At 39.4% G+C, this 1,153,433-nt stretch overlaps 1 protein-coding gene and 2 long non-coding RNA genes across 14 annotated transcripts; 2 read left to right on the top strand and 1 right to left on the bottom strand.

Moving 5' to 3' along the window:
* Positions 1-531,308: 531,308 nt before the first annotated feature.
* On the top strand, positions 531,309-1,052,776 carry KLF12 (KLF transcription factor 12). 9 transcript variants are annotated; one of them, XM_060394530.1, is made up of 10 exons: positions 531,309-574,058; positions 574,678-611,366; positions 670,070-670,142; positions 697,409-697,472; positions 776,741-776,830; positions 882,492-883,038; positions 911,277-911,412; positions 966,771-966,833; positions 1,022,455-1,022,612; positions 1,043,164-1,052,776. In XM_060394530.1, exons 4-10 carry the CDS (start codon positions 697,440-697,442, stop codon positions 1,043,343-1,043,345), a joined length of 1,209 nt encoding a protein of 402 aa, XP_060250513.1. In that variant the 5' UTR covers positions 531,309-574,058; positions 574,678-611,366; positions 670,070-670,142; positions 697,409-697,439; the 3' UTR covers positions 1,043,346-1,052,776. The 9 variants fall into 9 exon arrangements, with proteins under 9 accessions (XP_060250513.1, XP_042110879.1, XP_060250510.1 ...); XM_042254945.1 differs by lacking the exon at positions 574,678-611,366 and having other exon boundaries at positions 531,309-531,753; XM_060394527.1 differs by lacking the exons at positions 574,678-611,366; positions 670,070-670,142 and adding an exon at positions 638,324-638,497 and having other exon boundaries at positions 531,309-531,753.
* LOC132657302 (uncharacterized) lies at positions 786,450-849,503 on the top strand. The gene is made up of 2 exons (XR_009595277.1): positions 786,450-813,910; positions 814,678-849,503. It is a non-coding gene; the product is annotated as an uncharacterized LOC132657302 (long non-coding RNA).
* Positions 1,052,777-1,112,940: 60,164 nt separating the features above from the next.
* On the bottom strand, positions 1,112,941-1,128,807 carry LOC121820452 (uncharacterized). 4 transcript variants are annotated; one of them, XR_009595275.1, is made up of 3 exons: positions 1,128,583-1,128,807; positions 1,122,618-1,125,960; positions 1,112,941-1,120,266 (listed from the first exon to the last, which is right to left on the bottom strand). It is a non-coding gene; the product is annotated as an uncharacterized LOC121820452 (long non-coding RNA). The 4 variants fall into 4 exon arrangements; XR_009595276.1 differs by having other exon boundaries at positions 1,112,941-1,116,758; XR_006060993.2 differs by lacking the exon at positions 1,112,941-1,120,266 and having other exon boundaries at positions 1,122,684-1,125,481; positions 1,125,826-1,125,960.
* Positions 1,128,808-1,153,433: the final 24,626 nt, after the last annotated feature.

Below are 1,153,433 nucleotides of genomic sequence, written 5' to 3'. Positions count from 1 at the left end.
CTTTCACTTTCATCAAGAGGCTTTTAGTCCCTCTTCACTTTCTACCATAAGGGTGGGTGTCATCTGCATATCTGAGGTTATTGATATTTCTCCCAGCAATCTTGATTCCAGCTTGTGCTTCTTCCAGCCCAGCGTTTCTCATGATGTACTCTGTACAGAAGTTAAATAAGCAGGGTGACAATATACAGCCTTGACGTACTCCTTTTCCTATTTGAAACCAGTCTGTTGTTCCATGTCCAGTTCTAACTGTTGCTTCCTGACCTGCATACAGGTTTCTCAAGAGGCAGGTCAGGTGGTCTGGTATTCCCATCTCTTTCAGAATTTTCCACAGTTTATTGTGATCCACACAGTCAAAGGCTTTGGCATATGTATACAACTGAATATTACTCAGCCATTACAAGGAAAGAAATTGGGTCATTTGTAGTGATGTGGTTGGACCCAGAGTCTGTCATAGAAAGTGAAGCATGTCAGAAAGAGAAAATCAGAAACCATATATTAAAGCATATGTATGGAATCTAGAAAAAATGGCACAGATGAACTTACTTTCAGGGCAGGAAGAGATACACATAGAGAACTGATGTGTGGACACGGGGAGGGCGTGGATTGAATCTGGAAAGCAGCATTGATTCATACACACTACCATATAAAGAATAGTAGGAAGCTGCTCTATAGCGCAGGGAGCTCAGCTCAGCACTCTGTGATGACCTAGAGGGTTGGGATGGAAGTGGGGAAGGAGAGAAGCTCGAGAGAGAGGGCATATATGTACACATAGAGCTGATTCACTTTGTTGTACAGAAGGATGTAACACAATTATATTCCAATTATAAGAAAAGCAATTATACCCCAATTATAAAAAAAGAATGATATACCCTTAGCAGTAGATGGGGTCACAAACGCACATGGCAACAGACCCTGATTAGATCTTAACTGCTTCTCTCCACCCTGCTCATGCCTGAGTTCTGGAAATGTCAATCATATCCTTCAACTCGGCACCTCAGTAATTACTGCACTTGCTCCCAACTTAACATCAGTCCATTTATTCAAATTAGTAAACATAGCCATGGTGATTATTAAGCTTTAATTCTAGTAGGGGAATTGAAATTCTTTTTCTTATTTTCCCAACTGATTTTTTTTTCTTTGGACTCAGAAAAACATAAAATTTTCCCCAAATTCTGGAAAAGAATCCCTTTGCAGAAACTCTGCACCACCCTCCATTCTCTCTATCTGAGGTCCATTTAATCATCTGGGCTCTCACAATTCCATGGAGTACATTGGCTCATTCCTTACCCCTCTGCAGATATTAGGTTAAATTTTATTTTCCTTTTGTTTCTCATCTCGCCACAATTCGTTGAATGTCTCACCTACTATTTTCTTTTTTCTAGTTACTTTTGTTCTTACGGATTAATATCTTTATACAGATATTGGTGATATTTGGGGGGAGTTGAAAAGAGACAAAAGTGAAATACGATTTTATGATTTTTACTCATGCTGTTTCTTATCTTTTTTGTGGTTAACTTACCTACCCACAGCTGACAAAGAGAAAACCTTATGTATCACATAACTCTACCCTATCCCCTACACATCACAGATTAGAGAAAAAATAGTGAACTCTAGCCCCAAGCTGTATCTGTCAGATTCTCTCATTCAGATCTTTTAAATTGTATTAGTGAAAAATACACAGCAAGAACAATCTCTAACATGGAAAGAACTGGCCCTTCATTTTTAGGTATCCTCACTTTCTTCATTAATTTATGTGTGCTCAGTCATGTCCAACTCTTTGTGACCCCATGGACTGTAGCCCTCCAGGCTTCTCTGTCCAAGGAATTTTACAGGTGAAAATACTGGAGTAGGTTTCCATTCTCTTCTGCAGGGGATCTTCCTGACCCAGGGATTGAACTCACAGCCCTTGTGTCTTCTGCATCTGCGGACAGATTCTTTAACACTAGCACCACCTGGGAAGCCCATTCATTTATTAGCAGCTAATTGATTGAACATCTATTATGCACCTAGTTACGGAAAGTCTGGCAGGCTACAGGACATGGTGTGGCAAAGAGTCAGACACAACTGAGCATCTAACACTTTCACTTTTTCACTTCGCTTTGTGTAAGTACTATGATTACAAAATGAATGATTCATACTCTCAGCCATCCAGTCTCATCTAAGGCATAAACAAGTCAACAGATAATTATCCCGTTATGCTTAACATGGATATATTTACCAAATGTTTATAAAACAGAGAAAGAAGTGCTTATTTTCCAGACTATCAAGAAAGGCTTCACAGGGGACCAGAACATTGAGCTGTGACATTGAGCAGATAAGATGGAGGTGGACAATAAAGGGACCAAAAAAATCTAGATGGAGCAAAGTGTATATGCAACATCCTAGAGGTAAGAGAGAAAAGGATGTGTTCAGGATGAGCACAAAATACCACAGGATGGAGAATAATGTGCTTGGGTGGAAGGTACCACATCTGGAGGCTACAGGTGCAGACTGGAAAGGATAATGAAGGAAAAGTTTGGCATTTATTCTGAAAACAGGAACTTTTAGACATGAGAGTGATATGACTTTATTTGCATTTTTATAAGATGATAGTGATATTGTGGGGGTTTTGTGAGTAGCTGAGAGAGGTGCCAGGTTGAAGTTTCTAAGGAAGTTCTCACATTAAGTCAGGAGAGCGGACAATGGTCCAAAAGTTGTGGGATTTTTTTTAAGTGGGGATATCAGAAAAGTGTATTTTTTACATTCTTCAAGAAGACTTTCCTGTCCATTCTACAATTCTGAGTAATATCTCACTCTCTAGTTTTATAGCATCCTTACAATTATCACACTATCAGAATTCCATATTTAGTTTTTGGTACATTGAAAGCAATGGTGATCTAGTCTTATTCATATCCATATATTTAAGACCTAGTAAGACTTATGGAGACTACATGGGTACCCAAAAAGTATTTATTGAGTAAATTAATAAATGCAAGATAACTTTCTGAAACACCTCAAGCAGTCACTACACTCTCTCAACTGCTAGGAAATAGGAAACAATATATTGATATCTATAATGTAAACACAAGAGCATCTCAAGAATGGTAGCCAGACCACCAGGAGCTATATCATCTGGGAATTGGTTGGAAATGCAAATTCATGAAACCCATCCTAGTCCTATTGAATCAAAAACTCCGGAGTCAGGGGACCAACAGTTTGTGTTAGCAAACTCTCCAGGTCATTCTGATGCAAGCTAAAGCTTGAAGATCACTGATATAGCCCATTCCAAAAGTAACCTAGGCTCCTGCAAAGAGATTATGTGGTATTTTACTGCACTTAAAATCCTATGTTCTGTAGCCACAAGTCTGTAGACAAGGTTCCACAGGACTAGAAGGGTATGAAATGAAGATTTTATTGCCACTATCCTGAGTAGAAAACTTAATAATCAATACCCATCTAGTTATAAAAGATCTACATGCTAATTTACTTCATGAACAAGAACTCGTTGCATGGGACCACCTCAATGACTCTCCTGGGAAGTACAATTGAACCGTTTCAGTCCTTAAGCAGACAGTTCTGACTTACATTGAACAGATGTGTAAAATCATACCACATTGCCACATTGACATTCTGTGGACTTCTTTGGTTCAATTCTCTAATAAATAGAAATGTGGCAATTGCTGTGTTGGAATCAGTAATATCTCATCAAAATGTGTACTTGATCGATTTTATTTTCATTTCTTTTGGTAACTGCCAGAATTCTAGCTGTCTCTGTCAGTCAGGACAGTGGGATGTCCTAATCTTAATCTGAGTGAAAGTCTTTAATGAAAACAATGCTAAGATGGCCATAATTTTTTGGTTAAGCCCAATGAAAGTGATAGTGCTAATAAAGACATGCTATTCTTATTCAAGCAAAGAGTGACAGTAACAGTCAGCCTAGCAGGGCTCATTCAAGAACAATTTCTTTTGCTCACTTTTTCATATCCTTAGTATTTTAATCATTTCTTGTTCTGCTATGTTCCACCTTCAAAGTGAATATACATTACATAGCTCAAGCATACTGATTTTCACTTCATGAATCTGTAAACCCTATAATTCTTACCCCAAACCTGGCAGTTTAACCTGTCTTTGGAGGAATGATTTAATAACAGAGACATGTAATGAGAGCTCTTATCGCTAAAATGTCACTGTATTTACAAAATATACTACAGGGCACTTACTAATATACTACAAAGTGCTGTCATAAATCATTTAGCCTAGGCTACACTTTAGAAAATACATTAATAAAGTAGAAATGGTTCAGTATCCTTGGCTTTACAACATCCATTTTTTTCTAATCTGAAATGTTTCAAGTGCTCTCAATTACCACTTTATGTCTTTTCTTTATTTAATACTCTCTTGTTGATAGTTTTTATCAAGCGCTAACTTGAAGATAGCCTACTGTACACTTTTACTATATTTATAGATAATACTAGATGTATCAGGAGTTAAGGAGAAAAAGAAAGGTAGAAAACAACTATTGAATAAATGCTAATTATAACATTTCCATTGATCTTTATCTACTATGTGACAAGAATAGCATATAACCTCACATGCCCAGTATGGATAGGGTGCTGAGTAGATACTTAATACTCACAAGAAACCTGTAAAGTAGTTATTAGGGGTTTCGTTTTGTAGGACAGGAAACTAAGGCACAGATAAGGTAAGCACCCTTCCCCAGGACTAAGGGCTGGTGGTGGTGGTGGTTTACTTGCTAACTTATGCCCAACTCTTGCAACCCCATGGACTGTAACCCACCCTCTATCCAGGCAGAAATACTGATGTGGATAGCCATTTCCTTTTCCAGGGGATCTTCCAAACCCAGGGATAGAACCCACATCTCTTGCATCTTCTGCATTGGTGGGTGGATTCTTTACCACTGGGCCACGTGGGAAATCTCCTAAGGGCTATCAGGGAAGTCTGAGATCTATAACCTCAGAAGAATCAGAAAGAATGTTATGAAAAGAAATTAGAATTTTGACTAAGAAAGAGAAAGTATTTGCTTTTCTATGACATCTTTGAAAATACTGAGAGAGACCTAAATGGTAAGGAAATACAAAAAACAGAGGATATATGTAAATATATAGCTGATTCACTTTGCCATACAGCAGAAACTAATATAACAGTGTAAAGCAATTATATTCCAATTAAAAAAGAAAGAAAGAAAGAGAATACTGAGAGAAACAATCACAAGCACAGGCACCATGAGCCTGTGTCCCTTTACCAAACACTCTCTGTCAGTATCCACACTTTTGGTCCTCAGTGAGGAAAACCTAATATTCCAGGGTTGTGGGTATACAATATACAAATCAGAGAATGTGATGAGAGCAGTTTGTTTTCTACCTCCATTATTATCCTGATTTTTCTTAACAATTATAGGAATTTAGATCACCTTAGGCCTTTGAGTTTCAAAATTACTGCAATCAAGCCCTAGTAAAATTTTCATTAAAATTTCTTTCCTCAAAAAATAAAGATAACCGGACATTAGCTGCTTCCCCATAAAAGGAAAAAAACTTCTGAAGCACTCTTGATGAAAATGAAATCAAGATTCTTATCAAATCTCTAGATTTACCTACCAATACTAAGATGTGTAAGAGATAAAGATACATATTAAGCAGTATATAGGATACAATCAGCAAAATGCAGAATGTGAGATATTTTGCAAAACAAAAGACCTAATTTCTTCAACAAATAAATTACAAGGAAAAAAGAAAAGAGATGATGGAGAAACTTTAATATTAAAAAGATAAATCAACTGGTTTCAATGTGTGGACCTTGTTTATATACTGATGGAAACTTTAAAAGAAATTATTAAAATATCAAAGTAATGTTTGATGATATTATGGGATTGTTAATTCTTTAAGATATGATCATGAAGTATTAAAAGTTATTTTTGAAGAGTTTTTAGATTTTAGACATATACTGAGATATTTATAGGTGAAGGTAATGCAACTTTCTGATATTTCCTACAAAAATCTCAAGTGATTTTATGAAAAAGTAAAAAATGTGGAAGTATAGGTAAAATATTACAGGTCATCTGAAGATGTTTGCTGCAGCTAAGCATGGGTAGTGTGTGAAGTATTCATTACTATTCATTATTCTCTACTTTTGTGCATACTTGAAATTCTCCAAAACAAAGTTTATAAACATTGATTTATCTACTATGAAATCAACTTACTATGTGTTTCCCTTGAAATAAACAGTGATCTGAAGGGGAAAAGATGTTACAATCTCACCAGGGGTAAGTTATACAAGTACATGCCATAATTTACAACTTAGTTTCCTGAGTGAAATCTATAATACTATTTTTAATATTTCAAGAAAACTAAGGAAATCACTACTCCAAAGTTATGCAGGCCTTCCACCATACAAAGTTACTTATGTTTTGACTGAAGTAATATCAACTCAGTCTTACTCATCTGGTTATCTTACTTTTTAAAATATATAAGTTAAAATTTGATAGAAAAAAATCTTTCACAATAGTGGTATTCCATGTGTGGTTGAGTGATTTAATGATTGGTTTCTTTAACTGATTGTTATAAAATCTTGGTGCTGTGGACAGAATTGTGGCACCTTGATCTTAGACTTTTCAGCCTCTACAATATCAGAAAATTCATTTGTGTTGTCTAAACCATCCAGTTGATATTACTTGTGATAGCAGCCTGAGCTGACTGAGATACGTAGTGTATGTAATCATCACTTCTAGAGATTGTTTAAAAGAAACAAAGACAAAATTAAAAATAACATATGGCCAAACCAATACAACATTGTAAAGTAATTAGCCTCCAATTAAAATAAAGTTATATTTTAAAAATACATATATACATATATATATAATTGTACTTTGAGACAACTAGACTCTGCCCAAGTTCCACCCAAGCATCTGGAGTTGTAAGTAGCTCACAGATGACACTGGTGGCTTCCCTGGTGGCTCAGAGGTTAAAGCGTCTGCCTGCAATGTGGGAGACCTGGGTTCAATCCCTGGGTCGGGAAGATCCCCTGGAGAAGGAAATGGCAACCCACTCCAGTACTTTTGCCTGGAGAATCCCATGGGCGGAGGAGCCTGGTGGGCTACAGTACACGGGGTTGCAAAGAATGGGACAAGACTGAGCGACTTCACTTTCTTTCACTTTCACAGGTGACACCGGTGCCCACTGGAAATCAGGTTCACGTCCATACTGTGTATGTGTGGGAAGCCTCCACAATCAAGGATGAAACTCTGGCACGTGTGCCATGTCCCTCACCTGGTTTATACAGCATTTCCAGAAAAGCAGCCGCAGTTGCACTCATTCTCTTTGCAAATCAGAGGATCAATTTAATAATGTTTAAAGAACCTCCCTAATCAAAGCAGTTGGAAAACCTAAAATGTTCTCTCCAGATGGAAATGTCAGCAAAGATTCAGTTAGCACTTTATATACACGGTTTTCTAGCTGCTATCCCTTCAATGGAGAAGAACTACATTCTTAATTCATGTACAATTAATTGATAAATTAACGTCCAGGAACTTAGAATTCCAGAATCTGAACAGAATAATTAAGGTTTTCAGACACTATAGGAAGGATAGGTCTTCTTTTCATTTTAGTAATTTTCACTAATAATTTTCACTACAGATTAGTTTCCCCACTGACTCAGTGGTTCATGAAAGAAACCAGATTTACATAGTTAGAATCAAAATAACAGTTTTTCCCCATATTTTAAAATTAAAACATAATTCAAACATACAAAAAATACAAAAGCCAATATAGCACTAATGTGTCTACTGATTTAAATAAAACAATAATGCTAAAATTGAATACTTTTAATCAAAACTTTTATCTAGTGACCTTATCAAAGTATAATTTGCATATAATTGAATCAACCAGCGTTGAGTATAAATTTAGATGTTTCAACAAATATTCATATACTGCCATGTAATCACCATCACAATCATGATATGAAATATTTCCAACAGTCTCCGGAATATTTTATCATTCCTCTTTGCAACCAATGCTCTCCCACCCTCCTAGATCCTAGCAACCATTCATATGCTTTAAATGAAAAAGCAAGCCATGGAAAAGCAAACATTTGTAAGATATATATCTGATAAAGCATTACTATAAAGAACTCTCACAACTCAATAAAACAACCCATGGTGGGAGGTGAGGGAGAATGAGCAAAAGATTTTAATAAAAACACTTTCCCAAAGAATACAAATAGAAAATTAAAGGATACTCAACATCACTATTATTAGACAAATGCCTATTAAAACCACCAGATACCACTACATATATTCTACTGGTAATAGATTTGCCAGAATCATGCTGATAACAAAACTAGATGAAGACATCACACACAAAACAGAAAATTCCAGGCCAATGTCCCTGAAAAACATAGATGCAGAAATCCTCAACAAAATGTTAGCAAGTCAAATTTTTACAATGAATTGAAAGAATCATACATTATGGTCAAGTGACATTTATTGCAGAGATGGAGGGATGGTCGACTACCTGCAAATCAATCGATATGACACACCACATTAACAAGTTGAAGAATAAAAATCTCAGTAGGTACGGAAAAAGCTTTTGACAAAATTCAATGTCCATTTATGATAAAACCTCCCAATGAAATGGGTATAAAAGGGACAAACCTCAACATATGAAAGGCCTTATAATGACAAACCCACAGCCAACATCATACTCAATGGTTAAAAGCAAAAAGCACTTCTAAAATCAAGAACAAAGCGTGTATGCCCACTCTCACTACTTTTATTCATCGTAGTATGAAACATTCTAGCCAGAGGTAACAGACCAGAAAAAGAGATAAAAGGAATACAAATTGGAAAGGAAGACATAAAACTCTTTCTTTTTGCAGTTGCCAAGATTCTATATATAGAAAATTCTAAGCATGCCACCAAAAATTATTACAACTAGTAAATGAATTTCAGTAAAGTTGCAAAATAAAAAATCAATATTCACAATTCTGATGAGTTTCTACACTAACAGTGAGCTTTCAGAAAAATAAATGAGGAAAAAAAAATCCCATTTACAATTGCATCAAAAAGAATAAAATACCTAGGAATAAATCTAACTAAGGAGGTAAAAGATATGTACTCAGGAAATTATGACATGTTCATAAAATAAGTAGAAGAAAGTAAACACAAATAAAAAATATACCATGCTTAGGGACTGAAACAATTTATATTATTAAAATGACCATACTACCCAGGGCAATATACAGTTCCAGTGCAATCCCTATCAAAATAACAATGGCATTTCTGACAGAACTAGAACAAATAATTCTAAAATTTGTATGCTAACTCAAAGACCCCAGAGAGCCAAAACAATCTTAAAAGGAAAACAAAGCTGGAGGTATCACAGTCCCTCATTCAAACTGTACTATAAAGTAACTGTAATGAAAACATTTTGTTATTGGCATAAAGATAAATTCATAGATCAATGCAGCAGGAAAAAAAAGAAATAAACTCATAATTACATGGGCAATCAATCTACAACAACAGAGATAAGACAATATAATGGAGAAAAGACAGCCTTTTCAGTTAACACTGTTGGGGAAACTGGACAGTTACATGCAAAAGAATAAAATGGGACTACTTTCTCACACCATATAGAAAAATAAACTACAAATGGAGTAAAGGGTTAAATGTAAGACTAAAACTATAAAACTCCTAGAAGAAAACTAGCTAGTAAGCTATTTGACATCAGTTTTAGCAATATTTTGGGGGTCTGTCTCTTCAGGGAAGGGAAACAAAAGCAAGAATAGACCATGAGACTATATCAGACTAAAAAGCTTTTGCATAGTGATGGAGCTATCAACAAGTCAAAAAGCACACCTACTGAATGGGAATTGATACTTGCAAAAGACGTGTCCAACAGGGGGTTAATATACAAAATATTATGAAGAAGGAATACAAGTCAACACACACACAAAAAAGAACCTGATTAAAAAATGGGCAGAGGACCTGAATAGACATTTTTTTAAAGAAGACATACAGATGACTGACAAACACATGGAAAGATTCTCAACATCACTAAACATCAGCTCAGTTCAGTTCAGTCACTCAGTCGTGTCCGACTCTTTGCGACCCCATGAATTGCAGCACGCCAGGCCTCCCTGTCCATCACCAACTCCCGGAGTTCACTCAGACTCACGTCCATTGAGTCAGTGATGCCATCTAGCCATCTCATCCTCGGTCGTCCCCTTCTCTTCCTGCCCCCAATCCCTCCCAGCATCAGACTCTTTTCCAATGAGTCAACTCTTCACATGAGGTGGCCAAAGTACTGGAGTTTCAGCTTCAGCATCCTTCCTTCCAAAGAAATCCCAGGGCTGACCTCCTTCAGAATGGACTGGTTGGATCTCCTTGCAGTCCAAGGGACTCTCAAGAGTCTTCTCCAACACCACAGTGCAAAAGCATCAATTCTTCAGCGCTCAGCTTTCTTCACAGTCCAACTCTCACATCCATACATGACTACTGGAAAAACCATAGCCTTGACTAGATGGACCTTAGTCAGCAAAGTAATGTCTCTGCTTTTGAATATACTATCTAGGTCGCTCATAACTTCAGGAAAATGCAAATCAAACCAGTGAGGTATCATCTTACACCTGTCACAATGGCTCTTATCAAAAAGACAACAAATAACGTATGTGCAAAGAATGTGAAGGAAAGGGAGTCCTCATGCACTGTTGATGGGAATGTAAATTGGTGCCTGTTCATGCTCAGTCCCTTCAGTTCAGTTCAGTTCAGTAGCTCAGATGTGTCTGACTCTTTGCGACCCCATGAACTGCAGCATGCCAGGCCTCCTTGTCCATCACCAACTCCCGGAGTTCACCCAAACTCGTGTCCTGTGAGTCGGTGATGCCATCCAGCCATCTCATCCTCTGTCGTTCCCTTCTCCTCCTGCCCTCAATCTTTCCCAGCATCAGGGTCTTTTCAAATGAGTCAGCTCTTCATATCAGGTGGCCAAAGCATTGGAGTCTCAGCTTCAACATCAGTCCTTCCAATGAACACCCAGGACTGATTCCTTTAGGATGGACTGGTTGGATCTCCTTACAGTCCAAGGGACTTTCAAGTGTTTTCTCCAACACCACATTTCAAAAGCATAAATTCTTTGGCACTCAGCTTTCTTTATAGTCCAACTCTCACATTCATACACGACTACTGGAAAAACCATAGCCTTGACTAGATGGACCTTCGTTGACAAATTAATGTCTCTGCCTTTTAATATGCTGTCTAGGTTGGTCATAGCTTTCCTTCCAAGGAGTAAGCATCTTTTAATTTCATCTGCAATCACAATTGGCAGTGGTTTTGGAACCTCCAAAAATAAAGTCTGACACTGTTTCCCCATCTATTTCCCATGAAGTAATGGGACCAGATGCCATGATCTTAGTATTCTGAATGTTAAACTTTAAGTCAACTTTTTCACTCTCCACTTTCACTTTCTTCAAGAGGCTCTTTAGTTCACTTTCTGCCATAAGGGTGGTATCATCTGCATATCTGAGGTTATTGATATTTCTCCTGGCAATCTCAATTCCAGCTTATGCTTCTTCCAGCCCAGCATTTCTCATGATGTACTCTGCATATAAGTTAAATAAGCAGGGTGACAATATACAGCCTTGACGTACTCCTTTTCCTATTTGGAACCAGTCTGTTGTTCCATGTCCAGTTCTAACTGTTGCTTCCTAACCTGCATATAGGTTTCTCAAGAGGCAGGTCAGGTGGTCTGGTAGTCCCATCTCTTTTAGAATTTTCCACAGTTTATTATGATCCACAGAGTCAAAGGCTCAGTCTCTTAGTTGTTTCCATTTCTTTGTGACCACATGGACTGTATGCAGCCCATCAGGCTCCTCTGCCCATGGAATTTTCCAGTCAAGAATACTGGAGTGAGTTGCCAGTTCCTTCTTCAAAGAAATTGGCGCAGCTACTATGAAAAACAGTATGACGTGCCTTCCATCACCACCCGAATGCAAATTAAACTAGAACTATCGTACAATGCAGAAGTTTCACTTCTGGGTATTTTTCTTTATAGAACAAAAACACAAATTTAAAAAGATATATATACCACTATATTCATTGCTTGGTGGCTCAGACAGTAAAGAATCTTCCTGCAATCCAGGAGACACATGTTTGATCCCTGGGTCAGGAAGATCCCAGGAGATTGCAGTGACTACCCAACACAGCATTCTTGGCTGGAGAACTCCATGGACAGAGGTGCTTGGCAGGCTACAGTCCATGGGATCGCAAAGAGTCAAACACAACTGAGTGACTAACAATTTCACTTCATATTTATTGGATTATTATTTACAATAGCCAAGATGTGGAAGCAACCTAAGTGCCCATCAATAAATGATTGGATCAACATATCACACACACACACACACACACACACACACACACACACACAATGCAATATTACTAAGCCATGAAAAAAAGAGAAATCTTAGCATTTGTGACAGTATGGATGGATATTATGCTTAGTAACAGCCTCCTATTGCTACTAACCCTAATAGTACTTGACCATTCTTTGTCAGTTTCTCTTTTATTATGTGATTTTGTGTGTGTGTGTTTCAGTGTCAGTTTCCCTTAATCCTTATTTTCAGCTCTGTAAACAGTTCCTTCATTAGGAAACTCTTTTCAGTTACTTCTTTTAAGTGTGTCATCTATTTCCTGCTGGGACCCTGACCAATAAAATGGTTTTTCAACTTATATACCCGCACTTGAGAATTCCTGTTTCCTCCTTGCCAATATTTGATATTAACAGTTCTTCATTTGTGCCAATTGGATGAGTGTGAAATGAAGACTCATGATTATCTTAATTTGAATTCCCGGATTAGAAGTAGAGCATCTTTTCATATTTATTTTTGTTATTTAGATTTCTTCTTTAGGGAATTATCTTTTCATCTTTATTGTCCATATCTTATTGAATTATCTCTTTCTAACTGATTTGTAGAAATAATATACATATATATATATATATCCTAAAATCTAACGCTGCATCAATTATGGGCATTGAAAATACCTTTTAGTATTTATAAACAATTTGTGGCTTAAAATAAAATTTTATTATGCTATCTTTTATAGTGCAGAATTTGTTTGAATGGTATCTAATTTATCAATATTTATGTTTTCATGATTTTGGCTTGCTTAGGAAGTTTTCCATGCTTTCATATCATTAAATCATCCTATTCTTTTTCTAAATTAAAAAAATGTAATCTTATATGTTTTGTTCTATGCATCTGGAGTTTATTTTTGTTTACAGTGTGTTGATATAGTGTTATTTTCCTCCATATGGATAGTCGATTGTCCCAACATCTTTCAATGAATAGGCTATTCATTTCTCATTGAATTGTAATGATACTTTGTCATTCAATAAGATTCTTACATGCATTAGTCTTTTTCTATGCTCCATATTTTGTCCTACTTTTATATTTGTCTGACTATACAATATCAATGTGCATAAATCATTCTAGCTGTATAGAGGCTTCGTAATAGGAGCTCTTCCATTTCATTTCTCCTTAAATTGTATTTTTAAAATTATTTTGGCCAATTGCTTTCCTATGTAAATATTACAATAAGCTGGCAAAATTCTCCAAAAATAAAAATTTACTAGAACTTTTACTGGTAGTGAATGAAGTTTATAGATTAAAACCAGTGGATCTGACTTTTTTATATTGATTCTTGTTATCTATCTGAGATTACTGTATCTCTATGTACATGTGTGTGCTCACCTGTGTGTGTCTATATATATATACACATATATGTGCATGTCCTTCATTTAGTTCTCAATTTTGAGAATACTTTCTGTAAAATTTTGCTTTTTATTTAAATTTATTCCTGAGAATCTTATATATTTTTGTTACTATTGAGGATGAGATCATTATATTATCTAATAGTACCTAGGAAAGCTGTGCACTGAAATTTCTATTTTGAGACTTAATTTAGAAAATTTTCTGAACACTTTTATTAGTACTGAGTCAAATACTTTCTTAGGTTAATTTTACTTATGCATAATTTTATCATTTGAAACAACTATGATCTTGTTTCATCCTTTTCAGTTCTTATACTTCCACTTTTTTCTTTATTGCCTTATTTTCTTGTTTCACTGCACTTTATTTTCTTGTCTCATTGCACTTTTGCATTCTCTAATACAATATTTAATGGTAGAAGTAAAAACAAGTGTCCTCATTCTAGCTCCAACTTTAAAGAAAGTGTTTCCTACCGCTCACTATTAAGTATGTTGTTTCTTTAATGTATTGGAAGATATATTTTATAAGATTAAGGAAAATAGGTTTTTTTCAGATAGCTAAGATTTTGTCTCATGAGCTGGAATTTAACTCTTCATGTATTTTTTCCTACGTTTTTTTAACTTAGCATTCTGCTTCTTTTTTTACTCAATGTTATCTCTCCAAAGATTTATATTAATAGAGATTAAACTATTCTTTAATTCATTGGGTAAAGCTTTCAGTGGTTACCTTTGATTGCTTATATATATATTTTTTAATCTATGATAATAAATGACATTTGTCCACAATTTTCCTTCCTTATATTTCCCTACTCATGTTTTGTAATGTATACTTTTAGATGAGGAGTAAGGAGTATAAGAGTTGCTTATAAGATTATTTTTGTTTGTTTGTTTGGAGTTTTTATTAATATGAATCTACATATACAATTGTTTTGTCAATCATATAAATTAAAAAAACTTCATCAACATTATTATTTATGTTTTTCATTAATTTTGCAAAATTACTTGCCATAGTTTAGAATACTCTTTACATTTTCTCTGCTCTCCTTTTGGAACTCCAGTTTTGGTTATTTAAATTCTAGCTCCCAAGTCATTTGACATCTCATATGTACCATTTCTTTATCTGCATACTGAAGTCTAGTTTTTGAGATCCATTTTCCAAATCACTAATTTTTCCACTCAGCTATGTAAAATACACTAATCAATACATTCCTTGATGTCATTTCAATGGCCTTTTTTCACTTCTTGAAGTTATTTTTTAAAATTTTGTCTCTCCATTTTTCATAATAATGTGTTCATTGTTTGTGACACCCTATATTCTCCTCCTTATGTTTTCTGAGTCTTCCAAATAGTTAACAAGGTCAATTCTTATTACACACAGTTGTGTTTTCCAAGGAAGGCCCATAGGAAAATCCATATCCATAGCATTCCTAAAGAGTTGTGTTGTTTTGTTTTTTACTATGTTAGGGGTATTATTCATCATGACTGATGTCTGTTAATTTCATAAATCTGGGTCTTACACCAAGTGCCTTATGAGTAATGTAAAATTGACCCTTGATATTTGTGTTGAGCAGCTTTATTGTTTCAACACCTCATACACCCCAGGTGCCTTTCTTGGTCCAGCAGGGATGATTTTTTTTATCCCCTTTCATGGAAAAGGCATATATTCCAAAGTCCTGACCTTATGAAAAGGCATTATTTCCATTCTTTTCCCTTGCACATGCCCATTGCCATCCCTTTGACCCTTCATGGCAGATAAAGTTTCATTCCCTGGCATTTGGTTCTTTAACTGAGCTTGATAGCCCCAAAACTGCCCCAGTGTAGGTTAGTTTCTTCTTTGCTTTTGGCATCTGAAGATTTCCACTGTTCTTTTAAAGATTAGACCAGTAGATAGATAAATGATAAATATAACATTTTGCAGCATATCTATGCAGTAGAGGTATGAGCAGTCTACTTTATCCCGTCTTACCAGAGTGCTGGAACCAGATGTATGGAGTGCTTCTGTCTTCAACTGTCTCCCTTAGCTCTCTCCACTTCTAACCTCTGTTAGGTAAACTTGGGCATTTTGATCCTTGTACACTATGTAGGCAATATTGTAACAGCCCTGGCTAATGATAAGGGTTAGAAAGACATGCTTCCATCCTTTTTCCAACAAGTTTAGAAGAGACAGACTCACAACAGAGTTCAACACAAAGTTGCTGCTCTTATTGAACCCTTTGGCACATCCTCATCTTCTCTTCTAAATTGATTAGAATCTGGTTATAGGAAGGACTATAGGATGGCATCACCAATGCAATGAGGACAAACTTGGGCAAACTCTGGGAGATGGTGAGGGATTGGAAGGCCTGGTGTGCTGCAGTCCATGGGGTTGCAAAAGAGTGATACGACTGAGCATCTGAACAACAACAACATAGGAAGGAAGAGCCTCCCACTCTCCCAGTGACAGAGAATCTGCCTGCCAATGCAAGAGATACAGAAGATATTGGTTCGATCCCTGGGATGGAAAGAGCCCCTGGAGTAAGAAAAGGCAACCCATTCCAGTATTCTTGCCTGGAGAATTCCGTGGACAGAGGAGCCTGGCATGGGGTTGCAGAGTCTGACATGACTGTGGAAACTAGGCACACACCCACCCTCATCCTCCATACTATAGTTAGCAACACACCAACATTTTGCAGTGTCACGTAGCTTTCTTTGGCTCTGTCCTAAGCAACCCAAAGCAGGAAGTCCTAGAGTGCTCCTAAAATGATCTGTATACTGCCAGCTATGCTCTGAATACCCATAGGACAAATGTTGTTTGGCTGAATTTCAAAATGTATTTTGGCTTTTAAAATACATTTCATAAGAAAATAAATACAGTTCAATAATATTTTAAATCTTGATTTATTTTTATCAAGTACACACCATTCCTCCTAACCTTCTGTTTTCACTGATTTGTATTAGAAACCCAACACAGCATAAACTGGCTTTGCTTCAGATGTCTTTGTGTGTCAGTGGGAAAACAGTCATCAGGATATTCAAAGGGCATCACGATTTTCAGAATCACTAAAAGGGACCTTTGTGGTGATTTTGTATTTTCCAAAGATTTTCCCTCAGTGGTTGTAAATATCCTTGAAAAGCCATGTGAGTGGTATCACAGTTTATTCAGGAGAAATGTTTGCTTAATTTGTCAGCTGAGATATTTCCATAAACAATAGGCCCCATGAAAAAGCCAGATTCCCAATGTGGTTGACTAACAGTTGCTATATTGGACAAATTGGAGAATTTGGCAATATTATATTCCTCTCTGTGGCAGGATGGGCTTTTCTGGTGGCCCAAAAGGTAAAGAATCTGTCTACAATGCAGGAGACCCAGGTTCAATCCCTGGGTGGGGAAGATCCCCTGGAGAAGGAAATGGCAACCCACTATAGTATTCTTGCCTGGGAGATCTCATGGACGGGAAGCCTGGTGGGCTACAATCCATTAGTTGCAAAGAGTTGGACACAACTGAGCAACTAACATGCTCTGGCAGGAATTATTTATTCTTTCTAACAAAATGAAATTATTTCAGAGTTATATGTAAAGACAACAGCAAGCTTCTCACATTGGGTCTCTCAGTTTACAGATCTCTGAGTCAGGTGTCTTTATGATGTCTCTTGGTCCTGTATTTAATACCTGCTGGGTTAAAGATCTGTGGCTAAACTTCTCCTGACATAACAGAATCGGATGAAAACAGGAGGAGGCGAAGGTTGTACTTTGAACGTTTTTGCCTGTGCATGACACTGTTGATTTTCTTATTTTCATTAAACAGTGCTAGTTGTATGTAAAAGTAAAAGTGTTAAATGCTCAATCATGTCTAACTCTCTGCAATGCCAAGGACTGTACCCCACCAGAGTCCTCTGTCCATGGGATTCCCCAGGTAAGAATATTGGAGTAGGCAACCATTTCCTTCTCCAGGGGATCTTCCCAACTCAGGCATCAAATCCAGGTCTCCTGCATTGTAGGTGGATTCTTATACCATCTGAGCCACTTGTATATTTCCTCGCAAAGGATGTTTAAGCATATTCATTTTGAAAGCATATACGATGGTATTTACTATGCAGTGTTTTTAAGAGTAAGCCACTAGTTTAGGCACTTCCACAAGCAATATGTTATTTAATCTGAACATACACCTTTTGCATGAAGGAGACATCAATCCTGGCTGTTATTTTTTACGGCCAATTCGATTATCTCCTCTCCTATAATTTGTCTGCATTTCTTCTTTGCCTCCCTTCCCTTAATGCTAAAGTCCTCATTCTTACCTTGGTTGGAACACACACATCAAGTGGCTTTGACACTCAGGTGCAATTACCAATGATGCATTTGCCTCGATGCAAATGTCAGAATGTAGCAGCAGAAAGGTTACCTCCCGCACTGCAGGAATAATCACCCTGCAAAGTGCCAGAGCTCTATTCACTCCATGTCTCTTTCGGTTCCAGTTTCAGAGAGGTTTCTCTCATCAGTCACCCAAACTGACCCCTAAATCTACGTCTCCCAGGACAGTCGCACTAATTGGCAATCCCAGGTTTTGTTTTCTCTGAATGCTCAGGAAAGGAAGTTCCCCTGTGGAAATACCAGGTGGGTTTGACTTCAGGGGACCCATTCTTGAAGGGTTTTTACCTCCCATCTGATAAAGAGCTTCGGTCTTTAGAGCCCGTGGGTCATCCCCTGTTGATGTCTTCGGGCTGAAAGTCAGGGGGAAGTGTCATCGGGCTTCATTATGAATGCCTGGCATCCCTGTCTCCTTCAGTCTCTGAAGATCTCATCTCTCTTTTTTCCCTGTTTTTAATGATCCCATTAAGGAGAAGAACAGGTGAGGCCAGAGGCACTTCCGGGGGCTCGGGGAGAGAGTGGGAGACAGGCAAACAGGGAACTGGCGTGGGGTAGATGGAGAAGTTCGTTTCAGCTCTGGTTGCGGCTGCTATTTTGCTCCTCTCTCTCTAGTTTGGAGAGGAGGTAGGGACACTCCTGCTGGCTTTCTCTCCAACGCAGCTGAGACCTTTATGAAATCACTGCAGAGGCAGGGGCGGCAGGGACTATTTTTATCTCCTAATTGATTCAGCTGCAGTGGCTGCTGTGCCTCTGACTTCATTGCTGCCCGGCCCTCCCCCTCGCAACACGCCCTCCCCCTCGCAACCCTCCCTCCCTGCTTCCGCCTGATTTGGAGACTTTTCTCCGCTCAGCCCCGCGGCCTGGCGGGCGGGGCGCCGTCCGGGCTCTGCTGGTTGCTGATAGCGGCGGGAGCCGACCCTCCGCAGGCTCTGACAGCCCTCGGAGGCGCGCAGCAGACAGCCGCTAGGGCCATGCCAGCCTCTAATTGTTCTCCCTCCAATTTCCCCTGCCCTTGGGAACCGGGTTCCACAAAGAAATTTCATCAATTGAAATGCTGAGCGCCTGAACATTTGCCCAATGCTCGCCATCCGAGGAAGGTCCGGGGCTTGCAGACGCAGTTGCTGGGAGGAAAGGACATTTACAAGCAAGCCTTTTCATCTCCTCTTCCTTCCCTGGTTGATGGGCTTCAAACTGAAGCTTTTGGAGAAGGCGGCTTGCCTGAGGGACTAGGGGAGATTTCCTTGTTCGAGGACCCAAGGCACATGGCTGCCTGTGCCACCTCCATTTTGCATGGGATGCTTGAGACTCTCTCCCTCTCTCTGAAATGCTGGGAGCTTTACCAGCACCAAGTGGTTCTATTCACATCTCCCTCCCCTGTGCCTAGTGAGTAGGGAGCTGGTCCTCAGAAACAGGTGTTACAGTGGGACCTCTGAGGGCAGGGAGGGGTGCTTATTTAAAGGATCACAGCTTCATGCGCTGTGATGACTTAGATGGATGGGATGAGGGTGGAACGGAGACCCAAGAGGGAGGGGATATATATATACATCTAGCTGATTTTCTTCATTATATACCAGAAACTAACATGACATTGCAAAGCAACTATACTCCCAATAAGTTTTAAAAAAAAAAGAAAGAAAGACAAAGTGTTCATTGGTTGTGGATCAGGCTGTCTCCAGGACTCCTTGGTCAAGTATTGAAACTCTCAGACTTGACATGGATCCTGCACTGAGCCTGGTGAAGAATCAGTGAAGGTGAGTGGGCAGGCTGGTGGATTAAGTGAGTGACTGAGTGACCCTCATTCAGGGCAAGTTGTGATAGTCTCAGCAAATGTTGGATATGGCAGTCAATGTTCGGGGAGGCAACACTGTTGATCTCACTAGAAGGAGCCTATCACCTAGTAGGGGATATGGAATATGAGCAAATCCAAAATGAAGCCTCGACGGAATTAGATACAAGGTGAAAAGGAAGGTGACCAGTAAGGGTTTAAATGCAGGCCTTAGTATACTGATTCCCTGGTGGCTCAGATAGTAAAGAATCTGCCTGCAATGGGGGAGACCTAGGTTCGATCCCTGAATTGGGAAGATCCCCTAGAGAAGGGAATGGCTACACAGAATGGTATTCTTGCCTGGAAAATTCCACGGACAAAGGAGCCTGGCAGGCTACAGTCCATTAGGTGGCAATGAGTCGGACAAGACTGAGCGACTCTCACTTTGACTTTCAACCTATGTTCTCAATACAGTTCAGTCATCTAACATGTCCAACTCTTTGCAACCCCGTGAACTGCAGCATGCCAGGATTCCCTGTCCATCACCAACTCCCAGATCTTGCTCATACTCATGTCCTTTGAGTTGGTGATGCCATTCAACCATCTCATCCTCTGTTGTCCCCTTCTCCTCCTGTCTCCAGTCTTTCCCAGCATCAGGGTCTTTTCCAATGAGTCAGTTCCACATCAGGCGGCCGAAGTATTGGAGTTTCACCTTCAGCATCAGCCCTTCCAATGAATATTCGGGACTGATTTCCTTTAGGATGGACTGGTTTGGTCTCCATGCAGTCCAAGGGACTCTCAAGAGTCTTCTCCAACACCACAGTTCAAAAGCATCAATTCTTTAGTGCCCAGCTTTCTTTATGGTCCAACTCTCATATCCATACATGAATACTGGAAAGATCACAGCTTTGACTCTATGGAGATTTGTCGGCAAAGTAATGTCTCTGCTTTTTAATATGCTGTCTAGTTTGATTATAGCTTTTCTTCCAAAGAGCAAGTGTCTTTTAATTTCATGGCTTCAGTCAAACAATCTTCAGTGATTTTGGAGCCCAAGAAAATAAAGTCTGTCAATGTTTCCACTGTTTCCCCATCTATTTGCCATGAAGTGATGAGACTGCATGCCATAATCTTGGTTTTTTGAATGTTGAGCTTTAAGACAACTTTTTCACTCTCCTCTTTCACTTTCATCAAGAGGCTCTTTAGTTTTTCTTTGCTTTCTGCCATAAGTTTGGTGTCATCTGCATATCTGAGGTTATTGATATTTCTCCTGGCAATCTTGATTCCAGTGTGTGCTTCATCCAGCCTGGCATTTCACATGATATACTCTGTGTATAAGTTAAATAAACAGGGTGAAAATATGCAGCCTTGATGTACTCCTTTCCCAGTTTGGAACCAGTCTGTTGTTCAATGTCCATTTCTAACTGTTCCTTCTTGACCTGCATACAGATTTCTCAGGAGGCAGGTAAGGTAGTCTGATATTCCCATCTCCTGAAAAATTTTCCACAGTTTGTTGTGATCCATGTAGTCAAATGCTTTGGCATAGTCAAAGTGGTAGATAGTCTCTAGTGGTAGATTTTTTCTGGAACTCTCTTGCTTTTTCAATGATCCAATGAATGTTGGCAATTTAATCTCTGGTTCCTCTGCCCTTTCTATATCCAGCTTGAACATCTGGAAGTTCTCAGTTCACATACTGTTGAGGTCTCGCTTGGAGAATTTTGAGCATTACTTTGCTAACATGTAAGATTAGTACAATGTGCGGTAGTTTGAGTATCATTTGGCATTGCCTTTCTTTGGGATTGGAATGAAAACTGACCTTTTCCAGTCCTGTGGCCACTGCTGAGTTTTCCAAATTGGCTGACATATTGAGTTCAGCACTTTCACAGCATCATCTTTTAGGATTTGAAATCGCACAGCTGGAATTCCATAACCTCCACTAACTTTGTTTATAGTGATGCTTCCTAAGGCCCACTTGACCTCGCACTCCAGGATATCTGGCTTTAGGTGACTGATCACATCATCATGGATATCTGGGTCATGAAGATCTTTTTTGTATAGTTCTTCTGTGTATTCTTGCCACCTCTTCTTAATATCTTCTGCTTCTGTTAGATCCATATGGTTTCTGTCTTTTATTGTGCCCATCTTTGCATGAAGTATTTCCTTGGTATCTCTAATTTTCTTGAAGAGATCTCTAGTGTTTCCCCTTCTATTGTTTTCCTCTATTTCTTTGCATTGACAACTGAGGAAAACTTTTTTTCCTCTCCTTTCTATTCTTTGGAACTCTGCATTCAGATGGGTATATCTTTCCTTTTCTCCTTTGCCTCTCATGTCTCTTCTTTTCTGAGCTATTTGTAAGGACTCCTCAGACAACCATTCATTTGCCTTTATGCATTTCTTTTTCTTGGGGATGGTTTTGATCAGTCTCATGTACAATGTTACGAACCTCCCTCCATAGTTCTTCAGGCACTCTTTCTATCCTATCTAATCCCTTAAATCTATTTGTCACTTCCACTGTATAATCTTAAGGGATTTGATTTAGGTTATACTTGAATAGTCTAGTGGTTTCCCCCACTTTCTTCAATTTAAGTCTGAATTTTTAGATAAGGAGTTTATGGTCTGAGCCACAGTCAGCTCCCAGTCTTGCTTTTGCTGACTTTGTAAAGCTTCTCCATCTTTTTTTTTTTTTTCTGACTATATAGAGCTTCTCCAACTTTGGCTGCAAAGAATATCATCAATCTGATTTGGGTATTGACCATCTGGTGATGTTTATGTGTAGAGTCGTCTCTTGTGTTGTTGGAAAAGGGTGTCTGCTATGACCAGTGCGTTCTCTTGGCAAAACTCTATTATTCTTTGCTTTTCCTCATTTTGTACTTCAAGGCCAAACTTGCCTGTCACTCCAGGTATCTCTTGACTGCCCATTTTTACATTCCAGCCACCTATGATGAAAAGGACATCTTTTTTGGGTGTTAGTTCTGTAGGTCTTGTAGGTCGTCATAGAAACATTCACATTCAGCTTATTCAGTATTACTGGTTGGGGCATAGATTTGGATTACTGTGATATTGACTGGTTTGCCTTGGAAACAAACAGAGATCATTTTGCCGTTTTTGAGATTGTACCGAAACACTGCATTTCAGACTCTTTTGTTGACGACGAGGGCTACTCCATTTCTTCTAAGGGATTCTTGCCGCAATAGTAGACGTAATGGTCATCTGAATTAAATTCACACATTCCAGTCCATTTTAGTTCACTGATTGCTAAAATGTTGACGTTCACTCTTGCCATCTTCTACTTGACCACTTCCAATTTGCACTGATTCATGTACCTAACATTCCAGGTTCCAATGCAATATTGTTCTTTACTTCCAGCGTCGGGCTTTACCATCATCTTTTACTGTCATGTCTTTTTGCCCCTGTACTAGGCAATGATAAATGGGTATTATTTGGACATGAAATGAAACAGAAGAACAATACTTAGGTCTGTTGCTGTCCAACAAGATAGCTACTCAGTAGCTTGGAGTGATTGGAGTGGTGGCTACATAAAAGGAAGCAAACAGAAATCTAGAGACCAAAGGATGCTTATACACTCAGTCGCTCAGTCATGTCTGACTCTTTTTGGCCCCGTGGACTGTAGTCTGCCAGGTTCCTCTGTGCGTGGAATTTTCAAAGCAAGAATTTAGAGTGGGTGTCATTTCCTACTCCAGGGGACCAAAGGGTACAGGCTGCTAAATATGAGGCTTAGACATTTAAACATATTTTGCTGGTAATGGATCATCCTTGAAGGTCCACAAGCAGGGAGGTGACTTGATCAGAACTATGTTTCTTAAAGATACATATACTGGCTGTGTCTAAGGTAGTTTTGAATGTTATGTTTTCTGATTTATCTGTTTATACATCTATTTTAGTATTTAATTCTTAAAACAAGCCTGTGAGTAAGGTAGAGCAAGTGATATAGATAGAAAATTTCCATCATCACCAGAGAGACAGAAGAACCATGAAATGAGCCACAGAGAAGTAAAACAAAACAAACTCATAGCTTTGAAAAGCAGTTTTCTTCCCCTGCCACACTGGCCCATAGGTGAATTTCTTCTTCTTGTGTCAGGAGCTGTTGATATATTATAGTCCCAGGAGTTGAACTACAGTGCTAGACACTGATAACCCTGAAGAGAAGGCAAAAGTCATGTTACAAAGTAGCTTCAAATTTGCCCTAAGAAAGACAACAATCACAACAACAACCATTTAGAGCCATTTAAAAGAAAACCATTTGGCTTCCTTTGGTTGCTGTGATGGTAAAGAATCTGTCTGCAATGAAGAAGACCCAGGTTTGATCCCCTAGAGAAGGGAATGGCAACCCAGTCCAGTATTTTGGCCTGGAGAATCCCATGGACAGAGGAGCCTGATGGCCTACAGTCCATGGGGTCACAAAGAGTCAGACACGACTGCAGAGACTGCACAGACATGAGCACGGCCTTGGATAAAGTAATTAACTACTCTGACCCTAAACTTTCTCATCTATAAATTTATAAAAAATTATAGCTATTACCATTTTTCAGGACCATTGAGAGGAGTCAGTGTGAGCTGTATAAATCATGTAGTGAGTGACCAGTGTACAGCTGAAGCTACCTGAAGATAGGTATATATGTATTAATGTGTACATAAAAGGCAAATAGGCTATTCTGGCTCCAGATCAGGAAACATTAAGAATGTTTATCAGACTGATGTAAAGTCTTCATTCCAAGTTCCTAAAAATTATCAGTCCTCTTTTGAAAAAATCCACAGGTGTTTCCAGCTCCCTGGTGAGAAACTGTAAATTCACAGACAGAATATTGCCTGTTTCCCTCCCATCAGTCTCGTCCAGGATGTGAAACACAAATAGAGCTTAGTCTTCTGAGAGAGAGTTTATATGGCTTTATTCAGGTGCAAATCCCAGTATAAAGGTAAAGTTTGATTTTTGTTACTGATATAAACCAGTTGCTTCAGGCCTAAGCTACTGTCCCCTTTCTACCCTTAATCCTGCATTCTTTCCAGACCCTCATAAACAGAGCAAATTTTACTGGCTGCTTCATTCACAATACGGTATTGCCTCTTTTGTTTGTGATATATTCCTGGCTTAAATAAGCTGCAGGTACTTATAAAGCCATTTCCTCTTCTGATTGTACCAGTAACAGTTGCAACATGAAATCGTCCTATTTTTTGCCTCTTAGCTTCTTCTATTTGGGGAAAAGGTTTTCCTCTAATTTTCATCAAAGCAGCTGCCTCTCCCAATCTCTTAGACAGCAAAGTAAATGGAAAAAGAACCTTCTTAAACAAGCTAAACCAAGAACACTGTTTAAAAGGTCTTTAAGAAATAAAGAGAGCATTTGAGTGAGAGAAACAAATGCCTTGTGAAGCTTAGAAACTAAATCCCCTGAGAGGTAGGGGTAAGCAGGTACCTTTTCTTCCCTCGAAGCACCTCCAGTGCCTCTAAGGAGCTCACTAGCCTAATCTTTTGCTGGCCCACTCTAGCTAAGAAATACAAAAGAGCCCAGTTAAAACTATATTCATCTTCTGGGAAAGGAACTGAGAGCTTTGAATGCTTTTTTTTTTTTTTATCATCCTTTTTCTTGCAGCCCCAATTATTCTAGGTTCTTCTGAGTTTCTGGCCATTTCTATTATTTTTTAATAGAGCTTGGGTGGTCACATGAGCAACCTTCTCACGAAGCCTGAGTTGTTCATGGATGAGCCAAATGTTTCTTTAGCATAATGTTTTGGAGAGGTAATGGCATTTTTTCAGATCCAAATAACAACTGTTTTTAACATTAAAGGTGAAAAGAAAGGGAAAGGAGAGAGAGGAAAAGAGAAGTTAGTTAACCTTCCCATACCCTGTTTCCAGTGTTTTCCTACCATTTCAGTGCACCTTCCTGTGCTCTCAGAGCTGCCCCTCAGTCTGTTAGTTGCCGAGGAACGGAGGCCACCTTGCCCAGGGCAAGAGAATCTGGCTCCAGTGGGATGAATGTTAGGAAAAGGAGGACCATCTCAGCCTAGATCTTTATGCTCACCCAGCAGGGAATGCCAGGGAGAACTGAATTAGACAATCTTTAATGGGGAGGCTCTTGGAGGCCTCCAAATGAGGACAGGTGTCACTGGGAGAGAAGCTTCTGTACTATGGGAAGGACCAGAGGGAAAATCAAGAAAAATAAACAAACAACAAAACAAAAAATATGTTCCTTGCCTGGATATCTTTACCTTGGGAACATTTGAGCCACACTAATGACTTTGTGAAAAAATGCAGAGGCTCAATTTTAAAACACTTTTGTAGTTGATTTTTGATTTGTTGATTTGACCAAATGAATACAGAATAAATTACCAAGGTTTCCTCTTATTTCTAAATATATTTTTCCATTGTCTATATGAAAGAAAATTTCAAAACAGCAAAAATTAGTGGCAACTTTGCGATTGTCAACTTAAAAAATAGTCACAACCTGAAAATTGAAACTTATGTTTTATTCATCAGAAATTTTTAGAACTTAAGCCCACGGGGCAGCATGTCAAGTAGCCCTGAGAGAGCTTCTCTGAGGAGGAGAGGGGAGAAGCCAAGTTATATAGAAGTTTTGCAACAAAAGGCAGGTAGTCTGAACATCAAAAGAAAACCAGTTGTCCCAAGTTAAGGAATTTAGTGCTTTGCTATATATGGGAAGATACAAGAGACTGAATTCACTGAAATCATTCATTCATATACATCTAAGCTATCTGGGCTTCCCTGGTGGCTCAGAAAATAAAGCGTCTACTTGCAATGTGGGAGACCCAGGTTTGATCCCTGGGTTGGGAAGATCCCCTGGAGAAGTAAATGGCAACCCACTCCAGTACTCTTGCCTGGAAAGTCCCATGGACAGAGGAGCCAGGTGGGATAGAGTCCATGGGGCTGCAAAGAGTCAGACATGACTGAACGATTTCACTTTTACTTTCAAGCTATCTGGGGCCAGTGTTCTGTGATTTTCACATCCTGAGATCCCTTGGGGCTCACCATAGGGAGTAGCTGCAGTCTGATGGCTGCTGATTGCAGGTGTTTTTCTCCTTCCTGAGTGCCCTGGAGGGCTGGAAACCCTGTTGACTGTGACATCCTTGTTTATTGATATGGCCGGAAGTATTCCAAGTCTTACTATCTTTCATAAAAAGAGAAGCCACAATCATCTCTGAGCTGGAATACTGCAGCCCAAGTTTGGTGGCTCAAATGCTGATACGAGTAAGCACTTGGTAGGTAATGCCCATAGTTCAAAGCCGTTATGAGTTTCAAGACACTCATGTTACACACACATCATGGCCTCAAAGTGTATTCTTTGCACAAGCAGGAATGTTTGTTACTGATATGCAATATTTTTCTGTAAGGGATACAAAATGTGCATGTTATAATTTCATATTTACTTGTGCTTCCCATGATATAGCACATTTTCAAGTTTTAACCATTAAAGACAATTGTCATTCAATTAAACAAAAAAATCATAAATTGATACAGTAGTCATAAAAGAGTTAAAAAGTAGCTGGACTTTCATGTTTCCTTCTGTAATAAATATTCTCAAAATACCTTTTTTCACCCAATTTTTTACTAGATTAGTTTAAATAATGAGATTAAAAACTACTTTAAATGTATATGAAAATGTATATCAGTGGTAGGGACAATGTAGGTGCTCAATAAATGTTTTTGCTTCCTTCCAAGAAGGTTAGTCTGACTCAGGTGGTAAAGAATCTGCATGCAATGCAGGAGACCTGAGTTCAGTCTCTGGATTGGGAAGATCCCCTGGAGAAGGGAATGGCTACCCACTCCAGTATTCCTCTGGAGAATTCCATGGGCAGAGGAGGCTGGTGGGCTATGGTCCATGGGGTGGCAAAGAGTCAGACACGACTGAGTAACACTTTCAGTTCACACAAGCAGGTTAAAAATATTTCAGTCTCATTAGTGAGATCATTTACTATACAAAACAGATATTTCCAAAGGGAAAGGCTTTGAATAATGGGAAAGGCTCTTCCAGATATCAGCCTTAGAATAGATCCTTACTTGGGAAGAGCATAAGACTCATTCTTTTTCAACAAGGAGAACATCATGTCCATTAGCCTTGGGAAGAATTACATAAAATACTCATGTCTTTGAATGAAAACTGAGTTTGTGTCGTGGAGATTAGGGCCAGAAAGAGGAAGAGCTATATAAACGATGAGTTCCATGTAACTGAGGCAGAAACACTGAACTTTGAAACTGGCACTTTGCCCAGTTGTAGACAGAGTTTCAGAGAAGGCAATGGCACCCCACTCCAGTACTCTTGCCTGGAAAATCCCGTGGACCGAGAAGCCTGGTGGGCTGCAGTCCATGGGGTTGCTAGGAGTCGGACACGACTGAGCGACTTCACTTTCCCTTTTCATTTTCATGCATTGGAGAAGGAAATGGCAACCCACTCCAGTGTTCTTGCCTGGAGAATCCCAGGGACGGGGGAGCCCAGTGGGCTGTCATCTATGGGATCACACAGAGTCGGAACTGACTTAGCAGCAGCAGCAGCAGCAGCAGACAGCGTTTGCCCAATACAAAAGATTCCTGATGTGAGCATATTAGCATTAACACCAGGAACTGGTACTGTCAGTGTGGCAGCCCGCCTAGCAGAGTGAATGATACGGATCATCAACACTGAACAACAGAACAGAAGCATGACCTAGCCATCTCTGCCCACAGATGAGAAAAGATGGCAGCTAATGAGAGGGTCAGTCTTGTGAGACAATTTAAATACCTCATTTAATCTCTGTAACTTCAAAAGGTAAATATCATTATTATTATTTCAAAGAAGAAGGAACTGAGGTTGTTTAATTTCCCCTTGGGCCATCTGTTAAGTAGTTGAACAAGAAACAGGACCTGGGTATGTTTAATTTTAAAGCTCAACCTCTTATACCATACCCTTTCCTATTTTATAATTTTATCTAGTTTTTATTTCTAAAACACTTAAAAATAACTGCAAGTGAATTCTGAAGTTTATAATATAAAATATTTTATTTTTTCCCAATGACTCTTTTAATTGCCTCTTGGAAGCCCCAAGTGAAAATATCACTTTCAGTTATTTCTAAAGATCTGGATCAAATTTAAGTGGTCCTAAGCTGATTGTTTTCATCAGTGTTGAAATGATGGGATAAAATGGAACATTTTTCTGTCACCAACTTATACAAGATAATAAAAATAAGTACCAAAAACTTCTTTAAATAAATAATAAAAAATAAAAACTTCATTAAAGGTGCATGGTGTTTTAAGGCAATGGGTTTTAATTATACCATTATCATTATCATAATTGCAATGGACTGAATGTTTGTGTCCCTCCCAAATTCATAGGTTGAAATCCTAACCTCCAATGTGATGGTATTAGGTGATGGAGGCTTAGGTCATGAGGGCGGAGCCTTCAAGAATGGGATGTGTGTGTGCTAAGTTGCTTCAGTCATGTCCAGCTCTTTGCAACTCTATGGACTGTAGCCTGCCAGGCTCCTCTGTCCATGGGATCTCTAGGCAGGAATAAGGGAGTGGGTTGCCATGCCCTACTCCAGGGGATCTTGCCTCACGAATGGGGTAAGTATCCTTGTAAAAGAGACCCCCAAAGAGGTAGCTCTTTTGCCCCTTCTGCCCTATGAAGAAACAAGGAGTCAACAGTCTGCAACCAAAAGAGAGCTCTCACCATAGCCTGACCACGCTGGCTCCTCATTCTCAGACTCCCAGCCTCCAAAACTGCAAGAAATAAATTTCTCTTTTTTTAAAAAAACCACCCTGTCTATGGCATTTGGTTATAGCAGCCCAAACAAAGCAATGATCATTATTTTTAGTTGTTTGAGTGTAAACTGATAAAACAGAGAAAAGTAGGGCTTCTGGGATTAAAACCAGGTGCAGGTTAGCAAAGCCTGCAGGACACCTTTCTCTCTCTCTCCTAAACTGCACTGAGGGGACTCTGAAGGATTTCTGTTGTGCAGGAAACCCAGCTGGAAAATTCCCAGTTTAGCCATTCATTAGTGTGTGTGTGTGTGTGTGCTTTATTTGTAAGAATTGCAGTAGCCTTGTATATGCTTTGAATGTAAAGGTAATTTGGATAGGACTCTTGACCCCCCAAAAGTGAACAATCTAGACATGAAGCTTAGTTTTCATAACAAGTAGTGGTCAGTCTCTGTCCATCATCACTCTCCCATGACGGCATCACCAGCTTTTCCTCATATGCACTGCTCCCTTCGGTGCTCACCTACACATCTACCCAGAAGACTCAGTACTGCAGTGCTTTTTGCATGGATCTCCTTTGTTCTCTTATGATTCAAAGGAGTTGGTGAGCGGGACCTAGCTCTCTCTTCTCCCTTCTTGTCATTTGTCTTTTGCTAATAAAAGTTTTTAAGAATATTTTCAGTGTTCAGAATATGGATGGAACCAAATTATCAATTCTTTAGAAATGTACTTAATATTTCTGTTTAGAAAACTACAGCCATTTCTTAAGTTCTGAATATATAACATGTGGTAACAAGACAGATCACCCTTCAGTGTCTGGGCAAAAGACCTATTCCCTAAGGCATCACACTCCCCACTCAGTGTGTGCTGTGAGAGGTTACTGCTTTCGCTCTTTTTTCTTTCCTTGAATCAGATCAACATCTAACATGGCTGTAGCAAGGAACTCGGGTCAGCTATGAGCTGCTATAATTCTGTCTGACTGTGCCACATGGAGTGGAATATTCTGTGGAAACTATTGTATCATACTAGACTGACCTACACTCTTCAACCTAGAACACACAAACGCATACACATGGTGGTTTTAATACTAGACTGACCCACACTTTTCAACCTAGAACACACATATACAGTGTGTGGAACAAGAAAACAGGAGCTTGTACCTCAAGAAATGGAAGGAGCAAGAAGTAAGGTCTCAGTAAGTAGATTTGTTATAACTGGCAAGAAACAATTAGTATCAAACATATTACTAATAAAAATAGCATTTATGACCTAACTGTAAAATCTTACCTTTTTTACTGGTATTTCTCTGGAATGTGCATATATATCTGAATTATTAGAGTATAATTGAGTTAACTTTCAGGTACTCTTCTGCATGGCTGAAATTTATAGATGATGCCATAATAGGCCCTAATGTGGGCATTTGGTGGTTTCCTGTATCATGGAAAGAGTCAATTTTTCTGGAGCTTTGTCTCAGATTCTCTTTCTCTAGGCTCTAGAGTCAGGCTCCTTAAGTTCTATCCTGCATCCTCTACCATTCAGCTGTAAGACTTTAAGCAACTTATGATCCTCTGAAAAATGTGGATTGTATCACATATTATTTGGGCTTCCCTGGTGGCTCAGTGGTAAAGAATCTGCCTGCAGTGCAAGAGACCTGGGTTTGATCCCTGGATTAGGAAAATACCCTGGAAGTCATAGCAATCCACTCCAGTATTCTTGCCTAGAGAATCCCGTGGACAGAGGAGGCAGGCCGGCTACAGCCCATAGGGTTGCACAGAGTTGGATATGATTGAAACAACTAAGCAGCAGCACGTACTGCTTACTTTGTAAGTTGCTGCTGCTGCTGCTGCTAAGTCGCTTTAGTCATGTCCGACTCTGTGCAACCCCATAGATGGCAGCCCACCAGACGCCCCCATCCCTGGGATTCTCCAGGCAAGAACACTGGAGTGGATTGCCATATTCTTCGCCAATGCATGAAAGTGAAAAGTGAAGTCGCTCAGTCATGTCCGACTCTTAGTGACCCCATGGACTGCAGGCTACCAGGCTCCTCCGTCCATGGGACTTTCCAGGCAAGAGTACTGGAGTGGGTTGCCATTGCCTTCTCCTGTAAGTTGCTATGAGGACGAAATGAGTTAATGCAAAGGGCATGCCAGAACAGCCCCTCCCAAATAGTCACTCTTCTGCAACCTTCTCCTTCTCATCTGTCTCCACCTCCTCCTCCTCTGTCATCATCACCATCAATTCTCATCGGCCAACACCTTCCCACCTCCGTGGTACACACCTCATCACTTTCTATCTCCTCTTCTCATTGCATTTAACTGTCAGAGTATCTCACATCAGCAACCTTCACCAAAGAAATTTTGTTTATTTTTTTTTTCCCTTTCTCTACTTTCTTTACAGTCTTTCTTTGGGTAATTCCAATCTTTCCTTAAATAACACATGTATGTAAATAATTTTTCTAATTATATTTCTAAATGTATCTTTCCCCCAATATCAAGTCCCACAAATCCAGCTCTACTATTAACTATTTCCTAGATTTAACACCCAGAGAAGGCAATGGCACCCCACTCCAGTATTCTTGCCTGGAGAATCCCAGGGAAGGGGGAGCCTGATGGGCTGCCGTCTATGGGGTTGCACAGAGTTGGACATGACTGATGCGACTTAGCAGCAGCAGCAGCAGCAGATGTAACACCACAATCTCAAACCAAATCAGCATCAGTTGAAGTAACACTTGATATTACCGTGTGCCCTATGAGATGCTGAGAAGCAGCTCTTTCTACTCAAACCCTCATAATGACACAAATAATCTCAGTGTTACACTGACTGCAATTCTCAAGAAAGCATTTAAGTTTCCTTCTCACCTCAGAGAACTAAGATACTTCAATTCATCCACACTAGAACTATAAATTTTCTCGGGATGATTGATCTCAAATAAGAAGTTTTCAAATTACATAATTAATTGAACTTTTTAGGAGTTTTTCAAAATCAGTTTTCCAGTAGAATTATGGATCTTTTTGCTCGAAGGAATTTGGGCCTCCTGCCGTCTCCCATGTATGTGATAAACACGTCACTGAGTTCAGTGTTTGGGATATGAAGAAACCCAAAACAGATCTTTCCTTCAACCACATGCTGATTTATTAGGATTGAAGATATGCAAGAGAGTTGAGTAGACTACTGTGTGCCAAGATCTGAAATGGCAAATCCTACAGAAACATTAAAAACAGCAAACAGGGAATGGTGGCCCAACACTTCAATGGTATATAATTATCTCTAATTTGGACAAATTACAAAGATTTGGGCTGATAACTCAGAGGAAGCATAGTTTCCTTATCTCTTCCCTCAGCTTTCAGTGTATCCACCAAGTCATTTGCACACACAGTTACTGAGGTCTCTAGTTCTTACCCCCCTGAAGTTAAAATTTTCTTTCTTGCTTGCTAAATGTGAATAGTTGCATAGTAGTTAATCTCTCCCTCCCAGTTTGAACCTTCTTTGAGTGTGCACAGTTATTCTCTGTGTTACAGGCTACTCAACTGGGCAGATTTGGGCTCCTTCACTAAAAACACTAACCACATACTTTGAGAGTGGGTCTGGATGCAAAAATAGTTGAAATCACCACATGGTAAAAATAGCTTCTGTATTCTTCAGATCCAAATCACTCATCACATTTGAGCATTTATTTTTTCCATCATCCAAACAGTACATTTTAAATATATTTAATTAACTCCTATGTCCCACAAACCAACTGTACCATATAGAGCCAAAGGTAATTTAGTGTGTGGGTAGTTCTTAATAAGAACCAGGTGCTTGGTTTTCTATGAACGGTACTCTGGCTTTCTTAGTGTTTTCACAAGGTTCTTGCCATTCACAATATATTTCTTTTGCATAATGGAAAGAAAAGAGTTAGACATATCATCATGCCTATTCCTTACATTTTGATCCTTTAGTGTGAAGTTGAAACACGCTATAAATTTCTTTCCTGTAAAGCACAGGGCTGGCTCCAATATGCATGGTGCCACTGTCCCCAGAAGTTTGCCCCCTGATATTCGAAAAATTCCACTTCAAAACCTCCACTTCACTGAAGTTTGGTGTTAAATGTTACCATTTTATTCCATTGAACGAAGCCTGTGGTCTTCATTCAAAATTCAGAATATCCTTAATATACATATATAGTATCTAGAGAAATAATACTGATGCACCTATTTGCAGGTCAGGAATAGAGACACAGATGTGGAGAATGGACTTGTGGACACGGTGGGGGAGGGGAGGGGAGGATGAACTGAGAATGGCATTGACATAGATACACCATCTTGTGTAGAATAGATAGTTAGCAGGAAGCTGCTATATAGCACAGAGAGCTCAGCTCAGTGCTCTGTGGTGACCTAGAGGAACAGGAATGACAGGGGTGCAGGAGGTTCAAGAGGGAGGGAGTATCTGAATACATATAGTAGATTCACACTGTTGTATGCTAGAAACGAGTACAACATTGTAAAGTAATTATCCTCCAATAAAAATAAATTTAAAAAAATCAAAATGTCCAAAATCACACAAAAAAAGGTCCTACTACATCAGAGTATTAAACTAGACAGCATGCATGCTAAGTCGCGTCAGTCATGTCTGACTCTGTGCGACCCCATAGATGGCAGCCCACCAGGCTCCTCTGTCCGTGGGATTCTCCAGGCAAGAATACTGCAGTGGGTTGCCATTTCCTTCTCCAGTGCATGCATGCATGCAAAATTGCTTCAGTCCTGTCAGAGTCTATGAGACCCCATGGACAGCAGCCCACCAGGCTCCTCTGTCCAGAGGATTCTCCAGGCAAGAATACTGTAGTGGGTTGCCATTTCCTTCTCCAAAACTAGATAGTATAATTACAATTTAAAAACCCATTGAGTTCTAAACTTCCATAAAACAATAAGCCTGTTTCACAGTTACTTGAGCATAGTTCTGTGCTCACAGAGAGATTCCTCTACCTTTAGCAAGAAAGGAAAAATGATATTCTCTTCCACTTCATATTCTTGCCTTGAGGACCCCATGAACAGCATGAAAAGGTGAAAAGATATGACACTGAAATAAGAACTCCCCAGGTCACTAGGTGCCCAATATGCTACTGGAGAAGAGTGGAGAAATAACACCAGAAAGAATGAAGAGACAGAGCCAAAGTGAAAACAATGCCGAGTTGTGGATGTGACTGGTGATGGAAATAGAGTCTGATGCTATGAAGTGCAATATTGCATAGGAACCTGGAGTGTTAGGTTCATGAATCAACGTAAATTGGAAGTGGTCACACAGGAGACGACAAGAGTGAACATTGATATTTTAGCAATCAGTGAACTAAAATGGACTGGAATGGGTGAATTTAAGTCAGATGACCATTACACCTACTACTGTGGGCAAGAATCCCCTAGAAGAAATTGAGTAGCCATCATCATCAACAAAAGAGTATGAAATGTAGTACTTGGGTGCAGTCTCAAAATGACAGAATGATCTCTGTTCGTTTCCAAGGCAAACCGTTCAGTATTACAATAATCCAAGTCTATGCCCCAACCAGTAATGCTGAAGAAGCTGAAGTTGAACAGATCTATGAAGACCTAAAAGACCTTCTAAAACTAACACCCAAAAAAGATATCCTTTTCATTATAGGGGACTGAAATGCAAAAAGTAGGAAGTCAAGGGATTCCTCGAGTAACAGGCAAATTTGGCCTTGGAGTACAAAATGAAGAAGGGCAAAGGCTAACAGAGTTTTGCCAAGACAATGCACTGGTCATAGCAAACATCCTCTTCCAACAACACAAGAGAAGACTCTACACATGGACATCACCAGATGGTCAACACTGAAATCAGATTGATTATATTCTTTGCAGCCAAAGATGGAGAAGCTCTATACAGTCAGCAAAAACAAGACCGGGAGCTGACTGTGGCTCAGATCATGAACTTCTCATGGCCAAATTCAGAATTAAATTGAAGAAAGTAGGGAAAACCACTAGACCATTCAGGTATGACCTAAATCAAATCCCTTATGATTATACAGTGAAAGTGAGACATAGATTCAAGGGATCAGATCTGATAGACAAAGTGCCTGATGAACTATGGACGGAAGTTCGTGACATTTTATAGTAGGCAGGGATCAAGACCATCCCGAAGAGAAAGAAATGCAAAAGGGCAAATGGTTGCCTAAGGAGGCCTTACAAATAGCTAGGAAAAGAAAGGAAGCCAAAGGTAAAGGAGAAAAGGAAAAATATACCCATTTGAATGCAAAGTTCCGAAAAATAGCATGGAGAGAAAAGAAAGTCTTCCTCAGTTGTCAATGCGAATAAATAGAGGAAAATAATAGAATATGGAAGACTAGAGATCTCTTCAAGAAAATTAGTGATACCAAGGGAACATTTCATGCAAAGATGGGCACAATAAAGGACAAAAACAGTATGGACCTAACAGAAGCAAAAGATATTAAGAAGAGGTGGCAAGAATACACAGAAGAAATATACAAAAAAAGATCTTCATGACCCAGATAACCACAAGAGTGTGATCACTCATCTAGAGCCAGACATCCTGGGATGTAAAGTCAAGTGGGCTTTAGGAAGCATCACTATGAACAAAGCTAGTGGAGGTGATGAAATTCCAGTAGAGCTATTTCAAATCCTAAGAGATGATGCTGCCAAAGTGCTGCACTCAATATGCCAGCCAATTTGGAGAACTCAGCAGTGGCCACAGGACTGGAAAAGGTCAGTTTTCATTCCAATCCCAAAGAAAGGAAATGCCAAAGAATGCTCAAACTACTGCACAATTACACTCATCTCACACGCTAGCAAAGTAATGCTCAAAATTCTCCAAGCCAGGCTTCAACAGTACATGAACCGTGAACTTCCAGATGTTCAAGCTGGATTTAGAAAAGGCAGAGAAACCAGAGATCAAATTGCCAACATCTACTGGAACATCTACTTCTGCTTTATTGACTACATCAAAACATCTGACTGTACATCACAACAAACTGCAGAAAATTCTGAAAGAGATGGGAATACCAGACCACCTTACCTGCCTCCTGAGAAATCTATATGCAGGTCAAGAAGTAACAGTTAGAACTAGACATGGAAAAACAGACTGATTCCAAACAGAGAAAGGAGTATGTCAAGTTTGTATATTGTCACCCCACGTATTTAACTTGTATGTAGAGTACATCATGAGAAATACTGGGCTGGATGAAGCACAAGGGGAAATCAAGATTGCCGGGAGAACTATCAATCACCTCAGATATGCAGATGACGCCACTCTTATGGCAGAAAGTGAAGAACTAAAGAGCCTCTTGATGAAAGGGAAAGAGGAGAGTGAAAAAGTTGGCTTAAAAAACAACATTCAGAAAACGAAGATCATGGCATCCAGCCCCATCACTTCATGGCAAATAGATGGGGAAACAATGGAAACAGTGGCTGACTTTATTTTCTTGGGCTCCAAACTCGCTGCAGTTGGTGAGTGCAGCCATGAAATTAAAAGATGCTTGCTCCTTGGAAGAAAAACTATGACCAATCTAGACAGCATATTAAAAAGCAGAGACATTACTTTGCCAACAAAGGTCCATCTAGTCTAAGCTATGGTTTTTCCAGTATTCATGTATGGATGAGAATTGGACTATAATGAAAGCTGAGCACCTAAGAATTGATGATTTTGAACTGTGGTGTTGAAGACTCTTGAGAGTCCCTTGGACTGCAAGGAGATCCAACCAGTCCATTCTAAAGGAAATCAGTCCTGAATATTCACTGGAATGACTGATTCTGAAGCCAAAACTCCAATACTTTGGCCACCTGATGTGAAGAATTGACTCATTGGAAAAGACCCTGATGCTGGGAAAGATTGAAGGTGGGAGGAGAAGGGGGCGACAGAGGATGTGATGGTTTTACGACAGAGGATGTGATGGTTTTACGGCATCACTGACTCTATGGACATGAGTTTGAGCAAGCTCCAGGAATTGGTGTTGGACAGGGAAGCCTGGTGTGCCACAGTTCATGGGGTCACAAAGAGTCAGACATGACTGATTGATTGAACTGACTGAACTGATTCCTTCCATATTTTAACTTACAATTCAGAGATTCTACTAATACCTAGCAGATAGAGAAATAGTGTTCACAATTGCCATAAGATCTGAAGTGTACAGCAGCGATGACAACTCCCACCAGCTGCCCCAGAAGAAGCAGTTTAGCTGGAGTGGCAACTCCATGCTAAGAACTATGCAACTAGCACCTCTGTTTTGCATAATGATTGAAGAGTTTGTCTCAAAAAGCATTTATACCATCAACCACCAGAAGAAATCTGTCCATGCCATTTAAGTGTGATACTATTTATAGATAATTCCAAAGTTCACATTAGAAGTGTTCACTCTCAGATCTCAAGTTTTGTTGCAATATATTGCTACTTCTAAATGTTTATAATCATCAGGAGCTGAGTTTCAGTATAATTCCAGGCAAGACCTTTTATAATGGAGTGCTAATATTTTTTAAAAGAATAATTCTGGGACATTTCCCATATCAGCATCTGGCTTTTTCATAGCTCCCTATGGAAAGGACTTACAAGGGAAAGCAGTGGAATAATTACATTTATTAACATTTTATTTTATGTGTGAAATTTTTTGCACATCTGTAAGCAGCCCACACTTTCAGGTACCAACTGGTTCTGTTTTCTTTTATTTGTCTCTGAGTACCTGACAGGAATGATAACATCTAGCAAGGCATCTCACCCAGTACACACACACACACACACACACACACACACACACACACACACACACGCACACACGTACACTTCAGTGAGTGCTCAATAAGATTCAGTTCCATAATGAATATCTGGAGTTTGTTGGATGGAACACATTATTCCAATACACAAATTTCTCTCTTGTAATCAAATTATTTTCAGGAAATGTCACTAGTCACACTAATTTCAAATTAAGGAACAATTAAATACACAAAATATGGAGGAGAGTTCAACAGCCCAGACATGTAAATAGAAATAACAAGAGAGCAGTAGTTCTTCAGCTCCACTGGGGTAGCAAAAGAAAGACAAGTGTAACCATGCAAAGATTTGCAAAACATGGGCAATATGCTACTTTTTTAGGAAGAGGATCTATAAAATTCACTGGCTTCTCAGTGAGACCTATTGTCCTACCTTTTATATTATTCTTTACTATAAGTCATTATTGAATTTCAGAAGACATCATGAGAATGCAGAAAATATTGGATTATTTAAATCTAGGTAATAATAAGCTGCCTTGTTTCAAAATAAGATTTATGAAGTCATTGGGTCACCTTAATGTGAATTAAACAAGGTCTCCCCTCAGGCAAAGTATACCCTAATAAAGGAGACGTATGTGTACATAGACAAATATAATAGCAGGCACGATGCCATAAATGACCTAAGTGGAACAGACATAAATTCTCTAGGAATTCTGAGAGGCCTAGATTGGCATTAGAACAGGGGAAATAATCCATGAAGATGGCATCTATGCAGAATTTTGAGTGGTGCTTGGAATTTCATTTGGTGGAAATGATGAGCAAGGTTCAATACCGTAGAAGTAAAAAGGAAAAACTTAAGTTGGCGTTGTCTCACTGGAATGTATGGTAATCTTGAAACGTAACATGGAGAAGATGGTTTGGAATAAACCTTATGTAAAAATAAATGAGGAAACTTGGATATTTGAGCAACTGGTTGCACGAAACATAGATAAGCCACTGAAGCATGGGCGAGAAACAAAAAGGAATATTTAAGTTATAAAATACAGCTTTTAAACTGTGAGGATAATGAGTCTGATTACCAGAAGATACCATTGTTTTCCTACATATGTGGGTAATACTGCAAATAGAAGTTTCAAGGTGAAAGTTGAGAAAGAATTATTCCGTATGAGGGGACAGATGAAAATATAAAGTTTCCATATTTTTATCTTAAAAAATCTAGGGAAAAGACTCAGAAGAGTCAGATTAGATACTGTTTGGGAAAACGGCCAAAGGAGAAAAAAAACTGTTAAAGAACAAGACATTTTTTTCTCTTTTTATTGATTTATTTTTAGGGAGCCTGGTGGGCTGCTGTCTCTGGGGTCGCACAGAGTTGGACACGACTGGAGCAACTTAGCAGTAGCAGCAGGAGGATAATTACTTTACAATATTGTGATGGTTTTTTGTCATACCTCAACATGAATTGGCCGCAGGTTTTTTTATTTTTAATTGGAGGATAATTGCTTTATAAGGTTGCATTGACTTCTGCTATACAACAATGTGAATCAGCCATAAGTATACATATGTCCTCTCCCTCTTGAACCTCCCTCCCATTCCCCACCCCAGCCTTGGGCTTGTTACAGAGCACAGTGTTGAGTTCCCTGTGTTATATAGCAACTTCCCCCTAGATATCTGTTCTACGTGTTGTAATGTGTATGTTTCAATGCTGCTCTCCTAATTCATAACAAGACATTTTTTAAGTTGTTCTCTGAAGTCCTTGGGTATCAGTCCTTTTGTCTGTCTCTCCCATGTATATGGTACATTCTGTAGCAGATACACTGGCGTGCTGAGTTCTGTACCCATATGGGAGAACTCCTAATAGGAGACCTAGAAGCAGAGACCATGAGAACTGATGATATTTGATATATCCATTATCCCAGGGGATAGGCATTGATCTTCAGAGCAAGGAGTCTGGATTTCACCACCCAGGTAATGAGGAGCCATTGAAATTTAGCTTCTCTTGCTTTTTTATTTTAATCAAATTTGTGCTTTAGAAATATGCCTTTGACAAAAATGTACAGAAAAGTAGAGGTTGGGAAGGAGAGAAACAGATGAGGAAACTATGAAATAATCTGGTTTAGTAGAGCTGTTCAACTGCATTGGGGCCATGGCAGTATGAAAGGCAATGGAGAGAGAGTTTTTGACAAGTGTTTGCCAATAAAGCCAAAAGAAATTGGCACACCATCAATTACAATTATGTTGAAAAAAGTGATCTCAAAGATCTCCTGGCAAAGAAAATGCAAGCTGCTTTCAGTAATCTGTTAGGAATATTATACTATTTCAAAACTAGCTTACAAATACCCATTTCATTGTTAAACTAAAATTAGTATTTTCAGCATGAGATGATAAATACAAAAATTCAACCAAGAAATTAAGTAAAACCATGTTATTTTATATTTTACTGTAAATATCACTATAACCTCACTATTCTTGACTATTGTCTCTCAGTATCATCTTCAGGTCAATAGGAAACAGAATCCAAATTGAAATGGCTTCCACTGGTCCAAAATGGGACCATTTGGCATTAAGCATCCAAATTCAGAATGTGGAATATTCTGCAAGACAAGTTACACATTTCCTCCAACAAATAATGGCATATGGGGAAAAGTTTCAAGATGCCATTGCAACATAAAAGACATTTAAGAAACATAATATTAAATGCAATATATGGTTTTTATGTAGAGCTCATTAGAACAACCCACCTGTTCAAAATTATCTCTGATATCATCACGAAAACATTGGGTGGCATTAAGAATGTGCTCTTCATCACACATGCAAGTGGCAAATAATTATGTAGTACATCTGAAACTAACATAATATTGTATATCAACTACATTTCAATTCAAAAATAAAATAAAAAGAATTGGCATTTTATTCTGTTAGGTGTACTTTTAGTAGGAAGAAGGAGAAAGAAAGATGTTCTTATAAATCAAAGGTGTAGTCTAAAGCTTGTTTATCCCTGTGAAATTATATGATATTCTATGTTTGCCTCAAAATTCAGATGGAAACTATTTGAAACAAAACTTGCAGAGATGGAGTTGTGTGGATTGAAATCAACTTGGCGGAATGTTGAGACAGTTGAAATAGGTGATACTACTACTATCACTAAGTCGCTTCAGAAGTGTCCGACTCTGCGACCCCATAGACAGCAGCCCACCAGGCTCCCCTGTCTCTGGAATTTTTTCAGGCAAGAACACTGGATTGGGTTGCCATTTCCTTCTCCAATGCATGAAAGAAAAAAGTGAAAGTGAAGTCGCTCAGTTGTGTCCAACTGTTAGCGACCCCATGGACTGCAGCCTTTCAGGCTCCTCCATCCACGGGATTTTCCAGGCAAGAGTACTGGAGTGGGGTGCCATGTATATACAATTCATTAAACTATTTTCTCTAAATTTTAGTATGGAAATTTCCACAAAATCATGTTTAAAGAAAAGATCACTCCTAGGCTTTACATTACAAAATAGAATACTCCAATAACCTCATAGCTGATCTCCCCACCTCATATATATCCCTGTTTGATTCAACTCCAAAACTGTCACCATATTCTGTTTTCTTGATCAGGTGTCTTCTGCATGTCCGTAGATTTCAATGGCCCCACATTGTTCACCAAATTAAGCAAAATCTCACATAGGGCCTGCCATTTAAGGTCCCTGACATTTAAGGTACTTTTCAAATTGAGATTCATGTAACGTAAAATTAATCATCTTATCATGAACGATTCAGTGACATTTAGTACATTCACAATGTTGTTCAAACAGCATCTCTATCTGGTTCCAAAATACTTTCATCACTCCAAAAGGAAATTCAAACCCATTAGGAAATTACTTTAGATCCTTGTTGTTGTTGTTGTTGATTTTAGAGGCTAAGTTGTGTCTAACTCTTTTGTGATAGCTATAGCTCACCAGGCTCCTCTGACTATGGAATTTCCCAGGTAAGAATACTGGAATAGGTTATCATGCCCTCCTACAGGGGATCTTCCTGACCCAAGCATTGAACCCACGTCTCCTGCATTGGCAGGCAGATTCTTTACCACTGAGCCACCAGGGAAGCCCCCTAGGTCATTTTTTAATCCAGCTTAAACTGGGGAATTAACCGATCATGGTATCCGGTCCCATCACTTCATGGCAAATAGATGGAGAAACAGTGGAAATAGTGTCTGACTTTATTCTGGGGGCTCCAAAATCACTGCAGATGGTGACTGCAGCCATGAAATTAAAAGACGCTTATTCCTTGGAAGGAAAGTAAAAGCAGAGATATTACTTTGTCAATAAAGGTCCATCTAGTCAATGCTATGGTTTTTCCAGTAGTCATGTATGGATGTGAAAGTTGGACTATAAAGAAAGTTGAGCGCTGAAGACTTGATGCTTTTGAACTGTGGTGTTGGAGAAGACTCTTGAGAGTCCCTTGGACTGCAAGGAGATCCAACCAGTCCATCCTAAAGGAGATCAGTCCTGGGTGTTCATTGGAAGGACTGATGTGGAAGCTGAAACTCCAATAATTTGGCCACCTGATGTGAAGAGATGACTCATTTGAAAAGACCCTGATGCTGGGAAAGATTGAAGGCGGGAGAAGGGGACAATAGAGGATGAGATGGCTGGATGGCATCACCAACTCAATCTACATTGGTCTGAGTAAACTCTAGGAGTTGGTGATGGACAGGGAGGCCTGATATGCTGCAGTTCATGGGGTCACAAAGAGTCAGACACTACTGACCGACTGAACTGAACTGAAACTGGGGAATTAGCCGTGTTTCTGAATATGGTCAATGTCTTTTTCATTCTCACATTTGCTTACATTTATGTTTCTCCAATAATGCCTTCCCTGATTACTGTCTTTAAATATAAAACTCATTTAAGACCCAGACCATACCCCAACCAGTGATGAAGTCTCAACAATGTGATCAATCAGGGCAGTTTTCCACCTGCTCTGAATTCCAGCTTTGACACATCTTATAATAACAAAAGATTTTGCTCTTCAATATATAGAATTATATTAAACATAGAGTTTATATTTCACAGTTTATTATTTCAATGATAACAGATGAAAAATAACCCTTAGAAGAAATTAAAATTTTTCCCCAACCAGCTTTTTTGCCCTGTTATATGTAAGGGCAAGAAAAACAGAAAAAACAGAGCCCACAGCTCTGCAATAGTTAGATGTTCTGAACAAGACTGACTCCACATTAAGTCACAGTGTGGGGAAGAAAGGTACCATGATTGCCAATACCGTCAATGTGTCTAGTAAGAGCGAGGCTTCCAAAATATTTCTCAGAAACAAAATGAAACAAAATGTGCGGTGAGGCTGAAAATAATGATGAGGAAAATCTCTGGGTATAAATGTTCAGCCTTTGAAAATTCTCCACAAGGTCATTGCTGGCAAACACATTGTGGTTGGTTTGGTCTGGCACTCCAACTGTGCAGGAAAAACGGAGCCTTCCAGATCCACCTGGTTCCACTCCATGGCACCATCTGAGCCTGGCACAGGTGAGGATGGATCACAGAATCACAGAAATATTGGAATTAGAAAAGCCTGTATGCTTTAGAGAGAACCAAGTCCAGTCTCCTCAAAGGATGAGGAAATGGGGCACTGAGGAGGGGATATCAATTTTTCTAAACTTACTTAATTAGTATCTGTTAAACCCATCTTTAAACTTAGATATTCCTGTCCTGATTCCAAATCTCTTTCTGTGTTAAGACCTAAGCCATTTTTTTACATATTCATTTATTTTATTAGATTTTAATGAACTTGCTTATTTCATTTTTTTAGACACAGTTTTTTTAAAGTCTAGTTGGTGGTTGTCTCTCTTTTCTTGGAAGAAAAGAGACTCATAAGCATCAAATTAATTTATTTGCTTTATTCGAAAGTAAAAGACACTTTAGAGCAATTTGCTATAATTTGCTAACTACTGTTAGGTCTCTAGACCACATTGCTAACAGTAAAGAAAGGGAAAAAATGAACAATTAGTTCAACAGAAATATATCTCTTCTTGGGAAATAAGTCCAACTCTCACTCCGTTTCTGGCTTTCCTGTGATGTACACCCAAATAGAGGCCCAGCTCAGCCAAGCTGTGGGCCACAGAGAGTGTCTAAGTTTGCATCCACTGAAATGATCTTTCAGTCCTGTGTCTTTTGAATTTGCTAGGGCTGTAACAAAGCACCACAAAGTAGGTGGCTCAAATAACAAAAAATTATTGTCTCCCAGCTCCAGAGACTAGAACTCTGAGTCAAAGTGCTAACAGGGTTAATACCTTCTGGGGGCTGTTCCCTCTGTACCAGGCCTCTGTCTCAGCTTCTGGTGGTTTTCTGACAATTTTAGGCATTCTTGGCTTTTAGACACATCACCCCTGTATTAGTATTTATTTCCCACAGTTCTGGAGGCTAGGAAGTCCAAGATCAAGGTGCTGGGTGATTTAGGGTCTTGTAAACACTCTCTTCCTTTCTTATAGAAAGGAATAAGATCACTGTGTCCTTACATTGTGGAGAAGGGTTTTGGAGAGAGACAGAGACAGGAGCATTCCGGTACCTCTTCTTATAAGGGCAGTAATTCAATCAGATTAGAGACCCACCCTGATGACCTTATTTGACTTTCATTATCTGCTTATGGACCTTATTTCCAAATATAGCCACACTGAGGGCTAGGACTTCAGATGATTTTGGGGAGGACAAATTCAGTCCATAGCAACCCCGATCTCTGCCTTCAGGATTACATGGGAATATCCCTGTGCAGATCTATTTCTGTCTCCAAATGTTCCTTTTTTCATAAGCACCCAGTTCTATTAGATTAGGGGTCTGCTTTAATCTTAACAAATTTTGTACACTACAACTCTATTTCCAAATAATGTCACATTCTGAGGTACTACCCTGATAGACTTCAACACCTGAATTTGGGAGGGGCTTCCCTGGTGGCTCAGAGGTTAAAGCATATGCCTCCAATGCTGGAGACCCAGATTCGATCCCTGGGTCAGGAAGATCGCCTGGAGAAGGAAATGGTAACCCACTCCAGTATCCTTGTCTGGAGAATCCCATGGACGGAGAAGCCTTGTAGGCTACAGTCCACTGGGTTGCAAAAAGTCAGACATGACTGAGCGACTTCACTACACTTCACTTCACTTCACTGTTCAACTTACAACATGTGTGTTGATCCTTTCCTTGGACCAGAATATCCAACAGTATAGATGGTGTCTTGGTTATCATTCTTCCATAAACAAATCTCAAGACAAGACTGAGTGAAAGTAGTTATTTGGGACGTACACAAACATGAGCAGAGAAGCGGGAAATGACTTGAGAAAGATGTGTAATTGAGACTGCTACCACAGTGGTGACAAGGGATACCCTATTAATCCCATAAAGAACATAAAGGAAACAGAGTTATCCCTCCAGAGAGATAAGGATGTAGGAGTGTTTCCACACCAATTTCCCTGTCATTTCCCTGTCAATTTCCTTGTTTCCTCCCCCTCCTCCTCCCCTTCCCCCCTCCATCTTCTTTTCTTCTTCTTCCCCTCCCCTTCCCTCTTCTTGTTCTTCTTCTTCTTGTTTTTCTCCTTCTCTTCCTCTTTCTTCCTCCTCTCCTTCTTCTCCCTCACTTGTTCTTTCTCATTTTTTGCTTTAGCTTAGACTAACTATCCCTGTGGAGAATGCATTTACACATCAAACACACACCACCACTGTGTCCCAAGTCTACTTCTGCTCTCTTTAAATACTAATCTGGATTTCTGCTAGTTTTCTTCTGTCATATCTGGGAATAACACTTTGAAGCATTCCAAATAAAAAAGATTTTCTCTCCTGTGTCTTATATCTGGCATCAAAAAATCTTCCATAGCCCAGCCCCACTAGGCACTGAGCTATGCTCCCAACTTAGAATCTTACTCTGGAAACTATGTACATGTATCTACATTCTTTATCTGCCACTATGACAGAAAAACAGACAAGCATAACAGATGTGAAAAAATTTAGAATCTGCTTGCTCATCCTATTTGACAATCTTAATGTGTACTTGTATCTTATCAGTGAAACTTTGCTAACAGAGATTCAGTCTTTGTTTAAAATTATTTTAGCCATAAATGGCGGCTTTTCAGACTATCTCTAAATGTTCCTCAGTTCCTAGAACATTTGGCCCATGTGCATAACTAGTGAAAATAAACAATATAATCAACCCTAAACCTCCTACCAAGTCTTAAAAAGACACACCCAAAAGCACAAAGAAAGACTACAAATTAAGAGCTACTTGCAAACATCATTTCCCCAAATTATTTCATTAGAAATGACGAAGGGGTTAAATTGACAAGTGCTTGATATTGGAAGTGGCAGATAGGAGAGAGTGGTAAACTGTGTGGACCACTGCAAGTTTGGGTGAAATGAAGATGGAGAATTAGCTGTTGGGTTTTGCAAAATGCAAGCTGAAGCTCCAATACTTTGCTCACCTGATATGAAAAGCCAACTCATTGGAAAAGACCCTGATGCTGGGAAAGATTGAAGGCAAAAGGAGAAGAGAGTGGAAGAGGATGAGATGGTTGGATGGCATCACCTACTTGATAGACATGAGTTTGAGCAAACTCTGGGAGTTAGTATAGAACATGGAAGCCTGGTGTGCTGCAGTCCATGAGGCTGCAAAGAGTCAGACACAACTGAGCAACTGAACAAGACATTAATGAGTTTGATAGGAGGTCTTTCAGTGGAATGGTGGAAAGAACATTTAAATTAAATTTAATTTAAAGTAAGTTCAGTTCAGTTCAGTCACTCAGTCATGTCCGACTCTGCGACCCCATGAATTGCAGCATGGCAGGCCTCCCTGTCCATCACCAACTCCCAGAGTTCACTCAAACTCATGTCCATTGAGTCGGTGATGCCATCCAGCCATCTCATCCTCTGTCGTCCCCTTCTCCTCCTGCCCCCAATCCCTCCCAGCATCAGACTCTTTTCCCATGAGTCAACTCTTCACATGAGGTGGCCAAAGTACTGGAGTTTCAGCTTTAGCATCATTCCTTCCAAAGAACACCCAGGACTGATCTCCTTTAGAATGGACTGGTTGGATCTCCTTGCAGTCCAAAGGACTCTCAAGAGTCTCTCCAACACCATAGTTCAAAAACATCGATTCTTCAGCACTCAGCTTTCTTCACAGTCCAGCTCTCACAGCCATACATGACCACTGGAAAAGCCATAGCCTTGACTAGACGGACCTTTGTTGGCAAAGTAATGTCTCTGCTTTTGAATATACTATCTAGGTTGGTCACAACTTTCCTTCCAAGGAGTAAGCGTCTTTTAATTTCATGGTGCAATCAACATCTGCAGTGATTTTGGAGCCAAAAAAAAAAAAAAAAGTCGGGCACAGTTTCCGCTGTTTCCCCATCCATTTGCCATGAAGTGATGGGACCAGATGCCATGAACTTAGTTTTCTGAATGTGGAGCTTTAAGCCAACTTTTTCACTCTCCACTTTCACTTTCAGCCAGAGGCTTTTTAGTTCCTCTTCACTTTCTGCCATATGGGTGGTGTCATCTGCATATCAGAGGTTATTGATATTTCTCCCGATAATCTTGATTCCAGCTTGTGCTTCTTCCAGCCCAGCGTTTCTCATGATGTACTCTGCATAGAAGTTAAATAAGCAGGATGACAATATACAGGCTTGATGTACTCCTTTTCCTATTTGGAACCAGTCTGTTGTTCCATGTCCAGTTCTAACTGTGGCTTCCTGACCTGCATACAGATTTCTCAAGAGGCAGGTCAGGTGGTCTGGTATTCCCATATCTTTCAGAATTTTCCACAGTTTATTGTGATCCACACAGTCAAAGCTTTGGCATAGTCGATAAAGCAGAAATAGATGCTTTTCTGGAACTCCCTTCCTTTCTCCATGATCCAGCAAATGTTGATAAATTGATCTCTGCAATACATGAACCATGAACTTCCAGATGTTCAAGCTGGTTTTAGAAAAGGCAGAAGAACCAGAGATCAAATTTAAAGTAAACTGGACAGAAAAAACAAATGAGAAAAGTGGAAAGGGTGAATATTGACAACTCTTCTGAGATTTATCTAATGGGGAGCAGAAAAGAAAAGCAGTATTTGGAGAGGGATGTGAGGTCAAGGGGAAAAAAAAATATATATATATATATATTTATAATTTTAGGATGGATAATATGGTCATGTTTTTAAATAAATGGAAATGATCCAGTAGAGACTGATGATATTACAGAATAGAAATGGGGATAATTGGGTGAGCAAATAGTAAGAAAGTATAGTGGAGATGGTTCACAGATTCGCCACTTGCCTCCACCTCTAGAGGTGAGCTTAATCCCCTCCCCTTGAGATGGGCTGGACTTAGTGACTTACTTCTATTGAATATCAAAAGGCAGAAGTGAAGGAATAACGCTTTAAGATACACTTATATGAAGACTTCAAGGGGGACAATGACTCACTGCCTCATAGCAGATAAGTGAGGTTGAAGTTCAGCTCTCCTTCATCCAGCTGACTACCTTCCAGTGGAAGGAGAGTACCACCTCACACAGAGGGCATCAGATCAGCTCCCCTCCTGCCCCCACTGCCACCACAGGGCAAACATGCCAATAACCCCCAAGCCCATCTCCTACCACCTCATCCAGCCTCTGTGAACCTGGAGCTTTCAGAAGTTTTTCTCTTGAATTTGGGCTGGAGTAGAGTGAATGAATATTCCCAAAACTTTTTTCCTTAAATAGACCACTGTTTTCCCCATCCTTTGGCAAAAGTAAACAGGATTTTTCTTAGAGCTTTTTATGTCTGTGCCTGATGCTGATGATGGGTTGGTAGCTTCTGAGGCACTCTCTGGGATGTATGGGAGGAATTATCTGGGGAGGCAACCACCACTATACTGTTCCTCAAGTCCTAAGGTCCAAGGCAATCAGTCTCCTTTCAGCTTTCAGAGACTTTCTCTGCTTGTAATATGTCAAGGGTATTTCGCTGTTGCTATTGTTAAAGGGAAGGAGCTGGGAGGAATGGGACAGCTGCATCTTGGAGGAACGGGAAGTGTAGTTTTAAATTTTGATCAATATCCCTCCATTTCCTAAGTTTTGAAAGAGGAAACACAAAGTTTCAGGTTTAAAACTGCAAAGGATGGGCTGCCAATGATGATTCATGTAAATGCCAATGAAGATTTGATAGCTTTCATTATGTTGGTGTACTGCTTACAGTACTTCATAGGTTTTGAGTCCCAACCCTATTTTGCCTATGAAAGTGAAAGTGTTAGTTGCTCAGTTGTGTCCAATTCTTTGCAACCCTATTAACTGTAGCCTGTCAGGCTCCTTTGTCCATGGAATTATCCAGGCAAGAAGACTGCCATATGTACCCATTCCCTTCTCCAGGGGATCTTCCTGACCCAAGGATTGAACCTGGGTGTCCCACATTGCAAGCAGATTCTTTACCATCTGAGCCACCAGGGAAGCGCCTATAAGTTCTGTTAATTTCTAAGCACTCTTCTGTAATTTACAAAGGTTTTTTTTTCTGGATCATTTATATGATGTTAGAACAGACATACCTATATTCTGTAATCTGAATTTCTAAAGTATCTTCAACAGGTAAACTCACCATCTCCCCTCTCTCTTAGCACACTTACTTTAATTATCTGTTATGTATTAGCTTGATTTCCTCTAACAAGATCTCTTTCAGGTAAGAATGTCACTATAAGGTCTGATCCTCTTTGTGGTCCATCTACTAGTTAGGATGTCACTTGAGAATGCTCCCTCACAAAGGACAATCTGTTGTCCTATTCCTGTCCATAAAGTACAATTGAGCACTTTAAATAGTTCATTTATTTTAAATACCTTCATGACAATAACCAGTTCAATGGACTCTGCAGATAAAATACTCCCAAAATGCAGTGTTTCTTTCCTTCTGCAAATGGCTATTTTTTTTCATATCACACTACATCTATGCTTGAGTCAATAAAGCAGAAGCCCATGCATATGTAATAATCACGTATTTCATTTCCTCCTTGGTTGAATGAAGTATTTAGTTGAGTCCAGGAGAGATGGTCTTGCTGCTGCTGCTGCTGCTGCTGCTGCTGCTGCTGCTGCTGCTGCTGCGTCGCTTCAGTCGTGTCCGACTCTGTGCAACCCCATAGACAGCAGCCCACCAGGCTCCTCCGTCCCTGGGATTCTCCAGGCAAGAATACTGGAGTGGATTGCCATCTCCTCCAATGCATGAAAGCGAAAAGTGAAAGTGAAGTCGCTCAGTCATTTCCGACTCTTTGCGACCCCATGGACTGCAGCCTACCAGGCTCCTCCATCCATGGGATTTTCCAGGCAAGAGTAATGGAGTGGGGTGCCATTGCCTTCTCCAAGACGGTCTTGAGGGCCCCCTAATTATTACATGTTCTCTTATTTTTAAGCACCTAATCTATTGTCCAGCTTTCTTAAAATAAAACTACCTCTTTTCAAGAGGTAGCACAGCTGATCTCCAGTAAGCACATTCATCAAATTCCTTTTATCGATACAGTCCTTAATATTTATAAATATTTTTTCATATCCTTTTATCTTGACCTCCTCAATAGAAATAAAAGTTAAATAGGTAGCAGACTTTTAATTAGCATTTTTCAAGTGAGGAAATGAAATCTCAGGTTAAATGACATGTCCAGACTCCACATGGAATGAATTATGGTATCAGGGATTAAGCAAGGACTTCTTGATATCCTTATATATTAAATCATCAGAAGGAAAGACTATCTTTTACACATGAGAAAACTCAGGTCTTATAGTTTGGATTATATGCTGAAACCATCTCAGGGATAGTACTCATACTTTATTTTATGCAAGAAAAGCAAAACCCCCTCCCCTACCTTTAACAATCTGTCTCTCATTATCTTCACTTGTGTTTCACATGACTGAGTTTGCTATTTCAGGAATCATCAGAGTATTATTCCAAACGGAGGAAAATCAGATAAAACCCAGTGTTCCTGGCTACGGTCTGTGTGATTATGAACACAATACTGTATTTACAGTAGGATGCTGGAGTGAATAGAGGCGGCAGCCTTTGAAAGGATGAGCATTCGTTCTGACCTAATAACTGTCTAACACTGGGTACAATTATCTTTCTGCAAGTGGCACATTATCATTTGACACATTAATTGTTGTGTCATTTCTTTCGGAAAGGCAGATTGGGAGTCTAATACAAACCAAAGGCTTTATGAATTATCCATGTCATATGCTTCAGCACTGATGTACCTTTCCCAAAATAAAATCAACCAAATCTCATCTTCTGTTCTCAATTACCATGGGCCAAACTGTGCCACCCTGTGACCCCGAGGGCCTTCTTCCTGTATCTTGGCATTTCTGATAAACATCAACCATGGTCCACTTATTCACTACAGCTATGAACGCGTTCCTCCTCATAGGCAAGCCACAGAGACATATCTTTAGTAGCAGGAACATTCTTTATGACACAGCTTTTGCCTTGGGATTATTGCACCAGAGTAATAGATCTCCTTTTACTATGTCCCTTTGACCTTAGTTCCACTCTTTTCCAGGAAGGGCTCTTTGGATGGAGAACCGTTTCCAGGGCAAAAAGATCCCAGCAGGCCCCAAACATTCAAGTCTGGATGACCTTCCATTGCTGCAGCTGCCGCTCGGCAGCCTTCGAAGCTGATGGGCTGGCGGCCCTGGGTTTGCCTCTGGGCCTGTCATCTGTCGTGTTGTTAGACCGCTGATGGGCTGTCGCTGCCTGCCCTTCCCCCTCCCCCAACCCTGAAGCTCGCACCTCCCTCCTCCAACGTGGGCTGCCGCTGGATGATAAAATCAGGCAACCTCACAGCCCTTCATCCTCCTCCAGATCCCAGTGGTTGATTCAGTCTCAAAGCAGAAAACACAACCTTCCCATTGTCCTCCCAAATACACTGGGTGTGTGCATATTCCACAACAAATTACCATTTAAAAAAAAATCAGAATTAGAATGCACGTGATGTTCTGTATTTTGCTGCTAGTGAATGCCACGCCCCCCGCAAGACCCATCTCCCCTTTTGGTTTTAATTGGGTTCTTTCTGTTGCTTTCATATCAGTTTGCACCTGACTGACATATACTGCTGCTGATTATCAAGTGAGTTGTTCGATGAGCGAGAGGTATGATAAATTAAACATGCTATGTATCACTCACTGCATCCATCTTTAGCTGCTTCATGGTACATTATAATTTGGGAAGGCACTATTAAAATAAAATATTAAAGAATAAGCAGAAACAGCCCACTGTTAACATGTCCAATGGCAAGAGAAAATTACAGGTTTCATTGTATATGCGGCACCATCTGCCTCTTCACCGAGGCTGAGCCTTCGGCTCTCCCGGGGGAAATCGCTGTGGCTAAGTTATTCAATTAGAACAGCATTATTGGCCAGCTCCCTTGGAGAATTGGGTTGATGATGTTGTGATTATCCTGCTCTGCATTCCTTCATGTGTCTGGCAGGCTGCAGTGCATGGCAACTTCCTTAAGTGTTTACCGAGCCCTACAGTAGAGGTGAACAATTGGAATGAAGAATACCAAGGATTCCTGAAAGAAAATCAATTTTGAATGAACTTTTCTTGCTTAGCTACAGCTTCAATATTCTGAATCATATTGTATTTTGGTGGACTTTCATTGAAGTAAGCGATAGAAAGGGCACTAGAGAGGAAAGTGAATTTCATGATATGCATTTAACCTGTGGCATTGCACAAAATAATCCTTCATGTGAGATTACAAGAGAAATACTCCTGTGTCCTCAAATAGGATATTAATCTTAGAGATGGGGAAATCTCATAGGAGTACAAATGCTTGTTTTAATAAAGACTTTAGCGATCCTTCAAAAACATTTGTTTTATAAAAAGTAATATTTATTTATAAGTCACTCTCTACCAAGAGGTCAGAGTCCTTCCTTTACAGATCAAGCCATTCAACCAACTTCCTAAATGGCAGGTTGTTGGAGTTGTTTATTGTTATCTGTAGATCCTGTGGTTTGCAACTGAAGATCTAACAGTATTCCTTTTGCCTCATACAAATAGACTATATATACATCACATGTATGTATAATGTATGTATATATATGTAATTTATATATTTTAAATTTTAAATTATAACTGCCCACTGCAGAAAGTTGAAAATACAGAAAGATATTTAAAAATGAAAATCTAAAATTGTTTGTTTTCACACTTCTCATTAACATGTATATAGACATACACTCTGCTATGGTAAATATTTCCAAAGTGCTTATTTGCATCCTGGGGTCAGTCGGGACCAGCTTTTATGATTCCTAATTGAGCAGGAACTCAAATGTTCCCCTCATTGCTGGTTTAGATGCTGATGGATCTGGAAGGTGGCTGTCTGTATTTCAGCTTTCATGAACTGTAAGAATTTATAAGCTCATTTTCTTTGCTCCCATTCTTTCTTGACATGCTGGTGTTAACAGTCCCTCATTTTTTAAGACCTCCTTATAAAATGAGAATATTAACCTTTTATTGTCAGTGCATGGTTAGAGTGTAAAGGAGAGGAACTTTTATTTCATTGAATTAACTTTCTACAACAATACACCCTTTTGTACCGGGAGCCAGACAGAGTTGATAACTCTCACAATCCTGTCCTTGGTAAACCACTGCCTGTCAGATTCTTGCCATGTAGTAGATTTCCCAATATAAGACACACTTCTATTGCTGGAACCAGAACTATTCGGAAAATTCTTTTGGATTCGGTTGGCCAAAAAATTCATCCAGGCTTTTCCATGGGATGCTATGGAAAACCTGAACAAGCTTTTTGGCCAATCCAATATATACACTATGCAAAATTTGGTTTATAGATCTTTTATTTAGAATTATTGCTTCTGTATTTATATTAAAAATTGGTGTATAATTTAGGGGCAGTGAGAAGACATCATATTACATCAACAATATAAAATAAATAGTTAATTATTCTTCCTTTAATATTTATTTAATTCAGAAATATGCATGCATTTATTTATTCTAAATTCCATGAACCTAGGAACAGTATACATAGAATGGGAATTATTGATTCCTTAAGAGTTGGAAAGAACTTACCCATTATGTTGTCTATTTCCTTAATCAACTTTTAATTGCATTTCATGTTTTTGGTAGGATTTTTGCTCCGTAATAATGAAGAAAACAAGCATTTTACTGATTTTTAAAAAAAATATTGACAAAGTTATATTTTGTTGTCTCTTGGTTGCCCTAATTTATCCCTGTTTTATATATCTCAGTGAATTCTAGTGCTCCAGGATTATATTTTTAAAATTTTGTCTGCATTTTTTTAAGCTATGAGAACTTTATCATTTTTTTCTGCTTTTATGTATTCTGATTCACTCATTTGTGTTATTATCTTGGTTTCTATTTTGATTTTTTTTGTTAACTTTCCTTCTTTAATTTATTTGCTTAATGAATGCATTTTTTCCTCCATTTCTCAAGTTTTAAGGCAATAGGGAATAAATTGGACTGTTAAAGGGTAATCTTTTTCTTTATGTTCTACATAATCCTTTTTTTTACATAATCCAATAATTCTAGATATTTCTTTGGTACAATAATTATTTAAGAACTTTAAAATTTCTATAGTTTTCTCTTGTTATTTCTTAAATTGTGTTATTACTAATTCTGTTATGGCCATTGAAGATAATCTCAATTTTTGTTTTTGGGTGAAGAAATTTTTGTGGCCTAGTAAATAGTCTTTTTATAATGTTCCATGTTCGATCATAAATTTTGTTGAAATACATATTTATTAAAATTGTGTTATCTACAGATCTTTGATGAAAACAAAAACTAAATTTGCAAATGAAAATCATCATTCTGAATCCCAGCATGGTTCACACAAAATATGCCTTTTTCAAGGACTTTCAATAGTAATTAAGTTGATGCCACATCCCTTTTTATATTTGTACTTGATATAGAGAGACCTGTGTTCACACCTCTGCTTTACTGCTTACACACTAGCTTATGACCCTGGAAAAGTCACTGACATTCTGACCCCGTAGTTTCCTCATCAGTAAAATGAAGACAACGATGGGACCTACTGGAAGAGGTCTTGTGAGAATCAGATGGGTAAATGGATGTCAAGCGCAATGTGTGCCAATAATGAACAGTAAAAATGTCAGCCCTTCCTATTTGAGGACTTCCAGGAAGGGTTTCTCTTGATGACTTGTGAGACCCAGATGATTCTTTGCTCTACCTGTTCCGAGGACACCTTTTCCTTCTGCTATCTTGGCTCCCAGTATACTCAGTTCTACCGTCTGTCCTGCACATTAGCAGTTAGGGGAATGCTATACCATCTTAGTTTTTGATAGAAAGAATAACTGCTGCTCTTAAAGCAGTTATGGCACCCCACTCCAGTACACTTGCCTGGAAAATCCCATGGATGGAGGAGCCTGGTAAGCTGCAGTCCATGGGGTCGCTAGGAGTTGGACACAACTGAGCGACTTCACTTTCACTTTTCACTTTCATGCATTGGAGAAGGAAATGGCAACCCACTCCAGTGTTCTTGCCTGGAGAACCCCAGGGACAGGGGAGCCTGGTGGGCTGCCGTCTCTGGGGTCGCAGAGTCGGACACGACTGAAGCAACTTAGCAGCAGCAGCAGCAGCAGCTTAGAGCAGTTATAAGCTGAAATTATATCTCTCAGTTCTCTGAAGCATGAATTCTATGACACTTCCTGAGTGAAAGAATAACAGCAGGCAGAGAATGCTTGGCCATTTCACGACTGGTCTCCATTGTATATATATAATATCTGATCAGTGAAACTTATAGATAACTTTAGTGATCATTTGATTCTGCTAGAAATTTTTCACACTAAAAAATGGACACAAAAGCAGCCAAAACTTCTGATTAACTTTCCCTTTGAGCTATGTTATAGAAATACAACTCGCTAGTTAATAAATAAATAGCTACATATTTCAAAACAACTAAACCATTATGGAATATTTTAATTTTTTAATTTGTAAAATGTGTATTTTAGCACAAATTTTGGCACATATTAAGCACTCAGCAATATTTCTTGATTTGTTTGTTTTAATTTGCTGAAGGTAAAACACAGAAAGTCTTCCCTATGAGCTTTGGAAAAAGGACAATAAATCATACCCTTTATTTTTATTCTGCTCAATGTGGAAAACCAGCATGACATTACCATCTTTTTACCAAAAGTGATTACAATGCCGTTGCCTTTGCAAAGTCCTAAATATTTTCCATAATCAGAAAGCATGCGTCTAACCATTAATGTAGTATCTACAGCATTCTCATTGCTGATCATTGTTTGAAAAGATGCTTCTGTTAATAACGTCACTATATAAATATGCTAATGAACAGAAAAGGTCAATATGTGATGTTTTTTGGCAAATAGCAGAGCCCAAATCTGAAAAGCAAATAATATGAGAATGTGTATGTGTGCTAAGTTGCTTCAGTCGTGTCTGACTCTTTGCAACCTATAGACTGTAGCCCTCCAGGCTCCTCTGTCCATGCAATTCTCCAGGCAAGAACACTGGAGTAGGTTGTCATGCCCTCCTCCAGGGGATCTTCCCCACCCAGGGATCAAACCCTTGTTCCTTATATCTTCTGTAGTGGCAGACAGGGTCTGTACCACGAGCTCCACCTGGAAACCCTAAATATGAAAGCACTTAAAGTCTTTTTGAGATTACAAAATATGAAGGAAGTTTGTTACTGCATAGACAGATTATCAGATCATCTTTAACTCAGTTAACTATATGATAAATTCTCATAAATACCATTTTAGATGTAGTATGAATTTTGAAGCATAACACAGGTATCATTGCACCTTCGTTAGTTACAGACTTCACAGAATGATACAAGGCCTTTTTAGTTCAGTTCAGTTCAGTTGCTCAGTCATGTCTGACTCCTTGCAACCCCATGATTCACAGCACACCAGGCCTCCTTGCCCATCACCAACTCCCAGAGTTCACTCAAACTCATGTTCATCGTGTAGGTGATGCCATCCAGCCATCTGATCCTCTGTCGTCCCCTTCTCCTCCTGCTCCCAATCCCTCCCAGCATCAGAGTCTTTTCCAATGAGTCAACTCTTCACATGATGTGGCCAAAGTACCGGAGTTTCAGCCTCAGCATCAGTCCTTCCAATGAACACCCAGGACTTATCTCCTTTAGGATGGACTGGTTGGATCTCCTTGCAGTTCAAGGGACTCACAAGAGTCTTCTCCAGCACCACAGTTCAAAAGCATCAATTCTTCAGCATTCAGCTTTCTTTATAATCCAACTCTCACATCAATACATGACCACTGGAAAAATCATAGCCTTGACTAGCTGGACCTTTGCTGGCAAAGCAATGTCTCTGCCTTTTAATATGCTGTCTAGACTGGTCACAACTTTCCTTCCAAGGAGTGTCTTTTAATTTCATGGCTGCAGTCACCATCTGCAGTGATTTTGGAGCCCAAAATAATAAAGTCTGACATTGTTTCCACTCTTTCCCCATCTATTTCCCATGAAGTGATGGGACCAGATGCCACGATCTTCGTTTTCTGAATGTTGAGCTTTAGGTCAACTTTTTTGCTCTCCTCTTTCACTTTCATCAGGAGGCTTTTTAGCTCCTCTTCACTTTCTGCCGTAAGGGTGGTGTCATCTGCATATCTGAGCTTATTGATATTTCTCCCAGCAATCTTGATTCCAGCTTATATTTCTTCCAATCCAGCGTTTCTCATGATGTACTCTACATAGAAGTTAAATAAGCAGGATGACAATATACAGCCTTGACGTACTCCTTTACCTATTTGGAACCAGTCTGTTGTTCCATGTCCAGTTCTAACTGTTGCTTCCTGACCTGCATACAGATTTCTCAAGAGGCAGGTCAGGTGGTCTGGTATTCCCATCTCTTTCAGAATTTTCCACAGTTTATTGTGATCCACACAGTCAAAGGCTTTGGCATAGTCAAGAAAGCAGAAATAGATGTTTTTCTGGAACTCTCTTGCTTTTTCCATGATCCAGCAGATGTTGGCAATTTGATCTCTGGTTCCTCTGCCTTTTCTAAAACCAGCTTGAATGTCAGGGAGTTCACGGTTCACATACTTCTGAAGCCTGGCTTGGAGAATTTTGAGCATTACTTTACTAGCATGTGAGGTGAGAGCAGTTGTGCTGTAGTTTGAGCGGGTGGAAGCCAAGGCAAGCTACCCCTCCCCCAAGGTTTGGGGCTGCGGCGGAAAGGAACTACAAGGCCTTTTGCTGCTGCTGCTGCTAAGTTGCTTCAGTCGTGTCTGACTCTGTGCGACCCCATAGAAGGCAGCCCACTAGACTCCCCCTTCCCTGGGATTCTCCAGGCAAGAATACTGGAGTGGTTTGCCATTTCCTTCTCCAATGCATGAAAGTGAAAAGTGAAAGTGAAGTTGCTCAGTAGTGCCGAACCCTTAGAGACCCCATGGACTGCAGCCTACCAGGCTCCTCCGTCCATGGGGTTTTCCAGGGAAGAGTACTGGAGTGGGTTGCCATTTAGACCTTTTACTAGACTCTAATAAACTCATCGGCTTCCCTGGTCGTTTGGTGGTTAAGCATCCCCCTGCCAGTGCAGGAGAAGCAGTTTCGATCCCTGGAGTCAGGAAGATCCCTGTGAAGAACGGGAATCCCCACAGATCCCCTGAGAAGAAAATGTCAACCTACTCCAGTTCTTGCCTGGGAAATCCCATGGACAGAGGAGGTGGTGGGCTACAGTCCATAGGGTCACAGAAAAGTCAGACATGACTCAGTGACTAATCAACAGCAACAGTAAACTAATCACAGTAATATCATGAGTTATAGTAATATCTTTATTGTAAAACTAAGAAAGATAAGTTCACAAAACCTGTGAATGTGGTAATTCATTTGAATCATGTGTGTGCATATTTATATATTAATATACATATTAATACACACAATATAATTAGACACATTCTATAATGTATACATATATAATGATATGTGTGTGCTCATACTTGTATTTTAATAAAAGCAAAAATATGAAAGAATAAACATTAACATTTAGGGGAAAAATGGAAATTTACATGGTGGAATATTGGAATAAAGTGAAGAGAATGGGAATAAAAGGTAGATTTTGGAGCATATGCTTTATCATCCCTATTAGGAAACCCATTTCTTTGTTCAGTCTAAATTGTTTTAATGCCTTGACAGCAGAGATTACATCCAAGTTGATCAATTATCCATAGGTTATAGCATGAACAGAATCCCCCAGAAATCTTTTTACCATGTCTCACTACAAAACTTACATTAGTAAGTTTCTGGAAAAGGAGGAAAAATCAACTACCTTCATACTTGTGTATTGTGGGGCTAAATACGGTAACAAAACTGGCTTGTTAGAAAAGAGGAAGGAAGAATGAATACTGTTATAGGCAACCCAATATGACTATTTCAGTGATTCAATGGAAAACGTCCTTGTTATTTATCTTTACTGAATCCCCAAGATATATTTTATATAATCATTTATCGTGCATCTTTGTTAGTGTGGGCTCATATGAAAGCACATGTCTGCTAAGGCTCCTGAGAATCAAATATGTAGCCTGACTTTCAACTTTATTCATGTGAGATTGAACTTAGAATTCCTAAATGAATGAATTGAAAGCACTTCCCTTTGACTTGAGTTTTCTAACCCCAATTGCACTTTATTAATTTTAAAATTATGTTAAGACTTTCCTGGTGGCCCATTGGTTAAGAATCCACCTGCCAATGCAGAGGATTGGGTTTGATTCCTGGTCCAGAAAGTTTCTACATGCTACAGGGCAACTTAAGCCTGCGTGCCGAAATGACTGAAGCACGTGTGTGGCAGCTAGTGAAGCCCATGTGCTCTCGAGTCAGTGCTCTGAAACAAGCCGCAAAATGAGGAGCCCATGCACCGCAATGAAGTATAGCCCATGCGCAGTAACAGAGACCCCGCACAGTCAAAAATAAATAGAATTTTAAAAAATAAAGTAGTTGTATCATTTGCAGAAATTATTTTAGGTTACTTCTATGACAAGAACAGGGTTTCTCAGTGGTAAAGAGTCCGCCTGCCATTGCAGGAAAAGTGGATTCAAAGCCTGGGCTGGAAAGATCCCCTGGGAGGAGGAAATGGCAGCCCACTTCAGTATTCTTGCCTGGGAAATCCCATGGACAGAGGATCCTGGTGGGCTGCAACCCATGGGATTATAAAGAGTGGGACATGAGTTAGTGAAATAAGCATGCTGCAAACATGACAAGAAACTAGGATGCTAGTATTTTCAAAAGCTATATCCATAAGCATAAGGTATATCCATAAGCATAAGAATGAAAACTGGTCAGAAAGAGGGAAGAGCTGTCCATCAATTATACTGTTTTCTCATCAGGGGGAAGACCATTTTACTTCTTCCTGTAGGAGTTCCTAGTGGAAACAACATTTATACTTGAGAATGTGACGTTGAACAGGCCCTAATCAAAGTCCTTAACAAAGACTACAATCTTCCACACTAGGGAACAGGACAGTGTATCTTTTCCTGAATCATTTTCAGAGGATGTGTTATCATAGTTGTGCCAGACATAGGGTAATCTTAGAAACATCCTTGTAGGGAAATGAAGCTAAGCATCATCACCAGTGAAGGCCAACATGGCTTCTTAGCCTATTATATCTATCATCTCTGGAGAAGGAACTGGCAACCCACTCCATTATTTTTGCCTGGAGAATACCATGGACAAAGGAGCCTGGAGGGCTAGAGTCCATGGGGTCACAAAGAATCAGACACCAGCACACGCACACACACACACACACACACACATCTACAACCTCAAATATATTTTCTAAATGTGTAGAATTATTTTAAAGAAGTCCATTCAACATTAGGGATTTTCTGTCACAAGATAAGCTTGTAGTTTTCTCACAGTTACATGGAGTACATCTTATTTAACAGCAGATTCCAGAATCATTTGTCTCTTAAGGCCACACTTGTTTCAAACTATTAAAGATGTCATTACTTATTAGAGGGGCCCATATATAAACTTTACTTTAAAAAGCAATCAGATCACTAAGGTGTAATTTTAAAGATAAAGGGGAACAACTGGATCAACACTAGAAACTATTTTAGAATAACTGGAAATCTGTGCTAACCTACTGTATCTTGGCCAGTAGCCATTTTCCTGTCCACAGAATTGATGACAAGTGAAAAGTTAGTGAAAGCTACTAGGAGACTTACATTGATAAATGGCTGAGAATTGTATGCAGCTGCATATTACAGAAATCTGACAAACAATGGCTCAGACAACTAAGGATTTTTTTTTTAATCTCACATAATAAGGAATAAAGTTGAAAGTCATGTGGGACCATACAAAAAGAGCCAGGCTACTGCTATCTCTGGTCACAGAAGACAGAGAAGCAGTTGTATTTCTAGGCACCGCATCTACATTCAGTGAAAGAAGGATATAGATGAAGTGGCAAAAATTTACACCAATTCACTGAGTCTATGTTTGTGTGTGTGTTTAATGCACTCATATTTATGTAAGTTGCCAGAAAGCTCCATTTTCCTTTGAATACTTCCACTTATATCACATTAGCTCCATCTGAAAAACAAGACCATCAAGGAAATCTAAGAAAAGAACTATTTTAAATTCAATACATCTCTTCTCTCCAAAAATTAGGGTTCTGCTGAAAAGCAAGGGAAAAATGAATATTGGGTGGACAGTTGGTAGTATCTGCCTCAATGATTTTTCAGAGAGTTCTCTATCATATTAAAAAAGGCACAACTGAAAATTTTTAAAAAGTTGGACCAATCTCTACTAGCTCTTCACATTACATGTGTGTGCTCAATTGTGTCTAACTCTTTGTGACCCCAGGAACTGTAGCTCACCAGGCTCCACTGTCTATGGAATTCTTGTCTATTTTCTAGGCAAGAATACTGGAGAGGGCCTACTCCAGCAGATCTTCCCAACCCAGGGATCAAACCCAGGTCTCTCACATTGCAGGCAGATTCTTTACCAGCTGAGCTATCAGGGAAGCCCCTTCACATTATACCTTTCAAATATCTTCACATTATACACTGGGCTAAAAAGATATCGGATGCTTTTGAACTGTAGTGCTGAAGAAGACTCTTGAAGAGTCCCCTGGACAACAAGGAGATCAAACCAGTCAATCACAAGGGAAATCAATCCTGAATATGTATTGGAAGGACTGATGCTGAAGCAGAAGCTCCAATATTTTTGTCACCTGATGCAAAGAGCCAACTCATTGGAAAAGATCCTGATGCTGGGAAGGTTGAAGGGAAAAGGAGAATAAGGCATCAGAGCATAAGATGGTTGGATAGCATAATGGACTCAATGGGCATAAACTTTAGCAAACTATGGGGAAGCCTGGTGTGCTGCAGTCCTTGGGGTCACAAAGAGTCAGACAGACTTAATGACTGAAAAAAAAACAACCACAACACGATATTTATCTGTTCACTCAAAAGTCATTATTATATGCAAATTCTGAGTAGGCATTCTCATGTAGATGTTGAGAAAAATGAGACACAAAATTACCCTCAAAGAGCTTACAATTTGGTAGATAAGAAAGACTATTTAAAATTTAAAAATGCATGGATTAAAGAAAACCAGAATACAGTACCCCCAAATATGCCTTGTGATGTAAAATTTCCTCTGACATGAAAGCAACTAAAAAAGCAGGAAAGAAAAATCTCCCTCTTTTCTGCCCAGACAGGATATAAATTCTCTTTTTACTGGAGAAAGACTCTTATCAATCTAGAGACCATTTGCAAATGAGCCTTCCTCCATTAGTGTTCCGCCTAAAACCACTGTCCTTTGACGTGTCATTTCTCGATCAACTAATTGTCCTTTGTTGAAGGTTCTAGATAAGCTGGAATTTTAAACCATCGTGTTGAGTTACCTACCTTTGGTTTAATGTTCTTCCGCCTGAAGTGTACTACATCAATAATAATCTGTGTTTTTCTCTTGGTAATCTGCCTTTTTGAGTTTCAGCTGCAAACCTAAAGTGAGTAGAGGTGGTTTTGCCTCCCTATAGGGAGTTTTGTCCAGGGACCAGGGATAACAACAGAAATAGTGATGCATTTTACCTGGGGAGAAGAGAAATGAGAATGTCGGAAATAACTTCATGCCGGAGTTAGTCATAATCAGTCTCTTGAAAGGAAGTAGGCTTCTGCTAAATAGATTGCCTGGGGTGATATGGAGGAAATAAGACATTTCCATAAGTTTAAGCAAAATCACATAAGATTCAGAGAGCTTAGTGTATTTACAGGAATCACGATTTTCTTCTGTGTCACAAAGCTGTGAGGGAATATAAAAATTAAACTCTAGTGCAAAGGAAAACACTTTGTGTAAATATAGCCAATTATCAAAGAAGCCATTTTCAAAGCAAAATATGATTCCCCAAGCTTTTTTCTTAGAGAGGAAGTTCCAATAAATCTTAGATTGAGTTAGTCTGAGAATTTAAAAATGGCGGTTCCATTTCCCTGTCCGAAGCCACACAATAGTGTCAAATTAGCTTGCAATAGTGGGGATCCACACGGCTGGCCTGGGGGTTAAAGCAGGATCTGTAATTTCATAGTTATCTCTCCCAGCTATATTGCAAAATCCATCACTTCCTCTAGCTCTACAGGAAGAAATGTCTCCACGGAGTATCTCACAGCATCTTTATTACTCACCATTTCCATTTTCTTGGTCCAACATCTTTTCAGTGGCTCTGAGGCAGGAGATAGATGGGCCCCAGGCCAAACAGCTGGAGTTCATTCCCTGTGGACAAAAACTCCATAACTGCAGGAGGCTAAGCCCTGCCCAGATAAGAGATGAGAGACCACATATTTCTCATTCTCAAAGACAAGGAGACCTTCCTGACTATAAATTGGAGGTCAAAAGAAGAATGATGTCAAGGCTACCCATAGGTCTCTTTGCCAGACTCTATCTTGACTAAGAGATGCTCACGCACATGGGGAAGGAGCCTAGGTTATACCAAATATGGACTCGAACTGGGAAAATCAAAATGATTGGCCAGAGGAAACCCAGAATAAATGTCCCAAAAAAGTGATTCAAACTACCAAAAGGGCAAGACGCTCTCTGAGTCTGCCCATGTGTCCATCCACATGTACTGTACTATTCGCCTCCTTGTAAATACTTGTTTCACTCTTTTGGCTTTGTGGGAATTCTTTTCTGCTAAGCCGAAAGGCCAGGACCTTGTCACTGCCCACCAGTCTAATGGCTAGAATGCAGTGCTCTCACTACTTCGGCCCAAACTCAATCTCTGGCTGAGAACCGAAACCCTGCTTCAATCTGTTGCAGGCCAAAGCTACCTGAGATCAGATAGATGCTGATCGACAGTTTCTAGTGAAATTGAAACTTCCATGAAACATGAACACCGGTAGGAAACAGAAGTCATTTTCGAAGGTTCATAGAAAGAGATTGTAATAAACAAATAATGTATAGAAGGAGTGAGCAGAATTAAAGATGGCTCAGTAGGTAAAAAGTCCACCTGCAATGCATGAGAAGCAGGAGATGTGGGTTCCATCCCTGGGTTGGAAAGATCCCCTGGAAGAGGAAATGGCAATCCGCTCCAGTATTCTTCCCTGGAGAATCCCATGGACAGAGGAGCCTGGTGGGCTACGTCCATAGGATTGTAGGGAGTTGGACATGACTGAAGCAACTTAGCATGCATACACAAGGAATTAAGAGGCCTCTAGAGATTAGCAATAGTCATAGCTTTTCCAAGCTAGAGTTGAAGAAGAGGCATTTTCAGAGACCAGTGGGAAAGGCAAGCTAGAGCAAACTACAAGGCAGTAGGTGCAACTGTGGAGAGACCTAGCTCCAAGGAAGGAGGTGGGGTACGCATGCTTTGATTTTCTTCTCCCCCCTCCTCCATCTTGTATGGATTCTTTTTCCTGGTCAACCCCAAGGGAAAACCAGTAGGGCAACTTTTAGGCACAGAGCAGAAAAGGGAGTAAAACAGATCTGTTACGAAACAAGAGAAAGCAGTAACCAAGGAATCATTCTATGCATCTGTTAGGTTGACAACACTTATTTTTCATATTCCAGAAAACTCCAAATACGAGATAGCAAGCTACACTAGGCTCTGGTTGGGATCGGATCTCTTGGCACTTGAACACTAAAATGATGAGAGGAATTTTACTACATTTTTTTTAAACTCATTTTTTTTTAAACCTGTGTTTGAATTGTGACTAATTAACTTGTTTAAGTTATTTTGTCTCTATCAACAGTTTTCCCATGTAACAAATGGGACAAGTTCACAGAATTATCAGGAGAAAGGTAAATATTAAAGAGATAATTTCTGTTAAGCAGTCATCACAATGACTATCCCATTGCAAGCAGTTTGTAAATATTAGCTATTATCATTAGAAATTATGAACTTGGCAATTTTAACCATGTAGATTTGGATATACAATAATACCTACATCATAAAATTGTGAGAACTAAATGAATAAATAAATAAATACATGGAAAGCACTTAAAGAAAAAAAGATCAAAAAAGCTAGCATTGTTGTTATTATTAAAATTCATACTTTAATAGTACATTCATTGAAATTTTTATAAGGTTAACAATACATTGTTATATTTTAAAAAGTGGGTGATAATAGAACACGTATTTTGGCCCCATTTTTGTAAAAATTTAATGTCCCATGATGCCCAGTGAAGAACTTTGAAGTATTGTAGCAAAATGAGCACACATCAAAATTACTGGCTGTTAGTAGCAGAAATAACACCCCACCACTGGGGAACACAACTCTGCTTTGGAAAGGACACCAGGATGGCCATGTAGCTTTACACACTATAGAAAATGACCCTCATCATTGACTAGTCCATAGATCAGGAAGTCTCTATGATGGACTGTGGTTACTGACTTCAGGAGCAATGATGTCTGATGCACATTTAATTATCCACTTTGGCATTATAATTCTCTTATGGTAAAAAATGTGTCTTATACCTTGGACAGTGAAAGGAGACATTGTATCCATCTTGTGAGATGAGATAGTTTCAAGAAAGGCAGTATAGGACTGAGAGCAATGATGAGAACTGTGTGACTGTGAACTACGAAGAACTCTAAAATGAATAAAGGAAGAGCCTTTTAATCATGAAAAAATTCAGTCCTTTATCTGCTTAAAATATTTATGATCTATGTCTGAATGTATACATTAAATTGAGAAAAATTGAAACTTCAATGTAAATCATTCAGCATCCAGTTGGTATGATATATAAAGATTTTATTAATGGAAAGATAAAGATTGACAGGCAGACCATAATGAAAGAACATCTAGATTAAACATCAGCATTTTGAAACACTGAAGATATTGATTTGATTTTCCCAACAAAATGAAGTTGAAAAAAAACAGAAATTATGAAACATGATGCAAATGAATGTTTTATGCTAGAAATGATATTCACCAATTATGTTTTAAACAGCTGCCCCTTTTTTCTTCATTGTAATCATGCTGCTGCTGCCACTGTTTAGTTACTAAGGCGTGTTGGATTCTTTGTGACCCCATGGACTGTGGTCTGCCAAGCTCCTCTGTCCATGGGATTTCCTGGGCAAGAATATTGGAGAAGGTTGCCATTTCCTTCTCCAGGGCATCTTCCCTACACAGGGGTCGAACGCATGTCTCTAGCATTATAGGCAGATTCTTTATAACTAAGCCTCCTGGAAAGCCCCTGCAATCAAACTACTTCAGATACAATCATGGCATGGTAGGATCTCTTGAAACCCTTCAATGGCTTCCATTTGCACTTGGAATAAAACTGGAGCTTTACGCTCTGATGTTGAAAACCCTATCAGGTCTTACTCCTGAATAGTTTGAAATCTCACCGACAAATCTATTTACCAACTGTGTTCCAACTGTTGGTTGGATATGGAACCATTGTTCTTCTCTCAGAGACTCATATTTGTCCTTCCTTCAGCCTAGAACACATTCCTCCAAGATATTCACATTGTTGACTTTTTATTTTGACTTCTTTTTAAACGTCACTCCTCTGAAAGGCTTTTGATGACTCTCATCATTTTTGATGACTTTAGAAAAAGCCTCTTAAAAGTTTACTTTCTCTGAGGGTCATCTTATTACATGAAATTTGAGTTTTCATTTATTTTTCTGTTCTTGTGTCTGTATAGACAGCCTGGGGAGAATCAGTGGAGGTTTACTATCTGGGTAGCTTGAAAGCTCCACTGGAATGTAGCATTGATTAAACCTGGTTGAGGCTGACCAGCCGCCCTCAAGTATTCACTGTCCCCTCCATGTTAACTGCAGCTCCACCTTCCCCACCACCTTTAATCCAGGTATAGTACAACACAACCTAAGGACGCTGCCTCTCCTATATCTGCTTATTTTTAAGAGGTATTGCTGCTGCTGCTGCTGTTAAGTCACTTCAGTCGTGTCCGACTCTGTGCGACCCCATAGACAGCAGCCCACCAGGCTTCTTCATCCCTGGGATTCTCCAGGCAAGAACAGTGGAGTGGGTTGCAGCCTACCAGGCTCCTCCATCCATGGGATTTTCCAGGCAAGAGTACTGGAACGGGGTGCCATTGTCTTCTCCGAACATTAAAGTATATCAAAGCACAAATCTTAGAGGTTGAAGGAGAAACATAGATTATCCAAAAAGAACAGCAAGAATCACTGCCATCATGCATTTCAGCATGAATTGAAGATTAGAAAGCCAAGGAGGTAATATTTTAGAGTAAAATAATTATGAAACTAGAAACAGATGTACAACCAAATTATCATTTAAAGGTGAGGGTATAATAAAATCTATTCTGGCAAGTAAGTCTTTAAAATTTTTTCACAAAGCAACTCATTTTTAAAAAGAGCATTGCTAATATTCTTGGGATTTGTTTAGGTCATACGTGAATGGTCTAGTGGCTTTCCCCACTTTCTACAATTTAAGTCTGAATTTGGCAATAAGGAGTTCATGATCTGAGCCATAGTCAGCTCCCGGTCTTGTTTTTGCTGACTGTACAGAGCTTCACCATCTTTGACTGCAAAGAATATAATCAATTTGGTTTCAGTGTTGGCCATCTGCTGATGTCCATGTGTAGAATCTTCTTTTGTATTGTTGGAAGAGGCTGTTTGCTATAACCAGCGCGTTCTCTTGGCAAAACTCTATTAGCCATTTGAATGCAGAGTTCCAAAGAATAGCAAGGAGAGATAAGAAAGCCTTCCTCAGCAATTAATGCAAAGAAAAAGAGGAAAACAATACAATGGGAAGACTAGAGATCTCTTCAAGAAAATTAGAGATACCAAGGAAACATTTCATGCAAAAATGAAATGGGCTCAATAAAGGAGAGAAATGGTATGGACCTATGAGAAGCAGAAGATAAGAATACAGGGCAAGAATACACCGAAGAACTGTACAAAAGAGATCTTCACAACCGAGATAATCATGACGATGTGATTGACCACTCACCTAGAGCCAGACATCCTGGAATGTGAAGTCAAATGGGCCTTAGGAAGCATCACTACGAACAAAGCTAGTGGAGGTGATGGAATTCCAGTTGAGCTATTTCAAATCCTAAAAGATGATGCTGTGAAAATGCTGCACTCAATATGCCAGCAAATTTGGAACACTCAGCAGTGGCCACAGGACTGGAAAAGGTCAGTTTTATTTCCAATCCCAAAGAAAGGCAATGCCAAAAAATGCTCTAACTATCACACAATTGCACTTATCTCACACGCTAGTAAAGTAATGCTCAAAATTCTCCAAGCCAGGCTTCAGCAATATGTGAACCGTGAACTTCCAAATGTTAAAGCTGGTTTTAGAAAAGGCAGAGGAGCCAGAGATCAAATTGACAACATCCGCTGGATCATCAAAAAAGCAAGAGAGTTCCGGAAAAACATCTATTTATGCTTTATTGACTATGCCAAAGCCTTTGACAGTGTGGATCACAATAAACTGTGGAAAATTCTGAAAGAGATGGGAATACCAGACCACTTGACCTGCCTCTTGATCAACCTATATGCAGGTCAGGAAGCCACAGTTAGAATTGGACATGGAACAACAGACTGGTTCCAAATAGGAAAAGGAGTACGTCAAAGCTGTATATTGTCACCCTGTTTATTTAACTTATCTGCAGAGTACATCATGAGAAACGCTGGGCTGGAGGAAGCACAAGCTGGAATCAAGATTGCCGGGAGAAATATCAATCACCTCAGATATGCAGATGACACCACCCTTATGGCAGAAAGTGAAGAGGAGCTAAAAAGCCTCTTGATGAAAGTGAAAGAGGAGAGTGAAAAAGTTGGCTTAAAGCTCAACATTCAGAAAATGAAAATCACAGCATCCGGTCCCATCACTTCATGGGAAATAGATGGGGAAACAGTGGAAACAGTGGCTGACTTTATTTTGGGGGGCACCAAAATCACTGCAGAGGGTTATTGCAGCCATGAAATTAAAAGGCGCTTACTCTTTGGAAGGAAAGTTGTGACCATCCAAGACATCATATTAAAAAGCAGAGACATTACGTTGTCAACAAATGTCCATCTAGCCAAGGCTATGGTTTTTCCTGTGGTCATATACGGATGTGAGAGTTGGACTGTGAAGAAAGCTGAGCGCTCAAGAATTGATGCTTTTAAACTGTAGTGTTGGAGAAGACTCTTGGGAGTCCCTTGGACTGCAAGGACATCCAACCAGTCCATCCTAAAGGAAATCAGTTCTGGTGTGCATTTGAAGGACTGATGTTGAAGCTGAAACTCCAATAATTTGGCCACGTGATGCAAAGAGCTGACTCATTTGAAAAGACCCTGGTGCTGGGAAAGATTGAGGGCCGGAGAAGGGGACGACAGAGGATGAAATGGTTGGATGGCATCACTGACTCGATGGACGTGAGTTTGGGTGAACTCCAGGAGTTGGTGATGGACAGGGAAGCCTGACGTGCTGTGGTTCATGGGGTTGCAAAGAGTCGGACGCAACTGAGTGACTGAACTGAACTGAACTGGATTACTCTTGGAAATAATGAAACAAGAAGAGCATTAAATTTTAGAAATTTTCATTAGAGATATAGGAAATAGGGGTAATAAAATATCATCAAGTTCCAATGTAAACACTGCTGTCAAAGACAGCTTAGATGAAAAAAGATAATAAAAATTTTAAGAGCTCAAAATTCTAGACATATCAGAATAGGTAGACAGAGATCAAGTGAATAAGAAAATATGCTGAAATATATATCTTATGGAAATGATATATAAGCAGTCATAAATTTAGAGAATTAACACAGGTAAATAAACATGATTGTTGGGCTTACTTTAAGGGTAATTGAAATAAAAGCAGAGTTTAATGTATAACTCTTAAGCCAACTTAGAAAACCTTGAATAACCCAAAAAGAGCAGGGAAAAAGAAAAATAAAATGCACAGTGGTAAAAAATATGGAAGATATGACAAAAGTAACTCTTAATTTGTTTAATGTAAAGTGTTCATAATAATCAATTAAAAGACAAAGAACTTGCTTTTCTTCTTTACAACTTTGCCATATGGTTTCTGCAAGAGACACACTGAATATAAAAAGGCCCCCCAAAATGTCAAAAATGCACATTTGTAGAAGACAGTTTCAGGTAAATTTGAGCCAAAGAGATCATGTGTAGCCACATTAATGAAAAAGAAAAGCATTTTATATTTTTTGAAAACAATTTTAAAATGCAAAATGGAGGTTATAAAAGACACAGCAAGAAGATATTTTTATGAGAAAAGATATACATAACAATAGAATTTGAAACTGTATAAAGAAACAACTTACAGAATTTTAGGGAAAAATTGATAAATCTCATTAATTAAAAATTTAGATTTAATATACCCCTTGAAATCCCAGTTCAAACAGAAAAAAATAAATAGTAATATCAAAGATTGAAACAAATCAGTTAATAAGTCAGGCTATTGGATAATATAAAACAGTACAACAAAAAACAGAGAATACATAGATTTTATGCACATACATAAAAAATTAAGCTTTCATATATTGAGCTCAAAGAAAGTTTTATTTTAATCCAAGTGCCAGTGTCATGAAAGCTGTGTTCTCTGACAATAATTCAATAACATTAAAAATAACAACAAAGCCATATGATTGAAAATTTTAAAAAACATTTCATATAATTACGATTGAATTAAAAAGAAATTATAAATAAAATTGAAAAATGCTAGAACTGAATATCAATGAAAACCATAAAGGGCAAAAGTGCAAGATAAAAATTATGCTAAATATTAATTAGAACAAAAGTTCAAATCTAAATACATTTATTAGTAAATAAGAGAAAAATAGAAATTGAGTAAGAAAGTTAAAGAATCCAGAAGAAAGGAAATAATAAAGATATAGTAAGATTAATAAAATATAAAACAAATAAAAAATATTAACAAAATCAATAACTGGTTCTTGGAAAGTTTAATGACATAAACTTACCAGACAAGTAACCAAAATATGGAAGAATATACAGGTAACAATATAAAATGAAAAGGATGAAATAACAACCAAATAACAAAGGTAGAAAATTACTGAGAGAAAAATATTAACAGCTATATTTTAAAAAGTTGATCAAGTGGATAAAAAATCCAAAATTAAAGAAGAAATAAACCTGAATAAACCAACAAACATTAAATAAATCAAATGATGAGAAAAAGTATGCTCCTCACCAACACCACCAAACTTTTATTGTTTTATAGATAACTCTGCCAACATTTTAAGGAATATTTAATTCTTACCATAACTAAGCTATTCCAAATTTAGAAAAAATAAAAATAATTAGACTTACCTGAGAATAGATTTAAGGACTAAATCTGATCGATAGAGTGCCTGATGAACTATGAACAGAGGTTCATGACATTGTACAGGAGAGAGGGATCAAGACCATCCCCATGGAAAAGAAATGCAAAAAAGCAAAATGGCTGCCTGGGGAGGCCTTACGAATAGCTGTGAAAAGAAGAGAAGTGAAAAGCAAAGGAGAAAAGGAAAGATAAAACATCTGAATGCAGAGTTCCAAAGAATAGCAAAAAGAGATAAGAAAGCCTTCTTCAGCGATCAATGCAAAGAAATAGAGGAAAACAACAGAATGGGAAAAACTATGGCACCCCACTCCAGTACTCTTGCCTGGAAAATCCCATGGACAGAGTAGCCTGGAAGGCTGCAGTCCATGGGATCACTAGGAGTCAGACACTACTGAGCAACTTCACTTTCACTTTTCACTTTCATACATTGGAGAAGGAAATGGCAACCCACTCCAGTGTTCTTGCCTGGAGAATCCCAGGGACAGGGGAGCCTGGTGGGCTGCCGTCTCTGGGGTTGCACAGTATTGGACACTACTGAAGCGACTTAACAGGAGAGATCTCTTCGAGAAAATTAGAGATACCAAGGGAACATTTCATGCAAAGGTGGGCTCGATAAAGGACAGAAATGGTATGGACCTAAGAGAAGCAGAAGATACTAAGAAGAGGTGGCAAGAATACACGGAAGAACTGTACAAAAAGATCTTCATGACAAAGATAATCACGATGGTGTGATCACTCACCTAGAGCCAGACATCCTGGAATGTGAGGTCAAGTGGCCCTTAGGAAGCATCACTATGAACAAAGCTAGCGGAGGTGATGGAATTCCAGTTGAGCTATTTCAAATCCTAAAAGATGAGACTGTGAAAGTGCTGAACTCAATATGTCAGCCAATTTGGAACACTCAGCAGTGGCCACAGGACTGGAAAAGGGCAGTTTTCATTCCAATCCCAAAGAAAGGCAATGCCAAAGAATGCTCAAACTACCACACAATTGCACTCATCTCACCTGCTAGTAAAGTAATGCTCAAAATTCTCCAAGCCAGGCTTCAGCAATATGTGAACCATGAACTCCCTGATGTTAAAGCTGGTTTTAGAAAAGGCAGATGAACCAGAGATTAAATTGCCAACATCCGCTGGATCATGGAAAAAGCAAGAGAGTTCCGGAAAAACATCTATTTCTACTTTATTGACTATGCCAAAGCCTTTGACTGTGTGGATCTCAACAAACTGTGGAAAATTCTGAAAGAGATGGGAATACAGACCACCTGACCTGCCTCTTGAGAAATCTGTATGCAGGTCAGGAAGCAATAGTTAGAACTGGACATGGAACAACAGACTGGTTCCAAATAGGTAAAGGAGTACGTCAAGGCTGTATATTGTCACCCTGCTTATTTGACTTCTATGCAGAGTACATCATGAGAAACGCTGGGCTGGAAGAAGCACAAGCTGGAATCAAGATTGCCAGCAGAAATATCAATCACCTCAGATATGCAGATGTCACCACCCTTATGGCAGAAAGTGAAGAGGAGCTAAAAAGCCTCTTGATGAAAGTGAAAGAGGAGAGTGAAAAAGTTGGCTTAAAGCTCAACATTCAGAAAAAGAAGATTGTGGCATCCGGTCCCATCACTTCATGGGAAATAGATGGGGAAACAGTGGAAACAGTGTCAGACTTGATTTGGGGGCTCCAAAATCACTGCAGATGATGATTGCAGCCATGAAATTAAAAGACGCTTACTCCTTGGAAAGAAAGTTATGACCAACCTAGACAGCATATTCAAAAGCAGAGACATAGCTGTCAACAAAGGTCCATCTAGTAAAGGCTATGGTTTTTCCAGTGGTCATGTATGGATGCGAGAGTTGGACTGTGAAGAAAGCTGAGCACCGAAGAATTGATGCTTTTGAACTGTGTTGTTGGAGAAGACTCTTGCGAGTCTCTTGGACTTCAAGGAGCTCCAACCAGTCCATTCTAAAGGAGATCAATCCTAGGTGTTCATTGGAAGGACTGATGCTAAAGCTGAAAATCCAATACTTTGGCCACCTCATGTGAAGAGTTGAGTCATTGGAAGAGACTCTGATGATGGAAGGGATTAGGGGCAAGAGGAAAAGGGGACGACAGAGGGTGAGATGGCTGGATGGCATCACCGACTTGATGGACGCGAGTTTGAGTGAATTCCAGGAGTTGATGATGGACAGGGAGGCCTGGCGTGCTGTGATTCATGGTGTCGCAAAGAGTCGGACAAGACTGAGTGACTGAACTGAACTGAATTGAACTGAACTGAACTGAACTGACTTTTTTTTTTAATCTGATGAAATCTTCATTCCAAAAACAAATAAAGAAAATCAAAGAAAATAAATTACAGCTCATTTTACTTACAGATCCAAATATGTTAAATAAAACAGTGATTTTATAAGAATTGTTTAAAATACATAAGGTCAAAATTAATTATTCCAAAAATGCAACGATAATTCAACAGCCGGAATGTCATTAATTTACAACAATTGCCATAGGGGAAAAACACATATTTACCACAATGGATGCAGGCCATGCATATGATAAAATTCAACATTAATTTATATAGCAAGAAAACATGGAAAATATGGAATAAAATGGAATATCCCTAAATTAGTGAAGATAATATAACAAAACCTATTACAAGTATTTTTAATATAGAAGCATTAAGACTGGGAAAAGACAAATATATCTCTTTCAATACTACTATTTGATATAATTTTGGACATTCTCCACGGCACTAAAAGGAAAAGAAAATAAGATGTAAGAAATTACATAAACTGGTAAAATAATCGTACTTTTAGATTTTAAATATACTCTTCAAGCTATTAGAAATAATGAGAACCTTACAAAGTAACTGACTTCAAGATAAATAAGTTCATTTGAACCCTGAAAATAGAGTACAAATGAACTTTTTTACAAAGCAGAAATAGAGATGTAGAAAACAAATTTATGGTTACCAGGGTGGAAAAGGGGTGGTAAATTGGGATATTAGGATTGACATATACACAGTACCGCTGCTGCTGCTGCTAAGTCACTTCACTCGTGTCCAACTCTGTGCAACCCCATAGATGGCAGCCCACCCAGCTCCCCTGTCCCTGGAATTCTCCAGGCAAGAAACCTGGAGTGGGTTGCCATTGCCTTCTCTGACATACACACTACTATATATAAAATAGATAACTAATAAGGACCCACTGTATAGCACAGCAAATTCTCAATACTCTCCAATGGCCTATAAGGGAAAAGAATCTAAAAATGATCGGATATATGTAAGTGAAATGAAAGTCACTCAGTTGTGTCTGACTCTTTGTGACCCTGTAGAAAGTAGCCTGCCAGGCTCCTTTGTCCATGGAATTCTTCAGGCAAGAATACTGGAGTGGGTTGCCATTCCCTTCTCTAAGGGATCTTCCTGACCCAGGGTTCGAACCCAGCTCTCCCTCATTGCAGGTAGATTCTTTACCATCTGAGCCATCACAGAAGCTCAGATATAACTGACTCACTTTGCTGTATACCTTAAACTAACATAACATTGTAAATAAACTGCACTTCAATAAAAATTTTTTTAAATGAGGCAAACTTTCAAAGAATCTATAGCATTTGTCTGTACCAGAAATAAGCTAGGAGAGCATCATTCACAATGGCAAAGAAACTAAAAAATGTCAAATAAATAGCTCAATTAAAATGCACAGCACCTTGGTAAATTACATAGATGCATGATCCAGCAGTCTCATTACAGGTAGTAAGGTACCCATCCTAACTATATCCTCATGCACAACAAGCTCCTAGAGCATATTTATTGCAGTATATGGTAAGTTGCCTGGATAGCATCACGGACTCGATGGACGTGAGTCTGAGTGAACTCCGGGAGATGGTGATGGACAGGGAGGCCTGGCGTGCTGCGATTCATGGGGTCGCAAAGAGTCGGACACGACTGAGCGACTGAACTGAAATGAACTGAACTGAACTGAACTGATGGTGAGTTGACAGGGAATTGGAGTCAAAGTATCCTTCAATGGCTATTAGATACCACCAGGTAAAATACACCTGGAGTAGGAAATGACAACTACTCCAGTATTCTTGCATGAAAAATCCTTTGGACAGAGGAGCTTGGTGGGCTACAGTCCATGGGGTCACAAAGAGTAGGACACTACTGAGCAAGCATGCATGTAAGTAGAATACAAAGTAATATTAGAAGCAAAGAGTAAACATACACACAGCAACCTGGGGAAATGTTCAAAGCATAATTCTCAGTGAAAAAATAGGCAACCAAATGAAATTTTTACTGCAATATCATTTATGTCAACTTACATTTTAGGTGCACAAAATAACAGTATAAGTTTTACAAGCACACATAAAAATATAAAGCTACAGGAGGTGTTTGAATGGTTGTCAATTGTTGTGTCTAGGGGTATGGAAGGGAAGAGTGTGAGGCATGGGGTCAAAAGGAAATAAATAAATTAAAATGTAACTGAAGTAATAACACGAAAGGAGTTTGGCAAGGACAAGTAAAGGTAGAGTGCCATAAACTGAGAAGTATAACTAACCCAATCTTTTGCACCTTATATCCAGAAAAATAAGATAAGCTCATCCTCTATTTTTAAGCACCTGTCTTCAGAGCTGTGGCAACAATGGCAACAAAGAGGAGGTGAAGTGGTTAAGGCCAGCTCCACTGGTAGCAGACCCACAAGATAAATGAGGCAAGGGAGCAGCACCATTGGTTCTGTGCTGTGTCCATCTTTCTTGCAGCAGAGCAAACAAGACAGCAGCACATTGATTTACAGTAAAAGGACCTATCTTTGCAACCAGAAGGATTGGAAACTTTATTTTTTTTCGATAAGAGCAAATCACTCTTTTAAGGAAGTCGCTGAACATCTAAACAGAGGCTTTGACAAATAAGTTGATAACATAGCTGGGTGCTTTATGTGTCTTCTCAAAGAGCATCATAATTTTCAGCTTTATAGGAGCCATTTTTCCTTCCTTACCTGGTTCAACTGCAACCCAGGTGATTACAGACGTTATTGGGGACCATCCTGAAATGGAGATTGCTAATGATAGCCTGTGTTGCTAATCTGGATTCATTAATCCTTATGGTATAATGAATAATATATGGCATCATTATTAAGCCCTAGAAAAAGAAAGGGGGAAGGGGTTTGTTCATGGAGTGATGAAACTAGAGACTTTAGACTGAATCTCAAGGGTGACTGGCATTTAGGGAAATGAGGGATGATATTTCCTGCAAATGATTCTTTTTTGCTGCCAAATGCCAATTTAGGATTCACATAATACAATGACTGCTTTGCCACTTGAACTCCAAAATGAAATAACCTCTCTGTCTGGGGCTTCTTCAACTGCTTTCAGCTAGTTTGTTTTGGCTGGCTACCTGAATTTTGTTTTATTCATACAAATCTATCTGGAGAGAAAAATTATTTTCTCTTTCACAGGAACCCAATTTTTAAGCTCAATGGGGGAAAAGAAAGAATGATGGATTTTGGCAAGCTTTTCAAAGTTATTTCTTTGGAATCTGAAATGATGTCATTAATCTCCTGATAAAGGCATTATATTTATTCCATTAAGGGAAAAATTGAATATTTTTCTGTTTATCTAAGAACCTCCTGGGAATTGAGAGCATAACTTCAAGGAATACAAAATATGCCAGCAATGTAGTCTCCAGGGTATAGAGACAGTGTACTAGGGATAATAAAATGCAACTATTTGACTTTTATTATCTCCAACATTTTTATTGTTCAATTCAGCTCATGGTCATTGAGGATCTGATATTTCTAGGTACTCTGTGTGATACAAAATATAAATATGTCTTAACTCCTAGCCTCAAAGAACTTGAATATCAGAACATAGAGAAGAGGATATATACACTACTAATTGTAATTCAATATGAAAAGTGAAAAAGTTAAAGTGTTAGTTGCTCAGTCGTGTCCAACTTTTTGCAACCCCATGGACTGTAGCCTGCCAGGCTTCTCTGTCTATGGAATTCTCCAGGCAAGAATACTGGAGTGTGTAGCCATTCCTTTCTCCAGGGGATCTTCCTGACCCAGGGATCGAACTCAGATCTCCTGCATTGCAGGTGGACTCTTTACCATCTGAGCCACTAATACAATACTACTGCTGCTAAGTCGCTTCAGTCGTGTCCGACTCTGTGTGACCCCATAGACGGCAGCCCACCAGGCTCCCCCGTCCCTGGGATTCTCCAAGCAAGAACACTGGAGTGGGTTGCCATTTCCTTCTGCAATGCATGAAAGGGAAAAGGGAAAGTGAAGTCACTCAGTTGTGTCTGACTCTTAGCGACCCCATGGACTGCAGCCCACCAGACTCCTCCGTCCGTGGGATTTTCTAGGCAAGAATACCATTGCGGGGTGCCATTGCCTTCTCTGAGTAATGCAATATATAATGCAAAAAGTAACACAAAAGACATCTAGAGAAAGTAACATAGGCAGGATGAAGAACAAGGAATTAGCTTCTGAGAAGGGAATCTGGAAATACTCAAAGGAGAAAGTGACATTTGAACAAATCTTTTAAGGATGTATAGAATTTCACTGGAAGACAGGGGAGTGCAGACTCCCTCTGTGTAACAATATCATTACATACAGGGGAAGGAGTTAGAAGTTGCACATCTATAGAATAATGAATAGTCTCTATCATTGAAAGTATAGAACAAATGCACTTCTCAGGACATAAGGCCTGTTTGTGGAAGGCTTGTCCTTGATGCAAAGGAGACTGGGTTTACTATAGTGATAACATTCAGGTGCCAAAACCTACTTGAGAAGAACATATATAAACACGCTTTCTCCTCAATTTCATTTTTCTATGACTTTTGCCCTCTTCAGCTAGTGGCAGACATTTGACTTAGGAATTATTAGACTGTAATAATAAAAGTGAAAGAGAAACTAAAAGGCGATATTGAGCCCTTAACCATTAAGGGAAAATTTTGACAATAACCTTTAAGACTAGTTCTGTCATATAAAGATCACTTATGAAAAAGAGAGAATGAAAGCTAGAAAGACATATCACTTTTACAAAGGAGACCATTGTGAACTTGAGGAACTACTTTAAATAGGAAGAGATGATATACCTCAAATTGGCAGTTTTAAGTACGCACAACACCCTATTACCCACCACCATCACCAGAATAAATGAGCCGTGAGCTCAAAAATGATATTAGAATTCTATAGACCGACTTCCTTGGTAGTCTAGTCGTTAAAACTTCACTTTCCAAGGCAAAGGGTGCAGGTTTGATCCCTAGGTGGGGAGCTAAGATCCCACAAGCATCGTGGCCAAAAAATCAAAACATAAAACAGAAGCAATATTATGACAAATTCAATAAAGACTTTTTTAAAAATTGTAAAAGATATAAAAGAATTATGTAGGATATGAACTTACATGTTCATTGTGCATTATCAGTACTCTACATAATCAACAGTGGTGGTGGTGTTAGTTGCTCAGTTGTGTCCAACTCTTTGCAAGCCCATGGACTGGAGTCCACCAGGCTCCTCTGTCCATGGCATTCTCCAGGCCAGAACACTGGAATTGGTTGCCATTCCCTTCTCCAGGGGAGCTTCCAAACCAGCAATTGAACCTGGGTCTCCCACATTGCAGGCAGATTATTTACCATCTGAGCCACCAGGGAAGCCCACATAATCAATAGAACTTGCTAACTGATTAAAAGGGTTCAGAGGAAACAGTAATGGGTCAGAAGAAAACAAATAGCATCCAGACTTTGGAATCTGAGTTAGAAGGAGGATAATGGTCTCAGTAATTGAAGTAGGAAAGAAGGTAGAAAGTTGGGATTAATATCATCTGTTTAGAGCTCTTGATGCTAAAGTACCAACATGGCTTAGCTGGCAACTGGAACTAGGTATCTGGATGGGCATCTATACTGGAGGGTCAGCCCATCAAATTGACTATAGAAGCCAGAAGTAAATACAATTTACTTCCTGTCTTAGCACAGGCTGCTCTTACCACAGAGTGGTGGTTTGAACAACAGACATTTATTTCTCACAGTTTTGGAGTCTATGAACTCCAATATCAAGGTGCCAGTAGACTGAGTTCCTACTGTTACCCACTTCTTCACTTGAAGCTGGCCACTATCTAACTGTGTGCTCACAGAACCTCTTCTTTTCACATGTGTGGAGAGAAATCTCTATGTCTTCCTTTTCAAATAAGGGCACTTATCCCATCATGGAAGGCCCCACCCACCTAACCTCATCTAAACCTAATCATTTCCCAATGGCCTCACTTCCAAATATGATAACACTGTGGGTTAGGGTTTCAACATATGAGTTTGGGGGGAGACACAAACATTCAGCCCATAGCAATCGCCTTGGAATAAAGTAGAAGGGGAAAGAAAAAATGGATGAGAAAATATCCATAAAAACAAACCTTCATGATGTGTGTGTATGGCGGGTGGCAGCAACAGTTATAAAATGGTTGTCTGGTGAGGCCTTACAAATAGCTGTGAAGAGAAGAGAGGTGAAAAGCAAAGGAGAAAAGGAAAGATGTAGGCATCTAAATGCAGAGTTCCAAAGAATAGCAAGAAGAGATAAGAAAGCTTTCTTCAGTGATCAATGCAAATAAGTAGAGGAAAACAACAGATTGGGAAAGATTGGATATCTCTTCAAGAAAATTAGAGATACCAAGGGAACACTTCATGCAAAGATGGGCTCGATAAAGGACAGAAATGGTATGGACCTAACAGAAGCAGAAGATATTAAGAAGCGGTGGCAAGAATACATGGAAGAACTGTACAAAAAAGATCTCCATGACCCAGATAGTCATGATGATGTGATCACTAATCTAGAACCGGACATCTTGGAATGTGAAGTCAAGTGGGCCTTAGAAACCATCACTATGAACAAAGCTAGTGGAGGTGATGGAATTCCAGTGGAGCTATTTCAAATCCTAAAAGATGAGGCTGTGAAAGTGCTACACTCAATATGCCAGCAAATTTGGAAAACTCAGCAGTGGCCACAGGACTGAAAAAGGTCAGTTTTCATTCCAATCCTAAAGAAAGGCAATGCCAAAGAATGTTCAAACTACTGCACAACTGCACTCTCTCATATGCTAGTAAAGTAATGCTCAAAATTCTCCAAGCCAGGCTTCAGCAATACGTGAACTGTTAACTCCCTGACATTCAAGCTGGTTTTAGAAAAGGCAGAGGAACCAGAGATCAAATTGACACATCCGCTGGATCATGGAAAAGCAAGAGAGTTCCAGAAAAACATCTATTTCTGCTTTATTGACTCAATGCCGAAGCCTTTGACTGTGTGGATCACAATAAACTGTGGAAAATTCTGGAAGAGATGGGAATACCAGACCACCTGACCTGCCTCTTGAGAAATCTGTATGCAGGTCAGGAAGCAACAGTTAGAACTGGACATGGAACAACAAACTGGTTCCAAATAGGTAAAGGAATACATCAAGGTTGTATATTGTCACCCTGCTTATTGAACTTATATGCAAAGTACATCATGAGAAACGCTGGACTGAAAGAAGCACAAGCTGGAATCAAGATTGCCGGGAGAAATATCAATAACCTCAGATATGCAGATGACACCACCCTTATGGCAGAAAGTGAAGAGGAGCTAAAAATCCTCTTGATGACAGTGAAAGTGGAGAGCAAAAATGTTGGCCTAAAGCTCAACATTCAGAAAACAAAGATCATGGCATCCGGTCCCATCACTTCATGGGAAATAGATGGGAAACAGTGGAAACAGTGTCAGATTTTATTTTTGGGGGCTCCAAAATCACTGCAGATGGTGACTGCAGCCATGAAATTAAAAGACGTTTACTCCTTAGAAGGAAAGTATGACCAACCTAGATAGCATATTTAAAAGCAGAGACATTACTTTGCCGACTAAGGTCCGTCTAGTCAAGGCTACGGTTTTTCCTGTGGTCATGTATGGATGGAAGAGTTGGACTGTGAAGAGAGCTGAGTGCCGAAGAATTGATGCTTTTGAACTGTGCTGTTGGAGAAGACTCTTGAGAATTCCTTGGACTACAAGGAGATCCAGCCAGTCCATGCTGAAGGAGATCAACCCTGGTATTTCTTCAGAAGGAATGATGCTAAAGCTGAAACTCCAGTACTTTGGCCACCTCATGAGAAGAGTTGACTCATTGGAAGAAACTCTGATGCTGGGAGGGATTGGGGGCAGGAGGAGAAGGGGACGACCGAGGATGAGATGGCTGGATGGCATCACGGACTCGATGGACGTGAGTCTGAGTGAAGTCCGGGAGATGGTGATGAACAGGGAGGCTTTGCATGCTGCGATTCACAGGGTCGCAAAGAGTGGGACATGACTGAGCGACTGAACTGAACTGAACTGAACTGGACTGAACTGAAGGATAGAGTAGAATCAGTCAGAGAAAGAGGAATGGAAGCAAGAGTAAGATATGAGAGTGTCAGAGGGAAAGAGAACATTGAGCAAGAGGATGTAATAACCAGGCAAAATATTTCAGAAAAGGTAGCTCTAAAAAGGACCAGAAACAGCCACAAGGTGTGGCCGCTAACAGTGATGATATTACTTGACATGATTTCTACCTCAACATTGCCAGATGCTGTCTTAATTGTTCTTGTTTTAATTATAATATTATACAGGCTCCATAAAGACATTTTATCTGAATCAGCTTTGCCCTCTGGTTCTTCATCTGAGGTATAAAAAATAATGCAGGTTGTCATTCAGCTAGCTTATGAGCATATTAGGAAATGTAATTAACGCTTTTTAGTCAGTGCTGCTCTAGTGACCAAAATAATGGTCTTGAGTCCTGTCCAAGTTAACAAAGCTTCCCAAGTGTTTAATTAATGGGCAAATTGAATAGCATTTGCAATAGGACATTTCCTTGTGCTCTAAGTTCCTCTCTGGCAATAAGTTTTCTGCAAAGTTATCAACTAGTGACCTGCAACGACTAAATGGATTTCTCATTCCAGTTTTTACCATATGACCCCTAAATTTACTATTGCTATAATCAGTCACTATGGTGTATTCATAGTGCTTAGAACTGACTTCATAAAATATTTGGACATTACTTTCCTACTACCATTATGAATTTGAATTCAGAATCTCCAATTAAGATTTCAAAAAGCATTACTTTAACCTTTTAAAAAGCCAAACAAACTAGTCAATGGTGGAAGACAATCCAACAAAAGAAACCCTAGGCTTGTAGCATCAAATAAAATACACTTTTTATTTTAGTTCTTAATGTGAGCATGAAAAAATTAAACATAAATGTGGTTATATTATCAGTCAAAGTAATAGGGAGGCTGGGCTTCTCTGGTGACTCAGTAGTAAAGAATCCGACTACCAATGCAGGAGATGCAAGAGATGGGGATTTGATCCCTGGGTGGGGAAAATCCCTTGGAGAAGGAAATGGCAAACCACTCCAATATTCTTACTGGGGAAATCCCACGGACAGAGTGGCCTGGTGGGCTACAGTCAATGGGCTCACAAGAGTCAGACATGACTTAGTGATCAAACAACAGAAAGGAGGTTATATAGTTAGTATCTTTTTGTCAGTTCTTATTGATTTAAAAGGACTGTGAACATGTCAGTTTATAACAAGAGGCTTAAAAGAGATTCCTAAAAATTTCACAGAATATCTATATAAATATTTTATGGAATCTTGGTTCCTTTCCACAAAAAAATAGCCCTAGAAATGACAACTAAATGGTTTGTTATTGTTTTGTTCTTTTAAAAGAAGCCAATTCTGAGAGAAAATATGGCTGACAAGAAATGATAAATCCAGTGAAGCATACTAGTACTTGGATTATTAGGCAGCAAATGGTCAAGCTATCATGTGCCTAATTGTAGCTTTTACTAAAGAATGATAAATAATCATGGTAAAAATAGTAAGTAACAGCAAGATTGATTTAACTCTTATTTTGTGCTAATATTCGAAATGTTTGTCATGCAATATTTAGTGAATCTTCACTATAACCCTCTGCAGTAAACACTATAATTGTCTATTCTAAATGATACTATACTTGGCACTATTTTACAGGTTGGGAAAATGAAACCCAAGAGGTTAAACAAGTTTCCCAAAGTTGTAACACTTTGGGTTTCTAAGTGATAGTTCCTACATTTCTCATCTCTTTGATATGGTCTGTCTCTTAATAGTCTGAAAAAGTTACATTGGAGAACTGACTTCTATGAACCCATGGAATATGGGGAAGACATCTCTTCTTCCCACCCTTAATGTGTAAGCCTTGTTTTCATTATTTTTGACTTAATTTGCATCTTTCTACCTTCACTTGCCGATTTCCTTTAGGCCCCAGATCAAAGCATGTTGGGTATTACATTTTAAAACAAGCCAATGGGCTCCTGGGTCCTCTGGGGAAAAATTAAAAAACATAAGAAGGTTTGCTATCTTGAAATAAGATAATAGTCAAGAGTTTGGAGTGAATTCTAGTTCAGTTGTGGAATGACTCAGTACTTGTGAACTCTTGATCTTTTTTTGTTAAATGAAGGCAAAGGAGAAATTAGCCCTGAAGTATTTTTTTTTAATATAAAACTTAGCTTCAGTACTATATCTTTCAAGAACTGTAAATTGAATTGGATAGTTCTGATATACAGTATAAATAAACCAAGATATGGTAACTATTGAGGACATTACAGCATTGCTGTTTTTAGACATTCTCATTTGCCCTTTTTCTCCATAAATGATCATTTTTACAATTATGAGGTTACCAATGCTGCATATTCTCCAGATGCTGCAGGAATTAAATGAGATGGTGGTTATGAAGGCATTCTATGAACCTTAGCACATCATAAAAAGATAAGCTGTTTTGATTATCATAACTGGGTTGAAACAATCCACTATGGTATTAATTCTCAGTTATGGAGATAGAGATTAGGTGCTGTGAAACTATTGCTCTTGTGAGAAACAGAGGTAGAAATTACAAGCTGCTCCACAGTCCACTGAACCATGACCTTGGTGTTCACTCATCACTCTTAGAAACTGCATTTCCCCTCCTCCTTTCCCATATCTCTTTTCTTCCCCTGCTTCCTTCTCTGTCTCTGATTGATTGTTAAGGCTCCAGTGACTTTAATTAGGCTCTCCCTCTGGCATATTCTCCAGCTCAAAAATCTAGAGGAGTTGTTAGCCTGTTTATTTATTTATTTATACACTGATTGTTTTTTCTCTCATAAAGGCTTAGGGGTCCTAAGAGGTTAAATTATTTTTAAGAGTATATTTCATTCCTCAAATTATATGCTTGATGCAGAGCTCAGAAAGGCACCACTGCACAGACTAACGCCTGCATTAGATTTCAATCCTTATTCTTTTAATAAAAAGAATGTGCTATGAATTATTGAGGTGGTGTTTTGTTTTGTTTTGTTTACCAATCAAACACCATACTAGGTTATACACTTAATTTTCCCTGTTGAAACTCTCAATAAACCTGCAAAGGAAATTTTACTTTCCCCACAATAGAGATGAAAAACTGAGGCTCGGTATAGCTAACGTAATTTGCCCCAAATGACACACAAGCTTATGTATGGAGTCAAGATTCAAACATAATTCTGGTTGACATCAAAAATATTACATTGCATTAGAGGAATTTATTTTTTTGTTTGAACTCATTCACTCAATTTAAACCCCATTGTGCTTATAAGCATAAAGCAACATAATAATCCCCTTAATGCTGTATAGAGCAGTGGTTCCCAATCTTTTTGGCACCAGGGAACAGTTTTGCAGAAGACAATTTTTCCAGAGATGGGGGTGGGAGGGGGACAGATGGTTCAGGCAGTAACATGGGCCATGGGGAGCAACAGATGAAGCTTTGCTCACTTGCTGGCCACTAACCTCCTACTGTATAGCCTGGTTTGCCCCAGGCACTGGGGACCCCAGGCATAGAGGATAATTTAGTCTAATTCTCTACATAATCTACTAGTATGTGTAATAATTTCCATCTACACTTAAACTGGTGATTTGCTTATTTACCAAGAACAAAACTGATTGCCAAAAAGATATCACTAGTCATGAACTTTGAAGTAGAGTATGCTGAGTCATGTTCACAACTTAGACACACCTCCCTGGAATGCTTGTTCTCCCACTAAAAGTCATTTTTTAAAAATTCAATGATTCATGAAGAGTAATGTCCTCATGGTCCACCCATGTTGTTGCAAATGCCAACATTTTATTTTTTATGGCTGAGTAGTATTCCACTGTATTTATGTACCACATCTTCTTTATCCTTGCCCCCACTGCTAAACAACATAGGTTATTTCTATATCTTACCTTTTGTAAATACTGCTATAATGAATATATGGGTACATGTATCTTTTTGAACTTGTATTTTTCATTTTTTAAAATAAATTCCCCAAAGTGGAAAAGGATTAAGAGGCTCAAACACCCAACTATAAAATAATAAATCACAAGGGTATAATATACACAGAGGTACTATAGTCAGTAATATTGTAACAACCTTGGGACCTCTCTGGAGATCCAGTGGTTAAGAATCTGCGTTCCAAAACAGGAGAAACAATTCACACCTGTTGGAATAGCTGTCATCAAAAAGACAAATAACAAAAATTGGTGATGATGAAGAGAAAAGAAAAATCTTGTACACTGTTAGTGAAAATGCAAATTGGTGTAACAACTATGGAAAACATTATGGAGGGTCCTCAAGAAAACTAAAATTAGAACCACCATGTGATCTAGCAATTCTACTCCTTGGTATATATCCAAAGAAAACAAATACATAAATTTGAAAAGATACATGTAGTCCAGTGATCATAACAGTGTCATTTTTAATAGTCAAGATATAAAGCAACCTAAATGTCCATTTAGGTTAAATGGGTAATGAAGACATGATATACACAATGGAATATTACTCAGCAGTAAAAAGACTGAAATTTTGCCATTTGCAACAACATGAATATACATGGAGGGTACTCTGCTTAATGAAGTAAGACTTCAGTGAAGTAAGAGAAAGACAAATAGACTGATATATGGAATCTAAAAAATAAAACAGTGTATATAACAAAATAAAAAGAAACTCCAAGATATAGAAAACAAACTAGTAGTTAATAGTGGAGAGAGGGAGGCAGAGAGAGGAAGATTGGGCTATGGGATTAAGAGATATAAGCTTCCATGTATAAAATAGGTAAGCAACATGGATATGTTGTTATAGCATAGAGAAATATGTGCAGTATTTTGTAATAACTTCAGATGGAATATAATCTATAAAAATATTGAAGCACTATGTTGTACAACTAAAGCTAACATAACATTGTAAAACAACTCTACTTCAATTGAGAAATATTTACTCAGCTTGGCATGAGGTGACTGAAGAATCCTTGAGTAGTTTGAGTGTGAAAGGCTTTACCACTTTGGGGAAACCTGAGCAGCCCATCAGAGTCTGTGCCTCAGTCCTACTCAAGAAGCCATGCAGTCAGCAACCTGGCAAAATGGAAAGGACATGGAACTCACAGGCTGAAAATGAATCTTGGCATTGTTATTTCCTATTTGCATGCCTATATTCACACTTCACAACATAAATTATAATATCTGTAAAATGGTGTTATGAACACCTACCTTATTTAAAGGTCAGGAATTTCATATATATATATAATACATATATAATATACATTTATATATTATATAATTATATTTATTATAATATTATATATTATATTATATATAATATTATATATTTTATTATATTATTATATATTATTTAATATATTATATTTTGTATATTTATAATTATAAATTATATTATAAAATATATGTGTTATATATATATTTGAAATTCCTGACCTTTTTGCAAAATTCAGACTTAAATTGAAGAAAGTAGGGAAAGTCGCTAGAGTGTCCAGGTATGAACTAAATCAAATCCCTTATGATTAAACAGTTGAAGTGACAAACAGATTCAAGGGATTGGATTTGATAGACAGAGTGCCTGAAGAACTATGGATGGAGGCTTATAACATTGTACAGGAGGCAGTGAAAAAAAAACATTTCCAAGAATAAGAAATGCAAAAAGAGAAAATGGCTGTCCGAGGAGGCCTTACAAATGGCTAAGAAAAGAAGAGAAGTGAAAGGCAAAGGAGAAAAAGAAATATATAAGCATCTGAATGCAGAGTTCCAAAGAATAGCAAGGAGTGGAGAAAGCCTTCCTCAGTGATCAATGCCAAGAACTAGAGAAAAATAACAGAATGGGAAAGACTAGAGATCTCTTCAAGAAAATTAGAGATAGCAATGAAATATTTCATGCAAAGATGGGCACAATAAAGGAGAGAAGTGGTATGGACCTAACAGAAGCAGAAGATATTAAGAAGAGGTGGCAAGAATACACAGAAGAACTATACAAAACAGATCTTCATGACCGAGATAACCAAGATAGTGATTCACCTAGAGCCAGATCATGGAATGTAAAGTCAAGTGGGCCTTAGGAAGCATCACTATGAACAAAGCGAGGTGACAGAATTCCAGCTGAGCTAATTCAACTCCTAAAAGATAATGCTGTGAAAGTGCTGCACTCAATATGCCAGCAAATTTGGGAAACATAGCAGTGGCCACAGGACTGGAAAAGGTCAATTTCATTTCAATCCCAAGGAAAGGCAATGCTAAAGAATGTTCAAACTACCGCACAATTGCATTCACCACACACGCTCATTTGGTAAAACGTCTGCCTGCAATATGGGAGACCCGGGTTTGATCCCTGGATTGGGAAGATCTCCTGGAGAAGGAAATGGCAACTCACTCCAGTATTCTTGCCTGGAGAATCCCACGGATGGAGGAGCCTGGTAGGCTACAGTCCATGGGGTCGCAGAGAGTTGGACATGACTGAGTGACTTCACTCACTTCACATGCTAGCAAAGTAATGCTCAAAATTCTCCAAGTTACTCTTCAGCAGTACGTGAACTGAGAACTTTCAGATATTTAAGCTGGATTTAGGAAAGGGAGAGGAACCAAAGACAAAATTGCCAACATCCATTGAATCATAGAAAAAGCAAGAGAATTCCAGAGAAAACATCTGCTTCATTGACTACGCTAAAGCCTTTGATTCTGTGGATCACAACAAACTGGAAAATTCTGAAAGAGATGGGAATACCAAACCACCTGACCTGCCTCCTGAGAAACCTCTATGCAGGTCAAGAAGCAATAGTTAGAACCAGACATGCAACAACAGACTTTTCCAAATTGGGAAAGGAGTATGTCAAGGCTGTATATTGTCACCCTGCTTATTTAACTTATATGCAGAGTGTATCATGTGAAATGCCAGGCTGGATGAAGTGCAAGCTGGAATCAACATTATCGGGAGAAATATCAATAACCTCAGAGGTGCAGATGACACCACCCTATGGCAGAAAGCAAAGAGGAACTAAAGAGCCTCTTCATGAAATTGAAAGAGGTGACCGAAATAGGTGGGTTAAAAGTCAACATTCAGAAAACCTAAGATCATGGCATCTGGTCCCATCACTTCATGGCAAATAAATGGGTAAAGAGTGGAAATAGTGACAGACTTTAATTTGGGGGGGCTCCAAAATCACTGCAGATAGTGACTCCAGCCATGAAATAAAAAGACACTTGCTCCTTGGAAGAAAAGCTATGACCAACCTAGACAGCATATTAAAAAGCAGAGACATTACTTTGCCAACAAAGGTCCATCTAGTCAAAGCAACGATTTTTCCAATATTCATGTATGGATGTGAGAGTTGGACTATAAAGAAAGCTGAGCACAGAAGAATTGATGCTTTTGAACTGTGGTATTGGAGAAGACTCTTGAGAGTCCCTTGGATCACAGGGAGACCAAACCAGTCAATCCTAAAGGAAATCAGTCTGAATATTCATTGGAAGGACTGATGCTGAAGCTGAAGCTCCAATATTTTGGCCACCTGATGCAAAGAACTGACTCATTTGAAAAGACCCTGATGCTGGGGAAAGATTGAAGGTGGGAGGAGAAGGGGATGACAGAGGATGAGATATTTGAATGGCATCACCAACTCAATGGACATGAGTTTGAGTAAACTTTGGGAGTTGGTGATGAACAAGGAGGTCTGGTGTGCTGCAGTCCATGGGGTCACAAAGAGTCAGACACGACTGAGCAACCAAACTGAACTGAATCACTGTAGATGGTGACTGCAGCCATGAAATTAAAAGATATTTGCTCCTTGGAAGAAGAATTGTGGTCTAGACAATTTGTCATTAAAAAGCAGAGACATTACTTTGCCAACACAGGTCCATATAGTGAAAGCTATGGTTTTTCCAGTAGTTGTGTATGGATATGAGAGTTGTATCATAAAGAAAGCTGAGTGCCAAATAATTGGTGCTTTTGAATTGTCGTGTTGGAGAAGGCTCTTGAGAGTCTCTTGGACTTCAAGGAGATCAACCCAGTCAGCCCTAAAGGAAATCAATCCTTAATTTTCATTGGAAAGACTGATCATAAAGTTGAAGCTGAATACTTTGGCCACCTGTTGTGAAGAACTGACCCATTTGAAAAGACCCTAATGCTGGGGAAAGATAGGAGACAGGAGGACAATGAGACAACAGAGAATGAGATGGTTGCATGGCATCACCAATTAATGGATGAGTGAGCAAGCTCTTGGAGTTGGTGAAGGACGAGAAGGCCTGGCTTGCCACAGTCCATGGGGTCACAAAGAGTCAGACACAACTGAGTGATTGAACTAAACTGAATATATTCGCGCAGTGTCTGACACATTAAATGGTAGCCCATTAACTGTTAGTAATATTATTATTATTATCATTAAATTGAGCATGTAACGGTAAGGTTTTGTTGCATAATTAAACATATCCAGATTAGTTGCAGGTTTTTTTTTTTTTAATGATTCCATGGATTGGCTTGGTGTTCTTCAAGCCTAGCTCATTTAAGATTATTTGTTCAAGACCACTTCAGTCACATGTCTGACAGTTGGTACCTTATTGGTCTAAGAGGACCTCAGCTTGGGCAATTCATTTTTGCTTCATATAGTATCTCCTGTTCTAGCTAGTCTATGCTTCTTCACATGGGAGTCTCATAGTTCCAAATAAGAACATGGAAGCAAGGCTCAAAATGCAAATGCTTTCTGAGTCTCTGCTCACATCATGTTTGCTAGTGCCTGAATGGCCAGGCAAATCATCAGATAGACCACTAGGATGTAGAGTCTATGTGGGACAGTGCTGCCAAAGAGATGGATAAAGGGTATGAAATGACTGGTAGACATTTTCACCAAGATCTACCAAAATCCCTAATTATATTAGGGATATAGTATCCCTCTTTGGAGCCCATGGCACAAAAGGAATTTGTAAGTTTCCCTCATAATTTAACACTTGTTTCATTTATTCCATTTCATTTGGCATGAATATGTCTATTTTCTCATTTCTAATTGTTTTCCAGCAAATGATGTTATCCTAGGCTTGTAATACTATATGTGTCCAGGGTACTCACAACTAATTTATTTTGAAAATGAAGACGATTTACTAGTGATTCTTCTGTCTGGATATGTGTGTGCGTGTGTGTGTTAGTCACTCGTTGTGTCTGACTCTTTGTCACCCCATGAACCATAGTCCACCAGGCTCCTTTGTCCATGGAATTCTCCATGCAAGAATATTGGTGTGGGTAGCCATTCCTTTCTCCAGGGGATTTTCCTGATCCAGAGATTGAAACCAGGTCTCCTGCAATGCAGGCACATTCTTTACCATCTGAGCCACTAGGGAAGCCCCATCTGGATATAGGAATCGCTAAATACATAATACTGTAAAGCCACATCACATTGTTAAAACTTAAAGGATTTTCCTAATATCTGTCACTTGTTACTACGCTGTGGGACTTGTTGCTATTTGAAGAATTGTGTCCTGGTGCAGTAGACAGCAATTTTGCTCAAACTAAGTCACCCTGTCCTTGGCTGTTGCATACTAGTACATTCTCTTGGCTTTAGTTGTTTCTCTTCTATCTGCTGTGATGTTACATTGCTTCAGGCTGTGATTCAGTGAATCCTTCAAAAGCATCCTTGGGCGCTCGTGCTCAACCAGTGTCCTCGAGCTTAATCTAAGCTACTTTTCAGTGTACTTTATTTTTCCATCACTCATAATCCTAACATGTTTGAGCTCAGCAAGGGTGAATTTCTGATATTTGAGTATCTGGCTACTAAGAGCTTTGTCTATCGCATGTTATGAAGAAAAATTTGTGAGAAATAAGAACAGAATTTATCCAAATAGCTAAATGGGGCATTTGTAAGTATCACAGTCACATAAACAGGAAAGGACATTTTCACATCGTATAAGCTAAAAAACTATAAGGTAACAAGTTCCAGACCAAAATCAGCTTTTCCATCTCCCGAGGGAGGCAGTGACATGAGAATTTCAGACAGTTTAAAAAATAAGATTACCAGCTTTCTGGACATGATGTAGTTTTCCACAGCTCAGCAAGCAAACATGGTCTTAAACGCAAAACTGGCTTCTTCCTGGAAGATTGCTGCATTATTTATAGTCTCTGAAACAAGGATGATTTTCTCTTTCATGTTGGTTTATTTTGAATTTTGAAGCACTTTACTCTGAGCATGACCCAAGCTTCCTCTGTTACACAAGTTGCTTTAACTCCTGGATTCTCCTGTGGCCATCATTGCCTGGTTTGGGAATTCTGAAGCTGTTTTGAATCACAAGAGGTTAATCAAAAGAACTGGTCACAATACAATAAAAGAGGAAATAGTCGAGTTTGTAAAACCCATTAAGAGAACTCTCAAGACAAGTGGAAAGTTCTCAGTTTAGGCACAAAAACTGAGCTTCCTCCACCCCTGTGGTCTTCGCTGTTGTACCCAGCCTGTCACTGAAACAAGATACTTGTCTTCACCTTCACTGTGGAATGGTCATGCATGTTCATTATACATGCTGTTGCCACCAAAAAAGCAGATATGGGTGCATTCTTCTTAAGAACATTTTAATTCTTTGGAGGGACTCCCAAAAGTTGCTTCATTTTGTTCTGTTGTTTAAAACAGCCCATTCCAAGTCTTAATCCCCTCACCTTGCTATCAAGTTAGCTTTGTCAAAACCCTTAATATCATTTATTCTAAGAGATCCACTAGATATCTAAGCTAATAATACTCTTATCAATGAGGACAGCTGTTCCTAACTTCAAAATATTACAACAATTAGCATCTCAAAACTTAAACCTTGCTATACCAATAAGAGCCAACTTTGTGAAAGAGTCACTTTTCACCTTTCTCACTTACTTTTCTATGACAGTCTCAAAGATTAAAATGCCTTTTGTTCCTTCAGTAATTATATTTCATTGAATGAGATTTCAAATGAACTCATTGCTGCTGCTGCTAAATCACATCAGTAGTGTCCCACTCTGTGCGACCCCATAGACTGCAGCCCACCAGGCTCCTCTGTCCCTGGGATTCTCCAGGCAAGAGTACTGGAGTGGGTTGCCATTTCCTTCTCCAGTGCATGAAAGTGAAAAGTGAAAGTGAAGTCACTCAGTCATGTCTGACTCTTCGCATCTGTAACCTACCAGGCTCCTCCTTCCATGGGATTTCCCAGGCAAGGGTACTGGAATGGGTTGCCATTGCCTTTTCCAATGAACTCATTACTTTGTAGCAAAGTGAGGCACACTTGAGGTTCCACTGGACCCCATCTCTGGATTCTGCTCTGACATCATTCCCATCTACATCATTCTCTCTTTCATATCCTCTTACAACTTTTCCCACTTGTCTAATTTTTTTCCCACCCCACTTATCTATCTCCTATTGTTCCTCTTTATTGTTGTTGTTGTTTAGTTGCTAAGTCACATCCAACTCTGCGACCCATGGACTGTAGCACACCAAGCTTTCATCTACCTCTACTAATTATGGGTTCTTCTCCCTCCAATCCTCTTATCAGTGATACAATACTGTTCTACTTCAGTGCATGCCATGCCATGCATGTGTGTGCTCAGTTATATCCCATTCTTTGAGACCCTATGGACTGTAGCCCACTAGGCTACTCTGTCCATGGGATTTTCCCAACAAGAATACTGGAATGGGTAGCCATTTTCTCCTCCAGGGGATCTTCCCAACCCAGGGACTGAATCCATGTCACCTTCATCAGCAGGAGGATTCTTTACCACTGTACCACCTAGGAAGCCTCTACTGTACAACAAGAAAGATTTCTGTACAGTATATCCTCACTTCCTATCTGTGAATCTGTGTGTATACACACATATGGGTGCATACTTTAGTTCATTCATCACAGACTGGATGCCTTAAACATTTGTTTATCAAGCTAGGAAGTTCACAATCAAGGCACCACCAGATTTGGTATCTGGTGAGTCTCTGCTTCCTGGTTCACATACAGATATTGTCTAGCCATATCTTCACATGCCAGAAGTGTCACGGGAGATCTCTTCAATTCCTTTTATAAGGGCAGTAATCCAATTCATGAAGACTCTGACCTGGTGACCTGGTCACCTCTCAATGCCCCACTTCCTAACAGAATCATGTTGAGGATTAGCATTTCAGCATATGAATTTGGAGTGTTACAGACATTAGGTCCAAAGCACAGTGTGCTTTTGTGGTGGGCATGGGTGAGAAGTAGAGACAGTGATGGTGGTGGTCACTGCAGCAGAAATCTACTGCATGGTTTTTTTAAGTGAGATTATTTAAATATTCTCACCCAAAGGAATCCAATGGATCTATGTTAACACATAATAATGAAGAGAGATTCTTTTCAGATTTAATTCAGGAACTTTAAACATTTAGTGAAATGTGCATTTGCCCTTTTGGGGCTTTTAAGTACAGAATATTTTGGATTATATAAAATACATAATTTATTCAAGTAATGATTACTTAATGTTTTTTCTAAGGTAAACTTCATATTATCTTGCTCTCATTTGCTATTTTCTGTTCATCTGGGCAACAGCATTTCCTACCTGATCTGTCATGTACATTTTCAATGAGGCTCCCTGAGGTCATTACTGTGATGAATAAAGGAATCTGTACGTTTGTACTACACAGTCCTCACTGAATTAATGAGAGCCATGCCAGTGGGGCTAAATCAAGCCTATCATTTCTGAAAGGCTTTGATTTTTGGACATTCATACCAATTACCATGTTGTTGTTGACAAGACAATGAGATATCCAGCATAATATTGGTCAAAATTACTTTTACTGAAGGGAGATGATGAATGTGAACCTAGATGTACTATGACTTTTTCAAAGGGTAAATTTTTTTATGAAGGAAAAAAAAATGAAGGGGAAAAAACCTTATACCTTCTGTTGGAAATGAAACATAGCTGTACTTTGATTTTTTTCATTTCATTCAAACTAGAGTTGGTGGAACTCAGCAGGGTAGTGTTGGGGACATTCTCTAATTTCCTGGTCTTGTTCTTCAGAAGCATATTAAGCTTTCTAAAACATCAATCGGGAGACAAAAACTTGATTTTTGAGGTAAAAACAGAAGGTATTGCCTTTTTTCCTTCATGTGTTTTCTCCTCTCCTCTCCTCTCCTCCCTACTACCTGCTGTTCTGTTTCTTCTTTCCTTTCTCTTCCAGACGCCATAATCACCACATTCTTTCTGCTTACTGCTCTCATTCCAAGTCTCACTTTTGAGGTCCCTGTATGGTTATTTGGTCATTCATTCATTTATTCTGTCAGTCAGCTGTTCATCAGAGATGTGAGTATATATGGGAAATGGAATATTTGTATTTGATTAATATATTTATGTTCTTTGTATATTTTTATGAAGTAAAAGCATAATGACTTTATGATTTGGTCAGCATATAGCAGACATCACTATGAAACAATTTCCTACCATAAAAGCTTGCCAAAGATGACAATTATGAAACTTAGAATTTAGGAGAAATTAAGTGGAGTTTGATAAATAAATGGGAATGTTTGTTGAGATTAATTGTCCTTCTTCTCCTAAAACAGATCTATAAGTTTGATTCCAGGATATTCAGTGGAGTCCACAAATTCCAGTCTTATTTAAACTCCAGGAGGCATTTTTCTGTCTTGAGCTTGGATGAGATGGAAGAGAAAAGAAAAAAAGCTTAGATGTCAGAGGTCTGAGTAGCCAATCAAGTGCTCACTTGCTCAGTCCTGTCCAACTCTTTGTGACCCCCCTGAACTGTAGCCCACCAGGTCCTCTGTCCATGGAATTTTCCAAGCAAGAATACTGGAGTGAATTGCCACTTCTTACTCCCTGGGATCTTCCTGACATAGAGATCAAATCTGCATCTCCTACATCTCCTGCCTTGGCAGGTGGACTCTTTACCACTAGCGCCACCTGGGAAGTCCAATCAAAGCACAAGTCAAAAATGAAAGAATAAGCATTTAACCACTTACTATGGATGTTATGAGTAGATGTTTAATACCCAAGGAAACACTGTTCCATTTTCCCCCATGAATGTCACTTTGGTCCAGGGTCAGGTAGAACAACACAGAGGTGGAGGTCATCTCCATGAACAAGCCTCTGGAGGTTTCATGGACTTTAGGATCATGGGGAAGATGTGAGAGAAGGACTAGGAGTAGAGCAGAAGTGGGTACTGAGTCAGAGTGGGGAAAATTATCTTCCAGTCTTCTCCTTCCTCTCCTCATAAGAAGGCCTTAGCAGAGGCATCTGAAGAAGACCTTGGCCCAAGATGTCAGATAAAGAGATCTAAGAATGAATGCCCTGGGACTGCATATAAAAATACATGACAGAACATGACTAGCAAGAAGGACCTGAGTTCTTGACCTCACCTCCCTTCTGAGACTATATTGCCCTGGCCAAGCAGCAAGTCTAATGTGGGGAGGGCACTTGTCCCATGGAGGCCGGCCAAGTAAAGCCATCGTTATTGCTTAGGATTCAGCCTAAAAAAAAAAATCTCACATAGATTTTTAACCAGGAGACAAACCCTTCATCCTTTATTTTCCATGTTGGCATAAAAAATGGAGAATGAACAACAGAAGCAAGATTAATAGGTAGGTTTCAGGAAGTCTCAGAAAACAAATGGACAACAGGTTTGAAAGGTTGTGGTATAACATCAGTACCCCAATACCACAGCCTCAAGAAAAATATGTTCATAAAAACATTTGGAAGTAGATTGCTTGTTTCAAATATCATAGATATTTTAACATAGAACAGACATACACACATGCTCAGTCACTCAGTTACCTCTGACTCTTTGCAACCCCATGGACTATAGCCCACCAGGTTCCTCTGTCCATGGGATTCCCCAGGCATGAATACTGGAATGTGTTACCATTTCCTCTTTCAGGGGATCTTCCCAACCCAGGGATCAAACCCAGGTTTCCTGTGTAGCAGGCAGGTTCTTTACCCCTGAGCCACCTGAGAAGCCCATAAAATAGACACAAAGACATAAAGGATTTCAGTCTCTTATTAAAATTCCTGCATTCTTCCCACTCCATTCTACTCCATGAGATCCTACTCTCTTGAATTATCTTTAGCCCTAAGTTACCTGTTTGTTTCTGTCTTCTCAAGTACAGGTGGCATGGATGGATAGACCCATGTGGCATTAGGAGACAACATGAGCTTTGGAATTAGTGCTGCAACTTTGGACAAGTTACTGAATCTCTGTCTCAGTTTCCTCACCTGTATGTTGAGAATAGTAATAGTGAACTAATACCTACAATACAGTGGGGAATAAAGGAGATAATCAATGTATCTTCACATTCTACTCAGTTACTTAATGGTAACTTTTGTTCCTCTTCCTTAGTTCTGAGAGTACCAAGTAAATTGCTATGTGAAAATTTCTAGTTGCATATCATGACTGTAGGTGATGAGAAAGATCAGAAGACGAAGAGGTAATGGTATTTGTGATCCAAAATTGATCCCAGCCTGAAGACTGTGTTCCAAAATTCAAGTTGTGAGGGTTCTCTGGTGAATCTGAAATGATGGTTAGAGACAGGATTAGCTGGAATTGCCTGATGATATCACTAGTGGCCTGACTTTAGGTGCTCTAAACACAGGATATAACAATGCCCCTATTTGTAAGCCAAAATAAAAATATACTAACTTAAAAATAAATTTAATGAAATAAAACAATATTCTGTCTATGCTTACTAGTTTGATGCTTAAAAAAGTATATTAAATTAAAAATCCTTTAGGAAAAAAGGAACTTCCCCTGTGACTCAGACAGTAAAGAATCTGCCTGCAATGCAGAAGACCCAAGTTTGATCCCTGGGTTAGGAAGATCCCCTGGAGAAGGGAATTGCTACCCACTCCAGTATTCTAACCTGGGAAATCCCATGGACAGAGGAGCCTGGCAGGCTACAATCCATGAGGTTGCCAAGAGTCAAATATAACTGAGTGATTAGACACTCTAGACATGTTTGGGAACGCATGTAAGAATTAAAGATTTTAAAATTTAAAAAAATAAAAAACTAAAATTGCAAAAAAAAAAAATAGCTTTGCTTTGATGGTATATGGCTATTTGCTTTGTCTTCTTAATTGGAATTTAAACTAAGGAAAGACCTAGATCCTTTCCATTGACTTTTATTTCCCCACACTTCATTATAGCTGCTATGCTTTAAAGTCCCCTTATTCAAAACACTTCAGTGAAATTCTGGTTCCAGACAAGACCAAGCAATTGATTCTTTTCCATTTATCCCACTGAATGCAAATATAAAATCCTGAAAGAAGTCAAGCAACCATCTTAGGACTCTGAAAAGTAGATGACAGCAGATATCCTCACATTCTGAATTAAAAAGCGGGAAAGGACACTCCTCTATTGATATCATGGAGGAAGATGGGACTTCAAAGAGGCATTTTGGGGATATGGAGGGAGATGAAACTGTTTTTCATCCTGATTGTGATGGTAGTTCCAGTAATCTATATGTGTTAAAACTCATAGACTCCACACACCAAAACATGTCCATTTCGCTTGGTGTTAACCATAAAAATTAAAGCAGGCTCAAGGTAAAAAATAAAATGGGCAAATTCTGTTTCCAAAGGCCATTATCTAATACTGATGTGCATATGTGAGTTGCCAAGTCACTTCAGTCATGTCTGATTCTATGACCCCTTGGACTGGAGCCCACCATTCTCCTCTGTCAAGGGGATTCTCCAGACAAGAATATTGGAATGGTTCATCATGCCCATCTTCCCAACCCGGGGATCAAACCTGGGTCTCTTCATCTCCTGCATTGGTAGATGAGTTCTTTACCACTAGTGCCACATGGGAAGCACTAATACAGTGATAGTGAATATTCAGTTCAGTTCACTTCAGTCGCTCAGTTGTGTCTGACTCTTTGGGACCCCATGAATCACAGCACGCCAGGCTTCCTCATCCATCACCATCTCCTGGAGCTCACTCAAACTCACATTCATCGAGTCAGTGATGCCATCCAGCCATCTCATCTTCTGTCGTCCCCTCTTCGTCCTGCCCTCAATGCTTCTGAGCATCAGCGTCTTTCCCAATGAGTCAACTCTTCGCATGAGGTGGCCAAAGTACTGGAGTTTCAGCTTTAGCATCATTCCTGCCAAAGAACACCCAGGGCTGATCTCCTTTAGAAGGGACTGGTTGGATCTCCTTGCAGTCCAAGGGACTCTCAAGAGTCTTTTCCAACAACACAGTTCAAAAGCATCAATTCTTTGGTACTCAGCTATCTTCACAGTCCAACTCTCACATCCATACATGACCACTGGAAAAACCATAGCCTTGACTAAAAGGACCTTTGTTGGCAAAGTAATGTCTCTGCTTTTCAATATGCTATCTAGGTTGGTCATAACTTTCCTTCCAAGGAGTAAGCGTCTTTTAATTTCATGGCTGCAGTCACCATCTGCAGTGATTTTGGAGCCCAAAAAATCAAGTCTGACACTGTTTCCACTGTTTCCCCATCTATTTCCCATGAAGTGATGGGACCAGATGCCACGATCTTCATTTTCTGAATGTTGAGCTTTACGCCAACTTTTTTGCTCTCCTCTTTCACTTTCATCAAGAGGCTTCCTAGTTCCTCTTCACTTTTTGCCATAAGGATGGTGTCATCTGCATATCTGAGGTTATCGATATTTCTCCCGGCAATCTTGATTCCAGCTTGTGCTTCTTCCAGTCCAGCGTTTCTCATGATGTACTCTGCATAGAGGTTAAATAATCAGAGTGACAAGATACAGCCTTGACGGACTCCTTTTCCTATTTGGAACCAGTCTGTTGTTCCATGTCCAGTTCTAACTGTGGCTTCCTGACTGGCATATAGGCTTCTCAAGAGGCCGGTCAGGTGGTCTGGTATTCCCATCTCTTTCAGAATTTTCCACAGTTTATTGGGATCCACACAGTCAAAGGCTTTGGCATAGTCAATAAAGCAGAAATAGATGTTTCTGGAACTCTCTTGCTTTTTCCATGATCCAGCAGATGTTGGCAATTTGATCTCTGGTTCCTCTGCCTTTTCTAAAACCAGCTTGAACATCTGGAAGTTCATGGTTCACGTATTGCTGAAGCCTGGCTTGGAGAATTTTGAGCATTACTTTACTAGCTTGTGAGATGAGAGCAATTGTGTCGTAGTTTGAGTATTCTTTGGCATTTCCTTTCTTTGGGATTGGAATGAAAACTGACCATTTCCAATCCTGTAGCCACTGCTGAGTTTTCCAAATTGGCTGGCATATTGAGTCAGCACTTTCACAGCATCATCTTTCAGGATTTGAAATAGCTCAACTGGAATTCCATCACCTCCACTAGCTTTGTTCGTAGTGATGCTTTCTAAGGCCCACTTGAATTCACATTCCAGGATGTCTGGTTTTAGTGAATATTAAGAGAGATAAAAGCAAAAATATATAGCAAGTCTACAAAAGAACAGCACTTGTCAAATCTGGAATTTGGAAATGACTGTAATCAAAATAGATTAACTAATAAGTTTTGTGGTATGTGTAATACAAAGAAGTTAAGGCCTGGAGCAAAACAAAACAAAATAAAGCAAAAATCTATGACTTCTTGAATATTTTAAACCACTCTTGGGATCTCTAACTTCCTTGAGCAGAAAGTGGACTGAAAAAGTTGCTCAGCCCCCAACATGGGCATATTACTGAATGCCAAATTCTGAGATGGCCAATAAGAATAAGGGCAAAAAGAAAAAGTGCCAAGAAGGCTGAACCAAAAAAAAAAAAGTTTATCCAAAAAAAAAGTTTCAGGAATTTGGTTTACCAGGGATTTTGGAAGATATAAAAGAAAATCACTGGATAAAAGTGTTTAACTTTTAGGTTAAATCCAAAAGAGAGTGGAGATATAAATATAAATATTACATATATATAAGTATATATTTTATTATATTTATATACATATATTTGTGTATATATATATACACACAGATAGATATAGATATATATGTATCTATATGTGTGTGTGTATATATATATGTAACTGATTCACTTTGCTATACACTTGAAATTAACACAACATTGTAAGTAAATTATACTCCAATTTTAAAATATGCTAATTTTTTTAAAAAGAAGGCAAAGTCAGAGTCCATAGGGTTCAGCTAATTAAGGAGTTTTCCCAAAGACTACAGTTTGTGTCAATCTTGGAACACTCCTATTTCTGGAAGTATCTGAGAGCAAAAATAAGTATTTGTTGTTCTGAGCAACTAAAATTTTGAGGTTTTTGGTTGTTTTTTTTTTTTACAATTTCCCTTTTCTGCTACTATATTGTGTGTGTGTGTTGAAGGACAATGGGAGTGTTGAGAAGCAGATAACTTGTATTTTTACAACGAAGTTTCCAGACCAAGACAGACTACATTCACATCTAATGTAAGGACTGTTGTGAATCCAGAAATTTGAAGACTTGAGTTCAATGCTATGTCTAAATGGGATTGAATTGTCTCAAAGGAGGAGAAAGAGGTCTCTTAGAGGAGGTCTTGAGGAAGGAAGAGATGTGTGCATTCCACAAGTAATAGGAAGAGTCGACTCTGTAATTTGTGACTAGAAGATAGGTTCTAGTAAACTTGTGACTCAGACTGAAGCACACAAGCATGGGTGTGAGATATTCTTGCACTCTTTCCTCTTGATGTGATGACAAAGGGGACTGTGTGTTCCAGGTGATATAATCACAGGATGGTGGATCCTTTGAGTCTGGATTCCTGAATGACCATATGGGGCAGAAACCTCCCACCACATTGGCCCCTATGAACACACTACAGACGTAGAGCAGGATTCATGTCCTGACCAATGTACTCTTCCACTTCATTTCTGGGTAATAATCTTTGTTAAACCGAGAATCATATTGGCCATTCATTCCACAATGACATCATGAAGAAGACAGCGCTGATGAAACTAGCACATTGGTGGAGGAGATAGAACCCAATTTGGTCACCTGAGGTTAACACACACACAAACAGCCTTTCAAAATAGAATTACAGTGCCCTCATGCCATAATATTAGCTGTTCTGCATATCCATCTATGTAAGAATATATGGCCTTGCATACATAGCTCATTTCTAAACCATTTCCACTACAAGTCAGCTACCTGTGAGATGCATGATCATAAATCCAGAGCTTACAGAGTAATTTTGCACTGCAAAGTAACATGGAGAGAGCAATTCATAGATGCATGCCTCTATTCACCAGTTCAGTTTATGTCCACATTTTAACTTTTAGGCAAAATCCAATATTTACCAGCAAATAAAAGAGGGCTAATAGTGCTAACTCTACTAATCGAAGAGTCCAGTTCTTTTGCTCTCTTATGTATGTTCATTATTCTTCAAATCAGTAGAGTTGGGTGTGTGGGGAGACTGACAATAAGCTCTCTTTCTGGTAAATACCAGTTTCTACTGGGTTGCATGGGGGAAATTTTTGTTCCATTTTCTACCACTGTATCTGGGACTGTTATTAGTTCCCTTTTGATAGATGGAGAGAAGATGAACAAATCACAAGATTTATTTTTCAGGGCACCTATGATAGAATCAGAGACCTTTCACCCTTCTATATACTGCCTGGAAGAGTCGAATCAGACCAGTGTAATATGATTGGGTCTCCTCAAGACTTTGTTAAAGAAGCTATCTTTGACAGACAAAACTGTACCAAGCTGCTTTTTTTTTTCCCTTTGATGAAACACAAGTCTAAGACAGAGTCATAGATCAAGGGCTACATGAAACATAACATAGCCAGTTTTTCTTCATAAAAGATTTTCTGTGATGGTATAGATAATGCATAAGTTCTGCATGAAATACATAACGCCTTGACAAGTTAACAAAGCAGTATCTCAATTTCTTAAATATATTCACTGAGAATAACTAACCCACTATTGAGAACTAAAAAAACAAGTAGCAAAGACATATGTGAAGAGTATATCCAAAAATTGCCCCATGGCTGTTCCAGAGTTTCCAAATCAAAGTTTGGGAATTAAAGACCTATAAGTCTCTACTGGTGGCCTAATGAGTTTTTATTTGAAAATCTAATAAAATTGATGGCTACCAGAGTGAGTAAAGTGGGTGTTTAGGGAAAAGAGTAGACAGATTTTTCCATGTTTGCAAATTTGACTTATGAATATAAGTAGGTATATTATCTAAACAAAATTAACATTTAAATAATTTTTAAATAAATGCAATAAAAGCCAATCAAAATGTATTTGATGCTACTCAGAAAGGCTTGAGTATTGACCAACATCAAGTATAGACCACTGGACTCTTTAATTCATCCCACATTGATTGACCCAATCCTCCTGGTTAAGACCTTCTTTGGATGAGCAATTCCAACCAAGTGGGAGTGTGAGGCCCATGGTCCACAGACTACTGGTCTTTCTTCAATCTATTACATCCTCTCTGTTTTCTGACTCCTCTCTCCTCCCCTAATTATTCTCTCATTCTCTCTTCTCATTTTGACATGTTCTGTAACACCAAGAGTATGTACTTACTTTCCTTTTTCAAACTTCAAAAAGAGGACAGAAAGGAAAGGGCTGGTGCAAACAGAGGAAGGATGGGCTTGAGAGTAGGCAGAGGAGTTTGGGAAATAAGTTCTCTTCTATTACTTGGCCGTGCTGACCCATTAGGGAGAAGCTTAGAAAGATTTCAAATCAATAAGGAAAACAAACCACTGACTGCCTCAGAATTGGTCTGTCCTCAGGGACATTGGTTTTCCTTTCATAAAAGACATGAACAGAGGCTGGACAAGTTGGCAGGGTGTTGTAAAGGGAACTGAATGGCATTCATATTGGAAATAATGTCCCTGGAACTGATTCCGCTTTGAAATATAAAGATAATTCTACAGCTCTTATGGTATACTTTGTCTTTGGGGATCCACTCAGTCCTTTCTCATTGTAACTCGTGTTTCTGATCTAATCTAAGATTAACATCTCTTTGTTGAACAGATGATTGATTAGGAATAAGAATCTCTGACAAGAATCTTAGCCTCATCACTTGTAATTCTCAAAATATGTGATACTATTCAAAGGTTGTCCATGATCTACACATTTATTGACATATTATAGCTAGATTCAATCATCTTTGTGTTTCAAAAAGACTACTCTAAAACAGCATTTATGGGTTTAAAAGAATTAATAGCTCCTCTTTATTTGGCCACCAAATACTTGTACAAGATCATATTTTAACCACAATTTTTGTACACAAATCAGATGACACTAGAAGAGAAATATTAGCTGATAGCTTCTGAAGTTTTAAACTGTATTAAGTTCTTAAAATGTATAAATAATAATGACAAAATTACACTACAAATCCTTAATTGAATGAAAACTTTGAAAACTTATCTTGTAACTACAGCTACCCATCAAATTACTTTTGCTGTTGTTGAATCAGTGAAGAAACCAACAAAGAAAATAATTTCTTCCATTTGCATAAAAAAGAAAATTTATACTGACAGTAGATTGCATTTTTAGGCATTTTAGTTATAGATTTATTTTGTTTTTATATTTGTTTTTCAATACCTAATATGCAGTTGTTGAGTCATATAATCAAAATTATTCCAAATGTATCTATAAATTCTGCCATGTAAATTATTAGAAATTAGTCTATAGCATACAATGAATGAATTAGGGTAGAATTGCTTTCAGTTTGCAGAAGAATTTTTGTAAAGCAAGATTCCTTAAGAATTAAAATCCTCTATTTCCCTTAAAGTAAAATTCCAGATGCTTCCATTTACATCCAAATTTCCTGGACACACTATCATATAAAATGAAGGATACTGACCATTTTCATGCTCAAGATTTTATAATTACCTGACAGATTTTCTTTCCTATTTTCACCTCCAAACTGAATCTTTTCATTTTGTCAAAAATGATAGTATCCTACACAGCATCTTAATTGCATGTTTGCTGCCAAAGTTGAAATTAAGTGAATAGCCCATAGTATCCAATGGGAAGATAAAACTCTGAGTGTGTGTGTGTGTGTGTGTGTGCGCGCGCACGCATGTGTGTGTGTTTACCTCTGTAATCCCCAACTCTAAATGGATTTGTGTTCATTTGGAACTGGAACACTTTTGGAAATGATGTCACCATGATGTTAACCAGCCCTTGGAGGCCTGAACTACATTTTTATTTCTTCAGAAGGGATGAAAGACCAGTAGCTGTTACATGAATATGACTTGAATACTGGAAACAGTTTTGGCAGAGATTTAACGGAGACTTTTTTCATGACAAATCATCACAAGAATTCCTGAGAAAACCAAATTTTTTACGCTTTTATCTATCCTTTCTTTAGGTAAAATATGAGGCAGGTTAACTTTTCAAAACAATTGTGCAAACTGTTGGAAAGCATATGTTTCAATTAAACACGACTCAAAGTAGGTTTTTACAACAGTGAACTGAGTACCAGGGCCATTAAGCATTTTATGTTTCCTTTGCTCATTATCCTATAATTCATTGTCCTATTTGTACGTGCAAATTACAGAATACTGGTTAAAATATTTACTTCTTTATTCACTGCTAATTCCACTTTCACTCTTTTGGCTGTCTGCATGTATAAAATATACTTTTGAGGAAAATTATTTGCTTTATGATCTTTCCCTAAAAGGAAAATATTTCCTTTACAAAATAAATATTTGTTTCCCATTTTTTATATTGCTGGTGGAAAGATATGCCATATACATAGTTATGCCAAAAAGGGAAGGAGACTTTAGAAAACAATCTACTCTAAATCAGGTTTTCAGTATCTCCATCTTCTGAGTATGAAAACTATTAACACTTACTTGAATAAGTTTCAATCTTATTTTAGATTTATTATTATAGCAGAGTTGTGTTGTTTTTTTTTGCACACAATGCAACATACAACACCATTTTAAGCCTCAGAGATCTAAAGACTACATGGCAGGAAAGGGAATCAGAAGAATCTTTCTGGTTTATAGATACCTGAAGTTAGTCTGTTAACCTTATCTTGAAGGAAAGCTTTCCTGAAATCATTAAGGACCCCTCTCCATACCTCACAATATTCCAACTGGATCACAAATTGTGTATATGACCTGACAGATTTTGAATAGAGGCGTGGCTTAAGGATCCACCACAATGTTAAATCCCAACTTCAGCAACAATTAGGCAATGACAGTTTCACTTTGTGGCATCTCACTTCTCACTTGTGAGTTTCTGTTCCCTTCATAGTAGTCCTTTCATACATACTTCTGTTTTAATATTGTGATTTCTCCATCATTTACTAGTTTGTTAGCTTATTTATCTATCTAATAAACATTTTGTGAACACCTGCTTTGTACTGAGTGTGAGGAAGGATGTGACTATGAGAATAAATGGCTGAAGAGGGGAGAAGTTCAAGGTCTAGTGACCAAAAAGCTTAAAATGCTGACCATGCATAACACAGACTAGCCTGTGAATGGGCCACTCTCAGTATGGACCACTAACTCATCTACAGAAGGTATATATAGAATTTGTAAGTCTTAGAAACTTTTATAGCAATCTGACACAGCTCTGATGTGATCAATGGACTCATCTTGTTGAACAGGATAACTCATTTGATGTGGTTGAATTCATGTGGTTAATTGCCTGTGACATGAACTTGGTAAGGCTGCGTATAAGTCCTCAGCAATTTTTCAATAGATAGTTTCAGGCACTGGACTAAAAGAAATAGATAACCTTCAGAGAGCAAAACTTTTCACTTTCTACTAATCTATGTTCTCTAATGACTTTTAACAATTCATCTGATGTGTGCAGATCAGAGGAAACAACATAGAAGGCAAGATACTAAAAACTTTTGCATTTTGCCAAATATTAATTTTAGACAAGTTGGCATAGTCTACTGGATCCACTTTTACCCCAACATTCCAGTAAAATTGATTAAATAGTTGTAGCCAAAAATAAAAATCTACTTTAGATTTGGCGTGTTTTAAACATGTTCTAGGTCCGTAGATGTGCTTATTTTAACATGTAGTAATCAGTTAGACAAACCCCTAATAAGGCCATACTTTTCCGTGCATTTGGTTTGAAATAAAAGGTTTTGTCAAAAAATTGTTATCAAGACATTCTTGATTCAAATGTTAACAGGAATCAACTATTTATAATGAGTATTTTTACTTTTCTTTTGGAAGGACAAAAAGTGAAAGTCACTCAGTTGTGTCCAACTCTTTGCAACCCCATGGACTATACAGTCCATGAAATTCTCCAGGCCAGAATACTGGAGTGGGTAGCCTTTCCCTTCTCTAAGGGGTCTTCCCAACCCAGGGATTGAACCCAGGTCTTCCACATTGCAGGTGGATTCTTTACCAGCTGAGCCACAAAGGAAGCCCACAGAGTTCAAAAATCTTTAGTCTTACTGAAAGGTAGCAGTTAATCCTTATGCTCTTCAGTGATGTTAAGTACAAGAACACACAAATGTGGATAGTATATATTGTTCAATATACTTTCCATGTAAAATCTTTGAGATTTAAGTAGAAGATATTCCTTTCATTTAATCAACAAAATTGTTGAGAGTCAACTATGTGCCAATTACTATAGACAATCTTGGAGGAAATGTACAAAAGATGATCCTATTCCACTGAAGCTCAATGGTCTCATGTGGAAATATAAATAATGACAACCCAACAAAAGGCAGTTCTTATTTTGCACAGTCCTATGAAACAGTAAAAATGATTGGATAAGCTGAAATTATGCAGATAAACCTTAATCAATAGGAAATGTTACAATTTTTCTGTGACCAGTCTATTTTTTTCTCAAAACAATAACGCTATCTTACTGTTGGTTATAAACATATAGGTAATTGAAAAAATATAAAATCAATATTTATTTAGTACACTGTCATCCTACATACCAGAAATTTTGAGACGTAAAGTCTTTCATCTCATTTTAAGAAATTGTTCAAGTAGTTTAAACAGTGCTTTCCTTCTTCTGATTGATATGGAGCAAGGATCTTTTTAATGTCATGGTCAGTTGCCATATTCCCTTCTAAGTGTGAATCAACTTCCAACATTTTATCCTTTTGCTTTCAATGTCATGAAACTTCTTCAAGAATTCCTTTCATGTAAAGTACTCTTTTGCCACTGTCACCCCTCTAGAACATATCCATCCTTTCCTCCTCACCACTTTCCTCATTCATGTTCATCAGTTCACCTTTACTGAATCTCTTGCCAGTACAAGTAACCACTGATGCCCTGTCTGCAAGGAAACTATTCCTAACTTCATCCCTATCTTACCTAGTTCCTTCCGTATTTTACCAAAGGTTGCCAAGACATCAAAACTGCTGACCCTACATCACACTTCATTTCATCATTTTAACCTGACCTTTCTGCTGAGTCTGAGAATTCTGGTGACCATTTTCTCCTCAGTGCCAGCATGTAGCTTCCTCTTCACAGCCAGATGGAAATGATAGCAGAATTCAATCTGGAGCTGTCTCAACTTTTTTGATACGGAAAATTCTTTTGCTTCTACCCCAGTGTAAAGGGGCTTTCCAGGTGGCACTAGGTGGAACCCACCTGTCAGTGTAAGAGACATAAAAGAGACACAGCATTGATCCCTGGGTTAGGAAGATCCCCTAGAGGAGAGCATGACAACCCACTCCAGTATTCTTGCTTGGAGAATCCCATGGACAGAGGAGCCTGGTGGGCTACAGTCCATAGCATCGCACAGAGTCTGACACTACTGAAGTGACTTAGCGTACAGCAACAATGTAATGAGAATCATGGACACTAACAATAAGTGTTGTCATCCCTATCTGACTCTGGCCATTGAGTGAAATAGCGAAAAGGCCAGAGGACTCAGTCAAGCTGTGTGTTTCAGTTCCTAGTCCACCAAATACTATTCTTGAGCAATGCATTTCACTTCCCTGAGTCTAAGTTGCCAAAAGATAAAAAAGATCTCAGACCTCTCAGACATACTTCTCAAAATGCTACGCCTATCTGTGGTTTATCATGTGTTTTCTCAAAGATTACATCTCATCTGTAAGCATGAAACAAGAGAGAAAAAGAAAAATGAAAAAGTTAAATAGAATACACATGCTCTTAAGAATTGATGAAGTCTCCTTAGACAGCTATGTTCAGAAGCAATGGCTCTTTCTCCAGAATAATTTTGTTGAAGAGTTCTGGTAGTTTTCCTTTCCCCAAACTTCCAAGCAGCTGAGTCTAATGTTCTGTACAGAAGTGAAGTTCTAACTTAGCTCTCAAATTGCCTCAAACAAAATGCAATTGCAGCTTCCTACTACAAACTCCAGTTCTTTCCACAGACTAGACCAAGATATTTTTCACCTAGTATTAAAAAGATTAATTATGAGGAAAATATATAAATGGCACCATCTAAGAGACAGAGGAAAAGAAACAATTTGAGATAAATAAAGATTGAGGTTTTCAGAAGAATGTGAGAGACTAAATTCATGTGGAACTGTAGTGAAAATGAGGAATAAGAATAAAGTTAATTTGGAGAATGTGTAGGTGCAGAAAATCGAAGGTGGAAGTGGTGATGTGTGAATAAGGACTAGAGATGGTTATTCAAAATCTCTCTGTCTTAAAAATCTCCTAGATCATTTTATGTGTGTGTGTGTGCACGTGTGTGCACACACAAGCCCATGTGTGCTCAGTTGTTCAGTTATGTCCAACTCTTTGTTACCCCATGGACTCTAGCTTGCCAGTCTCCTTTATCCATGGAATTTGTCATGGATAAGAATACTGGAGTGGGTTGCCATTTCCTTCTGCAGAGGATCTTCTCAACCAAGGGATCAAACCTGATTCTCCTGCATCTCCTACACTGCACATGAATTCTTTATGGAGGTCATTATATTACTACCTTTATATTAGGTACTGAGGTTAGAATCCAAGAAACAGAAAGCTCAAGGCATTACCCTTGGCTGTGTCTACATACATGTATAATGCACTTTGAAAATTCAAGGAAAAATAGGTATTTGAAACAAGCAACTCGAGTTGGACAGGTTCGGTAATCCCACATAATGAGCTAACCATAGCCACAGAACTAAAGAGATTTTTCTCTTCAAAAGCAAATCTTGATTTGAGGAACTTTCTCAAGACTACAGCAACAAACATGGAATATAAAATTTGCTCATTTCCTTTCATTGTATATTTTTCATACTTCAGCAGTATAAATGCTGCTTTTCAGTCCTTCACTGAGGAGGTACAGAACTTGAAAAATGAGATTGAGTCCCTGAGACAGCAAAAAGTGAAAGAACCACACCTCAAAATAGTGTTCCTCCACTGTTTTTTAAAAGAAGTTTCCATCTAACCTAATGTCACAGTCATTTTTTTGTCTTCACTTTTTTTAAAGTATGACTTGGCTACTGACATCTGAATTTCAGCAGATCTTACCCATTGAAGATTAGCTGTACAAAGCAGATAGAATAAACTGGAGCTCATTATTGTTCTATTGTTAGTCACTCAGTCATGTCTGACTCTTTGAGACCCCATGGATCAGAACCCCCCAGGCATCTCTGTACATGGAATTCTCCAGGCAAGAATATTGGAGTGGGTAGCCACTCCCTTCTCTAGAAGATCTTCCTGACCCAAGAATCAAACCTGAATCTCCTGCATTAAAGGCAGATTCTTTACCATCTGAGCTACTAGGGGAGCTGTTCTTACTTATCAATAAAACAGATAAGCCAAATAAATCAATAAAATAAGTCAACTGGAAATTTTGGCTAATTCACTGGTTAGTAGGGATATTTAGTTTGTTTTTCATTCAAGGATTTTCTAAAATTTCTCTCTTTATAATGACCTCTGGACATTAGCATAGAAAAAAGTAAAGGTAGAACTCTGGAAATCTATTAAAATAATGAAAATACTCTCATTGCAAAGTCTTTGGTGATGTGTATAAAATAAACATGTAACCTTACTCCTGAGCAACTATTTTACAGAACCTCTCAACTCATTAGAATTTCTCAGGTGGCCTGACGACCTACTAAGGGGCTCATTGATACCTCAGATCCTTCAAATATGATTTTTACAGGGATAGAATAAAGAGAGGATTTCAAATCTTTCAGTTCAGTTTAGTCATTCAGTCGTGTCTGACTCTTTGCGACCCCATGAATCGCAGCACGCCAGGCCTCCCTGTCCATCACCAACTCCCGGAGTTTACCCAAACTCACGTGCATCGAGTCAGTGATGCCATCCAGCCATCTCATCCTCTGTCATCCCCTTCTCCTCCTGCCCTCAGTCCCTGCTAGCATCAGAGTCTTTTCCAATGAGTCAAGTCTTCGCATGAGGTGGCCAAAGTATTGGAGTTTCAGCCTCAGCATCAGTCCTTCTAATGAACACCCAAGACTGGTCTCCATTAGGATGGCCTGGTTGGATCTCCTTATAGTCCAAGGGACTCTCAAGAGTCTTCTCCAACACCACAGTTCAAAAGCATCAATTCTTCAGTGTTCAACTTTCTTCAGAGTCCAACTCCCACATCCATACATGACCACTGGAAAACCATAGCCTTGACTAGATGGACCTTTGTTGGCAAAGTAATGTCTCTGCTTTTTAAAAAGGTATCTAGGTTGGTCATAACTTTCCTTCCAAGGAGTAAGCATCTTTTAATTTCATGGCTGCAATCACCATCTGCAGTGATTTTGGAGCCCAAAAATAGTCTAACACTGTTTCCACTGTTTCCATTGTTTCCCCAACTATTTCCCATGAAGTGATGAGACCAGATGCCAGGATCTTAGTTTTCTGAATGTTGAGCTTTTAGCCAACGTTTTTACCCTCCTCCTTCACTTTCATCAAGAGGCTCTTTAGTTTCTCTTCACTGTCTGCCATAAGGGTGGTGTCATCTGCATATCTGAGATTATTGATATTTCTCCTGGCAGTCTTGATTCCAGCTTGTGCTTCTTTTAGATCCTCCCAAAAGAGACTTATTTCTGTTTTGAGAAAAGATCTCATAAAAGTCCATGATGTAAACTGTCTTAGAGTATATCATACAAGTTATGGTGGAGTCTACGTTTTGTAACCGTAATGTTACTATGCAGTTAACATGTCAGGTCACTCAGAAGAGCTATAATTTGTTGTTGGATAAGGTGATGTTATTTGCATTTTGAGATCATTTCTTTCTAGGTTTCTGTTGAAGCCATGGAAGTTGTAATAATTGATCTGCATTTGGGATTGCAAAAAATTTCTTTTAATTCCACATATACATGCCTACTTGAGCAGGCACGGGGAAAAAAGAATGGAAAATTAGTAGACTGGAAAAAGTAATTAGTAGACTACTAAAAAATTAGTAGACTGGAAGGACAAATTTTATCCACGCATAGGTGATCAATGGCTACAAAAGTGCTATGAAATCATGGACGTTTTCTTTCTTCTTCACAAACTTTCACTTGATAGGGAGATCTTTTTAAACATTGTTATTGTTTGGTCATTGAAACTGCTTCAGAATTTCCTATAGCCTGTTTTATCTCCTTGGAATCTTTTATTATAAGTTTCTATTGGCATAAATCACATTTTAAAAATAAAACTAAAAGATATATGCAATTTAAAAATATAACATTGCATGTCTTTTCCTAACACTGTAGCCAAACTAAATCAAAATTGAAGAAAAGGCTTATCTTTGCAATTCTTTTATTCCTGTTTGTGTTTCCTCAGATTTAGCCTCCTCATTTAAATTGTGGCATATTATTTTTCTTGTAATTATTTCTTCTATGTCCCTTGAATCATATTACAGGATGGATTTCATTTTCCTTATTTGGATTTATGAAGTTCCTTAAGAGCTGAAATTGCACCTTGTAATTATTTTGTATGATATGTAACCGTAATATAATTGATGTTTTTAATTGTATTGAAGTAAATGGCAACCCATTCCAGTACTCTTGCCTGGAAAATTCCATGGATGGAGGAGCCTAATAGGCTATAGTCCATGGGGTCACAGAGAGTCGGACACGACTGAGCAACTTCACTTCACTTCATAACCTAAATGTAGAAGTATAAAAACATCCTAAGTGCACAGTTCACTGGATTATAAAACTAAATCAGTTCAGTTCAGTTCAGTTCAGTTGCTCAGTCGTGTCAGACTCTTTGTGACCCCATGAATCGCAGCACTCCAGGCCTCCCTGTCCATCACCAACTCCAGGAGTTCACTCAGACTCACGTCCATTGAGTCAGTGATGCCATCCAGCCATTTCATCCTCTGTTATCCCCTTCTCCTCCTGCCCCCAATCCCTCCCAGCATCAGAGTCTTTTCCAATGAGTCAACTCTTCGCACGAGGTGGCCGAACTACTGGAGTTTCAGATTTAGCATCATTCCTTCCAAAGAAATCCCAGGGTTGATCTCCATCAGAATGGACTGGTTGGATCTCCTTGCAGTCCAAGGGACTCTCAGGAGTCTTCTCCAACATCACAGTTCAAAAGCATCAATTCTTCCATGCTCAGACTTCTTCACAGTCCAAATCTCACATCCATACATGACTACTGGAAAAAACATACCCTTGACTAGACAGACCTTAGTCGGCAAAGTAATGTCTCTGCTTTTGAATATGCTATCTACGTTGGTCATAACTTTTCTTCCAAGGAGTAAGCGTCTTTTAATTTCATGGCAGCAGTCACTATCTGCAGTGATTTTGGAGCCCCAAAAAATAAAGTCTGACACTGTTTCCACTGTTTCCCATCTATTTCCCATGAAATAATGGGACCAGATGCCATGATCTTCGTTTTCTGAATGTTGAGCTTTAAGCAAACTTTTTCACTCTCCTCTTTCAATTTCATCAAGAGGCTTTTAGTTCCTCTTCACTTTCTGCCATAAGGGTGGTGTCATCTGCATATCTGAGGTTATGATATTTTTCCTGGAAATCTTGATTCCAGCTTGTGCTTCTTCCAGCCCAGCGTTTCTCATGATGTACTCTGCATAGAAGTTAAATAAGCAGGGTGACAATATACAGCCTTGATGGATTCCTTTTTCTATTTGGAACCAGTCTGTTGTTCCACGCACAGTTCTAACTGCTGCTTCCTGACCTGCATACAGATTTCTCAAGAGGCAGGTCAGGTGGTCTGTATTCCCATCTCTTTCAGAATTTTCCACAGTTTATTGGGATCCACACAGTCAAAGGCTTCAACATAGTCAATAAAGCAGAAATAGATGTTTTTCTGGAACTCTCTTGCTTTTCCCATGATCCAGCAGATGTTGGCAATTTGATCTCTGGTTCCTCTGCCTTTTCTAAAACCAGCTTGAACATCAGGGAGTTCATGGTTCACGTATTGCTGAAGTCTGGCTTGGAGAATTTTGAGCATTACTTTACTAGCATGTGAGATGAGTGCAATTGTGCAGTAGTTTGAGCATTCTTTGGCATTGCCTTTCTTTGGGATTGGAATGAAAACTGACCTTTTCCAGTCACCTCTACTAGCTTTGTTCATAGTGATGCTTTCCAAGGCCCACTTGACTTCACATTCCAGGATATCTGGCTCTAGATTAGTGATCACACCATCATGATTATTTGGGTCATGGAAATCTTTTTTGTACAGTTCTTCCATGTATTCTTGCCACCTCTTCTTAATATCTTCTGCTTCTGTTAGGTCCATGCCATTTCTGTCCTTTACAGAGCCCATCTTTGCGTGAAATGTTCCCTTGGTGTCTCTAATTTTCTTGAAGAGATCTCTAGTCTTTCCCATTCTGTTCTTTTCTTCTATTTCTTTGCATTGATCGCTGAAGAAGGCTTTCTTATCTCTTCTTGCTATTCTTTGGAACTCTGCATTCAGATGCTTATATCTTTCCTTTTCTCCTTTGTTTTTTACCTCTCTTCTTTTCACAGCTATATGTCCATGTAACCAGCTATCAAATCAGGAAACAGAACACTATCAGTATCCCCAGAAGTTCTCTTCATACTTCCCTTCATCACTTGACCTCAACTAAGGGTAACCACTCTCCTGACTTCCTAACATCACAGATTATTTTTGCCTGATTTTCAACACTGAAAAATAAAATCATCTATGTAATCTTTGTTTCTGGCCCTTTTTGTGTTTCTTATCATGTTTGTGAGATCCCTCCCCCTTGTCACAAATAGTTTCTGTTCATTAATTCTCATTTCTGTATAAGAATCTATTGACAGAATATACCACAATTAATTAACTCATCTTTCTACTCTTGACATTCTTGCATTTGACAAAGTCCAGCTCTTGATTAGTATAAATATTGCTGCCAAGAGAATCCTTATACACGTCTTTTAGTGAAAATATGTACCCATTTCAATAGAATACATATTTAGGAGTAGAATTTTTGAGTCATGGGTTATGTATATTTTCAGCTTATTAGATACTGTAATTGTTGTTCAGTCACTAAGTCATATCCGACTCTTTTTGACCTCATGAAGTGCACCATGTCAGGCTCCTCATCCTTCACGGTCTTCCAAAGTTTACTCAAATTCATGTCCACTGAGTTGGTAATCTTTCTAACCATCTCATTCTCTGTTGTCCCCTTCTCCTCTGCCCTCAGTCTTTCCTAGCATCAAGGTCTTTTCCAATGAGGCATCTCTTCACATCAGATGGCCAAAGTATTGGAGCTTCAGCTTCAACATCAGTCCTTCCAATGAAGATTCATGGTTAATTTCCTTTAGGATTGACTGTTTTGATCTCCTTGAGTCCAAAGGAGCCTCAGGAGTCTTCTTCAGTACCTCAATTCAAAAGCATCAATTCTTCAGTGCTTAGCCTTCTTTATGGTCCAACTCTCTTATCTGTGCATGACTGCTAGAAAAACCATAGATGCTACCAAGGAGTTTCCAAATGGTTTTACCAATTTCTACCCCCACATCAGTACTGGAAAGTTCAGATTATTTCAAATCCTTTTCAACACATGAATGTGTCTGACTTTTCCTTCTTAATCACTCATATGAGTATGGATTATAATAATACATAATGCTACAGCATTATGCTTTTAATTTACATTTCCCTCATGAGTTTCCCTCAAAGTTTGGTACTTTTTCATATGTTTGTTGCTATTTCATGTGTTATTATTATTTCATATGTTTATTGGCCATTTTGATATGTTCTTTGTGATATGCCCTCAAGGCTTTTGTCCAGTTTTCTTTTGAGGTGATTAACTCTTACTGGTTAGTAGGTATTCTTTGTGAGTTCTAGATACTGTCATTTTCCAGATATATGCAAATATTATATCCCCTGATGAGGCTTTTCTTCTCAGTTCAGTAAAGTGTCTTTTTAAAAAATGAAGTTCATAATGTAAACATAGTTCAATTTATCCATTTTTTTTCTTTTCTGTAAAGTTCTTTGCCAATTTCAAGGTAACATACTCAAGGTAACAAAGATACTATCCCATATTTCTTTCTGAAAGTCATTTTATCTTTTACCTTTTGAATTTAGATCTTCAATATACCTGGATTTGGTTTTTGTGTATGGTTTGAGATCAAGCTTACATTTTTCCAAGTGGATGTCAGTTGAACCAGCATCACTTAATGAAAAGACATTCCACTGTACTATCATATCACCTTTGACATCAATCTGGCATCTGGGTGTGTGGTTAATTTCTTAGAAGAAGATGGCAATTTTTCTCATTACTTGGTCCATCTAGTTATCTATCCTTGAGCTAATACCAACTGTCATTATTAGTTTTCAATAAGTCTTGAAATCTGGTATAGTAAATCCTCTTGCTTTGTTTTACTAATTGAAATTGACTTAACTCTTCTTGGTCTTCAATAGAAATGTTATTAAAGAATGTCATTTCCCATGAACAACTTCCTGATTTTAATTGACATTGTGATAAGTCTATAGAACAGTTCAAAGAGGTTTGACACTTGACATTTTTTCTTCCAATCAATGAGCATGCTGCATTTCTTATTTCAATACTTCTTAAAAACTTTAATAATGTTATTTTCAGTGTGGAAGTGCTAAATATCTTTCATAGATTTCTTGCTGGGCTATCTTTTAAAATTTTATTTTCATTTTGTTACTGGTATATAAAAATAAAATTGATTTTATATTCCCATTTTATTCAGCAATTCAGCTGCTAAGTGCTAGCAGTTTCCTTATAAACTTATTTTACATTTTCTACATACACAATTATGTGGTCAAACAACAACAAAAAAAACAACCTACAGTCCTATTTCTCAATTATTTTACATTTTAGGGAGAATAGAATATAATCATTTTCTTGCCTGATTGTATTGGCAACAGCCTACAATATATTGTAATAGTAATTATCTTTGGCTGTTCTCAAGCTGAGGGAAAACTTTGGATGTTTCACCATTAAGCGCTATATTTGTAATCAGTTCCATTCAGTCACTCAGTTGTCTCCTAATCTTTGTGACCCCATGGACTGAAGCACACCGGGTTTCCTTGTCCATCACCAAGTCCCAGAGATTGCTCAACTCATGTCTATCCAGTCAGTGATGCCATCCAACCATCTCACCCTCTATCAGCCCCTTCTCCTCCAGCCTTCAATCTTTTCCAGTATCAGGGTCTTTTCTAATGAGTCATAAGAGTTTCAGGTAGCCAAAGGAGTTTCAGCTTCAGAATCAATCCTTCCAATAAATATTCAGGACTGATTTTCTTTAGGATTGACTGGCTTGAACTCCCTGCATTCCAAGGGACTCTCAAGAGTCTTCTCTAACACTATAGTTTAAAAGCATCAATTCTTCAACACTCAGCTTTCTTTATGGTCCAACTATCACATCCATACATAACTACTGGAGAAACTATAGCCTTGACTAAATGAACCTTTGTCCGCAAAGTAATGTCTCTGCTTTTCAATGCTCTTTAAGTCGGTCATAGCTTTTCTTCCAAGGAGCAAGTGTCTTTTAATTTCATGGCTGTAGTCACCATCTGCAGTGATTTTGGAGCCCCCAAAAATAAAATCTGTCACTGTTCCCACTATTTCCCCATCTATTTTCCATGAAGTGATGGGACCAGATGCCATGATCTTCATTTTCTGAATGTTGAGTTTTAAGCCAGCTTTTACACTCTTCTCTTTCACTTTCATCAACAGGCTCTTTAGTTCATCTTCACTCTCTGACATAGGGTGGGTGTCATCTGCATATCTGAGGTTATTGATATTTCTCCTGGCAATCTTGATTCCAGCTTGTGCTTCATCCAGCCCAGCATTTTGTGTGATATACTCTGCATAAAAGTTAAATAAACATGGTGATAATATACAGTCTTGACGTACTCCTTTCCTCATTTACAACCAGTTCGTTGTTCCTTGTCCAGTTCTAACTGTTGCTTCTTGACCTGCATACGGGTTTCCCTGAAGATAGGTAAGGTGGTCTGATATTCCCATCTCTTGAAGAATTTTCCATAGTTTGTTGTGATCCACACAGTCAAAACCTTTCATGTAATCAATGAAGCAGAAATAAATGTTTTTCTGGAATTCTTTTGACAACAGATGTCAGCAATTCGATCTCTGGTTCCTCTGACTTTTCTAGCTCCAACTTGAAAGTCTGGGAGTTCTTAGTTCAAGTATTGTTGAAACCTGGCTTGGAGAATTTTGAGCATCCCTTTGCTAGTGTGTGAGATCAGTGTAATTGTGCAGTACTTAGAACATTCTTTGGCATCGCCTTTCTTTGGGACTGGAATGAAAACTAACCTCTTCTAGTCCCGTGATCAGTGCTGAGTTTTCCAAATTTTCTGGCATACTGAGTTCAGCACTTTCTCAGCCTCATCTTTTAGGATTTGAAATAGCTCAACTGGAATTCTATCTTCTCCACTTGTTTTGTTCGTAGTGATGCTTCCTAAGGTCCACTTAACTTCAGACTCCAGGATGTCTGGCTCTAGGTGAGTGATCACACTATCATGGTTATCTGGGTCATGAAGATCTTTTTTGTATAGATCTTCTGTGTATTTTTGCCACCTCTTCTTAATACCTTCTGCTTCTGTTAGGTCTGTACTGTTTCTGTCCTTTATTGTGCCCACCTTTGCATGAAATGTTCCCTTGGTGTCTCTAATTTTCTTGAAGAGATCTCTAGTATTTCCCATTGTATTGTTTTCCTCTAGTTCTTTGCATTGATCACTTAGAAAGGCTTTTATCTCTCCTTGATATTCTTTGGAACTCTGAGTTCAGATGGATGCATCTTCCTTTTCTCCTTTGCTTGTCTTCTTTTCTCAGCTATTTGTAAGACCTCCTCAGACAACAATTTTGCCTTTTTGCATTTATTTCTCTTGGGGATGGTTTTCTTGGGGATCACTGCCTCCTGTACAATGTCACAAACCTCCATCCATGGTTCTTCAGGCACTCTATCAGAGCTAATCCCTTGAATTTATTTGTCACGTCCACTGTATAATCATAAGGGATTTGATTTAGGTCATACCTGAATTGTCTAGTGGTTTTCCCTACTTTCTTCAATTCAAGTCTAAATTTGGCAATAAGGAATTCATGATCTGAACCACAGTCATCTCCTGGTCTTGTTTTTGTTAACTGTATGGAACTTATCCATCTTCAACTGCAAAGAATATAATCAATCTACTACAGTATTGACCATCTGGTGATGTCCATGTGTAAATTCATCTCTTATGTTGTTCGAAGAGGGTGTTTGCTATGACCAGCGTGTTCTCTTCACAAAACTCTGTTAGCCTTTGCCCTGCTTCATTTTTGTACTCCAAGGCCAAACTTGCTTGCTACTCCACGTATCTCTCAAATTCTTATTTTTGCATTCCAACCCCCTATGTTGAAAAGGACATTTGTGTGTGTGCGTGTGTTAGTTCTGGTAGATTTTCTTAAACTGTTTTTTAAACAAATGTTAAATTATTTATATATCCAAATGAATGTCTATTTCAAAACGGTTTAGGAAACAATATGTTAAGTTCATTACTCAGAAGATTTTCATCTCCTTATTGGGTCTTGCTACTAGAACTTTATAAGATACATATAATACTATAGGATGTATACATATATATACATCTATACACATCATATATATATACATATCATATATATATATAAATCAACATTATCGTTAGAAATTTAATGCCTTGCTGTAAATCTCAAGATAAAGATGATTTCATTTGCTTCTTTTCCTATCCCTTGTATTTCTCTATAACTTCTCTCCAAAATTCTTTACTTGCTTGTTTTCCAATAAATATGTGTTAATTGATTACAAATCAACTTTGAAGACTCTTCTCCTTTACTAAAGCCAAATGTATTACATTGCTTTACTGTAGTTTACTGCAGCTGCCTCTTTTTCACTTTTCTAGTGCTAATTCCAACATAAGCTCCCTCTTTCACTATATAAAATCTATTTACCAGCTATAGTCACTGCATGCTTTCAAAATTTAAAAAAGAAAACAAACAAACATTGATTAGGCCCTTGCCAAATGCTACACTTAGCTCCCCAATGTACACTTTTGACTGTTATGCTATCTTTTGAAAGTGCTGGGATCTATGAGAATTCCTGGGGTTTACCTTGGTTACTTCTAACAATTTCTTATTCTCAGTAAACTCTTGGTCTCACTCATGTTATTGTTATCCTTGGCAAAGATAGCTAATTGCTCCTCCATCCCAGTATCCATTCTCACTCATTTGACTTAGAATTCCCCTCCTACCAGGCTTCAGGAAGGCACAGCCTTGGTAAGATAGAGACTATATTTCCCAGGGTTTTTTTGCACCAAGATGGGACTATCTGACCTTGTTTTGGCCAGTGATATTTAAGAGAAGACAATGTTTGCACCTTCTGAATCATTGCCTTCTAAAAAGAAGCTGTCTGCCTTTTGTTCTATTTTTCACTTTATGCTGGTTAGAAGTTGGTAAATAATAACTTAGTCAACTTGGACCCATAAATGCTCACTAACTTGGGTCCCTTGTTGACCTGGTGGAGAGTTGCCTGTCTGACTTGGACCAATGACTGACCCTTGGACTGTGAGATGAGAGAGAATTGAACTTCTGTTTTATGTAAACCACTGCGTTTGTGTGTTCTTTGTTACAGAAACTTAGCTTGTATTCTATATTACTCAGCACTCAACTCTTCTCTCTTCTGTCCCATACTATCTGTTTCTTCTCTCTGTCCCATACTGGTTAAGGTTTGGAACAAAGATCTTTTACCTTAAGTTTGTAAACATGCTACTCAATCAGGAGGTGAGAGAAGTTTATTGAAGATTTGGGGATAACAGCACTAGTCACATTAGACAGAGAACAGCTCTGCTGATAACACAATACAGAATATTACATCTCATTCTCTGTAGAAAAGTATCTGAGTCCTACCTGGTGTTATGAGCTGAATTTTGTCCCCAATGAAATATTGAACTCTTAACCCTTGGTACCTGTGAACATGATCTTATTGGAAAATAAGACCTTTGCTGATTAATATATTTAAGATGAGGTCTTTGGAGTGGGCCCTAGTTCAACATGACTGGTGTTTATGTAGAAGAGGAGAGTGCCATGTGGAACTCCAGACACACAAGGAGAACATCATGTGACCATCAAGACTGAGTTTGCAGTGATACAGCAAAAAGCCAAGGAACACCAAGGATGGCCAAGGATCCCAGAAGTTGGAAAGAGGCAAAGAAAGATTCCTCCCTACAGGTTTCAGAGCAAGCCTAACCCTTTGGATTCTTTCGAATGAAAGTGATGCTTTCAAACTGTGGTGCTGGAGAAGACTTTTGAGAGTCCCTTGTATGGTAAGGAGATCAAACCAATCAATCCTAAAGGAAATCAACCCTGATTAGTCACTGGAAGAACTGATGCTGAAACTGAAGCTCCGATACTTTGGCCACCTGATGCAAAGAGCTGACTCGCTGAAAAAGACCCTGGTGCTGGAAAAGATTGAAAGCAGGAAAAGAGGGCAACAGAGGATGAGATGGCTGGATGGCATCACTGATTCAGTGGACATGAATTTGGGCAAACTCCAAGAGATGGTGAGGGACAGGATGGTCTGACATGCTGCAACCCATGAGGTAGCAAAGAATTGGACGTGACTTCACAACTAAACAGCAATAACAGGCCTCCAGAACTGTAAGACAACAAACCTGTTGTTTTAAGTCACTCAGTTTGTGATACTTAGCTATGGCAAGCCTGGAAAAGCGATACACAGCCATGAGGTGTTTCCCCTAGACCACCAGTTTCTTCCTAACATCCTTAAGCCTCTAGTTAAGGTACCAATCCTATCTTTCCCATCCCAACTCCCCAGTGTTCTTCTAGAGCAACAGAGAAAGCAGAGATTCCAGAACCCATTTCAACTTGCACAATTACAAGACAAAATTTCTAAAGTTTCATCTATATGAAGTTACCAACAACACTAAAAGGTATCAGTTATATGGTAGCTGTAATTATGAAAAATATCTATTTCTCCAGAATATCCCCAAACACACATTTGGCACATGCTTTTCTTTTTACTGGTGCCATTCCTATAATGAGCTCTCTTGCTAAAATTTCCAAGTTCCAAGAGGATGTTTTCATACCCTGGTAATGTAGCCCTCAGTTCAGTTCAGTCATTCAGTCATGTCCAACTGTTTGTGACCCCATGAATCGCAGTACACCAGACCTCCCTGTCCATCACCATTACTGGGGTTTACCCAAACTCATGTCCATTGAGTCGGTGATGCCATCCAATCAGCCCATCCTCTGTCATCCCCTTCTCCTCCTGCCCCAATCTTTCCCAGCATTAGGGTCTTTTCAAATAAGTCAGCTCTTCGCATAAGGTGGCCAAAGTATTGGAGTTTCAGCTTCAACATCAGACCTTCCAATGAACACCCAGGACTGATCTCCTTCAGTACAGACTGATTGACTCTCCTTGCAGTCCAAGGGACTCTCAAGAGTCTTCTCCAACACCACAGTTCAAAAGCATCAATTCTTCAGTGTTCAACTTTCTTTATAGTCCAACCTTCACATCCATACATGACTACTAGAAAAACCATAGCCTTGACTAGACGGACTTTTGTTGGCAAAGTAATGTCTCTGCTTTTGAATATGCTGTCTAGGTCGGTCATAACTTTCCTTCCAAGAAGTAAGCGTCTCTTAATTTCTGGCTGCAATCACCATCTTCAGTGATTTTGGAGCTCCCCAAAATAAAGTCAGCCACTGTTTCCCCTGTTTCCCCATCTATTTCCCATGAAGTGATGGGACTAGATTCCATGATCCTCATTTCCTGAATGTTGAGCTTATTTTAAGCCAACTTTTTCACTCTCCACTTTCACTTTCATCAAGAGGCTCTTTAGTTAATCTTCACTCTCTGACATAAGGGTAGTGTCATCTGCATTTCTGAGGTTATTGATATTTCTCCCGGCAATCTTGATTCAAGCTTGTGTTTCCTCCAGTCCAGTGTTTCTCATGATGTACTCTGAATAGAAGTTAAATAAGCAGGATGACAATATACAGCCTTGTTGGACTCCTTTTCCTATTTGGAACCAGTCGGTTGTTCCATGTCCAGTTCTAACTGTTGCTTCCTGACCTGCATATAGGTTTCTCAAGAGGCAAGTCAGGTGGTCTGATATTCCCTTCTGTTTCAGAATTTTCAACAGTTTATTGTGATCCACACAGACAAAGGCCTTGGCATAATCAATAAAACAGAAGTAGATGTTTTTCTGGAATTCTCTTGCTTTTTTGATGATTCAGCGAATGTTGGCAATTTGATCTCTGGTTCCTCTGCCTTTTCTAAAACCAACTTGAACATCTGGAATTTCATGGTTCACATATTGCTGAAGCCTGGCTTGGAGAATTTTGAGCATTATACATGTGTATATATATACAATATACGTATATATACAATACAATATTTTATAATGTTATGCATAACACTGTGCTCAGTTGCTAAGTTATGTCTGACTCTTGCAACCCCATGGACTCTAGCCCAGAAAGCTCTTCTGTCCACAGAATTTTCCAGGCAAGAATACTGGATTGAACTGCCATTTCGCCTTCTTTAATATATAACATTATATACATATAATCTTTTTATATAATTGCAAAATTTTTATTTTATTATTATTTTATTTTACTATTATTTATATTATTGCATAATATAGATTATATTATGTAATATTATTCTGTAATAATATTGGTATTTATATTTTATTATATAATATATAATAATTTATACTGTTACATGATATCATATTTATTTATATTATATATTTAATATAATAATATATTAAATATTTAAATTCTATATTATTGAATATTACTATTAATTAAATGTTAATTACTAATTTAAATAGTAATTAATAATGTTGGTTGTTAATATATTATGGTATATCATAAACAAATTTAATAAAATAAATTTAAATAAGTGTAATAATATATTTAATAAACACAATATAATATATTATATCCTTGAAAGGAAAGCTATGACCAACCTAGACAGTAAAATAAAAAGCAGAGTCATTACTTTGCCAACAAAAGTCCATCTAGTCAAAGCTATGGTTTTTCCAGTAATCATGTATGGATGTGAGAGTTGGACTGTGAAGAAAGCTGAGCACCAAAGAATGATGCTTTTGAACTGTGGTTTTGGAGAAGACTCTTGAGAGTCCCTTGGACTGCAAGGAGATCTAACCAGTCCATCCTAAAGGAGATCAGTCCTGAGTGTTCATTGGAAGGACTGATGAAGCTGAAACTCCAATACTTTGGTCACCTGATGTGAAGAGCTGACTCATTTGAAAAGACCCTGATGCTGGGAAAACTTGAAATCAAGAGGAGAAGGGGACAACAGAGGATGAGATGACAACATTGATCACCGACTCAATGGAGATGAGTCTGAGTAAACTCCAGGAGTTGGTGATGGACAGGAAGGCCTGGCGTGCTGTGCTCTATGGGGTCATGAAGAATCGGACACAACTGAGCAACTGAACTGAACTGAAAATAAATAATGTATTATTTATATTATTTATAAATGTGAAAAAATAAATTATTTTAAAGATCCAAGATTTGGCATGATTTTGGCTTCCTAGATAAATGCATATTTCTTGAGTTGACTAGGAGCTAAATTGGGTTGAATTGAATCAAGGTAAGTTGTGGGACTTGGATACGACATAATGACTAAACAACATTTCACTTATTTAGCTGTAGAATAGGATAAAAAGATAAGTTTTAATAAATATTCTGCTTTTATCATAGACACATATTATTAAATGATTTGTTCATTGCTGTCCTATTACTTCAAGATTGTTCTATATTAGAATCATTGCAGCTAAAGATAAATTTATTTTATTCCCTGATGATTCCTTTTTTTTGAGGTACAGACATCAGAGTGATGCATATTATATAGTCTGCTTGTCAGAATGAAAGTCAGTATCTTTCTGAATATTTTCTGATTCCATTTTTGTGTAGTTGAGCTAAAGTTACATAGCATTCTTGTGCTATAAAGTACTGACTTTGTCAATGTCTTGTGATTTTTAACAAGTAAGACCAGAACATCATTGACAATTGTGGTAGTAGCAATGGAATGCTCAGGTATGCAAAGAACAAACAAATGATATTTTTTTCACCTCATTCTATATTCTGACAAAGCTGGAGACCCACTTATATTTTCAACATTTCAGTTCCACTTCAATAGGCTTTTAACAGTGAACCTCTCTACTGTGTAAATAAATATATGTAAACATGTATATGTATAAATTTAAATGTTGCTACAATTCTCATCTCCCTCTTTCTCTCTCTGATCACTCAAAATAATGTTTCCTTATTTATGAGACTATGACTTTCTTAGAGGAAAAAATGCCACCAGGCTCATTTATAGGCATAATTATTTAGTAGAACAATTTGCTGCTAGCCCTCTTGATTTATATTTTCTATTTCTCCCCTTCGTTTCCATGTGTCTACTCTTTTGATCAGGACCATCTTCATTACATCGCCGTCAGCCTGAGTCTGTAAGTCTGCATGCATATCCATGCCTTGACAACCATTTCCTTCATCAGTTCCACTTTTCCATGAAGGCATTTATATTTTTGCTCTGTTTCTTTAGGCCTCTAATTTTCTTATCATTCACAAAATACTCAAGAAAGTTTTCTATATATAATTTCTTTCTTTTTTTTTTCCTGCATCTCCCACTAACTGTCTAACATATTTGCAGGATAACATCTTTCTGATCACTTCATCCAAATTGCTTTCATGGTGGTCACTGATGACCTGCATTGCCAAAGAGGAGAGACAGTTCTTCTGGGTCCTGACATCTCAGCCACACCCAAGATAATCAACTCTTCTCTTTTTCATTAAACAATCCCTTCCTTTGGCTTTTATGACTCAACACTGCCCTGGTTGATATGTCTTAGGATTCTTTTCTTCTTGTTCTGCACTCTTTATATGATCTTCCTACCCTTGTGCCTTCTGTTACATCTAAAAGTATACATTCATATGATGAGATTGCTCATGATGGAGGGAATAAGGTATAACCACAGACTAGTTGAGCAGAGGGAGTTAAGATTATAACCAACAGCAGTAATGAAGCTCTAGCATTGTGAGAAATAAGAATAAAATTTTTATGAAGTGATGACCTAAAGGAATAGCATCCAAGGAAGATAAAGAGTGAGGAGAGAAAGGGATAGATGAAGGAATGATTGGTAGAGTGGGCAGGAACAGGAATAGTGAGGCGGAGGTTTATGTTGCCTTTGCCCTCTCTCTTGCTGTCTCACACACCTTGCCACCAGTGATCTCTAAAACAAGACGATGGAGACAAGGAACCAGGATCAAGTAGTGAGCACAATGAAGTGGTAAGGAGCTAAAAGAGGGTGATATGATCTAGGATCTGTATTTAAAAAAAAAAAAAAAAAGGAGGGAAAGGAACCAAAATCAACTTGTGAAAGCAGCATCTGCAATAGTAAATGGGCATCTCTGGTGGAGTATCCAATTATATGTGAGAAATACATTGCATGTTAATTAAAGTAATGCCAACAATTGGAACAGATGAATTCCAAAATGTGTGATGGCTCATGCACAAGAGAAAATTGTTTCTCGTGTATGTAAAGACCACAGCAAGTGTTCCTAACTAGAGTACAGCTTCCTTTGAATAGGGACCCAGACTTCTTTATATTTTGGCTTCTGCATCTTCAAAACATGCCTTCCAAATTCACTGTGCCCAACTGCCTCAAACCAGCACAAGATGTAAGAGTGTAGAAGCTCGTGCCTCGGAAGATGTCATGGGCCAAGTGTGGAGGTGGAACACATTTTAGTAACCAAAACTCAGCTACATGGCCAGACCTAACTTAAAAGAAGACTAGAAAATATAGTCTGACTACTTGCCCTGGAGGGAAAGGAAGGCAGCTAATTGAATAGCTAGTAAGTTTCTGATACACACTGTAAAATAAGAATGCATATGCTTCTAGAAAGTGCACTTAAATATAATGTGTTCATCAGTGGCCAATGACTTATTGGCAACCCAAGCACAATTTAACTTGAAGGCCAATGGCATATTGAGATGCTATGATGAAAATGTGTCCATTGAGTGCATTTATATATTCTTGAAATTGAGATATTCAATGTAGTTCTGTCTTAAGTCTTGGTACAAAACAGCATGTCGGGTTTGATATGTTACTTATCCATCACACAACATCATCGTGCATGCAGGAATATTTGGTAGTGTGCCTTTCCTTGTGGGTTTTCCAATTTCTAGTCCTCCCAAGAGTCCTTTAACTTCTGAAACAATGGCTCCATACCCAAGATTTCAGACTTCTCTGTACCTCAGAGCCATGCCTGTCAGTGGATTAACTGAGAAACAAAGAAAGCACCAGGAATTCATTAGCTCCAGAATGAAATTACGTGGCCACTTCTGCAATTGCAAATGTCATCATTCTCACATAGTGATAGAAGATCATTTGAAACCAGTTTCTTACTAACTGAGATGACAATAAAAATAGGTTAGCCCTGCTGGCTAATTTTCTCTTTTATGTGGATTTTTGGCTATGAGGCATTAACCTTTCCCAATAAACATGACATTTTGGAATTATGTATGATGAAAGTAAACAGCTATAGGTATGCATTTATTGCAAACAACATTCATATATTTTTAGATGAGCAGTTGACCAGCATGCTCTGCAGAGAGAAACTGTTATTAGAGATATTAGTTGAGTGCATTAGGATTTAGAATAGCATGATATATCTTTCACTGGCTGGAAAGCAGATTTGGAGAATTTACTTGTATGTATCTCTGAATGTAGTATGAAGTGAAAGTGTCAGTCTCTCAGCCATGTTCAATTCTGCAACCCCATGGACTATAGCACACCAGACTCTTCTGTCCATGAAATTCTCCAAGCAAGAATACTGGAGTGGGTTGCCATTACTTCTCCAGGGAGTCTTCCCAACCCAAGAATTGAATCTGAGTCTCCCACATTGTAGGTAATTCTTTGCCATATGATACCATACGAGCCACCAGGGAAGCCTAAAAGTAGCATAAATCATATGCAAGGGTCTTTGGTGTTTTTTTATATATAAACTTCATTTACTAAAATGAAGTTGATCTTTCTCAATATTTAAACATAGAAATAATGAAAGGGATAAAGGTCCAGAAAGGAAGAGTAGAATGATAAAAAAGAGTCAATGCTTAAAAAATAGATATCCTTTCTGAAAGGATATATTCTAAAGGATACATTCTAAAATATATATATCCTTGCCTTTTAATTATTTATTTCTTCATTCAATAAATCTTTTAAGAGACTGTAGAACGTTGTTAATCAGAGCACAGTTTTCAGAGCAGCAACAGGGGCAAAACTTAGAGCTTGTTAAAAATGTACTACCTTAGGATTCAACTCAAATTTCCTGAATTTGACATCTAGTGGACAGAAGCCAAGGATACTGTGAAGCAACCTACAAGGCACAGAACAGCCCCCCACAACAAAGAATTATCCTGCCCAAAATGTCCATGGAGCTCTGGTAGGAAGCCAGAACTTAAGCATGTGTTAGAATGACCTAGAAGGCTTGTTAGAATGCAGGTTGCTGGGCTCATCCCCAATCTTTCTGATTAGGTCTAGGGTGAGGCCTGTGAATCTGTGTTTCTAGTAAGTCCCTAGATAATTCCAGTCCTAAAATTCCAGAGACAAGGAGTTCAGTGACAAAGCAAATCAGTGCTGAATTCCACTGCTGCCAGTCCTGAAGCCATACTCTTAGAAGCACTGGTAGAGAGAGATGGGAGAGGCTACTTGTCCCATTGGGGCCTTTTGCCTTAACCTCTTGAAGAATCTGGAAACTCCTGGCAAGTTAACTAGAGCCTGGGGTGCCTTGATAGTTATAGGTTGACAAGAGAAGCTGAGGATTGCTGGGGGTGGGAGTTGGGGGGAGGTGGTGCAGGCAGGGCTGAGTCAACAGAGAAGATACAGTGCCATTGTCATTTACAGATGATACCAGATGGCAGCTAAATTCAGAGTCCAGACTGCCTGAAGGGCTTGCTAATTACAAGAGACTTCAGCTGCAGGAAACACCCTAATCACCCCAATGGCAGCTGGGCAGCCCCAGGAAAGGCCCGATTGCCAGTAAAAATTTTTGTTTAGTATAAAGTAGGACTGCAAGGGTAAAAATGACAAGTTCAATTTGGACCATATTTAACAGAGACGAGAGGGAGAGAGAAATATATTTATGATGGGGGGTGGTAGGAAGGGAACAAGGGGGATATTTCTATTTGATAGGAATCAGCACAGAAGCTGATGAGCAGCTGGAGTGCAGGGTGGGCCTCTGAGAGAGGCCCAGCCCCAGCCCCACCCGACCCCAGGCCCCCACCTCACCCCCCTCACACACACAAATGTCCCAGGCATCCTTCCCCATCACACCCAAAAGGACGGCCATGGCAGGTTCTACAACAAAGACTCAAAGGTGGAATTTCTGGTTCTGACCATCCCTGCTGTATACCTTCTCCTTCTTGTTATTCCTTTCCAAAAAAAGCTATTGGTGTTAACACCTTTAGGGAAGAAGGAAGACATCTTCCGCTTTGTTTTAATCAGTTGACTGCCTTTCTTTGGTTGGCACCAAGCACTGAGATAATTTTGTTCTACCCGAGGCATTTAGCAAAACCCCAGGACTGTGAATGAGGAAGAAGCAGCAGGGAGGGAACTACCCAAGCAGCTGCTTCTGGGCTGCACCCCAAGTCGTGGGGTTTGCGCCAACTTCACAGTATTCTCCTCTCCTGAACATTTTAACAAAAGGTCCTTAAAGGGGGGCGTAAATTGGAGAAATGCACCTAAAATGAAATTGCTTACAATTTAATATGATGGGACGTAAGATTTTTTACAAGACTTTTTTTCTTTGAAGTTACACCAACCAAAAAAATTAAGAATAGAATTTCAAGTGTGTTCATATTTGAATGCCACTTAGGACTTTATTTGGCCACCTGATGGAAAGAACTGACTCATTTGAAGGAGGAGAAGGGGTCAACAGAGGATGAGATGGTTAGATGGCATCACGACTCAATGGACATAAGTTTGAGTAAGCTCCAGGAGTTGGAGATGGACAGGGAAGGCTGGTGTGATGCAGTCCATGGGGTTGCAAAGAGTCGGACACAACTGAGTGACTGAACTGAACTAGGACTTTATTTTGTGTCTCTCTGTTGTATCCTATAATTTTGCAAAATGGTTAGAGAGAGGTACATTATATTTCTGGAGAGAAAATATTAATTAATAGTCCTTCCCAGTCTTCCTTTCCTTTATTTTTCCTCTCTGGGCCCCTTTTCATGCATACGCAATATAGCATAGCCCCAACAGTATAGCTGGGGACCCCTTTCCTGTCTCTGCTCTGTTTTTCCCTCTCTCTGCAATACTGCCAAGATTCTGGTCACACCCTTTATACCACAAGAGTGGGGCCAAGATTCCTATGCAGCCATCTTGCTCTCAGGTTACCGTCTTTCAAATTCTTCATATATCTGATTCTACCACCAAATTAAGCTTTCTCTTTTTAACACGGGAGCTTCACGGGTATCTCAGTAGTAAAGAATTTGCCTGCCAATGCAGGAGACGTAGGAGACACAGGATGGATCCCTGGGTTAGGAAGATCCCCTGGACTAGGAAACAGCAACCCATTCCAGTCTTCTTGCCTGGAGAATCCCATGGACAGAGGAGCCTGGCAGGCTACAGTCCATGGTGGAGCAAAGAGTCAGACAGGACTGAGTGACTAAGCATGCAGGCACGCACTTGTTAATATGGCGTGGTGAACTCACAGCTCCTAGTAATGCTAGAACTCTCCTTTCCTATTAGTTGAAGAGCAGTTACTGGTCCAGAATGTGAAAGTTGCAATTCGGCCCTAATAAAAAGTAAAAAAAATGAACAGACTGAAAAAATGAACTCCTCTTAGATTCATAAAAGAAATGAGGTCTCAGGGCAAACTGCCGGCCCCCAAATTGAAGAGACCAATAGGAGATGACAGAATCATAGTTACAGAAATACAAGCACAGAAACTTCCCTGGGAACCAAATCAGGGGTATCAGTATGAAAAGATGAGTAAAGGAGAAGGGAGAGACCCCAATCTACCAGACTTTGACTCAGCCACACACACCCTTTTCTTCTTCCTGCCCACTTCCCCACCCCTAGTGCTGAACACTGAGTGTTTCGCTTTGGTTACTAAAACTCTATAATATAATTTATAATTATAATTATAATTTTCGGACTGATATTAAAGGGTATTCTTTATATGAAAATAGTACTTTGACTAGTACTTTTTTTTGTTCCCTATGGAAGTCATTCCTAAAAATATAATCATTTCTTTGGTGAGAACAAACAAACTTAGAGGTAAAAACCTGGTTCTTGTTTTGTTTAGTCACTAAACTGTGTCTAACTCTTTTGCAACCCCCTCGACTGGAGCCCATCAGGCTCCTCTGTCCATGGGATTTCCCAGGCAAGAATACTGGAGTGGGTTGCCATTGCCTTCTCCCACCTGGTCCTTGGCTGATGGACAAAACAACTTCTCCCATCAAGTCCTTACTGTAAAACTCCAGGAAGGGCTCTATTCAGTGCACAACCAAACCCTGTGTTCATACATTCTTTACCATGAAAATCACACCATAGGTTCAAAAACAGCTTCTGCCTCCTTTGTGGGCATGTGCTCATGGTGAGGATATTCAGACAACTGGAAAAAGAGCAAGTATTGAATTGCAGTAGCTACCAAACTCAAGTTACCTTGGAGTTTTAATATTTTGTTAAGAATAGCATAGCGCTCACAGTTATCCATAGGATTTTAATTATAAACACATCATACACATATCCGGAGAAGGCAATGGCAACCCACTCCAGTACTCTTGCCTGGAAAATCCCATGGACCGAGGAGCCTGGTAGGCTGCAGTCCATGGGGTCGCTAAGAGTCAGACACGACTGAGCGACTTCACTTTCACTTTTCACTTTCATGCATTGAAGAAGGAAATGGCAACTCACTCCAGTATTCTTGCCTGGAGAATCCAGGGACGGCAGAGCCTGGTGGGCTGCCGTCTGTGGGGTCGCACAGAATCAGACACGACTGAAGCAACTTAGCAGCAGCAGCAGCGTACACATATCAGTATAACAAACTTGAACCTAATTTTTAATAGACACACTATAATTTTATGATAATTATAAAAAGAATGTGTTGTTACATATCTACTGCCACTGAGCAAAAGTATTGGGCTAAGATGGAACCAGTAAAGCTTTACATTTTAGGCTATGTTTATTTTTCAATTAAGAGATCTAGAAGTGAAATCTTGCTCTATCCCAAAGGTATGGATATATTTTAAATTCTCCATTCTCTTTATTTTTTTAAGATTTTTTTTAATGTGGACCATTTTTAAAGTCTTTACTGAACTTGCTACAATATTTCTTCTGTTTTATGCTTTGGTTTTTTGGCCCCACAAAATGTAAGATCTTAGCTCTCTGACCAGGGGTCCAATTCGCACCCCCTGCATTGAAAGGCGAGACTTTACCACTGGACCACTGGGAAGTCCCTCCATTCTCATTATTAAAGATGTTCATCTACCTGCAGTAGGCTTAATGAGTCCTGGCTCTGGAACTTACGTATTTAAATGTTGTGTTATTAATTTATTTCCTTTGTCTCCCTAGCTAACTCCTTCATACACTTTCCCTCTAGTTAGGATATAACTAAACACATAAAGTTATGCTTCGTTCAAGAAACACATGGAAGGCAGAATAGTGACTCAGAAGAATCAAGGGTGGAGGGTAGCTGTAGTTAGGGAGTTCAGATAACCAACAAGGGCCTACTGTATAGCACAGGGAATCCTGCTCAATGTTGTGCGGCAGCCTGGATGGGAGGAGAGTTTGCGGGAGAATGGATGTATGTATGTGTATGACTGAGTCACTCTACTATACACCTGAAATTATCACAACATTGTTAATTGGCTACACTCCATTACAAAATAAGAAATTTGAGAGAAAAAAGAAGAAAAAGCAAAAGGAAGTCATTAATGGTGCCCAACTGACTTTGACGTTCTGAGAACTCATAGTATTTAAATAATGTTCAAGCACATGGGAATATTTCTTTAGAATAAAATGCATAAATCATTTTGTAGTGGGTTGGAAAGTTTTCTTCTAGTCATCCCCTTGAAATAGAACATTTTTAGCAAAATAACAACACTAAGTATTTCTGTGAAGGGAAACTTGCTCCAGAAACTAAGAAGGAAGAAGGAGGCGTTACTGGAAGCCCCAGTGTCTCAATATTAACCACTAAGCATTTGAAAGTATTTAAGAATTCTTAACAGTAGGCTGGGACATAACAGAGATGAAAAATACTTTCACAAGGCAAAGTGGGATAAAGCAGAGGCTGGGTATGCTAATTTTCCCCGGAGACTTAATTTTCTTACTCTTGTGAATCCAAAGCTTTGTTGCAGTCCATATCCCTGGGTGTATTTGATGTTCGAATCTTTATGGCTAAGGATAATTGACCTTAAAAAAATGGAATAATTTTGACCTCACACTGACATATGCACATGTACAATTTTGTAGCAAAAATGAAAACTTTTACCAGAGGTCCAAATAGTACCCATTAAAATGTTAAGGGGAAATGTTAAGAGAAGAAAATTTGTTTCAAATTCAAATCATCCAATAGTGATTCTACTTGGTTTTTTCCTAAGATTTCCCTGTAGTCCTGCAAAGGTCTTCTCTGACCTTCCTCCTCTTCCACCAGGGAGGTGTGACAGCTTCCTTCCTTCTTCTCTTGGTTTCTCTTAAACTACTTTTTCTCCCATTTAATGGCACTTTATTTTTCAATTAAATTATAGTTGCTGAACAATACTGTATAAATTATAAGTATACAATATAGTGACTCACAATTTTTAAGGTTATATTCCATTTGTAGTTATAAAATAGCAGCTATATTCTCCCATGTTTTACAGTGTATCTTTGTACCATGTCTTCTACCTAATAGCTTGTATCTTTTGCTCCCCTACCCTTATCTTACTCCTCCTCCCTCCCTGGCCCCACTGGTAAGCACTAGTTTATTCTCTACATCTGTGAGTCTGCTTCATTTTTTATTGTACTTACTAGTTTTCTGTATTTTTTTTTACAGTCCACACATTAGTGATAGCAAAGAGCATTTGTCTTTCTCTGACTTACTTCACTTTAGCATAATACCCTCCAAGTACATCCATGCTGTACAAAATGGCAAAATTCATTCTTTTCATGGCTGAGTAATATTCCTTTGTGTATGTGTGTGTGTGTGTGTGTGTGTGTGTGATATCTTCATCCATTCATCTGTTGATGCACACTTAGATTGTTCTCAGATCTTGACCATTGTAAATAATGCTGCTATGAATATTAAGATGTATGTATCTTTTCAAGTTGGTGGGTATTTTTTTTCAGCCATATGCCCAGGAATGGAATTGCTGGGTCATATGGTAATTCTATTTATAGTGTTTTGAAGGACCTCCATACGGTGTCTGTACCAATTTACATTCCCACCAACAGTGTAGAAGAGTTCCTTTTTCTCCACATCCTCGCCAACATTTGAGGTCTTTTTGATGTCAGCCATTCTGACAGGTGTAAGGTAATACCTTACCATGGTTTGGATTTGCATTTCTCTGATTACTAGCAATTCTTTATTCTTTGACGTTTTGCCTCAAGCACGGGTAACGTGTAATTTTCATTGACATAGGCAGGGGGCACCAAAATGGGAGAGGATAGAAAAGGAAGGCCTGCTTAAGTGCATTCCTGCCCTGGTGCCTCTCTGAAGAGTTCTGACCTTGAAGGTCAAGCCAACACTGTCTGAGCACTCAGTATGTGCTAAGCACTCTTTCAGGTGCTTTTTATTCATTCATTTAGCACTCATGAGCCTCAAGGAGGTAGATACTGCTGTTATTCCCATTTTACATATGAGCAAACTGAGGCAGAGAGAGCTTAAATAATGCTTTTAACTAAGATGATATGCCTAGGGATATCTAGAAGCCAGTGAGTCCTGAAGCTGAGAGTACAGTTGCATTTTACTTTTCTCTTTAACTGAGGGAAGAAAGAATGAGAATTCAATTATAGAAACAATTAAAAATTTTAAAAAGAGATATAACAAACAAACCTTACACCCCTAAACCTGGACAAGAGGGTTTCATGCACTGTAAGAAGCTCTACCAAATAAAAACAAAACTTGTGATTTTTTTTTCAGCATTCATTTTTCTTCAGGATATAGTTCAAACAAACTAGTTACCTGGATCCTGAAGAGCTATGGAGTCAAGTTAAACTTGGTCAGTTTCCACATTTATAGAATTAGTGTACTAAAAAATAATTCCTGCCTGATCTACCTCTTGGAGTTGCTAGAATCATATGAGATATGGTGTGTAGAGCTCTGTGATCACAGACAATTTGGTGTAAATTCCTCTTCCACATTATGAAACATTTTCCCATAGGAGGTGCCAGATTCTGTACTCAGACAGTGCACTGCTTAGATAAGATTTCTTAACTGTAATCATAACAGTAAATAATTGTGAAGTAATTCCACGTGCCAGACCATATCAATGTACATTTACGTTCCCCAATAATACTATGATGGAGAAAGAAATAGGAACCCACTCCAGTACTCCTGACTAGAGGATGCTGTGGACAGACGAGCCTGGTGAGCTGCGGTCCATGGGGTCGCACAGAGTCGGACACAACTGAAGCGACTTAGCATGTATGCATGCATTGGAGAAGGACATGGCAACCCACTCCAGTATTCTTGCCTGGAGAATCCCAGGGACAGAGGAGCCTGGTGGGCTGCTGTCCATGGGGTCGCACAGAGTCGGACATGACTGAAGCGACTTAGCAGCAGCAGCAGCAGCAATAATACTATGAGAAAGGTACTATTATCATCCCCACTTTACACATGGGAAAACGAAGGCATAGGTAGGTTGCCTAAGGTCACACTGCTAAGGAGAGTAAGAACTGGTATTGAACACAGGAAGTTAAAAATATGTATTATCTCTAAGGATATAATCAATTGAAGGCAAAAGGAGAAGGGGGCAGGAGAGGATGAGATGGTAACATAGCATCAGCAACTCAATGGACATGAATTTGAACAAAGTCTGGGAGATAGTGGAGGACAGTGGAGCCTGGTGGGTTTCAGTCCGCAGGATCACAAAGAGTCAGACACAGCTTAGTGACTGAACAATGAGGATATAATCATAAAAATATGATCAAAACTATGCACATCTCTTTTTCGTTAAGAAGGGATTTTATTACAAATAAATCATCTACATTCAAACTAATAGTCAAGATTTTGCCAGTGTGTTTAACTACCATGATTTCAGAATTATTGGAGTGTTTCTCATCAGCTTTGAAAACCCACAAATGTTGACTGAACACATACTACATATCCTATGAGGAGATAAAGAAATAGGGCACAGTTCCTCCCCTAAGTGTGTAGATTCTACCTAATAGAAAAGAAGTCTTTAGTACTTGGAAATTTTTTAAATGTTAAAAACACTTATAACCTTGATTATATGTATGTGTGTGCTATGCTCAGTCGTGTCTGATTTTCTGTGACTCTACGGAGTGTAACCCTATAGACTGTAGGCTCCTCTGTCCATGGAATTTTCCAGGCTAGAATACTGGAGTGGGTTGCCATATAAATGAAAATAAAATCGGAATCTAAGAAGTGAGTAACTAGGCTTTTAAGACTCTAGTGCCATCCTATAGGCATTTGTTGTGAAGTGAAATTGTTACTCACTCAGTCACTATAGCTGCCCAGGCCTCTCTCTCCATGGAATTTTCCAGGCAAGAATACTGGAGTGGTAGCCATTGCCTTCTCCAGGGGATCTTAGTATGGATTAATTGTCAGGAATAGAATAATATGTCCCTGACCTTGAAAAGTTTGAAGTCTAGTGAGAATAGTAGACTATTAAAGAAATCATATTGATAATAGATGACAATATTGTATTGTAAGTAAAAAGAACCATGGGCTTCCCTGGTGGCTCAGACCATAAAGAATCTGCTTGCAATGTAGGAGATCCAGGTTCAATACTTGGGTCAGGAAGATCCACTGGAGAAGGAAATGGCAACCCACTCCAGTATTCTTTCTTGGAGAATCCCATGGACAGAGGAGCCTGGTGGGCTACAGTCCATGGGGCCCCAAAGAGTCAGACACGACTGAATGATTAACACTTACACAAAGAACTATACACAAGGTGCTTATGGAACACACAGAAAGTGAGAGCTCATAAATTCATTCCTAAAGGAATTAGGAATTGGTTTGGTTAACTATGAGAAAGTTTTAGATGAAAGTCTGTAAATTCAATCAACTCCAGTATTCTTGCCTGGAGAATCCCATGGACAGACGAGCCTGGCAGGCTACAGTCTTTCTTTGAGTATTAACTCAATCACTTGTCGTAAGTCTGCTCAGATTTTCTATTTCTTCTTGAATCAGTTTCAGCAGTTATCTTTCTACGAGTTTGCCGGTTTCACTGTGGTCACATAATTTGTTGACATATAGCTGTTCACAGTATTCCCTTATAGTCCATTTTTTCTATAGCATTGATAATAATGTCTCCCCTTTTATTCATGATGTTAGTCATCTGAGTCATCTGTATTTTTTCTTTATTTTTTCTTGATTTGTCACATGTTTTTAAATCGCTAAATTTTTGTCTTATTTTCTACTCTCTATTTCAATTATGTCCTTCCTTCTGCTTATCTGAGTTCTGTTTTTTCTTATTTTTCTGGTTTCATAATATGGAAGGCGCCTCAATTCTAGAAAAATAAACGACCCAATCAAAAAATGGGCCAAAGAACTAAACAGACATTTCTCCAAAGAAGACATACGGATGGCTAACAAACACATGAAAAGATGCTCAACATCACTCATTATCAGAGAAATGCAAATCAAAACCACAATGAGGTACCACTTCACAGCAGTCAGAATGGCTGCGATCCAAAAATCTGCAAGCAATAAATGCTGGAGAGGGTGTGGAGAAAAGGGAACCCTCCTACACTGTTGGTGGGAATGCAAACTAGTACAGCCACTATGGAGAACAGTGTGGAGATTCCTTAAAAAATTGCAAATAGAACTACCTTATGACCCAGCAATCCCACTTCTGGGCATACACACAGAGGAAACCAGAATTGAAAGAGACACATGTACCCCAATGTTCATCGCAGCACTGTTTATAATAGCCAGGACATGGAAACAACCTAGATGTCCATCAGCAGATGAATGGATAAGAAAGCAGTGGTACATATACACAATGGAGTATTACTCAGCCGTTAAAAAGAATTCATTTGAATCAGTTCTGACGAGATGGATGAAACTGGAGCCAATGATACAGAGTGAAGTAAGCCAGAAAGAAAAAACACCAATACAGTATACTGACACATGTATATGGAATTTAGGAAGATGGCAATGACGACCCTGTATGCAAGACAGGAAAAAAGACACAGATGTGTATAACGGACTTTTGGACTCAGAGGGAGAGGGAGAGGGTGGGATGATTTGGGAGAATGGGAATTCTAACATGTATACTATCATGTAAGAATTGAATCGCCAGTCCATGTCTGACGTAGGGTGCAGCATGTTTGGGGCTGGTGCATGGGGATGACCCAGAGAGAGGTTGTGGGGAGGGAGGTGGGAGGGGGATCATGTTTGGGAACGCATGTAAGAATTAAAGATTTTAAAATAAAAAAAAATAGGTTATTAATTTATTACTACATAGTTCTTCTTTTCTAATACAGATACTTACATCTCTAGGCATTGTTTTTGCTACATTATATAAGTTCTTGGTGTGTTGTATTTTTGTTTTTATTCACGTTTTATAATTTCCCCCATGATTTATTCTCTGACCCATTGATTATTTAAGAGTGTGATGTTTAATTTCCACATATCAGTGATTTTCCTTGATTTATTTCTGTTATTGATTTCTAATTTTATTCCCTTCAGGTTGGTAACATACTTTATGTGATTTTAATAATTTTTTATTTATTGCATGAGTGTTCCATGTGCATGAGGTATTTTCTTCATGTTTGTGCTGAGAATTACAATTGACATTTTAATTTATAACAATCTCTTTTGGATTAAAAACAACTAATTCCAATGATATATGAATAAGTTATAAAACCAGATGTTCATTGCTGGTATATAAGAAAGCGATTGATTTTTTTTTGGCTGCACTGGCTCTTTGTTGCTGCACATTGGCTGTCTCTAGTTGTGGCAAGCCGGGGCTGCTCTTTGTTAAGGTATTCTGGCTTCTCATTGCAGTGGCTTCTCTTGTTGTGGAGCATGGGATCTAGGTGAGTGGGCTGCAGTAGTTGCAGAATATGGACTCAGCAGCTGTGGTGCATGTGGGCTTAGATGCTCTGTTACATGTGGAATCTTCCTAGACCAGTGATCAAACCTGTGTCCCCTGTGATAGCAGGTGGATTCTTACAACTAGGCCACCAGGGATTGATTTATATATCTATTAACCTTCTATCTTACAACCTTGCTGTAATTTATTAGTTCCAGGAGGTTTTTTTGTTAATCACGTGAGATTTTCTACATAGATGATTATGTCATCTGCAAACAAAGACAGTTACATTTCTTCTTTCCCACTCTATATACCTTTCATTTCTTTTCCTGCTGGAACTATTCAGTACAATGTTGAATAGGAGCAGAGAGAGGGGACATATAACCTTTTCCTCAGTCTTAGAGATAAAGCATTTACCTTGTCACCATTAAGTTTGGAGCTGGCTGCAAATTTTTTGTAGATGTTCTTTATCAAGCTGTTCATTTTTTCATTGTCCTTTTTTATTTCTATTCCTTAAATCAAGTAATCTCAATTGACCAGACGATCTTCAAGTTCACTGATTCCTTTTTCTGCCAACTCAATTCTGCTGTTGAACCTCTTTAGTAAATTGTACTTTTCAACTCAAGAATTTCTTCTCTATAGTTTGTATCTCTTTATTGATAGTCTCTACTTGGTGATAAAATCCTGCTCATAATTTCTTTTAATTCCTTAGACATTATTTCAATTCATTTTTTGAACATATTTATGATGGCTGATTTAAATTGTCTAGTGAGTTTGATTTCCAGTAGTCATGTATGCATGTGAGAGTTGGACCATAAAGAAAGCTGATCACCGAAGAACTGATGCTTTTGTACTGTGGTGTTGGAGAAGACTCTTTGAGAGTCCCTTGGACTGTGAGGAGATCAAACCAGTCACTCCTAAAGGCAATCAGTCCTGAATATTCATTGGAAGGAATGATGCTGAAGCTGAAAATCCAGTACTTTGGCCACCTGATGTGAAGAACTGACTCATTGGAAAAGACCCTGATGCTGGGAAAGACTGATGGCAGGAGGAGAAGGGGACGTCAGAGGATGAGATGGTTGGATGGCATCACCAACCCGATGGACATGAATTTGAGCAAGCTCTGGGAGTTGATGGACTGGGAAGCCTGGCATGCTGCAGGGGTGTCAAAGAGTCGGACACGACTGAGCAAATGAACTGAACTGAACTGAACTGAATTTGAACATCCAGCCTTTTTTAGGATGGTTGGTTCTTTTCTCTGTGTATGGCTCAGACCTTCCTGTTTCTTGAGATGTCTCATAATTTTCTCTTGAAAATTGGACATTTTAATTAATATAATGTGGCAACTCCAGAACCTGGAGAAACTCTTTTTTCCCAGGGTTTGTTGCTATTGTTGCTGCTGCTGATTGATTGTTTAGTGACTTTCCCAAGATAATTCTGTTAAATTTCTATTCTTTGACATCTGTAGCCACTGAAAACTCTGGTCAGTTAGCTTAGTGGTCAGCAAATATTTAGACAAAGATTTTCTTAAATGCCTTGATCCATGTTTCATAGCCTTTGTCAGTGTGTTTTGACTGAGTATTAGAGCATATATTCAATATGTATTAAACTTTCACATCTATATATGCTAAGCTTCAAGGTCAACCCTGTATTTGTAGATGATCTTCTAGCTTCCCAGGATTATATCAAAATATTTCAAGGCTCTCTTTGGATATTTCATGCCCAGATTCTGTTTTAAAGTGTTTTGGTCTGCCTCTTGTTTGCCCAAAATACTATTTCTGCCTCAGGCGCTATACTAAATGATTGCCATTGATTGTTTTCATCAATTGCCTCACAGTGAGTGAGTTGAGTCAAGTCAAATAAGGATGAGCATTGCAGGTAGGAAATTCCAGGGAAATGCCCGACAGGTCAAATGACAATTATCTAGGAATGAGGCTTTAAATGAAGCTCCAAACCTAGTCCGTATCCTCCAGTGATTCCTAATCTGTTGTTTTTCACAGGGAGATTAGTTGTGAGGATGCTGGTTTTCACAAATACTGCAGAGCTGGGTAGAGGGTGTGGGAATATGACACATAAAATACCGAAAGCTTCACTGCTCTTATAGATACTTCGTCATTTTTCCTGAATAAATACTCCTCATATTGTTGGAAATCTTTGGTTAATTTTCAGAGTTCTGAAAAAGCTGATTGTGACAATTTTGCCAGAGTCCTCATTGCTTTTACAGAGGAGTGGTTTCCAAAGGTTCTCTGTCATCATTTTGAAAAGTGCTTTTGCTACCACTGATTCTAACAGTCCAGTGAAGTGAATTGAAGTCGCTCAGTCGTGTCCGACTCTTTGCGACCCCATGGACTGTAGCCTACCAGGCTCGTCCGTCCATGGGATTCTCCAGGCAAGAATACTGGAGCGGGTTGCCATTTCCTTCTCCAAACAGTCCAGTAGCATAGCTTTATTTCCCCAGGAGTGTGAGATAAAAGAGTATGTCCCTGGGTAAGATGGGATAGAAGCTCCAGAAGTGTAGAAAAGGTATGGAATTGGGTCTAGGTACCCAGTGATCCAGGATTACTTATTCCATGTAAAAGCAACGTCTAGAAGCTACTTTTCACATATTTTCTTATTGTGTTTTGTTCATTTACTCTTAGTTTCTAATATAAGTTTATTGTTAAGTATTGGGTTTCTATTCCTGCCCTACAAATAGGTTTATCTGTACCATTTTTCTAGATTCCACATATATGCATTAACATACAATATTTGTTTTTCTCTTTCAGACTTACTCCACTCTCTATGACAGACTCTAGGTTCATCCACATCAACACAAATCACTACTAACACTACATTGTGAAACAACTATACTCCCACTTTCTTAAGTGATATTTTCTCCGCTAAATTAAGCAAAAAAGATATTTTCCCCTTTCCAGTTCGGTGATCATCAGCCCACAGTTGATTGCAGGAATAGAAAATTCCAGAAGCAAGGATAGACAGATGTGCTATGAACACCCAGGAAGAGCAGACAGACAGGGCAATTTTGGGAAGTTACTTCCTTCCTTTGCTGGCTAGTCCTTCATGGTATAATGAGAGAAATAGTAGCATTCCTAGAAATATACATTGAATCTTTTTTCACAGTGTATATAAATTTCTATTCTACAATAGTAATTTTTCTTTTTTCTTTTCTTTTTACAAATTTCAAATAAAACACTATGAGAGAAGTTCTGCTTTCAAATTTCCTTTAGAATTACCTATTATATGTAAAATTTAAATTTTTTACAATGAACATAGAACTTTGAAGAATTTACACATGAGAAAATAAAAATAACTGACAAGACAGTACAGAAAAGCAAGGGTAAATATGAGACCAGAGGTCAGAAGGCTATTTTTAATCTGTTTCTTAATCATCTTGTATAGGAGCCAATCTCAGCTAGGTGCTTTGGCTAGAATGTCAAAAATGCCACAGTTTGTGTCTCAGGAATTCACAGCTTAGCAGGGAAGAAAAATGCATAAACAAACAATCATAATACAACAAGAACAGTGCTGATAACAGTGAAGTAAGTCTCTAGGGAATGCATAGGAGAAGGTAGGTGGTGCTCAGCTTGTGGGTTTAGGGAAGAGAATATCTCACAGAGACAAGCTTCCCATCTCTGTCTGGGGAGTAGCTTTTCATGTGAATCTGCCCCTGGCACACAGGGCAGGATTTCAGTCAACTTAAGCACAATGTCTTGTTGGACTTCATCACTGCGAAAGCCCTCCTCAAAGTATCTAAGGTACTTTTTGTTCAAGGAGGGTGTTGGTATTATATGAGTTCAAATAAAGGTAGGATGTCCATTTAGTATAATAACACCATCTTATTCGCCCTACTTCTGAGCAATCCTGGCTATATTCACCCTAGAAATGTTCGGATAACTGGCCATACACATTCTTTTCAGAAGAGCAGGCATCTCACTCCTGAAAGAAGGTATACAATGGAGCTTGCCTCCACCCTTTTCATTTCTCATCCTCTAGACCAGCTATCAGAGTTTTCCAAAGTAATATTCATTTGGGAACATGAATATTACAGTAACTATTTCTTTACTTTGACCCCATCTTGACACGGTTTTCTCTCTTGGCCTTTGGAAAATATTTTGAAAATGATGTGAGCATAACATGTTTTTTCAATATTGAGTCATAAGATTATTTCATTTCATTTTGATATCTTTGTTTGGAGAATTCTAGTCTATGCATACTGCAGGAATCTGCAGAGTTCCAACCCACATATGTTTGCCTGTGTAAAGTTTGCCTTTTACTCTTGAACCTCATAATCCCCTCAAGATAATAGCAAGCCTTACACACTGTGTCTTTATCTCATGGTCATGCTATCACACTCTTGTTTGGTTTGCACGAGTAACATGTTATAAAGCCTTGTAAATTAGCCTAAACTTATCTTAAAAAGAGGTCCATTCTAGCCCAGAGAGCAAGTGGTTCAGTGTCAGAAGCAAGAAGAGATTCTTGGTTTACAGCATAAACCTCTTTCTCAGGGACGCACAGACAATTACTAAAGGAATCATGATTTTCTCCTGTCACTGCAGAATTTGTTAAGGATATCCCCTTTCTTCCACAGGTAGTAAAGATGGGAGAAAGTACTAAACTGGAGGCTTGTATTTTCCCTTCCATTCTCAGTGGAGAGTTTAAGGTTACAATTTGACAAACTGGGGTAATTAGAAAGTGGTATGGAGTTTCCAGGTGGGGAGCTGGATTGAGAGAAGCAGCAGAAACTGGTCTTGGCCAAGAGCATGGGCAGCTGAGAGGGGCAGAAGCAAGCCAAGCCCAAAGGGCACACAGAAGGGTTGGGAGCAGTGTGAGCGAAACCAGAAAACCAGAGCCAGGAGAGATGCACGTTGATCTTTCGATGGCTGAAGCACTGAAGCCTTCACTCTTTGTTTTCCCAAGTTTGCCATGTATAACAGCCCAGAACAGCTGTGCAAGGAAAGGTCAGCCCCCTGACCTTGCTGCCAATAGAGTTTCCATCAACAGAACACCTAGTATTTTCTTCTCTTGAAGTCTTTAACATCAGAAAGGTAATCATCTTTTCTATATTTCTCTTAGAAAAAGAATTAGTGAGTCTTCCCCTCGAATCTACAGAAAATGATTCTAGCTAAGGTATATGAAATGTATTTATCGAGAAAATCCATAAAACTCACAAATTCGAAAGGAGCTTGGACAACAAGTCTTTAAAAATAGGATGATCCAGAGAGATGATATGGGGTGGGAGGTGGGAGAGGGGTTCAGGATTGGGAACTCATGTACACCCATGGTGGATTCATGTCAATGTATGGCAAAACCAATACAGTATTGCAAAGTAAAATAAAGTAAAAATTTTAAAAACAGTAAGCCTTAAATTGAAAATAAATAAATAAAATGTAAACTTGAAAGAAAAAAAATAAAACAGTAAAGATTCAGATGCCTTGTTAACATGAATTAAGTGACAGTATCTCTAGGTCTCCACCATGGGGATCAATGTGTCCCAATTGCTTTTGTTCTCTGTCTCTGCTTCACCCTATTCAGAGTTTGGAGTCTTGGCAGAGGGAGTGTGGGCAACACCAGTTGAATGATGATGCCCATCCCTTAGGGAAGGCAGGTGACTTTTTCAAGGAACCCCACCTCACCAACAGTAGGAAAAAGTCACCCCTAATTGATTCATTACTAAAACAAGAAAGGATAAAAACAAGCAGATAAAATATTCAGAGTGAGAGTCATGGCAACATACTCTCCAGTTTCCTAAATTAAATAAGATTACTTTTCTAATAGTAGGAGGAATTTTTTGGTAAAAGTCAGGCTTAAATAAGAGCAATGGGTAGTCAAGAATGTAATGCTGAAAACCAGAACCAACACCAACAGAGTTAATGAAAGTTAAGAATTCAGTGTCAAGTTAAGTGAATTAGCCTGAAACCCAAGGCAATTACTCAGGTCAATCCATGAAGACACTACCCATGACAAAATAAAGTGGGAGAATGGAGTAACAATCTATGTTCATGACCAATGCTAGAGCCCCCAGTGAAGAAAAGATGACATTGTCTAAAGAAAGTAATCCTTTGGATGGGGAGAACTTCTGAGCTGAAATGAAAGAAAACTGATATGAATAAATAAATGAGAAAAAAGAATAGCTCTTCTCTATAATAGTATTTTAATTAATAAAAATAAATTAATAGTAGAGATAGAAAATCAGAATTTGTCCAAAACCATGGACAAATAACTGTTGCAGGTAAGAATCATCTATAGATGATAAAATTAGATGGCAAGAATATGATAATGTAGCATCTCAAATGATCTTCCCATGAGGTGCTTATCAATTACAAAGGGAAAATTGTAATTTACAATGGAGAACCCTGGCAGGTACCACTTTAACCAAGTGATTGAAGTTAACATCACCAATAATAACACATATAAAAATTATGTATCTTCTGGTGTGATATATTGGAAAGGGCACAGCATCTCTATTGTGATATTCTTGCCAATAATGCAGAACTTCTTTTCGGTAAAATTATACAAAATAACTAGCTGGTACACTTCAAATTTGTTGAGTTGATTAGACAGAGAGAAAGGTCATTGAAGTCACCATGCTGAAGAGAAAAGAGATGTGCCATCTAAATGCAACATGAGATCCTAAGTTGGATGGTAAAACATAAAAAGATACATGAGATGGTTGGCAAGTTTCAAAAAGTGTATGCAAATTAGCTAATAGTATTGGATCAATATTCCCCTTCATGGATCACAGCCTTGTCTTGGTAAAGGGTCTTGTACAATCCAGTGAAGCTATGAGCCATGTCATACAGGGCCAGCTAAGATGGATGGGTCATAGTAAAGAAGTTCTGACAAAATATGGTCTCCTGGAGGAGAGAATGGCAAACCATTCCAGTATTATTGCTACCAGAACCCCGTAAACAATATGAGAAGACAAAAATATGTGATACCAGAAGATAAGCCCCCCAAGTTGGAAACTATCCAATATGCTACTGTGGAAGAGTAGAGGGAAATTACTAACAGCTCCAGAAAATAATTGGAGAAGGAAATGGCAACCACTACTCTTGCCCGGAAAATCCCATGGACGAAGGAGCCTAGTATGCAACAGTCCATGGTGTCACAAAGAGTCAGACATGACTGAGTGACTTCACTTCCTTCCAGAAAGAATGAAGCAACTAGGCCTAAGCAGATATGACACTCAGCTGTGGATGTGTCTGGTGGTGAAAGTAAAGTCCAATGTTGTTAAGAACAATATTGTAGAGGAACTGGAATGTTAGGTCCATGAATCAAGGTAAACTGGACACTCAAGCAAGAGATGGCAAGAGGGAACATTGATATTTTAGGAATGAATGAACTAAAATGGATGGGAATGGAAAATTTAATCCAGATGACCAACTATATCTGCTATAGCAGGCAAGAATCCCTTAGAAGAAATGGAAAAGGGCTCACAGTCAACAAAAAAGTCCAAAATGCAGTAGTTGGGTAAAACTTCAGCTCACTTCCAAGGAAACCCATTCATCATTACAGTAATCCAGGTGTATTCCCCAACCACTGATGCTGAAGAAACTGAAGTTGGCTGGTTCTACAAAGACCTACAATACCTTCTAAAATTAATACCAAAAAAAGACATCCTTTTCATCATAGGGGATTAGAATGCAGACTTAGGAAGTTAAGGGATAGTCAGAATAGCAAGCAAGTTTGGATTTGGAGTGCAAAATGAATCAATGGCTAAAAGAGTTTTGTCAAGAGAACACACTAGTCATAGAAAACGCCATTTTCCAACAACACAAGAGATGACTCTTCACATGGACATCGAAAGACGGTCAACACCAAAATCAGATTGATTATACTCTCTGCAGCCAAAGATGGAGAGGCTTTCACAGTCAGCAAAAAGAAGACCTAGAGTTGGCTGTGGCTCAGATCATGAGCTCCTTATTGCAAATTTCAGGCTTAAATTGAAGAAAATAAGGAAAACCACTAGCCCATCCAGGTATGACCTAAATCAAATTCCTTATGATTACACAGTGGAGGTGATGAATAGATTCAAGGAATTAGATCCAGTAGAGAGAGTGCCTGAAGAACTATGGATCAAAACCACCCCCAAGAAGAAGGAATGCAAGAAAACAAAGTGGTTGTCTGAGGAGACTTTATAAACAGCTGAGGAGAGAAGAGGAGAGAAAGACAAGGGAGAAAGGGAAAGACACCACACTGATTGCAGAGTTCCTGAGAATACCAAGGAGAGATAAGAAACCATTATTAAATGAGCAGTGAAAAGTAACAGAGGAAAACAATAGAATGGAAAGACTAAAGATCTCTTCAAGAAAATTGGAGATATCAAAGGAACAATTCCTGCAAGGGTGGGCACAATAAAGGACAGAAATAGTATGGACCTATGAAATTTAAAGACACTTACTCCTTGGAAGAAAAGTTATGACCAACCTAGATAGCATATTCAAAAGCAGAGACATTACTTTGCCAGTAAAGGTCCATCTAGTCAAGGCTGTGGTTTTTCCAGTGGTCATGTATGGATGTGAGAGTAGGACTGTGAAGAAAGCTGAGCGCCGAAGAATTGATGCTTTTGAACTGTGGTGTTGGAGAAGACTCTTGAGAGTCCCTTGGACTGCAAGGAGATCCAACCAGTCCATTCTAAAGGAGATCAGTCCTGGGTGTTCTTTGGAAGGAATGATGCTAAAGCTGAAACTCCAGTACTTTGGCTACCTCATGCAAAGACTTGACTCATTGGAAAAGACTCTGATGCTGGGAGGGATTAGGGGCAGGAGGAGAAGGGGATGACCGAGGATGAGATGGCTGGATGGCATCACGGACTCGATGGACGTGAGTCTGAGTGAACTCCGGGAGTTGGTGATGGACTGGGAGGCCCGGAGTGCTGTGATTCATGGGGTTGCAAAGAGTCAGACATGACTGAGCGACTAAACTGAACTGAACTGAACAGAAGCAGAAGAGATTAAGAGGTGGCAAGAACACACAGAAGAACTATACAAGAAAGTCTTATGACCCAGATAACCATGATGGTTATCTAGGTCACTCACCTAGAGCCAGACGTCTTGGAGTGTGAAGCTAAGTGGGCCTTAGGAAGCAATACTATGAACAAAGCTGGTGCAGTTGACAGAATTCCAGCTGAGCTATTCAAAATCTTAAAAAATTATACTGTTAAAGTGCCTCACTCAGTATGTCAGAAAATTTGAAAAATTCAGCAATGTCTAGAGAACTGGAAAATGTCAGTTTTCTTTCCAATCCCGAAGAAGGGCAATGCCAAGGAATGTTCAGACTACCATATTATTGCTCATGTGAAAACATGTTAGCCAGGTAATGCTGAAAACTCTTCAAGCTATGCTTCAGCAGTATGTGACCTGAGAACTTCCAAAGTACAAGCTAGATTTAGAAAAGACAGAGGAACCACAGAGATCAAATTGTCAACATTCACTGGATCATAGAAAAAGCAATAGATTCCAGAAAAGCATCTACTTCTGCTTCACTTACTATACTAAATCCTTTGACTGGACCACAGCAAACTGTGGACAATTCTTAAGCAGATGGGGATACCACTTAACCTGTCTCCTGAGAAACTTATATTCAATTCAAGAAGCAACGGTTAGAACCAGACATCGAACAGCTGACAGCCTCCAAATTTGGAAAAGAGTTTGTCCAGGCTGTATATTGTCACCCTGCTTATTTAAGTTACATGCAGAGTACATTGTGTGAAATGCCAGGCTGGATGAAGCACAAGCTGAAATCAAGATTGCCTGGAGAAATATCAATAACCTCAGATACGCAGGTGACACCACCCTATGGCAGAAAGTAAAGAAAAAATAAAGAGCCTCTTGATGAAAGTGAAAGAGGAGAGTGAAAAAGTTGGCTTAAAACTCAGTGTTCAAAACACTAAGCTCCTAGTACTGGTCCCACCACTTCATGGCAAGTAGAAGGGGGAAAAGTGAAAGCAGTGACAGAATTTATTTTCATGGGCTCCAAAATCACTGCAGATGGTGACTGCAGCCATGAAATTAAAAGATGCTTGCTCTTTGGAAGAAAAGCTATGACAAACCTAGACAGCATATTTAAAAAGCGGAGACATCATTTTGCTGACAAAGGTCCATACAGTCAAAGCTCTGTTTTTTCCAATAGTCATGTACGGATGTGAGAGTTGGATCATAAAGAAGGCTGAGCACCAAAGAACTGATACTTCAAATTGTGGTCTTGAAGAAGACTCTTGAGAGTTCCTAGGACAGTAAGGAGATCAAATCGGTCAACCCTAAAGGAAATAAACCCCGAACATTCATTGGAAGGACTGATGCTGACACTGAAGTTCCAATACTTTGGCCACCTGATGCCAAGAGCTGGTTCACTGGAGAAGACCTGGATGCTGGGAAAGATTGAGGGCAAAAGAAGAGAGTGGCAGAAGTTGAGATTGTTAGGTAGTTTCACTGACTTAGTGGATATGAATTTAAGCAAACTACCAGAGATAATGAAAGACAGAGGAGCATAGTGTACTATAGCCCATGGAATTGCAAAAGTTGGACATGACTTAGTGACTGAACAACAATCATTATTAACTTACTGGTTTGGATAGCTGTGCCCTAATTTTTGAAGATGTTGACATTTTGGAAAAGTATATGAGAACTCCAAGTATTATTTTTACAACTCTTTGTGAAAGTCTAAAATATTTCAAAATAAAAAGTTTAAAAATATTCAGAATAGAAAGAAAAAAGGGAGAGAGAGAAGAGAGGGCTCTTGCTTCTCTAAGTGATACTGCCAACATAATTACTCTCCATTTCTAAATACCTTCACTGACCCTACTGAGATGGACAGGGAGGCCCGGGGTGCTGCAATTCATGGGGTCGCAAAGAGTCGGACACGACTGAGTGACTGAACTGAACTGAACTGAGCTCCATTCACAGCTAAGCCTGCTGTTATGGACTGAATGTTTATTTCTCCCAAAACTCATGAGCTGAAATTCTTTCCTCTGTAGTAAAGGTATTAAAAGGTAGGAGCTTTGGGGGTGCTTATGTTATGAAGGTGGAGCCTTCATGAATGAGATTAGTGCATTATAAAAAAGACCCCAGAGAAATCTCACCTCTTCCACAGATGAGTATACACAGAAGATAGCTGTCTATGAACCAGGAGGCAGGTCCTCACAGACACCAAATCTGGAGACATCTTAATCTTGGACTTCTCAGCCTCCAGAACTATAAGAAATGTATCATTGTTTAAGCCATTCCATTCATGGTATTTTTGATACAGTAGCACTGAACAGACTGACATCTGCTAAGACAAACAGCCATTAATTCTATGCCTCAGTTTCTAGTTGAAACAGCAGTTAGCTAAATAAATGATATTTTCAAATACACAACTATTTGTTAATTTTATATTTATCTTGTAAAAAAATTAATTTCTTTTTTTAAGTTAGGAAATTATTTTTCATTCTTCATCTTATGATTAAGAGTAATATGATTTTCTTCCTACATTGTTCTCTTGTGTATCTCTATTCTTTCCTGAATAAATGCTCAATTATAATATTTTTACATATACAGAATCAAAGTATGTAAATATGTGCTGTGAAAAATGAATTTCTGCACATGAGATCATCTGTTTTAATTGATTTTTACTGTCTATATTGTGTCTGTGTTCCCATAGAATAAAATTTAGCCTTCAAATGATATGAGCAATTAGAGAAAGATTTGACCAACCATATGACCGTGGATCAACACAATAACTTGATTTGGTTTCTGATACCTTTCCAGTGGAGAGATAGAGTCATAATCAATAACCTACATAGCAGTCTATATCTCAAGAACTTTTACTTATGGATTGTCCCCACACAGTTTGAATGTGTTCTATATTTCTTTATGAAATCTTTCTAAATACCACCTTCGGAGCCTTTGTCAAAATATTATCGTTTATATAATACTCCAAAGTCAAGAGAAATGGTTTCTAAGAGCCCAAGAATGCAATGAGTCTTTACTTAATATGTGTGGAAAATGTGGATGGAATCTTTTCAATAGTATTTTGAATTTATTTTAGGACTTTGTGAATGTGTTGTTTCTCAGTGATTTAATGTAAAACCATTGACTTGCAGGCCAAATGGGAGCAGAGGCTAGTGACAAGTGTAGACTGGTTAGATTTGATGATAATCTAAGATTTAAAAACTAATTCCCAAAGCAATAGAATATCTTTGTTAAAATAAGTGATGTTTGCACGTTAGGACCTTTCAAGCAGCAAGTGCAAAGCCACCTTCAGATACCTCACATAATAGAGTTTTATTTTAAAGGATGCACAAGGGAGTAAGACAGACAAGAAACAGCTGCATAGCCAGGTTTTCAAGAGACTAGGATAACTTTCAGAATCCTTCCACAATAACAAAGCTGGGGCTCATGGAGAAAAGAAATGCTGTTCAGAATATAACATGGCTGGAAAGACCTTGCTGTCATTTTATGCCACTGGTAGTAGGCTCCCTTTATGCACTGCTCAGCGTGGTTATTCAGCTCCCCTCTGCCACTGCTTCCTGTGCTCCAACTGCTCCTGATGAAATATTCTCTGCTCTGCAATCTGCTGCACAATTCTTTCTTGTTCACAACATCTGCTACCTTGTAATTTCTACTGGATTATCATATCTTCTTACTACTTCTCTCTCATCAAGCTCCATTTCTGCATCACTTATGTGTTTGTGTCCCTCTCTGCGTCTTTGATTCTAAAACCCCCTAAAAAAGAAGATTTGATCAGTTTTACTACTTAATTTTGGGGTCTAGCTCTCATGGCAGGCCCCTTCATTAAGGCCACTGACTAGTCTACAGATGGTTGCGTTTTAGTTGACATTCATTTCAAGTCTAGTTCAAGAATGCTAGTATTTCAGGTCAAATGAACCAACGTATAGTTACTATATATACTTTGTGTAGAAATCGCTAAGAGGACAATGTGGGCATGATAAGTTACACGCAGATTCTCAAAAACAGGCTATAAGCGCTTTGCCTGGTTACCCATTCAACTTTTCACACCTCTCGGAATCCAGAAAGAAAATACAGCTTTAAGTTTTTATTCATAAAGTTGGTTCTATTATTGGGATCATCAGCCAGATATGAGACTGCCATGTAGGATCTGAATCACCATCAATCATCACTAAACAAAGCAGAGTTAACTGTCTTATGGAGCTATAGTGCTTTTTCCTGCTGTGCCCATTAGCACAGCTAACCAGCTCAAATAACCAGCCCACTGGTTATAACACATAAACACACCCTCACACCTAAACACAGCCATCACTAGCAAAGTGCCATCAGTGATGAATGAGATTCAATCAGCCTTCTGGCCTTCCAGGCTCAAGATAACATTCCTGCTATTGATAGTATCAATTTATAATTTAATTTCAGGTCCTAGCTCTTAAGAGATAAGACTGTTTGCAGAGCTAAAATCTAATCCAGTGGAAGGTTTTGGACAGAGTTCCATAAATTCTGATGACCACAAGATAGCCTGATTTCCTTAAACCTCTGCTAGAATACATTTTATAAACTTGAATTTCTAAACAAGGAATAATGAAAACGATGATGCCAAATTTAATCTTTGCTTATCCATTTACCCAAATGCATGAACTGGATGATCAGCCTCAATGTACTCGTATAAAGAAAAAGGAAAAAAAGGAAGAAATCTGCTTGCGACCTTCACAAAAGTGCAGGCAAATTACAGCTTCCTCTGAGTAGTCAGTGACAATTGAGTCCATATTTTTATTAATTTATTATTGGCTTTTCTTTAAGAAAACAACACTTGCTTATGGTGAAAGTCGCAAACCATACAGAATGATAAACAGAGGTCATTACTAATCATTCCATATCTCGCTTCTTCGTTGAGGGTCTGCCTTCTGTGTATTTATTTCAGGAGATCTGCCACTGTAAACCTGCCACCTTCGGCTCTCCTTGAGGATGGACGCTCCTTCCTGCTCTGGGATTGATGTAGGCGTAGACTAAGTTATCAGGCGGCTCCTGACCCCATCCAAGGAGGATAATTTTATTGTGTGTCTGTTTAGCCTCTGTCTTGTGCTCTCTTGAAGGCATCAATTCTCTCAGGTGAAGAACACAAATAAAATTTAAAACTGCTCCCTCAGGCTAAAGGTTAGGAATCATGCCAAGATTTCGCTGAATGAAGTCACTGTCTGCATAATCTCCCCTGCTCTGGCCAGCTCTCTCTACCGCATGCTGCCCTTTGATTAGAGAAGTATTAAAGGCAATGGAAAGTCACTCAGGGGTTTGATTGCCAGTCGTTTTCTTCTCTTATCCAGTTTCTGTTTCATAGGATAATCCCAAGATGATCACTTGTTCTGCCCTCTCTTTTGCCATTTTTCTTACACACATATGCGTGGCAAGTGTGTGCCTGAAACCTATGAAATAACCAGCAACAATAAGCATCTCGTCTGTCATTTTCTTTGCCTACACCACACCCTCCGCCTCTCCTAACAAAGAACTTTGGAGAAATCGCCTTTCTCCTAGTGTGGAGCAAAGTCATTAAATAAAAATTATAGGGTGGTTTAGCCAATTTCTCCACTCTACTGTGAATTCTTCAAAGCCGTTATCCAAGGAAGCTGCCTGCATATTTCTCCCTATTCTAAGCATCTTCCACTAAAGTATAAAAAATAATGAGTCAGTTCATCAAAATGGTCATAGACGTAGAGTTTAGCTCTTGATTATCAGCCTTCATTCTTCCTCCTTGGGCCAAGTTTCATCTTTACTCATCTTAGGGCACTGGATTCTGAAATAATGCAAATGTAAGCTCCTTGTAAAATAAACTTATTCTTTCAAAATCTGAATAAGGATGAAATACATTCTTCACACTTTGCATGTAAATACTTTAAATCTAAATTGTGTAAAAATATTCATTATTAACAACAGCAAAACAACCACCTGAGTATTTGGAAAATTGAAAAAGCAAAAAATTTTGCTAAGCCTGAATGTTGACTAATTTTTTAAAATGTAAACTCATTTTATCCCGGATTGACAAACATGTTCTGGAATATCATTGTACTGACATCCATGGAAATTGGCATCTAATCCTAGTTTTATCTCTTCTTCATTGTGAGTTCTGGGCAATTTATTCTCCCTCTTTCTCTATGCCATTAAATGAGATGATTGGTTTCATAGAACTCTAGCATCTTTCCTTGTTTTCTTATCCCTTGGACATCAGGTACAACACTAAATTCCCTCCTCTCACCTATCCATAGGGAAAGACTTCCAAAAATGATAATTCCAGGTCTCACTCTCACATCTCTCCTAGTTAAGGAATTTGGAAGTCCATTCCTGTGGAGGCATCAGCCTGACCCCACAAAGCATACTTCCCCCATTCTTCTAAGGCTCAAGTTTTCTAGTGCAGACCTCTGGTGGAAAAACCTAGTGTTTTCTAACTCAGAATATGACTGGATGAGTAAATTTAATTCCGAGGTAAAGTGTAAGTGTATCTTCACATTCTGTAGAGGACAGGTAATAACGGGTACCTTGATGTTTATTTTTTGCCTGACTCGTACGGTTATCTCTCCATTGGCTTTAAACTTGAGGGAATAGGAAAGAACTGTTATGTATTCTCTGTAAAATCTCAGTCAAAGAAACAAAGTTCTGGAGATAAAAACTAGAATCAAGGAAGAGAGCGAGGGAGAAAGGAGGAAGCAAGGAAAGGAGAATTGAAACAATATATGTTGGATGGGTAAACTGATAGGCAAAAAAACAAATGCCTCTTATTACTTGTTTTCAGAACAATTTTACATAGATGCTTATTTAAATGAAGCAGTCTGACATTTGCTGGATTGTTGCAAATGAGTGTACATGTTTTGTGTACATGTGAGTATACATCTTTTGTCTGTGAGGTCCAACCAGTCCATCCTAAAGGAGATCAGTACTGGATGTTCATTGGAAGGACTGATGGTAAAGCTGAAACTCCAATACTTTGGCCACCTCATGCGAAGAGTTGACTCATTGGAAAAGACCCTGATGCTGGGAGGGATTGGGGGCAGGAGGAGAAGGGGACGACAGAGGATGAGATGGCTGGATGGCATCACTGACTCGATGGACATGAGTTTGAGTGAACTCTGGGAGTTGGTGATGGACAGGGAGGCCTGGCGTGCTGCGATTCACGGGGTCACAAAGAGTCGGATACGACTGAGTGACTGAACTGAATTGAATTGAAATGTACTCTATTCTGAGTAAATTCCATACTCAAAGTATATTGTCAGATTACATGATGTAGTACCACATCAAAGTTTATTTGGAGCTTCTTTGATGCCCAATAAACCCTAGATTGCTAGCTCTTACAGAGTAGGAAGGGCTTCCTCAGTGGCTCAGTGGTAAAAAAGAAAAAAAAATGTGCTTGCAATGCAGGAGACACAGGTTCAATCCTTGAGTTGGGAAGATCCCCTGGAGGGCATGGCAACCCACTCTAGTATTCTTGCCTGGAGAATCCCATGGACAGAGGAACTTGGCCAGCTATAGTCCACAGGGTCGAAAAGAGTGGGACACAACTGAAGCAACTGAGCACACATGCAGAGTAGGAAACCTATTCCTTTTGGTTTTCTTGTGCTTACTATCTAGCTTCAGTTCAGTTTAGTTCAGTCACTCAGTCGTGTCTGACTCTTTGCAACTTCATGAATCACAGCAGGCCAGGCCTCCCTGTCTATCACCAACTCCCGGAGTTCACTCATACTCGCATCCATTGAGCCAGTGATGTCATCCAGCCATCTCATCCTCTGTCGTCCCCTTCTCCTCCTGCCCGCAATCCCTCCCAACATCAGAGTCTTTTCCAGTGAGTCAACTCTTTGCATGAGGTGGCCAAAGTACTGGAGTTTCAGCTTAACATCATTCCTTCCAAAGAAATCCCAGGATTGATCTCCTTCAGAATGGACTGGTTGGGTCTCCTTGCAGTCCAAGGGACTCTCAAGAGTCTTCTCCAACACCACAGTTCAGAAGCATCAATTCTTCGGTGCTCAGACTTCTTCACAGTCCAACTCTCACATCCATACATGACTACTGGAAAAACCATAGCCTTGACTAGACGGACCTTAGTCGGCAAAGTAATGTCTCTGCTTTTGAATATACTATCTAGGTTGGTCATCACTTTTCTTCCAAGGAGTAAGAGTCTTTTAATTTCATGGCTGCAATCACCATCTGCAGTGATTTTGGAGCCCCAAAAAATCAAGTCTGACACTGTTTCCACTGGTTCCCCATTTATTTCCCATGAAGTGATGGGACCGGATGCCATGATCTTCATTTTCTAAATGTTGAGTTTTAGCCAATTTTCCACTCTCCTCTTTCACTTTCATCAAGAGGCTTTTTAGTTCCTCTTCACTTTCTGTCATAAGGGTGGTGTCATCTGCATATCTGAGGTTATTGACTATCTAGCTTAGCATTTACATTTATTTGCTAAAATAAACAGGATGATAATTTGGAGGTGCTTCCCAGCCCTCTCTCAACTGAGAGCTTGCTGGATGCAGATGGCAATGATCAATGATCCTGAATTCTGAACCAATTCAAAACGAACCTTGGCAGGATGCTTTGAAAAGGAAGGAAGCTAGTATTCAATTCCATTGTGACTCAGCTGTAAAGAATCCGCCTGCAATACAGGAGACCTGGGTTTGATCCCTGGGTTGGGAAGATTCCCTGGAGAAGGGAAATATTACCCACTCCAGTATTCTGATCTGGAGAATTCCATGGACTCTATAGTCCATGTGGTCGCAAAGAGTCAGACACAACTAATTGACTTTCACTTTCATGAATATATATAATTTATTTAATGATGGAAATCACAACTACTACCAGAATATTAGCTTTAGTTTTCAAATTAAAATGTCTTCTTAAAAATAGAAATCCCTTTATACACTGTTGGCGGGAGTGTAAATTGATACATACTTTTTGTAGAATAATTTGGCAAGATTTATCAAAAGCTTCAAAAATAACCACTAACTTTCACCCAGAAACATCTCTTTTGGAATTTACACTAAGAAAACCATTATGCCTGTGCACAAAATTTTTTCAGTAGATAATTCTTATAATAGTAAAACTTTAGAAACATTGAAAATGTCCCAAATTAGAAATCTTTTTTGAACAGTAAATTTATATTTAGAAACACAGCATCTTATAAAATTATGGAGCAAAAAACATAAAATACTATCAAGTTAAGTTTATGACATAATATTACTATGGGTAACTAACTTTTTAAAGTAAATATATGTTAGTCTATACATATCCACCCTCCCCACAAGATGCCATGTCATTCTTTTTACTACATATTTTAGTTGTAATTCGTTTATATATTTGGGGATCTCTTTTTATGGGTCTCTTGCATTTCTGTTTATTTTGCAAGTAGAGGTATTGACTACTCTTTTTTTAGACTGTCTTTCTAAGAATGTTTGTATTGTGAACAGCCTTGGAAGATACAGATAGTGTCTCCTTGGAAGATACAGGTAGTACTATTCAGTTTAATGCAGATAGTGCCTCCTCTGAGACCAAGTTCTCACAGGCTATTGCCCGTAAGAAATGATTCAGTTTCCCTAAGCTCAGTGTCCATCTTCTGTAGTACAGTCCACTGTTCATAAGGGTGCTCTGGGGCCCTCTTTGTGTGGCCCAGTGGCAATTGAGGCTCAGGAACTAGATCAGGACATGCTGATACTCTATTGTTGTAATAAACTGTCCTTTATCTCTAACATAGAAGACTCATGTCTTCTACCAGCATCCATAAAACTATGACAGACTAAGTTTGCAGCTTGCGGTTGTTAATAGTGTAGGTTGTGAAATTTGTGATCCTTTATATGCTGCAATCTTACTATAACAAATACAGCTAACTTTAGAACCAGATGTTTAATGCTGCTTTTTAAAAGAATCATAAAGCCAGGTGCAATGTCTCAATAATGTGCCAATAATAGCATCAGAGGATCTACACAGCAGGACTCGGGGTGAGGCAGCTAAAGAGACTTTGTCTGTTGGTAAAGCTGGATCTTCTGGTGATGCTTTTCACATGTCAAAATCCTTGAGGGTTCTGTTTTCAACTTAGAGCCTATTGAAGTCTCAGGCAATCCACTGATTATTCTTTATGCAGTTCATAGGGCAAGGAACTGTCCCAACAAAATAATTCAGTCTCTTGGAAAAAATGTCAGCTGCAACATCTGATAGGGAACAGGTGTTTAGTGCATAGGATTCAGAGTCAAGAACCTTCTGCCTCTAAGTGTAACTGTCAAGTGATAAGCGTCCACCGGCAAATGGCACTGGGAACAGTGCCTTTCTTTATGGAACAGATGAGACTTTATAGTTGCTGGAGGTTATAAATGTTTGTGAATATGGCTGTGCATACATATGTTCTCTCATCAACATCCTTTGGAACACAGAAGTAAAATGGTTATGAAAATGTCTTTCTCCGGTGGTAGTTTCATTTCTATAATTTGAAGTAAGGTGAAATGAATAGACTGTAACTATCTACAGATTTCTTTGGCATATATTTCCACTGTACCTTGGAACTCAGCAATGGTTGTTTGAGGCAGATAAAATAAAGAAAAGGAAGAAAGGTTCTTTACTTGCCTCTTAAGCCATTGTGTTATATTCTCAGGAACAGAAAGGGGAGGGCTGAGTTCATGTCTGATTGATTTCAGGGAAGGCAGGCTTAGAATAATTAAATTGGGGCTTTCTTTCATTCCTAAAAGAATTTTAAAGTTTTAAAGTAACTATTGTTACATAAATTCAACCTATAAGAAGCCCCTTTAGGTAGAAGTTGACTCTCAACAATTAAAATTTTAATCCATTATAAATGAGTACAAATAAACCTAATCCAGTTTCCTAGCACAGAGTTGCCTCCCATTTACTCTCAGGTTTAAGGTGGATTTCTGAATTGGGCTTTGATTCCCAGTCCCCTTTCTCATAGACCTCTAGAGTCACATCAGTTTCTTTACTTTACAACACATTGCTAGTTTCTTTCACCAACATCCATCATCACTGTCCACCTTAGTAACAGAACTCAAGTTTTATTCAGGAGGACAGTGTGTTCAGCTCAAAGACTACAATTCCCAGGTTTTTTGTTTTGTATTGTTTTCTATGATCAGATGTAGCCAATGACTAATTTTTGATCAAATACAAGCATGCTGCTGAATTTTTAGGAAGCTTTTTAGAAGGGAAATAATGCTTTCTCCTCTTCTTTTTTATTTTTTAAATTATGAAAGTATGATAACACATTTACAGAGACTTGGAAAATATGGAACAAAGTTATTAATACATATTGTTACACCAGGTATTACAATTATTTTTAAGTAGATAAAGCAAGATTTTTAGTTGAAATTTCAATATCAAACTCTCAAAAATTAGCAGAATGAATACATAGAAAAGTAGAAAGATATAGCAGATCTGAAAGAAAGATAGCATTAAGTCATGTGTAACTCTTGCAATCCCATGAATTGTAACCTGCCAGGCTCCTCTGTCCATGGGTTTCTCCAGGCAAGCATACTGGAGTGGGCTACCATTTCCTTCTCCAGGGAAACTTCCTGACCCAGGAATTGAACCCAGGTCTCTCCGGCATTGCAGGCAGATGGTTTACCAACTGAACTACCGGAAATCCCTTGGTAGATCTGAAAAGCACCATAAACCAATTCAACATAATTAAGATTTATACAATTTTCAGACAACAGTAGGATAAAAATTCTATTCAGGTTCCCATAGACTATAAGCTAGGAGACACTGGAACATATCCAAGGAATTTCTCCTCTTCTTCTTACCCTTCTCTCTCTCTCTCCTTTTTGCTATCTCATTGTTGCAGATGAAATCGCCACCGTTATCTTGCTGATGCAAATCAAGGAGCACAGAAAGACGGCAGTATCTTGGGCTCTAGGAATTTTGTGCTTTCTCCAGACAGTCTCCTCTGAACTTTTTGTCATTGTGGTTGTTTACATAAAAGAATACACCTTGGGAGTACAGCTAATTCAATAAATCTAACTGAATCAGGTGATTCTAGCTTACACAGATTGGCAGCCCTAAGATTAGACATTTATCACAAACTCACTGGTCAATGTTTAAAATGAATTAGAAAATTTCTCTCTCTTAAAAGAGATAAAGAAATGGTGTAAGGTAGAAGAAAAAAATCTATGCATTGAATTAGCAGGCAGGATTATCTTGGTGATGGAATTCCAGTAGATCTATTTCAATCCTAAAAAATAATGCTGTGAAAATGCTGCACTCAATATGCCAGCAAATTTGGAACACTCAGCAGTGGCCGCAGGACTGGAAAAGGTCAGTTTGCATTCCAATCCCAAAGAAAGGCAAGCCAAAGAATGCTCAAACTGCCACACAATTACACTCATCTCACACGCTAGTAAAGTAATGCTCAAAATTCTCCAAGACAGGCTTCAGCAATATGTGAACTGTCAACTTACAGATGTTCAAGGTGGTTTTAGAAAAGGCAGAGGAACCAGAGATCAAATTGCCAACATCCACTGGATCATGGAAAAGCAAGAGAGTTCCAGAAAAACATATATTTCTGCTTTATTGACTATGCCAATGCTTTGATGGTGTGGATCACAATAAACTGTGGAAAATTCTGAAAGAGATAGGAATACAGACCACCTGACCTGCCTCTTGAGAAATCTGGATGCAGGTCAGGAAGCAACAGTTAGAACTGGACATGGAACAACAGACTGGTTCCAAATAGGAAAAGGAGTACGTCAAGGCTGTATATTTGTCACCCTGCTTATTTAACTTCTATGCAGAGTACATCATGAGAAACGCTCGACTGGAAAAATCACAAGCTGGAATCAAGATCGCCGGGAGAAATATTAATAACCTCAGATATGCAGATGACACCACCCTTATGGCAGAAAGTGAAGAGGAACTAAAAGCCTCTTGATGAAAGTGAAAGTGGAGAGTGAAAAAGTTGGTTTAAAGCTCAGCATTCAGAAAACGAAGATCACGGCATCCGGTCCCATCACTTCATGTGAAATAGATGGGGAAACAGTGGAAACAGTGGCTGACTTTATTTTTGGGGGCTCCAAAACCACTGCAGATGGTGATTGCAGCTATAAAATTAAAATACTCCTTGGAAGAAAAGTTATGACCAACCTAGATAGCATATTCAGAAGCAGAGATATTGCTTTGTCAGCAAAGGTCCATCTAGTCAAGGCTATGGTTTTTCCAGTGGTCATATACGGATGTGAAAGTTGGACTATAAAGAAAGCTGAGTGCTGAAGAATTGATGCTTTTGAACTGTGGTTTTTGAGAAGACTCTTGAGAGTCCTTGGACTGCAAGGAGATCCAACCAGTCCATCCTAAAGGAGATCAGTCTGGGGTGTTCATTGGAAGGACTGATGTTGAAGCTGAAACTCCAATCCTTTGGCCACTTGATGTGAAGAGCTGACTCGTTTGAAAAGACCCTCATGCTGGGAAAGATTGAGGGCAGGAGGAGAAGAGGATGACAGAGGATGAGATGGTTGGATGGCATCACCAACTCAATGGACATGAGTTTGGGTAAACTCTGGGAGTTGGTGATGAGCAGGGAGGCCTGGCATGCTGTGGTTCATGGGGTTGCAAAGAGTCAGACACAACTGAGCAATTGCACTGACTGAACTACATTGTTCTATATTTGAAACTGTTACTGAGTCCAAGCTTGCTCTGCTCACCATATGACAGGCCAATTAATCCAAGAGACAAGATGTTTATTTGTTTTTCCTTTGAACATGTGTTCCCCATCATGAACCCCCCTCCCACCTCCCTCCCCATCCAATCCCTCAGTGCACCAGCCCTGAGCACCCTGTCTCATGTATCAGTCCTGGACTGGCAATCTGTTTCATATATGATAATATACATCTTACAATGGTATTCTCTCAAATCATCCCACCCTCACCTTCTCCCACAGAGTCCAAAAGACTGTTCTATACATCTGTGTTTCTTTTGCTGTCTCGCATATAGTGTCATCATTACCATCTTTCTAAATTCCATATATATGCGTTAGTATACTGTATTGGTATTTTTCTTTCTGACTTACTTCACTCTGTATAGTAGGCTCCAGTTTCATCTACCTCATTAGAACTGATTCAAATGTATTCTCTTTGATGACTGAGTAGTATTCCATTGTGTATATGTACCACAGCTTTCTTATCCAAACATCTAAACAAGATGTTTAGGCAAGGAATACGACTTTATTTGGAAAGCTAGCTGACCAAGTAGATGGCAGACTAATGTCTCAGAGTAACCGTCTTGCTGGGGCCTGGATGCCAGGTTCTTTTATAGAGTCAGAGAGAGAGACAGACAATGTGGAATTAAAGTCAAAAGGAAGAATAGAGACGGAGATAGCAGTGAGGAAATAAAGTTAAAATGGTCTTCAGTCTCACAAAACATCTCCAAGAAGGGTCAGCCTTTGGAGAGGGTGTGTTAATATCTTCTATTCATATGTGGGCAGGGTCAGATTATCTTTCTATTAGCTGAACAAAAGCACTTTAATTTACAGTCAGGCAGAGGGACAGGGCGGAGAAGGCAATGGCAACCCACTCCAGTACTCTTGCCTGGAAAATCCCATGGACAGAGGAGGCTGGTGGACTGCAGTCCACAGGGTCATGAAGAGTCTGACACAACTGAGTAACTTTACTTTCACTTTTCACTTTCATGCCTTGGAGAAGGAAATGGCAACCCACTCCATTGTTTTTGCCCGGAGAATCCCAGGGATGGGGGAGCCTGGTGGGCTGCCACCTACGGGGTTGCACAGAGTCGGACACTACTGAAGCAACTTAGCAGCAGCAGCAGTAGCAGAGGGGCAGGGTTCTTTAAAAGGCAGGAGATTATGTTATTATAATAACAAAAGCAACAGAAAACAAGTCAAAGAAACAGTTTCCAACATGGAGTCAGAAGTGGCTTCTTTTCGGAAACAAAACTAATGGATAAATACATGTAAAAAGATTTTCAATAGTTCATTCTGTTTTTACTCACATCAGAGAGGCATTATAGTGACATGATCGGAAATCAGATAGCTTGGATTTGTACCTGGCCCCACGTTGGGCCAGCATGTGATAGTAGACAAGTTTCTCTCTCTTTCTTTCTCTCTCTCTCTCTGTTACAAAATGAAATATATAACTTGTTTGTGTCTATGGGTATTGGAGGAGGGTCAACATCAGAGGTGATCAGACTGTCAACAACATGGAAAACATGCTTCTCTCTTTCCCTCTGAACTCCTTCCCCATCCATCGCCAATGATGCCACAAAGTAAATGGCAAAGTTGTTCAAGTATGTAAGAAGTAGGCCTCCTAAACAGACAACTAAATTTTATTTCTTATGTCTGCATTCCCAGTTCAAAATAATAGGATTTGAGGGTATGTGAAAAATTTAATCTCACTTATCTTCTGCTATCTTGCTTTGGTTTATGATCAATTCAAGGATTAAATCTGCATCCTAAATCTTTGCATGTGTATAAACAATTTACATCAATTTTTAAATTTTTTTTTAGGGCAAGTCTTACTTATTGCTAGTCATCTGTAGTTACATCAATTGACACTTTTTTTAATGCATAATACATTCATTATATTTCTGAATAACTGGCTGTGTACAGGGCATAAAATATTCTCCAATATCTCCCGGTGTTCACGTTGTCTTTATTGCTGACTTTATTCATTTCTATTGTACATAATGGGAGCATAAGACAGATCTGAGTGCCCTTATTTGCCTTTACTTAGATTTACTTATCCCTCCCTTTCCTCCCTTTATGATGCTGCATTTCTAATTCTTTTATTTTATTTATTTATTTATTTATTTATTTATTTATTTATTGGCTGCATCAGTTGTGGCTTGCAGGATCCTCACTGCAGCACACACACTCTCTAGTTTTGGTATGTGGAATCTTAGTTCCCAGACTAGGGATTGAACTCACATCCCCTGCATTACAAGGCAGATTCTTCCTCACTGGATCATAAGAGATGTTCCAAATTCTTTTCTGTTTTTATTCTCAATTACTCTCTGGTATTTCTTAATCATCTACATGAAGGTTGCCCATCATCAACCTTGATTATTCTGTGAAATTCATCCATGGAAAGGAATTATCTGTTCATCACTGAATTATGCCCTTATAACCATGGATTCACAAACAGTCAGACAAGACTAAGCAACTTTCACTTTCAACTGAGTACTACACAATAATTCCCTTCTGGTTTTCGTTCTTGCAAATGAAGATAATTACAATGATTCACCTTTTTCTTATTTCTTAACCTGCTGGAAAGATATTTTATGCACTATCTTTAAGAACAGTGAACCAGTCTCGTGTATTAGTCAAAATTACATTTTAATAAAATAATTTCTTATATACATGCTTTCTGCCACCACTGTATAACCTTCTTGGAAGGCACTTCTTTTTCATTTCCGAATCCACACCTATCAACCATCTTTGCCTTATCATGTCACTGTTGGCCATTGGTCATGTTGTAGATATTTCCAAATATTCCACTCAAGATGCTTCGTTTCAGTGTATAATATTTTCTGAATGGAAAATGTTTTGTGAGCTCTCAAACCAAGCTGTTTAGAATCCAGCTTTCTTATTCATTATGTCTCAAAGCAAAGAAACCAGAGTCACACTTGCAAAGTGAAGAATCTCTCAGAGAAGACGTTTCAAGTGAGTTCAAAAAGTTGCCATCTCCCAATTGTCCTCAGTTAGGACGGACAAAAAGTTTTGACTGGCAACCCCTCCAGTACTCTTGCCTGGAAAATCCCATGGATGGAGGAGCCTGGGGTCGCTAAGAGTTGTACACAACTGAGCGACTTCACTTTCCCTTTTCCCTTTCATGCATTGGAGAAAGAAATGGCAATCCACTCCAGTGTTCTTGCCTGGAGAATCCCAGGGATGGGGGAGCCTGGTGGGCTGCCGTCTATGGGGTCGCACAGAGTCGGACACGACTGAAGCGACTTAGCACCAGCAGCAGCAGACTTCAAAAATGATCCTTAAGCCATTGGTTTCACTTGTACCCCCTATAAACACTTTTAACAGCATTGCTTATTAACAGCAGATCTGACTGTACCAAGTTTTCTAAATTTTGTTTTCCTTGCCTCTCTAACATTCTAGTTCTGCTGACCTAATTCTTTTAATAATTTGCTATAATCACCTCTGTTTCTCTCTCTAAGCTATGATTATATCATGTAGACTGTAATAGAATTTCAATAAATAGCTGTTTGAGGTAAGGAAGGACTGAATGATGATGATACAGAAACTAATGAAGAGACTATTAAATCTTTAAGTAGATAAGTAGAAGGAAGAAAAGGAGGGGTGATGATCATGGTCAGGAACAATCATCTGCATATGTCAGGCTGTTATATAGACACCGAATGCATTCATTTACAATTAAAATCAGGCACTGACATTTGACTCCTGATACCTTTTATAAGACACTCTACCATTCCCCATGTTGAGTTCTTCCCATCTCTCGCTCTCTCTCTCTCTCTTTTTTTTTTTTTTTTTGGATTAACATGTAAATTTTCCTTTCTGCCAAAGCAGTCATTTGAGATAGGAACATTAGTTCATTGGAGCAGAAGTATGTCAATAACACTCGAGAAGGAAAAAAAAAAAAAAGCTATAGCCCATACAGAGCTGAAAAAAACAGGCACAATTTTCATCTTTTTTAAAACCTGTGTCACATGGAGCATTTATTAGAATAAGAGCAAGGCTGCCAGGTTTTTCTAGGACTGATAGAAGTTCAGGCCCATTTTTAATACGTATTATTGTACATAATCCTCACAATGGTTGGAACTGTGGAGAAAGGTTAAGAGTGACGTCAATATGAGCACAACAGTATCTCTAATAGAAAATATTCTTAATTAGGAATAAGTAGATTTGAGCTCTGGTTCCAATTCTGCCAGTAACTACCTTGAGGAATTAACTTGAGTTACTTGGCTCCTCTGGGATTTAATTTTCTCATCTATAAAATGAAGGGCTTAGACAGCAAGCTCTAGCTCTAAAATTCAGTGTGCATTTTCATCAAAGAAAATACATTTCAGCCATTCATTTCAAAGCAAGAATTCTTATTACTAAAGATAGAAATAACACAGGTGGCTTAAGCATCATTGCAGAGGATGAACAACCTTCTTTTTACGCATCAGAAGGTCACTCCCTTCTGCCCAGAAAAGCCCATGGAGTTCTCTGATCATATTCTACATGGGAAATTGTTTCCTGCTACCTCCCTATCTTCTCTTTCCTATTGCTAACGGTCAGTATTTGGCTTCCAGATAAGACACTGGAAAGGTAATGCCATGGGACCAACCTACAAGATGTAAATTTCACAGGAAGGTGGTAGAAATGTACAATAGTACATGATACTAGGAAGAATGCCATCTGTATGCCAGAAATTTTGAGGTGCTTGGAATGACTGGACAGAGTAACCATTAGCTAACTAACACGCCTTGAAAGTTAACAGAGGAGACAAAGCAGAATATCCTTACAACCTCTAAACCAGAGGGAGAGGGGAAGCTGCTTCAGGTACAAATAATATGGAAGCAGTAGGAACTCTCTGAGCCAGTGGCCAGACATGCTGACACTGGGGAGGGGCCTCCTCCAGAAAGGAGTGCTATCTAGTTGAAGGTACAGGGAGCACATTTAAACCTTGGAGCAGAGCACTTTTTTACACCCTCTCATCTATGCAATAAAATTATTTTCAGTAATAAGCATGAAAAGAAGCAAATTACAATAATGACCAAGAAAAAAGCCATGGGTATAGAAAATTCCTTTTCAGTTACTTTTTCATAATTATCCCCATAAAATAAACTTATTAATTAAAGAAAAATCAATATTAGAATAATAGTGTAACTAGAAATAAAACATAAATCTACATTCAGGTCTGTTGCAGTAAGTAATAATAACAGACCTTAACTTAAACGGATTAGAAAATGATGTCTAAAAAACTCTTTTTCCTTCACATATTCACATTCATAGACAGTGCAGCCTTGTTGCTATAGTTATTCTTAATTGAGCAAAAACTATTTGTATTAATTTTCATTTCAAAAATTTTTTTAATAAAGCAATGATATACATACAAGAAAAGCTTTAAATATAATTTTTGCAAATAGCTATAAAAATTTCATTTAACGATAAATTCCATAACCTGCAAACTGCCTATGTCATTGCTTCTTCAAAATTGATTAAAGCAGACTTCAAATTTCTCTACAGTAAAAAAATTTCCACCAAAATTGCTTCACCAGAAAATATATTATGTCCTGATTCTTCTCATTTAAAAACCACTATGCTCTTTTGAGGGGCTTACCTGGTGGCTCAGAAGGTAAAGAATCTGCCTACAATACAGGAGACCTGGCTTCAACCCCTGGGTTGGAAAGATACCCTGGAGAGGGAAATGGCAACCACTTCAGTACTCTTGCTTGCGAAGTCTCATGGAGAGAAGAGCCTCACAGGCTACAGCTCACGGGGTCAGAAAGAGTTGGACACCACTGAGCAACTAACACGCACACGTGCTCCTTTGTTCATTTTGTATCTACTATTTAAATGCTGGAATATCCACTTCCTCAGGAGCTGGGAAATGACTCCCCAAGCAAGTTTAAATTATCATGAAGTTTTAAAATTTACTCTTCAAACAAGTGTTTGTAGCTAATCTCTGTGTTAGGAGCTGACTATATAATTTGGAATTCTCTGAATTACCTCCCATAGAGAATACGATGTTTATCCAGTGATAAGTAATTTTAAAATGTACTAATTTGTAGCCCTGTTCAGTTCAGTTCAGTTCAGTGACTGAGTCGTGTCTGACTCTTTGCAACCCCATGAATTGCAGCACGCCAGGCCTCCCTGTCCATCACCAACTCCCGGAGTTCACTCAGACTCACGTTCATTGAGTCTGTGATGCCATCCAGCCACCTCATCCTCAGTCATCCCCTTGTCCTCCTGCCCCTAATCCCTCCCAGCATCAGAGTCATTTCCAAATAGTCAACACTTTGCATGAGGTGGCCAAAGTACTGGAGTTTCAGCTTTAGCATCATTCCTTCCAAAGAAATCCCAGGGTTGATCTCCTTCAGAATGGACTGGTTGGATCTCCTTGCCGTCCAAGGGACTCTCAAGAGTCTTCTCCAACACCACAGTTCAAAAGCATCGATTCTTCGGCGTTCAACCTTCTTCGCAGTCCAACTCTCACATCCATACGTGACCACAGGAAAACCATAGCCTTGACTAGATGGACCTTAGTTGGCAAAGTAATGTCTCTGCTTTTGAATATGCTATCTAGGTTGGTCATAACTTTTCTTCCAAGGAGTAGGCGTCTTTTAATTTCATGGCTGCAGTCACCATCTGCAGTGATTTTGGAGCCCAAAAAATCAAGTCTGACACTGTTTCCACTGTTTCCCCATCTATCTCCCATGAAGTAATGGGACCGGATGCCATGATCTTCGTTTTCTGAATGTTGAGATTTAAGCCAACTTTTTCACTCTCCTCTCTCACTTTCATCAAGAGGCTTTTTAGTTCCTCTTCATTAAATTGCTTGACTTTGCTGGTACCTAGAAATAATAAAAAGCAGATTAACATTCGTCAGTTATTTTGTTGTTTGTGTGGGTTCTCTGCAGTCAATGCACACCCTTATTGTCTACACCCAAGCTGACCACTCCCATTACCTAAACTTTGGTCCACATCAAACGTCCAAAAGCTAAAAGGCAGCCAGTACCAAGGCTGTCCCAGAAAGAAGGGAACACTAGAGAACTGAGTCTAAGTTACCACAGTACGAAAGACTATTTTTTGACTATTTTTTGTATTTATCAACGTAAATACTTGAACTATTTCTTAAAGTATTTATGTCTATACTAAGATATAACAATAAAATACAAAATAGGAGACCTTGAAGATCAATCCATGGAATAGAATGCAAAACACAACTCTAGTCAATTAAAAATTTAGTCTATGACAAAAATCACATTTCAAGTTGGGAAATGAACTATGTGTTAGGGTAGCTGTATGCATAGGTGCATGTGAGTTCAGTCACTCAGTAGTGCCCAAATCTTTTGGGACCCACTGGACTGTAGCCAGCGAGGCTCCTCTGTCTATGGGATTATCCCAGAAAGAATACTAGAGTTTGGTGCCATTTTCTCCTCCAAGGGATCTTCCTGATCCAGGGATTGAACCAGCATTTCCTACATTGGCAGCTGGGTTCTTTACCACTGTACCACCTACAAAGCCCAGACAACTGTATAAAACATGTAAAAGATATAAATGTGCTTCATTTCTCATTTCACACACACAAAATGATTTCCAGATAGTCCAAAGAGTCAAATGAAGTAAAAAAAAAAAAAGAGAGAGAGAGAGAGAGAGAGAAAATCTACAAAATACAAAACAGGAGGGAAATATATATGAGTTTTTATGTGCTATTGGGTTGAGAAAGCAGTCTCAAGGCATAAAATCAAAGATAGACACCATAGGGAAAAGACTGACATCATCAGTGGCATAAAAATTAAATTTGTATACTTTAAACAAACCATAAACATAATGAAAAGACAAGGGGCTTCCTGGGGGGAAAAAAAATGTGTCACATATGACAGAAAAACAGCTTTCATAAATCAGTAAAAAAAAAATAATTATTAATAATACTGGCTATTATTATTATTATAGTAATAATCTTGAATGAAAAATGAACAAAGAACACAGAAAATCAATTCACAAAATCAGGAATGTGGATAAAAGAAAAAAGTTCAACAGCATTATAAAAAGGAAAATAAGCAAACATAGCAACAATGATGTAAGCAAACTCAAGTTCAGCAACTTGCTGCTCGAAAGTCAATACTTCAGAGTTGAAAGTGGTCAAACAGGAGATGGCAAGAGTGAACATCGACATTCTAGGAATCAGCAAACTAAAATGGACTGGAATGGGTGAATTTAACTCAGATGACCATTATATCTACTACTGTGGGCAAGAATCCCTTAGAAGAAATGGAGTAGCCATCATGGTCAACAAAAGAGTCCAAAATGCAGTACTTGGATGCAATCTCAAAAACGACAGAATGATCTCTGTTCGTTTCCAAGGAAAACCATTCAATATCACAGTAATCCAAGCCTATGCCCCAACCAGTAATGCTGAAGAAGCTGAAGTTGAATGGTTCTATGAAGACCTAAAAGACCTTTTAGAACTAACACCCAAAAAAGATATCCTTTTCATTATATGGGACTGGACTGCAAAAGTAGAAAGTCAAGAAACACCTGGGGTAATGGGCAAATTTGGCCCTGGAATATGGAATGAAGCAGGGCAAGTGTAATAGAGTTTTGCCAAGAGAACGCACTGGTCATAGCAAACACCCTCTTCCAACAAAACAAGAGAAGACTCTACACATGGAAATCACCAGATAGTCAACACCAAAATCAGATTGATTATATTCTTTGCAGCTAAAGATGGAGAAGCTCTATATAGGCAGCAAAAACAAGACTGGGAGCTCACTGCGGCTCAGCACTTGAACCCCTTATTGCCAAATTCAGACTTAAATTGAAGAAAGTAGGGGAAACCACTAGATCATTCAGGTATGACCTAAATATAATCCCTTATGATCATATAGTAGAAGTGAGAAATAGGTTTAAGGGACTAGATCTGATAGATAAGTGCCTGATGAACTATGGAATGAGGTTCATGACATTGTACAGGAGACAGGGATCAAGAACATCCCCGAGAAAAAGGAATGCAAAAAAGCAAAATGGCTATCTGGCTACTTTCACAAATAGTTGTGAAGAGAACAGAAGTGAAAAGCAAAGGAGTAAAGGAAAGATATAAGCATCTGAATGCAGAGTTCCAAAGAACAGCAAGGAGAGATAAGAAAGCCTTCCTCAGTGATCAATGCAAAATGTATGACAAAACGAATACAGTATTGTAAAGTAAAATAACATAAAAATTAAAATTAAAAAAAAAGAAATAGAGGAAAACAACAGAATGGCAAATCTCTTCAAGAAGATTAGATATACCAAGGGAACATTTCATGCAAAGATGGGCTCGATAAAGGACAGAAATGGTCTGGACCTAACAGAAGCAGAAGATATTAAGAAGAGGTGGCAAGAATACACAGAACTTTTCAAAAAAAATCTTCACGACCAAGATAATCATGATGGTGTGATCACTCACCTAAAGCCAGACATCCTGGAATGTGAGGTCAAGTGGGCCTTAGGAAGCACCACTACAAACAAAGCTAGTGGAGGTGATGGAATTCCAGTTGAGCTGTTTCAAATACTGAAAGATGATGCTGTGATAGTGCTACACTCAATATGGCAGCCAATTTGGAAACTCAGCAGTGGCCACAGGACTGGAAAAGGTCAGTTTTCATTCCAATCCCAAAGAAAAGCAATGCCAAAAAATGCTCAAACTACCACACAATTGCACTCATCTCACACTCTAGCTCAACATTCAGAAAATGAAGATCATGGCATCCGGTCCCATCACTTCATGGCAAATAGATGGGGAAACAGTGGAAACAGTGTCAGACTTGATTTTGGGGGGCTCCAAAATCACTGCAGGTGGTGATTGCAGCCATGAAATTAAAAGACGCTTACTCCTTGGAAGAAAAGTGATGACCAACCTAGATAGTATATTCAAAAGCAGAGACATTACTTTGCCAGTAAAGGTCCATCTAGTCAAGGCTATAGTTTTTCCTGTGGTCATGTATGGATGTGAGAGTTGGACTGTGAAGAAGGCTGAGCGCAGAAGAATCGATGCTTTTGAACTGTGGTGTTGGAGAAGACTCTTGAGAGTCCCTTGGACTGCAAGGAGATCCAACCAGTCCATTCTGAAGGAGATCAATCCTGGGATTTCTTTGGAAGGACTGATGTTAAAGCTGAAACTCCAGTACTTTGACTACCTCATGCTAAGAGTTGACTCATTGGAAAAGACTCTGATGCTGGGAAGGATTGGGGGCAGGAGGAGAAGGGGACGACAGAGGGTGAGATGGCTGGATGGCATCATGGACTTGATGGATGTGAGTCTGAGTGAACTCCGAGAGATGGTGATGGACAGGGAGGCCTGGCGTGCTGCGATTCATGGGGTCGCAAAGAGTCGGACACAACTGAGCGACTGAACTGAACTGAACTGAAGTTCTCTTTTGCATTGTTCTTCTGTTTATTGTTGCCACCTCTTCTTAATATCTTCTGCTTGTGTTAGGTCCATACCATTTCTGTCCTTTATTGTGTCCATCTTTGCATGAAATGTTCCTATTTCTAATTTTCTTCAAGAGATCTCTAGTCTTTCCCATTCTATTGTTTTCCTCTATTTCTTTGCACTGTTCACTTAAGGCTTTCTTACTTCTCTTTGCTATCCTTTGGAATTCTGCATTCAGATGGGTATATCTTACTTTTTCAAAGTTATTATTAGACATATTCCTTGAGAGGGAACCAGGAATTTGCTTTATCTCTTCTTTATATCTTGACTGTTCCTCCTTTGTTTCTGCATTCCTTAGCAAAAACAATACCCAGCTGTGGATGTGACTGGTGATAGAAGCAAGATCCGATGCTGTAAAGAGCAATATTGCATAGGAACCTAGAATGTCAGGTCCATGATTCAAGGCAAATTGGAAGTGGTCAAACAGGAGATGGCAAGGGTGAACGTCTACATTCTAGGAATCAGCGAACTAAAATGGACTGGAATGGGTGAATTTAACTCAGATGACCATTACATCTACTACTGTGGGCAGGAATCCCTCAGAAGAAGTGGAGTAGCCATCATGGTCAACAAAAGAGTCCAAAATGCAGTACTTGGATGCAATCTCAAAAATGACAGAATGATCTCTGTTCATCTCCAAGGCAAACCATTCAATATCACAGTTATCCAAGTCTGTTCCCCAACCAGCAACACTGAAGAAACTGAAGTTGAACAGTTTTATGAAGACCTACAAGATCTTTTAGAACTAACACCCAAAAAAGATGTCCTTTTCATTATACGGGACTGGAACACTAAGTAGGAAGTCAAGAAACACCTGGAGTAACAGGCAAATTTGGTCTTGGAATGCAGAATGAAGCAGGGCAAAGACTAATAGTGTTTTGCCAAGAAAATGCACTGGTCATAGCAAACACCCTCTTCCAACAACACAAGAGAAGACTCTACACATGGACATCACCAGATGGTCAACACAGAAATCAGATTGATTATATTTTTTGCAGCCAAAGATGGAGAAGCTCTATACAGCCAACAAAAACAAGACCGGGAGCTGACTGTGGCTCAGATCATGAACTCCTTATTGCCAAATTCAGACTTAAATTGAAAAAGTAGGGAAAACAGCTAGACCATTCAGGTATGACCTATCAAATCCCTTATGATTATACAGTGGAAGTGAAAAATAGATTTAAGGGTCTATATCTGATAGATAGAGTGCCTGATGAACTATGGAATGAGGTTCGTGACTTTGTACAGGAGACAGGGATCAAGACCATCCCCATGGAAAAGAAATGCAAAAAAGCAAAATGGCTGTCTGGGGAGGCCTTACAAATAGCTATAAAAAGAAGAGAGGTGAAAAGCAAAGGAGAAAAGGAAAGATATGAGCATCTGAATGCAGAGTTCCAAAGAATAGCAAGAAGAGATAAGAAAGCCTTCTTCAGCGATCAATGCAAAGAAATAGAGGAAAACAACAGAATGGGAAAGACTAGAGATCTCTTCAAGAAAATTAGAGACACCAAGGGAACATTTCATGCAAAGATGGGCTCGATAAAGGACAGAAATGGTATGGACCTAACAGAAGCAGAAGATATTAAGAAGAGGTGGCAAGAATACACAGAAGAACTGTACAAAAAAGACCTTCACGACCCAGATAATCATGATGATGTGATCACTAATCTAGAGCCAGACATCTTGGAATGTGAAGTCAAGTGGGCCTTAGAAAGCATCACTACGAACAAAGCTAGTGTAGGTGATGGAATTCCAGTTGAACTGTTTCAAATCCTAAAAGATAATGCTGTGAAAGTGCTGCACTCAATACTCCAGCCAATTTGGAACACTCAGCAGTGGCCACAGGACTGGAAAACGTCAGTTTTCATTCCAATACCAAAGAAAAGCAATGCCAAAGAATGCTCAAACTACTGCAAAATTGCACTCATCTCACATGCTAGTGAAGTAATGCTCAAAATTCTCCAAGCCAGGCTTCAGCAGTACATGAACCATGAAATCCCTGATGTTCAAGCTGGTTTTAGAAAAGGCAGAGGAACCAGAGATCAAATTGCCAACATCTGCTGGGTCATGGAAAAGCAAGAGAGTTCCAGAAAAACATCTATTTCTGCTTTCTTGACTATGCCAAAGCCTTTGACTGTGTGGATCACAATAAACTGTGGAAAATTCTGAAAGAGATGGGAATACCAAACCACCTAACCTGCCTCTTGAGAAATCTGTATGCAGGTCAGGAAGCAACAGTTAGGACTGGACATGGAACAACAGACTGGTTCCAAATAGGAAAAGGAGTACATCAAGGCTGTATATTGTCACCCTGCTTATTTAACTTAAATGCAGAGTACATCATGAAAAACGCTGGACTGGAAGAAACACAATCTGGAATCAAGATTTCTGGGAGAAATATCAATAACCTCAGATATGCAGATGACACCACCCTTATGGCAGAAAGTGAAGAGGAACTAAAAAGCCTCTTGATGAAAGCAAAAGAGGAGAGTGAAAAAGTTGGCTTAAAGCTCAACATTCAAAAAACGAAGATCATGGCATCCAGTCCCATCACTTCATGGGGGATAGATGGGGAAACAGTGGAAACAGTGTCAGACTTGATTTTTTGGGCTCCAAAATCACTGCAGATGGTGATTGCAGCCATGAAATTAAAAGACGCTTACTCCTTGGAAGAAAAGTTATGACCAACCCAGATAGCATATTCAAAAGCAGAGACATTACTTTGCCGACTCAGGTCCGCCTAGTCAAGGCTATGGTTTTTCCTGTGGCCATGTATGGATGTGAGAGTTGGACTGTGAAGATGGCTGAGCACTGAAGAATTGATGCTTTTGAACTGTGGTGTTGGAGAAGACTCTTGAGAATCCCTTGGACTGGAAGGAGATCCAACCAGTCCATTCTGAAGGAGATCAACCCGGCTATTCTTTGGAAGGAATGATGCTAAAGCTGAAGCTCCAGTACTTTGGCCACCTCATGCGAAGAGTTGACTCATTGGAAAAGACTCTGATGCTGGGAGAGTTTGGGGGCAGGAGGAGAAGGGGACGACCCAGGATGAGATGGCTGGATGGCATCACCAATCGATGGATGTGAGTAAGTGAACTCCGGGAGACGGTGATGGACAGGGAGGCCTGGCATGCTGCAATTCATGGGGTCGAAAGAGTCGGACACCACTGAGCGACTGAACTGAACTGAACTGAACTTCCTTTTCTGATTAGCAACTCTTTGAATCTGCCCTTTTGTACTCAGGGAAGGCCAAGGAAGCTGAAGGAAGCCTATTTCCTACAAACAAGAGATGGGGAACAGGGAAAGGTTTTGCACCCTGACCCCAGAGGTCTTGCTCCATTTCTATGAGGTTATTTTTCTTTTCAGTTTGGGATTTGTGTTATTCTTGTCCAATGTTAACAAAAGATCAGCAAAATGAGTGTTATTTGATATAATGCAACATTTGAATCACTCTTTGGGGTGTTATATCACAGTACAAAGCTTTAAAAATGTGACGTGAGACTCCACTTCTAGGAATGTACACAGAGAAATAATCAGAGATGCTCCCAAGATTTATGCACAAAAATTTTCATGGCCCTGCTACATTTAATATGAATCCAGAAAACATCTAAATAACCAACTGAAGAAGAATGGTTAAATAAATTACAATGTATCCAGTAACAAAATACCATGACTCATTTTGTTTAAAGAATCATAGTATTGAAGCATATTACTGTATTTTTAAATGTCCATGATATAATGTAAAGTGGAAAAGGCAGGATGTAGAACTGTTTATACAAGGCAATTTCAATTTTTAATAAATAAGATTCCATTTTTAAATAATGGCTATTGGAATTATTCATCCTGTACAATTATCTATTGTTTTTCTCTTCTAAAATTACCTTTGGGTTTCCAGGTGTTGCTGTGGTAAATGCAGGAGACTCAGTTCATTACCTGGGTCAGGAAGATCCCCTGGAGAAGGAAATGGCAACCCCGTCCAGTATTTTTGCCTGGAGAATCCCATGGACAGAGGAGCCTGGTGGGCTGCAGTCCATGGAGTCACAAAGAGTCAGACACAACTTAGCAACTAAACAAAAACAACAAAATCACCTATATTTTCTACATCTTCTACAATGATCATGAAACCAAACAGGATTCTGAAGAGCCCTCCCAAGTTCAGAAGCTTTTTTGTATCCCCTATTTCTTGTTTGCAGGAAAAAGATTTTATCCTCTATCCCTGGGTTCCAAAGAGCAACTTCAAACTGCTACTAATTAGGGAAGTGAGAACTGTTATTGTTTAGTCACTAAGCTGTGTCTGGCTCTTTGCAATCCCATGTACTCCAGCAAGGCAGGCTTCCTTGTCCTTCACCATCTCCTGGAGTTTGCTCAAGCTCATGTCATTGAGTCGATGATGCCATCCAACCATCTCATCCTCTGTCATCCCCTTCTCCTCCTGCCCTCAATCTTTCCCAGCATCAGGGCCTTTCCCAATGAGTCAGGTCTTCACATCAGGTGGCCAGAGTATTGGAGCTTTAGCATCGGTGTGAGAATACCAAAAGGGAAAAAAAAGTACGGCAATTGGGCAGGTCCTGGTTACCCCTTGGGTAATGTGCATAACCACCTGATAGAAATCTCTGAGCTCTTCTGTCCAAGCTGGGGCCCCCACCAAAAGGGCTGATGATTGAGATTCCTAGAACACCACCCTATTACCACCCCACCAATCAATCAGAGGATGGTCACACACCCTGCAGCCCTCCCCTGAAAGCTTTGTCTATAAAAACTCCTCCCTAAAAACCATCAGGGAGTTCATGCCTTTTTTTGAGCCTCAGCCATCCTGTTCTCTTTGCTGAGTCCTGCCATAAACCTTTCTCCAGTCCAAACTCCAATGTTTCAGGTTATTTGGCCTCACAGTGCATCAGACATGTGAACTTGGGTTTGGTAACAATCATATAATGCTTTCATAATCTAAAAGAAAACAATGAGATTATAAGAAGAGCAAAAATGGACTAAACTTGGTATAACTCCACTGACTCTGGTGGCCACCACAGTCTCTGTGCTGAAAGGATTCCATGCTGATTTCTTTTATAGGAAGAGGAAGGCAGTTTTCTCCAGGGTTCCCCCTTTCCTCCAGGCCAAAGATTTGTTCAGCAAATCATTGTGTAAAGTGACATGACTTGTAATATCTCCTCACCAACGTCCTCCAAATAGTTCCTCCCCAGAGATAAGAATTTGTTATGAGTCAAGTCGTGTCCCCCCCAAAAATTCTATTTTGAAGTCTTAACTCTAGTTAGTACCTCAGAATGTGACCTTGTTTGAAACTAGGAAGGTCACAGATGTATTTGGCTAACTTGGATGAGGCTATACTGAATTAGGATAGTTGGAATGGGGTGCCTCTAATCCACTATGGGCTTCCCAGGTGGCTCAGTGGTTAAAAATCCACCTACCAATTCAGGAGCCTCAAGAGACGTGGGTTCAATCCCTGGGTCAAGAAGATCCCCTGGAGTAGGAAATGGCAACCCATTCCAGTATTCTTGCCAGGATAATCCCACGGACAGGAGTCTGGCAGGGTTGCAAAGAGTCAGACCCAACTGAGTGACTGAGCATGTATACACACACACACACACACACACACACACACACACACACACATGCACACAATCCACTATGACTGTATCCTTATAAAAAGAAAGATTTGGATGCAGAGATATGCAGAGAAGGAAGATGAATGGAAGACCTGGGAAGAACATCACATGGAGATGAAGGCAGAGATTGAGGTGATGCCTCTACCAGGCAAGGAAAGCCAGAGAAGGGAGGGCAGAGCATCCTGCTTACCACCATCCAGAAGAACCAACTTCACCAACACGTCAATTGTGGACTTCTAGAATTTTTATTTATTGTCTCCAGAATTGTAAGCAATAAATGTTGTGCTTTAAGCTACCCAATTTGTGGTACTTTGTTTTAGTAGCCCTAGGAATCTAATATAGACTCAAGCATTTTTGGCACATGGTCAGGTGTCTATTTTTCTAAAGGTTGAATCCAAACTGAAGGGAATTTGTGATTTTTGTCCAGAAGGTAATCATTTTACAATTTTTCTGCCTTGGCAAATGTGAAACATAAATCTCACCCTGCAGTGGTGAGACACAAAGTGGCACCAATGGTAAAGAACCCACCTGCAAATGCAGATGTAACAGACACAGGTTCTATCCCTGTGTGGGAAAGACCCCCTGGCGGAGGGCGTGGCAACCCACTCCAGGATTCTTGCCTGGGCAATCCCATGGACAGAGGAGACTGGGGGGCTCTCTGGATCCATAGGGCCCCAAAGAGTTGGACACGACTTATGTGACTTAGCCTAGCACAAGATTAACAGGTTTAAGCACTCTGTAAAATAACATTGAGATGCCCTTCACCAGGGATGGAATTGTGCACTTGCTGACACTTTTCACTGAGAAACATGCATTTCTCTCTGGTCGTGGCAGTCCAGGAGAGGGGATAGACCTACCGTGGGGAAGGAAAAAGTGGAAGACAGTCACTTTGGAAGCAAGAAGTACCTGCAGGTATTCAGGCTACAGACTACAGGCTGAAGAGAAAAAGTGGTCCTGCTGGGAGAGCCTGGGTTATGAACTGGGAAAAGTTATTTATAGTTTCCAGCTTTGTTCCCTCTGAATTGCAAATCTTGTCTGCTATCACCAAACCTTCAGAAAATCTTCTCAAGGATTATAGACTCACTTATCACTGTGGGGAATCAGAGGCCAGGGAATGTAACCCATGGGGGGTAGATGGGAAAGGATTGATAGCCTGTTGAGAGAATCCAGCCTCAGGACCACAGGTGGTGACTCACAGAAAAGTCATGCTGGATCTAGAGACCCTTGGTTTGCTCAGGTGGCAGATGGCTGCCAGGACAGATTTGGGAAACAAGTTCATTTTCCCTGATGAATAAAACTGGTAAAAGACTAAACTTCCTGAACACTGCCAGGGTGGTACTTACACTACTGGTTTTCTAGGTACTTAGTTTTTGTGAGATCTCAACACTGAGCAAATCTGGGACATCTTTTTTTTTTGTTTTAATGAAAGTACTAGTTGACTTACAATATTATAGGATGACACAATTCTCTACAACACTATGCCAGATACACAGTTTTTCCAAAAAGTTGATGCATTCAGCATTTTCTTTTCAACTGCTCTCCATATATATGACATCAGATCCACAAAGTTATAGGGACAATACTATCCCATTAATATTTCAGACCATAGATTTCATTTGAAAGTGTTGCTACATATTCAGTTCAGTTCAGTCGCTCAGTCATGTCTGACTCTTTGCAACTCCATGAATCAATCATAGCACGCTAGACCTCCCTGTCTATCACCAACTCCAGGAGTTCACTCAGATTTACGTCCATCAAGTCAGTGATGCCATCCAGCCATCTCATCCTCTGTCGTCCCCTTCTCCTCCTGCCCCCAATCCCTCCCAGCATCAGAGTCTTTTCCAATGAGTCAACTCTTCGCATGAGGTGGCCAAAGTATTGGAGTTTCGGCCTCAGTCTCAGTCCAGAAAAAATATGAATTTAACCAAATGATAATAATCAGTATCGCACTTCCCAGGTGGCTCAGTGGTAACAAATCCACCTGCCTCTGCAGGAGATGCAGGAGACACAGGTTCAATCCCTGGGTCAGGAAGATCCCCTGGATGAGGGCATGGTTGCCCATTCCAGTGTTCTTGTCTGGAGAATTTTATGAACAGAGGAGCCTGGCAGGCTGCAATCTATGGTGTCACAAAGAGTCAGACATGTCTGAGAGACTGAAGACTCACACACACACACATTTGTCTATGCAGTGCTCTCTTTTTTCTTTTTTGATGAAATAGATAAATCACAAATAGGTTAATGTCTCTATCTTCCCATGGCTCTAGTCCAACCCACCAAAACCTCTGATTTAGGCCTCCTGCATCTTCTTTTATTTTCCTTCAATCCACTTTCTCTCCAGGAGTTAAATTAACTAAAAATGCTAGTTTAACTCTGTAATCTTCAATTTAAAAGTCTACAATATTTTACCAAGAAAAAAGAATTAAATTTGTCAGGGACATGGAGCAGGCTTTATCTCCACCCTCATCCCCTGCTCTATCTGGAGATTCTTGCTCCTCACTTAGCCTAATTCCTAATTTTCCTTCGGGTTTTAAATTTAATAGCACTTTCTCAAAGGAGTCTTTACAATCTCAGATCTAAGTCACCTGCCTGAATCACCCTACTCTTTAAAATGTCTTCAATTAAAACTATATCTTCTAATTACGTATTTGTTAATGTATTTGTATGCTATTCATCTTCCCCATTTTTAAATTCTTTTCAGTTCAGTTCAGTTCAGTTCAGTTGCTCAGTTGTGTCCAACTCTTTGCGACCCCATGAATCGCAGCATGCCAGGCCTCTCTGTCCATCATCAACTCCCGGAGTTCACTCAGACTCATGTCCATTGAGCCATCTCATCTTCTGTCGTCCCCTTCTCCTCCTGCCCCCAATCCCTCCCAGCATCAAAGTCTTTTCCAATGAGTCAACTCTTCGCATGAGGTGGCCAAAGTACTGGAGTTTCTGCTTTAGCATCATTCCCTCCAAAGAAATCCCAGGGCTGATCTCCTTTAGAATGGACTGGTTGGATCTCCTTGCAGTCCAAGGGACTCTCAAGAGTCTTCTCCAACACCACAGTTCAAAAGCATCAATTCTTCGGTGCTCAGCTTTCTACACAGTCCAACTCTCACATCCATACATGACCACTGGAAAACCATAGCCTTGACCAGATGGACCTTTGTTGGCAAAGTAAATTCTTTTAAGGCATAGATTGTTTTCCCATTGAGTTGTTCTCCATCCCAAGGTTCTAACAGAATTTCTCATCTATCGCAGGTGTATTATAGATGCTTAATAAATACTTGATGAATAAGTAAGTATATGCCCTTGTAATATTACTTAAATTGTGTCTTAAAGAAAACAATCAAGTATACTAAATTTTTTTTTCAAGGCCAAGATTTTTTTTTAAGCAAGGGGTGAAATCGTCACACATGCTTAAAGATGAAAAATTTCATATTCTTGAGAAGATTCTTGAGTCTTGAATTTTTCAGTTTCTCAGAAGCAAATCTGGTAAATCTTCTCAGTCTATCCACCATTTTGATGAAGTAAGAGTATCTGGGAATCAGTTTTAATGATATACTCATCTGAAAGTCCCTCAGAATAATTTTTCTCTTCCACTCCAAGACCTTGCTTGGACATGGTTTGGTATTTTGTTCTTCAGCTTTAAGCAAGCATTAGTCTGTCCCTTCAATTTCTTTTCTTTCATTCTTTTTTTTTGTTTTGTTTTATTTATTTATTTTACTTTGCAATATTGTATTGGTTTTGCCATACATTGACTTGAATCCTCCATGGGTGTACCCAGCAATCCCACTGCTGGGCATACACACCAAGGAAACCACGATTGAAAGAGACACGTGTACCCCAATGTTCATCGCAGCACTGTTTATAATAGCCAGGACATGGAAGCAACCTATCCTGAACCCCCCTCACACCTCCCTCCCCATCCCATCCCTCTGGGTCATCCCAGTGCACCAGCCCTGAGCACCCTGTATCATGCATTGAACCTGGACTGGCAATTCATTTCACATGTGATAATTTAAATGTTTCAATGCCATTCTCCCATATCATCCCACCCTCGCCCTCTCCCACAGAGTCCAAAAGACTTCTATACATCCGTGTCTTTTTTGCTGTCTCACATCCAGGGTTATCATTACCATCTTTCTAAATTCCATATATATGCGTTAGTATACTGTATCGGTCCATTCTAAAGGAGATCAGCCCTGGGTGTTCGTTGGAAGGAATGATGCTAAAGCTGAAACTCCAGTACTTGGCCACCTCATGAGAAGAGTTGACTCATTGGAAAAGACTCTGATGCTGGAAGGGATTGTGGGCAGGAGGAGAAAGGGACAACAGAGGATGAGATGGCTAGATGGCATCACTGACTCGATGGACGTGAGTCTGAGTGAACTCCAGGAGTTGGTGATGGACAGGGAGGCCTGGCGTGCTGCCATTCATTGGGTCAGAAAGAGTCGGACACGACTGAGCGACCGAACTGAATTGAACTGAACTGAACTGATACTGTATTGGTGTTTTTCTTTCTGGCTTACTTCACTCTGTAAAATAGGCTCCAGTTTCATCCACCTCATTAGAACTGATTCAAATGTATTCTTTTTAATGGCTGAGTAATATTCCATTGTGTATATGTACCACAGCTTTCTTATCTATTCATCTGTGGGTGGACATCTAGGTTGCTTCCATGTCCTGGCTATTATAAACAGTGCTGCGATGAACATTGGGGTACACGTGTCTCTGTCAATCGTGGTTTCCTTGGTGTGTATGCCCAGCAGTGGGATTGCTGGGTCATATGGCAGTTCTATTTCCAGTTTTTTAAGGAATCTCCACACTGTTCTCTATAGTGGCTGTACTAGTTTACATTCCCACCAACAGTGTAAGAGGGTTCCCTTTTCTCCGCACCCTCTCTAGCATTTATTGCTTGTAGACATTTGGATAGCAGCCATTCTGACTGGCGTGAAATGGTACCTCATTGCTGTTTTGATTTGCATTTCTCTGATCAATTTCTTTTCTCCATGAAAGAAAATATAATCCCTTGCCTTAAGTATATAACTCTGACCTCAATTTCTTCATCTATCAAATGGGAATAACAACCAAGTCCCTAACTAACAGAGCTATTTTAAGGATCAAGTGATTAATGACTGAAAATGTAAAATTCCTTATTTTATAATAGCAAAGTATTAGACACGGAACTGTCTCATAAGTACTATTGATGCTAGCATGCTAAATCACTTCAGTAGTGTCAAACTCTTTGCAACCCTATGGACTGTAGCCCACCAGGCTTCTCTGTCCATAGGATTTTCCAGGCAAGAATAATGGAGTGAGTTGCCATGCCCTCCTCCAGGGGATCTTCCAGACCTAGGGATCCAACACACAACTCTTATGTCTCCTGCATTGGCAGCCAGGTACTTTACCACTATCCCCATTGGGGAAGCCCAAATACTATTGATATGCATAGCTAATTGTTGCATTTCCAAAGAGTTTCTCTAATGGGGTGTCACTGGTGTTTTTATTTGTAAGCATACACCTATCAGTAAGTGTCAACCTATACATATATTTTTGTATATATTTATATTTATATATATCTAATCAAATAAAAAGTCTAGTAATATATGGAAAATGAAAAGAAAAAAAATACCAAGTTTGATTAATAAAATAGAGCAATGAATTTAAGGTAGAAATAAATTACCCACTCCAGTTTTATGCATTTTATTTCTAAAGTTTATGCAAGTTGTCTTATATATGGTCTTAGTTTTCAATTTTGACAATTTTATTAGCAATACTGAAAGATTTTAAACTGTCATTACATTTAATCTTCTTCCTAAAGCTCCTTGTTTCTTTGGCAGTAAAGACATAAATTGTCATTGCCTATTCCTATTCAACTTTGAAGTATAATATTCTTTTTGTTTAGCTAACCTAAATCAGCCATGTAATGTCGCCCCTTTGGGTAATAATTATACCTGAAATATGCACCTGAGTAGAAGAAAGGAAAACATCTCAATTCCAGCTTCTTTTCATTTTGTTTTATGATTACTGATTTATGTGTTTCTTGGGTCTCCTATTATTCAACAGAAATAAACCTCTCCACCTCCCAGGATATTTGCAAATATATATCAATGAATTATGTAGTCCCCTCTCCCTGCCACCACCACCCCTACATGCAAACACAGACACATAATTTTAATTTTTTGTAAATTAGCATAAAGCACATGTTGCATGTCATTATTTGACACTAAATCATTTTAACAACTTTATTTTAAATCAACTTAAAAATAGCAAAATGAAATTTTAGTAAACTGCACTTCGTGGTGCCAAAAAAACTTATGTCATCAAAAATATTTCTACATTGTAATAATAAATTTTTCCCATCATCATCAACAACCTATAAAATTAATGTTGATAAAGGCATTATACACTTCTTTGGAAAAAACGTTCCCTATTGAGTCACAAAAAGGAAACTCTAGGTCAGTTTCAAGGTTGTTCTCATTTTATAGTGAGGATATTAAAGGTATGAGTCTTCTGCAAAAATGCTAAAGCAAGATTTTGCTTTTGTTTATAATTGGTTTTGACACTAAAAAGACAAGCAATGTGAAGATTGGTCAGGGCAGTGTATTTGGTGTTTAAGGTATCCTCTGGTCACAGCAGCAGCAGCACTGGGTAGGGTGTCCTTTACTATCAGGCTCATTGTCATTGAGTCACCCTCCCCTAACTCCTCTCTCTCTCTCTCCCCCTACCTTCTCTCTCTCTTTCTCATTAATCAGCTTGCATGACCAAATAAATAGTCACCACAAGGAACACTCTTTTATAATATCGTCCCCATTCCCTCGGGTTGCCAGATTGTGAATTGTGCATACTTCCCCATTATTTGCCTTGATTGAAAGAGACCTTCATAAGTGTTCCTTCAGAGAATGAGAGGTTGAGTTCCTTTTCCAGATTATAGCCATTAGTGAGAGTCATGGTCTCTGTGAAGAGATAATGAGAGAGTCAATTCCTAGGCAAGTTGATAAGGAGTCTGGGTACCCAAGGAGGAGATAGGGATCTGGAATTCTCAAGGAGAAGCAAAGGACAAACAAATTTTCTTAATTTTTTTCTTTACATTCTTTGTCTTGGTCACATAAAATGTTTTTTTCTTTAGGTCTGAAACTGATGATTACACAACAAACTCAGTTTAAACACTGTTCAGTTCAGTCACTCAGTAGTGTTTGACTCTTTACGACCCCATGGACTGCAGCACCGCAGGCCTCCCTGCCCATCACCAACTCCCAAAGTTTACTCAAACTCATGTCCATTGAGTCGGTGATATCATCCAACCATCTCATCCTCTGTTGCCCTCTTCTCCCGCCTTCAATCTTTCCCAGTATCAGGGTCTTTTCTAGTGAGTCAGTTCTTCACAATCAGGTGGCCAAAGTATTGGAGTTTCAGCTTTAGCATCAGTCCTTCCAATGAATATTCAGGACTGATCTCCTTTAGGATGAACTGGTTGGATGTCCTTGCAGTCCAAGGGACACTCAAGAGTCCGCCAATACCACAGTTCAAGAGCATCAGTTCTTCAGCACTCAACTTTCTTTATAGTCCAACTCTCTCATCCATACGTGACTCCTGGAAAAATCATAGCCTTGACTAGACAGACTTTTCTTGGCAAAACTATATCTCTGCTTTTTAATATGCTGTCTAGGTTGGTCATAACTTTTCTTGCAAGGAGTAAGCGTCTTTTAATTTCATGGCTGCAGTCACCATCTGCAGTGATTTTGGAGCCCCCAAAAATAAAGTCTGCCGCTGTTTCCCCATCTATTTGCCATGCAGTCATGGGACCAGATGCCATGATCTTAGTTTTCTGAATGTTGAACTTTAAGCCAACTTTTTCACTCTCCTCTTTCACTTTCATCAAGAGGCTCTTTAGTTCTTCAATTTCTGCCATAAATGTGGTATCATCTGCATATCTGAGGTTATTGATATTTCTGCCCCCAATCTTGATTCCAGCTTGTGTTTCATCCAGCCCAGCATTTCTCATGATATACTCTGCATATAAGTTAAATAAGCAGGGTGACAATATGCAGCCTTGACATACTCCTTTCATCATTTGGGACCAGTCTGTTGTTCCATGTACACTTCTAACTGTTACTTCTTGACCTGTACACAGATTTCTCAAGAGGCAGTTCAGATGGCCTGGTATTCTCATCTCTTAAAGAATTTTCCATAGTTTGTGGTGATCCACACAGCCAAAGGCTTTGGCATAGTCAATAAAGCAGAAATAGATGTTTTATCTGGAACTGACTTGCTATTTAAATGATCCATCAGATGTTGGCAATTTGATCTCTGGTTCCTTTGCCTTTACTAAAACCAGCTTGAACATCTGGAAGTTCATGGTTCACATATTGCTGAAGCCTGGCTTGGAGAATTTTGAGCATTACTTTACTAGCGTGTGAGATCAGTGCAATTGTGCAGTAGTTTGAGCATTCTTTGGCATTGCCTTTCTTTGGGATTGGAATGAAAACTGACCTTTTCCAGTCCTGTGGCCACTGTTGAGTTGCCCAAATTTGCTTGCATATTGAGTGCAGCACTTTCACAGCATCATCTTTTAGGATTTGAAATAGCTCAACTGGAATTCCATCACCTCCACTAGCTTTGTTTGTAGTGATGCTTCCTAAGACCCACTTGACTTTGCATTTCAAAATGTCTGGCTCTAGGTGAATGATCACACCATCATGATTATCTGGAAGATTAATTGTGATTATCTAGGTGAGTGATCACACCATCATGATTATCATGAAGATCTTTTTAGTATAGTTCTTCTGTGTATTCTTGCCACCTCTTCTTAATATCTTTTGCTTCTGTTAGGTCCAGACCATTTCTGTCCTTTATCGAGCCCATCTTTGCATGAAATGTTCCCTTGGTATCTCTAATTTTCTTGAAGAGATCTCTAGTCTTTCCCATTCTGTTGTTTTCCTCTATTTCTTTGCACTGATCACTGAGGCTTTCTTATCTGCTCTCCTTGCTATTCTTTGGAACTCTGCATTCAAATGGGCATATCTTTTCTTTTCTCCTTTGCTTTTCACTTCTCTTCTTTTCACAGCTATTTGTAAGGTCTCCTCAGACAGCCATTTTGCCTTTTTGCCTTTCTTTTTCTTGGGGATGGTCTTGCTCCTTGTCTCCTGTACAATGTCACAAACCTCTATCCATAGTTCATCAGGCACTCTGTCTATCAGATCTAATCTCTTAAATCTATATCTCACTTTCTGTGTAATCCCATAAGGGATTTGATTTAGGTCATATCTGAATGGTTTAGTGATTTTCCCTACTTTCTTCAATTTAAGGCCGAATTGAAGTGTGAATTCTGCATTTTAAACTCTGTACTAAGGATTATACAACAACAATGTATCCAACTTAAGGACAGTTTCTCCTTCCTGAAAGCCTTCTGACTAATCCTGATATTTTAGAATGGGAGTGGGTCTGGTAAAATCTTTCTGTTGTTAAATTTTAACCCTGTTATCTTAAAATGTAAACTGTGGGAGTGGATCTAGTAAGATCTTTACAACCTTGAGACATTCTTTTGATTTACTGTAATAACCAATTTGAAAAATATGTAACTCCCTTGCTAAGACTAGTGAGGGGGGCACTCTCCATCCCCTTTCTGATGTCTGTGTCAGAAGCTTTCTCTGTCCCTTTTTCACTTCAATAAAACTGTTACAAACAAAAGCTCTTGAGTGATCAAGCCCAGTCCCTGGTCCCTGGTCCTGATGCTAAATCTTCTTCAGAGACCATGAATTAGACATCATTCACCATAGGCTATCAATAGGACCAAAATTATCTTTGTACAATCTCTGTACACTTAAAAAAAAAAAAAAAACTTTGAAGCCAACTCAGTACTTCTGGAACAGATCAGTGTTCATATTTACTAAAATAATACATGCCCGTGGTAAAACCTTAAGCATAATACAAAACATTCAAAATAGTCATAATCTTAAGCATATTACAAAACATGCCCCCCAAATGGTCATTATCTTACTTCCAAAAGGCAAACAATTTTGAAAATTCTCTTGATAAACAGTGAGTGCAAATATTTAGAATATAAAATCCCTACTATATATTTTTTAAATAGTTATTCTCACCTTCAGGTAAACATTCCATCTACTCGCCAAAACCTTATCTTATTTAATTCAGTGTTAATTCATTCCCACCAGAGTTTGAGAAGTCAATGAGGTATTTTCACAGAAACAATAGAATTTTTTCAGTCAGTTAGGTTTTCCCACTATCCTTATCTCTAGAATTGTATCCGGTTTTTTTATTTAGTTCACAATACCACGCAGGGGTAGAGGAGTAGATGCGGATCCTCTCCCATGTCATCTGTTCACACATTTGTTTGTTCACATTTACTCTTGTAGGTCTTTAATGAGATCTCCTACATACCGTCTAGTCTTCCTTCCCAAGGTCAAGCCTTCTATATCTTCTTTCCACAACAAACCTTTTTGATTCTCAGTTCTCAGCTACATCCAGACCCTATTTGAAGGATACAGAAGCAAGTATTAGTAACTGACTATCCTCCTCAAATTCTGTGGAGCTGCCTGAAACCCATCAGCCTGGTGACTTCTGCAGCCATTGCTACTCCATAGTTTAGGGATTATGCAGGACACAGGGTATGCCGACATACAAGGTTTGCCTGCTCTCCAGTCACCCTCTGAAATACAAGTCACAGGCACTTTCTGTATTCCACACCACCCTGCCCCAAGCGCAGTAAGAGGTGGTAGAGCACTCTACCCACTAGCAGTTCAGTTCTAGCTTATCTTAGGGAAGTCACAGGTCTCAATACAAGCTTCTAAAGCAGAGTGGTGGCATCCTCTTCAGTTCTCCTCCCTCCCCCAGTTTCGACAATCTTTAACTAAAGTCCAAGGATAGGCTTCTGTTCTGGCTTAGCCTTTTAGAAATACAATATGCTGACCCTTATAGGTCAAAAGCTCTAGCTTTCGAGACTATGTCTCTACTATGAGTCTCAAGAGTGTATTTTGGAACTCAGAAGCCAAGGTATTGACATTTTGTTCACTATATTCAATGTAATTTATCCCCTGAGACATTGCGTGTTAATGAATTAATAGGGGAAAGGTCACTGGAAAAAAAGGGAAATATATCATATCACATAGAGAAGAATTTCAGTTAACATAATAGGATTCTATGCATCTCTCTAGCCAACTGCATATTCATATATTTATCTTTCTAGAGAACTAATTTTATTTCTCTAGAGAATTCAGACATGTCCATTGCTTATTTCTCAGAGTTTTACCATTTTCCCACTTTGTCTGAAGCTGCGCCTTAGCAAATACACCATGCATTTCTTCTGCCTTCACTATCATTCCATTTTATTTATGATTGAGTTTGTTATACCCCAAATCATAGGGTTCCAGAGGAAAACAGGCATTGTTTCATAGGTAATACATTACTATTTTCTGACAAGCTAGAATGTCAGAATAGACTCTTCTTTTCCTTTTTGTCTACTCTTTTCCTTTTTCCTTTTTTTTTTTTTTTGTGGGGGGTGGTATTTTGGGGATGGGGAGTGGGTGAAGTGCCTATAACTCACACTGAGAAAACTACCCGAAAAGTTGAAATGTAATATCTGAAGTAGACTTATAAAAACCTCTTAGGCATTTCAATAAAATTGCAATAAAAATTCTTCAATGTTCTTCATAACTATGTTTTTCATTCTTACTGCTAACCCTGTAATTAGTCTAAGTCTCTATGATTGTCATGTAAACCAAGAGTTTGAAAACTTTTTTCTGTTAATGACCAGATAGTAAATATTTTGGTCTTTGCATAGGTCTCTGTCACAACTGCTCAACTCTTCTGCTGCTGCTGCTAAGTCTCTTCAGTCATGTCCAACTCTGTGCAACCCCAAAGATGGCAGCCCACCAGGTTTCCCCATCCCTGGGATTCTCCAGGCAAGAACACTGGAGTGGGTTGCCATTTCCTTCTCCAATGCATGAACGTGAAAAGGGAAAGTGAAGTCACTCAGTCGTGTCCAACTCTTAGAGACCCCATGGACTGCAGCCTACCAGGCTCCTCCATCCATGGGATTTGCCAGGCAAGAGTACTGGAGTGGGCTGCCGTTGCCTTCTCCAACTCAGCTCTTCTGGAGCAGAGCAAAAGCTACCATACAAAATACACACATGAATGAGTATGAAAGAAAGTGAAAATGAAGTCACTCAGTCATGTCCAACTCTTTGCAACCCTGTGGACTGTAGCCCGCCAGGCTCCTCCTCTGTCCATGGGATTTTCCAGGCAAAGATAAAGGAGTGGGTTGCCATTTTCTTCTCCAGGGGATCTTCCTGACTCAGGAATCAAACTCAGGTCTCCCACATTGCTGGTAGACTCTTTACCCTCTGAGCCACCAGGGAATCCCAAATGAAGACAGCTACATTCTATTAAACATTATTTACACACACACACACAGAGCAGATGTCAGACCCCTATTTAGACTGTCTAGATGCTATCTAAAAGCATCCTCCTTTTTTAATCCATTCTGCATTTTCTGTCCTATGAGTCTGTGGAGGGTACAACTTCCCCTGATGAGATGATATGACTTACGTATGGATCTATTAATATTTCTCATACTGTTATTTAAGATCCTCTACAAGATGACCATTAGTAATGGAAAGAAAATTGGAACCAAGCAGAAGAAAGTGTTGGGAAAACTGATCTGCCCATAGGTTCTAGTTTGGTAAGGACAGTTCAAGGAGACTTTTCGAAAGATATAGAAACTTCAGACATAAACCAGGTCACTATGCCTGCTCCCCTCTCTTGGAACGTTGGACACCAGAGGGGAGGATCCAGATGGTCATCAAACACTCAGTGGCCAAGATGTATCATTTTCAGTTTTTTCTCTATATGAAAGGCCCTCAGCCAGGAATCCATAGAGACAGGGACGAGCTATAGCACAGATCTTGAGCCAGGCACTCGGCAAGTTTATCATCAATTCACAGTCAAGCCAAATCTTTGTCTCTAGGCCTCTGGATACCATCCAAATGGCTAGAGTTCATGGCAAAGCCAGGGGCTAGATACATAATAAGCCAAAGAATTAGATTGACCAAAGAGTTGGGAGCAAAGATAAACATGATACTAACTTAGAGCAAACACTGTAAAAATCTATTCAGAAGGATAAAATTTGTTCTGGTACCATAAAGGGAAAGCTACCTGGTTCTGGATGGGGTCTCCCTAGGAACTGCCTCAATTAGTTAAGTCACTTAAGGGATCTGCCTTCTGCAATGAATGTACAACCTCCCCTTCTTGATGGTGGTCAGAAAAATGAGTGATAAGAGACTGAATGATTGTAATCAAATGCATCTAAGACTATAGAAGTCACATAAATACTGACTTGCAATTACTCAATGAGAAATCTAACTGACACACAGCAGATTTCTGGCCTCAGCAAGTGTTCAGCCACAGTCTGGTTTTCAGAGAAATCAAATAATATTCAAAGACCACTTTATTAAGTTGTCTTGAAAAATCGTTGTCATAGATAACAAAGATATTTATCATCTGTATGAGCAATTAATGTTTGCCTGCAGAAAAAACTAATTAAAAAAGCAAATCATAATTAGATAGTAACTAAGTAAGCAGGGGTGATATGATGTATAAATTGCTTAATGCCATTAGGCTAAGATAACATAAAACACATCTACTTTATTATAAAATTTTCTTGTTGTGAATGGATACAGAACCCACTGCGTCCATAACCTTCAGTTTCTTGCTTCTCTCTTCATAAGAGGGATGTCTTTCTTGGGAAGGAAGTTTTTGAGTCTCAAAGTGGGTATTTAGAAGGCAACCATTCCCTTGACTATTCTTGCATTAATACTGCCAAGCTTTACCTTCTGTAACTCTTCATATTCTCTATTTCTATGACTGGCAAAGCTTGATTTTATAAGAGATAGTCTTTATTTAAATAAATCTATTTTGATAACCACATCACAATCAGATCTGTTAGCATGAAACCTGTCTTTGTTTTTCCCATAATTTAACTTATCTGTGCTTTGGTGTTATTACCTAACATTTTAACTCTCCAGGAATATTCTTTTATTTAATTTGCAAGAGAGTAAAAGTCTTCACAAGCTGTCAAAGGGAATACCTTGAACTGGAAACTACAGAGGCACCTAAAGCATAAACAAGACACATTGGATTCCTATCTGGTTGGCAGACATGGACACGTACAGGCCCAGCTGTTGGAGTTTAGATCAATGGATCTTGTTAAAGTAATTTAATTCCAAGACTCACTAAGCCAAGATCTACTTCCTGCCTCAGTTAGCATTGGCTTAGGAACGGATGTGGAACTAAACCTGGAGGGGTTTTTGGTGGGGGGAGGGTACATGAGGGTATGGGGCTTATATATCAGAAGATTTAGATGCTGGGCAGCTGGTGAAATTAGAGACAGTGTGACACAGAAGGCCAGTCATAAAGCAGAGTAGGAGCTTGCAGTGGGGAAATGAGTAAATATTGGCCTGGGTGAAAGCAAGGGGACACAAAGTGATATTCTAGGGATCTGAGAGCCAGGAATCTGTCCTGAACACAATTTGAAATATTAGCTACACAGGATAGAAAACAGAGAAAAGAGAGTGAGAAAATGTAGCAGTAAGTACCAATGAAGAGACTAGTATTCTGAAGTCCTCAGTGATCGGTTGCTTAACTACAAACAAGTCTCTGATGCTCATCAGCTTATTTTAAAAATTTTTAACTTGCTCCTTGGAAGGAAAGCTATGACAAACCGAGACAGCATATTACAAAGCAGGAACATCATTTTGCCAACAAAGGTCTGTATTGTTAAAGCCATGGTTTTTCCAGTAGTCATGTACAGATGTGAGACTTGGACCATAAAGAAGACTGAGTGTAGAAGAACTGATGCTTTTGAACTGTGGTGCTAGAGCCCCTTGGATAGGAAGATCATACCAGGCAGTCTTAAAGGAAATCAACCTTGAGTATTCATTAGAAGGACTGATGCTGAAGCTAGAGCTCCAATACTCTGGACACCTGATGCAAAGAGCCAACCCATTGGAAAAGACCCTGATGCTGGGAAAGATTGAGGGCAGGAGGAGCAGGGGGTGATAGAGAATGAGATGGCTGGATGGCATCACCCACTCTATGGATCTGAGTTTGAGCAAACTCTAGGAGATAGTGAAGGACAGAGAAGCCTGGCATGCTGTAGTCCATGGGGTTGCAAAGAGTCATACATAGCAAATTAACAACAAAAAATTATTATTATATCTGATACATGGAATACTGTTAAAAACTACTTCCCTCATCTCTAATATAGAAGATCCCTAACCTGAAATCTATGGCCCAAGGAAGAATCATAATTGGGTATTTGGAAACAAGTGAATCACTTCAAATTGTTTACAGAAATTTGTGCATGTGTGTGCACTTTTCTGAGAAGAGGGTTTAAATATTTTATCTGATTTTATCTCAAGAATCCCCATGACCAGAACCAAGGTTGAGAAGCACTGACCTGGTACACAGTAGTGAAGATTTTCATATCTCACTCACTAGTAGGCAAAAATGTGATCCTATTATATCAACAGGCCAATTTCCCATGGATTCAGCCTGGATAGGACAATACATTAGGAAATAGTCCTTTCATTCTGACAGCTGGATGTGGCAACTGTGCTTGGGAGTGAAGAGTAATTGTACAGCGAAAAACACTTTGGTTGGTGACTCAATTCCCCACTTAGATCTGCTCACACATTGGAACTTTTCTCTCCTTTCTGCTTTTTCTTCCATCATTAACTGAATCATCCTCATGATTGGTGCCAGACCGTCTATTCAAGGATGACAAATGCTTCCGTACTTCCTCTGGTTCTTCCTGGTCTGAAAGCAAAAAGATAGTCATTGTAACAGAAATAAAAAGATTCCAGAAGCATTCTCCTCCTTTTATTCAGATGATCCCTTTTGCCAATATTTATCAACTAGAACATATTTAGCACCAGAGTGTTGATAGAGGATTATGCTAATAAAATGGATGCTTTCATTCATAATGAAAACAACGATGACAGATAATATTCTGTATAAGGACAATTATAACATCTGGATCTACTTGACAAAGTAAAAGTAACATTTAGAAGTATTGAAGAGGAGATTTTGCATTAATATAAAATAAAGGTCAGGTCTGAATATAATCCATATACCATGTATTGGAATGATAAAATTATTAATTATTCTGTATACACTGTGAAGATATTAAAATGAGACATAAAATATGGTTTTTCATAAATTAAAAATAAATCAAGTCAATATAAGTTCTTTGTCAAAGTTCATATTACTAGATAAATAGGAAAACATAGGATTAATAAATATGCAGAGTCATAACTCTAGTCCTTTAACATATTCATGAGCCAATTAAGAAAATATGATTGGCATTCCATTACTGGTGGTGGTAACTTTGGTTCAAAGAATAATTGGTCTTCTAGTGCGTGAGATTATATGCTGAATTCTTTTTCATATATAACCTGCAGAAAATTAAGGTTTTAAATTATTAAAAAATAATTTTGGTGACTATCAATAAAGCAACAACAAAATATTTCTAAGGACAAAATGATATTTTTTGCAGGTGATTCTCAATATATGAATAAGTACTTAGTGAGTATTGTATTTACAGAGCCATCAGTTCCCTTCTAAAGGGGCTGCCCTATTACAGATTGAGACATTTGCATTTACATTGCTTTACTTGTCAATCAGTTTTACTCACTGAGCTTTAATGAAGCAAGCTTAGGAATGTGAACCAGAGCAGAGAAAATGGTAAAACTTTCAGTACATCTGTTTTAACACCTCAGAATCATGCAGGTTTTAGCTGAAATGTTTTACAGGTAAACTATACCACTAACTCAAATTTTCACCTTCAAAACGCCTTAAAAATCAGATTTCATGTAAAGATCAGTGTATAGATCAGTAAACAAAAGAAGGCCTAGTTAAGTTTTCAGATGATAGGAGCAAAAGGTAGATATGATGAAAACTGATAACAAAAGATAGCTGCAGAGATATAAGATCTGACATAATGAAAAAAAGAGAAAAAAATAGTTTATATATTCCACACAGACAGGGATTGTGTTTGCTTCAATGTGGTATCTCCATTTCTTAGGACTATGTTTGTGTCATATAGTAGGCACTCAAAAATCTGAGTGGATTTGTGACTGATACAACTTTAAAGCTCAGTCAGACAACATGTTGCCGAAACACTCCAGTAAAGACAGAGTAACAAGAGGCTAGAGATGTTGAATGGAGGGCTCAAGTTTCACTAAACCGTTTAGACTTAAGTGCCATTATTTATGGTTCTACTTAATTATGTACTTCCATGTCTTAGCATAAGAGAAATATGGTGAGTACAATGAGTTCTCTACATGTGAACCTTCACATTTTGAACTTTCAAAGATGTAAACATGGAGCTTACTGATGAAGTACTGTTGGAAATGGAGTCCCAGAGAAAGAGCCAAGAGAATCAAGAGAAAGTAGAAGAAATTGAAGAAACAAAGAGACTCATGATGCAGGAAACGGCAAGGGGATTTTCTTCATCTGGGAGGCACTGTTAATTTTTGAGGTAAAGCACCCCAATATAGACTGGTACATGAAGGTTGCAGCAGGCATTCAGAATGCAGTCCAGTGTTATCATGTCATCTGTGATGAGAAAGCTTCCCTGATAGCTCAGTTGGTAAAGAATCTGCCTGCAATGCAGGAGATCCTAATTTGATTCCTGGGTTGGAAAGATCCGCTGGAGAAGGAATAGGCTACTCACTCCAGTATTCTTGGGCTTCCCTTGTGGATCAGCTGGTAAAGAATTCACATGCAATGCGGAAGATATGGGTTCAATCCCTGGGTTGGGAAGTTCCCCCGGAGAAGGGAAAGGCTATCCACTCCAGTATCCTACGCTGGAGAATTCCACAGACTGTATAGTCCATGGAGTCGCAAAGAGTTGGACACAACTGAGTGACTTTCATTTTCATGATAAAAAAAATGAGCTACTACCCAGACATCACTGGACTGTTTTTTCAAGCAGGTAGATAGAATTAAATCCAGCAAGAAACCAGAATCTGTGCCATCAGTGTCTGGCATGAGTAAAATTTCAGCTTGCCCTCCATCTCCTATTGCTGACGATCTTTCAGCTCTGCAATCTCCCACCTCCTCTCCCTCCTATAGTCAGTAATTCTTCTTGCCTGTCACTTGATGCCAGCCCTGGTATGCCAGCTGTGGTACCATACTATTTTACTTTTCAAGGTACTGTACAGTATGATTCAAAATATTTTATTTTTGTGTGTTTGTGTTTGCTTTTTATGTATTTGTGTGAAAAGTATCATAAACCCATTAAAGTACAGCACTATATAACCTATGCTGAGAAAGATTGAAGGCAGGAAGAGAAGGGGATGACAGAGGATGAGATGATTGGCTGGCTCACCAACTCGATGGACATGAGTTTGAGCAAGCTCTGGGAGTTGGTGATGGACAGGGAAGCCTGGCATGTTGCAGTCCATGAGGTCACAAAGAGTTGGACACAACCAAGAGACTGAACTGAATTGAACTATATAACCAATTGTGTTTGTTGGGTACCGAGGCTAACTTTGTTGGACTTATGAACAAATTGGACTTTTGAACAAATTAGACTTACGAATATGCTCCCAGAATGGAACTTGTTCTTATACAGGAGCCTTACTGTAATTGTGTGTGCATGCTGTCGCTTCAGTCGTTTCTGACTCTTTGCAACCCTATGGACTGCAGCCCACCAAGCTCCTCTGTCCATGGGATTCTCCAGGCAAGAGCACTGGAGTGGGTACTGTAATTGTATCCCTCATCTAAAATAAAAAGGGAAAATTATGTGTTTGTCTACAAAAAAATAGTTTCTCAAGTTTCTTTCTGAGCCCTTCTCTAAAAAGCCAGAATGAACTGGAAACACTTCCAAGACCAACTAATAAATGAGATGTTCATCAAACATGCTTTTTATATCAAATTTAATCACTAAAGTTAATTTGATTGAGCACTTAAATTAGCAGAAACCAAATTGAGAGTAATTTTTTCAACTTTCAGGTAAATTGGAGTGTTTAGCACAATCTAAGAGATATCTAAGCTAGTTGTTATGGGTCACTTGTTACTACTAATCAGAAACTCTTGAATGTATTTTGTAGAGTTTTTCTACCTCAGTCTTGTATTGACTTTCTTTCCTTTCCATAAGATTAAAAATCTGAGTTTTTTTTTTAATTGGTTTGTTTGAAAAGCAAACTTTTAAACATCTTTCTAATGAAATTGCTTATTTAGACAGGCAAATAATTTGTGACAAATTGTCAGTTTCGGTGATTGGCTTGAAACAAGACCATAAATATTCAGCTTGACATCACAAAACATCTGCTCTTTGATTGCAATATGCTACTTTTATGTTTTGGTTTCAGGAACCCCGAGTTTTATTTACATGTACCAGATTACATCCTACAAAACTTGAAGTGATGGTTAGCATTAAGACTTGCAAATAATAACAAGTTATATGCAGACACATATAAGTAGACACATTGGCCTTCATATTCTTCCTTCATGGTACAGTACTTCATAGTCTGCCAGTAATTCCATGGAAGAGAGGCAAGGATCCAGAGATCTGGAGTTCATTTCATTCCTGACTAATTTCACACATATGTAAAAGACATTAATTGTAGTAGAGTTCACTGCTAAGGCTAAAAAGCAAGATAGATGAGGGGGCAGAGGAGGGTGGGGGAGAGGTGGAAATCTACCTCATGAATATTGAGTTTCTCAATTCAAGAAAAAAATCATATTTTGGACTGATTTGAGTCCTCTTTATAGAATGAGAATTCTCTTGCTTTCCATTTTCTGTCTCTCTACCAAAAAGCTTATAGTTCCCTCACTACAAACTGATTCTAAGGTTTGACTTCTAAAGTGCTCTTTTCAAAGCTCTCAATTACCTGAAAATCCCTGAATTTTCTAAAATCCCCCAGGTGCTGTATTTATTTTAAAGGAATTGTGTGTACATGCTTTGTTCATTAATCACAAATTGGGAGGTGTATTAGCAGTTGAAAAGATGCTTCAGGAACTTTACAACTGAGAATACTGAATAATATATTTGGAAGTATTGGTCAAATAATGACAAGAGAAAAAGCTTGGCTACCATTTTGCTTAATCCATCACTGAAATTGGCTGTTCTGTTTAGAAAATATTTCTTGGAAATCTCATTTTTTATTTAGCCTGTTTGGTGATGTTTTTCATTGGCAGGCATAATAAAACAGAACAGTGATGTTTGAAAGCCTTTGCTTGTGTGTGTGTGCTCAGTCAGGTCTGACTCTTTGCAAACCTATGGACTGTAGCCCACCAGGGTTCTCTCTCCATGGAATTTCCCAGGCAAGAATACTGGAGTGGATTGCCATTTTCTACTCCAGGGGATCTTCCCCGCCTAGGGATTGAACATATGTCTCTTAGCAGGAGTATTCTTTACCACTGTGTCACTGGGAAAGTCCACCTTTTCTTGAGGGTTGGGCTAAAAACAGGAAGTGATGCCCAGCATCAGAGTCAAGATTCATTCAGGCACTGAGATTCACCAACACTTCCCAAGTCAGCCAGGAAATGCTGCATTAGAAGCTAATCAATGAGGCTAACTGGGCAGCTTTGCAGATTTACATTCAGTTAGGAATATTTTTCTGAAGATCTTGAAGGTGGCTTTTGCAAGAATTTTTCTTAATTTCTTTGAATACCTGACCTGAAAAATAGATTTGCATACAGGTCTATATAGGAACTGTTTAAATAATGCAGGGCTATTTCTCTAATTAAGGTCTTCAAAGTTGTACTCATGGTCAAGCTTAAACCTTTAGGAAGGATTTCCCCCAAATGATTTGATTCGTATTAGGATATATATTACTTGTACCTTAACAAGAAAGAGACTTTCCTAGGAATTAATGAAACGTTCAAAACTTCTTTCATAATACGTAGTTTAAATGAGCAGAATTTTGAGTGGATATCCAGAAGCTAACCACTTTAACTGGTAAAACATTCCGTTCTCCAGTTACTCAAGTATGGAACACCTTATTTGTTATTAATCTGTGTCTTGTGTTTGTGATGCTAAAAATGAATTAAAGTGATTAGCTCCTCAATACCCCTCAAAATTCTGCTCATTTAAACTATATAAAACTATATATAAAACAAGGTTTGAATGTTTCTTCAATTGATTTCATAATGTTAAAGAGAATGAAGACTAGCCCACTCATTTATATCATCTAACACTGTTTTCCTGGTAGCTCAGCTGGTAAAGAATCCACCTGCAATGCAGGACACCCGAGTTCAATTCCTAGGTCGGGAAGATCCCCTGGAGGAGGAAATGGCAACCCACTCCGGTACTCTTGCCTGGAAAATCCCATCTATGGAGAAGCCTGTAGGCTACAGTCTATGGGGTTGCAAACAGTCAGACATGACTAAGGAACTTCACTTTTCACTGGTGGTTCAGACGGTAGAGAATCCACCCTCAATGTGGGAGACCTAGGTTCGATCCCGGAGGAGGGCATGGAGAATCCCCCTGGACAGAGGAGACTGGTGGGGTCGCACATGGAGTCGTCCATGGGGTCACAGAGTCAGACATGACTGAGTGACTAAGCACAGCCCAACACTGTTTCACCGAGAAAAATTTTTTCTTCAGTAGTGTGAGACCACATGAGACTATAGCCCACCAGGTTCCTCTGTCGGGCTTCTCCAGGCAAGAATACTGGAGTGGGTTGCCATACCTTCCTCCCAGGTATCCTCCCAACCCAGGGATCGAACCTGCACTTCTTATGTCCCCTGCATTGGCAGGCGACATATTTACCACTAGTGCAACCTGGAAAGCCCCTACTTAGAATCTAATAACTGCAAAATGTTTAAGGAATTAAACCTGCAATAATGCTGTAGTGATTGTCATAGTTTATCTGCTTTGAAAATGAATGCCTAGAAATTTTTCTAGCAATCTTAGGTAATGTTTAACTCCTATGCTTATTGGATAACTTAGTTCAGAAGCTCTGGATGGATTATTCCTGTTTAATCATGACAAAGGCCCTGGGGGATAAGTAGAACTTCTGTTTACTGTTCTTCATGTGATCAAATGAGTATACTGATATGTGTTTATTTTCTAAATTATCTCCAAAAATGCAGTTGGTAGAAATAGCATCCCACATGATATATTTCAACTTAGAGTTCTTAGGTGCTGAAAATATACACACACTATTATAATGGCACTGTGAGCTCTTCCACTTTTCACTCCTTTGATATAAATTTAAATTTAAAAAAAAGAATGTGGTTATATTCACATTCTTGGTTCTCCTCTATTTTTAATGTGCTGGTAATCAGTCCAAATTTATTAATTTTTTTGCCCATTCAATAAATTTTCATTAAGACCCATAATTTCCATGGGTTAAATCATTCACCAAAATATTCTTGCAAGTACTCTAGGCTTATAAGAACTAAGGATGAAAAATATTCATTGATGAAGAATATTTAATACACACAGTACATTAATTTTGTGTGGACACATGATATGAAATGTAACACTTCAAAAATCAAGATTTGTTATCAGATTTATTATGAGAAAAAAATGAGTGACCTTGGAAATACCAAAATATTGGATAGTATAAGTTTCAAAATGGGGCATATTGAGAAAGAAATTAAAGATAGCATCTATAACACAGTGATTTCAAAATAGTAAGCACTTGAGAAAAAGTCTTTGTTATACATTACTTGAGTGTTCTATAAAATAAGTCAAAACATAAGTATTATATAAACTTTTCCTCAAGGACAGTATATTACTAAAATGTTTCAGGAAAAAAACTAACAAAGTTCATTATGAACTGACTTATGAAAAAACAGCATTACAATATCTTTAGGCCAAAATTATGATCTTATGACTATTCCCCCAAGGCTTTAAAGTATCTGGGCCAGATTCAGCCTAACCAATGGCTTAATTTCCAGAGTCTTCCCACTGGTCCAACAAAATCTTGGTTCTGAATCTTGGTTCCCATTTAAACTTGAGGAAGCCAACTGCAGCAAATGCTAGGAATACCCTTCTCAAAACCTACAAACCTAGGTTAAAATAAGCAGTAGCATTCCCTGTAGTCAACATAAACAGTTAACCCCTCTTTCTGACCTCCAGAAAACATTAAGCAAAGAGAGTCAAAGACTGATATTTAAAATCTGAAGTTGTATAAACTTTTAAGATATTTAAAGTGAGATATATCTTTTATTGTCTTGAAAGTGTTACTCAACCAAACTTGGATCCCCTCTCCCACATGCAGCAAAGTCAACATAATGACATGAGTTGGTGGTGAAGGAAAATACAGTGTTTATTGCAGGGCATCAAGCAGAGTCCAGAGCAGCTAGTACACAAGACACCTGAACTCCACAAAGGGTTTCAGCAAGGCATTTGTTTAAAATTTTTATTGGAGTATAATTGCTGTACAATGTTGTATTAGTTTCTGCTGTACAGCAAAGTGAATCAGTTATATATACATACATCCCCTCTTTTATTTTTTTAGATTCCCTTCCCATTTTGATTATCACAAAGCACTTATTAGAGTTCCATGTGCCATCCAGTAGGTTCTCATTAGTTATCTGTTATACATAGCAGTGTATATATGTCAGTCTCAATCTCCCAATTCATGCCACCCCCCACTTCCCACCTTGGTGTCCATAAGTTTGTTCTCTATATCTGTTCTCTACAACTTATGGACACCAAGCTTTATAAATAAAGTTTACCCGTACCATTTTTTAGATTCTATTTGTAAGCCATATTGTGCAATATTTGTTTTTCTCTTTATTATTTCACTCTACATGACAGTCTGTAAGATCTATTCACATTTCTGCAAATTGCACTGTTTTGTATCAACAGAGGAATGGATAAAGATGTGGTACATGTATACCATTGGATATCACTCAACCACAAAAAGGGATGAAATAGTCCCGTTTTCAGCAGAGCATTTTTAGAGATAAGGTGAGGGAGGGTCATTTCAGGGTTATGACCAACCTAGATAGCATATTGAAAAGCAGAGACATTTACTTTGCCAACAAAGGTCTGTTTAGTCAAGGCTATGGTTTTTCCAGTAGTCATGTATGGATGTGAGAGTTGGACTGTGAGGAAAGCTGAGCACCGAAGAATTGATGCTTTTGAACTGTGGTGTTGGAGAAGACTCTTGAGAGTCCCTTGGACTGCAGGGAGATCCAACCAGTCCATTCTGAAGGAGATCAGCCCTGGGATTTCTTTGGAGGGAATGATGCTGAAGCTGAAACTCCAGTACTTTGGCCACCTCATGCGAAGAGTTGACTCATTGGAAAAGACTCTGATGCTGGGAGGGATTGGGGGCAGGAGGAGAAAGGAACGACAGAGGATGAGATGTCTGGATGGCATCACTGACTCAATGGACGTGAGTCTGAGTGAACTCCGGGAGTTGGTGATGGACAGGGAGGCCTGGCGTGCTGCGATTCATGGGATCGCCAAGAGTCGGACACGACTGAGCGACTGAACTGAACTGAACTGAACTGAATATGTGACCATGGTCATCAAGTAGTTAATTTCTTGCATTTGATGGGGGTTTTAGCATCTGTAAAACAGCTCAGGGAATGTGCACCAGATACTATTACCTAGGTACTTCAGTGAGGAGCTGAAGCAGAGGAAATGAGTGGGTGTCTGCCCCACCAAGGCCCCATAAGGTCCTGCTGTCTTACATAAATAGAGACACTGCATTGGCTATAATCATAGGGACAAAGGCAGCTCACTTCATCAAGTGACAAGGTAGATTAAATCAAAGTCTAGCCACATGCCAAATTAAAATATCTTCAGTACCAGTTGAACTTGATGTTGGAAAACCCTCATTAGAGAATTTGCACATGTCCTTGGCATCTCAAGTACGAATGCTTCACCACCCACTCAGTCCCTGGAGTGCCTTTCATACCATCTTCCCTTCCTCTTCCCTTCAGAGGAAATCATCCCCTAATTCCACTGCCGGGAACTAACTCACAAAAAGTCTTGAGCTGCTTTACTTCAGTTTTTATCTCAGTCACTTTCTAGTCTTCCTGTTCCTCCCTTCTGCTTGTGACCCATGAGATTCTTAGCTGGGCTCCTCTCTTGCATTCCTTCCAGAAAACATTTTTCCCTCTGACTTCCTGGGGGCATTTCCCTTTGTGTTCATTCAACAGACTCAGGTTCCTTCTCTAGTTTCTTCTCCATGCATTCAGTGTCTTTAAATACCAAGCTACCAGGCATTCACTCCACCCCAAGGCTTTTTTTCCTTCTTGTTGTTTCATTTGTTTGTTTGAGAAGGAGGTGAGGGGGTTTCTGCTTTTTAGTTTTGATAGGTTAGAAACCAGTCTTTTTTAAATTATTTGTATGTGAACAGGAGATTGGAAAGTAAAAAAACCAGACTATAGTGTGACAGTGTGCAATAAGGGATGCACCTTACCAAACTCCACTGTCCTAGGCTGTCTGCAGGCAGCAGTTTGGAACTTGGTGTGACTGGAGCCTCCAAACAGGTCTCCTGAAATCCAGCTCTTCCAGTTAGGCTTCTGTTGACCAGAGCTACCCATGTCCTTTACTCCATTGGAGGATGGAGAGGGCCACCGGGTTAGTTGAATGGGGAGGTTTGCTTTGATATTCATAATGATATCTTATCAAAGAATTCAGTTCTTGTACAACCTCATATCTTCCCAATGACTGTCTAAGCAGTCAGGAGGCAGTGGTCTACCAGAAACTGAGTTTTACTAGTCCTCCACTGAGTTTTGTCCCTGAAATCAAAAGTCTTTTCCTGGAACAGCCAAATTCACAGGGGAAAAAAATCACATTTCAGGTCCATATTGGCTCATGCAACACATGGATGGATGGATGTGTGGACGGAACACACACAGACATACACATTCATACACATTCACACCCATATTGACACACACACACACACACACCTCTGCCATGCAGATATGGGGAAAGGAGGTAGGGTCCCATCAAGTAGGAACAGGCTTTCCATGACACTCAGTTAGATGCAGTGGTCTTCATGCCACCCCTCACACAGCAACAAGTCTACCATCCAGACCACCCCCAGAACACAGTGATGATTCTTGAAGCCAGTGCTCCTCATGTTGCCAGAGCCTTCCAGTAGCCTCTGTATGTGGGACTCTTGGGAAAAGGTGTTGAGGTCGGCAGAGAGGAAGATGGGCTGGACACAGGTGCTGGTGTGGGCCTTGTCTAGGAGGCTGCTTCAGAGTAGCAATGTCAGCATTGAGCAGGATGAGGTTGTAGTTGGGCTGCAGAATGACAGCAGAAATCTGCAGTTTCTGGATAACTTTTTCATCCCAGTTGTCATCCTGGTCATATTTCCCCAAAAGGACTTTGGAGACTGCTGTCTTAATCACAATGACTTTCCCCAGGTGGATTAGCACTGGCCAGTCACCACCGCAGTGCTCTGGTTCACGCGTGCGCCACTGTAGACTTAAACCGGGCATCCTTGCGCAGGCTGCCACCATGCACTCCTCTGACCCTCCAGTAGAGGGCCACCTGCAGCAGCCAGCACACTCCAGGGGTTTGGGGAACTACTTTCTCAATTTTCCTAGACTATGGAGAAAGCCCCAGCTTAGTAAGATAAACTCAGATATCCCCTTCCAAAAGGTAATGTCGCAATCCCTCAACCAGGAAAGTACAAATCTGGAAAGGTGGTCTCCATGGTTGTGATGACCGCTAAGCCACCTGGCCTCTTTTTCTTTTTCTTTTCAAGAGTAATCAACCACCTTGACATGGCTAGCAACAAAGATCAAGGTTAAAATTAAAGGTTTGGAAAGCAAATGAAATCTGGGTTCCAGCCCCAGGCACTTAATGGCAATAAAGTGAAAGTTGCTCAGTACTGTCCAACTCTTTGCAACCCCATGGACCACACAGTTCATGAAATTATCCAGGGGATAATTCCCTTCTCCAGGGGATCTTCCCAACCCAGGGATCAAACCTAGGTTTCCCACACTGCAGGCGGATTCTTTACCATCTGAGCCACCAGGGAAGCCCTAATGACAATAAAACCTTGAACAAATGGCCAAATCTCTAAGACTCTTCTCTGGCCTGTAAGATGAATATAGTAGTGCTGTGCTTAGTCACTCAGTCTGTCCTATGCGAACCCATGGACTACAGCCCGCCAGGCTCTTCTGTCCATGGCCATTCACCGGGCAAGAATACTGGAATGGGTTGCAATGCCATTGTTTCATTCTTCAGGAGATGGGATGATATGATGCAGATAAATAGACTCAAAACATCATTATAAACATTTCCACCATGAACTAAGTCATACTATTCTCTTTTGACAAAAATAATGGTGAAGGCGGCTTAGTGTGTGCGAGACTCCACTCAAGGGTTTTTTTAAGCTTTCTTCTTCTCACTATAAAGAGAAAAAAGGAAAACAAATATCATCTGCAGTTTGATTTGAAGCATATAAAATTTATGAAGCATAAGGAAAAACTGAAAGAAAATATTGGAAATGTCAATAGTTGCTCTGGTGGGCTTTTTTCCTACTTTCCTGCCTCCTTGTATTTTCTATTAGTGGGCCTGTCTGATTTTCACAATGAAATATTACCATCATTTTAAGATATACAGAATTTCTTTTAAAAGTTCCATCTTCTTGTTTTCTTTTTGATACATACATAATGTTTTTAAATTTAAAAAATCAAGCAGATGATTACAAAACATTGTATGATATATGAGATTATTACATATTTTGGTTAAGATACAAATTGGAATCTATAATAAACCAAACAGCAAAAAAGAGACTTATGATAGACATTTTTCTTTTAAAATCTTAAGTTTAAATAGTATCATAAAATCAATATACTTTCAAAGGAAAGCAAAAGTGTTCCTGATTCTTTTTTAAAAACATAGATCTAGAAACACAGATTATAATTCTGGTATATACACATGTTACTTTGAGGAAAATGAACAATAAGATTGTATTTTCTACATGTATAGATGTGAGAGTTAGACTATAAAGAAAGCTGAGTGCAGAAGAATTGATGCTTTTGAACTGTGGTGTTGGAGAAGACTCTTGAGAGTTCCTTGGAAACAGCAAGGAGATCCAACCAATCCATCTTAAAGGAAATCAGTGAATATTCATTGGAAGGACTGATGCTGAAGCTGAAACTCCAATATCAGAAGAATCAACTCATTGTAAAGGACCCTGATGCTGGGAAAGATTGAAGGTGGGAGGAGAAGGGGGGTGACAGAGGATGAGATGGTTGGATGGCATCACCAACTCAATGGACATGAGTTTGAGTAAACTCCGGGAGTTGGTGATGGACAGGGAGGCCTGGCATGCTGTAGTCCATGGGTCACAAAAAGTCAAATACTACTGTGCAACTGAACTGACTGACTGATTGATGTATTCAGTTACCTTCCTAAAGATTTATTTATCAAATTTTTTCTTTCTACTTTTCTTTTTTTCTTTTTACTTTTAATATAAAATGCATATTGATTTGCTTATTATTTAATAATGAGTATCCTCCATAAGCAATAGCTATGCAAAGAAACAGGATGTTCTGCTATTTTGAAAGAGCATCCATCAGTTCAGTCTCTCTCAGCATGAATGTTATGTCTCTCTGTCCAAGAAAACAGGGCTCTGGAAATGCTTAAAAGTGGAATTCAGTAAGCTTGCGAGTTTCTATACTTAAGCATATACTTGAACTTGTTATCTTTATCTAAGTATCCATTCTGTGAGTGCTTTGTATTCTGAGGTTGCATACAGAAACAAACGTCATCTTAATCTGAAAGTTTGCCTAATAAACCGGCACCATTCCATAGATGACTCGTGTCTGCTGATACATGGGAGCGCAGGTCTCTCGATGACTTTGGGATATCTGATAATACTATACATTTCCTTTGCAAATGGAAATTGAAGTTGAAAGATTACCTAAAATGTACAAAGTTACTGAGAAATTAATGTCCAGCAAAATTAGACTGGTCAACAATCAGTCTAGAGAAAAAGGAAAGAATGATAGGAAGAGACAAGAATGATGACTAAAAAAGGATTAAAAGAGACATTTAAGACAACTGATCTTCAGGACAAATGACTCTTCATGATTATAATGCATAAGGATGAAGTGAAGATTATCTGTTTTCATATTATTTTGTCTGGAAAATTATACCCATTAAAATCATACCTTGAATCATTCTTGGTAATACACATATAACATACATAACATTGTATAATATATAATTTCATTTTAAAATGATCAAACCTTTTTTTCTTTCTTGGCTGTTTACCATGATATCTTGGTCTCTTTTAAGTGGTCTTTTTACTTAAAATGTCAACTTTTCTTATGTTAAGGAGACCATGAATATATTATTTTACAACATAAATCTTAACAAAAATTAAATTTCTTTCAGGAAAGGGAGAGGGATGTTGTTGTTCAGTCACCAAGTCGTGTCCGACTCTTTGAGATCTCATGGACTGCAGCAAGCCATGCTTTCCAATCCATCACCAACCCCCGGAGCTGGCTCAAATTCATGTCCATCAAACTGGTGATGCCATTCAACCATCTCAACCTCTGTCATCCACTTCTCCTCCCTTCAGTCTTTCCCAGCATCAAGGTCTTCTCCAATGAAAGAGTCAGTTCTTCACATCAGGTGGCTAAAGTATTGGAGCTTCAGCTTCAGCATCTGTCCTTCAAAAGAATATTCAGGATAATTTCCTTTAGGAGGGACTGGAGATTGAGTTAAACACCAATGACCAATAATTTAATCAGTATAACCTACATAATAAAACCTCCAAATAAATCCCAAACAAAAGTGTTCAGAATGCATCTGAATCAGTGAACACACTGAGGAGCTGGGGAGAGTGGCTTACCCAGCGAGGGCACAGGAGCCCTATCTAATAAACTGTTCCTGAGTTCTGTCAGCTCCTCTGGAAAGTGATCCACCTGAGGAGAGGATCAGGGAATCCCCAGTTTGTAGCTGGTCTGTTGAATAAGTATGTGAGGCCTGGGGCTTATGACAGTGTCTGAAGTGGAGGCAGTCTTGTGGCAATGAGCTCTTAACATGTGGGATCTCAGCCTAGGTAGTTAATGTCAGCATTGAACTGAATCACTGAATACCAATTGATGTCCAGGGAGTCAGAGAAGTAGTCAACAGTGTGGAAAAAAAATCCACGTTTGATGTCAGAAGTCTTATGAATAGAGAATGTTTTCTTTTAATTATGAAGATAGTTTTGACTTTCTAGATTTCTAAATGGGTTCTAGGGACCCCCAGGCTTCCATGAACCACACGTTGAGAGCCTCTACTCTATCATAATAGCAAAATGTGTCGTTCTACAACATATCGGGTTGGCCAAAAAGTTCTTATAAGATCTTAGAGAAAAACCCAAATTTTTTGGTCAACCCAATAATACTAGACAATGTTTACACGAGAAAGATATGGAATTTTTTTAAATTTGTTTCATTGAAATGCAGTTGATTTATGATGCTATGTTAATTTTGACTGTACAGCAAAGTGATTCATTTATATATATATATATAATTTTTATAATGGTTTATCACAGGACATTGAATATAGCTCCGTGTGCCATAAGTAAGTAGGTCCTTGTTTAGAATCTTTTCTAAAGAGGATAAACAGTGTTTGTAGAAGTTCTCTGACTGAAAGTCATATTTTTTCTGAGTTTATAAATAAGTAAAGAGAACCGTATGCCTTTGCAAAGCCCATTCAGAATGAGTTGGCTCTAAAAGAGCATTTTCTAAAAGACCATTTACTCAAGAAAATAGAATTCTTAGGTAAAGCAGCAATGGGAAAGAACAATGGCAGCAGGAGGGAAAAATTAATGCGTGTGATCATTATTTGTAATCAATAGAAGGACTATGTTCTCCACTAAATTTTGTGTCCTGCTCACTATACTGTTACACGTACTTCTTGCAAGCAGGAAATTCTTAAAAATTATTTTTTAATTCCTAGGCCAAATACAGTGGTTAGTATACAGTTGCGATTCAATAGATGCTGAATGAGTGAATTTGCAAACAACAAGCTAAATATATGTTTGACTTCAGGATATGGAAAACAAGAATTGATAGTAAAACTGCCCAACAGAGTTGAGATCTTAAAAGAGACCAAAGAAAAAGGTACAAGTAGAAAAATTAAAAGCACTTGGGAATTCTTTTCTCCCTTGATTTTTCTTTGTATTTCTTCTCAATCCATCCAATACAGCTTTTCTTCCTTTTCTAAAATGCTCCACTTTTAGTCATTTTGTTAATATACATGCACACACATATATACATACATATGTATATATGTGTGTACATATACATATATACATATATGTATGTACATATACATATGTGCACATATGTGTATACACACATGTATATATAAGAGCAGAATACATAGATGTCAGTACTAGGCTCCCCTAGAAATTCAAACCTGCAATTACCCAAGTAAATGAATTGCTGGTTGCAAAGTGGAAAAGCAGCTCTATCTATTAATAATAGAAGAGTTCAAAGTCTGCACCCTTGGTTTTACATGTGCTTCTGCCATTTGCACACTGTGTAAACTTGCTTAATAATCCTTTCAGCTCTGTCACCTCATAGGTAAAGTTGAACTAACAGTCTGGGTTCTGCTTACTTTATAAATTTATTAAGAGTAAATTGTAAAAATAATAAAATAAATGATAAAGTCCTAAGCAAACTGAAAGCATTTTTATCATCCACTCTACCTATTTGTCAATGGGAAGTTAAGTGCACTTCTAGAGCCACTCAACCTATGATGGTGATGGAAGATGGAAGTCACAGACTACATCTCCCTTTCCAGCTAGTCCAGGTAGAATTAAGCTTTAAAAATTCAAGGCTCAGGACAGAGTTTGCTGGTTTAATCCTGTATCTTCTCTCTATTTCACTGGTTTCCATCCAGCAATTCTGTAATAGAAAGGGTGATAGAGAAGGCAGGTAAATCCCCGCAATGAGGGAAGGGTTCAGGAAAGGAAGAGATAAGGAAGATAATTTCTCACTCTGCACACCTCATCCTACCTCTGCCAACCACACCTTCCTCAAAGGCCAAAGTGTTGGCAGTTCATGACTATTCTTTCTATTGGCATAGGTAGGAATGGGGAAAGGAAGCAACTTTCTCCCTTATGTACCTCATTCCACTTCATTTCAAGCAATGAGTAAGAAATAAACATGGGGAAAGTATGCCTTGGACAGAAGACACATCTCATACAAACACTGCCCAAACATAAAAATATTCAACATGATTTATAAACACCAGGAGAGTAGAATACTCAGATGCTTTTCTAAGTTAGTTATGAATGTGCTGAATTCCTCAGTCACGTCCAACTCTTTGCAACCCTTTGAACTGCAGCCCACCAGGTGCCTCTGTCCATGGAATTTTCCAGGCAAGAATACTGGAGTGGGTTATAAATAGACTTATACTATCAAATAATTGAACCCTAAATAAAAACTAATAATTTTATTTAGGGACTAATTATTTATTTATTTAGTTTATTTAGTTTTGTTTAGTTTCCTAGAATATCCACCTAGGAAAGAGTAATAAAAAGATATTGAGATTATAGTACACTAATATTTTTGAAACAATAAAAATATGTACTTATTCCAAAATCAGCTGTGATGTAATTGAATGTAAAGGCATTTCATTACACCTCCTACTATCTGACATTTATTTAAATGAAAAGTAACATAACCCTCTTGAATTGCTGCTCTTTCAGAAAGCAAAAGAAGTGTTAGAGACTTTGTTCACTCCTAGAAATGAAATAGTTAACCTATTTGTGCAAATAATTGCATCTTGAATCCAAATGTAATAACATAACATACATTATCTAATACAAGTTGAAAGTATGGTCTAAACTTTTCTTAGCCATTAAAATTGTTGTGGAGGTTACATAATCTTGGTGGTGAAACTGAGGAAACCTCATGCATATAATGCAAGAGAAAAGCGAAATTGAGACAAAGTAGAAATCTGTACCTATTCCCCAAAATTCCACTTTCTAGTAGAGACGTGCATTTGAGTTTGCTAGACGTCTGTGCAAGTGGAGTGTCAGCTCAACAGAAAAGCAAAAGAAAAACAGAACTTCAAATCCTTTGATGATATAAAGTTTTGAACACAAAAGTCAATCACTCCTCAGTTAACAGTGGAAGAATATATATGAATTATTTCTAGGTTTAACAATTATACTTTACATCATTTTGCTAAAATCCACATTTTCTATAATAAAAGATGGTCACATTTCAATAGAACGCCTTAATGAAAAGTAAGCAAACATTATGCACAAGTGAGCTAAATTGACTAACAGCAAACACTCTCATTGGAATCCGTGAACTTCTGCTCTATTAGATCCAGATCACATGACCAAAACATTATTGCTTCCATACTAATAAGCTGGGAAAAGTACAAAGTCATAGCCTCTTTTTTATTTTTTTAAACTTGTCACAAAGTTGAGTACACAAAGAGACTTCAATGAACAAAATCCCAGAAAGTGATAAACTTTTCATGTGAAAGACCTGAGTCTACTCTCCTCCTTAGAAAATTAGAATAAGGTAACTAGCTAAACCATTAATAGGTGTTTAATGGTAAAGTGTGAGCAAGCATGACAGATAAAAATTCTAAGGTGGTACAGACACAATAGAAGACTGAACAAACCTGAAAACTCTTTCCCAGAGATGCTCACTAGGCGCTCAGGGGTTGTGCACTACCACCTGGAGGCAGGCAAAGGGAACAAGAAAAGAATCACAGCAGACTTCTTGTCAGAGAAGGGGTAAGCCCAAAGACAACAGAACAACATAGAGGCCTGGAAGAAAAGAGCTGGCAACCTCGATTTCTATATCTAGCAAAAATATCTGTCAAAACATGACGGTAAAGAGAAGACCTTTTTTAGAAAAGCAAAAGATGAAAAAGTGTGTTACCAGCAGACCTGTAATAAGAAACATGATAAGAATAGTTTTTCAAACTGATAGAAAATGCTGCCAAATGAAAACTTGCATCCATAGAAAGTAAATGTTGCTAGAAATGCTAAGTATGTAATAAATAGGAAAGGCGTTTTTGTCATTCATTACCTCTTTAAAATTTAATTAAGGGATGAACAGAAAACTCACTAAAAAGATTTGAAAAGGAAGATTTTAAAAATAAAGATTTATTTTATTTTATTTTTATTATCTATTGCTAGACCAGGTGTCAACAAACTTTCTCTGTTAAGGGCCAAATAATAAATATTTGAGGCTTGTGGGCCAACAAGCAAACTCAAGCATATTGTGTATATGCTTATATTAACAACAGAGGAAACAAAGTTCCATAAATTTTTCACTAATGAAATTCAAAGTGTAGTAATAATAGAATACATTTCTTTGTAATACAGACTTACTAAGGAGACAGAGGGGCTTCCCAGGTGGTGCTAGTGGTAAAACATCCACCTGCCAATGCAGGAGACTTAAAGAGATGCAGGTTTGATCCCTGGGTCAGGAAGATCACCTAGCAGAGGGCATGGCAACCTACTCCAGTATTTTTTTTTTTAGATTTTTATTTTTTTAATTTTAAAATCTTTAATTCTTACATGCGTTCCCAAACATGAACCCCCCTCCCACCTCCCTCCCCATAACATCTCTGTGGGTCATCCCCATGTACCAGCCCCAAGCATGCTGTATCCTGCGTCAGACATAGACTGGCGATTCAATTCTTACATGATAGTATACATGTTAGAATGCCATTCTCCCAAATCATCCCACCCTCTCCCTCTCCCTCTGAGTCAAAAAATCCATTATACACATCTGTGTCTTTTTTCCTGTCTTGCATACAGGGTCGTCATTACCATCTTTCTAAATTCCATATATATGTGTTAGTATACTGTATTGCTGTTTTTCTTTCTGGCTTACTTCACTCTGTATAATTGGCTCCAGTTTCATCCATCTCATCAGAACTGATTCAAATGAATTCTTTTTAATGGCTGAGTAATACTCCATTGTGTATATGTACCACAGCTTGCTTATCCATTCATCTGCTGATGGACATCTAGGTTGTTTCCATGTCCTGGCTATTATAAACAGTGCTGCGATGAACATTGGGTACATGTATCTCTTTCAATTCTGGTTTCCTCGGTGTGTATGCCCAGAAGTGGGACTGCTTGGTCATAAGGTAGTTCTATTCGCAATTTTTTAAGGAATCTCCACACTGTTCTCCATAGTGGCTGTACTAGTTTGCATTCCCACCAACAGTGTAGGAGGGTTCCCTTTTCTCCACACCCTCTCCAGCATTTATTGCTTGCAGATTTTTGGATCGCAGCCATTCTGACTGGTGTGAAGTGGTACCTCATTGTGGTTTTGATTTGCATTTCTCTAATAATGAGTGATGTTGAGCATCTTTTCATGTGTTTGTTAGCCATCCATATGTCTTCTTTGGAGAAATGTCCATTTAGTTCTTTGGCCCATTTTTGATTGGGTCATTTATTTTTCTGGAATTGAGCTGCATAAGTTGCTTGTATATTTTTGAGATTAGTTGTTTGTCAGTTGCTTCATTTGCTATTATTTTCTCCCATTCAGAAGGCTGTCTTTTCACCTTGCTTATATTTTCCTTTGTTGTGCAGAAGCTTTTAATTTTAATTAGATCCCATTTGTTTATTTTTGCTTTTATTTCCAGAATTCTGGCAGGTGGATCATAGAGGATCCTGCTGTGATTTATGTCAGAGAGTGTTTTGCCTATGTTCTCCTCTAGGAGTTTTATAGTTTCTGGTCTTACATTTAGATCTTTAATCCATTTTGAGTTTATTTTTGTGTGGGGTGTTAGAAAGTGATCTAGTTTCATTCTTTTATAAGTGGTTGACCAGTTTTCCCAGCACCACTTGTTAAAGAGATTGTCTTTACTCCATTGTATATTCTTGCCTCCTTTGTCAAAGATAAGGTGTCCATATGTGTGTGGATTTATCTCTGGGCTTTCTATTTTGTTCCATTGATCTATATGTCTGTCTTTGTGCCAGTACCATACTGTTTTGATGACTGTGGCTTTGTAGTAGAGCCTGAAGTCAGGCAACTTGATTCCTCCAGTTCCATTCTTCTTTCTCAAGATTGCTTTGGCAATTCGAGGTTTTTGTATTTCCATACAAATCTTGAGATTATTTGTTCTAGTTCTGTGAAAAATATGGCTGGTAGCTTGATAGGGATTGCATTGAATTTGTAAATTGCTTTGGGTAGTATACTCATTTTCACTATATTGATCCTTCCAATCCATGAACATGGTATATTTCTCCATCTATTAGTGTCCTCTTTGATTTCTTTCATCAGTGTTTTATAGTTTTCTATATATAGGTCTTTAGTTTCTTTAGGTAGATATATTCCTAAGTATTTGATTCTTTTTGTTGCAATGGTGAATGGAATTGTTTCCTTAATTTCTCTTTCTACTTTCTCATTATTAGTGTATAGGAATGCAAGGGATTTCTGTGTGTTGATTTTATATCCTGCAACTTTACTATATTCATTGATTAGCTCTAGTAATTTTCTGGTGGAGTCTTTAGGGTTTTCCATGTAGAGGATCATGTCATCTGCAAACAGTGAGAGTTTTATTTCTTCTTCTTCTCCAATTTGGATTCCTTTTATTTCTTTTTCTGCTCTGATTGCTATGGCCAAAACTTCCAGAACTATGTTGAATAGTAGCAGTGAAAGTGGACACCCTTGTCTTGTTCCTGACTTTAGGGGAAATGCTTTCAATTTTTCACCATTGAGGATAATGTTTGCTGTGGGTTTGTCATAGATAGCTTTTATTATGTTGAGGTATGTTCCTTCTATTCCTGCTTTCTGGAGAGTTTTTATCATAAATGGATGTTGAATTTTGTCAAAGGCCTTCTCTGCATCTATTGAGATAATCATATGGCTTTTATTTTTCAATTTGTTAATGTGGTGAATTACATTGATTGATTTGCGGATATTGAAGAATCCTTGCATCCCTGGGATAAAGCCCACTTGGTCATGGTGTATGATCTTTTTAATGTGTTGTTGGATTCTGATTGCTAGAATTTTGTTGAGGATTTTTGCATCTATGTTCATCAGTGATATTGGCCTGTAGTTTTCTTTTTTTGTGACATCTTTGTCAGGTTTTGGTATTAGGGTGATGGTGGCCTCATAGAATGAGTTTGGACGTTTACCTTCCTCTGCAATTTTCTGGAAGATTTTGAGTAGGATAGGTGTTAGCTCTTCTCGAAATTTTTGGTAGAATTCAGCTGTGAAGCCGTCTGGACCTGGGCTTTTGTTTGCTGGAAGATTTCTGATTACAGTTTCAATTTCTGTGCTTGTGATGGGTCTGTTAAGATTTTCTATTTCTTCCTGGTTCAGTTTTGGGAAATTGTACTTTTCTAAGAATTTGTCCATTTCTTCCACGTTGTCCATTTTATTGGCATACAACTGCTGATAGTAGTCTCTTATGATCCTTTGTATTTCTGTGTTGTCTGTTGTGATCTCTCCATTTTCATTTCTAATTTTATTGATTTGATTTTTCTCTCTTTGCTTCTTGATGAGTCTGGCTAATGGTTTGTCAATTTTATTTATCCTTTCAAAGAACCAGCTTTTGGCTTTGTTGATTTTTGCTATGGTCTCTTTTGTCTCTTTTGCATTTATTTCTGCCCTAATTTTTAAAATTTCTTTCCTTCTACTAACTCTGGGGTTCTCCAATTCTTCCTTTTCTAGTTGCTTTAGTTGTAGAGTTAGCTTATTTATTTGACTTTTTTCTTGTTTCTTGAGGTATGCCTGTATTGCTATGAACTTTCCTCTTAGCACTGCTTTTATAGTGTCCCACAGGTTTTGGGTTGTTGTGTTTTCATTTTCATTAGTTTCTATGCATATTTTGATTTCTTTTTTGATTTCTTCTGTGATTTGTTGGTTATTCAGAAGTGTGTTGTTCAACCTCCATATGTTGGAATTTTTAATAGTTTTTCTCCTGTAATTGAGATCTAATCTTAATGCATTATGGTCAGAAAAGATGCTTGGAATGATTTTGATTTTTTTGAATTTATCAAGTTTAGATTTATGGCCCAGGATGTGATCTATCCTGGAGAAGGTTCCGTGAGCACTTGAAAAAAAGGTGAAATTCATTGTTTGGGGGTGAATTGTCCTGTAGATATCAATTAGGTCTAAGCGATCTAATGTATCATTTAAAGTTTGCATTTCTTTGTTAATTTTCTGTTTAGTTGATCTGTCCATAGATGTGAGTGGGGTATTAAAGTCTCCCACTATTATTGTGTTGTTGTTGATTTCCCCTTTCATACCTGTTAGCATTTGTCTTACATATTGCGGTGCTCCTATATTGGGTGCATATATATTTATAATTGTTATATCTTCTTCTTGGATTGATCCTTTGATCATTATGTAGTGGCCTTCTTTGTCTCTTTTCACAGCCTTTGTTTTAAAGTCTATTTTATTGGATGTGAGTATTGCCACTCCTGCTTTCTTTTGGTCTCTATTTGCGTGGTATATCTTTTTCCAGCCCTTCACTTTCAGTCTGTATGTGTGTCCCTTGTTTTGAGGTGGGTCTCTTGTAAGCAGCATATAGAGGGGTCTTGTTTTTGTATCCATTCGGCCAGTCTTTGCCTTTTGGTTGGGGCGTTCAACCCATTTACGTTTAAGGTAATTATTGATAAGTATGATCCCATTACCATTTACTTTATTGTTTTGGGTTCGGGTTTATACACCCTTTTGTGTTTCCTGTCTAGAGAATATCCTTTAGAATTTGTTGGAGAGCTGGTTTGGTGGTGCTGAGTTCTCTCAGCTTTTGCTTGTCTGTCAAGCTTTTGATTTCTCCTTCGTATTTGAATGAGATCCTTGCTGGGTACAGTACTCTGGGCTGTAGGTTATGGTCTTTCATCACTTTAAGTATGTCTTGCCATTCCCTCCTGGCCTGAAGAGTTTCTATTGAAAGATCTGCAGTTGTCCTTATGGGAATCCCCCTGTGTGTTATTTGTTGTTTTTCCCTTGCTGCTTTTAATATTTTTTCTTTGTGTTTGATCTTTGTTAATTTGATTAATATGTGTCTTGGGGTGTTTCACCTTGGGTTTATCCTATTTGGAACTCTCTGTGTTTTTTGGACTTGTGTGATTATTTCCTTCCCCATTTTAGGGAAGTTTTCAACTATTATCTCCTCAAGGATTTTCTCATGATCTTTCTTTCTGTCTTCTTCTTCTGGGACTCCTATAATTCGAATGTTGGAGCGTTTCATATTGTCCTGGAGGTCTCTGAGATTGTCCTCATTTCTTTTAATTAGTTTTTCTTGTTTCCTCTCTGATTCATTTATTTCTACCATTCTATCTTCTATTTCACTAATCCTATCTTCTGCCTCCGTTATTCTACTATTTGTTGCCTCCAGAGTGTTTCTGATCTCATTTATTGCGTTATTCATTATATTTTGACTCTTTTTTATTTCTTCTAGGTCCTTGTTAAACCTTTCTTGCATCTTCTCAATCCTTGTCTCTAGGCTATTTATCTGTGATTCCATTTTGATTTCAAGATTTTGGATCATTTTCACTATCAATATTCGGAATTCCTTCTCAGGTAGATTCCCTACTTCTTCCTCTTTTGTTTGGTTTGGTGGGCAACTCTCCTGTTCCTTTACCTGCTGAGTATTCCTCTGTCTCTTCATCTTGGTTATATTGCTGTGTTTGGGGTGGCCTTTTTATATTCTGGTAATTTGTGGAGTTCTCTTTATTATGGAGCTTCCTCACTGTGGGTGGGGTTCTATCAATGGCTTGTCAAGGTTTCCTGGTTAGGGAGGCTTGTGTTGGAGTTCTGGTGGGTGGAGCTGGGTTTCTTCTCTCTGGAGTGCAGTGGAGTGACCAGTAATGGGTTATGAGACATCAAAGGTTTTGGAATAATTTTGAGCTGCCTGTATATTGAAGCTCAGGGGAGTGTTCCTGTGTTGCTGGAGAATTTGAGTGGTATGTCTTGTTTTGGAACTTGTTGGCCCTCGGGTGGTGCTTGGTTTCGGTGTAGGTATGAAGGCATTTGATGAGCTCCTATTGCTTAATGTTCCCTGAATTCAAGAGTTCTCTAACGTTTTCAGGCTTTGGATTTAAGCCTCCTGCTTCTGGTTTTCAGTTTTATTTTTACAGTAGCCTCTAGACTTCCCCATCTATACAGCACCAATGATAAAACATCTAGGTTAAAGATGAAAAGTTTCTCCACATTGAGGGACACTCAGAGAGGTTCACTGGGTTATAAGGAGAAGAGAAGATGGAGGGGGTAGTTAGAGGTAACTGGAATGAGATGCAGTGAGATCAAAAGAGGAGAGAGCAAGCTAGCCAGTAGTCACTTCCTTATGTGCACTCTATAGTCTGGACCGCTCAGAGGTATTTACGAAGTTATACGGGGAAGAGGAGAGGGAGGAAGTAGACAGAGGTGACCAGGAGGATAAGAGAGAGGAATGAGAAGGAGAGAGACAAATCCTGCCAGTAACCAGTTCCTTAGGTGTTCTCCACCGTCTGGAACACACAGAGATTCACAGAGTTGGATAGAGAAGAGATGGGGGAGAAAAGAGACAGAGGCCACCTGGTGGAGAAAAAGGAGAGTCCAAAGGAGGAGAGAGTGGTCAAGCCAGTAATTTCGCTCTCAGGTAAACTTGGGTAGTGAAGTTTGGGTTTTTAAATGTACAAAATTGACAACAAAAACCTAAGAGCAAAGATTAAAAATCTAGAGTAGAGGTTGGATTTTCAAAAATACAATATTAAAGAAAAGAAGCAGAAGGAAAAAGGAAGAGAGAGGGAAAAAAAAACAAGAATTATTTTAAAAAACAAACAAAAACAACAACAACAACAAACCACCAATAACCATCCAAAGACTATATATGGTGTTTGCCTTAAAAACAAAAAAAGAAAAAGTCTTTTTTTTTTAATTAGTAATAGTAGGTTATAGAAATAAAAATTAGAGGAGACATAGAAGACAACAATTTTAAAAAGTTAGAAAAAAAAGAAAAAGGAAAAAAAAAAACAAACAACAACAAGAACAACAAAGGAATGATTTTTAAAATAGTAAAAATATATCTGGCCCTTCTCTGATGTTGTGGGCCATGTGGGATCACTTCCAAGGTGGTTCCCTCTGTTTAACTTCTTCTGTTTGCTGGTTTTTAGGTTCACTAGTTCAGTCGCGCTGTGGGGAGGGGGGATGCTGCAAACAAATAGCACTGTCGTGTGCACACAGTGTCTCAGCCCCGCTTGACCTGTTCCTTCTCGCGGCACACAAACCGCTCTGGCTCTACGATGTTCAGCCGGGAACCGTCTGGGGCCGGCCCTAGGCTGCGTGCACTTCCCTGGTCCAAGCCGCTCAGGTTCGGCGCTCAGGCAGCCCTCAGAGGCACAAATGCGGCTAGGACTGCGCTTTGTGCCCTTCCCAGGTCCGAGTAGCTCAGGAGTTTGGCAAGCCCGATCACCGCGGCTTGTCACCTTTTCTGCCGCTGCTGCTCAGCTTTCTGGGTGGACCGCTGGCGCCCCCCGTGAGGCAGATTGTGACTGTCCAGCACCCCCAGAAGTCTTAGCAAAGGAGCCTGCTTGCAGTTAAGTAAGTAAAGTCTCTCCAGGTCTGCAATTGCCCCTTTCCAGTCCTTACGGCTCTGGCTGCCTGTCCCCGGCGGGGGATGGTCTGCAGCCGGCTTATTCCGTTCCGTCCTTTGTTCTGTGCTCGGTCCTGGCGGTGTCTTATGTTTGAGCTTTTCGAGTGGTAGCTATCCCACAGTCTGGTTTGCTAGCCCAAGTGGTTGCGCGTGGGGCGTTCCTGCCCGATTCTTACAAAGCACTGCAGCCCGCGCCTCCCGCGCGTCCCTGCCCTGCCCCCACTTCCCAATGGCAGATGCAGGCGTCTGTGCTGCTTTTCCGCTGGGGGAGTTACTGTTGGGCTTGTAATCTCTTGGTTTTAATTATTTATTTATTTTTCCTTCCTGTTATGTTGCCCTCTGTGTTTCCAAGGCTCTCCACAGACTCGGCAGGAGAGTGTTTCCTGGTGTTTGGAACCTCTCTTCTTAATTCCCTTCCCAGGACGGGCTTCCCTTCCCGGGACAGAGCTCCCTCCCCACCTCCTTTGTCTCCTTTTTGGTCTTTTATATTTTTTCCTACCTGTTTTTGAAGACAATGGTCTGCTTTTCTGGTTGCCTGATGTCCTCTGCCAGCCTACAGAAGTTGTTTTGTGGAGTTTGCTCAGCGTTGAAATGTTCTTTTGAGGAATTTGTGAGGGAGAAAGTGGTCTTCCCGTCCTATTCCTCCACCATCTTTACAGTTCCCTCAAAAATAAAGATTTAAAATTGAAATGTTTTCAACCTCACTCAAATTAGAGAAATTAAAATATAAACAATGTGTGTGTTTGTGTGTGTTGGTCACTCAGTTGTGTCTGACTCTTTGCAACGCTGTGGACCATAGCCCTCTAGGCTCCTCTGTCCATGAATTCTCCAGGCAAGAATACTGAAGTAGGTTGCCATTCCCTTCTCCAGAGGATTTTCCTGGGATGGAACCCAGGTCTACTGCATTGCAGGCAGATACTTTACCATCTGAGCCACCAGGAAAGCCCAATATAAACAGTAAGTATTATTCTCATATATCAGACTGGAAAAAGTTTAAAAAACAAAATGCATTCTTTTGACAAGATATGGGGAAACGGACACTCTCATATGTTGTTCTTGGGAAATTATTATATCCCTTCTGGAGGAAAATGTGGCAATCTTCAACAAAGCTACTTGTGCACTTACCTTCTGCCTCAGCAATCCCACTTCTAGGAATCTCCCCTGGAGATACTCTTCTAGCAATATAAAAATATATATACATGAGGCTATTCATTGCAGTGTGGTTTGTACAGACAACCCTCAAACAGTATACAAGTACCTATGTATGAGATTATTTATTACAGTATTGTTTGCACAGTTGGCCCTTGGATAAGGGTCCCAGGGATCCTCTGTGCACTTGAAAATTTGAAGGACTTTACAGTTAGCCCTCCACATCCACAGTTCTGCATCTGTAGATTCAACCAACCACAAATTATGTAATACTACAGTGTTTATACAAAAAAAAAAAAAAAAAAAACCCAACATAGAAGTAGACCCAGGCAATTCAAATCCATGTTCTTCAGGGGTCAACTGTATTTGAAAATTTTAGAAAGAAACCAGATACCCATAATTAGGAGAATTATTGAATAAATTATGATACATTTATATAACACAATACTTTGCAGGTATAGAAGAATAAGGAAGATTCCTCTATACTGATTTTGGTATTTTCTAGGACATAATGTTAAAGGAGGAACTAAAATGCAAAGGAGTAACTATAGTATTCTACACTTCATGTAAGAAAGAAGGGACTACTAGCTTGACTATAATAAAAAGATGGATAATAACAAGTTGACAAATGTATAAAAGTTAGAACTCTCATAACAGTGCTAAGGATAATGTAAAATGCAGTGGTGCAGCCTCTTTGGAAAAATAGTCCGGCAAGTCCCCAGAAGGGTCAACATAAAGTCACCAAATAACCCAGCAATTTCACTTCTAGTTATATATTCAAAAGAAATGAAAACATATATCCATACAAAATTTTTATGCAAATTTTCAGAGCAACATGATTTATAATAGCCCCAAAGTGGAACCAATCTAAATGTCCATCAACTGAGGAATGGATAAATGAAATGGAGTATATCCATACAACAGAATATTATTCAACCATAAAAAATAAAGAACTAATCCAAGCATGGGTGAACTTTGAAAATATTAATATTATGCTAACTACAATTCTGAAAGACATGGGAATACCAGACCACCTGACCTGCCTCTTGAGAAACCTATATGCAGATTAGGAAGCAACAGTTAGAACTGGACATGGAACAACAGACTGTTGTTCCAACAACTAGGTCCATCTAGTTGAGGCTATGGTTTTTCCAGTGGTCATGTATGGATGTGAGAGCTGGACTGTGAAGAGAGCTGAGTGCCAAAGAATTGATGATTTTGAACTGGGGTGCTGGAGAACACTCTTGAGAGTCCCTTGGACTGCAAGGATGTCCAACCAGTCCATCCTAAAGGAGATCAGTCCTGAATGTTCATTGGAAGGACTGATGCTAAGGCTGAAACTCCAATACTTAGGCCACCTCATGCAAAATAGGAACGTGAATAGGAAAAGGAGTACGTCAAGGCTGTATATTATCACCCTGCTTATTTAACTTATATACAGAGTACATCATGAGAAATGCTGGGCTAGAAGAAGCACAAGCTGGAATCAAGATTGCTGGCAGAAGTATCAATAACCTCAGATATGCAGATGACACCACCCTTATGGCAGAAAGTGAAGAGGAACTAAAAAGCCTCTTGATGAAAGTGAAAGAGGAGAGTGAATAAGTTGGCTTAAAGTTCAACATTCAGAAAACGAAGATCATGGCATCTGATCCCATCACTTCATGTCAAATAGATGGGAAAACAGTGAAAACAGTGTCAGACTTGATTAGGGGGGCTCCAAAATCACTGCAGATGGTGACTGCAGCCATGAAATTAAAAGATGCTTAGTCCTTGGAAGGAAAGTTATGACCAACATAGATGGCATATTCAAAAGCAGAGACATTATTTTGCCAACAAAGGTCCATCTAGTCGAGGCTATGGTTTTTCCAGTGGTCATGTATGGATGTGAGAGTTGGACTGTGAAGAAAGCTGAGTGCCAAAGAATTGATGATCCTGAACTGTGGTGTTGGAGAAGACTCTTGAGAGTCCCTTGGACTGCAAGGAGATCCAACCAGTCCATCCTAAAGGAGATCAGTCCTGAGTGTTCATTGGAAGGACTGATGCTAAGGCTGACACTCCAATACTTAGGCCATCTCATGCAAAGAGTTGACTCATTGGAAAAGACCCTGATGCTGGGAGGGATTAGGGGCAGGAGAAGAAGGGAACGACAGAGGATGAGATGGCTGGATGGCATCACCAACTCGATGCATGTGAGTTTGGGTGAACTCCGGGAGTTGGTGATAGACATGGAGGCCTGACGTGCTGCAATTCACAGGGTCACAAATAGTCGGACATGACTGAGCGACTGAACTGAACTGAAGTACAAAAAGTTGGTTATCAAAGATCACATAGATTAGTGGTTATCTAGGACTGGGAGTGAGAGAGGATGATGAATGGGTGCAGGATTTCTTTGGGAGATGAAAATGTTCTAAAATAGATGAGGTAATAGTTGAACAACCATGTGAATACACTAAAAACCAACGGCATGTATACTTGAAATGAGTGAATTTTGTGACATGAGAACCATGTCAACAAAGTTGTTATATTAAAAAGGGATATTAGAAACTATGCGTTACACTCATATGCAAAATAAATGCAAGAAGTGTAAATCAGGAACTAAATAGATTTGCTATCTACATAGGGTAAGTACAAAAGAGTAGAAAGAAGAAGGAAATGGGAACACAGTGATGACAATTAAGAAGGAGCAATATTTCCTAATGATTGATTGATTGATATTATCCTGGATACAAGCATGAGGTTTCTTGACCAAGGCAGCTTACTATTATTCACAGTAATAACCATATCAATTCTAGGGCAACTGTGAACACACACTCACAGAGATGTAACTTTAGAAAAGCATTTCTTAAGAAAAACTGAAATACGAAGAAGTATGTAGTTCATTCAAAAGAAGGTAAGATGAGGGGAACTGAGACAAAGAACAAATGGGATACATAAAACCAAAAGCCAAGAAGGGAGACTTAAATCCAATCATTTCAATGTTACATTAAATGTAAATGAACTCAATTTCTAATAGACAGAAATTGAGTTAGAGGCAGATATTATCAGTGGATATTTTTAATAAAAGCTATAAAATTACTGTCTTTAAAAACTCATTTTGTGTATACATACAGTGAACATTGTTCAAACTGGGACTCTTGAGAGTGAAAGGGGTGCTGCTCATAATTATACCAGAATAGTAGATAAAAAAACCAGAACTGATGGTTACTCCACTTAACACAGTTGGTGGTATGGGTTTCTCCAGTCTACAGGGTTTAGATCATAAATACAGAAGGCCAGAATTTGCAAGTTTCTTGTCTGCTACCTCTGTTAACTTTTAAAATTTCCATATTTCTTCCGTGGTCTCACTACTAGTGAAGGAGGCAGATGAGTCACTGGATAAAACCATATATAAATGTGCTGATTCAGTGATATTAAAATGATATTAAATGATATTTTTCCAGGGAAGTGGTAGAATGTTTCTGAAATGAGGAGACAGCTGAGTCTGCATCTTACAGAATAAATTAAAAATAAATAAAACAGAGTCAGAGAAGGCTATTCCAAAGGAGAGAATAGCAGTTGGAAGAACAGTTATAAGTGGGTCTGGTGTTTGGTTAATTGTAAAAATTTAAGCAAAGCATCTTAATGAATTGAAGATTAATGTTTTCAATTCATTAAGACATATCTTAATGAACTAAAGATTAGAGAAAGAATGGTGAGAGAGAAATCTGGACAGATGTAGGGAGATGAGCAGATTTTTAAGGATATAACAGTATAAGAGTTGGAATTTGGTCCTATGGTTTGGGCAAAGGAAACTAACAGAGATTTCTAAAGAAAGTGATGTGATCAGGTTTATAAAAGTCCAGTGCCAGGGACAGTATGAATTAGACCAAAAAAGAAAAAAAAAGAGAGAGAGAGAGAGACTAAAATAAGATAATGAAGAGGAGAATAAGTAGCTTCAGTTGTTTCAACTCTTTGTGACCCTATGGGCTGTAGTCTGCCTAGATGACATAGACAGTCTCCAAACTGTCTATGGAGTTTTCCGGGCAACAATATTGGAGTATGTTGCCGTTTCCTCCTCCAGGGGATCTGCCAACCCAGGGATCAATCCTGCATCCTCTCCTGCATTGACAGGAGGGTTCTTTACAGTAAAGCCACCTGGGAAGCCATAATAAGGTAATGACAGTGAAGAGGAAAATAAGAGCCAGATTCAATAGAGAGATTGAAGGGATGAGGAGAATCATGGCAGTCAGGCATATAGCATGGCATATAGCTTGAGTGAATTTTGTTACAATAAAATGGGTTCTAAAACCAAAGACAGAATTGATTTTGAAGAGAAAAATGGTGAAATCCCTTCTATAAATGCTGGTAAACCTACAATAGCTGTTAATAAGCGTATTTTAGAACAGGAAGTAACCTAATCTGAAATAAGTTTCTGAGTGTGTTCACGTAAAAACCCAGCCAGGAACTGGAAACTGCCCAAGAAAATAGGGTATATATGCATCATTCTGAATGAGCCTGGGAAGTTTCTCTTAATTTTCCCATAATTCTATTTCTCTTCATTTTCCTTCACATTTCTAATTTTTTTTTTTGCTTCAAGTATTATAATGCTACACTATTTTTTATAATAATCACAACTCGAAGAGCTACAGGGAAAATTGCTCCATTTAACAATTTTAAACGTTGCCTTTTGTCTTATTTAATGTTTGTGTCCTGAAACAAAGAATGTTATGCTTATCTTTTCTGTTTGCATTTGTGTAAAAATTCTTTCTTGCCATTTTAAACTTTTCTATATCATGTAGATTTAAATGCAGCCCTTGTAAAATAGCATACAGTTACATTTTAAATCTTTCTAAAAGATTTTGCTTTTTAAAAACATATAAAGAGGATAAACTGTATTTCTTTAAATAATGAAGCCATGTCAGTTTATGAACACATAATAGCTTTTTGCATTTCCTAGCTATTTGCTTTATTTTTCCTTAGATTTTCCCCTTTTCCCAGTTTTATTTAGATTTAATTGACATGTAGCATTATATAAATTTAAGCATTATATATACATAATGATACATGTAAATATCATGGAATGATTACCACAATAAATTCAGTTTAACACATCTATCACCTCACATTTACAATTTTTTTCTTATGAAATGTCTGATTTACTCTTTTAGCAACTTTCAAATACACAATACAGTATTGTCACCATATGTAATTAGCATTTTTTTATGTTGAAAACTTTAAAACTTAGTCTCTTAGCAACTTTTAAACATGCAATAAAGTATTATTAACTGGTCACCATACTGTGCAATACATCATCAGAGTTTATTTCTCCTATAGTAACTGGAAGTTTGTACCTCTTGACCACCTTTACCCATTTTCCTGATCACCAGCTCTGGTCTCTGGCAACCACCTGTCTGTTCTATTTCTATGAATTTGGATTTTTTTAAGTTCCACATGTAAGTGAGAACGTACATTATTTATCTTTCTCTGTCTGACACTTCATGTAACATAATATCTTCCAGGTTTATCCATGTACTTGCAAGTGATGGGATTTCCTTCTTTTTTATGGCCGATTAATATTCTATTGTGTATATTTACCATGTTTCTTTATCTGTGAATAGACACTTAGGATATTTTCATGTCTTGGCTATTGTAAATAGTGCTACCATAAACGCAGAAGTGCAGATACCTCTTTGAGACAGTGATTTTATTTCCTTCATATATATACACTCAGAAGTGGAATTGTTGGATCGGATGGTAGCTCTATTTTTTAACTTTTTGAGGAAGCACCATAGTTTGCTTTTTTAAATTTTATTAGTTTATTCATTTTTGGCTATGCTGTGTCTCATTGCTGTTTGGGATTTTCTCTAGTTGGGACAAACAGAGGCTACTCTATACTTCTGCTGCAAAGACTTCTCAACGAGGTAGTTTCTGTTGTTGCAGAGCACCAGCTCTAGGGAGTGCAGGTTCAATATCTGCAGCACATGGGCTCAGTAGTTGCGGCCCTAAGGCAAAGTTCAGTTCAGTTCAGTCTCTCAGTCGTGTCCGACTCTTTGCGACCCCATGGACTGCAGCACGCCAGGCTTCCCTGTCCATCACCAACTCCCAGAGCTTATTCAAACTCATGTCCATCCAGTCTGTAGTGTCATCCAACCATCTCATCTGTCATCCATCTCCTTCTCCTCCCACCTTCAATCTTTCCCAGCATCAGGGTCTTTTCCAATGAGTTGTTTCTTCACATCAGGTGGGCAAAGTATTGGAGTTTCAGCTTCAGCATCAGTCCTTCCAATGAATATTCAGGACTGATTTCCTTTAGAATGGACTGGTTGGATCTCCTTGTTGTTTCCAAGGAACTCTCAAGAGTCTTCTCCAACACCACAGTTCAAAAGCATCAATTCTTCAGTGCTGAATTTTCTTTTAGTCCAACTCTTACATCCATACATGACTACTAGAAAAACCATAGATTTGACTAGATGGACCTTTGTTGGCAAAGTAATGTCTCTGCTTTTTAATATGCTGTCTAGGTTGGTTATAACTTTCCTTCCAAGGAGTAAGCGTCTTTTAATTTCGTGGCTTCAATTATCATCTGCAGTGATTTTGGAGCCCAAAAAAATTAAGTCTGACAATGTTTCCACTGTTTCCCCATTTATTTCCCATGAAGTGATGGGACCAGATGCCATGATCTTCGTTTTCTGAATGTTTGAGTTTTAAGCCTACTTTTTCACTCTCCTCTTTCACTTTCATCAAGAGGCTTTTAGTTCCTCTTCACTTTCTGCCATAAGGGTGGTGTCATCTGATTATCTGAGGTTATTGATATTTCTGCTGGCACTCTTGATTCCAGCTTGTGCTTCATCCAGCCAAGCATTTTGCATGATGTACTCTGTATATTAGTTAAATAAGCAGGGTGACAATATATAGCCTTGATGTACTCCTTTCCGAATTTGGAACCAGTCGGTTGTTCTGTGTCCAGTTCTAACTGTTGCTTCTTGACCTGCATACAGATATCTCAGAAGGCAGGTCAGGTGGCCTGGTGTTCCCATCTCTAACAATTTTCCAAAGTTTGTTGTGATCCATACAGTCAAAGGCTTTGGTGTAGTCAATAAAGTAGAAGTAGATATTTTTTTCTGTAACTGTCTTGCTTTTTCGATGATCCAATGGATGTTGGCAATTTGATCTTTGGTTCCTCTGCCTTTTCTAAATCCAGCTTGAACATCTGGAATTTCACAGTTCAAGTACTGTTGAAGCCTAGCTTGGAGAATTTTGAGCATTTCTTTGTTAGCATATGAGATGAGTACAATTATGCAGTAGTTTGAGCATTCTTTGGCATTGCCTTTCTTTGGGATTGGAATGAAGACTGATGTTTTCCAGTCCTGGGGCCACTGCTGAGTCTTCCAAACTTGCTGGCATCTTGAGTGCAGCACTTTTACAGCATCATCATTCAGGATTTGAAATAGTTCTGCTGGAATTCCATCACCTCCACTAGCTTTGTTCATATGCTTCCTAAGACTCATTTGACTTCACATTCCAGGATGTCTGGCTCTAGGTGAGTGATCACACCATTGTGGTTATCTGGGTCATGAAGATCTTTTTTGTATAGTCCAACTCTCACATCCATACATGAATACTCAGGCTCTAGAGCACAGGCTCAATTGTTGTGGCACTCAGGCTTAGCCGCTCCATTGCATGTGGGATCTTCCCAGATCGGAGATCAAGCCCATGTCTTCTGCCTTGGCAGGTGGATTCTTTACCACTGACCCACCACCAGGAAAGCCCCATAGTATTCCCCATGACATGGTGGTGCATAATTTATATCTCCAACAATAGTGCACAGGGATTCCCTTTTCACAGCATCCTCACTAGCACCTGTTATCTAGTGTCTTTTTGATGACAGCCATTCTAACAGGTATGAAGTGATATCTCATTGTGGTTTTGATTTGCATTTCTTGATGATTAGTGACACTGAACTCCTTTTAATATATTTGCTTACCAACTGAATGTCTTTTGGGGGCAAAATATATATTTAAGTCCTTTGTCCATGTTTAAATTGGATTATTTGGAATTTTTTTTACTGTTGGGTTATATGATTTTAATGTATAATTTTAATATTAACCTCTTATTAGATATATGATATGAAAAAAGATTTTCCCATTCTATAGGTTGCTTTTCATTTTGTAAATCATTTGTTTTACTGTGCAGAAGCTTTTTAGTTTGATGTGGTCCCATTTGTTTATTTACTTGTGCTTTAGGTCTCACATCCAGAAAAATCACTGCTAAGACCAATATAAAGGAATTGTCCCAATGTTTTCTTCTAGGAATTTTATGGTCTTATATTTACATCTTTGGAGAAGGCAATGGCAACCCACTCCAGTACTCTTGCCTGGAAAATCCCATGGATGGAGGAGCCTGGTAGGCTGCAGTCCATGGGGTTGCTAAGAGTTAGACACGACTGAGAGACTTCACTTTCACTTTTCACTTTCATGCATTGGAGAAGGCAATGGCAAACCACTCCAGTGTTCTTGCCTGGAGAATCCCAGGGACAGGGGAGCCTGGTGGGCTGTCGTCTATGGGGTCGCACAGAGTTGGACACAACCAAAGCAACTTAGCAGCAGCAGCAACATTTACATATTTAATCATGTAAAATAAGGGTCTGGCTTCATACTTTTGCATGTGAATATCCAGTTTTCCCAGCACTATATAGGAAGATTTAAACAGTGAAGTTGCTCAGTCATGTCCGACTCTTTGTGATCCCACGGACTGTAGCCTACTAGGCTCCTCCATCCATGAAATTTTCCAGGCAAGAGTACTGGAGTGGGTTGCCATTTCCTTCTCCAGGGGATCTTCCTGACCAGGGGATGGAACCCAGTTGTTCCACAAATGCCTTACCATCTGAGCTACCAGGGAAGCCCCATTTAGGAAAGAAACTATATTTTCTTCAGTGATTATTCTTGACTCCCCTGTCAAATGTTAGTTGAACGTATATAAACAGGTTGATTTCTGGACTCTTGATTCTGTTCTGTTGGTCTGTGTGTCTGTTTTGAATGCCAGTGCCATACTGTTCTGGTTACTATAGTTTTGTAATATAGTTTGAAATTGGGGCATGTGAGCTTCCAGCTTTGTTCTTCTTTCTCAGTAATGCCTTGGCTATTTAGGGTCTTTTTGTGGTGCTATGCACATTTTAGGATTGATTTTTCTATTTCTATGAAAAATGCCATTATAATCTTGATAAAGGTTGCATTGAATCTGTAGAGTGCACTGAGTAATATGGACATTTTAATAATATTCGTTCTTTCAGCTCATAAAAATGGCATATCTTTCCATTTATTTGCATATTCTTCAATTTTGTTCATCAATATATTATAGCTTTAAGTATACATATATATATATATTTAACTCAGTTGAATTTATTCCAGTTTATTTTATTTTTATACTATTGCAAGTAGGATTGCTTTATTTCACTTTTAGATAATTTTTAATGCATAGAAATTCAACCAATTTTTGTATATTGCTTTTATACCCACCAAGTTTACTGAATTTGTTCACTGGTTCTTAAAATCTTTTGGTGTTGCTTTTAGGATTTTCTATATATAATATCATGCAGTCTAAAAATAATGATAGTTTTACTTCTTCCTTTATGATTTGAATGCCATTTAATTTTTCTTTTCTTGCCTGATTTCTCTAGCTAGGTCTTCCAATACTATTCTGAGTAGGAGTGGCAAGAGTAGACACTTTTGTCTTGTTCCTGATCTTAGAGGAAAAGCTTTCATGCTTTCCCAAGAAACATGATGTTGACTGTGAGCTAGTCTTATATGTTCTTTATTATGTTAAGTTATATTCCTTCCATACCCATTTTGTTGAGAGTTTCTATCATGAATAGGGTTGAATTTTATCAAATAATTTTTCCACATCTATTGAAATGATCATATGATTTTTCCAATTATTCTTTTATTTATTAATGTGATGTACCACACTGATTGACTTGCTTGCCTTGAATCATCCTACTTGATCATAGTTTATGGTCCTTTTAATGTGTAGCTCAGGTTCAGTTTTCCAGTATTTTGTTGAGTATTTTTTGCATTTATATTAATGAGGGTTATAAGTCTCTGGTTTTCATGTGTTGTCCTTATTCACTTTGGTATCAGGATAATGCTGTCCTCGTAAAATGAGTTTGAAAGTGTTCCCATCTCTTCAGTGTTTTGGAAGAGTTTTAAATAGCAGTCATTAATTCTTCTTTGAATGTTCAGTAAAATTCAACAGTGAAACTGTCTAGCTCTGGACTTCAGTTTGTTGGGAGGTTTTTGAATACTGGTCCAATCTCCTTACTTGTTATTGGTCTGTCAAGATTTCCTATTTCTTCATAATTCAGTTTTACTAAGTTGTATGTTTCCAGGAGTTTATCTATTTTTCTAGATTGTCCTATTTATTAGCATATAGTTAATTCACAATAATCTCTTATAATCCTTTATACTCTGTAATATGACTTGTAATGTCTCCCTTTTCTTTCATAATTTTATTTATTTGGGTCCTCTCTATTCTTGGCTAGTATAGCTAAAGGTTTTGTGAATTTTGTTTATCTTTTTAAGAATCATAATCTTAGTTTTTATAACTTTTCTATTGTTTCCTGTTCTGTATTTCATTCATTTCCACTCTAATCTTTATTATTTCCATTCTTCTGCTAACTTTGGACTTAATTTGTTCCTTCTTTCTAGTTCCTTGAGGTGTAAAGTTAAGTTGTCTGTTTGAGATATTTCTCCCTTTCTGACATGTGTATTTAAGGCCATAAACATGCCTCTTAGAACTGCTTTTGCTACATCCCGTATGCTGTCATTCCATTTTTGTTTGTCTCAAGAAATTTTTTATTTTCCTTTGATTTTTTCTTTGATCTATTGATTGAACAATGCATTCTTTAATTTCCATGTATTTGTGAATTTTTCATTTTTCCTCCCACTATTGATTTTTAATTTTATACCAATATGATTGGAAAAAACAATTGGTTTTCTTTCAATCTTATTAAATTTGTTGACTTATTTTGTGGTGTAACATTTGATTAATCTTAGAAAAGGTCTTATATTCTAGGCTATATTGAGCTGTAGACAGGCTTCAACTTTACTTCCTAGCCCCACCAGGGCTGTGGAACAGGCTCTATGACTAGTAGGGCTTGTTGGCTGAATCAGACAGTACTGTTCACTGAGCTCTCTGGCCAGCCTGGGCTACAAGCTTCACTCTGTTAATGGCCAGGGCTGATGGCTGAACTGTCTGCTCAAGGGCCACTGCAAGCAGGGATGTAAGGTGGGCCCCACAGCTTCCCAGGTGCTCTGCTTAAACTTCATGGTCAGGTAAAAGTGATGGCTATATTGAGCAGTAGCCACAGCCACAGACCTTCTTACTTGTGAATGGTGGCAGAATAGGCTCCAAGACCAGCATGACTTGTGGTTGGGGACATGAATTAGCCAGAACGTTCCACCAAGTTCCATAGCTTGACAAGGCCACTGACTGGGATCTGAAAATGGACAGAGCCATTGGCTGGGTTCTCTGCTCAGATGCTGTTATAAGTGGCATTACAAGGTGAGCTACATAGCTTTTCAGATGCTCTATTTAAGCTTCCTGTTCAGTTGGGGTTGGAAGCTATATTCAGTAGCAGATGTGGTCTCAAATTTGTTTTCCTGCCCTGACAGAGCTGTAGAACATTCTAAGGCCAGAATATCTCAACTGGGGACTCAAATCAGGCAGCTCCTGCCTACCACTGGCCAGAGAGTGCCACCAGTTCAGCTCTGCAGATGAACAAAGCCACTGTCTGGGCCCTCTGCTAGGTATTTCCTGTGAGGTGTTATGTAAGTTGGTCTTCTGGTAGCATCCCACCAAGTTGGGGAAGCTGGATGTCAATCTTGAGCTCTCTTTTCCACACTGGAGAAGCCCTAGCCCCAGAGGAACCGTCAGTGTATCCCTGTGCCAGCCTGGAGGAGGGGCAATGTGGCTAGTGTGCAGCCATTCTCTTACCCTTCTAATGAGGTCCTTCTTTGCCTCTGTGGTCCAGAGGTGTGCTTCAGCCTCAACTCCATGTTCTGGGGTTTTCCGAATGGTATCTTATCTGTGGTTGCTAGTTTGTTTCCTTGTGATGGGAATTGAAGCCAGAAATGACCTCCTATGTCACCATCTTGATGATGTCACTCCTCTTTTGATTTAGATGAATGAATATTGTATTTATTTTCTTCTGATGCAATGATTTGAAACAAATATGTTTTATTTTAATTACCCTGAAAGTGAAAGTGAAAGTGAAGTCGCTCAGTCGTGTCCGACTCTTTTCGACCCCATGGACTGTAGCATATCAGGCTTCTCCGTCCATGGGACTTTCCAGGCAAGAGTCCTGGAGTGGGTTGCCATTTCCTTCTCCAGGGGATCTTCCCGACCCAGGGATTGAATCCAGGTCTCCCACATTGTAGGCAGACGCTTTACCCTCTGAGCCACCCTAGTGATAACCTTTAAGTTTATCTAAAACATTATTAATTTAAATTCCTCTAATTATCAGAATAACTAATGAATGAATCTTCCTAATATTTCCGTTTGTAAGATCAGAGCACATGCAGGTTACATAGCCAGGTTTTACTGTCTCTATTGGGCCAGTAGTGCTTTTTATATCAGTACTTAGTAAAATTTAATGGATATATTATTACTCACTGGCAAATAAATTGGCATGAATACAGTAAATGTTAATTTGATGTAAGGGTAACATATGTTAGAGAAATGAAAACTTATTGCCTAAAATAAAATCCATTTAAGAGGTACTCAGTATTGGATTTTTGTTTGTTGTTGTTCCCCTTAACTAAGAGTATAGGGAAAGAGCACGTTAGTTTCATTCTAACCTAAATTGAGGGCACCAGTAGAGTGACTGCAATTCAATATTCAAATAGCTGGCTTTTCCTGGAGGAGAAAAAAAGGCTCAAGTTGACTTAACAAATTCCATTTATTGAAGGCACATCCTAAGCTTCATTTTCAGCTCAGACTCCAGAAACTGACTTAGTTAATTGGGACAATTAAGAATCACCAAGGGTATAATTGCCCCTTTCATTTTGCTTTGGGAGGAAAGAGAGTGATTTATTTCAGAAAACAAGAGCCTAGGGGCCTGCAAAGAAAGAGAATGAGAACACTTTGGTTAAAGAGAAATATCAGAAAAGCTCTTTTGCAATCAACTCAAGAGATGATAAGCCCTCACCTTCTCTCTATGACAATAGAAATGAAGGAAAGTCTGAAATTGATGTCCTAAAGCTCCTACAATCTATGATTTCTCAAAAGGAAAGAGCCTGTTAGCCATCTGTATCAGCTTGGCAGATGCTTAACACACACCGAGAGCCATGTGTACACTCACTCACCAGAATAAATGTAAAAACCAGTGCTGATTTTACTGGGACGATAAGAATATTAGTACTCAAATCAAAAGTATGTTTTAAAAAAACTTTCAGATTCTAGAACTTGGGTAAATTTTAAGCCACTCTTACAACTAGTTAACCGAGTATCAAACATTTACAGCAGTTCAGTTCAGTTCATTTCAGTCGCTCAGTCATGTCCGACTCTTTGCGACCTCATGAATTGCAGCATGCCAGGCCTCCCTGTCCATCACCAACTCCCAGAGTTCACTCAGACTCATGTCCATCGAGTCTGTGATGCCATCCAGCCATCTCATCCTCTGTCGTCCCCTTCTCCTCCTGCCCCTAATCCCTCCCAGCATCAGAGTCTTTTCCAATGAGTCCACTCTTCACATGAGGTGGCCAAAGTACTGGAGTTTCAGCTTTAGCATCATTCCTTCCAAAGAATATCAATAAAATTGCAGAGGTCTCATTCATTGTAAATATTAAAATTGAATACTGTTGAGTTTAATAATTTTAAGACTCATATATCACAGCACAAACCCATGCAGATGTTGAAAATATAAACTTTCAATCTTTTATTTATGATTCTACTATTTGAGCATATCATATTTTAGTTATTGTCATTTTTAAAATATAGTCCCTTAACTTCCTAGTTTGGTTGACCATATGAATCTGGAAAAGATAAAGAACCCATTGAAGAATTAGCTGTCTTTTATATTTGTTGTGTCTACCCAAAACCAGAGTACAAAATTTAGTCAGATATTCCACTATTTTGTCTATACAAGGCCACCCATCAGGCTGTGAAGTCTGCCTGTATCACATTGTTCTTCTGAAAAGGAATATTTTGCTTAATAAGAATAAAAGATTATTTTTATCTTCCATTTTGAAAGCACTAATGCCATCTAGTCTTTCCTTTGGGCATTAATTTCAACTTTGTCCTGGAAAATTATGATAACATTTGATTCTCAGTTTATTAGACCAAATTAAAATAAGTAAGAAACAAAATTGGTTTTTCCTTTGACACTTTGAGTACTCCATGCAATCTGTAAATCTGAAAAACTGGCATAAGTATTCTGCTGAGGCTTGCTCTGCCTTGATCTGCCTAGCTCTGCCCCTGATATGAGAAAAAAATATGGGAGATGCCCTGTGTCAGGTTATAAAAATTGACATGAGAAAGGAGAGGAAATTAGATCTATGTTAGCAATGAAGACTGCAGAAAGCAAAGTGTGAAATTGGAAAAGGCAAATTTTCTACAGCCCATCTCTCTTGCCAAGTCATCTGTCTGAGTGAGAGAAGACCTTTAAGTGAACTCTTCAAAGGCCTATGGGCATATTTCTTAGTCTGTTCCTGAGAACTGCTCAGCTCCAAAGAAAGCCACATGCGTGCTCAGTCGCTTCAGTCATGCCCAACTCTTTGTGACCCTGTGGACCATAGCCTGCCAGGCTCCTCTGTCCATGGGATTTTCCAGGCAAGAATACTGGAGTGGTTGCCATTTCCTACTCTAGGGGATTTTCCCAACCGAGGGATCAAAACTGCATCTCGTATATCTCTTGGGGTAGCAAGTGGATTCTTTTTTAAATTAATTTATTCATTTTAATTAGAGGATAATTAATTTACAGTACTGTGATGGCTTCTGCCATACATCAACAAGAATAAGCACAGGTATACATGTGTCCCCCCCATCTCGAATCCTTCTCCCACTTCCCTCCCCATCCTCTGGTTGTCCTAGAGCACCGACTTTGGGGTGCCTTGCTACATTCATTGAATTTGCACTGGTCAACTATTTTACATATGGTAATGTACATGTTTCAATACCATTCTCTCAAATCATCCCACCCTCACTTTCTCGCACTGAGTCCAAAAGTCTGTTCTTTATGTCTGTGTCTCCTTTGCTGCCCTGCATGTAGGATCATCGGTACCGTATTTCTAAATTCCATATATACGCATTAATATACAATGTTTGTCTTTCTCTTTCTGACTTACTTCTCTGTATAATAGGCTCCAGGTTCATCCATCTCATTAAAACTGACTCAAATGCATTCCTTTTTGTAGCTGAGTAATATTCCACTGTGTATATGTACCACAACTTCCTTATCCATTCATCTGCCGATGGACATCTAGGTGGCTTCCATGTCCTAGCTATTGTAAATAGTCCTGAAACGAACATTGGTATACATGTGTATTTTAACTTGAATTCTGGTTTCCTCAGGGTGTATACCCAGCACTGGGATTGCTGGGTCATATGGCAGTTCTATTTCCAGTTTTTGAAGGACTCTCCACAGGTCGCCACTGTAACTGTACCAGTTTGCATTCCCACCAACAGTGTAAGAGGGTTCCCGTTTCTCCACACCTCTCCAGCATTTATTGTTTGTAGACTTTTTTGATGATGGCCATTCTGACCAGTGTGAGATGATATCTCATTGTAATTTTGATTTGCATTTCTCTAAAAATGAATGATGTTGAACATCTTTTCATACGTTTGTTAGCCATCTGTATGTCTTCTTTGGAGAAATGTCTGTTAGTTCTTTTGCCCATTTTTTGGTGGATTTTTTACCATTGGGCCACCTGGAAGCCCAAAAATGTATGTCCTTGCTTTTAGGCAAATAGTGGGAGGACAGAGAGGACTTATTAATATTTGTGTGTTCGTTTGTTTTTAATCAGTTTCTTTGCAATTGCCTTAAGCACCTTATGCCAAAGTGATGTATTTTTGGCATTTTCTGCTACCCTTCACCATGAAGACTGCTTTTCTGCACTCACACAACGTGTCTGAAATCTTTTGAACAATGAACTCACTGTGTTGCATCACCTATACAAAATTAGGACTGTGTAGAGAACTAAAATTTGTTGCATTGAATTATATTTTTCCTTTTATTTTAAGGAGAGTAACTTTTGCCAACACTTTAGCAGCTACAATTTCTGTACTCCAGGGATTTTAAATTATTTATTTCCAGTTGAAGCGTTTTATTAATTAGAGTAAGTGAACAGTTGTCTGGAATAGCAATTAATGAAGTATACCCAAAAAACGTTAAATACTCTAAGAGATGGGGATTGGCGTTATGAAGCATCTCTTGTGGGTCAATATTAAGCTTGGCATGTTAAGCTTTTGTCTTAATAAAGGGTTATCACAACCATCCTGTGAGATAGGTATGCCTGCCTTTTATATGACAGGAAATAGAGATTCACAAAGGTTAAGGAGCTTGTCCAGAGTCTGTTCTAGTAAACAGTAATCAGTATTGTGGCTCAGGTCTTTCAAATCCTGAAGCCTATGCTCTTTATATGATAAAAAGCTGTTTAAATAAACTGGGTATAGGCACATGAGTTCTAATAAAAAAAAATAATAAGACATAATGGAATTTTTGAAGAGTGGAATCCAATAGGAAATGAAGTTTGCCCAGCATGCTTTAATTGACTCTCTTTCAGGAGTCATTTAGTAAAGTAAGACTATCAGAATGTTCATGAGATAAAATATAATATTAATCTATAGTTTTATTCCTCTTTTTCTATTTTTTATAGTTGTATTTCTCTTGGTCCAAAAAAGTTTAGCTTATTTCTGTAATGATGTAAGTACTTTTTAAAATACTCTATTTTTATCTGTGGAAATATCCTGACTGGCTGTTGGTGAACCATTTCTCCTTTCCTCTGAGTACTTAACAGGACTCCAATTCGAAGCTCCCACTGTATTTAGATGTGGCCAAAAGACTGAGTCTCTGCCAATGGAATGTGGACAAACACAATTGCATCATTTCCAGGCAAGATCCATAAATCTTCCTGGATGGTAACACCCAGGGTACCCATAGAAGCCACATGTTGAAGATAAAAATGTCACTATGAACCTGGACCCACAAATAATTGTATAGGCTGAACTTCAAATTTCCACCACTGCGCCAGCTCCTCTTTATTTAAGTGATAAATAGACATCTATTGTATGAATTAAAGTGACTCTATGTCCCACGATGCCCAGAACCATCCCAGTTTATATTTGTCATCCCAGTATATTTGATAAAAGTTCTCCCTTTCATTCTCAAAACAAAAAAATGTAATCTTTGCAAAGTGTTAGCCACAGAGACTTACATATAAAATAAGTGTTAGTCACTCAATCTTGTCTGACTTTTTGCGACCACATGAACTATAGCCTTCCAGGCTTCTCTGTCCATGGGGATTCTGCAGGCAAGAATACTGGAGTCGGCAGTCATTCCTTTCTCCATGAGATCTTCCCAACCCAGGGATCAAACCTGGGTGTCCTGCATTGTAGGCAGATTCTTTACTGTCTGAGCCACCACAGAAGTTCCACAAATAACATTACTTTCATTTAAATCATTGGTTATATTTGTTTTATACTGTTTATTTTCTTTAGCATGTAATAGCTAAGCAGGCTGTTTTCATTTCAAAAGTTTAGCGAAAACAAACACAATAAATTGCATTTTGTTTGATTTATTATTATAATGGGTATAAGACTCTGGACCCATTTGGCCAAGTCCATTTCAGTGAGTATGTGTGTGGATGGAAAGGGAATAATATCTTCTTGGTAGATATAAACCTAGGTTTAATGACTGGCATATAGCAATAACCAATTAAATATTTATTGCGAATGCTATCATTTCTGTTCTTTTTCTATTTTTATTCTATTATTTCTAATGACTGATGATTAAAAAATATTAATTAATGCAATCTTTTTTAAAAGTAATCTGGTAAAAGTATTAGTCAGTGTTACCTATGTCTAAATAATATCATTTCTAAGAAACTGTCCCCTTAGGTTGAAAACGAGAGATCTACAATTCAAGATTATTTACGCATGAGGGGGACATAATAGTCTGAGTAACTGAGAATTCAAGAATAAATTTGCTATTGACAATCCTGCATATGGAATCAATAAAGTTTTGAAGAGGTCCATCTTTTGCTGCATCTCAACCCTTCTTCACTCTGTATGTTGACCTTATTCTATAAAAATGTTCTACCTACAGGCCAGAGAGATGGCCACCTAGAATCCAGATCACATCCTCACAGTTCAGCCAGTAGCAAACCTACCCCCCTGATAGTTCTAGCAAAAGAATCTGAAGAAGTACTCCCGACCCTGTGCTCATCTCTGAATCATCCCTGAGCCATGAGAACAGATCATTCTGATTGACCAGCTTGATCTGGTTTAATGGGGGTATGTTGATTTCCATCACTGAGGTGGTGCTAGTTAGGAGAGAGGAGATAATAGGTTAAATAGCCCCACCAACATAATATGGTGGTGAGTACTTACTCAAATGAGACAAAAATGGATAGACAAACAAGTTAACAATATATCTCTACAAAATGATAGACACAAAAACAAAGACATTGTCCAGTACATTATTATATTATGTATTATAATGTTTTAATGATACGCCTATTGTATTATTACTTACATTTGCAAAAATTCATACCAATTTCACATCCAGCAAGGGGAATATTTAATAATAGTTAATGATATATCCCATAAGCTTTAAAATTATGTCATCATAAAATCATGGCTTTGATAAATAATGATATGAGAAATGTTCATGATATGCCATTCCTGATGGTTACTCTGATTGTCAACTTGACTGGGCCACAGGATATCCAGATATTTGATTAAATAGTATTCTAGGTGTTTCTCTGAGGATCTTTCTGGTTGGAATTTGTAGACTGAGTAAAGAAGATTGCCCTCCCCATTGTGGGGAAGCCTCGACATTTGGAAACCTGACTAGAACAAAGAGGTAGAGTAAAAGAGAATTCATTCACTCTCTCTGTAAGACAGTCTTCAAGAGGGAGCTTCAATCCTTTCTTTTCTTCAAGACAGATTCAGGCTTGGATAGAACTTATTCCATCAGCTCACCCGGACCTCGAGCTTGCTGGCTACAGATCAGTCAGTGCATGTGTGCGCAGTTTTGTCCAACTCTTTGCCACCCCATGGACTGCAGCCCACCAGGCTCCTCTGTCCATGGGATTTCCCAGGCAAGAATACTAGAGTGGGTTGCCTTTCTCTTTGCCAGGGGAATCTTCCCTACCCAGGGACCCTGTGTCTCCTACATTGGCAAACGAATTCTTTACCACTCAACTAACTGGGAAGACTTGACGGCAGATCATGCTGTCTCTATAACTGTGTCAGTCAGTTCCTTACAACAAATAAAGCTGTTTCTGTTTCTCTAATATAGACTAATACAACTACACTCATCTAACACTCTAGCAAAGTAATGTTCAAAATTCTCCAAGCCAGGCTTCAACAGTACATGAACCGTGAACTTCCAGATGTTCCAGCTGAATTTAGAAAAGGTAGAGGAAGCAGAAATCAAATTGCCAACATCTGTTGGATCAGCAAAAAAGTAAGAGAGTTCCAGAAAAATATCTACTTCTACTTTCTTGATTATGCCAAAGCCTTTGACTGTGTGGATCACAACAAACTGTGGAAAATTCTAAAAGAGATGGGAATACCAGACCACCTGATATATCTGCGTCCTGAGATATCTGTATGCAGGTCAAGAAGGAACAGTTAGAACTGGACATAGAACAACAGACTGTTTCCAAATTGGAGTACGTCAAAGCTGTATATTGTCACCATGCTTATGTAACTTATATGCATCATGAGAAATGCTGGGCTGGATGAAGCACAAGCTGGAATCAAGATTGCCAGCAGAAATATCAATAACCTCAGATACGCAAATGACACCACCCTTATGGCAGAAAGTGAAGAGGAACTAAAAGAGCCTCTTGATGAAAGTGAAGGAGAGTGGAAAAGTTGGCTTGAAGCTCAACATTCAGAAAACGAAGATCATGGCATCCAGTCGCATCACTTCATGGCAAATAGATGGAGAAACAATGGAAACAGTGGCTGACTTTATATTTTTGGCCTTCAAAATCACTGCAGATGGTGAGTGCAGCCATGAAACCAAAAGACGCTTGCTCCTTGGCAGAAAAGTTATGACCAACCTAGACACCATACTAAAAAGCAGAGACATTACTTTGCCAACAAAGGTCCATCTAGTCAAAGCTATAGTTTTTCCAGTAGTCATGTATGGATGTGATAGTTGGACTATAAAGAAAGCTGAGCACCAAAAAACTGATGCTTTAGAACTATGGTGTTGGAGAAGACTCTTGAGAGTCCCTTGAACTGGAAGGAGATCCAACCAGTTCATCCTAAAGGAGATCAGCCCTTAATATTCATTAGAAGGACTGATGCTGAAGTTGAAGCTCCGATACTTTGGCCACCTGATGTGAAGGACTGACTCATTTGAAAAGACCCTGATACTGGGAAAGATTGAAGGCAGGAGAAGAAGGGGATGACAGAGAATGAAATGGTTGGATGGCATCACCAACTCAATGGACATGAGTTTGAGTAAGTTCCAGGAATTGGTGATGGACAGGGAAGCCTGACATGCTGCAATCCATGGGATCGCGAAGAGTCAGATATGAATGAGTGACTGAGCTGAGCTGAATACAAGTATTTTAGTGGGAAACTCAGGATTTAGTAGCAATCCTACAAAATATTTCACAAACTTGTTACTTCCTTCATTGTTTCAATAAGGTTAATTCATTTTATATGAATAAAATGATTATATATTCCTCTTTTTGATGCAAAGGCAGATATGCACACAATTTTAAGATCACTGTAAAAGACAGAATATTAGAGTTTGAAAAATAAGTGATCAGATATATGAAAAATTATCTATCTCTACCAAATAGAAAATTAAAGAGTTGCTGTCCTTCCTCTTTCTGCAAGAAAGTTGAGTGCGAAAATCTTTTTTGAGCCGAAATGATTGAAATATAATGGAGCAATATTCAATTTCAGTTTGATAACATCTACTGTGTACCTATCTGTGGGCAGCACTGTGCTGGGCCATGAGTGTATAAGGTTGAAAATAGCTTTGAAGAACATACTATGTCGACATGGAAAATAAATACATAGTTGAAATGTATTACGGTAAAGCTAATGACAATGATACTCAAGGATCCTAAGGAAGTAAAGAGGGACTCACGATGGTTAAAATAAGTTTGGATAATTCTTCCTGGAGGATGTAGTACCTGAAATAAGTCTTCATTACTTAGTAAGGAAAGGGAAACAGGAATAGAGTATATTTCACATAAGAGAAAGAGCATAAACAAGACCACTGGTTTATATATTAATGTATACTGTTTGAGGAGCTAATTCAGTGTTTCTAGACTTCAGATGTGAACATCAGTGAACATAAAGAGGAAAGTAGGGACCAGCAAATTGCTGACTTTGTATAATTCATCAAAGAAATTGAATGCTATCTGATAAGTGATGGAGAACAACCGATATACTTTAATGGAGTAAGGGGTTTAGTTTATATTCATTTCAGATGGGTCATGCTAGTATTAGTATGGCTGGTAAATTTGAGAAGGGCAAATTTGGAGATTGGAACGTAGTTAGGATGCCATTATAACATTCTGGGGCTTTGGAATGGGCATCAAGAGTGTTTTACTAGGTAGTGACAGCAGGATTAGAGAAGAGGTGAGAGAATCAAATACTGTTGGTATATCATTAACATTTAGGGCTTCTCTTTTAATGGGGTGGGGGAGGAAAGCAGGAAGTGAGAGAATGGCGAGAAACAGGAAGTACTTTAAGACGACTCCCAGGAGTCTCTATTGGTTGACTAGATATAAGGCCATGTTATAAACTGGCTAATGAAGAAGCAGGATTCCATTTGAGGGTTCAAATGAGGGAAGAAAGTAAGTTTAGTTTCAGACGTAGCGAATTTAAGGAAAGAATTGGTGTTTCAGTGTCCAGGATTTATTTAATATGTAGTTGGAAGTTCAAAGGCGAGGTTGGCCAGAGATACATATTGTTAAACTTTCAGAATATGGATTTTTAATTGAACCACTAAGTGTTCATGTGGAGAGGGCAGTGTAGTGTGGAAATAGTGAAGAGCATTGCACGCAGGGAAGAGAGAGGAGGAAATAAAAAGTGCCATAGAGGAAACCAGGAAAAGTCGTCAGAGATTTGGAAGGAGAAGCAGGAAGAAGTACTGAGAAAATAGGTAAAAGAGCAGACTGTGTTAAGAAATACATACTGGCAAAAATCCTTGGGTCAAACAGGTGACTCTCCACTGAAAAATGTGTGCTTCCCTTTCCTTAGTAGAAATTGTACTGACCAACCATCCAGGGCTCTATGTATCCTCCTCAACTTATCACAGGGTTTCATAAACCCATTGTGAATTGAAAATATCAAGTACAAAATGTATTTAATACATCTAACCTGCCAAACATCACAGCTTAGCCTAGCCCACTTTGAATGTGCTCAGAACACTTATGTTAGCCTCCAGTTGGGCAAAATCATTTAACGCAAAGCCTATTTGATAATGGACTGTTGAATATCTTACATAATTTATGGAATACCGTGCAGCTGTGCAGCGTTGGAGAGGCAGGAAGGAGATACCCCATGTCCAAGGTTAGGAGCAGCAGCTGTGCTTCGCTGGAGTGGCCGTGAGGAGATACCCCATGTCCAAGGTCAGAGAAACCCCAGCAAGAAGGTAGGCACTGAAGAGGTGGCTGCACAGTGCTGAAGCCCCAGCAAGACAGTATGAGGGGCAAATTCACCTTTAGAATCAAACCCCATTCCTGCCAGAGACGCTCAGAGGGCTCAAACAAATCTTGTGTGCACCAGGACCCAGGAACCCCACAGAGACTGAGACAGAACTGTGTTTGAGTGTCTCCTGAAGAAGTACAGGCCAGCAGGGGACTGTCACAGGGACAGCGACTCTGGGTGCAGCAGACCTGGGTGTGGCATAAGCCCTCTTGGAGGAGGTCGCCAATAACCCCACCATAGAGCTGCCAGAACTTACACAGGACTGGGAAATAGACTCTTGGAGGGCACAAACAACCTTGTGCACACCAGGATCCAGAAGAAAGGAGCAGTGACCACACAGGAGACCGATCCAGACTTGCCCGGGAGTGTCTAGGAGTCTCCAGCAGAGGCGTGGGTCAACGGTGGCCTGCTGCAGGGTTGGGGGCAGTGGGTATAGTATATATGCATGGGATCTTTTGAAGGAGGTTCCCATTATCTTCATTACTCCACCATAGTTTGGCCCCAGGTAAATAGCAGGGAGGGAACACAGCTCCACCCATCAACACAAAGTTGGATTAAAGATTTACTGAGCATGGCCCTACTCATCAAAACAAGACCCAGTTTCCCCCTCAGTCTCTCCCATCAGGAAGCTTCCATTAGCCTCTTATCCTTCTCCATCAGAGGGCAGACAGACTGAAAATCACAGTCACAGAAAACTAACCAATCAGATCACATGGACCACAGACTTGTCTAACTCAGTGAAACTATGAGCCATGTCATGTAGGGCCACCCAAGATGGATGGGTCTTGGTGGAGAGGTCTGACAGAATGTGGTCCACTGGAGAAGGGAATGGTAAACCACTTCAGTATTCTTGTCTTGAGAACCCCATGAAAAGTATGAAAAGGCAAAAGATAGGACACTGAAAGATGAACTCCCCAGGTTGGTAGGTGCCCAATATGCTACCGGAAATGAGTGGAGAAACAACTCCAGAAAGAATGAAGAGACAGAGCCAAAGAAAAACAAAACCCACTTGTAGATGTGACTGGTGATAGAAGCAAGGTCCGATGCTGTAAAGAGCAATATTGCAGAGGAACCTGGAATGTCAGGTCCATGAATCAAGGCAAATTGGAAATGGTCAAACAGGAGATGGCAAGAGTGAACATTGACATTTTAGGAATCAGCGAACTAAAATGGACTGGAATGGGTGAACTTAACTTAGATGACCATTATATCTACTACTGTGGGCAAGAATCCCTTAGAAGAAATGGAGTAGCCATCATGGTCAACAAAAGAGTCTAAAATGCAGTATTTGGATGCAATCTCAAAAATGACAGAATGATTTCTGTTCCTTTCCAAGGCAAACCGCTCAATATCACATTAATCCAAGTCTATGCCCCAACAAGTAATGCTGAAGAAGCTGAAGTTGAATGGTTCTTTAAAGGCCTACAAGACCTTCTAGAACTAACACCTAAAAAAGATGTCCTTTTCATTACAGGGGACTGGAATGCAAAAGTAGCAAGTCAAGAAACACCTGGAGTAATAGGCAAATTCAGCGTTGGAATACAGAATAAGCCAAGACAAAGGCTAACATAGTTTTGTCAAGAGAACATACTGGTCATAGAAACACCCTCTTCCGACAACAAAAGAGAAAACTCTACACATGGACATCACCAGATGACCAATACCGAAATCAGATTGATTATATTCTTTGCAGCCAAAGATGGAGAAGCTCTATACAGTCAGCAAAAACAAGACTGGGAGCTGACTGTGGCTCAGATCATGAACTCCTTATTGCCAAATTCAGACCTAAATTGAAGAAAGTAGGGAAAACCACTAGACCATTCAGGTATGACCTAAATCAAATCCCTTACGATTATACAGAGGAAGTGACAAATAGATTCAAGGGATTAGATCTGATAGACAGAGTGCCTGATGAACTATGGACGGAGGTTTGTGACATGGTATAGGAGACAGGGAGCAAGACCATCCCCAAGAAAAAGAAATGCAAAAAAGCAAAATGGCTATTTTTACAAATAGCTGTAAAACGAAGAGAAGCCAAAAGCAAAGGAGAAAAGGAAAGATATGCCTATTTGAATGCAGAGTTCCAAAGAATAGCAAGGAGAGATAAGAAAGCCTCATTGATCAGTGCAAAGAAATAGAGGAAAACAACAGAATTGGAAAGACTAGAGATCTCTTCAAGAAAATTAGAGATACCCAGGGAACATTTCATGCAAAGATGGTCTCAATAAAGGACAGAAATGGTATGGACCTAACAGAAGCAGAAGATATTAAGAAGAGATGGCAAGAATACACAGAAGAACTGTACAAAAAAGATTTTCACGACTCAGATAATCATGATGGTATGATCACTCACCTAGAGCCAGACATTCTAGAATGAGAAGTCAAGTGAGTCTTAGGAAGCATCACTACAAACAAAGCTAGTGGAGGTGATGGAATTCCAGTTGAGCTATTTCAAATCCTAAAAGATGATGCTGTGAAAGTGCTGCACTCAAGATGCCAACAAATTTGGAACACTCAGCAATGGCCACAGGAATGGAAAATGTCAGTTTTCATTCCAATCCCAAAGAAAGGCAATGCCAAAGAATGCTCAAACTACTGCACAATTATACTCATCTCACACATTAGTAAAGTAATGCTCAAAATTCTCCAAGCCAGGCTTCAACAGTATGGGAATTGTGAATTCCAGATGTTCAACCTGGATTTAGAAAAGGCAGAGGAACCAGAGGTCATATTGCCAACATCCACTGGATCATCGAAAAGCAAGAGAGTTCCAGAAATCATCTAGTTCTGCTTTATTGACTATGCCAAAGCCTTTGACTGTGTGGATCAAAACAGACTCTGGAAAATTTTTAAAAAGATGGAAATACCATACCACATGACCTGCCTCTTGAGAAATCTGTATGGAGATCAGGAAGCAACAGTTAGAACTGAACATGGAACAGCAGACTGGTTCCAAATTGGTAAAGGAGTACGTCAAGGCTGTGTACTGTCACCCTGTTTATTTAACTTATATGCAGAGTACATCATGAGAAACGCTGGGCTGGATGAAGCACAAGTTAGAATCAAGATTTCCGGGAGAAATATCAATAACCTCAGATATGCAGATGACACCACCCTTACGGCAGAAAGTGAAGAGGAACTAAAAAGCTTCTTGATGAAAGTGAAAGAGGAGAGTGAAAAAGTTGGCTTAAAACTCAACATTCAGAAAACGAAGACCCTGGCATCTGGTCCCATCACTTCATGGCAAATAGATGGAGAAACTGTGGAAACAGTGTCAGACTTGATTTTGGGGGGGCTCCAAAATCACTGCAGATGGTGACTGCAGCCATGAAATTAAAAGATGCTTACTCCTTGGAAGGGAAGTTATGACCAACCTAGAGAGCACATTAAAAAGCAGAGACATTTTACTTTGCCAACAAAGATCCGTCTAGTCAAGGCTATGGTTTTTCCAGTGGTCATGTATGGATGTGAGAGTCAGACTGTGAAGAAAACTGAGCACCGAAGAATTGATGCTTTTGAACTATGGTGTTGGAGAAGACTCTTGAGAGTCCCTTGAACTGCAAGGAGATCCAACCAGTCCATTCTAAAGATCAGTCCTGGGTGTTCACTGGAAGGACGGATGCTGAAGCTGAAACTCCTGTACTTTGGTCACATCATGCAAAGGGTTGACTCATTGGAAAAGACCCTGATGCTGGGAGGGATTGGGGGCAGGAGGAGAAAGGGACGACAGAGGATGAGATGGCTGGATGGCATCACGGATACAATGGACATGAGTTTGAATGAACTCCGGGAGACCTGGTGTGCTGCAATTCATGGGATTGCAAAGAGTCGGATACGACTGAGCAACTGAACTGAACTGTCCCAAAAGTGTAAAATAGAAAGGCTGCATGAGCACAGAGTTGTTGTTAGTTTATCAATTGTTTACCCTCATGATGGTGTGGCTAGCTGGGAGCTGCGGCCCTCTGCCCTGCCTGGCATCATGAGAGAGTACCCTACTACATATTACCAGCCTGGGAGATCAAAATTCAAAATGTGAAGTATGGTTTCTTTTGAATATATACAGCTTTCACACCATTGTGAATTCACAAAGTCATAAGTCATCATAAGTCAGGGATAGTCTGTAGTATCATCACAAATACAATAAAAACTGAAAATTGTCCATTGAATTTAACCAAGGATTGGTTGAAAACACAGGAATAATTGAATAGTAGCTAAATAGACATGGAACATCAAAGAAGATTTTTGTTCTGGTATTAGGAGCAGAGGAGATTTAATCACATTTTACAGGCTGAGCAGGAGAAGCCACTATAGACAGAATGGGTCCAGAATAGAGTAGGAATCAGTCTAGGAACAAAGGTCATGGAGGAGATCCTGTGGCACTGGTGGAGGGTAACGTCGATTACAAGGACCAACAAACCTTCCTATGACTGTAAGAGGATGAAGGACTGTAAAATAATGAACATATATAGTAGTAGGTAAGTCTGAGGAACACCAAGATTTCAGTTAAATTACGGATATGCAGATGAAGTTGTACAGATTTTGGCAATTAAATATTGATTGTAATACTTTAAAATGTGCAAAGATCGATATGAAAGCCCCTACTATCCTGTCATTTCCAATCTACCGTTACTGAAAAGAAGACCTTTTACATTTCCTTTTCTTCAATTTGCTCATTCTCATTTAATTCTATCAATACTTTAAAGGTGATATATAAGATAAAGATCCCTTCCCACCAAACAACATCACCATAGATGTAACATCAAATTCTGCCCCTAGAAGAGAATTGCCTATTAAGAATAATTCTACCTTCGACACACTTCTTCCCAACTGAGAGCAACATGACAAGGCAATCTGATGATTTGCCTTGGCAGTTTGTAATGTTTCTGGCTTATGGATATATTTGTACAGCCCCATTGTGGGACTGAATCTGAAATAACAAACACTAAGCTCACAGTAAACTGTGGAAAACTCTGAAAGAGATGGGAATACCAGACCATCTGACCTGCCTCTTGAGAAATCTATATGCAGGTCAGGAAGCAACAGTTAGAACTGGACATGGAACAACCAACTGATTCCAAATAGGAAAAGGAGTACGTCAAGGCTGTATAATGTCACCCTGTTTATTTAACTTATATGCAGAGTACATCATGAGAAACGCTGGACTGGAAGAAGCACAAGCTGAAATCAAGACTGCCAGCAGAAATATCAATAATCTCAGATATGCAGATGACACCACCCTTATGGCAGGAAGTGAAGAGGAACTAGAGTCTCTTGATGAAAGTGAAAGAGAAGAGTGAAAAAGTTGGCTTCAAGCTCCACATTCAGAAAACAAAGATCATGGCATGTGGTCCCATCACTTCATGGCAAATAGATGGGGAAACAGTGGAAACAGTGTCAGACTTGATTTTGGGGGGCTCCAAAATCACTGCAGATGGTGACTGCAGCCATGAATTTAAAAGATACTTACTCCTTGGAAGGAAAGTTATGACCAACCTAGTAGCATATTCAAAAGCAGAGACATTGCTTTGCCAACAAAATTCGGGCTAGTCAAGGCTATGGTTTTTCCAGTGGTCATGTATGGATGTGAGAGTTGGACTGTGAAGAAAGCTGAACACCGAAGAATTGATGCTTTTGAATTGTGATGTTGGAAAAGACTCTTGAGAGTCCTTTGGACTGCAAGGAGCTCCAACCAGTCCATCCTAAAGGAGATCAGTCCTGGGATTTCTTTGGAAGGAATGATGCTAAAGCTGAAATTCCAATACTTCGGCCACCTCATGCAAAGAGTTGACTCATTGGAAAAGACTCTGATGCTGGGAGGGATTGGGGCCAGGAGGAGAAGGGGATGACCGAGGATGAGATGGCTGGATGGCATCACCGACTCGATGGACATGAGTTTGGGTGAACTCCGGGAGTTGGTGATGGACAGGGAGGCCTGGCGTGCTGGGATTCATGGGGTCGCAAAGAGTCAGACATGACTGAGCGATTGAACTGAACTGAACTGATGATCATGAAGCAACTTTATTCTTTCTTAGACGATCCCTCTAAACCCTCTCTCTGATTTTCTTGTTTTTTTCCCCCCTCCCTTGAAGAAATTTCAGGCAGGTTCTAAAGATTTTCAAGACCCTCTCAGTCATTAGAAAAGTCCCATGTCAGCTAGGAAAATAAGTAGATTGATGAAATGAGGACAGGTTTTAACACCCTTCAACTCAAAGCTTTTTCTCTGCTGTTGAAGAACCTTTGCTCCATCTCTCCTAAATCCAGCTCCTCGACTCTCAGAAGCCAACATCATACCAAGCAGAAGAGAGTCTCTGGAGAAATAACACGCTCTTGGGGTGCATAGGTATTTGTACTTAACCATTGTTTCCTTCTAGACAGGGGCCTTCCTTCAGTCCCCCCTTACCCCCTCACTTTCATGGAGTGCCCTTGTGGGGTATATTTGAGCAGAGGGGAGGTAGGGTAATCCTGCATCATCTCTCTGGGGTAGATTTTAACACTCCTCAACAGACTTTAAATCCCCTCCCTTTATCATATGTGAAACGAATCTCCAGTCCAGGTTCGATGCAGGATACAGGATGCTTGGGGCTGGTACACTGAGATGACCCAGACAGATGGTATGGGGAGGGCCATGGGAGGGGAGTACAGGGTGGGGAACAAATGTACACCCGTGGTGGATTCATGTCGATGTATGGCAAAAGCAATACAGTATTAGTATTAGTAATTAGCCTCCAACTAAAATAAATAAATTTATATTAAAAATATAAAAATTTTTTTTAAAGACATTTTTTAAAAAATCCCCTCCTTTAGCCCTTGGGGGCATCAGTTGATCCACCTCCCACCTTTCTTTGGGAGGTCAGTCTCTTCCTCCAGGCAGTGTGCTGGAGCTCTCCTGTGTAGCCACTGAGCCCACAAAGAGAACTCCCTCGTCCTTATCCAGCACTTTGGTAGGAGAGAAGCTCCTCCCAGAGCACTATTTTTCTCTTTGCTACCAGATAGGCGCACCCGCCTCCACAGTCCCTTGGAAGGAGCAACAGTGTCTTCCACATCTTCCGGGCACATATGTCAGTCAAGCCCTGGAGGTCAATCAGGCCCTTTCTTAAAGCCCTGACAACGGTCTCTGAGGAATTATCTCTCATTCTCTCTCTCTCTTGTTCTCACCCTCATTCTCGATCTCAATATCTTCTCCACTGTTTTCTGGGTGAGAGGTGAGAGATAGTGACAAAGACTCTTTGCTTAATCAAACTTCAGTCCAATGCCTGAGACCTCTTTTAAGCCCACCTGTGCATTTCCTTGTAAAATCTAGTTGTAGAAAGATTTCTTGGTAACTGATCACCCTCAATATCTAAGCCGGTTCCTCTCCACCATCTCCCAGATGGTGTCTGATCACCCTGACCTAACTTCGCCAAAAATCTTGTTAGATCAATTTAACCATAACCCCCTTACCCCTGATGTCTCTTCTTAGTAACTTTTCATCCACTGACCCCCAACCCTGGTCTCTAGCTACAAATTCCTATTGCCTATGCTGTATTCGGGGTTGACCCCAATCTCTCTATCTCTTTCTCACCATAAAATTGCATTGCTGTGGTCCCTATAGCTATTGTGATGATCTTCAATAAACTCTATTTTAGCATCTGTAACAAGTATCATGAAATTTTTTTTTTTAACCATAGTTGATACTGCTCTGGCAGAAAGCATTTGACCACTGGTGTCTGCTACATGAGTAATCTCTCCCTTCCCTTAAGGATATTGAGTAGCTTGGAAGTCTGTGTCCTTCTCTTTTTTGAGAGAGGATGCAAGGACAAGAAGAGTCCCTTTACTGTATCTTGTACAGTATTTTTACCCCCACCCCCAACACCACCCTCCAGACTGAAAACTCCATGAGGGCAGAGACAATTGTGCACTATTGCATTTCTCAGTACCCAACAGTGTCTGGAACATAGTATGTGCTCAACAAATACTTGTTAGATGAATTCTGTTCTATTTATTCATTTCTGAGGGAAAAAATCTCCTTTTTTAACATGACTTCTCAAAGCCCAAATTAGCAGCAGCAAAGTATGTCCCAGCTTTAAGAACAGGAACATTTTGTTTCTTTTTGCCATACAATGATAAATCTGCATATAGGTTTGCAATAGATAGAGAACATCTCCAGTATTAGCAGGTGCTTAAATGAGATGATATCAACTCACATAATTTAACTGACAGAGGAGATGTTAGAAATAACTTAACTACTCAGTTTAAATAACAGAGATTGAGTGACTTGTGCAAAATCTCAAGATCAGCTAGTTCTTGGCAGGACATAAGGTAGAACTCAGATAGCTTTCAGTCTGCCATGATGGCATGTTCCTTTCATTAAACATAAGGCAGTCTTCATGCTACCTCATGGAATGCCTGCCAACACGATCAGCTTAAAGTTTGTACTTTGAATACAAGTGACAGACTCCATCATTTGTAATTTTCTTGGAATAGTGGAGATATTTTTTAAATGTGTGACTTTCTTATATAATTCTAACCAAACTGGACATATTGATTATTTAACTAACTGAGCCTGAAATGCTTAAAAGGAACTTTTTTTTTTTTTTGCAAGTCCTTTAAAGTAATTATTTAAGACAGAAATCTGATCATAGGAAAATTGCTTCTATTTTTTTAACTTTGCCATCAACTGTTTTCTTCAGAAAAAAAAAAAATCCATTTTCTATACCTCTAATGATGTGGAGGGTTTTCTTTCCTTCCATAGAATTCCCATAGAAGTTATGGCTGGAATGGAAACCCTGCTGTACCAGTGGTGGATAATTGCTAGCTCTTGTCCATGGTCAAGCATATTTCTTATCCTCTCTGTTATATTATGAGCAACTTGACAACAACTGTCAACTTGTATACAGTTTTGTGCCTTCTCACAGCACCAAGCATGGTATAAATATTCTTTAACTTATATGCAGAGTACATCATGAGAAACGCTGGACTGGAAGAAGCACAAGCTGGAATCAAGATTGCCGGGAGAAATATCAACAACCTCAGATATGCAGATGACACCATCCTTATGGCAGAAAGTGAAGAGGAACTAAAAAGCCTCTTGATGAAAGTGAAATAGGAGAGTGAAAGAGTTGGCTTAAAGCTCAACATTCAGAAAACTAAGATCTTGGCATCTGATCCCATCACTTCATGGCAGATAGATGGGGAAACAGTGGAAACAGTGTCTGACTTTATTTTTCTGGGCTCCAAAATCACTGCAGATGGTGATTGCAGCCATGAAATTAAAAGACGCTTACTCCTTGGAAGGAATTTTATGACCAACCTAGATAGTATATTGAAAAGCAGAGATATTACTTTGCCAACAAAGGTCCGCCTAGTCAAGGCTATGGTTTTTCCAGTGGTCATGTATAGATTCGAGAGTTGTGAAAGTATAGATGTGAAGAAAGCTGAGCGCCAAAGAATTGATGCTTTTGACTGCTGTGTTGGAGAAGACTCTTGAGAGTCCCTTGGACTGCAAGGAGATCCAACCAGTCCATCCTAAAGGAGATCAGTCCTGGGTGTTCATTGGAAGGACTGATGCTGAAGCTGAAGCTCCAATACTTTGGCCACCTCATGCGAAGAGTTGACTCACTGGAAAAGACCCTAATGCTGGGACGGATTGGGGGCAGGAGGAGAAGGGGACGACAGAGGATGAGATGGCTGGATGGCATCACTGACTTGATGGACATGGATTTGAGTAAACTCAGGGAGTTGGTAATGGACAGGGAGGCCTGGCGTGCTGCAATTCATGGGGTCGCAAAGAGTCGGACACGACTGAGAGACTGAATTGAACTGAATATGTTGTTGAATTGTTATTATTGTTCAGTTGCTAAATCTTGTCCGACTCTTTGTGACCCCATTAACTGCAGCACACCAGGCTTCTCTGTCCTTCACTATCTCCCTGAGTTTCTCAAACCCAAGTCCACTGAGTCAGTGATGCCATCCAACCATCTCATCCTCTGTTGCCCAATTCTCCTCCTGCCCTCAGTCTTTCTGAGCATCAGGGTGTTTTCCAGTGAGTCGACTCCCTTCTCAACAGGTGGCCAAACTATTGGAGCTTCAGCTTCAGCCTCAGTCCTTCCAACGAAATTCAGGTTTGATTTCACTTAGGATTGACTGGCTTGATCTCCTTGCTGTATAAGGGAACCTGAAGAGTCTTCTCCAGTACCACAGTTTGAAACCATTGAATATATGCATCAAAATTTAAAGTTTGTATAGTTTCTCTCTTGGAACTACTGCTATATCTTCTTTAAGTAGTATATTGAAAATACCTTAGCAATTATAAATTTTAAAAGTGATGAAAAATTACTAATAAATTCAGAATATTTTCTTATAAGTAAATTATCTTTTTTTCCCAAATTTTACAACTTTACCATGTTATAGTGTTCCCAGACTTATCACTAATGTGCTTATTAGAGCAATCATTGTCCTTAGTAAGACTGCAAATGCACACAATTTTGTTTTGAACTTACAGAGCTCATACCAAGTTATTGTCAGGTAACAACTTTCTGAGCTCATTCCTCACACCAGTTCATTCAACAATCTTAGAGGAGCAAAGCATCTAAATGATATTGAAGACAAAGACTGTTTTCAGAAATAGCTGGATTTAAATCTTCTTTTTACTGCTTTATGCTGTTGACAATTTAAGTAATTTCTTAAATCTTAGTTTCCTCTTTGATAAATGGAGATAATAGCAGAACCTTTCTCATAGGTTTCTTATGATAATAAGTAAGGGAAGGGCTGAATCAGGCATATTGCCTAATACTTAGGTACTCGGTACATTTTGTTAAAAAGTTTAGTCATGATTATCAGAATTTAACTATATTTCATCATACTAACTACATTCTTGATACAAAGGCAACAAATCACAAGAGATCATGTGCAAATAATTCCATGACAGTAGTCTAAACATTACAGAATGTAAGTTATGGTGACAGGGGTATGCAGGTTACACAAATGAAGCTTCTTAAGAATACATGATCTCTTAAGATTCGAATGTGTGATCAGGTACAGGAAGGACAGTTACAGCAGTGCTTTTCAAAATCAAGGTTCTTAGAAATGCTGTGGCAGTTCAGAGGAGAAAGTGATCACTATATGTTGAGAGGCAAGAGGAGACTGGTGGAAATTGGTCTTCTCTGGAGAAGTGGCATAGGAGTGGGTCTTAAAGGATCAGTAGGATTTAGAGAGAAAAGATATAGGGAGAATGGCACAGCCTTCTGAGGAAATTATGCAGGGAGCCTAAAGGAAAACACAGGAAGTGTTTGTTGAGCTCCCTTATATTCTCAGAATCTCCCCAGGCAGTGCAGTGGTAAAGAACCTTCATGCTAATGCAGGAGACGCTAGAGACGGTATTTTGATCCCTGGGTCAGGAAGATCCCCTGCCCACTCCAGTATTCTTGCCTGGAGAATCCCATGGACAGAGGAGCCTGATGGGCTACAGTCCATGAGGCCTCAAATAGTCAGACATGACTTAAGCAACTGAGCACACACGTATCATATGTTCTCAGGGTGTGGTGACTGTTGAAAGTGGAAAGGTAGGGGGGCCTCCCTGGTGGTTCAGTGGTTAAGAATCTGCTTTACAGTGCAAGAGAGGTGAGTTCAATCCCCTGGTCAGGGAATTAAAATCCCACATGCCATGGGACAAGTGAGCCTCCAGGCCACAACTAAGACTCAGTGCAGCCAAATAAATAAATATATTTTTTTTTTAGAAAAAGAAAGGGCTTCCCCAGTAGCTCAGTTGGTAAAGAATCCACCAGCAATGCAGGAGACCACGCTTCAATTCCTGAGTTGCGAAGATCCGCTGGAGAAGGCATAGGCTACCCACTCCAGTATTCTTGGGCTTCCTTCGGGGCTCAGCTGGTAAAGAAATCTGCTGCAATGTGGGAGACCTGGGTTCAATCCTTGGGTTGGGAAGATCCCCTGGAGAAAGGAAAGGCTACCCCACTCTAGTATTCCAGCCTGAGTCACAGAGAGTCGGACACAACTGCGCAACTTTCGTTTCAGTACACAAAAAGAAAGTAGCAAGGCAGGTCCATGAGCAATCATCAGAGTTCCAAACGTCTTAACAAAGGACTATGATCTTTCTTCTGAAGGTAAGGTTCAGGCTTATTTTGAATCCATTGCAGATTTTAGAAGCACCATTTAGGTAGTTTAAAAAAAAAATGGAGAGTGAAAGAACAATTTAGAGAAAGAAACTCCTATTGAAGTTACAGCAATAGTGCAACTGGGCTTTGTCAATGGAACTGGAGGGAAAAGTTAAGACTAAACAGTGGATTTGGCAGCACTGGTTACTATTCAGAAAACTAGCAATTAGATGGTAAAGAAATAGTTATTTGTCTTGCTTTTCTGCATAAACTGTATTTCAGGGTAACCAAATAATCCTAAATGATGTGAGAAAGTTATTTTTCAAGTTGAACTATAGCTAAAATATATGGTAAGATGATATTAATAGAAACTACATTTTGCTCCCCTTAAGAGAGTAATTGATCCAAGCAACAATTATCAGTGGATGAAACCATTAGGTGAAACTTCAATTGGAAATTTCCAGTGAAGGGTTCTGGCTATCCCACTGAAAACAGAAAACGAGAAACATGAGTCCTTCTGATAAGATATAACACATATAGCCCACAGTTTCCCTAAGTACTTCAGCGAAAACTCTGTGTACCTAAATCTATTCAACTTTCCAGAGCTAACCTCCATTTATAAAAATTGTGGAAGATAGAGGGGCAAATAAAATGATACCACAACAAAGCAAACAGACAAATCCAAAATATGAGAAATTCTGCAAGGTAACAATAAATTCAGTATTACTCAATTCAGTTTCAGTATTAAATCAAAGGCAGTGGATAAAAGGAGGCAGGGGTAAGGAGATAGGGACTGAGATGTTTAAAGAGCTAAAACAACCAAATATAATTTGTGGACACTGTTTGGATTCTTATTCAAACTAATCAATTGCAAAAAACATTTCTGAGAAAGTCTGAGAAATTCTGTATGGATTGGTTACTAAAGGAGTCCAAGAAATATTATTTTTAAGTTAATTACATGCGATATAATGGCATCATGGTTACATAAGGTTCGTATTTTGTAGAGGTATGGGGGTGAAATGGCATGATACTCCAAACTGGCTTTTAAAAAGAAGGGAAGGGGAGGTAGGTCGGAGAGAACGAAAGAAGGAAAGAAGGACAGAGAAAGCCCAAATGGGAAAATCTTGATAATGTTAGAATGTGGATAATTGTTATATTGAGGTTCTTTTTATTTCCTTATTTTGTGTATACTTGAAGTTGTGCATATAAAAAGTCAATTTTTTGTTATATAACTTGATGCTTTAAGTTTCATATCTAAAAAAGCAGACGCTGATACTTTTGTGGATCTTATTTTTCAGAATTTATCATTTCAGTAATATATGACATTCTGTACCAAAATGATCTTTTGTTAAAATTTATTATATTGAAATATACTTGATTTACTATATTGTCTTAATTTCTACTATACTATAAGTGATTCATTTACATATATTCTTTTAATATCCTTTTCCATTATGGTTTATCACATGATATCAAATACAGTTAGCTGTACTGTACAGTAGGACCTTGTTGTTTATCCATTCTGTATATACTAGTTTGCATCTGCTAATCCCAAACTCCTAACCCATCCTTCCCCCAACCACTTCCCCCTTGGCATTTGTGAGTCTGTTTTTGTTTTGTAGATAGGTGTATTTGTGTCATATTTTAAATTCCACATATAAGTGATATTGTACTGTATTTGTCTTTTTCTGACCTACTTCTCTTAGTATGCTGCTCTTTAGGCCCATCCGTATTGCTGCCAGTGGCATTATCTTCTTCCTTTTTATGTCCGAGTAGTATTCCATCACGTATGCGTACCACATCTTCTGTATCCATTCACCTGTTAAAGGACACGAAATACCATTTTAAGAAATCTCATTCTCAGCATGTATAGATCCTAAGGACAGAGAACTATAGCAGAAATTATTAAAGTTAAGACATAGGATACAAAACTATGTGGACCTTAAAAATATATCAACATAATTACTCTCGCATTCACTAAGTCAACATTGTCTTGATTCTCATTTTGTTATAGCAAAGGATTTAGTCATTAACATTAATAATGAACTTAGATATGGGAAAAATGATTACTTTTACTGCCTACATGATGATTTTTAAAAACTATAGATTGCAAGATATTTAATTACTTGTGATTCCTCTACTGCTGTGGCTCAGTCTATGACAACAATCTAGCATCTTTGAATGATTAATTATATGCTTAAAGCAAAAGTGCTACTACATTTATCTTTGTTGATCTTGACTATTTTTTGTTCTTGATAAAGGAACAAAATGCATTTTTTGTATGTTTTAACCATCTGAGAAGTAAATATGTTCTTACAATTCTCAAGTATGAGATATAGCTAAATTACACACTAGTTGTTTTTCCTTAATATTACTATGAAATAAGCAGAAATTCCAAAGATGATGAATAACCAAAACTAAAATCTAAGTATGAGACTTAACAAGAGAACATAAGATATCTGTGAAATAGTTTTCCCAAGTTAATCAGTTTTTAATGCCTATAGCTCATGGAATTGTGAAAAATACTACAAAAATATAATTTACAAAATGCCTTAAGCAATAATGAAATTATTCACTCTGGAATCAGTCAATAAATCATGGTTGATTTATTAGCCATGTGTTTCCTGTAGTCATGTACAGATGTGAGAGTTGGATCATAAAGAAGGCTGAGAGCCAAAGAATTGATGCTTTCAAATTGTGGTGCTGGAGAAGACTCTTGAGAATCCCTTGGACTGCAAGGAGAACAAACCAGTCAATCCTAAAGGAAATCAACCCCAAATATTCATTGGAAGGACTGATGCTGAAGCTCCAGTACTTTGGCCTCCTTATGCAAAGAGCTGACACATTGGAAAAGACCCTGATACTGGGAAGATTAAGCGCAGGAAGAGAAAGGGGTGATAGAGGATGAGATGGCTGGATGACATCACCGACTCAATGGACATGAGCTTGAGCAAACTTGGGGAAATAATGAAGGACAAGCAAGCCTGACATGCTGCAGCTCCTGGGGTCAAGAAGAGTCAGACATGACTTAGTGACTAAACAACAACAAGCCATTTTCTGACAATAGGTCTTTGAAAGCGCTCAGATGATTATGTTCATTTTGCAGAAGGAAGTGGCTTAATAGAAGGCTTAGGGATCTATCTGTGGGTCTACTGCTGGTGGGGAGGGAGCACTGAGACCTAGATTCAGAACCTGCAGCCTAAAGTTCACTCATTCACACTTGACAGCACCGGAATGCCCAGTGTTAGGAAGTGTCTCTGACACAGATGAAGCTCTAACATGATCAGAGACACAGTCTTCCCACAAACTCCTAACCTAATTTGTGGATTACAGGCCAGACAAGTGAAATTCTTCATAATAACACAAGACAAGAATTCAGGAGTAATCCCAAAATAGACCATGATGCATTTCCAAATGAATGAAGGAGAAATACTTACTGACAGAAGCTGTTTTATTGTCAGTTCCTAACTCCACAAGATAGAGGAGGAAGGATGTGGTATGTTATATATTAAGGTTGTTAAATTTCTTTCCTTCTTATAAGATATAACTTTGGATTCCTGAGTGATCATAATCAGTTATAATTGGCAAAATAAGATGCAAGGAAAATATCAATACTATGATTCTGGCACTACATTGTCTCATTCAGTCAGCAAGACAATCCTGAGAAGTATGTTAGTGTTACACATTTTACTGAGAGAGAAGCAAAGTCTTAGATTAAGTAATTTTTCCATAAAAACATAGTTAGTAAGTGAAACTGAAGCCCAGCACTGTTCAATTCTCAAGCCTACATTCCTCACCACAAAACTATGCCTCCCTTTTCCATCCCTCCCTGCAAATAGCAATTACAGCAACATTCCAAAGGTTATGCAGAGAGAAAACATTTTCAAATAAAATGATTTATTCATTATTCCAATATATTTGCACTGAGCCTCATCTTTACACATAAACATGTGTTACATGGTTCCTGCTATACAGGAGTTACTCCCTATGTGAGAAAGCAACACACACCACACACACACACCATAGCACACTACTACTAACACTAATACTAACTGCTTCTTACCACCAAGATGTTTCCATGTGTTCAGTTGTTTGAATGCATCCCATGTGGTAGTACAGTTAATTCTGAGAGTCTGGTGATAGAGCATTCCATTTATCTGATTGCATGTTATGCTGGTTGATGTTTCAGATTATGACTTTCTTATTTCCAAAATGAAACAATTATAGTTCATTTTATAATAATCTGAACCCAAATTGTCATTTTAAGAAAGTCATTTTATGGATGTTCTTCCTTCAAATAACTGTCAGCTATGTAGCTCTGTAATTTTAACTTCAAATCACTCATTCATTCAATAATTGTTATTGAGTACTATATATGTACTGCCTTTAGCCAGTTGCTATTAAGAATACTTAAGTATGAATAAGTATCTCCAAGGAGCTTATTATGTAGGAATATAATGATCAAGCCAACGTGTGTACCGACAGAAATGATGTAGCATGTCCTTGCCATGTTTCTCCTGCATCTGTCTATGACAGCTACTATTGGTGTGCCCACTAACAACCCCACAGACCAGACTCAGCCCTATTAAGTTTCCTAAAGCACATAAGATACTGGATACCATGGCCCCACCATTTGGTGGGTCTTGGTAATCACTGGCATTCTACATCTAAATTTTAACAGTCAGGCACATATTTATCTGGTATTTACTGAGCATCTACTATGTGCCAAGTGCAGTAGTAGGCCCTGAGAACACAGCAATAAATAAAGCCTTGCCCTCATAGAGTTTGCATTCTGGTGTTGGGAAACAGAAAATCAACAAAGAAATGCATAGTATGACAGATTTTAAAAACAGCTGTGGAGAAAAACAAAGAGAACTGGGGAAAGAGTATAGTCTTCGCCAATAAGATGAAACATGAGCAGAGTCTTGGACTATGTGAAGGAATAAACCATGTGGACATTTGCAGGAAAAACCTTCCAGGCAAGGATCGTTGTATTTACAAAGGTCTTGATGACAACATATCCAGCCTGTTTCAGGCTGCAGTTGGATGAGCAAGAAGGGAAGTGTTCAGAGATGAGGATGCAGCTGAGCAGAAGCAAGAAAATGTGTGTTCACTTCACATTGCCCTCAAGAGCCCTCTAAAACCAAATAGAGCCTGGAATACATACACCAGGAAGGAAAATTCAGTGTGCACAGAGTCCCCAAATAACATGGTCAGGATTCAGCTTTGCCTTAATATTAATTCTGTAGTCTGTCTGCTTCCCCCACTCAGAATCCAGTCTCAAAATAGTGAAGTGGGCCTGAGAAGGTAGAGATAGGTGCATTCTAAATGCAGGCAAATCACCATTATTATCTATTATTGTTCTTTAAAGTCAGGAACCCATCCTTCAAGTCTTCAGAGTTTGGATCGATTCTATATACACTGCCTAGCTCTTATCATTTCCTTTTTCCTGTATCAAAATGTACAGCATATTGTCTACTAACACATATATTCAGAATCTGGAAAAAATGGTAGAGATGAAAAATCTGTTTGCAAAGAAGAAACAGAGACACAGATGTAAAGAGCAAATGTAAATGCAAATACCAAGAGGGTAGGGGGCTCAGGGATGAACCGGGAGATTGGGATTGACATAGATACACTACTATATATAAAATAGATAGCAATGAGAACCTACTGTAGAGCACAGGGAACTCTACTCAGTGCTCTGCGGTGACCTAATCAGGAAGGAAATCCAAAAAAGAGAGGATCTATGTATACATATAACTGATTCACTCTACTCTACAGTAAAACTAAAACACATTGTAAAGCAACTATACTCCAGTTAAATTTTTTTTTAATATCCAACTAAGGGCAGTTGGACTGTGAAGAAGGCTGAGCGCTGAAGAATTGATGCTTTTGAACTGTGGTGTTGGAGAAGACTCTTGAGAGTCCCTTGGACTGCAGGGAGATCCAACCAGTCCATTCTGAAGGAGATCAGGCCTGGGATTTCTTTGGAAGGAATGATGCTAAAGCTGAAACTCCAGTACTTTGGCCACCTCATGCGAAGAGTTGACTCATTGGAAAAGACTCTGATGCTGGGAGGGATTGGGGGCAGGAGGAGAAGGGGACAACAGAGGATGAGCTGGCTGGATGGCATCACTGACTCAATGGACATCAGTCTGAGTGAACTCCGGGAGTTGGTGATGGACAGGGAGTCCTGGTGTGCTACAATTTATGGAGTCGCAAAGAGTCGGACACGACTGAGCGACTGAACTGAACTGAACTGAAGGGCTCTGACATGATGAATAAATCTCCTAGGAAAGTAAAGCCACCACCTTGCCTAGCACCTGATACACACCTTCCATCCTTTACTTTTTTAGAGAACTCATATCACCAGCAGCTGAATTCAACTGTGAAACTTTTGTTTCCCTTGAGTGCTGAGCCCAGACTACCTAATACTCTCCAGGACTAACATTTTGAGTTCATTGTGTTTCCCCTAAACCATTCTGGCCTGAGAACCAGACAGTCCTGAGTCTTCCCAGGTTATAGTAGGATAAGGTAAGTAGCAAATGGATGGAAACGGTGTAATAAGCCATCAGGCTAGTCCAGGTGATGATAAGGGCTTTATGGAGGAAGTGACAGCAGAACGATCCTTGCCTCACTGATACTCTCGCTCCCTCACAGTTGAGACCACTTGTACTCACACTTACCGCCAACATGTTTGATAGTCCTATTCACTTCTTGACCCACAATCAATCAAGGCAGGACATGTGTCAGAAGCCTTCTACAAATGACTTTGGTTGATTAAATTAAGGGTCATTCTCAGAACTAGAATTGGATGACTTCCATTTTAATCCCTTCATCCCTCCCCTTCATCTCCAACCATTCAAATGATTTTGACAAACCATCCCTTTGATTCAACATGGATGTCACACAGGAATATTACCAAGACAAGTGACTCAGTGCCAGCTGCTCTCCATCAGTTCAGTTCAGTTCAGTCGCTCAGTCGTGTCTGACTCTTTGCGACCCCATGAATTGCAGCACGCCAGGCCTCCCTGTCCATCACCAAGTCTCGGAGTTCACCCAAACTCATGTCCATTGAGTCAGTGATGCCATCCAGTTATCTCATCCTCTGTAGTTCCCTTCTCCTCCTGCCCCCAATCCCTCCCAGCATCAAAGTCTTTTCCAATGAGTCAACTCTTCGCATGAGGTGGCCAGAGTATTGGAGTTTCAGCTTTAGCATCATTCTTTCCAAAGAAATCCCAGGGCTGATCTCCTTCAAAATGGACTGGTTGGATCTCCTTGCAGTCCAAGGGACTCTCAAGAGTCTTCTCCGACACCACAGTTCAAAAGCATCAATTCTTCTGTGCTCAGCCTTCTTCACAGTCCAACTCTCGCATCCATACATGACCACTGGAAAACCTTGACTAGATGGACCTTTGTTGGCAAAGTAATGTCTCTGCTTTTGAATATGCTGTCTAGATTGGTCGTGACTTTCCTTCCAAGGAGTAAGCGTCTTTTAATTTAATGGCTGCAGTCACCATCTGCAGTGATTTTGGAGCCCAAAAAATTAAAGTCTGACGCTGTTTCCACTGTTTCCCCATCAGGGAACTGTAACTCAGTAGGCTGAAAACACACAGATATGGTTTCTCTGTTGTTGTCATTGTCATTACTGTTGTTCATTCACTAAGTTGTGTCCAACTTTTTGCAGCCCTATGGACTGCAGCATGCCAGGCTCTTCTGTCACCCACTATCTCCCAGAGATAGCTCAGATTCAGATCCATATTTCTGTGTGACATCCATGTTGAATCAAAGGGATGGTTTGTCAAAATCATTTGAATGGTTGGAGATGAAGGGGAGGGATGAAGGGGTTAAAACGAAAATCACCCAATTCCAGTTCTGAGAATGACGTTTAATTTCATCAACCAATGTCATTTGTAGAAGGCTTCTGACGCTATCTAATCATCTCATCCTCTGCCATCCCCTTCTCCTTTTGCCTTTCCCAGCATCAGGGTCTTTCCCACTGAGTTAGCCCTCCACATTAAGTGGCCAAAATATTGGAGCTTCAGCTTCCTTATCAGTCCTTCCAGTGAATATTCAGGGTTGATTAGGATTGACTGGTTTGATCTTGTTGTCCAAGGGACTATCCAGGGTCTTCTGCAACATCATGATTTGAAAGCATCAATTCTTTGACATTCAGCCTTCTTCATGGTCCAACTCTCACATTTGTATGGTTTCTTTGGTCCTTCATAAAGCCTTAGTGCATGTGATGTGAGTCAATGACAGATGGAACCACCAGTAATGTCTATTCAATGTCCATTCATTGAACAATATTATTCAACTTAAACCCATAATATTTCTCTTTCTTCCCCACTCTAAGGAACTATGCTTTATTCATTTTAGTCTTAGTTCCTGATACAGGAATGATAATAAATACCTTGTGGATTACTGACTTAATTATTTAGTTAATTAATACACAAGCCAAATACAAGCAATGAGGTGCAGAGTTGGAGTGATCTCTCAGCTATACTACTCCCTAATCATCTCTTTCTCATCCCTGCACCTGGGAATAGATTTCAACCTTGTTTATTCACTGTGTCATGAGCCTACTTAGCCTACGTGGCAGTTCAGTTCCTGTATAGGACTTTAATTTTACCCTGAAGCCCAGCTGATGACTAGGATTTGAAGGCAAATCAATTTTCAGCACCCATTATTTCAGAGAGTTAAGTCATATTCTTTGTATTTCCATCCCTGTAGCAAGCAGACTTGCTCTATTTCAAATATTAATACTTTCCAAATCCACTGCAATCCCACAAAATTTCGAAGTTAGGAGTCTCCTGAAATTTGGGCAGGACTTCCTGTACTTTTGTCTAAGCCATATTTTGTCTTTCTGTGCCTTTTAGACACTAGGCTTTAGACAATTTCTGCTGCCTCTTTAGTCAGTATCTCTTTGCATCCTAGGCTCTACAAAGTGGATCGCAACTAAAACCTAGCATCTTTTCCTCCCCACACTTAGTGCAGAGGAATGAGCACATTCTAGTTAATCCTTAAAAGATGGACAGTATTTTATTATACATGTATTTAAAGGTATTTCAGGAAAAAGAGGTGAGCAAGAATATAGAATTTAAAATGTCCATTTGATTTCTTTGGGGAACGGAAAGTAATCTTGTTTGGAACATAAGGTTTATTTCAGAGATTAGATTGAAATGATTAATGTGATATGAGTATACATGACTGTATATAATCTAAATCTTCTGATATATTGAAATCTTGCATATTAATTCAAATAGCTGTCAAGCTGGAACATTGGAACCTAAATATATTAACAATGGTTTTTGTTTAATCACTACATCATGTCTGACTCTTTGCAACCCCATGAAGTGTAGCCCACCAAGCTCCTCTGTCCATGGGGTTCTCCAGGCAAGAATACTGGACTGGGTCACCATTTCCTTCTCCAGGGGGTCTTCCTGGATTAGGAGTTGAACCCACATATCCTGCATTGGCAGGCGGATTCTTTACCCCTGAGCCACCGGGGATACATTTTATAAAATAAAGTTGCAATCTTCTGAGAGTAGGAATAGAGTATCTTCAGATATGGGAGACATTCACAGGCCCAGATTTAGAGATTATAGTGGAATACAACATGGTGGCTGGTATGAACATGGGTGAGTGTATGAAGTCGCTTCAGTCATGTCTGACTCTTTGCAACACTATGGACTATATCCCACCAGGTTCCTCTGTCCATGAGATTCTCCAGGCAAAAAATACTGGAGTGGGTTGCCAAGCCCTTCTCCAGGTGATCTTCCCCCAGGGATTGAACCCAGGTCTCTCAGGTTCTTTACCACTAGTGCCACCTGGGAAGCCCTGGTATGAACATGAGAAGGCACTAAAACATTCAAAGCATACAAAGCAAAACAGATGAGTTAGGCAAGACCTTCCCCACAGCAGGTGCTTCCTCCCGGATATGTTAAGATGCACAGGTTTTACTGCATCATTGCAATTCTTGCAAATAAATTTAGTTCAGGCTACAAGTCACCAGAATTTGTTAGGCTAGATCTGCATTCCAATTTTGGCTCATTTGTTTGCCAACTGTGAGTCCTTGGGCCATAACTATAACCTTTCTAATATTGTTTTCTTCTTTGTGAAACATAATACCTACTTCACAGATTGCTAGAAGGATTACATGAAATAATCTAAGTACAAGTGTACAACACAGTGCCTGGAATATAATAAATGCTTAGCAAATGTCAGTTTTTCATACTCTTTTAAAAGAATTTATTCTTTCATATATCCATGTTCATACCTGGAGAGAGTAACATCTACTTTTACTACTAAATAAAAAACTAAAGAGGAGAATTATAATTGTGATTATATTCTAAATGAATCTATTAGCATTAATAAAGTATTAATAACCGTATCACAGTTTGAAAACCTTAAACACCAACATGGCAGAATGAGAAATAAATGAGAGTAATAGGAAAAATAAGTGAGAAATAAAAAGAGCCTCAGGCAATGAACTCTAAACAAGTAAGTTCAAAAAGTTATCAAAAGAAGACAAAAGACAAAGGGAAAAGCCCATGAAAAGGGAACAAAGGAAAAATCCACAGACATGAGTGAGAACCTCAGGTGAAACAAACATTCCCCCTTCCTGGTTAGCCCTAATTTGCATAGGGCAGGCTCAGCAGGGAGGAGACAAAATGTATAAAAAGAGGGATCCAAGCTGAGCTGAGATCTCTCCTCTGGGGTCAGCCTACCCTCATGCCTTGACAGTGTACTAGTGTTTGTTTAATGAATAAAACTCTGAGCTGCAACCTGTTAAAAAAAAAAGTTATCAAAATCAAGAGTTTGGGATTAATAGCTACATACTATTTTTAATATATATAAAATAGACAAAAAGTAAGGTCCTACTGTATAGCACAGGGAACTATATTCAATATCTTATAATTTCCTGTATTGGGAAAGAATCTGAAAAAGAATGTGTGTGTGTGTGTGTGTAACTGAATCATTTTTGTATATATGAAAATAATACAACATTGTAAATCAGCTCTAATTCAATTTTTTAAAAGACAAATATTATCAAGTAGGTACTTTCTTCTTCCTTACACACATATCTTTCTATTTTCACCATTTTCTGGCACTTTTCAAGTCCAGTTTCCTTCATGTGTTGAGAACCCGCTCCATACCAGATAGTATACCAGGGATTCAGGATACCAAAGGCAGACAGGGTGAAATCCTTTCCAGGGGTGAAGGAGAGCTGTAAAATACCACCATGTATCTGCAGGAAGGTTATTTACAGGGTGCTATGAGAGCAGAGATAAAGCAGAGCCTAGTTTTGCCCAAGGAATGAAAGATACCTCAAAGGGGAGGTGATAACTAAGCTGAGCCTTGAAGATTGAGTACAAGGTAGACAGCAGGCAAGGAGATTTCAGTTACAATGTGTAGCTATTTTTTCTTCCACTATCATCCACCCAACCATCAATACTTATATAAACACATACCCCACTCACACACATACACACACACACACACATACACGCACACTCTTGTATAATCCTCCCTTCCCATTCCCTTACTTCTTCTATTTCTAGAAATTTAAATTTGCTGATGGAGGAAAAGATCTACGAATCAATGACATAATTTATATCAATTATTGAAATTTCTTGAAACTTGAAGCAGCAATTTTCATTTTAAAGATGGTGACGGGTAAGTGGTTCTTCTGATGTGCTTACAGTATCATCAGAAACCACTATCTTTCACGTCACACCTACTCATGAGTCACACCTTACTCTGCCAGAGCTGAGTAAATGATTGGATCTCAAATGTAGGAGTGTATCAGAGTCTTCAGGGACCCGTAATAAATACTCAGACACACAAACATTCCTCTTCCCTCCCTCCCCATTTCTGACACCATGTCTTTGCCCAGACCTATTGAGTCAGAATTTCTGGTGATAGAAACTAAGTTTGAGAAACTAAGAAACAAAGTTCTCCATATAAGTTAAGAGTTTCCTTGTTAACAAATTTGTAACCATGTATATTTCCATTTGCATTTTCTGATGTTCTGTAGATGTGCCCTGCATAGTAGAGAAATTTTTTATTTTTTTCTTAGAGAATATTTTTCTTATTTTTACTAAGAGAAACAATTTTTTCTCAATATCAATAAATTAATAATGTTCTAAATCATATGAACCACAAGTTGTTAATTTAATGGAATATTTTTTAAAAAAAACAACCTACCTGATTTTAAAAAATAAAATCCACTTAACACAAAAATAAACCAGGTTGGTCTTCCTTCCTCAAGTACCTTCTCTCCTACAAACTGCTAAGTTTTAGAGATTGTTGGGGTTTCCCTGGTGGCTCAGACAGTAAAGAATCTGCCCACAAGGCAGGAGACCCAAATTCAGTCCCTGGCTTGGGAAGATCCCCTAGAGAAGGAAATGGCAATGCACTCCAGTATTCTTGTCATGGACAGAGGAGCCTGACAGACTACAGTCCATAGGGTTGCAAAGAGTCAACTAAGCACACACACACACAATAATTAGGAGAAAAGCTAAGAAGATGTAGCAAAGAAGCCAATAATACAACAACTAAGGTAAGGCAGAAGTTCATTTCTCACACAGCAGATTGGCCGGTATAAACTGTCGGGGTATCTCAGTTCCACAAAGTTGTTCATGGATCAAGGTTCTTTCTGTCTTCCAACTATGTCATCCCTCAGTATTATCCTTCTCTCCTTGGAACAAAAAAAGCCCAGGGACATGTTTATTTTCCAGAAAACAGGAAGAAGGAGAGAGTCAAATTCCAGGGCAGATAACTTTTGATCATATCCCATTGGCTCAAACACAGTCACAAAGACAGCACAGCAGGAAGAAATCGACGAAGTCTAGACTCTAGCTGTAAAGCCATGAGCTCAGGACAAAGGGAGAAACAGATTATAGGGAACAAACAGTGACCATTAATAACAGTAGAAGAGTTTATAGAGTTGCTTATTAAGACAACAGATCAACTCAAATTACAACACCTCTCTGATAACCTTGATTATTGCATCTCACCCAGAATGCAAGAGGGAGTTACCTCTGAAATGCATGTATTTACAATAACAACAACTCATCTACAAAATAGAATTAATATAAGTTTTCCAATGTTTACTTTGCAAGTTGTGATGAATAATCAGAGACTTGTGTGTTTCAATATTGCTCTCTTGAGTTTAATATGCTGCATCTAATAATTGCACAAGGTCATTATACAAGTATCACAATTTTCCTTTTTGACCAACACAAGATTATTTTTCTTTAGAAAATAAAATTAAAATGTTAACGCTCTTCTTTTTATATAAAAGTACAAGAAACTCTCTTTTTGAATATTCATGGCTTTTAATTTTCAAATTCTTCATTTCCCAAATTGTACCTAATTGTGATTTACTAGAGTCGGACACGACTGAGCGACTGAACTGAACTGAACTGAAACTATTATACTCTGGGTTTTACAAGTCCCATTTGGCTTGTTTTAGACAGTACAAGCATAATTCTTTTTCTATATGCAAAATGTCATGTTGAAAAAATTGTCCCCTTTATAACACAAGTTTCTGGGAGGACTAAGCAGAGGTATTTTTTTCCCCTGACACAGCAAGTTATTTTTTTTTTTCAAGCTGAGTATTTAACCTCCCTAAGTCATCTCTACATGTCTTAAGTGATAATTATAACTGCAAAATATTGTCTTCTTGCGTAGTGACTATACACTCTAAAGAGTCCTGATCCACAGAAAGAGTATGTACAAGAAAGTGCAATGACATCGTTTATCCATGTAGATGAAACTTAGTACCTATATGTCACTGTAACTTTACATTAGCCACAAGAAAAAAGAGCAAGGGAGATTTTAAAAAAAAACAAAACAAAACTAGGTATCCAGGCATACAACATTTAAAAATCTAAAAGTATTATCTAATCCCAACACTCCCCACTCACCAAACACACACACACACACACAAATATATCATGCTATTTGCATTTTCACCTAGTTCTTTGCTCAAACTAGCTTCCATATGGCTTTATCTTTATATTTTATTTTCCCCAATGGCAGCTCATTAGTTCCGTTCAGTCCCTCAGTCATATCCGACTCCTTGCGACCCCATGGACGATAGCACGCCAGGCTTCTCTGTCCATCACCAACTCCCAGAGCCCACTCAAACTTGTATCCATCATGTCAGTGATGCCATCCAACCATCTAATCCTCTATCATCCCCTTCTACTCCTGCCTTTAATCTTTCCGAGCATCAGAGTCTTTTTCAATGAGTCAGTTCTTCACATCAGTGGCCAAAGTATTGGAGTTTCAGCTTCAGCATCAGTTCTTCCAATGAATATTTAGGACTGATTTCCCTTAGGATGGACTGGTTGGACCTTCTTGCAGTCCAAGGGACTCTTAAGACTCTTCTCCAACACCATAGTTCAAAAGCATCAATTCTTCGACGCTCAGCTTTCTTTATAGTCCAGCTTTCACGTCCATACATGACTACTGGAAAAACCGTAGCTTTGATCAGTCGGACCTTTGTTGGTAATGTCTCTGCTTTTTAACATGCTGTCCAGGTTGCTCATAGCTTTTCTTCCAAGGAGCAAGCGTCTTTTAATTTCATGGTTGTACTCACCATCTGCAGTGATTTTTGAGACCCCAAAAATAAATCTGTCAGTGTTTCCATTGTTTCCCCATCTATTTGCCATGAAGTGATGGGAGCAGATGCCATGATATTTGTTTTCTGAATGTTGAGTTTTAAGCCACTTTTTCAATCTCTTCTTTCACTTTCATCAAAAGGCTCTTTAGTTTCTCTTTGCTTTCTGCCATAAAGTGGTGTCATCTGCATATCCAAGGTTATTGGTATTTCTCCTGGCAATCTTGATTCCAGCTTGTGCTTCATCCACCCCAGCATTTCTCATGATGTACTCTGCGTATAAGTTAAATAAGCAGAGTGACAATATACAGCCTTGATATACTCCTTTCCCTATTTGGAACTAGGCTATTGTTCCATGTCCAGTTTTAACTGTTGCTTCTTGACCTGTATACAGATTTCTCAGGAGGCAGGTCAGGTGGTCCAAGATTCCCATCTCTTGAAGAATTTTCCAGAGTTTGTTGTGATCCACACAGTCAAAGGCTTTGGCATAGTCAATAACGCAGAAGTAGATGTTTTTCTGGAACTCTCTTGCTTTTTCACTAATCCAACAGATGTTGGCAATTTGATCTCTGGTTCTTCTTACTTTTCTAAATCTAGCTTGAACATCTGGAAGTTCATAGTTCACGCACTATTGAAGCCTGGCTTGGAGAATTTTGAGCATTATTTTGCTAGTGTGTGAGATGAGTGCAATTGTGTGGTAGTTTGAACATTCTTTGTCATTCCCTTTCTTTGGGATTGTAGTGAAAACTGACCTTTTCCAGTCCTGTGACCACTGCTGAGTTTTCTAAATTTGCTGGCATATTGAGTGCAGCACTTTCACAGCCTCATCTTTTAGGATTTGAAATAGCTCAACTGGAATTCCATCACCTCCACTAGCTTCCTAAGGCCCACTTGACTTCATATTCCAGGATGCCTGGCTCTAGCTGACTGAGCACACCGTCATGGTTATCTGGGTCATGAAGATCTTTTTTGTATAGTTTGTCTGTGTATTCTTGCCACTTCTTAATATCTTCTGCTTCTGTTAGGTCCATATCATTTCTGTCCTTTATTGCTCTCATCCTTGCATGAAATGTTTCCTTGGTATCTCTAATTTTCTTGAAGAGATCTCCAGTCTTTCACATTCTGTTGTTTTCCCTTATTTCTTTGCATTGATGGCTGAGGAACTCTCATTTTTAAAAAATTTTTATTGCAGTATAGTTGATTTACAATGTTGTGTTAGTTTCTGCTGTACTGCAAAATCAATCAGTTACATATATCCCCTCTTTTTAAGATTCTTTTCCCATATAGGTCACAAAAGCATACTAACTAAAGTTCCTTGTGCTATATCAGTTCAGTTCAGTTCAGTTCAGTCGCTCAGTCATGTCCGACTCTTTGCAACCCCATGAATTGCAGCACACCAGGCCTCCCTGTCCATCACCAACTCCCAGAGTTCACTCAGACTCACGTCATCGAGTCCATGATGCCATCCAGCCATTTCATCATAGGTCATTATTAGTTATCTATTTTATGACTGAGCGACTTCCCTTTCACTTTCCACTTTCATGCATTGGGGAAGGAAATGGCAACCCACTCCAGTGTTCTTGCCTGGAGAATCCCAGGGATGGGGGAGCCTGGTGGGCTTCTGCCTGTGGAGTTGCACAGAGTCGGACACAACTGAAGTGACTTAGCAGCAGCAGCAGCAGCAGTGTGTATATACTAATCCCAATCTCCCAATTTATCCCTCCATTCTTTCCCCTCCCTGGTAACCATAAGTTTGTTCTCTGTATCTGTGACTCAATTCTGTTTTGTAAATAAGTTTATTTGCACCATTTTTTTAGATTCCACATATAAGCAATATCATATGATGCATCTTTCTCAGCCTGACTTATTTCACTCAGTATGACAATCTCTAGGTCCATCCATTTTGCTGCAAATGGCATTTTCCATTCTTTCTTATGACTGAGTAATGAGATGCCTGGATGGCATCACCAACTCGATGGATGTGAGTTTGAGTGAACTCCAGGAGTTGGTGATAGACAAGGAGGCCTGGCGTGCTGCGATTCATGGGGTCACAAAAAGTTGGACACGACTGAGCGACTAAACTGAACCGAACTGAACTGAATATTGCATTGTATATAGGTACCACATCTTCTTTATTTCCTCTTTTAATGGAAATTTAAGTTCTTTCCATGTCTTGGCTATTGTAAATAATACTGCAGTGAACATTGGGAGTCCATATATCTCCTTAAATTATGATTTTCCACAGATACATGCACAGGAATAGGATTGCTGAATTACATGGTAATTCTATTGTTAGTTTTCTGAGGAAATTTATACTTTTTTCCATAGTGGTTGTGCCAATTTGCATTCCCACCAGTGGCACAGGAGGCCGGTCTCTTCTCCACATCCTCTCCAGCATTTATTTATTGTTTGTAGATTTTTTGGTGATGGCCTGACTCAGTCCAGGTCTTGTCTCCACTAGGCGCTCTCTCTGAGCCTTCAGGATGAGTTGAGTGCTCCTTCTCTGTTTATTTCTCTGGTTATATTTACTATGATGTGAGGATCTCTTTTTATATCTGCCTCCTCACTTGGCTGGAAACTCCTGTGCAGGTATGCATGCTAAGTCGCTTCAGTTGTGTCTAACTCCTTGTGACACTATGGACTGTAAGCCACCAGGTTCCTCAGTCCAAGGGATTCTCCAGGCAAGAATACTGGAGTGGGTTGCCATGTCCTTCTCCAGGGGAATCTTCCCAACCCAGGGATTGAACCCGCATCGCTTATATCTCCTGCATTGTCAGGTGGGTTCTTTACTACTAGCACCACCTGGGAAGCCCATAGCAACGCATTTCATTCTTCTGTGTATATAAATGCCTAACTGAATACCTGATACTTGATGTGTACTCAATATATGTGTGTTGAAATAAGCTAATGAACTCAAAATATCATAATATCTGCATAATATATAACACCACATCATTGAATTGTAAGGATTTTAGTTTAGAGGCATGACTTAACCAAAATTATTGTCAATATTAATTAAAATAATTATTTTAATGTACTTTTTCTAAAAAGAACAATGAGTAAGTTACTTTTGGTTTAGCATCTATTATAAACAGAACTTTTTGGCACAAATATATTGTCTCATCTATTCATTCATTCAACAAATATGTACAAGTTGCATACTGTGTGCCCATAACTATTTTAGGCAATAGAGATGCGCAGTAAAAAAAGGAATGGAGGGAGAGAAAGGAAGAAAGAAGGAGGGATGGAGGAAGGAAGAAAAAGGAAGAAAACCTCTGCCTGCATGGGACCATGTGGGGAAAGGGCTGGATGATGAAGGGCAAGCAGGGAGGGGATGAGACAGAAAATAAATGAGAAAATTACCTGAAATGCATTAAACAGCACTAACTTCTAAGAAGACTGACAAGAAATATGAGATAGACAGCAATTTTCACAAGAATGATATGTTATACAGGTACAGTACGAGAATGTTTTGAAATTTTTTATTGTTCACAATAAAAAAAAAACATAAAATCTACATAGAATTCTATAGCAAAGGCCACGTGCCCACCTTTCAGCATCAGCAGTTACCAACTCAGGGCCAATTTTGTTCCATCTCTGTCCTCACCTACTTTCCTCTCCCACAGTCAAATTATTTGGAAGTAAATAAGCATCATATTATTTTGAAAATGAAGTCACTCAGTCGTGTCTGACTCTTTGTGACCCTGTGGACTGTAGCCTACTAGCATCCTCCATTCATGGGATTTCCCGGGCAAGAATGCTGGAGTGGGTTGCCATTTCCTTCTCCAGAGGATCTTCCCAACCCAGGGGTTGAACTCAGGTCTCCCACATTGTAGCCAGATGCTTTACAATCTGAGCCACCAGGGAAGTCCTTCGTATCGTTTTATCGGTGTATATTTCAGTTCAAGGGAAAGAGTTAAAAATAAGTAATTTTCATGGCTTATTTATGTAAGAACAAGGGTGGAAAAACCATTCAATTTCATCATCTTTGGCACTGCCCAAGTTCAAGTTCTATAGGAAGAGTTGTATTCTAGATGACTGTATGGGCTTTTCCGCTTGCACATCAAGGTCCTCAATATTCTGATCCCGTCTTTCTTTTTTCTTTTTTTTTTTTCAGCTCTTAAACTCTTTTTTCACACATGTTTATATATTTTAATTAATTTTTTAATTGTAGTATAGTTGATTTACAATGTTTTTAGTTTTTGCTCTACAGCAAAGTGAGTCAATTATACCCACATATATATCCATTCTTTTTAGATTCTGTTCCCATGTAGATCATTACCAAGTATTGAGTAGAGTTCCCTGTGCTATTCAGCAGTTCTTATTAGTTATCTATTTTATATACAATAGTATATATATGTCAATTCTATCTTACAAATGCAAACTGTTTCCCATTGTGTCCCCTGCTGTTGTCATCCTCCTTCATTGATGCCACATTCAAACCCGTTTGCCTCTCTCAGTTTTGGAATACCGCTTCTCCTCATTCAAACACAACACCTCTTTTGCAGCATAAGTGCAGCTTCCTTGAAGCTGCCCTCCTGAAGTAGTATGAATCACAGTAGCCTCTCATTTCTTAACCCTATTGCTTTTAGAGTTGGCTCTTCACTGTGCAAAGAAAGATCATGGCATCCAGTCCGATCACTCCATGGGAAATAGATGTGGAAACAGTGTCAGACTTTACTTTTTTAGGCTCCAAAATCACTGCAGATGGTGACTGCAGCCATGAAATTAAAAGACCCTTACTCCTTGGAAGAAAAGTTATGACCAACCTGGATAGTATATTCAAAAGCAGAGACATTACTTTGCCGACTAACGTCTGTCTAGCCAAGGTTATGGTTTTTCCTGTGGTTATGTATGGATGTGAGAGTTGGACTGTGAAGAAGGCTGAGCGCTGAAGAACTGATGCTTTTGAACTGTGGTATTGGAGAAGACTCTTGAGGGTCCCTTGGACTGCAAGGAGATCCAACCAGTCCATTCTGAAGATCAGCCCTGGGATTTCTTTGGAAGGAATGATGCTAAAGCTGAAACTCCAGTACTTTGGCCACCTCATGCGAAGAGTTGACTCATTGGAAAAGACTCTGATGCTGGGAGGGATTGGGGGCCAGGAGGAGAAGGGGACGACCGAGGATGAGATGGCTGGATGACATCACAGACTCGATGGACATGAGTCTGAGTGAACTCCAGGAGATGGTGATGGACAGGGAGGCCTGGCGTGCTGGGATTCATGGGGTCGCAAAGAGTCGGACATGACTGAGCGACTGAACTGAACTGAACTTCACTGTGCAAAATTTTGTTAAATATATTCTTCTGTGTTTGTTTTCCAACTTGATTAAAAGTTCCTGTACAGCACTCACTATAATTTATAACTGACTTATATCTTAACTTCACAGCATCTATCATAGAACTGTTTACATAGCCAGTGCTCAGTAAATATGTATTGGACTTCCCTGGTAGTCCAGTGGTTGGGAGTCCACCTGCCAATGCAGGGGACCCAGGTTCGATCCCAGATCAGGGAGGACCCCACATGCCGAGGCTCAGTTAAGCCTGAGTGCCACAATTACTCAATCAGTGCTCTAGAGCCTGTGCTCTACAAAACGAGAAGCCACCACAATGAGAAGCCTGTGCATCACAACCAGAGAGTAGACCCTGCTGACCGCAACTAGAGAAAGCCCAGGAGCAGCAACAAAGACCCACCACAGCCAAAAATAAATAAATAAATAAAATGTGTTTAAAAATAAATATGCATTCATTCAGGGCTTCTCCGGTGGCTCAGTGGTAAAGAATCCACCGGCAGTGCAGGAGTCACAGGAGATACAGGTTCGATGCCTGGGTCAGGAAGATCCCCTGGAGGAGGGCATGGCAACCTACTCCGTTATTCTCACCTGGAGAATCCCATGGACGGAGGAGCCTGACAGGCTACAGACCTAGGGTCACAAACAGTAGGACACACTGAAGCAACTTAGCACACAGACATGTATTCATTTACAAATGGATTTCAGTTCAGTTCAGTCGCTCAGTCCTGTCCAAGTCTTTGCGACCTCATGAATTGCAGCACGCCAGGCCTCCCTGTCCATCATTAGCTCCTGGAGTTCACTCAGACTCACATCCATTGAGTCAGTGACGCCATCCAGCATCTCATCCTCTGTCGTCCCCTTCTCCTCCTGCCCCCAATCCCTCCCAGCATCAGAGTCTTTTCCGATGAATCAACTCTTTGCATGACATGGCCAAAGTATTGGAGTTTCAGCTTTAGCATCAGTCCTTCCCAGGATTAATCTTTAGAATGGACTGGTTGGATCTCTTTGAAGTCCAAGGGACTTTCAAGAGTCTTCTTCAACACCACAAATCAAAAGCATCAATTCTTCAGTGTTCAGCTTTCTTCACAGTCCAACTCTCACATCCATACATGACCACTGGAAAAACCATAGCCTTGACTAGACAGACCTTTGTTGGCAAAGTAATGTCTCTACTTTTGAATATGCTGTCTATGTTGGTCATAACTTTCCTTCCAAGGAGTAAGCATCTTTTAATTTCATGGCTGCAGTCACCATCTGCAGTGATTTTGGAGTCCCCAAAAATAAAGTCTGCCACTGTTTCCCCGTCTATTTCCCATGAAATGATGGGACCAGATGCCGTGGTTTTAGAAAAGGCAGAGGAACCAGAGATCAAATTGCCAACAAATGGATTTAGAGAGGCCCAGTAACTACAGGGGACTGGATATGCCAGATTGATTTCCTTAGCATGAAGGATATGTATTTAAACATTCAAATTGCTAAACTTTTCCCAAAGGGAAATTTACTAACTGCCTACAGCCTGTTAGCACATTTTAAAAAATCAAGACTCTAATTAAAACTCCTCAGGATTTGATATTTACCTAATCATGATAATAGTCGTGACATAGATTTCTGGGGTATTTATTTCTTATAAAGTCACTGAAAGTCATCTCCTTAAGAAGTACCAGGGAACACTTCAGTGGAGACTGAATGTTCTTTCTTATTTCAAGAGATTTCATCATAAATGCTGAGTAGGGGACAGCCTCGAAAATAGCACTACTCAATCTATTTCATTTATATCGCAAAGCATTTGAAAATGGAATATTTTTATGTGCTGAGCCAATTTGATTTCTCTGTATGATTTGCCATTCATATTTTTTCTTTTTCATCTCAAACCTATGATTTCAATAGTGATTATGTACAGTGACAAACGTGTGAATGAAAGTGATATGGAATTTATTATTCTTGATAGAAACAATATGCTACCATATGAAAATTTGATATTAAAATGCATTCCATGATAATCTTAGAAAGAAAATAACCTAGCTATCTTGATAATATTCGTTAAAACATTTGGAGTAGCTATTGACAATATTTAGGGGTTTTTATTTCCTACATTAATTATCTCTAAACTGCAAACTCTATTATGTCAACTTTTGTTTAGCGTTTCTACTATCCCCAGTGCCTGATAGGTACACATGTGCATGCTAAGTCGCTTCAGTCAAGTCCAGCTCTTTGTGACCCTATGGGCTATAGCTGGCCAGGACGCCTCTTCCATGGGATTCTCCAGGCAAGAATACTGGAGTGGGTTGCCATCCCTTCTCCAGGGGATCTTCTCGACCCAGGGATGGAACTCACATCTCTTATGTCTCCTGCATTGGCAGGCAGGTTCTTTACCATTAGTGCCACCTGGGAAGCCTACCTAATGTGTATGTACCCCATTAGTACTTGACAGGAGGAGGTATTTGAGTTACAGTGTTAATGTTCTAAAGAAGCAAGAAAGAAGTTGCCTCTCACTGATAATATTTGGAAGAAAATACTATCCAGGTAAACTGATAATTTGTTGTTTGTTTTTTGGTCACTCAGCCATGTCCAACTCTTTGTGATCTCATGAACTATATCCTGCCAGGCTCCTCTGTCCATGGGATTCTCCAGGAAAGAATACTGGAGTGGGTTTCCTTCTCCAGGGGATCGTCCCAATCTAGGGATGGAACCTGCATCTCCTGCATTGGCAGGCAGATACTTTCCCACTGAGTCATCAGGGAAGCCCATGAACTGATAATATTCCATCTTAAATTTTAATCCCCAATAGGAGAAAGTCAATGGGAAGGAAAGGATTGTAAACCCCTCTCCATACTCCCCCCTTATGCTGGAAGGTCTGACTATCAACACTCAGAAATTCCAGGTCTCAGCCCCTAGAGGAAGTACAGAAATAGCTCTGTGGCTTCAACACCAAGATAAATGATAAAAACCTAAAATGAATTGAGTGCTTACTCTGTCACTCAATGCACTAAGTGCTCTGCAGGCATTATCTCCTTTTAACTTCATCACAACACTTTAAGGTGGATATTATTTTATGTCCATATTGCAGCCAAGGAACTGAGAGCTCTGAGATCTTGGGCCATTAATCTAGAGCCCACACTTAGCTCCCCTTCATACTGCCTCTTCCCCAAGAAAACTCCTCTCCACTGGCCCTTATCTTAGCCCTTATTTTTCAACATATGTTACGGCCTGTATCCCAACCCCCAGTGGTAAATTTCCAAAACCTGCTACTGTGACTAGTTAGCGTAACCTCATTCATTTGCCCACAATCTTAATGTAATCTGTAGTCTTTTGAGTTACACTTGCTCCCCATCTTCCCTTGTGAGAGGCTTATCTTCTGATAATATAAGAACTGCTATCAAATATGACCCCAGTCTTAGACATTTAACTCAGCCTTCTCTTAATTGAATGAAACTCCAATGTCTGATTTAACTTTGTCCCTTGTCACAATACGAGCAACCTGCCTGCCCAGCTTCAGAACTGAGCTCCAGGTCTTAATGCAATCTCGGGGACTCACATCCTCATCTTAGTCTTCCATGATGAACTCTTGAGGCATTGCCTGGTTCCTAATGCACCCTCTCCCTGGGACCCAGCCAGCTTGCTTCTGCTCCTCTGCTCACTCAGCTTCCATCCTCACAAAGAGGGAAGTCATTGCCTCAGTCTAGCAGGGTTTCCTTCTCCCCCAAGAAGTAAACCTTCAGAAATCTGTCTGGCTCTAAACCCTATGTGGATGATACACTCAAACTTAATATTCATTTATAGTAGAAGTAATATTCTTGAATGGAAATATCAGTTTGTACCCAAACTTGTAACTTATGTAACAATTTTAATTATTTAAATAATTTTAAGTTTAATAATTTAAAATTATTTTTCAGCATTCTTTGGTATCCCCCAATAGATGATGTCTAAAAGGCCATCCCTAGATACACAGAGCTGTGGGGAGACATGAACTCAAATTCCTCTGGTTTTCTCATTTGTACTTTTTTCCTCAATTGTGTACCCTCTGCACAAAAGGGGGGGCTCAAGTGCAGCCAACTTAGGCACCTGAACTGTATCTGTTCTTCTTGGAAGATGTACTATCACTTAACACTATTTTCACTTTTTTATTTCATTCAAAGCAAATTTTGAAAAATGACCCCCAACTTTTTTCTCAAACAGACTCCTTTGACAAACAAATTCACATCACAGTGGCAATTACTTGTAACAGCTCATGCTCCATCTTTCTTGATAATGGCTATATATTTAATGAGCACGCTTGGAAAGCAACCCACATAAACCAAAATAATATGTTTCTAGTTATGAAGTTTCAGGAAATGTGATAGAAGATAAATTATAGTTAGAGAGATTTTCTTTATGTTTCTAAATTGACACCAACTAAAAACAGCTCTGTTGTTTGACCTTGTAGTTATGTTTCCAAATGTATATAAAGATGTACTATCTTAAGAGAAGAGAAATGAGCACTCACTCTCTTCCTAAGTATTGTGAGTTTTGCATATGCAATGTCATTTAATTCCTAATTCTTATCCCCCATTTCACAGTTGCAGAAATTGAGGCCTGAAATCACTGCAGATGGTGATTGCAGCCATGAAATTAAAAGACGCTTACTCCTTGGAAGGAAAGTTATGACCAACCTAGATAGCATATTCAAAAGCAGAGACATTACTTTGCCAACAAAGGTCCGTCTAGTCAAGGCTATGGTTTTTCCAGTAGTCATGTATGGATGTGAGAGTTGGACTGTGAAGAAAGCTGAGCACTGAAGAATTGATGCTTTTGAACTATGGTGTTGGAGAAGACTCTTGAGAGTCCCTTGGACTGCAAGGAGATCCAACCAGTCCATTCTGAAGGAGATCAACCCTGGGATTTCTTTGGAAGGAATGATGCTAAAGCTGAAACTCCAGTACTTTGGCCACTTCATGCGAAGAGTTGACTCACTGGAAAAGACTCTGATGCTGGGAGAGATTGGGGGCAGGAGGAGAAGGGGACAACAGAGGATGAGATGACTGGATGACATCACCGACTTGATGGACATGAGTTTGAGTGAACTCCGGGAGTTGGTGATGGACAGGGAGGCCTGGTGTGCTGCGATTCATGGGGTCACAAAGAGTTGGACACGACTGAGCGACTGAACTGAAGATTAGGTGAGATTCCAAATTGTTCTCAGTTAAGTAATAAGTCTAGATTTGGAACCCAGGTGTGCCTGTCTCTCAACCATATCTTTTACTCATACTGTTCGATGTGACCCTGTCCATTGATGGTATGTTACCTAAATGACCGCCCTGCAATCCTCACTGATGGATCATTTTGTACTGTGGTAACTTACATGATGAAACAGACTTTCCAGATGTGATTAGGTGTGTGGACACTGAAATGAGAAGGGCGTTCTGGATTATCCAACTGGACCCAGTATAATCACATGAATCTTAAGAGTGAAGAACATTTCCAGGAGTTGGCCAGGGGTACAGATGTGCAAAAAAAAGGGGGGGGGGGGTTTAAAGGAGAAGCCACATCTCTTTGATTCTGAAGGAAGGAAAGGGTCAAAAGTCAAGGAATACAATAGCCTGGAATATCTGGAAAAAGCTGGAGTCTGCAGAAAGGAGCACATTCTTGCTGACCCCTTGGTTTTAGCTCAGAATGACCAGTGTCAGACTTCAGTCTTATTGAGCTGCAAGATCACATATTTGTGTTGTTTTAAGTCTCTACATTTCTGGCAAATTGTTGCAGCAGCAGTTTATTAAGTTCAGTCACCCATTCATATCCAACTCTTTGCAACCCCATGGACTGCAGCACAGCAGGCTTCCCTGTCCATTGCCAACTTCCGGAGCTTGTTCAAACTCATGTCCATCAGGTCGGTGATGCCATCCACCCATCTCATCCTCTGTCATCCCCTTCTCCTCCCGCCTTCAATCTTTCCCAGCATCAGGGTCTTTTCTAGTGAGTTAGTTCACTTCAGGTGGGCAAAGTATTGGAGTTTCATCTTCAGCATCAGTTCTTCCAATGAATATTCAGGATTGATTTCCATTAAGATGAACTGGTTGGAGCTTCTTGCAGTCAAAGGGATTCTCAAGAGTCTTCTCCAACACCACAGTTCAAAAGCATCAATTCTTCAGTGCTCAGCTTTCTTTATAGTCCAGCTCTCACATTCATACATGACCACTGGAAAAACCATAGCTTTGACTAGATGGATCTTTGTTGGTAAAGTAATGCCTCTGCTTTTTAATATGCTGTCTAGGTTGGTTATAGCTTTTCTTCCAAAGAGCAAATGTCTTTTAACATCATGGTTGCACTCACCATCTGCAGTGATTTTGGAGCCCCCCAAAATAACGTCTCTCACTGTTTGCATTGTTTCCCCATATATTTGCCATGAAGTGATGGGACCAGATGCCATGATCTTAGTTTTCTGAATGTTAAGTCTTAAGCCACTTTTTCACTCTCCTCTTTGACTTTCATCATGAGGCTCTTTAGTTCTTCTTCACTTTCTGCAATAAGGGAGGTGTCATCTGCATATCTGAGATTACTGATATTTTTCCAGACACTCTTGATTCCAGCTTGTGCTTCATCAAGCCCGGCATTATGCTGCATGTAAGTTAAATAAGCAGGGTGACAATATACAGCCTTAACGTACTCTTTTGGAACCAATCAGTTGTTCCATGTCCAGTTTTAACTGTTTCTTCTTGACCTGTATACAGATTTCTCAGGAGGCAGGTCAAGTGGTCAGGTATTCTCATCTTGAAGAATTTTCCAGAGTTTGTTGTGATCCACACAGTCAAAGGCTTTGGCAAGTCAATAAAGCAGAAATAGATGATTTTCTGGAACTCTCTTGCTTTTTCACTGATCCAGCAGATGTTGGCAATTTGATCTCTGGTTCCTCTGCCTTTTCTAAATCCAGCTTGAACATCTGGAAGTTCTCAGTTCACATACTGTTGAGGCCTGGCTTGGAGAATTTTGAGCATTACTTTACTAGCATGTGAGATGAGTGCAATTGTGCGGTAGTTTGAGCATTCTTTGGCATTGCCTTTCTTTGGGATTGGAATGAAAACTGACATTTTCCAGTCCTGTGACCCCTGCTGAGTTTTCCAAATTTGCTGACATATTGAGTGCAGCACTTTCACAGCATCATCTTTTAGGATTTGAAATAGCTCAACTGGAATTCTATCACCTCCACTAACTTTGTTTGTAGTGATGCTCCCTAAGGCCCACTTGACTCCATATTCCAGGATGTCTGGCTCTAGGTGAGTGATCACACCATCATGGTTATCTGGGTCATGAAGTTTTTTTTGTATAGTTCTTCTATGTATTCAGATGACCATTATATCTACTACTGCAGCACCAATACAAAACTAATATAGAGGCTTAATATTTGTAGAACAAATAAATGAATTAATCCACAGGTTGACCTTGTTTTTATAAACTAGACACACATATCAAGGATAAAAATTGCAAAGATTTAATACTTCCCAGGTGGCACTAAATTTAAAGCACCTGCCTGCCAATGCAGTAAATGGAAGAGATGCAGGTTCAGTACTTGGGTTGGGAAGATCCCCTGGAGAAGCAAATGGCAAGCCGCTCCAGTATTCTTGCCTGGAGAATCCCATGGACAGAGAAGCCCGGTAGACTATACAGTCCGTAGGATCACATAGAGTTAGACACGCCTGAATCGACTTAGCACTGAACTCTCAGGTGATCTTCTGTGAGGAGCCAGTTTTCCATGGAGTTTGCTGTCAGGAGTTTATGATTCAATGAGATTTACATCTATTTAATTTAGTTCTACATTATATGTTTCAACAAAATATGTTTGCCTTTGGATCGATCCAATTAAAGAATCACAAAGACCCATGTACTGAGAGCTAGGAGCTTAATTACATTTGTTTTTTGCTCTACTTGATCTCACGGTCATGTAAAATCAAGCTTCAGATCAGCCTGATTGCCTTTATCCTAAAAGAGGAAACATGTTTGTTCTTTAATGATGTCTAAATGAGTCTAAACACAAAAATAAGCTAGAAAGATGGAGTACTGAAGATTCTCAACAACATACTCCAGTGGACACAGTAATCCTCAGATACAATAGGCTAGTATCTTACATGCCCTAGAAATGAGAGCACTTTCCTTGCTGTAAAAAAATATAGTCTTTGCTACAGTTGAAAGAGTGTGTTGTTTCTTTTTATATATTTCTATTTAGCCAGAACCTTTTTTTTAAATTTAAATTTATTTATTTTAATTAGAGGCTAATTACTTTACAATATTGCATTTGTTTTGCCGTACATCAACATGAATCTGCCACGTGTGTACACGTGTTCCCAATCCTGAACCCCCCTCCCCATACCATCCCTCTGGGTCATCCCAGTGCACCAGCCCCAAGCATCCTGTATCCTGCATCGAACCTGGGCTAGCGATTCGTTTCTTATATGCTATTATACATGTTTCAATGTCATTCTCCCAAATCACCCACCCTCTCCCTCTCCCACAGAGTCCAAAAGACTGTTCCATATATCTCTATCTCTTTTGCTATCTCACATACAGGGTTATCTTTACCATCTTTCTAAATTCCATATATATGTGTTAGTATACTGTATTGGTGTTTTTCTTTCTGGCTTACTTCACTCTGTATAATTGGCTCCAGTTTCATCCAACTCATTAGAACTGATTCAAATGTATTCTTTTTAACGGCTGAGTAATACTCCATTGTGTATATGTACCACAGCTTTCTTATCCATTCATCTGCTGATGGACATCTAGGTTGCTTCCATGTCCTTAGCCAGAACCTTTTAAGTGAAATAATTATTAAAATATATTCTGGAGTTTCTAAATATGAATTTAAAAAGTTTTAAAATGCACCATTTTTTAAAATCAAAGAAACATTTATCTGGCAAGTGCAAAACAGCTAAAAATGTAAGAGATCGTTACTGAATTCTCAAAATCACAGATCAACAGAGAATAAGAAGGACTAGAACAGAAGCATTTAAAAGAAAAAGTAAAAATTATCAAAGAGACAAGGGAGTATTTTAAAATACTGTACGAGCTTATTCTTTTTTTAATTCCAAGAAAGTTTATCTCCTGAAATTTCAGTGTCAGAAGTTTAGAATGAAAGGGAGAAAACAAGGAAGGTACAGAGAAGGAAGGAAGAAAAGGAAAAGGAGGGGCAGTGGGGGAGAATGAAGGCAGTTGTATCAAGTAAAGTAGGAGGTGTTTTACATACTATTTTTTTAAATATACCTGGGATGATTTTCTTCATGAAAATTGTTACAAAGACTTTTCAAGCTACTGCATTTTAGTGACTTTAGAACAAAAGCTTAGTTCAATTCTTAACACCCCAAGTTTTTTAATACTTCAACAGTTACTCTGTATCTATATCACCTATTATCAAGCTGTCTGAGATAATATCAGCCCCATTTAGAGAAGATTTCCATCTTTAGTATCCAAAGTATCAATACCATGCATACATTTCCCCAAATCAACTGAACAGAATGATTGAGGTCATTGAGGGTTCTTCTGTGGGTCCTAGAAGCTTACACTGAATGAAAATAAAGCTGATGTCTTTAAGTACAAAGTGGGCATATAGGGAAAGATTCAAAAGGAAAGGTGACTCGGCTTTTCTGTGACTAGGAAAATAATAAGATCCAGTGGGTTGCTGAGAGAATAGGAATGAATCAGTTGAAGACAGTGAGTGTAGTAGTAACTTGTAAGGAGGTTTGCCGCAGAAGGGAGCTGAGAAAACTTAGGATGAAACTGTTTGTCCCCCGTATAGCTTTCCCTGATGTGCTGATTTACATACCGGATTTGCTTTATCAGTTTTTACTATTTCGAGGGACTGGAGATTATGGTGATCATTAGTGCAATTCACTAAATATTTCTGCTTCTCCTTCAGAGTGCATGGTAGGATTGAGCTTGCTCTCTCCCCACGTGACCTGCTGTGGGAGTGATGTGTGTCACCTTCAGGCGGAAGCTTGAAGAACTAGTGCAGAATTTTCCCTCCTGCACTAGCAAACAACCACCTTCAAAAGAGGGTCTGCCCCATCAGCCTGGGTCCCGGCGTGAGGATGCATGAATCAGGTTCTTCAGTCAAGTCCTGATCATGTACCTAAGATGTAAATCTTTGTGGCTAAAAGCCAGTAGGTCTCAGGATTTTGTGTTACCACAGCATAGCCCAGTCTAACTCAACTGACATAAGAACATATCAAATTTACTTATATTTTTAACAATACATCAAAAAAAAATTTTAAAGACCCAATATGCATTCAAGTTATCTAAATGTCACTTAAAATGAAGCTAACACCATATTTATCCCACCCATTGTAATAAATTACAAAAATTACATTCAAATGTCATCTCCTGAAGCTACTAATAGGAGAAGTCTTACAGATGTTGAATTTCATTAACCTAATTGAATCTAACCCCTGTTTAAGTGACAGTTTTAGGGGAAAGGCATCTATCAGTTTGAAAGCAAGGATAGTCTTAAGTAAGGGTAATAATAAAATATCATAGTTGAGAATTCCCTAGATGTCCAGTAGTTCGGATTCTACATTTTCACTGCTGTGGCCCGGGTTAATCTTTGGTAAGGGAACTAAGATTCCACAAGCGGTGTGACCTGGCCAAAATATGTACATATCAGAGACTCTGTGTGTGTTTTTTAGCTCCTTTAGGAACACTTGAAGGCCTCTTCTGCCTAGAAAAGAAAAGTAATGTGTCATGTTTATAAACAGTCACTGAATCTATTACTCCAGGGTAATTTTGGATCCTTCATATAACAATCAGAAAAAATTCAGATTAGGACAATATAAAACTTCCCTGAACCCATGTTAAAAAAAGAAAGAAAGAAAAGTATTGAATATTTTAGATTATCTTTTAAACAGATATAACCATAATCATTCACACTGACTATGAGAAAAATTTTGTCTCTCATCATGTTATACATGGACTAGGCCTTAATTATGTCAAAGATATAGACACAGAGACACACATATTCTTACAAAGTTTCAGTGGATTTTTCATTCTCAGCAATGAGATGACACTGTTCGCTTTATGTGGTGCCCTTTGACGTGGCATTGAGCTTTTCAAAATCATTCCTTGGCTGATTTGGAATCATTTCCTTTTACCATTTTTGTATGAAGGATAAAGACAAACAGTATTGGTGCTCAGTCATCACAATCCCTTTAGGTTCTAAAAACAATTTCCATTTATGGTATGAAGCTAGCAGTTTCACACCACAGGGGTCTGCTGCTTTTTATAATCTGAGGGCCTTAGACACAGAATGGTGTCCATTTGCAAATCATCCCCTTTGTGCTAACTTTCTCTCTTCTTAGTCTGTAAAATTTTCCACTAGAAGAACCAAAAGGCCACAAAGCCCTCATATTCTCTATGGGCGGGCAGCAATGTGGAGAGCAGACAGAGTAGGGGAGCTGAGTGTATTTTGGCAGAGAGCCACGTGAAGAGACAATTCTTGGCTACATCGAGCTGCTCTGTATTTATCTGTGATTGAAAGATGTGTAAATCATAGATCCAGCAGAAGTGCTTATACACAGTAGTCACCTTGTAAAAATGAGTGATTCTATAGCTTTTATTTGACATTGTTCTTATATAGACATATGAACAACTGTAGTGAAAATACCAATTTAAAACACAGCTGTGACCCTTGCTTTAGGCTCCTGGAAAAATCATTTCATTGCTTATCTGACAACTAACTTCCAACACAGGTCTCTTTATTTTTCTTTCAAATTCCTCCTTTCTTTATTTTTATCTTCCAGCTTTAAAACTGGAGACCTGGTCATGCTGGTTTAGTCACTAAGTTATGTTGGACTCTTGGGACACCACAGACTGTAGCCACCAGGCTCCTCTGTCTATGGGATTCTCCAGGCAAGAATACTGGAGTGGGTTGCCATTTCCTTCTCCAGGGGACCTTCCTGACCCAGAGATCAAACCTGAGTCTCCTATATTGCAGGCCGTTTCTTTTTCACTGAGTCACCAGGAAAGCCCAAAACTGGAGATCTAGTAGAGAATCATAATCTTCATTTCTCCCAGGCAAGAGATTGTGTTCCTAAGCGTCTGAATGGTGTTTCTTGTTATTCAGTTGAGTTCAGTCGCTCAGTCGTGTCCGACTCTGCGACCCCATGAATCACAGCATGCCAGGCCTCCCTGTCCATCACCAACTCCCAGAGTTCACTCAGACTCATGTCCACTGAGTCAGTGATGCCATCAAGCCATCTCATCCTCTCTCGTCCCCTTCTTCTCCTGCCCCCAATCCCTCCCAGCATCAGAGTCTTTTCCGATGAGTTAACTCTTCGCACGAGGTGGCCAAAGTATTGGAGTTTCAGCTTCAACATCAGTCCTTCCATTGAACATCCAGGACTGATCTCCTTTAGAATGGACTGGTTGGATCTCCTTGCAGTCCAAAGGACTCTCAAGAGTCTTCTCCAACACCAAAGCTCAAAAGCATCAATTTTTTGGCACCCTTCTTCACAGTCCAACTCTCACATCTATACATGACCACTGGAAAAACCATAGCCTTGACTAGACAGACCTTTTGTTGACAAAGTAGTGTCTCTGCTTTTGAATATGCTATCTAGGTTGGTCACAACTTTCCTTCCAAGGAGTAAGTGTCTTTTAATTTCATGGCTGCAATCACCATCTGCAGTGATTTTGGAGCCCCCCAAAATCAAGTCTGACACTGTTTCCACTGTTTCCCCATCTATTTCTCATGAAGTGTTGCTTGGATGCCATGATCTTCGTTTTCTGAATGTTGAGATTTAAGCCAACTTTTTCATTGTCCTCTTCCACTTTCATCAAGAGGCTTTTTAGTTCCTCCTCAATTTCTACCATAAAGGTGGTGTCATCTCCATATCTGAGGTTATTGATATTTCTCCTGGCAATCTTGATTCCAGCTTGTGTTTCTTCCAGCCCAGCGTTTCTCATGAGGTACTCTGCATATAAGTTAAATAAGCAGGGTGACAATATACAGCCTTGACGGACTCCTTTTCCTATTTGGAACCAGTCGGTTGTTCCATGTCCAGTTCTAACTGTTGCTTCCTGACATGCATATAGTTTTCTCAAGAGGCAGGTCAGGTTAGGATTATGCTATTATGATAGAACAGATAGAGCTTGGACTCTAGATAAAGATTGTCTGGGATCTATTCTCTGTTACTGTCTGGTTGTGCAATTTTTTCACTTATCTTTATCTCATCATATGTTCCTATGAAGATAAAACTGTTTAATAAATGTAAAGATTTTAGAAAAGATTCTGGCACATAGTAACTGTTCTTTTTATGTTTTCCATTGTTACTCATAGAATAAAGAACCCATTGCAATCCATTGGTTCCAAGAAAAAGTAATTATAGTGGTAAGTTCATACTACTGGAGAAGGGCATGGAAACCCTGTCCAATATTCCTTCCTGGAGAATCCCACAGACAGAGGAGACTGGCAGGCTGCAGTCTTCAGGGTTGCACAGAGTCAGACATGACTGAAGCAACTTAGCACCCACACAATCAAGGTTATTCTGAAGACTCTCAAATTTCCCAGAACAAAATATTCAATTACAAACCAGTTGAGAGAGCCACTACTTGAACAGAGAAGTTAAATAGCATTCCAACCTTATAAACCTTTCTTTATCTACCTAATAAAAACTCTAATCGTTAATGTCCTGATCACCTTTCACCATAGTCCTCTGGACTTGAGGCCATGGACGCTCACTGAAGTAAAGCCTTTATCTGCATAGCCCCATCTAATCACAGTTCTCACAAGGAATGTCAAAGGAGCATCATAAGTTCAGTTCAGTTCAGTTCAGTTGCTCAGTCGTGTTGGACTCCTTGCAACCCCATGGACTACAGCATGCCAGGCCTCCCTGTCCATCACCAACTCCCGGAATTTACTCAAACTCGTGTCCATTGAGTCAGTGATGCCATCCAACCATCTCATCTGTCATCCATCTCCTTCTCCTCTCGCCTTCAATCTTTCCCAGCATCAGGGTCTTTTCCAATGAATCAGTTCTTCAAATCAGGTGGCCAAAGTATTGGAGTTTCATCTTCAGCATCAGTCCTTCCAATGAATATTCAAGGCTGATTTCTTTTTGGATTAACTGGTTTGATCTCCTTGCAGTCCAAGTGACTCTCAAGAGTCTTCTCCAACACCACAGTTCAAAAGCATCATTTCTTCGGCACTCAGCTTTCTTCACAGTCCAACTCTCACATCCATACATGAATACTGAAAAACCATAGCTTTGACTAGACAGACCTTTGCTGGCAAAGTAACATCTCTGCTTTTTAATATGCTGTCTAGGTTGGTCATAACTTTCCTTCCAAGAAGCAAATGTTTTTTAAGGAGCATCACAGCCACCTCCAAAGACTTATACATACTTGGTAATGTGACAACTCACAGAGCAGAATCAGCAATTTCCATGAAGTAAAAATGACATATCAAGTTATTATTGCTGAACCCTTCAGAAGCCACAGTTAGAATACTGCTAATTCTGCTTAGCAATATTGCTTAGCAGAATATTGCTAATTAAGATTGTTTATGTTATAAACATTAACTGATTTTATTCATTCAGTTACTCAACTTAAAATGAACTCATCAAAGACAAATGTTGAGACCTCCATTTTAAATAGGGAAGAACTCAGTAATTAGCATCATCTCTCTCATTGAGGAAACCAATGGTTCTTTAATTTAATTTCTTCAGAACAACAAAAACTAACAAGAAAGCAAACGATTTTCTGATAAAATCCTAGGGAATTGAGAAACAGAAAGATCAGCCAGGTACTCAGTTTCTTTATCCTGAGGTCATTTGTTAATTGCTGAGCCTGGGGGGAGATCATCATAACAGAACAGCACTTTTGCAGATTATTGGAGCTGTCAAAGCCCAGAACTCAAAATTTGAAACTCTGATAAACCAGGCCCCAATTTCAGCCCCCCCCCCAAGAATTGAAATTAACTGAATGAATAGGTTTTGCGTAAGATTAGACATAGCTAAAGAGAGAATTCATGAACCGAAAAAATAGATAATAAAAAATTACTAAGAAAGTAAAGAAACAGACAAAGAAATGAAAGTGCAGCATAGAGAGACAGAAAATATAGTGAACAGAAGGATAGGTCAGAGAAAATGAAATAAAGGCATTAATAAAAGGTATACTTAAGCCCTAGAACTAAGGAGAAACATCAATTAACAGAACCAAGAATTTCGAGAAATCACCTGCAGTATAAATGAAAAGATATCCATATCTATACACATCATAGTAAAACTGCAGAAAAACAGATAATTAACATATTCTCATCCCACAAGGCGCTTACAACCTAAGAAGTTAAGCATCAAGGTAGCGCATGTATCAGCTATGTGCCAGCCTTATTTTAAGATTTGGTCTTGTTTTTGATATTGCAGCATTAAACTTTACATACAAATCACTTTTCCCCATTTTACTTAGATGCAAAAGAACAATTTCACTTTAACTTAGTCCAGGATACAATAGTGAATCCACAGGAAATATCCAGCTCTCCTGGCCTCCCTCAGTTCCACAGAGACACTCGGAGCAGCAAATAAGAATCTGAGAAATCTAAGAAGCCCTCATCAGTTCTCAACAAAGTAAAAGCATCTCATAGCCTATTTTCATGTCAACAGTCAGAAGAGGGCGTTTACAAACAGACACCCCTACACACATATAATCATTTCTGAGGGAAACACGTGGGCTTCCTCGGTGTCTCAGTGGTAAAGAGTCTGCCTGCCATACAGGAGACACATAAGACGCTGATTCGATCCCTGGGTTGAGAAGATCCCCCGGAGAAGGGCATGGCAGCCCATTCCAGTATTCTTGCCTGGAGAATCCCCATGAACAGAGGAGCCTGGCAGGCTACAGTCCACAGGTTCGCAAACAGTGGGACGTGATTGAAGCGACTGAGCATGTACGAGGGAGACACACAGATGGCATTTCTACCTAACAAGTAATATCCAGTGCATTTCTCTTAACAGAATGCTTAACTTAATAAATCATACATTCAAAATGCATATAATATTTTTACTTCCAAATAGAAAACAAAAACCAAGTCTTGTAATTCCATAGTTATTAGTACCTAGAAGAATGCTCTACACACAAGAAGCGGTATTTATTGTAGTAGAATATGAACTTTATCATTCTTCCTGCAAACCAGTGATTTACTAGGGAGCATGATGTAATGGACAGAGACATAGTTGAGTTCCAGTCTCAGTCCTGTCGTTTACTGGCTGTGTGGTCATATATAGGTTTCTTATCCTCCTCTCTGGGCCTCCATTTCCTTGCCAACATATTGATGCAATAGACAACAGCGGGACTGAGTATGTGGCATATACTCCTGACCTACCACTTTAAGTATCTTTTCCCCAATTTCCTATAATGCTCTCCATTACTATATGTTGTAATAGACCCTGGAGCCTGAATACTTGGATCAAAATCCTGGTACTTACACTTATTATATAATCATGGGCAAGTTAGTTAAATTCCTCATGCTTTACTTTCCTAAACTGTAAAATGAAGATGATTATAGCATTTAACTTTTAAGGCTGTTGCAAATGGAAATGAGTAAACATATGTAAAGTGCTTAGAACAATGCTTGGCATATAGTAGGCACTTAATTATATTATTATTATTATTAGCTATAATTATTAGATTGAATGACGAAATTGCTATTCTTAAGAAGATAGTGCTGATTTCATATAGTTCACATAATAGTGTATGTTCCTGCCACATGTCACTGTGAGTACCTGGCCCAAACTGAACTAATGAATCTCTTCTCAGGCATTTTTTTTACTTTCTTTCTTTTGGTTGTTTTTTTGTTTTTGTTTTTGTTTTTGTTTTTTTAGTAACAGCAGTTAGGCTGAAAGATATAAAGCTCAGGAGTCATTAGCAACAGTGTTTCCATTATGGAGAGAAAACCAGAAATAAATAGGAGAAAGAAACAGAGGGGGAGGAAAACTAAGTCCACAAACAGAAAAGTGATGATAGACAGTATCCTGATGGCCTTGAGATCTAAGTCTATCCAGCTGTCTGCAAAGCCCAGCTGCAGTCTCACAGATGGTTTATTCTGAGATAACCTGGCATAGGTGTGTGCATGCACCCTGTCACTTCAGTCGTGTCCAGCTCTTTGCTACCCCATGGAATACACCAGGCTCCTCTGTCCTCCGTGGGATTTTCCAGGCAAGAACACTGGAGTGGGTTGCCATGTCCTTCTACAACCTGGCATACTTCTCCCTACAAATTAAGCTTTCTGCTTAAAGGTTTTCAAACAAGTTTTCTCTTTCTTCGAACAAGAGAGCTCCAACAAATATACTGTGTTTATAAGCTTCAAATAATCACATCTATCATGGAGGATTTTGAGCTTATTAAAGGAATGGATATAATGTATGTGATGATTCATTCAAAGTATCTGGCATGAGAGAAAACGTGGCTTATATTAATTCTTTCACTGTAATCTAAATTATCTGGTATACATGTTGTGAAAGACAGACAAATACAGAGGCTTAGATTATACCAGATGAGATGCAGATGTGATTCAAGACAGTTGGAATAAAACCTTTTGCCTGGCCATTTGTTAATAAAACTTCCAAGAAAGCACATCTCCAAGTTCTAGTTCTGTGAAAGTTTTCCAACTTCAAGCTTTCCCAAATAGATTAATCAGGTCTTTATTATGAAATGAAATTCATCCAGCTCCAAATTGTGCTTATGTTAAGGCTTTGTTCCAATTCATCTAATTTCTTTCCTTTTTTAAAAGACTTCCTAAGACTCCTTGGCTTCCCTGGTGGCTCAGTGGTAAAGAATCCTCCTGCCAATGCAAGAAATGTGAGTTCGATCCCTAGGCCAGGAAGATCCCCTGGAGAAGGAAATGGCAACCCACGCTAGTTATCCTTGCCTGGGAAATCCCATGGACAGAGAAGCCTGGTAGGCTACAGTCCATGGGGTTGCAAAGAGTAGGACAGGACTTAGTGACTAAACCACAACAACAAACAAAACTGCTTACTGTCACTTACTTCAGTCTTTGCCTTTGTGTTCCATGTTTTTTATCCCAAGAACCTTCAGAAAAAATCCTGACATGTATTTTGCCTTCTTCATTGGCCTGACTCCTAATTAAGAGTTTAGGAGTTAATGCAATTAACATGGCATTCTTTTGGAATTAATAATTGCATTTAGCAAAGTCACTAGATACAAGGCCAGTGTTATATTTCAAAGCAACTTTATGTTTATATAACAGCAACAAATTTGTATAAAATAAATTTAAGAAATCACATTTACAATGACAATGTTAAACATGAAATATCTAACAATAAATGTTTCATAAGTATACTGTAACTTATAATGTTCATCCATCTCATCAGAAATTCAAATGAATTAACAAAATATGTGTCCATTCAATGGACATCTAAAATTTTAATGAAAATACACAATGTATAAGTGACAATTTAGGAAGATTAAACATGACAACTCATGATTTTAGAATGTAACAATTTTTCCAAAGTGATCACTGCAACGCCCTTCAATAAAAGGTCCTCAGATTATATTTTATGGAAACGTATACACTTAATCTAAATGACCAAGAATAACTGAGATAATTTTAAATAAGAATAAAGGTGGAAGATTTTTAGTTCTATAATGTTGCTGTTGTAGTTGCTAGGTCTTGTCCAACTCTTTGGGACCCAATGGACTACCCTTCTAGGCTCCTTGGTCCATGGGATTTTCGAGACAAGAATACTGTAGTGGGTGGCCATTTCCTTCTGCAGGGGATCATCTTGACCCAGGGATCAAATCTGAGTCTCTTGCACTCCTGCTTTGCAGGCAGATTCTTTACTCCTGAACCACCAGGGAAGCCCCAAAGTTGTGTAATAAAGCTATGCTAATTAAGACAATGTAGTATTAGCAAAAGGGTAGAGAAGGTCCAGAACAGAAATTGCAGAACTAGAACAAAAGAGAAAATCCAGAAAAACACCCAGACATTTAAGGACACTTGCTTACTCCTTGGAAGGAAAGTTATGCCCAATTTAGATAGCATATTGAAAAGCAGAGACATTAGTTTGCCAACAGAGGTCCGTCGAGTCAAGGCTATGGTTTTTCCAGTAGTCATGTATGGATGTGAGAATTGGACTGTGAAGAAAGCTGAGCACTGAAGAATTGATGCTTTTGAACTGTGGTGTTGGAGAAGATTCTTGAGAGTCCCTTGCACTGCAAGAAGATCCAACCAGTCCATCCTAAAAGAGATCAGTCCTGAGTGTTCATTGGAAGGACTGATGTTGAAGCTGAAACTCCAATACTTTGGCCACCTCGTGTGAAGAGTTGACTCATTGGAAAAGACCCAGATGCTGGGAGGGATTGTGGGCAGGAGGAGAAGGGGATGACAGAAGATGAGATGGCTGGATGGCATCACCGACTCGATGGACATAAGTTTGGGTAAACTCTGGGAGTTGGTGATGGACAGGGAGGCCTGGCATGTTGCGATTCATCGGGTCGCAAAGAGTCAGACACTACTGAGTGACTGAACTGAACTGACATTACAAAACTGGTACTGCAAAAAGTGATTCTGGGAAAAGATGGACTGTTCAGTAGACGATCATGAGTTAATTGGATGAGCACATGGAATCAACTGAATGTTGACTCCTAACTAAGACCATATACAAAAATCAATTCCAGATGGATTATTAATCTAAATGTTAATGGTGCCAGATTAAGGCTTCTAGAAAATAATGCAATTTCTAGAAAGAAATTGTCTTCAAATCTTTGCAGTAGGCGAAGATTTTCTAAACAGAACTAAAAAACCATTAATCATAAATTAAAGCTAAGAAATTCTGTATCTCAGAAGAAACCTTCAAAAGAGTTTAAGAGGTTAGCCACAGATAGCAGAAAATAGTGTCTGAAACATTTACAAACAAGTGACACTTATGCCAAGTATATGAAGAACTGAATTGAAAAATGAGCAAAAGTTTTAGACATTTCATAAAAGAGGATATATCAATGGCCAGTAAACAAAGGAAAACACGCTAGTCTCGTTAGTCATCAGGAATTGTAAAATAAACCATGACAACATTGCACACTCCTTGAAAAATTTAGAATAGCCAAAGTTAAATAGATTGACAAAACTAAGGGGTACTGTAGAAATGGAAGAACTGGGAATTTGCATACTGATGAAGTGAATGCAAATTGGAAAAAAAAATATTTTGGAAAACCTATGACAATACAGGGAAGTAGAAGGGAACTTTTGAAGTACTGGGAATATGCCGTTTCTTGATCTGTGTTATTCATCAAGCTATATTCTTGGGATATGTGCAAATATAACAATGTACAGTATGTATGTTACACTGCGTTGAATATATGTTTTGTTTAGTTTTTCTTTTTTTCCTAGCCAAGCTCTTTTCACACATTAATTGGTATTTTATGATAAGTTGCTGGTAAATTGAATTTTATTTCTTATTTTCGATGACAATATAATCTCACTGGTAAAAATTTTATCTTAAAAAGATACTACAGCCAAATTAGAAAAAAATACATATACAAACCATTATAATAGATAATAAATATTACTGCATTTTAGCTTCAACAACATAATCATGCTCAAAGAAGACTCCTTCTACAGGGAACCTCTCAGCAAAGGTAAAAATAGTGAACCAAACAGGCTCTCTGACATCTGAGATAGATCAATCACCAAATATTTACTGGCTGTTTATCATATATAACATGAGTTACTACAGAGAAAGAAATATAGATTTGATCACTTTCTAGGAGGTTTGAATTGCACTTAAGTATTGGGGGGTGGGGAAGCATTTATTAATCCAATGTATTAAATGATTATATTAAATTGCACAGGTTGCCAAGAGAAAGAAAGCATTTTAGATGGGCCTGGTCAAGGAACACTTTCTGGAAGAGGTAGTTTTATCAGGATTATAATGAATATATTAAGGGTGTATTGAGTACTGGAGGCTAGTGATTAGATAAGGTTGGAATGGTTAAAATTAAATCATCATTGAATAAATGAATGTTGGATACAGACTGTGTAAGCCTAGGCATAATGGAGAATCACTAAAGGTTTTGAGCCAAGAAATGATATGATTTGTTCCCTTAAGAAAAATTAATCATTTGTTTCTCCCATTACATGTATCTTAATCAAATTCTGGTATGAATTATAGTTTGTTCTTCCTATGCTTATCTTGCTCATTAGATAGCAACTAACCCTCTTGAAGTCAAGCATCAATTAACAGTCATCTTATTTAATCCTAGGACATCCAGATTAGAGTCTTACATGCGGTTCACTCTCAATAGTTGTGTGTTAAGTTAATCAGTCAATAAATCAGTCAATAATACAGGTAAAATAAAGACACCCATCAACAACCACATAATAAATCTAGAGTCGTGACTTTAATAAATTAATTGTGAGACTATGGAAATGTAAATGGATGGTTAAAAACATTAGGAAAAAGCAAAATGGTTCTTAGTGAATCTAGGAGAAAAGAAGACCCTGAGTTGTCTGGGGAATCAGCTAGAGAGCTTAGAAGCAGTCTAGAGAGTCAGTGCTTGAAGACTTCTTGGCTCCTGAATTGGTAATGACTATGAAGTGCTTCATAGATTGGAGACCAGCTCCTTTAGGACCAAGTAGGTTGGTATTTATGGACTCTCACCGTAACAGTATTTACTTTCTTTTGGAAATTAATAGATAAATCTAGTATGGTAATTAGTTTTGGGAGTCATGAGATGAAACATGCTCTGTAAGAAGCAAATTATATATGTTCAACCATTTAGCTGTTTTCAGCTTCTAATCATTACTACTGAAAATATTCAAAAATAAGCAATAAAAAGAGAGGCATTCATTTTTCTTACAGCTTTTAACCAAGTTAATGATCTTTAAAGTGGCTTTTGGTGTATTTAAATGAGGAAGCATTACTGTGTAGCTTTAGTAAAACAGCCCTGAGTAAACCTGTCTCCTTGACCATGATCAAGTTACATTTCCTCTTTACTAGCTAGTATCAAAGAGAGCATTAAGTGCTCTAAAGCATATACAGCACCCAGTATAACAGTTAGATCATAGTAGGTATTCAATAAATGTTCATTTTCCTTCAAGTATGCTAAACGAGGTAAAACACAAGTTAACAAATTATGAACCAGGTAAACATCTTTTCCATACAGACCTTTTGCTTTCAAATAACTCTGATCATATTAAGCATTATTGTGTATGCTGCTGCTGCTGTTTAGTCGCTAAGTCATGTCCAATTCTTTGCAACCACATGGACTGCAGCCTGTCAGGCTCCTCTGTCCATGGGCTTTTCTAAGCAAGAATACTGGAGTGGGATGCCATTTCCCTCTCCAGGGATCTTCCTGACCCAGAGATTGAACCTGTGTCTCCTGCTTTGCAGGCGGATTCCTTACTGCTGAGGCACCTGGGAAGCCCCTATTACTATGTATACATGTCATTAAATTTATTAATAATTAAATTATGTTTGTTCATTAAATTATAATAATTCCGTTAAATTTTTATGACAAATTGTCTTTCATAACTCGACATCCAGTCCTTCTAATCTTTATCATCTTTAACTTCTTGGAATCTCATATTAAATACATTCCAAATAGAGGTACTCTTTCTAGGAAGTCAAAGGCATCATCCTACATCATCATCAAAGCAGAACATCATCATACAGAACGCTAGTCAGTCTTATAGATAGAACTAAATTAGCGAGGAAAAACCATAACTTTACACCAGGGTTAAAGCTATACCGGATAGAATAGGAATGTGATACAGTTCTAATATCTGTATTACCACATACATAGAATACTGAACCAAAGATAAAATTGTCTTAGCATAATAAAGTCCAGTATGATCAGTTGACTGTTACAGCCAAGGTCTAACTGAAATTACCAAAAAGGGAATCACAAGATATACTTCCAGCAGGAAAGCAAAGTCTTTCTAGGTTATTGCTTTGGCTCTCATGGGGCTCAGTGTATTTTCTATAGGCAGTAATTATAAAATCATAATTGTACCAACTTCTAAATGTCATCATATGTACCTCATGTAATTAAAAATCCTGTTAGACTATTTTGCTCATTAGTGATGTAGTAAACAAACAAACAAATGAATTATTAGGACAATAAGCTAACAAAACTCCTGGTAAATTCTAAGATGATGTATATATGCCAAGTTTTCTTCCAGATCAAGCATTTCTTTAATATATTTATTTATAATATGTATAGCAGAAGCTGCATTTATTATGTTCACTAAACAAAATGGGCCATATTCTATTAATATATAGCTTTAAATTACAGATTATTTTTAGTTATTAAGAGTGTTAGCACAACCCTTCCTGCCTGCGTTTATATAGTGCCTTCTAATATGACTGTCTGATGCTACATGAGCTTTGTCTGAGCAGACACCCAGTTACGTGGGAAGATTCTTTCTTCCCCTGCTCTCTTTCCTTGATGACTGTTGTTTGATGGATGCTATGTGAAGGAGAATGCAGTGTTTGGTTGATGTGCGGGGGGCAAGAAAAGTACTGCATTCTCAAATAAATGACAGAAATTCCTTCCAGAAAAAAGAAGGGAAATCTTTTAGAAATGAACTCACTGAATACAACTGCAATAGATAAACAGACCAAAATCATGTAAGTAATACCTTGAATACTCTATGACAAAAAGTGTCCATTAGTCACCAGTGAGAGAGAATCCTTAGGTAAGAACAAAGCTCAATTTTATGCACATCCTTGTTGCTACTAAAACTCAACCTTCAGAGGTTGCTTGTTTATCTCATGCACATTGAGTCTACAACTGAAAATGAAATGCATGTTTAGTTAGCCAGATCTGAAAGGTATAACTGTGCATTTTGTGACATGCTTTGGGAGGCAGGCAAACCCTTCTGAGAAACCTGTGGACTTAGTCCATAAAGAATGTCTGCTTTAAAATTGTTGTTGTTGTTCACACTCACATGTCTGTGGATGTCTAAACTGAAGAAGAAGATTCCTGTGTACTGGTTTACATGTGTATGAGCGGCCGGTTCTGAGTCTGCTGTGCTGTGTCGTGACTGTCAGTGTTTCTCTAGTTTTGCAGTAACGCCGTGTTGTTATTTACACTCTTACAGCCTTCATGTGGTAGGTTCTTTCTGAGGAACTCAATTTAACTATTATTTATTGATATATCATTGCCTTTGAAAAGCTTCTACTGGCACAATTTATTATTAAAAGTTTGAATCCAAAAAAAAATAAAAAATAAAATTGTTGTTGCTGTTCAGACACTAAGTCCTATCTGACTCTTTGCAAGCCCATGAACCATAGAATGCCAGGCTTTCCTGTCCTCCACTATATTCTGTAGTTTGCTCAAACCCATGTCCATTTAGTTCACTGATACCAACCAACCGTCTCGTCCTCTGTAATCCCCTCTTCTCCTGCCTTCAATCTTTCCCAGAATCAGGATCTTTTCCAACAAGTTGCCGCTTCACATCAGGTGGCCAAAATATTAGAGCTTCAGCTTCAGCATCAGTCCTTCCAATGAATATTCAGGGTTGATTTCTTATAGAATTCACTGGTTTGATCCCTTGTTATCCAAAGAACTCTCAAGAGTCTTCTCTAGCACCACATTTCAGTAATACCAGTTCTTCAGCACTCAGCCTTCTTTATGGTCAGACTCTCACATCCATACATGATTACTAGAAAAACCATAGCTTTGATTATACAGACCTTTGTCAACAAAGTGATCTCTGCTTTTTAATATGTTATCTAGGTTTGTCATAGCTTTTCTTTCAAGAAGCAAGTGACTTTAATTTCGTGGCTGCACTCATAACCCACAGTAATTTTGAAGTCCAAGAAAATAAAATCTGTCACTGTTTCCATTGTTTCCTCATCTATTTGCCATGAAGTGATGAGACTGGATACCATGATCTTCATTTTTCAATTTTGAGTTTTAAGCCAACTTTTTCACTCTCCTCTTTCAGTTTCATCAAGAGCCTCTTTAGTTCTTCACTTTCTGCATATCTGAGGTTACTGATATTTCTCTCAGCAATCTTCATTCCAGTTATGCTTCATCCAGTAGGGCATTTTGCATGATGTGCTCTGCATGTAAGTTAAATAAGCAGGATGACAATATATATTCTTGGCATACTCCTTTCCCAATTTTGAACCAGTCCATTGTTCCATGTCCAGATCTAACTGTTGCTTCTTGACCTGCATATAGGTTTCTGAGGAAGCAAGTAAGATGGTCTGATATTCCTATCCCTTGAAGAATTTTACACAGTTTGTTGTGATAAATACAATGAAAGGCTTTAGCATAGTCAATGAAACAGAAGTAGATGTTTTTCTGGAATTCTGTTGCTTTTTCTATGATCCAGTGGATGTTGGCAATTTGATCTCTGGTTCTTCCTCTTTTCTAAATCAAGCTTGTAAATCTGGAAGTTCTCAGTTCACATACTGTTGAAGCCTAGCTTGAAGGATTTTTGAGCATTACCTTGCTAGCATGTGAAATGAGTACAACTGTGCAGTAGTTTGAACATTTTTTGACATTGCCCTTCTTTATTTTTTTATTTTAGTTTTTATTTTTAAATTTTAAAATCTTTAATTCTTACATGCATTCCCAAACATGAACCCCCTCACCTCCCTCCCCATATGCTGCATCAGACATAGACTGGCGATTCAATTCACATGATAGTATACATGTTAGAATGTCATTCTCCAAATCATCCTATCTTGCATACAGGGTCGTCATTGCCATCTTCCTAAATTCCATATATGTGTTAGTATACTTCACTCTGTATAATCGGCTCCAGTTTCATCCATCTCATCAGAACTGATTCAAATGAATTCTTTTAACTGCTGAGTAATACTCCATTGTGTATATACAGCTCTTATCCATTCATCTGCTGATGGACATCTAGGTTGCAATACAGCAGTGGGATTGCTGGGTCATAAGGTAGTTCTATTTGCAATTTTTAAGGAATCTCACACTGTTCTCCATAGTGGCTGTACTAGTTTGCAATCCCACCAACAGTGTAGGAGGTTCCTTTCTCCACACCCCTCCAGCATTTATTGCTTGCAGATTTTGGATCGCAGCCATTCTGACTGGTGTGAAGTGGTACCTCATTGTGGTTTTGATTTGCATTTCTCTAATAATGAGTGATGTTGAGCATCTTTTCATGTGTTTGTTAGCCATCCGTATGTCTTCTTTGGAGAAATGTCTATTTAGTTCTTTGGCCCATTTTTGATTGGGTCGTTTATTTTCTGGAATTGAGCTGCATAAGTTGCTTGTATATTTTTGAGATTAGTTGTTTTTCAGTTGCTTCATTTGCTATTATTTTCTCCCATTCAGAAGGCTGTCTTTTCACCTTGCTTATATTTTCCTTTGTTGTGCGAAGCTTTTAATTTTAATTAGATCCCATTTGTTTATTTTTTGCTTTATTTCCAGAATTCTGGGAGGTGGATCATAGAGGATCCTGCTGTGATTTATGTCTGAGTGTTTTGCCTATGTTCTCTCTAGGAGTTTTATAGTTTCTGATCTTACATTCAGATCTTTAATCCATTTTGAGTTTATTTTGTGTACGGTGTTAGAAAGTGATCTAGTTTCATTCTTTTACAAGTGGTTGACCAGTTTCCAGCACCACTTATTCCTTTGTCAAAGATAAGGTGTCGAAAAAAGTCAAATAAATAACCTAACTCTACAACTAAAGCAACTAGGTAGAAGGAAAGAAATCTTAAAATTAGGGCAGAAATAAAAGAGACCATAGCAAAAATCAACAAAGCCAAAAGCTGGTTCTTTGAAAGGATAAATAAAATTGACAAACCATTAGCCAGACTCATCAAGAAGCAAAGAGAGAAAAATCAAATCAATAAAATTAGAAATGAAAATGGAGAGATCACAACAGACAACACAGAAATACAAAGGATCATAAGAGACTACTATCAGCAGTTGTATGCCAATAAAATGGACAACGTGGAAGAAATGGACAAATTCTTAGAAAGTACAATTTTCCAAAACTGAACCAGGAAGAAATCGAAAATCTTAACAGACCCATCACAAGCACGGAAATTGATACTGTAATCAGAAATCTTCCAGCAAACAAAAGCCCAGGTCCAGATGGCTTCACAGCTGAATTCTACCAAAAATTTCGAGAGCTAACACCTATCCTCCTCAAACTCTTCCAGCAAGATGTCACAAAAAGAAAACTACAGGCCAATATCTCTGATGAACATAGATGCAAAAATCCTCAACAAAATTCTAGCAATCAGAATCCAACAACACATTAAAAGATCATACACCATGACCAAGTGGGCTATCCCAGGATGCAAGGATTCTTCAATATCCGCAAATCAATCAATGTAATTCACCACATTAACAAATTGAAAATAAAACCATATGATTATCTCAATAGATGCAGAAGGCCTTTGACAAAATTCAACATCCATTTATGATAAAAACCTCCAGAAAGCAGGAATAGAAGGAACATACCTCAACATAATAAAAGCTATCTATGACAAACCCACAGCAAACATTATCCTCAATGGTGAAAATTGAAAGCATTTCTAAAGTCAGGAACAAGACAAGGGTGTCCACTTTCACCGCTACTATTCAACATAGTTCTGGAAGTTTTGGCCACAGCAATCAGAGCAGAAAAAGAAATAAAAGGAATCCAAATTGGAGAAGAAATAAAACTCTCACTGTTTGCAGATGACATGATCCTCTACATGGAAAACCTAAAGACTCCACCAGAAAATTACTAGAGCTAATCAATGAATATAGTAAAGTTGCAGGATAAAATCAACACACAGAAATCCCTTGCATTCCTATACACGAATAATGAAAGTGAAAAGAAATTAAGAAACAATTCCATTCACCATTGCAACGAAAAGAATAAAATACTTAGGAATATATCTACCTAAAGAAACTAAAGACCTATATAGAAAACTATAAAACACTGATGAAAGAAATCAAAGAGACACTAATAGATGGAGAAATATACCATGTTCATGGATTGGAAGAATCAATATAGTGAAAATGAGTATACTACCCAAAGCAATTTACAAATTCAATGCAATCCCTATCAAGCTACCAGCCACATTTTCACAGAACTAGAACAAATAATTTCAAGATTTGTATGGAAATACAAAAAACCTCGAATAGCCAAAGCAATCTTGAGAAAGAAGAATGGAACTGGAGGAATCAACTTGCCTGACTTCAGGCTCTATTACAAAGCCACAGTCATCAAGACAGTATGGTACTGGCACAAAGACAGATATATAGATCAATGGAACAAAATAGAATGCCCTTCTTTAATATTGGAATGAAAATTGACTTTTTCCAGTCCTGTGGCCACTGCTGAGTTTTCCAAATTTGTTGACATATTGAGTGCAGCACTTTAACAGCATCATCTCTTAAGATTTGAAATAGCTTAGCAGGAATTCCATCACCTTCACTAGCTTTGTTTGTAGTGATGCTTCCTAAGGCCCACTTGACTTCACATTCCAGAATGTCTGCCTAGGTGAATGACTACACTATTGTGGACACTGTGTCGTTAAGACTTTGTCTTGTATAATTTTTCTGTGTATTCTTGCCACCTCTTGTTAGTCTCTTCTGTTTCTGTTCAGTTCAGTTCAGTTCAGTGACTCAGTCGTGTCCGACTCTTTGCGATCCCATGAATCGCAGCACACCAGGCCTCCCTGTCCATCACCAACTCCCAGAGTTCACTCAGACTCACGTCCATCGAGTCAGTGATGCCATCCAGCCATCTCATCTTCTGTCGTCCCCTTCTCCTCCTGCCCCCAATCCCTCCCAGCATCAGAGTCTTTTCCAATGAGTTAACTCTTTGCATGAGGTGGCCAAAGTACTGGAGTTTCTGCTTTAGCATCATTCCTTCCAAAGAAATCCCAGGGCTGATCTCCTTCAGAATGGACTGGTTGGATCTCATTGCAGTCCAAGGGACTCTCAAGAGTCTTCTCCAACACCACAGTTCAAATGCATCAATTCTTCGGTGCTCAGCTTTCTTCACAGTCCAACTCTCACATCCATACATGACTACTGGAAAACCATAGCCTTGACTAGACAGACCTTAGTTGGCAAAGTAATGTCTCTGCTTCTGAATATGCTATCTAGGTTGGTCATAGCTTATCTTCCAAAGAGTAAGCGTCTTTTAATTTCATGGCTGCAATCACCATCTGCAGTGATTTTGGAGCCCCCCAAAAATAAAGTCTGACAGTGTTTCCACTGTTTCCCCATCTATTTCCCATGAAGTGATGGGACCGGATGCCATGATCTTCATTTCTGTTAGGCCCTTACTATTTCTTCCCTTTATCATGCCCATGGTTACATGAAGTGTTTCCTTGGTATCGCTAATTTTCTTGAAGAGATCTTTAGTCTTTCCTATTCTGTTTTCCTCTATTTCTTTGCATTGTTCGTTTAAGAAGGCTTTCCTATCTCTCCGTGCTATTCTCTGGAACTCTGAATTCAGTTGGCTATATTTTTCCTTTTCTCTCCTGTCTTTCACTCCTCTTCTTTCCTCAGCTATTTGTAAAGTCTCCTCAAACAACCACTTTGCTTTCTTGCATTTTTCTTTGAGGTGGTTTTGGTCACCGCCTCCTAGTTAGTACATGCTACTAACCTCCATCCATAGTTCTTCAGGCACTGTATCTACCAGATCTAATCCCTTGAATCTATTCATCACCTCCACTGCATAATCATAAGGCATTTGATTTAGGCCATACCTGAATGGGCTAGAGTTTTCCCTACTTTCTTTAATTTAAGCCTGAATTTTTCAATAGGGAACTGATGATCTGAGCCAGTCAGCTCCAGGTCTTGTTTTTGCCAAATGTATAGAGCTTCTCCATCTTTGGCTGCAAAGAATATAATTAATCTGATTTCGGCCTTGACCATCTGGTGATGTCCATGTATAGAGTCCTCTCTTGTGTTGTTGGAAAAGGGGGTATGCTATGACCAGAATGTTCTCTTGACAAAACTCTGTTAGCCTTTGCCATGCTTCATTTTGTACTCCAAGGCCAAACTTGCCTGTTACTCCATGGATCTCTTGAATTTCTACTTCTGCATTCCAATCCCCTATGATGAAAAGGACACTCCTTTTTGGTGCTAGTTCTGGAAAGTGTTGTAGCTCTTCATAGAGCTGGTCAACTTAAGCTTCTTCAACATCAGTGGTTGGGGCATAGACTTGGATTACTGTGATCTTAAACAAACAGAGGTCTCAGTCTATTGTTTTTGAGATTGCACCCAAGTACTGCTTATTAGACTCTTTTGTTGACTATGAGGCCTTCTCCATTTCTTCTAAGGGATTCTTGCCCACAGTAGTAGATACAATAGACATCTGAATTAAATTCACCCATTCCTGTACCTTTTAGTTCATTGATTTCTAAAATGCCAATGTTCACTCCTGCCATCTCCTGCTTAACCATGCCCAATTTACCTTGATTCATGGACCTAAAATTCCAGGTTCCTATGCAATACTGGTTTTACAGCATTGGACTTTACTTTCACCACCAGACATATCCACAACTGGGCATCATTTCTGCTTTAGCCTAGACTCTTCATTCTCTCTGGAGCTATTTCTCAGCTCTTCCCTAGTAGCATATTGGACACCTACTGATCTGTGGGGTTCATATTCTGGTATCATTTCTTCTTACATTTTCATACTGTTCATGGGATTCTCGAGGCAAAAATACTGAAGTCGTTTGCCATTCCCTTCTCCATAGGACCATGTTTTGTCGAAAACTCTCCACCATGACCCATCCGGCATGCCATGACTCATAGCTTCATTGAGGAACTGGCTGTGGTGACAACTGGGTCTTGCTATGGTGGACAGGGCCATGTTCAGTAAATCTTTAATCCAATTGTCTGCTGATGAGTGGGGCTGTGCTCCCTCCCTGTTAGCTGTCTGGCCTGAGGCAACGCTTTCCTGGAGTCTATAGGCTCTATAGTAGGGCTAAAACTATTGACTTAGGCCAATAGGCGCCTCTCAAGACTGCAGCTGACAGTGCCTTTGTCCCTGAGGCAGGCCACCGCAAATGCACACCTCCATAGGAGACATTCAAACACTCACAGGCAGGTCTGGTTCAGTCTCTTCTGCTTTCAAATATTGATCCTAAAATTTTAAGACTTCCTCTATAGAGCCTGAATGCAAAGCCAGACTCAAAGAGGAAATTTAAATTGCCATATTTTAGCATCTAAAACATCTTGAGTAATATTGAATGATACCTAGTGTGGCACCTATAACTTTATGAATTACATGATCCTAGAAAGTTGAAACCATCATGCATCTGATTCCAAGGTAGAGGAGATTGTTGGAGATTTGGGAATTAACTGTGAAGGGTCTCAAGATTCCACCTTCCTCAAATTCAGAAAGAAACTTCCTTCCTCCCTCCCCCAGGTTCTTTTTCAGTACATTCCAAAGCACCTGGAGCCTTCTAAGATTAAATTTTAGCTAATTCAGTAAAATGCAATAACAATATTTTTTAACTTCCAAAAACCATCCATAGGATAGGGGTGATGACAATGGCACCCCACTCCAGTACTCTTGCCTGGAAAATCCCATGGATGGAGGAGCCTGGTAGGCTGCAGTCCACGGAGTCACTAAGAGTCGGACACGACTGAGCAACTTCACTTTCACTTTTCACTTTCATGCTTTGGAGAAGGAGATGGCAACCCACTCCAGTGTTCTTGCCTGGAGAATCCCAGGGACGGGGGAACCTGGTGGGCTGCCATCCATGGAGTCACACAGGGTCAGACACGACTGAAGTGACTTAGCAGCAGCAGGGGTGATGACAGTGAAAGTGAAAGTGCCTCAGTGGTGTCAGACTCTTCACGACCCCATATAGTCCGTGGAATTCTCCAGGCCAGAATACTGGAGTGAGTAGTCTTTTCCTTCTCCAGGGTATCTTCCCAGCCCAGGGATAGAACCCAGGACTCTCACATTACAGGCGGATTCTTTACCAGCTGACCTACAACAGAATAGATTAGATGAATCTATAGATAGAGAGATGAATCCCACATTCATTTTTGTGCATGAAAACACTGGAGGTGGCTGGACGATGGGTATCATGGATTTTTACTAGCCTGGAACTGTCATTCAGAAGACAGAATAGAAAGCAAGACTGGTGTATTCTATAACCAGAAAAAATTAAATTCATGATGTATAGAAAATCATTTTCCTTTTAAATAAAAAAGGTGTTTTGCAGCAATGGGAAAAAATACTTAAGCTAGATTTTTAATAAACTAGCTTTTTAATCCTAAGATTGCTTTTCCACTTTTGTTCCAGATTCAGAATTTTAACTGAAATAGCATAGACCTCCTAATTCTCTCTCATCAGTTTTAAAATCTACCTTGTTTTGTTTTTCCATTAGACAGAACCTTGGTATTCCAGACACCTCCTTGAGTTGATACTACTCTATTTCATTCTTTTTTCTGATTTCTTTCCTTTGGAGCTCTTAAAGCACGTACATTCTTGGCCTAATAACAAAGTTTGTACTTAGAAATTGCCGTAAATAGTATGTAACAAAAATTATCTTTGAACTGCTCAATATATGTTATAGCTAGGGCCAAAAACTGCTGGTCACTAATGTCTTGTGAGTGCTTCAGGATTTTCCTAACTACGTTAGGTTACCTAGAATCTAGCTCAAGAATTATTCAATTCAGTTCAGTTCAGTCGTTCAGTCATGTCTGCCTCTTTGTGACCCCATGGACTGCAACATGCCAGGCCTCTCTGTCCATCACCAACTCCTGGAGTTTACGCAAACTCATGTCCATTAAGTTGGTGATGCCATCCAACCATCTCATCCCCTGTCATCCCTTTCACCTCTCACCTTCAGTCTTTCCCAGCATACAGGTCGTTTCCAGTGAGTCAGTTCTTTGCATCAGGTGACCAAAGTATTGGAGTTTCAGCTTCAGCATCAGTCCTCCCGATGAATATTCAGGACTAATTTCCTTTAGGATGGACTGGTTGGATCTCCTTGCAGGCCAGGGGACTCTCAAGTCTTCTCCAACACCACAGTCCAAAAGCATCAATTCTTTGGTGCTCAGCTTTCTTTATAGTCCAACTCTCACATCCATACATGACCATTGGAAAAGCTATAGCTTTGACGAGATGGACCTTTGTTGGCAAAGTAATGTCTTTGCTTTTTAATATGCTATCTAGGGTAGTCATAACTTTTCTTCCAAGGAGTAAGCGTCTTTTAATTTCATGGCTGCAGTCACCATCTGCAGTGATTTTGAAGCCCCCCCAAAATAAAGTCTGACACTGTTTCCCCTTCTATTGCCATGAAGTGACAGGACCAGATGCCATGATCTTCGTTTTCTGATGTTGAGTTTTAAGCCAACTTTTTCACTCTCCCCTTTCACTTTCATCAAGAGGCTCTTTAGTTCTTCTTCACTTTCTGCCATAAGGGTGGTGTCATCTGCATATCTGAGGTTAACTGATATCTCTCCCAGCAATGTTGATTCCAGCTTGTACTTCATCCAACCCAGTGTTTCTCATGATGTACTCTGCATGTAAGTTAAATAAGCAGGGTGACAATATACAGCCTTGACGTACTCCTTTCCTTATTTGGAATCACTCTGTTGTTCCATGTCCAGTTCTAACTGTTGCTTCTTGATGTGCATACAGATATCTCAGGAGGCAGGTCAGGTGGTCTGGTAGTCCCATCTTGCTAAGAATTTTCCAGTTTGTGGTGATCCACACAGTCAAAGGCTTTGGTGTAGTCAATAAAGCAGAAGTAGATTTTTTTTTGGAACTCTCCTGCTTTTCCAGTGATCCAATGGATGCTGGCAATTTGATCTCTGGTTCCCCTGCCTTTTCTAAATCCAACTTGAATACCTGAAGTTCAAGGTTCACGTACTGTTGAAGCCTGGCTTGGAGAATTTTGAGCATTACTTTACTAACGTGTGAGATGAGTGCAATTGCGTGGTAGTTTGAGCATACTTTGGCATTGCTTTTCTTTGAGATTGGAATGAAAACTGACCATTTCCAGTCCTTTGGCCACTGCCAAGAATTATTGGAGAACCTTTATTTTTACATCACATTACCCTACCTTGAAATATAATCTAGTGATGTGATCTTCAATTTTATTTCCTTTTTCAAAGGTCTTTTTGCATTTATTAAGTTTCAAACCTCATTTTACTTTATATAACCAAATTTATTCCTTCTATGTTTACACAATCAATGCTTCTATAACCTCGATTTTTCCTCACTTAAAAAAAATAGACTTTTCTGATCTGTGTGTAATAACTTATTCCAATGTTTTCTAATACACTTGAGTTCTGGCAATGATCATATTTGACTGATCAATGCATTCCATTGCTTTCTCACCTATGATATGTTTCAATTAAGTAGAATACAGTTAATCTCATTTTGAGACTTTTCACAGTACCTTTTGACAAACTGAGACACCCTTGTGTGCCAAAGCAGTCTGCATAATTTACTATATCCAGTGCCAGCCATGCTGTTTCTTGGTAACTTAGCTTCCAGGTTTGAGAATTATATCTGAATCAGAGTAGACCCCCTGTGCATCCCTAGAAGGGCTTCCCAGGTAGTGCTAAGTGGTAAAGAACTCACCTGCCAATGTAGGAGACATAAGAGATGCAGGTTCGTTCCCTGGGTCAGGAAGATCCCCTGGAGGAGAGAATGGCAACCTACTCCAGTATTCTTGCCTGGAGAGTCCCATGGACAGAGGAGCCTGGTGAGCTACACTCCTTAGGATCACAAAGTCAGACCCAACTGAAGCGACTTAGCAAGCAAGCAAGCAAATCCCTAGAAATCTTGGAAGGCAAAAGTTATGGGAACATAGGAGTTTAGAGTGACAAGAGATTATACCAAATGCCTCAACTTTCAGAAGAGCAAACTGAACTCTGGACAGTAAAGGGATTCCCAGAGTCCAGGTTCCAGTTTTTAGGGCCAGGAACCAGGGATTTGGGTAGCATTCTTTTCCCTGTTTCTGAGTTGAAGACTAAAAAGTTAGCTAATTAGATGGTATAGTAGCCTCTGAACTTTAAAATGACATGCTGATGCTTCTTGGGGAATATGTGTTTAATGAGTGAAATTTAAAACAACTTAATTTACTTAGAGAAAGAAATTACTGAATTTGTGCTAATGTAGAGAGTAGGGAGGGAAATGGCAGCTAAACTCTTTCTTGCAAATGTTTTGCTAATCGTTTGCTAATTAGTTCGTGAGCTTCAGTTCTGTCTTTAGAGAAATGACACTAACAAGTAATACCTGATTGTTTTTTGTTTTTTTTTTTTTTTCCTGGTATTTCCAGCTGTGAAAATAAGTACACTGTAAACACACACAAGCACGGGCTAAGCATGTGTCAAGGACTATTTTTGTTGGTGGTGTTGTTCAGTTGTCAGATTCTTTGTGACCCCATGGACTACAACATGTGAGGCTCCTCTGTCCTCCACTGTCTCCTGGGGTGTGTTCAAATTCGTGTCTGTCTAGTAAAAGCTATGGGTTTTCATCAAGTTTGGAAGTGAGAGTTGGACTATAAAGAAAGCTGAGTGCAGAAGAATTGATGCTTTTGAACAGTGGTGTTGGAGAAGACTCTTGAGAGTCACTTGGACTGCAAGGAGATCTAACCAGTCCATCCTAAAGGAAACTAGTCCTGAATATTCATTGGAAGGACTGATGTTGAAGCTGAAACTCCAATACTTTGGCTACCTGATGCGAAGAACTGACTCAGTGGAAAAGACCCTGAAGATGGGAAAGACTGAAGGCGGGAGGAGAAGGGGATGACAGAGGATGAGATGGCTGGATAGCATCACCAACTCAATGGACATGAGTTTGAGTAAACTGTGGGGAGTTGGTGATGGACAGGGAGGCTGGTATGCTGCAGTCCATGGAGTCACAAAGACTTGGACACGACTGAGCAACTGAACTGAATGATTAATCATTATGTGATCATTTAATTCATTAAGTGATCACATATAAAACTACTCCATATTTCATAATTCTATGTGAAAAAGTAGACTATCCCATGTGAATTTTGTGGAACTTTCATTCTAAACTATTCCACATGAATTTCCATATCAACTATATTCACCTTCTAACACATTTTTCCAGAGGCAAAAATATACATGTATGTGAAGTGAAGTGAAGTCGCTCAGTCGTGTCTGACTCTTTGCGACCCCATGGACTGTAGCCTACCAGGCTCCTCTGTCCATGGGATTTTCCAGGCAATAGTCCTGGAGTGGATTGCCATTTCCTTCTCCAGGGGATCTTCCCAACCCAGGGATCGAACCCAGGTCTCCCGCATTGTAGACAGATGCTTTACCACCTGAGCCAATGTGAGTATGGTAGATATAGACAGATAGATATATACAAACATATACAAACAGAGACTCTTCAACTTGACTTATAAAAGTGTCCTTCAAAAAATTATGAAATGTTTAGCTGATTTCCAAGTTTTCTTGATAAATGTCTTGCATGTTTTATAGATAAGCATAATAATTATACTACTACTGATGGCTATGCTTTTCTTCCTAGCTTCATTTTGCAAATTCAATAAAAACTCCAGAGGAAGATAATGATACAAAAAAGTTCAATCACAAAATGCAGGGTTGCATTATTGGGAGAGTACAAGTTGTTGGGTTGCCTCCATTCAGATGATCTTTACTCACTCTTCACTACAGTAGCTCACTCTCCTAACCCACACTATTATGGACTGAATTGTGTCTCTGCAAAATTCACATCTGAAGCTTTAACCCCCAATGTAACTCTATCTGGGCACAGGGCTTAAAGAATGCTCAAACTACCACACAATTGCACTCATCTCACATGCTAGTAAAGTAATGCTCAAAATTCTCCAAGCCAGGCTTCAGCAGTACATGAACCACGAACTTCCAGATGTTCAAGCTGGTTTTAGAAAAGGCAGAGGAACCAGAAATCAAATTGCCAACATCTGCTGGATCATTGAAAAGGCAAGAGAGTTCCAGAAAAACATCTATTTCTGCTTTATTGACTATGCCAAAGCCTTTGACTATGTGGATCACAAGAAACTGTGGAAAATTCTGAAAGAGATGGGAATACCAGACCACCTGACCTACCTCTTGAGAAACCTGTAGGCAGGTCAGGAAGCAACAGTTAGAACTGGACATGGAACAACACACTGGTTCCAAATAGGAAAAGGAGTACATCAAGGCTGTATATTGTCACCCTGCTTATTGAACTTCTATGCAGAGTACATCATGAGAAATGCTGGGCTGGAGGAAGCACAAGCTGGAATCAAGATTGCCAGCAGAAATATCAGTAACCTGATATGCAGACGATACCACCCTTATGGCAGAAAGTGAAGAAGAACTAAAGAGCCTCTTGATGAAAGTGAAAGAGGAGAGTGAAAGAGTTGGCTTAAAGCTCAACATTCAAAAAACTAAGATCATGGCATCCAGTCCCATCATTTCATGGCAAATAGATGGGAAAACAGTGGAAACAGTGGCTGACTTTATTTTTCTGGGCTCCAAAATCACTGCAGATGGTGATTGCAGCCATGAAATTAAAAGATGCTTACTCCTTGAAAGGAAAGTTATGACAAACCTAGATAGCATATTAAAAAGCAGAGAGATTACTTTGCCAACAAAGGTCCGTCTAGTCAAGGCTATGGTTTTTCCAGTGGTCATGGATGTGAGAGCTGGACTATAAAAAAAGCTGAGCACCAAAGAATTGATGCTTTTGAACTGTGGTGTTGGAGAAGACTCTTGAGAGTCTCTTGGACTGCAAGGAGATCCAACCAGTCCATCCTAAAGGAGATCAGTCCTGGGTGTTCGTTGGAAGGACTGATGCTGAAGCTGAAACTCCAATACTTTGGTCACCTGAGGTGAAGAGCTGACTCATTTGAAAAGACCCTGATGCTAGGAAAGATTGAGGGCAGGAGAAGGGCACGACAGAGGATGAGATGGTTGGATGGCATTACCAACTTGATGGACATGGGTTTGGGTGGACTCTGGGAGCTTGTGATGGACAAGGAGGCCTGGCAGGCTGCGGTTCATGGGGTCACATACAGTCAGACACAAGTGAGCGACTGAACTGAACTGAAGGTTAAATGAGGTCATGAGGGTGGATCCTATTCCAATAAAACTGGTGTCTTTCTAAGAAAAGGAAGATCCCAAATATGCCCGCCTACAAAGGAAAGGCCACGGGAGGACCCAGAGGAAAGGCGGAATCTCTAAGCTACGGAGATAGGTCCTGAGAGAACTCAACACTGCCTGGATCTTAGAACCTTGGTCTTGCACTTGATCTTGGGCTTCCAGATCGTGAGAAATAAATTTCTGTTGTTTAAGCCATCCAGTGTGGGTATTATGATATACTAGCCCTTGCTGACTAATACACTTGGCATGACTTTTACAACCATAAAGCACAAACTGCTCTTTTTACCACAAAAGCCAAACCTTTCAACTTACCACTTTTCACCCCCAAGTACTCTTCTCTCTAAGCTCATTGAGAACTCCATTCCAAATGTTGGCTTTCATCTCACATTTATCTCTAAAGAGCTGTTCATAAGATAGGTCCAATCAGTAGGTAGAGCATCCGCCAGATGACAGTTCACAACACATGTTGGCATGCGAACTCCTGTACTAAACCTATTCTTTCCAAGGTTACTAATGATCTCCATGCTATACTCAAGCCAATGGGAATTTATATGATTCTTACCTCACTTGACTTCTCTCTAGAATTATTCTCTCAATCACTCCTTCTTCTGGAAGCTCTTTTCTTCCCCATTATTGTGAAACACTGCTTTTCTCTGTTTTATTTTTCTTCTGTCTGAACATTTTCTTTCTCTGTTTTCCTTTCTGGGCCCCCTTACTCCAGCTGCCCCTTTGGATGTGATGCCCCAGGCTCACAGTCAGCTCCCTTCTCTTTACATCATTATATACACTTTCTCATTGGATGATCTCATCCACATCCATGGCTTCGAAAATTATGCATATACCCACATCTCCCCAGGGTGCAGCCCCATCTTTGATCCTTGATTTCTTATCTGACCTCCAAGTGGAGATATAATTGCCTTTTCTGTCTAAATATTCCAGGAGCCTCCAAATATGACTTTTGTTGGACTGAACATAGCATATATCCATGAAATCCTTTTTATCAATGAAAAAACAACAATTCATCCATTTGTCAGGAATAGAAAGCACAAATTGTCCTACCTCGGTTCAGCTCAGTTCAGTTCAGTCACTCAGTCGTGTCCGACTCTTTGCGATCCCATTAATTGCAGTGCGCCAGGCCTCCCTGTCCGTCACTAACTCCCAGAGTTCACTCAGACTCACGTCCATCCAGTCAGTGATGCCATCCAGCCATCTCATCTTCTGTCATGCCCTTCTCCTCCTGCCCCCAATCCCTCCCAGCATCAGAGTCTTTTCCAGTGAGTCAACACTTCTCATGAGGTGGCCAAAGTACTGAAGTTTCAGCTTCAGCATCATTCCCTCCAAAGAAATCCCAGGGCTGATCTCCTTCAGAATGGACTGGTTGGATCTCCTTGCAGTCCAAGGGACTCTCAAGAGTATTCTCCAACACCACAGTTCAAAAGCATCAGTTCTTCAGCGCTCAGCTTTCTTCACAGTCCAACTCTCACATCCATACATGACCACTGGAAAACTATAGCCTTGACTAGACAGACCTTTGTTGGCAAAGTAAGGTCTCTGCTTTTCAATATGCTATCTAGGTTGGTCATAACTTTTCTTCCAAGGAGTAAGCATCTTTTAATTTCATGGCTGCAGTCACCATCTGCAGTGAGAAGTTTCCATTTCCCTTTGCTCTCTCTTTCACACACACACGCAAACACACCACTAGCCAATACCACTGAGTCTATCTCCTTAAAATTTCTCATATCTATTTACTTTTCCCAAGCCCCACTACCTGACTTCAGGTCTTGCTTGTGTCTGTCCTTGATGACAATGCTAGGCAACCATGCTGGATATTTTTATTTCCCATCATACTCGCACCTCAAGATATTTTCTCTCCAGATAAACTTATTTGCAAAGCAGAAATAGAGACAGAGATGTAGAGAACAAACGTATGGATACTAAGGGGGAGTGGCGATGGGGTGGATTGGCAGATTGGGATTGGTATCAATACATGACTATTTATAAAATAGATAATGAGATCCTGCTGTAAAGAACAAGGAACTCTACTCAGTGCTCTGCAGTGCCCTAAATGAGAAAGAAATCCAAGGAAGAAGGGAAATATGTAAATGTGTGGCTGATTCACTTTGCTGTAAGCAGAAACTAACACAACATTGTAAAGCATCTATACTCCAATTTTTTTTAAAGATACTTCCTCTTCATTTCTGTATAGAACTATATTCTATACCTCAAGAGGTAATTTCTACTTACCGCAGTGTCTAGCGTTTCTTCTCTGCAGCCTCCCATTGGTTTCAGCTTCTGGTAATAGACATAAATCATGAAGAGCTTCCTACCATTTTGGTTCCCTGGGTGCTTCCACCCTTTGCTAATTCCCTTAACCCTGCTCACACCCCTGTAAATAATCCCTCAGTAATCCATCTATAGTTAGCCCCTGGAAAGCGCCATCTCTTTCCTGCCAAGACTCCAACTGAACCTCAGGCTAACTTGTATCCCCAGTTCCAGTCTGTTCCCATCCTTCTTATGCTACCACTAGACTAATAGAGCTCAGTCAAAATCTAATGATCCTTCTTTGGTGACCTACAGTGGTTTTCAAGTTAAAGACCATATCCCTTGGCTTAGCCCACAAACCTCCACGATTTGATCATATCTATCATCTAGTCTCCTCTTTCACACTGCTCTTTCCTTCTGTAAATGGAAAACTATATGCTGTTCCTCAAACAAACCATGCTAGTCATTCTTCCTCTCCTTTCCATTCTGTTTTCTTTAACGGAATTCTTTACTCTCCCTTAAGTTAGCTAACTTCTATTTCATAAAAATTCACCTCAAATATCCCCTTTTTTGGGATCTTGCAATCTCATTGAGATGCCCACCATTGTATATATACATCGTATTTCTATCAGATTTCAATAGTAATTGTGAATTAATGTCAACTCCGCCCTCCCTCATATAAAACACCTTGAGGGCAGGGAAAGTGATTTCTTTTACCCTGTAGATCCTAGAAAGATTTGATCTAGAAACTTACCTATATCTCAGGCATGCATTTGGTGACCACACACTCAGTGTTGAAACTCTTGACCAGTAGGTCTGTTCCTCCACTTAGCAGAGACAAAAGAAGAAAGGGTTCTCTCTCCTTTCTGATCACTGTTTAAAACTGTTCTTAAATCTCTCAAAACTCTAATCTAGGTCCTTGAATCCTCATTATCAGTCTTTACAATGGAAAAACAATCACTAGCTATTCTTTGCAGACCAGAGTCTAAGAAATAATAGTTAAGGGATCTCTCTGGAGATCACATTCTCAGTAGCCACTCCTTCTCTTGCCATAGATCAGTTGAGCCCCTTCCAAGGCATGTGGCTGAGAACGGGAGTCTGGGAAGTCTCCTAGTTGAGCAGGTTTGCACTAGACATGGGTTTCCCAGTTTCTCCTTGTGAGAATGTTTAGAGAATGTGTGTGTGTGTGTGTGTGTGTGTGTGTGTTTACTTGTCTTTAAGGGACCAGAGAGTCAAGTTCTTAGGAGAGTGAGCTGCTGCTGCTGCTAAGTCACATCAGTCGTGTCCGATTCTGTGCGACCCCATAGATGGCAGCCCACCAGGCTCCCCCGTCCCCGGGATTCTCCAGGCAAGAACACTGGAGTGGGTTGCCATTTCCTTCTCCAATGCATGAAAGTGAAAAGTGAAAGGGAAGTCACTCAGTCATGTCTGACTCTTCGCGACCCCCATGGACTGCAGCCCAGCAGGTTCCTCCATCCATGGGATTTTCCAGGCAAGAGTACTGGAGTGGGGTGCCATTGCCTTCTCCAGGAGAGTGAGCATGAAACTCTAAAAGAGACACTGATTCAGTCACACCTGTCATCTCCAGGTCCTTGTCTGTAGCCCTAAATTTTAAGAGAAGGAGATAGAGACAAACTGACAGAGACAAAGAAAGGCAGACAAAGAGGTTGACACTCATTAGTAATGCAGTATTATTGTCACCTCCTGAATGAGCAATCTAATCACGAAAATGTTTCTCTTTTTATGAAAACATCACCTTCCCCTACATCAACATCTTCTGCCTCGGGTGGTAGAAATGCGTGCAGAGGGGGTACAGGAACCCTAACCATCGCCCCATCACTTTCGCTCAGTCACTGAAAGCTCTTCATCACCCTCAAATCACACACATGGTTTTGGTTTATAAATCACCATGGTAATAAGCACGACACAAATAACTCATAGAGTTCAATCAGAAAAAAAGCTGATGACGAAAATGAATGAGGAAGTAAGGGCTTGGTGCACTAGTTCCAACTACACAGCTCCAAATAAATAAAGCACTTGTGCTTTCTTGAATCTGTGGGTGCTGGCCTTTTTTGCCTACAGAGAATAAAAACAGAAGTAATAGAGAGAAAAATAGATTTACTGAGTCAAACATAGTTTAAGAATGAGAAAAATAGCCTGAAGAGTAACAGGAGAAATAAGAGCAGCTTCAATAAAAATAAGCTTTAAAAAAATTTTTTTTTAATGTTTAAAAGAAAAAACTCTCCCAACAGGTTAGAGTTAAATATAAAATTGGTGACTATAGTGGAGCCAAATAAGCCTAGGAAATGGTTAATAATGTTTTGTAAGTTCAATCATGATAGCATAAACTAGAAAAGTCTGTCTTTCAATATTTTGGCAAAAGTCTGATAAAGAACCAACAGGGGTTTTCACTCAGCACCTTAAAAGCCTGTCTTATCCTTGGGGTTTCTGCAGCCAATGAAAGTTTGTCATGATGATGTAATGCTCCTGAGTTGTGTTTCAGCACCGGGTGTGTGGTCACCGGATACCATGCCTGAGATATAGGTAAGTTTCTGGATCAAATCTTTCTTTCCAGCCTGTTCCCCTGCTTAAACTAATTTCAGCAGAGATCATTTGTTTCTGGTCTATTTTACTATCTCTGAACAATTTTTTTTTTTTTTTGTAATGTGGCTAGGGTGATTATAGGATTGTAAAGACAGCTGGTAAACAAAATGATGGGATCTTAGAGTCAATTTTCCTCTGTTATTAGTATGAGGGCTTTTACTCCTCAGCAATTTATCATCACCTCAGAGGGAAAGCGCAGCAAACAGGGTTATGTTTTATTTGTTAAAGGATTCGTAGTCATTTAACAAACACATTTTACTAGAAAGATGTTTTCAGGGAGATGGGAAAGATTCTTTTTAAGGATTCACACTGAATTTGACTTGTTAAGTGAGCCCTACTGAACTGTAAGCAAGGAAGAAAGTTTCATGTTTATTATAAGGAGAGAATATATAGGTCCTGCCCTCACAAAGTTTAAATCCTAGAGAGACAGAAAAAGAGAGGAAAAGACGGCACACTGTTTTTCCCGATTTTAAGTTAAAAACAATTGAGAAAGAAAAAAAAGCTGAAGATTTAGTAATCTTTAATAGCCTCAATAGTTATACAAAGTTAAATGAAGAAACGTTAAATGTAAATAACTAAGCCAATTCTAATACATGACTGTGCAAATACTTTTTATCTCTAAGCACCATTTTAAAAGTTGGAGTATTTCAAAAATTTGAACTAGGTAACCAGCATAGCCAATGAAAATGTAGCTCTTTATTTCCTCTCTATGATACCCCCTGCAGATGTGGAGATTTTTAAAGAATTCTTACTAATACCAGTCAAGCTACATATATTCAAGTAATGTGAATTGTAGAAAACATTTATCCAGATAACTCAAGGTTTCTAAAAAATTCAAGAGTGCTACTGGGGAAAATAAGAATGAGACAATAGTGTGTTCCCAGAGACACTGACTGAATTACCCAGATAATGAGTCATGTTTCACCTTAATTCTGACCATATAGACATAGACTCTGAGAAGAGCACCTAAAATAAAACTGTGGATATTGCTTTAACTAGTTCTCTTATAATTACATGGAGATTAATTTTCACTCTAAGTATCAAATCAGAGAAATCAAATAAAAATTTATTGAGTGTTTAAAAAATAAAGTAAAAGTATGAAAAAGATTTAGCATCAGTCATGAACCATGGCAGAAAATATGAAATGCTGTGGAATTTCTTTTTTTTTTTAAACAGGAAAAATACTTTTTCTTATTTTGTAAAACATGATGTCTGATGGGAACTGCTGCATGTCTTCTTTTATTAAAAACTTCTCAGCTCTCTACTCTAAGAGCTACTTCTGTCTACCTTCAACCCGATTTTATCAGTTATACATCATTTTCCACTGCATTTTCATTCACCTTACTTCCAAAGAACTTGATCATCTCTCTACCATACTTCCTGAATGTTTATGAGATATTCACCCCTTATATGAAATTAGCCTCTTCTCTTCTGTTTCACAGTCATTTTTTCCTCACCTTAATAGCTGAAATCCCAAATATGTGGTATCATAAAGCAAGCCTTATATAAATTTTAAACTGTATTAGTCAGCATAATGTTAAATGACTCATTTTGATTGTATTTTTAAAAAATATATTATTGCTCTGGTGCAGTAATTGGTACTGACACTTGGGACTTAACAGATGAAATTCCATATGTTAGTAGCATCTTATGCTTTATTTCTGCACCATCCACTCTAAACAGAAAGCCAATATGGTGACAAGAAGAGGTACAGTGTCCTAACTCTAGAATTGGAAGAATGAGTAAGAGGTGCTTTAGAATGACTAATAGAAGGAGAAAACATTTCCAAGAGAGGGAAACAGAATGGATAAGGTGGAGAATAATGAGAACAAGAGGAAATGCCCTGGCTTCTGATATGGAATTTATTTGATTTGGGGCTTTGGTCTATGCTGAAAGATGAGGTCTTCATCACAGAGCTGTAGTGGAATAGGATTTGCTCATTTGACTTGGGTTCTCAATCCTTCCAATACCCAACTGGAAAGCAGGCTCATTAGTTGTCCACTGGGCCTTTGAAGAGACCCAGAAGGAATTTGCTTGATGTTCTGCTTGACCTAGTGAAGCTCTTTGATCCTCATTCTGAGATGCAGAGATGCAAAGGTACAGGGAAAAAATCAAGATTTTTTAAAATCTCTGTCTCATCAGAAAGATATTGTTTCAAGAAAGTCCTTAGGATATAATCTGAATAGGAACCAGGGACCAGGAACATGCCCTTGTGATTCATTTTGATGATAGAGTGGACCTCGGAAAAGACAATCCAGAGTAGACCTGGTGCTTGAAAGATCAGAAGAGTTCAGTCTGATTTCAGCATTCCCCTGATGAGAGAGTCATCTCTATTCAAAAAACAACCTAGAGGATTTTCAACTAAGTCCAGTAACTCTGATGGAGAAGGCAATGGCACCCCACTCCAGTACTCTTGCCTGAAAAATCCCATGGATGGAGGAGCCTAGTTGGCTGCAATCCATGGGGTCGCAAAGAGTCATACACGACTGAGCACCTTCACTTTGACTTTTCACTTTCATGCATTGGAGAAGGTAACTGGCAACCCACTCCAGTATTCTTGCCTAGAGAATCCCAGAGATGGGGGAGCCTGGTGGGCTGCTCTCTATGGGGTTGCACAGAGTCGGACACAACTGAAGCGACTTAGCAGTAACTCTGAAAGGAAGTTTGGTTGGGAAAAACTATGATAGTGTTCCACTGTATGTAATAAAGTAGGTGCCATCTGATTTTAAGAATTAACTTTTAATACCTTGCTTTCCATGTCATACCCAAAGCATTTTTTCATTAAGTAATTAGCATCTTCCCTAAGTGGAAATGGCCTAGGCTCCTTTAGTTTTTAACTTACTCTCTTAGTGGGCAGGAAGCCACATTAATGCCACTGTCAGAAGAAAAGAGTGATGATAAGCAAGGGGGAAAGGAGTTAGCTATACCTCCCAATGTGGATATTGGGAGCTAGTGCACTCTCTAAAGGCGTGGGAAATTTGAACGTGGGAGTATGTGTGAGGAGGAAAGATCATGCTGCTGCTACTGCTGCTAAGTAACTTCAGTCATGTCCAACTCTGTGCAACCCCATAGACGGCAGCCCACCAGGCTCCCCCGTCCCTGGGATTCTCCAGGCAAGAACACTGGAGTGGGTTGCCGTTTCCTTCTCCAATGCATGAAGGTGAAAAGTCAAAGTGAAGTCGCTCAGTCATGTCCGACTCTTAGTGACCCCATGGACTGCAGCCTACCAGGCTCCTCCATCCATGGGATTTTCCAGGCAAGAGTACTGGAGTGGGGTGCCATTCCCTTCTCCAAATGACTTCATAGTGATAGTGAAGTCACTCAGTCAAGTCCGACTCTTTGCCACCCCGTGGACTGTAGCCTACCAGGCTCCCTTGTCCATGGGATTTTCCAGGCAATAGTCCTGGAGTGGATTGCCATTTCCTTCTCCAGGGGATCTTCCCAACCCAGGGATCGAACCCGGGTCTCTGGCATTGTAGACAGACACTTTACCATCTGCACCACCAGGGAAGTCATAGTTGTACTCAATTATAATTCCACAGTGAAGGTCCAGGGGCACCTACCATGTGCCAAGAATGAAATGAGATGCTGGCTACACAAAGGAGAAGCAATCTTTTCTATCTCGCGAGAGCTTTCAGTTTCTCTTGAACTGCTATGTATGGAGTAGGTTTTCATCAAGCACAGAAAAGTAGAAGCATGTGATAACGTGAGGATGGCTGCACATCCCAGTTTGCCAAAGACACTCCAAGCGTATGCCTCCTGCCCTGGGGTAATTATCAATCGCACTTCTGTGCATTCTCCAACGTTCCCTAGCTTGTCACTAACAAATGAGGAACCTTGCAGAGATTTAAAATATGAGTTAAAGGAGAGGGACCACTAACCTGGGCAAGATATTCAGAGACTTTGACCCAGGGCTGGGGTCATGATGATAGAGGGGAGCAAACAGCAGCCGTTTCTCCATCTTTTCGAAACAGCTTCCCCACCTCCTTTGGGAGCATGTCTCCTTCCTGGCCCTTTATGTAAATTAAGGGCACTCTGTTTTCTTGAAGCCAAGGGGTGGCATGAGATCAATGAGCCACTGAGACACTCTCTCCTGGAACTCTGCCCCTGGAGCAGAATGAGAAGATGAGAGAAGACGGGGCGGGGGTTGGGGAATGGGAAGCTTGGAGAAAGAAATCTCGCAGCAGTGAGTTTCACCATGTGGTTCCTGCTGCAGAGACCCCCAGAAGGGCCTGGGTCCTGTGGTCCGGGAGTCAGTTTCTTCAGCCTTTCTTTCATTCTGTGAGTTTCCTCATAGCCTTCCAATAAATATCTTTTTAGTTTACAGTAGCCAGAGTTGGGTTTCCTCCACTCACAACAAGTGAACCCACATTGATCCCAATGTTTTGTCAAGAGGCCATACTTACAGATGAAGGGGATAAAGGAAGGAGGAATGACATGCTCACTAGCCAGCACTTTCCTTTTTCGCTCTGTATCTTCACCATTACTTTTGTACGTGAACACCATGCCATAATCTCCTTCCATCACCGCATCACTGTAAAATGCTCTATCTGCTTCATTGCTTATTTTTCAACCATCATGTACGTATACTCACAAATGGAGGTGTGCTCTGTAAAAAGATAATTGTGAGTAGTGACTTTGAAGGTCTTGCCTCTGCCTCTGAGAGTCCCCTAGCCCTCCTGTGTTGATTCCAATGCTGCTGCAGGGGCTGCAAAAAAGGGCTAGGATTTGACACAAACAACACATACTTCTCAAACAGACCTTTTCTTGGAGCTTATTTGTCAATGAAATGAATGCGTGTGGGTGACCTGAAAGAAGTTTTTATTGAGGCACTGTTCTCCTTTAAACCATTCGAGGCACAGAGCGATGGCTCTGCCGTTCTAAGGGCTAGAGGGTGCTGAGCAGTGATCTAAGGCGGGCAGCACCCACGCTTACTTCAGGTGGGGAGGCAAAGGAAAATTGGGGAGGGCAAGCCTGCACACCCCGCGATTGGCTGGATTTTGATGCAGCAAACACTCTAACGTCCTGAAATATGGGATGCAGGAAGTCTCCACAGATGCACTCTGCTGCAGTTCTTGAAAGGCAGGAACAAATTTAAACTGGGTTTTGTAAAAACAAATGACATCATTCCTGCACGCTCTTCTGAAAAGCTGCAGCCCCAATGGAACATTTTCCCCCTTTGCTCTTTTCTGTGTCCCACTGCAGGGCTTCAGGTTTTGATGAGCACGTTTCACTGGCTAAATCTTGCAGGGAATAACCTTTCATCACTTGCCTCTAAAAATACTAAAATCCTAGAAGAAAATATAGAGGCACACGTAAAAGTTCGTTTAAACTCACATTTCATCTCCCTGCACTGTTATCGAGAGACATGACAGCACTTGGGAAGAATTCTAGGGATGTGAAGGGAACAATAACAAAATGCTGTTTGGGGGACTGTCATCATGGAAATTATAGCACTGATTTATTTTGGGTGGCCTTCACTGTACAGTGGGTGGTGTGGGTGACTGGGAGACTAGGATTTCCATGTAGGGCTTTTTCAGAGTTTGCATTGTTCGCTGCAAAAGTAATCAGGGATCTGGAATAGTAACAGTAGTCAGTTAAGAGTTATACTGAAATACTGTTCCCCATTGTAGAATTCTATATTAAAAAATGCAAGTTTAAAAAAAAAGGAAAAAAACCGCAAGTTTAAAAGATTTTGTAAGACACAGCAGAGTTAGCTGACTTTAAGAATGTGGTTTTTTCATCTTCAGAAGCTAGATACTAGAAATGCAGTAGTGAATCATCAACATATCAGAGTGTGGTAGAAATTTTCTCACCAAAAAAAAACTTGTTTAAGCACTGTCTTTAGGTAATGGACATCCCAGGAAGTTCCTTATTTATCAATGTCAGTCTCATAGGAGCAAGTCCATGAGCAAGAACAGTGAGAACTCACCCAGGTAGGAATCCGACCTGGTTTTCTCAATCCCATCCCAAAACGCAGGCCCAATTATTCACTTTCCTAAAACCAGCTCCCACAGCTAATTCTGGAAACAGCTTTTCTTTTTTGAATAGACTATTAAAAATCTTTTTAGTTCAGTTTTATTCAATATTATGATGAGATGGCAAAAAAGAAATGAATTTTATCTTAAAAATGACATTCAGTGACGTCTAAGCTGAGGTTTGACACCACTACCTCTCAAACTTATGGAAAATTTTCTTTTTAGGAAGGCAATATGATGATTTTCTTTCTCTCTGAAATGAAGCTAGCCTAGGGAGACCCTTAAGGAGAAATGGAGAAACAAGTCCACACATACACCCCTACCCTACCCCTTAATATTAATTTTATATCTCTGTTTTTGATTCTTGGTTCTCCATACACTCACTTTGACTGTCAAAGCCTAGAGGTCATCTTTGAGAACCACACTCTTATTTATGCTGTCATGAATCAAATGATGGCTACTATGCAGACCCAAATAAAGTCACATGTGAGCAATCAGAACAATCTCTAACTAGAGCTACATTTAGTTAGTCAGGAAACACAAGAGACTATTTTCTTATTAAGGATACCATTTACTTATTTTCCTTGTCCTCTTGGCTCAGACAGTAAAGAATACACCTGCAATATAGGAGACATGGGTTTGATCCTTGAGTCAGGAAGACCCCCTGGAGAAGGGAATGGCAACCCACTCCAGTGTTCTTGCCTGGAAAATTTCATGGACAGAGGAACCTGGCAGCTACAGTCCACAGGGTCAAAAAGTGTCAGACATGACTGAACGACTAACACTTCCATTGTCCTCTTCTTCAAAATTTCCCTCTCATTCTGAAAGAAATTTTTTTTAATATTTTTCTGCATTATTTTCTCCATTCAACTGAAATGGTTTCCACTCAAAAAGGAAACCCAACTAGGTCTTCACATGGAATTAAGGAATTTCTTCTTAGTGTAATCAGATACTATGATACTTTTTATACATAGATGAAATCTGTTTTATTCTATCCAGTCTATGAAAAGAAGAAGAGAGAACTCTCTAGCATTTCTCTCTCTTTCTGACTTTCTAGTAGACTCTCTTTCTCTTTCTTATTTTGTCATCTTTTACCTCCCCTGGACTGCTGGAGCTGAAAAAACAGAACTAGAAGCTTGAGGCCATTGTTGCTGCTCTTGCCCTCCTTTGGGCCAAAGTCACCTGAGCTTTAAAAAACAAATAAACAAAAAAAAAAAAGTGGGTTTTTAAAAAATATTTTTAAAGAAGAAGTAAAAAACAGGAAGGCCACTTGACAGTTTCTAAGGTCTACTCTCTTTGCTTTGAAGTGTCTCCCTGGCATGCACATGCTGTCGGAATTTCCCTTCAAAATGTATCTTACTGGCACTTAAAACTGAGAGTTTATAAAAAGAGATGAAGTTTTAGGAGTTATGAAGAAACTTTAATGTGCTTTTGCTGATAGTTGCTGCATAATCTAAAACAAGTTAATGGCATTTAGAATCAAATAGACATTGTACCATTAATTAAATTTGCCCAAATTTTTATAGGAAAGAACTCCATGATGCTGATGTAATCATGTATATGTTCTACTCCAATTTATAAGGAAAGCAAATTAAAAGGTATTTTGAGAGGTATAGATGAGGTGCAAGAACAGAAGAGGGTAAGTCAGATCCCATGGCTCTTTTGTTCCGAACTTTCCATGGCTTCCCATCTCTTGGCCAAAAAGAGCCCAGTGCCCTTGCTGCTGCAGCTGCTGCTAAGTCACTTCAGTCATGTCCGATTCTGTGCGACCCCAGCCCACCAGGCTCCCCTGTCCCTGGGATTCTCCAGGCAAGAACACTGGAGTGGGTTGCCATTTCCTTCTCCAATCCATGAAAGTGGAGTCGCTCAGTTGTGTCTGACTCTTAGTGACCCTGTGGACTGCAGGCCACCAGGCTCCTCCATCCATGGGATTTTCCAGGCAAGAGGACTGGAGTGGGGTGCCATTGCCTTCTCCGAGTGCCCTTGCAAAGGGCCTCAATTTCCATCTGCTCTCTGCCCCTCCTTCCTGTCTCACCTCCACTTCTTCCCTCTGCTTCTCATTCCCTCAATTCCAGCCACACTAAACCTCTTGTTGTTTATTGGACAGTCCAAACATATGTCAGCCTCAGGACCTTTGCATAAACTGCTTCCTCTACATGGAACAGTGTTCATCCACCTGCACAAAACTCCTACATTTCGTTCAGATCTCTGCTCAAATGCTGTCCTTTCCATTTGATTTTCTCTGACCACGTTTTATAAACCAGCAGCCTCCACTATCAGTCAATGCTACTTCTAGTATCATGATCCCCTGTAGCCTTATATAACATTGCATGTATTTGTTGATTTGCTTATGGTCTGCCCTCCCCCATTGAAAGGCAAGTGCCGTTAGAGCATGGGCTTGGCTTTGCTCCCCAAGTGTTGACAACACCCTGCATAGAGAAGGGCCTCCACAAATATTTGTTGAATAAATGAATGAAGAGTGACTGGACTTCCAGCTTTGAAATCCTGAGATAATTTCATATTTCTAAGTCCTCTTTATTTTTGTGTCTCTGCAGCAAAATCATACATACCTTTGTTCCTAAATCTTAAATCAGTGACATTGGAATTAGACATGCTTAACATAAAAACTCAGAGGTTTTTTTCATATTTAAAATTGTACATAGATGTTAGTGACATATTTCTTTCAAATACAGTCTTCTTTGGGGCTTGCGGTATTATACATATTGCCTTTTCTCTACTTTTCTTGCTTAAAAATTAAAATAGTAGCATTCCATGGTCTTTACAGTGAATTTTCACACAGTAATTTCCTTGATTGGTTTCAATCTGTGTTTTATTTGGCTCCAGCTCAGGAAGCTCTCCTCCCACTTCTCTTCATTCCTAATGTTTCCCCCTTTCCTGTCCCTGTCTCTGAAGCCTACAAGCATCTAAAAACTGACCTTGCACATGACAAACACTCCCTAAATGATGTTCATACTAGTTATTATTAAAGACAAATGGATTTACTTGTAAAATATATGCATTGTTGTTGTTGTTGTTTAGTCACTAAGTCACGTCTGACTTTTTGCTATCCCATGGACTGTAGCCTGCCAGGCTCCTTTGTCCATGGGATTTCCCAGGCAAGAATACTGAAGTGGGTTGCCATGTTCTCTTCCAGCAGATCTTCCCAACTCAGGGATCAAACCAAGGTCTCCCACTTTGCTAGGCGGATTCTTTACCAGTTGAGCTACCAGGGAAGCCCCAACACAAAGTACTACTTACTGATAAAATCCTGGCATTTCAGCCACTCTTCTTTTTCCCTACTCCTAACTCTCACATGGATCCGATTCTGTATATAAATATTGTTGTTCAATAGAACTTTCTGCAGTGATGGAAATGTTCTGTATCTGTACTGTTCAATACAGTAACCACTAGTCACATGAGTCTAAAGCATTTGAAACATGGCTGAATTCTTAATTTCCAGAGGCATCTTTAATGAAGAAAAATTTCACTACTAAACAGGGAAATAGAGGATGATGGTCAGTTTACAATCTATTTCTATATCCTCCTGCAAACCCCATATCCTTATCTTCTCTCGGTCATACACTTTATTACTGCCAATGGTTTTCAGGCAAGTTTCTTAGAAAAATAAAATAAAATTACTTTGACAGTTATCCCTCAGGTATCTGTAATGAGAGAGTACATGTTTATCAATAATAAAATGATGCCAGGACTTCATAATAAGTTTAGGTTTAAAATCTTGTACATTGACTCTGCTACTGCAGTTGTACAATAAACTTAATTTTATTCCTGTTGACCACATTGTACAGGCCATGATTTCCAGATGACAAAATTCAAAATAGAAAGAGAAAGTGACATCAAGATCTGGAAATCAGACTTCTGAAATATCACAGATATTTGTATAAAATTTAAATTCTCCCATTTTTGTCAGTTCACTATTATTACCTATGATAATTGAAAATTAGTTGAAAATCAACAATATTCTTAGCAATACTGTGGCTTTAAAACATAGAATTTCAGGCTTATCCAAATGAAGTCTTTCAAAATGTGTTTATAATACTATAGAAGATTCGGTTGATTCTTAAATTTTCGATCTTTATAATTACAGAATCCTTCTTTGTATTTTTACAGAGGATTTCTTTTTTATTACTCTGTAGACATCAAGTCTGCACTGAGTTGCTACAAGGATGCCATACCAGTGAGTAGGACGCTAGCCAACAGCCAGGCAAAATACTTTGAAAGTCTGAGGGGAAAACACACTTGTCCAGAGCATAATAGTGTCTACTCGGCACAGTAGTACTTTTGAAATACTCCCTAAACAAAACAAATTGAAGAGACAGCAACTATACTCTCCCTGGAGAGCAATAATACACATTGACATAGAGAGTCTGGAAACTTCAGTAGCAAAGAAACCTGTTGACTTTTTTCAAACTCAGTGTTTCTCTGTGATTATGACCTTAGAACACTTTACATTCTCACTTAACATCTCTTAATAGCCTAAGGAACTAATGTTCCAGGGAATACACTAGGCATTAAGCATTTTAAGTATCAATTTCTTGTTCCCAAATATTCTGGCTTATTCTAGATGTATATAGATACATTGAACCAATTTTGAAAACCCTATCAATTCAACAGACTGTCAGCTATGTCTAGGTTAAGAGGTTTCCAAAAGATCAAAGAGACCCTTCAGTTCAGTTCAGTTCAGTTCAGTTCAGTTGCTCAGTCGTGTCCAACTCTTTGCGACCCCATGAATCACAGCACGCTTAGATAAATAAATAAACTAATAAATAACTTCCACTGCGTATTCCTAGAGTCCCCACTGAGAACTTTTCTAACAGTTTTTCATTGCTTTGCCAAGAGGCTTCAAACACATTTGGGGTCACATTTGCTCTTCAAGCTACAAATTTGTCACTAATTGTAGATGTAATTAACATATGATTATTGTCTACAAGTTGTTGGGCTAATAACCTATTGTGTATAGGTTCTTGGGCTTCCCAGGTGGCACTAGTGGTAAGAACCTGCCTGCCAAGGCAGGAGATCTAAGAGACGAGGGCAACCCACTCCAGGATTCTTGCCTGGAGTGTCCCATGGACAGAGGAGCCTGGTGGGCTACAGTTCTTGGGGTATCAAAGAGTCAGACATGACTGAAGTGACTTAGCACACAGCACAGGCTCTTCTAGACAAGATTTCCTCTCCTGAAAATACCTAGAGTCTGTTACAAATAGCAGTTCCCAAGACCAGATAACATACAGTAGTTTTCATGACCAGCCTTACTTCAGCTTGTTTTCTTTGAGACCACAGGAAAGAGCTCTCCTACATAATTTAGTTAAGAAAATGATCTGTGTGAGGACTGCCTATGAAACTGATGTGTGACAAAAATGAAAAGTATCTTTGAAAGTCAAAAAGGCATCATTAAAACGGTTTTCCCTCAGGAAGAAGACTGCCTAATGGCTTCTTCAAAACAAATAATAAGTGAAAACAAAGGATTTACAAGGTGTCCAGATTTTAGAATTTTCCAGTTCTGAGTTATGTTTTATCTACCTAATAATTACTCTCTCCAAACCATTTAAATATGTGACTGTCACAGAGAGTGGCTTTATCTGTGTCACAAATTCTTCTCTAGCAGAGATCTCTACCCATGATTTTAACCTATATTTAAGAGGAAGCTGAAACCACGTTATGACAGCAGATTGCATGAGATAATACTGGGTAGAAGACAAATTGATGTCAGAAAGACATAAGCTCAAATCCCTACTCTAACAATCATCAACTGTGTGACTATAGAGGATATTTAATTTTTCTGAATGTCAGTTTCTGTATCTGTGAATTGGGTAGTATATCACCTACAACAAAACATAGTCAAATCAATCTGATGAGACACTACGTGTAAATCATTTAAAATCGGGCCTGAAAAACAGTAAAATATGTTAAATACACTTGAAAGTGGGGATTGTTACTCTAAACAATTATTTTGGTCTAAAAGAAATTTCAGAATTATTTTTTCTATATAGTTTCTAGAATATAATACTCAAGCATCCATCTCTTTAAACTACATACCACATTGACTCCCTTCCTTTATTAAACAAACACTCAAGTTACTAAGGATCAGGAAATAAGAGAAAGTCCTGCCCACCGAGAGGTCGCCACCGAGTTGAAAGACAGCTGAGACCCAGATCATGTTAGCACATCACTGCAAGTGCATTATGGGAGAGGTGTGGTTACAGTGCTGTGGGAAGACAGGAAGACAATGGTAAGTTCTACCCAAGTATGCAGGTTCTGTCTTCTCAGGAAAGAAAGAGGAGAAGCTGTGCCTTGAAGGATGAAGGGGATTTGCCAAGTAAAGGACTATGGGATGGGTCTTTTGGCAGATGTATCAGGAAAAGCAATGTTCAGTGAAGCTAAAGAGTACATGTATGTGGCCTGCAAGGAGTGGAGGGAGGACAAGAAGACAGAAGTTCAAAAGTGTTCACATCATAGATTTAAAGGCCAAAAGTGGTCAGACTGGAAAGAAACAGGGGGGAAAGGTAATTAAGTTCTGAACAGGGCCTCCTTGATGGTTTAGCAGTAGAGAATCTGCCTGCAATGCAGGAAATGCAGGTTTGATCCCTGGGTTGAGAAGATCCCCCGGAGTAGGAAATGACAACCCACTCCAGTATTCTTGCCTGGAGAATCCCACGGACAGAGTAGCCTGGTGGGCTACAGTCCATGGGGTCACAAAGAGTCAGACATGACTTGTGACTAAACCACCACCACCAAAGTTACTGAACACCTACTGTGGCTGGCATCATACCAGGCACTCCACTACAATTTTGCATCTAAATCATAGGACAACACTCAGAGATAAGCAGTATCATCTCCATTGCGCAGATGAGGAAAGTGTGGTTTTCTGAAGTTAAGCAAATTGCTCAAAGTTACATAAAAAGAAATTAAAGAAACTTGGATTCCAGCCCAGGTTTGTTGAAAGAGTCTACACCAACCTCTATTTTAAGCAAGGGAACCAGCAGGGGGTCTTTAATCAAGAAAGTGACCTCATCAAAAAGAAAAAAAAAGTGTTTTGGAAGGAAAGTATGTGATAGAATATAAAATGCTGATTTGGAGGAGGAGATGGCTAGGGATTAGGAGATTAGGTAGAGGTTATAGCAGCTTTGCAGGGGAGAGATGAGGAAGGCTTCAGTGAGCAAGCTCCTGTGCAGATGGAGAGAAAAGAAACACTTCTTAGAGAGACTGCAAAAAATTGGATGTGAATATGCTTCAGAATGAAGTCTCTGAACACAGATATCTTAAAATGTATGTGAGGGAGAATAGTAAACTACTTTATTTTAAAATGTTACATTAACTGGGAAGGGCAAACTCAAACTGATGGCATTGTGTCATCTAAACCTGTCTATCCAAACTATGGTCCACAAGCCACTGTGTCATTTTCACCTAGAAGTTTGTTGGAAATGCCAAATTTCATGCCTGAGCATTTTAACAAGATCTCCATGTAAAAAAAAGCACTAATCTACAAGATCTAAAATTGAAGGTAATAGAGGAGGTAGGTGTCAGAGAAGAGAGGAAATTTTCTTTAAAAATAGGCTCTAAAGCTTGAAATCTATAATCTTTCAAACGCATTCTGCTTAGCAATGATCTTATTTCCTATTACTTTTATTATGCTAAGAAGTTTGTAGAAGCAGCAGCCACAGGTGCTGACATAACCAAGTGTAGAAAGCAGATGCTCCTTCAATTCAGTATTTTATAAAGACTGCCAAATCCAAGCTGTAACCAAATGATTAGGTGGCATTTGATCTGCTCATTTGGAATGTCAGCAAGGATAATGCTTACATAAGCGCTATGCTGTCTTATATTGTCCTTCAGTGAGGTACCGAGAAAACAGAAACCCAAATGCAAGTCTATTTCATCATCATGACTGACTGAAAGGGGGACAAAACAGAAAGATCTTAAAATATTTTCTGAACTTTCGATCCATTCATTCAATCAATACATGTGTATATTAATGTGTGTGTGTGTGATGTTGAGAAAGTCTTAAACCTTGTCCTGAATTTACGTTTCTGTCCAGTTGTTATAGATCCAAAGTCTCTAGATTGTACGCAATTAATTAGAACCAGAACCAAGATAGATAGGTTCAGTAGAGCCCGGAAGGGGAAAGAAATGAAAGAAAGGTACACGAGCTAAAATTCTTCACCCAGTTCTTCACCCTGGAATCTCTTCTAAACCAGTGGCCCAGTGATTTGTATCAGCTTTCTCCCATTCCATCTACCCTGATGACCATTGGTACCTTTTGTAAAGAACATTGGGACCATATATTTTCCTTGTCTTATAATTTAATCCTTTAAATATGTTGGGCAAACTTAAATAGTTCATCTTGGCTCAAGAAGAAAAGTTTGTATACATTTTTAACATTGGCAAGAGGCCACTGTGATGTTTCCTCCTAGGTCCATGCATTCATATCCCTGTAATGGCAATCTCCAGGAGAGCATAGGAGTTTCACTGCTGTCTTCATCATCATGTTGTTTGTTATCAAGCTTTTTGGAGAACTTGCTATGATCAGGCAATTGTCTAGGCTCTGGGGCACAGAGGTGAGCAAAACCACTGCTCACACAGACCTGACATCCAGATGAGTAAAACTGATGTTGAACAAACGGAAAATAAACCATAAAATAATGTGTCTACAAGTGATAAGTGATCATGAAAAAGCATAAATGTGGCGCTATGAGAAAGAGCAATAGGGATGCTGTTTTAGACGGGGTGTTAAGTCAGATTTCTCCAAGGAGTAGATATTTAAGCTGAGGCCTGAATAAGATAAAGAGGTTAGACTTCTGAGGAGAGGCATTCCAGGCAAAAGAAGCTGCAAAGTTCTTTGGGCAGAAGTGCATTAGGCATGTTTGGGAAATTCCTAGGTCAACATCCTGGAGCAAAGGGCTCTGGAAGAGGAGAGGAAATGATCAACCAGGTGCCATCATGTAGGTCCTTGACAAACCCTGAAGGTCATAATAGAGTTAAAACAAAAACAAAGAAATCTTTCATACACTGAGACAATTCTTGAATCTTTCATACACTACATATATTACACTGACAAAACTTACCTACATTACTCAGGCTAATCCTCACAGTAATCCTATATATGGGCATCTCATTATCCTTCAAGAAAAATGACACCTAGATTAATGAACATGACCAAGGTCAGACAGCTGGAATTTGAACTCAGGTCTGTCTGAGACCAGAGGCCATGATACTTTCCACAATGCAGTTATGACAGCTGGATCTCTGGAATCAAAATTTATATACAGTTAATTACTAGAAATTCTGTGATATTTAAGTGAAACAGACATGACTGTGGTTCCCTCTACATTTAACAACAGGGTAGAACTATATTCTCTAGTCTTTACCACAATTAAATTTTATTTTTGGTCACATTTTCATGCACTCAACACAGTAGGATTCCCATTGAATGAGCAAAGTCCACAATGATTTTGTACAAGCATTTACTTAAATTATTAGATAATCAAATCTTTATAATATCTAGTTAACCTCCCATCCAAATCAGCAGACAATAAGCCCTCATACACAGCTGTGAAGACAATCTTATTTCAGAAATATTTGATACTGGGTACTGAATTTAAGCAATGGATTTTCAAAATATTTGATAGTTCCTACTTCCTAATTTACACCCTCAGTTAATTTGTGCACCTGTTTTTCTAAATTTAATCTCACGATAGGTTTTCAAACAGAGAAGGCAATGGCACCCCACTCCAGTACTCTTGTCTGGAAAATCCCATGGACAAAGGAGCCTGGTAGGCTGCAGTCCATGAGGTCACTAAGAGTCGGATACGACTGAGTGACTTCACTTTCACTTTTCACTTTCATGCACTGGAGAAGGAAATGGCAACCCACTCCAGTGTCCTTGTCTGGAGAATCCCAGGGACGGGGGACCCTGGTGGGCTGCCGTCTATGGGGTCGCACAGAGTTGGACACGACTGAAGTGATTTAGCAGCAGCAGCAGCAGGTTTTCAAAGCTATTTGCAGGGGTTTCCTCAGAAAAGCCCTAGAATCTGAGTGACCTGGACACACATTTTAATGACACAAAAACCTACCTGATTTTAAAAAATAAAATCTACTTTAACACAAAAATAAACCAGGTAGGTCTCCCTTCCTCCAGTACATTCTCTCCTACAAACTGCTAAGTTTTAGAGCTAGTTGGAGCTTCCCTTCTGGTTCAGATGATGAAGAATCTGCCTGCAATGCAGGAGACCTGGGTTTGATCCCTAGGTTGGGAAGATCCCCTGGAGAAAGGAATGGCTACCTACTCCAGTATTCTTGCCTGGAGAATTCTATGAACAGAGGAGACTGGCGGGCTACAGTTTATGGGCTGCAAAGACTAAGACGTGACTGAGAAACTATCACTTCTTTTTAGGAAGCTCTGTTCCATGGGGCAATAAGTTTTTATAAGACAAATGGAAAAATTTGTTTTCCATTAGGTCAATGCCAATAATATTAAGCTTAGCAAGACCTTTCTATGAATACTTCAATGAAAGCTCTGCTCACGTAGTTGTTTTTTCTTTTAAGCAAAAGGTAGACTTTTCTTATCTTGCTGTTATACTGCAAATGGACATGACATCAGAGGCCATGTAAATCAGGTATAAATTATAACAGATTTTTATTTATTTTCAGGACGATAGTGTTAAAATACTCTATAGTCTCCAACAATTTGTTGAAGCACAGAAGCTGAAAAAATTCTGGGCTTCTAAAGAAACTGCAGTGTCTAAAACTCTCCAGGAGCACTCAGAATGACAGGGCTCTTAACCAATAAAATGTGAGATACAAGGAACACATTGTCACAACTCAGCAAATAATAAGGAGCAGGTATAAGTATGACATCACTGCAAAACCCTCTCATTGGCGGTTCCTCTGTGTGCTGGTTACTGTTCTATTTGTGGAAGCAGCAGCCTTATTCAAATTAACCTTTTCACGCAGAGGGGAGGAGGGAGGTGGTGAGTAATATGCTGCAGTCTTTTCCCTGAAGGTGATGTGCTCTCAAATTCACTTTACATTGCCTGTGAGCAGGCAAAATAAAAATAAATTCAGCTGTGGCAGTGTTTCACAGGAATAATAGCTGCTGGAATTAGATCAGGTCAGTGCAAAGGAATGGAATAGAAGCTGTTGTCAAGTTCAAACAAATTTCTGAATTTTCCCTTCATTTTTATTCCTCCTCCTCCCCCTTATTATTTCTCCGTTTCTCCTCCTGGACTCAATTGCTGCACGGACTAAACTTGGTATCCCTCCAATCAGCCATTTGGGGGAGGGATTTCTTTGAATACTAATACCTCCAGCCGGTGCCGTCTAGCCAACAGGTCAGGTTAATGAATGGTTCTGTGCCATGGTAGAAATACTCTGGAGTATGAAGCTGATGAGATAATTTAATCACATTTACTGTAGTCTGTGAAGAACTGTCATTTTCCATCCTGTTACTGTTATATAACATAGGGCCTCTAGCTACATCCATGATACACAGGAGGGTCCACGCTGTTTTTAACCCTTAGTTATTTGCTTTAACTTGGGAAGCTCTGATGTAGGGGGCAGTCCCTATGCCTGGTCCCCATCTAGACCAGCTTGTAGTGGTCTACACAGCTCTGCTCGAATAAAATGCTTTGGATCTTTGGCTTTATTTCCTTTACATCCTCAAACTTCTCTCTTGTCATTTGTGAAGACCACCTACAACACAAACCATGTAAAATTTTGAATCCTGCTTTAGAGTAAATTGGCTTTGGCAATTTTTTTTTCTGAATTTTATATTTTCTTTCCTTCTGTTGTCACCTCTTCCTTCCTACCTCAAAATGAGTCTACTTGTCAAAGACAAATTTTAAAACTGCAAGTGAGAAAGGTCTTCAGAATGTTGACAAACTATAATATGGGCCACAATCTGGAGTGTCTTAGTCTATTTGGGCTCCTAAGGCTTCCCAGGTGGTGCTAGCCGTAGTGGTAAAGAACTTGCCTGCCAGTGCAGGAGACGTAAGAGATGTGGGTTCAATCCCTGGGTCTGGACGATCCCCTGGAGTAGGAAATGGCAACCCACTCCAATATTCCTGCCTGGAGAATCCCATGGACAGAGGAGCCTGGCAGGCTATATAGTCCATAGGATCACAAAGAGTTGGACATGACTGAAACGACTTAACACACAAACAAATTGCCTCTGACTGAGTGACTTATAAACAGCAGAAACGTATTTCTCACAGTTTTGGAGGCTGGAAGCCTGAGATCAGGGTGAGGTGAGGGACCTCTCCAGGTACAGATTTCTCCTTGTCTCCTCCTTCGGTCCTCACATGGTGGAAGGGGACAGGGACCTCTGTGGGTTTCTTTTATAAGAGCACTAATCCCATTCAGGGCCCCACCCTCATGACTTAAACCCCCTCAATGGCCACCTGAGAACACCATCATCTCTGGGGGTTAGAATTTTAACATATGAAGCTGGGGGTGGGGGAGACACAAATGTTCAGACTAAACCTTAGGCCAAAATTTCAGGTCAGAAACAAGTTGTTACATAAAAAGAGCTGGCTCTTTTTACTTCAAACATGCTCCATGTCCTTAAAGAGGTGTTGACTCTGAGATCCTAGTGAAAATGTGAAAGTGTCAGTCACTTCCAGGTACTGTCGATCCCATGGACTATAGCCCACCAGGCTCCTCTGTCCATCGAATTCTCCAGGCAAGAATACTAGAGTGGGTTGCCATGCCCTTAATATCAATAATCTTGTCATCAAACATTAATGACAATGCCACCAACATGACCCTATATGTTACCAAGCCATTTAGACTCTGCATGTGTTTTGCCTCTGTAACTTACAATGCCTTTAAATTATCTGGGTCTTGTAGCTGTTACTGGGTTCTGAATAAACCTCTACAGAAAATAGTAGCTTGTCTGTGGACGGCTAGAGCACTACAATTTTATCACCGCCGAATAAATAATGCAAGAGAAGGTGAACCAGAGCAACGCTGAGAAGCTGGTTGGCCGGTGGGGAGCAGGTGTGCGCTGGGGATGGGAGGAATGGAGACAGGAAGGATGGGGAGTAGACTGTCGAACTCACTGCCACCCTCCTGAACTGGCCCTGCCCGAGCCCCGACAGCTTTTTTCCAGGGACCACCGAAAATTTTGGGCTATTTCACAAGGAGTTGCTGAGACCCCAGGAACCAGGTGTCTGGAGCAGTTTTCAGCACAGCTGTGTCTGTCTGTCGCTGAAAGCCAGCAGTCTTTTTGACTTTTTACACCTTTCCCTGCCTAATCCCAGCCCTTCCTTTGAAAGGAGACTGTTCCGAGGCCAACCTTGGCAAGCCACTCGGGGAGAGAGGAGCTCAGGGGTCACTGGCTTGACCTGGCGCACCACGCGTCCTTCGCTCATACTGCTTGAATGCGGCATTGTTCCCGTGCTGAATGAAGTTTTAGAAAATGACTTTCAGATGTTACATTCCCATTCTGGGGCTGTTTTACCCCCTTGCTGTTTATAATCTAATAAAACCCATTATCTTTGTTTGGCTCTGGACAAAAATGAAAAGACTCGTAAAACTGCATCCTGGATGAGATGCACTGATATCTGCTGGCAATGCTTCCGCCTAAGACCACTTCCAAATACCTGGACATTTGTCCTTCCACTGGACTTACGTTTTGGATTTGTCTATTTGCTTCTTTTCTGTAACTGTCAAATCCGCGGGGTTATTTTAGGCGGCGCCCGCAAATGACTGTGACCCTCTTTATCTGAACTCTGATCAGAAAGCTGCCTAGTTCTCCTCAGTTTTTTTTCCTGCCCGCCCCCACCGCCCCCCCCCCAACCTTCAAACCAGAAAAGTAGCTGCTGAAAGCAGAACAGTTGCCATGGCAACCTCTTGGCAGCTTCCTCAGTGAGTAACAGTGTTGATTTCCCGAGGAGGCCTGGTGGGAGGGGGTGGAGCTCTGAGGAGGGAAAGGAAGGTTACTGTGCACTTAGTTAATATGCAAAACCACTTACGCAGTGCTGGATGCGCTGTGAATAAGCGCAAACAAAGCCACGCTTGATCAGCTAACACCGACTTTGCACACTAGTTGATCTGTCCAAGGAGGCAGATGTTGGCTCTGCAAGAAATTTTGCAATTGGACAGTAAAGGACACCAGAGGTAGTCCGACAAGAGGTTAAACACTATTTTTGTAATGGCTGGTGAATCCAGAAGAAAGGAACAGACCTAAGGTGTAATTGCCTGGCTCCTCTTTGCTTTGTTCAGAGAAAAACACAGCAATCTAAATCCACAGGCATGGTGTTTTCTCAGAAAATCTAACATACTGAAGTTCAAGTTTGCATCAATTAAACTCTATGTAAGATAAACCAATATGTTCAGATATAAGCAAGTATAGCATAATTGGGTTTGTGCTGGAACAAAACATACGGCTCAAGTAGCATCTTTCACCTCGGAGTTTTCAGACAAAGAAGCAACCGTATAGTAACTTGGGGCTGGAAGTGGGGGCGGATACTGTCTGCTCCTCTCTCTGCTCCTTCTCTGTCTCTTAACTTTGATGAATCCCTGCTTTTTCCTGGGGGCCGGACAGGTTGAACACCAAGCCCCCGAGAAAGTACTGGGAAGACTCCAGGGCAGTACAGTCCTGGCAAAGGTCACCTGCAAGAGAAATGAGCAGACTGGCTGTGAGCTGAGGAGGCTGCCTGCCAGCCCCTTACCTCTCAGCCTGCAGCTTTGCATGTTAAAGAAGAGGTAGGCCGATGGAGCCTGCAGCAGTGAGCTGAGGTCTGCCCAGCAGGTGTCACTAGGGATTTAAAGCTTACCAGACCTTTGGGACAAGGCCTAGGAAAGAGCCTAATCATGATTAATGAAGCTTACTTTAAAATATTTTTGAGAGGTTAGATGGGAAGTAATTTCAAGGTGTTCTTCCAAGGGGCGTTAAAACAATAGCTGCAACTTGTTTTCAATGATTCCTGGACAATGGTCTCCAAGGCTCTGTCTCCATTTCTGAGCCCCCATTCCAAAAACCGCCATGGCCTTGAACACACTGAATCCAACGCAGTGGGCAAATTACATATACAAAGCCAAAGCAAGTGCAGAAAATGATGACTATGGTAGAGTGTCCCATTTACAGTTAGCTTCCAGGTCCTAACACCACAGATGTTGATTTTGTGAGTCATCTCAGGGCTAAGATCAGAGTTCACTGTAAAAATGCAAATGCCCCCAGGAGTCACTGTGAATGTGAGGTCAGCTTGTATTTTATCAACGTGAATATTTATTAACAAAGTCATATGAAGACTATCTCTACTTTTAAAAAACTGCATATAAGATGTCATCTCCTGAATACTTTCTTTTACTGTTTCCCTTTCTGTCTTAGTCTGCCTGGAAGCTCAGTGTTACATTTTATCATGAATTTCAGTAGCTTCCCAGACTTAGAGTTTCTTGCATAATTTTTCCTCCATTCATTTCACATGTGCTAATGGCTTCCTACTTTGTTTTAATCAGTTTATAGCTTTAATGTATTTGTACTTTTCAACTGTGCCTATCCCCTCACATCCATTTTGGCATGATATACCCATTTAGAAGGGAGAGAAGGAGGAGGAAAGAGGGTAGAGAAGAGAGAGGAAAAGGAAGAAATAACTCTGTTGTTAACACTCAACATCTTATAATAATCTTATTGCTTGCATTTATCTTGTTACCCTTTGCAAGGTGGAGAGGGGAGCTAGAGTAGTCATCTTGGGGGAACTCAGCTTTAATGTGCACAAGAGGCCTCCTTGTGCCTGAGAAAACAACTTACATACTCTGGGTATCTGAATTGGGAGCAGAAGTGTGAACGGGCAAAAGAAGTACACCTCTTTCTGAGGTTGGCTAAGAATTATTGGAGAGTGTTTATCATTCTTTTAAATTACTTTACAAAACATCATTCTGTGCAGTTTTTTAAAGAAGCTCATCAAATTTTATTAAACATTTGAATACAGATTTAATGTATCTGATTCTCTCAAACACTCCAAATTCTCAACATCAAATCTACATTAGTCGGTGTTCATTGCAGGAAACAGAAACACTCTAGGTGTTCTAAAATTCTCCAGGCAAGAATACTGCAATGGGTTGCCATTTCCTTCTCCAGAGGATCTTCCTGACCCAAGAATTGAACCTGCATCTCCTGCATTGGCAGGGGGATTCTTTACCACTGAGCCAAATGGGAAGTCCATACAGGAGATTAGGTACTGACAAAATTTTTGGAAGAAATGGAGGCGTGGGCTCAAGGTGCACCTGTAGGTATAACTCATGTGTAATTTTACTTGCAAACCAAAGGAAATTTCTGCCAAATAGACATAATTCCTCCCATCTCACAGATGAGAGAAACTGAGGTTCAGGGGATGTTGTCCTATAACAGAGTCAGGATGAGGAATTAGCCCTTTGCTCACATTTCTGCTACTGATGCTAACTCCAGCCTGGAGAGAATGAAAGAAAGCCACAGGACGCACAGGGACATCATGGAGAAAAATGCTTTGTGTTGTCTTCTTCCTCCTGGGGATGCCCCATCACACAATACCACCAAGGAAACTCTCCCACAGATAAAAATGCCAGTTTGCAGTGCTGCCATTGTGGCGGAATTTCATTAGCATCTTAGTCGGTCATTGTATTTATTTCTGTTTCATGAGGGAAGGAATAAACGACTTCAGCAGTATTGATGTCTACAGGCCCATTTTCTAACCACAACTCTAACCATTCTCTAATTACTTAACTGAAGTTTTAATGAGAGCTATTGTTATTATACATTATTAATAAAGGACCACCATTGCTATTAATATCACTTGGGGAAGATTCTATAAAGAGCTTTGAGACTGCAGATGCAATTAACAAGAGGCCAAATTCTCCATGGTGTGAAAAATATCAGATAGGGTTGGTGACACATTTGATCTTATAAAAGTGTTAAGGGGGTCATAAGTGGATTTCACATGCCCGTAAGAAAACCATGAACTACACGAAGATTGATGTATGTGATAACTTCTCCTCCATAGAGGAGAAAGTTGATGAGTTGAAAGGGATTTTTATAAACCTCTGATCTCATGACCATGACAATGGAGTGAATAAATATAGCACATCATATTTCAAGGAGTTTGTGCTTACCTGAAAGGTCAAACTCATGATTGGTAAAAACAAATATTTACACTTTAAAATAGGGATGTTGGATAGCTCTATGACATAGTCTGAATAAACTGTGAAGGCCATCATTCTCATAGGCTTCATAGTATATCCAAGAGCTGAGAACTCTGGTGTGGGGCAAAGACCCCTTACCCATGTCTTCCTTTCAATCATATTTCCTCTGAAAGTCCTCTGCAGACCCCCAAAGCTGCCATTGCTTACCAGGCTCAGAGATGTAAGATCACTCTGTCTCTCTGTTGGGAAGGGCTGAGTTGGAAGCAACTTGAGCACAGAAGGAACAGAGCCTCGGCCTCTGAGTCTCCTATCCCATAAATGGAAAAGGAAGACTGGGCTGTGGTCTCATCATCATCAAGGTAAGCATGGAGTTCTGCATGCTAACAGCGATCACCTTAGCAGAGTAGGCCAGTTGACTCATCATCCAGGAAGCCCTGTGTTTCACTAAAAGCATGTGTTCTCTGAGTTGCTGTCATTGTTCAGTCAGGTCCAATTCTTTGTGACTCCATGATCAGCTGGGTGACTTGAGAGCAAAAAGGGTGAGTCCATTCACAGCTAGATCATAGGCAGACCTGGACATTTTAAGGGCTCTGAGAAGCTAATGAGACTTTCAGGCATGTTCAAAGATTATATTTTTTGCCAAAAACCTGAGTCTTACTGAAATAGCAAGAATCATTTTATTGTTAACTAGGAATGCATAGTCTTTAGCACATTTAATTATAGATTTTCAAATTCTATAATCTCACATTGATCAGGTGAATATCATTATCCCCATTTTAACAGATATGGCAAGAGAGGCACAAGGTTTAAGAGTGGAGAAAGTCATAGAGTAAAAAAATGAAAGAATTTAAAATAAAATCCAAATTCCCCTGACTTCTAGCCTAATGCCTGGCCTACTTATTAACATATGCTCTCTTATTAATTAATGAAAACTCAGAACACCTGTGAAGGAGTGTCTACATGGAAATGTGTGAATCTTGAGTTTATGCCTTGTCTGGAAGAATTGATTTTTCTGATTTATTCTTGCAAGGCTCTTGGGTTATTCCATTGGACTTATTTGCATTTTTATTTGTTTTGTTCTTTTTCAAATTATGGCTCAGCAGGTAATAGCTATGAAGCTTTCACAAAAGCTTTGGATTATGCCAATAATATCTTCTTAGTGGTTTTATTAATCAAGAGAAAACATCTTGCTAATGTTAGAATACCCATGAAGTAACCATTGGAAGGGCTTCCCAGGTGGCTCAGTTGTAAAGAATCCACCTGCCAACACAGGAGACACAGGAGCTGTGGGTTCCCTCCCCAGGTTCAGAAGATCCCCTGGAGGAGGAAATGGCAACCCACTCCAGTGTTCTTGCCTGGAGAATTCCATAACAGAGGAGACTGGCAGGCTACACACAGTACATGGGTCTCAAAGAGCTGGACATGACTGAGTGACTAAACAAAAACAATAACTGAAATAATATTATCTTGAGTTTTTGAAAGATACTTTCTAGCTGGCTTATTTGATTTACACAGGTAGAATTTTTCTGGAATCTCCAGTAGGTTCAGTTCAGTTCAGTTCAGTCGCTCAGTCATGTCCAACTCTTTGTGACCCCATGGACTGCTGCAGGCCAGGCCTCCTTGTGCATCACCAACTCCCAGAGTCTACTCAAACTCATGTTCATTGAGTCGTTGATGCCATCCAACCATCTCGTCTTCTGTCATCGCCTTCTCCTTCCGTCTTCAATCAGGTTGGGAACTAATGTGCATATTATTATTTTTTAAGGTTGAAGTTTTTTTTAATTTTAAGTCTTCTTTTGGCTACTTTTAAACTAATATTCTTGCTAAACCATTATAATATGTCATCAACAATCAATACACTTTTGTTTTGCTGTAACAAGCTGTACGAACATATTGAAAGTCAAAATATGAGCGTAAAGATAATAGAATACTAGGATGTTAGAATTATAAAATACCACATGAGTCATATAGCCAAAACACCCCCAAGAGAGAAACTATGACCCAGAGAAATTAAGCACCTCACCCGTGGTCACACAGCACTCAGGAACAGAACTCAAACCGTCATGAAGGTCCTCAACCTCTGGACTCATCCTGTGTCATTACCCTTCCTAGTCATTTTTGGTTTTTTAGTTCATTTTTGTTCTCTGGTTCACCTTTTCTCTTCCCCCATGAAGTTATTACTCTCATATTTTCTTTTCCACACACACTGTTGTGCAGTCACTCAGATTTTGCATCACATGGCCTCTCAGCAGAGGCACCTCCTTCTCACTGAGGTGCAAAATCTTCACATCACCCTGCAGCCCTGGGGATACTCAGACCATCAGCATTCTTGGTGCCTGAAGGATGACTCCACAGGAAACAATGACAATAATGTGTACTGTTCGCACGGAGGGAATACAGTGCTCTGATTGCCCAGATTCATAAGCCGCCCAGGTGGCCCTAGTGGTAGAGAACTCCCCTGCCAATGCAGGAGACCTAAGAGACTCGGGTTTTATCCCTGGGTTGGGAAGATTCCCTGGAGAAGGAAATGGCAAGCCATTCCAGTATTTTTGTCTGGAGAATCCTATGGACAGAGGAGCCTGGTGGGCTACAGCCCAGGGGATCCCAAAGAATCGGACACGACTGAAGCAGTTTAGCATATAATCCACACATGCGGTCAACAAAAGCGCTGAGTTTCAAAGTCTTGCCACCAAGGCAGCATCTTAATCACACACTACCTGCTTAAGTGTGCCGAATCTTAAGGCTGACTTTTTTACTAAGCTGTGAGCTCTGAGCTGAATATTAAACTAGGATTTGGAAAGGAGAGTGTGCTCCTTCACAGAAAAGCATTTCGATTTTAACGTTTAATTATGAAGCTGCCCCGCAGAGAAGCTTTGAGCTTGTTGCTATTAGAAACTGAGTCATACTTGCCAGGGCTGCGGTCGGATTGCAGGTCCCTCCCCCACCTTCCGCCAGCGGTCTCCAATAATTACTGCCCTTCCTAAGGTTGATTGGGCTGAACTTTGAGATGATCCCAGGTGCTCAGTGGCTGCACTGTGCTTCTCACGGAACATGGAAATGACACTGTGATGGAAGAAGAAAGCCCTTGCTGACAAGAATTTCCAAAGCTTTCAGTTGCGGAAGCTAGCAGTGTTTAGCAGAAACAATTTTACATCTTCCTGAAGAAAATATCAACAAAGTTTTCATTTATTTCAGACTTCAGTGAGAGATATTGAATTATTGTGCAGGAAAAAAATATTTTCCGTACCTACCAAGAAGATTGCAACAATCTTCCAAAATGGAGAATGTCTTGTAACCAAGCACATACATCAGAAAGTGATTTATGTGAGCCATTGAGTTTGTACATATTTTGATACTATTCATTTTTATAGCCTTATTCTGTTACCTTGACAGAAGAAAATTCTCTACTGTTTCTAAACTTAGATTCTAGCTTATTTTGTAGGTGCATTTATAAGTTTTAAATAGTTAACAGCAGTTTATTGTATTTTTCAACAAAATATATAACCTAGGACTTATTTTATTCAGTTATCTAGCACAAGGACTGATTTTTGATGAATAACTACATTCATATACAATTTTTAAATGCCTTTCATCCCTTCTTGTCATGCCAAAATACTTTCGCATTCCACATTGCTTCATTCTTGTTGTCTTAAGGTTCTGAGGGAAAAAGGGACTAGAAAAACGTTTTCACCTTTTCCTCTGATGACAGTCATTGCGAAACTACTCCAGCGTCTCAGTGTGGAGAACAAAGACCGTCTCCATCAAGTGCTATTTCTACCTGAACAACTTATGTAGTGTCGTGAGAAATTGTGTGTTGGTTTCTCCCGATGTGACTTGGTTTAAAAATAATAATAATAAAGAAGAAAGTTGTAAACATCATCCTTTAAAAGGAAAAGGTTAAAAGAAAGGAAAAAAATTGGCAGAAAAATAAAATACAGTAAAGTATGGACAGATAAGAACGTGGGAGGTAGAAGTCTAGGAGAAATATAATGACCAATTAGTAATAGATTGCAGATAGATTTTACTCATAGCTAATTAGTCAGGGAGAGAATACCACACAGATGAAAAGCAGTGAGTATCTTCAGAGAAAGTGTGTCCTTGAATTTATTTTCTTCCTTTTTATGGGACAGTCTTTTATTAGAAAGTGAGTGTGATTTCTATATCCTGCTAGACATTTTTTCAAAAGTAAGTTAGGGAAAAGAGTAGATAGAAGTGTTCACAAAACAGCATTTCCTGTGATTCTCTCTTATATCAGACTGTTAGGTCTGATCCCACCCACTAGGGCACTGTCTACCATCAATGTGGAGAAACCGAAGGAATGTGGCCAGAGATGGGTTTTGACCTAAGATCCATTTTCTCACCGTGTCTCCTTCATCAGTCTCTCCCACCACACTCGCAACCATGCAGTCTTCAGTACTACGGGATACAGTCTCTACAGCTTGTAAACTTACAGTGTGCATTTTTGTCTTATTAGAGAGTAGAAACAGGCTTAACTTGACTTTGTTCCTTAGAATGCTAGCAAAGGTGAGGTTAGGGAAGTGGGCTTGCATGATTACCTGATTACCCTCTGTGGGTGGTGGTGGTGGTGGTGTTCAATCACCCAGTGAGTTACGACTGGGCAACTTGAACGACAACAACAGAGAGTAATCAGGTAATCGTGCAAGCCCTCTTCCCTAACCTCACCTTCGTTAGCATTCTAAAGAACAAAGTCAAGTTAAGCTGTTTCCGATTGTTTCAGTGACTTTAAAATTGAGGGGAATGAGGAGGAAGCTATTCATCAGACTCTCCACCCGTGAAGAACATTAGATTATACCAGGTTGCAGTCATGGTTCTGGAAACTTGGACTACTTTCTTAACTGCCCTGCGTACCTGTTTCCTCATCTAGAAAGGAAACATGAGAATGACTTGCAGCTCTGTGAGGACTGATATTTGTTTTTATGACCCAGGGTAGGAATTTAATAAATGATTTCCCTGGTGGTTCAGTGGTAAAGAATCCACCTGCCAATGCAGGAGATGCAAGTTTGATCCCTGGGTAGGAAAGATCCCCTGGATAAAGAAATAGCAACCCAGTCCAATAATATTCCCTGGGAAATCCCATGGACAGAGCAGACGGTCAGACATGACTTAGCAACTTAACAACAACAACACAACAACTACTAATCTGCTCACCACCAGCAGGATGAATTTCACAAAGATTTGCATGCCTATTTTCAACCCTAGGCGTATCCTGCAGTGGATGGTGGCAAGAAACATTACTTCTTAGACCCATTACTTGCTCCATAGTCCACACTGATGGCATTCTGTGTTTAAGGGTTCTGCGATCAAGACAACTTCCTTGTACACATCATTCCTGTCAGAGACTTTCATTTGTTTCCATATATTTGCCCAAGCCTTAGATTCTCTTTACCCATGAGAATTAGTTCAAGCTTCTTAATGTGGAACTTAAGGGTCCTTAAAATCCCAGCCCAAACAAGCTTAACAACACTTGACAATGCCCATTATGTACTCTGCGCTCTTTCTCTATTGAGCCCACTATGAAACAGCCTCCTGATGTATTTCCCTGTGCGATGTGTTTTTGTTCCGCTAAACTCTCAAACAGTAATGTCACCCACCCTTTTGTTCACTGGTTACGGACCTGATGTTCCCCACTGTGTGGTTGTTCAGGCACTTTGATTCTATTCCTCAAAGGGCGTTATGACTAAAGAAAATGTCAATAGAATTTCTAATTATTTCAAACTATTGTGAGGGATACTGAATTACTGCGCAGAAAAAAGACATTTCTCTTATCCACCAAAAGTGATGCCACAGTCTACTAATGTGAAGAGCTTGCTTCAGGATGTTAGTTAACATTCCTTCTATCCTAGAGTCCTAGCCAAGAACCTAAGTGCAATGCATTCCCTTTAGATAAAGCTATCTAGTAGCAGCTAAATTAAAGAGTACAGTCCATCCATCCTAACTCACTGCAGTCCTGTCCAACTCTCTGCCACCCTATGAACTTTATGCAGCATGCCAGGCCCTTCTGTGCATGGGACTCTCCAGGCTAGAATTCTGGAGGGGTTTGCCATTTCCTTCTCCAGGGAATCTTCCCAACCCAGAGATCAAAGCCACGTCTCTTACATCTCCTGCAGTGGCAGGTGGGTTTTCAAGCACAGTAGGCTTCCTATCTCAGGACTTCCTATCTCCTATTATGTTTTAATAACCCAACGTGGTAATGGAAGAAACTCTCCCCCAGGGGATTTTAAGGACATATATGCCCAAGAGGCAAAGAGTTAAGTCTAGGAATTGTTTAGGCAGAGAACCCTGACCCATTAATACCTGGGAAGTGGTACAAAGGATATGAGCTACCTTCAGTTTCACCAGTATTGATACCACCATAACTCCTTGGGTAGTAGTGAGAAAAGATGCTCTGCCCCTTTCTGCAGAAAGCAGCTAAAGTCATTTCCCTACTTTGGAAGTAAAATGATCCATAGGATAAGCATTCCTACCTAACCATTATTATAATACAGAGATGTAACTGGATATTAAAATGGAATTCTCTATTTCTATTTTGGCTGAAGCATGAGTATAACAGATGTTACAATTCAAAGTGAGATTTGAAAATCTAAAATCACTAGATTAATTTTGTAGCACCTGAGATAGCAGCATGCCTTTTAAAAGTTAGGAAGAGTTGAGAAAAGTGAGGAGAATTTTTGGAGATGAAAGGTGTGGTACTTACCCTCTGCTTCAAGTTAGAGTTTTAAATGGACAACTGGAAGCATTCAATATATGTTCTTATCTAGTTGGGAGATACAAAGGACTGATGCCTGATTCTTGCTTGGAAATCTAAAGCATAACAGGTGGGCTGACAGGTTCCTCTGTGGAAGGGTGAAATAGTTGTTGCTGAACTAAGATCAGAATTTATTGCAGCAGGGTATCAGAGATGAGAGGGAGCAGGAGGCAATGAGAGCATGCAAGTTTCCATTGGACCAGAGGCAGTCAGATAGGTAAAAGAGCAATCATCTGGAATCTTGGCCTAGAAAGCCACCCAAGGTTGGAACAGACTCACCAGAGAAACTGGTTGTATCACCAGAGTCCTCAGGCTAAGGGGGCAGGAAATAGGCAGCCCAAAGGAAAATAGATATCCTCAGCTACTGGTGGAGGTAAGGGAAAGGATGCTGGAAGAATAAGGGAGCTGGAGGAGGGAGAGGGTCCAAAGAACCCATGAGTTATGGTTAGGGTTAGGGCTAACTGTAGGGGAAAGCACTAGCATTTAGTATCCACCAAGACCAGAGCATAGCACTACACAACCCTTGAAAGTAACATAACAGACACTAAGGATTATCTTGCCCCAACTTCTCTCTTCTACCTTTCTCCCCCACCAACTCTGATTCTGAAGGGAGAAAAAGAAAATCCTCTTATTAATATTAGGAGGAGGCAGAGAAGTTGATGTACAGGCAGGAAGGGAGAAGCCATCTGTTCCCTCTCCCTCAGTTTCAGATGGTCAGAGATGCCTCAACGTGACGACAAGGCTGAGGTTGTGTGTGACATTCTGTAGGACATGTCATTCTAATTACCAAATTGAGAAGGGGTTTTGTGCCCTAAGAGGGGACTTTAGAAGTCCTAGCTCCTGCCTGATTTTCATCCAGGAGACAGGGAGGGAAACCCTACAAAGCTCATTTTAAGGGGCTTCAGGAAAGAAAGCACAGTGGTTCCATGATTCCATCTCCCCGAGCCATGTTTGTTTTAATATATTATTTTCACATGCCTCTCTGCCCACTTTGGCATCTCTGATGGCAGCTACTCAGTCTTGTACTTGTCATTTTTGTACTCTGAGTATCTAGTCTAGTAACTGGCACCGTTACATAGCACGGAGTATTTGCAGAGTCATACAAGGGGAGAGGTAAAGAGAATTATTGGGTTGCTCAAATAGTTTGTTTGGGTTTTTCGTAACATCTAACAAAATAACCCAAATGAAATTTTTGGCCAACTCAGTGCATGGGTGTGAATGAGAAAGGAACCACATTCCTAGTTGGATAGCTAGAGAAGACTTCATGGACGTGGTCATCTATGACATGTAAGATTAATATTCCACCAGGTATTCATTTAGAATGACAGATATTCAAGAAAAAAATGTAGCAGCAGGAGAAAAAGTATAGAGGTGAAGAGATGCAGCTAGCCTCTAGAAATTAAAGTGGCCCTGTTATAGATGGCTATGTGAAGGTATGCATAATCACTTTCTAGTAAATGAGAACAGAAAGCAAGAGGTGAACCACAATGAGATTGGAGAGGCTGAGGCCATCAGGCTGCTGGCAGATCCCCAAATAGAATCAGGTGAAGCTTATTCTAGGAGAGTAGACTGGGAAACTCATCAGAGGTCCATCAAGGGCAATGCTATGTCCATCATTCAGAAGATGCTGCCAAATGAAGGGTCAAGTTCAATGAGGAGGGCAGTGTCAACCTAAAGTTTATTAAGCAGATTCATTTTCCAGACATAAAGGGACTTGGCTTCTCCAGTCATCAGCTTTACAAACAAAGAAGGATTAGCTGACTCCAACTGCAGGTAAAACCATAAGAACAAAAGATTCAGCACAAGTATAGGGAAGATCTTCACAACCCAGATAACCACAGTGGTGTGATCACTCACCTAGAGCCAGCCATCCTGGAATGTGAAGTCAAGTGGGCCTTAGGAAGCATCACTACGAACAAAGCTAGTGGAGGTGATGGAATTCCAGTTGAGCTATTTCAAATCCTAAAAGATGAGGCTGTGAAAGTGCTACACTAAATATGCCAGCAAATCTGGAAATCTCAGCAGTGGCAATAGGACTGGAAAAGGTCAGTTTTCATTCCAATCCCAAAGAAAGGCAATGCCAAAAAATGTTCAATCTACCACACGATTGCACTCATCTCACACTCTAGCAAAGTAATGCTCAAAATTCTCCAAGCCAGGCTTCAACAATACATGAACTGTGAACTTCCAGATGTTCAAGCTGGTTTTTAAAAAGGCAGAGGAACCAGAAATCAAATTTCCAACATCCACTGGATCATCAAAAGAGCAAGAGAGTTCCAAGAAAAGGTCTATTTCTGCTTTATTGACTATGCCAAAGCCTTTGACTGTGTGATCACAACAAACTCTGGAAAATTCTTCAAGAGTTGGGAATACCAGACCACCTGACCTGCCTCTTGAGAAATCTGTATGCAGGTCAGGAAGCAACAGTTAGAACTGGACATGGAACTACAGACTGGTTCCAAATAGGAAAAGGAGTACGTCAAGGCTGTATATTGTCACCCTGTTTATTTAAATTATATGCAGAGTACATCATGAGAAATGCTGGGCTGGAGGAAGCACAAGCCGGAATCAAGATTGCTGGGAGAAATATCAATAACCTCAGATGTGCAGATGACACCACCCTTATGGCAGAGAGTGAAGAAGTACTAAAGTGAAAGAGGAGAGTGAGAAAGTTGGTTTAAAGCTCAACATTCAGAAAATGAAGATCGTGGCATTCAGTCCCATCACTTCATGGCAGATAGATGGGAAACAGTGGAAATGGTGACAGACTTTCTTTTTGGGGGCTCCAAAATCACTGCAGATGGTGATTGCAGCCATGAAGTTAAAAGATGCATACTCCTTGGAAGAAAAGCTTTGACCAACCCAGACAGAATATTAAAAAGCAGAGACATTATTTTGCCAACAAAGGTCCATCTAATCAAAGCTATGGTTTTTCCAGAGTCATGTATACATGTGAGAGTTGGACTACAAAGAAAGCTGAGCACCAAAGAATTGATGCTTTTGAACTGCAGTGTTGGAGAAGATTCTTGAGAGTCCCTTGGACTGAAAGAAGATCCAACCAGTCCATCCTAAAGGAGATCAGTCCTGGGTGTTCATTGGAAGGACTGATGTTGAGGCTGACACTCAATACTTGGCTACCTGATGCGAAAAGCTGTCTCATTGGGAAAAAACCCTGATGCTGGGAAAGACTGAAGGTGGGAGGAGAAGGCAAAGACAGAGGATGAGATGGTTGGATAGCATCACTGATTCAGTGGGAATGAGTGTAAGTAAACTCCAGGAACTGGTGATAGACAAGGAGGCCTGGAGTGCTGCAGTCCATGGGGTTGTAAAGAGTCAGACACGACTGAGCGACTGAACTGAACTAATAGGGAAGAAGCCAATGGTAAGAGATGAAATGAAAACATGGGTTTGGCTGTGTCAAACTAGCTGGTTTAAATAAGATTGCTGTTTACCTCTTCTGTATATAGTTTTGTTACTACCCCCAAATTCCCTACCTCTGTTATAAACTTTTTTGTTTCTATTCATTCAGATGACTCATGTCTTACTGATACCGATAGTGCTTCAGATAAATCTAGAAGGGCAAGGCCATTTTTCACAGTGGTGAAATATTTTGAGGTGGAAGTTATTTCAATGAAATGACTTGATAAAGGTCATTGGAATGCCTTTTTTAGAAGCTATCTCTGTCACAGAAGATAATTTCTCAGGATATTATTTATTAACATTTTAGAATGATTTAAAGAGAACAAGTTTATATAAGACTGAGAAAATGGGGAAAAAATATAAAGTGTGAAGGCTTTGAGGTACCAAAAGGCCTCAGATACTAGGAAGAAGCATCATCTACTTTTTGTCTTAAATCTTCCCTGGGAAGATGAAACACAGACTGCGAAGCAAGGAGGAAAATATAAATACTAGAAAAGTCAAGAAATAAAAATGTACTGAGTGACTATTTTGTGATTTCTTCTACATGACTTACCTTGTTTAATCTCCATAAAAGCCCTCTTAGGGGTGATTATTATCATCACACCATTGAGGAAATCAAGACTCATAAATTTTAAGGCAATATAAATGGCAGAACCGAGATTCAAATCAAGAATCACTAAAAATCAAGACCTTGCTTTTTCTGAAATACCAAAATGTCTTACAGTACAAAGTGTAAGCAGCAAAGAAATTAGAACACTGGTCCTCCACACAATGATTAATTAGGGAAAAAATATTTTTTATAATACTGAAGTCAAGTTAAGACAATTATCAAGGTATCTTAAGACTAAAACTAACTTAGGAGAACTATGTAAGAATTAGATGTGGCAAATGGAAAGTTTTACTAGAGGACTTTAATGAGGCTTAAATTACTGAAAAACAGTATTGTACTGATTTAAGTTCTTGCTCAAAATAATCTGGGTGTGTAATTCAAATATCCAGAGCCAATGGAATTTTTTAACTTGATCATAACCTTAAAGTTTATATAGAGAAAAAATACCTGAAAAGAAGCAAGAACAATTTGAAAAAAGATTAATAAACAGGAATCTGCCCAAGATTTCAAATCTATTTTAAGGCACAAAATTACAGCAGTATTACATTCATGCAAGAAAAAGTCAAGAAACTAAAGCAAACAAAATGGAAGTTCCAAGTATATATTAACTCTAAGTATACATAAGAATTTAATAATTTATACAAGTTACATAAAGGAAAAAACCCCACAAGCTTCTATCTCTAGAGAAAAGTTATTCGGTAAATAGTTTGAAGTCAACTGATTAAACTATAGTATAATAAAGAATAATTCCATTAAAATGAAAGGTAAGTCACATGACTTCTGTGCTTAAAGTCCCCTAATTGTTTTCCATCGCTTCCAGAGTAAAAGATTCAGAGTGACCTTAACAGCCCAATGCTACATGGCCCATAATTTCTCCCTGACTGTTTTGTTATTTTTCTCCTCCTTTATTCATTCTGCCTCAACCATACTGTTTTTATTTTGCTGCTCCTCCAACACAGAAAGTTTCCAGTTACAAGGTTTTTGCATTTGTGTTCCCTTTGCCTGGAATGCTTCTCCCCAAGATATGCATATGGCTTCTTCTTCATCTGCTTCAGTGTGTTCGTGCTTACTCAGTTGTGTCTGACTCTTTGTGACCCCATGGACTATAGCCCACCAGGCTCCTTTGTCCATGGAATTTGTTAAGCAGGAATACTGGAATAGGTTGCCATTTCCTACTTCAGGGGATCTTCCAGACCCGAGGATCAAACCCAAGTCTCTTGCATCTCCTGCACTGGCAGGCTGCACACTTGATCACTGCACCACCTGGAAGGAAGCTCTTTCATCTGCTTTAGATCTTTGCTCAAATGTCACCTTCTCCATGATCTCTTTCCTATTTCTCTGAAATTAGACAAATTCTAAGAAAGAAAATATATATGAATATTTACATAATCTGAAGGTGTTACTAGGCCCCTTATCAATTCACAAATTACTGATAATTTTACTATATAATAAATAAATTTTACTATATAAAAATTTTAAACTTCTGCCTGTTCCAAATATGACAAAATAAAATAGCAAGCAACAAGTTGAAGAAATATACTGGTAAGATGTGCCAAGTAAAGGTTAATTTCTTTCCCCTGAAAAAAACCCATCACATGCAAGAGAAATACCAACCAAAAACGGTCAAAGGAATGAAAAAGAAAATTGCTACATACACGCAGTAATAAATTATCAGCATACATAAAAACTATTCCTCATCATTGATGAGAAAGTAAGTGAAAATTAAAATAAAGCAACACCAAAATATCAAAGATGAAAGAAGGGTAATTGGCAAGGATAAGATAACACTTTTGCTTCTATGCAGCCAATAGATGTATAAATAAATAGTCTATCTCAAGAGCAAGTTGGCAGTATGTATTTGAAAAAATAGTTTAAATGTGCTTACCTTTTTTAAAAAATTTTTTAAATTGAAGGATAATTGCTTTACAGAATTTTGGTTTGTTGTTTTTTTTTTTTTCTGTCAAAGCTCAACATGAATCAGCCATACATACATCCCCTCCTTTTTGAACTTCCCTCCCATCTCCCTCCCCATCCCCCCCTTCTAGGTTGATACAGAGGATTGATACTCAAACCCTGTTTGAGATTCCTGAGCCAACAGCAAATTCCTGTCGGTTATCTATTTTACATATGGTAATATAAGTTTTCATGTTACTCTTTCCATACATCTCACCCCTGACCCAGGACTTTCACTTGTGGAAACTGGTCATACGGAAATGATTAGGGACAGGTGGAAAGATTTAACTACAAAGATGAAATAAAACAGTAATGGTACAACCTTAGAAGGAGTGAGGTAAGTAAGAGGAGACAATGTAGTTTTGTTGTTGTTGATGAGGACCTAGAAAGGGGATCTCTAAGATGATCATATGTAAATAAGCTTCAGGTCTTTTTTTTTTTTTTTTTTATCTTTAAGGACCATCTGGAAGTGGCAGCTGTATTGTATCTTAAAGCTAGCAGAGGAAGTAGTGGGCTTAAGCTTCCACACAGGGATTTAGGTTAAATATAAGAAAGTATTTCCTTACCAGATGATCTGTAAACATTGATCTTGGGTAAAGTAGGATGTATAATCACATTCCCTGGAGGACTTTATACCACAGAAGAGATTTTTGTCAAATTGAGATGATTTTGGCTCACACCTACAAGAAGCAGGTTTGATGTTTAAATTCACATTCAGTCTACTTTTAATTATGCTTCAATGTTTGATCAGTCTATTGTTCATTGTGTAGTATGGGTTCCTGTTATAGTGACTGTCACCTCATCTCATTAAAATAATACTTAAAATTACTCTTTATTATCCAAATAGATTTCTCCGTAAGAATTAAGGTGGGGCCCTCTGGCTTCAAACCACCAGCTGCCATGCATTACATAATCTCAGTAATATCTGAAATCCTTTCAGTGATCTTGGTTTTTCTCAGAAAACTGTAAGTCTGAAATCAATTTATCAACTATCTGAAAGGCCAAAGATATTCCAAGTCCAGTTTTCAGTTACAGTGGGAGTAAGTTTCCTGGTTCACATAACATTTAAATCTATTATTAGTGTTCTTATGGTGTTTTTACTGAGTGCTCATCACTAAGATGATAACACATATTAAACACAATTCTATTAAAATATAACATATTAAAAAGCAGAGACATTACTTTGCCAGCAAAAGTCTGTATAGTCAAAGCTACGGATTTTCCAGTAGTCATGTATGGATGTGACAGTTGGACCATAAGGAAGGCTGAGCACCAAAGAATTGATGTTTTTGAACGGTGGCGTTGGAGAAGACTCTTGAGAGTCCCTTGGACTATAATTCTAACGGAATTCTAAAGGAACAGCACCAGTCAATTCTAAAGGAAATCAATCCTGTCATTAGAAGGACCGATGCTGAAGATGAAACTCCAATACTTTGGACACCTAATGAAAGGAGCTGACTCACTGAAAAAGACCCTGATACTGGGAAAGACTGAAGGCAGGAGGAGAAGGGCGCAGCAGAGGATGAGATGATTAAATGGCATCACCAACTTGATGGACATGAGTTTGAGCAAGCTCCAGGAGATGGTGAAGGATAGGGAAGCCTGGCGTGCTTCAGTTCATGGGGTCTCAAAGAGTCGGACACGACTGAGTGAACAACAATTGGGAAGATCTGATATAAAGTGAAAATTTCACAAATATGAGAAAAAGATTTGTACATACTCAACAGAAAAGCTGCATATCAAAACTGTTACAGAAGTAGATTGACATTCAGTTCAGTTCAGTTCAGTCTCTCAGTCATGTCCGACTCTTTGCGACCCCATGAATCGCGGATTAACATTAAATCAAATCAAATCATGTTTTAAGCAGTACAGATACATTCACCAAGGGGGAAAAAATGAGCCTAAAAGAAGAAAGGAATATAAATTGCTTACATGGAAAATAGAGGGGATATCACTGTATTATTTATAACTTAAAGAGTCATGTGTTCATATTTAATAAACTCCAAATAGTCTCATTTTTCAAACAAACAAATCCTGACATCATTTCACCAGTTGCATCATAGCTATGTGCAACAAAATCAGGACTTCTGTAATGACCACCTAGTGATTATTTCTATCTTTAGATTTTTCTAGGCAGGAAAGAAAAAACTAAAATGAGCACTATTGGAAATTATACTAGTAGAACACACCTCTTCAAAAAGGAAAATGAATACTGAATTTGAGGCTTCCCAAGCTCATTTAAGCCACATTGCTTCATTTATTTTAAAGCAATATATCTTCCTTCCCTACATGCTAACCTTTACAGCGAGGAGTGGCTACCCACTCCAGTATTCTTGCCTGTAGAATTCCATGGACAGAGGAGCCTGGTGGGCTGCAGTCCATGGGATAGCAAAGGGTCTGACATGATTGAGCAACTAACACTTCATACACTATCCTTTTTAAAACTCACTTTTACCTTTATTCCTTGGTCACACCTGGTTTATCTTGCCCAGAAATCCAGGTACCTGACATATCAAATTTTTTCTGTCAACAAATCAGACCCCTCTCTTGCCTTCAGAAAAATTTTGTTCCTCAGATTGCTTGAATTCAACCTGACAAGATTCCTGAATCATTCACTCCCTTCTGGATACACACCTTCATTCTCAGTATTTATTACTGAATGTTTCAAAATATCCTTTATTCCACTTCCCAACTGGATAAACAAATCACTGATATTTCTTCCAACTCTCTACTCCAACATCCTCTAAATGCTCTGCCTACGTTCCTTCCTGCTGCTGCTACTGCTGCTAAGTCACTTCAGTCGTGTCCGACTCTGTGCGACCCCACAGACGGCAGCCCAAGAGGCTCCCCTGTCCCTGGGATTCTCCAAGCAAGAACACTGGAGTGGGTTGCCATTTCCTTCTCCAATGCATGAAAGTGAAAAGTGAAAGTGAAGTTGTTCAGTTGTATCCAACTCTTAGCGACCCCATAGACTGCAGCCTACCAGGCTCCTCCGCCCATGGGATTTTCCAGGCAAGAGTACTGGACTGGGTTGCCATTGCCTTCTCCATGTTCCTTCCTAGGTCAGTGTTAACCCCTGAACCTGATCTTCCTTTCCAGAGCTTCATACCTAAACTTCCGCAATCTTACCTTCAGGCCATCCTGTGAAGAGATATTTCCTTCTCAAATACTTTAATATGACAATTACCTTACTTACAACTTATAATACTTCAGTTTGAACGGAATAGCACTGCAAGTTCTCAATCCATACAATTATTTTTAAGATTTCCTACAGTGCCCTCCCAGTTTGCTCTTCAGTGTCAATTCATAAGAGTGACTAATGATTAGTTCCATCAAAGGAATATAGAGGAAGTCTTAATATTATCCAACATGAAGATTAGCCATTAAACAAATTCTGAATTGAGTATCCATCTATTAATCAGCTATTAAATTGGTGGACATATAAAATAAATCCCAGGTTAGATAGGAATTTATTAGATGCAAATAATTATCAACAGCCCATAGAAGGTAAATAAAAGAATACTTCAATTTTCTTTATGACCCTGATTTTTATTTGTGATGACAATATAGGCGGCAGAAAAATAAACTACAATCCTAGACTCCCTTTCAGCTAGGCTTGTCAAGGGACACAGTTCTGGCCAATAAGATGTAAATGGAACTCATCAGAGGGCATTCCAGAAAAGCTTTTTTAAAGGAGCTGCCTACATTGGCATGAGTTCTTTGCCCCTTGCCTTTTACCATTCTTCCCGTCCAAAAGGCTGGTTGCCATGCCCATGGGGGCAAGAGTTATCTTATAATAATGAGAAAAAGAGCATATATTCTGGGGGAAAGTTAGGAGACTAGATCTTTGAATGGCATTGTGTATACCATGCTTAGTCTGCCTACTACAAGACTTCTTTCACATAAGAGAAAAATTAACCTTTCTGTTTTATGCCACTGTCTTTTAGTTTCCTATAGCCAACAATCTAACACATCCTTAACTGATATAGTTGGTAAAAGGTTTGATATAAAATTTTAAACTAACAAAGAGAGATATTTCATGAAACAATGTTCATCATTGAGAAACTGACTCTTCCTTGGAGCAAAAATTAAATAATTATTATAAATGTGTTGCAGGAAGGGGGATCCCTTCCAGGGCCCGAAACTGGGCTCTTGTCTAACACTTGGAAATGAATTGTCCGAGGAGACACATGTGCTGACAAAGCAAGAGATTTTATTGGGAAAGAGCACCCGGGCGGAGAGCAGTAGGGTAAAGGAACTCAGGAGAACTGCTCTGCCACGTGGCTCACAGTCTCAGGTTTTATGGTGATGGGATTAGTTTCCGGGGTGTCTTTGGCCATTCATTCTAATTCAGAGTCTTTCCTGGTGGTGTACACATCGCTCACCCAAGATGGATGCTAGCGAGAGGGATTCTGGGAAGTGGATGGACACGTGAGGTTTCCTTTTGACCTTTCCCGAACTCTTCCGTTTGGTGGTGGCTTATTAGTTCCATATTCCTTACCAGGATCTCCTGTCATGAAATAACTCATGCAAATGGTTACTAAAGGGCCTGGCCAGGGTGGGCGGTTTCAGTCAGTGTGCTTCCCCTAACAAATGCAGTTCATTATTTTTTCTTAAGAGGTGTTTCTGCTTCACAAGTATCTATTTTCTGTGATGTGAAAATACAAAATATGCCTACTATTCTTAGCTTTTTTACTGTCTATTGTTTATAAGTTTGCTCAAAGAAAAGAAAATGGACTGCTTAGAGTCTTCAGACCAATGTCTAAAGCATACCCTCAGTTCGTATCAAAGCTTTAGTAGTTTTCCTCTATTACTACTTCAACCTTTCAAGGTACCTGATTGCAAACAATGGAAAGGCGCTCTAACTTACGTAAGAAAAAAAGGAATTTATTGGAATTATAGCATGTGTGCAACAGTGTGATTTATATGAAATACATATTTAGTCATCAGATGACCAAAATATAGTATCTATATATATTTGGTCTTCATTCAAGGTTCCTGGAATTTCCAAAGTGATGAGAGTCATAAAGATGTCTTATGTTGTGCTAATGAGGTGATTTTTGGACCACACCTAAGGATGGGTGCTGTTTGCCATGACAATTAAAGGCTTCAAATCTCATCCCCATCCCCCATCCTCTGGAGAATGAGTCAATCCCTAATGTCAGAGGATTCAAGCACTCATGCCTGTGTAATGTGTGTGTGTTCGTGGTAGTTGCTCAGCTGTGTCCTACTCTTTATGAGCCGGTGGACTGTAGCCCACCAGGTTCCTTTGTCCATGGAGTTCTCCAGGAAAGAATACTGGAGTGGGTAGCCATTCCCTTCTCCAGGGGATCTTCCCAACCCAGGGACTGAAATCCAGATCTCCTGCATTGCAGGCAGATTCTTTACCGTGTAAGTCACCAGGGAAGCCCCACCTATGTAATGAAAATTCCATAAAAAGCAAAAAGTGCTAGGGTTGGGGGTTGGAGAGAGTGGTACACCCAGAGATGATGGAAGTTCCCAGCCCTTTCCTCATAACTTGCCCTGTGCTTCTTGTTCACTTCACTCTTCCTAAGTTAAATCCTTTCAGAATAAACCAGTAAGACAGTTTAAGTCTCAGAGTTCTCTGACAGGCCACTCTAGCCAATGAATCTTACTAACCCAAAGAGAAAGTTGAGGGAACTTCTGATTAATAGCCAGTTGGTTACAAGCACAGATGACAGCTGGACTTGCAACTGGCATGTGAAGTGGGGGGAGGGATGGGCACGGAGAGCATGGAGGACGGAAGCCTTCATCTGTACTATCTGATGGCATCTCAGGGTAGCTTGATAGAATCAGAATCAAGCTGAGTTCTAGATACTCTGCTGTCATCTAAGAATTGTTTGTTTTCAGTTTGGGGAAGCCCTCTCCTAACATGCCCTGGAAATTGGTCTCAGAACCACCCCAAAGAAGGCAGCTCACAGAATTGACAAGAAAGCTGAATGCAATGCAATTCTGATCTTGAGAACCTGGACTGAGGCCAAATTTCATGTTTAAGAGCATAGTCCTCTACAAGAATCCCCTCTCTTCACAAGCTCCAAGATTCTCAGGCCTCCTTCTCCCCAACTAGCTACAAATTCAGAGGTTTCTCCTATTCTCTCGGGTTAGATAATTCACTGGAATAATGAACAGAACTCTTAAGTGTTATGCGTGCATGCATGATAAAGTCATTTCTGGTGTGTCTGACTCTTTGCACCCCCATGGACTATTGCCTGCCAGGCTCTGTCCATGGGATTCTCCAGGCAAGAATACTGGAGTGGGTAGCCATGCCCTCCTCCAGGGGATCTTCCCAACCCAGGGATCAAATCTGTGCCTCCGGCAGCTCCTGCATTGCAGGTGGATTCTTTACCACTGAGCCACTGAGGAAGCCCCAGTAAAGTGTCATATTACTTACAAGTACAATTTTATTTTAATTTAAATATAAATCAAGACCAACCGAATGCACAGATGTTTAATATATGGGATCTGAGAAGATCCAAAATACAAAGCTTTCATGTCCTCAGGATATTTCACACTTCTAGCACATAGCTATATGGTTACCAACCAGGGAAGTTTACTAGAATTTGGGTGTCCAGGGTTTTTATTGAGGCTTCCTTCCATCAATGTGATTAGTTGAATCATTGCTCATGTGATTGAACTAAATCTCCAGCTCCCCAGCCTCTGTGAAGATCAGGTAGATACTACATAGCTCAAAGCACTAAACCTCTAATCTCCTGGTTGGTCTTTGTGGTCTGAGAGCTGAGAGCAGGGCTGAAGATCTTTGTATAGTTATTTCTAGAAGTGAAAAAAAAATAAAGGCAAGTTCAGTCTTATATAGTAGGACCATCCAAGACCCAGGGCTCTTAGGAATAAAGGTTTGAAGTATCCTGGGGCCTTCAGAGGTTTCCCCTATTCCCTCAGGTTAGATAATTCACTGGAATAATGAACAGAACTCAAGAAAGTGTTATGCATGCATGCATAGGTCATGCATGATAAGTGGTCTATCTCATTAGCAAAACTGTTCAAGAGCCTGCCATCACTTTCCTTGTTAGTATAAACTACTAGGTGTGATCTGAAAGACCAACCATAAATAACAAAGACACTCCATCACTCAGAAGTCCAAGGATTTAAAAGTTCCCTCCTAGTAGCTAGGACAAAGCCCAGGCAAATTCTGTGTTCTATGACATGGAAGAAAATCAGGAAATTTTCTTCAGTAAATCAGCAGGAAGCAGGATCACAGTCAAGACCTTTCCACAGGAATGACTGACTTAGAGCACTACTGCCAACTCCACAGACTTGCCTGGAATTCACCAACATTGCCACAAACAGTGTCATCCACACTAGACCCCACAGCACCAATGACATTCTCAAAATGAATGGATATCGCAGCTCCTTTGCATCCCTTCTAGTTTCAAAGCTCCTCAACATGAGTCTTTCACTATCCAAGTTTAGGTTGTGTGCACACACTCTAGCTTGCAGAGAAAATGAATATTTATCCGGTGTGAGCTTCTAATGTGGAATTATATAAACCTTATTTTGAATCTTCAAATAATGGAGAATTTCCCCAGCTGAGGAGCTTGGGACCTTGGGCAGCAAAAATATGAAAGTTACCCCTATATTCCACCTTTTCCACTATTTAGCATCCATATACATCCTTCTTCTCCCCAAAATCTACTTCTAAAAAATACTATCTCTTGTATAATTGAAACACACACTTCAACTCTTACAACATGAAGAACATTCAAAGTCCTATTATATACAAATCCAACTACATGTCTCAGATCTTTGAATAGATCTTCTCTAGTTTTGCCTCCATCCCACAGAAATATCCCATATAAATATTGTTCAGCTTCTGGATTAGATATGCCCTATATATAATAGTGAGTACAAATGAGTAGGAAATGAGATACATTAATTATATACATATGTAATACACATATAATGTATATAAAATATATAGTCATATATATATACATATATATATGGAGCAAGAGAACAAGTAAGATCATATACAGGGGACTGCAGTCCCTGTTTATTCAAAATCATGAAGACAAATAGATGGCATGTTCTCTTTGCCATCAGCCAGTGCAAAAGCTGGTTGAGTAACTTTGCCCCAGGATACTTCAAACCTTTATTCCTAAGAGCCCTGGGTCTTGGATGGCCCTACTATATAAGATTGAACTTGCCTTTATTTTTTTTTTTTTTCACTTCTAGAAATGACTATACAAAGATCTCCAGCCCTGCTCTCAGCTTGGCTGGCTCTGTCCACATTGTTTTCTGCCTCCACTGTGAAGTAATAACCTCATTTTTCCTTCGGTGTCAGGATTAATCACCCAGACAGCCCCATAATCCCTCTTTTCCATACATTCAACTCACAGTGAAGACCAGTGATAGTCTCCAGTTCCAACTCAAAAGAACCCTTATTATGATGCCTTGTAGGTACATTCATCCCTTGTTTATCAAATCCTTGAAGCCAGAAGCCTTGGAAGCTAGCACAGTTTTCTGGAGTACACTATGAGGTGTAATCTTAAGTAACACAAAACACCATCCACTCTTACCCAGACTCATCTATTCCATCTATGAGTTAAAACGGTCCCAACAGTTCTTTTCAGGTCCCCAAGGTTCTCCTGAAAAGGCACTCCAGTCTCACACACAAGATCACTCACCTGAGACTCAAAGGGAGTCTTCCATAGGCCATGCAACCATTCTACAAGTAAGCTGCTTTCAGATGACAGCTATACAATAAAACCAATAATCCCACGAGCAGCAGCACACTGCCTGATTTTATTCACTGAAAACCAATTGTGTGGCCAGAGAAATATTGAACATAATCTTCTGATGAAGTAAAAAGATTATATGTTAAGTCCATAATCAATGGTGCTTTCAGGAGTATAACAGGCAGGAAAAGCAAATCCATATACTGAATGTTTGTTGGAAATTGTCCAAAGTAGCAACCTGCCAGGACTTTCACCCAGGTCCTCAGCCCTTTGTTCAGGGTGAACAAATTCTTCTGGAAAATTGAGCCCTCAGCAATGATGACATAAAACAAGTGTTACATAGAGAAGTCCCAATTTGGGGTACATTCATTTCTGTAAATGCTGTACTAAATTACCACAAACTTGGTGGTTCATCTCTCATGGTTCAGAGGCCAGAAGTTAGAAAGCAGGGTGTCAGTTGGTCCTATTCCTTCCTTCACCTCTTGTAACTTCAGGTGTCCCCTGGTTTATGACTACATAACCCCCATCTCTGCCTCTATATTTGCCTGGCCTTCTCTGGGTCTGTGTGTTCTCTCCTCTCCTTCATAAGGACACTTGTCATTGGATTTAGGATCCACTCAGATAATTCAGTGGAGAAGGCAATGGCACCCCACTTCAGTACTCTTGCCTGGAAAATCCCACGGACAGAGGAGCCTGGAAGGCTGCAGTCCAAGGGGTTGCTGAGGGCTGGACACGACTGAGTGACTTCACTTTCACTTTTCATTTTCATGCATTGGAGAAGGAAATGGCAACCCACTCCAGTGTTCTTGCCTGGAGAATCCCAGGGACGGGGGAGCCTGGTGGGCTGCTATCTATGGGGTCGCACAGAGTCGGACAGGACTGAAGTGACTTAGCAGCAGCAGATAATTCAGGGTGATCTCATCTCAAGATCCTTAACTTAATAATGTCTGCAAAGACCCTTTCTCAAAACAATCACATTCACAGGTTCTGGGGTTAGGACAAGGATATATTTGAGGAGGACAACATTGAAACCACTATAATAAATTCCACCACTATCACCATTGCTACATCACTCAAGAGACCACTAAGTCAGCACTAGTCAGAAGGAGAGGAGCTGACTGACATTTAGAAAGTAGACCATCTTATCTATTCTGACCTTTTAGAGACCCTTGATAACCATTTAAATGGCATGCTAATATTTTCCCACCTGGAGCCATCCCAAAAAGTTTATCTACATACCTCTACCAAAACAGTCTTATTACTCTCAAACTCCTAACTGCCTGCTCACACTACTAACAACTATTAGTTTGTGTTATTACTTAACTCAATCCATGACTATTTCTAGGCAAGTTAGAGGATGTCATGTCTGACTCTTTGCAACCCCACAGATTGCAGCATGCCAGGCTTCCCTGTCTTTCACTATCTCCTGGAGTTTGCTCAAACTCATATCCATTGAGTTGGTAATGCCATCCAACCTTCTCATCCTCTGTCGCCCCCTTCTCCCTCTGCTCTCAATCTTTTGCAGCATCGGTGTCCTCTCCAATGAGTCAGCTTTTTGCATCAGGTGACCTAAGTATTGGTGCTTCAGCATCAGTCCTTCCAATGAATATTCAGGGTTGATTTCTTTTATGATTGACTGGTTAGATTTCCTTGCTGTCCAAGGGACTCTCAAGAGTCTTCCTCAGCACCACAGTTCAAAATCATGTATCCATCCTCTTTAGAAAAACAACTGTAATAAATGACTCAGTATGGTAGAATTAGATCCACCTAATATGGGTTCCAGAACACCAGGAAGAAATGTGTATATAACTTCTCAAGCTACTAATTAGTCATGGGAATACCTCCATGAGATCATTCCCATGGTATATATAGAGAGAAGCAGTTGAACAGGAAGATATCTATGGGGAGGAGAAACACCCTCCTCGTACAATTTAGCTTATCCCTTCAACATTGGTGTGAGTCCATTCCTTATATAGATGTGAGCCTGAATGTACATTCCACTTGATGGACTACTGCTGGATATGTCTCACTTCATGATTTGATGGATAAGCTAATGACCAGTTCATAATGGGAAGCTCAGTTCACAGAATTGGGCTTTGTGGTTCTACTGAGGTCCAGTAGCAATTCAAGAGGCATTTCTCAAAATAGGAACAGTTACTTGCTGAAGAGGCCGTAGCTTATATTTCAAAAACAATATTATGAGTCTCACCCCTGAGTTGAATACTGGGGCTCCATAAAGCATCCCAATCTGCTACAGACAGCTCAGGCTTCATGGATCTGCTAGATCCCATGGGCTGCCTGATAGAGCTGGTTGCACTTCAGCCTGGAATGATTGCCAGGGGCAGGACTGATCTGAGTTAGTAAGGAAAAAACATCTGGAACAGCAGCTACAGTTGGAAGCTTCCCCTGATTCAGTTTATGATAATCCCCTCTCATTCTCCAAGACCCACCTGTCTTCCCCATCAGCCTAATTGGAGAGTTAAATGGGGCTGTGATAAAAATGACCACTCCCTATGTTTCTAGTCATGGGTGGTAGCACTGCTGCTAAGTCGCTTCAGTCGTGTCCGACTCTGTGCGACCCCATAGACAGCAGCCCACCAGGCTCCCCCGTCCCTGGGATTCTCCAGGCAAGAACACTGGAGTGGGTTGCCATTTCCTTCTCTAATGTGTGAAAGTGAAAAGTGAAAGTGAAGTCTCTCAGTCGTGTCCAACTCTTAGCGACCCCATAGACTGCAGCCTACCAGGCTCCTCCATCCATGGGATTTTCCAGGCAAGAGTACTGGAATGGGTTGCCATTGCCTTCTACTAGATCTCAAAGCCCTTTAAATACCTCTCATAGAAGCCTTTAAGACTTTATGAAACATCAAACAACAATTAATATAGGGTAACATTTTCTGTCTGAGAAAGTATCAGAGCATTTCAGTCTTTAAAACCACAGCTAATAATTTTCTTAGACATCTGGTAATCAATAAAAATTCTTTTTAATATCTTTAATAGATAACATTTGGCATTTGATTCAGTAAAAATTAAACTTCTCTTGAATTTTGAAAAACATCATGTTTTTCTGTTTACAACTGGACATCACTACTAATAAAACATACATTTACGTAAAATTGACAAATCACTGTATATAAAGCTAATTTTAAGCTAAAATGTTCACACTTTTTAGGATGTTTCTTGTACTTTAGCATGACTTTCAAGCACCCTGGTTTAATTTCAGAGAATCTAAAGTTATGGCTTGTGAGGTGTTTAATGACGGCTGGTTTGATGCAAGTAACTGCTCCCTGGCTGTGGTTTCCTCTCCCCGTTATCACAGAGAGATAGGACTTGCCACTTTTCTGCTTAAATTCTTCAGTTTTCTGCTGTAAAACTGTCATCAAATGTTCTATAGCCTCATCCACATGCAGCCCATGGAGGTCTAGAACCTTCTGTGGCAGTAGGGAGGCATTGACTTTCTCAAATATCTCCACAGCAGCAAGGTGATTAGCTTCTTTCATCTTCTGCTCATGGAGACTACCCTGCTGGGCATAAAATGTGGCAACATCTTTCTTCCCTATCCGATAAGCTTCTTTTGCCTTGCTGTAGCATTCCATCCTCTTCTACTGGTGCAGGAGAGCCTCTGCCCTGTAGTCAACATACTCTGGGTACTGAAAGTCCTGGAAAGATGGTTCACTTGGTATATCTTCAGTCTCTTTCAATGTCTTTGCCTTTTTCTCCTTAGACTTCTGTGCAGTATGAGAAGTGATAGTCTCATTTTGGTGAACAAATTCTTGTGCTACCACTGTTTTTACAGGGTCTCCTTCAAGAACACTATTTAGAAATTGCACTGTGTGTTCTAATGAATAGTTGTGGTCCTTGAAAATGTCCACCAGGAAATTTTGGTTAATGGCTGGAAATATCTTAAAGAGTTGCTTCTCCTTTACCTTAGTGCCACAATCTTTCTCAAACATAAGTATCTCCCTTTTCACCTATTAGGTGGTAGCACTAATCTCTGAGTTTCCACAGGGATGTGTTTTTTTACTCTTGATTTACTCTTTTAGTGAGGAAGGTGAGATTTAGGACTTCCATCATCATTGGTCCTTCCTCTCATAATAGCCCATTTTGAGTCAGGATGCCAATGTCAATATCAGGCCATTGCCTGGTATTTTTCCCCAGCATACACTCAGGAAATGGAGGGAAAATAAGAGGATGTGTCTTCAGGACCCACTGTGCCCACTGTGTGGTATACTTGGCTCAAGACTCTCTTCATCACCTGACCACCAAAAGCTTCCACTCTGGTCATTGAACCACAGTGCCAATTTTCCTTGCCAGGAATGTGCTATTTTGGATCCATTATCCAAAAGCAGGGTGAAAGGTCTACTTATATTCCTTTCCTCAGAGTGTACTTACACCATAAAATGACCACAGGTCTAGAAATAGAGATAATGACTGTCTCCCTTTTGGTGAGCTCTACGAAGAGACATGGTTTTTTCAATGCAAATTTGTTAGGAAATTTGTGAGTTGCCTGTGTATTTCCATAGACCCAATGATCAATAAACCAATGTCAAATCGCTTGTGTCTCTATTAGAGAAAGCACAACCGTCTAGTCTCTGGAGGTTAAGTGCCTGATTTGGCTTTTGCACCTGACCACCTCCACCATAGGATCTTCCCATCTCCATTGTAATCAGGCAGATAAGTTCAATATTAGTGTCCCCCAATAATATCCTTGATCTACACGAAAAACAACAATCACATTTTTTAAATTTAATTTTTATTTTATACTGGCATAGAGTTCATTTCTTTTTTCCATTTTTTATTTCCATATTTTTTAAAATCTTGGGCTTCTCTGGTGGCTCAGAGGGTAAAGTGTCTGCCTGCAATGTGGGGGATCCGGGTTCGATCACTGGGTCAGAAAGATCCCCTGGAGAAGGAAATAGCAACCCACTCCAGTACTCTTGCCTGGAAAATCCCATGGACTAAGAAGCCTGGTAGGCTACAGTCCATGGGGTCACAAAGAGTCAGACACGACTGAGCAACTTTTAAAATCTTTACCATGTTGAGTTTCTGCCCTAAAACAGTGCAAATCAGCCATAATTATACATACATCCCCTCCCTCCCTTCCCTGCATCCCATCCTTCCAGGTCATCACGGAGCATCAAGCTGGGTTCCCTGTGCTACACAGCAACTTCCATCAGCTATCTATCTTATACCTGATAGTATACACAATTACACTTTTAAATGATGCCAGTGGTTCCCTCTTCAAAGCATTTCTCAAGGCTTTTTCTGTGCCTGTTTAGGAAGCACAGAAAGTACATAGGATTCATATCATAAATATAGTTTGTTGATTCCCATTTATATATTATGGCAAATCATTTATGGCATCTTAATCTTCTTTAGCATAATCACCATTCAGTACAACTTTCTGTCAGTCAACCTACCTAGGAATTAAAATTAATTTGCCTTCGCAATGAATTCAGATAATTGCACATATGTTCTTATAAAAATCAGGTTAACATAAAACTATAGTTTTTCACTCTTTAGCATCTTTGGCATGTTTTGGATTTAGTCCCATGTATCTCTCCTTTGTACGTTATAATCTAAATAGCTAAATATACTTATTTTAGTATATAAATATATGACTATGGTAAACAACATAATTGAGTATTCAGATAACAACTCTAGTTATCAATTTGAGATAAACATTATGGAAAAGAGATTGAGGACCCGAAGAGAACAGACTGAATCAAGAAAGGGAGGACTAGCTCATTAAGACTAAGAAAAGAATCTCCATGAACTACTTGGGTTGCATCCACTAGCAGAAGCTTAAAATATTTGGGGTTTGTGGATAATCCAAGTCCTTCAAACCCTTCCATAATTCTTATTTCAATGTTCTGGGGCTTACTCTGTTTCATTAAATACTTTACCTTTCCCAGAAGACACCTGGAGAGAGGGCATAGTAAATAATGAGTTAACTTGACAATCCATGGCCAGCCTATTCCTTTGTTTGTTGGGTACCTTAGCTTTGCAGCTGTAAGAGTCAAAAGACTCCGCCAGCATCTTCAGATAGAGTCTCCTGGGTTTAAGTTGGTGACTTGAGTTTCATATTTAATCTTGTAATTCTCTTTTTTATAAAAAAAAAAAAAGAGAGAGAGAGAGAGAGAAAGCAGTCATTCCCACTCCCACTTGAATTCCTTTATGCTGTTATGTAGTAGCAACAGGTTGACACCCAAAGCCGTAGTTCCAATGTGCACGTGATTCCAAGTGATTGCAGGAAAAGAAACTGTTTCACCACTGCTCACCATCATCTGTCACCTTTCTATCACAGACAAAGACCGCACTTTCACTAATTTTAGCCTGATTATGTCAGGTAAAAGTCCCAAATTTCCTTTTTTTTTCAGAGATCTAATGCAATAATCTACTCCTGGAAACAGATTCCATATCAGTCAAAGCTTTTGATTGCCCCAAAATACAAAATATGTATTTGTTAATATATAATATTTACATGTATTTAAAGATTATACAGCCTCCTACATGATATTTTGCCCCTTTATGACTTCCTTTGTTATCTTTTTTTTATTCGGATAATATTCCAAAAAAGCTAGCAGGTTTCTACCCAATCTAGTAAGGGCAAATGAACTCTTCTATCATACTATATTGAATGCTTGAGCCAAAGTACTTTTTATTTTGATTTTTTTTTTAATTTATGCTCTGCTGAATAGATATCTACATATATATTTATTAAAGAAATTGAGTCTATAAGCAGATAAAATATTATAGATATAAAGATAATGTTCTTCTGTTCTATTCTCTAATTGTATGATCTCACCAGGAAAACATAACACATTTAAGAGTAATTTTCTTTGATAGTGATTACTGAGATTATTCTGTTAAACACTAGATCTTTTCAAAAGTGTCTCTGTTATTTTAATGTATATTGATTTAAACTGATCAACATGTTTTGCATTTTCAAAAATTTAGTTTGCTTTGCTCCCATTCTCTTTTTTTTTTCCAGAATTAATGACTGCAAATCTTGTGCTTGCTTGTGCTCCTTAGACTAGTTTATTTTTCTTAGTTTGTCTTATTAAGACCAATTGGCACACATATCCCAATATTTTTATCTTCCCAAGCATTCCCTGCACATTCAGAATCAGTGTCTATTTTCAGTAACTTCATTATCCTTCCTAATCACAGGATATATTTCTTCACTGTTTCTCTATTTGAAACCCGATTTTATTACTCAGACTCTCCTGCAATTAATTTGCTCTAGTTGAATTGTTGCTCTACTTCACCTGGGGAGAGCAGCATGCCTTTGGTGGGCCAAGTTAGCTCTTACCAAAGCATGCAGTGTGGGGCCTTGGAGTCATCAAGTTAATTTATTTACAAACATATTAAGCTCCTACTGTATGAAGTGCATTGCGTAGAGCACTCCAGAGGGAAGACAAGAGAAATAATCTCCACTTTAGATTTGTAATAGATTTATAAATTCATGAGGAAAACACCCAGAAGAAGTCAAAGCAATCTTCTTTAACATGTGAATCAGCCCCAAGTGGCATAGTTTCTTCATACAGTGATTTAACAAATTTCAGTCCAAGCCTACTATGTGCCAGTCACTAGGACTTATTCTAGGAATGCAGTAAAACCATGGTACCTGGTCTCATGACCTTTGAAGCAAACTCTGGAAGGTCGATGGTGAACAGAAATAATCAACTACAAAGAACAAACATGGAATGGTCTGGGAGAAGGCAATATGGAAATCTAATCTAATCACAGGGCACCAGAAAGGCTTCCTTGAATTAATGATGGGCTTCCCTGGTGGCTCAGTCGGTAAAGAATTTAAATTTTTAAATTTTTAAATTACAATGCAGGAGACCTGGGTTCGATTCCTGGGTCGGGAAGATCCCCTGGAGAAGGAAATGGCAACCCATTCCAGTTTCTTGCCTGGAGAATCCCATGAACAGAGGAGCCTGGTAGGCTACAGTCCATGGGGTTGCAAGAGCTGGACATAACTTAGAGACTAAACCATCACCACCACACTAAAAAGGTGAATAATGTTAGATACGTAAAGGGGAAGGAGTAGAATACAAGGGCTGAGAGGATATAGACTAAAGGATTTATTACAGAGGCCTTTGGAAAGAGAGAACCCCTGAGATGGTATGTAAATCAATCTGAAAATAATTATAAAGCATTAGCTATGTTCTTTATAAAAAACTTTCTTTGTACTGGAAAGGACACAGATTCATGTAAACCATTGATGAACACTTTCCAAGTGGAAAGAACAGCTTAACAAAGAATGAAAGGCAAAATCATGTGTGTGGACTGGCTTGATCACAGAAGGAAAGCTGAGGAGTCATGAAATGAGGTTGCATATAGATGAGGAAAGTCCGCAGAACATTCAATATCTAAGGAGATGTTCTAGACTATAAATATAAACTAAGTGAGAGTAAGAAGAATTAGAGGCTAGAAGGGGAATCTTTGGAGCAAAAGGAGTCTTCCTGTCTGGATGAGGGGAGCACAGCAGATGCTGTTGGTGCCCTGCCCAAATCACGTTGGCATCACCAGTCCTGTCTCCACACTCACCACCTGCCACCTACACAAGCATCTGTGACTCCACCCTCAGGCTTTCTCTGGCCAAGGGAGAAGCCCTGGCTTATCCAGGGAGCAGGCAGGACTTCTGGAAGAGTTCAGGCTTGTAAGCAGGACAGGATAGAAATATAGTGCATCAGTCCCCTGGTTCTCTCATCCCAGCAGAGAGGGGGAAACTCTGGAGCAGGTTCTCCACCTTCCAAACGTCCCAGCAGGACGGCACATCAAATGTCTTTCTTCTCTTCTCCATGTTACTCTTCTACTCTCCTATCAATCTTCCTGGGATCACCTCCAAGTAAACTATTTCCATGAAATCCTCATCTCATGGCCCACTTATGGGGGAACCCAAAGTGAGTAATTAGTTCCTGGGGAAGGTGAGGAAGAAGGAGAGTTTGGACATGGTAGTAAAGAGACGATCCCTTATTGGGTATCTAACCCATGAATTGGGCTTCCCTGGTGGCTCAGTGGTAAGGAATCCACCTTTGATGCAGGAGACGTGGACTCAATCTCTGGGTCAGGAAGATCCCTTGGAGAAGGAATTAGCAAGCCACTCCAGGGTTTTTGCCTGGAGAATCTCCATGAACAGAGGAGCCTGGTGAGCTACAGTCTATAGAGTCGCAATGGAGTTGGACAGGACTTAGGGATCAAACAACCACCACTTATGAATTACTTGCCCATCCCTATAACCTGCAGCCAACTCTATATTCTCCTAGTAACAAAGTTAGATCTTCTAAATTGCACTGTTTATCCAGATCCAGAGTTGTAGATCACCAGTGCTAACAGGGAAAAAGAGACAAGATCTTTCGCTTACACAAATTTACCAAAGTACAGTAATATAATGCAATATAATATTTAATGCTTTACCTAATTGTGTCCCAGCTACTGATCTCAGTTTGTTTTGGTTACCATCCCACAGAGGACAAGTACCCATGGAACCAGGACATCTCTGCATTAATAAGGAACTAAAAGACACTTAGCTGGAGCCCTCCTTCTACAGGTAAGGCAGATGAGATGCAAAGAAGAGAAATGACTCTGACAAAGTCAAATGGTCGGTGAGTGGAGCCCTGCAAAAAATATCTAGTTTCTCTGTCTTTCTTTGTCTTTCAGTTGAGTGCATGCAACCCCACAGTGTCTGCCAGTTGGAGGAGTTAAGGGGAAACCTTCAAAAATAAGAGGAAACTGTTGTTTTAGCATATATACGGCAACACACTAGACAAACAGAAGGCAGTTGCTCTCATTGCTCATAAAAGAGCAGACTTAAGACAGAAAAATGTTAACTCATAAAATTCTAAAACTTCTCCTTTTGCCGCATATGTTTTTATTTCCCCATGAACTGAGAGATAATACAAGTTAATGTGTAAAAACAGCAGTTCAGTACCCTCAGGTAATGATAAGGTATGTATCTAAGTGACCTTGGTTATTTAATACAAACCAGACTGTTCAACTGAAACAGAGAGTAGCTGTTAGTTACTTATCAGAACACCACCCACCAGAGCTCAGAAATGAAAATCCAAAAGGGGAAAATGGGATCGAGCTTAACACATCTAGAAAAAGGCAACCAAGGAACCCAGTGCTGCCCTGGAGTTTCAGCGGCTGTCAGTACAGACACCTTGTGGAAACTAACTTGGGTCCACAAAACAAGACCTCTAAGTGCATCATCTTTATTAATCTGTAACCAGAATTGATTTCCATGACAAACTCACAGTCTCCCAGGTGACAAAACTTAATTTCCATCCAATTATGTCCTTCTGCCAGGGTTACATCTAAGTTTCTAGAGGCCATTGTGGAGGTGGCAGGGGGGCGGGGGGGGGCGGAATCTGACTAAGTACCAGAGCGTCACTGGAAGTGGGGGGGCTGTTAAGATTTGTTTTTGTTGTTTAGTCACTCAGTCATGTCTGACTCTTTGTGACCCATGGGCTGCAGCACATCAGGTTTCCCTGTCCATCACCAACTCCTGGGGCTGGCTCAAACTCTTGAGTTGGTGATGCCATCCAACCATCTCATCCTCTGCCATCCCCTTCTCCTCCTGCCTCCAACCTTTCCCAGCATCAGGGTCTTTTCCAATGAGTCATTCTTTGCATTAGGTGGCCAAAGTATTGCAGCTTCAGCTTCAGTATCAGTCCTCAATGAATATTCAGGGTTGATTTCCTTTAGGATGGACTTGGATCTTAGTTCTTGGTCCACACATTTTCCTACATCTGCCTCTTACTCACATGAGACCTGCCAGCATCCTGTGCATGTTTGCATCACTCTGGGCAGCAAGGGAAATTGGTCTGCCTTCCTCACACCACGATTTATTAAAGTCATATGTTTGGAATTGTTTTGCTCTATTTCATTTATTTTTCTTGTTTTTAGCCACTGGGCCATACTGATTCCAGTGTTAGTCATTATGAGAGACTTGAACCAAGTGTATCTTAAACTTGAAACTCTTCATTCTTGATTTCTTGACATGAACTGGGTAACTTCTCAGTCAATGATGACATTAGATTGGAACCTAAGAAAACATTATTTGAAATGTATGGAAATACATGGAGAGTGTGGGACCACGGGGAGCTGACGCAGGTCCACCCCTCCTGAGCACTGCTTGTGAGGTTTCTTGGGCTCCAGAGCCACGCTGCTTTCCCCAGCCCTCCTCAGGGAAGGTGGCACAGGCTCTGCTCTGTCTCAGGTTTCCAGCCTTTTCCAGGTCCCGGGCCTCTGGCCAAGGAGGACAGAAGCAGGAGGATTTCCAGGGAACAAGCCAAGCTCTATGCTCTTACCTCCCCTGGGCCACACACCTTCCCCTGTCTAGACTCTCTAATTGGGAAACTAACCCTGACTGATTAAAACTTCTTTCAAATTTTGCCTTATATCTTGACCTTACCTTTTGAAGATCCCCAAATCCAAACTCTTCACTCTTTTTTTTCTCTGTTATTCTGCACCTCATGGACTAGTGGCTTGAATAGAGAAAGGATCAAGAAATAACAAATGCAATGCCCCCAAAAGTGAAAACTGATCACCAATTATTATATATAAAAATATGTGTCCAGTGACACCAATAGCAGTTTTAATCCTCATTCTTCCTTTTCACATGTAATGTAAAATTTAAAGGGCTTCCCCAGTGGCTCAGCTGTAAAGAATCCACCTGCATGAAGGAGATGCTGGTTTGATACCTGGGTGGAGATGATCCCCTGGAGGAGGGCGAGGCAACCCACTCCAGTATTCTTGCCTGAAGAATCCCATGGACAGGGGAGCATGGAGGGCTATGGACCATTGGGTCACAAAGAATCGGACACGACTGTAGCGACTGAACATGCACGCATAAAATTTTAAATGTGACGAAAGTTGAGACTGCTGAATGACAGTGAGTCTCATTGTAATTCCTAGACCGTTTCTAAAACAGTATGGCAACAGTTAGGAATATCTTAAAGAAAAGCACTATTCAGAGTTTTCCACTGATGAAAGAGAAGCTTTATGCTGATAAACCTACCTCTGTCCCCCACCCCACATCCACCAATGAGCAGACACACAGGCTCTCCTCCATTTAAACCAGCAGCTAAAGGCCTTCTGATCCCATCCACTGTGATTTACCCATTGGGTTGAGTCACCCTTGTTGGTTATTTCAGTAGGATTGTTTTACTGCAGTGATTGTTAATATAGTCTCACCCAAATCCACATCGGTCCTCATCTCTTCGTTGTCACGAAAAGATGAAAAGGGCAAGTTTCAGCCTCTTCCTTTGTGATGTACAGGACCCCAAACCATGAAGCAAGGCATTGACAATTCTTGGACTAGAGTCCAGACGTCTTTATTTAAGTCATATGTTCAGAGGGGTTATTTTTGCTTTGTTTTGTTTATTTTTCTTCTTGTTTTTAGCCACTGGGTCATGCTGATTCCAGTGTTAGTCATGATCAGAGACTTGAGCCAAGTGTACCTTAAATTGAAACTGTATTTCCTGGCATGAACTTGGTAATTTCTCAGTTCAGTTCAGTTCAGTCACTCAGTCATGTTCGACTCTTTGCAACCCCATGGACTGCAGCATGCCAGGCTTCCCTGTCCATCACCAACTCCCAGAGCTTACTCAAACTCATGTCCATCAAGTTAGTGATGCCATCCAACCATCTCATCCTCTGTCTTCCCCTTCTCCTCCCACCTTGAATCTTTCCCAGCATCAGGGCCTCTTCTAGTGAGTCAGTTCTTCACATCTGGTAACCAAAGTATTGGAGATTCAGTTTCAGCATCAGTCCTTCCAGTGAATATTCAGGACTGATTTCCTTTAGGGTGGACTGATTGGCTCTCCTTGCAGTCTAAGGGACTCTCAAGAGTCTTCTCTGATACCTCAGTTCAAAAGCATCAATTCTTTGGCATTCAGCTTTCTTATCGTCCAACTCTCACATTCATACAAGACTACTGGAAAAACCATAGCCATGACTAGACAGATGTAGTCAAAGCTAGATGGTCTCTGCTTTTTAATATGCTGCCTAGGTTGGTCATAGCTTTTCTTCCAAGGAGCAAGCATCTTTTAATTTCATGACTACAGTCACCATCTGCAGTGATTTCGGAGTCCAAAAGAATACAGTCTGTCACTGTTTCCACTGTTTCCCCATCTATTTGCCATGAAGTAATTGGACCAGATGCCATGATCTTAGTTTTCCAAATGTTGAGTTTTAACCCAGCTTTTTCACTGTCCTCTTTTACTTTCATCAAGAGACTCTTTCATTCTTCTTAGCTTTCTGCCATAATTTCTCAGTAGATGGTGACATTAGATTGGAACCTAAGAAAACTTTATTTGAAATTTATGAAAATACATGTTTCTCTTTAATATGCAGCAGCAGTCACTGGATAGAGTTACTTTTCCTGTATATGCAAACATATATATATATATATATATATATATATATATACACTACTTTATTGAAGTATAATTGATTTACAATGTTGCATTTATTTCTGCTGAGCAAAGTGATTCGAATATACATATATATATGTACTCTTTTTCATGTTCTTTTCCATTATGGTTTATCACAGGGCATTGAATGTAGTTCCCTGTGCTATACACTAGGACCTTGTTGTTTCTCGATTCTATATATACTAGTTTCCATCTGCTAACCCCAAGCTCCCAATCCTTCCTTCCCCTACTATGCCTCCTCCTTGGCAACCATAAGTCTATTCTCTTTGTGAGTCTGCTTCTGTTTCATAGATAGGTTCATTCATAGCATATTTTAGATTCTACATATAAGTTATATCATATGGTATTTGTCTTTCTTTTTCTGATTTACTTCACTTAGAGTGATAATCCCTGTCCATCCATGTTGCTACAAATGGAATTAATGAAAGTGTTTCTTAGAAAATACTTTCTAGACTAGGAACACAATTTTAATTAAATAGAAGCCATTAGATAAAATAGAAGCTACAGACAACTGCTCTGTGGTTGTTCTTCTGAGATCAGAAATAAATTTGATCAAACACCTTCCTGAAATTATATCTGTTTGGAATCTCACTATATCATGCAATTGAAAGTCAAAGGAAACTCTGATGAGTAGCCTGCTGCTAAATGATACAATGTAAAATTTAGATGCCAAAAAATTGATAAGCAATTTAAAACTCCTTGCAGTCTAGTCTTCATACCTTAAGCAAAACAAATTAATATTTTACAAAAACTATGATAATTCTCATTATTAATCTCAAACTTATACTTTAGAACACTCAATGCACCAAGTGAAGCTTTTTTTTTTTCCCTTATGCCCAAACACCATTCCATTTACTCAGAAAAGGTTTCATTCTCTCTTATTAACCTGTATTTATGGAGCACATACTTGGAATGAGTTACCATAAGCATTATGGACACTTTAAAGGGATAATAAAAAGTGTCCCTTCCTTAAAGTAGTTTACTAGATATTTGTTACAGAAGATGTGTGTTTAAAAAATACTGTATTTCTAAAAATAAGTTCCAGATATTAATGAAATCATCTTGATAGATGCAAAAGCAGCCAGCTCTTGCAGGTACTAATCTCTTCCTGGTGTTCCTCTCCTCTGGCAAACAATCTAGTTCCTGCTTTTGAATGGGGAAACTGTTCTCCATTTAGCTTGATGGTCTAGTCTTGGCCATCTTACCTTTTGTTTGATTACTCATAGAATACCTGAAGTAAAGCCTGTATATTGATTTATTTTTAAAATATATATTTATTTATTTGCCTGCGCCAGGACTTAATGGGGGCAGGCAGGCTCTTTGATCTTTGTGGCGGCACTCAGGGTCTTCTTTGGCATGTGGGATGTAGTTCCCTGACCAGGGAGCACACCTGGGCCCCCTGCATTGGGAGCTCAGAGTCTTAGCCACTTGACCACCAGGAAAGTCCCAAGCCTATATATTTAAATGTGGTTAATTAGCAGTTGAAGGAAAACAAAAGACAAAATAAAGGGGAACACCATGGCACAAGATCGTGGGCCCTAGGATGTGTATGTATTTATCTTCAGCTGGCGGGGGGGGCTCCTCTTGGCTGCTCTTATTCTCTTTTCATCTGGAAGAGGCTGCCTTCAAACTTCACCACCTTGGGATCACCCTCAAGGACTTCTAAGACTATGAGCAGAATGATCGTGATCATGGGCTTTGAAGTCTCACAGCTATGTGTTCAAATCTCGATTTGGCTACACACATGCATAGATTGAAACTAGTAGCTGCTGCTGCTGCTGCTGCTGCTGCTGCTGCTGCTGCTGAGTCACTTCAGTAGTGTCCGACTCTGTGCGACCCCATAGACAGCAGCCCATGAGGCTCCCCCGTCCCTGGGATTCTCCAGGCAAGAACACTGGAGTGGGTTGCCATTTCCTTCTCCAGAAACTAGTAGCTATGCACTACTATCTTTTGGATGATAGCATTAATAAGGCCTTCGTCAGATTGTTTTTGGAATCAGAAGAAATAGCAAGTACTTAGCACACTGCCCAGCTTAAGTGCACAATACATGGCAAGTATTATCATGATCAAAATAGAAATGATCATTTAAAACCCATAAAAGATAGCAAGACCCAGAGCGAATGGAGTTCCCTCTCTATTTAACTAAAGCCTGTATCTCAGTTTCATTTTCTGTCTCAGAACCTGCCTCATCCTATCTAACAGCACCAGCAAAGTCCACTCCCATGAAGAAAAGCTTTGCTTGCCGAACCAATACATGTAAACAGGACAATTCACTCAATAAAATACACCAAACACACAATCATGCATGACACACACATACACTGATCAGAGATACTTTAGTTACAAATGCAAAAAAGGATGAACAATAATTATAAGAGATAGTTCAAGGCTCCAAATGATTAATTTGCAAACATAGAGCATATAAATGACAAAGAGAGAAATGTAGATAAATGTTATGCTTTTGAAAAAGACTCTTTGTTCAAGTAAGTTTCAGAAACCCTGATTTTTTAAAAGTTAAGAAGTTTATTAATGCAAGGCTAAGCATAATCTATAATAAGCCATGGAGCTTAAATAGTGAATATATAATTGGTACTATTTCCCTCATTTATGAATCTGAATTTTCAGAAACATGTCAATCTTTTTCTACAGTGGTGGGGATAGTTTAAGAACCATTTTTCTATGGAACATTGGGAATTACTGGTAAATTCGAAAAAGCTTTGTTATTCTAGAAGACAGATAGCTCTATAGGCTCTAAGAGGCTGGCAAGTTTTAATGGGAAAGAGATTTAATCTCTTTGAAGAATGGATAAGATAAAGCATTCAATTCCTATTAAGAGGAAAATAAACTGATGAGTAGCTACTTAAAGATATATTTACATGTCCACTTATTTATATCTTTCCAGTTTTGCTCATTCATAACTTTAATATCCACAAAGGATTTGAGGTGGCTCCCAGACACATGTTTACACCTCCCGGCCACTAATGCCACTTCAAAATAGTCCTTTCTCTGGTGCGATGCTCTGTGGTTTATGAATTCTTCATCTGCAGAGTTCAGGAAATACAATGTGCCTAAGAATGATGGGGGTTGGCATAGCAGTCTTGTCAGGAATACTGATTCTCAGCCCAAACACAGATTCCTGCACTTTAACAAGCATGTCAGGTGACCACGGGAAGGTAGTATAAGACTATAGTTTTTGAATGTGGTTTTAGATTAATGTTATTTAGAAAAAATGTCTAATCACAAAGGTTGATCTCTAACCACTAAAGTTAATCTCTAATCACACTTTAAAAACACAGATATATCTCTGGATAGATAATGATGATACACAGATGATAGATGGATCCCAAGAGTCTTTTAAATTGAAATATGGTTGATATACACTATTATATGTTATAGGTATACAATATAGTGATACACAATTTATAGGTTACACTCCATTTATAGTTATTGAGTCATGTTGAGGTTTGACAGAAAACAACATTCTGTAAACCAATTATCCTTCAATTAAAAAATAACTAAATGTATAAAAAATATTAGCTATATTCCCTGTGTTGTATATCTTTGTAGCTTACTTTGTAATGAATAATTTGTGTCTCTTAATCCCCCAGCTCTAAATGTCCTTCCCTTTTCCCTCTCCCACTGTAACTATTAGTTTGTTCTCTATATTTGTGAATCTGCTGCTTTTTGTTATTTTTGTTAGTTTTTTGCATTTTTTAGATTTGACATTTAAGTGACATAATAAAGGCTATGGATGCAACGAGTGTTAAAAATGAAAATTATGAATAGGAATAATTGAGACTAGAGATTTCTAATTCTATGCTGGAACAAATCTATTCCAGCAGGAATATGACTCATACTTTTAATTTATTTAGAACTCTGGGCCAGGAGGAATAATTCTACCCAGCCCTTGAGTTCAAGTTTGTAGTGTGTGGTTTTTCTTGAGAGTATCTTCCTCAAGGCAGCAAATCAGGAACCTGATTCTGAACACCAGCCAGAAAGTCAGAAGCTGGAATTTTCTCACCTGGCAGGGGAGAGTAGGAAGATGGAAGAGGATAGAAGAATTTTAATCTCCAAGGAGAAGGAGGCAAGAAGTGAGGAGCAATGCATTGGGAACTTAGCCAAGCAGACTGTGGTTTCAGGCAGGGGCTCAGTCACAATGAAGTTCCAGAAAGTAAAAACCCACACTACAAAAAGAAAAATTAGAATATCAAAGGTGAAGATTGCAAGGAAAGCTTCAGTTTAGTGAACACTTGGATACTTAGGTAATTTATCCAGAAAGATCAGATGCCAGGCTGAAGTCTATAGTGAAGAAGCATTCCTCAAACTTGTACCTAAGGCATTATCAGTGTAGAAAGCAGGTGTGGCTGTATCCAGGAGACACAGATTCTGGGTACTGTTGAGAAGAACTGGGTAAGGCTGGGATCAACTTTCGTTGCTGGTATTAAAACAGCAACACTTTTCATTAATTATTCTTCGAATGTTGACATGTTTTCTCTATCACTTTTGGCACATCTTCTCACTGCTCTTTCAGTGTAGTGACTAATGCACATAATAGTGAGAAGAAAAACATAAAACCCAGCAATGCTGGGCTCATTTTTATTGCAGTCTTGATATTTTCTGAAGTTTGATGTAATAAGATCATCAGTCCCTGGTGTGTTAGGCATAATGAGAGCCTGACAGACGTAGCACAGTAATTGAGTCACCAGAGTTCCTGCTCTCAGAAAAGGGCTTAAGCGCCTTCTCTGGGAAGCCAGCTCTGGCCTGCTTTGCCCTCATCTCTTCTTCTCTAAGGCATTCTTTCTTCAGCACTTCTTTTAGTGGTCTCTGATGGTTCTAACCTTTCTCTTTTTCCATACTCCCACCCCCAGCTCCCCGTCCTAAGTCCTGCCCGGTTCCCTTCTGGTACCTCTTGCTTTTCACTTGATGGTTCTTTATTTTTTTTCACCTGCTGGTTCTTGTCTGCATCCCATCTACTTGTGACCTTACAGACATCCCTGTGCATGATTTTCAGATCTCTCTGGAATAATTTGACATTTTTGTCATCAAAATGTCTTACTATGGCCACCTCATGCGAAGAGTTGACTCATCGGAAAAGACTCTGATGCTGGGAGGGATTGGGGGCAGGAGGAGAAGGGGACGACAGATGGCTGGATGGCATCACTGACTCAATGGACGTGAGTCTGAGTGAACTCCAGGAGTTGGTGATGGACAGGGAGGCCTGGCGTGCTGCGATTCATGGGGTCGCAAAGAGTCGGACACGACTGAGCAACTGAACTGAACTGAAAGCACAAAGAAAACAGATCTCCTCCTTTCTCCAGGCACAGGGCTCTGTTTTTAAAACTCCTTGTCTTCATCAGACTCATTTTTTGACAGGCTAATCCTGCCCGGAGTTAGTCAACATTCTCTCTCAAAGCATGGTTTCCTCCATGGATGCATTCATTCATTTATCTATTTTCTTGAGCGATGACTGATCTGTAACAATGTATTAGTTTCAGGTCTACAACATAATGGGCTTCCCAGGTGGTTCAGTGCGTAAAGAATCCATGTGCAATGTAGGAGGTGCATGCGGACATGAGTTCTATCCCTGGGTTAGGAAGGTCCCCTGGAGGAGAGCGTGGCAACACACTCAGTATTCTTGCCTAGAGAATCCCATGGACAGAGGAGCCTGGCGGGCTACAGTCCGTAGGGTCACCGAAGAGTTGACACACCTGAAGTGACTGAGCGTGCATGCAACATAATGATTCACACTTCTATATGTTACAAAATGGTCACCACAACAACATCCATCATCACACATACTTTCAATTTTTTCCTCTTCTTGTGATGAGGACTTTAAAGATCTACTCTCTTAGCAATTTTCAAGTATACAATACAGAATTCTTCTTTAGTACCATCATGCTGTACATTATGTTTCCAAGACTTATTTATTTTATAACTGGAAGTTTGGGGTATCTATTTGCCTTTTTGGTTTTATATTCACTTGAGTCTCACTATCTTTTGCATTCCCTCTCGCTCTTTTTCTCCAAACTTACTTCAGTACCTCAGACCTATGTCATTAATATGTCTCATTACTGAGCCCCAGATAAAGTAGTTCCAGGAAAGCTATTATGGTTATGAAGTTGGAGACCATTAACTGACATGATTACCAAAGAGAGAGCTTGACCTCACTGGGTGGAACAACCACCCTGCCCCTTCTCCAGCCTCAGAGAGCCTCTCCCAGTGATGCTTCAAGAATGACGAACTTCCAGAAAGTATCTACTGACTCCGCCAAAACAATCAGGGAATAATTGCAGAATCTCCTCTTTATGATATTCATATCCAAAAAAATTCTCCAAGGAATCCATAAAGCATTTCCCACTCAAGTACTCCTCAAAAGGATAGCAACAAATAAATCTAAGTATTTTTCTATGTAATATTAAAGTAAAAAATGTATCAGAACTTTCAGATTCCATATGTTTCCCAAATATAATTATGGTTGATGAAAACCAAATTTTAAAAATAAGAAAGCTTGTTATTTTTTCCAACTCTCACCTACTGTGTTCAAACTCCTCCTTCTCTACCCCAACCCCCACCTAACTCCTCCCCAGGCCTAAGTTATGGGGAGAAATCCCTGAGAAACTTCATGGTCCAGACTCATTTGCTAACAATGCATCAGGGCTCAGCTCTGTGATCACTTTTCAGCAAACATTTTTTGTTTTCGGGTGTGTGTGTGTGTGTGTGTGTGTGTGTGTGTGTGTGTGTGTAAGAGAGACACACATACATAGAAAGAGATGCCCAGCCTTTTAAAGCACTTACTACATAGTAGAAATGCAAGAGTTGACATTTTCTGAAGTATCAAATATTTGCTATTCATGGTGCAAAGTTATTTATATCCATTACATCATAATCTTTGTAGCTTTTTCGTATTATTATTCCCACTTTAGAATTTAAAAATATAAAAGCCTGAGACTGAGAAAAACTAAATAACTTGCACCATCATACAACAAATTTCAGGGAGTGGTTTTGTTTCAGACCCTTGTTTGCCTAGATTTTCTCAAACAGCACACTTATCCACCACCATTTCCCATTTTTGAATTCATCCTCTGGGATGACTATTCCATAATCTCCAGCCTCCTGGAAACTGACAGTCCACTGATCCTACTATTTTTTTCACACACACGCCCCCCCCCCCCCCCGATACCTCTTCCATCCCTCTTTACCCAGCTTTTTGTTGTTGTTGTTGGCGAATTTCTCTGCCTTTTTTTTCATTATTTATTTATTTATTTTTATTTTACTTTACAACACTGTATTGGTTTTGCCATACACTGACATGAATCCACCACGGATGTACATGAGTTCCCAATCCTGAACCCCCCTCCCATGTCTCTCCCCATATCATCTCTCTGGGTCATACCAGTGCACCAGCCCCAAGCATCCTGTATCCTCTATTGAACCTAGACTGGCGATTCATTTCTTACATGAAGTATACATGTTTCAATGCCATTCTCCCAAATCATCCCACCCTCTCCCTCTCCCAAAGAGTCCAAAAGTCTCTTCTATACATCTGTGTCTCTTTTACTGTCTCACATACTGGGTTATCATTACCACCTTTCTAATTCCATATATATGTGTTAGTATACTATATATCTTCAGCAATTAATGCAAAGAAATAGAGGAAAACAATAGAATGGGAAAGACTAGAGATCTCTTCAAGAAAATTAGAGATACCAAGGGAACATTTCATGCAAAGATGGGCTTGATAAAGGACAGAAATGGTATAGACCTAACAGAAGCAGAAGATATTAAAAAGAGGTGGCAAGAATACACGGAAGAACTGTACAAAAAGATCTTCACGACCCAGATAATCATGATGATGTGATCACTAATCTAGAGCCAGACATCTTGGAATGTGACGTCAAGTGGGCCTTAGAAAGCACCACTACAAACAAAGCTAGTGGAGGCGATGGAATTTCAGTTGAGCTGTTTCAAATCCTGAAAGATGATGCTGTGAAAGTGCTGCACTCAATATGCCAACGAATTTGGAAAACTCAGCAGTGGCCACAGGACTCGAAACGGTCAATTTTCATTCCAATTCCAAAGAAAGGCAATGCCAAAGAATGCTCAGACTACCACAAATTGTACTCATCTCACATGCTAGTAAAGTAATGCTCAAAATTCTCCAAGCCAGGCTTCAGCAATACATGAACCATGAACTTCCTGATGTTCAAGCTGGTTTTAGAAAAGGCAGAGGAACCAGAGATCAAATTGCCAACATCTGCTGGATCATGGAAAAACCAAGAGAGTTCCAGAAAAACATCTATTTCTGCTTTCTTGACTATGCCAAAGCCTTTGACTGTGTGGATCACAACAAACTCTGGAAAATTCTTCAAGAGATGGGAATACCAGACCACCTAACCTGCCTCTTGAGAAATCTGTATGCAGGTCAGGAAGCAACAGTTAGAACTGGACATGGAACAACAGACTGGTTCCAAATAGGAAAAGGAGTATGCCAAGGCTGTATATTGTCACCCTGTTTATTTAACTTCTATGCAGAGTACATCATGAGAAACGCTGGACTGGAAGAAGCACAAGCTGGAATCAAGATTGCCAGAAGAAATATCAATAACCTCAGATATGCAGATGACACCACCCTAATGGCAGAAAGTGAAGAGGAACTTAAAAGCCTCTTGATGAAAGTGAAAGAGGAGAGAGAAAAAGTTGGCCTAAAGCTCAACATTCAGAAAACGAAGATCATGGCATCTGGTCCCATCACTTCATGGGAAATAGATGGGAAACAGTAGAAACAGTGTCAGACTTTATTTTTGGGGCTCCAAAATCACTGCAGATGGTGACTGCAGACATGAAATTAAAAGACACTTACTCCTTGGAAGAAAAGTTATGACCAACCTAGATAGCATATTCAAAAGCAGAGACATTACTTTGCCAGCTAAGGTCCTTCTAGTCCAGGCTATGGTTTTTCCAATGGTCATGTATGGATGTGAGAGTTGGACTGTGAAGAAGGCTGAGTGCCAAAGAATTGATGCTTTTGAACTGTGGTGTTGGAGAAGACTCTTGAGAGTCCCTTGGACTGCAAGGAGATCCAACCAGTCCATTCTGAAGGAGGTCAGCCCTGGGATTTCTTTGGAAGGAATGATGCTAAAGCTGAAACTCCAGTACTTTGGCCACCTCATGCGAAGAGTTGACTCATTGGAAAAGACTTTGATGCTGCAAGGGATTGGGGGCAGGAGGAGAAGGGGACGACCGAGGATGAGATGGCTGGATGGCATCACGGACTCGATGGATGTGAGTCTGAGTGAACTCCAGGAGATGGTGATGGACAGGGAGGCCTGGTGTGCTGCGATTCATGGGGTTGCAAAGAGTCGGACATGACTGAGTGACTGAACTGAACTGAACTGATACTGTACTGCTGTTTTTCTTTCTGGCTTGCTTCACTCTGCATATCTGTATGTCTTCTTTGGAGAAATGTTTATTTAGTTCTTTGGCCCATTTTTTGATTGGGTCGTTTATGTTTCTGGAATCAAGCTGCAGTAGTTGCTTGTATATTTTTGAGATTAGTTGTTTGTCAGTTGCTTCATTTGCTATTATTTTCTCCCATTCTGAAGGCTGTCTTTTCACCTTGCTTATATTTTCCTTTGTTGTGCAGAAGCTTTTAATTTTAATTAAATCCCATTTGCTTATTTTTGCTTTTGTTTCCAGTATTCTGGGAGGTGGATCATAGAGGATCCTGCTGTGATTTATGTCGGACAGTGTTTTCCCTATGTTCTCCTTTAGGAGTTTTATAGTTTCTGGTCTTACATTTAGATCTTTAATCCATTTTGAGTTTATTTTTGTGTATGGTGTTAGAAAGTGTTCTAGTTTCATTCTTTTACAAGTGGTTACCAGTGTTCTTAACAAATCAGAATCCAACAATGCTAAAAAGATCATACATCATGATCAAGTGGGCTTTATCCCAGGGATGCAAGGATTCTTCAATATCTGCAAATCAATCAATGTAATTCACCACATTAACAAAGTGAAAAATAAAAGCCATATGATCATCTCAATAGATGCAGAGAAGGCCTTTGACAAAATTCAACATCCATTTATGATAAAAATTCTCCAGAAAGCAGGAATAGAAGGAACATACCTCAACATAATAAAAGCTATATATGACAAACCCACAGCCAACATTATCTTCAATGGTGAAAAATTGAAAGCGTTTCCACTAAAGTCAGGAACAAAACAAGGGTGCCCACTTTCACTGCTACTATTCAACATAGTTCTGGAAGTTTTGGCAACAGCAATCAGAGCAGAAAAAGAAATAAATGGAATCCAAATTGGAAAAGAAGAAGCAAAACTCTCACTGTTTGCAGATGACATGATCCTCTACATAGAAAATCCTAAAGACTCCACCAGAAAATTACTAGAGCTAATCAATGAATATAGTAAAGTTGCAGGATATAAAATCAGCACACAGAAATCGCTTGCGTTCCTATACACTAATAATGAGAAAGTAGAAAAAGAAATTAAGGAAAAAATTCCATTCACCATTGCAACGAAAAGAATAAAATACTTAGGAATATATCCACCTAAAGAAACTAAAGACTTATATATAGAAAACTATAAAACACTGATGAAAGAAATCAAAGAGGACACTAATAGATGGAGAAATATACCATGTTCATGGATTGGAAGAATCAATACAGTGAAAATGAGTATACTACCCCAAAGCAATCTACAGATTCAATGCAGTCCCTATCAAGCTACCAATGGTATTTTTCACAGAGCTAGAACAAATAATTTCACAATTTGTATGGACATACAAAAAACCTTGAATAGCCAAAGCAATCTTGAGAAAGAAGTGTGGAACTGGAGGAATCAAACTGCCTGACTTCAGGCTCTACTACAAAGCCACAGTCATCAAGACAGTATGGTACTGGCACAAAGACAGAAATATAGATCAATGGAACAAAATAGAAAGCCCAGAGATAAATTTACACAGCTTAAAATCCATAATCCATCATGAACACTCCTTAGCACACACCTTCAATGCCTGTGTGGCTTTTCCATTTTGCAGCTCACTTTGCAAAACCCCAACCCTAGTTAAACCCAACCCTCCATCACCTTTGTGTCTGCTGCCCGCCAGCTGCTCATGGCAAAGAGAAAAAAAGAGCCAGGAGGACCAGTCTCTTATGAGACAAAAGCTATGTCAGCCCTTATGGCAGGCACTTTTGCAGTTGCTGCAACATGTGTCTAAATGACTGGCCAGAACATCAAACTGAAGAAGTCCCACAACTTCTAAGTGCTTTCCAAGACAAAGCTTGGCCTAGACACAGATTACTAATCAGTGGCTGAAACTGTATTCATTGGTGAGGGCTATTTCTCCACTTTCCTTAAGCTCTCTTTTTCTTCCTAGTAACATATGATGCCTACTTTTAGAACCAAGGTCGCTACCTTCACTAAATTAACTTTTTTAAAAAGATACTCAAATAGCTACTACAGGAGCGTGAATAGTTTTTTTCTGATCAACAGTGTTGCACACAAATGTCATCAGAAGGAAATGGCTGGTTGCCTCCAAGTGGACTCACAGCAACAGCAAGTTTACCCTCAGTCTCTCAGGCTCAAAAGCCTCATGTATTCAGGTCAACAAGAGCAAATACAAGTGCTCACTGTAAACTCACAGTAACCAAACTTGTTGACAGATGTATGAAATCAGAATCCAACTACAGATAGGCCGATTACAATGTCTGTAACACTGAAATTAGCATCACCACTGTTCCTCTGCTATATAGGAAGCCAAATCAAAACTAGAAGTTTGTCTGATGAGCTTATAACCAAAGAAGATAATTTGCCCTAATTAAGTACCTTTTGTCATTAGTTTAAGATAACCCAGGGTATCCAGTGCCACAATACTGACACCTTGTCAATGGAACTGGAAGTTCATCATCAGTTGGCTTCATTTCCGCTCTTTGACATAGCTGTTTGGATGAACGCTTGTGGCCTCTGTTGCCCTCCTTTTGTAATAGAGAAAATATCTTTCGATAATAATGGCAATTCATTCAATCTGGTTACTGTTCAGTAACAGACCTACAAACAAATCTGTCTACGATAACTTGACACAATTCTGATTTTTCATTCCTTGTTCTCATAGGTAAATTCTCAGAGTTCAGTTATATACCACAGACTTACAAATTCTTAGAGAATCCCTTTCTGCAGCCTCTTCATGACATCAATGGGGATTCCAGAATAAGTAGTGGGAAAGTACAACTTGGGGTTTTCCAAGCAGTGCTAGTGGTAAGGAACCCACCTTCCAATGCAGGAGACATAAGAGGCACAGGTTCAATCCCTGAGTCAGGAAGATCCTATGGAAGAGGGCATGGCAATCCACTCCAATATTCTTGCTTGGAGAATCCCATGGACAGAGGAGCCTGGTGGGCTAGTCCATGGGGTCACCAAGAGTCACACACTACTGAAGTGACTTAGTCCCTTAGCCCCTCACTACTTGAGGTCAATTTGGGGGGATAAGAAAAAATCAGGTAGGATGCTTATGGCATTTCATGGCCATTTTTCACCTATGTATATGGGCAGTACATCTTGATATGTGCCAGAAAACTGACCACAGAGACAAATTCAATTAATGATTTCAAAGATTCCTCCACATTGTGTCTCTAATATTTTTTTCAAAGTGTTATCATCACAGTCAAATGCTCCTATTTAATCTGTGTCATCCTTGCGTACCAGAAAATCTGTAGCAACAAGGAAACTCTTTTATATTATATGGTCTTTTCAATGCAGTGCAATCTAAGCCATCTTTATCACCAAGCACATTTGTGATATCCATTCTACTGCACTGTAATAAGCAAGATATCAAAGATATTGTTTTCTCTGCTTTGTCTTTTCTGCACTCTCAATTTATTTTCTTTGAAATCCGGTCAAAAGAACATAGCTTCCTGTCGCCAAACTCATTATCAGTACAATAAGATAATTTTCACAGAAAACAATAACCACGGATGGCATTCAAACTACTGATGTCTATATTAAGATCATATTTTTCAACCAAAAGAGTCTTTTCTTAAATTAATTATGGAATACCAGTTAACTCCTCTGAGCATTTAGATTTTTTTTACCTTAAGTAATTAACTCCTCTGACCCTCCCTTATCTTTTGAACACGGCAAATGGCTGTTGTTAGCAGCCTGTCAGATGTGTCTCTCAGACTCTCCACACACAGACGCAGATCTCAGCTGCATCACCCTGACTCTTAACTGGAGACTGCACACCTCAGCCTGAGACTCCTCTTTCATTGGAGGCTTCCTGCACACAGACTCCGATTTCTGCAGAAAATGCCACCAAGGTGATCTTCACAATCTGCCCGGCGTTGCTGGGGAGCCATCATGGGCACGTGTTAGAAGAAGAGTCTATGTTTCCCTCACGTTGGTCTGTGCTATTTTTTCCACCCACCAAGTCAGGAAGCTGCAGAAATCTCTGGCAAGCGGCCACTTTCAGTTTTCTCAGAAGCCAAGAGAGTGGTTCCCCTGTATTTTAGAAAAGGCAAATGCTGCCTTGTTCAACCTAATCATTACTCAGAGAACAATCGCAAAGAATCAAGGCCACTGCTTTTTATGCCTAAAGAATCAGCCTGGGCAGCATTTTGAATGCTTCCACTTCTCTTTGCCCAAGGACAGAAAAGCCCTATAGAAAATGGGCTCTGTTCCAGGGGAGCCACCCACCTGCTGACGCTCTGAGTATAGGAGCATGCTATTTCTATTCCATCCTGGAACTCCCAACCAGAACGGGACCAAACCCTGGTACCAAGTGACCCTCCTAGGAAAATACACAGTCGTCATCCACTTCTAGCAGGATGTAGCCACGTATAACAGAAGCCAACCTGAGATCGCTGTCTGACTCTTTCCTCTGCCATCTGTGACTGGGGTTTTGGGCTCATGTAGAAGTGTGGGCACTTGGGGAAAGCAGGGCTGGGTGTGGTGTTGAAGCAGGAGGATTAGGGCACTGACGTGGAAGAGGATTTGAGAAAGAGAACTCTGAATGCAAAGAAAGAAGTTCTCAGGGAAGCTGAACAAGGGCCAAAAATAACCCTTCTGCAGAGAAGTGTCTGGGGAAAAGTTATGAAAATTCCCTTTACAATGGGTTTTAGGTGGTTATTTTTGCACTGCTACTTTAAGATACATGGCTGTGATTTTTTAATATATTCCACTACTAGGCTTACATTTTGATTTGATCTGCCCCAAATACAGGTATTATTTACTCTTATTCCCACAAGGTATTTTTTAATTAATTAATTTGTTTTAAAAAACTGTCTTGAGTAACTGCTCTTTGCGAAACGCTTAGCTATTTGCCATGGTGGATGGGAAACTCATAAAGCACTATAAATTTTATTGATAAATTGAGATAAATTAAAATATGATAAGAACATGCAATCAGGAATTGAAAATAAAATGTTCTTCGGGTAATCCTTCATTATTTGTAAACCCTGACTTCTTAATTTATAAAATAAAACTTTATGTTAGAAGGTCTCTAAATGTGTTTACAGTGTTACCATTCCATCGTAGACCTTTCTTTCTTCTCCCTTATTTAATTTTCTTTAGGACCCTCTTTTTTTTTTTTTTTTTTCCTTCTGTGAAACACTTTCTCCTTCTGACTCTATATTAATTTGGGGGCACTTTCATCAATTCTTATGGCTTTGATTTCCACTTAAAGACAATTCCCAACTGTAAATAGATAAGTAATAGATAAAGGGAAATGTTGGTAGGTAGATGGGCTTCCTTGATAGCTTGGATGGTAAAGAATCTGCCTGCAATGCAGTAGACCTGGATATGATCCCTGGGTCAGAAACATCCCTTGGAGGAGGACATGGTAACTCACTCCAGTATTCTTGTGGGGAGAATCCCATGGACAGAGGAACCTTGCAGGCTATGATCCATGGGGTCGCAGAGTCAGACACAACTGAAGTCACTGAGCACACAGGTAGGTAGGTGGATAGATAGATAGATGAGTAATTGATTAGATACATAGGTAAACGAATGATTGATTAGAGAGATAGATGTAAATGAGCAACTTATCTCCTGATCTCCAAAGCTGATATTTATTATTCTACCAAATGTCTCCATCTGTACATTCCAAAATCATCTCAACTTTCATGTGCAAAGTTGAAAATCTTCTATTTTTGTATTTATTGTGATAAATAATTATACTATCTATTCAAATACCAAAACCAAGAGCTGAGAATTTTCTTCAGTCATTTGTATTGCCATCCAGTTGGTACCTATAACAATCAGTCCATCCTTCCTTTTACATCCCTGTGTCTTCAATCCACCTTCTGAGCCACCATCAGGATGACCAAATTTCAGTGACACTAATGCACTCCTTTTCCCTCAGTTAAAACATTGAACCACAAGTCTGTGCTAGCACCACCTTTTTCAGTCCTACCATTGGTTCCCCATGCCCAGGTTGTGTTTCTGAGTCTGAAATACACATTCCTCAGGAGTCCTGGCAGTGTGCCAGGGAAATTGAACACCTCAGGATACCATCTTCTTGGGAACTCAGTTTTACTTGATGGCAAGGAATGTAACAAATGTCTTTAGTATTGAGACAAGTAGAATACACAATAGAAAGCAAAAATATGAAAGGAGACTTCAAATAAATTTTTCGCTTGTGATGCTTCTCCACCCAAAGCCTATGGTGGGAGACAGGATAGTCTTCTCACTTCTCTGGGATACTTTGGAACAGACAAAATGTTTGAGAAGTACTGTAAATAAAGAATGGGCTTCCCAGGTGGTGCCACTGGTAAAGAGTCTACCTGCCGCAGGAGATACAAGAGACTCAGATTTGAACTCTGGGTGGGGAAGATCCCCTGGAGTAGGAAATGGCAACCCATTTCAGCTTTCTTGACAGGGAAGTCCCATGGACAGGGGAGCCTGGCGGGCTACAGTCCACGGGGTCACAAAGAGGTGGACATGACTGAGCACACATATAGTAAAGGAAAAATAGAACCAAAACTTCTTGTATTTGCAAGTCATCTAGTCTACCTCTATTATCTCAACAGCCTCCCGTTCTTCTCCTGCTCCTCTTCCACCCAGGGCTCCAACAAGGTAGCAAGTTACCTTCATCTCAACATGTGAAATTGTTTCATGCACAAAGCCACAAGTTAGACAAAAGTGCAGACTATGGGAGAACAATGAGTCATTCATGACAGGGTAAGTTTAGGGATTGGGACTAGAAAGAAATGAGCTTGGGAAAAAGTTAAGAAGAATTCTTTGGGTCAGTTTGTGAAGAACATTGTCTCCCACAGGTAAGACTTAATCATGTAGGTAATGGGGAGTCCTTGATGTTTTAAGACAATGTAGGATCACCTGTCTTTCAGAAATGAAAGCTCTAAGTAAAACAGTACCCTTGGTAGTAACATGTTGTATGGGTCAAAGACTGGAGTGGAAGCTTCAGGCAAGAGTCCAGGTGAAAGATAAAAGTTATCAATCACTGAAGAGTTGACCTGTGGGAATAGAAGTGACGCTTTTCACTCTAGAGTTTTGAGGTTAAAAACAAAAAATTCAACCACAACAGGAACCACGATAATGATTCACTTGGTAAACATCCTGTAGTAGATGTTTCAGGTATCTTTATTAGTGAAAGCACTTCAGTTTTTCCAACTCTTAACATATGTAAATTAAAAGCAATGAGACAGACCACAAGGCACACCAGTTTCAGGCCTCTTTCACATTGCATATACATTCTGGTCCTGTTGATAAGGATGCCCTTATTATCCCAAATTTTATTCCACCTGCAGAACCCTTAGCTCTATTTCAAAACCCAGGCCAAAAGACATCTCCTTAGAGAATGCTTTGTCACTGCCACTCACCTCAGCAGCATCAGGAACCTCCATCTTTATGTGTCTAGAAGTTTTGTGTCCACGTGGTCCAGATGGCCTCACCTCACTGTAATACAATTATGTCTCTGTACGTTCATCTCCTCTTTAGCCTGTGAACTTCTTGAGAGTAAGGCCACGCCTGCTTCCCTTTGAATCACTAGCATCCTGCTTTAGGGCTGGCACATGTTAGACACAGTTTATTGCAAGTTTATGAAAGAATCAAAAGTCATAAAGAAATTTTATTACACCTCATATTTGCTTAGTGACTCATTCGTGTCTGACTCTGTGATCCCGTGGACTGTAGACCCAGGATTCTCTGCCCATGGAATTTCCCAGGCAAGAATACTGGAGTGAGTTGCCATTCCCTTCTCCAGGGGATCATTCCAACCCAGGAATCAAACCTGGGTTTCCTGCATTGCAGGCAGATTCTTTACCATCTTAGCCACTAGGGAAGCTCTACATCTCATATATAACATGTATGTCAAAGAAAATGCAAGGACGTATAAGCTCATTTCAAAATCAATGCCTATCTTAAAAGACTAAATGTACATTCTATGAAATCTGACTGTTCAATGGATAAGTATTTTCTATAAATAGCACAGCCATTTAACAAACCTTTTTTTATTTGAGGGAAAACTGAGTCAGTCATGCAAACATGTGATTCTAAGTTGTCTATCTTAATTCTTAAATATTCTGAGAAGCATGCAGAAGAGTTTTAATAGATTCAATAACTGAGAATCAGAGTCAATGTGTATATCTGAATCTTGCTGTTGACCCTCTATTGCATATATGCTATTAAGAAATTTGTATTTAAAATAAAATGCCAAGGTAATAATATGTAAAGGGATGAAGATAAATTTGTCTGATTTATTTTTTTTTTTTTTTGGCTCTGCTTTCATGGATGTGCCTTTCCTACTCCAAAGGAGAGAAATACTTCCCATGAAAGGATTTTTTAAATTATAAAAAGCAAATAGAAATAGTTGTTGTTAATAGATCAAGATCTTATCTCATCTGTACTATTTCACAAATACCTATAAAGAGGGAGCAAGATCAATTATAATGCTGCTGCTGAGTCGCTTCAGTCATGTCCAATTTTGTGTGACCCCAGAGACAGCAGTCCACCAAGCTCCCCCCGTCCCTGGGATTCTCCAGGCAAGAACACTGGAGTGGGTTGCCATTTCCTTCTCCAATGCATGAAAGTGAAAAGTGAAAGTGAAGTTGCTCAGTCATGTCCGACTCCTAGTGACCCCGTGGACTGCAGCCTACCAGGCTTCTCCATCCATGGGATTTTCCAGGCAAGAGTACTGAAGTGGGTTGCCATTGCCTTCTCCGTCAATTATAAAGTTCAGTTCAGTTCAGTTCAGTTCAGTTCAGTCCCTCAGTCGTGTCCGACTCTTTGCAACCCCATGAATCGCAGCACGCCAGGCCTCCCTGTCCATCACCATCTCCTGGAGTTCACTCAGACTCACATCCATCGAGTCCGTGATGCCATCCAGCCATCTCATCCTGGGTCATCCCCTTCTCCTCCTGCCCCCAATCCCTGCCAGCATCAGAGTCTTTTCCAATGAGTCAACTCTTCTCATGAGGTGGCCAAAGTACTGGAGCTTCAGCTTTAGCATCATTCCTTCCAAAGAAATCCCAGGGCTGATCTCCTTCAGAATGGACTGGTTGGATCTCCTTGCAATTTTGGTCAAGTATTAGTTGCTCAGTCATGTCCAACTCTTTGTAGCACCATGGAGTATAGCCCACCAGGCTCCTCTGTCCTTGTAATTCTCCAAGCAAGAATACTGGAGAGGGTTGCCATTCCCTCTCCAGGGGATTGCCCCAACCCAGGGATTGAACCCAGGTCTTCTGCATTGCAGGTAGATTCTTAACCATCTGAGTCATCAGAGAAGCAGAGTAGTCAAAGATGTTTTCTAACTATTTTCCTCTTTATTTCTCCTCTGTCTTTTGTAATTGCAGCCATGAAATAGTACATCACTTCAAGTAATTAATCTAAACTATAACTGCTAAACTTTTTAAGTGAACATAGGGAAAGGCAGTTTCTATATAAATACTTGTGCAGAATAACTGAGATAAACTCTTTACATATGTTATCTCATTTAATATAAACATATTCTGCTTTTCCTTACCAGCACGTACTACAAATAGCTGCATGTGCTCTGTAAGATGAATGTAGTACCTTGGTGATTTATACCAAGTACCAAAACACAAGGAATGAAAGTCTGATTTTTGTTTTAATCGACAGGGTTAAAATAGCCTGTATGGTCCTCAAAGCTGGGGTGCATCTCCCTTCATGAGTTTGGTGGTAAACACCCCAGTAACTGTGTCTTTAAAAGTCAGGGAATAAATGCTCGTTTAATCAGTTTTGGTTTCTTGCATCTGAACTATATTATGTGACATTTGAAGATCTTTAAGATGTATATATGTATATTTAAATACATATGTACATACTCTATAATATTTTTGAGACTACCTTGGTCTCCAACCATGCATGCCATAAGTGTAAACATTTTCATAAATTCTAAATAAAAGAGAAAAATATTTCAGCTAAAATCCAAAAGAGACATGTGTGTATATTAATATATATGTGTAAAATCCAAATGTATGTATATATGTGTGATATATATATGTGTCCACATATATATTTGCATTATATATATAGATATATAGATATATAAAATGGTCTTGATCTGTGAAAAGAAATTTTAGGAAGATATCTTTGATGCATTTTTCAGAATTCCAAATAAGAGTGACAAAACCTACAAAGCTTAAGTAAGTAAACCTACTGAATGGTTTTAAGATGTATGTATAGCCAAATAAATTAATGACTTTTCCTTTTTTGCATAGTGACTTCTCCTTTCCTCCAGTAACCTTTCTTATTTCTGGCATAATTCCGTTAGCTTTTGAAATCTGGACAGCTTTTAAATGTAGACTCATACATTAAGAATTGGATAGCATTAGTTATTGGACATTTACAGAGTGACATGCAGTGTTTTATGTGATTTGCCAACAAAATCTCATTTTAATGAGGTAATTCTTCTTATACATGCTTTACAGATGATGCAAATAAAGTTCAGGAAAACTAAATCCACTTGCTCAGATTCACACAGCTTTTATAATTTGCTTAGTTCAGATAGGAACTCAGATCTTTCTAATTCTAAAATTTCAGTTGTTTTATTCTCTGTCTTCACAGAAATAATGTAGCCCACTGAAGGATCTCAGTATATATTTTCAAGTCATTTTTAATTGACTATGATCATGCTTTTTCTAACTATAGTGTATAGTTGAAACAAAGGCATTACACTTAATTATTATACATGTCGAATCTGCATGGACAAAGCATGCTTCCAGAACTGCCGACAATGATGCTTTCTTCCTTTGCTTACATAACATTCTCTCCCAGATGCTCAGACTTTCTTCTGGCTACGGACAAGTGAAATAGGCCCTGTGGGACCTGTTGCCCCCGTAGGAATGCTTCTTAGGATGTTAGTGAGTGGAGCATGTCAGAGTTGCCAGACCATGGCATCAGAATGAACCAAAGGAGCCTTTAACAGGTTGCAGAATCTTGTACAAAAAAATGTCTTGTCCCAGTGACAGCTGTAGCTATTCATGTATTCATGTGAATGCCCAAGTGTGAGCCTGTGATTTGTTTGTTTGTTTAGTGAGTGATCCTTTGTCTTTAAGCCAGGTTCACAGTGGTCCCATCAAGAACCAGGGAATCCAAGCTCTCTAACTTTAAGCAGAGGAACTCTCTTGTCTCTGACAGTGACCTTGGTGAGACTGTGTACTCTGTCCTTTAGATCCACCTTTGGAAAGAGAAAATGTGATTCTATTGTAATTGTTGTCAACCTACAGGGAGTGCCATAAATAAAGATTCTGACTTCAGATGGTGGAGGCCTATCACTTTTAAAAGTTTTTGAGACTGTATAAAAATGCTTTTGTTTGTGTGGATTCAACTCTCAGAGGTTAAAAGCCCTCAAACCTGGATAGGATACACTTGGACTGGAAAGTAAATTTCTCAAAAGGTTTTACTGGGCATCTTTTAGAGCCACAGAATTATGTAGAGATGTGAGAGCTTGAATGAGTGTGAAGACCTACCAGGACCAAGAGTTTCTTATCGCAATCTAGTTTAGGCCATGGGACAAACTTACATGAGGAAATAAACTACAACATTCAATTTTATGTGGCATAAACTGAAACTGCCAACTAGGATCCTTAAGAGAGTCCCTTGTAAAGAATCATGAAAATCTATTTGACCACAGTTATGAATTTGGAAAGAGTAAAACTGCTCAGAGGGTTTCCCTGATAGCTCAGTTGGTAAAGAATCCACTTGCAATGCAGGAGATTCTGGTTTGATTCCTGGGTTGGGAAGATCCACTGGAGAAGAGACAGGCTACCCACTCCAGCATTCTTGGGCTTCCCTTGTGACTCAGCTGGTGAAGAATCCACCTGTAATGTGGGAGACCTGGGTTCAATCCCTGGGTTAGGAAGATGCCCTGGAGAAAAGAAAGGCTATCCACTCCAAAGCTGTTCAGAAATATATTTGCATATCATCTTACTCTTCTGCACACTTTGGAAAGGTAAAGTTTTATTGTTGCTCTTGTCACTGTAGTTTTGTTGCTTAAAAAGCCATTCTCTACAAAGCCCATAATAACATCAACCCTGCCTCCCTCGTCTTTTCCACTCTGCCCCACAACCTCTTCCAGTGGTAGCATTGGTCTGAAGGAAGATGATTACTTACAAGGTAAAGTACTTTAGTTTATGTTAGTCCCAGGTCTTGTCACACTATGATTTCATCTCGAACACAGCTTCTAGAGTTTTAGCATAGCATCAATACTTTCTATTATCAATTCAGACCCAAAAATTAAATTTCTTTGGAATATTTAATAAGTTAGATGCTTTCTGACAATTTTTCTCCAGAGTATACCAAAGTAATGTAATAATGAGTATACAGACAATAGCCAAATCAGGTTTCCTATGCAATAAACCATTTTTATCCACAGATTTTAAAGCTTGGTTGAGATGATTTGCAAACATATAATAATACTCTCTTTCTGAGGTTCTGTATTGAATGATGTGCACTCTGAAGATGGGATACAGAAAAGAGGCTTTTTGTTAAGGGGGTTCAAGCTGACTGTCAAGGGCCCATGTCCACCTTATGGTTTCCCATAATTTCAAATTTTGATCTTACAGGAGATATTTCCAAAGATGATACATATTGCAGAATCACACCTTGGGATAGACATGCCTGGAGACCCCACAAAACTTTATGTAAAACTTGGCATAATAGGAAAAGTATGCTCTTTAGGGGAACAAGGTTAAGTTCAAGACCAAGCTCCCAATGCCACTGTCCTTATTACCTTAGGCACATTGCTTAACCTCTCTGGGTCTCGGTTTATAAGTTTGCCTTACCTCTGTTAATGATGGTTTTGTTTAGCAAACAAAATGAAACGAAGTTAAGAGCAAAATAAGGCATTGTTACAGATATTGAAGAGGTTAAGAGAGGATGTGACAAGTGATTCAATTATTTCTTCCTCCTCTTTCTTCTCTTAGTTTGTGAGGCTTGGCAAAATATTTTTTGAGCGTTTACTAAATTCCAATGATTAACACCAGAGATTTGCAGATAAAGTGGCTTGGTCCTTGCCCTGAAGTAGTAACAGAGTGACCTGATCTGACTTTCATTTATAAGGATCACTCTGGATGCAGCATTGAGAATGCATGATAGAAAGGTAAAGGCAGAAGCAGAGATACTTGGCTTCTAGACCTATGTATCATTTTGGGCAAAAAATGATGGTGCTTGGACAAAGGTAGTAGCCGTGGAAGTGGTGAGAATCCAACTAAGATGGGGTTTGATAACTGCATGGCAAAAAAAAGAACTGGTATCTTTTTGTGGCAGAGACAAAGTTCAATCAAAGCAAAGTGACTATGAGAGGGTTACTTAAAAGAGAATGAAAGTTCATAAGCATACTGGAAATATTTGGGATAGAAGCCAACAGGAGAGGCAAGAGTAAGAGGGAAAGGCCATCAGGTTCAGAGAGGCTAGCTTTGGAAGCAATGAATAAAGGTCTGATAAGCATGGATGCATGTAATGTCCATGAGGTTAGGTCAACAGGAGTGTGGTTCCTCTGAGCAGAACTCATCTCAGGTATAAAGGGGAGAAAATCTGTCTTACCCATTGTTCATTTCCATCCAAAACCAGCTGCTGTCCATTTGGTTAGGGGGCTAAGAGAAACATCGTGGAACTGAAGATGTCTGAAGTGGAACTAAAGAATCTTAACCCTTGACTAGGGTTTTTGCCACATAGTTAAGGAGGTAGAGCTTATATAATTATGCTTTTTATGTTCTGAGTACTTTTTCTGCCATATTTAACCCTCACAACAGAAACCTAAAAGACAGATGATATCAGATTATACTAAAGATGGGAAAATTGTGACTCAGAAAAATTAAATAAGGTACTCATCTACCCGTCTTCCCACAGTCAGTGAGTGACAAAACTAACATTCTACCTGCTCTAGCTATTTTTCCATTATGCTTTGAAAGACCATGGAGATGTACCTTTCAGAAGGTGAAAAGGTGGGATTAATTGGAAACACAACATGGGGAACACTGGGAAGAGAGAATTAAAAGAGCCTGTGTAAGAAATAAAAATAGAGTTCCGATACAATCCTGCAACCCCACTCCAGGGCACATATCCAGAGAAAACAATAGTTTGAAAGAATATACAGCCCAGTGTCCACTGCAGCACTATTCACAACAGCCAAGACATGGAAACAACCTAAATGTATACCAGCAGATGAATGGATAAAGAAGAGGTGGTATCTGTATACAGTTGAATACTACTCAGCCAAAAAAATAGGATGAAATAATGCCATTTACAGCAGTATGAATGGACCAAGATATTATCATACTAATTGAAGTAAGTCAGACAGAGAAAAACAAATACAATGTAACTTATCAGTGGGATCTAAAAGATGCAAATGAACTTATTTACAATACAGAAATAAACCCGCAGACATAGAAAGCAAATTTATGGTTACCAAAGGGGGATGGGACAGGAAGGGAATAAATTAGGAATTGGGGATTAATATATATACACTAATATATATTGAATAGATGAACAATAAGGTCCTATTGTTAGTAGTATAGGGAAATACAATCAATATTTTGTAATAACCTATAAGAGAAAATAATCTGAAAAATTGTGTGTGTGTGTGTGTGTATATATATATATATATGTATATATATGTATATATATATATATGTAACTCTGTTAGACTATAAATATCACCTGAACTGTCTCCTAAGAAACCTGTATGCAGGACAAGAGGAAACAGAACCAAATGTGAAACAACAGACTGATTCAAGATTGGGAAAGGAGTAAAACAAGGCTGTATGTTATCACCCTGCTTATTTAACTTCTATGCAGAGTACACCATGTGAAATGCTGGCTGGATGACTCACAAGCTGGAATGGAGATTGCCGGGAGAAATATCAACAACCTCAGTTATGCAGATGATACCACACTAATGGCAGAAAGCAAAGAGGAACTAAAGAGCCTCTTGATGAAAGTGAAAGAGGATCATGAAAAAGCTGGCTTAAAACTCAATATTCAAAAAACCAAGATCATGGCATCTGGTCCCATCACTTCATGGTGAATAGATGGTGAAAAAGTAGAAACAGTGGCAGATTTTATTTTCCTGGGCTCCAAAATCACTGCAGACAGTGACTGCAACCATGAAATGAAAATATGCTTGCTCCTTGGAAGAAAAGCTATGACTAACCTAGACAACATATTAAAAAGCAGAGGCATCACTTTGGCCAACAAACATCCATATAGTCAAAGCTATGGCTTTTCTAGTACTCATGTACAGATGCAAGAGTTGGACCATAAAGAAGAATTGAAGAACTGATGCTTTCAAATTGTGGTGTTGGAGAAGACTCTTGAGAGTTCCTTGAACAGCAAGGAGATAAAATCAGTCAATTCTAAAGGAAATCAGGCCTGAATATTCATTGGAAGCACTGATGCTAAAGCTGAAGAGTCAATAATTTAGCCACCTGATTCAAAGACCCAGCTCACTGCAAAAGACTCTGATGCTGGGGAAGATTGAGGTCAAGAGGAGAAGGGGGCAACAGAGGATGAGATGGTTAGATAGATAGCATCAATGACTCAATGGACATGAGTCTGAGCAAACTCCAGGAGATAGTGAAGGACAGGGAAGCCTGGCGTGCTGCAGTTCATGGGGTCACCAAGAGTCAGACACAACTGAGCAACTGAACAAGTAACTAAATTGCTATGCTGTACACCCAAAACTAACACAACATTGTAAATCAACTATACATTAATTTTAAAAAGAAATAAGAATCCAAACTGATTCTCTGAGCTTCTTTAGGTTCAGCCACTGCTTGTTAGTGGCTCCTAGGCTGCTCTCAAGGACCTATCAAAAAACTGCCAAGTACTAGTTACGTTTCAGTTTAGAATCCGAAAGAAGTTATTATTTTAGATGACTTTCCAAGAGTTAGCAGAAGTGAATTTTTTTTTTAATTAAGACTCTCATCATAGGCTCTTGCCTCTTCCAAATTCTCACCCTTTCAAGTCTGAAAAGGAATTAAAAATGTTGTTACCATGCATCACCTTCTCCAGCACTTCCTTAATTTTACAAGCAGCTGTGCACATCATGGGGCTCAGGAAAACAGAGAAGCATTGCCAAGCATAGGTTGGATCCGTGAACCCTGAATATTCAAAACCATGAATAATGAGTCCAGACTCAGAGGACATTTTTTTGGCTAAGATTTCATTCTTCAAGAATGTATCCTTCAGACTGCTTAGGAACATGTTGCTTATTCTGTATTTTTACCTTGGTTCAAAGCCTTTGTTACTAAAGGCTATTCCCCTCTATAGTTTCACACGGGATAATGTACCTATGATGATGAGATCCAAGAATTCAGGAAGCTAGGAATATGGCAACTTTCTTTTTGCTTAATACATACTGCCATCCCAGCTAGCAACTCTAAAGAACCTTATTTGTTTCCTTGTTTGCTTTATTTTTTAAGATGTTATGCATTATTGCATGTTTTAGCACATAAAGTTTGGATCATAAGGATTTATTATATTTAACTTTAAATGATATGTGTACTGAGCATTCTTAATATTGATAATGGAGATTTAAATGGTATCCAAATTATTCACTTTTTCTGCTTAGCCATTTAAAGACAATGAAAATGGATGAAGCAAAAAATATACCATTTACATTGAAAAACAAACTAAAGGGTACAGGAAAAATGAAGACACAAATAAATGTTGTGCTAGTTATCAAGTATCAGATTTGGGGGGAACAGTTGTGATTTCAAATACTCTGTTTCATTGTTTCCATTTGAGTCAAATTAGACTGTCATAATATATACCCTAGCTTTAAATTCAGACAATATAGACGGCAAAAAAGAGGTAAAAAGAGACCTATATCCTAGAACCATTCAAGTCAAATTCTCATTTATGCTCTGCTACTAATTTCTGCATGACCTTGGAAAGGGGACTTAATGCTTCTAAGTTTAATATTTCCTTATCCTTGAAGTGGTATAATTGGTCTAGATGACCTCCAAAATCTCATCTCATTTTAAAATCTTATCTATAGATAATACTTTGTGGAAAAATAATAACTAAATACTATTTCAAAGATTAAAGAAATGTAACCTGCTATTTTAGAATATAACATGTCCAGCTTTCACTGGTTTGCTTTTCCAAAATATATTATTTTCATTCCAGTCCAATTTGTGACTCTTTTTCAAGTTAAGTCTTGAATTGTTTCTACTATACTACTATATAATCTAGTTTCAAATTTTTCAACATACAGTGCCCAAAATGCTCTATAGCAAAATGTATAAGAAAAAGATAATATTTCTCAGACATGGATAGTTATGAATTTCATCCAAGTACAGGTAAAATAAACTTAAGGAGAAGAAAACTGACATTTAAAATTGGTAGAGATACAACTATTTTTGCAGAAATAACATCTTCTACTTCTACAGCAATCTGTCTTCTTTTCTTTCTTCCAAACACATGAAAAAAGGCATTTCGAGTTACTAATTAACTTCAACATGCTGATCTTTGGTTCTGTCTAAGGTCCATGAAAATTGACTAGATTCTTTTCGACCAGAGAGGAAAAACTAAAAATTGAACACATTTTTTAAAAGATTAGATTCTCTGTTATCCTGATAAATCAGCCTAAATCTCATTTGGTTGGACTATATTTTTATTTGCTCCTTTCCCCCAAAGAAATTGGCAATATCTAAGAGTTATTTTCTAACTATGAAACTATATTTTATTATCAGAATAAACTATAAACTTTTATGGGCTACCCTCTTTCCCTTGATAGTTTCCACTTTAGAATGAGAAGGCTAGAATTTGGGGGAGTTGATTTTTATAACCACTGGGATTCTTAACTATTGTTACCCTTGGCTATAGATGAAAATAAAGAGGGGAAAACTTAAGCAGGGAGTTACTTTACTTCAAAGTAAAATCTTTGATGAGAGAATCCAAATGAATATACCAATTGAAAATGAATTATCATATATGGCTTTTATGGGTTTCCCAGGTGGCACTAGTGATAAAGAACCCACCTGCCAATGTAGGAGACATAAGAGAAGTGGGTTCAGTCCCTGGATTGGGAAGATCCCCTGGAGGAGGGCATGGCAACCCACTCCAGTATTCTTGCATGGAGAATCCCATGGACAGAGGAGCCTCGTAGGCTATAGTCCATGGAGTCATAAAGAGTCAGACATGACTGAAGCATCTGAGCATATGACTTCATAATGTTAAAAAGACAAAAATATGAGGGGGTATAGACAATGTCAACCATTACTATTCAACCACTCTGTAAGAGGCTGTGCCTATTTGTTCAGTCATGTTCAACTCTTTGTGACCCCAGCTTGCCAGACTCCTCTGTCCATGGAGATTCTCTAGGCAAGAATACTGGAGTGGATTGCCATGTCCTCCTCCAGGGGATCTTTCCAACCCAGGGATCAAACCCAGGTCTCCCTCATTGCAGGTGGATTCTTTACTGTCTGAGCCACTAAGGAAACCCAAGAATACTGTATTGGGCAGCCTATCCCTTCTCCAGAGGATCTTTCCAACTCAGGAATCGAACTGGGGTCTCCTGCATTGCAGGCAAATTCTTTACCAGTTGAGCAACCTGAGAGACGTTTCAATTTGGAGTAATACAAAAATGAACAAGATAGCTTTTTTTTCACAGTTTATGTAAGATAATCGAAGCCCCTGGCTTTTAATGTGATCAATTGCTAGTGATCTTGTAAAACTCCATCCTTCATCTTTCTGCCCAGTACAAACTCATATTTCTCATTGCTGAATGGACAAGTTCGCATAGACGTTCCACAAACCTGGTAAATGGGCATATATCTAAGATCAAACTCATCTCCCTCTCTGCTAACCTACTTATATTACTGTCTTTCATTATCCACTCAGTCTCCCAAGCCAAAAATTCCAAAGATATCTATCCAAATCATTAACACGTCCTGCCAATCCTTGCTCAGAAATTTCTCTGAAGATTTTCCCTCCTTTGTTCCCCAAGATACTGCATTTCCTTGCTTCAGATTTCTGTCCATTCTTGCCCAGATTATTACATTGGTTTTCTTTCTGATTTGATTGCATCTCCTCCTCAAAACCATCCTCTACACAACTCCCAAAGGTATCTTGCTTTTAAACAAAAAATCCATTCCCATCATTTACCTGCTCAAAATTCCAGATATTTACATGTGCCTGGAAAACAAAACACAAACTCTTGAGTGTGGCAAGTAAAGAAACTTTAAATGTGACTGCAATACAACTTTCCAATAGCCAGTCCACATATGCAAGTTCTAGCCCCATTCAATGCATCACCATTTTGGGGAATTGCCACAGTAGGAGATCGTCCTTCCGTGGCCACTGCACATGTTACTTGGTCTGCTTCAAATGTTCCCTTTCTCTCTTTCTAAGCCCGGACATCTTTTCATCCTTTAATAACCATACCAAAGCTTAGTTTTTCTTCCCGAACGCTGCCTGACAAAATGAGTGTCTGCCTATATCCATAGAGTATACTGTTTCTACCTTTGTTCCTATTTTATTGGACTTCACCTGTTTATATATCAGAATGTTTCCAATAAACAAGAAAATTCTCAGGGTATGGGCTGCATTTCATTACCTTTTATCTCTAGGTCTCAAATTAGCCTGATAAATGAAATGTGTTCTGTGTTTGTTGAATGAATAACTGATTATCATTATCACTGTTGAATATAGTACAAAAAAGTAATTACCCATTAGGAATAATTACAATACAGACCATGACTGCATACAATACTTCATGGAGAAGAGATAAGAAATTAATGGTGATTTAGAGATTCACCTGCAAGGAATATTTTGAAAAAATGTAGCTATATCTTTGTTAACAACATAAATTTGGTAGCAAAGAATCAAATAACACCTTTACAAGAAGGGTGAAACCAAGACTCTGGTTATGGAGAACTTAGGGATATTCATTCTAGTCCTGGGTATCTTCTTTGTAAGGTGGTAATTGAAACTTTAATAGGATGTGGATATCAAGAGATTGAATGTAGGGAGAGAAAAGTACATACATAATCCATGATGACATTCAAATTCTTGCTGAAGATGCCACAGTCAAAACATTTATATTTCTAAAAATGAATATAGCATTGTGTTTTCAGTTCAGTTCAGTCACTCAGTCATGTTTGACTCTTTGCGACCCCATGGACTGCAGCACTTATCTACTGTACTAGTTTTCTGAAGGTTGAGCTTTAAGCCAACTTTTTCACTCTCCTCTTTCACCTTCATCAAGAGGCTTTTTAGTTCCTCTTCACTTTCTGCCATAAGGGTGGTGTCATCTGCATATCTCAGGCTATTGATATTTCTCCCAGCAATCTTGATTCCAGTTTGTGTTTCTTCCATTCCAGTGTTTCTCATGATGTACACTGCATAGAAGTTAAATAAGCAGGGTGATAATATACATCCTTGATGTACTACTTTTCCTATTTGGAACCAGTCTGTTGTTCCATGTCCAGGTCTAACTGTTGCTTCCTGGCCTGCATACAGATTTCTCAAGAGGCAGGTTAGGTGGTCTGGTATTCCCATCTCTTTCAGGATTTTTCATAGTTTATTGTGATCTACACAGTCAAAGGCTTTGGCATAGTCAAGGTATGATTACACTTATGAATGAAATTTTGTACTTCTTTGGTTCCTTGCAAAATCTTACATAAGGATTCTAAGGGGAAGCTAATATCAAGAATAGAAAGAGTCAGTTCAGTTCAGTTCAGTTCAGTCGCTCAGTTGTGTCCAACTCTTTGCGACCCCATGAATCGCAGCACACCAGGCCTCCCTGTCCATCACCAACTCCCGGAGTTCACTCAGACTCATGTCCATCGAGTCCGTGATGCCATCCAGCCATCCCAGCCTCTGTCGTCCCCTTCTCCTCCTGCCCCCAATCTCTCCCAGCATCAGAGTCTTTTCCAATGAGTCAACTCTTCACATGAGGTGGCCAAAGTACTGGAGCTTCAGCTTTAGCATCATTCCTTCCAAAGAAATCCCAGGGTTGATATCCTTTGGAATGGACTGGTTAGATCTCCTTGCAGTCCAAGGAGTCAAAAAGCCTCTTGATGAAAGTAAAAGAGGAGAGCAAAAAAGTTGGATTAAAGCTCAACATTCAGAAAACGAAGATCATGGCATCCGGTCCCATCACTTCATGGAAAATAGATGGGGAAACAGTGGAAACACTATCAAACTTTATTTTTTTGGGCTCCAAAATCACTGCAGATGGTGATTGCAGCCATGAAATTAAAAGACGCTTACTCCTTGGAAGAAAAGTTATGACCAACCTAGACAGCATATTCAAAAGCAGAGACATTGCTTTGCCGACTAAGGTCTGTCTAGTCAAGGCTATGGTTTTTCCAGTGGTCATGTATGGATGTGAGAGTTGGACTGTGAAGAAGGCTGAGCACTGAAGAATTGATGCTTTTGAACTGTGGTGTTAGAGAAGACTCTTGAGAGTCCCTTGGACTTCAAGGAGAACCAACCAGTCCATTCTGAAGATCAACCCTGGGATTTCTTTGGAAGGAATGATGCTGAAACTCCAGTACTTTGGCCACCTCATGTGAAGAGTTGACTCATTGGAGAAGACTTTGAAGCTGGGAGGAATTGGGGGCAGGAGGAGAAGGAGACGACCGAGGATGAGATGACTGGATGGCATCACTGACTCGATGGATGTGACTCTGAGTGAACTCCGGAGTGGGTGATGGACAGGGAGGTCTGGCATGCTGCAGTTCATGGGGTCGCAAAGAGTCGGACACGACTGAGCGACTGAACTGAACTGAACTGTACTAGTTATTAAGAACTGGTTACATGATAGTTTGGAGGAAAAGAATACCAGAATCTTAAAACTATAAAGAGTTCCCACTCTAGTGTAGATTTTCATGCATTGTGTTCCCATTTACCTAATGGAGATTTAAAATAGTTTCAAGCAGCTACATGCTGCAAAGTACTACTGGATCTACACGTAATGAAACTTGGGAAGAGTTCAAACACAAGGGAAATGGAGAAAAGATCATTTCCTCTCTTTTGACCTCTATGGCTATTCACTCCAGTATTCTTGCCTCGAGAATTTCATGGACAGAGGAGCCTGGCAAGCTACAATCCATAGGGTCACAAAGAGTCAGACACAACTTAGTGACTAGCATTTTCATTTTCACTTTTCAATCACATTGTATGGTAGAATAGGTTGGTTGGTTGGCTTCACAGTGTGCTGATTTTTCCTATACAGAAAGTTAGAAGATCCTGGATTTTATAGAACTCACTAGCCTGGGTCTCAGAAATCCTGGGATCGGGAATTCTCAGATCTAGGAAACATGTTTATATTGTTTATTCCTTTATTCCCAGTAGGTAGCCCAAGGCCTGCAATAGATTCATTTTTGATTGAATAAGTGATCAAAACCCTTTTGTGTTTCTGCAGATTGTCAATAGAAATATTGATTATGTTATTTATCAAGTTATCAATGCACATACATTCTAAATTTGGGGGAACTGCATAAGTTAGGATGAGAATATTTATGGGAACATGATACCACACCTTTGATGGATTCTCTTTCTGGAGTGAAAGATCAGCATTACTGGGGAAGATTTTGCTTCTTAGAGGAAATACACAATAGAAGAGCAGATAGGAGGGGCAGCCAATTTCTCAGTTCTTCGTTTCATAAGGTCCTCTTCTCATAAATGAATGGTGATCTACATTCACCTATAACTGGTAGATGAATCCACATTCCTCTATAGATGGTAAACATAGCAAAGTTAAACCAAGAGGAATGTGCATGTGAGCATAATACAGAATTGGTGACTGTTCATCAAACTCACATGGTTATAAAGCCCACAGAATAGCCACACTCAAGAGGATCCTTAGTAATATGGTTAGCAATATAGAGGCAAAACTCTGAAGTTGAAAGGTAACAGATAAAATTGACTGAGACTGAGTCCATCCTAAAGGAGATCAGTCCTGGGTGTTCAATGAAAAGACTGATGCTGAAGCTGAAACTCCAATACTTTGGCCACCTGATGTGAAGAACCAGCTCATTTGAAAAGACCCTGATGCTGGGAAAGATTAAGGGCAGGAGGAGAAGGGGATGACAGAGGATGAGATGGTTGGATGGCATCACCGACTCAATGGACATGAGTTTGGGTAAACTCTGGGAGCTGGTGATGGACAGGGAGGCCTGGCGTGCTGCAATTCATGGGGTCGCAAAGAGTCGGACACGACTGAGCTGCTGAACTGAACTGAACTGATCTCTTTGGGGGATGTCTTGACATTGAGGCAGCTCAACATTGACTGCCCCATGTAAAAGTGGTGGGATATGACTGCTGTTAGCTTTTTGGACCATAAGAAAGTCCATCTTTTCTGTTCCCACTCCATTCAGTTCATATATATAAGAAGCACACACTGGATTTTAGCGATAGTTCAAGATTTTTAGCCCTTAACATAAGAAAATGTCCCTCATCATCATTTGGAAACTATCCCATTGTGCTGGAAAACAGCTAGAGAGTAGTTCCTAGTGGAATTCAGAATAAATGAATACTAAAACCCATTAACTATTGTGGGATGCATCAACTATGATAAATGCCTTAAAAATTAGGCTAAGGTTCTCAGTAGATTTCAATAGCTCTACTCACAAACTCCCAGATATGACTCTCAGCACCTATGGTTCCAACAACTCCACACAAAGTCACAGTTCTCTAATAGAAGAACCCAAATATGCATTGTTTTCAACAGAAATGTAAAGGAACTGAGCTATTTACAATACTGTTGTTCACTTATAAAATAAGTTACTCTTCCTCCCACTTTCCACCAAGAACATTTGAGCCAATTAAATTAAGCCATTTTAAAATCTGCAGAGCGCCACAAAAAAGATCCAGATGTTTACAAAAAGCAAAGGGGTGCGGTATTATGTGCTTGTGGGCTTCATTTCTTGGACCGTTTGCTTCAAAGCAATTTTTGCTTGTTAAATCAAAGTATTTTTGCTTGTGAAACCAACCAGGGTTAGCAGTTACTTTTCTAAGTTTTATAAGCCAAGAATGCTATTTCTAAAAAAACAGGAATTCATTTTTATTAAATTCAATGGTTGATTCAGTCTACTTTGTTGAGTTCCTAGTCCGCACCATGCATTGTGTTAGGTTCTGGCAATATTTTCATGAACAAGACAAGCATTATCACTGACTCATAAATAACATTTTTCTTTTTAGTTATTTACAAATAAATGTTATCTCATGCAGATTTTACAAACTGTATTTTATTTGGACTATCAGATTTTATATTTGAGTTAATGTCAAATCTCCCTTTGTTTATCTGAAAATTTAATGCAATTATATTCAAAATTTCCATACAACTATTTCAGAATTGTCCATTGATCATAAAATTTGTTTGGAAAATAAGTGCTGGAAAATAACTAAGCTATTTTGAAAAAGTAGAATAATGAGAATAGGCTTGAATAATGAGAATCAATACAACACAAATATCCAGTAATTAAAGGAGTGTAGTATTGGTGCAGGCCCTGATGACTAGAAATGTCTAGGAATAAAGATTCCAGAAACAGATTTGTGTCCATTTCATAACAGATAGAGGTATTCTGATATACACCCTGCTCTTTCCTATGAAAATTACCAAAACATCAGAAAATCAAAACCATGAATTACTTTAAAAAAAAAAAAGACTAAAGATACAGAGGAAATTTATCAAAACTCAAAGAAAATGCCAAAAGTTAACTTCAGTTCAGTTGCTCAGTCGTGTCCGACTCTTTGCAACCCCATGAATCACAGCACGCCAGGCCTCCCTGTCCATCACCATCTCCCGGAGTTCACTCAGACTCATGTCCATTGAGTCAGTGATGCCATCCAGCCATCTTATCTTCTGTCATCCCCTGCTTCTCTTGCCCCCAATCCCTCCCAGCATCAGAGTCTTTTCCAATGAGTCAACTCTTCGCATGAGGTGGCCAAAGTACTGGAGCTTCAGCTTTAGCATCAGTCCTTCCAAAGAAATCCCAGGGCTGATCTCCTTCAGAATGGACTGCTTGGATCTCCTTGCAGTCCAAGGAACTCTCAAGAGTCTTCTCCAATACCACAGTTCAAAAGCATCAATTCTTTGGTGCTCAGCTTTCTTCACAGTCCCACTCTCACATCCATACATGACTATTGGAGAAACCATAGCCTTGACTAGATGGACCTTAGTTGGCAAAGTAATGTTTCTGCTTTTGAATATGCTATCTAGGTTGGTCAAACTTTCCTTCCAAGGAGTAAGCATCATTTAATTTCATGGCTGCAGTCACCATCTGCAGTGATTGTGGAGCCCCAAAAATAAAGTCAGACACTGTTTCCACTGTTTCCCCATCTATTTCCCATGAAGTGAGGGAACCAGATGCCATGATCTTTGTTTTCTGAATGTTGAGCTTTAAGCCAACTTTTTCACTCTCCTCTTTCATTTTCATCAAGAGGCTTTTAAGTTCCTCTTCACTTTCTGCCATTAGGGTGGTGTCATCTGCATATCTGAGGTTATTGATATTTCTCCCAGCATTCTTGATTCCATTTGTGCTTCTTCCAGCCCAGCGTTTCTCATGATGTACTCTGCATGGAAGTTAAATAAGCAGAGTAACAGTATACAGTCTTGACGTACTCCTTTTCCTGTTTGGAACCAGTCTGTTGTTCCATGTCCAGTTCTAACTGTTCCTTCCTGACCTGCATACAGATTTCTCAAGAGGCAGGTCAGGTGGTCTGTATTCCCATCTCTTTCAGAATCTTCCACAGTTTATTGTGATCCACACAGTCAAAGGCTTTGGCATAGTCAAGAAAGCAGAAATAGATGTTTTTCTGGAACTCTTGCTTTTTCAATGATCCAGGGGATGTTGGCAATTTGACCTCTGGTTCCTCTGTCTTTTCTAAAATCAGCTTGAACATCTGGAAGTTCACGGTTAACTTACTGCCCTCCAAATCTTGGTTAAAGTATATATTTCTCTAAAAAGAAAATTAGAGAGCTCCAGAGCAGCTAATTAACATAATTTTTTAATGTAACTACAAGAATTGAGATTGTGGGTGGGGGAGGAAGAGAGTGAGAGTCAAATTGTACACTGTCAAATGATGGGAGTCATGAAAGGATAAAACCTATGTAGAAATACATATAAAATACCATGTCAACATCCATATTTATTATCTCTATCCTCTCACCCAACTAACTCTAACATTGGAAAAAGAGCTTTCAGGTCAGGAGAGGTTAAAGGGAGAAGAGAACCAACAGGCAGAATTAATTAAGCAGATGTTCAAGCTGGTTTTAGAAAAGGAAAGGAACCAGAAATCAAATTGCCAACATCCACTGGATCATGGAAAAAGCAAGAGAGTTCCAGAAAAAACATCTATTTCTGCTTTATTGACTATGCCAAAGCCTTTGACTGTGTGGATCACAATAAACTGTGGAAGATTCTGAAAGAGATGGGAATACAGACCACCTGACCTGCCTCTTGAGAAATATGTATGCAGGTCAGGAAGGAACAGTTAGAACTGGACATGGAACAACAGACTGGTTCCAAATAGGAAAAGGAGTATGTCAAGGCTGTATATTGTCACCCTGCTTATTTAACTTATATGCAGTGTACATCATGAGAAACACTGGAATGGAAGAAACACAAGCTGGAATCAAGATTGCTGGGAGAAATATCAATAGCCTGAGATATGCAGATGACACCACCCTTATGGCAGAAAGTGAAGAGGAACTAAAAAGCCTCTTGATGAAAGTGAAAGAGGAGAGTGAAAAAGTTGGCTTAAAGCTCATCATTCAGAAAACAAAGATCATGGCATCCGGTCCCATCACTTCATGGGAAATAGATGGGGAAACAGTGGAAACAGTGTCAGACTTTATTTCTTTGGGCTCCAAAATCACTGCAGATTAAAAGACGCTTACCCCTTGGAAGAAAAGTTATGACCAACCTAGATAGCCTATTCAAAAGCAGAGACATTGCTTTGCTGACTAAGGTCTGTCTAGTCAAGGCTATGGTTTTTCCTGTGGTCATGTATGGATGTGAGAGTTGGACTGTGAGGAAGGCTGAGCACTGAAGAATTGATGCTTTTGAACTGTGGTATTGGAGAAGACTCTTGAGAGTTCCTTGGACTGCAAGGAGATCCAAGCAGTCCATTCTAAAGGAGATAAGCCCTGGGATTTCTTTGGAAGGACTGATGCTAAAGCTGAAGCTCCAGTACTTTGGCCACCTCATGCGAAGAGTTGACTCATTGGAAAAGACTCTGTTGCTGCGAAGGATTGGGGGCAGGAGGAGAAGGGGACGACCCAGGATGAGATGGCTGGAAGGCATCACGGACTTGCTGAACGTGAGTCTGAGTGAACTCCGGGAGATGGTGATGGACAGGGAGGCCTGGCGTGCTGCTTGCTATTCATGGGGTTGCAAAGAGTCGGACACGACTAAGCGACTGAATTGAACTTAACTGAAATCACCACAGAAGCAACCTGTGATTGCTAAGGCTTCACAGTGGAACTTGGTGACCTCCTAACTCTGTGACCTGCCCATCCTGAAGTGTGAGCTCCTGAAGTAAAGGAGTGAGTAAAGAGGCTCTAGATAGAGTAGACTCAGCCAGAAAATTATTCTGAACAACAAACCCAAACTGAAGCTGTTTCCCAGTTTCCTCAAACCATGCTCCCCTGAGTTCATATTATCAGCTGATAAAACTGCTTCTTGTGAGTGCCCAGCATCACTAAACATCAGGGAAATGTAAATCAAAACCTCAGTGAGATATCATCTCACACCTGTTAGAATGGCCATATTAAAAACCTGAAAAAGAGCAACAGATGTTGGTGAGGATGTGGGGAAAGGGTACCCTCGTGCACTATTGGTGGGAAAGTAAGTTGATGCAGCCACTATGGGAAACATACGGGAGGTTCCTCAAAAATTAAAAATACAGCTTCCATATATGATCCAGCAAACCCACTTCTGGGTGTATTTTATATACCCAATGGAAATGAAAACAGGATATTAAAAAGATATCTACAGCCCCATGTTCATTGCAATATTGTTTATGATAGTCAAAATATGGAAATAACCTAAATGCCCATCAACAGATGAATCAATAAGTAAAATGTGATATGTGTGTGTATGTGATATATATATACATATATACATGTGTTTATAGATAGATAGATATGGGGTTTTCCCTTATGAAGTCTGAGTCTGTGGCTCAGACAGTAAAGAATCTACCTCCAATGAGGGAGACCTGGGTTCAATCCCTGAGTCAGGAAAATACCTTGGAGAAGGAAATGGCAACCCACTCCAGTATTATTGTCTGGAGAATTTCATGGACAGAGGACCCTGGGGGCAACAATTCATGGGGTTGCAAAGAGTCAGACATGACTGAGCAACTAACACACACACACACACACACACACATATATATATATATAATTCAGCCATGAAAAAGAAGGAAATCCTACTATTTGTGACAACATGAATGGACCTTTAAGGCATCAGGCCAAGTGAAATAAGCCAGATAGGAAAAGACTAATATTGCATGCTATCATTTATATCTGGAATCAAAAAAAAAAAAAAATGGTCAAACTCTTATAAACAGAGAGTAGAAAAGTAGGCTGAGGGATGAGGAAAATAGGAAGAGGTTGTAAAAGGATACAAACTCTCAGTTATGAGAGGGTTAATATCTGAGGATCTAATGTAAAACATGGTGGCTAGAGTTGCTAACATTTGTGAAACTAAAATTTTCTAAGAAGGTAGCACTTAAATGTTCTTGAAAAAAATATAAATGTGTGAGATAATGGATGTATTAATTAACTAGATGGGAATATTCTTTAATAATGTATCAAAATGTGTTAGTCACTCAGTCATGATGGATTCTTTGAGGGTCAATGGACTGTAGCCCATCAAGCTCCTCTGTCCATGGCGATTCTCCAGGCAAGAATATAGGAGTGGGCTGCCAGGCCCTCCTCCAGGAGACCTTCTTGACCCAGGGATCGAACCCAGGTCTCCTGCACTGCAGGCAGATTCTTTGCCAATTTTATATATATATATATATATATATATATATATATACACACACACACATACATATAATATAACTAATATTATATTACATTATTATATAATTAATATGTTATATATGTATATAAATTGTTGCAATTTACATCTTAAATATCTTAAAATTTTATTTATAAATTATACCTTGATAAAGTTGAGAACAAAACTGCCTATTTGCAAATCTAATATTGACTCCATTTAAATACAGACCAAAGTCATACAAATGAGACGCAATAACCTGTCAAAATATATAATGTACATATTGCAAACCATGAGAACTAAAAATAATAAAAGAAAAAATGGAGAACTAGGAATTTGTAAAGAAGAATAATTGTGCTGTGCTGATTTCTTCACTTTTATGTTAGAGAATTAATGATGCCTTATGAGGTTTAAATACCAAGGATATTAGGTTTAAGTAAATTACTGTTATCAGTTCACTTCAGTAGCTCAGTCGTGTAAGACTCTTTGCGACCCCATGAATTGCAGCACACCAGGCCTCCCTGTCCATCACCAATTCCTGGAGTTCACTCAAACTCATGTCCATCAAGTCGGTGATGCCATCCACCCATCTCATCCTCTGTCATCCCCTTCTCCTCCTGCCCCCAATCCCTCCCAGCATCAGGGTATTTTCCAATGAGTCAACTCTTCACATGAGGTGGCCAAAGTATTGGAGTTTCAGCTTCAGCATCAATCCTTCCAATGAACACCCAGGACTGATCTCCTTTAGGATGGATTGGTTGGATCTTCTTGCATCCAAGGGACTCTCAAGAGTCTTCTCCAACACCACAATTCAAAAGCATCAATTCTTCGGTGTTCAGCTTTCTTCACAGACCAACTCTCACATCCATACATGACCACTGGAAAAATCATAGCCTTGACTAGATGAATCTTTGTTGGCAAAGTAATGTCCCTGCTTTTCAATATGCTATCTATTTGGTCATATTTTTCCTTCAAAGAAGTAAGCATCTTTTAATTTCATGGCTTCAATCACCATCTGCAGTGATTTTGGAGCCCAAAGAAATAAAGTCTGACACTGTTTCCACTGTTTCCCATCTATTTCTCATGAAGTGACGGGACCACATGCCATTATCTTCGTTTTCTGAATGTGGAGCTTTAAGCCAACTTTTTCACTCTCCTCTTTCACTTTCATCAAGAGGCTTTTTAGTTCCTCTTCACTTTCTGCCATAAGGGTGGTGTCATCTGCATATCTGAGGTTATTGATATTTCTTCTGGCAATCTTGATTACAGCTTGTGCTTCTTCCAGCCCAGCATTTCTCATGATGTACTCTGCATCAGTTCAGTTCAGTTCAGTCACTCAGTCATGTCGGACTCTTTGCGACCCCATGAATCGCAGCACACCAGGCCTCCCTGTCCATCACCAACTCCGGAGTTCACTCAGACTCACGTCCATCGAGTCCGTGATGCCATCCAGCCATCTCATCCTCGGTCGTCCCCTTCTCCTCCTGCCCCCAATCCCTCCCAGCATCAGAGTCTTTTCCAGTGAATCAACTCTTCAAGTGAGGTGGCCAGAGTACTGGAGTTTCAGCTTTAGCATCATTTCTTCCAAAGAAATCTCAGGGCTGACCTCCTTCAGAATGGACTGGTTGGATCTCCTTGCAGTCCAAGGGACTCTCAAGAGTCTTCTCCAACACCCCAGTTCAAAAACATCAATTCACAGTCCAACTCTCATATCCATATATGACCACAGGAAAAACCATAGCCTTGACTAGACAGACCTTAGTCGGCAAAGTAATGTCTCTGCTTTTGAATATACTATCTAGGTTGGTCATAACTTTTCTTCCAAGGAGTAAGGGTCTTTTAATTTCACGGCTGCAATCACCATCTGCAGTGGATGGAGAAACCTGGTGGGCTACAGTCCACGGGGTCCCAAAGAGTTGGACATGACTGAATACTCTGCATAGAAATTAAATAAGCAGGGTGACAATGTACAGCCTTGACGTACTCCTTTTCCTATTTGGGACCAGTCTGTTGTTCCATGTCCAGTTCTAACTGTTGCTTCCAGACCTGCATTCAGGTTTCTCAAGAGGCAGATCAGGTGGTCTGGTATTCCCATCTCTTTCAGAATTTTCCACACTTTATTGTGATCCACACAGTCAAAGGCTTTGTCATAGTCAGTAAAGTAGAAATAGATGTTTTCTGGAACTCTCTTGCTTTATCCATGATCCAGCAGATGTTGGCAATTTGATCTCTGGTTCCTCTGCCTTTTCTAAAACCAGCTTGAACATCTGGAAGTTCATGGTTCACCTACTGCTAAAGCCTAGCTTAGAGAATTTTGAGCATTACTTTACTAGCATGTGAGATGAGTACAATTGTGTGGTAGTTTGAGCATTCTTTGGCATTGCCTTTCTTTGGGATTGGAAAGAACACTGACCTTTTCCAGTCCTGTAGCCACTGCTGAGTTTTCCAAATTTGCTGGCATATTGAGTGCAGCACTCTCACAGCATCATCTTTCAGGATTTGAAATAGCTCAACTGGAATTCCCTCACCTCCACTAGCTTTGTTCGTAGTGATGCTTTCTAAGGCCCACTTGACTTCACATTCCAGGATGTCTGGCTCTAGGTGAGTGATCACACCATTGTGATTATCTGGGTCTTGAAGATCTTTTTTGTACAGTTCTTCTGTGTATTCTTGCCACCTCTTCTTAATATCTTCTGCTTCTGTTAGGTCCATACCATTTCTGTCCTTTATCGAGCCCATCTTTGCATGAAATGTCCCCTTGGTAGCTCTAATTTTCTTGAAGAGATCTCTAGTCTTTCCCATTCTGTTCTTTTCCTCTCTTTCTTTGCATTGATTGCTGAGGAAAGCTTTCTTATCTCTCCTTGCTGTTCTCTGGAACTCTGCATTCAGATGCTTATATCTTTCCTTTTCTCCTTTGCTTTTCACTTCTCTTCTTTTCGCTATGTGTAAGGCCTCCTCAGACAGCCATTTTGCTTTTTTTGCATTTCTTTTCCATGGAGATGGTCTTGATCCCTGTCTCCTGCACAATGTCATGAACCTCTGTCCCTAGTTCATCAGGCACTCTGTCTATTAGATATAGTCCCTTAAATCTATTTCTCACTTCCACTGTATAATCATAGAAGTAACATTAAAGACTACATTATAGGCTACAGAGTTTCCAAGTGACCCAAAATGTGGACAAAAACTAAAAAGGAAAAAAAAAATCCATAGATCAAATAAGAAAAAAGTAAAATCAAAGAAAGCATTAAAAGTGGAAAATATAGCCTTTTTTTTAAAGACTATATGTGCTGTATAAGGTTCCAGTGATAGCAGGCTATACAAATCAAAAATATCTGAGATGAAATATTTTAAAGAATCTTTTCACAGTGTTGGAAAGATAACAGGATGACTTGCTTTCTAGACAAATCTAGAATAAGAGAATCTCGAGAACTAAGGAAAGTACTCAAATCCATTTTTCTATACTACAACCAAAATTAATAACAAACTGTGAGTGTATCAGCTGCTGAGACATAACTAAAGAAAGACTCACTAGCCTGGAAGCTTCATCAAAAGGAATTATCAGAACAATGCATCAAGAGACAAAAAGTTAGAAAATACAGAAGAAAAAGATATAAAGATATAGTGAGAAAGTTCCACAGAGGAGGAGGTTGAAGTAAATGTAATATTTAAGAGATACTAAGAAATTTCCAGAACTGATGAAATACATTAGATATTAATAGAAGTATCAAGTTAAACAAAAAGAAATCCACATTGAACACATTTGAGTTGTAACTGTGCAAAACCAGACAAAGAATTCTTGAAAGCAGTCAAGGAAAATAGGTAGATTACCTTCAAAGAACAAGCTACACTGAGAACTGATTTCACGACAACAGCTTTACTCAGAAGGCTGTGGAGTATTTCCTTCAAAGGACTAATCTGAATTCTATCTGCTGCAGAAATATCACTCAAGAATAAGTTGAACTGAAGACAGTCTCAGAGAGAAAGTTAGTAAACACACATTAAAGAAAAATTTTTAATTCTTTCTAACATAGAATGTACTCACCCATAGTTCTCCAATCCTAGAAATTTATCTTAATAATAAACATTAAAAAATATATCTATAAGATGTATATACATTATTATACATTTCCTTGTTTAATCAAAAATTTGGAAACAAGTGAAATCTGTATCAAAATGGAACAATTACATTAAATAAGATTCATTCTGAATTTGCATTAAGATTTTACAGATATTTGTGTATTCACATGAAAATATAATCTCAGTATTACAATACACAGAAAAGAAAGAAAGAAGCATACTATAGAAAAGCATGCTTCAATATTGGATAAAAATTATAAATCTCTGTTCATTATAAGTTTACATTTCCAGAAAAGAAGATATATATATATGTATACATATATACATATATATATATATATATGCAGTTATTTTTCATGGGGTATGAAATAAGAGGGAACTTTTTCACATTTTGTTTTATTTGCTTTCTTTACCACCATCATTTTCATTTAGAAAAACAAAAAGCAAAAGCTTTTCAGGAGTATCTCATAATTATTAAGACTTTTATTAGAACCATTACATTTATTCATCTATCAGCGTGGTGTTTTAGAGCTGGCCTTGTTCTCTTGTTTGAGTGGGTCATGATGGTAATGAAGCTTAGTCTGAAGTTTTGCTCCCTGTGTAGGTCAATTAGCTCTGCACACAGAACAGAATGTCCCTTTTGTACATTATCTAGCAGCCAAGGAGCCAGGCTTTCAAATCTTTACCTACGTCTCATGGTAAGAGAACTTGAGTGGATGCTGCAAACCATAGAAAACGGAAAATCAACTCAAACCATGTGAACCCAGAGGGTGGGGGCAGTTAGTATCACTTTCACCTACAAAGAAGAACTCTTATCTTCTCTTTGAAATATCTTCCTTTGATATTCCCAGACCATGGCGTCTCCCGGGTTACAAGTCCAATCAAAACAAAAACTGCTTTAAGCAAGAAACTCCCTTTTCTTAGAGCTCTCCCTTTTCATTTTCCTTATTTCTTTCTCCCACTATCCCTGAACTTCCCTTGTAGCTCAGTTGGCAAAGAATCTGCCTGCAATGCAGGAGACCCAGGTTTGATTCCTGGGTTGGGAAGGAAATGGCAACCCACTCCAGTATTCTTGTCTAGAGAATTCCATGGACAGAGGAGCATGATGGGCTACATACAGTCCACGGGGTCACAAGAGTTGGACACAACTGAGCGACTAAACCACTACAACCACCACTTCCCGCGCTCAAGAGGATTTCTCCATTTTTCCCCATATTCGTTCTCATAATAAATGACCTCAAGAAATAGAAGCTGATCTAATCACTCTCCATGGCCTCAAAAAGAATTTCTCATTTTTTTTATCATGGTGAGGAACACCAGTGGTTGGCGGATTCTAATCTCACCATTTTCAGGTCTGCAGTTTTACCCCTCAACTTTATAGCAAGTAAAGCTTGGTAATATTTTTTGGAGGCTTATGTCTTATGAAACCTGCCTTATTAACCTAGAGCTTCATTCCAATCCAAATGTATCTTTGTCAGCTTATAACTCAAATCATGGAAGGAATTTGAGCAACTTGGATTGTTTATACTGAATATTAATATTCTGATAACCAAGAAGAAAAATAAATAAGTTCCAGAAAACTTATGACTTGGGGTTTTCTTTTAGAAATCCCTGGATAGTTTCTAAATACTTTCTTCTAGGGAATGTGGAAGAAATAAATGTAGTAAACAAAATCAATGTCAAGGTATTTTTTGAGATATGCTGATTGCTAGCTAGACAATTAATATAAAGCTATAAATTTCCATAGAAAACTATTTCACTATTTTGAAATGGAAGTGCTGAGTGAAATTCATTGCCAGTCAATCGTATTTATTTTTGAAACTCTTCTTCCTGTCGAGGTTGGTTAAGACTTCTTGCTACAGAGGATTTTAATTAGGGTGAACATAGATTCTGGTTTCTGAAACAGTCCTGATTGGATTGAGTCCATTGTCCCTGTGTATTTACTGATAGTGTCCCTTCTCATTTTCAGAAGTTGGAAACAAGAATTACATGATCACTCCATTTTAATGGGCTTTTCTGGTAGCTCAGATGGTAAAGAATTGGCCTGCAATGCAGGCGACCCCAGTTCGATTCCTGAGTCAGGAAGATCCACTGGAGAAGGGATAGGCTACCCACGCCAGTTATTCTTGGGCTTCCATGGTGGCTCAGCTGTTAAAGAATCTGCCTGCAATGTGGGACACCTAGGTTCGATCCCTGGATTAGGAAGATCCCTTGGAGAAGGGAACAGCTACCCACACCAATATTCTGGCCTGGAGAATTCCATGGGCTGTATAGTCCATGAGGTCACATAGAGTTGGACATGACTGAGCAACTTTCACTTTCTATTTTAATAGTTTGATCACCTATTTTCACACCTTTCCCTTCACTATGTCTCTTGATGTACACTCCTCTTAGAAAGTCAGGATAAATGAAAAAGGCAGAAGCATTGTCCCTACCCACCCTGGTCATTTACCCAGGACACCTGCTGGGGCTCAGCCAGGTCCACCATGTTGCTCAGTTCTCAAGAGTGCCCTTCACAGCATGATCTCTAGGGACAGTGGCCCCACTCTTTTTCTGTACTCATCCTGTTAGGGAAAACTTATTTACCTAGATTAAGCTGAATGAAATAACTCTTAACGCTATATCTCTCTCTTCTTTCTCTTCTGTGCAATCGTGTCCAAACCTCAACCCGATCACATGTGAAGGGAGTTTATCTTCTCTTTTCAATTACTCTCATTCCACAAATGAAAAAGCTTTGGCAAATGTCATGTTACTGGTAGAATCATGTGTCACCTGAAAATGTCCAGTGTTCATGTTTGGATCTATTTTATTCTAATTTTCAGTGCCAACTGACACTATTTTATGTACATAAATTATGTCCCTCCATTCTGCTGCTGTTTAGTAATCACTTAGTTACAACATTTCCTGAAATACATGATTGAATTTCTCTGTATGAGAAAATCTGAATAACATACTTCTATATACATAGTACAACACACAAAGTTTAACTATGGTATACTCTTTCTAGCACACTATATATGGATAAAATAGTGTTAACATGTCTGTATAATGTGATACACAATGTTCTTAATAAAAACTGTCATGAATGTTTCTAAATTTATAATTTAAAATAAATGAGCATGTAACTTGTGACCAGTAAAAGAGCAGGTAGGGGACACATTACGTTGTGCTCTCTAGGCATCTCAAAGGAAGTTTAATTCTAGGTGCCAAGCAAAAGCATTGAAGAGTTTTAAGAAGGTTAAGAAAAAAATAGATTGATTCACACTATTGGATTTGCATCGGCCAAATATATAGTAAGGAGTTCAATTAGGATGTTGTAGCAGTAATTCTGGCAAAAGAAGGTGATAGCTTAGACCAAGATACAGAGAGGGAAAGCTTTGGAAGAACTAGGATCTATTTTGGAGTGAAAACTGGCAAGACTTGCTAATGGACTGCCTGAGAGTGGGAAAACTGGGGAAGAAAAGTTATCTGGCTGTTCCTGAGTTATATGTACTTAGTTGCTCAGTTGTGTCTGACTCTTTGTTACCCCATGGACTGCAGCCCACCAGGCTCCTCTGTCCATGGGGATTCTCCAGGCAAGAACTGAAATGGGTTGCCATCCCTCCTCCAGGGGATCTTCCCAACCCAGGGATCGAACCCAGGTCTCCTGCATTGCAGGCAAATTCTTTACCATCTGAGCCACCAGTTATATTCTTTCATAATAAACTGATAATCTAGTAAAAATAGAATGAAATGAAACAAATGAACATCTAAACATCACACACACACACACACACACACACAGAGACATACGCACATCAAAGGTAGACACCAAAAAGGAAAAGGGAAAGGTTTATACATTTGACTAAATTGATTTACTTTTTACTTCCAGTTAGACATGGCCAATGAAACAAATGTGTTTTTAAGCACCCAACCCCACTGAAAGAAGATTAGATTTTTTTTAAGTATAAATCTATACATACATACAAGAGAGTAAAAGAGACCATAGAAAGAAGGGGAAGACCTGCAACAAAATCCAAGAGCTGGCCCATCAAGTGGCAGGTTCTGACCACGTACATGTGTTCAGGATCTTTTTCTTAAATATGAAGGTTTGAAGCTTATCAGAAATTTGAGGAAACCATCTAATTTCATAAAATGCAGAGACACAAACAAATAGAAAGGAACTCAAAGGAAGCAAAGATATGATAGATTTTTTTTTTTAGGTTAAAAATCCTAGCATTATTCTCCTCAGAGGTTTAAGGAAAGATATGGCGTCATAAAATAGTTACAAAAGAGGAATAATCAGAGAACAATTTTGTTTTTATTGCAATGTAAAAATAAGGTTGCTAGAATTAAAAAGTCAACAGAAATATAGGACATGGGGCCCAGAAAGCATAATAAAAAGGCAAATATATGAAATACTGGAGCAGAAAAATAAGGAAATGGTTCAGGAGAAAAAGTTGCCAATAAGTCGAAGTTTAGGAAGGAGAATATACTTGGAGGAGGGGGGAATAAGATGGGAAGATATTATAAAAAATTATTTCAAGAAAATGTTCCAGCACTTTAGAATATGAGTTTACAAAAGAATCTCAACAAAATAAAATGTAAAATACCCTTCTTAATGCACATCTCCTTGAAATTTCATCCAGAACACTAGAAAGAAGTAGAGTACTATAAAAGCTATCAGAAGGAAATAAATTTTGTAAAAGGTTCTGCAATCAGAATATTACCAGGCAACTCTACAACTACATTTGAAGCTAGAAGATGATGAAACAATGCCTTCAAATTTCTAAGAGGAACTTTTTATTCAACCTAAAATTCTGTTTTCAATCAAACTATCAATCTCTATCAAACCATCAATCAAGTATAACAGCCTGTTAGAACATTTTCAGACATGCAGATGAATGTGAAAGTTGATCAGTTGTGTCTGACTCTTTTCGACCCCATGGACTATACAGTCCATGGAATTCTCCAGGCCAGAATACTGGAGTGGGTAGCCTTTCCCATCGCCAGGGGAACTTCCCAACCCAAGGATCGAACCTAGGTCTCCCGCATTGCAGGTGAATTCTTTAGCAATGCAAGCCCTAAACAAATTATCTCCCGTGCACACCCTCTTAAGTTCCTGGACAATGGGAACATAGACTAAAATAGAAGAAGAAACCAAATTTTCAAAATAAGGGACTCAACATGGGAGAAAGGAGAAATTCCAGGTTAACAGCACACTAAAGAGAGATTAGTCTATACTGGAGTAGCAGGACAGAGGGCTCCAGCATGGATGCTTCCAAGGGCAGGGAGGGGAGGTGTTTGTGGGGCGTGTGGGTAATTGATAAAGCACCAGACGTTTTTGACCATATGGAAATTAGAATCTAAAAGAATTTTATTGATCAGTTGGAATAATGACTGTGATAAATACATAAACCTAGACAAACAAAAATAAAAACAAAAGTATTACTAACTCTTTGGATTTCCCTAGTGACTCAGCTGGAAAGAAGCCACCTGCCAGTGTAGGAGCTGCTGGTTCGATCCTGGGTCCAGATGATCCCCTCGAGAAGGAAGTGGCAACCCACTCCAGTATTCCTGCCTGGGAAATCCCATGGACAGAGGAGCCTGGTGGGCTACAGTCTATGGGGTCACAAAAGAGCCAGACACCACTTAGCGGCCAAACAACAACAAATTATTAACTCTAAGTAAAACAAAAACTTCACAAGATAGAAAATATAAGTATAATATTTGGCTCAGTTCTGACCAATACTAATAAAGTCATAGTAACATGAATACTGATCATGAATTCAACAAAACTTACTGATAAGACTATGCATATTGAGACAGTAGAAAAATATGCCATGATGCAATAACTATAAATCCTCATTTCATAAGAAAAATATAAAATAACTAAAATTGACAAGTTGAGAAATAGCACTATAAAATATAAGGAATTAAATGCCAAAACAAATAGCCAGAAAACTTGGGAAAAAAGAACATAGAAATAGGAAATTTGGGGCTTGGGGAAGTGCTTTTCAGTATCAGTCTTGTAGAGGTATTTTACTGTTTGGACTACATATATTTATTACTTAGAAAAAATAAAAGTATTCACATAGAACAGAAATTATTTAAACTTAGAAAGAAGGAAGAAAAAAGAAAAGAAAGAAGGTAGACAGGAAGGGAGGGAGGGAAGAAGGGAAGGTGGTTCCATCCATGTATTTCATTCTATCTACCAGTTAAAGGAGATCATATATATGGTCCATTCTATAGATGTTGACAAAAAATTTGATAAAATTTTGTACCCATTGCTGAAATAAATAAAATAATAATAAAATAGCTTCCAGAAGTCTGCAGCAACCACTATGGTATTAAAATGACAAATGAAAAGAAAGAATAGTTGTTCTCAACATTAAAATTCGGCAATGTACTCACAGTCTAGCCAATGACACAAAGAAATTTTTCATGTTGTCATGAAAAATGGCCACAATATATTGTTAAATTGGAAAAAAAAGTCTTAGTATGCTCCTATATGTGTGTGTGTGTGTGTGTGTGTGTACATAATATTCAAAAGGAGATATGAAACAAAATTTAACATAGGCTTTCTCTGGATATAGGGCTTCCCCGTGACTCAGTGGTAAAGAATCCTCATGCCAATGCAGGAGATGCAGATTTGATCCCTAGGTTGCGAAGATCCCCTAGAGAAGGAAATGGCAACCCTTTCCAATATTCTTCCCTGGGAAATCCTATGGATAGAGGAGCCTTGTAGGCTACAGTTCATGGGGTCACAAAAGAATCAGACACAACTTAGCGACTGAACAACAGATCTCTGGGTAAAAGAATTGTAGGTGACTATTGCTGATATGTGTATGTACCTTTTTGTACTATTGCAGAGTTTTCAAAATTTTCTACTCTGTGCTACACTCAAAAATTGTATTTTACCCATCCAGTTTTTATTAGTACTACCCTCATTTTAATTATAAAAACTTTATTTTATTACTCTCCTGAAAAACATGTTATAACCAACCCCCTTGTCTCTATTATTCCATTAATAAATAACTTAGAATTGTTACCAAAATATTGAATTAAAATAGTTATTTTTACATCACCTCCTTGTACTGTTCTGTACTTTAAAGAAAGATTGATCCTGGGAATAACTGTGGTATTAAAGAAATTTGTTTTCAATGGCTCCCAATTCCCTCCCTCCCAAAAAAAGGTTAGAAAAAAGCCTTTCCTACTCCATCTCAGTTTTCCAAGTTTCTCTTGTACTCTCCATTGTTTTCTCTCCCATCCTAACTATGCAAGACCAATTCTACTAAAGCTATTATGATTTTATTTTTCATTAAGTTTGTTGTTTACACTTAAGATAGTTAGGCTTCCCTGGTGGCTCAGCAGTAAAGAACCCATCTGCAATGCAGGAGTGCTGTGCTCTGCTTAGTCGTTCAGCTGTGTCCGACCCTTTACAACCCCATGGACTGTAGCTTTCCTGGCTCCACTGTCCATGGGGATTCTCCAGGCAAGAATACTGGAGTAGGTTGCCATGCCCGCCTCCAGGGGATCTTCCCAACCCAGGGATTGAACCCAGGTCTCCCGCATTGCAGATGGAGGAGACATGGGTTCAATCCCTGGATCAGGAAGATCTCTGGAGAAGGGCATGGCAACCACTTCAGTATTTCGCCTGGGAAATCCCATGAACAGAGGAGCCTGGAAAGCAACAGTCCATGGGGTTGCCAAAGAGTCACATATGACTAAACAACAACTTAAGATAGTTAAGTCTCTTATCCCAAAGTTGATGCTGCCCAAGATTCTGACCTAAGCCCTACATAATCTAATATCAGTTGTTCTGAGATAACATAATACCTCATGCATGCCTTAGCCTTTAGTTCTGATCAGTTTTCTCAACGAAACTCCAATTATTATACCTACAACTAAGTGATTGATATTGTGTATTCCTTTGTTAAACATAATGGCTAATGTCCAAGGCATCTTAAAAATCTCCCATCTTTCAGCTGTTCTCCAGTATAACCATGAACTTCTGTTCTTGCCAATTGAGTCGCGCATTTCCAAAAACTTGGTAACATTCCTTCCAAACCAGTTGTCTCTGCTATTTTAATTACATAATTAAATTTTATGTTGAAACTAATGAAATGCTATAAGAAAAGAGAGATGTTTCTGTGATAACATATATGAATACATTTAAAACACTGGATAAAGTTGAGTTATTAAAAAATAATTCTGTTAAATAAAGTATTGACAAGATAACTCAGATACTTGTTTACAAAACTATTACAACTCCAGGAGAATCTCTGCTCAGTACTTTGCATGTTTCTTTACTTTTTCATTTCATTTTTAAAACTACAAACATTAAACCTCATATCCTGTATTTTATATGCTTTATGTAAGTAAAATCATGCAGAGAAAAGGCTTTTGCATATCAAAAATCAGTGAATATACAATTTTATGTTTAAATTAAAATAATAAAGGGCATTTTAAAATTCCCTCCTATAACCACATTTTTATTTGGTTAATACATCAACTTCTAAACCAAATTGCATTAGATAAAAGAGCTTCAACTGAATATAAATAATCACTTATTTGTTTATCTGCCTCCCCTACTGGAATGTTAGCCCCTTGAGAGAAAATATCACATATTGGTCTTATTAATCTTTGTTCTCTAGGACTAATGTAATGCCTCAGCACTTAACAATTGTTTGCCTCAATTTTTTTCAATGTATCTTCCTCAAATGAATACTGTCAAATTTTTTATTTGTTCATTCAAAGTTTCCAATGAATTTTTTTTCCTTCATAATACAAATTGAAGCCAGAGGCAAACAGCTTTGTTTGACTTGCTTCAAACATTAAAAATTAACAACGATTTATCTGCCTCTCCTCACGTGGTTCTCCTACTTGGAGAGCCCTCTCACCAACTTCAGTATTCTATTCAACCAAAATTGTATGAAGACAATTGCTCGATATGAATGTTTCCTCGTCTGAAATCACTTCCCTGACTCCTTCCAGCTCACATGATGGTTGGGTATTTTCATATTTTAGTATTGAAGCACAAGTCATGGTAAGTCAGCACCTGTGGAAAATTTGGGGACTGGTTGATAAACCAAACACTGGACTGAGAGAACTGATTAGGCTCAAAGCTAAAGGCCGGACATGGAACCAACCTAGAGGTCTGTAGACGGGTGAATGGATAAAGAAGTCATGGTACATATACACAATGGAATATTGCTCAGCCATAGAAAGGAAAGGATCTGAGTCAGTTCTAGTGAGGTAGATTAGACTAGAGCCTGCTATGCAGGGTGAAGTAAGTCAGAAAAGGAAAAACAAATATCATATATTAACACATATATATGGAACCTAGAAAAATGGTCCCGATGAACTTCTTTGCAGGGCAGGAAGAGAGACTCAAAGAGAACAGACTTATGGACACAGTGAGGGAAGGAGAGAGTAGGATTGAAATATGCACATTACCATGTGTGAAATAGATAGGTAATAGGAAGTTGCTGTGTAGTGAGGGAGCTCAGGCTGGTGCTCTGTGACAACCTAGAGGGGTGGGATGGAGCAGGAGGTAGCAAGGAGGTTCAAGAGGGAGGGAACACGCATATACATATGGGTGGCGATAGTGGTGAATAACCTGCCTGTCAGTGCAGGAGACACAAGAGACTCTGGTTTGATATCTGGGTCAGGAAGATCCCCTGGAGTACAAACTGGCAACCCACTCCAATATTCTTTCCTGGGAAATACCATGGATGGAGGAGCCTGGTGGGCTACAGTCCATGGAGCTGCAGAGAGTCAGACATGAGTGAGCAACTAAGCAGATATATAAATGGCTGATTCATGTTGATGTGTGGCAGAAACCAACACAACATTCTAAAGCAATTATCTCCAACTAAAAATAATTTTTTTAAAAAAGTAAATGCAGAAATTCAGAGATGCCATTGAGCAGCTAAGATACAGCACCCGTCAGCCTTAAAAGTTAAATCACATTTCAGACAAGAATAGGACCAAGAATTCCAAAAATCCCAGAGCACAGCAAAGATGTTTGTAGGCTGAGGAACATAGTAAAGAACACAGCCGTCTGGAAAGAAGGCTGCCATCATCCCTCGGTTGCCTTGTGAGCTCACAGATGTCAGCAGGAACTCAGAACTTGTGCAGGCTACAGGACCATGTAATAGGTATGACCTCTCTTTTCCCAACCTTTGCTGGGCAAGTTTACCAGCCCAGCTTTGGTCCTCACAGAGCAGTGCAAAAGCCAGATCAGCATAAGCTCCACATGCCTATCAGCTGGCAGACAGCTAGGACCTGGAGGAAAAATAAACACCTAGCAGTATCCTAAGGGAATACTGGATTTCAAGTTTGGAGCCCAACAGAAATAGCAATTTACTATGAGAGCTCAAAAAACCAACTGGATCGCCATGTCCCATGTTGTGAAAGAAAAATGAAAGTGAAAGTTGCTCAATCATGTCCGACTCTTTGCGATCCCACAGGTTGTAGCTGGCCAGGCTCCTCTGTCCTTGGAATTCTCTAGGCAAGAATACTGGAGTGGGTAGGTGTTCCCTTCTCCAGGGGATCTACCCAACCCAGGGATTGAACCCATATCTCCCACATTGCAGGTGGATTGTTTACCATCTGTGAGTAGTGACTAAAGCACAAAGCAGAAAGAATGGGGAACTTAAAAAGAGGCACTGAAGCTACAGATACTGCTCTCTGTATTAGAAAATGTGCAGGAAATGGTTGGATCATGACTTGCATAGGGAGTATCTGTCCTACCAGATTTTATGACCTTGGAAGAGCCATAGATGGGGAAAACAGAATAACCTCACAGTTAAAACACTTTAACCTAGAAATGGCTGATGTTAGTTTGTAGCATAGCTAACTCAGAGATTAATGGGTAAGTCTCCTAAAATAGACTTGAAATACAGAAGATTTTAGAATCTTTGAACAATTTTTGGTGGTAAGCAGTTGGGTGGCATGCATCATACTCAGTACTTAAGTTATGCCTGACTCTTCGCGACTCCACGGACTGTAGCCTGCCAGGCTCCTCTGTTCATAGGATTTCCAGGCAAGAACACTGGAGTGGGTTGCCATTTCCTTCTCCAGGGGATCTTTCCTATCCAAGGATCAAACATATTTCTCCTGCACTGGCAGGCAGATTCTTTACCACTGAGCCACTAGGGAAGCCCCACTTGGGTTGCTCTTGTTGCTATTGTTGTTCAGTTGCTAAGATGTGTCTAACTCTTTGTAACACCATGGTGTGCAGTGCGCCAGGCGTCCCTGTCCTTCACTATTTCACAGAGTTTGCTCAAACTTATGTCCATTGAGTCAGTGATACCATCCAACCATCTCATCCTCTGTCACCCTCTTCTCCTCCTGCCCTCAATCTTTCCCATCATCAGGGTCTTTTCCAATGAGTCGGCTCTTCCCATCAAGTATTGGAGCTTCAGCTTCAATATCAGTGTTTCCAATGAATATTCAGGATTGATTTCCTTTAGGGTTGACTGATTTGATCTCCTTGCAGTCCAAGGTACTCTCAAGAGTCTTCCCCAGCATCACAATTTAAAAACATCAGTTCTTCAGTGCTAAGCCTTCTTTATGGTCCAACTCTCACATCCATACTTGACTACTGGAAAAACCATAGCTTTGATTATATGGACCTTTGTCAGCAAAGTGATGTCTATGCTTTTTAATGCACCCTCTAGATTTGTCATAGCTTTCTTCTCAAGGAGCAGGCATCTTTTAATTTCATGGTTGCAGTTGGACGGAGGGAAGTTTAATTCTATTGAGCTGAGCACCTCTCAAGAAGTTTCTTGATTCACCAAAATGATTTTTAAAACTTTGTCAGTCAGTTACCGAACCAACATGCTCTAGAACTATGTGTCTGGATTCCTAGAAAATGTAGTTTCCTGTAACTTGATAAAAACTTGTCTACCACTCTTCAGATTTTTTAGCTATTAATTAAGGATGGAAAGGCAGTCTTCCTAAAATTTTTGCACTAGTGTTTTGAGTTTATTCATTCTCAATTTTAGAATATTGAAACTCCCAATAATTTTGTAAAGAATATATTTTAACACAAGTTTTAAATATGCAGCAAATACCTACCTTCCTCCACAAAATACTATCTGGTTTGGGAAATTTTCTTAAGTGCTATGAATCAATTTCACTTATTTGATCAAAAGAAATTGGAAAAAAACTCAAAAAAATTGGGAAAAAAATATCAATACTATAGATTGATACATTTATCTCTTTACCTTGGTTTTATTATATCTGTTACTTAGTGTTAGTTGCCTCAAATCTTTTTAAACATAGACAGGTGGCAAACAATAAGGTAGTTCTAATTATTGAGCACTTATGTACAAGAACTTAGGCTGGACACTGTATTTACATTATTACATCTAATCTATACAAAATTTTATTAGACATGCACTCGCATATCTGCCATTTTGCAAATGAAGAAACTAAGGTCCATTTAGCTTAAGTAACTTGCCCAGGATCACACAGGTAGTGAGAGGTAGACCTGGGATTTTTAAGCCAGGTCTCGAACTTTAAAGTTTTATATTTAACCACCACAGTGAATGTGTGTAGAGGGGTGTGTGACAGGTACTAAAATGTTCTCTCTTTTCTTCATTTCTTTAAGAAAAATTTATTTTCTCTTTCAGAAGTTTCATTGAGTATTTTGCGCATTAACCAATATAAAGGATATTCAATGGGCTTCCCTAAGCACAGCACAGCACAGGGTATTCAGTAGGAGTCAGAAAAGGTTTAAAAATCAGTCTCAGTGCTCAGAAGCTTATGGGGTGTGTGTGTGTGTGTGTGTGTGTGTGTGTGTGTGTGTGTGTGTGTGTGTGTGAGCGGCTTCGTCGCTCAGTCGTCATGTCCGGCTCTTTGCAGCCCCGTGGTCTGTAGCCCACCAGGCTCCACTGCCCATGGGATTCTCCACGCAAGAATACTAGAGTGGGTTGCCATTTCCTACTGCAAGGAATCTTCCCAACCCAGACCCTGAACCCAAGTCTCTTGCGTCTCATGCATTGACAGGCAGATTCTTTCCCACTGTACCACAAACAGATACTAAATATTTTCCAATTAAAATGACAGCTTTTCAGCTGGAAAAAAATAAAGAGGACTGAATGTTTGGCCCTCAGAGTTAGCCTAGGAAATTCAGATATCACAGGAAGGAAATTAAGTGGCTCTCACTGCACTTCACAGAGTTACTTGAACATTGTGAAGAACAGAATCCAGTATCTATTGAATACAAATGGGGTTTGTGTCATTATCCTTGGCTGTGGAACATATTTTTAATATGTTTGTCTGTGTGATAAGATTGTAAGTTCCTTAAGTGTTGAGCCTTTTTTTATACTTCCACACTGCCACGAAGCCTGGTGCGCTGCTGTGTCACTCAAGATTGTGGTTAATTGAATTGAGATAGGATCTCTTATCAGTATTTAGTGCATTTTCATGAAATGCTTGGGAAATTTCTCATCTTTCTTTCTTCCATAGCACTTAGGCCACTGCAAAGGTAATAAAGCGAGGGTTTGCGCACAGTTCTCCTTCCCAAGGCAAAATTACACTCTGCCCCTTCTCTCTTTCTTAAGGAAGTGCTTCACACTCTTTGTTAATTACATTTTAAAATGTTTTATTTATTTATTTATTATCATTTTGGTCTTTGTTGCTGCACTTGGGTTTTCTCTAGTTGCAGAGAGAGTGGGGCGACTCTCTAGTTGCAGTGTGTGAGCTTCTCATTGCGGTGGCTTCTCTTGTAAGGCAGCATGGTCTCTAGGGCACTCAGGCTTCAGGAGCTATGGCATATGGGCTCAGCAGTCGTGTCTCACTGGCTCTAGAGCACAGGCTCGGTAGTTGGGGCACATGGGTTTAGCTGCTCCGTGGCATGTGGAATTTTCCTGAACCAGGGATTGAACCCATGTCTCCTGCATTGCCAGGCAGACTCCCCACCACTGGAGTCACCATGGAAGCCTCATACACTTTTTTAAATTTATTTATTTTTAATTGAAGGATACTTGCTTTACAATATTGCATGGGTTTCTGCCATACAACAATATGAATCAGTCATAGGTATGCATATGAACTCCCTCCTGAACTCCCTCCCACCCCTTTCCACCCTCTCTAGGTTCCCATACACTTTTTTATATGATCCTTTTCCTAGATTCTAACAGAGCCTTTGAGAATTATGAATCTACAAGATTTTCTGACAACCCATTTTGATAAGAAAGTAGAAGTCTGAAAGATTAGTATTTGACTTTAAGGACTCTGCCTTTCAAGCAAATGATATAAAATCTCTTTACTGTTAAAATATCACTACCAAAAATATTAACATTAGGAATATTCTCAGACAAAATATGCATCTGTCTTTTAAAATAGACATTTAGTTTTCTAGTGCTTTATCTTTCTTTCCTTGCTGATTACATGACTGATGATAGATTGGCCTCCAAGAGTTCAAATTTTGATGCACCATGCTGCAGCATTCTCAGTTATCTGTGTTTACAAGATTATGTTACAAAGTTTTAGAGTCAGTTTCCTCTTGAGATTTCAGACATATACTTTGGACAGATTCTACAGAAAAGAAGCAATCTCTTTAACATATTTCACTCTAAGAATGCAAGACTGTAGAGTTACATTATTATTGAAAAATATACTTTTTTTCATTGTGTCATACCTCTTGACCTAACAAATGAGAGTCTTGAATGTGGACATTTATAATATCAAAAGGGAATTAATTTATTTGAACTTAACTAATAACTACATTATTTTTTCTTTATTCTGTTAATTGTCTCTTGTAATTTTTGTTCATTGAAATTAAGATTTAAAAAAAAAAGTAACTCAGGGGCTGGGGATGGTGAAAGTGGGTCAAAAGACTTCAACTTCCAGTTATGATATATATGGGTTTCTGCTGCTGCTGCTGCTGGTGCTAAGTCACTTCAGTCGTGTCTGACTCTGTGCTACCCCATAGATGGCAGCCCACCAAGCTCTGCCATCCCTGGGATTCTCCAGGCAAGAACATTGGAGTGGGTTGCCATTTCCTTCTCCAGTTACAAGGCTCCTCTATCCATAGGATTTTCCAGGCAAGAATTCTGGAGTGGGTTGCCATGCCCTCCTCCTGGTTAGAGGGGTGTGATGTACAGTATAATGACTATAGTTCATGATACTGTTAGGGGAAGCACACTGAATGAAACCACCCACACTGATCAGGCACCATAGCAACCATTTGCATGAGTTGTTTTATGACAGGAGGTCCCGGTAAGGAGCATGGAACTAATAAGCCACCACCAACCGGAAGAGTTCAGGAAAGGTCAAAAGGAGACACCACAGTCCGATCACCTCCCAGAATCCTTCTTTCTGGCATCCATCTTGGTTGAACAAGGCGTGCACCACCAGGAAGGGCTCTGAGTCAGAATGATTGGCTAAAGACAACCTAAAAACTAATCCCATCACCATAAAACCCAAGACTTCAAGCCACGTGGCACAGTTGTTCTCCTGGGTTCCCTTACCCTACTGCTCTTCACCCAGGTGCCCTTTCCCAATAAAATCTTTTGCTTTGTCAGCACATGTGTCTCCTTGGACAATTCATTTCCAAGTGTTAGACAAGAGCCCAGTTTTGGGCCCTGGAAGGTGTCCACCTTCCTCAGGTCAGTTCAGTTGCTGAATCATGTCTGACTCTTTGTGACCACATGGACCCCAGCACACCAGGCCTCCCTGTCCATTACCAACTCCTGTAGCTTACTCAAACTCATGTCCATTGAGTCAGTGATGCCATCCAACCATCTCATCCTCTGTCATCCCCTTCTCCTCCTGCCCTCATCTTTCCCAGCATCAGGCTCTTTTCAAGTGAGTCAGCTCTTTGCATCAGATGGCCAAAGTATTGGAGTTTCAGCTTCAATATCAGTCCTTCCAATTGACACTCAGGACTGATCTACTTTAGGATGGACTGGTTGGATCTCCTTGCAGTCCAAGGCATTCTCAAGAGTCTTCTCCAACACCACAGTTCAAAAGCATCAATTCTTCAGTGCTTGGTTTTCTTTATAGTCCAACTCTCACATCCATACATGACTACTGGAAAAAACATAGCCTTTACTAGATGGACCTTTCATGACAAGTAATATCTCTGCTTTTTAATGTGCTGTCTAGGTTGGTCATAACTTTCCTTCCAAGGAGTAAGCGTCTTTTAATTTCATGGCTGCAATCACCATCGGCAGTGATTTTGGAGCCCCCCAAAATTAAGTCTGACACTGTTTCCATTGTTTCCCCATCTATTTACCATGAAGTGATGGGACCAGATGCCATGATCTTAGTTTTCTGAATGTTGAGCTTTAACCCAACTTTTTCACTCTTCTCTTTCACTTTCATTGAGAAGCTCTTTACTTCTTCTTCACTTTCTGCCATAAAGGGTGGTGTCATCTGCATATCTGAGGTTATTGATATTTCTTCCAGAAATCTTGATTCCAGCTTGTGCTTCATCCAGCCGAATGTTTCTCATGATGTACTCTGCATAGAAGTTAAATAAACAGGGTGACAATATACAGCCTTGACGTACTCCTTTTCCTATTTGGAACCAGTCTGTTGTTCCATGTCCAGTTCTAACTATTGCTTCCTGACCTGCATAATTGACCTCAGACAATTCATTTCTGAGTGTTAGACAAGAGCCCTGTTTCAGGCCCTGGAAGGGGTCCCCCTTCCTACAACAATACTGTATTGTATATTGGAAAGTTGCTAAGAGAGAAAATCTTGAAGTTCTCCTCCCAAGAAAAAAAGTATAACTATATGAGTTAGTGAATGTTAACTAAACTTCTTGTAGTAATCATTTTGTCATATATACATATATAAAGTCATCATGTAGGCCTGTGCATGCGTGCATGCTCAGTTGCTTCAGTCATGTCCAACTGTTTGGGACCTTATGATATGTAGTCCGCAAGGCTCCTCTATCCATAGGATTTTCCAGGCAAGAATTCTGGAGTGGGTTGCCATGCCCTCCTCCTGGGGATCTTCCTGACCCAGAGATCAAACTGCATCTCTGGCGTCTCCTGCACTGCAAGCAGATTCTTTAACCACTGAGCTACTGGTATACCTTAGATTAATGTAGTTACATGTCACTAATATCTCAATAAAGTGAGAAAAAAGAATGTCTAATTCAGTGGGGAGTCATAATCTGTAAAATACCTCCAACAAACATATTTATAATTCACTTGGAGGACAACAGAGCTGCATAACAGGAATTTTACTTTCTACTTCTCACCATAGGCTCAGATGACAAAGTGGTTTACTTTGAGTGAAGAGATCCTTGTAAGAAAGGAATAGTTAAATAAGCATATGCCCCAATGGTGTGAAAAGTGAACAGGCTGTCAGTAGACTTGAGGATGGATGGAAACCTCTTTCTAGCACTTCCTGTGTGAGCTGTCCTGTGGAACAAGGACTATTGCACTTCCCTGTCCCATTCTGCGTGGTGTGTATGAATTATATAAGGGTTGCAAAACAAAAGTGTTTGATAGTTCATTACATTATTATTGGCAGATACCAAGTGTTTAGAAAACTCTTGAAGACAGGCTTTAGATTCTTAACTGTTCTGGATTTTGTTCTAAAGCAGAAGGTTAAATGAATTACCAGCGTGCTGTGTTGTACTTTGTTTCATTTTCCATAATTATATGCATAGTGAGCCTGCTGCCTCCCAAGAAAAACAAAAGTATAGTTTAAATCACCCCTTCTCATCACAGTCTCTTTCATTCTCATTCTAGAATCAACACTTGACATTTTCCTTGTTAGAAAATTAACAATGTAACTCCTATATCTTATATCAGTGGAAGAAGGAAAGAGATCATTTGTGGAGATTACTCCATTTCCTGTGGGTGAATGGAAACACAAAGATAATGGAAGAATAGAGAAGGAAAATACCAAAGTAGCCGGAAACAAATGGGCCACTCAGAAGAGGTTGCCTGGAACTTGGGGAATGAAAGCCTGTGGTCATTGTTTGAAACTGAATAACTCAATTGTTTGATACTATTTAAAAATATTTGAAAGTCCATAACCTCTAAGTAAAGTCAATGTTTTTATAACCAAGAAAACCAGAGTAGTACAAAGCCAACTCTCCTTCTAAAAACACTTAAAATATAATTATTATAGTTAGTTTATAAAGTATCTTGAGTAAAGTATCCATTGTAAAAATTTTAATGTATTCTAAAATAGGAAGTGGCCTCTAATGGGAAATAAAAGCAGGTGAGACATTCTTTCTTGAGAACTAGATTCTTGGATTGTATCACAGTTGGGTACCATTGTATAAACTTGAAGTAATCATTAATAAAATGGATCATAACCAAGAACAGGAAGGAAAGAAAGACAAAATGGTACCTTCAGTATGACTGTTTAATTCAGATGTTCTATGAATAAATGTGTATCTTGTGGCATCTCATATCAGGTATTACTTCTGAGACACATAGAGTCCTGGTCTACCACATTTGGAAGCTGTTAATTTCTGGGGACAGAGTTAATATTTGACAGTCCTTTCCCACAACTGTACTATTATAACCTCTATAGTCTGGAGAAAAGACTCACACTTCACAACCACTGTGGCCCTTCATCCTTAGTGTAAGCTTCAAACTCAGCTAAGCATGTCCTCACTTTCTGAGACTAAAGAGTTCCAGTCTCTAGAATTGTTTCAAATCTGTTAAGTTTTGCTATAAATGGTAAGTAGAGAGAACCAATGCCTTTCTCTCTGTCTGCATGAAGGTCAGGAAGGTTACATGGGCAGGTCAGAGGAAGTTAATCCTTAATTATACATGTTTAGCAAAGCTTTGTGTGTTTTGCACAGGTCCAAGAATGTGATTCAGTGGTAAAAAAAAAAAAAAAAAAAAAAAAACCCACCTGCTATTGTAGGAGACACAGGTTTGATCGCTGGGTCAGAAAGAGCCTCCAGAGGAGGAAATGGCAACCCACTCCGGTATTATTGCCTGGAAAAATCCCATGGACAGAGGAGCCTGGTAGGCTCCATGGGGTCGGTGGGTTGCAGTGTTGGACACAACTGAGCAACTGAGTACACACATAAGAATGTGTTTGCTGAGTCAGAGCCACTCATCATCATTTCTTAGGTAAGTTTTTTCTTCACTCAGTACACTTGAGTAGGAAGAAGGTCTCACATCTTAGTGCCTGCATGACAGGATGAACCTCTCAAAAAGCTCAGACTATATGTTAGCTTCTCCAAAAGCCTAGTAAACCTCAGAAATAAAAATTCCCATTGTCTTGAAAGAATGAGTTTTCATTTCACACTGGATTTGTTCACAAAGAACTTTATCTGACAACATATTCTGATGCAGTAAAAGTCTGCTAGTTGTCTAAATTATGAATTTATGACACTGGCCTAATCTGACAAAGTATGTTTACTGATTTCCCTTCTCTCCACTCTAGGTGAATGTGCTGTCAGTCTATACCCCTCGGGAACTTACCCTCTAGTTAGTGTACTTGACCACTAGGGAAATAACTTTTTAGAATATTTGCACAGCAAAATATAACCAAAGATCAAAAAGATATAGGGTGGCTCTGTCAAAAGTTGAGGGAAGTTCACTTTCTAAATATAACAATAAAGGGTATATGAGAAGACAGCGTGATGGTCATTTTCTGACATCAGTATGTGCCCAGTGATTTATTTTAGACTGGTTCTGGTTTTGTAAACAGCCCAATGGTCAAAGGGCTGGGGAGACCTCCTGAAGTTTGCCATAGTGGTAATAAACTTGAAAGAAGTTGCTAGCAAGATGCTACATAGACCAAAGCAGCCCAAATATCCCAAACACGCAGCGATGGTGGAGCAATCATCCACCCAACCACAAATTCCTGAAGTCCCTCCAGATGCCACACAGAAACCTGGGTTTCTGAATCATCCAAGAAATAGCCAGTCTCATACACATAATAGGATCTTCAACATGTTTTTAAATCTGAAAATTGCTTAAGATTTAGAGAAAAATGGAAGCCATTCCATTTATTCCTTCAAAACTACAGTGAATTCACCCTAATTGTAGGGTGAAATTTCTAAAAATCTAAATAATTTTAGTGGGAAGGACTTTGTGGTTGACAGGCTTTCAAACTTAAGGTAATAGAGAAGTATGATTTTATAATCATTTGTAAGAGAACCAAAAAGAGTTCTTACAGGTATTTTTGTATTTACTAACAAAGAGATTTAAAAGTAATAGCTATCATTTCAATACTTCTCATGTACCAGGCACTTTGCACTTATTTTCTCAATTTTTATAATGTTGCTAAGCATGTGTTACTTACTAAGTCGTGTCTCACTCTGGGAACTCATGGACTGTAGCCTGCCAGGCTCCTCTGTCCATGGGATTTTTCAGGCAAGAATACTGGAGTGGATAGCCGTTCTGTTCTCCAAGGGACCTTCCTGACTCATGGACTGAATCCAGGTTTCCTGCATTGCAGGCAGATTCCTTATGGTCTGAGCCACTGAGGAAACTCAGCAATGCTAAGCAACACCCATTCTCTGGATGAAGTTAGGGTTTAAAACCAGAGTTCCATTGCTTCAAAACCCATTCAATAACTGAGATGGTGGGAGCACTGCAAACTTCATTTACTTCCTATAATATCTCCATGCCCTTCTGGTGTTATTCCCTTAAACTTTTTTTTAATTTATTTATTTTAACTGGAGGCTAATTACTTTACAGTATTGTAGTGGGTTTTGCCGTGCATTGACATGAATCAGCCATGGGTGTACACGTGTCCCCCATCCTGAACCTCCCTCCCACCTTCATCCCCATCCCATCCCTCCTCCCCATCCCATCCCTCAGGGTCATTCCAGCGCACCGGCCCTGAGTGCCCTGTCTCATGCATCGAACTCCCTTAAACTTTTAAGAAACAATGTCCACGTCATCTCTATGTCTTCTTTTGAAGGTCTCTTTGTATCCAGTCATTCAAGCTTTGCTCTTTGCTTCTTCTGAGCTGCCGCCGATGTACTATTTGAAGTAGAGTCTTTGGAGACTGAATATTGGTAAAGCTGTTTTAAAATTGGCAGCTGCCTCCTATATATTCTTCAGTAGGTATGTCTGAAGGCAGGAGGAGAAGGGGATGACAGAGGATGAGATGGTTGGATGGCATCACTGACTCAGTGGACATGAGTTTGAGCAAGCTCTGGGAGTTGGTCATGGACAGGGAGGCCTGGCATGCTGCAGTCCATGAGGTCACAAAGAGTCGGACATGACTGAGCAACTGAGCTGAACTGAGAGGAATGTCTGGGTGATACTGTAGCTCTCTATCTGAGTAGCCTGAGTGCTGGGTCCACCCTCTCCTTGGTAGCTGCGTTTCTCTGCCATAATTAATGTCCTGTGTTCTGTGGATAGGAGGATATTTTAAATCTTCTTTGCCAAGAAAAGACACTTCCTGCTTTTACTCCACCAAGCTGAATACAGATTTTCACATTACATAGAATCATAACGCTTCCTGTTTTTCACTGTTATACATCTCAATGGCAGCTACAATTCATCAGCATTACCTTTAATTACTTTCTTCTAATAACCAGGTTGCCTTAGCTCCTATCAGGAACTACATAATGGCCTTATTAAAAATCTTTTTGTTGAGGAAATTGAGGCTTGATTTTTTTTTACTATTGGTGCTATTAATTTATAAGTCTAATGAGGGAAACTATCTCTAAAAAGAAGTAGTGTTCCATTCAAAATTCATTGTGCCACCATATTTTTTTAGTGTTAATCACTTTCATGTTCCAAAGTATGGAACATTTAATCATTTTAATGTTCCAAAGAATAGCAAGGAGAGATAAGAAAGCCTTCGTAAGTGATCAATGCAAAGAAATAAAGAAAAACAATAGAATGTTAACTGTGTAATTGTTTAAAATAGCACATTATAGTATTTCAGCGATTCCTAATAAATTAGAGGATTTGAGTCTAACAATAACTAAGTACTTTTTTAATTGAAGCATATTTGCTGTACAATATTATATAAGTTACAGGTGTACCATGCAATGATTCACAACTTTTAAAAGTTATTCCTCATTTATAGTTACTATAAAATATTGGCTATATTCCCCATGTTGTACAATATGTCCTTGTAGCTTATTTTATACCTAATAGTTTGTACCTCTTACTCCTCTACCCCTATATTGCCCCTCACTCTTTCCCTCTCCCCACTGGTAACCACTTTGTTCTCTATATCTGTGAGTCTGCTCCTTTTATATATTCACTAGTTGTTTGTTTTTGTTTTTGTTTTTTAGATATCAAATATAAGTAGCATCACATAGTACTTATCTTCCTCTGTCTGAGTTATTTCCCTTAGTATACAGCCCTCCAAGTCAATCCATGTTGCAGCAAATGGCAAATTTTCATTCTTTTTCATGGCTGAGTAGCATTTCATTGTATATTTACATCACATCTTGCTTATCCATTCATCTGTTGATGGATATTTAGGTTGCCTCCATATCTTACTTTGCCACCATCTTTTTGCTTGTGGTCTTATTTCAGGGTAGAGAGAACAGAAGTTCTCAAGAAGTAGGTTGCAATCTGCAACCTGTGAACAATGACTCCCAAGTCACTTATCTCCAGTCAGATAGCACCCTCACCTCTACATCTGAATTAGTTTATTTGCAAAGATACATCATCTCCCAGATACCACCACACATTCTTCAAACTAAATATACCTAGAAATAAATGCCAAAATCAACTATGTCTTGTTCTCTTAATAGAACCCCTTCTAACCTAGTCATGCAAACCAGAAATGTAAGCATTTGATGATCAGTCACCAAGCTCTGTTCTGTCATTTTCGCCTCCTAAATAGCTTTCGATTAAACCCCTTCCTACCTTCTCCTGCTGCTTCTTTTGTTGGCAACATCATGTCTAGTCTTGCTGCCTGCAACACCCACATAGAGTTTTCCCATCTTGCCTCTCTTTTTGTTTTTTGGCTGTGCTAGATCTTTGTTGCTGTGCACAGGCTTTCTCTAGTGGTGAGGAGTTGGGGCTACTATTCCTTGTGGTGCCCAGGCTTCTCACTGAGGTGAGTTCTCTTGTGGAACACAGGCTGTAGGGCATTTGGGCATCAGTAGTTGTGGCGTGTGGACTGAACAGTTGTGTCTCCCGGGCTCTAGAGCACATGCTCAATAGTTGTGGCACAATGGCTTATTTGCCATGAGGCACGGGGGAATCTGCCCAGACCAGGGTTCGAACCCTTGTCTCCTGTATTGGCAGGGGGATTCCTTACCACTTAGCCACCAGGGAAGCCCCCTAGCCTGCCCCCTTTATAAAAGAAATGTTAGTTCTTTTTTCGAACAAGGACTCAAATTTGAACAAAGGCTGCCAATAAATGGACCAGAGCAGACTCACCTGTGCCAAGACTCTAGCCAGTGATTAATGAGGTCACTTAACTCAGAACATTCTGTTCAAAAGAGGCAGCAGCATCTAGCGGATTAGCTCCTCCAGAATTCGGATGTGGAATATGCAAGGAACCAACCTATCCATAGAAAGAAGAGGGCAGAGCAGGCAAGCCGAGTGAAGCCAAGAATTTTGTGTCAGAGAAACAGAGGGAGACATTAGTTCTTGGAAGTGCTGAGTCAAACGCAAATTGACGATTCCAAACCTGGCACACCAGTCCTTGTCAATGAGCACTCACTTACCACAGGGTAATTGTCACTTTTATTAAGGAAACAGTCTCTCTGCCTTACCATCAGAAGGAAGTAGCTAACACAAAGAGAGGGGTCAGAAGAAGCCTTTTAGTTACAGTGCCTTAGATGGGGTGTGAATCTGTTTGTAAGGTTGAGGAAGACTAGACAACCCGCTCCAGGATAGGGGGCAAGACATCTGTGTGCCGCAAAGATAAAGTGGATACTATCCTGGCCAAAGCAAGGCTTTGGTGCTTTTGCTTTGGAGCAATTCCAGAAAATAGGAAATGCAAGTGAAATTCTCTGTCCCTCTGCGTCTTTCTCCTTGTCCTACCCTTTCTAGGATAGGTACCATTTTTAAGTGGTTACTTTTGGATGAAAAAGCAGTTACTGTTGGATGATGGAAATCCAAGAGGCTTTTAAGATCTTTCAAATTACTTGTATTTTTTCCCCAACCATGTACATGTTCTGATTTGAGGATAAAGAAATAAGAAAGCAAAAATGAAAGAAAAAAAAAACAGATAAAAATTAAATTCAAGGACCCCAGGGCAGAATGACTGCCTCTCTGTCTCATGCGATTAGACATTGGCACTGGGAAGCACATGCTCTGGTCCCCGGTCGCCTGGTCGAAAGCAGATAAGGAAACACAGGGCCACCATATGACTTGGCTTCAGGAAACCCTTTCTATTTGTAACTGGTATTCTGAGACCACTTAAAATCAGATCCAAAACTAATAGTTCCCACTGCTGAATTGCAATGTCAAGCTGAATTGTCTGACTTGCCAGGTTTCTATGGTTAAAATTAATGCCCTGCTTGGCAAAGATTGTCATATTACCAATTGGAACCATGTGAGAGGAGCCAGCGCAGTTTGGATTTCCAGAATCCTGGGTCCCTTTGAATTATATCTCTGCATTCATCTGCTTCCCCCAAGAGTGAAATGAAGTGCAGGCCAGTCATTAGGATTCAAGCACAGCATTAGACCCAGTGATATACAAAATCCAAATATGGGTAAAAATATTATTTAAAAAATCACAGGAGTCATTCCAGGATTGTGGGGTAGAGTTTCATGAGAATTTGTAGAGGTGAATTTGACACTTGCTTAAACAGAGTACAGAACATTGTCTGAGACAATCTAGCCAAATTCGTTCCAAACTTAGGATGAGAGGAAGCCCCTCTCATCATTAAAAACAGTATAATAAGAGAAATCACTTTGGTAATGAAAACTGCCTTCTTGACTAGGCTTCACAGATAGTAAAAAGAGACAGCTATTAAAAAGCCAAGTAGATCTTGTGAGTGTATCCACACTAAATGAAATAGTAGCACCCAAGTAGGCATGAGATTCTAGTGCTTTCGGACGAAGCTTAAAACTCATTTATCTATGCTTTGGAGCACAAAACTAGGAGGAAACCAAATTAAAAGGCAGTTCAGTAAAGATCATCTTCATAGAGGAAAGACTGATATGTAAAACATATTCTAGGAACTGGAAGAAAGAAAATGGGAAGAATAGGCTATTCCACAAAGAAGAGTGTATAACCACAGAAACTCTCAATGAGATTGAACTTGCGTCTCAGACATGAGATTAGCCAGTCTTCACTGTTTCTGCATTCAGTTTGCATGTTAAGACATCCTCCCTCCTGTTCTTAAAATCTGAGTTTTCTTTGGGCAAACCAAAGATGCAGGCTAGCATCTCTTATTCAGTCTTATGTAAGCTAGTCTTATATTCTCTTATCTTCAGTTATTTCCCATTCCACTCTATCTGCCATTTATAGTATTTGTTTAAAAAAAAAATCCAGCCAAGTTATTCTGCCTTCAAACCTGTCTGTGACACTCAGTAGGATCCTGCAAACTTTCCCCATCCTTGCCCTTCACACATCATCACAGATGCTCATGGCTCTAGTCACAGAACCATCCCAAGTGTATCAGCTCTGTTGCCTTGGTAAACTTAGACCTAGTTTTTCTCCTCTCCCTGCTTCAGTTTCTGCCTGATTCTCCCAGGCATGCTTGGTGCATTCCAGATGATGCAAGCCTTAGCCCAGAAGATCACTATCTCCTTAGGGAACTTTTCACTGACTACGCATAGAAATAGATGTTTCCCTTCTTCTGTTCTTCTAAACCTCCCTTCCTTCTTGTTAATAGTGCCAGTTCAATTGTGTCTTTGTTTACCCTCTTGTTTCTGCCACTGGAATATGATCTCCTTAAGACTAGGAAGAATCTCTTTGAATCTGTAGCTCAGTTCTGTTCCATCACTCAGCCCTGTCCAGCTCTTTGTGAACCCATGGACTACAGCATGCCAGGCTTCCCTGTCTATCATCAATTCCCGGAGCTTGCTCAAACTCATGTCCTTTGAGTTGGGGATGCCATCCAACCTTCTCATCCTCTGTTGTCCCCTTCTCCTCCTGCCTTCAATCTTTCCCAGCATCAGGGTAGACTATAGCCTGCCAGGCTCCTCTGTTCAAATAATTCTCCAGGCAAGAATACTGGAGTGGGTTGCCATTTCCTTCTCCAGGGGATCTTCCCAACCCAAGGACTGAACCCGGGTCTCCTGCATTGCAGACAGATTCTTTATCATTTGAGCCACCAGGGAAGCCATTTGGAATCTGAAAATTATCTTTAAATGTCTTGAAATGCCCAGTGCTTGGCACAGTTACTAAGATGCTATAATGTTTATGGATGGAATGACTAGTGATCATTACTTACCAGATGTTCCCAAAGGTCACAGACAGTGCCCTAGACAGAGCTTGGGACTGTTAAGATGAAGTCTCTGTGTGGTGTTCAGAGGCACATTATCCCCCATCTCTTGTATCCTATCCTTTTGAGAAGCTCAGTGACTCCTTAAAAATGGATTAAATTTGTCTCCCCTTTCCCAGGACAGATTCCCATGATATGGAAAGCTTCCTATCTGATGACTTACTCAGAGCTTTATTGTCAATTCACATGTCATGACTATTTTACCTAATTCATTTATTTTGTCTAAAATATTGGACAATGGAGCTGAAGAGTCTGAGCCACCAAGTGGAGAATAGCTCTGCAAGTCCTATGTCATCCTCATTCTGCTATGTGTCTATTTCTGAAATGTGACATTTTTTAAAGCTCCCTTCAATATTTCAGCTAGCCTTTATTAAGACTGTACTATATGCCAGGCATGATTTTTACTGTTAAAATTTATTGGGTGTATGACAGGGTCAATAATTTATGCACTACCAGTCAGGTGTGAAAGAAATACAGTTTCTTTATTTTCTACATCTGACTTAGTTTTGCTCCCAAGGTATCATACTGCTGGATAATGGGGGGAAATATGACTGTTGAATAACAGTGTATAATCTCTTTGGGGCAATCACTTTAAAGTAAATCTTCGGTCCTTCTGTTCTCCACCCTCATTCCTAAGATGGCTCTGGAATATACAGGGAACTTTAAAGATCAGAAGTTACTGGGAGAGAAGACACTTTGGGGCCACTCCTAGAGACCTCAGAAATGGATGACTTGTGATCCATTTTACAGTAATGCCCACCAGTCATGGGATGTTCCATGGGCCCATGGTGCTGACATCTGGTGGAACCCATGGTGCAATCATGGATTGCTCCTATACTGGCTCCACGAGAACGTGGCTCTCTGCCTGGCCTTGTAGACCTGCCTGAGTATCAGTCTAGTCCTTCCTCTAGCTCTGGTTTAAAGCCTCTATTTGGCGTCTGCTCTTGTTCCCATTGAGGGACATTCTATGTCTTCTCCTGAGGGGTGGACATTACTGTAGAAGTCAGTGAGGACCACAGGTCATCTGTTCCAGGGATCTCTAGGGTTGGCCCCAACATGTCTGTCTTCTATCCCGGTAACTCATGGCCTTACTTTCTCCTGGATTTCTACCATTGCCCAGAGAATCAAGCAAGTGACAGAAGTTTGGAGGAAAGAGAAGAGTCTGACCTCCAGCCCTCTCTTTGACTCCTCACTCAGCCACATATAGAATTTCCTTCAGGACCACACTCCTCAAACTATAGTGGTTTCTCACCCCTGACCCCAATCCACTGCATTATATTTTTTTGTAAAATACAATAAAAATAAATTATTAGAAAAATAAAATAGCAAAGAGGCACACAATACAAGCCTCATTTTTTAAAAAATTATGATTTGATTCAACAGGTTTAAAATCAGTTGTCTTTGTCTGGGCTCCTAACAGAAAAATATTATCAATTATATGGCTTAAACACAACAGATAGTTATTTCTCATAGTTCTGGAGACTGGAGGTCCAAGATGAGGGTGCCAACAGGGTCAGTTTTGCTGAAAACTTCCTTCCAGGTGGCAGATAATCAAGGTCTTGTGTTATCTTCACACAGAGGAAAGTAGAGTGGAAGCAAGCTCTCTCCTGACCCTTCCAAGGGGACTAACTCCACGCATGAGCTCTCCACCCACATGTCCTCTAGGAGAGTGAAAAAGATGGCTTAAAACTCAATAGTCAAAAAACTAAGATCATGGCATCCAGTCCCATCACTTCACGGCAAATAAATGGGGAAAGAGTAGAAACAGTGACAGATTTTCTTTTCTTGGGCTCAAAAATCACTGTGGATGGTGACTGTTGCCATGAAATTAGAAGATAACTTGCTCCATGGAAAGAAAGCTAGGACAAACTTCGACAGCGTAATAAAAAGCAGAGACATCACTTTGCCAACAAAGGTCCATAGAGACAAAGCAATGGTTTTTCCAGCGGTCGTATATGGATGTGAGAGTTGGATCATAAAGAAGACTGAGCACCATAGAACAGTTGACTTTGCATTGCGGTGCTGGAGAAGACTCTTGAGAATCCCTTTGACAGCTAGGAGCTCAAATCAGTCAATCCAAAAGGAAATCAACCCTGAATATTCATTGTGAAGCTCTAATACTTTGGCCATCTGATGCAAAGACCTGATTCATTGGAAAAGACCCTGATGCTGGGAAAGATTGAAAGTGGGAGGAGTAAGGGGCAACAGAGGATGAGATGTTTAGATAGCATCACTGACTCATTGGACATGAATTTGAGCAAACGCCTGGAGACAGTGAAGGAGAGGGAAGCGTAGTGTGCTGCAGTCCATGGGGTCGCAAAGAGTCGGACACAACTTAGTAGCTGAACAACATCAACCCTCATGACCTCATCTCGACCTAATCATCCCCCAAAGGCCCCACCTCCTAATGCTATGACATTGGTGGATGGAGTTTCAGCCTATGAATTTGAAGGAACACGAACATTCAGTCCATAACAGTGGTCTATCAAATTGCCGTAAAAGTTTCTAAACTCTCAATCCCCATTTCAGAACTGACCTCACTGTGGATTACAGGCCAGCACTTTCTTAGGACCACACTCTGAGTAGTGCAGGCCTACAATGTGCCCATGTATTACCAAGAACTTGTCTAAGATGATCTTTAGTTTTAGGCAGTGCCCCAGGAAGGGAAGAGCAAGTTCCACTATGCCAGAATTCTGCAGTTTCCCGGTTTTATTTTTTCTAAGAGCCTTCAAGCACCACACCCAGCTGTACTTATGGTCAACATGCCCCAGGGTTTAGCCTCAGAGGTTAGAGAGACACCTTCCCTCCTGGCCCTGGTCCCTCTCAGCATCTGTCTCACAAACCAGGAGTCTCTCCATTTCCTCTCCTTCTTGGGGTTTCTAGACAAAACTATCTGTCTTTTCTTTTGATACGTGACCAGTAGGGATTTTTTCCCTTTTGTATGTTATTCTTTCTTTCTCTCTATTTTTTTCTTTTTGGCATTTTAGAACTCTGTTCAGTTTCTAAAAGGCTCAGCCCTCTTGCTGGAATTTTCCTTCAAGTTGGCTTTGGAACTCAAAGCTCATCAATGCCCTCTTTGTTCCAGCTGGTACCCTCCTTCCTTTTGAGAGGACAACTGCCATTGACAAAATGGGTGGGGAGCCTTGGAAGCAAAAAAATATATATAGGGTATGAAAATATTTCATAAAATGCCTATTAAACTTAATCCTACAAATAGGAGTCATTATAAAGGATTTTAAAACACTTCATCACTATTACATACAACTTGCTTAATAACTGCATTAAAATGATAATTTAAGGCAAACATTTATACATCCCATTATTCATCTTTACTCATGTTTCTTCATCTCACAATGAGACAGGAGTTTCAGGATATGTATCTTATATATGAAATCAAAAAGAATGCTGCTAATATAAAATGCAGTTAAGTTGAAAGAGTTATTTTGTGTATGTGTTTGTGTATGTGTGTGTGTGAACAACTGGCAAGAGAATTCATTTCTTACTGTGGGATCCTTACGCACTCCTGGGGTTTAACTTCACAAACATATTAATGCCTGCTTTATTCTCAGGAAAACTGAGTTGCTCAAAGAAAATCGGATGGTTCCTTCTGGATAGTCTTATATTTCAAAAATTATAATTTTGTAAAGATGCTTGAAAACTTACTTTGTAGAATTTAAAATAGTCCTCAAAAGAAACTAGACAATCTAGACAGTGTGCGCATGTTTTTTCCTTCTTCTTATCAATTATTTATTATGACCACATAAATAATTCTAGCCATTATTTCTATTTCAATAGCTATTACATACTTTAAAGTATTGTAAAAAAATAAATTCCAGTCTTCTGAGATCTTATCTCTTTAAGACTTAGAGATGAACACAGGTTGCATTCATTATACTATTTAAATTCTTTTTTCCTCAGAGCCTGGCATAGCAAAGAAACCAAATAATTATTTATTCGGAGTGAAAAGTTGTCCTTCCTCAAACTTCTACTGGAAATATGGTCCTTCAATGTATGCACATTTTAAATCAAATTAACTTATTCTAAAAACTGTAAGAAACACAATTTTTTAAAAACTCTAAATAAATGTTGCTATATGTATTTACAGTATCTTTCAACAGTGCTTTCTCAGGGTATTAGCAGAGTCCAGGTAGGAACAAGATGGCGCAATCAGATTGTATACTTAGGGAGAATTTAATTAGGGATTACTTTCAAGGATGTGTCTCAATGTAGAGAAACTACGAAACATAATACGTTACCACAAGGCTGGTTACCATCCTCAAGTTAAGGAACCACACGGAAGATGAATCCCAAGACGGAAAACAAGCTAAAGAACATAAACATACATTTCTGTTATAGATACAAGAAGTATTTAAACAGCATCAACATTTAGGTTGCTTAGCCTAAAAGTCCATCAATAGATGAATGGAGTATTACTCAGCCATAAAAATAAATGAAATAATGCCATTTGCACCAACATGGTCGAACCTAAAGATTATCATACTAAGTGAAGTCAGACAGAGAAAGACAAAGAGTATATGATATCACTCGTATGTGGCATTTAATTTGGAAATGATCAAATGAACTTATTTACAAAACAGAAATCGATTTACAGATATCAAAAACAAACTTAACAGTCACCAAAGCAGAAACATGGATAAACCAGGAGGTTCTGAACCCTACATATACTATTGTATAAGATAGGTAACCAACAAGGACCTACTATATAGCACAGGGAACTCTACTCAGTATTCTGTGATAACATATACGAGAAAAGAATCTGAAAAAGAATAACTATATGGATGTGTGTGTGTGTGCGTGTGTGTGTGCATGCGTGCACACTGTTGCTCAGTCACATCTGACTCTTTGCAACCCCGTGGACTATAGCCTGCCAGGCTCCTCTGCCCATGGAATTCTCCAGGCATACTGGAGAAGGTTGCCATCCCCGTCTCCAGAGGATCTTCCCTACCCAGGGATCAAACCCAGCTCTTCTGCATTGTGTGTGGATTCTTTACTGTCTGAACTACCAGGGATGCCCAAGTATATGAATAAGTATAACTAAATAAATCACTCACTGTAACCTAAAACAACACAGTATTGTAAATCAACCATACTCCAATCAAATTATTAAAAAACAGGCAAACAAACATGGTGTTTATTCTTCTTTCCCACTACTTACAATCACTTACTGACAATATTGTAAACTTATGGGCCTTTGGGTCGAGGCATGCAACTAGCCCAAAGTGCACTCTGCAAGAAAAGAGCCTGGGAAGAAATATATCTTCAATCCTGCTGATGCTCCTCATTGGAAAACTCAACCAGAAGTCAGGAGCTAAGGAAGCTACCACCAATCAGAGTCCTAAGTCCAGAGAAGGATGGAGGAGAACAGAAATGAAGATTGAGTGAAAAACACAAGACATCTAACAGATTCAGTGTGCTCTCTTGCAATGTACACACGGTTGCATGTGTGCTGTTTAACATACTTTGTACCAGACAGAATGTCTATATATGTATAACTGACTCCTTTTGCTATACAGCAGAGATTGGCAAAACCTTGTAAATCAACTCTTTCTCAATGGAAAATAGAATGTTTTGTGCCTGATGTGTGCTTTAAAATATGAGATAACAAAAGTTATATGCATACATATCAAGAGTAACCTAATTTTTCTTATTTTATTTTCATAATACCTGTGGTAACAATAGTAAATGCATTTTCTTGAGCTTTCATTAAGTCCCAGGTACCATACATTCTTGGGCTTCCCAGGTGGCACAAGTGGTAAAGAACCTGCTTGCCAATACAGGAGATGTAGCAGACATGGGTCCAGTCCCTGGGTTGGGAAGATCCCCTGGAGGAGGACATGGCAACCCAATCCAGTATTCTTGCCTGGAGAATCCCAGTATTCTTGGCCTGGAGAATAGACAGAGAGGAACATGGCAGGCTGTCGCCCATACAGTTGAACAGAGTCAGACACAACTAAAGCAACTTAGCACCATATATTCTTGGGTTGTAGTAGGTTTGTCATGCTCCCTGGCCACCAGCTATTAAAAATCTCATGCTATTTTTGGACTTTCCCTCTTTGTGAGTCTTGCATCCCATGGTCAAAACCAGGATTGACTTTCCCAGCCTCAGGCATGGAGCCTAGGTTAGGCTCATCAGACTGAGTTTGGGAAGAGGAAAGGAGACTGCTCATACCTCCTTCGTGCTGGCACAGGTTGGTGTGGCATGGCAGAGTGGAGTGGGATGGGGTTTATAGCTATAAGTGTCCTCTGCTCAGCCCTGCTCAAGGACTGAGGGCCCTCACCCAACAAATGTGTAAATTCAATATTTTTCTTGGCTATGAGGCCTCCATGTCTGATTTCCTGGCCTCTCCAAAGATTCTGTAAACCATCTTTTAAAAACTTTCTTCTCTACTGAAACTTGGAGAAGGCAACGGCACCCCACTCCAGTACTCTCGCCTGGAAAATTCCATGGATGGAGGAGCCTGGTAGGCTGCAGTCCATGGGGTCGCTAAGTCGGATATGACTGAGTGACTTCACTTTAACCTTTCACTTTCACACATTGGAGAAGGAAATGGCAACCCACTCCAGTGTTCTTGCCTGGAGAATCCCAAGGACAGGGGAGCCTAGTAGGCTGCCATCTATGAGATCGCACAGAGTCGGACACGACTGAAGTGACTTAGCAACTTAGCAACTGAAACTAACTACATTAAGTTCTGGGTTTTTCTAAGGTTTTGTTTTTTGTTTTTTTTTAATCTGGATAGATACACATTTTCAAGAACATTTTAATACAATCTTATGAAATGTAGTTGCCAATAAAAAAACTGGAGCTTGGAAAATTAAGATCACACAATTCATAAGCAGCCAAACAGCCAACTGCAGAAATCCACTCCCCGCAATGGCCTCTTTGCCTCATACGCCAGCTAGTGCACCTGTGGAGTCAACAACCAACTCTGACAAGGAAGGGAGTCCTGAAGAAAATGCTTTTGAGAGAGCTGAGGCAAGCAGATAATTATCAGTTGAGGGGCTTTTATAGATCAAGCTTGTCAATGAAAAAGAAATAAATAAATTAGATTATTTTTCAGTGTGAATAGGAAAAGGATGTCATCTGGGAGTTACACCTACTTCAAGCTGAAAACATTAGAGCTTCCTTTTGTTTGTTAGTTTTCCCTTCTCTTTGAGCATCTTCATTGTCATCCAGACCTCTTCTGACCCTTGGAGCATAAGGTATATGTGGTGTCATCTCCATTCGTTTAAACTGACAAAATTGTCCATAGAACTCTGCTCTATTCACTCTGTTCTGGTGTCTGACTTCCTGAATGCTCTGCTTAAAAGATACTACCTTTACCTGTCCCGTTTTGTAAAAAAATACACAAGCCTTTATTGGAGATTTATAGGCACAATAAGGAGTTACATTGTATTTCATGCATCTTTCTCACACATACCTTACTTCCTTTTCTCTTTTCTTGTCCTCCCTTCGCTCATACTTCCTTCCCAGATTGCCCCCAGTTCTCCAAATTATATTCCATTCAGGAAAAAAGAGAAGTGAAGTCATTCCCTTACAGCAAACATATATCCAAACCCATTAAAATGTTCAACGGAACAAAAAATCACCATCCACTTAATGAGACCCACGTTCTCAGAAGGCTATAACAAAAGTCAAAGAAACCAAGGCTGAAGAACATGAACATAAACATACATTTCTGTTACAAATACAAGTAGCCTTTTCAATTATTTAAGAAGGATGCATTAGCAAACACTGGGATTTTCCCTCAGACAGAAACGACCAGCAGAAAGGCAGAGAATAGAAATCCTAAGGGCATATGAGTCAAGAGAGGAAGTGGCCAGGGCTGGAGGCAATGCGTAAGCTTAAAATCCTGCTTTCATCCACATCTTACTAGCTCTTTAAGAAGAAAAGTTCCTTAAGAGTTTCCAATCTGATTCTAACCTAGAAGCACATCTATGTTGTATGTGGGTCTGTGGTAACAAAACTTGAGAGGTGGCAGCAAGGAGTAAGAAATAAGAATGAACTTCTATGTCAACAAAACTGGTTTTGTTTGGAAATCTATGTATTTTAAGAATTTTTTAAATTATAGAGTTTATTTCACCAGCTACACAAAATGTCCAAGGCATGAAAATAACCTCAACATTCCATCTTTTTTTAACAAAAGGCATCCAATTGCAGATAATAGTTTGCCATTGACTTGGCAGCTTGGACCCATTTTATAAGTGTGTCAAACTACAGGAATACAAAGCTGTGAAACCTGTCTCATGACACATACAAAAACCCATTTCATTACCTTGTAATCAGATCTCACACTCAGTGAAGCCAAAACATAATAAACATTCATAAATCACAGTACAGGGTCTTGACACCTAATATATTCATAATATCTTTTTAACAGAGCCAATGGGTGTTTTTATATTTCCACAAAATAATGTTTGAAAAAGTAAAGCTGGGGGTTGCATTAATACTGGAAAGGAAAGATCAGGTAACCTAGACTAGTTTAAACTGTCACTTCCGTTCCTGGGAGTTTAACATATTATGTTTTTTTAAATATATAATGTAGTCTGTAAAAGGAATTGAGCTGGAATGACCAGTGAAAAGCAGCATTTTGGGAGGAGAGAGGATATTAATTAACAGATTACTTGGTTCAAGTTTACTGTAGGTCCACTGTGGGTAATCTATTATGGTTTCCCGTTTAAAAAAAAAAAAAAAGGATTAAAATGATGTAGTCATTATCCAAGGTTCTCCCCTTGACTTGTCCTTCTGCCCTCTGGGGAAGGACATATTCCTCAAGTGTTCATTAGTTTCCTGCCTCTTATTCCAAGGCTTATGATCAGAAGTTATCATCAGAAGTGTGAATGTGTTTCCTGAGGTTTTAAAATCGACAGTGACCTGAAAAGCAATGATGCCCAATCCACAGAGATGATTTGAAGTGAAAGGACATAATCTCAAACTTCAACAATTTCTTTTAAAAATTGGAATTATAAAAATTCAAAAGAGGGGATTTAAACCATTTCTGTTTTTCAAGTGGAACTGGTGAAAGTGAAAATAATTATGACAGGAGTGGGTGTGATCTCGGGGGGCTCCAGTCTGCAGCCGCTTGTAGCTGGATTTTGGTTCCTGACCAGAGATTGAGGTGGGGCCGAGGCTGTCAGAGTGTTAATCCTCACCACTAGACTGGTGGTCAGTGACAAGGCCCTGGCCCTTTGGCTTTGCAGAAAAAGAATTTCCACAAAGAGATAAAATAGTGAAACAAGTAGTGTTTACTAGGAGAAAAAGAGTACAGAAAGTGAGGATAGACACACAGGTGGGCTCAGAGAGATAGCTGTACCCTCATGGTGGCTTGAATCACTTTTATGGGGCATTACTTCTGAGTTTCCTTTGGCCAGTTACTTTGACTTGCTGGTTCTGAGTCCATATACGGTACATGTCAGGATTCTCCCATGTGTGTGTGCCATTTCTCAGCCAAGATGGATTCCAGCGAGGAGACCTGTGGGTAGCTATGGAAGCCCAGCCTCCTCTCTCCTTTGTCCTGCTACTGACATTTTGTAGTTTCTGCCCATAGGGAATGAACTCCATCTGCTTACCCCGGTGGGGGTCCATCTACCTCCTTCCTCAGGTACATAACATTTTGCAGTTTATATATGTATACCAAATGCATGTGTGTGTGTGTGTGTGTGTGTGTGTGTGTGTGTGTTCAGTTGCTCAGTCATGTCCAATTCTTTGCGGCCCCACAGACTAGCCCACCAGTCTAGTCTGTCCATAGAATTCTCCAGGCTAGAATACTGAAGTGGGTTGTCAATTCCTTCTCCAGGGGATCTTCCTTACCTAGGGATAGAACCTGCATCTCTTGCATTGCATTGGCAAGAATCCGCTTGCATTGGCAAACAGTTTCTTTACCATCCACGCCTAGGAAGCCCTATATATACACCAAATATCTGCCCCTTAATTGGCCAGTCTGACACTCCAGAAGTTCTCCCAAGGATGTTAAGACATGAGAGACCCTGGTGTGAGTCAGGGGCTCTGCACTTCCTATCCTGTCCTCTAAAGAGGCCGGTGGACAGAGCTGGACAGGGCTAGGTGACCCCTCCCCAACCCTTCCCCGAGTGAGAATTTCTTCAAGGAGATCCCAGGAAAACTCCATTATTTCCTTGTGGCAAGAGACCTTCTGGATCCCAGATGCAGAGACAGGAGGCTCCCCTTAACCTGAGACGAACTGATTTTACACGAGGTGAGCATCAGCATACTGAGAAGCAAGAGCAGAAATGAGCCCCTCTCAGGACTGCGTTGGGAGGCTCAGGAGCTAGGTTGTTAACCTCAAGTGGAAAGAAAACTAATTTAACCTGAGAAAAAAACAAAGGTTCTCAGAGCTCTGGGTGTTTCTGTTGTTGTTTAGTCGCTAAGTATTTCTACTCTGGGTCTGTCTACTCCACGGCATTATGAGTGGACAAGAAAAAGGAAAATTCTATTTCATGATAAAGCAACAATAAAGGAACAGAGGTGGTTGAGGCAGATAGGAAATGATAAATCAGCCACCTGTATGCCCAGATGCCAAGCTCTTTGAATCTCCTTACTAATTCCCAAACAGAATATACTGCTTGTCACATGCTTCACATAAAATCCTTTGAAAAGGGAATTCATTAGAGAGACAGAGTTCACAAGATAATGAAGCAGACAGTTATTGCTAAAATGATTGCTGACCTGGCTTTTTAGTTATTTTGGTTCACATTAAGATACTTCTGGCTTCTGGTTTCAAAAGCATCTAGAGAGTAAAGTAATGGGCAGCGGTGCCCTGCGCTTCCACAGGTCACATGCCGAGCAACCCCAGACCCTGTAAACACTTCTGGGAACCCAAACATAAGTGGAGAAAGGGGTCTTTGAGCAGGGAGGAAAACAATCTTCAAAAAGCTTGTACCCTTTCTTCTGGAGGGAGGATAGAGTTAATAATTTGGAACACCAAATCCCATCTCTGCCGTATATGCAGCCTGACTATTAGTAACATTGAACAATAAGATGCAAATAATAGAATCTACCAGATAAGTGAAAGTCACTCAGTCGTGTCTGACTCTTTGCGACCTCATACAGCCCATGGATTTCTCTAAGCCAGAATACTGCAGTGGGTAGCCTTTCCCTTCTCCAGGGGATCTTCCCATCCCAGGGATCGAACCCAGGTCTCCTGCATTGCAGGCAGATTCTTTACCAGCTGAGCCACAAGGAAAGCCCAAGAATACTGGAATGGGTAGCCTATCCCTTCTCCAGCGGATCTTCCCGACCCAGGAATCAAACCGGGGTCTCCTGCATTACAGGTGGATTCTTTAACAACTGAGCTATCAGGGAAGCCCATCTACCAGACAAGATCTCTCTAAAGAATTAATCAGATTTTGCATACAAACATCTATCTAAACCACAAAAAATATTTAATAAATGGTAGCTATTAGAAGTTAGTATTTTGAAGTCTAGGAAACTCTTTCACGCCTTTCTTCAGATGATAAAATATTAATTAAGGGAATAGATTAGAAACCAAGAGGATATTCACACAGACAAAAAGCCACAGCTGAAAGAAATTAAGTAGCCGGAAAAAAACAATAGAAGCACAACATTCAGAATCCAGTCCCATTCCTGGCAAAAAGCCTCTAGTCCTCTCTACCTTTTAATGTATCACTGCATTAGACCACAGAATTCATGTCCATAATGATGACAGCTAAACATCAAAGAACCATTAGAAGGATTAACTTGAAAATAAGTTGTGTAAGAGGGCAGGAGAAATAGGCAATATATTCTTAAATGATTTCTATTACAGTTTTTTCAATTAAAAAAATCCAGCTTCTTCAAGGGATAAATTCCGAATTTAAAAGGTACTAAGATATCTTTTTCACCTATAAGATTTGCAAAGATCAAAAAGTTTGATACTTTTTGATGTGCTATCATGGGTATAGACAAAAGAAACACTTTTAAATATTATTGATGGCAGTGCATATTGGTATAAGTCCTGTGGAAGGTAAATTGACAATATCTATGAAATTACTGATGCATATACTCTGACTCAAAAATGCTTCAAAAATGCACATGAGCAACATACTCTCAAGGATGTGAGTTGATTAATGTGACCAGGTCATTCTTTGCAACAATATTTACATGCATACAATAGCAAAATTTGGAAATAATGATGTTAATCAATAGCATATTAATTAAATAACTTATGGCACAAAATGTTTGGTAGAATATTTTGCACACAGTAAGCCAAAAAGAATATGTAAACTCCTCAAGTACTGGTCAAAAATAATCTCTGATATAGCTTGTTAAGGAAAAAAAGAGTTGTGAAAAGTATTATAATAGACATTAGTGGTGGAGCTAATATGCATGCCTATGTTTGTTGCCTGTATATGAATAAAATATCGCTGGAAGGATATACTAGAAATTAACAACATTAATTATACCAAGGGTTTGGAGAACTGAAGTGGAAGAGAGATTTTCCACTCTTCTTTACCTCTTGAATTTTGAGCCATGTAAATGCACTGCTGCTGCTGCTGCTAAGTCACTTCAGTCGTGTCCGACTCTGTGCGACCCCATAGACGGCAGCCCACCAGGCTTCCCCATTCCTGGGATTCTCCAGGCAAGAACACTGGAGTGGGTTGCCATTTCCTTCTCCAATGCATGAAAATGAAAAGAGAAAGTGAAGTCGCTTAGTCGTGTCCGACTTTGTGACCCCATGGACTGCAGCCTACCAGGCTCCCCCATCCATGGGATTTTCCAGGCAAAAGTACTGGAGTGGGGTGCCATTGCCTTCTCCATGTAAATGCACTACCTATTCCAGAACAAAAACAACCTTTTGTTTCAATAGTCAGTGTGAACAAAGCCTGGAGAAAGAGGGTGACAGACACAGAGGATGTTGCAGGAGGGTCGTGTTGAGCAGGGGTGGTTCCACATACAAGGTCAGGTCCATGGAGGTGCAGATTTGTCCATTGCCATCAATAGAGACGCATCTGCTGTAAAGAAGAACATGTGCCAAATACAGACATTGTTTAGGAAGGAAAGCTATTGATCTTGGTGCATTTTTATTGTCTTGTTGTTCGTCTTACAAAACAGGATGAAAAATTGGTTCTTCGATTTTTTTCTCTTATGAGCCTACCATTGTCTATAATTCCTTTATGCCCTGAAAATAAATTACAGAGGCGGCTTAGCAAATTTTTTTTCCAAAATTGGTTCAGTAAAACAATTGTCCAACAAAAGAAACCACTAGAAAGAGGGTTCCATGATCAAATAGGTTTGGGAAATCCTGAGTATTAGTCTTTGTGCTTGGATATTCACGAAGCACAGATGTATTTCCAATGTTATTTGTGCAGGAAAGTCATTTATTGCTTTTAAGATGAATACCTATTAACAGTTCATGGAAAATAATATTCAAAATTCTGATTTAGAGACATTGGCCCATGTTAACTTTCTCAGATTCTACTATTATGTTTGTGCTAGGCATAATATTTGAACCACAATTTCATAGATACATTTTAAAGAAACCATAACATTTTTCGATTGTATTTACAATTTAGTAAAGATTATACAATTTAGAACCATAGAACAGTCCATTATTGAATTCATCAACTTTATGCTATTTTCAGAAAAGTATTGACATTGAAGCAATGTAATTCTAATGTAAATTTTCTATTGTACAGTCTGCTTGATATAATTTTGATCTGTTTTGTTCACTGATAAGTCTACAACTCCTAGAACAGGGCCTGGCATACAGTAGACAGTTAACAAGTATTTGTTGAATAAGTAACAGCATGACTAGAATACACTAATTAATATACTTGAAAGTGAAAGTGTTAGTTTCTCGGTTGTGTCTGTTTGCAACCCCATGGACTATAGCCTGCCAGGCTCCTCTGTCCATGGGATTCTCCAGGCAAGAATACCAGAGTGGTTTGCCATTCCTTTCTCCAGGGGAATCTTCCTGACTCAGAGATCAAACCTGGGTCTCCTGCATTACTAGTGGATTCTTTACCTTCTGAGCCACCAGGGAAGCCCAAGTAATGCACTAATTATCTAAGAATTCAGTACACAAAACAAAAATATGTTAAACCACTCTTTCTCTTATTATTTCAAAGATACACCCAGACCTTATACTAAGTCAAAAGACAGCATGGTAAACAGTATGTTTGTTTTATATACTTTTTTTTTTAAGGAATAACTCTCATTTTAGTAAGCTCATTAAAAATTCACAAGTATTGCATTTCATGAGCAATGTTAAGTAATTGAATTTTCTTCCAGCTATGCCCCAGCCTGCAGCAATTCTCAGCACCTTGGGCCTGACCTGGCTTGGGTCTGTCAGAGTCTAAAACCATAAAATGTGTCAGAGCTGGGATCATGTCAAAGTCAGATGGTGCCCAAGCAGCTTAGCATATCACTGTCAGATGCCAGAATGAGGGTTTGCTGAGTCATCTTGGCATCTCCGGGGAGCAGGGAAATATTATACAACCTCTCTGGCCCCCAATCATCCCTGGGGCAAATCAGACTGGGGCAAATTAATTAAGTTTTATGTCCATTCCATCATTCATTAAATATTTACTTACTGTCTACTATATTCCCAATGGAAGGCTGAGTATTAAGGCATTCTGTATAAGCTCCCTACTAACAACCGAAGTTCATCAGTGGTTACTATCTACTTAGACTTCTGCAAGAATTTTACATGATACCTCATTTAACCTCACAGCAACCCTCTGAGATGCTACTCTGTTGACCCATTTTACAGATAATGATAGGAAGGCATATGAGGTTATATAGTTTGCCCATAGCCACAGTAAGAGAGGGCAGGCTTTTATCCAGGTTAACTAACTGCTGAGCCTACGGTCTTAATCTCAGCAGTAATGGACTCTGCCCTCCCTAGATATAAACATATAGATTGACATTTTTTTTTTAACATTGGAGTATAGTTAACAATTCTGTGTTAGTTTCAGGTATACACCAACATTTTAACAGAAGGGGAAGTAAAATTTTTTAGTGCCTCCTATGCACAGTCCTGCATTTTATATTTTTTGTGTGGTATCTCATTTAATGGACTTTCCTGGTGGCTCAGTGGTAAAGAACACTCCTGCCAACGCAGGAGATGGCGGATCGATCCCTGGGTTGGGAAGATTCCCTGGAGAAGGAAATAACAACCCACCTCAGTATGCTTGCCTTGGTAATCCCACGGACAGAGGAGCCTGGTGGGCTATAGTCTATGGAGTCGCAAAAGAATTGGCCACGACTTAGGAACTAAACAACAAAAACAACCTCATTTAATAGACTTACATGCTGAAACAGTAGAGCAAGACTTCCTTGGTAGTACAGTGGTTAAGAATTTACCTTCCAATGCAGGGAACGTGGGTTTGATCCTTGGTCCAGAAACTAAGCTCCCACATACCAGGGAACAACTAAGCCCGTGCTGCAACCACTGAGCCCACGAAATTCAGTTAGAGAGAAGCCCACACATCACAACAAAAGATCCCACGTGCTGCAACCAAGACCTGAAGCAGCCAAATGAATAAATCACTATTTTTAAAAAGGAAGAAATAGTAAAGAGCAGAAATTAAAAGCACAAGATTGGTTAGCTAAACTCCTGGGTTCAAATCTCAGCTCTTCCACTTACTGGCTATGTCCTTGAACAAACTTCTTTCATCATTCAGTGCCTCAGTTTCTTCATCTGTAAAAGAAGAAACTACGTACCTTATAGAGTGAATACTATTAAAAGAGTTAATATATGGGGGAAGAAAAAAACACTTAGAACAGGGCTGGCTCATAGTAAGCACTGTACATCTTAACTAAACTTTTTAAATTTAGGGTTTTTTTATTTTTTGATTTAAATAAACAACAAAAGTCACTTAAAAAAAAATTCATGTCAGGAAATGTGTGGGTTGGTGGAAAACCAAAAGATCACTTCTCTGCTCTACATGTCACCATGGGATGCTATGTAGTCAATATCCTCGCTCTGACATCAGCGAGATGATGTCTCTGAACCTCCATCTCTTGGTCTCCATCAAAAGCAGCCTCCACCATTGTCTTCTGAGAATTCCCAGCCACTTTGCCCACGCTGTCTCAGGATCCAGGGACACTGCTTGCTTTGTCTGGGAGACACTAGCACAGAACCCACCTATCCATTCTATCACATCTGAAAGTAGGGCCTGGGTTAGGTCTTCATGGCCTCGTATCAATATCTGGGGAGAGGAAGATGGCAAAGTAGGAAAAGTAGAAACTTCTAAGCTTGAAGTGAAATATTTTACAATTTCCAGAGATTAAAATGAACATCCGCCAACAAAAGAAACTGTTTATAGATCTTAAAACATTGTAGTTTCTTATATGTATCTTTTGGGGAAAAAAGTTTTTTAAAATATGATCATTAGGGTTGTGTTTCCAAGTTATCTGTTGCATTCATTTTTTGAAGAGTCTGATGATTGCTGTATGACTGCACTCTTAAAAAATACAGTATCAATTAGTGTGTATAAAAAACTCAGTATTTTAAAGTCCTTCATTAATCATTAGTCACAGCAACAATCTTAGCTCATCACTTTTCTGGTTACAGAACTCCAGGTGAACTACAGCAAAGTTAAGAGGTCTTATGAGTCCAAGTCACTAGTCTGGCCATTGTTAGCACCATTCCACACTGAAAACTCCAAGGCTATCACTTGACTTCTGCTGCCTCTTCCCACTGTTTTCCACAAGAGCTCAAACTTCTTTGGCCCTAAACTAAGCCTGTCACCTTACAATGCATAATAACTTGCCAAATGAAGTTGATATTGTTGCCTGACTGATATGTTTACTGAGGAACTAGTTACTATATTGGCGAGCTTCACTCTGTCCTTGGTCTTGGTCATTATTTTTGAGTCCTCTCTGATTTAAGTCTATTGCTCTAAATTAAGACTATTTAGGAACACTTGGGAATGAGAGAGAAGGATCTCAATAAGGAATTTCTTAATGTATAATTGACTGTATGGGAACAAATATTTCTTTTGTTATATGTAGTTTATTTCTCAATGTAGCTTAAAGAAAATATTGGCACATGTGTCGACTCTATTGGGAAACTTGACTCCATCTTGCTTGCTCTAGACAAGAACAGTAAAGATAAACATTACAGAGTCAATAAGTTCCTAAGTGGGTAAGACCATATTTATCTACATCACTAGTACCTGATTAAAGAGGCACTTCAGACATGCTTATTTATGATGGTGAAGTGTTGACAATAAATCACTATGTAAAATTTGTACCCACTTTGTACTTTAATAGTAAAATGTATAATCTTAACCACATTTATTTAAGTAAAAAATTACTATGTATTTTCAGACAAGTAGTTTGTGTAGTTTTTTCTACACAAAAAATAATTGTAAAGTTAACTGTTGTTTAAAAACAGAACCAATGAAAATATTTTTATTTCTATCTGCCCTACTGGTCAATAGTGTTCTATTGGTTATTGTGCTGCTAAGTACTGTATCTCCCAGCTCCAGTGAATTGGTGCAGGCTTCTGTGAATGCAACCCTTAGTCTACTGTGGCTCGCACTAAGCTTGCATGCCAATTACAAAGTCTCCAGTAATTATGGTTTTTCGCTGAATACTTTTGACCATTTTATAATGGAGAAAATATTTGCTGGAGGAAGTTCTCATCCAAACATTATTTGCAAGAATGCTGCTTACACAGTTCTTTCTCAATGCGTATTACTGTGTTCCATAAATAACAGTGTTAAATATTACAGGATTCTTGGAAGATAGTCAAGTGGGAATAATATATTCATATTTTTATAATTTGGGAAAACTAAAACCTTTTTTTTTCATTTGCCATATTGAGTTACACACCCATTCTGGGGCTTTCATAACAGCTTGTCATCCTTACAAGAAATAATTATTATTGAAGTACAAAATTTCATGTAGAAGCTTTTTTTAATAAAATTACTTTTGAACTATATGCTTTGTCTTTGAATGAATAAAAGAAATGTACTACATAAGTCCATTTTTACCACTTAGAGTATTATATATGTCTGCGATATGTTTGAACAAAATGGAAGAATTATAGTATCAGTTAGAATTGTATAGGTTATTTTAAATATCAGTATAAGAACCAGAAATAAACTGACTTACTCTCATTTATATTTAACAAGATCTATTATGTATCTACTACATACCTGATAAGGCTTTGAGGAAACAGAGATGGGAAATAATGGTCTCTGTCTCTATAACCTAGTAAGGGAAGAGCTTTAGAAGAAAATGAAGGCAACAATGTATTATAATATCTGTGACTATACTGTGGGCGCACAAGAGAGGAAGTGATCATTCCTTCTAGGGAGGAATCAAGGATGAGGCCAAGATGGGGTGGCAGCTGAGAAGTAAAATGTGGATGACTAGCAGGATTCTGCTGTATGTTAGGCACTGTGCTAAGAAATGCCAGAGGTGGGAGAATACAATGGAAACGTTTAATCTTTACTCAGCAAATGTCTATACTTTATTCACTGTAATATAATAAGTTAAAATCTCTATTTTCAAAAAGTCGGCAGTCTAAGTTAGGAGAAAAGGCATATACATGAGTGAGTGCGTGTGCACAGGTGTGTTAATAAGGAAGCATTTGAGTGCTAAATGAACATAATGGAAACAAGTGGCAACGGAGGGAGGAAGCACTGTGAACTCAGCTGATCCAGGAAGGATGCAGGGTAATGGCAGAACTTGAGTAGACCTAGCTCAGTGGAAAAGTGGCTATTTTCATTGGAGAGAATACCAAGGTAAAGATCTGGGCACTGGACTTCCCTGGTAGCTCAGTGGTGAAGAACTTACCTGCCAATGTGAAAGATACAGGTTCAATCCCTGGGTCCTGGAAGATCCCACATTTGGTGGAGCAACTAAGCCTGTGTGCCACAACTACTGAGCTCGCATGCCACAACTACTGAAGCACCTGGAGTCTGTGCTGTGACAAGAGAAGTCACCACAATGAGAAGCCTACACATTGCAACCAGAGAGTAGTTCCCACTCACCACAACTAGAGAAAAAGCCCACACAGCAATGAAGACTCAACACAACCAAAAATATAAATAACATTATATATATTATATATATGCCAACAAAGGTCCGTCTAGTCAAGGCCATGGTTTTTCCTTGGTCATGTATGGATGTGAGAGTTGGACTGTGAAGAAGGCTGAGCGCCGAAGAATTGATGCTTTTGAACTGTGGTGTTGGAGAAGACTCTTGAGAGTCCCTTGGACTGCAAGGAGATCCAACCAGTCCATTTTGAAGGAGATCAGCCCTGGGATTTCTTTGGAGGGAATGATGCTGAAACTGAAGCTCCAGTACTTTGGCCACCTCATGGGAAGAGTTGACTCATTGGAAAAGACTCTGGTGCTGGGAGGGGTTGGGGGCAGAAGGAAAAGGGGATGACAGAGGATGAGATGGCTGGATGGTATCACCGACTCGATGGACATGAGTTTGAGTGAACTCTGGGTGTTGGTGATGGACAGGGAAGCCTGGCGTGCTGCGATTCACGGAGTCGCAGAGTCAGACACGACTGAGCGACTGAACTGAACTGAACTGAACTGAACTGATTCTATGAATTTATGTAAAAAGCAACTTTGTTATGGGTATAGTATGCACAAAGGGAAAGAGAGACCCAAGTTAAGAGCCCATTGTACACTTGAGACTTGAGTTGAAAATGGTTTGGTCAAGGGCAGCATTTTCCAGAGTGTGTTCCAAGAAATACTAGTCTCACATGATGCTCCTGGAAAAAGAATCAGTGGTCAAAACAGTTTGGGAATTATTACATTCTGCCTCCTGCACGTACACTTACTAGGACGCTTGTCGTATGTATTAAGGTATTACACACATGTTACATTTTTGTGGGAAAAAAAATGCTTAACACCTCTAACCAAGCAGTTCTCAGACTTACCTGACATGCCCATTCCTCATTCTTCTCCACGTAACATCTTTTCAATGTTTGTGGAAGCAGTATCTTGGTTTCTGTAAGGAAATGTATCACTTGTTCCTCTACAGGAAGGCCAAGAGCATTCTTTCCCTGTATATTCTTACCTGTCAGCATAAAGGAGGTTGTTCCTCCCTTCTTAGATAAACTGTCCAGCTCCGTTAGAAGGGATTCCTGGCTTCCCTCACTGGCTGGTGAAGGCAGGAAGGGGCTCCTCCCTCTCATCTTCCCCACCAAAAAGCTAACACAAAAGCTTTCCTCCTCTTAATCCTCACCAAGTAACAGGAAGTGAAATAAACCCTAGCCCCTACCCCAGAATCACTGTAGCCTGGGGCAGACTTTAATATATAGTTGGTTGCTTGAACCTAGTGACACAAAAGGCTGTAATTAGCTCATCTTCTCTCATTCTCTGCTAACTGTGGGCAGAGAAAATAGAATCACCCGTGGACAAAAGCGACTCTAGCTTTACGTGTGGAGCTTAAAGCAATCTCTTGTTAAGAAAGCCTAACTGGAACAGCTAATACAAGTAAACAAAGTTTGCAATTCATGTATTTGCTCATTTCTGAGGCAATGAATTGAGATCATAATTTTTATTGTGGAAAATTTTTAATCAAATACAAACAGAAGGACATTCTAAAAATATCTTCATACTCATCAATCAACTTGAATAAATATGACATTTGTCAAATTTTTTTTACTCTTCCACCCTTTTTGTTCTTTCCTAAACTATCTTAGAGCAAACTCCAAAGGTTATGCCATTTCTGCTGTAAATTCTTTGTTCTTCGTCTCTGGTTATATATATGTATCATGCCATAATTAAATCTAACAGAATTAACAGTAATTTCTTAGTATTATCTGATAGCAAGTTCATATTCATGATCCCCAAATTATTTGAAAGATGTGGTGTATGTGGCCAAATCGAATCAAGACCCAAACAAGGCCCATATACATTCAGTTGTTATTTCTCATCTCATCAGTCTTAAGTCCCCTTTCCTTTTTCTCACTTCTACACTCTTTTCTTTTATGCCCGATACATTTTTAAGATACATTCATGACTTACTGTTCTAATCAAAGGACATGAAAAAATAAAAAAGATAGATCATCTTTTAAATTTGGGCGGAGAACATACAAAATTAAATGGGCTTCATATTTTATCCTTTGTGTTGTGAATGTCCCTTATTTAGCCTCAGGTATTTCTGAGTAGGGAGGGGAAAAGCAATAAGCTCAGGATTCAGAGTTTCTGAGACATACTTATATTTTATGATTTTATGTTTGTATTTTATAATTAATCACTCGTAGAGGTGAGGGAAGACAAATCTACCCAAATCTACTGATTTCATGGATAACAACATCCATTACTGACGAAATAAGATAAAACCTTAAGCGTTCTTCTCAAAAGGTTTGTCTATGCATCTTGATTTCTCAATTTATTTTAAATTATTAGAGTTGTTTGACTCATGTATGTTTCAACTTTCCTACACCATGATTGGGAAGAAACTTAAAAAGCAACATCTCATGATAATTTTCAGAAATAAAATCCAAGCTAATTAATTAAGAGTTTTGCCAGTTAGCCACCCATGTTTCAGAAAATCTACATGCTAAATGGGTAACTTCAATGGCAAAGGCAGTCATTTCTGAGGCTTTGTTTAGAAGAGATGAGGAAAGAAAGATAAATTGTGAAGAGAATTAGTAACACAATCTTTCAATTGCAAGTATTTCAATTGATTAACTGTCAGACCAAGCATTTCCCTAAATTCAGCAAACCAAGTCAATCTGTCTTTTGACATATTCTTTACAATTTGTTAAGGCTTTTGGCCCACTTGAGAATGCCAACCACTGACTATTAGTTTAGGTTTGATTTTTCCATAGAGAAATCTATACATTGCATGATAATTCCAGAACCCAGTTAATCAAAACTCTTATAACAGCCAAGGAATGTGCCAGAAAGTCTTAAATAAGCACACTAGTGATTTGTAAAGCTATCTGTTTATTATTTTCTTCCCAATTTGTTGCAACTATGATACTCTTTCATGCTTTGAACTTAAATAGAATAGCTGTAAGTCATTTCTTTCCAATATGGGTAAGAAACTTTCTCCTCCTTTAAGTACAAGTTAATTATGTAATCATTCATCACTACCAGATGCCATTTTAGGGGATTGTTTGGAAAAAGAGAGATTGTATACCTGCAGTCTCATTTCTAAGGACATATTAAAGTAATTATGAGTTAAAAGTTCTGTATATTCACTGAAATAAACAAGAGGAATAAAGCTGTCCATTTTAGAGCCACATGGAATATGCTGTTCTCCAGTGTTGATCTTGATAAAGCAACCTCAATTTCAGAAACTACTGGAAAACTAGAATTTAACTAGCTGGCAGAAGAACCTGGCATCAATATGTCTTTAAATGGAGGTCAGGGAGAAATTAAATTACTGAACCAAATGGGCAAAAATCTTTCTTCTGACATATAGCCTTATTTTTCAGTACATCTCCCAGATAGGATTGTGTGGCTCCATTCATTTAAATCATTTTGCTTCATCGTAAAAGGAGGATGGGTAAGATGTGACACGGGTGCTCAAAAAGGGCAGTTACAGATAGCTAAGAGCACCTTCCTTAACACGATACCATTTTCAGGGAAGTGATCATTTCTTCTAAAGTATGGATACAAGCAGTCAAGCTGAATGTCTACATGAGCCACTTTATGGCTTTATTCATCTCTACTAATGAGCATCTCTCTCAGCCTCTGCAGCTGTAATCGGCACCTGCCCAAACAGGCTCTCACTACACACATGAGGCTTTCTTGGCTCTCTCTTCCTCATAACCAGAAGCTTGTGGATCATGGAATCTAAAGTCTTTGGCAGGAGGGACCTGAGTGTTAGGTCTGATGGGCAGCCTAGGTGTGGGGAAGGGAGGCAAAGGATTAGAAGAAGCTGTAGTGCATGAAGCATAGCAGATACTCAATAAGCACTATTGATCAGCAACTGAATATACATTGTATCTATAATCTCATTTTTAAGCAAAAGGCTCAGGTTGTACTTTTAATTTTTATTTATTTATTTATGTCTGCACTTGGGTCTTCATTGCTGCTTGAAGGCTTTCTTTAGTTGTGGCAAGCAGGAGCTACTCTCTAGTTGAAATGTGAGAGCTTGTCACAGGGGTGGCTTCTCTTGTTGCTGAGCATGGGCTCTAGAGCTTGTGGGCTCAGTAGTTATGGTGCACAGGTTTAGTTGCCCCGCGGCATGTGGAATCTTCCCAACCCAGACATCAAACTGGTGTCCCCTGCTTTGGCAGGCTAATTCTTAAACGCTGGACCACCAGGGAAGTCCCACAGATTATAATTTTTTAAGTAAAAAGAAACACTAAAGAGTAACACATAATTTTAGCAACATGGGGATATAGCAAACATGAGACACCAGTAGTTCCAGAGGTTTCCTAGTGAATGAGATGTTGCAGGAAGACACTGGGACAAGAGAGAGTCCAGTGGAAGAACTCACCCTCACAGAAGGTTTGTCCTGGGCTCAGTTTCAGCCTATAATTGGGATACATATAGGAATAAGAAAATTGTCTTAAAACCAAGGAGATGAACCAGCCTCTATTGGTAAATAAAAGAAATCCTTTACAGGGAGATGATCTTTCTTCTGTGACCATCCTCATTCAATTTTCTAAAGTTTAGTATCAACCTGAACCCTCTTGAGAACCATAAAGAGGCACAAGGGAAACCTCTAATCTTTCTAAATCAGAAATGGTCAAAACAATCAAGGTATAATGATATCAGCTCCCTCCTAGTGTGTGTGTGTGTGTGTGTGTGTGTGTGTGTGTGCGCGTGCGTGCACGTGCATGTGCACAGAAGATTGGGTTCAGCGTGCTTTTACAGCGGTAGCATTTACTCTTGTACTGGGAGCTATTCAGTCAGAGCTTGCTCTCATCCTCTGTGGATCCCACATTCTTCTGAGGAGTCTGTTAAAGTTGAGAACATCTTTCTGAGAAACTTCTCTCCCCTGACTTGTACATAAACTCTCAGGGGTATCCTGGAGCTTTCAAGCCCATATATGGCCTGAGTTAAGAAGGTTTATGGGGTAGGTGGTGCCAGAGGACTGCCCAGGTCTGCCCTTAGTGGACAGGCAGTGTGGAGCAGTGATGAGAGCTTGGCTCTTGAACCTGTGGCTTTGGTTCCAACCCCTCCTCAAATCACCTCCCCTTTCCAAATGCTATGAAAGACACTGCTCATGTTTGTTTGGCTCTTTTTCCTTTCGAGTGAACACTGACTGTTTCCTGTCTTGCAACGTGGGTAATGAAAACACTGCTTTTCCAGTCCTTCTTGCACTGGGGGACAAAGTGATGAAGCCATGGTCCACGTGGTGGAACTTTTGGGGAACATTGCACAGAAGCGGCAAATCAGCCAGAGAACAACCTTTGCCCTTTGATCCTCCCCTTTGACCTTTATGGAATATGCACCCAACCCTGGTTGGTGGCTATGAGGTGAAAACCATCCTGTCTTAGTCCATCAAGGCTGCTATAACAAAATATCACAGACTGGGTGGCTTATAAAGAGCAGAAATGTATTGCTTATAGTTCTGGAGCTAGTTGTCCGAGATTGGGGTGCCAGCATGGTGGAGTTCTGCTGAGAACCCTCTTCCAAATTGTAGACTGGAGACTTGTTGTATTCTCACAGGGTGGAAGAGGGGAGGATGATTCCTAGGACCTCTTTTATAGAAGTGCTAAATAGAGTTTTGCCAAGAGAACACACTGGTCATAGCAAAAAACCTCTTCCAACAACACAAGAGAAGACTCTACACATGGACATCACCAGATGGTCAACACCGAAATCAGATTGATTATATTCTTTGCAGCCAAAGATGGAGAAGCTCTATACAGTCAACAAAAACAAGACCAGGAGCTGACTGTGGCTCAGATCATGAACTCCTTATTGCCAAATTCAGATTTAAATTGAAGAAAGTAGGGAAAACCACTAGACCATTCAGGTATGACCTAAATCAAATCCCTTATGATTATACAGTGGAAGTGAGAAATAGATTTAAGGGAGTAGATCTGATAGATAGAGTGCCTGATGAACTATGGACTGAGGCTCACGACATTGTAGAGGAGACAGGGATCAAGACCATCCCCATGGAAAAGAAATGCAAAAAAGCAAAATGGCTGTCTGGGGAGGCCTTACACATAGCTGTGAAAAGAAGAGAAGTGAAAAGCAAAGGAGAAAAGGAAAAATATAAGCATCTGAATGCAGATTTCCAAAAAATAGCAAGGAGAGATAAGAAAGCCTTCCTCAGCGATCAATGCAAAGAAAGAAATAGAGGAAAAGGACAGAATGGGAAAGACTAGAGATCTCTTCAAGAAAATTAAAGATACCAAGGGAACATTTCATGCAAAATGGACTCGATAAAGGACAGAAATGGTATGGACCTAACAGAAGCAGAAGATATTAAGAGGTAGCAAGAATACACAGAAGAACTGTACAAAAAAGATCTTCATGACCTGGATAATCATGATGGTGTGGTCATTAATCTAAGCCAGACATCCTGGAATGTGAAGTCAAGTGGGCCTTAGAAAGCATCACTACGAACAAAGCCAGTGGAGGTGATGGAATTCCATTTGAGCTGTTTCAAATCCTGAAAGATGATGCTGTGAAAGTGCTGCACTCAATATGCCAGCAAATTTGGAAAACTCAGCAGTGGCCAATTCCAAAGAAAGCCAATACCAAAGAATGCTCAAACTACTGCACAATTGCATTCATCTCACATGCTAGTAAAGTCTTGCTCAAAATTCTCCAAGCCAGGCTTCAGCATTACATGAACCAGGAACTTCCAGATGTTCAAGCTGGTTTTAGAAAAAGCAGAGGAACCAGAGATCAAATTGCCAACATCCTCTGGATCATCAAAAAAGCAAGAGAGTTCCAGAAAAACATTTATTTCTGCTTTATTGACTATGCCAAGCCTTTGACTGTGTGGATCACAATAAACTGTGGGAAATTCTGAAAGAGATGGGAATATCAGACCACTTGACCTGCCTCTGGAGAAATCTGTATGCAGGTCAGGAAGCAACAGTTAGAACTGGACATGGAACAACAGACTGGTTCCAAATAGGAAAAAGAGTACGTCAAGGCTGTATATTGTCACCGTGCTTATTTAACTTCTATGCCGAGTACATCATAAGAAATGCTGGACTGGAAGAAACACAAGCTGGAATCAAGGTTGCCGGGAGAAATATCAATAACCTCAGATATGCAGATGACACCACCCTTATGCCAGAAAGTGAAGAGGAACTAAAAAGCCTCTTGATGAAAGTGAAAGAGGAGATTTAAAAAGTTGGCTTAAAGCTCAACATTCAGAAAACGAAGATCATAGCATCTGGTCCCATCACTTCGTGGGAAATAGATGGGGAAACAATGGAAACAGTGTCAGACTTTATTTTTTTGGGGCTCCAAAATCACTGCAGATGGTGATTGCAGCCATGAAATTAAAAGACGCTTAATCCTTGAAAGGAAAGTTATGACCAACCTGGATAGCATATTCAAAAGCAGAGACTTTGCCAACAAAGGTCCGTCTAGTCAAGGCTATGGTTTTTCCAATGGTCATGTATGGATGTGAGAGTTGGACTGTGAAGAAGGCTGAGCACTGAAGAATTGATGCTTTTGAACTGTGGTGTTGGAGAAGACTCTTGAGAGTCCCTTGGACTGCGAGGAGATCCAACCAGTCCATTCTGAAGGAGATCAGCCCTGGGATTTCTTTGGAAGGAATGATGCTGAAACTGAAACTCCAGTACTTTGGCCACCTCATGAGAAGAGTTGACTCATTGGAAAAGACTCTGATGCTGGGAGGGATTGGGGGCAGGAGGAGAAGGGGACGATGGAGGATGAGATGGCTGGATGGCATCACTGACTCGATGGACGTGAGTCTGAGTGAACTCTGGGAGTTGGTGAGGGACAGGGAGGCCTGGCGTGCTGCGATTCATGGGGTCGCAAAGAGGTGGACACGACTGAGCGACTGAAGTGAACTGAACTGAACTGAAACCTATTCTTTAGTGCTCTGCCCTCATTACATAATCATCTTAAAGGGTCTTCACCCCCTAATAACATCACCTTCGACATTGGGTTTCAATCTATGAATTTTGTGGACACACAAACATTCAGCCTATAGCACATACATTTAGGAAAACTGCAGAACTGAAAGCCAGAGGAACTGACAATCTGGTGGCATTATAGAAGGCTCTATCAGTCCTGATATAGCACCTAACTCTAATTTTCTTATGTTAGAAAATAAAAGTCCTAATATATTTAAACCTAGGTTATAGAAATTTCTTTTGCTCACAGTCAAACACAATCCCCAAGTGTATTTCATTCATTAATATAATGTATTGTACACATTAGCTCATTAACATTTGATGATCTAAAATCCTCTGGGGTAGGAATTATTATTATAAAACCAAAGAGAACTACCTGGTATCAGATCTTTTTTTCTTCTCACTCTCTTAAATCACAAATCCAATTTCCCCCAAGTCTTTCTGGCCTCTCTCCTCCACCTGTAACATTATGACCTTAGATCAGACTTCCCTCATCTGAACTGTTTCAAAAACCTCCCAATTATCCTCTCTACTTCCAGTCTCATTCATTCATTTATGTCTGAGGTGACTCTTTATTAAGCATCAAGTGCAGTAGTAGATTGGAGAAGGCAATGGCACCCCACTCCAGTACTCTTGCCTGGAAAATCCCATCAACAGAGGAGTCTGGTAGGCTGCAGTCTGTGGGATCATGAAGAGTCAGACACAACTGACTGACTTCACTTTCAATTTTCACTTTCCACTTTCATGCATTGGAGAAGGAAATGGCAACCCACTCCAGTGTTCTTGCCTGGAGAATCCCAGGGACGGGGGAGCCTGGTGGGCTGCCATCTATGGGGTTGCACAGAGTCAGACATGACTGAAGCGACTTAGCAGCAGCAGCAGCAGTAGTAGAGGAGGTTTCCCAGGTGACTCAGTGGTAAAGAATCTGCTTGCCAATGCAAGAGAAGTGGGTTTGATCCCTGGGACAGGAATATCCCTTGGAGGAGGGCATGGCAACCCACTCCAGTATTCTTGCCTGGGAAATCCCATGAACAGAGGAGTCTGGCGAGTTACAGTCCATGCAGTTGCAAAGAATCAGACATGACTTAGCGACTAAAGGACAACAACAGCAGTAGCAGATGCTGGGGAAGAAGTAGTGGTCTAGGAGTGGATCATGTCATTGAACATCCTAAGTTCTTCCTTCTTACAGTCATCAGTGATCCTCCAAAAATGTCTATATGATTACATCATTCCCTATTTAAAATGCTAAAATGACTGCTTATAACCTTTAAGTAAAAATAAAACATTATATTTCATGTAGGATCTTTCAGAACCCTGCAATATGCTAACTTTCCAACCTCATCTGACCACCTTCCATCACTTCTTTCTCCCAGGTTCCCTATTTTCAAGTTCACTGAACTGCTTGCTAGGTAATGTATTTAAAGTGCCTTACACAAGGCTGGCAAAAACAGACACTTAGAAAATACAGCTTGCTTTCCTCAGCCCTTCCTCAAAAACACTATACACTTTGACACCTTTTGAATTTGCCTATAATTTTGCCTGAAATTTCTTGTTCACTTTCCTTCACAGATGAGTTTCTATTCAGAGTTCAAGATTCAGCTTCAATACAGTGAACTCTAGTTGTCCCTGGTGATATGGAGAATCAATTTTTATGCTTAGTACCTTCCTTCTGCATCCTAGAACAGGAAAGTTACTAAAAATGTTGAAAAGAATCACTGATAAGTGCACTTACTTTACTTCAAATAAATTTGGTATTGATCATTGGTGGTAAAGCACTGTTAGATCAAGGAAGATTAGAGCTGGCTATCGAAGGAAGCTGATTGTAAGAGATTCCTAATACCCTGAAGGTGGCTAAAATGCTCCACTCTACTATGGTCTGATGCAATGATAACATCTAATGCAAGAAGTGCAACTAATTAATTCAGTATTTATTAAGTACCTAATGTGTGGACCTCAATGGAGTTGCTGACAGAGTGGACAGATTGATATAAAGCAAGTGTTTTCCTGGAAAGTTGGGAAGGAGGGAAAAGTGTAAGTGTAATGAGGCAAGAGAATGGAAAGTAAGATAAGAGAATAAATTATCAGGCCCCTGAGTTTAGATCAGGTACAGAAAGAAATGAACCTTCAAAGAGACTGACAAAATTAGGAGAAAAATCAAGAGATTAAGCTCCCGAATGTCTGAATGTGATCAAAGGATCTGTTTAGTGTATGTAATAGGTAAAAATTATAGAAGAGGAGATGGTGATTAGAAAATAGGACACAGACTTATGGTTACCAGGGGGGTATGAGAGAGGGAGAGACAAATCAGGAGATTGGGATTGACAGGGACACACTATTATATAAAATAGATAACTAATAAGGACCTATTGTATAGCACAGAGAACTCTACTCAATGCTCTGTAATGATCTATGTGGGAAAAGAATCTTTAAAAGAGTGAATATATGTACGTGTATAACCTACTTGCTTGGCTGTACGATAGAAATGAATACAACATTGTAAATCAACTCTACTCCAATTAAAAAAAAGTGGGGGGTGAAAGAAAATGGGAAATCCAAGTTCAAGGTTTCAGTGTCAAAACAGTCCCTGGGGATGAACATTCAAGTGTATAGGGTGGAAAGAGATTGCCAGACATGGAGGTGAGGAGGACAAGATACCATGAGGTTAGAACAGTGGCCTTGTGTGTATGGACAGACAAGTCATTTGGAATAATGGCTAAATAAGAGTTTAAGGTGAAGACTGTAAGTCAGATGAAAGCTTCTAGATGTTGTAGAAGGTCATCTATGAGGACACCTACTGGGTACATAAGCTGAATGGTTTAACCTCCACGGGACAAGGGCTATTTACACAATGACGGGAGAACAATGCTTTCCAGCCAGTCCTGGGGATTCTGTCCCCCTCCAATCACTCACACACATACCAAACCCTAATGCTGAAAGTGAAAGTGAAATTTTTTCAGTTGTATCCGACTCTTTGTGACTCCATGGACTATACAGTCAGTGAAATTCTCCAGGCCAGAATACTGGAGTGGATAGCCGTTCCCTTCTCCAGGGGATCTTTCCAATCCAGGGATTGAACCTAGGTCTCCCTAATGCTGAAAAGGAGGAAAGATTGATTTTAGTGAAGACGGCTAAAGGAAACTAGATTTAAATCAAATCAAGAAGGTTTAATGAGTCTTCTGTTAAAGATGATTAAAATGATGGAATTTTTCTTCATCGTGAAATGAGATTTCTTGAAAATATAAAATATTGTGACAGTTAGATAGTAGGGGGCTGGCCAGAGGGGAGGAAACACATAAAATTATCAGTATTAAAAATATGAAGAGACTCTATGAGACTCCTTTTTTTATGAGGTTGATGGGTGACAAGGCATAGTGAATTAACTGGCATCAAGACTTTAAGGAAAGAAGGAGACAGGTGGTCTGAGGGCTGGCTCAGGCTGAGCTTCAGGTACATCCTAGAATAGGTGGGGCAAGCTGTCCATGATCTCTGGTGTTCTGGGTTCGTATGTGAACCTTCTTGAGCAGTTATGGTGGTGTCTCTAAGGAAATTCTAACCCACATGGTTTAGAACTAAAATTACATACTGTCCATATACTGACCTCCTAGTGGGAACGTTCCAATTAGAGGGATGACTAACGTTTCTGAAGGTATATGCTGTGGCCTGGATTGGATCTTCTCTCAGGGATGCCCCTGGCAGAGGTGAAATCCAAGAAAAGGAGATCCTCTGTCTCAGAGACGTAAAAAGGTTAGGAAATCAACTAATCATGTGGCTGACACAAGAGAAGGACAAGCAAGAATTGTTGGGTAAACGAATAGAAATGAATTTAACAGTCAGTTTTAATGCTCTGCTAGAAAATAGAAGCTTTGGTTGCACATTTTCATATTGCTTACAAGGACAGTAGGAAATCTTTCTGGCTGCTTTGTATCTGAGCCACTTCTCTACTTGGGGGAGTTCCCATTTTATGAGGCAGAGGGAGAAACTAATGCCAGCTCCTCATTTATCCAGCCTCCCTTGCAAGTCAAGAGCATGTATGAGACCTGCGTGTGTGCTAAGTTGCTTGAGTCACGTCCGACTCTTTGTAATCCTACGGACTGTAGCCCGCCAGGCTCCTCTGTCCAGGGGATTCTCTAGGCAAGCATACCAAAGTGCACTGCCATGCCCTCCTCCAGGGGATCTTCCTGACCCAGGGATTGCCTGTGGTTCCTGCATTGTAGGCAGATTCTTCACTGCTGAGCCACAGAGGAAGCCAACGATTGAGACCTAGGCTCAGCCAAAGAGATGTAGCTTCCCAGGCTTACCCTGGGATCTGGAATGGAGAATAGCAAAGAAGCATTTCTTGCAGCAGAGGACATGGCAGCAAGGTTAGTCCCCTAGAATAGTATTAGTAACAGTGGCAGTGACAGCACCCCAGTGGTGGTGGCAGGAGTGTGAGCTGCGGGTTGTTGGACTCAGTGGCAGTGGAAGTTATTCTCAACCAGCCAGTTCTGCAGGTGCTTCGTGCCATTGTTCCTGACACTCCTCTACTCCTGGTCTAGCATGCCACATGATTCCTATCCAATAACCTTCTGTAAATTCAGTTGCTCTTTAAATCAGAGATATGGTTTATTATTCTTTTATGTATTTATTTTTGTCTGCACTGGGTCTTCATTGCTGCAAGTGGGCTCTCTCCTGTTGCAGTGAGCAAGGGCCACTCTCCAGTTGAGGTGTGCAGGCTTCTCTTGTTGCAGGGCACAGTCTCCAGGTGTGCAGGCTCAGTAGCTGTGGCATGTGGGATCATCCCAGACCAGGAATTGGACCCATGTCTCCTGCATTAACAAGTGGATTCTTAGATATGATTCATTTTTCTGACAACTATTAATTCTGTTGATACAGATGTTATTCCAGAAGTGGAGTGCTGAAAGCAATGGAAACTAAAATGAGGAACTGAGTAAATGGTAGTGAGGAAGCTGACTGATAAGTTCGTGGGTTTTTTTCTGAGTCTGGAAAACAATAGTTTAAACTATCTCTTGCTCTTGAACACAAATCCTGGGCCTGGAAGATTTTGGTATTAGGGGCAATGGTAGGAAGATCTGAGGATGTCTTTCAGTGAAGTTCCAATGGAAAAGAAACAAGTTAAAACTAACGATAGACTATCTTAAAGAGGGAAACAGGAGATTTAGCAACAGCAGATAAACATCAGCCAAAAGACAACCTTAAGCTTCCAGATCCATCTTAAACAATTTTTAGAAAGCTGTTTCTGCCTGGTGAAGAGGAAAACCCAGATGGCCAAAATTGGATTATGAGTATTTCGTTTCTACCCAAGGTTATTGTTTCAAATTGCCTCGGGGCAGAGGTCATTAATCTGAGGTCCAGGAGGACCGGCATCATGTAGAAGTCCCTGGCGTGGAGTCAGGAATTCTTAGGCTCACAGTCTATTTCGAGAAAAGATCTCTGGCTGTGTTATTAGCCCATGGAGTTGACTGGAAGCACCTGAAGCCTACTGGGTTCTTACAGGAATTGTATTACCAAAGAAAGTCCAAGGTTAGTAAACAATGGCTGGTGACTTCTTGGTCTCTAGGGCAAATCCCTGAGCACTAAACTCCCACCAACAGGATGTAGAATACCAAAGCTGTGCAGCCCCCAGTAATAACATATGCCCTCAATGTTCATCTCTACTGTTGCCATAAAGAATTATCTCGGTATGGGTAGGGTGACTGCCATAACAAATAAACCCACTATTTAAATGCTTCAGACACATTGGAAATTTTATTTCTTATCCACATACCCGGAGAAGGCAATGGCATCCCACTCCAGTACTCCTGCCTGGGAAATCCCATGGGTGGAGGAGCCTGGTAGGCTGCAGTCCATGGGGTCTCGAAGAGTCGCACACAACTGAGCGACTTCACTTTCACTTTTCACTTTTATGCGTTGGAGAAGGAAATGGCAACCCACTCCAGTGTTCTTGCCTGGGGAATCCCAGGGATGGGGGAGCCTGGTGGGCTGCCGTCTATGGGGTCGCACAGAGTCGGACACGACTGAAGTGACTTAGCTGCAGCAGCAGCATCCATATACCAGGACTGAGCAACTGAAGAAGTGGGTGGTACAGCTTTTACCTGCGCAGTAATTTGGGGGTTCAGGTTGAAAGAGGAGTTTCTACCATATTCAGCATCATCTTTTAACTGTCAGTCTCCACTTGAGATACTTAATAGTGAGTTGGAAGGAGGGGGAAAACGACACATAAGCACACATCCTAGTGATTTTATGGGCCCAGCCTGGAAGTGATGTGTGGCACTTCCGCTAGTATTCTATGAGCTAGAATGCAGTCTACATGTCTACAACTAAGTGCTAGAAAGGCTGGAAAAGGTGGCCTCGTTGTGTGTCCAGTAAGAAGAATAGTTGTTGGAGAGCAATGAACCATCTCTGCCACAACAGAGGAAAGAAAGACACATCCTGAGAGTAGCACTGGGGCTGTCCAATTAAATGACCAAGTACTTCTCCCTACTGCCTGGATAAGAAGCCCTGCCACTCTCATCGAGCAGAATATAAGTGCTATGGACCAGTGACTATTGTTAGGTGTTTCTACATTTCCTTTTCAGAATTGGAATTGATTTGGTAAGGGGTTAGAGGGAGAATAAATTATAGTTTATATTAAGTATGCTAGTGATGAACATCTGTTTTTAGCCATGTGTGCGCAGACTATGATAGAAGAATAAATGTCCAGGGATCCCAGATGCAGTCAATAATACACCAGATTGGGTGTTTTGACTGATGAGATTTAAGACTGTCTTCTGTTCAGAAGGTGGCGGTATATTTTATGTAGATCAGAGCATTTTTAAGCAAATGTGAATGGGACAAGTTGATGGTTGGGCAAAGGGTAAACCTGAGGAGGCATTTTTAAATTGCTAGCCCACCATTGATTCTCCTGTTTCCCAAATTTCAACAGAACTAACATATTTTTCAGGTACCCCATTCGCTTCTTGACTTTAATGAGTCAACAATGGTCATCTCATCCCAGGTGCCTGCAGTACAGGGACTGATACATCATACAATTCTAGTCAACGAAACATTAGGGGGAACCTGCTGGATGGCTTCAGAAAGAAATTTTTCACTTCATATAAAAGGAGACTTATGGGGAAAAGGAATCTCTTTTTCCGTTTGACCTTGTACAATACCTGGAACGATGCCAGCACTGTGTGAGCATGAAGGGAGCTGGAGTTAGGCTGAGGCCACAGGAGCATAATAACAGGAAGATGAAAGGAGCATCAACCGCAACCCCAGTATCTTTAAGTCACTAAACTACCTGGCCTTGGAACCACACAATGAGAGGCTATAGCCTTCTTATTACATAAAACAATACATTTTTATTAGTGTTTAAGACATTTTGAGTCAGGTTTTTCTGTTACGTTTAGTTTAAAGTCTCCCAGCCAATAAAGATTCTTTGTGTTATCCAGTCTAGACATCTCTTATAATACATGGGGAAACCTAAGGTTTAGTGCCTTGTCATGGAAAATACACCGTCTATATCTGATAAGTATATGCTGTCCTTTGTAGATAAATATAGTCCTGGGAGTACATGTCAGTAAAGAATATGTGTGTGTGTTTCATGAGGATGATACATTGGGATGGGTCTATCTACATTTTATCAACCAGTTCTCTTTGTAACTGAGAACATATATTTGACATCCAGTTGAGTGGAGTCAATGGTATAGGGCCTTGTTATGAAATGGATTGAAGTTAAGTCAGCATAGAACACATTGTCTTGGAGCCATTAGGATGTCGGGCCAAACATCAGAAGTTATGCTTACTCTGAGAGTAAAAAGAACTGCTTTACAAGTCTTGGAACATGGAAGGAATTGAGAATTATCCTTCAGATTCTATTTTACACTAACTCTATTGCTTTCGACCAATACATAGCAAAAATAAAGCTTTGCAGATGTGGGTGGCTTAAATGGTATTTTAAGATCCAATGTTTGTGTTGGGATTTTTTTTTAGCAGCTGAACATTTCTTATGAATGTTTCTGAAGTTTCTGCAAATCATTTTCTTCCCACTCCATTATATTATACTCCACTTCCACCTTTCAATTATTGTGAATACATAATGATGAAAATAACTACTATAAATAATGCATTGACTTTTTATATCTTCTTTCCAACAAAAAGAAAAATTCATGCCGAGCTGCAGGGAGAAAAGGGTAGCAGCTGGTGCAATTTCTCAGAAGACTGGAAGGAAGCAGTTTGTCCTCTTCTTTGGAATGAGATGGGAGGGGCTGTGGATAGTAGCCATATCGATGTTCTGCAACCACACCCTAACCCCCATTTTTAACATGGATAATCTCCTAAGTGAACATGTAAAAAGCTGGGAATGACAAGAACAGTGTTCTTTTGTTGAGCCTTCTTTCTCTGGAATTAAGGATCTTTAGTTTTTTATTTTTAATTTTTTAGCTTGCGCTGGTTCTTCATTGGTTTGAAAGGATTTTCTCTCGTTGTGGCAAGTGAGGGCTACTCTTTACTGAGGTATGTGGGCTTCTTGTTGAAGTGGTTTCTCTTGTGATGGAGCATGGGCTCTAGGAGCAGGGCCTTCAGTAGTTGCACCATATGGACTGAGTAGTTGCAGCTTCCGGGCTCTCTAGCATGGGCTCAGCAGTTGTGGTGCCCAGGCTTAAGTGTTCACAGTGTGTGGAATCTTCCCCAACCAAGGATTGAAACTGTGTCCCCAAGTCCAGGCTTTAAGGATCTTTAAGAAGATGGTATCAGCAATCATATGGATTTGCACAACCGTGGGTAGAAAATGTAACTGTTTTATCCTTTGGGACAGGGCACTTGGTACAATCCTAGCTCACCTTAATCTCAAGGGATGGGTCATTCTAGAAACCATGTGGAATTTGGAATCAGCAGGCCTGAGATGAAGCTCCAGCTCTGCCACTTACAAGCTTTGTAACTTTGCTAAATAGCTTCACCTATCTCTGAAATTAAGACAATAATAGCCAAATTATTCCTTCATATTTTCTTTATTTTCTCATATGGATCCTCTTTCAGAACATCTGAAGCAGATTATGAAAAATTATATGTATAATAATCACCTGAGGCTGATGAAACAGAAAAGCAGAACAAAGGAAAAGGAGAAAGCATTTCTAACGCTAAAGGTTGATATAATAGCCATAAATACATATTACATTAGAATCTGAGGTTCCTAGAAGCCAGGGCATGAAGGGAAAAATTAGGTTACATATATTTGGTTTTCATTAAAGAAAGTGAACATCAGTTCCTCTAAGGATACATATCATTTTCCTGGCACAGCATTCTCCAAGAAATTGAAACCGTATAAGGGTAACAATGCCTAGTTGCCAGGATTGTTAAGTGAATTAAGTATATATAAAGGCCTTTATAAGTTGCAACCTATTATTGAAAATTAATTAATACATAAATATTGATTAAACATATTTAATATAAGTTGAAAGCAGAAAACAGAGTTTTAACATCTTACTTTTTTCTAGTGGAAAGAATTTGTATATCATATCTATACTTTCCTATCTTCCTCTCTTCTAAAGCAGAACACACAGGACACAGAACCACTTTTAGAAGGGGTTTGAGAGTTCATGACTATAAAAATCAATGATAGTATTTGCCGTACATATAGCTATAAATATAGATGTGAGATAACTATGCGGCATATAGGGATGAATGGAAAGACCCAGCAATGGGTCTGACACTTGCTTTCTTGGAAAAAAAAAAAATCACCAATCTTTGTTTGCTTTTAAACAATCTGACTCTTGTAAAGGTGGAGTGAAAAATGTACAGCCATTGACCCCTTGCACAGTGTAACACAGCTGCCTTTCTGTAAAACTAATTAGTGGACTAAACTTGAAGCAAACAGCCTTCTCCCCAGTGATTATCACAGTCCCGAGATTACCTACACAGTCACTGTGTCTCTTCCTCCTCAACAGCATTCAAAGTGTTATTCCTAGTTTCTTGATCAAAACTCAGTGGGCCAAGGTCATCTTCTTTTCAGCTTATAATTCCTTTTACACCTCATTTAACCAGTTTGAGGATGCAGTGTATAGAAAGAGCATATCTTAGTACTTGAAGAAGTTATCCAAGGGCAAAAAGTATGGTCTAGTCCAAAGACTGTCAACAATATTAACAATATCCAACAGTAGTTTATCAGTTTAAATGTCTCCTTTCAGTACCAGGAAGAGATAGAGGATTCTAAATACAAGAAACTATCATCAATGGAGAGAACCTTGTTGTAGCCACGCATTCCGGGAAACAAACTCACTCAGAAGGACAATGCAGATAGTGGAGTGCAGCTTATTACACTGGTGGGCCCAAGGCAGAGTCTCCTCTTAGCCAAGGACCCCGACCAGCATTTGTGAAAATCTTTTATACCCCATGTGTATGTGTCTGAACGCACCACTCCAAATTCCTTGAGACTTACATAAACCAAGGAAAATACAATCCCAATAACCCCATCATTCATGTGCTATGTGCTCATGTGCTCAGTCAAACAATTAGCCAATAATCAATAAACCTGAGGTTACACTCTGATAGATACAGAAAAATTTATGGCCTGTTTGGAGGAAGGGGTGATTAGTGTATGTTTTCTCTTAGGTGATGAGTAACCTAGATATGATCTTCAAGGTTCCCCTGTCTGGAGGGGGTCTTATCCTTCTGTTGTTGTTTTCATAGGCACTAAGCACAGAGTTCAGAGTCCATGGGAAAGGTGGCTGAGCATGATCAGCATGAACAGGCCTAAGATGGAGTCCAGGCCCTATGAATTCCTTCTTCAAACCCCAGATTTACATCTGCATAATCACCTTAAGCTCAATTGCCTTGCTTTTCTCATTTAACTTGCCTCCCATTCCCAATGTCTCTTTTGCCTTAAGCTGTAAATGGTATTCAAGGTGGTGTCTTAAGCCATTTTTGAGAGTTGTTGTTTTCCAATGTATCTCTCATGTATACTGGAGGTATTTGTTGTTGTTGTTCAATCACTATGTCATATCTGACTCTTTTGCAACCCCATGGATTCTAGCCTGCCAGGCTCCTCTGTCCATGGGATTTTCTAGGCAAGAATACTGGAGTGGGTTGCCATTTCCTCCTCCAGGGGATCTTCCCAACCCAGGGATCAAACCCATGTCTCCTGCATTGGTAGGCAGATTCTTTACCACTGAGCTACCACCAAGGAAGCCCATACTAGAAGTACACATGTTATTAAATTCTGTTTTTCTCCTGTTAATTTTCCTTTTATTACAGGGTGGTTTCAGGCAAGTACCTAGAAAGGTGGGGGAAATTTCCTCTCCTATATTAGGTGGAAATACCTGTATTATCTCAATACATTCTTTAAAAAAAAATCTTGCACTTACAGGAAAAAAAAAAGGCACACAAAACTTCTGTCACTGAAACAAATTTGGTCTATTTGCCCAGATGTGTGGTAAAACCAGCCTACTGACACTGGGTTGTGGTGAAAGAAAGAACAGCATTTAGTGTAGGTGCCAATACAAAGAGAATGAGTGCCTTATGCTCAAAAACCTTGAACTGTGGGAAAGGTTTCAGCAAAGATTTTTCAAAGGCAAAGTGAGAAAGGGGAGTGCCAAAGTATGTGATCAGCTTGTGCACAGTTCTCTGATCAGTTGATGGTGAGGTAACACCCAGTGTTTGTTGGATAGTGTCACAAGGGTTAATATTATCAATCCTTAGGCACTAGTAGGTTTGGGGGCTATTTACTCATGATCACCACTTGGTGGTGGTTTTAGCATCTATAGAACAACTCAGGAAATGTGTATTAGTTGCTTTTATCTAAGGTTACTTCAGAAAGTTAAAGCAACAGTAACACAATAATAATGGGGGACTTTAGTACCCCACTCACACCTATGGTTAGATCAACCAAACAGAAAATTAACAAGGAAACACAAACTTTAATTGTTACAATGGACTTGTTAGACCTAATTCATATATACAGGGCATTTCATCCAAAAACAATGGATTTCAACTTTGTCTTAAGGGTACACAGAACATTCTCCAAGATAGATCACATCCTGGGCCACAAATCTAGTCTTGGTAAACTTAAAAAAATTAAAATCATTTCAAGAATCTTTTCTGATCACAATGCAGTAAGATTAAATATCAATTACAGGAAAAAATAAACTATAAAAAACACAAACATACAGAGGCTAGACAACATGCTTCTGAAGAAGAAATAAAAAAGGAAATCAAAATATGCATAGAAAAAATGATAATGAAAACAAGACAACCCCAAACCTACCGGATTAAGTAAAGCAGTGCTAAAAGAGTTTTATACCAATCAAGCCTACCTCAAGAAACAAGAGAAACATCAAATAAACATCCTAACTTTATACCTAAAGCAACTAGAAAAAGAACAACAACAAAACCCAAAGTTAGTAGAAGGAAAGAAATCATAAAAATTAGAGCAGAAATAAGTGAAAAAGAAACGAAGGTGACTACAGCAAAGATCAACAAAACCAAAAGCTGGTTCTTTGAGAAGATAAACAAAATAGACAAACTGTTAGTCAAGACTCATCAAGAATAAAAAGGGAGAATTAAACAATTAAATTAGAAATGAAAATGGAGAAATCACAACAGATGACACAGAAATCCAAAAAATCATAAGAGACTACTATAAGTAAATAAATGCCAATAAAATGGACAACTAAGAAGAACTGGACAAATTCTTAGAAAAATACAACCTTCCAAAACTAAACCAGGAAGAAATAGAAAATTGGAATAGACCAATCACAAGCATGGAAATCTAAACTGTAATCACAAATCTTCCAACAAACAGAAGCCCGGGACCAGATGACTTCACAGGTGAATTTTACCAAAAATTCAGAGAAGAGCTAGTATCTATCCTACGCAAACTCTTCCAGAAAGTTGCAGAAGAAGGCAAAGTCCCAAACTCATTCTATGAGGCCACCATAACCCTGATACAAAACCAGACAAAAATGCTACACAAAAAGAAAACTACAGGCTAATATCACTGATGAACATAGATGCAAAAGTCCTCAAAAAATTTTTGGAAACAGAATCCAGCAACATATTCAAAAGATCATACATCATGACCAAATGGGCTTCATTCCAGATATGCAAGGATTCTTCAATATTCACAGATAAATCAATGTGATACACCATATTAACAAATTGGAAGATAAAAACAATATGATTGTTTCAGTGGATGCAGAGAAAGCCTTTGACAAAATTCAACAGCCATTTATGATTAAAAACTCCAGAAAGCAGGCACAGAAGGAACATACCTCAACATAATAAAAACAATATTTGACAAACCCATAGCAAACATTATTCTCAATGGTGAAAAATTAAAAACATTTCCTCTAAAATCAGGAACAAGGCAAGGGTGCCTACTCTTACCACCACTATTCAACATAGTTTTGGAAGTCCCAGCCACAGCAATCAGAGAAGAAAAATAAGAGGAATCTAGATTTGAAAAAAAGAAGTAAAACTCTCACTGTTTGCAAGTGACATGATCCTCTACACAGAAAACCCTAAAGATACCACCAGAAAATTACTATAGCTAACCAATGAATATAGTAAAGTTGCAGGATACAAAATTAATACCCAAAAATCCCTTGCCCTATACACTAACAATGAAAAAAACAGAAAAAGAAATTAAGGAAACAATCCCATTCAACATTGCAATGAAAAGAATAAAATACTTATGAATCAATCAGTTCAGTCTCTCAGTGGTGTCCAACTTCTTGTGACCCCGTGGACTGCAGCACACAAGGCCTCCCTGTCCATCACCAACTCCCAGAGTTTATTTAAACTTATGTCTATTGAGTCAATGATGCCATCTAACCATCTCATCCTCTGTCATCCCCTTCTCCTCCTGCCTTCAATCTTTCCCAGCATCAGGGTCTTTTCAAATGAGTCAATTCTTTGCATTAGGTGGCCAAAGTATTGGAGTTGCAGCTTCAGTATCGGTCCTTCCAGTGAAAATTCAGGACTGATTTCCTTTAGGATGGACTGGTTGGATCTCTTTGCAGTCCAAAGGACTATCAAGAGTCTTCAACATCACAGTTCAAAAGCATCAATTCTTCAGTGCTCAGTTTTCTTTAGTCCAACTCTCACGTCCATACATGACTACTGGAAAAACCATAGCTTTAACTAGATGGGCCTTTGTTGTGTCTGACTCTTTGTGACCCCATGGACTATACAGTCCATGGAATTCTCCAGGCCAGAATACTGGAGTGGGTAGCCTTTCCCTTCTCCAGGGGATCTTCCTAAACCAGGGATCAAACCCAGGTCTCCCACATTGCAGGCAGCTTCTTTATCTGCTGAGCCACAAGGGAAACCCAAGAATACTGGAGTGGGGTAACCTATCCCTTCTCCAGCAGATCTTCCCAATCCAGAAATTGAACTGGGGTCTCTACATTGCAGGCAGATTCTTTACAAACTGAACTATGAGGGAAGCCCATATACTTATGAATAAATTTACCTTAAGAAACAAAAGACATATATATGGAAAAGTATAAAACACTGATGAAAGAAATCAAAGATGACACAAATAGATGTAGAAATATACCATGTTCATGGATTGGAAGAATCAATATAGTGAAAATGAGTATACTACCCAAAGCACTATAGGTTCAACTCAATCCCTGTCAAGCTGCACAGAACTAGAACGAATAATTTCACAATTTGTATGGAAACACACGCACACCAAAAAAAAAAAAACCTCAGATAGCCAAAACAATCTTCAGAAAGAAGAATGGAATGAGAGGAATCAACCGTCCTAACAAGACTATACTACAAAGCTACAGTCATCAAGACAGGATGGTACTGGCACAAAAACAGAAATATAGATAAATGAAACAAAATAGAAAGCCCAGAGATAAATCCACACACTTACAGACAACTTATCTTTGACAAAGGAAGCAAAAATATACAATAGAGAAAACCACTGTTTAACAAGTGGTGCTGGGAAAACTGGTCAACCACATGTAAAAGAATGAAACTAGAACTTCCTAACACCATACAGAAAGGTAAACTCAAAATGGATTAAAGATCTAAATGTAAGATCAGAAACTAATTAGAGGAAAACATAAAGGAATAGATGAAAACATAGGTAGAACACTCTCTGACCTAAATCACAGCAAGATCCTCTACGACCCACCTCCCAGAATAATGGAAATAAAAACAAAAATAAACAAATGGGACCTAATTAGATTTAGAAGCTTTTGCACAAGGAAGGAAACTATAAGCAAGGTGAAAAGACAGCCTTCAGAATGGGAGAAAATAATAGCAAATGAAACAACTGACAAAGAACTAATCTTCAAAATATACAAGCAGTTCAATACCAGATAAATGAACAACCCAATCAAAAAGTGAGCAAAAGAACTAAACAGACATTTCTCCAAAGAAGACATACAGATGGCTAGTAAACCCATGAAAGATACTCAACATCACTCATTATTAAGGAAATGCAAATCAAAACCACAATGAAGATTCATCTCACGCTGGTCAGAATGGCCACCATCAAAAAGTCTACAAACAGTAAATGCTGGAGAGGGTGTGGAGAAAAGGGAACACTCTTACACTGTTGATGGGAATGCAAACTGGTACAGACACTGTAGAGAACAGTGTGGAGATTCCTTAAAAAACTGAGAATAGAACTGCCATACGATCCAGCAATCCCACTGCTGGGCATACACACTGAGGAAACCAGAATTGAAAGAGACACATGTACCCCAGTGTTCATTGCAGCACTATTTTACAATAGCCAGGACATGGAAGCAACCTATAGGTCCATCGACAGGCAAAGGATAAGGAAGTCATGATACATATACACAATAGAATATTACTCGGCTATAAAAAAGAAAATATTTGAGTCAGTTCTAACGAAGTGGATAAAACTGGAGCCTATTGTACAGAGCAAAGTAAGTCAGAAAGAGAAACACAAATACTGTATATTATCACATATATATAGAATTTAGAAAGACGATAATGATTTTTATGCAAGACAGCAAAAGAGACAGATGTAAAGAACAGACTTTTGGACTTAGAGAAGGTAAGGATGGGATGATTTGAGAGAACAACATTGAAGCATGTATATTACCATATGTAAAACAGATGACCGGTGCAAGTTCCGTGCATGAAGCAGGGCACTCAAAGCTGGTGCTCTGGGACAACCCAGAGGTATGGGGTGGGGAGGAAGGTCCAGGATAGGGGGAACACATGTGCACCCGTGGCTGATTCATGTCGATGTATGGCAAAAACCATCACAATATTGTAATTATCCTCCAATTAAATAAGTAAAAAAATAATTTTTTAAAGAAAGGAGTTAAAGCAAAGAGGGAGGGGGGGTGTCTGTCCCAGAAAAGGCCCCATAGGGTCCTGTTCATTACACTTCCTTATAAATACCTTCATTTAATCCTCACCTTTGTGGGTTAGTTAATATTTACTCCAGTTTTCAGATACAGTCAGACATATATGAGTTTGAAGCTTGTTTCTACTCCTGATTAACTACAGGAGCTCAGGCAAGCTATTTAATGTTATGAATCAACGTCCTTACCTATAAAACAGGAATAAAGACTGAATAAGATAATATCTGTGAAGCATCTTTAGAGGGTCAGACATAGAGGAAGTACATAATAATGGTGATTATTATTATTGTATTTCCTGAACAGAACTCTTGTTGCCACAAAAAATTATAAATTACCTATTAAAATATTTCAATATTCTTGAAAGTCACAATCATGTTCTATTAGAATATTTCCTCAGGTAATATAATTTTCTTGGTAATATTTTGATCTATAGTTTGAATTTGTGGATAAAAAAGAGTTTAAAAAAAGAGTCCCCAACATAAACTTATTTCTTCAGAATAAACCATAGAATCTTCTAGGACTCTTCTCATGAAGCTACCAGGTGATTAAATCAACAAGAAGAATTTCTGTCTGAAGCGTGTGTTAGTTTGTGCTCTGAACTCAATAAATGCAAAGTAGCTGCCATGCTGTAGGACTATGAATTTTAATCCTTAATATTTTCATGTTATAGGAACCTCAACAATTGGTGCACAGAAATCTTTTCTCATTTGATTCATTACAGAGCCCTCAGATTATTGTTTATGCGTCTTCTAGATTAGATTTACCCAAACAGCCCAACTTCTTCAGGTTGGTAAATTGTTTATAGGTGATTTATCTGAAAACAAGCACAAATATTTTTCAGCAGCAGCCTCCTAATGTGCTGAGTCTTTGTCACAAGTGTCTTCCATTTCTTACAGCACACTTCATTCTAAATGGCCAACTCTGGCCTTGAGAAAGTGCACTGTGGCCACTGTTTCTGCTGATATAGCCCAGCTTTTCAGCCAGCACTGGGTCAAACTTGGAGAGTGCTTTGATCTTTTCACTGAGAGGCACATGGTCTCTGTGTCAAATATCACCAGTGGCACTATTTCACAAGTTGTACCCAAGCTGGCATGAGTACTGGGCAGGAGTTAAAACTCAGAGTCAGGGATAGGTGTACACAAGCAAACACTCAGAGCCAAACACACCAGGGCCAAAAGAAAGTTGTAATACAGGGAGCAAAATAAGGTACAGAGCCAGAGTCCAGTCTGGGGTCAGAGGGCAGAAAACAGGCTGCATAGCATCTAAAACTGCCATCCCTTTGCTAAAGTTGTTCATACTAGACCACCTGCAAGGAAAGTGACTAGCGCTTAGGGGCCAGAGGTGTCTCACAAATGCCACTTACAGCAGAGATGAGTCAGGATGCAAAGAATTTGAACTACCATTTCACATCCTTGCTATGTTATCAGGTAAATACACCTAAAACTCATTGACTTAAGGACAGCTCCATGCCGTGCCGTGCCAAATCACTTTAGTCATGTCCAACTCTTTATGACCCTGTGGACTGTAGCCTGCCAGGCTCTTTCCATGGGATTCTTCAGGCAAGAATACTGGAGTGGGTTGCCATTTCCTTCTCCAGGGGATCTTCTCAATGCAGGGATTGAACCCAAGTCTCACACTGCACGCAGATTCTTTACCATCTAAGCCACCAGCCAATGATAAAGTCACTGATTTGCATATAAAGTGAAATATGCATTTCATTTTTTATATAACCATTCTAACCATTTTTGGAAATTTTTGAATTCTGATAGGTTTTCTTTTAAAAATTACTGGTTTTGACTCATTTAAGGTTGCTTATCCAGTTTGTCTAACCATTCTTTTACTTTAATTTCATATTTTCAAAACATACTCATGGTAACTGTATGGATGATTCATTAAAAGCATCCTTTGTGAGTATCTTGCATTCTTTAGTGAATACTTTCACAAACAGTATAAATTAAGTAAATTAATACATAACTTGCATTTGCTCCCTTCTAATGAAGGATTGCTGTTTTGATGATAATAAAGAGAAGATCTGTTATGACTATATTATGTAGATGTCAGGAACAATGAAGTGCAATGGAGGATTAAATTAAATAAGAGATAAAGTATAAAATCACAGTACCTGGCATATGTTAGCTACTTTGTTAATACTAGTTCCTTTTATAGAAGTGAGAAATTCATTCTCGTTACCAAGTTGACTTGCTTGATATTTTGTATACCTGACTCATCAGATTTTTGCTTACTTTTCATTTCACATGGAATCTTACCAGTCTCATTTTTTATGATATGAAGAAATGTGAAAGTAGATAAAGAAATACTTTTAGAACCTCTGTAATTCCAGTTTGCTATATTTACTTCCCTAACTCCACTTAGAGACAGCCTCTGGGAAAAGGAGTTATTTCCACTTTCCCTATAGTGGCTCCAGTGTTCCTAATACTAAACCTCTAACCTTCTGTCCTCTCCCTTCTGGCCTCAGTGAGCAAAGGAGGGAGGTATACCAGATGTTGCAAGCCTTGCCTCTCCCCACAGGACATACTGTGGGCAAAGAAGCCAACTCAGTTACGCGCAAATGCATTCTTTGCTTGAGCACCTTGATATAGTAGCTGGTAAGATGAAAAGGCAGAAAATAAAAAGGAAAGAGTTAACAAGATATGGGATCAGAGTGTGTGAATGTGAAAAAAGAGACTGGAATGTATTAGAATGAAAGCATTCAAGGTGAGCAGAGAGAAGGATCGATACACAGTTCTAGTTTGGTGAAAGAAAAAAATATGGCTTTGTTTGCCTTATGTTTGCTTCTGCATAATGGCAAAGGCACGGTATATAACCTACAAATATCTACGCAGAGAAAGAATGGAGAGAATCAAAGTGTATGTTGGGCACCTGGATGATATAAATCAATTAGATAACCTGGCTTCAGTGGGAGAAGAGCCAACTGTTGAAGCACCCATCTGAAAAAGGTTAAGTGTGTGGAGGAATCCCAATGAACTATTGTATCAAATGTGCAGTGTTGTGTATTTAACGTTAGAATAAAGTAGATGGTGAGTCAGAGTCTTAAGAACAGAACAAAGTGAAAAGGTAATGGGTAGACAAAAAAGAATGGGGGTAGGAGTCAGTGCAGAAAAGAATTAAAGATAAAATAAATAGTGGAAATCAATATCAAGAGGGAGAAATATGTAAAAAGTGGCATGCTGCTGCTCCTGCTGCTAAGCCGCTTCAGTCGCGTCCGACTCTGTGCAACCCCATAGAAGGCAACCCACCAGGCTCCCCCGTCCCTGGGATTCTCCAGGCAAGAACACTGGAGTGGATTGCCATTTCCTTCTCCAGTGCATGAAAGTGAAAAGTGAAAGTGAAGTCGCTCATTCATGCCCGACTCTTAGTGACCCCATGGACTGCAGCCTACCAGGCTCCTCCATCCATGGGATTTGCCAGGCAAGAGTACTGGAGTGGGGTGCCATTGCCTTCTCCGAAAAAGTGGCATAAGGAGGACTTAAGTACTATATTGTTTTCTAACAGGGATGAGATTTTAGTTGTTAAGAAGAAAGCACGTATGCACTAGTTCAAAATCCTATTGAATCTATATATCCTGAGCTACCAATCACCAATGAAATACATTCTCTAGAATTTGCCCATATAAGTCTCTTAGATATCACAAATCTGTCTGTTGGGGGCTCACCCAGTTTGTTGTCGTTATGTTTTTCCTACCTGCTAAGTGAAACGCCCTTTTGCAGTGGGCAAAGATCTGATTTCAAGCAAGATAGGATGCTGACTTAGCTCCAAGGAATGAGTCATGACTGGTCCAAGTCATTTATAATAATCTCATTCCCTTCTATTAATGGATTTGGTCCCAAATTAGCATGTGAATCAGTTCTGGTTAATGATACATCAAGGGAAACCTGGTATTTTCCTTCTAGACTCAAAAGTAGTGTACAGGGACTTATCCATTCCTGCCTGTGATACTGAAGTAAAGACATAATGCCTGGAGATGTGGCAGCTGTCTTGCAACCATGAGGCAACAAGCACAAAGTTGAAGAGTGAAAAGGTCAAGGGTTTTGGTTGAGCCCATTTAATAGCTAAGGCTGTTTCTGCGGCTGCCAGTCACCAGATATGCTACAAGGGTAAGCTACTGTTTAGCTGGCCAAAAGCATTTAGTCATTCAATCATATCTGGACTTGGACAATCAACTTATAACCTTCATCATGTCTTTTAGGCTTTAAAAGAATGCATTTGTTTGGTACTTCAGTAAACTGTTTAAATGAGTCATCTCAAACTAACATATTTTAAAGTAATTTAGCACATTCTTTTGTTGTCACAGATCCAGAGAACTTAAGCATGACAAGTTCTTCTACCTATTTTCATGTGTTATCACCTTCTACTTGGAATATTAAAAGAAATTACAAGAAAATTAAAAAAATAAATATATTAAAGTAAAAGTATGAATATTCAATATATGAGTGTAGATAAAAATAGCATTCCCATATTGCTTCCTGATTAATCAGTTTAATTTAAATTTATTTAAGAATACACAAAGTCTTTATTTATTTACTTATTTTGCCATGCTATGTGGCATGCGGAATCTTGGTTCCCTGACCAGGAATCAAACCCAGACCCCCTGCAGTGTAAGCTCAGAGTGTTAACCACTGGATGGCCAGTGGAGTCCCAAGAGTACATAAAGTCTTAAGAGAGCAAGAAGCCCATATATATACTTTTATTTTACCTTGGGAACAAACTAGAGGGGTTAAAAGATGTGATTGTTTAACTAGACAGCAGCAAGTAGAACAAGAGGGCAATCCTTCTTTCAGACAGAAGACTTCCTCCTCCATCATCTTGGTTTCCAAAGGAGACACAGAAGCACTGTCATAAATTATTGAACTCTGTTCATTAAGAGGCAATGACCAGATGTGGCCACTCCTGAAATACACCTTTTTGTTATCTTCAATTCCTCCATTATTATCTGTATCCATTTTCTTACGCATCACGCTGGTGTTTCTTCTTTTATTCTTTCTCATTTTCCTCTATTTTATTTGTCTCCTCTATACTGATGACCTCAGCTCTCCCTTCCCATCTTCTCCTGATTACCCTCTCTCATTTTATCTAATACTTCTTTTCAATCTTCCTCCCATTCTTCCATTAAATCCAGTACCCTGTCCCCATCCACTCATCCATCCACTTTCTCTTCTGAACATAAACATCCAGGACTTTAGCAGCTCATTTATTTTCCTTGGTTCTTTTTATTTATTTTTGCCTGTATAGTTTTTGGTATAGTCTGTTTTCATTTTCAAGTCCATCTTTTACACATGCTTTTTAAAATACATACTCTAACTTCAGAATTATTTTTTTATTCAGTATAATCTGTCATTTTCCTCTGTTAACAGAGCAGTAAGGACCTTGGCCTGGCACTCAAAGCAATGCCACTGCTGACCTGTAATTCCATGGTTGACCTGCAGACCTCTGCCAGGGGTGGAAAATAAAGCCTGAAAATGCTGACAAGGGAGGTGAGGAGAAGCAAGCAGAATCTGGAGAAGCAAGAGAGCACTGAGGAAGCAAAATGAAAGAGAAGAGCAAATAAACAGCCTTATATCCTATTATCATAGAGCCATTATTATTTCATACACACACATGCACATACAGGCAAGCTTTCAGACTGTTAGGATGGACTGCTGGAGGAAGACTCAGGAACCCCCAAAACTAGCATCTGGCTTTATTTATGAACCAGACCTGAAGAGGTCAGTGCTAGGACTGTGAGAGCCTGGGTTAAGGTTAAAGATAAAGGAGACATTGGTCAAGGTCTCTTCAGTGTTGATCAACCTGTGTTGCCAAACTAGAGGGTTCTTTGGTGGTGTCATTTGTCCACTGTGTTTGAGGAGGAGGAGGACATTGGACAGAGAGCAGGAGAAAGACAATGTTATTTCATGGGATTCACAGCTGACTTGAACACATAACATAATATCCTTTACAAGAGAGGTCCAGTGGTCCTAACTGTGTTGTGATGACAGGTTTTACTGGTTTAAGATTCTGTAGCAGAAAACTCTCTCTTTTGCAAATGGAAGTCTTATCTGCTGCCATTTTCCCCATGTTCACTGCACCATGGATTCTGTATACTTTATTAAAAAGAATTCTCCATTATAGGAAAAATATTTTCTTAAAGACAAGTTGGCAAAATGATAGAAATAAAAACATATTAATTTAAAGTAGAATAATTTAGGGACTTCCCTGGTGGTCCAGCGATTTAGAATCCACCTACCAATGCAAGGGACATGGGTTCAATCCCTGGTCCAGGAAGATTCCACATGCTCCAGGGCAACAGAGCCTGTGTACCACAGCTACTGAAGCCTATGGATCCCAGAGTCCTTGCTCTGCAAGAAGAAAAGCTTCGGCAATGAGAAGCCTGCACACAGCTAGAGAAATCCTGCACAACTAGAGAAGTCCTGCATGCAGCAACCAAAACCCAGGGCAGCAAAAAGGAAAACAAATAGGATAACTTAAAATCTTGCCTCTAACTTAATCAGGGAATGAAAAGAGTATACTGACTATTTTTTATGACTCCTTCTGACCCTTGAGTCTTTATCGATGAGTCCTTTTGGATGCATTGTTTGGTTATGTCTAAGGAGTGCATGAGGAAGGCAGAGGTGAGGAAAATTAAAATTAATCTCTATTCAGTTGCTAAGCAAACAACTATGCTATGCACATTTCCATGGGCCACACTTCCCAGGAAGTGTGCTCTAAAATTGAGCAAGATGGGTTATGTGGTACTTTCCTAGGAAGGCTATAACAAATTGCCAGAAATTTGGTGACTTAAAACTGGAGTTTATTTTCTCACAGTCTGGAGGCCAGAGGAGCTTCCCCAGTGGCTCAGTGATAAAGAATCCACCTGTAATGCAAGAGACACAGGCTTGATCCCTGGGTCAGATAGATCCCCTGGAGGAAGGCATGGTGACCCACTCCAGTATTCTTGACTGGAGAATCCCATGGGCGGAGGAGACAGATGGCTTATGGTCTTATAGAGTCACAAAGCTTTGGACATGACTGAAGCAACTTAGCATGCATGCATGGACACCAGAAGTCTGAGATTAAGACATTGGCATGGTGGTCCTTTCTGGAGTTTCTGAGGGAGAATCTGTTCCATACCTCTTTACCAGCTTCCAGTGACTCTGGCAACACTTGGCATCCCTTGATTTGTAGCTTGTAGCTGCATTGCTCCAATCTCTTTCTTTTTTCAGTGGAGTATAGTTGCTTTACAATGTTATGTTAGTGTGTGCTGTTCAATGAAGTGAACTAGCCATAAGTATACATATATCCTTTCCCTCTTGGACCTGTTTCCCCCTCTCTCCCCCACCACTCATCTAGGTCATAACAGAGCAGCGAGCTGAGACTATTTCCAAGATAGGAACAGAGACCCAGATGTAGAGAATGGCAGAGCTGGGGAAGGGGAGGGTGGGATGAATTGGTAGATTATTTATGATTGATGATAAATACATTCCCGTGTGTAAAATAGCTAGTGGGAACTCGCTATCAAGCACAGGAAGTTCAGTTCACTACTCCAATCTCTTTCTCTATCTTCATATAAATTTTTCTCCCTGTGTCTCTGTATGTGTCTAAGTCTCCCTCTCCTTTCTCCTATAAAGTCATCAATTATTGGATTTAGGGTCCATCCTAAATCCATGTTTTGGCTGCCCCTTGATGTGCACAAAAGAGGAGAGTGAAAAAGTTGGCTTAAAACTCAACATTCAAAAAATTAAGATCATGTCATCCAGTCCCATCACTTCATAGCAAATAGCTGGGGAAAAATGGAAACAGTGACATGTTTTATTTTCTTGGGCTCCAAAATCACTGTGGATGGTAATTGCAGCCATGAAATTAAAAGACGCTTACTGCTTGGAAGGGAAAGTTTGACCAACCTAGATAGCATATTGAAAAGCAGAGACATCACTTTGCCAACAAATGTTCGTATACTCAAAGCTATGGTTTTTCCAGTAGTCATGTACAGATGTGAGAGTTGGGCCATAAAAAAGGCTGAGTGCAGAAGAATTGATGCTTTTAAACTGTGGTGCTGGAGAAGACTCTTGACAGTCTCTTGGACACCAAGGAGATCAAGCCAGTCGATCCTAAAGGAAATCAATACTGAATATTTATTGAAAGGACTGATGCTGAAGCTCAAGCTCCAATACTTTGGTCACCTAGTGCAGAGAGCTGACTTATTGGAAGAGACCCTAATGCTGGGAAAGACTGAGGACAGGAGGAGAAGCGGGCAGCAAAGGATGAGATGGTTGGATGGCATCATCGACTCAATGGACATGAGTTTGTGTAAACTCCGGAAGATAGTGAAGGACAGGGAAGACTGGCATGCTGCAGTCCATGGGGTTGCAAAGGGGTGGACATGACTTAGCAACTGAAAATCAACAACTAAATCCAGAATGATTTCATCTTAGAACCTTAGCTAATTACGTCTTCAAATACTCTATTTTCAAACAAGACTACATTCTGAGATTCTGAGGGTACACGAATTGAGGTGGGCACTATACAGCCCACTACCGGCTCTAACAGCAATTTTTAAAGTGTGGCTCAGCACAGAATAACACATTTGCAATAGTTCCAATGCAACCACCTTCCCCAAATCCTGCTAGTCCAGTTTAATGACACCTCACCAGAAAGGTTCCAAAACACCCCGAAATGTCCCAGATTGACACCCTTGCTCCATGACACAGACATCTTCCACACGAACAATATGACCTCCTCTTTATCCTACCCGCTGTGGTTCCATCGCAGCTGCTCCCGTGCTCTGTTCTAATGGATGCCCTGGTGAAAAGGGTAAGAAGGAGCTATTCTTCCTCATGCTTATCAGAACTTTAAAAGTTTCCACAAGCAGTGAACTTTGTGTACTAGCACTTTTGGTTAATTAGAGCAGACCCAAAGCTAATTGAACTTCAAACTTTCTCGGTCAGAAGTTCTCTTGAGTCAACTACTCAGAATGATTCCTCCCGCTGTCCTTTGCCATCCCCCGCTCTCCACCAACCCTGACCTTCCTGCACTTTTTCCCTTTCCAGTTCATAGGCTTCTAAGACTAAGGAGGGAACTCGGTAACCTGATTTCTCAAGGTGGGGCTGCAGGGAAGGAACACAAAGCCTATGTGTCCCCTCATCATTTTTTATCTCCCTCAGGCTCATTTGACATTTACATAAAGACGTTTCATTTTTGTTCTATGCTCTCTGCCCTTTGGAAAGGTCTGAGTATGTACACAGATTTAGGCTGAGACCTTCCGTAGAAAACAGAAAACAGAATCACTATCAACAGATTCCCTAGTTCTCTTCTATTTGCAGCAAAATATTTACAAGAATATATTCCACACTGGGAATTCCCTGGTGGTCCAGTATTTAGGGCTCAGCACTTTCACTGATGGACCTGGGTTTGATCCCTGGTTGAGGAACTAAAATCCTGCAAGCAGCCCAGCCAAAACTTTAATTAATTAAGACTTAATAAAAGAATACATCCAACTTCTTTGTATTTAGGGAGCATTTAGTTATAAGATGGTGTAAATAAGATGGGTATGAGAGACAGCTGGAGACTGACTTACTTTTTTTTTTTCAGTTAATTATTTTAACTGGAGGATAATTGCTTTATAATATTGTGATGATTTTTGCCATACATCAACGTGAATCAACCATGGGTACACATCTGTCCTCCCACTGAACCCCCCTCTGCCACTTCCCTCCCTATCCTATCCCTCTGGGTTGTGGCTTAGGGTGCCCTGCTTCATGCATGGAACTTGCACTGGTGATCTGTTTTACGTACGGTAATACACATGTTTCAATGCTATTCTCTCAAATCATCCCACCCTTGCCTTCTTCCACAGAGTCCAAAAGTCTGTTCTTCACATCTATGTCTTTATTGCTGCCCTGCCTGTGAAGTGAAGTGAAGTGAAGTTGCTCAGTCATGTCCGACTCTTTGCAACCCCGTGGACTGGAGCCCACCAGGCTGCACCGTCCATGGGATTCTCCAGGCAAGAGTACTGGAGTGAGTTGCCATTTCCTTCTCCAGGGGATCTTCCTGACCCAGGGATCTAACCCAGATCTCCCACATTGCAGGCAGATGCTTTAACCTCTGAGTCACCAGTGAAGCCATGTAGGGTTATCATTACCATCTTCCTAAATTCCATATATCTGCATTAGTATGCAGTATTTGTGTTTCTCTTTCTGACTTACTTCACTCTATATAATAGGCTCCAGTTTCAGCCACCTCATTAGATCTGACTCAGATGTTTTCCTTTTCATAACAGAGTAATACTCCATTGTGGATATGTACCACAACTTCCTTATCCGTTTGTCTGCTGATGGATCTAGGTTGCTTTCTGCTACTGCTGCTAAGTCACTTCAGTTGTGTCCGACTCTGTATGACCCCATAGATGGCAGCCCACCAGGCTCCCCTGTCCCTGGGATTCTCCAGGCAAGGACACTGGAGTGGGCTGCCATTTCCTTCTCCAAGGTTGCTTTCAAGTCCTAGCTATTGCAAACAGTGCTGCAGTGAACACTGGGGTACATGTGTCTCTTTCCATTCTGATTTTTGTGGTGTATATGCCCGGCAGTGGGATTGCTGGGTCATATGGCAGTTCTATTCTGTTTTTTAAGGAATCTCCGCACTGTTCTCCATAGTGGCTATACCAGTTTGCATTCCCACCAACAATGTAAAGGGTTCCCTTTTCTCCACACCCTCTCCAGCATTTACTGTTTGTAGACTTTCTGATGGTGGCCATTCTGACAGGCATGAGATGAATCTTCATTATGGTTTTGATTTGCATTCCTCTAATAATGAGTGATGTTGAGCATCTTTCATGTGTTTACTAGCCATCTGTATGTATTCTTTGGAGAAATGTCTATTTAGTTCTTTTACCCACTTTTTGATTAGGTTGTTCATTTTTCTGGTATTGAACTGCTTGTATATTTTGAAGATTAGTTCTTTGTCAGTTGTTTCATTTGCTATTATTTTCTCCCATTCTGAAGGCTGTCTTTTCACCTTGCTTATAGTTTCCTTCCTTGTGCAAAAGCTTTTAAGTTTAATTAGATCCCATTTGTTTATTTTTGTTTTTATTTCCATTATTCTGGGAGGTGGGTCATAGAGGATCTTGCTGTGATCTATGTTGGAGAGTATTCTGCCTATGTGTTCCTCTAAGGTTTTATGGTTTCTGGGGAGACCTACCTACTTTAGACTGAGTTTCATTGAGTAGTGACGTCCCAATGAGTACAGAATTTCAATGTTCAGATGAAAAATACACATACAAAGAGTACAGACACATGCACCATCATGCCATGGTCCTACACTAAAGAAGATGCTATGTTCCTACATTTTTAAGTTCTGCAATTGGACTTTTCTACCATTATAAGTTTATTTATTTATTTTATAGAAATATAGTTGCTCTACAATGTTGTATTAATTTCTATTGTACAGCAAGCTGATTCACTTATACACACATACATATATCTTTTTTCATAATCTTTTCCATGATAGTTTATTATAGGATATGATATTATCACTTATATGTGGAATAAAAATTATGAAAGAAATGAACTTTCCATGAGACAGACTCACAGACATAAACAACAGACTTGTGGTTACCAAGGACATGGTGGTGGGGGAGAGGTGGATTGGGAGTTTGGGTTTAGCAGTTGCAAACTATTATATATAGAATGGATAAATAGCAAGTTCCTACTATATATAATGGGGAGCTATATTTAATATTCTGCAATTGGACTTCTAATTCTCTCTGCTGAGCTAATTAATTCACATTAACCACATTGCAAAGCATTGATAAACCAAAATGCCAACTTATTAATTTACACTGAAAACTATTATAGCCAGGTGGATCGTAATGCTCAACTAGTTGGAGTAATACCTTCTCAATAGAAATGTGTTCTTCAGAAATAAAATCAAAATTAGAGGATATATTGGATTATTGAATGAAAATAAAAGAAGTGATTAACCTTAAGGCATACAGCAACTACTCTACGTTGAGGTTACAGGTGCCATGTATCAAAGTTTCTCAGTTGCTCCAGAGTACCCTCAAGTAATAATGGAATATGTGCCTTAACCAGCTCTCAAGTTTCAGTAGTTTATTATTGTGGAAAAGTTTCTGTGACTGACATTGCACTTGGTGTCAGAATTTGGGGCATTATTACATCCATATCTCCTTCCATGATTTTCAGAATGTTGCTAGATTTGGCTTTCCCTGATGGGAATTTAGGAAGGCATTGCTATCTTACCTGTGACATTCTCATATGATTCATCTTAATGTGATAGTACATTTTAGAAAAAATATCCTTTCCAAAAGGCTACCCTCATTCTTTAGTGTCAACGCTTGTTATTTCAGTCAGACTGAAGGGTGCACCCTGTTTCGGATCTGCTGTTCCTTGTGTGTACTGCACAAGGTCTCAAGAACACAGGCAGACAAAGTTTCCTCCAGGGCACTTAATTCCTAGAAAGAACACGAACTAATGGGATGTGAAAAGAACTAAGATTCAGGATCTCGGGGTTCTGGTCTCAGCTTTGCCTTGAAGTATCTGAGGGGTAGGAAACTCACATCTGTTTCCACCTATTTAGGCAAAGAACTGGGGTATCTTGTATTCCAATCCCTTTTACTAACACATAGTAGGTATCCACTATGTGCTAATCAACCAACCACCTCCAACAGCTCTTTTAACTCTAAAAATTTTACAAAATCTCAGTGAATTACAATCCAGATTAGGGAATGACTTTTTATCAATTTGTTTTTTCTCCAGTAGCAGAGCTTCATTGATTCATCTGGTGAGCATTCATTGCAAACTACCGATGCGTCAGGCAAAATTCCACAAAGCTCGTTAAGAGTAACACGTTCAAGCTTTTTCTTCTCCTATTCTACATCCTTCTTCCCCGACTCAATGCTTGATTTCCACATGGGATCTTTTTATTCAAGTAATCTAATCATCTCTCTTGACAATCAACTTGGTCTCTCCATTGTTTCCCTTTCCCGTGATTGCCCAAGATTTACTTTTCTTTGGGACTCAACTTGTTTTGAACCCTTTTTTTTTTTTTTCTCAAGAAGCTTGATGATAGCTTTGTAATCCAAGTTCAGAAGCTTAGAAAAAGCAGATTCTCACCAAGAAGCAGGAGTCGGAGTGCTAGATTCCAGGGGCCTTCCACCTACCTAATCCTGGAACTTGAATTGCTCACATCTGCAACACTGGAAGGTCACTGCCGGCTTCTTCATCCTAGTGGAAGATTGCTCCAAGAACTCAGAGCACCTTCCAGATCGCCTCTATCTTACACTCCTCCTAGCTCCCCCTCCCCGCCCCACAAATCCCCCACCGGATGACTGGGAAGGAATCCAGCCCAACATCCTGCAGCCACACATGTGTCTTCACTCATCCTCCAGCCCCCGCAGCCTCTGCAGGTCCTGCCCTCCTGAGGACCTCCCAGACCACCCACAGGGCCCTCCCCTGGAGTCCTGAACGTCCATCACCTCCCCTGCTCTCTCATCTCAGCCATGCCGGAACCTGCACCATCAGGGTTCCACTTATTTCCACCAGTCATTATGAAGATTTTACAGAGAAACGTGTTTTTAAATGTTATAACATTTTAAAGTTGAATAAGAACAAACAAACGAAGTGCAGCAGAAGCAACTGGAAGCTTTGTTGTCCAATTGCTCAGTCGTGCCCAACTCTCTGTGACCCCATGGCCTGCAGCACCCTAGGCAGCCCAGTCTTTCACTGTCTCCCCGGCTTTGCGTAAACTCAGCAACTTACACAGCAATGTATATAGGAATGAACCAACAACGACCTACTTTATAGCACAGGAACTATACTCAGTGCTTTTTAATAATCTGTAAGGGGAAAGAGTCTGAAAAAGAAGATATATATATATATGTATACATATATATATAACTGAATCACTGTGCTGAACACCTGAAACTAACAAGACATTGTAAATAAAAATTAACATAAATTTTCAATAAAAATAAAGAAATAAATTTTCAATACAAATTTAAATAATTCTTAAAAAATGAAGAGGAGAGAAGCGCAAGAAACTGAAAGCAGGCCATCCCTAGGGCTGGGAGGGTATTGGTTGGGAGTCTCCCTGGTGAGTCTCATCTGAGACAAAGAATGTCTACAGATGCCAGCAGCCATCTTCCCCAGCGGCAATTAACCAGGACAACTGGAATCCCAGATCACTAATTTCCCCTGCCTAATGGTTTACTCTGATCCAGACTATTGGCCTGTCCCAGTATGTTGGCATTTCTGGTCCAGTTTTTCAGGGCATGATGAAGATTAATGACAAGTCTGGGGTAAAGTTCAGGATTTTGTGATGGATCCACAGGAAGCCAGAGGGATCCGGCAGAACACGGCTTAAGCTGGCCGTCTCCAGTGACCCCTCTGAGCTCCTTGTTTGTGCTATGCTAGTGTTTGGGTCCGCCGTGTCATGGGCTACTGCTCTACCTCAGAGTGAGTGAGCACAAGCAACTTCCACCTCTTTCCGCACAAAAGTTAAATCACGGCTATAGCAAAACACCTTTTTAAAATTACAATTATTTCTCTAAGCAATCATTTCCTGGTCTCATTTATACCTAGAATAATGTAATTTTACAAATACCTTCTGCCCTGCTTTAGGGATTTGGCTGTAGAATCAGGTAAACCGGTGTTTGATCGGATGAGTTCTATAAGTTCTCTGCAAATTCTGCATATTTTAATATTTGAGATAAGAAATGTCTCATAAAAAGATAACTGTGGAAAAAATACATGTATAAGAGTATTTATCACAACATTTTATATATTTGCAAAATATTGATTAATAAATTGTCATGCTTACATATAAAATGGACACTACGAAGTCATTAAAAGTGTATCTCTTTATTCACTGATAAAGAAATCTCCTGTGATTCATTATTAAATGCAGAAAAGAAGTCAGAAAACATTTATGACCTCACTTATGATGTCTATACATGCCCTACACAGATACAAAAAGATGTTAACCAAAATATTGAACACTTACTGTCAAGTCTCCAAAGTAGAATTTCATGTGATCTTCAATTTTTTTATTTCTGTTTTTCTGTATTCTGTGAATTTTCTACAGTAAAATAAATAGTTTTTTTTTTTAAGGATTGGAGAAAATAAACTAATTAACTATCTTTATTTTGACAGATATATGGGCTTATAGGGCACATATATAGGACACTATATGGGCTTTAAAATCAGGCTGAGGTGGTTTCAAATTGTGATTACTTTTGATATGACCCTGGGCAAGTCATTTAACTACACTGAGCCTCAGGCACTTGACTTACATAGTTACTCCCTACGTAACATAAGGGCTGCTTCAGGACAGTATGAGAGAATAGTGACAAGTGTTTTGAAAGATTACTCAGTGTATCTTTCTTTTAACTCTTTTTCAATGCTGGAGCCCTTCCACCACTCAAACTAGAATGATGAATGCAGAGACTCAGGAAAAAGAGGACATAGAAGAAAATAGTGAGGAAAATATATAGTGGAATCAGAAGTCATATTTTTGTCTTTAAATTCTAAAATTATTGAAAATTTTAGAATAGACAAAGACTTGAAAAGCAAAGTGCCATTTTAACCATTCCTTTCATGCCTTTTTAATGTTCTCCTACAGCAAGTGTTACTCTTGAAATAAAATAGTTTTAATTTTAGAAGAAAATAGTTAAACTGCAAACTTACAAATAAATCTCCAATAAGCCAAGTTCAGTTACTTGTTACAGGACACAAAGTTACATTCATTCAACAAATTTTTGTTTTCCAAACATTTTTCTAAGCACTGAGAGTGTAGCAGTGAGAAAAACAAACAAAAAGTTCTGAATTTTAAAAATGTATCTTGTAAAGTAGCCAAGTGGTACTTGTAAAGTACCACTCTTATGATACATATATACATAAAGGGAAAGGAAAAGAGTGGAGGGAAGGTATAGAGTGGAAGAAACTGGAGCTGATGGCTGATTCTAAATGGATTCAACTCGCGTGGAAGAGAATGTAATCTTATGCTGCAAAGTGAAATATCTGGTACTCTATGACTCATCGATCCTGTCCCTAGGTTTATTCCCAAGAGCTGTAACTTGCACACCTGTATCAGGAGACTTATACAAGAATGTCTCCAGCAAAGATGTTCACAAGAGCAAAACACTGAAAACCATTTAAACGTCCACCCACAGAAGAATGGGTTAATAAAATGAAATGTTCTCAGACAGATTTGATGCTTTTGAACTGCGGTGCTGGAGAAGACTCTTGAGAGTTCCTTGGACTGCAAGGACATTCAACCTGTCCATCCTAAAGGAAATCAGTCCTGAATATTCATTGAAAGGACTGATGCTGAAGCTGAAACTCCAATACTTTGGCCACCTGATGCAAAGAGCTGACTCACTGGAAAAGACCCTGATACTGGGAAAGATTGAAGGCGGGAGGAGAAGGGGACAACAGAGGATAAGATGGTTGGATGGCATCACCAACGTGATGCACATGAGTTTGAGTAGGCTCCAGGAGTTGGTGATGGACAGGGAAGCCTGGTGTGCTGCAGTCCATGGGGTTGCAAAGAGTTAGACATGACTGAGGGACTGAACTGAACTGTTCTCAATGATGAAAACAAAAAACCACGACTTATCTTTGAAAGATAATTATGGCAGAGGATATTTTCCCAAAACAGCCACAGTATTATTTCTGGCTCCAAATGTTCTTCCAGAACTTTCTCCACCCTCTCCACCACCTCCCACAGCAAGAAGTGGAGTCTGTGTTTTCTCCCTTTGAATTTGCTGCGTCTTTGTGACTGCTTCAACTCAGACAGGACAGAGGCTATGTGGTTTCTGAGTGCGCATCATAAAAGGCAATGTACTTTCCTCTTGGCCTTTAGAGTGCTAAGCTGCTTTGGAAGGAGTCTGATGACCCTATAGTCACCAAATTGAAAAGACCCCAGGGAAAGAATACCTAGAAATAGAGGTAGACCGAGAAGCTATGCTTGTGTTACCAGCCCAGACAGCAGGAATATGAGTGAAGATGTTTCAGAGATGACTCTGGCTCTAGAAATCATTGGACTTAAACACATAAGAGATTTTGAGCCATAACCACGCTTTTCTTAAACTGCTGCATCTAGAGACAGCATGAGATGTCCACTTACGTCCATCAGCTACAAATGATATTTGCCATTCTAAGCCACTGAGTTTTGCAGTGATTACAAAGGGATAGACAAGGATAGATGACTCTGATGATGACATTGAGTGAAAACGAAAAAAAAGTCCCAGAAAAGTTCTTACTGTATAATGTCAGCTTCTTAGTGCTCAAAAATAAGTCAAACAAAACAATAAAATTATTTCTTAAATAATTGAAAAGATAAATGCAATATTTTTTAGATTTTCATGTTTCTTATTTCATTGCATTAGAATCAGAACATTTGCATTATTTCTACTTTGCAAAATTCATTAAGGTTTTCTATGTAGCATAATAGGTGATCAATTTTTAGGAATGCGACTTGAACACTTAGATGTGTAGTTGCTGTGTTCAACGTTGGTTATATACACCTGTATGTATTATCAGATCTACCCTGCTAATTATAATAGTTAAGTCTTTTAGTCACTTAATTTTGGTCTGTGAGAAAGGTAACTTGAGGGCTTGTATTGCTAGTATGTTTCTCCCTATTTATTTGTAATTTTTAAAACTTCTGCTTTATTACTATTTCACTCTTGTTTTGGGCAGAGCACAAATATCCATACCTATATCTCCACTGTGAATTGTAACCTTATTAGTTTTACTTAATGCGTATGGGCCTGAAACCCCATATCTGATACTAAGATCATGACTCTAGCTTTCTTTAATTTTTGTTTGTTGAAAGGTTGCCCAGCTTTTAGTCCATAATCTTTTTAAGTCAGAATGTTTTAGCTCTGGCTTATAGGTAGCACAGCTTTGGCTTTTCACTGAGATCAGTCTGAAACGTCTTCTTTCATAGAGAGTGAAACCTACTTACTGAGAAACCTATTAATGAGAGATATCTTAGTTCTATCATTTATTGAGTGTCTTCTACTCCAGGTATCATAGGAGCTGGAAATGCAAAAGTGATAGATAAATAGACAGACAGATAATAGAGGCACCATTGCAGGCATCAGGAATGTTGATTGAAAGAAGTGACTCTCTCTCCCTCTCTCTCTATTTACCATCCATCATCCTTTTTTTCATCTATCTATCTATCATCTATGACGGAGAAGGCAATGGCACCCCACTCCAGTACTCTTGCCTGGAAAATCCCATAGACGGAGGAGCCTGGAAGGCTGTAGTCCATGGGGCTGCTGAGGGTCAGATACGACTGAGCGACTTCACTTTCACTTTTCACTTTCATGCATTGGAGAAGGAAATGGCAACCCACTCCAGCATTCTTGCCTGGAGAATTCCAGGGACAGGGGAGCCTGGTGGGCTGCTGTCTATGGGATCACAGAGTCAGACACGACTGAAGTGAATTAGCACCATCATCTATGATCACTTCTGTATTTTCACTTTCATGTAGCCTGCAATCTAACAGGAGGAAAAGACTAAACATAATATTATGTTTTCAGTTTTATAGACTATTTAAGCCTTTAACTCTATGGCCTATATTCTTTGTGTCTTTGTGTTTGTACAGTTCTTCTATTATTTAAGAAATTTGGTATTCTTACACCAGCAGAACTCTTATAATTATAACAATATAATATCCTTAGTTTTTCATTTCTTTAGACAGTACCTATTAGCTTTCTATTATGAGCAATGATAAAATTAGCATGTTTCCTGTTTCCTCTCTCCTCCCTCTCTCCATCTCTAATATTTTTTTCAGTGCTTAATAGTATGGTTACACGTGTTAATATTTCTATTACTCCATCTGTCAACTTGAAATGATATCTCTTGACTCTCAAACATTTTAGATGAAGCAATCAGCAAGTTTACTATGACCCATTTTTCCTTATCTCCTCCAAATTTTTGTTAAATATATTCTAAGTTTTTAGGGCATATAACACACATATATCTGTTCTATCACCACCTTCTGTCACATTTGGTTTATATTTGGACCATATGCCCTGTGTTCCTCATGTTCAAAACAGCCTGGACAGACTTCAGTCTTTATATTCAAATGCTAGTTTGGCTGGATATTTAACCTTTGGCTTATACTTCCCTCTGGGAATATTGTTAGAGGTACTCAAAATATTGAAAGTTTGGTGCCTGCTCTTTATCTGCTGGGAAAAGTTGCTATTCTTTTACATATTTTTCTTTCTTAGAAATCTTTTCATGATGCTGTAGCACCTAGGCTTTTTGCTGGAGGTCAGGGAATCTGGAAAACTTGCCTGGGGGTCTTCCCAGCAGGAACAATTCTCCCCCTGCTCTAGCACAGAGATAGGCTAATTTCTGCAGTTATGGCTCGTCTGTGTGCCTTTGTTCAACTCTACCTTTTCTTTTTATCTGAAGCAAAAGGCTCTAAAGGGCCTCAGCTGAAGCCCTGCTCACTCCTGTTCCTGACTCCTTCTTCTAAATAAGTAAAATAGTGTTTGTACTTTAGGGAGAGCTCCTTTTCTTCAGGAGGTGGCTCAGTCTGAGCTCTGGAATTTTCTGGGCTTCTCTCCACCTTCTCCCATGACTTTTAGTTATTCTTACATGATTTTGAAGTCAGCTGATTTTGGTGGATTATATGTGTAATTTCATAAAAAGTTGTTTGCAAGGTCCATTTTTAAAGCCTTAGGCTTTTGCCTTTTTCCTAGGAGAAGGGGTAAAAAGCTGACTTATGCAACCTTTTTTGTATCAGATATTTCAAATCACTTTAGGTTTGCCAGAACTAGACTTAATAAGAAAGAAAAGGATTTGTGGGGTCCAAAGATTCAGAGCTTGGTTCACTCAGAGTGTAGATTTTATACTGTAAACTACACTTTAATGGAAGTAGAACTAGAAAGTTCTTCCCTGGTGGCTCAGATGGTAAAGAATCCACCTGCAATTCAGGAGACCTGGGTTTGATCCCTGAGTCAGAAAGATCCTCTGAAGAAGGAAATGACAACACACTCCAGTATTCTTGCCTGCAGAATTCCATGGACAGAGAAGCCTGATGGGCTACAGTCTATGGATTTCCAAGAGCCAGACATGACTGAGCGACTAACACTGACGTCTTGTAGAAAATCCATATGATGTTTACAGAGCAGGTTTCCTCATCCCAAATGTGATAAGGGAAAAATCAGATGGCTGGAATGAATTGAGTTGGAGGAAACATGACTAGATCATATAGAAGCCTCTAAGAAGTTCCCAGGACTCTGTCTTAAATTAAAATCTCAATTATAAATAGAGATAGCAACATAAACTCTATATTTGGGGGAGAGTCTCAGAGCATAAGGACTTGGGCTTAGCTGCCCAAGACATAACTTGGGAAGACATTTTTTTGTTTGTTTTTCCCTGATTGCCCCAGTATGAGATTTTGTGTATACACAGATATACTGTGTACGTATTTTTTAGTTTGTACATTTAGTTTTGGCTGCATTGGGTCTTTATTGCTGCACGTGGCTTTCTCTAGTTGCAGCAAGTGGGGGACCAGTGTGTGGGTTTCTCATTGCAGAGGCTGCTCTTGTTGTGGAGCATGGGCTGTACACAGCATGGGCTCTGTAGTTGTGGTACTTGGGCTTTGTTGCTCTGTGACACATAGGATCTTCCCAGACCAGGGATCCAACTGGTGTCCCCTGCATTGCCAGCCAGATTTTTAACCATTGGACCATCAGGGAAGTCTGGGAAGCCGTGTTTTGAAGAAAGTCTCCAACCTAGCACCTGAAGAATGGGAGGAGGGGGGGGGGGGCTGAGGAAGTCATCTCTGTAAGAAGTTCCCATGGGCATGGAAGTGGTACAGCCAACAAAGAAACAAGAATATGTAGACTCAGAGACTAGAGGCCATGGAGGAACCGCAGATACCAGGAACAGATGCCAGGATACTGGCAGAGATCACTCAAGTGAGCTTCACCTCCCTGGAGGCCAGCAAGTTCAGAAGACATCACTTGGACCAAACACCGCTCCCCAGTGCCAGGATGATACAAAGGCAACAGCATTTCTCCCAGTGCAGCTTATCCCAGAAAAGAAGAACGGAGAGGAAGAGAAGAGTCTAGTGATTGAGTGTTACTTGATTCGGCCACACGAAAGTCGCAAATGACTGAGTCATCTTGAATTGCTCAGATTATTTTGTATGATCTTTAAAAGGGGAACTTTAGAACTGAATTAATTTCGCTTGTAGAAAAATAAATACTATTAAAGTTCTGCACCCATAGGTTAGTAAGTGTAAAACTTTAAGTCTGCTGCATGTAGGAGCTTGCTGACATTCCAAGGAACATTCATCTAAGGCATACTTGCACCATGAACTAATTTAAACCTTAGACAAGAATTGGAGCAAGTCACAACCATGATGTTGTGAGAGAACTGTATGCAGAAAGCCAAAGTTTGGAACCCCAAACTGTAAACTTCACTGTGACTCTGAAATGCCAAAAATTAAACATCCTACTTAAAGAAGGAAGGCTGATTTTAGGGGGCACCAGCTTAAGCCGTAAGCTTGGTGATGGCAGATAGTTGGAGAGTTTGATTTTGGAAGAAAAAACAAGATCTGTTCAAGCTGTGAGGATCACTTATATCTAGTGATATAGAAGCTCAATAAACTAGGAAGGGATCCTTGAGACCCTGGAGAATGGAGACATCATGATCTTGCAAGAGCCGAGGACTGATTAGTCAGGGTCTGTCCTCCCTTTGGGCTTCCAGGTGACCAGTGGTACACCTGCCAATGCAGGAGATGCAAATCTGATCTCTGGGTTGGGAAGATCGCCTGGAGAAGGGAATGGCAACCCACTTCAGTATTCTTGCCTGGAAAAATCCCATGGACAGGGAGCCTGGTGGGCTACAGTCAATGGGGTCACAAAGAGTTGAACAAGACTTGGTGATTAAACAACAAATCCTCCCTTTAGCCAGATTGCCTTTACACAGTGATGGGAGAGTTGCTACTCCTGAGAGTCAGTGGAGATCCCAGGAGGTTAGGACTGGGGTCATATGTATCATTTCCTATAACCCTCAGAAAAGACCCCTTAGTTATCCCAGCATCATAATAGCCCCTTCATAATAAACTACCTTGGAGGGGAAAGTGAGCAAAGAGAAATTCTTGGGAAAGCAGCAATGATCCTATAGTGCTAGTAAGTGACATCTTCACCCATGAGCCACATGTAACTCCTTAATATCAGAGACTGAGGGGAGTAGATTATGGGTAAACAAAATTTAAACTATGATACTTTTGGCAAAGTATTCCCCTCCCTAGGGATGCAAGTATTTATTAAGGAGATAAAACTCAGAAGATAATATTTTTAAAAATTTAATTAATGCAATTTATGTTTGTAGTCATTCTGAAGTTCTCAGTAGTCTCAAGATTCTATTAACTGAACAAATAGTATTCATTGCTTAAGGAGGGGGACAGACCCAATTTAGAACACAAAAGTCAGCATTCCATTTGGTGGTGGAAGTTTAAAAAAATCCCAATTAGGCAAGCAAGGTTAATTCAAGAGGGTCAGTGATGTCTAGAAACCCAAGATGGGGCAGTCAAGCGGTTCAGGGGGGATCCTGGGAGGGAAGGGCAATAACGTGGCTTCCCTAGGTAAAGCCCACAGCACTGAACATTTCCAAAAGGTTTAAAACCAGTGTCAAACCAAATGCTGTTAACTAACAATGATTGACTCAGGTCTCTGAGTTCCTAGGCCTTTGCAGTCACTGACCTGGGTGTGGTGTGGAGAAAGCCCTTGGTGTTTGCTCTGAGAGAACAGGTGGGTCAAACGAGCCCTCACATTTGGATCAAGGAAGATGAAAGAAGCATGGTCTGACAATGGGGAGGGATATGGATCAACAGTGGATGTGCAGATGCTCAAGTCCAGAAAGGACCAGCCATAACTTACTGGACCAAAAAGCACAGAGGCTAACACCCAGATCAGATCCCTAGGCCAAGGTCGTGTCTTTACCAGCATCTCCCTCAATTCCTTTCCGACCCAGGTCCTGATTCAACCTCTGTCTTCACAGAGGATGAGGGAGAATCACTGGCTGACTGATTGAAAACTTAAAATTGACCACAATGAGTTCAGAAAATTATTGAGAAACTTGAATTGGCAATGCAAAAGTTTCCATCATGAGAGAGACCAAGAGTTCTTCAGTGGTTTCCATTACAGTGGGGGAAAGAAAAGCATTTTCATATTTAACACCCAGATTTTGTGGCTATGTGAAAATTACACCCCATGCATGTGTTAAAAGTGGCAGATATGTAGCAAACATTTAATAAATGATAGCTACTAATTGTTCTTAGAGCATTACATCTTTCTATTGCTTTCTGGACTTTATGTTTTGCTGCTATCAGCTTTTAGGTCTTAAGAGATCTCCATAAAAGCAAACATCTTTAAAATGTCCTGTTAGTTTATCACGTGGCACAAAAGTACTGGCAAATAAAATATTTGGTTCTTAGGAAGGTTATACAATTATGGAAATGGGGTGGAAGGGAGAATTCTAGAAATTTTTATCTAGTTCGGAATTTTGCCTGGAAAGGAAAACAAGCTCATCTGGCCCCCAAGTCACACATGAATTATTTGTACCAGAATGACATTTAAATAATTAATAATGAGAAACTTAGCTTAATATTCCTGCCAACCAGCCTGTATTGAGAAATCAAAATTGTTTTAACATCTTGGTAAATCTGGGATCAGAGTACACGTGCTGGGTGGTCTTGCAGGCTATTTTCACCACAGTGTAGAAGCCCAGTGACCTGCTTTTCTCTCCATTCAAAGACTGTACCAGGGCATCTATTTATATTCCAAAGTCAAGCCACCCACCCGCTGTCTTGGAAAATGCTGCCACAAATGAAACACTGCCATTACCAACTGCCTCTTCTTATTCTTGAAGAGTCCCACCACTTTTTATTTTGTATTTGTTCACCTCATCTTTTTCTTTTCAACACGCACTTTTAAAACACTGTACATTACTTACAGATTTTTTTGGTCTTATTAATTTTGGTTGACTACATTGATCAGTGTACATAAAGAGCCATCTTTATTCTTCATGTTGTGACTGCAGCAACTCCAGATCGTACTGAAGATAGGTTCCTTCTATCAAGTCTACTTCCTAAATCACGTACATGTAAGTTGCAATCATTTCCTGGTCAGAATTTCTTCCTGTTCCTTTGATTTTCTCCTAAGTTTAGGGAGTCTTTGTATTTTGGGGGCTTGTATAATTTTGTCTATTGACTGTAAATGCCTGATCACATTTTATATAGTTGGAATTACAACTTTAACTGTAAATGATGATATGAAAATGCCCCTCAAATGCTATTTTTTCCTGCTCTCAAGACTTATTCTTCAGAACTATTACTCTTTAGTCTTCTCTAATACCCTAAAAGCAATTCACTATACACATCTGTAATCACCTAAGTAAGTTTATATTCATAGAACTAATTGTGGGAAAAAAGAAACCTCAAAACTCACCACCTATTATGAGTCCTAAAATTAGTCATCAGGGATGAAGCATTGTATTTTATTATATTAGAACTGATTAATGATGATAACAGAAATTTTGTCTTTTAATTCATAGAAACAAAGTCCTCTTATTTAAACTACTAATGCTTTGTGTATGAGTGCTGCTGTTTTCATGTATGGTAATATTTGGGTAGGAAGAATTCCTTCAACATATATTAGAGGGGTATTCATTAGTTCATTCCATAATGAATTCAATAGATGTTTCTTGCATGCATGCCAAGTCGCTTCAGTCGTGTGCAACCCTTTGCGACCCCATGGACTGTAGTCCACCAGACTCCTCTGTCCATGGGATTCTCCAGGCAAGAATACTGGAGTGGGTTGCCATTCCCTTCTCCAGAGGATCTTCCTGACCCAGGGATCGAACCCAGGTCTCTTATGTCTTCTGCATTGGCAGGTGGGTTCTTTACCACTGGCACTACCTTAGAAGGTGGTTCTTAAGTGCCAACAAATTTGAGGCACTTTTCTAGGCAATGCAAATACTTTATTGAGCAAAATAGATAAAAATGTCTGTCCTTCCTGAGATTACAATCTACTGGAAAAAGATAGAAAATTTTTTAAAAAATTATTTGTACGATTGAGTTGATATATGGAGAGAAATAAAGCAGAGAAGGGAGGTGGGACAGGGTGGGGAAGAAGTTGCCATTTTTCAAAAGGTGGTTCAGGAAGACCTCCTTGACTGGGTGAGCAGACATTAGAGGTGGAATATTCACCAGGCACAGAGCTCAGGGCAGAGGCAGCAGCAAGTGTGGTCTGGTGTGTATAGGAACAACCAGGAGGCCAGAGTGGGTGGAAAAGTATGAAGGAGAAAAATGGGAGATGGGATTTGGAGAGGTAAAGCCCTCACATAGCCACTTTGGAAGGCTGTAAGAGGCTTTTGCTAGTAAATAGTGAGATGAGGACTTCCTTGGCAGTCCAGTGGTGAAGACTCCACGCTTCCAGTTCAAGTGGCTTGGGTCTCATCCCTGGTTGAGGAAGATCCCACATGCCTTGTGGGGTGTTGGAAAAAAAAAAAAAGAGTGAATGTGTATACCGTTGTGAGGCATTGAGCCAAGGAGTAATAAGATATGACTCATGTTTTAAGAGGTTCCCTCTGGATAGTGCACTGAGAAGTGTCTGTAGACAGGGGCAGATGAAAGCAGAGCATCTGCTTAAGAAGCTTCGGTAATAATCTGGGTGAGGTGAAGGTTAGTGAAAATAGAGGTGCTGAGAGAATACCAGATTCTGGATAGAACTTGAAAGAAGAATCAATAGGATTTGCTGGCTTATCATACATGAACATATAGGAGTCAAGAATGTAACTAAGATTTTTCCACGCTAACAATGAGGGAAGAGAAGTAATTGCTGTCTACTGGGATGAAGAAAATGACTAGGAATGGTGAAGAATAGGGGGAAGGTAAGATCTGCAGTTCAGTTTTAGGTAAGCTAACTTTAGGTGTCCATCCTACACATCAGCGTAGCTATAGAATAAAGAGAGGAATACATAACTCTAGAGTGAAGGGCACCTTGAGATACACATTTGAGAATGATCAGCATAGAGATGGCATTCACAGCCATCAAGACTGGATGAGATCACCAAGGGAATGGGCAGAGACACTTAAGAGATCTAATAGTGACATGTAGGCAGTCTGACATAGGAAAAATTAGGAAAACAAAAAAAAAAAGAATAAGATAGTGGGATATTCTGGAAGGCAGGGGAAGAAAATGTTTCAAGGAGGAGAGGGTGTTTTACTATCTCTTTAACCATCAGTTGGTGTTTGTGTTAGACTTCATCTTCCTGACCTCTCTGCGCCATGTACTGCTGATAGATCAAGATAATGCTAACTGAGCATTTATTACCAGATCAAAACACCAGATTTAATTTTTGCAGACTTTAACAAATGCAGTTTTAGTAGGAGAGTGGGGATGAAAGTTTGATGGAATTGTTTTCAGGAGAGAGATGGGAGAAGAGAGATTGAGTACAGAAAAAAATACAGCACTTCTTGACAGACCCTTGTTACAACAAATTACAGAGAAATGAAGTAGGAGCTGGAAGAGATTGTGTGGTCAGGTTTTCAAATGTTTTTCCTAAGATTTGGTAAATTATAGGGTGTTGTGTGCTAAAGAAATTGATTCAGTAGAGAAGGAAAAACTCGTGATGCAGAAGTGAGGAAACAGTTATAGAACAGTATACATGAGTAGGTGAGAAGATAAGGAGTTTCATGCTAAAGGTGGAGGAGTTAGATACAAGCACCATGATTTATCCATGGTACGAGGAAGGGAGGTGATGCTGTAAGAAGATGGGTAGCTGGGGTGTGAAAGCGTCTAAGTGGAAAATTTACTCCTGAGGGATTCTGTTTTCTCTGGGAAATAGGAAACAAGACTATTAGCTGAGAGCGAGGATGGAAGATGAGTGTTCAAAGAGATGAGACAGGAAGTGTAAACCATCAGTGGGCCGGAAAATGCCCTAGGATCATTCAGTTCAGTCACTCATTCATGTCTGACTCTTTGCAACCCCATGAACCACATCATGCCAGGCCTTCCTGTCCATCAGCAACTCCCGGAGTCAACCCAAACTCATGTCTATTGAGTTGGTGATGTCATCCAACCATCTCATCCTCTGTCATCCCCTTCTCCTCCTGCCCTCAATCTTTCCCAGCATCAGGGTCTTTTCAAATGAGTCAGCTCTTCACATCAGGTGGCCAAAGTGCTGGAGTTTCAGCTTCAACATCATTGGGCAGTACTTATACCCCAGAAGAGGATTTTAGAATTCAGGTTCCTTGCGAAACTATTCCCAGAGCATTCAAAACACATTTGAAACCAAGTGAATAAATATTTTGGAGAATTGCTGTATGCTGTATTGGCCCGGTCTTCAAAAGTCATGATGTTAATTACAGGGCTAACAGCAACTACAGCATGCTCTTTAAAGATGTTTAACACTGTATCATTCAAATTTTCCCAAATGTTTGAGAATGCAGAACTCTTTGTGTTGCATTACCTGTTAGCATCCTCCAGAACAATGCTCCATGGACTCCAGTTTGGAAAATCACTGCCACAAGTACAGCATCACCAAAGTCATGCCTTAGTTCCCTGAGAGAGGCTCTTGCATTCTGCACTGTGTTAGGCTGTTCTCAGTGGCTCAGTTGTGTCTGACTCTTTGCGACTCCATGTACTATAGCCTGCCAGGCTCCTCTGTCCATGGGGATGCTTCAGGCAAGAATACTGGAGTGGGTTGCCATGCCCTCCTCCAGGGGATCTTTGCAACCTATGGATAGAATCTTCCCAACCCAGGTATTGAATCCAGATCTCCCTTCATTGCAGGCAGATTCTTTACAGTCTGAACCACCAGGGGAGCCCAAGAATATTGGTGCAGAGAGCCTATCCCTTCTCCAGGGCATCTTCCTGACCCAGGAATCGAACCTGGGTTTCCTGCCTTATAGGTGGATTCTTTACCAGCTGAGCTACCGGGGAAGCCCTGCATTCAGCACTATGCCACCTATGAGAGGCAACATGTGAACTAGAATCAAAACTAAAGAGACTCTAGGGAAACAATTAGAGACCATCAACTTACTTTTTTTCTGAGGTTTCTTATCCATGAACCATAACGGAGGTATAGAAAGCCTTCAATGACAATTCAGTCTAATAAGAGCAACAGTGTGCTGGGATCCATGAACTCAAACCTCATGCACACAGGCTGGGCAATCTTGGCGAGTATTCAGCACTTAAGCACCTAAATGTTCACTAGTAAGTTCCACCAGTTTTGGGAACAGACTACACAGTGATTAAAGGGACTCATCAGACAGCCGTCAGCCCAGGGACAAATCTTATTTCCATCTCCTACTAACTGTGTCACCTTGGAAACAAGTTAATATCCATGGATCTTGGTTTTCTTCTTTGCAAAACAGAGAAGACGATATCATCTACCTTGCCAGCTATTATGAGCATTAAATGAGAAAAAACACATTAAATGCTTAGCACATTGATTTTTATTTTAACATGTATATTGTAACAAGCAATAACTAATAGGGGGTGCTTTTCTAAATGAAAAGTCCTATGAAATTGCAAAGCAGTATTAGTTCTGTATTGACAGTGTGGCAAAGGAAATGAAATTTAAAAAACATATAACAGATTGATTTGGTTTTTAAAAGTAGGAAACCTACTCTATTTTCTCTTCAGTATTTTGACAAAGTCTACACCAGAGGTTTATTGAACTTGTAACTGCATTATTCTTGCAGAAAGGAATGGCTTTTCTGTTGGGGATAATAACAGTAATAAAATAATATTATTTTAGATACGTGGTCTAGCATTTCCTTTACAAGCAGGTATTGTTCCTAATGGGAAAATAAAGATTACAAAGGTTTAACCAACTTAGCCAAGGTCACTCATAGAGCAGTAGTAAAGTCTGTATTTCTGACATATTTATAACTCCATGGTTAAGATGATGGTTTAATGTTCTCTTTTATTCAAAGGTCTCTGACCATTTAAACCTTCCCCTCTTTATCTTAGGTGTGCTTTGTTAGTTATTAGTGTCCTTTAAGTACCTGCTTTAAGCTCACTTTAAGATCTGGACCTACCAATTTTCAAGACTTCTACTTTGACCAAATTCCAAGATAATTACAGTAGTTTTAAAAAACATGTTCCAGTGAAAAATCAGCCTTCCTTTAGATTTGAAATGTCAAAGAATTAAATTTGCTTGCTTGTGGTAAGAAGATAATTCTTAGAAAACTTTATGATACTAAGACTAAAAAAGACATTGCGCACATAGGTTTACAATGTGTTGGAGTGTGTTTGCTGTTAACTGTGGAACCTGATCCAAGACCAGGCTCAGAAGCAGGAGCTAAAAACCTGAAGTCTAGGTTTTGGTGCCAAATAAATGGAGGATTGCATATCTCCTTTCTAACTTTGATGCTGCTAGATGAAATGGCAAAATATTTCTTTGCTGCTTGATTACATGTTACTAAATAAAAGTGGTATTTATAAGTATTGTTGGGGTGAAATGATATAAATATTTTTATTAGCACATGATTGTAAGAGATACAGATCCTAAATGTAGACTTGCATGAATGGACACAAGTCAACACACACACAAAGAGATAGAATTACGAATGGTGTGTGTCTCGATTTTCTCAGCCGACTTGGCCATATGTTTCTTGTCTAGGCGGCTGCCCAGCGAACTCAGGCATGTGGATAGCAGTTCTAGCAGGCAAGAAGCCATATAAACAATGAACATAACTCGAAATGAAATGAAGAAGGATGCTAATAGCAAATTGTATCTTTGTACAATACTACTCAACCAAATTTTTTGATGAGTAATTTGGATAAACAGATAGATGATATATAATCATCCCAAATTAAAAATTGTCAAGTGTCTGATGAAGGACCACATAGCATTTTCCACTGTAAGATGTGACTGTCCCATTCTCTCCCTGACTTTTGTCTATACTTGTCTTCACTGTAACCACCCTGGAGTCATCCAGGATAGCTCCAAACATGATGCCTGATACACAGTGGCTCAGTTCTACAAAATACCTTGTTTATTTTGTCGTTGCAGTAGGAAAGAACTGGTTTCAGCCTCAAAGAAATAATGAAACTTAAATTCTTTTTCCTTTTATGTAGAAAATAGAATGTATAGTTTTTGTTAGTGTGGGGGTAGGGTGGGTAGTGTAATAGAGCTATCGAATTTCATTCACATGGGAACATTTTAATATGTTAAGAGTAAGCCTTGTGTTTTACTTGATGTTTTTCCTGAGAAAATGCAGTCAACCTGCTTAATTCAATGAGAAAAATATTTAATAATTGATGAGGATTTTTGGAGTTGAAAATTGTAAACAAGACAGTATTTCAATACAACAGCTCTAAAATAACTAAACAGACTTCCTATGTTGTATTTATTTGCCCTTTCTATAGCACCTATCATCTTAATATGCAGACATAAAAGTACCAGGCATAATGTGAGAATGAAAATATTATGATTCTGTCTAATTTTTCTCTCAGTGAGTTAAAATACAATATTCAACCATATATTTATTCCCCTATGTTATACTACTTAGTTCCTGAGAATAAAGAATCCCTTATATACTACAAATATACAGTGATTGATGCAAAATACAAAGGTGTGAAACTATTAACTCAAAAATCAAAGTACAAATAATATGCAAATATACAGATATAGTAGCAGTAGCTAATGACCACGTATTTGATTTTCCTGGTCCTGGTTTCATCCTCATCTTTGAAGAAATTATATCTCTTCTCATGATCTGGTGATAACCAGTTGAATTCCTGAGACTCATATTCATCTTGGGTCTGGTGAGGTTATCAAGCTCTTTCATGCCAACAGTATATAGATAGATAGATAGATAGATAGATAGATAGAAGTGATTTCTAGCATAATGATTAGTGATTAATTGTACAGTATCCTTATCATTGTAGCTTTAAAGATAAAGTGATACAAAAGCATCAGATGCCTCAGAGTCCTCATCTAAGTAATGGGAACAGTGTTGATTCTCGAATATTCCTTGAGTGCCTACCACATGCCAGGCACGTTTCTAACACAATGGGCTGCAGCAGTGAACATGCAAGAAAAATCCTCTGTTCTTATGGAATCTCTCTCTATTGGAGGAGTCCTGCAGAGGGGCAGAAAGACAGTAAGCAACAAAAATAAAGCAGAATATGTAGTATCCTAGACTGTGAGAATTGCTGTGTAGAGAAAGATAAAAGGAAGGAGGATCGAGAGTGCTTGGGGGGCATGCCACTTAGTAACAATAGTTGGTGGTGACTGCCCTGAGGAGGTGACAACAGTTGTAGAGGCTCATAGGATTCTCAGTGAGATTGCACGAATTATGAACAAACCAAAATGCTTTGAGCAGTGTGTGGCACATATGCCGTGCTGTGCTTAGTCGCTCAGTCCATGTCCAACTCTATGCAACCCCATGGGCTGTAGCCCACCAGGCTCCTCTGTCCATAGGCATTCTCTAGGCAAGAGTACCAGAGTGGGTTCCCATGCCCTCCTCCAGGGGATCTTCCCAACCCAGGGATTGAACCCAGGTCTCCTGCATTGCAGGTGGATTCTTTACCAGGTGAGCTATGTCAGGTTGAAAAGAGGGTGTAACACTCAGGATTGTTTTGAGGAAAGTTTTTGTTTGTTCTGCAGAGTTTCTTCTATTGGCCATGGCTACTTTTATCTGGAGTTTAGAATGGAGTTATATTTGAATTTTGCACAAAAGTTTCAAAAAACTAATTTGTAAACTGGATAAAAATAAAGAACCAGAAGACCTAGGTCCTTGTGGATTCATGGATCGATTATTCACAGTTTGTCCCTGTCTTGAAAAAGGAAGGAGTAGGGGCAGAGAGAAGGAGAAAGGGAGGAGAAGAAAAAAAAATACAATTTAAATTATTTTAACTTTTAACTTCCAATTAATTTGGAAGATGGCTCAGTTAAAACATCTAAATTCAAACCTAGGAAAGTACCAATCTCCAGTAACTGAATTAACTGGGTCCAAACATTTTATTGAACTAACATAGAAATCTCATATATTCCTTTAGACAATTTTTATTGGTAAAAAGTTTATTATTCTAGTAGGTGACTATATTTAGGTATAAACAAAGAATGAGTTATTTGTATTAAAGAAATTAATCGTTCTGGCTAATACAAAAGGAAAATAAATAATCCTAGGTCACCCACAATGTGCCAGGCAATTTGGAAGTTATTTTCCATAAAAAAGTTTTAGGGACTTGTGTATTGAGTGCTGAATAAGGCATTGGTGGGATAATTAAGAAGTGAAAAAAAAAAAGTGAAAGTGAAAGTCGCTCAGTCACGTCCGCCTCTTTGAGACTCCATGGATTATACTGTCCATGGAATTCTCCAGGCCAGAATACTGGAGTGGGTAGCCTTTCCCTTCTCCAGAGGATCTTCCCAATCCAGGTATCTATCCCAGGTCTCCCGCATTGCAGACAAGTTCTTTACCAGCGGAGCCAAGAGGTCATGCACAATTCTTTCGAAGTCTCAAAGAGCTTGGCACTCAGAAGGTACATAAGCCCTCATTCATTCCCCACATCTTAATAAAGAAGGTGCCATCCCAGGTGTACAGCGAGGAAAACTGAAACCAAGAAAAACAAAGCAAGCTGTCAAAAGTCATTCAAGTGATGAAAACCCATAATCAGTTAGGGACTTTTTGGTTAACAGATAGAAGCGCTCACACTGCTGATTCACTAACATTTGAGTATGAAATACGAATGCAGTTTATATTTATCTTTCTGATTGTGACTTGCTTTTAAAAATTAATGTTCATGTCTCAAAGACATGTAAATTGATAAAATAGAAAGATAAGCCACAACCAGACTATGTCACTGGGTGAAGCTAAACTGGGATTCACATTTGCCTTAGAAAGATTGCACAAGGATTAATCTTAAATCGACTACATTATGATTTGTGTACTTTAATGATTTTTAAAAATCACATTGTGTGGAAAAGTACGTGTTAAGAAATATCATGAAGTCTTTTTTTTTTTCTGTCATTTATGAAATGGTGTCCTTACAACGGCTGTGTCAATAACTTGTCAGCCTACGATGCGTTTTTCTTTTTTTAGTTGTCAGCCAGAAATCGACAGAGTCTCAGTAATATAATGGCTTGCAATTTAGGACTAAAACATTACACAAAATTATACAGCCAAAAAAGTAGAGACTGTTAGTGGGCTGTCTCAGATTCCATCTAAGTTGTCCTCTTTCCTGTGACTGAACTCTAAGAAGCCATGTGACCTCGTTTTGGCCCATGAGATATAGGCAGATGAAATGGGTGAGGCTTTGAGGAAAATCTCTAAAAGGAATGGGTTTGGCCTTTATCTTTAGCTTTTTGCTCTCTTTCTTCCGTGGAGGGAAAAAAGTTACACATTAAGAAGGCCAGCAGGAAAAGAAAATGAACTTGGGAGCTCTTGGGCACCAGACAACAGCTGCACAGCCTTGAACTCTAGCCTTGTACCTTTGGACTTGTTTCATTGCAAGGGTGTGAGGGGGGCAGGTATGTATCTTAAGCAGACATTAGCTAGGTTTTCTGTTGTTGCAGATGAAAGCAAAGCAATATTTCATCAATCTAGTGATGTTTCTCGCTCCCTTTCCTCTTCCTTCTCTCATTCTGCCCCTATTGTCATTTCATGTTATTTTATTCCCACATTTCTGGAGAGATTTTAATTTTTTCTCTCTCTTCTTTGCTGCTAAGTCGCTTCAGTCATGTCCAACTCTGTGCGACCCCATAGACGGCAGCCCACCAGGCTCGCCTGTCCCTGAGCAACCCCATGGACTGCAGCCTTCCAGGCTCCTCCGTCCATGGGATTTTCCAGGCAAGAGTACTGTTGTGGGGTGCCATCGCCTTCTCCCTTCTTCTCTATCAGTTATCTGATTTGTTATTTTTAACTTTCAATGCCATAGAATTAAATATCTATTTAGATGCCTTGCACCTTTATGGAAAGTAAAAACAAGGATAAATTCCATCTTTTCAAGACCCCCTTTCCCCCTCTTATTACCAGGACTGAAAATTGAGGCAAGATTTCCTATTTTCCTTCCCTTCTATCCTTTCCCCTAAATACTTAACAAGATGTTGAATTTCAGAGTTTGGATGTGTAATATCTTTCACAGCTGTTCCAACACCCATTTCCTATTGTAGACAGATTCGCATCCTCTTAGCCAGGCTGTAGCAATAGCAGTTTGACAGCCCAAACATCCTGCCCACCAATGTCGCATTTATATTTCTAGATTAGAGTTCAATTGTTACAATCAAATGATTAAATTTCAAACCATTCTTGTTTACTATCTTGTTTTTTTTTTTTCTCCAAATTTCAAAACACTACCCAGCCTGAGCAAGAGCACTGGGAAAATATCACTCTCATGAATGATGGTGTCATGTTAACCTGGTAAAATACTATGAAAATAATCTGGCAATGTGTTTCTAAAATAATAAAAACAAATTCATAATCTTCATTTCAGTTACACTATTGAAACTGGTGGAAACTATCTAAAAGATACTTTTTAAAAAAAGATGTTTAAGTACAATTGCAAACATTTGGAAAAACTTAAATGTGGTGGGGTCAGTAATTTAAATAGATAACAGCAATTCATTATTAGGAACAATAATGATATGGAGACTTTATGTCAAGATAAAAATTATTAATAATAAAAATTGCAATGAAGTGATAAACCCCAAGGTAGAAAGCAGTTACCCATGTAGGGGGGCTTCCCAGGTGAGACTAGTGGTAAAGAACCCACCTGTCAATGCAGGAGACATAAGAGACTCGGATGGCTTCTATCCCTGGGTTGAGAAGATTCCCAAGAGGAGGGCATGGCCACCCATTCCAGTATTCTTGCCCAGAGAATCCCACAAAGGAGCCTGGTGGGCCACAGTCCACAGGGTTGCAAATAGTTGGACATGACTGAAGCAACATAGCATGCATGCAGGTACCCCTGGAGGGACAGGAGAGGGATGCAACTGGGATGACCGCAGTGGGTGGCTTAGAAAGTACTGGAAAGGATCTATTTCTTAAGTGACAGAGAGGCCACATGTGCATGATATATACTATTTCATATACATGACACACTTCATGTTGTTAAGAAATAAAAATATCCTACTCATCTTTTAAGTGCAACCTTCTCTCCAATATTTCCAAACAGATACAACTTCATCCAGAGTATTTTCATTGTACATTGTGTTATTGTTATTCATTAGTTTTATCTATGCCCATCTTCACATGCTTATAATACTGAGGCTAGTCCTTTGCATTCAGCATGAAATTAAAGTGGTATTCTGTAAACCGTCTATACATTAGCTGAAGTAAATTGATTCATGGGGGTGCAATTTTCATTTGTAAAATTTTAACAGCCAAGGATAGCTATAGTCCAAACCTGATAAGCCTTAATTTGTTACATATTTATTTTTCTTTTATTTACTGTTACTCTTTTGGCTGTGCTGGGTTGTCGCTTCTGCAAGTGTGCTTTCTCTAGTTGCAGTGAATCAGGACGACTCTCTAATTGTGGCGCATGGGCTTCCCATTGCCGTGGCTTCTTCTGTTGTGGTTCACAGGATGTAGAGTGCACAGGCTGAAGTGCAGTGTATGGGCTCAGTAGTTGTGGGGCGGGGGCTTAGTTGTTCTGCGGCATGTGGGATCTTCCCAGACCAGGGATCGTATTGTGTCCCCTGCTAGTGTTAGAGGATCTCCCACGGAGGAAGGGATTGGTAGTGGCTTGCCGCCGGGATGGGGGCCCTGGCAGCAGCAGTCCTGGAAGGTGTCCCCTGGTGCAAGCCCTCCCAGAGGTTGCCATCAACCCCATCATCAACTTGCTTTATTTAAAATTGTATACTATGTTTACCACAAAATTATAACTCCAGTGTTTGCAACCGAAAAACTTGTGAAGTGCCATTTTTAAAAATAAATTTGCTGTGAATTTCCTCTCTCGTATTGAAAAATTAAGTTTTCATTCAATACAGTATAATTCTAATAAAACAAAAATTAGAATTGATTAGATAATTTTGAAATGATTAAATATGATAGGGACAAGAAAATTAGGTTAAAATTCTTCAAAGCTAATATATGTCTTTATGTACAAACTTTTAGAAGAAAGTTGCTAGAATTAATGATCAAAAGGTATTTATCAACATGTGCCAGAATTTATTTTTAATATATGCACACAAATGGAAACTCAGGTTTTCTGCTATGTTGTATTTTAGTGATATCATTCTAATTTTAGTAATTGTTTAATAGATTCAACTAGCACTCACTAATTACCTGTGCATGTGTGCATGCTAGGTCGTTTCAGCGTGTTTGACTCCTTGCGACCCTATGGACCATAGTCCACCAAGCTCTTCTTTCCATGGGATTGTCCAGGCAAGAATACTGGAGTGGGTTACAATTTCCTCCTCCAGATTTTCCCAGTCCAGGGATCGAATCCATATCTTTTGCATCTCCTGAATTAGTAAGCTGGTTCTTTACCACTAGAATCAGCTGAGAAGCCCCATTAATTACCTACTAAGCGCAAACTAGTGTGAAAGGAAGGCTAAATAAATGGTTTAGATGTAGCTCTTGTACTCAAAGGGTTATCTGTGATAGGGCAGCGAACAAAATTTAACGAAAGCAGAAAGATGTAAGTGCCTTAAGAATAAGTGAGGGAATTGACATTTGCTGGATGCCTGCTCAGGCATACCTCACATTGGTCCAAGAAAGCTGGTCCAATGTTAACTGGTCCAGTAATAAATGTTAATCCTTCAGTGTGAGGGAAATATAATTTAAATAGGTAGAAAAATTGAAAATCAGAAAAAGGATAAAAAACCATCTGGTCAGTAGCTGAGGCAGTCTTTCCATTATACCAAAAAAAAAAAAAAAAAAAGCTCAGGGGCTTCCCTTGTGGTCCAGTGGTTAAGAATCTGCCTTACAATGCAAGGTTCTTAAGTTTGATCCTTGGTCTGGCAAGATCCCACATGCCTGGGAGAAACTAAGCCCATTCACCACAACTAGAAAAAGTCTGAGTGCAGCAATGAAGACCCAGCGCAGCCAAAAATATATAAATTAATCTTTTTTTTTTTTTTTAAAGAAGCTGAAAGAAGGGAGAGATGATTTTTTTGGTGATGGAGATGCACATATGTGTATGGGGCGTCAAGGCATCATTTTGGGATTATTCCACAGGAGGAAAAAGAGGGGGCTATTGAGTAAAGGGCTTCCCGAGTGGGTCAGCCAGTAAAGCATCTGTCTGCAGTGCAGGAGACCTGGATTTGATCACTGGGTCTGGAAGATCCCCTAGAGAAGGAAAGGGCTACCCACTCCAGTATTCTTGCCTGGAGAATTCCATGGGCAGAGGAGCCTGGCAGGCTATAGTCCATGGGGTTGCAAAAGAGTCAGATAGGACTGAGCCACTAACACCTTCACCTTCAATAAAGCATCCAGGATGGATGGGGCATTATAAGATGTCCACATGGGCTGGAATGGAAGTATGAGATAAAAAGCTAAGTGGGGCTTTTGAATATCACTGTATCGAACTGAAACTAATTTTTGCCACTTTAGGATTTTTAAATATAGGTATGCAATAATTAAGGTTTTGCTGTATAAGAGGAGAAATGGACCAGAAATTCAGAGTTGGGGGAGGAGATGTGGGAATGTGGGCAGCAGGCGACGTGAATGAAAGTGACTCTGAAGGAACGGTGGAAAAGAGGAGACACATGTAAGGATGTGAGGAAGATTTTAAAGCTAAAATGACCAAAACTCTATTGAGTACAACAAAACAAAGTTTTGAATGTCATGTCCCCTCTAATTTCTAAATAGCCTCTCACTCAAATCGAAACATGTTGTTTACCATATTACCAGCTTTTTGCTTTTGTAGTAAGGCTTTCACAACCCTTTCTCATACTTAAACAGGAAAATTCCCCTTTGCTGCACATTATTGGCAAAATTGACACAAGAAAAACAGAAACCAGGCACTGAAAACACAATAGCACATATTCACTTCAGGCTTTAGGAAAAAATCCCGATTATATTCTTTAACTTATTTAAAGCTCTGAGAATCACTTTTATTTTTACTTCAAGTTAGTTCTCATCTTTCAACACAACTTTTACTTCTGAAAATGGACTTCATGCCCCACAAAGCCCGCCTAAAATTATATTAGTGTTAAATCACCCACGCAGTCTTTGACAACACTGAGCCAATGGCTTAAGAACTTTACATGTACACAGATATTGAGTATAGTCATCACCTTAGACAAGTCAGGCTATGGGACAGGTGATACTCTTAATATGATAAAAGATTTTCCATCACTGATTCTAATCTTTCAAAGAGTAGCACAACTGGGGAAGTACAGGATCTGGCAAAAAGTTTCTGCATATGTAGCATTTACAGTAACAATTTAAAATCTTTAGTAGTAAATTTAGCCACGTATTTACATTGAATTAGGTATATTATTTGCTTTGAGGATGCATGTGAACGGTTTTTTGTTATGGTTGTTTTTGTTCTTGTTCTTTTCCTGACCAATATGTTAGGGAAAAGAAATCCAATATTTGTATAGGGTATGTGCATAAAAATATCAGAATTCCAACCTTCATCCTCTTTCAAACAGTTTTAAAAATATTTGGTTGCATGGGTCTTAGTTTCAGCATGCAGGATCTTGGTTGTGGTGCACGCACTCTCTGGAGTGCCTGGGCTCAGTGCCTGCCCGGTTGTTCCAGGGCTTGTGGGATTTTAGTTCCTTGGCCAGGGATCAAACCCTTGTCTCCTGCATGGCAAGGTGGAGTCTTAACCACTGGGTTACCACGAAAGTTCCCTTTCATCCTCTTTAAATCATTCTGGTATTTGCAATATTAAAGACTAAATAAATATAGTATAAAAAGTTAGGGAAACATGTTTGATCCAACTCATCTGGGTTTTAAACAGAACTAAACAGAATTAAGTATCATAAAGAATTGGCATTTTACATATACTTTCAACACTGCAATTTCATGATTCTGTAATTTCAACACATTATTTTATGCAGACAGAATTATACATTCTTGACAAAATAATTTTTTCATCTTTACATTTTCTGACTTTTCACATCCCCGAATACACATGGAAATAAAGAAGGGACTAAAGACAAAGATGTGCACACATTTTTGCCAGGGTATGTGGACCTGTTTCTTACCTTCCCCCTGTTATTTACACCTTAGTTTGGCTTCCCTGGTAGCTCAGATAGTAAAGAATCCGCCTGCAATGCAGGAGACCTGGTTTAAATCCCTGGGTTTGGAAGATCCCTTGGAGAAGGGAATGGCAACCCACTCCTGTATTCTTGCCTGAATAATTCCATGGGCAAAGGAGCCTGGTGGGCTACAGTCTGGGGAGTTGAAGAGTCGGACATGACTTAGCGACTAACACTTTCACTTTGTTTAAACCCAAGTTCTGCACAGAGGTGGAACGACATGAAATGAATTGGAAATGTACGCCTATACACAGACACACTCACATATAATTGTCTCCAGCACCCTAACTCCCAAAATATCCTGCTTCTTTATTCTCTCATTGTTTTCATTCTTCCACTCCCAGCTCACACAATGAAGTGATTCTCCCTCTTAAACTGTTTCCTTTTTATATCTGGGGAGTTGCCTTAATTTAACATTTGTATTCTTTCTTACTTCAATTTAACAAAATCTGCTAGTTTTCTTCCCCCTAATACTTGGTATACTTCCCTCTTTTAACCACACTACATAGATTCTAAATATTAACCTTGACCTATCTGTATTTTTCTTATCCCTCTGGTGTGGATTCTTCTATGTTATTTTCTATCTTCCATCATTCTATTAGCATGTCCACAGCTGGAGCCATAGGTAGGAAATGCAGTTATGGAATGTGTTTCCAAGTGCAGAAGCACTTGCTCGAGAATATATTTATGGTCAGTGCAGCGACTGAAGCGACTTAGCAGTAGCAGTTAGCAGCAGCGCTCTCAGAGCAAGAACTGCTAGTAGGAGTGTCACGATGACATAATTCCTTATAGCATCCTTCCACTCTTAAACTCACCTCCTTCTCTCCCTGCCCCACCTAGAGGAAAACTTTGCACTATTTCTAGTAGAGCCAAGTTTTCCGATTAATTACTGTGTGTCTGTTGATGTACTATCGGTTTTCAAACTTGTCTTTTGACCACGTTTTTATCCAGATGCAGAGGAATGTAAAGGGCTGTTTACCCAGAGTCCAGGATCAAGCTAGGGGGTGGGGTCCTGGCCTGCTTTCCCCGGAAGAGACCCCGCCCCAAGGAGCGCCCGTCAGCCCCCAGGTTCCATTTTCCTTTGGGGGGTTCCTGATTCCCTGGCCGCATCCACGTCTAAGAATGTGGCCTTCCATCACCTTCCTGCTCCCTATGCTTTCCTAGTCTAAGGATGCTTCGCTCAAGGACTGGGGTACAATTATTCAGCCACTTTCACTTACTGGCTCTTGGAAATCCTAAAACCAGGACAGACCCCCCGCTCTCATGTGTCTCAGACGCAGGCCCACTGGAGAAGTAGAAGGGGACTGTGGAATCATCGTCCGGGCTGGACCGCCTTGCCTAATTCTCACATACAGGAGGAGGCAGGAGGCATGGAACACAAGCAGGCGGTGCGCTGCCTTTGTTTTCATGAATAACGCACACAGGGCCTCTAGAAGTGTTTGGAAAACCGCCACACGAAATGTAGAACTGGGCTTTTTCCTGGCTCGAATGCGTCCTTTCGGTCTCATTTCCTGTTTCTCGGCCTCTGTCTCGTTTCTCTTCCCACCCCTACTTCGTGCCACATTTGCAAATCTTTCTCTCCTTAATATAAACTTCCCCTTCGAGGCCTTCCCACTGCCGAGGTGGTTTCCCACGCAGGGCGGGCTCGGGGGCGCCGTGCCGGGGTGTCCGGCCACTCGGGCGCCCCAGCGCGCTTACCCAGCTTTGCAAGAAAGTGGCGCACGCGATCGCCGCCGCGCCCGCTCCGCTCCCAGCGCGCCCGCTTCCGTCCGCTCGCCGCCCTGCCCCCGCCGACCCTTCGCAGCCGCGCTGACCCCGCGCCCTCTGGGCCGCCGCGGGAGAGCCGGGCCGCGCTGCCCGCCTCCCCTCTCTCCCGCCCCAGAATCTCGTCGATCCGCTCTCCGGGGCGCGGAAGCGGCGAAGGAGGGAGGGACCCTCGGGAAGGGCGTCAAGGACTCAGCTCCGGGCTGCTCGCTTCTCGGGGCTCCCTTCTGGGGAGCGAGGAGGGGAGGGCCGGACTCCGCTCTCCCGCAGCCCCTTGGCCGGTATCTACAGCTCCCGCTTCCTGCCCAAATTCCGAGCGAGGGCGGGCATCCCATCTCCCGGGGCTCCGGAACCGGGCGTGCGGCTCCGCCTCGCCCCCATTCATCCCGCCAAGGTGAAGCGCTGCGCGGGAGGACGCCCTCGCCTCGCCCGCAACTTGCGTCGCTCGAGAACCCAAACAATGATTTCCCCACCGCCTTCCGCACCCGGCCCTGCGCGCGCCCCACCTCCGCGTGCGCCCCCGCGCCCAGGGCACCTCCCGCCCGTTCGCCCCGGCCGGGACCCCATTGTTGCCCGGCGCGGGCGATGCCCGGAGCCACGGGGGCGGTCCCCGCGAGCGGTCCCGAGCCGCCGCCGGCCGCTGGAGCCGGCTCCGCCCACACCTTTCCAAGTTAGCTGGTGGGTGAGCCGCGGGGACGGCTCGGGCGCCCGGCCCCCTCCCCGCACGTTTCCACCCGGGCGGGAGGGGAGCGGCGGGGGCGGAGGAGGGGTGGGCCGAGCGGGCTCCGCGCTTTATTTGTCTCCAAATTCCCTTCCTAAGGCAGCCTAGCGCGCTCTGGCACAAAAGAGGGGACTTTCTGGCGGCTCCGCGCGAGTCCGCTCCCGAGGAGTTGAAATCGGGGGCTCCTCCCGCGGGCCCCTCGCGCCCCGCGGCTCCCAAGGCAGTGTTGGCCATGTGTGGGTTATTTTGGGTGCCGCAGCAAGGTGGTGCAGGTGATCGCGAAGCGCGGCCGAGGCCGGGGGGCGGGGGCAGGGGTGGGGCGGGGTGGGGCGGGGTGGAGGCTCCGCGGACCCACCCCCCAAGCCGGCGGCCCGGGCGGCGAGGCGAGGGCCGGGCAGTGGGTGTTGCCTTCTACCTCTGCGAGCGGGGAGGGGTTAGTTTCCCACAGGGGATTTCAACCATCACACTCAGAGCCCGCCTCCTAATCCTCGGGCGGAGCGGCTCGGGGGCCCCATTTTATGGCAATAAAGCGACTTAGCGCCTGCTGAGCGAGCCCCTCCCCGCCGCCGCCCCCGCCCTCGGCCCCACCCCGGGGCTCGCCCGCAGCGGCGGGGCTTTGTTTCTGGGGAGGAGGACCCGGAGCTCTTTTGTTTGGGGGTTTGGTGTTTTCACCACCCGCCCCCCCAACTCACCCCACCCTACCCCACCCTTCCCCACCCCATCCCCCCGCGCCTCTCCGGTTTCCTGAGCTGCGGGCTGCAAGGGAGGAGAAGCGGCGTCTTGCAACCCCCTCGGCTGGGCCCCGGGGTAATTCGATGCGGGCCTGGCGAGGCTCCCCACGCTAGACCCGGGCTCGCGTCTCGGCAGCCTCCACCCACCGGCCCACCCTACATTTAGCGCATCATGTGATCCGGGTAAGTCATTTGCAAGTACAACAGTTCCCTGGGTTGCCCCCCATTCATTTCCTGAGAACTGCAGAGAGCAGCTGAGAGGCTCTGCCCGTGCGTGTGCGAGTGTGCGTGTGAGTGTGCGCGGGTGACGCCGTGTGTGTGTGTGTGTGTGAGCGTGAGTGTGTGCGCGCGCGCGTGTGAGAGCGAGAGAAAGGGAGAGAGAGAGAGGGGGACTCTGGGTGAGGGAAAGAAAACAATTTCTCCTGCTCTGCAGCTTCTGTTCAGGTCTGTGCCGATTCTGTTTCTTATCAAAATAAACAACCCCCTCCTCTTTTTTTTTTTTTTTTCCTGGTGCCATCCCAGATCAGACCGTAGTCTCTTAATGTGTTTTATTTTTCTTCTGTCATCTGCTCAAGTTAAGTCATTTTGGTTGGTCTGTGTTCTTAAAGGGGGAAAGTGTTGGGAAGCGGGGCGGCGGGGGGGCGAGAGGGAGGGCGACGCTTTTGCAAAGCAAGTAGCGTCGGTTGGATTCGTGGAGAAGAAAGGAGATTTCTCCCCCCCACCCCATTTTTTTAAAAAGAACTTATCAAGTAGCTTGAATTAAGCAATATTTTTCTATCCCTAGTGGAATTGTTGTTTGCAGTGTTTGCCTGACAGTTGCCAAGGATGGGAAATAAAACACCAGGGCTGAATTGGGGGTTGGGGGGGGGGAGCTTGTGGAAGTAGTTTGCCCCCAGGAATAGAGCGAGTTGGGTGACGAGCTGCCCCACCGGGCCGTGTGGGCTGTGGGTGTGCACTGGAGAGAGCGGAGGGGAAGGGGTTAAAGCGGAGATGACACTGCTGGCATGAATAGTGGTCCCGGTGCCACATTCATTATTGTCTCTGGTCGTAATGATGTGTAACTGTCACTTGCTACAGTGCCTGGTCTGTGGAAGTAGCCGGGGGGCTGACCCGAGGCTGTTATTTTCAATTACGGGGGACCTGGCCGGAGTTGACAAGGGGCAACTTTGCAGGGCCACCCGGGCGGGAAGCCCGCGGAGCCGGCCTGGGAGCCACTTCTTGCCTTTAGAGGAGGACTCGTACTTGACCTCCGCGACATTAGTTGGTGTTCGCGTTAGATGCTTCCCTACAGGAAGAGTCAGTCCTGCTTTTCTTGGGCAAAGAACTGCCTGTTAGAACTTTGAAAACTTTTATCTTTGGGGAAAAGGGTGGGGTGCACTCAACAGTTCAGTTTCGAAGTGCATTTGGGGCAAAAGCTTGGAAAAAGTACCAATTCCTTTGTTACATGCCCTGCAGCTTCCCAACCCCCTTCACCCTGCGCTTCGAGTTTTGCATACTTTAATAGTAATAGCCTTAATTCAGCTGGTAAAAGCTGACTGTGTTGAGTTAGAGAGTATTAGTACAACGGAATGTGTAATCTGGATAAACAGTTCGCGTGGTTAATATTGTCAGCTCTCTAATTTAACTGTACGGATGGTTTAAGTGTCGCGCTGTATGGATTGTTTTAGGCAATTCCACTGGCTAATGGAATCCTCAGCCGAGCCCTCGGATGTTTTGTTTTAAATCAGCTTTAATATTCTCTCAGTTTCCCTGAAACACCAGGGAGAGGAGCAGCTCTATTTACATTTGGTGCATGTGCGTCTAGTGGCTTCGGTAGACATCTGCCAATCAACGGACGTCATTCTGCAAATCCACCTAGACGCCTCCATGCCCTCTTCCTACTGGAGGATAGAGTTGTTCAGCTAAGTAAATGCCTTGAAATGAATTTGGTGGTTTTTAACGGGCAGCGGCTTGTGATGGGGGAATAGGAGTGGTCGCTTCGAAGGCTGGGTGTATTCCTTCTTCTAAGAAAGGCTTTTTGAAATTGGCATTCAGCAAAAACAGTGACCCCTCACCTAAAAAATAAAATAGGCTGGGAGTGCTATTTGTAAACCTCATTCATTTTTGTTTACATTTTTTTAAAAACCACATAGAAATGGGTTATGATAAAGGGATATACTTTTCGGCTACAAAATGTTTAACTTTAGCAGCTTAGAAATGAGATGTTGAAGGACAAACATTCGGTTGCATAAGTTGTATCTTTATGGCTGCAGCCTGGTCGATTGGATTAGGTTAAACTCCTTTGAGTTGGGAGAGGGTTTTGAGCATACCAGAATTGACAGGAATCTGTAATGTAATAAGGAAAGGGGTTTTTTATTTTATCTTCTAATTCATAATTACTATGAAATACACTAAAGCTGGTAAAAGTTGGGATGGTTTCACAGAACATTGTAATAATTTATGCCCTAAAACTATTATCGCTGTGGGAGATAAACATCCTTGAGGGGTTTCTGTGTATTTTTGAAATATTTCAGTTATTCAGTAGTTTCACTACTAATGTTTCAGTTAGTAGTGCATATTTAAAAGAAACTTCTGTCAGTTAAAACTTTATTTTGGAATGCTTTGAATGACTATTTACTGAATGAAAATGGTTGCACTAATGGGCCCTTTAATATATATATATTTTTCTCCTGAAAATTCCTTTGCCACAGCTGAATGTCCTTTGGGAGAAAATTGGTCCTGGTATAGCATTTGAGACCTTGACCTTAGCAACTCTTGGCTGGCGCTTGTTTACTACAGCTGCAGCCTATGTGTGTACAGAAAGGGAGGGACTGCAAACACTGAAGCGCTCTTTCCCCAGGCCGAGGGAAAAACAAATCAGGATGCTTGAGTCTTTCCAAAGAGCACCCATCAGGCATGTAATGGTGTTAGTGTTCTGGTCATTAAAAAAATATATATGTTCCTGGGGAATTACTTCCCAGCCTCCTGGGAAAGGTAAACATGCTCTTCGGCAGACTCAGAGTGGGTCTTAGACGTCATGTCCTGAAGCAGGCTGCTATCGACGTAATGAAATAATATAGTCTAAATGCAGGTGTGTTTTCTAAGATGACATAAGGGGTTAGGCCTCTAGGCCTGTATGGGAGCATTTTGAACTCAGGCCTTGTTGGTTAATCTGGAGTGTTGAGTATCTTGAACAGTGAAGTGATACTGCTAGCTAGATGAGCGTGTAAACGTCTTGGACATTTTCATGGTGGTACAACATGGAGCGTGTGGAATTTCATGTTTATGCAAATTAACATGAGGTTAATTACATTAAGTTTGGGGGTGTCAGATGGTTTCTTTATATTGTGAGAGTAACAGTTATCTTAGTGTCAATTTCATAAATCTAGCGGTAGATGATTTAATTGTGTATTAATGCAAAATAGTTTGTAATCCACTAGAAATGGCACAAACTTATTTGAAAAGTTATTCTTTCTTTGAATAAGTAAATTTTCTTACTTGTGCTTCCATGTTGATTAATGAACACGAGCTAAATATTCCAGAAGAGTTTTGTTCAGAATTGACACCATGATTATCTTTTTTTTTTTTTAAGAACACAGCTTTCATTTTTGTAAATAATTCCTAAAATAGGTTGCTCTGGCTTACCTTTATGATTTACATTTTGAAAATCCCATAGGGTACTATAGTGGAAATATCTGTATTTTTGCCCAGTGTTCATTTATTTTCCATTTTAAAATTTATGTTTATTTTTTCAGCCAGCAAATTACGTGCGCCTTTCGATCTTAAGTATGGACAAAATGTAAGGGTAAAAATATTAAGATTAAATCACTGGCAGCACCCTATAACCACAGCCTTAACTCATCTACCACAACCAGGGCTCTCAAAATCAAAACGCAAGTAAACAGATGGGCCTTCCCCTGTGCCCAGAAGGGCAATAGCCTTAGGCTCTGTGAGACCTGCTTAGTTTCTAGGTCCCAAGCCCTTCCAGAGAACTGTCTGACTTCAGCGGGCCAGAATTCATTGTCAGGGCCTAGACTGGCCACACCCCATCTGATGTCAGCTTTTGAGTTTTTGCGGTAGGGAACACATGCTGTGGATTAAATGGTTACTTTCTCTATATATTCTCAGTAATTATGTTACAAAAGGATTTTTCGGTTTAGGGTGTTTATTGTCATAAAAGTGGCTACTTGAGTAGTCCTGTTGCCCCATAAAAATTTGTTTTGGTCTGTCAGTAGATTACAGGATACTCAGAATTCTCAGAGATGGTCTTTCTTCCTGTCTTTTTTTTTTTTTTTTTTTTAACTCAGAGTTGTACTTTTCTTCTGTGGCTCATTTGATGGTGTATATTTTTGAATATTTATTAAAAGCAGTTTTGGGGCTGGTCCAAACAGCATTGCTGTTTAGGTACAGATGGAGCAGTAGAAAGCCCTTGCTGCTTTATTGCTGTGTAGAAGATGAAAAAAGTATAGAGCTTTGAGAGACTTTTCCCACCCCCATCAGAGGCCATAGAAGCTGCCACTATTACTTTGCTGCCCTTCACATCCAGGAATTGTATTTGATGTGCTCCATTCACCATGCTTAACAGTATATATATGGCTTTTCACAATAATTGCCGGTATGATGTGTATGTATGTACTATATATAACTATAGTCTATTTTAGGTACATGCATATGTATATATGTATATACATAGTATTTATATTTATGAATGTGAGTTTTTATATTCTCTAGTTATATTGGTATATACCCCATACATTAACTGTATATATTATGACCACGAATTATGGTAAAAAGCCCCCTTCCCACTTGTATATATAAAAAAAAGAAAAACAGGCAAAGTTTGTTTTTTTTTTTTCAAATTCTATGTTGGGGGATACTACTCTCACTTAAGTTTAACAAGCCAACTTATAACAAAACATGAAAACAACTCTGCCTCAAAGAAAACAAAGCAACTGACCTAAATGACAAGGAAGGTAAATGATTATAAAACATCAGATAAATAACTGTAAAGGAAACGTTCATTCATTTCAGAATTGGGTGTCTGCTCAGATTATACATCCTGGAATCAGGACTGATTTAAGTGGCAGAGATACTGCAGCTTGAGTGGTGCTCTCAGTTACTAACTCTGGATGACCTTGATTAAATTTTTTAACTCTTTCGAGCCTGTAAAATGGGAAAAACAGCATGCAAGTTACAGGGTGTGGTGAGGGTAAGACGAAATAGGGTAGGTAAAAATCACTTTATAAGCCTCAGGAACTGTGTGACAAGTGACTTGACAGAAACATCTCTCCCTCCCCAGCCCCCATCCCTTGCCCTGAAAGGGACGAACTTTCCAGTCCCTCAAAGTGAGCATATAAATTACACTTATGGAGAAGGAATTTCCGAGTGTGGGTAGAAAACTTCTGGCAGTCAAAGGTCATGAATTCCATTCCTGTCTCACCAGAGATTTGCTCTGTGACCTTGAGAAAGTCACTCTTAAAAAGTTTCTATGTAGCTGATATAAGTTAATGACTGTTAATATTTATATAATGCAGGTGAAGCATCTGAGCTTTTTCAGAGGAGGATACATGAAAATAGTTTCTGTGATCATTTCTAAAAAGTAGAAAATAAAGATCAACAAGGATTATTTAGAGATTATAAACCTCCGGGCTACTTCTTCAGTGAGTGAATTGAAACCTCTATCAACTGGTCATTAGAAATGCCCTTAGTTTTTTTTTTTTTTTTTTTTATGGAATCATTAAATTTGTGCTGTTGTACTATAATTTAGAACCATCTATTGAACTGCAGATCCCCACTTAAGCCAGGATTCTGTTGATTAAGCTATGTCTGATTTATGATTGAGTCTCTTGGTTAGACTCAAACATTGTTGCAATACAGCATGTACACAATAAAGAAAGGTAGTGATGGGGATCTTTAAATGGGTATTTGAAAATATACTGCCACACATTTTTTTTTTATATGCGCACATTTTTCTGTCATGTGTATTTTTTTTAAACACACACATGTTGGAGAAAATTAAAAGCAATAATAATTTACATAGTTTTAAACCTGCTACATTTTCTCTAATTAACAAGTTTTTTTCACACCCTTTGCTCTTAGACTCAAAAGTAGCTCATCAATATAACTCTTTCCATGTCACACATACACCTTGCCTACCTCCTGTTCATGTTACAACTATCATTGTAAACATCACTTTCTGTGGGACTCTCATTTATCATCCCTTGCTTGTAGAATACACTGGGTTCTAGGCTGTAATCTCTGGCTCCATAGCATATGATATTCCTTCTGATGTAATTGCTTGTTGATTTGTCTTGTCCCTTCCCAGTAATAAGCCCCTTGAGAGCAGGAGATGAATCTTCTTCATAGTTCCTTTCCTGGCTTCTAACATAGTGACTGATCAAACAGTGCTAAAGTACTTACTAAAGGAACTAATTGAGAACTGTTCATATGACTGTCCTTTTAGTAACTAAGTGCCAAATATCATGGTCATTTCCTATCTATACCTTTTCATTTCTGGTAAATATATTCACCACTGTTAGCCGTTCCACAGTTCACTGCATTTTCCTGAACTTATTTCCTCCTTGTAGTGAAGTTAACTAATGCTGGGTTTAAAACCTTAAGCAACCCAGTGTTTAGCCATCTAGCTGGGCAGGTTGGTTCTCCAAGTCTTAGTTCACTCATTGATAAAGAGAAACAAAAACAAGAATATGTAATCTCAACATTGCGGAATGTTTTTGAGGGTCAAAATTGTGGTAATGCCTGCAAAGCCTCCAATATGTAGAACCTTGTACATATTTTGTTGTAGTTCAGTCACTAAGTCATGTCTGACTCTTTGCAACCCTGTAGACTACAGCATGCCAGGCTTCCCTGTCCTTCACTATCTCCTGGAGTTTACTCCGACTCTGGTCCAGTGAGTCAGTGATGCTATCCAACCATTTCATCCTCTGTCTCCCCTTCTCCTCCTGCCCTCAGTCTTTCCCTGCATCAGGATCTTTTTTTTCCCCCAATGAGTTGGCTCTTCTCATCAGGTTGCCAAAGTATAGGGTCTTGAGCATCAGTCCTTCCAGTGAATACTCAGTGTTGATTTCTTTGAGGATTGACTGGTTTGATCTCCTTGCTGTCCAAGTGTGTCAGGAGGCTTTTCTAGCACTGCAGTTCGAAACCATCAGTTCTTTGGCATGTTTAGTGCCAAATATTAGTCTGCTCAAAAGGTACCAACCTCCAGTTATAAGATAAATAGTTCTAGGGAGGTAACATGCGACATATTAAATATAATCAACACTGATGTATGTTATATACAAAAGTTGTTAAGAGTAAATCCTGAGTTCTTACCACATCACAGAATTTTCTTATGGTTTTGTATTTATATGAAATGTGGGATGTTTACTAAATTTACTGTGGTAATCATTTTATGATATATGTTACACTTTAAACTTCTACAGTGTTGTATATCAATTATATCTCAATAAAACTGGAAGAAAAAACTTTAATCTCTTCCAGTATTTTGATTCCTCTCTTAAAGGCAGCTGTTGACAAAATAACTGCTCTGTATTGTGCAACTGCTATAATACAGAAATTAGGCACTGTGCTTTTCCAGTCTGAGGTTACTTAATATGTACTTTTTAGTAACCAGGCAGGTATAGTTGACTTTCAGGTAATTGCCACTTTAAATACTGTATGTGGAGACCCCTAAAGTACCTTTTGTACAATGGATTTTGACTTAGGAACATCAGTTCATGGAGGCATCTTTCAGCTCTTGTAAGACGGGGCTGTCTGCCAAGTAGTAGTCTGCCCCCTCCTGCCAGCCATGATTTTGCTGTTTGTGATAATAATTTCAAAAACTATTTGAGAATGTTGCTGCTCTTTGCCTTTCATTAACAAACTGTGTAGAAAAAAGGGAAAATGAAATTTCCTGCTTCTGGTTGTAAGAAGACCGAACCAAGGGTTCAGTCACTGTGACTGTCTCAGTAGCTAAGTGTCAGATATCATGGTCATTTCTTATCTGTGCCTTTTCATCTCTAATAATTATATTCACTTCTCTTAACCATTTCGCAATTCACTATATTTTCCTGAATTTTTTTTTTCTCTTTATGAGGAGAAGCCCAGTTGAGACAAAGAAATCATTAGGTGTGCTGAAAATTGGTGAATCTTTATTGAAAATGTTTAATGGAGGTAAGCTAATAAATTGTAAAAAAAAAAAAAAAGACAACATACAAAATGCTATGCATGTGTTTTTAATAACACTATTTAAAAGATTGTGTATAATTACAGATTTTGTACTATTCCTTTGGGAAGTGGTGTCCTTTAAAATGTCAGTCTAAATCCTTAACTTATACATATTTGAGTTTTGTACAAGTTTGTAGGAGTGCATTTATATTAGAAACATGAGATTCCTTCCTTCATTAAATAGTCATTGAGTATGTATGCATGATATTATGGTTTCTGTTTTATAGATGTGGAAACTGATTTTCTGAGTCATGTCTTCATTGGCAATAGCCAGTTAGCTTTAAGCAGAGATTTGAAGAGTGAAAAACCTTTGAACTATCTTCTTTGTCACCCCTATCTCCCTTCAGCATTAAATATGCTATTCCAGTTAGTCTTACTGTAGAGAATTAGAGCACAAAAATGGGAGTCTTAGACAAATAGATGTTGTCTTTAGAGGCCGTTTTATTTTACTTGTAGACTAAGTTGATATACTGTTACTAGAATACATTTACTAGAATATTTACTTCAGTGTAGAAGCTAATTCTGTGTTTGCTGATGTATGTACTAAAATAAATAGAGACAATCCAAAGAAATTATTTTAGAAGGCAACTCTATAGAATGTTCCATAATGTTAATAGTAGACCAAGAAATTCTGGCCAGTATGCATTTCGTATTTGATAAAAGCTGAAGACGGGAGGAGAAGGGGACGACAGAGGTTGAGATGGTTGGATGGCATCACCGACTCAATGGACATGAGTTTGGGTGGACTCCGGGAGTTGGTAATGGACAGGGAGGCTTGGTGTGCTGCGGTTCATGGGGTCGCAAGGAGTCGGACACGACTGAGTGACTGAACTGAAAGCTATTAAAGTCAGAGGCATAATAAAAGTAATAAAAATGTATTATTCATGTTAAAAATGCCTTACTTACTCATTTGACTTATGCTTATTTAGCTTCTACCATGTGTCTGGAACTATGTATGAAAGTGGGTAGGACATCATCAATTGCTTGAAAATCAAGTAAGGGAGGTAAGACTTATGCAGATAATTATAATTCAGAATAATTTGTGATACATGGATCAAGTGCTCTAAGATGTTTCAATACAATGTAGGGGAGAAAAATTGCTCCTATTTGGGAAATCAAAGGTTTCAAGTTTTCAGTGGGTATGTGGCAAAAGTCCTTCATGGAAAATGTTTTACTTTATAGAAAAGAAAAAGCAAACCTGCCAGAGGAGAGCAAATTAAAAACAGCTGTTTAGGCATCTATGGTGATTTCACACCTCCTTTTCTGTTATCTTTTAGAGCTGATGGCTTTTGGTGTTTTGGTGAACCTCTATTTGCTGTATCATCAGAAAATTTTCTTTTCCAAAAAATAGATCCTGGGATATGCTTGGCTAGTATGCACACAGTGTTAACAATGAATTTTTTATTCATTATTTATTATTATTATTTCTTGAAATTAAAAAAAAGTTTATTTTAATCAGTGACTAATATCGTGGTGGTTTTTGTCATACATCGACATGAATCGGCCACGGGTGTACATGTGTCCCCCCCATCCTGAACCCCCCTTCTACCTCCCTCCCCACCCATGTTACAATGAATTTAGAGAAGGTTTATTTGGATAATAAAAATGATAATAATGATGGTTGATTAATAAAGTTAAAAAAATACAGTTTATATGAAGCTGTCTAATGAAATTTTTTTTCCTATTGCTGAAGAGGTTTGATATGTATTTTATTTATAACTGATGGGAATTTTAGCCTTGACCAAAAGCCTTAACATATAAGAACAAATCTTTTTTTCTACCTAAGATCAATGAAAGGGAAAACTTGAACACTGATCAATTTTACAGAAGGTCAGAGTCAGTTGAAGGGATATTTAGAAAGGAACTCCATGTTAGAGTGGTTGAATATCTGAAGAGGGCTATTCTGTGGAACGTGCAGTAGCTTTTCTGCTGTAGGTATAAATACAGGACACTTAAGCAAACACATGAAATACTTCATTTTGAGAGATCATATAATAAGAAACAAATGAACTCTTAATGAGTCTATAAAGAGCATTGATGGAATTTTTATTGTACACTGAGCTGTCTATTGAGTATATTGGGACTATACCAAGGCTCTAGGCAGAAGCAGTTGTGTTATATGTAAAAGTAGCTTTGTAATTAAGACAGTTTAGTAGAATACCTGAGAAGTAGGGGCCAGCAAAAACTTTGCTTAGTGCTTTGGGGTTCATAAAGCAGTTTTAGTTTCATCCTTACAATCCTGTAAAATAAGATTGTGAAGGTAAAATAGCTTGAAGACAGCCAAGTAAAAACTAGAACCTTGATTTCCAATACCAGTAAGATAATTTGTTTCCATTTCAATCCATTGCTGTCTTCCTACTTGCTTTTAGTCTTAACAAGCAGATATTTGGGTAGTCTACATTGTATACAGAGGTGCTGCTGCTAATGTTTAGCTTAGATGGTTTATTCACTGAGTATTATTGGTTGAATTTTTATCTCCTGAAGCATTTTTAAGGAGTATATCAAACTCCATATATAACGACTTGGATAGATCAGCCCAGTTAATCTTAGACGAGACTAGGAATGCATCCACATTCTGAAGAAAGTTAGGGAGGTGGTTCATATCAGGGGTGATACTAGGTGCTGAGAATACTTAGATAAATAACACATGGGCTTGGTCTTAATATATAGCTGGATTGGGGAAAATAGACAGCACCATTGAGTCCAAAGGAAGGGCCATACTACCGTATCCTGCTTCAGTTTATTTTCTTCATGTAGATCTTTTATGTGCCTAAAAGTAATACCCTGGAGAATCTTAGATTTATGTTTTACTCTCTTGAGTACTTTTAATCTTAGGAGAAAACCTTTTTCTCCATTTAAAAGTGATTTTCTAAGTTTTTTCTTTTTTAAAAAAACTGTACATTGCACATTTATTATACATAAAATGTGTATATACATTTAAAGATATTCTTTAATGTTTACAACTCAAAGCTAGATATTTGTGGTATTTAAATGTGAATTCTTTCTTTTTGACTTACTTTTTTGAAGGATTACCACTTCAGCTCTATAGGAAATAAGCTTTGTAGAAACTCACTTGTTGAGCAGTGTTTAAAAATATATCTCTTTGTTAAAAGTAGGTACATGAGTGTGGAGACTTTAAACTTCATTTTATTTTGTTTATTTTGAAAGCATGTAGTATTTTTATTAACAGCATTTTTGTCTTAGTTATTACACAATAATGGTACATCTTATAATCTGTGGATAGAATGAAATATGGTAAATGTCCACTTGTTCATTTTTTTCTGCTGTTATACCATCAGCATGCTCTACTAGGAATGAGGACATTCTTTTATCAAATTGTGATACTATTCTTACATCTCAGAAAACGGACAATAACTCCGTGTCACCTAATATCCAGTCTATATTCAGCTTCTCCAATCGTCCAAAAATGTCTTTTACAGTTTTTTTTGTTTTTTGTTTTTTAATCCAGCATTCAGTCACATTTCATTCATTGCAGTTGACTAAAATTTTTATTACTGTTGTGTACCAACTACTCAGTAGGGACAAATTTGTTTTGTTTTAAACGTGCCCCTCCCTCCTTATCTTTTAAGGCATTGGTGTTCATTTTGTTTCATCCCGTTTTTTTGTTTTCATTTTATTATGGGAGTATAATTACTTTACAGTGTTGTGTTAGTCTCTGCTGTGTAACAGAGTGAAGCAGCCATATGTATACATACATCCCCCTGCCTCTTGAGCCTCCTTCCCACCGCCCCCTTTCCACCTTCTGAGTCACCGCAGGAAACTAGCTGGCCTCCCTGGGCTACACAGGCGCTTCCCACTAGCTATCTGCTTTAAACCTGGTGGTGTATACATGTCAATCCTGTTCTACCAATTTGTCCCACTCTCTCCTTCCCGCACTGTGTCCACACCTCTGCTGTCTATGTCTGTGTCTCTGTTCCTGTCTTGCAAACAGGTTCGTCTGTACCGTTTTTCTAGATTTCATATATATACATGAATACACAATACTTGTTTTTCTTATTCTGACTTGACTGTGTATGACAGACGCTAGGTCCATCTGCATCACCACAGATCGCCCAATTGTGTTCCTGTTCATGACTGAGTAATATACCACGTCTTCATTATCCATTCATCTGTTGATGGACATTTAGGTTGCTTCCACTGAAAAAAGCAGTAAAAAACACAAACACATGGAGGCTAAACAGTATGCTACCAAAAGAACCAAGAGATCACTAAATTTCATTTTTATAGTGAGCTCCTTTCTTTTTTACTTAGCTTCCCTTCTTCCTGTAGCCAACAGTAGGATTATATTCCCCCGCAACTCTTGTCATCAGAACTATTATGTGTCTTCATATTTATCTCCATATCCATAAGTGTTACAAACGCATATGCACACATGGTTTTTTGGTCACACTTAGAAAAAAGACTTTTTGGAGACCTTTTTTTTCATTTAGTACTGCCTAAGGGAAATCCTCCCGCTTAGCTGCAACGCAACTCTAATCTGTTAAAGGCAAAACAAAACTGTGGCATATATTCTAAGGGATGGTTGTATAGTCTGTTTAACTGATAATTTATTAATGGGCAATACTTCGTTTCCAGTTTTTGCCATTAAAACCAATGTTGTAATAAATGTATTACAGACCTTTGGTATTAATTACCAGGGTGGGGTTATTGATTCAAAATGTTGCCACATTGCATTGAGGAAAGGTTTTTTTTTTTACCAGCAAAGCAGGGAAATACCCATTTCCTAAAACTCCACCGGCCAAAGTTGACACTTTTCTTCATTTATGATTTCCTGGTTTCTAGTGATCTGGAACAATTTTTCCGGTGTTTGTAGGTAAATTGGAATTCTTCTAAGAGTTGCCCTTTATTCCTTGTTCATTTTTCTGTTTGGTTATTGTCCTTCTGTGGGAGTTATTTATATATTCCACTGGTTAACCTTTTGTCTGATACCTGCATTGCAGGTAATACTTTTCCAAAAACTCATCTTTTGTGTCTTGTCTGTTTAAGAAGTAGCTTTTGGTATGTAACATTTTAAATTTTAATATCTTTTTTTCTGTGTTTCTCTGGTTTCCTGTTTTTGTCTCATGTTTTAACTGTATCCACTGATAAAGTAGACTTATAATCTATACTTAGATTTAATTTTTCATTCGACTTTCATCTTTAGTCCATTGGGAAGGTTTAGTTGTATGTATGGTATAAAAGAGGGGATGATGGGGGTCTACTTTTAATTACTTTCAGATGCATATTCAGTCCATTGTATCAGAACCATATTTAAGGTAATATATCTCTTCTCTCAGTCAATATAAATTCCATAGGTTTTTTTTTTTTTAAGAGATATCTTTCTGATACTGGTTTCTAGTTTAATTCCTCATTTTTCAGAGTATGTATGATTTTGAGTCTTTAGAAATCTGTTGATTTGTTTTATGGCTCAGAGTGTGGTCTGTATTAGTGAAGGTGACGTGTAGAAAATAGTGGATCCTGCACACTGTTGGGTTGTGCAGTCTGTAAATGTCTCTTAGGTCTGTGTCAGTTGGGAAAGTTGGTGAATGTTCTTTCAGTCTTCTGTATTGTTAACTGATCTTTTAACCTCCTTGTTCTGAAGAGTTTAAGTATTTAAATTCAGTTCTATTCTAACTCTTTTCAGTTCTGTAAGCTTTTGTTTATGTATTTTGAAGCTCTGTTTTTAGGTGCAAACACGTTTAGGATTGTTACGTTTTCTCTGAATTGACCCCTACATTGTCATGTAATATACCCGTTTTGTTTTTTTTTTTGGAGAGAACATCTGATTGTTACTGCTTTCAACTTTTATTTGGGATAATTTGGTCATTTGCATTAAACATTTTGATGTGATTAGGTTTCTCTACTACCTTGCTGTTTGTTTTTTATTTGTCCCTCCTGTTCTTCGCTCTTATCCCTGTTTTGCCTTCTTTAGACTTGATTATTTTTTTAATATTCTATTTTATCTCTGTTGTTGGCTTATTAGTTGCAGCTCTTTGTTTTATATTTTTTATATGTGGTTACTTTAGGGTTTACAATATGCATCATGAAGTTTTCACATTTCCTGTATGATGTCAGAATCTCAGTGTTATACCACCATTTTTTCCTCTCTCATTGTTTATTTTCTTAATATTTTTACTTATACATGTTATAAACTGTAATTTCTTAGTTACTATTTTTTGCTTTAAAGAGTCAATTAAATAGTTTTTTAAATTATGTCTTTTCAAATTTCCAGTCTTTTCTTGATTTGTTTGTTCTAGGTTTCTATCTAGTATCAATGTTATTTTGCCTAAAGAAATTTCTTCAGCATTTCTTAGAGAGCAGGTCTGCTGGCAGTGACTGGTTTTAGCTCTTGCTTGTCTGAAAATGTCTATAAGGTTTTGAATTCTAGGTTGACAGTTTCTTCTGCATTAATTTAAGGACACTGATACGTTATCCTTTAGCTTACATAGTTTCTGAGAGACACCTTTTGTTATTCTGTACATCTTTGTTCTTCTATAAGTAATATTTCTCATTTTCTTTGTCTGCAGGGTTTTTTTTTCTTTTTTTAACTTTGGCTGTGAAGTTAAACACACACAGATGTGTTATCACTTGCACCTGCCCTTCTTGGGGTTCTCTAAGCTTCTTTGATCTGTAATTTATTATCCTTCCTAATTTTTAATGTTTTCATCTATTGTATTTTTGAGTATTTCTTCTGCCCCTTTTCTGCCTCTTCTTGTGTTCTATTTTGACAAATACATTAATTGATATTATTTCATAGGTCTTAGTCTCTCTGCTTTCTCCCCTTCAGAATAATTTCTATTGATTTATCCTCAAATTTACTAATTCTTTCTGTTGTATCTAGTCTTTGTAAGCTTAGTGAAAGCATTCTTCATTTGATATAATTCATCTGGTATTTTCATAGAACTTAAAAAATTTTCCTACCTCTTTGCTGAATTCTTGCTTATTCGCATTGCTTGTCTTGTTCTCTTTTTTAAAAAATATTTTAATTATAAAACCTCTTTGATAGTTTCAACATCTCTGCCATCTCAGGGTCTGATTATGTTGATAGGTTTATCCCTTGCTTTGTTTTGGTGTCTAGTAATTTTTGATTGGTTACATGACAGTATGTAAAGGAATAGTACAGAGTGAGGTAAATATTACGCTAAGACATGGATATGCCTCTTGTTCTGCAAGATGCTACTGTCTGTTGATGGGGGAGTGAGTCTGTTTGTTCAGTTGCTGTTGAGTTACTGCTTTGTTGTTGCTAGTGAACAGTCGTATCACCAGAGACTTCAAGGTCCTGCTGGAATGCATTGCTTTACCTCTTGATTTCTGTGAGAAATGGAGTGAGTTTTTCTTCTCAGTGTTCCTGGTATACCCTCGTCTTTCTACCAGTTCTGAACTCCTGTGACACGAAGGATCCTTTTCTGGGCTTTTTGCCTCTACCTTGGCAGTAGTCTAGGGCATCCCTCATAGCTCAGTTGGTAAAGAATTCACCAGCAATGCAGGAGACCCTGGTTCGATCTCTGGGTCGGGAAGATCTGCTGGAGACGGGATAGGCTACTCGCTCCAGTATTCTTGGGCTTCCCTTGTGGCTCAGCTGGTAAAGAATCTACCTGCAATGTGGTAGACCTAGGTTCAATCCCTGAGTTGGGAAGATCCCCTAGAGAAGGGAAAGCCTACCCACTCCAGTATTCTGGCCTGGAGAATTCCATGGACTACAGTTGCATGGGTTGCAGAGCTGGACACAACTGAGTGATTTTCACTTTTACTTTGGCAGCAGACTGGGTGAAGTTGTGAATGGATAAGTATGTGGGGGTCTCAGTTTCCCCACGCAAGCTACAGTTTTAGTCTGGCCTGGATGACTGAATCGGAGCTGAGATTTTGTTTGCCTGTCTATCCCTTTCTCTTTGTGGTAGGTTTTTGTGCCTGTGAGTTCTGTATCAGTTATGGCTGATATGTTACTGACATCACTGTAGAATTCTGGGCTTGAGTTGGTTTCTTCCCTTATTCCAGGACCAGTTGAGTTTTAACCTAGTATTCAGTGCAGAGCAATTGTGTTCATGACTTCTGTCTCTCGCCCAACAGCTGCTATTCTTTGAACCTGGAAAAAGGGATAGGCAGAGGTCTCTCTGTCTCTCTCTCCTAGTGGCAGATAACTTTTCCTTCTCTAGCCTGCAGTCCTCTTTTTCATGGAGGGAGCAGGAATATTTACTGTCTTCCTTTCTGTGACAGATGGCTTTTGCTTAATTTGATATCAGAGACTGGAATGAGGCCAGTTTTCATGATTGTGCCCCAGTGGTATTAGCTGGTCCCTACCTGTATGTCATCACTTCCAAGGGTGGCTTTCTTAGGTCTCCTGTTCTTTTTCGAGCCTTTTGTCTTAGCACCTGGAGGAGGATTCTGCAGAAGAGTAGGTGAGTGGCTGTGGAGTGTCCTTGCATCTGGGTCTTCCTGATACTAAGTGACTTTGTTAGCCCACATTCAGCTTTTAAAAATTTATTATGTTTATGGTGGTTTCCTATTGCTTGAAAATTAAAAGAAAATTTGCAATTGAAGTTAAAAAAATAACAAGATTTATCATTTTAACTATTTTTAAATGCACAGTTCAGTAATGTCAACTATATTCACATTGTTAGGCTGCATGCTTAGTCACTCAGTCGTGTCTGGCTCTTGACACCCCATCCAGGCTCCCCTGTCCATGGGGATTTTCCAGGCAAGAATACTGGAGTGGGTTGCCATTTCCTTCTCCAGTTATGCTGCATATCTCAAACATTTTCATCTTGCAAAACTGAAGCTCTGTATGATTCTAACAGAAACTCTCTATTACCCTCTCTTATAGGACCCTGATAACCATGCTTCTGCTTTGTGTTTCTTATCAGCTTTTATGACTGTTCACTTTTTTTCCATTATCATGGCCGAAGGCAATTCCTCCTGTTTCTCTAGGAAGGGGCAGTCCTATGAACTGAACCCAGTTCACCTAGTTGCCTTGTGACTTAAATTTTTGGTCTTAAAATCATGAATTTGGAGAGTATTCATTTCACATAGCACTTTCTTTATTTACTGTATAACTTCAGTTTGCTTTGATGTCATTCTTTGTTTTCTTTTACTTTGGTAATACCCGTTAAACTGTGTGTGTATGTGTAAAATACAGTAGTGGAAAATTCTTTCTTCTTTAGTTGACTGTTACAGTGCATTGGAGGATTTAGGATTTACTAGTATTGACCTATTTTTGCATTAGGGAGCAAACACTTAAAAAATAATTTTTTACTTTTGTGCAACTTGATTCTATGTGATATCTAGGAAAGATACTTAGAATATATACAACTATATTTACACTGTGGTATACACCTATAGTATTTTTCTTGGTTCTGAATCAGATTTTTGTATAATAATTTATGTATCCACCAAAATTAACTTAGAAAATATTCATGTTTTTCCATGAACTGTAATTGGAACGCTTTTAAAGGGTGATACCCAGTGTGAACCATAGTCTTTCCCTACCCCCCAGTGGTAGATATGTGATCTTTTTCCCCCAGTTTCTTCTGTTTATTTGTCTATTGCTAAGTTTTCAACTTTTTTTAGTATCAAGGTTTTGGCGACGAAAATTTCCATTTGCTCTTTAAAGCTATTTAATATTGAATTGCAATTGACATCTATTACACTGTATTAGTGTCAAGTGATTTGATGTGTGTGTGTGTGTATGAATGTACGTGATTATCACAATAAGCTTAGTTTACATCTGTCACCATACATGGTTACAATTATTTTTTCTTGTGAAGGGAACCTTTAAGATTTACTCTCTTCAGTACAGTTGCTCAGTCATATCCAACTCTTTGCAACCCCAGGGACTGCAGCACGCCAGGCCTCCCTGTCCATCACCAACTCCTGGAGTTTACTCAAACTCATCTCCATTGAGTTGGTAATGCCATCCAACCATCTCATCCTTTGTAGGCCCTTTTTCCTCCTGCTTTCAATCTTTCCCAGCATCAGCATTTTTACCAGTGCGTCATTTCTTTGCATCAGATGGCCAAAGTGTGGGAGTTTGAGCTTTAGCATCAGTCCTTCCAATGAATTTTCAGGACTGATTTCCTTTAGGGTGGACTGGATTGATCTCCTTGCTGTCCAAGGGACTCTCAAGAGTCTTCTCCAACAACACAGTTTAAAAGCATCAATTCTTTGGCACTCAGCTCTGTTTATAGTCCAGCTCTCACATCCATACATGACTACTGGAAAAACCATAGCTTTGACTAGACAGACCTTTGTTAGCTAAGTCTCTGCTTTTTAATGTGCTGTCTAGGTTGGTCATAGCTTTTCTACTGAGGAGCAAATGTCTTTTAATTTCGTGGCTGTACTCACCATCTGCAGTGATTTTGGAGCCCCAAACAGTAGTCTGTTGCTGTTTCCTTTGTTTACCCATCTATTTGCCATGAAATGATGGGATTAGATGTCCATGATCTTAGTTTTCTGAATGTTGAGTTTTAAGCCAACTTTTTCACTCTCCTCTTTCACTTTCATCAAGAGGCTCTTTAGTTCTTCTTCACTTTCTGCCATAAAGATGGTGTCATCTGCATGTCTGAGGTTATTGGTATTTCCAGCTTGTGCTTCAGCCCAGCGTTTCTCATGATGTATACTCTGCATATAAGTTAAATAAGCAGGGTGACAATATACAGCCTTGATGAACTCCTTTCCCGATTTGGAACCAGTCTGTTGTTCCATGTCCAGTTCTAACTGTTGCTTCCTGACCTGCATACAGGTTTCTCAAAAGGCAGGTCAGGTGGTCTGGTATTCCCATCTCCTTGTCAGAATTTTCCACAGTTTTATGTGATCCACATAGTCAAAGGCTTTGGCATAGTCAATAAAGCAGAAATAGATGTTTTTCTGGAATTCTCTTGCTTTTTCCATGATCCAGGGGATGTTGGCAATTTGATCTCTGGTTCCTCTGCCTTTTCTAAAACCAGCTTGAACATCAGGAAGTTGACAGTTCATGTATTGCTGAAGCCTGGCTTGGAGTATTTTGAGCATCACTTTACTAGCGTGTGAGATGAGTGCAATTGTGTGGTAGTTTGACATTCTCTGGCATGGCCTTTCTTAGGGATTGGAATGAAAACTGACCTCTTCCAGTCCTGTAGCCACTGCTGAGTTTTCCAAATTTGCTGGTATATTGAGTGCAGCACTCTCACAGCATCATCTTTCAGGATTTGAAATAGCTCAACTGGAATTCCATCACCTCCACTAGCTTTGTTTGAAGTGATATGGTTCCTAAGACCCATGTGACTTAATATTCCAGGATATCTGGCTCTAGGTGAGTGATCACACCATCGTGATCATCTGGGTCGTGAAGATCTTTTTTGTACAGTTCTTCTGTGTATTCTTGCCACCTTTTCTTAATATCTTCTGCTTCTGTTAGGTCCATACCATTTCTGTCCTTTATCGAGCCCATCTTTGCATGAAATGTTCCCTTGGTATTTCTAGTTTTCTTGAAGAAATCTCTAGTCTTTCCCATTCTGTTGTTTTCCTCTATTTCTTTGCACTGATCACTGAGGAAGGGTTTCTTATCTCTCTTTGCTATTCTTTGGAACATTTCATCCTCAGGACTTATATATTATATAATCGGATGTTTGTACTTTCTGACCACCTTTTCCCATTTGCCCACCGCGACACTCAGCTTCTAGTAACCACCAGTCTGTTCTCTGTATCTGTAACCTTTGGATCTTGATATGTACCCATTTCCTTTGGGAGCTTTTAAATTTGTTACTTTGGGATAAAATGTAATATTCCCTAATACTACATAATTACATTTCTGTAGTATCACATATGTAACTTTTTTTGTATTCCCAATGTTGTCTGTTTTTTTTTTCTTTTTTACATTCTTTCGTTAAATAGTCCACAAGATGCTTTGTTCTTTTATTATTTTTCTTTCATAATTCTTTTGGATTTTTAGTCATTTCTACTGTTTTTTTTCTTGTTTTCTTTTAGTGACTTTTTGCTTATATTTTTTTCAATTCTCCTCTACTTTTGTTTTTTGCTTCATTTACTTTTTTTTTAAGCATATACTTATGAAGACCTTGAAGTTAGTAGTGTTCTGAGTATATCCTTTGCTATATATTCTGTGTGTTTTTTATGAAGGAATACTCTCAATATTTCTATTTTGTAATTCTGTTTCTTCTTTAAGTCAAGAATTTCTAGGAATATGTTTTTAAATTTTTGATTATCATTTTTAGGTCTTCAATTTTGGGTTTGCATCTAAGTTTTGATTTACATTCAGAGATTGTAATTTTAAAAATATTCTCATTTTCAAATCACTGATTTTTTAAATGTCTAAGTATATGGTTTACTTTTATAAACATTCTCTAGAGATTTGAATAAAGATATCTTCTTTTGAGGAATGTGATGTTCTATATTTTTTTCAGCTAAATTGTTTATTGATTTGTTTTAAATTAAATTCCTTTATTGTTCTGTCTTATATTTGTTCTGCTCAATTTGATTAATTCAGAAAATGGTGTATTGAGTTTTACATTCTAATATTTTAAAATCTTAAACTTTTAAAATGTATCTTTTGTTATTTTAAATTGTTGTAAAATAAAAGTGACATAAAACTTAACTGCCCTTCCGTATAGCCCTTGGCAGGCACCATCCTACTTTCTGGGTTTTTGAGTCTGACTGTTTTACATACCACGTATAGCTACAGTCATATGCTATTTGTCATCATGTCTCTGGCTTATTTCAGTTAGCACGTTGTCCTCAAAGATCAGGTTTATTGTATCATGTGGTAAGTTTTCTTTCGATGTTTGAGATTGAATAACATTGAATTGTATGTATACTGCGTGAACATGGATGTTTGAAAGTCTTTTGAGTCTAGCTTTAAATTCTTTCGGGTATATAACTTCAAGTGGAATTGCTGTGTACTGTTGTAATTCTTTAATTTTTTTGAGAGCTTGGTATACCACTTACCACGGAGCTGTATCACTTTGCATTTTCATCGGCTACAAGGGGTCCGGTTTCTCTACATCTTGGCTAATACTTATTGTTTTCTGGGCTTTTAAAAATATCTTTCTGGTGGGTTTGAAGTAGCATCTTGTGAATTTCATTTACATTTCTATAGAGAGAAGTCATGTTGAGCATCTTTTCATGTGCTTTCTGGCCATTTGTATATCTTCTTTGGAGGAATGTCTGTTTAAGTCCTTTGCCCATTTTTAATTTTTTTTTATTGCTGTTTTTGAATTATAGGAATTCCTTGTATATTCTGGATACTATCCTCTTATCAGATACATGATTTGCAAATATTTTTCTCCTATTCCATGGGTTCCCTTTTCACTCTGTTGATAGTATCATTTGATGCACAAAAGCTCTGTTTTCCTTTTTAGTGCAGTTTATCTTTTTTTTTTTTTTTTTGTCACTTATGCATTTGATGTCATATCCAAGAAATCATTGGCAAATCCATTGTCATGAAGCTTTTCTCCTGTGTTCTATTTTAAAAGTTTTATAATTTTATGTCTTCATTAAATTTTGGTAGCTTTGCTTGTATATTTACCCGTGTATTGTTAGGTATATATAACTCCATGACTTTTCTTAAAATTCTTCTTTTTTTTTTGGTATTGAATGCCTTTAAAATGAAATTCATCCTAGACTGCTATTAATACTGCCATTCCTGTTTGTTCTCTTTGAGAGAGACTTTGAATGTTTCTGATTTTACTGTACCAGTTGACTTAGTCTGTCATTAACTTTTTCTTGTTAATTTGTTTTAAGTTTGCTTTATAACATATAGTAAGTAGTTCTTTTCATCATTTTCTTTCTCTTTCAACCCATTTTATTACCTCTTCTTTTTAATGGTCACATTAACAATAATAACCATCCCTATGTTTTCCTTGATAATGATGTTGTTAGTCATTTCATCATATTTTTGTCAATTTAATCAAAATGATATTTATATTTTTAAATTTCCTATGTGACTCCCATCAATTTGGAAGATACGCTGTACTGTGCTGTTTGACTGAGTATTTCAACCCCAGCTTCATGTTAATAGCTCATATAGTGCTGATGTGTGACAAAGAAAATGCACAATTTCTTTAAGAGAACTCTGTTCTGCAATTTTTTTTTTTTTTTGGTGATACATTGCCATTGCTAGAGCATTTTAGTAACAGATAGACACATCTTCAGTGTCCATAGTGCGAAGGCCCCCTCTTAGGTGGGATTATGTGTGATGCCATTGGTTAGCTAATTGCTTCTTTGAAAAGAATCAGGAAATAGACTTTCCACTACATCTTGCAGTAAGGTGACTGTTTTTCTTATATTCTCTCCTTTGTTCTTTTATTGGTGCCCAGATATAGTGGAGTACCAGTTCAGTTCAGTCACTTAGTCGTGTCCAACTCTTTGCAACCCCATGAACCACAGTATGCCATGCCTCCCTGTCTATCACCAACTCCCAGAGTCCACCCAAACCCATGTTCGGTGGATGCCATCCAACCATCTCATCCTCGGTCGTGCCCTTCTCCTCCCACCTTCAACCTTTCCCAGCATCAGAGTCTTTTCCAGTGAGTTGGTTCTTCGAATGAAGTGGCCAAAGTATTGGAGTTTCAGCTTTAGCATCAGTCCTTCCCATGAACACCTAGGACTGATCTCATTTAGAGTGGACTGGTTGGATTTCCTTGCAGTCCAAGGGACTCTCAGGAGTCTTCTCCAGCACCACAGTTCAAAAGCATCAATTCTTCAGTGCTCAGCCTTCTTCACAGTCCAGCTCTCACATCCATACATGACTACTGGAAAAACCATAGCTTTGACTGCATGGACCTTTGCTGGCAAAGTAATGTCTCTGCTTTTTAATGTGCTGTCTAGGTGTGTCATAGATTTTCTTCCAAGGAGCAAGCGTCTTTTAATTTCATGGCTGCAGTCACCATCTGCAGTGATTTTGGAGCCCCGGGCCTTTTATTCTAAGGATATGAGTCTATGGACACATTGTACTGCTAGTACTCTTCTGTAATTTGCTGGAGATTTCTGTTTTAGAGTAGTTCATTTGTCTCTTCAAACACTGGATAGAGAAATTGCTTTAGGTGTATTCAGTTTAAAAAAGTTTTGGGATTGTTAAGCAGGTTTCTACCGTTATCTTGAAAATCATGAGAATCTTTGTTCTCCAAATAGCTAAAATATCTTCTGAAAAGTCTTACTGTGAAATCATAAACTGTGGTGGAAACAGTCACAGTCATGAAAATCAACTAATTCTGAATTCATATTTATGATGTACGTGAGGTTGCATTGAGATCTTGCCTTAGTTTGCTTGGGCTGCCTTAGAAAAATGCTTCAGACTCAGTAGCTTAAGCAGCACAAATTTATTTTCTCATGGTGCTGGGTACTATATGTCCCAGACCAGGGTTGGTCTGTAGTGGGGATTTTCTTCCTGGTTTGCAGATGGCCATCCGAACTCTGGGGTCTCTTAGTATAAGGACACCAGCCTGTTTTGATCAGAGCCCTCCCTGATGACCTCATTTAATGTTATCACCTCCACATGGACCTTATCTCTGAATACAGTCACAGTGGGGGTTAGGCCTTCAACATAAACATTTTGGGCAGACACACACATTCTGTCCATAATAGATCCAAAGCCTAAATTCTGGAAATAGAAAGTTTCAACTCTCAGTTTGTGTTTCCTGTCAGAGTGAGTTCTTAATAGTTTGACTTTCAGTGACTCAAGTTGTTAAACATTCATGTCCATGTATAATTTAAAGAGATTATTACATCACCTAGTGAAGGTCTTTATAAAACTACCATGTAAATATGTGTGTTGGTTTGTAAGAACAAGAATATATAACTGGACTTTTTTCATACCTTAGACTAAAGATACGGCCTTCCAAGATAAAATGGTGTTGAAATTATGTAGAGTAATTCTTCAGTTCAGTTCAATTCAGTTGCTCACTCGTGTCCGACTCTTTGCAACCCCATGAATCACAGCATGCCAGGCCTCCCTGTCCATCACCAACTCTCGAAGTTTACCCATACTCATGTCCATCAAGTCGGTGAAGCCATCCAGCCATCTCATCTTCTGTTGTCCCCTTCTCCTCTTGCCCCCAGTCCTTCCCAGCATCAGAGTCTTTTCCAATGAGTCAACTCTTTGCATGAGGTGGCCAAAGTATTGGAGCTTCAGCCTCAGAATCAGTCCTTCTATTGAACACCCAGGATCGATCTCCTTTAAGATGGACTGGTTGGATCTCCTCGCAGTCCAAGGGACTCTCAAGAGTATTCTCCAACACCACAGTTCAAAAGCACGAATTCTTCGGTGCTCAGCTTTCTTCACAGTCCAAATCTCACATCCATGTGTGACCACTGGAAAAACCATAGCCTTGACTAGACGGACCTTAGTTGGCAAAGTAATGTCTCTTCTTTTGAATATGCTATCTAGGTTGGCCATAACTTTCTTTCCAAGGAGTAAGCGTCTTTTGATTTCATGGCTGCAGCCACCATCTGCAGTGATTTTGGAGCCCAAAGAAATAAAGTCTGACACTGTTTCCACTGTTTCCCCATCTATTTCCCATGAAGTGATGGGAGCAGATGCCATGATCTTCGTTTTCTGAATGTTGAGCTTTAAGCCAACTCTTGCACTCTTCTCTTTCACTTTCATCAAGAGGCTTTTTAGTTCCTCTTCACTTTCTGCCATAAGGGTGGTGTTGTATGCATATCTGAGGTTATTGATATTTCTTCTGGCAATCTTGATTCCAGCTTGTGCTTCTTCCAGCCCAGTGTTTCTCATGATGTACTCTGCATAGAAGTTAAATAAGCGGGGTGACATTATACAGCCTTGATGTACTCCTTTTCCTATTTGGAACCAGTCTGTTGTTCCATGTCCAGTTCTAACTGTTGCTTCCTGACTGCATACAGATTTCTCAAGAGGCAGGTCAGGTGGTCTGGTATTCCCATCTCTTTCATAATTTTCCACACTTTATTGGGATCCACACAGTCAAAGGCTTTGGCATAGTCAATAAAGCAGAAGTAGGTGTTTTTTTCTGGAATTCTCTTGCTTTTTCCATGATCCAGCAGATGTTGCAATTGGATCTCTGGTTCCTCTGCCTCTTCTAAAACCAGCTTGAACATCAGGAAGTTCACGGTTCACGTATTGCTGAAGCCTGGCTTGGAGAATTTTGAGCATTACTTTACTAGCATGTGAGATGAGTGCAATTGTACGATAGTTTGAGCATTCTTTAGCATTGCCTTTCTTTGGGATTGGAATGAAAACTGACCTCTTCCAGTCCTGTAGCCACTGCTGAGTTTTCCAAATTTGCTGGTATATTGAGTGCAGCACTCTCACAGCATCATCTTTCAGGATTTGAAATAGCTCAACTGGAATTCCATCACCTCCACTAGCTTTGTTTGTAGTGATGCTTTCTAAGGCCCACTTGACTTCACATTCCAGGATGTCTGGCTCTAGGTGAGTGATCACACCATTGTGATTATCTGGGTCGTGGAGATCTTTTTTTGTACAGTTCTTCTGTGTATTCTTGCCACCTTTTCTTAATATCTTCTGCTTCTGTTAGGTCCATACTATTTCTGTCCTTTATTGAGCCCATCTTTGCATGAAATGTTCCCTTGGTATCTCTGATTTTCTTAAAGAGATCTCTAGTCTTTCCCATTCTGTTGCTTTCCTCTATTTCTTTGCATTGATCGCTGAGGAAGGCTTTCTTATCTCTCCTTCCTATTTTTTTGGAACTCTGCATTCAGATGCTTGTATCTTTCCTTTTCTCCTTTGCTTTTCACTTCTCTTCTTTTCTCAGCTATTTGTAAGGCCTCCTCAGACAGCCGCATCACAGGTGGCCAAAGTATTGGAGCTTCAGCATCAGTTCTTTCAGTTAGTATTCAGGGTTGATTTCCTTTAAGAGCAACTGATTTGATCTCCTTGCTGTGCAAGGGACTCTTTTTGCTTTTTTGCATTTCCTTTCCATGGGGATGGTCTCAATCCCTGTCTCCTGTATAGTGTCATGAACCTCCGTCCATCATGAACTCCTTTTGTCATAGTCAGAATTAAATTGAAGAAAGTAGGGAAAACCACTAGACCATTCAGGTATGACCTAGATCTAATCCCTTATGATTATACAGGGGAAGTGAGAAATAGATTTAAGGGACTAGATCTGATAGACAGAGTTCCTGATGAACTATGGACAGAGTAATTCTTAGGGGTGAGCGAAAAAATGCTGCTTAGGCTTCTGGCTCTACCGCAATGTTGCTTTTCAAACAGGACATTAGCAAAAAAGCGTATGGAATAAAGGCTTTTCTTTTTCCATTTTTCCTCTTTTTGGGGTTGATCTAGAAGACGTATATTTCATTTGGATCGAAGGCTAAAAAATAAATACATATTTACTGAATGCCCACTGCAGTGGATTGAATAGTGGCTTTTAGAAAGGTTTTTCCACTTCTGCATTTGTCATGCAAATGTGATGTGAGTGTCACCTAATTTGGAAAAGACTGCGCAGATGCAACTTAAGGTCCTTGAGATGAGGTCATTCTGAATTCTCTGGGTGAGCCCTAGGTCCCATACGTGTCCTTATAAGAGTCAAAGGAGAATAGGTGATATAAGGCAGAGGCAGGAATTGGAGAGGGAGAAGGCAATGGCATCCCACTCCAGTACTCTTGCCTGGAAAATCCCATGGATGGAGGAGCCTGGTAGGCTGCAGTCCGTGGGGTTGCCAAGAGTCGGACACGACTGAGAGACTTCACTTTTGCTTTTAACTTTCATGCATTGGAGAAGGAAATGGCAACCCACTCCAGTGTTCTTGCCTGGAAAATCCCAGGGACAGGGAAGCCTGGTGGGCTGCCCTCTGTGGGGTCGCACAGAGTCAGACACGACTGAAGTGACTTAGCAGCAGCAGCCATAATCCACTATCACCATGTGATGCCAGCAGCCAACAGAGCTGGAAGAGGCAAGGAATGGATTCTCTTCTAGAGGCCTCTGAGTAGTGTGGCCCTGTTACCACCTTGATTTTGGGCTTCTGTCCTCCAGACTGTGAGAGAGGAATTTCTGTTAGGACAGCCTCAGGATACTAATCCTCCACCCCGACTCCCTGCCATGGGGAAGTTGTTGTTTAGTCCCCAAGTTGTGTCTGACTCTTTGTGACTCCATGGACTGCAGCACGCCAGGCTTCACTATCCTTCACTATCTCCTGGAGTTTGCCCAAGTTCATCTCCGTTGAATCGGTAATGCTATCCAACCATCTCATCCTGTCTCACCGTCTTCTCCCCCTGCCTTCAATCTTTCCCAGCATCAGGGTGTTTTCCAGTGAGTCACCTCGCACATCAGGTGGCCAAAGTATTGGAGCTTCAGCATCAGTTCTTTCAGTGAGTATTCAGGGTTGATTTCCTTTACGAGCAACTGATTTGATCTCCTTGCTGTGCAAGGGACTCTCAAGGGCCTTCTCCAACACCACAATTCGAAAGCATCAATTCTTCGGTGCTCTGCCTTCTTTATGGTCCAGGCATGGGGAAGACATTCTGCTAAATGCTAGGAGTGCAGAATTGAGCAAGACAAATAACCTTGTCACTAGGAAATCAGATTTTTTTTGAAATGTAAACCAAAACATAGTAAAATATTATAATAAATTTTATATTACAATAAATATTATAATAAAATCTTGCAATGAGTTACAGTAAATTTGTACAGGGCATATTGGGAACACTGAATGGTACAGCTAACGTTGTAAATTTGGAGAGTTTGGAGGATTCATCGAGGGTGAAACTTTTGCTCTCAGTTTGAATGAAGAGTAATAAAAGTGTGCCTGGAAGAATGGGGATTGGAGAGAAACATGGGAAACAGCTGGTCCTGCTCTTTTAACCCTTATCTGGGAGATGAGCACCCATCTGAGGGCTCAGTCTGATCAAGTATTGGGTGCAGAGCTGTTTCTTGAAGTGACATTGTCAGCTTGAAGCCGCCAGGCTCTAGTAGTCTGTCCGTGTGATACATGTAGAAGGTATCTAAAAAAATCACCCTCCAGCCATGCGTCATCACTTAGTCTTCTGGCTCAGTACCTTTTGCAGTTCAGAGAAGAGTATGAAGCTAGCACATAACGCATTGCGAGTTACAATCTCTGCATGTTCTGTGATTGGGGGTCTGCAAACTTTTGCATCAAGGGCCAGAAAGTAAATGTTTTAGACTTTGTTGGCATGTCACAAAAAGTGTCTGGGTGTGTGTGTAAGTGTGTGTATATATATATATATTTTTTTTTTCTAAATTCACACATATATATATTTACAACTTTTAAATATATATATGTATGTGTATGTTTGTGTGTGTGTATAGATGTGAAATAACCCTTTAAAAATGTAAAAACTTTTAAGAGAACAAGCCTTACAAGAACAGGTTGTAGGCTCTGTTCGGTCTGCTGACTCTTATTCTGTGATGTGTTAATATCTTAAATTAGGGGTCCTTTTTCTTTTGAAAGGGGAATCAAGTATTTCTGCTCTAAAGAATAGATACTGAATATGAACAGCAATCTGAGCCAGAGGATGATTATTGGACTTTATAGCTTTCTAACCTCAAAGATTGAACAAGTATAGAAATGACCAGATAAATGCTTGCTTTGTTCAATATCCTTGCCTTTTTTAAAGAAATAAATTGAACTTGTATATATATGTATCAAAGACCCCCTCAAAAGAGGAAGTAATGCCATCTTGATTTCTCTGATTATACCACTTTAAAGACTACATTTCTGTCTAGTAACTGATAACACTTTTAAAAGGCCATCTCTTTTTCCTCAGTACAGATACTTTTCTATGTGAGATGTTGTTCTTTTAAAGGTGCCTAACAAGGTTGTGTTCTTTAGCATGAATGATTGAACGAACATTTCAGATCATCTTGTGAGCGAACTTATTATTAAATGATCTCTTTTTTTCACTCACAGCTTCCGAAACATCCCAAGGTGCTTGTAGCTTTAGAATCTGTCAACAAATTATGTTAGGATTATTTTAAATTCATTCAAGGTAAGCGTGTATAGCTTACCTCAGAGATGACTTTATTTTTAGTTCCAACAGTACTGTTGCAAATTAGGTGTTAGAAAAACATTATACTGAGGTTACAATGAAAAGCATATTAAGGATATTTCAGAAGCTGTGTTGCCACTCAAACTTCCATCCAAAGTCTAGTGCGGTTTCCATGTGTTCTTTTCTCCCCTCACTGAGTACACAGAGTTCAAGTGAATCAGTGAAATTTTCTGAGGCAAAAGGTAATTTTGGATTCAAATTGTATTATAGAGATCAATCGCAGATACAGAATTAGAATATGTAGTAGTCTCTTGTGCTGCCTGTGGTGCTTATATCCTATTTCTAGAATATGAACCCCTCCTCGCCAACCACCACCACCAGACCTTAACCTCAGACTTCTTTTAGCCCCATCTCTCATCTCTACCTTCTTTCAGAGGAGAATATCAAGTCAATTGAATTCAGACCATCTGTGATGTCGTTGGTGAAATCTGGCAAAAAAAAAAAAGGGGGGGGGTTAGAACCCTGTTTCTTCCAGGGCCTGTTTAGTTATTTACACCCACTCATCTGTAAAATGGGAATTATTTATTCTGTGTTTGTTGAGAGGATTACAGAAGCTGTGTGCAATGCTTCATCATAGTGCATGGCAGGGATATGGCCAGTAGTAGATATTATTATTGGATATTGTTCTGCTCTCCAGTTTAGAGGAAGAGAGAGAAAGTAGATTGAATAGCCTATAATGTTAAAGCTGTGCTGAGACCAGCAGTAGAGGGAAAGTAATGGCAGTTCTTGTAGAGGTTCTAAGAGCTCAGTAGAGGGATGGCTTATGAGCCCCACCTTGATGGGTGGGTTGCTTTGAATGGGTGGAGGGAGAGGAAAGGGCTGTCCACACACAGGAAGCAGCTTGAGCTCAGGGTGAGGCAGGAAGTGTTGGGTGTGTGTAGGGCTGAGGTCCACTGTGGCTGATTTAGCCCACAGCAATGCTTTCTTTGGAAATATACAATGCTTTCCAAAACTTGAGCCCACAGAGTAACATGAAAGATTTCATTTAAATCTAGATTTCCAATTTTTCTTAAGAAGTTTATTTACAACTGTTGGTTGAAACTTACCACCATTCCATAGTCTCATTGTTTTAATTAATGCATTTTAGTATCTTAATATAGCTCAAATCTTTAAAAATGCCATGGTTATTGTTGCTACTTTATTTAGTGTGTTCTTGTAGGCAGTTTCTGTTGGCTTGGATTAATATTTTTCTTTCAGGTTAAGGAAACATTATTTTTTCACCAAGAATTATTGTCAAGAATAGACTTTGAATTTTATCAAATGTTTTGGGGCATATTGCGATTTTTCTTTTTGACATACTGATGCTTTGCTTTATAGTATGTTTCTTTTCATTGGTAAATTAGTAAGTTTCCCATGTTTTTCTGTGCTCTAGAGCATCAGAATAATCTTTTCTTTTAAAAGTTATTATAAATGTATCATCTATTCCATAAATGTTGGGGAACTTGATGTTTGTATCTGTCTTTTTGAAATAATTGTTTTTTCCCCCTCCAGTACCTCACCGAATCTGTCTTGTAGTGATTGATTCAGTCAGATTTCTTACCTCTTTTAAATCAACAAATGGTTGATATCCATGGTTACATGAAAATAATTTTGTGGTTATTTTCAAATTCAGTAGCATAATTTTGAACATAACATATTAAAAAATATTTTATTTGATATTTAAAAGCAATGCTTAATTTCATGATTTTTGTATCATGTCTTTAAAATGAACTAGTTTATGATTTCTCTTTTACTTTTTTTCCTTTCTGTTTTATTGAGGTGTAATTGACATGCAGCACAGTATAAGTTTAATACTTTGACTTATATACATTATGACATTACTACGATGGTAAGTGAACATTGTGGTTGTTCACTAAACATTTCACATAGATACACAATGTTTCCTTGTAATAAGAACTCTTAGGATGTATTCTGTTAACAACGTTCATATATAACATGAAGCAGTATCAGTCATGTATATTGCACACCTAATAGTTATCTTATAACTGGAAATGTGTACCTTTTGATCACTTTCATCCAAATCCCCCTCCCTCCTCCATGTGCATTGCAAAGTGATCACCATGATAAGTCTGGTTTCATCTGTCACCATACAAAGACATTACAGTATCATTGACTGTATTCCCTATGTTGTACATTTCATCTCTGTAACTCATTTAGTTTATAACTGGAAGTTTTTACCTTTTAGGGCACCATCTGTTTGTTTTGTCTATAACTGTGTCTGTTTTGTTAGCTTTGTTCATTTGTTTTTAGGTTCCATGTGTAAAGTCATATGGTGTTTTTTCTTGTCTGACTTATTTCACTTGAAGTAATACCTTCTAGATGCACGTTGTTGCAAATGGCAAGGTTTCATTCCTTTTTATGGCTGAGTAATATTCCATTTCATATAGCCTTTACATTTTGTTATTTTTTAGTTAGGAAAGTCTGATTTACAATTCCTGCATTTATATAGATATAGATATAGATACGGCTTCTTCATCTGTCTGTCAGGGAGCACTGAGGTGGCTTCTGTGTCTTGGCTATTGTAAATAACGCTGCTGTGAACATGGGGGTGCACGTATCATTTTGAATTAGTCTTTTTGTTTTCTTTGGAAAAATATCCAGAAGTAGAATTGCTAGATCATATGGAAGTTCTGTTTTTCTATTTTAAAGGAAACTATACTGTTTTCCATAGTGGCTGTGCCAGTTCACATTCCCACCAGCAGTGCACAAAGGTTCAGTTTTCGCCACGTCCCCTTGTTATTTGTTGTCTTTTTGATAATAGCTATTCTGACATGTGTGGGGTGATAGCCCATTGTAGACTGTTTCGCATTTCCCTGATGATTAGTGATGTTGAGCATCTTTTCATGTGTCTGTTGCCTATCTGTATGTCTTCCTTGGAAAAAATATCTATTATGTTTCTTTACTTATTTTTTAATTGGGTTATTTGTTCATTTATGTTGAGTAGTATAAATTCTTTGTATATGTTGGATATTAATCCCTCATCAATTTCCAAATGTCTCTTCCCATTCAGTAGGTGGCCTTTGGCCTTTTCATTTTGTTGATAGTTTCCTTCACTGTGCAAATGCTTTTTAGTTTGATAGCTCATTTTATCACTTAAAAAAATTCAAGTTCAGTACATTTTTTTCTGTTGCATTTTTATAATTGATTATTTCAAAGTGATTAGATTTTACATTTAGTTAATTTTTAATTAAAAATCTGATTTATAATTTCTGGATTTTGGCATTTATTTAGAATTCTTTATCATGGAAGTATGATTAATTTAGATAGAATTTCTATGTATATTTAAAAATAAAGTATATTTACCTTTTAGAAAATTTGATGTAAATATGTTCAGCTTTTGTCTTTTGCTCTTAAAGTTCCACTTTGCTTCTTAAAGAAAGACCATATTTAAATGAACATTAGAGTTTAGAGACCAATTGGAATCAGTAGGAATTTAGTGAAACGGTTGACTCCAGGAGATTCAAAGGAAGTCAGAAATACCTAGATATGGATAAATTATTATTGCTACTACAGAGAACTAAAGTATATATATCGGAGAAGGCAATGGCACCCCACTTCAGTAGTTTGCCTGGAAAATCCCATGGATGGAGGAGCCTGGTGGGCTGCAGTCCCTGGGGTCGCTAAGAGTCAGACACGACTGAGCGACTTCACTTTCACTTTTCACTGTCATGCATTGGAGAAGGAAATGGCAACCCACTCCAGTGTTCTTGCCTGGAGAATCCCAGGGACGGGGGAGCCTGGTGGGCTGCCGTCTATGGGGTCAGACAGAGTCGGACACAACTGAAGTGACTTAGCAGCAGCAGTAGTAGTAAGTATATATATACATACTCACGGAGATGAAGGACATACTTTAAAATAAAAGAGCCTTTTTCTGATCTCTATAGAGTACTGAGCATCTATAATACAGTTAATTTCTTAAGTGAATCATGCCATGTGTGGACGTTTTCACTTTGGTTCCCGTACTCTGACTAAGCATAGGTTAAGTACAGGCTTAGCTTTCCTTAATTTCTTGTTTCTGTTGTGTGATTTATTTCTCTAATCTGATTCTTATTCTTTAGATTGAGATATACATATACACACATACATACACATATGTCCAGCATACATATACCGAGAGACCTTATGCTTGAGGTGAATGGAAAACGATCTAAAAAGTGATGTGCTAACGTTTCTTTGTACTCTTATTTCTGTAGCGATATGATTATCTTGAAATTCAGCTCATTTATTTTAGCTTAGTATGATTATACTGTGATTCCAAATTTTGATTGGAAAGTTTGTAGAACAATTGCATACTCTACCCAGGATATTTGCCCTTGGAAAGTGGATCCAATGTGCAGTACACATGTGTTCCCTAGAGGTGGCTTTATTCTTTTGTCCTTTGCGCTGTTTTGAAGTGGAACTAACTCCCTTGCCCAGACTTTACCATCATAATACAGAACAAGAATAGGAAAGACCTTCTTGAATTGTTTCACTTAGCTGTATTTTGTGGTTAGTGGGAGATAGATTTGAGTTGCTAAGTTTACCTTGCTGTCTTTATAGACGGTGAAAAATACGTAACAATACTTGGGTTGGAGCAGGTGTCTAAAATCATCTGTTTAATTTTTGTTATCTAGGCAGTTACATTTTTTGAATATAATTTAATAATATGGTCTTGATTATGATAAAAAAGCAGATTTTCTACCAACAGTTTTGTAGGTATGTATTGATTTTCTCTATAAAATGTCACTATTTCTTATCAATAAAATGAAGGTTTTGAAAAGTTTTGAGCATTTGATAATTAAAAATACACAGCTTGAAATGTAGTGCTGAGTAGAGGAAATGAAATTTCAATTTTAAAGTGCGCTAAATTAGTATGTTTCGTTATGTTAGAAACCATTAATTTCCCTTTGTAGTGAAGTATAATTGCAGTTTCAGCAATATTTAAAATAATAAATGAACTTTTCAGATAATTATATGAAAACTTTATGTTAGGTATTTGAACTCAGTTTTAATGTCTAAGATGTCCATTTTCAAAAGGAAATTGGTGCAGACATCTGTTGAAATACCTGTATTGTCAAAACAGTCCCAAATAACCAGTTTGCCTGTTTATGAGTCTACGAGCATTTCCTGTCTACAGGTAAAGCCCAGATGAAGCCTTTAATAACTGGGAAGCAGCAAATGTGATTATGAAATATAATTGACTGTGAGTGCCTTGAGGACAGGGACAAAGCTTTATAAATAGCCTTGAATTCCCAGTAACTGTGCTACGAGCTACAGAGTAGGGGCTCAATCAAGTGTGTAAAATTCAATTACACCATTTCTTTTTAAAGCTGACAAGAAATTGCTATCTCATAACTACCTTAATTTTATTACAATAAGAGATGAGGCCAAGTAGCAGTGTCTAGGCTTGACTCTCTTTTTTTTCCTCTCCTCTCCTTATATGTGGCAGCAAAGTCATTTGTCCTGCCTTTCTTTCTCTTTACAAAAAGCCTTCTTCCTTTTTTCCTTTGGACTCCATTAGACACTGTGTATTAGTTTTTTTCTTTTTTTCCTTTTATTGTCAGTGCTTGAGTATTGCATTACTTGAACAAACACTTCATCCTTTCGTGGACAGAGTCCTTCAGAAGCTCTGTTCCTGTTAACACCTTCAGGTTGGAAGCCAAGAAGTGCTGTCTTCTCCACTTGTACACTGTTGAGAGGAGCCAAGAGTTCTGCCACCACCCCCTGCCCCCAACCCCCTGCATTCCATTCCATATGAATTTACTCTTTTACCAAAGATCCTTTTCTTCTTTTTTTGAACTTCTCTTCACCTTGCTTGCCTTCTCAGGAATTTTTTTTTTTTTTTTCCTGCTTTGTGGATGAATCCTCAGTAAGGTCAAATCATTCTTTGTGTTGTCTTCCCAGGTGGCTCAGGTAAAGAATCTGCCTGCCAATGCAGGAGATGCGGGTTTGAGCCCTGGGTCAGAAAGATCTCCTGGAGAAGGGAATGGCAACCCCAAGAGTCTTAAAGAGTCGGACATGACAGCATGCATGCACGCGTGCATTCTCTATGTATTGTTTGATGCTTCTAATTAAACTATTTCAAATGTAATAATGACGTGACTTTGTTTTTAGCTTTGCTTCCCATTTTCCCTTTATCGATCAGATTATATTTTAAAAATTTTAAATAAAGAGCCTGTGATGAAGTTAAACATCATTAGGGATAAAACTCAATTCTGTTGGGGATACAAGGCCCAGGTAGTTGTAGTTCCAGAAAAGACTTGCTTTTGAAAATTCTGAAATGGCTAAATAAGACACTTATTTCCTTTTGACAGTTACATCCTGACCTTCCTTACCGTCAGAACTTGGTGCTGTACTTGACTCAGGTGATGTACTGCAATTCATGGTGACCCAACCTGCTGTGAGCTATGTAGTTTATGGTCTTAAAAAAAGACAAATAATTTCAGAAATTAATGAAATTAATAAAAGTGGCTAAAGAGCAATAGAGGAAAAGTATCCAGAGCTCCTGTGGAAACTATATGGAGCATAAAAGGGGACCTGGCCTACTTTAGTAATGTTTACTCATCAAGTTTAAAATATATGAAAACCTGCTGCTGCTAAGTCACTTCAGTCGTGTCCGACTCTGTGTGACCCCATAGATGGCAGCCCACCAGGCTCCCCCGTCCCTGGGATTCTCCAGGCAAGAACACTGGAGTGGGTTGCCATTTCCTTCAGTGCATGAAAGTGAAAAGTGAAAGTGAAGTGGCTCAATCGTGCCCGACCCTCAGCGATCCCATCGACTGCAGCCCACCAGGCTCCTCCGTCCATGGGATTTTCCAGGCAAGAGTACTGGAGTGGGGTGCCATTGCCTTCTCCATATGAGAACCTATCTATCCCATATTTTCTCTCCCAGTCACCATGGTTCCTTATGGCTATTCTGTTTCGTGTGAAGGCATGCTCAGTCACTTCCGTCATGTCCCACTCTTTGTGATCCTGTGGGCTGTAGCCTGCTAGGCTCCTCTGTCCATGGGATCCTCCAGGCAAGAATGCTGAAGTGGGTTGCCATATTCTCCTCCAGGGTCATACCCAGGGATTGAACTCGGTTCTGCCAGGGTCTCTTGCATTGCAGGAAGATTCTTTACCTACCAAATCACCTGTTTCATATTGCTAGCCTGGTGCTTCCTAAACTAAATCTAATGAATTTATAAGTCAGTAGATTTAATTAGTAGCACTATATGTGTTTAAGGACTTAGATCTTAAACTAGGAGAATGTTTTCTTGATAGAACATTCTGATTCCTGGAATTGTATACCAGCTCTACCATAGTATATTTTCACTCTCTGAGACTGGGAAAATGGTGGTACCATAAAGAGAAATAAGGAGAAGCTGAGAGAGATGTAGGGGAACTGGAGATAAATAGTAAAAACCATGTGACTTGACCAAGGGGTTCTGTTCATTCCTAACGCTGGGTACATGGATTCACGGAAACCATATGATATTAACCACACATTTAATCTTGAATGATTCGGAGGTCATGCAAGTCAAGAAAATTTGGTGTCTTACTCATCTTTATGAATTTCACTTTATGTGAATGTGCAGCAGTGTCAGTTTGAAAAGTTGCAGTTGAATGAATGTGGGATGACACAGCATGAGTTTAATCACTCACTGAATATCTCTACCTGTCCACAGAGAAATAGTGATCCAATACTCACCACTATGTGGAAACAAAGTGTGCAAATCATTGAAATAATGAGCTAAAAATACATTCACCTGTGACTTTGCAAGCCCCAAAATCATCTGGGAAATTTCCTTATCTGTATATGCCTCTTCATTTTTGTATGCAATGTGTGTGTATTATAATAATAACAGGATAAAATCAGTATGTAACCCAGTTTTAGAAAGGTAATTTTTCCACTGGGAAAATTGTTCTTACCTTTTTTGTATTAAATTAACTTTTTAAGATCTATTACAGGGTCATATTTTAACTAATAACTTCACCTACTTCTAATGTAATTTATATCATTGTCTGTAAATCACTATGTAAACTGTGATGCTGTAATAAAGTAGGTCTCTTGTTGAGTTATTTGTGTAATCATTGTACTTTATTTGATAGTATCATAAGAGATTAAACCTTTTGAAATTAGGCAGAATTGAATTTTGGCTCATTATGTATTCATGGTGGTTTTGAAGTTGCCTTTTTCCTTTGTGGATCAGTTCAGTGCTAGGAAAGCATTTCTTTAATGGTGAATATTTGTTTTTCACTCAAAATATCCGTAAAGTCAAATACAAATAGCACAATGTATCTCACTCAAACACCTCTAATTAAAGTTGGACTTTATTCTTCAGAATTCTCTGTGGGGTGAATTTGGGCCACTTCGGAGAAGGCAATGGCAAGCCACTCCAGTATTCTTGCCTGGAGAATCCTATGGACAGAGGAGCCTGGGAGGCTGCAGTCCATGGGGTCGCTTAGAATCAGATAAGACTGAGCAACTTCACTTTCACTTTTCACTTTCACTCATTGGAGAAGGAAATGGCAACCCACTCCAGTGTTCTTGTCTGGAGAATCCCAGGGACTGGGGAGCCTGGTGGGCTGCCGTCTATGGGGTCGCCCAGAGTCGGACACGACTGAAGTGACTTAGCAGCAGCAGCAGCAGGAGATTGTTTTGTTAGTGACTGCTAGTAGCCAGTATGTATGTGGTCGTCCTGGTGCACGCTGCTGTTTTAGATTTAGAGTACCTCCAAATGGCATTTTCCATGCTTCATTGTGGATATTTCTTGGCATCTAGATGAACGTCGTGGCACACACAGAATTTAAAAATTTTTTAAAAATTTTGTTTTACTTTTAGAGTATGATTGTTTGACAGTGTTGCCTTAGTTTCTGCTGTACAACAAAGTGAATCAGCTATATGTATGCACATACCCCCTCCCTCTTAAGCCTCTTTCCCATCCTACCCCTTTAGGTCATTACAGAGCACAGAGCTGAGCTCTCTGTGCTACACAGCACACAAACTTTTAAAATCCCATTGTTGTTTTAATTTGATACCATGAAGAAAGCCTTAAATGACCAGCTAAAAGGATACTCCTGTTTAGGAATGTTAAAAATTTAAAGTTTTTTCAACAGCTAGTAAAAAATTCTGCAATGTCCTAGAATTTGTTTTCTGATGGAATTTTTAGACAAAAAATTGAAAATTATTGACTTAATTTAAAATTTACAGCATTTTACGTGAGTGGTACAGTTGTTAGCATTTCAGTATGTTTCCTCTATGATATACCTCACTCTCCTGTTATCTCTGGTCTCTTAAAACAAGTAAGAGTAAGCTTTAGACATGGTGCACCATCATCCCTAAATACCTCAGTGAAAGTTTTCCCAGGAAAGAACACTTGTACACAACTGCCATAGTAACACAGCCAGCCCTCTGATCCACAGACCTCATTCTGATTTTATCAGCTGTCCCACTGCTTGTTTGTTTTCCCATCTGGTCAGAAATCCATCCCAGAATATACATCGTAGTCAGTGGACATAACCTCTTCCCACTCCTTGAATCAGGACCATTTCCTCAGTCAGTCCCTGTCTCTCAAATGTAGGGTACAGACCTACATACTGGAGGAAGATCCTGAGCCATTTGGTGATGTTAGTTTTGATCATCATGTGTGTGTCTGCAGGATTTCCTTTCCAAAGGCGCCATCTCCCCCTTTGTAACTGGGAGGTAATCTGAGATTACACCAGGATCCTGCCTTCATCAAAGCACTATCCACCAGGCTTATTCTCCATTGACTGCTCTGCCTGAATCAGTCAACACAGGGGATAGTTGCCAAGTGGTGATTTTCATTTCCTGTTATTCCTTCTAGTGGTAATCTACTTTGTGGAAGTGGTTTCCCTTCTTCCTCATTTGTGTATTTATTTTTTCATGTATCACAGATTCTTCCTGTATTGAGGGGGTTCTGATTCATCATTATCTTTATTTATTTTGATGTTCGTATTGTCCCAAATTGGGCAAATGAGGATCTCTTTCAAAGTAGCTTGTGTGTCTTTTGACACATTCTCATCAGTCGTGGGCTTCCCTTGTGGCTCAGCTGATAAAGAATCTGCTTGCAATGCAGGAGACCTGGGTTTGATCCCTGGGTGGGAAGATCCCCTGGAGAACGGAAAGGCTGCCCACTCGAGTATTCTGGCCTGGAGAATTCCATGGACTGTGTAGTCCATAGGGTCAGAAAGAGTCAGACACGACTGAGTGACTTTCACTTTCACTTCTGTTTCATCAGTCTTGGAGCACTTTCTTACTTTGTGACACAAGAAGCTATCTCAGGCTTGTTTTTGCAACTTTCCTTGCAGTAAGTGGTATTTTTCAGGTAGCCCTTGTTCTTTTCAGTGAACAGTGGTATTCAGAAGCTTAAGATCTGGGCTCTCCCAGTAGACCTGAGGAAACATGTCCATGTCTGCACACATACAAGTATTTTTACCCACAAAAACACGCCTGGAGGCTCAGCTGTAAAACACCTGCAAGTGCAGGAGATGCGAGTACCATCCCTGGGTCAGGAAGATCCCTTGGAGGAGGGCATGACAACCCACCCCAGCATTTTTGCCAGAATAATTCTATGGCCTGAGGAGCCTGGTAGGCTGTGGGCCATGGAGTCGCAAAGAGTTGGACACGACTGAAGCCACTGAGCATATACACACTCATAAACACTTCGTCTATATTTATGCCTATTTCTGTTGTGAAATGAAAGTCGCTTAGTCGTGTCCAGCTCTTTGTGACCCCGTGGACTGTATAGTCCATATAATTCTCCAGGCCAGAATACGGGAGTGGGTAGCCTTTCCCTTCTCCAGGGGATCTTTTCTACTCAGGGATGGAACCCAGGTCTCCCGCAGTGCAGGCGGATTTTTCACCAGCTGAGCCACAGGGCATTGCGTATGCTGCTGCTGCCGCTGCTAAGTCACTTGAGTCGTGTCTGACACTTCTCGACCCCATGGACTGCAGCCTACCAGGCCCCTCCGCCCATGGGATTTTCCAGGCAAGAGTATTGGAGTGGGGTGCCATTGCCTTCCCCAGGGATTATGTATATATATTAAAAAAAACTAAATTCATAATTATACTTTCAATTCTAACCCAGCGCGTCTTTCCAGGTTTTGCCCTTTCTGTGTTTGTAAATACCTGCTCAAGCAGTGAGAAGCCTGATCCTGGTTAGTGCCAGTGTACACCCTTATTTGCTCAGTCATTTCACTTGTTTTCCCTATCCATTCTCTGTCTTACTGTTTGCTGTCTCCTTACCATCCACCCCCTCACTGCCCTGTGCCTTCAGTCACCAATGATAGCATCATGATACCAACACGCATCAGTATTTTCCCTCTCTATACCATTCTCACCCCCAACCCCACCGCTGCTTTCCAGGTGCTTGGGGCCAGTGGGTATGCTTATCTGCGTGTGCTATCTCCGCCCCCCTCCCCCACCCCTGGCTCCACCCTCTTCCCTATCCCATCAGCTCTCCATGTTCTCAGGTGCTGCTGGCCAAACAATGCAATAATATTTTATGGTAGAATTCCATGGACAGAGGAGCCTGGCGGGCTACAATCCATGGGGTCGGCAAGGAATCAGACACAACTGAGACTAATGCTTTCACTTTTCCACTCATTATGGGCCCATGACTAGAAAGTGAAACTGCTGAATTTTACAGAAAAGGAAGAATGTTGAGGATGTACGCTGGAAGTGCCTCCCTAGTAATCCTGTATTAGTGTCTTCTTTCTCCTACAAGGCTCACCAAGTGAATTATTTGGTATTTGTGGTGTGAATATGATATGTGGCCAGCCTAGAGGAGTGGCTTGGAGAGTAGCAGTCTCTGAGTACAAGACCAGTGTGTTGATTGGATGATCTTTGTACAGTGTTGGTTAGAAGCCTATTTTTATTATTCATTTTTGCTTGGTTGGAAGGGACTAGCTGATGTTTCTGAGCAAGGTTGTAAAGGATTCATATGCTCATGGGGCTTGACCCAAGGCAAAGAGATTTCTTTAAAGTTATTTATAGAATAATAGGAATTTGGACTTCCCTGGTGGCTTAATGGTAAAGGATCCACCTGCCAAGCTGGAGACGTGGACTCAATCTTCGTATGGGAAGATCCCCTGGAGAAGGAAATGGCAACTCACTCCAGTATTCTTCCCTGGAGAATCCCATGGACAGAGGAGCCTGGTGGGCTACAGTCCATGGAGTCGCAGAGAGTCAGACACGACTTAGTGACTAAACGGCAACAATTCGGAATATAAATCCAACAGCAGGAAAAGAAGTCATAAAAAATAGCCTTTGCTAACTTCAGAAAGTAAACACATGTTAATGAAATGTACTCGTTTGTGTTATAAAACAGGGCCTGTGGCATATAGCATATTCTTACTTTAAGGAGTTAAAATGACCAGTGTCCCACGTGAGCTTGTTTACTTGTTTGCTGATTAAACATAATTGTTTTATAATAGTTCAGTGCTGCATGAACTAGCTAGCAGAATATTTTCTAAAAATTGTTAAGCCGATGATGAAGACTCCTTGCATAAAAGTTCAAAAACAAAGGTGACCAAGGTCTGATTTATATAATGGCTCTTTCCTGTGGTATTGACTAACTCTCTGGGAAGTGTGCATTCCTTTCTCTTGGCACAATCCATGTATGAGGTTTTATACGGCCATTCATTATTCAGTATACAGGTCTCCAGGGCATGAGCCCTGGAGAGTAATGAGAGCTTAAAGGAGCTTTGGAAAGCATCTGTCTCCTGTAGATAAAGGTAAAGTGACTTGCACTCGGTTATGAAGTTTGAGTGCAGTAGAGCCAGGGGCCTAGACGGAAACTAAGCTCTCCCGGCTCTAAGTCAGAGATCTATGCCCGAGGTCTTAGTGCTTCTGGATTTGGGGGTGATGGTACTGGTCATCATAATAACAATAATGAATTGCACAATCATAACAATTTAAAATTTAGTTTATATAGTTATAGAAATAATGTAAATACATTATAAATAAATTATATGATTATATATTATATAAATAGTAGTTATATAATAATTATAATAATTATTATTTGATTAGCATAACAGTTTGCAACACCACGCTTTTGCCAGGAGGTAAGCAATGCCAATGGTTAGTAATTACCTGGACCATTTTTAACACTTAATTAAAATGGGCAATGTTCTCTTGTCAGTGTAATAGGCAGTGTTCTCTTGTCCGTGTTTAATTTCAAGAATCTGAGCAATGAGTTCAGCTGCATCTGTGAGTGATAAGCTGAAAAGCAGAATTTCCTTTGGTATGATGGCTAAAACGGTTCCAGTCCTGGGATGAGGATTTCTGCTCCTGAAATGAAGAGGTGAGTGGGACAGGAAAATTAGTAGGGCCTTAACTATCATTTGGTAGTAGATGCTAAATGGGCCTGTAAAAGTTAGTTTAGCTGGGTGTTTCCATTTCTTAGTTTCTTTCTTGGATTTTTACGTATTTGAAAAGGGAGAGAATGGAAAATTGAATTCAGACTCACTATGTAGTGGGCCAGTAGATGCACATGTAAGTCAAAAGGAATATTTCAAAAAAGTATTTGGAGGAGCATTTCATAGAGTTGGAGCCTGTATTATGTGGAGGAGCATTTCATAGAGTTGGAGCCTGTATTATGTGGAGGAGCATTTCATAGAGTTGGAGTTGTATTATGGAGAAATACTAAGTGTTGCTTTAGAGAAAAGTCACTTTGCAATTGCAGACATTTAAATCATCAAAGCACATGAATATATGTATAACATTTTAAAGTATGCTGTGTGGTTAAATGTTTGGAAAAATACTTAAGAATGTGTTAAAAATGTTGGGATATAGTGTCTGAATCTTGTTAAGCAGCAACTCTCAACAGCATATGTAGTGTTTGGATCTTCGGGCCAGGGTTGTGATGCTTTACACGTTACTGTGATTTAATAATGGCTCTTTGAAATTTAAAACTGTTTAAGCTCTCTGGAGAAGGAAATGGCAACCCATTTCAGTTTTCTTGCCTGGGAAATCCCATGGACACAGGAGCCTCGAGGGCTACAGTCCATGGGTTCGCAGAAGAGTTGGACATGACTTAGCGACTAAACAACAACAACAACAAATAAATTCTACAGTTGTGTTTAAAACTCATCCATGTTATGATTTCTGTCTCCATTTTCCTCCTGTATTTGGTTGTTGATGAAAGAAAAAAGTCCAGGTACTGTGGACCTGGCAAAGACGTATAATACATACTACCCATTTTCTCAGTGTTAAAAAGTTCACTCGCAGATGTTTGTAGAAGTGATCTACTCCATTGTGCGTTCTGAAAATGCCATGTCTTCTATAAATCCTTTGAGAGGAGAGAAAAAAAGCCTGCCCCCCTAAAAGCACACCCTTGTTTTATTATCGTATAAAGCCTTTGGCAAACTCCCAGGTTTGAATTGTAGTGCTCAGAGAGTCTTCAGAGAAAAAATTGTTTCTGAACTTGGTATTTGTATTCATTTTTAACTGAATTTGTATTACCATAATATGAGCAATGTATTTTTTTTTTTGTTTTAAGAGTTAGAAGTAAACTAAGTAAAGTGAACTCATGCAGAAAAAGAGATTTGGAATTTGAACTCAGAAATGTCTGACCCAAGGTTTCTAATAAATCCAGATTTTAAACATTTTTTGTTTCACCTTTCACATAGTGAATTAAAGTAAATGCCCCAAACTGTGTTGGGTGCTTACTGAACTGGATCACAAACTGCTTTCTAGCTTTTTGGGGCTGTCTGGACAGACTTTTCTTCTGTTTGTTCTTCCATCCACCCCAGGTAAAGAAGCAGGCTGGGAAAGTGGTATTCTAGTTCCCTTCTCATTTCGCTGATACTAGAAGGTAATTTTTTTTTTTTCTCTCTAGTAGGCCGCAGCCACATATGGGAGGGATAAAAGGGAAATCACACAGGTAGAGTTTCCTTGTCCCAGGTAAAACCTGCTGAGTTTCCTAGGATACAGACTTAATTTACAAATACTGATTTGAAAAAGCTTTAAAGAAATCCTAGGTCATGGTTTCTGCCTTTCAAACAGTTTTTTTTAGAGAGCAAGTTAAATAATTGAATCTTTAATGATCACGTTTTATGGAGAATAGAATACATCTTCCATAGTAGGTGATTCTGTGAAACTTGGGTTGAGGTACTTTGCGATTGTAAGCTTTGGTGCCTGTGTGGTTTCTTTGTTGGAGAAATGGGGAACTTCTTTTTTTTTCTTTCTGTAGCTGAGTATGGTCTGATCAGCATCTTTTGATTTTCTGAGCTCTGTGATGAGTGCCAGTGTGAAAAGGGGCAGCGGGCACAGAGGAAGGTGACCATAATGTATGATGCAGCTTAGAGTTTAATTATTGATAGACTGCAAGAGCTCGTCATCCTATCTAATGGACAGACCTTTGAAGTAGTTTGAACTCGATACCTTTCTGTACCCCCAATTCATATAAAAGCTTTTGGAGTTTTATAATTAAAAGGAGGAGATGAAGCAAGCTTCCAGAAACAGCTTCCAAGCCCTTGTCAGCACGTTAATGGAACTGAAAGGGACTAACTGGTGAGGATGTGTGTGTTAAAGTTGAGCCTCTTCAGACCAGAAGCTCTAGCTCGTGATATGATGGAGAGTGGTAGGGATCTGGGAGGGGAAGCCACTACCTTCACTAGAAAGCTTCGTGAAGGTGCAAGAGGTGTGTGTGTGTGTCTGTGTGTGTGTGTCTCTGTGTGTGTGTGTGTGTCTGTGTGTGTGTGTCTCTCTTTGTATGTCTGTGTGTGTGTGTGTCTGTGTGTGTGTCTGTGTGTGTGTCTCTGTGTGTGTGTGTGTGTGTGTCTCTGTGTGTGTGTGTCTCTCTCTCTGTATGTCTGTGTGTGTGTGTCTGTGTATGTCTCTCTTTGTGTCTGTGTGAGTCTGTCTCTGTGTGTGTGTGTGTGTAACTGTGTGTCCTTGATGGTGTCACAGGACCATGCTGAAGGCAACCTGGCACACCCAGTGCAATTCTAGAATCCGATATGGGAATGGCACAGGTCACTCCTCTCGGTAACTGATGTTCAAGATGGTAACCCCGGGTCTTTATAAGGAATGAGTAATACATAATGCAGCTTTTATAAACATGTCTTTTAAAAATTACAATAAAAAACAGTGGCACTGAAAATGTTCACTGTAACAGAAATTCAGTTATCTCTGAGGACTTACTCCTTAAGGATTCTAGGTAATTGAGATTTTACTGAATGCAGTTTTATTGTCATAACCTCCTGACGTTTCTAATCTGAAATCCCATGTGGGGTTTTCAGTCACATTTCAAGAAAGATATGAATCTGAAAAAAAGGGAAATGAACTGATTTTTGTTCTACCTGGGGATTTGAAAAATGTGCACTTTTCAGGCTGGAGGTTATATGATCAGAGCCTGTGAAATGCAGACTTTATTGATCACATTTCAGAAATCTAAAATAGAATTGAAGTTTCCTATGAAATCTGAAAGGTATTTCAGCTTAAAGCAAATGAAAGGAAACAGTACTGCATACAATGAGTAGAATAATTGTAGAATAGTTTGCTTATGTGTCCAACTCTGTGCAGCCCCATAGATGGCAGCCCACCAGGCTCCCCCGTCCCTGGGATTCTCCAGGCAAGAACACTGAGGTGTTTAATATTCTACAGCCAAATCCATAGAACAGTAGATCTTAAAGTCTTTCTGGTTATGGAAATAATCATTTTTACTGAGTCCCCCGTCTATATGCCAGCTCTGTGCTTGCTTGTGGGGACTCCTGGCCCAATCCTTTCCCTTTGGAAGTGCACATCTGGGGAAGGAGATGACCATGTGATCTCAGGAGAAAGTGTATTTGCTAGGGAAGTCTGTGGTGCTCAGATCATTTCTTCCCATTACAAAGGCATGTACACTTGCTTTTTAAACCCAGAAGCTGTAGTTTTCTTAATACGTCTGTTTTATAGTTGATTATAATAAAACCACTGCCCTTTGCTTTCCTATCTGTTGGTCAAGAGGTTAAAATACAGATACTTTGAATAAATGGGATTTAAAAATTTTTCTGCTGTGTATATATTTGTGTATGGCAACTAATAGTATAGTATGTCTGTATAAAAGATATGTTTAAAATATATAAAATTATATACATCAGAATCCATAAAAATATTGATTTAAGTTTTTGAATACATTTTTATGTAACTTAAATATGGGCTATCCCCAGGCTTTTAAAAAATTTTTTTCACTAATACACCTAAGTATACTTTGACAAATTTGGAGAAACTAGTGCTTCTCTAAGGAAGAAATGACTTTCATGTTCTTACTTGGTAGGTTGTGTTGAAGCAGAGTGGTTTAAATAGTAAATTGGTGTTAAACCAAAGTAATGCTCCTTTATGCTAGTTTGTAATTTTGATTTTACTTATCGAGAGGAATGGGCCTGAGGTATAATGTCCTGAATTATAGTCCCTTTCATTGTATATATTTTTACAGTCATTTCTCAACTTTCTCTGGAGAAGGAAATGATGACCCACTCCAGTTTTCTTGCCTGGGAAATCCCACGGACAGAGGAGGCCAGCATGCTATAGTCCATGGAGTTGTAAAAAGTCGAATACAACTGAGTGACTAACAGGAGCAGCTTGACTTTCTCTCTCTCTCTTTCTGTGTATGTGTGTGTGTACTTATATATACATAATGTGTGTTAAAAAGGTAAATGTGTTAGTTGCTCAGTCATGTCTGACCCTTTGTGATCCCGTGGACTGTAGCGCACCAGCCTCCTCTGTCCATGAAATGCTCCAGGCAAGAATACTAGAGTGGGTAGCCAATCCCTTCTCCATGGGATCTTCCCAGCCAAGGGATTGAACCCAGGCTTCCTGCATTGCAGGCAGATTCTTTGCCATCCGAGCCACCAGGGAAACCCCAATATGTATGTGTGTGTATGTGTGTATTTATATGTGTAAATATATGTATAGCGTTGTTGTTGTTCAGTTGCGAAGTCATGTCTGACTCTGCGACTCCATGGACTGCAGCACACCAGGCTCCTCTGTCCATGTTTTTGAAAACTTTGAAATTACAACTTTAGAGCTACAATTCTTTGAAAAGAATTCTTTGAAAATTAATTTAGTCTAATTCTTTAAAGTTATTTACAAACAAACGGTAATGATTATATTATGGAGATTTATGGTTTACAAAGTTCTTTTTCGTTAAGTGGGACTCCAGCTTTGCCCACATCTATTGCCTCTGTATTTGAATTTCTTTATTCTTTCTGTCATGTTATTTTAGACATTAATGTCAGCAAAGGTGAATGAAAAGGTAACCCTGGAATCTCCATGAAAAGTAGGAGAGTTTTTCAATTTGTGTGTCCATGTCAAACATCAGTTCAGTTCAGTCGCTCAGTCGTGTCCAACTCTTTGCGACCCCATGAATCGCAGCATGCCAGGCCTCCCTGTCCATCACCAACTCCCAGAGCTTACTCAAACTCATGTCCATCATGTGCATGATGCCATCGAACCATCTCATCCTCTCTCGTCCCCTTCTCTTCCTGCCTTCAATCTTTCCCAGCATCAGTCTCTTCCAGTGAGTCAGTTCTTCACATCAGATGGGCAAAGTATTGGAGTTTGAGCTTCAGCATCAGTCCTTCCAATGAATATTCAGGACTGATTTCCTTTAGGACTGACTGGTTGGATCTCCTTGCAGTCCAAGGGACTCTCAAGAGTCTTCTCCAACACCACAGTTCAAAAGCATCAATTCTTTAGTGCTCAGCTTTATTTATAGTCCAACTCTCACATCCATACATGACTATTGGGAAAACCATAGCCTTGGTTAGACGGACCTTTGTTGGCAAAGTAATGTCTCTGCTTTTGAATATGCTATCTAGGTTGGTTATAACTTTCCTGCCAAGGAGTAAGCATCTTTTAACTTCATGGCTGCAGTCATGTCAAACATATTGATTAATAAATGGGAAGTACTTGTAAGAATTAAGGGACACTGGATATTATTTCTTCATATAGGTAGTAGAAAGAAGAAAGACCTGTTTTTGATAAGGGAAGAGCAGAAGCTTGGGAAAAGTGAAAAAAAAAAACAAAACAAAACAAACAACTGAATGTTTTCTTAAAACGTAGGAGACAAGTGATCAAAAGTAACATTTCTGTCTCGTGTTTTGGGTATATTGCTCCCATTCTGTGCCCAGAAGATGATTTAGCCTCCTGATGATGTCCATTGTGACTTTTTTGTACCTTAATGAAGCAAAGGAAGCAAACACTCCCATTACTCCCCTGAGTTTAATCTTTAGCAGGTGCAGTCCAAGGGGTCTCAAAGAGTCGGACAGGACTGAGCGACTTCACTTTCACTTTAACTGGGGATGGTGGTAGGTTATGAGGCAGTACTTGGCAGTCGGTGAGGGAACTTTTCAAGGAAGGCAGCAGCATGGTGGAAATGTTAATTTGGAAAGCTTCATCTGAGCAGCATGCAGATTGAGTTTAATGGGGAGAAATTAGAGTCGAGGAGGCAAGGTAAAATGTCAAAATTCTGGTCTAGAGTAAAATCAGGGCATTTTAGAATGCAAGAAATAGGTAGAATTAAGAACATTTCATGAAGGTTGTTTTGACTTCTGAGAGTGGAAACATCAAGAGAGAGAGGAAATAGGATTCTGCAGTTGCAGGGTTGGGTGGTTGGCAGATGCCATTTATAGGGGAACATTGTGAGAGCTGATAACAGTGTTCCATTCTGAGTTTAGTAATGGTCAAGATTATGTAGGAACTGATACTAGGGCATTTCTGAAACTGGGACTTAGGTAACATCTTTGAGGTGGAAAAAGTTTTGAGCGTAGAATTCTAAGTGAACTTGGAGGTCTGATTCAATACACCAGGGGGAAACATACTTTGCCTTCTAAAAGAGCTGTTTCAACACTTGCCTCCAAGATTATGTTTCTGCCTCACTTATCCACTAGCATTTCCTAACTCTGTGATTTAGTCAATTAAGATGTGTTTGATTAGGAGTACAGAAAATGAACTCAGACTAGCTTTGATAATAAACGGGGCTTTGGTCTGATCCTATGAAGTCCACAAGGAGGTAGGTCTTCAGGATTAGTTTGGTTTAATGTCTCAACAGTATCAAGAATGTATCTATCTTTCTGTGTTGGTTTTTTATATCAGTTTGGCTCCTCCTCAGCTGTGTGGAAGTGAGATGGAGGGCATCTGGTTTTTACTTGTAGAATGAGAAGAAGTTGACTCCTGGCAGCCTCTCAGGTGAGGAAGCTTCTTTCTAAGATGCCCGTTGTGACTAATATGGTGTAAGATACCGTGACCATGGGATTTTTTTTTTTCCTTTTTAAATTCAGATAGTCTTTAATTTATTTCAGCAGTATTTTATGGTTTTCATACTGTAGGTTTTATACCTCTTTTGTTAACTTTATTCTTAAGTATTTTATTATTTTTGATGCAGTCATAAATAGAATTGTTCTTTTTTAATTGAGGTATAATTGATATAACATTATATTAGTTTCAAATTACAGCATGATTTGATACTTGTATGTATTGTGAAATGATCACCACAATAAGTCTAAACATTCATCACCATACATAATTATAAAAATTAATTTCTTGCAGTGAGAACTCTGAAGAATTATTCTCCTAGGAACTTTCAAATATGCAATACCGTATTATTAACTACCAGTAGACATGTTTTTTAAAATTCGTTTTTGGATTGCTCATGCAGGTATATAGAAAATCTATATGGTAGGTTTTGGTATAATGATTTTGTATCCTGCAACCTTGTATTCTAATTTTAAAATGAATTCTTTAGGAATTTTTATATTCAGGATCATGTCATCTGTGAATAGAGTTGGTTTTACTGCTTCCTTTCCAATCTGAATGGCTTTTATTTCTTTTTCTTGCCTGTTTACTCTGGCTAGAACTTTTAGTACAATACTGAAGAGGAGAGGCAAGAGAAGGATTTCCAGTCTTCCTGATTCAGGGGAAAGCGTCTTGCCTTTCACCATTAAGTATGATGTAATTTGTGTGTGTGTGTCTGTGTCTGTATCTTGTGGCTGCCCGTTACCATGTTGAAGTTTTATTTCTAGTTAGTTGAATTTTTATCATGAAAGGGTATTGAATTTTGTCAGATGCTTTTACTGTATTTATTGATATGATCATGTATTTTGTGTGTGTGTTTTTTTTTTTTAGTATTTTGATAAAATTGATTTTCATATATCAAACCAACCGTGCATACCTGGCATTAATCTCGCTTGTCATGATATGCAATCCTTTGTATATGTTGCCATATTTTGTTTGCTTATGTTTTGTTGATGATTTTGTATTACTAGTCACAAAACATTACAAGCCTATAGCTTTCTTGTGATGTCTTTGTTGGAAATAACGAGTGAACGAGTGCTTAGTCCTATCTGACTCTTTGTGACCCCATGAAGTATAGCCTTCCAGATTCCTTTCTCCATGGAGTTTTGCAGGCAGGAATGCTGGAGCAGGTTGCCATTTCCTACTCCTGGGGATCTTCCAGACCCAGGGATTGAACCCACGTCTTTTGTGTCTCTTGTATTGGCAGGCAGGCGAATTCTTTACTACTGTGCCACTTGGGAAGCCTCCTTGTTGGAAATAGTTTAATTTTAAATGGCTAGTTTCAGTTCAGTTCAGTCGCTCAGTCGTTTCCGACTCTTTGTGACCCCATGAACCACAACACGCCAGACCTCCCTGTCCACCACCAACTCCCGGAATTTACCCAAATCCATGTCCTTTGAGTCAGTAATGCCATCCAACCATCTCATCTTCTGACGTCTCCTTCTTCTCCTGCCCTCAAGCTTTCCCAGCATCTGGGTCTTTTCCAGTGAGTCAGTTCTTCACATCAGGTAGCCAAAGTATTGGAGTTTGAACTTCAGCATCAATCCTTCCAATGAGTATTCAGGACTGATCTCCTTTAGAATGGACTGGTTGGATCTCCTTGCACTCCAAGGGACTCTCAAGAGTCTTCTCCAACACCACAGTTCAAAAGCATTGATTCTTTGGTGCTCAGCTTTCTTTATAGTCCAACTCTCACATCTGTACATGACCACTGGAAAAACCATAGCGTTGACTAGACAGACCTTTCTTGACAAAGTAAGTGGCTAGTTTAGATTAGCTGTAACTTTTAACATTTTATTGATGCTAATTCTTATTCATGGGCTTATTTAAGTGCACACATTAAATAAAATGGGATATGAATTAGTCTCTACTATCATATTTTGAAGTTTTTTTTCTTTAAGGATTGGAAAGAGAGCAGAGTAACACCTATTTTTACAGTGTAATGACAGAATCTGTTTTGTTCATGAACCTAGTGTGTTTTCTCTTAACATTAAAAATAATTTTTTTTTGTTTGTTTGGAAGTGTTTTTTAATTCTTTGTGTGTGTGTGTGTGGGTATGTGTGTGTTTACTCATTTACTCCATCATTTACCTGAAAAGCAATGAATATATTACAGTATGAATAAAAGAAAGTGTATTATATGGAGATTAAGCTTAGACTTGTATTTAAAGTTTTATTGCTTTTTTTTTTTGATGATTAGAACATGAGAATTTTACAAATGATAATTGCACAGTTTGACTACAGGTAGTACAGTAATTTATTGCACAGGTTTCTATTTTCTTAGCTTGGAACACAATACAGTTTTTCATAGTACAATTCAAAAGATTAAAGCCTATTGTCTTCAGACATACCCATATGCATAAAGCTTGTTTCTTTAAACATAATTCCTTGTGGATGATTTTAACACTTTAAAATGCTTTCACGTTTGTCATCCTATCTGGTCATCATCACGATCTTGGGAAAAAAATGGGAGAGTTAATATTTTAACCTGAATTCACTAGAAAAACACATGCAGTCATTGAGAGACCTTAAAGCTGCAGGTCTTTGTAGTGGCGTTAGAAACATAGTAATCTAGATGTTCAGAATCCCAGCCATATGCTCTTTCTTATAAATCAAATTATCTGCATAACAGTACCACCTAATGACCATCTCTGATTGCTGAATGGCCTTCATCACTTTCTTTTTGTCCTTGGTGAACTAGAGCAGACAGCAAGTTGCAGTCAGCATTGTCACTAGTCCAGTAGTTTTTATGGTAGATTAAATTCCTCTGAAGGATAGTGTTTATCCTCAGTTGAATTTCTGAGCAGATTTGCTAAGCAGTAACAGTTGCTTGGGCCTGATCTCACCATGTTTCGTGGAGTTTTTAGCAGATTTCTGTTTCTTAGGGTCCCCTGGTGTTAATGGTGCCCAGGACCATACTTTTGTCTCCAGTCTATAGGATACCCGGAGAAGGCGATGGCACCCCACTCCAGTACTCTTGCCTGGAGAATCCCATGTATGGAGGAGCCTGGTGGGCTGTAGTCCATGGGGTTGCGAAGAGTCGGACATGACTGAGTGACTTCACTTTCACTTTCACCCATTGGAGAAGAAAATGGCAACCCACTCCAGTATTCTTGCCTGGAGAATCCCAGGGATGGAGGAGCCTGGTCGGCTGCCGTCTCTGGGGTTGTACAGAGTCGGACACGACTGAAACAACTTAGCAGCAGCTACACAATACCACCCCCTCCTTCACTCACTCATCATTGTGAAGTTTCAAAGCAGCAGCACATACTGGTAAAACCAGCCTGGATCTTGCCCTCTTAAGTACTCTCCTGGTTGAGGATGCACCTGGGTGCAGCACCTGGCAGCTCCTTTGTGCAGTTGGTGGGGCTTTCTTGACAGCACAGGTCTGGCTTTCCCTGTGCAATGCACTGAGAAACACCAGTTCATTATATATTAGTAGCTTACACTTTATGGTGTGTTAGTCACTCAGTTGTATCTGACTCTGCGACCCCATGAACTGTAGCCCACCAGGCTCCTCTGTCCATGGGATTCTCCAGGCAAGAGTACTGGAGTGGATTGCCATTCCCTTCTCCGGGGGATCTTCCTGACCCAGGGATGGAACCCAGGTCTCCTGCGTTACAGGCAGATTCTTTACCAACTGAGCCACCAAGGGAAGTCAGTGATTTGTACTTTATAGAGCTTCTCATTTGATGCTAACAGTGGAAGAACATAATTTACAAATAAAAAACACAGAGACTCAGGAACTTTCATGACAGGTCAGAAACTGGCACAAACTGGGGCTAGGAAATTGGCTTGTTTCAGATTTTAAGCTTCCTGAGAACAGGAGTGTGTGTTAATCGGTGTTTTAGACCTAGCACCCAGTGTGTATCTTGGCTCATATCAGAAGCCTGATATGTGTTGTATAAATGTTGAGCCCCCTGCTCCATCCCACATGACTCCCCACAGCTCTGCTCTTGTGACATTGCTTATGCAGAGGGTTCTAGACTGTTTCCTGGGAACCTCAGGCCCAGGGACATCAGCTGCTTTCAGAGATGAGGATATCCTGCCAGGAATTTTTTGAAGCCATTCTGCTGTCTTATCTCTGACCTACATAACTTCTGACAGAGTACCTGTGTCAACATTCGAATCATGAGCACTTGCTGGTGGCCAGGCTTCTGTACCAAGTGCTTCTGATGGCAGAATTCATAGAGCTGCTGCTTCAGCTCTGCACTCATGTCTTGGGCCAGGCTTTCTATTCCCTACTCAACAAGCTGCGAGGTCAGCATTAACTCCAAGTGCAGTTATTGGCAAACAATGACATACTACTTCTTTAGCATTCTCAGGGGCAAATAGGTAGAATGTACTAGATGTTACATGTTTGGAGGATGCAGGAGAGAGATATAATGGGTTTATGTTTTTAAAGCAGAAATGCTAATAGTTGATCATAAGCTTCTCCCTGTGCTTAAAATGTCAGTGATTTATTTAGCTTCTGAACTTTTATTTTTAGCAAAAACTTGTTTTTAAAATTTAAACCACTTTTGTGTTTATATAAAATATTAAAAGCTTGGTATACGTTTCATAATATTAATGCATAAAAAATAGAAAGCAAGCTGAAAGTAAAATTTAGCCTAAAATGTACTCCAGGTTTTCCTCATTGAGGCTAATCATTTGCTTCAATTAGGTTTTTAGCAGGCACTGACCCGACCCTATTCCAGCACAGATAACGTGGCCTTTTGCTTGGAAAATGCATGGGATTGCAGTGTTTCTCACCAGACAATAGAAATGTGTGTTAAAGTGCAGAGTCCTGGGCCTAACCCCACGTGACTAAATCAGAACCTCTTGTAGTCACGGCCCAGGAATCGGCATTTTTGCCAGCTCCTTACTGATTGAAGTGGGCTCTGAAGTTAGAAGCTCGCTGGGTAATAAATTGCAGCCATGGATCAGAGTCACAAAAATCTTATACTTAATCGTGCTGTTTAAGCCTGCTGTGATATTTGTATTCGGTTGGCCAAAAAGTTTGCTGAGTTTTCTGTAACATCTTCTGGAAAACCTGAATGACCCATTGGCTAACCCAGTATCTGGAAATAGGGATGATGTAGTTAGGTCAGGGAGGATCCTGTGAACTCTGTGTTGTATTAGTGCTGTGTCTGGCCTACCTGTGATGCAGTGGTCAAGAATCCACTTGCCAATACAGGAGATGCAAGAGACACAGGTTCGATTCCTACGTTGGGAAGATGGCCCAGAGGAGGAGATGGCAACCCAACCCAGTATCCATGGACAGAGGAGCCTGGTGGGCTACAGTCCGTAGCGTCACAAAGAGTTGGACAAGACTGACACGGCACACCACACACACTGGTCTATAGCAAGTGCCAGGCACAGCAATGCTTATTACTATTACATCTCACCCAAATGATGTAATAGCTGCAGGGACTCGTCGTCTCCCTCAAATAAGACCATGGAGAATGTTACCAGAAAAATAACTTTGGAGAGGCATGAAGTCGATGCCAGACCCACAACGCGTTTTTGCAAATACAGTGTTAATTGCTCCACGGCTGCCGCATTGTTCCAAGCATTGTCTGTGGCTGCTGTGGACTCTTTGGCCCACAGAGGAGATGATATTTACTCTCTGGTGCTTGACGGGAAAAGTTCGCCGAGTCCTGCTCTATACAGATGTGGTGTTTCAGTGGAAGCTTCCAGAGGCAGTCAGGCCTTGCTGATGAGAGAGTGCTGGTGGCAGTTGGGGTTCCTCTCTAGGCTCCAGTGCTCCCGCCACACCTGCTGCTTCTATCTCTACGTGGCGCCAGGCCTTCTTCGGACCCCTCTACCACCTCCTTCACACTCAGCCTCAAAAGCAGTGACGGGAGCCTGGACCAGTTCAGCATCCGGGAAGCCTGAAAGCTTCCAAGACCCCCAGGACTCAGGTGTTAAAGTCCCCACAGGCAGTAACACGGGAACGGGACTCAGTTTCTAGAGAACATGTAGCCTTCTCAATGCCAAGTTTGAGTTTACATCTTATCCTGGAAACACACTATTGTTCATCTCCTACCCCTTCTATGTTGGAAACGGCAACCAAACCTGACTGTCAGATGAGAAAGAAAATGCGAAGCTGATATCAAACTGTGGAAGAGTATTATTATGGAAACATTCACGATCTCCTTCTCTAAACATAAAAGTCTAAGTGGAGCTACGACTATTGAAATTTGTGGTTATATTTCACAAATTAAGGTCACCTCCTAGAACTTCTGTTCAGCAAGTGTTCTCTCAGGCCTGAAGTGTTTGTCCAACAATCGGTTCATAATATTTTGATGTTTTCCCAGTGGTTTTAATAATAGAAATAATTCATTTCATTCCAAGAGTCCTAGTTCCATCCTTCTTGTTGGAGGCTCTAACGTTGTCATGGGCTTTAGGTATCTCTGTACTGTGGATTTTTCTATCCAACCCTTAGCATAATTTCCCATGCCCCCTGGGGCAGATGATGGGGTATTTTCATTTTTGCGTGTGTTCATGGTAGTAAAACAGGCATCTGTTAGTCCTTAGAAAAAATGTTGGAGATAGAGACATCAGAATGCTGTTGTTCTGTGTTCACCTTGATTTGATTGTAGGTGCTTTTCTCTCGTATTTCTGCTGCTTTGGTGTTTTGTATCTTTTTCCCTGTGTGTCTCATTTCCCCTTTACTTGGTCCCCTAACTCCATTCTTCCTCATCTCTTAACTGGTAATGATATGTAATGTACCCCTTGGGTCCTGCTTCTTTAACTAGTCATAATATGTAGTATACCCCCTGTGTCCAGTGTTTATACAGTATAACTTGTGTGGCATTAAGTGTTTCTCTTAAACACCCAAACTATAATTAAAAGTCTTTTTCTGTGTCCTTTGATTAATATTCTTATTAGCTCACAGACTCTCTAATAAGGAGAGAGAAAAATTCCTGCCCCTTGTTTTCTTGGCATTTTTTTGCTGTCTCCAACAACAATTTTTTTTTAAAATTACGTTTAATTGTTTGATCAAGTAGATAAAATTCCCCTGATGTTTCCTACTCACTCTAAATTTGAAATACACCTACGGTATTCTTTTAGGCTTTATTGTTTCCTAAACCATCTATTTAAATACAGTCCTAAAGCTTAAACGGAACAATGTTATTGTGGCTAAGAATAATATGTGTAATGGAGCAGTAGATTAGATTTCATTATCATCCTCATAACCATGCAAAAGCCAGAATTCCCACAAAGCACTCAGTAAGTTCTCATGATTATTAAATTTTGCCAGTACCGTGGTAAATTTATAATGGTTACTTGCAGTGATTTGTTAAGTGGAGTGAGGGAAAGAACTTGGCCTTTAAATCCAGTGGGACCTCTCTAAAGCCCTGATGTTTGAAGCTGAAGCATCCATAAGGACACTAGTCAAGGGGAAATCTGTTGCCCATCACTGAACAGATCAGCATTATCTTAATGCATGGTTTTGCTTCATCTGAAGCAAAGCAAGGGGCTTGTAGTGCATTGTTATATTGAGACTTCTATGAACTTGAGAGTGTTTGCAGCCCTTTTATAGGGAGTGGTTGACTTGATGCCTTCATTTCAGTTTCCTTTTATTGCTTATCAGAAAACCTTTATATGTGTTTCATAATCCCAAGTTTTAATTGGATTATGAGATATAACATCAAATTCATGAAGTGAATTGAATGTAAATTTTTAATAGTGAACCTTCCATACTTGTTCTCTGACATTAAAAAATAGATGATTCTGCCATTTGAATTATTCTGTTACACTTTCTGATCCTGCGCTTATGTTCTTGGTTTTCCTCAGCTTAAAATTCCCATCTGCTACTTCCTCCCCACTATATTCCCTCTTCTAACTATTCCAGCTCTCAAAACCTGATTCCTAGTTCATGTGCCATCTGCTCTGAGAAGCTGTCCTGCTTTCCAAAGTCAAAAGGGAATGAGTTCTCTTCTTTTGCATTTGAATTTTTGTAATGTTCGCGGTATTTTGCCTAGACTTCTGTTTCATAGCTATTTTGTTAGTTTTCAATGATAGGTATCATATCAGGCTGAACCATATGAAATTACCATTATCCAACTCTTTTTGATCCGCAGAACATATCAAGTTACTTAAGTCGAACTTCATACTTATTTCATCATGAACTGCACAAACTTTTGAAAATAAATGGTCTGAGTTACTTAAAACACAGCTTGGACTTGAATTTACATGAATTTACATATCTCGGGGAGTTTCATACATGACAAATGTTTTCAAGTAATGTTCGTTGAAATGAGATCAGTTGGACTGTCTAAATTATTGTTGCTTTTTATAAACAGCTAATAATTGATTTGGAAAGAAAGCCTGTTTTGTGAGCCACACCCTTTGAAAGCCAGCATACACAGGGGTCCACCGTGTACTCTGTGTCGGTTATCCAAACCGGCATATTGTCAGATACCTAAAATTAAACTTTTTGTCTCCATCACCACTGCTTGCTTAGTTTTATGTTGTTATCTTTGTTGAAATATTTTTCTTTTCTTTGCCCGTGCTTGTTTTATTTTGCTTTACTTAATGCAGAAATAATAATTATTTTCTAATGTCCCCTTCTCAAAATTTTGTAAACTCTTGGCTGGAAGTCTGTCAGTGTCCTCCTGCCTCAGAAAATACTCTCTGGCTTTCTTTATTTAGTCATGGAAAAAAAAAGAAAATCCTTTCCTTCCTTTGAAATATTTTGTACTTGCTAAAGGTCCAGTTAAATCACAGGACATAAAAGTTGTGCTGACAACCTTGGGCATTCTCTGTCCTTTGCCAGAAATAGCAAACTAGATACTCATCTTGTACAAAAATATGTGTGTGTTTATCCCTGCTAAAAACATCCTGTATTTGGTAGACGGGTAGATGTCTAAGGCAGCTTGTAGTGGGGAATCTTGGGCTAGGGGTGATGAGTTGGGGTTGGCGGGAAGAAAGGATGGTCTGAATGAATGGACAAAATTGTGCATTTTTCTTTATTGACTGACTTTTTAGTTTAATAGCATGCAAGCTGTTTGTCGGTTACATACAGTACACTGTGATTTCAAGACATTTCTTTTTTTAGCTCACTTATACTTTTTTCCTAACTATAAGAAATTTTACATGAGAACAGGTGATTCTAGAGTTGAAAAGAAAGCACCATCCATGAATATGTTGAAATGTTTTATAGCATCATATATAAATATGGTTTTATGAATTTCTTTTGTTCTTTTACTATAAAATACTCTTAATTAGGGTAAAAATTCTCAATGACTGTTTTATAAGCTCTGAGGCATGTATAGACATTTTTTATTTTTAGACAGATCCCAGTGGTTGAGGTTGCTGGGATATGAGATTCTATAAACTATACAGTTGATTTAGTATAATAATTAAATAAGGTAACTTATTCTCTGATAGTGGGATAAGGGAACAGATTACTGTAAATCCATGGAAGGAGGCTTTCCATGTCTGTATATAATGATATGTATGTGTTTCTGCTGATCTGGTGAATAATTCAGTAGAATGAACTAGATCTTATTGAGCCTAAATTGTAAACTCAGAGGTAGAGATCAGTGCACTGTGCCTGGGGTGATGCCTTGCACATGGCAAATCCATAATTATTACCTGTCCAGTGAGGGTTGAGTTGATCAACTAACTACTCATTGTTTAATGCTATGTGATGAACTCTAAGGACATAGAAAAAAACATAATATTAGACTTGATCCTTGAGGTTGTATGTTAGAAGTAGAAACAGGAACCAGTGCATTTATAGAGTGATTGGTGCTGAACTCTTGTCGTACTTAAAGTTACCTTTTAATAAAACAGGTGATAAGCAGTGGTGGTGATAGTGTCATCCAGTTACTGAATACCTACTTTGTACTGTTTATTGTGCTAATTGGTTTACACATATTATTCCAGTGAATCTTCATAATAAACCTGTGACTATTATTATTGTTATTTGGAAGGGATATTTCAAATATTTCAATATATTTCAGATATATTTCATGGATATTTCATATCCATGAAATAAATCAAGGTTCAGTGTATTTCTCAAGATTGCCTAGCAGTTAAGTGTCAGAGCTAGGTTGTGAGGCTTATTGTGTTAGCCTCTTTTACTCCAAGATTGGTCTATGATGGTAGTTGTGTATCAGAGGTTTTTTGGACTCCACAGACCCAGTAGAAGACTTTCGGCTCTCCTAAACAAAAACTGTAAGGCAGATATTGTTGTCAGTGGATTTGGACTCTACCCATTGGTATTAGTGCAGTGATGGGAACAGAGAATGTTGTGGAGGGACTTTTCAGTTGCTTCCTTTGTGTCTTTCAGTATCAGTATTAAAATGGACCCATTTTTAATGATAGTTTCAAGATGATCAGTTTCCATTATAAAACATATTTTACATACACCAATAAAAAGTTGTTAAAAACAAACTGAAGTGTAGCATGGCCGCCATTGTGTTTGAATTACTTTGAGTTAGGAAACGGATAAAATTGATCTCCATTTGCTGGTTTCGCTTTCTTACTTTACACATGTTAATATTTTAACCCAGTCTCTAGGAAACCTATCAGTAGGTTCATGATAGTGATCAGGAGATCTACTGATTGATTGCTTTTTAAAAACCATCTGAGCATTTTTGAACATACACTTCAGTAGTATGTGTTCATATTGTTTGTGCAACAGATATCCAGAATTTTTTCGTGCAAAAATGAGACTATATCCAATAAAACACCGTTCCATTTTTTCCACTTCTCGGGCTGTGGTAACCAGCAGTCTATTTGTCATTGACCTGTTTGATTTCGCACAGTGCCTTGAAGGTTCACCTGCATTGTTGCACGTGACAGGCTTTCCTTTTCAAGGCTGAATAATATTCCATTGATGTGTATCCCACATTTTGTGTGTCTGTTTGTCACTGGACATTTATTTGGGTTGCTTTGACTTCTTGACTGTTGTGAATAGTGCTGCAGTGATGTGTACAACTATCTTCTCTAAACTGTTTTCAGTTCTTTTAGATTTATACCCAGCAGTAGGATTGCTGGATCAAATGGTAGTTTTTTAATTTTTGGAGGAAATGTCGTACTGTTTTCCGTATCAGTTGTACCATTTTACAAACAGTGCAGGGTTTCAATTTTTCCACATCCTTGCCAAAACTTTATTTTATTATTATTATTATTTGGATAGTAGCTATCCTAATGAGTGTGAGGTGTTAGGAAGTCTTTTAAAAGCTCACTGGTGATTCTGATGGTAGAGTAAATGTGTAAACCACTATTTCAGCAAACCTTTGTGTTTCAGGTACTATAACCATGCCAGCTTTAGGAATCATTAGAGTATAGAAAATTTTCTCACTTAGTTCATTGAGAAAAGACTGTGTTTTTTCAAAAATATTGGCTGGGTTGCATTTAGGTACTTTCTAGTTTAAGATTTTCATTGTTTTGTGATTGTGTTTTACATACTGTTTTTTTTTTTCCTTATGAAGATATTTTTATTGTCATTTTTAATTGTGATAAAATGCACATAAAGCTTACCATCTTTTGTTTAGTTCTGGGCATCAAGGATATTTAGATTTTGTGCAGTTCTCACCACTATCTTCAGAACTTTTTTCAAAACTAAAACTTTGTACCCATAAACAATAATTCTCTTCTCCTCCTAGTCCCTGGCAACTGCCATTCTACTTTCTGTTTTTGAATTTGACTACTCTTGGTGTCTCCTATAAGCGAAATCATAGTTTATTTTTTGTGTGTGTGGCTGGCCTGTTTCAAATTTAAAAAATTTGAAAATATTTTGTTGCAGCATTTAAAATATGTTTATTTAATGGACATTTACTGAGTACTTTGGGAATAGAATGCCATATATCTAGACACTCTCTCCCCCAAGTTGTCCTTTACACACTTTAAACATCTCTCAAGGCAAGTTAGTACTATATACTAGTTTAATTGACAGTTTTTTTTCTTACACATAAAATAGCTGTATATTTTACAATCAATTGGAATTTGTATCCAGTGATGGTGCCTGCATGCTAAGTTGCTTCAGTGCTGTCTGACTCTTTGAGATCCTATGGACTGTAGCCCGCCAGGCTTCTCTGCCCATGGGATTCTCCAGGCTGGAATACTGCAGTGGGTTGCCATGCCTTCCTCCAGGGAATCTTCCAGACCCAGGAATCAAACCCACATCTCTTATGTCTCCTGTATTGGCAGGCGGGTTAGGATAGATCATTTCCATAAGGAAAAATAATTACCTAGAAAACATTAATTTAGGGATGCCCTTATGATTCCGAGTAAATGTTTTCATTTAAAGAACAGAAAAGCTATTTGGTATCATTAATCAGTACATGCGAATCATTACTCTGAATGATTATGCTTCATTTATTTTGTGTCAGAATGTTTTCCATACAATAATAGAGAATAAAAGTGCATCGTTAATTACAGGAGAGCAGCTCACACATGTGTGTTGTGTGTATTTCCGTATCATCACACAGTGAGGGAAATTTAATACGAGAAATTATCCTTACAGAAGAGTTGATGATTCAATTAAGTAATAGTATTACATTTATGACCATTTATAATTATGCCTTATAATGGTTTTCAGTAATGTTTCCAAAAGTTTTTAGAAACATTTCTATATATTTGTGTTTTCTAATTCTAAATGAAAAAGCCTCTTTAACAATATGGCTTTTATCTTTGGGGGATACCAATTACATGTGTTAGAGATAAGTGTAACTTTTTTTTTTTTTTTTTGGAATGGAGGCAATTAATTTGCAGAGCTTCACTGTGGTGGGATTTCTGAAAGAGAAGACTAATTCTTGTAGAAAGTTACAGTTCTGTGCATGGAATTTTGGACTTATTCCTTTACCATAAAGATGGACCCTTCCTGATAAGAACTGCTGTGACAGTCTGCCCTTGTGGTTATCATAACTCCTCTGTCCTTCAGTAACGTTCCTTTTAGCTCTTCCCCTTTCCCCTAGCTGTCTGGACTCTTGTCAAAAAACCACAGAACAAACAAACAGAACCCACTTGCAGTATATAATCGCACTATTATAAAAGCACACAGTATTGTCCTGGGTCCAAAAGGCAGCTGAAGGAAGCAAGCCCCCAGTTTGTTTCACCAGCTGCATTTATTTTCAGAGTAGAGGACTTTATAGGTCAATAACTGCTTAAAAGACGTATGTCTCTCTTTTAGAGATGAGAAATTACATAGACAAGAAAAACTTAGGCAGTTTAAATGATGCTACAGGAAAAAGTGGGTGGAGAACAGAATTGGAGAGATTCTTGGAGAAAGTCATAGTCTTTCTCTGAACTCTGTCCTCTCTCTTTTTTTGTAAGAAAGCCAAAATCATTTCAACACTGTTTGTTCAAGCACCAAACAATTTTCAGATGGTTTCTTAAATATTGCTTTTTAGCTTATTCTTACAAGGAGTTTCTGACTTACAATTTTTAAGGAAACTTTGAGTAATTTGTCTTAGAAAACTCATCCTAGTCAGAGCTAGGATTTGAGTCTTCTGATGTTTAGGCCTGTTTCATTTGCAAACATCACACTTAGTGATTCACTAATAACTTCATTACATTTCACTCCCTGCCTCCCAGTTATGATATCATTAATTTCAGTATTGCAGTGTTAACTTAGAGTTAAAATTTTTTGCTCTAGGCTCTGGTTTTTAAAAGCTGTTGAAGCCAAAATTCTTTCAGTATGGAATGTACCTTTGATTTTAGGAAAATATGAAAAAAGAAAATAAGATTTATACTAATATTTTGTATAACACCCATAGTCTATATAAAACTATGAAAAAAACATTTTTAATATAACTGAGAAAATAAACCTACTTATTTCTCTTTTTTTAAAGGAGATTTATTGAGCTAGAATTCACATACCGTATAATTCACCTATTTAAAGTATACAACTCAGTGGTATTTAGCATATTCAGAGTTGTGCAACAATAACCACAATTAATTTTAGAACACAGAAAACCTACTTTTAAAAGTAGAAGTGTTCAGGGACATACGGGTGGTTTTCAGTGTTTGGCTGTTATGAATAGAGCTGCTTTTAAAAGTATACGTAAAAAGTAATCTTTAAATTAATGTCAGAATCGTATGTTTGAAATCCTTTAATTATATGGTAATTATTTCTCAGCTATTTAGTTTTTTTTTTTTTGCCAGTGTGCTGAGGTGAAAAACTTTACTATATGCCCAGCCTTAAAAAAAATTTTTTTTTCATTATTTCTCTGACTTAAGGTTCTCTATTCCTGTTTTTGTAAGGTTTTGGTCAGGAAGGTGAAATGAACAATGTTTGCTTAAACAAATGCCTTTCATATTTTACTGTAGGAGCTCTAAACATACACATGGTTAGATTTCTGTTTTAGTTTATCATTCCCAGTGGGTCCCAAGCCGAAAACCTTATGTAGCATTATTTATTGGGCAGTAGTTCTCAATAATGAATACAGCTTAGAATCACATGAGTGTAAAAAATACTAGTATGTTTATTCCTCAGATATTGTGATTTAATTGATAATTTTGGCATGGTACCCAGGTGCCAGTAGCTGGCAAGTTTTAAGTTTCCCATGAGATTTTCATGTGTGGCCAGGATTAAAACATATTTTAGACTTATGCTATCAAAAACATTTTTAAAAAACAATTTCCCTTTTGTCTGTCTGTCTGAAGCCTGTGAAAAAGAACTGATTCAATCAAGGCTAGATTAAAATGTTGGAGGGGGACCCTGATTAAATCACTAGGTAACACCTTTGAAGCTCATACCCTCCGCACTTAGCAGATGTCTGCTTTGTGGAAGTTCCTTCCTTCTTTCCTTTGACATTTATTAAGTGCCTACTGTCTGTTCCAGCACTCTTTTATACCCTGAGGATATAAATACAATTTGGAGTCCTTCTTACATTTGAGTTGGCAAAAGATGCATAATAAATATTTGTTGAATTGAATAGAATCACAGCTGAGCCCTCTTGGCGTACTGCTATGCAGTGCCTCAGATCCTTTGTAGAAATTATGCCTTTTTGATATCCAGGAACATTCCAAGCATTGTTTGTGATTTCCTCATTTCTCTGCTCAGGGACACCCCAAAATCTAGCCAGGCTTGAGTCATCTGGATAGAGTTGGTTAGGACCGGTGATTGAGGTCTCACTTCTCCATGTATCACAAACACCTGGGTCCTACCGGCAACTGAGTTTTAGGTTTTCTCAACGTCGAGTCAGATGACAGAGAAGAGGAAGATGGGGCTGTAAATGAGAGGTGTGTGTCTCTAAAGGACTTGGTCTTAGAAGGCAGCCTTGCACTCAGTCCCATGGTGCATTTCCTTCCTGAGAGCAGGAAAAGGGGAAGCGTGGTATGTTTCTGTAGTTGTTAATACATGCTTACTGTGTTGATCATCTCTTCTGTGATTCCCTATAGTTGCTACGCTATTTTAGAGTTGACTTTACTTATGGAAAAAAGAGTGCTTAGAACAAAACAATGAAATGTCCCTGTGTGTGCATGTGAGCCCAGGCTGTGTTACATGTATGCAGGCACGCTCACACATACCCTTAAACATATATTTAAGAGTGAGAAAACAGTAGCAGGGTGCTTCCCAGGTGGCCCAGGCAAAGGGCCTGCCTGTAATGCAGGAGGTGTGGGTTCAGCCCCTAGGTCGGGACGATCTCCTGCAGAAGGAAATGGCAACCCACTCCAGTATTCTTGCCTGGAGAATCCCGTGGACAGAGGGGCCTGACGGGCTACAGCCCACTGGTCTCAAAGACTCGGACATGACTTAGTGACTAACCAACAACCATCATTGCTGTAAAACAAACAAACAAAATAACGACAACAATACAAAAACTCATTTAATTTTAGCGTTTCCAGCCTTTCAGCATATAGAAAATACCTCGTGAATAAGACTAAGTGGGTGTGTGTTGCTGGCTTTTGTATCTTGCAGTGGTGCTTATGATGGGTTTGTCACATGGGACAAAAAAGAACAATTTCAAAGTTTAACAAGGCATTCCTCCTGGTTGAATCTTTGCTGCCACTCTTGGCATTATTAAATTTATATATGCAATAGTGAATAATGATATCTAGAGTCGTAGCCTGCCACATGTTTCTAGGAAAATATTGGAAGAAATGCATTCTGCTTTTACTTTATAAGTGAAATGATGTTTAGTTGTCGAGATTTTCCCTCACAGTGTTCCCAGCTCAACTTTTACACTTTTTATTTGGGCTGTTTGGCTTGTTTATTTTGTTTTGCAAAGAGTTTATTCTCTGGACAGGTGTGGATTGGCATGTGCCTTTTAAAGACTTCTGTTTGTTGGGGAGCTAGACATATACCAAAGGAGCTTCTGTGTGGCCATCTTTCGAACAAAGCTTCCTAATTTCAGTGTCATTGAGTCAGCAGCTGGTGCAGTTGAATTCAGAGGAACAAACATACTTATTGAGTGTTTTCTCTAAAAAACAGCCTGAACAAAGCATTTCCTTAAGCAACGCTGAGCAGGATCTGGAACTTCCTATTCCTCAAAAAAGTCTCAGAAAGGTTTGCGGAAGTGCAGAGGTCAACATGACTGCCTGTAACATGTCTCCTCTACCCCCAATCCATGGTAATTGACTCCTTTTAAAAATCTTGTATTTTAGAGTCATAAGATCAGCATCTGTAAATAAAAAGCAAACAGAAAAACAAGGAAACCTAGATTACAAAAAAATAATAGGAATAATCAGTTATTGGTAAGAATCAGTAAATACCATGGTCATATCAGCTAGATCATTGTTAGTAATGTCCAAGAAGTGCATGACACATGTGCTGGTTAATTTAAGAATATTTAAAACATTGTAGCTTATATTATGGTGTGCTATTTTCACATATGATTTTATTTTCTTGCAGATAATTAAGGTGATTAATTGTCTACATAATCTATATTTCTTCTATAAAGATCTTTGAAAAGGTAGAAATTAGGAGTTAGGCAAGAATCCATTCATGCATTTAAAAAAATAAGCATTCTTTCATTACTTTATATAAAAATCATACTTTCAGTCTTTTTTTTTTTTTTTTTAGGGAGTACTCTCATATACCAGACACTCTATTAGTACTCACAGGTAGAAAATAAATGCATGATAATATGCGAAGTGTTAAGTAATAATAAAGGTAAAATTATAAACATAAAATATAATTTGGGGGACAAGGTAAGTGGCGTAGATATGCTTTCATCTGTTTTATTTCCAGATAAACTTCTATTTCAAGGTAAAAATTTTTTTAGCAAGAACTTAAGGGTTCATAAGGAGAAGCCAGACATCTTAGAATGTGAAATCAAGTAGACCTTAGGAACTATTACTATGAACAAAGCTAGTAGACGTGATGGAATTTCAGCTGAGCGCTTTCAAATTCTAAAAGATGATACTGTTAAAGTGCTTTAGTCAATAGCAAATTTGGAAAACTCAGCAGTGGCCACAGGACTGGAAAAGATCAGTTTTCATTCAATCCCGAAGAAAGGCAATGCCAAAGAATGTTCAAACTACTGTACAATTGTGTGCTCTTTTCACATGCTAGCAAGGTAATGTTCAAAAGCTTTTAAGGCAGGCTTCAACAATACCTGAACCAAGAACTTCCAGATGTACAAGCTGGATTTCGAAAAGGCAGAGAAACCAGAGATCAAATTGCCAACATCTGTTGGATCATAGAAAAAGCAAGGAATTCCAGAAAAACATCTATTTCTGCTTCATTGACTACACTAAAGCCTTTGTGGATCACAAAAAAACAGTGGGAAATTCTTAAAGAGATGAGAATACCAGACTACCTCACCTGTCTCCTGAAAAACCTGTATGCAGGAGAAGAAGCAGCAGTTAGCACTGGACATGAAACAACAGACTGGTTCAAAATTGGGAAAGAAGTACGTCAAGGCAGTATATTGTCACCCTGCATATTTAACTTATATGCAGAGTACATCATGAGAAATGCCAGACTGAGTGAATCACAAGGTTGAATCAAGATTGCCAAAAGAAATACCCAGCAACTTCAGATATGCAGATACTACTACCCTAATGGCAGAAAACAAGAAGAAACTGCAGAACCCGTTGATGAGGGTGAACGGAACCAGTGAAAAAGCTGGCTTAAAACTCAACATTCAAAAAATTAAGATCAGGCATCCTGTCCCATCACTTCATGGCAGATAGATAGGGAAAAAGTGGAAATGATGGCAGATTTTATTTTCTTGGGCTCCAAAATTACTGCAGACTGTGACTGCAGCTATAAAATTAAAAGATGCTTGCTCCTTGGAAGGAAAGCTATGACAAACCTAGAGAGCGTATTAAAAAGCAGAGACAACACTTTGCCAACAAAAGTCCATAGAGTCAATGCTATGGTTTTTTCAGTAGTCATGTGTGGATGTGAAGAGCTGGACCATAAAGAAGGCTGAGCGCCAAAAAATTGATGCTTTCAGAAACATTGGAGTGGGTAATCTTTCCCTTCTCCAGGAGATCTTCCCAACCCAGGGATAGAACCCAGGTCTCCCACATTGCAGGCGGATTCTTGACCAGCTGAGCCATAAGGGGAGCCCAAGAATACTGGAGTGGGTAGCCCATTCCTTCTCCAGGGGATCTTCCCGACCCAGGAGTTGAACTGGGGTCTTCTGCATTGCAGGCGGATTCTTTACCAATTGAGCTACTAGAGAAGCCCCCTTTGAATAGCAAGAAGCTCAAACCAGTCTATCCTAAAGGAAATTAACCCTGAATATTCATTAGAAGGACTGATGCTGAAGCTCCAGTACTTTGGCCACCTGATACAAAGAGCTGGACTCATTGGAAGAGACCCTGATGATGGGAAAGATTGAGGGCAGGAGGAGAAGGGGATGACCGGGGATGAGATGGTTGGATGGCATCACTGACTCAATGGATATGAGTGAGCAAACTCTGGGAAATAGTGAATGACTGGGAAGCCTGGCATGCTTCAGTCTATGGGGGTCAAAAAGAGCTGGACATAACTTAGCTACTGAATAACAACAATGAGGTTTGGATACTGCCCCTACTTTCTGTACTTTTGTAGTCTACGTGTCAATGAGATACTGCTTTCTTGTTCCAGGGGAATAAAAGATTTAAGCAATGTTATTAGATTATATTGTGTTTTACATTTTTCTGTTTATACATGTAGAATTTCTGATACTTTTCCATCAGCATTTATTTACAATAAGAAAAATCACTGTATAGGGTCTAATTTGTGGCCAGTCGAGAAAGGTGTTGTTTTCTTGTAATGCCATAATGTCCTTGCCCCATAAAATAATTAAGTTTCTTTATGTTACTACTTATTTCTGTTGAATTAATTTTAGTTTTCTATTAATTTTTGTAACTTAAAAATAACTCTGACTCACAGATTAAGGAATTATTTTATGTAGTTTTACTACCTGACTTACAAAATAGTGACTTTTCGTTTCCTAAATCTAATGCATATTTCTCTCAGGTTTTAGTGAGATATTCCTGAGTATACTGAGGCCAGGATTAGGTACACAGGTCGTGTTAGAGCATCCATGACAGGTACGATTCTATAGATTATTTGGCTTCTGTTTCTAGGCCAAGACACCATAGTATTTTTACGTGGCTCTCTCTCATTCTCATGAGCATTCAGTTGTAAGTGGATATTTTCTTTAAAATGCATTATTTAATAAGATATGGTGGTTAATACTGTGAAGAGCATCACAGCTCTGCAAAGGTAATATCTGCTTTATTTTTAGTTCTATTTGGTAATGTTTAAAACTTTAAAATGTGTTTGAGTTAAGAGAATTCGTCCCTAGAGAGAGATCTTCTATGAGTTGTTCATTGTGCCTTTGCACAGATTTCCTACGTTTATTTATAACTTACCACCCATGATTCCATAGACACCTAAAACTGATTTTTTGTTGTCAAAAAATGATTTATCAGGGAAATTTTACAAACCCACTTCCAGCGTCTCAGTAGGCCCTGGCATTGCACACAAGGGGGTGTTTAAACTACATTGCCTGCCTTTCTCATTCCTTTTCCCCAAACAGATGCCATTCTCACCCTCATGGATTAATGTTTGTGTCACCAAGACAGTAGGTCTCTGTGTCAAGAACTTCTTCTCACTTGGCCGATTTTTGGTCTCATCAGAGCCTAATTCTCTCACCATTCCTACTCTCTCCTCTGAGACAGGTGACTTATATGAATTGGGGCTGCCCTAACGTTGGCCGTCTTAGAATCTGGGTCTTTCTGGCTTTTCTCAGTTGGTGCCCCCTCTGTGTCTCCCATAGCTGTTTTCATCACCTCCTCTGTCTATGAAAATCTTTAAGGTTATATCATCTTAAGAATGCCAACTTTTTCCATTGTGTTTTTCCATTCCCTAAGAAGTGCCTTCACTTTCTTTTTCACTTCATTTGAAGGAATGTTTCTTAAAGAGCTCTTTTCCACTTCTTGATCTTACAACTCCAACTCAAGGTCCTGAGCTGATGCACCTGCTGCTAAGCCCAAACATCTCCTTTTGATTGTATAGTGGCATTTCAGACTTACCATGTGTCCATGGTTGAATTCTTTTTTTTTTTAATCCTGCATTTCCTGTTTTTGTTTTTTAACTTATTTTAAACAATTAATTTTGTATTGGAGTATAGTTGTCTTACAATATTCTGTTAGTTCCTACTGTACAGCAGAGTGAATCAGCTATATGTATACACATATCCCGTCTTTTTTGGATTTCATTTCCATTTCGGTCACCATAGAGCACCCTGCGCTATACAACAGGTTCTTGTTAGTTACCGGTTTTATATATAGTATCAGTAGTGTATATATGTCAGTCCCAAGCTCCTAAATCATCCCTCCTCCTTCTCCCTCCCCCCACTCACTGTATTCATATGTTCAATCTCTATGTCTGTCTAGTTTTGCTTTGCAAATTCCTGTGTTTATTAAGGAATCTTTGACCACCAGGTGCTACATCCCTAAACCTGGGAACTATCCATGACTCACCACTGTCGTCTCTCATCAGTCACCACGTCAGGCTGATTTTACCTCCTCAATATTGTTCTTCTGTTATTTTATGATTTTTAGTAGACTGTTTTTATAACCTCATGTCATCACTGGTCTCTTTCCTTTCTGTATTGTCTCCATCCGTTCGCTTAACTGGAAAGATACTTTGCTAAAATATGCGTGTGATGGTGTCATTCTTTTGTTTTACGTTGAATGATTCCCTACAGTTTATGGTCTGAAACTTAAATAGCGTAGTCCCGGGTGATAACGCCTCCCGCTCTCCCTTCCCAGTCTTGCGCAGTTTGGGAACTTTTGGTGTCTGTTCCTCTGGTGCTTCCTAGTGTGGCTCTGGTTTGTCATGTGGGCCGTGTCATAATATGCCTTCCTAACCAGCACCCAACACCTGAAAGCACGCGTTAGGCCTCGCCTGCAGTCTTACTGACCCTATCAATTCAGTCTTCTCTAGACTGAGTTAGTTATTTTCGTTTTGACACTTCATGTTTATTTACAGCACTCAGTATAACGCCCGCAGTGCAGGAAACCCCAGTTCGATTCCTAGGTCGGGAAGATCCCCTGGAGGAGGGCATGGCAATCCACTCCAGTATTCTTGTCTGGAGAATCCCCATGGACAGAGGAGCCTGGCGGGCCACAGTCCATGGGATTGCAAAGAGTCAGACACAACTGAGCAGCCAAGCACAGTATAATGGGTAGCTGCTTCTGTTAGCACATCCATCTACCCCATTAAACGGTGATGTACTGGAGGGCTAAAACCTTCTTTGTATTCAGTCTCTATGTTACTGCCTGGTACATAGTAGACTTTCTTCACAAAAGAAGTAAGAATAGTAAAACTTTCCTCACAAAAGAAGTAAGAATCAATAGTTGATCAGTAAGTCAGAAAAGTTATTAAAATACAGAAATATAAACATAATGTATACATATCTAGATTATTTTAGACATAGAACTTATACATGTTTTTTTTTTTCCTATTACAAACCTTTTGTAAGACTAAGATGTTTTCTTTCAGTATGAATCCACAAATGGGATTCAGTATTATCTTTCTTACCAAAACCAATAGTGGATTTTATGTTATTTCCAATTTGTTTCTTTTAAAAGTGAAATTAAAGTCCTTTGAAAGATATTTTCCCATTGTACAGTTATGATGTCCATGGCTTATTCACTGGCAGCTTTAGAAATTATTGCTTTATTATGGACTAAGCCTTGAAAATCTTGAAAGCATGCAACATATTTTTCATAGAAAATGAAAATTTTCTTTTCATGCTCCAGTTTCACTTCTTTGCTACATCACTGAATAAAAATCACATTATTAAAATATAACTGCATAAGCAGGTTTAGGGTCAAAACTACTCTTGCTACAAATATGCTCAGATGATGGCAGCAGAGACTCTCACTCTGCTCCAGAAGGAGACTGCTGGTGGGGAACATCCCTGGTGCATCAGTCAGTATGATTTCTCATACAAGGGGAGTGGAGCTCATTGGTCCATCTGAACAGTTGGTTAAGTGGAAGTTGGTTCAAAGCCTTCGACCATGTTTGTCTGATTGATGCTGAGAAGATGGTTATCTCGGTTACTTGGCATTTTGGTATTAAAAGAGCTGGCTAGAAACGTGCCTGCTTTCCTGTGCACTCTGTCCTCAACATCAGTTATAAAAATGTTGAATAAGACCACTTGGAAGCACCTGTCTTCTGGACATCCTCGCGTTTGTACATCTGTTCGTGTCATTTGTCTCCTGCTTCAATCACAGTAAAATGTAATTTTAAAAACCGATCTTGGGTTTACTCCAGTCTCTTGATGGCTCTCCAGTAGGATGAGTGCTCAGCAATACTCTGCCATCAATTCCTGTTTGTTTTTGTGTCTCAACATGTTTTCTTCACTACTTGAAACTCCTTCATTTTAAAATTTCTGCTTGGGCATCCTCGTTAGCAACTGCATCCCCTGCACAGGGGCTGGTTGTAATGAGATTTTTTTTTAACTTAACTTTTTAATTGGAATATAGTTGGGTTATAATGTTGTGTTAGTTCCTGCTGTACAGCAAAGGGAATCACTTATACATATATCCTCTTTTCTTGTATTTTATTCCCCTATACGCCATTCAGTTCAGTTCACTGTTAGTCACTAGTCGTGTCTAACTTTTCAGGATGCCATGGGCTGTAGCCTGCCAGGCTTCTCTGTCCATGGAATTCTCCAGCCAAGAATATTGGAGTGGATAGCCATTCCCTTCTCCGGGGGATCTTCCTGACCCAGGGATCAAACCCAGGTCTCCTGCATTGGAGGCAGGTTCTTTACCATCGAAGCCACCAGGGAAGGCCAGTAATTAGAATTTTATATTTGAGCCGACAGTTCTCAAATTCCACCTTGAATCCTTCACTGTGTGATAATGCCAGTTGAATTTTTGTTACATCTTATTTAACAATTAGATTTAGACCCGCCTTTAAACGACTTTGTTAGTCTTTGATTTAGGTCCTGCAGTTTCTCTGTTGCAGAATTGGTATTTGCAATACTCTTAATATTTTCACTGTTTTTTTCTGCCTCTCTCATGCTAAAGTACATTGCTGTATGCTTTGCAGAAAATCTTACTTTGCTTCCCAAAGTATTATCTTTTTAAGCAACATTTTTTCTTTATTGGCTTTGGAGGACTTTGTAAGGTTACTGTCAAATTTTTTCTTGGCAGGCCTGATTAGTAGCTTGTCCTTGACCTACTAATCTTTGAGGGTCTCCTTGTATTCCTTGATAGGACTCTCATTCCGGTTTTTGAAAAGCAGTTAGCTCTGTGTGTCCCCTCCGACCCTGTTTCCTCTAAACCTCTACCCAGCACTTAATCGTTTGAATCCCTGGCAAATGTTTATCTTGAGCTATGGATAAGGTCTTTAAAATGGTCTTCAAAGTACCTAGGTTTATTTTCTTTAAGCTGTGTGTTTCCTTTTTAGGAATAATGCCCCATTTTTTTTTTTTTTTTTAAAGAATTGGCTAATGACATGTTATTGCTGTATTCCAAGGTTGGAGTGATGGTGCTGTCTTTTTAAAAACAATTTATTGAAGTACAGGTGATTTCCGGTACTGTGTTAATTTCTGTGTTACAGTGAAAGTTACATATTTTACACATATATGCACATTCTTTGCAATTATGGTTTATCTCAGGGCATTGTCCTGTACAGTAGAACTTTGTTCCGTTTATCCATCCTATATATACTGTTTTGCCTCTGTTAATTCCAAACTCCTGATCCTGCCCTCCTGCACCCATCTCCCCCTTGACAACCACAAATCGTTTTCCACGTCTGAGTCTGTTTCTATTTTGTAGATAAGTTCATGTGTCACATTTTGCGTTTCACATAGAAGTGATATGATACAATATTTGTCTTTCTCTTTCTGACTGACTTTGCTTAGTATGATAATCTCTCCTTAGTTTTGCCAGCACTTTCCCAGTCTTTGATTTTTCAATGTTAGGTGAAAACTCTTCAATCTGACACTCAGAGAAATATACTCATATTACATTACAATTTTTCTTGGTGTTTTCTTTTCACTGTCTTATTGAAAACTCTGAGGCTGCTATATAAAGGATCAGAAAAGCAGTGCCTCATAGTTGACTACACAGGCTTTTTCAGTATACAGTGTATATGAGTTGGAAGTGGCTATATTTCATAATGAAAGACAATTATTTATGGATAAAGAAAAGCATGCTAGACTGTTAGAGCAAGTAGCTTAAGAAAGCAAGTGTTCCAAATATTCACCATCTGCTTCAGTAGACATCTTGAGAATAATAGAGGACACTCTGAAACCCCCAAACAGGCTTCTCCATTTCCACTTCTCTTTCACCTTCTCAGTATCATCTCTGCATCTGCTGGCCTTGCTAGTCTATAGATAGGAATGGACACTATCATCCACAGAATTCACATTTCCTGTGCTGCCCCTACCTGCTCCTGCAGGACTTCCAGCCTCTTTTTTAAAAATTAGTTTTCATATCGGAGTATAGTTGCTTTCCAGTGTTGTGTTTGTTAGTTTCTGCTGTGCAGCAGAGTGAATCGGCTATATGTATACATATATCTCCTCTTTTTTTGGGTTTCCTTCCCATTCAGGTCACCGCTGAACGATGACTGGTGTTCCCTGTGCTATTCCGTAGATTCTCATTGTTGTTGCTAAGTCACTTCAGTCGTGTCCGACTCTGTGCGACCCCATAGACGATAGCCCACCAGGCTCCCCCGTCCCTGGGATTCTCCAGGCAAGAACACTGGAGTGGGGTGCCATTTCCTTCTCCAATGCATGAAAGTGAAAAGTGAAAGTGAAGTCACTTAGTTGTGTCCGACTCTCATTAGTTTTCTGTTTTATACGTAATAGTATATGTACGTCAATCCCATTCCCCCAATTCATCCTACCCTTTCTTCTCTCTTCTTGGTGTCCATTAATTTGTTCTCTGCTTCTGTGTCCATAGTTCTGTTTGGCAAGTGAGATCATCTCTATCATTTTCTAGGTTCCACATATATACATTAATAAACAGTACTTGTTTTTTTCTTTCTGATTCACATCATTCTGTATAGCAGTCTCTAGGTCTATCCATGTCTCTGCAACTGACCCCCAGCCTCCCTTAAGGGCTACCTTAATCCTTCTGTGTCTGGGTGCCCAGGGACATCTTATATGTGTGGATGAGTTATTCCATCTGCTGGTACCGTGAAGTCTTCTTTATTTTTGTCTCTTGCTTGGTCACATCCTCTTTTCCGAAAGTCCCCGAGAAGGCCTCATCATTGCTGGTTATAACTCCTGTAAGAAAGAATCCTAATTCTTGTCTAGAGGCATCACTCAGAGCCCTCCAGGCTGTGAGCCCTTGAGTAGAAGAGAGAATGTTCCTTCAGGTCACACTCTGTAGCTGGGGTCCTAAGCCATGTTGCTCATATACTTTCTCCATATCACTCCTAACACTGCTTTATTGCTTAGAAACTGGGGACTTATCTTGAAGCAGGGGCATATAGTAACTATTCTCTGTTGCTGGTTGCTCTGCCTCCATTCTTTACCCAGTATGATGGAAAACAGCACAACAGAAACAATGCTAATATCCTCATTCTTGAGCCAAGGACCAAAATGGATTCGAATGGATGCAAGTGGATACGTATGGGCTCAGGGAATTTCCACATCATTGTATTTACCTACGTATGTCTCTTCCTTTCAAATTAGGAACTTCTGTGAAGTACACGGCTTCCCTGGGGGCTCAGATGGTAAAGAATCTGCCTGCAGTGTGGTAGACCCAGGTTTGATCCCTGGGTCAGGAAGCTCCCCTGGAGAAGGGAATGGCAACCCACTCCAGTACTCTTGCCTAGAGAATTCCATGGACAGGAACCTGGTGCGCTACAGTCCATGGGGCTGCAAAGAGTTGGATACAACCGAACAACTAACATACACAACTTTGAAGTAGTTACATGAGTGTGTATTTAACATTTGAATTTCCCCCACTGAAAAATAGTATTTTGAATATGAAGGTGATTTACAGTTTTAAATTTTATTAGTATGTATATATACCAGTATGAAGTGTGTGACTACAAATCACATACACAGTAGTAGTAATATAAGGGGTATGTGTGTGTTTATGGCACAAAGTAGTATGGTACATCTATGAGTAAGTTGTAAGAACAAACTGGACAGTAGTGTGATTGATGCACATATGTACATACGTGTGTATGCAAAGAAATGTGTGTCAGAGTAGTGTAATGTATGTGTATATGTATATATGAATTCAACACAGTGGTGTGTCTGAATCAGAGTAATACAGTTTGTGTATGAGAACTGGGGGCAAGCAAGCATGTGTGATATGTATGTTTGTATATGTTTCCAACACGTAGTATAAGGTGAGAGTGTGTGTGTGTGTGTGTGTGAGAGAGAGAGAGAGAGAGAGAGAGAAACAGAGTAGTATAGTATAATTGGGAAAATACAGGATAAATAAAGCATATTGATTCCAAAATGAGAACACCTCCGTGACTTTGTATAAATCACATGACTTTTCTAGGCACCACTAGTAAAAATCTTGTATTTTACTAGATCTAACTACTGTCCTTTATGATTCTAAAATTTGATGGTTAGTGCAGTCACCATCTGAAACTACTTAGCCTGTTCCATCACTGTGTGAATTATTCTGTCTGTAATGACATTTATAACTGACTGTTCTGCATTTAGAATCTCTTGTTATATCCTTGTTTATTAGCTTCTGTGGGAGAGAGACATAACTCTTTAATTTTCATGGTTATTTTCCTGAACTATGCCCAAAATGACCCCCAATTTTTTTTTTTTTTTTAGGGAATTCAACACTTTGGCTGTCCTATTAAAAAAAAACACACCAAGTTTTCTAAATCTTTGCATTAACATAAGGAAAACCTTGCAGCAGGCCGTCTCATCTTGTTAAGGCCACCTGGCTCTATAATACCTAACTAAAGTGATTGAGAGAGTGAAAGCCTTGAAGGCAGTATTCATGTTTGTAGACAGTACATAGATAATACGTGCCACATGCTACATACTCGGCATATATTTATAGAATGAACAAATGATCCTACAATAGAGCGTGTTTTAATAATTCACTGTCATCTATGTGCCCATGTGTTTTCTGATGATTCCTTTGTGATGTTTTGGTTGGAGCTGGTGGAGAGGTGTCACGTCGTCATGGCTGCAAGATGGCAGTGCTGTTTAGATGCTGCTGGTGACTGTGACAAAGGGGAGAGGAAGTGAGGGGCAGTGGGAGCAGGGTGTTAGCACTTTTCTGTCTTTTTGGAGCAAGTTCCTGCACCCCTTTTAGAGGAACCATCTTAAATCAGTGAACCACATTATTTCATTAGCTCGGTATCCATAGAGTCATATGGGAGCTCTTCCTCTGGGCATAAATCTTGTGTCCATAGGGCACTGAAGCAGTTAATCTAAATGCTCTGTTTTAGAATCAAAGTGAGTGCAGACCTAGCACTGAGTTATGATACTGGGATGTCAGAGGCTCCTACTTTCCTTCTAGAATAGTCTCTCACTAGCATGTATTTACTGGAAAGGGAAGTCAAAAAGCTCTATAAGGGAACATGATAAACATTAAAAGAAAATTTGGTAATCTAATACAAAAGATCAACTTTTCCACTGCATGAAATACCTTGTGCTTCTTTGAATTAATTTTGAAATCCGTTTGAGCATTCATCACTAAAGCTTGCCGTGGTTGCAGAAAATGCCTTGTAGAGGCCCTTAGTCAGCTTCGGTTGATTAGGTGTAGTGGTGATTAATTCTTACTTTGATACCTTGTCAGCCTTCTTATTTGTAGAAAACGCGTAAAGATGAGAAATAGTGCTTTAAAAGTGTGAGTGATTATTAGTTATCGCACATGTTCTTCAGGAAGCTACCTGGCCCTAAAAATGAATGAAATGAGGACGTGTTATGGAATATAAGGTTGGTTTCCCAAGCAGTTTGGATGTCCTTAAAGTTGAGCCTGAAAAATACTAATCTAGCCTCCAGGTTGTTTCATCTTGGCTGTCAGTTTTTAGTAGCTCTTTTCATTCAGGCCTCCCCGCAGCATTTGGACATTTTGGCGTTAAGGTTTGACTCTAACCTCAGCAAAGAGACTTCTTCCAGAGTCAAAATGAAACCGAATATTCATATTAGGGGGCGCTGGGGAAAGGAACACTGCCTTCACTTCAGAAGCAGACTGCAGGCGAGTTCCGCCAACTGGCCTGTTTGTGAGAACTAGTGAAGTCATCAGGCTGGAGCTATTTTCATGCCCTGACACGGTGCTCCAAGGCAGCTGGAAGTGCTGCACAGAGGAAGCTCCGAGAGAGAGCGGTTTTCAGAAGCAGAAAATTTGCCTGCTGACTGACAGCATCACCATTTCACACCGGCTGGGACTCTGACATCTCCAGGAAGCACGAGGGCTTGTGTAACAGCCCAGGCAGAAGGAGGACGGAGAGCGTTTCTAGCCTTCCCATGTTATCTGGAGCAATGTGTCAATATCAAGGCACCAGGGCTGTCCAACAGAGTAGGGGCCCCTGGGTAAGGAAGATGGTGCTGGTGGAAAGCTGGAAATGCAATCTTTTTTGTTTTTAGAGCAGCAAGACATTTCTTTTTTTTTTTTTTTAATACTTCTAAGCATTTAATTTTTAAATTTAATTGAAGGATAATTACTTTACAATATTGTGATGGTTTTTTGCCATAGATCAACATGAATTGCCCACAGGTATACATGTATTCCCCTCGCCCACCCCCCGCCCCAGTTCCTGAACCCCTCTCCCACTTCCCTCCCCACCCTATCCCTTTGGGTGGTCCCAGAGCCCTGGCTTTGGGTGCCCTGCTTCATGCATTGAACTCACAGTGGTCATCTGTTTTACGCATGATAATGTACTTGTTTCAGTGCTATTTTATAAAATCATTCCACGTTGCCTTCTTCCACTGAGTCCAATTCTGTTCTTTACGGCAAGACAGATTTCTATTTTCTTTTCCCTTTTTTTAAAACTCAGATCAGAAATGCAAAGCCTGGCCTTTCTGCTGGCATAGTCCTGTAGGGGTTTATGAGCAAAGTAAAGGAAGTGGGATGTGGACCATGTATAATTTATTAGCATATTGAAAAACAAATTGAATACTGTGCTGGACAGCAAAGGACCGCAGAACAGCCCCAACATGGGAGAAAGTACTGTTCCATTGTCCGTTGTATCTCTGAAACCCTTAAGAAAAAGATCTATCACTTGTAAACATTTTTTTTTTAATATATATAACCTGAACTACATTTAAATTTTCTGATTCTGAACTCTGCCTTGTGGGCCTCCACACTGAAGATCCTTCAGAAAAGCATAAGTGAATATTTGATTTGAGAATCACCTACCGGATGTTGTTTTAACCACCTCTGAAATGGTCTAAAAATGTACACAGAGCTCAGGCCCTTCGGAGACTTAGAAAAAGTCCAGGGACCTCTCAACCAAATGGAGATAAATTTAGAGATAATGAGAACTAAGTTTGAGCATGAGAAATTCGCTCCTTTTCAGCTTCACTGATGCAAGTATTTTCAATTCAAAAAGCAAGAGGTGTCCTCTGATAAGTAGTTTCCTACAATAGGAGTGAATCAAAGCAGACACTCTTTAGCATGAGTGCACTTAGGGGTCATGGCTGTGCACGCTGCCATGATTCAACCCTGTTGAGCAATGAGACGTCAGAGACAGGAAGCCGCCTTGTTTATTAGAAGTAGGGTAACCACAGTCTCAGCCAACTGAGGAAGGTTCTGCTGGCACTTTCATTCTGAATAGCAAACCCTAGTGCAAGGGAAAAAAAGCCAAAGTGTTTGGTATAGGTGTTTATATACGACTAAAGAGCTCTTGTTTACTTCTTAATTTTTTATTTAATTAAAAGAGCACAACCCTTACATTTCTTATTCTGTAACAGTTAACAGTTTAGCAGGGCTCTGATAGAAGTCAAGGATGAGAGGGCATGGCCTGGATTTCTGCATATTCGAAGGTAATGAAACCTTTGTTTAGGTGGGTGCTTCCTTCAAGCTGTTCTAGAAGACATGTATTGAGAGATTCCACCATGTTTCAACAGGAAAAAGATCATTATTGCCTTAGGATTTCTGGAATGGTGTGAGAGGGGTTGCAGAATAATTTTCTATTATTTGATAGAATTGGGGGCATCATTTGGAACATTCTCAATTCCAGATGAAGAAGCTAAGACCCTGAAGTGTCGCTTTCATAAAATCTCACGATCTAAGAAGTGTTAGTGGAAATTGGATGAATGAATCGAATTGAGAGTTACTTTATGTTCACTATTAGACTTGCTGTTTGGGGGAAAACTAAGAAAAAACTGTAATATGCTTGTAGTAAAGCTTTCCCGGCTTTAATTTATTCTTTCTCTGATACTTAAAGAAACTTACAGATCATGAAATTTGGTATAGGTTTTTAAAAGTCAGGCTTGAAATCTGACTTCCCCCTTGTTGCTGGGACCCCAGGAAAGTGACTTATATTTGGGTCCTCAGTTTTCTCATTTGTAAAATGAACTTAATAAAAGAACCTACCTAAAAGGATTGTTATGACATTTTGAAAGAACAGATCTGAAATGCCTTAGTGTGGTGTCTGCTATGTAGAAAGAGCAAAGTAAACGTGGCCTATTCAAATGATGACTTATAATGACTTATAATGTTATTTTGTTCTACAATACCTCAAGGCCCTCGTTTAAAAGATTCATCTTCATTTCCATCTGAGTACTAGGCCCCATAAGGGACCAAGGTTTACATTTACACTCACCCCTGTACATTGGAAAAATAATTTTCTTTCTGCTGAGCTGAAATGAATACTCCATCAGGAATAAAGTTCAAGAAGTTAACACCTGTAAAGAGAGGTCAGTGAACATTTCAGAGTAGATTATAGGAACACCCCCAAGTTCACAATGGCAGTTTTCATTCAAGGTCAGTTTATATATTAAGGTCTCCTCTTTATTGCTTCCACTTCTTACTCTTGACTATATATGGTCTGCATTTTTATATGTGATTTTTGCATTTATTAATATTATTTAAATGATGAAGTTATGAGTTTTTCTTTGTACCTATTTCATGGATGAGAAGGCTGAAGCTTTGAGAAACTTGTTAAAAAGTGGTTGCATTAACTTTGTGTCACTTTTTGATTTTCTTCCTGTGTCTCCATCTCTCTTCATCCGGTTCTTTTCCTCACTGTACTTCTCGACTTCCTTCCTTTTCACGTTTTATCTTATTCTCCCTGTGTTTGTTATTTTAGTCTTTCTCATTTTATTTTTCCCTTATTTTTCCTCAATCGTCATAGGTATAACAAAATTTTAAGAGTTGTTGTATCTAATGAGTTTTGAATTTCATACCCACTTTGAAAGGAGAGAATACATTTTTTTCTTAATAAAGCTGTTGAATTAAGTTATACTTTGTGGCCAGCTATTTAGCTCGTCTCCCTTGCATGTCCATGACAAGCTGACAGGAAAAGTAGTTTGTTAAGAGATGGAGATGACTCATGGATCTGTATCTTGAAAATCTTCTTTGTCACTGATAGATAATTTGGCTTGTATTAACAGAATGCTCTGGTTTTAAAAGACATCGTATAGTAGCTACTATTTCAGTTGCTTTAAATCTGTCTTCTCAGAGGACAAAACCTGTAACCTATTCTTTGAGAGCCCAGTGAGTTTAGCTGGACCCTTTTCAGAAAAAATGGGCAGAGGTCAGAGCCCCTTCCTGAGCCCTGGGGCTGGGCAGGGGCTGGGCAGAGGCTGGGGACAGTGGGCCTGCTGGCCTGCTCTCTCTCTCCATCTCGAACTGATTGTCCCACTGTACTTGGTACCTCCCCAGTTACACTCTCAACCCTTTGCCCTTCCTTTTTATTAGAAGCCCCTCTAGAGTTAGCTTTGTGGAAGATAAGGGAAACTGAAAGACGTCCAGAAGCAAATAAGAGCTTAAAATGGAATACTAGATCATATTTAAAAAAATTCCCTTGTCAGGTTCCAACAGCTGTGCCTGGCAGCCCATAGTTGACCTTAACCCTCCTTCTCTCATCCCTTAATGGCTCCCGGTAACTTAAAAAAATACCAAACTTCTGAGCTCTCAAGTTATGCAGAGCACTACAACTTTCTCTGACGCTGGAGTCCTGAACCTCCTTTTCCTTATCTGAAGAGTCATGAACGTTTTCTAACTCCAAGTCTTTCACTTTCCCCTTTCTTGAAGAGGTCTCACAATGGAAGGAGTAAGCAGATTTTTTTCCCACCAAGTTGAATTTCACTCCCTTTCCCTCCCAAACAAGGCAGACATGGCTTTTCAATATTTTTCCACTCTTCTTTTACATGTAGAATTAAAGCAAAACAAATTATGGTAATCTTGGCTTTTTGGTTGAGTAGATTTTGGATGAGTTGAAGTTTACTGTAACTTTGAAATAACATTTTTCAGTTTGACAGTAGAGTCGGGTAACACAATTTTCATTTTCACAGATTACTTTTCTGAGCCTATTTGCAGACCAGAGCATGACAAATAACATGAATAAGTTTCACTTCTTTACTCTGCGTAGGAAACTCTTCGTGTTAAATAGGATTCATACATACTCAAAGGGATATACTGCATAATTTTACACCTAGTGCCATATAAGTTGGATTTCTTATTCATCACACACCATATGCGGTGTTATTAATCTTTACTGTAAGTAGAATGACAAGTGAGCAATAAAAACAGGCCTTAAAAACTACCAGCAAACATACAGGGGGAAAAAAAAATCTAACAGATGCTTCAGAAAGAAGTGACAGTCAGTGAAATTTGGGTTACATGTATGTTGCATAACTGATGCCTTGGTGTGTGCCCTCAATATGGTTCATGGTTTTCACTTCAAGTTCTAGCAGGGGCTCCATGCTGTTCTCCTTGTTTCCTTCTATACCCTTCTTTTCCTTCTTCACCTGTACTTCCCACACCTCTTACATCCTGTTATAAGCATCTTCTCTGGGTGGGGACTGCTTGACCTTTTCCTCTTCCTTTTCACTCTGCAGGCAGGTGGTGTGTTTATCTGTATCCGTGGTCCCAAGCGTGTCCATCTTCCCTAAACTGGGTTGAGAATCGCTTTTAAAGTGGATGGCCTCACTTAACACTTGATGCTTCCAGTCACTGTGTCCTCTGCTTTCCTTGCCCATCTGTACAACCCACTGTTGCTCGTTGGGCCCATTCCTGAGTCTCCTGTGCCACGCTTTATCCTGGTCCTGGGCTTGGTGCATTATAGCCCTCGCTTCCTGGCTGGCTGTTGCTGGGAACAACTGTGTTTGGGGTAGATTAGTGCTGCTGTTTGTTCTGTTCATTGCTTGTGTGTGTGTGTGAAGTCGGCTCAGTTGTGTCCGACTCTTTGCGACCCTGTGGACTGTAGCCCGCCAGGCTCCTCTGTCCATGTGATTCTCCAGGCAAGAATACTGGAGTGGGTTGCCATTTTCTTCTCCAGGGGATCTTCCCAACCCATGGATCGAACCCGCGTCTCCTGCTTTGCAGGCAGACGCTTTATCCTCTGAGCCACCAGGGAAGCCTTGCTTACCCATACCCTGCTCTGTTAAATGTAAATCTCTCTTTGAATGTGTCTTGGTTGTTTCATGTGCTGAGCCACAGTGCACTCTGCCTGCAAAGAAGTTAAGACCAGCCCAAAGGCTGAAAGGCCTATTATACTGCCCTGGGGAGTAGGTTAAAGAATCTTGATTGTGCCTGCAAGTTGTTTGCAAACTCCAGAGATAAGCATCATCTGTGCACATTGATACAGAAACCAAACCTACTGGGGTAAACCTTGTTGCTTTCTGTGACATCTTGTAAAGAACCAGGGAAAAAAAACAATTTACAAGTATCCTCAGATACTTTGATGGGAAAGTAAATGCCTTGCATTGATTTGTTATTGTGGTCCATTAACACAAGCACCATGTATTTTTTCTTCTTTTAATAAATTGCTTTGTAGCCAGAGTTTTGCCTTTTTAAGTGACTAGAACGGATTTGAGAAGCAGAAGTCTTAAATTTCCAACTTACTTGATATTAAGACTACAAGGCATTTTGGGGAGAATGTAAAGGGCAGATTTTGACTTCCCAAAACTTCCAATTAACTTTCCTTTGATTGTTTCTCTTGATATGATTTTTGTCATGTTTTTAAAATATATAATAATGTCAGTGATGTCAAGGTTTCCTGGGACATGAAGAGTTTCAGTCACTCTTGCCCATCCTGGTAGATGCCCTTGAACAAAAAATTTAACTTCTCTTTCCCTGCCCATAAGATGTTAATTATTATAATTATTCCGCACTTTGTTCATAGCAATGTCATGATGCTTTGGAATAGATGTCATGCGTAAATATGAAGTACAGTGTAACAATGGGATTTTTATCTTCCTTAACATCAAATCTTTGCTCATTAATTTTTAATTAGGATAGCTGTGCTTTGAAGATGTTTAAGTTTGTGAGTCAGTCTTCTTGGTAAGATCATAGGGGTATTCCTTTTGCTTTTTTTTTTTTTTAATTTTATACAATTTTTGTATAATTTTGGCAGATAGTTGGTTTATAGTGTTGTGTTAGTTTCGGTGGTACAGCAGAGTAACTCAGGTATACATATGCACAGATCCATTCTTTTTCAGATTCTTTTCCCATATAGGGTATTTCAGAGTATGGAGTCGAGTGTCCTGGGCTGTACAGTAGAGTAGGTCCTCGTGTACTCCTTGTTTTTTCTCTTTGGGAAATGAAGAATGAGCAGTTCTGTCAAGAATGGAAATTAACTCGGGGTTTTTCATTTTCTGGAGAGTCTAATGTAGTCCGTAAAGTATGTACTATGTTCAGAACACCAGAAAATCGCATGAACAGGGAGGTGGCAGTACAGCTGCCCTGGGCTGTGACCTTGAAGCTGTCTCTCATTAGTGTGCTCCTGGGTAAGTCATGAGGTGTTTTCTCATTTGTAAAATGAGTCATCTGAGCCTGCCAATCCCAAAGTTTGCTTGAGTTCTGTCCTCTTAAAACCACATTTCCACTTCCCCACCCTTCCTTGCTTGCCCCTTCTGTCCCTGTCAGGTTTTGGATGTGGCCCCTGCAAGGGAGCTGATGCGGACCTCAGTGAGCTGCTTCTCTGTGGTACTGAAGTTGCTGATGAGGAAACGCCAGTTCCTAACAACAGGGCCCTGAAATTTTTTTTTTTTAATGTCCTGTATCGTGCATAAATTATTTCTGGCTACAGCGTCTAGAGGTTTAAATGATCACTCTGAGTTAGTTGCTTTGACTTTCCTTTGTGAATCATCCTTGCTGTTTTGCCTAGCTGGGTGGTTGTTAGTCTTTGAAGTTAGAGCTGGACTTTCTCTGTTTTGTTTTTAACCCCTTTGAGTCTAAGAATTTTGATGCTGTGAGCTGTCTGAAACACCTGTTGGAGGCAGGAGCAGTTTCAAATTTAACATACCTTAATCCTAGCTTATGGGCTTCCCTGGCGGCTCAGTGGTGTCAAGAATCTGCCTGCCAGCGCAGGAGACGCAGGTTCCATTCCTGGGTCTGGAAGATCCTCTGGAGGGGAGGGCATGGCCACCCACTCCAGTATTCTTGGCTGGGGACAGAGGAGCCTGGAGGGGCTACAGTCCATGGGGTCATGAAGAGTTGGACACGACTAAACAACAACAACAATCCTATCTTACTGATGGTACGCAGAAAAATTTACTGGGGTTGGAATTTTGTACCAAAAATTGTAACTTAAATTACTTTTCTTATAACTAATAAACAAGGCTTTAAATGCCCATAACAATATTCTATAGTCACTTGTCCCACAAAATGAGTTTGTCTCCAGTTTTTCAATGAATGAGTCTCTAGTCCCTTTTACCCTTCATTCTTTCTCTTCCTTCAGACATGCCAAAAGGTTTTCTGATTTTCCTCCACCTCCTTTTCCTTCTCATCCGTCTAATCATATACTTTTCAGCAGTATTTTTAGCACATTTTCTCATCCAGAGAGGTCAATGCAATAATTTAAAATTTCAGGCATTCGTTTTAGACTTAACATCTACTGTGTGTGAAGCCTGGTACCCAGATAGGGAAGTGCCACTGTTCATGAAGCATGTCTGGCTTTAGGAAGCCAGTGGGGGCAGAGTGTTGATGGTAAACAGCTCTAGCCTCTCACTGCTTGTCTTTGCATCCTGCCTTTTGGCTTGTTGAGCATGTGACTTTGGCCAGTCTTTATCTTCTCTCTACGCTGACTCCTTTTCTGTGAAATAGGGATGTTAAGCCTGCCTCCTGGGGTTGCTGGATGTTAAATGAATTAATACATAGAAAAGATTTAGTATGATCCCTGACACATAATAGTCCTTATTGTTTATTATTATATTACTGTCACTCATTGGTAGTGGTAGTGGTACTGTTGATAGTGGTAGGTGGTATTTCTTGCCATCATGATTTTTACAGTTTTATGGAAAGTTGAGAGTTCTAGTATATGGAATATGTATTCAGTGTAAATTATGTTTGGAGTACAGTTTTTCACCACAAATGGCAAATAAAAATTTTTTTTCTATAAGTGTTACATTTAATAAAATTCAGTTAGATTCTATATTAACCTACTTTGATATGTAGTCCATCTTTAATTATTTTAGATGGTTCAGTTTATGATAACAAGTATCTGAAGAGTCGACTCATTGAAAAATACCCTGATGCTGTGAAAGATTGAAGGCAAAGGGAGAAGAGGGCGGCAGAGGATGAGATGGTTAGATGGCATCACATACTCAATGGACATGAATTTGAGCAAACTCTGGGAGATAGTGAAGGACAGGGAAGCCTGGTATGCTGCAGTCCATGAGTGGCAAAGAGTCGGACATGACTCAGCAACTGAACAACAGCAAAACAACATCTGAAGATGCTTATTATAAGCACAAGCTAAGAAAATCTCGATATAGAGTTTCCTGATAATACGGCTCTTTCCTCATTCGGTATAAGTTACTATGCATAAGTTTAAGTGAATGCTGGTGTGGCTGTGGTGGATGGAGAGCACAGGCTCTGGAGGGGAACCTCCCTCCAGAGGTTTTGGAGGGAAAGCCAGGTGTTGATTGGCAGAGATGAAGAGGAGAGGCCTAGCAGCTGAGGAGTGGAGTACCTTGGAATTTTTGGAGACAGAGATGAGCAGGTTATATGCAAGGGAGAGAAAGCCAGTACCCTCCAGCTTTCCCCCTCAGCTGTGATAATGGGAGAATAGAACAGAAAAGGAGGGATGTCATTATCTAGTAGGGGATTATGTTTGATTCTTCTTGATTCTTGACTCATGGCTGCGAGTGGCCTGATCATGTTCAAGGGACATTACCTTTAAAATTTAGGGAACTGAAATAGAAACTTGCTTCAGGGAAAGAATTCTCCTATTTGAATTGTATATGCTGTGATTCAGGCCAAGACAATGGGGTGTGACATTGGGTGGGTAAGGTAGCCTGCTTCCTGGGATATTAACCTGATTCTCAGTGTTGATAAATGGACCAATTGTGATTTCCTTTCCATGGAGTGTCAGAAAGCTTCTTTTCAGTAGAATTAGCCTTCTCAAGAGTGGAACTAGTAGAAAATGTACCAAAAAAATCAGAAGAAACCTTTTTTATTTGATTCAAAACTAATTCTCAGGATTGTCTGCTGGGCAGCAGGTGAGCACCACGAGCCTGCATGCCTGTGGCGTGGTGTGAGAGGCTGACACACTGGTACCACGTTTGTGATGCCGCATGAGGGCCACTTTAAATTTAGACTGTCTTCCAGCTTCTGGGCTTAAAGGCAACCTGACATTGATGGGAAATTTTCTAGTTTAATTCTCACAGTTATTGTAAGAAGTTGCAGTATCTTCCTTTTTTTATGCATAAGGAAAATGAGGCAGAGAAGATATATAATGTAGAAAATACATAGTTTGTTTTAGATGATAATGCCTAGAAAGGTTTGAGAGCCAGACTTGGAGTATATGTTTTCTGATTCCAAATCCTTTTTTTTTTTTTTTTAATTTGGCACATCTTATATTTTTTCGGTTGTGTCCAACTCTTTGCAACCCTATGGACTGTAGCCTGCCAGGCTCCTCTGTCCGCGGGATTCTCCGGGCAACAAAACTGAAGTGTGTTGCAGTGCTCTCCTCCGGGAGATCTTCTCGTCCCAGGGACCGAGCCTGCCTGCGTCTCTTACATCTCTTGAATTGGCAGGCAGGTTCTTTGCCACTGGTGCCACCTGGGAAGCCAATATTGCCTTCTACTTCATCTCAGTTCTGGTCTTTGTCTTTCTGTCTTTGAGGGCGGGGTTTAGGGGCGAATGGTGACGGTGTTTTGGATCCTCCGTTATAGATGGTTGAGTCCATCATGCTTTACCTTCCTTTGTGGAGAGGAAGGCTCCTCTTCTGCTCCACTCACTTTACTTCCTTGCTCTTTTGGTGTGCTCTTGCACTCCTCTTCCCTTGGCCGTGCCCTGCTCCTCACCACCAGCCAAGCATGCATCCTCATGTGGAGTATGTGTGCAGGGGTCCTGGCAGAGTAGTCAGTGGTGTTTGTGTATGTGTGTGCAATGTGTGTGTTGTAATGTTCATAAATGGTTCTGTGCTATAAAACTCATTTTTCTTTCTTACAGTGCTCACCCAACACTGTATGTTTAAGTTCCAATTTTAAGATCCAATTTGCTGTCAATTATCACTTTGGCATAGTATTTCGTAACATTCTCTTACTATTTTACTTTTTCATTCCCTCATGTCAGCCTCAGTGCCTTCAGCTCCCATCAGTACAGTGTTGTCTTAAACATTTCGAAACAGGTGTCTTTATGATGAATGATCAGATAGGGCTTAAACACACTTAATTTCACTAATTACCACCATATTTTTATTTTTTCTGTACTGACTCTACTAGTTTAAATATCCACCAGCTGTGTGTAAAATTTTCCTTTTTCCCAAATGGCTGCAAAGACTTAACGCTGTTCTCCTTTCTAATTTTACACCATTCTGATAGATAAAAAGGAATAGATTACTTTGATATGTATCCCCTTGATTTTTAGTGAGTATTACCCTCTCTCCTATCCTGCCTTATTATATTATCTTTTACCTTTATGGATATTCAGTTCAGTTCAGCTGCTCAGTTGTGTCCAATTCTTTGCGACCCCATGGACTGCAGCACGGCAGGCTTCCCTGTCCATCACCAACTTCCGAAGCTTGCACAAACTCATATCCAACAAGTTGGTGATGCCATCCAACCATCTCATCCTCTGTCATCCCCTTCTTCTCTTGCTTTCAGTCTTTCCCAGCATCCGAGTCGTTTCTAATGAGTCAGTTCTTCACATCAAGTGGCCAAATAATTGGAATTTCAGCTTCAGCGTCAGTCCTTTCAATGAATATTCAGGACTGATTTACTTTAGGATTGACTGGTTGGATCTCCTTGCAGTCCAAGGAACTTTCAAGAGTCTTTTCCAACACCACAGTTCAAAAGCATCAATTCTTCAGTGCTCCGCTTTCCTTATAGTCCAACTCTCTCATCCACACATGACTACTGGAAAAGCCATAGCTTTGACTAGATGGACCTTTGTTGGCAAAGTAATGTCTCTCCTTTATAGTGTGCTGTTTAGGTTGGTCATAGCTTTTCTTCCAAGGAGCAAGCATCTTTTAATTTCATGGCTGCAGTCACCATCTGCAGTGATTTTGGAGCCCAAGAAAATAGAGTCTGTCACTGTTTCCATTGTTTCCCCATCTATTTGCCATGAAGTGATGGGACCAGACGACATGATCTTAGTTTTCTGAATGTTGAGTTTAAAGCCAGTCTTTTCACTTTTCTCTTTCAGTTTCATCAAGAGGCTCTTTAGTCCTACTCGCTGTCTGCCATAAGGGTGGTGTCATCTGCATATCTGAGATTATTGACATTTCTCCTGGCAATCTGGATTCCAATTTGTGCTTCGTCTAGTCTGGCATTTCGCATGATATACTCTGTATATGTTAAATATGTATATGTTAAATATGTATATAATATAATATGCTCTGTATATGTTAAATAAGCAGGGTGACAATATACAGCCTTGATGTACTCCTTTTCCTATTTGGAACCAGTCTGTTGTTTCATGTCCAGTTCTAACTGTTGCTTCTTGACCTGCATACAGATTTCTCAGGAGGCAGGTCAGGTGGTCTGGTATTCCTATCTCTTTCAGAATTTTCCACAGTTTGTTGTGATCCACATAGTCAAAGGCTTTATTGTGGTTAATAAAGCAGAAGTGGATATTTTTCTGGAATCTTGCTTTTTTGATGATTCAGCGGATGTTGGCAATTTGATCTCTGGTTCCTCTACCTTTTCTAAATCCAGCTTGAACATCTGGAAATTCACAGTTCGTGTACTATTGAAGCCTGGCTTGGAGAATTTTGAGCATTATTTTGCTAGCGTGTGAGATGAGTGCAGTTGTACGATAGTTTGAATATTCTTTGGCATTGCCTTTCTTTGGGATTGGAATGAAAACTGACCTTTTCCAGTCCTGTGGCCACTGCTGAGTTTTCCAAATTTGCTGGCATCTTGAGTGCAGCACTTTCACAGCATCATCTTTTAGGATTTGAAATAGCTCAGTTTGAATCCCATCACCTCTGCTTTGTTCATAGCGATGTTTCCTAAGGCCCACTTGACTTCACATTCCAGGATGTCTGGCTGTAGGTAAGTGTTCACAGCATCGTGGTTATCTGGGTCATCTTTTTTTTTTTTTTGTATAGTTCTTTTCTGTATTCTTGCCAGCTCTTCTTATTATCTTCTGCTTCTGATATTCAGACCCTCTTACTTGGACTGGTGAAATATTCTAACTGGAGTCTCTCCCTCATTCCCCAGAGATCCTTGTTCAGTGCTGTCAGATTTATCCTCCTAAACTTTCACCTGGATCCTCTGCCCCGATCTCTTAAAGGCTTTGCATCTTCTCTATATGAAGTCAGCTCCTCTGGTGCGAACTGCTTGCCCCCATCCAGCTCCACCACTGCGATATGGTTGGTCCACAGTGTATTTTTAGACTTGGCTTCTACACATCCTTCTGGCCCTAGACACGTATTACGTCTCTCCACTGTGCATCACTCCACATGGTGTGCCCTCCTAATTCTGTCAGAAATCCTTACTTTGTTCTTTTGCTTTGATCAGAACTTGGTTTGCACATAGTTTAAACAGATTGACCACCACAGCTGGTTAAAAAACAGCGGCAAGTCTTTTCTTGTTTTCTTCATCTTGTTTTTCCATCCTCTGAGGAAATATGCTTAACTGTCTAACAAACTGATAGTTACTAAAGGGGAAGTGTGTTGGGGGGAAAAATCAAGAGCTTGGGATGACCATATACATGCTACTATTAAGTATATAGAAGATAACCAACAAGGACCTCCTGTTACAGTGCAGGGAACTCTACTCAATATTCTGTGGTGACCTAGATGAGACAAGAGTCTAAAAAAGAGTAGATACATGTATATGCATATCTGAATCACTTTGCTGTACAACCGAAACTTAACACTGTAAATCTACTGTACTCTAATTAAAAAAAAAAAAAAAAAAAACCTTTGTATCTCTAACTCGTACACATTGCTTAGCTTGTCTTTTTGTTTCCTTTAGTGTTTGCCCTTATCTGTGGATTTCCGGGGTGTGAACAGGATTGAACCCTTTCCCACCCCATCTGTGTACCAAACCCACAGCTTTGCTGTCTCTCCACTGTAGCTGTGTCAGCTCCGGTTCAGTCCTTATTAAGTGTTCACATAATTACAGCTATGGAGACACTACTCCAAGGTCAACATGTACTCTTCCTTTCTTGTAGGTTGCATTGTCAGGTTTTTTGTTTGCTGAGATTTTTGAAAATTCGTATCCCTTCTCCAGTCCTGAGTTGTCTGATTCTCTCCTCTTTGCCTTCATGTTGTGTCAAGGCCTTCTTCTTGGGGTCTTGGCACTGCCCTGCCTCGTACACAGCAGTGGCCCTGGGGCCCCATACTTGTCAGTCTTTTTCCTCTCTCTTGAGCCATCTGTCTCCTTATCTCCTGGTTCCTCCTCCTTTGTTTGCCTCCTTTTCTTTGCGTCTCCTCCTTCCTGAGAAGAGCCTTGTAGGAGAGGTACATACTTGACATCTAGCACATCTTTACTTTTGTATTTGATTGATGGCGTAATTGGGTCTGTAGCATTCAGGGTGGCATGTTATTTTGCTCTGGGATTTTGAAGGTATTCCTCCACTCCAGCTTCCATTTGGATGCCATTATGATTCTCAGTACTTCCGTTGATGACCTTTCCTTTCCCCTCTGCTCTTGCCTTTTCTTTCTCTCTGGAAACTTATAGAAGGCTCTTCCTGTTGCAGGAGTCCTGAATTTCTCAAGGATATACCATTTTTCATCAAATATGTGTGTGATCAGTTTTCATCAAATTTTGCAGGTTCTATCATTTGCAGCTGGTTCAGCATTTTGTCCACTTTTAAATCCTTATTTTATGGAAATTCTTTTTTTTTTTTTTCAAATACACAAATCTCTTGTTATCCAAATTGATTCATTTACTGAGTTCAGATAGCAAGCAACCAGATAGGGATATGTCAGAGGATCCAGGAATACTGTTTCTTCCCAAGCTGGCTCCTTCAAAATTTCTCATCAGCTGTTCAGGGAGTTTGGGGAGCATGGGAGGGGTGTGCTGGGTTCATGCTGTCCCCATCACCCCTTTCTGTTTCCTCTTTAACGCCCAGATTCCCAGGTTGCAATCCTGGACTTCAATGCCATTTTCTTCAATTCCAATTATTATTTTGCTCCAGTTTTGTCTTTGCTTCTACTTTCTGAAAGGTCATGTCATCATCGTCTTCCCATCCTTTTATTTATATCATTTTGTTCTATTGTCACATTTTTAATTTCTAAAAGCACTTGTTGTTCTTACAGTAATCCTTTGTTCATGATGTCCTCTGTTTGTTTTTGAATGCATTTACAATCTCTATAATCTCCGATGGGAGCAGCAAACAGCTTCCTATAAGCTCTGCGTTAGAATGCGGGCTTCTCAGCAGAGTCACCTGGCTGGACTATGGTTTGTTGAGCCCCTGGTGGCAGGAGGTATCTGTAGGCTTGATTCTAGGACCAGTTAGCTTCTCATAGACAGATCTTCCAGACTCCTGCCTACCGGTATAGGCCTGGCAGCCATGTGAAACGTAAATGGGAAGAAAACTGGACATCTCAGCACTCTGCTTGCCCCCAGCTCTGTTCTCTGTATGATTCCCCCACCTTCACAGAGTCCCAGGACTCCCAAGTAGAGGCCCCATGCTTTCCTGTATCCAGAGATCGAAGCATTCCTCTTCTAGGATTGGAGAGGGCGTATTCATGTATACTCAGTGAAATATTGGAAGATCTAACTAATTCTCAGAGGCATTGTCAACCAGTCTCCCTGTTATAGCTTAACTTTACCCCCATTTCTAGAGTCACATGGAACTGACAGCCTCTGAGATTCTGGACGGTTTTGTTGGTTAAGTCAGTTGCTTCTCAGTTTTCCTCCCAATTGGCTGAGCTTCATTCAGCTTTCTAGGGCCTGCTAAATCATTTACCTTCCTTCCATCTGCTTTTTGCCTTTCCATATCTATATATATGTATTTGCTATTATTGACTCATCTTACATCATGTGCCAGAAGAAAAATCTATTACCTCTTATTTTATTTGAATTGGAGAGAGAGTAAAAGTCAGTGTGTATGATCAATCTGCCCTTTCTTAATGCAAAAGTCATATTCTTGTTGGCTCTTTGCGTTTCCCTTTCTGTCAATCATTTATCCATATGTTTTAACAGATTTTCTATTGAGTTTCCTGTCTTTTTCTTTGTAGAATTTCCTTATATATTGTAGTTTTAGTTTCTTATTGAGTTTCTGTCGTTATGTTAACAAACTTGGGCCATGTGATAAAGCTCTGCTCTCAAAATTTTAATTTTCCAAAATGTGAAGTTAGATGTTAATACTACTGGATTCTGAGGGTGTGTATTGTTGTGTGAGATTCACACAGCGTAAGTACCACAGTGATTTAATACCTTAAAAGTTTCTCTCTTTGTTTTAAATTACAGTCATTGAAAGAACACCTATTATGTAGCATATGATTTGTATAAGTTGTCTTGGTTGGAAATTGTAGAAACCCAGACTGGCAGAGGCTGATTGTCCCAAAATATCTGTTCTTTCCTCCTTCTGTGACAACAGAATTTTTACTGGAGTGTATGGCTGCCCAGAATAAAGATGACTGACATTTTCCAGCTTCTAGAGGTGACTGAGGAAGTTCTAGCCAGTGAGATGTAAGTGGCTGCTAGGAACCCACCTGTGAAGTCACCTCATAGCTTCCTTCTTTCTTTCTGTGTGTAGCACGCCGATGCAATGGCAGGAGGCCTAGCTGTCATCTTAAACCCATGAGAGGGGGTCAGATTCTTGGAATGGCTGAGCTGTAAGACTTGGGGAGGAGAACTTCCGCACCAGCTCTGCATTCTGAATGCTAGAGATGCAGGCTGCCGTTGCGTGCATCTAAGCCACCGTCCTTGTAAATCTGCTTGTTTGCTGACACTTGCAGCTAAACCCAATATTAACTGATACAGCAATGCATACTTGCTTAATCAAAAACAGGTTTAAGGCTTATTGGCTTATGGGAATGGGTTCATCCAAGAGGTGAAGCGGTCTTAAGTCCTGCTCCATGAAGCAGTTTAAATTATGTCATTAGTACACTCCTTCTCTATTTGCTTTTCAGGTTTGTTACTTTTGCTTGCTTTATTCTCAGACTGTTCAGATGTGGCAACAGTATGACTTCTGGTTGCCTCTGTCGTGAAGACATTTATATTCGCAGAGAAAGAGCAAGCATTTTTTCTGATAATTTACCAGTTGTCCCTATTGCCTGTTCCCTAAACCAGTCAAAGGGGACCAGGGGAAGGATGCTCAGCTAGGCCAGGGTCACATGCCCATTCCTGGGCTCCAGGCAGAAGGACATCCATTCCCAGACACAGGGACTACATGGAATTTCTCTGGAATGAAGGAGGGGCTGGTTCCGAGAAGATGCTGGGAAAATAAATATATGTTTGGTTGCATTATATATAAGTAGCCATCATGTTGCTGTGATTTTAAAATATATATATGTTACTTTCTTGCTTTGTCTGTGTTTTTCAGTAGTTCTTTCCAAACAATGTAATGAATGTTAAAATGAATGATTTTATTCATTTTATTCATGAGGCAAATCAGTGACAGTTGAGATAAAAATAAAATTAATAGTGCAGCAAAAATGTACAAAGTATTCTTTGCTTGTATAGAATAGTAGATAGTAAGATGATTAGATGAAAATATCTGTGTTTAAAAAAAAAACACTATAATTTTAATAGAGATCATTTCTTAGTGATAATTAAGCTTTCCTTACTAGAGTGCTTACAGTATATCTTAGCAGACTGTCTCTATAGTCAAGAAACAACCTAATAGAACTCATTCGCAATTTTTAATATTTGCCAGTAACTTCTTTTTCTCCCATGAGCTTCCTGAAAAGCCCCACCCAGTGTGACAGTTGACTCCAGTTTCTTATAATGGGGTGGAAAAGCAAATCTCAAAAGAGTCCCTCAGAATGAAATGAAAGACATTGTTTCTTTTGGAAAACAAATGGAAAAGTATAATTTTTAAAATACATTTCAAGAATACAGGTATTGTAGCCTATGAACAAACTAAGTACTTCTATCAACGTTCTTTACAGCTTTATTGAGGTATGATACACAAAAAACTGCACATATTTAACGTATGTCATTTGAGTTTGAACATCTGTGTACACCCATTATATCATCACCATAATCAAGGTAGTAAACATATCCATCGCTTCCCAATAGTTTGTAGTGTCTCCTTGCTTTTTTTTTTTTTTTTAATGGTTCAATTCAGTCGCTCAAGAACACTTAAAATGAGACATACCGTCTTAACAAATTTTTAAGTGCATGACATAATGTTGTTAGTTATATTTACTGTGTTGTGGAGCAGATCTCTAGAACTTGCTCTTCTTGTATTACTGTAACTTTATATCCATTGAACAGTAACTCCACTTCCATGAACTAAGAAAGCCTTGCATAGAGGTGAGTCAGGCACTTTTAAAGATAAACTTTATATATATATGTATTTTAAAACTTTAGATTTATAGGAGAAAATGTGACAAGAGCATAGAGCGTTTTCTTATACCCCACACCCATTTTCCCTTGTTACAAAAACTTTGCTCCTGTGGTATGTTTATTGCAATTATTGAACCAATACAGATACATCATTATAATAAGTTCATACCTGCTCCCCATCTTTTCAGTTTTTACCCACTGTCCTTTTCCTGTTCCAGGATTTCATCCAGCACCCACACTACATTTTGGGGTCGTACCTGTTTGGCCTCTCGTGGCTATGGTATGTTTCCTGTATTTGAGGACCTTGATTGACAGTTTATGGAATACCAGACTAATGTTTTGTAGGGTGAATCTCAACTGGTGTGTGTCCGATGTCCTTCTCATGATTAGTCTGGGCTTAAAGGATTTTGAGAGGAGGGTCACAGAGCTAAAGTGCCATTGTCATGACGTCAGATCAACAGTATATGAGGTCAGAATGATTTATCACTGTTGATGCTGACCTGGGTTACCTGGCTGAGATAGGGTTGGTCAAGCTTCTCCACTGTAATGTTATCCTGTTTCTTTCTTTCCTTACTGTTACTACCCTTTGGAAGGAAGTAACTGTGTGTCTCATATTCGAAGAGTGGGGTGTAATGGTTTCTCCTTGAGGGTAAAGTGTATACAAAAATTATTTGGACTTCTTCAGCTCATGAGATTTGTCCGTTGTACCTTGTTATCTGTCTATCTGTCTCTTTTTATCTAAACCTTTGTATTAGTATAGACTTTGCCGTTGTTTGTTGTTTAGTCAGTAAGTCAAGTTGCTTTGTGGCCCCGTGGACTGTAGCCCTCTAGGCTCTTCTCTGTTCATGGGATTTTCCAGGCAAGAACACTGGAGTGGGTTGCTGTTTCCTAGACTTATGGCTGTTTATTTTATACTTTGAGTTATAATCTAATACTGCTTCATTTTGTTACTCGAATTTTACTAGGTTGGCACTGGAAACTCTTTTCTTTGGTCCTTGTATCCTTTGACAGACTCCCTTAATTGTGCTTTTGTGTGTTTTTTGTTTTTCTCTTGTCTTTCCTTCCCTTTCCCTTTGTCTTCCCCTTCCCCTCCTCTTCCCTTCTCTTCTCTACTTTCTTTCTCTACAAGATGTTACATGTATCTTGTGTCTCTCCTGCCTCTGTCCTACAGTCAGCTGTTTCTTTATAAGACCTGGTTTCTTTTATTAGAGAATGGTATTAGAAACCAAGAACTGGGTACATGGTGTGCTTATTGCTGCTGGGGTGTTTTTATTATCTCATTTATAGGTGTAGAATTGGAGATCCCAAATAAAAATGGTGGTAATGGAAGAGGGTAGAAATAGTTGTGGTCAGATTGTGGACTAAGAGGCCTGTGTCTGGGTAATATCTCTTCCATTCCTCTGCATTTTGGGAAGGTTTTTCTCTCTGATATTTTTTGTGAGGTGGTTTATTTTCCTGGCCTTTCTCATGAGTCATTTATCTAAGGGCAAAGTATAAGAGAATTTTTATTAATGTTCTGACTGGCCGAGTTATTCATTGATCGATCACATCATTTTTTCTTTTTTTTTGCAGTTTGCCAAAAAGGCATACAATGAAATATGATCTGCTAAAGACTATTGTATATTGTTTCTGACAATAAGAATAGATGCAAAATTCTTTACGAGATTATTGGTAAGCATGAAGCCCTTTAGGACTATTTAATAGATATAATGCTCCTCACTCTTCTTCTCTCCACTTAAACAGCAGTTGCTCTGAGCACTTGCCTAATGTATTATAACTAGATCTACAGCTTGATTTTCACACTTTAGTCTTTATTGAAAACATAAATATTATCTTGAATAGACAAATGCAAACTTTCCTTCAAGAAACTCTTCCTTAGAGAAAATTTTAAACCCTGTCTGATGGTATAGCATATCCTACTTTTGTCCCTTTGCATTAATTACTCAGTGCTCTTAGAATGGGCTTCCGTGGTGGGCTCAGTGGTAAAGAACTGAGCCTGCCAGTACTGGAGAGGTGGGTTCGATCCCTGGATCCGTAAGATCCTCTGGAGGAGGAAATCGCAATCCATTCTGGTTTTCTTGCCTGGAAATCCCATGGGCAGAGAGGAGCCTGGTAGGCTACAGTCCATGGAGTTGCAAAAGAGTCAGACACAACTTAGTGACTGAACAGCAACGAAGTTCTTTAGAAATGGGAGATCGGTAGCTTTTCCTGGTTTTCCTGGTCAAGGGTCAAGCTACTTCTATAATCTGGATTTACTGTATTTCAGGAAAACATCAAAAAACACTGCAGCCATTATGGAAGCAGAGAGTGTACACACACTTGTACACATACAGAGGTTAATTTCCGATGAGGTCTGCTCTGTGTCAAGAAATGGAAGTCAGTTGTTTCATTTTCACTGCTGCTGTATTAACGTGGACAGAATGGCTCTCCATTAGGCTACTATGAATTATCTTATCCTTGTCCTCCTTCTCCACACCTATATTTAGCCATCCCTAAGTAGATTCTATTCTTTTGAAGCATTGGAGCACATTATTTTTTGATGGTTGAAATGGCTTAATTTGTCAAGGGATGAGGGTCTTAATTTTATTTTTCTTCTGGCTGTTAGCAGACTAATTGGAAAAGCTTGAGCAGTGCTAGACCTGTACTTCATCCAAACTTTCAAGTTTAGACTCAATGAAAAAATAATATTTCACAGAGGGAATCTTCAGTTTAACCTTGTGGAGAGCGTTTTTAGTCAGTCAGTCAATTAGTCAGACTGCTTATCATGCATGGGGTCTTAATACCTTTCTTTTTCTTCTTTTTTTTTAAACTGATGAGCCTTTGCTGTTTTCTTGAATCTCTGATTCCTATTTCACTCTTATTTCTCCGTACTTTGCTCTGTCTCCTGGGATATGTGGTAAAGTCCCTGCCCGTAGAGATCGTTGTGCTGTCTCAGTTTTAATTTGTGCCTCAGTTAATGCTTTTCTCATGTTCATTTAAATGCTTTATGAGCGTCTGTTCTCTGAAGCATAGATCTTATCTGTTTGATTGAATGACACATTGCAAATATTTAATGTTTCATATTTATGAGGGCTTTCTGAATTATTTTATTACCCTTTCGGACATACTTATCAGGTCTTACTTAATTGATGTTAAGACTCAGCAATCCATTAAGCCTTTTTCAATCAATTCAAACTGAGGCTGTAACTAGGATTCCTGTAGTCCTAACTCCCACATGTTCACCATAGCTGAGTCAAAACAGAGTTTCTTTGCTGGGTTAGCTTCTTTCCAGGAATCTTTAGGACCTTTGACCTCTTGATATCATTGTTACAGTAAAAGCATGGACTATTGCCTGGTCAGGAGACATGCTCTCAGGTCAGATGCATTTTCAGCATTGGGTCCTCACATTGTAAATTGCATTTGAGATCTTATCTATTAAGAATTAGCCAGTAGATAACCTCATTCTAAATATTTAAGTAAGTTATTAATAAATCAAATACATTAACAGAAAATAGTAGCAAACACTTACATAACCCTTTTTAGGATATACATATTTTCTGTGAAGGAAGTTCTGTGTCATAATATTTGTTTTGCAGGTAATGAAATTATAGTGCCAATAATTTATATACTTTGATTGTATTCACACAATAGCAAGGCAAGATTGGATCATTCTGACTATAGAGACTGCTGTAAAAACTATACTATCCTGCCCTGAGATCTATCCCTTCCTTTGGAGAGAGTGAGAAAGGGTGTTGGGGAGAGGATGGGTTCAGAGTGAGAAGGGAGAGAGGGAAGGAGAGTGTGTGTATAAGTCAGATCTGGGGGAACTTTATTGCCATATGTTTATTTTTACTCTTTGACCATGACCCGTGGCATGTGGGATCTTAGTTCCCTAACCAGGGTTTAAACCCGCAGCCCCTACATTGGAAGCACAAAGTCTTAACCGCTGGATCAGCAGGAAAGTTCATTATTGCCGTATATTTGATGTTGGATTTCTTTTTCATGAAGTTGAGCTGCGGGTATTGGTGATTTTGAAGAGTTTTAGGAAATCACGGTTTGTGCTATCATTCAAAGTACTACAGTTCCTGTCTCCCTACTCCTCCAAATGTTAGCCCCATTTACCCAGTGCTTTCATTTGAGAATAAGTCAGCATTTTAACGTGAATATTCCAGGTCAGTTCCATTTGATAAATATTTATCAGTCATCTCCTGTACACAGCATTCACAAGGATACATTCTTGACCTGGGTGGGACAAAGCCTTATCCTTAAGTAAAATACATCCATATTAAATACTCAGGTGACTAACCACACTGAATGGTAGAAGATATGGTGGGAGTTCAGAGGTGGTAGAGAATTAGGACATAATTTGTTTGAGGAAGTGGCTTTCAAGAGAAGTTATGAACATGGGATTTCTAATAGAGATATTTGAGATAGAAGGAACCAGAGGTGCTTGGGAGGAAAGGTGTGCGTAAGTGGTTGAATATGGTTGTTGGTTCAGATGTGTACCTGGTGGGGAATAATTTTTGAGATGCGGTTTGGGGTTGTAAAGAGAAGGCAATGGCAACCCACTCCAGTACTCTTGCCTGGAAAATCTCATGGACGGAGGAGCCTGGTGGGCTACAGTCCATGGGGGTAGCTAAGAGTCAGACACGACTGAGCGACTTCACGTTCACTTTTCACTTGCGTGCATTGGAGAAGGAAATGGCAACCCACTCCAGTGTTCTTGCCTGGAGAATCCCAGGGACGGCGGAGCCTGGTGGGCTGACGTCTGTGGGGTCACACAGAGTCAGACACGACTGAAGTGATTTAGCAGCAGTAGCAGTTGTTGGGGTTGTATGAATTTTATTCGTTGCCGGCACTGTGGAAATTGTTGTGGCAGTGAGAATGGAAAAGAAAGGAATCAATTTAAGATCCCTTTTCTCAGGATGCATAGGGCTTGATGACTGATAGAATGGGAAAGATATGGGCGGAGGAGGAGGGTTAAGGTTGATGTCAAGCTTTTAAGATCAAGGAGACTTGGGAGGATGAATGGAGATCAGAAGAAATGGTTCTCTCAGACGGTATACAGTCTGCCTGCAATGCTGGAGATCCTTGGGTTCAATCCCTGGGTCAGGAAGATCCCCTGGAGAAGGGAATGGCAACCCACTCCAGTATTCTTGCCTGGAGAATTCCATGGGTAGAGGAGCCTGGCCGGGCTACAGTCTCTGGAGTCTCAAAGAGTCAGACACTGACGGGGCGACTAACGCTTGAAATTTTCACTTTCACTAGCCTGCTTTGCTGAGCAAGGATTATTTCTGTATTCACTAGAAACATTTTTTGACCACCTCAGCTGTGGAAAGCCTGAATCAAATGACTGACTGTTGTTTAAAGGGTGTGTGTTTAAGGAGTGGGGACAGCTCCATAACGGAACTGTGGAGAAAATACCTCTTCATAACAACATCTTTGTTATGTAGCACATTCAGTGTGTCTGGATGAGGTATTCTAAGAGCCTCTTGTTCAGTCTCAAGTGGTTTGAAAATAAAGGAGAGAAGTTGTAGGCATACTTAAATTGGCACTGAGTGTGTAGGACTGAACTCCATTTCTGAAACAGTTTTTGGCTTGATGGTGGCTCCCGAGTTCTCTGCCTTCCAGTGTCCCAGTCCGGGACTGCAGTTGTTCAGGGCAGCCACTTGGAGCATCAGATCTCAGGAGTGGTGGGTGGTCTGAGTGTGTAGTCCTGTATTTTATGCACAGGTGGCGTCGAGCATACCTTTCTTCCTTGGCAGTGCTCTCCATGATGGCACAAATCCTGTCTGCTTTAGATGACTATTGAATTTTAGCACTTGGCAGTGTGCCTGATACATGGTAGACTCATAAAAACAGAAGTGAAGTGGTGATGAGTTGTTCCCATATCCTGTGGCAGATTAAGTTTGCAAACATGATATTCTGATGGCTGTTTATTAGGGAAAGTGTGAACTAAGGAACCTATAGGTCTGATTTACCCTTTATCTATTTCAATATGTGATACCTATAGTTGGATTATTTCAACCAGAATATCTGTTTAACACTATAGTTGATTTTTGACATTCATGGGTTCCCCCTACCCCACAAGTGTAATTTGGTTTTTATTGGTCCTTTATACTTATGAATATATTTTTGGTCAGCTTATAAGTTTCCAAAAGACAAAGATAACCCTTCCTGGATTCTTACTGGGCTTGCATTGAATTTATACGACATAGTTTTGGAGAGAAAGGACATTAAAAAAAAAATACTTTCAGTCTCATAACTTGGTCCCTTCAGTCATCTGTTTAATGTCTTTGATAATTTTTTAGATAAAATATATTTTACTTAACAGGGAAAGGGTAAAAATTCTGTAACATAGTAAGTCTTATTAATTTTGCCTGCATATCTTCTTTTTCTAATTTTATTGAGATATAATTATACACTGCTGTGTAAGTTTGTGTAGAGCATAATGGTTTGACTTTGCATACATTATGAAATGATTGTTATAAGTTTAGTTACTATCCATCATCACACAGATACAATAAGAAGAAATAGCCCCCCACACCCCAAAAATAGTTTTTTTTTTTTTTTTTTCTTGTAATGATAGCTCTTAGGATTTGCTTTTCTGAGTTTCTTTTTGAACAAGCCATCCTGTGTACTTTATAAATTGACTGTAAGGTACTGTTTTGTATTGATTTATGGACTACAGGTCATGTGCGAAAGGGTTCAATTCAGTTCAGTTCAGTCGCTCAGTCGTGTCTGACTCTTTGCGACCCCATGAATCGCAGCATGCCAGGCCTCCCTGTCCATCACCAACTCCCGGAGTTCACTCAAACTCATGTCGATCAAGTCATTGATTCCATCCAGACAACTCATCCTCTGTCGTCCCCTTCTCCTCCTCCCTCCAATCCTTCCCAGCATCAGAGTCTTTTCCAATGAGTCAACTCTTCGTATGAGGTGGCCAAAGTACTGGAGTTTCAGTTTCAGCATCATTCCTTCCAAAGAAATCCCAGGGCTGATCTCCTTGCAGTCCAAGGGACTCTCAAGAGTCTTCTCCAACACCACAGTTCAAAAGCATCAATTCTTTGGTGCTCAGTTCTTCACAGTCCAACTCTCGCATCCATACATACTGCTGCTAAGTCATTTCAGTCGTGTCTGACTCTGTGCGACCCCATAGACGGCAGCCCACCAGGCTCCCCCGTCCCTGGGATTCTCCAGGCAAGAACACTGGAGTGGGTTGCCATTTCCTTCTCCAATGCACGGAAGTGAAAAGTGAACGTGAAGTCGCTCAGTCATGTCTGACTCTGAGCGACCCCATGGACTGCAGCCCACCAAGCTCCTCCATCCATGGGATTTTCCAGGCAAGAGTACTGGAGTGGAGTGCCATTGCCTTCTCCGTGAATCCATACATGACTACTGGAAAAACCATAGCCTTGACTAGACGGACCTTTGTTGGCAAAGTAACGTCTCTGCTTTTCAATATACTATCTAGGTTGGTCATAACTTTCCTTCCAAGTAGTAAGCATCTTTTAATTTCATGGCTGCAATCACCATCTGCAGTGATTTTGGAGCCCCCCAAAATAAAGTCTTGACACTGTTTCCACTGTTTCCCCATCTATTTCCCATGAAGTGATGGGACCAGATGCCATGATCTTCGTTTTCTGAATGTTGAGCTTTAAGCCAACTTTTTCACTCTCCTCATTCCCTTTCATCAACAAAGGTTTAGGACAATACAGATGGTAGTATGTGTAAGTCGAGTTCTGTGTGGTCAGCATGGCCGTCTTTGCTTCCACTCTTAGTCCAGTGATCTTTCAAGCTGAGGCTAGAGATATTTGTAACATTTCCATTTTTCTCTTCATTGCATTATGTTTTTGAAAGCTAATATTACTAAAGCTAGTATTTCTAAATAATAGTCCATTATTTTTTTGTTTTGTCCTTTTTCCAAAAGGAATATTTTTTTTGGTAGTAAATCTTTAATAAGACGAATGCACAGGAATGGCATTATTTCTTTATTTTAATAATGTCTTACAAAATTATGTTTTCTAGTGTAACATTTTCCAGGTATGATATTAGAAGTATGAGCGAACCCAAAGATTTTACCAGGCCAACTTGTCAGAGGGACTCAAAGTAAAATTAAGATATTGACATATTGTTAATGGATAATCAGATTCAGGGAGACAGTACTTCTTAAAGAGCTTATTTCTTTAAAGCGAAATTGTTTGCTTTTACTAAACTTTTCCAGGAAGTCACGTAACACGAAAAGTGAATTCATAGCTATTTTGAAAAATAGTAATCTGGGTTTTAATAATATTAAGCATTTTTTTCCTGGGAGGTTATCACCCCTCAGTTTAACATGTTTTACATTATGCTGTAAATGTTTTTGAAATAATTTTAACATTTCCAAAGATACAGTTCAGAAAGCAATTTAAAAGAAACAGAGTGTTTGAAGTTAGACACAATCTTCTTTCTTAGTTAAGCAGTCAGCTTATTTTACCTAAATGTTTATTTGTTCTTAAGTCAGAAATACCTTGAGCAAAAACTATTCTCTAGGGTTGAGATTTTTAATGATGTGAACCTTAGGCTAATAGGGGTCTTTTATTCTGGTCATCTGTTTTGTGAATGGAGTGGTGATTGGCAAGTACATTTCCTTTCATATAAAGCTTGACTGATGTGGACCAACTGCAGACCCTTACATGACCTCTTCATGTGGAGTTGCATTGTATCTTCTCTTCCTTTCCTACATTGCTTTCCTGGGAGATGACCAGCTGTGAGTTTCTCAAGATCAAAGGTGATACCATTTCTGTGTCGATAGCCCTGGTATGTCCAGCAGGGCCAAGCAATAGTATGTGCTTAATAAATGAGGGTTGAATGAGTACAACTAAGTGTATGTATTAATATGTATAGCAGACATTGTTTGCTACTGACAGTTGTTCTTTCTGAAACATTTTATTTTTAAATAATTAGAGGTTCACAGGAATTTTGCCCACTATACTCCCGAGATACAAGGGAGATCTTGAACTCCTTTATCCTGTTTCCCCTGATGGTAATATTTTGTGTGACTGTTGTGCAAAATCAAAGCCAAGAGATTGATCCAATCTGCTAGGCTTATTCAAATTTCGCTAGTTTCACATGTATTTAATGTATGTGCTTGTATGTACAGTTCTGCAGATTTATTTAACCACTGTCACAGGCAGAAGGCTTCCCTGTGCTGCCCTTTTATTGCTCACCCCTCCCCCTCTACACAATAGGTTTTAATAGTGCTGACTCTGCTTGGCTGTTGCTTCTACATTATTTATGACATAAAACAGAATGATGTTTTTCCTCTCTATGTCTGCCTCTCCATTGCTGCCCTGCAAATAGGTTTATCAGTACCATTGTTCTGGATTCCATATATGTGGGTTAATATATGTTATTTGTTTTTCTCTTTCTGACTTCACTTTGTATAATAGGCTCTAGGTTCATCCACCTCATTAGAACTGACTCAAATGCATTCCTTTTTATAGCTGAGTAATGTAGAAAGTGCTTCCCTGGTAGTTCAGCTGATAAAGAATGCAATTCCTACATTGCAGTTCGCCTGGAATGCAGGAGACCCTGGTTCAATTCCTGGGTTGGAAAATCCCCTGGAGAAGAGATAGGCTACCCACTTCAGTATTCATGGGCTTCCCTAGTGGCTCAGGTGGTAAAGAATCCACCTGCAATCCAGGAGACTTGGGTTTGATCCCTGCTTGGGAAGATCCCCTGGAGGCGAGCATGGCAACCCATTCCAGTATTCTTGCCTGGAGAATCCCCATGGACAGAGGAGCCTGACGGGCTGCAGTCCATAGGGTCACAAAGAAGAGTAGGATACGACTGAGTGATTAAGCACAGCACGATCAAGAAAAGGGCTTCCCTGGTGGCTCAGATGGAGCATCAGTGATAGGATTCGTGACTGTTCCCCACTCTAAAGGTCATCTCTCACCCACAGACAGTTTACACATTTCCTGTTTTAAAGAAACATTATCTTAAAGTTGGCTTCCGCAAAGTAGGGAATTGTTAACACGGATAACGAGAGTCCACTCCCGTTAGTTGGAATTTGGACACCACGTAGTATAGTCGTTATCCAGAAAACGCATGAAGTTGCAAAACGTAATTTTAATGCTAAAAATGGGGACCCAGTGTTAATGAGTTAGTTGTTGACAAATGAATCTTAGGAAATGATCTTAAGCATAATAAATTGATGCAGTCTTGAGTGTCTTGAATGGGTATATCCAGTGGGTTTTAATTGGTGTGACCAGGGATGCTTTGTGCATGGTGGAGGCTCTAAGGATGGATGCACACAGTAGGCTTAGTGTGTCTCAGTGTGTGACTTTACATGTTAAAAGGGAATTCATCCCTTGGAGTGAATTTGGCAGCCTGAGTTGCAGATACAACCACCCATATTTAGATAAGTACAGAGGAAGCTTTTCGTATGGAAGGGAAAAAACTGTTGCTTGTGAAAATTTTTGCTTTAGGAAGTAGTTTGGAGTTTTGAAAATGAATCTCTTTTACTCTCAAGTTCTACAGATACTATTTGTATCTCTTGTCTGGGTATGAGAGAGAAGGTGGTGTTTCTCTCCCTTCTCTCATCTTATTCTTTTACTTTCATTATGCTGGAAGGTGGGCTTGCGTGGTGGCTCAGCAGTAAAGAATCTGCCTGCCAGTGCAGGATATGTGGGTTCCATCCCTGGATTTGGAAGATCCCCTGGAGAAGGGAATGGCTACCCACTCCAGTATTCTTGCCTGGAGAGTTCCATGGACAGAGGAGCCTGGCGGGCTTACAGTCCATGGTGTTGCAAAGAGTTGGACACGACTGAGTAACTTAGATCCTGGAAGGCACGGTGGTGAAAGTGACTTGGGAATTTCATCATTGGAAGTGAAGGAACTTCCCCTGCTGACTCTGCTTCTTGCCTTTCTTCCTTTCCTGCATCCTCCAGCCTCTCTCAGACTGCCTGCTGGGCCAGAAGCTATTGCAAAAAAAACTTCTGTAAAGAAAGCCTCCAGGTGACACTCCCCAAACCTTGAGATCAGGAAAGTACTGCCACCTCCTCGAGTTGAAAAACCTCAGCCTGTCTTGGGAACATCGGGTCCCTATTGGGCGTGGAATGCAGGTTTGTGTGTACACTCTGAGCGGGTGTGGGAGCCTGCTGGTGGGTGTGGGGACACCATGTCTGGGTTAGTGTCAGGCTCAGCCTTTAAAAATAGCTTGTTTTTCATTTCTGGAATATAGCCTTCCTGTTCCAGTTTATTAACTCTCAATTTTTAAACTCTTATACCAGGTGCTGTGGGAAGTTAACAAAAAAGTCTTTATCTTGAGGAACTCACAATCTCTTCTGAGGATTTATTAACTAGTGGGAGACAAGAGATTTACCAGGAGTGCAAAATAACAGGCCATGGACTTATTTTCATGCTGAGAGAATACGTTGTTAGCCGGATAGAGGTGGTCTGGGTGCAGTCTGTGAAGACTAGAGCATGTGCGTATCCAGACGGTTCACAAGGAGTGAATGACTGCTGGGCAGTGAAGTAGGAGGCACTTGAGAGGCAGGGGTTTTGAATGTGACTCATGAGTGCACTGGGGTGGGAGTGGGTTGGAGTTCTGAGTTCCAAGTCCTTCCACTGACTAGCTTTGTTAATTCAAGTGGAGTTCCTTCCCTGACTATATAATCCCTGTTGTTGATTTAAAAAAATTGCACAACCTAAATGTTAAGAATCATGTTTTATTTGGTGAACGAAACTGAGGACTCAAGCCCAGGATGCAGCGCCTCAGATGGCTCTGGGGGGCTGCTCTGAACAGGCAGGGAGGGGAGCTGGGCTGTATAGGAGTTTCGGCCACAAAGACCAGGTGGTCGGAACATCAAAAGATTGTTGTTCGGTCGCTAAGTTGTGTCCGACTCTTTGTGACCCCATGGGCTGTAGCATGTCAACCCTCCCTGTCTTCCATTATCTCTTGGCGTCTGCTCAAGTTCATGTCCATTGAGTTGGTGATGCTTTCTAACTATCTCATCCTTTGCCGCCCTCTTCTCCTTTTACCCTCAATCTTTCCCTGCATCAGGGTCTTCTTGAATGAGTTGGTTCTTCACAACAAAGATTAGGTAGTCAGAACATCAAAAGATGACTGTTACTTAAAGAAAACCAGACATCTCAAGTTAAAGAGTTTAGTACTTTTCTCTGTGGGAAAATGCCAGGAGTCTGGGCTCACTGAAATCATTCCTTTGGTGTGCACCTCAGCTCTCTGGGGACCAGGATCCTGTACTTTCTTATCCTGTGTCCCCTCAGGATGTACCATTGGGGTGGCTACAACAGTTGTACTGCGGAATAGCGGGAATCCCATTTCTATCCTGAGTTCCCTCAAGGCTCACCTCTGGGGACACTGTAATGTGATGGCTTGATGGCTGCAGCGTCCTTTGTTTATTGATACGGCAGGAAGTATTTTTCATTCATACAGTAAAACTATGAATACTAAATAATGTTTATAAAAAAGCTCTACAAGCTGCAGAACTGTACACAGATTTGAATCCTTATCCTTTGAATACCAGTCTTAGAAATACATTTTTAAATTTCTTTTTTATACACTTTAAAAATGCAGAGTGTCCGAAAGGACACTGTTTACCTATGTATAAGAGCATGAAATGGTACTGAAATAACCCAATTCCGCAGATCATTTTAGGATGAAACATATATTCCCCTTTCAACTCGTAAGGAATGAATGTTTTGAATGATTGTGATTCTCTTCAGCTTTTCTAAAAATGTGTAAGGGAACGATGGATTACTTCCAAAGAAGGACTGTGGCCCAGCTTTTTGTTTGGCTTCAATCTGACTTTATATTTTTCTTAGAAAAACAAACAAGTGCCAACAAACAAGACGAAAAGCTGTATTGGGAACTTCTGTTCCTCCCTGGAGGACCTGTTTATACGTCAGCTGCTGCAATGGGGATCAAAAAAACTCATCATCTCTGCCATGATTCAAGTAATCAAATTAATAAAAATAAATGTATCTCTTCAACCGAGAAGATATATCTCTTCAACCACTGTAGAATCAAGGGGAAAAGTCTGCCTGCTTTATACCCAGCACCTGTGAGCCTGTTTTCCCTGAGGAAGTAATTTGAGTACAGATTTGAAGTAAGCTGTGGGATAAATAGGCCTGGAGAGCAGAACAGAAGTCTATGGATTGAGATAAAAATTAATTGCTAAAACTATGAAGCCGCTGTATATGATTTGCTTTTTTATAATATTCTTCCATGGAAGCTTAGATAAAGCCGCTTCTATATCTTCCTTAATACAGTGGTTTGGCTAAGCATTATGCTTTGTTCAACCTGAGATATTTTCAGAAATAATTCTCTAAGATTTCAAATACACCTTTCTCATACTTTGCTTCATAAAACTGAATCAGACTAATGTATAAGAATACTAAAGTAAGATTCAGGTGAATGCTTTTATAATTTTGCATGGAGGAAGAATTTCTAAAGGGTGAGGCTGAATCCAGAAATCATATATTGAAAATAGATGGATATATTTGACTGAAAAATTAAGCATATCTTTATGATAAAAATTTGATAAGTTGAAATGACAGATTATAATGTGGAAAAAACTATCTGAAATATATATGGCAGTGAAAATTTGTATTTTCAGGGAAAGAACTCTCTTAACCAGAATAAAGGCAACTGCACCAATATAAAGATGGGAAAAGATTTGACCAGGAATTTCACAAAAGAAGACTTACACATGACCAGTTAACTGATCAATTCATATTTAATCTGGCTGAATTCATGTTTCATCTTGCTGATTGTCCAAGAAGTACAAGTTTAGAACTGTTTTTTTTTTTTCTTAACTGTCAATTTGCATAAGATTAAAAATATGACCAGACCAAATGTTGGGGAGGATGTGGTAAACACTCATGTCTATGCATTGATGATGCATGTATAAACTTAGACTTTTCTGTGGAAATATGTGTAAACATTTAATATACAAGTACCCTTTGGACAAGAAAGTTTAGGAAGTTATTTCAGAAATGTGATAATGAATATGTTCAAAGGTCTGGCTACAGTCATGTTCACCAGAGTATGGTTATCCCTAAAAATGAAGGAGTCAAAACATGTAATACAGAGATAGTTAAATCAATATGGTACATTGATAGAAGAAAACATTAAGCTGCTGCTAAAAAGACAACAGATTTTTGAATTTATTGATAGGGAAATTGGTCGTGAAGTGTTGTCAGCTGAAGGAAGCATATTACAAAGTGGCGTTTGTATCAGGGATATATAGTAATGTTGAAAATGTGCTATATGTTAGAACCTTTGCTAAGTGCTTTACAGTGATTATCTCTTTTGATGACCATGGCTTTCCTCCTCCTAGATATTATTGGCCCCGTTATACAGATTAACAAACAGAAATATCAGGATGATAAGTAGCTCAAGGTTGCACCAGTAGGAGGTGTGGAGCCAGGATTTAATGAGTACTTTCTAGAATTTATACTTTCGTGTAAGTGTATGCTTATGTGAAAGGGCGCAGCAAATATGGTTAACAGTTCTTTCTGTTTCTTACTAGTTTGTCAACTAACAAATGATTGAAGTTTTCTTATTTATACCTTTAGGTATTCTCTGAGGATTTTAGAATATGTGCATTGTACTTCCCTAAGCAGAAAAAGCAAAGCTATTTTTATTTTTTACTGTTTGTACTATACAAGTAGTAGTTGTTAGATTTTTAGAAGGGCAGGCACTCTCATTCTAATTTGTATACGATGTCTGTCAACTTTTACTACGAGGAAGACTTTAAGAAACTATGAATGGTCAGCATTAAAATTGGCATTTTTCATAACACCCGTAGGACATTGCATATTAGGAAATCCATAAGTGATGTTTTCTGTGGTACTTTTTAGGGTAGGTACAACAAAACGGAGTTTTAAAGAAAAGCAGTTAATATTGAACACATTTATTGGCTTAAAAGTTTATACTTTTTTAAAATTAATTAAGTCCATATAAAAGTAATTGTATTTTTATCAGAAAGCTTTAAAGTATTTACTGAATATCGAGAACTTACAGGAAAAAAGAAGTGTAAGATGCATAAATAACAATCTAGTTGTACAAACAAAATCTCAGAAACTGATCATCTGTATGTATTGGGTTGATCAACAAGTTCGTTCGGGTTTTTCTGTAGGATGATATGGAAAAACCTGAATGAACTTTTGGGTCAACTCAGTATTTAAAATAGTAAGTTATCAAGTGGTACATTATAAACTTCAGATGAAAATATAGAAATAAAACTAAGTCATGAGGGTAGGGTTATTTGTAAGTATGTATTGTATGTACTACATAAGGGAGCTTATAAAGTATAAGATGGATAGGGTTGAATAATACTCAAGTGTAATAGGGAAAGTACATGGAGAAATAAGGATTGGTTTGACCCTGAACACTGGCTATAGGTAGCTGAAGGTGGCAGGTAGCCTGAACCAAGTGGTCCAAGCCAGAGTGGGCAGGATGGGAGCAGGCCTTTAGTTCAGTGATTGTTGGCAGGTGATGGGACGTCAAGTAGGAGAGGTCCGGTTATAGAGAACTTCCACTGTGAAGACAGTTGGACAAATTAAAAAAATTTATGTAGACAGTAGGACAAATTAAAAAAGACTTCAAGGTCATTTACAGGGCTTAATTATAATAGTTTTCTAGAAATTTCTCTTCAGTTTGATAGATATATTAAGGAAATTCCTTTAATCAAAAAGAGTCCTTGCCTAACAGATTTGGAAGTTCCTGTTATCCACCCCAAGGTTTTATTTTCAGTTTTCAACCTGTGCTTTTATGAAATATTAACAGTATCCCAAGGAATTACATGAGAAATAGTGAAGCTGATCAATCTGATTGGAGTTTTGTGAGTAGTGTTCTTAGTTAAGAAACTCTGGTTGGATGGTGTTTTGAATATCATTTAGTTTGATTTCTCACCACAATAAAGGTATTATTTCTGTCATACTCTTCAAAGGGAATCATTTCTGTTTGTCTAAAATGATGAATAGAGAGAAGAGGATGAAGACTTGAGTTTGTTGCTAAGCCCAACATTTGAAGTAGCCTGTTTTAGCTGTTGATGCATTTGTTTATAGCTGAAGGAAACTTTAAAAGCACACACAGCATGTGTTCTTTTAGAAGGATCATGGGAAAGGATCATGTAGAATACTAAATTAACAGTTCAGTAAATTTAATCTTTGAAATGCTTTTTTTAAAAAGCCATTTAATCTTTAATCACAACTAGAAAAAATATCTTTAAATCTCTTAATCTGGCGAATTGAGTACTGTTTTTTGTCAGTGACATCATAAACATTTTAGTTAACTTTGTCAAGTAACAACATGCCGCTTGATCTTTTGGCATGACTGTAAAAATAATGTATCAGATATTAAGTATATCATGCTTGTATTCTAGGATACTAACTTTTTAATTTGATTGTCTCACAGTGTACTGTATATAATACTCAACATGACAAGTAGCATATTAAAGGTGTACACAAAAAGTATTCAATTCTGGTTTGACAGAAGATCAATTTCTTTGTTAGTAATAATTTAAAATAAGTTGATTATTAATAAGTAACAAATGCTTGTATTATTACCAGTAAGATATGGATCCCGTAAGTAACATAAGAGACCTATGGTGATAGTTGTTCATAAACAGAGAATTAACGATGAATCCACTTCTCTGCACCTGAGATGCCCCTGTCAAACTAAATTGTATACGCTCCTTGGTATTCCATGTGCAGTGTACTGTTTGTGCAGCTAGTCATTTAGAACAAAGTAAATTGTTGAATGTAAATTTAATGTACCACATCTTCAAACAAAAGAAATTATAGAACTGATTTAAAATCACACACAATATCATATACCATAGCATCACTAGACTGATTGAATAAGGGGACTTAGTTAAGAAAGGCATTATGGATAAAGTGAGCAAGAGTTTTGAAAGAGCATAAAGATAATCATTAGTGTACCAAGGCAGGTTTACTTATAGAGAGAACGGTGAGTTGTTGGGAGTCTATGCACCCATCAAGACTTGGACTATTTACCTAATCTGTGGATGTAGTATAGAGCCTTGTACATATTGGTACTCAGGTTTTTTCTTCCTCCTCTTCTCCTTCATCTCATCCTCCTATGGTTTCTCCTTCTTTTAATTATAGTGCCTTTCAGATATTAAAAATGGTAGAAAGTAGATTTTTAACAACTTACAGTATAATTGAGTGTTTCAGAACTCAGTTTGGAGTTGGAGAGATGGAAGTTGATTCCTGCCTTCATCACTTGCTCCATCTCTGTGATATTGAGCAAACTCGTTACCTTCTAGTTACAGTTTCCTCATCTGTACCATGGCAGAGCAAGAATACCTAACCACAGGTTCCTAACTTGTGATTTTAATGAGATAAATCTTGCAAAGCCTTTAGCATTGTGTTAGCTTAAATATTACCCTTAAATAAAAGGAATGTGGGGTATTGCAGAATGCTACTTTTGTGGCCTGCATTAACATACAAATGTATTCTTTATGGCCTACCTTAAACTTCTAAGAGGTGATACGAAGTTCCTTACCTATTGTCTGTAGAATATGATTATTTTCTCTTTAAATCATATTGATTGGAAGTGGGCTAGAATTAGGGAGGGTGTTGATTGTGAGCATGTAATGGACAAAATGGCCATTTTGTTCTGGAATGGTAGAGCTGTTAAAATTTTTGTCCCTTCTAAATGTAGGTATTTATACAGTTTTTGTTAAAGTGGAAGTGTTAGTCACTCAGTCATGTCCAGTTCTTTGCAACCCCAGGGACTGTAGCCCACCAGGCTCCTCTGTCCATGGAATTTCCCAGGTAAAAATACTGGGAGTGGGTTACCATTCCGTTCTTCAGGGGATCTTCCTGATCCAGGGACTGAACCCAGGTCTTCTGCATTGCAGGCAGATTTTTTGCTATCTGAGTCACCAAGGAAGCTCAGTTTTTGTTAATGCCCATTTAAAGTAGAGTGTGAGATCCCTGTGCTAATGCAGTGAAACTGAAAGTCTCTGAGTCATGTCTGACTCTTTGTGACCCCATGGACTATACAGTCCTTGGAATTTTCCAGACCAGAATACTGGAGTGGGTAGCCGTTCCCTTCTCAGGGATCGAACCCAGGTCTCCCTCATTGCCATAGGATTCTTTACTAGCTGAGCCACCAGGGAAGCCCAAGAATACTGGTGTGGGTAGCCATTCCCTTCTCCAGGGGATCTTCCTAACCCAGGGATCAAACCGAGGTCTCCTTCATTGCAGGTGGATTTTTTACCAGCTGAGCCACCAGGGAAGCCCAAGAGTACTAGAGTGAGTTGCCCATCCCTTCTCCAGTGGATCTTCCTGATCCAGGAATCAAACCGGGGTCTCCTGCATTACAGGCGGATTCTTCACCAGCTGAGCTATCAGGGAGGTGTAAGGAATTGGTATTTCCCTGGACCAGAGGTTGACTTGAGTTAAGATACAGAGTCTGAAGCAGGAAGAGGAAGAGAGAGGCCGTGGTTTAGGGGAGAAGTGGCCCAGTGCTGAGCAGAGCCCTGCCCACTGCTCCCCAGATTTTCCCCAGTGGCTGCTTTTCTGGCCTCTTAATGCTTTCTCCTGAAAGGTGGCCCTTCTGTCTCCAGTGGATTCTGTTGTTGGTCATCTTCTTTTGTTTCCTGTTTTCTGGTAAGCCCTTTACCGTTTTGAATAAAGCACAGGGTGCCCTCCCCTCTCCCACCTCACAGCCCGGATTCTGGGATGTCCAGGTCTCCCAGGGCATCCTGACTTTTATGTTTACCCGTCAGTTTATTCGGGTAATTCAAGATAGGTGAGGACTTAAAACACTTTAAATGTAATCTAAAAAGATCTACTGTGTAATTTTATGAAGAAAATTCATGTCTCCTCATAAGAAAAGACAGAATTTTAGGTACCTTAGACCCACCTGTGAGTGAATCAGGTTCTACCAGCAACAAGAACTCTTCCTTTCCAGGCTTCTTTCACTAGGCTCTGGTTCTGCACTTAGCCGTGGCCTAGAGGTAAGAGTTAATAAAGCAGTGCCTTTAGGAGATTAAGTTACAGACCTTAATTTAGAAGGAACTGATTATGTTGTTTAGGAAGGAGGTAACTCTTCAAGAGAGGACAGAAGGTGCTGTTAATATTAGAATGCAAGGTTCGTTTGTTCTAGAAGCTGAAACTTACCTGGTGTTTAGCGTAAGACCTGCATAGAAAAATACACGAGAACAAATTGGAATAGTGATGCTGCGTGCCCTCGAGGCCCATAACCGACCACAGGTCTTCCTAAATACTTACTTTAGAAATCATGAGAGACTTGCTGCTGCTGCTGCTAAGTTGCTTCAGTCGTGTCCAACTCTGTGCGACCCCAGAGATGGCAGCCCATCAGGCTCCCCCATCCCTGGGATTCTCCAGGTAAGAACACTGGAGTGGGTTGCCATTTCCTTCTCCAATGCATGAAAGTGAAAAGTGAAAGTGAAGTCGCTCAGTCATGTCCGACCCTCAGCAACCCCATGGACTGCAGCCCACTAGGCTCCTCCGTCCATGGGCATTTCCAGGCAAGAGTACTGGAGTGGGGCACCATTAGAAGCCAAAAAAAAAAAAAAAGAAAAAGTTAAAAGCATATCTGATCCAGCATATTCTGGCAGATTGTTCTTGGTGTAGCTAAATCTGACCTCAAGCGTATTATGATCTGGAAATATGCCTGTAATGGGCCTTTCCTGGTGGTCCAGTGGCTAAGACTCCACATTCCCCATGTAGGGGGGTCCTGGGTTCGATCCCTTGTCAGGGAACTAGATCCCACAGGCCGCAACTGAAAGTTCACACGCTGCGAGTAACGATCCCACATGCTACAACTAAGACTCAGTGCAGCCAAATAAATAAGTAAATATTTAAAAAATTGAAAGTTAAAACCACTGTTTAAAAAGGTTCCTGTATTAATTTTATGATCTTAAAGGTACAGTTTGTATTTAGTTGGAAACATAATAGGAAACCTGTTGAGCATAATGCAGTGACTAACCATGATGAAGTTTTCTTGTCATAGAGTTGAAAAGGTCTCCTGTTTCAAGAAGAACAGATAAAAATAGCTGCGGAAAAGCAAATCTAGTGGGGTTATATAAAGAAATGCAAAAGTGCTGGTTTTATGTGGTTTATACATGTTTTCTTTTAGAGTTTTTGGAGAAAGGATGCAATGAAAGATCAAAACGTGGTTCAAGTCCTAGTTCCACTCTTTATTATTGGTTGGGTCTCTTTCATGTAACCGTGGACAAATTACAGTGAAAGTGAAAGTCGCTCAGTCGTGTCTGACTCTTGTGACCCCATGGGCTGTAGTCCATGGATGGATTTCTCCAGCCCAGAATACCAGCGTGGGTAGCCTTTCCCTTCTCCAGGGGATCTTCCCAACCCAGGGATCAAACCCAGGTCTCCTGCATTGCAGGTGGATTCGTTACCAGCTGAGCCATCAGGGAATCCCAAGAATACTGGAGTGGGTAACCTATCCCTTCTCCAGTGGATCTTCCAGACCCAGGGATCAAATCAGGGTCTCCTGCATTGCAGGTGGATTCTTTACCTACTGAGCTATGAGGGAAACCCCATGAGCTATGAGAGACAAATGATATTCCTTATTTAAGCTTCAGTTTCCTCATCTGTGAAATGCAGTTGCTAAAATTTAGTTGGTAGTGTTGTACTGAGTGTGAAATGATAACTATATAGAACATCTGGCAAGGTGTCTGGAAATTAGTACTCAATGAGAGATAACTATTAAAAATAAAAATAATAAGCAGTAATGGCAGACTCCTTTCTTTGCATTGTACATTATTGCTGGTTATTTCTCAGGAATACTGTAATTGGTCATATCATGTATGACCTTTCTAAAATTGAAAAGTCTCTTTTTCTTTATTTCCTCTTATAGTATGAGCTTTCTGTAATGATATGATTCTCTTCCCTTCTGTCTCTCACACACTGTAATTCTCTGCAGCATCTAGCAGGTGCTTTTTGAAAGTCCTGTTAAAACATGAATACTAATTGAACATTTTGAATCTTGAAGCGTTTTCCACTTAAGAGCCATATTTATTTTATTATCTCTCATATTAAGACAAATTCTAGGAGTGACTTGATTAATCTTGACAGTTTTTCTATAAACACTGCTGTTTGAAATTGGTTTATTAATATTTAAAAGTAATATTAAGAAAATATTAGGAAATATACTGATTTTAAAAGTAGTATTAGGAAATATATATATCTAGTTTTTTAGAAAAATATTATGGAGGTATGTCAGTAATGCTAATTAAGTTAGGGAAAATCCTTAGTCAAACCACCACACCACACTTATTCAAGAAATAGTTTTGTGTATTTTACTAATTCCTCATATGCAAGTTATTTTTACTTAATATTGCTCTTTCCCCATCTTTCTTAAGTATAGTTTATGATGGCAACGTCATAGTCCATTACATTGTTTTACCATAGTTACACTGGCTGCTTCCTTGGGATGAACTGAAACTGTTTTTAGGTTATAAATGGTGCTAACAGTGAGCCTTTTATATTTGTAGGCTTCCTTCCTTCCTTCTTTCCTTCTTTTTCCCCTGCCTCCATCCTTCTCTGTCTTCCTCCCTCCTTCCCTCCCCACCCCCGCCTCTCTCCTCTTTTTTTTTTTTTTCGGGGGAATGATTAGTTCAGAAATATTATTACTGGGTCACAGGTTATTAACTGTTTTGACTTTCAAAACATGAGTGCCTTTCAGAGGATTCTGATAGTTTTTATTGCCAGAGGCAATGTATGGGTAAGATGATTCTACCATTTTCTAACAATGGACATAGTTATTTATTTAAAATTGGCTAATCTAACTGATGCCGAGTGTATATCACAGTTCCTTATTTCTTTACAAGGGCCACAAGTGATATTGTTGACATGTATTTAGTTTCTGATCGCAGGCAGGACATCTGGTCATGTAATTTTCTGGAATTCATTATACAGTTGTAATAAAGTACATCTTGTTAGGACTCATTTAAAGAAAAACTCTGTAATGCAACTTGTCGACTTTCTATAGGATGAATTTGTATGCTCACAGTTAAAACTACTTATAGGAAAAGTGTTTGAAGTTAAACAGATTTTTTTTTTTTAAAGGTATTTCTGGCTTCTAGATCTGATTAATGATTATTTGGCTTAATGTATTAACATATGCTTTAAACTCTGTCTGCAGCCCCAGTCACCAAATATAGGATTGGAAACCACTGTTTTGGTTTTATGGACATTTTAAAATAGCCTCAAGGGATCTTTATCTTGAGTTTTACTCTTAAGGCCAACTACTCTATTCTCCTTGGCTTACCCTCTTTTTTAACCTTTTAATTTGTGGGAGGTTAGATCTTAGTATTTACTCAGGGTGCTCCTTGCCCCCTCTTCCCCCCCACCTCAGGCAAAACATAGGTTGGATGAATTGAACCTAAAGGGGCAAGGAAATTTCTTTGAGATGTATAATTAGATGGGGAAAAGAGGAGGAAAGGGTGAGAACAACAACAACAAAATTTAGAAGGAGATCAGGGAGGAAGACATGCACTTACAGAAGAGAATAGATGTGAATTTTCATCACCTTCCAATTTCTTCACCAACTCCTTTGTAAGCCTTCAGATCGGCTATCCTTTAGATGTACTGAGTAGTTGATTTGTATTTTTAATCTAATTCAGTTTCTCTCCCTACCCTCCCACTTTTTTTTTTTTTCTTCATTTTCGATTATTTTATCTTTACGAAACGCGCAGGGCGACTTTCTGGTTCCTTCTGCCCTGCTGCCAGTGCACCTTCAGCCCAGCAGCTCCCCCTCCGTGTGAATTTGCACTTCAGGGGCACCATTTCCTGTCAGAAACCCAAGGCAGGCCCCTGACATTTCTAGGTGGCTATTCACACAGGAAAGGACCTGAGAAGTTTCACAGGGCACCTGCTTGACTGTGGGAGGAGCTGATCATCATGGTGCACAAATGGGTCCCTCTGTTCCCATACCTTTTGGCCTCCCAGGAGTCTAAAATTAGAGTGGTTAGAAAATTGAAAAGCTCATGTAACCGTGTGCCAGAATATAAATAATCGAAGATAAGATTTGATGTTCACATTCACCTGGATTGAAATCAAGGTGACTGATACTGATATTTGATTCCAAATAAAGTGATTGTTTTTATGGTAGTAGAATTTGCATAGCATGAACTTTACCTTTTGGGCCATTAAAAAAAGACGTTACTTACTTGACAAAGGTATAACTTTTCACACTATACAAAGAACTTTTCTAAATCTAGGACATTCAAAGATGAACAGAACCTGATTCTTCAAACAGCAGTAGAGTTAAGTCCATATATTTTCACATAGCTGTATCTAACTGGAAATATGTGTCTGCATATGAAAACCATTCTGTTCCTATTTTAATGAATAGAAAAACCTCTAAATAGCACTTCATTTTTTATTTTTAATTGTGCTGAAATATATATGACAATAAAATTGACCTTTTAGACATTTAAAAGTTGATATTTCAAGGTGATTTTTATTCACTGTGTAAGCATCGGGGGAATTATATATAGTTTTATAACAGAAGCATAATGCTAAAAAAGAATTTGATTTGCAAATCTTTCACTTTTTTTGGAATTAAAATAACCGATTTTCTTTCCTCTTCCGCCTTTCTTCATTTTTTTGCACATATATTTTGGTAGCTGAACTATTGCCAGGTTATTTTAGACCTGTTTTTCCTGTAACGTAGAGCCTTTTTTTTTCCCCCCCTCAAGGTCTAAAAGAAAAAATATTTTTTTCATGGGATGTGTTTGCAATTTGTATGCTGTTATTTATAATTATTTTATAATAAAAATGTGAAATTGATAATTGTGAATGTGTTTCACTGGGCATGAATTATGTTTATTAATAAAGTTAAGTTTTGAGTGAGGGTACCTAAAATTCAGCTGTTTTGCTGGGTAGACATTAGCAAGTCTATTTAAGAACGTAACCTTTGCATTCTCTAAATAATATTTTCTTTCTCTCATGAGGACTCTTGGGGAGTGATTACTTATGGCAATAATCAAGTTAGATGCCTGATGTATCTACTTGATCTCTTCATTAAGCTGTATCTGCAGTCATTTGGTTATCTCATCAGATCAGTCTAATGCATTTCATTTTGCTTTATTGATTGATGATATATTCTTTTTTATTTTGTATTTACGACAGTGACTGTCGTAGTGAAAGTCACTGTTAGTACTTGTTAGTCATGTCCGACTGTTTGCCCTCCCATGGACTGTTGCCCGCTAGGTTCTTCTCTCCAGGTAGGGATACTGGAATGGGTTGTCATTCCCTTCTCCAGGGATCTTCCCGACCCAGGAATCGAACCCAGGTCTCTTGCATTGCAGGCAGATTCTTTACCGTCTGAGTACCGTCTGAGCCGCTAGGGAATGATCTAGGAAGCTGTCATAAGTCAGAGCATAAACCTGTATAATTCTGTCAAAACGCAAAGCATAAACTTCTATGATTCTGAATTCCCGTTTGTATCTTTCATGCTCCGTGTATGTCGTTAATTATTATTATGGGCTAGATAGCCCTATGGCCATGAAGCACCAGAGCCTTTGCATCTACTTATACTGTTGATTTTCTAAAACTGCAAAAAGAATGAAATGTCCCCCACGTATAATTTACTAACATCAGTGGCTAAATTAGTAGCACAATTAAGAACCTTCAAATCTACTTTGAAGATACACAGGAGTAGTTGGGGCATCAGATATATTTGGACAGTTCATCTGAGTGGATTAACAACTCTTAGTTGGTAGTTGGGAAGGAATGACATTTGCATAAAAGGCACTTCCTTTTGCCACCTTTGAAATATTTTTTTTAAGAAGTGTGGTTTAATCTTACTCCGTTATTAAACTGCTATAAGCTTCTTTTTAAGTTATCAGAGCCAAATTGAAGGATTTATTTCTTTGCCTGTTCTTGAAAACAGTGCTGTCAAACAGAGTAAGACAAGGCAAGCAATGGAGATACAGCCCCCTGTGTTTTCAGTTTATTTGCATTTGTTCGTACTTCTAAGGTATTTTAAATTCCCAAAGGAGTTTGCTTGCTCTGTTATATAAATTGTTACCTAAAAGGGTCTATAAGAGATCAAAGTAAATGTCAGCCTAGTAAATAGAAGAGTTTTTTTTCCCTTCTGAGCTACATTATAAAGGGAGATTTCTTTTGCCTTATTTATATTTAGAATTTAATGTAGTTAGGAAACAGTGAGTTATTAAAGTTTGAAAAGTGTCAAGAGTCCCATATTTGAAATCTGTTGAAAGCAAAAAAATCGATTAAAAACTTTTTGATTACCTTAGAGTTTCTCCTAATTTCTCACACGTTAGAGAGGCTTTGCTTTTCTCTTCCTTAATGCAGACAAAACTTGGCTAAACCATCTCATTCTGTCCATTTCTGTTACAATAGTATTTAAATGAAAAAGACGAACTTGTTTATATTGCTGGTTGATTTATAGGATATTTAAGGCCAAAGAAGTTAACCAAGGGACCAAACTAATTTGTGTCCATGGAATAATGATTTTTGTCAAAAAGTTTTTGTAGTTCATATATTTATTATACATTTTCCCTCTCCTTTTCTCTCTTGGTAGTAGTTCAGCGGATGGCTGTAAACATTATGGGGTCTCTTTGTGTATCACAGAGTTTTCGAGCATGACAAAATAATTAACATCCTCTTTGATTTCTTTGGTTGTTGGAAACAAAACGTCTATGCTAACTATTGCTGTGTTTCTGTATGCTCAGTTGCTCAGTGATGTCCGACTTTTTTGCAATCTCATGGACTTAGTTTGCCAGGCTCTTCTGTCCATGGGATTTTTCAGGTAAGAATACTGGAGTGGATTGCCATTTCCTCCTCTAGGGGATCTTCCTGACCCAGGGATCAAAGCTGCAGCTCCTGCAATTGGCAGGATTCTTTACCACTGAGCCGTCAAACTATCACTAGTGAGGACAATTAATATACAAGCCATTTGATTGATACCCAGGGTGCTAAATCATGGAGAGTTTATTAGTTTGCTGGGTATTTGTTAAAGAGTATGAAGTTGGAATTCAGAATATATTTTCCCTGAAATATGGTTGAGTATGTGGTTATTAGAGGTAGTTAATTCTACAAAGCACATTTTGTCTGTAATGCTTGCCTAGTAAGAATGTGGTAGTTCCATTGTAACTCTAAATATGACAGGGTATCTCTTGGGAATTGTTTGAATTCTCATATGAATTTTCAGGGACAGTGCTGTAACTCTTGACAACAGAAATACAGATTTGAATGTTCTAAGGCATAGGCAACATGATATTTCAGAGACTGGAATTTGGAAGTGATTCCATTGCACCGGGGGTGATAAACTGTTAGGGCTTGGAATCTCTTCCAGGTTATCTTTTAGGGACACTCTCAACTCTAGCTCTGTTTCATGTACTCCTTTATTTTATTCAAGGTCCCCAGAGACTAGGTTGCTCTACTACTTGTTTGTAATCAACACTTAGAATTCTGACCAGAGTTGCTATTTTCTCCCCCTTCTTATCTGCTGTACAGGGTTGATTGGTGTCCCCCGAAAATTCACATTCTACTTGCAACTTCAAAATGGGACATTATTTGGAAACAGAGTTGTTGCAGGTGTAATTAACTAGGTGGAGGTCATATTGTAGTAGGGTGGGCCCTTAATCCAACCTGTGATTGGCATCCTTACTAGAGACAAGGGGATATGGGAACATGTGGCTCAAGGTGAGAATCATGAGTGTTGAGTGTGGAGTAAGAACCCTTCTGCCAGAGCAGCGGTTCTCAGTCTGACTGTATCCTGGAATCACCTGGCCATCTTTGAAGATCTGCTGATGCCTGAGCACGTATCCCAGAGATTTTCTGGTCATTAGTCAGGGATTCTGATGGCTCAAAGGGAATTTTATAGCTCCTAATGAATTCTGTGGTGCAGTCAAAATTGAGAAATACTAGTCTAAAGGTCTTTATATCCCAGAGAATAACCGGGATACTTATTTTAAAATTTTGGGGGTTATGATGGTGGTGATGATTTTTGGTTGCAATGGATAGATTTAGGGGCTTCCCTGGTAGTTTCAGATGGTAAAGAATCTGCCTGCAATTCAGGAGACCTGGGTTTGATCTCTGGGTTGGGAAGAACCCTGGAAAAGGGAATGGCTTAACCACTCCACTCTTCTTGCCTCGAGAATTCCATGGATGGATTTAGAGTAATGCAAGGAGATCCAACCAGTCCATTCTGAAGGAGATCAACCCTGGGATTTCTTTGGAAGGAATGATGCTAAAGCTGAAACTCCAGTACTTTGGCCACCTCATGCGAAGAGTTGACTCATTGGAAAAGACTTTGATGCTGGGAGGGATTGGGGGCAGGAGAAGAAGGGGACGACCGAGGATGAGATGGCTGGATGGCATCACTGACTTGATGAACGAGAATCTGAGTGAACTCTGGGAGTTGGTGACGGACAGGGAGGCCTGGCGTGCTGTGATTCATGGGGTTGCAAAGAGTTGGACACGACTGAGCGACTGAACTGAACTGAACTACCTTAAGTAAGACAGAAACCAATTTATTATCTGACTCCAAGGTTTCCCAGACATCTTTGAGATAGGAGGTCAATGAGTCATGCGTCCGTTGGATGTGCTGGGAGAATTGTAATGGTCCCTGGTGGCTGCATCTCAGTTGGGGTATGGATTGGTGTTTTTCTCTCTAGACTTTTCTCTCTACCATTGCTTTTCTGCTATTTGAAAACCTGTTTTGGGCCCCAGGAAGGGAGATGAGGATGAGTTGAAAAAGTATGGAAGATCCTTTTATTTAGTATCTAGTACTGGTATTGCTGCTGTTTAGTTGCTAAGTAATGTCTGACTCTTGCGACCCTATGGACTGCCCACAGGCTCCTCTGTCCATGAGATTTCCCAGGCAGGAATACTGGAGTGTGTTGCCATTTCTTCTCCAGGGGATCTTACTGACCCAAGGGATCGAACCTATCTCTCCCACTTGGCAGGCAGATTCTTCACCACTGAGCCACTGGGTGGATACCACTGGGAAGTTCCTAGTATCTAGTACTGATATTTAGTCTAGCTAGGAAATGATTCTCTTTTGTGACACAGAAATGTACGCATATAACGAATCACATTCTTTTTTTTTTTTCTGAAATTCTGTTTGCAGTGACTGTTACCATTGTAACATGTATTAGTTTCATGAGAGCACATTTCTCCTGGTGTTCATCCACCTTTTACTGCGTGGACTTGACAAGTAGGTTGTGCCTTTAGTGTTATGGATTGAGGGCTAGTTAATGCTTGTGATGCTTCCTAGTGGTTTATTTCTAGTATTTCATTGCCATTTCTTGCACAGTGATGGTATATTTGAAATATCGGAGAAGGCAATGACAACCCACTCCAGTACTCTTGCCTGGAAAATCCCATGGACGGAGGAGCCTTGTAGGCTGCAGTCCATGGGGTCGCGAAGAGTCGGACACGACTGAGCGACTTCACTTTCACTTCTCACTTTCACGCATTGGAGAAGGAACTGGCAACCCACTCCAGTGTTCTTGCCTGGAGAATCCCAAGGATGGGGGAGCCTGGTGGGCTGCCGTCCATGGGGTCGTACAGAGTCGGACACGACTGAAGCGACTTAGTAGCAGCAGTAGCAGCAGGAAGACATTAAAAACGAGAAATGTAAGATGGGTGTGCTTCACATAGAAGACTTGGAATGAATGCCTCTGTGTTGATTTCTCATTTTGTGCTGGTTTCCTTGTCAAGCTTGCATGCTTGGATAGCTTCCCAGTGACCTGAACTCTTTTCCCTTTTGTGTATTTGTTTGTAAACTCCACTGCTATTTTCACTGCTGTTGTCCAGCCATCTGAAGCCTGTGGTCTAAGTGCGACCATGAAGGAGACCTCATTATTGGTGAAATTCTTTGAGGTTGTTTTCTGTGATGTATACTTGATGGCTAATTCTTGAAAGTGATAATAGACATAGCCATCTGAAATTCTTGTATGCTACCAAGTACTCTTGCATTATTGTATGTAATTTTCATATGGCGTTTTTGAGGTAGCTGGTAGCACTTCTCTTTTATTGGTAAAGAGATGCTCTCACTGAGCATGGTAGTTTGGATCTAACCAAGGCTATACGGGAAAACAGCTTTCTGAATAAAAGGTCTGATTTGCTGTATTTGGGATTTAGTCACTCAGTCGCGTCTGACTCTTGCTACCCCATGACTGTAGCCTGCCAGGCTCCTCTGTCCATGGGATTCTCCAGGCAAGAATACTGGAATGGGTTGACATTTCCTTTTCCAGGGGATCTTCCCGACCCAGGAATCAATCCCTGGTCTCCTGCATTGCAGGCAGATTCTTCCCCAGCTGAACTATGACGAAAGCCTTGTTGCATTTGCTGATATAAATATACCAACCATGATGGATTCCAAGTTACAAAAGTGTAGTTACAGGGTTGTGTAGAGATGCACACAGACCTCTTCCATGAGTCTATCTCAACTAGCTCCAGCTCCTCTCTGGCTGTTTCACCAAAGCTAATGTTGTGTTTTCCTTCCTCCCTTCCTTTCCTCCTTCTCTCCTTCCCTTTCGGTCTCTGTCTGTGCTCCCCCTAGGCAGTTATTTTACAGAATCTTCTGTATCACTATCTCAAGGACATCATGTCCCGTTTGTAGCTTCTTCTATTAGGAATTTTTTAAGAGACGTGGAATTATAATCAAATGTTAACATCTAGCACCCTTCTTGCCTTAAACTGAAGTTGAATTAATAGGATTTATTATATTGTCTCTCTCTCTCTTTTTTTTAACTCTTGATAAGGACAGTGTTTGAGTATGCTGTCGGATCAAATGCCGGATCATTCCAGGTGTGAGTGGTAACTTTGTGAAACTGTAACAAGTCAAACTGATTTTATTCACAGCACCAACTGTTCTTAGTTTAACTCAGAACGCTTTTTTCTTTTCCATGCCTTCTTTCCCCCTGCATAGCCTGTACCCTAAACCCCTTTTTCTTCAGGATAGGATTTGGCTGACGTAGTTATGTAGTAGCCGAGTTGGGTGGATGCTGGATCTCAGGGATAATGAAAACTGTGAGGATCATCCGTCATTTTTATTCATAATTGCAAAGGAAATGGCCAGTGTTGCAATCTCCTTCTGGTTGCATATTTTGATGGAAAGTCTTAAACATTTGTCTAATCTCCTTCCCCTTGTCAATTTCTACCTGATGATAAATCTCAGAAAGCAGGTGTCTTAGAGTTTTCATTTATCCTGTTTCTGGCTGTAACACTGACTTCCTTGAAAACTGGATTGCATTAGAAATCATTGCATTTTGTCAAATGCCCTACTCTTTCTGAGACCTCGAGCAGGATGTTATGGACAGCTTGCTGCTGCCATCTCTGAAGGATTTGCCCCAGTGTGATTAGGGTACCCATCTTCTTTCTTTAGCAGAGCCCTGATAGGTGAATGGAAGTAGGGAGTGCTTGAATCCATCAGTGGGCTTGGCTTGCTTGCTTTTTCTTCGTATTTGACTGTACAGAAATTGTGTTAGTCCAGAAGTTGTGTGTAATTTGAAAAAAAAATTTGTTCAACTGAATTTCTAAAATTCTAGAAGTTTATGCATGGAATAATATTTTAGGCAATATAAATATGAGGCTTGTAAAGTCTTCCTTACAACCAAATTCTGTGTAAGAATGACCTTGTTGTAAAGGCAGGCCATGTTTTTCTTTTCCATCATGTCAGACCTCTAGAAGACGTGGCTGCAGACCCTGGGGTTTCCCACTCGGAATGCCATCATGTGTTTGACCCCCAAAGATTTGGAAATTGTTGAGATTTTATGACTGGCTGACACTTACATTTAATGCTCAGGCCACAATACTGAGGGATGAGAGCAGATGTCCATGGGGGCCAGGGGCTGAGTTGATGTTACTATTACAGAGGGCACGGAAAGAAAAGCCTGGAGGGTTCCAGTGCGGTTTGCATCATGGGCAGTTTATTTTGCTTTTCTCGAGGAACGTTTTAAAGGAGTAGATTTTATCATCTTAGATATTAAAGTTGGAAGCATTTTCCACAAGACAAACAAATTTCCCAGGGAAAAAGAAATGTTTTTTCTCAGTCTAATTATAAGAAGAGATGCAAAGTGAAACGGATCTGTTTCCTGCTTTTATTTCAACATATAGATCTTTGATTGCAAGGGACTCAAGTTAAAAAGACCTATTGTGAATAAGCTTCTTGACAGTTAAAACTGATTTTCTATGTGAGCAGTACAAGGAAACTACTTTCTGTGATCATTCTGAAATAATTATACTGATTTATGATGGATATGTTTGTTATCCAAAGAGATTTACATTGAAATGGAATTAAATTCAAATACTTTATAGCCAAAGAAGTCTTTAGGTTTGAAGTCTTCATATGGGGAGTTAGTATATATAGAAATGGAAATATATACGTTTTTGGTAACTTCTGTTAGATAACTGGGGCTTCCTTGGTGGTTCAACAACCACCCGCCAAACAGTAGACATGGGTTCGATCTCTGGGTTGGGAAGATCCCCTGGAGAAGGAAATGGCAACCCACTCCTGTATTCTTACCTGGAAAATTCCATGGACAGAGTAACCTGTCAGCCTGCAGTCCATGGGATCGCAAGGGTTGGACACAACTTAGCAACTAAATCACCACCCTTAGATAAATAAAGCACGCCTGATGTTTATTGTCTGTGTACATCAGTAAAGGGCTTCCCTGGTGGTTCAGCTGGTAAATTACCTGGCTGCAATGCAGGATACCTGGGTTCAATTCCTGGGTTGGGAAGATTCCCCTGGAGAAGGGAACAGCTACCCACTCCAGTATTCTGGCCTGGAGAATTCCATGGACTGTATGTATACTCCATGGGGTCACAAAGAGTTGGACATGGCTGAGTGACTTTCACTTTCACTTTACAGTAGTAAAAAGTAAGAACACAATGCAGTTTTTCAAAGTAAGAAGTCATCTCTGATAAGACTAAGATGTTGCCTAAATATTTGAACGTTAGAGACCGAGATATAATTTTTAATGAAACAGTAATGAAATGTTTGGTAAAAACTGCATTTGTGAATGTTTTCAACAGTGACCCATTCCCAGAGGTGAATTTGCCTTGTTGAAGTATGTGTGGATCCATTTTGTATACCTGTTCAATAGTGGCTGCCCTCTTAGGGCATTTCTGCATCTTAAGTTGTGTCTGCAAGAGATGATTAGCCATGTTTTATACATAAGAAAGTGCGATACTTGAAGAGAGGTGGAGAGATCCTGGAAAATTTTTAGTGAGCAAAGGTTTGAAAATGAAGAAGTCATTTTGCAGAAACCTAATTACTTATTTAAAATTGCACTGAAGTTGTTTCCTTCTTGGGGATGTTGCTTCTTTAGCTTAAAAAGAAAAAAATGTAGTAAAAGCAATAATTATAAGGACTTTCAAAGGTTTCCACAAGGCTTTGGTTGTTCCAACCCTGATTTCTCACCTTCTTTTGTAGCTGGTATTCTTGAAGTTAGCATGAAGCTGGCAGGCACCTCTGAATAATCTGACCCCCCCTGCACCCTCCCCGTCTGTACGGAGTCCGGAGTCAGCAGTGCCCCTTGGCCTCAGCTCTGGTCCTGTCTGTTGTGATTCTTTCTTATCCTCTCTGGCTTCACCCCTGCAGGTAGACAGTGGTTGATATGCCTGGACTTCTGCTTCTCTGTGTCTTTTCACTGCCCTGTGCCAGTTATTTTCAACTCAGACCATTTGAGAGCTTTGTCTGACTACATAAACATAAATACATGGAGTGTGTTTATCATTTCTATCTCTTTTGACAGTTGCCAGCTTATCTCAGGAAAACCGCTTTCCTTCTTTTTCTTCCATGTGTAATAAAAAGATCATGACCCCATTTCGGCTATTCTGTCCCTTTTTATGGCAGTGTTAAACCTGTGTATATGTAGTTTATATTTAGCAAATAGATTAAAATAGAATTTCCCAATAAAGAGAAGAGAGAAATAAGACGAAGATGTGATCTCAAATAGAATCAAGTGACTGGTCAGATTTAGAGGATTTCAGACTTCCTGGACTTGTGTGAATCATCTGTGTTGACTTTTTTTTGTGTGTGAGAATTGAATGCATTTATGTATTCATTTATTTTTAGCTCACGTTTTCACCAAAGTACAGGTCACCTGCAGAAAAGTGCACATGCACCAAGTGTACAAGTGGATGAACTCCACAAAGTGAACATACACACTCCACGATCACTCAGATCCATTCTTCAAAAATGACCAGCAGCCACACACACACTGGTCAGCTCCTGTTTCACCTCCATCACTGTAGACAACTGTCTGTTCCTGATGCTACACAAGGACACATGCTCTTTTGTGTCTGTATTATTTCATGTAACATTATGTTTAAAATTTTTTTAATTGATGTATAATTACTGTATTACATATTACAGGGCTTCCCTCATAGCTTAGTTGGTAAAGAATCTGCCTGCAATGCAGGAGACCCGGGGTCAGACAGATCCCCTGGAGAAGGGATAGGTTACCCACTCCAAGATTCTTGGGCTTCCCTTGTGGCTCAACTGGTAAAGAATCAGCGTGCAATGTGGGACACATGGGTTTGATCCTTGGCTAGAAAAGATGCCCTGGAGAAGGGAAAGGCTACCCACTCCAGTATTCTGACCTGGAGAATTCCATGGACTGTATAGTCCATGGGGTCACAAAGAGTCAGACACGACTGAGCGACTTTCACTCACTTCCCTTCATCACGTATTAAAGGTACATGTGTGCATGTGCTCAGGTGTGTCTGTTTACTTGTGACCTCACCACCTGTAGCCTGCCAAGCTCCTCTCTCTAGGGGATTTTTCCTGGCAAGAATACTGGAGTGGGTTGCCATTTCCTGCTCTGGGGGATCTTCCCAACCCAGTGATCAAACCTGTGTCCCTGCATTGGCAGGTGGATTCTGAGGCATCTGGGAATCCTTACCTTTATTTATAGTTGTTTAAACTTTAGTTACTATAAAATATTGGCTGTATTCCCCACTTGTACAGTATATCCTTATAGCTTATTTTATTCCTGATAGTTTGTACGTCTTACCCCCTGCTCCTCTATTGCTCCTCCCCTTTCTTCATTCCCCATTGGTAACCACTAGTTTCTTCTCTGTATCTGTGAGTCTGCTTCTTGATTATCATCACTAGTTGTATTTTTTAAGATTCCATATATAAGTGACATCTATAGTATTTGTCTCAACATTATATTTTAAGATTCATTCTTACTCTTTTTTCATTGCTACATAATATTCTATTGTAGGAATTTATCCAGAAACTTTCACAGATTTACTTGTCCATTTTACTGTTGATGAGCATCTTGGTTGTTTCTACTTTGCAGCTGTAAGGAATACATTGCTGTGAATATTCTTGTGAATGCCTTTTGGCATGTTTAGGTACATATTTCTTCATAGCATATTAGATAGAAGTGGAATTGCTGAGTCTTCAGGAATGTACTTTCATTTTTGTAGATATTGCCAGTTTTCCTTACTGACTCTACCAATTTAGACATTCATCAGCAGTGTATAAAAGATACAGGTGCCCCATATTTCACTATTTTCTGCACTTTCTCACTCTCTTTTTGCCATTTTGATATGTATTGATGTCTTAGTGGTGGCTTTAATTGGCATTTTCCTAGTGATTAATGGGAGTTGCATACCTTTCATATGTTAAGTTCATTTGGCCATCTTTGGGGAGAAACTTGTCCAGGTTTTTTTGGTCAATTAAAAAACCTGGATGATCTGTCTTTTTTCCTTCTTGTTCATGTCTAAAATTGAACCATATCCTAAATCCAGGATGACGTTTGGTAGGAAGGATGAGAATCACGGAAAAGTTATTCAGGTGGAAATATGTGTGTGTTCATTTAACAAAGAATTACTGAACATTCCTTTTATTCTATACCTTTGAATGGTAAAAAGGTAGTGTCTGCCTCTGCAATGTAATGGGGTGTTAAGGCAAGTCAAAAACATCAAGAATACTGAGGGTTGAGTGCTTTGCTAAATAGCAACAGGGAGAAAGCCCAGTGACAATGTGCAAGCAGGATGCATAATAGGCTCAGAGTTTTTAAGAAAAGGAACCAAAACTTAGATGGAAAAGTGCAATTAGCCGCATGAAAATTTAGGATGGGGACCAGTTTCAGGTGGAAGAAACAAAATCAGGAGAGATGGGAGTGCTTAAGAAAAGGAGGGGTGTGTTTTTGTGTTTACAGGGGTGTGTTGAACACTATTCACTAGTTTCTTTTAGTTACTATTTTCTGAACACCTCTCATGGGCTAAACCCTGTGTAAATTGCAAGGACACAAGGGTGGATAAAATGATTCACCGTAGCAGTGATAATATATAATATTTCCCGAGTGCTTCTTGTGCTCAGCACTGTGCTTAAGCTCTATGCTTGCACTGTTGCACTGAATCAATTCTGTGACATAGGCATGGCTGTTACTACTGTTTTATATTTGAGAAAATCGTGTGCTCCAGAGGTTAAATCACTTCAGTAAGGCTAGGAAGCCTCTATGCTTTCTAGAAGATAGATTTGTTGGGGACTTCAGAAATTGCACAGAGAATTACATGTACGGATTGTAATTGCGTTGAGGTAGCAATAAGTTAGATACGGGCGTGTATGTGGTAACTGGATAGATAACAATAAACATTTTCTAGCATTGTTTTAAAATTGTCAGGGAAGTTTGTAATTTCCTTGATTCTGTCTTACTGCAGCTAAAACTTGAAGTGTTGGATGGACCAGTGTTATAGCTCTGTGTTATAGCTCAGTATTATTTGCAAGCAAGGGAGAATACATCCTCAAGGTGTTAGGGTGGGCCGACCCAAAAGACTTGAAGAGAAGAGAAGCCCCAGGCTAAATTTTGGCTCCTCTTTTTAGTTGGTTTTTTTTTTTTCCTCCTCCCCCTGAGCCTGCCCAATGTAAACTGGGCTAGCCAGGAGGCTGTTTGCTTCACCTGAGGTCCTCAATCTGGTCCTGAGACCTTCCTTGGTTCTATTTTGAAGAACTTTACTCTTCTCTGTCTTTTAACCACCACTCCTTTTTCCTATTCTAACTACATAACACTCCCACCTCAAGATATGGGAGGCCCTTCTTTGGGAATAGGGGCATCGCGGTCTCTCTGGCTACTTCCTGCTGAACTGAGACAGTGAGGGCCTTTGAGTCTCCCCTTCTTGATAGTCTCAAATGTCAGAGTCATGAACGGTTTCTATCTAGGGTGAGTGATATCTTCCATGGTCAGGTGTAGCTTTATATGTCCTTGTTGACCTGGCACTGCATGTTGTAGCTTGTTGACAGATGTATTGAGTGTCCTCTTTTGTTTTCTTCCACGGCTTGGCTTGTGAGTAGTGAGTGCAGGAGTTGTGTCCTGGAACCTTGATTGCTGTGGGGGTAGAAAGTATTACAGGGTATGGGCCCATCCATCTGGGCTGGAGTTGAGCCTTTGAGGACCCATCTTTCCAGACTTTAATTAGAACGTAAGTCCTTGGAGCATATAGTTCAGTTCAGTTGCTCAGTCATGTCCAACTCTTTGTGACTCCATGAACCGCAGCACGCCAGGCCTCCCTGTCCATCACTAACTCCCAGAGTCCACCCAAACCCATGTCCATTGAGTTGGTGATGTCATCCAACCATCTCATCCTCTGTCGTCGCCTTTTCCTCCTGTCCTCAATCTTTCCCAGCATCAGGGTCTTTTCAAATGAGTCAGCTCTTTGCATCAGGTGGCCAAAGTATTGGAGTTCCAGCTTCAACGTCATACCCAGGACTGATATCCTTTAGGATGGATTGGTTGGATCTCCTTGCAGCCCAAGGGACTCTCAAGAGTCTTCTCCAACACCACAGTTCAAAAGCATCAATTCTTCTGCACTCAGCTTTCTTTATAGTCCAACTCTCATGTCCATACATGACCACAGGAAAAACCATAGCCTTGACTAGACGGACCTTTGTTGGCAAAGTAATGTCTCTGATTTTTAATATACTGTCTAGATTTTCTTCCAAGGAGCAAGCATCTTTTAATTTTATGGTTGCAGTTACCATCTGCAGTGATTTTGGAGCCCAAGAAAATGAAGTCTGTCACTGTTTTCATTGTTTTCCGATCTATTTGCCATGAAGTGATGAGATCAGATGCCATGATCTTAGTTTTTGGAATGTTGAATTTTAAGCCAACTTTTTCACTATCCTCTGTCACTTTCATCAAGAGGCTTTTTAGTTCTTCTTTACTTTCTGCCATAAGGGTGGTGTCATCTGCATATCTGAAGTATATTGGTTGATATTTCTCCTGGTAATCTTGATTCCAGCTTGTGCTTGATCCAGCCCAGCATTTCTCATGATGTACTCTGCATGTAAGTTAAATAAGCAGGGTGACAATATACAGCCTTGACGTACTTCTTTCCTGATTTGGAATCAGTCTGTTGTTCCATGTCCAGTTCTAACTGTTGCTTCCTGACCTGCATACAGATATTTCTAGAGACAGGTCAGATGGTCTGGTATTCCCATCTCTTTCAGAATTTTCCACAGTTTGTTGTGACCCACACAGTCAAATACTTGGGCATAGTCCATAAAGCAGAAATAGATGTTTTTTCTGGAACTGTCTTGCTTTTTTGATGATCCAACGGATGTTGACAATTTGATCTCTGGTTCCTCTGCCTTTTCTGAATCCAACTTGAACATCTGGAAGTTGACAGTTCACGTACTGTTGAAGCCTGGCTTGGAGAATTTCGAGCATTATTTTACTAGCATGTGAGATGAGTACAATTGTGTGGTAGTTTGAGCATTCCTTGGCATTGCCTTTCTTTGGGATTGGAATGAAAACTGACCTTTTCCAGTCCTGCGGCCACTGCTGAGTTTTCCAAATTGGCTGGCATATTGAGTGCAGCACTTTCACAGCATCATCTTTTAGGATTTGAAATAACTCAACTGGAATTCTATCACCTCCACTAACTTTGTTTGTAGTGATGCTTTCTAAGGCCCACTTGACTTCACATTCCAGGATGTCTGGCTCCAGGTGAGTGATCACAGCATTATGATTATCTGGGTCATGAGGATCTTTTTTGTACAGTTCTTCTGTGTATTCTTGCCACTTCTTCTTAATATCTTCTGCTTCTGTTAGTTCCCTACCATTTCTGTTCTTTGTTGTGCTCATCTGTGCATGAAATATTATTCCCTTTATCTCTCCTTGCTATTCTTTGGAACTCTGCACTCAAATGGGTATATCTTTCCTTTTCTCCTTTGCCTTTTGCTTCCCTTCTTTTCACACCTGTTTGTAAGGCCACCTCAGATAACCATTTTGCGTTTTTGCATTTCTTTTTCTTGGGGTTGGTCTTGATCCCTGCCTCTGGTACAATGTCAGAAACCTCCGTCCATATTTCTTCAGGCACTCTCTGTCTGTTAGATCTAATCCCGTGAATCTATTTGTCACTTCCACTGTATAATTTTAAGGAATTTGATTTAGGTCATAGCTGAATGGTGTAGTGGTTTTCCCTACTTTTTTCAATTTAAGTCTGAATTTGGCAATAAGGAGTTCATGATCTGAGCCACAGTCAGCTCCCAGTCTTGTTTTTGCTGACTGTATAGAGCTTCTCCATCTTTGGCTGCAAAGAATATAATCAGTCTGGTTTTGATGTTGACCATCTAGTGATGTCCATGTGTAGAGGACTCTCTTGTGTTGTTGGAAGAGGGTGTTTGCTATGACCAGTGCGTTCTCTTCTCAAAACTCGATTAGCCTTTGCCCTGCTTCATGCTCTATTCCAAGGCCAAATTTGCCTGTTACTCCAGATATCTTGACTTCCTACTTTTGCATTCCAGTCCCCTATAATGAAAAGAAGATCTTTTGGGGTGTTAGTTCTAGAAAGTCTTGTAGGTCTTCACAGAACCATTCAACTTCAGGTTCTTCTGTATTACTGGTTGGGGTGTAGACTTGGATTACTGTGATATTGAATTGTTTGCCTTGGAAACGAATGGAGATCATTCTGTCATTTTTGATATTGCATCCAAGTTCTGCATTTTGGACTCTTTTGTTGACTATGATGGCTACTCCATTTCTTCTAAGGGATTCCTGCCCACAGTAGTAAATATAATTTTCATCTGAGTTAAATTCAGCCATTGCAGCCCAGTTTAGTTTGCTGATTCCTAAAATGTTGACGTTCACTCTTGCCATCTCCTGTTTGACCACTTCCAATTTGCCTTGATTCATGGATCTAACATTCCAGGTTCCTATACAATGTTGCTCTTTACAGCATTGGACTTTGTTTCTATCACCTGTCACATCCACAACTGGATGTTGTTTTCACTTTGGCTCCATCTCTTTATTCTTTCTGGAGTTATTTCTCCAGTGATCTCTAGGAGCATATTGGGCACCTACCAACCTGGGGAGTTCATTTTTCAGTGTGCTATCTTTTTGCCTTTTCATACTGTTCATGGGGTTCTCAAGGCAAAGAATACTGAAGGGGTTTGCCATTCCCTTCCTCATTGGACCACATTTCATCAGAAGTCTCCACCATGACCTGTTTGTCTTGGGAGGCCCTACATGGCATGGCTCATAGTTTCATTGAGTTATACAAAGGTGTGTTCATTGTGATCAGATCGGGTAGTTTTCTGTGATTGTGGTTTTACTTCTGTCTGCCCTCTCATAGAGAAATTTAAAAGGCTTATGGAAGCTTCCTGATGGGAGAACTTTCCTGTAGGACCCCAAATGGTACAGGTTTAGGGGGAGAAGGCTCTGGAGTAGGAGACCAGGACACAGCAGGCAGCCCTTGTGTCAACCAAGAAATTCTCAGACCTACTTGCCTCATCCAGCTGTAGCCTGGGATCCAGCCCCATGATGGTTATGTGTGACAGGTGGGCTGGCTGGAGCAGTTACTTGAGTCCTATTGAAGCATCATGAAGTAAGGCTTGGTGCTTGACCTTGAGGCTCTTTGGTCCCGGGGACAGAGTGCTTCCCAATGTCCCAACTGATGGCATTTGTAGCAAGCCATTTTAGGAGACTTTCATGGTTTGGACACTTTTTGGCCCATTGTCCTGCCTGTCTACAGATTAGGCATTTGCCTTGTGCCTTGTCCTTCAAGGACTCGTGGTTTGTCATAGGGCTTCTCTGAAGGTTGGCCAGCATCTGGGCGTGCCTCATCTCTTTCCTTTTCTCCCTTTCCTGGGCCTTGGCCTCCCTCTCCTGTTCTCTGTTATAAAAGGTATTGTTGGCTATCTGGACCATCTCAGCTAAAGAGGCAGCAGGGTCCTGCTGTTGTATCTGTTGTAACTTTATCCTGATGTCTGATGCATATCGGGACAAGAATTTGTCCTTTAAAAATCACCTGTTCCTCGTAAGAGTCTAAGTCCACATTGGCAAGCTTTTGGAGGGCCTCTTTTAGCCTTTCCAGAAAGGCATGGAGTTATTGGGCTCCTGAGTTATTGGTGAGACTGGACACAGCACCACAACTAATAGACTTCCTTTTATTTTTATGGGTGGACTTTCCTAAGGGTGGACTTCCTTAAGGGTGAGTCTTTCTGAAGTTTATCCTACCCAATACTGTTGCAACCTGAGAGCCGGGGACCCCTCGGTCAGGGTGCAGATCCTCAGGCAGGCTGAGGCGTGACAGCCTCCTGGAGATCAGTTCCCCGGGCAGGTTGAGGCATGTTGGCCTTCTGAAAATTGGGTTCCTGGGCAGATCGAGGCTTATCGACCTTCTGGGAGCCCTGGACTGGTGGATCCCCAAGCAGGTGAGGACCAGATCCCTAGGCAGTTTGAGGCAAGTCAACCTCCTAGGACCCCCCAGACTGGTGGATCCCTGAGCAGGTTGAGGTGTGATAATATCTCAGGGACGAGATCCCTAGGCGGGTCAAGGCAGGTCGACCTCCTGGGACCCCCCAGGCTGGAGTTGGGTAGCCTAAGGTCTCCAGCATGACCAGTGTCGGGTACAGTTAAGAGGTTGTAGTCTAAACTCATTGCTCATTTGTCTACCATGGATGGGAATGGATACCATGATGTAAAGCAGTCCAAGCCTGTGCCCTGAACTGGGAACCTGGTGAAATAGCCATAAGCCTTATCTTCTTATTCTTCTGAGGGAATGTAAGTCACTGATTTCTTCCCCTAATCCTCTATAAGAACAGCTTATTGTGTTTCCAGTGGTAAACAGTTCGTTGTCATAGACCCACTTTGAATAATAACAGAAATAGTGACAAAAGAGTGGGTTATCTGTGGTCTGGTCCTGTTAGGTGCATTAAGAGTATTTTAATAAGCGGGGTGAGTTATTTTGCCTACAGGGAGGCAGGGTCCTGGTTGTAGGAGTTAGTAAGTGGCTTAAGAACAAACTGCTAAGAGGCAGCAGACCAGATGTTCCATAAAAGTGGAGTGGAGATTTGATCCCGGGCTATGTTTGTAACTTTAGGAGAAGAGTGGCAAGGGTTTGGGCCCAAACAGCCTGCAGGGCTAACTCCCAAAGTGGCAAACATCATCCCCGGAAGCCCAATTGCCCTTGAAGGAATGCTACCCACAGGTGGACTTCTAGTGGGCATTGTGTGCCTGTCACCCACCCCAGCGGATTCACTGAGAAATGCTGTTGTTGCACACGTTCCAGGAAACGTGGAACATGAGGGCCTGAATAGACTTCCCTGGTGGCCCAGATGGTAAAGCGTCTGCCTACAATGCCGGAGACCCAAGTTCAATCCCTGGGTCTGAATATCTAGAGAGATTGGATATTATACAGTATTTCTCTCCCAAGGGCCAGCTATTATCTGGTTGCCCCTCCATAAGATTGTAGAGGCAACACTATGGGTCCAGACAGGGTTCAGGAAAATAGGAGAGAAGGGGGCAGGGCACAACTTTTGAAAGGATCACATAGCCCAAGGGCATAACATAAACCGATTAAAGTCAAATGGGTCCAAGATGACAACTAAACTAGTCAGATTCAGCTAAACCTTGATCCTCACTCTGCAAGCTAAATGACATACCCAGAGGTCCTAGGACAGTTCCAAGGCACTGTCAAAAGGCTGAAGAGGGGGTAGTTGCCCAATTGTTGGAATGATCCTCCCACTCATTAACATATGAAAATACCCAGCTAACTAACCACACCACATTCCAGGGCCATAGCCCTTGCCCTCTGCAATGGCCCACACTGTCCTTCTTTCTAAATCCGAACGAATCTACCTCTTACCTATTGCTGTGTCTCTCTCTCAATTTTTTCAATGAGACATCAAGAGCCTGAGCTTCATTAGGTCCTGAAGCCAGGCATCGTGGGTTTTGGCCAGCTCAAGTCCCAGTTGGATATGACTGAGTGACTGAGCATCGCAGAGTCCCTGCCACATGGGTTTGAGCCCCAGTCTTAAGTAAACGGTTTCAAGCACAACTTTTAGAAATGGAAAGATGACCTGCCTAATACTTTGTAAACAGTGGCATAGAGAGAGGAGCAGAAGGATGGGAGCAGTGGGAAGAATGTGCTGAGGAATCCCCTTCATTACCTGCCAGAAAAATCTGCTAAATACCTGACCTGCTCTCACGGTTTCCATTGACCTGATCCTTGGCACAAAGAAGATTAAGGTCAGAAGAACCCCTACCTACTTGGGCAACAGCTACTAAGGCACAGCCGATAGCTGAGCCTTCGGGACACCCTGGGGCACCCAGTGCCGCTCGCCTGTTCACGGGGGTTTTGAGGAAACAAGGAATGAGAGATTGTAAAGGAATTAAGATCATGTTAGCTGTATATCCTTCCAGCCATAGGAGTGAAGATTTCCTACCCCAACCAGAGGTCTTACGGAATCTGAGACTGAGCTGCATGCGCTTTCTGGTGAGTTTGTTTTTGCTGTTCCAGTTTCCAGCACGCTGGGCTTCTTGTCATTTTCGCTGCGCTGGGTGTTCTTCATGTTCAGCTTCCACGGCAGGAGCTTTCACTGAGTTGGGCTTCTGCTGTGCTTTTCCTTCGCCTTGCAGGGGCCAAGCCGAGGGTGTACCAGCCAGGTTAAATCCAAGTCACAGCATCATATATGTCTGGGAAGTTTGTAATTTCCTCGATTCTGTCTCACTGCAGCAAAAATTTGAAGCATTGGACAGACCAGTGTTACAGCTGCATGTCACAGCTCAGTTATATTTGCAAGGAGAAAGGAAAGTACATCCTTGAGGCATATGAGGTTGGGCCAACCCAAAAGACACGAAGAGAAGAAAAGCCCCAAGCTCAATTTTGGCCCCTCTGTTTGTATGTTTTTTTCTTCTCCCTCTGAGCCTGCCCTGTGTAAATTGGGCTAGCCAGAAGGCTGTTTCCTTCACCTGAGGTCCTTACTCTGGTCCTTGGACCTTACTTTTTTCTATTTTCATGGGCTTTACCCTTCTTTGTCTTTTAGCCACCACCATTCTGGACTCCTTTTTCCTATTCTAACTACCTAACAAAATGATACAGTAATGTAATAGGTATATAATATATGTATATAACACCATATTTATATTATATATATACTAATATATAAGTTATTGGATATAAAAATACTTCTATCTACTTATGAAGATGAACAGGCAAATTATACTAGCTAACAGAGACTCTGGAGTGGAAATCCTTGAGTTTGATTCCCAACTCTACCATTTATTATTAAGCTAACCATGGTCAACTCTTAACTTGTTTGCTTCATTTTACAAAACTTTGTCTTAAATCCCTACTATTCATTTCAAAATTTGCTGGGCCTGTGAGGGAAAATACTCAAATTGGCCTTTGGTCTTTTTCCTGATAGTTTCAACATGTTGAACACTACCAAAGAATCATTTGTCAACGAGGCCTCATAAAATACAGTAGATTGGGGTCTGCAGACAATTTTTGAATTGAACTGAAGGCACTGAAAATGGAGGGTTATAATTGAGATGTCAGCAAATACGACCTTAACAATTCTAGTTGATGCTCTTGGAATATTAAATATCCCTGTTAAGTACATTTTTCCTTTTCAGTATATGAATTTTAATATGCATCCTCTATCGCTCCAGCCATATTTCCTATATCAACAGTCCCCTGTGGCAACTTTATCTTTGAATACAGACCATTCTTGTTCAATATTTGCGTAGTGATAATGAATTTTATTCTGTAAATAACAGCCTTAGTACCCTAAACTATGGCCCAGCATAACTTTACCGTTTGTACGAACTACATTGTTTTAATATTCTAAATAGCAATTTTAATGTTTTATTCATTACACTAAAAAACTGTTGATTAATGTAAAATGAGCAGATTTGTAGTGTGGGGTGGGTGCCCTCTCTCCACTGGGCTGACAAACCTGAACTGCTGAAATGCGGTGTTCCAGGAGCCTTCTTGAACGTTTGGGCAGTGTGAATTATATTTGAATTAGCCACCTAGGAAGCCCAGAGCTTCCCCCAAACTCCAGACTATGAAAGAATTCTTGAAAATCTTACTGTGCTCAGAGCCCATTTAAGGGGTTCTTGTCCTCTCTGAGCGTTACCCAATCACTTACTTTTCAGACTTTTTCTTAGAAAAGGACAGTCATTCCAGGTATGTTGTTGAATGTAGCCTGCTACAAGCAGTGGATTTATTTTGACTCTTGTTTTATGTTAAATCATATGATTTTTGAACTGTGTACATAATATACAATGCATGAAAGTGAAAAGTAAAAGTGAAGTCACTCAGTCGTGTCCGACCTCAGCGACCTCATGGACTGCAGCCTTCCAGGCTCCTCCATCTGTGGGATTTTCCAGGCAAGAGTACTGGAGTTGGGTGTAATTGCCTTCTCTATCATATACTCAGTTGGTTTTAATACAGTTTCTCCAAAAACAAAACAGAAACTCAAAGTGAAATTGATGCTTCTTTTAAAAATACTGCGTTTTATTATGGGAATTTATGTTCTTCCTGGAACACTGTTGCAAAGGCCCAGAGAAATCTAGGACCTCTGTAGTTTGTAATTTCCTTGGCTTCCTACATATTTTGAATCTGAAGGTCAGAAGAGTACAGAACATACCATGAGCTGACTGATGAGTAGGTGGTGTGTGTTTGTTTTTCTGTATGGCAGTACTGTTTTTACAGGAGAACTCATAAGCGGGCATCGGAGAAGGCAATGGCACCCCACTCCAGTACTCTTGCCTGGAAATTCCCACGGAGGGAGGAGCCTGGTAGGCTGCAGTCCATGGGGTCGCTCAGAGTCAGACATGACTGAGCGAGTTCACTTTCATGCATTGGAGAAGGCAATGGCAACCCACTCCAGTGTTCTTGCCTGGAGAATCCCAGGGATAGGGGAGCCTGGTGGGCTGCCGTCTATGGGGTCGCACAGAGTCGGACACAACTGAAGTGACTTAGCAGCAGCAGCAGCAGCAGCATAAGTGGGCATAGAGTCTTCCTTTCATTTCATATAATTACAGGGGAACCATTGTCACAAGCTGAGTAGCAGCGGCCCTGTCCAGAGGGGACATCCTTCCTGACTCCTCTTTCAGCCTTTGTTTGGGTGGCTCCACTGTTCCAGCCTCCTGGCTCCTGGGAGTCAAAGGTTTATAGCTCCCTCAGTACATTAGCCCAGAGCTCCCCATTTGGCGTCCTGGGAGTTCGTTCCAGGTGTGTCGAGATACTGATGTCCTTAGACAGTTGAGGATGCTGTGAAAGGGGTGGGAAGCCCTGAGTCAGTCTTTTGATAGCATCATGTGTGGCCTGGCACCCCCACCCCCAGGATGCCCCATGGTTATGAGTTGGGGCATTTTTTTCACTTGAGAGACTCTCTGTGTTTATACCACCCTGTGGAGAATGGTTAGCTCCTACAGACCTGCCGCAGAATTAGAAGTAATAAATCCATGGGTTCTTTACCAAGTGGATCCTCTCTCTGAAGTCAAAGGCTTTATCACCAGTAAACTGGTGGCTCAGGTGGTAAAGAATCTGCCTGCAATGCAGGAGACCTGGATTCAATCCCTGGGTCAGAAAGATCCCCTGGAGAAGGGCATGGCTACCCACTCCCGTATTCTTACCTGGAGAACCCGTTGGACAGAGGAGCTGGGCGGACTACAGTCCATGGCGTTGCAAAGAGTTGGACGTGACTGAACTCAAAGGACAAGGAAACCCAGTCTAGCCTTGCTGATGTTGCGTGGTATCACACTCATAGCATCTGACAGAAACTGAGCCAGCAGGGATATTTGGTAGAAATCATATGATTAAAAACATGAGTTTGCATGTAACTCCATGAAAAAAAAATGAGGGCTGATATGAGTTATAATATGTGTTTTTTCTTTAAGGTATTGCTGCTTGTCAGTGAAAGAGCTGGAAAAAAAATTCCTTAAATAAATATACAGTGTAAATATACAGTGAATTCTTTTCCCAGTTTTATACATTATGAAAATGAGAAACCCTTAATCAAATCTGTTAACTCAGAAGAATACCTAAGGAGAAACATAAAAAAACAACAGTGAGACACAGAATGGATGAAAATGTTATTGTCAGTAAGTTTGACATTTAGAAATTTTGGAGGATTATTTGGCTTGAGTTACAAGTGATGCTGTAACATAATACATTTGGCTGTGTTCAGTTTAATGATGTATATATCGTCCAGTGCATTTTCCGTCAGCGGTAGAGTGGAAGTGTGGTACAGAATACGTTAGGTTTTATTTATTGATTTAAATACAGCTATGCTTCAGGACATAAACTGGATGTTGGGTTATATTTCTTGCCCTCTGGGAATCTTTTAGTTTTAATAGGCTGTGAGGATTAGGGAAAACCCTTGACACTTGAGTTCAGCCATGGCTGTGCGTGCTTTACAAAAGATACACACAAGACTTTTGAGATCACTTTGCAGAGTTTTCAGAGATGTTAAGATTTATAATCTGGTAAAATAAAAATCTGGTAGCAGCAAGCATCAAATACATTCTGCACAATTATACTCTACAAGGGTCTGAAAATTATGCTCAATTAACAGGACCTGTTGTGATACATTCATATCCAGATACATTAAATGCTAGATTAAACAAGAAAACATATCTTTAGGGAATTTAATGTTAGCAAGTCATTAAGGTCTCTATAAAATACAACTCGAGGCCAGGAAAATTCCCATTGTATTGAACAAGGCTTTGAAGTTGTAGGACCTTGACTGGTGCTTTTTGATAGAAATATAATTCTAGCTGCTTCAGTAATTTTAGGGTTCCTTTTTATGTTAGAACATAAAAAGAAATAGGCAAATTTAATTTTAATAATATATTTTTATAATAAAGTCTTGCCATTTCAACACATAATCAATATAAAATGATAAATGAAATATTTTAAATTATGCTTTTTTGGTAAAAGGACTTCAAAGTCTGCTGTGAATTTCACACTTGCAGAGCAACTTGATTTGGACAAGATACATTTCAGATGTTCAGATATGGCTGGTGGTTTCTGGAGTAACCACTGGAAGTCCCTTGACTTTTAGCTTCATTAACAGTGTGGGTAGAGAGTTTATGCTTTTCTGGTGTATACTTCAGTTCAGTTCAGTTGCTCAGTCATGTCCGACTCTTTGCAACCCCATGAATCGCAGCATGCCAGGCCTCCCTGTCCGTCACCAACTCCCTGAGTTCACCCAAACTCATGTCCATTGAGTCAGTGATGCCATCCTGCCATCTCATCCTCTGTCCTCCCCTTCTCCTCCTGCCCCCAATCCCTCTCAGCATGAGGGTCTTTTCCAGTGAGTCAGCTCTTCGCATGAGGTGGCCAAAGCACTGGAGTTTCAGCCTCAGCATCAATCCTTCCAGTGAACAGTCAGGACTGGTTGGATCTCTTTGCAGTCCAAGGGACTCTCAAGAGTCTTCTCCAACACCACAGTTCAAAAGCATCAATTCTTCAGCACTCAACTTTCTTCACAGTCCATCTCTCATATCCATACATCACCACTGGAAAAACCGTAGCCTTGACTGGTTGGACCTTTGTGGGCAAAGTAATGTCTCTGCTTTTTAATATACTGTCTAGGTTGGTCATAACTTTCCTTCCAAAGAGTAAGCGTCTTTTAGTTTCATAGCTGCAGTCACCATCTGCAGTGATTTTGGAGCCCCCCAAAATAAAATCTGACACTGTTTCCACTGTTTCCCCATCTATTTGCCATGAAGTGATGGGACCAGATGCCATGATCTTAGTTTTCTGAATGTTGAACTTAAGCCAACTTTTTCACTTTCATCAAGAGGCTTTTAGTTCCTCTTCACTTTCTGCCATAAGGGTGTTGTCATCTGTATATCTGAGGTTATTGATATTTCTCCCAGCAATCTTGGTTCCAGCTTGTGCTTCTTCCAGCCCAGCGTTTCTTATGATGCACTCTGCATATAAGTTAAATAAGCAGGGTGACAATATACAGCCTTGATGTACTCCTTTTCCTATTTGGAACCAGTCTGTTGTTCCATGTCCAGTTCTAACTGTTGCTTCCTGACCTGCATACAGATTTCTCAAGAGGCAGGTCAGGTGGTCTGTATTCCCATCTCTTTCAGAATTTTCCACAGTTTATTATGATCCACATAGTCAAAGGCTTTGGCCTAGTCAATAAAGCAGAAATACATGTTTTTCTGGAATTCTCTTGCTTTTTCCATGATCCAGCAGATGCTGGCAATTTGATCTCTGGTTCCTCTGCCTTTTGTAAAACCAGCTTGAACATCTGGAAGTTCACGGTTCACGTACTGCTGAAGCCTGGCTTGGAGAATTTTGAGCATTACTTTACTAGTGTGTGAGATGAGTGCAGTTGTGCCGTAGTTTGAGCATTCTTTGGCATTGGAATGAAAACTGACCTTTTCCAGTCCTGTGGCCACTGCTGAGTTTTCCAAACTTGCTGGTATCTTGAGTGCAGCCCTTTCACAGCATCATCTTTTAGGATTTGAAATAGCTCAACTGGAATTCCATCACATCCACCAGCTTTGTTCGTAGTGATGCTTTCTAAGGCCCACTTGACTTCACATTCCAGGATGTCTGGCTCTAGGTGAGTGACACTTACATGGTAATTAAAAAATTCTGAAATCTGTGCGTTCTGAAACCTAGTTGTTGTTCAGTTGCTAAGTTGTGTCCCACTCTTTGTGACTTATGGACTGTAGCCTGCCAGGCTCCTCTGTCCATGCGATTTCCCTGGGAAGAGTACGGCATCATTTCCTCCTCCAGGGGATTTTCCCAGACCAGTGATTGAACCCGCATCTCCTGCATTGGCAGGTGGATTCTGTACCACTGAGCCACCAGGGAAGCCCTTGTGCACGTTGTTGTTGTTACTCAGTTGCTAAGTCATGTCCAGAGCTTTGCGACCCCATGGACTGCAGCACGCCAGGCTTCCCTGTCCTTCACTAGCTCGAACTCTTGTCCATTGAGTTGGTGATGCCATCCTACCATCTCATCATCTGTTGCCCCCTTCTCCTCTTGCCCTCAGTCTTTGCCAGCATCAAGTTCTTTTCCAATGCATTGGCTCTTTGTATCAGATTATTTTTTTTTAAATATTTTTAAAAAATTTATTTGTTTTTTAATTGAAGAGTAATTGCTCTACACAATTGTGTTGGTGTCTGCCAGACATCAGCATGATCTGCCAAAACATAACATCAGGTTATTTTTAACTACACCAGGGAATTAGTTGGAAAAAGGAGGAAGGGAGAGAAGTACTTACTGATTCCATGAATGAATACAGTTCATAGGAAAGAGATCAAGCTGTGGATTTCTAAATAATTACAGGAATAAGATGGATGGCAATAAAGATGCAATGAAAGAGAGGGTATAGAAGGTATTGAAAATAAAAAGTTGACTGACTGTGGAATAGATATAATATTAACATATTAAGTTTCAGAAAATATAGCCAGATAATCTCCATAAACAGGAGTTCTGGATGATGGATTTGCAGCATGATCTTTACTGTTGTGGGTTTTAGTTTATTTGGATCATACTACTGTGAAAAATTGTAGACCCATCTCCTGTTGCCTCATTGCCTATAAAAGAGGAGTATGATATATTAATATATGCTTTCTAGAAATCTGGCTGTCTTTAGTAACTATTTTTCTTTCCTTAAATTAGTATAATTTAATAATACATGATACCCAGAGAAGTGCATGTGGCTTTTCTTTTGATCTCTTTCTGACTCCAGCAGATTCTGTGGCCTAATAGTATTGCTTAGCTCTGTGTTTTTACAACCAAAGTAGTACTTATCATTAAGAAAAAAGATAACTTAATAACTGCCACTTTTATCAAGTGCCTTCTGCATATTCCATATCTGGACATAACAAACATACTACCAGGTAGGCATTATTTTAGCATTTTTTAGCTAATTAATTTCTCTGGAATTCAGACCTGTTTTCTAAAAATTGTTACTGGGCCATGACATTATAGCTTGGAAATAGAAAAGCTGAGTTTTGAATTCAAGTCTCTAGGATGTTAAATGTCATCAGGAGGTGACATCCACTTCCTAGCATCAGGAGGGGGATAAAGTACTCCACCATCACAGGGCTTCCCTGATAGCTCAGTTGGTAAAGAATCCGCCTGCAATGCAGGAGACCCTGGCCTGGTTCGATTCCTGAATCAGGATGATCTGCTGGAGAAAGGAATAGGCTAACTATTCCAGTATTCTTGGGCTTCCCTTGTGGCTGAGCTGATAAAGAATTACTGGCAATGCGGGAGACTTAGGTTTGATCCCTGAGTTGGGAAGATTCCTGAAAAAGGGAAAGGATACCTGCTGCAGTATTCTGGCCTGGATAATTCCATGGACTGTCTAGTCCTTCGGGTCACAAAGAGTTGGACATGACTGAGAGACTTTCACTTTCTTTCTTCATCACAGAAAACTAACCAAAATGATCATATGGATCCAACCCACTGATGCTGTGAACCAGGCCATGCAGGGCCACCCAAAATAGATGGGTCATGGTGGAGAGTTCTGACGAAACATGATCCACTGGAGAAGGGACTGGCAAACCACTCCAGTATTCTTGCCTCGAGAAGCCCATGCATGAATGGTATGAATATGCAGAGTAATGGGAGGAGGCATGATTGCTTCTGAAAAACTCTGCAGGTATTGTTCATGGTCTTATAAAAATGGGAGGGTTAGCTTTTAACTTCTGAGGCTACTGGGATATCTGGCGGGGTGTGTGGGCGAGTTCTTGCATAATATCTCTGAGAAAGGCTACATGAAAAAAAATGCATTGGCAAAAGGAACTCTGATATCCTTTGTTTAGTATGGACCCCACTTGAAGAATTCCCTGGCTGGTAGTTAAGATGCCATACTTCCAATGCAGGGTGGTGCAAGTTCAATCCCTGGTCAGGAAACTGAGATCCCTCATGCCAAGTGGTACAGCCCAAGCAAACAAACAAACCTGTTAATATAAACCCCATTGCATCCACAGAGCATCCATGGAGAAATGCTGCCCAACTCCAGCAATAACAAGATTCGGCCCATCAGTGGCCCCTGGTTGTAATTGAGTGTCTTCAGTGACCACCTGGATCCACAAAGTGAATGCTGCAGTGGTTTGTCCATTTCAGTGCATGGTAGCACTCCTGACAGCTGGCCCCCTCTGTCACTGGATAAATTTGTCCTGGAATAGTGCTTCCATCGTGCTCACACTTTAGGAGCTTGTAGTGAGAAGCACTGTCGTGGGAGGAGAAGAGTTTGGGATCAGACAGACATGTGTTCAGATCCCTGTTGTGCAGTTCAGTAGCCATGAACCTTGCTTTGCTTGTAACGTGGAGGTTCACATTGCTCCTTCATGGTGGGGACTGCCTCAGGTAATGGTGTAAAGTACCTGCCACATTGCCTGGTGTGTACATGGTATATGGGTTATATTTTTGGTGCTGAGATACTATTGGGAATAATATATCTGTGTAATTTACACAAAACAAAGTGACAGATATGTTTTTGAGCATTCCAAGTGGCCATGATAAAACCCTAAGGGGAATAAATTACTCCCAGTCACAGATGAACATGTTATTATAACAGCGCTTCATGGAACTGTGCTTAGACAAGGAATTGTCCCTGCTCACCTTCAGAATTGTCCAAGGCCGCCTCCAGAGGAATCGTTCAGCTACTGGTGTGTCCCATGGGCTCAGCTTTGGAATAGTGAAAGTATTTCACTTCATTGTCCCCTGTTTATCAGTTGAGAATTTCTCTTCAAAGTGCCATGCAGTGAAGAGATGTGGTGTCCTCAGGTACCACTGGTCATTAGTCATCCATTGTATTCTGCCCAGAACCTCCCAGGTGGCGCTAGTGGTAAAGAATCCACCTACCAACACAACAGACCCAAGAGATGTGGGTTCGATCCCTGGGTCAGACATGACTGAGGGATTGAGCACAATGCAAAATGTATTTTGCCCAAAGCAGGTTAGTAGCCACTGGAAAGGAGAAGTTTCAATAAGTTTAGCTGCGTTCACCAATTCAGAGATAGAACTCAAACTCCGTTAACTAATATTTATTTATCCCCGTTCATAGCACATGCTGTGCAGACTTGTGCATTGTTTCAACAACAGCTGTTTATTCCACTCTGAAAGAATTTCAGAGATAGAACTCTTCAAATAATTTCTGTGTTATAAATACTATATTTTTACAGTATGAACCTAATAAATTGCAGCCCATAAATTATTTTCAGTGACTTAGTATGATTCTTTTTTTGTGTGTGCATTTTTTACATAGAAGTTTCTTAGATTCCACAACCTTATAAGGGAAGAGAAACTGAAAGATGTATCAGTGCCTTAATTTCACTGATGCGGGAGTTGTGGTCCAGATTGGTTAGCTAATTTACCGCTGGAACCCAGTATCATAGGTAATGGTAGTATAATACTCTCCCTTATTTAACACTAATTTCATCAATCAAATAATGTTCATTGGTAAGCTACAAGAATTCAGCATATTGCTAAGAAGGTAGACACTCCAAACAAAATGCAAGGATTATTCAAGAGAGTTGGAGCACGGATATTTTTCGAGTTGCTTTCCCTCCTGTGATTATGAATGCCTTGTGTAGTCTCCTATTCATAATTGATTGGTCCATTGGACTTCCCTAGTGGTGGTAAAGAATCTGCCTGCAGTGCAGGAGACCTGTGTTTGATCCTTGGGTTGGAAAGATCCCCTGGAGAAGGGAGTGGCAACCCATTCCAGTATTCTTGCTGGAGAATTCCATGGACAGAGGAGCCTGGCGGGCTATAGTAGATGGGGTCACAAAGGGTTGGACACAACTGAGTGGCTTTCACTTTATGGGTAATGGCTAACTTTGGAACGACTTGTGTATATATATACACTGGACCTCATTCTGTAATATCTGTGTGGGAAAAAAAGGTAGAGAAAGATTTTAGCAAAAGTTTAGGTTTAGAGAAGTTCATTTGGGAGGTAATAGTCAAATCTCTCTGGTAGGGAAACTTCCTAAGAGAGCAAAGGCTGTTGTAAAATTAAGGGGAATTTTTGGAAGATATCCCTCTGTAGGGAGGTAGACTGTTCAAAAGACATCCAATGGTAGCGCAGAAATTGGAGAGAAGAATCTGAGTCCTCATTGAAATGGGGGAGGGAGATTGTATTTCCAAGTGGAGTTGCTAAATAAACATCAGTTATCAGAGAGACCATTTCAAGATAGGGGGAGGTGGATCACAGTAGAGTGAATGAGTTGCGATCGTTATGTCCATGTCCGAGGAAGGATAGAAACTGTTTTCTAGTTACGTGAAGTTGTAGCAGAACTGCCTGAATGTTAGAACTGAGAGGGAGATTATCTGAATATTTTTAAGGAGAGAGAGAAGATGCATGCATATGGTAGAAAAGAGTAGAAAATTAGAACCCGGATGTGGTGAGGGAAGGTTAAAGCCGCTCAATGAAATAAAAACCTTTAAAAGGCTAGCTGGGGTGGGAGTGTATGCCATCAAGCATTTGAACCTGAGGGTTGAAGCATATTGAAGTTTGAAGCTTGTGAGTGAAAATTAAATAAATATTCATTATGTAAGTTATCACAGTGTAAGTGATCACAGCAGCCTTCACAGTGAAGGAAGTTTTGGACAAAGTCTCCAAATAGTAATAGAGAAATAGACTTCCTATATTTTGCAGAAAGATCTTCAAATATTAATAATAGAGAGACCTTCATAATATTAGTGGTATATGGCTTGCTCTTGTGTGACAGTTATATTCACTGAATGTTCTTTTCAAATTCAAGTTGACTAGTAGAGTCATGTGCCTACTTCATAGTCCTGCTCTGGATTAATAGTGAGTTGTTATCTATTTGGTTGAGTTGTCATCTGTTTGGTTCTCATGAATTACAATGCAGTTATTTTCATCCTTCACACCATGGCTTTCTGCAGAGATGAAGTATGTGTAAAACCACAACACCTGGTTTTACCATTCCTTTTTTGCAGTCTCAGTAGTTACCCAAATCACAGTGTGCCACCTCCAGCCATTGTTAATCTTAAAATATATGATGGTCACATTCAGTTGCTCAGTCATCTCCAACTCTTAGCCACCCTAGGGACTACAGCACACCAGGCTTCCCTGTCCTTCACTGTCTGCCTCAGTTTGCTCAGGCTCATATCCACTGAGTCAGTAATGCCATCCAACCATCACATCCTCTGTCACCCCCTTCTCTTCTTGCCCTCAGTCTTTCCCAGCATCGGGGTCTTTTCCAAGGAGTCAGCTCTTTGCGTCAAGTGGCCAAAGTATTGAAGCTTCAGCACCAGTCCTTCCAGTGAATATTCAGAACTGATTTCCTTTAGGATTGACTGGCTTGATCTCCTCGCTGTCCAAGGGACTCTCAAGAGTCTTCTCCAGCACGACAGTTCGAAAGCATCAATTCTTCAACACCCAACCTTCTTTATGGTCCAGCACTCACATCCTTACATGACTACTGGAAAAACCATATCTTTGATTATAGGGACCTTTGTTGGCAAAGTGATGTCTCTGCTTTGTAATGCACTGTCTAGGTTTGTCATAGCTTTTCTTCCCAGAAGCAAGCGTCTTTTTAATTTTGTGGCTGCAGTCAGCATCCTCAGTGATGTTGGAGTCCAAGAAAATGAACTCTGACCGTTTCCACTTTTTCCCCATCTGTATGCCATGAAGTGATAGGACTTGATGCTGTGATCTTAATTTTTTGAATGTTGAGTTTTAAGCCAGGTTTTTGGCTCTCCTGTTTCACCTTCATCAAGAGACTCTTTACTTCAGTTTTTCTTTCTCCCATTAAATTGTTATCTTCTGCATATCTGAGTTTTGGTATTTCTCCAGGCAGTCTTTATTCCAGCAGTGAGTCCTCCAGACCAGCATTTCATATGATGTATTCTGCGTATAAGTTAAATAAGCAGGTGCTGATATATAGCTTTGACGTACTCCTTTACAGTTTTGAACCAGTCTGTTATTCCATGTCCAGTTCTAACTGTTGCTTCTTGAACTGTATATGGGTTTCTCGGGCAGGTAAGGTGTTCTGGTATTCCCATCTCTGTAAGAATTTTCCACAGTTTGTTGTGATCAGCAGAGTCAAAAACTTTTGAAGCATGGTCAATGAAGCAAAAGTAGATTTAAAAAAAATTTCCTTGATTTTTTATATGATCCTGCTGGTGTTGGCAGTTTGACCTCTGGTTCCCTTGCCTTTTCTAAATTCAGTTTTTATATCTGGAAATTCTCAGATCACATGATGCTGAAGCCTAGCTTGAAGGATTTTGAATATAATCTTGCTAATATGTGAAATTAGTGCAATTGTATGGTAACTTGAACATTTTTTGGCATTGCCTTTCTTTAGGATTGGAATGAAAACTGACCTTTCTCAGTACTGTGGCCACTGCTGAGTTTTCCACACTTAGTGGCATATTGAATGCAGCACTTTGACAGCATTATCTTTTAGGATTTGAAATGGCTCAGCTTGAATTCCATCACCTTCACTAGCTTTGTTCATAGTAATGCTTCTTAAGGCCCACTTGACTTAACACTCCAGGATCTCTGGCTCTAGGTGAGTGATCACACCATCATAGTTATCTGGGTCATGAAGGTCTTTTTTGTATTCAGTTCAGGTCAGTCGCTCAATCTTGTCTGACTCTTTGCGACTCCATGAATCGCAGCACGCCAGGCCTCCCTGTCCATCACGAACTCCCGGAGTCCACCCATACCCATGTCCATTGAGTCGGTGATGCCATCCAAACATCTCATCCTCTGTCATCCCCTTCTCCTCCTGCCCTCAATCTTTCCTGGCATCAGGGTCTTTTCAAATGAGTCAGTTCTTTGCATCAGGTGGCCAGAGTATTGGAGTTTCAGCTTCAGCATCAGTCCTTCCAATGAACACCCAGGACTGATTTCCTTTAGGATGGACTGGTTGGATCTCCTTGCAGTCCAAGGGACTCTCAAGAGTCTTCTCCAAAACTACAGTTCAAAAACATCAATTCTTTGGCACTCAGCTTACTTCATAGTCCAACTCTCACATCCATACTTGACCACTGGGATAACCATAGCTTTGACTAGACGGACCTTTGTTGACAAAGTAATGTCTCTCCTTTTTAATATGCTGTCTAGGTTGGTCCTAACCTTCCTTCCAAGGAGTAAGCATCTTATAATTTCATGGCTGCAATCACCATCTGCAGTGATTTTGGAGCTCAGAAAAATAAAATCAGCCACTGTTTCCCCATCTATTTGCCATGAAGTGATGGGACCGGATTCCATGATCTTGACCGGATTCCAACATTCAGTTTTCTGAGTGTTGACCTTTAAGCCAACTTTTTCACTCTCCTCTTTCACTTTCATCAAGAGGCTGTTTAGTTCTTCTTCACTTTCTGCCATAAGGGTGGTGTCATCTGCATATCTGAGGTTATTGATATTTCTTCTAACAATCTTGATTCCAGCTTGTGCTTCCTCCAGCCCAGCGTTTCTCATGATATACTCTGCATATAAGTTAAATAAGCAGGGTGACAATATACATCCTTGATGTACTCCTTTTCCTATTTGGAACCAGTCTGTTGTTCCATGTCCAGTTCTAACTGTTGCTTCCTGACCTGCATACAGGTTTCTCAAGAGGCAGGTCAGGTGGTCTGGTATTCCCATCTCTTTCAGAATTTTTCACATTTTATATAGTTCTTCTGTATATTCATGCCACATCTTCTTAATCACTTTTGCTTCTGTTAGATCCTTGCCGTTTTTGTCCATTATTGTGCTTGTCTGTGCATGAAATGTTCCCTTGGGATCTCCAGTTTTCTTGAAGATCTCTCTGGTCTTTCCTATTCTGTTGTGTTCCTCTGTTCTTTTGTATTATTCACTTAAATATTTCTCTCTCCTTGCTATTCTCAGGAATTCTGCATTAAGTTGATTATATCTTTCCCTTTCTCCTTTGCCTTTTGCTTCTCTTCTTTTCTCAGCTATTTGTCAGGCCTCCTCAAACAACCACTTTGCCTTTTTGCAATTTTTCCCCCCCTCTGGGGGATCGTTTTGGTCATCACTTTCTGTGCAATGTTATGAACCTACGTCCATAGTTGTTCAGGCACTCTGTCTACCAGATCTAGTCACTTGAATCTGCTTGTCACCTCCACTGTATAATCATAAGGAATTTGATTGATGTCATACCTGAATAGCTTAGTGGTTTCCCTACTTTCTTCAATTTGAGCCTGAATTTTGCAATAAGGAGCTAATGGTTTGAATCACAGTCAGCTCCGGGTCTTGTTTTTGCTGAGTATAGAAGTTCTCCCATCTTCACTGCAAAGAATAAAATTTCTATGATTTTGGTATTGACCATCTGTTGATGTCCATGTGTAGAATTGTCTTGTGTTGTTGGAAGAGGGTGTGTGCTATGACCAGTGTGTTCTCTTGTCTAAATTCTGATAGTCTTTGCCTTGCTTCATTATATACTCAGAGACCAAACTTGCCTGTTATTCCAGGCATCTCTTGACTTCTACTTTTGCATTCCATTCCCCTATGATGAAAAGGACATCTTTTTTGGTATTAGATCTAGGAGGTCTTGAAGGTCTTCATAAAAGCTTTCAACTTAAGTTTCTTCAGTATTAGTGGTGGGGCATAGACTTGGATTACTGTGATACTGAATGGTTTGCCTTGGAAACAAACTGAGTTCATTCTGTCATTTTTGAAATTGCAACCATGTGCTGTCTTTCAGACTCTTGTTGACTGTGAGGGGTACTCCATTCCTTCTAAGGAATCTTACCTGTGGTAGTAGATATAATGGTCATCCGAATTAAATTTGCCCATTCCCGTCCATTTTAGTTCATTGATTCCTAATATGTTGATGTTCACTCTTGCCATCTCATGTTTAACTACATCCAATTAACCTTGACTCATGAACCTAACATTCCAGGTTCCTATGCAATATTGCTCTTTTCAGCGTTGGACTTTATTTTCACACCAGACACATCCACAACTGAGTGTCCTTTCTGGTTTTGCTCAGCCTATTCATTCTTTCTGTAGCTGTTTCTCAGCTCTTCCCCATTAGCATCTTGGACACCTATCCACCTGGGGGACTCATCTTTCAGTGTTATGTCTTTTTGCCTTTTCATACTGTTCATGGGGTTCCCATGGCAAGAATACTGAAGTGGTTTGCCATCATCAGAATATATGGTAAATGAAGTAGTATTTTGACATCCTTTTGGGAATAAAGTTAGAGAATTTAAGAACTGTCCTTGTAAAATCTGATGGTTTTTTGATAGTGTAGTTGAATTAAGGTATAAAAATAGATTTTCCATACATTTTGGGGAAATACCTGTGAGCACTTTGTCGTTTACTCCCGATAGTTATTTGATAAAGTTATTTTACTTGTGAACATTTCTTGGCAATGATAAATGATTAATCCATGTATTATATATGTATATATCAGACTAATTCTGATGTTTATATCGAAATAATTTTATGTTTGTATTCAAATAGGCTTTCAAATCTGCAGGTGGCCAATTTTCATTTTGAGATTATTTTTCAAAATGCCTTTGTTATTCTTGGCTATACTGTTACTTTTCAAAATCACTTAAAATAATTTTCTGGAATATTTTTAGAAAAGAACTTACTCATATAACTTATGCTTGTGTCAGGAATTTCTCTCTAATCAGATTTTTCACTAGTGCTTGACTGTGTGTGTGTGTGTGTGTGTGTGTGCACGCGCGGGCACACATGCATGCTATTGGCATATGTTCATTGCTTCATATTTGAATAGTAAATATTTTGAAATATTTTGTCCCTAAGTGTCAGTGATGTCAGACATATCTTCAGTTGTGGAACATAGCACACGAAAAAGGCCTTTTACAGTCATTTTCCGCCATGTAATTAGCTTCTTTATGTTTTTAATATTGTTGGTTTAGAATTCATAAAATAAATCCATTTATAAGACATAAGAAATGTTCATGGGGTTCTCATGGCAAGAATACTGAAGTCATTTGCCATCATCAAAATATATGATAAATGAAGTAGTATTTTGACATCCTTTTGGAAATGAAATTAGAGAATTCAAGAATTACCCTTGTAAAATCTGATGGTTTTTTGATAGTGTAGTTGAATTAAAGTATAAAAATAGATTTTCCATACATTTTGGGGAAATACTTGTGAGCACTTTGTTGTTTACTCCCAATAAACATAAACTTCATGAACATAAAACATAAGATCTAAGACACTAGAAATTCTGCTCTCAGGATTGGTTTGGTTATTCTTTTGAAATGGTCCTTCTCTCCACTGTAGAGGCTTCTCTACTATGTCAGAGCTCCTTGTTGGGTGACATGGCCTAGCTGGTATAGGTATGTCAGCTAGGATGCTCAGTCATATGTATGCATGTGTAAATCATATGTGTCTGTACATACATGTGTATGTTCTCAGAGTCAGGTTCAAATGTCCTCATTCCTCGTATAGCTCTTTAGCTTCAAGACTTTGCTTCGTTTCACCTTGCTGTGGGTTCCCTCAGTTTCCTGCTATGCTTTATTTTCACTAGAGCTCCTATGATGATATTAGGATTTCAACTTGATACATGATCGGCAGATATGGACTTTAATCATACTTACTTTCAATTCAAAATGGATGTATTCATACTGGATCATTGGAATAGCTATGCCTTGTACATGAATTTATTAACTAATATTATAATAATGCCTTTGTTGTTCAGTCACCAAGTTGTGTCCAACCCTTAGTTCATGTTAAACATATGGTGAACATCCACTAGATGGTATCCATTATTGTTATTATTTTACTTGTTTATATTCTCCCTTTTGTTGTCCATGAGCCTGTTTAAATCAGGTATTGTGATATGTGATTTGTAAGGTCCTCAATTTTTGGCATATATGAATATAAATTAATAACAGAATATAGGTACCATGTAATAAATGTCAATAGACCCTCAATTAAGACCTGCTAGCTATTGCTTGCGTTATATTTGAGTTGACTTTGATTTCCAATTTCAGTATTTTTTAGTTTTTCAAGTGGTGGTTTTGATCCTTCTAGAGAGGAATCCACCTAATATATCACTTGTTATTCTCAATAAATAGTATTTTGATTTTTGGTATTAATTATGAGAGAAGCAGAGAGAAGCATACAGATGTAATACATTTGACAGTCTACTAATTTGCTCATCATTGAGAAATACTTATTGATTATATATTTGCTATGACAGCAGCTATCTGTTATGAACCAGATTATGAACTTCATGGGGCAGTGATTATGATGTCTGAATGTACATGCTAGATTAATGAGTTTAGCTTGTCAAAACTGTTGTTCAGTAAGACAAGATATTCATTACAGATATCACATTAATTCTCTTGTGTCTGTATCAATATGTCACAAATGTCAGTAAAACAGATCTGTTTACTTCTTTGATCTATCTTTCAGTTGTATTGTACAATCTGCCTCTGTTAAAACTTCTTTGGGTTCAGATGTGTGAAAAGACTGAACATGAAAGTGTCCTAAAAATACCTCAGGTTGGATATTTTTTAAATTCTTGTTAAATATTTGGAAATTGCAAATTTCATTTAAATGTCAGCGTAATTAAGTGTGTGCCATTTGTTTTCCTACTCAGGATTTACAGTTTGATGGAATGTTTTCTTCACTATTTAATAAATATTTGTTTTATTTCACATTAGTTAATTTAACACTGGGTAAGAGCAACGTATTTTAATCAGCTATTGTTGTGATGGACTAGAAAACAAATTCACTCCCTAAGCAAACAGTTTATTATGCATTGAATGGGGTTTATCTTTCTTAGCATTGGGAAACTAAACATAGAATGCAATAATTAATAGGAAAGCCAAGTCTGTTGACTGCATACTGAATGAGGCAACTTATTTTTCTTGACTATGTCATTGCTCTTTAGTGTATAAAATTTGTAATTACCCCATAATACATACGCCCAGCTATGTTCAGACAACACCCATTGAAGTAAAGTAGTGTGAAAATTTCTAGACTTTGTGAATTATGCATGTATAAATAGTACCAAATGTGTGTTTATCATGATTTTATTTTTCATTTATTTTCAACCCTTGATGTTTGCTTTTCTCTATGTAAATCACATAACCACATTTATATTTATAAAAAGTGCTGGGAAGTGAAGTGGAGATTAATAAGTAGCTGGGACCCTGTTGTTCTCTCCTACCAGCCTCTTAAGATCCCCAGAAGTTTTTCACATCTTAATGATAATGGTTTAAAACACACCCTGATACAGTTAAGGGAAGACTGTTCGTGCCCCTCCTCCCCCCACCCTGCTTCCCATGTGAGAATGGAAACTCCTGTGTGGCCAAGTTGCTTTTGGCGGAATGTAGTGTTACATGCAGTAGCTTTCCATGCAACTACAAATTGCACACGCTCATATTTATTTGTGCTGCAATCTAAATCACATAAATTAGACATATGAAGACAAGATTTAATCATCTTGTCATTCCTTTGCAATACAAATCAGATTTTTGACTACGCAGTCCCAGTAAAATGGCAATTACACTTGAATATGAGCATAGCATACAGTACTTTTCAAACCATTATATTGAGCACAATATATGTACAAGAAAGGCTTAATTCATTTGCTGTGGTTACTTTCTTTTAAAGGTTTATTTGTTCTCTGTCTGTCTAGAATGATTGGATGTAATGCAAGCCGAAAACAGATGGAAAGCGTCATTTCTATGTCAGTGTGCTTTATCTCTGCCTTCTCCCTCAGAAAATGGGCTGTTTATGCAGTGAACTCTGTGCTTAAATGATTGCGCAAAGCTTCAGGGTATACCATACTCCATGTGGGACCTTCCTTAGTTCTGAGAAAGTTTGCTTTTTCTGTATTGTCTGTTTTTCTTCCTGGTAGGCTACAGTCCATGGGGTCGCAAAGAGTCGGACACAGCTGAGTGACTTTCCTTCCTTTCCTATGCTTTCCTGGGTGAAAACATAATTTCAGAGAAACATAGAGCTGGAAATGGGAAAGAATTTTATAATGGAGAAGTTTCAAACGAGTTATATGTAACTAACAAGTCCAAGGAGGGTATTGTGAGGTATGAGTTATTGATGGCCTTACAACAGTGAACTCTCTTAATGGGTTTTTTATAGACACTATACCGTGATGCCCTAGAGGGGCTTCCCTGTTGGCTTAGATGGTAAAGAATCTGCCTGCAATCCAGGAGGCCTGGGTTCAATCCCTAGGTCAGGAAGATCCCCGGGAGAAGGGAATGGCTACTCCAGTATTCCTCCCTGGAGAATTCCATGGACAGAGAAACCTGACGGGCTATAGTCCATGGGGTTGCAAAGAGCCAGACACAGCTGAGCAGCTTACACTTTCACTGGGACGCCCTAGAGTGGCGCTCCTGTTGGCTGTGTTCTCAGGACTTTTCCTGTAAGAAACATACAGTCATGGTTGAAGGTGGTATGGAGTAAGTGTAACTTGGGCTAGAGTAAGTCATTGCTTTTTCCTAGTTCTGGGGGAAGTTTAAGTGGAAGTAAGATATTGGCCACTTGATTATAAGCATAGGGAGTATGGATGGGACTGACATTTGTCGAATAACTGGTATGTGCCACGTAGTGAAGTGCGGTCAGTATATTGTCTACATTCTCATTTCCGGCGCCCCTTGCCCAAAGGTTTTATTTTACCAGCTTAATAAATTACAAAAAGGGAGTACATGAAAGTGAAGCAACCTGCCCCAAGTCACATGGCCTCCAAATGTTCTTCTCTCTGGCATTTGTGCCTGCATCTTTTCCATGACTATCAGCATAGCCTTTCTTACAGGAGTAGACATGCTGTACATTCGTGTGAGATCCCAGAATTCTGGGCATAGAAGAATCCCTGAAATTTCTGTTGTCATCCTCTGTATTACCCAGTGGGCAAAGAATAGAGGGTGGAACATTGTCCCTTGGTTTTTTCCTGGAGAAAGGACGATAATGCTAGAACATAGGTATGTAACTATAGAATGTATCTAGGAAGTAATCTCCATTGAAGCTGTGTGTACTTTTCTTTTTTAATTCATCAGATCTTTGATATGATAATCTGGTATTAATAAATTGAATAGAAATTGGGTTATTTTTTATAAGGCATTGCTTTCTCTATGGGCTCTACCTAACCCTTGTTGAAGTGACTTCAATTAAAAGTTTGAAAATTTCTCAGTGGGATACAAAGAATTGTCACTGTTTAATCTTTATTCATAAATCATGAAAATTATGCGTATCTCATATGTAGATGTTAGATTATGGAATCGCATATACTCAGAATGGACAATAAGCAACTTCCCTTTTCTATTTATTGTGAGAGGCATCTTTAAAATAAGATATTCATATAGGTGTGATTTCCTGACTGCCTGTGGCCTATGTTTAAAAATATCTGAACCTCAGTTTGCTTCTCTACAGAGAGTGATGTGTATGCCATGGAAATCTGTGTGTCTTTTCTCAGCAGTAAGATGTCTCATGCCATACAGGTTCAGAGAAGATACTGTAGGTGTCACCTGTCACCTAGCAACAAGCTTACTGCTTTGTGTCTTTAGTGTCTTTTCATTTTAAGTCAAAATAGCTCTGAAAATGTAGCACTTAGATTTGCATTTATCTCCAGAAATATTTAGATTAACCTTCAAATATTTTTAGTTCCCAAGATAACTCACTACGACAGATGAAACAGAAATAACTTTAAATGAAAAAAGGCAATTTATAGATCAGAAACCTTGATACAGAGTAAGGCCAACCTGGATCCTCTTATATAACATCTCAGACTGAAATGCACAGGCCTGCCTATGGGTTCGCTAATCAGCTCTAAAAGTTATAGTAACTGAGTTGAATGGTATATACATCTTTATAGCTTGACTTTTTTTGTATCGCTGCTTGAAAACACAAGATCACAGCTAATGAAGTAGTGATTTTGTAAAACTGAATCTGGAATTCCAAATGGGATTATTATTCCAGTACCAGGATTCAATTATTTGAAACAGAGCAAACTAAATTCCCTTTGGGCAAAGAGGAGTATACCCTGACTAGTCAGATGTCTGTAAATATTTATAAAATACGTTTTTCTGTCTCTCCTTAAAGATACATAAAGGGATTCTCAGAGGGATTAGCAACAAGTGTACTTGTGGATCCTGAAGTATTAAGAATGTATTAACAGTAGCCTTTAAATATTGAGAACATAATCATTTAAGTTGTGATGAAGAGCTAGCAGCCTGTTACCGGAGGGTAATATGATGCCTGTACTCTGAGGTAATCATTCTGAAGTAACTCCTTATTCATTAAGAAGGAGAGCATCCACTTTCGTTCTGGCCAAGGTCATCTTTGTTATCTAGGATGCGTGTGTTTGTGCTTAGTTGCTTAGTCATGTCTGACTCTTTGTGACCCCATGAACTGTAGTGCACCAGGCTCCTCTTCCCATGGAATTTTCCAAGCAAGAATCCTCGAGTGGGTTGCTATTCCCTACCCCAGAGTATCTTGCAGACCCAGAGATCGAACCCGCGTCTCATGCATTGGCAGGCGGGTTCTTTACCACTGAGCTGATATTCTCTCTGAATTTTTATTGAAGCTGGCTGGCCATGTGTGTAAACCTTAGGGAAGAAACCAAGAGTTAGAAAGTGAAGAATGTGGACAGTCATTCTTTATTGCGTATAGCTACTGAAGAAAAACATGTATAAATAGAATTTCACTAAAAGAAGTACTCTTCACTGAAAGAAAAATAAACCAGTATTTACGAGTGGTTCCAGGAAGCAACATTTTTGTTTAAAAGTAAATCTAAAATTCTTTCTAAAATATGTTATGCCTTTTGTTACTTCTTGTGTTTTTCATATTGGAATAAGATGCCTGCCCTTGGTTTTGCCTCACCTGACGATTGAGAATCGCTTTTGGAGCCAGGGAAATGAAGGCCAAAAGCAAGCATGATGAGTTTCTTGATGAGGACAGTGGACGTTAAAACTTCCAGACTTAGGAAAGATTTACTGGATAATTTCACAAACCTGTTCGGCAGAGTTTAGTCATCTTTTAATTAGAAAATTGATGAGATAATAACTGTTATTGGAAATACTCCAGTTTTCTATTTTATATCATGGTTTGGGTTTTGATGGGGATTTGGGGAACAATCCAAAGGTCCTTGGCAGGAATAAAATTGGAGCTCCATCTATTATATCTGGTGGTCTTAATTTGGGGTAATTCTGTTTTCCTGTTTAATATTTGGGCCATTGATGAAGGAGTGATAATTCTTACGAGTACTTACATATATAACAGTGCAGACTGTTGTGTTACAGAAATTACTTCAGTTAGGGTGTATAGGATAGATAGGTGCATTAAGTGTTATCTTTGCTTCTGTGGAGAATGAAGTTGAGCCTCAAGGTCGATTGAGTTGTTCACGGTCACATGCTAACAGCTGATAGAGGAGAAACGAGGGGCAGGTTTTCTCAAGCTTAAACTGTGTCTTTGTTTTCTGTCATCTGTGCTACTTAAAGTATGGGATGGGCATCTCAGAGCAAAGGACGGTCCTGAGTGCTCGTGGAAGAGCTTGAATTGAATGGAAAACAGAAGTTAGCATTGTACCACGCTGTCCCCATGGTATACTCTTGTTCTTGTTGAGGCTCTGAGTTGTGTCTGTTTGTGACCTCATGAACTGAAGCACGCCAGGCTTCCCTGTCCCTCACTGTCTCCTGGAGTTTGCTCAAACTCATGTTCATTGAGTCGATGATGCCATCCAGCCATCTCATCCTCTGTCTCCTCCTCCTCCTCTTGCCCTCAATCTTTCCCCACATCAGGGTCTTTTCCAGTGAGTCAGCTCTTCACATCAGGTGGCCAAAATATGTACTGACGTCTACTTTTAAATTGTAGGTGGTTACAACGATAAGCTGCAAAGAGCCATGCCACAATATTTGAGTCTAATTCAGGGGTTTTATAAGGACCCTACCATTATCTGACTTGTTACTTTGCATATAAAATTAACCTCTGATCATTGTTGTCAAATGGAACTTAAAATTGTTGATGTGCTCAACTTGCAGAACTGGTTTCAGAACAAATACTATCATTAGGATACTTAGTAAATCCCCGAATGCTGTAAAAATGTATAATATTATGTATAACTCACAAAATTCAATGTTTATTGTAGTCTGTAGCTTAATTGCATATAAAAGTACAAATTATGTAGTTAAGGCCTTAGTTCCTTGGTTAGACTTCCCCAACGGCTCAGCAGTAAAGAATCTGCCTGCGAAACAGGAGACATAGTAGATATAGCTTCCATCCTTGGATTGGGAAAATCCCATGGAGAAGGAAATGGCAACCCACTCCAGTTATTATTACCTGGAAAATCCCATGGACAGAGGAGGCCAGCAGTCCGTGGGGTCACAAAGAGTCGGACATGACTGAGCACGCATGCATGCAAATTCCTTGGTTAAGAAATATCCACACGCTTGATATAAAAGGGAGTTTCCTTTTCTTTCCTCATCCTTAGCTTCTCTTACTCATTTGACAAACCTTTATTAATCCCCTAAAGTTTGCAGGGCAATGGGCTGTGTCCTGGGAAGTAGATGGTACTAGAACTACGTTAGCACGTGTAGATTCTGCTGGTGGGACTATAAATTGGTGTGAAAGTGATGTATCTCGGTCGTGTCCGACTCTTTGCGACCCCATGGACTGTAGCCTACCAGGCTCCTCTGTCCATGGGATTTTCCAGGCAAGGATACTGGAATGGGTTGCCATTTCCTTCTCCAGGAGATCTTCCCAACCCAGGGATCGAACCCGGGCCTCCCGTATTGCAGGCAGACACTTTACCATCTGAGCCACCAGGGAAGCTAGCATGTATATAAAAAGCAAGTTGAGTAATATAGTTTGAAAGGCTGAAAAAAGCTTATATTACTCTGATCCAGGAATGATACTTCTGTAACTGTATTCTAAGACAGTAATTAAAGGTGCACACCAGGCCAGCTGAGTACAGTGGTGTAGGATATGGATTCCTGGCTGAGGGGTGAGTGGTAGACATCTACATTAGGCTTCCCTGGCCAGGCCCCACCTCCTGATGAGTGTCTGTGTCTTCCCAGAGACGGCATCCTTTCTAGTTTCCCAAATGCATCCTTCAGGCTAGCAGAGGTCCTGATGTACATGATTTACACAGAAGGATGTGTATTATCAGTAATGGTAAAAAATTGTAAACTACTAGACAAAAATGAGGGAGTAAATAATCCTGTATCTTTATAATGGAGTACTATGAATTTGGAGGTAAGCATTAATGAGTTGAATGTCATGTCAAAATGTTCTTAAAGTATGAAAAAAATTATAGAACCAGAATGTAAGCTTGCAGTGAGTTTTGAAGTACCTGATACATTCTGCTGAGAAGTTGCAGTTGATGGATTGAAACACATTTTGAAGACTAGAAAGGACAAGATGTATTTGATAGAAACATGGTGTTCTAGATAACTTCTAGAGCAAGGGATATCTTTCAAGGGATAGCCTATTATGATTTCATGATATAAAACAGAATTATCCTCTGAATTTGAAGAGAATATTTCTGTTTGTCATTTTCATATTAAAATATTGCATTTATGTTCTGTTGCTTCTTAGTGGCACTTCTAGTAGTGGTGAAAACTGTACAGTATGTTAGGGGATGTGTTTTTGAGTCAGAAGAGGCATATCTTAATAATATAGAGGGAGAGATGAAAGGCGACAGGGAAGGAGGAAGAAAGAGTCATTGCTTGATCAATTGATTGATTTAAAACTGGAATGAAATTAAAGGCCACTTCATCTTACAGACCAAGCCCATGAAACGTGTACATTCTGGTATATTTCTTTTAAGGCTTTATGACTTTCCACACGTTTTCTGCTCAGATGTGTGGAAACACATGCAGAGGAAACATGGCTGGATACTGCCTGTGTAGGCATTGGCACAGAATGGGAACTGCTTAAGAACTCTGAGGCGTGTGCCCTCTTGAGTGTAATTCCAAGTGAAAAAAAAAAAGAACTGTGCCTAATAAGCTGGCTTAACTGAATGCCAAAAAAAATTTTGCCTCGTGAAATGGAAATTCTGAAGCAAGTTACATAATACTGAGAGAGAATAAATAGGAGGACTTTTAAGATGTATCCATATGGGGCAAATGGTCTATTGTAATCGGAACTCTCCAGTCCAGCAATATTTAATTCTGTTTTCTGAGATCTACATGGTCTTGGGGATTTGGAAGCTTTTAGAGACAACATAAATATTTACTTTATGTTTGTTTAATTTTTAAATAGTGACGTATTTTAACTCAGATCAATTTTTAAAAAGTTACTTGGGTATTGGCCAAGATGGAGTCACCAAAAAGTATTCCCATTAATTATTCTGCACATTTGTATCAGCTATAAAGAGGTGAAAGGAGACAATTTCCTCTGGAAAACAAATGTTTCTTTAACAATCTCTTAGTTGCTAAGAATAATGGAGCCAACTATTTCAGCTAAAATATTTGTGACTTCTCTTTCAGATATTAAATTTGCTTTTAAACCAGTTTCTGCCATTTACCCCCACCCTTCTCTCCCTGTTTCATCCCTCTTTTTCTTCTCTCTCTGCCTTGTCTTTATACAGATTTCCGTATCTTGGGCCCAGGGTCTGTCAGTAGTGTCATAGCTGGAATTCTGCCTCTGTTTCTTCAGTTCTCCGTTTTCCCCTTTACATGGCTGCTAAAGAGGAGGCAAAACCCAAAACCGTTCTTCAGCTATCACTTTTATTATGTCACTCCACTAATCAAGAGCTTACAAAAATTGCAGACTCAAGATTTTCTTTTCTTTCCTCCAGTGGCTGAATGTTATCAACATGTGCAACTTTTTATCATTTTAAAATTGAAGTATAGTTGAAGTGCAAAATTACGCAGATTACCGGTGTACCGTATAGTGAGTCACAAAGTTTTAAAGGTTACACTCCATTTATAGTTATATAGTTATAAAGCTTTGTCTATATTCCCTGTGTCATACAACATATCCTTGTAGTTTGTTTTCTAATAATAGTTTATACTTCTTAATCCCGTACCGCTTTCCTCTCCATACTGAAAACCACTAGTTTGTTCTCTTTATCTGTGAGTCTGCTTCTTTTTTATCTGCCGTAGGTTGTTGTATTATTTAGATTCCACATGTAAGGGATATCACCCAGGCCTTCTCTGTCTGATGTATTTCACTTAGCATAATACCCTCCAGTTCGTCCATGTTGTTACAAATGGCAAAATTCCATTCTTTATGGCTCAGTTGTTTTTCAGTGTATGTGGATGCCGCATCTTCTTTATCCATTCATCTGTTGATGGTCATTCAGATTGCTTCCTTATCTTTGCGATTATTTGCATTATTATAAATAATGCTGCCATGAACTTTGGGGTTCATGTATCTTTTTGAGTTAGTGTTTTTTGTTTGTTTTTGGATATGTCCTGGAGTGCATTTACTGGGTCATAGGGTAGATCTAATTTTAGTTTTCTGAGGAGCCTTCATACTATTTTCTCCAGTGTCTGTACCAATGTATGTTTCCCCCCAACAGTATACAAGGGTTCCCTTTGCTCCTCACCCTTGCAACATTTGTTATTTGTGTTCTTTTTGATGATAGTCATGCTAACAGGTATGAGGTGATATTTTATTGTGGTTTTTAATTTATATGTCCCTGGTGGTTAGCACCTTTTCATGAGCCTGTTTTTATCTGCATGTCTTCTTTGGAAAATGTCTACTCAGATCTGCTCATTTTTAATTGGATTACTTGTGTTGTTGATGTTGAGTTATATGAACTATTTATATATTTTAGATATTAATCCCTTAGCAGTTCTCCTTAATTTTTTGTGTGCTTTTCTTTCAGGATCAATGTGACTCTAGAAACAAATGGATGAATGAATATCCATATGAAGAGGAAAACAATAAAGGTTGGTTCGTCAAATTGTATAATTGCAGTGGCAGTCCTATCCTGAACCTTAATTTGGGGCAATTATTTTCATTAGTGCACTTCTTTGACTCTGAGGCAAAGGTCAGTGCTTAGACACATTCATCTATCTATAAAGTGTAATTTTTTTTAAAACTCCTAAGTATAAAAAAGTTATAAAGAAGCTAGATGTTTTTGTGCAAATCTAGCTATCATCAGTTTCCAGAACCAAAACTGTTTTAAGAATCAACTTTAAAATGATAATTAGAAAATTGAAACTGATCACTGGGACCAAAAAAAAAAAAAAAAAAAAAAAACAACAAGCCAGATTTTCCTACCACAAGCGTGATATTCATCTCAGCTCTGTATAGCATATGATGGCTGTCAAATGCTGTCCTCTTTGCACCTGCAATCTTGGCTTTCTTCAAGGATAGGATGACTATGAGAGGCTTATACCTTTGGCTGTTTCATAGGAAAGTTCAGGTATAAATTGGAAGATAAAAAAAATCCCATGGATTTCAACAGCTATCATGTGCTAGCTTCACTTTGTGGTATTTATTTAAACTTACCTTATACTGCATACTGGTCGTAATACAAAAATTACACATTAATACTAAGAAAATGACACTATGCTAAACCATTTCTATTTCATAAAGTCTGGTACAGAGGCATGTGACTCATATCCCTATATAGCTGGACAGCACGTACAATTTCTTAACTTTCCTTCTTCCACTGCTCCTGCTACTTTCACATAAATGTACATTATGTCTTTCTGCCAGCTCACCTTCACGTGTGTGCATGCTAAAGTTGCTTCAGTTGTGTCCGACTCTGTGACCCCATGGACTCTAGCCCACCATACTCCCCTGTTCGTGGGCTTCTCCAGGCAAGAATACTGGAGTGAGTTGCCATTCCCTTCTCCAGGGGATCTTCCCAACCCAGGGATCAAACTCAAATCTCTTATGTCTTCTGCATTGGCAGGCGGGTTCTTTATCACTAGCATCACTTGGGAAGATGGTGCTACTTACAAATGATTTTCCAGATTATATCTTTCACTTGAAATTGTCTTCTTCCAACTCAGCATCCATTCATGATAAGAAATAAGAAATGTTAACAAATTAGGCCTAGAAGGAACATATCTCAATAAAAATGTAACAGGCCCACAGCTAACATCATACTCAGTGTTGAAAGTTCAAAAGCTTTTCCTCTAAGATCACAAATAAGTCAAGAGTGCCCACTCTTACCACTTATATTCAGTATAGTACTAGAAGTCCTAGCTAAAGCAATCATGTAAGATAAAGACATAAGTTACCCCACTTGGAAAGGAAGATGTAAAATTGTCTTTATTTGCAGATGCCTAGATTTTATATAGAGAAAATTTTAAAGACTCAACCAAAAGACTGATAGATGATCAGTGAATTCAGTAAAGTTGCAAGATACAATATCAACATATATAAAATTCAGTAGCATTTCTGTAAGCAACTAAATTTCTGAAAAATAGGTTCCACTTATAGTAGCATCAAGGGCTTCCCTGGTGGCTCAGATGGTAAAGCGTCTGCCTGCAATGCAGGAGACCTGGGTTTGGTTACTGGGTCGGGAAGATCCCCTGGAGAAGGAAATGGCAACCCACTCCAGTATTTTTGCCTGGAAAATTCCATTGACGGAGGAGTCTGGTGGGCTACAGTCCATGGGGTCGCAAAGAGTCAGACGTGACTGAATGACTTCACTTTCACTTTCTTTTCACAGTAACATCAAACACAATAAAATACTTAGGTATAAATTTAACTTAGGATGTGAAAGATCTCTATGCTGTAAACCACATGTCATGGATCAAAGAAATTGAAGAAGACAAATAAATGGAGAAGTACCTCATTATTTATGGACTGGAAGAATTAATACTGTTAAAATGTTAATATTACTGAAATGTATTCAGTGCATTTCATATCAAGATTCCAATTACATATTTTGTAAAACTAGAAAAAATTTCTGAAATTCATATGGAACCACAGATGCCCTTGAATAGCCAAGGAAATATGGAGAATGAAAAAGCAGGGGTGGGGGTGTCTCACATTATTCTTTCTGATTCCAAGTTATACTGTAAAGTTATAGTCATCAAAACAGCATGACACTCGTAGAAAAGAAACCAGCAAATAGACCAGTGGAGCAGAATTGAGAGCCCAGAAATAAACCCAATATGATTTGATCGACTAATATTTGACAAGGGAACCAAGAATACTCAATGAAGAAGATGGTCTCTTCAATAAATGGTGTTATGATAGTTGGATTTTCATGTGTGAGAGAATGAAATTGGACCCATATGTTACACCTCTCACAAAATTTGAACCAATCAATTACAGACTTAAATGTAAGACTTGAAACTAAGAAACTCCTATAAGAAAACATAGGAACAAAATTTCTTGACATAGATCTTGCTGATGTTTTGGATATGACACCTAAAGTACAAGCAACAAAATAAACAAATGGGATTATGTCAAACTAAAAAGTTTCTTCACCATAGGAAACCATCAAAAAGTGTGAAGACAACCTGCAGAATGGGAAAAAAAAATATTTGTAAACTATATATCTGATGAAGAAGGGTTTACTATCCAAAAATATAATGTACTCTTGTTACTCAATAGAAAAAAAAAACCCAAATAATCAAATAAATGGTCAAAAGTCTGAATATGACATTTCTACGAAGAAGATATATCAACATCCGGGTTCATAAAAACATGCTGAATATCATTTAGGCATTTAGGGAAATGCAAACTAAAACTACAGTGATATAACACCACACACCTTTTAGAATGACCATAATTAGAGAAGAGAGAATGCTGGTGTGGATGCAGAGAAAAGGGATGTGTGCACTGGTTGGTAGGATTGTTAATTGGTGCAGTCACTATGGAAATTTTATGGAAGATCCTCAAGAAATTAAGACCAACTACCATGTAATCCAGCAGTTCCACTTCTAGGAAATATCTAAAGGTAATAAAAACACTCAACAAAAGATAAATGCACCCCCATGATCATTGCAGCATGACTTACAGTAACCAAGACATTGAAACAACCTGTGTGTGTCAACAGATGAATGGGTAAATAGGATGTGGGGTGTGTGTGTATATATATAAACATATAATGGAGTATTAAAAATGAGGAAATCCTACTATTTATTTCATTATACTAACTGAAATAAAGACAAATACTGTATGATCTCACTTGTATATGGAATCTTTAAAAAAAAAAAGTGCCTTTTGCCTTCCTTGCTAAAATTTCTCCTTTGTAATATTTGTTTCTGGAAAATACACTAGAAGGGAGTATCAGTTCAGAGGTGATACAAGGGAGATTTCTGGGTGTATGGTAATGTTCTTTGTTTATGAGCTCACTGTCACCTACCATAGCTGAATTAACTTTGTAAGAACTGAGTGCACTGTATACTTCCTTGCATGAGGATTAGTGCTGTGTTTGTAAACTGACTCGAGGGCTTTGGATGTGAAGGCCTGATCTGTAGTGTTTGTCAGTTCCCATGGTGTAAATATTCCCACCAGTTTCAATGGTTTAAAAACTTGCAAGATTCTTAAAATTTTACTCCAGCAACTACTGATAATTGCATTTATAAGATAAACAGTTTTCTATATTCCTAAGACAAATAGGGCAAATATAGTAAATTCGAACAGTCCCAGCTCATTCCTCTGTCACCATGGAAATCTTCACTCATTATCATACAAAAAGTTCTCACTTTCCCTATATATCAGTTTCAGTTCAGTTTAGTCACTCAGTCGTGTCCCACTCTTTGCGACCCCATGAATCACAGCTCACCAGGCCTCCCTGTCCATCACCAACTCCCGAAGTTCACTCAGACTCACGTCCATCGAGTCAATGATGCCATCCAGCCATCTCATCCTCTATCATCCCCTTCTCCTCCTGCCCCCAATCCCTCCCAGCATCAGAGTCTTTTCCAATGAGTCAACTCTTCGCATGAGGTGGCCAAAGTACTGGAGTTTCAGCTTTAGCATCATTCCTTCCAAAGAAATCCCAGGGCTGATCTCCTTCAGAATGGACTGGTTGGATCTCCTTGCAGTCCAAGGGACTCTCAAGAGTCTTCTCCAACACCACAGTTCAAAAGCGTCAATTCTTATATATGAGTTTAATACTGTATTTATGTTTTTGTTCAGGTGTTATTAAATTTTTATGTTTGAATGGATCAGTGTTAAGTTTTGTATGTTTATACATTTTGACAATGTCATTGTTCAGTAACTAATTTTATGACAACTGAGGATGATGGCAAAGAGAATCATTGTGTTAATACTTACCCTGAGGATAAACTGAAGATACTATCTTGATTAGCTATAATATATTATGTGATTCATTCTAAATGATCATGCCTCATAGCTCATAATTCATGAGTTCAGAAGTCTTTATAGAGGGAGGCAGACTGAGTGTTTCACTTAATGTGTTTGTCCTGATGAATTACATTATTCATCATGCTATTTTTTATATTTTTAAATCTGTGTTTTCAGTTATAGAGGCTTTAGAACAAATTCATAGATACTTGTTTTAAAACCTGTTTGGATCAGGCGGTGTTAGTTTTCATAAGGTCTGATTCAGAGAGAAAATTGCAGTTTGGAAATGTATGTTTTCTATGTTTCACGTATATTCCCAAGGTTAGTTTTAAGATGACGTTTTTAAAATGTCAGCAGTGGATGCAACATTGCCACTGTCTACATAATTGAAAAGGGATTTGAATATGGCTCTTAAAACTATTTTGTACGTTTCCAATTTGCTAGTGGTGATAAAATCTTGCCAGAGCCACAGAATATGATGCGGTGCCTTTCTGCTTAGGTTCTAACATTTAAACAGCCTGAGCATTTGTAAAATTTCTTTTGTGGCCATATCAGGAGTCTTCTAGAAGCAATCTTCCTCTCTCTTTCCAATCAGTCATGTATAAATTTATATAGTGTATAAATATATATTTATATAAAAATATACCTATATAAATTCACATTAAATTCTACTCAGTTTTTAAATTCTTTTTTGTCCCTATACCATCTGCCATTAGATAATATTAAATAAATTCTAAAAAGATTCCAGCTACCATTAATTTCTACTCACATATATATCAGCATAAAAGCTTGTCTATAGCTCTTTAGCATATTTTAGCAGTTTCTCTCACTGTGAATGTTTGTGGACCTGACTCCAACAGACCTGACTTTGCTCCACTGTTTTCCAGCCATTTCAGTATGTTACCTAGCACTCTGAGCAGCTGGTTCAGAGCAGGTGTCCTGAACATATGCATGCATATACATTAGTCCAGCTTATCAGAATTCATGTTCAAACTTTTGCTCCAGTGTTGGCAGTGGGTAAGTTTGGAAAGCAAGAGAACAATACCACACCTTTCTGAGGAAGTTTTAATTCCCTACCAAAATTTTGTTTCATAGCAGTGGACAGGTATAATGTGGTTACTTTAAATTTCTTTTGTCTAAAGTTTCAAGACGTTCTTCACACAAAGTAGAAAACTGTACCAGCAACAAGCCAATCTTTTCTTCCATTTTGAGCTAAGTTGGCATAACTGTTGAGAAAGCCTGGGTTGATATAAGTGAAATATATCATCAGCACTGGGCTACTCTGCATTAGGTAGTCACCTGGACCATAAACATGGAATCAGGAAAAATGACGTCTTGCTCTGCAGTTCTTTGTAGTAGCTTGGACCAGTGACTTTGTGGAAAAATAACACCTGTCCTGCCTGTTTAAAGAGTTGTAATAGGGGTGAAAGGAAATATGACATTTGTGAAAATAATTTAGAGCTGTAGAGTCCTAAAGGTGTGAGTGGCGCTTGATACTCTTATTTATATAGCATAAGACAGAGATTCATGACTTTCTTGTATCATGTCACATCAAAGTCAAGTGTTTTAAGAACTGAAAGTGCCCACGAAGGTCATTGACTCTAACATGTGCTTGGTATGTGGCTTTCTTCCGCAAGCGTTGGTTGGTTACTGTATCTTGAGTACTCTGTGCAATTTCTTACTGCATGTGGCAGTTCATCCTGTTTCCAGGCATATCTAGTTATATTAAAAGTTCTTTTCTGGAGCATAATCAGTAGATTTGATAATGATCCAAACTAACAGGTGTATCTCATATTTATTAAAATATCATCCTTTGTGAGGTCATTCTTCTATCAAGTCCCTTAACTCTTTGCTGTCTAGTTCCTTAGACCTGGGATATAAGAACAAAATGATATACAGGGATTTGAGAAAGATTGTGCCATTATTGAAGTAGGATAAAAGCTTTATTATTTGAAAAGATGATGCATTGCTCATTTTAAAAACATTAAAGCATAGAAAGCCCCATCACTTCCCTGCCTCATACTTGTTGGCATTTGGTGAGCATTATTTACAGCATCTGTGTGTGCATATATACAAATAAATAGAGGTGGTTTTGCAAAAGTAGGACCGTATTTATATTTTGCTTCTATTATAGAGTTATTTTTTGTTTGCTTCTGATGTAATGGAAGATTTAGAAACTGGGCTTAACCCAAAGGAATTTACTATTTTTAAGTTAATATCCTTTTACCAAAGTGACTCTATTACTTGAGAATTAAGAGAAAGACCAGAAAACAAACAAACAAAAAAACCATCTTTGAATTCTGGTATTTCTGTCTTTTTTAATGACTGAATTTACCTCTAAACATCTTTTGACTTTTTGCTGTGAGAGATGGGTAGTTTAATGACATTTCTTTTTAACTTGCTTTTCTTCTCTTCTTATTTTACTGTCTTCTTAAAATTTAGGTTAGTAATATTTATTTTCTGATTGTTCACTATAACTATCAAAACAGTTTAGTCTGAATTCTTTTTCTCAGCAGTATGGAAACACTGCTTTATTGTCATCTGGCATTTGGTGTCACTGTGAAGCCTGAAGCAAACTGATCTTTGCACTGGTTCTTGTTTTGCTTTTTGTTCAGATGTCCATAAGCTATTTTTAGTAAGAAAGAAGTTCAGTAACTGCATCAGTTTTTCTTCTTGTTTTTTCTCATTCTGTATCAGTTTGTCTTGGATCTTGCCATTTAACTCTGAGAAGCAGACTCTCATTTTATGCCTTCATATTTAAATATTGGGCTTCCCTTGTGGCTCAGCTGGTAAAGAATTCACCTGCAATGTGGGAGACCTGGGTTCGATTCTGGGGTTGGGAAGATCCCCTGGAGAAGGGAAAGACTACCCACTCCAGTATTCTGGCCTGGAGAATTGCATGAACTGAGGTATCTTTTCCTTTTGTTTTCTTCTTTATTCACTCTGAAGATAAGTATAACATTTCTCTTTGGTGTTTTGTATCATCTTTAACTTTTTAATTTCACTTAAGTGTTTCTTCCCATTCAGTATTTTTTCCTGCTATATTTTCAGTCAAATTCTTTGTTATTTTTTAGTTTAAAGTGGCTTTTCATCTCTATAGTATTTTATAACCCTGTCCGTTTATTTTCATCTGATTCAGATATCTTGTATTTTATCATTTGGGCCCTCGTACTTCTTTCCTGAACATTATTTTCTTTTAAAGCAAGAGCCATTTGTTTAAATTATTACTATTGTTATTGGGTCTGTAAAGTGTTATTTAAATTCTTCATCTGTTTTCTTGGGTAGTTCTTCTTATGATGTTTGTTCTTCATTGGCCTCTTTCTTCCCTTTCTGTCTTGCTTTTGATATTTGCTACTTTTATGCAGTTTCCTTGTGGCCTGTCTCTGATTTTTACCCATCTTTGAATGGGGCCAGTAGTTTCCAATGTGGCAGGTGGTATTGTGGGTAGGGGCACCAATCATTTTGGACAGGAGCTAGCTGTGATGGTTAATTTTGTATATCAACTTGACTAGGCCACAGGGTGCCCGCATACAACATTATTTCTGGCTATATCTGGGAGAGTATTTCTAGGTGAGGTTGGCATTTGAATCAGTGGACTCAAAAAGCAGATGGCCCTGCCCAATGTGGTGGGCATCATCCAACCTGTTGAGAGGCCTGAATAAAACAAAAGTGGAGGACGGGAGAGATCAGTCCCTTATTAGCTGCTTAAGCTGGGACATTAGCCTTCTCCTGGCCTTGGACTTGGATTCACGTGATCAGCTCCCTTGGCTCCCAGGCCTTTGGACTTGGACTGGAATTACACCACTAGATTTCCTGGTCTCCAGCTTGTAAATGCAGATCACGGGCCTTCTCAGTCTCCATAATTATATGAGCCAATTTTTACAGTAAATCACGTATCTCGTATGTAGATGTTTTGTGTTCAGGTTCTCAGTCACGTCCAACTCTTTGTGGCCCCTCGGACTGTAGCCTGCCAGGCTCTTCTGCCCGTGGAATTTTTCAGGTGAGAGTACTGGAGTGGGGTGCCATTTCGTACTCCAGGGGATCTTCACCACCCAGGAATCGAACCTCTGTCTCCTGTGTCTTCTGCATTGGCAGGTGGATTCTTTACCACCTGCCGTATACCATATATATACATCGTATACCACATACCATGTATATATATACACACATACATGCATACACACACACCCATATGTGTATATATTGATATATATCTCCTATTCCGTTTCTCTGGAGAATTCTCACTAATATAAAATAAGCTGTCAGCATTCTGTGAGTGAAACAAACAATGATGTATCAACTAACTGCAGCATGCCCAGTGAGCTCAGGATTTTATTTCCTCCAAGAGAAAGCCAGATGTATCTATTTCTTATCAACATAAAGTAACAATTTGGAAATTCCTAGTTAGACCCTGAAGCCAGAGGCTGAAATACAAAGTAGGTACCCCCAGGTATGTGAGTATATCCCAGAATTTCTTCAGTCAAAGGAAATAATGCATACCCAACTACTGGCCTGAAAAGCAGGTTTTCGTAAAGTCAAACAGATACAATGAACATGACTTAAAATGATGAAAATGACTATTTTAATGAGAACATAGTAGCTAGGAGACAATATACGAATCCTTTAGCATTTTTTTCTCATTTGACTTTCACAGTACTATATGGACATATGAAATTAACCATCACATCTGTGCTGTAGTGTGAATGGGTTTAGTAATCATATACTTAGAATCTGTTATTTGTTAGTTATTGGGCTACAAAGACAAATTATATTTAGACCCTGATTTCAAGGTTACAGCATCTCAGGAAAAGGCAAATAAGTTACTACAATCTTGATTTGGAGTTGGTGTGGGCCATAGATGGCTTCACTTGTGGAGTGACCTTTGACCTGGGCCTTGAATGATGATGTCACATTGACTGGAAGAAATAGGAGAAAAAGTCATAATATTCCGTTTTAAAAACAATATTTTAAGTAAATACAAAAGTATATTGTCTTTCCTTTGGACACGAACGTGCCCTGCATAAATGTAATATTCAGTGATGCTATTCAGTACTTCACCCAAAGTCTATTGAGGCTCATTTATGTGTCTAAATGGTTTTTTATTTCCCTCCCCCTCTGTCTCTCTCCTTTTATGTCTGTCTCTCTCACATTTTCGTTCTCTGGCCTTTTGATTATAGTGGCTCTTCAGCTAAGGTTTATGTCATCCTATTTAGAGTACATTACGAAAGTAGTTTATATAATGTATTTTGCCAGAAATTTTCAGGAGTGATCATAAAAATGATATGAGCATCTTTTAAACATAACCATTTCAGTTGAACAGTTTTGATTTAATGAGAACATCAGAGTATTAAAGCAACAGGGTGATTGTTGAAAATATTTGTTGAAATATAACATCTATCTGGTTAATTTTGTTATTATCAACATCTGTGCATTTTTTTTTAAAAGTGTAGCCTCCTTCACTTTTCTCCTATTGATGTTAGCTGAGAATTAATTTATTACTGCTCTCAAAAGAGACATTTGTTTAGTAAAATCACGAATAATTATTGACTCAACAATGAGAGTGATTCTTTACCTTATACATAATTTTGTCCTTCACTATAACTTATGGCCTAATAGAAGTAAAACTCACAAATATTACAATTTAAGAGTCAACTGGTTGCTTGTATTCACCATGCTTTGTTTTCCTGGAATTGTAGATCTGGTACCAAATTCTATATCAGGCAAGGTTTACTCGAGAAGTAGAACCGTGGCAGTGGTAGAGAATGTAGGATTTATTTTGAGCATTTGACTGTATCTATTTGTAGAAAGTTGAGCAAGTTAGGCATGGTTGTTGCTTCTGTATTTTGGATATTAGCCCTAAATCCACAGGGCAAGCAGTCGGCAAATAAGGTGCTGGAGGACGGGGGTGAATTGGAAGCCCTGAGGATAAGCTGAATCCAGACAGACTCCTTACTGCTCACTAGGCTCTAGCCTCCAGGATGCTCTGGACCGCAGGGGAGGCAGGCGCCTTCACTGAGTCAGACGTATCAAGGTCAAGAATCAGATAAGCTGATGGAGAGCCTGTAGGCCGGCCCCGCCCCGAGGCGCCCCTGCACTGCACCCACCACTAGAGCCGGGCAACCATCTTCCTTGTGTGATGAGAGCAAGAGAGCTGCTGCGCTTCTGCCTTTTTGAGTCCCACCAACATGCTCTTTGTAACCCAGGAGCAGTGCTGGCAATGCAGTGGAGCTCAGCCAAGCTGTGATGGTTCATAATGGTTCATGGACTACTGAGTCCATGTTGCCCATTCTCTCCATTTTCCTGCAGGAGTCTCCTTTCCAACTGTTCCCACTTTCTTTTTGGACGCCATCTATCTTTTCTGATTCCTGGCTTCTTAGTTGTTACTTCCGTTCCTGTCCAAGGACTGGAAGCACTGTACTTGGAACCCAGGCTTGTAGTGGGGATAAGCTTCCACATAGAAAAGTCTCACCAGCTCTGGACAGCCACCTCCCTGGATTCAATGTTTCTGAGCTCTGCTCATCTTTTGAGAAACAGTAGGATCTCTGCTCATCTTTTGAGAAACAGCAGGATCCTTTGTGGTCTCATGTGGTACTTGACCAGTTTTTGGTGTTACTCTGCTTCCTATATTTTGATTGCTCATCTGTAATGCCAGAGAATGGTCAGGCTTAACCCAGGACCGTGTGGCCATGGGGAACTTTGATTGCAAGTATAGGAAGATCAGACATACCTTGAGAAAGGGGGGAGATTCTGATTTTATGCATGGTGAAATTAAGTGGAGTATCTGAATGTTAGGGGTTTTTCCAGGTGGTTCAGAGTAAAATTATGAGCAAGAATGAGGTGGAGACATCATACTCAGCAGGAATGAAGAATACCAGGGACAGTGCAGGTGAGAGGTGAAATTGACAGGCAGTAACTAAACACAGTTGCTGGAGAGCAGCTAAGGACAAGGCATGTGTTAATTCATACTGGATTCATGAACCAGCAGGCATTAACACTGAGGGAAGAACAGGGTGGGTTATTACAGGGCAAAGGGCAAAACTGATGGGACTGCAGAAATGGGAGCATATTGGCACCAAGGAAGGTGGAGCCTTCTGGACAGACTGGGAGGGCAAGTGGCTCTTTGTCTTACATGTCAATGCCTCAGTGTTGGGGACAGTTCCTTGAGGTCTGTGTTGAGTCCTGGTAGAGGACCAAGAAATCCTGTACAATGGACATTCCTGGAACAGGAGTAAAGGAGAATGTTTGGTGAGGTGGGTGAAGGTCAAAGGAAAAAAGTTACTAGCCTTTTACTGAGCTTGAGGGGCAAAAGAAGAAAAGCTTTTGAAAGTAACCTGCCTTCAATTCCCAAAATTACACCCATAACCCCAGGACGGACTTGATTCTGATCTGTGGTTTAGAGGAATGCTCAGAAGTAATCTGATAGGGAGTAAGAGCAATTTGTTGTTTTTCAGGTGCTCAGATGTGTTCAATTCTTTGTGTTTCCTTGGACTGTAGCATGCCAGGCTTCCCTGTCCTTCACCATCTCCCAGAGCTTGCTTAAACCCAGGTCCATTGAGTCGGTGATGCCATCCAACCATCTCATCCTCTGTCGTCCCCTTCTCCTCCTGCCTTCAGTATTTCCCAGCATCAGGGTCTCTTATAATAAGTCAGCTCTTTACATCAGGTGGCCGAAGTATTGGAGCTTCAGCATCAGTCCTCCCAATGCATATTCAGGGTTGATTTCCTTTAGGATTGACTGGTTTTATCTCTTTGCTGTGCAAGAGATTCTCAAGAGGCTTCTCCAACAACGCAGCTCAAACGCATCAGTTCTTCAGCGCTCAGCATTCTTTATGGTCCAGCTCTCATATCCATACATGACTACTGGAAAAACCATAGCTTTGACTAGATGAACCTTTCTTGGCAAAGTAATGTCTCTGCTTCTTAATATGCTGTCTAGGTTGACCATAGCTTTTCTTCCAAGGAGCAAGTGTCTTTTGATTTCATGGCTGAAGTTAACCATCTGCAGTGATTTTGGAGCCTAAGAGCAATTAGGCTGCTAAAAAAAAAAAAAAAAAAAAGTTCAGATATTGGTAGAACATACCAGTTTATATTTTTATATTTATAAGGTGTGTGTGGGGTGGACAGGGGAGAGGTTGATTGATTCTAGTTGATGGGTTGATGGTTGCTAGATTTCTCTGAGTTTTAGTTTCTTTTTAAATTTAATCACTGCATTACTTTTAAACTGAACTGTAGGTGAAATTCACATTCCTTAAAGACCAGGATCACACAAATTGAGACACATTGCCTGCCTGTTCTCTTTGTGAACTAAGTTCTTTCCATTGGTGACTACTTTTCATGGAAATTAATGTTGCTGACCTTTAGATGGACATCACCAGATTTTACCATCACCAGGTGGTAAAATATTGGAAATCAGATTGATTATATTCTTTGCTGCCAAACATGGAAAAGCTCCGTACAGTCAGCAAAAACAAGACTAGGAGCTGGCTGTGGCTCAGATCATCAAATCCTTATTGCCAAATTCAGACATAAATTGAAGAAAGTATGGAAAACCATTAGACCTTTCAGGTATGACCTAAATCAAATAATTTACGATTATACTGTGAAAGTGACAGATAGATTCAAGGAATTAGATCTGGTAGAGTGCCTGAAGAACTATGGATGGAGGTTTGTAACATTGTACAGGAGGCAGTGATCAAGACTTCCCAAGAAAACAAAATGCAAAAAGGCAAAATGGTTGTATAAGGAGGCCTTGCAAATAGCTGAGGAAAAGAGAGAAGCTAAAAGACAAAGGAGAAAAGGAAAGATATACCTATTTGATGTAGATTTCCAAAGAAGAGCAAGGAGAGATAAGAAAGCCTTCCTCAGTGATCAGTGCAAAGAAATAGAGGATAATAATAGAATGGGAAAGACTAGAGATCTCTTCAAGAAAATTAGAAATACCAAGGGAATATTTCATGCAAAGATGGGCACAATAAAGGACAGAAATGGTATGGACTTAGCAGAAGCAGACGATATTAAGAAGAGGTGGCAAGAATACACAGAAGAACTATACAAAAAAGATCTTCATGACCCAGATAATCGCGATGGTGTGATCAGTCCCCTAAAGCCAGACATCCTGGAATGTGAAGTCAGGTGGGCCTTAGGAAGCATCACTACCAACAAAGTTTGTGGAGGTGATAGAATTCCAGTTGAGCTATTTCAAATCCTGAAAGATGATGCTGTGAAAGTGCTGTGCTCAATATGCCAACAAATTTGGAATACTCAGCAGTGGCCACAGGACTGGAAAAGGTCAGTTTTCATTCCAATCCCAAAGAAAGTGAAAGTGAAGTCTCTTGGTCATGTCCAACTCTTTGCAACCCCGTGGACTGTAGCCCACCAGGCTCCTCCGTCCATGGGATTCTCCAGGCAAGAATACCGGAGTGGGTTGCCATATCCTTCTCCAATCCCGAAGAAAAGCAATGCCAAAGAATGCTCAAACTACCACACGATTGCACTCATCTCACATGCTGGTAAAGTAATGCTCAAAATTCTTCAAGCCAGGCTTCAACAGTACAGGAACTGTCAACTTCCAGATGTTCAAGCTGCATTTAGAAAAGGCAGAGGAACTGGAGATAAAATTTTCCATTGGATTATTGAAAAAGCAAGAGAGTTAAAAAAAAACACATGTACTTCTGCTTTATTGACTACGCCAAAGCCTTTGACTGTGTGGATCATAACAAACTGTGGAAAATTCTGAGAGAGATGGGAATACCAGCCCACCTGACCTGCCTCTTGAGAAACCTGTATGCAGGTCAGGAAGCAACAGTTAGAACTGGACATGGAACAACAGACTGGTTCCAAATAGGAAAAGGAGTACGTCAAGGCTGTATATTGTCACCCTGCTTATTTAACTTCTATGCAGAGTACATCATGAGAAACGCTGGACTGGAAGAAACACAAGCTGGAATCAAGATTGTTGGGAGAAATATCAATAACCTCAGATATGCAGATGACACCACCCTTATGGCAGAACGTGAAGAGGAACTAAAGAGACTCTTGATGAAAGTGAAAGAGGAGAGTGAGAAAGTTGGCTTAAAACTCAACACTGAGAAAACTAGTATCGTGGCATCTACTCCCTTCACTTCTTGGCAAATAGATGGGGAATCAATGGAAACAGTGAGAACCTTTATTTTTTTGGGCCTCAAAATCACTGCAGATGATAACTTCTGCCATGAAATCAAAAGACGCTTGCTCCTTGGAGAAAAACTATGACCAACCTAGACACCATATTAAAAAGCAGAGATATTACTTTGCCAAGAAAGGAACATCTAGTCAAAGCTATCATTTTCCAGCAGTCACGTATGGATGTGAGAGTTGGACTTTAAAGAAAGCTGAGCGCTGAAGAATTGATCCTTTTGAACTGTGGTGTTGGAGAAGACTCTTGAGAGTCCCTTGGACTGCAAGGAGGTCCAACCAGTCCATCCTAAAGGAGATCAGTCCTGAATATTCGTTGGAAGGACTGATGCTGAAGCTGAGACTCCAATACTTTGGCCACCTGATGCGAAGTACTGACTCATGTGAAAAGATCCTGATGCTGGGAAAGATTGAAGGTGGGAAAAGAAGGGGATGACAGAGGATGAGATTGTTGGGTGGCTTCCCTGACTCGATGGACATGAGTTTGAATAAACTCTGGAAGTTGGTGATGGACAGGGAAGCCTGGTGTGCTGCCGTCCATGAAGTTGAAGAGTCAGAGATGACCAAGCAACTGAACTGAACATATAGATACAAAGGACAGACTGTCTTATTCATGTTTATAAACTCCTCTCTGCTCCACAATGTACTCATTCTGCAGAGGAGAAAATGATGGACGTTGGTGGGAGTCTAGCTTCTTCCCAGATTTTTACTTCCGTCAGTGATAACCTTTACTATCCTCTGAAATTGCGAGAGACTTGCCTAAGGTTGCACTGCAGTTAGTAGAGTGCCATGTATTTAATTTTTGTTTCAGAACATTTATTTGTACATCATTTCTAAAAGTGCCATTTAGAAAGGCCCCAGTAGAGAAATAATTGCGGAGGTGGTACTTATGAAGGTATTTGTTTGGGAGGAGGAGAGATTGAGTGATTAGAGGTAGAGGAGAGTAAGCGAAAGTTATTGTTTTAAGCAATTAAATGATTTCTACTTATAATGTCTTCTGGTTCTATTATGGATCTGAAATGCTTGTTCATCTAACTAGGTAATTATTGCATCACCATCTCACCTCTCAATTCTCTCCATAGAATTTGAAGAAAACAGATATCAGATTTTCAGAGGTGACCCTGACATGCAGTTTCACAGCTCCCCAGCCCACTGCTGGCTAACTTGGTGCAAATAATCAAGGAGAGATAAAAAGAGAAAAGGCCAAGAGATTTCTGTGTTGCAACTCGGAGTGTGAATTGACTCCCCTTCCCTGTTTCTAATCAGTTATGCAACAGCGCTTATTTTTTATATTGCTGGAAACAATATATATTGTTCTAATGCAAGAATTTAATTATAGTGAAGTCTCTAGTGTTTTTGAATGAGAAATTAAATCTCCATGTTACTTTGCCTCTAACTGTGAAACTGAGATACTGCAAAAGCCCCAGCAGAAACTGGTGGTAATGCTAGCTGCTCTTTCATTATTGAAGTATGTTGAGCAGCTGAGAGGGGAGACTAAAGAGACCAGTGGGTTAGTGAATTGTCCTTCTTTTTATGCTGGCTCCGTCTTGTTCACTAGTTCACCATGCAGGGTCTGTGCTTCAAGGAAATGTTGTTGTTGCCCTCAAGAGCAGCTTCATTCTAGATTTTTCTTCTCAAGTAATCTTGAAAATTTCAAACATTTATATTAGAAACATAGAAATTTGAAGTTGGATGGTGGTACAAGAAATATCTCATTCAAGTAGATTCATGTAAGGAAGATAAAAAAAATCAGTTAAAATGAACAATTAAAAAAGCAGTTTGCTCAAGGTGACAGCCAGTTATAGAGTGGGAGATTTGGGAGAAAGAAGGCATAAAGGCAGCATGATTGCTTGTAGTTCACAGATCTCTGAAACCTAATTTAATCAAGTAGGTTTACCTTTTGCCTGTTTTTAACTTTAAAGTAAAAAGTACCTGATGGATATCTTTTCAATGAATGTTTGAATAAATGATGGATTGAGGATGAATGAGGACAAAGGAAAGAGCATGAGAGAGAAAATGAGTCCAATCTCTCTTACATTTCCCTTCTTTGAAAAAAGTGTTAAAGAGTGTGACCACATGTGAAGGAAGAGAGAGAAAGATAAGATCCTGAAACACTGGCAAGTAGATCACACAAAACATGAAACACTGAAAATTTACCAAGGTTGACTTTTCCAGATAGTGGTAATTGAGGGAAACAGTGGTTTCCTGGTTACAGGAGCTAGCCATGTGGAAAATGGCAAGAGAGGATTTTCCTAAACACTATGCTGATGACATAAAAATATTCTGAATACTGCTCAGATTATGGTTAAATATAATAACAAATATGAAGAAGGTATTTTCTTATACTAAGTGTTTATGATTGTTAGTGATAGGTTAGCAATTTTATATTAAGGCATCTAGCAACATGACTTTGTTTTAATGGAAAATACGGTGTTTGGGTAATTTGGTAAGTTAAGTGTTCTGAGAATTTCCCTTCTATTCTGTTTTTCTTGTACTTCGGAAATTAAACTTTGATTATCTTAATTGCTTGTGTTATGAGATGACTATGTAGTCTAAAACCAATTTCTAGCCAACTATTAGTCATTTTATTTCAAAATTAGTAACTTTGAAAATTCTTAATCAATTTAAACAATTCTAGTTAAAAAAGTAGGACAAGACAATGGCAACCCACTCCAGTACTCTTGCCTGGAAAATCCCATGGATGGAGGAGCCTGGTGGCCTGCAGTCCATGGGGTCGCTAAGAGTCGGACACGACTGAGCGTCTTCACTTTCACTTTTCACTTTCATGCATTGGAGAAGGAAATGGCAACCCGCTCCAGTGTTCTTGCCTGGAGAATCCCAGGGACAGGGGCGCCTGGTGGGCTGCCGTCTAAGGGGTTGCACAGAGTCGGACATGACTGAAGTGACTTGGCAGCAGCAGTTAAAGAGTAGGAGTATATGCTTTCTTGAAGTTATTAACTATGTGCTCAGTCATGTCCACCTCTTTATGACCCCATGGACTGTAGCATGTCAGTCTCCCCTGTCCATGGAATTTTCCAGGCAAGAATACTGGAGTAGGTTGCCATTTCCTTCTCCAGGGGATCTTTCTGACTCAGGGACTGAACTCTTTGGCTCTTGGGTCTCCTGAATTGGCAGATAGAGTTTTTGACCACTGAGCCTCCTGGGAAGCCCTATTAAGTATTTGGTGGATATAAAAGAATCCGTGTGCTGTATATGTAAGTTATAAGCACAAGGATATAGAGAAACTCACCTTAAAAAGGAGAATATTTCCAGTATTTGTAAAGATCCCTTTTAGTCTCCTTGGAGAAGAAAATGGCAACCTAATCCAGAATTCTTGCCTGGGAAATCCCATGGACAGAGGAGCCTGGCAGGCTATAGTCCATGGGGTCACAAAGAGTCAGACATGACTTAGCAACTAAACAACTTTTAGTCTCAGACATGAGCTTTATCCTTGTGTTATATTTAACTTCCTTTTTATGATACTTGTCATCATATATAAGGACATATTCAGGAACTATATATAGTTTACTTCGTCTTGTTGGGGGATATCAGATGAGTAGGGTTTCCCTGATAGCTCAGTTGGTAAAGAATCCACCTGCAATGCAGGAGACTCAGGTTCAATAAGATTTGCTGGAGAAGGGATAGGCTACCCACTCCAGTATTCTTGGGCTTCCATTGTGGCTCAGCTGGTAAGGAATCTGCCTGCAATACAGGAGACCTGGATTCCATTCCTGGGATGGGGAGATGCCCTGGAGAAGGGAAAGGCTACCCACTGCAGTATTCTGACCTGGAGAATTCCATGGACTGTATAGTCCATGGGGTCACAAAGAGCTGGACGTGACTGAGTGACTTTCACTTAGGTAGGGACTTCCCAGGTGGTGCTAGTGGTAAAGAACCTGCCTGCCAGTGCAGGAGACATAAGAGCTGCAGGTTCAATTCCTGGTTGCCCCCTGGAGGAGGCAACCTACTCCAGTATTCTTGCCTGGTGAATCCCCATGGACAGAGGTACTTTGTGGGTTACAGTCCATAGGGTCCGCAAAGAGTCAGACACGACTGAAGCGACTTAGCACATCAGATGAGTAGAGTTATGCTCTTTTCTTTTGTAACTTGCTTTTCTTACATTTTGTTTTTGATATTCATCCACATTGGTGTATGTAGGTAAAATTATTTACTTCCACAACTGAATGGAATTCTTTTTTATTATGACCGTACTGTAATTTATCCATTCTTCAGCAGTACATGTTTCTATTTCTTGTAGGTTTTTTTTTTTTTTTTTTGCTATTTTAAATAATACTGCGGTGTACAGTCATTTGCATGTGTCTTGGTGGCCAGGTAGAAGGTTTCTGTGGACTATATGCCTAGGAGTAGAATTGCTGGATTGTAGGGAATGCACATTTTCAGCAACACTACATAGTGCCTGGATGATTTTCCATATTGTTGCAACACTTAAATAGTGCTGTTTAATAGTTCCATTTCTCCATATCCTTACCAACTGTTGGTTTCCGTTGATGTTTAAAGTTTTATCAGTCTGGTGTTGTGTTAAACAGTGTTTCCTTCCGGCCTTAATGGTGATTTGCTGTTACTAAAGGTTTATATGTTTATTGATTATTTGGCTTTCATCTGTGGAATTCCTTTTCACATGTTTTGCCTATTTTTCTATAGAATGGTAGTCAGTTTTTTTTTTTTTTCTCCCTTTCTGTGTGGATAAACAGGGCTGATTAAATACATTGAAAATATTTTCTCCAAGATTGTGGACCTTCTTTTTAGTTTTTAAATAATGTTTTTATTTTTAATTTGGCTGAATATGTGTCTATTCTATAGACTTCCTAGGTGGCGCTAGTGGTAAAGAGCCCACCCGCCAAGGCAGGAGATTTAAGAGACATGGGTTCGATCCCTGGGTTGGGAAGATCCCTTGGAGAAGGGTATGGCAACCCACTCCAGTATTCTTGCCTGAAGAATCCTGTGGACAAAGGAGCCTGGTGGGCTACAGTCCGTGGGTCGCACAGAGTAGAAAACGACTGAAGTGACTGAGCATGCATGTATACCTATTCTGTGGTGAGTGTTTTCTCTGCGTTTTGTCATGATAATTTTATATAGGATATTTGTATCTACTAAGTGAGTTTGACCTGTAATTTTCTTTTCTTACACTGTTTGGAATGGAATTTGGTATCAATGTTTGAATCTTCCTGTTTCTATTCTTTGAGAGCATGTGAATAACTTGAATAATTTATCTCTACATATATGGTAGAAGTCACTTATAAAGCTATTTGGGAGTAAAATTTTCTCTGTGGCTAAAATTTGAACTTGAAATTCATTTCCTTTAGTGGTAAAAAGACTAGGTTTTCAGTTTCTTCTTCAGATGATTTTGGTAAGTTGTATGTTTCTATAGCACTGTGTTTCTATAAAGTTGTTCATTTATTTTAAGATTTTAAATGTATTGGCATGAAGATTTTATTGGTTTGCCTGAACTATCATAACAAAATGTCATAGACTTGGTGGCTTCAGTTCAGTTCAGTTGCTGAGTCCTGTCCGACTCTGCGACCCTGTGAATCGCAGCACCCCAGGCCTCCCTGTCCATCACCAACTCCCAAGTTCACCCAAACTCATGTCCATCGAGTCGGTGATGCCATCCAACCATCTCATCCTCCCTTGTCCCCTTCGCCTCCTGCCCTCAATCTTTCCTGGCATCAGGGTCTTTTCAAATGAGTCAATTCTTTGCATCAGGTGGCCAAAGTATTGGAGTTTCAGCTTCAACATCAGTCCTTCCAATGAATATTCAGGACTGATGTCCTTTAGGATGGACTGGTTGGATCTCCTTGCAGTCCAAGGGACTCTCAAGAGTCTTCTCCAACACCACAGTTCAAAAGGATCAATTCTTAGGTGCTCAGCTTTCTTTATAGTCCAACTCTCACATCCATACAGGACCACTGGAAAAACCATAGCTTTGACTAGACGGACCTTAGTTGGCAAAGTAATGTCTCTGCTTTTTAGTATGCTGTCTAGGTTGCTCCTAACTTTTCTTCCAAGGAGTAAGCATCGTTTTATTTCATGGTTGCAGTCGTCATCTGCAGTGACTTTTGAGCCCCCCAAAATAAAGTCTACCACTGTTTCCACTGTTGCCCCATCTATTTGCCATGAAGTGATGGGACCGGATGCCATGACCTTCGTTTTCTGAATGTTGAGCTGTAAGCCAACTTTTTCACTCTCCTCTCTCACTTTCATCAGGAGGCTCTTTAGTTCTCTTCACTTTCTGCCATAAGGGTGGTATCATCTGCATATCTGAGGTTATTGATATTTCTCCCGACAATCTTGATTCCAGATTGTGCTTCATCCAGCCCAGCGTTTCTCATGATGTACTCTGCATAGAAGTTAAATAAGCAGGGTGACAATATACAGCCTTGACGTACTCTTTTTCCTATTTGGAACCAGTCTGTTGTTCCATGTCCATTTCTAATAGTTGCTCCCTGACCTGCATACAGAGTTCTCAAGTGGGAGGTCAGATGGTCTGATATTCCCATCTCTTTCAGAATTTTCCACAGTTTATTGTGATCCACACAGTTAAAGGCTTTGGCATAGTCAATAAAGTAGATATAGATGTTTTTCTGGAAATGTCTTGCTTTTTTGATGATCCAACGATGTTGGCAGTTTGATCTCTAGTTTTTGTTGACTTAAATAACAGCAATTTATTTTCTTAACATTTCTGGAGGCTAGAAATCCCAGATAAGTTGTTGACGGAATAGATTTATCCTGAGGCCTTTTTCTTTTGCTTATAGATGGCTTTTTTCCCCCTGTGCCTTCGCCTAGTCTTTCTTTTGTATACCAATCATATTAGATTAAAACCTACCAATTTGACCCCATTTTACCTTAATTACCTGTGTAAAGGCTGTATCTCCAAATACAGTCACATTCTGAGTTACTAGGACTTTAACATAAAAAATTTATGGGAGACTCATTTCAGGCCACAGCAAGGATGTTCACGGTTGTCCATTAATTACATCTTTAATCTTGCTGTATTTTTAGTATGTCTCCCTTTTCAGTTTATTTAATTTATTTCAAAATGATTGTTTTTGCATTTTTCATTTCTCTTTTATTTCCTGTGGTAAATCTTGCCAGAGATTGGTCCATTTTATATTTTTTCAAAAACCTCCTATTTTTGTTATTTGTTGTTTCTGTTGTTTTTGTTTTATGTATATTCCTAGTTTTTGTCTTTAATTTTCTCTTGAGTTTCTTCTCATATTCTTTGTCTCATAAATTTAGCCACTGAACTAATTAATTTTTTTGCTTAAGGATTTCAGTGTATAATTAGCACAGCAATAACTCTCTTATGAGTTTTGATATGAAGTTTTGAACTATTTATTTTCTGTATTCCACTGTAATTTTTCTGAGAGTCTTGAGTTATTTTTATAGATCCTTGACTCATATTGAAGTTGTGTACTGATAAACCCATCATTAGCTGAAAATATCTGAAGTTGAAAATGCATGAATATACCTGACAAACCAAGCATCATAGCTTAGCCTGATGCTGCTGCTGCTGCTAAGTCACTTCAGTCGTGTCCGACTCTGTGCGACCCCATAGACGGCAGCCCATCAGGCTCCCCCGTCCCTGGGATTCTCCAGGCAAGAACACTGGAGTGGGTTGCCATTTCCCTCTCCAATGCATGAAAGTGAAAAGTGAAAGTGAAGTCTCTCAGTCCTGTCCAATTCTTAGCGACCCCATGGACTGCAGCCTACCAGGCTCTTCTGTCCATGGGATTTTCCAGGCAAGAGTACCGGAGAGTGGTGCCATTGCCTTCTCCTAGTTTAGCCTAGCCTACCTTAAGTGTGCCCAGAACAGTTTACATTAGCCTACAGTTGGGTGAAATCATCTAACACAAAGTCTGTTTTATAGTAAGGGTTGAACGTCTCATGTAATTTATTGAAAACTGTTACAGAGAGTTGAAAGCAGAATAGTTATCTGGGTACAGAAGCTTGCGTGTTGGTTGTTTACCCTTGTCCTTATGTGGTTGACTGGGAACTCATCCTCTGTCTTCCCCTTCTCTTCCTGTCCTCAGTTTTCCCCAGCACCAGTGTCTTTTCAAATGAGTCTTCAGTTCAGTTCAGTTCAGTTCAGTTGCTCAGTTGTGTCTGACTCTTTGCAACCCCATGAATTGCAGCACACCAGGCCTCCCTGTCCATCACCAACTCCCAGAGTTCACTCAAACTCATGTCCATCGAGTCAGTGTTGTGTTTAAATAATCAAATTAACTGCATTGTGTTGTACTTACAGTGTATTGTCTGCTTGATATAAATTATTTATAGTATTACTATATGGTCTGCTCCCAGAGCAATTTTTGTAAATGCTTTGTGTTTGGAAATAGTGTATGATCACTTATTGTTATCACATCACTTTATTCAGTTGATAAAGCTTTTAAATTATTTTGCTCAAAATCTTTATAGCCTTACTGGTTTTTGCTTAGCTAATCTTTCCATGACTGAAAGAATGGCTTAAAAATCTCCATTTCTGGTCGTGGTTCTTTTAGCTTCTCACTGTTTCTATGTATTTTGGTTATATATATTTTGAACTATGCTCACAGATGCATACTTAGTTAGAATTTTTAATAATCTTAGGAGCTATACCTTGCATCTCACTGTTTAGTCATTTTCCTTTTTTTCGTAATGCATTTTGTCAGAATTTACATACTCCATCTGCTTAGTTATTACTGTGTTTCAGCATTGTGAGGACATTATTCCATTTCACTTTACATGCAGTCATAGTCTGAAAGACTGCAAGCAGGAGGTTCATATGGTCAGGACATCTGAGAAAACGGCATGGACTTCTGTATAGAAAATGGATTTGGAAGGTTGCAAAAAAAACTGGAGTTGGGTCTATTATATGGCAGCATGAGATAATGGTGACTTGGCTTGGAGTGTTAGCACCTAAGATGGAGATAAAGATGTCTGCTAATTAGAACAGAAAAAGGAGTCCAAGATTGGGGAACCAAGCAGAGGGTTAAAAAAGAAAAATAAAAAACAAAGACCATGAAAGGGGTAGCTCTAGGACCTGAGTGAGAACCACTGGAAAGAAAATTCACAACAAACACACTCCCTCCCCTGATTGGTCCTGGGCATAACCAATTAGGCAAGTGCTGATACCATTTCCCCTATTTTGCATAAGGCATAGCTAGTCAGGCTCCAGCTGGAAGAAACAAAGTATAAAAGGGGAAGCCATGAGGAATGGGGGTGCTTCTTGTGGGGTGCGGGTGGGGGTTGGGGGGTTGGGGGTAGGGGTTGGGAGGTGGGGGCCGTGGATCTGCCTATGCCTCTGGAGGATCTGCTGCCTGCTGGAGCTGTAACTGAGCTATTACTGAGGTGTAATTAGTTTGTTATGGCGAAGGAAATGGCAGCCCACTCCAGTATTCTTGCCTAGAGAATTCTGTGGACAGAGGAGCCTGGTGGGCTGCTGTCCATGGGGTCACACAGAGTCGGACACGACTGAAGCTACTTAGCATGCACGCATGCTTTGGTGAAGGAAATGGCTACCTACTCCAGTATTCTTGCCTTGAGAATTCCAGGGACAGGAGCCTGTGGGCTCGCACAGAGTCGGACACGGCTGAGGTGACTTAGCAGCAGCAGCAACTAGTTTGTTATTAGAAATACTGACTGCTTAATGAAATCACTGGGTGGATGGTGCTACTGGGAGGATCAGGTTTGCAAAGCATGATGCAGTGTTTTGAAGTTGTGAGATTGGAATTTCCTGGGAGAAATCCAAAGGGATTTTCCTGGGCGTATATTTGGGCCTGTTACTTAGGAAGTCAGTGATACATTGATGGCAGTAGAAGCTGTCAGAGTAAATGAGATGAGCCAAGTAATGATTCTGGAAAGAGAAGAGAAAAGTGGGAGAGTCAAGCATGGAGAGAATTGATATAAAACAAGTATAAAAGACTTAGATGCAGAAATGTGATGAAATGCAGTGAGATAATAGAAATATAAAATGGGAGTTTTAAAGGCAATAGTCACCACCTGTTAAAAAAACAAGAGAGTCTTCAAGTGAGATGATCATTGAAGAATGATGGCTAATGTTGCATAATTGTGAAACAGAAAGATTCAACCAGGAGTTATACAAATAGTCACACAGAAAGAAAAAAGAGCATAACTTTAGAAACCAATGAATAGCTATAGTTTAGGACAGAACAGAAAGGTCAGTTGGGGCCATTTTATAAAATATCTAATGCATTATAATGTTAGAGTACAATTTAAGGTATTTGAATGAACTCTGCTAGTGTAACTTGTAAAAGTGGCTGTCCCTATTTTATTAACCCGTGAGGCCACAGTTAACAGTTTGTAGGTATATTTTATTCTTACTTTTTTCCCTTTGATGTGATTAACTGGAATTATTTTAAGGTACTTTTTGAAAATCTGTTTCTTTTTTAAAAGAAATATTCATTGGGGTACATGTGTCTCTTTCAATTCTGGTTTCCTCCGTGTGTATCGCAGCACTGTTTATAATAGCCAGGACATGGAAATAACCTAGATGTCCATCAGCAGATGAATGGATAAGAAAGCTGTGGTACATATACACAATGGAGTATTACTCAGCAGTTAAAAAGAATACATTTGAATCAGTTCTGATGAGATGGATGAAACTGGAGCTGATTATACAGAGTGAAGTAAGCCAGAAAGAAAAACACCAATACAGTATACTAACACATATATATGGAATTTAGAAAGATGGCAATGACGACCCTGTATGCAAGACAGCAAGAAAGACACAGATGTGTATAACGGACTTTTGGACTCAGAGGGAGAGGGAGAGGGTGGGATGATTTGGGAGAATTGCATTGTAACATGTATACTATCATGTAAGAATCGAATCACCAGTCTATGTCCGACGCAGGATACAGCATGCTTGGGGCTGGTGCACGGTGATGACCCAGAGAGATGTTATGGGGAGGGAGGTGGGAGGGGGGGTTCATGTTTGGGAACGCGTTTACACCCGTGGTGGATTCATGTCAATGTATGGCAAAACCAGTACAGTATTGTAAAGTAAAATAAAGTAAAAATAAAAATTAAAAAAAAAATAAAAAGAAATGTTCAGGTTATATTTCAGGAAATTTATTAACCCTGAATTCACCCTTCTGATTTCACTTGTAAGTTATTTAAGTAAATGTCTATTAATTATTAACATGTAGTGTTTAGAGGGAAAAAAAGTGGTTGAAATGATGCAAGGTAATTATAGACAAACTACTTTGGCAGGCCTCCAATAGTAACAAAAATTTCAGAATGAATAAATGGGATAAGCTTTTGTCTTTCCATACTTTCTCTGTAATTTTTTTATTAGGATTTTTAGAGTTACATGGTTATTTTTGAATTATGAAATAACATCTTAATGAATATATAATGATTATTTTTGCAATTAAAAGTTTAGTTAAGTGTCAAGGTTGCCTTTCATTGAATCAGTTGAGCAGTTAGCAAGTTTTGTTGACTGTGTAGAGCTAGCTATATACTGAGCCTCTGAAAAATACACATCTGTGTTGTGTCCTGAACAGTTCATCAGTTAGTTAAATAGCAAAATATTTAAATCAGTTTGCTGTTTATCAGTTACATTAGTGTGATGTTCATCCTGGTCGTTCCCCATGGCTTTTCTGTTCTGAGTTGTTTCTTTTAATTTATCTCTTGGTCAAGTTGATTTCATTGTCAAGTAATTTTCAGAAAGTATCTTAACACCCTGCAGTCCCTAAGATATTTTATATTCGGGCACATTAAACAGATGCTTTTATATCCTAATGTCAGATTGATTTAAGAATTGGATCATGCTTTCCCTCAGAGCTTTGTAAAACTTGAGTGTTCAAGTAGTCTTTTTGCCGTACATACTTCTGTTTTGTAACTGGGTTTGTTGTGCTTAGCCACTCAGTCGTGTCCCACTCTTTGTAACCCCATAGTCTCTAGCCCTCCAGGCTCCTCTGTCCTTGGGGATTCTCCAGACAAGAATACTGGAGTGGATTACCATGCCTTTCTCCAGGGGATCTTTCTGACCCAGGAATCGAACCCAGGTCTCCTGCAGTGCAGGTGGATTTGTTACTGTTTGAGCCACGAGGGAAGCCCAATAACTTGTTTGGCTGGATCCTATTATTGAATAGTTTATTTTATGAAGGACTCATGGATGCTGTATTCCCTGACTTCTTGCATATTTTACTATGTTTCTTTTCTATTCAAAGGATATTTTGGTTTGTTGTAAAATTTGGAGAGCCCACTGAGAAATCTGTAGACATTGCTATGTTGTCTTCAGCAGGGAATGTTCCCCATAGAACGGTGAGTCTAGTTTGACCTCCTCACCCCCACCCCCACCTGCCATGTGGGTGAATTGCTCTTTTCTGCCTGAACACCTGTAGAATGTTTTTTCTGTATCTTGAAGTTCAGTGACTGAAGGATGTAATTCTTTTGGATCATTCTGTATCAATTTTTAACTGTCATTGCAATCTTTTTCCTGCTTGGGATGGGAAATTCGTAGTATCATTACTTGAAATATTTTTATAGTCAGTTTTGGGGCTCTTTGCTTGAAAATAAGCAGTTTTCAGGTTCTTTTTTGTGCCCCCTGTCTTTTCTCCATTAAAAAGTGTATTTGTCTTTCTCTATATATTCACTGGAATTAAATTAAGTCTAATTAAAAAAAAACACTAGTAATTTATATTGTGGCCTTATCTTCTCATTTCTAGCCATATCTCCCCATTCCCTTGGTGTTTTTTATTTTGTTTATTAGTAATGATTTGATGTTTTCAGTCTTCCATATGTTTTGATGGCTCTGCAGCATCTTTTAAACTTTTCTTACTTCATCATTTCATCTCTGAGCCCCTGTTCACTGATAATAATTTTAAAAAATCCTGCTGCTCTAGAATGGGAAGCTTTTTGTTTTCATGTTGTCTCTTCTGTAGAAATGAATACTTTTCCCTTCCTTTCCTTCCTTTTCTCTCTCCTGTTCTTGCCTTCCTTAATCCTGAGATATGTTTACATATTTCCTGTTTTGCTTCATTTTGTCATGTGAACAGATATTCTGTGACTGAGATGCAGTGCTGATGAATCTTCTTTCTTTCTGTGGTTGAGACCTATTTTTCTTGGTTGCTGCATATTGAGAATCAGTTACTGTCTCTCATTTTGCAGTAATTCCAGATGAGGAGTGGGTTAGCCTTATTCTGGGGAAGTGGGGGAGGAAAGAGTGTGGTTATGTGAGCTGTGTCTGAATATTCTGGGCCTTCTCCCTGCTTTTTAGCCAGGTGTGGACAGTGATAACCCTTGCAAAGGAGCGCACAGGTATAACATCCTCATAAAGGCATGCATGCTGTTTCTGCACTTTTCAGCTAAGTGGCACAAAGCTAGTCTTTAGGGAGCTCCGTGGTGTTTTGTTTCATTCTATGGCTTTCTTCTTGACACATAGGAGCCCTGTTTCATGGATTTTTATTTATTAATGAACTGAAAATTTCTCCACAGAGTATTTATTTGAAGTATTTAAGATTACTTTGGGGGCCAGTAAGAGCCTTTTCAGTGTTAAATAGCAAGATCATGTTTTACATTTTCTAGAGCGGAACGTCTTCAGAGATTCTGGAAGGGCTTCCCCAATGTTGTCTTGCACCATTTCCAGTTGCCCACATAGAAACAGCTTACTCTAAAGTGCATATCATTTTAAATCATTCACTCATTAGGCACCCTGGTTTTCTGTCATTCTTGGTGTTTCAACATACAAGAAGTACTTACAAAATAAGGCCATAAGCTGCATTGAATCATTATGTCCAGTGCTTCATAGTCTTTACTTCTGTGTATGTATCTCCTGGAAAGAGAGTGATCTTCTTTTTTTTTTTTTTCGGTGCTGACATAAATCCAGTTCTTACATGGGCAAAACCAGACAATCTCCAGTGTTCTCCTGGTGATTCATTAAGTCTTTGGAGGGCAGAAGGCCAGTGCTGGGTCACACTAGGGCAAGGTTTTAGCTGAGCGTCTGTCACCTTGCATCGATCTACTAGTTATTTGTTTCATTTATGTGTGAAGATGCTCCACTGTAGCTGTGATTACTGTGAATTCAATCTGAGACATACAAGATGAGAAAAACAAACTGAGATTTATACAGTTTACCCCCCAAAAAAGAAAGAAGAATCAGGCTTTGTGTGCAGTTTTTTATGGTTATATTTAAATGCAGTTGATGATATTTTCCCTTCTTTTGAGATGACCTGGAAGGAAATTGTCATATATCGTATGGATTGACTATCTGTGACTGATGAACACCATGCTGTTCTAAATGATTATTATTAATCATATTGATAATGTTATTGATTGGATTAATTATAGGGAATCAAACTTGGAAGACTTTTAAAGACTGTCCATAATTCTTTAAAGACACATTTACAATGAAAATGTATCAGGATAATGGGGGACGTTTCATGTATTGGCAGTGTTTCTTCATCCTGATCATTCAAAACTCAGTATTAGAACAGTCATAAATTCTCAAGCTATAATTAGATTTAGCAGGTTGCTGTGATTTTTACATACTCATGCATATTAATTTTTTTCTCTTTTTTTTTTTTTGGTCAGAGTAAAGCATTTTAAAATTTTACAGTTTCCTTTTTCATCATTCTTTTCCTGAAAGTATTTTTGTGCCATTAACTTTGATTTAATAAACATTTATTGATTGCATAATACCAAGAATATGATTGATTTGGTCAGTGTAGTTGTGCAACCAGTTAATGTGTAAGTGGGAAACAAACTAGCAAACATGCAAAAAGACTTTTAAAACTCCTTTCAATTCAGGAGGAAAAAATTTATTAGCTGTCTTTATTCATAGATCCCATTGCCAACATGAATGTAGTATTTTCACTGGCATCAGTAGTTATACACAAAGTCTCGAAAATTGATGGTGATGGAACCTATTTAGCCATTATTTCTGTTTTGAGTCTCAGGAGAAATAGTCATCGTGCATTCATTAATTTTTTTAATTTTCACCCACAAAATATTTATTTTTTTAAACTGGAATATGACTGCTTTACAATGTTCTGTTAGTTTCTGCTGTGCAACATGTGAATCAGCCTTATGTATACATATATTCCTCTCCCTCCTGAGCCTTGCCTCCACCCCTGAAGCCACCTGTCTAGGTCATCACAGAGCCCCAAGCTGAGCTCCCTATGCTGTGCAGCAGCTTAATCTGGGGCCTAAAAGGAATCAACTTCATAGTTCAAACTTTTTCTGTAACTTTTTCTATCTTGGAGCACAGCACCATGCAGGTGGAACTAAATTGAAAAAGGGTGATGTAGCACAGATGAATTATATATGCATTACAGTATTGCCTAAGAATAGGGGTCAATAGTTCTCTGGTCTCTTCTAGTATATTATTGTGTCTTTATAGAGTCTGGTGGCTTATCAGAGGCTCTGTCTGGCTTTTGGTCCCAGAGTTTATTTTGCTAAGGAAGTCTATGTATTTGGATTGCATTATGTCTCTCCCCAAAATTATTAACTTCCTGTATAAGAACCCTTAACTGTTTTTGTGATTGATGGCTTATTAAAAAGATCCGACAAGTGAAGGGTTTAATTTATAATGCTTAACTTCTTGACTGCTTGATTTTATCTTTTTTTGGCATCTCTTTTTATTGATATATTACATATTTTAAAAATAGCAGTTTTTTAAATCTCTTGCCAAGTTCTGATAACTTTCTCATTTTGTAGTTATGTTTATAAATTTTTACCATTTGCAATTGGTATAAACTTTGAAAACCACTAGCAGTGCTTTTGTTTTTCAAGGATGCCCTCCCACAGTTGGCATTAATATTTTTTTGCAGCTTATGTAATTTTGTTTAAAAAACATTCCATGCCTTTCTGCAACTTCCAGCCCTTGATTTAACCCACGAAAAATGGGTACTTTTGACAGCAGCTGTACTGGGAAATGCTTTCCAAATAAAACATTTGTTAGAACACACAGACGATTTATTTGGGTACGTCTTAGAGCCTAAATATTTGATTCATCTGCCAGTATGTGCTTTATTGGCTAATGTGTCTACTGTGTTTCCCCATTTTTATATGCAGGCAGCCAAGTTGCCCAGCAGTCTGGTACCTCTCAGGGAGTGAAAGTGGGTGTGTCTGTGGGCAGTTGGTGGCACTAGAACGCTCCTCTTTGTAGCCAGTTGCTATATGTTAGAACTGGCAGAAGATGGCCATAAGGAACGTGGAAGCCTCTGTCTATAACACAGAAGCATATAAATACTAACAGACTTCTCTACCTGTCCAGAGTGGCTTGAGGAAGCCCACACAGATCCCCTCTGACATTGTTCGAAGGAAATTAGAACTCTTAGAGCACCTTGTTCAATCATATTGGATCTAAAGTAAAGGCTTTTAATACAGCTGAGATCTAATAAGTTTTTGTTGTACAAAGGTATATTATGGTAAAAAAAATACTTTGGTAGTGCTCTCTGGTTTATAAAGTACACTGTTGTGTTTCCTCATTTGATCAGTCAAAAGAAATTTGTGAAGTAGATGGTGTTATACCCATTTTACAGATAAGGTAAGACACACAAGACGGCAATGTTGATATTGTTCTTTAGTCACCAAGTCATGTCCGACTCTGCCACCCCATGGATTGTAGCTCACCAGGCTCCTCTGTTCATGGGGTTCTCCAGGCAAAAGTACTGGAGTGGGTATGCCATTTCCTTCTCCAGGGGATCTTCCCAGATCAGGAATCAAACCTGAGTCTTCTGCTTTGGCAGGTGGATTCTTTACTGCTGAGCCACCAAGGGAGGCCAGCAATGTACTGTGACTTTAAATCCTCATCATTAGATTCCATCTTATTTATTCTCTCACGGTGCTACACAGGAGATAAAGCATGACCAATGGAGGATGGACTGACCTAGTATAATATACATTTGCATCAAATAGACATCACATTGAGGACCTAGAACTCAATGATTCAGAACATTAACATCAGGTGATCAATTAGCAACAAGTCATTTGCTGATTGTAACTAAGCAGTATGGAATTTATAAAGCTTTGATTAGATGTGATCTAAAACTATAAGTAGGTCTCTATGATTAGAAGAAAAAATGAACAAGTGGTGATGCACGTGTACCTAGCTAGTGTGTGTGATCAGTTGCGTGTGTGTGCTTCATTGTGTCCAACTCTTTGCAAGCCACTGGACTGGCCCACCTGGAATGGGTTGCCCGTTCCTTTTCCAGGCGATCTTCCCAACCCACGTATCAAATTCGCGGCTCTTGTGTCTCCTGTGTTGCAGGTGGATTCCTTACCCACCTAGCCCTCGGGGAAGCCCCTTAGTCTTGTCCAACTCTTTACGACCCCATGGATTGTAACTCTCCAGGCTCTTCTGTCCATGCAATTTTCCAGGCAAGACAACTGGAGTAGGTTGCCATTCCCTTCTCCAGGGGATCTTCCTTTGGAGAAGGGATCAAACCCACCTCTCTTGCATCTCTTGCATTGGCAGGCGGATGCTTTACCACTGTGCCATATCTCTCTCTGTGTATGTCTTTACTGCAGTAAAAGGAAGATTTGATGATAATCCTATGAGGAAGCTTTTTAGAATGGTGTACTGTTAACTGGGATCTGCGGAAGGTGGACTGAGTGCTTTCCATAGCTGTGCTTAGTCTCAAGCAGTATGTCGGGGATTGGGGCATAATCATAAAGATGATTAATATGTATGGTTCAGACCTGAGGAGGAACTGCCAGCCTCGCGGGGAACTGGAGAGGAAATGGCTTCAGTTTCGTAGATTCGATGGACTGAAATGTCTCCTCCAAGTCCGTGTGTTGAAGACCTAACCCCAGTGCGATGGCATTAGCAGGTGGAGCCTTTAGGGGATAAGTAGATCATGAGGGTGGAACCCTTGTGATGAATTAATGCTATTAGAAAAAGAGATGTGAGACATGAGAGATCTCTCTTCCTATGTGAGGACACAGACAGGAGATAGCCATCTGCAGCAGACAAGAGATACCTCATAAGGAACCAAATAGACCAGCCCATTGATCTTGACATCTCAGCTCCTCAAACTGGAAGAAATTAATTTCCATTGTTTAACCCACCAGTATATAATGTTTCGTTAATAGCAGTCTGTGACGACTATTATAGAAGAGTCAGAAGACTCTTTACAGACCCATATTTGAATAAGGACTTTAGGGATGAGTAAATGATATGTTACCAATGAGGAGGAAAGGATATTCCTCCTAAGATAAACCAAATGTGGTCATGCCCTAATGTATAGAAGGGAATGTAAAAAGATACATATTGTATGTTTAAGTATCTATATTACTTTCCAACTAAGTTTATCTGACTTATTTTTTTAAAGAATATACACAAATGAGAAGCAGAAAATTTGCATGTCCAACTCTTTTTTGACCCTGTGGACCATAGCCTGCCAGGCTCGTTTATCCATAGGGTTCTCCAGGCAAGAATACTGGAGTGGGTTGCTGTGCCCTCCTTCAGGGGATCTTCCCGAGCCAGGGATTGAACCCAAGTATCTTATGTCTCCTGCATTGACAAGTGGGTTCTTTTCCACTGGTGGCACCTGGGAAGCCCCTTACTTAGGCCCAAAGATGTTTAGTGTCATATCCAAGGTTATTTACCTAGAACAATAATGTAAATCAACTTGATTCTTCGTCTGATGTTCCATTTCACCCCAGGGCAGAGGGATCTTTCATTTTTAGTTAAAAAAAAAAATAGTAGTGTTGAGAAGTAAAAGCCTGACAGACTCTAAAATGCAGATCCAAGAACTCAGGAAGCACCGGAGTTTCAGGTCACTTAGTGTAGACACACTTCAGTGGGCCCTGAAGTTATCTCTGTGCAGCATTGCATAGTCATTGTGGTTCATAATTATTGGTCTGAGGCATCAAAAAATTATGTCCCTTACCTTCTATGTAAAATACATTAGGAATATTTCCATCCTAAGAATAATAGTTAGACTTTTCTCTTTTAAAATTGCACTTAATAGAGATACACCCTTGCCCTGTCCAGAAAATGAAACTCCTGAGCACAATATCCAGGCAGTTTCTTTTATTACCGAAGCCACCGAGGAAGCCCAAGAATACTGTGTATAGGAGACTTACTGTAAAGGGATAGGTCTCTCTTATGTTCTGTTCACTCTTTCGTTAAAATGAAAAAAATGTGTGGATGTGGGATAGTGGGGGAAGGGTTAGGATACATTGGGATTGACAGATATACACTACTATGTGTAAACCAGATTGTTGCTGCTGCTGCTGCTAAGTCACTTCAGTCGTGTCCAACTCTGTGCGACCTCATAGATGGCAGTCCACCAGGCTCCTCCGTCCCTGGGATTCTCCAGGCAAGACCACTGGAGTGGGTTGCCATTTCCTTCTCTAATGCATGAAGGTGAAAAGTGAAAGTGAAGTCACTCAGTTGTGTCCGACTCTTCGCAACCCCATGGACTGCAGCCCACCAGGCTCCTCCGTCCATGGGATTTGCCAGGCAAGAGTACTGGAGTGGGGTGCCATTGCCTTCTCCGAAAACAGATAGCTAGTAGGAACCTATTGTGTATCACAGGGAAGCTCAGCTTGGTGCTCTGTGATGACCTAGAGGAGTGGGATGGAGGTGGGGGCAAGAGGGAGGTCCAAGTGGGAGGGAGACATGTACATACAGCTTTTTCACTTCATTGTGCAGCGGAGACTAATACAACATTGTAAGGCAGTGAAACCCCAATTTAAAAAAAAGTGACGACTTAAACGTTGGATGCAGAGAATAATATACCTTAAAGATGCATGACCTTATTTAGAACTGAAGCCTTCAGATATTTAGAGAAAGGAAGGCTCTCTTAGATGCCTTGTTGACAAAGCTCATAGTTTAAGGGTCATCCTGTGCAGAAAGCATGAGAGCCTCAGGAGAAGGATTTTTTTCCCTCTACCTGATTTTGTCTTATAAACTGGTCCCTAAGTTTCTTTTCACACATTACTTACCTCATTCTTCTGTCCTTGAACACCACCTTGCCTGTGTTGTGTTACGGGATTGTATATTTCAGTCTTGGCTGAATCCCTCATCCTGGCTTTTCTATGTCTCTCTTCACTGACTCAATCTTCTCCGTTTGGTGACTAGCAGAACCCTATTTTAACTGGGCATTCTTGGTTCAACACACTTGGCTGTCAGCCTCTCCACCTTCTACCCCTTTCACTGGGCTGGAAGACCAAGTCAAAGTTATGTTTAATTATGGACTTGGGAAGTATTCCATTTGTCTTCATAGGAAATTATCAGAAAACAAAATTAGGGGCTTTACTATAGCAAAAGAACTTGTCAGAATTGCTCTTGTTCATTTGTCTCCAGCTATATCCTGTCATTTATTTTGGCCATTATTTATTATATTTTTCTCTATAAAACTTAGAAGTAAACACACATAAGATTTGAACTAAAGGCTATCTTTTTTTTTTTTTTTTGGTCTCAGTTTGGCAGTGTAAGTGGCTGAAGTTAGAATTAAATTAATGTGGAAAAGTCAGAATTCATTTGTTTGCTGCAGAATGTTAACTAACATTCTACTATGTTTTCTGAGTAAAGTTCTGGCAAGTGGCTGGGCCTATAAATTCAAGGTCATTGGGTTTCAGTGTTGGGTGAAAGACCTTGGGGGTTACCTTCCCTTAAATGGGGGAAAAGATTGTGGAGGATCAGAGGCAGTGTATGAAATGGACCGCTTTGTGTGGCAGCGAGTGAAAATTGTATTTTGCCTCAATCCTTTTGCACATGGAGCCGCAAGAGGCCACAGAGGTTAGGGTTGCACTCGAGCTGTCCTCAAATGAAAGTTGGCCCCCCTTTTCTTACAAATCCCCAAGGAAAAGAGATTCTGTGACCTTGGTTGGCTGCACATTTCAGAGCTTCACAATCACCCTTGTTGGGAGTTTTCCCTAAAGCCCGTTCCTAATCCTTCCTCTTTCAGTTAGTTTCTTTTCTCTGGAATACTGCAAAAACAAAACAAAACAAAAACAAACAAAAAAACCCCCAAAACCAACTCCTGCACTGTTTTCCCTCTTTATGTTTGCCTTTATCAAAACAGCATACTCTTCATGTACTCAGAGAAATAGTAGAAAACAGAAAAATAAGTCAGGGAAGAAAAGTAAACCTACATAATATCCATTACACTTGGAATGAGGTGACTTCTTAGATGCTATTTGTATTTTGATTTTTATGTTTAAGAATATGTAGTACAAACCTGTGTATGTCAGTGGGCTATTTCTGCATCTCTTTAAATGACCCTTTATGGTATTTTATTTTTCAGTCTTATGGTAATTTAACCACCATCCTATTTTTGGACATTTAGTTTGTTTCCAAGATTTAGTAGTTCCAAGCAGCAGATAAATAAATGTTCTTTTGTGCATCCTTAATTATTACCTTAGGATGAATTCCAAGAGTTAGAATTGCTAGAGCGACAGGCATGTGCATTTTATGGCTTTTAATATTTTCTGCCAAATTGCCCTGCAGTTTACAGCCCCACCCAGTAGATAATGAGAGTAGCCTTCTCTTAATTAATTTACATTGCAACTACATCCCAATAACTTGGAAAATATAGTTTGCTGGCATGAGACGGTCATTTTCTAGTTTGGAGAGCAGACTATAATAGGGGCTTAATTGCTATCATTCTTTTCCTCTACTGAAATTCCCGTCACCTCATGGCTTTTGGTTAGAGTGGGAAACTTTAATATATTCAATCTGTTTTGAAAAGGAAACATGAGTGATAAAAGGGCAACAGGAGTTTTGAAGTAATGTGCAATTGTGTGCATGAATAGTCTCTGCATTTCCTATCCTGGGGATGTCGACTCAGCTTCCAGAATGTTCCTCTGTTCTTCAAATTAAAAAAAAAAATTTTATTGGAGTATGGTTGCTGTACAATATTATGTAACTCACAGGTGTACTGTATAGTGAGTCACAGTTTTAAAAGGTTATACTCCCATTTATAGTTATTATGCCAACAAATGTGGAAAACTCAGCAGTGGCCACAGGACTGGAAAAGGTCAGTTTGCATTCTAATCCCAAAGAAAGGCAATGCCAAAGAATGCTCAAACTACTGCACAATTGCACTCATCTCACATGCTAGTAAAGTAATGCTCAAAATTCTCCAAGCCAGGCTTCAGTAATACATGAACTGTGAACTTTCAGATGTTCAAGCTGGTTTTAGAAAAGGCAGAGGAACCAGAGATCAAATTGCCAACATCTGCTGGATCATCGAAAAAGCAAGAGTTCCAGAAAAACATGTACTTCTACTTTATTGACTATGCCAAAGCCTTTGACGGTGTGGATCACAATCAACTGAGAGAAAATTCTGAGAGAGATGGGAATACCAGACCACCTGACCTGCCTCTTGAGAAATTTGTGTGCAGGTCAGGAAGCAACAGTTAGAACTGGACATGGAACAACAGACTGGTTCCAAATAGGAAAAGGAGTACGTCAAGGCTGTATATTGTCACCCTGCTTATTTAACTTCTATGCAGAGTACATCATGAGAAATGCTGGACTGGAAGAAACACAGGCTGGAATCAAGATTGTTGGGAGAAATATCAATAACCTCAGATATGCAGATGACATCACCCTTATGGCAGAAAGTGAAGAGGAACTCCAAAGCCTCTTGATGAAAGTAAAAGAGGAGAGTGAAAAGTTGGCCTAAAACTCAATGTTTAGAAAACGAAGATCATGGCATCCGGTCCCATCACTTCATGTGAAATAGATGGGGAAAGAGTGGAAACAGCGTCAGACTTTATTTTTCTGGGCTCCAAAATCACTGCAGATGGTGACTGCAGCCATGAAATTAAAAGATGCTTACTCCTTGGAAGAAAAGTTATGGCCATCCTGGTTAGCATATTCAAAAGCAGAGACATTACTTTTCCAACAATGGCCAGTCTAGTCAAGGCTATGCTTTTTCCTGTGGTCCTGTATGGATGTGAGAGTTGGACTGTGAAGAAAATTGAGTGCCAAAGAATTGATGCATTTGAGCTGTGGTGTTGGAGAAGACACTTGAGAGTCCCTTGGACTGCAAGGAGATCCAACCAGTCCGTTCTGAAGGAGAGCAGCCCTGGGATTTCTTTGGAGGGAATGATGCTGAAACTGAAACTCCAGTACTCTGGCCACCTCATGGGAAGAGTTGACGCATTGGAAAAGACTCTGATGCTGGGAGGGATTGGGGGCAGGAGAAGAAGGGGACGACAGAGGATGAGATGGCTGGATGGCATCACGGACTCGATGGACGTGAGTCTGAGTGAACTCCGGGAGTTGGTGATGGACAGGGAAGCCTGGAGTGCTGAGATACATGGGGTTGCAAAGAGTCGGACATGACTGAGCGACTAAACTGAACTGATAGTTAGTATAAAATAGTGGCTATATTCCCTATATAGTACAGTATATGCTTGTCACTTATGTTATACGTAACAGTTTGTACCTCTTACTTCTCCCCTCCTTAATTGCCCCTCCCCCTTCCCTCTCCTTACTGGGAACCACCAGTTTTTTCTCTTGTACCTGTGAGTCTTGTAGCACTGTTCTTTATTGTTGTTTTGACTATAACCTAACTATGCTGAAGGTATTTGATCTTAGGGCAGAGCCTTTCAACTAATATGGTATCAAGTCACACTGGTGCAACACAGATGGATTACACGTATTCATCTCTTGAGCGTTTGAGACTGTCTGCCAAGGCCAGCCTTGTCTGATTACTTCTCTGTGTAGTAGAACCATTAATTGTTCTTTATATTCCATAATGTAAAAACAGTTGGGAGGCACTGCTTTATAGATCTATTGTGGTTTTTGGCTCCCTTGGAAACCTAGACTCTAGGTTCTCATCAGCACAAATGTGTCTCAGCATCCTTATTCAGCCTTCTGTAGTTATTCTGATAAAATCTGGGGAGAGTTGAGGGATCCAAAAACTTTTGAGCTATACACTAGACGTAGAATGAATGAGAGTTATCCAAGATTCTCATAGAGTGATTCTGAGATTCAAGGGGTAATTTTGGTATCTTCAGTGCCCTTTGCCCTAAAAAATGACCACCTCTTGGGAGGTCAGGTGGTGTTCAGGGGAGAGGGGTTCACGTGTTTGCCTATGGCTGATTCATGTTGATGTATGGTAGAGGCCATCAAAATATTATAATTAGCTTCCAGTTAAAATAAATAAAAAAGACCTTGCTAGACTTGATTTTGCAGCCCTGTGTTCTGTGAATTGTACTACAAACAATGGGAGGTGCAGAGATAATCAGTCATGGTTAAGAGCTATGCAGGAGCTTACCATTGCATGGACTTTCTTCTTACTATTTGTATTTCCTTGCAAAGTATGTATTTCTGCATCCTTGAGTGTGCTTTATATAGGTGTGAAAAAGTCCCAAATACTTGGGTTTCCTTAAAAGTTTTAACCATAGAACAGATTGTGTTCTCATTTACTTAAGTTTTGAATGGAAGATTCTGAATGGTATAAAATTAGACATTAGGCATTTGTAATAATACTGTAGGAAGGACCTGTCAGCTCTGTCACGTTACCAGCTCTGTAGGCATCATTGGTAATAAATGATAAAAGTTGGCCCATGAGTTGAACCTCAGATTCTGTTGCTACTTAGGTTTCCATCCTGATCACAGAGTGTGATGTTTTCCTCTCATCTCTCTTTGAGGGCCAGAATCTTTTTACCAATTCTCTTGATTGTTAGCACTTACCAACCAGGGAACCAATTTTAGCAGCTGAGTGGTACATAGGTTCTTACTTAAAAATTAACAGCTTGAAGAAATATAAGCTGTATTAAATGATTATGATTATATATTAAATGATTATGTTAACTCTTTTACCATTTTCCTATTGTTTTTCCTTTGACAGCTTATTTTCTGCCAAAATATTAAAGTTTGTTCAGTCAGATACTTTAAAATGAAACATTTATCTCTTGGTAGTTATTGTATCATACCAAGTACTAAGTCATGGCTCAGCAGTAAAGAATCCGCCTGCAATGAAGAGCCGCAGGAGATGTGGGTTTGATCCCTGGGTCAGAAAGATCCCCTGGAGGATGGTATGGCAACTCACTCCATTATTCTTGCAGGGAGAATCTCATAGACAGAAGAGCCTGGCAGGCTAAAGTTCAGAGAGTTGCAAAGAGTTGGACATGACTAAGTGACCTAAAATGCAAGCAGCAAGTACTAGGTGTCACAAGACTTTTCCATATAGAGAAACCGAATTGTTTTGTTAAACCCCTTTTAAATTAATGCATAATTAGTAGGAAGAAACATTTTGAAAACATTGTTGAGTGACCTGTCCTCTGTGTTACTATAATAAGACTTTCCACCTAAAACTGTTTTTTTTTTTTTTCGTGATTATATAATATGTTCAAAACTGGAAATGATTGAAAAGGTTAGTGAAGACAGTGTGCTGTCTTCAGCGTCTCCCATTGTTTCTCCCCCTGTCCATTTGTTGGTGTTCAGTGGCTCAGTTGTGTCCGACTCTTCGTGACCCCATGGCCTGCAGCATACCAGGCTTCCCTGTCTTCCACCATCTCCCAGAGCTTGCTCAAACTCATGTCCATTTAGTCAGAGATGCCATCCAACCATCTCATCCTCTGTCGTCCCCTTCTCCTCCTGCCTTTAAATCTTTCCCAGCATCAGGGTCTTTGCTAATGAGTCAGCTCTTCCTATCAGGTGGACAAAGTATCCGAGTTTCAGCTTCAGCATCAGTCCTAATGAATATTCAGGATTGATTTCCTTTAGGATTGACTAGTTGGATCTCCTTGCAGTCCAAGGGATTCTCAAGAGTCTTTTCCAACACCACAGTTCAAAAGCATCAATTGTTTGGCACTCCCCCTTCTTTATGGTCCAACTCTCACATCCATACATGACTACTGGAAAAACCACAGCTTTGACTATATAGACCTTTGGCCACAAAGTAATTTCTCTGTTTTTTAATATGCTGTCTAAGTTTGTCAGAGCTTTGCTTCCAAGCAGCAAGCATCTTTTAATTTCATGGCAGCAGTCCCCATCTGCAATGATTCTGGAGCCCAAGAAAATAAAGTTTGTCACTGTTTCCATTGTTTCCCCATCTATTTGCCATGAAGTGATGGGACCAGATGCCATGACCTTCGTTTTCTGAACGTTGAGCTTTAAGCCAACTTTTTCACTCTCCTTCACTTTCATCAAGAGGCTCTTCAGTTCCTCTTTGCTTTCTGCCATAAGGGTGGTGTTATCTGCATATCTAAGGTTATTGATATTTCTCCCTGCTGTCTTGATTCCAGCTTGTGCTTCATCCAGTCTGGCATTTTTCATGATGTACTTGGCATAGAAGTTCAGTAAGCAGGGTGACGGTATACAGCCTTGACGTACTTGTTTCCCAATTTGGAACCAGTTCATTGTTCCATGTCCAGTTGTAACTGTCGCTTCTTGACCTGCGTACAGATTTCTCAGGAGGCAGGTAAGGTGGTATAATATTCCCGTTTCTTGAAGAATTTTCCAGTTTGTTGTGATCCACATAGTCAGAAGCTTTAGTGTAATCAGTGAAGCAGAAATAGATGTTTTCTGGAATTCTCTTGCTTTTTTTGTGATTCAGCAGATATTGGCAATTTGATCTCTGGTTCCTCTGCCTTTTCTAAATTGGCTTGAAGATATCAAAGTTCATGGTTCATGTACTGTTGAAGCCTGACTTGGAGAATTTTGAGCATTACTTTGACAGCATGTGAAATGAGTGCAATTGTGCGATAGTTTGAACATTTGAACATTCTTCGCCATAGCCCTTCTTTGGATTGGAAACTGATCTTTTCTAGTCCTGTGGCAGCTGCTGAGTTTTCTGTATTTGCTACTGTCTTGAATGCAGCACTTTCACAGCAGCATCTTTTAGGATTTAAAATAGCTTAGCTGGAATTCCATCACCTCCATTAGCTTTGTTTGTAGTTATATGCTTTCTAAGGCCCACTTGACTTGTCACTCCATGATGTCTGGCTCTAGATGAGTGATCATACCATCATGGTTATTGGGTCATTAAGATACCCTAGATATTTTTTAGAGACATACAAATTGAAGTCATACGTGTATATATATGACATATTAATAATATATAAGAATAAATATACATACATACACATGTATCCGTTTATCTTCTGGCATAAGAATTACTGTTTTGTTGCTTTCTTAAATTGTGTTTTTGTCTTATATATAACAAATACACTGGGTAACAAACTTTTTTACTGCTGGGAGAATAATGATTAAGCTGCAGTCCCTGGGGTCGCTAAGAGCTGGACACAGCTGAGCAACTTCACTTTCATTTTTCACTTTCATGCATTGGAGAAGGAAATGGCAACCCACTCCAGTGTTCTTACCTGGAGAATCCCAGGGACGGGGGAGCCTGGTGGGCTGCCGTCTATGGGGTCACACAGAGTCGGACACGACTGAAGTGACTCAGCAGCAGCAGCAGAATGATATATTTGCCCACTTTATATCATGTATCAGACTATCAACCAGTTCCTTCTTTTGGTCTTGAGAAAATGTGTTTATAATTAATGTAAAGTATTGTATAACATTTGAATCACTGTTATATAAGTATGTTTAGTTTGTTTGGGATACTGGGATACTATTGTGACAGCACCTTGTTCCTTTTGTAATTTTGTAGATTTGGCAGTAATGATTCCCTTTAGGAGTCGTTATTTTATATGTCTAAATATTATTTCTGATGTCCTCTGAATGAGAAAAGAAAGGCATTATTGAATTCCCTGTTTAACAACTTTTTGAAACTACTTTAAAGGATATATTCTTTCTTTTAATTAAATGAATTTAAAATGGAATTTGTGATTAAAGTTACAGTAGAGCATTTTTTTGTTAGTAAACTTTATTTTTAGAGCAGTTTTAGATTCATGGCAAAACTAAGCAGAAGGTGTATAGAGTTCCTGTGTATCTGCTGTCCTTATTCAGGCACAACCTGCACAGTTGTCCACATCTCACACCATTTGTTACAGTAGATGAACCTACATGGACACATCATCGGAGTGCAGAGTTCACAGTTTACGTTTGACTTTGCTTTTGGTGCTGTAAGTTATGTGGGTTTGGACAAATGCATAAGGCCATGTGCTCACCATTGTAGTATTATATAGAATGGTTTCAGGGCCCTAAAATTTTTTCTCTTCTGCTTGTTCGTTCCTCCCTCCTCCTTAACTCCTAGCAGCCAGCTCTCTTTCTGCTGTCTCAGTAGTTTTACCTTTTGGTAATATCATATAGCTGGAGTCATGCGGCATGTAGCCTTTTCAGATAGCTTTCTTTCACTCAGTGATATGCATTTAAGTTTCCTCTGTGTCTTTTAATGGCTCATTTCTTTTTAGTGCTCTTTATTGTCCAGATGTGTCATAGTTTATTCATTCACCTACTGAAGGACATCTTGATTGCTTTTATGTTTTTTCAGTTATGAATCATACTACTATAAACATCCATGTGTCCAGGCTACCATGAGGTCGCAAAGAATTGGACATGACTGACTAAAAACAACGGTAAATTTATTTTCAAGGACATAAATTTTCAATTCATTTGAGTAAATTCCAAGTAGTGTGATTGTGGACACTATAGTAAGTTTTGTTTTTTTTTAAAAAAATTCCCAAACTATCTTCTAACGTGGCTAAACCACTTTGCATTCCAAGCAGTAATGTGTGAGAATTTGTTTTGCTCTACATTTTTGCCAGCATTTGGTATTGTCAGTGTTTTGGATTTTGGTCATTCTAATTGCTGAATAGTGGTATTTCATCGTTTCAGTTTTCATCTTTTCATATACATACTTGCCATCTGTATATTTACTGTCTGTTAAGGTCTTTGACCCACTTTTTAATCAAGTTGTTTGCTTTCTTATTGTTGTGTTGAAAGAATTCCTTCAACTCAACAGTAAGAATATTTTGAGTAATAGTTTTATATCAGACATGTTTTTTGTAAGTACTTTCTCCCAGTCTGTGGCAACTTTTCTTGTTCCCTTGAATGAAACTAAATAAAGTCCAGCTGATGAATTATTTTTTTAATGAGTTGTGCCTTTAGTGTTACATCTATAGTGTTATCTCCATACCCAAGGTCATCTAGGTTTTCTAGGATTTTTATAGGTAGGCATTTCATATTTATGTCGCTGATTTGTTTTGAGTTAATCTTTGTGAAAGGTGTAACTTTGTGACTCTGTATTTAGAGTCATTAGTTTTGTTTGTTTGCATGTGGATGTCTGCATGTTTTCTCCTATTTGATGACAGTGTTATCGCTGCTCTATTTTATTGCGTTTGCTCCTCTTTCAGATATCAGTTAACTATATGTGGTCTATTTCTAGGCTTTCTAGTCTGTTCATGGATCTATTTGTTTGTTTTTTTTTGCCAATACCACACTTCTTGATTACTGAAGCTTTTTAGTAGGTCTTTAAGGTCTTGAAATTGGCTATATCAGTCCTCTGGTTTTGTTCCCCTCCTTCAATTTGAATTGGCTAATCTAGATTTTTTTGCCTATCCATATAAATATAGTCAGTTTATTGATACCCACAGAGTGATTTGCTAGAAGTTCGATACAGACTGTTGAATCTAAAAGACTGAATGGGAAAAACTGATATTTTGACAGAATTAAGTCTTCCTATCCATGAACATGGAACATCTCATCATTTATTTAGTTCTTTAGTTTCTTTCATCAGAATTTTGTAGTTTTCTTCATATAGACCTTGTACATATTTTCTTAGATGTATATCTAAGTGTTTAATTTTAGGAAGCACATAAATGGTAATATGTTTTAAAATTCAAATTGACTTGTTCATTATTAGTATTTGAGAACATGATTGATTTTTGCACATTAATTAACCTTCTATCTTAAAACCTTATAAGAATTGTTCATTATTTTCAGGAGTATTGGGCTGATTCTTGGGAATGTCTACATGTCTTTTGTCAACAAAAATAGTTTATTTATTCCTTTTCAATCTGTATACCTTTTATTTCCTTTTCCTGTCTTTCCTAGGGCATGTGATATGATTTTCTGTATGATGTTGAAAAGCAGTGGTGAGAGTTGACATCCTTGCCTAGATCCTGATATTGGTGGAAAGCTTCTGGTTTCTTGTCATTACATATGACGTTAGGTGTAGGTCACTTGTAGATATTTATGTACATCAGTGTTGTCTAGAAAAGAGAATTGTAGGATACATTTATATAAATAAATAAGGAGATTTATTGTGAGAATTGGCTGAGGCAGTTATGGAAGCTGAGATATGCCATTGTATGCCACATAACAGTTGGAGAACCAGGAAAACTGTTGGTATAATTCAGTCCAAGTCTGAAGGGCTAAGAACCAGGCAGGGGGTGGGGGTGGGGGACAGGGGAGATGAAGGTGTAAGTCCTGTAGTCCAAAGGTCAGAGAGATAGGATCTCTGTTGTCTGAGAGCAGAGTAAGATGGATGTCCCAAGTCAAGAAGAGAGAGAGGATTTGGCCTTCCTCTGCCTTTTCTATTTGGACCCTCAGGGGTTTGGTTGATGGCTGCTGAAGACAAAGGTGAAAGTCAATCTTATTAACTCAATCTACTGATCCAGAAATGTTTTACCAGCTATCTGGGTATGCTTTTTACCTAAGTCAAGTTGACATATAAAATTAACTACCACAATGTTTTTAGTCAAGTTGGGGAACTTTTCCTATAATCCTAGTTAACAGAGATTTTTTAAAAACTCATTGATGCGTGTCACATTTATGCTTCTTTTGCATGCACTCATGTGATATTTTTCTACTTTAATATGTTGATGTGAGGGATTATACTAATTGATTTTCTAGTGTTGAACCAAACATACTTTGGGTAAATCTCACTTGTCTGCGGTGTAAAATTCTTTTTATATATTTTTGCATCCATTTTGCTAATACTGAAAAATTTACAGTTCTGTTTATTAGAGATTTCAATCTGTACTTTTCTTGAAGTGTCTTTGCTTGGTTTTAGTAATATGGTGATACTGGTCTCAGTGAGCTGCGAAGCCTTCCCTCTGATTGTGTCTTCTGGAGGAGATGGTAGAGAATTGGCATAATTTTTTCTCCAAATATTTGGTAGAAATCATTTCTATACTTATCTGGACTTGGTCCCTTTTAAATGGAAGAATATTAATTACTGAAATAATGAATGTTTCTTTAATGGATGTTTCTTTAATGGATGCAGGCCTATTCATATTGTCCGTATATTTCTATATGGGTTGTGGCAGCTCATATCTTTCAAGGTAGTGATCCATTTCATGTAGCTTAAGAAGTTTGTGATATTGAATGGTTTGCCTTGGAATGAACAGAGATCATTCTGTCATTTTTGAAATTGTATCCAAGTACTATATTTCAGACTCTTTTGTTGACCATGAAGGGTACTCCAATTCTTCTAAGGGATTCCTGCCCACAGTAGTAGATATAATGGTCATCTGAGTTAAATTCACCCATTCCGGTCCATTTTAGTCAAGGTTGTGGTTTTTCCAGTGGTTGTGTATGGATGTGAGAGTCGGACTGTGAAGAAAGCTGAGCGCCGAAGAATTGATGCTTTTGAACTGTGGTGTTGGAGAAGACTCTTGAGAGTCCCTTGGACTGCAAGGAGATCCAACCAGTCCATCCTAAAGAAGACCAGTCCTGGATGTTCATTGGAAGGACTGATGCTAAAGCTGAAACTCCAATACTTTGGCCACCTCACGCGAAGAGTTGACTCATTGGAAAAGACCCTGATACTGGGAGGGATTGGGGGCAGTAGGAGAAGGGAACGGCAGAGGATGAGATGGCAGGCTGGCATCACCAACTCGATGCACGTGAGTTTGGGTGAACTCTGGGAGTTAGTGATAGACAGGGAGGCCTGGCGTGCTGTGATTCATGGGGTCGCAAAGAGTCGGACATGACTGAGCGACTGAACTGAAGAAGTTTGTGGGTGTTGAATTATTCATAATAATATCTTTTTATTGTCCATAAAGTGTCTAAAGATGTCCCCTCTTTTGTTTCTCATATTATTAATTTGAGTCTTCTCTTTTTTTTTTTCCTTAGTCTGACTAGAGACTTAACCAGTTTCATTGGTCTTTTCAAAAGGTCAGCTTTTGGATGTGTTAATTTTCTCCATTGATTTCCTGTTTTCAATTTCATTGATTTCTGCTCTAATTTTTATTATCTCTTTTCTTCTACTTACTTCGGGTTTAATTTGCTTATTTTAAAGTTTCCCATTGTGAATGTTAGATTATTGACTTTTTGTATTTTTTTTTTATGGTATATACATTCAGTGCTATAAATTTCAGTGCTATAAATTTCCCTCTAAATACTTCTTTTGCAACAGCTTAGAAATTTTAATAAAGTTATATTTTCATTGTCATTTAGTTCAAAATATTTTAAAATTTCTCTTAAGATTTCTTTTTTGACCCATTTGTTGTTAAAAGTATGTTGTTTATCTCCAAATATTTCGGAATTTTCCAGCCATCTTTCTGTACTGATTTCCAGTTTAGTTCCAATGTGGTCTGAGGACAGATAGTATTAAATTTCTTAAAAAAGAAACTATTTATGGGCCAGAATTTGGTCTTTCTTGATGAATAATTCATGTAATCTTGAAAAGAATGTGTAATCTACTGTCATTGTATAAAGTAGGCTACACTGTGAAGTATATCCTGTTTATTGATGGTGCTGTTGAGTTCAGCCTTGTCCTTACTTATTTTCTGTTTGCTAGTTCTGTTCATTCTCAATTTCTTTCTGCTTGAACTTCTGTGTTTTTGTCTTATGTGTTTTGGCATACTTTTGTTAGATGCATTCAGATTAAGATTAAGCATTGTTACATCTTCTTGGTATATTTGACCCTTTTATCATTATATAATGTCCTTTTTTACCCCTGAGAAACTTTCCTTACTTTGAAGTCTGATCTGCTTGAAATAATATAACTACTTATGTTTTCTTCCTTTTAATCTTGGTATGGTATATCTTTCTCCATACTTTTATTCTAACCTACATATGTCTTTATACTTTCCTGTAAATTGCAAATAGTTGGGTCTTACTTTTTAGTCCAGTGTAAAAAATCTGTCTTTTAATTGGTGTATTTATACCATTAGTATGTAAAATAATTTATTTTAGTTGGATTAATAGCTGCTATATTTATTATTTTCTATTTGTTGCCTTTGCTCTTTGTTCTTATTGTTTTTGTCTTTCACACTTTTTTCTTTACCTTTTGTGGTTTTAATTTAACATGTTATATAATTCTTTCTCTCTTTTCTTAGTGTATTGGTTATATTTCTTTTTTTAGTAATTTTCCTAGAGTTTGCAATACACATTTATAACTAATTCTAGTTCAATTTTAAATAACACTATTCTGTTTCATGGATAGTGCAAGTACCTTATAATAATAATAATAATAATAAATCATTCTTTCCTTTATCTGCCCATAAAAAGCATTCCTCATTTCCCTTACAGTGTTTTGGATCACTTGCATTTCTTTTTGCAGAGAGGGCAATGGCACCCCACTCCAGTACTCTTGCCTGGAGAATCCCATGCGCAGAGGAGCCTGATAGGCTGCAGTCCATGGGGTCACTAAGAGTCAGATACGACTGAGCAGTCTCTCTTAGCATTTTCATATCTCTGCTTACATTACTCATCTGTTCTTGCATGCTGCCTACTTTTTAAATTAAAGTTCTTAGCATGTTAATCATAGTTTTAAAATTTTCTGGAGCTGAACAAGATGGCAGAGGAGTAGGTGGACGTGGAGTACCTCTCCAGGAATACATTAGGAATACACCTTCAGACACAGAAGTGCATGCAGAGCACCAGCTGAGAGCAGACAGGAGTACCTGACTAGTGGAAAAGAACATATAGAGCCACACAAAACTCGGTAGGATGAAGGAACTGGGGAAAAACAGGAGTGTTAGTAGGACTGGACCTGCTTTCAGCTGGTGGGGGAATTGAAACAGGGGTCCAGGCCCACACTGGGGCAGTTGTCTGAGTCAGAGCAGAAATATTTAAGGCTGAGAGTGAAACAGCTGATCTGTGGCAGCCTTAATGGAATGAGAATCAGATTGTTCTTGCCGCAGCCATACATACCTCAGACAAGGATGCGGGTCCCCTGGAAGGCGCAACAGTTGGGAGCTGGAGTTTAGGGATTGTGGAGCAACCCCAAGGTGAGGGCTGTTGTTGACTGCAGAGAAACGGACTGAGGGGAGGTGAGGGAGGAGATTGTGGTGGGAAATGCCTGTGGAGGAAAGCTGGGCAGCCACAGAAGCAAGGCGATACTGCTGAGTCACATGTAGGGGGTGGAGCCATCACCACAGCCTCTCTCACCCCATATGCCAGCATTGGCAGCTGAACAATAGATAGATTGGGCCATCAAATGCCTGACACACTGAATTACAGAGTAGGACCCCACCCCGGGTGCCCCTTTAAGAGCCTGATGCACCAATCTGCAGAGTAGGACCCCAGCCAGGGGAGCCTCTTTATGTGCCTGACTCCCAGAACAACAGAGAAGGACCCCAGGCAAGGGAGCCCTCTAAGTGCCTGAACAGGCGGAGCTATGGAGAAAGACTGGCCCAAGAGGCCTTCTGATTCCCAGCTACAAGGGGCTCATAAAAAGACTCTGATAGAGCCATAACTCCCGCGGTGGAGGCAGTCCTTGTCCCTGCACGCTTGGCATCGCCAAGGGGCCTGCAAACCAAGCAGCTACACCATCGTCATGCTCAACTCCCACTGGGGCAGAGATGCTACAGGCAAAAAAAGTCTTCCTCTATGTACGCAGGGTCACTTTGCTAGTGTCCGACCCTTTGCTACCTTGTAGACTGTAGCCTGCCAAAGTTCTCTGTTAGGGAGCGGAGTTCTTCAGGCGAGAATACTGGAGTGTATTGGCCAATACTGATCGCTATACCCCTCTAGAGCACTTTACTTCCTGCTGCCCTAGCCGCCAACTCCCCCTGAGCACCTGGTGCTGCCAGAACCCCTGCAATCCAAGCAGCTGCACCACCTCCACACCTGGCCCTCACAAGGGCAAACCCAAGCCCTCAGGGGCAGCCTGAGAAGCTAAACCCCAGTGGACCATCACATGTAGAGGTGGAAATAAAACCACAGTTGAAACCCAGGGGCAGTGTGGCTAAGGAAGAAGACCCAAAACCTTTCCACCAGCTGTACAAGCTGCAGGTTAAATCCGCACAATTAACTAAGCAGACTGTGTCTGTGGAATGTATAAAAGGCCATTGAGAGCTCCCACAAAAGAAAACACACTACCTCTGATAGATGTGGACATTGTAGGCAAGAACACACAGGAGTAGCACCAGATTAGAATCTGAACTGCCCCCACAGCAGGTCCAGAGATCAGTACAGTGTTGGAGGGCATCCTAGAGAGGTGAGGTGGACTGTGATTCCCAGCAAGGGAAAGGACTCTGACAGTAGTGACACAAGAAAAACATTTATTTCTTATTTTTTGACTTGTTCTGTAGATTCTTTTGGATTTCTTCTTCTTTTTTCCCCTTTTTTTCTGCCGGTTGAAGTTGTCATTTTTATTGGCACTAAGAAATCCAGTTTAGCTTTTTTTTTTTTTTCCCCAGTCACATTTTATATTATTGTCATAAACTTCTACCTCTAAATTGGGCTTTTGCAGTTCTGTGGAGTTTTCCTTTTTTCTTTTTCTAATTTTAATTTTTGAAACCTACGATTATTTTTTTCTGCATTTATTCCTTTGCTTGCTTTTTCTACTGTTCCTTTCCCCTTGCAGTTAATATTTAATGTATATAAATCTTCTTTATCTGCTTCTGCTTAACTTTGCATATCTATTCTTCCTTCCTTTCCTTTCCCCTCAACATATACGTTAGTTTTATTTTCATTGCTTTATTCCCCAATTGGCACCTTGCTTTAGTTTTGTTTCCCAGTTTGTGCTTTAGTTAGTTCTGGTAGATATAATTTTTGGTTTCCTTTGTTCGTCAGGTCAATCTACTGTACTTTATTCTTGTTGGACTGTTTTGATTTTGCATGTGGGTGTATATGTGTATATTCAATCACACTTTTTATTGTTGTTATAAACCTCTGCCTGTACATTGGGCTTTTGCAATTCTGTGGAGTTTTTCCTTTTTTTTTTTTTTCCTGTTTTCTTTCTTCTTCCATATTTTTCATTTCTCTTTTTTATAACTTTAACTTTCTAAACCTATTATATTTTTCTACATTTATTCCTTTGTTTGCCTTTCCTACTGTCCTTTTCTCCTTGCAGATAATTTTTAATGTATATAAATCTTCATCTACCTCTATTTAACTTTGCATATCCTTTCTTTCTTTTCTTTCTTTCCATTCCTCTCAACATATTTGTTAGTTTTGTTTTCATTGCTTTGTTCCTTACTTGGAACCTTGCTTTAGTTTTGTTTTCCAGTTTGTGCTTTAGTTAGTTTTGTTCTTAACTCGTTAATATAATTTTTGATTTCCTTTGTTTACTGGGTCAATCTACTGTACTTTATTTTTCTTGGACTGTTTTCACTTTGCTCATGGGTATATATAAATATGTGTGTTTATTCCATTATTTTAATTATAATTTGCCTGATTTTGTGACTACCATTTGTCTGGGGTTCATCTTTGGTTTATTGTTTTTGGATATTTGTTTTAATCTCACTTAGTGCTATAACAAACCAGTTGCGGAATCCTCGTTCCTGACCAGAGATCAAGCCCTGAGCCTTTGGAGTGGGAGCCTGACTCCAAGACCCTAGACGACCAGAGAACTAACCATAGGGAGTATCAAAGAGTGAGAACTCGCACAAAGGAAACCGCTTGAACACAAGACCAGGAGTTACCCAACCACCAGTAGCACTTTGTGCAAGACACCTGTGAAGAATAAACAAAACAAAAATACAAACCCCATCATCAGCAGACAGGATTACCACCTCACTCAGCCTTGCCCATCAGAGGAAAAACAAACAAAAACTCAGCACAGAGATCTCACCCTATACAAAGCTTACACAAACCTCTGGACCAACCTTAGGAGGGCAGAAACCAAAAGGAAGAAAGATCAACCTTGAAGCCTAGGAAAACGAGACCTCGAACACAATCAGTTGAAAAAAAATAATGAAAAGGTAGAGAATTACTATACAAATGAAGGAACAAACTAGAAGCAGAAAAGTCCAAATAAATGAAGAGGAAATAGGCAAACTACCTGAAAAAGTATTCAGAATAGTGATAGTTCCCTAAGATCAGGAGCAAGACAAAGGTGTCCTACATTCACCTCTATTATTCAACATAGTGTTGGAAGTCCTAGCTACAGCAATCAGAGAAGGAAAAGAAATAAAAGGAATCCAGATCCGAAAAGAAGTAAAGCTCTCACTGTTTGCAGATGACACGATGCTGTACATCAGTTCAGCTCAGTTGCTCAGTCATGTCCGACTGTTTGCTATCCCATGACTCCCAGCATGCCAGGCCTCCGTGTCCATCACCAACTCCCAGAGTTTACTCAAATTCATGTCCATCGAGTGCGTGATGCCATCCAGCCATCTCATCCTCTGTCGTCCCCTTCTCCTCCTGCCCCCAATCCCTCCCAGCATCGGGGTCTTTTCCAATGAGTCAACTCTTCGCATGAGGTGGCCAGAGTATTGGGGTTTCAGCTTTAGCATCAGTCCTCCCAATAAACACCCAGGACTGATCTCCTTTACGATGGACTGGTTGGATGTCCTTGCAGTCCAAGGGACTCTCAAGAGTCTTCTCCAACACCACACTTCAAAAGCATCAATTCTTTGATGCTCAGGTTTCTTTATAGTCCAACTCTCACATCCATACAGGACCACTGGAAAAACCATAGCCTTGACTAGACTGGCCATTGTTGATAAAGTAATGACTCTGCTTTTGAATATGCTGTCTAGGTTGGTCACAACTTTCCTTCCAAGGAGTAAGCGTCTTTTAATTTCATGGCTGCAGTCACCATCTGCAGTGATTTTGGAGCCCCAGAAAATAAAGTCTGCCACTGTCTCCACTGTTTTTTCCATCTATTTCCCATGAAGTGATGGGACCAGATGCCATGATCTTCATTTTCTGAATGTTGAGCTTTAAGCCAACTTTTTCACTCTCCTCTTTCACTTTCATCAAGAGGCTCTTTAGTTCCTCTTCACGTTCTGCCATAAGGGTGGTTTCATCTGTGTGGTGTCATCTGCATATCTGAGGTTATTGAAATTTCTCCCAGCAATCTTGATTCCAGCTTGTGCTTCTTCCAGTCCAGCGTTTCTCCTGATGTTCTCTGCATATAAGTTAAATAAGCAGGGTGACAATATACAGCCTTGACGTACTCCTTTTCCTATTTGGAACCAGTCTGTTGTTCCATGTCCAGTTCTAACTGTTGCTTCCTGACCTGCATATAGGTTTCTCAAGAAGGAGGTCAGGTGGTCTAGTATTCCCATCTCTTTCAGAATTTTCCACAGTTTCTTGTGATCCACCCAGTCAAAGGCTTTGGCCTAGTCAATAAAGCAGAAATAGATGTTTTTCTGGAACTCTCTTGCTTTTTGATGGTCCAGCAGATGTTGGCAATTTGATATCTGGTTCCTCTGCCTTTTGTAAAACCAGCTTGAACTTCAGGGAGTTCACGGTTCATATACTGCTGAAACCTGGCTTGGAGAATTTTGAGCATTACTTTAATAGCCTGTGAGATGAGGGCAATTGTGTGGTAGTTTGAGCATTCTTTGGCATTACCTTTCTTTGGCATTGGAATGAAAACTGACCTTTTCCAGTCTTGTGGCCACTGCTGAGTTTTCCAAATTTGCTTCCATATTGAGTGCAGCACTTTCACAGCATCATCTTTCAGGATTAGAAATAGCTTAACTGGGATTTCATGACCTCCATTAGCTTTGTTCCTAGTGATGTTTTCTAAGGCCCACTTGACTTCACATTCCAGAGTGTCTAGGTGAGTGATCACACCATTGTGATTATCTTGGTCATGAAAATCTTTTTTGTACAGTTCTTCTGTGTATTCTTGCCACCTCTTCTTAATATCTTCTGCTTCTGTTAGGTCCAGACCATTTCTGTCCTTTATCGAGACCATCTTTGCATGAAATGTTCCTTTTGTATCTCTGATTTTCTTGAAGAGATTTCTAATCTTTCCCATTCTGTTGTTTTCCTCTATTTCTTTGCACTGATCGCTGAGGAAGGCTTTCTTATCTCTCCTTGCTATTCTCTGGAACTCTGCATTCAGATGCTTATATCTTTCCTTTTCTCCTTTGCTTTTCACTTCTCTTCTTTTCATAGCCATATGTAAGGCCTCCTCAGATAGCCATTTTGCTTTTTTGCATTTCTTTTCCATGGGGATGGTCTTGATCCCTGTCTCCTGTACAATGTCACGAACCTCCGTCCATAGTTCATCAGGCACTCTGTCTATCAGATCTAGTCCCATAAATCTATTTCTCATTTCCAGTGTATAATCATAAGGGATTTGATTTAGGTCATACCTGAATGGTCTAGTGATTTTCCCTACTTTCTTCAATTTAAGTCTATATTTGGCAATAAGGAGTTCATGATCTGAGCCACAGTCAGTTCCCAGTCTTGTTTTGTTGACTGTATAGAGCTTCCCCATCTTTGGCTGCAAAGAATATAATCAGTCTGATTTTGGTGTTGACCATCTGGTGATGTCCATGTGTAGAGTCTTCTCTTTTGTGGTTGGAAGAGGGTGTTTGCTATGACCAGTGTGTTCTCTTGGCAAAACTCTATTAGCCTTTGCCCTGCTTCATTTTCTATTCCAAGACCAAATTTGCCTGTTACTCCAGATGTTTCTTGACTTCCTGCTTTTGCATTCCAGTTCCCTATAATGAAAAGGACATCTTTTTTGGGTGTTAGTCCTAAAAGGTCTTGTAGGTCTTCATAGAATCATTCAACTTCACCTCTTTCAGCGTTACTGGTTGGGGCATAGGCTTGGATTACTGTGATATTGAATGGTTTCCCTTGGAAACGAACAGAGATCATTCTGTTGTTTTTGAGATTGCATCCAAGTACTGCATTTTAGATTCTTTTGTTGACCATGATGTCTACTCCATTTCTCCTAAGGGATTCCTGCCCGCAGTAGTAGATACAATGGTCATCTGAGTTTCACCCATTCCAGTCCATTTTAGTTTGCTGATTCCTAGAATGTCGAGGTTCACTCCTGTTTGAGCACTTCCAATTTGCTCTTGCTATCTCCTGTTTGAGCACTGCCAATTTGCCTTGATTCATGGACCTAACATTCCAGATTCCTATGCAGTATTGCTCTTTACAGCTTCGGACTTTGCCTCTGTCACCAGTCACATCCACAACCGGTTATTGTTTTTGCTTTGATACTCTACATAGAAAACCCTAAAGATCTATCAGAAAATTACTAGAGCTAATCAGTGAATTTAGCAAAGTTGCAGGATACAAAATCAATACACAGAAATCACTTGCATTTCCATATACTAACAATGAAAAATCAGAAAGCAAAATTAAAAATCAATCCCATTCACCAATGCAACAAAACTAATTAAATATCTAGGAATAAACTTAGCTAAGGAGACAAAAGAACTGTACAGTGAAAATTATATGACACTAAAGAAAGAAATCAAAAATGACATAAACAGATGGTGAGAGATTCCATGTTCCTGGGTAGGAAGAATCAATATTGTGAAAATGATATAATCTATAGATTCAGTGTGATCCCTATGAAATTATCAATGGCATTTTTCACAGAACGAGAACAGAAATTTCGCAATTCACACGGAAACACAAAAGACCCCAAATAGCCAAAGCAGTCTTTAAGAAAGAAGAATGGAGCTGGAGGAATCAACATTCCTGACTTCAGATTATACTAAAAAACTACAGGCATCAAGACAGTTTGGTACTGGCACAAAAACAGAAATATAGACCAATGGAACAAGATAGAATGCCCGGAAATAAACCCATATGCCTATGGCTACTTTATTTTTGACAGAGAAGGCAAGAATATACAATGGGGCAAAGACAGTCACTTCAGTGGTGCTGGGAAAACTGGACTGCTACATGTAAAAGAATGAAATTAGAACACTTTCTAACACCATACACAAAAATAAACTCAAAATAGATAAAAGACCTAAATGTAAGACCAGAAACTATAAAACTCTTAGAGGAAAACATAGGCAGAACACTCGATGACAGAAATCAAAGCAAGATCCTTTATCACCCACCTCATAGAGCAACGGTAATAAAAACAAAAGTCAACAATAGGACCTGATTTAACTTAAAAGCTTTGGCACAGCAGAGAAAACTATAAGCAAGGTTAAAAAAATAACCCTCAGAATAGGAGAAAATAATAGCAGATAAAACAACTGACAAAGGATAATTTCCAAAATATACAAGCAACTGATACAACTCAATGCCAGAAAAACAAACAACCCAATCAAAAAGTAGGAAAAAGACCTAAACAGACAGTTCTCCAAAGAAGACATACAGATGGCTAACAAACACATGAAAAGGTGCTCAACATCGCTCATTATTAGAGAAATGCTAATCGAAACTATAATGAGATATCACCTCACACTGGTCAGAATGGCTATCATCAAAATGTCTACAAACAATAAATGCTGGAGAGAGTATGGAGAAAAGGGCATGCTCTTGCACTGTTGGTGGGAATGTAAGTTGATACAGCTATTATGGAAAAATGGTATGGAGATTCCTTAAAAAACTAGGAATAAAATCACCATATGACCCAGCAGTCCCACTCCTAGGCCTATACCCTGAGGAAACTGAAAAAGACAGTTTTGAAAAGACAAAATTGAAAGAAGACACATGTATTCCATTGTTCATTGGAGCAGTATTTACAGTAGCTAGAACATAGAAGCAACCCAGATGTTGATCAACAGATGAAGAGATAAAGAAGTTGTGGAAGGTACACACAATGGAATATTACTCAGCCATAAAAAGGAACACATTTGAGTCAGTTCTGATCGGGTGGATAAACCTAGAACCTATTATACTGAGTGATGTGAGTCAGAAAGAGAGATAAATATTGTATTCTAACAAATATATACGGGGTCTAGAAGAATGGTATTGAAGAACTTGTTTGAGTGACGTCGCTCAGTCGTGTCCAACTCTTTGCGATCCCATGGACTCTAACCTACCAGGCTCCTCCGTCGATGAGATTTTCCAGGCAAGAGTACTGGAATAGATTGCCATTTTCTTCTTCAGGGGATCCTCCTGACCCAGGGATCAAACCTGTGTCTTGCGCTTTGTAGGCAGATACTTTACCATCTGAGCTACCAGGGAAGAACTTATTTACAAGGCAGCAATGGAGAATAGACTAATGGACATGGGGAGAGGGGAGGAGAGGGTGAGACATATGGAAAGAGTAACATGGAGACTTACATTACCATATGTAAAATAGATAGCCAATGGGAATTTGCTGTATGGCTCAGGAAACTCAAACAGGGGCTCTGTATCAGCCCAGGGAGGGATATGGGAGGGAGGTTCACAAGGGAGGGGATATATGTATATCTATAGTGCTTCCCTCGTGGCTCAGATGTTAAAGCGTCTGTCTGCAATGCGGGAGACCTGGTTCGATCCCTGGGTCAGGAAGATTCCCTGGAGAAGTAAATGGCAACCCAGTCCAGTACTCTTACCTGGAAAATCCCATGGACGGAGGAGCCTTGTAGGCTACAGCCCATGGGGTTGCAAAGAGTCGGACACGACTGAGCAACTTCATTTTCTTTCTTTCTATGGCTGATTCATGTTGAGGTTTGACAGAAAACAACAAGATTCTGCAAAGCAATTATCCTTTAATAGAAAAAAATTAAAAGAAATTCTGGTTTGATTATTACAGTGTTCTTGCCACGTCTGACCCTGGTTCTGATGTTCAGTCTTTTCAAACTATGTTGTTGTTTTTTTTTTGTTGGCTGCCAGTATGGCTCATAAGTATTTGTTGAAAGATGGACATGAGATAGTAGATAAAATGAACTACAGTTAATAGGCTCTTAGTTATTGGTAAGGTATATTCCTATGGTCAGGTCGGAATCTTTTTAGCAAGCATGTACCTCTCAACTGTGTATCTCACCAGTGCTTTTGCATCCTTCCAATCCCCTTTCATAGGACAGGATGGCTGAAACTGTGTATTTCTCTTCCTGCAAGTAGGTTAGATGTTCATAAGACTCAGTGGGTTAGACTTTGGTGAGAGTTTCTCCTAAGGGAAGGTCTTGTTAAGAACTTAGCGCTGTGACAGCTTTCAGATAGAAATCCTCCTCGTGATGGAAGTACTAGAGGATTTTCATCCAATATTCACTTTAAAGACATGGTACAACTCCTGGAAAATAAAACTCCAAAAGTCCGGGGATGTTCTACAATATTCTATAATTCTTGAATTTGTCCATCCTGAGCCTCCAGGAATTCTTCAGCTACAGTTCAGCTTTGTCTACCTGAGCACTGGTTCCCAAAGAGGTTTTGGTTCAGGGGATTTTGCTCTGGCAATTTGCATCCTCTTGTCTTTCTTTTCAGTTTTTGGAATAGCACTTTGCCTTATGACCTCACTTCTCTGATGGATCTAACAAAAGTTGTCATGTCTTTTTACTTGTTGTCGTGATGGATTGATGACTTTAAGCTTCTTATATGGTGGACTAGAAACTGAAAGTCCCCAAGGTTATTTTTAGTTCTTCCAAAAATTCATGTTGAGAACCTGGGTGTTATTTCTTTTCCTCATTACTCTCTAGGAATTTTCTCAGATAACAATTCCAAAATTGCTATGTAGTCAGAGAATGTGGCCTTAGCATTTCAAAGCCCAGTGAAGTGGGAGATCTACACAGAGGACAGAGAATATAGTAGTTTGTGGTTATTTTAAGAATGTTTTGTTTAAAAGCTTCACAAGTATACATCTTTTTACTTCAGTGCTTTTTCAGACAAGAACAGAAAAGGCTGATTTTTTTTTTTCCATAAGACTGAAATCTTTGAAAATATACTCACCAACTGCTCAATGTAGTGGAAAAAACAAAAGTATTTGTCCCATGGTTTCCTTTTTCAGAATGCTAAATTCTTAGCTCAAGATACTAGTACAGTGTGCCCATTTTGTGTGTGTGTGTGTGTGTGTGTAATTCACTGGAACTTATAAAAGATTATAGCACTTTCAAATAAGATACCAGTTTATCATAGATCTCTTTTACAAATAAAAATATTTGTAAATATCAGCTAATACCCCATGTGAAGCAATATAACTATTCCATGAATCAGTTACAAATACAACTTAGATGATCAGTTCATTTACGTTTTACTTACTCTTTTAGATTCGTAGTAGTTAAATTTTAACTGCAGCATGAATATACGTGCAACTCTGTGTGCCTGTCCACTTTTCTTGTTAGAGAATTGATGTCGCCTTTCCATACTTTATGAAAGTTAATCTGGATAAAAGCAAATTTATTTCGTCTTTTTCTTTTAAGCTGTTTGGCTTTTCTTTACAACTCACAATTTAAATGCCTAATTATTTCTTTTAATTATACAGATAATGCATGAAATTCATAAAAGTGAGAGCATTTGTCAAAACGTGTGAAAGAATCAGTCTATATTCTGTCAGGTCCAATTTTTACTGTATATCCTTTTAGCTCTTTCCTTCTCTCCTCCCTCCCTTCCTTCCTTTTCTTTTTTTCCTTCTCCTCTTCTCCACCGTTCTCTGTCTCTGTTAAAGCATTGTTTTTAAAGGTTCAGGAACATATTCTTCTATCATTTCTCTTTTTTGCTCAGTTATGATCAATCTACTTTTAAGACAAAAACTACATGTCAAAAGTGTAATGAATAAATATTACCAGTGATTTGCATGTCCCATAATCAGTTCCCTATTTTTTGGCATTTAGATTGATTTTGGTTTCGTTAGCACCTTAAGTGGGCTTCCCAGGTAGCTCAGTGGTAGAGAGTCAAACTGCCAGTGCAGGAGACACAGGATATGCAGGTTTGATCCCTGGGTTGGTAACATCCCCTAGAGAAGCAATGGCAACCCACTCCCGTATTCTTGCCTGGAAAGTCCCATAGACAGAGGAGCCTGATGGGCTGTCGTCCACGGGGTTGCAAAATGTTGGACATGACTGAGCGCACATGCCAAATTACCTGAGCAGGACATTGTTACACATGCTTAAGTATATGTTTGTTCAGTCTTTTTCTTAGAATAGCATTTTCTGTTAATTTCATTATTTTTATCAGGATGCAGTAGGTCTTGATGTTTCTCATCCATTTGTGTATCTCCAGCTTTTTTCAGTTTAGTAGGCTTTCAAATTAATGTTGAAAAGAAAAAAAAATACCCTGCATTTTGCAATATTTGCAGCTGTCCAAGTAATTTTATGCATTCAAACGGTGGTTGTGGGTCATCATCGTCTGATCTTTAGGAACAAACCATGTACTTATGAGCAAGATAAACTTTACCATGCTTTATCCTTTGAAAATCTAGCAGAAATGCTTTTGTTTTTAAAGGTAGCACTTATCTGATATTGTGCTGAAAAATAATGCGCCTAAAATCTCATTATATTTAAATAATCATACATGCTAACTATATACTATGTATACTATGTAAATATATTATTTGTATTATACATACAGCACATAATCATATACATGTTTTATATCTAGCCACATATAGAAAATGTAATCATATGTAATATATAAATAAATATAATAATTAAGTTTTTTTAAGTCATCCATATACTTTATTATTTTTCCTTACTTGATTCTTTTTGCTTAGAATGAAGTCAAATTTTCTAAGGTATCCTTGTGACCTTAAATTTTATCTACCATCAAAGATCAGGGAGGCTTACCCTCTGAACTGGTTGAGTTTGTTAGTTGAGCCTTAGACATAGTTAGAATATTTCCCCTCTGTCCCAAGATGTCTCTGGCAGCAGAGTAGAAGAAGGGGGCCTTAAGGCTGTCACTTACAGGGCAAAGACTAGTGGTGACTGAGAGTAGAGGCTGACTGTGATGGCTAAAGGTTCTGGTGACACAGTTCTTATAAATTAGGAAGAGAAAGGTTTCTAGTCTGAGAAACAGTGTTGATGATGAGGTCATTCCTTGGGGGACAGTTCATTTAAGCAGAATGAGATTTTCCGGTTTCTTTCCTTCCTTCCTTTCTCCCTTCCATCTGTTTTTTCCTTCCCTCCCTCCTTCCATCCATCTTTCCTTCCCTCTCCCTTCCCTTCTTCCCCTCCCCCCTTCCATCTTTCTTTCCCTCCTTCCTGTCTTCCTTTCTTTTTTGGGGAAGGGGTGTATGGAAATCAGAGATACTGTACTTGTTATGGATTAGTAAATTGTGGCCTAACCATGGAATGTCTAGTTGGAGAAGTTGGAGTAGAGTCTTAAGTGAAAAACATCAGAGCTGAAAATTCAAGATTGTGAAAATGAAGTTGCCCAGTCATGTCTGAGAGCCTTACGTGAAAAACGTCAGAGTTGAGAATTCAAGATTGGGTCCCAGCAATTAGCACTTGCTGCCATTTGGCTGGCTGATTGTATTCCCTGCCCCCTTGTCAGTGGAGACACAACTGTAGATAGGTGAATCCTTCACTTCACGGGGCTCACCCCTTCTGTGAGGAATTTTAGTACTCTGGCATTAAAGGCCAGTGCTGCTGCTGCTGCTGCTGCTAAGTCGCTTCAGTCGTGTCCGACTCCTAGTGACCACATGGACTGCAGCCTACCAGGCTCCTCCATCCATGGGATTTTCCAGGCAAGAGTACTGGAGTGGGGTGCCATTGCCTTCTCCAAAGGCCAGTGACACTCTGCTAATTTTGTAACATTCAAAACTTCTCATTTCTCTATCCCACCCTGTCCCTATCTCAGTTTCCAGAGGACTGGGGAAGCTGGAGGGAAGGTCATCTCAATAGAGGTTGAGGTTTACTGAAGTGATGGCATGTAATGGTTTTGTCCAGTAGGCATGGAACGAAATCCATTCCATGTGTGGTTCTGAATTTGCTAGTAGATACATCAAAACATAAAAAATTAATAATATATTTTATTTATTCCAGTATAATCAAAATGTCATTTCAACATGTTTAATCAATTAAATGGAGGAGGAAATGGCAACCCACTCCAATGATCTTGCTAGGAGAATCCATGGACAGAGGAGCCTGTGGGGTACAGTCCATGGGATCACAGAGTTGATCCTGAAGTGACTGAGCAATCAGTTAGAAATTGATGAAATATTTTGCATTCTTCTTTTCATATTTAGTCTTCCACATCTAGTGTGTGTTTTACATATAAAGCACCTCTAAATTTGGGCTCAACACTTTACAGCTGTTCTGTAGCTGCGTGTAGCTAGTGACTACCCAGGCACCATAGATGTTGATTGTGTATGTCCTAATGGAAGTGAATTTATGGTTTGCCTTTCCAGCATGTTCTCGTGTCTTCTAAAAAAGGTCCTTTTATTCCTATGAGTCTGAATCAGTAGTAAGATGCTCTAAGAACCTACTAGCCACTACAGCTTTTCATATTTCCTAAGAAGGCACTTTTCTTCCTCTTCTTTATTAAGGACATTGTTTCCTTTTTAATTTACATAGCTTTTGGTGATTTAAATTTGTTCCTTTGATCCAGTACAACTAGATGAAACTAGTTCTGGAATCTTTGCCCTTGTTTTCTGGGAAACTTTGGATATGAAGAAAGAAGAGAAGAAATGAGAACAAAATTATAAAACCATCTTATAAAATTCCCAACAACTAGATGAAACTAAATCCTTCCAGGATGCATTGAATTCAACCAGGATGAATTGAATTCTGTGTTATCTAAAAGGTAACATTCCTAATGAAATTGAGAAAATATAGACAGGTTTATATTTCAATGCATATTGTGAAATACTTTGGTCTTCATTGAAGGGTTAGTTCTGGTTTCAGTGAAGAAAAAAAAAAAAAAAGCCAAGTATCTGTCATCCAGCAAATTAGAATGAAAACTCTATCTTCTAGTTTCTTATTGAAAGTTGAGTCAGCATATTCATTTGGGTAATTACAGTTTCTTACATTGGAGGGTTTTGAGACTAATTTGGTAGGTTCTCACTGGCCGTATCTAAGATTGAGGCCAGAAAGCTCCCTTGATTTGTTATATTAATATTGATATCCTTACAGGTTTCTTTCAGTTTCCGTAGCTTGAACTAATAAGCAAATTCTTGAAACTCCTTCCTGGAATCTTTGCCCTTGTTTCATGGGAAAATTTGGATTTGCAGAAAGAAGGCAAGGAATTAGAACAAAATTATAAAACCATCTTGTAAAATGTTTCTAATTTCTCATCAGGTATATTTTAAAGATAACTATAGATAGTCTTTATAATCAGGTATTGGTTTCTATTACTACTGGGATTGTATTTATGCTACTGGGTAATATAATCCAACATAAAATTAAGATTCTTTTGTAATGAGTTCATAATATCATTAATTATAAAACAGTGCTTTTTAGATGGGGCAGCAGCCTTCACCTGCCCTTTCCCTTTGCCTCTCCTTTGACATTTGGCCATTTCTGACAGCATTTTTTATTGTAACAACTGTTGAGGTAAAGGGATGTTCTGAGATCTAGTGGTAGAAGGCAGGGGTGCTACTGAATATCTTATAATGCAAAGGACAGCTGCTATAACAGTTGGTCTAAATGTCATTGGTACAGATGTTGAAAAGACCAGGTCTCAAAGAATACCTGAGTTATAACAATGGACCTCCTTAACAAAACATGTTTCTTCTCTCTATGAGCAGCATTTAATTTAGACTTAATTACTATGAAATAGCAGGAAAGGTAATAGAAACTTCCTAGATACAATGTGTTATGTTTGTTGTTGGTCAGTCATTGAGTTGTGTCCAACTCTTTGCGACCCCGTGGACTGCAGCATGTCAGGCCCGCTATCCTCCATTATCTCCCGAGTTTGCTCAAATTCATGCCTTTTGAATTGGTGATGCAATCTAATCATCTTATCCTCTTCTGCCCTCTTCTCCTTTTGCCTTCAATCTTTCCCAGCATCAGAGTCTTTTCCAATGAGTCGATTCTTCGCATCAGGTTGTATTGGAGCTTCAGCATCAGTTCTTCAGTGGATACTCAGGGTTGATTTCCTTTATGATTGACTGGTTTGATCTCCTTGCTGTCCAAGGGACTCTCAAGAGTACTCTCTAGCACCATAATTTGAAAGCATCCATTCTTCGGTGCTCAGCCTTCTTTATGATGCAACTCTCACATCCATACGTGACTACTGGAAAAACCATAGCTTTGACTATAGAGACCTTTGTCGGAGAAGTAATGTCTCTGCTTTTTAATACATCATCAATGTTTTCATAGCTTTTCTTCCAAGGAGCAAGCATCTTTTAATTTCTTGGCTGCAGTTCACCATCTGCAGTGATTTTGGAGCCCAAGAAAATAAAATCTGTCACAACATCCACTTTTTCCCCATTTAAAATGATGGGACCAGATGCCATAATCTTGATTTTTTGAATGTTGAATTTCAAGCCAGCTTTTTCATTCTCCTCTTTTACTTTTATCAAAAGACTCTTTAGTTCCTCTTCAGTTTCTACCGTTAGAGTGGTATCACCTACATATCTGAGGCTGTTGATCTTTCTCTCAACAATCCTGATCCCAGCTTGTGTTTCCTCCCATAATTCTGCATGATGTACTCTGCACACAAGTTAAGTAATCAGGGTGACAATATTCAGCCTTGACATACTCCTTTCCCAGTTTTGCACCAGTCCATTGTTCCACGGCCACTTCTGTTACTTCTTGATCTGCTTACAGGTTTCTTAGGAGGCAGGTAAGGTGCTCTCGTACTCCCATCTCTTGAAGAATTTTCCACAGTTTGTTGTGATCTACACAGTCAGAGGCTTTAACATAATCAATGTAGCAGAAATTGATGTTTTTCTGGATCTCGCTTGCTTTCTGCGTGATCCAACAGATGTTGGCAATTTGATCTCCGGTTCCTCTGACTTTTCTAAATCCACCTTGTACATCAGAGTTCTCAGTTCTTGTACTGTTGAAGCCTAGCTTGAAGGATTTTGAGCTTAAACCTGCTAGCATGTGTAATAAGCACTGTTGTGCGGTAGTTTGAACATTCTTTGGCATTGCCGCCTTTGATATTGGAATGGAAACTGACCTTTTCCAGTGCTGTGGGCTCTGCTGAGTTTTCCAGATATACCAGCATGTTGAGTGCAATACTTTAACTGCATCATTTTTAAGGGTTTGAAATAGCTCAGCTGGAATTGGGTCACCTCCACTAGCTTTTTCCATATTAATGCTTTTAAGGGCCACTTGACTTCACACTCCAGAATATCCGGCTCTAGATAAGTAACCACACCATCATGGTTTTCTGAGTTGCTTACACTTCCTTTGTATAGTTTCTCTGTGTATTCTTGCCACCTCTTAATCTCTCCTGCTTCTCTTGGGTCCTTACTGTTTCCGTCCTTTACTGTGCCCAGTTTTGCATGAAGTGTTCTCTTGATATCCAATTTTCTTGAAGCGATTTCTAGTCTTCCCCATTCTACTGTCTTCCTTTATTGCTTTGCATTGTTCATTTCAGAGGACCTTTTTAATCTCTCCTTGATATTCTCTGGAACTCTGCATTCATTTGGCTATATCTTTCCCTTTCTCTTTTGCTTTTTCCTTTACTTTTTCCTCAGCTATTTGTAAAGCCTCTTCAGACAACCACTTTTCCATGTTGCATTTTTTTCTTTGGGATGGTTTTGGTCACTGCCTCCTGGACAGTATTAGGAATCTCTGTGCTTAGTTCTTCAGGCATTCTGACCCCTCGTATCTAATCCCTTGAATCTATTCATCATCTCCACTGTATAAACATAAGGGATTTGATTTAGGTTATACCTGAATGGCTTAGCAAATTTCCCTACTTTCTTCAATTTATGGTCTGAATTTTGCAGTAAGGAGCCCAAGATCTGAGTCACAGCTCCAGGTCTTGCTTTTACTGTCTGTATAGAGATTCTCCATTGTTGGCAGCAAAGAACATAATCTGATTTTGGTTGTGACCATCTGGTGATGTCCATGTGTAGAGTCATCTCTTGGGTTGTTGGAAAGGATGTTTGCTATGACCAGTGTGTTTTCTTGACAAAACTCTGTTAGCCTTTGCCCTGTTGCATTTTGTATTCCATGGCCAAACTTGCCTATTATTGCTGGTATCTTCTGACATCCTACTTTTGCATTCCAATCCCCTATGATGAAAAGGACATTTTTGTGGTTGTTTGCTCTAGAAGGTGGTGTAGTTCTTCACAGAAACTGATAAACTTCAGCTTCTTTGGCATCAGTGGTTGGGGCATAGACTTGTGATGTTGAATGATTTGCTTTGGAAATAAAGCAAGCCCATGCTTTTGGACACTTTTGTTGACTATCGGAGCTACTCTTTCTTCTAAAGGATTCTTGCCCTTAGAAGTAGATACAATGGTCACAATAGTGGATGTAATGGTCATCGGATTCAGTTTGCCCATTCCTGTCCATTTTAATTCACTTATTCCGAAGATGACCATGTTTAATCTTGTCATCTACTGCCTGACTACATCCAATTTACCTTGATTCATGGACCTAACATTCCAGGTTCTTATACAATATTATTCTTTACAGCATCGGACTTTAGTTTTACCACCAGGCACATGACTGAGCCTTGGCCCAGCCACTTTATTCTTGTTGGAGCTGTTAGTAATTGCAGTTCACTCTTCCCCAGTTGGATATTGGATGCCTTTTGACCTGGGGAGCTAATCTTCCAGTTTCATTTCTTTTTGCCTTTTCGTACCGTCCATGGGGTTTTTCAGGCAAGAATCCAAAAGTGGATTGCCCTTCCTCCTCCAGTGGACCGCATTTTGTCAGAACTCTTCGGTATGACCTGTCTGTCTTGGGTGGTCCTGCATGGCATGGCTCATAGCTTCATTGAATTATGCAAGCCCCTTCACCTTGACAAGGCTGTGATCCATGAAGGGGACAGTGTGTTATACACGTTCAAAATTGTACTGCTTCCGTTTTTGTGGGGCTAGTTATTAAGAGGCTGGAGGAAATAACAAGGCCTAAACAAATGCCATGCAGTTACATAATTCCTTAATAAGAAGTATATTTCAGAGTTCTGTCGAGTAAACTTTGTCTCTTTTCTGATTTTCCTTGTGTTGCATTTTAGAACTTTAAAAGTACTGTTTTATGGGGACAATAACCATAAATTTTATTTATCTACACATGCACACACACTCTCTCTCTCTCTCATAGCCTTTATAGAAATTCTAATGTGGCACAAAGATGAGTTATAAAATCACATGCAGAGGTGAGGGAGGGGCATTCAAGCCTGGGTAATGGCATGGAGGTGTTAATATCACTGGCTTTATATTGCCCTGAAACACAGATTTTAAACTTGGAGCTGTTTGGATTTGTGTTTCCTATGTAGTTCTGGTTTCCTTAAATAAGTTAGTAAGTTTTCCGCAGCTCAAATTACAAGGGTACTCTGTAGGTTTGTTCTCCTACAGAGAATATGTTGTAGCTGTAAATATCTTTCTTTAAAATAATGTGTTTCTGGGTAATGATGTGAAGGAGAACCATAAGAAAAGGCTTTGAGCACTGCATCAAATAACACTTGATTGCTAGGAAGGGCTCAGACACTACATGGTTGCACCCAGCAGTTGGAGAATACTAAATGTTTTCATTGAGATGCCTGTGGCGAGGTGAGCTGTATGTCTGTTATTGGTGTTCATCCTCACAGTTTAAAACTGATAAAATAGTTCACTGTTGCTGTTCATCATGAGAAATATATATCTATTGTGTCAATCAATCTTTCATAAATTCCTATTAACTGTATTTTTATCAAATCTGCCATTTTCATTCTAGTTATGTTGTAGTTCATATAGAGAAATCGCATACATAAAACTATGAGGGCTCTACAAAGTTTAGTAGAATGGTTGAAATAGTATAACTACTACTACTAATAAAATTCCTTAATATTAACTAGCTGTTAAAATACTTTGTGCTAAAGTATCTGATATGCATGCTCTCAATGAATCCTTAAAATCTGTGAAGTAGACTGTTATCTGTATTTTACAGGTAAGAAAACTGAAAACATGAGAATGTCATAACGCAGGAAATGTGTTCCTGGGCCCATGTTCTGGTCAATCTTCTATTGTAACTTTTACACTTCTGTATAATTGTTTAAAGTGTACAGGAAAAAAGTGCAGACCTGAAAGATAGAATGCTTTTTAAAAAAGTGAAAGGTGCAATAGTCAGAATTCTTGGAGATGGAATTAGATAAAGTGAAAGTAGATGTGTAAGAGCATTACCAGTAAAAATGTCAAATTAGTACAGAATTTGATATCATCATTAGTTATTACAGCTGAAAACATTGTTTGAAGAATGCAGAGAGATAACGGCTAGAGGTGGATGTACCTGGAAGGTGACAGATTAATTAATTTTGGGTTGAGCGTATGCATTTTGCCTTTGGCAGCTAGCTAGTGATGTCTTTCTCCATTGCATTCTCTGGACCTAGAGTTTTGAGGAAGACAGGAAAGACCTTTCCAGTGACGTGTCTTGCATGATTGTCTAGGCGATGCTGTGGTTGCACCATTGTATTTTTGATATAATCCTTTAAAAGCAATTACTTCTGTTTCACCTTTTAATAACATGGCAAACACTACATAGAGCTTTTATATGCTTTGACAATCCTTCTTAGATAAAATAAACAGTAAAGGTCATTTGTTTTAGCTTTACTTTTTTCAAACATACTTAGGAAACAACATCATGCCTAGGGTTTTCAAGGAATGTGAGATATTTGTTACAAAATCTTAACCCAATGATATGTTTAACATATAAAATAAGGCAGTGAATATAAGACCTGGTTTATAAGTTTATGTAGTTTTCTGGCCACTGTGGAGACCCTTGTGGTTGATTGTTTCTTTTTTACTTCATTAGACTAGTTCTAACAAAAAAAAAGTTAACTTGTATTTTTGTTTTTCCTGTTTTTTTTTTTTTTTTTTTTTGCATATTCCCAGTTCTTCAGTGCTGTTTCTTCAGCCTTTACCAGAGACAAGCACTCAACAGCTCATGTTTTAATAAGATAATCCATTTTGGGTTTGATAAGGACCCATTTGACATCACTATAGGTCAGGAAAGGTGGAGATACAGGTTAATAGTCATTTCCTTTGTTTCCTACAGAAAATAAATGACTTAATTTTTGATAGTACTCTTCATTGTCCCTAGGCACAGAGGACCAGTGATGTTATTTCATTACATATTCTGTTCAGTGTTCTGCATTCTTTTCATTACTGTCCCAATGACTTTTCATAAAGGAAAGTGGTGATGAATACGTTAATATATAGTATTCTTAAACTCATACTTCGGCAAATACCTATTTTGTTCTAAGTTTTGATAACCATGAAAGTCTGTAAAACACTAAATCCCAGGAAAAAAAATGAAAGTAAAGACATAGTTAATTCTTGTCTTGAATATATAAGCTTATGAGATGACTTCTTTGTATAGTTTTTTCCCCTTACTTTACCGAAACCTGTGTTTCCAAGTTTGAATAAATTTGACTCTGTTAGTATCTTTTATAATATTCAAACATACTCACCTTGTGAGACATTTTCTTCAATGCATAACAGATCCCTGAGTAAGCAAAAATGTATGGAAATTAAACAGTATACCCAAAGATTCATGTATCCCGGAGTGTAGTAGGTCCTTTACGGGATGTTGGAGGGCTCTATGGCATGTTTGGCTTTTCCTGCTATACATCCTGCCTCAGGCTTCATGTCCAATGTAGAAAACCAGTGCCATTCTTGACATTTCTGTTGACTCTCACCCCATACTTCCTCTTCCTTGTCCTCATCCAAAGCTATTCCTTCTTCCTGTAAAGTGTCTCTCTCAAAGAATCTTCTTCCTCCTTATTCCCACTGCCACTGCCTTGGGTCAAGACCTCACCATCTCTCCCCTGAGTTATTGCAGTAGCCTATGGCTACTTCCTTCGCATCAAATTCTATATGTAGATAAGCCATCTTCCAAAGCAAGTCCAGCGCTAGCTTTCCAAACACAAACAAACATATTATGCTTTTGTTTCATGATGCCCCGCCACCTATTGTGTGTTGCCCAAACACATTTCTTGCTCACTTACCTTCAGTTTTCTCAAGGCTGGGAGTCTTTCTCTCTTAGTCACTTGGGCCTCTTTCAACTAGCACATTGCAGTCACTAAAAAACACTTTTCAATGAATTACCGTACCATATAAGACCATTTGCCAGTTAACACCAAGTTACTTATCTGCTCTTATCTCTAGTTCGTTTTCCAGTGAACCACACAATGTTCCAGCCACATGATACCCTTTACTGTTCTTCACAAATATGAGAACTTCATTGCCCTTCATTGCGTATGCTCTTCTTCCCATCTGGAGAAAGAAATGGCAACCCACTCCAATTTCCTTGCCTGGAAAATTCCATGGACAGAGGAGCCTGGCAGGCTGCAGCCCATGGGGTTGCAAAGAGTCAGACACAACTGAGCACATACATACCTCTTCCCATCTATTTCTCAACAACCAGTTACCACCTGGGTCAGATGAACTCTGGGTACAAAATGATTTTAGATTTATTTACATTTATTCTTCTCAACAAACATTTGCTGAGCACATACTATGTATTGTATGTGTGTGTGCTCACTCAGCCGTGTCCGACTCTTTGCTACCCGATGGACTCTAGGCCACCATCCTCCTCTGTCCGTGAAATTTCCCAGGCAAGAACACTGGACTCGGTTGCCATTTCTTGCTTCAGAGGATCTTCCTTACACAGGGGTTGCACACCACGTCTCTTGTATCTCCTGCATTGGCAATCAGGTTCTTTACCATCGAGCCACCTGTTAGGCACACACATATAAACCAGGGGCTAGGCATACTCTTATGAACAAAAAGGCAAAGTCATGGTCATCCTGGAATTTACATTCTGGTGTAATAGCAGATAAAGAATTTGTCAGCTAGTGATGGAACACAAAGGTGGAACAGAATATACAGAGGCGTGGAAGACCAGCGTATTTGACTTGGTTGAGGTGTAATCTGAGCAGAATGGTGGAAAACAGGTTTGGGTAACTTTTTAGAGGCACTTTGATGAATGGTTCAAGGTACTTTTTCTAGAACAAGGTAAATCTTCAGACACGGCTGAGTGACTGAACACACACACACACGTAAGGACTTCAGAATGACCTTAACATCATCTCCTGAGTGGCTGAACACACACACACACACACACACACACACGCGCGTAAGGACTTCAGAATGACCTTAACATCATCTCCTGAGTGACTGAACACACACACACACACACACACACACACACGTAAGGACTTCAGAATGACCTTAACATTATCTCCTGAGTGACTGAACACACACACACACACACACACACACACACACACACACACACGTAAGGACTTCAGAATGACCTTAACATCATCTCCCTTCAGCGTGTCCATGAGCAGCCCGCCTTTGCCGTGCTCCTCCCATTGTACTCCTGGTTCTCAGCCTTTTGATGTAACAGCCCGAAGGACATTAGCCAGAGTGGCTGAACTACTGCTGGGCTCGTGCAGCTTTGAAGCCAATGTCAAAGTACCCAGTAGTTAAGAATCTCTATCCCGGGTAGCAGTAGAAAATAGATATTAGTAGATATTAGTCTCAGATATAGACTAGTAACCTTGGACAGGTTGCTTAATCTCTCTGAACCTGAATTTTCTTGTCTAATATGCACATAGTAAAAAAAAAAAAATTGTTGGGATACTAAATGACTAGAATGGAACTCTATAAAACTTCCTCTTTTGTTCACTGATGTTTCCTAAATACCTTGACAGTGCCTAGTACTCAGTGTTTTTTGAATGAATGAATGATATAACAAATATAAAGCACTGGAAACAACACTTGGTACATAAATGCTCAGTAAATGATACTTGTTATTATAGTTGTTTCTATATATGTGTTTTAAGTATTGTAGTTGTTACATAATTATTTTTTGAAATTATGAGACCCTGGAGTCGGATTGTGGTTGTGTTGCACGAGTTTCCTTAGGGTTAACCTTGTTTCTATACTCTAGTCCCTGACTTTGCCCCATTTTCTTTTGTAGTGCCTCATGGTTCACAGACATGGCTTGGATAGAATGAAATGACTGTAGCACAGACCGTCACTGCATGTTTAAGGAGAGATTTGGTCAACTCATGACCAAATAATTCAGAATATGAATGACAAAATAAGTTTTATTACAGTTTGTATTAATGCTGGGGTGGAAATTTAAGTGCTCAGATGACGTTTCTAAAAATGTCAGTGTAAACTGTTATTTTAATAATTTAGCACTTTGTGCTGTGTACTAAGCCGCTTCAGTTGTGCCCAACTCTTTGCGACCCTGTGGACTATAGCCAGGCTCCTCTGTCCGTGGGATTCTCCAGGCAATAATACTGAAGGGGTTTCCATCTCTCCCTCCTGGGGATCTTCCCAACCCTTCACCAACATAGAAAACAGTGACTCTTCCTATCAGGGAAATACAAGGCACCGCATTGCATGTGCAGCTTTACCAGTTCTTAAGAAAGGCACAGTTCCATGTTTCAGTGTGAGGGGATTATGGAAGGGTTTTGTTTTTGAGACTGCAGACAGATATTTCAGAAACTTGTATATATGAATCATTGAAGCCACTGAAGGAAATTTAAGCTGTGAGTCCCAGTGTGTCTATAGTTTGACTTCTAGTGGTCCCAGTGAAGAATGGTCATTAATGTGACATCCACTCTGCCATGCTGCAAAGCAATGAAACACGAAAGTCTGGGTCAGGGGGGCAGTCTGCGTTTGAACTGGTGTTTATTTTGTACCATTGGAGATACTCTGATTAGGTGTATGCCCGCTACAGAATTGATTTACCAGTGTTGAGGCTATGTGAGCTTAGAAAAATAAGCTTTTATACTTTAAGTGATTATAAATTATATGTGAGGCCCAAATGTATGTCTCTTGAATGTGAAAGGTAGGAGACAGAGTTCCTATATCATCTTAAGTACATGAAACTATTGTGAAAACATTGAATGAGCCATTTAGGACAGGACTATTTTCAAAATAGTAGCAGATCAGATTACCATAGATTTTTCTGGATGTTGAATTCAGGATAGGACTGACTGAATTCATTATGAGATGTTTCTAGGATAGGAATGTATAATCATAATAAGCCAAGTAAATATGTTGAGAGATTGATTTAAAGAAGAAAATGTGAAATAGCTTTGATACCAGTGATTTGTTTGAATTCTTCTTCTTCTTCCCCAAAATGTTGATACTTCGCTGGTGATTGGAAGTTGCACGTCCCATTTGTTCAAAGACTGAATCAGCTCAGCCCTGAGAGGAACCATTGATGGAGATTCTAGAGTTCGTCTCTTGGGGCCTTCAGTAAGGTGCTCGTGTCTTTTCCCATGTTGATGAGGGTTGCCTGTGAGCATATGTGCACAGAGAAAGGGAGTAAGAAGGAGAGGGAGAGAGGGGTGTAGTGGATGGGAGGGAGCTTAGCTAGGACTCAGGCTCATTTGATTTGGAATCAAGCTGCACCAATTACTAGTTGTGTGACTTTGGACAGTTTAACTTCATTGTGTCTCAAATGCTTGGTTTACTATAAGGACTGAAAGTGAAAGTGAAGTTGCTCAGTCGTATCTGACTCTTTGCGACCCCACGGACTATAGCTCACCAGGCTTGACCGTCCATGGGATTTTCCAGACAAGAGTACTGGAGTGGGTTGCCATTGTCTTCTCCAGAAGATCTTCCCAACCCAGGTATCAAACCCAGGTCTCCCGCATTGTAGGCAGAGGCTATATAAGGACTAAATGAGTACGAATCTCTTACACAGTGTCTAGTCCACAGCAGATATGCAAATAGTAGGTGTTATTATTTGTTTGTTTGTTGTTGTTTAGTTGGTTAGTTGTGTCTCTTTTTGACCCCATGGACTGTAGCCCAACAGGCTCTTCTGTCCATGGGATTCTCCAGGCATGATTTCTGGATTGTGCTGCCATGCCCTCCTCCAGGGGATCATCCCAACCAGGGATTGAACCTGTGTCCCTGAGTCTCAGCAGGCAGATTCTTCATGGCTGAGCCACCGGGAAAGCCCATTGTGTGTGTTACCAAGATATTAATGATAGTAAAATTATAGTTGTTTTATGCTACCTTTTGTTGCATAACAGCAGATAATGGAAGCCTTGAATTCTAATCTCTGAGATGATCCTTACAACGAGCAAAATTCACTCATTCTCTTGCATTTCAGCCAAAATTTGGGAGTTGGATAAAACACTTGAATGACCTATTGGTTGAATGGCATAAATGCTTGAAAAAAGTTGTTACTGTTGTTGATTTTGTTGTTATGTTAGAATTGAGTCAGAAAGGGTGGCGATTGACTTTTTTATGAAGTGGTTTTTTAGTAAAGCCTAATGCCAGCAAATTTGGAAAACTCAGCAGTGGCCACAGGACTGGAAAAAGGTTTTCATTCTAATCTCAAAAGGCAATTCCAAAGAATGCTGAAACTACTGCACAGTTGCACTCATCTCACATGCTAGTAAAGTAATGCTCAAAATTCTCCAAGCCAGGCTTCAGCAATACGTGACCCGTGAACTTCCTGATGTTCAAGCTGGTTTTAGAAAAGGCAGAGGAACCAGAGATCAAATTGCCATCATCCGCTGGATCATGGAGAAAGCGAGAGAGTTCCAGAAAAACATGTACTTCTGCTTTATTGACTATGCCAAAGCCTTTGACTGTGTGGATCACAACAAACTGTGGAAAATTCTGAAAGAGATGGGAATACCAGACCACCTGACCTGCCTCTTGAGAAACCTGTATGCAGGTCGGGAAACAACAGTTAGAACTGGACATGGAACAACAGACTGGTTCCAAATAGGAAAAGGAGTACGTCAAGGCTGTATATTGTCACCCTGCTTATTTAACTTCTATGCAGAGTACATCATGAGAAACGCTGGACTGGAAGAAGCACAAGCTGGAATCAAGATTGTTGGGAGAAATATCAATAACCTCAGAAATGCAGATGACACCACCCTTATGGCAGAAAGTGAAGAGGAACTCAAAAGCCTCTTGATGAAAGTGAAAGAGGAGAGTGAAAAAGTTGGCCTAAAGCGCCACATTCAGAAAACGAAGATCATGGCCTCTGGTCCCATCACTTCATGTGAAATAGATGGGGAAACAGTGGAAACAGTGTCAGACTTTATTTTTGGGGGCTCCAAAATCACTGCAGATGGAGACTGCAGCCATGAAATTAAAAGATGCTTACTCCTTGGAAGAAAAGTTAGGACCAACCTAGATAGCATATTCAAAAGCAGAGACATTACTTTGCTGACTAAGGTCCGTCTAGTCAAGGCTATGGTTTTTCCTGTGGTCCTGTATGGATGTGAGAGTGGGACTGTGAAGAAGGCTGAGCACCAAAGAATGGATGCTTTTGAACTGTGGTGTTGGAGAAGACTCTTGAGAGTCCCTTGGACTGCAGGGAGATCCAACCAGTCCATTCTGAAGGAGATCAGCCCTGGGATTTCTTTGGAGGGAATGATGCTAAAGCTGAAACTCCAGTACTTTGGCCACCTCATGCGAAGAGTTGACTCATTGGAAAAGACCCTGATGCTGGGAGGGATTGGGGGCAGGAGAAGAAGGGGACAACCGAGGATGAGATGGCTGGATGGCATCACGGACTCGATGGACGTGAGTCTGAGTGAACTCCAGGAGTTAGTGATGGACAGGGAGGCTTGGCGTGCTGCGATTCCTGGGGTCGCAAAGAGTCGGACACGACTGAGCAACTGAATTGAACTGAATTTCCTTATAATCTGATACTTTTACTTTTCCTATAAAAAGTGAAACTGAAAGTCACACAGTCATGTTCCGCTCTTTGCAACCCCTAAGGCTGTAGCCCCAAGGCTCCTTTTCCCATGGAATTCTCCAGGCCAGAATACTGGAGTGGGTAGCTGTTCCCTTCTCTAGGGGATCTTTCCAACCCAGGGATTGAACCCAGGTTTCCTGCATTGCAGGCAGATTTTTTACTCTCTGAGGCACCTGGGAAGCCCAAAAAAGGGTGATGCTTTTCACCAGTTCGTGTGTTTGCAATAGGGCTTCCAAGGTGGCACTAGTGGTAGAGAACCTGCCTGTCAATGCAGGAGACCTAGGAGTCACGGATTCTATCCCTTAGTCGCAAAGATCTGCTGGAGGAGAGCATGGCAGCCCAGTGCAGTGTTCTTACCTGAGAATTGCATGGACAGAAGAGCTTGGCCGGCTACGGTCTACAGGGTCTCAAAGAGTCATATACAACTGAAGCGACTTAGCACACACACACGCATGTTCTCATTATAAACTCCTCAGAGTCTTTTCTGAACGTACCTCAACCAATTTGGTGCATGCATCCTGAATTGCTACTATGTCCCTTTGATCATTACTGAATGTAACTTGGGCATGGGAGGGGGCAATTCATACTTCTCATTCAGTTCAGTGCAGTTCAGTCGCTCAGTCCTGTCTGACTCCTTGTGTCTCATTACCTGTAGCCAAACATTGAAGATTCATGATGTTTAAATGAATATGTCCTGCATCTTGAGAAATCACAACTAATCTCAGTAGAGGTTTTTGGCTTATGAAGGGAAACCTGGTTTAAAAATTAGATTGATTGAATGTTGACTAGCTTGTTCTTTATTACTTAAATTGTGCAAACTGGATAACCCATATTCTGGAGGAGGGGGAGGAGGAGACCTGCATTCTGGGATTTGGAGGATTCCAGTCTACCACTCCAAATTGTAGTAGTTGACTTGGAAAATCATCCTTGTTCTCTGTTTTTTAATGGGAGATTATCAGTGAGCATCATTTTTTTTTTTTCCTTCCTCACTGTTCCATTCAGAATACTATGAGATGCCAGGATTGAGCACAGCTGTTTTATACCTCCTTTGACTGGGAGAACTAGTATCAGCTGGACTGCTAAACGCCAAATCTTATTTGGCCAGTACGAATGTCTAGAGTACCATTCTGATCCAGTGCACATGTAACTGATCGACAGCCAGCTAATCTGATGGTAAATTTGGCTATAATTGATACAGTTTACTCAGATGAATTAAGTAGCATAGGTATATAGATGTGTACATGAATATAAGCACAGGCACATAAATTATATAGGGTTGTATAATATCACAAAGTTTGTCACAACGTAAAGAGTACCATGTTACTAAAATTGATGACTGTAATTTTATTTTCCTCTGGGGACTCAATCGGGCAATTGGATTCTCCTGTAAATGCATTTTGATCAAGATCATGGCAAGATATGTTTGACAGCAATTTCAAATTATTACAGTTTGTTACATATTTAAAGTCTGCAGTCAATTGAGACTGTATGTATCTGATTTTAGCTTAGAGAGATAAATCTATTGTGTTTTGTTCCAAGGACTATACTCTTAATGCTGTAAAATTATCACGTTTTATAAAAACCATACACCTTGTTGGATGGTCTGGAATATGGTGTGATGCACCGAATATGTGTGTTTGTATTTATGCTAAACAAGGTTAGAATCATGAATGCAGAGATTAATATCCCTTATGTGTGTACAATATAACTTTCAGGCATATGTATGCATTGAATCTGTACTAGTTGCAAGAGTTTCTTAAAGATTGGTTCCTTAGCTGTGAATAGTGTTATTTATGATGTTTATTATGGCTGTGCTTTGGCTGATTCTGGAAAAACCAGAGGAAGAGAAATATTTGCAGGGCAAACTTTATTTAAAAAGAAATTTTTTTTGGAAAACGTATTGGATTTTTGTTGACTTTTACATGAAATTGACATGTAATCGTGTCTTTAACACATCTAGAATTATTTGAGTACAACAACAGCAACACAAATGATATTGCAAATACAGTGATATTTAAATGTACTCAATGGAATATGAACGCAGTCAGCGTTTTATGATTTATCTGTTTTTAACTTCAAAGGCTGTGGTTAGCTTGCCTTTAAAAAAAAAAAAAAAAAAAAAAAGAGTTGATCACAGCCAGCCAGGAAAACAGCTGAAGTATATCAGCTGTAAATTGGTATAAAGCACTAAAAGGGACATTAGCCTCTAATCAGATTCTAACAGTTCATTAAACCTGCTTTTCCAGAATCGTTCTTTGTCTTTCCCCTCTCTTTGCAAGGCATCTTCTTCCCTTTCCACCTGGGCAAGACCTCCTCCGGGGTAGGAAACTATATCAACTCATCCTTCATTGTCTACCAACCAAATAGCCTCCCAGAGGCTTTGTTAGGGCAAATTCCTGGCTGCTGTGAAGGACTGGGCATTTGAGGGTTGGGTACCTCTTTCCTAGGCTTCCCTGAGGCTGAGAGGGGGCAAGCCCAGCTGGCCACTTCCAACCGTGCATGCAAGTGCCCCGTTGGGATTTGAGATCCATGCCTGATGTGTAAGCAATCCATCAGTCTCCCTGAAAGGATTTTAAGCTTGGAACAAATGCACTGAGCTCACCAGTTAACACCAGATTTCCTCCTATTCTAAGCCATGAGGGTATGAAAATCCCTCCAAGATACAGACAAATCAAAAGCAAACATTAAAAAAAGTATCCTATCAGTGTTAATAATATTGTACTTTTCTAAGAGAGGAGCATGACAGTAATTTTCTTTTTATTCCTTAACAAACTAGGTAACATGGAATTTCTGAATGCTCATTAGTTAGATTTAGTGTAAATTTGCTTTTTCTTGCTGTTGGTTTCTCTGAGCAAATATTTGTCATGAGTGGCTCCATACATTTTATTTCTTAGAGTATTTTTGTTAAACAAAAAAGAGAGTCCAGAAATGGGAGAAATAATTAGAGCTTCACCATGCTGCGCTCTGTTGGTATTATTTGGTAATAAAAGCATTTAATTTATGATGTGTTGAAGTGGGAGTTTTTATTCAACTGTCTGCTGGGGAGAAAAGCAACTCTATGAATGGGGAAAACTTGATGGTTTAGAAGTGATTTTAACCTTTGTCACCATGTAGGCAAACATTTAGAAAATGTCTTTTTTCTTTTAGTAAGACCACTTAAGTGTCATAGTTACATTCTATAACCGAGCAAAGAAACTATCCTAAAAATTCAGTCAAACTTAGTGATTTTAATTTCTGGGTTTAGTCAGTATTTGAGAGTAAAGTTGGCATTCTCAACATGTTTTAAAACATGAGCCTGATTTTGGCCTGAAGCAAACACTGATGTGTGGCTTTATGACTCCCTTCCTAGGTTTTTGACTTCAGAAAATCCCCAAAGTTGTGGAAATTAGTTGAAGATAACCTTGATTTAATCTTTTTATAAATGTTGTTGGAAATTCTCCTGAACCACATAGAAGTAAGGTTTTCCTTTCAAGAGGTGGCAAATGGAGCCAAACATATACCAGAACAAAAAACAAATTGTTGTTTATTCTTTGATTATGATTTCAGCTTAAGAATTCATTCTTAATCCAAGACTTACATTAGTTGTTTTCGAAGAAGGTGTTTGAGGTTGATAGGTAGAAATTTTCATTGGGTCAGATATGCCACAATACCAGAATTAACTGTCTAGTGTTATAGTTTCTTGCTTTTAAAATTATTTAGACTTTGACAGGAATATGAGAGTATATAAATTATTGTGATCTGTTTTCTTCTTTATGGATTTCTGTATGCAATACAACCTCCAAAGCTAAAGGAATAAAGAAACTTGCCTTGCATTTCCTTCCACTATTTGCAAAAGCTTGATGAATTATTCCAGCCCCATATAAATTAATGTAAGGTTTCCTTACTCCAGTTTATTATCATCTGACCTGCAACCCAGAGGTCAGAGAATCAGACTGATTAATTCAAGTTCTTGGTCATTATTTCTAATGAAAGTTCAGAATGGGGGGATAATTGGTGGTGCGGGTATTCTCACTTAATTATACTATATTGTTAAAACGTTAGGTTAGCAGTACTAAATGTGCTACAATGATGGCAGATTCTACCAGATGTCCTCCATTGAAGGCTTTATAGCTGAATTTCCCTCTCTCCCTTTTTTTATTCTCAGAATATCAACACCTTGGAGAACAGAATGTTAATGCTTGATGGGATGCCGGCAGTCAGAGTCAAAACAGAGCTTTTGGAATCTGAGCAAGGGGTAAGCGAAAGTTTCTGAAGATGCCCCACCCCTTTTTCTCTCAGACCCTGGCAGCCATTCATGTCCAGAGTGTTCTGAGGTTTGCAGAACACTTCTGATTTCTCCCTTGCTTCAGCTTTTATCTCTTGAGTAACAATCCTCTGAGACGGTGGGTGATTCTTACCCATTTGCAACCTCAAAACATTACTAACTTACAAAAGACAGCTTCCTAAATTTAGGAAGTCATAGTGACCATATGGCTTTATTTAAATAGATGCATGTTTTGGAAAGCTGTAACAATGCAGAGCACAGGGGAAGTGTTAAAAAAATAAGATGCGACTATAACCTCAAAGTCAATATAGATGGGTTCTTCCAAGTTAGGAAATTACAGAGTACAGCTGGGGGAAGGTTTACTGTTTGTTGGATGGACTTCTCTTTTGACACTTGTGTTTACCCTTTCTTCGAGTTGATGAAATTTAGGTCAGTGAGTTTGAAAAGCACATAAAAGCAAAAGAAAGCTTGTTGAACAATAACATAGCCAAATGACAGTTTATGGCTACTGAGTATATAAAGACTAAAGAGCAGAGCTGGCTTTTTTTTTTTTATAAGGATGTGGGTGATTTTATAATCGTTAACATTTATATTAATAGGTTCGCTTGTAAAAACCATCCTCAGGGTAATGTGTGGCTGACCACCTTTTATGTTTAAGGGATAAAGCACCGTCTACCTATCTTATTAAGCCAGCATTACACTCATGACCAAAAAAAAGGGCATCAGTTAAATATTTAGTCTTAATATTGTTTATGTATCCTTTATTCAAATCAAGATCAAAGCAAAACCTTAGCAACGTTTTATAATTGAACAATCAAAAGATATTTTAAGTGCGAGTAAAATCTCACAGGCTAAAAAAAAAAATCAGTGCGCATGAGCTCTTCTGGGACCCTGTTCAGAAGGTTAGGATATTGATGTAGCAAAAGGATTTCATAATGAGGACAGTCAAGGGCAAGGATCTTGATGGTTGCATTTAGAGGTCCTCCAGTAACGTCCCATTCTTGAGCACTGTGCGCCAGGCTGTGTGGCATTTCATAACGTGTTCTCTTCTGTATAAGCCAGTGTCTGAAACAGACTCCCATCATGTAGAGGGTTTCATTTCATCTTTATGTTCAGTGTAGACTGGGGAGCTCTGAAATGAGCATTGTGGAGTATGTCAACCGGAAGTACAACCCCACAGCTCTCTATGTGATGTAATGACTGATGCCCAGAGATTCAAGCAGCGGCCATGGTGGAAGAAAAGACTATATGTCAGTTATTAATACTTGTTTTCTGATTTTAAACAAACCTTCAGGAAAAGTCATGTGTTCACCTGGATTTTCTAGCCTGACACTCAGCAAGTTAAATCCTCCAAACAGTTTTTTACCTTTATTGTGTAGCTTAACCACAATAGAATGTGTTTTATCTTTTCACATTTCTGTTTTCTTAATTTAAATGCATTAGCATCAGTTTAATAAAATATATTTCTACACGCCCTATGTTTAAGAAAACATACAAACCATAACATCTCATTTGGAGAAGTCAGCATGATGGGAAAGTGAAAATAGTATATTTCACAACATTGCTTCTATTTCACAATATGTTCCTCAACTTGAATAGCAGCAAATCTGTTCAAGTCATACATGTTGAAGGAAGGCAGAAAACCCCAAAATATACTGTATGTACAGAAAACCACTTAGAATGTATTACCAGGGCTACTAGTCAAAGCCAGGATATGCACTATTGTCATGGTCTTGGAAATCTTTAAGAACATCTAGGTACTTCTCTCCAAAAAAGGCTTGCACGAAAGGTTTAGGTACATAAAAAACAAAAGCCAATATTCCCAGGGGTTGTACAGTGTGCATGAGAAACTCGTGTCACATTATTTATAGAAAGTATTTTTTTGGTCCTCAAATAGGGACAGGAAAAGTTGTAAGTTCTAGGTTTTACTTAATTCATTAAAATCAGTTTTCCTCCTTGTGAATGGAACTGATGTTGACATTTTATCCCTAATTTAGATTTTGTGTGTTGGAGGGGCATAGAAGCTGAATTTATTCTTTTTCTTAGCAATGTATATACTTTTCTTACATACATGGCAGATATAACTGCATTCTCTTTAACAGTAAAACTTTAAGAGAAGCACACCGTGCTATTTAATGAATTGTATTATGATTGATTATTTACAGAATATAATTGTATTTAGTCATTTATAATGCTTTTAAGTCAGCTCTTCTTTAAAGAGACCAAATCAGCAATTTTAGTGAACTTTAATTTTGGTTCCTTTACTGAAGTATCTCATTGAGGATGATGGGATGGGTGATAATAATGTGGAATTTCAGAATCTCAGAACTATTTTAAGGTAAGAAGTGCTAAATTCTAAACATGATCTCCGTGTTACAGAACTCTTTCCTTATTGAGTATTAAAGTCTGGTTGAAGTTTGATTCTTCATATGAAAATGTAACTATATTAGTGAAATTAAAATCACATGTATGATTATGGGCTTTTGAAAATGAGATGTTACAGTGAACAAAATTATAGAAATGTGCCTATGCATCAGAGCAGTGAATGGAAAGGGTGAAGCTGGTGTGTTGGTGGGTTTCTGTAATCACTCAGGAAACCTAGTTTTAAGACTTCTCCATCAGTGTTTAGGACAACGAAAGTGAACCTGGCTTTCAGGCTGTAGGCAGCACTGTAAGATCTGCTCCTGTGCACGGGCCCCCTGTCTCAGGGCGCTATGAAGGCATCTGTTCCTTCTCTCTTTCTTGCTATAAATAGTCCCTTCGGTCCCCAGCTGTCAGCTGGTCTCTGCATGTGCCCCCACCCCTCCAAGGAATTCAGGGCCGGATGAGCTCATTTTAGAGCTTAAAGAAAGACTGTGGAACAGGCCAAGGCTGGCCACTCACTTTACTCTCGGAAAACTTCTGGCTGCCTTGCCTCATCTCCTTAATAGTTTTATGATGTGTGTATGTGGTCCCATCTCTTCAATTAGATTGGAAGTCCTTAAAGAGCAAGAACTACTTTCTGCCTTTTTCTTGTAGTTCCTGGCACTTGGTAAATACATGTTCTGTGCAGCTCGTCCAGGCATTTTAACTGGCATAATGCAAAATATGAAATCAGTCAACAGCTAGCTATAAACCTGCTCCGTCTACCTCGTAAGGTTGTTGTGAACGTAAAGATAAGCACTGAAAATAAGAGATTGCCATTGGTGACAGCCTCCATCATGCAGCCATGTTAACTGGATAGATGAGGGTGGCTCATTGAAACCACTTCTGCGTGTCTCCCTTCTGTTTGGAACACTCTTGAAAGTGAAAGTGTTAGTTGCTCAGTCATGTCTGACTCTTTGCGACCCTCTGGTCTTTAGCCCGCCAGGCTCCTCTGTCCATGGGGGTTCTCCAGGCAAGAATACTGGAGTGGGTAGCCAGGCCCTTCTCCAGGAGATCTTCCCTACCCAGGGGTTGAACCCGAATCTCCTGCATTGCAGACAGATTCTTTACCATCTGAACCACCAGGAAAGTGGTTAGTTGTGTTGAGGTTGCTCATTATTCCAGTCTCCTGAAATGGGACTTTAGTTTTCTCCAGGCTCTTTGGTAGTACAGCACATGCTGCTGTGTGGTCCATGGCAAGGTCATGTGCTCCTGTGATACACTCCAGGGGCCCAGCGTGGAGTGTGGGGTGACTTTGTCTGTGACCTTCGGTGCTTGTGTTCTCCTGGGACAAGAGCTTCCCAAATGCTGTCAGCCTTTGAATATTCTAATGTGTTACTGAGCCCAGGACTAAAGCAGGAGGAGGAATTCTGGAACTATTACACCCATAGATAAGGCTGTGTGCAGAGAACAGGCACCGCCTAAAAGACGTAAAATGTGAGTTTATTCGTGGCCCTGCAGCTCCCCAGCTGGAATGGCATTGGCAAGGAACTGCTCACCTCCAGGCCTCTGTGTCTTCATCTGTGCGGTGGGGGTGTTGAGATGAGGCCTTCCAAATTCAGCCTGACCGTCTTTAATTCTAGTTTCTTTCATGGAGTGAAAGAAAGGGAAACTTTAGTTGCTCAGTGGTGTCCAACTCTTTGCGACCCCATGGACTGTAGTCCGCCAGGCTCCTCTGTCCTAGGCATTCTCTGGGCAAGAATACTGGTGTGGGTTGCCATTTCCTTCTCCAGAGGATTTTCCTTACCCAGGGATTGAACCCCGGTCTCCTGCATTGCAGGCAGGAATGAGAGAAAGCATTTTTAATTATGAGTCTAAAAGTGATACTGAGATGAAAATGCCTATATATGAAAGCAGAAATGTGGTGACTTTACGGTGAGACAGGCTTGAGTTCAGATGCTTCCCTAGCCAGGGGCCTGCTCTGGGGCCCTTTTGGTCTCCGGTCTCTGTCCACCCAGTCCCCCTGACCTGGGAAGTGAAGCAGACCATCTAGCCCCACAGGAAGGAGCCTGCCCACATGCGGTGGCTGCTCACGGAATGTTCTCCTTTTGAGGAAAAACAGAATTAGAAAGGGCCCCATTGCTTTACTTTCCATTTCTGCAGTTCTCATCGTTATTGAGCACAGATTTCAACATCTGCCTTAGTTTATAATCCTAAGAGAGGCTTTAAGGTAAATCTCAAATCAGAAGCGTTCTTTATTTTAATTTCTATTCAAGCATGTTTGGAAAAATGTTTCAAATTCTGATCAGATTTTATCTTGTAGAAATACAGAATGAATGCAGAAATCAATTATTGTTTTAAGACAAAAATGATATCACCATTTGGTGTGATAATGGTATTTGACCATAATTTTTAAAAAAGGAACTCTTGGGTTTGCATACTTTAAAGATAGTTGTTGATGTTTTTACAGATGAAATGATTCAACAGCTGGGAATTGCTGCAGCAAAACAAAATGGGAGGGTGGATGAGGGTGGATGAGGGTGGATGAGTGGAGACAGATGTAATAAGAGTGGTCATGATTTCATCATTAGTGAAGCTGGGCAGTGGGTACGAGGGCCCTTGTTTAACTCTTCTTCCTGATTGTATATAGGTTTGAAATTCTTTAAAGTATAATTTTTAAAAAAGCTCTCAATGAAAATATGACAGATACATAGTAGGTGCATAGGCATCAGAGGGGGACAGGCAGGAATCACTTGTCATTCAGTCACCTTCATTCTTCTTGTTCTAAGACCTGAGGAGTCTTCCACCGGGGTGGAGCAGAGTCCCTGTTCCAGTCACAAGCATGTTGGAGCCCTTGGTTTCTCCTCCTCTCTCTCCTCTTGTCCAGGCAGGTGCAGTTCTGACCAGTGGGCTGGTAGGCAGAGGGTAGTGGTATGAGTGTGGCTGAGAGAGAGGAGGAGATTGGATGTTCTGCCCCTTCGGAAAAAAAAAAAAAAAAAAGGAATATATTCGCTTTACAGTGCTGTGTTCATTTCTACTCTACAGCAAAGTGATTCAGCTATACATACACATATATATCCCCTCTTTTTTGGATTTCCTTCCCATTTAGGTCACCGTAGAGCACCGAGTTCCCTGTGCTAACAGTAGGCTTTCATATCTGTTTTATACATACCACAGCCCAGGAGCTGGGGGGGACAGGTATGGCAGCAGAGGAGAGATACATTCCATTGTATCCTCCATGGTTTCCTACCAGAGAACATCAGCCCTGGTTGGACCAGAGATCCCTGAGTGCCCTAATTTTAGAGTTAGGACAAAAGAGAATAATGGTCTTTTCTCTGGAGTAGCTTTCGTAAACCCTTCTTCAGGACGTCCATAACAAGGGGTTGAAGGTATTTCTGTGTCACAGAGGACCGACTAGTGCCATTAAGCTGACTGTGTTGCCGCTTCCCTAAGAGCAGAGCTCATACTTTATGTTTCTTGTTATTCTTCACCTTCCCAGCACAAGGAGTTGATTGGCAGGGCTCAGCCAAGAGTGATCAATGCAGATGCTGTTTGGTGTAAGTGGGAGCCAGTGTCACACTTTAGAATTGAGAGGATTTGGAGACAGGTGCCTTTCTGGAAAAGCCCCCAGCCCTTAGGTTTAATAAACAGATGAAAACAGGTGCGAGTGTTGTTGTTGCTGTTTAGTTGCTAAGTCGTGGCCAACTCTTTGTGATCCCATGGACTGCAGCATGCCAGCTTCCCTATCCTTCAGTATGTCCCGGAGTTTGCTCAAACTCATGTCCATTGATGGCATCAAAGATGCCATCCAGCCATCTCATCCTCTTGTTGGCCCCTTCTCCTCCTGCCCTCAATCCTTCCCAGCATCAGGGTCTTTTCTGATGAATCAGCTCTTTGCATAAGGTGACCAAAGTATTGGAGCTTCAACATCAGTCCTTCCAATGAATATTCAGGGTTGATTTCCTTTAGGATTGACTGCTTTGATCTCCCTGCAGTCCAAGGAACCCTCATTGTAGTTGGAACCTAGATTAGAGATTGGTAGTTACATTAGAATTGAGTGGCTTTAGAGGAAAAGAAAACACACTCAACAACACATCTAGCTTCTTTTTCCTCAGTAAACCACTATGTTTAATTTAACATAAAAGATTTAATATACATTTGTGTGTCAAGGCTTAGTAAGACAGTGTTACTTTAATGACTTCATCAGAAGAGATGAGAAAGCATTATAAAAATGCCACTTGCATTGCCCTTCAACAGCACCTCATTATTACCTCCCCTACTGTGGGAACAGGCGCCAGCATAGCTAGTAAATTGGTAGAATTATCTTAGGCATATGAATTTGCTTATCATTTAATATTCTCTGATGACCCACTACTTGAGATCTTTTGATCTCTAGTCAAATCTTTGCATGTCACTACCTGGCTTCAAAGAAAAACATAGGCAGAAGCTGTGTTATTGCTAATATGACAAGACCATTAAAAAAAAAAAAGGCAGGAAAAAAGTATCTATACTTCCAAAACTCACATTGTAGGGACGAGCTCTCTTCCACTATAGAAGCAGAGTTGGACTGATTTTTAATAATGTCAGAATGGCCAATAAATGTATTAATAGAAAGAATTGAAAATCAATGAGCTGTGATAGTAATTACAGATAGCACCCAAGGGAAATATAGCTGGCAGCCTAATCCCTTCCCTCAGGGCCTGCCCTGGGCAACGCTATGAAGTTGATAATTCTGCCCTCCTCTTTCCCATTAGCAATGTACTTTTTCCTTCAGCTTCATTCCTTTTCGCCCGCCATCCAGACACCCTGACCCTCTGTGCAGCGATGATTCTCTGTATCCACAGATGAGTGGTTCTAACTGCAGTCTCATTAGTTGAGGAGAATGTGAAGTGCTGTTCTTTTCAAGCGTTATTTGCATGTGCATAGGGTCAGTGCTTTGTAAAAAGGAACACATTTTTAAAGCAAACTCATGCTCAGAGTCTTTTGGGAATTTTGATTGGGGGAAAATTAACCTTCCCGAAATATTTCAGCTTCTGAATTATGATGTTCTCCTTCATGTACTAGTCGTTGTGGGAGAATAAGGAAAAAAAAAAATCTGGAGCATAAGGTGTGTATTTCTCTATATCTGGGTGTGTTTTCTTGTAATAATATTTACAAACTGATGCATAGTCTCTAAGAGTCTCACAAAAATACCTCATTTAGCCTTTGGAGGACTTTTTTTCTTGACTGTGAGGGATTAACTGCTATGGGTATTAACCTCTTACTGTAAACATTAGAAAACCATGCAAAATATATGAAATGTTTTCTTACCTAGTGGACAACTGTAATCTTTAGCAGTAGGAGGACAAAGGATGTGATTTGACTCTCGCCTCAACCTCCTAGAGGCAAACAGGGAGGAGCCAGTATTCACACCGAGGTAAGCAGGCAGGGTTTGGAATTTGGAGAGGTCAAGGCAGCTAATTTTAAAGCGAACAGTAACAGGAAGTAGCTGTACAGAGAGAGGGCTCTAGGAATCTTTAAACTGGTCCCCTTAAGGGTTTGGCTAAGTAGTGATCTGCCTGTGTGGAGAGGATGGCAAGGAAAGAACCAGGATGGCAGTTCAGTTCAGGTCAGATGCTTATTCGTGTCTGATTGTTGCAACCCTGTGGACTGCAGCACAGCAGGCTTCCCTGTCCATCACCAGCTCCTGGAGCTTGCACAAACTCATGTCCATCGCGTCAGTGATGCCATCCAAACATCTCATCCTCTATTGTCTCCTTCTTCTGCCTTCAATCTTTCCCAGCATCAGGGTCTTTTCCAATGAGTCAGTTCTTCACATCAGGTAGCCAGAGTACCAGAGCACTGCATCAGTCCTTTCAAAGAATATTCAGGACTGATTTCCTTTATTTTTTTTTATTATTATTTTTTTTTAGTTTTTTATTTTTTAAATTTTAATATCTTTAATTCTTACATGCGTTCCCAAACATGAACCCCCTCCCACCTCCCTCCCCATAGCATCTCTCTGGGTCATCCCCATGCACCAGCCCCAAGCATGCTGCATCCTGCGTCAGACATAGACTGGCGATTCAATTCTTACATGATCGTATACATGTTAGAATGTCATTCTCCCAAATCATCCCACCCTCTCCCTCTCCCTCTGAGTCCAAAGGGATTGACTGCTTTGATCTCCTCACTGTACAAGGGACTCTCAAGAGTCTTCTCCAACACCACAGTTCAAAAGCATCATATCTTTGGTGCTCAGCTAACTCTGTGTTCCAGCTCTCATATCCATACATGACTACTGGAAAAACCATAGCTTTGACTAGATGGACCTTTGTTAACAAAGTAATGTCTCTGCTTTCTAATATGCTGTTTAGGTTTGTCATAGCTTTTCTTCCAAGTAGCAAGCATCTTTTAATTTCATGGCTGAAGTCACCATCTGCAGTGATTTTGGAGCCCAAGAAAATAAAGTCTGTCAATGTTTCCTTTGTTTCTTCATCTATTTGCCGTGAAGTGATGGGACCGATGCCATGATCTTAGATTTTTGAATGTTGAGTTCTAACCCAGCTTATTTCACTCCTCTTTAACTTTCATCAAGACACGCTTTAGTTCTTCTTCAATTTCTGCCATAAGGGTGGTGTCATCTGCATATCTGAGGTTATTGTTACTTCTTTTTGGTAGTCTTGATTCCAACTTGTGATTCATCCAGGATGGCTACAAGTGGAACTGTTCTTGGAAGAGCTAGTATGGATTACTAAACTCAGTGGCTAAAGAAGAAATTAAGCAGAAATTGCTTTCAGTTCAGTTCAGTGGCTAAGTCGTGTCCGACTCTTTGTGACCCCATGAATCACAGCACACCAGGCCTCCCTGTCCATCACCAACTCCCGGAATTCACTCAGACTCACGTCCATCGAGTCAGTGATGCCATCCAGCCATCTCATCCTCTGTCGTCCCCTTCTCCTCCTGCCCCCAATTCCTCCCAGCGTCAGAGTCTTTTCCAATGAGTCAACTCTTCGCATGAGGTGGCCAAAATACTGGAGTTTCAGCTTTAGCATCATGCCTTCCAAAGAAATCCCAGGGCTGACCTCCTTCAGAATGGACTGGTTGGATCTCCTTGCAGTCCAAGGGACTCTCAAGAGTCTTCTCCAACACCACAGTTCAAAAGCATCCATTCTTTGGTGCTCAGCCTTCTTCACAGTCCCACTCTCACATCCATACATGACCACAGGAAAACCATAGCCTTGACTAGACGGACCTTAGTTGGTAAAGTAATGTCTCTGCTTTTGAATATGCTATCTAGGTTGCTCATAACTTTTCTTCCAAGGAGTAAGCGTCTTTTAATTTCATGGCTGCAGTCACCATCTGCGGTGATTTTGGAGCCACCAAAAATAAAGTCTGCCACTGTTTCCACTGTTTCCCCATCTATTTCCTATGAAATGATGGGCCCGGATACCATCATCTTCGTTTTCTGAATGTTGAGTTTTAAGCCAACTTTTTTACTCTCCACTTTGATTTTCATCAAGAGGTTTTTAGTTCCTCTTCACTTTCTGCAATAAGGGTGGTGTCATCTGCATATCTGAGGTTATTGATATTTCTCTTGGCAATCTGTGTGGATCACAATAAACTTTGGAAAATTCTGAAAGAGATGGGAATACCAGACCACCTAACCTACCTCTTGAGAAATCGGTATGCAGGCCAGGAAGCAACAGTTAGAACTGGACCTGGAACAACAGACTGGTTCCAAATAGGAAAAGGAGTACATCAAGGCCGTATATTGTCACCCTGCTTATTTAACTTCTATGCAGTGTACATCATGAGAAACACTGGAATGGAAGAAACACAAGCTGGAATCAAGATTGCCAGGAGAAATATCAATCACCTCAGATACGCAGATGACACCACCCTTATGGCAGAAAGTGAAGAGAAACTAAAAGGCCTCTTGATAAAAATAAAAGAGAGCGAAAAAGTTGGCTTAAAGGTCAACATTCAGAAAATGAAGATCATGGCATCTGATCCCATCACTTCATGGGAAATAGATGGGGAAACAGTGGAAACAGTGTCAGACTTTATTATTTTGGGCTCCAAAATCACTGCAGATGGTGACTGCAGCCATGAAATTAAAAGACGCTTATTCTTTGGAAGAAAAGTTATGACCAACCTAGATAGCATATTCAAAAGCAGAGACATTACTTTGCCGACTAAGGTCCGTCTAGTCAAGGCTATGGTTTTTCCTGTGGTCATGTATGGATGTGAGAGTGGGACTGTGAAGAAGGCTGAGCACCAAAGAATGGATGCTTTTGAACTGTGGTGTTGGAGAAGACTCTTGAGAGTCCCTTGGACTGCAAGGACATCCAACCAGTCCATTCTAAAGGAGATCAGCCCTGGGATTTCTTTGGAAGGCATGATGCTAAAGCTGAAACTCCAGTACTTTGGCCACTCATGCGAAGAGTTGACTCATTGGAGAAGACTTTGAAGGATTGAAGGCAGGAGGAGAAGGGGACGACAGAGGATGAGATGGCTGGATGGCATCACTGACTCGATGGACGTGAGTCTGAGTGAACTCCAGGAGTTGGTGATGGACAGGGAGGCCTGGCATGCTGCGATTCATGGGGTCGCAAAGAGTCGGACACGACTGAACTGAACTGAACTGAACTGAACTGAACTGAATCTTGATTCCAGCTTGTGTTTCTTCCAGTCCAGCATTTCTCATGATGTACTCTGCATAGAAGTTAAATAAGCAGGGTGACAATATACAGGCTTGACGCACTCCTTTTCCTATTTGAAACCAGTCTGTTGCTCCATGTCCAGTTCTAACTTTTGCTTCCTGACCTGCATACAGAGTTCTCAAGAGGCAGGTCAGGTGGTCTGGTATTCCCATCTCTTTCAGAATTTTCCACAGTTTATTGTGATCCACACAGTTAAAGGCTTTGGCATAGTCAAGAAAGCAGAAGTACATGTTTTTCTGAAACTCTCTTGCTTTTCCATGATCCAGCGGATGTTGGCAATTTGATCTCTGGTTCCTCTGCCTTTTCTAAAACCAGCTTGAACATCAGGGAGTTCACGGTTTACGTATTGCTGAAGCCTGGCTTGGAGAATTTTGAGCATTACTTTACTAGCATGTGAGATGAGTGCAGTTGTGTGGTAGTTTGAGCATTCTTTGGCATTGCCTTTCTTAGGGATTGGAATGAAAACTGACCTTTTCCAGTCCTGTAGCCAGTGCTGAGTTTTCCAAATTTGCTGAAACCTGGCTTGGCGAATTTTGAGCATTATTTTACTAGTGTGTGAGATGTTTTCTTTCAGGAGTTAATAATGTTGTAATAGACCTTCTTTTAAACAAGAAGTAAAAGGATAGGAAAAGATGTATCATGTATAATACACCAAATCAAAAAACAGACATGGTGCCCATATTAATATTAGATAAAATAGACTTAGAAACCAGAGGTAAAATAGAACATTTCATAATCGTAAGAAAGTCAGTTTTTAGAGGGCTTGACAGTCCATATTGGTTTTTTACCATAGGAAACCCTTGTGGTGATGTAGCATTATCCCTATTAGTAAATAAAATTGCAGAGATAGCTTGTTTAGTAAATAAAATTGCAGAGATAGCTTGTTTAGTAAATAAATTTGCAGAGATAGCTTGTGTCAGAGATACCACCAGTGAGTAAAAGGGATGTACTTGGAGTTTATGTATTCTAAATCTGAATCTTTTCACTATTGCAAGCTGTCTTAGAGAGTTTTATAACTAGTTATCATATTTCATATTCTCTGAGTTCAGATAATTTCTACTATAATATTAATGTTTAAGAAAAATTTTTGCAGCTCTTATGAAAAGTTTTAATTCACTGCCCCAGTAAGTGCGCATTTACCAATAGAAGTTCTGTGGCCACTGTACACAGTAGCCTGAAATAAATATGAACTCTTGGAATCTCTTTAACCTTAGCTCAGCTGATAAAGAATCCGCCTGCAACGCAGGTGACCCCGGTTCTATTCCTGGGTTGGGAAGATCCACTGGAGAAGGAATGTGCTCCCCACTCCAGTAATTTTGGGCTTCCCTGGTGCCTCAGTTAGTAAAGAATCTGCCTGCAATGTGGGAGACTTGGGTTTGATCTCTGGGTTGAGAAGATCCCCTGCAGAAGGAAAAGGCTACCCATTCCAGTATTCTGGCATGGAGAATTCCATGTACTGTATAGTCCATGGGGTTGCAAAGAGTGGGAGAGGGCTGAGTGACTTTCACTTTCACTTTGGTGAGGTTATAGAAGAGGAGAGGATTAAAAATATTTTACTGCATAGTATATGTTTTAATATAATGGTTTCAACAATTTTACCATCGGTAAAAATGTGCAAAAATATTCCCTGCTCATCACAGTGGAAAAATTTTGTTTCACTGGGTGTATCAAATTCAGCAATCAAGAAATTGAGCAGAGCTGACAGCACATATTAGATTCACCTTCTTGAAAACTCTGTCTCTCTGTCCTGGTATTTTGAGAATCCAGAATTTCATAAATAACAACATAGGGATGTCAACAATTGCTTTTTTTAAAAATTGGTTTACAAATTATGTCAGTGTCATTACTGAGGAAAATCTATGTTTTGCTACCAAGGCACATTTAACCTGGTGGCAAGTTTGATCAGTTTAACATGTTGCTGAATGGTCGTGTCTGTGGCCTGTGGAAAAATCTGTCTCTATGATCTGCTCAATCCATTTTCTTGTCTTAATGACATTTTTTCAGAACATTTTCTTAATTAAGAAATACATACTTGTCAATCATAAATGAGCTGTTATGTTCAGATGACTCATAGTCTCCATGACCAATTCTATTTCCAACTTTGCAATTTCATTGTTATACTCTTGTCTTAATTATGTCTTTTCAATAAAGCCATGCAGATGTTGATTGATATAGTCTTAAAGCCTGTATCTACTAAGCAAGACATTCTTATTGTTCTCTAAAATTAAGATGAAGAATGTTCTCAAGTGTTTTTTTTTGACCTAGGTTATATATTTTTTACTTCCAACTTGAAAGAAATTAATGCAGCTGTGGGTTTAAAACCTCAAACCTCCCTTGGCTAAGTCAGTTAAAACAGGGTAGTAGCATGAGTCTCCTGGGTCACTTCAAGTTATTCGCGTCATATAAAGATTCATGTCATACAAAGTATTGAAGCCCTTTAAAAGTGATTCATCAGGGACTTCCCTGGTGGTACAGTAGTTGAGTCTCTGTGCTTCCAATGCAGGGGATGCAGGTTCTGTCCCTGGTCAAGGAGCTGAAATCTCACATACCACATGGCACAGTCAAAAGATAAAAAAAAAAACTTTACATTAAAAAAAAAATCAATATATTGTGATATTTGCTGAAGAAAATAAAGAGGCAAATTGTTTGGAGTAAAGTATTTTCTATGAATAGTGCAAAGCCTGTTGGTACATTTTAGGGAGCTGACTGTCTGGAATTCATTTTTAGGCCCATATGTATAACCTATTCATGTACAAGATCATAAATTTTTCCCTCAGTCAATCTTGTACTCACTAAAAACTTTTGTCTTGCTGAAAATGTCTTGATTCTTCTACCAGCAACTATTTAGCAAAGGAACATGATTTTCCTACATGTAATTATTAATATGGTAAATAATTATCAATTACATGGTAAAACCCTTAATATCTATTATATCAAGTCATAAAATATAGAGAGAGACATTATCGCTTTCCATTCACCTTGCTCTCAATTTGCTCTCATTTCCCTCCCACCAAATTTTATTTGCCATGGTGACTTCTGATTTCCACATCAACGTTCCATAAATACATAAAAGTGGAAATTGTGTCCTTGTCCTCTTTGGGTTGTTGTCCTTGGGGTATATTCACATTTCTGTGAAGTGTTTTTGATTGACGGGAATGTTTCTGAGAAGGATGGGTAACATTTTCCTATATATTTAAATCCAGGGATAGTAAAGGGTGTAGAATTCAGCTAGAATAATAAAACTATATATATCATCCTTAACATAGTACCCTATGTATTAAGTAATTATTGTGAGAAGCAACTGCTCTTGGGATTGTTGTTCATCTGAATTTCTCCTTAACTTTATCATGTAAAATAATTTATATATATAAAGTAAAATAGATATTCATTTATTCACATGGATTTTGGAAAAACTGAACATTGGTGATGCTCTAGAGTTACTTTGTTTCATGTGACTTCATTATCAATTAAAAAATGGTACTGTGAATTTATATTTATACAATAGAAGTAATACATATTGATTTTGTGTTAATTAATATCTGCCTTTATGCATAATTTGCATTTAAAAATATGTCTTTAGTTCTGTATTCTTGAACTTTACTCAGAAATACTGTATCTCATTGTATGTAGTTAACTTTCCTTAATAATACAGAACTAGAAACAGTCATTACTGTGGAAAGCAATTGAAATGTTATTCAGAAATATATGGCCATGATAGTTAAAGGAATAATGATTTAAAAATTACTTTCTGTTTTGTTAACCAAAACTAACTTTTTTCTAGTGAATACTTATATAAAGCATTTTATTTCAAACTCCTATTTCCACAGAGATAAAATTATGTTGCCACCATTCAAAATTTCAGTTGTCTTGGAAAATGATTCTTCTACAGAAGTACAGAACTACGTGTAAGATGCAAAACTAGTACATGATACGTAATGTAGCCAGTTTCATTAATTAATATCTTTTGCTTTTTCTTATAGGAAAAATGACACATATCATTATACTATATAGCATTCTGAAATCGTTGGGGAAAAAGTCACCAAGTAATTGATATTATTAGTTTTTGAATCACATGAATTATCATCTTTATGCCTTGTACAACACCTTGCCATTATAAGAGACCTAAGGTCTTTGTTAGAAAAGAGTAAATTGTTCCCACATGCAGTGAAGTTGTATCTACATGATGTGACCTTCCTTTATGTAGCTGACATTATTTGCGAATGATCATTGTGTGTAGTGGCCCTTTGCAACCACCTGACATCTCGTGTTTATCATCTTGACTTTCTGTTGGCTTCCCATATCGTGATTTCAGTTCCCCTTATAGAATCTTTTACAACAAGGGAAAAGGAAACCATAACACCTTGCAGTTCCTAGACTCTCTTGCAGTCAGTAGGACTTTGGCCAGTGAGCTGCACCTACCTATAGAGAGATGTAGTATGGACAGTGCAGGGCAGGCTGTCTTTTGGGTGAGTGCAGTGTCAAGAACTTCTGGCTTTTGGGGTTGGTTTGACAGACTTTCTGGCACTGGATGCTAGAGGATTGTAGTTGTGAAATTTTCACTGGTAGAGACCTGGGATGTGGTTTATTTTTCCTCTTAACTATGTATGTTCCTTTAGAATGTAAACCTAGTTCACTGACCTACCAGATTTTCTGAACCAACAAGGACCTACTCTGTAGCACAGAGAATTTTGCTCAATGCTGTGTGGTAGCCTGGATGAGGGGGGAGTTTGGGGGAGAATGGATACATGTATACATGTGGCTGAGTCCCTTTGCTGTTCATTTCACTGTCACAACATCATTAATTGGCTATAACCCAATACAAACTAAAAAGGTTTTTAAACAATGAACTTACATTTAAAAAAATATAGTTCTGGTTGCTCAGCTGGTAAAGAATCTGCCTACAATGCAGGAGACCCCAGTTGAATTATTGGGTTGGGAAGATCTCCTGGAGAAGGGATAGGCTACCCACTTCAGTATTCTTGCCTGGAGAATTCAGTGGACAGAGAAACCAGGCAGATTACAATCCATGGGGTCGCAAAGAGTTGGGCTTCCCTGGTAGTGCAGTTGGTAAAGAATCCACCTGCAATGCGGGAGACCTGGGTTCGATCCCTGAGTTGGGGAGATCCTCTGGAGAAGGGAAGGACTACCCACTGCAATATTTGACCTGGAGAATTCCATGGACTGTATCGCAAAGAATCAGACATGACTGAGAGACTTTCACTTTTACTTTATGAGTAGCTTTCACTACTAAAACTACTCAGAGTAGATGCTGTTTGTAGCTGATACAGTGAGCTTTACTCATTTTCCAGCTTAAATGTATTAAGGCTTGCCTCTTTAAGTCTCTGTGGTGAAGTGTGTGGACTCTGGAGCCAGACTGGGTATGCTTATGTCCTGTCTCTAACATTTTTTCTGTGACCAGAGCAAACTACTTAATCTCTGTCTTATTTTCTTCATTTGTAAAATGGGGATTATAATTGTTGTTGTTCAGTTGCTCAGTCTTATTGGACTCTTTGCAACCCCATGGACTGCAGCATGCCAGCTTCCCTGTCCTTTACTATCTCCTGGAGCTTGCTCAAACTCATGTCCATTGAGTCAGTGATGCCATCCAACCATCTCATCCTCTGTCATCCCCTCTCATCCTGGCTCCAATCTTTCCCAGCATCAGGGCCTTTTCCAGTGAGTCGGCTCTTTGTATCAGGTTGGGAAAAGAATTGAAGCTTCAGCTTCAGGATCAGTCCTTCCAATGAATATTCAGGGTTGATATCCTTTAGGATTGACTGGTTTGATCTCCTTGCTGTCCAAGGGACTCTCAAGAGTCTTCTCCAACACCACAGTTCGAAAGCATCAATGAAGCTCAGACTTTTTATGGTCCAGCTTTCACACCTGACTACTGGAAAAACCATACCTTTAACTATACAGACCTTTGTAGGCAAAGTAATGTCTCTGCTTTTTAACATGCTGACTAGGTTTGTCATAGCTTTTCTTCCAAGGAGCAAACATTTTTTTAACTTCATGGCTGCAGTCACCGTCTGCAGTGATTTTGGAATCCAAGAAAATAAAGTCTGTCACTGTTTCCATTGTTTCAGGGAAGATAAAGGAGTTGATGCCCATTTGCTGCTAGCTGTTGCTTCAACCTAATACCCTCTCTGTCCCCATAGTTTGTTGAAATCATGGTTATCCTCCAAGTTCCAAGACAAAACTCTTTCTTGAATTTAGCATTCCCATTGATCTCTCTCTTCTCTGCACTTTTATTGACTCTGTCTGTAGTCACAACCTACCCAATTTAGCACTTAATTGAGCTCAAATGGCATCATGCATATTAACTCTCAGCTTGATTTCCAGCACATTCATTCATTAGTTCAGTCTCAGAACAATCATTTATGGTGCTGGTTGTTAGGAACCAAGGTATAGTCTGACTTGAAGGAGGCCCATGGTTTATCTGGAGAAGGAAATGGCAACCCACTCCAGTTTTCTTGCCTAGAGACTCCCGTGGACACAGGAGCCTGGTGGGCTGCTGTCCATAAGGTTGCACTGTCAAACACGACTGAAGCGACTTAGCATGCATGCATGCATTGGAGAAGGACATGGCAACCCACTCCAGTATTCTTGCCTGGAGAATCCCAGGGACAGAGAAGCCTGGTGGGCTGCTGTCTATGGGGTCGCCCAGAGTCGGACACAACTGAAGCGACTTAGCAGCAGCAGTAAGCAGCATGGTTTATCAGGAAGATGATACTAGTGTTAATAATCCCCAAAAGAATAGTTATGGAGGGTGCTATTCATGGGCACTTCTGGTCCCTGGTACCATCTCATCTAACATTCCTGGTAGTCCCACAGTGATCGTCTCTACTTTACCGACAAGGATGGCTGTGTTAAGAATTGTTACGTAATTTCTCTGAGATCACATTACTTCTCAGTGTCAGAACCAGCTATGTTTGAACTCGAGACAATGATGTTTGTTTTTTTTGGTGCTACTAAGCTACTCTTTAGCAAATGCTAGATTTCTAGCATTCTAGGTGAAACTTTCATGTAAAATCGTTGATTTTTACAGATCTTGAAGAATAATTCTCATTATTTTATTATCACGTCTCATGAAAAATATTTATTAGAATGTTATCTGTTGATGAGTTGAATGAATTTGACTTTGCTAATCTAACTTTGCATTTCTTTGGCATTGGGAATATACTTCCTCTGGCTTCTTTAGAGTTTTGTCTTCTGAAGGAAAAATGATGACAACACTACTGCTTTGTATCTGTATGTATCCTTTGTGTAACTCTGAGGACTTTATTCTTTGTTATTGTTTGATGTTGGCATAAATGTAGTGAGAAGATAGAACAGAATACTGTGATCACTATTTTTCATATGAAAAATTGGGAATATAACAATGCAATCATTTGCCAAAAACCCAGAGATAATCAGTGGCAATTGTGAGATTTTTAACCCAGGGCTTCTAACCCATTAGTTAAAGAGTTTGAAAGTGAAAGTGAATGCGCTCAGTCCTGTCTGACTCTTTGTGGCCCCTACAGGGCTCCTCTGTCCATGGCATTTTTCCAGGCAAGAGTACTGCTGCCTGCCAATTTTAAATGCTGATGGATTTTCAGTAGAGTTGTGGACAGACAAGCACCCTAGAAGTCCTCTTGGCCTTAAGTGGTGCTGGTTACTGTTGGTATTAGGGAGTGCCAGCTTGGTGATACCAATGGAAATGGATTTGGTCTCGATGTCATGGTTTGGAGAGGAAGTACAGAGAAGATGAAAAGCTATTCTTGAGTAGATGGAGATAGTGTGCAAACACATCAGTGGGAATGGGGCTTATCTTTCTAGATATGCCATCTCAGAGCAGATTTTTCAGAGTTAAAGTGTAATTCATCCCTTTGTTTGGGCAATGGAAGTTTGTTACTTGTATACGAAGGAAGGATGCTGGTGTAGTAACTTTTGAGGAGTGATCCATGCTCTCTTGGACTCTCCCTCTCTTAGCCCATGTACTGGTTTCTCTCCTCTTCCTCACCTCCTCATCTGGGTTTTCCCCCACTTTTGCTGTGGTGTTGAATTTGTAAGCCTGTGTGGGTGTGCCAGAATTCATTTAGATGAATTTGGAATTATCGATATTTGTTCACATAAAAGCTGTGTTATAGTTAAGTGGCTAGACGTTTGAGTTTCATGCTTCACACCCTTTTAAATTCTTTATGCCATTTCATTTATCCAATATGATTTCATTATAATTCTGCGTAACACTCTGGGAATCATTCATGGGATTGCTTTGGGCCCATTATTTTTATGGACTGCGAGTGCTGCTTCTGTCGTGTTCTCAGTTAGAGCCCTAAAATGGTGCGAGTGTGATTCTAGAGATGCTCCGTTTTACAGAAATCATGCAGTACTATAGATGTGCGGTGTGTTTAGCTTGATTCTGCATAGCTACAATTACTTGGGTAATTCAAGCAGAGAAACCACACGCACTTAAACTGAACCGCTTATTACGTCTTTCACGGATTAGAGTGATTTAGTCTGAGCAGTTTTGCAAAGTAAGTTATCCTTCTACAGCACCTTTGGTTCTCAGTTATTTATTTATTTATTCACTCTAAAAAAGATCTGGGGCGAGGGGCAGTAAGCAGATATACCTGGGAGAACACTGAAAATACAGTTAGGTGTGCATGTCAGGTTTTAGGATATTATACTTTGTTGTGTATTGATGTACTTTGTTGTTTATAGAGCTGGTCATGCTGGCCCGGAGTGCCGCTTTGCATCTGTGAATATCCTTTTCATGTATCACAGCAGTTTTCTCTGCCTTACACCTTGATTTTTGTATCAATTCAATGAGAAGGTGGAATCGGTCCCTTTAAATGTCAGTGAGGATTGTGAGGACGTTGCAGAAAGAGTAGACTGAGGGAGATTCTGATAGTGCTGGGCCCTCTTTCTCCCTCAGCCTTTGAGTTCCTGTGGAGCCCAGCAAATTCCCACTGTCAGGCTCCAGCATTGTATTTTCAGTGCCAATTACCACGGAATTGTGAGATATGTACTTAACTCTGCCTTTGAAGAAGCAGTTCACATTTTCATCAGTGACATTTTATTTTACGTCTTCTCTACTAAGAGAGTGAATGACTCATTTGGGTGTTAAAAGATACTTGAACTGTTTAAAATATTGATGTTATAAGTGCCATAACTTGGAAGCTGAGACATGAAAATTGGCATTTAAATGATGTCTCCAAAGATTCCACCTCTTTTGTGCAGAATGAGACTCGCTATCAGAGTGAAGCTGCGGTTTCAGGTTCTGAATTCAGCTCTGAGAGCTTGGCAGTGGGGCTGCAGTGGCTGGCAAGCTCCACATAAAGCCACCCTGCAGAGGGGCCAGGGGGTTAATATCTACTCTCTGCTCTCAGGGCCAAGCAGGAGCCCAATGCATGATTTTTCTAGGGTAGTTTTTTTCTAATTGCTCATCTGAATTGGTGTCTTTTTCTTTTTTCTTTTTAGTTTGACAAGGCTTTGAGGTTAGCCAAAATCTCACACAGTACCTATGGCAGTTCATACAGTAGGTTCTTGACAGATATTTGTTTCCTTTTATTTTATCGAGCTTCACTAGAAATCTGAGATCCTGTGTTTACGTTCACGTGACAGTTTTGGAAGTTTTGCTGCCTAGATTCCTGATTCTGTCTCTTCTGACATGGATGGTGTCACCTCTGATGTGGATGGTCCAAGAGCATCTGCCTTTCTGCTGGAGGAGATGGATCACATCTGAAAAGAACAAAATATATGAACAAATTATATGCAATCTTAAAAGACCCATGTCACACCATTCCCCTCTCTCACTTTCCCTTTCATTTTCCAACAGCCTGTCTTTCCTTTCCCTTTGGTAGTGGACTTTTCTGCCTTTGTCATCCCTTATCAGTTGGAGATGAGTGTAGGTGAAAGTTGAGTGTTAACATGAGAGTCAACACAAATACCCCAGTGTATGTTTTTTTTAGGTCAACATTTTATTGTTTTAAGATGGAAAATAGTTATCTCATAAATATTGTGTTTGTGTGTGTGAGAAGAGAGAGATTGAAAGTCCAGGACACTTTGGCTACAGGAAAGGAGCATAATGGCTTTTATTTAAATAATCATGGTCTTAGAAAAATTTGCCAGAACTATGAGAAAATGGTAGTTTTAACTTTTCTCAATAATAAAAATAATATTAAAAATAAATTATCTATTTTCCTTTTCCTGTTAATACCTAATTCTTTTACTTTCCTTTTTTTTAAAAAAAATATCTTCTTATTTGGCTTGTAGAACAATCCTGACCTGAGAACACTCTTTGGAGACGAGTAATAACTGGTGAACTATTTCTCTTGTTGGCAAAATGGCAGCTATCACTTATACTTCCTATCACTGTTATTAAGTCTGGCTGAAATCATCTTGAGGTGAGAACAGTACCGCAGTTTTCTGGAATTTTTAGGAAAATTAGAATCATTGAAGAAAAATCTGGCAAAGCCTTTATTAGTAAAATATTACAAAAATTTTTATACAGTGGGCTAGCTTCTTGATTTTGCTGGTCTTCTCCGTGGACAAAGAGATGTTAATCTCATCTTCTGTTCTGTAGCGTACTTGAAATACACAAATGATCTGTTTATCACACAAGGAGAATATCTGTAGAATTTCCTACGTAGGCCATTGAAGGGGCTGGAAGAGGAAGAGGCAAACACAGGTTTGACCCTCAGCTCATTCGTAAAGTCTCTAAGGCAAAGACAGGATCAAGTAATTTTCAGTATATATAGAATATGGATATTTTGCTCTTTGGTGTGTGTGTGCGTACTTAGTTGTGTCTGACTCTTTGCAGCCACATGGACTGTAGCCTGCCAGGCTCGTCTGTCTGGAAATTTCCAGGCAAGAATACTGGAGTGGATTGCCATTTCCTCCTCCAGGGGATCTTCCCATCCCAGGATTGAACCTGCATCTACATCTCTTGCATTGACAGGCTGATTCTTTACCCTTGTGCCACCTGGGAAGCCCTTGGAGGTAATGTCAGTATAATTGGGAAATAGTTCAGTTGAAACTAGGCAATAAATTCATTCAGTTAAATGGAATTTAGGTACCAGAAAGCATCATCCAGTAGTAGAAGTCAGATTCTTTGCACTGCTCAAAGCATTTGACTTCCCTATGGAAAAACAACAGCAATGAAGATTTTGTGCGGTGTTGTTTATTGATCCTGCAAGAATGTAATAGGAAGTCCACAGATTCTGAAGCTTTTTTTTTTTTTCTTTATAACTTGTGGGTGTGATTACAGAGTTTGAATATTTCTTTTGATCCTTATCCTATGAAGAGGTTATTTCCTTCTACCTGATGGTATGGAGAACACCTGAAATAAGTTCAAAAGACATGGTATCCAGAAATCTTACCACATGGGTTTTCAGTGTGTGTGCTGTTTACTCCCTAGGGGAGGTACTTTTAAAATACTTGAGTTACTCTAACACTAACCAAGCCCCCCCACCCCCCAAAAAAATTGAATTTATCTCTAGATATTAAATTGACAGGGCAGGTGAGACCAGTGTTTATTAACAGATATTTGTTTCAGTCTTTTTTTTTTCCTTTCAATTTTTGGCTGCATGGGGTCTCTGTGTGCAGGCTGCTCTCTGGGTGCCGTATACGGGCTTCTCATTGAGGTAGCTTCGTCTGGTACAGGGCACAGGCTCTAGAGCCAGTGGGCTTTAATAGTTGTACATGGGCTTAGTTGCCCCACAGCATTTGGGACCTTCTCAGACCAGGAATCCAACACGTATCCCCTGCAAGGCAGATTGGAAGGCAGATTCTTAACCACTGGACCAGCAAAGAAATCTCTGTCTTTTAACGTATATGATTACATTTGATTCTTATAATGATGTCTTCAGTGGAGGAAATAAAGTCTCAGAAGTGTCAAGTGTCCATCTGACATCAAATCTTAGGAGTGTTCTTTCAACTATACACAGAAACTGAAAAAGTGCTATCTTAAGGGTATTCTCTGATAGACATGTAAGATAGGGAAACCTAATATGTGAGCATTTATCCCCTCTGCTTTTGCAGCTTCTTTTTTGTTCTGGGTCTTTGTTACACAATATCTGGAGAATTAGAGAAAGGGGACTTTTGAGGATGGGGGAGTAGAAGAGATAGAACAGGGGAAAGAGCATGCTCTCATTTATTCTGAAAAGGGCAGAACCCTGTTGCTGAGGGAGAGAGTAATTGATTTTGAAAGAGTATGCAGGGATGGGATAGGGAGATTGAACGTAAGAGCCGAAGTAAAACATTCGCAAGTTTGAATAGAGTTTAAAAATTTGGTGGGTGGGGCAGGATAGGTCTACCAAGTGTTCCAGGTTTTGAAAATGGAAGTAAGGGCATTTTTCTAGTTTGTGTATTATGATCACATTTTAACTTTTCCTTGAGAGACTTGACTAAACATCTAGATTGTTTACTGAAGATCGGGTTGGAATTTCTTTCAAGGGCACATTGCCGTGCCTGGCCCATGCAGTAGCTCACCTCCACGTGGGTTACATTTTGAGTTGGGTCATTTGTAGTGATGTGGGTGGACCTAGAGCCTGTCATACAGAGGGAAGTAAGTCAGAAAGAGAAAAACAAATATTGTATATTAATGCATTCATATGGAATCTAGAAAAATGGTACTGATGAGCCTATTTCCAAGACAACAATAGAAACTCAGACATAGAGAATCGAGTTATGGATACAGTGGGGGGAAGGAGAGAGTGGGACGAATTGCGGGAGTAGCATTGACATATTGGAGAAGGCAATGGCAATCCACTCCAGTACTCTTGCCTGGAAAATCCCATGGATGGAGGAACCTGGTAGGCTGCAGTCCATGACGTTGCACAGAGTCCAACACGACTGAAGCGACTTAGTAGCAGCAGCATTGACATATATACACGACCATGTGTAAAATAGACAGCTGGTGGGAAGCTGCTGGATAGCGCAGGGAGCTCAGCTCAGTGCTCTGTGATTACATGGGATGGGGGAGTGGGAGGGAGGCACAAGAGAGAGGGGATGTGTATATATGTATACTTACAGCTGATCCACATTGTTGTATAGAAGAAACTAACATAACTTTTAAAGGAATTATACTCCATTTAATATTTTAAAGGAATTATACTCCAATTAAAAAATAAATTAAAAAAAGTAAATGCACATACATGCACGTACTCATATACACTGCATAGATCTACGTATATGAATATAGTTATGCATATATAAATTGATGTTATATATTTATACATACAGAAAATACAAATATATATGTGTACATAGTTGTACAATATGTTTGTTTATATAACTAGCAGTTATTTTACACATAAATAAATTTGTATGCATGGATACCAAATGCTTCTCATAGTATTGGCAGATTGTTATAGTGTTTAGAACGGGTTTTTCAGACTGCTTTATATTTCTCCAAATTTGAATGGGAAAAGGCATCAACACTGGAGCTGCTGACAGGAGATGGGGAATATCCTGACAGTATAATCCCTCCATGGAATCTGGGGTAACTGCTGCTGCTGGCTGGACTTCCTTCCTCGCCATATGTTGAGAAAATTTAGGAGAGAAAGATTTGTAAGAGATAAAGCATTGATAGTAGCAGTCAACTTAGATGTCTCTCAGATGCAGGTCGAGAATCTAAGGATACATCAGAGTCTATGGAAGGACCACTCTGGTGTATTAGAACATGCCTTGCATAGGGATTGGAAACATTTGCTCTTTAACATTGTGAATCCTTGAGGAGTTATTTTGCTTTTCATGGTGTGTTACTATAATACCCAGAATTCTGGATGCGTTCAAATGGTATGCTAAAGATTCCTTCATGACAACATGATGTATCATGTTGATAATGTAGTTAGAAATTGAAGATTAATAATAAAATGTAGCCTAAAATAAGCAGGATCATTTGACCCATTAGGACAAACTGCAGAGTAATGTAGCCAGTTTTTATAAGTTTAATTGTTGAGAAAATTTTAAATGTTGATGCAAGGTAGTCTTAAAAAAGGTTCATTTGATTTTCTAACTATACGGTTCTAGATTTAGGATATAGAGGAAGACAGCTTTCTTCCCTCTATCAAGACAAGCAAAGTCAAGAGAGAAAGTCCGCGTTGCCTCTGAGCAGCCTAGAGAGATCATATCCTTGAGTACTCATGGTATAGTCTGTGCTAGATCTTGCTATAGCTGTCAAAATTCTATTGGGCGGGAGAGAGGTTAGCAAATTTTCTGGGTTTGCTAACCCATTTGTGGATAACCCTCTGGAAATTTTCATGGTAGTTCTTGAGTGGCTTAAACTCTTAATTAGCTCTCTGTATTAGAATTCTTCGAGGAACACCAGAACTTATTCTATGAGTCCTGTATCAATTTTGGGGCTTTTTAAAGCGACCATTTGGCATCTGGGTATCTCCTTCAGCCTAGGCTGCACTCCTGGGGTGCTTACAAGGACTTCCGTTGGCTCTTGAAATCCAGGGTAGGACCTGCTCAGTGAGTTAGTATCTTTTGTTTGACTGCAGGACAGCAATTTTGCTTGTGGCATTTGGCAGTGTTCTGCAGTCTGACTGGTGTTCAGAAGAGTCAAATTGACCATCTATTCAGAGGTACTGATGTGTTTCAGACCTTTAGGACTTTGGCAGCACAATTCAAAACAGAAGAATTAAGAGTAAATGAAGCAACATTAAAGGACCTAATAGGAGTAGGGATGAGAGCACATCAGTGGAAAAGCTCAGTGGCAAATTAGGGTTCTCTTAACAGTCCTGAGGTTCTGGCAGGAGAAATCCAGTGTCTAGCCAAAGGCAGGATCAGGTGGTAGGAAATAAGTCCTTGTTGAGTAACTCTTTTACTGGCAATCTTTCTTTTCCTCTGGTTTTGATTGTTAAGTAGCTCTCTAAATGTTCTCTTTGTATTCGGTAAAGGTCTTGAATCTGAACAAGCTTAGGTCCTGTATGATTCACATCACAGGAGTTGGGTTTATTTACTTTGTTATGAGGTATTAAAATGTATCAAATGTTAGAAGTATTAATATAGTCCTGTGTAAGAACCCCTGTACAGTACAAGGGAGTGAGATGAAACATGTGCCCGGTAGACATTTATGTAATTCATCTACACTGTGGAGGGGAGAACTGAGTTCTTCTAGGAGCAATTTAAGAGCAAGAGCAGTAGAAATACTTGTAGACTGAATGTAGACATTCCAGTGGTGGAATTTCAAGGTAGAAACATATTGCCATGGAAACAAATATGAGTAGGAGTAAGGAGAGGTAACAATTGCAGAGGGAAGTATTTTTTGGAAAAAATGGAGGCAAGAAAAATGCGTTTTTCAGTTTAACTCACTCGTAAGTGTGTTTGCCAAGTCAGCACTCACTTTTGTACTGTCCTCCTGGTTCTTTTCACTCACAGTCTTATATGTGAAATATCTATATACATGTATATTTTTAACTAGACTAAACACTTAAAGATTAACTGCTCTTTTACTAGATCCAGCTTTTAAAATAGAATAAACCCTTAAAGATGTAAATAAAGGTCAGGAGTGACGTCTTTTTCATTTCTTGCTGTGCCTTCACAATGGAAAATGCTCAACAAATGTTCAGTTTGTATCCTTCATTTAATTTCATTGTAAAAGTGCCTTCTGAATACTGATTGTGTGCAGGGCATTGTTCTAGGTGCTGTAGGCACACCAAGCACATAAGACATAATCTCTGATATAGAGTTTATACTCAGGAAGCAGAATGAGGTAGTTGCAGGGAGAATAATATTAGGTAACTGTATTTATAACTGATTTGCTAGATTTAGCACTTTACATTATTTCATTCAATTCTTCTGGCACACCTAGGTGAAGTGAAGTCGTTCAGTCGTGTCCGACTCTTTGCAAACACATCGACGGTAACTGACCAGGCTCCTCCGTCCATGGGATTCTCCAGGCAAGAATACTGGAGTGGGTTGCCATTTCCTTCTCCAGGGGATCTTCCCGACCCAGGGATTGAACCTGGGTCTCCCGCCTTGCAGGCAGACGCTTTAACCTCTGAGCCACCAGGGAAGCCCCGGCACACCTAGGGGTTAGGTATTATTCTCCTCTTCCTCAAAGAAACTGAGTCTCAGGAAAGGTATGCCAGTCACTGTGACAACTACAAGTAGGTGGCAGGGTCCATCTTGATGCCTGGTGTAAACCAAAGCCAGGCTCTTAAAATATACCTCTGTATTGCCATTGTATATGTATATGGTGAGTAGTATGGGAAAGTACAAAAGTATAGGTTCTAAAACTTATTAAGAAATTTCTGAGCATGGAGTGATTGTATTATAGTTCAGCAGATCTGGAAAAACTCCAAAGTGGTGACATCTGATACAGACCAGGAAAAGGTTAGTATGAGCCTGTGAGGAATCAGTCTCAGCAGAGGGAACAGTATCAAGAATGGTTGAAATGTATAATTTCTGTATGAATGATATGTGTTGACTGTTTAGTAGCACTTATAAAAAATAATCACTTTTCTAGCATATAAAGTGGATACAAAGAAAATGGAGTGTTTTCTCAAGTCCGTGCTTAGCAGACACTCAGTATGCAGCACATGCTAGACCTCAGATGGTATATGTTTACTGATGTTTCCTCAAATTTGGACAGTAGTTAGTTAGAGTTTTATTTAAAGTCGTGACTGTTGGGACTTCCCTTGTGGCCCAGCGGTTGATCGCACACTTCCAGTGCAGGGAGCACAGGTTCGATCCCTGGTCTGATCATAAGGATCCTGCATGCTGTGTGGTGCAGCCACATAAATAAATAAAGACATGACTGACGTTTGACTTAGTTGGGTGCAACAGTGGCCCAGGGAATACCAGTGTACACATTTCTACCTTCAGAATCATTGTTTACAATGTTTTATTGCTTTGAAAGTGTGTTTTATACCCATTAATTGGGGACAGATGAAGTTAACAATTAAATAAAATTATGCCATTGGAAGGGCAGTCCTAGAATACCGATAGCAAGATGCTAACATCCTAATTCCTTATCGCCCATTTCTTTGTTAAATATTAATGCACTAATATATATGGCCACAGTCAGCCACTGACATTTCTGCTTTATCTCCCCATACATCAGAGTTACATGATGGTACTTAAGCCTTCATTTACAAAATAACTTGCACATTCTGGCTAATTCATCATAACCACTTCCTAAGGGTCCTTATTTAACTACTAGGATTGCTATTCTCTAGGCAGAAAATAGAGACAAAGACATTGACGGTCTTTATTTGCATTGACTATTAAGTATTATACTAAAATGCCATGTTCAGTATAATGATATTAATTTCGCTTTGGAATTTTCAAATTTTGGGTTCTGGGATAGTTGATGGGTAGATTCTTGCATGGGAGACAGACAGTCTTCTACCATAGGCAACTAGAGATCTTTACTAGATTTGATAGCTCTGGTCCTTGTGGTCTTTGTCAGTTCTGGAATTCAACAAGTCTATAGTTTAGCGAGGTGTTATTTCTCTGAGTAACTATACAAAATAGTAGCCATTATGTTACATTATTAACTTTTAAAAACCTTTTTTGTATAAGTAACAGGTTTTTACCAAATTAGAATACTGTTTATTTCCTGTTTCACAAAGGATTTATTCTTTAAAAAAAAAAAAAGTGTTTATTGAGTTTGTTACAGGGCTGGTTCTGTTGTTTTATATTTTCATTTTTTGGCCATGAGGAATGTGGGGTCTTAGCTCCCCAGCCAAGAATCGAACCCGCAGCCTCTTGCATTAGAAGGTGAAGTCTGAACCACTGGACTGCCGGGGAAGTCCCAGGCTTAAGACTTTTTAATTAATGCAGTTAGATCACTCCAGATACCATTCTAAAAATCTATGCAGATCAGCAAGCATGGTTAAAACTCTAAAACCCCAAGCTTTAGAAGTAGTAGTAAGACAGAACACTACGAACTTCAAATTCTCTGTAGTAGGAAGGTAAACACAAATGTCTAGAAAACATATTTCTTATTTCCCTGCTCAAGCCTTTGTGGAGAACTGGGTTTTTCATGAAAGTATACAGAAAAGTGAAGATGGAATTGAGCTAAAATCAACCCTCAAGAGAGAAAATCAATCCTAAATTCAAAAGCACTAAACAAGAGGTCAGGGTAGCTCAGAGCACTGACTACAGGAAAAGGATTTGAAATTCGTTTGACCCATGCCATGACAGTAGTGGTAAAGAACCCTCCTGCCCAGGCAAGAGACATAAGAGACGTGGGTTTTGACCCCTGGGTCGGGAAGATCCCTTGGAGGAGGGCATGGCAACCCGCTCCAGTATTCTTGCCTGGAGAATCCATGGACAGAAGAGCTCGGTGGGCTACAGTCCACGTGGTCACAAAGAGTTGAGCACTACTGAGGCCATGAAATTAAAAGACGCTTACTCCTTGGAAGAAAAGGTATGACCAATCTAGATAGTATATTCAAAAGCAAAGACATTACTTTGCCGACTAAGGTCCGTCTAGTCAAGGCTATGGTTTTTCCAGTGGTCATGCATGGATGTGAGAGTTGGACTGTGAAGAAGGCTGAGCGCTGAAGAATTGATGCTTTTGAACTGTGGTGTTGGAGAAGACTCTTGAGAGTCCCTTGGACTACAAGGAGATGCAACCAGTCCATTCTGAAGGAGATCAGCCCTGGGAATTCTTTGGAAGGAATGATGCTAAAGCTGAAACTCCAGTACTTTGGCCACCCATGCGAAGAGTTGACTCATTGGAAAAGACTCTGATGCTGGGAGGGATTGGGGGCAGGAGGAGAAGGGGACGACAGAGGATGAGATGGCTGGATGGCATCACGGACTCGATGGATGTGAGTCTGAGTGAACTCCGGGAGATGGTGATGGACAGGGAGGCCTGGCGTGCTGCAGTTCATGGGGTTGCAAAGAGTTGGACACGACTGAGCAATTGAACTGAACTGAACTGATCTGAGGCGACTTAGCACTCACAGACGATCCATGCAAACAGTCTTGGAAAGGCAGCGCATCTGGGGAAAAGCAGTGGGAGGCTAAATAAATGGCCCCTAAAGATGTGTATGTTAGAATCCTTGGAATCTTTGAATTTTATCTTGTTCTCGGAAAAAGAGACTGTGTACATGTGATTACATTAAGGATTATGTGTTGGGAAGGTGATCCTGGGTTATCTGGGTGGACCTGAAGTGACAGCACGAGGGCCCTTATTAGAGGGAGCCTGCCTGGGATGTGCGTGCAGAAGAGAGAGGGAGCCCGCATGGGATGTGTGTCCAGAAGAGAAGGCAATGTGAGGACAGGAGCCAGAGGTGGAGAGATGCAGCCACAGGCCCAGGAGCACCAGAATCCACTAGAAACTACAAGACTGAGAATAAATTCTCACTGAGAACTTTCCCAGAGACGCATTCCTTTTAGCTACATATGACTTATTTAAAGCTTCTGGATTCCAGAACTATAAAAAAATGTAAATTTCTACTATTTTAAGCCATTAAATTTCTGGTAGTTTGTTACAGCATCCAAAGGAAACTGGTACAGAGATGAAATGAGAAATTTACCTTTAAGAAGTCTCTGGTGAAAGCATGAAGAAGCAGAGGGGAATTTAAGATCCTGAAGACACAACACACTGAAAAATAGATGGAAAGCGTACAACTTCCCCAGCTCATCATCCCCACAAACGATTCATTGAAGAAACGTTTATATGTTTTACAGTGTACAAATTTTGTACAATTCATGCAAATTAAAGTACATTTTTGCTACACTAACAGAAGAGGGCAGTCTAAAATTGTATTAATCCCACCAAACCTTTGCCATTTTTCATGAAATGAAATAAACATTCTTCAGAACTATTCTAAGATAAAAACAAAATGAGAATCAAAATCTCCTTAGTTGATGAATATTCCCTTCATAGAAAACTAACACAGTGCTGCAAACTGAATTAAATATTCCTAAACGATTATTCGGAACTATAGGGGAGCAGGGCTTCCCAGGTGGCGCCTGGTGGTAAGAACCTGCTTGCCAATGCAGGAGATATGAGAGATGTGGGTTCAATCTCTGGGTTGGAAAGATCCCCTGAAGGAGGGCGTGGGAACCCACTCCCATGTTCTTGACTGGAGAATCCCCATGGACAGAGGAGCCTGGCAGGCTACAGTCCATGGGGTTGCAAAGAGTCGGACATGACTGAAGTGACTTAGTGTGTGTAGGGGAGAAAACCTTTCTGTCAAAACTTTAAGAACAGAGATGGACTAAAAACGGGAAGAAGTGAAATGCAATTTAACTGAACATAGGAAAGAAATGAAAAAGTAGGTAAAATAATAAGCTATAAAGTCTATAAATTGTCAGGGGCTCAAGGTGGGGAGTGGATTAAAATAGGAAAACTTACTGAGGGGCATTGAAGACAAAGGCACGTAACTAAGAGAATGAAAATAAAGTGAAGTTAAAATTAGTTTCACAGAAAATTGTTGAAGTAGAAGATAGAGCGGATCTAGCCTGTGGATAATTGGAATCCTTGGAAAAGAAAAATGAACTAGGACTAACATTTAAGATCCTGAAAGACACAACACACTAAAAAATAGATGGAAAGCATACAACTTCCCCAGCTCATCATCCCCACAAATGATTCATTGAAGAAATGTTTATGTTTTACAGTGTACAAATTTTGTCGCAATTTTACTTGCAACTGTTGACTTTGATAAGTTATCTACGAGCATTTTATAACCCCCCCCCCAAAACTTGCTTGAATTAAAAGAAGACCTGAAGGTGCATATTGGAAGGTATTTCCAGGTTCCTAGGAAAATTGTAAAAAAATGATCAACTATATATTTCCTAGTAGAAAAGTAGTGAACTTTGAAGAAAATAATTTTATCATATATAGCAGGCATTGTCAAACTACATATAACGGCCAGTTGTGTAGAATTCAAGCTACAAACTGCTTCTACATATATTTTTTAAAGAGTTAGAAAACAAAAATATGTGACAAAAAGCATATGTGGCCCACAATGCCTAAAATAACTTACTGCTTAGCTCCTAAGAAAATGTTTGCTGACGGCTGGCCTAACAGGCAAAAGCAAACAAAGAATCAATCAAGTAATAGAAGTATTTAGGATGGCATCAGACATCTCCAAAGAATATACAAAGAAAAGCAGCAATTCAAGAAATTCAAGTGTGAATTCCAAGTGTGAACCATGAATTTCATATCCAGCCAAGCTCTTAAGTATAAATCTGTAGAAAAACTGTTCTAAACAAGCAAGAGCTCAAGGACTTCAGCATCCAGTGAGCTCTTCTTGAAACATCAGCAGGATGAGTTTTGGCAACCAAGACATGACTGGGAAAATATTGGCAAAGTGTTGTGATAGTGAACATTTAATGGATTTACTTGTAGTTCTAAGCCTGAAAAAAAAAAATGTCGATTCATAAATGGGAGAATAATACATCAGTGTTCTGACAACGTTGAAAGAAAGCACTCATTCAGTTTTAACATGGTTTGTGGGTTAGTTGCAACTATTGACTTTGATAATTAGAAAATGGTTATATAAGAGTGTATTCAACTCATTCTTAGTATACTGACATGCTGATGTACTAAGGATAAAAGGTCTCTGTGTCTGAAACTTATCCTGAAATATTCAGGAAAAAATAGATATATTTGTACACAGGTGTGTAATTGTGTATGTACATACCTGTAAACACATTTTTGTGTGTTTATATCTGTAAATGTTTTTAGATAGATGTAGATGTATCGACAGACGGTTAAGTGAATGGGTATGCTGCTGCTGCTGCTGCTGCCAAGTCGCTTCATTCGTGTCCTACTCTGTGTGACCCCATAGACGGCAGCCCACCAGGCTCCCCCGTCCCTGGGATTCTCCAGGCAAGAACACTGGAGTAGGTTGCCATTTCCTTCTCCAATGCATGAAAGTGAAAAGTAAAAGAGAAGTCTCTCAGTTTTGTCCGACTCTTAGTGACTCCATGGACTACAGCCTACCAGGCTCCTCCATCCATGGAATTTCCAGGCAAGAGTACTGGAGTGGGGTGCTATTGCCTTCTCCAAAGTGAATGGGTATAGTTTTGTTCAAATGCATGTAAAAAGAGTGACATTTTAAAACCCAGGTTGAAGGGTATATGGGATTTTTATTGTATCTTGTTATAATTTTCATGTACATTTAAAATTATTTCAAAGTAAAATGTAGCCAAAAATTGACACAAAAGGGGTCATAAGAGAGACTGCTGTAATAGCCCTGATTGTTGTCTCCTACATTTTTATTTTTTGAAGAAAGAACATGAAGGTAGAGGCCCTTCTCTGTTGTGTCCGCCAACCTTATTCTGATTTTCCAGACTCAGGCATATAGTCAAAAGCCTGGCAGAGAATTTAGCTATTTGGATATTTATAACTTCATAGATACTCATTGAAGGGGAAGGTTCATTTGCTCATTCAGCATATATTGGGTGCATGACTCTAAGTGCACTGGAGATTGAGAGGTAGTAAAAATGTCTCATTTCAGTGAAACTCTTGGACCTGAAACCTGCTGCAAAACTTTCCATCAGTGAGGGTGTGCACCACTAGGCCAGGGTCCCAGAGGATGAGTAGATGTGTTTCCTCGTGGCTGCCAGCACTCACAGCAGAATGATCCATGCAGGAAGAGTGGGCCTGTGAGAGGTGGACAAGAGGGACAAAGTCAGGGCTTTGTGCTGGTAGACCGAAGAATATCATCAGGGCTGGATTGCAAGATCAAGACTTTCAATGGGAACTTCGAGGGACAGGATCAGATGTCAGACATAAGTCAAAAATGAAATTTTAGTTTGGTCAAAGTGGTTTGGGATATACACTGGAAAAGTCTGGGTTCATGGGCTTTTTGTTGATATTGGCAAGAAATAGCCAGTTGGCTTACCGACCTAGGACTGGACTGCCCAGGGACCAGCAAAGATGAAAAATCAGTTCATTTAATTCGTAGAGATATAGTACAAATCATTTCTTACAAAACACTTGACTGATCTCATCCTTCTGTACTGACTTTTTTCTTTCAACAAGGAAAATACTTCTAAAGCTATTTAAGATGCAGTCATAGTGTGTATTGCTGTGTTTAGAAGTTTGGCATATACTGCTTTTACTGTATAGTCTTTAAAGTGCTGTAGTTAAAATGAGGCTTCCCTGGTGGTTCATTGGTAAAGAATCCATCTGCAATGTAGGAGACGTGGGTTCAGTTCCTGGGTCAGGAAGATCCCCTGGAGAAGGAAATGACAACCCATTCCAGTATTCTTGCCTGGGAAATCCCATGGACAGAAGAGCCTGCTGGGCTACAGTCCATGGGGTCACAAAGAGTCAGACACGACTTAGTGGCTGAGCGCAAGCATGGTTAACAAGAGTAGTTGAAAATACATTGACGGTAATATTAATTTGTACTAAAGTGCTTTAAAAAACAATAAATTTTAGCAACAACTATTTTATTTGAAAGGTATGAAAAGCTTATTTTGTTTTTGTGTGTGCTAAGTTCAAATCTTAGCACCAAAGAATTGATGCTTTTGAACTGTGCTGTTGGAGAAGACTCTTGAGAGTCCCTTGAACTGCAAGGAAATGAAAGCAGTCAATCCTAAAGGAAATCAGTCCTGAATATTCATTGGAAGGACTGATGCTAAAGCTGAAACTCCAATACTTTGGCCACCTGAGGCAAAGAACTGACTCACTAGAAAAGTCTTTGATGCTGGGAAAGATTGAAGGCAAGAGGAGAAGGGGCCAACAGGGTTGGATGGCATCACCGACTTGAGGGACTTGAGCTTGAGCACACTCTGGGAGTTGGTGATGGACAAGAAAGCTTGGTGTGCTTCAGTCCCTGGGGTTATAAAGAGTTGGGCACGACTGAGTGACTGAACTGAAGTTCAAATCTGCCCTTTCTGTCCTTATTGGCATCAATGCTTGCTTTCATTTGCTGAACCAGCCAGTTCCATCCCCTCTATTTTTCTCTGTGAGAGTCAAGGGGGTGAAAATCCACTCCTGGGGACTTATATCAAGGGAAGGGTAGAACAGTCATGTTGATACTTAGCCTCTCACATTGCTGCTTCTGCTCACCTGCCTGCTGATTAACAGGACAGACAACCAGGCTGAATGGAATGCAGGCTGTCACTTACAGGTGATGGTGAAAATGATGGTGAAAATTATGGCGAAGCTGACAAATCACCCAGGTCCTTGTCACTGGGCTATGGGTCCCAAATGCTATATCAGCTGGGTTTTTTTCCTACAGGTATATCTAAGGGTTTTTGCAAAGGAAACTCTAAAATCACCTATTAAATTCTAAATTGAGGATTACGTGATATATGATGGAAAGGGGATGTGAAGAGAGGAAAGCACGTGATAATGGAAGATAGGAGTAGTGCAACCATGCCACACATACCCTGAGCCTAGTTCTGAGTTTGGCGGTGCAGTGGTGAGAAATGGTGTCATGTCAGAGCTGATAGTGGACCGGAGAAGACAGACGTGTGTCGCAGATTTGTATGCTGTGCTTGGGGGGAAAGAAGCCCCACACAGAACCCAGCCTGGGAGGAGATTAGGTGAGGTGACATGGAGAAGGTAACTTGGAGATGAGCTCAAAAGACACATTGATGACACGAAGAGATATGGAGAAGGATGGTCAAGAGAGAGGGAAAGTTTCAGGCCAAGGGGAGGAGGCATGAGGCTGCATGCTGTGTGTGAGGGCAGTGTAGCACCTTGTGTTATAGTAGGAAGAAAGAGAAACAAAGGAGTTAAGAATGACTCACAGACTTAGCACACAAACTTACGGTTGTTGCAGGGGAAGGGACAGTTAGGGAGTTTGGTATGGTCATATACACACTGCTGTATTCAACATGGATGACCAATAAGGACCTACTGTATGGCACATGAAACTCTGCTCAGTGTTATGTGGCAGCCTGGATGGGAGGGCGTTTTGGAGGAGAATGGATACATGCATATGTATGGCTGAGTCCCTTTTCACCTGAAACGGTCACAATTTTGTTAATAGGTTACACCCCAATACAAAACATGGTTATATCAGATTACTGCAAACCTTGTGTCTTCAAACAACAGAAACAGATTTTCTCCCACCTTTGGAGAAGTCCAAAATTAAGTGTTGGAGGGCCACACTCACTGTGAAAGCTGTATAGGAAGATCCTTTCTCGCTTCTTTTAGCTTTTGGTGTTTGCCAAGGTCCTTGGCCATTAGATGCGTTACCCCAACCCCTGTCTCCGTTTGTATTTCTGTCTCAGTGTCTCTTTGAAGAAACCCTGTCACAGTGGACTAAGAGCCCACCCTAGTCCAGTCTTAACTAATTATATCTGGAACAACTCTATTTCCAAATAAGGTCACAGTCTGAGGCTCTGGAGATTAGGAATTCAGCGTATCATTTTGCAGGACACAGTTCACTTAGAACAATGTCCCCAAAGGAGTGTTCATGTTTCTTTTTGCTCTTCGGAGTTGCTTAAAGGAAGACCAGGCTTCCCCGGTGGCTCAGCAATAAAGAATCCGCCTGCAATGCAGGAGACCCCGGTTTGATTCCTGGGTCAGGAGGATCTGCTGGAGGGGGTATGGGAACCCACTCCAGTGTTCTTGCTTGGAAAATCCTATGTACAGAGGAGCCTGGTGGGCTGTGATCAACAGAGTCGCCAAGAGTCAGACATGACTGAAGGGACTGAGCAGAGCACAAAGCAGGCCACTCAGTGGGAAGCTTCCCTTGTGGCCTTATAAACTCTGGGGATTTTTTAAACATATGGAGGACAAATGAGCAGACTTTGCCATAGTGAACTTAGAAACCATTAAATTAGCTCAAGTGGCTCTGTTTACAAGTAAACAATCGGTAGCATTTTTCTAAGAAGCTAGTTTAGAACCTACTTTCTTCTGGGAGTTTTTGTGAAGGAGCAGTAAGTAGTTAGGCTCTTTAGCATAGCCTTACTTAGAGCAAAACAAAACAGAAAACAACAACAGCAGAAAAACCCCAAATCATTCAACTCTGGATATACCCTACCTTAAATCATTGTACCTTATAGAAGCATAAAAGGAGCAGAAACATTAGAGAAACTGTAGGCCTCTGGCCTACAAAACAGTTTTATTTAAAAGGTTATGTTTACTTTGTTTTTTTTTTTTTTTTTTTGCAGTGTGTATCTTTTATTTTTATTTTTTTTAAATTTTAAAATCTTTAATTCTTACATGCATTCCCAAACATGAACCCCCTCCCACCTCCCCTCCCCATAACATCTTTCTGGGTCATCCCCATGCACCAGCCCCAAGCATGCTGCATCCTGCGTCAGACATAGACTGGCGATTCAATTCACATGATAGTATACATGTTAGAATGGCATTCTCCCAAATCATCCCACCCTCTCCCTCTCCCTCTGAGTCCAAAAGTCCGTTATACACATCTGTGTCTCTTTCCCTGTCTTGCATACAGGGTCGTCATTGCCATCTTCCTAAATTCCATATATATGTGTTAGTATACTGTATTGGTGTTTTTCTTTCTTGCTTACTTCACTCTGTATAATCGGCTCCAGTTTCATCCATCTCATCAGAACTGATTCAAATGAATTCTTTTAACGGCTGAGTAATACTCCATTGTGTATATGTACCACAGCTTTCTTATCCATTCATCTGCTGATGGACATCTAGGTTGTTTCCATGTCCTGGCTATTATAAACAGTGCTGCGATGAACATTGGGGTACATGTGTCTCTTTCAATTCTGGTTTCCTCGGTGTGTATGCCCAGCAGTGGGATTGCTGGGTCATAAGGTAGTTCTATTTGCAATTTTTTAAGGAATCTCCACACTGTTCTCCATAGTGGCTGTACTAGTTTGCATTCCCACCAACAGTGTAGGAGGGTTCCCTAAAAGGTTATGTTTACTTTGAAATAGTCAGAGTCATCGAGTGAATGTACAAAGACGCAGTGTACCTTTCTGTGGTACAAAATTTAGGGAATACAAGTTTTGGTCTAGTGTTTATACTGTTTTCATCTGAATATTTTTCTCATTTCTGTAATTCCTGATACATTTATTCTACATACATTAAAGTAATTAATTCATCAATTAGAACAAGTTTATATATATATATATATATATATATATGTATACACCGTCCACTTTATAGAAATGTATACATTTTTGGACTTCCCAGATGGCTCAGCTGGTAAAGAATCTGCCTGCCAGTGCAGGAGATACAAGAGATGTGGGTTTGATCTGTGGGTCGCGAAGATCCTCTGGAGAAGGGAATGGCAACCCACTCCTGTCTTGCCTGGAGAATTCCATAGACAGAGGAGCCTGGCGGGCTACAGACCTGGGGGTCGCAAAGGAGAGAATACGACTGAGCACACTCGCACACACATGCATCTTTTCTGTGAACTTACAAACCATTCTTGTGTGTTTCTCTATTGCTGACTTTAGGAGTGTGCTTGACTGTTAATCTCCTGTATGAATGAGCAGTACTGAGACATTCTGTTGCATCTTTAAAGATTATCCCCAAATTCCACTAAATTTACATTATTAGAGGGGCCATTGCTGTATCTCATCTTATATTGACCTTATGAACAAAAACTAAAGTAATACAGCATTTCATTTTAATAAGCCAAGAGATTAAAAAAAACTCATTTGTTCATATACTACCATACCTTATCCTCTGTTTCTTATAATTATTTTAAGTTTATTTTTTAAGAGTCACAAGGTTGAATTCATTACTATATAGTTCAGTATTCTCATTATCTGAAAATTTTGTGACTAGAATTCAAATTGGTTTAATACAAGCAACAGAATAATCTGTACCTTTAGCTTATAGTGTTACATTTATGTTTTGATGACAAACTTTTGTCCAGTATTGAGGTATTTGTCTTTTAGAACACATGAGAACTAAAAATGCAGGATTAAATATGTTTTTATCTTTATGAGATCTTCAACCTTTAACTATAGAACAAATATATAAATGCTGAAAGCTATAGAGTTTTAGAGTAGTTGCTGAAGAATTGATGTTTTTGAAGTGTGGTGCTGGAGAAGACTCTTGAGAGTCCCCTGGACTGCAAGGAGATCCAATCAGTCCATCCTGAAGGAGATCAGTCCTGGGTATTCATTGGAAGGACTGATGCTGAGGCTGAAACTCCAATACATTGGCTATCTCATGTGAAGAGTTGACTCATTGGAAAAGACCCTGATGCTGGGAGGGATTGGGGGCAGGAGGAGAAGGGGATGACAGAGGATGAGATGGCTGGATGGCATCACCTACTCGATGCACATGAGTATGGGTGAACTCTGGGAGTTGGTGATGGACAGAGAGGCCTGGCGTGCTGTGATTCATGGGGTCGCAAAGAGTCAGACACAACTGAGCGACTGAACTGAACTGAACACCTCCCCCAATTTTTCTTAAGAGAATATCAAATATATTGTTTGAACTAATGTGGAGTGAACATGGGTGTTTCTTAGAAGCACAGCCTGCTCAGAAGCAAGGCAGGTTGGAGGAAATCTGGTACAAATGACGAATCAAGCCTTGGTGTTTAATACCAGCCCTGTACATTACATTCTGTAACCTCTGTGAGTCCCTGATTATATTTTTATAGCAAGGGCTAATAATTACTATTCTCTTCATATTACTGAGCCATTGGATACATCCAAAAATTATGGCTGGAAATTTTAAATTTAAAAATTGATAAATTTTAAGGAACTGTACCACTATAGGGTGATGATATACAAAATAACCTAAAGGACAATCTTCTTGAAATAGTAGATCAAGGAAAAACTAAACACTTTGTTGATTTCAGCAATTCAAGAAAATGGTGAAGCTTCCTTTAAGTTATTAGATAAGATGGAAAATTGTGGACTGAATGAGAAGAACACAGAGTAGATTCATAGATAGTGAAACATCTATTCAGAGGTTGTTTTTTTTTTTTTAACACAGTAAGTCATGTCTAGGTTATGATGCATGTTCACTTACATGTAGATTGATAGTGAATGGCTGACTGGATATCACAGCTCTTAAAATTTCCTTGACTTTGCACTGGAAATGCTACAAATATCCTATGAGGACAACAGACTTTACTTTGAGAAAATGGCATCACTTTAGATGCAAGTGGTCAGGATGGTGAAGGATTTGAAGTCATCTCACATTAGCATAACTGTGTAACAGATTTAGCCTCCAGAACAGACATAGGAGGAGACTCAATAGATGTTCAGATTTTTGAAACTTTATCATATATATATATATGTAATTAAATGTAGTTTAGAAGACGATATTATTATAGACCAGAAGTTATAGGAAGTCAGGTTTGATGTATATAAGGAAGCAACAGCTTACTAATAACTAGAATTGTTTGAAAGCAAGATCCTCTTTCCGATGAGGGCTCTATGCTCTATTACCAGTACGGTGGAAACAGAATGTAGTTGAATACTTTGCATGGATTTTACTTGGCATTCTTGCCCCGACAGTGTTGGAGGTGAACTTTTAAATTCATCAGCCAAAGATTTTGTAAATCCATCAAAGATCTCATGTGTTGTCTTAGGTCTGCGAACAAGTGTAGGGAGTTGAGATGAAATAATTGGTGTGGGAAAGAGATGCTTGATTTTAGGTAAGTTAATTAATTTTGAGGGGATGATGTCATATTGAAGTGAAATTTCATGAAGAGGACCCATCCTTATGAACGTGAACATTTTTTCTGATGCTTAATTTGAAGAAAAACGTATTATACAACTTGTGGTTTACTGTCTGTTCAGTGTTTAAAATATAAGGATGCCTTTTAGTGCAGTATTTCAAGATGGTCGCTGCTTATATGTATGTATCATAAGGATATCAAGGGACTTCCCAGTTGGCACCCATGGTAAAGAATCTGCCTGCCAGTGCAGCAGACCACCTGCGACAGTCCCTGGAGGAGGAAATGGCAACCCACCCCAGTAATCTTACATAGTACAGTACATGGGGTCACAAAGAGTGAGACACGGCTGAGCACACATGTGTGAACATAATGCTATAATGAAAACGGGACAATGCAGTGTAAGTGTACCTACTGAATTAATTGGGAATTAACTCTCTGAAATTGGAATTTTCTTTTTTATTTTATTTTATTTTATTTTTTAAATTTTGAAATCTTTAATTCTTACATGCATTCCCAAACATGGAATTTTCTTATTAACATAAATTAACAATGAATACAGGAACTAATGCTTGTAGAAATTCTTGAACTTGGGCACAAAAGTCAGAGGTGACTGAAGAACAAGAGTAGTGGTCAACTTCAGGTAAAACATGAGTAATGAGAGTATTCTTTCTTAAAAGGAAAAAAAATTAAGACCTCTACAATAGTATAGAATTTTCTTTGTTTATAATACTGCATGGTGTGTGAGCGCATGCTCCGTTGTGTCCAACTCTTTGTGTTGCCGTGGACTAAACCCCACCCAGCTGCTCTGTCCATGGGATTCCCCAGGCAAAAATACTGGAGTGGGTTGCCATGCCTTCCTCCAGGGGATCTTCCTGTCCCAGGGATGAAACCCACATTGCGTGTGCCTTCTATATTACAGTCAGATTCTTTACCCTGAGCCACCTGGGAAGCCTGTAATAGTGCATTAAGTAGATACATATTTAAACAGGCTTAAAACACTAGTATAGTTGGTCTCATGTAGCCATACAAGCAAAACAGACATGCACGTTAAATTGAATCAACACTTCAGGAATCTGAAAGTTTAAATTAATATCACACCTGTGATGGTTGATGATTTTTAATTTTTTTTGCTAAGTGTAAATTGCTGTCAAAATGAATGGCTTCTGACTTCTAAAGCACAGGCCTTTTGAGTCTGATAATCCTGTCTGCTGAGTTCTGTGTCTTCCGTGCCATGTTTTCCAGTTTGGATTACTGCAAAACATCATCGGGCTGCCAGCATTGTCATTTGGCCCATGCCTGGGTCATGGGCATCACTGCCAAGCCCTCCTCTGTTCCTTCTCCACTGTATTGGCCCTTGCTGTTGAAGTTGTATCTTAGAATGTTGCTGCTACAATAGGAAACATATGTACAAGTGCAGACACTGAAATTGCATGACAGTCCTATAATAAAATGATTGAGAATATAGTTACACTGTTCTTTAAGATCATTGCTGAAATGAAATGACAAAATTTCTTAGGGATAGCTGGGATTACTGTGTCCTTTGGCTTGTTTGGACCTGAATTTCGCAGTGAGCTAGTGGAATCAAAATTAAATAAATTGAGTTTATAATTTAAAAAATATACATGAGAAACTACCTTTCCATCTCTTAGTGAAGTTGATAAATGGTGCATTACTCTGTTCTCAAATGCAAATTGCATTTGCTGTATATTGAATGACCCAAGGAGACAGAGAATTCAGAGATTTAGGGGAAGTGCTGTTGCTTAAGTCAGCCTGTACATCCCAGAAAACAAATGTATTGCAGCACAATTAGGAGGAACTGTAGGGTAGTAGGTTTTTTAGTGACCCATGATAGCTATAATTGACATGTACAACCTTTGAACCTGATTGGCATTTTTTCCCTGAAGTCAGTGGTTGAGATTATTTTGTTTGCTTCAATCTGATCTATTGAATATGCATTTATAGCCATATCTTTGCCTATAACTGCTATCCTGAAATTTACTTTGTAGGTTGTTGATTCCCAGTGTTGTAATTGGCATTAACAAGAATTGATCATGATCCTCCTTGATGTGAACCATTTTCTTACATTCACTTATGTATCTTTAGCTTGACTTTATTATAGCCTGAGCCTAGAGCAGAGGAAAGTTTTGAAGCTTCTAGGGCATTAACTTTCTCACATGCCCTTTTGTTAAAGTTCAGTTGATCTACCTATTTGATGAAAATGGTAACTTTCAAATGTTATATTTGTGGGTAGTGAAACTGTCAGAAAAAAATTACACAGTCCCATTCTTGAATTTGGTTTTAGAATCAAACCCTATTATTCTTCATAGTAATATGAATACTTTAGAAAGATGGCCAGATTTTTATTCCTTTGCTATATTTTTAAATATCCTATCAAATATATCAACCTGTATTATTTTCCTTGTATAGCTGAACTTATAGGTTTATGATGTATTTGTGGGATGCCATAATTAATAAGATTTCAGACATTCTGGTTGATTTTGGTGTTTATTGCCCATCTCCTGAAGTGAAGATCACTTAATCACTATGTCAGTATGTTTTAGCACACACAAATGCCACACACAGCATCTTTATTAAGAAAAATGATGCTGCTTTAAAAATTAAACTATCTACTAGACGTAGGCAAGTGACATGATATCTTTTGTTAGATCACGTTACCTAAATCTTTTTTTAGCATAGATTAAAAAGTATAACGTCTTGATTTGTGGGCTTTCTTGTTAAAAAACTATATATAAAGAAAAATTTTCAGTAGCATACGCAGAGGAAACGATCTGAATAAATCAACTGTATCCTATTCAGGCCAACTAACAAAGACTGTTTAGATGGATCCCTTTGCCATTTTCCAAAAGAAGTAGTATTGAAAAAAAAAAAAGTGAACTGAACCAAACTCAGGGTCATATTACCGGAGAACACTTATTTTTAGGTTTCTCCTTGAGTGAGACTTTCACTAATCTTAGTTGTATCATCATCTCATTGAAATTTAACAGAAGACTGTTGATGTATTGGTCTTTGGTAGTTTGAGAATAAAAGGATAGAAGAAATCTTTAACAGATTTAACAGTGAATCATTACTATGTGCTGGGGAAATTTCTTCATTGTTAATGGTAAAGAACATTTTAGAATGCAGCATGTGGCTATTAATGCTGAATAAAGTGAGACCCAAAGTAATACCATAATGTAGTCTTGCAAAACTCCTGGCTATTGAGTTACTTTCACTTCCTGGCAGTTTAGTGAGCAAGTTTGCAGACTTGGGCAAATCATTTAATCTTCCTGAGCTTTGGTATCCACTTCTGTAATGATGACAAAACACTGCTTCCACCTCTTCCCTTGATAGTGTTTTAGAAATAATTGAGAGAACACATGTTAAAGGGCTTCATCTAATGCCAGTAATTCTTGAATTAAACAAATTACATATGTAAAGTGACCAAGAAATAGAAAACCTACTTCAGAGTAGCTGAGCATTACACCTTTCTGTACCCTTCTCTGCTGTTTCTGACCTCTTAACCCTTCTAACACCCTTCCCTGTACCTTCCCTCCTTACCTGCTCCCTGACAGCCTCCATAAGTGTTTTGTTGCTGTTGTTCAGTTGTATCCAACTCTTTCTGACCCCCTGGACTGCAGCATGCCAGACTTCTCAGTCCATAAGCATTTGGAGATAATAAAACTCTAAGCAATTACATTTTTTGTATATTTACTTTTAAAATATCTTTCATATTTAAGATTTTGTGTTTAAGTGGCCCCCAAAAGAAGCCCATTAAAATATAAGCCCTGTAGATGGCTCAGTTCTGTCTCATTCCTCTGGTCCCAAAGGGTATATACTATGGATATGTGAAAGGAACATGTATGTTTTAGCTCTTAATATGCCTCAGGGAAGTTCACTTGACTCTTTTAAAAACAACTTTTAAAATAGTTTATTAAACAGAATTTCAACCTCTGCACCCTGAATTCATGGTTCCTAAAATGTTTTTCATGTTTGGGTTAACATGATGAAGTTTCTTTCTTCATTTCGTGGCAGCTGCTGCTACCTTTTTTTAGGAAGCCACTGACCCCAGAGGTTAGAACGAGGAAAAGGGGTATGGAGAATTCTTTGCTGAGCTTTATTGCTTTGCTGCAGTCTGAAAGTTTGCAATCGAACCAAGGGAGCAAGAACCCATTAATCAGGGGCTGCTGTCACTGAGAAGATTTGTGTTCTCTGTTTGGGGGAATGTTTTAGAGCTACGGACCACATAATATTTATAACCATCAGGACAGGGTAAATTATCCTATAATTTGGGCTAATATATGCCCCCAAACGACCCCAACGTGCGCATGTGTGCACGCGTACTCCTCTCTCTCTCTCTCTCACACACACACACACATATATGCATTTGCACACACACTGTTAATAGCAGGTTAATGTGAAGGTAATGTTTCATGCTGAAGACAGGGTGACCTGAAGATATTTCTATGGCAACAGAAAGGTCCCTCTAGATATCTGTCTTCTGAAGTTGATGCTGTTTATTAGAGGCTGCCTGTTCCATAGACTGTAATCATCATTAGGTGAAAAAAGGTTGTTAAACGTGGGTGGACTCCTTGGCTAAGGCTTTCTGACTGATTTGTTTAGCACAGCTTTGAAATAAATTTCAAAGGAATGTTAAGAACCTGAGATCATGGTGCTACTCGTCTCTGTAGGTGAAGCCACAGCCAATTATAGAATGTCTGCTGAATGCAGGTTCAAGTTTTTGAAACGACAACATAAATATCAACACAAAAACACTGTTAAAAGTGATGGGTCTGTGTTAAACGATTTTAGTGTGTATGCAGTTACACTGTTTAGAGAAGTCTATTATTTCTTTACTTCAATCAGAATGGCCATTGAATTATCAAGTTGTCATTGGCATTTTCTTCCAGGGCCTACAATATGTGATTCAGAGTTTATCTTCTGTTTTTACAACCAGGACTTAGAACTTCCAAGATTTTTCTTGATTCTTGGCATGCAGTTTAAAGCAGATGGGCCAAGAAAAATCTCACTCTGATTAGGATATGTGTGAAGTGTTTGGTATGCCTGCATTTATAGTCATGAGCAGTATATCTAGTAAGCCAATAGAATGTTTTTACAAAAGGGGAGACGTGTAGAAATTTGGTAATTTTGGCCACACAATTTAATATTTTCACTTTTTTTTTCAAGAATGAGATTTCAGTTGAAGTGTTAGAGAAAGCAATTTCATACCATGTATGATTAGTTTTTTAGAAGTTTAAAGCTATAGTTTTCAATTATAGTTTCAGAATCATGAGTCTGTGTACTTAGTGAGATTTTTCATGAGCTCTAATGTAGTTGCTTAAGACTATAGTATTTGAAAATCATGTAATCATCCCAGTAAGACATAGAACTCTGAAAGAATTCCACTGATTTCATTCTATAATACATTAAATTGAAAAGAATGTGTTAAAAGGTTTAAGCCATGTTCTCATATTTTTTGAACATCTATTTCAATAGTTTCTGTGACTAGCATTTAATAAAACTTGCTGAAGATAGAGGTGGTTGGCAACAGAATGATTCATCTATTGAGTGTTAGGCGTGCGTGCTAAGTCGCTTCAGTCATGTCCGGCTCTTTGCGACCTTGTGGACTATAGCCCACAGTCTCCTCTGTGCATGAGATTCTCCAGGCAAGAATCCTGGAGTGGGTTGCCATTTCCTTCTCCAGTTGAGTATTATGGAATAGCTTAAATAAATTTTGTCATTAACATGTGATCTTTTGAGGTGTCAGTTCCACTCTAGCCAATTATTATCTTAGACGGTTTTACTTTTTTGATGACTGAGATTTCCTATCAGTTTACTGAACAGTCTGAATTTGGTATATATAAACCTGATGTTTTATTTTACAGTTTATTCCCGAATCTGTTGGTTTCCCATTTGTATCCTTTAATTGACATCTCATCTCCAATGTTTTCTATAACTTAGTATAGTCACTACTTTTGGTTATTCAAAGAGAAAAAATTTACAGTCCAGTTTCATACTTCAACCTCATATCCAACTGTAGGTGCTTCTCTTTAGCAAATGACTCAGAGGAGGGAAGTGAATCCTTAAAAAAAAAATTTTTTTTTTTACTTCATCTTATTCCTCACCTTGGACTGTGTCTCAAGAAATGAGGAGGAGGGCAGCGTTGGTTTCTGCATCCTTCCCTCCACCTAACAGGTGGGAATGGGAGGTGAGAAGGGGAGAGAAAGTAGTAATGAGAGACATTCGACAGTTTGGTCTGACTTGGGCTAAACTCTTTACCACTCGTGGTCTCAGTGACACGGAGTTCTCCGTATAGATGGCGTTCACTTTTATTTCACCTTCTCACAGGACCTGCCAAGGCAGGGCAACCATGTGTCCTTTCAGTCCTCCAGTGGTCCATGCCTCCAGCCCCCTCTCTGGGCAGGGTGACTGGTGGCCTCTGGGGCAGCGCCACTGTAACTGTATAGTTCCCTAATACGAGACATCTGATGCTAGCATGATATTTTTCACCCCATCTCACTCAACTGTTGTCATCACACGATGGTTGTTCTCTGCTGCAATTGCCTTGCATGGCTGCAAATTCTCTTGAGGTGTAGCTTCCTTCTGCGAAGTCCGCTAATTCATGGAACTCTTCACATATTATATGCCAATTTCACCCTTCGCTACCTGTTGGTCTCTCTCTCTCTCTTTTTTTTTTTTTTTTGCCATTTTTAGACAGGATAATAAATGTATTTAGAAGGATAATAAATGTATTGCTAAGTACATTTCCAGCCATTTTTTATGATATAAAATTTCCCCTTCTTATAAGAGTTATATTTATGATAAGAGTTGGTTGCTCTCCATCCTGTTTACATTTGGTTGATGTAAGCGCTTAATCCCCTTCCTCCCCCAGCCCCCAAAGCAGGCAGAAAACACCTGACTCCACAGTTCTCTGACTTTCTTCTCTAGTCCCTTTCTTAAGGACTTTGGAAATGGGTCAGACTTGGATGGATGTTAGTCGTGAGTAGCAGAGCTTTTTCAGCTGCTTTTAAAAAGTTCCAGAGGAATGGTCTGGCACTAGATATTTATGACTTTCTTTAAATATTAAGTGATTTCTCTCTCTGTCTTCAGCTTCGTGTTAGTGGACAAATTGAGTACAAGTAAATAGAGCCTATAAGTATCATGGAATCAGGTTTTCTTTGAGAAAGAGAGAAAAAGGGAAGGGAGGAAAATATGTATTGTTGCTGTTTATATCTGAAAATTAACTTGAAGATCACTTTCTAACATAGGTTAATTTACTCTTTGAACATTTTTTAGGAGTTTATTATCCATCAGGCAGATATCATACAAAAGGGGAGAAAGATTTTAAAGAAAGAGACATTCTTTTAAAGAAAGTTTACATGAGGGCTTCCCTGATAGCTCAGTTGGTAAAAAACCCACCTGCAATGTAGGAGACACCAGTTCTATTCCTGGGTCGGGAAGATCCTCTGAAGAAAGGATAGGCTACCCATTCCAGTATTCCGGCCTGGAGAATTCCATGGAATGGGTTACAAAGAGTTGGACAGACACAACTGAGTAACTTTCACTTTCATGAAGGGGGGCTGCTTGACACAAATTTTGGAGGATGCTGCCTTTCCTGGAGGAAGTGGAATCTGAGTACATGATTAAAGGAGATGTGGGAATTAGGCAGGTTACAGGAGCAAGGGAAAAGAGTGTTCTCTGACAGGCATAACTATCAGAATGAAGAGAGAACATGGAACCTTTAAGTCCTGGTCTAGAATATTCAGAACTTACAAGGTAACAAGGCACTGGTTAGAGTGATCTTACCTGATTGAAGAAGGAAATGGCAACCCACTTCAGTATTCTTGCCTGGAAAATCCCATGGACAATGGAGCCTGGTAGACTACAGTCCATGGGGTTGCAAAGAGTCGGACACAACTGAGTGACTTCACTCACTCACTCACCTGATTGTAGGGAAATAAACAGAAACCAGATCATGAGAATAATTTGAAAAGTGTCCTAAGAGAATTGAAGAGCTAGTGAAACATTTTATGAAGGGGCATGGCATCATGAAATTTGCATTTTAGGATAACTACTAATATCCTGGGTTCAACAGATTGATTAAGGCATGAAGAATGCAGGGAGATTAGTTAAAAACTGTTGCAGTGTTCCATGTAGTATATGATGGATGGTAGCCTAGAATAGAGTGGGATAGCTGGTGTAGAGAAAAATAGACAAATGAGAGAGCAGTTTGGCATGTGAAGTTGTCAGCCTTTGAAGATGGATGGGATTTATGGGTTGGAGAAGAGGGAGGAGTCAAGAATGAGGCACCACTGCCTGTCCTAGGATGCCAGGTAATTTGAAATTGGTATGTCCTGGGAGAGAGGACACTGAAAGGGGAAAGACCTGATCCAGATGAAGAAGATGATGGATTGAGTTCTTTACATGAACAGGGTCTGAAGTGCCCTAAGGCCAAAAATGTGGATATGTCAAGTAGGCATTTGAGGTATCAAAAAGTATTTGGCCTGGGAAGGCAGATTGCATTTGGAAAGATAAACTCATTAGCCAGGCTGTTAGCTCATTCCGAATAAGAATAAGCAGATTCCTATTCTGCTTTATTGACATGTTGCAGTACTTAGGTGAACAAACTCAACTTTTTCATTTGTGACAGTGTTTTTTCCCCCATGGAAATGATTTAGTAAATGTTTTCAATCTGTTGTAAATTTTACATGCCCTCCTTCCACCATAATTTTGGGAATTTTAAGGTGCTATTTGCCATGGGAACCAAATTTAGAGCATGAGTGTGGGTGTGCACAATATATCTACCATGACCAACACAGATGTGCTGGACCTGAAAACAACCATTAGTTTTGCAGGCCTGTTGCCTGTTGAGAATATATATGAAACAGGAGAAAAACCTTTGCCCAGGAAAATAACTTTTTGTATTATGAATTTAGATTTTTTAATGTGCTAAAACAAAGAAAGAAAGTGGAAGTCTTCAGTATTCCAATAGTCCAGTCTCTTATTGTCTTGGAGGGGACGAACTGTTAGCCGTTGTATTTCATCAGGAAACCTGAGTCCATCATTTAGGGCCCATACATACAGATATAAGCTTCCCAGGGGGTGCTAGTGGTAAAGAACATGACTGCCAGTGCAGGAGACATAAGAGGCGTGGGTTTGATCCCTGCATCCAGAAGATTCCCCTGGAGGAGGGCAAGGCAACCCACTCCAGTATTCTTGCCTGAAGAATTCCATGGACAGAGGTGGCTACAGTCTGTAGGGTCACACAGAGTCTCACACGACCAAAGCGACTTGGCACACGTGCATGTGCGCACATATGGATATAATGAATCTCCATGAAAAAAAAGAATTTTTAAGTTTTAGGGTAAAGAACAAAATGTGAAGAGAATTGCCAGTTCTAAAGCCAAAAGACTAGATTTAGAGAATAGTCATTAAAGCACTTCAAGGAAGAAATAAATTAGGTGGAGATGAAAACTCAGTTCTTGTTTATGCTTTTCTGATGATTTTTATTTTTGTATTAGCTAATCCTTTAGAGATGAAGCTAAATATGCCACACGGTTACTGTTAACTTGTTATAATGCCTTGGGGGAAAGACTAGGAGGCTCCCTGACCCTGTAGCTGGCCTCAGCAGTCACCTTAAGCATATTGCTGACACATAGTGGACATTGAGAAAGTATTAGTTCCACTGCTACATTTAGAATGGATAACCAACAAGAACCTACTGTATAGCACAGGGAACTCTGTTTAATGTTATGTGGAAGCCTGGATGGAGGAGAGTTTAGAGGAGAATGGATACATGTATATGTATGGCTGAACCCCTTTGCTATTCACCTAAAATTATCACATTGTTTGTTAACCAGCTTTACTATAATACAAAATAACAAATTTAATTTTTAAAAAGTATTAGTTTCCTTCCCTCATGTTTGCATTGCTTTTGGAAAAACACATAGTTTTCAGTATGAGTTTAATTTCATCAGAAACTTCCTTATTCAAAGATTTCAAACCAATAAATTTGGGAACACTTCGTTCTGAATCACTTACTGTTTTATAATGGACTGATGGGAATACCAGTCCACCTGACCTGCCTTTTGAGAAACCTGTATGCAGGTTAGGAAGCAACAGTTAGAACTGGACATGGAACAACAGACTGGTTTCAAATAGGAAAAGGAGTACGTCAAGGCTGTATATTGTCACCCTGATGCAGAGTACATCATGAGAAATGCGGGGCTGGATGAAGCACAAGCTGGAATCAAGATTGGCGGGAGAAATATCAATAACCTCAGATATGCATATGACACCACCCTTATGGCAGAAAGTGAAGAGGAACTCAAAAGCCTCTTGATGAAAGTGAAAGAGGAGAGTGAAAAAGTTGGCTTAAAGCTCAACATTCAACATTCAGACAATGAAGATCATGGCATCTGGTCCCATCACTTCATGGCAGATAGATGGGGAAACAGTGGAAACAGTGTCAGACTTTATTTTTCTGAGTTCCATAATCACTGCAGATGGTGACTGCAGCCATGAAATTAAAAGATGCTTACTCCTTGGAAGAAAAGTTATGACCAACCTAGATAGCATATTCAAAAGAAGAGACATTACTTTGTCACCAAAGGTCCATCTAGTCAATGCTGTGGTTTTTTCAGTAGTCATGTATGGATGTGAGAGTTGGATTGTGAAGAAGGCTGAGCACTGAAGAATTGATGCTTTTGAACTGTGGTGTTGGAGAAGACTCTTGAGAGTCCCTTGGACTGCAAGGAAATCCAGCCAGTCTGTTCTAAAGGAGATCAGTCCTGGGTGTTCTTTGGAAGGACTGATGCTAAAGCTGAAACTCCAATACTTTGGCCACCTCATGTGAAGAGTTGACTCATTGGAAAAGACCCTGATGCTGGGAGGGATTGGGGGCAGGAGGAGAAGGGCACGACCGAGGATGAGATGGCTGGATGGCATCACCGACTCGATGGACGTGAGTCTGAGTGAACTCCGGGAGTTGTTGATGGACAGGGAGGCCTGGCGTGCTGCAATTCATGGGATCGCAAAGAATCGGAGACGACTGAGCAACTGAACTGAATAATGAGCACTGTTGACCATCTTTTCATGTGTTTGTTAGCCATCTGTATGTCTTCTTTGGAAAACTGTCTGTTTAGGTCTTTTCCCCACTCTTTAATTGGGTTGTTTTTCTGTCATTGAGTTGTATGAGCTACTTCTATATTTTGGAAATAATCCTTTGTCAGTTGTTTCATTTGCTATTATTTTGTCCCATTCTGAGTTACATTCATTTTCGCCTTGCTTATAGTTTCCTTTGCTGTGCTAAAGCTTTTAAGTTTAATCAGGTCCCACTTGTTTACTTTTGTTTTTATTTCTGTTGCTCTATGAGGTGGGTCATAAAGGATCTTGCTTTGATTTATGTCATTGAGTGTTCTGCTTGTGTTTTCCTCAACAGTTCTAAAATTTCCTGTCTTACATTTAGGTCTTTAATCTATTTTGAGTTTATCTTTTAGGTATAGTGTTAGAAATTGTTCTTATTTCATTCTTTTACATGTAGCAGTCCAGTTTTCTCAGCACCATTTATTGAAGCGACTGTTTTTGTCCCATTGTATATTCTTGCCTCTTTTGTCAAAAATAAGGTAGCCATAGGTGCATGGGTTTATTTCTAGGCTTTCTATCTTGTTCCATTGGTCTATATTTCTGTTTTTGTGCCAGTACCTAAATGTCTTGATGACTGTAGCTTTGTAGTATAATCTGAAGTCAGGAAGGTTGATTCCTCCAGCTCCATTCTTCTTTCTTAAGACTGCTTTGGCTATTTGGCATCTTTTGTGTTTCCATATTAATGTGAAAACTTTGCGCTAGTTCTGTGAAAAATGCCATTGGTAATTTGGTAGGGATCACTTTGCGTCTGTAGGTTGCATTTGGTGGTATAGTCATTTTCACAATATTGATTCTTCCTACTGAGGAACATGGAATATCTCTCCATCTGTTTATGTCACCTTTGATTTTTTTCATCAGTGTCTTATAATTTTCTGTGTACAGTTCTTTTGTCTCCTTAGGTAAGTTTATTCCTAGGTATTTAATTCTCTGTGTTGCAATGGTGAATGGGATTGATTCCTTAATATCCCTTTCTGATTTTTCAGTGTTAGTGTATGGAACTGCAAGTGAATTCTGTGTATTGATTTTGTATCCTGCAACTTTAAATTCACTGATTAGGTGTAGTAATTACAGTATCATGTCATCTGCAAACAGTGAGAGCTTTACTTCTTCTTTTCCAGTCTGGATTCCTTTTATTTCTTTCTCTTCTCTGACTGCAGTAGCTAGGACTTCCAGAACTATGTTGAATAATAGTAGTAAAAGTGGACACCCTTGTCTTGTTCCTGATCTTAAGGGGAATACTTTCAGGTTTTCACCACTGAGAATAATGTTTCTCTAGGCTTATCATATATGGCCTTTACTATGTTGATATAGCTTCCTTCTGAGCCCATTTTTTGAAGACTTTTCATCATAAATGGGTGCTGAATTTTGTCAAAGCCTTTTTCTGCATCTACTGGGATTATCATGTGGTTTTTATCTTTCAATTTGTTAATATGGTGTATCACATTGATTGATTTGCATATATTAAAGAATCTTTCCATCTTTGGAATAAACCCAACTTGATCATGGTGTATGAGCTTTTTGTTGTGTTGCTGAATTCTGTTTGCTAAAATTTTGTAGACGATTTTTGCATCTATGTTTCTTAGTGACATTGGCCTGTGGTTTTCTTTTTTTGTGTTGTCTTTGTCTGGTTTTGTTATCAGGGTGATGGTGACCTCATAGAATGAGTTTGGAAGTGTTACTTCCTCTGCAATTTTTTGAAAGAATTTTGGAAGGATAGGTATTACCTCTTCTCTAAATGTTTGTTAGAATTCTCCTGTGAAGCCATCTGGTCCTGGGCTCTTGTTTTTTGGGAGATGTTTGACCACAGCTTTAATTTTAGTGCTTGTAATTGGGTTTTTCATAATTTCTCTTTCTTCCTGGTTAAGTCTTGGGAGATTGAACTTATGTAAGAATCTCTCCATTTCTTCCAGGTTATCATTTTATTACCATATAATTGTTTATAATAGTCTCTTATAATCCTTTGTATTTCCGCATTGTCTGTTGTAGTGTCTCTGCTTTTTAATACGCCGTCTAGGTTTGTCATAGCGTGTCTTCCAAGGAGAAATTGTCTCTTACTTTCGTCGCTCCAGTTACCATATGCAGTGATTATGGAGCCCAAGAAAATAAAGTCTGTCAGTTGATTCTACTTTTTCCCCATCTATTTGCCATGAAGTGATGGAACCGGATGCCATGATGTTAGTTTTTTTGAATGTCGAACTTTAAGGCAGCCTTTTCACTCTCCTCTTTCACCTTCATCAAGAGGCTCTTCAGTTCCTGTTTGTTTTCTGCCATAAGGGTGATGTTATCTGCATATCTGACGTTATTGATATTTCTCCTGGCAATCTTGATTCGACCTTGTGCTTCATCTAGCCCAGCATTTCACAGGGTTTCCTCTGCATATAAGTTAAATAAGCAGAGTGACAATATGCAACCTTGATATACTCCTTTCCCAATTTGGAACCAATTTATTGTTCCATGTCCGGTTCTAATGGTTGCTTCTTGACTTGCATACAGGTTTCACCAGACGTAGGTAATGTGGTCTGGTATTACCATCTCTTTATGAATTTTCCAAAGTTTGTGTGATCCACACAATCAGAGGCTTTATTACAGTCAATGAAGCAGAAGTAGGTGTTCTTCTGGAATTCTCTTGCTTTTTCTGTAATCCAGCGTTTATTGGCAATTTGATCTCTGGTTCCTCTGCCTTTTCTAAATCCAGCTTGAACATCTGGAAGTTCTTGGTTCATGTAGTGTTGAATACTTGCTTGGAGAATTTTGAGCATTACTTTGCTAGCATGTGAAATGAGTGCAATTGTGTGGTAGTTTGAACATTCTTTGTCAGTGCCCTTCTTTGGAATTGAAGTGAAAAGTGACCTTTTTCAGTCCTATGGCCACTTCTGTGTTTTCCAAATTTGCTGTCATTTTGAGTGCAACACTTTAACGGGATCGTCATTTAAGATTTGAAATAGCTTAGCTGGATTTCCATCTGATTTAGAATTAATGTTTGATCTAACAATTTATAAAATAATCTGAAATAGCTTGTTTGTAGTGATGCTTCCTAAGGCCCACTTGACTTCACACTCCAAGATGTCTGGCTCTAGGTGAGTGATCACACCATCGTGATTATCTTGGTCTTTTAGATCTTTTTTTATATACTTCTGTGCATTCTTGCCAACTCTTTTAAACCTTCTGTTTCTGTTAGGTTCATACTGTTTCTGTCCTTTATTTTGCCTATCTTTGCGTGAAATGTTCCTGTGGTAGCTCTAATTTTCTTGAAGAGATCTTTAGTCTTTCCCATTCTATTGTTTTCCTCTATTTCTTTGCATTATTCACTTAGGAAGGCTTTCTTATTTCTCCTTGCTGTTCTTTGGAACTCTGCATTGAGCTGGGTGTATCTTCCCTTTTCTCCTTTGCCTTTAGCTTCTCTTCTTTTCTCGACTGTTTGTAAGGACTCCTCAGACAACCATTTTGCCCTTTTGCATTTCTTTTCCTTGGGGACGGTCTTGATCACTGCCTCCTGTATGAATCTCTATCCACAGTTCGTCAGGAACTCTATCTATCAGATCTAATCCCTTGAATCTATTTGTTAGTTCCACTGTGTAATCGTAAGGGATTGGGTTAAGGCGTGCCTGACTAGCCTAGTGGTTTTCCCCACTTTCTGCAGTTTACGTCTGAATTTTGCAATAAGCAGTTCATGATCTGAGCCATGGTCAGCTTCCAGTCTTGTTTTTGCTTGACTGTATGAGGCTTCTCCATCTTTGGGTGCAGAAACTATAATGAATCTGATTTTGAAAGTATTCACAGTAGCCAAGAAATGGAAACAACCTATGTTCCCCTTGAAAGATGGATGGGTAAAGATATATATGTTTGTGTATGGACATACACAGTGGACTGTTAGCCATGAAAAAGGATGAAATCTTGCCGTTTGTGACAGCATGAACAGAGCTAAAGGGTATTATGCTGAGTGAAATAAGTTAGAGATAGAAAAACACCATATGACTACTTTTAGTTGAAATATAATGTAGCAAAACAAATGAACACATACAACAAAAGAGAAACATAGTGTTTGATAAAGAGAACACACAGGTGATTGCCAGAGAGGATGTTGTGTGAGGCATGAAGGATTGTGTGAAATAGGTAATGAAAATTAAAAGGCACTAACTTCTTGTTACAAAATAAATAAGTCATGGGTATGAAATGTACAGTTTGGGGAATATATTCAGTAATTATGTAGTATCTTTGCATAGTGACAGATGGTAACTAGATTTATCGTGGGGTCATTTTTAATATATATAAATCCCAAATCAGTGTGTTGTATACTGGGAACTATTATAGTGTTATATGTCAGTTGGACTTCAAACAAACGGCAAAAGAAAAACAAGCTCAGTGAGAAAGAGGATGAAGGTGGTCAAAAGGTACAAACTTCCACTTATAAGATAAATGACTACTAGATATGCAGTGCTTTACATGATTAATACATTTAACACTACTCTTAGGTTGTATGTAAAAGTGAAGAGAATAAATCCTGAATTATCACAAGGAACAATTTTTTTCTGTTTCTTTTATTTTGTATCTATATATAATTCAACTTACTATGATAATCATTTCATGATGTATGTAAGTCAAGTATACCTTAAGCAATAGTACCTTAGTTATATTTCAGTGATACTCGAAGAAAAAACTTCATACTACTTGGTCACTGAGAAAAACACAGAGAAATTGACTGGATTCTAAATTCATATGGTGGGAAATTAAAGCTTGCCTCTCATAGTTCCAGTTTCTCAATGTGTGTAGTGAACATTATAATTCTCGTGTTGCAGATCTTGAGCTAGTTTACTACCTCTGTATATACCCAGGTTTTCAAAGACACTGTTATCATTACTTCTTAGTGTAATTTGATCTTTAGACTCATAATACCGTACGTCACTATAGTTAGGAAATATAGATAGAATTAAATTTTCATTCCATCTAACACATGTCATGCATGCATATGTATGTAATTTATATGCATACATATTTTATATATATAATTGTAGCTTCTGCTTATCTTACGGCATATTGTGCCATTACCCAACCCTCCAACTCCCTTCTAAAAATAGGGGAGAGGTGCACGTATTTGGGTTTCCCTAGACACTAGAGTGAAAGAAGTTTCATGATAATGAAAAGATTCTGGCAATTCTAAGTAAGTCAGTCTGGATCTAAAATAATCTTTGAAGGCGTATTAGTTTACATGATCAATGTGGTTACTGTCCTACAAGAGATTTAGGAACACAATTATGGAATTTTTAGTGGTTTTTTTGATCATTTCTCAGTGACTCTTCCAAATACAGCACAGCCTTCATAGTTAAACTCTTTACAGATAAAGGAAGAATACAAAGCATGACAGACAGTGGCAAAGAATCAACTTTAAGGCTCACAAATCCCCTAAAATCTGAAGAGATTTCTTAGTTTCCAGATGACATTTTATTGTTGTAAGAAAGGTTCATAAAGCATAAAAAGTGATTTTTTGTGGAATGGTTATTTCTTTCATTACACTTTCAATATGTGCTCATCTCTTTCCATTCTCTCTTTTTGGACAGTTACTTACCATATTGTTTTTAAGACGTTGAAGCACAATAACCTTCTCTTTTTAACTAATGGAGATGAAAGACAAGGAAAATCTATTCTTCTACTGATAAAAGTTTTAATGGAATAATGAAGAATAGAATTATGTATGCTGAGATTTGTCTTGAGTCCTCTGAACAGCAGTAAGGTCCAATTTACCCACCAAAAGCCTTCGTAATTAAAAGACAGTCTTATGATTTAACACACCTTTTATAGTAAAAATATTGAAAGAGGTAACCTATATTCATCTTAGTCTAAATTATTTTCATCTAAAAATTACAAGGTTTTTTCCATCAGAAATTTAAATGTCATGATCAATAAGCAGTGTTTCTCTATAAATTTAGAAGTGGCCATCATGTTCTCATGTATTCAGTCACTTGTTATGCAATCCTATATTTTGGTTTGTTTGAGAAAGCTGTTTCAGGATTTTTTTTTTTTAACTCATGGTGATAAAACTTGGCCAATTTCAGATAAATGTTTATTTGGAGCTTGCAACAATTTTGAAGGTTATTTTGATGATTAGGAAGGTTTTATTTTAAGAAAACAGTTGGAACTTTTTTGAACTTTAAAGAATAGTACTTTTATTAACTTTGCTGACTTTAATATTTTACATTTGTTATATCTGTGGATGGCTTGAGCACTATATGTAGATTAAAATTGGGCAGTTGCTACTCAGTGGCGCATATGTCACTTGCTTCTACTTTTTAAGATATTTGGTTTTTCTGATGATGATTAAACTGTAAGAGTGTTTGTAATCAAAGCTTTCTAATCTGACTATACACACTGAAAACAGTTTTGATTATTTTAAACATTTTCATCGTTTAACATACCAATGGATTTGTTTCTCTGTCTTGTGAGATGACTGTGCCCTTTTACAGAAAGAGCCCTTCCTGTATGCGACAGTGCTACTTACTAGTTCAACTTTGTTCTCTTCCTGCTACTAAAGTAGCATAAATTTTTTGTGACTGAGCACAGATTTCATGCAAAATTAAAGAATGTCCCGAACAGTAACTGGAGAGAATCAGATTCTGTGTGTTCCTTGCTCATGGATAAAACTTCTGGCTTCCCAATTTAACTAGTAGGAATGGCCAACTTCCAGTATCCAAAAGATCAGTGTGCATATTGTGAGTAAATGGCATCTGAAGGCTGCAACTTCACAATTCCAACTTTGTAGCATTCTAGAATGGTGCCTGGTGGCCTTAGTCCCTTTTTGGAGCCCGCATATGTGATATTCATACAGAACCGTCACCACCAGCATTCACCTAAATGGTGAATTCCATAGTCTCCTTCCTTATCTCAGTTGGGAGCACCAATTTTCCTCAACTATCTCAAGTGAAAGCCATAGGAATTATCCTTGATACCTTTCATTCCTTCATCATCTGCATCTCCTTCATAACTTCTAAATATGAGTTTTATCTGAATTCATCTCTGCCTCCCCAAGTGCTCAGCGGAACTTAATAGCCTCTTTAAATAGGTTTCTTTAACTTCTGTTCTCACTCTCCCCTCAGCCCGTTCTTCATATAGCAGATTTCTCTTTCAAACTTAAAACCTTTTAATGTCATTGCGTTCTCCTAAGAGTAAGACCTATTTTTCATTCATAGCTTAAGGTTCTTGCTCAACTGCCCCTCTAGACTTCTCTTTCTCTAGCTATTTGCATAGCTTGTTCCAACTCTTGTTTCAGTTCTTAATTCAGATGACCACTATCACTAAACCCTTCTATTACCACCTTTTGGCAAGTGCACCAGCTTCATTGGTGAAGAGTTGTAGGAATGGTGGTAATGAAGGCAAATGTGGATGCAAGAAGACAAGTGGGTAGCCTTCTGTAATAGTCAAGACTAGATGATGGTGACTTGAACCAGGTTTGTGGTATTAGAGATAAAGTAGCATAAACCAAGTTGCAATGTATTTGAAAGTTTAGTAAATATCAGAGTATTGTGTAATTAGCACTGGGAGAGGTTAGAGGGCAAGATAAACTGGGCTGTTTATCTACATCCATAGACACAGAAGCTATTAATATTTGAATCTTATTTTATAAACTCTTGGAAAAAAATGAACTTTTGAACTTGAAAGGACCTTGTAATTTTTTTAAAACACTATATTTTGATATATAATTTGGAAATAATTGATCTTTATTGTTGCTATAATCTAAGATATAAACTTGAATAAGGGCCATTATTTTTCTCAAACTGAGGTTAGTTGACTAAGAGTAGTTGAACAGCCATCAGAGCGTGAATATCCTCATTTCTGCTCTGCTATTTGTGAGTTGCAAGAACCTGGGCACCCGACTTTTCATATTTGTGCCTCACTTAAAACTTTTAAGATCTCTAAGCTATACATTTAAAATTGAAAGATAAAATTTTATGGTTAGGACTTTAGGAATTGGGAATGGGTAACTGGTATTTTACTCAATACTCTTAATTTTTTCTTGAAGACAGTGCATTTTGTTATGCTAATGAAATAAAGCCTTTAGTTCCCATGTGGGGAAAAGAAAAAGATCCCCCTTATGAATTGGATTTGGGGGCTGATGAAAGACAGGAGGAACTTCCTGGGTGGTGCTCATGGTAAAGAACCTGCCTGCCAATGCAGGAGACATAAAAGACGAGGGTTCGATCCCTGGGTTAGGAAGATCCTCTGGAGGAAGCCATGGCAATCCATTCCAGTATTCTTGCCTGGGAAATTTCACAGACAGAGGAGCCTGGCAGACTACAGTCCATGTGGTCACAAAGAGATGAACATAACTGAAGCAACCTAACATGCACATACACACGAAAGACAGGGGATTGAAGGATAGCCCCTTAGTTTTTTATCTTGAGTTACTAGGTAGCTATTGATTCTATACAATGACATAGGGAAGACTAGATTAGGAGAGGGCTTTTTACAGATGAGAGAATTGAGTGTTCCTCTGGATTTGTTACATTTAGATACTAAGTAAAGATTTCAAAAGCATCATTCTATGCTGCTGCTGCTGCTAAGTTGCCTCAGTCCGACTCTGTTATGACCCCATAGACTACCACCAGGCTCCCCCATCCCTGGGGTTCTCCAGGCAAGAACCCTGGAGTGGGTTGCCATTTCCTTCTCCAATGCATGAAAGTGAAAAGGGAAAGTGAAGTCGCTTAGTTGTGTCTGACTCCTAGTGACTCCATGGACTGCAGTCCACCAGGCTCCTCCATCCATGGGATTTTCCAGGCAAGAGTACTAGAGTGGGGTGCCACTGTCTTCTTCCATCATTCTATGGGAATATATATTTGGAAGTGGAGGTTTCATAGATTGACATGCTGATGTAAGGGATTACCTTAAAGATCGTAAACAGAGTGGAAGGTACAGGACTGGGCTCCAGGGAGCTTTAGTTCTGAAAGTTCTGAGAGCACAATGAGTGCAGGCAGCAAAGAGGCCTAAGACTTACCAGCGATACAGGCAGAACACCAGGAAAGGGTGTCCCAGAGGTCAAAAGAAGCAGGTACTTAATGAAGAGGTGATTGTTCCACAGTGTTGAATGTTGCTGGAACATCAAAGTTGAAAATAAATAACAGATCGACAGCAAGGTCATGGGTGGTCTCGATGAGAGAATTCTCAGCTGCCAATATTGTGGCCACAAGTCCCATGTGGCTTTTTAAGTTTAAATGTACTTTAATTCAAATAAAATCAAGTTAAAAATTCCTCCATCACACTAATCATATTTCGTATGTATAATAGCCATACCATACTGGATCTTGTCGCTACCTCGCATTTCCATCATTGCAGAAAGTTCTTTTGGATAGAAGGCAAGTGCAGCTCTGAGGGGCACGTCCTTTCTTGGCCTGACAGAGTCTTCTCTCTGGGGTAAGGATGTCACCAGAGAAAGATGAGAGCAGAGTCCTAGAGGCACTGGATCCAGTATACCTGTTCTTAAGGAAGCAGTGCCCAGTAGGGTGGCTCTGTGGTAAAGAATCCGCCTGCCCATGCAGGAGATACGGGTTCATTTCCTGGGCTGAGAAGACCCCTCAAGTGGGAAACAACAACCCAGTTATCCAGAAAATTCCACGGACAGAGGAGCCTGACGGGAGCTATAGTCCGTGGGGTCACAGAGAGTTGAACATGACTGAGCAATCGCTGTCTGGCCCAGTAGGATCATGAAGATGAAGGCATGACTGGAATGATCCAGAAGAGGTGAGGAAGTGCAGACCAGCTGTGGATCTCTCTGGTTTAGAAAGCAGTGAAGATCATCACAGTTCTTTTATTGACTGTAATTATTAAATCGTTTTATGCAGGGACACTTCAACTGGGAGGTCAAGAACACCCGAGGTGATTGTGAGCTCTTGTGTAGTATGGGAAAATTTAATTCCGTAGACAGTACTCCGTGTTAGCCTCAAGATGACTAAAACTCAGATCCACAAAGGAGTATTGTTAGGCCCTTCAACTGAGGGAAGAGAAAAATACAAGCACAGTTGTGTTTTAAACACACTGACATATTAAATTCTCAGAAGAATTTCAGGAGGTAAGTATTATTAAATCCTTGTTATCCAGATGAGAAATGAGTTCCATTTTATTCTGAGAAATGAGACTGACTGATAGTAAGTCAACTGAGGGCCTATTATGTAGACTTCTGAAAACCTAGTAGGAGACTTAAATTTCAACATGATGTCCAAAAAAGACTTGTGTTTTCAAAGACATTTTTTTTTCAACTGTATTAAATTTGGGGTAAGTGCCCAGAAAGGCCGATCCTTTCTCTTGTAACTTCTACCTGTAAGTTGGCTGTCACCCCATTTTTTTCCGGTTTGTCCTTCATAGTAAAATAGCCAATGTGGTACTGGGATGTGGTTTATCTCCCACATTGTCATATAGCACATCCCCAAATGGAAACTTTTCTAACAAAAAATTAACACTTTGTTAAAATATAGGAGTTAATTATCAACTGTTCCAGAGGCAAATGTCCTGCCTTTGGTCACATTGTGTCTTGTAATGGAATTTGCTAAGATTAATACCTGGCTATTTTTCATACTGGGTTGTAAGTTCCTTGAGGTTGGAAAAAAAAAAAAAAAGGATGTATATGTGTTTTACTCTGGAGTGCCCTGCTCAAAGCTCTGCAGATAGTTCGATATTGAATGGATGTAGTTTGGGTTGAATTAACACGCTGTGTTAATGCCATTGAATCAGCTTACAACCAGAACTATTTCCTTGTCATTTTCCTTTTGAAGTGAAAGTGAAAGTGAAGTCGCTCAGTCGTGTCCGACTCTTTGCTTTGCGACCCCATGAACGGTAGCCTACCAGGCTCCTCTGTCCATGGGATTTTCCAGGCAATAGTACTGGAGTGAATTCCCATTTCCTTCTCCAGGGGATCTTCCCGACCCAGGGATTGAACCCAGGTCTCCCACTGAGCTTGACCTTATGTTGCCCTTCCCTGTCACTTGACTCCAAACTGCAAAAAGAGAAAACTCCCTAACTGTACCTTCTAGGCTTCCCCACTGCACGCCATCCTGTTTATGTAAGGCAGGTTATCAACATGACAAAGACAGATAAATGTATGTGTCTTCTAGAGGACTCTACCACGTATTCTTAAGGCTTATACAGTAAGAATTTCTGCTTTGTGTTTTTTGACAGAGAAACTTTTCAAAATTTGATAGAATCACTTGGTTTTCTCTTATGCAGATAGCTTAGTTTTTAATGACTTTACTGCTTTTCTCATGAAAGTTGCTTATTAACTTAAAAGATGTATGGGAAGGGAGGGTGAAATGTATTGGGATATTGGGATTGACATATGTACATGACTCTGTATAAAATATGGGCTTCCCAGGTGGCACGGGGGTAGAGAATCCACCTGCCAATATAGGAGATATGGGTTTGATCCCTGGATCAGGAAGATGTGGAGGAGGAAATGGCGACTCACTGCAGTATTCTTACCTGGAAAATTCCATGGAAAGAGGAGCTTGGGGGGCTACAGTCTGTGGGGTCACAAAGAGTAGGACACGGCTGAGCGAATAATTGCATTGAATGTATATTCATTTGTATTGCTTCTGGTTTAAAACATTTGCAGTTGTTTTAAAATGCTTATAAGACAAAATATCTGACATAGAAGCATTTATTTTGGGTTTTAGCATTGGCTCCGTGGTTAAAATACTATTATTTTTCTTTGAGTCCTTTCTTAGCAGTAAATTATGGGTTAATGGAATATGATTACCTAAGTATCCTCTTGTCAGTAAAGCCAAAATTCAAAGTATATAAAATTAAGTTTTGCACTTGATATCCCTCATAGAGATTGTACTTTGAAAACTAAAGTTTTATTTATTAGTGATTTACAAATAGCTTCATGACTACTCAGGAAATTCATGTACTTGTTTTAAATTCAGAATTATTTAAATCCCTATACATTTGATATAATAAATTAAAATCTAAGCACAGATTTGTTTCTCTCTCTTTTTTTTTAGTATATTTTGTATGTCAGTATATTCCTTGTGACCATAGTTTGAATAAAATAAAAAAAAAATGACTGCATTAAAAATGACTTTGGAAGATACAGTTTTGAGAAAATGTACTGTGTTTACATAAGAATATTGTTCAGTCATAAAAAGAAATCCTGCTATTTGTGACAAACTGGATGGAGCTTGAGGGCAATTATGTTAAATGAAATAAGTCAGAGAAAGACAAATACTGTATAATCTCACTTATATGTAGAATTAAAAAAACAAACTCATAGAAAAAGAGAATAGATTGGTGCTTGCCAGAGCTGGTGCGTGTGTGTGTGTGTGTGTCTGTAGTAGTGAAGGTAGTTAAAAAGGTACACACTTGTGGGGATTTAATATACAGCATGGTGACTCTAGTTACCATGCTATATTGTAATGGCACCCCACTCCCGTACTCTTGCCTGGAAAATCCTATGGATGGAGGAGCCTGGTAGTTTGCAGTCCATGGGGTCGCTAAGAGTCGGACACGACTGAGTGACTTCACTTTCACTTTTCACTTTCCTGCATTGGAGAAGGAAATGGCAACCCACTCCAGTGTTCTTGCCTGGAGAATCCCAGGGATAGGGGAGCATGGTGGGCTGCCGTCTGTGGGGCCGTACAGAGTCGGACACAACTGAAGTGACTTAGCAATGTTCCTAAGAGAGTAGATCTTAAACGCACTTGTCAAAAGTAAAAAAAAATTGTAGCTATGTAAGGTGATGTTTGTTAACTGAGCTTACTGTGGTGGTTTTTTTGCAGTATATACGTACATAAAATCATTACCTTGTATACATAAAACTAATATAATAGTGTGTCAATTATATCTCAATAAAACTGGGAAAAAGAGTTCTAGAAAACTACCCAAAGAGTAGCTCCTTCAGACATTAAAGAACAGGAGCTTTTATACTGTAAGGTTTATCTGCAGTGGTCAGTATTTCTAATGCCTGTGATGGATATGTGTAGGCAGCAGAAATCAGAAAGGCTGACCAAATGAAAGACAAGGAGAGTGAAGCTGCTGCTGTCCTAGTTGAGCATAACATGCCCTGACTTTTCTTTAAAATGTAGTGAACTCAAGATTAAATGAACCAACAAAACATTTCATTAGCCCTTAGTTTTTTCATTTTTATTCTCTTTTTAGACAAACCCATAAATCACATTATTTATTTCAAGTTATACTGATGAATAAGACCTGGTTACATGACTTAATTTTATAATGAATTTTATTAATGTCCTATAAACAACATAATGCCACATCACTCAAGTTAAGATTCCGTTCTACCCCTCTATTAGCACTATCAGTAAAAAATGGAAGTAGAAAATGAATGATCTTGTGTTGCTAAACAGCAGTTTGCTTTTTAAAAAAAATCACGGTGGACAAAAAACAAACAAAACCCCACCTATCTGATGTCTGCTAAGGAGGAAAAGTTTATGAGAGTGAATGGTGGATTCATGTAAATGTATGGCAAAACCAATACAGTATTGTAAAGTAAAATAAAGTAAAAATAAAAATTAAAAAAAAAAACTTTTCAAATGGGAAAGTAGTTCTGTGCAGAAGCTTAGAAAATGAAATTCTCTTGACCTTTCTAAACTATAATTATACCTGTATTGTCCCATTTTGTATTAAATACTTCATTTCCTTAGATTTAAAAATTAGGAGAACATTGACTAGATTCTATTTTGTGTAGGTGAACATGTTGGTTGAAATTGTTATCCCTCATTAAATATAAGAAAAATTATTCTTTGCCAAATAAATGAGAGCAGTTATTTTACAGCTTTAAGATTTTAGGAAAGTTTAAAGAAAAATTGTTATTCTAAGTTTCTTTTATCTTTTCTTTAAAAAAAAAATCCCATTTAATGACTCTATCTTGGTGCCAAATACAGACATCGAAATGAAATCTATGACTTTGTAAATAATGATTTATAAATCTGAGTCATAAAAATGGAATTGTTCCCACTAATTTGGCTTTCATTTCCAGAACTGTGTTCCTTTAATTTCTGTTTAGTTTTGCTTGGCAGTGACTCCTGAAATGTGATTTTAGTTTTGTTATCTTTAGAGAGCATGTGTAGGGATTAATGACTGTAAATAGGTACATAAAAAGTTCTAATCTATTTTAAGCATGAACATTTTTAAATGTCAGACTTGCTTAAAACTGGGTACATGTTTTGTTTTAACATAGTAATAATGTAACATCTGTTTGCTAATAGGTTTTTTTCTCTAAGTAGGTCAAGGTGTAGTTTTCCACTCCAAAATGGTTCAAGTAATTGTAATAGGTTTCTGGTTCAAGAAAAACATCCATTTGAACAGAGCCGAGAATCTGGAATTTAGAAAAATTATCTTTGGAAGAGCAGCCCTGTTCATACACCTGTAGAAAAAAAAAATCCCCTATATCCTTAAAAACCTATTCATTATTATTTTAGATACCAGTTTTACCACGTTTGTTTTATTTTCCAACTCTGAAAGTAGTTTTGAGGCAGCCACGTAGGAAAGGTATGGGTGAGTCATGGTTAGAGGCATCTGGAAGCTGCTGGATGTGACAGAAGACCGTCGTCATAGGTTGGAAGCAGTTCCTCATGAGGACCAAAGACCCTGCGGATACATTTTATAGGAACCATCCTTTATAAACATTTTTCCTAAACTTCTCATATGTGACCAGTTTACCATGCTGACTTGTAAGATGCAGGCAGTAAAGCAAATTTGAATTTCTTTCTGACCCATTTAACTCTCTTAGTCTGGGTCTAATGCCAACTATATAAGTGAAAAGTTGAATATGTGTTCATTTGGAGGAGAAATGCATAGTCCACAGAATATTTCCTGGTCTCAGCATCTGATATTTATTTGGTGTGTGTGTGTGTGTTCTGTGCTTAATCATATCTGGCTTTTTGTGACCCCATGGACTCTAGCCCGCCAGGCTCCTCTCTCCATGGGAATTCTCTAGTCAAGAATACTGGAGTGGGTTGCCACACCCTCCTCCAGGGGATCTTCCCAACCCTGGGATCTCCTGTGTCTCCTGCACTGCAGGCTGATTCTTTACCGTTGAGCCATCCAGGAAGCTCCTCTAGTTGGGCTGGCAGGGATATGAATATTGAAAGTGAAGAAAGTTGTGTGTGCAGTTCCAGGTATGCATGAGTCAGTGGGGATCTGACAGGATTCCTTGCACACTGGACGGTGAGGAGGAGCCTTTTGTTAGAGAGAGATGGCTAAAAGGAGCAATGAACTTAGCCAGGCAGGGGTAGAGAACCCTGCTCCAGGCAGAAGAATCGGCATCGACAGTCACTGTGAACCAAAGGAACAGGATTTGTTTGAGCAGTCTTCCAAGAATAGAGGAGCTTCTGGTGAAGTGTGATAGAACAGAGATCAGCTAATTCTGTAAAGGGCCAAATAGTAAATATTTTAGACTCTGTAAGTCTTATAGACCATATGCTCTGTTGCAGTGACTCCAGGACAGGGAGGCCTGGCGTGCTGCGATTCATGGGGTCGCAAAGAGTCAGACACGACTGAACGACTGAACTGAACTGAACTGATAGAAAATATATAAATTAGTGTGCATGGCCATGTTCCTTGATTATATTTTATAAAAATTGTCATGTTGAATTTGGCGCTAAGGCTCCTGGTGTTAGCACCAAAACTCTGCTACTCTGAGTAATTTTCTTGTTGCTTTTGGTAATATCTTCATAGGATTGGTCTGAATGGTACAGTATAAATCGAATTAAGAAAAACCTTTCTGTATTTCCTCCTTAAATTTTTTCCCCCTGTGTTTTAAGTTTTGTAGTTTTATTATGTATTTTAGTGTTTGCTATTTGCTTTCTATTCTGGAGATTCTAACATTTATTTATCATAGTTACAGATAGTCATTGCTTACAGTGTGTCTCATTACCTTCATATCTTCCGTTCTGTTTCCTTTTTTGTTTCTCAAATTTGTGTTACATTGAAAATATCACAGTAGCAGAAAAAACATTGAATATCTAGAGGTCATGGATGCAGGCTTTATGGAGCCATAACATTGGAGCTTGCCCTTGAGGGCTAAGTATAATTTTGCCAAGCAGTGGGGAAAAAAAAAAAAAAAGAAAGAAATGATATTTTGGGCACGAGAAACAGCATCAGCAGAAATAAAAAGATGTGAAAGGCAGTGCGATACTCACTGAACATCAGGTAGTCCAGAACATCAGAAAACCTGGAGGATGTAGATCTATCCTCTGTTTTAAAGGATCTTAATTTATCTTCTTAGTTGTTTGGGTTTTTCTTGCAGCCTATGGAAAGTTCTTGCTCTTCTGCAGAGTCTGTTATCTCTGTCACAGCCAAAATGATTCTTTTAAGTGTCAATCAGACCTTCTCACAACTCTGGTTAAAACTTTTCTTCTCAAAAAATAACACCTAGACTTTATCATATAAAGTGAAGTAAGTCAGAAAGAGAAAAACACGTATTGTATATTAACGCATGTATGTGGAATCTGAAAACAAATGGTATTGACCATCTTCTGTACAAAGTGGAAATAGAGACACAGATGTAAGAACAAGCAGATGGATACCAAGGGGAAAGAGGGGGATGGCATGAATTGTGAGATATGGTATAGCACATATCCACTATTGATGCTATGTATAAACTAGATGACTAATGAGAACCCACCGTGTTGCACATGGAAATCTACTTGGTACACTGTGGTGACCTGAATGGGAATGAAATCCAAAAAAGAAAGGATATAGGCATACACACAGCTGATACACTGCCAAACAGTAGAAACGAAGACAACATTGTAAAGCAACTATACATCAATAAAAAGTAAAAAAGAAAAAAGGGCTGCTAGCCATCTCCTAAAAGATGCTACGTGACCTGTCTCTTTACACCCCTGTCTGAACTCATTTTCTCTCATGCTTCTTGTTCTACCTCCACTGGCCTTCTTGAAAAGCTCTTAAGGGTTCCCAGCACACCGCATGCTTATGGCACTCATGGATCCTCTGGAGCCCTCTTCTCAACAATGTCTCCTTTGTTGATCCATGTTTCAGTTCAGTCTCACTCTATCAGACAAGCCTTCTGTGAACACCCTGTCTAAGTGGAGATGTCTTGCACTCTCTGGCCTCTTGTCTTTTCTTTTCCTGATAGAAAACCCCAACTTCAATCCAGTGTCACTGTGAAAGTAAGTCTGCAAAATAGTTGAAGACTTTGGCTGAGGAATTATGAGAAGAATGTAACAGAGCAAATGCTGGATATTCCAGGCCAGAAATATTTTTAAATAATTAATGAAAGTTTTGCACCTCTGTGACCTTCTTATTGTTCATTCCTCTTTTAATTTTGCCTTCTTAGAACCTCTCCCAAAGCGTGTGGAAATGAGAAAGTCTATTTTTATGTGAGAAACATCAAATTTTGAAGGTTAAATTTTATGCCTATTTGGCCTCTATAGGAAAATGTAAAAAGAGCTTTCCCTTTTTTTATTAGCCTCTGTATAATTTTATGTCATTATTCATATATAGAATGTAATTTTCTATTGTGGATAGAGGTTGTGGAGTACATAATTTAATTAAATTTACTTTGACTTTATGCTTTTCCAAAACCAGATATAAAGTCAGTGTTACTCTTAAAACTCCTGAGGAGTCTTAAGATTCATGGGAGAGATCCATTAGCTCCTTTTCAAATTTGAAGGTCAAGAGAAAATGCCAGAAGAGTTATTATTGTATTATTGAGAAGTTCTTTATGACAGCTGAAATACTAAGAAAAGTAGCAACTAAATGAAATAAAGCATGGATTTATTAACTAGATACACATCTGTGGAAAAAATACCCAGAACAGGAAAGGATATATATCAAACAATTATTTTGTATCAACTAAGCAGCTATATGTTCTATCCTAGCCACCTGACTTTTTCTGGGACACAGGATAAGGTGTAAGAGTACTTCAGGGTGAAGTGAATAAACACAGGACTATTGGTAGTTATTGCTGGTTAACAGCTCAGCAAACTTTTTATTTTCTTTTGGCCGTGTGGCTTGTGAAATCTCAAGTTACCCAACCAAGGATTGAACCGAGGGCCCTCAGCAATAGAATGCAGAGTCCTAGCCGCTGAACCGCCAGGGAATTCCCAAACTTTTTCCTTTTTTTAATCTTTGCCTCTATCCACGTATCAAACAGTAAACTGTGATAGGGAAATGTTTGGGGGAGAATATGTCAGCAGCATATCACTGAGTATGAAGTAGTCATTTTCCCCCAACTTTATTACCTATATTACATAATCATGCCTAAAGAAATGTACCCTGATCATTTTAATAGTGTATAAATGTTACTTTGATGGCCTTTCTGATTCTCTCAGGTGAGACTTAGTGTGCTGGTTTTTCTATTTGGTGTGTACTTTATTCACAATATGGGACATAACTTATCATTATAGGAAATTATATTAATTGTAATGGAACAAGTGGCTGTAATAAAACTAATCTCTAAGAGCAATGAAGAAAGCAATTTTTAAAAAAAGCATGATTAATGAAAATGATTTGATGTGTTGTTGTCTATAGACAATATTTTCAGCAATATGGAGGAATAACTACTCTGAAAAGTCATCCTACTGTAAAACAAAGATGAGAACAAATAGAGGAGATTTTTCAGATCCTTCCATCAATCCTAGTTGTTTCCTTCCCAGTCAAAACAATGACAAATACACATACACACACACGTAAGTATCATGAGGTCATAGATTGGAATTACCCTGCAAACAATGTCAGCATTAGACTAGAGCTGGCTGAAATCAAGAAGCAAATAATAATTGTCAAAAATAAAATGTATGGGGCTTCCCTGGTGGCTCAATGGTAAAGAATCTGCCTGCCAATGCAGGAGACTTAGGTTCGATCCTTGATCCAGGAAGATCCCAAATGGCACAGAGCAACTAAATCTGTGTGCCACAACCATTTTTTAATTTTATTTTTTGTTTAATTGGAGGATAATTGCTTTACACTGTACTGGTTTCTTCCATACAACAGTATAAGTGGCTCATAGTTATATGTTTATATCAGAACTATTGAGCCTGTGCTCTAAAGCCCATGAGTTGCAACTACTAAAGCCCTGGGGCCCCAGAGCCCTTGCTGTGCAGCAAAAGAAGCCACTGCAATGAGAAGCCCGTGCCCTGCAACTAGGGAGTAGGCCCTGCTCTCCACAACTAGAGAAAAGCCTGTGCAGCGACAAAGAACCAGCACAGCCAAAAATAAACAAATAAAAGGATAATGGACTCGATGGATAAACTGTCAAAACTGAAAAAAAGATGAAGTAGTTCATAAAAATAGCAAGAAAAAAGAGATCACAAAGAAAACAGCATTAGAGACATCAAACTTCTCAGTTCCAACAATGGCAGTTAGAAGACTCTGGGATAATATTTTCAAAATGTTAATTACACATGTCAAGGTAAAGTTGTGTGATCACTCACGATGAGTCTGTGGAATATCTTCTATAAATATGAGCAAAAATTAGGACATTTTTGAGTGAACAGAAACCAAGACCTAAAGTAAAGGACATCCTAAAGTATTCAGCTAGAGGATTCTGACATATTAATAGTTGAGGAAGTAAGAGAATGTACTGGGGTCCAGCCCCGTTTGGATCCAGGGATTCCCTCAGGAGGGACGGCGTCGGCAATAAGGAAAGAGAGACAGAGGAATAGAATAGAGGCTGATATTCCTTGGTTTACACAGAAAGCCAATAAAGCCCCAAGACAAGGGACTTGCACCATTCACGCAGGCCACAGGTGCCCTCCCGGTCTCCCAAGGGAGTGAAGACGCAAAGTGCCTTCCCATTCAGGTCTTAGAAGCCCAGGCAAATAAGTGAACACGGAGGGCCCCTGTGCTTCAAGGGATCAGCCTGAAAAAGAGAGTAAGAGAGAAAAAGAAAGAAAGAAAGAAAGAACGACATGGGGGAACCAGGCTTTCGTGGAACTGGTCCGTCTCTTTAATTTTCAGGGAAGCGTTTATACTTTAAGTTGTACATAGAGATAAATGTAAGAAGCAGAGTCACGCAGGGTCAGCTGCTCTGACCCTCATCTAAAGACAGAATGTTCTTTGCATACCTTTGTTCTTACAAGGGTCTTACATTTGTTTACAATATCTTCTGGTCTGGAGACTGATTAACATTTTACGGCCCCATCTTTCTTTCTGTTGATAAAGGTTAGTCAATCAGAAAACTTGTTTTCCCTTAAGATCTGCTTAGTCTTAAGATAGTGATAAAGTTACATTCTTACATAGCAAGGATACAACAATTTATAACAAAGAGGAGTACAGTGATTTATAACAAAGAGAAAATTCATTAACTCAAAAGTCTAGTATTGCTAACATCAAAACTACTATATTTCTTTTGCTACATCCCAATTACATTGATTAACATACTCCCAGGTGCCTAAGCGTATGGAGCCTGGCGGCAGTCATTAACTCAGCTAATGAAACCCTTCACCAACATGATTTTTATCTTTAGAAGAGCCCTATGCTAACTAAGACTTTCAAAATACTCCAAACTCTCTGTGCTGTTTATGGTTGAGAGGTTGTGAACAATCATGTGCGTAGTAGTAAGAGTGTGGATAAACCTGTCACACAAGCTAGACTGCCAGCAGAGAGGTTTGAGCTGAGACACTCCTTTTATATGCAGGAGACTATTAACTGGAGCTCTAAGTTAACTTTCCAGAGAAAGGTGGTTGGGGATAGCCCCTGTTAATGTCAGAAGAGTGTAGTATACAGACAGATTTTGGTTTTGGGGGTAGATGCTCGATCAGATCCATGGGACCCCTCGAGTCCTGATCTGCCTTGCCCATCAGGCCTCTTCTGCATGACCTTGTCATGGGTGGGGTTGGGGAGTCCCTCGAGTCCTGATCTGCCTTGCCCGTCAGGCCTCTTCTGCGTGACCTTGTCATGGGTGGGATCTCCCGTGCTGGCTCCCAGCAAGAATGATCCCCAGAATTTGGTCTTAAATGTAAAAAAGGAATGATAAAAGAAAGAAAATAATGATAAAGAAATTGGTAAACATTACATAAATTTACACATTTCTTCTTGGATAGTACTACTACTCTTTGTAGGATTTTTATGTAACAACTGAAAATTTGAATTATAATATTTAAATTTAGAGAGGAAATTGGGAATTGGTTTCTCTGAGGTCCTTACATGTCTGTGACATTGTTAATTATGTTTGGTAAAAATTCAAGAGTAACTCCTAAAAGAGAGATACAATATATAATTTCCAAAGCTAGTAGAATAGGGGAAAATGTGTAAAACAGAAAAAAAAGCAAAGTATAGGCATCTTTCTTTTTCTGTTTTTTAACATCAGTGCGTGTGCGCTAAGTTGCTTCAGTAGTGTCTGACTCTTTTCAACCCTTCAGACCTTAGCCCGCCAGGCTCCTCTGTTCATGGGATTCTCCAGGCAAGAATATTGACATGGGTTGCCATGCCCTCCTCCAGGGGATTTTCCTGACCCAGAGGTTGAACCTGAGTCTCTTGCATTTCCTGCACTGGTGCCTCTTGGGAAGCCATTTAACGTCAGAAATGGTAACAAATAGATGATAAAGGCAGAGCAAATGTAAAGCCAAAAGTAAGATGATAAAAATAATGCCAGATGTCACTAATCATAATAAATATAAATGAATGTGATAAACTGAGTTCTGAGTGGCCTCCAAGGTTTCTGGTCTGCCCCACCCATGGGTGCATGGTAATTCAGTGCCCAGAAGAGGACTCTGGGTCAGCTGAAACCTTGATTTTAGCTTGTGAGACCCTGTGCATAGCAACCAGCTAAAATATACTAGATTCCTGATCCACAGAAGCTGTGCGATAATAAATTTGTGTTGTTCTGAGCCACAAAATTTGCAGTAACTTATTATTCAACAATAGAAAACTAATAAAATGGACTAAACACTAAAGCCGAAAGATAGAGATTGTTGTGTTTGCTAAGTTGCTTCAGTCGTGTCTCTTTGTGACCCCATGGACTGTAGCCCATCAGGCTCCTCTGTTCATGGGATTCTCCAAGCAGGAATACTGGGAGTAGGTTACCATGTCCTCCTCCAGGGGAACTTCCTGAACCAGGGATCAAACCCATGCCTCTTATGTCTCTTGCACTGGGAGGCAGTTTTTTTTTTTTTTTTTTAACCAGTGCACCATTTTATTTTAAAAGTGTAATTATATATGGTTTAGAAGAGAAATATCTAAATATAAAAACACAGAAAGATTAAAAGTAAAGGAATGATAAGTTTACCATGGAAATATATTCATTTTATTTTAGGTCATTCAGACTTTTAGTACCGAAAATATAATTAGGTAGTGATAGAGTTTTACTACATATGTTCCATGTGATTAGCATGATACAGCAATTACAAACCTGTGAGTAACTAACGTAGCATGAAAATATATAAAGCAAAACTGATTTAAACATAAAAAATGGAAAATGCTCATATACAGGGAGATTTTAAGGGAAGATAAATTTTATGCCTTTGTCAATTATTTTCATTCCAATCAGAATAAAGTAGTAAAGATAATGATGAATTCTGAAATAGAAGGTATAAGTTGAATAGACTATATAGATCCTTTCATTAATAATAATAGAGAAAATAAGCATTCTTTCAAAGTTTTCAGAATTGTAAGAATGTATAAAAAATATGCCATAAAAGCAAGCCTCACCAAATTTCTGAAAATTCCTATCACACAGCATTTAATTTTATTTTCTGACCACTGCATTTAATTAGGAGTCAATAATGTAAAAAACATTGAACTATGACATCTTTATAAATAACTCATGAATCAGACAAATAGAAATTTTAAAAGTAAAATTGTATTATAATGAAAATACTATATATCAAAATTTGTAAGATACTGTAAAACTCGTATTTATTACCTTAAAACTTTATAAAGGTGCATATTGCTGCTACTAAGTCGCTTCAGTTGTGTCCAACTCTGTGAGACCCCAGAGACGGCAGCCCACTAGGCTCCTCCATCCCTGGGATTCTCCAGGCAAGAACACTGGAAAAGTGCATATTAGACAAAATCTAATCTTGGATATTCATTTTCTTATATTTCATATAAATGTATTTATTATGCCTAAATATATTAATTGCATTATTTTAATGTTTCAAGTATTATAAAAATTACTAGTTCAATTCTTTTTTAATATTGAGTGGTCTTTGTAACTTTGCAATAATTATATGTTCTCTCCAAATAAGTCGGAGAAGGCAATGGCAACCCACTCCAGTACTCTTGCCTGGAAAATCCCGTGGGTGGAGGAACCTGGTAGGCTGCAGTCCATGGGGTCACAAAGAGTCAGACATGACTGAGCGACTTCACTTTCATGCATTGGAGAAGGAACTGGCAACCCACTCCAGTGTTCTTGCCTGGAGAATCCCAGGGATGGGGGAGGCTGATGGGCTGCTGCCTATGGGGTCATGCAGAGTCGGACACAGACAGAAGCAACTTCACAGCAGCAGCAGCAGCAGCTCCAAATAAGTGTTCATTTGCACAATATATACAAAAAATTAAGAGGACCAGTGTTGAAACAGATGACCAGTGTTATTGAAACAGTATAGTAAACAAGTTGTTCTTAATCATGTTATTTTCTATCTCATCATTGAAATTTCTAGTTAAAATCTGATTTTTATCAGTGACTAGATACTTGCAATATGATAAGGACAAAGCGCCTTAAAAAATGGACTTCCCTCATAGCTCAGTTGGTAAAGAAGCCACTTGCACTGCAGGAGACCCTGGTTCGATTCCTGGGTCAGAAAAATCACCTGGAGAAGGAACAGGCCACCAACTCCAGTATTCTGGCCTGGAAAATTCAATAGATTGTATAGTCCATGGGGTCGCAAAATGTCAGACCTAACTGAGCGACTTTCACTTTCAAGGACAAAGAGCTGTGGTTCTTAAAATTTCTCTTTAGATAACATCTAATCTAAAGGAGAGTTTTTAAGTTCTTCCTTAAAAGAGAGCTTACACTGAAAATTAAGCTTTATTATCACTTGATAATAAAATAAATACTTATTAAGTCATGACAGTCGTCTATCCCATGTTACTTAGTTCTGGTGACTTGAAATGGTAATGGTTTCCCTTGAGGGAGACCACTGCCAAGTCGGTGGGTGGTGTTAATAGGAGGTCCTTGTCAGCTTCCCAAGCCTGTACAAGTAGTTCCTTAACTTTGGTTTAAAGTCAGCACCCTGTGCTAAAGAAAATACAAGTTCATTATTGGGCGTATTATAATTCACAATAGACTACTGACATTGCTGCAGTTACATTTTCCTAAATAACTGAATTTGTCACTATTGAATTTTATTGTGAAAAGGACATCATGTCATTTATTTTATATGACATTATGGCTTCTGGTAAGATTGACTAATTGATTTATAATCTGTTCTAATTTACTGTAGTGCATAATTGCTTAAACTTATTGAACAGGCATGAAATGTTTCACAAGGGATGTTTCCCCTCTTTTGTCTTTCAATAATCTGAATGATTTACCTACACAGAACTGCCTGTTTTCCCTATAAAAAGCGATATATCTAGTGTCCATAAAAGTCCCAAGGTCAGATATTCAATGAATTCATAAATACCTCATCTGAAATCATCACAGTGTGAGCGAAGCTCAGTAATAAAAATTCAGAACCGCTACTTCCTTAATAAGTAGTCCGCAGCTCCGGAGGCTGTACTTGACCTCGTCAGAATTTTCCATTGTGAACAGTCCTCAACTTCGTCTTTTCTACTGCCTTTGGTTCCCTGGCTTGCTTTTTCTAACCAGGTTCACTTGTATTCATTTACATTTTTAATGAATTATTTGCTTCAGTGCCTTCTTTTGAGTGGTGCCATATGTTTACTATTTTCATCATAAATTATGAATGCCTTCTTAATTTAAGTGTTATAGTAGAGCTTTTGAAAACATCATCACTGTGAACTACTTCAAATACTTTGAAACATATTAATACATGTTACTGTTATTTTATAACTCTACATTTTCTTTCTTCTGAGAATAGCTTATTAAGTCTTTTTATTTCGCATATTTTTACTTGGAGCTGAAATTAAACACAATTCTCATGTATTATAATTTTTAAAAGTAAAATAGTTCACTTTTAAGAATTTAGACTGAACTAGAAAGTTTGTGTAGTTTTCAGGAAAATCCACAGAAGCAAATTTGGACTTAGGAAAAGAATAATAAAGTAGGGATTTAATTAGCTCATTTCCCAGTGCTTTGATTATAAGATTTAATTTTGTTTAGGACAGTACCATATAAATTGATTTTTAGCTGTGTTATATATAAGAGGTATATTGTTTCTAAAAGTAAAAACACAACAGTCATACCAATGTAAAGCGAAAGAAAATTTGACCAATGGCATTTTGAGCATTGCCATCTATTCAAAATTAGGCTAATGATAAAATGAGAGAAATTTGAGACCACTTTTCAATAAAGCTCTCTTACGAAGCCTCTCTTCTCAGTATCTGACAAATGATTCTCTTGGCTCATTTCATGTTTAGGCTTATCCTCCCTCTTATTTATTTTTAGAGGTTAAATCTACTACAGTGATTTCTCTATTTATTGAAGTTCTTACTTAATAGGAAAGCAGAGATGAGAGCAAACCAGGTCAAATTGATCATTGATTAGGTTGTTTTAGCAGGCTATTATCAAATGGCTAAGACTAATAAAATCACTCATTTAGATCAGTTGCTGAATTTATTATAATGTTCTATGGTAAAATTAAGTGATTAGTTTTCACCTTTGATTTTAATGCCACTCAGCTTATATTTGTTATTACCTGTGTGCACAAACACAAACTTGACAAAGAAAGTCTTGCTATAGGCCTAAAACTGTGAAAATGGAATAGGTGCAGTGTCCAATTCAGTGACCAAAGCGGATAACCAAGGGGGGAAATAAGTCAATGTGATAAAGAAAAGTGCATAATAGTGCCAGCCTCATTCCACTCATTTATTCAGCAAATGTTCCAGTATTGGGGATGTAGCAGTGAAGAAAGTAAAAATCTCTGTTGTCATGCAGGTTCATTTATTTTTTTTCTGGCTGGGATTATTATTTTTAAGCTGAGCTTTGAGCCTTCTACCCCTAAAAGCTTGACTCTTTTCCTGATTATTTCAAAAATTTATCAGACAATAATACTTCTCTCTTTTCCTTATTCCATTGACCTCTTTCATCCACACTTATGAAGATGTCTTAGTCAAATGAGATATCAAAACTATGTAAGACCAGGTAGAACCATGATAGATCAGTGGCTCACGGAGCCCCTTTGGCAAGCAGGCAGGTTCTTTACAAAAAAGGATTCTGGCTTTAAGAACCAAATACTGTACTAATCAAGAGTTCTGCAAGGTCCAACAATGGCCAGCATCTTCCTTGGTGCTCCTAAATTTAATTTCCTTTCTTCTAATCAGTGAAGTGTGACCCCCATTGTTTTGGACATGTTTCTGGCAGAGTCCAGTCTCATCATCTCCACCTTCCCAGTTCTAGCATGCCTACTTGTCTGTCTTACACCTGTCCTCAGGTAAGGCATGGAGGAGTATTGGTAATCCATAAACTATCTGGAAACACTGGAGTTCAAAATGCTGAACGAGTCTCATAGGTTTTCATTCCTGTTTTTGTGTTTATGGGTACATGCGCAAGTGCTAGGCTGCTTTAGTCATGTCCACTCTTTGTGACTCTATGAACTCTAGCCTGCCAGGCTCCTCTGTTCCTGGGATTCTCCAGGCAAGAATATTAGAGTGAGTTGCCATGCCTTCCTTCAGTGGATCTTTCCAACCCAGGGATTGAACCAGCATATTTTAGATTCCTGCATTAGCAAACAGGTTCTTTACCACACCACCTCCACCTGGAGAGCCCTTTCTTATTTACATATGTCATTATATTGAAAGGGATTTGAAGGCCTAAATGAGAAACTTTAGCCACTAAATTAGTTTATACAGGGTTAAGGCATATGGTGCTGACATTGAATGTGTAGATTAAGTTTTGAAACATACTTGCAGTGTAAATGACCAGACATGAAATCCAGACCAAAAAAAAGTCATTGTTCACCACAAACAGGGCCTTGGGCTTCCCAGGTGGCTAGCTCTATGGTAGAGAATCACCCTGCTAATGCAGGAGATGCAGGTTCAGTCCTTGGGTCGTGAAGATCCCCTGGAGAAGGAAATGGCAATCCACTCCAGTATTCTTGCCTAAGAAATCCTATGGACAGAGAAGCTTCTGCAGGGTCACAAAAGAGCAGACACGACTTAGTGACTAAACAGTAACAGCAACAACAGGATGTGTTATAATTAATTCCCTTTTAAAAAATTTAGTTTTAATTGAAGGATAATTGCTTTACAATATTGTCTTGGTTTCTGCCATACATCAACATGAGTCAGCCACAGGAATACATATGCCCCTTCCCTCTTGAACCTCCCACCCCATCCCACCCCTCTAGGTTGTCACAGAGCCCCTGTTTAAGTTCCCTGAGTCATAGAGCAAGTTCCCACTGGATGTCTGTTTTACATACAGTAGTATGTATGTTTCCATGCTACTTTCTCCATTCATCCATCTCACCCTCTCCTCCCCCCACCCCATGTTCATAAGTCTGTTCTCTATGTCTGAGTCTCCACTGTGAAAATGAAGTGAAAGTGAAAGTCACTCAGTAGTGTTGAACTCTTTGGGACCTCATGGATTGTACAGTCCAAGGTATTCTCTAGCCCAGAATACTGGAGTGGGTAGCCATTCCCTTCTCCAGGGGCTGTTCCCAACCTAGGGATCGAACCCAGGTTTCCCACCTTGCAGGTGGATTCTTTACCAACTGAGCCACCAGGGAAGCCCAGGAATACTGGGGTGAATACCCTATCCCTTTTCCAGCCAATCCTCCCAGCCTGGGAATCGAACTAAGGTGTCCTGCATTGCAGGTAGATTCTTTACCAGCTGAGCCACCAGGGAAGCCCTCCACTGCTGTCCTGCAAATAGGTTCAGTTACTTCCCTTTTTATAGGGAACAGGACCTCAGTACATACCCTTCTACGTTAGGGAGATAGTTTACCAGGAGAATCAGAAGTTTCTCTGGGAAATCTTGCTTTGACTCAAGCCCTAATGTAATCCATTCTATTGATTTTTTTCATTCCCTTTAGAAACTGAACCCTGTAAAAATGTAAACTTCCGCTCTACCAAATGGATTCCATCAAACTGATAGAGTTACCTTCTTCAGGCTGTTAGAGCAATGAAAAATATAGAATTGTTCTCTCTTTTATTCATTTGACAAATATTTATTGAACGTAGTCCCACACTGAAAGGACCTCACAATATTCTAAGAAGGACACATACATGGGCGCTGCTGCTGCTAAGTTGCGTCAGTCGTGTCTGACTCTGTGCGACTGCATAGATGGCAGCCCACCAGGCTCCCCCGTCCCTGGGATTCTCCAGGCAAGAACACTGGAGTGGGTTGCCATTTCCTTCTCCAATGCATGAAAGTGAAAAGTGAAAGGGAAGTCGCTCAGTCTTGTCTGACTCTTAGCAACCCCATGGACTGCAGCCTACCGGGATCCTGTGTCCACAGGGTTTTCCAGGGAAGAGTACTGGAGTGAGGTGCCATTGCCTTCTCTGACATACATGGGCAATAATTTTAATACAGCAAAGTGGAAAAAATGGATGGACAGAAAAAGAGAGCTGCTACTGCTAATCGGACTAGACTGTGTCAGAGAAGACTTTTCTGGATGAGGGGACACCTGAACTGCATTTTAGAGGTATCTAGAAGTTAGAAAAAGTGGAGGGTAGAGAAAAAGTGTTTGGGAGAGAATTGTGTACTTCTATTCAGAGGTAACTGAATGTTTGAAGGGTCCCAGAATTTTTGACAGTGTAAGGAAACTACGTGCAACTTGAGACAGAAGAGTGGAGGGATATGAGAGGTGGGTGTAGGACTGTCAATGATTATCAAAGGTTATCATTTGTGCTATATTAAACAATCTAGAATTCATGTTTGATGATGGGTAACTGCATTTTAACCCCCCTTATCCATATGCATATCTTTTTTCCAACCACCTAACAGTTATAAATAATAATTATAAATCGGTTAGATTTTAGCACAGTCATGCTCTAGGAATTGAGTGGAATTTCAAGCAGCCAGCAATTTAACAGAGAGAATTAGATGTTTATGTAATTCATTGACGAGAGGGAGGGGTTGAAGGTGGGTTTGCCTCTCTACCATTGATTTCAGGACACACCATTCATAGCTGCAAAGTAGAGACAGGTAAGCCACCATTGTTATCATTACTTCTAAGACATAAACGGTTTTCAGACAAGTAATTGAACCCTACAGTGTTGAACATTGCTCCAGCTCACTTCCAACTTCCAATACTTGCGTAAGGTATCTTCCTGGCAGAATCTAGAACCTTATTCTTTAAGAAAGCTTATTGCTCTAGCCCCTGTGTTTCAGGGAGATGTAAGGAAACAGTAGTAATGGATGCTAAGCAAAAACTAAGCATGTCTAGTCCAGTATTCTGTTTTATATTTGGAGAAGGCACTGGCGACCCACTCCAGTACTCTTGCCTGGAAAATCCCGTGGACAGAGGAGCCTGGTAGGCTGCAGTCCATGGGGTCGCAAAGAGTCGGACACGACTGAGCGACTTCACTTTCACTTTTCACTTTCATGCATTGGAGAAGGAAATGGCAACCCACTCCAGTGTTCTTGCCTGGAGAATCCCAGGGACGGCAGAGCCTGGTGGGCTGCCGTCTGTGGGGTCACACAGAGTCGGACACAACTGAAGCGACTTAGCAGCAACAGCAGCAGCAGCAGCAGCAGCATGTAGTGTATAAAATGCTGAATGTGGTTTTTCCCTAATTCCCTAAAGAGTCTATCTTTAGGATGAAGGTGATCAGAGAGGGTAAAAAAAGATTATCAACAAGGGAGTAAAAAGTCTGGAGAAAAACACACTGGCTGGCATAGGGGGAGAAAGTACATTTGAAGGATAAAGAGATGGCAGGATTTAGAGGAAAGTCCTCATTGTATTAATAGCTAATTTTGGATTATTGTCAGTGATCATCCCTTTACACTAATTTCTACTTTAACCTTCTGTTTTTCTCTACATAAACGTGCTCAGAGCTCTGAAAGCAAATGTTCTGGCATTATGTGTTTCATAAAGCTGAATGATCATATAGGCATGAGAACAAAGGATCACTTTAAGAATGTGTTTAGGACCACTAATCTGCGCACATACACACACACACACTTTTAGCAATTAGTTACCTCTGAGTGCATTTGAGAATATCTTTCCTCTGTGCCAGAATAAAAAGCAAGCTGTGGATTCAGAATAGGAAACATTTGAAAAGTGATGGGTATAGAATGGAACCAAATTTATGTTGACATGTTCTTCACAATGTTATTATAAAACTGATACAATGTATAAGTTGTTAACTTGTGTAAGTACAATATTATTAGACTGTATTGTTAGGGCCTCTGGTAAATCTCTGACTTGTACAGTTATTCATTTATTTTTCCTTGAAAGATGAAAAAGGAGGCAATGAGATGAAACTGATGATGCTCTGATTAGGTTGTGAATAAGAATGGAGAACCACTTGGTGATGGTAAAATGATCGCAACCTGGGGAGAAAGGAAACTTTCATTGAAGTTTGTAAACTTTAGAAAAGAAAGAGTAGTGGAGGTGTGAACTTAAGAAAGCTGAAATTTTAAAGTGCTGCAAACAGAAAAATAGTTACTTTGGTTCAGAATAAATGTTTAAGTATTTAAATAACTTCATTCTTCACATACAATGTTTTATGGATTAATGTTAACCAGTAGTAAGGTCTATTCTAAGGATACGACTCCTCTTTTTAAAGTATGTGTCTTCTTTTAAATATAATGTATAGCATACACACAGAAAAGTGCACAAATTATATGTGTTGTTTGTTAAATTTTCAGTAAGTGAACAGACATGTAACTACCACCTACATCAAAAAAGAGTAATTTACATACCCTATTCATGCTTCATCACAGCCACCACACTACCTCAATAATAGTGACTGCTGGCTTCTAAAACTAGAGCTTAGTTGTGCCTGTTCTCACATTTTTAAGGTTTTGATCATAGGTATGTCATCCTCATGAAAAACATTCAAAATATTTTCCTTCTTTTTTTTTTTTTTTTACTTTATTTTAATTTACAATACTGTATTGGTTTTGCCATACATTGACATGAATCCACCACGGGTGTACATGCGTTCCCAAACATGAACCCCCCACCCACCTCCCTCCCCATAACGTCTCTCTGGGTCATCACCGTGCACCAGCCCCAAGCATGCTGTATCCTGCGTCAGACATAGACTGGCGATTCGATTCTTACATGATAGTATACATGTTACAATGCCATTCTCCCAAATCATCCCATCCTCTCCCTCTCCCTCTGAGTCCAAAAGTCCGTTATACACATCTGTGTCTTTTTTGCTGTCTTGCATACAGGGTCATCCTTGCCATCTTTCTAAATTCCATATATATGTGTTAGTATACTGTATTGGTGTTTTTCTTTCTGGCTTACTTCACTCTGTATAATCGGCTCCAGTTTCATCCATCTCATCAGAACTGATTCAAATGAATTCTTTTTAATGGCTGAGTAATACTCCATTGTGTATATGTACCACAACTTTCTTATCCATTCATCTGCTGATGGACATCTAGGTTGTTTCCATGTCCTGGCTATTATAAACAGTGCTGCGATGAACATTGGGGTACATGTGTCTCTTTCAATTCTGGTTTCCTCGGTGTGGAAGCCCAGCAGTGGGATTGCTGGGTCATAAGGTAGTTCTATTTGCAGTTTTTTTAAGGAATCTCCACACTGTTCTCCAAAGTGGCTGTACTAGTTTGCATTCCCACCAACAGTGTAGGAGGGTTCCCTTTTCTCCACACCCTCTCCAGCATTTATTGCTTGCAGATTTTTGGATCGCAGCCATTCTGACTGGTGTGAAGTGGTACCTCATTGTGGTTTTGATTTGCATTTCTCTAATAATGAGTGATGTTGAGCATCTTTTCATGTGTTTGTTAGCCATCCATATGTCTTTTTTGGAGAAATGTCTATTTAGTTCTTTGGCCCATTTTTTGATTGGGTCATTTATTTTTCTGGAATTGAGCTGCATAAGTTGCTTGTATATTTTTGAGATTAGTTGTTTGTCAGTTGCTTCATTTGCTATTATTTTCTCCCATTCAGAAGGCTGTCTTTTCACTTTGCTTTACAAAATTCTAGCAATCAGAATCCAACAACACATTAAAAAGATCATACACCATGACCAAGTGGGCTTTATCCCAGGGATGCAAGGATTCTTCAATATCCGCAAATCAATCAATGTAATTCACCACATTAACAAATTGAAAAATAAAAACCATATGATTATCTCAATAGATGCAGAGAAGGCCTTTGACAAAATTCAACATCCATTTATGATAAAAACTCTCCAGAAAGCAGGAATAGAAGGAACATACCTCAACATAATAAAAGCTATATATGACAAACCCACAGCAAGCATTATCCTCAATGGTGAAAAATTGAAAGCATTTCCCCTAAAGTCAGGAACAAGACAAGGGTGCCCACTTTCACCGCTACTATTCAACATAGTTTTGGAAGTTTTGGCCACAGCAATCAGAGCAGAAAAAGAAATAAAAGGAATCCAAATTGGAAAAGAAGAAGTAAAACTCTCACTGTTTGCAGATGACATGATCCTCTACATAGAAAACCCTAAAGACTCCACCAGAAAATTACTAGAGCTCATCAATGAATATAGTAAAGTTGCAGGATATAAAATCAACACACAGAAATCCCTTGCATTCCTATACACTAATAATGAGAAAGTAGAAAAAGAAATTAAGGAAACAATTCCATTCACCATTGCAACAAAAAGAATAAAATACTTAGGAATATATCTACCTAAAGAAACTAAAGACCTATACATAGAAAACTATAAAACACTGATGAAAGAAATCAAAGAGGACACTAATAGATGGAGAAATATACCATGTTCATGGATTGGAAGAATCAATATAGTGAAAATGAGTATACTACCTAAAGCAATTTACAAATTCAATGCAATCCCTATTAAGCTACCAGCCATATTTTTCACAGAACTAGAACAAATAATTTCAAGATTTGTATGGAAATACAAAAAACCTCGAATAGCCAAAGCAATCTTGAGAAAGAAGAATGGAACTGGAGGAATCAACTTGCCTGACTTCAGGCTCTACTACAAAGCCACAGTCATCCTTCTTTTTTTTAATTCTAGAAGAATTTGACATGATTTGGGTTATTATTTAACTATTTCATAATTTGTTTGAAATAATGATTTCATAAAGCAAAATCTGGGCCTAGAGATTTGTAAGTCAGAAGAAGGTTAAATCAGTTTCTGGAAGGGCATTTCAGATTTTCCATTTTTTCTTACGTCAGTTTTGATAAATTATACTTACTAAACAATTTCTATATTTTATCAGAATTTTAAACTCTTTCAGCATAAATCTGTTCTTAACATTCTCTTACTATGTCTTTAATGTCTGTAGGCTTATGTTTTTCTCAAACCTGATATTGATAGTGACTGCCTCTTCTCTATTATTTTTGCTCCAGGTTTATTGATTTATTGGTTTATTGCAGTGATAAGTTTTGAGAGTAAGTTTTATGTTCTCTGTTGTGCATTTGTTTTCTGTTTAATTAATCATACTCATTGTTTTCTTTTTCTATCCTTTAGGATAAACTTGCTTTTCTTTTTCTAACTTCTTTAGGTAAATGCTTAGATAATTGATTATAAACCATTTTTTCTTTGTAATTATATTTTAAGTATATAAGTTTTCATCTGATCACAGCTTGTCTTTATCCCATAGGTTACACATACCATATTTTTATTCTTATTTGACTCAAAATATTTTCAATTTTTTTATTGTAATTTTTCAACCAGTGGGTTGACTTTAGGTATACTGCTTAATTTCTTAGTGTTTTAGAATTTTCTAAGTATCTTTCGTAATTGATACCCAGCCTTATTCTACTATGGTCAGAGGAAATATGCTAAATAATTTTAACCTTTTGGAATTATTAAGACTACTTTACAACTTACCCTTTGTCAAAGTTTGGTAAAACAGCCTCTCAAACAGAAATACATATAATTGTTATCAATTTATAACTACCTGAAAATAGCCTTTAAAAACATAGAAATAAGGGACTAAAATGAGAAGTAGACAGACCCATAAATATAGTGTGAGATCTTAGCACACATTTCTCAAAAGGTGATAAATAAAGGAGATGAAAAAAAAAAGAAAGAAAGAAAAGGGGCATAGTCTATAGAAAACCAAGAAAACCAGTACAATTAACAAACATACCTTAGTTGATCAATTTCGAACAATGTACTTGATATATCCCCAGTTTTAACAGGACTTCCCAAGTACTCATAAACCTTTATTATCTTTAATAGCTTTTTCTGAGATTACAGTGCATATTTTACATACTAATGTCCACCATAGAGTAATACTTGTATCTAGACATAGTGAATATTTTGGAATATTTTAACTCTATATGTCCATCTCCTTCTGTATATCCTGGATATGGATATCCGTATCCATTGGGCTTCCCTGGGGGCTCAGCTGGTAGAGAATCTGCCTACAGTGCAAGAGAACTGGGTTTGATTCTGGGTTGGGATGATCCCCTGCAAAAGGGATAGACTACCGATTCCGGTATTCTTGGGCTTCCCTGGTGGCTCAGCTGGTGGGAAAGAATCTGCCTGCAATGCAGGAGACCTAGATTCAATCCCTGGGTTGGAAAGATCCGCTGGAGAAGGGAACAGCTACCCACTCCAGTATTCTTGCCTGGAGAATTCCATGGACTATATAGTCCATGGGGTTGCAAAGAGTTGGAAACCACTGAGAGACTTTCATTTTCATCCATCTCTTTATTTGTGCGATATTTAAACCTCAGTGAAGTACTACTGCTGTTATTATTGATATATGGTCATTATTCAGTTAGATTTACTTGTATTTACCTTTTTCTTTTTCTTGATGCTCTTTTTTTGAGTATTTCCATGTTTTTATACAATTATTTTCCTTAGGCCTGAGGAATTTTCTTTTGTATTTATTTTTGTATGGTTCTGCTGGCTAAGAATTCTGTTTTTATCAAAAATGCCTGTATTTTGTCTTGATTTTTGATAGAAAAATAGGGTTGTCAGTTGTTTTTTTTTTTCCCATTCAACAATTTAAAATAACTCATGGTTTCCTGACTTTCATCATTTTTGTTGAAAAGTAGTTCTCCAGTCAAATATTGTCTTCCTTTCTTCAAGAATTTATAATTTTGATGTGTGTGTCCTTGTGTGTGTTCGTGTGTGTGCACATTCATGCACCTTAGATTCCAGTTTTGGAGTAAACTTGACTTTCATGTTTTCTTAAGTATGTTATTACTGTTTTTTGAAACTCTGTATTTGATAACTCAGAAAATTCTGAATCACCAGTGCATTTTTATTGTGTATTTGTCTTGTTTTAAGAGATGTAGAATACTCTCCTTCAATGTTTTGTAGTATTTAAGGGAATATTAAGCATGTGATTATGTCTCAAAAGAGAAGTAAAGGAGTTAGAATGATAGCACCTCTCATCGTTTTCTTTCTTGGATCTTAGACCTTTAAATCTTAGTTACTTTAGCTGCTCAGTGTCTTAAAATTTCACTTTTTGAAGTTTAATGCATGTTCTTTTATTATTCCTAGCAGTCTAGTTCGTCTTACACAAGCTACTCTGCCTTTGCTGAAATGAAATTCAGCCCTTTACCCACATTTTATCTGTTATAAATTACCTTGATTGTTTTAGATTATTTTGTCTCATCACTTCATCACCATGAAGCTCCTCATTAAAAAGTTTTGCGTTTTAATATATACTGTGAGACAATGTTGATAAATGTATGCAATCCACTTTTGAGAGAATATGATCTATAGAGCTACTTCACTATTTCTTTTTTATCAACTAAGATGTGCAAAGTCATGTTTAAAATTCACCTATCAAATTGACCTTAACATTTGCTTTTCTTTATCGATTCTATTTTCCCATAATTATTTTTAATTATTTTATTATATAATGTGTTTTTCATCATATATTTTTTATGATGATTCTCCCTATACATATACTATACTTGGAAACTGAAGCTTTTAAAGCTGTTCATTCTTAATTATGGGCTTTCCTGGTGGCTCAATCAGTAAAGAATCTGCCTGCAATGCAGGCGACCCAAGGTTCGATCCCTGAGTTGGAAATGACATCCCACTCTAGTATTCTAGCCTGGGGAATCCCATGGATAAAGGAACTTGGAGGGCTACAGTCCACGGGGTTGCAAAAGAGTCTGACACGACAGTGACTAAACCACCATCATTTATACTGAATTGAAAACTATCGCTCTCTACCAACCTATGCAGAGTTGTCAACATTAAATCTTCTTCATAATCCTTATTTTTATGGTCTTCCTTTATATAACCCTTTTATTGCACTTTTATTCCATCATTTCTCTGTGAACTTTTCATGTCAGGTATTCCAGAAAATTTAGCACAAGTTGAATGGTGAACTTTGTGTTGATTTATCTTCCTGTTGAATAGAATTTTCAGCAAGTTCTGCCTTTCCACACTAATATCTGAACTCCTCTGTAACTTAAAATCCTTCTGGTTAGACTTACAGCCAGTAATGTGTTCCTTTACTCATAGTAAGAATATTCTTGTGTCAGTAAGTGGTATAAATAAACCCTTTCCTTCAATCTTTTACAAATATACATCAAAATGTTATCCTTACTCTTCATCTGGGGAGTTTGTAGTGTGGTATAGTTTGTGTGTATTTGTCAGAGGATAAAATGTAAATCAATGATTTCCCTTCAGACCCCAGCCCCTTTTCATATGGTATTGCTTATGTTCTATATCATCTACTGACTAGGGAAGGTATCAAAAAATGTAACAGCTTATTAAAATTCAAATCTAGTAATTTAATCCAGCTAACCAGTAAAGTATAGCTATGAAAGAAATCAGTTCGTAATTGAAATAAAGGGAAAATGGATAATGCCACCTACATGTAACTTTTTATGAATCAGGATATCTGCCATATTCTTTATAAAATTAAGGAATAATGATTCAAATTTGAATTATAGTTTAGAGTTATATTTGCAAGAAATTATCCAGCACCAATTTATTCAAACCAAGAGAAGGATTTTTTCATTCCTTAACTATCTTACCCTTTAACTCTGTGATACATAGCACAACTTTAATGAAAAAAATGTAGAAATGATTTTTTGGTATCATTTAATCCAGATTCATAATATCAGTTAAAAGTTCTGAAAATTTAGCAGTTGAAAAACTCATTTACATTTAAAATCTGGACTAAACCAATGTGCCGATATTTAGTTTTTATTTCTAACACTTAGTGCAAATGCTCCTTTGCTTTACTGCCGAAATATTACTGTGAGAAGGCAGTTCCACTCCAAATCCTCTTGGCGGTGTACTATTTGCCTTCCTAGAATCCTAAAAGTTTTGACATATGTGGTCTCAAAAGTTTAAAACTTTTTAAATTGTGCATTTTTAGTATATTCCAAGTGTTTTTGATAGTTAGATCTTAAATATGTCCAACTGTCTTCTGCAGAAAGATTATGAAGAAATTTTAACACTTGACCCTAAAGTGTGCTAATATAATATATTGAATAATCACGGCAGTGACATTTTATGGAAGCTTAATTAATAGAGACTATCAGGTATATAATAGTTATCTCTGATTTTAGCTCTAGAATAAAATAGATCAAATAATAGCTATAACCAAAACATACAAACACAACTTTAGTTAAGTGCTTTTGTGTCAGGCAGTGTACATTCAATAATGTAATCTTCAAAACTCCTTTCAAATGTGGGTAAAAATATAAATATCATTTGTTAGTGAGGAAATGAAGTTTAGAAGATAAGCAACTTGCTTGTAGTCACATACCTAGGGCAGAGCTGGGGTATGAACCTAAGTCTATTAATGTTCATAGTCCATGACCTTTATACACCTGCTTTCGTGTTAAAATATATCCTTTTTAATTAATCATATATGATATTTAATATGAAATGCAGTTTCTCAAAAAACTCTTGATTGTCTTCATGTCAATTACCTTCAGGAAGAAAATGCTAATAGTGAATCAACTTTCTTTTGTCATCTAGCATGTATCTGGGATCCTCCCTTCTGCTGTCAGTTGGCTTGTGCTCAAGAAATACAAGTGAATTTTAATATGAGCTTGAGAAAAAGAATATAATTATGGCAGTAAATCTGCTGGAATCATATAATGAATTTAAAACCCAATATAAATGCATTTTGGATTATCTGTCATTTGGGATTACTTAGATAACGATCCCTTATAAGACTGTAGATAATTGAACATTGGTTATTTTACTGCAGCTGAAAGTATTGATGGTAAGGAGAAAATGAACTATGTAAATATGAGTTTGCTTATTTGTTTAATAATGAATTTGAGATTTCATCACAGGCATTATTTAAAGCCAAAACATAGAGTAACTTTATCTCAGGGGAATTAAAATTCTATTATTTCAATCAAAAAGGTGATTCATGTGCCTGATTCTTTTCTTTTACTTATTTATTCAGTAATACATAATTGAATAATGTGCAGTTGTTGTTTTCTTAGAGCCATTATGAAGAAACTAATGAAGGAAAAATAATTCTATTAATAATAGATGTTTGTAAAGTCCATGAAAGCTTTTACTTAACCTTTTTGTCCCCTTCTTCTTTATGAAACACAATCATCTTTAAATTGCATGAAATGAAAAGAAAATGTCCTATGGCAGTGATTACAGTGACGTCAGTCTTTCCTGATCCCCTGGAGGCATACAGTATAGAATCAGCTGTAGAGATCAGTGTTTCATTACAGGTGAGGTTTGTTGTCAGAGACCACGTGGAACTGTGTCTTGACATTGCCACTTACCACTGAAGAGCCACTGGCACATTTTTTAACCTCTTCAAGTGTTTTATATCTGTAATGTGTGACTAATAATAGTTCCCTATATTGGGATATGAGGATTAAATGTGTATATCACAATGAATATTCACACGTCTGTAAGTATTGTTATCATTCAGTCACTAAGTCATGTCCGATTCTTTGCAACTCCACCCTTTATACATGGGTGCAAGTGATTCAAGTTTGAAGTCTAGACAGAGCTGGCAGTAGCCATCATTTTGTTGTTGTTTAGTTGCTAAGTCAGGTCTGACTCTTGTGCGACCCCATGGACGACCCCTTGACCCCTGCTAAGCTCCTCTGTCCATGGGATTTCTTAGACAAGAATACTGGTGTGGGTTGCCATTTTCTTCTCCAGAGGATCTTCTTGCCCCAGGGATTGAACCTGAATCTCTTGCATTGGCAGGTGGATTCTTCATTGCTGAGCTACCAGGGCTTCCTAGCCATCTTTTGGGTGATACCAGAAGCCCCCCTAGAAAGACACATGCTTAATGCAGCTCAGATCATCAACTGTACTTACCACTTAAGCTCTTTGAGTCAACCCAGCCCCACTTGACTTTTACAAAAAACAAATATATCTGTATTCTTCTATTTATGCACCTAAGCACAAGTGTGAGAGGTAAACAATAAATGCATGTAAAATCAAGGCCTATAAACACACATACATATACACACATCCACATATATAGATCATAAACTCCTCAAGTTAATTTTTGTGCATATTCTCACTGTATACATACACAGTGCATGCATGCATGCATACACACACACACACACACACACACACACACCCTCCTTTAATTTTTAAATGTGCTGTATGGTAAAAGTCAGAGGAGTGTATACATGCTAACTGACATTCTTATTAATATAGAAACCAAAAGACTGTTTAATACATCTTGGACTCTGTGGGAGAGGGCGAGGGCAGGATGATATTGGAGAATGGCATTGAAACATGTAAAATATCATATGTGAAACGAATCATCAGTGCAGGTTTGATGCATGATATGGAGTGCTTGGGGCTGGTGCACTGGGATGACCCAGAGGGACGGGATGGGGAGGGAGGTGAGAGGAGGGTTCAGGATGGGGAACACATGGTGGATTCAAGTCAATCAGTGTATGGCAAAACCAATACAATATTGTAAAATAAAATAAATTAATTAATAAAAAAAGAAAAAAATAGAAACCATACACACTTGCCCACAGAGATGAACATACTAATATTTTCACTGTATAGATGGATTTACATGATTGATGCATATGGAGAAAGTTGAGGGAAAAGATGAAAGGAAAATAAAGGAATCAAATTTTTTTTTATAATATGAAAAATAGGACAGTAGAGGGAAAATGATGGAAGGAAAGTGAAGGTAGCTTAGTACGTCATTTCTCAAGCTCAGCCATATTGAACTTGAGTCTTTGTTGCAGAAACTGGACTGTTACCCTTTTCCCTCAGTTGTGATAATCAAAAATGTCTTCAGACACTCTGTGCTCTGTATCCTGTGGGAAAACCACCCTACAGTGAGCTACTTCCTTAGTTGTAAGAAAGAATGTCAGGTACACTGGTGAAATTGTATGGTAGTGAGAGAAATGAATAAAATGGCATTCAGTCAGTTTTTTTAATGAAGGAATGGACAGATGGAAACTTGAAACACTAATTTTTATATGTTATAATTAAGTTAATAAGTATATTTACTGTTTGTTAAGTTTCCAAGATGGGGTAATTTTATAGATTTATTCAATGTTAGAGTGAGTGAGGGCTTTAGAGACCAAATGGGACACTGACGCATGCTGGGTGATGAAAGAACTGTATGAAAGTGGAGTTTTCAATGGACTCAGTGCCTGGTTAGAAACCTCAGAGTGCTTTGGAAGCACGCAAGAGTGGCGTCTCATCAGGACAGGTGGATTCTGGTACAGGTCACAGTGATAACAGAAAAGTGACTGTGCAAAGGCGTAATCAGAGTCATTTTTGATTAGAAATAAAGGAAGAGAGTAAACTGGCTACATAAAATAGAACTTTAACTTGAACTCAGGTAAGTACTCTTTTTACAAAACCACATTTCCTCTCACTTAGTTTTCCCTTTACTGAACTTCAACTGCTTTTATTGGGGAACATAAATCTTTGGTCAAACATAAAGCTTTTTTTTTTTTTTTTCCATTTCTGAGTATTTGGTTTATAAGAAAAGGAACAAAAGAAGTTACGTAGATGCTGAGCTGACTTTTTTCACCTGTATTTCTAATGTATTGCTTACAAATCTAATTAGACTTTTGTTTTTTTCATTTTATCCCCCCATCTTTCCTCCTTTCTTTCAAACTTACATCACATACAGTGTGGCCAGAGCACCAAATACAGGATGCTGTTCCTAAGTGACAAATGATTTTTCCAGTTGTGGTTATCAAGAATACCTGAGGGGATTGCCATTCCTTCTCCAAGGGCTCTTCCTGACCCAGGAACCGAACCCCTGCCTCCTGCATTGTAGGCAGATTCTTTACTGTCTGAGCCGCCATGGAAGCCCAAAACTTAATATGGAAACACATAGGAAATAAATATGAAATGGACATTATAATAGTTGCCTCATGCCGTTAAGGTTGTTGTGTGTTGGATATATTGGGAAAGTGAGCAGGTGCTTACCATACAGCTCTCTAGGCAGTGCTCATTTCTGTACATTTTTATATTTGCCAAATATTAATTTCACATGAGCTGCAGGAAAAAATTTCTCAAAGACATAAGTCCTCACTGACTTTCCCTTCTCAAGGCTCCCAAGGACAGCATGGGAGGTAAATTCAGTCTTAGCAGTCATTCTTAGGTTTAGATCATAGATCCACATTGCATTGTTCTTTCAACTTCTGGGAGGATGCGCCTTTTTTATAAAACTGGAGAAAATTTTGCCAGGTAGCATGTAGGAAATTTTAAGTATATTTATTTTTCCTGCATTTAAAAAAGCAATCATTAATATTGCTTTTACAATTAATTAGTATTGAATTAGCTATTTTATGATTTCGAGATCCCTATAATACTTATTTGAATGTTTACTTGTCAGGTTAAAGAGCACAATTTTGTTTCCTCAAATTCCTTTTTAATACTTCCCATTCTTTATAGCTCAAGGTTGAAACATTCCCCATTGTTTATACATGTCATGTTTTCTGAATGTAGTTCACAAAAAAGTGATAAGACTCTCCTTAAATCTCTGGGTTGGGTAACAGTTGCTTCTGTAGTGGCAAAGGAGAAAATCCTTTTGTAGTGTCCTCAGATTCTTGACAGTGCTGTACTGATCATATAGTGATGGTCACTAAATACTGGTTGAGTGAAAGCTTTTCATCAAAAACATACAAAACTTTGTAGTATCCAAACATTGATATGTAATTGTTGACATTAGTTTTCAAGTTTGAAAATGTTTTCCAGGTAAACTATGAGGCAGCAGCTTGAGATTCTCAGAAAAATTCATAGTTTAAACCCACTTGGGTTACTGCAAACGCAGACTTTTATTAATAGTTACCAGTTATATTTAATTCTTTTCTTAGTTTTATTGCAGGTTATATAGGTAGCTATCAGGGCTTCCCTGATAACTCAGTTGGTAAGGAATCCGCCTTCAATACAGGAGATCCCAGTTTGATTCCTTGGTCGGGAAGATCCGCTGGAGAAGGGATAGGCTACCCATTCCAGTATTCTTGGGCTTCTTCCCTGGTGGCTCAGCTGGGAAAGAATCCACCTGCAATGCGGGAGACCTGGATTTGATCCCTGGGTTGGGAAGATCCCCTGGAGAAGGGAAAGGCCACCCTACCCATTCTTGCCTAGAGAATTCCATGTACTGTATAGTCCATGGGGTCACAAAGAGTTGGACACGACTGAGTGACTTTCACTTTCATATAGGTAGATGGGCGTCCCTGGTGGCTCAGTGGTAAAGATTCCACCTGCCAACACAGGAGATTTGGGTTTGTTTCCTGGGATGAGAAGATCCCCTGGAGATGTAAATGGCAATCGACTCCAGTATTCTTGCGTGGAGAATCCCATGGACAGAGGGAGGCTGGTAGACTACAGTCCATGGGGTTGCAAAGAGTTGGGCGCACCTCAGCGTGGTTGAGTTACACTCTTGTGTTAATTTCAGGTGCACAGCATAGTGGTTCGGTTATAAGCATATTCATTCCTTCTCACATTCTTTTCCCATGTAGATTATTACACAGTATTAAGTAGAGTTCCTTGTGCTGTGCAGTAGATCCTTGTGGGTAATCCATTTATATATATGTTGTATGTACTTTAATCCCAAGCTCCGTATTTATCCCTTCTTCCACATTTCCCCTTTGGTAACCATAAGTTTTTTGTTTGTTTTTTTAAATCTGTGAGCCTGTTTCTGTTTTATAAATAACTTCATTTATATCATTCTTTAAAATGTTATTACTTGTTTTAAGGTATTTAACGACTCTTGAGACTTCGCTCACTAGCATTCCTGAAAGTGTGTATCTGACACTTACTGCTGTCCTGCAACAGAATAGAATGTCCCTTTACTACGTCGGTGTCAGCATTACTAGTATCGTTTTAAAAATCTGTGTTTCTTTTAATGCTCTGTCCCAGCCAGGAGGAGTGCTGAGCTTAGATTTCCCCAGTCACTGTCAATCACATTTGGTTAGCAGGAGTCTCCTCTGCTGGCAAGCTCTCTTTTTCAGTCACATCAGTCTTCTTCCCTTCTGTCTTCCTGTTCTGCCTTTGTCTTTCCTGAAGCTCTAGTCTGCCCCTTCTCCCCTTTTGCTCAGATGCTCATTTGATGGATGAAATCAACAGGGGCTTGATGTGTATAGTTAATTCTCCACGTAAACCTATTAATTATGTACGCCTCTGTGTGCCTCGCGGCAGTCACAGCTTAATGAGGGACCACTTCAGAAAACCTTTGGACAGTCTCACCCTTTCATAGTCTTAGAAAGACCTGCGTGCATCTATATTCCATTTACCAGGAAGCCAAAATATGAAGCTAGAAAAGTTAGTTTGCATGAGTGCATTTTGCTGATTTGTAAGTGGAGCATTTAAACACTATTGCTTTTCTGCTTCTGCCACTTTCCTGTTGTTGCTCTCTCTGACCTCAGAGTTGGGTGGGAAAAAATGGATTTCTCTCAGCTTTGCCATTAGTGTTGTTTGGCTCGTTTGTGGATCTCTCTTTAAAGGCATTTTCTATGAGCAGGGAAACATGTTGGGCTTCTCTTGACTGCTTGCTTGCTTTAAATATCCAAAAATAAAGCCTACATTTTTGCAAATATACCACCCTTTACATAAAAAATGTGTTATTGCTGTATAGGTTTGTAATGTGTTGTGGTTTCCAGTTGTAGCACTGGGTATCTCTGCTTCTCTGAGGTCATTTTCTAGTCTGAAATTTGATGTTTTCCAGTACTGTGAAATAGCCTTACAAAAATAACTCTTGTGGTGAATGTTTTGTGAAATCAAAAGCAAGGTCCATCTGGTAGCAGACAAGATTAATCTGTTTGAGAATGGTAAACATTTTGCATATTTTAAAATATGTAACTAGCACAGAACATTTGCCTCAGGCACTTGAATAAGTCTGTGGTTTAGGGTGAAGATTCAAATGAACTTTTTATTCCTAAAAGTCTATAAAATATGCTTTCTTGTCTTGTATGGTAAAACTTCAATATCTTAAATCAGTCACTGAATAATAATAGTCTTTTAAAAACAAAAGAACAAAAAAAGGTAACCGTGATATAGTAAAGATAAGCCTAGAACAGTTAACCCTTTTTTAAAACATTGTAAATATTATAATAATTTTGGTTTCTTTTATAAAAAATTATAAATAAACTAATAGATAAAATTGAATCTTATATTGAATTCAGATTAATTTAAAATAAGTAAGTGGGCTTTACTTTTTTAGTAGAGATTCATTACTTCCAGAATAATTTGGCAGAATGTACTTAAGAATTCCATATACTCACCCCACTCTGTCACAGTTTCCCCTATATAGAGTCTTGCATTTGTGTAATATATTTGTTGGATGTAATGATTTAATGAACCTATATTGATTCATTATTAAGTATAGTCTGTGGTTTACATTAAGGTTAATTCTTTGTGTTGTACACTTCTGTGAGTTTTGATAAATGAGTGGTGACGTGTAACCACCATTGCAGTAACATACAGAAGAGTTTCATTGCCCTAAAAATTCCCTGTGGTTCTCTTTTTCATCCCTTCCATCCTGTCCCCCACGCCCCTGGCAACCACTGATCTTTTTACTGTCTCTGTAGTTTGCCTTTTCCAAAATGTCATAGAGTTGGACCCATATAATTTATTTTAACATGTGTTTGCATGGTTTTCTGAAGTTAAGTTTAACAGTAATTGCAGGAAAATAGGAGCAAAACTAACTTCTTATACTTCCTTTTTTGACACTTCTAATAGTGACACTATTTCTTTACCTCATTTGACCAATTAAATGGAATTTAAGTGGTTTAATATTTTGAGCATAAATATTCTCATTCAGCAAATATGTTTGAGTGTTCACTGATTATGTGGTAGTACAAAATACTATTAATTTACATGTTGCACATTATGCTCATGTCCAGACATGTTTGTCAGTCTTTTCATTACTTAAGAACATCTGCTATTAATTTTTTAAAAAATGCACAGATAGAATAGAATTGCTTCTGTCTTCTACCACCCTTTAGGAGAAGCCTCCCCACCTAAGGTTTGATCCCAGCTTTACAACACATAAGTCCTAAACTAGAATTTCAGATGTGCAGTCAACTGTTAACATAAATTCTGATTGCTGTGGGTAAATGATAAGATTCAGGAAAGTTCTGGAAAATAAATAACTCATGGAAAAATGTAGTAACTAAGATATAAGGAAAATTTAAAGTTAAATGTGTGTATTGAATCCTTTAAAAAGGCCAGCATGTTTGCAGTTTGAATATGAAAGCATAAAAACATAAATGTAAAATCACAGAGAATCCATTATGTTATGCATATGTTCTGAATTTTTTAGGGAATCAATCATTTCTTAAGTTGACACTTGAGAGATTGAGATAAAGTTGTTTAATTAAATATTCATTGAAATATCTTCCCCTTTAACTCATTCAATACTTTGGAAACCAACTTCTAGATTGTAAACATAAAAGATATCTACTTGTTTCCTTTTATTCTCTTGTCCATACTTTTTGAAAAAATATAATTTGTCTTTCCTTTTCTGAGTATATACTCTGCTTTAATTTTTTCTTGGTCAGTTTTCTAAAGTCACACTTTTACAGCAGTTGTGTTTAAGAGTTTGCCCTTGAACATGTAGAGTAAAGAAGAAAAATCACTGGGCTTGAAAGCAGTGTGAATGATGATTGTCAGGGCATATGTAAGACAAATCTTGAAAAACAGGCTTTCCTTTTTAGTAAAATAACACAATAGAGAGGAAAATGAAGTTGATGCTCTTTCACAAATCGACGTCTGGTGCCTTTCACACTGAGGGCAAAGATGGCCAGAGTTGAGCAGCTTGCTTGCTTTAAGCGTGGTGCTCATATTTTTAAAATTTCATATACTAATGAGGAAAACTAAAGTGTATACCTATTGTGCATTTCATATAAAAAGAGGAATTCAGCACTTTAATTATAAAATGTATTTGCATTTAAAATAATGCAGTATAACCTAAAAACTCAATGAAACAGAAGTCATAGATTTAGAGTATTCCCTTTTTATGTGAAATGCACAGGAAGCTTTTTTTAAAATTAATTTATTTTTTATTGAAGGATAATTGCTTTACAGACTTTTGCTGTTTTCTGTCAAGCCTCAACATGAATCAGCCATAGGTATACATGTATATATATCCCCTCCCTTTTGAAATTCCTTCCCATCTTCCTCCCTATCCCACCCCTCTAGGTTGATCCAGAGCCCATGTTTGAGTTTCCTGATCTATACAGCAAAAGCACCTCGCGTGAAAAGTGCATATTCAACTACTCACCAAGTCAGACAGTGAACCTTACATAAACTGATTGTCTGCTGCGACACAAGAAACAAACAAAGCTCAGCAGTTTCATCTCGTGATGAGACTTATTAAACAATGGCTGACATCCCTAAACAGTTATTTTAATGTATTTATGTATTATTGTCATAATGGATTCAAACTGTTTTATGGATTGATAGATGATATTTATATTGTGAAACTAAGAGATAAAGCCAGTCAATTAAAATGTATTCTATCAACTGTTAACATGATCATCCGACAAGCCAATCTAATGAAGCAAAAAAGAGAAAAAAAATTAAACAGTGTCAAATGACTATCTTCTATATGTTAAGAGAGAATGTGTATTTAAAATCTTACGTGGAACCTAAAAGTGCTTAAAATATCTCAACATGTTCAACTACTTTTGTAATATATACTAGGTTGTTTAGCTAACAGAGCACCCCTACAGTGGCTATATAATGCAGCTCTGCATCAGAATGTCTCTTATGCTGAGTTCTGTAAATCAAGTCACTCTGAGAGCTACAATAATAGATTTAGGTTCTGCTTAGAATTTTTAGTTCTAAAAAAGGAAGCACATTTGTTTCTGTCCCATAGTCTTAGTATTACTTAAAAGCACGTAATGCCCTTGTTCAGTCTTTACAACAATTTTATGAGTTTGGAATTAATATTACTCTTGGATAAACTCAGGCCTAGAGAATACGTGAACCATGAACTTCCAGATGTTCAAGCTGGTTTTAGAAAAGGCAGAGGAACCAGAGATCAAATTGCCAACATCCGCTGGATCATTGAAAAAGCAAGAGAGTTCCAGAAAAACATCTATTTCTGTTTTATTGACTATGCCAAAGTCTTTGACTGTGTGGTCACAATAAACTGTGGAAAATTTTGAGAGGGATGGGAATACCAGAGCACCTGACCTGCCTCTTGAGAAACCTACATGCAGGTCAGGAAGCAACAGTTAGAACTTAACATGGAACAACAGACTGGTTCCAAATAGGAAAAGGAGTATGTCAAGGCTGTATATTGTCACCCTGCTTTTTTAACGTATATGCAGAGTACATCATGAGAAACGCTGGGCTGGAGGGAAGCACAAGCTGGAATCAAGATTGCCGGGAGGAATCTTAATAACCTCAGATACTCAGATGATACCACCCATATGGCAGAAGGTGAAGAGGAACTAAAAAGCTTCTTGATGAAAGTGAAAGTAGAGAGTGAAAAAGTTGGCTTAAAGCTCAGCATTCAGAAAATGAAGATCATGGCATCTGGTCCCATCACTTCATGGCAGATAGATGGGGAAACAGTGTCAGACTTTATTTTCTGGGCTCCAAAATCACTGCAGATGGTGACTGCAGCCATGAAATTAAAAACGCTTACCCCTTGGAAGAAAAGTTATGATCAACCTAGAGACCATATTGAAAAGCAGAGACATTACTTTGCCAACAAAGGTCCGTCTAGTCAAGGCTATGGTTTTTCCAGTGGTCATGTGTGGATGTGAGAGTTGGACTGTGAAGAAAGCTGAGCACCAAAGAATTGATGCTTTTGAACTGTGGTGTTGGAAAAGACTCTTGAGAGTCCCTGGACTGCAAGGACATCCAACCAGTCCATTCTAAAGGAGATCAGCCCTGGGATTTCTTTGGAGGGAATGATGCTGAAGCTGAAACTCCAGTACTTTGGCCACCTCATGTGAAGAGTTGACTCATTGGAAAAGACTCTGATGCTGGGAGGGATTGGGGGCAGGAGGAGAAGGGGACGACTGAGGATGAGATGGCTGGATGGCATCACTAACTCAATGGACGTGAGTCTGAGTGAACTCTGGGAGTTGGTGATGGACAGGGAGGCCTGGCATGCTGCGATTCATGGGATCGCGAAGAGTCGGACACGACTGAGCAACTGAACTGAACTGAGAGAATTTTTAATGATGACACCAAGATTGTATGGCTAATAATTAACAGGGCAGGTTATGAATTCAAGTCTTTTTGAGTCCAAATCAAATTTTATTTCTATGATAACCACGTAACAGGCTATATAACCATGAAGTCATGAACTATATATTAGTCAGGTCACTCTACAGTCTTTTCTAAACACTCCCATGAAGTGATTTCTCAAAAAGTTATAAAGGTAAACTTAAATATAATCTATTTAAATTATTGCTAGCTTACTGGTTGGCTGGATGAATAGATGAATGGAGTGGTGGATGGATAGACAGATAGTTTGACACATCTTTTTCACGTATGTGCCTGTGTGGGGTTTCCCTAATGCCTCAGTTGGTAAAGAATCCGCCTACAAACAGGAGACCTCAGTTTGATCCCTCAGTTGGAAAGATCCCCTAGAGAAGGAAATGGCAGTCCACTCTGGTATTTTTGCCTGGGAAATCCCATGGACAGAGAAGTCTGGAAGGCTACAGACCATAGGGTGGCAAAGAGTTGGACATGACTGAGTGACTAAATCACTGTGTGTGTGCACAGATACCACTTCTCTAGAAATAAATCTCTGGTGCCATTAAAGATGAAAGAGTTAGCTTGTAAATCGTGGAGGACATATGCCAGAATATTACCCAAGTGTTCCTCAACCATGACTACACATAGGAATCTCTGGAGGGGTTTCCAAAGATGTGGTGGTGTCCAGTTTTGTTTTTCTTTTTTTCCTTTTTAAAATTACCAGGTTAAAAAAAAAAATTACCAGGTGATCAAAATATCAATACAAGACCAGCTTTAAAAAGAACTCACTTGAGGACTGTAATAAGATTCATCTGATGCTACTGGATGACTTTAGGAAACACAGCAGGTACTGTGAATACTCACATATTGGAAGTTTTAGATACATTTTTACATTCACTCAACAAAATACCTAAAGCTGAAGTTAGGGTTTAAAACATTTATTTAGGAAAAGGGTGATCTGATTAGAACAGCTCACATGTAATCCTCATCTCACTGAAAGGAATATGTTCACTGGAATATTGTGCATTGTACTTTATTGAGTGAATTATTTTGAATCAAACTGGCTTTCGGACTCTTGAAGAAACAATATGATGCTGCAGTATAATCCTATGATATTATCTTTCAGTTTTCACACCTTCTTATGAAGTAGATTGTTACATTTATCAGACTTTTGTGTGTGTTTATGCATTTATTTCTCAAAGTATGGGAGGCGAAAAAATTATTGTGGACCGCCCCTCCAAAATATTACGTCTGTTTTGGGGAAATGAAAGTAATTCTCATTCTCTTTGACATAAAATGCAGGGTGCCCTTTTATCTTCACGTCTTTAGAAGGAATTCTGTTCCTGTTGATAATGTTGAGTATAGTTTAAGTGTTTGATCATGTTTTCCACACCAGGGTCATCAGCAGCAAAAATTCAGCTAGACGTTTCCTCCAAACGCAGATCTTAACGGGCTTTTATTTAAAACAAACAAACAACAAAACAGCAGCAGTGCTTAGTGGATGTTGCTGCAAGAGTTGTCCATCAGTGTTGTATCTAAAATTGAGTAGTTAGAGACCAAGGGCAAAGTTTTAGTATGAAATCCTTTCTTTGTTCTTTTTTTAACAAAATTTTATTTTCCTAATTGTGCATAAAACTTGTCTTTGTAATTTCTGGTTTTTTCTCAGTGTCTTTGCCTCTTAGATGCTGTTTCCTGGTAACATAGCCATCCATATCTTTTCTCTCTTTCTCAAGTCTGTGTAGCATTTCTCAAATCCCTTCATTTCTAACTGCTGTCAGTACTTCTCAGTTGGTTTTTCTCCAGCTTCCTTTCTTTCTCTTGGCTACTCTCCCGTGGCTTCCCTACAGTTACATGTTTATGAATTCGTATTTCTTGGTCAATGCATTAAATTTCTAATAACAATTTCAGGATCAAGACTTTCAGGCCTTTTCTCTTTCCTAAAAGGAGTGTGCATACACTGTTTGGGAAACTGATTTATATAGTATTGCTGGTCTTATGTGTGTGTATGTGCAGCTTGAAGTTGGAATTATGGATGATTTACTGGCCACATCACAGGAGAAGTGATTGGTAAGGGCTCTGAGAATATGATACTGTGTCAACACTGTAAATAGTTGAATGGTATGATGAGGGTTTTGTCCTCTTTATACTGATGAAGCATTGTTTTCGGACGTGCTGGCTGTGTTTCATCTGCTACATGTTGAATAGGAGCCAGTATGTGCCTCTGTGATGATTAAATTCATGCTTAATGTGTCTAACATTCCCAAATAAGTTATGTTTGTCATCCAAAGGTTTGGTTGATCCGTCCTAATTTTTTGGATCATTTTCTATATTGTGGTTTGAGCTTATGTAAAAGCTATGTAGTTATCAAGGATTTGAATGCACCTAGGGTTCTTAGTAGGAGAAGGCAATGACAACCCACTCCAGTGTTCTTGCCTGGAGAATCCCAGGGACGGGGGAGCCTGGTGGGCTGCCGTCTATGGGGTTGCACAGTCAGACATGACTGAAGTGACTTAGCAGCAGCAGGTTTCTTAGTGGGCTTCCCTGGTGACTCAGATAGTAAAGAATTCACCTGCACTGCAGGCAACCTGGGCTCCATCGCTGGGTCAGGACTAGCTCCAGTATTCTTGCCTGGAGAATTCCGTGGACAGAGAAGCCTGGCAGGCTACAGTCCGTGGGTTCGCAAAAGAGTCGGACACAACTGAGTGACACCCTCTAACAATATGGGGCTCTTAGTATTGGATCTTTATAGCTTTCTGGTGTATACAACAGAATTACCAGAGGAACATTATTCTTCTATTTTTAAAAAACAGTAAGGAGTAAATTCTTTTAGTGTGAGATTAAGCTATATTACCTACAAAGTATAGACTTGTGTTCATAATATACAGAAGTCTAAGCAGTTTGCAAAGCACGCTGAAGCCTGATGCCTTAAACCATCTATTTGCACTGTAAGCTCCAAATCTACCAACTGTATTGTCATAGTCTGCTAAAGTACTCTTTCATTGACTTTACGAAGAGTTTTCTGCAATGATGAATATGTCAAACTTGGGATTTTAAACCTATGTTGGAACTTTGTGTCCAAGTATAGTTAGGAAGAGGTTTTGTGAATTAAATTAATCACTATCTCCAAAATTAGAATTTTGGAGCTCTCTAATATAGTAAGAGAGAGAAGTTAATCTCAAGACTATATTAGAAAGCAAACCATGTTTGATAGTATGTACTCAATGACATATTTTACAATTTTAATGACAAACCAATTGGGATATTTTATGAAAGCAGCCCCAACAAAGAATTCCTATATGGGTATAACACACTAATAAGAAATATCCTACCTTGTTCCACAAAGAAATTAAATGATAACACTGGGTACAAATTGAAATACTCTTATTTAGAAGAATAGATAATGCTATTAGCTTTTTATAAAAGTTGCTCTGTTTATGGCATTTGTTTTTGTTTTCCTTTGTTTCTTAATATCTGAGAATATTTAAGTTCTTATTTCTCAATTTCAGCAGATGAAATCTTGTCATTTAAAATTTTATGCAGTATATATTTTGGATGGTTCATTTTTATATTTTCTAATTATCTTTTTGCTGGTAAGTAACCATGTTAACTTAGAAGAAAAAAATAAAACTTCAACTCATTTTCCTTTTTAGTTGTTCTGGTACTATTGTTTAGCTTCTTTCCTTTCTTTTCTCATTGCTGCTAAATAAAATGCCCATGCACTATTATATTTTCTGAATGGAGCTATAATTTATATTCTATGAAGAAAGATTTGAAGAAGCATGTTTTGTTCCTTTAAGTGTACGCACAACTTTGAGAGAAATAGTGAACCAAATCTATTATTAAAGAATGAAATGAGCCAATTTAATATAATTTTAGGCATTGTTGTTCTCATACCGCAATGAAGCTGAAAAAAGAGTTTTTGATCTTCATGTAATAGAACAATAATGTCCCTGTTAGCCTGGTCAGATTATATATAACCCAAAGTAATCTATTATAGTCTAACTCTCTGTTAAGGCTAGACAGACACATACTAGTTTGGAGACCATTTTAGGCCTTGGAAAGAGGCATTTAATAAATACTTCTTGAATTTATGAGTGAATAACTATAAATTATATTTATGCTCAGTAATAACACACTGAGCCCATTAGTTTGAGTGGAATCTTGGATTCTTTAGTATTATTGTATGTTGTTCCTAGTATTATTATTAAATTTTGCTCATTAAAACTTGAAAGAAATGGAAACAAACTTGGACAAAATTGTTATCATTGTCTTAACGTAAACGTAGGCAATTAAAGATTTATAGAATAAGTTTTTCCTAAAATTATTATTTCCTCAAAATGTCTGTTGTGAGATTTCTTTATATTATTTTGAGAAAATCTTTTTCATTGTTAAGAGCTAAGTTATAATCCCATTGTTAGAAATAATTTGTATTGAATACTTTCGTAACTGAGTGTGGGAAGTTGGAGAATTTTATGCCCTGTTTTAATGCTCAAAATGAGAATGGTATGGTGGATATTTCTCCAAATATGAAAGCTGAAATGTCGTAGTAAGTTTCCCCCATGTTATTGCCAGGCCTCCTATAAGAGTATTGAGTAAGGGTTAGAATCATGAAATCATGGACTTTTAGAGCTGGAAAAGATATTTAAGATTATCTAATCAAAGTTTCCATTAGTTTGTAACTAATGGAAACTAAAACTCATAAGTGTAGTGATGGGTCAGACCAACAAAATGAATGTTTTTTTAACTTTAGTTGTATATATAATATCTTAAGACAGTGTAACTACAACTGAAGACCCCATGCTGTAGTCCATGGGGTCACAAAGAGTTGGACACAACTGGGCAACTGAACAACAGCAAAAGAAAATACTTTGAACTTGTCGTTTAGAAGGTTTTATGTGAAAATTGCTCTTCATTTTTAGGTTTCTGTGGCCTTTTTTCTTCTCCATAGTGTACTTATTTCCCTGGATTTTAACGATTATGTCTGTTGCTCTTCCAATTGTCTTGTACTTTTAAACTCTCATCTTTAATTATGATGACTGTCACAGAGCAGTATCTCAGATACTTGGAGAGTGAATTAATGTTCCACAGCAGTAAGAGAAAAATTAATAAACATTGAAGTCATAAATCGTACATCTATTAGAAGATGTGATTAACAGAGATAAACATATTCCATTTTTCTCCCCACAGTCTCCAAACGTCCACAAGTACCCCGATATGGAAGCTGTTCCCCTGTTGCTAAATAATGTGAAAGGGGAACCCCCGGAGGACTCATTATCTGTAGATCACTTCCAGACACAAACTGAGCCAGTGGACTTGTCCATCAACAAAGCCAGGACATCCCCTACAGCCGTTTCATCCTCCCCAGTTTCCATGACAGCGTCCGCCTCCTCACCTTCTTCAACTTCAACCTCCTCATCGTCTTCTAGCCGTCCAGCCTCATCCCCGACTGTTATAACATCAGTATCTTCAGCATCATCTTCGTCGACAGTATTAACTCCAGGGCCCCTCGTTGCCTCTGCCTCTGGTGTGGGAGGCCAGCAGTTTTTGCACATTATCCATCCTGTTCCGCCTTCAAGTCCCATGAATTTGCAGTCTAACAAACTGAGTCACGTTCACCGCATCCCCGTGGTGGTCCAGTCGGTGCCTGTTGTCTACACAGCTGTGCGGTCACCTGGCAATGTGAACAACACTATCGTAGTACCACTTTTGGAGGATGGGAGAAGCCATGGCAAAGGTAAGAGACACAAGCGAGCCTTGCTTTATTTTACCACTAGAAGTAACTGTTATGCACGGAAGTTACTACTAAGAAGTTCTGTGCACAGTGACACAGAGGAACAACTGATCTGCTCCTGTGAGTAGAGCTCAGTTTAGTAGAAACGAATCTCGTTTTCATATGTTTCATAGGTATATGTTTCAGAATTACTCAGTCCATATTTTTATGTATCAAAGTCATATGATGTCAGAATTCTAATATGTGAATTTGCAAAATAATGTTTACCTTCATAGGAAGGACAGTCTATACAGTCAGCCTCACGGCTTGTGAGTTGTGAATCCCTCATAGAGATTAACAGTTACGAAAAATGTAAAAAGTCAATCAAGATGTTTCTTCCTTCAGTTGTTCAGACTGGATCTTATTTATCTGGCAGTAATGTAAAATGACATGAATTTCCGATGCTTGTTATCTGTGCATTCACTTTTGAGTAATTTGTAAATTAAGTTGCCATTAAAGTAACTCTAAAGTTAGGTGTTTGGCTAGAAATGCATCCTGTAGTTAGAGTTCTTATCTTCATATAAGTCTAAGTTGTTATTTTAAATAGCAGGAAGCTTCTATGATAGAAATAATTCAAAATGCAGTATTAATGTATCCTTCTGGGGATTAGAAGCAGAAAGATACTTTGTTACATGCTGCTGCTGCTGCTAAGTCACTTCAGTCGTGTCCAACTCTGTGTGACCCCATAGATGGCAGCCCACCAGGCTCCTCCAGCCCTGGGATTCTCCAGGCAAGAACACTGGAGTGGGTTGCCATTTCCTTCTCCAATGCATGAAAGTGAAAAGTGAAAGTGAAGTCTCTCAGTCGTGTCCGACTCTTAGTGACCCCATGGACTGCAGCCTACCAGGCTCCTCCATCCATGGGATTTTCCAGGCAAGAGTACTGGAGTGGGTTGCCATTGCCTTCTCCTTTGTTACATGAGTTTATATAATAATATCAAGTTAATTATATATGATAGCTGCTCATTAAGTTATTTTTCTTCTTCTAAGTTCTTTTTTTTTTCTATTTTTAAGTCAAAGGAATTGTAATAACATGATGTTGATTTTTCCCTTTCTGTAGATCTAAAAAAAAAAGCCACCATTCTATAGAAATATAAAATGTCGATAAGCATCAACTCATATGCATGTGTTTCATCTTCAGAGTCTAGAAATAATGATGGATTAAGACTTGGGTTGTAGTACATTTTGCTTTGAATGCCATATTACTGTCAAACTCATAATTAAAATATGATGGATGAACACATAAAACACTGCCTTTGTGTAAAATGCTAGTAAACATAGTTGTTTTGGTTCTTGTAAAAGGTAGGATTCAGTGCATAGGAATAATATTTGATTATGAACTTGGAGAATTTTTGCAAACATGCAAAATTGTGCATGCATCTTTTGCAAGTTACTGTTTTATCTCCAATAAGTTTCTTCATAGCACATGACAGATTGCACCTTTTCAGTTTTTCCAAGTGAAAAATCTCACGGCTTACAACAAAGACTTAGACTGCAAACTTGAGATCCAGGTACTATGCTTACCTGACAACTATTTTGTATTTTTGGTGCTATTATGGACAATGGCCAGGAATTAGTCTCACCACTATCTTTGTGAACTAGAAAAAAAAAAGAGGAAGAAGGGAATATCTACATAGATTTTACTTGAGTCAAACCTTCTTTGATATTACTAATATTTCTAATCCAAATGAGCTAATCGATTTGAATAAGAATAATATAATTAAAGATCACATTAGATATTTATTTTCATTTCTAATTTACAGATGTGCTTTAAATTCTTTAAGAATTAGCAATTAGAAAAAATATAACCTTGTGTATTACATTATTTTATATATGTGTATACATGGAATCCAATCTTTGTACAATATCACTTATGAAAACTTTTGCTTTTATTGTGAAGGTGATTGATAAGGATTTTAACACTGTGACCTTTTATTAAAACAACAGTTTTGGTGCATTAATGAAGGAAACAGATGTCTCTTTTATTTGCCATTATCATTTTATGAGAGAGATTACTTTTAGTTAAAGTTTACTGCCAAAATTTAATTTTCTGGAAAATTTATCTTTGTAGAAGAACTGTGTTTAGACTCATGCTGTAATTTGTTCTCTACATGAGTATTTTTGTCAGTTTCATGCAGTGTTTGTATTCAGCAGTTTTTGCGTATCAAGAATAAACACAACCATCAGCACACTAAATATGATATGGACGTTAACAGCATGAAATCTGGGATCAAGGATGCATGAGTTTAGAATTCTAGTTCCCTCACTTCCAGCTTTGGACTGAGCAAAGTTATTTAATCTCACTAATCTTCATTTTCTTCAGTGATAAAATACAAATAAAATATGATATATCTTTGAAGATTACTGGAAATATAAAGATTTTATGTGTACATGTCTAGCACTGATAATCATTTATCATTATTAGATTCCCCCCCCAAATACCTGAAGCAATAATGTTCAGAAATTTTTTTGCTGTATTGTGAAAACAGAAAGTTGGGGTAGAAAAGACTTACTGAATTTAAAAGTGATAAACTGCTCTCAAGAAGTGCTTCTCAAAGTTGTTACAACAAATTATAAGGGATGAGGGTTTAGAATGAGAAGTCATAAGGAAAATCCCATACTTTTTATGTTTATTAATTTATATATTTTATAATCCCCATATTCTACAATATTGCTATAGCATTTTATAATTTTTAATTGTCTGATTAATTAGATGATAATAAAAGTGTGTAGTGGAGGAGGCCTGCCTATCTCACAGAAGGAATAAAGGACGAGGCATTTCAGTAATTCCTCACATCTTTATGCTGCAAATATGCACTTGGGCACTGGGCCAGTGATGAAATGGCTGAGTGATAAAAGGAGGCCTATTTCTATTCTCACATAGGTCTTATATTTCTGGTATGGATGAGCCAAAGGAAATATAATAGGGGAGTTGGATTTTCAAATGCTACTAATAAAAATAACTTACATAAATGTGGGTGATTGTACTGGTTAATTAGTTTTAAAGTTGGTAAAACATATCTGGTCTATAGTAAAGAAATAGATTACCTTATGTCACATTACATAAGGGACTAAGAATGTATACGTCTGTATCTAAAATAACATGAATTGAGTCGTTTGTCCATTCAAGTATTGATTGAGCATCTCTCATGTATTGGGCGTTTTATTGTTACCAGAGATTGTGTTGAGCAAAACAGATGCTGTTTTTATCTAAGTACTACAATCTGCTAGGAGATCTTGTCATCAAACAAGAAAATTGTACAGTTAACTGATAGCTGTGGACAGAGTTAAAACATAGACTAGCCATGGATGTGCCTATGGGAGAGAGGTTAATTATAGCCGTAGATGGAGAAAGCTGTGTTTGACCAAAGTATTTTCATGTAGAGTGTTACATGTGGTTGGAACAAATATTTTTGTTGTGATATTCAGAAGTGGGTGTTTGCGGTTTTGGAATTGTGGTAGGATGGAACTTCGCATGGGTATGTTTGGCTAACAACAGAAGAGTGTGAAGAAATATTCTAATGAGGAAAGAACTCCAGCCCATCCAAGTATTTACAGAATATGGTCTTAAAGGAATGGCAAGTCGGTTAGCTAACCCAGGGCACTGACAGAACTCAGCTGGGTCTTGATAAGATGTAATATGAAGAAAATGGCATGATGTTCTCGAAGATGCTTACAGTGTAGACTAGAGCTATGAGAGGGATGCTGTAAGAGAAGGTCTCCAGAGGGACGCATTTTCCTGCTTGGTACCAAAGGGACAGAGTAGCATTGAGCCCCCAAGTGACAGTGCTAAGAGCTAGAAGGTTCTCCACGGGACCTGAGACATGTTGTTTATAAACAAGACCCTACAGAGGTTATTTGACCTTGTAACAGAATTTCAGTTGAGCCTGGGAAAGTTTTGGTAGATTTCTCAGGAGATTTTCATTAGTTTTCATAGATAATTAGCAGCAGAAAGCATAGAAGGTAAAAAAAAAAATCACAAGCAAAATTGTTCTTGGTTTATTGCTTCCATAGGCATTTTTAGGATTCTCCTTTCCTTCCTTTTGATCTGCTATTAAGGTAAAAGAAAGGGCATTTAAGAGAATATAAGTGAAGAAGGAGTTGTCAGATTATCAAAAGCTTCTAAGGGGCCAAATGAAATAAGGACTGAGAATGGAGCATTTGGGGAAGGATGCATTCATTGATGACGCTGTGTCAGTGGAGCACTGGGGACAAGGGACAGACCGAAGTGAGTTCATGTTCTACTGGGAGGTGAGGCAGGGGAGACCAGGGGTCTAGAAGGCTCTTTGGCCAAGTTTTGCTGAAAGAGTTTTGGAGAAATGGCATGATAGCTGAAGAGAAATTTATGCTCTCAAGGGAGCAATTTAAAAGAGACAGAAAGTATAGCCTATTTGTATTCTGTCAAGAATAATCCAGTAGATAGTTGAAAATGGGTAATTCTAGAGAAGGAAGAATCACAGAAGCACAGTTGTTCATTACACATTAGTTGCTTATATTATTTTGCAGAAGTAACCTCCATCTTGCAGTAATTAACCTGAATTCTGAAGTCAATTTATTAGATTGACACAGGTTTTGAGGAAAAAGATGCATAATGGTAAAGGAAAGAAAATGCAGAAAACAGCAGATAATGGTCTAAGATTGACAATGAAAAGTAAACAGATTAGAAGTTCAGTAAATTGTAGGTTCCACTAAAAATGTAAAAATGATACCAGCATTAATATGAATATAAGATCAAACATTTCTCATTCATCACATACTGGAGCATACGGAATAATTTTAAAAAGATAATCCCTAAGCAATTTGTAATTGTTGTTTAAAGACATTTTTATAATTGAATATGTATAGATGTGTACATTTTAGAAATGCAGAATACTTAAAAGGACAAGGCCGTAACCAACTAAAGAGCTAAAAAAGACAATGGGTTTATTTTCTCTCTCTGTACCTGAGCTGGCCCTTTCCCCATATAGCTAGGGGAACATAATATAACCTTGATGCCAAGGAATGAGGCTTGAACAAAGGTGTAATTGATGTTGTCTTTGGAACAGCCAGAAGTGAAAAGCCAGCTGAGTAACACGGTTGTCTAGTTTTCTTCCCTGACCGCTATCCTGTCCTTCTTATTGCTTTATGTAGATGGTCTTTTGGTTTGTCTTCTCCTCCGTTCCCCATGTTGTCTTCTCCTTAGCCACCTAGACTCACCAGATGTCCCCATGACCATAAAAGTGGAAAAATGCCTAGGAGAAAGAACTCAGCCTGTTTCCTACGCAGCCACGTTCTCTCTCTTGAAAATGCAATCCCAAGAGCTCAGCCTACCAGAATTTTTACAGAACGTATTTATTGCATCAAGACTTTTATTATAATAGTGTCATACTTGACTAATAACTTACCATTGATCATAAGTGCATTATTCCTGACTTCAGACATTTATAGGATAAGATCTTTGAGTTTAAAGTACTTTTCCCGAAATATCTGACTAGAACCTGTTGTAACTGCTGTTAAGAAACCAGCAGCCCCATATGAGCATGTCATTTCTTTGATCATCTCCATTAATTAAAAAAAAAGTGTTATTTTTCTATTATTTTTTAGATGAAATGGCAAATTCTTCGAAACCATACCTATTCCCATAGCACTGGTTCAGGAATTTCAGAGGGCTGTGGCTGTGGGCACATCCGAAATAGTCACACCCCATTTCTTCCTACAGGCTGTTGCTTTTCTCACAGCCCACAGGAAGAAGCCACAGTGTATTTTTAGTCCTGGGCCATTTATACTTGTGAAAGGGAATCTGGTCATCCTAGCAATTGCTGCAGAGCTGGTTGGAGGTTATGACTGTAGCTCCCGACCATTGAATGCAACTGGGGTTTTACTCCCATGAAACTCTCCATTTCAGATCTTTTTGTTTCACCGGTGTTCTTCTCCTCTCGACTTTCCCACTTGTTGATGTTCATGATGTCATATTTCAGGTCTCGGTTCCTTTTGTCACAGACTCGCTTCTCCTGGCTGCCTTACATATGACTGTCCTCTTTTAGTTCACCATTCAATGGAATCCCAGTGTCATCTGTCCATATAACCAGAATAGTCCTGGGCAGCTGACATACCCTCCTGTATATGGTTGTCTTGGCTTCTTGATTGAACTACCCCAGCTTCCTTTGGTAAATGCATTCTTCTTCTTATGTTTAATTATGATAACTACTAGATATAGCCTCCTATTTTTAATCTGATTTTGATTGACAAACCTTCTAATTACGTAATCCTTTACTGTTAATTTTCAGCGTTGCTTATTGGGAAGCAGGACTGGATGGTTGCTCACTTTGGCTTATTTTTCTTAATTGTAGACTTTGAAAGGATGTGAGTGTTTCACTACCGTCATTATAAAACAGACAGTAACTTGTTAAATAGTGAGAAAAACAGCTAATATTTATGAAAAACTGAATTTTAAATTGGAGGACAGAATATTTTATATGGATACATTGGTCATTTGTTTTTACCTGATTTTAACAGGGAGTAGAAACCTATCTGTATTTTTTTCACTTGTGGGCACACATAGGAAGTTGAATGGATTCCATCCAAAAAAAAAAAAAAGGCTTCTTCTGCTCTTGTTTACTGAAATATCTAAGGTTATTGACTTCTCTGATTCATCTGGCATAGATTGTTAGTTGCTCAGGCATGTCTGAATCTCTGTGACCCCATGGACTGTAGCCCACCAGACTCCTCTGTCTATGGGATTTTCCCAGCAAGAATACTGGGGTGGGTTGCCATCCCCCTCTCCAGGGATCTTCCTGACCCAGGGATTGAACCTGGGTCTCCTATACTGCAGGCAGATTCTTTTACTGTCTGAGCCAACAGGGCATAGGTTGGGTTAGGTCTAATATTTGACAAGAGAAGTGACAGAAATTATATGTATTGTTCTAAGAGATAATTAGCAGAAAAGAAAAAACTCTGTGTAAGGTCCTTGTAAACTGTAAAATGTCAAGGTGTGAGTTTGGCTTTGCCCACACACATTTAAACAGTAAATAGAAGTACAACTGGAAAAGAAGAGAAAAAATATGACCAGCAGAGGGGACAGGAGATACTCCATTCAGAAATAGATACTGTGTAAGGAAGGAAAGATATAGACAGGAGAAAATCCATTCGAAAGATAAAGTAGTTAAAGCAACGGATTACCAGAGTCGACTTTGTGTTCATTCTGTTATAACTTGTTAGGTCAAGTTCCTCCTAAGATAAAATGGTCTAATTTATGTTTAAGTAGATAGATGCTTAAATGTGATGTACTACTAGTGTTTAGTCTAAGAAAGTCTCTATATTCATTTTTTACCACACCTGAAATGTTTTCTCTGATTATCTTTAACATGTTGAATCTGGAAATAAATCTTTCCTTTCCTCTGTAGTTTCATTTTGAAGAACAAATTTTTTCTCTCCTGAAGTAATGTTCTACGTAAATGTGAAGCTTCTAATTTCACATAGTACAGGTGCTGTTATGCTACAAGGAAATTCTTATTTTACATATTAGATTGCAGATATTTATAGGATTATTTTGATGATGTTTGGATATACATACTCACTGCAAGAACCATTTGAGTATTGGACTGATATATCTATATGTATATAGATAACTATAGAGCTGTAAGCTGCTGCTGCTGCTGCTGCTAAGTCACTTCAGTCGTGTCCGACTCTGTGCAACCCCATAGACGGCAGCCCATCAGCCTCCCCCATCCCTGGGATTCTCCAGGCAAGAACACTGGAGTGGGTTGCCATTTCCTTCTCCAATGCATGAAAGTGAAAAGTAAAAGTGAAGTCGCTCAGTCTTGTCCGACTCCTAGCGACCCCATGGACTACAGCCTACCAGGCTCCTCCGTCCATGGGATTTTCCAGGCAAGAGTACTGGAGTGGGGTGCCATTGCCTTCTCTGATAGAGCTGTATAGGTATCTTTATATATCTAGATATATCTATATAGATATAGATACTTTTTTGCAATTGGACATTTTGCCCAGTGACTCTTAAGACCTGGAAGGAACAAATGAAAGAAGAAAGAATGTAAGATCCAAAAGGGAAACTTGGTCTTAGAATCATTGCCAGCACTGTTTTAAATTGGCTTTTTAATTATTTACAACTCTCTGGCTGTGGTTTCTGTTTCCAATTTTTTTTACTCCATCAACAATAATTGTTTTCTTCTCCAAGCTCTATTACTATTTTCTCAGCCCCTTCTTTCTGCCTGTTTTCCATTGTTAATGGAGAGTTTGATTAATGGTTGTTCTTCCACTTTGGGTTCTTTAGAAAAGACCAGATTGATATTTGTCTATCTAATAAATAAAAGAAGAGCTACCAATTTACAGAGTGGTAATCACATACTCGATCTTCCCTCCAGCCCCTTTTATGTGGGGAAAATGCAACTTTGATCATTGGCCAATTGTATATGTGTTTTTTATGACTAGGCGGCTTTGCCTTCGTTTTTCTTCTGTAAGTAGTTAATTTTTTCAACAAATGTTTTATGGACCAATTATATGGCCAGGAATTTCAGTGTGGTGGTTTTTAGGACAACTTCTCTTAAAAGTCAGCTGTAGTTTACAATATACTAAAATAATATTGTTCATACTGTGAGTCATTTTCCTGTTGGTGAATCTTGGTATCAGTGTACTAGCTCATCATCAACATTTTAAAGGAATTAAATAGGATAGATTTGATTAAGAAATATGAGAGTTTCACCCACGGATGTGTTACATCATGTAACTTTTGTTTAGTAACTGACTGACTTGCATCAAATGCAGTACAGTGTGTGTCTATATAGTATCTGTGTACTGAGTCATATTGAAATATGTATTTCTTCCTATAATTTCTATTTAGAAAATTTGAATGAGACTACATGGAGTTCTTCTCCATCTCCTGCTCAAATACCCATCTTGCTTCCAGTTTGTTTTTTCTGCCTTCTCACTCTTCCAATTCCCTTCTCTTTTTATCTTTTTTTTTCTCCTAGATATATTTTTCTCTCTCTCCCTCAATGCTTCACTATTCTTCCTTTTCTTGAATCTTGATTCTTCTTTATCTTCTATATCTAACGTCTAGATAGATATCTATCTATCTATCCCTCACGTGCTGTATTTATTGTGGAACTAAGAAACCTATGTTGAAAATGATAGCCTTTGTACTGCCATCTAGTGGTGGAATTTTAAAATAATGTGATCTGAAAGAGTTGGTGGAGGAACTCATATGTAGTCTCCTAATTTATTCTATCGTTGCTCTCAGATTTAACAGTTGAGGACTGTCAGGGAGTGCAGTGAATATGCCCCTTTAAAGTAAAACTTGGACATGGATTTGAACCCTAACTCATCTGCTTTAAGAAGCATCACTAATACCCGCTTGTCCTGCTTTCCATCCTGCACGTTTGTATGTGGCTTCTGTTTAGTAGAAATAAAATGCTACTTCCTACGGATCTGTGATTAGTTTCTTTGTAACTATGGGTAATATTTGTTGAGTTAGTGGAGGCAGATACATGACAACTTGGGAACTATTAAGTTTTATTGAATGTCACAGAGGAAAAATAAAAAGTGAAACAGCAGGACAGAAAACAGGAGAATTTGGTAAAACTGATAAGTGGGAGTAGCCCTTAGAGAATTCATCAGAGGACTGCCTTATTGATAGCTGCTGCTGCTGCTGCTAAGTCGCGTCAGTCGTGTCCAACTGTGGGACCCCATGGACGGCAGCCCACCAGGCTCCCCCATCCCTGGGATTCTCCAGGCAAGAACACTGGAGTGGGTTGCCATTTCCTTCTCCAATGCATGAAAGTGAAAAGTGAAAGTGAAGTCGCTCAGTCTTGTCCAAATCTTCACGACCCCATGGACTGCAGCCTGCCAGGCTCCTCTGTCCATGGGAGTTTCCAGGCAAGAGTACTGGATTGGGTCGCCAGTGCCTTCTCCATATTGATAGCTAGGGACTTAGGAAAAGCTCAATAGCAACAGTAAAATTGAGAGATACTGCCATGGTGTATGGTTTTCTCACTTTCTCAGTGAGAGAAAGACCTAGTGAGACTTGGGTGACCTATGATAAGAATAAACTTCTCTGTTGACAGAAACTGTAGCTGCTCCTGTAATGTGATATGCGCATGCGTGCTGCGTCACTTCAGTCAGGGTCCGACTCTGCGATCCCATGGACTGTAGCCCACTAGGCTTCTCTGGCCATGGGATTTTCCAGGCAAGAACTGGAGTGGGTTGCCATGCTGTCCTCCAGGGGATCTTCCCAGATGAGGGATCAAATCCGTGGCTCCTGCCTGGCAGGCGGATTCTTTACTGCTAAGCCACCAGGGAAGCATAATGTGGCGTGTGTTGTTATAAATGCTTCCTCATAGAATAAAATAGGCTGGCATCTCCGCAAATCCACCTGGACCTCATTAGCTCTGATTTTCTCAACACATTGCATTGTGCCTGACACTAGTACATGTTCAATAAATACTTACTGAGTGAAGAGATGAATTAACTAATGAATTCATTAATGTGGGTGCCATGCTCTATATGAGATGCTCCATTAGAGTGCTGTGGCTAGTGCCGGTCTCTAGTCCTAAACCCTAACCAGAAGAGCAACCTCCCTCTGTAGGGTGAAGTAGAAGCAGCAACAACATGGGTTCCTCGCATCCCCAGAGCCTGACTCCCCCCACCCCAGCCCTACCACCCCTCCCCACCACGCTGTTGCCATTCTACTAAATACGTGTCATGTCTCAGCCATCTTTTCTACCTCGCTGTGATGACAACTCTCCCTGTAGCCTTGCTGTTTCCTTTTCCTGGCTGGCCATTTCTTTCCCTGTCTCAAGACTGGTTCAGATGCCTTCTTTTCTAGAAATGCACATACCAAATTGGAATACAGTGTATGTCATATATGTACATACACATAGATATACATGCATGTGCATACTTGAGTTGCTTCAGTTGTGTCCAACTTTTTGCAACCCCCCATGGGCTGTATGTAGCCCACCAGGCTCCTCTGTCCATGGGATTCTCCAGGCAAGAATACTGGAGTGGGTTGCCATGGCTTCTTTCAGGGGATCTGCCCAACCCAGGGATCGAACCTGAGTCTCCCAACTCCTCTGCGTCTCCTGCAATGCCAGTCAGGTTCCTTATCACTAGCACCACCTGGGAATCCCATAGATATACATACATATACAAAATATATTCTCTTTACTCAATATATTTGGCTCAAGTATATTATATATATAATATAAAATTACAGTGATATCTATATCATGGTCTTACGCTTGATCCAGTGTCTCGCACACAGTGAACAATAAATGTTTGCAGAATGAATGAGTATCTTTCCCATAGCTGTTCTTCTTTTGTGTCAGTGGGCCATCTGTAATTCCCTGGTGCTTCTGAGTATATTGTTTCTGCTATTTCCCAAGTTTTTGGTTTTTTTCACTGTACTTAATACTGAAGAATAATATTTGGTGGTACATTACAGATACTTGATGTGATTTAGATTTTAATAGTTTCTGGAGCTGAACTCCCTGTGGGTGAGAAATATTCTTATGGCTTCTGAACAGTCTTAATGAAAAGATACTGTTGCATGAGAGTTACAGCCAGTTCTTATTATTCTTTTATGCCCAGGTAAAATATTTTACCTGTGAAACTAGGAAAAATAATGGCTTTGATTGGATCTGGGCAATTAATAGAGTCTGTGAGGTTTCTTATATAATAGTAATGCCAATTTCAGTTCCCAGTCAGGGTGAAACAAATTATACCTCCTGTCCCACTGCAGTTGACTGTGTCAGCATCACAGTACCATAAAATCTCAATAAAATCTGAAAACTGTGGAGTATGGATAATCCCACTATAAATTCTAATAAAAATTACCCCTCCAGACTCTGTATTCTCTCCATTAAGTTCATAGACACTGTCTCTTTGTACATAAAGTTTTATGAAATAAATCGACCAGTTCGCCTGTCCTTACCAGATAGCAAGCTGTTTTGATTTAAAAGCTGATAAGAGTACAATCAGTTTTTGGTGTTTGCAGTGCATTTTAAAAACATAAATTTCACCTAACAAACCTTAAGTAGAAGGAAAAATGCTGCTTTTATTTGCACTATACCGCAAAGGTCTCTTTGTGAGGAAGAATAAATGACATTTTTACTGTGGTGGGCCCATTTGTTGCAGCCATAAAACAGATTTTGTTTCTTTCCACCAATCTCTAATCTTAAAGGTATATTAAGCAAAGCCATGCACAAATCTAAAACAGGTCTGCTGAATTGCTTCAAATCTGCGTTTAGAAGGAGTTGTCAATTTCATGATTTCATTTTTGTCTCGTCTGTGCTAAAGCCCAGGGCTCCCTAATCATCTCTGGTGTGACCTTTGTCCCCTGACCTTTGTCAGGCATGGATGTTTTCAATTAGTCCTCCGTAAATACAGAGCCCATTAAAACAGAGGAAACCTTCTAGAGACCAAAGGTGGAACCCCCCCAAAGAACATGAATTTGACCCTGGAGGAAGTCGTATGTCACAATGAAAGTAGAATGTGTAGCATTTGAGGTGCAAGTTAAGAAACAGGCTTTGCTTCTGGGAGGAGGCAGAAGTATTCCAGATAAGGAAAAGGGTGAACAATGGTGGAGCTTTACTGACTCATAGGCTGTGAGGTGCACACACGCACGCACAAACAGCGTAAGATGTAAAACGTGCATTGCACACCTGATATATACTATGAATTACTTATGAGAGGACCTGACTTCTCCTTTTCTGAAAGAGAAAGCCTTTTAACTCTTACTTTAGATGTACTTCTTACATCCTTTGTGAATATCCTGCTGTGCCTCGAGAATAAGTAGTGAATGAAAATGGCAAAAGAAAAATATAGGAGAGGGATATTTCTCAATTTTTATAGCTCATGCCCCTTGAAATGTTATCTCAATAGATTTTTATGTATTCCTAATAGCCACAAAAATTGTGTAGCATTTCACTTCCTGTAGTTTTCCGTAGGAAAAGAAATTCCTAATGTTGCAGTACCTATTTACAAATGCTTGAAACCCTCTGAGATTCTCAACGCCCAAACCCCGCCCCCCCCGCCCAAATTAGGAATTTTCCTTTCTCTGTAGGTAGACGAAGGGCAAAAGAATGGCAGCTAAGAAAGGAGGTGTCAAAATTATTATTGAAATAGGAACTTGAAAAATCACAGCGAGGTCTGTTGGGATTGGAGTAAATAGGCTTACACAGCTCTTTAGTCCTTGGAGGTAATACTTTATTACAGCATAATAATTGCTTTTGAAATAATGACCATTAGTAATGAAGGAAAGGCTAAATTATGGTCTGTCTGAAGTAGGTGGCAAAGTAGGTAATAAATCTTATAAATATATTTATTAAAAATCATTTCAATAATTAACCTTTATTGAATGCTTATATGTTCTTTGCACTTTACATACATCATCTTTAAGTCTTACAGTATAACCAGTGTATAGATATTATTGCCTGTCTTTTATAGATAAGAAAACCGAGACTCATACCTTTCTCTGTTTCTTAATAAGGTCACAGCTTACTGGTGACAAAACCTTGAACAAAATCAAAACTTTTTAATACTTTTGCCATACTTGGGTTTTGATCATTTAAAAAGTATGCCTTAGTTATGTAGAGAATTTGTCAATATTGAATAACCCAGTTTCATATTTTTTCAAATCAGGTACATTGAAAGTTTAAATCATTTTATTTTTGTCAAGGTTTAAAATGTTACATAGGAAATCATCTATATTTAAATTCATATATATGTGTGTGTGTGTGTGTGTATGAATTGCATGAGGTAATTCCATGTGGCTAAGTATTGATGTTATGGTACCATATTATGTATTTCCATTTTCTCCAGCATCTTGCAGTATTTTTTAACAACAGCTTCAAGCTATAGGTTAACATTTCTTAGGTGTAGGGAAATTTTGTCAAAGTGTGGTTGACTGAGTTTCAGAGATCGACAGCTGTGTCCTTTTCCCACATAGCTGGTCCCTGCCTGGAGCTCTGTTTAGCAGGGAATTGGTTAGACAGGCATACACAGCACAGACTTGCTGTTTGTCTTGCCTCATCCTGGTGGTGGTTATTTTCTAAAAAACACAAGGGAAAAACCACCAAATAAAAATATAGCCAGCATTTATTAGTACCATTATAATTGTATTTATTTTTCTTAGATTAATGAGTTCAATAAAATTCCGAGCACTAGCCAATAGCTAATAATCATTACAACATTACAGCTTTAAAATTATCCTAGCTTATATCGCAGATGTTCAGAAATGCCTTCTTCAGAGTTGGAAAATAAATTCCAAACGATGTGTGTTTGGTTACAGAGAATAGCTTCATGGTAAGATTGGACGTTTTCCAGTTTTTGTGTAAGTTTCTCTTGAGTCTTATCCACTGCTTTTCTATGTTTTTATAGTTTTCTTCCTGTTTTCTGAAGTTTATCAGAGAGTAAGATATGTTGTATGGTTTCCAAAATGGATTGGTATCATGATACGTGATAGCAAGTATTTTCCAACCTACCCTCAAAGTGATGGTTGTCATGAAACATGACTTGCTTTCATCAACAAATGGACACTAACTGGCAAACCCCTGCTTCCTGGCATCCTTGGACCCATTGGTTGGTATGATCTACAATAATCAAGGTGCCATTAACCTCCAATTATTTTCATTATACCTTGCAAGTAGGGCAACATATTAACAGGCCCTTTTATTTCCTTCCTTGGCCAATTGTGATCATTTTTTGCGGTAATCACCATGATAAGCCCCTCACACTTAACAAGTAAACCCCTTTGAACTATAACTTAAACAACTTTTGACTGGGTAATTTTGCATGGTCTAAGTGGAAAGTTAAAACGTTTGCAGTTTACAAGCCACTGAATGGTTTATAACTGTCTTTCAGTGTTGTGCTCTGTATTTTTAATTATGGTAAATACAGAATAGAATTATGCTTGATCAGCTGGAGTAAGCCAGCACACTCAGACTCTCCTTGTTAATACCATTTCATACCTCATTCCAGAGACCATGTAAGGAATATTGGCCATATTATTACTATTCAGCCGGTAGGTGGTTTATCTAGAGACGCTTATGTGTTTGTAAGGTACAGAATGCAGTGGCCACCTCGTATCTGGGCATGTAAGAATACACTCAAAGAGGTTGATGCTGTTCCTTATTTAAGATGAATGTGATTGGAAGGACTGATGTTAAAGCTGAAATGCCAGTACTTTGGCTCCCTGATGCGAAGAGCTGACTCATTTGAAATAACCCTGATGCTGGGAAAGATTGAGGGCAGGAGGAGAAGGGGACGGCAGAGGATGCGATGGTTGGATGGCATCACCAACTCAATGGACATGGGTTTGGGTGGACTCCAGGAGTTGGTGATGGACAGGGAGGCCTGGCGTGCTGCGATTCATGGGGTCGCAAAGAGTCGGACAGGACTGAGCGACTGAACTGAACTGAACTGTGCTCACACTCGATCATGTCTGACTCTTTGCGACCATGTGGACTGTAGCCCGCCAGGCCCTTCTGTCCATGGGATTTTCCAGGTGGAAAGACTGGAGTGGGTTGCCGTTTCCTACTCTAGGGGATTTTCCCGACCTGGGGATGAAACCCGAGTCTCCTGCATCACAGGCAGATTCTTTACTCACTGAGCCATTTAAGCGTGAATATATAAATATATGAGATATACATATATATACACACATATATTCATACTTTAAAATTTTGCCACCTAGAAACTGTTACACTTTATAAACTAGATGAAACTAGTTGACTTGTTATATAAATTTCTTGAATTTTATTCCCTATGGTGCAACATTAAATGATGATTTTAACACTGTTTATTTTCTTCCTGTGTTCTTATTCCATTACCAAAATTAAATAAAATTTGAACTGCCAGGTTAATTTAAAAAATTTTTTTCTAATTTTTTTAACCTTTTACATCACCCAGGAATTATTCAATCTATCCTTTCCATTTAATTACTCATTAATGCACATTTATGATTGAGCCACATGTTTGATGCACTGACAATATCCACAAGAAGCTCATAGTTGAATGGATAAAGGAGACAAGACAACTATAGTGAGATGAGTGCTGCAATACAAATAAGTGTAGACCCACAGAGATAGATTATAAAGGAATGTAAAGCTTAGAGGTTGAAAGGGAGTGATTGTAACTTCAGGAGAAGGGTGTTTCTCAGAGGAAAGTGTTACTTACATCATCCACATAAATGAGGAAGGAAAGGCAATTAAAAAACAAAAGATGCAATGTCCTAGAAATATGAAAGACCATAGTAGATCCTAGTAGATAGGGGCATTATCCAAGTAGATCAGAGAAGGCAATGGCAACCCACTGCAGTACCCTTGCCTGGAAAATCCCATGGATAAAGGAGCCTGGTAGGCTGTAGTCCATGGGGTTGCTAGTGAGTGACTTCACTTTCACTTTTCACTTTCATGCATTGGAGAAGGAAATGGCAACCCACTCCAGTGTTCTTGCCTGGAGAATCCCAGGGACGGGGGAGCCTGGTGGGCCGCCGTTTATGGGGTCGCACAGAGTAGGACACGACTGAAATGATTTAGCAGCAGCAGTAGCATCCAAGTAGATAGGTTGGTATGGTTCACTTGTAGGGTATTTATCAAAAATGAAATGAAGTTCTAGGGTTATCTATGGATCTGGTTATCCCAGGCCTTGTAGGCCAAACTGAGAAGTCTGTATTACCGAACACTCTAGGGAGACAAGCATGTAAATAGATGGGAGTAACATAGTAATAATTAAGTCTATGGATGAAGGACTAAATAAAAGAAAGGAGAAAAGTTAGGAAGCTATTTTAGGAAGCCAATGTGAATGGATATCTGATGGACAGAACTCATTGCCCTGATGGTTGTCAAGGAAGAAGGAAAAAATATATCTAGGATAATTCCCAGATTCTTGTTTTGGCTATGTTGAGAATGTTCTTTAGTGGAAGAATATATGAACTGAGAGATCTTACTGAGAATTTTACCCTGAAAACAAGGCAATGTTAAAAAAATTTTTTTTGGACCCAAAACATGAAGGAAAAGTTAAGAGCATAAATTGAAGTGTTCCAACATCTATCTAAAAGAACTTTTATAAACTAGGTCTAAATAGATATATTCAGAGAAGCGATATTCAGAGAAATGTCTTGAGAATTTTGAAGAATTAAGGGATAACACGAATCTTGGGCTATAGACAAGTCAGTAAAAATAAGTCCACCTGTAGACACAGAGCAGTGAAATTGCCAAGCCTGAGTCATAAAGAAAATCTTGAAAGGTTTTCTACAAAGGAATTAAAGAATGACAGAGGCTGTCAACAGCAACAAATACCAGAAAGAAATGCTATAGTGTCTTCAAAGGACAGTGAGGGATCCTAGAATTCTGTTCCCAACAAAAGTCACTTCAACTGACAGTAAAATTTTAAAAAAAAAAAAAATCATACATATATTGACTAAGTCTACCACCCACACAAATTTGCTGAAAGAACTAAAGGATATTTCTTTGAAAGAAAAGAACCTGAAGTGGAAACTGAGCTTAGACATGATTTTTAAAAATATAAATATCTGCATGAAGAGATAAGCTGTAACTCTTAACAGTAAAACATGAAGCAGAATACGGGGCTACAGTGAAAAAGAACTGGGCTTCCCCAGTGACTCAGTGGTAAGGAGTCCGCCTCCAGTGCAGGAGATGCAGAAGACTTGGGCTGAATTCTTGGGTTGTGAAGATTCCCTGGAGAGGGAAATGGCAACAGACTCCAGGATTCTTGCCTGGGAAATCCCATGGACATAGGAGCCTAGTTGGCTACAGTCTGTAGGGTCACAAGGAGTCAGATACAGCCGAAGGGAATGAGCATACACAGCACACGAAGACCTACAACACCTTCTAGAACTAACACCAAAAGAAAAAAGATGTCCTGTAATGAAAAAGAACCTGGGGAAGGAGGGAATGACCCCTGGGGTACTTGCAGCATGCTGCGTCCTTCTTGTATTTGGGAGAAGAGATACCTAGAGTGACTTTAGAAAAATTAAGAATATAAATAAATAGCAAATGTAATGTTGAGTGAAAATAAACTGTAAAATTTTATATATACACTTTTTAAAGAGCAGTGGTGATCACTCATTGATACATACCAAAAAAAAGTGTTAAAACTTATATACACTAGGACAGTATGGAAGAGGGAAACAAAATAGGGGGAAAATGCAGAGTCAACTCCCTCTGTGATAATTTTACTTTCTTTAATGATCTGAAAGAAGTACTGTGAATGTTAAGTTTTTTCATCTTTTGGGAGAATCAAATAAGTGATTAGTCTATGTGTGTGTGGAATTTCTTAAATAAGAATAGCATCGGGGAAAAGCTGTAAATAATGTAACTCAATTTGGAAGCAGGAGGATGAGAGAGCAACTGTTGGGTCGTAAGTGGGATGTCTCTTCATATTTTATGTTTATGTCCGCGATGGTTGGATGTGAGAGGCCGTGGGAGGGAATGGTTTTCAAGATTTGGAGTGGCTGAAGGAGAAAAATGAATAATGATACTGAAGAGTCACTTTGATCCCTGACATCTTATTTAATTGATAGTGTGAATGGGGTGGACATGGAGGAAGAGCTCTATTTTTAGTGTATGAACTTGCATGGATTATAATGAGCCATCTGGGCCTCTCTGATCTCTGCTTGGCCTCAGGGCCAGCTGATGCTTAGTGCTGAGGAGGTGACATGGCAGCTTTGGTTAAGGAAGTCAGGGTAGATGATGTTAAGAATGCATACTGTTAGAGCAGCGGTCCTCACAGTCTTTTTGGTACCAGGGACCAGTTTCGTGAAAGATAGTTTTTCCATGGACTGGGGACAGAGAAGGAATGTTTTCAGGATAATTCAGGGCATTACAATTATTGTACTACCACTAATCTGGCAGGACGCAGAGTTCAGGCATAATGCAAGTGATGGGGAGCGGCTGTAAATACAGATGAAGCTTTGCTCTCTTGCCCACCACTCACCTCCTCCTGTATGGCCTGGTACTACTTCATGGCCAGGGGGTTGGGGATCCCTGTGTTAGAGCATTAGAAGTTTTAGAAGTCATCCTAACATCAATGTCACAAGTTTCTACCAATTAAAAATCTGTTTTCCTTATTATTATATTCAAAGAAACTAATACCAAACATTTGTGTGTGTTTCATGCCTAAACAGTCCATGAGGATACATGCACTCTTGAGGTCGACAGCAACTTTGATTATAAACATGCTGTGATATTCTCATGAGCCAAGTTTTTTTGGGGTATCTTATTGTCTTTTTCTTTTTTACTTTTGGGCCATGCCAGGCAGAGTGTGGGATCTTAGTTCTTCAACCAGGGATTGAAATTGTGCCCCCTGTAGTGGAAACACACAGCCTTAACCACTGGACCACCAGGGAAGTCCCATGTGCCAACTTCTTTAATCTTTTTACTTTGAAACTAGCAAAAAATAACTGCTTTCAAATGTAAGTCATTTCCATGTCAACTATGCAGAGCTTCGTTGACATAAAAAGAGAACTATTAAGTTCAAAGTAGATTTTCTTCCATTTCTGAAGTGTTTATTAGATCTGAACACTTTATATAAGCTGAGGATCATGATTCAGCGGTACTTAAAATCATTATAGCAGGTCTCCTATCTGTTTCTTGCAAGATTCAATTCTACCCAGTTGGCAAACCAGAAAACACAGAGCAGAAAGACCAGCTAAGTGAAATAAGAAAAGTGAATTAAAATGCCATGGATTAATGTCTAAAGTCATCTTCTTTTGTGCCTTCCAGATGAAAATGAGTTTGATGATCTCATTATTCACCATATGTGCCCACCACCAATTCACTTTATTATTAAGTGTTTTAAATCATCTCTTCCTAAAGTAGATTCAATTTTGAAGAAATCAATTGGAGCTGGTTAACTTGGGTTTTGAGCAGTTGTAATGAGTTGACAAAATGGAAATGTAGAGGAAAACAGTGGTCTGTGAAATCTCAGAAGACTCCTGGAGTTCAGAAGTCTTGGCCAGCTCTGGAGAGTTACATAACGTTAGTGGAGGCTCAGTGTAAATTTCCACTTATTAATAGACAATTTTATGAATTCTTCTAATCACAAAAGCCTTGTGTTCTCTGAGGCACATGTCCTGTGAACACAAGACAATAGTAAATCTCTATTCTTGTTCTTTTTATAAATAAGGAAAGTAGTTTTAGTCATGATTCTTTAGAAAGGTGAAACCCTAGTTAATATTGTGTTAATCTCAACAAACATTTATTTTAAATGGTATTTTAAATGAGTGAATTCCTCCCCTGCAGTTTCCAAGCAGAAACTCATATTGTAGAAGTGACATGTATGTTGTTGTATTTAAAATATTTTATTGAAAGAAAAGAAAATCCTATTAAATGTAATTTAGCTTAAAAAGTAACCAGAAAATTAAGAACATTTTCCTTCCATGTTATTCTATGGCCTTATACAAACCCAAAAATATATATGCTACTGCTAAGTCACTTCAGTCATGTCCGACTCTGTGCAACCCCATAGACGGCAGCCCACCAGGCTCCGCTGTCCCTGGGATTCTCCAGGCAAGAACACTGGAGTGGGTTGCCATTTCCTTCTCCAATGCATGAAAGTGAAAAGTAAAAGCGAAGTTGCTCAGTTGTGTCCGACTCTCAGCGACCCCATGGACTGCGGCCTACCAGGCTCCTCCGTCCATGGGATTTTCCAGGCAAGTGGGGTGCCATATAATTAACTAATATTTTATAGAGTAATAGAAATTTAATGATTGTGACTTTTGCCCCATGAATGTTAATACTAGAATATAACCCAGAATGTAATTTTTAAAATGAAATGTGAAATAGACACTTTTATCATTGAATCTTTCGCAAGCTGGGAACCACTGTGCTCACTTCAAGCAGAGATCTGCACTTATTACCATCATCTTCATCAGTAAATATTACTTTTTATTGTGTACAAGGGGATATAATCAATATGATTTCTCAAGGAGTAGACTGAATAAAAAGGGATGTAAAAGAAGTATCAGTTCAATTCAGTCACTCAATCATGTCCAACTCTTTGTGACCCCATGGACTGCAGCATGCCAGGCTTCCCTGTCCATCACCAACTCCTGGAGCTTGCTCAAACTCATGTCCATTGAGTCAGTGATGCCATCCAACCATCTCATCCTCTGTCGTCTCCTTCTCCTCCTGCCTTCAGTCTTTCCCAGCATCAGGGTCTTTTCCATTGGGTCAGTTATTCGCATCAGGTAGCCAAAGTATTGGAGTTTCAGGTTCAGCATCAGTCCTTCCAAGGACTATTCAGGACTGATTTCCTTTAGGATTGATTGGTTTGAACTCCTTGTAGTCCAAGGGATTCTCAAGAGTCTTCTCCAACACCACAGTTCAAAAGCGTCAGTTCTTTGGTGCTCAGCTTTCTTTATAGTCCAACTCTGACATCCATACATGACTACTGGAAAGTAAATATAAGCTTAAGTATAATTCAAAATGGAAAGTGCAAGAATGCCATAAAAATACGTAAGTACAAAAATAAGAGCATTTTTTTAAAAAGGAAAGTTTACATTTTGTTAGAAAATGAACTGAAGGTTCGTAAAGGAAAGTATTATTCTCTAGGAAGGGTGTAGAATTTTTTTGACTAAATTGTACATAGATGGGAATAACTGTATGTATTAATAACTGGATTAAGGGACTTCAGAGATAGGACACATAAGAGTGCCAAATGAAAAATGAAATTGTAGGATGATTAGTGGGGGCTGCTGAACCTTTTTTGTTAAGGTGGTGGGAAAAATTCAGTGCTTTCAAATAAGGACTGATTGAGAAATCTATATTTCTCTAGACATCCTTCATTCACTTAATTACTAGAGAAATACCGTAGAAGACAAATGTAATATGTAGCAGTACTTTGAGGAAGCTTATTGAATTTATTATGAAAAGAAAGGAAAGGACCTTCAAAGAACCGTGGGGTGAATGCAGTAGCAATTAGTATCTGGTTGAATGAAGGGCACACCCATGAAATGATGAGAGCTCTCAACCTGGGTGAACAGGAGAATGATGGGTCTCCACTCCACTGATGCTTGAAAGAAGAATAGGACTGGACTTTGAAATTACTTTTGGACATTCAGGTGGAATAGAATGCTGGAAATATGAATAAAATGGGATTGAGGGCAGAGGAGCTAAATCTTTAGCTCTTTTAGAGCTGAGAACATGAGCTGAGTGTCCATCTCCACTGAGACAGTAACTGAAATTGTAGAAATTGTGGCATTACTGAGAAATAAAGAAAGACAGAAATAAGAGGGTGGATAATGAGATTTGAAGGGGTATCTAAAATTTAGGTATATGCAGAGAGAAGAGTTGAAGAAAGTAAGAGGGAGAGAGACTCAAAAGAATTATACAGTCTACAACAGAGACAGCAAATGCTTTCTCCAAAAGACCAGATGGTATTTTATGGCAAGCCATATGGTTTCCGTGACAACTACTCAAGTCTGTCATTGTAGCCCTAAAACAGCCAGAGATAAAATCATGAGCATGGTGGAATAAAACTTTATCTATAAAATCAGGTAGCAAGACCCACAAGCCTTGGTGTGCCTACCCCTGAAGTCAAGGGAGGGAGAGAGATTTAGCGCATTATTGACCAGGGACATATTAATATATTTTTAAATAGTGATACAGTTAACAATCACTGTGCAGAGTTGTTAAAGCTTCTGGTAGGGCATATCACTAGAGCTTAAAATTGATCAAGGGTTCATTATACAACTTATGATTGTCATTATCATTCACATTTTGCTCCGTTATGTTCTTGTTCCAACCTTGTATATATTATAAATGTCAAATTTTCAAAAATGATGCATCACAAAATTTTGAATGAAGAATTTTTTTGGTGAATTTTATGTAGATTTCTTTCTGTTATTGTCCAAGCGACATATGTGCTAGTGTCTTAGAACGTGATAGTTCTTCATATCGTTCTGATTCAGACAGTGTGAATATTAGACCAGCAAAGAGACAAAAAATCTTAGTGTTTGATTCTGATACAGAAAATGAAATGAAACGCACGGTGCGGTGCTGGAGAATGCTTCTTTTGATTCTGCAGAAGACTGGACTGACGATAACATGTCAAGAAAATTAGAAGACTTTACAGGTGTATCAGGTGTAACTTGAATGTAATAGCCCTCAAAGTGTTAGTGAAATAAAAGAATTAATTTTTGGCTGGCCAAAAGAAAAATCACCAGCCACAGGTACTGGTTTCCCCCTTAATCGCTCAGTCAATATTAATTAAGAGGCTGGGAGTGAAAATGAAAAGATATAACCAATAGTCTTGAAAGCTGCAGAGTTCCAATGGTGCTATCACTTAGAAGAGGACCTTGCACTAGGGAATTATAGTAACATTATGAAGTTATTATTTAATATAATGGGAGAAGAAGCCATTACTCTGTCAAATGTGCAGATAGGAATTTGGGAAAAATGAATAAATTGCTTGTATATCAACACAGTACCCACATCACAGGATTTACATAATTGATTGGATTTTTAAATCTTCGTTGGGGTTATATAGACAATGACACTTGCTTTATGTAGAGAAGTAGTCTCATTAGCAGTAACAAACATTTAAAAAGTAAGACAACAGAGCATCGTGGAATGATCAGTAAGTAGAGTGAGACCCAGAAGAGCCAGATCTGATCCTGGAGTTCACTGACCTCTGAGTCAAGCTTTATTTACTTATGAATTTTTCTCTCATCATCTATCTTAATATGCTAGAAAAATCAAGCCTATATTTGAGCAACTGACATTCTGAAGCCAAATGACGTCAGCATATCAGTTGTACAAATGTACTATGAAGAGTGTGCTCCATAACCCCACATATAATATAAGTCCTAAGTTTTAATTGACTACATGCAGCCATATCCAAAGGTCCATATAGTAAAAGCTATGGTATTTCCAGTAGTCATGTATGGATGTGAGAGTTGGACCATAAAGAAGGCTGAGAGCCGGAGAATTGATACTTTGCAACTGTGGTGCTGGAGAAGACTCTTGAGAGTCCCTTGGACTGCAGGGACATCAAACCAGTCAATCCTAAAGGAAATCAACCCTGAATATTCATTGGAAGGACTAATGCTGAAGCTCCAATACCTTGGCCACCTGATGTGAAGACCTGACTCACTGGGAAAGACTGATGCTGGGAAAGACTGAAGGCAGGAGGAGAAGGGGGTGACAGATGATGAGATGTTTGGATGATATCATTGACTCGATGGATGTGAGTTTGAGCAATCTCAGGGAGATGGGGAAGAACAGGGAAGCCTGGAGTGCTCTGACAAGTCAACCCCCAATTTAGCAGACTGGCATGTGAAAGTGAAAGTCGCTCAGTTGTGTCCAACTCTTTGCAACCCCATGAATTATACAGTCCGTGAAATTCTTCAGTCCAAGACTAGATAGCACTCTTACTTACTCACAGTTCTGTAAGGCGAACATTTGAAACGGGTTTAGCTGGGCAGTTTTCATGCTAGTCACTCCTGTGAATTCAGTCATCTAGTGGCTGGAATATGTCCACTCAATCTAGAATGACTTCAGGTCATCTAGCCAAGTCCACAGTTGCTGGGGGAAGCAGTCACACAAGGGCATGAATTCAAGGAGACAATATTCATTGGAGTGATCTTCATGGTGACAGTGATCATAGGTGGTTGTTTGAAGGACTAAATAGGTTGAAAGAGTAAATAGGTTCAAGTTCAGGTGTTGGATTTCTGCAGTTATCTTCCCAGGATTTCATGACATGGAGTGAATTTCACACCATGTTCCCAGTACCTCTCTCTCAGGGATGACACTTTGTCCAGCATTGAGTTAGACCACCTACTGCTGTCTGATCCCTTTTTCATTTAAGAGGAACAAAATCTGAAATGCAGATTCTTTTCAGATGCTTCTAGCATTCTTTTCAGTGCTTTCACTTGGTGCTGTCTTACTCAGAGAGAAAGGTATGTTTTTGGTTCTAATGCCCTGGTAACTTTTCCATTTTCTCTCCCGTGGGCACCTCAAAGTATTAGTGTTCCCTAAATGAGCTGAAAAACTCAAAGACTGTTGGAGGTTAGGGAGGGTAGATACCCCTACCCCACATTTAATAAAAATAGAGTGGAATTATGCAACTATGTAGATTAGCTAATCATCTGACCTAATCAGCAATGCAGATTTAAAAAAGCTTTTCTAATTACTTCCTCAACTTGGCTGAAGGTATGGGTAAGAAGAGTTTCCCAGCATGATGGCAGCAGATGTATTTCATAATATTTATTGAAAATATTGGAAAGAGATCCTCAATTATAATGTTCCTGAAAAGTACATCAGAAAAGGCATTATATTTAACATATTTTAAGCTTTCATTAAGATATAAACATAGCATAATTTAGATGATCAACTCTCACACCAGTTATTTGGAATCTGTCACGCCGTGAGACTAACTTTCCCTGCCAAATTGGTTGCTGGTTAAGTGCCTGTCTCTTCCTTGAGTGATATGACTTCCCAAGTGATCTCTATTTGTCTTGATGAAAATGGGACCACCAAAAATATCCTCTTTTCTTTGGCTATTTGTTCATTTGATATCTTGGCAAAGGAGTCTTAGTGCACGGTGTTTCAAGAACTTTAAATGTTAAATTGTTGATTTTCACAGGGATATGTAAGACCACACAATGAGTCTGATACTAAATTTATTGACTAAATTTAGCAATATGAACGAGTGTTAAAGGAATCATTTTGTAGTGGGATTGCACGACTGGAGACTTACCTGTGAATTTCTGGTTGATCTGTCTGTATCATCCCTGTGTCTTGGGCTATTTGAGTGCTAGCTGTTCATCTTTGCCTTCCTTTCTGTGAGCTGCTGAGTATCATTCCAGGGGCTTCCCAGGTGGCACAGTGGTAAAGTATCCACCTGCCAACGTGGGAGACTTAAGAGACGTTCAGTCCCTGGGTCAGAAAGATTCCCATGGAGGAGGGCATGGCAACTCACTCTAGTATTCTTGCCTGGGAAAAACTCCATGGACAGAGGCGCCTGTTGGGCTGAAGTTCATAGGTTCCCAAAGAACCTGGACATGACTGAAGGGACTTAGCGTGCATGTGCATTCATTTAATATAAAGCAGCCTGAGCCAGTTTCTATTGCCTGGAGCCAAAATAAATCTTAAATGATCTAATGCCTTCATTGCCTTTGGAATGACCAAATGCCTAAGTAGCTGTATGTTATTATGTGGTTGTGAAATTGGTTACTTTCCTCTACAAAGAGTTTCTCCAACCCCCTCTGCTAGGAACTCTTCTCTAGAGATCAAATGGAAAAGAAACAGCCTTTGTCTTACCATGTGGTATAAAGACAGCATTCAAGAACTTAATGTGCATCATTGCATAATTTCTGGTGTTCAAGAAAGTGAGGGCTGTGTTGGTGGAAGTGATCAGTGATGAGTCACATGACAGTGAATTGTTTTATTTGAGGATAGACCCAGAAAAGATGGATAATCCAATGTATGATTTGATTTCTTTGCTAGAGACTTAGAAACTAGGACATAGTTATTATGCATTTGAAAGTTATCAGATGTGATACCTTTCTGTCCAAACTCTTAAATATCTAGATCAAAGTTTCTCAGCCAGGTGCTGTTGATATTTTAGACTGGCTCTTTGTCTTGGGGCCATGACGGTCCTGCATACTATATTAGATCTAACAGTATCCTTTGCATCTGCCTACTGGGTACCAGTAGCATCTCCCTTCCTTCAAGTTGGATGAATCACTGTGTCTCTAGACGTCGTCAGATGTCACTTGGGGGGCAGATAAGTCCTCAGCAAAAGACTACTACTTTAGATTCATTTTATTATTTTCTCTTTAATTTAGCCAACATAAATCTTCCATTATTCAAAGTGCATTTTGGTATGTTTATACTTGCAGAATGTATGTCACGTATACTCACATCTTAGATTTCAACAGATATTAGCACCTTCCTAACCAAGTTTAGTTAGAAATCTGTCAAAACTCTCTAGATACAGTTTTTCTAGTCATATAGTCAGTATTAGGTAAAATCGTAAGAAATTATCTTTTGTGGGTTAAGAAAATGGGAAAAATCAGCATTTCCCTGCGACTCTACCTGATGTATGATGCACAATAACAAAAAAAAAAAAAAAAAGAGGAAAAAAATGAAACTGTAAATGTACCCAAATGTCATTGTAACCATGATTTTAAGTTCATTTTGCTTTTCCTTGCAACTAGTAGTGGTTTTAGAAGTCTTATGTAGGCATGTTTGAAGAGCAGGATTCTGGTTGGAGCTGGCTGAGAGTTGAAATCATATATTTTAGCAATGCAGTTATGTAGCTAGCACAGTGCTTTCAATTTAGAAGGTGTGCTTCTTTGGTGCTTGAAGTGAGGGCTGATGGAATTCCTAGTTGGTGGTTGCTAAAGCTGTTCGTAAAGAGGAGGTGGAAGTGAAACCAGTTTTGAAAAATATATATTAATATATTAAAGGTTGATGGTAACCCTCTCATTTGAAAAGATCTGGTGGTCCCTATCAACAAGGGTCAGAACGTTGGGCTATTTCTTGCCTCAGCAAGCATGCAGTGAAGGAGAATCTTACCTAGAAACGCTGTTTTGGAAAATGAGATCCGGATAATGATGAAGGGCACTGGCTAACACATGTAAATACAGTTAAAATGACAGGCTGCTAGTTCTGTTATTTTCCTGCTCTCAGATCTCCACTTAGAGCAACAGTGAACTATGAGACAAGGATTCACTGTGATATGAAAAATACCTACACCTTGATATTTCTCTTGTAAGCCTTGTTCTTCTCTAAGCTTCTGATGTGAGCTATAAGCAAACAAATCCTCTCCCTCCTGCTCGCCACCTTCCAGGCAGTGTTAGTATGCAAGAAAATGGCCAGAACTTTGGCAGCAGAAGCAAGAAGAAGCCAGAAGGTAGAACAATAACTCACGAGCTACCTAATCATCTTCTGACCACTCAGAAGTTGGTAATATCGTGGATTTTATACGTTCTATTCTGTAATCATCCCCTGAAACTACCGTGAGCTGATGGCGGTTTTATAAATCAGATGAACAAGGGAAAAGAGTCAGTGAGTGCTCAGTCCATAAAAATACGTCGCTTTCACTAATTCCTGGGATTTCTATAGGATGCCATGTGTGTGATAGACACAGAAGAGACAGTCCATGCTTGATGTTGGTCCAGGACAAGGTTAACTTTGTGCACACTAATTTTAATTCATTATATATGCCTTTTTTTCCCAGCACAAATGGACCCCCGAGGCCTATCTCCCAGACAAAGTAAAAGTGACAGTGATGATGATGACCTGCCAAATGTGACCTTAGATAGCGTTAATGAAACTGGATCTACGGCCCTTTCCATAGCCAGAGCAGTACAAGAGTAAGTATCACATTCTCAGGATGAAATAAGAATTGCCAAGGTGTTCGATGGATAATGGAAACAGCAGCATCTCCTTCCCCAGACCTGTCATTCTAGCTCTGACTGGGTACATGTGTCAGCATCTTTCCATTCACCCTGTGTTCTTTGGGAGGAGATCAGGGGAATCATAGAGTGTTTTATGTAAATATTTGCGTTTGAATAGAAATGAGACTTCTTTTTTAATACTTCCCACACCTTCCCAACTCTGAAAAGAAATATATAATATTTTTTATTCTTTTTGAATGTCACTATCTAATTATCACCTTTATCATTTTCATATAGAACAGTCAAGAGAAATGAAACCCGACAAGCATTATTATCTTGTGTTGATAGAAAAAAATACGATAGATTTTTTGAAATTTAAAATTTTGAAGATAATATGTTACCTCATTGAAAAACTCAAATCATATGTAATTTTTGAAGGGCTCTTTCTTGCTCCTTTAACTGCAACACAGGGTTAGATTTTAGCCCTCATTTATTGAATGTAGCTGCTTTTTCATCATTGTCAATTCTGTGTCTAGAATTGCACCCATCACTAGTCCATGTGTATTTTGTCTCTAGCATAATTTTTAATAACATAATCTTAAAGAAGAGGAGGATCTAAATTAAGCCACTATTACTGCAGACACGAAAGTTCATTAACACTTTACCTAAAATAATCTTGGTTACCTCCCATGTATTAATTCTTTTTTCCTAAGTATTGACTAAATAGCTACTCTATTTCATGAATTAGGTCTTGAAATTTAAAAAAAAATTTTTTTTTGAAACATTTTAGAATTTAGAGCCTATATGTGGGTATTTGTGTGTGGTATAAAATGAATAATACACCTCCATATTATATAGGCACTAGGTATTATATATTTACATTATATATGTATGTGTATACACACAAATATATATATTTAGGGAAATAATATATTGCGAATCTAATGAAATTTGTAGTTAGATTTGGATTCAAGTTTACATTCAAGCTCTTAGTAGCCATGTGACATCTGGCAAGTTAGCCACTGTGAGATGTTTCTTCATCTGTAATAAGAAAGACTGCTTACCTTACAGGACAACTGTGAGGGTGTGATGTGGTTACATGGCATGAAAATTGAATTGAAAAATTTTGACAGATAAAAGCATCAAGGAGGGTAAAATTAGTAGTATTGCTAATGATAGATAGTTGTTACAATAATAGTAATAGTGTATAGTATAGTGTATAGTGACAGCTAGGAAATGTAAATATTGTAGATGTCATTATGCTAATATCACTATTGAAGACACTGAGGATCAGGGAAGTTCAGTGACTTGTCCAAGGTCATATTATAAGTGGTGATAAGACAAGGTTTGAACTTCTAACTCACAGAACAGGTCTTTTTCTGTGAGTGCCCTGTAATGTCTGTTAACAATCATATTCTTCCACTTGAACATGTATAAAAACACTGTCTTCTCCCATTGTTTAAATAACTGGTTGTAGTAACCTAGTTTCTCTGTGTGGTGATCAGCACAGCAATTATGGTTTTGTGGGAGCGAAATCTTAAGGTCAGGGATTCCATTTTCTCACCTGTAAAATTAGACAGACTGTTGAAAAGGTTCAATTCTGAGATGAATCATAAATTTCACAGACATTTTAACCACAACTTGTTTTTCTGTGCCATATAATATATACATAATTTGTGTGTACATATGTTATGGATATGTGTGTTTCTTTCATTTCAGATGTTAGGGTTTGGCAGTGTGATTACTAAAATCTAAGTTATACTTATTCCATTTGGAGCTGATAGAGCAAATAATGGTACTAGCTTCTCAAATATAATCACTTTTTATGCTTCTAGTATTATGTGCTGATAATATAATAGTAAATTTTAATATGAAACTTTTAACAGCAGCCTCAGGAATTGGAGCTTCATTTTCAACGTAACTTCTCTGATCTGCTTTGTGAAACGTTTGGAAGCCACGACACTTTGTTCCTACTGTGCATATGCCTGCCTTTATTACTGTTGCAAAAGTTGCATGTGTATCTAGGGAAATGCCAGATTCATTATTCATGTAAGTGTATTCATTAAACGATTAGTAAAGAATACTGAGCTGTCACTTGGGAAGCCCTAGAATGCCAGGACCCATCAATAGTTAATTAAGCATCATTCAAGAAGGAATATGTGTGTGTAAAAACTGAGAAGTGATGATACTGTGAGGTGAAGTGAAAAGAATGTTCTACAGAGACGTCTTAAATGTAGGTGTGTTTCAAAACTTGTTACAATATGTTGAGGAAAATTTTAGGCTCAGACAAATAAGTATATAGTCCTTGTTAGAGAATTAAAAAAAAAAAAAAAACTGTCCTTAGGTTTCAGTTCAGTCGCTCAATTGTGTCCGACTCTGCCACCCCATGAATCGCAGCACACCAGGCCTGCCTGTCCATCACCAACTCCCGGAGTTCACTCAAACTCACGTCCATTGAGTCAGTGATGCCATCTAACCATCTCATCCTCTGTTGTCCCCTTTTCCTCGCGCCCCCAATCCCTCCCAGCATCAAAGTCTTTTCCAATGAGTCAACTCTTCGCATGAGGTGGCCAAAGTACTGGAGTTTCAGCTTCAGCATCATTCCTTCCAAAGAACACCCAGGACTGATCTCCTTCAGAATGGACTGGTTGGATCTCTTTGCAGTCCAAGGGACTCTCAAGAGTCTTCTCCAACACCACAGTTTAAAAGCATCAATTCTTCAGCATTCAGCTTTCTTCACAGTCCAACTCTCATATCCATACATGACCACTGGAAAAACCATAGTCTTGACTAGACGGACCTCAGATATGCAGATGACACCACCCTTATGGCAGAAAGTGAAAAGGAACTAAAAAGCCTCTTGATGAAAGTGAGAGAGGAGAGTGAAAAAGTTGGCTTAGAGCTCAACATTCAGAAAATGAAGATCATGGCATCTGGTCCCATCCCTTCATGGGAAATAGATGGGGAAACAGTGGAAACCGTGTCAGACTTTATTTTTGGGGGCTCCAAAATCACTGGAAATGGTGACGGCAGCCATGAAATTAAAAGACTCTTACTCCTTGGAAGAAAAGTTATGACCAACCTAGATAGCATATTCAAAAGCAGAGACATTACTTTGCCAACAAAGGAACTTAGGTTTACCCAGAGTTAACTTTCGGTGGACATGTGTTTCTCTTCTTCTCTTAATTTCTCTTTAATTTTTCGTGCATATCTGTTTCACTATTTCTCTTTCCTCTTTTTGTGTTTGCCTTTGGATCATGATGCCATCTATTAACACAAAAGCTGGACAACAAACAAACAAGCAAAATTCCATTATACTATGCTCAGTACAATAATGTATCCCATCATAAGAGGACAGAACGTTGTTTCAGCATGTACCAGATGAGAGGATTTCAAAAGATACCTGTGCATCTATTTCTGACACTTTCAGAACTTTCCTTAGGTGAGAAGGATGTCTGTAGGTAGAGGTGATTAAATCAAGGGTTTGTGTTCACTAGAGGTGAAAGTGAAATCACTCACTCCTGTCCAACTCTTTGCAACCCAGTGGACTGTAGCTTGCCAGGCGCCTCTGTCCATGGGATTTTCTAGGCAAGAGTACTGGAGAGGGTTGCCGTTTCCTTCTCCAGAGGATCTTCCTGACCAGGGATCGAACCCAGGTCTCCCACATTGTAAGCAAGATGCTTTACCCTCTGAGCCACCAGGGAAGTCCTTAGCACATTGTAAAAGCCCTGGGCAACCGAAACACATTAATCTCTCTAATTAAAGCCATGGTTTGGGAAGAGTTCTTACCTCATTGGGCCCCATGGTAGTGTCAAGGAGGAAAGGGGGAAGATGAGGTAGGAAGATATTAGGAAAGACTGATAAGCAGAGAGGAATTAAACTTGTCTTGTCCTTCAAACAAGGTGCTAACCCCACAAGATGACTCTCTCCAACCTTATCTCTTCTTCGTCTCCTTTCACATTCAGGTTCATAGCCTTGCCTCTGTAGTTGTCACCATAGTTTGAATTTTTGATTTGGTGGCTCACTTTTTGACACTATATTTACATTGCATAAACCTTAATATGCTATTAAACGCTGTTTTAAAATATTTGGTATTATACATGTTACTGGCTTTTAAAATGAATGCTGTAAGTCTTCAGTTTAATATTTTTCCTTTGATTTGAAATGGAGGAGTCGTTAGCCAAAGTTGCGTCTCTCCTCACCCCAATATGTTTAGCAAGTCTTGTCTTTAAAAAAGAACACTGGTTGGTGGCTTGAGCAGCAACCTGAGTTCACTTCCATCAAATAGATTTTTATAGAGAGGCTCCTGAACTGTTCTTGAACTGTTCATTTCAACTATTTTCATTGGTTCATTTGCTTCTCCTTCATCAGCTCAGCATCAGTGAATTCAGATAAGTGGGAAGAGCTGGCCATAGAGAGGCCCTTCTTGTATTTCAATTGTGGAGGCACTGTCTAAGCCAGAGACAGGTATCCAGTAATTGTGACAGAGCCAACTTCCAGAAATTCATTGAACATCTGTTTTGCTTTGGTCTGGTTTTTTTTTTTTTTTTTCTCCTCCCTCTGATGCTGTAATAGGGTCATTACCCTTAGCTACTTGACAAACATAATTATGAAATAAATGTTTGGAAAAAGAGAAGTACAGGCACATGATTAGAGCAAATTATTATAATTAACTCTAACCCTCAGCAAAACTATTTTTTAAATAGGTAAAATTTGGCTCTCTTACCCAGAGCCTTTAATTTCTGTACCCCTTTTTCTTCTTTCTAGTTCTAAACCTTCATTCTCATTTGGTGATGCTAGTAGAATAATCAACTTCCTTCAAATTAAAGAATAAATGAATACGAATATCTGAAAGAGGGCCTTCCTCAGAGAATTTCTAATCAACCAGGAACAAGCCTTAAACTGAAAGGAAAAGATCTAGTCATGATACTTTCGGTAAGAGTGAAGTGGGAAAGGGTAGAGCAGAGGGTGAGGAAAGCAAATGAAAGTGTTAAAGAGCTGGACTTGTCTTTTTCAGGGTCAGTTTTTGCAGAGTTGGTAAATGCACGTTATTTTTTAACTCACATGGTATCTGAATTCTCTACCCTATCTGATCTTGATAATAACTCTCAAAGGGTGAAAAAAAAAATAGGCAACATAAATTAGTAGCAGCAGCAGCATTTTGCTTTAGTTAGCATCCCTAAAATCTGCACCTGGTAAAAGGATATTCTTTTAAATGGCTCCTTGTCGATTACATTTAAGCTAATTAAAACATTGCTTTCTTCCCCCTGTTTTTATTATATTGCTTGTGTCAAGTGCCCTTCTTCTTAAAGCAAAACAATTTGTGAATTCTGGAAATGAAGAGTCATATATCTTTGTTACATTTTCACTTAGATGCTCTTTGAAAGAACAGATGTGGCGGCAAGTTATCTATCCTATTACTTTCTTCAGATTCTGTTAGTTGTTCAAACATCATGGTTCTTAATTTAGAAAGTTACATCTGATGATCAAAGAAAAGTCAGAAATCTTGTAGGTTTTTGATGGCGATTGTGTATTTCTCATTGTCCTTATTTTAAAATTCTTGATCTTTGTTTCTCAATTTCCTTGTATCTAACTGGGTTAATAATGTCTTTTAAATGATTGTAGAGAACAATCCTAGAGATAAGAGAAAGAAAAAGCTGTTACTGACTGCCTGTGAGTGTGTGTGTGCTCAGGCATGTCCGACTCTTTGCAACCCCATGGACTGTAGCACCCCAGGCTCCTCTGTCCATGAGATTTTCCAGGCGGGAATACTGGAGTGGGTCGCCATTTCATTCTCTGGGATCTTTCCTACCCAGGGATGGAACCCGCGTCTCTTACATCTCCTGCGTTGGCAGGCAGATTCTTTACCACTAAGCCACCTGGGAAGCCACTGGCTGCCTAGTTTTAGGCAGATTCTATAAAAACTCATACAGTTTCCATTTAATTTGCCCTGTGCTCCCTTTTTTTATGCACAAATAAAGAAAAGGAAGCCCAGAGAGGTTTAGTTTGTCTCCAGAGGTCCTGCAGCTGGTAATTTGCAGAGCTCATTTTGAAATCAAAGTTTATCTGACTATAAACCCAGATTCCTTTATGAAGACAGCTCCTGTTTTTATGCTGTGGCTTTAAAATCTCTAAACCATAGCTATCTAAAATTCACAGTTTTTTTTGAGACTTGAATCCCAATAAGAATACAACTTTTATGAAATAATTTCTGATTTTTATTTCATTCTAAAACTCACTGTTACTTTAAATGTAATCTGATGTAAGGGGAAGTGGGGATTCCCGGGTGGCTCAGATGGTAAAGAATCTTCCTGCAATGTTGGAGACTCAGGTTCAATATCTGGAGCAGGAACATCCCCGGGAGAAGGGAATGGTTACCAATTCCAGTATTCTTGTTGGGAGAATGCCATGGACAGAGGAGTCTAGAGGGCTACAGTCCATGGGGTTCACAAAGAGTCAGACATGACTGAGCAACTAGCACTTAAGAGGGAGATAATTCAATCAAACGCCTTCTCAGAAATGATTCTTAAAAAGGTATTCCACTTCGTGAATGACACATAACTTTATATTGATATGTAAAGAAATAAAGTACAAATATATTAGAGTGTTCTTTATATAACACTGTTGGTATTATTTTAAGAAATGATTATTTCAGTATAAACACATGTGCTGACATTTCTAAAATGAACGTCCTTTTTAGAATTGCTTTCTGTCAGTCTATAAAAGGATAAGCTTGTTCAAGGGCTGAGATGGTACTGTGTCATCTAATTTTGCTTCTTCAACTGAAGAATTTGAAGGCATTGGGCCATGCCTTTTCTGTTATCTGCTGATTAGAACAAACTCAATTGAGCTGACTGTGCCCAGAGACTAGCCACAGAGCTCAGTATGTCAAATAATTGCAGTTCTGTTTTAAATATTTCCCAAATTCTTGTCTCATCTTACAAACCTATATTTTTATTTAATAAGCCTGTTGTGTTTGTATGAGTGCATGATAAGTCGCTTCAGTCATGTCTGACTCTTGGCAAACCTATGGACTATAGCCTGCCCAGGAATTGAACCCACGTCTCCTGCATTGGCAGGTGGGTTCTTCACCACTAGTGCCACCTGGGAAGCCGATAATGTGTTTGGAACACCTTCAAAGTCCCACATCATGTCTTACCAGAGAAATAGCTTTGGTTCAGTTCTGCAGGTGAAAGCTAGCTCTCTACCAGACTAATGATAGACATCATGGCTGATGAGGCTGCTGCTGATGGGTAAATCTGAAAGGCATTCACTGTCTTGCCAAGGAAATAAACACTTCTATGTTGCTCTTCTTCTAAGGTAGTTCAAAAGAGCCCCTGATTTTTTGTGAATGAATATAGATAAAGTCTGAAGTGTTCACTTAGCCTTCATCAACCCAACATTCTTGCAAGATTAAAAAAAAAAAAGATAATGATCATGGAGTAACTCAATCCCTGGTTGTTTAATAGCAAAATGAAGCCTGTACTCTTATACCGACACTTTTATCTGCTCTGATGAGATCCTGTTGGTCCCTCTTTCACTTAAAAAAGTGTGATCAGTTTTTATAATAATTTGATATTTGAGCTGTTTCGTGAATTAGCAAATTAAGTCATGTCTTCATTTGGTGAATAATGAATTCATTTATTCAACTCTGAGTTAGCTGCTGGAGATACAGGATGACTGATTCACAGTACCTTATCATAAGGAGCTCAGAATAAACCTACATGAGGCAAATTAAAGCCCAAAGGGATGAAAGCATGAAGGAAGAAAGGAAAGGACATGTAGCTCATCCAGAGTAGAGCAGAGACACGTGGTAGGATTGCACCAGTTCAGTGACTGGCATGGAGCTGAGTGTGATGAAGAGCTGGGAGGTGAAGCTGCTTTGGGAGATATGTAGGACCTGATCAGGAATGATGACTGTATTCTGTCAACAGTGGAGAGACATCAATAGATTTTACATGGGAATGGTATCATCAACTTTGTGTCTTACACATTTCAGTCTCCAGAAAGCTCAGTATGGTGGTGCAGGTTGACCGCTGTGCATCCCAAAGGGTGCCATTTCTATGAATGGTGCTGCCTAGCTGCCCAGCTACCCACAGCTTCCACAGTTAGACACAGGAGCTTGTGGTGTAAAGATACATATAAAGAGCTTTATATATCTGCATGCATGTACATATGTGTATGTTTATAGACACCCCTGTGTCCATTCACATGAGACTCTCCCATACATTGAGCTGTTCAGAGGACAGATAACATGTCCTCCTTGTATCTCCAGGGCTTGTAGCACAGTGCCTGACAAGGCACTTTTTTATATACTAGAACAGCATTGAATAAAATAGACAAATCACTGATTTTGTGGTGCTTATATTCTAGTGGAGAAAGTGAGAGAACACAGACAGTAAGTGAATAATACCTCTGAAGAGAGCTTCACTAGTGGCTCAGTGGTAAAGAATCTGCCTGCCAATGCAGGTTAAATGTGGGTTATTTAACTTGCGTTAAATGGCTGTGGGTTAAATCCCTGGGTTGGAAAGATCCTTTAGAGAAGGAAATGGCACCCACTCCAGTAATCTTGCCTTGGAAATCATGTGGACAGAGGAGTGTGGCAGGTTACCATCCCTGAGATCACAAAGAGATGGATATGGCTGAGCATGTGCACACAACACACGCACACCTCTGAAGAAGGGAAGTGCTGTGGAAGTGAGGGAAACAGATACGGGTACTGGGTAGGGTGGAGGTGGTACACAGCATTTATAATTTCATATAAGGCATTTGAAGAATTCTGATAAGGTTATCTGTTAGGAGAGCCCTAAAGAGATATAAGGTCAGTTCACTAGGTTATCTGAAGGAACAGCCCACGAGGCAGAGTAAATAACAAGTGAACAGATTCTAAGACAGGAGTGTTCTGGAGTGAGTAAACAGACTCACTGACCAGCTAGAGAACATGAGTTAGAATTCCTTAATTTTGCAGAAGAAACTGAGCTCTGTAGATGCTAACTGTTCTAGCATCACTTCCCTAGGGTGAGGGAGCCAGGACTGAATCTCTAGTGTCTAGGCATACTTTGCCCTCTGTGCTGTGATTAAAGTTTTTTTTTTTTTTTTTCCAAAGGAACCTGCAGTTACTTAACCAAAATGGAAGTCCAAAAACAAAAATGCAAAACAATTTTTCTTTCAAAACACTTCATTACTTTCAACTTACTTCTTTTTGGCTGGGTTCTTCCAGTCTAATTTTGTATCCCTGATGAGTCAAAAATATTTATTATCCTAGAGAGCTGTTAAAAGATATATTGTTACTGTATCATCTAGGAACCATTAGCACTTTTTCCCCTAGAAATGAGGCAGCTGTTGTTTCAAGTGAGAACTTACGCTAAGAATTTTTATGTATGAATCTTTTTGATCACTCAAAAGTAAAATAAAGTGCAAGGCACCAAATCCCCTGGCAGCCCAGTGGTTAGGACTCTGCTTTTTTCATGAAAGAGGCCCGGGTTCAATCCCTGGTCAAGGAACTGAGGTCCTACAAGCCACGTGATGCGGTCAACAGAGAGAGAGAAAGAGAATGCAAGTAATGCAGTTTGTTCTAGAAATGCCAGAAAGTACAAAAACAAATGAGCAAAACAACAAGAAAAATAGCCAAGAAAATAAAAGACATCATATATGGAAGCTTCTACACAGAGGTTGCTGTTACGAGACTGATTTATATCCTGTCTCTGTGGCAGGCATTTGATACTACATGTGTAATGCTAAGCAATGAGTTTAACCTTCCCCCATCCCACCTGAACTGAACATCATCTTTTGCTGTATACTACAGATATAAACAGATTGTTTGTTTAGCTTTTGTAACCACTTGGAATTATTGTTAACTGTTGACTAGTTTTTTAAACTCTCATGACGCATTCTAATGTGAATTTATTAGTTCTAGATAATCAATTTAAAAATATATAGAAATCAAGCTTTTTAAAGCCGAACGTTTTGTTTTTATACTTTTTAAAGTTAAAGATTCCAAAGTTGTATCATAGATAGAATGAGTCAGCCACTTTTATTTGAGAGTGCCTACTTATTTTTGCTAGTAATTGCTGAAATGACTCATAATTTAAAATAAAACGGTATTTCATGTGGTCATGCAGTATACTCCAAACTGATGGCAAGTATTAATTTGCTGTTGGTTGTTTGACCTGCTTCTCTGTGTGAGATCTTTTTGTAGCTTTTTACTTTCTATATGTTCTACCTATAATTGCTTTGCAAATTTGTGTATGCCATTTATATTTCTCATCCATATATTCCTAATGAGTGTAACTAGTAAGTATAGGTAGTCATTTCTCATGCATTTTTGATGTGTGTTGACATAGATACTCAATGATTATGTTGAAATATTAATAAGTTTCTGTAGAAGTTCCCAGAACTGTTCATCACTCTTTCATTTATTAATATAGTCAGAGAGAGCACACATGATAGAAAACCATACTGTAATATATTTGAAATTAACTCCATTCACCAGGCTATAATCTCTTCCATTTTCAGTCAAATGCTCTAGATACTCTCTCTTCTTATTACTCTTCATGAGTTATTGCCATCATACCATAATTTTCCTTCACTTTATAGCACTTTCCCACACATGAATCTCATTGAATACATTTACTTACATGCATCAAATGGAAGTAGAAAATTAATGGGTACGTTTTCATGGAGAACCTGCTGCTATAGAGAAAAATCTGACATAGATAGAAAAAGATGGCTTGGATCAGATAGAATCTTATCAAGATGACATTTGACCACAATTTTGTACCGTCGTCTTTGACAGTCACAAACTTAAGAGTTGCCGCTAGATTGTAATCTGGTACATTATGCATTATGGCTTATCCTAACAATTAAATCCCAAACCATGTGCAGTTAGTGTATAATAATGCCAGCAAAATTTGAGGAAATTTCTGATTAATCTTTAGAAAAATTATTTTCATGGGAGAAGGAACACCGATGTAAAATAAAATGAATTCTGTCAAAGTGTAGTTTCAAAATTCGCTGATATATTATTAGTGTTATTTCACCTCTACTTGTGGAAAAGCCAATTAATATATAAAAAAACTGAAGTTTTGACTTAATTTAAAGCTAATTATGTATTCTGACTAAAGTGATCATTTTATCAACTTAATTTCTAATATTAGACTGAGTCAAATAATATTTCTGGGAACAAGTTTGAATCTTTGTTGATACTATGAATAAAATTATGATTACCTACCTATTCATATATCCTTTCAAATATTGGTTAATGTTACTTTGGGTTGCAAGTAACAATGCATGTTACAAGAAAGCTTAAGCATGGAATTATTTTTCTAGCATAACAAGAAGTCTGGAGTAATAAGCAGGGCAGGCTGCATGGAGTATCCTAAGGTCTGTCATAAGGTTTCTTCTCTCTTCCTGTTTTGTTGTCCTTCAGTTGTGGCTTCCCAGTACCTGCAGTGCAGGAGCCCAGGGTCAGGAAGATCCCCTGAGAAAGGAATGGCTACCCACTCCAGTATTCTTGCCTGGAGAATTCCATGGACAGAGGAGCCTGGTGGGCCTCGGTCCATGGAGTCGCAAAGAGTCAGCAATGACCGAGCAGCTAACACTTTGACTTTTCACTTTTCAGTGGTTATATGAAGGCAGCTGCATCTCCGGGTATCCTGCCCTTACAAGAGACAGAAGGGAAGGGGTAAAAGCAGAAAGAAAAAACTAACCAGAAGGCCATACCAGGCAACTGTGTTCCTTTTAAAAAGTTTTGCCAGGAGACCCACCATATGGCTTGTGATTATATCTCATTGACCAAAACTGGTTTATGTATTCCCTGTTATTTGAAGTATGGCTATGGAAAAGAAAAGCATGGACTGACACAGTTAACCACTAATGTTTGCCGCCAAATTTCAGTTTAACACCTAAGAAAAATATGGTACCACCCCAAATTCAATATCAAGGCTTTTTTTTTTTTTTTCCTAATCAGTTGTATAATGCCAATATAATGCTGTGTAGGCAGTCACTCCAAGTCTCAGGAGCATACCATCATAAAACATTTCTCTCCCATGTATCAAGTTGGTCATTTGGAGCAGGTCTTATGGTTGTTGGAGCAGGACTGTTCACTCATTTTCTAAACCCAAAGGACAGCCCAGGGCAAGTATATCTCAAAGCAACACTAGAGCACAAGTGGGCAAGCCCTAGTGTACAAACAAAATATAAGCCCTTGCTCATGTCCCTCATCTGACAGCATCCCATTGGTCAAAAAAAGTCATATGACTAAATCCCGCTCCAGTGTTGAGGAAATCCATTCCTCCCATGGAGATGTGAAGTTTTAGAAGAGTGATGACTAGTGTACTGGTATTTCAGGAGAGAAAAATGGCTGTTGTTTACAGAAATAGTTGAAATTATTTTTGAAATCTTAAGTTTTAGCAAATTTTAGCCATATTCTCATGAAATTTCTAGATGGCTCTGGTGGATCTCCTTTCTAGATTTGCTTTCTAGATCTTCTTAATGATGTGTGTTTTAGACTCATTAATAGCAGGTACATTTATTGAATCTTGATATCTGGATTTCATAGTGTGAATTTATCTCCAGGCCTTATATTCTTAGAGGTACTTTGTTACAAAACAGTGTAACAGAACTGTATTGCAAAATGTATCATTTAGCAAGAAGCTGATTCTAGCTGAAGAAGCAAAATCTGTGAAATGTTACCAAGTCTCTAAACTCAAATTAACTTTGATTAACCTATTATGGTACACAAAATGACCAAAAAAAAAAAAAAAATCAGCTACTGTGCCTTTTCCCCTGATTTCTGGGATTAAATAGACTCTATAGTGACAAAATACAAAAGCTATTATACAGATAGTGGAAAATAAAATCTCTGAGTTAAAGTTTCATGCCGTTTCAGCAAAAGTTGTTTTCGTTTTCATTTCTTCATCCAGTCTCCACTTTGTTCTGTAAATGTAATGATTGATTATTACAACTGAGATCAAACAAGGTATCGATTCATGTAGTTTCCTTTTTCTAGTGCATATATAAAACTCATTTTAAAATTTTTCATACATTTAGAGAAACCTTTTCTGGTATGTGACAGTAAAGTGCAATCAAGGAAATCTATTAGAAAAAATAAGTGACTTCTTAAAATCAAGAGATTAGTGTATCTTGTCAGCTTATATTGGGTAGATTAAATTGCACGGTTAAGATATTAATTTTTCACAGTAGCTTTTTTTATGAGGCTTATTATGTAAGTGAAGTCAGTAGATCAGTAAAGCTTTTATGATGTGAGAATATCCAGCAAAATTATTAATTGTCAAGAAAACAAAATAGTTGTTGAATTAAAAGCATATCATCTCTTTATATACTGAAAACAACCTGGTTTTTAAAAATATATTTACAGTCTTCATTTTTACTCCTACATTTTTACCTAAGCTTCCAGATTGACAGGTAAAATAAGTTTCATAAATTTTGCCATGTATATATCTTTAAAACATCAAAATCATCCTAGTGTTTTGAAAGGGATTGCATAATAAATTATTAGTCATGAAAATGAGTAACAAGTTGGTCACATGCCCAAAAAATCAGGAAGACTATATCGGAAGTCATTGAAGTAGTTCACACATGAGCACCTCTGGGCCTGGGCCAGCGCTCCAGTGGTGGCTTTTGAACCAGTAACAATATCCCTAAGTGTTATATTAAAAATGTCCTGCTTTGTGAGTCTCAGTTTATTTTTATCATGTATCTCACCATGTTCCTTAATATAGCAACGGATGAATTATCTCATTTTACTGAGAACAGTAAGACACAGAAAAGTTAAGTACGTAGCAGGTATCATAGAATAAGGAGTGATGCTCATAATGTCCAATCAGGTATAATTTTACAGTACATGTGAAAAGTACTCCTTCCTGCATTCTGTCTTGAAAGATTTATAATTTATGTCTTAAAGAACTAAGCAATAGTTTTAGTGATAACTCGACTGTAAAGAATAAGATGATGGCAGGAAAATTGGCCATACCTTTGAACCAAATAATGTAATTAAGTGGAGTGGGTGGAGTTTGATAAATTGGTGAAATTTACAAATGGAACTAGCCTGTTGGAATTTTGAAATCTAGAACTGAAACTGATTTGAGAAGGCTGGAAATGTAGAAGGCTGTCATTGGCATAAGAATGATTATTAAGATTTATTTTTTCTCTTTGAGGCATTATTTGTATGCAGTAAAACATATTTTAAAAGTATAATTCAAAGGATTTAACAATTGCATATATAGTTGTCCTTTGGTATCCATGGAGATTAGTTCTAGGACCCATGTAGCCTCACAATCCCTGGATGCTCAAGTCTCTTTTAAAAATGGCTTAGCATTTGCCCATAACCTATACAACATCTTCCCTTATACTCACTTGAGATCATCTCAGGATTATTTATAGCACCAATATAATGTAAATGTTATGTAAATAGTTAATATACAATATGAATATTATGTAAATAGTTACCAGTTCCTGGCAAATTCAAGTTTTGCTTTTCAGAACTTTATGGGTATATTTTTTAGTATTTTCAGTCCATGGTTGATTGAATCAATAAATGCAGAGCCCTCAGATGGGGTGGGCATGGCTAGGGGCCAACTGTACTCATACACCCCTAACCAAACCCAAGAAACAGAACCCTTCCATCACCCAAAAATTTACCTTCTCCCTTTGCCCCCTGCTGTAAATCCAGTGCCTCCTCCCAACCCGCAGCCAACCATTTTCTGATGTCTGTCACCATGGGTTAATTCTAGAGCATCATTTGTGGAATTGTATACTATGTATTCTTTGCTTTCAGTCTTCTCTCACCCAACATGATGTTTTTGAGATTCTTGCCATGTTGTTACTTTGCTAAGTACTAGTCTGTTACCTGGATGCAAATATAATTTGTTTATTGTTTTACTTACTGCTGAACATTTAGGTTGTTTCCAGGTTGGATTTATTATATTAGGGACTCTTGAACATTCTGGGAAACTCTTCTCTGGACATACCTTTTCATTTCTCTTAAGTAGCTACCTAGGAGTGAGTTGCTTGGTCAAGGGAAGATATATGTTCATCTTTATAAGAAACTACCAATTTGTATGCTGAGTAGCTCAGTTATGTCTGACTCTTTTGTGACTCCATGGACTGCAGCCCAGCAGGCTCCTCTGTCCATGGAATTGTCCAAGAAAGAATACTGGAGTGGGTTGCCATTTCTTCCTCCAGGAAATCTTCATGACCAAGGGATTGAACCAGTGTCTCCTGCATTGCAGGCGATTCTCTATCACTGCACCGCCAGGGACTACAAAAAACCGGTGTCCAAAGTATTTGTATCCCTTTACGTTCCCACCAGCACTATGGAGGAGTTCCAGTCACTCTACATCTTCAACTAACTAGTCATAGTCGTTTTTTTTTTTTAAGGCATTCTACTGATTATTTAGTCTTTAAAATCAGATCTGTTTTTCAGTTCTTCATAGTAAAAACTGAATGCCAAGCACCCTGTTTTGGAAGAAGACAGTGAGGAGACAGATGAAGAAATTAAAGTTGGCAAATTGAGCTAGTTATAATTATGCCTCATAAGGACAATATAATAAATGGATATCCTATAAACTCTTAATCAAAGGGTGAGAAGGACTAAGACAAACATCAGGAAAGTAGGGAGGAGTGATTTTCAGCCAGATCCTGTCCATCTGAGGTTTTAGGACAATGAAAGATGAGAGCTCTAATCAGTTTAGCAAAAAATGAACTAGAGGCAGTACAGATCTTGTTGAGTTGGGAAAAGGGCACATAAGCTTGGATGCGTCAGGTTAATAGGAAGGAATCATGAGCACTGAAGTGGTAGGAGACTTAAGTTTCAAGGAAGCAAATGTAGATTCGTGACTGTGAGAGAGATGAGAATAAGAGGACAGCAAGAGGAGTGATGTTCGTTTCTGTAAACTAGAGATCGACCCAGAGTGAAAAGAAAGATTGAGACAGTTATTCAAATAACTGTGCTTGGGGTGGGGGGTTGGGGGGGGGGTAAGCAAACTTTAATTACTACGTGTTTGTTTGTTTGTTTTTCCTGAATATGTGAATTTGATTATCTGATAATTATCTGGATAAGTCAATGTAAGTAGCAATTATGAATTTTCATCCCTTCAAAGTGTACTTATTAAAGACCCAGTATATGCCAGAGTCACTTGTATCTCCTCCACTCCATTTTCATTTTAGGTACATCTTTGTCTTCTTTCTTATCCACATGAACTTTGAAATTCTCCTTCCTTTCATCTCTTAACTTCAAACATGAATACGTATTTGTAAGCTTTAAACCTAAAATGTAGGTTGGGATCTTTCTTATTCCAATGAGAAAATAAGGACTTTTTCTTTTAATAATAGCTCTTCCATTTGCTAACTGCATAATATTTTATAATGCTCTGACCTTCCCATTTCTTAATCAGTTAAACATAGAGCCTCTTAAGAATTTTCCAGAATTCTGTGTTTTTATAGTGCTCAGGAACAAACTAAAATCATAAAATCAAAATCGCAAATAAACATTACTGATTCATCCAGATACTCCTACCAGATCATTTGAGTGTTTATTGTTGTTTATTGTTCTATATAATGACATTATAAGCAGTAGAAGGGAATAACTTCTTATAGTTCATTCATTCAGCGCTTATCAAATGCCTGCCATGTGTAAAAAGACTATGCTCAGCTTCATGAGGAGACAAGTAGAAAATGTCATCTCTAACATGCCAAGAATGGCTTCATTTTCTGTCTACCACGATATCTAGGATATTTATATTCAAATAAAATTTCCAGTGAATTTAAGTTTTCCCATGCATTGCAGTAATTTCTGTTCTCTCTCATGGAAGCTCACATTTCTTAAGCTTCAAATATACGCTAGCAATCACCAGTCACTGTGGAAGGTCTGCATAGGTCAGGCAAACCCATCTTTATCACAGGGGACAAGAAAAATTCAAGATTGTTTCACACGTATTCCCAACTCAGGAGGGAAAACGTGTAGTATTTCCTTTTTACCAAATCTGATTGTTTTCAAAAACATGGTTGTTCATTGTGAAATTAGTTTAAAGAAATAGAGCAGAATAGTAATAACGTGGCTCTGGGTGGAAGGCAGAAAGTCCAAAGATGCATATTATGCAGTTAAGGGCACAGAGTAAGTTAATAATCTAATAAACTTGCTGGTCTAGTGGTTTCTTAATTTTGTGAGCTGGTTAAAAAGAAAGTAAAGCCTGGCTGGGACAGGTTAATCTAAGGATTCCTTCATGATCCTTGCACTCTGCTTACAACATCCTTTAAAGAAAGCTATGGGGAATTGAAGATGGTGCAAAGGTCAGACAGCTTTTGAAAGCTAAAGCTTTTGGAATTGCTTCATCAGGACAAAGGGGAACTTGAAGGTATTTTCGAAGTTACGTTTAAATACATAACATTATCAGACAACAAACAGGGTGGGCCAGTGTTTCAACTGGGATATATATATATATATAGAACGAGGACTCCACATACACACATAGTTTCCTTACTATAATATATTCCTGCATGTGTGTATAACTATGTGCTTGCAATTTTTTAAAATGCTATTGCAGTGTGTTGCAGAGAATCACATCTTTAAAGGCGGTTTGAGAAGCTGGTTCGAGAAGCTGGTTCATCTCCACAAATGTCAAAAAGTGAATCCAGAACCTAACCTAAGCCAACCTAACCTCTGTGGGTTTTTCTTTTTTTTCTAATCAGAAAACAAGGGGTTTGGACTAAATTATCTCTCAATTCCTATTGAGGTCTCTTAAGTACTGAGTCAATGATTATTAACATTCTTGAAAGACTTGAGCCCTCCCTGGTAAATATAACCTCTGGTAGCCACTTAATTATGTGGTTCCAAGTTTATGTTTCTACTCAACTGCTACAGTGCATGGTAACTGTGTCTGGAATCATAACTTCACCCTAAGTTGTAGAGTGTGTGGTTTAGCACAGTTTGATTCCCATTTATATATTTTTTCATTAATAATCAATTAACTTGAATTTAATGAAGTGTTTGAAATTTAGAGTTTTAGAATTGAAACTTTAATAAGATTTGATGTAATGATAATAGATGATGTATACGAGAACAATAAAAAGTATCAAGAACCTGCTTTACATATGAAAAATATTAATCATGAAGACAGTAGTTGTTTAGGAAAGGAATGAGCCAGGAAATTCATTCACATCATGTCTTCAAACTTATTCATTGCTTCTGTGGGATAAGGAAAGGAGTTTGTGAGCTATAAACTCTTAGAATGAGAAGATCAGCATTTGGTGTCAGAAAAGTTCCTTTGATGATGCCTTTTAAGATTTATCTATAGAATGCTAGATTTTAAATGTCTTAGGTTCATTTTAACGAAATTCAGTTATTTTTAAAATTGCAATTATAACATAATCACATGTAAGAGAGAGTTACTAACCAGCTTTCTTTTCTACAAATTTGAAGTTCATAATTGCATTAATTTGTATGACAATATTATTTTATTTTAGGGGCTGATTGCAAAAGAGATCTTCTGCCATCTCTGTTCCTATGTTTAAAAACTCCTGTAAATGCAGTTCTTGAGGTGGTGAAGGCAGGAAGTTGGCACAGTGCTTGTGATGTAGTAAAACCTTAATAAATGTTAGTTGTTGCTGCTTCTTGTTATGATTCTTTTTATTATATATCATTGGTTATAAAGGTTGTCACTTTGCACAAATTCTTTTCAAATTCATCTCTACAGATGTCCACTCACATAAAATTGCACAGCTGAGTACATTACTGAAGCACACACGTGCCAGACTCAATTAAATGTCAGGCAGAGGCAGGCACATGTGTTGAACATGTGACCTCACCGTGGCTTAGCAGTCACTTGTATCAAGTGAATCTTTAGCATGTGTGGCAAAGATAATCTATTATAAATCATTTTGGTTCTTATTTCTTAACTCTAGTAGTAATGATAAGCAGTGTACACTTAACATTAGTCATTTTTATTAACTAATTTAAAAAAATATTTCCATTACTGTCCTTTAAGTTTCTGGGTCATTGTTTTATTATTGAGATGTGACATGTACATTGTTAAGGGTACCGATCTAAATGTATAGCTTAGTGATGAACACACTCATGTGATCTTTGTGTAAATCAAAATACAGAATAGTTCGAATACCTCAGAAGGTGCCTTGTATCCTTCCACTCAATACAAATTTAAATTATTCAAGTACTTTTCCACTTAGTGAAAACCGACATTATTCTGATGGAAGAGAATTCTTAGATTGCAAAATGGCAAGTTAAACAACTTGACTTTTTTTTTGGCCATGCTGCATGGCTTGTGGGATCTGCGTTCTCCAACCAGGAATTGAACCCATGCTCCTTACGGCAGAAGTACAGAAAGCCTTAATCACTGGCTCTTCAGGGAAGTCCCTGTCCGATCATTTTTTAACTTTGAATTTTAGTGGTTCCAGATCCTGCTGTACTCTCTCATTGAAAAAAAAAAAAAAAAACAGGATCATTTAGATGCTGCCATTGATCTTCGAAAAACCCTCACTTTGTAGTATTTATCAAAGCACACCATTGTTCTTTTCATATTCATTTTGTAATCATTGTTAAAATTTCCATCCATAAGTTTATTACAGCTGCATATTGCTTTTGTCTCTTTTATGCTTTGAGATTCTGTATTAAATTTCATTGTAAAAAGGCTTCTTGCCAAACAGTTTTCATCTAAGATCTGGATACAAATTGGTGGGCTAGGATTCACTGGTACATTGTAATCAGTTAAAAGAGTGGAGCTGCAGCTAACTATCCAGAAATACCATTTAACCTGCTGTCTGTCCCATAGCCACAGTGAGTGACCTTCAAAATCTGAGTTTATTGTGTCTATTGTATCTATTTTCTCATGAGAAGGGGACAGCAGAAGATGAGATGGCTAGATAGCATCACTGACTCAATCTGGGCCAACTCCGGGAGATAGTGAAGGACAGGACAGCCTGAGTGCCACAGTCCATGGGGTTGCAGAGAGTCGGACACGACTTAGCGACTCAATAACAACAAGTAAACCTAACAATTCTATGTCTGTGAACACTGGGAGAAAAGCAGTTAAAAACAGCTGATTTGGGTCAGTGGCTTGCCACATTTAGTGCATTCTACCATCCAAGATAGCATATTGTAGGGGATGATTTTTGAGACTACTCCAGCACAATGGGTAAGGATAAGAGGCTTATGGAAACTTTCTGATGGGAGAGACTGAGGGAGGAGGGAGAAACTGGGTCTTGTTCTGATGGGTGGGGCCATGCTCTGTAAAGCTTTAATCCAATTTTCTGTTAATGGGCAGGGCTGTGTTTCCTCCCTGTTACTTGAGCTGAAGCCAAACTATGATGGAGGTAATGAAGATAATGGTAACCTCCTTCAAAAGGTCCCATGCAGCTACCCCACAATTGCACTCATCTCACACACTAGCAAAGTAATGCTTAATTCTCCAGGTCAGGCTTCAACAATACGTGAACTGAGAATTTCCAGAAGTTCAAGCTGGATTTATAAAAAGCAGAGGAACCAGAGATCAAATTGTCAACATTCATTGGATCATCGAAAAAGCAAGAGAGTTCCAGAAAAATGTCTACTTCTGCTTTATTGACTATGCCAAAGCCTTTGACTGTGGATCACAAAAAACTGTGTAAAATTCTTAAAAAGATGGGAATAACAGACCACCTTACCTGCCTCCTGAGAAATCTGTATGCAGGTCAAGAAGTAACAGTTATAACTGGATATGGAACAATGTACTGGTTGCAGATTGGGAAAGGAGTATGTCAAGGCTGTATATTGTCACCCTGCTTATTTAACTTATATGCAGAGTACGTCATGAGAAATGCCAGGCTGGATGAAGCACAAGCTGGAATCAAGATTGCTGGGAGAAATACACAGATGACACCACCCTTATGGCCAAAGACAAAGTAGAGCTAAAGAGTCTTGATGAAAGTGAAAGAGGAGAGTGAAAAAGCTAATTTAAAGCTTAACATTCAGAAAACTAAGATCATGGCATCTGGTCCCATCACGTCATGGCAAATAGATAGAGAAACAATGGAAGTAGTGACAGACTTTATTTTGGGGGCTCCAAAATCACTGTGGATGGTGACTGCAGCCATGGAATTAAAAGATGATTGCTCCTTGGAAGAAAAGCTATGCCCAACCTTGACAGCATATTCAAAAGCAGAGACATTACTTTGCCAACAAAGGTCGGTCTAGTCAAAGCTATGGTTTTTCCAGTAGGCCTGTGTGGATATGAGAGTTGGACTATAAAGAGAGCTGAGGGCCGAAGAATTGATGCTTTTGAACTGTGGTGTTGAGGGAGACTCTTGAGAGTCCCTTGGATTGCAAAGAGATCCAACAGTCCATTCTAAAGGAAATCAGTCCTGAATATTCATTAGAAGGACTGATGATGAAGCTGCAACTCCAATACCTTGGCCACCTGATGCGAAGAACTGACTCATTTTAAGAGACCCTGATGCTGGGACAGATTGAAGATGGGAGGAGAAGGGAATGACAGAGGATGAGATGGTTGGATGGCATCACCGACTCGATGAACATGAGTTTGAGTAAGCTCCAGGAGTTGGTGATGGACATGGAAGCCTGGCATGCTGCAGTTCGTGGGGTCGCAGAGTCGGACACAGCTGAGGGACTGAACATGAACTAGCATGATGCCAGTGAGCTAGATTCCTGTTTTGATGATTGTGGTGTTTTTTGGTTCACAGGGATCAAAATCTCAGAACAGTAGCCATGACATTTGATCCGAAAACAAGACTGAAGACTATATTTCTTTACTTATTCCCTTTCCCATTTCAAAAGACATTTGGCCATAATTTATGTAAATGTAGTATAGTATAAAAGTGAAAGTCACTCAATCATGTTCGACTCTTTGCAACCTCGTGGACTATACAGTCCATGGAATTCTCCAGGCCAGAATACTAGAGTGGGTAGCCTTTCCCTTCTCCAGGGGATCTTCCCAACCCAGGAATTGAACCCAGGTCTCCCGCATTGCAGCAGATTATTTACCAGCAGAGCCACAAGGGAAACCCGTAATAGAGTATAATTTTAGAATTAAGAACTGGGCAAACAAATCAACGTACAGGAAAAATAATGTGACAACAGATAAAGCTAAGAAACTTAATAGCTATATATGCCGATCATGCAATCCTCCATAAAATACCCAGGCAGGATGCTGATGTCATCCCTGTATACTTAAAGGTCACTTCATTAATAAGGCTTTATTCCCAGAGAAGAGCCACAAACTATTGCCCTTAAAGAAGACAATAATTTTTTTTGACCTGACAGCTTATATGGAATGACAAACAGGTAATGTGGCAGAAAAAAAAAAAAAGTCAATTCAATGAGGAAGTATGACAGATTGCATTGAAATTCTGCTACAATGTTATATATAGAAGAATGCTCTTTTGGCTGAATCAGTAGATAATAGTATAATAATGATTTGTTGTTTTTGCTACATCTAAGTAGACACATGAACATACACTTGTATTACTTGAATCCAGTAAATATTTATACTCTCTGTCTTTATAAAAATGTAAATTGCGTATACCTACTCAAATTACCCTATTTTGAGTCCATTTAATTTTCAGATAATTTTAAGGAAACACGAGTTCTAGGAAGGTATTTGGGGATCTTGAGAGGAATGCAGAAGAATTAATTTAATTTACAATTTATTTCTGGTGAATTCGAAATGCAGAACATGTTTTCCAAGGGATAGTTCCAAGTTTTCATCAGCAACATAGATAGACCTAGAAATTGTCATGCCCAGTGAAGTAAGTCAGAAGGAGAAATAGCCTATGACATCCCTTACATGTAGAATCTAAAAAGAAATGATACAAATAAACTTATTTACAAGACAGAGATAGGCTCACAGGATTATAGAGAATGAATTTATGGTTGCTGGGGGGAAGGATGGGGGAAGGGGTAGTTAGGTTGGGATGGACATGTACACACTGCTATATTTAAAATGGATAACCAACAAGGACCTACCGTATAGCACAGGGAACCATGCTCAGTGTTATGTGGCAGCCTGGGTGGGAGGGGAGTTTGGGGGAGAATTGGTACATGTATGTTTATGGTTGAGTTCCTTTGTTGTCCACTTGAAGCTATCATAACAGTGTTAATCAGTTATACTCCAATATAAGCTAAAATTTAAAAAAAAAAATACAAAGTGAAAAGAAATTCAGAATTAGAACAGAAAAATGTTCTGGTCACTCAGTGTGTTGGTTTTATTTCCTGGAAGGACATGAGGGACTTTCATGGGAGAAGGCATATGATTCGCGAAAGCCCAGGGCTGTGAGTCTGTGGTTCTGAATTTCAGTTCCCCTTCTGCTGGCACTGTTTGCAGGTTGCCCAGCCTTGGCACTCATGAAATCTGCAGAGTGGAGATGAGGAGAGCAGCTCCTTCCTCTGCTCTTAGACCAGAGGAGGGAAGCATCAGGATTAGCTTGGAGAGTTCTTACGACTTCTTTGTACTTGGTTCTCAATGCATGGTGGTAACCCCTGAAAATTCTCTAAGATGCTCTCTAAGCAGTATTTGACCCCATGACAATGCCCAGCACTGCGTGCAGTAGATCAGATGCAATATGAAATTTTTTGTCCGTTAATTGGTTTTGAGCGCCACCCTAGAGAGTCTTGGCTTTTATTGCCGCCAAGTAGTGTCAGCATCCGAGAAGGTAATGGCAACCCGCTCCAGTGTTCTTGCCTGGAAAATCCCAGGGATGGCAGAGCCTGGTGGGCTGCCGTCAATGGGGTCGCACAGAGTCAGACACGACTGAAGCGACTTAGCAGCAGCAGCAGTGTCAGCGTGGGTCACTTCACAGAATACTTGATCAAGGGAAGGATTAGCTTTCATTCTAAGCACCAAACAGTGCAATTTTAAAAAGAAATTAGCAAAAAGAAATGTATGACAAATGTATTGACCAGAGCAGACTGATGTGGGTTTTGACTTAACATTGTGAAACCTTAACTGATGATAAGAATTGTATGTTTGCTGTTTGGTCTAGCATTTTAATGAAAAGGACTGTAGATAATAAACACTGAAGAATTAAAAGAAGCATAAGGATTGCCTGGCAAAGTTAGAAACAAATATATTTAAAACCTACTTTTGTAAGCAAGTGAGGATTGCTGAAGTGTTTATGAAATAAAATGTGAAAGGCGGGTACCATTATGTAAACAGGGAGTTGGGAAGAGGGCAAGAAAAGAATGTGTCATGAGCAGTGGCTATGAGCCAGGCACATCACATCCCTTATCTCTGTTCATCCCCACATCTACAGAAGTGAAGTGAAGTGTTAGTCATGCCCTACTCTTTGCGACCCCATGGACCAGAGCCCACCAGGCTCCTCTCTCCATGGGATTTTCCAGGCAAGGATACTGGAGTGGGTTGCCATTTCCTTCTCCACATCTACAGGAAATAAGTGCTAATTTTCCCACTTAAGGCTTCTCTGGTGGTTCAGTGGTAAAGAATCCACCTGCCAGTGCAAGAAATGTGTGTTTAAGCCGTGGGTTGGAAAGTTCCCCTGGAGGAGAAAATGGCAATCCGCTCCACTATTCTTGCATGGAGAATCCCATGGACAGAGGAGCCTGGCAGACTATAGTCCATGAGGTCGCAAAAAGTTGGACATGACTTAGTGACTAAGCAACAACATTCCCACTTAAGGGATGAAGAACTGAAAGTCGAATGTAGGTAACTTGCACAATATCACAAGGAGTGTGTTTTGAAACTAGGATCCAATCTAGCTAGTCTGACTCTGAAACCTTTCTTTCTATCACATTTGGGAAGGAGGAGGACATCTTTAGTCCCTGGATGGCCAGGATCCCACTCTGTAACCTGGGCAGATTATATGGCCTCACCACTGGGCTGCTTAGGTGGCTCAGTGGTAAAGAATCCACCTGTCAGTTCAGGAGATGTGGATTTGATCCCTGGGTTGGGAAGTTTTCCTGAAGAAAAAGTGAAAACCCACTCCAATATTCTTGTCTGTGAAATCCCATAGACAGAGGAGCCTGATGGGCTATAGTCCATGGGGTTGCCAAGAGTCAGACACAACTTAGCAACTAAACAACAATAACACTCCTCCCCACCGGGCTGAAGGGGAGCTCCAGAATGCTCTCTGGCTCCGAATTCGGTCAAGGTAGTAGAAGAAAAAACAGGTTTAGAATTGATGCTCATTTATGACTGGCTGGTACCATGACAACCGTGGTGATAACCCAGCAGGTCCCTAACCCCATAGTGTGCTCATTCATAGAATGCAGATACTGTAGCCTGTGTTCCTGCTGTAGGCTTTTGTGACCATGGGATGAAACTGATGTGGAGGTGTTCTGTCCTCTTAAGGCACTTCTCAGGTGGAAAGTATCACCGATCCGGCACTCACAGCCCCACTTAAAGATACGATGAGTGAACATATTTGTAGAAAAACAGATGTGCAACCTTACCTTTATAGGATGCAGTTTATGAAACCATTGTGTGTCCCCCAGAGTGTTTATACTCTTCACTCTCCAGAGTAAAACAAAACTTGACTCTCAGTAGTTTTGAGCATTATTAATGATTCGAACTGTTATAATTCAGAAAAAAAAATAGAGCCTTAATAGCTTTCAGAAGTAGCAATAAGCTATTTTGAAATCTACACAAAGTGTGAAATTTTCTCTAAAAGGAGCTGAGAAGTTTGCTGGAACGACAGGTTAGAGGACGTGGCAGGCAAACAAGTCAGTTTTCACCAGATTATGACTTTTATTCATATCCTAATTAGCAGAATGTGTAGGTGTAAGTTTCACACTTTAGAAGAAAGTGATTTGTAGAGAATCCCATTTGCCTGGCTGTTTACTTAATTTTGAAAGTTAATATGTAAAGTTGAAATGTTCTGAAACAAAAATGCAAAAGGAGATGAAAGCAATTTCATTTCAAACAAAACTGAAAAGCAGGTATGAAGGCAAAGGGAACATGACGTGTTTGATACAAGAGTGTGGAAATGGTTTCTACTTGTCCCGTAAAGAACTGTCCTTCATAGACTTGCTGTTAACAGTCACTGGGAATCCTGCAGTATTACTACACTGAAGGTTTGCTCTAAAATGAATCTGCTTTCAAATGTATTTAAAATCTGGGTGTATTTGTCATCTTCTATAGGCCATCATTTTATCTCTTCATTGATGTCCTGAGTGACAAAAAAATTATGGAAAAAGGAACAAAAAGACCCTCATAAAACAATAACAAATTTAAGTTGGACTAGAATTACCTGCTCAAATTTAGTAACTTTGAAACCCAAGGTTTGAAATAAGTTATGTTTGAGTTCTTTAAGAAAATAAGATCATCTGGGCATTTGCCAAATTTAATATGGTGACCATTTTACAAGGGGAAGGTATTAAAGATAAACCAGTAGATAAATAACAAACTGTAAATTTGCATATTAAGAGTACGTTAAATAAGGAAAGATTTAGTCAGAGAAGAGAGTCTTATTCAGCAGGGAGACTTAACAAAAGAACCCCGAGAGATTTAGTAATTATTTTTTTAAAATAAAATATAGGCAGGCTAATATGGGAAGGATTAGCACATTAGGTGACATCCTCTCAAACTTTGAGATTATTTTTCTCCAGGTTCTTCTTGCTCTCACTGTCCTTCTTTTTTCTTTGACTTTTTTTTTTTTTCCAGTTTTCAAATGTTAGGCTACTTCCACGTCTTGCAGACTAGAGGATTTGTCACAGTAATCATGATGACTCTTGTAACAAAGAAAATTACTGTGATGCACTTTATTTTATTATTTATTGGTTAAAAACAAAAGATTTCATTGAATGGCGTTCTGGTCAAATCATTGTTCCCTTTAGGACAGAAATGTTTCTTCTAGTGTGTAGTGCATGCATTCTGGAGCCAAATGCTTGGGTTCCAATCCGAGAAGTGTATTGGCACTAAGATCTTGGCAAGTTACTTAATTTCTCTAGGTGGCAGTGTATTTTTTTCATCTGTAAAACATGTAACAAATCTTGTAGTGGTTGAGTGGATTAAATAAAACATTGCTTGTAACATGCTCAGCAGAGAGCCTGGCAAATAGTGAGTGCTCAAGAAATGTTCCTTTGAGAAAATAATTTCCTTATTATTCAGTCGGTAGTTAGATAAACTATCTATTAAGCACTGTCTTTTCCCTAACTCCATGACCCTGGACAAGCTATATAATATGTGTTTCTGTTTCATAATCCAGTAAATGAACCAAGACGGTCACCTGCTTGTCCAGGAATGAGACATAAAAAGTACCTACAACAGGACCAGGCAATAGTAGGTGCTCAATAAATTAGTTATTACGGATCATGTAATGCAAGTTCCTCCCAACAGAAAATTTTGAATCTTTTGAATATGTGTAAGAAAATTATTAAGAATATACACAAGCATAAGTTAAAAAAAAATACATAGTTTGACAATATAATATATCCTGTCTGTCTAGCGGAGGCAAAACAGAAGAATCATTCCTGCCTGAGGTAATCAAGGAGGGCTTCAAGGAAGAGGTGGAGCTTATTCTGTGCTTTGAAAGATAGCTAAAGCTGAAATGTCAGAGGAAAAGACAGAGGTATTTCCAATAAGTGAAATAGGTTAAGTCTCGTAACAACAACAAAAAAATAGAAGCCTAGATTGGAAAGTTCTTAAAGAAAGTCATGTGAAATAGTACTGGCGGATGAGGGCCAGAACGTCAGGGTCTTTAATGTGATGGTGATGAGTTAGGGCTTTATACTATAGACATCAGGGACCCCTTTGATGGTTATAGGACTGAGGGTTTAGAAAAATTGCCAATTTAGTTGCTGATAATAGAATCCACCCTAACAATTTTTGGTGAAAGGGAGTTATTAAATAATATGCCAATAGAACAACCAGAGGGCACTTCTAGCAAAATACCTCTGATACCCCCTACCCACCCTTTGCACCCCTGAACAGACCTGGATACCGAGAACTCTCAGCTCCCCCAGAAGAATGTCTGCTTCTGCTGTCAGCCTTGTTGGGAGACCACCTTTCTGCCCGTGGCTGCTTTCCCCAGTTGCTCACCTACCGTGTGAGGGCTTTGTAGAAGCAGCTCACACATGGAAATGGATGACAAAGGTCTCTCGGAAATGTAGTGTTTCAGTTTCTCTTCTTTAGAAAATCAGAAACAAAGAGGCTGGAATGATGCTAAGTGAGCAAACTTCCATATCTGCCCAAATTGCTTATCTCTTAGGATGTCACGTGGATTGGCAGCGACAGAGATTGATGCATGACATTCAGTGGGTATGAGTGTGACATTCAGTGGGTATGAGTGTGCCAAGTGTAGGGTAATAACTGCCTCATTAAAGGGGTTTCAAGAGCATAGAAACTAAAGGTGAGTTCAATTCAGTCATTCAGTTGTGTCCGACTCTTTGTGACCCTGTGAACTGCAGCATGCCAGGCCTCCCTGTCCATCACCAACTCCCAGAATCCACCCAAACCCATGTCCATTGAGTCGGTGATGCCATCCAACCATCTCATCCTCTGTCGTCCCCTTCCCCTCCTGCCCTCAATCTTTCCCAGCATCAGTCAGTTAGTCAGTAAATTCAGTCGCTCAGTCATGTCCGACTCTTTGCAACCCCATGAATCACAGTACACCAGGCCTGCCTGTCCATCACCAACTCCCGGAGTTCACTCAAACTCATGTCCATCAACTCGGTGATGCCATCCAGCCATCTCATCCTCTGTTGTCCCCTTCTCCTCCTGCCCCCAATCCCTCCCAGCATCAGAGTCTTTTCCAGTGAGTCTACTCTTCACATGAGGTGGCCAAAGTATTGGAGTTTCAGCCTCAGCATCAGTCCTTCCAATGAACATCCAGTACTAATCTCTTTAGGGTGGACTGGTTGGATCTTCTTGCAGTCTAAGGGACTCTCAAGAGTCTTCTCCAGCACCACAGTTCAAAACCATCAATTCTTCAGTGTTCAGCTTTCTTTATAGTCCAACTCTCACATCTATACATGACCACTGGAAAAACCATAGCCTTGACTAGATGGACCTTTGTTGACAAAGTAATGTTTCTGCTTTTGAATATGCTGTCTAGGTTGGTCATAACTTTCCATCCAAGGAGTAAGCATTTCTTAATTACATGGCTGCAGTCACCATTGCAGTGATTTTGGAGCCCCCCAAAATAAAGTCTGACACTATTTCCACTGATTCCCCATCTGTTTGCCATGAAGTGATGGGACTGGATGCCATGATCTTCGTTTTGTGAATGTTGAGCATTAAGCCAACTTTTTCACTTTCCTCTTTCACTTTCATCAAGAGGTTCTTTAATTCTTCACTTTCTGCCATAAGGGTGGTGTCATCTGCATATCTGAGGTTATTGATATTTCTCCTGGCAGTCTTGATTCCAACGTATGCGTCAAGTCCAGAGTTTCTCATAATGTATTCTGCATATAAGTTAAATAAGCAGGGTGACAATATACCACCTTGACGTACTCCTTTTCCTATATGGAACCAGTCTGTTGTTCCATGTCCAGTTCTAACTGTTGCTTCCTGACCTGCATACAGGTTTCTTGAGGCAGGTCAGGTGGTCTGGTAGTCCCATCTCTTTCAGAATTTTCCACAGTTTATTGTGATCCACACAGTCGAAGTCTTTGGCTAGTCAGTAAAGCAGTTCAGTTCAGTCACTCAGTCGTGTCCAGCTCTTTGCGACCCTGTGAACGGTAGCACACCAGGCCTCCCTGTCCATCACCAGCTCCCGGAGTCCACCCAAACCTATGTCCATTGAGTCTGTGATGTCATTCAACCATCTCATCCTCTGTCGTCCCCTTCTCCTCCTGTCCTCAATCTTTCCCAGCATCAGGGTCTTTTCAAAGGAGTCAGCTCTTTGCATCAGGTGGCCAGAGTATTGGAGTTTCAGCTTTGGCATCAGTCCTTTCAATGAACCCTCAGGACTGATCTCCTTTAGGATGGACTGGTTGGATCTCCTTGAAGTACAAGGCACCCTCAAGCATCTTCTCCACACCACAGTTCAAATGCATCAATTCTTTGACTCTCAGCTTTCTTTATAGTCCAACTCTCCCATCCATACATGACCACTGGAAAAACCATAGCCATGACTAGATGGACCTTTGTTGACAAAGTAATGTCTCTGCTTTTGAATATACTATCTAGGTTGGTCATAACTTGCCTTCCAAGGAGCAAGCATCTTTTAATTTCATGGCTGCAGTCACCATTGCAGTGATTTTGGAGCCCAAAAAAATAAAGTCTGCCATTGTTTCCACTGTTTCCCCATCTATTTGCCATGAAGTGATGGGACCAGATGCCATGATCTTAGTTTCTGAATATTGAGCTTTAAGCCAACTTTTTCACTCTCCTCTTTCACTTTCATCAGGAGGCTCTTTAGTTCTTCTTCACTTTCTGCCATAAGGATGGTATCATCTGCATATCTGAGGTTACTGATATTTCACCCGGCAATCAGCAGAGATAGATGTTTTTCTGAAACTATCTTGCTGTTTCAATAAGACAGTTTAATCAACAAAGGTCATTGCTATATTGTGTACAAAAGAGATAAAAAATACTTACACAGCTGCGAACTCTGTTAACTTAAAAAATACTCATTTTACTAATAAAAACATGGGTGAAAAATTGGTAATGGAGAGAAGATAAATGCTGAGTTTCTATTAATAGTGAGCTATCCAAATAGACAGGTCTAGTAAGGCATTGGAAAGGAAAAATTATAATTTGGGCAGGATTTGAGCTAGGAACCTAACTGTGGAAGACACCAGGACAATATATCTTTGGAAACTAATGGGAGAGGAGGGAGAAGAGGAGTAAAGAAAGGTGATGAGGGCATGTCAGAGGTTGCAGGTTATGGGGGTCACAGAGAAGTGCAAATTTCTGTTATAGGAATGTAAATTGGTGGAGTCATTGTGTAAAACAGCATGGAGGTTTCTTAAAAAAACAAAACTATAGCTACCATGTGATGGAGCAGTGCCATCCCTGAATATATATCCATAAAAACAAAAATGCTAATTCAAATATATACAGGTACCCCAGTGTTCATAGCAGCATTATTTGCAGTTACCAAGATATGGAAGCAACTTAAGTGTCCATTACAGATGAATGGATTAAAGAAGATATGATGTATACACACACACACGGTAATACTACTCAGCCATAAAAAACTAAATTTTGCCATTTATAGCAAGATGGATGGACTTAATGGCATTATGTTGAGTGAAATATGTCAGAGAAGGATAAATGCTGTATTATATCACTTATGTGTGGAATCTAAAAAAATACAGCAAACTTGTGAATGTAGCAAAAAAACTGACTCACAGATACAGAGAACAAATTAGCGGTTACTAATAACAGGGGAAGGAGCACTAAAGGGTAGGGGGTGAGTAGGTACAAACTATTGGGTATAAAATAACCTACAAGAATATATTGTACACCACGGGGAATATAGCCAATATTTTCTAATAACTATAAATGGAGTATCAGTTCAGTTGCTCAGTCATATCTGACTCTTTGTGACCCCATGAATCGCAGCACGCCAGGCCTGCCTGTCCATCACCAACTCCCGGAGTTCATTCAAACTCATGTCCATCAACTCGGTGATACCATCCAGCCATCTCATCCTGGGTCGTCACCTTCTTCTCCTGCCCCCAATCCCTCCCAGTGTCAGAGTCTTTTCCAATGAGTCAACTCTTCGCATGAGGTGGCCAAAGTATTGGAGTTTCAGCTTTAGCATCAGTCCTTCCAATAAACACCAGGACTGATCTCCTTTAGAATGGACTGGCTGGATCTCCTTGCAGTCCAAGGGACTCTCAAGAGTCTTCTCCAACACCACAGTTCAAAACCATCAATTCTTCGGCGCTCAGTTTTCTTCACAGTCCAACTCTCACATCTATACATGACCACTGGAAAAACCATAGCCTTGACAAGACCAACCTTTGTTGGCAAAGTAATATCTCTGCTTTTGAATATGCTATCTAGGTTGGTCATAACTTTCCTTCCAAGAGGTAAGCATCTTTTAATTTCATAGCTGCAGTCACCATCTGCAGTGATTTTGGAGCCCCTAAATATAAAGACTGACACTGTTTCCACTGTTTCCCCATCTATTTCCCATGAAGTAATGGGACCAGATGCCATGATCTTAGTTTTCTGAAGTTTGGGCTTTAAGCCAACTCTTTCACTTTCCTTTTTCACTTTCATCAAGAGGCTTTTTAGTTCCTCTTCACATTCTGCCATAAGGGTGGTGTCATCTGCATATCTGAGGTTATTGATATTTCTCCCGGCAATCTTGATTCCAGCTTATGCTTCTTCCAGCCCTAAATGGAGTATAGTGTTTAACAAAAAGAAAAAGAGAAGTGCAGGTTTCAGGTCTAGTGTGAAGCAAGTGGCAGGCTAGAGTGAATTTATAATGAATTAAAACCAGTTCCAAAGTAGCGGAGGTAGGAGCCAGATCGCAGAAGGTGAAAAAGAAGAAAGTGATGCGCAAGAACTAGGGTCAAGTGTTGACCACTTGTTGCAGAGGGTAAGTTGAGAAAGAAGCAGTAGAAATTGTGATTTTTTTTTACTCTCTTTTAATATAGTAAAAAGCCTGTTTTGCATATTCTCTGGGTTCAGGATGAAAGAGGTAACATAGGAATCTTTCTTTCCATTGCACCTCACTTAATTGTACTTCATAGTTACTCATTTTCACAGACGGAAGGTATGTGAGAACCTGCCAGTTTTCAAATGGCATTTGCTCGCTTTTGCCTGTATTGCAGTTTGTTAAATCACACCATATTTCAAGCTTTTTCATTATTGTTATGGTGATCTGTGATCAACGATCTTTAATGTTACTATTGCAAAGAGATTATGACTCAAGGCTTAGATGACTGCATTTTTTAGCAATAAAATATTTTTTAATCAAGGTATGTATGTTGTGTTTTAGACACAATGCTATTACACACTTAGTAGTCTATAATATAATGTAGTCTGTAATATAATATAACTTTTATATATACTGGCAAACCAAAAAATTTGTGTCTTGCTTTATTGCACCATGAAGAACAGAATGGCAGAACTGAATTTAATTATGTGCAAACATATTTCCAAGTTGTGTGCTTGTGGATTAATTCATGGTCAGGGTTCAAAAAGGTAGGTTGCTCCATGCTCTTATAAGACTACGCTGGCATTCTGCAGTAATTCACATTGGCAACATAGAAATATTCTCTTTTTGAAGCCCTTGAACGGTTATGTTGATAATGCTGTTACCTGAAAAAAACATAATGCAATCTGTCTGTGATTTGCTTCCTGTGATGTGAATGAGTCAAACCAGGGAGCAGGTCTGTGTTTAGCATAATGATCCGTGTGTGAACTGGAGACAATCTCAAGGTCCCTGCTCATCAGCACCACTCAGCATACCAAAGGCACTAAATCAGTCCAACTGACTGCCCTGTTTTGTCCTGCCCAGACTGATGCTGCTTTTATAAAACACAGCCACAATTAGGAGATGTCTTGGCAAATTAGAGCCTCTGATCCCAGAACTGTAAACTGCCTCAACTCAGCTACCTTCTTCTATGATATGCAGTCAACACCATATTTGAATATGGATAAACTCAAAACTAAAAAGTAGCTGGAGTCACCTAACCACTGCTGGGTCATGCTTCCTAATCAGCAGATAATTTGTCTAGTTAGTTTAACATTTTATTTCCAAAATATCAGTTACTCTGAGAGTCTAACAGAATGCAGTCTACTACAGCTATAATGAGCTGAATTTGTTTTGCTGTTTAACAGGATGTTGCAATACTCTGGTGACTTTTTATTTTAAAAATAAGCTTCTACATTTCTTCATGATGGATTTCGCTAGTTATGGACAAATTGGGAGCTGGCTGTTTTGAAATAGTCTTTATTGTTGTGTCACACCATTTACTGGCTTCCCTGATAGCTCAGTCAGTAAAGAATCCACCTGCATTGCAGCAGACCCTGGTTTGATTTCTGGGTCAGGAAGATCCATTGGAAAAGGGACAGGCTACCCACTCCAGTATTCTTGGGCTTCCCTTGTGGCTCAGCTGGTAAAGAATCCACCTGCAATGTGGGAGACCTGGGTTCTATCCCTGGGTTGGGAAGATCCCCTGGAGAAGGGAAAGGCTACCCACTCCAGTATTCTGGCCTAGAGAATTCCAAGGGTTGCAAAGAGTCGGACATGACTGAGCGACTTTCACTTAGCATTTATCCTGTACCCAGTACCTAGAGATATAGCACCCTTTTAGTAGTTATTCCTGGTTTCAGGGGAAAGTGAAACACAGAGACACAAGAAAGCCCTGAGCAGGCATTCCCACTGCCATGTGGGACACCCAGGGAAGATCGAGATTGTCCTGGTAGCCAAAACTTGTCCAGCCCATCACAAGCTGCACTCCAGGCACTGTTCTGGGTGAGAGGATATAAGTACACTCATTATGAAGATGGGAAAACTGAGATGTACATACCTTATCCATAGACCAAACAACCAGTAAATAAATGCTAGAACCTCATAGTGGTTGAACCCAGGCAACCTGGACCAGAATCCATACTCAACACTGTGCCACGTAATCCTGCAGTGAAATTCCTGTCATGTTCGAACTCTTTAGCCTGAAAGTTTTTCAGGGCAGGATCCAGAGTTTATGCATTTGTACATCACCAGTGTTTAGCACAAGGCCTGGCAAACTAGAAACTAAGAAATTCCTTTAATTTGTTAATTATTGTTTTCAAATGTTGAATTGTCATTTTATCCCTTGTAAAACTAGTTGAACCATATGGCTTTCTTTCTCAAATCTCCAGGGCAGGAACACAAGAGTGAAAACATCAACTGTTTGTATTTCAATTTTATCAATAGTTGTATTTTACTATTTGGTAATATGGAGTTTTTAGGCCTGTATCTTGTGTGGTACTGTTTAGTACACGTATGGAGTTTTTTTTCTAGGTTGATGCTTCTCATTTCTGTAGTTTTTGCAGGGATGCTATAAAAACTCTTGCTTGCTTTTATTCAAAGCAAAAGTAATTCTAAATAGTAAGGATGCATTTGCAAGCAGTTTCCAGACCCTGCCTGTTTTGCGTAACACCTGTATTTAATCAGAGAATACAAATTTAAGCAAACCACTCTAATCATATTTTGTAAATTCAGTTTGTCTTGATTATTTAAAAGAGAGTATGAGGATTGGTAGATTTAAGTATGAGTTAATTCTGTTTAATGGCTGTTGATCCTTCCATACTTTCTAATAATTAGATTGAGGGAAAATGGTCCCTAGATTTTTTTGCTGAATTTTTAAAAGATAGTTTAACTTGTGCATATGTTCTGTCACTCAGTTGTGTCTGACTCTTTGTGACTCTGGTCTATAGCCCACCGGGTTCCTCTGTCCATGGGATTCTCCAGGCAAGAATACTGGAGTGGGTTGCTGTTAACTTCCCCCAGGAATCTTCCCAACCCAGAGATTGAACCCAGCATCTCCTTGCATTAGCAGGCAGATTTTTTTTTTTTTTAACCGCTGTGCCACCTAATTTAACTTACAGACTTCAAAAATCATGATTTCACTTTTTGACAGTGGTGCGTTACTCTCATGTTTGGCCAGACCACATGGTAATTTACGTATTATGAGAGTTCAGTATAAAAGTGTTTAAAATATATTTATAAAATATTTTGTTTTCTGAAACAAGAACCAATTCTCCAATCCTCTGATAACAACAGAATGTCCAGCAATTCAGTTCAGTTCTAATGCTGATCACCCAGAGCTCTCAGAAACCAGCAGGTCAAGAGTCCTGGCCTGTGGGACTGCCCCACTTTAAATGCCTGCCACATGTGGGGTCCCAAGGCTGCCTGGTTAACTACAAAGTTGAGGGTTCTCAAGACCCCCTCTAGGTTCAATAATTTATTAGAATGATTCACAGAACTTGGAAAAGTGCTTTATTATATTAATAGATACAATTTAGGAATAGTGAAATGAAAGAGATGCAAAGGGTAGGGTATGAGGGAGTGGATGCAAAGCAGCCACGCCGTCTCCAGGCACACCACCCTCCTTACCTGTTGTTGTGTTCAACAACAACATAGCTCTCTGAATCCCATCATTTAGGGGGTATGTGGTGATTCATTATGTTGGCATGATTTCTGAAATTGTTGGCCATTGCTGAATGAGCTCAGTCGCCAGTCCCTCTTCCCTCCAATTCTGAAAGTTCTAACTGTCTAATCACTGGCTTGGTCTTTCAAGCTAACTTTACCACCTTAAACTCACTGTAGTCAAAAGTGGCTTATGAGGAATAACAAAAGACACGCTGTCTCTTAGGAGGTTACAAGGGTTTTAGGAGCTCCGTGCCAAGCTTCTGGGGCAAAGACCAAATATTTATCTTTTCTTATACCATGTATATGTGAGCTACTATGACTGACGAGATATGGGTTTGATCCCTGGGTCAGGAAGATCCCCTGGAGAAGGAAGTGACAACCCACTCCAGTATTCCTGCTTTTGAAATTCCACGGACAGAGGAACCTGGTGAATAACAGTCCATAGGATCACAAAGAGTCAGACATGACTGAGCATATATTAAGAAACATGTATGATAAGCAGTATTTTGAAATTCGATGATCATTTGAGAGTTCAGACTGTTTCAGGACTACTTATAAACAGAATTTTCCATTGCAAGCAGCATTGTTTGGTAAACATGAAACTGTAAGCAACTGAATTATGTTCTACTCTTGTAGCTGTTCTCCAATTAACATTTTTTTAAAAATAGAGTAATTTCTTCACTCATAAGATAACAAAGTGGGACATTGTTTAAGAGTATGGCATGGAGCCTGTGAGGCCTGGACTGGAGTTTCAGCTCTGGTGTGTGCCCCTAGGCTAGGTTTAGCAGAGCTCTCTAAGACTGGTTTTTCCTTACCACCAAGTGGGAATGATGACACCAACCAGCCCCATGGGCTGCTGTGTGGAGAAGTGAGACTCTCCAATAAAACTCAAACCATGTACCAAATTCACAGTAAGTTCTCACTCTGAAGAAAATATTCGTGTATGTGTCACTGCTATGTGTCAGAGACACTTCTTTTCCATTGTTACCTTCCTCCTAGCTTACAGAACGATAACTTCACTTTTCTCTGGTGTAGTTGCTAAGTCGTGTCCAACTCTTGCGATCCCATGGACTGTAGCCCGCCACATTCCTCTGTCCATGGGATTTTCCAGGCAAGGATACTGGAGTGGATTGCCATTTCCTTCTCCAGGGGATCTTCCCAACCCAGCAATTGAACCTGGGTCTTCAGCATTGTAGGCAGATTCTTTACTGACTGAGCTGTGATGGAAAACATGAATGCTTTTTTTTGGTCTCATCTGGCTATTCTAGCCATTGCTCTTCCTTCATGAGAAAGCTTCTCCAACAGAAGTTGTTTTCCTTTTATCCTTGTTTTTTAACTTTTTAAATGATAAACTTTGGTTTTTACAGAAGGTTTATGTTCTTGACAAAACTGAATGAAAAGGATGGTATTCCCTTTTATTGCCTGTACCCACCACGTCTTCACTGTTCACATCCTGCTCATAGTGTCAGACTCTTTGTGACTCCATGGGTTGTAGTCTACCAGGCTTCCCTGTCTGTGGAATTTTCCAGGCAAGAATACTGGAGTGGGTTGCCATTTCCTACTCCAGGGGATCTTCCCCAGTCAGGGATTGCAAACTCACATCTATTTTGTCTCCTGCATCTCCTGCACTGGCAGGCAGATTCTTTAACACTGAGCCACCTGGGAAACCCCACACCAGAGGGATACATTGTTGCAATAGATGAACCTACCCTGATACATCATCATCACCTAAAGTCCATAGTTTACATTTGTTCTTGCCCTTATAGTTCTATGGATGTACTGACAGATGAATAATGATATGTATCTCCCATTGTAGCATCATGCAGAATTGTTTTACTGCCCTAAAATCTGTGCTCTGCCTGTTTATCCATTCCACCCTCCCCCTTGGCAACCACTAATCATTTTCTGTCTCCATGGTTCTGCTTTTTCTAGAATGTAGTAAAGTTGGAATCATATGCTTTGTAGACTTTTTAGATTGGTTTCTTCCTCTTAGTAAGAGGCACTTAAAGTTCATCCATGTGTTTTCACTACTTGACAGTTCATTCTTATTAGCATTGAATAATATTTCACAGTCTGGATGTACCACAGTTTACTTTATCCACTCATCTACCAAAAAGACACCTTGTTTATTTCCAGGTTTTGCTAACTGTCAGTCAGTAAAGTTGTTGTAAACAGCAGTGTTCAGGTTTTGTTTGGATATATGCTTTTTCTCTTTTTTTGGAGAATAATTGATTTACAGTGTTGTATTAGTTTCTGCTCTATAGCAAAGTGAATCAGTTATACATATACATATATCTGCTCTTCTTTTAGATTCTTTTCCCATATAGCTCATTACAGAGTGTTGAGAATTCTCTGTGCTGTACAGTAGGTTCTTAGTTAATTTTTTATATATAGTAGTGTGTATATGTCAATTCCAATCTCCCAATTTATTCTTCTCCCCTTCCTCCTGGTGACCGTATGTTTGTTTTCTACATCTGTGACTCTATTTCTTTTTTTTTAAAATAAGTTCATGTGTGCCATTTTTTAGATTCCACTTATAATAGATACCATATGATAATTACCTTTCTCTGCCTGACTGACTTTACTGATTATGACAATTTCTGAGTCCATCCATGTTGCTGCAGATTGGACCTAATTAAAAACTTTTGAACAGCAAAGGAAACCATAAACAAAACAAAAAGACAACCCTCAGAATGGGAGAGATTATTTACAAATGAAGCAAATGACAAGGGATTAATCTCCAAAGTATACAGAGTTCATATAGCTCAATAAAAAAAAAAAAAAAAAAACCAATCAATAAAAGGCTCTAAAGAAGACACACAGATGGCCAAAAAGCACATGAAAAGATGCTCAGCACCACTAATTATTAGAGAAATGCAAATCAAAGCTACAATGAGGTATCACCTCACATAGGTCAGAATGGCCATCCTTAAAAATTCTACGGACATTAAATGCTGGAAAAGGTGTGGAGAAAAGGCAACCCTGCTACACCGTTAGTGGCAATGTAAATTGGTACAGCCACTATGGAGAACAGTATAGTGGTTCCTTAAAAAAACAATAGAGCCTCCATATGATCCAGCACTCCCATTGCTGGGCATATACCCAGAGAAAAATCATAATTCAAAGAGATTGTATGCACCCCAGTGTTCACCACAGCACTATTTGAAACAGCCAGGACATGGGAGCACCCTAACTGTCCATCAGCAGATGAATGGATAAAGAAGATATCATTTATATATATGACATATGTTTATATGATGGAATATTACTCAGCCGTTTAAAAAAGAATGAAATAGTGATTGTTACCCCCATTTTGAAACTTTTAACACTCTAGAGCCTGAGACTCATCACTGCTGTAGCTTTACCAAGAAACTTTTCTTAGGACGGTTCCCCGTTGACCATGTAATGGGCCTTCTCCAGTTCCCACTCATTCCTTTTAGGCAAAGTAGCTCTGTTTGCTTCTCCTAGGATCTTCTTTTGTATTAGTTTTCCTCTTATCTCACTGGCTTCTCCTTCTAATTCCTTGATTGTTCCTTTGCCTCTCGCCCTCAACCGTAAGTTATCTCAGAGTCAGCGCCTCTTAACTCCTCTGCATGGGTAATTTTCCTTTAGAAAGCTCCCCCGCTTTCTCAGCTAGTTTTCTGCTCTGTTTATGAAAATCAAGTCCAATGCCTGCAAGTCTGCCTTCCAGCTGCCTAAAATTAGAACCATGTTTTCTGCCATTCTTTTAGTCTCTCCTGAATCTTCCCTTTACCTTCCTTTATTCACTGTCAACAGATCATCTTATCTCATCAATTCCTTTCTCCCTATTCCCTCTGGACCTCTTTGGATTTGACTTTTTCTCCCTTTGTATCCATTCTGATGCAGTATCGTCAAGATTGTCTGAGTGTTAGTCATCTGCACACCACTGGCAGATAGATTCTTAATGTGATACCATTTCTCCTGTGGAATAAAATCATCCTTCAGCTTTGCACTTTCTAAGGAGAATTCCAAAACATCTATCACCAGTCATGAAAGACATTCCACCTTCTGAGCTGCACCCCATTGCATGAACTACTTCTGACCAAGGTAACTGCATGCTCTGCTCATCTTTCCCACCTCTTTCTCCCTGCTCCTTTTTTATCCTCACCTGCATGCTTGAGGGCTTCATCGTGCTGCTCAGGAGATAGCCTGGGCAACCCAGCACTATCCCATATCCTTTTCTTAAAGTAGTATTTCCTCTCTTCTACCCTCTTAAAGTAATCAATATTTCCATTATTTCATCATCTACTGTCTTGTGACAGCTCTCCTGTTTGGAGAACTGACATTTTTTACTTTATATTATTATTTCTGAGGTTCTTGGATACTTACCCAGTTGCACTAATAGTCTGTTTTCAAGGTCAGAGGCCATATCTTGGATTACTGTATTATCACGTAAATTGGTTGGCAAGTGCATAGTACCTAATACACTTTAATGAGTTCTTTCCTCTTTATCTTTTTCAATCACAGTCATGGTCTGGCGCTTCATAAACAACCAGAACGACAATGTTGCAGTCTGTATCGAATTCAGAAATAACCAAAATAACAAAACTAGCTGCACTTGAGCTTGCCTATTTTGTTAATATAATACTAGCCCATGGTGTCTCTGTGGAAAAACTCTGTAGTCTCTTGGGCCAGTGCTACATGAAGCAGTGGAAAGAGTATCAATACCAGTGGCTGATGGTGGGAGAGGAGGTAATGGTGACTGTGAATGCAATTAGTGTAAATGATGGTGTTCAGCTGTAGAAGGCCTGGTTCATTTGGCATGGCTTATATGGTGGGTGCATTGCTCTCTGTCCAATTTTGTTGGTAAGTGAGTGTGTGATATTTCATATATTTCTTGACAGTCTCCACAGTACTTTTCATGCTGTGGGTAATGATGGATGTGTTTGGCACCTCTTGGGCTCCGATGCCACATTCTAAAATAAAGTGTCTCTGGATAAGCCAGTAAGTCATTTCCTGGTTCTTTTCCCTTAAAGTCCTCCAAGTTTGTTGGCCGTCAGTTTTGGCAGTGAAAGAACGACCTCTACAGCTGTCTGCCGATCAGCCTGCTCTCCGATTCAAAGCTGAGTCCATCTCTTGGGTACCATTCCTTTTGATTTATTTAGTGTTTGCTTAAAGTAAAGCAGATCGGGCTTTGTACACACACATACAAATCCATAAATCCATTTCTTTTAAATGCATTAAAATTGAGATAACAGTTATATTTAATTACCAAGTTGAAGTTTTTCTAGCATTTGAAATTTTATTGCAAGTGAAATGTAAAGCTACATTTTCTCTTCGCGATGGCTTATCATCTTTAGGGTCTACTTGATGCCATTTTCATTATGCCCGTGAACCAAACGATGTAAAATTTTGTCTTACTCAAAGGAAAAACAGTGCAGCCCAGTGAGCTATAACACCTTCTTGAGAGAGTGCTGAGTTGTAATAGATCCAATTTGGGGTGACAAAATGCCCACATTACATACTTTAACTTTGCCTCTTTTTTCCAGCCTAAATGAGGCATCTAAGAATTAATGCAGCCAGAGGCAGTAAAAGCGTTTGAAGTAATTCTTCAACTACTTACTCCTCTTTCTTGACAGAGCACACCAAATAAAAGGCAGTGGCAGTGTGGCTAATAGAATAACTACCAATCAGAATGCCTGTCAATTCATGAAATTCCTCTAGCGCCATCCACACTGATGACTGAGTCAAAGCATTTCAGTTCACATATTAAAAAGATGGGAACCTTAATGCACCGTATACTCAGTGCTGAAAAATAATATGTCAGACTTATAAACATGGAAAATGAAGTGAAAAATTGAACCAATTATCAGGGTAGCTCAGCTCGGAGCAGCAATGTGGAATCTCTATTACCTGGATAAGTGTCAGTTCTACAGTGTAGGTTGTTGATCTGTAGACATGACCTAAATTTCCTCCCCCAATCTCATCACAGCTTTATTTTTATTAACCTTTTAAAAATGACTTCATTTTGTTTTCTTCTACTCCTTTCTTTCCACCACTTTTCAACCTACCTGTTACTAGTAATTCTCTACCCAGTGCATGAAAACTATGATGGTAAAAGCAGTAGAATTGTTGATTGATGAGTTTAATTACCCACCCCCCCCCAAAAAAAAAGCCATGTGAGAGTGTACACAGAGAGATATAGACTTTATATAAATTCACAAAATGACTGCTATAGATAATAAGAAACTGTTGAAAAGCATGAAATGAAACAGGGAGAAAGGAGTTCTTAGACGACTTGTATTGCTTATATTCTTACCCCAGTAAAGGAATAGCATTTTAGAAATGGCTTATTTTAAAATAATTTTAATTTTTTAAAAATTTAATATTTAAAAGTTGCAAAAATACTGTAGAGAATCCATTCGACTTCTCTGTGGTTTCTATCTTACCTAAACCATAGTGCAATGGTCCAAACCAAAAAAATTAGTATTGGTTTAACAATATTAACTGAACTGTAGGCTTCATTTGAAATTCATCAGGTACTCTTGCCTGGAAAGTCCCATGGATGGAGGAGCCTGGTGGGCTGCAGTCCATGGGGTCTCGAAGAGTTGGACATGGCTGAGTGACTTCACTTTCACTTTTCACTTTCATGCATTGGAGAAGGAAATGGCAACCCACTCCAGTGTTCTTGCCTGGAGACTCCCAGGGACAGGGGAGCCTGGTGGGTTGCCATCTGTGGGGTCACATAGAATCGGACACGACTGAAGCTACTTAGCAGTAGCAGGCTTCATTTGAAATTCAGCAGTCTCTCCACAAGGTCCAATGATTTTCCACGAATTTCTCCAGTGATGAGGAAGTGATAGAAACATCTGCTTTGGCTTCTTGGCCCTGGATGGGGCCTGGGCTCACATTGTGCTGGGCACAGGCTCACACAGGGTCCAGAGAGCCCATCTCATGTGGGGTCAAAGGAGACAAGACCCAGAGCACATTTATTTTCTTTCATTGTCTCTTCTGCTTCGCTTTTTGTCATGTGTATGAATACCTACTAAGTCACTTCAGTCATGTCCGACTCTTTGCGACCCTATGGATTGTAACCTTCTAGGCTCCTCTGTCCTTGGCGGTTCTCCATGCAAGAATACTGGGGTGGGTTGCCATTTCCTCCTCCAGGGGATCTTCCTGACTCAGAGATTGAAACCACATCTCTTATGTCTCCTGCTTTGACAGGCGGGTTCTTTACCACTAGCACCACTTGGAAAGCCCCTATCATATATATTAAATATACAGAAAGGAACCCACGTGTTTCTCACACCATCTCTGACCCTATTGGCACAGGTGATTCATAGAAAAGGCTGGAGCTGTTTCCCACAGAACACTATGTGTGCCTGCCCAGGACTCTGAAAGGCTGTTGATGTTCAGTTGCTAACTTTTATCCAAGTCTTTGCAATCCCATGGACTTCAGCACACCATGTTTCCGTGCCCTTCACTCTCCTGGAGTTTGCTCAAACTCATGTCCATTGAGTCAGTGATGCCTTCCAACCACCTCAATCCTCTGTTGCCCCTTCTCTTCTCACCCTCAATCTTTCCCAGCATCAGGATCTTTTCCAATGAATTGGCTCTTCCCATTATGTGGCCAAAGTATTGGAGTTTCAGCTTTAGGATCAGTCCTTCCAGTGAATATTCAGGACTGATTTCCTTTAGGATTGACTGGTTTGATCTTCTTGCTGTACAAGGGACTCTCAAAAGTCTTCTCCAGCACCTTCACCTTCATATATAAATATTAAATGCATATTAAGTATGAAAATAAATGCATATTAATCTAAATGTGTGTAAGATTATTATGTTCATTTCCTTATTTATCTTTTCAGATTATTGAAAGGACAAAACTCATGGAAAATAAAAAAGCTACTATTGCTACTTCTCATCATCTTCTATTTGTAGAGCAACATTTAATTGTACCAGATGGAGGGTCTGATACAGGGCATATAGGGAGAAAATTGTTTCTGCTTCTCATTGAGTAATTCATGCATGTATAAACACAAGCCTAAGAAGAAGGACAGATGCAGAGTGGTGGGTCTATAGCGTGGATGTACTGCAGGTTGGTGAGTCAGGGAAGGGAAAGTGATGAGCTCTCTGAGCTGAGAAGGAGTCAGAGTTCTAGATGAAGACGTGGAGGGCCTGTCCGGATCCTATAGAAAAGGAACAACATGACCAAAGACACCAAAACTGTGAAAGGGGCCGAGGGTGGCAGGATCACAGAAAGCGGTAGTCAGGGGGATATTGTTGGAAAGTGAAACCAGAGAGGTAGGCGGGAACCCAATTGTAGGCATTTAGGCCAGGTTGAAATTTGGGTCTATTTCAAGACCAATGAAAAGCCTCTAAAGGGATGATTGAGTAGGAAAAAAACAGGTTTGCTTTTTAAAAATACCACCATGGCACTAGTGCAAAAACATGGCTTGAGGAGGAGGTAGTTTAGAGAGTAGGGATGGCAGGAGAGAAGAGTGGGTTACAACAGGTTAGTGGCTGTGAGAATGCCGAGTGGACAGGATGGAGCAGACGGACTGGATGTGGGAAGACAGACTCAGTCCAGGACGGCTACTCGGCTGCCGTGTGGTTTACACTATTGGTGTTGGTGCCATTTGCTGCCAAAGGTAGTACTGAAGGAAAAACAGATTATTGGGGTTGTGTTTTTGTGTGTGTGTTTTTTTTGACATGCAAGAAAGAGTAAAGATGACTAAGCCTCTTAATCTTGGTCATGAGATCCCATGAGTTCAGCTTTCTCTCCATATATGGGGAATCTCCGTGGTTCCCTGTTACTATATAATTTCCTGCCCTCTAGGCCTGCCAACCCTCGACTCCTTGCACAGTCTGTAGTTTTGCTGTGACTCTTTCCACCTTTCTGAGCCTCTTCATATCTTTAGATGCCCCTTTCCTCCTCCAGAGCTGAGAAACTTCTCCTTTAAAATGTACCTTATATATAACCCAAAGAAAACATCTCTGCTCCAAAGCTTAATTCCAGCGCCCTTGCTATCTGTTCCCATGGGCAGTTATCACTGCATCCTGATGGCCAATCATTTGTCTGAACTCGTGACCTGCTGTAGGCTCCCTGACATCAGGAATCATGTCTTAGTGTTGTTGTCGTTGTTGTTCAGTTGGCCGAGTTGTGTCCGACTCTTTGCAACCGCATGAACTGCAGCACGCCATGCTTTCCTGCCCTTCACCATCCCCCGAGTGTGCTCAGACTCATGTCCATTGAGTCAGTGATGCCATCCAGCTGTCTTACCAGACTCTGTCACCCACTTCCCCTCCTGCCCTCTATCTTTCCCAGCATCACGGTGTTTTCGAGTGAGTTGGCACTTCACATGAGGTGGCCAAAGTATTGGAGTTCAGCTTCAGCATCACTCCTTCCAATGAATATGCAAGGTTGATATCCTTCAGGATTGACTGGTTTGATCTCCTTGCTGTTCAAGGAACTCTCAAGAGTCTTCTCCAACACCACAATTTATAAGCATCAGTTCTTCAGTGCTCAGCTTTCTTTATGGTCCAACTCTTACATCCATACATGACTCCTGGAAAAAGAAAAAAACATAGCTTTGACTAGATGGACCTTTGTTGGCAAAATGATGTATCTGTGTTTTAATACACTGTCTAGTTTCATCATTGCTTAATAGATGTATAATGTCTTAATAGATGTGTAATGACAGCCTCTATCATAGCACAGCTCACTGTACATAAGAACCTGTACATAATAGCTGTTCAAGTAATATTTGAATTCATGAGTAAATAATAGGTATGCAATAAATATTGCTTAAACATAAATATGATGTATACAAGGCTTTGCCCAGGAGAGGAAAGATTGATACTGTTCTACAACTGACTATCCCAATTACTAGTTCCTTATCCAGACATTTATTTATTGATCTGTGTTCGACACCTGTCTTAATAATCTAGCTCATCTCTCCCTAATTTTTCTAAGAAATTCGCTCCCCCAGACATATCTTTTCATTCACTTCACGACTTCAATTCATGCTCCTCTTCTTGGAGTATCTTGCTACCATCATTCCCTTTAAACATTATGTGTGTGTGTGTGTGTGTGTATTTATTTGTGGCTGCACTGGATCTTCATTGCTGAGCTCAGGTTTTGTTCTGTAGTTGCAGCGAGCGGGAACTGCTTTCTAGCTGAGGTGCATGGCGTCTCCTTGTAGTGGCTTACTTGCTGCCAAGCACGGACTCTAATTGCAGAGGCTTCAGTGGTTGCAGCATGCCGGATCAGTAGTTGTGGCTCAAGGACTCGAGGGCCATGGCTTAGTAGTTCTGGCACATGGGCTTAGTTGCCATGCTGCGTGTGGAATCTTCCCAAAGCAGAGATTGAACCCCTGTCCCCTGCATTGGCAGATGGATCCTCAACCTTTGGACCACCAGGGAAGCCCTCATTCACTTTTTTTTTTGAAGTTTTTTTTTTTTTTTAATGTGGACCATTTTTAAAGCCTTTATTGAATTTGCTACAGTATTGCTTCTGTTTTGTATTTTGATTTTCTGGCCATGAGGCACATGGGATCTTAGCTCCCTGACCAAAGATTGACCCCCTATTCCCCGCATTGGAAGGCAAAGTCCTAACCATTGGACAACCAGGGAAGTCCCTGCAATCATCCACTTCTAGTGATGAAATTTTTGCTTTTCCTTCATGCCCAGCCTAAAGGTCTTCTCCTCAAAAACTTCTCTGTTATTTTATAGTTGGAATTAATTTTAACCTCTTCTTCACTTCAGTAAAACTTAAAATCCCTTTTAATTTTCCTACACTAATTTATGATAGTTGCTACCTATTTATTTCAACCAGATTGCAAACAGCCTGAAGGCAAAGATTCCCTCTTCTCCACAACACTTCAGTAGATAGTAGCTGTTAAGGAAACTGTATTGAATTTAGTTAATATTAATCAATTATTGAAACTCTTGGAGAAGGAAATGACAGCCCACTCCAGTACTCTTACCTGGAGCATTCCATGGACAGAGGAGCCTGGTGGGTTACAGTCCACGGGGTCACAAAGAGTTGGCCATGACCGAGCGACTGAGCACATTGAATCTCTAGGTGCTCTGGATGGGTTCAGCAAAATAGCTCAGATGTCTGAATCTAAAATATTTTATCCTTTTTCCACATCTCAGTGCTTAACAAGTTTTTATTGTATGCCTACCGTGTGTAGTATACACTGTGCTAAGCTCTGGGCATGCAGTGGTGACTTAGGCAGACATAGCCATTGCCATGGGGCTTCTTTGGTGTCTCAGTGGTAAATAACCCTCCTGCCAGTGCAGGAGACATGGGTTCGATCCCTGGGTTGGGAAGATCCCCTGGAGGAGGAAATGGCAACTCACTCTAGTATTCTTGCCTGGGAAATCCCATAGTCAGAGGAGACTATAGTCCATAGGGTTGCAAAGAGTTGGACCCAACTGAGCACACACACAGCCATTGCCATCTGTCCTAATAGTTCTGGTCTAGTAGGGAAATGGGGTTAACACTCCCGCAGTTATTTATTGGATACGTACTGCATGGCAGGTAAAGGAGTTATGACAATGAGTGAAAAGAGAAAAGCTCCCTTGTCCTCTTAGAGCACATCATCTATTTGGAGAGACAGACAACATAAATTAAACATATCAACAAATGTAATCTTCAGTCAATGTGTGCCAAGGACCCCCAGGCTATCAGAGCTTTCAGCTAGTTGACCTAGACCTAAAGGTTGGGGCCAGCTTCTTAGAGTTGAGCATTCAGTATCCTAGGGCAAAAGGGAAGGAGGAGAACCTTCAGTGTCACTATTAAAGTTTTGGGGTTTTTTTATATGGACCATTTTAAAAATCTTTATTGTATTTGTTACAATATTGTTTCTGTTTTATGTTATTGTTTTTATGGCCTGAGGCATGTGGGATCTTAGCTTCCTGACCAGGGATCAAATCTACACTCCTGTGTTGGAAGGTGAAGTCTTAACCACTGGACTGTCAGAGAAGTCCTAAAACACTGTATTTTTAATAAAATTTTTCTATTAAAATTAACAATGAAGAAATGATTATGTTAATTCTGTATGATATTTAAATTCAGCCTACTCTTCCCTTGTGGCTTAGCTGATAAAGACTCCGCCTGCAATGCAGGAGACCTGGGTTCAATCCCTGGATTGGGAAGATGTCCTGGAGAAGGGACCAGCTACCCACTCCAGTATTCTGGCCTGGAGAATCCCATGGACTGTATAGTCCGTGGGGTCGCAAAGAGTCAGACACAACTGAGCAAATTTCACTTTCACTTCTAAAAATAATATCAGTAGCTCTGCATAGAGAGAGAATTAAGTATAATGAGGGGGAAAAGAGCTTTGAGACAATATATGACATTCCTAATGGTCATCTTATCATTGATTGATGAAAACTAAGAACAGAAAGGACCTACTTAGTTTAAATACTGGAGTCATGCTCCTGCTTTTATTTGGTCAAAAGTAGTGTGTGTGTATGTGTGGGTATATAATGTATTATGATGAAATCATCCTGAGTAACCTGAACAGTCATGAGAACTTGTATTCATTGTAACTTTGTGTAAATAAACAGGAATAATAAGAATTACTTTAAAATGATCTTTCCTGTGATTCTACATAGGAAAATTCTGTACTTACAAATAATTGTAGAATTATTTCTAGATTAGTCTTTTCTTCCACAGATGTAGCAAACCGAGTTGTTAAAGTATGTATTTTTTCAAATAATTGCATCAATTTATGGAAGAAAGTACAGGCTCTTAATTACATAACAGGAGAAAAGTGCTGTGCACCTGAAACTGTGACAACATTGTTAATTATCTATAATCCAATATAAAATTTAAAAGTTTAAAAAAGGATAAAAGTGAATTTAAGAAGAGAAAATATGTGTATGTAATAATTTCTCTGGATCTTGTAATGAAAATCTCTAATCTTACTAGATAAGCAATTCTCACAATAAATAATTTTGGGTCTCTGAAACAATTTATTCTGTTTTTTCTCAGTATTAAGTAGCCTCTCTAACATATAGGGCATGAGAGCATGAATGACTCAAGTACTGTTTCAGGATTGCAACCAGGTGAATGAAGCTGCCATTTTTGAGCCTGGGAAGGTATGGAAAGGAATGTTTTTTTTAAAGGGTAAAGTTGGTTAGGATTCAAAAAACCTGTCTGGCACTGCTTTGGGGACAGGACTAGAGATCAAAATCCTGGAGATATTGTTGTATGGATGGTAACTAGGGCCTAGAGATGGATGAGATGATCGAAGGTATGAGGGGACTATTTTGGAGACTCCTTCATCTAGGGAGTGAGTTGAAACAGTGTATAGAAAAATCATGAGAAAGTGATCCCCAGACAATGCTGACATTTAGAGTTCAGAAGAATGGGAGGAAGAGGCTCAGGCAAAGGAAAAAAAAGAGGAGGAAAAAGACTGGAAAAATGTCACTGATGCTGAGTAGGGTCAAGGATGGAGTAATCAGTTAGGTGAGTCACTGTGGAGAGTTTGAGAAGACGAGAACTGAGACTGGTCCATTAGATCTGAAAACATGGAGGCCATTGATGACCATAACAAACGTGGTTTCATCAGACACCTGTGGTCACAAACGGAATGGGATTGGATTCTCAGGAAAATGGGAAGTGAGGAAGCGGATTCCTTTTACCATCTCCAGCTGACACATAGTAGGGAAGTGAACAGGATGGCGGCGGTCACGCTCTCACCCCATGTTCTGTGAACAGTGACTTTGCAGGGCTGTGTGGCTGCTGAGATCACTGACACCACTGTGCACACACATCACGAGCTCCTCGCTTGGTCAGGGGCTGCTTTGTGCGGTGTGCTGGTACGAGCTGCATCATGAAAGCCCTGGCTGCTGCGCCGGGGCTCCACCGAGGCAACATCAGGGTTATGTTATATGAAGCTATGTGGTGGCTCCGGTATGGCTATGTTACGGCTACTGTCAGCCAGGAGAGAATAAATGTGTCTTCAGTTCGTTATGGCTGCTCGTGTCCGCTTCCAGCCTCTTAGCTCACGCCTTGCCTACCCTGGGTTCAGGGAATAGTGCAGATAGTATGAACAGCGAGACAGTTGGTGCTGTGAGCAGGATCAGCTGAATTCATGTGTTGTACATTATATATTTAAATGGTAACACTAATAACAAATTTTCGCAAAGAGTTAAAGGAAGAACAAAGTATATGACTGTGATGCTATTTCTGATGAGTCCCTGAAAGCTTAATATTTAGCTCGGTGCCAGTTTTAGGCCAGGAAGACCATCTACTCATACTGTAGAATGTTCAGTTGGGCTTAAATAAATGCTGAGGTTCATTAAGGCCCCTGGTGCTAATTCACTTTACTGCAGCCTCGGGGGTAGAGGAGAGGGAATATATGTGAGCTCCCAAGAATTGAATGATAATCTCGAGGAAGACAGGTCATTCACACCTGTGTCCAAGTTCTGATTTTGTTTTTTCCCCCTGCAACTCCAGCAAGTTACTAACTCTTCTAAACCTTTTATTTTCTCAAAGGTGAAATGTGGATATTAATGATGAGGAGAAAGTAAAATAATGTGACTAAAGTAAATATTTAACAGGGTCTGCACCTAGTACGGGCTTAGTAAGTGAGAGTGACTTTGTATGCTATGGTTACTGACTTAAAACTACAGAAGATTTATCTTCTAATAGAACTTCCCAGTTAGTGGTAAAGAACCCGCCTCCCAGTGCAGGAGATGTGAGAGAGATGGGTTTGATCCCTGAGTCAGGAAAATCCCCTGGAGGAGGGCATGGCAACCCACTTCAGTATTCTTGCCTGAAGAATCCCATGGACAGAGGAGCCTAGTGGGCTATTGTCCATAAAGAACAGACAAAATGAGATTCCAAAGAGGAAGCCATATCTTAGAAACCACAGTATTTGGTTCATGTTACTCTATAGGTGTTTATTTCTCTTTATTTCCTTGCCTTGAGGGAAGTAATATAAGCGTAGTAATCAAGACTGTGGGCTTGTAGAGCACATTTTTCTCAGTGCTGTGGAATTAACTGGATATTCCAGTTCCATCTTCATATCCTTTCCAGTTCAGTCTCAGCACTACTAGTGATAATAGCTAACATGTATGGACTGCTTTCTGAGTAGTTAGCACTGTTCTGAACACTTTAACATTATTAACTACTTAAATCTCACAGAGCTAGAAGGTGGCTACTATCATTGCCTCCACTCGTGCAGATGAGAAGACAGAAAGGCAGACAGGTTAAGTACCTTACCCTAAGATAACACCTTTGGTCAATGGTGGAGTTGTAATTCAATCCCAGGCACTTACATAGCTTGCTCTCTCTAGCACTTCATTTCTATTCCACTGGGGGCCTTAAGATTGGACTTAAGTTGTCACAGCTTTTCTGCCTTGGGGATCAGGGTTTCACACCCCCTCTGCCAGCCACCAGCCATTCAGGTAGGTTCAGCAAAATATTGAAAAACAGGAGCAATCACATTGTCTTGATTAACTATAAATGTTAGTCATTACAGTACAAGATTTGAGGGTCAGATCTTTCAGTGCTTATACCCAAAGAAGGAAGGCTGATTTGTGTAAGAAGGTATCTAAAAAGTTCTCACATGCTTAGCAAGAAAGCTAAATTAAGCCTTGTGTTGGGTAAAATTATAAACATGCTGTCTGCCTCAGATGAGTAAGTGTATATAAATAGAACAGTTGGTGTACATGGCCTTAATGTTATAGCTTCCTTTTTTGTGTAATGTAAATCACCAAATAGGAGCATTTCCATCTGACAAAAACTGTCAGTCTTAGAAGAGCATGTTGTAGGATTGAATGCATGTAATACAACAACGGACCTTGCCCTTTCCTGCAGCCTGGTGATTTTTTTTTTTTTTTCCTTTCCCTATCCAGTGGTTAGTACTAAGGCCTGAAACCCTCACTTAGAGAACAAAGTGGCTTAGCAGTAATGGAGCCTGTGTGAGGCTAAGAGAAGAGTAATGAACATGCCCTGCAAGCTTCCTGCCTAGATGCAGGTGCAGGAATCAGGAGGTCATGAATAATGCATGACATGCAGATTAGACGGTGGTTTCTCCTACTGGGATTTTGACTTTGCTACCTGCCTGGCTGCTATATGTGGAAAGAAGGTAGGCGATGGTAAGAAGTGTCACCACTTAAAGACAGAGCACACAGAAATACAGCATATTTCTTTGAAGGAATGAAATTTGGCAAGTAGCTGAAATGCAAATTTATGGTCTACTTTCCTCAGATAAAGTAAGCTCCGAGTTATCAATGTACTCACTTTGGGCAAGGAAAAAACCTTTCTTATTTTACCATTTTGATGTAAAAAGCTTTATAATGATTTGATCACACAAAATCAGGAATTATTTGAAGAGGTTAAACCATTAACAAAAATTATCTGCTTATAGAGTTTGATCTATGGGTCAATAGAGTTTTGCTAAAAGATACAATTACCTAGAGAACATTGTCCTGTAAGTTGCGTGTGTTTTTGTGCTCGGTTGCATGTCTGACTCTTTGCAGCCCCATGGACTGTACCCCACCAGGCTTCTCTGTCCATGGGATTCTCCAGGCAGGAATACCGGAACAGGTTGCCATTTCCTACTGCACAGAATCTTCCCAACCCAGGGATCAAACCACAGTCCCCTGTGTCTCCTGTATTGGCAGGCAGATTCTTTACCACTGCCTCACCTGGGAAGCCCCACTGTAGGTTAAATAGACCCATTTTTTTCCCACTGATACATGCAGTGAGATGCGTTAGTGAGAGAATATTTCTATACTATCAAACTTCACCTCGTAGAATTATCATGATGACTGAAAGTTAGGTTAAGCTAAGTCACTTCAGTCGTGCCGATTCTGTGCGACCCCATAGATGGCAGCCCACCAGGCTCCTCCGTCCCTGGGAGTCTCCAGGCAAGAGTACTGGAGTGGGTTGCCAGTGCCTTCTCCGGTATTTGGGCTATTAACTTGTTAAAACTGTATTCAGGCAGTAGGATTCTGACACCCCAGGGGGAATGTAGGCAAGGCTCAAGAGGATTTCCTTCATTTTCCCCTAGGTCAGGGGACTTTAACTGGACAGACATTTTTTGGCTCACACTTCTTCCATTTTCATGATTGTATTTCAAGCAGGCAGACTGAAAGAGAAAAAAGCAGAGCAGGGGAAAAAAGAGCCTTGTTACCTTGTGTGTAACTCTTGTGCATTTTTATTGCATGTTTGTTCACTCTGTCCCCAATTTGGGGTACTGGAATATGAGCTGGCTTTCATTTCTAGCTGAGTCTGTCATTTCCGCTAGGCCCCAGGTTGGCCGAATGCCAAGACCAACAGGTGATCCTTGTAGCTGCAAAACAGCAGGAAGTGGTCCGTACTTGAATGAGACAGTTCACCAGAGGGGCTGTCTGGCTGCTCTCCATCTTTCTGCATAATTAACATCCCCTCCCCCACATGGAGCAGGAACTCTGTGCTGAGCAGCTCAGCTGCAGCAGCCATTGAGAAGGGCTGTGAGGAAAAGAATGTTAATAAGGGATGGTGGAAGAAATAAGCCTTCTGAGTGCAAAGTGCAGTCTGGCTCTGGATTTACAGAAAGACTGGATTTGGCCCTTCAGAAGGGCTAGAACTGTTTTGTCTGTTTTGAAATGATTCTCACTCATTGAGCAACTGTGGAGAATGGGGATTCTAATGAACCTTGGGGCTCTTGATTCTAACTGGACTTTAAGGCCTATTTAGAATCCCGGTTTACTTTCTTGTCTTGTGAATAAGAGTAATGACTGAGATCTAAAGGGTAAAGAGAGCACCAGCCTAAGCACTGCCTACATCTCACAAGTACCTGGTAAGGAGAAAAGAAAGCAGGAAGCTGGCCATGGGGACCGGAAGTGGAGCAAATTGTGCTACCAGTGAGTGACCCACAAAGAGGTGGAGGTTCATGAAGGTCCAGTAGCTAACTCCTGCTTGGAAGACATCAGCAGTTCCTAGAAATTTCAAGCATTTCCAGTGGATGACTCCAACCCAAGGAGCTTGTACAGCAATATGGTCTTTACTGTCTTTCCCCCATTAAAGGTTTGAATTGACATGGTCTCCTTCAAAGCCTGGCTAGAGAGCATCACATATAGAAGACCTCTCCCCTAAAAATAACTACTCACCCATTCTTCATCTGGATGAAGTTACTATAAGGGGCCAGCACCCCACTCCAGTATTTTTGCCTGGAAAATTCCATGGACAGAGGAGGGCTGTTGGAAGAAATACACCTTCTGAGTGCAAAGTGCAGTCTGGCAGGCTACAGTCCATTGGGTTGCGAAGAGTCAGACCTGACTTGAAGTGTCTTAGCACAGCACAGTAGTATAAGGCATGGGGGTTAATTTTTTCCTCTGCCCTCTCAAGTTTAGTGTCTGAAGGTGTGCAGATTAAACTGACAATAGGTAGATTAGCTAGAGGAAAAAACAGTTTATTTACACATAAAACATGCATTCATGCTTGCAGGAATACTCAGTGATGAGTAATTCAAAGGGGTGGTTAGAATTGGGGGCTTATATACCACTTTAACAAAGGCAAAAAAAATTGTGGAGTATTGCTTTGTCAAAATACAAGGGAGTCTGGGCATCTAGGGGGCTACATTTTAGCAAGGTAGCAAGGAAGTGTATGGGGGAAACTAATGGTAAATAAGGGTTGTTTATGCCAGCTCATCTCAATACCATTTCTGGGGACGAGTTGTATGTTGTACTCCTTTTCCTGATATGGGAATAGTTGGATGGAAGGCCTTTACAAATTAAAATTTCCTTATAGAGGAAAGGTAGAGAGCTCTTGCCGTGTTTGTGTTTGTGACTGCCTTCAAATCAAAACAGTCATCATGGCAAAGTAACATATTTGGGGAGGGTGTATGCTGATGTCCTTTGCTATGTTACTTTAGGGCTTTAAATCTAGAAGTTAACTGAGGGAATGTGTACTTTTAGACTGTCTCTTTGTGTCGTCCTTGTGGGAACAGGTAGCAGAAAGGGCTTGTTGAGGGTCAGCATTAGACCTTATGTTATTTTTATGTACTCCTAAACCTGGCAGGGATTAGGTTGGCAACAGTAACTTTTTGTTGGACTGAATGAATGAATCAGTTTATTAAAACTGGTCCTGCTTTGTGGGATCTTCACAGGGACATTGTGACAAATGCTTGTTATGTTAAAAGTGGTACAAAAGGAAAGAGACGGCAGGTCTGGAGGGATAGGAATCGAACTGCATTCATTTACTACGAGGTGCTTATGTTGTGGGCCATTTTACATTAAACTAATCTGAAAGAGATCATTTATAAGCCAGATCACTTTTTGTTCAGTTGTAATCAGGAAAATGCTCTTTTAATGACTGGATTATTCTCATCTGCCTACTACAGGGTACATCCGTCCCCAGTATCAAGGGTCCGGGGAAATCGAATGAATAATCAGAAGTTCGCTTGGTGAGTATACAGTCAAAGTGATGAGAATTTATAAGTTCTGTGGGAATTTTTAATAGGACTGTGTCAATTATTTCTGGTTCTCTGTAGAGAATATATTTCTACTGCTTGAGCTACATTATTTCCCTTTCCTTTTGGAAAATTCTAAACAAACATGAATAGAGTTTCTTTCTAGCGAAAAGTCTTCGTTCACCAAAAACTGAGTGCAACATTTTTTTCCAAACAGATACGGCGTATTTCCCAGGATTATCGACTGTGACATTTTTAAAGAATTGTGTCCCATGTTTTGAAGACACTATGTTTTTTAGTAAGATTTAGACAGCTCAGATTTTTCTCAGATACCAACTTCTATTTCTCATGAAAATTTTCATAATAAGTTAATCTATTACATTACTTTGGATGATTACTATTTAGATGCCCTTTTTCTGGCCTTAGCCTTAAATATCCAGGCATCTGTTCTTTAATTTGGGGAATATGAAGATCTTTCACTTGAACAAAAATAGAGATGAAACTTACTAGAAATAGCCTGAAAAGTTATTTTAACCATAGAATATTGATTACTAATTTTTTTTGTTTTTTGGCCACATGGGCCTTTGTCCCCTCTGGTGAAAGCGCAGAGTCTTACCACTGGACCGCCAAAGAAGTCCTGACTGCTGATTCTTTAAAGAGGAAATTTAAACTGTTTCACAAATATTTCATATAAAACAAACAAAACTCATTATAGTTTTATTAATAAAATCCATATTTGTTTACATTACTTCATTCTCCAAAATTAACCTTTCCCCACATAGTATATCTTCAGAAAAAGAAAGGAAGAAGTGAAGGAAGGGAGGGAGGGAGGGAAAAGAAAAGAAAAAGAATTGAATCGTGTACTATCTTACTACAAAGGTGAATGGAAATTCACAGGTCTCCATTTTTTACTTGATTGAATTGAGGTTAGAATGGGATTTTGATTAAAAACCATGGCTTTTTTTTAAGTATAGGAAGATGATTACCAAAGATTGAGCTTCCAAATTAATTTTACTCCTAAATGAGGATTATTTTTAGACACAAAATAATGATTCTTTGAATTTGAATAGTGCCTCATCAGCTCGCCTCCCTTCCCCCATTAAATCTAATTAACCCTCACAATAGCTTGATCTTGTTGTTAAATATTATGCTTTGGTTTTTCACAGAGGGGGAAATGGAATACAGAGGAAGCAGCCTTTTGCTTACACACTGTCTAAAAGCTGGGGCATCCCTCACAATCACTATTTTTCACAATCACTAAAGCGTATTGTTCCCTGTCAAACCTGGAAAGCTGAGAGGATAATAACAGTGATGGCCATTACATAAAAGGAAAGGGATAAACCAGGTCCTTTTTTGACTACATGAAATTGCTCTTACTTTTTAGTCCAAAGCACATCATACTGAAGAAACTTCACTACAGATAGAGATTGTGAGATGCTCAAGTGAGTGACATAAGCTAATGGGTAGAGGGCCGTGTTGTCAGGGGAGAGGCCCAGTTTCTGCAACTTATATTTCAGTGGCTAAATGTGGATCACTGAGTCCATAACACATTTTCTTTGCTTTGCTTTTCCTTCCTGGAGTATTAGAGTAACAATAACTTGTTCCTACATAATTCATAGCACATAATTCGGTTAGTAAGTTTAAACCAGTTTTGTCTCCAGAGAAGTAATCCATGAAAAACAAAAAGGATCTTTAATACTAGCCTTGAGAAAATTCAGCTTGTATTTATTCAACATCATTTATTTACACTCCTAAGCACTAGATTAGAAGGATAAATAAAACATGGTTTCTGTCTTTATGGGGCTTACTGTCTTGAAGGATGTGTGTGCGTGAGTGTGTGTGTGATGTCACATATATATAACATACAATATTATATAATACAAATAACATAATAAAATGTGGATAATGCTCTAAGAGATACGTTCATAGTACAACATCCAGAGGAGAATAATTATCAACTTTATTTAAGACTAGTTTGGGAACAGACAGTATGGAAGGGGAAAAAATATAAAGGTGGAAAAGGATTGTCAGAAAACTGATTCCCAAGGTTTTCGAGTAAAGGCTCAAAATTAATAGAAAAAATAGAGTCCTGACAAAGTGCTTTATTTATTGATTAAAACACAGATGCAGAGACCTGGAGACATTTCTAACTTATTTGGTTGTTTTTTTGTTTTTTTTTTTAGTTTATTTTTTTAATTTTAAAATCTTTAATTCTTACATGAGTTCCCAAACATGAACCCCCCTCCCACCTCCCCTCCCCATAACATCTCTGTGGGTTTTGAGTTTAGTTGCAAATCCTGTTGCATATACTACCTTGAATTTTTCTTATGTAAATATTATGAAACTGTTTTATGGAAATAAATCACATAGGAAAGCTAGGAAGAAGCCCAGTGAATCCTCCAACATCTACATCTACTTAAGTGATGAACTGTTGCTATTCCTTTGTGAAATAATCTCTCTGAAGATCTAAAAGTTTTAAATACTCTTGCTAGCCATGGATATGAAAGCGATAGTTGCCCTTTCTTTCCAAAACAGAAGTTTTGGGATAATTTACAGAATTAGATACCAAATTCAACACTAACTTGGTTCTGGCTTGAGTTATATCCTCAAGTACTATATATACGTGGTGTTGGGTGAAGCCAGCAAGTGCTCCAATCAGTTAAAAAATATTGTTCATCATATAAACAATTAAATCTCAGTAAAAGATGAAAAAACTTGAACCTGTAAGTTATGCCTAGGAAATGCATGACAGTTGGTAGATTGCAAATGTCAGTGGCTGTGGTTGAGGTCTCAAACCAATGCTTATTATTGAGTAAAGATGGCTTAACATTATAAGTAGTGTTTTTCTTTGCATAATGTTAATATGAGAGGCAGTGTCCATCCCCTGGCCTCATTCCTGTGGCAAGAATTCCTCTGGAGCTGAAGAAATGTGTGGAAAAAAATATCTGTTCAAGACAAACAAACCTGCTGGATGGAAAGAAAATATGGCTAAAAAAATGTTCGTAACCAGGAAGGAGTTGAAAGCATGAGGATGTAAGGGATCCAGTGACAGATGTCTGTTATAAGTATCTGCTAACTTAATCAGGGATTAAGGAATGACAGTAAGAACTTCTTGCAAGATATATTAGCACCCTAATAAAAAACATGAGATCATCAGACAACTCATTTAATATTCAATTAATCAGTGGTAGCAATCCAGACCAGACATAAACTCTGCCCGTCGGCATGACTCTCCCCTCTCTGCCATTCCACTGTAGTAATATTTGTTGATTTGAGGATTAATGAAGTGTTTGAGGTTCAGCATGTGAATTTCATTCGCTGTATCACGTGTCACAGCTCTTGTTTCATGCCTGCCTTTGTCCGACAGCTAAGAGCATTTGCTATTTTTTTCTTGCATATGATAATGACAGGGAAAAACTATTTTGCTCCTTGTGGGGCAAATGAGGGGAAATGGGGTAAATCTTCTTAGAGGGTTGAATATATAGGTGGACTTTTCCTCTTCACAGGTCTTTTTGCTTGAAACTATGATATTCTGATACCAAACCCACAAAGAGTGGCTGTTTCCAAGTCATCTTTCAGCCCTTTTATCCCCAGAGCTATTCTAGAATCTGAAATGTACAAACGTGTTTGGTGTGGATGTGTAGGTTGGACCACGACAGGGCGGGGCTTGTTGGGGAATATATCTGAAATGAACATTGAAGTTGATTTAAGGCTCCAAGCTTGCCAGTCTCAGTGGGAGGATTCCAAAATCCTCATTTTTAGCTTTTTATTTTTTCTTCTGTTTATATACTTTTCCTTCCATCCGGCCCCAGTCCAAAAGCTTTCAAAGACTTGGGTGTATATGGTTGTTTGATGATGGCGTAGTCATGGTTATGCTGTGTACCCAAAACATTTGTGTGGGGCTGTTTTGTGCAGAGGTATGTGTCACATAGTAGAGACTGTAGACTATTTATATTATGATGGAGAAATTAGGCATTGTTAATAGGAATTGCCATTAGTAAAATAGGATTAATTTTCTCTAACAATCCAGATGCTGTCACCACCAGTTTCAATTATGATTCCTTTCTTACCAACATGCCTGAGATGTTATGTAGCTGTCTGCAAAAGAAGCTCTAGTTTTAATAGCATATCCATGCCAATTATGACACATTCTGGGTGTGGATCACATTTCACATTTGGAAGTGAAAAAGTTCTATGTCACCAATTTAGGGAAGGGCAGGAAGAGCCTTTTCACACTTTGATGTTTTATGGTTGGATATGCTGTGCTACAATGAACTTAAATGTTTATATGCATATAGTTGCAAATGTTAGACATGACTTCATTGAATCTTTTTGACCGGTGTAACTAATATGGATTTTGGTCATAAAAATAAGAACATTGCTTCTTGTTTAAACTTTTTGCCTTAGTAGAGGAAGGCACTCAAGTTGTTGCTACTGGAAATCTTTAAGAAAGCTGAGATAGAGCTAGCTCTTCAAAGAGGGTGGGGGGGACAGGACATTTCTGAATGCAGTAGTTATCAGTTGTGGGGCTGAAAAGGAACTGTCGTTTTTGTTGTTGTTTTCGGCACTCAGTCATGTGTGACCCTTTGGGACCCAATGGACTGTAGCCCTCCAGGCTCCTCTGTCCATTGGATTTCCCAGGAAAGAATACTGGAGTGGGTTGCCATTTCCTTCTCCAGGGGATCTTCTTGACCCAGGGATCGAACCCACATCTCTTGCATTGGCAGACAGATTCTTTACCTTGGAGCCACCAAGGAAGCCCCTTGAAAAGGAACTGTAAACGTCATCAAGTTCAATTCAACTTCTCACTTTTTCAAACACAGAGATGGAGATCCAAAGACAGAAATGTGTTCCTTGTCAGATGCGGGCATAAGCCCAGTTCTCAACACTCCTGTCCAGCCATCTTTCTGCTCCTTGGCAGTTGGTTACCTGTGGGCAGAGCAAGAGAAATGCTAAAGATTAAATCAGATGGATGTTTAATTCATTACAAGCTAAGCAGAAGGCTTTTGTGTGGGAAATTCCCATGAGATTGATGTGATGGGGGAAAGAAAGAAGAAAGGCCTGATAAAGACATTGCTTTCCCTTCCAATCTGTGGCAGTTGATCCCTGCCAAAATGTTTACTCATCATCTTACAGATCCTTGCATGCTCATTATTTATAGATAATATTGACTATGTTACTTTAATTACCAGAGCATTTCACTGCTTCTTGACTTACAGGGCAAAAATTATGATACTGTGTCTCAACTTTAATATGTGAAGATTCCAGTTCCCAGAATGCCTGCCTGGTCTTCACTTTTATTTTTTTAAATCCATATGTGTTGGCAAATAAGTAACAGCAGGTTGCCTTTAGATTTAGTTTGGAAGCATGTTCTTTCCAGTGTTTGATAACAGATTCAGAAAATGGGCGGCAGTTTATATAACCATAAAGCAGTTTGCAAGTTCTCTGTACACTGAATTACAATGGAAAGAAGCTTCCACAGTGATGCTACATTGAAAATCCCTTCAAATTCCTATCTTTTCTTATGTTATAATCCAGTGTCAGCTAGTAAATTCTTCCATGACTTCCACCAGCTCCTCAAATTTAGCTTGATGACCATTATGTATACTTTAAACTTGTGTGCTGTGTTTGAGATTTCCCTTAACAACCATTGGTCTAATTGTCTTTAACCCAGAACTGCAGCAAGAACAGTCATGATAAAAATGTTTCACATTCCTGTTAATATTAGCTGATTTTTGCATCTAGTATTCCTTCAACCACAATAAAGATGATTTGGGAAAAAAAATCAAAGCAGGTTATTTTCTAATTATAGGAGAATTAAGGCTATAAGATGCTGCTGAGCTAAAAGGTCACCACTTTTGAGTTGTTTCTCTATTAAAAGTCCATTCATGATTTGTTTTTACCAACCAGCTGCTCAGAACCATATTGCTTGGCCTGTTAGTATACTCTCTGTTATTCCTGGCATCTTAGCATTGGAGCTATGTGTGGTACTATCATGTCTTAAAGCATCTCTACTGTATTAACTAGTTTTATTTTATCTTATATATATTTTAAAAATTTATTTGTCTGCTACAGGCCTTAGTTGCAGCCTGTAGGATCTCATTTCCTAAGCAGGGATCACACCCAGGCCGTCTGCGTTGGGAAGGCGGAGTCTTAGCCACTGCATCACCATGGAAGTCCTCGTATTAACTCATTTTAATATGGTCCCATATTTGTTCAATATTCAAAAGGACTTGTTTAGAAAAATCTAAAAATACACAGAATTTTCTAACATACTTCTATATAATGCGCGGGTCAAAAAAGAAATTTCAAGAGAAATTTAAGATTACTTTTAACTACAGTTGACCCTTGAACAAATGGGGGTTATTGACACTGACCGACCGCATGTAGTTGAAAGTCTATGGATACCTTTATAGTTGGGCCTGCGTTTCCATGGTTCCCTGCATATGGTTCCAGTCAACCTCAGGTTTTGTAGTACTATAGTACATACTTATTGAAAAAAATCCCCATATAAGTTGACCCACACATTTCAAACCCATGTTGTTTGTTTAAAGGTCAGATGTAAATGAAAGTGAAAACACAGGTTATCAAATTTTGTAGTAAGCATATAAAGTGGTGCTTAGGAGGAAATTTATTGCATTGAATGCATATTTTATAAAAGAGGAAGGATCTAGAATCAGTTACCTTAAGCCTTTACCTTGAAAGTGAAGTTGTTCAGTCAGTCGTGTCCAACTCTTTGCAACCCCATGGACTGTAGCCTATCAGGCTCCTCCGTCCATGGGATTTTCCAGGCAAGATTGCTGGAGTGGATTGCCATTTCCTTCTCCAGGGGTCTTCCCAACCCAGGAATCGAACCCGGGTCTCCCGTACTGCAAGCAGACACTTTACCGTCTGAGCCACCGAGGAGAGCAAATTAAATCCATAGTGAGCAGAAGAAAAGAAGCAAGAAAATGACTTGTTTGTAATTCTGGGACTTGTAGCATAGTTTTCATATTGTTTCTTAGTTTAAAGGTATAATCAGGAATCGTGATTGAATCTGGGAAAGCTACTAAAACTACAGCTTTGTACATTTTTCATTCGTGCAGTGGGCATTATGCTCTATCACAGTCCCCTCCATGTTAAACTTTTCAGATGTAGACTTTTAAAATAATGGTCGTGTTGTAATGAAACAGGCAGAATAAGGGGGTTGGGGAGTCATTAATGAGTAAGGCTTCCCTGGTGGCTCAGATGGTAAAGAATCTGCCTGCAAGGCAGGAAACCCAAGTTCAATCCCTGGGTCAGGAAGACCCCTGGAGAAGGAATGGTAACCCACTCCAGTATTCTTGCCTGGGAAATCCCATGGACAGAGGAGCCTGGCGGGCTACAGTTCCTGGGGTTGCAAAGAGTCAGACACGACTTAGCGACTAAACAACAAATGAATAATGCAGGTAAAAAAAAAAAACAAAAACAAAAAACTGTCCCAATATGAAAGAAAGATATATCTTTGATAGTAGAATTACAAGTTCTCTGATAATTAATGTAAGATACTAAAATGATGAAAGTGTTATGTTAGTAGCCCAGTCATGTCCTCCTCTTTGCGATCTCATGGACTGTAGCCCTCCAGGCTTCTCTCTGCATGGAATTCTCCAGGCAAGAATACTGGAGTGGGTTGCCATTTCCTTCTCCAGGTGATCTTCCCAACCCTGGGATTGAACCCAAATCTCCTGCGTTGCAGGCAGATTCCTTACCATCTGAGCCACCAGGGAAGTCCAAAACGATGAAAAGTCTTATTTTATATCTATCTAGAGGAGCCACAGCCTTTCTTAGGGCTTCCACAGTATTTTTCAGTGGATACATTTGGGCTAAAGGATTAGCTAGTCCAACCTGCCTTCTAAATATATATTTGAAAGAATAATGACTTAATGTTAGGACCCAATCAGAAATCCTAATGTGTTCTTGAATATGCTGGGAATATTGCCCAGATCATAAATCTTAAGGGGGTTCCCTTGTGAGAATGCTTGGGGTACCAAGTGGGTTTGTTTTGATTTTCCTCTGTCAGTCATATTATTTTCAGTATCATCTTTCTAGCCATGGAGATTTCTCTGTAGACATATGGACAGTGAACTAGCCATTTAAAAATCAAATAAGATATCATCTTACTATAATTTTTCTCAGTTGACCGCTAGATTTTCATAAAGTTTCGTAATGCTTTCCTTCAAATTGGCTATTTATTACATTTCTTAGTAGAGTACTAGATTACCTAAGGAAGGACCGGTATCCTCATAATTTATATATTTCATCAGTTTTAAGATAGCAGTAGCTAGTGTGTGACCTATTTCTCCACCAATTAAAGCCAACCAATATCACATGTAGGCTTCCCAGGTGGCGCTGTTGGTAAAGAATCCACCTGCCAATGCAGGAGAACCAAGTTCCCTCCCTGGGTGGGGAAGATGCCCTGGAGAAGGAAATGGCAACCGGCTCCAGTATTCTTGCCTGCAAAATCCCATGGGCAGAGGAGCCAGGCGGGGGACAGTCCATGGGGTCACAAAGAGTCAAACACTGAGCATCTGAGCACAACAGTATCCCACAGGTTTTAGTCAGAGCTGCTTCACATAAGCCCTCAGTTAGTAGCTGAAGAGCTGAGGACCCTGCTGGAATCTGTGGTCTGTAGCTATTACCTCTGTCTCAGTTTTCATTCGGTTCAGTCTCCTTTAGCAGGTGAGGTTCTTTGGTTGGAAGTAATGGAAACCGACTGAGTCTGTCTAACGTACTTGAAAGGTAATTTTGTTGAAGGAGGTGAGGTGCGTTGTGGAGTCAAAGGAAAAAGGGAGGAGTTGGACCTTGGGAAACCGAGGGAGCAGAGCAGGACCTGAAAGCAGGTTGAGTAAGAAGGTGCAATCTTGCAACGAGACAGCCCCAGCTCCTGGGTCACAGTCAAGAACGCCAGAGTCCAATCAACCCAGCCCAACCTGACGCAGGTGCCCAGCCTTTGACCGAAGTGAGGGCAGGGTATCTTGGTTATCAATCCCATTAAAACCACACACAATGAGGGATTTCCCAAAGGAAGAGGAGGTGCTTGTACCAAACAAACAGTGATGGGGAAGATACTACCTCTTAAACCAGCACCATCCGCTTGCCATGTTACCAGTGAACTAGAATCTACCACTAAAGGCAGTTGATGAAAAGTGAAAGTCGCTCAGTTGTATCCGATTCTATACAGTTCACGGAATTCTCCAGGCCAGAAGACTTCAACTTTATTCCTTGGAGTCAGTCTTTTCCTATATTTTGGATGACAAAGGCAGTCCTACGATTAGTAAGTAAAAATTTAGTAATAAAAATAAATGGGTTCTCCCTGGTCTTATTCTTAAATGTTCAAAGCATAAGAAGAGTGTTTAGCCAAAATATTAATAGAATTCATTCTGAAAACTCACTAGCTTTATCCTAATCTCAAACCATCCATTTTCCTAGAAATCCTACGTTGAATGGTATATTTCAAAAAATTTTAAACCAAACACACTTAGCTATTGTGAAAAGAAAGAGGCGCTTGCTGCTGCTGCTGAGTCGCATCAGTCGTGTCCGTCTCTGTGCGACCCCATAGACGGCAGCCCACTGGGCTCCCCCGTCCCTGGGATTCTCCAGGCAAAAACACTGGAGTGGGTTGCCATTGCCTTCTCCAGAGGAGCTTCCTAGGAAATGAATAAAGCTTGAAGTCTGCAGGCTTAGGTTCTAGTATAAATTTGTCACTTACACTAAACCAGACTTTCTGCTTCCTTCAACTCAGTGTTTCTGTTGAATGAATGAATGATTTCTGACCTAAACTCTTCAAATTTGGTCTTGGGAAGAGTTCAACAGAGGTAATACTCAATCATAGTATCACCTTGAAAATGCTTTATAAACCCTAGGTATTAACCCATAGTCAAAGGCCAGCTATACATAAAAGGAATCTTTTTCTACTGCCTGCATGATTTTTTTTTTACATACCTAGCAGTTATTATAACCCCAAATGAACTGATAAGTTATTGGGTTGGCCAGAAAGACTGTAACATCTTTCGGAAAAAACTCAAAACATTTTTGCCAACCCAGTACTTCGACTGTCTTGGGTCCTTAATTTTAATGATTTAGAACCCTGAGCAGGTAAGTGTGCTTAGGTAGGACTGTGGTTTGCTACATTAGATAAATACATACTCCAGGAAGGGCAGGTGTTGCATCCAAGCAGAAATGATAGCTTTTCTGGTTACAGATGTAGCCAGTTTACTTCTGTTTCTACCTAGGCCAAATTAACAGAAGGGTAACACCCTTGGGCTTTCTAGGTGGCTCAGTGGTAAAGAATCTGCCTGCCAGTGCAGGAGATGCAGGGAGATGCGGGTTTCAGCCGTGGATCAGGAAGATTCCCTGGAGAAGAAAATGGCAGCCCGCTCTAGTATTCTTGCCTGGGAAATTCCATGGACAGAGGAGGCTGGCAGGCTACAGGCCGTGGGGTTGCAAAGGATCAGACACAACTTAGCAACTGACAACCACCACCACCTCAACACTATGTATGTTATCAAGTCTGTGTGAGTAGTAAATATTCCCTTCCAGCCTCCTACATGGACATGTTGGGTTAGATCTTTTAGAAAGCAATGATTTAAATGACCCATAGGAGTAAATTAATGTTCTTGTAAAATAGAAATCTCTCCAGTTCCATCTGTTTTCCCACTCCTCTACTCTTTGCCTTTTTCCTTAGAGGACTGTAAAGAAAAAGAAACATTGCTTTCCTTCTAGCGTATAGTTGATAGTTCTGGAGAAAGAAAGAAAATAACTTTCTATTATTTTTCACTTTAGACCTAAATTATTTCAGACTCTTTGAAGAACCCTGTCGCTTAACGGAAAGAATAGACTGGTTTCTAACACTGCAAGTGGCTTACAGTAATCGTCCCCAAACTTTACAGGCTGTGTAGTGTTTATTTGAGAAAGAGAAGGGAGAGTGGAATTAAAGCGACTAGGAAACAAAAGGCCAAAGGCGAGGGTGTTGAGAACAGAAGGAAGTTGCTGCCACCTAGAGGTAGAAGGTGGTAAATGGTGGGTGTGCTGGGCTCCTGGGGTGATCCCGAAAGGAGACACGGAGGTGGAATCATCATAAAACTGAAAATGCTTCTGGTTGACTCACTCTCTCCTCTAAGGGGGACTAGACTCATTCTCTCCTCTTCCCTGTTGGTAGTGTGCCAGTATGTCCTATGAGATTTTGCTGACTCTGGTAGGCTTTTGTGAACAAGTCTTGTAATTGATCATGGAAATATCTGTTAAGTCTTTGAAAGTCATTGGAAGGCCTCTGTAATGGCCATGTGGTTTCAGTTATTTGGAGGATTCCTTATTAGCCTGGCTAATAGAGAATGTCTTTTTCATAATCCATGCCACGTGTTTCAAATACGACCTCAGGAGCTCCTCAAAGGTTGCATGCTCAGTGAATTGTGCAGCTGATGATCTCCTGAGTCTCAAGAAGATGCAGGTAGGAGGGAGACCTTTTTGATGGGAGCAGAGAACCCTGGGAATACCATTGAGAGTGAGGGGTCCTGAGACTCCCTTGGGTTACACCAAACCTAAAACCAGTACAGCCCAGCCTCAAGAATCTGCCATGCAGCCTATTTTTGCTTTTGTTATCAGGAACTGGCTGTCCATAGCACTGACATTTTTTTGCCTTCTTGGGGCATTTTTAACAGAAAATCCTCCCTCCTAGGGAAGTCTAGACAGCCATGACTGTTGCCATTTTTGCTGCCACTTTTGCCTGGTGATTGTCTTTCCGGGATGGCCATATTGCAAACCCCAAGGGGCACTCCTCACATAATAGCCTATGTGGAGGGTGCCTCCCAGAGCACTAGAGCAGATCTCACTGGCATGGAAAGGGGAGAAAATAGGAAGAAAATATTTGTGTGAATTTACACATCGGCCCCTCTTTCTTCTGCTGAATGGGAGACTTGACTGAATGCTGTAGATGATTAGAATGCTGGTTTTCACGGAAAGGAAGTCGGGGGAGACTTGAAAAAAAAAAAACAGCCAGAAGATATCACCAAGACCTTTTAGAAAGTGGGGCTCACAGTCAGAGTGTCCCTATGTTCCTCTTGTTTTCTAAATCCTACTGCTGCCCGAGGATGCTTTTGCCGAAGCTGTTTTAGGTGTACCTGTTTTGTGGGCCTGGCTTGCCATTTCTGTTCTTTCGGGCTTCCCTGGTGGCCAGTTGGTAATGAATCCACCTGCAGTGCAGGAGACTGCCTGCAGCACAGGGGATGCATGTTCAATCCCTGGGTCAGGAAGATCCCCTGGAGAGGGAAGTGGCAACCCACTCCAGTATTGTTGCCTGGAAAGAATGGACAGAGGAGCCTGGTGGGCTACAGCCAGACATGACTGAGCAACTAAGCCACTGTCTTGTTTACCTTCTATGTCACTTGCACACCTGGTCACTTTGGATATTCCAGAAGTTTTGTGGGGGTTTTGTTGTTTTTCACTCGATAGCATCATCACTTTTCTAGAATACTCATTTTCATTCATTTGTTCCCTCACTGGGTGAAATTATGGCACATGCGATGATCTGGCCGCTTTCCTGCACTCTGGGGACACTGTATTTAATAAGACAAACGGGCCCCTGCTCTCCTAGAGTGGATGAGGACAGATAATTAGCAAGTGTCTGGAGGTGAGAAGTGCTCAGATGAAAGTATTGCCAGGGGTATGTTGGGGATGCCTGGAAAGCCACTCCAGGGGCTTGGTCAGAAAAAACACCTCTTGAAAGGAGGAGACACAAGCTAGGAGATGCGTGAAAAGGAGTCAACTGTGAGTGCATGGGAGAAATTGTCCAGGTGCTCAAAACAGCTCACACCAGGGCCCTGGGATTGAGGACACATTTGGAAAATTCATGGAACTTAAAAAAGTGCGTGAGGGGTGGTTGAAACAAGACAAGGGTCTACCTCTCTAGAGAGGTTGCGTCTATAGATACGCACATCATGAGTGATTGGGTGAGTGAGTGAAAGTCGCTCAGCCATGACCGAATGAGTGAGTGAAAGTCACTCAGTCGTGTCTGACTCTTTACGACCCATGGCCTATACAGTCCATGGAATTCTCTAGGCCAGAATACCGGCGTGGGTAGCATTGCCCTTCTCCAGGTGATCATTCCAACCCAAGGATCAAACCCAGGTCTCTTGCAATGCAGGCAGCATCATCAATATATAATTGATACTTAAAATGATACTTAACAAGGGGGGTGTCTATATCTGATGATGAGAGAGAAGTTTTTGAGACCAAAAAAATCCGAAGATAAGTTTTTCAGACTGTCCACTGACAGCTCTAATGTACAGTGGTGGAGCTGCAGATACCCACAGGTAAATCAGACAGAAATTATTCATATCATGGTGTACTTCACACAGCCAGCACGTGTCCTCAGGGTGCATGGAAACTAAAGTGTGAATTTCAGTCACCTCCTTTGCCCCACCTGTGCATGCTGTAGCATGCACCACCATAAAATGATGCTACCTGCCCCAGTATGTGTCCAGCCCAGAGCTGCTTGGTGAGACACCAACCTCAACTAAATAAATAGATCTTAACACAGAAAGGCATCTTTTCCCCCAAACTCCAAGCACCCTGACCTCTTTCTTCCCATGAAAAGGCACTGGAAAAGAATCCATTTGTTCAAATCCTCCAAGCCCACTTTTCTTCCTGTTCTCCACCTACACAGTCACACAAGCTAGAAACCTCACAATAACATCAACTCTGTGAACCAATCCGTTTGATCGCCCAGTCTAGTGTTCTTCCTCCTAAATATTTTTTTGGTGATGTTAGCTCTTCTTTATCCCATCTCTTGCTTAAAGATTTAACATAAGCTCCTAAGGGTCTCTTTAGATTCTGATTCTTTCTACTTACCCTGCAGATCCATTCTCCACCTTACCTGCAGTGATGTTTGTCAAATGCAAATGAGATTTCTCCCCTCTGTCTTGCCATTCAAAGCCCTTAGTGCAGTTCATGAGATCCTTTGCTAGATGGCTGTTCTCCTGCTTTTCCACCTTGCTTTCCCATCCTCCATGGATGCTGCATTCCAGCTACACAGAATTCATGTTTTCCAGAACCCGTGGATCGCCACGCAAGCTAATTCTGGAGGGCTCAGATTAAGGATTCTCTTCTTTGGGAAGTCTTTCCTCCAGCACCCCCACGCCATCCGCCGCTTCTTCCTGATCCGATGCCACTATATGAACGCATTACTGTCTGTCCCCGTCACGATTTAGTGTCCTCATTGGTTTGCCTGTGTGTGACGATCTTCCCACCTTTGCATCTGCAGATGGCAACCCAGTCATTTCCTAGCTACCCACAAAGCACATGGGACAGCAGACCCAGGGAGTATTCATCAGTGAAATGAATAATCTCAACACCCTTATCTTACCTTGTAGGAAAACTGAGACGCCGAGAGTTTAAAGGATGCTGTCCAAGTTTGCACAGTGAATTTGAGCTGGGATCAGAACTGCATCTCCTGACTTGGATGGTTTCTCCTCCACTTTTGCATGGCTGTTTTCCATCCTTATTCAGTATTTTCCACAAAGTAAAAAAGCGCAGGTTCAGAGGGCAATAAGAATTTTTTATGTTAGAAAAATCTTTAGACGTGAGTTTTATCATCTCTACCCTTTCTGTGCTTATAATTATTATACTCAACAAAATGTTTGAAGGATAATCGTAGAATACTGACCTAAGTTTCAGAGATTGGGGACCTCTTCTGTCATTCTCTTAATTATCTGATCTGAGACAAGATTGTGCAGCCTGCGCTTGCCTGTATATTTCACAGAGATTATATGAAAATAAATGGAAGAGATTTTATAGGAAAGGACTTTATGCTCTGGGAGGCAAGATACTACAAAATGCCTCAGTGGTTATTTTTGCTCACTGTTCACTTCTAAATGTAACCTCCCTTATTGTTGCTTTATCTGATAGCTTTTCGTTTCTCTTTTTGTTTCTACAGCCATGTAGTTTTATAAAGGATTAAGATTCCAGTTCTTACCTCCATCTGACTTTTCCATTTATGCCCTTCCCTCTGATCCACTTGATTCTGAATTTAATTATCAGGCTTACATTAACACCCTGTCTCTTTGCTTTCTTTCTGGCTAGCAGTTCTTCATGGCTGAGTGAAAAGAGCTTGATTAATAAAAAGCTTGCCCTTTTATATTTCCTTGTAATTAGTCCAATGAAAAAGGGTCACCTCCTGGATAGGCTTTGTGTGGGTGATTTTTTTCTTTTTAATTCTTTGTCCTTTGGGTGTGCTAATTCCATGGCTTTTTTGTTTCTGGTATATATTAATGGATTTGGAAATCAAACTTCCGGTTGATTATTGCCACACCTTCAAAGACAGACATCCACAAACATCACAGCTCTGGAAATAGGATTTGGAATGAGATTTTAAATGCTGGCTCTGTGGTTTTATAGGATTAAGGCATGGGACATTGTCAGATGAACAAAGACTAAATTTTTTTTTCTTTTTAATTGATTAGCTAACTCAACAGGTCCTGAATTTTAACTGGCCCTGTGTAAAATATCAAATCCATGTTGGCATGAGGAGTTAAATCATTTATCCTCCCAAGGGCTGAGAAGTGAGACCTCCCCAGGATGATAGCAGCTGTGGGCCCATTTGCAGAGCATACACCAAAAAGGACCTCCTGATGATAATAAGGAAGGATTGTTTACTTTGTCGGAAATGTCCATCAAAGCAAATCCAGAGCTGTAATTGGCCACAGAGGGAGATGCGGCCTCAGAAGTACTGGATGTAGATTTCTACTCTCCAGTAATTTTTTTAAGGCCTTAAAAACTGACCTGGGGTGAATAAATACAAAATCAGAAGTCCAAGCAACTCAGTGGAGAAAGCACAGGCTGTGAGATCAGGGGATGCTAGTTCAAATCTTGTCCCCTGCATTTATTGGCTGTTTGGCCTTAAGTGAGTTAGCACATCCTCACTGCTCTTTTCCTTGGAATAAAAGTCCAACAGAAATATCTCTTTCCTCGAGCTCAGCAGATGAAAATTTAAATGTGTAGATTCAGGTTAAAGATCCGGCTGGAGCAGGATCATATATGTCGGTTATTATTTTTATCAAACTGCCAGCTCCTGATTATCTGCTCCCTCAAAGGCAATCATCTAAACATCGTCTGTGTCTGACTCTGCCTTCTCTGTGGGTTATACGCTACCTCCTGACGAAGGGAACCTGATACGGAGTTAAAAGTGGGCTCTGAGATCAATAGTTTGCTCCCGGGCATGCCTAGTTATATTGCTGGTAAATAATTCATCCTCTGGTGGTGGACGGTAGGTCTCCAAAGCGATTCTCCACAAACTCCTCATTTTTAACACTTCTCTCCAAAGGGAAATAATGAAGTCTGGTTTTCTCAGAAACTGGACAGCATACTTGGTGAGAATGGCTTGTCAATGATATTTTACCTGCCTGTGCTTTTTATGGTTTTATGCAATTTCATACATATCATTCCATTTATTCTTTATAATGATTCTGGGAGATGTCGTAAAAGATACCACCATTATCTTAATCTTTAAAATGAGGGGAGGCAGAAGAGAGTGGGAATTAAAGCATCATTCTACTTATTTTCATATTGCAGTTACCACATATTAACTCTGCAACCTTAGGTAAGTGTTTTACGATCTGTATGCCTCAGTTTATATAAAACTTTATAAATTGGAACTTCCTATCAATCCTTGTGCTCTGGTTTTTGTGAGGATTAAATGTACTAATACCTGGAAATCTCTCAAGACAGGGTTTAGCAGACTCAATAAATGTTGACTATTAGCATTTTAAGGGAAAGCAAAGCTAACTTATATAAAATGTTAGTCACTCAGTCATATCCGACTCTTTTCAACCCCATGGACTATAGACCGCCAGGCTCCTCTGTCCATAGGATTTTCCAGGCAAGAATACTGGAGTGGGCTGCCATTTCCTCCTTCAGGGAGTCTTCCTTACCCAGCTTTTGAACCCAAGTATCCTGCATTGCAGGCAGATTCTTTACCATTTGAGTCACCAGAGAAGCCCGGTAAGTAAGGCCATAGCTACTATACAGCTGACATTAGTTCTTTAGGTCTAGAAAGCATTTTGACTCTTCTACAGATAACAAAATGGAGACAGAATTCCCAATAAGGTGTATTCAGCTGGCCTTGATATTTCCACTACATTCCTCCTGTTAACTTCTCTCTCTTTAGAAGTGAAAGAAAGAAAGTCACTCGTGTCTGACTCTTTGCGAGCCCATGGACTGAAGCCCACCAGGCTCCTCCATCCATGGGATTTTCCAGGCAAGAGTATTGGAGTGTGTTGCCATTTCCTTCTCCAGGGGATCTTGCCAACCCAGGGATCGAACCCAGGTCTCCCGCCTTTAGGCAGACATTTTACCGTCTGAGCCACCTACCTTTAAATGTTCACGTTTCCTAAAGTTCCGTGTGATTGTGCATAATCTTTCTTAAGGATAACAGCCTTCTCTACAATTTCAGTCCACATCCTTTCCCCATTGACAGCTTGGATTGACCTCTTCCTCTTCTGAGTCCCCACCAAGCCTTTCTATCACAACCCTTGAGTGTGTGTGTGCATATGTGTACATGTGTGTATATGAGCCTCTCTTTTAGACGCTAAGTCTCTAGGATCTTGCACAGGGTCTGACCCATGAGTAGCAGGCACTCCAGAAATATCTGAAGAAGGAAGAAAAAGAGTAATGGGACATGGCTTTAAACTGAAGTGTTCGAATCCTTCTAGAATATTTTCCCAATATTCTGAAATATTTATCGAATTTTTCCAAGATTTGCTCAATTAAACGAATCTGTTTATTGAAAGTCTGACATATCTTGAGCACCCACTCTGTGCTAGGCACTATGTGAATACAGGGACTAAAGGTATCTACAGGGAATGTCTGTCTTTGGGGAAGAGCTTGAACTCTCAAGAATGCGTTAGCAAAGTTACGTTGCTGCTGTGTGTTGATGATCTTTTATAAAAGTCATGTCACCTCTTTGTCGCAGGCAGGGCTTTCTATGCCCCACTGCTTTGATATACTTAAATAGTGCATCATGTGTTGGCCCTGGGCATTAGCAGTGTTCAACATAATGGAATTCATGCATAAAAAATTATTTGCATTTTTAAAATTTCACTTACAGTTTTTTTTGAAAGTGTCTCCATTGCCTTTGCTCCTTCTAATGCTTCTCCTAGTGTGATTTACCATGTCTGCAAACTGAAAAATAATTGAACTAATAACAGTTCCATCACTGTTTGCCCACATGCACATATACTCACTCCTAATTGTGGTAACACAGTTATTTTTGTTTATGGATTTTATCTGTAGATATTTGTCAGCTTGATACTACTCCACCGTATTGACATTGAAATGTCAGTAGAATGCTGATTTCTCTCTGGGTTTAGAGACGTTTTTTTGAAGGCATCAGACATTCAGTAAGACTTTGGCCCAGTAGAGACAGTATGTGTTACCTGCGTAGTCAGACATTACTACCCTTGAAATGTGAAAAGGATACTTCATTTACCTCATGACCACTGATATTCTTGCAGTGTTACTGATTCAGTTGTATAGTGGCATGCCTTTGACTTGCATGCTTTCAAACTGTTGAGTATCTTGGAAATAGCATTAAGTAAAAGCAGAATCATGGCTGTTACTGCCTGGTGTTGTCTGAAGCAGGGTTTGCTTTTATAAGTTGGTGCTTATCAGTAAATCGGGATGCCTCTGATTTTAGAGATTGTAGATGTAATTGTCGACAAAGGAGCATTTCTTTTTCTTCTTGTACTTGGTACTTTGACTTAATGTGTGAAATATAGTAGTTCTTGCATGTGATACTTTCACAAAATATGGAACTGCTCATTGTCACAAACTGGGTATACCATGACCTTTGTTAAATACACTGGGAATAATAATAATAATCATAGGCTTCCCTGGGGCTCAGATGGTAAAGAATCTGCCTGCAATGCAGGCGACCTGGGTTCAATCCCTGGGTTGGGAAGAGCTTCTGGAGAAGGAAATGGCAACCCACTCCAGTATCCTTGCCTGGAGAATCCCATAGTCAGAGGAGCCTGGCAGGCTACAGTCCATGGGGTCCCAAAGAGTCGGACACAACTGAGCGACTAACAGTTTCAATAATAATCACCATTAATAATAACTCCAGTTAATATGTATCAATATGCATGATTAGGATTAGACTGGTTACAATATGTCCTTCAGGTCTCACTCCAGTTGGCCTAATTGTCACACGATTTAGTCACTGGAAGAGAAAAACCAGAGCCTGTTCCCTGGTTCCTGACACAACCCCCTTCACAGTGAGCTGCTTTACACGTTCATGACTGTAGTCACAGTGAGGTAAGAGCAGTGCCCCCGTTTCCTACATGAAACAGATCCTTTAAATGAACTCACATTTGCGATATGCATTCTCGTATGTCCCCAAAGGCTCAGAGCTTGTGTCCAGCCTTTGGGACATGAACATGAGGTATCATTGACCCCATTTTGTCAGTGATGAAATTAAGGGCCCAAAATAGAGATTCAGTGATTCGTTCTCTGTAACCAGCCACTGTGGAATGGAGCTGGCACTCTGAGATCTTCTCAGTCCAAATTTAGCAATGGATCTCCTGCCCGTGCTGCTGACTCCTAACGGGAGTCAGCTGGAATTCTTATTTGTGGAAGGAGAATTTCAAAGCACACACACCAGCTCTATTTTATTTTAGTACAAAGATTCCACATATCTTGGCATTTGGTTTTGTTTGAGGTATGGAAAAATATTTGTCGAAAGGGAAAGAAGAGTTTCCAGATAAATATGAGAGGTCACTGAGGTTCTTGAAACTGCTTTTCAAAACCGTTTTAAAGATATAGATTAGTTTTCCCTCTGGAATGCTTGAAATATTGTAAGCACTCTCAGTGTACCCTCTAGTCATATGATTTTTCTCTTTTTTCTGGACGCCACACTTTCTATAAACCACCATCGTAGTTTTTCTCATTTAACACAGTGGGACTTTAAGGTAATTATTCTGAAATTGTCAGTGGTTCTGAAGCAGATTGTTACCAAAATGATTTTTAAGATGCTCTTCTTAAATCAACTTTTTTTCTGAATACAAATAAACACACATAAGCTTGTGCATATAACAGTATACATATTTACTGTTTATACATATTTCTTGGTGGCTTTTTTAGAAACCACTTCAAAAGAAGTTTCCATGTAACTTTAGTGGAATGAGAAAACATTCCTTTTCGTACTCCCCCCTTAATTTATAAATGCATTCAACCTGTTAAATACTCATATAGTAAGTCTTCAGGAAAAGCTAAATCCTCTGGTGCTTTCTGGAACTTAAAGCAGAGGTCTATTTTAAGGAACTTGGCATTGATCAGGTAACAGATTTTTAAGACCGTCTACATAAGAAGAGTCAGTCCTGAAGGAAGGCAGGTTACAACTCCTTCCGCCAACATTCTCTGAGAGGAGGCAGTAGGAACAGCCCCCAGCACATGCAATGCTTAAGTAATTCATAGATGAATATGCCATCCTCCAAGTGTGCTCAGATTCTAAGCTCAGATTGTAGAAATGGAGTGTAGCTAGAGATGAAGGGAGAAAGCCGGTCTCAAATAAAAGGCTGATGTCCTCAGCCCATCTGAAATGCAACAGGCTACTTCTGGCAACTTTCTCTTCTAAGTGGAGAAACTAATGGAAAGATGGGGGATCTGCTTATGTAAGAGAAGGAAAGACCAAAAGAGGGTTAGGACTCAAGAGTAACTTTTTTTTCTTTATGCTCAAAAAGAACATGACTATGCTGTGATTCTCCCCAACTTTAGAGAGTGATGAGAAGAGCTGACAGTCACTCCTTGGGGCAGGGGGTACTGAGCCATTTCAGCCCCTCACAGGGAGCACTGACTACTGTTTGTTCTGGATAAACTGTTTTTTTTAAAGGAAAATCAGATTGGACTACTTAGCTCCCATTGAAAGTGTGCACTCTGCTGTTTAATATCTTTAGTGCTAAGAGGGTTGATGGTACTCACTTTCTACTGTCTATTTTCTATCTTAAATATTTAGGAATCCTCCCCGAATCTAACGACTGTAGCAAGAATCTGAAATAATAAGCACTGCTCTTTGGCTTCTGTCACTTTTTTCTTTCCTTGACTTCACTTATATCTCTAAATACACAGCATTTTATTAAGTTGACCCTGTTGGCTCTGCTCAAAAGCCACAAAACGAGAGAGCCTGCGGCAGGGTGGGCTTGAAACCCACCGCGTCAGTAGGCTTTCCAGCCTCTCTTCAGAGGTCAGTGTGCGTGGCGGAAAGTGGAGTGAAGGCACTCTTCCTGTGGCTGCCTGGGCTAGGTGTTCAGCAGATGACGGCGGGGGACTGCCACTGCCAGACTCACTGCTGAACCCCCAGAGCTCAGGTCTGTGCTCACACATGGTAGCTCTCAGGATATGTTTGTGAAATGCTAAAGAAGTAACCAGTCTCACAAGTAACAAATCTCAAAAAAACCTTGAGATTTTTTTTTCAAAGCAACTAAACCTTATATTTTTACAACTAAATCTCACATGAAATATTTAGAAAGAGAAGAGTGGTAACTTGCTAGTATAAGCTTATTTTCTGTAAATTTAGATTTTTTTTTTTTTTTAGTTGAAGTATAGTTGATTTACAATGTTGTGGTAATTTCTGGTGTACAGCAAAGTGATTCAGTTTCATTTGTATACATAAATGTTATTTTTCATATTCTTTTCCATTACAGTCTATTATAAGATATCAAATGTAGTCTCCTGTGCTATACAGTAGAGCCTTGTTGTTAATCTGTTTTATAGATAGTAGTTTGGATATGCTAATCCTAAAGTTCTGATTTATCCCTTCCTTACTTTCCCCTTTAGTAACCATGTGTTCTATGTCTGTATGTTTCTGTCTTATAAATAAGTTCATTTGTATCCCATTTTAGATTCCACATATGTGATATCATATGCTATTTGTCTTTGTAGGACTTACTTTGCTTAATATGACAATCTCTAGGTCCATCCATATTGCTGCAGATGGCATTCTTTCATTCTTTTTTATGGCTGAGTAACATTCCATTGCATTTATATACCACATCTTCTGTATTCATCTGTGGATGGACATAAAGGTTGCTTCCATGTCTTGGCCACAGTCCTACTATGAACATTGGTTTGCATGTTTCTTTTCAGATTAGAGTTTTTTCCAGATGTATGGCCTAGGAGTGGGGTTGTTAGATGATACAGCAGCTTTGTTTTTAGTTTCTTAAGGAACCTCTAGACTGTTTGTTCATAGAGAAGTGAAGTGAAAGTCACTCAGTCGTGTCTGACTCTTTTCGACCTCATGGACTATAACAGTCCATAGAATTCTCCAGGCCAGAATACTGGAGTGGGTAGCTTTTCCCTTCTCCAGGGGATCTTCCCAACCCAGGAATCGAACCCAAGTATCCTGCAGTGTAAGATGGTTGCTTGTTCTCCATACCCTCTCCAGTATTTGATATTTGTAGACAATTTAATGATGATCATTTTGACTGGTGTGAAGTGTTACTTCACTGTAGATTTGATTTGTAATTCTCTAATCATTAGTGATGTTGAGCATCTTTTCATGGGCCTGTTGACCATCTGTATGCCTTCTTTGGAGAAATGTCTAATTTATTATTTTAAGGTCAACTGCTGAGAACAATGAAGCTGTTGAAATTCATCATTAGAGGGTCAAAGGTGAGAGTTTCAGTCTTAGATTAGCCTCACGTACCTGAAATTAAAATAATTCAAAATAGTGACCCTGAAGCTCTGCAGGTTCCAATGACATCAGACAGATGTCATGGAGCTAAGACAGACTGTGGTGTTAGGCTAAGGATTTTAAGAACTGTGATCCAGGGGATCACATTGGAAGTCTTTGCTGTTATTCTTTGTAAAGCTGAAGGCAAGATTCTTATCCCACAAGGAAACCAGAATTTACAGCTTTGAAACACCAGCTATACCTGACCAACCCAGAGCTTTTGTGGGTCTCGCGAGCACTGTTGGTGCAGCCCCCTCCCAGGGCAGGGACCAGCCCTGCAGGCTTCCCTTTGTCAGGGAGGAGGCATCGCTGGGCCATGCAGAGCACACCTGTCCCTTTCCTTCTGCGCTCACCCACTTGGGCTTTGGTTTTTCTCTCCTCTAAGATGAGGAAAGTTTCTGTTCCATGGAAACACTGTCAAGATGAATTGGAACTTCAAAAAATGAGTAAAACATTTTTAGAGGAAGTTTAACCTCTCTGACAAAAGATGCTATAGGAACGGAAGGAGTTATTATAAACTTTTTAAAGAAGGGCTATGTAAAAATGCTCTTAGCACTTTGAGGAGAATGTGTCCCATTTTGCGCCTGCTATTTTTGCCTTTGCTCCTGGAATCTTTGAGCCCGTCTTATGGATGTGGAGATTGCATTAGCAGTGAGGGGAGCTTTTCATGAGCTGCACTGTCTGTCAGAACAGACGCTCTGCTGTTTCTCCTGATTCTGCTAAAAGTCTCACTGCACACTGGTAGGCTCACACTTGGACATATACCAGAACACGAAATGCTTTCCCCTGGGGACCCGCAGAGGGTGGATCTGGAACGCGATCCCTGCTTCCTGCTTCTGGAGATGAACATCTGGCTAAGAGAGTCTTAACTAGTCTCTTTGAAACAATAAATCAAGAAATGAACTTATTTAATCAAACTAAAGGATGCATGACATGGCTAATTCTAAATTGTCTTTGGGATGAGGCTTCAGCGGGTTTACCCAGCAACACTTACCTATGATATAGTACCTTCTGTGACTGTTTCTGGGACGGCTTCTTGTTTCTCGGACAGTGTGTGGCCAGGTCTCGGCTCTTGCTCACACAGTCCACAAAACTGAATCATTCTACACGTGCTGTGCCCTTGCAGCTTGTCAGATCAGCTCTCAACAAATAGCTGAGCATATCTTCCTGTGTATCTTATCAGTGTTTAATTCTCACACCTCAGAACGTAGTTATGTTTCTGCTAAAAGAAAAAAAAAATGATTATTTGGATTTGAAAATTAGACAGCTTGTTTGAAAACTATAACTATCCAAGAACGTGCTAACCCCAGATAAACTGACAAATGTTTTCATCATTGTCAGGGAGTGTAATATGTTTTCTGATTATTTATCATCATCTATATATAAATGTAAGAATGATTCAGATATTATTAATAGTCTGCAGTGGTGCAAAAGAGTCTCTGGAAAATATCAGATAATGCTAGTGAAAAAGGGGATAAATGACATATTCATTCTCCCCCCCAACCTTTGCTCTCCCAAGCACCTTGAGCTATTTTTTAGAGACATAAAATTCCTTACATTTCTTATTAACTTTATGCCTTCATTTCTACATCCCATATGGGACATTACTTTTTTAATTGATATAACTGACATACATTACACGTTCATGCCTTTATGTATCGCAGCATGCTCACCACGCTAATGCTAACACCTCCATCACATCCTATGACTGGGGCTTCCCTGGTGGCTCAGAAGGTAAAGAATCCGCCTGCAATGAAGGAGACCCAGGTTCCATCCCTGGGTCAGGAAGATCCTCTGGAGAAGGGCAACCCACTCCAGTATTCTTGCCTGGAGAATCCCATGGGCAGAGGAGCCTGGTGGGCTACAGTCCATGGGGTCACAAAGAGTCGGACAAAAACAGTTCTTCTTTTGTGGTGGCAACTATTCAGATTTAGTCTCTTAGCACATTTGAAGTTTGTAGTATGGTATTGTTGACTGTTTGTTGTTGTTCTTCAAGTTGCTAAGTTGTATCCAGTGTTTGTGACCCCGTGCATGGACTGCAGCCTGCCTGATTCATCTGTCCATGGGATTTCCCAGGCAAGAATACTGGAGCGGCTTGCTGCTTCCTTCTCCAGAATCGTTAACTACTTTAACATGCATTTTTCTAACTGAATTTTGTTTGCACACTTTTTGTAATTTTCTTTGAGTTTAACAACAGTCCTTGATATGTTCCCAGACCAAACTCGGAGAACAGAGCAAGGTAAGATCTATTGAGGCTGACCAAGTAGTAAGCATGGTCGTAAATGCCTTACACGTACGAATTCACTTATCCTTATAACGTAAATTTGCTTATCTGTTCCATTTTACAGAAAAGAAACTGAGGCATTCAGGCCTTCAGTTATTTGCCCAGAGCTATTGCGAAGAGTTGACTCATTGGAAAAGACTCTGATGCTGGGAGGGATTGGGGGCAGGAGGAAAAGGGATGCTGGATGGCATCACTGACTTGATGGACGTGAGTCTGAGTGATCTCCGGGAGTTGGTGATGGACAGGGAGGCCTGGCGTGCTGTGATTCATGGGGTCACAAAGAGTCGGACACGACTGAGCAACTGAACTGAACTGAACTGATACAGTTAGATGCACGAGGGCAGGTGATCAGACTCCATGCAGCCCTAAGCACGTAACCACAAGCCTCTTCCCGTAAGAGATGGCCAACAGACCAGAGTTTAAAAATAATAATAATAATAAGTGAAAGCTTAATGCCATCAAATTGGTTATGCTTATAATGATCTTTGCCTTTTACAACTTTTCAGCTGTGTAGTCCTTTAAGGGAAATCTTCAGTTCAGTCGCCCAGCCATGTCTGACTCTTTGTGACCCCATGGACTGCAGTATACCAGGCCTCCCTGTCCATCACCAACTCCCGGAGTTTACTCAAACTCATGTCCATTGAGTCGGTGTTGCCATCCAACTGTCTCATCCTGTATTGTCCCCTTCTCCTCCCACATGCAATCTTCCTCAGCACCAGGGTCTTTTCTTTTTTTTTTTTTTTTTTACCAGGGTCTTTTCAAATGAGTCAGTTCTTCGCATCAGGTGGTCAGAGTATTGGAGTTTCAGATGCAGCATCAGTCCTTCCAATGAATATTCAAGACTGATTTCCTTTAGAATGGACTGGTTGGATCTCCTTGCAGTCCAAGGAACTCTCAAGAGTCTTCTCCAACACCACAGTTCAAAAGCATCAGTTCTTCGGTGTCCAGCTTTCTTTATAGTCCAAATCTCACATCCATACATGACCACTGGGAAAACCATAGCCTTGATTAGATGGACCTTTGTTGGCACAGTAATGTCTCTGCTTTTTAATACGCTATCTAGGTTGGTCATAACTTTCCTTCCAAGAGGTAAGCATCTTTTAATTTCATGGCTGCAGTCACCATCTGCAGTGATTTTGGAGCCCCCAAAAATAAAGTCTCTCACTGTTTCCTCATCTATTTGCCATGAAGTGATGGGACCAGATGCCATGACCTTGGCTTTCTGAATGTTGAGTTTTAAGCCAACTTTTTCACTCTCCTCTTTCACTTTCATCAAGAGGCTCTTTAGTTCTTCTTTGCTTTCTGTCATGAGAGTGGTGTCATCTGCATATCTGAGGTTATTGATATTTCTCCTGGTAATCTTGATTCCAGCTTGTGCTTCTTCCAGCACAGCGTTTCTCATGATGTACTCTGCATATAAGTTAAATTAGCAGGATGACAATATACAGCCTTGACATACTCTTTTCCCAATTTGGAACCAATCTGTTGTTCCATGTCCAGTTCTTAACTGTTGCTTCCTGACCTGCCTACAGATTTCTCAAGAGGCAGGTCAGGTGGTCTGGTATTCCCATCTCTCTCAGGATTTTCCAGAGTTTTGTTGTGATCCACACAGTCAAAGGCTTTGGCATAGTCAGTAAAGCAGAAATAGATGTCTTTCTGGGACTCTCTTGCTTTTTCATTAATCCAGAGGATGTTGACAATTTGATCTCTGGTTCCTCTGCCTTTTCTAAATCCAGCCTGGACATCTGGAAGTCCATGGTTCATGTATTGCTGAAGCTTGGCTTGAAAGATTTTCAGCATTACTTTACTATTGTATGAGATGAATCCAGTTATGCACTAGTTTTAACATTCTTTGGCATTGCTTTTCTTTGGGATTGGAATGAAAACTGACCTTTTCCAGTCCTGTGACCACTGCTGAGTTTTCCAAATTTGCTGGCATATTGAGTGCAGCACTTTCACAGCATCATCTTCCAGGATTTGAAATAGCTCAACTGGAATTCCATCACCTCTGCTAGCTTTGTTCATAGCAATGCTTCCTAAGGCCCATTTGACTTCACATTCCAGGATGTCTGGCCCTAGGTGAGTGATCATACCATCGTGATTATCTTGGTCATGAGGATCTTTTTTGTACAGTTCTTCTGTGTATTCTTGGCACCTCTTCTTACTATCTTCTGCTTCTGTTAGGTCCATACCATTTCTGTCTTTTATTGAGCCCATCTTTGCATGAAATGTCCCCTTGATATCTCTAATTTTCTTGAAGAGATCTCTAGTCTTTCCCATTCTATTATTTTCCTCTATTTCTTAGCACTGATCTCCGAGGAAGGCTTTCTTATCTCTCCTTGCTATTCTTTGGAACTCTACATTCAAATGGGTATATTTTTCTTTTTCTCCTTTGCTTTTTGCGTCTTCTTTTCACAGTTATTTGTAAGGCCTCCTCAGACAGCCATTTTGCTTTTTTGAATTTCTTTTTCTTGGGGATGGTCTTGATCACTCTCTCCTCTACAGTGTCATGAACCTCCGTCTGTAGTTCATCAGGCATTCTATCTATCAGATCTAATCCCTTGAATATTTGTCACTTCCTGTATAATTGTAAGGGATTTGACTTAGGTCATAGATGTAAGGGAAATGTTACATCCTTGTTAATTCTCTTGGCACTCATCGATTCTATCTGAATCACTCCATAGTTGCTTACCTTTGCTCCTTTGTTATTGTTGTTGTTTCATAGACATAATACATGTTGACTTACCCATATTTCAAGTTCTAAAGATCAGAGACATTGTCATTTACTAGTTGTCTATTTTCCACAAAGAAAAGACATGAAAAAACAGGTATAGAGTAACCTCTTAAAAATGTATACCATATGAGGTGGATTTAGGAAAAATAAATAATCTTGATTTTTGTTAAGCTGTTTCTTACATCTGCCAAAAGGTGATCCGGAGATATTTTGGTGTCATTGGTTCCCAGTCACATATTAGCCAATGTGCATTTGGCTAATTTGATCATCTTCTGAGAGACTCATACAGACCTTTCTCCAAAGAAGATGCTTAAATAGTTCTCACTGATAATGTACATGTTATGTAAATAATTTTCTTGCTGACAACACACACACACACACACACACACACACACACACACACCAACACACCCCAACACACCCCAATACTCCCCAACACACCAGATTCTGGATAAAGGTAAATGAGACTATTTCAGATATTTCCACAAATGCCTGATTTGTGCACAGAATTAGAAGACTCAAAGCTTACTATTCTACATTAAGTACATTTTTATTCCGCAATAAAAAGGAAAATTAAGCTGGTAATTAGTATGAACTTTGTACCTGATTCACAGATGTTTTCTGATAACTTAGTCCTGCAGTGGCACTACCAGTAAAACATTGAATACTTACTAGGTTTCTAGGCATATCAACTTTTTGAAGGGTCTCAAAAGTTGCCTTCAGGTAGTCTGTATAGGAGTCAGAAGGAAAAAAGAGGGTGAGAAATCTTAGAAATCTGTGATAAGTAATCCTCTTTGTTAGAGCATGAATTTAATTTTAGAAGTTAGTATGTAATGAAGACTGTTTGTAAAAAATCAAACAAAATGCTTCATGGGTTGTTCTACAACTTTTTTTTCAGAAGTGAAAGCTAGGAACTCTAGATATTGTATATTGGAGTATAGTTATTAGTATATAGTTTTCCCCAGGGAAGCCCTTCTGTTTTGCTCACTCACTTGATAATAAGCATCAGTACTTTATTTCTCTGCTTTACCTTCTCTTCGAATGAACCCAGACTGGCACCAATGATGTCAAATATGTCTGAACAGTGACTCACCACCTACTGTATTAATCCTGCATGGCAGCAACCTATCCGATAACCAGCCCCCATATTGTTCTTCAGAAGCCAAAATACACATCATGCGGAGATTTACACCAGTACTTGTAACATGAGCTTCACCACTGCTTAGTAATATATATGTAAGTTTCTGTTTGACAGTGTGATCTCTAACTCACCGGCGCTTAACACACCACCTGCCTGCTTGCTGTCGCTTCAGTTTTGTCCAACTCTTTGTGACCCTAGGGACTGTAGCCCACCAGGCTCCTCTGTCCACAGGATTCTCCAGGCAAGAACACTGGAGTGGGTTGCCATGACCTCCCTGAGGGGATCTTCCCCACCCAGGGGTTGAACCTGCCTCTCTTACCCTCTCCTGCATTGGCAGATGGATTCTTTACTGCCCGAGGCACCAGGGAATGGTACTGTGTAAACTTGTGGAAACTGTGAGATAATGGGAGAAGTCTTAAAATGGTGAATTTCCTAGTGTTTGAATTATTTTACTAACTCTTGGAGTCAGACAGTCTCAAAGTGCTGTAGTTTATATTGACAGCTGGAGAATCAAATATTTATTATATTGAGAATTAACTCTCTGAGTTAGGAGGAATAAATTGTAATTCACAGAAACTCCAGGCTTTCTGGAGACATTATGCTTAATTAATGTCACTAGACTATGAAACAGTCTCAAACTTCACATCCATTTTCCCTGTAAATGAGTTGCATTATATAGGTTTTGATGGCTGAAAGGTAAGCCCTTGAATGGAGGAGCCAGAGGGCATGTCGGATGCAACTAAGAAATTTCAATTAGTAGGGCTTAAGTAGGCTAGCCGAATAGTGGACTTGCCTTGATGTATGCATGCTTGGAAGCATGTGTGATGTTCAGGATAGCTTTGGGAAAAGAGGAGGTGAGTTTTAACTGCAGGTGGTTATTAAGATGGAATAAATTTCTGGGCAGGGAGAGGAACCCAAAAAATTCAATGCACAAAGAACAACGACAAGTAATTTGTCTCAGCGTTCAAAATCTTCACCAAGACTGGCTGTTCGTCCTTATCTCTTACTATGCATCCCTATTTCACCGTTAGTCTCAGTTTGCCCATCTGTTAAATGGGGAAAGTAGTATGAATTTCATAGGGTTTTTGCAAAAATCAGATCATCCATCTGTAGCACCGTGCTTGTCATCATGTATTAAGTACGCAATAAATATCAGCTGACATTCTTCCTCCTCTCTACTTTGCCAGAAGTGAACTCTGAATTTCTAGTAGACCACTTTACCCATTTTTGATCAAATACCCCTCTTTCCTTTTTATCCCCAGTCAGTCCTCAGGTGATTCATCCTGCCTGGAGTGTGACCCTCTCCACCTTACTCTATGCCTCCCTTCTCAAATTCCCACTCAAAGTCATGGTCCTGCTCAAAGATCCTTTTTCTCAGGTTGACATCCTAACCACACAACCTCCAGGGCTGGCTCTCTTCTCTGAATTTCTTTAATGGCTATAAACAGTCAACAGAACACCAGCTTGTTGTCTCTTCTGTTGTTGGGTTTCTTTTAAATTATGTGTGTAGATACATGGGCTTCCCAGGTAAATCAATGGTAAAACAAATCTGCCTCCCAATGCAGGAGATGCTAGAGACACAGGTTTGATCCCTGGGTGGGGAAGATTCCTTGGAGGAGGAAATGGCAACTCACTCAAGTATTCTTGCCTGGAGAATCCCATGGACAGAGGAGCCCGGCAGGCTACAATCCATGGGGTCACAAAGAGTCAGACAGGACTGAGTGACTGAGCACAGCCTATGTAGGTATATGCTTTGTTATACCCCTCACTAAGCAGTACGCGCCTTAAAGGAGAGACTGAGAGGTGTAATTCTCTGGGTGTCTTGCAGAGTGGCCTGGAGGAATAAGTAGCAAGCTTTATAGCCAGACAGCACCTATCTGGGATTCCTGGCCTGCACATCCTTGCTGTGTGGTCTTGGGCAGTTTACCTCTCCTGAGCCTTAATTTTCTCATTATAAACTGCAGACAACACTATAGAGTTTTTTAAAAATTAGTGGTAAAATGTATCAAGCACCTAGTGCAGTTCTGGGCACAAGTAAATGCCTAACAGTGTTATTGTTATTATACAGAATATATGTTATAATCAATAGACACTTTATAGCTGATCAGTTCAGTTCAGTCTTTCAGTCTTGTCTGACTCTTGCGACCACATGGACTGCAGCAGGCCAGGCCTCCCTGAGAGGTGGTGATACCATCCAACCATCTCGTCCTCTGTCATCCCCTTCTCCTCCTGCCTTCAGTCTTTCCCAGCATCAAGGTATTTTCAAATGAGTCAGTTCTTCGCATCAGGTGGCCAAAATATTTGAGTTTCAGCTTCAGCATCTGTCCTTCCAATGAATGTTCGGGACTGATCTCCTTTAGGATTAACTGGTTGGATCTCCTTACAGTCCAAGGGACTCTCAAGAGTCTACTCCAACACCACGGTTCAAAAGCATCAATTCTTCCACACTCAACTTTCTTTATAGTCCAACTCTCACATCCATACATGACTATTGGAAAAACCATAACTTTGACTAGACAGACACCTTTGTTGGTAATGTCTCTACTCTTTAAAATGGTATCTAAGTTGGTCATAACTTTTCTTCCAAGGAGCAAGCATCTTTTAATTTCATAGCTGCAGTCACCATCTGCAGTGATTTTTGGAGCCTCCCAAAATAAAGTCTCTCACTGTTTCCACTGTTTCTTCATCTATTTTCCATGAAGTGATGGGACCAGAGGCCATGAGCTTAGTTTTCTGAATGTTGAACTTTAAGCCAACTTTTTCACTCTCCTCTTTTACTTTCATCAAGAGGCTCTTTAGTTCTTCTTTGCTTTCTGCCATAAGGGTGGTGTCATCTGCATATCTGAGGTTATTGATATTTCTCCTAGCAATCTTGATTCCAGCTTATGCTTCATCTAGTCTAGCGTGTCTCATGATGTACTCTGCATAGCAGGGTGACAATATACAGCCTTGACGTACCCCTTTCCCTATTTGGAACCAGTCTGTTGTTCAATGTCCAGTTCTAACTGTTGCTTCTTGACCTGCATACAGATTTCTCAAGAGACAGGTCAGGTGGTCTGGTATTCCCATTTCTTTAAGAATTTTCCAGAGTGTTGATATGATCCACACAGTCAAAGGGTTTGGCATAGTCAGTAAAGCAGAAATAGATGGTTTTCCGGAACTCTCTTGTTTTTTCGATGATCCAGCAGATGTTGGCAATTTGATCTCTGGTTCCTCTGCCTTTTCTAAAACCAGATTGAACATCTGCAAGTTCATGGTTCATGTACTGTTGAAGCCTGGCTTGGAGAATTTTCAGCATTACTTTACTAGCTTGTGAGATGAATGCAGTTGTGCGCCATTCTCTGGCATTGCCTTTCTTTGGTATTGGAAGGAAAACTGACCTTTTCTAGTCCTGTGGCCACTGCAGAGTTTTCCAAATTTGCTGGCATATTGAGTGCAGCACTTTAGTAGCATCATCCTTTAGGATTTGAAATAGCTCAACTGGAATTCCATCACCTTTACTAGCTTTGTTCATAGTGATGATTTCTAAGGCCCACTTGACTTCGCATTCCAGGATGTCTGGCTCTAGGCTGGTGATCACACCATCAGGATTATCTGGGTTATGAAGATGTTTCTGGTATAGTTCTTCTGTGACTGATCCAACTGGTCCATCCTAAAGGATATCAGTTCTGAGTGTTCATTGGAAGGACTGATTTTGAAGCTGAAACTCAACATACGTTGACCCCCTGATGTGAAGAAATGACTCATTTGAAAAGACCCTGATGCTGGGAAAGATTGAAGGCAGGAGGAGAAGGGGACAACAGAGGATGAGATGGTTGGATGGCATCACCGACTCACTGGACATGAGTTTGGGTAAACTCCAAAAGTTGGTGATGGACAGGGATTCCTGGTGTGCTGCAGTCAATGGGGTCGCAAAGAGTCGGACATGACTGAGCGACTGAACTGAACTTCTTTGTATTCTTGCCACCTCTTCTTAATGTCTTCTGCTTCTGTCAGGTCCCTACCATTTCTGTCCTTTATTGTGCCCATCTTTGCATGAAATATTCCCTTGGTATCTCTAATTTTCTTGAAGAGATCCAGAATATTTGCTGATCAAGAAAATAGCAAATTCTCATCCCCTCCCCCCAAAAGGAGAAGACATATATGTTTGAAATTGTAAAGAATATTTTGTCATTTCTAATGAAACCAAATAAGTAGATTAAGATTCCTTATTTTAAATAGGCCAAACTATTAATCCTCTGTGAACATTCCTTCAGGAATTAGTGCCTGCCATTTGTATAGCACTGTTCTAGGTACTTTGAATAGAAACGTAAATAAGATAAATCTGAGCAGTACAACAAACTAGTGACTATAACAAAAACAAAACAGATTCACAGATATAGAGAACACACTAGTGGTTGCCAGAGGGAAGAGGGAATGGGGAGGGGCAAGATAGGGGTAGGTGAGTAAGAGGTATAAACTGTTAGGTATAAAATAAGCTACAAGGATATACTGTACAACATGGGGGGTATAGCTTCTATTTTATAGTAACTATAAATGGAGTGTGACCTTTAATAATTGTGAATCACTGCATAGTACACCTGTAATTCTATAATATTGTACAACTATTGTTGTTTAGTTGCTCAGTGGTGTCCGACTCTTTTGTAACCCCATGTACTGTAGCTCGCCGGGCTCCTCTGTACATGGGATTTGCTAGCAAGAATACTGGAGTGAGTTGACATTTCCTTCTCCAGGGGAATTTTCCCAACCTAGGGATCAAACCCGGGTCTCCCTCATTGCAGGCATATATTCTTTTCCACTGAGCCCTCAGGGAAGCCCACGCTGTACACCAACTTTAAAAAAAGATTAAAAAAATAACCCCACATCTACATCTCTGGTGAGATGATGAACAATTAATATACTATATAATGTTATAATTGATCAGTAGTTTGAAGAAAAATAAAGCAATAGACAGTGAGAGGGTAGGGGAAGGCATATGGAAGAGACTGTGTGTGTCCTTTCTGAAGAAGTGACATTTGATTAGAGACATCAGTTAAGTGAAGCCAGAAACCATATGGTGAGTAATAGTTCCAGGCAGAGAAATAGCAAGCCTGAAGGCTCTGATTTGAAATGAATTAGACATTCCAAAAACAGTTAGAAGGTATTGTGACTGGGGCAGAGTGAGCTAGAGAAGGAATAATAAGGTCTGAGGGCTCCCAGAATGACTTGTAGGTGATAATACAGACTTTAAGCTTTGTTCTTAGTGAGATAAGAAACCACTAGTATTTTGATAGGACATTGTTTCTTTTATTAGGAAAATTCTAGGAGAATTCTGCCTGCAATAAGGGAGACCTGGCTTCGATCTGTACGTTGGGAAGATCCCCTGGAGAAGGGAATGGCTATCCACTCCAGTATTCTTGCCTAGAGAATTCTGTGGACAGGGAGCCTAGCAGGCTATAGTCCACAGTGTCACAAAGAGTCGATACAACTGAGCAGCTTTCACTTTCACTTTTTCATAGGAGAATACTTCACAACCATTAGGATGGCTGTTATTAAAAAAAAAAAAATCTAGTGTTCATGAAATTAGAACCTTTGTGTATTGCTGGTAGGAAAGTAAAATGATGCAACCACTATGGAAAGCAGTTTGATGGTTCTTCAAAAGTTAAAGAGAATTACCTTGTTGTTGCTCAGTTGCTAAGTCATGTCCGACTCTTTGCGACCCCATGGACTGGAGCCTGCCAGTCTTCCCTGTCCTTCACTATCTCCCAGAGTTTGCTCAAACTCATGTCCATTGAGTCAGCAATGCCATCCAACTATCTCATCCTCTCTTGCCCCCTTCTCCTCTTGCCCTCAGTCTCTCCCAGCATCAAGGTCTTTTTCCAAGGAGTTAGTTGTTCACGTCAGATGACCAAAGTATTGGAGCTTCAGTGTCAGTCCTTCCAATGAATACTCAGGGTTGATTTCCTTTAGGATTGACTGGTTCGATCTCCTTGCAGTCCATGGGACTCTCAAGAGTCTTCTCCAGCACCATAATTTGAAAGCATTAATTCTTTGGCTCTCAGGCTTCTTTATGGTCCAACTCTCAAATGACTGTGGAAAAGCCATAGCTTTGAGTATTCAGACCTTTGATCCAGCAACTCCATTTATGAGTATATACCCAACAAATTGAAGACAAAGATACATGTACACCGGTATTCACAGCAGCAACGCTAATAGCCAAAACATGGAAACAACCTAAATGTCCATCAGTGGATAAAAGGATAAACAAAATCTAGTTACCGCTACATGCCATGGAATATTATTTGGCCTTAAAAAGTGAACTGCTGGTACATACTGCAATGTAAATGAATCTTGAAAACATTATGCTAAGTAAAATAAGCCAGACACAAAAGGACAAGTACTGTGAAAATGAAAGTAAAGTCGCTCAGTCGTGTCCGACTGTTTGCGTCCTCGTGGACTATAGCCTGCCAGGCTTTCCTGTCCTTCACTGTCTCCCAGAGTTTGCTCAGGCTCATGTCCATTGAGTCAGTGATGCCATTGAACTATCTCATCCTCTCTTGCCCCCTTCTCCTCTTGGCCTCAGTCTTTCCCAGGATCAAGGTCTTTCCCAAGTAGCTGGCTGTTGCATCAGGTGGCCAAAGTATTGGAGCTTCAGCTCCTCCATCCATGGAATTTTACAGGCAAAGATACTGGAGTGGATTGCCATTTGCTTCTCCAGGGGATCTTCCTGACCCAGGGATTGAACCCAGGTCTCCTGCACTGCAGGCAGACTCTCTGTCGTCTGAGCCAGAGGGAAGCCCAAATACTGTATGAGTCCACTTACATGAGGTTCCTTAATACAGTCAAATTCCTAGAGACAGAAAGTACAGTAGAAGTTTCCAGGGGCTGAGGGATGAGAAGGATGAGTTATTACTGTATTATTATTACTCTATTGTATAATGGGAACAGAGTTTCTGTGTTAGGATGCCGAAAAAGTTCTGGAAATGAATAACGGTGATGGTTTTACAGCAGTGTGAATGTAGTTAATGCCACTGAATTGTACACTTAAAAATAGTTAAAGGGTCAATTTTATGCCACATATATTTACCATTATAAAATAAATGGGAGGTGTGTGGGGCGGGGAAAGGTGTGGAAGCAAAGATTCTAGTTAGATGCTGTGTCCGGAAATCGGGTGAGAAATGCATGACTGAGGAGATGGTGGAAAGTATTCAAATTCAGGATGATCATAAAAGACTCCTGTTTTTGTTCTGAGCCACCAGGAAAATAGGGATCATTTCCTGAGATAGAGAATACTGGGGAAGGAGTGAGTTTGGGGGTAAGGGGATATCTCATATTCAACTTTCAACATGTTAAATTAGATGTCTGATTGGCCCTTTCAGTAAAAGGTCAAGAAAATGTCTGTGCCTGTAAAGATAAGAACAGGTGGTGACATGCAGAAAGAAGGTATACGCAGCACCTGTATGAAGTGTGGGAGTGAATGGGTTCACCCAAGGAATTGGAAGAGGAGCGGCCAGAAGCCTGAGCACAGGGGCCCTCTGGCATTCAGAGGGACATAAATCTGGGGTGCTTTTCATAAATACTAGCAAGTTTCTGTTGAGCACCTCCTCTCCCAGGCACTGTTGCAGGTGACTGGGACAGCAATGACTAAAAAAAGTCAACCCCCCGCCAATATTATTTTTTGCTCTTGGGCAAGTTACTTAACTTGACTGAACCCCACATTCCTCATCTGTAAAACAGGGGTTACATTGAGGTCTGTACAAAACAGAGCAACAGTAATTTTAAACATTTCCTGATTATATACCTGTTTATACAAGGTTGTTTTATTTTCATAACTCTATTTCCTTATAACTCTGCAAGGTAGATATTTTTTTTCCCTAGAAATAAATCCAAAGTTTGGGGAAGCTGCTAAATTTTTCTAAGACACAGCTAAAAATTATATTTCATTGGCAAGATTCTTACTCTGGTAGTTCTGAAGTCACATCTTTTGGTTCATCCAATATTTCAAGCCATTCTAATATGCAAAACACTCAGCAGGCTGCCTAAGGCAATAGTTATTGCTTCAAAACGTGTTTTCTTTCATCCCTACATTGTCTTCCCTTCCACTTAAGTGAGTCTCTTTGAGGTCCTGAAAAACGAACTTCTATAATTAAAACCAATCAGAAAAGCAATCACCTAGGTCATCAAGTATGTAAACTGCCAACTATAAACTTAATAATATCCCTAAATGACTGTAATGAATGTTAATTGACTGAATAAAACAAAAACTGTGCCTTTTCAGTCTAATTTTCTCTACAAAGTACCTGGCCTTTATTTTTTTTTTTTAATTTTTTTTTTATTTTTTAAATTTTAAAATCTTTAATTCTTACATGCATTCCCAAACATGAACCCCCTCCCACCTCCCTCCCCATAACATCTTTCTGGGTCATCCCCATGCACCAGCCCCAAGCAGACTGGCGATTCAATTCACATGATAGTATACATGTTAGAATGTCATTCTCCCAAATCATCCCACCCTCTCCCTCTCCTCTGAGTCCAAAAGTCCGTTATACACATCTGTGTCTCTTTCCTGTCTTGCATACAGGGTCGTCATTGCCATCTTCCTAAATTCCATATATATGTGTTAGTATACTGTATTGGTGTTTTTCTTTCTGGCTTACTTCACTCTGTATAATCGGCTCCAGTTTCATCCATCTCATCAGAACTGATTCAAATGAATTCTTTTTAACTGCTGAGTAATACTCCATTGTGTATATGTACCAAAGCTTTCTTATCCATTCATCTGCTGATGGACATCTAGGTTGTTTCCATGTCCTGGCTATTATAAACAGTGCTGCGATGAACATTGGGGTACATGTGTCTCTTTCAATTCTGGTTTCTCGGTGTATGCCCAGAAGTGGGATTGCTGGGTCATAAGGTAGTTCTATTTGCAATTTTTAAGGAATCTCACACTGTTCTCCATAGTGGCTGTACTAGTTTGCATTCCCACCAACAGTGTAGGAGGTTCCCTTTTCTCCACACCCTCTCCAGCATTTATTGCTTGCAGATTTTTGGATCACAGACATTCTGACTGGTGTGAAGTGGTACCTCATTGTGGTTTTGATTTGCATTTCTCTAATAATGAGTGATGTTGAGCATCTTTTCATGTGTTTGTTAGCCATCCGTATGTCTTCTTTGGAGAAATGTCTATTTAGTTCTTTGGCCCATTTTTTGATTGGGTCGTTTATTTTCTGGAGTTGAGCTGCAGAAGTTGCTTGTATATTTTGAGATTAGTTGTTTGTCAGTGGCCTTTAGAATTTACAGATTGGACAGCACTTACTGAAATTCTATTACCATTAACGTATATTTATTTTATAAGCCTTCTTCTATAAAATGCATTCAAGATATTCCTGAAAATAACTTCTTTATGAACCTAGTTTATACGGCCCTTTTAAATTATTGCTTGTCTGGCAAATCAAAGTGCTACTCTGCTGTCTTTTTTTTTTTTTTAGAAATTTTTGTTTATGTTTTTGACCAGATTGCTTGATTTGTAGAATCTTAGTTCCCCTACCAGGGATTGAACCTGGGCCCTCAGCAATGAAAGTGTGAAGCCCTAGCTACTGGACTGCCAGAGAGTACCCTCTGCTGTGTTCTGGGCCTGCAGTGCAGGAGACCTGAGTTCGATCCCTGGGCCAGGAAGATCCCCTGGAGAAGGAAATGGCAATATACTCCAGTACTCTTGCCTGGAAAATCCCATGGACAGAGAAGCATAGTAGACTACAGTCCATGGGATCGCAAAGAGTCAGACACGACTGAGCGACTTCACTTTCACTATTGTTTATACATAGATTAATTATAATCATTAGTGTCTTCTCTCCTGGGAACTCCAGGATGTTTAAGGACATTATTATAATATTATCCTAATCACTTAGAGGAAGCTGCTGGGGTTGTTCCTCCCTCTTCCTCGTCTGCCATCCTCCAGTCAATTACCAGGAACTGACAGACCTACATCTGAAATGCCTTGGAATTGGGCCCCTCTGAATCAGATTTAAAGACACTATTTTGGTTCAGCTTAGAATCCACTGCTTAGATGATGACCATAAATAGCTCTCTAACTGATAAAAGCTGTGACTTTCATCACCTCCTCACCAATGAATCCTATTTTTATAAGCCATGATTTTCCTCCCAAACTAAAAAAAAAAAAAAAAAAAATCCTGACATTTCCAGGACGTACAAAATAACGATTCACTATAAGGGAACACTAAGTCCATGGTTTCTGGCCCAGCTTATCCTGTTTGCGTCTCCTGTTTTCTCTTCGCCTCTCACATGTTCTTTTAAGACCCACTTGTTGGTGTCCTACATTAAGCTTGCTGTGCTCTTTCCAGACAGAATTAGACCCTCTCTCCTTTTACTCCGATAACGCTTTATTATTCCTCTCTTTATCACATAACATTTTTTACGACTTTTATAATTATGATTCTCATACGTAATAAATTGGAGAAATTCTTATTATCCTAACAGCTGGCACCAGGCTCCTCCAGAAGAATCCCCCTTGGTGTGGAAAATATGCCTTTAGGAATGCTTGGAGGGAGCATGACAGCTGAACCCCATTCCCACTTCTCTGGCCAAGGACTCGATGTAACCTTAGCCCCTCTGCCCTGCATGTGCTAAGCGGAGGGGTTTGTTGTTTTTCTCTTGAATAAAGATGAGATGGGGGTGGGAGAAGAATCCAGAGAAGAGGCGAAGGAGAGAGAATGCCTGGTAAAGAACCTGCCTGCCAGTGCAGGAGATGTAAGAGACCCGGGTTTGATCCCTATATCGGGAACAACCTCAGAGAAGAACATGGCAACCTACTCGAGTATTCTTGTCTGGAGAATCCCATGGACAGAGGAGCCTGGAGGGCTACAGTCCATGGAGTTGCAAAGAGTCAGACACGACTGGAGTGATAGCACGCACACTCGGGGGTGGGGAAGAAACTAGAGAAGAGGTGAAGGAAGGAGAGAATGCCAGCAAGATGAACAGTACTTGAGGCTGGAGGGGACCAGTGAGCAGCACAGAAGTAGGCAAAGGCATTTTATAAAGACAGGAACACTAGGCGGAGAGAGCCAGAGCTCCGAGAGTGCCTCCACATCTATGGTAGAAGGGCTGCTGAGCTCAGATGAGTGTGTGTGGTGGTTCTTGGTGTGAAGACTGAAGACGGTGCTGATTTTTACGTCAGGACTAATGATAGAGGCGAAGAGGGCCCTGAGAGTATAAACCTCCCAGAAATTTACATACATCTTTCGAGAATTAAGGTTAGACTTCCACATGTCATGTAATTGGTGTATTTGAGTTTTTTGTCACGTGTTTGAGGTGGATAAATATCCAAATCCTATACCTCACCATACTATAAACTCATTGAGGAGACTTTTGTATATGCTCATTTGCTTTTCTATGGTGAACCCACAGAAAATATATGTTGTTTTATTTGATTGAATAAGTAGTGTTAAGTTGAAAAATATCTATATATCTGACTGCCACTTATTTAAACCCTTATCATACAGATTTTCTCAGCAGGAAAAAGCCAAGTTAAAAAAAAATGCCAACAGTGCAAATTATATTTAGTTCCATTCAGTTCAGTCGCTCAGTCGTGTCCGACTCTTTGCAAGCCCATGAATCACAGCACGCCAGGCCTCCCTGTCCATCACCAACGCCCAGAGTTTACCCAAACTCATGTCCATCGAGTTGGTGATGCCATCCAGCCATCTCATCCTCTGTCGTCCCCTTCTCCTCCTGCCGCCAATCACTCCCAGCATCAGGGTCTTTTCCAATGAGTCAACTCTTCTCATGATGTGGCTGACGTACTGGAGTTTCAGCTTTAGCATCATTCCTTCCAAAGAACAACCAGGGCTGATCTCCTTCAGAATGGACTGGTTGGATCTCCTTGCAGTCCAAGGGACTCTCAAGAGTCTTCTCCAGCACCACAGTTCAAAAGCATCAATTCTTCAGCGCTCAGTTTTCTTCACAGTCCAACTCTCACATCCATACATGGCCACTGGAAAAACCATAGCCTTGACTAGACGGACCTTTGTTGGCCAAGTAATGTCTCTGCTTTTCAATATGCAATCTAGGTTGGTCATAACTTTCCTTCCAAGGAGTAAGTATCTTTTAATTTCATGGCTGCAGTCACCATCTGCAGTGATTGTGGAGCCCCAAAAAATAAAGTCTGACACTGTTTCCACTGCAAATTATACTTAATCATCAATAAATGTGGTACAAGAGACTTAGCATTGTTATCTTGATGTTTTATAGATTTTTCATCTTATTTTAGGAATGATGTGATGTAAGAGGGAGTGTGGACTGGAGGTCTTCAGTCTCTCTTTTCTCAGGCACTTACCCATTCTAAGCGTCTATTTTCTCAGCTATTTCTCAGCTGTTAGACTGCCATTAACAATATCGACCCTGCCAATCTTTCTGTAATTTTTGTGATTTCTAAGTTTATGTATGTTGATATAAAAGCTCTTACTATGCCACCTGCAGTATTTGATATACACTGTTCAAGCCCAATAGCATAGAAATGTCAGCTCCATAGAAGCAGGCTAAGAGCAAAATTGAGGTTGGAAAGAAAGTGTCAGTATCAGCAAATAGGAATGTAATAAGCAATGGCTCTTGGTGTAAACATGGTTTTGTGGAACCCGAGGTAGAGACGGAACCCAAAACACTTCTGTCTCTTCTATAAGAATATCATTCCCCTGATACTAAAACCAGATACAGACGATAGAAAATACACAAGATGCTTTATACAGACTCGAGAACCCTCAACATAAAACAAACACACTGAATCTAGCAACGTATACAAAAGAGCATATACCATGACTGTGTGGGATGTAACACAGAAATGAGGCTGGTTTGACATATGAAAATCAATCAGTATAATGTATTAGTAGACTTAAACACAAGACCACATGATTATCTCCATAGGTCATAAGAGGCACTCAACATTTTTTTTTCATGATAAAAACACTCAGCAGACTAGAAATATAAAGGGATTTCTTTAGCCTGATAAAGAACTATGAAAAAATATGTAACATCTTTAATGGGCAAACTGAATAGTTTTTCTAAGGTGAGGAACAAGACAAGGATGTTTATACTCACTTTTTAAAAAATTTTTTAATTGGAGGAAAATTGGTTTACAGTGTTGTGTTGGTTTCTGCAGTACCACTGTGCAAATCAGCCATAATTATACATAGAGCCTCTCGCTCTTGATCCTCCCTTCCCTAAATCTATCATATGACCCAGAAACCCCCACTACTGGGCATATACCCTGAGAAAACCACAGTTCTAAAAGACACACGTCCCTTAATATTTATTGCAGCGCTATTTAGAGTAGCCCCGGAAGCAACCTAGATGTCCCATTGACAGATGAATGGATAAAGAAGATGTGATACTTATATACAATAAAATACTACTCAGCCATAAAAAAGAATGACTTTCAGTCAGTTCTGGTGAGGTGACTGAACCTGGAGCCTGTTATACAGAGTGAAGTCAGAAAGAGAGAAACACATATCACGTATTAACGTATATGTATGGAATCTGGGGCTTTCCAGATGGCTCTGGTAAAGAATCCACCTGCCAATGCAGGAGACACAAGAGACACAAGTTTGATCCCAGGGTCAGGAAGATTTCTGGAGGAGAAAATGGCAACCCACTCTAGTATTCTTACCTGGGAAATTCGATGGACAGAGAAGCCTGGCAGACCAAAGTCCATGGAGTTGCAGAGTCGAACATGAATGAGCCACTGAGCAGTCACACACATGGAATCCAGAAAAATGGTATTGATGAACCAATATGTGGGGAAGGTGGAAATCCAGACTAGAGAATGGACTTGTGTACTCACCACCTTCATTCATGACTCTAGCCATGGCAATTAAGGAAAAGAAAGAAGAGAAGCCAGATAGGAAAAGAAGAAGTAAACTTAGCTCTATGTATAGTTGACATGAAAGGAAGAAGTGAAATTATCTCTGTTTATAGTTGACATGATCTTGTATATAGAAAACCCAAATGAATCCCTTCAAAAAACTATCAGAATTAATAAAGGAGTTCAGCATGATTGCTTTACATAATATCAATATACAAAAATTGGCTTTATTTCTATCCAGTAACAATGAACTATCTGAAAATGAAAATTAAGAAAATAATTTCAACACAACCTTGTAAATCAACTGTACTTCAGTGAAAAAGAAAATAATTCCATTTTCAATAACATGAAAAAAAGCAAATACCTAGGACAAAAGGTAGCTCAGACGGTAAAGACTCTGCCTGCAATGTAGAAAACCCCTGTTTGATCCCTGGGTTGGGAAGATCCCTGGGAGAAGCAAATGGCAATCCGCTCCAGTATTCTTGCCTGGAAAATCCCATGGACAGAGGGTTACAGTCCATGGGGTCACAAAGAGTCTGACTGAGCAACTAACACTGTCACTTCACTTTCAAATTTAATTGAATAAGTACAAGATTTGCACACTGAAAACTTTGAAGCATTATTTTGAGAAAACTAAAGAACTTGTTAAAGGAAAGGCTTCCATGTTTGTAGATTGAAAGACTTAGTGTTGAGTAAATGGTAGCATTCTACTAAATGGTAAATAAATTCAATGCAATTTCTATCTAAATTCCAACTGCATTTTCTTTTGCATAAATTGACAAACTGACCCTAAAATTCATATGGAAATAATCTTGAAAAAGATGAATTTGAAGGACTAAAACTTTTCAATTTTAACATTTACCTCAAAGCTATGAAGTTAAAACAGTGTGGTACTAGACTAAATATGCACATATAGATCAATGGAATAAAGGTGAGATCTTAGAATTAAACCGTTACATTTATGATCAGTTGAGTTTCTTGAGATTTCCTAGACAATTTAATGAAGAAAGAAGAATCTTTTTAGCAAATAATATGGAGACAACTGTGTATCCACATGTGAGAGAATGAAATTAGACTCCTTCCTTTCACAAAAATTAACTAAAAATGGGTCAAAAATCTAAATATAAGAGCTAAATCTACAAGAAGAAAGTATAGGAGTAAATCTTTGAGACTTAGGTTAGGTAAAGCTTTCTTAGCTGTAACCAAATCTTTGAGACTTAGGTTAGGTAAAGCTTTCTTAGCTATAACCACACACACACACATAACTAGAGAAATGTTAAATTGGACTTAATCTTTAAAACTTTTGTGCTTTAAGGACCACAAGAAAATGAACAGACACAGATTGGGAGAAAATACTGGCAAATTATATATCTGATAAGTAACTTGTATCCAGAATATATGGAAATTTCACAACTCAACAGTTATATGACAACACAATTTATAAGTAAGCAAGGTATTTGAATAGACATTTCTCTGAAGGAGATATACAAATGGCCTATGAGTATATGAAAAGACTCAACTCCATTAGTTGTTAGGGATATTACCAACGAGAACCACAATGAGATACCACTTTACATGCACTACAATGGCAAAAATTCAAATGACAAACATAATGCATTGGTGACGATAAAAAGAAATTACAAGCTTCTTACGGTGCTGGTGAAAGTATAAAATGGTGTAGTCACTTTGAAAAACAGTTTGAAAACTCACAATATTAAACATAGAATTACCATATAATCTAGTAATTCCATTTCTAGGTTGTATGGCTAAGAGAACTTAAAACACATGTTCACACAAAAGCTTGAAAAGATATTCATAGCAGCATTATTCCTAATATTCAAAAAGTAAAATCAACCCAAATGTCCATCAACCATGGTGTGTCTGTATAATGAAATACTATTCAGCTATTAAAAGGAATGAAGTATTAATCATTTTATGATATATGTAAATTAATTCATACTGTATACCTCAAATTTATACAGTGCTGAATATGAATTATGTTTCAATAAAACTGGAAGAAAAAATAGGAGTAAACTATTGATGCATGCCACAACATGGATAAACCTTAATGACTTTATGCTTATTGGAACAAAGCTAGCCACAAAAAGCCACATATTTTATGATTCTGTTTCTATTAAATACTCAGAATAGTGAAATCCATAAAGGCAGAAAATTGGATTAGTAGTTGCAAGAGCTAGGAAGAGAGGGTGTGTGGAATGCATTAATGAACATGGAGTTTCCTTTTGGGGGTGATGAAAATATTTTGAAATTAGATAGAGGTGATGGTTCCACAACATTGACAATATAATAAATGCCACTGAATCATGCACTTTAAAGGGTGATTTTATGGTATGTGAATTATATCTTTTACATCTTAATAAAGATATTAACAAAAAAAAAAAAACCAGGAAGAAGAAACCCAAGTTTAAGATGTATTGGACATTGTATCAGGTTTACATTATTCTAGGTTAATCTTCCTGTGTGTGTACTAAGTCGTTTCAGTGGTGTCTGACTCTGTGCGGCCCCATAGAAGGCAGCCCACCAGGCTCCCCCGTCCCTGGGATTCTCCAGGCAAGAACACTGGAGTGGGTTGCCATTTCCTTCTCCAAGGTGTGAAAGTGAAGTCGCTTAATCATGTCCAACTCTTGGCGACCCCATGGACTGCAGCCTACCAGGCTCCTCCATCCATGGGATTTTCCAGGCAAGAGTACTGGAGTGGGGTGCCATGCCATTCAGGGGATCTTCCCCACCCAGGGATCGAACCTAGGTCTCCCACATTGTAGGCAGATTCTTCACTGTCTAAGCTACTAGGGAAGCACAATGAATTATAATAAGCTATAATTCATATGTAAATTTTCAGATCACAGCCTCTGCTTTTTTTCTAGGAACCGCAACAAAATATAGGATTCTTGTTTTCTTTTTTCCTTAAAGATAGTAAGGAGAGCTTATTGATCACAAAACTTTAATTTAGAAGTCTGCATATAAAAATGAAGATTCAAATTTCACATCGTTTCCTCCTTTAAGATCAGCATGTTCTGTTTTTGTTTTCTTTTGCTTGTTTATCATTAATACTTGACCTAGTTCAGAAATAACTTTATGAGACATACGTTTAAGAATTACTGTTGTATCATTAGAATGTGGAATAAACACACTAGGTCCTAGGCTAATGTGGCTGAGTTTCCTGGCAGCCATAACAAAAACATAAATAGGGTGGGGATTTTTAGTTCTAACTATCTGATGAAAAAAAATTTGTGCATATGTATATATTCCAGTTTTGCCAAGCAGGCTTTCCTTTATACCAAATAAAGATTATAATATAGCTCTTTCTCTCTTTCTCCAGTTTTATTGAAGAGTGAAAGAATCCTAGCTTGAAGAGTCAGGAAATAGACTAGTACCAACTCTACTACTGTTTAGCTGTGTGGGTTTGGCATAGGTTAGTTTAATTAACTTTTTGAGCCGTGGTTTGCTTATCTTCTAATGTCTTTCAGGTATAAATTTAGGTCACATTACTATACCTTCTAACTTTTATGACATCAATTTGGCAGAGTACTCAAAGATTAAGTTGAGTTTCAAGAAGGAAAATAAAAACAAGTAAAATATTTCCTCCATTAGATGGGAAGATTTCTGGTATTCTCCAAAATTCAAATACATACACATTTTATGGTAGGACAAATGCCTATTTGTGCCACCAGATAGCCAAAAAAAGCTCAAGTGAGATATTACTAATGAGTTCTACTTGGCCATGTTATTTATATATCCCTGTATGAGTAATTAAAAACTGTTTCAATAATTTATGTAAGTGTAAGTACCAGATACTAACTGGTATAATTTCAGTGCTCTTTAATAAAACAAATCTCTAGTGGAACATAGACCTTGTTAATGATGAGCATAAAATAGATGGAGGCTATGTTGATGGTTACTTAAAAAGTTTATTTATGATTGCATTACAATAACTCATAAGAACTGTGTATTTCAAACATTTTATATATGTCTTAATATTTAAAACACCAAGTCATCTTATATACTGTCCTCACCTAATACACACCCGAACAACTTCTTTATGATCGGATCCACCTTATAAGAAGATCCTTCTGAAATAGAAAAGTTAGCGTGTTTATATCAAACACCAGTGTTCGCCATTGGGAATGTCCTCATGGGGTGGACTATGTTCCCCCAGCTCTTTCCCTTCTTTATTTCTCCTCACCCTTCCCAGCACCTGCTGATATGCCAGCTTCTAGAGAGGCATGCATGTAACCACATCTTCATTCTTGAGTTTAAAGTTTATCTTTAATAAAATAAAGAGAACAGTCCTAGAGGGTCTCAAATCCAGATGGGCTCAAGGACCACACCTGTAAGAGCAAGGCATAGTGCTGTCTTTATAAGGCAACAGTGGTAAGGCCTGTGCCAACCTGAGGAAGACAGTACCCGCCTTAAAGGCATTCTGATTATTTAATCCTTTTCCGACCTAGAAAGTTTTTTTTAAAGCTTAAATGATCCATTGAGCTACAACTCCTAGCATGAAATACAATTTAAATCCCAACGTTTCTTGAAGAAATTTTGTGGAAACATTCTTCTGAATATTTTGGCAAGTTTTATGTCTTCTGTTCCATGTCCAGTATAATTCAGAAATCTATACTTGTTTCAGGACTCTTGTTCCATCCTACATTATGAATAGACTTTATGGGAAAAAAATCTTTACAATGAATACAGTGTTGCCCCCAAAGAAACTATTTTGAATAGATAACTGTATATCTGAAATGGGTCTCTCTTTTTTTTTTTTTAACAAAAAAATCTTTCAGCCTCTAATCTAAATTCATCATAACAGTTTAACTATATAACAAATCACAGCAAATGCCATTAATAATTTATTTCTTCTATTTATCCATGTATCTATTTTATCTTTTGCTTAAACAGCTTATGATCTTACTTACTTGCTAAAATATGATGAATCAAAAAAACAGCAGAGTCTAAGTTTTGAGTATTTTAATGGTCCTAGATAGTGATTAAAATTACTGAGTAGCAGCTGCTATATTTAAGGAAAATCATGGTATACTATAAATCTATCTACAGACTCACCTACAAAAAGTTCATTGGTAAACCAGTGAATCAATCTTTTAATTAGTAGGGTATTTCATTTATTAGAATAATTCAAAATACATTATGCACATATTCTGTTTGTATGAAAAAATGTCAAATTCTCATTGAATAAATGCCAACATTGAGCTTTTGGACATATTTCATCTAAGTATTACTCTTGATTTATACATTTCATGAAAATGAATTTATTTTTATTGAATTCAAATTTGAATGTAAAGTGGTGTAATGTTTTTGTCACAGCTTCTGGAAAGATTGGCAACTTCTAATCTTACATTTCAGTGTGCTCAAAATTAGTTTTCTGTAGGAAGCTGTGGGCAGGAATGAAAGTGAAAGTGTTAGTCACTCGGTTGCTTCTGACTCTTTGCAACCCCCTGGACTATAGCCCACCAGACTCCTCTGTTTATGGAATTCTCCAGGCAAGAATACCAGAGTGGGTTTCCATTTCCTTCTCCAGGGGATTTTTCTGACCCAAGGATGGAATCAGATTTTCCTGGATTGCAGACAGATTCTTTATCATCTGAGCTACCAAGGAAATCCATGGGCGGGAAGGAAAAAGGTGAATCAATGGATTTGTGCTATCTTAGAATGAAGTGTCTGGGGACCGGATAGTGAATGTATCTAAATAACCCCCTTTCTCTAATTGATATCTCAGAGAGGACCTTGACATGGTTTGATAGAAGCTAGGGAGTCTGTGATGGAGAAGGCAATGGCAACCCACTCCAGTACTCTTGCCTGGAAAATCTCATGGACGGAGGAGCCTGGTAGGCTGCAGTCCATGGGGTCGCTAAGAGTCTGGCATGACTGAATCGACTTAGCAGCAGCAGCAGCAGAGAGTCTGTGATAGTATGGAAGAGAAATAGGAAGATTCCTGCTTCTGAGAGCCATCTGCTGGCTAAGAAAAAGCCTGCAAAAACCTACATGTGTCTGGCTTGTCCACATGAATAGAATCTCAAGTACTAAGATTTATGTAACTCCTAGATTCTCATCGACTCTATTTTTTGGCTTGTGGCCTCTATATTTCATTCCCAACATGGTGTTTGATTTACTAACGAGGAAGTAGTTCTCACTTCCATCTATTCTGTGGCAGCAGCTGATTGGGAATTCCTGTAGGTGATATTTACATTCTATTGAAAATCATTTTAAAACAAGCTTTGGAAAACAGTACAAAACATACTTTTAAAACTGAATGTGCCCCCTTCCCTTAAGGTAACTCTGTTGTGTAACTAACTCTAAACACTTTTTGGTACCATTGTAAATAAACAGGGAAGGAACAAGTTCTCTGGTCTTGATGGTCGAGGAAAACTTAATCGCATATCACTGGCAAATTCAATCTTCAAAAACGTTTCCCTGGAAAGATATATATTTTACAAAGTTAAGTATTTTTAAGGTAGATTAATAGTAAGTAATTATACTGTGTATCTCTACTGACAGTATTTATAAAATAGTTTAAAATTCTCAGGAGTAAAGTGTATGCTTTATCATAGCAGGCTACATTTTTTTAAAATATAAATTTATTTATTTTAATTGGAGGTTAATTACTTTACAATATTGTATTGGTTTTGCCATACATCAACATGAATCCACCACAGGTATACATGTGTTCCCCATGCTGAACTCCCCTCCTACGTCCTCCCTGTACCATCCCTCTGGGTCGGCCCAGTGCACCAGCCCCAGGCATCCAGGATCATGCATCGAACCTGGACTGGCGATTTCATTTAAGAATGCTTTTATGTACTGTTGTTTTCTATAATAGGATTAGAGGGGAAATTTTAATGATTCAGGTTATTTTGTTGCTTTTTATCTTTTATGGGGCGTCCCAGGTGGTGCTAGTGGTAAAGAACGTGCCAGCCAGTGCTAGAAACCTAAGAGATGCAGCTTCAGTCTCTGGGTCAGGAAGATTTTCCTGGAGGAGGGAATGGCATCATTCCAGTATCCTTGCCTGGAGAATCCATGGACAGAGGAGCCTGGCGATCTCCAGTCCATAGCATCACACAGAGTCGGATGCGACTAAAGTGCCTTAGCTTGCGTTCATGCATGCATCTTTTATTAGATGTGGTTTATATTCCTAAATACCCAAGTGAGTAGAACATAATAACTCAGGTGGATTCTGGTGTCCAGCCCTTGGTTCAGATACTGGTGTGGTCACCCACTCTGTTTTGGCCTTGATCTTAACCTCCCTTTACCTCGGTTTCCTCATCTGTAAACTAGGGGTACTAATAATATTGACCTCCAAGAGCTACTTTGAAGCTTAAAGCATTTAGAGCAGCGCCTGGCCCATGGCAGGCATTCTGTCAGTGTCGGCTCTCATTGTTATCCTCAATCATGCTCCTTGATGTTCTGTTGAGGTGATGTGTGTGAATTTGCTGAAGGACCTTCCATCCCTGTTTTCTGCTCTTGTTTTACAATTTAGGATATGTGTGTCCTCGTCCCAGTCTTAAAAGATTGTCCTGGCTCTTCCTTTTTAACTCCTGTGGAAACTCCAATTTCAGTGAAGGGCGTCTCACTGCTCTCAGGTCACACGTGACAAATGGCCTTTATTACCTGCTGATTACAGTTAACCTTCATCCCTTTCACGGCAGCTGTGTGGTGCCTTCTATTTAAATAGAGCTGTTCTTGGATGTGACTTTCCGAGTCTCTCTGGGTTTCATTCTAATTTAACTTACCATTCCAAGTGGGACTATTGTGTAACTGAAGGCGTGACTCACTCGTTTGTTCTCTCTCCATCTAATTATTACGTCGCAGTGCCTGGGAGGCCCCCTCGGGCGTTCATTCACTTCTCTAAATGGTCTAACCTTCTCGGGAGGGAGTGGGCTTTTAGTTATTATTTATGAGCTGTGTGGCTGTGTTTAGTGCAATGTCTGGAAACACACTAGCAACTGTGTTCAGTTGCTGAATGGTCCCGACCATTTTCATCATACCAAGCTTATTACTAAGGATTATTGGAAGAATCCTCTGCTGGCATAGGGGGTAGTTTCTTGCACATTTCCATTCTTCAGAACGAGGCCAACTTTTGAAGCACACAAGTCAGTGTGCGTGCATGTGGGGATACCTTAAAAGCTGTGGAAACAAAGGGCACGTGGCTCAGGAAGGGCAGAATATTCTAATTTCACTGAAAATTTTAATTGTAAGCATTGCTTTAGAATGCCATTCTCTTCAAGTTAGAGCAAAGAACCAAGACACTCATGGGAACATATGATTTTAATGGTTACCCAGAATCCCTGGTATTCAGTCACCACTTTGTATATTACAGCATTTAAAATATGAAACAAAAAAGAATAGATATGCAACAAGCAACAAAGTTTTACTTGATAGCACAGGGAACTATAGTCAGTATTTTGTAATAACCTATAGTGGAAAAGAATCTGAAAAACAATATATGTATAACTGAATCACCTTGCCATGCACCTGAAACATTTAAATCAACTATACCTCAATAATGGAGAAGGAAATGGTAATCCACTCCAGTATTCTTGCCTGGAGAATCCCATGGACGGAGGAGCTTGGGCTACAGTCCACGGGTCGCAGAGAGTCGGACATGACTGAGCGACTTCACCTTCACTGAGTTGACTCATTGGAGAAGACTTTGATGCTGGGAGGGATTGGGGGCAGGAGGAGAAGGGGATGACCGAGGATGAGAAGACTGGATGGCATCACCAACTCAATGGACATGAGTCTGGGTGAACTCCGGGAGTTGGTGATGGACAGGGAGGCCTGGCGTGCTGCGATTCATGGGGTCGCAAAGAGTCGGACACGACTGAGCGGCTGAACTGAACTGAACTGAATTGATACCTCAATAAAATATATGTATTATGAAAACAATAAAATTTGAAACAGGGAAATGAAAGTAAGAGTAAGGAATTGAGTAAGCACTATCAGAAGACTTGAAGTCAAAGGATCCTAGTAAGGATTAATTAACCAATTAAAGGTTAATTAATTAGTTGATTATATTGAATTAAGAATACCTGACCTAATACATTAATCGATTCATCCATCCAGCTGTTCAGTCATTCTATTTAGCAAACATTTCTTGAATGCCCACAATGTTCTTGGCTCCAGAGACACAAAAGTACTTGGTACCAGCATCTTAACCATCAGATTTCCTGCCGTGGACTTGGCGTAGCCAAACACCCAGTCCAGTTATCTTCCACCTACCATGTCCCCCAACTCCAGGGTCATGCTGTGGGCCCAGTACAGCAGCAGTCCTCCATGGACTTGGGTTTTCCTCTCCTCTTCCTGTGTTCTTTAAGCTTGTCTGCATTTCTGATTCTTTTTTACTTCAGCCGCATTTACCTGCCTTTCCACAAAGAGATCAAATAAGTAGTTCTTGTTTGAAAGGTACAGGCTAGCCTAAGGTTCTGTGACATCTGAGGGTATCTCTGCCATTTAAAAAGGGGAACCGGGTGAAGTTTTACCCATTGAGTGTCATTTTAAGGTTAGCTTGGTCCATTTATTCAGTGCACATACCTCTTTAAAAATTATTTTTATCATCATCATGCAGATATCTTTAGGTAGTTGTTCTTTATAATGTCCTAAAACATTTCACTTTAAAATGAGGAAAACCACAGTATGAAGTTTTGTAGAGCATTAAGGCCATCCACCTAACATGTCTTCAATTTTGATGTACATTCAAAAATCTGAGTGAAGTGGTTTCCCGCCATTCTGTAGCCCTGTTTTCTTCCCTGCCCACCATATAGTCCAGTGGCTGACTGTATAGCAGCATTACCTCCTTGGCCCCTTATAGACTTGCTTAGTAGTTACTGGGTATTGATTTTAGGTTTATTTTTTTACTTTTCTCTGCATATATGAACACATAGCAGAATAAATAGCTAAAATCCACAGGCCAAGCAATATGTGTGAGTGATTATGCTAAGTTACATTTAGACTTCTGTATAGTAGTGCATAGAAAGCATTGTATAAAACAAAATGTACTTACTATGGGTTTTATGTTATAACTTGAGGGACATAAATACCATGTCATATTCTCGATTTGAAAGGTGTAAAACATACCACAACACAAAAGTTTCTATTTGTGAGGCCCCCAGTGGCAAGATCCATATTTGTTTTTATGACTACATAGTCAAGAAGTTAATTACTGTTGCCTTATTATCACATATAGAGTCAATTTGTTCACAAGAATCACACCCTATGCCAGAACATACCTTGTTGGGAGTTAAGTAAAGCCCTTCTCTCATGGGACAGACCAGTCACACTGTTTTGACTCTTTTCACAACCAAGCTCCAGTCCCTACAGCTGAGTCAATGATGTGGAAAACCACAAAGCTGCATTGAGTGATAAGAAGGCTGAAAAAGTGGCTTAGCCATCCCGTATGTTCTTTCCTTCAACTTCATAGAAATCTTGCACAAAACTGTTGAAGACAGAGGCAGATAAACGTCATTTATATTTGATCTTCGCTAATAATATAAAGCATTGGCTACTGAATCTGTTACTTGTACAAGTGAAAAAGATGCTTTGAAAACTTGGGTGATTCAATCGGTAAAGAGTCCGCCTGCAGTGCAGGAGACCCGAGCTCAATCCCTGGGTCGAGAAGATCCCCTGGCAAAGGGAAAGGCAACCCACTCCACTGCTCTTGCCAGGGAAATCCCATGGACAAAGGAGCCTGGTGGGCTACAGTCCAAAATGTTGCAAGAATTGGATATGACTTAGCAACTAAGCCACCACCACCATATGGAAGGAGACACTTTAAAGTTTACTGAAGCAATGTTGCAGTAAAATATTAGAAATAAATCTGTATGTCCATCACTTAGGAAATGAATTTTAAACTCTGGAATAAATGTTCATTGGACTACTCCCATATTTCATCTGAGTCAAGTATTAACCAGTTATAGCCCATGGATCAAATACTGCCCACTATTTGTTTTGTAAATAAAGTTTTATTAGAACATAGACACACTCATTTGTTTTATTTATACTCATATTTATCTATAGCTGCTTTCATGCTACAGTTGCAGGGTTGATTTGTCACAACATAGACTGCATGACTCTCTGTCAAAATATTCACTATCTAGCCTTTTATCTAGCCTGGAAAATCCCATGGACGGAGGAGCCTAGAAGGCTGCAGTCCATGGGGTCACTGAGGGTCGGACACGACTGAGCAACTTTACTTTCACTTTCCACTTTCATGCATTGGAGAAGGAAATGGCAACCCACTCCAGAGTTCTTGTCTGAAGAATCCCAGGGACGGGGGAGCCTGGTGGGCTGCCGTCTATGGGGTTACACAGAGTCAGACACGAATGAAGTGATAGCAGCAGCCCTTTATAGAAACAGTTTACCAACTCCTGATCTAGGTAGATTAAAACACCATCTATTGTAAAATACACCGTTGAGAAAGACAAAATAAATTAATTAAACCATGACCACCAGCCATCAAATGTCAGAGGCATCCTGAGTTAGAGACATTGAAATATGAAAAGATTCATTTTAGGATCCGTGCACTATAACATATAGCACTTCAAATGAACAAACCACTGTGTTTGATCAGCATAAACAAGACCTCAGATCCTCAGTGTCAAGTGAACAAAAGTCAAGTGTGGAACAATTTGCAGAATGATGTGACCAGCCTTTTATCTATATGTCTCTTAAAAAACACAATATAATGAGTTTCCATGAATGCAGATACCGGTAAGCATAATTTAAAAGAATTGAAAGGATTTGTAGCAAACTGATGATAGAGATTTTCCCTGGGAGGACAAAGGATCAAGACAATGATGGAAGAAAGAGGGGGAAAGTTATCTTTATCTGTAGTGTCCAGTTTTTTTGAGGACTGATTTATTCATAAAAAGTAATTTTTAAAAACATCGAAACCTGGAAAAGCTGGAAGAAAATAATGTCAAAGTATTCATAGTGGTAAATCTTTTATAGTAGGAGTGTGAGTGATTGGGTTTTTATTGTATTTCACTGTAACTTTAAAGAACTTCATGAATAACTAAAAGAAAAAATGAGTCATATTCTTCATTTCTATCTCAATCAAAAGAGATTAATGTTGGAAGAAGTACATGTTAATCAGTTACCTGACATTACAAACTAATCCTGTTTTTCTACTGTGGCATTAAGATTAAACAATGTACAAGTCAGGGCCAAATTTCATAGTTAAAACTTTTTTTCATAATGTGGTACAGCTAATCTTTAAATACAATGCACTTGATTCTTCACCGTGAAAAACCACCAACGGGAAGAGTTAAATGTCAGGTGTATTTTGCAGAACCAAAATAGCTTGTCATGAGTCATGTTATTGATGTACTGATGTCATTTCTTTCAGCCCAACCTCACTTGTTTGGAAACGTACATTGTGATTTTACATGATTTTATGTGTTGTCACATGCAATTCAGACCCTCACGTTACTTATTAAATGCATTCATTTTGTCATTTGTTTGTAGCAGGTCTTCCTAAAATATTCTCTGTAAGTGTCTTCCCAAGTTCAGAACTTTAGGCGATAATTTTACCACCACCGGATAATTTCTTTTGATGATGGAGATCTACTCATTCACCACTGCTTTCATTTACTTTTTTGTTTTTTTTCATTCTGTTGTTATTTTAAGCATGTCTTCCTCTCCCGAGGAGTGTTTCATCAAAAATAGGTCAAGCTGCCCGCCTTCGAGATTAAGAAATGAAACGTGTCCCAGAAAGTGACAGCAGTAACGTGGACCCGGGGCCTTGAGTCTCTGTGAAGCTGCAGACTGCGAGCCTCAGGTCTCACAGCACTGGAACCAGAGTGCTGTGTTTGCTCACCATTTAAATCTCCTTTCTCTTTTTCCAGTTCAATCTCACCATTTAGTATCGAGAGCACAAGGCGCCAGAGAAGGTCTGAATCCCCAGACTCGAGAAAACGGCGTATCCACAGATGCGATTTCGAGGGCTGCAACAAAGTGTATACGAAAAGTTCTCACCTGAAGGCTCATCGAAGAACACATACAGGTAACAGGTCTGCAGGGCTTCTCACCTGAGGGTCACTGAGAGTCCAGACAGGGCCGGCTGCTTGACTTCGGACCCCTGGGTGTGCTGGAGTGTTCTGTGCTCACCCATCGTGTCTGAGCAGAGTGCATCCCTTCTCTTAGTCGAAAAAGGCTTAAGTCTTAGTGAAATTTAGAAACAAAGAAGTATTTCTTCTGTGTCTTAAGGACTTATATTAGTGTAAACCCAGTGGTCTAGACTTTTTCATAGTCAGGGTTGCCACTTAATGCTTGTCTAGGTTTTAAAATGTCCACGTATCATACAAAACAAGCAGAGTAAAATCATTTTCTTCTCTTAAAGTTAGCATTTTCACCACCACTTAGATCATGTTTTCCTCCCCTTGATCTCATCCCCCAAATAACCAAACCGATAAACAGCAGCAACAACAAAAACGTGAAATAAGATTGACATATACATAACACTGCAAGGAGTTGAAAACTTTATTTCCCCATGATTCCATTTGATTCTCACTGTTTTTTTTTTGTTTGTTTGTTTGTTTTTGGTATATGGAGAGGATTTTTTATATTCATAGTTTGCAAAGAAGGAAATTGAGATCACAAGTGACTCGCTGACTTTGTCACCATCCATTCACCCAACACATCTACCCTCCCACCGATTCACCCTCCCAGGAAAGAAGCCGGTGGTTCCTCACTTAGCTCTCTACTCACCCCATCCATCCTCTACCATGTATGTCTCTCACTTGGCATCCCCTGCCTGCCTTGCTTTCTGGATCCCGTTGGGTACCACTGATAGGAGGCTCTGGGAAGAGACCAAAGACCAAATTCCGCCCCAATTACAGAACCTTTTCAAGGAAAAGTGATTGGTGACTGGAATGTGTGAACCTCAGAGAAGAGGGAAATTCATTCATAGGCATTCCTGGTAGCAACATACTAGAGATGAAGACAGCTCAGTCCAGTAACTATCTTGGACAGGAATCTGCCTCCAGCACCCACCTCTGGGCGTTTCATGTGTAACAGACCCCATGGGGCTGTTTAAATAGTGCTCCCATCTCAGATACATTAAGGTAACCACACTGTGTGAACTGTTTCCCAGCTGAGGTAGCAAATTTATTTAAACTGGCATTCTTTGCCATATATTGAGTCATGTTATTATAGCAGATTGTTTGAAGGTTTCTTTACAGAGTCTTTCAGGATTTTGATCATTGAGGTGGGGCCTCTTTGCGTGTGTGATGACGTTATAGCACAAGATGCTGCTTGAATTCAGAAAAGCTTTATAGAGTCTGCAGTTTAGTTTTGCTATTTCTAATGCTAATGTTAATGCTTTTGCTATTTCTGAGGTAATTCAGCACAGTGTGCAAACTGTCTCTTCCCATCTTTTTCCCTGTTCCCAGCCCTTCTTCCTTTTCTTCTTAATTCCAGATCCTCCCCTCTTCACTGATCCTGAGCTCTCCCAGGAGAAGTTTTCATCTATTTCTTAGACACTCATTTTGTTGTTGTTTTGTTTTATTGGCCACACTACACGGTATGTGAGATACTTAGTTCCCTGCTGCTGCTGCTAAGTCGCTTCAGTCGTGTCCGACTCTGTGCGACCCCATAGACGGCAGCCCACCAGGCTCCCCCGTCCCTGGAATTCTCCAGGCAAGAACACTGGAGTGGGTTGCCATTTCCTTCTCCAATGAATGAAAGTGAAAAGTGAACGTGAAGTCGCTCAGTCGTGTCCAACTCTTCATGACCCCATGGACTGCAGCCTACCGAGCTCCTCCATCCATGGGAGTTTCCAGGCAAGAGTACTGGAGTGGGGTGCCATCACCTTCTCCAACTTAGTTCCCTGACCAGGTATCAGACCCATGCCCCCTGCAGTGAAAGCACAATCTCAACCCCTGAACCACCAGGGAAGTTATCAGGCACTATTTTTTAACCAGTTTTCTTTCTTGTTTTTGGATCTGAAAAATTAAGCCATTTAATATTTAAGTTGGTTTTTTATTGGAGTACAGTTGATTTACGATGTTGTGTTAGTTTCAGATGTACAGCAAAGGGATTCACTTATACATACACACATATCTATTTTTTCTAGATTCTTTTCCCTTATAGGTTATTATAAAATATTGAGTAGAATTCCCTTGCTATACAGTAGGTCCTTGTTGGTTATCTATTTTATATATGGTAGTGTGTATTCAATTTTCTTATGACGGCCAAGAATGAGTATAGAGACATAAAAGTTGAATAAGCATATTTCATCCTCTCAGTACACAGTGAACACAAATCACAGGAGTAAGTATGATCAGGTTGTATTACTGACTTTTTATGGGAGCATTTCAGTTATAAGAAAAAAAAAAAGGATGACCTTTCATCAGTGAATCCTCATATATTTTGAGTTATTCCTATTTTCCTTGAACTTTCTGAAATAACTATTAGCCCCATTTTCACCAGACATCCTCTATTTCAATTATCCAAGTGGTGAACAGTGAAAGAGAAGAAAGGGTTTAATGAGATACTATGAAAGGATTTTTAATGTTATAGCATTGTAGGATTGAATCTTGAAGGTTTTAATATATATTGTGAAAAGTGGGGGAAATGTGATGTATGCATTGTAATTCAAGGCAATATAATTAATCAGCGTGGCTTATTAATAAGATGAAATCATTGACTCCTAGGGTCCAAATGGACCTTCAGTGTCATGGAGTTTAGTTCATTCCCACATTAGAGGAATCCCTTGGGTGTCATCTGTCACGGAGAACCAGTCCCTCCTATGCAGTTTTCTGCACACGAAACAGATCTTTTCTTTCATTTGATCCGCACAACACCTGGTATCATTGTCTCCTTGGTAACGAGAGTGGCTCCCGGTGGAGTATTATTTCCTACCTCTCCTTAAATTTGTCGAGTAACAGAGAGCTTTTGCTTCTGCAAGACAAGTTGGCTGATGTTTCTGAGGGCAGAGTCCTTGTCTCTGACAGCCCTGAATTGTCTCCTGTGGCTTTGTTTGGCTACTTAATACCTCCAGCCATCACACTGCAGTTTTCACTTCTGGGCGCTGGTGCTCCTCTCGACACTGCCATGAACCACGGGCGTCTTCATTTCTCCAAATCAGACACCCTCAATTCTCTTAGCCACTTCTTTCTAAGTAGACTCTGACATATCACTGCATCTTCTAAAGTTTTCACCCCCCTAGGTGACGTAAGAGCGCTTGTTAATGGACATCTCTTAATAGATTCGAAGATAGAGTTAAGTCTTTTAGCAGTTGTCTTTCTCTGTTAGGTCATCTATGTCAAAAACTGCTGAAAACTAGATCTTTCTCTCCCTTGTAACAATAACATTTCTTTTAAACCGAAGCATGCGGTGTTGTATTTGTTGTTGAACCTGTCAAATGATGGCTTCCTTGAGAGGGGTGGGTTTTCCCTCAGGTGTTTTCCCCAGGCTGAATAATCTCTTGTGGGAGATACAGGACAGTTATTACTGTGGGAGCTGCACATACCCTTTCAAACCGTAGAAATACTTCTACTGTGTATACTATATCCATCTGATTGATGTGAGCTCATTATTCTAATAAGTCGAAAAGACTTTGGAACCCCTTCCTGCCCACCTTGCTTTTAGTATTTTAGGATTCTTCTTCAGCTTCTCCATTTTTTTCAAGTACTGAATAGAACAGGTTCAGGAAAAAGGACTCAGATGTGGTCCTGGAGACTTCCATCCAAGTCGGTCTCAATTCATAAACTCACAGCTAAGAATCCACCTACTTGTCCTACCTCCGATCCATGTTTCTTGATCTCAAAGCTCCACCCAAAAGTCCTTGTGAAATTTCTGCTCCAAACCCAGATATGACACGTTCATCCGTCCAACTTAGCAGAGAAATACTTATTCTGGGCAAGGCAGAAGCTCCTAAACCACCAGTCAAATAACAGTACTTTCAGAAAGAAAGAATGAAACTTGGTTGATTTGCTGCCACCAGTTCAAAGTTGAGCCCATACTGGTTTCTGATTTATAATTACGTGCAAGATTTCATAACTTTGTGCTCAAAATGAAATGCACACTAGTTCTGTAGGGATTCAGGTTGGCTTACTTTGCTTTTAATAAATATCTTCTTAGCCTTACCTTTGCTTCAGGCATATTGAGTAAGTTATTTGTGTGTGACCAGTAATAATGAATGTGAAGTATGGGATTATAACTGATGACTTATGAGAACTATACACGCAATGGGAGGTGAGCAAGGGGCAACAAGACACTTCCTTTGAGAAAGTCACGTTAATTCTGCCTTTAACTTGATCTTTTGTGCTTTCTTAGTAAATGATCAGTCATCTGTTTAGGACATAGATATAAAGTAAATTAAACATATCCATAGGAGTGTGAAAGAGGTTCATTTTCTACATAGTCATAAAGAATTTAGAATAAAATAAGAAATGCTGAAGTACCTTCTTAAACTGAAAAATACCTTAGTCTAATGAATGTGCCTTTTAGATAATAACATAGAAGTTTGGCCAAATATTTTTAAATGCCTACTAACACTTCCCTGTGGCAAATTGTTTAAAGCATATTCAATAGAAGGGAAAAATATATTTCGACCATCACATTTACCCTACCGTCAGCAAGTATAATAATTATTCTTATTCACTAGTCTGAATTGTATGTCTCCTCTGTGTGAAGCCGTGTACAGTGTATTTAAATGAATTGCACTATGTTGAAATTAAAGGTCATTTAAATCTGTATGATATGTAACTATTATGTACAATGAATTTCTCTGATTTTAAGAATTTTACTGCTTATCAAATAATCTAAATATGAATTTTAGAAGATAATGGTTTTACAAATTTAATATTACCCTTTATAATTCTCTTTATTTTCCAAAAATGTGTGCCACTGTGTTTTCTCTAAATAAAATGCAGTACAAGGAAGTAACACTCAGACACCACTGATTCTTATCGCCACTAGATGGCGCACAGCAACCAGATGTTGGGTCTAGCTTAAGAGAGTCCAGAAATCAGCTGGAACCCTCTAGTGGTACATTTGAAATGGTATGATTGTCCATGTTCTGCAAAATACTATTATTTAATGATGAACAAGGAAATGGCAAGATAAAGATTTAAAACTAGGGTTTTTTAAAAATGAGTATTAATCATTTCAATATGTAAGAATATTTAGTTTCAAATGAATCTTAATTTGAAAATTCCAACTTGGTATCCTGGTCTCTAATAGTTTTTCAGGCTTGTTTAGTCAGTCTTGCCTCATAGTTATTTGAATTCATATGAACACTCCACACCTTAATTTTAAAAAGTAGTGAACACAAAGCAGTCACGTTTCTTATCTATCTGACGGTAGCAAAAGTAATTTGTATCTAAATTTTACACATCAAGGAAGGTAACTCATTTGGATACTTTAAAAATACTAATCAATTTTTATTTAAAAGTCCCTCATTATTTAAAGTATTTAAATATGTGCTTCTTTACCTTTACAAATGAAGGAAACGTTGTATTAGTTAGCCCTTCCCTTGAGGAATAAAGCCTTTGTAATTAATATCATGTGCTGTAATTTCATGTCGTGGGGTTGCAAAGAGTCAAACACGACTGAGCGACTTGCCCTTACTTTCACTTTAAGTTTTTTTCAATGACCGATGCATCGGCTCCCCAGATGGCGCTAGTAGTAAAGAACCCACCTACTAATGCAGGAGACATAAGAGACACAGGTTCAATCCCTGGGTCAGGAAGATCCCCTGGAGGAGGGCATGGCAACCCACTCCAGTAGCTTGCCTGGAGAATCCCCATGGACAGAGGAGCCTGGTGGGCTACAGTCCATAGCATCGCGAAGAGTCGGACACTGAAGCGACAGCACAGCACAATGCCTGTGTATGTAGTATACTGCAGATGCTGCTGCTAAGTCGCTTCAGTCATGTCTGACTCTGTGCAACCCCATAGATGGCAGCCTACCAGGCTCCCCCGTCCCTGGGATTCTCCAGGCAAGAACACTGGAGTGGGTTGCCATTTCCTTCTCCAATGCATGAAAGTGAAAAGTGAAAGTGAAGTCGCTCAGTCGTGTCCGACTCTTAGCCACCCCATGGACTGCAGCCTACCAGGCTCCTCCATCCATGGGATTTTCCAGGCAAGAGTACTGGAGTGGGGTGCCATTGTCTTCTCCAATACTGCAGATAGAGAGTGCATATAGAGAGTGAAGGACAGGGAAGCCTGGTATGTTGCAGTCAGTGGGGTTGCAAAGAATCTGCTATGACTTAGTGACTGAACAACAGCAGCAACAAAAATGACTGCACACACGTGCATACACTGTGATCTGAAATGCTTATAGATTCCATGCTTTTTCACTTGTTACTTGCCTCACCCCTTCTCATTGCTATTCCTGTTTCTTGCTTCCAATTTGGCATCTTATTTTATTGGATGAGATTTTGAAATGACTTGATAATATCCTATACAGAAAATCATGAGCCATGTGCCCGCAGTGCATCTTGATGGCCTTTTGTTCACTAGTCTTGGGGTTGCTAGGTCTTACCTTCAGGCAGTGGGGTGCTGCTTATATGTTCACATCCATCTTCATTATTTAAATAACTCATTCCATGTAAAGCTCCACTTCAGACCGTCTGTCTAGATTCATTGTTAGATAAAGCATAAGGCTTAATGATGCCAAAATACTGAATCTCTTAAGGACAGACTGACATTTTTTCAAGAAAAAAAAAATCCTCTCTGAATAAGTTGTTTGCACATCTTAGCCAAAGAGCTCGCAAGTATGCACCATATTGGTAACTGCAAAGAAATAGGAAACTATCATAGAAATAGCACTAAATTTGAAGTCAGTAAACAGAAGTTTATCTTTGGCCCCTAACTGGTTGATGAGCTTAGCAAGCTACTTAACCCGGTGAATCGCAGGTTTTCTATTTTTTTAACTGTGAACATAAATATAGCAAGTTGTGGCGTAATTACCATGTATGGGCATGCTAAGTCACTTCAGTCGTGTCTGACTCTTTGTGACCCCCATGGACTGTAGCCTATCAGGCTTCTCTGTCCATAGTCTTTCCCAGGCAAGAATACTGGAGTGGGTTGCTATGCCCTCCTCCAGAGGATCTTCTGACCCAGGAATTGAACCTGTGTCTGTTACGTTTCCTGCATTGGCAGGTGGGTTCTTTACCACTAGTGCCACTGCATGCCCAGTCAGTGCAGTGAAAGTGAACGTCGCTAAGTCATACCCCATGGACTGTAGCCATGAAATTCTCCAGGCCAGAATACTGGAGCAGGCAGCCGTTCCCTTCTCCAGGGGCTCTTTCCAACCCAGGGACCGAACCCAAGTCCTTCATGTTGCAGGCAGCTTCTTTACCATCTGAGCCACCAGGGAAGCCTCAGTAAATGCAGGGACTAAGACATTATAGGGACCCAGTCATTATTTGTTGAATTGAAATTATCTATGTCTTGTACTGATACAGATATATGTTATTAATGTGAGCAATAGGTTCAAGACAAAAAATGTTTGGATAATTTAGTGTATTCTTATCACAATCAACTGTTTGCTCCAGACTCTACTAATTTAAAATTTAGATAATGCAGAAAAAATTGGGGTAAGACTAACAAACGAACCAGTCTCCAAACATGCTCGACTGTACAGAGCTCACTGCACATTCTTCCCCTCTTCCTGAAATGGCCTGCCTGGGTGCCTCCATGTTTTTCTTCTTGAGTTGGTAAACCTCTGTTTATTTTTGGAAACTGCCTCAGTGTCTCCTTGTCTGTTAGACTCTCTGAGCACCCTCCTTCGCTCGGCACATAGAATTCCATCATCTCTAATCTGGAGCACTTGGATGTGTCCCTTGTCACAGAAGTGCAGTGGGCAGAGAGGGGCCACGTGGGAAACAGTGGAGCAGTCGAGAGAGCAAGGTGTGGCATCTGCTTGGATGTGAGGGCAGGGCTCAGGGAGACTTTGAGGACATCTAGAATGCGTGGTTAGCAGGGAGGAATGCTGAAAGCAGACACAGAGACCAGTGGTGAGAGAGAGTCAATATCTCCGAAGGACCTGCCAGGTCAGTCTCAGAGCTTTGCTAGTGCTTTCCATAATTTAATCGCATCTGTAAGTCCTCGGAAAGGTCAGAGCAGCAGTCCCCAACCTTTGGGGCACTAGGGACCAGTTTTATGGAAGACAGTTTTTCCACGGACCGGGGAAGAGGGGGTTGTTTCGGGATGATTCAAGCCCATTACATTTATCATGCACTTACTTTATTTCTGTTGATATTGCATCAGCTTCACTTCAGATCACCAGGAACAAGATCCTAGAGGTTGGGGAATGCCGGGTTAAGGCGCTCTTTGCTGTCATGGAGTAGACAAGGAGAGGAGCTGAAAGGCAGACTTTGGTTTCTCTAGAACCTGTCATTCTGGTTTTCTTTTGCTAATAACCTACCAGTCTCTCCCAGCGGGGCCGCACTCCATGCGGGTCTAGCCAGTGGCCCCTACCTGTTTAGAGTTGGTCATTAAGTATTAAGATAGCAGGGGATGTTAAATGGCCAGTTTTTTAAATTTCTGTTTATTTATTTATGGCTGCACTGGGTCTTCGTTGCTAACATGTGCTTTCTCTAGTTGCAGTGCTCAGGCTTCTCATCGTGGTAGCTTCTCGTTACGGAGCGTGGGCTCTAGAGCACCCAGGCTCCGTAGTTGTGGGGCACAGGCTTAGTTGCCTCACAGCATGCAGAATCCTCCTGTACCAGGGATCGAACCCATGTCCTATGCATTGGCACATGGTTTCTTAACTACTGTACCACTAGGGAAGTCCTGAAATGGTCTATTATTAAAGTTTTTCATCATTAATGTGAACTCATCTTGTTTTTTGGCCAAGCTTCACAGCTTGCAGGATCTTAGTTCCCTGACCATGGATTGAAACCCAGGCCCCCTGCAGTGGAAGAATGGCGTTCTAACCACTGGACCACCAGGGAATTTCCAGTCTTTCTTTAGCGTCAACTAAAGTTTCTGAAGTTGTTAGAAAGCGCGTGAGAAAACAAGGACCAGCAGCATTAATAATTAAATGAAAAGAGCAACTCTCTGAATATTAATGGGTGCAGCTTAAAGATGAAGACAGCAAGGGGTTTGAAATCTGGTAGTGGAGCCATATCTGCAGAGATCTGGATCAGTAACATAAATATTATAAAATTATTTGCTCGTTTTCATGTATGAAGGAGTTATTTTAATCTGTTCTACAGAGTTACTACTTATAAACACATTGAAAATAGAATCTGTTGCTGCTTCCACTTTTCCCCCGTCTGTTTGCCATGAGGTGATGGGATCGGATACCATGATCTTGATGCTTAGTCATTCAGTGGTGTCCAACTCCTGCAACCCCATGGACTGTAGCCCACCAGGCTCCTCGGTCCATAGGATTTCCCAGGCAAGAATACTAGAGTGGGTTGCCATTTTCTCTTCCCAGCATATCTTCCCGACCCAGGGATCGAAACCACGTCTCCTGTATTGCAAGCAGGTTCTTTACCACTGAGCCACCATGCCATGATTTTAGTTTTTTAATGTTGAGTTTTAAGCCAACTTTTTCACTCTCCTTTCCCACCCTCATCAAGAGGCTATTCAGTTCCTCTTCACTTTCTGAAATTAGAGTGGTGTCAGGGAACACTTGATGGGAAAGCCCTGAGCGAGCTTGATGCAGGTTGCTGTAGAAGCAGTGAAGGGGTCTTTGGTCCCAACTGCAAGGCTGCGGCAACCATCACCGACCCATGGGAACCTGCAGGAAAGGGCCAGCTCTAAAAAGGAAGCTGAAAAATCAGATCAGTAATAAATGTTTTGAAAGTATTTACTTATTTTCATTTATGAAGGAGTTAGCTTATTTTTTTAATTTAAATTTATTTCATTTAATTGGAGGCTAATTACTTTACAATATTGTATTAGTTTTGCCATACATCAACATGAATCCACCACTGTTCTAGAAAGTTACTACCTAGAAACACAGTGAACCTAAGATTTACAGTTGTCTGAATATAAGTATGAATGCTGTTCACATTTGTTTCAATTTTGATTTTAAAGTGTTACCTTATTTAAAAACTAAAGTCATCTTTTTCATATATTTAGAAAAGTAAAGACTTCTAAGACAGTCTGTCAATTATTACCCAGTTGAATAAGCTGCTTGCTAAGTGAGTTTGTTTTTTGTTTTTGTTAGCACACAGATCATCAGTGACAATGAAAAGTTAAAATACTGTGGGATCTTATCACCATGCTCCCCATTTTCCTTCCTCTGCTTTTGGGTTTATTTTGTCCATTCAGCTATCAAAACTGTGTTGTAAGGAGTGGGATAATAATATCCCCAGTCCTTGTCCCTTCTCATGTCCTGCTGAGTATCTAGATTATGCCTCCTGGCTTAATTTTGCTGAATGATAAAATTAACTACTACTAACAGAAAATGTGTGGCTTTAGTGGAACTATTAAGGAACTGTATTTTTGTAGAAAATATAGTTACCATTGAAGAGTTTATTAAAATATTATTTATGTATAAGGCTTAAGATAAATTCTGTAAAAGCCCTTCATCACTAAGAATAAAAAGAATTATAAAGTAAATACATTGCTTAAAGATTAAAATAATTGATGCTCATTTGAAAAAAAATAGACTCAATCACAGATGTTGCTAATTTTAACATCACATATCATGTTACTAAATTTTAAAAATTAAAAAAAATGAGATATTTATTTGTAGACTAGACCTTTAAATGACACTTACTACAAATAAAGTCTCCTGTTATTTTCCCTTTCAAAAATATATAGTCTAGGGACTTCCTTGATGGTCCAGTGATTAGGAATCCACCTTGTAACACAGTGGACACAGATTTAGTCCCTGGTCAGGGAACTAAGATCTCACAGGCTGAGGGGCAATTAAGCCCACTTGCTACAAACTACAGAGCCTGTGCGCTACCACTCAGATCTTTCACAGCCACAGAAATAAGTAAATATTTAAAAAACAAGCAAAATATATATTCTACTTAATTGGAATGGGAAAGGGTTGTAGAAGGGGTGAAGTGCAATCAGTAAGCTCTTTGTTTCACAAAGTGGATTGCTCTTCTATTGACTCTTGTATGTTAAACTTCAAGAGAACAGGAGGCATTTGAATTCAAGCTGTTTCATTCATTTGATCAACAAGCATCTGTTTGCACAAAGCAGAATAGTGTAGAAAAGGCACCCTCAATACTGCGCTACTGAGCGTGATGGACAGGCGGGAAACCTGTTGTTACTATGGGATGGGGTGTGAGGAGGGTTTAATTATAGGCGTGCCCAGGGTGCCAAGGAGTGGCGTGATCACACTGTTTCAGAAAGTTTTCCTTACAATACAGACAGTAAACTGGAGGGAGCAAGACACAAGACAGGGAAATAGACCAGTAGAAGTCGGAACTCATGAAAGGTTGTGCATGCATGCTCAGTCATGTCTACCTCTTTGCAGCCCCTTCAGAGGATCTTCCTGATCCAGGGATTGAACCCGTGGCTCCTGAGGATGCTGGATTGCAGGCAGATTCTTTACTACTGAGCCATCTGGGAAGCCCACTGAAAGGTGGGGAGACTCTAAAAAGAGGCAGACCATCTTCGTGAAGATAAACGAGAGGGCGTTTTGAAGGCAGAACTGGCAGATATAATGATAATCAGGGATAACAGATAGGAAAGAGTCCAAGAAATCTCTCCAGCTGGAGAGATGTATGACCTGATACCTAAGGAGGTAGGGTTGTCTTGTTTCCAGATACTAAAACAGAAGGAGGAACAGGCCTTGTCTAAGTGGTAGATGCTGAATAACACCTTGGTCACGTGGAAGTTGGTTTCTAGCTGCCAAGTGAAAATGTCGTCTCCCCTGCCATGGTGCATGGGAGAGAGACTGAGATGTAACCCTTGGGAATCTTTGCCTTAGAAGTTATGGGAGCAGCTATGGGTACCAAGGAGAGCCTCTGCAGGTGAGGAGTCAAAGCCTGAATCTCAATGAACATTTATGTGACAGGTAAAGGAAGGTGTCTGAGAAGAAGCTGAGGAAAAGACAGCCAGGAACAGGAAGCTCAATACTCTTACTACCTGGAAATACGAGCTTCCCAGGTGGCGCTAGTGGTAATGAACCCGCCTGTCAATGCAGGAGACATAAGAGACATGGGTTCGCTCCCTGGGTTGGGAAGATCCCCTGGAGGAGGTCCTGGCATACTCACTCCACTATTCTTGCCTGGAGAATCCCGTGGATAGAGGAGCTTGACTGGCTATGATCCAAAGGATTGCAAAGGGTCAGGCAGACATAGCACCTGGAAATATAAACTTAGAACAGCCAAATAAAGAATTACCCATAGACCCTGAACTTTTGCTTTCACTGAAGTACATGTTTATTACAGGATATTTTTCACTTCCCTTGTATTTTATTTCTAGGTGCAGGGGGCTAGACTCTTGTGGTTTAACATATTGTCTCTCCTCTCAGTAGTAATTCATATTCTCTCAGTCTGCGTGGCCAGGTCTGACTGGATATTCTGGTTTATGAAAGCAGCAATTTAAGGTTGAGAAGGATTATAGGGAAATGGTTAAGACTGTGACCTTGGGTGTCAGATCCTGGGTTCAAATGCCACCTCCACCTGCCACATACTAACTCTGGGTGAAGGGAGGTTGCTTATAGCAACTTCATGAGGAAGTTAAGAGTCAACATTAAATAAGTTCAGATCCATACAGCTCTTAGGACCAAGTGGGATATGTGAAAAATACTATCTACTGTAGCAAAGATTATACTTATCAAAGAAATTCATTATAGAATTATATGGAAAAGAAAGAAGAGGCCCACTTGTTTACACATAATGAAACAGAAAGTCAATTAATTCAGTCTAGACAGTTCTTGGGGAGGATGCTAAAATACTAATCATTTGTCTGAATTGACAAGACCAAATGAATCAAACAAATATAGAATAGTTTGGTCTGCTTGGCCTATGAAGAAGTTTTATAATATTAGGAAAAATCAGTATCAGGATTGGCATCCATTTACCTGCAAATCTTAATTCCTTCCTGAAAACTAACAAATGGCCTTTATTTTTAGCTTCATGTTATTTTTATTTCTTGGCAGAAACAGAAAAACCTTGAATTTCATAACTGTAGAATTCAGTATCCTTTACTGAGCACCTCTCATTTGCTGGGCACATGGCATGTATTTCTAAGTTTCACAACTGGAAGAATATTCCCACTTTATAGACCGGCAGGGTGGGGTTGGGTGGGGATGGAGTTTCACAAAGCTTCACTCTCTAGCCTGAGATCCAGTCATAGATTGACGACTGAGCCTTATTGGACCATGCATTCCGCTTGACCATGCATTCCGAGTGTTAGTCACTCAGTCATGTCCAACTTTTTGCAACCCCATGGACTGTAGCACGCCAGGTTCCTCTGTCCATGGAATTTTCCGGCAAGAATACTGCAGTGGGTAGCCATTCCCTTCTTCGGGGTATCTTCCTGACCCAGGGATCAAACCCGGGTCTCCTGCATTGCAGGCAGATTCTTTACCATCTGATCCATGAGAGAAGCCCGTGCATTTAAAGCCTGTGCTATTTTCTGCCTCTTTGACACCAGCAAGAAGGCAGGCTGCCTCGTCTACCCCTGGACAAGTCAAGGGCCTGTAATCTCAGCTCTAGGTTTGTTTCCTCATTTTCAAAGTCCCTGATTTCCTTCCAGATCTAAGATTCTGTGAACTCTTATGAACTAATGTGACAGAAACCAGAAGACAAGATAGGAATCTTGATTCTGGTGTTTTTTCCCCTCATATGCAAATACCATTCCTCAAGTGAAACCGATTGTCACAGCAAGTATGTTGAGCCTTGAGTGTAATGAAGCTCATTTGTCAGTGTCTGGGGCCCCCTGACTTTATAAAAGTTAAAGAGGGACACATTTTAGAAGTGCACTTCAGCACTGAAGAAAATGCCTATGTTTCCTGTTGGAGAAGGTGGTTTGTTTTGTTTTTTGGTTGCTTGAGAAAATAATAGAGAAAAGCTGATGTGAGGACATGGGCGTTTTGTTTGAGCTTTGCAAACTGCACATTCCTTTTCTGGTGTTGCTCACACGTCATTTTAATATGAAAAGGCACCTGTCTTTTGTCTCAGGACACATTTACCTTTCAGCATTTCAGATGGTGAAATGGGAGGTACCTGAAAGAGTTATTTTTGTTTTATGGGCTTTGGGAATCCATTCAATACCTGGTGTTTTCTTTAGACTTTATTATGCCTTCTGCTGGGTAAATGTCATGGAAATGCATTGAGTGACTCTTAAGCCTTTTCTTTAACCAGAATTGAAAGAGACAGCAGTTCTCATAATAAGTCAGTTTGTTGACTGTTCCAAGAAAAAAAAACCCTGATGAGAGTTCTCATTTTCCCAGGATACTTAATTAGAATATTATTTAAATAATCCTTTTGAATATACATGTATAAACACACACACACAGAGGCCATCATGGATATAAAATTGTATTAACTTGAACCGCCAATGTGGAATTAAGAGTGTTTTCAAACAGAAATGAACAGACCCTCTTTTTTGGTATGTTCTCTTTTTAAGCTTTTCAGAACCCTTTAAAGAAATTAGAGGGCTTGTTATTAGTTTTGGTTAACATTTTCCTTTTTCAGAGATTTTCATAGTTTAGATCAGTTTTTACAAAGAACTGAAAGAGGACAGGTTATGCTGAAAAATGGTCAAGAGGTAGAAGTGGCTTATGGATTGGTCATGGGACTTCAGAGACCTTCACTTCAGAATCGAAAGCCTAAAATAATAACTGCACCCCAGGGTAAGCGTAGTGTTACCCATCTTGTTTCTTTGATTTTTCTTACACATTAGCAACTTGATGTCTGGACTTTAAAAAAAAAAATCACTAAGACTTATTTATGAAGACACTATTTCCTGTCATTTTATTACTCCATAGGATTAATACAGGCAATAAAAATCAAAGGTGATCTGATGGTGGAAGCAAAACTTCTGATTATTTTGAAAAAATATTTAAATACATTTTCAAAGACTTTGCTCCTGAGGATCTTAAGAGTGTATCTGTGGGTTAGACAAAAAAAAAAAAAAAAAGATGGGCATGCTATTTTATTTTTAGCCTATTTCTAGGAAAAATAGTTTAGAATAACACAGTTGCAGAATTCTGATTCAGATGAGTTTAAGGACAATTCACCATTCCTGAAGAAATTGCTAGAAAGTCTGTTTACTGTCACTACCATCCAGACTGCTGCAGAGCAGCTGTGCATCAGAGAAGCACAGATCCTGGGAGATCGATGTCCAACTCCCATTATTGTCCAAATCAACCCTTTCCATAGGAGACTGTTCATGGAAAATTCATCTCTACTTCTGTCCCCACCACATTAGAGTGAGTGTTCTATTTTCTGGTAAGATTTAAAGGAAAGAAGGGCAGATGGCTGAAGGATTCTCTCCATTATATCTTTTCAGGACTCATTTACACATATTACAGTATATCTTACAAACTTATTATCATCTTAATTAGTTTTTACTCACATTGTGAAGTTAGTTTCTCTTACTATAATTTATTTATAAGATTGTACCCCTTAAATTGCTTTAACACACAAGCATACACTATAACATGCAGTTTCAATACAAAGTCATAGTCCCTGTGCATCATTTTTGTATCCATTTTTAAAACTTAACTAGTCCTGAGAGAGCATTGATTGATCTTTATTTTTTAATGAAATGCTGGGCACTCAGCAGATACGACAGAAACCTAGGTCAGTCTTGAGCAAGGAGCAGAAGCCTGCTCTCTACCTGGTCCAAGCAGCCAACTTGTTCCCTTCACCCCCAGAGCTCAGCCTCTAGTTGTGAAGAAAGATTTGAAGATCTTATTTTCTTTTTCTCCCCTCTATTTTTTTTCTAAGTATGGAGATAGAATACCCAAACTCTTGTTGTATTCATGAGGAAATGGGTATAAGAAATGCTGTACAAGAAATAGTTCTGAATATTAAAAAGAAAATATACATTTTTGTAAGGAAAATTTCAAGGAAAACTCATCTATTGCTCACATAATTGTTTACTATTTTCTGATACAGGTTCTCCCTGACCCTCCCCACCCCAGATGAGAATATTTACATTATTTGTTTTATGCATTCATTCACCACTTCATATTCTTCTCAGTGGTAAAGAATCCACCTGCCAGTGTAGGAGATGTGGGTTTGATCCCTGGGTCAGGAAGATCCCCTGGAGGAAATGGCAGCCCACTCCAGTATTTTTGTCTGAAAATTCCATGGACAGAGGAGCCTGCCAGAATATAGTCTCTGGGGTTACAAAGAATGGGACATGGCACACCTGAGCACTCATGCATTAACCACTTACCCCCTAACAACTTATAAGCTTGTCTATTATTTTCATTGGTTTTATTCATGAAGTAGGGTTATATCTGCCTCTTAAATATTTTGGTGGCCTTGTCTTTCATGATCATTATTGTACCTGATTCCACCTCACAGAATACTTCCCAGATTTTGCAGTAAGTTTCCTCCTCCATATTTGTAGGCCCACAGAAACCCTTGCCATAGTTGTTGTTTTCTCTGCTTCTCCTTTAAAATGCCCACCTGAGCAATGATGCCAAACATCCAAGCTCCTGTTTTCTGATCCTTCCTTGCGTGTATCCGTCTTTCCAGACTCAGTAGAATTATCGTTCCTCATCTTGCACGCTGGTCATTGTAGCACAACTCTATTGAAAGATGATGGAGCTGGGTGGGGCTCCATCACTGTCAAATCAGTGCTGTTTGGTTACCAGCTAAAATATACAGAGATGTTCCTGACCCCACTCATCTTCATAAGGAAGATGTTTTTGTGCTTTTATAATGAGCAGAAGAGATCCTGAAGACTTTTAAAAACCTGATGGAATAGAGAATCACTCATTTCATGAGCCAGAACCTTCAGTTTAAAGCAATGGACATGAAATGTCAAGGGTGTTCATTGCTGAGAGGACTGTTAGAATTTTAGTCAAGGATCCTGAGTTGAGAGTAAGTGATTATTTTATCACCAAAATATTCCCTCACCTACCCATCCCAGACTAGCAATGTATGTTATATAACCTGATTAAGTTAACATAATCAGAAAGCCTGCCCCAAGCTGAGGTACCCTTCACTTACATCAAGGGTCAGCAAACTTCCTGTAGTAAACCTTTTAGATATTGCAGGTCATACCTTCTTACTGCAATACTCAATTTCACTGTCACTGAAAAACAGCCATAAACAATATGCAAACAAATGAGTGAGACGGTGTTCCAATAAAAACCTATTCATGGACTCTAAAATTTGAATCTCATATGATTTTCACATGCCATGAAATAGCCCTCTTTGGTGGTTTTTTTTTTCTTTCAATGATATAAAAGTGTGAAAATTGTTCTTAGCTTGCAGGTCGCACAAAACAGGCCACCAACTGGATTTGGCCTGGGGGCCACAGTTTCCCACACCTCCTATAGATTTTCAAATGGAAAGGGCACAAGTACCATTATTAAACAGTCAAATTGAAAGTAAGAGTATGTATAGGTGCCTAAGTTGGGTGTACAAGGAAATTCAGAGAGTCTCCAAGACAACAGACTATCCCCATGGTGGCCATGCCAGCCTCTAGCATCCTTCTTGCTCTGAAACTGAAGCCTGTCTCCTTCTATTATCTCTCCTTCCTTCCAGGCCCATCCCAGGTCGGGCCCCTTCCTCTCACTTTAACTGCAATGGCATGATGAGAGTATGGCAGCTTTTCTAACGCTGGTCATATTCATACTGCACTTTCCCAGCAAGATAGAAACACATATCCTCTCAGCACACAACTGAGCAGTGCTTTTCCTCAATTAAAGTCTTTTATTCTTTTTTTCTTAGACCTGTATTCATTGTAGCTGGTTCCATACACAACAAGAGATATCTAGGAGATGCCTGTTGGTGACAAAGACTCAGTGAGCTGAGCTCAGTGCCCCCAAAATGAATGTGCTTTTGAAAATACAATTTTTATCAAGTTCAGCTTAGTAGAACCTGTGTTCATGATATAAACTTCAAAAGCATGCAGTGATGACATACCAGTAAAAGTATTTTAGCAGTTGCCATGGATATATTGTATGTGGATACATGCTTAGTCATATCCAACTCTTTCCGACCCTATGAACTGTAGCCCACCAGGCTTTTCTGTCCCTAGGATTTCCTAGGCAGGAACCCTGGAGTGGGTTGCCATTTTCTCCTCCAAGGGATCTTGCTGACCCAGGGACCAAACCCACATCTCCTGCATCACAGACAGATTCTGTATCACTGAGCCACTTGGGAAGCCTGGATATACTGTATAGTGGACTGCCAATCTTCTTAAATTATGGGTTTTGCTGACTTAAAAACAAAATTTCTGTTAATTCTGATCAGTCAATACCTGTCAATGCAGATTTTTGTCTCTAGAGAACATCCAGAATGAGTCAGAAGTGAGGTTTTGGATTAAGCTGGTCATTAGGCATCTACTTGATGGGAGCCCTTTCAGAGTAACCTGGAGCTTTCTGTGGATCACAGTTAGTGCACCAGTATTTCTAGAGTTAACTGAGCTGTACGATTCATGCGGTTCTGTGAAAGTGCCACTTGATCCCAAAAGGACCTATAATATAGTGAACATTCATTTAACAGCTGAACAAAAACTGCTGAGTCTGGTTCAGTCTAGTTTTCCCATGTAGGCATGACTTGTACGTCTCATTCACAGGGCTTAGTAGTTGCCTGTGTACACACCTCGGTGTGAGCATATCTGTGTTTGTGTTGCAGTTTTATTAATTTATTCAAACACTATTTGACACATACTCTAAGCTCTGAGGATACAGAAATAGATATGTGATTCTTAATCTCTATGTTCAGAAACTGGCAAAGGGGAAAAGCATCTAGACAAAATCTGTACGATATATTGTGATAGGTGACTTAATAGAAATAGGAGTTGAATAATTGGAAAGTATCTAAGAAGGTAGAATCAGCATTGTCTGAGGATGTAACAAAGTTTCGATGGGAAAAAGAATTTGGAGCATCGTGAAAAACACTGAATTTTGAACCAAATGCATCTATTTACTGGCTTCAGGCAAGTTATTTTACTACATTCATCCTCAGTTTTATCACCTGTAAAATGGATTTAACAAAACTCACTTTGCAACTCTGTATGTGTGTGTGCTTAGTCACTAAAGTCATGTTGGACTCTTTTGTGATCCTGTGGACTGTAGCCTGCCGGGCTCCTCTGTCCCTGGGGTTCTCCAGGAAAGGATACTGGAGTGGGTTGCCATGCCCTCTTTCAGGGGATTGCAGCTCTGTATCTTGGGGTCTAAAAGTCATGTGGCTCAGTTGTATAAAGAATCTGCCTACCAAAGCAGGAGACGCCAGAGACATGGGGTTCAATCCCTGGGTCAGGAAGATCCTCTGGAGAAGGAAATGGCAACCCACTCCAGTATTCTTGCCTGGGAAATCCCATGGACAGAGGAACCTGGTGGGCTACAGTTCATGGGATTGCAAAGAACTGGACGAGACAGAGCACACACACATGTTGGGGTCAGCCAATATCTCTCTGCTCCCTGTCTTAGGCCTTTTCGCCAAACTCCACGTAGGGCCAAGCAGTGTGTGGTTAACTATTGGATGGAGGGGGCAGAAGAGAGATCAGTTCTTGTGGGGTTACCTGGGGACAGGGCTTCCATTCTGAATGAGAGCCAGGAAAAAGCACACCTGGGTCAACTGTTGTCCCTCTCCCCCGGGAACTCATTTGAACAAGGGACAGCGTATCTTTTCCCAACAAAGCCTTTGCATATTTTACTGTCTTTACAAGTTGACTGAGGGATGTGGTCAAATTACATACGTCTTCAGACTGTTTTTTGCTGTGGGTTTCAACATTCAGACCAACCTGATGATTCCTCAGGACTTGCCCTAATTCTTAAGTCCCTGAAGAAGATATTTAAACTTCACACTACTAAGATATCTAGGATTCTTTCCCAGGAGACAAACAATTGTTTACTGTTATTTAACCTCTAAGTCATGCCCAACTTTTTGTGACCCCATGGACAATAGTAGTTTATACATAATATAAATAATAACTTTATAAATAATAAGTACTTAGTACCTAATTTCTGGGGGTGGTAGCGTGCTTTATCTTTTAATGAAATTTTGTGTGACTGATGAAAGGACACTGTACCCTAAAATAGCCTTTAAGTGTCTAAGTGGTGCACTTTTGGGAGCAGTATTGCAACAAAACATACAAATCATTGCCCTATATAATTCTTTGTGAGTTTCGACCCTTCAGCCACATCAGCCTAGGCAGAGCTCTCTCACATGCCTTTCTAGTCTACCCATGGTGATTATACACCAGAGTTATCAGTCTATGCCTTCTGATAGTTTGACTGCAAAGTAACTTCCCCATAACTGAAGATGCAAGTGTTAAGTAACCTCCCCATTGTCAGAGCAAGAGAGATTACATTGAAACCCCCATCTGTGCGACCCAAAACCTGCTGGCAGGGTGGTTAGGTTTCTTGACAAAGGGCCACCAAATGGAAAATCCCCTGAGAACAGTCATGTCCCCAGATAATCACATCGGCTAGATTGTTCAGGAGAAATGATGGAGCACAGCGCTATGTCCCTTTGTTTCTTCCAGGAGAGAAACCCTACAAGTGTACCTGGGAAGGCTGCACCTGGAAGTTCGCTCGTTCGGATGAACTGACGAGGCATTACCGCAAACACACGGGAGTGAAGCCATTCAAGTGCGCAGACTGTGACCGCAGCTTCTCCCGGTCAGATCACTTGGCACTGCACCGCCGGAGGCACATGCTGGTGTGAGGAAGGCTGCTTGTCCAGCTGAGCGTAAGAGCTGGATCTCTTAGCGGCACCCCATTCAGCAGGGCTGGATCCCCTTCACAGTGTTAACACAAAAGGGCATCACCATCCCACGATGTCTGAAAGCAGAGCAGGAAAAAGAAGTGGTAACACTTCTCCTTTCGGTCTGAAGGTAACCCCCTCGTCACGACTACACAAGAAACGACTTCACGCTGGCCTGGGAGATCAGTGACACAGATGCTGAAGAGACAGGCATTGTTTTCCGTGCTGTGTCCTCTGCCATTTCAAGATGTTTGTAGTTTGTACATTTTCTGAGCTGTCAGACGTTTTGTTATTGATACTTTTAAAGGTCATCTACCACAAATTGATGGCTAGAGAAAGACCTTGTAAATTTGGATTATTCTCCCATCATCCCACCCCTGAACCCCTTTTTACAAGTAAGATATTACTAGAACCCACATCCAATCTGTTACCAGCAACCAGCCTGAAAGTAGAAAAGAAGAAACTGTTGGAGAGGTTCCAATACCTGAAAAGAAAGGAGCGCTCAGGCAGCCCTTTTGCAATAGCGATGGTGACCACTAGATATCACTGCGACTTGTCATTATGCCATGCCCTGGAGAAAACCAACATTGATTCTTTTCATCTGTTTGTTGTTGATTGTTTTTGTTTTGTTCTGCTTCTGTTTTGTTCATCTGTTTGAGCAGAGGGGCAGCGACGTTTCAGTTGGAGTCTAGCCCTGGTGTCCTCCCTGGCGTGGACGGGCACAGGGTCGTTCTGTAGTTGAATAGGAAGAGCCTGTCTAAAACAACTACTGCCCCACTTCAAATTGCAGTGTTCTGTCAGCTAGGCATCATCTCTTCCTGCCCCTAGTATTTGATTACAAGGAATCGGGGGAAAAAAACTTTCTTAGACACACTGGCACCAAGGTAAGAGGTGGGGCGGCCCAGGCAAAGTCAGTGAACATGAAAAAAAATCAGACAAAGCAGAGATGGAAATAATGCACCTCTTGAGGAGAAAAGCAATAACGAATAAAAGGACTTTCCTACAATCACTTCACTGAGGACTCACGTTACCAATTTTCATACTTACTAAAGGGATTGTAAAAACACCCCAGCATTTTAGAGGTCTTGGCTACATTTACAGCACTGAGGTAATCTTTCTGCTGTTTGTTGTCCTGCTTGGTTGAGTACCACAATTAAAGATTATGCTCCCCCTTTTCTTGTTTGAAAACAGTCATTTGGTGACTAGAGAGGCCACGAAGGCATAGCTGGGAATTAACTGTTGGGTGAATGGGTCAGTTCTCCTTGGAACTGAGTCAGTGGGAAGGGAATGCTCCCCAAGGAAAGCCTGACATGGTGCTAGTTTCCACCCTTGGAGAGCCAAGGATAAATGACTCTCCAATAGATTCTTCTCTATAGATTTCATTTTCTAAACTATATTAGGACCCGATACAACGGCATGTGCAGGGATGAACCCACTCATCCTGTGCTGAGGGTGAGAGGAAATTATAGTCCTGTAAACCCCCTTGAGTTATGAGCCTTTTTTGCAACTAGCGAAGTCTGTAGTAAACAAAGCAATACATCACCAATGAGCATTCTTTCAGAAAAATTACCATATTTTTTCCCCCACTAAAAGCTGAATTTTTTCAGCTTTCTGTAGCCAAGGGGCTTGGTAAGGTTTTATTGTCATTGCTGTTATTGTTAAGATTTTTTTATAGCTTAGATATAAGAAGTTGCCAGCATAGACCTTTGCATTATATTTTAATTAATTACAAACACTTGATTTGGGGAAATGCACAAATTAACCTCACCATATTCCTCGCTCATTTTTAAAGATTTGAACATTCTGAAATAATTTCTGGTTCTAGAAATATCGTCTTTAGGATTATCTTCTAATTCAGATCATCTTAATTCTGATGAAGCAAAAAACTAGAAACATTGGAACAAGGATAACTTGTGTTGGATGGCTTTAAAAGGAATGTTTTTAATGTTCAAGCAAGAGCATAATGATTTTCAGGTCAAATTCTGTCTTCAAAAATACACGCTCTATATTTTCTGCCAGGTCTGAAATCAGGCAATTTCCCTCCAACAAGGGCTGCAGTTCTATGGATAAATAGCTTCTGTAGCTACACAGTGTACTACCCACCAAGCACTGGGTTGATGGCTTTTTGTTTTTTTTTCTTTTACACCAACTGGAAAGTTTTACCTGTACTGTAAGCAGCTCGTGCATCTCATTGCCTGTGACCATTTTGAATAGAAAGACCAGTGTTGGTTACCGGTCAGTGGCAAAGAACACAGAGCATGGTGAACACAGCTGTGAAGCCCTCTACTAGTCCTAGACTTTAGTTGGCAGGAAATACGTGAATCACTGAGGTGAAGGGCAGACAATTTAATTCTGCTTTCTCTCGTAAGAAGGGCCAGTCCTTTTCTCTGCTGAGAGATCCTGAGAGTGTTACAGGTAGAAATGGTTTTTAGAATTCATAGAACTGAGAGGCAGTAGGAGCTTCCTGAATGACAGCTTGATTTAAATTTAACACAGAATGAGATGAGCTGCTCCCCTCTAATAGCATAGGAAAAATTAAGGGACGTGAGCTTGTCTGCTTGCCCTCTGAAGGTGGGAACCCAACTGAGACAGTAAGTTTACTGATAAAACCTGTCAGCATTACGCCATTTCCCCCTTTTGATGTATTGGTATTTCTAAGGAGGGAATCTAAGCACAAGTTGTGAATAAGTTGCTGATCTAGTCCCAGACTGAAACTTACCTGAGGCTTGTCTGGAAACAAGTTTGTCTTGAAACAATTATAACAAATAATCCTTGGTGAATTTTCTACAAGTGTTTCCCCATAGAAAGGAAGGTGGTTTGGAAGAGAAGGAATTACATTTTTAAGTAAGAATACCTTCAGGCACGGAAAAGCCTCCTGCATCTCATCTGATGTCTGTTCTAGCCTCTTTTAAAAAGCACAGTAGATGATTAACAGCAGAAAAGGAGTCAAATCCAAAGAATTTCTCAGTTGTACCCTAACTGGATGCATTCTTTGGTGTTAAATTTGAAGTCATTCAGTTTGCAGCTGGGCATATGTGTATGTTTGGGAATTTAGACACAGGTAGCTATAATGGCTTTGGAAGCTACAGTTGACCTGACTGTCTCTTTGCATTGTAGAGATTGATTTCAAGGAAGTTAATGTTATTTGAAAAGTGAAGAAGTTCAGACCTTGAAGTTTTAATAGATTCCCTCCTCATATTCTGATCTTAGGTTGTTTGGGTAAAGATTCACACTTCCCCATCTAGTTCCAGCCCCATCCCATCAACTGCATGTGGACTTTGAGAAGCCTGCTTGATAATTTGTCTTAAGTTTTATTAAGGCATTTAGAGTAAAATTTCTAATGGCTTTACCATAAAATTACACTGTTGCCTGGAATTACTTTTATGGAACACTATGGGACATTTATTTTCAAAGGCAGTTGAATAACAGTAACACAAACCACATTTTTTATTGAAGAAAAAAAAGAGCACTTTTTGTTCACTTTACAACTTTAAGTGGAAAATAGAATGAGGAACTTCAGGTGAAAAAACTTGCAAAATACTACAGTGTTTACAAATGCCAGTTCTAGATGATTAAAAGGGCCATTCTCATTAAGGTTGAAATTTGGATCAGCTTATACAAAGATTGTGTTCATTTTTATGCAGTTGTTTTAACTTCAAATTTCTATTTGTGTTTTCAACATAAATACAATTCTGCACTTTGAAATCAGTTCATTAGCGTGATAACATATATATGGATAAAGATGCAGTATTCCTTACTCTGTACTTTATTTATTATACTTACCAAAGTTGCAATTGAGTAAATCTGGTGAGGTGAGGCCTTCAAATGTATTAATACGCCTTTGTTATATTGTTATGACTGCTTAGAAGTGTAGCCATGATGTTGTTATAAAGGTGTCTTAATGTTTATAGTAAGGAATGACAATTTCAGCAGTGTTAAGAATACCAGCGTTCGTGATATGTTGAGTTACAGTCTTTCTAAAGGATTGAGCGTGAGATAACTCATGTGAATCTTAGTAGGCCCAGGAAGCCTTAATATTCATAGTCCATAATCCAATCTCAGATTTTACTCCTTACTGTTTAAGCCTGTAAATTTAGGAGGTAAATGTACTCTACAATTTCATTGATCATATCTCTTCCTTCAGCTTTTCTGAGGTAGTGCATTTCACACACACAAAAGATGTTTCGATTTGATTTGGTTTGGTTTAGAAAAGGGGTTTGGTAAGCCATGTCTTCCATATCACATTTCTCATATCCCCACAATGCCTTCCACTTACCTGTACTGGCACCCCCAACACATGCACACCTGTATACACACTTGTATATGCAGCAGCCAGTGGACTAATAAATATCAACAAAGAACTTTTTTAAAAAGAATGAATTTGTAATAATCCATGCTGTCTAGAAATGTAAGTTATTTACCTTATTAGGGAATCAGCTTATAATGCTATATATGACTTTGCCTGCATTTTATAGTTAAGAAGTGTACATAAAAATTTTAAATGCTATATTTTCACAGTTTCATTACAGAATAATGTCTGTTTAGCAACCCATGTCCATTGGTACTTTAAATATGCTAAATACTGTGCAATTGCAATAGAAATTCAGATTTTCATAAGAAAATGAAATAGGATACTGCATCTTAAAAAAATAGAGTGAAGATATTTTGCTGTATTAGTAACATATGTGATAGTGGAAAAAAGTATTTTCAAACTCACAAATTTTACAGAGGTTGTAAATAGTTTGATGAAGTATATTGGGAAAAAGAGCTTCTAGTTTTCATCACAATAAAAAAAAAAAAACTTGTTCAGATATGCCTTGTGTATCTTACACACAATTAGTGATATTGCCAGGGGGACTCTGTTCTGCCTTGTCAGGGCATAGCCCTTGCGCTCCCTAACAAAATGGGGTGGCCGCTTGTCTCAGTTTAGCCAAGATGGTTTAGAATGCAGTGAAGTCATTTTAAGTTGTAGCACACTGATTCCAGATGCATGCTCTTTGCCTGTAAAGAGGAAAACAGCAGCACAGGATCTCCTTGTGTTAAAAAGAAGCATCTAGCAGTTGTTCTCTTTTCTCAGTTACCTTCCTCCTCGATGCAGTAATTCTTGATCAAAACAAATGCAGACCCTCCGCAGGTGTTTGTTTTTGTTAAATCCCAGAGGGAGTACTTTTAGCAGTAGCTACCTGTTGACAAGATGAATGCTATGGATATGGCCACATGTGAAATGATTCTATACTGGCAATAGGAATAAACTAATGCCCATTTTCAGAAATGAATTAAAAGCTGAAAGTGCCTGTCAATACATTTTGTGACCAATGAGATATTCCTGTATTTTTACACAGCAATAATTCTTTATCAAACTGGGTTTTTCCCCCACCTTTGGGAAGCACGCACACAGAGAAAATATATGCACACAATAAATTGAATCTGTTCATATACGCCCTCAAAAATTGTTTGGTGTGTTTTAAATATATTTCATCTTGCTTATGTTAGCGTTTCTTAATTTAATCTTTCTTACAGAGTATAAGAATGCCTGTCTAAACTTTATGATTATCTCCATTATACATCCTGGCACGTGGCATTTATAATTTTGAGATGAAAACTTCACTGTGATTTGTCCGAAACTTATGAAACACTTGTTTATAGTCCAAAAAGTTTTGCTCAGTTAACAAAAGCCAGTTTATTAAGAGCAAAACACTATAGACATTTGTTCCTTTTCCTGTATTTTATCCACTAATATCAAATGCACAAACCTATACCTTTCTTCATTTCCCTTCACCCTAATATTTCCTGTTATCATCCAAGAACCATTTTGGAGTGAATATTAACACAATTGTTTCTCCCCAAATGTCCACTGAAGTAAAACTGACATGTAGTAAGCCTAGCCTTGACCAAGGTTTACAGTTAGTCCTGGAAATGACCAGATTTACATTCAGAACATCCCAATATGTTCCTACCATTATTTTACTGCTAAATGTAAAGTCATGAATAGAAATATACAAGCAGATTATATGAAGAGACAAGAGCCCTGGAAATTCTCCAGTCCCATCATCTCAGAGCACAAATCCATCCAAACAAGCTATCAAGGGGTATCAGTAAAATTATACTCTTTCAGAGCCAAACATTTGGTAAGAGCAATTTTTAAAGTATAACTGTGATTAAACACTCAGGCTTGAGACAGTGAAGACTACCATGATGGACAGTGTTCTCCGGAACCAGACCACAGGACTATTAAACCATCTCCTGTTCCCCCCTCTACGTTTCAGAACAAAAAAGAAGGAAGTATGCTAGATGAGGGTATAAAATAATGATCAAAATGTCAGAGTAACACTACTGCGTTCCTTAATCGTACTGAAGGCAAGCTTTTTGACTGGGCTGTTTTCTGCAAGTTGTCTGAAAGTACTAAAAGAACTTGAAAGGGCAAAAGTTCAGCAAACCATGAAAATACTAGCTGTTCTTTAGTAAATCCTTACTATATGCCAAGCAGTATACTGGGTAATTTTTAGACATATCACCTCTCATGTACAACAGTTCTAGATTTCATGGATGGGAAACCAAGGCACAGAGAGGGTGGCTGAGTTGTCTGCAAACAGAAATCAGAGTAGGAGTGGAAGTTTACCTCTCTCAGGCTCCAAAGCCTGTATTCTCCCCAAGGCACTGCTGCACCTGTGTTCCCAAGAGCCAACTTTCCATATCTAACCCTTAAGTAGTTTTATTAGGGATGTGTAGTCATCAAATTTTCCAAATAAGATATAAGGACGTGATTTGACAGTGGTACGTAAGATTTAAAATCAGTCTCCTGAAAACTCACACCTGGAGAATCATTATAAACAAACATACCAACTGGCTATCTCCCTGGACTTCTCACCTGCCTCTGAAATGTTCGACCTGGAGATCCAGAATCATGTAAACACTTCCCTACCTGATGGCATTTTAGAGCAGATTTTCTTGATTCTACGTATTTCTTTATAGATGGAATAAAGGGTTTTCCACTTGTGTAGACCTTCCAGAGTGTGTTTAATTTGCATTTGAAAGTTACCTCCATGGAACTAGTTGTTGGTAACAAGAGTCGACTTTTGGCGGTTGTAAATGGATTGGCAGTCGGGAACATTCAGATGATGAGCGAGAAGGGAGAATGGAAAATTCCTTTTCAGATTTCTCACCTAACAGTACCACCTTGTAATATTTTCAGTAGTCTTACAAATAATTTGCCTGTAGTATTATTGTTAGTTTAATTGAATTTTATCTAGGAAGCTGTCCAACATCAGAGAAATGACTCCCCCACCCCCCTTTTCTGTGTAGAACACATTCTCTTGACAGTATTGATTCATGGAAGTACTAATGGACTTAGAAAACATTTGGAGAATGTCATTTCTCATGGTGTTTCTTTTTCTGAAAATGAATCTCCTGAATTACAATCTTTCTCCCTGTTATTTGGCTGAGGGAAGAGATAAAACTTGTGTAAACAAATTTCCTCCCATGCTGAAAGCAACTGTTTCGTGTGCACACAACCCATTGCAGAAAAGGGCTTTCTCAGTTAATTGGGTTTCAAAACAAGCAATAATTTCTCCACAGCAAAACCACAACTTTAAGTGAGTTGAAAAGAGATGAATAGTGGAAATAGTCACATCGGTATTTTATCTTTCTGGATTATATCTCTAGAAATTTTAAATGTTTGAGGTAACAGAATCTGCCTTTTGTGCAAAGCAAGAACCAATGACTCCTTGTGTGAATTAGTATATCTTGCTTTTTCCAAATGCAGGTTGAAGACGAGGGTGGAATTTGGATCAAATTCTAGTCAAAGTGCTAAAGTAATCAAAAAGTAGGATATTTTAGGGACGAACCAACATCTTCCCTTTCTGCTAATGTCATGCTCCTAAAATATAGCATAAAACATTTTAGAAAATGATGTTGCCCTACTTGTGTTTCTAGTTTTCCCATAGCAGAATTTTGTATTTACATCCAGACTACAAGATGTATTTTGTCCCTCAGAACTTGATTATATTGGATGGGTATAGTTGAACTGGGGCACTGGTGCCTATATTCAAGGCTCTTTCCTATCAACTTGTCTGTCTACACTTTGTTGTGTTTAAAAATTCATTAAAAAAAAAAAAAAAAACCACCATCCCTACCCCCGCCCTGTGGAATGGGGGCTGTATTGTTTTGTTCATGTCTGTGTGGGACACATTGCATCACATGGCAAACCAACTCCCCGTGGATGTGAGATAACTACTTACAAAACCAGCTTGAAAACATCGTCTTCTGTATTATGTCATCCTGTATCATAATGCAATTATGTGTATCATAACGTGCTCATTTTAAAAAAGAGAAACCAGCAAATTCATGTTTGTCCATAGAAGAATGTATTCAGAGCTTTCTGTGTTGTGAAATGATGAGAACAGACCACGTTTAAGATATACCCACCTGCCACTTAAAATGACTTAGTTATAATTAGTAGTAGTCTAGACGTTGCTCTCGGTGTGTGGGGGTCAGTTCAAACGTCATCCTCTTTTGAATAAATCTCTCGGTGGTATTTGAAAAAAATACATGGGAATAAAGAAAAATATCATCTTTGGCCAAATCAAGCAGGCATCTTTTTCCTTTCCTTGACACTTAGCTCATTCTACTTGGTGATTGGATTACAAGAGCTGTGTGAAAAATACAAAAACATCCTTTCATTTACAAAACAGTTATTCTAGGCTTGAAGCCTCTGAACAGCAAATCAAATAGATGTGCTGCGTCTGATTCACTTATGTAATTTTACAAAAGGCTCCTGGGTCTCTGACCCCAGAGAGTTAGAATACCCAGAGGAGGTCCTCTGCATTAAAGGATTAAAACCCCCAATGATGCTGGCAAGCAAATGTATTAATTTCTTAAATCTTCATTTGGTTTTCTGTTCAGAGTTTTAATTGCAAATGAATTTATTTCTCCAGCTTATCTAAAGATCTAATTTCCCAATAGTTTCCTCTGCATTTATATACTCTGTAGTGTTTAGGCAACCCCTGTTATAAGTTTATTAATATTATGTAAGTGTTGTTCTTGTATTTATGTATAGTGTATGTATTGTAAATATACTCAGAGCTTTTTTCCTTTTACTGTAAAATGGTGATTTTTTTTTTTTTTTTTTTGCCCTACGATAATATAAAGGGAGACCCTCCTAATGAGATTCTCTCAGAGGATGATTATTCCAGTCTATTCTCAGAGATTTAAATGAACAAGTGTTATCGTTTTTAATGGTGTCTCAGACATTCTGTTGGTGCATTGCTTTTCTGTATTCAACTTTCCTATGAATTGAGCTGTGAACCGAAATAGAGTTTAAACCTTTAACTGTATGCATTTGTATAATTATCTGAATGAAGGCATGAAGGTTAAATAAAGCATTTTGTATGGAACGAAACTCCCTAATTATTACTAAGGCTGATTCAGACACTTTGGAAATCATGGTTATTACCATACTAATTAAATCTTTGTTATGAAAAGTTTTACCCTTTGTGTATAGTAATTTAAAACAGAACAAGATAGACTGTATACTAAAAGATGAGGACATTTTATTTCATAACAACCAGGACCTAAAGTGGGATTCCAGAAAACATTTTAATGAGTGTGAAACTAAAAAGTGGTCCAGAAATATGAAGTGATATGAAAACAAGATATTTTTCAGAGCCTAAAATCGAATCTCTGTGAATGAATGAATTACATTATTTTTTGGACTTTGTTTATCGTTTAAGTGTAGAATGATCTATCTAGCATGTGACAAAGCTGGTTTATTTCTATAAAATCTTAAAACAATTATAAGGTTTGGAAAAATAAGACCATTAATGAGTGGAAAAGTGAAAAAAAGTGAAAGTATTAGTCACTCAGCTGTGTCCCAACTCTTTGTGACTTCATGGACTGCAGCCCACCAGGCTCCTCTGTCCATGGAATACTCCAAGCAAGAAAACTAGAGTGGGTAGCCACTCCCTTCTCCAGGGGGTCTTTCCGACCCAAGGATCAAACCCTGGTCTCCTGGATTGCAGGCAGATTCTTTACCTTCTGAGCCACCAGGAAGCCCTTTAATTTAAATAATGCTTAAAAAGCACTTGAAAAATCTAAGTATCCTCCAGTTGTTGTGTTGAGTCACCAGGCTGTGTCTGACTCTTCATGACCCCACGGACTGCAGCATGCCAGGCTTCCCTATCCCTCACCATCTGGGAGTTTGCCCAGGTTCATGTCCATCGAATCAGTGATGCCATCCAGCCATCTCCTATTAATATCCTTCACTTGAAGACCTACTAGAAAAATCCACTCAACAGTGAGAATGGTAGGAAATCCTACTAGCAATTATATTAAATGGTGATAGATGATAATAAAAATAATATTTCAGTACTTCCTAGATGCCCAGCAGTGTTCTAAGTATTATATTTGTTCTCTTTATTCTTACCAAAATCCTGAGTTGGGTTCTGTTATTATCCTAATTTTACAGAGGTAAAAGTAAGGTACTGGCAACTTTTCCAGTCAGCCTGGTTCTAGCACTAGAGTCCTTAGCTACTAAAGTGTTACAGGTTAGGAGGATGGAGAAAGGATAGAGGGTGGGGAGAGAGAATGAGCAGTGATGAATATCATAGAAATATTCAACAAATACCTTTGATTATTTATGTACAAATAAATATTAATAAAGCCAATGAATACAATTCTTCATTTCATACTTGGCAAACCATCATGTAGTTTAATAACATAAAAATCAGAGACTGAAGTAGATTTTGGCTTACTTTATTACTGATTCAAATCCTTTTGTAAATGAACTTTAAGTTCGGTGAAATCACTGGGTTCTACTAAGAGACACAGGCTCTTCTGTGTTCTGCTCCGTCCAAGGTGCTTAGGGCGCCGTCTTTGACCCTCCCAAGCCTGGTTGCATCAAGCACCTACCTGAAGGGAGCCTAGAGGAGTGATTCCTCAACCAGTGTCAGCTTCCTTGGTAATTTCAGTGGATCACAAGGCCAGTTCTATAGAAGAAATCACTCACTAATTAATTATAAGATTCTTTGACAGTTGAAGCAATAAACTGTAAGTACATTTTTTTACTGAACTACTCATGAAGATTTTAGTTGCACCACTTTGGAAATATCCCATTTAGGCAGAAGCCAACAAATGAGGATACTCTATTCTTGTTCTACACTCTGGTGAAGCGTGGCAGTCACTTATAAGACTGAACCTAATTCATTCAGGGTCTTCATTTTTGGATATGACTTTGTAACAAAGTGGTAAGTTGAACATTCGATTTATGTGTCTTGGGCCTGATTTTTCTGACTGTTCTCTTTAGGCCGTACCAAGCAAGTAGGCCAGCTCTCCAGCTTTGTTCTTGTTTTCCAGTTCATCTCAAGAGACTTTGTCATAAGTGTAGATCAAGGAGGCCAATCTAATGGAATAGATCACCTGATACTATTATACCCTCAAGGTAATGTATTTGTCAGTGTTTCTTCTACCAAGGCATTCCCCAATCCTTCAACAATAGGTGGAATTCTATGGGTACTAGAGATTCTGAAACTTCCTCAGTTCTTACCTTTATTCTTGATGTTTTGCCAAAGCTGAGATTTCTCATCTGAATATTGATTGTATCACTGTTCCTGATTCTCTCCAAGTTAATGACTGCAAAGCCACAGCATAAAAGAATTAAAAGTACAGAAGCAGCTACGTGATTAAGAGTAGAAAACCATGGAGCTTTATCAAAAAAAGAAAAATACTTCAGTGCTTGAACAAAGTCATACTCCCTAAAAAATTATTTCAGTCCCAAACGGCCACTGATGGTTTTCATACCATATAGTACATTGTCTTCCCACCAAAGTTGCATGATTTCCTTCAACACAATGAGTTCCTTGTGCTTTGTCCAAGTGTTGTCTGGATTTAATATATCTCTCTCCCAGCAGTGTAATAAGTATAATCTGCATCACTTCCTGTTTAGTCTAAATTCATCAATCAACACCTACACAGCCATACACTTGAATGATTGTCTTATTTCTGAAATAAATTACTTTTTCTTTATATAGGAACAATTTGTACATGGTCTTTTTCTCTCGTATTTTCACTGTGGTAAATTCATGTGTGTATCCACATGTAATTCAGTTTTATGAGGCCATGATGACATCAGCAACATCAGGCTGAAGCAGGTAGGCTAAAAAGAAGTTCACTCGGGGAATGTTCCAAAATTGCTTAAAAATATGTATAGCCATCTCAGTGCCCTCCTTTTTTGAGAGCTACAGTTTATATAATGTAATATATATTTATATATTGTAATCCGTGGGCTTCCCTGGTGGCTCAGTGATACAGAATCCGCCTGCCAATGTACAGGTTCGAGCCCTGGGTCAGGAAGATACCTTGGAGGAGGAAATTGTAACCCACTCCAGTAGTCTTGTGGGATAATCCCATGGACAGAGGAGCTTGGCAGGTTATAGTCCATGGGGATACAAACAGTTGGACATGACTGAAGCGACTGCACACACACAAGCATTGTAATCCATTACCTTCGATTGCAGGGCATTTGTCTGTGACATAGCTACTGTGATGTCCACATTCCTTAGAGATTTCAGACCAAACTAAATATTCAGGTCAGTTCAGACATCTCAAGGGCAGCCCTGCTGTGCCCCAGACTCCTCTGAGCTCCTCAGCTTGACCAGAGAGCAACTCATGAGGTAGATGTGGTTGGGAAAGGTTAGCAATATTGATCCAGCCTCAGACTTACATTAGTGCAGCCTATATATTCCATTGCTGAACTGAAGTCTGTGGACCCTACCTCATTTTTCATGGCTAATTTGGAGCCACTGTTTTGTAATATATACAGCATGAATCCACACAGTCTCTTGGATATTGATGTTGATTCTTTTGATATGTGCTCTGCTGTGCTGTGCTAAGTTGCTTCATTCATATCTGACTCTTTGCAACCTCATGGACTATAGTCCACCAGGCTCCTCTATCTGTGGGGTCCTCTAGGCAAGAATACAGAGTGGGTTGCCGTACCTTCCTCCAGGGGATCTTCCCAACCCAGGGATTGAATCCAGGTCTCTTAAATCTTCTGTGTTGGCAGGCAGGTTCTTTACCACTAGTGCCACCTGGGAAGCCCTGTTTATATTTGGTGTGCCTAAAACATAGGACACAATTACACAATTGCACTCATCTCATACACTAGCAAAGTGATGCCCAATATGCCAGCAAATTTGAGAAACTCAGCAGTGGCCACAGGACTGGAAAAGATCAGTTTTCATCCCAATCCCAAAGAAAGGCAATGCCAAAGAATGTTCAAACTCCTGCACATTGCACTCATCTCACACGCTAAAGAAATAATGCTCAAAATTCTACAAGTGAGGCTTCAACAGTATGTGAACTGAGAACTTCCAGGTGTTCAAGCTGAATTTAGAAAAGGCAGAGGAACCAGAGAAAAATTGCCAGATAATTGAAAAAGCAAAGGAGTTCCAGAAAAAATCTACCCCTGCTTCATTGACTATGCCAAAGCCTTTGACTGTGTGTATCACAACAAACTGGAAAATTCTTAAAGAGATGGGAATATCAGACCACCCAACCTGCCTCTTGAGAAATCTGTATGCAGGTCAAGAGGGAACAGTTAGAATTGGACATGGAACAACAGACTGGTTCCAAATAGGGAAAGGAGTATGCCAAGGCTGTATATTGTCACCCTGCTTATTTAACTTATATGCAGAGTATATCATGTGAAAATCTGGGCTGGATGAAGCACAAGCTGAAATCAAGATTGCTGGGAGAAATGTCAATAACCTCAGATATGCAGATGACACCACCCTTATGGCAGAAAGTGAAGATGAACTAAAGAGCCTCTTGATGAAAGTGAAAGAGGAGAGTGAAAAGGTTGGCTTAAAGCTCAACATTCAGAAAACTAAGATCATGGCATCTGGTCCCATCACTTCATGATAAATAGATGGGGAAACAGTGGAAACAGTGTCAGACTTTATTTTGGGGGGCTCCAAAATCACTGCAGATGGTGATTGCAGCCATAATATTAAAAGACTCTTGCTCCTTGGAAGAAAAGTTATGACCAACCTAGACAGCATATTAAAAAGCAGAGGCATTACTTCGCCAACAAAGGTCCGTCTAGTCAAAGCTTTGGTTTGTCCATTAGTCATGTATGGATGTGAGAGCTGAACTATAAAGAAAGCTGAGCGCCAAAGAACTGATGCTTTTGAACTGTGGTGTTGGAGAAGACCTGAGAGTCCCTTGGACTGCAGGGATATCCAACTAGTCCATCCTAAAGGAAATCAGTCCTGAATATTCCTTAGAAGGACTGATGCTGAAGCTGAAACTCCAATACTTTAGCCACCTGATGTGACAAACTGACTCATTTGAAAAGACCCTGATGCTGGGAGAGATTACAGGCAGGAGGAGAAGGGGATGACAGAGGATAAGATGGTTGGATGGCATCCCCAACTCAATGGATATGAGTTTGAGTAAGCTCCAGAAGTTGCTGATGGACAGGGAAACCTGGCGTGCTGTAGTCCATGCAGTCACAAAGAGTCGGAAATGACTGAGCAACTGAACTGAAAACATCGGTGAATGGTTAGGGGTTTTCATATACTTTATTCAGCCCCTCATAACAGTGTTTTTATGGTTGCTAGTAAGAAGTTTTACATACATAAAACAAGGCACATATTTGAGTTCCTACTCCATGAAGTACTATACTAATTGATATGGGATACAAAATTTGTACCTCAGGGGTAATCTCTGACCAAAACTTGATTACAGCCTTTTGGAGCAGATAGATACACAGTTTCTATAGTATCAAATATAAATGGATAAGCACCACCAGAACTGACTGATGAGTTGTGAAAGTTTAAAAGTAGAACAGCTTCTGTAACACTTGTAATCAGCTGGATCTCCACATCCCCAGAGATTTCTATTGCATGGAGATGCTCAGATTCCTAATTCCATGCCCAGCAAAAGACCAGAGCCCTCCCTAGGATTCCTGTGCATGCTGAGGGCATGTGCAGCTCTGGGGGTAAAGAAGGTAAAGCTGCTCACTTTATCACCATCACCTCATTCTCTTGGTTTATCATTTCAAGGACTGAAGTGTGTTGTCTCTGTTTTCTGACTGGTCAGCCTCTTCTTTGATTTACTACATGCATACACACACACATACACACACGTGTGTATGTGTGTGTGTGTGTGTGTGTGTGTGTAAATGGTACATTCATTGTTTGCTAACAATTTTTGTGATCCAAGAGTGGCAAGGAAATCCATTTAGTGGATGAAGATGGAATTTTTCAAAAATTAAATAAAAAATGGGATGGTAAAGGACAGAATGGTATGGAGTAACATGAAATGCAAGAAACGGAAGAGAAGAAAGAGCCAAGGAGATGAAGAGTAGCTTTTGTCTCAGCTCTGTACATGACAGCGTGCATGTGACAGAGCACAATGCTAAATATAAAGTTTAAAAGCCTCTGGCTGACTGGTCTCTCTCTCTCCTTTTCTCCTGTCCCACGTCTCCCATGGCATATCCAGGTGTGCTATTCTCACACTGAGCAATTTATCCACTGTGGTGGTGAATTTTATGTGTCAACTTGGCTGGGCCATGGGACGCAGATATTTGGTCAAACATTATTCAGGATGTTTCTGTGAGGTGTTTTTGGATGAGATTAACATTTAAATGGGCTTCCTTGGTGTCTCGTGGTAAAGAATCTACCTGCAATGTGGGAGACCCAGGTTTGATCCTTGGGTTGGGAAGATTCCCCTGGAGGTGGGCATGGCAACCCACTCCAGTATTATGATGGGGGAAATCCCATGGACAGAGGAGCCTGGCAGAATACAGTCCATGGTGGGGGGGGGGGCAGTCACAAAGATTGGACACAACTGAGCAACTAAGCCCAATATTTAAATAAGTGGGCTTTGAATAAAGCAGATTACCCTCCATAGTGTAGGTGGGCCTCTTTCAACCAGCTAAAGTGAAGTCGCTCAGTCGTGTCCGACTCTTTGTGACCCCATGGACTGTAGCCTACCAGGCTCCTCCATCCATGGGAGTTTCCAGGCAAGAATACTGGAGTGGGTCGCCACTTCCTCCTCCAGGAAATCTTCCTGACCCAGGGATTGAACCCAGGTCTCCCTCATTGTAGGCAGATGCTTTACCATCTGAGCCACCAGGGAAGACAATCACTTAAAGGCCTTGATAAAACAAAGACTGCGCCTAAGAAAGCAGGAACTCTGCCAGCAGGCGCCTTTGGATTTGAACTGCAGTGTTTCCCTGACTAACTTGCTGGTGCACCTCAGCAGATTTTGGACTCATCAAGCTTTCCTTTCATCAGTCTTTTCCAACTACAGGTCTTTTACCTCCTTGGTTAGATTTATTCCGAGACATTTTACTTTTTCTGGTGCACCTGTAAGTGAGGTTGTTTTCTTGATGTCTCTTTCTGATAGTTCATTGTTGGTGAATAGCAACATAAGACATCCCTGTGTATTAATTTTGTATAGTGCAACTTGGCTGAATTAATTTACTAGTTCTCTTGGTTTTTTGATGCTACCTTTCTGTATATAGTATCATGTCATTTGCAAATAGTGACAGTTTTATTTCTTATTTTCTAATTTGTATTCCTTTTATTTCTTTTTCTCACCTGATTGCTGCATCTAGGACTTCCAGTACCATAACTGAGTAGAAGTCGTGAGAGTGGGCATCTTTGTCTTATTACCACTACTAGAGAAAATGTTTTTTTACCATCAAGTATGATGTTGGCTGTAAATTTGTCATAATTGGCCTTTATTATGTTGAGGTATGTTCCCTTCATGCCCATTTTGTTGAGAGTTTTTAATCATAAATGGAAGTTGAATTTTATCAAAAGCTTTTTCTCCATCTATTGAGAAGATTATATGATTTTTTTCTTCAGTTTGTCAATGTGGTGTAGCACATTTACTGATTTGCAGTTACTGAACCATCCTTACATCCCTGGGATAAATCCCCCTTGATCATGGTATGTAATCCTTTTAATATACCTTTGGATTAGACCTGCCAATGTATTTTTTAAATATTTACTTATTTCTTTGGCTGTGTTGGGTCTTAGTTGTGGCATCCAGGGATCCTTTTAGTTGCAGCATGTGGAATGTTTAGCTGAGCATACGGAACCTAGTTCCCTACTCTGGTATCAAACTCAGGCCCCCCACATTAGGAACATGGAGTCCTAGCCACTGGACCATCAGGGAGGTCCCAGTTTGCTAATATTTTAGTTTGTTGAGGATTTTGCATCTATAGTCATCAGTGATATTGGTCTGTAATTTTCTCCTTTTGTTATATCTTTGTCTGATTTTGGTATTGTGTTATGATCTCTCATAAAATGAGTTCAAAAGCAGTACTTCCTTTGCAACTTTTTAGAGTAGTTTGAGAAAGATAGGTGTTCATGTTTTTGTAAATATTTGATTGAATTCATCTGTCAAGCCACCTGATCCTGGACTTTTGTTTTGAGAAAGTTATTTTTTTTAATTAGTGATCAAATTTCATTACTCATAATTAGTCTGTTCATATTTTCTCTTTCTTCCTTGTTCAAACTTGGAAGATTATACATTTCTAGGATTTGTCTATTTCTTCTAGGTTGTCCGTCTTATTGGCATATATTTTTTCATAGCAATCTCTTTTGAACCTTTGTATTTCTGTGGTGTTGCTTGTACCTTTTCTGTTTTCATTTTTTATTTTGTTGATTTGGGCCCTCTATTTCTTATGAGTCTAGCTATCAAGTTTGGTTATCAATTTTATCTTTTCAAATAAAGTGCTCTTAGTTTCATTGATCTTTTCTATACCTTTTTAAGTCTCTATTTCATTTACTTCTGATCTTAATTATTCCTTTCCTTTTACTAACTTTGGGTTTTATTTGTTCTTCTTCTCCTTGTTCCTTTAGGTATAAAGTTAGGTTGTTTACAGCCCTAAATTCTTTTGAATGTGATTATTTTCTTCCCTTGTAATCATTCCTATCTAGTAGGGTTATAATCCTTACCAATATTGAAGTGACTGTGTAGATACATAGATCTAAGGCAGTGATTCTCAGCTGAGGACAGATTTTTCCCCCACATGACATTCGGCAATGATTTGAGACACTTCTGATTATTACAACTGGGAGAGAGAATGCTACTATAGCTAGTGGACAGAATCCCAGAATGCTACTACTACTAAGCATCCTACAATATTCAGGATAGTCCCCCATAACAGAGAATTCTTTCCAAACTCTCAGTAGCACCAAGGTTGGACAACTCTGGTCCAAGGTCATGTCAAAGTTATTAGGTTCCCATAAGCAACCAACGTCATCTACTTTAATCTGCCGAAAGGGCAGGATGAGCCTTAAACAAGGGATTTAATGGATAAATGGCATTTGGAAGATGGTGAACCCCCACACTCTTTGTCCTAGAAAATAGTCAAACATCTGTACTTGAACAGATCTATGTTCCTGTCTCAAACTTGTGTGCCTGTGTAAAGAACACCATTTTCTATGTGTCAATTTGGTGAATTCTAATTTATTCATAACTCCCCCTTTATAATCTTCCTTAAATCTATTATCTATCCAGCCAGGAAGTGATTGGCATTTCCTTTTGTGCCTTTGACACACATCAAATATTGCACTTTTGATACTGTGAGTAGCCGATTACATATGTTCTTCTTTGCTAGACTTGAACTGCTTGAAAGTAGAAATTGTGTCTTATTGATCTTTGAATCACAAAGCCTGGAATGTGGTAAATACTCAGTAAGTATTTTATGGCTACAAATTATGATCCAATTTATAGATAGGCCCTTAATGAGGGAATAGAAACAATAAAATTGAAAGTATTTCTGAACTAGATCACAGAGGGCCATAAAGGCTAAATTCTGGGATTTGACTTTTATGATTTAGGCAATAAGGAATAATATTTTAATTCCTAAAAATGAATGTTCTGATAAATTTTTTGAAAATTAGGTCATATTTTAAATGCACTTCCCTACACATACTTCCATACACACAAAAATATATTAGGTATTTCATTTAATCTTTCATGGGAACTTGTGTGTGTGTGTGTATATATATATATATACACACACACATACATATATGGTCGTGGTGGTGGTATAGTTACTCAGTCATGTCCAACTCCTGCAACCCCATGGGCTGTAGCCCACCAGGCTCCATGGGATTTGCCAGGCAGGAATACTAGAGTGGGTTGTCATTTCCTTCTCCAGATATGTGTGTGTGTGTGTGTATGTGTGTGTGTGTGTGTGTGTGTGTGTGTGTATACTTATAGTAAAGTATGAAATTTCTTTTTTTCAAAAATTAGAAAATAGAATTCTATCAGTTTACCAAGCACTTTATAGGGAGGCATTGTTGTGAAAATTTCAAATATTATAAAAATTATGAGGTGCCAATTTACTTAAAAGTTTCTGTTCAGACTCTGTCAGTGCCCAGCATATGATTACCTTTTCATTATTTCAATCCACAGAGTCTTTGACAGTTTTTTTTTAAGTGTTTTGATTCTGTGACTTTAATATTTTTCATCTTTCCAAAGAAATTCTTTGAGAAAATGAACATTTGGAAAGCCCTAAATTGATACCATACCTCATATATGAGTCACTGTTTAGAAATAGCTTTCACTTGATCATTTGATTATGGTTGGGTTTTAAAAACATTATATAATACTGAATTTTGAAACTCAGAATGACAGCTGGTATACAAAATTCCCTGCAATCAAAAAATAAATTGTTTTGTTCAAGTGGGGAAAAAATATGTTGATGATAATGATGCTTTTGCTGAGCAGGTAGGATTGTGGCTGAGAAACTTAATTTTCTTGTCAGAAATGTTGTTTTCCCTCAAGTCACAGCAAACAAGTGGCTTGGTAGCTCGCCTCTGTGACAGCCGGTAACCCAGGAACGTGAAGACTTGAGTTTCCACAATACTTCCTCATAGTCAGGGCAAGTGGAAACAGGCTATGTCTTCATGCTGTTAATTGATGTTTTCTTTCTTCCTTCAATTTTACTGTATTTTTTTGCTAACATTGTCATTTCCGGTCTTTTGTGAAAGATCTTGTAACAGAATCATTCATCCCAGCTGGGGCCTAAAAAATTTTGCATTTCCTTTTTAAAAAATTCATCTTCTGTGCTGATGTGTCTGTCTTTATTCACATAAAACCAAAACCATAGTCCCTTTTTTAAAGATATATAAGTATATTTGTTTAGCGATATGCTGATTGTATCATATAAAGTAACATTTAATTTGATTTTGTGTCTATGAGTGAATTGCTAATCAGGGACTACTTATTTTCCACAGAGGACAAAAGAAGCCTTGTGGGCTACAGTCCCTAGGGTTGCACAGAGTTCGACACGACTGAAGCGACTTAGCACTATTTTCCACCATGACCCTGGAAAGCTACTGTAATGCTTTAATGTTTTCTTTGCCTTTGTTTATGATGACTGTGCATTGTGAAAATCTTGTCACCCATGTGGGAGCTATGGGTGGCATTTTCTATGAATCTGTAACTTGTAGACGGTGCACCTCTCTATAAGACCTTTACAACATCAAAGATGACAAAGGAAACCTTTTACTTCTTTTCACTGCTTAATCTCTTGGCATTCTGTGTATATAGAGACTATCATTGGGCAGAAAGCAGTAATAAAACCCAGAAGTAGATAAAAGTACAAACAGTGAAACCAAGGTATTTGTAAGCTCTATAAATCTGCTAACCAGAAGTTGCCGTTTAATCTTTACATACAGTGAAGTCTCAAGGTTAACTGCTCCATAAAGCTTTACATAGATCCTGGTGTTTGGCGTCTCTTCACTTCCTTATTAACTAAAGGACTCTCCCATCATATTTCTTAAAATTCTGTTTATTTTGACTGTATTATCAATGAGAAATTTCTCTACCTTAGATGGAAGGTAGTGCCATTGGCTTTTGGCATCGATTTGCGATTAGGATATGTTTGATATAAATGCGAAGAATATTGAGACTGGTCTCAGTCGATTGTTGATAAATGGTGTAATGATGGCATTTTTGATTCCATGATGAGGAAAAAAAAGATCTACTACTACCAAAATAGGAAATGAATTCTTCTCCATTTGTGCTAGAGGAGCTAGTTAGATGATTGGAACTGTGAGGACAGGTTAAGAAAGAAATGTTTGATGAAATATACTGGTAGAAGTCTTTGTTAAGATTTTTTAAAATTTTATTTTATGAAAGTGTAGTTGATTTACAATTTTGAACTAATTTCTGCTGTACAGAAAAGTGATACATATATATGTGTATATATATATATACTTTTTTGTATATTCTTTTTCATTATAGTTTATCACAGGATATTGAATATAGTTCCCTCTTCTATACAGTCAGACCTAACTGTTTATCCATTTTCTATATAATAGTGTCTGCTAATCCCAAACTCCCAGTCCATCCCTCCCCCAAACCCTACCACCACAAGTCTGTTCTCTATATCTGTCAGTCTGTTTCTGTTTTATAGATAAGTTTACTTCTGTCATAGAAAGTTGAAGATATTTAAAACATTGGCACAGTGGAAAGAGTATTCACTTTAAGGTCAGATGGAAGTGTTTTCAGGTATCGGTTATTCAGTTTACTGGCAGAGTGATGCCTGCAAGTTCCTTACCAGAGGAAACACATCTTAAATTGGGGGTAAAAAAACACTGCCTTCCAAGGTGTTTCAGGGTACACAACAGGATCATATATACAAAATTACAACACAGAGCCTGCCCCAAAGTTAGCCTTTGTTGTCATTCCCTGTTGCTCAAGTTCATAAAGGGAAGAGATTTCCATTTTACTCCACAGGAAGGAAAGTTCAGGAAGATCAACTCCAGCCATTCTCCTCCCCTCTGTGTTTCCTCCTTAAAGGAGTAGGAGTAACTTGTCTGTTTGGTGAACTTGAGTAAAAGAGGCAGCACATGGTGGCTCAGCCCGTCACCCTCTCCCAGGACACACTACCCTTAGAATGCCCAGGTTCTCAACCAGACTCACAGCACAGATCCCTTTATTATTATCATTGCCTTCTGCAGAGTCTGGGGCTTTCTGCCAGTGATCTCCAGGAAGGGTAAAAGCGATATTTTATTTTGTGAATGTGGTCTTTAAATGTTGAAACAAAGGAGATCACAACAACTTAAGTAAGAAAGAGTACCTGCCTTAAGTGTACACAGACTTGTGTGCTAAGTGCATGCTGAATCACTTCAGTCTCTTTGCGACCCTATGGACTGGACCATAGCCCATGAGGCTCCTCTGTCCATGGGATTCTCCAGGAAAGAATACTGGAGTGGGTTGCCAGGCCCTCTTCCAGGGCATCTTCTTGACACAGTGATTGAACTCATTTCTTTTGTGTCTCCTGCTTTGGCAGGAAGGTTCTTTACCACTAGCGCCACCTGAGAAGCCCATACACAGATTACTAGCTACTTTATTTGAGGTTCAGCTAAAAATATTCCTTCTAGCCTGCCTCCTCAGTAAATATATTCCCTACATATGCACTTGGTGTTTGAAATTACCTGTTAGACTTCATTTATTTGCCTAAAGTGAATCACTCACCAAATAAGCCTGAAGAGCAGAAGTGGTAAATTTAACAACAGTCACACCTTAGTATGAATGAGTCTAGATGTATTTAGAAGAGCAGGTTTAGGTTAAGAGGGAGAATGAAATTAGTAAAAACACTCCCCTCATGTGATTGTGTGATTTTTGTTGGTTGTGGTTGCTTGTAGTGGCTAGGAGTTACAGAAGTGACAAGGGGTAGAGAGAGGTGTACAGAGGTTCATGAAAGAGAGACAAGAGCCCTGGGAAATAATATTTCCCTGGTTTATTGTTTTGCTCAGGGAGATTCTACCTAAGAAGTAAAGGATGTGTTACAACTCATCCGTGTAGTCCCTGTTGAGTAGGAGGATTTGTCAAAATATACTTTCATGCAGTGGAGTCCATACAATCTAATACCCAGGTGGATTATTCCATCTAGTAAATAGATGGAAAATGTTTAGAAAAAAGCAGTTTTCTCCAAAATACTTCACTGAAAATATGTCTCTTATTTGAAAGTTCTGGGAGCATCAAATCTCATTTGATAGTTTTCACTACTCAGTCTGCTATTTGATTGCAAATGGCTATCAAATAGCATTTTCAAACAAAAGAACAAATGGGAAGAAGACTAGAAATGCAAAAGCATGGGTTGGGTGGATTGTACTTTTTTCCTGTATGTTTCTGTTCTTTTTTCTCAGAGAATTGAATGTCCTTCAGGGAGTGGTTGAGAACTGGTCAAAGTAGCAAAAGGATTATTTTAAAAATTTACTGATCTCTTGCAATATTTACATTAGAAATGTTATATCACCTTACACTGGTCAGAATCAGTTCAGTTCAGTTCAGTTCAGTTGCTCAGTCATGTCCGACTCTTTGTGACCCCATGAATCGCAGCACGCCAGGCCTCCCTGTCCATCACCAACTCTTGGAGTTCACTCAATCTCATGTCCATCGAGTCAGTGATGCCATCCAGCCACTTCATCTGGTCAGAATGGCCATCATCAAAAATTCTACAAACAATCAGTGCTGGACAGGGTGTGGAGAAAGGGAACCCTCCTACACTGTTGGAGGGAATGCAAATTGGTACAGCCAGTATGGAGATCAGTATGGAGGTTCCTTAAGAAACTGAAAATAGAGCTACTATATGGCTCAGTAATCCCACTGCTAGGCATATATCCAGAGAAAGCCATAGTTTGAAAGAATGCATGCACCCTTATGTTCATTGCAGCACTACTTACACTGGCCAGGACATGGAAGCCACCTAAATGTCCATTGACAGAGGAATGGATAAACAAGATGTGATACATATATCCATTGGAATAATACTCAGCCATAAAAAGGAATAAAATAGTGCCATTTGCAGAGACGTGTATAGACCTAGAGACTGTCATGGAGTGAAGTTAAGTCAGAAAAACATACGTTGTACAATATTGTTTATATGTGGAATCTAGAAAAATGATAGAAATAAACTTACTTACAAAACAGAAAAAGAGTCACAGATGTAGAGAACAAACTTATGGTTACCAAGGGGAGGCAGGGTGGAATGGATTGGGAGATTGGGATTGACATATATACACTGCTGCTGCGGCTGCTGCTGCTAAATCGCTTCAGTCGTGTCCGACTCTGTGCGACCCCATAGATGGCAGCCCACCAGGCTTCCCCATCCCAGGGATTCTCCAGGCAAGAACACTGGAGTGGGTTGCCATTTCCTTCTCCAATTCTCTTTTATTCAGACATATATACTGCTGCTGCTGCTGCTCGCTTCAGTCAAATCCAACTCTGTGAGACCCCATAGACAGCAGCCCACCAGGCTCCTCCATCCCTGGGATTCTCTAGGCAAGAATACTGGAGTGGGTTGCCATTTCCTTCTCCAAAGCATGAAAGGGAAAAACTACTGGGGCTCAAATGGTAAAAAAAAAAAATCTGCCTGCAATGCAGGAGACCCAGGTTCAATCCCTGGATTGGGAAGATCCCTGAAGAAGAAAATGGCAACCCACACCAGAATTCTTGACTGGAGAATACCACAGAAGCTTGGCAGGCTACAGTCCATGGGGTCGCAAAGAGTCGGACACGACTAAGCAAGTAACATTAAGCACTACATATAGCAAAGTGAGCTCTTCTCAGTGCTCTCTGGTGACCTAAAGGGGAAGGAAATCGAAGAAAGAGTGGATACCTGAATATGTATACTGATTCACTTTGCTGTACAGCAAGAAATTAACACAGTGTTGTTAAGGCAACTATGTACTCAGTCACTCAATTGTGTCCAACTCTTTGTGACCCCATGGACAGTAGCCCACCAGGCTGCTCTGTCTTGTGGAAATCTTCAGGCGAGAATACTGGTTGTGGGTTGCTATTTCCTTCTTTAGAGGATCTTGCTGACCCAGGGATCGAACTTGTGTCTCCTGCATTGGCAGGTGGATTCTTTAGCATTGTGTTCCCTGGGAAGCCCAAAGCAGGTATACTCCAATAAAAAGTAATTGTAAAAAGAAATGTTGCATCACAAAACAGATTTCAGATTATATATATATTCTTATATTTAAGAATAAAGTCGTATTTATGAATTTATGGATAAATTCATTCAGTGTCATTTTAACTTCCTAAATCATTCAGTATCTATCATTTGGGAAACACAGTTTTACTATCTGTCATTTCATAGACTGTTTAGTGTGATAATCTAAATAAACTGAAATTCAAAATTTTTCAAATATGTCAACACACCTTTATTCACTTTACAAAATCTAATACCCTTAAAGATCTCTTCTCTGTATTTAAAAAGAAAAAAAGTAGAGTTGTACAATGAAAAAAGAAAACACACACACACATATGTACCCATAACACTTTTTTTCTGAAGAAACAAAATGGAAAGAATCATATTAGCGAGGAAAGCTCAAGATTTGACTAGGCTGAATAAGTCAGCCTTTGGGACCAGCCCTGTTGTGGCTTACTAGTCATGAGTGTCTTAGGCAGATACATCAGGCCTGCTGATCTTCAGAATCTTTGTCTGTAAAATGGGTATAACACACAGTCACAACTTCTCAGGATGCTAGATCACGTAAATAAAATAGTGAAGTGTGGAGCTCTGCTGATTTTTCACCTGACTCTACTTATTCTCTTTTACCCACTACATCAACATAAAAGTATGTCTTTGTTGCTCTGATGGAAACAGAGGGCATCGTTTGAGGTTTTGTTTTTGTCCGTGTTGTTGCTTGCCTTCACTGAAATGTTTGACTTTTTATTTGCAATATGAGAAGCCATGCCTTGTTTCAGGACAATGGATTTTTAAGAAAATATTGAAATAAGTTGATATGTACACACTTGGCAAAACTCGCCACCCCTCTCTTGTTTTAGATTGGTTCCTGATTTTTACCAGTGACCTTTTATTCAACATTAGAGTGAATAAGCCCTGGACTTTCCCAGATTAAAGATACACATAAACCTGGAAGCAGCTCCCACAAAATATCACTGTGTAAACATGATAAAATGCAGAAGTAGATCATTTACATTCAATGAGTAACAAGGTATTTGCAGGAATTAGCTGCCCTTGACCAGCCCAATTCTGTCCATAGAGCTTATGCTTTCACTTTATTGACGCCTATGCATAAACATTTCTTGTCTCACTGTGCCCTGGTTCAGTGTTCAGCATACAAAGGGCTGTATTTTACACCTCTGGGCTCTGCAGCTCACCTTCCAGGGACATTGTGATCTCATCCTGCTATGTAGGCTGATGTCTGCTGTGAAGGTCTGCATCTCTGGGACTTTGAGTTAGAATCATAATCTGTTGCTTGTAGGCCAATTGCACACAAGTAAACCTTCCCATTCTTCTGTTCCTTCAGGCCATGTTTGGGAAGTTTTCATCACTTTGTAATGCAGCTATTGTTCTGGAGAAAGAAGTGAAACTAATGTCCATGAGAGCAAAAGTTTGTGAGAATGGCAGGGTAGATGTGGAAACAGTTTCTGGTTTTGCTCCTGGATAATCAATAGTTCAATATAAAATGCAAAGATTCGGAGGAGACCAAGCTTATATTTGAAAAATGTTTTTTTCAGCCACGATGGCACCAAACTCTACCCACAAGTCTATATGGAATTTAGAAATACCCCCTTTGCTCTTAGTTTGAACTTGTTGAGAACTTATTATGTACCAAGTATTGTGCTATGTGTCTGAAAGGTGTTATCTCATTTAAGCCTTCCGTATTCCGGTGAGGCAAACATTACCCATCTTAGAGGTAAGGATTGTAAAACTTAAAGAAGTCAAGCAGCTGCCAGAGACACATCATGAGTAAGTGGCCAAGCTGGAATTTTCTGCCCCCAACCCAGCTCTTAATCACATTATTGCTATGTATAATCATCATGATAATCCAGTTTTGTCAGAATCCACATCCCAGCCCTAGTGAAAAAATTTTAAGCAATGTGTAATCCTTATTCAGAAAATGAAGATCATGGCATCCGGTCCCATCACTTCATGGGAAATAGATGGGGAAACAGTGGAAACAGTGGCAGACTTTATTTTTGGGGCCTCCAAAATCACTGCAGATGGTGACTGCAGCCATGAAATAAAAAGACACTTACTCCTTGGAAGAAAAGTTATGACCAACCTAGATAGCATATTGAAAAGCAGAGGCATTACTTTGCCGACTAAGGTCCATCTAGTCAGGCTGTGGTTTTTCCAGTGGTCATGTATGGATGTGAGAGTTGGACTGTGAAGAAGGCTGAGCTCCGAAGAATTGATGCTTTTGAACTGTGGTGTTGGAGAAGACTCTTGAGAGTCCCTTGGACTGCAAGGAGATCCAACCAGTCCATTCTGAAGGAGATCAGCCCTGGGATTTCTTTGGAAGGAATGATGCTAAAGCTGAAACTCCAGTACTTTGGCCACCTCATGCAGAGTTGACTCATTGGAAAAGACTCTGATGCTGGGAGGGATTGCGGGCAGGAGGAAAAGGGGATGACAGAGGATGAGATGGCTGGATGGCATCACTGACTCAATGGACCTGAGTCTGAGTGAACTCTGGCAGTTGGTGATGGACAGGGAGGCCTGGCGTGCTGCGATTCATAGGGTCGCAAAGAGTCAGACACGACTGAGCGACGGAACTGAACTGAACTGAATCCTTATTCAGCAGTAAATCGATGATGTTAACCAAGTCTTCCTAATTTTATTTTCCCCTAATTTTTATACATCTAGAGCATTATCTTATTGACTATGAGGCTTGGTGTGCTGCAATTCATGGGGTTGCAAAGAGTCGGACACAACTGAGCGACAGAACTGAACTGAGAGTATTTTCTAGTTTTATTTGGGAACTTGTAAATGGACAGAGTTCCTTTAAGAAGTAATTATAAAGCTTCTATAAAAATTTTTTGAGGAGCTATGACCATCATCAAGGGAAGTAGTACAGAAGACACAATTCCTGCCTTAATAATGCATATGATTTAACAAAGGTTTATTGAGCACCCATTTTTGTGTGATGTCGTATTAGACGCAAGAGTAAAACAGTGTCTGTAGCTAACACTGCACTCAAAGTGGTTGTTAATTCCATGAGGAAGATTAGGTCAGAAGAAAAATGTGGATTACAGTTTGAGAATTGCTCTGGCTATCACTTGAGTATATCGTCTGGGCACTTAATCCAAATTTGGCCATCAGGGAGAACTTCTGGCAAGAGGTAATATCTATGTGTGTGTGTGCTAAGCCACTTCATTTGTGTTCCACTCTGCGACCCTATGGACTGTATTCCACCAGGCTCCTCTGTCCATGGGATTCGCCAGGCAAAAATACTGGAGTGGGTTGCTATGTCCTTCTTCAGGGGATCCTTCCAGCCCAGGGGACTGAACCTGGGTCTCTTATGTCTCCTGCATTGGCAGGCAGGTTCTTTACCACTAGTGCCACCTGGGAAGCCCCTTAGAAAACAGTTGTGTAGACCAATAGTTCCAAAGAGTGGTCTAGAGACAAATAGTATCAACATCATCTAAAAATACAAATCCTATGCACAGTATTGAGGGAAAGTGACCAAGTCATTAAAACATATATTTCTGGGAATACCACTCCTAAAGTTTCTGATTCAGTAGGTCCGGGGGCCTGAGCATTGGTATTCTTAATAGGTTCCTGGGCTTCCCTGGTGACTCATGGTAAAGAATCCACCTGCAGTGTGGGAGACCTGGGTTCAATCCCTGGGTTGGGAAGATCCCCTGGAGGAGGGCATAGCAACCCACTCCAGTATTCTTGCCTGGAGAATCCCCATAGACAGAGGAGCCTGGTGGGCTACAGTCCGTAGGGTTGCAAAGAGTCGGACACAACTGAGTGACTAAGCATAGCACAGCACTGTAGGTTCCCAGGGGATACTGATCCTGATGCTGCTGGTCTGGGAGCCATAGTTTGAGAACCACTGGTCAAAGGCAGTGCTTCTCAAACTCTAATGTGCATATAGTCGCTTAGCAAAATTATTAAATTGCAAATTCTGTTTCAGTAGGTCTAGGGTAGGGCCTGAAGTTCCCTATTTTGAGCCAGTTCTCTGGTTGTACCAGTACTGCTGGTCCTCAGATGACATATTGAGTGTATGAAAACAAATAAAATGAAGGTGAAGCTGGAAAGACAATTAAAGACTAGATCATGAAGAGCCTTATGCTGTTTAAGGTGATTTCAACACAGTTTTAAAATATTAAGTCATGGCACTTTCATGATTGGTTGGTTTCTTCATCATTTTCCATTGCCTTCTAGGACATCATCTTCATTTTGTTAAGATAGCAATAGAGGAATCAAGGCTACAGTCTTTTATTGTTTACCTCAATATGGGAAAAGAGAGAATGCTCCTATTGGTAAAATAAAACTTCCTCACTTCAGTCTTAGTTTGGCTCAGTCTAGTCATTATACCCACAGCTCCATCAATAAATATCATCAGTGGAAGGTCCAGCATCAGTTGTCTCAGTCCTTGGTTCCAAAATCAATCATTGGCTAGGGGTGTGGGATCATCATGATTGGCTAGAATAAGTGAGTTCTGCCTCTGAAGTGTGAAGTGAAGTGAAGTTGCTCAGTCGTGTCCGATTCTTTGCAACCCCATGAGCAGTAGCCTACCAGGCTCCGGGTCCCTGGGATTTTCCAGGCAAGAATACTGGAGTGGGCTGCCATTTCCTTCTCCAAGGGATCTTCCCAACCCAGGGATCAAACCTAGGTCTCCTGCATTGCAGACACTTTACCGTCTGAGCCCCTAGGGAAGCCCAAGCAAGTGTCAATTCCTAAAATTATTTTGCTGCATAGGAGAATAGGATTGAGAATGGAGGGAATCAATACATACTATGAATGTCTTAATCTTTTTTTTTCTGAGGACTTTCAGGAATCACTGAAAATTTTTAAATAGGAAAGCTATAACATCAGATGTGCAACTGAACAAGAACACTAGATTTTGGGGGTAAATAACTTGTGGTGGTCCAAGAAAGTCCAGGCAGAAGATGTTGCATTCATCAAAAGTTAATGGTGGCTTCATCTTAGGTCATGGTATGGCAAATGGAAAGGTCTAGGAAACTAGGTAAGCAATTTGATATAGATTAGGGAAGGAGAGGACTCAGAAGCCACTAACATGTTTCTGGTTTTGACAAGGGACATACAAAGAGAAGGTTTTGGCTTGGAATGGTGAAGAGGGAGGAGGTTGGAGCAATGAGCAATGAGATGGGTGGAAAGTGATGTTTAGTTTAAAGCCTATCATTTGAAATGGCAAGGAAACTTCCAGGTAAAATTGTCCCAAAGTAGTTTGAACTACTTTTATAAGTTTGGATCTCAATGGAAAGGGAAGAGCTAAAGATGTAGAATCAAGAATATCTATTTTACAGATAGTGGTGAAGCATATGAAAAGAGGCCAAGATGGTGCCATGGGGGGAATAGATGAATCCTGGTATTTGAGGGGAGGATGGAAAAAAGAATGTTTATAAATGAGACCGAGAAAGATTAGGTTGATTATCAGACATACCATGGAAGAATGTGGTGCTGCAGACACTAATGTTCATGGTAGACACTAAAGTTCATGGTAGAACAATGCTCCGGAAATACGGGAAAATGTTAAGGGAATTAAGCTGCCACAGCCTAATTAAGTAATATATATTGGCATGGATAGACTTGGAACAGAGAGAGAAATGAATGATTTGAGGTGGTGGAATTAGTGGGTATAGATAGCCCTTCCTTGACAATCATCTGTCAAGGGCTGTTAACTAAAAGAGAACTTGAAATTTTTCTCTTTGTTACTGTAAAGGAGAAATTGAATTTATGACAATCATTAAACTTATTCTGAGTGCCAAATAACTGATGCTTTTGAATTGCGGTGCTGGAGAAGACTCTTGAGAGTTCCTTGGACAACAAAGAGATCAAACCAGTCAATCCTGAAGGAAATAAACCCTGAATATTCATTGGAAGGACTGATGCTGAAGCTGAAGTGCCAATATTTTGGCCACCTGATGTGAAGAGCCAACTCATTGGAAAAGACCCTGATGCTGGGAAAGATTGAGAGCAAGAGGAGAAGGGGGCAACAGAGGATGAGATATTTGGGTGGCATTACCGACTTAATGGACATGAGTGAGCAAACTCTGGGAGAGAGTGAAGGACAGGGAACCTTGGTGTACTGAAGTTCATGGGGTCGCAAAGAGTTGCAAATGACTTAGTAACTGAACAGCAACAACACACTGCAGGTGGGTTTAGGGTATGCTCACACCAACTCTTGAGAGAGATTTGTTATTATTATTATTCAGTTCAGTTCAGTTCAGTTCAGTTCAGTTCAGTTGCTCAATTGTATCCGACTCTTTGCGACCCCATGAATCGCAGCACGCCAGGCCTCCCTGTCCATCACCATCTCCTGGAGGTCACTCAAATTCACATCCATCGAGTCAGTGATGCCATCCAGCCATCTCATCCTCTGTCGTCCCCTTTTCCTCCTGCCCTCAATCCCTCCCAGCATCAGAGTCTTTTCCAATGAGTCAACTCTTCACATGAGGTAGCCGAAGTACTGGAGTTTCAGCTTTAGCATCATCCCTTCCAAAGAACAGCCAGGGCTGATCTCCTTCAGAAGGGACTGGTTGGATCTCCTTGCAGTCCAAGGGACTCTCAAGAGTCTTCTCCAACACCACAGTTCAAAAGCATCAATTCTTCGGCGCTCAGCTTTCTTCACAGTCCAACTCTCACATCCATACATGACCACTGGAAAAACCATAGCCTGGACTAGATGGACCTTAGTCAGCAAAGTAATGTCTCTGCTTTTCAATATGCTATCTAGGTTGGTCATAACCTTTCTTCCAAGGAGTAAGCGTCTTTTAATTTCATGGCTGCAGTCAGAGAAATGCAAATCAAAACCTTATTGTGGTTTTGATTTGCATTTCTCTAATAATGAGTCATGTTGAGCATCTTTTTTGTGTGTTTATTAGGCATCTGTATGATGTGTTCTTTGGAGAAATGTCTGTTTTGTTCTTTGGCCCACTTTTTGATTAGGTTATTTGTCTTTCTTGTATTGAGCTACATGAGCTGCTTGTATATTTTGGAGATTAATTCTTTGTCAGTTGTTTTGTTTGTTTTGTTTGCTACTATTTTCTCCCATTCTGAAGGCTGCCTTTTCACCTTGCTTTTTGTTTCCTTTGTTGTGCAAAAGTTTTTAAGTTTAATTAGGTCCCATTTGTTACTTTTGTTTTTATTTCCATTACTCTGGGAGGTGTGTCGTAGAGGATCTTACTGTGATTTTTGTCAGAGAGTGTTCTGTTTTCCTCTAAGAATTTTACAGTTTCTGGTCTTACATTTAGCTCTTTATTTATTTTATTTTATTTTTTCTTAATTTAATTTTTTAATATAAATTTACTTATTTTAATTGGAGCCTAATTACTTTACAATATTGTATTGGTTTTGCCACACATTAACATGAATCTGCCCCAGGTATACATGTGTTCCCCATCCTGAACCCCCCTCCTCCCTCCCTCCCCATACCATCCCTCTGGGTCATCCCAGTGCACCAGCCCCAAGCATCCTGTATCCTGCATCAAACCTGGAGTAGTGATTCATTTCATACATGATATTATACATGTTTCAATGCCATTCTCCCAAATCATCCCACCCTCTCCCTCTCCCACAGAGCCCAAAAAAACTGTTCTATACATCTGTGTCTCTACACCAAGGAAACCAGAATTGAAAGAAACACGTGTACCCCAATGTTCATCGCAGCACTGTTTATAATAGCCAGGACATGGAAGCAACCTAGATGTCCATCAGCAGATGAATGGATAAGAAAGCTGTGGTACATATACACAGTGGAGTATTACTCAGCCATTAAAAAGAATACATTTGAATCAGTTCTAATGAGGTGGATTAAACTGAAGCCTATTATACAGAGTGAAGTAACCCAGAAAGAAAAAACCAATACAGTATACTAACGCATGTATATGGAATATAGAAAGATGGTAACGATGTGAGACAGCAAGAGACACATTTAGATCTTTAATCCATTTTGAGTTTATTTTTGTGTATGGTGTAAGAAAGTGTTCTAGTTTCACTCTTTTAAACATGGTTGACAAGTTTTCCCAGCAACACTTGTTAAATAGATTGTCTTTTCTCCCACTCCAGTATTCTTGCCTTTAGAATTCCATGGGCAGAGGAGTCTGGTGGGCTACAGTCCATGTGATCATGAAGAATCAGATATGACTGAGTGACTAACACACAGCTATAGCATGCAACTATCTTTAGTAAAATTTTAGAAGCTAGAAGGGAATTTTCATGTCTTTGAACTGCTCAGCATCTAAACTCCCCTTGCTGTTTTTGGAGTTCCTGATTTCAAAAGTCCTGGTGAGGAATGGAGTTCATCTTCCACTTCCAAAGCTGAGAAGACCCATGTCCCTGGCAGCTAGGATTAGAACACATGCACTCCTTTCTGGACTTTAATTCTGAAGAAAGTGATAATGGACTTTAAAAAAGAACAGTGAAATCTCTATGAAAAAAGGAAAAGCCTAAGAATAGTCAACTCCAGTTATATAAAAGAAGAACAACTTAACAACCTTAAAACTGGAAATTGAACTTAGGCAGTGTCAAGACAAGAAACCACAAATTTAAAAAACTGGCTGTGCACTTGGAGGAGATAGTTTGCATACATAGAAAAAAGATGATCACATGGAGCATATGAATCAATAAGAAAAAGGCAAATCACCAACAGAAAAATGGACAAGAGATATGAACAGATAATTTATAGGAGAAAAAGAACCAGAATGGAAAAATTTGCAAAAAGATGATTTAGCTTGCTAGTAATTAAAAATTATATTTAAAAAAATAATTTGAAATAGAATTCATACTCAGTTTGGGAAAAATGAAAAAGTCTGACAATATCACATGGTAGCAAGCAAGCAGAAAAAACATCTTACAATACTGATAGGCTAGAAAATAGGTATAGTTGCACTGGGGAATAATTGTGTGCCCAGATTTTCTATTTCTCTTTCTAGAGCTGTAGTTCTCAACTAAAAGCAGCTTGTTAGGATTACGTGCAAGGCTTTTAAGAAATAGCCTTGGAAATTTTATCTTAATAAGTCTGAGATATGACCCCAGAGGACCATTGCCCCAGAGAAATGGTTACAGCTGTGTGCAAGGAGACAGGGAAATGTATATAAGAGCAAAAATTTGGTAACAAATGGCTATCAACAAGGGAATGTCTAAATAATGACAAATGTGTTTGTAAATGTAATAAATGTGTATATATATTTACAGAGGCACACACATCAGAAAAAAGAGATCTGAAACATGTTTACTTGTTAATGGGAAAATGGAAATATGACAGAGAGCAAAACTGACTCCATATTGATTCTATTCCTTTAGCTCTAATCCTTGTGCCTGTTGTCTGTGCTTAGTCATGCTGGCTCTCCTTCTTTTGTGCAAGAATGTTGCCTCTAGCCTGAAATATACACAATAGCCCGTTCTTGAGGCTCTGATCTTAAACAGTGTAACACTTTCCCACTCATATAGAGATAAAAATTTGCAGAACAGAGAATAACATTTGTTCTGTTGGAGGTTTACAGGAATACGATAACCAGGCCTATGTGGACTGCTGCAAGAACAAAGGATTCCTGCACCAAGAAGCTTACAACAACCAGCAACGCCTTCTTCCCTTTTAGTACCAAAGAAGCCTAAATTCTACCTCAGGTAAGGTGATTCTTTAGTCTTCTTCTTGGTCTGCTAGCTTTCTGAATAAAGTCAGTAATGCTTGCCTCAATAACTTGTATCTTGATTTATTGGCCGGTCATATGGCAAGCAGTATGGGCTTCCACTCCATAATTGAAAGAGCCAGGAGAGACAGAAGGTGTATAAGAGAAGGACTAACTGATTCAGCCACGTTGGTTCTTGATGAGGAAGTATCCAATTTTTCCAACTTCTTTGAAGGGTGGAGCCAAAACACAGCTAGATGGCTTGGTCTTCAGAAGGCTTAGTTCAGCAACAGGAGAGGGTCTCTTCTACTTGACAAAAGTAAAGGAATCAAGAATGAATATCTGCGCTCATCCATCCATTCCTCTCCCAACAACCATTTATGAAGTGCCTGCAGGTAAATGTGCAGTGACTCCTTGGAAAGTAAACTTGAAGGAATTTTCTGTCCTGGATAGTCTAGCTCCTCAATGAAGTAATGTAAATCATCTGCAGAGTGGTGGAAAGTTAGGCAACAAGGCAGTTACTATATTTCTAAAACTCAAAAGTGCTTTAAATACTTTTTATTGTTTTTCAATTTACTTGTTTAATACAATAGAAGTGTTTTCATTTTTAGAGTTAACCTTCTGTTTCTAATCTTTTTCAAGTCCAGAGCCAAGTTTTTTTTTTTTTTTTAACTTGAGCATTTAAAGTTGGTGTTTTGTAAACTGTCACCAGGACAATCATTTACAGAGGAATCCATTTCTGCATGTGGCTCATGACATCAGAGACAGATCTTTGAATGATGCTATTCAACTAGACTTCATAATCCCTAATACAAGGACTTCACAATTATTTGTGGATGAAAATAAATTTATTTTTGGATCACTAGTGATATTTCCAGTTTTACTGGCATCTAAAAATTGAACCAAATCAATTGACCGTAAGTCAGAGGCAGACTCAAGTTGAGAAACTGTGCTTCCTGATTAGAAATTGAGGCCACACATTTTTTTCCCAAGGGCATACACAAAGGTTTGAGCTCTCCGAATAGGCGAGCCAGCAGCATATGGATAGAATGTATTAAACAAAAGAACCAATAATGTGACTAGTTTTTGAAGGCTTCCAAAAAGAGCAATTGAACTAATTTTGGCATTAGTTATTTTACAAGAAAAGAAACTATGAGAAAATGGAGATCTAAAAATGTTCTTTCACTGGAGACCTATTACCAATTGCACATACAGCTATTGAAGTTGCTCTTACAATCTACACCTGCAGCATTGTGTGAGATAATTATTTTATTCTTTGCTCATTAAAACAAACAGACCTCCCAGAAAGTAATGTGCATTCTTATTTTTTTAATGGATTTATGGACTCAAAGTATTGAATACCAAATTTTCTGTGGGTTACTAAAAAGGCACAGAGGGATTCTAGAACAGACTGGTTGTCAGAGTCCAGCCGCTTTGTATCCAAGGAAATGGACTTAATTTAATCCAGGTGACTGGCTATTCAACACAATCTTTTCCTAATTAATGGTACCTTGACCTCTTCTTGTGGAGTCTCTTTCATGATCTACCCTTCTTGCAACTAACTAGTCTTATATTCCCACATGACTTCCCACGGTTTAACTGTCATAGAAAATCTATTTTTTTTAAATTTCTTCAATTTGAAGTATATCCAAGTAACTGGAAAGAGGCAACTATTCTTTGCACAAGTTTTGTGAAGGTAATTTTTTTCCCCCATAATGAAAATTGTGAAAGACAGTTCTTGGATCCTCAAGAATCTCAGCAGCAACGCTAGTAACAACAGATATTTAAATACGGAAATGTTTTCCTTTTCAAGTGTGGAAGGCAGGATTCTAAGATAACCCCCAAGATTCCTGACTCTAAGTATGTACATATTATTCCAGTTATTCAGCCAAAAGGTAATCTAAGTACTGCTACGAAGGAATTTTGTAGATATAATTATAGTCCTTAATCAGCTGACTTTAAATTGGGGAGATTATCCTGGTCTGACTTCAACAGATGAGCCGTTAAAAGAAGTCACAGAGATTCTCCTGTTGGTCTGGAAGAAACAAACTGGCATAGTGTGGAGAAGGCTGTGTTACAGGGAACTGTGTGCGTGGAGGGGGCGTGGGGACTCTGAATGCCTCAGTCTCAGACCCACAAGGAAGCTAATTCTGCCAGCAACCAGTGAGCTTGAAAGAGGACCCTAAGCCTCAGATAAGACCAGAGCCCCAGCTGTAAATGTTGACTTCAGTCCGGGAGACCCTGAGCAAGGACCCAGCTCAGCCATTCCTGGACTCTTGACTTTCCAATACTGTGAGGAAAAAATTGTGTCTTGTTTTAAGCACTGTTTGCAGGGTTTCCATAGAAAAGTAATACACTAAGGGAGTGCCAATCGAACTTCTTGACTTGAAGGTAGAATATTAACTTTTCACTGGTTTTCTAGTTTCCAGAGCATTGGGGTCCAGCCTCTGTATGAAATACAGGTTTTTAAAGAGTCAATTGACAACTTTCAGTTGTCATCTGCATAGTCCTGTCAAATGTCCAAGTGAGAGAAATGGTAGAGAAGATAATCTGAAACAGAATTCTCAGACTTTTTTGATCTTCATGCACTTGATGAATGAAACTTGCCTTAATGATATGCTCCCGTGACTGTATCCAGTTCAGTTCTCACGCCTAGGCTGTAACCACATCCCTTTCTCTTCGTGGTTAAAAAAGCAAATGATTGAAAGAAATATCATAATAGTGATACTCTTGAATCCACTCTGATTTGTTTTAAAAAGCAATTTACTTTCAATATTTAGAATTTTAGGTACTAATACACTTGTGACAGGCCTCACAACTGATGTTTCTTCATCAAAGATGAAAGTGTCTTCCTTTTCTCCCCCTCCCTCTTCCCCCCCTCTCCTCCTTCTTCTTCACATTCAGTGAAAACTGATTGAGAATGTATTGTGCAAAAGACTGTAGTAACTACTATGAAAGTGGCTTCCTATATTTGCTATCCCTAAATATTCCTATTAGTTGAATCCAGAAGATCTGTGATTACCAAGTTCTTTTCCACCTATCAACCCCGGACCACACCTTTAACTTTCTAGTCATTTTTTGTTTTATCAAACTCAGATTGGAACAACATTGTAAGCTCCTTAAGGCTTCTCTTATTTGTCACTGGAACACTCATAGTATTTGATAAACACAATTTTGAATAAATGAGCAACTGAGTGGCTACTGGAAGATGCTCTTTCCCCAGGAAGATATATCCAAAGATTCCTTTTTTTTTTTTTACATAGTTTGTATTAAGATTTAAATAAATAAATATATATATATATGTAGAGCACTTCCCTCATAGCGCCGTTGGTAAAGAATCTGCCTGCAATGCAGGAGACCTGGGTTTAATTCCTGGGTCAGGAAGATGCCTTGGAAAAGGAATTGGCAACCCACTCCAGTGGCTGGAGAATTCTACAGAGGGCCCTGGCGGGCTACAGTCCATGGGGTCATAAGAGTCGGACATGACTTAGTGACTAAACCAAAACCATACATTTATGTGCGCTATATACTCTTTTGTCTACGTGATTCATACAAGAAAGCAAAACAAGTATAGTCACTAAACTACAATAGAGGACTGTGTTCTGAAACCCTAAAAAGGCATAAGAGTGTTTAAAAATGAGGGTACAAAGAATATCAGGGAGTGAGGTTGCAATGCCATTAAAAGTTTGAATTGTTTACAGGTATTGATATTATGTGATTGAACTGGGTCAAGTTAATGTTTGCCTTTTGGAATGTTTTGTTAGCTATTTAATAATATTTTCCTTAAAAAAGTACAACATTCCAGGAGAGCAACATTAAACATAAGACTATTTGATCACATCCAAAGCAACGGTTTTCTCATTCTACTCACTTTTGTGTTCCATTTCTCTCTTATGAAACCAAAGGAAAAAGGTGAGGAAAGAAATTTGATGGCAAGAATCAAACTTATTTTACTACAAAATTCTGAGAAAATACTCTTCTCAAGACAATTTTGATCCTTGGTGAAGCTCTTTTTTTTTTTCTTTAAACCATTTTTATTGAGATATGATTGACATATGAAAAGCTGAACATATTTAATGTATACAGCTTGATGAATTTGGAGAGAAGTATATGCTCATGATCTTGCGGTGTTCAATTGAAATGCCAAACATTAGTTATGCTTGGAAAGAACTAAAAGAGCAGCTGGGTGGAGATACTGATTCCAAAGTGAAGGGAATGGTCTTTCTCAAAGGAAAGCAGAGTGTTTGCTTTGATATCCCTACTGCATCAGTAACAGAAGTACAGGAAAAGTGGCATGATTCACAGTGCTGGCAGCTTTCTGTGGCCATGGAGCAACCAGAGCTAGAAGGTCCAAGGGAAGGATATCGCAACTTCCGAGGACAGCGGGAAGGCAATCGAGGCTTCAGGGGACAGCGTAAGGGCAACCGAGGTGTTGGGGGACAGTGGGAAAGAAGTAGAAGCTTCAGAGGACTGTGATCAGGAGGTGGCAACAAAAGTAACAGATTCCAAACAAAGGCCAGAAGTGGAGTTTTAATAAAGCATTTGGACAGTAATTTGAAGTAGAGGATTTATTTAGCAAAAGAGAACTATGTTCATCAACATGGAACTGAACATTATCGTTCATACAAAGCTAAAAGCACATTGTATTTCTTTCCTGACCACTTGCCCAGTTCCCATCTCTTTGAGAGAGAAAAGCTTCGTCTAAATTATTTCATCTGATTGATCTGATTCATTCAACTTTATTGCTACTTCTATCTTGAGTATTCCTTTGGAAAAGGTGTATGGATTCATTACATTTTCTAATGTATTTATTGTCTATAGATTATAAGATAAAGTCAAGCATGTATCTGCTGATACTTTTTAAGTTGACCTGTCTTTATACTTAGAAATGTCTCTTAATAGTAGGCTTCCCTGGTGGCTCAGATGGTAAAGACTCTCCTGCAATGCAGGATCCCTGGGTTGGGAAAATCCCCTAGAGAAGAAAATGGCAACCCACTCCAGTAATCTTGCCTGGAGAATTCCATGGACAGAGGAGCTGGCTGGCTACAGTCCATGGGGTTGCAAAGAGTCAGGTAAGACTGAGCAACTATCACTCACATATACTCATGAAAATATCACCACAGTTAATGCCCTATACATATCCGTTATCTCCAAAAGTATCCTCCCACCCTATTTATTTGTTTATATAATAACACTTAAGATCTACTCTCTTAGCAAAAGTTTTAGGTATATAATACAATATTGTTAACTACAGTCACTGTGCTGTAGAATAATTTCTAGGACTTATTAATCTTGCATAACTGAAATGTTTTATCCTTTTTTCATTTCTCTCTCCCTCTAGTCCCTAGCAGTAATCATTCTACTCTTAGCTTTTATGGTTGACTGTTTTAGATTTCTCAAATGAGTGGGATCATGTGGTGTTTGTTCTGTGTCTGGCTAACTTTACTTATTATGTCCTTCATGTTCATTCACGTTGACACAAGTGACAAAATTTCTTTCTTTTTAAAGGCTGAATAACATTCCATTGTATGTATATATCCATTCTGCGGTAGATGGACCTTTAGGCTACCTCCATGTCTTGATTATTGTGATTAATGCTGCAATGAACATGGAAATGCAGATATCTTTTTGAGATACTGATTTCAGTTCATTTGGATATGTGCCCAGATGTGGGATTGCTAGATCATATGATAGTTCTGTTTTTAAATTTTTGAGGAATTTTCTTACTGTATTCCATAGTGGTTGAACCAATTCATGTTCCACCAATAGTGTCCAGGGTTCCCTTTTCTTCATGTCTTCACCCACACTGTTTATCTTTTTTGAAAAAAACAAAAAGCTATCCTAGTGTACGTTGCAGTGATATCTTATTGTGGTTTTGATTTTGATTTTTCTGATAATTAGTGATGTCAAACACATTTTCATATATCTGTTGGCCACTTGTATATCTTCTTTTGAGGAGTGTCTATTCAGATCCTTGGCCCATTTTTTTAATTGTGTTATTTGAGGGTTTTTGTTTGTTTGTTTGTTTTTTGCTATTTAGTAGGAGAAGGAAATGGCAACCCACTCCAGTGTTCTTGTCTGAAGAATCCCAGGGACAGCGGAGCCTGGTGGGCTGCCATCTATGGGGTCGCACAGAGTCAGACATGACTGAAGCGACTTAGCAGCAGCAGCAGCAGCAGGAGTTTCTTATATTTTGGGGTATTAACCTGTTACCAGATATATGGTATGCAAATATTTTCTCCCATTCTTGGAGTTGTCTTTTCAGTTTTTTCATTGTTTTCTTTGTTATCCAGAAGTATTTTGGTTTAATGTAATCCCATTTGTCTATTTTTGCTTTTGCTGTCTGTGCTTGTGGTGTCATATTCAAGAAACAATGCCAACACCAATGTTGAGAAAAGATTTTTCCTATGTTTTCTTCTAGGAGTTTTAAAGTTAATTCTTACATTTAAGCCTTTGATCCATTTCAAGTTAATTATTGGATATGCTGTAAAATCAAGATCCAATTTCATTCTTTTGCATGTGAGCATCTAGTTTTTCCAACAGCTATTATTGAAGAGATTATTCTTTCCTCATTGTATTCTTGGCATCTTTGTGAAAGATAAGTTAACCATAATAACTGGGTTTATTCTCAGGCACTCTATTCTATTCCCTTGGTGTATATCTTTGTTTTTATCCCAGCACCATACTGTCTTGATTCCTGTAGCTTTGTAACATATTTTGAAATCAGGAAGTGTGAGGTTTCCAACTTTGTTCTTCTTGCTCAAAATTTCCTTACTATTCAGCACTTTTTTTGCAGTTCATATGAATTTTGGATTTTTTTTTCTATTTTTGTAAAAAAAAAAGTGTGGTTAAACATTTGATAACAATGGCATGCAATCTGTAAAATACTTTAGATAGTATGGACATTTTAACTATATTAATTTTTCCAATATGGGATATTTTTCCAATTTTGTGTCATTTAAAATTTCTTTCATCAATGTTTCATAGTTTTCATCTATAATATTCACTTATATAGTTTTCTCCTTCTGAAAGACTCAGATTTTCTCACCTTCTTGGTAAAGTTTATTCTTAAGTATTTTTCAAAGATTTTAGAACAGGAAAGAAAGCTAGTTATAACCTCTTCATAGTTTTCTTGTAAAGCCAGAGTTGAAAATGAAAGGAGCAAGGATATCAGAGAATTCTCAGAGCTCAGTCTGCAACCAGATTAAGTGTGTATTATCTTGACAGGTCCTAGACAACAAAAGGGGACTAAATGCCTAGGAAAGGTCATTTGGAGGAGACTCAGGAGAGAATTGTTACTCCATGCATCTGCCTAGCATTTAAGGTCCACTGTGCTGTGCTTAGTAGCTCAGGCATGTCTGACTCTTTGTGACCCCAAGGACTGGGTCCTGCCAGGTTCCTCTGTCCATGGGGATTCTCCAGGCAAGAATACTGGAGTGGGTTGCCATGCCCTCCTCCGGGGGATCTTCCCAACCTAGGGATGGAACCCAGGTCTCCTGCATTGCTGGTGGCTTCTTTGCCATCTAAGTCACCAGGGAAGCCTAAGAATACTTGAGTGAGTAACCTATCCCTTCTTCAGGGGATCTTCCCAACTCAGGAATTGAACCAGGATCTCCTGCATTGCAGGCAGATTCTTTACCAGCTGAGCTACCAGGGAAGCCCTTAAGGTCTACTACAGAGCTGGAATAAAAATAGACTGGGTTAGGGAACATGAAACTTGCCTGGAAGGAACATGATTTTCATGGATATGAAATATCACTGACTAAAATACAGCCCATAACTCATCTACCATTGTCCCCACTGACTGATAAATCACTGATCAAGTGGCAGTACTTGGAGCTGGGAGAAATCTGAAGAAAATCATCTTTTAGGCAAGGATCATAGGTCCACAGGCCTCAGATAACTCTATGAATGCCACTGGACCTAAGTTCTGATTTAAGTGGGTTTCTAAAGAGACCTGGAGGCTCCTCTACCTACAGGAGGAGTTTGGTAGAGACTAGGGAAGGGACATGCTAATTGAGAGGAGCACTACCAAGCTGAGTGAACATAGTATTGTTATGGTGGGAGAGGAGAGACCATGGACTAACACGGGCTAACAATGAGAGTAGCCTTGGGAGGAAAGGAATGGTGGATGAGGGAGGAGACAAGAGTAGAAAGAGTAGGCCCAGTTAGCAGAGGTGTGGCCTTGTGGAATGGTTGTGGTGGGTTAGAGGGAGCATGATTACAAAGGAGCACAAAGAGTAAGGCCCAAGGGGTCTGGGTATGGCCACAGTTGAATTCAGAGGACACAGCCTGGCCACAACAAGAGGACAAGGACGTAGGGAGCATTCTGGAGGGAACAAGAACAACTTTGTCTGGAAGGTTGTAGTAGGATCAAGGTAGAGTACAGTAGATTGGCCTGGAAAGGAGAAGCATGATATATAGGGGAGAAGGACTATGTCCCACCAGAAAACACATGGCCCTATGGAGACAAGGCGCATGGCCTCAGGAAGTCGGACATAGCCATGAATAAACATCCGGGGCATGACTGGCAGTAGCCAGAGGAGTGGATTTAGGAGCAGGAGGGAGCATGGTCCAGAGGGAATGTAGGGATGGGCATAGCCATAACTGAGGGGATATGGCTCCTACCCTACAGACCAAGTGAAGCATTAAAGTTCACTTATCTATATCTAGCACAATTCCTTGTCTCTCCTCAAGCCTTCCCTTCTTCCATAATTCTTTGTTCTTATCCACAATTCTTTGTTCTCTCCCACAAATCTCTGTTCTCTCTCAAAATTCTCTTTCTCCTTAAAGCCTCTACTTTTTCCCATAATTTCATGTCTCAGCTACCACTGTGTGTGGTCCTAGCAGGAGTGGGCCAGGAGGGGGAGGGTCATGAAGGAGCAAAGGTGGTGAGGTTTTGGTGGAGGGACTTGACTCAGACAGACTTGAGAGAGTGGCCAGAAGTGTCTGTGTGGCGGACCCTGTGGGAAAGGCTGGTAGACGAGCAGCTGTGAATTGCCTCTCCTCACATATCTTCTTTTCAGTAATTCCCTCTCCCCCAGTTTTCTGTTCTCATCCACATTTCTTTCTCCCACAATGCTTTGTGTGCACCTGCATTCCCCCACAATCTTCTATGCTCTCCCACAGCCCTTCCTGTTCTCCCACATCTCTCTTTTCTCTCCCAGACTTCTCCATTCTTCCTCAAAATGCTCTGTTCTCTCCTGCAGTGCTCCATTCTCTCCCCAGATTATCTGTCTGTCCCAGGATTCTGTTTTTCTCCCAAAATTCTCTGTGGTGCCTCAGTAGAGGGTGTGGCTTATGATGCTGCACTAGTGGCCTTGAACGGAAAGTGTGACCTTGGAAACCCTGAGGGAATGGTATTAGCGGGAGAGGTAGGTTTGCAGTATTTGAGGGCATGATGGTCATGAAGGAGTTAAGGTGGTGTGATGAGTTCAGGAGAAGCAGGTCAAAGTGCCCAAAGCTGAACGATTCTAATTCAATAATCCTTTCTTCTTCCCTCCCCTCCTTCCTTCAAAAGTATATGTTTTTGTATTTGCTCTGGAAAGGCTACATAGTTCAAGCAATAAGGTCACTTTCATATTTAACGTAATTCGGCCCAGAGTTTACAGAGGAATTGAGGTTATTCTTCAAATCAGCTATGCAAAATAGCTTCTGTATTTTGGGGAATGCTGTTGTTGAAGGCAATTATTCTTTTTCTCTACAAATATTTACTGAATGAATCTATGTGCCAGACACTGGGCTAAGTGCAAGGGACAACCTGATAAATAAGAAAATATGACATGGTGTATGAAAGTGATGTTAGTCACTCAGTAGTGTCTGACTCTTTGAGAGCCTGTAGTCTATAGCTTGACATGCCTCTCTGTCCATGGAATTCTCCAAGCAGGAATACTGGAGTGGATTGCCATTTCCTTTTCCAGGGGATCTTCCCAACCCAGGGATCAAACCCAGGTCTCCTACACTGCAGGCAAATTCTTTACCGACTGAGCCAATAGTATGAGTTTTAATAAAGGCACAGATTCAGTCTAGGAATCTCAGAGATGTTTGCACTATCTTGAAGAAGCAGTATTAATTGGAAAGACTTGAGTGGGAAGTGAGCAGTGAGAAGTGAAAAAAGGAATTGGGAATGCAGAGCATGAATAAATAGACTGGTGACTTCTTCAGGATTGGTAAGTGAATTGAGAAAGCAGCATTTACGTATATACAATATCATGTGTAAAATAGACAACCAGTGCCACTGCTATGTAACATAAGGAATCCAGCCTAGCCCTCTGTGACTACCAGGAGGGGTGGGAAGGAGGGAGGAGGCTCAAGAGAGAGGGGATGTTGTTGTTCAGTCACTAAGTGGTGTCTGACTCTGTGGCTCCATGAACTGCAGGTTTCCCTGTCCTTCACTGTCTTCTGAGTTTGCTCAGACTCATGCCCCTTGAGTCAGTGATGCCATCCAACCATCTTATCCTATATTGCCCACTTCTCCTCTTGCCCGCAGTCTTTCCCAGCATCAGGGTCTTTTCCAATGAGTCAGCTCTTTGCATCAGGTGGCCAGATTTTTGGAGCTTCAGCATTATTCCTTCCAATGAATATTCAGAGTTGATTTCCTTTAGGATTGACTGGTTTGATCTCCTTGCTATCCAAGGGACTCTCAAGAGTCTCATGTATACAATTAGAACTGATTCATGTTGATGTGCAGCAGAGACCGCCACACCACTGTAAAGCAATTATCCTTTAAGAAAAGAAAGAAAATGGAAGAAGCCTAGTGGTGATGGTGGCAAATGAGACTCCATATGTGGAGAGAGGACTGTGATCTTTAAGATAATGAAGAGCCACTCAGAAGCTTTATTTAGGATCCTGGCACAATCATACCTGAGTTTTAGAAAAGTCATTCCTACAAAACTGTAGAAGTCAGGTCAGAGGGGGTAAGACTAGGGTGAGAGAAACTGGTTACAAAGTGAGCCTGACAGTATACGTAGGAAATGATGAGATCTTAGACTAAGACAGTACTGAATATTATGAAGAGAGATACTTAAGAGATTTAGAGTATCTTCCACAGACAATAAAGAATCTACCTGCAATGCAGGAGATCTCTGTTTAATCCCTGGGTCAGGAGGATCTCCTGGAGAGGGAATGGGCTATCCACTCCAATATTCTTGCCTGGAAAAATCCCTGTACAGAGGAGCCTGGTGGGATACAGTCCATGGGGTCACACAAAGTCGGACACAACTTAGAGACTAACACTTTCACTTTCCATTGTCCCCTATACAAAGTGTTAGAAAGTGTCTTGTGTCTTGAGTTGGAAAGGGCGTGTATTTTAGAATCAGATAGTCCTTAGTTTAAATCTTAGCTCTCTACATATTAGCTGAATAGAGAAATATCTCAAATCTTTAAGTTCCTTATCCATGAAATGGGAATAGCAACATCTAACTCACAAAGCCATCAACATTAGGAAACATATAAAGTGCTTATCATATAACTGGAACTTTGTGGCTGACCTTTTTTTATGTTACTCACATATTTTAATTTTTTGTTTAGATTGCAGGAAGTTTAGAGTTCGATGTAACAATAAGCAACAGAAATCCTGTTAGACTTTATGATCAACATATATGCTTTTACTGTCTTCTAATATTTCTATCATATTAATGTTATTGAATATTTAGTGCTTTTCTGTAAATGATCATGTTTATTTTGGGGAAAAGGTGAATAAGAAATAAGTAGATGGATGGACCGATAAGTGGATGAATGAATGGATGGATCTGTGAATGTCAATCAGTATAACCTTGACCTTGACTATAAACCAACACCAAATTTAGTGGTTTAAAACAACCCTTTTTTATCTCACAACTCAATGTGTCAGCTAGAATGGCTTCAGTTGGGACAGCTCATTTTTGCTCCATTTGATATTCAGTTCAGTTCAGATCAGTCACTCAGTCATATCCGACTCTTTGCGACCCCATGATATTAGCTAGAGTCCATCACACTCTGTGGTCAGTCGGAAGCCAGTAACCTCACTCACACTTTCAGTTGCCTGTTGGCCATTGGCAGGGACAAAGAAGGTAACTGAGCTAGCAGAGACTGTAGGAGTCTCAGGAGCAGTGTAACAGGGCTACTTGCACTGAAAACACTTTTTAGTTCCCTTCATCATGTTTGCTGATGTGACAGAGGCCAAAGTAAGTACCATGGCCGATTCTAGACTTGAACAGAGAGACTAAACTCCACCTTTTAAAAATGTAACTTTATGTATTTACTTTTGGCTGTGCTGGGTCTTCATTGCTCTGTTTGGGCTTTTTATCTAGGAACAGCAAGTAGGGGTTACTCTCCAGTTGCAATGCAAGGGCTTTTCACTGTGGCACAGGCTCTAGAGCATGTGGGCTTCAGCAGCTGCAGCATATGGGCTCAATAGTTACAGTTGCTTGGCTCCAGAATACAAGCTCAATAATTGTAATGTCCCAGCTCAGTTGCTCCATGGCATATTGGATCTTCCTGGGCCAGGAATCAAACCAGTGTCTTCTGCAATGGCAGGTAGATTCTTTACCACTGAGCCACCAGGGAAGCCCTAAACTCCACGTTTCATGGGAGGAGCTTTGGAGTCCTATTGCAAATGGATGGAAAGAATTTATGGCCATTTTTTGCAATCTACAACCACCTAGGCTAGCTCAGGCTCTTTCATATGGTAGTTGTTTCAGAGTTCCTTAGACTAAGTTTCCATGGCTATAACACAATAATCCTTCACCATTCATGTCCCTGCTATTTGAGGATCTCCAACTCCCTGTAACGTCCTGAGAGTGCATCCTAGGAGTCGCCCAGAGAGTGTCTCACTGTTCTTAGTTTCTTCCTACTTAAGATGTGTTCCCTTTTATATCAGTCTCATTTCCCCTCATTGGGTATCCTAGACCTACCAGATGCTGCTCTCCTCAAGAGCATTTAATTTACTTGCTGCATCTTTGGGGCATAAAGCTACATAGTATCCTGTGACACTGCTGGAAGAAGACCATTCTTCCTTTTCACAGTTCTACTCTTGGTTAGTGGAATGTGAACACTGCTTGTGCCTCATTGTCTCATAGTGATTTGAGAGCACACTTGTAGATTTTTCACACAGCTTGCCTTCCCTTCCAAGCAATCATAGCTTGATTGGCTCTGGGGGAGTTTTGAGAACATTGGATCAGAAGCTGAATCCAAGTGTATAACTAATTCATTTTCAGGATGCCCCCAATCAGTGACTAAATCTTGTCCAGCTGACTCCTTCCTTTATTGTGACGGAGTACTGCGGGCTGTTATTTTTTTTTTTTCTATAGATTCCTTGGAACAACAATATCAAGTTCAAGTTCAAGAAGCATAGTCAGACATGTCTGAATCTCAGATAAGCACTGTCATTGGCCCTAATTTGTAGATGGGGAAACCGAGACTTAGAAGACATTCAGGAAATTGCTCTTGGTCTCATAACAGGTTCATTGCATAGCTGGAATTTTAACCCAGGCGCTCTGACTTCAAAGCTCGTTCACTTAGCCTCACTACAGCTTGTCCCCTAAACACAAATTATGCCACTGGGTATACATTTCAGCATTTCTGCTTTAAAATTTAGGTGTTATGAATTTAATGCAGAAGAGCTATTATTTCTTTCTGCTAAAAGAGAACAACTGAAGGCAACCGACTGAAGCCAATCCCAGTAAAGATAAGAAAGTTTCTCCTTTTAGAATAAATTCCAGTGTAACTGTGTGTGTAATAAAATAGTAGCTGTCTGATTTGTGGCTCTATACTTTGTAATATAATGTAGTATTATACTATTAAGTATGCAACTCCGGAAGCCATGGAGATGATGGTTTTGCCAGAGAAGAAAGGGAAGAAAAAGGAACTGTGGTAGAAACAGAAAAAGAATCTACTTGGGACATGCCTCCAAATTTCAAGGGTGTCATGTGATGTGATAAAAAGATCATGAAACATGCATTTAGATTTTATGGGTCCAAAAACTAATTTTCCCATTATTAGCTCTTATGTTGAGCAAATAATTTAAACCTCATTTTATCACCTTCTATATAATGTTGAGAGTGTTAAGTAAATTAATGCAAAACACCTTAGCCTAGTAGCTGGCCCAGAATATGTCCCATTTAAGACACTCCATGTATTATTAAAATTTTAAGCCTTTTGAAACAAGGTGGGAAAATAAGTAATTATTATAATCCCAAATAAAACTAAAAATTTTCCAGCCAACAAACATTCATTCAGCATTAGTACTCTTATAGCCAACATGTTCTTAGCCTGTTTCCTTTTTTTCCCATGTTTTTTCCCCCAATCCTGGCTCCATAGATGGGTTAGTTCTCATTTGTCCTAAGATCAGTAACATTCTTTGTAGTTTCCCTTTAGTTTTCTTTTTCTTCACTACTGTCCCATAAAAGCCCTTGAGGAGTGATTTTGCACCGAAGAATTCAATGGGTAGAGCATACAACAAATCTGATTATGTATGATATTTGCAAAGACTAGTGAGCAGTTTGATGTGTCTGGAACAGGATATTATTGGGAGAATTTTTTGTTAAGGGAATTAGAGGCAAAGTGATAAAGGACTGTGAACTCCAAAGTAAGAAATACAATTTGACTGTGGGCAGTGGAAGCTTTTGAAGTTCTCTAATGAGGCAAGTGACATTTCAGATGTGTATAACAAGAAGGTATAAAATTAGATAAAAGTGGTATCAGTATAAAATTAGATAAAAGTGAAAAATGGATTCAAGCAAACAGAGACTGGAAGTGGGAAGACCACTTGAGATCATTTAGAGTCATGGCAAGAACCCTGAAAAGCTATGAAGATGAGTTGACCCAGGCAGAACAGTGGGAATGAGAAGATAGGATGGATCCAAAAGGCATTTGCTACATTGAATTCACATTTGTTCAATATCAAGTGTCCACTTCTTGGCCATAAATAGTCTAGGTACCAAAGACACAAAGTGGACACAGTTGCCAAAAGTCCTGCCTCTGAAGACTTTGAGTGGTGATGAATGTGCTGTAGAATAACATAGTTGGGAAGGAAAAAGGGAGCTCTGGGTGACAGCTGAGACTTAGAGAACTTAGTGTGGGGATCTTTAATTCAGTGACAGAGAGTCCATGATAGAGTGAGCTTGGGGATCCAGCAGGGAGATAACTCCTGGAAGAGTAGCCAGCAGGTGCCAAACTACTGGCTTCAGTGTGAATTCTTAGACCAACAAAATAGACTCTAGAACAGGAAGCAGGAGGGTGAAAGCACTAGGAGACAAGTTAACAGGGGTGTCTAGAGGCTAATTCTTGGGGGTCATTTAAAAGATCTTTTGGCTTTTACTCTGAGTGCAGTAAAAGCTGTTTTGCATGTTTTGTGATTCATTCATTTCTTTTTAGGGGGCAGACCACATGGTATGTCGGATTCCCTGATGAGGGATTGAACCTGCACCCCTTGCAATGGGGTGTAAGGGAACTGGAAATCCTAGATGGGGGCTATTTCACATAGGTTAGTCAAGACAGGGCTTTCTGATATGGTGATATCTGAGCCATAGAAATGGATGAGTACTCAGAAGTAAGTATAGATCTGCAAATAGAAAGGGAAGAGAATGTAAGGCTGAGTCCTGGGCTTTCCAGAGAAAATAGAAAAGGATTTTCAGTAAAGAAGACTAAGAGGAGGTTAGAGGTAGGATGGGCTTCCCACGTGGCTCAGCGGTAAAGGATCTGCCTGCAATGCAGGAAACGCAGGAGACATGAGTTCAATCCCTGGGTCAGAAAGATCCACTAGAGGAGGGCATGGCAACACTCTTCAGTATCCTTGCCATGAAAATTCCATAGATAGAGGAGCCTGGTGGGCTATATAGTCCATGGGGGTCCCAAAGGGTTGAACTCGGCTAAAGCAATTGAACATGCATACGTGCAGAAAGGTAGGAGAATGACCAGGAGATGTGGAAAATGAGAAGCCCAGTGAAGAAAGAGCCTCAAGAGGAAGGGGCTGACAAGCTGTAATCAGTGCTGCTGGTAGTGTGTGTGAGTGAGATGACTGAGCACTGACCGTCTGTGGAAGGCTGTCCTCTCTGAGATGGCATTTGTGCCTCTGGTCTTCTACTTCCCATTTTCACAGGTCCCTCTCCATTGGGTTTGACTTCTTCCACTTGCTTTGTGAGCACATTTGTGCAGCTCCAGGAACCAACCTACTTCATTGAAATCATATTCAGGTGTGGGGTCCAATGAAGCTAAGCCCCTAACTACTTCCAGGGATGAAAAAATTTCCCCCTACTTTTCTAGGTTCTTCTGGTGGCCTAAGAACTAAGTTGATATGAAACAGATTAACAGAAGAAAAAAAAAAAAGATTCATAACACATGTACTTGGGGAAGACCCAGGAAAATGAGTAACTCACCAAAAGGACCAAAGCTCTCAAATCCAACTCTCAGCTAAAGACCAAAGATGATGTTGGGGGTAGCGGTTTTGGACTTCACAGGGGAGGAAAGAAATTCATGTGGATATGGAAAAGCAAAGGTTTGATGTGTGTGCATGCTCAGTCATTAAGTCGTATCTGGCTTTTTGCATCATTGTGGACTATAGCCCGCCAGGCTGCTCTGTCCATGGGACTCTCCAGGCAAGAATACTGGAGTGGGTTGCCATTTTCTCCTCCAGGGGATCTTCCTGACCCTGGGATCAAACCCTTGTCTTCTGCACCTCCTGCATTGGCAGGCCATCTCTTTACCACTGAGCCACCTGGGAAGATAGAAAGGTTTGATAAACAAATATTTAGTGGACCATGCAGGGACAGTGGGAGGCAGAATGGGCTGTGATCTATAGGCCCATGCTCACCATACCTACCCCATATTCTTTGCAGATGTCTCTGCTGAGAGCTGTACTCAGAGAATAGGCTCCCCCATCTAAATTCTTTTAGGCAGTTAGGGAGGAAGGTTGAAGGTTCTCCCTGAGTCATGGGTCTTAATAACTCAAAGAAATACATTTTGGGGTAGAAAATTTTGCTCCGCTACACTATTTAGACATAGGAGGAAGCTATTTCTTCAGGAGAGGCCTAGGACTTCTTTTGAAGTAAGTGTATGCAATGGAAAACAGGTTTCTTCTCTAGGTTTTCAAAATCCATTCGGAAGACTCTGCTACCATCACCTTGATATTTCTTGAAATGGGAAGGAGTGAAGCTTAGGGTCCTTTTCAGAGACCAACCAGCACCTAATTTCTCCTTTGACTTCCACTTCTACATTTTCTCCCAATGCAGGAAGATTTTATCTAGTGGAGGAATCATGGGTGGAGATTTGTTATATATTTTCTCTTCTACGTTGTTTAAACTGAATTCTCTCAGGTTCCCTTAGGATTTTCACTTTTGCTAAAAACATGAAACTTTCTTGGATTGCTCAGACATCCTTCCCATTTATGAGGAGGCCAGTGAATTGAATTCTGAAAAAGATTAGAAGATAAGAGAAAATACTGAGGTGAGTCTTGTTTGTGTCTCAGTTTCTTTATCTCTTTTCTTTTCTTTTTTTACTGTCAGTTGTTTCATTTTACCTACAGTTAGCAATACGCATTTTGACACTGGAGAAAGGGGAGTGATCTCTACCGTCTTCCTTTAATCCTCCCCTGTGTGCTAAGTTGTTTCAGTGGTATGCAACTCTTTGCAACCCTATGGACTTTAGCCCAGCAGGCTCCTCTGTCCATGGGATTTCCCAGGCAAGAATAATGGAGTGGATTGCCATTTCCTTCTCCAGGGAATCTTCCCAACCCAGGAATTGAACCTGTGTCTCTTACATCTCCCACATTGGCAGGTGAGTTCTTTACCACTAGTGCCACCAGGGAAGCCTAATCTTCCCCTTGTTGCTGTTCAGTCACTCAGTCATGTCTGACTCTTTGTGACCCCATGGACTGTAGCATACCAGACTTCTCTGTCCTTCACCATCTCCCAGAGCATGCTCAAACTCATGTCCATTGAATTGGTAATGCCATCCAATCATCTCATCCTCTGTCATCCCCTTTTCCTACCTTTAATCTTTCTCAGCATCAGGGTCTTCTCCAATGAGTTGGCTCTTCGCATCAGGTGGCCAAAGTATTGGAGCTTCAGCTTCAGCATCAGTCCTTTCAGTGAATATTCAGGGTTGATTTCCTTTATGATTGATTGGTTTGATCCCCTTGAAGGCCAAGGAACTCTCAAGGGTCTTCTCCGACACCACATTTCTCCCCTAAGGAAGAACAATTATGTTTTGGGTCTATCTGCCCCAAGGTGCTGAGTGGAAGATATCTTCTAGGGGATAAGCATTGCAGGAAACACCCTCATCTTCTGTTTGTTTCTTGCTGCCTCAGGCCAGGCTGCTTCCTTGTGGGAGGATGTAGGATCTTGGGCTGTTGCTTTGGTTCTGGCTCTCTCTCTCCTTTCATGTTTCCTCTTCTTCCAACTTGGTAGCCAAAGACTTCTGCTCCTGCCTGGCTCAGGCCAACTTGTTTGTGAACACTAGAAGTAATAAAGCTCTTTTCAAATTTCACTTGTTAAAAAATATTTATTTATTTAGCTGCACTGGGTCTTCGTTGCAACATGCGGTGTCTTCAGTCTTAGTACATGGGATCTAGTTCCCTGACAAGAGATCAAACTCCCTGCATTGAGCATCTTAGCCACTGTACCACCAGGGAAGTCTTTCCAGTTTCTTTTCACTGTTGGTATTTATTTTCTTTCTGACTTCAGTTTTCTCTGTTACTGGCAGAAAAACATGATTCTAGCCTTTCCTTCCACTATAGCAGTAGAGCTGAGTTTGGCTTCTGAATGGGACAGAGTAAAGAGAACCAAATAGACTTTGTGGCCTGTTTTAAAACGAAACTTTTTATTTTTAAATTTTATTCAGAATAATTCATATAACATAAAGTTCACGTTTGAAAGTGTACAATGCAGTGTTTTTAGCATATTTACTATGTTGAAGAACCACCATCACCATCTAATTACAGAACATTTCCATCACCCCCATAAAGAAACCTCTTGCCTGCTATCAGTCACTTTCTAATTTTCTTCCCCTCAGCCCATGGTAATCACTCATCTAGCTTACGTCCCATTGAATTTGCTTAGTCTGGACATTTCATATAAATAGAATTAAACATACATGGCCTTTTATATCTGGCTTCTTTTACTTAGCATAATGTTTATATCTTATTAGTTTAGGGAAATGGAGTCTTCTATATGGTTCTGTCCAGCTCATCAGAAGTCAGCAATGGCATTCACAACCCAAGACTCCGTGTACCAGTGTGGAATACTGAACCTTTCATGGTTTATTTGTCATTGAAATCATAAATATTAGGGAGTCTGTAGTCAAGGTGGCCTCGGCCCACTGGGCACTTGGGTATTCTAGAAACATCTATTTCTGCTTTATTGACTATGCTAAAGCCTTTGACTGTGTGGATCACAATGTACTGTGGAAAATTCTGAAAGAGATGGGAATACCAGACCACCTGACCTGCCTCTTGAAAAACCTATATGCAGGTCAGGAAGCAACAGTTAGAACTGGACATGGAACAACAGACTGGTTCAAAGTAAAAAAAGGAGTACATCAAGGCTGTATATTGTCACTCTGCTTATTTAACTTATATGCAGAGTACATCATGAGAAACGTGGGGCTGGAAGAAGCACAAGCTGGAATCAAGATGGCCAGGAGAAATATCAATAACCTCAGATATGCGGATGACACCACCCTTATGGCAGAAAGTGAAGAGGAGCTAAAAGCCTCTTGATGAAAGTGAAAGAGGAGAGTGACAAAGTTGGCTTAAAGCTCAACATTCAGAAAACGAACATCATGGCATCTGGTCCCATCACTTCATGGGAAATAGATGAGGAAACAGTGGAAACAGTGGAAGACTTTATTTTGGGGGCTCCAAAATCACTGCAGATGGTGACTGCAGCCATGAAATTAAAAGACACTTACTCCTTGGAAGAAAAGTTATGACCAACCTAGACAGCATATTCAAAACCAGAGACATTACTTTGCCAACAAAGGTCCATCTAGTCAAGGCTATGATTTTTCCAGTGGTCATGTATGGATGAATTGGACTGTGAAGAAAGCTGAATGCCAAAGAATTGATGCTTTTGAACTGTGGTGTTGGAGAAGACTCATGAGAGTCTCTTGGACTGCAAGGAGATCCAACCAGTCCATTCTAAAGGAGATAAGTCCTGGGTGTTCACTGGAAGGACTGATGCTAAAACTGAAACTCCAGTGCATTGGCCACCTCATGTGAAGAGTTGACTCATTGGAAAAGACTCTGATGCTGGGAGGTGGGGGATTGGCGGCAGGAGGAGATGGGGATGACAGAGGATGAGATGGCTGGATGGCATCACTGACTCGATGGACATGGGTTTGGGTGAACTCCGGCAGTTGGTGATGGACAGGGAAGCCTGGTGTGCTGTGATTCATGGGGTTGCAAAGGGTCGGACATGACTGAGTGACTGAACTGAAGTGAACTGAACTGAGGACACTTTGATCATAATATCTAATAACAGTAAGCAGAGGATATGGATATCCCATTTTTATAGAAATATGTTTCATTCCCATTGTGGGAGGAGGAGTGAAAGTACATATCCTTTGAACATTTTCTTTCTATGTATTTTATTTGTCTTATTCTAATAGTATTTCTTCATTGTCTTAAATCATGGCCAAGTCTCTCGGTGTTGAGGATAAGTTAGTATAATTGTGTGATTGGAAAGTACAGTTGTACTACCTCATATTTTATATCACCTTGATTTTTTTCTTAAAGCTTTCCAACAATACTGGACCACTTATATATGAAATGTGTGCATATGTGTGTGTGTGTGCAGGTCTGTTCCAGTCTGAATTTACTCAGTATACTTTATTGATCTTAGACATGTCTGGTCAGATGTGGCAAGCTGGTAGAAAACTCCATGCAGAATAATGTCTCCTTAGATGGAAGCATGAGGTGTTCCTGAGACAAATGTTAGCCATGGTCTTCTAAAAATGCTCCTGGTAGCCAAACACAGGCATGTCCAGGATTACTGTACTTGTTCTAAGTCACTTTGTGTGTGCGTGTTAAATCACTTCAGTTCAGTTCAGTTCAGTCGCTCAGTCGTGTCCAACCCTTTGTGACCCCATGAATCGCAGCACGCCAGGCCTCCCTGTCCATCACCAACTCCCGGAGTTCACTCAGACTCATGTCCATCGAGTCAGTGATGCCATCCAGCCATCTCATCCTCTGTCATCCCCTTCTCCTCCTGCGCCCAATCCCTCCCAGAATCAGAGTCTTTTCCAATGAGTCAACTCTTCACATGAGGTAGCCAAAGTACCGGAGTTTCAGCTTCAGCATCATTCCCTCCAAAGAAATCCCAGGGCTGATCTCCTTCAGAATGGACTGGTTGGATCTCCTTGCAGTCCAAGGGACTCTCAAGAGTCTTCTCCAACACCACAGTTCAAAAGCATCAATTCTTCGGTGCTCAGCCTTCTTCACGGTCCAACTCACATCCATACACAACCGCAGGAAAATCCATAGCCTTGACTAGACGGACCTTTGTTGGCAAAGTAATGTGTCTGCTTTTGAATATGCTATCTAGGTTGGTCATAACTTTTCTTCCAAGGAGTAAGCATCTTTTAATTTCATGGCTGCAGTCACCATCTGCAGTGATTTTGGAGCCCCAAAAAATAAAGTCTGCCACTGTTTCCACTGTTTCCCCATCTATTTCCCATGAAGTGATGGGACCAGAGGCTGAATGTTGAGCTTTAAGCCAACTTTGTCACTCTCCTCTTTCACTTTCATCAAGAAGCTTTTTAGTTCCTCTTCACTTTCTGCCATAACGGTGGTGTCATCTGCATATCTGAGGTTACTGATATTTCTCCCGGCAATCTTGATTCCAGCTTGTGTTTCTTCCAGTCCAGCATTTCTCATGATGTACTCTGCATATAAGTTAAATAAGCAGGGTGACAATATAAAGCCTTGCTGTACTCCTTTTCCCATTTGAAACCAGTCTGTTGTTCCACATCCAAATCGCTTCGGTCATGTCCAATTCTTTTCAACTCTGTGTACTGTAGCCCACCAGGCTCCTCTGTCCATGAGACTCTCCAGGCAAGAATACTGGAGTGGGTTGCCATTTCCTCCTCCACAGGATCTTCCCAACCCAGGGTCAAACCTGCAGCTCCTGCATTGCAGGTGGATTCTTTACTTCTGAGCCTCTGGGGAAGCCTATCCAGGCTTCCTGGCAATGGTCAACCCGATCCATGGCACAGGAATGGTTGCCAGCAGCACTGCATTTCTGAGAGCACCACATGGGGCACAGGTAACTGTGAGAATTGTGAACCCAACTCAAGCAAGTCTGCTTGTAGTGCTGAGAGGACCTGTAGCTGACATCACTGGGAGCAGAAAAGAGGAAACTCTGGATACCATAAGGCAGATAAGAAGACTTAATAGTGAGCCCACATGAGACACCCTTGAAGACTCTTTAGAGTAACCAAAGCTAGTATTCAGGGGGCCCATGATGGTATCAGTATGTGACTAGGAAAGGTAAAGAAAAAATTTTAGCCTGATCTCATTTTCACCCTTGAACTGATGCACTTATCAGTTTTATAAATAAGTGAAAAAAATATATGTGATACTCATACATATTTAAATGTAAAATTATGTTATATATAGTGATTGTTTAAATTTATAGGCTAATTTTTTTTAGGCCATGCTGCACATTATGTCGGATCTTAGTTCCCTGACCAGTGATTGAACTCATGCCCCCTACATAGGAAGCATGGAATCGTAACCACTGAACCTCCAGGGATGTCCCTACAGGCTACTTTTGGATTATTTCCAACCATGCACTTAATCAAGTTCTGAGAATATCACTTAAAAGAGCAATAACTCAAATAACTGGAGAGGTCTAATTTCAAGGAAGAGTTTCCAAAATAGGAAAATAGCCTGATGGAAGTAGTAGTATTTCCTAAAAAATACTACCTGTTTCCCACTCTCTTCTCTCTCTCCCATCATTTTAAGAGACAATGTGCCTAAAGCAACTAGAAAAAGAAGAAATGAAGCACCCCAGGGTTAGTAGAAGGAAAGAAATCATAAAAATTAGGGCAGAAATAAATGCAAAAGAAACAAAGGAGACCATAGCAAAAATCAACAAGGCTAAAAGCTGGTTCTTTGAGAAGATAAATAAAATAGACAAACCATTAGCCAGACTCATCAAGAAAAAAAGGGAGAAGAAGCAAATCAACAAAATTAGAGATGAAAATGGAGAAATCACAACAGACAACACAGAAATACAAAGGATCATATGAGACTACTATCAGCAACTATATGACAATAAAATGGACAGCTTGGAAGAAATGGACAAATTCTTAGAAAAATATAACTTTCCAAAATTGAACCAGGAAGAAATAGAAAATCTTCACAGACCCATCACAAGCACAGAAATCAAAACTGTAATCAGAAATCTTCCAACAAACAAAAGCCCAGGACCAGATGGCTTCACAGCTGAATTCTACAAAAAATTTAGAGAAGAGCTAACACCTATTCTACTCAAACTCTTCCAGAAAATTGCAGAGGAAGGTAAACTTCCAAACTGAAGCTATGAGGCCACCATCACCCTAATAGCAAAACCAGACAAAGATGCTACAAAAAAAGAAAACTACAGGCCAATATCACTGATGACATAGATGCAAAAATCCTTAACAGAATCCTAGCAAACAGAATACAACAACATGTTAAAAAGATCATACATCATGACCAAGTGAGCTTTATCCCAGGGATGCAAGTATTCTTCAATATTCACAAATCAATCAATGTGATACACCATAATTAACAAATTGAAAGCTGAAAACTGTGTGATTATCTCAATTGATGCAGAGAAAGCCTTTGACAAAATTCAACATCCATTTATGATTTTTTAAAAAAAACCCTCCAGAAAGCAGGCATAAAAGGAACATACCTCAACATAATAAAAGCCATATATGATAATCCCACAGCAAACATTATCCTCAATGGTGAAAAATTGAAAGCATTTTCCCTAAAGTCAGGAATAAGACAAGGATACCCACTCTCACCTACTATTCAACATAGTTTTGGAAGTTTTAGCCACAGCAATCAGAAAAGAAAAAGGAATCCAGATTGGAAAAGAAGAAGTAAAACACACTGTTTGCAGATGACATGATCCTCTACATAGAAAACCCTAAAGACTACACCAGAAAGTTACTAGAGCTAATCAGTGAATATAGTGAAGTTGCAGGATATAAAATTAACACATAGAAATCCCTTGCATTCTTATACACTAACAATGAGAAAACAGAAAGAGAAATTGAGGAAACAATTCCATTCATCATTGCAATGAAAAGAATAAAATACTTAGGAATATATCTACCTAAAGAAACAAAAGGCCTATATATAGAAAACCATAAAACACTGGTGAAAGAAATCAAAGAGGACACTAATAGATGGAGAAATATACCATGTTCATGGATTGAAAGAATCAATATAGTGAAATGAGTATACTACCCAAAGCAACCTACAGATTCAATGCAATCCCTATCAGGCTACCAATGGTATTTTTCAGAGAACTAGAACAAATAATTTCACAATTTGTATGGAAATACAAAAAAACTCGAATAGCCAAAGCAGTCTTGAGAAAGAAGAATGGAACTGGAGGAATCAACCTGCCTGACTTCAGCCTATACTACAAAGCAACAGTCATCAAGACAGTACGGTACTGGCAGAAAGACAGAAATATAGATCAATGGAACAAAATAGAAAGCCCAGAGATAAATCCACACACCTATGGACACCTTATCTTTGACAAAGGAGGCAAGAATATACAATGGAGAAAAGACAATCTCTTTAACAAGTGGTGCTGGGAAAACTGGTCAACCACTTGTAAAAGGATGAAACTAGAACACTTTCTAACACCATACACAAAAGTAAACTTAAAATGGATTAAAGATCTAAACGTAAGACCAGAAACTAGAAAACTCCTAGAGGGAAACATCGGCAAAACACTCTCTGATGTAAATCATAGCAGGATCCTCTATGACCCACCTCCCAGAGTAATGGGAATAAAAGTAAAAATAAACAAATGGGACCTAATTAAACTTAAAAGCTTCTGCACAATGAAAGAAACTATAAACAAGGTGAAAAGACAGCCTTCAGAATGGGAGAAAATAATAGCAAATGAAGCAACTGACAAAGAATTAATCTCAAAAAGATACAAGCAACTCCTGTAGCTCAATTTCAAAAAGATAAGTGACCCAATCAAAAAATGTGCCAAAGAACTAATAGACATTTCTCCAAAGAAGACATACAGATGGCTAACAAACACATGAAAAGATGCTCAATATCACTCATTATCAGAGAAATGCAAATCAAAACCACAATAAGGTACCATCTCACACCAGTCAGAAGGGCTGCTATCAAACAGTCTACAAACAAATGCTGGAGAGGGTGTGGAGAAAAAGAAACCCTCTTACACTGTTGATGGGAATGCAATCTAGTATAGCCACTATACAGAACAGTGTGGAGATTCCTTAAAAAACTGGAAATAGAACGGCCATATGACCTGGCAATCCCACTGCTAGACATACACACCAAGGAAACCAGAATTGAAAGAGATACATGTACCCCAATGTTCATCACATTACTGTTTACAATAGCCAGGACATGGAAGCAACCTAGATGTCTATTGGCATACGAATGGATAAGCAAGCTGTGGTACATATACATGATGGAATATTACTCAGCTATTAAAAAGAATGCATTTGAATCAGTTCTAATGAGGTGGATGAAACTGGAGCCTATTATACAGAGCAAAGTAAGTCAGAAAGAAAAATACGAATACAGTATATTAATGCATATATATGGAATTTTGAAAGATGGAAGAGAGGAATATGACCAATGACCCTATATGTGAGACAGTGAAAGAGACACAGATGAAAAGAATGGACTGTTGGACTCTGCGGGAGAAGGCTAAGGTGGGATGATTTGAGAGAATAGCACTGAAACATGTATATTACCATATGTGAAATAGATCGCCAGTCCATGTTCAATGCATGAGACAGGGTGCTCAGGGCTGGTGCACTGGGATGACCCTGAAGGATGGGATGGGGAGGGAGGTGGGAGGGAGATTCAGGATGGGGAACACATACATCTATGGCTGATTCATGTGAATGTATGGCCAAAAAAAAAAAAACCACCACAATATTGTAAATTAATTAGCTTCCAATTAAAATTTTTTTAAAAAAATCTAAAAAAAAAAAAAGAGAGAGAGAGACAATCTCCCATAGGATGAGTTTCCTATTTAGCCTGAGAGAAATAGTAGTATTTCCTAAAAAACACTTTCTGTTTCCCACTCTCTTCTCCCTCTCCCATCATTTTGAGAGACAGTGTCCCCTAGGAAAAAGGGGACAGAGAAAGCTGAGGGGTTCTATACTTACCAGCTGGTTATTTTAGACAAGTTAACTAATATCTCTGAACTTCAGTGTCCTCGTATGTAGAAAGGAGGGTAAAATACCACCTACTTACATCAGTGGGTAAGACAGACACTCTCTGTCACATCATGAAGCTAATCGTCTTCTGGGTTGATAGGCATTCAGCAAATAATTGCATGGATGCAAAATTACATTCACTATTGAGTGAAAAAAAAAAACCTTGCTTTTTCATTTCAACTCTGTGAAACACTACAAATATTATGGCTCCTATTTTAGAGCTAAGAAAAAAAAAGTACAGAACCAAGGAATTTTTAAGGCTGGCACTGCCCTTAGAAATCACTTTTTAAAACTCTTAATGCAAATGGAGTTAAAGAACTTCCTCAAAATGACAGGAGTAATTGGCATCGATGCTAAAATTAGATTTTTATTTGAATTTTCTTTTCATACTGCCTGAAAACAGAAAACATGGCCTTGGTATTTTATAGCACGTGTACTATGTGTAACATACCAACTGTGGTAGTGAGAATGAAATAAAAACAAGGGAGCTAGCAGGCAACATAAAGAGACTTTCTGCTGCATTGATTTAGAGCTTTTAATATAATTTCACTCCTACTTCTCTTGGTGGCCTAGAAGCCAGCCATTATTCCTCCATTATTTACATGGTGGGTGTTTTTCTCTCTGAATTTTGAAATACATTCTCAAATGGACACTTGGCCATGATTGATGGATTACTAGAAGTCATTTTTTTAAAAATTAGAGAGTTGGTTTAAAACAGTTGATAATTTCTAAAAACAAGTCACTTTTTAGATATTCACAAAAATAGAATTATAATTCTTTTGTAAAACACCTCTCAGCCACTTAGTGAGGTTGTTAAATTTTTTTCCCAGCTGAAACTAAAAAGTTTATAGAAAGTAAATAAGAAAATATTACTACTAATTAGTATACATTAAAAAGAGTGATGAGAAGCTTATATATATATATATTCTAATAAGCTTATATATATATTCTAATATTTATTCTAATAAGCTTCTCATATATATATATATATGTATAAGGTCACACATTTTAGGGAACTAAACTTTTAAGTAAGTGAAAGTTGTTCAGTCATGTCCAACTCTTTGCGACCCCATAGACTGTAAAGTCTATGGGATTCTCCAGGCCAGAATACTGGAATGGGCTTTCCCTTCTCCAGGGGATCTTCCCAACCCAGGGATGAAACCCTCCCTTGTGGCAGGTGGATTCTTTACCAGCTGAGCTACCAGGGAAGCCCTCTACAGGTTTGACCCACTTTAATTTAAGGTTCCAGTTCTCACATAGTCCAGTGAATACATCCCATTTAAGGTACATCAGATGAATCTACTGCATACATTGTGTTAGCTATGGTGAGATATTAGCCTCTACTGAATAGTTGCTGAACCTGATTACAAGGGATCCTACTTCTACATGCTGCAAAGGGGTGGGGGTGGGGTGTGAATCATGGTGCCCTTCCTTGCTTACCAGGAATGAGTGATCACAGAATTTTAAAGGCACAGAACTAGATAAAAAGTTTTAAAAAATAAAGTTAGAATTTCTGGAGTCAAAAGGAAACATGGAAAATTGTCTTCTCTCATTATTGTCTTCTTCTCATTATGGGGATGAAAAAACCAAGTCTCAAAGGGGAAATGGCCTTTCTGGGATCATGTGGCAAACTCCCAGTCTTCTGATTCCGAGACAGGGGCTTTTCTGTAAACAATGGCAGCAGTATAGTGCCCCTCCCCCACACCATGGCTGTTTCTTTAGCCCAGGCAAGCTGAAATTTCTTTTTTAAAATATGTGTTATTTTTTAAAAAATTTTTATTCAAATATAGTTAATTTTTAATATGATATTAGTTTCAGTTTTAAGTGTATAATGATTCAATATTTTTACAAATTATATTCCATTTAAAGTTATAAAATATTGGAAACATTCCCTTTCTGTACAATATACCCTTATAGCTTATTTTTCTATACACAGTTTTTCTTAATCCTCGACCTCTAAAATGTCCCTCCCCCTCCACAATGATAATTACTAACTTGATTTCTACATCTGTGAGTCAGTTTCTATTTTCATTTGTTTTATTTTTTAGATTTCACATATAAATGATAACATTGTTTATTTTTCTCCATCTGATTTCTTTAAACCTAATATCCTCCAGGTCCTTCCATGTTGTTGCAAAAGGCCAAATTTCATTCTATTTCATGGCTGAGTAGTACTCCATTGGGTATGTGTGCATCTCGTCTTTATCCATTCAGCTGTTGATAAATGCTTAAACTGCTTCTATATCTTGACTGTTGTATCTAATGCTGCTCTGAACATTGGGGTGCATGTATCTTTTCAAATTGGTCTTTTTGTTTTCTTTGGATATAAGGTATAACCACTATGAAAAACAGTATGAGGTTCTTAAAAAAAAAAAGACAAGTATAGAACTACTATATGACTCAACAGTTCTACTTCTGGACATATATCCAGAAAGATCTTCTTATTTAATTTTTTTTAATTTGTTAATTGAATTGCTATTGCAGTGTAGTTGCTCTACGATGTTGTGTTAGTTCCTGCTGTATAGCAAAGTGAAGCAGCTATATGTATACATATATCCCCTCTTTTTTCCCATTTAGATCACCACAGAGCATTGAGTAGAGTTCCCTGTGCTATACAGTAGGTTCTCGGTATATATTTTATACCTAGCAGTGTGTTATATGTCAATCCCTATCTCCAAGTTCTTCCCACCCCTTCTTCCCCGACTATATGTCCATTCTCTATGTCTGTCTTTATTTCTGCTTTGCAAATAAGTTCATTAGCATCACTTTTATAGATTCCACATATAAATGATATTATACAATATATTCTTTTGGACTTGCTGACTTAGTGTCCACAGAGAGAAGAAATCGGTGTAAAAAAAGTCTGTTCTTGTTTTGGGGGTTTCATAAATCTAGATCCTAGAACAATGTATGATGATTTGAAGAGCAGGACTTCTTGCCCCAGGATGGGTTAAAAAAAAGTCTGGGATAAGCAAGGAAAAGTTCAAAAAGCAGATGCAGAGAACTTGTACTTTTGCTCAGTCAGTTGTGTCCAACTCTTTGTGACCTTAAGGACTGTAGCCTGCCAGACCCCTCTATCCAAGGGATTTCCCAGGCAAGAATACTGGAATGGGTTGCCATTTCTTCCTCCAGGGGATCTTCCTGACCCAAGGATCAAAATTACAAGAGATCTCTTGTGTCTCCTGCCTTGACAGGCAGATTCTTTACCACTGAGCCAGATGGCTTAGATATGGTTGATTTCTGAGAAGGGAACACATAATCTACTTTTCTCTAGCCAAACACCTAGGGGAAGAGGGTGCATAGAAACCCAGGGTGCAGTTGGAAGGCCCAAGGATTCCCAAGAAGATCTGAGTCCTCAGCCATTGGAGAGGAAGTAAGTTTCCAGCAGCTCCAATTTTCATGGTGGGGCTGCAGGAGCTGTGTTGGGCAGATAGGCCCCAAGCAGCCTCATTGAGCTCTTCATCCTACTCTTTGTCATAGCACCAATGAAATGAACTTTCTCACTCAAGAGGGATAGGCATGACCCAAGGATAGGAGAATCATGGTACTGAAAGCTGAGCCTCTCTGTACACTGAAGATGAATCAAATCCCAGAGACAGAGTTTTGGGTAAAGAAGAAAAGGATTGCTTTACTGTTTTGCTAGAAAAAGGGAGAAACACTGGGCTTCTGCTTCAAAAAACTATGTGTCTCAACTCCAGAGAACTTGATGAGGGCTTTTATAACAGTGGGTCAAATGTGGGGGTCTCTGACAAGATTAAGGCGTGAGCACTCCCTTTAGTCTCCTCACAGGTGGTCTGTCTCTTAATCTTCTTTGGTCTTCTTAATCTTATAACAGATGATCTCTTGACTGCTCCAGCCTTGATTAACAGCTTATTCTGGAATTCAGGGAACATCATAATGACTGGAGTCTTGCCTACAAGAGATAGGAAAGAGAGAGGCCTTCATGCCTGGGAGCCCCACAGGCCTGCAACCTGGTTTCAGTCATATGAATGAGGAATGAGGAAGAATGCAACAGTGACCTACAAGGACAGTTGATGACTGGAGGCAAGATTGAGACCAGGATGCCTCATGAATGCCAGTGTGGGTGTTGTCTCCTCTCCAGCCATCCCTACACCTCATCACCCTGTGGTGGCGGTGCTGGTTTAATTGCTAAGTTGTGTCTGACACTTTGCAATCCCATGGACCAGGATCCTCTGTCCATGGAATTTTCCAAGTAAGAATACTGGAGTGGGTTGCTATTTCCTTTCCCAAAGGATCTTCCTGACCCAAGGATCAAACCTGGGTCTCCTGTACTGCAGGTGGTCTCCTGCATTGCAGGCAGTCTCCTGCATTGCAGGCAGATTCTTTAATGACTGAGCCACCAGGGGAGCCCCTAGTCACCCTATATTTAAGCCTAATCGTGGGGAAGCAGAGAGTAAGTGAAAGTAGGGGGAGGAGACCACACTGTATAGACTGAGATCAAATGTCCAACCATTTGGCCTAATGGGAGATAGAAATGAACATTAAGTTCAGTGACAGCAAAATAGAGAAATTTCTTGTTACAAAAGAGTCTGGGTTTTTTGCCCGCTATAAACATCACTGCTTACTTGGCATGAGTATCATTTCCCTAAATGGCCAAGAGTTGCTTTTCTGAATTCTGCTTAAAAAATAATTTAATCCAATTAGTCAACATGTAAAAATGGCCTTAAATAACATTTTAGGAAACATGACAACTCGTCTTTTAAATGGAAAACTGTTGTGAAGAACAATTTGTGTCTTAAAACATTTTAATGTAAAACTTGTGTTGGTATTTCATTTTGGACTTGTACACCAACTCAGCCCCCATACATTCCCTCTTAACATCCTGTCTAAGGAAGCTTCCAGAAACTCCACCGCTCTGAGGGCCTCTCGACAAGACCTCCCAGCTTCCTTTGGGAAACACCCCCAGATCCCTTTCTGCAGAGTACATTATCATTTTCTTATTTAACCCAAGTTACTTTGCAGTGTTATTGTTATTTACACATTTCAACTGTTCCCATATTTGTTCCTGAAGTGCATGCAGTTAATGTTCAGCTAACATTTGCACATGCCCTTGAGGGTTACCACTGGTTTCTTATCTTTTTCAGAAAGGCACTGTGGGTCTGCTTCCCCTTTCTTGAGTGGGTGGATCAGGAAGGGGCAGGCTCTCAAGGTCAAAGTTCAAGTTTTAGAGCCCCTCCAGGCTCTATCACCTACAGGCTTTGGACCTTTAAGCAAACCTCTCTTGCCTTAGTTTCTTCATTTAAAAAGTGAAGATAGTGATGTTTCTACCTTGAACAGTTGCAGTTAGTACAATTGGTGCAATTTCTGGCAAATAATGTTCAAAAAAAATCTCAGCTATTACTATTATATGACTTGGAACCAGGAATTTGCCACATCTGCTCTCTACACCACCACCACCACCACCACCCTCCACCAATTTTCTTCCTCTTTTTGTGCTATTTTATTCCCTAATAAATGCTTGGTGAAAGTATTCTGAATGAACCATTTGGTTTCACTTTTCAGTTCTGTAAACTTTAATTAAACCAATGTGCCAGACCATTGCAGTGTCTCACCATGGTACAGAGACAAGAAAAAGAATAAAATGCGCTGTACTTCATCTTACAGTGTAAGAGAGATTTAATAACTTCACATTTCCATGAGTTGACTGCAAAGGAGCACGAGAATGTTACTGAAGACTTCCTGGAGGCAGAAACAACTGACCTGAATCCTGAATCATATGTGAGGGACAGCTAGGGGAAAAATGATGGTCAGGTCCTTCTAGACAGTGGGGAGAATCTGGAACACAGCAAGAAACAACGTGAAGACATGGTGTGCATGGGGGTGGGGGAAAACACCCTCAACATCTGCAGGTATCAGGGCAAGCGTGCAAATGGCAGTGACATACCTTATGTGTATTTAGAAGTTATAAATTAAGCTAGCAAAATGCTATACAAAATAAATTTACCCTCTTATCTTGACAAATAGCATCCTAGGAGGCCAGGTTGTAAGTTGAAATATTGGAATTTATTGGAATTCCAGGCTAGAAATGTGATGCTGGGAAGAGATCCAGCCTTTAGCCCACAAACTACCTTCTTCTTGACCCATCCCTGGCTCCATTGCCCACCTCCCTTTCTTTAGCAATAATGTTAACATTTTCCCCTTGACCAGCCCACCTCAGACCTGCTCAAGGTCATGGTCTATCCTTCAGAACATAAATTCAAGGAAGAGACCCATGCAGGTGCTGGAAGGGCTCTGGGCTATTTGTTTAGAGAATTCGGGAGACCAAAACTCAATAGCATATTCCTTGAGGTGGAAGCATGGCACCTGAGTGCGTGCCTCCCCTTAGCATGTGGACAGCTGTGAAGGGGACCAGGAAGCACAAGAACAGTGACCTCTAAAGAGTAGAGGTCTTAGAACTGATACCCTATGTGCTGGGACGTAAGGGTGATACCAATGAGAAATCACACTTCTCCATCATGAGTGCATAAAGACTAAGGCAAACAGTGGGGTATGAGACTGGAGGGAGCAGATAGGAGCCATGCCATGGATGCTTCATATTCTACTGAGATTAAACTTGAAACTGTTGGTTTGTGGGCATGTGTGCTAAGTCACTTCAGTCATGTCCGACTGTCTATGACCCTATGGACTGTAACCCACCAGGCTGCACTATCCATGGGATTTTCCAGGCAAGAATGCCGGAGTGGGTTGCCATGCCCTCCTCCAGGGGATCTTCCCAACCCAGGGATCAAACCCACATCTCTTGTGTTTCCTGCATTGGCTGGTGGGATCCTTACCACTAGCGCCACCTGGTTTAGTAGGAATATTGAAAGATTTTAAGAAAAGAAAGTCATGGTCATAGTTTTTGAATTATTGGCTACAAATTGGAGGACAGATTGAGTTTTAAGAGAAAATAAGATAGAGTGGTGGGGCCAGGTTGGACATGGTTAGTTGAAACATTCAAGCTGAATTTTGTAGAGATGGGAAAATGGGTCAATACCTGGTTTGGAGGTAAAATTGGTAGTGATTATTGTTTGGAGATGGGGCTGGGAGAGTGTGAGGGGAGGATGGAAGACTGGGAGAACTGGAGGATGACTCCCGTATGAACTAGTCACTGTGTGTTGGTTTTTTATTGTTGTCACGATAAATCACCACAAATTTAACACTTTAAAATATGTCCATGTATTATCTCAAAGTGCATCTCAGCTGGATCCCTTGCTTGGAGTCTGGTAAGATTGGATTCCATTCTCTTCTGAAAAATTCAAGGGTGAATCTGCTTTCAAGGTCTTTTGGGTTGTGGGTTAAATTCAATTTTTTGAGATTGTAGTACTGAGGCCCCTATTTCCTTGGTGTCTGTCAGCCAAGGGCTGGTCTTTTCTCCTAGAGGGGTCCTGAATTCCTTTTCCTGCTTTCCAAACAGACCCAGTGGAAACAGGCAACAGCAGAAGTGGATGGAGTTCCTTATACTTTGAATCTCTCCAGCTTCCCTTTCTCTTTCATCTCTCTGCTGCATTTCTCTCCTATTTCCCTCTTTAACCAGAAGAAATGATTCTCTACTTTTAAGGACTCATGGAATTGGATTGAGCCCACCCTGGTAATCTAGAGTCATCTCGAGGTCCCTAAACTTAACCAGATTTTCAAAGTCCCTTTTGGCATGTTACTCAATATATTCACAGGTTCCAGGGGTCCTAAAGATGGAGGTTGGAGGGTGATTTTTAAGGGAACCATTCTCTCTAGGCTATTAAAATACTCCTGAGATTATTTATGCTAACCAACCTATTCATTCCATGTGTGTGCATGTGTGCTAATTTGCTTCAGTTGTGTCTGACTCTTTGCGACCCTATGGTCTGTAGCCTGCCAGGCTCCTCTGTCCATGAAATTCTCCAGGCAAGAATACCGGAGTGGGTTGCCATGCCCTCCTCCAGGAGATCTTCCCAACCCAGGGACTGAAACCACATCTCTTATGTCTTCTGCATTGGCAGGAGGGTTCTTTACCACTAGTGCCACCTCAGAAGCCCAAGGTGCTCATTCCACAGATGTCCCTTGTTTAAGGCCAGGCAACTGGTTGGTGGCAGAAGCTGGGTGAAAAATCCATCCTTCCTGATTTCTAGCCCAGGCAATCCATGACCACGCTATCTAGCAGCCCCTGACTCTGTCTCCTTCCATCTCACCCAATTGCTCTCCATCAAATCACCTTGTTTATTTCCTTCACTGAATCCATGAGCCCCTCAAATAATGTCACTAGCTTATTATTTATTGGCTGTCTTCTTTCACAAGTATTTCAGCTCCCAATTGAGCTACAAGTCTAAAATAGGGATTTTTGCCTTGTTTGTTCACCATTGAAGTTCCAGTGCTGCAAATAAGTGGTTCACAGTAAGCATCAATAAATGCTTATTGAATGAATAAATAAATAAGTGAATGATATTGGTAATATTTGGCCTGAGTAGATGAGCCTTGAAAAAAAGACACACTGTAGCAGGCCAGAATTTTTTTCATCTTCACATGATTTTATTAAAATCAAAGCATATTCAGTCATCCTCTATTTCTTTTGGCAAATCCTCTTGATTTCAAATATACATTTGCAGCATACCCACTCAAATGATAGCATCAACATCCAAATCAGTTGAGATCGACTGTGGTTGGATTTTCCCTAGGTTATTAAGTATGCATGCAAAGCAGGCCATTTAAACCTTCTACAGTAATACATCTTCCATAAGTAGTCCTATTAAATTAGCAATATTAAGGCATAATTTTGCTTTGTGTTAATGAGTTTATGAGGGCCAGCTGGACATTTGCATATGTTTGTATTTCCTCTAGTATTTTATAATAAATTTAAACTTTACTTGTCTCATGGGTTGGAAATAATTCAAGAGGTCATCTTGTCCACCAACTCTCCTAAATTACAAGTATATGAAAACCATCCATAACATCAGCTGAGTAGCTGTTTCTTAAACAGCCTCTAAAGAATAAGTTTCTTTATTAAAAGCCCCAAATTTCACAAGTATTAATCAAGTATATTCTCTCTAAGGCATAGCCTTTCTTTTTTGCATTATTTTTTAAAGTGCATTGACTTAATTATCTTTCAGTGAACAGAGCAACATCAAAATAATTTATATCCTCCATTCTTTTTCAGGCTCCCATGGTAGTTGAGAACTATAAACTTGGTTTTTATTCACCAGGATTCTTTTTTTTAATAGACTACACTATCTTCCAAGTTAATCTCATTGATGAGAGCTTCAAGTGAACACAGCGTTTTAATGAAGTCCTGATTAATGGTGTGTGTGGTGAGTAGATGACTTCTCCCTGTATATGACATTCCTCAATATACACAGCATTTCCTTTCCAATCTCTTACTCTTTGGGGATCTCCTGTGGCTTATATAAAAAGAGTGCCACCTGAAGTGAATTCTAAGTGCCTTTAGGTAGACACTAAGTTAAAATAAGCTCCAGAAGCATTAAAACAAGTAGTTGATGAGTGTCTCCTTAGATATCTGATCTTGATGGTCCATGTTTTTCTAGTGTACAGACCAATTTTAAAATATCCAGGTTTTTTCCCTACCTTTGTCACACACATTTTTTATTTTCTTTTATTGGTTGTACATTCAAACATGGAAACCTATTTTATCACAGAAATGTACACAGCTTCGCTTAGGGCAGGGTCCTGTTACTGAGGACCTGCTGGGGGACACCAAGAATGGGGCAGTGACACAGGAGTCTTGTTGATGGTGTCCCTGGAACCTCTGTGCTCTTAATGAACTTCTCCAAAGAGTGTTTCACAAGCCAAATTTAGATTCCAGTTGGGTTCTTTGGTTTTTTAACTTTTTTTTTAATTGAAGTATAGTTGATTTACAATGTTGTGTTAGCTTTAGGTGAACAGCAAAGTGATTCATATACACATATATAAGTCATACATATATATATACACACACCCACAGGCTTCCCTGGTGGCTCAGACAGTAAAGAATCTGCCTGCAATGCAGGAGACCTGAGTTCAATCCCTGGGTTGGGAAGATCCCCTGAAGAAGGTAATGGCTACTCATTCCAAAATTCTTGCCTGGAGAATTCCATGGCAGAGGAGGCTGATGGACTACTTACTGTCCTTGAGGTCACAAACAGACACATCTGAGTGACTAAAAAAAAAAGTACACACACATACATACACATTCTTTTTCAGATTCTTTTCTCATACAGTTTATTATAAAATATTGAGTAGAGTTCCCTGAACTATATAGTATGTCCTTATGGTTGTCAATTTTATACAGTAGTAGTATATATGTATGGGGCTTTCCTGGTGGCTCAGTGGTAAAGAATCTGCCTGCAATGTAGAAGACTCGGGTTTGATCCCTGGGTTGGGAAGATTCCCTGGAGGAGGGCATGGCAACCCACTCCAGTACTCTTGCCTGGAGAATGCCATGGACAGAGGAGCCTGGCAGACTGCAGTCCATAGGGTCACACAAGAGTCGGACACGACTGAGTGGCTAAGCAGCAGCAGCAGCACATATGTGTGCATATGGTAGGTGCGTATATTAATTCCCCAACTCCTAAGTTATCCCACCTATAACTCTCCCCTTTGGCAACCATAAGTTTGTTTTATTTATGGGCCTTTTTCTGTTTTGTTTATAAGTTCATTTGTATCATTTCTTTTTTAGATTGCACATATAGGCAATATCACATGATGTATGTCTTTCTCTATCTGGCTTACTTCACTGAGTACAGTAATCTCTAGGTCCATCCATGTTGTTACAAATGGCATTTTTTTTTAATGGCTGGGTAATAGCCATTATACATATATACACACACATACATTGGAATATTTATATATATATATATAAAATAAAATATATATAAATCACATATATGTGTATATTCAATGGGATATATATCATATATATATATATCATACTTTCTTTATCCATTCATCTGTCAATGGACATTTAGGTTGCTTCCATGTCTTGGTTGTTGTAAATAGTACTGCAATGAAATTTCAGGCTTATCTGGGGGTCTCAATCCTGGATACAGATCTTTTCTTGTTCATCTAACTCCAAATTTCTTTCTTACAGCTTCATGTTCCATAGAGGTGCCTTGCTCCTATGTACTATTAAAGGCAATGCCTAAAAAGTAAGCAATGTCAGTCTTGCCATTAGTAAACTATGGAGCTAGTTCACCGATTATATGATGGTGAATCTGTTTAGAAATAAAGTATAGAGGAAAGGGAGGTGGGTATCGTGGTAACATCCACAGTGCTAAGTTCCTATTCCACTGCTGTCTCGCTGTCCCTTTAGATGCCCCCTTAGTGTCGATTGCCACCATGATATAAATGGATGTAAATGTTGATTCATTATCACTTATCACATGGCATTAATTTAAACTTTATTAAGTTTTACAGTTTTAAAAATATGAACTTGTTACAATTTCTTTAACCCTTGTGTTGATCCTTTGAGAGATAAACTGCCCCGGTTATAATAAGTATTATGGGTCATTATTTGACCCAAAATATAAAGAAATCTGTGCTTACTATGTAAATATTCTGAATTCTCCATACTCTATTTCTATAGAAGATTCTGACTCAAAAGACATTCGAAAGAATATATTAATTCTTTTCTCAAATCCTTACATTTTTGTCTTGGAAGTTAGTAAAAATTTTCCTACATTTTGTATTTTGTTGGACGGTTATTACTTGTAAGTTTTGCTTTTGTTCAATACTTATAGCTCACCATAACTTATGCCAAGACTGACTTTCTTTTTATGCATCTTCATGGCTGTGTGCCCAGATCTAGAGTGGTGCTTGTTATCAAAAATACTCCTTAGGAAAATCTAATACATGATTGCTTTGTAAATAATATCATTCCGTTCAAAACCAGGTTCTTTTCTATTGGCTAGATAAAATATACACATGAAAATGCATGTACATTGTTTTTGTACTAACAATGGGTTAGTTTCTTTAATGCATAATAAATCACAGCCCCAAACCTCCTGAGAATGTGTATATGGAGACAAGATCGATAAATCAGACACAGAAACACATCATAGAAACCCCATGAACCACAGTTTAGCATATTACCAGTTACGTCACTATTTCTTATTGCTATACGTTGAACAACTCACAGCTTTCTCATATGCTCTTGCCTTATCAGAGAGTCTGAAAGTGTTATTGCTCAGTCATGTCCGAGTCTTGGTGACCCCATGGACGGTAGCCAACCAGGCTCCTCTGTCCATGGGATTCTCCAGGCAAGAATACTGGAATGGGTTGTCATTCATTTTTCCAGGGGATCTTCCTGACCCAGGAATTGAACTTGGGTCTCCTGCACGGCACGCAGAATCTTTATAGTCTGAACCACCAGGAATCCTATGAATTAGATTAAAAGCTATTGAGATATGGAGAACTGGGTAAACAGAGCAAAATATTTTTACTCTATTGATAAAAAAGTTGACACAATGTTCCTCTTTCTGAATCAATTCATTAGTGTTTTCAAAACTGTTAAAACATAAGTTAATCATTAGAAAGGAAAAAAATACCCTGTACAGATATAGGAATCATCTTTCAAGGAGGATAAATATGTGTTTATATTCACTGTATAAAAAAGAGAAATAGTTATTTTAAATAACTGCATTAAAACAAGTGACTGAAAGAGTAAACCCTCATGAGATTCTGAAAACTTACACATGAAAATGAGCTGATTTAAATGTGGAAAGACCTGAAGAGAAAAGATTTGGGGATGCCTGCAAAAGAATCTATCTGCAATTCAGGAGACCTGGGTTCAATACCTGGGTAGGGAAGATCCCCTGGAGCAGCGCATGGCAACCCACTCCAGTATTCTTGCCTAGAGAATCTCTTGGACATAGGAGCCTGGTGGGCTACAGTCCCTGGGGTTGCAAAGAGTCGGACACAACTGAAGAGACTTAGCATCAGGCTTCACAAATTGTACTCTCTCTCCTGGTCACTGCTGGTAGCTGTGGATGGTCAAGAGACGGGAGAATGACAGTGATAATAGGAGAAGGAGAGTGATATGGTGTTGACTAAGAAAAACCCACACAATTTTAAAAGTTGAGAATTGTGTTCTATTCAGCAGATTTTCTGAGGACTTAAGCCTGAAACACAGCTTCTCAGATAGCTCTGAGGGACTGTTCCAAACAAGTAAGAGAGGAAAGAGGATATACAGAGGTTTTATAAGAAAAAACAAGTGGCCAGAACATCAGAAGACTACTTTTAGTTAAAGAAGATCAGACATCTCAAACTAATTAATTTAGTGTGTTTCTACTCATGGGAAGATGTAAGAGTCTAGGCTTATTGAAATCATTCCTTTGACATGTTCCTTAATTACGTAGGATGAGTATCCTGTTTTGTTTTGTTTTGTTTTCCATCCTGAATCCCCTCAGGGTGCACAGTCAGGGGCAGCTGCAGTGGCTGCTGGTTCGATGTCTGAGAAACTTCCTTTGTTTACGGATATGACAGGTAATATTTTTCATCCACAATAGATTCTAACACCTGGTAGATTGAGTCCTATGGGCTTCAGCACCTGGCCTGTGAGCCCTTCCCATCTAAATCTGAACATATTTCTATCCCTTGTAAGGCATGTAGCAGACCTTATATCCCAAGGTTTATAAAGCCAGCAACCAAATGGGCACAATCCATACCAGCAGGAACACTGAGAATGAATGAAAAGGACATTGAGATTGTGATATATCAGTCCGATCATGACTGTTGTTGGACATCGCTCATGTGATTGTTGAGGTTATCAGGTTGTGCTCTGACATGGTTTTTCATTTGGGACGCACAAGGGTCAGTCCTTACCCATTAGAGTCAGGAATGAATATCGTATAAAAGATAAAGTTTATTCTTTCCGTCCATCACCAGGGGGCGGTGGGTCTCCGGATAGAAAGGACACCATGTCTAGAAAGGGATTATCAGGTAGGTGAGAGAAGTCAGAATTTGAGGGGTTTGGGAATCTTTGACTGGGTTCCCACAAAGGGGAAATCCTCAACTTTTAATAACTATGGCTCCTTAGGTCTAGGAATGAAACAGACCATGATTTTCTGGAGTTAAAGATTCTCAGGAGGTTTTGTTGACTTAATTTCACCTTTGTGCATTCTATTAATAGGAGCAGGCCATGGGTGTGTCAAAAATACTTGTAAAAGTTTCCTCTTCTCTCTCTCACTCTCCTGCTCTCTCTTGTGTACATGTGGGCACTCATGTGTGCAAAAAAGAAAAACCCTTTAATCATTTTAGCATTTTCCAATTTTCTCTCAGTTCCTCACTCACCCAGTCACCATTTTAGCACACATCCCATAATAAGCAGCAAGTGTGTTATCAGCAGAGGTAACAATGTGATATTTACTACCAATTTGACCTCAGAAATCTTTCTTATCTTTTTTTCTTGTGAGTTCTCAGAATCGTATGACAGAGAACACAGTCCTTGACCAGTGAAAATATTTCCAGATAAATCTGCACCTGAATCTTCTGGATCCTGCCTGGTGCCCCACATCAGTATATCAGATGGAGATCAAAATTACATTTATCTCACATGCTGATGAGGCAGAAAGTGAAGGCCAAGGTTCTAAGGGGAGAAGGGGCATAGCTTATAGCTATTCCAAAGATAAGCACGGTGCAGAAATCAGTGGCTACAGGGCTGGATCTGAAGAATGGAAGAGGGAGAAACCAGTTCATATCTTCCAACTAAAGCAGCAGACCAGCAGGGCCCCTCTGAGTTCAGTAGAAACCCACCTCAGTGCTGCTTCAGGGTGTGGAAGCTTGTCGACCACTGTGGCAATGGGACATGAAACTCGGGTGGAGGGAACCCTGGCAAGATGTCCTTTTCCTTCCTGGGGTCTCCTGAACTGGGGAGATGTATCTCTCAGCTAAGAGAGCAATTCAGTATCATATGCTATGGTGTTTGGAGGCAGGGACTCTCTCTATGTCTATTTCTCTTGTTTTCATTCCTTCAAGTCACTTCAGTTCAGTTCAGTTCAGTCGCTCAGTCGTGTCTGACTCTTTGCGACCCTATGAATCGCAGCACGCCAGGCCTCCCTGTCCGTCACCAACTCCCAGAGTTCACTCAGACTCACGTCCATCAAGTCAGTGATGCCATCCAGCCATCTCATCCTCTGTCATCCCCTTCTCCTCCTGCCCCCAATCCCTCCCAGCATCAGAGTCTTTTCCAATGAGTCAACTCCACATGAGGTGGCCAAAGTACTGGAGTTTCAGCTTTAGCATCATTCCTTCCAAAGAAATCCCAGGGTTGATCTTCTTCAGAATGGACTTGTTGGATCTCCTTGCAGTGCAAGGGACTGTCAAGAGTCTTCTCCAATACCACCGTTCAAAAGCATCGATTCTTCGGTGCTCAGCCTTCTTCACAGTCCAACTCTCACATCCATACATGACCACAGGACTTCAGTTGTGTCCAAATCTTTGAGTTTCTATGGACTTTAGCCTGCCAGGCTCCTCTATCCATGGGATTCTCCAGGCAAGAATTCTGGAATGGGTTGCCATGCCCTCTTCCAGGGGATCTTCTTGACCCAGGGATCAAACTCATGTCTCTATGTCTCCTGCATTGGCAGGCGAATTCTTTACCACTAGCGCCATCTGGGAAGCCCCTTATGTCCTTATAAAAGGAGGAAATTGGGACACAGAAGCAGACATGTGTAAAGGAAGGACAATTTGGAGAGATATAAGGAGGAGATGACCACGGGCAAACTGACGAGAGAGGCCTTGTAGAGTCTTTTCCTCCACAGCCTCAGAAGAAACCAACCCTGCAGACACCTTGAGTTTGGTTTTCTAGACTCCAGAATTGTGAGACCATAAGTTTCTGTTGTTTAAGCCTCTCCCCATTTATGGTGTATTTATTATTACAGCAGCCCTAGGAAATGAATACAAATTCCAGTTATGCTTTATCTCCATTTCTGGCTTAGTTCTAAGCAGAGGAAAAATTTATGATCACAAGCAGAGACTATTTCCCTAGCAATCAGGAACAACTCCCAGAAGCCCACAGCCATCACCCAGGGCCTTTTTCCTTCCCATGTAGAAGGTGAAATTGCATACCAGGCAATGGGGTACCACTCACTGGATCCCTTATTTGTCTTAAATAGGCAGATTCTAAGGGGTCCTGGTGGAGAAGGCAATGGCACCCCACTCTAGTACTCTTGCCTGGAAAATCCCGTGGACAGAGGAGCCTGGTAGGCTGCAGTCCATGGGGTCGCAAATAGTCGGACACGACTGAGCCACTTCACTTTCACTTTTCACTTTGATGCACTGGAGAAGGAAATGGCAACCCACTCCAGTGTTCTTGCCTGGAAAATCCCAGGAACGGAGGAGCCTGGTGGGCTGCTGTCTATGGGGTCACACAGAGTCGGACACGACTGAAGCGATTCAGCAGCAGCAGCAGCAGAGGGGTCCTGGATTTCTCTTGTTAACTTTCATTTTCTAGCTAAGTATATTCAGAGAATGGTTTGATTCCCCAGAACCTTCGTCTTTCTTCCTGCCTAAAAGAGGGTTAAAGTTCCTTCCTCTAGATATTCATTTGGTTTCAATCAAGCAGTGAGTATAATATACCTTCCATATACCAGTAACTCAAAGTATCTTACTCCCATTTGCCTTCTGTTTCACTTTCTCCATTGACCAAATTTACTGAGCGCTTAAAACATAAACCCCTCACTGTGACTCAAATGACTCTTCTACAAAAGAGGATAACGATAGGACTTCGACTTTTGTGGGTGTTTGTATGGACGAAATGATTACAGGTAAAGCATGTAGCACTGAGCCAGGTGCCCTGGAGGGCCCAGTAGCTGTTAACTGGTGCTATTCCTCATGTGGCTATAACCCTTAGCTACCAGTAAGGACGACAGCTTCCATTCAATGACATAACCATTCAGCTGAGGATAAAAATGTCAACAGGCAAAATCTAACATGTGAAAAAAAATTAACATTTAAATAAATGAATGATTGTTTCATTTGATGGTTTTATTTTTGTTGTTCATTTGCTCAGTCATGCGCAACTGCTTGCAACCCCGTGAACTGCAGCATGCCAGGCTTCCCTGTTCTTCACGATCTCTCAGAGTTTGCTCAGACTTATATCCATTGAGCCAGTGATGCAATCCAACCATCTCATCCTTGTCACCCCCTTTTCCTCTTGCCTTCAATCTTTCCCAGTATCAGGATCTTTTCCAATGAGTTGGCGCTTTGCATCAGATGGCCAAACTATTGGAGCTTCACCATTAGTCCTTCCAGTGAATATTCAGGGTTGATTTCCTTTAAGATTGACTAGTTTGATCTCCTTGAAGTCCAAGGGACTCTCAAGAGTCTTCTCCAGCACCACAATTCATTCATTTAGCTAACCTTTGTTTTTCCATGTAGGGGACTGAACCCAGTACATGGTGCTTATTCAAGACAAATGAAAGATCCAGTATTTCACCTTATTTCACCTTTCAGCCCTCCTGAGTCCTGTCAATGCAATTTCACCTCATACAGAGGAAAAGGAAAAAGTCCCTTATGTGATGCATGTGGGAATCCAGGAGGTAGATTGTGCTTATGATCATAAATTTCTCCTCAATTTGGAACCAAGTGGGCCCCAGAGGTGAAGCACCAATACCTAAAGCAAGACCTTCAAAAGTAGGTCTCAATTCAGGCCTCAGGTATTTCTCTTAGAAAGTAAATAAAATGTAAACATCATCTGACAAGTTCAATGCTTCCAAGTAAAATATTTTTCTTGATTAAATACTATTAAATGGTGTGGTTCAGAAGTGTTTTCATGATTGTACTGATTTCCACAATAAAACTGAAATGAGGAAGATTAAAAAATTATCTTGAGTAAAGAAGAAACAGGGGAGAAAATCTTCAACAGAAAAGCTTCAACAGCTATATCTGAAGATACAGCTACAGATGCAAAGTTACATGACTTTGAAGAAATACTCTGGAAAAAGTAAAGGAAAACTCACTTTTGCTTCAAATAATCTACATACTAATCAGAATAACTAGATAATTAACTCATTTCTCCATTTTATGTTTCTGTTTATCTTAGCTTTAGGCAGGCATCAATATAGTAGGAAACATTTTCCTAAGTAAAGCAAAAGAAAAAAAAATGCTGCCCACACAATCATGAATGAGTATCATTGCCAGTGGATGAAAGTCCCTCATGGGCAGCGTTATTTAGGTAATTCTATCACCATGGGGATGTTAGAATGGAGAACAGTGGGCGTCTTGTAAGATACTCACGTGAGGGAAGGAACCTCGCCAACGCCTCTGCAAAGGAAAACATTTCGCATTCTGCTTACACAGATCAATCGTGGACACAACAGAGTTTTATTCCTTTTGGCAGTCTAAAGGCAGCTTCTGTGCTTGAGGTCTTCCATACATCACCCGGTAACCTCAACATAGACTTTGCTTCCTCATGGAAACTTCTCCTCAGGTTACAAAGTACATGAAAACAAGAGGGAGGGTGCAGGGGGGAAATTCCACTCTCTAGTTGGTTCACTTGTATAATTTCAACAACAGTGACATTGATCAGTTTTACTCCTATGGGAAAGTTAACAGGAGCTGAAGTTATTGCCCAGTGGTAAAGGTAGACTTCCGCATCTCTATTTTGGGAATAAATACTCTTTAAGAAATCCTTGAAGTGAATGACTAACACATGGATTGCCAAACAACAAGACAGAAGATTTGCAGACGTGGGCAGTGGAACTTCCCATTTCCTGGTTCAGCTTAAAGGAGGCAGCAGGCCCCTCCAATGTCCCACAATGCATAATGTCCCCAAAGGGACTCCAGAGTGAGGCATTTCTGGTTGACCTGAGGTTTCTGCTTGTAGTCTAAAGAGAAACGATGCTTTACAATTTGTCTGGATTTGTCTCTACTTTTTTTTTTTTTAAAGGGCGATTTTGTTCCAGCTAAAAGAACATTTTTCCAGCATATTTAACCAAAATGGGGGCAAGTTGGATATAAAACCCTGGGAAGAATACAGCTTATATAATTTTGCCATATGAACTTCCTTATGCAATATTTTCTTTAACAAAATTTTGTTCTGCTTAAGAACATAAGTTGAGAAACAATGTGAGAATGACTAAGCTGAGCCTAGTCTAAGAAGTGTAATTAGACACAATGATGCCAATTTCAAAACAACATTTAAAATAAAATTAAATCAATCTCGAGGATCTTACAGACTCGAGGGTAACTGTGGTATGAATCCTTCTAGTGGCCTGAGAGAAGGTGGGGCTTCACATTACAGGCTTTGGAGGCAGACAACTGGAGATGGAAATTCAGCGTGGTCTGTGATCATGAGGTATTTAACCTCTTGGGACACCAGTTCTTTCATCTGTAAATCTGACCAAAAAAAGCACTTCCTACTTGGGGTTGAGAGTATTAAATGATATGGTGCCTTTGATATAGGACATGTCAAATAAATATTATTTTTTAATATTCAAAAATATAGGAAGCAAGTCTATTGAGAATGTTGAAAAGTTAGCTGCTCAGTCATGTCCAACTCCTTGAGACTCCATGGACTGTAGCCTGCCAGGCTCCTCTGTGCATGAAATTCTTGAGGCAAGAATACTGGAGTGGGATGCCATTCCCTTCTCCAAGAGATCTTCCCGACCCAGGGATTGAACCCAGGTCTCCAGATTCTTTACCGTCTGAGCCATCAGGGAAGCCCATTACTGACTTCCTAATAGAAATGTGAAGTGTAACTAACCTTGGGAATATATATGTGTATATCTAGCTTCTGGCAACCCACTCCAGTGTTCTTGCCTGGAGAATCCCAGGGACGCGGGAGCCTGGTGGGCTGTCGTCTCTGGGGTCGCACAGAGTCAGACACAACTGAAGCGACTTAGCAGCAGCAGCTTCCCTGGTGGTTTAGACGATAAAGAATCTGTCTGCAACATGGGAGACCTGGGTTTGATCCCTGGGTGGACAAGATCCTCTGGAGAAGGAAATGGCAACCCACTCCAGTATTCTTTCCTGGGAAATCTCATGAACAGAGTAGTCTGGTGGGCCACAGTCCATGTGGTTGCAAAGAGTCAGACACGACTGAGCAACTAACACACAACACATATCTAGCCACTGATGCTGTGTGTACTTCAGTTCAGTTCAGTTCAGTCGCTTAGTCGTGTCCAACTCTTTGTGACCCCATGAATTGCAGCATGTCAGGCCTCCCTGTCCATCACCAACTCCCAGAGTTCACTCAGACTCACGTCCATCGAGTCAGTGATGCTATCCAGCCATCTCATCCTCGGTCGTCCCCTTCTCCTCCTGTCCCCAATCCCTCCCAGCATCAGAGTCTTTTCCAATGAGCCAACTCTTCGCATGAGGTGGCCAAAGTACTGGAGTTTCAGCTTTAGCATCATCCCTTCCAAAGAACAGCCAGGGCTGATCTCCTTCAGAATGGACCGGCTGGATCTCCTTGCAGTCCAAGGGACTCTCAAGAGTCTTCTCCAACACCACAGTTCAAAAGCATCAGTTCTTCGGTATGTACTTAGGACTCAGCAAATCTGGACTGATCTGCACGATAGCAGAGGAGAGCCCTTTAAGATGGATACTATGAAAAGTCTCATCTTGGGACTTCCTCGGTGGTTCAGGGATTAAGATTTGGTGCTACCAAGCAAGGAGAATGAGTTTCCCCATATGCACCATGGCATAGCCAAAGAAAAAGACAAAATAGCAACTTGAATAAAAAAATGAAAAGACTCATCCTAAGTAATAGAGAATGAGTTAAGGACACAGGGCTGATGTTGGAGCTGGAGAAGGAACTGTGAGAACTACCCACACCTTCTTTCTAAAGAATACTTGACCGAAAGGCATGGTGTGGCAATAAAAAGGACGCAAAATCAACAAAAACAAAATAAACGGAAAGGGATTTACTAAAATTTGCTTGGAATGTTAAGAGTGCAAAGTGGCAACCCAGGACTAGCAGCGTGGGCAATGATGAAAGATGTTGCTGGGGACTCTGGAAGACAAGCCAGCCTTACCAAGAAATCGATGTCATGGACATGAAAAGCTTCATGACAGACACTGCAGACAGCTCTAGTGTGGGCATCTGTGAAAGATTATTCAGTAGCATCTCTACATCAAAGGATCCTTCTACAGGGACCCTGAGCAGGAAAAAAGGAAATGATGGCCATCACATAGCAAAGAAAAGGAACAACTGGCTGAGCACAGGGGAAATCACCCTGGTGATTCAGAATTGTCAGGGCCAATAGCTACAATGAATCCTAGGAAGTGCACTCTCTCACCCAGGCAAATTCCTCTGGTCCAACTTCTGATGCTCATCCAGCAGAATTTTGGGGTGTCTGTTCCCACCAGGACCACTTACCTTAAATAACTTAAGGAGTCTTAGTTGGAAACATTTACAACAAGCAAGTAGTTTTAATTTTAAGTCTTCTCATAATGCTATAGTTGAAATTTTCTCTTAGAGCTAAAAGTTTGCAGCCCTTACCTAAATTAGCTCCTTTGTCTCCGACCCAGGAGTCTCATGCCGTTGGTCAGCATTCATGAAACTCTGGTAGGCTAATGTGCAAATATGATAACATCTCAAACCCTTTATAGTCCTTGATAATGTTCAAGATCATTACTGTTAGAGGGACACAAATGAAAAGACAATGAGTTAACCACTACATATCTATTTCAATATTGAAGTTTAAAAAAAAAAAAGCAAGCACTGGTAAAGATGTAGAGCAACTGGAAGTGGTGGAAATACAAAAATGGAATGGCCATTTTCAATTTCTTATAGAATGAAATACATGTGTGGCCTATTATAGCAATGCCACCCATAGGCATGGATTAACATCTAAAGACATCAAATTTTATGGTTACACAAAAACCTGCACACAACTGTTAATAACTGTCCTATTCATAATTGCCCCAAATTTTAAACAATCCAAATGTCCCTCAGTGGTTTCGATAGATGAAGGGTGGTACATATCCATGCAGTGGAATACTACATGGTAATACAAAAGGAATGAACAAAAGAAACACAAAACAAATTGAATAAATTTCAGAGGCATTGTATTGAATGAAAAAATCAAGTCTCAAGAGATTACATACTGCATGTTTACATTTCAGAGAAGGCAATGGCAACCCACTCCAGTACTCTTGCCTGGAAAATCCCATGGACGGAGGAGCCTGGTAGGCTGCAGTCCACGGGGTTGCGAAGAGTTGGACATGACTGAAGGGACTTAGCAGCAGTAGCAGCAGCATGATTACATTTATATGACATCCCTAAGTCAAAACTATAGGAAGAGAGAATAGATCAGTGGTTGACAAGGGTTAAGGATGTGGGGAAATTGTGACTACAAATGGGTAAAATGAAGGAATTTTGGGGGGATGATGAAACTGCTCTGTATTCTGATTGTAGTAGTGATTCCATGAATCTATCCATGTGTTATGATCCATACGATGCCATAAAACAATTTTATTGTATATTATTTTAAAAAATAAATGTAAAAATTTCTCTAAAATTCTTATCAGTGTAATCCCACCCCCCCTCATAAGTTTAAAAACAATGCATAATTTTTTGAGAAATAATTAATGTATATTGAAATGCATGAATCTTAACTGTACAGGCCAGGAAGTTTTGACAAACAAAACAGGTGCATAACTTTAGGCATACAATTTAGATCTTTCTTTTGAGAAACATGTCTTAAAAAAATTTTTTTTATTGAAATATAGTTGAATTAAAATTTTAATTACCATTGTACAGCCAAGTGACTCATATATCTTTTTTCATATCCTTTTCCATTTTGGTTTATCATAGGATATTAAGTATAGTTCCTTGTTTTTTACAGTATAGTAAATCAGTGGTAAAGAATCTGCCTGCCAAGCAGGAGATATGGGTTTGATCCCTGAGTCAGGAAGATCCCCTGGAGAATGAAATGGCTACCCACTTCAATATTCTTCTCTGGGAAGTCCCACAGATAGAAGAGCCTGGTGGGTTACAGTCCATGAGGTCAAAAAGAGTCGGACTCAGTAACTGAACAGCAGAAACAGCAGCTCCACAGTAGGAATTAGTTTTTTCACCATTCTATATATACCAGTTTAGAGAAATATGCCTTTTTATTGTCATTTTCAGCACATCTCAGTGATGTTATGAAATTATTTTTTCTTATCTATCCTATGTACTCTATCATGTACTCAAGAGTAAAAGGCAATAACAAGTTTCAGTTAATTCATATCACTTGAATGACTATTTTAAGGTAATATTTTACTTTTTCTATTTCATCTATAATAAGACTCTACATTTTCATTTTAATACTGTAAATATAACCAATTATAATAGCTTATAGAAAGTTTCAGCGGTTGCACTAAAGCTTTAAAAATTCTGTGTTCAGCATAGATATTGTTCAACCTGCTGGCATAAAGTATAATAAAAAATAGTAAAAAGACACTTTTATATAAATACATGGCAAAGGAAAATTTTGAAGCGTTTATCTTTTTATATATCTATGACTTTCAAGTATACTGATAACAAGCTTTCTAACCAACTCAATTATGAAAATGTACAGAAGTTTTACAATCAAACTTGCAGCATGATAATTCCTAAATCATGACCAAAAAGAAAAAAAAAACAACAACTAAATGAACAAGAGAGTCATAAGTAAACATTGGAGCTTATTTTAGCTAGACTCAAATGAATTTATAGTCAGAGAAAAAGGTAATCAAATAGGTTTAAAAGAACACAAATAGCTATAATAAATTTTATTTAAAGACAATGAGAGCTAAGTAAGAGCCCATTCAAAAAGCACAACTGTTTTACAATTTTCACATTTTAACCGTGAAGAAATCTAGTGACAAGACCAAACCTGTTCTTTAACCAGTCAAGCAAGTAAAAAAATAAGATCAAAACTGTAAAAAGAAAATCTAACCCCAGCAATTCTGGTGTTGAGAATGAGGTAATCCTTGGGTAACAAGCAGGGAATCTCTTTGATCAATGGTTTAACACTTCGCAGCATCTAATTTAGCACTTTTTGAGATCTCGCATTAACCTGAGCAGGTAACCTGCCTCTTTCCAGATTCAGAATGGAATGAAAAATAATGAATGTCCCAGGAAAAACTCCTGGCAGACATTTGCAAAGGTGCAAACTCTTCTTAGTCTACTAAGAGAATAATGTAATTCAGGCCCACTTCTGGCTTCCTGTTTTAATTTAATGCCCCCCCCCCCCTTCAAAATCAGTTATAAAATGGAGTCCTTCTATACCTGAATGAGCCCGATTCAATCTGATTCTGTGAGAGGCTTTCGTAGTCGTCCCCCTCACTTCCTAGAGGCCTGGTAGTGGTTAGATGTCTCACATCTTACCTGCTCAGACTTCCACTTTAATAATACTGGAAGAAGTTCCTTTTATTACAGGAATTTATAAATAGAACAAAAGTGGGTAGTTTGAATGAAACTCTCACACAGGATCAACTATATGGCACACTAAGCAGTTAACCTCAGTATTTAGTACCTTTAAAACAGATTATGAATCACGTATCAGGCTGTTCTTGTTTAACACCATCCCATGCCTCTTTACACAGGAACTGGTGCATAGGTGTTGAAGGAAGGGTGACTAAGAGAAAAGTCTTTGTTCTGTTCCTATCCTGACCCTCTTCATTTGCAGCCATCCTGTGTTTATGACATGCATTAATCATCTTCTGGTGACTATATTGTTTAATTTACCATACTGATATTTTATCAGGACTTCCCTTGAATGGCAGAGTGATATCAGGCTCTTTCACTACAAATAACCAAAGTTCAAAGTTCATATTCTCTGCTTGCCAGCTCTGTGAAATATATAAAATAAATCTCTCGGTGCCTCAGTTTACTTGTCTGTAAAATAGAGATGATAATATGACTTATGGCTTTATTGTGGGGATAAAAGCGATTGGTATGTATAAGAGGTTATAACAGTCCTTTTCAGCATGGGTACTATATAAATTTTAGCTGTTTGTTTACTAAATTGTGAACCACATAGAGCCTATTGATAACCAGGGGTCTGCAAGGCATGGACCCACAAAGGAACACATGTAAAGGGAAAAAGGAAAAGGGGTATGAAACAAAACTCTGTGGCTCAAAGTGTTAACTCCTGTGGGATTTCTTTTCTGTGAGGAAATATTTTGTGGGTATAGAGAGGTTTCTGAGCTCCTTACCTCCACACACACAAGGGTGTGTGTCCAAAATAAGGCTGAGTATACCCTGGTGGCTCAGACAGGAAAGAGTCTGTCTGTCATGGTGGAGACCTGGGTTCGATGTCTAGGTCAGGAAGATCCCCTGGAGAAAGGAATGGCTATCCACTCCAGTATCCTTGCCTGGAGACTTCCATGGACAGAGGACCCTGGCAGGTTATAGTCCATGGGGGTCACAAAGAGTTGGATATGACTGAGTGACTGACACATAAATGCATACATACTTGAAATAGGCATTTAGTACATGTTTCTGGAACAAAAGCTACTGGCAGTATGAGTGGGATATGGACCATGGGGACAATTCTCCTGTCCTTAGGCCTGGCTCTCCTTTCTCTCTATAATCTGGGGAATGTGAAACTCAATAGTTGAGATCAAACTAAAAGTTTGGAGAACACTTTTTGAAGTCGTGGAGGGTCAGGGACTGCAGGCAGAGGTGTGATTCCAACAAGTTGACCAAATGCGAATGTCATAAGCAGCAATCAACACAGGACCCAGCTTGAGAGGCTGTTGACATTCTGTGTAATTACTGCAAGTGCGCCCTGTGTAGCCCACATTATTGTAAACGGCATTTCCAACGCTGTATTTTAAAAAAAAAAAAAAGCAGTGAAGTTATAGCCATTAGCGAAGCTGAATTGGAACTCCTAGAAAAATGTCAAGGAGATCTTAATTGTACTTTATATAATGGTCTCCTAGGCTAATAAGATATGATCTAAAACCATTAGGTATGAGAAGGTAAACATTTTAAGAGCACTTTTTTTGCCAAAAGGCTCTTCATTTCTATTTGACAACTCTCGCTCGGCCTTGAGGTAAAGCACTGCTGTGTTCTGAAAGAACAGATATTGTTTGTGACAGAGGCTGTGGGGCCCTGTGGTGTGGGAGAGTACCCCAAGATAATGTAGGCCGAGCAACGCAGTCTATAAATCTGGTTCTTAAGTTGCCAGTCTCCGTTCCCCACCTCCCACCCTGGCAGAGAGGGTAGGGAGGTATGCTGTAAAAGTTATTCCCCTGTCACGTAGCATGCAATTCCCAAATGCTGGGAAACACCCATTATTCTGACAAACTTCAGAACACATAAATCTATTTAGCATTATAAATGACTGAGATTCATTCTCTCAAGGTCGGAATCGTGCCAACAAAGAGCCATATATTTATGTCTATTTTTTTTTTTCCAATGAGCTTCTGAGCTAAGACAGTGGATGCTTGAATCTCTGTAGCAGCTGGGGATTTTATAGTCTCTGCTCTTAATTACTGATAGAAGTCACCAGCAATCAAGTACATGGGTCATTGTAACTGTCCCTTGAACTCCAAAGGCTGGTCTCCTATTCCTGGTTAAAGAGCACACTTTTTGCCTTAGTTCAGCTTTTTCATTGATTTCATGTTAAAATAGCTTGAAGAAATATTATCTACTCCTCATAAGACGTATGTCTAAGTGAGAGGTAGAGTCCCTTCTATCTAATTTAATGCAGGGACTAGTTCCTGACTATCCCTAAAAAGGGATATATGTGGGAAAAAAGTACCAAGAATTAATCTATGTTTGTGTTTTACAAGTATGTCCAGTTAAAATTTATTACCTGAAAATTCAATTACCAAGGCAGAATTTAACATAAATAGTTAATCCGGTTAGAAACAGTGAGTGGTTACAATTTGCAATTTAGTTCTGTTTGTAAACACAGCTTAGAAATCATTGTTCAGACATGGATTTTGGTTCCAGTTTGTCTCGATCTTGTGTGTGTTCTGGCAAACAACCTAATGCTTCCTTTTACCTTTGTTTCTCTATTGTCCAGGGTAGAACATTACTGCTAAGTGAAATTTGTATAGTGCTTTGGGACACCTGCACAAATTGTGCCATTTCAAATAGATATTAAGATGGCATTTGTTTAATCTAGTGCAAGAACAGAATAATACTTTCCTTAATGCTGGTTGGGTCATGTTTACTAAAGCGTGTTTGTTTCATTAACAGCCATTCAGGATTAGATGTTACATGAAACGGTCTACTTTTTGTCAAATATATTTATGAAACCCTAAGGTAAACAAAGTAAAACAAGGCCTTGTTATGGGACTTCTCAGAGCCCTTAATATGCTAATGATATTAAGACTCTCCTAGATGGATATAGTACACGGTATTTCCCAAACTTATTTAGCGATAGCATTTGGGGGAGAGAACTTTTGTTTTGGGGTCAGAGGGAAGATTTTGTGGTATGTTTGGCTGAAGAAACAGCACCATTAATAAGTGGAATTCAAAGATTTTTTATTTTCCCAAAGATTTTAAAGAGGAAGCAGTGTTGAAAAGCATGCCTGCTCTTTCAGTGTTATAATAAAAGCTGCCTTGGTGGACATGCATTTAACTTAGAACAGCTTTTCAGGACTCTATAAAATATACTAGCTGAATTGTTGATTTTGTGGGTCAAAAATGATGAACATCAGCATTTTCATGTATGTCTACCTAATATCAGTGACCCTGGTAGAATGAACCATTGGCCTAGTGGGTTAAATTCTAGTATGGCTGCAAACTTCTTCAACAAGTTGAATTTTATACTGACAAGAATCAACTTTTTGTTCCTAAACATTTTATGACAGTTATGCTTATTCTTGTAATTGCATAATTTAATTATATTATGTAAACCCATAGAGGGCTTCCCTGGTGGCTCAGAGGTAAAGAACTGGCTGCCAATGTGGGTTCAATTTCTATGTCAGGAAATCCCCTGGAGGAGGAAATGGCAACCCATCAGTATCCTTGCCTGGAAATCCCATGAACAGGGGAGCCTGGCGGGCTACAGTCCATGGGGTTGCAAGAGAGTCGGACACGACCTAGTGATTAAACAACACAACACACCCACAGAGTATAAATATTACAGTATGAAAAAAAGTTGGTAGATTCTGTACAAACTAGATTGAATGCTTTATCAATACTCGGTTTAAAAATTGCTTTTAACTGAGGCATTGATGGGATATTCTAAAAGATTGGGGATGGAAATCTTAAAATTGTAGGCATCTGCACTCTATTTTTAATTCTCACTATACATCAAAGAAGCTAAACTGGAAATTTAGTTTGATATGTTATGGGTGTGGTTTAAAAGAATCAGAATTCTGAACAAAAGACCTCTACTCAAAGCAGTGACTTTGATCCTATGTCAAAAGATCAATGAATATAGAGGGATTATATCCAAATGTTTTAAAAATTGGTATGGTTTTGACACTGACAAATCAAAATGGATGCCTGTCACATTGGAAAGAATCTCAAACTTAAACAAATACACATGCTGGCTGAATGTCAGCTGTGCCTACAAATGTTTTAGGTTAAAATATAACATTTTGACAGCTTACATCATTTTAAAACAATTCCTTGTTTTAGACAAATATTTTGATTATAGAGCCAAATGCTACTCCTGGTCAACTCAGAAAAGACTTCTCTTGAATTACTACCAGTATTGACACAAAGAGGAACTAGTTTGATACAAGGTACTTTCCTCATTCCTTAATTTCTTTTAATGACCTGAATTTCTTTTAAGGAACTGAAGAAAAGCAGGTTGGCTCCTATAAGCAAATGTCCTGGAAGAAGCAGGTGGATGATTTAGAAACCAAAATTTAATGACAGAAATAGTTTCCTTGTTAATCACTGCATGAAAGGAAAAGGTCAGAAAAAGGGGAGAAAAAGAAAAATAGAGTCAGAACCAGGATTCCAGGTTTGGGTGGAACAATGAGAATATTTGCTGCTAGAGGGAGTTCCTGTCAGACATGATGTACTTGTTGGAGGAAATTGGGGAAACACTGTACTGAGAAAGCCACCGACCCAGTGTCCCTCGCATTCTAATCATTGTTAATTCCCGGGGGTGGCTAGAGGCTATCTAGCCACATCTCACAACCATGGTAAAGAATCTGCCTGCAATACAGGAGCTTCAGGAGGCACAGGTTCAATCCCTAGGTCAGGAAGATCTCTGGAGAAGGAAATGGCAACCCACTCCAGTATTCTTGCCTAGAGAATTCCATGAACAGAGGAGACTGGTAGGCTACCATCCATGGGGTCACAAAGGGTCAGATACCACTGGGCGAATAACACACACAACCAGTGAAAAATGAGGCTCAGAAATCAGGATTAAATCCAGACACAAAGAAGAAAAATACCACAACAAACTCTGTCAATTGGCAAAAACGTAAGAAGGTCTATCCACAACTGTCAGTCTTCAGTTAGTTGGAAATATATACTTGAGAGAACTTCTAGTGTTCTTTGAGGCTGTAAAACAAGAATAAAATACTGATTTTGTTAAATTTAAAAAGTGGTGGTTATGCCAAGGTTTTATTTTTCTTAAATTTCACTCCTTTGAAATCCACCATCTCTTCTTTTGAAATATCAGCTACTGTATATCTATGTTTGGAGGAAGTCTGTGAGTTAGAAGCTGGTCTTGCCATCTGCAAGCACCTACTGGCATTGTTGCTTAGTTCCTAGCTGTGTGTTGGGATCATCTGGGGACTTTAGACAAGTTCTGATGCCAGTGGGCCACTCCCAGAGATTCTGGATCAAGTTATCTGTGATGCTGCTGAGGCACCAGATTTTAAAAGCTTCCTGCCTCAAGTGCTGTCCATGGACCAGCTGTGTTCACATTGCCTGGGAATCTTTTAGAAATACTGGATAGCTTTCCCTGGTGACCCAGTGGTTAAGACTCAGTGCTCCCAATGAAGGGACCCTGGGTTTGATCCCTGTTCAGGGAACTAGTTTCTGAAAGCCACAACTAAAGATCCTGCATGCTGCAACAAGGATCTTGTGTACCACAACTAAGGCCCAACACAGTCAAATAAATAAAATCTTTTTTGAAAAAAGAAATACTGGAAATCACATCCCATTTCTAGACTGACAGAGAATCAGAATCTGCATTGTCACAAGACTCCACATGCATTGGTGGCATATGAAAACTGGAAAATCTAGAAAATTCTTTCTCAAAGTATTCTCAGAGAACCTACATGAGAATCACCTGAGGTACTTATTTCTTTTGTTTAATAAAATGCAAACTTTGGGGGATTAATTTAGCTCTTGATTTAAAAGCTCTGGAGAAGAGGGGAGTTTTGGTGGGCGGAAGGAGAGACGGGGTGGAACATGAACCTGAGGAATCAAAGCTTGACAATTATCCGGTGACTCTTCAGTCAGTTCAGTCGCTCAGTCACGTCCAACTCTTTGTGACCCCATGGACTGCAGCACGCCAGACTTCCCTGTCCATCACCAACTCCCGGAGCTTGCTCAAAGTCATGTTCATTGAGTCGGTGATACCATCCCACCATCTCATCCTCTGTCAACCCCTTTTCCTCCTGCCTTCAATCTTTCCCAGCATCAGGATCTTTTCCAGTGAGTCAGTTCTTCACATCAGGTGGCCAAATTATTGGAGATTCAGCTTCAGCATCAGCATCAGTCCTTCTAATGAATATTCAGGACTGATTTCCTTTAGGATGGACTGGTTGGATCTCCTTGCAGTCCAAGGGACTCTCAGGAGTCTTCTCCAACACCACAGTTCAAAAGCATCGATTCTTCTGTGCTCAGCTTTCTTTATGGTACAACTCTCACATCCATACCTGACTACTGGAAAAACCATAACTTTGACTAGACAGACAGTGACTCTCATGAGTGTCTAAATTGAGAGCCATTGGGTGGGGGAAATAGGGAGGGTCTTTTAAATTTTTATTTTATTTATATTTAAAATTTTATTTATTTTTGGCTGCACTGGGTCTTTGTCCCTGCTCTTGCTCTTTCTCTAGTTGTGGTGTGCCACCTTCTCATTGCAGTGGTTTCTCTTCCTGTGGCACGTGGGCTTAGTTGTTCCCAGGAATGTGGGATCTTCCTGGACCAATGATCAAGCCCATGTTCCCTGCATTAACAGGTGGATTCTTAACCACTGGACCACCAGGGAAGTCTGGGAGAGGTTTGTAAATGGTACACACTTCCAGCTATAAAATGAATAAAGTCAGAGGATTGTAAAACATGGTAACTACAGTTGATAACACTGGATTGTATAACTGAAATTTGCTACGAGAGTAGAACTTACATGATTTCACCAAAGAAAAAAGGATAAAGATGAAGTGTTGTTGTTGTTGTTGTTCAGACGCCAAGTCTTGTCCAACTCTTCTCGACCCCGTGGACTGAAACTCACCAGGCTGTCCTCACCATCTTCTGGAGTTTGAGGTGATGGTTGTGTTAATTAACTTGATGAGGGAAGTTCTTTCATAATGTTTCTTTATATCAAATCATCACCCTGTACACATCACAGTGGACACTGTACCCTTATATATATCTTACAACTTTGTGAATTTTATCTCAAGAATGCTGAAAAAAGTAATATGAAAACTGAGAACCAACATTTTAGAGAATATGTCTTGGAGACTTTTTGATAATGCTAAGTGTAAGGTCTGGATCTGAAAGGCAGTGGGAGGGGTTGGAGGCAGAACAGAGAATGCCAGCTGTATTAACAAGTACACGTTCTCAGTGTCTCTGCTTCCAAAGTCAAAGGAATACTAACTTAAAAGGAGGAGAAGATGCTTACAGTATCAATTTCTGGGGGAATTTATGCCCACTCTTTTTAAGAACAAGTCAGATTTCAGGGAATAATCTAAGATGACCACTTTCCTTTCTTTAGACACCAACAGTTAACTGAGGTTTGGGATCCATTCCAGTGTTTTTGTTCCTCATCAGAATTTTAAGTAGCCATTCTCAGAAATAAAGTTCATGGTTAAGGACCCAAGAATCTCTTGTAGAAATGATTGACACAAACTTGTCTAAACATTTATTTCTACTCATACTCCGATTAAGTAATGGCACCCCACTCCAGCACTCTTGCCAGGAAAATCCCATGGACCGAGGAGCCTGGTGGGCCGCAGTCCATGAGGGCGCAAAGAGTTGGATATGACTGAACGACTTCACTTTCACTTTTCACTTTCATGCATTTGAGAAGGCAATGGCAAACCACTCCAGTCTTCTTGCCTGGAAAATCCCAGGGATGGGGGAGCCTGGTGGGCTGCCATCTATGGGGTCGCACAGAGTCGGACACGACTGAAGTGACTTAGCAGCAGCAGCAGCAGGCTGTGTTTCTAAATATAGAGCAAGGAGCACCCTTCTGTGATAGCTACTCTCACACAACCATGCATGCTGCTAAGTTGCTTCAGTCACATCTGACTCTGTGCGCAACCCTATGAACTACAGCTTGCCAGGCTCCTCTGTCCATGGGATTCTCCAGGCAAGAATACTGAAGTAGGTTGCCTTGTTCCTCCTCTAGGGGATCTTCCTGACCTAGGGATTGAACCTGTGTCCCTTATGTCTCTTGCATTGACAGGCGGGTTCCTTACAACTAGTGCCACCTACACAACCACGGAGAGGGCATAAATCAAACCACAGTCCAGGCAAAGAACAATTCAATCCAGCACAAGTCTTAGATAGCACAGTGTTGGCTTCTCACCTGGGTGTTAATATTGTCAAAGCATATAAGAATTACAGATTTTAAAATTAAAAAAATAAAAAACTAAAAAAAAAAGAAAAAAAAATATTGTCCCCTAATTCTAGGATAGAAAAGAATTCTACTGTAACCTTTATTTATTCTAGTAATTCAGATGCATATGCCTCAGTTCATGGCCATCAATATGGGTCTAGGAAGGAATTTATTTTGTTTTTGTATTTGTTTGCTAGGACTGCCCTAACTACATGCTACAAGTGTGGTGACAACAGAACTTTATCATTTCACAGTTCCGGAGACCAGAAATCTAAAAACTAAGGTGTTAGGCGGGCCATGTTCTTTCTAAAGGCTCTTGATGGAGACCCTCCTGTCTCTTCCTAGCTTCTGGTGGTGGCTAGTGGCTGGCAGTCCTTGGCCTTTCTGGTCTGCAGAGGCATTGTTCCAGTCTCTCTGTGTGTCTTCACATTGCCTTCCCTCTGTGCCTCTCTGTGTCCCTTCTTTTAAGAACACCAGTCATATTGAATTAAGGGCCCAATATATTTCAATATGACCTCATCTTAACTAATTACATCAGCAATGATCTTATTTCCAAATAAACTCACATCCTGAGGTGCTGGGAAAGCCATGAATTTGGAGAGATACTATTCAACCCAGTTCAGTTTGGTGTTATTTTTATTTTTTGGAGTGCCCCATGGCATGTGAGATCTTAGTTTCCCAACCAGGGATTGAATCTGCACCCCTATATTGGAAGTGCAGAGTCTTAACCACCAGACCACCAAGGAAGTCCCATTTTTTTGGAGGGGGGGTTGTTTTTAAGTTCCATCATTTATTGTTGTTTTTCTCCTTTATCCTTCCTTGCATTCTCTTCCATTCCTATTGATAGCAATATTTAATTATATTTTATATATGTCCTCCTCACCTTCTACTTTCCTTCTTTAGATCATTATGCATCCTGGAAGATGTATTGTTGTTAAATAATACCAATGGAACTTTAAAATGGAAATAATGGAATTTTGCTGTAAACTTTGTTGTTTCATATTTATTTACTCATTATTTTATTTTTGTGACCTTCCATGTTGTTATATCCATTTAGCTAATTTCTTCTCATTGCTCTATATTCTAAAGCATCATCAAATACCATGCTAAGCATACAGACCTTTATGTTAGGCAGCTAGGTGATAGACAGCTACTTTCAACTCTTTGCTGCCACAAACCACTGAAGATTGAATCATCAGTCACTTAATTATCCACATCTCCTGTGAACTTAAGCAGAACTTTCTGGGAAGTATACCAGAAGTAGGATTCCGCTGGTCTATTAGCATTGGTAGTAGCATATCTAACTTCCCTGAGTTCTACCAAGAGTGATGGACAAAATGGCAGCACCATCCTACAGTCTATAAAATAGACAGTTAGTAGGAACCTGCTGTATAGCACAGGGATCTTAGTTCAGTGCACTGTGGTGACTTACAAGGGTGAGATGGGGAGGTGGGAGGGAGGTCCAAGAAGGAAGGGACGCGTGCATGTGTGTGTGCGTGCGCGCGCACACACACACACACACACACACACACACACACACACACACACACGCTGATTCACTTGATTGTAGAGCAGAAACTAACATAACATTGTAAAGCAATTACATCTCAATTAAAAAAAAAAAAAAAGAGGGTTTTCCCTGGTGGCTCAGATGGTAAAGAATCTGCCTGCAATGCAGGAGACCTGGGTTTGATCTCTGGGTCAGGAAGATTCCCTGGAAAAGGGAATGCCTATCCACTCCAGTATTCTTGCCTGGAGAATTCCATAGACAGAGGAACCTGGCAGGCAGGCCACAGTCCATGGGACTGCAAAGAGTCAAACACCACTGAGCAACTAACACTTAAAAAAGAGAGAGAATTTTTATTCTCTTCCTTATTTGTCCATCTGATTGTGAAGATGGGTATCTCACAGTTGTTTTAACATACAATCCTTCAGTTACTAGTGAGGTTACGCCACTCTACATTCCTTTCTCCTAGCTGCTGATTTTTATTTTCTGCCCATTTTTTCTATGGGATACTTTGTGTTTCTCTTGCTGATTTTCAGGAGCTTCTTTTATGTTCTGCATATCATCCCCTTTTCCATTTCAGATATCTCTGGTTCCCCATTCACTATGCCTATAGGCTCCCTCCTTGAGCATAAATCTTTAGTTTTGATGTAACCGAATCCACCCGTTTTCCTTTTGGTTTGGTCTTTGAGATCTTGTTTTCAAAACATCCTCCTCATCTCCCCCACCCACTGTCATAAAATATTCTCATACATTTAGTTTTTTCAGGTTTGAGCTTTCCAGTCACATTTATATAATTGCATATGATTTAAACTATTTAAAACTCTTCAGTGGTTTTCATATTGTTCAAAATCCTTCTTACAGTGTATGAGGTTCTTCTGAAAATTCCCAGAATTTTTTTAGCTCATCTCTTAGTGCTTTCCATCTCTTCGTGTCTTAATTTGCTGAATTGCTCACAAGTCTGGAGGCTTGCTACACATTCTCTAATCCTCTGGACTTTGCATGTGTTTTTCCCTTGACCTGGCGTACTCTTGCCACAGTTTTACTGAACTGATTCCCACTAGTCCCTAAGGACTGGACTCCTTCAGACATCCCCTCCTTCAGGAAGTCTTCCCAGACTTCAGGACTGGATTAACCAGCTCCATGTGTACCTGTCATCTCTGGTCATATTATAGTTCTTATTGCTCGTATTATATCACCCTAGCAGATAACTGGATACCTGTCTGTTTCTACCACTAGTTATAAGCGATTTGGGAGAATAGATGGAGTCTTAGTTATCTGCAGGCTTGCATGGGTTTATATCCGCAATGCCTAGCCTATTGCTTGGCATGTAGGAGGAATTAATAAATAATTACAGAAGGAAAGAATGAATACTTTTCTGAGTCAGAAAATTTGACTCCTATTTCATCCATGGATAGAACCACATTCTCACTTTAGAGTATATTCAAGAGCAGATGTACATTTTCTCTAAGTCATTCTTGCTGGTATAAGAAGTATATTACCTTAAGTCTCTTAAATAATTCTCCATTTTCCTCCCTCAACACTCCTTGGTGCCTAGTGTGTTGCCTTTCTACCAAGAACCACACAAAAGGTACATTCTTCTAGTTATAAAATACAAAATCCTAGGGATATAATCTATAGCACGGCGACTATAGTTAATTATATTGTTTTGAATATTTGCTAAGAGAGTAGATCTTAAAAGCTCTCACCACAAGAAAAAAAAATTGTAACTATCTGTGGTGATGGATGTGAATAAAACTTACTATAGTGATCATTTGGTAATGTATACAAATATTGAATCATTATTGTGTACATCTGAAACTATTATTAACATAATGTTATATGTCAGTTATATCTCAATTAAAAAAATAACTATCAGTTTCTGCCATAATGTAGGAAAACTTTTCTTTCTAACAGTGGTAACTTGATCTGGGGGCTCACTGCCTTAAGAAAAAACAAGTATTGACAATAAGAGTAGTTCTGAGCACTCAGAAAGAGGAGGTGGAAATCCCACTTTCAAAAGGGAGTGAGAAAAGGGGGGGCAGAGGTAGAAAAAATAAGTAGTCAACTGCCAATGCTTCCTCCTTGGGGCCAAAATTTTGCAGAGTTTTTTTAATAGAGTTATAGAGTTTAATCTATAGCTATGCAACAAATCGGCCCCAAACTTGGTGACTGAAAACAACAAACTTTTTTCTTATTAATACATATTTTAATTAATTGATATTTAATAGAAGGATAATTGCTTTACATTACTGTGTTGGTTTCTGCCATGCATCAACATGAATCAGCCATAGGTATATATATGCCAGACTGTATCTGAGTTTGCATCACTGCTGAGCAGGTTAACCTTGAGTTAAGTCCTGAATGGAAATCATTCTAACCAGATTTCAGGAGATAGTTTTCAATAATAAAAGTGTTTCTTTTTCTTTGTTTTGTTGTTTAATTTTCTAGATTTCTTCCATCCTTCCTCCTCTAATTCTAATGAAGTCTTCTGGTCATTGATGGCTCCTTTTCCCTCCTCTCAAAAGTACTAAGCACATAATCCACAATTATCAGTATACAAACTTATTGAATTAAGGGACAAAAATCTTTAAATTCATTCAATTCTGATACTTGTTAGTTTTATTAAGATTTAATGAGGAAAGAGAAGACTAAAGGAGTAGAAAGTTCCACTAATAACTATCAGCTTAATTTATCCATTTTTCATCCTCCTTCAAAGTAGCCCATAATTAAGGGTTGATGATGTCATCATCTATAATAATACCTCGATGTGTATCTCCCTTTCAACTTGGCAAAGTGTACTACATCTGTTATCTCACTGTATCCTCACACCTGTGAAGACAGCAAAGCAGGCATTATCCCCATTTTACAGACAGATTAAGAAAATTAAAATGCAGCAATTTTAAGTGAGCTGCCTAATATCCAAGACAGGTCCTGATGTTGTCACTGAAACCCAGATCACCTCCTTTCCCTCACTAGAACATAGAGGTGTCTTCAAATGGTGATCCATAGAGGCAAGAGTCTCCTTTTAAACCTTCAACATGGAGAATTCCAAGTTGCCATGCTGCTGCTGCTGCTGCTAAGTTGCTTCAGTTGTGTCCAGCTCTGTGTGACCCCACAGACGGCAGCCCATTGGGCTCCGCCGTCCCTGGGATTCTCCAGGCAAGAACACTGGAGTGGGTTGCCATTTCCTTCTCCAATGCATGAAAGTGAAAAGTGAAAGTGAAGTCGCTCAGTCATATCCAACTCTTTGCGACCTCATGGACCGCAGCCCACCAGGCTCCTCCATCCATGGGAGTTTCCAGGCAAGAGTACTGGAGTGGGATTCCACTGCCTTCTCTGCCAAGTTGCCATAATAATGTAATAAAAGCATGATTTTCCAGTAGTCATGTACAGTTGTGAAAGTTGGACCATAAAGAAGGCTGAGTGCCGAAGAATCGATGCCTTCAAACTGTGGCATCAGTTTGTCATGCTGGAGAAGACTCTTGAGAGTCCCTCGGACTGCAAGGAGATCAAACCAGTCAATCCTAAGGGAAATCAGCCCTGAATATTCATAGAAAGGACTGACACAGAAACTGAAGCTCCAATACTTTGGCCGCCTGGTGGAAAGAGCCAACTCATTGGAAAAGACCCTGATGATGGGAAAGATTTGAGGGCAGGAGGAGAAGAGGGCGATAGAGGATGAGATGGTTGGATGGCATCATTGACTCAATGGACATGAGTCTGAGCAAACTCTGGGAGACAGTGAAGAAGGGGAAAGCATGGTGTGCTGTAGTACATGGAGTTGCATGTGACTTAGCAACTGAATAACAAGAGCATAATTTTCAGAAGCCTCATTCCTGTGATGCCATTCCATAAACTACTCTGGATGTGAGTGGAACATAAGCTTTAGGAAAGTTTTCCTGTGAAGGACTAGACAGGTAATGTTCTAGGCTTTGCAGTCATATGCTCTTCTGTTGCATATTCTTCTTAGTTACATTTTTCACTCGAGTTTTATTTATTTTTCTTAAAAATATTTATTTATTTGGCTGCACTGAGTCTTAGTTGCAGCATGTGGGATCTTCAGTTGAGGCACGTGAACTCAGTGTAGCATGTGGGACCTAGTACCCTGACCAGGATTTAAACCTGCCTCCCCTTCTCCCCACCCCCACATTGGGAGCACAGAGTCTTAGCCACTGGACCATCAGGGAAGTTTCATTTACTCTTCTAGTTTTAAGATATTAAAAATTCTTTTAGCTCACAGACTGTTCACAAATAGGCCATGGGACTTGTCCCACAGGTCCTGACTTAGGACACTATTTGTCCTCAGAAGGTTAACAGTGACCACTCAACTGACAGCTGTAGTATAAACTTGCTGTTGTTGCCTGGGGAGATTTGCTGGGCAGTTTTCTTTAAACCCACAAATTACCCACTTTTAGGTGTGTCTTTTTTCTCTGAATTTCTTGCTCTGCCAGGTGATATGCAATATGTCCCTTATGGGGCATTGCCAGATCTATGACTTTGTTTTGTGAACTGTGTTCTGCACTCCGCTTGCAGCTGGGGATCATGGACTGTGATGCTCCCTTTCCTTTCTAGTGTATTGAACTTCTCCTTGGAGAAGGAAATGGCAACACACTCCAGTATTCTTGCCTGGGAAATCCCATGGACAGAGGAGCCTGGAGAACTACAGTTCATGGGGTCACAAAGAGTCAGGCAAGATTGAGTGACTGAACACATTGAACCTCTGCTGCCTTTTTGCTTCTATTTTGCACCTCCAAAGTGCCCCTCCCACCTCACTTTATAAGTGTCAGTTTCTCATTCATGTCCAACTCTTTGCGACCCCATGGACTATATCCAGCCAGGCTCTTTAGTCCATAGAATTCTCCAGGCAAGAACACTGGAGTGGGTTCCCATTTCCTTCTCCAGGGGATCTTCCCAACCCAGGGATCGAACCTGGGTCTCCTGCATCCCAGCCAGATTCTCTACCATCTGAGCCACCAAGGAAGCCCCTAAAGTTAGCCTTATTTATCCTCTTCATTGTCTTTTGTTAAAGCAAAAGAGGCTGAAGTGTGGGGGCATCTAAGAGGTTAGTCAAGGGCATTGATATATCCCAGTTGATCATTAGAAGCCAGGGCACCTCCCCAAGTTTTTTGCTTTTTTCTTCCTGGAGTCCTGGCAGGAGCAGTGGGAAAGAGAGTGCTAGAACTTTTGGAGATCACCAATCTCAGGTGATCCATGCTCTAGTGGAAAGTTTGTTCATCCTGAAGGCAATAGCGAGCCATTGTGGCAAAGCAGTGGCACCACGAGGTGTGTGGTTTTGAAAGCCCTCTTAGGCTGTGATGTGGCGGTAGGACTGATGGAATCAAAGTCTGAAGTGGGAGGTAATTCCAATGGTCCAGCAAAAGATGCTCCATATCAGAGTTATGGAACTAGTTCAAGAGATGATTAGGAAACAACAGCACTTGGTGCCTGGTTATGAGCGTGAAATAGGGAAAGGTCCAGAACAGTTTCCTGGTTAATGGCCTGTAAATTGGGAAACGATGCTGTAATCCAAACACTGGAAACACTGAGAAGACCAAGGAAGAAATTAGGAAGATGGATGATTCATTCTGTCTCAGACATGCCAGATGTGAAAATCCTTTGGGATGTGCAAGTGAAGATGCTCAGTATACAGCAGGAAAAACTGGTGTGAGGGTCAGGGAGAGTGACTCAGCTGGAATATTTGGGAAACATCTAGCTGTTGGCTGAGGTCATGAGTTTAGATGTGATTGTCCAGGGAGAATTTGGAACTTGAGATACAAACATCAACTTTTTAAGATGCAAGAGCCTGCAATAGCATTAGAGGATCAAGAAGGCTTGGTTAGAGAGAGAGGAATGTAACTGGAACTGTGTGCCATCATGGAAGGCAGGATTGGAGGGAAGTTGAATCTAGTGAGATAAGAATAATAAAGTTGATTTTTTTGTATAAAACAGGAAGTCACTTATTGAAATCAATGCACTAGAGTGGTGGGAAGCTAGATTGAAGTGATGTGACTAGTAAATAAAGGAGATAATATTGGATGTAAAGTCTGTAAAAACACCTTATTGTAAAAAGTTATGCAAATATACAGGAGACTTTGCATGAGTGCTAAGCTGCTTCAGTCATGTCCCACTCTGTTGGCCCTATGAATTGTAGACTGCCAGGCTCCTCTGTCCAGGGATTCTCCAGGCAAGAATACTGGAGTGAGTTGCCATTCTTTCCTCCAGAGAATCTTCCTGACTCAAGGATTGAACCCAAATCTCTGATGTCTCCTGCCTTGGCAGGCAGGTTCTTTACAACTAACACCTCCTGGGAAGACCATAGGAGGCTTTATTAATACATAATGAATAAATTAATGAATGGACTTGAAACTCTTTTTTGAAATAATTAATCCTTCTATATTTATTTACATGCCTCAGAGATAATAGAATCATAGAAAAGAGAATCAGTAGGTTCACAAAAGAAGCTGCAAGAACTCCTTATCCTCAATAAAAATCCCTTCTACAACTCTATCCATCCTCTGCAGGAAACTCACTATCTTAGAAATACTCCTGTCCTTTTACTGAATAACTCTAATTATTAGAGCCCCTATCAAGATTTTCTGTTTTTATCCCGGGGCCCCTTGCAGCCCTGGACAGTTCACAGACCTTCCTTTCTTGCATGAGGGCAGAGCTCACACACAACCGCTGTCACCAGCCACTCCTTTTTCTGGGATCTTCCTATCAGTCTTGCACTGGAGTTTGAGGATCAAGAAGCCATATCCTTGGCTCTCCTTTACTTGCCCTTTTCAAAGGTTATCACATAGGCCCTTAGTGATTTCAAGGGTTTGGGAATCTTTCTGCTAATGACAAAGAAAGAAGACTGAAGGAAGCAACAATAACGACAAATATGGGAATTTTTCAGAGCTTCAGACGTCTTAGAATTAAGATCTTGGGTTCATGAGTGAGATAGGAAGTGGACCTTATTTTTCTATGCCTGTGTTGGGGCTCATAAGTCATTTCTTTAGTAACTCTTCCCCCAGATCCCATGTTCTCATATTCGTCTTGACCTTTCTACCAGAAGAACTCAAAGGTAGCATCGAGATAGATCTAGCTGCTGCTAAGTCACTTCAGTTGTGTCCAACTTCGTGAGACCCCATAGACAGCAGCCCAGCAGGCTCTGCCATCCCTGGGATTCTCCAGGCAAGAACACTGGAGTGGGTTGCCATTTCCCTCTCCAGTGCATGAAAGTGAAATGTGAAAGTGAAGTCGTTCAGTTGTGTCCGATTCTTCGAGACCCCATGGACTGCAGCCTACCAGGCTCCTCCATCCATGGGATTTTCCAGGCAAGGTTGCCATTGCCTTCTCCAAAATAGATCTAGAGGCCTCCCTTTATAACACGTCTGAGAACACACAGGCTAAGTGACTCCCATTCCATTGACCTTAGCCCTCAAAGAAACTGTCATCATCTTTGTATATTACCTCACAGCTATTTTCCATGTAGAGCTGAAACACAGATCCTAATTCTAAAATACAAGTATTTTCTGCCCTCAGTTTAATCTCATTAGTTAATGTGACCATCTTATATTCTTGTCTATAGACCAGAGTAGGACCAAGGAAAGTAGCCTGTGGTGTGAAAGGAGACCATGTTTCCATGTTGTGTTCAGTCCACTAATTTTTTTTTTTAAGGAAAAGTCCTTCAAAAGTATAGGCTTGCTTCATTGTTTCATGATTCAGTTTCTACTTTATCCTTGTGTTCATGAAATATTGCTAGAAATACTTTGCTGAAATTCAGGTATATTATGAGGCTGGTGTGATGGTTACAGGTATGGAATCTGAAGGCAAACATCCTGATTTTGAATCTTGGCTCTTGGATTTACTAGCTTTAAGACCTTGTGCTGGTAAACTCTCTGTGCCTCAGCTTGCTTATTTATAAAGTGAAGAGAGTTTTAATTTCTCATGGGATTTTCTTGTAGAGCTTTCATGAGGCTTCCCTGGTGGTTCAGTGGTAAAGAATCTGCCTGCCAATGCAGGAGACACCGGTTCGATCCCTGATCTGGGAAGATCCCACATGTTGCAAAGCAACCAAGCCCGTTCATGGCAAACTCTGACCCTGTGCCTGGGAGCCTCAACTGCTGAAGCCTGCGTGCCCTAGAGCCTGTGCTCGGCAACAAGAAAAGCCACCACAATGAGAAGCCCATGCTCCACAACTAGAGAGTAGACCCTGCTCTCTGCAACTAGAGAACAGCCTGCACAGCATCAAAGACCTAGCACAACCAAAAATAAATACATAAATAATTTTAAAATAGTTTTAGAAGCCTATCCTTTAATAGTCTGTGAAGTGAAGTGAAGTCGCTCAGTCGTGTCCGACTCTTTGCAACCCCACGGACTGTAGCCTACCAGGCTCCTCTGTCCATGGGATTTTCCAGGCAATAGTACTGGAGCGGATTGCCATTTCCTGCTCCAGGGGATCTTCCCAACCCAGGGATCGAACCTGGGTCTCCCGTGTTGTAGACAGATGCTTTACCGTCTGAACCACCAGGGAAGATTTGAATAGCCTATAGTGTATATATAATTTAGGATAGTATGGTGACATATTGCTTTCCCCTCTATTTTTCCTTGGGATAAAAAAAGAAATTGCCATCTTTCATAGCAAGAAACACCTTCTGGTTCTTGCAGACCAAAAGTAAAATCTGGTTTTGTCCAGAGATTGTGTTTTTTCCCCTACACTTTCTTCCTTTTTTTTTTTTTTAAACTTTGTATTTTGTATTGGAGTATAGCTGATTAATAACTTTGTGTGTTTTACTGGTCTCATTAGAGGCAATATGGCTCAGTGGAAGAGGTCATGCTTTGGAGTCAGTCATACCTAAGATCTGGCTCAGCAGCTCTTAAACTGACTCTGACCTAGTTCCCGACCTCACCTCACTGAGTCTTTACTTCCACATTGAAAAACAAAGCTAATAAATGACTACCTAATAAAGTACTTAGAATGCCTGGTATATTACGCTTGCTTCACAAATATTGATCCTTTTCATTCTAATGCTATTTTGCATGCATTACATTTATATTTTCTCACTCTTCTTTTTTTATAATATTCACTGAGCAAACTCCAAATCATTATCAATAAACATGTCTTGTTTGTCTATTGTTTAGGGGCCTGAGCTAGATGATAAGGGTACAAGGAGGAAAAGACACGCCTCCTTTGCTACAAGGGCTGTGTGTGTGTGTGTGTGTGTGTGTGTGTGTTGTCACTTCAGTTGTGTCCGAATCTTTGTGATCCTATGGACTGTAGCCCGCCAGGCTCTTCTGTCCATGGGCTTCTCCAGGTAAGAATACTGGAGTGGATTGTTATGCCCTCCTCAAGGGGATCTTCTTGACCCAGGGATCTAACCCTAGTCTCTTATGTCCCCGGCATTGGCAGACAGGTTCTTTACCACTACTGCCACCTGGGAACCCCTGCTACAAGGGTTATTAAAACCTAGTTGAGAAGGCAAAATATATCCAAAGAACAGTCAGTGGCAGAACCTGAAATCATGTTCTGTACCTAGACTAGGAATGAAATAATTTACTGATAAAAATTAAAAAAACTTTTTCATGAAGGAATAAGAGGTAAAATCATACTAAATACAAACTGCTGCATTACAATATCTAGTACAGTAATCCCAAAATGATTTGTAATTTACTATTTAGAGGAGAAGGCAATAAATGGGAAATCAATGCAGCAAAACAGTAATTCCTACTTGTGTTTGTTATATTTTTCTTAAATGAGTATACTCTAAAGACTTGTTATACTGGAACAAAATTAATTTCCTTTCAATAGGAACTTAAACTTCTCCATTTATTCTGCTGTATAGTTACTATAGATATAACTTAAATTTGGAGATCTGTGCCCTCTCACTTGAATTCAAAGTAGTAAATATGAGATATAATTAGACTAACAGTTAATGCAAACTCATTTCTTGTTGACACAGCTACATTTGTGTAAAATCTTTCTCATTATTGAAGTTATTTGTCTAGGGTCTTTAAAAAATATGAAACAGCTGATGACTAAGAGAGTTCTTACTAAAATAAGAACCAAAATAAACCTGCCTCATTCATGAGGTCATTCAACTGAATGATACTGCATGAAGCCTGGAACACAATAACCCAAATCTCTGAATGTAGCGGGATAATCAGGGTAGAGAATTTATTGTGGGGGTGATTAAAAAGTTGCATCAGAGAAATAATGATCCACCCTTTAATTACTTTGCTTTGTAGTAAGCTTAGATCAATATCAACTGTTTGTTTTATTCAAGCTCCTTTATTTTCCCTCCTTAAAGAAAGCATTACGTGACTATGCAAGTACAAGAATTAAGAGAAACTTAAACATTTGGCAGCAAAGGTTGAAAGTGTGATGAAAGCGACACACATTTGGTCTTTGCAAAGAAAAGCTTGTGCCATTGCAAAAATTTAACAGGTCATCCAGAGTAAGAGTCATAATGAGATCACCATCTTTACTCCAGTTTTCATTGAAGTCCTGTAAAATCATGATGAACATATGAAAATGGAAACACTTGAGATCATGTATGAACTGGTATTTTTAACTGAATTTTGGAGTGTCCCTTTGAATGCAGTTATCCAATAGAGTAGCTTAATTAGTTGCCACTTCTCATCTTTCTCTGGCTTCTCATTGTGAAATTGATACTAGCTTTTTAAAAACAAAGGATGCTCCAGAGGCAAACCTGAGTTCTCATCCCATGCCAAATTGGAAAGAACATATGGATGTGAAAGAAAACATCCTTTGAGGGTGGCCTGTGTTAAGGGCACATTGTAATCTCCTAGGGATGTTGCACCTGGTTCCCAATACTGATGCCACAGACAAATAAAACCACATACTTCACTCGGGTGTGTTACCAGGCCAAGACAAGGCCTCCTCTCAATCAGATTCCTCTGAAAGGGAAAATTGTACATAACTTGAAGGACAATCCAAAAACAGCCTTGTTGTTGTTCAGTCACTAAGTCATGTCCAACTCTTTGTGATCCCATGAACTGCAGCACACCAGGCTCCCTTGTCCTTTACTACTTCCTGGACTTTGTTCAAACTCATGCCCGTTGAGTCAATGATGCAATCGAACCATCTCACCCTCTGTCCCCCCTTTGTCCTCCTGCCCTCAATCTTTCCCAGCATCAGGGTCTTTTCCAATGACTCAGCTATTTGCATCAGGTGGACAAAATATTGGAGCTTCAGCTTCAGCATTAGTCCTTCCAATGAATATTCAGGATTGATTTCCTTTAGTATTGATTGGTTTGATCTCCTTGTTATCCAAGGGACTCTCAAGAGCCTTCTGCAGCAGCACAGTTCGAAAGCATCTGTTCATATTGATGAGCTCATGGGCATAATTCCTTCTTGGGAGGAGAGGAAAAGTGTCATAGGCCTTTTTTGCCACTTTATTTTTTTCTTTTAATTGAAGGATAATTGCTTTACAGAATTGTGTATTTCTGTCAAACATGAACAAGAATCAGCCATAGATACACCCAGGTCCCCTCCCTCCTGAACCTTCCTCCCCATCCCACTCTTCTAGATTGCCACAGAGCCCCTGTTTGAGTTCCCCGAGTCACACAGGAATTTCCCATTGGCTATCTATTTTACATATGGATTGTAAATTTCCATGTTACTCTCTCCATGCATCTTACCCTCTCCATCCTCTCCTCCTTCTGTGTCCATAGGTCTGTTCTCTATGTCTGTTTCTCCATTGCTGCCCTGAAAATAAATTCATCAGTACCATCTTTCTAGATTCCTTATATATGCATCAGTATATGATATTTATATTTCTCTAACTTACTTCACTCTGTATAATGGGCTCTAGATTCATTCATCTCATTAGAATTGATTCAAATGCATTCTTTTTATGGCTGAGTAGTATTCTATTCTATATGTGTACCACCACTTCTTTATCCATTCATCTTTATCCATGGACATCTAGGTTGTTTCCATGTTCCAGCTATTGCAAATAGTACTACAATGAACATTGGTATACATGTGTCTTTTTCAGTTTTGGTTTCCTCAGGGTATATGCCTAGGAGTGGGATTGCTGGGTCATATGGTGGTTTTATTCTTATTTTTTTTAAATGAATCTCAATACTGTCTTCCATAGTGGCTGTATCAATTTACATTTCCACCAGCAATGCCAGAGGGTTCTCTTTTCTCCACACCCTCTCCAGCATTTGTTTGTAGACTTTTTGATGATGGCCATTCTGACTGGTGTGAGGTGGTATCTCATTGTAGTTTTGATTTGCTTTTCTCTAATTATGAGCAATGTTGAGCATCTTTTCATGCGTTTGTAAGTCACCTGTATGTCTTCTTTGGAGAAATGTCTGTTTAGGTCTTTTTCCCACTTTTTGATTGGGTTGTTTGTTTTTCTGGTATTGAGCTGTATGAGCTGCTTATATATTTTGAAAATTAATCTTTTGTCAATTGTTCCCTTTGCTATTATTTTCTCCCATTCTGAGGCTTGTCTTTTCACTTTGTTTGTAGTGTCCTTTGCTCTGTAAAAGCTTTTAAGTTTAATTAGGTCCCATTTGTTTATTTTTGTTTTTATTTCCATTATTCTAGGAGGTGGATCATAGAAGATCTTGCTTTGATTTATGTCATTGAGTGTTCTGCCTGTGTTTTCCTCAAAGACTTTTATAGTGTCTGGTCTTACATTTAGGTCTTTAATCCATTTGAGTTTGTCTTTGTGTATGGTGTTAGGACAGGGAAGCATGGCATGCTGCAGTCTATGGGATCACAAAGAACAGACACAACTGAGTGACTGAACTGATTGGCATTAGGAAGTGTCCTAATTTCATTCTTCTGTGCATAGCTGTCCAGTTTTTCCAATACCACTTATTGAAGAGGCTATTTTTGCCTCATTGTATATTCTTTCCTCCTTTGTCAAAAATAAGGTAACCATAGGTGCGCAGGTTTACCTCTGGACTGTCTATCTTGTTCCATTGGTCTATATTTCAGTTTTTGTGCCAGTACCATACTGTCTTGATGACTGTGGCTTCGTAGTATAGTCTGAAGTCAGGAAGGTTGATTCCTCCAGCTTAATTCTTCTTTCTCAAGATGGCTTTGGTTAGTAGGGGTCTTTTGTGTTTCCATACGAATCGGGAATTTTTTTTGTTCTAGTTCTGTGAAAAATGCCATCAGTAATTTGATAAGGATTGCATTGAATCTGTAGATTGCAATTGGTGGTATCGACATTTTCACAATACTGATTCTTCCTAAGCAGAACATGAAATATCTCTCCATCTGTTGATTTCTTTCATCAGTGTCATAATTTTCCGTACACAGTTCTTTTGTCTACTTAGGTAGGTTTATTCCCAGATACTTTACTCTTTTTGTTGCAAGTGGTGAATGGGATTGATTTCTTGATTTCTCTTTCTGATTTTTTTGTTGTTAGTATATAGAAATGCAAGTGCTTTCTGTGTATTAATATCCCACGGCTTTGCTGAGTTCACTGATTAGCTCTAGTAATTTACTGATAGTTTCTTTTGGATTTTCTATGTATGGTCATGTCATCTGCAAACAGTGAGAGTTTTACTTCTTTTCCAGTCTGGGTTCCTTTTATTTCTTTTTCTTCTCTAATTGCTGTAGCTAGGACTTCCAAAACTATGCTGAATAATAGTGGTGAGAATGAACACCCTTGTCTTGTTCCTGATCTTAGAGGGAATACTTTCAGTTTTTTCCCACTGAGAATAATGTTTGCTGTGGGCTTACCATATATGGCCTTTACTCTGTTGAGGTAGGTTCCTTCTGTGCCCAGTTTCTGAAGTGTGTTTATCATAAATGAGCACTGAATTTTGTCAAAGACTTTTTCTGCATCTATTGTGATGATCATATAATTTTTATCTTTCAATTTGTTAATGTGGTGTATCACACTGATTGATGTGCATATACTGAAGAATCCTTGCATCCCTGGAATAAACCCAACTTGATCATGTTGTATGAGCTTTTTAGTGTGTTCTTGAATTCTGTTTGCTAGAATTTCGTTGAGGATTTTTGAATCTATGTTCATCAGTGATATTGGCATATAATTTTCTTTTTTGTTGTTGTTGTCTTTACCTAGTTTTGTTATTAGGGTGATTGTGGCCTCATAGAATGAGTTTGGAAGTGTTCCTGCCTCTGCAGTTTTTTGAAAAAGTTTCAGAAAACTAGGCCTTAGCTCTTCTCTAAATGTTTGATGGAATTCCCCTGTGAAGCCATCCGGCCCTGGGCTTTTGTTTTTTGGGGAGATTTTTGATCATAGTTTCTATTTCAGTGTTTGTAATTGGATTGTTCATAATTTCTATTTCTTCCTTGTTCATTCTTGGGAAGTTGAACGTTTCTAAGAATCTGTCCATTTCCTCTAGGTTGTCCATTTTATTAGCATATAGTTTCTCATAATATTCTCAAGATTTTTTGTATTTCTGTATTGTCTGTTCTAACCTCTCCTTTTTCATTTCTAATTTTGTGGATTTGATTTTTCTCCCCTTGTTTTCTTGATGAGTCTGGCTGGTGGTTTGTCAATTTTGTTTATCTTCTCAAAGAACCAGCTTTTAGTTTTATTAATCTTTGCTATTGTTTCCTTCATTTCTCTTTTATTTATTTCTGCTCTGATCTTTATGATATTTCCTTCTGCTGACTTTAGTTTTTTTTTTTTTTTTGGCTTGTTCATCATTTTCCAGTGGCTTTAGATGTAGTTAGGTTGTCTATTTGATTATTTTATTGTTTCTTGATGTAGGATTGTATTGCCATAAACTTCCCTTTTAGAACTGCTTTTGCTGCATCCCATAGGTTTTGGGTTGTTGTGTTTCATTGTTATTTGTTTCTAGGAATCTTTTTATTTCCCTTCTTATTTCTTCAGTAACTGCTTCATTATTTAGTGTTACTTAATCTCCATGAGTTTGTTTTTTGCAGTTTTTTTTTTCTTTAGCTGATAT

Source organism: Ovis aries, chromosome 10 (assembly GCF_016772045.2).
Source record: "Ovis aries strain OAR_USU_Benz2616 breed Rambouillet chromosome 10, ARS-UI_Ramb_v3.0, whole genome shotgun sequence".
NCBI lineage: Eukaryota > Metazoa > Chordata > Mammalia > Artiodactyla > Bovidae > Ovis > Ovis aries.
The sequence above is the reverse complement of the archived record's forward strand: the minus strand, read 5'-3'. Positions and strand labels throughout refer to the sequence as shown.

What these genes read in the sequence shown, in the direction of transcription:
- KLF12 (XM_042254943.1), top strand. Translation starts at nt 697,440, where the DNA reads ATGAATATCCATATGAAGAGGAAAACAATAAAG. An exon ending in AATAATCAGAAGTTCGCTTG is followed by an intron (nt 966,834 to 1,022,454) that starts GTGAGTATACAG and finishes CTCTTTTTCCAG; the next exon opens with TTCAATCTCACCATTTAGTA. An exon ending in TCATCGAAGAACACATACAG is followed by an intron (nt 1,022,613 to 1,043,163) that starts GTAACAGGTCTG and finishes TGTTTCTTCCAG; the next exon opens with GAGAGAAACCCTACAAGTGT.